The following is a 1113238-nucleotide window of genomic DNA, read 5'->3' as shown; positions in this document are numbered from 1 at the left end:
AGAAATGTTCAGTTGTTTGCTGAAGATAAAGCATGGAAATAGTTACGACATTGTGAAGAAATTCAAGGATTATTTAAATCAGTTCAATATAGGCAAAACATGATGGCTATTAGTTTAATTTAAAGTTTCGAGTTATTCATTTTGCGATAAATTGATTAATAGTGCGGGGCCACTTTGATGGAAGACTACTTCAGGAAATTGACGATGCTGTTGATTTGAGAGTGGCAGTAGATGGTTGAAGTTTAGAGAGTACATTGGTAAGTAAATTGTGTGTGTTACAGGTTTGATTTTGGGATATTGTCAGGTTTTTTTTTGTTGTTAATGCAGAGGTATGTATGACAGTGTATCGAAAGTGGTGCAGGGGTGCATGATTCTTGGGTTATGTATTATCAACATCTGTGTTTTGGTGCCGTTGATTACAATTGAGTTTTGATAGAAGTAAGTTGTAATTTCATTTAGGCCATGTTTTGCTTTGGAGAGAGCCGTGTTGATGTCTGTGTGGATTGCTAGTAGTGCGGTGCCATCCGCGTACTGAAATATTTGACTTCTTATGACCATGTTATGAACATCGTTAATGTATATGTTGAATAGAGTGGGGGATAATATGGCGCTTTGAGGGACACTGTGTTTTTTTTGTATACTCAGTCTGTGACATGTACCTACTGCATTTTTGTTACTTGTTTTCTGCTTGAGATGTAGTTCTTGAACCATGTATGCAGTGGTCCTCTTATACCTATTGAGTATAGTTTGGTGAGTAGTATGTCATGTTTAAGTTTATCAAATGTTTTGGTTAAGTAAAGCAGTATAAGGACAGCGTACTTGTGTTTGTCGAGAGCTTTGTTTATTGCGTCGGCGATGTCTTCTAATAAAGTGATGGTGCTTTTTTGTTTTGTGAAAGATATATTGGTTTTGTGAGATGATGTTGTACTTCTGTAAATAATTCTGTAGTCTGGTGTGTGTGTTATTTTTTCTAGAATTTTTTTAAATGACTGGTAGGGTAGCTACTGGTCTGTAGTTCTAAGTATCATTTCTTTTACCATGTTTGTAAATTGGCGTAATTATTGTAGTTTTTAGTTGTTGTGGAATATTGCCAGTGTGTAATATTATGCTCATGACTCTCAAAAGTATTGGATTGATTTGTTCAAAGTGTGTTAAAAGGTCTGTGAGTGTCATTTTGTCTATTCCTGGAGTGGTCTTTGGTTTTAGCTGTAAGAGTGCTTCTTTCAGTTCCTGTTTTGTTAGGGGTGGAAAAGGCATAGTTGTTGATGACTTTGTGTCGGTAGTTTTTTGTTGATCATTGGTACGTGTAGATTGTTTTTTTTTTTGTTTTTTTTTAAGTTGTGTAATATTGTTCCTGAATACATGGTTGAATGAGTATGCTAGTTCCTCTTGGTTTGTGTCCTCACTGAAACGTTTTGCAATAAAATCTTGTGCTGAAGTTTTCTTTTTTTGAGTTACTAATTCGTTGAGTGTAACCCATGTTTGCTTCATATTGTAGTTATATTCCATGAATTTTTGTAAGTAGTAGTGTCTTTTTGCCCCCACAAATTTTTGGTTTTAGTTGATTTCTTGTGTTTTTGTATAAGGTTCGTAAATGTGTTACTGGGTGACTTTTTTAGTTTTCTCCATAGATTTTCTTTTACAGTAATAATATTTATTATGTCCCCATTTATCCATGAATTGTTGTTGTCTGTTTTTCGCTTCGTTTGTACAGGCTTTGTTGCTTTTTTGAATATTTCTGTGAACTTTAGTTGGAAATTTTCATATAATGTTACAGGATTATTTAGTTTAACTAGGCAATTCCAGTCTACATTTTATACATGGTTATCAACACTGCGCTTTAATATAGGCTGACCATACGTACCGTTTTGAACGGGACAGTACCGTTTTTTTCATACTTCTCGACCGTCCCGTCGTTTAAATAGAAATGTTAAGTTTGTCCCGTTTTTAATAAAACCTATAAATATACTTAAATATTGGTCGATCATTAATTATTATTCATCGTATATCAATATCATGAATACTGGTAATTTGTATAATCATGGAGTCGCATTGTTCGATACTAAATATCGATATTATTATTATTATTATTATTATTTTAACGGTGTCTCCATGGAGTCAAAAGACTCATTGCGGGAGACCCGACATTGACACACTAACCATTATTAACACAATACCTGTCATACCTCTCCTTAAATTCATTCACAGTTGAAGCATTCACAACCACCTCTTGCAAAGCATTCCACCCATTCACAACCCTCCAAGTAAAAAATCTAGTCCTAACACCCTTATTAACCACACTCTTACACAATCTCCAGGGATGGCCCCTCATTCTCTCACATCCTGCACTGGTCTTAAGAATATCATCAGTATCAATCCTGTAAAATCCCTTTAACAATTTAAATACCTCTATCATATCTCCTCTCCTACGTCTATCAGCTAGTTTTTGGAGCCCGCAGATCATCAATCTATCCTCATAGGGAACATCCCACAGACCTGCAACAATCTTTGTAGCCCGCCTCTGAATCCTCTCCACCACTTCCGCATCACCAAGAAATCCTGGCGACCAGATCTGTGCACAATAGTCCAAATGCGGCCTTATTAATGCCTTATAGAGTGGAACAATAACTTCCCTATCCCTGCTTGTTAGTGTGTTCCTCAACAACCACGTAATTTGATGTGATGTTTTGGCAATCTTTGCAATATGCCCTTTAAACCTAAGTTCTCTGTCCACAATAACTCCCAAGTCTCTTGTCTCATCAACTTCCTGCAGTTCAGTTCCGTTAATATAGTAAACAGTATGCGATGTCATCCTCCCGAAGTGCATCACCTTACACTTAGCCACGTTGAACTGACAGCCATTTACCTCAGTCCATACCGTCAGCCTATTTAAGTCATCCTGTAAAATATCCACATCATTTGAATTGATTATCGCTCTTCCCAATTTTGCATCATCAGCAAACAAGTGGATATTTCCATTCAAGGTATTTCCCATATCATTGATGTACAAATTAAACAATAGAGGACCAAGAACTGAGCCCTGTGGTACACCACTAGTCACTTGCCTTTTCCTGGACTCAGCTCCTCCGTAAACCACTCTTTGATATCTGTCCACCAGCCATCCTTTAATCCAAATCACCATCTTCGGATCCGAACCCATTTGCAATAATTTATGTAACAGAGTTACATGTGGAATCCTGTCAAAAGCCTTTGCAAAGTCAAGCAGTATCACTGAGTAAGGATTTCCTTTATCCACTCCACTGTTACTTTATTATAGAAAGTAAGCAAATTACTTAGGCAAGACCTACCCTTCACAAAACCATGTTGCCCTTATAAAGTATCATATTGCTGTCCACCCAGTCCTGAATTCTAATTTTAAACAATTTCTCCAAAATCTTAAACACCACTCCAGATGTATTTGATTTGCCTATAATTTGCAACCTCAGTCTTAGAGCCTCCCTTGTGCAATGGAACTATTTTCCCCTCTTTCCACTCTATTGGCACTTTACCAGAACTAAGGCTTAAATTAAACATTCTGGTTAGAGGAGTTGCTAATTCTCTTGCACATTCTCGTAACACATGGGCCGATATGCCATCTAACCCAATGGCAGTGTTAGCATTAAGGTTCTGTAATATATTAAGCACCTCAATTTCATCTATCTCTATACTCTCATCAGTCAATGGCACATCTGACACTGCACTATCACTACGAAGATGGTACATTTTTGCGAAATGATCGCTAAGTAACTCAACTATTTGATTAGCTTCAGTAATTTCCCTATCAGCAACACTTTTTAAAGTAATCTTTTCATGGATATTCTTCCTTTTACTAGCCAGATAGCGAAAGAACTCTTTAGGGTTTCTTTTGGATTCATCAGCTACCTTCCTCTCATAATTAGCTTTGGCTTTCCTTACCATACAAGTTACTCTCTTTGCCTGTACCTTATATTGCTCATTGGAACGCTCATCACCTTTTTCTTTATACGTCCTCCACAACCTTTTCTTTATCTGCAACTCCTGTTTAATAGAATCTGCAGTGATTTATTCAGAGAAAATAATAAATACATTTCGGCAACATTTACGTCTCAGACGCGGCGCATGTTCTGCTGTAACGTTAGTTTTTGTTTTGTCTGTATGCTAACCGGTGGCTTTGTTATTCAATGCAGGTAGTTATAAAAATAAATAAATCAGCTAACGCCTTTTATTCCCTTATAGGGAGTAGGCGAGGCCTTCATACGCTATCTAGCTTTTCCATGTCTATCACTAATTATAGCAGCCACCGAAGAAGAGGCTGGCAAACAAGTGCTGCCATCTCTTGGTACCTAACCCTAACAAGATATGTTAGTTCAGACAGTGAAATAACGTGGGTACTACGGTCGATTTTCTTGAGTTTGCGAGATGAAAAACCCGAGTTTCCGGGAGGTTAGTCGATGAGTTAGTCGATCTCTGGCATGGGAAAGCGCCTATGCCACAGATCGACTAACTCGGGAATCGGTCGAATAAAGGCTTAGAAAAAGTTCCTCCAGTCGGTGACTAGACTTGAACTTAAATCAAACTTCGAGCGACCAAGCGAATAGGACGCAAGCGCCACTTCCAATGAGCTACACAGGCCTACCATTGTAGATAACATTTATGTAGATAACATGAATGCTTATACATACGTCAAATAAATAGAATTCTAATAACAAAACTTAAACACAGATGACAATACACTTAAATCAAACAGTAATAAGTATATGAAATATAAAGAGACAGAATAAAGATATAAAATGTTCATGTCAATAAAACGGGAACTACAATGTAAATATAATAAAATACAAACAACACGAGCCTTATGCATATTGTGTAGATGCATAATATCTGAAATTATACGAAAAATAAATTAATTTAATTTAATTTAAAAATTAAAAAAAAAACAAATTTATAATTAATTTTTAATATATACCTCCTCTCTTCCTTATTCTGCCTCTTCTTTTACATTACAGCTGGTCGTTGCCTGTCCCATATTACTGCTACTTGCAGAATCATTATTATATTTGGTTGAAGAATGGATTTTGTGCAAGAGTTATCGATTCTTAGATTGGAAACTGTGATTGTGTTGAACTGCATGAAAAACAAATGTAGCATCTTGTGCAACCAACTCCATTTCTTGGCTACCTAACTTTTGATACCCAATAAATGATGTTAATGATTGACTTCAACTTTTTGCAGACACAGCAGACTTCTGCTTTTTTGTATTGACATGGTCAGTTATATCTGCCTTACCTCCGTGGCCAATGTTAAATTCTGCATGGCACACGCTACATTTCACTTTTGAGCTATCATCACAATCACTGCTTTTTGTTATGAAAATGAAAGAAAAAAGATCCTTCAATTTTTCATTGAGATTACACTTTCTTTTGGGCATTTTGTAACAAACGGTATAACTTTATTAATTTAAAAAATACAATATTCACAATTAATACGAGAATGCAAGAATACGAATTGAACAGTCAAAACTAGGTTATATCACATACCCTGTAGCGATATAAAAACAATTAACACCTGTCGCGTGAAGCTTCGAGAGCGATTAGGTCAGTTTACGTTTATACGGTTGTGGATTTTCTTCTCGGTAGAAAGTGTAAATATAATATGAGGAACTTTGGTTTTGTAGTATAGCAGCTAGATTGACTAGCAGAGACGTGATTAAAGTTATTAAATTACGGATCATACTGTATTTAAGAACAGCAGCAAAGGTATGTGGACTGTAATTGCAACAAGGGCGATTCGTTAGGCCTAAAGTCGTTAGAATCGCCATCGTTAGCATATCTATATACTTGAAGGATTTACTTGCGTTTATACGCAAATGATTAATGATAAATGTGTTAGATTTGGACGCCCTCACAGATTCTCTGGATGAAGAGCCAGTGCTTATTCTTGTAAATAAACTTCAAAGGAAGTTTATGCTCAAATGGCCATCAAACATGATAGATCCGGACAATATTATTAGACTCTCTAGATAGAGGACTGGCTTTCAGCTTCATAAAGAAACTCCTTAAGAAGTTAGAGCTTGAATGGCCCGGCTTCCTAAATTTTTACACTTTACCCGAGACTGACGAAGATCAAAATGAAGACGCTCCTCAAATGGAGGAAAAATTAAATCTAGTAATCTCTGACTCTATTCATTCAGATCAAGGAGAGAGGCACGCGCGCAAAAAACGCAAACTCTCGCCTCGGAGTCAGCAAACGAAAATGGCATAGATGAAGATGCCCCCAACACAGATTCCTCTGCCTCCACCAACGAAAAGGTGCCTCCAGTCATTCTCAGGGAAAAGCAGAGATGGACAGCCTTAAGAACCACCATGGCCAACCTGCAGATAAATTACTCCACTGCCAAGAACACAGAGGAGGGCATCAAAATTCAGCCCACTACAGTGACTGACTATAGATATTTAACCAAGGAGTTGGATGTAAGCGGTATACAATACCATACCTTCACACTTACATAGGGAAAAAAATTAAAAGTGGTACTCCGAGGAGTATCTGAAGACATTGGAATAGCTGCAGACCTCAACATGCAAGATCTGCCTCCCATAAAGGTCAGCAGAATGTACAGATCAAACAAGACCCCTATGCCTCTGGTATTGGTGGAAATACACAATATCTATAAAGATATAACTTGAAGACAAACTGTGGGCTTAAGGTCGCACCGGAGCCACTTAGGAAGAGGGCCTCTTCTGGGCTGTGCCATAGATGCCAAAAATTTGGTCATGCCCAGAAGTTGTGCAAAGCTCAATACAGATGTTTAAAATGTGGTGATATCCACCCCACACATACCTGCTCCAAGCCAAAAATCACCCCAGCTAAGTGCGCTAATTGTGGTGACCCCCACCCTGCAAATTACAGAGGGTGCATTTGCCACCAAAAAACAGGCAAACTGAGTTAATCAGTCAATCTACTTCACTATCAGAAACGAGAGCCCCCAGAAGCTCAAGTTCATCAGGCTCCTATTAGTTTGAACAAAATGACAGGTGTTCACCCACCATCAACTGAGCCCCCCCAAGAAAATAAATCTTCAACACCAAACAAGAACATATGCTGACGTGGCCCGCTCCAAAAAAGCAATCCATGACCAGAATATGCCAAATCCACATTCAAATATAACAGCCATCATCACCTCTTCTCTTGTAAATATGTTACAGGATTTCAGTAACGCAAATCCATCACTAAGCACTACAAAAGGTTTCTTGCAGCAAACACAGTCCATTTTATCTGCACTCTCAAATGTATAGGAAAACATTTACCCCAGATTCTCTAATGATTAAGGCATGGAATGCCAACGCCTTAAAAATAAAATAATAGAAGTGCAGGAATTCAATGACAGATATAATCTGGATATATTATTAATTAATGAGACTCACTGAGCCCTGCTGACAATCCTAAATTCAAAGGATATCAACTCTACAGGAATGACAGGCTGGAATACAGAGGTGGTGGCACAGCCATCCTCATCAAAAATCACATCAACCGTCATGCTGTAGCCATTCCTACAACCACTAATCTCGAAGTCACAGGTATCAATGTTATCACAAATTCTGTCGGAAACATAAAAATCTATGCTGCTTATAACCCACCATCTAAAACATTGCTGACCACAGATCTGGATGCTATACTCGGCGTTAAACTGCCGGTTATTATTGCCGGAGATTTTAACGAAAAACCACGCCTGGAGCAGTAGGTCTATAAATAGGAATGGCCACATCCTCTTTAACTACACAAGCTCAAATTGCGCAACTGTGGCTGGCCCCTCAGTGCCAACTCACCACAGTCCTACTGGCTCATCCGAAGTCTTTGATATAGCTGTCCTTCAGAATGTCAATTTACAGTACACCCTGGAATCATTGAATGAATTATCATCAGATCACAATCCTATTCTGCTCCAACTGGGTTATCAGAGCGGACTTCCCCCTTCGCCTCACACCTTCATTCCCTGGGAAAAACTGTCCAAAATGCTTCCAAACTACATTGATCCAAGGAAGAAATTGATTCTGCAGTCAATAAAGTTACTGATCAAATCAACACAGCCATAGCTTCTATCACCTCAAAGTCAATTGCTTTCAAGCCTAAACGACTACCAGATGACATAATGAACTTAATCAGGAAAAAAATAAAGCAAGAAAAAGATACCACAACACCAGAGCACCCCAAGACAAAAAATATCTCAACAAAATGAACAGTGCAGTGAGAGATGCACTTAAAATCCATAGAAACAAACTATGGGAAGACAAATTAGCCTCCATATCACCTGGTGATCAAACCGTTTGGAAGTTCCTGAGAAACATCAAAAACAAAAACAAATCTCTTCCTCCTCTCAAATCTGACCTGAACATTGTTTACACAGATGCAGAAAAAGCCGAAACTATAGCTAAAAATTTAGAAAAACAGTGTAGCCCTTCATACAATAATCTAATAATCTAAATTTCAATCATATTTACGAAGTCCACCGCCACGTCAGACACGTGTTAAAACGGCCTGATACTTGTACCAGCCAACTCACACCTACCTCCCAAGCTGAAATTTGACATTATAAAGAATTTAAAGAATGAAAAAGCTCCAGGGCCTGACGGCATATCCAACAAAGTTATTAAACTACTACCCCGAAAGGCTATCGTATATATCTTACAGCAATAATAAATGCTATGTTCAGGTTTAAATACTTCCCCTCTGCATGGAAGTTGGCAGACGTATTTCCTATATGCAAGCCTGGAAAGGATCCTTAGCAGCCTCAAAGTTATCCTCCCATAAGTCTGATTTCTAATTTGAGCAAAATAGCAGAAAAAGCTATCCTTTCCAGAATTCAACTTTCAGTAAAAAAATTAAATATCCTTCCTTCAGAACAGTTTGATTTTTGCCAATTTCATAGTACCACCCTACAAATTCATAGACTAATCGAATTCATTATCACAGGTTACAATTCGCACCAATACACCAGAGCAGTTTTTCTTGACTTGGAAAAGGCGTTCGACAAATTATGGCACTTTGGACTACTATACAAGTTGATTTTAGCTGGCATTCCATTAGATCTAGTCTAAATTATAAAGTCATTTCTTAGTGACAGACGAATGCAAGTCAAACTAAATGATGTATTATCTCCCCAGCGACGCATCTTGGCAGGAGTTCCTCTAGGGTCCCTACTGGCACCGATATTTTTCACGATTTACATGGCGGATATTCCGCACAATCCAATGTCATCTATCATTGCCCTATACGTAGACGACACAGCTATACTAGCCAGATCTATTAAACCGCACCTTTTCACCAAGAAACTGCAAGAAAACCTGCAGAGATTAGAGCACTGGTTCTCGGAATGGAGATTGCAAGTAAACCCTCAGAGTATCGCCATTCTCTTCACTAAAAACTTAATATCTCCCAAAGATGACATCTTCCTATTTAATACCAAGATTCCCTGTAAAGCAGAAGCCAAATATCTAGGTGTACTGCTGGACAGAAAACTAACCTTCAGTTCACATATAAAAGCCTCAAGTACAATAGCATCAAGAGTGATTGCACAGCTTTACCCTCTTATCAATAGGAATAGCAAGCTGGATTCCAAAATAAAACTGCTCATTTATCAGTTGATGATTCTACCCATTATTACTTATGCGTACCCAGCCTGGAGCCACACCTCAAGTACAAATATCCTCAAACTACAGAGAGTGCAAAACAAATTTCTCCGCATGATCTTAAACGCACCATGGTATGTCAGAAATGTCAAACTCCACCGGGATACAAATATCCCCTACATCTACTCTTTCCTGCAGACTTCAGCAGTAAAGTTCTTCTCAGCATCCTCTTCACATCCAAATGAATTAGTGCAACAAGCAGCAAATCATGATGAAACAGACTTCTCAAAATACAGGAGACCCAAGGCCATCCTACTTCCAAATGAAGATCTTTAAATCGCACCCACTCAGGCAGAGCACTTAGCTCATAAACTTTTCCTCACACAGCAATCCTTATCAGATAGCAGGGATTATAAAAGCATTTTGCTTCACCCTTATAGTCAGCAACGTCTTGCGTCTTGCGTGAAGCTTAGTTCGCATAGCGTACGATATCCGACGGTCCGAAATGTTCCTCATTGGTTGAAAGAAAATTAACTATCGTGGCGCGTTAATATTCAAAAACATGTCGACCAATGAGAAACATTTAGGACCGTCGGATATCGTTCGCTATGCGAACTAAGCTTAGGACAAAAGATTGCTAAAAATATACGACCGACCAGACGAACGAGAAGTTTTGGTTTTGGCTTCGTTCAGTACAGACGTTAAACGTTTTTGAGATTTAATACTGATGTTTAGTTCACAGTTCCTTTCTACATTAAAATAGTGATTGTTTGATGTTTCTCCTGTAGCGTCAACAGCGTGCTCGATCAGCAGAGCAGGTAGGACTTTTATTTCATCTTCAAAAATTTTTTCAGGCCCTCTCCTGTTCCTTGCCCTGTGCAGCACTTGGTGGTTGAAGGGACAAGGCGGGTCCTGTCCCCCACTTCAAGTCTAGATTTAATTATGGATTCACCATATAAGGATCTCCCTTTCAAAGAACTTGTAGCTATTTTTCGGTACATTGGTAACATTTTACACACGAAATGGCCAGGAAAGGTTGAAGTCCATCAGATTGTGGAGGTCGAGACAGAAGACCCTCAAACCTCCGTACTTTCTCCTAACCTTACACATGACAGTGTCATTTCCTCCAGTGTCCATTTGAGCTGCAAACCTGAATTTGCACCTCAAATGGACACATCAGCACTATCTGGTGCAAGAACAGAGACAGATATATTGACAGAACCTAAAGAGAGGATTCCACCAGTAATCTTGAGATCTAAGGAACAATGGTCGTCACTTGCAGACACGATGAAGAACAATAACATCAAGTTCTCATCAGCCAAAAACACAGATGATGGAGTCCGCATACAGCCCGAAGGAACAACGGACTACAGCCAGCTCACCAGACTTATGGATGAACAGAAATTCCCACTTAAGCTAGTCATCAGAGGTTTGGTAGAAAACATAAGATCAGAAGAGATAGCTACTGACCTCAGATCACAAGGCTTGGAGCCGATCAAGATTTCTCGCATGTATCGAGCAGACAAGCGCCCCATGCCTCTGGTCTTAGTGGAGATCAGTAAAGATCAGAGAGAAATTTACGATCTTAGAATAGTCTGCAACTTGGTCATGAAGATCGAGCCACTGAGAAGAAAGGCATCGGCTGGTCAATGTCATCGCAGCCAAAAATATGGGCATGCGCAAATGGTATGCAGAGCAGATTACAAATGTGTAAAGTGCGGTGGCAGCCATCCCTCGACCAATTGCGTCAAGCCAAAGACCACACCTGCTAAATGTGCGAACTGCAGGGGCCCACAGCCTGCCAATTACAAGGGTTGTTCTCTCCACCCATCCAACCTTCAAAAGCCTAGACAGGAGTTAGTCCGGCCCATTCAGAAAAATATCATGAGATCTGTGCCTGAAATCAAAGCGCGGCTAGCTACACCAGATAAATCTTATGCTTCTGTGGTTTCCTCGCGTAACAACGAGGTACTCCCTGCAACTAGCAGTCAAAACTCCTGAGCAATTCTCACTGCCTCACTAGGGGAGATACTAATGGCCTTTAGCAAAACAAATCCAATTCAGACCTACACCAACAAATTCCTTAGGAATACTCAAGTCATCTTCTCCATGATTAATGACTAATCCGGCTTCAACATCAAATTCTATGCAGATAGTATTCTGGAATGCAAATGGTCTCAACAACAAAATTTTGGAATTACAGGAACTTGCAGATCATTTACAATTTGATATTCTCCTCATTAACGAGACTCACCTACGTCCCTGCGATAATCCCAAACTCAGAAACTACTCGGTACTTAGAAATGACAGATTCAATGCCAGAGGTGGAGGCACTGCCATCTTTGTCAGAAGAAACATCCGCTATAATGAGATTAAGAAGACTAATACATCTAACCTCGAGGAGACAGGCATAGAAATACAGTACATACCAACAATGCAGGCAGCTTAAAGATTTATTCTGTTTACAACACCCCTGGCAAACCTCTCCTCCCCTATGATCTCACTCAGCTACTTAATTCAAATGAAGCAATAATTGTAGCAGGAGATCTCAATTCCAAGCATTCTTTATGGAACAGCAAGAGTTTTAACAACAACGGAATGATCCTCTACAATTTTGCCTTGAAGAGAAACATTGTTATTGCAGACCCGATCGAGCCAACACATTACGGAGCGACCGGCAGACCTGATATTTTGGATATTGCTATAATTAACAACATTTTTCATCAATTCCAACTTCAAGTGGTTGACGAGCTCGGTTCAAGTCACGATCCAGTATTTTAAGTTTAGGAGGGGGATCCTGAGCTCATTCCCAGCCAATCCCACACTAACTTTGCAAAATTGAAGGCTAAAATGAACACTATCATAGACTCAGTACCTACTATCTCCTCCCGTCAAGAAATTGACGCGAGAGTCAGCAATCTCGAATGTAAAATCCATTCTGACTTATCCGCAGCTTGTTCTATTTCCACCCCAGCTCAGGTAAACTTACTTACTGAAGAAATCCATCTTCTAATTAGAAACAGAAACAGACTCAGACGCCGCTATCACAACACGTTATCTCCCGAAGACCGTCGAGAACTAAATAGAGCGTCCAACCTAGTCCGTTATACATTAAAAGATCACAGGAACCAGCAATGAGAAAGAAAACTCTGTTTTCTCAAAACTGAAGATAATTCTCTGTGGAAATTGACTAAAGCTCTTCGTACGGATCGCTCTAACATCCAGCCCATTCACGGAGAAAGAGGTCTTGTTTACAGAGATGATGAAAAAGCAGAAGCTCTCGTTGACGCTCTTCAACTTCAGTGCCGTCCTAATTATGCGCATGCGGATTTGGTCTTCATAGAGAAAATACACCGCCGAGTACGTTCCGCGCTTCGGCAACCTTGTAGCCGTGAAAATATCTGTCCCACCTCGCCTAAAGAGGTCTATTCAATCATTAGAAGTTAACAACAAAAAAGCCCCTGGTCCAGATGAAATTACCAACAAAACAATTAAAGCCCTCCCACGCAAAGCTGTCATGCATTTTGTGGCCATTATTAATGCAATGCTGAAATTAAATTATTTCCCCCTCAAGATGGAAACAAGCTTATATATTCCCTATTCTCAAGCCTGGTAATGCACTCAAATGCCACAGAGCTATAGACCTATCAGTGTTTTATCATGCCTGGGAAAAATCGCAAAAAGAGTCATTCTCAACCGACTTAATGAGGAGGCGAATAAAAACAACATAATTCCGAAAGAACAATTTGGTTTCCGTACCGGACATAGCACTACACAGCAAATTCACAGACTGACTGAATTCATCACTACAGGATTTAACTGGAAACAACACACAGGAGCTATCTTTTTAGATGTTGCAAAAGCTTTCGATAATGTGTGGCACAAAGGTCTCATCTATAAATTAATTTCAGCCAACATCCCTCTTTAGCTTATTAAAAGTATTGACTCCTTTATAAAGGACCGCAAAATCCAGGTCAAGTTGCGCGTAATTCGATCCTCACTGAAAAAAAATCACTGCTGGTGTCCCTCAAGGCTCGCTGCTCTCACCGCTGCTTTTTAACATATTTGTTTCTGATGTTCATAGCACATCACTAACCACCATAGCTAGTTATGCGGATGATATGGCAATTCTTAGCAGATCTCTCAGGCCGAATATCGCTACGCAGCGCTTACGAACTGCAGCAACAAATTTGGAGGACTGGGTTCAGAAAATGGAGAATATCTGTAAGTGCCGATAAAAGCACTGCCATTCTCTTCACAAGAAGACAAGTATCTCACTTTCGAGAAGCTAAACTTTTTAACACAGCCATCCCATGGAGATCTAGCACCAAATATCTAGACATTCAACTTGATAACCATTTAAACTTTAACTCCCACATAGCTTATGCATGCAAAAAAGCAAACTCTTCAATTGTGCAGCTCTATTCTCTCCTCAATCGAAGAAATCAAGTTAGCACTGAAAACAAACAACGGATCTACAAAACAATTATCAGACCATCATTAACTTAGGGATCGCCGGCCTGGGGTCACACTTCCCCCACCAACATCAAAAAGCTGCAAGTTATTCAAAACAAGTGCCTCCATATGATTTTCAACGCTCCATGGTTTGTCAGAAATGCTCTCTTACATCGTGATGCCGATATTCCAGATATTCCAACGTTTCTCCATAATAGTGCCATTGCTTATTTTGCCAAAGCAGCTGTTCATCCCAATCAACTCATTCAAGAGTCATCCTATGACGAACACGATAGGTGGGAACAAGCGTCCGAAAGCAGCTCTGCTTATCGGTTCAGGTGCCTCTGTACAGCCCTAAATGGGTGAGCCAGGTGCTCGCTAACCTTTAATATAAGACTATTTCATAGCGATGAAGGGATCGGAATCCATGGGATTGATATCCATCAAGCCACATCAGTTATCAGTTGCGATTAGCTGAACATACAGTTGGGCGACTATCTCCCTCATTCTGACATTCTTTTTTTCGGCTGAATGAAATGTATGGAACTAAATCGTTTTTCCAAAATTCTAACATTCTGGTAATTCCCCAAACCAGAAATAAATATGTCTCTGCTTTTTGTTTTGTAAACATACAATTTTAAAAGCACCCAAAAATATTACGACTTTTACTGATTCTTATTAGAAATGTTAGTATTTTTATATTCTAAAAAATCCGGGACATTTAGCATCCCAAACTATATATATCAGGAGTCTGTGTAGCTCAGTGGATGTGGCGTTTGCCAACCACGGCGCTTGGCCGCATGAAGGAAGACTTGGTTTCGAGTCTAGTCGGCGACTAGAGGAAATTTTTCTAAGCCTTTTTTCGACCGGTTCCCGAGTTAGTCGATCACTGGCACGGGCAAGCAGGTTTTTCCTCCCGGAAACTCGGGTTTTTCGTCCTGTAAACTCAAGAAAATCGACCGTAGAACCCACATTATTTCAGACATTAAAATATATTGTTAGAGATGGCGGCACATTTGAGCCGTCTCTCTTCACTGAGTACCGCTTAATTAGTGATAGTCTTGGGCCATCTATCTCTGATTGGTAACAGTGGAGATTGAACTGCCCACTCAGTCTCCAAAAGTTAGATAGGGCTAAATGGCCTCGCCTACTCCCCGTATACGGGAATAAAAAGGCGTTAGCTGATTTTTTTTTTAAACTATACATATCGGGACGCCGGGACAGAAGTAATAAAACCGGGACGTATGGGATCCCTACTCTGGCATCAATTAAAAACATCAGCTCGTTTATGCTGAGATGTGACAGTGATAAAATAGCAGTAAGGTGAAGCTCTTGTTGCTTATCGTACTATGGGTTAAGGCCAAAGTTTTCGCGCAAATGACTGCTTGTCGACATCGATCAATAAATGTTATGAACCAAAATTTTCTTCAGCACGTACCAAATCAGAAGCAATAATTATCAACGTTTTATCACCATACATATTGGGCAAAGTAAAACCTTTTTTAATCGTCTTACTTTTTCATGAACACAGAATATTACATAACTCCCGTCCCGTTTTTGCCATCCCAATGTCCCGTTTTTGTCTCAGGGAAATACGGTCAGCTTACTTTAATATGATCGAGTTTTGTCGACTTTTGTGGTGGTGGGAGGGGGGGGGGGGTAGGTAACGTAAGAAAACGAAGTTGAGACAAAGTGGTGATCGGCAATTTTGACGTTAATTACTGATGATGTATATATATGGATGGGAGCCCGTATATTGATATGATCACTGCATGATTGTTGAGTATTTCTTCTCTTGTTGGGGAGTTAATGGTAAGGTTTATGTTGTACTGACTTAATATATCAAGGTATGTGTTAGTGGTTGAAGAAGCATGGTCAAGAGTATTTATGTTAATGTCTCCTATTAGGATGAGCCTATGTGTTGTACGGGGTTCGATGCCGCTTAGCAATGCTTCTAACTCATGAAGAAAGCTGAGTGGATTATTACCTGGGGTTCTCTATATTATGTTTATTGTGTATTTGCTTTTGTGATTTCCAAAATTAGTGTTTCCGCTTGTTCGAAATGAGTTTGTTTTTCAGTCAGATTGCATTTTTCTTTGATAAATGTCACGATGCCACCTCCTCTTTTCTCTGGTCTACATAAGTTGTAAGTTTGGTAATTATTAATGTTGCATGTGTAAATTTCTGTGTCGTTTATTGCAACTTCGGTCAGTATTAGCGTATCTATTTTTGTCATGGTGTAGTTGAGCAGTGTTATCAATGTAAGCCAGTATTTTGTAATACTTCTTATGTTCGTGTGTACGATAGTGAAGTCGATATTGGTGGAAATGTTGTCTTACAATTTCTTCAAAGAGTCAAAGACCTTGAAATTTGAAGTTGTCTGACTGGGTATCTTCGCCTACATTTGAAATCTCCATTATATAGTTTTTAAGTGTTTTCTAATCTTGTTCTTAAGGATATGATGAGTTAGTGTTTTATATTGGTAGGCTGTGTAGGTCAGATTCTCTTGTAATTATATAAACTCGAGTGTTTTCATTGTTTCTCATAAATATCTAAGAATCCTTAGTCCACAGGAACTTGTAGTTTTTCTCTGTTTTTGTCTTCCTTGATTGGCATAAAATATTTTTTTTTTAAATTGGAGTCCAGAAGTAAACTGGATACCCGGAACAAGCTACTACTCATATATAAGATGGTAATGCGCCCAGCCATCACTTATGCATCTCCTGCATGCAGCCACACCTCGAATGCAAATATTCAAAAACTGCAGAGGATACAGAATAAATGCCTGAGAATGATTATGGTTGCCCCATGGTTTATCGAAACTCCCAGATTCACAGAGAAGTCAACATTTCCTACATAGCATCCCTCCTCCATCATCTAGCAGGAAAGTTCTTCACCAAGACAAACAATCATCCAAACCCGCTGATCAAGCAAGCTGCAGACTACAATGAAACAGAATTCTACAAATGCAAAAGACCCAAGTCAGTTTTATGCTCAGCTGACCACAGCTAAACTCACTGCCCTTCCAGGGCGAGCTTAACACTCAAAAACTATCCACTCAAAAAACTCTCCCCTCAGACAAAGGGGAATATGAAAAGCATTTATGCTTCACCCATCAAGTCAGCAACGTTCTACGGGTCCAGTGTTCAGTTATATAGATTGGTGTTGGGAATTTCTTGTCAGTTACGATCGATGTTGTCGGCCTTCTTTTCTTGCTTTGCTGCAAAAATGGAATCTCCCAGACTTCTGCTGGTAAAACGAGCAATGATTGGTGCCGGTCTCTCTTTTTTTTTGGGGGGGGGCTCGGTTAATAGAGGGGATGTCTGTGGTTCGACTTGAATGCCAATTTTGCTGCCGATCAGTTGCATTATGTTGCTTAAATTTTCTGTCTTTTATTTTGTTATTCCCTCAATTTGAAGTTTCTTTTTCTTTCCTGTTGTAGTATCTGCTTCATTTGGCACTTGAGTTTGTTTATCTCTTTCCGCAATTCTTCATTTTGTGTATGAGTGTTTCTATCGTTAAATTTAATTTTGTCTTTATTTCTCGCACGGTTCCTAACATTTATTCAGAGGGCACGTTATTAAACTGTATGTAATGTTCATACTCCTCAAATTTTTTGTTGTTTTGTTCCATGTGTGTATTTAGCCAGTCTTTAACCACATAATAATAATAATAATAAATATTTAAAAAAATCCGCTAACGCCTTTTTATTCCCATATAGGGAGTAGGAGAGACCGTTTTAGCTTTATCTAACTTATGGTGACTGAGTGGCCAGTTCGATCTCCACTGGTACCCAATCAGAGATAACTGGCCCAAGGTATTACTAATTAAAGGCACGCAGTGAAGAGAATGCCTCAACAAGTGCCGCCATCTCGTAGTCCCTAACACAATACATTTAATATCTGAAATAGTGTGGATTCTACTGTCGATTTTCTTGAGTTTACGGGACGAAAAACCAGAATTTTTCGGAAGTAAAAACCCGTTTGCCCAGGCCAGAGATCGACTAATTCGGGAACCTGTCGAAAAAAAGGCTTAGAAAAATTTCCTCTAGTCGCCGACTAGACTCGAAATCTGGTCTTCTTCGTGCGACCAAGCGCCGTGGTGTGCAACAACAACAATAATAATAATAATATTTTATTTATTTATTATTTTTTTTATTGTTCTTCAAATATTTACATATGTACAATGATCATCTATTCAGTATATTATTTTACAAGGTTCAGCACTTTGTGCTACATATAAGGAGATTTAAATAGTAATGATGATAACAGTTTTTTTTATATATATAACAATCATAATAATAATTTACAATTATATTGTTCAGAGTTACATAAGTTGTATAATATTACATGTTGTGGTTTACTATTTTTTTTTCAAGTTTGAAAAGGTGTGATTATACAACAGTATTTACACATATGCAATCTCAATATTATGTGTCCTTATTTTCACAAACATACGGTGTAAACTCATGATTAATTTTAAAATAATTTTTTTTTTTACATTGCATACATTTGTAACAGTTATTATATACATTACATTCATTTGTTTACATATGATACATTACTTACATTTGTTTACATGTGATTTTACATTAGGTACACTGGTTTACATATAATACATACATTGGTTTTCATGTGATACGTACATTACATGCGTTTGGTTACATATGATACATCTTGGATGAGAACTAATTTTTTTTCCTTTCATCCTCGAAGCTTATATGTAAGCTTATCTGAGGATGACACCAGTTGGTTATTATGTATTGTTTTTTTTTGTTGTTTTTTTGCTGTGATAGGATGCTTCGAAATCTATGATTGAGAAATTCGCGCGCGCGCACTCACACGCACGCACGCACGCACACGCACACGCGCGCTCACACACACACACACACACACACACACACACACACACACACACACACACACACACACACACACACACACACACACACACACACACACACACACACACACACACACACACACACGCACGCACGCACGCACGCACGCACGCACGCACGCACGTACGCACACGCACACACACACGCACGCACGCACGCACGCACGCACGCACGCACACACACACACGCACACACGCACGCACGCACGCACACACAATAACTTGGAATGTATTGATGCGTCGCTGAACTGGAAGCCTGAGCGAATTGTGTTTCATTAATTTTGTACTGTATTTTGGGTGCGTGTTTCTTGTTCGTAGTATGTCCTTAGAGCTCTTTTCAGGCTATTGTAGTTTGTAAGGTTTCTGTATTCAAAAGGTAATTTGTTAATCATGTCTGGGATGTAGAAGTTTCGCGTGGCCTTTCCGTAGTGATTATTGTATTTATATGTGATATAATTAGTAGTCTGAGGTCTTGTTATACGGTATGTATTTCTAACTGTCCTGTAGTTGGCATCGAAATAATGTTTTAGCAAGGCTACATAGTGACATAAATGTTTTGCTGTCAGTATTTTGTGTTCTGCCATTGCAATGTTTATAAGGTCGTGATTTTCTCTTTGTTCCCAAAAGATCACTTTTGTCATTTTGTACTGTAGCGACATTAATCTATTTAATTTGTAAGGTGCACAGAAAGCATACGTTGTTATAGCGTATCTTAGTATATTTTGGCATAGTGCTTTGTATATTAGTGTTTTTAGGCGTATGGGAATTATGTCTTTTAATCTGTAGATTTTGCCAGTTATTGTTCGGAGTTTGTTGTGTAGATGTTTTATATGGCTATTCCAGTTCATATCTGCATCGAGGTAAATTCCAAGGTATCGTATTGTTTCAACCTGAGTGATTGTAGTGGTTTTGCTGTGCTGTGTGTTTTTTGTGTTGGAAAGTGGATGTTGGATGGGTATATATTTGTTATCAACTGGTCGAGTCAGTGGATTTCTGAATATCATTAGTTTTGTCTTTTCTGAGTTAAGGTGTATGGAGTTCTTCGTGAGCCAGTCTATGATCAGATTTATATCATGTTGCATATTTGTTTGGGCTATGCTTGCGTTATTATGGATGGATATTATTGCTGTATCGTCTGCGTATTGGAATATGTTACCTTTGAGTGGTAACTGATTAATATCGTGCGTGTAAATGTTGAATAAAGTTGGGGAGAGTGCAGCTCCTTGTGGTACACCACAGGTTACTGGTAGCTCTCTGCTTCGGTTTGATCCGATACGTGTGATATGCTTTCTTTTTTGGAGGTAGTTTGTAAACCACCTGTGAAGAGGCCCGTCTATTCCAACATGCCTCAGCTTTTCTAACAAGGTTGGATGTGTAAGTGTATCGAATGCTTTGGTTAGATCTATAAAGACTACCATGGCTATTTAGTTTTTGTCTAAGGCGGTATTAATTACGTCTGTAAAGTCTTCCAGGAGAGATGTTGTTCCCTTATTTTTCTGAAAACCATATTGTGTTTTTGGGATAATATGAACGATCTCAGTGTATGCTGTGAGTTTCTTCAGTATGATCTGCTCCATAATTTGATTGATAATTGGTAATGTTGCTATGGGTCTGCAATTGCTGATTAAATTTCTTTTTCCATGTTTGTATATGGGTGTAATTATGGCGGTCTTTAGCATACTTGGTATCTGTCCTGTTTTAAATTTTTATTTATTAGTTTTAGTAGGATAGGACTTAAACTAGTTGCATGTTGCTTTATATCTTTTGGTCTGATACCATCTATTCCTGGGCCTTTGTTTGGTTTGATTTGATGTATTGCTGAGAGAAGTTCTGCTTCTTTTATGGTTGGGAACCATAATGTCTGTTTTGATCGCGGTCCAAGTGGAGGGTCTCGTTTTGTGATTGGGGGAATATTTCTGTGAAGGTCTTGGATGGAGTCTGCAAAGTATTGGTTAAAGTCATTCGCTAGTTTTTGGATAGGTTTTGCGTCTTTCATGAAGCTGTGTTTTATGGTTTCGGAGGCAGTGGTGTTGGGAACAGAATCTAGCATATCATTAATCAGATGCCAGGTTTGTTTCATGTTGTTTTGTGCAGAGTTTAGTTTGTCTCTGTAGTAGCTTCTTTCGGCATTTCTGATTTGTGTTGTAAGGCGATTCCTTGTTATCTTATATTCAGTTTTTAAAGTTGCGTTATTTGGATATGGCTTTAATTCTTTCCATAAAGCGTCCTTTCTGTGTATTTCTAGGATTAAGTTTTGTGTTATTCCAGGATTTTGTGTTGTTTTTGATCGAATTCGGACTTTTTTTGTAGCTTTCTTATATATTTCCTCCAGTGTGAGTTTAATGTTGTTGTATAAGATATCTGCTGAATCTGATGCCAGGTGTTCCCAGTCTGTTTTTCTTATTTCGTGGTTGACTATTTCTTCGTCTATTATTGTTTTATGTCGTTTTTCTTCTGTGGGACATTGCATGGGTATTGTCTTGGTGTGCAGGTTTAGCGCGATGAAGTAATGGTCTGCTACTTTGCACTTTATGACTGATGCAGTGTAACTATTTGGTGATGCTCCAAGAATAACATCATGTACTAGAGAAGAAATATTTCCGAATATTTCTTCTCTAGTACATGATGTTATTCTTGGTATTAGATTGTACATGGATAGTGTGTCTAGGTATTGTACAGTGTTGTTCTGGTTTTCATTTGCAATATTTATGTTTATGTCGCCAATTATCATTAGGTGTTCGGTTGAGCATATTTCTTGGCTTGAAAGCCAGCAATTGAGTTCGTGTTAGAATTTTATCATGTTTAGGTTTGGTGGCCTGTAAATAGCATTTAGTATTATGGGATGCCTGTGTATTCGTGGTATTAATGATTTCGAGGCAGAGGGTTTCAGCATGCTCAAACTGATAGGCCATTTCTTTTGCTATTAATTTTTGTTTCATAAATATTGATATTCCACCCCCTCTTCTTTTTTGGCGACATGATCTATGTTGTTGGAAGCCTGGAATTTGGAAAGCAGTCGCTTCGTCATTAGTTATGGATACTTAATAATAATAATAATAATAATAATAATAATAATAATAATAATAATAATAATAATAATAATAATAATAATAATAATAATAATAATAATAATAATAATCAACCAATCAATCAAACTAAATGTAATTATAACTTATTCCATCACAGAACGAATTTCCAAACAGGAACCGTCCATTATACTAAATCCAAATCATAAGTCTGACCTAGGAGAAAAAGGAATTAATGGCACACACTGCAAGAACTTTTGGAATAATGAAAATCTTCTATATAGCAGCACATCATACTTAAATTTATTTCAAGAAAGCGCATAAGTTCTTCACTGTCAATATCTCAATCTCCGTTTTGAATTTTCTATGCAGAAGTTTAGGATTGTTCATTGAAAACTGTTTTATTTTTAATTTTTGTAATACACACACACATGCAGCAAACACTATGTGCTTACATTGATTTCTTTGCATTTTCCATTATTGGTTATTACAACTGATAATAGTTTGTGAGACCAAAGTCAAAATATTTGTATCCAATTTTAACTTTTAACTAAAAGTCTCCGGACAGGTTTCTCTTATTTTCTTACATTATTGGAAGGTATGCTTCTTAGAGAACATGCTCTATGGGAACAATTACAAAAAAAAAAAAAAAAAAAAAAAAAAAAACGAACACAGCTTGTTTTTGTGGAAAGAATGTTCCAGAGTACAGAGACCGAAGTAAGAATAGAAAAACAATTACTAGTGTCTGAATGTGTAGTGCTGGACAGTTTCTTTATGCTGAACTGATGAAGCCTATTTTCGTCGCAAAATTGTTGAAATATATGAGATTGAAGTCGTTAGGTCATTTATGAAGAGGAAGAAACAGCATATCTGAAAATACTGCAATTCTGAGGAATTCTGATATTTCCTCAGGTCTTTTGAAACATCTCTGCAATGTTAATGATAATATGGGTTTAATCAAACCTTCCATATCTAGAAGCTATAGATATGTGCAAAAAGATTGGTTGAATCTATACTGGTTTCTAGGCGGAGAAAGTTGATCATTGAGGATTTTCTCCATTCAATAGAAATAAAATAAGTACAGTGGCAGAATAGAATACAATCGAAGACTTTCTCCATTCTTTTCAATAGAAATAAGGTAAGAGCAATTGGATCGTAATGGATCACTGGTATTTTATTCCCTTTCTTTGGGAAATACTGAATATGAGCTTGTCTGAATGCTGAAAGGTAGGTGATAGATAAGTATAACAGATTATGAAGATCATTAGGATTGGAGTTAGTTTGAGTGCCCTAATTTAAACACAATGTAAGAAAAACACCAGAACACTTCTTGGTAATGAAGTGAATCAGAAGACTTCTCATGTCGTTCTGAAAATGTTACAGGAGGTGTACAAATGACACTTTTTGGGAAAGTAGGAGAATTTTTTCATAATCATATTTGCACAAATTGGAAGAGAATAATGATTCCGAGAGGCCAGTCTTGAATTATCTTTTGATAATATTACAATAGAAGTATCTAAATTCGAGAACTATAAGCAAGGATCTGCAGAAGTTGCATTTCATCTTTTCAGAATAACGCTGCAAAGAAGATTTGGATGCTTTGGACTACTAAGAGAACAGCTGAAGTTCAGTGCAATTTTCAGGAATTTTATTAAAGCAAATATGAATAGTTCCGGTGGCGTAATGAGAATTATGTAATCTGCTGGAGAGATGAGCAAACTGCTATTTGAGTTTCTGTCAAGTATAGGACATCAGGTTTAGATGTCTGTAGTATATCTTTCTTAAACTAGACTAGAGATCACGAATGTTGGTGAAATTTGTATGAGTAATAATAATAATAACATCCAAGGAACCCAACCTTGTCTTGACATGGGGGATGGCTTTCATATTTCACTGACGTTGAGAGCTGTGATGGCGGAAGGTTAGCTCCTATCCGCAAGCTCATCCTAGTTAGACAGGTCACAGCTGAGCAGCCAGAATAATGAAAAATTCCTTCAACCATGTTAATGGTGAACATCAAGAATAAATCCATACTGGATCAGTGGAAACACTGGTCAGTGCACAAGCTAGATAAATTAAACAAACAAACAACAAAAAAAAACCTGCAGTACACCGGGCAAAGACTAATTGCATAGATTTGGTAAAACATTTAACCAGTGTGCATAGCCGAATGGCAGAACTATATAATTATTTGTTGCAGTTAGGTTCAGTCGAGGACTGGATGATATCTAGGCGTACATTTCTCTTCATGAAACACAAGGATAAGGTGCGTAACCAAGTAGCTATATTTCAATATCATGTCTCCCAGTTACGCCTAAACTTTCACTGCAATCTTAACAAACTCTATGTACCAATACTTAATCAGATAATCACAATATCTGATTAAGTATTAGTACATATAGTTAGGATATCAGAATAATTAGACAATCAAATTTATCCTATTGAAAAAAGAACAGTTTTTTAAAAAAAATCTAGAGAAAAAAATTACCAGATTCTTATTTATAAAGTGATCCTTAGTTCTTCAAAAAGAAGATAAAGAAAGTTGAACATGGCATTGATAGATTACAAGAAGGAACATGGGAATAGTCACTAGAAATATTTAGAATATCCGGAATCACTAGAAATATCCGGATGGGGCAATGAAATCATGGAAAACAACTTCAGTATTCAATAATGATCGATTCGGATAGATTAGATTATAACTTGGAAATACACAAGGTGATTCCCTGTCACTTTTACTCTTCAAGATTTCTCTGATAACTTTGTGATTTTGAAGAAAACAAAAGTTGGATACTAAATTCAGAAAAATAATATTAAACTTTCTCATCTGTTATATATGGATGACTTAAAGTTATATGTAAAATCGCTAAGGAAATAGACTCATTACTGAACACGATTAATATTTTCAGTCAGGACATCAAAATGGTATTTGATTGGGATAAATGCGTAATTTTATATGTTAACTGATTTCAATATTAATGACACCAACAATTTTAATTTTCACCATAGAGAGAAATTTTATATATACAGTATATAAAAGCAACGAACGTTATAATATTTCTAATATATCGATGGTTTCTAATATTTCTGGATATTTACAGTGTTCGTTGGCTGAAAATATCCAGAAATATTAGAAACCATTGATATTCAGAACGAGAAGTACAACAAACAGAATGTTCCAGACAACTGAAAGAGTCTGAAAGATTCTCTTAACTAAACTTCAGGGATTGATCCCAATACAAGCAATGAAGTCTTGGACTATAACAGTGATCTGATACACAACTAATGTAGTAGATTGGACAGAAGAAAATCTGGACAAATTGGACCTCAAAACTCAAAAATTAAGGACATTCGCGAAGAGGTAATGACCTGCTGTATCTACCAAGAAGAACAGTGGAAGGATGAGTGCTTGAAATGAGACAAACTGTTGAAGAAAATTACATTCACAATAGTACTGAGCATATATTCCAAGCCATTTCACAAGGACTTCTAAAAGCAATAGGAGATATTATAATGATTACAATTTGATACTTAAGTCTGCTGTGTAGCTCAGTGGAAGTGTCTTTTGCATTCCATGGCGCTTGACGGCACGAAGGAAGACAGTTTCAAATTTGATCGCCGATTAGAGGAACATTTTTTAAGCCTTTTTTCGACCAGTTCCCAGTAAGTCAATCTCTGGTACAGGCAAGCATTTGGAAAAACTCACACTCACAGATATAACACCATCTCAACTGAAGAAAACAGAACCTTAAGGAACACCTCATCTTTCACGACGAATTCTGGTGATTCTCCAAGAAAGGCTTTCAAAAATTTCCATTTGGGGACTAGACCAGCTACATTTGGCCATTCAAGTGTAACTGGCCTCTACGTCTTCTTCTTCTTCTACAGCTTCTCCCACTTAAGTGGGGTCACTGTTTCTTATGAGTCTTCTCCACACCTTCCTGTCTTGGGCTGTCACCACATCCAAGTTCTTCATCTTCAAGTCCTCTTCTACCAGCTCCCTCCATCTCTTCTTTGGCCGCCCACGCTTCCGCCTTCCTTGCACATCCATCTGCATGACGCTTCTTCCACACATTTTCATCCTCCCTCCTCATCACATGACCAGACCATCTCAACCTTGCCTCCTGTATTTTCGCTCCTAAGTTCGTAACTTTCACTGTTCCCCTGACATAGTCATTTCTCAGATGATCCTTTCTGGTCACACCGCACATCCACCTAAGCATTCTCATCTCTGCTACTTCCATCCTGCTGATGTTATTTTTCCTCAGGGCCACAGTTTCTATAGCATATGCCATAGCTGGCCTCACTACTGTCCTATAAATTTTGCCTTTCAGATTGATCGGCACCTTCTTATCGCATAACACTCCAGCCATCTCCCTCCAGTTCCTCCAACCCGCTTGTATCCTGCATCCCACTTCCTTCTCAGCTCCTCCATCTTCTTCCACTGTTGAACCTAAGTATCTAAAGTCTCTCACCTTCCTGACGACATTTCCTTCCAGCTCCAGATCTGTCTCCTGGCCACCGCCCACTGCGCAACACATATACTCTGTCTTACTTCTGCTCAGTCTCATACCTCTCTCTTCCAGTACTTTTCTCCATCTTTCCAGTTTAGTTTCCGCTTCTTCTCTTGAATCTACACACGGCAAGATGTCATCTGCATACAACATTGTCCAAGGTGCATCTTCTCTCACCTCCTCTGTTACCACCTCCATCACAATATTAAACAGAAACGGACTTAATGCTGACCCTTGATGTAAGCCAACTGTTATTTGAAAACTTTCTGTCTGTCCCAAACAGGTCCGAACACTTGTCTTCACATTTCTGTACATTTCCCGCACCAACCTGACATATTTCTCCGGCACCTTCTTCTCCCTCAGACACCTCCAGACTTCTTGCCTTGGCACTCTATCGTATGCTTTCTCCAGATCAATAAATACCAGATGTAGCTCCCTTTGTTTCTCTCGATATTTTTCCATCATCTGTCGTAACCCAAAGATAGCATCTGTTGTTGATCTACCAGGCATGAAGCCAAATTGTTCCTTTGCAATCTCCACCTCCTCCCTCAATCTACCATCAAGAACCCTTTCTAGGATCTTCATTGTGTGGGACATCAACTTTATTCCTCTGTAATTTTTACAGTCTTGTGCATCCCCTTTACCCTTGTATATGGGAACAAGAGTACTCTCCCTCCATTCCTTGGGTATATTTTCCTGTTGGCAAACTTTCATGAACAGGTCCCAGAGCAGGTAAATTCCCTCTTCCCCCAGTGCCTTCCATGCCTCCACTGGAATTCTGTCGGGGCCCACCGCTTTTCCATTCCTCATCCTCTTCATGGCCTCCGTCACTTCCATTCTACTGATGTTCTGCACCATCCCCTCAGAAGGCTGCCCATCTCCTCTGTGAGTCCTTGCATTTTCCTCATTCAAAAGTCCCTCAAAGTATGTTTTCCATCTGTTTCTTATGTCCACATCCCTCCATAATACTCTTCCTTCAGCATCTTTGATCTGCCTCACATGTAAGATGTCCTTAGCTGCTTTATTTCTACATTTCGCTAGTTGGTAAATTTTTCTCTGTCCTTCCTTTGTTTCTAATTGATCATACAGATCTTGATATGCCATGGCCTTCGCCTGTGCCACAACTCTCTTGGCTTCTTGCTTTCTCTCTTTGTACACCTCTCTGTCCTCTTCCACTCTTGACTCATCCCACTTCTGCTTTGCCTTCCTCTTAGCTGTCACTGCCACTTGTACATCATTATTCCACCACCAACCCTCCTTCTGCTCTCTAATCTTTCCAGATGTCTCACCAAGCACCTCGATTGTACAGCTCAGGATTACTTTTGAATTATGCTTCCACCAATCTTGTACACTTTCCAGTCCATCAGAAATCCTCTCTAACACTCTCTCCCTAAAACGATTCCTCACACTCTCCTCTTTTAAGCGAAACCACTTAATTGTCTTCATCCCATGGCAACCAGAAGTTCTTATCTTCGATCTTATTTTAAAGTATGCGCACAGCAGTCGGTGTTGTTGTGCTACTTGATCTGTTGGAATTACTTTACAATTTTTCACAACCTTAAGATGTTTTCTTCTAGTCAAAATGTAGTCAATTTGTGAGCTGTTGTTACCACTTCTAAATGTTATCAAATGTTCTTCCCTTTTGAAGAAAAACGAGTTCACAATTGCCAGATCAAACGCTACTGCAAAGTCCACAACCCTCTCTCCTTCCTGGTTCATCATTCCCACTCCGTGGCCACCATGCACCCTTTCACAGTCTCTATTCTGTCTTCCTATGTGCCCGTTCAAGTCTCCTCCGACAATCACCATCTCATTTTCTTCCAATTCCCTCATTTCTTCATCTAACACGTTCCAGAACTCATCTTTTTCCTCTGCTGTACAACCAACTTGCGGGGCATATACACATAATACGACCACCCGCTCTTCTCCAAGACCCAATTTCATTCGCATGATCCTGTCGTTCCTTATACCCACGTGCAGTACTTCACCTTTCATTCTGCCACACACCACAATTCCTACACCATTTATTCCCTTGTTATTCGCTCCAGAATAGAACAATTTATATCCATCTCCCAGTTCCTTTGCCTTTCCCCCTTTCCACCTTGTCTCCTGCACACATAAAATGTCCAACTTCCTCTTCCTCATCATGTCTGCCACCTTTCTTCCCCTTCCAGTCATGCTTCCAACATTCAGTGTTCCCACCGCACCATCCTCTCCATCCTCGCCCTTGTACAATAGAACTATCATTCTATTGTACAAGGTTCCTCTGTCCCTTTAGACAAATTCTTATCCGGGTAATGCAATAGATCTTCAGTCTTATTTTCATGAACCTCTAACTGTTTATCGAAAGTAGTAGTAGCGCTGTGCACCATGTTTCATACACCTGATTGGTATAACTTAGCAAAATGAGCACTCATTAATTGAAAAATCTCATTAGCTTGTGACACTAGAGTACCACCTACATTCAATATAGTTATTCTTTCACATTCATGCTTCCTTTTGTTTGCGGCATAACGATAAAATTTTTTGGATTGCCTTTGGCTTGCATGACCAATTTCTTTTCATACTCTGATTTACATTTCCACACAATACTCTTTATTTTTCTGGTATGAGATATAATTATTCCATAACTTCTCTCAATCTTATTCACACAATATATTTTTTCCAAATCATCTTATTCTTGTGAATCTCTTGCCTATTAAGGTTGCAAATCCATTTCACTCGCGACCTATTTATTCTTTAAACAATAGGGATACATTCAGATTCCTTAAAGCACTTTTTCAAATATTCTCGTGCACTGCTGATATTTACCCCATTCAGTAACTGATACCATGGGACCAATGACAGTAATCTCCTAAGTTGATAAGTTCCGCCTCTGTAGTTCAGAGTGTAACCTGTTCCAATAAAAAAATAATACAATTAGATACTTCGCTAGAAAGCACAGCATTATCACTGTCACCATCTGGTGATAAAATAGCCATATTCTTAACAGAAACCCCATCTTACGCTATGAGGAAATCCAACACTCTTTGACTTCGAGTTCCTTCTTTCACATGCTACTTGAGAAAGTTGTCTCACAGCATTTCAATAAATTCATCTTCTTTCTTATCATGAGATTTCTTATCTACCCAATTAATGTTTGGAAAAATTAAAGTCACCCATAATGATCACTCGTTTGGTATCTATATCATGAACGAAGTAAATGGGAGAGTGGAAACACAACACAAACAATTAAACGGGGATAGTCGTGGTGGAGGGGGAGACACTTTATGAAATATGTAGATGTTGGATTCAGAGATGAATGTGTAAGTGGGTATAAAAAAGATTGAGATAGCCTGGGATGGATGGGAAAAGTTTAGGTGTGAGGAAAGTTGTACAATTGGTGGTAATATAGTGGAAGGGACTTGGGAAGGTATTGAAGCGTCACATCAGAGAAGTAATGTTCGTAGGACTTCTAGAACCAGAAATGATTTCTAATGTCTGTTTACTGATGCTAGAAGTATTCGAAATAAGGTACGACATTGTTGCACTGCGTGGGTTTATTTGTCCTAAAATTGTTGGAATAAGCGATAAATAGAGGAGTATATCATCCTGACAGGAATAGAGATGAACGGATATGATAATTTTCGTGAAGACAGACAGGGAAGAAAACGAGGAGGAGTACTGTTAATAGTAGTAGATAACTTGGGCCCATGCATGGTGGATTTTCAAGGTGCAAATAGTGGCCACATTTGTGAGGTAGAGGTGAACAGGATGAAATAGTTGGGGTGTTGCCATAGACCTGGTAATATTGAGGGTAATGAGAAGGAAATATATAGGCAAATTAGCGTAGCTGGCAAGAAACGAGTAATCATTTTGGGCAACTTTAATTATGATAATATAGATTGGAATCAATAGACTACATCTGGAGGTAAGAAATGAATTTCTGAAGCTTTTGAAAGATAATAACTTTAGGCTGTACTTAATGGACAGTACACGAGGATCAAGAGTAAACATCACTCCTCAGATGATGTTATTAAAAATGGAATGTCAAATCTTCCAGCGTTGGTGAGATTGACCATGAGGTGATCACTTGCAGAGTGACCACTCATTCCAGGACGTCTATTAGAAAGGGATGAATGAGGAATTATAAGGCTGATAATTATGAATAGCTCAGGAAACAGCTTGCAATAATAAATTGTAAAGAGGAACTGGACAGAAAGGATATCAATGCTGCTTGGGTCCTACTCAAGAAATATTTGGTGGTGACGCTATCGGAATGTATTCCAAAGGTTACGAGGGTAAATAAAACAGGTGTGAAATGGATGAATCACGAAATAATGTATGCAAAGTGCAGGCGAGGAGGGTGGCTCGATTGTTATTGGTAGCAAAAGTGCAGTATTAACAGCAGTTAGCTAATGCGGCAAAATAATAAAAATAAATAAAAATCCTAAGGAATTTTTTCGATATATGGACAGTAAAAGAAAGAACGATTATGGTAGAATAGGATTGATTGGTGAAAACGGAGGAATGATAATCGCTGCGGAGGACATAGTTGAGATATTTAATGATCAATTTCTAAAGGAATTTCATTGCTATGAATTTCACATCATGCAGAACTTGAAAGCAGTGGGAAAGAAGGAGGAGGTGGAGGATGAACTGTTAGTAAATGAATAGGCGCTATAGGAGGAATTGATTAGCCTTTATGCTATTTCAACACTTGTTTTGAGGGAATGTTCCAGAGAGTTAACAACAGCTTTTACATATGTTTTCAATGTGAGCCTTTCTCTGGATCAAGTTCCAGAGGAGTGGAAAGAGAGTGAAATTGTTCCTATTCATAAGGGAGATGATAAGAGTAGGGCTTTGAATTATAGACCAGTCTGTGTGTCTGGAGTTGTGGTTAAGGCGTTTGAGCGGTTATTATGACCGAGATTCAGAATTGGGTTGACAACAGAAATATACTCTTTGGCGGCCAGTATGGATTTGTTAAAGGAGGATCGTCAATGTAGCATAACTACAGTTTAGGTTTCAAAGTAGCTGAGGAAATAGCTTTCTCTTCAAAATCTTCTAGAAAAATGTTAGCTAAGACTGGGGATAGAGGGCTGCCCATAGCTAAACCGCTAGTTTGTTTGTATATTTTATCTTCGTAGCAGAAATAGCCGGAATTGATGCAGTGAGTTAGAAGAGAAAGCTATTTCCTCAGCTACTTTGAAACCTAAACTGTGGTCACGCTACATTGATGACGTCTTCCTTATCTAGGGACATAGTTTAGAGGAACTGCAAAACTTTCTAAACCATTTAAATAACCAACATCAGAACATTAAATTCACATCAGAACTAGAGATTAACGGCATTCTCCGCTTCTTGGATCTAAAGATCAACAGATTACCTGACTGTCTTAAATTTTCAATTTTTCGAAAAACCACCCACACTGATAGATATTTACATGGTTCTTCTCATCACTTCCTACCTCAGAAAGTGGGCATCATCTCCACCCTCGCCCATCGAGCAAGATGTCTCACTTCCACAGAAGAAGACCTTCAAACAGAGCTTAACTTCCTGAAAAACACCTTCTTAAATAATGGATATTCGTCTCGTAACATCACTAAAAGTTTGAGACCACGCCAACATCCTCGACAAGAAGATGATTCCAACCCTATCACTCATATACAGTTACCATTTATCAGCTCTCTTACCCAAAAACTAGCTAAGATTTTGAAGAAATTCAACATAAAGACCGACTATACTACGCTGCCAAAACTTCGTTCTTTTCTGAGTCGACCAAAACCAAAACACAACCAACTGCATTTTCCTGGTGTTTATAAAGTTTTGTGCAACTGTGGTCGACCTTATTTTGGTCAGACAGATAAATCTGTTTCACTCCGTCTTGAGGAACATAGCCGTGACATCTCTTACAGTAGAACTCGAGCAAGCGCCCTTTCCAGTCATGTCCTCTTCTCGGCAAACTCTAACCTTGAAGAACAGCCACATCAAGTTGACTGGGAACGCACTACTAATTTATATATATGCAAGGATGAATTCGAAAGAAGAATTATCGAATCAAAAGAAATAGTTCTGGACCCTTCACATTTGAACAACAATCTAAGCTACAATTTGCCTGATTCCCACAGCGCAGTAATCCAGTACTGGCGCTCTAAAATTAGCTATCGCACACATTCAACTCATGCCAACGGTAGCACGCGGTCACCTATTCAAATATATTACTGTTACTATTCTGCTTTTTATTAAGCTGGAAAGTCCATGTTTTTTACCTTGTTATTTTTATCTACTATAAAATTATGAATATTATGAAACTAGTCGTGATGTATTAAAAGTTTTTGTTATACTTTCTCGGGTTCTAGTCAGTTTAATTTATTTTTATAAATATTAAACTGGAAAGTCCATGTTTTTACCTTGTTATTTTTATGTCTTATGTTTTTTATTTCTCACCTGAAGAAGTCGGAGCACACCGATGAAACTAGTCGTGATGTATTAAAGGTTTTTGTTATACTTTCTCGGGTTCTAGTCAGTTAAATTTATTTTTATAAATGTATACATCCCGAGTAAATCCTAATTTCAATAATATATATATATATATATATATATATATATATATATATATATATATATATATATATATATATATATATTAGGATATTGTATATTAGGATAACCAAGTAATTTTATAAACTTGGTTATTTTAACTCTATATTAGTAGTCAAAATAACCAAGTTTATAAAATTACTTACTTGGTTATCCTAATAAATAAATAAATAAATAAATAAATATATATATATATATATATATATATATATATTAGGATAACATTAGTTTATTTTAAGGTTATTTTAACTCCTAATATTAGGAGTTAAAATAACCAAGTTTATAAAATTACTTGGTTATCCTAATAAATATATATATATATATATTAGGATAACCAAGTAATTTTATAAACTTGGTTATTATTAGAGTTAAAATAACCAAGTTTATAAAATTACTTGGTTATCCTAATATACAATATCCCCAAGTTAAAAAATTATATATATATATATATATATATTATATATATATATATTAGGATAACCAAGCAATTTTATATGCTTGGTTATTTTAGCTCCTAATCTCAAGTATGCAAACAATTAAGTTTGCGCCTGAAACAAAGTTCAAGTCTAAAGATGGTACAACACCAGGGCAACTCATTGTAAAGGTGGTTAAAGCTTTGATCACTATTCTTAGTATTTTCCCATAATGTAAAGCACATCTCACTAGAAGATGTATACTGCAATGCATTATGGGTGGGGTCACTACCCAGACCGGTTTCGACCTTTTTTGAGGTCTCCTCAGTGAGTAGCTAGACCCTAAATACCAAGGTTTTAGTAATACAAAGCCTTATCAACTTTACCTATATAAGTTGCAACAAGGTGTATTAAGTTTTAATAAAAATCTCTGGAGGAGATATTGATGGGAATAAATTTTTAACTTGGGTATATTGTATATTAGGATAACCAAGCAATTTTATATGCTTGGTTATTTTAGCTCCTAATCCCAAGTATGCAAACAATTAAGTTTGCGCCTGAAACAAAGTTCAAGTCTAAAGATGGTACAACACCAGGGCAACTCATTGTAAAGGTGGTTAAAGCTTTGATCACTATTCTTAGTATTTTCCCATAATGTAAAGCACATCTCACTAGAAGATGTATACTGCAATGCATTATGGGTGGGGTCACTACCCAGACCGGTTAAATACTAAGAATAGTGATCAAAGCTTTAACCACCTTTACAATGAGTTGCCCTGGTGTTGTACCATCTTTAGACTTGAACTTTGTTTCAGGCGCAAACTTAATTGTTTGCATACTTGGGATTAGGAGCTAAAATAACCAAGCATATAAAATTGCTTGGTTATCCTAATATACAATATACCCAAGTTAAAAATTTATTCCCATATATATATATATATATATATATATATATATATATCAAATAGAATTGTTTGCCATTTTTATAATTTACATTCGGAGTATGTGTTATTCTAAATTTGTTTTCGTTTCTTGTTTTATGATTTGCATTCGGCGCTTAATTCGAAATTTTATGATTTGTAGTAGGCTGTAACGCTGATATGTATGTTACATAATTTATGTTGACAGTTTGTTAGATCGTAAGATTTTGCTTCGCTATTTTAATTTTTTGTTTTGTGACTTCTTGTTCATGGAAAATGTTTCAGTTATTGGAATATTTGTGTGAATTATTGCATATTAAAGTACATTACAGCAGTACGTCTTAAAACGTTTTTTTTTTTACATGTTGAGTTTCACTGTAATGCGGTTATAATTAATGCAAAATGCAGTACCGTACATTAATTGTAATTTCGTCAGCAATACATTTATAGTTATTCACTGCTTTGGAGAAGCTCGTGTTTTGCAAAATAAATAGGAACGCATTTCCAAGCATTAAAAGAATATTTTCAAATATTCTTGGTTTTCAAGTAAAGCAAGTTTACTGCTGTTCTACTGTGCAGCTATGTATGCACAGAAAAAACAGGAAGAAATATCCTCAAACCGTATTTTTCTGAACAGTGAGAACACGTATGTACTTTAGTTGTAAAGAAACAAACCAAAAATAAAAATTCCCCCCCCCCCCTCACCGTTTCTACGCATTTATTTTTAATTGTGATTGAGTCGTCTTGATATTGAACTGGGAGATTATACCGATATGTCTAATCATGGTTGTTCTTTTACACACTACAATAATTGTCTGTTTGGAATGACTTGCACTGAAACTCGTTATATTGATACTTCATTTAATACAGTTTGAGTTAATATTTTTGAGACGCATTTACTGCACAGCTAAAAGTACTGCTGTTTATAAATATATTCATATTTCTTCCAGATTCTGTTCTTTGGTTAATTATTATTACCTGACACCTCCAGGGAATCCAAATACTTATCGAGGGAGGGCACCTACTCTATACTCTGTCTCCCCCACTGAACCCACCAATAACACAAACACCATCTACTGCCCACCACCACTTAATTAGGTCAATTAGGTTTACCATTTTTGCTGGTGCCTAAACATTTAAAACATATTTAATGAAAATAAGTTCCATACACCACTGAAATTGAAATAATCTGTTATTCTCAAGCAGTTTGTTGTTATGAATTGCACCTCAGTGACAATTGGACATTTGTCCTATTGCTGGAAGTGCTGGGTTTGAATACCATCTATGATGCAAGGAATCTACATCAGTAGTTTCAGTTGAAAGTGATTACTAAATGGTCTTATATGGAGACGACAAGATTTATCATCCCACAAAACAAATTTGTTGGAGATGGACTTACAAAATATAGACTTTGTGGTATGAAGTACTCTCCTGGGATGAATTATTGAATTTCATGGAGATCTCGCATAATATTAATATACTAACGACTCAGCCTTTGTTGTTTAATCTGTGAGCCACAGCAGTCACCAGACTATTTTCCCATGCATTCCATAGCTGAACATCATTGTTTTGATGTATTAGTCAATTGCAGATTATACTAGACAAATAATAATTTCGTTTCACATAATTTATGGAGACTACAGCCATGTTAGTAATAATTACTTTAATTTCCCCTTCATTTCTTTAAGAACCTAAACTTCTTTGTAATGTCATGACTATATATGATGCTTGTCTTGAAGGAATCCTCCAGGGATTTAATGATATCCTTGGTATGTCTATTCAACATAAGTCTTTCAACAGGGAAGTACTAAAGGAATGGGAAGTGGGAAAAAAATGTTCCACTTTACAAAGGGAGGAGGATAACAGTGTGGCTACCAATATAGGCCAGTGTGTGCCTGGAGACGTTATTAAGATGTTAGAGAGATTGTCGAGGACTAGGATTCAGAATTGAGTTGATAATAGCAGTGTTAAAACATAGCTCATTTGGCTTCGACCAAGCCCTTTCATTGGGAAGACAGTTTGAATCCTGTCTATGATGTGAGGCTCCTTTATCCGGGTTTTTTAGTTACAGGTGAGTTTAGTTAGTCTCATACAGCTGTGAATTTTTTTTTTTTTTTCAGGAACTCGTGGTTTTTCATCCCTCAAAACATGCAGACCTGCTCTGTGAATACATAAATCTACAGGCATAAAATATCTGCCCTTATAGGGACAGCAGAGGAATTCCAAGGTGACTGCATTAAATTGCCCAAAATCCCTAAGTAGGATGCTCAGCCTGTTTAAGGATGGACAAGAATTGAACAGATGGATGGAATAACAGTATTCTTTATGATGAGAGCATGGGTTTGTTAATGTTGGCTAATTTTTTAGCAATCTGCTTATGTGCTACAGGTGACAAATTCACTGAATAAGAGGAATGCGTAGCAGTGGTATACTTATTTTTTATTTTTATTTTTTTTTGAAAAATCAATTTTGGGGCCAGTATTGTTTAACATTATATGTCAGTGGTATTGGAAGAGGATTGAATGGAGATATGCAACTGTTTGCTTATGATGCAATGTTGAACTGTGAGGAACATGTCAGATGTTCTGGCCTTGCAGGAAGATCTCAATAGACTGCTAGTGGGAGCTGTCAGTTTAATGTTGGAAAGTGTAATGGCTTGAAATTTTGTAGGGAAAGTTGGGATGCAGAGTATACAATTAATGGGGAAATTTTGAAGGACGTGGAAGAAATGAGAGTCTCGGGGTAGTGGTGGTGAACAGGGAATTGAAGTTTATAGGTTACATTGTTAAATAAAAGTCCTGATATTTGGCTCATTTCTATTCTAGTTGGTTCTTTATGATGGCATATATTGTATCACATATCTTTTAAATCTGATGTTGGATTCTAAAACATTGAGATGTGTCATAGTCTCTCTGAACCTGCATCCAGCCCTATGTGCATCTATATACTCTGATCCAGGCAACATTCTTGTTCTTTCATGGATGTTGAGATGGACTCCCCTTCTCTGAGCCACTGAAGGGCTTCCTGTTGACTGCAAGATATAGAAGTCTTTCCCATCTCTTTCTTTCAAGGGAGGTTAGAAACAATATTCCATTATCAAAGGTCTAATGTAGTGTTTTAGTTAATTCCAATTGAATCAAAGGAGTTATAAAGGCAGTTGTAAAAAGTGAAGATGAATGCTGGAGTTTATTTAACCTTAGATATTTTAAGTGAGTTACCATCTATCTCGTTGCAGATTTAATCCACCAGATTTAACAGCCACATGAAGATAAGCAACTGGAACATTGTCGTAATCTCAGCCAAGATATAACTGCTTGATGTATTTGTTTATCTAGTCTATTCAGGGAGAGTCAAAGTGGGTTTTTCTAAAAACCCACTTTGACTATCCTTTACTAAAGGATAGTCAAAGTGTAAAGGATATGAAATTAGGTAACACAAATTGATTTAATAATGCAATGCATTGCTGAGCATTCAATGGAGCTTTACAAAGCTTATCCAGAAATGTTAAAAGTTGACTCAACCAAGGTCATCGACGATCAGCTGAAAACATTAATCCCAAGTATTCCCACTCGTCCAAAAAACCCATTATTTTAATAGGGCGAATGGAAACATAAAAGATGCGATTCTGGACATTCATTTTCCTGTCATGACCTGATAAGTATTAGGGAGTAAATAACTTGTCTTTATTAATAGCAAAACTTCTGGAAGTAAAATACTGAGCAGTATGGTCTAACAATTCCTTAATGCCAATTTTAGTTTTTGCAACAAGTATCAAATCATCTGCAAATGCCATCATATTTATTTGGCAAATTAAAACCATTATATGGTAGCATAGATGAAAGAAAGCATCCATAACACTATTAAAGATAAGTGATAAGTATCTCTTTGTCTAATGCCACGTATAGAAGGAATATATGATGTTTTATCTCCAATACTAATTGTAATGGATGACTTACTGTATCACTCTGAAATATAATCTTTAAAAAGAACAGGACAACCAATCCTTGAAAGTACTTCAAGAATAGTAGTATGAGGGGACACTGTTAAAAGCTTTCTGTAAATCCATCAAAGCAATCACAAGTGGAATTTGCAATCGAAGACCTTTAGAAATTAATGTGGTTAATATGATATTTTTGGCACGTCCATTAACAGGAATGAAGGCTCTTTGCTCTAACATCATGAGGAAATATTTTTTGTAAATGCTTTGCCAATATTTTGTGAAATAGTCTAAGAAATTTGGGAGATATAATAATAGGGCTATATTGAGATGGATGAGTAGCATTTGCATGACTTTTTAAGCAATGGAGAATTTTATTAATAAACAAGAGAAGGTTCAACATGTCTTGTAGGATCTTGAGAGGAATGTTCTTCAACTTAATGTGTCTCCCCCCCCCCCCCCATACTGCTATTCTTGAAGTACTTTCAAGGATTGGTTGAACCATGGAATGCATTGCATGATGGAGTTGTGAGAGCGAGAACGGTCAAGGAGTGGTATGATAGACTTTGTGTTTCTTAGGAGAGGACCTCCCCTCGATGAGTCTTGATAGTTCATCATGAAGGTTGTTTTCTTGATCATAAATTAGTAAATAATAATATTTGGTTAACCGATCAAGTGTTGATCAATTTTATTAATTAACTGGACCAACTAGTTTCGCCACACTTATCTGTTGGCTTCTTCAGGGCACTTACATATAGGTTTAAACACTCTCACAATTATGCGTAACTGCAAAACTGACAAGAATAAAAACTGACTAGAATAATTACAAATGAAATAGTATCGAACGTGAGTGAAACACGTATCGCATGTACAAGATCAGCTAGCTGTTGCTGAGGAACTTTCTGTAGTTTGTATTAAAGTTCATTTCTTCTGTTTTTAAGGCTCTGATTAGGGTTTTCCATGTCAGTTTTGCAGTTATGCATAATTGTGAGAGTGTTTAAACCTATATGTAAGTGCCCTGAAGAAGCCAACAGATAAGTGTGGCGAAACTAGTTGGTCCAGTTAATTAATAAAATTGATCAACACTTGATCGGTTAACCAAATATTATTATTTACTAAGTCTTGATAGACTTTGTGTTTCTTAGGAAGGACCTCCCCTGATGAGTCTTTTGACTCCATGGAGGCCTGAATAATAATAATTAATTGCAGTAAAGCCATCATGACCAGGAGCAGAATAATTTTCCAGAAAGGCAGCTTTAATTTCTGATTGATTAATCATGTAATATATGATTAATCTGATAATATCTTATTGATTAATCATAGAATGATGAAAGCTATTAGGCTGAAATATGGGTGGTGAAACAGAGAATATTTGCCTCCAAAATGCTATAAAATCTGGAAACTGATCAGAATTGATTAACTTCTCATTCCAATATTAATCTTGGCGATATACCTCTATTTCACCTATACATATCCTGCACATGAGCATATTCTCTTTTCCTTCTTTTATGAGAGGATTCCTCGACACTCTCCATAGGATTAACCCACCAAGTATCTGCTGGAAAATGCCACTGTTGACAAAAGACTTGATTAATATAATTATTTAACAAGTCTTTTGTCAACAGCAAGAGGAACTTAAATTCTGATTAAACAAAGCTTTAGAAATAATACCCTTAAGTGATTGATGGTAATATCAGTCCAATGGAGTTTTTTTACAGACTAAAGCAAATAAGCTTCTAAAGAAGCAGTTTCATTTAAAGAATATATATTTATAGGGGACATCAATGTCTGATCAATTCTAAATTGATAAATAAAATCATCTAACATTTGTCTTAACTAGTTGAGATAACTCAGAGGATTGCTGCAATACTGAGAAGAACACTGACTTGCAGAGATGAAAGAGTTATCATTCTGTTGTATAAGACCCTGATCAGACCACACTATTGTTCTCAGATTTGGTCCCCAGGATTTGGAGGGGATAAATTGACTGTGGAAAGGATACAGGGGCAGATAACAAAGATGGTTTCAGGACTGTTCAATATGAGTTATGAGGATCGACTGAGGAATGTGGACTGCAGAGTTTGGTGGATAGAAGAAGGAGAAGTGATATGATCGAGACTTTTAAACTGTTGAGAGGCACTTACAGGGTAGACATTGGAGAGTTCTTTCACTTGGTGGAATGGCGGGAAGGAGCAATAACAAGAGGCCATCCTTGGAAGTTACGAAAGGAGACTGTGTGCAAGAGGGTGAGGAGTGGTTTCTTTGCATGGAGGGTGGTTAAACCTTGGAATGCATTGCCTGAGAGAGTGGTTGGAGTGGGAACGGTCAATGTGTTCAGGGAGTGGTATGATAAACTTTGTGTTTCCTAAAAACGACCTCCCACAATGAGTCTTTTGACTCCATGGAGGCCTGGATAATAATAATGATGATAATGATCTGTAACTTTCCAATTTTCTGTGTGATTTAATTGCATTGAAGGATCTATAGGTAAAACAGATGCTGTATTGATGTTTCACTCGCCAGCAATTAGTAGGTAGATCTCCCTTGAAGCAAGAAGGGAGGTCTCTTCTTGCTTCCCTTCACTCTTCTTCTTCTGGGGGTCCATCTAGCCTTGGCCTGTCCTATAAAGATAAGAGTATTAGAAGATACAGTAGATGGAGTTGATGATGGTGTTTCTAACGACGGCATTTCTCGCAGTACTATCCTAAGAGAGAAAAGTTCTTTTATAATATTTGTTTCTATTGTAGCGAGCAAGAAACCTACCAGGGGTGCTAACCCTGATAGGAGGAAATAGGATGTACCATTGGCTGGCCATAGCCAGACAGCCTGCCCACGAGGAGGGTGGTACTCTGCACTTGTCAAGCTTCAAGGATGGTATAGTGCAACTTCATGGGTCTTGTGTACCATCATTTTCTGACAGTTGCCATTCACCTCTCAGTATGATCTTTCATTACAGTATGTTGCATCTACCACCTAGTGGAAGTATTCCCCAAGGTGATAATGAACCTTATTTGCAGTTGCTACCCCTGTACTCATGCTCAACAACAATAATCTGTCCTTCTAGCATCCCATATGTGCTGAATAGGATTAATGTCAGGAGGCCTGGCTAGCTAGTCCATACATATAGTAGAGTTTCTTGAAGATATTGGTCCATGAGTTTTTTGCTCAATGAAGACAAGCAGTATCTTGTAGGATAAATGCCCTCCTATCACACCTGCATGTGGACAAACATAAGGGTCCAGTACTCTACTCTGGCTCTATAAGTTGCAGCATTCATGGTTTTGTTAGGAAGCAGATGGCATTATCTCCACCATAAGTGTCCCATTTACGGATATTAGAGGGATGATAATGCATCTCTGGTTTAGATCAGGGTATATTCCTGATATCTCTTTACAGAACAAATTGGGATGTCTATAAACATTGCCAATCTCCATTGGTCTTGAGTCCAGTTGAATGAAGCTTAGTTCATTTTAAACATTCTCTCCTTTGATGTTAGGGATAGTGGCATGCAGACTACCAGTTGCCTAGCATACAAGCCACCTTCATCAAGCTTTCTGTGCCGAGTGGAAGCATATACCAGATACCAGTATTCTTGTATTGGTTCCATGGTATGTGAACCACAGAATGACTCACATGCAACTATTTGGCTACCTCTGCCTGACTTTGGCCGACCTCTAGTTTTGAAATAGCTTACCACCTGAATTCATACTTAAGTGATGTCTTGCATTCATATCCAAGAATTTGGCTATCACTCCAGACACAAGACGGGAAACTACTCCAAAATGCTTACTTTTATGCTATGGCTAATTTGTGTACACTGCTGACAGCTCCACTCATTTGTATACGATAACCAGACTTGGGGTTATTTTTAGATAATAAATCTGACTTTCATATGTCCCCTTCCCCAGAGATCGTGATTTTTCTTTCTTAATTTATGGAAACCAGTATATAAAAATTGTCATGTTGTACCATCATTTTATAGAGCAGTATTTCTCAAACTTCAGATATCCATGTACCCCTTCTTAAATTTTCATTATTACCAAGTACCCCCTTACCAGAATAATAATAAATAAATAAAGTATATTTCATTGTAAATGTCTATTTTATTTGAATTCATATATTCATGTAAACAAAAGATTTATTTTTAATAGATCGAAATTTGGAATCGGTTCCTCTTCGTTTCTCGTCCATGAAGTAAGTCCACATTTCATATCATACTTATGAAGATTTTTCATTTTCTTCCTAGTTGGTTCTCTAGAGATGTCAGATGGCACACCCTTATCAATTTTATTTGATCCAGATACAATATCAACGTTTTCTTGTTGCTTACAGCTGCTTGTATTTGCTATATTGCTCTTTTGTGTGTTTTATAAATCCAGTCTTTAACCAATGATCCATACTTAAGAATTTGAAAGCTAAGAAAATTACCGTATTTACTCGAATATAACTTGCACTTTTTTCCCCCAAAATGAAAGTTAAAAATCGTGGTGCGAGATATATACGGGGATTTTCCGAAAAAATTTTCAGAAACTAAAGTTTTGAAAAAAACTGAAAATGGTGTAACTTACCAAGAAGCTCCTATTTGCTATTACTACTTTTGGCATCGAGAACAGTTTCCTTGTGTTCATCATCAAAGTCATCAACCCAAATAGCTTCATCTTCTTTCCCATTATTTGAAGCAAAAATTACCAGTAATTTACAAGACTTGAGATACGTAATGAGCATTCCTTCATAAATGACTAATGAGAAGTAAAAGCAGAGTGCGAAACAGACAGCAATGGTAGGCCAGTAGAGATAGAGCAGCTATGAAGAAGTGCATATGATTGGTACGGTATTAAAGAGATTGCGCGAACCAAAGACAGGCCAACAGTTGAATTGAAATGCTAATTCTCTTCAACTGAATTCTATAATATCCAAAACACATTCATTATATATTTCTTAGTTTTAACATGTTCACGACGGGGTGGTGTCAAGCAAAACCATATGCTGCAACATATGGTTTTGCTTGAGTCTATACAGCAGATTCTGTTGAAGGGGAGATCTGATTCATTAGTTAGTGCCATTTTTATCCCAGTTGCCTCTAATTGCACTATTTGTTGAGAAATATATTATGCAGACTGCAAATGTCTCTGTACCTTATTCAGTGATACAATAAAGCTACTTGTTTCTCTTGTTGATCTTCAGTATAGTGATGCTGTTGGGGAGGGTGTGTTATTTACCGCAGGGAGTGAGCTGCTATCGCCAGGACCTGAATGCTGTGGCGATAGTAACTCACAATTTGAGTAGGAGAATTCATACATAATATATAATGTACTGAGAAATATATATGTTTAAAATAATTATTTTTTTCCCTTAATAATGATTCCATATGTTAATGATGCATAGCCGAAAATTGCCATGTACCCCCTGAAGACCTTTTGTGTACCCCTGGGGGAGGTACGCATACCACACTTTGAGAAACACTGTTATAGAGCATTGACTTGTCTCCAGACAATGTAAAAAGACTGGGATTTGAAGACCTCTGATATGAAAGTTCTGAGAAAGATTAGGGGAGTGAACAGATGGCATCAATGTCAGTATCATATTAGGAAAGTACTTGCTATCGTTAGCATTCAGAAATGTGTTAATAGAGCTAATCTCAGGTAGTATGGTCAGAATGGGAGAAGAGATTAGCGAAACAAGCATTGTTTGCCAAGTTTGCATGGAGAAGACCCAGAGAAAGACCAAGATGTAGATGGATTAATACAGTAAAAAGCACGTTAAAAAACAGAAATATAACATCTGATAATATTGGAATCTTGACATATAATCGATTAATTTGGAGGAAAATTATTGATTAGGAGTTAGTAATGGCATAAGTTTTTCATGTAGTACTATAATAATTATTCTGTGGGTACATATCAGGAATTTGATGACGTGTATTAAAAAAAAAAAGAAAAGGAAATTTATGTGACAATGACCAATATGAGAATAGATGGAGGAAGTGGTGGCATTAAGAATACTAAGAAATCTCAGTGTGAATACAGCTATGGAATTGAAGAGTAATCAGCTTGTGTGTAATTTTATTTGTGTGGTATTCACCTTGTTCCTCGACTGCCCCTTAGGACAGGTTGAGCCCTCCTAATGAGGAATTAAGTACTATATCCTATGACTGTAGCCTGTGTGTATACGGGGCTGGTTTGCCTGCTTGTGGGATGAAAACCCCTCAGATAAACTGGGGGAGGGGAAACCCTGCTGCCCAAGACCAGCTAACTTGGCTATGGCTGAGAAAGATCCTTAAGCTCCTCATGTCATTGATGGGAATTGAACCAAGGACACTCCTTCCCCAGGCATATGGTTACAAAGCGCATAGCCACTAGGCTAACTGTGCAGACTGTGTGTAATGAGAAGGTGCAATAGTATCCTGCAAGTGTCCTTAACCAGGCTGTATAAGTCCTTTTACATAAAAAGTTCCCAAAGAGAGAGAAAGTACAATTGGTATTGCAAGCATGATCCTTAAGCATAGAATTTAGTAGTGGGTAGATAGAAATATGACATTATGTTGTACACAATACAGCACAGCTTTGTGAAGAGCTCTGTTAGTTTTAATAATTTACTCACTTTGTACAGTAAAGTGACATTTGTTATTTAATGTTAATAGCTGCATCATGATATTTGCTGTGCTCTGCAAAGATTTAACAGGTTGTTGCATGAAACCCTGTTATGTAAAAGCGCAAGTGGATCATAAAACTGGCGACATACAGATGGGATGAGACAGATATCAGCGAATAGTATATAGCGGCTTAGAAAAAGAAGGCACACCACTGATCTGCAGGTGATCAGTGGTGTGCCATGTTGCTCTTGATTTGGGATGTTGCTGTTTAATTTGTACATTAATGATATTTGGAATGATTGAAACAGAATATCTAGCCATTTGTCATTGATTCTGAACAAATCAGATCAAAGAAAGGGCAATAATTAATAATGATGCAGCAGTCATGTAAGATCCGAATAGACTGGAAGTTACAGAAAAGGATGATCTTTGCTGGTTCATTGTGACAAATAAGGACAGTGTAAAACACTTTAGAAAGTCTACAAGCTGTGTATTTCTTAGCTGAACTGGACTTCAAGAAATTGATGAGGCCAGAAGATTAGGGATGATGGCAGATAGCACAACATTGAAGTTCAGAGGACACATTGCAAAAGTGGGCAAAATTTCTTCGTGGTTTCACTTGGATATTAAAGAAACAGGGATAGGAAAGTAATTATAAGCTTTGATACTGCCAGGGTGTGGTCGCCTAAGATTCTTTGGATAAGGAAGCAGTTTGGCGAGGATTCATAAGCCAAATGACTAGAATGGTGACATGTCTGTGAAGTGTTTCTTATGAGAATTCACTGAAAATTTGTGGGTTGCAAAGTTTAGTTGATGGGTGGAATCGAGAGAATGTGATAGAAACATAAGTTTCTGAAGAGGTTTACAAGAGTGATAATATAAATTTTTTGATATGTGAAGAAAGGAGAGAAAAGGTGGCCATACCTAAGAGTCATCTTGCACAACTTTTAGGGTATGATTTTCCCTTTTTCTAGATATATCAGGTCATCCCAAAAGTAATGTCATTTTTTATACTGTACTTGTTCAAATGTGTCTTGGCTTGTCGAAGCATGAATTTTTAAAGTTTTATAAGTACTGCTAAGCTGAGATGGCCTCATTTTCTAAGGAATTCCACCTGGTAAGAACATCATACATAAGTTATTGTTTAAATAGCATTTTATTACTGTGGAGGTCACTGAAGAGTTCAAAAAAGGCAACAATAATGTTTTGAATGTGCGAAAGTGCCAGCGATGGTTCCAAAATTTTGACAAAGGGACTTTAGCTTGAAAGACTCCCTATGCTGAAAGCCACTATTGCAAGAAATGCCAATGCAACTGTTGAAGATTTAGCAAAAGATCTTGATTCATTGTCATTGACCATCCATCGGCATTTGCAAGAACTTGGAATAGAGTGGTTCCTCACGAACTGATGAACAACAATCAAAGAGAGTGTGCCAACATCTGCACTGGTCTTCATTCTCGAGAGGTTCGATCTCCATTTTTGAGTCGTGTAATCACCGGTGATGAAAAGTGGATACTTGACCAGAATGTTAAGCACCGAGGGAAGTGGGTTCATTCACGGGAACAGGACTTTAGCCAAAACACAAGACCTTTACCATCAGAAGGTTTTTGTTAAGCATTTCGTGGGATATGGCTGGTATTATGCACTTTGAACTCTTGCCACAAAACCAAACACTCGCAGCTGAAGTTTATTATTATTACGTAACACCTGCAGGAAGTCCAAAGGCTCATTGAGGAAGGTCACCTACTCTACACCTCTCCGTCTCCACTACTCATTTCACCAACCACAACTATCTTCATCATCTACACCAACTCCATCTATGACCACCACCACTAGTATATTCACAGACAATCAGAGATATCCATGCCACGGCAGGATTTGAATCCTCAACCTTATGGTTGGAGAGTGGATACACTAACCACTTAGCCAGTGAACAACTCAATCAATTGAATGAAAAACTGAAAGCAAAGAGGTGTTCTCTGTTAGTCGAAAGGGTGTTGTTTTTCACCATGATAATGCACATCCTCATAGTGCAAGAATCACCTGTACCAAGATTGAGGAACTCAGCTGGGAAAAGCTCCCACGTCATCTCCTTATTCTCCTGATCTTGCAGCTTCATACTTTCACTTATTTTGAAGTTTGCAATGTTTCATTAATGAAAACAATATGATCTAGTAGAGGCATTGAAATTGAGCCTATGCAACTTTTTTTTTTTGCCTTCATGCTCCTAAATTCTATAGTAATGGTATTATGAAGATTTCGCAATGTTGGAAGAGCATTATTGATTCAAATGGAGAACATATACAGGGTGTTCGGGATAAATTTGACATATTTATAATTAATTATATTTTTCCGTAAGTTACATGTATTAACACACACTTCTCTTCATTTAAAAGTTTGGACCCTTCTTCATTCATATACAAGATGTCAGAAAGGATGGATAGCTGGAACCCACCTGAATCATGGAAGAGAATAACTTGTATCATGATGATTCGTGCCCGCCATCAAAATAAGGATATTACGACTGCTGCCCAATGCTCCCTGAATACAGTAAAAACAATCAGGCATGAACTAGAGACTTGCAATGGTGACTACGAGGATGTAGCAAGAAGAAAGATCCCTAGCAGACGATCTGATTGCGTTCGTACAGCAGAATTCCTCGCAAATCTGCAGGAACAGGTGTTGAAGAACCCTGGCATTGGAATTCGGGCTTTGTTCGTGGAGTTGCTAACTGTAGTCAAGCCCTGGATAACAAGGGTAGCCAATGGTAGGCCGTATGTATGGCAGCAGGATTCGGCCCCTTGCCACACCTCCTGGAAAAGTCAAAAATGGTTGTCTGAAAATTTCTACGACTTCACCAGTCCAAATGTTTGGCCTCCAAACTCCCCAGACCTTAACCCCATGGATTATTTTGTATGGGGCGCAGTTGAAAAAGACACCAATCGCACTTCCAGTAATACAAAAGCCCAGTTAATGGATAAAATTAAAACAGTTTTTGCGGCCCTTCCCAGGGAGACTGTAGCATCAGCTTGTTCGAGGTTCCGAAGCAGAATTGAAGCTATGATCGATGCTAATGGTGGTTATTTTGAGTAAATCTTGTTGATAGTATTGTAATTAACTCTGCCTGTAATGTTTTTTTGTCAATTCATTAAATTTAATAGATACAAAGAAGATTTTCTTTTTCCTTACGAAACTGTCAAATTTATCCCGAACACCCTGTACTTGATTAAATTAGCAAGTGTTATCTTTTATATTCTTTCAAAACTTAATGCTAAAAACATTTCCTTTGAGATTACCTGACAGATAGCAAGGGTTTAAGGACAATTTTTTTTTACTCAGAGAGTAATAAATGAATGGTTATTAGAGGTGGTCTTTAATTGCTTTGTCAGTGAATGAGTTGCAGGAGAGGTATGATTGATATTGTGTGAATAATAATTAGTGTTTACTACATGTGATTAGTCTTTCAAATATGATTTTTTCATTATAACTTTATGAGATTTGTATTAATAATTTTCAATAGGTAGTTATAATCATGCATGGAATAAATATTGTTAAAGGTGAGAATAATATATAAAAGTATTATTCTTTTGCAGAACCTACATCTCTTTTTCTGATGCATTCAAGCGTTGATTTGCGATTGGTAAGAAGCTGTATTTGAGTCTTAATTTTTTTAATATTCACTTTGTTATTAATAATTGTTCTATTAAATTAATATTTGACTTTATTATCTATACTAATAATGTAGTATAGATGATTAATGCAGTAAGTAATTCACTTGAGATATCAACGATGCATACTGTGAAATTACCAGTAATTTTAATCACTCTGTAACTAAATTAGAATTCTTCTAAGAATTGCCGTACTTGACTTTTATTACCTTATTGGCATAGCCATTAATGAAATAAAAAAGAGATATGACATTTATGTATAATGAATTATATATGTATATTATTACACTGGTGTCCAAAAGCTAAGGACAAACTACATTTTTACTTGTACATGAAAATATTTCATGATTACAGCCAAATGGGGACACAAGTTTATTGCTAGCATATTAATATATTATATTACACTAAAAATGTGCTATAAATTTTGTACAAATTAAATTGCAATATGTTTTGGTCAATGTTACAAATTTCCTAAGGACGTAGTTAAGAAATTATTATTATTTGACACCTCCAGGGAGTCTAAAGACTCATCGAGGGAGGGCACTTTCTCTACAACTCTGTCTCTACCACTCAATCCACCAACTGACCTCAACTCCACCAACGCTATCTACCACCGACCACCATTAGTTTTTTCACAGACAATCACAAATATCCATGCCTACGGCGGGATTCGAACCCGCAGCCTTTTGGCTGGAGAGCAGATATGCTAACCACTCGGCCAACCAGACTGGCTTGAGGTTATGAGGCAGATTATGAAATTAATCTGCAGCACTTACAGAAACTATGCAGAGAGACATTTCAGTATAGAATATGTCCAGCCCGAAGTTATTGAGGCAAACTTCGGCTGGACATATTCTATAAGGCCTTGTTTGTTTTCTGGAGTGGAATTTCGAGCAGCAGTGTGTCTCCTCCGTATTGCATCCCAAACATGTTTTTTGGGGTTGAGATCTGGGGGGGTGTGCAGGCCACTTGTGTGCGATTAATATCTTCAGCCTCAGGAAGTATCTCCGTTGATTGGGTATGGTGTTGTGTGGGATTGTCATCCATAAAAATGAATACTTTGCCTACAGCACCATGGAACATGATGTTCAAGAACTTCATTGCAATGTTATTCACCAGTCATAGTCCCTTTTTCCAGCACTTGTAGCTTGGTGCATCCATTAAGCCTAATGCCTCCCCACACCATGACCCCAGCACACCATATCTACCCTTTTCAAGAACATTCTCGTGATGGTAAGTAGTACCACTTTCATGCCAGATCAAGTGCCTTCTAGAATCAGAGGGAAGACTAAAATGACTTTAGTGCATTTAAATAGCCAACACCCTAAAATCCACTTCACAATGGAACAAGAAGCTAATGACTTTTTCCCCTTCTTAGATACAATAGTCACATGGATCTGTAAAGAGTGCATTAGCCCATTGGTGTCTTGTCCAATTTTTATTGATTCCACACCACTTAAAATGTGCTCTGTGATGAGCTGTGGATAAAGGGATACCGACTACAGGGACTGCAGGTCTTCGGGTGTATAGGCCTACTTGTCGCACGTCTTGCCACATTTTGTCAAGATATCTCCATACCTGTGCTTAAATGGAGCTGATGTGCAAGCCAACCTGCCATTGTGCATCGATTCTGTTTTGCTGTTATAACCAAAAATCTGTCTTCATGCTTCGTGGTAGCATGAGGGTGGCCTCTTAGCAAACATCTGGAACACATTCCATTAGATTGAAACACTGCCCAGAGCCTGGATACAGCACTGTGTGAAATTCCAAACTCTCTGGCAATATCAGTAATTCTGCAGCCTTCTTCAGACTTTCCAATAATTCTTCTCGACATGAAATCATCTAGATCATAGGTGGCCAACAGCAGGCCCGCAACGTGATTTTGTGCGGCCCGCAGCAGGATAATAACTAGATTAAATTATATGTATTATCAATTTAGCTATTAGTTTCAACTGCAGATTTTCTGATTGATATACTAGTTATATTCATTTTTTCTGATGTGGAAAACAATTTATATTCTCAACAATGATCAGAATTGCTTTAAAATGATTACTCAATTTATAAAATCTACTGCTTCTCTGTGCAGATTGTTGTAGTGGGAGTGGGAGATTTCTATGTGCTCCAGAATAATACATCATTGAAAGTCACTTGCTCTGCTCTGGTTACAGTGATCAGTTTCAGAGCCTGTTTCACAGTTAACAGTGTTATTATTGTAGTTTGTGTCCCCTGGTCAGTTACTTAGTTACTTCAGCCTTTGTGTACTGAGTAAGAAAAGTAAGATCTGTCAAGAAAACAGGTCATTTCAGGAGAAATGGGAAAATGGAATTTCTGTTTATAAATAGTAACGACAACAAACCACAGTGCCTTGTGTGTTTGCAAGTATTGCCTGTGCACAAGGAATATAACATCAAACGCCACTACATACAGCGCCATGCCGCTAAATACCAAGAATACATTGGAAAAGTACGTACTAAAATTGTACGTAATTTGAAGAGAAAGGTTAGTGCTCAGAAATCTATTTTTACTAAACCAACATCAATACAAAAAAGTTCACTCTTGGCATTGTTTGTTGTAAGCGCAGAGATAACAAAAGCAAAAAAAAATCATTATCTGATTGTGAATTTGTAAAACACTTCTGTGAAAATGGCACGTGCATTTGGGGGAAGGTAAAATTGCCAGTGAGTTTGAAAGCATTCCACTATCAAAACAAACTGTAACAAAAAGAGTCGAGGAAATAGGCTCTCACATATTAAATAAATTAAAAAGTGTTATTACAGATTCAGCTTGCTTCTCATTGGCTCTGGATGAATCAACTGACATAACAGATACAGCTCAACTTCTAATTTTCATTCGAACTGTTTCCAAAGACTGTTATTAATGAAGAGCTAATAGCATTAGACTCATTGCATAACACAGCCAAAGGTCAAGGCAGTTATGAAGGTTGTAAATGGTACTGGTGACATCAACAATCTCACAGCTATTGTTACAGATGGTGCTGAATCAATGCATGGTACTCAAACAGGCTTAGTTGGCTTACTAAGGAAGGCTGGAATCAGTTGCCCTGTATTGCATTGCATTATACATCAGGAGGCTCTGTGTGGTAAAATTCTGGAGATAGAGGATGTTATGAAAACTCTAATGAAGTGTGTGAATCTAATTAAGGGCGGAAATCGGGCCTTGACACACACCCCAAGTTTCTTTCATTTCTAAGAGAAATGGAGACAGAATATGATGATTTAGTGTTGTACACAGAAGTACGTTGGCTAAGCAGAGGGGAACTGTTTGAAACGATTTTTTGCTTTGAGAAAGGAAATAAAACAGTTTTTAGAGGAACACGAGAAGACAAACAAAGAACTAATCACAAAACTATGTGATCCTCATTTTAACAGCCTCGCCTTTCTAACAGACATCACACACACCACATGAATAAACTCAACGTGAAGTTACAAGGACGTAACCAAACAATCTCAGATTTAGTTGGGCACCTAGATGGGTTCATAAGTCGACTGAAGGTTTTTAAATTCACCCTAGTCAGAGGAAACTTGGTACATTTCCCCTTCCTGCAGGGAGTTGATGGAGGATAGCCATGACATTGACTTCAAGTTTTCTGTGCCAATGTTAGACCAACTTTTGGAGCAATTAAGTAAGCGATTTTCTGACTTCAGTGACATGCGGCCACCACTGACATTATTTAACAACCCAATGAAATGCGACATTTCAGAGCAGCAGGACACTATTCAATTGGAATATGTGACTTTCGAAGTGACCCCTTTTTCCAGTCAAGTTTACAAGTTTCAAATGGAAACTGGTACTGAGGAAAAAATATCCTGCATTGAGTGATTTCAGCTTGAGAATTGCATCCATGTTTGGAAGCACATACATATGTGAATGTACTTTCTCAACTATGAGGTCGGTTAAATCACCACAAAGAAGCCGATTGACTGATGACCATCTTCAGGATTTGTTACCATTGTCGTTGTCATCGTTGAAAATCGACTTTGATGAACTTGTTGCCGCACATGAACACCCACAGTGTTCTCATTAAGTTGTGTTACATGTAAAAAAAAAAAAAAGAAATATGTAATTAAATTTAATTTACCTTATATTTAAATCAATCAAGTATTTTATATTGTTCTCCCAGTAGTAAAATGATTTAACAAATATAATAATTCAATACATATAACTACTGCCTTGAAAAAATGCAGAGTTTATTTTTATTTAAGATCTGTCTAAAAGTGTGCGGCCGAATAAGAAACTCAAAGAGTTTCATGCCGAATATAGTAAATATATAAAGTTCGGCGAGTCCAAGCGTAAGCAAATACCTGGATAGTGTTACAACTGACCCTTTAGGGAGTGCATTGAGTTTCTTATTCGGCTATGAAACAATATGGGATGTAATATCCCTTAACTTAAATAAGTTTATATGTCGCCGAATTGAAGCCTTTGGCTCTTCATATAATTAATAATTTATTAGGACACCTTCTTGGCAATTCTCGTGGTAGGGTATATATAAGTTCTGTTTGCTACAAACTTGGTATTTCTAGGTCTGCCTACTCACTGATGAGACCTCAATAAAGGTTGAAACCAGTCTGGGTAGTGACCTTCTCTCACTCATAATGTAGAACAGTAATACAGCTCCTAGGAGCTGGGTTTCACATTATGGGGAAATATCAAGAATAGTGATTGGAGCTTGCTCCACCCTTACCATGAGTTGCCTCAGTGTTGCACTCCCTAAAGGGTCAGTTGTAACACTATCCAGGTATTTGCTTACGCTTGGACTCGCCGAACTTTATATATTTACTATATTCGGCATGAAACTCTGAGTTTCTTATTCGGCTATGAAACAATATGGGATGTAACATCCCTTAACTTAAATAAGTTTAGAAATAGTGTTTGTCCTTGGGTTTTTCACACCAGTGTATCAGCATCATCATCATGAGACTTCCATGGAGTCCAAGGTTCTACTCATGAAAAGAATCGGTTGAATGTCTTTTTCAAATCAAATTGCATATGTCCATCATTCTTCAAACTGCACCATGCCATTTATTCTGGTTTGGTTTTGATTATGGGTTGTAAACATTATTATAGGATTATTACATTTCGTAATGGAAGTAATTAATGGCTTGTACTTCTTATCCGTGTTATTTAACTCTATCACATAACTTCACTTTCATATTTTGATCCAAGTTTGCACACATCTTGGCTGATAGAGAAGTTAGTTGACACACTGAATGTTATCTTGCAATCACATTGTGGTCTTTATGTGTTGTCATATGATAGTTTATTTCTGTTGCACATGTTTTGTATGTAGGTGTTATGTGCAAAAGAAAGAATTTTGCCATTTAGGATATCTTTGTAAATTTGATGCTGGATAGTAATTATATTTTTGAATAATGCCTTCAAACATGTAAGAGAAAACTAAATATAATTATTACTCCTATATATTTTGCTCAATGTGTCATGAGCAGTGGCAGCTGGTAAAAATTTTAAGTGGGGGGTGCTGCATATACAAAATAAGAAAAATAATTAATTTTTTGCTAATCAGTAACCAATTTATTAATAAATAAATTTACATATTAAAAAAATTGCTTTATTAAAAATATTTCACCCTCATAATGAACACACACCAATAATAAAAGTTTCGTACACAGAAATAACGCGCAAGCATACAATTTATCTGTAGCTCCACTGCTCCACGAGCAGTGTCGGATTCACTTGTTATGTGCAGTGACAAGTGCAAATGAATATTGGCAAGTCTAGCTGCAATTGGCCCAAATGTGATAATTCCGACACTGTGTTAGATCGCAGTGCATTTATTTCATGTAACGATAATTGAGAAAATATAATTCTTTTCATATTTTCAACAGTGACACTCATCATAATTCAGCCTTGTATCTATAATAAACAAATAATTATGTTATTTTAACAATAAAATAAGATTTACCAAAAATATTTCCTCCTCACTACGAACATGCACCAATAATAAATGTTTTGTATCTCATAGAAATAACGTGCGCAAGCATACAATTTATCTGTAGCGACACTGCTCCACGAGCAGTGTTCGATTCACTTATGTGCAGTGACAAGTGCAAACGAATATCGGTGAGTCTAGCTACAATTGGCCGAACGTGATGATTCCGATACTGTGTTAGATCACAGTGCATTTGTTTTGTAATCTAAAGCGTTAATCGAACAATTCTAATTAACTTTCAATCAATGTCAAAACATAAGCTGTAACCTTTAACATGTTGTATTGTATTTATATAATGTCAGCATTATGATTTATAAACACAAACAAAAATTTAATTTTTTTCACTTTTTCCTTGGGGGGGGGGTGCTGCAGTGTCTCAGTGTTATGTACAAGCCATCACTAGTCATGAGTTTCTTTCAGGGAGAAGACAACATTTAAATTTTGATTACAAGAATGAGTCATATAGCATGCATATAATATCACATGTCTTAGTCACAGCTGCCCAGTCAGAGGAAACACTATTACAGTTCAGAGACATGAGAATAGATGTATAATTAAATGAATTCATTTAAAAATAAATCATCATCATGTATTATAACACAGTGATGGCTGAACTGGATAAGGGTAATGGGTTTACGGTGATTCTACTGGACCTTGCCAAGGCCTTTGACAGGATTCCACATGGAATTCTAATCAGTAAATTGCAGCATATGGGAATGGACATAGGGTTGGTGAGATGGGTAGGAGGGTGGTTGACGGAGAGATATCAGAGAGTGGTTTACTCGGGAGTAGAGTCCACAAGACGGCCTGTGACTAGTGGTGTGCCACAAGGATCTGTTCTTGGACCACTGCTGTTTAATTTGTTCATAAATGATATAGGAAATGATCTGAGAGGAACAGTTCATTTGTTTGCGGATGATGCGAAGTTGGGTAGGGCAATAGTGAATGCAGATGACGTCAAAATTTTGCAGGATGATTTGGATAGATTGGAGGTCTGGGCTAAGGAGAATGGATGTCAGTTTAATGTGGCAAAATGTAAGGTTATGCATTTTGGGGTGAAAAGATTGGCGGCAGTTTACTGCATTGGTGGAACCGTGCTCCAGGAAATTGATGAGGCACGAGATTTAGGAGTGTTGGTAGATAAGGAATTGAAATTTAGGGGACACATTGCAAAAGTGACCAAAACAGCTCATCAAATCACTTGGTTGCTGAAGAATACGATGACAAGCAGAGACAAGCAGGTTATTGTTCCTCTGTATCGAGCCTTGATAAGACCTCATCTCAACTACTGTGCTCAGATTTGGTCACCTAGGTTTCTTCTTGATGGGGAGGAGGTGGAGAGGATCCAGAGGCGAGTGACCAAGATGATAGCAGGTCTGTGGAATGAACCGTATGAGAACAGGTTGAGGATTTGTGGGTTGCAAAAATTGGTTGATAGGCGGAGGAGGGGAGATATGATTGAGACATTCAAATTACTGAAGGGTTTCTATAAAATTGATTCAGAAGATATTTTTGAGAACAGGGCTGGTTGTGGGAGGACTAGGGGACATCCATGGAAACTGGGCAAAAGTGTGGTTAGTAAAGGTGTTAGAGCTGAGTTCTTTACTTTTAGAGTAGTGAATGAGTGGAATGCGCTCCCTGTGTCTGTGGTGGATGCTGTGACAGTGAATGAGTTTAAGGCGAGGTATGATAGATACTGTATGAATGTCAAATAGTTGTGATGAATATGATTTGGGGCCTCCCTCGATGAGTCCAATGACTCCCTGGAGTTGCCCGTAATAATAGTAATAATAATAGTAATATCAATGATTTAGGCCTAGTTAATGGCCTTAGTGACTTCTAAGGCTTGAACCTGTTCAAGCCTTAGAAGTCACTATTGAAACTGTTAAGAGGACATCCTGGTTTTCTTTTTCCTAATGGCTTGTACTTTAAGGCTTGTTTTGGTAATTTTTCTATTTTCATTCTTTGAACGAGTTCCATCCATATATTTATATTTTTTAATATTTTCTATTACTGATTCTTGGTTTAATTCTTTCATAATTTCTTCGTTTCTTTTGTGATCAAATAGAGTATACTTTGCAGTTTTTCTCATAAACTTCATTTCTGCTGTTATTAATCTTCATTTGTCTTTTGTTTTATTGTCCAGATTTCACTTCCATACAATAAGACTGGTAGGGCTAATGTGTTGTATGCTTTTAGTCTGGTTTGTTTATGAACTAGGTTTGGTTTAAATATAGAGTTAATTACACCTGTTATTTTTAAATATTTTGCAATTTTTAGGTTTATATCTTTTTAATTTTCATGTGTGATCATACATCCTAGGTAGTTAAATGAATTCACCTATTCTAAGAATAATAAATAAAATAAATAAAAATATAAAATATTATAAGCAATTAGCAGCCATCATGTCCCAAAACTTAGAAATAGGCATACAGTCTGCCTGATTAAGATTAGGACAGTGGCGTATTACTTCACACAATTCAAAAAATAGACAACGAAATTCAAATTCGAATCTCCTATAGTGCAACATTTTAGTACAGTTTCAGTGTACTCTGTGTCCATTATTGATGGCATGAGAAGCAAGGCCTGAACCTTCACAATCCAAAAATCTTATACCTAGTGTAGCCATAAATACTGTTACAACTTGAACAGCACATAAACCTTTATCATTAAATCATTTACAGCTGTCAGCACATAAAAATCACATGTACAGTATAACATGCATATAGCAACACTCAATGTTTGAAATATTCCCCTTTTACCTTCATGCACACCTGAAGTCTGTGAAGTCATATATTGATGGCAGCATGCACAATATCCAATGGAAATGCTGCCACCGTTCACTCCAAATTCACCTTTAGACTGGCGAGCTGGGGTGTTGTTTCTTGTAGGCTACTCTCTCCCAAACACCAACCACAATTTTGAAGTCAAATGGATTCAAACCGGGACTTCCAGATGACCAATCAGATGGTGATGAGGTTGGACACATTCGCCTCCAACCACTGTTGTGTGGTCCACGTCTTGTGTGTAGGGGCTGAGTCTTGTTGCAAGATCCACTGCCTACTGTGAAACAAGGTGTTGTTCAGGGGCCATTCCACAGGTTCCAACATAATGTCTTGATATACTTTGGGAGAGGTTTTGACTCCTTTCTCATAGAAATGTGTCAGTGATGGTTTAGTTTGGGAGGTGACATATCAGGGTATTATCCAAGTTGCATTTCTGAGAATGGGGTCAAAACCTCTGCCAAAGTGTGTCAAGACACCGGGGCTTATACCCAATAGTTCTGGTGGTTAAATGACTCTTCAGTGATGAAGTCAGTGGTGAAAATCTTCTCATCTGTGAAGAGGATATTTTTGTCTGTCGACATACTGCTAGAGAATTGTCTTTGATTTTATCACCCCTCTGCCGCAGAGGGGTGTTGTGGTGCTAGGAAGTGTCCAGTAGAATGACGATAGGCTCCAGGTCATCAATTAGTACATTGTTCTATGTGAAATGTTCATCTCTTGCAACATCACTTTCTGTTATCACAGGATTACAGCAGAGGCATGCCATCACGGCCCCCTCACAAGCTGTTGCGTCCTAATGCAGGGTGGTTGACCTGTTCTGTGGCAGTCAGATATGTCTTCTGTATCATTATAACAGTTAGTCCAATACAGAAACATCCTACTAATCCTGAGTGTTTTTAGCATGTTGAAAATAACAGGTGGCTGTATTCCAACTTTGAATTGGAATGCAGCCACCGATTATGGTTCTCATAATCTCCCCTCTGCATGTTACAGAGACAGCTATAACTCTCTTTAACCTGCATGTTAAAGAGAGAGTTACAGCTAGACAACACTCTCTTTACTGATAAACATGTGAATGTTGGCTGTGCAGAGCACCACTAATGGTACCAGGCTTGTGAAATTCTGTGGGCAGCATGGTGCTGTTTAGAAGTTGTAATAGTATTTATGGTAAGACTGTGTGTAATCTTGATGTTCTTTGATTCTAATAGAAGCAGAGGTTAGTCTGTCCAAAGTAGCTGGTAATTAGTTTACGGAATTAACAACGCATATAAAGTATATTAATTAAAGGTTTTTAAATTAAATTGATTCCCCCACATATAAATTAGCCAAACATTTAGCCAAAACGCTCACACACTACACTGGCAACACACCATCACACATAAAAAACTTGGCCCACTTTAAAGCCAGTATAGAAAACCTCACACTCCAACACACTGACATAATGGTCAGTTTTAACGTCTCCTCCCTATTCACTAATGTCCCACTCAAAGAAACCCTTGAGCTCATCCAAGCCAAGTTTCCTCCCGATATCTCAGCCCTATTTCAGTTCACAATGAACTCAGGCTATTTCGTTTGGCAAGGAAAGTTCTACAAACAGATAGAGGGGACAGCCATGGGTTCACCACTTTCCCCACCCTTGGCCAATTTCTTTATGGAGACATTTGAAGAGAAAGCCTTAAACTCTGCCCCACAAAAACCCACGATTTGGCTTCGTTATGTGGATGATGTGTTTGCTATTTGGCCACATGGCTCAGACACACTCCACTCCTTCCTAACACACTTAAACAACCAACATCCCAGAGTCCAGTTCACCTTAGAAAAAGAGGAAAACAACACCCTCCCCTTCCTAGACACTTTAATCACCCGCCAGCTTGATGGATCTTTGGTTTTCTCTGTTTACAGAAAACCCACCCACACTGGCAGATACATTCACCAGCAATCCCCCCCCCCCCTCACAACAATATGGGGTGATAAAAACACTATATAACAGGGCAAAATTAATCTGCTCAGATGACAAGGCCCTGACTATTGAACTAAACCACATCCTCAACACTTTCTTAGCCAATGGCTATAACCCCAAAAAAATCCAAAAAATACTAAAACCTGTAAACCACAACCCCCCTCCCCCCCCTCCACAATAAAGATTACACCAAGTCTATCACCATCCCCTACATCCAAGGCACCTCTGAAAAAATAACCAATATCCTCAAAAAATATGACCTTACTTCCTGTTACAGACCATACAAAAAGTTGGCATCCCTTATCCACTCTACCAAAGACCAACCACTTCCCCTAGACCTACCTGGTGTATACCAGGTCCCTTGCAGCTGCAAATTGTCCTACTTTGGCCGAACAGGCAGAACAACAAATATCAGGATTTCAGAACACCAAGACTACATCCGGTTTCACCAGTACAGCTGCTCTGGGCTGGCAGACCATGCCTTAGATACCCACCATAAAATTCGTTGGAAGAAAACAAAAATAATCCATCGCAGCAAGTTTAAATACGAAAGATTATTCAAAGAATCTTCAGCAGCTCTAAAAAACGTTCCTAACCTCAACAAATTTGGGTGCATGAAACTGCCCCAAATTTGGGAGACTTTCATTATGAGAACTTCAGCCCAACTGCCAAGACTACCAAATTAGCCCGCAAGAGGGCACCATTAGGACTTTAGGAACAATATTAGTTTCTTGCTTTCTTCCTCATTTGCTTTGTGTTAGTTCCTGAGTGCACATACCATATCTTTATGTTCCTGAAGATGGCAATGTGACGCCGAAATATAGAAGTTATTCATTAAAGTTACCTTTAATTAATATACTTTATATGCGTTGTTAATTCCATAAACTAATTACCAGTTATGTCTAACCAACGTATAAGTCTTACTACTAGAGTCCAAAGTAGCAAAGATGACAAGAACAGGATATTTGATAAACACTACATGGATAAAGGTGATCATGTACAGTATATGTCCTTGATAGGTGGTTTGAAAGATGACGGGTCCTTGCTATTTGTTCAGATGTTCCTTGAAGGCAGGGTATGCTGATCCTTTTAACATCAGATTGCAATCTGGAAAAGGGATGCTAATTATCAAATATTTTCTGTATCAAGGTCTTACTATATCCATTTTATTTTATTTAAAGATTATAAGATTTTTGGATTCTGAAGGTTCAGGCCTTGCTTCTTATCCCATTAACACTATTTATTTTATTTATTTATTTGATAGTAATTATCAAAGAAGTACAGCTTCATTTCGGCCACATAAATTATATAGAAATATGAGATATTTAAGATCCAATCTTATTTCAAAGTTGAATATATGTAGAAACTTTGAAAGTTTCAAAATTTTGACCAGAAAGCATATGAGAATACAAACTTCAACTTCAGAGTTGCGTTAGCTTGCACTGCTTATAAGATATGAGTGCTACCCAAGCCCTCTGTATATTCACATTTTATTAGTGCATTTTAATAAAAATTTTATTTGCCTGACAGCTGTTTTGAACTGGTTGGCTCTCTTAAGAGAACAAAGACTCATTCAGAGCTAAAGAAGTCTTATGTCAGAGAGTTGTATTTATCATATACTATCCATATACAGTACTGATGTACTATGAGTTGATCAGCCAACCTCTTGTGTATGAGCCCAACATAAAAAAAAAAGCATAAGTGATTTATTGGTTGGTGTGTAATAGTAATTATCAAAGAAAGCTATATGGTTCTTGATAATGGAATTTGATGATGGATTTTGGTTTTTAATTACTGGCAATTCGTTTATAGTTAAATAGAAATTTAACTGTGTTATTGGAACAGAAAATGTTTACACCAGATTATACAAAACACTCATTTTTTGCTGATAAGTTTATCCCCCCTCCCTCCTACTTAATCATGTTTTTTGTTTGCCAATTTGATTTAAAGTTAATTTTATTGATCATATCTTTGATGAAAAATTGTAGCCAGATTTATACTAAAAATCATCCTCTTGCTTATAATTTTCATTTGCATAAACTCTTACAGTATGTTTTAATGGCACTTATGATATAGTAATGATTATTAGAAAAACATATTCACAAAAATAATTTTTATTATTGCAAATATTTTGGCCTGAAACTAATAGACATCAATTCACAAGCACATTCACACAGTCAAGCATGAAAATGGAATGTTATTCCTTTTTACAGATCTGAGCCATATGATGGTGGAGTCTCACCATTCAGTGGGTGGTTATAAATTAAATGAAGTTTAAAACTAAAAGTAAAAACAGACTTAATTAATTCTCTTTTTTCTATTGATTACTGTTTCCATCTACTTGATACACTTTGATTTACAGATATAATTCTTGAGTGAATAAATTTTGAGTGATCATCCTCATGCTATTCAAAATTCTTGTCCACTATCCATATTTTGATTTTCTAACAAGTATGCCAGCCAAGACAGTCCAATACTCAGAAGTATTGCAAGTGGTCGAAGAGAAGAACTGCCATCTTACCCAGCCAACACTTCATATTACAACATTTAAAAAAAAAATGTTGAATTTAAATCAGACTTTTTTTCATGGTTACATGGTGTTCGGCATTCATTGTATAGAATTTTAGAGACAAACTTCTGTGTTAAAGCAGTTGTTTTACTTTAAACCAAGATAAACCTCCTCCCTGTGGGGCACCTGTTCTTGGTGGAGGGGACCTCCAAGTGTTGGTATTGGCTCTTTTCATTCTTGCTCTTTTTCTTTGCTTTTCTTGCCATAATCTTCGCTCTACTTTTCCTGAGACTTTTTTTATTTCCTTTCTTCCAGACCTCTTTGCTGTGTGGTGTAATCTGTGGATATCTGGACAAGGGGGGGGGGGGATCCTGATAGTCTTGCACTGCTTTGGCCTCTGCTTCAAAAGACAGGGAGTCCTGGATTGCTCTTCCAGGATCAGTCATCTAGTGGGCTTGGCTGCAAGGGTCAATGGTGTTGCAGTGTCTCTCATCATATGGTCTGTGGTCAGGATCCAATGCTTGTTGGGGTGCTTACACAGCATCCCAAGTTGCCATGGTATTCCTCTCCCAAGCACAGTTATTGCTTGCCGGTCAGTGGCATCCATGTGTGGCTGCGTGTTGGGTTGGGAGCTCTGGCACTGAACAGAAAACCCTTGAGCATGAATCCTTCATCCTCAAATGTTTGAGGCCCTAGCACTGTCTCAATCATGTATTGATACCATAGATACATCATTTGATAAGATGTAAGAAACAAATGAAATACGATACCATTATAAATGTACCAATTTTTTTGATCATCCATGCAACAGGTTTAGCCAATAGGGAGAATGTCACCCTTCTTTATTTCTTTATTCAAAAGGATTTAGGACTGGCTGGTTCTCTACCTTTAATTACTATTATTATTATTATTATTATTATTATTATTATTATTATTATTACGGGTATCTCCATGGAGTCAGTAGACTCATCGCGGGAGACCCAAACTAGCAAAACAATATCTGTCATATCTCTTCTTGAATTCATTTACAGACGAAGAGCTCACAACTAAGTCAGGCAATGAATTCCACTCATTCACCACCCTCCAGGCAAAAAACCTTGTTCTGACACCTTTGTTAACCACACTCTTCTTTAATTTCCAGAGATGACCTCTTGTTCTTCCATCACTATCACACAGCTGAAACATTTCCCCTGCATCAATCCTATAAAAACCTTTTAGTAATTTGAATGTTTCTATCATATCACCTCTTCTTCGCCTATCAACCAATCTCTGCAATCCACAAGCTCTCAATCTATCAATGTAGGGAGTATTTTTTATATCACTCACCAACTTGGTCACTCTTCTCTGAACCCTCTCCACAGCCTTCTGATCTCCAAGGAATCCAGGTGACCAGACCTGAGCACAGTAATCCAAATGTGGAAGTATCAATGCTTTATAAAGGGGAATAATAACCTCTTTATCTCTGGATGTCAGTGTGTTCCTCAACAACCAAGTAATCCTATGTGCAATCTTGGACACCTTAGCAATGTGTCCTCTGAACTTCATCTCCCTATCTACCAATACCCCTAAGTCCCTAGCCTCATCAATCTCTTGGAGTACCTTTCCATCGATGTAGTACACAGCTGGTAATCTTTTAATCCCAAAATGCATGACTGTACACTTTTCCACATTGAACTGACATCCATTTTCTTTTGCCCATTTTACCAGCTTATTTAAATCCTCCTGCAAACTTTCAACATCAGCTTGATTTTTTATTGCACTACACAACTTTGCATCATCAGCAAACAACTGAATATCTCCCTTTAAGCCGTTTCCTATATCATTTATATACAAATTAAACAACATTGGCCCAAGCACAGAGCCCTGAGGTACACCACTGGTCACCTGCCTCATTCTGGACTCGGCTCCTCCATACACCACCTTATGGTATCTCTCCCTGAGCCATTCTCCTATCCATATCACCAATTTAATATCCATTCCCATCTGCTCCAATTTGCGTAACAGTGTTCTATGGGGTATCCTGTCAAAAGCCTTAGCAAAATCCAGAAGTACCACTGTGTAGCCAGTTCCTTTGTCCAACTTGGATGTTATTCTATTATGAATAGTTAATAGATTGCTAAGGCAGGATCTACCTTTAACAAAACCATGTTGGCCTCTATAGAGTATCATATCCTGATCCACCCATTCTTGAATTTTGTCTTTAACCAACTTTTCCAATACTTTTACCACTACTCCTGAGATGGTGATTGGTCTGTAATTCAATACCGCAGTTTTAGAGCCACCCTTATGCAAAGGAACCACTTTGCCTAACTTCCACTCCCTAGGGACCATACCAGAGTTCAAACTTAAATTAAATATCCAGGTAAGAGGGGTTGACAATTCATTTGCACATTCACGCAACACCCGAGCTGATATTCCATCTAAGCCTACCGCAGTGTTTGCATTTAAGTTTCGCAATATATTTAATACCTCTGATTCTTTAGCTTCAATTCTCACATTAGGTATTGCTATAGGTATAGAGATATCCTCACTTGGGTGATAGACTTTTGAGAAGTGATCACTCAGTAACTCGACTATTACATCTGATTTTGTCACCTCAATACCATCAGCACCCACTAAGGTTATCCTTCCGAAGTCATTCTTCCTCTTACTTGCCACATAGCAGAAGAACTCTTTGGGATTACCCTTGATCTCTTTGGCTAAGGTCTTCTCATAATCTGATTTAGCTTTTCTTACTATGCTGGTAACCTTCCTAGCTTGAGCCTTGTACTGCTCATGGGTGTCCTGATCGCCCTTCTCCTTGTAAATTCTCCATAACATTTTCTTTTTTTGCAGTTCAAGCTTGATACTACTGCTCATCCATCTAATGCCTGCCTTGTTTGACCTCCTGACCATAGGGACACAATCTGATATTGCTTTCCTCAGATACCCGCTGATTTTATCCCAAGCACTGCTAACTAACTAACTACTAATTAAAGAGTAATAAATTACTCTGTGTTCATTGAACTAAATTGCTGATAAGTGTCATCCATATCTTTGCCAACCATATTCATATCCATACCTTTCCACCCTTTAGTGGTAATCTGGCAGCAACAGCCTCAGCAGATGGCTATATTGTTTTTCCATGGATCTAAGAGACATTCCTTTTATGACCAACTGACATGGATCTGAGAGACATTCTTTTTATGACCACTTATAATTTTTATTTGTTCCACTGATAACTAATTTAGTACTTGTCTACTCTGACAGACTATTTGTACTCTGAAGATGCTGGGTACAAAAAACATCAAAATATTAGCAGCCAAATAAATATCTTATTTGTATTCTCTTAGTGTTGTGAATTAACTGCTTCAGATGAGTAACTGACAACAGCTAAGCTTATCCACACATTCTTTTCAGCTTGCCAAGTCCAATCAGGATGACGAGCTGTTATTGGTAAAAGAAAAGTTAAGAAGCATGAAAGTCTACTTAGCCAATATTCATACTCCTGAGGAAACAGCAAGACTCAAGAATGATATATCCTTAAGTAATATATATATATATATATATATATTATTTGTACTGTGTGCATAAGTATTTGTGTTAGAGATTTAGAACAATGCTATAAAGTTTAAAATTAGTTTGTTACTTGTTAATATTTCTTATAAATATATACATGCATTGTATATTACAAAATACTGCTGTTATGCAGTTGGTAGTATTGATGTCTTTTGTTAGAAGATCTAGGTTCAAATCTTGTCTGAGTATTAGGAACATTTGTGAGGAAATTCATAATCATGTTTTATGATATAAACACCAACCAAAAGAGGCAAAAAATATATTTATTAAACTCACTAATATTTTGCTGGTTTTTCTAACCAGCATCATCAGAGCCCAATTATGACTGTGATAGGCACATGGCACTAAACTTTGTAATTGAGGGAAACAGTTTAAATTGTAACTGACAACAGAACTTATATCCTTACATGATGCCCTCTGTGGGTCAAATAACCACAAAGTTAATATAGAAAAGTCAGGCCAGGTCTTAAAATGATAGCCTCCCAGATCTTTGGTAAATTAATACAATCTTACTTGTCGAAGTTAGGAGAGTGCTTCATAGTTGATGCTGATAAAAATAGTCTCTCAGAACCTATAATGATTTCTACATAATAAAGATGTTTTCTTCCATTTGATCCTATATGAAGGAATATTCAGAGTTAATCCTGAATTAACTTTGTAGTTATCTGACCCATAGAGGGATACCATGTAAGGACATTAGTTCTGTTGTCAGTTACAGTTAAAATTGTTTTCCTCAATTATGTAGTTTAGTGCTATGTGCCTGTCACAGTTATAATTGTGCTCTCATGATGCTGGTTAGAAAACGAGAGAAATATTGGTGAGTTTAATAAATATATTTTTTGCCTTTCTTGATGTTGTTTATACTGTTAAAATTATTATGAATCATCAATGATACCTAAGCCTTTTTATATGTATTTATAAGGGAAATTTTGATGATGGTGTAGCCAGTCTCATATGCTGGTAATTTTTTTTTTCCCCTCCTTTATAAAGTGAAGCTCTCCCTCTTTAAGACAAATGCCAGAGAACAAGTGTTTTGGGCACAACAGACTGTGAAAATAGGGTTAACCCTTATCATTACTGATAAGGTTTATAAGAAGCCAAAGTGCTTTGCTATGACAATCCATTTAGTAAAAATAACAAGGAAGATGGGATTTATTGTTTGTACATTTCTTGCAACTGTTTTATGCAATTCATGTAAATTGAAATCGGAATCTGGGACTCTTTATTTTAATTCCATTTGTGTTGTTTGTATCATTTCATGCCATTAAAGCTATATGAACTGTCCAAAATTTTCTCTATCATGAAATTGAGAGGGAAGTATTTTCTGCCTGTAGCTGTTCTATTTTATTTTTGCATTTAAATAGAGATTTGGTTTAATTATATACTGTTTTCATCAGATATAAACATTATACTGAGTGTGATTAGAGAAACATATTCATTTCCAGTGATTGTAATAATTATAAAGTTTTAGTACTGCAATTTTAGCAGATCCTTCTGTGAGCAATGGTGACAGTAGTTGGAATTGCATTCGAATTCACAAGATATAATCATTTAAAACAGATGAACAACTACTGAAACAGTAAGTCAGGTTTGTAATATGTAGCCTTGATTTCATAGTGGAGTGGAGAAGTGATAGCTAGCATCAGCCTTTTGATTGGTGGCCTTGTTAATAGTGGAGGTGAGAAGTGATGAATACATGGTATGCATTTGTCAGCTTATTAATAAGTATGCATTTGTCAGCTTATTATTAATTTCTTCTCATAAAGAGAAGAAATCCAGTGATGGACAGCTGGCTAGTATGAGTTTGATACTGTTTTTGAAGACCTGTAAAGTCATCATTATCCATCAAATTTCTGATGGATGGATGGTGTATGGTATATTATGACAAAGCACTTCATGATTGACATTACATTATTGCTAATCTTTCATCAACAGTTTTTCTCCAAATAAGTCTGTCACTTATTATAAGAATGACCTCTGCTGCTCATTCAGCATTGACAGTACCTTTCAATTGGAAAGACCTGGGTTTAAATCCTGTCTAGGACATAGAGAACCTTTATGAGAGCTTTTCATCTGAAGGTGAGTTAGCCAGTCTCATACATAATTTTCCTTCCAGAAACTTGAGTTTTTTTTCATCCCACAAACAGGCAAACTGGCTAGAACAACACATGCAATTCATTGACATAGTAGACAATCCAGATAAGATTAACCTCACTGTCATATACAGTAAGTAGATTTCTAAAGCCAAGTAACTTGGCTGTGACAGGCCACTAAGCCTAACATTAAAGGGCAGATGGGATGGGACTTGTCACGAGAAATTGGGTTTTAATTGGTTGTTAACAGAAGATAAAAACTTGCGAGGAAATGGTGACTAGTTTTACCACCAAGGGAGAGAAAAGAAAATACATATGTATTTTCATTATCATAAACTTAGAGAAACTGTTATGTTTTTGATAATCAAAGCATGAGGAAACAGAAGTGTGGCATGCATTATATGTTTTTCATGCTTGGTGATAATTAGCCGAAAAGTTTAAATCATTTATGTTAAACTACTAATCAATGATTTCCAGAATGTAGATCAGAGAGTGTAAGTCATGATATGGAAGACATGCATTAAGAATTAGCATGAGTGCTTGTTTTAATAAAAAAATTTCACTCATTTCAAATCTTGAAACCAAAATTTAGTTTTAAATAATGATAGCATGGTGAGATTCGATGTCATCTCTTTATTTACCAATATCTCCTTTCTGACTCTTTAATTTTACTGAAAAATGATTTTCCCCTGACATCATTGGTCTCTTTAAATTTGCCATCCATACTGACTACTTCACTTGGAAAGATCATATATCAACAGATAGAGGGTACTGCCATGGCCTGTACCCTGCATCTGTTGATATATGATGTCCTCCTCTAGCCAATTTCTATATACTTTTGATACTGCTGTTACCAAACCTTTTCTCTGGTTAAGATATATTGATGATGCATTCTCTGTTTGGCCTAGTTTTTGCTACTAAAAATACATAATTGGGAAAAAAATGGAATTACAATTTTTTGTTTTTTTTCTAGTACCTGTTATAAAATATACCACCGTCTTTCAGATAGACCTGACAGACGGACGGAAAGATTGGAGTTTTTTCAGAATCTGTACAGAAAGGCTTAAGTCAGTTTGGGTTATTACAACATTTATTTATTCATTCAAAAAGAGAAAAAATAATTTGTGCTTATTATTACCATTATTATTAATGTTTTTTATTATATGTTTAGATATGGCGGATAGGAAAACTAAACGTCTGTCTGGTGCTTTTTATCGCAAAAGAAAGAATGAAAGTGATAAGGAAAAGGAAAAATTACGAGGATCTATACTGAAATATGTAAAGTTAGACAAAGATAACTCAACAACATCAATCACTTCAGAACCTTTTCCAGACAGTAAGGGTGAAATCAAAGTGGAATGTGAAAAATCAAATGAAAAGTTTGAATTTCGTTCAGAACTGTGCCAGGAGGAAGAGTCAACGCCGAAATCAAGCTGTGGAGATAATTTACAAAGTAGGCCTTCTGGTAATTGTGCTGAATTCATGACAGAATGTCGTGAAAAAAAAACACTAGTGTAGCCTTATCCTCAAGGGCGGCCAATTATCTCTAGCATGCAGGTGTCTAACAGTCTAAAACTGACCCTGATCTGGAGTATATACAAATATACAAGGATAAGCTGAGTTACATTTCACACAGTAAGCTAAAGAAACAATGATTTGATCACCGGTTATTCTACTGGCATGACCTCTAGTGGGAAAAAAAAATACAGATAAAATTACAAATTAATTAATTATTTAGAAACTACATCAAAGCTAAATTTTATTTAAGATAACATGAGAGCAACATTCTTTCTTATAGATAGTTTTCTTACGGTAACAATGATGTCCTATTTTTAACATTACAATATTAGATTATATTAGATTTAGGATTCTGGATTATCTACAGTCCTGCTTATAATTAGCTCTTAGGTAGAAAGGTTCCGTGGGTAGAATATGTGCCTTCCATATGCTTGGGATTTTTAGACCATCATTATTGTTCAGATTGGGGTGGTTGATAAGAATCTCACAGGCTTCCTTAAATTTGCATCTGATGTTTTGATCTGATGTAAACAACTGGTGCTTTTCTAGTCAATTCTATATAAAGTGTTCAGGGCATGATCAGAAAGGCCAGCTTCACCATAGTTATTATATTTAATATGTCATTTATGTTCCTTTTGTCTGATAGGAATTGTGAGTCCTGTTTCCCCTATATATATGGTAGATTACAGGTGCAATAAATACGGTATACTCCAGGGTGGGCCAGCGGAGGGAGTGGGTCTTTGGATGAGTTGAGTAAGCTTTTTAATTTTGAAGGTTTAACGGTGGCTTTGAGGTTGTATTTCTATAGTATTCTGTTTATTTTATCTGATGTCCCTTTAATGTAAGGACTGGTTATAGTTTTATTGTAGTCTGTTTTATCTTTGTTTTTTATTGAGATGTTGTAGAGAATTTTGTTAATGGTGTTTTGGCTGTAACCATTCTTTAGAAAAGTATTTCTGATAACTTTAAATTCATCTTTCAGCACTTGTTCATTGGAGCAGATCTTCAAAGCCCTGTTTTTTAGAGTATTAATGACACCTAGTTTTTGTGTTGGGTGGTGGTAGGGGTTTATATGTATATATATTGGCCAGTATGTGTCGGTTTCCAGTAAACAGTGAAGGAAAGACTGTTAGAAGGAAGATGTGTGACAAGTGTATCTAGAAATGGAAGTGTGTTCTGTTTTTCAATCTCAATTGTGAACTGCATACGTTTGTGTTGTTTGTTTAGGTGGCTATGGAAAGTGTCTGGCGGCCATGGGGCCAGATCGTGAAAACATCGTCAATGTATCTAAGCCAGACTTTGGGTTTTAAAGGAGAGGAATCTAGAGCATGTTGCTCAAAATGTTCCATATAAAAGTTAGCAATAGGGAGTGATAATGGCGAGCCCATGGCTGTGCCTTCTTTTTGTAGGTAGAAAGCATTTTGCCATACAAAATAACCAGAACGTAATATATGCGCAAAGAGCACCATGATATCTGAAGGGAATTTGTTCTGTAAAAGAAGGATTGTATCATTGATTGGGCAAACAAAAGTTTGCACATGAAATACTTCACAATAAATTGTCACAGCATCCCATAATGCATAGCACATTCCCTTTCAGAATAACTGGTGATGAAATCATTGTTTCTTTAGCTTACTGTGTGAAATGTAACTCAGCTTGTCCTTGTATATTTGTATATACTCCAGATGATGACCTTAATATGAAGGCTGAAATGTCATCATCATCATCATCATCAAATTCCTGCCATGTACCCTCAAGGGGTGTACAGGATATGACAGTACTACATGAAAAAATCACATCATTACTAACTTCCTATCTACAATTTTCCTCCAAAATCTGTCTGTTACTTGTCAAGAATACAACATTATCAGATCTTATATTTCTATCGTCTAAGGCACTTTGTACCGTATCAATCCACCTATATCTTGGTCTTCCTCTGGGTCGTTTTCCTGCCAACCTGGCAGAGAACACTTGTTTTGCTAATCTTTCCTCTCCCATTCTATTTAAGTGACCATACCATCTGAGATTAGCTCTGCTAACGCATTCCTGGATGCTGACAATGTCAAGTTCTTTCCTAATATCCTCATTTTTAATATGATATTGCCATTGATGCCATCTGTTCACGCCTCTAATCTTTCTCAGGACTCTCATATCTACGGTCTCTAGTCTTTGGTCAAGTGTTTTACTTCTGACCCAGCTCTCAGATCCATAAGTTAAAATTGGTTTGAACACAGTCTTGTATACAGCTGATTTAGTGTTCCGACTAATTTCTTTCTTATTCCATAAGAATTTATTCAATTGACTTCCCACGATACCAGCTTTGCTGATTCTGTTATCTATTTCTATATTTAGTTTACCATCTTCAGTAAAAATTGTGCCTAAGTAGCTGAAATGTTTTACTTGTTCCACAGGTTCTCCATTCACAACACAGTTGACATTTTCAATGATTCTGCCTATTTTCATTGTCTTTGTCTTTTTATTGCTGACCTTCATACCATATCTATTACAACAGCTATTCAATTTAGTCAGAGAATCTTGCAGACTTGTAGCGGATTTATTTAGAAGTATAACATCATCCGCATAAAGCAAAGAGCTGACATTAACATCTCCAATTTTGATATCAGGTTTAATACCACATTCCTTCATAATGTATCCATATAGATAATGAATAACAGAGGGGATAATGTACATCCTTGTCTCACACCAGATTTAACATTAAACCATCTTCCTGTACTTCCTTCAATTCTAACTGCTGACTCACAGCTCAAATAAAGACTAAATATTGCTTGATATAATGCCCCATTGACACCATATAACTGCAGCATATTGAATAGCTTCTCTCTTGGCACCTTGTCATATGCCTTTTCCAAATCGACAAAACTTAAATACAGATCTTTGTTATATTCCCATGCTTTCTCGACTATTTGTCGTAAAGTGAAGATCTGATCCTGACAGCCTCTATTTGGCCTGAATCCAGCTTGTTCTTCACCAAGCTTTTCTTCCACAATTCTTCTCAACCGTTTCTCAAGTATACTTGCATAGATCTTGCCAGGAACACTCAGTAGGGAAATACCTCTGTAATTCTCACATTCAGTTTTATTTCCCTTTTTATATATGGGTATTATGAGAGCTCTACTCCAATCATCGGGAATTCGTCCCTCTGTCCAGGCTTTCTGAACTATGCAGTGCAGCCACTGTAAGACTCTTATACCACCATACTTCAGCATTTCTGGTCGAATATCATCTACTCCTGCTGCCTTTCCACATTTCAAGCCTTTGATGGCTTTTTCTACTTCAAGAATGGATATGTATTCCTGACTGCATGCCTGGTCAGTGTTTTTTATCACTGTGCTGTCATCACTGCTTGTTTCATTTAGCAGTTTTTCAAAGTAATTACTCCATACTTCAAGGATATCTTTTTCTCCTGTTTTCATTTCACCTTTATCATCTCTAATTCCTTTTACAGCACTCTTTCCTCCATTCCTAAGCTTCTTCAACAACCTCCAGAATATTTTGCCACCTTCTTGATATTTATTTTCTATATTCTTGCCAAAGTCCTCCCATGACTTTTGTTTAGCTAGTTTTACACACTGTTTGGCTTTCTTACATTTGTTTCTGTATTCTGTAAGAGTAAAAGCTGACTTATTTGCCAGGAACTTTTGATATGCTTTCTTCTTTTCCTTCACTGCCTCTTTAACTTCCTGTGTCCACCAGGGAGTTCTGATTTTTTTATCTTTGCACACAACCTCACCACATGCCTCTCTGGCAGAATCAATCAATGTTTCCTTCAGAGTTTGCCACTGAATCTCCAAGGTTTGATTCCTGTTCTCAAACTCTTTCATTTTCTTTTCAATAATATTTCTGTATTTTAGTCTACAGTTTGCATCTGAGAGCTGCTCAACTTTTATTCGCTTTAAAACTTTCTTACATGTTATTCTTTTCAATATGAAATTCAATTTTATCCTGCTCAAGACTAAATAGTGATCACTTCCAATTTCAAATCCTCTGTACACTCTGGTGTCCTGCACCAGGGAGAAAACATCACTATCAACAATAACATAGTCAATGAGACTTTTTTTATTCCTAGCCTCTTCTCTCCATGTGAATTTGTGCACATTTTTATGTTGGAACATGGTGTTAGTAATAACCAGTCCATGTCCTGAGCAGAAATCCAACAGATATTTGCCATTATTATTAGCTTTGCTCTTTTCTCCAAATTTTCCCAAAATATTTTTGTATGTCTCACAATCATTTCCTACTCTACTATTTAGATCCCCAACAAGGACCAACTTTTCCTTTTTCATTGTGTCAGTTGCTTTTTCTAAAGCCTCAAAAAATTCCTCCACTTCTACCTTAGTAGAACCTTCTGTGGGACCATAGGCACAAATAAGTCTCACTGTCCAGTTCCCCATTCTCATATTTGCCCACATTACTCTACTTGAGACTGCCTGCCATTCAAGAAGATTAGCCTCGTATTTTGTGTTGAATATTATGGCTACTCCTTCTTTTCCTTGATTGTCATTGCCTGAATAAAAGCATTTTGTATTTATTGCTCAGAAAGATCTCACCAGTTTTGGTCTTTTTTGTTTCAGTCACCCCTATTATGTCGATCTGGTACTTATCTAATTCCTCAGCTAGCTCCATTTCTTTGCCATTCAGGCTTCTTATGTTGATAGTACCGATCTTTAACTCTGGTGATGTTGAGTTGGGGTTTGTTTTCAGATTTGTTTCAGTAGCTGACTTTTCGCTGTTCACCCTGGTTCCCTGGCGAAAACAACGGGGGCCTTGTTTAACCGGGCGACGCCCCAGCCGGCATGAAATTTTGTCATGTTGTACCATCATTTTTTATTTTGGTTTAACCAATAAGAATACAATTTGGTCGGCTAAATCCCAAATTGCCAGCCCATCCTCGTTCGTTCAGTATCAAAGTAGATACCCAACAGGGTGCACCACGAGAAGGTGAGGATTGGACATTAGGTCAGAAGCCCTGGTCGGTTCTCCGCATTCCTTTAAAGGCTATGTGGAGGTCTCCTCTCAGTTATACAGCTTTGACCCTTAAGCACCCCTAGGCTGAAATGTTGGGAAATTAAAATAGTTATGTATAGCACGGTTGTAAAGTCCATAATTTCTAAAATGAATGCTGATCACCATGCAACACTAAAAGAAAGGACTCAACGTACTGTAATTTCCGCATCGTCTCTCTGATAATCTGCTTTAATTTCGCTATTATTGAGGTTAATTCATTTTCATTGATGTAAAGGAAATATTTCAGCACTTGGCTAGAGGGAACAGAATAGGAGACCTATTTTTTGAGGTCTCTTTTGTATACTCTTGTCTGCAGTCTGCATGACACAGTTGGACAACTAATATACTAAAAAAAATTCTTTTCTAAGGAAAAAAAACACAATAAAAACAGATAAAAATCACCACTTTTACACAAGCCCTAAATTCACCATCACAATGTAACCTTGAACCCAAATCTTCAAATTATCTTGAAAAAAATTATACTTGACAAGCTATTATATTCTTGTTTTAATCCTTTATGTTAGCAGGAGCAAACAAAAGTTTGCACATGAAATACTTCACAATAAATTGTCACAGCATCCCATAATGCATAGCATATTCCCTTTCAGATGTTTCTATTGCCACATGTAATGGAAGTCAACAGCTTTTCTGTTGAGTAAATTGCTAAAACAAGATCCACCTTTAACAAATCCATTCTGTCCTCTATAAAGTATCCAAGTGCAAAGTGAGACTTAAATTGGGCTTTCACTTTTCTTGATGACAAATTCAGAAATGCAGATTGGTCTGTAATTAGCTATATTATTTCTAGCTCTACTTTGCATAATGGAATTACCTTGCCTTCTTTCCATTTATTAGGAATCATGTTAACTGTAACTCAGAAGGTCAGGAACACACCTTAATTCTCTTGTACATTCTATTATTACCCATACTGATATCCTGCCTGATCCTAAAGCTGTGTTCACCTCAGATAGTTGAATTTGAACAGAATATGAAATACAGCTAATTCTCTTTTTGCATGGCTTTTTTTTTACATGATTTTGAAATAAAATGGTTTAAAAAACAAAAGCAATTCTATTTTTACACTGTGTATTTTGATTTAACATGGTTCAAATGTCACTTATTTTAAAAATTTCTGTTTGAATTCAGTTCTGTTAAAAAGGGGGTATTTCCATTTTTAGTATGGTATATACGTACTTAAACTTGAATTTTGGGGAACCCTTTCGATGTTTTAAATATCAGGGATTACTCAACGCTACAGATCATAGACAAATGCCAAATAGAACTTATATAGTGAAATCACTAAAAAGTGTTGGTGGCTTTAAAGCAGCTAAGGATCGTATGACTCTATTTTGCAGCAGTGCTTCAGGAGATTGTATATTAAAACCATTACTCATTAATCAATCCCTTAGACTGCAGGCAATGAAAAGTGTGGATTTTAACATGTTACCAGTGCACTGGAAGGCAAATAAAAAAGGTTGGGTTACAAAAGAAATTTTTAATTAATGGTTCCAATGGGAAAAAAAATCTGGACTTTAAAGTTTTATTGATTATAGACAATGTGCCTACCCATCCTGTTTTAAAACACCCTAATGTGGAATTTGTTTTCTCAGACCTAATACAACATCCTTAATACAACCACTAGACCAGGGTGTGATTGCTGACTTCAAAACTTACTACATAAGAAGAACATTCCAATACATTTTGGATAAACTAGATAAGGATAATTTACTGACAGTTATTGATGTGAGGAAGAAATTTTCTACTTTGGATTGCATAAACTTGCTAAGTTGATGTTATCAGAATTGAAACCATCAACTTTAAATGCATGCTGGAAAGCTACTTGGCCAGAATGTGTGAAAAAGAAAACCGCTTACCTTTGCATACAACTGAATATCCCAATATCATCAGATTAGCACATGCAGTTGGCAGAGAAGAATTTGATGATTTTTTGTCTGCAGATATTGAAGAATTGATGGTTGACAAGACTGTTAGTGATGACAAAATAATATAAGCTGTCCTTGAGAATCTCAATGAAAAAGAAAAAAAAAGTGATGATGAAGAGATTCTACTCACTGCAGGATTAATTAAAGAAGGGCTTCAAATGGTTAGTAAAATTGCAAAGTCATTTTCTTGCACATGATCCAAATACTGAATGAGCTGAATAGTTTAAACACCATACATGAAGTCATGTATGGTGCAATATGAAGAATTATACAAAGATCTAGTCAAAACAGGATTTCAACGATTAATTACAGAGTTTATGGTAAAAAAAATCAACCTTCAGAATTATTGGAAATTAATTCTAATTTAGTTCCTTTTACTGAAGAAAATTTTTTGCCATTGCAGTATAAACAGGACAGTCAGTGTGTCAAGTGATGGAAGTGATTTAATTCCATTCTCACACAAAAGAATGTAGCTACTTTCAGAAAGTGATGGTGAATAAAATTTAACTAATAACGATATGCGTGGTGTATTTGGGCCTTTTCGAATTTCTTTTTATTAGTGACACACTATTTTCTTTAAGGGATTGTGCGTGTGTGTGTGTGTGTGTGTGTGTGTGTGTGTGTGTGTGTGTGTGTGTGTGTGTGTGTGTTTGAAAATAACTTATATTTTGTACTGGGTTTGCACATTTGGAACCATTCTTCTATTTTTTCATATGCACTGTATTATTTTTTACACATTTTCATTTACGCGATTTTTTCTGGAACCAAGCTACTGTGTAAATGGGGAATTGGGTGTATACTACAATGGTTTTTTATAGGATGAAAACTGAGAAGAATCTTTAATATCTCTGTCTCATTTCCCTTTATCTTTTGATCTTGTTCTCTTTGGCTTCCAGAAAACTCATTCATCTGTCTGGAATACATAGCTTACCTAATAAGTTATGGATCTTTAGGAAGTACAAATGCACACCAAGGCAACACAATAATAAATGAAATATGTGGATCTTACCTGAAAGTCATATCTAGGTGGGGGCATCCTCAATGGCCATTTGTAGAGGGCCTAGGTTGTAAATTAGGATCTCTGAGGATTAATGTTTCCCATATTTTGAGAAATTTCTTGCATCTGTATTTACTTAAATTCGATTGATTTCTGAGTGCAGCTGCAGATTTTGAAACACACTTTCCTTTTTAAATTTAATGTAATGGAGGATGGAATGATCATGCTGTAGGACCATTTTTATTCTAGTCTTTGAAAATAACAGATGTAGTGAATAAAAATTCATCTGTTCCTGAATAAAAATGAATCCTTCTATGTATTATAAGAAGTGGGCTGCATCGACGATTCTCCAACAAAATACATGTGAGATAGCTATTATTGATAAAACAGAAGAACTAACACCACCATCATCAAATTCCTGACATGTACCCTAAAGGGGTGTACAGGATATGATAGTACTATGATATATGATAATGTAAGTTTTTCTTATGAAAAACTTACATTATTACTAACTTCCTATCTACAATTCCTCCAAATCAATCTGTTATCTGTCAATACTCCAGCATTATCAGATCTTATATTTCTATCTTCTAATGTACTTTTTAAGGCACTTTTTACTATATCAGTCCACCTATATCTTCCTGCCAACCTGGCAGAGAACACTTGTTTTGCTAATCTTTCCTCTTTCATTCTGTTTAAATGACCATACCACCTGAGATTATCTCTGCTAACTTACTCCTGGATGCTAACAATGTCAAGTTCTTTCCTAATATTCTCATTTTTAATATTATATTGCCATTGATGCCATCTGTTCACGGCCCTAACCTTTCTCAGGACTCTCTTATCTTCAGTCTCAGATCCATAAGTTAAAACTGGTTTGAACACTGTCTTGTATACAGCTAATTTAGTGTTTTGACTAATTTCTCTCTTATTCCATATAAATTTATTCAGTTGACTTCCAACCATACCAGCTTTGTTGATTCTGTTATCTATTTCCATATTTAATTTACCATCTTCATTAAAAATTGTGCCTAAGTATCTGAAATGTTTTACTTGTTCTATAGGTTCTCCATTCACAATGCAGTTGATATTTTCAGTGCTTCTGCCTATTTTCATTGTCTTTTTATTGCTGACCTTCATGCCATATCTATTACAACAGTTTCTTCAATTTAATCAGGGAATCTTGCAGACTTGTAGCAGATTTATTTAGAAGTGTAACATAATCTGCATAAAACAAAGAGCTAAAATTAACATATCCAATTTTGACATCAGTTTTAATACCACTTTCCTTTATAATATAATCCATATAGATAATGAATGACAGAGGAGATAAAATACATTCTTGTCTGACACCAGATTTAATATTAAACCACCTTCCTGTACTTCCTTCAAATTCTAACTGCTGACTTACAACTCAAATAAAGACTAAGTATTGATTGATATAATGCCCAATTGACACCATACAACTTAGTGTTTTGAATAGCTTCTCTCCTCGCATCTTGTCATATGCCTTTTCCAGATCTACAAAACTTAAATACAGGATCTTTGTTATATTTGCATGATTTCTCAACTATTTGTCATAAAGTGAAAATCTGATCCCAACAGCCTCTATTTGGCCTGAATCCAGCTCGATCTTCACCAGGATTCCCTTCTACAATTCTTCTCAACTGTTTCTCAAGTAAACTTGCATAAATCTTACCAGAAATACTCAGTAGATAAATACCTCTGTAATTCTCACATTGTTTTGATAACAAATAATTAAGGAATTGACAGCGTACACTAGAAATATAAATTAAATCAACTTTAATATATACTTTCCGATATTTCGGCAACGTCACATTGCCATCTTCTTGGGAACTTAAAATAAAGACAAGTGCATGCAAGTACTACATAACAGCAAATAAGAAACAAAGCGAGGAAGCTACTGTTTTCCTAAAGTCATGATGGTGCCCCCTGCCGGGCTATATTGGTAGTTCTTGGCCTTTGGGCTGAAGTTCTTCTGATAAATGTTTCCCAAATTTGGGGCAGTCTTATGCATCCAAATTTGTTGAGGTTTGGCATGTTCCTAAGGGCTGAGGCTGATTCCATGAATAGTCTTTCATATTTGAACTTGCTGCGGTGTATTACTGTGGCTTTCTTCCACCTTATTCTGTGGCGAGTATCCAGAGCGTGGTCTGCAAGCCCAGAGTGGCTGTACTGGTGAAATCAGATGTAGTCCTTGTTGTTCTGTGATTCTGATATTTGCTGTCCTTGGCCAAAGTAGGACAATTTACAGCTGAAAGGGACCTGGTATATACCAGGTAGGTCTAGGGGAAGTGGTTGGTCTTTAGTGGAGCAGATAAGGGATGCCAATTTTCTATACGGTCTGTAACAAGGGGTCAAGTCATGTTTTTTTAGGATTTTGTTGATTTTTTCCAAGGTGCCTCGGACGTAGGGAATGGTGATGGATTTAGAGTAATCTTTTTTTGTGGGAGGGAGGAGGATTGTGGATAAGTGTATTTTTTTAATTTTTTTTTGGGGGGGGGGGTAGCCATTGGCTGAGAAAGTGTCAAAGATGTGATTTAGTTCAGTGGTAAGGGCTTGATCATTTGAACAGATTAGTTTTGCCCTGTTGAATAGTGTCTTAATAACTCCATATTGTTGTGAGGGGGGGAGTGATGGGATTGTTGGTGAATGTATCTGCCTGTATGGGTGAGTTTTCTATAAACTGAGAAAACCAAGGTTCCATCAGGTTGACGGGAGACTAGTGTGTCTAGGAAGGGGAGGTTATTGTTTTTCTCTTTTTCCAGGGTGAACTTGATTCTAGGGTGTTGGTTGTCTAACATGATAATGCTGGTTAAACATGATAACTAATAATTAAGGAATTGACAGCGTACACTAGAAATATAAATTAAATCAACTTTAATATATACTTTCCGATATTTCGGCAACGTCACATTGCCATCTTCTTGGGAACTTAAAATAAAGACAAGTGCAGGCAAGTACTACATAACAGCAAATGAGACTGAAGCTAGGAAGCTAACATTTTCCTAAAGTCCTGATGGTGCCCCTGGCGGGCTATATTGGTAGTTCTTGGCCTTTGGGCTGACAAATTTGGGGCAGTTTCATGCATCCAAATTTGTTGAGGTTTAGCATGTTCCTAAGGGCCGAGGCTGATTCCATGAATAGTCTTTCATACTTGAACTTGCTGCGGTGTATTACTGTGGCTTTCTTCCATCTTATTCTGTGGCTAGTATTCAGAACGTGGTCTGCAAGCCCAGAGTGGCTGTACTGGTGAAATCAGATGTAGTCCTTGTGTTCTGTGATTCTGATATTTGCTGTCCTTGGCCAAAGTAGGACAATTTACAGCTGAAAGGGACCTGGTATACACCAGGTAGGTCTAGGGGAAGTGGTTGGTCTTTAGTGAAGCAGATAAGGGATGCCAATTTTCTATACTGTCTGTAACAAGGGGTCAAGTCATGTTTTTTTAGGATTTTGTTGATTTTTTCCAAGGTGCCTCGGATGTAGGGAATGGTGATGGATTTAGAGTAATCTTTTTTTTGTGAAGGGGGAGGAAGGTGGATTGTGGATAACTGGTTTAAGTATTTTTTTAATTTTTGGGGGGGGGTAGCCATTAGCTGAGAAAGTGTCAAAGATGTGATTTAGTTCAGTGGTAAGGGCTTGATCATTTGAACAGATTAGTTTTGCCCTGTTGAATAGTGTCTTAATAACTCCATATTGTTGTGAGGGGGGAGTGATGGGATTGTTGGTGAATGTATCTGCCTGTATGGGTGAATTTTCTATAAACTGAGAAAACCAAAGTTCCATCAGGTTGACGGGAGACTAGTATGTCTAGGAAGGGGAGGTTATTGTTTTTCTCTTTTTCCAGGGTGAACTTGATTCTAGGGTGTTGGTTGTCTAACATGATAATGCTGGTTAAACATGATAACTAATAATTAAGGAATTGACAGCGTACACTAGAAATATAAATTAAATCAACTTTAATATATACTTTCCAATATTTCGGCAACATCACGTTGCCATCTTCTTGGGAACTTAAAATAAAGACAAGTGCAGGCAAGTACTACATAACAGCAAATGAGAAACAAAGCGAGGAAGCTACCGTTTTCCTTAATTAGTTATCATGTTTAACCAGTGTATAAGCCTTTCTACAAGAATTACGATCATCCACGGAGATTCCTTCGCACGCAAGGCCTGCCATTATGGAAAACTGTAGCTGAAGTTATCCAGACAACTGAATCGTCTGACCTTCCTAAAATGCTGCCAAGCTAATCAAGTCATCCCAAATTGTGTAAAATTTAAGCACCATTTCAGTTCACAGAAAGCTCTCTGTATCTACAACCGGGTGAGCCAGGCTTTACTTCGAGAGCAAATTACCGCTACACACGGCTCCCTAGCCGACATAAACAGAGCTATTTTAGTGCTAGAGAATGAGCTTTCGACTACGCTTAATCATGAGCTTTGGTCAGTTCTACATGACATCTCGTGTACTGGGGCAAATAAAGAATTCGAACGAATACAGAGTCGACATATCAACAAGTTTGATAAATTAAAAAAGAACTGGACATCCAAACCTAAACTATAAACCAACACTGTAGTTAACCATTCTTCAGTTATTTTGAAGCCTGAAGCACTCAACGCTCTGTCACGTGGTCACAACTTCGGCATTGCTCCTAGAAAATTACCGGCCGAGGAATTAATGATCCAGATTGAACGCGGGATTCGCCACCTTCCAAACCACATTGCCAACGATATTAGATTGGATGTGGCCTGTGTTCTCACAAAAGCAAAACCACCAAAAACCAACATATCCATTAGTGAATACAAGTCACTACAAGAATTGAAGAAAAACAAAGAAATAGTTATCACCAAAGCGAATAAGGGGAACGCCACTGTGGTACTCAATCATAATGACTACACAGGTAAGCTTAAGGCTTTACTATTAGATCGAGCTACTTACCTCCCCATTGAATACAATCCCACCAACTCACAAATTAGAAAACTCCATAGGCTCCTTAAGAAGGTCACTTCTTGGCCTGTGGAGATTACCAACAGACTAAAACCATATAACTCTAGACCCCCCGGTATATATGGGCTCCCAAAAATACACGAAGAAAATGTGCCATTACGTCCCATAGTGGATAGCATTGATTCTCCCTTACAAACTAGCTAAGCATTTAGCCAAAGTGCTCTCACACTATACTGGCAACACACCATCACACATAAAAAAACTCAGCCCACTTCAAAGCCGGTATAGAAAAACCTTACACTCCAGCATAATGACATAATGGTCAGCTTTGACGTCTCCTCCTTATTCACAAATGTCTCCCTCAAAGAAACCTTAGAGCTAATCCAAGCTAAATTTCTTCCCGATATCTCAGCCCTATTTCAGTTCACAATGAACTCAGGCTATTTCGTTTGGCAGGAAAAATTCTACAAACAGATAGAGGGGACAGCCATGGGTTCACCACTTTCCCACCCTTGGCCAACTTCTTTATGGAGACTTTTGAAGACAAAGCCTTAAACTCAGCCCCACAAAAACCTACCATATGGCTTCGCTACTTTGATGATGTGTTCGCTGTTTGGCCACATGGCCAAATAGCTGATCTGTAATTAATAGGGCACATAAAGTTTGCTCTTCTCCAGAAATCTTACAACAAGAACTTTCCATCATTAAAAAGTTAATGGTATCTAATAATTACCACCCTAATCAAATCCAACAGATAATTGAATCTTATGTTCCAATACCTAAGGTTTCTTCAACAGTTTGCAGAGTTTCAATCCCCTATATTCCAGGAATCTCAGAACCTATAGGTAGAATTTTAAAAAAGTACCAATTGATTCCCACTTATATTCCTATCAACAAAATTTCTTCCTTATTGCCTTCTACAAAAGATAAACTGTCATCTCTGTCTTTGGCTGGCGTTTACAAAATTCCTTGTGAATGTGATGTTTCTTATTTTGGACAAACTGGCCGTTCTGTGGAAAAAAGAATTAAAGAACACCAATATTATATTGATTATAACAAACCTCTGAAGTCTGGTCTGGTGCAGCACAGTATTGACTGTATTCATAGTGTCCAGTGGGATAAAGCTGTTCTCCTCCATAGATGCAGATTCAAATATGAACGCTTATTCAAAGAAAGTTGTGAAACTATCTTACACCGACCGAATTTAAATAGAAATGACTGTCTTTCTCTCTCAAAGATCTGGGAGACTTTTATTTTATGTAATCATTAAAAAACTAATTATCTTAAATATTAATTGTTTATTAATTTCTTTCATTTCCTAGCTCGCAACAACATTGTATTTTAATAGGTGATCCACTGAATATTCATTACTTGTATTCTATTCCTATCTGTTTGTAACACTGAAGATGTACTATTATTTTTAGTACGAAATATCTACCTTATTTATTAATTAAAGTTATTACTGTGGACTTACGTGTTATTTTTAATAATATTACTTATTTACAGTCTTAACTCCTCCACTTGAAAGGCTCACAGTTCTACGATTCCTTTTTCGGAATTCTTCTATTAATATTCCTCCCATTGTCACATACAACTAAATAAACTTCGTAAGAACAGAATTCCTCCGTCTGCATTCTTAAACTTCTATTAACTCTCCCTTGTTTTTCCCCGTTACTTCGATACCGAACTCTCTCTTGTTGTTTCCGTTACCTCGATACTGAATGCTCTCTCTGTCGGCTGTCAATCACCCATCAAATTCTTCGGCAAGCATGCATACGCCCTGAAATTGGCAAGTAAGAAGTTAGGTATAATGGCTGACGTGTCATCTCCATTAGCGTTATGAGAATGTCTTTACAAAACACAGCACTTAATAATTTTACATCGGAATAAAATTTCTGAAAGTAACACAACTATCCAAATCCAGTAAGTGCATAAATTTAAAATTTAAAATTACGACTGTTTTTACAATTGGAAATTATTTATGTATATATTACTATGTAAAAAAGTGTACAATGATCATCACTGAATATAAGAAAATTTTTAGAAAATGAAGGGAAATATAAATATAACATGGAAATAAATACACATGACAAGCACAACAAATTGTTCAAGATGATTTGCAGCTCCATCAACCCACATGTATTCCTATCACTCTTAGTTGAATTACCTGATCGACATTATTATTTAATGGATTAGTCCTCCCCTTGAGTTATTTGCTGTGTACAACTACTGTTTATTATTGGTTAGTTATTTATATTTTGCAAATATGTATGTCAGGAGTTGATGGAATATGTTATTCGCTCCACCCAGAAACTTATAGGACACACACATATAATATCACAGATGTAAATTATTAATAATTCATTTGTCAATAATAAAGCATTTCTGTTCACACCTATTTTCTCTCTCCCTTATATTTGCCATTCTCACATGGCTCATTAATGATGGTTCACATATTTGCATGTAAACCATCTTGTATACAGCCTTTTAGTAATTCTTTATAACAAAAATGTTATAGGAAATAATTTGAAGGGAGATATTAAGTTGTTTGTTGATGATGCACAAGCTGTGTAGGCTGATAGTATTGGCAGAACATAATGGATGTCAGTTTAATGTGAGAAAGTATAAAGTTATGCATTTTGGATAGAAAGACTACAAGTTGTCACACTGAGGGAACTGTACTCCAGAAAATTGTTGAAGTCAGAGATTTGGAGGTAGCAGTAGATAGAGAGTTGAAGTTTAAAGGGCATATTGATAAAGTAGTCAGAGTAGCTCACAGGATTACTTGGTTATTGAAGAACACACTAAGAAGCAGAGATAAGATAGTTATCATTCCTCTTTATAAAGCCTTAATACGGCTATATCTGGAAAGTTGGATAAGAGTGGGTTTAGCAAAAGCATGAGGACTAGATTTTTTTTTATGGGTGTTTGAGTCAGTTGTGAGTGCTTTGTCTGTTAATGGTTTCAAAGAGAGGTATGATGGATATTGTGTTGATAGTTTGGGTTTCCAATGATGAGTCATAGGACTCCATGAAGACACTTGTGCAATAATAAAAAAAAAATTATCAACATCATCATCATCAAATTCCTGACATGAACCCTCAAGGGATGTACAGGATATGATAGTACTACATGAAAAATTTACATCATTACCAATTTTCCTCCAAATCAGTCTGTTACTTGTCAAGACTACAACATTATCAGATCTTATATTTCTATCGTCTAAGGCACTTTGTACCGTATCAATCTACCTATATCTTGGTCTTCCTCTGGGTCGTTTTTCTGCCAACCTGGCAGAGAACACTTGTTTTGCTAATCTTTCCTCGCCCATTCTGTTTAAGTGACCATACCACCTGAGATTAGCTCTGCTAATGCATTCCTGGATGCTGACAATGTCAAGTTCTTTCCTAATATCCTCATTTTTAATATGATATTGCCATTGATGCCATCTGTTCATGTCTCTAATCTTTCTCAGGATCCTCATATCCAGTTTCTAGTCTTTGGTCAAGTGTTTTATTTCTGACCCAGCTCTCAGATCCATAAGTTAAAACTGGTTTGAACACTGTCTTGTATATACAGCTAATTTAGTGTTCCGACTAATTTCTCTCTTATTCTGAATAAGAGAGAAACTGAATATGAATTTATTCAGTTGACTTCCTACCATATCAGCTTTGTTGATTCTGTTGTCTATTTCCATATTTAATTTACCATCTTCACTAAAAATCGTGCCAAAGTAGCTAAAATGTTTTACTTGTTCCAACGGTTCCCCACTCACAACACAGTTGCATTTTCAACAATTCTACCTATTTTCATTGTCTTTGTCTTTTAATGCTGACCTTCATACCATATCTATTACAACAGTTATTCAATTTAGTCAGGGAATCTTGCAAACTTGTAGCGGATTTATTTAGAAGTATAACATCATCCGCATAAAGCAAAGAGCTGACATTAACATCTCCGATTCTGATATCATGTTTAATACCACTTTCCTTCATAATGTGATCCATATAGATAATGAATAACAGAGGGGATAATGTACATCCTTGTCTCACACCAGATTTAACATTAAACCATCTTCCTGTACTTCCTTCAGTTGTAACTGCTGACTTAAATGGTGTCAATGGGGCATTATATCAAGCAAAGTATTGCTTGATATAATGCCCACTTGACGCCATATAACTGTAACATATTGAATAGCTTCTCTCTTAGCACCTTGTCATATGCCTTTTCCAGATCGTCAAAACTTAAATACAGATCTTTGTTATATTCCTATGCTTTCTCAACTATTTGTCGTAAAGTGAAGATCTGATCCTGACAGCCTCTATTTAGCCTGAATCCAGCTTGTTCTCAAGTATACTTGCATAGATCTTGCCAGGAACATTCAGTAGGAAAATGCCTCTGTAATTCTCACATTCAGTTTTATTTCACTTTTTATATATGGGTACTATGAGAGCTCTACTCCAATCATCGGGAATTCGTCCCTCTGTCCAGGCATTCTGAACTATGCAGTGCAGCCACTGTAAGACCTTTATACCACCATACGTCAGCATTTCTGGTCTAATATCATCTATGCTTGCTGCCTTTCCACATTTCAAGCCTTTGATGGCTTTTTCTACTTCAAGTATGGATATGAATTCTTGACTGTATGCCTGTTGAGTGTTTTTTTACCACTGTGCTATCACTGCTTGTTTCATTTAGCAATTTTGCGAAGTAATTACTCCATACTTCAAGGATATATTTTTCTCCTGTTTTGATGTCACCTTTATCATCTTTAACTCCTTTTACAGCACTTTTTCCTCCATTTCTAAACTTCTTCAACAATTTCCAGAATATTTTGCAACCTTCTTGATATTTATTTTCTATGTTCTTGCCAAAGTCCTCCTATGAGTTTTGTTTAGCTAGTTTTACACAGTGTGTAGTTTTATTACTTTTGTCTCTGTATTTTCTAAGAGCACAAACTGACTTATTTGCCAGGAACTTTTGATGTGCTTTCTTCTTTTCCTTCACTGTCTCTTTAACTTCCTGTGTCCACAATGGAGTTCTAACTTTTCTATCCTTGCAGACAACCTCACCACATGCCTCTCTAGCTGAATCAATCAGGATTTTCTTCAAGGCTTGCCACTGAATCTCCAATGTTTGGTTCCTGTTCTCAAACTCTTTCATTTTTTCTTCAATAATCTTTGTGTATTTTAGTCTGCAGTTTACATCTGAGAGCTGCTCAACTTTTATTCACTTTAAAACTTTCTTACATGTTATTCTTTTCAATATGAAATTCAATTTTATTCTGCTCAAGACTAAATAGTGATCACGTCCAATTTCAAATCCTCTGTACACTCTGGTGTCCTGCACCAGGGAGAAAACATCACTATCAACAATAACATAGTCAATGAGACTTTTCTTATTCCTTGCCTCCTCTCTCCATGTGAATTTGTGCACATTTTTATGTTGGAACATGGTGTTAGTAATAACCAGTCCATGTCCTGAGCAGAAATCCAACAGATATTTGCCATTATTATTGGCTTTGCTCTTTTCTCCAAATTTTCCCAAAATATTTTTTTATGTATGACAATCATTTCTTACTCTACTATTTAGATCCCCAACAAGGACCAACTTTTCCTTTTTCATTGTGTCAGTTGTGTTTTCTAAAGCCTCAAAAAATTCTTCCAATTCTACCTTAGTAGAGCTTTCTGTGGGACCATAGGCACAAATAAGTCTCATTTTCCAATTTACCATTCTGATGTTAGCCCACTCTACTCGAGACTGCCTGCCATTCAAGAAGATTAGCCTCGTATTTAGTGTTGAATACTATGGCTACTCCTTCTTTTCCTTGATTTTCATTGCCTGAATATAACATTTTGTATTTATTGCTCAGAAAGATCTCACTAGTTTGTCTTTTTTGTTTCAGTCACCCCTATTATGTTGATCTGGTACTTATCTAATTCCTCAGCTAGCTCCATTTCTTTGCCATTCAGGCTTCTTTTGTTGATAGCACCGATCTTTAACTCTGGAGATGTTGAGTTGGGTTGCAAACTGCATTTATTTTGGATAAAAATTCCTTTGTCTGAAGAAGAACCATTTCAAATTGCGAAAATGTCTAATATATCTATACCAGTGTTTAGGTCTTGTCGAAATATTGTTGAGGAGACATCTTTCAAAATGCTTCCATAAAAAAGTTGGCAATAGTTGGAGAAATAGGACTTCCTGTAACTATCTCTTCAATATGGTAATATTTGTTTTGAAAAGTGAAATAAACAGTTGAATAACAAAGTCAAAAAGTTTCACAGTATTTTAGATGGAAATTCTTGTTGGAATAATTCTGTGATATCTTATAAAGGAATGTCATTAAAAAGGTACAATATCTAAACTGATCATAACACCAGAAAGATCTAGATGATCACAAATGTTGTTTTTAAAGTTAAAGTGTTTTTAATATAAATAAATAGAAAGGATTGGAAGAGAGAGGCCTATAAGTATAATAGTCTCGAAGCATTAATAAAATATTTCTGCGGTATTCTCTTTTATCTTGAACAACAAAAACTGCCTTACCTTTATCTACTTCGGTAATAATCAAATTTTTATTTCTTAAGGACATAGGAGCTTGAAATTTTGAAAATGGGAGGAGCAGGTCTTTTCTTGAGGAGTAATAAGTGTTATCTGAGAGTGTGTTGAGTGCAGAAACAAGTTGCTGATAAAGATGACTTTCTATGATGAATCTTTTGACTCTTTGGAGTTTTGATAATGGTAATATTAATAATAGTTTTCATTTTGGAATGCTGTACATCATATCACTAAGAGGGATGAATTCAGTTTTTAAGAAAATTTCAAAAAAATCCTTAATTATAGTCACATACAAAAATTAGAAATGGATAAGCAGTTGTTAATGGAAAAGTTCCTAGCAGTCAAAAAGGAATGTACAAATCTTATTGAGGAAAGAACAGTCAAGGTAAGTTGAAAGTTTCTTTTTCACTGAAATATATTTTGGCATTATTTTTTCAGAATAGATAAAATTATCTAGGTATTATGTGAGAGGAAAGCCTCCACAGCTCATTTGATATGGATGTTGCCCTTCATTTGGAAAGAAATAGGTCCAATCCTGTGTTGGACATAAAAAACATTTATCAGTGCTTTTCAAGTGAAAGTGACCTAGCCAATCACATACAGGAGTAGCAAGGTTTATCTTCCCATAAACTTGAGTTTTTTCATTCCTGCAAAACATGCAAGCTGGTCAACAGATAATTTTACAGACATAGCAGACAATGCAGATAGGATTAGCTGTCTTATCGTTAAGTTTTTTAGGTGAGTAGTGATGATGATGACACGCCATTTGAGCTGAACACAGAAGGGAAGATGAAATGAGATTATATGAGTGTTGGTAAGCAAACTGTTGTGTTTCTTGTGAGACTGCAAAAGAAGTATCAAAGTAGTTGGCAGTATGTGGGACCAGAATCTCAGCACTGGGTTGGCTTTGTATTGCACTATAGATAAGACAGGCTCTATAGATAATAGCAGTGTCAAGGTAATGTACTAATATTTATTTGAACTCTATACATTATCAGCAACTTTTCACAACTTGTGTAGTTGCATGATGAGATGTACCACTTTACCTATTTGACTATTAAATATGTATTACTTGATCTTTAGTTATGTTTGATTGCTCGAAAGTTTCAATCCAGTGTAGTCTTTCATATTTCAAAAATATTTTAGAAAAATTAAAGCAGTATTATCTTACAGGAATTTAAGTGGTATGTGGAATGCACCGAAATGCAGGAATGTGGTTCTTGTTCTATTTCATGAGAACCAGTTTGCTTTGCACATCAAGTTGGTGGAGTTGAGATTGATTGTGGCTGCTGCTATGAAATATAGTATTTCATAAAACAACTTACACTAAGGCATTGACTATGATTTCTGCCTCCTCTTCTGGTGGACAGGAATTCCTCTAGGAAATAAACATGCCTTTCTGACATTGCCCTTGCATTTTTTGTGATATGTTTATTGTTATTTATATGAGGTACTTGTGTAGTCTTGTGTAATGACATTAGTTTCCATAGCGATAAGCTACCTGGAGAAAGACTGTCATTGGTTTGATTCTAGATGTTGACCAGAGTCAGCATCTAGAATCAGTCTTTTTCTTTTTCTTGGCCTTTCTTTGGCTAGTTTCCAAGTTCGTTGATCCTTGACATGAGCAAGTAGGGTTTATCCTCCAAGAGATACAAAGTTTTTAACTCCACATCCTAATCAATCATAGAACTCACACCATTAAAGCAATAAGAGTGTTTAGATTTAGGGCCACATTAGTTGGCAGCAGTTGTCTGCTATTTCTTCTTTCTTTCCAGAAAAGCTTTGTTTTGTTGATAACTTGACACTTGATAGTGAACTTAGTCTTCCTTTGGGATCTTTCTCCTAGCATCCTTGCATCAAATACCTGTTTTGCTAACCTTTCATTTCCAATTCAGTTTAAGTGGTCATACCACCTGAGATAAAATCCTGACAATTTCTATATGGCTTGAACCCAGCTTGTTCTTCTCCAAGTTTCTCTTTGGCAGTTTTTATTATCCTCTTCCTTAGTATAGTCACGTAAATCACACCTGAATGTTCAGTAGGGATTTCTTCAATTTCACAGTTTTATTTCTCTTTTCTGCACGGTTAGCCTAGTTGCTGTGCGCTTCACAACCATATGACTGGGGAAGGAGTGTCCTAGGTTTGATTTCTGTCGAAGACATGAGGAATTTGAGGATCTTCCTCAGCCATAGCCAAGTTAGCTGGTCTTGGGCGTGGACAGTACGGTTTTTTCATCCTGCAAGCAGGCAAACCGGCCCCGTGAACACACACACGGATCTACAGTCATAAATACTTAATCCCCACACGAGGAGGCTCAACTTGCCCCAATAGGGACGGGGGGAGAAAAAGGGAGGAAACTCCATACAAATAAATAAATAATAAAATTTCTCTTTTTATAGATGGGAACTTAGTCATATAGATAGTCATTTGGAATTTGACATTCTGACTGCTTTCTAAATTATACAGTACAGCCACTCTAAAAATTGTTATAACTACATATTTGAGCATTTCTGGTCAAACACTTTTGCCTTTCCAATAGCCTGATCATATTCCTCTTGAATATTTTCTACCATTGTTCTGTCATGTCTTCTCATTTACCATTCTTTCAAAATAATTACTCCAGACATATAGAATAACTGCAGGTTTCACGCCATCTTTATTATCTCTGATTCCTTTTATTGTATTCTTTCATCTGTTTTGAAGCTCTTTCAATATCCCCTTCAGTACATTTTGTTATCTTCCTGATAGTGATATGCATGCACAGCTTGGAAAGAAGTTAACAAACATCATAGTGTGAGTAACAAACAGCCATGGAACCCACCTTAATAAGATGTCGGATCTGCTTTCAATGTGATGACTGCAGCAATCCTACGTGGCATACTTTCCACAAGTGTACTATAGTGATCAATGAGAATTTTGGACCATTCTTCATATAGGCATGTAATGAGATCCTGGACTTTGTGGGTGGATGTCCTTTGACCTTACCCAATACTCCATTTCATCCCACAGATATTCAATAAAGTTGGGATTAAGGCTCTGTGGAGGACAGTCAAGTGTGGTGATATTCATGACTACAAACCATGTGGTTACAGCTGCATCCTTATGATACAGTGCATTGTCTTGCTGAAAGAGACAATGGTCAGTTCTTTTTTTGCGATTCACTATGAGTAGATTTGCTTGATTGATAATAACCAAGTTTTTAACAGATACCATGCCTTTCTGTGTTATCACAGGATGATTCATCAGAAAATAGAAGTTTCTTTAGTACTTTTTTTTTTTTTTTGATGAAAAAGGCACTGTATCTGTTCCATACATTGGCAATGCATTGAGGAAAATAGGCAAAATATTAAAAGCAATCAGCATCAGAACAGCATTCAAATGAGTCAACATCTTACAAAGCTTTCTACTCTCCCCTAAAGACAAAGTTCCATTTTATAAATATCTGGGTGTATACAAGATTCTCTGCTCTCATAGGAAGATATACATAGGTGAGACTGGGATAAGTTTCAAAATCCACAACATAGAACATATAGGCAATGTTAAACAAATGGAATAAAAAAGTGGGCTCATAGTGCACATCCTGAAAGAACATCACACAGTAAATTGGAAAGCATCCTCCATGCCATACTTAGAAGAGAATTACTTTGACAGGTTGTTCAAGGAGTCCTCTGAGGTCATTCACTCAAAAGGCACACTAAATAGAAATCAAGGAATGTAGAAATCATTAACGTGTAAAATTAAAGACCTGTCCAATGCCAGCAATCACATACAGAGTTTACACAACAATTGAGAGACTGCGCACAACATGCCTAATGATACTCGTGATTAGACTATCATTCCAGTCTTTTCAACTATAGATATTAACTGCTGTTAGAAAATCTTTAATTTTTTGCATTTTTATTTATGTTAAGTAACCTCCCAATGATACTGTTAGTCATATGGCCTGGTTGGCTGAGTGGTTAGCATATCTGCTCTCCGGCCAAAAGGCTGCCACTTCGAATCCCACCTTGGGCATGAATGTTTGTGCTTGTTTGTGGAAATACTAGTGGTGGTCGGTGGTAGATGGCGTTGGTGTAGTTCCGGTCAGTTGGGAGAGACAGAGTTGCAGAGCAGGTGCCCTCCCTCAATGATTCTTTGAACCCTCTGAAGGTGTCAAGTAATAATAATAATATAGACAGTGAAACATGTAGAGGAAATACATCTAGTATAAATAAACAATTGCATACAAATTAAAAACCTGGTTATTATCAATCAATGGTCAGTTCCGTAGAAATGCCACAAAGTAGGAAGTATTGTACTATCCAGAATGTTCAGATACTTCTTGGAATTCAGTGTTTGTGGCACCACAAACAGAGGTCCAAGGCCAAACCGGGAAAAACAGGACCATGCCATCACACTGCCACCTCCAAATATCATGGTTGGGGTTATGTACTCTGGTAAGAGACTTCATTGGACAACTTCTAAACCTATTCATCTGCTCGATAGAGGGTGTAGCATGATTCGTTGCTCCATAACACAGCTTTCCAAACTTCCACATCCCACTGTACATGAAAATGATGCTGTATATAGGTTTGGGTGATATGGGGCTTGTATATTGTGGTCCTACCATGGAAACCCATGTTGCAAGCTTCAGTTATGAATGATTTTGTGCAGATTTATATTCCAGTTGATGCCCTGAACTCTGCATTCAATGTGTTGGCTGACAGATGGTAGTGTTTATATATATTATTCTTCATAGCACCCTATATTCACATTCAGTGAGTGTGGTGGGTCATCCACTGCAAGTAGCACTTGCAGTTGTCTCCCTGCACCTCTATCTCAGTATGGTATCACTGATTGTTGACCTAGGATGGCCCAATTTTTCAACAATTTGCCACACAGATAGGCCTGCAAAATAGCATCCTATCACCACACCTCTTTCAAACTCCATCAGTTCCCCTTCTCACAGCTGTTTCACCACCAGACACAGGTGCGTTGACTTGAGAGCATCATATTCCTCCAATTTATACTGGCTACAAACACAACTCTGCATGGCATGATGCCCCTTGTGCATAGGGGTGCCTGTTGACTTCTTTCCAAGCAGTATATATGAACGTACATACATATTATATGGTTCCCACCAATTGGAAGTTTTGGTGGGTGTATAGTACATTGATGCTGTGTGTTGGTTGACAATTATTATTATTATTATTATTAATTTTTATGTATTTTTAAATTTAATTTTTACATAGTCTGGAAACCATACTCTGGAGACCAAACATGGAACTTTTTCAAACCACTTCAGCCCTGCACTGAGTTGGGTATTAGTATCACACCAGGTGATATAAGTCATCTCATTTAAATAAAGGGGAAAAGTACCCATAGCAATGCCATTAGTCTGTTTGTAGGTTTTTCCTTGCCATGTAAATTATCCTGCATAGCTAATTTGAATAATTCGAAGATATCAAGGGAGAATTTAGACTTTATTAAATGAAGAGTGTCTATTAGTGGTACATTAGTTTTAATGTTTACTAATCATTATTTCTGAATTTTTAAAGATATAATTTTTAACTAGTGATTTTAAATTCAGAGAATGTTTTATTAAAGTAGTGGCATTGCCATTGAGGGGGGGAGGTACCTAAATTCCACAAATCTAATTTGTGGAATTTAGGTACCCCATAAATACAAGGTCATTTAACATGAACGGACTTTATTTTGTTGATGATTATATGGGCCAAGAAGTCACTTTTTTTCAATAATTACAGACTTTTATTCTTTTGAGACAGTGCGGTCTTCATCAATAATTTGGTAAGTAGAACTGTCACCTAGGAGATACTGCATCAGTTTGTTGTAATCCTCTTGATTAATGATAAATATGGCATTATCCTTATCAATCTTAGTAATCACAATATTTTTATTCTTATATATATTTTTTTAAATCAGCTCTTTCCTTCTGTGGTATATTACTTTGATGGTTTTGATTTGTTTAGGATGCTAGCTATGTCTAAATGCACATTATTGGCTATTGAGGGTGGAAGATTGGGAAGATTATAGATACCTTGTGTTATCTCTGTTCATAGTAATTTCTAGTTTAGGAACTTGTGTAGGCGTAACTTCAAAGTTATGACCATAACTGAGAGTGTCCTTAGCTTCTTCTATAAGCATGCCGTGATAAATTTATGACCACACAATGTCGTCAAAGTTGCAGTTGGTGCTGTTGTAGGATTTCAAATTTCTTCAAGTGCCACTTTTAACTTTTGCAAATTATTTGTTTAGCCAAAAATTCAGATATGTGATATAGGATGGTCCGCAGTTCAAGATTTAAAACATTAAATAGTTCTTCATGTATAGGCATTATAGTGTTGTTTAACTTGGTAAGTTCTATGCAGCAATTTGTTCCTATAGGAGCACTAAACTCACCTGTTGGTAAATACGATATGCCTTACCTGAATGTAACTTTTCTTTAAATGTGGGAAAAGCAGGAATAATATTGCTATCATGGCATTGTTTGAGGAAGGCTAACTTGTTAAATTGTCTGGCCAATTTCCTTACTGAACTGTTGTGTGCTTTGTATACAGTATCATCTCTGTGTAGGATATTCAATCTAATGAACAAGCTTAGATGTTAAACATTATTCATAACTTATTCTTAGCAGTACTACAACACCAAACAAACTAAATTATAAAAAGATGCTTATTAACTGGGTTATGTTTCTCTGGATTTCAAACCAGCATACAATGCATTCATAGTACATAAGTGTGAAAATAAGGTAAAAAATAAAATAAAAGTGAAAGACTTTTTAAATTGATATGAACAGTTTTCTTCAATGGAGAAAGTGTAGGAAAAAGACAGAATTTTATTCTTTAATTAATTTATATCATAAAGAATTTCTCTGAATTATTACTGAATTTCTGAATTATTCCTCCTATGTATTCTGCATATATCTGTCTATATAAAACATCAGCCATGCCCTAAATTTGAGTAAAAAAGCCAATGACGTTATAAAAGGGGCACTCCTAAACAAAAATAGGCTAAATAGCCATAAAAATAATAAAGAATTTCTATTTTTCAAGCTCAGACTATAAGGAGAATTGTTATTCTCAAAAGAGGAAAGAAGTCAAATTAGGTGATTATCCTGTTGTTTTTTTGTAGAGGTAGGAAACTGTTATTCTGAGATGAGTGACTTCATTGTTGAACAGTAAAAGATTTAACTGAGGAACATAATTATCAGTATGGCATTTCTTGACTTCCAACCATTACAAGAAAAGAATAATTTTGTTCTATTGTTTCATTATCTGAATTGAAAATGAATTGAAAAATTTCCCCACTCCCATCACACTACTCATCTCTCCTGGTCAGCATTTACCCATTTCTGGTGTAATGCTGCTGAGATCCATTATGCTAATTTATAAATCACAAAGTTCTTTCCATTTTCTACATTCTATGCAGACATGTACTCCTCGGTTTCTCACCCACCATGTTTCTACCTGACGGATGCGTACATGCCACAAGCACCTCATACCACAAAATCCCATAGTATACTGTGTAAAATGTAGTCCTTAAATGGTAGAGGACTCAGTGATAAACTGTTACAAACTGAAGTGCTTCTGCTGCCCTTATTCAAACACTGCATAAAGAATACTAACAAACTATACTAAAATATTACATTTAAGTACAAATTCCCCGAAGTAAAACTACCCACAGACTCTACGTTATATCTAGCTTAAATTCCCCATAAATTTAAAGTAAAATGTAATAAATTATAATCAAAACTGATAATATTTTTTGCTTCTACCTTGTAATACATCTGTTAATAACCTCGCCCTCTGACAGACAGTAGTTGATATGAACAGTTTTTTTCAATGAAGAAAGTGAAGGAAAGAAGTAGAATTTTGTGCTTTAGCTAATTTAATATGATATGAAGAATTTCTAATTTTTTTATGATATAAATAATTAGAAATAAGTTATACTGCTAGTTGAGTATTTTGGCTGATTTATCTCTTTTTTCATATAATTATTCACTTGGCTTTCTAACTTAACAGTTTTGCTTAATTCCATATTTCATTTGGAATGTTCACTAAAAATTATGCTTAAATGCATTGATTTGAAATTTTGTCAGTGTGAGAAATAATCAGAACTCTATTATATAATAGAGTTATAATAGAGTTTAAGTTATAATCAGAACTGTCTTTTATCTGTCATTAAATTTTGGGACTTAAATGCAGAGTAAGATAAGATTTTGTATGTAAGTTGTATATGGAAATTAATCCATGCAAGGAAGATGTTACCAGTATTATTCATGGTAATAATCTCTATAGTTGTCTTTATGGTAAATTCTTTTAATTAATTTTGTATATTATTTTAAAAAAGTAGCATTACCATTTGAAAATAAATCTGTTTCCCATACAGCTCAGTGCCAAAATATAAAAAGGAGAGGTAATACTAGGGTTCCCCAAAACTTAATACTTATCTTCTGGTTATATTTTTCCTTCCTTGTTAGCATTGGAAATCACTCATTCTTGAATACTAAGGATATCAAGTTTTCTGGTGACTTCATTTTTAACATGATTCTGCTATCAATAACGTCTACTCGTTCCCCTAATATTTCGTAGAACTTATTAGGGGAATGGCCACTATTTCATGGCCACTAGTTTTTCGATAAACTTTCGTTTCTTACCCAGTTCTCAAACTCATAAGTTAAAATTGGCTAACTGCTAGTTTAAGTTATACTGCTAGTTAGTGTTTTGGCTGATTTGTATTTTTTTTTCATATAAATTTATTTTACATGGCTTCCCTACTTAACACTTTTGCTTATTTCCATATTTCATTTGATTTAATTTAGTGAACAATTTTAGTAAAAATGTTTTTTTTTGTGAACATTTTTAGTAAAAATGTTCACTAAAAATTGTGTCTAAATAGCTAAAATATTGCAGTATTCTATTATCTTTGCCATTGAAAATAGTGATATGCTTCATATTCTCTGCTTCCTGCTGTTTTCATAGTTTTCATATTTCTGATTTTCTGCCTCCTTTGTTATAGCATTCATTCAATTTATTCATTCCAAATGAAATATGGAAATAAGCAAACCTTTTTTGATTATTTATAAGAAAGAAGAAACAAATCAGCCAAAACACTAACTAGCAGTATAATGGTATAATTTAAACTAGCAGTTAACCAATTTTAACTTGTGGGTTTGTGGATGTGTGAAGTGAGTTTGACAGGCAAACGGACTTACACAAGCAGGTTGATTTGCATCTGAATGGATTTGGTGTTGTCTGGAAAAAGAGTTGTTGCAAGATTATATCATCCTATCAAGGTTATACCTCTTTAACATATGTGATCAGGAGCAGATGTGGATGAATTCTTAGGATATTGCAGAATCTCAATGTAAATACGGATTGAGATTATATGGTATATTAGCTTGAGTTTTGTAATAATTTGCAAGAGAACTCACAATGCCTCTGACTAGACTTTAAGTTTCAGCTCTGGTAGAGTTCCAAGGGAATGGAAAGAGGACAAAATAATTCCCTTGCATAAGAGAGGTTCTAAGATTGCATTAGCAAATTATAGACCAATCAGTATCTTAGGCATGGTGGTAAAAGTACTGGAAAAATTGATCTAAAAGAGAATTCAAGAATGTTTTTTATACACTGAAACCTGTGGTGAATTCATCACTAAAATACACATGTACTAACCACAGTGATAATTTTTAATATGTAAATATTTCATTCCAATTATCTTGGGACATCCTCAGTACAGCAATTCAAATAATACTAGGAATAACATACAGTTAGGGTGCATGATTACAATGGAATCTCAAGATGCATGCAGGTCTGTTATAGAATTAAATTAAAATATAACTGAAAAAAAAAAACATATATAAAGAGATTATTTTACACAGTTTTGTATGACAATTTCCCATACTTTAAGAATAGCAAGAACGTCATTGCAGTTTAAATTTGGTCTGTGTAGTAGAACTTCAGTACTTTCTTTATATAAACGTTCATGTTTATATAATGGATTTTTTCTGGATTTACACATTCAAAGAAAAGAAGATGGTTCCATCGCCATGTCTGAGCTATATAACTGGGAGGAGACCTTCACATAGCCTTTAAAGGAATGCGGAGAACTGATCAGGTCTTCTGACCTAATGTCCAATCCACACCTTCTCGTGGTGTGCCCTGTTAGATATCTACCTGGATACTGAATGAACGAGGATGGGCAATTTGGAATTTAGCCTACCAAATTGTATTCTTATTGGCTTAAACCAAAATAAAAAAAAATGATGGTACAACATGACAGAATTTCATGCTGGCTGAGTCATTGCCCAGTTAAACAAGGTTCCCATTGTTTTCGCCAGGGAACCAGGGTAAACAGTGAAAAGTCAGCTACTGGAACATATCCTAAAACTCACCCCAACTCAACATCACCAGAGTTCAAGATCGGTACTATCAACAAAAGAAGCCTGAATGGCAAAGAAATGGAGCTAGCCGAGGAATTAGATAAGTACCAGATCGACATAATAGGGTGACTGAAACAAAAAAGACCAAAACTGTTGAGATCTTTCTGAGCAATAAATACAAAATGTTATATTCAGGCAATGACAATCAAGGAAAAGAAGCAGTAGCCATAGTATTCAACACTAAATATGAGGGCTAATCTTCTTGAATGGCAGGCAGTCTCAAGTAGAGTGATGTGGGCAAATGTCAGAATGGGGAACTGGACGATGAGACTTATTTGTGCCTATGGTCCCACAGAAGGTTCTACTAAGGCAGAAGTGGAGGAATTTTTTGAGGCTTTAGAGAAAGCAACTGACACAATGAAAAAGGAAAAGTTGGTCCTTATTGGGATCTAAATAGCAGAGTAGGAAATGATTGTCAGACATATAAAAGTATTTTGGGAAAATTTGGAGAAAAGAGCAAAGCTAATAATAATGGCAAATACCTGTTGGATTTCTGCTCAGGACATGGACTGGTTATTACTAACACAATGTTCCAACATAAAAATGTGCACAAATTTACATGGAGAGAAGAGGCAAAGAATAAGAAAAGTCTCATTGACTATGGTATTGTTGATAGTGATGTATTCTCTCTGGTGCAGGACACTACAGTGTACAGAGGATTTGAAATTGGAAGTGATCACCATTTAGTCTTGAGCAGGATAAAATCGAATTTCATATCGAAAAGAAGAACATGGAAGAAAGTTTTAAAGCAAATAAAAGTTCAGCAGCTCTCAGATGTGAACTGTAGACTAAAATACACAAATATAATTGAAAAAAAAAATGAAAGAGTTTGAGAACAGGAACCAAACTTTGGAGATTCATTGTCAAGCTCTGAAGAAAACACTGATTGATTCAGCCAGAGTGGCATGTGGTGAGGTTGTCTGCAAGGATAAAAAGAAATCAGAACTCCATGGTGGATACATGAAGTAAAAGATGCAGTGAAGGAAAAGAAGAAGAAAGCATATCAAAAGTTCCTGGCAAATAAGTCAGCTTGTACTCTCAGAGAATACAGAGACAAATTATTATTATTATTATCACCCCAAGACCTCATGGAGTCAAAGACTCATCTGGGAGGTCCTTTTATCACACACACAGCTCATCATACCATGTTTTAAACACATTTAATCTCTTTGCAGACACCACATTCTCAGGCAAGGCATTCCAATCATTCACAACTCTGCACGAAAAAAACCTGCCTCTCACTCCCCTACTCACACCCTCTTTATACAGTTTCGAGGGATGACCTCTGGTTCTCCCCCTATCTCCCACTATTTTCTGTAGAACCTCTGCAGCATTGATCCTATAACAACCCCTTAATAACTTGTAGGTCTCTATCATATCTCCCCTCTTCCTCCTGTCCACTAGACTCTGCAAGTTGCATCTTCTCAATCTTTCCTCATACTCAACATTCCAGAAGTCAGAAACTAGCTTAGTCAGTCACCTTTGGACCCTTTCCAACATCTCTTCATCCTTCTGAAAGCCAGGTGACCAAATCTGGGCACAATACTCCATGTGTGGCCTAATGAAAGCCTTATACAACGGAACAAGAATCTCCCTACTTCTACACGTCAGTGTCCTCCGCATCATTCCCAGAAGCCTTTGTCTTGTCTTCACAATTTTGGCTATGTGTCCCCTAAATTTTAGATCCTTATATCACCCCCAGATCTCTTATATTAAATATGGAAATAGACAACAGAATCAACAAAGCTGCTGGTATAGTGGGAAGTCAACTGAATAAATTTACATGGAATAAGAGAGAAATTAGCCAAAACACTAAATTAACTATACAAGACAGTATTTAAGCCAATTTTGACTTATGGATCTGAGAGATGGGTCAGAAGTAAAACACTTGAGCAAAGATTAGAGACAGCAGATATTAGAGTCCTGAAAAAGATTAGGTGCATGAACAGCTGGCATCAATGTCATATTAAAAACGAGGATATTAGTTAAGGCCATACACCTGAGATTAGCAGAGCTAATCTCAGGTGTATGGCCACTTAAACAGAATGAATAGATGGAAGAGAATAGATTAGCAAAACAAGTGTTCTCTGTCAGGTTGGCAGGAAAAAGACCCAGAGAAGACCAAGATATAGGTGGACTGATACAGTAAAAAGTGCCTTAGAAAATAGAAATATAAGATCTGATAATGTTGGAGTCTTGACAAGTAACAGACTGATTTGGAAGAAAATTGTAGATAGAAATTTTTCATATGGTAGTATCATATATACCTTCAAGTGGTGTACAGGATGTGTGATACTACCATATGAAAAATTACATCATTACTAACTTCCTGTTTACAATTTTCCTCCAAATCAGTCTGTTACCTGTCAAGACTCCAACATTGAATGATGCCATTCTGGCCAGCTTTCTCCTGGTATACCTTCCACAATGTTTTTTGTAGCACCTGCTTAACTATACTACTCATCCATCTAACTCCTATCTGGTTAATCCTACTGATCTTTGGTATATAATCTCATATTGCTTTCTCCAGATACCCCATGCACTGTTAACTGCAGTTTTTTATGTCATGGTACTGCTTCAAGTTTTCTTCTAAGGTTGTCATAATCATCTACCATGTATGTTCCACACATATATCCCTTCTTGTCTGAAAATTCCATGTTTTGCAACCTCCCACATCACAGCTGCGTGATCGCGATCGGAGGCAATGTGGCACTTAGTTATGGATAGCTCTGTTGATCCTGTGACCATACCCTGAGTCCTTGTATCATATGCTGCTTCCAGTAATTATCTCTCATTAGTTATATAAATTACCTTTTGGGCATTGGTTGCAAATAACTTATGCCCAAAACTCCTTTTCTGCGTATTTTGTAATCCTTCTCATATTTCTCAGTCTTTCTCACATATGAGAAAGTTCAAGTTCTTTGACAATTTTAGAGATCAAGTGACCCATCTGTTGGGCACCTACGATCTGCCCTCTCTTAAATGTATCTAAATCCTGTACCTTTCCCACTACACTTCTCACAGCACGAATACTTGGGGAAACCAACACTGGTAGCTAAGTATAACCACAGTTTCGGCCACTCATGCGTGCAAATGCAGGAGTTGCGATACAGAATTTGTATAGTATCTCCTATCCCTAATTCACTGACTTGACACTTCAGTGTGTCTATTGATTGCAAAGTGGCATATATCTTTTAGAATCTTATATTTTGACTTTATTTTCATATTTAATTATGAGGAATTAATGGAAATAATTCCATTAATTTTTATTCCTTTTTAATTCCATTAAAATGTAAGTCATTATCATCTGTGAAAAATAAGTTTTTTTACCTCTTTTGTTGTATACAAGATTAAAAAAACAGTTTTGCTGAGAAATAAAAAAAATAACATGAAATTTTAGGTAAATTTAGCTAGTGCAAAACAAATATCATATGAAATTTCAACAGTGCTAACATATTTTTAAATCTCATAAATTGACTTTCTGGAATTCTTGAAGGACATTTATCTTAGGTAGTAAGGTGGAGGGAACACAGGGATGGAACTTTTGCATAGTATCAAAGGATGGCAGTGTTCATTGAATTGTTTCTAACCCTAGTTGAAAAGTGCACAATCATGTGAACTTTACCATGGGAGGTAAGCATGTGGAATTTTCAAGAAGAAAAGGGTTAATGTAGAATAATAAGGCAGGTGATTTCAGTTTGCTTAGTATTCCAAGGAGCTATACATTGTTGAGAAAACATGAAGAGAAAGAGAGTAATTCTTTGGAGTTAAGAGCTGTTTAATAACAGCTATGACAGATTTATATATTTAGGATGAGAAGGACAAATGAGAATAATATAATGAGAAGGACAAATAGGTTTGGAGTGAAAATGGATGACACTTAATGTACCAGCTCCCCAACCAACAGGCTGTGGGTTTGAATCTCATTATTGGCATTGATGTTTGTCTTCAGATGGGAGATGACTTTCATCACCCAGAGATTACTGTGTGAGATCACTACCCTGCTTGATGATGATGATGAACAGCCTATTTTTCTACCCACTTTCTTTACATGTGCTAAACCCTTTTAGCACATGTAAAGAAAATTAGAATTTGTTTAAAACTACTATATATTTCACTCATTGTAACATGAACATCATTCAGGGAACTTGTTTAAGTTAAGGGATATTACATCCCATATAGTTTCTTAGCCGAATAAGAAACTCAAAGAGTTTCATGCCGAATATAGTAGAAACTATATATAAAGTTCGGCGATTCCAAGCGTAAGCAAATACCTGGATACTGCAGCACTGATCCCAAAGGGTAGTGCAAGCAGGGGCAACTCGTGGTAGAAGTGGAGCAAGCTCCGATTCACTATTCAGTGAAGCCCTTGGCTCTTCACATATCTAATCATTCAGGGAAGTTTATTTTTCACTTGGTTAGAGTATAATAAATTTAGTTTAATCCTTTATCCAAGTGTGAGCAAACAAAGTTTGCGCCTGAAAGTATCTTCAGGATTATAAAGGATATATAAAGGATTAAACTAAATTTATTATACTCTAACCAAGTGAAAAATAAACTTTCAACATCTTTCTCTAAATCCAGAGTAATTTATTAAAAAAAAGGGTGGCACACCATTTGGCAACTCCTATAGGTAGAGATGACCTGCTAATGCTTCTGCCTGGTATCTCCACTTGGGCCTGGCTCCCACTGAAGAGACCTCAATAAAGGTCGAAACTAGTCTGGGTTGTGGCCCTTCCCTTAATGCATAACATTAGACATATCCGCAAGGAAATGTGTTTTTCATTATGGGAGATACTGAGATAGGAGTGTTGGTAGCTTGCTTCACCTTTGCAAGGAGTCTCCTGGTGTTGTACCACCTTACCTCAGTCCTGAAGATACTTTCAGGCGCAAACTTGGTTTGCTCACACTTGGATAAAGGATTAAACTAAATTTATTAAACCTCATTCAGGGAGAGATCAAAAGAATTGGTTACAATATTCAAAATATTAACACATGAATGAGTTAAACAGTATGAGTCATAGTATCACATGTCTCAGTTACAGCTGACTGAGTTGGAGACAATACTATTAAAGTTTCAAGGAACCAGGTTAGGTGTAGTTTTGTAATTTAAAAAATTAATAATAGAAATAATAAAAAATTATGAATGGTTTATGGCTATTACTTTGCAAACTTGGAGCTAGGCATACAATCTGATTAAGATTAGGACAATGATGTAGTGTTTCATATGTTTTAATAAAACCTGAATCCTCGTGGTTCAGGCCTTGCTTCTCATGCTATCGACATTAGACACAGTTGGAAGTTTTTTTCACTTGGTTAGACTATAATAAATTTAGTTTAATCCTTTATCCAAGTGTAAGCAAACAAAGGTGCAAACTTTGTTTGCTTACACTTGGATAAAGGATTAAATTAATATACTAGACACAGTTGTTACACTATAGTAGTTTCAAATTTGATCATTTGAATGTGTGAAACATTAAGTTATCATCTAACTCTTAATTGAACAGACTGTTTGCTTATCTCCAAATTTTGGGAAGTAATAGCCATAATAATAACCAAATAAACTGTTAATAATAATAAAAAGCATAAATAATGAAAATTATTATTTATTATTATTATTTTTATTTTTTTTTAAATTACAAAATTATACCTGATATTAGTCCTTGGAACTTTAATAGTGCTGTCTCCTGCTCACTCAGCTGTGACCAAGATGCATGAAAGTATGAATCGTGCTGTTTAACTCATTCTTGTGTTAATCTATTGAATCTAACCAATCTTTTGCTCCCTCCATGAATGATACTTATGTTACACTGTATATAGAAGTTGTAAATAAATTCTCTAATTTTCTTTACATGTTAAACTGGTTTTCAATATATCATTAGAATTAATGATCACTTTATCTTTTGAAAAATTTTGCAAGGGATTTGTGCATGTGCATGCATGTGTGTGTAGAGAGAAATGGGTAAATGAAAGTGAATTCTTTGTAGAAGTTAAACATGGATTTGTAAAAGGGCACCTTGATTTGGCTATCTGATCACATTTTATGATTACATTGTAAAATTTCTAGATTTTGTGAACATGTGCGACAGGTTTCTGCATGAAAAGTTGATATTCAGATTGCATTAAATGGTTTAGAAGTGGATAGTAGTTCCTTCACTTGGTACTTCAAGTAATTAGCTTGGCACATCAAGCTGTTCGTTTTGGTTTATGTTCAAGTTGTTACTCCAATATGGCAGTGATCATCATAATTTTATTTTAATGAATGCAGTTCACCATAAAACAATGAAAAAAAGACTTATAGAAGGGGAAAAAAAAAAATTTTTTTTTTCATAGTTTTTGCCAATCCATGGACTAATGTAATTATTATAGTTTTGAATAACCTATCATATGGAATTTCTATAAAAAAATAAATTAGTGAATTATGTTAGTTTGTTTAAATGACATGCTAACGATTAACTTTTATGACAGCATGATAATTGCTAGCATTCATTTAGATGCATAAGGAATGTGGTGCTGCTTTCTTCCAAAATGAAGTAGTTACTATCCCTTTTTGTTGTTGTTGCTGATTACATAAAAGTAGACTTGGTTTAGAAGACGAAAACATCCACTGAGCAAATATATAAATATTTTTAATTTATTTTTGTAGTAATGGAATACGTATTTATTTGTTTCTTTCATTTTCTTAGGAACTTTATATATCCACTTTAGAACAGCATAATACTGAGCTGAAAAAGCAGCTAAAGTTTGCCAATGAACATCTTGCTCTAAACAGGAGTAAAAGTATAGGAATAACTGCAAGAAAAACAACAGCTGCTGATATGGAGGTAGAACTGAAACAGTTAAAAAAAGAACACGAACAAGTTCAGAAGGTGCGATAAATTTTCTGTCTTTTTTAATGTCAATAAATGCCAGTGATATATTTAATTCCATCTTCCTTAGAGTAATGAGAAGTATTTGTCCTTGCATTGATGGTACAGTTTACATGCACTGTAACAAACACTACTGCAGTGCATTCAAGATTGGGAAGAGAGTGGCAGGCACCAATATTTTTTTCTATGAAAATTTATACTTATCATATCAAATGATAACAATTAACAAATTAACTATGAAAGTGGGATAAATACATGTGTAACATTTATTATACAATTAAATTAAACCATTGCACAATAAGCAAAAACATTTCTCCTGCTTTGGATAAAACAATAGTCTTCTTCCCAATCATTGTTGCATTTATAGGTTTGTTGTTTTTTATTTAGATTTTTCATTTTGGGGCAAAATTTTTAAACAAACACGAGAAACCAATGTATGGTCAAATGCCGACAACACTGAAGTGGTGACACATCCCTCAAGCACATGGTTGCCAGTAGACTAAATACATAAAACATATGCACAAAATTTGCACTGGTAACACGCGTACTCAAAGACAGAGGAATTACAAAATGTTCGTAATATAACATAATTGTTAACATTTTTTATGATTTCAATAAATATTATTACTAGAAGAAGACTTATATTTTCCAGTTTTAATTTTATTTTTTCCATATTTAATAATTGACAGTGGGTGCATTTGTGCCAGCAGGTGCAGATTGACACTATCAACATGATGCGCAGCAACATACCATGAAAAAGTTCTGGCCTTAACATGCAGCAAAAATCACTGGAAATGAAAGGAAAAATCAGGAAAATAAAAGAAATGATGGGAAACCATACATTGACAATAGTACACTCAGGATTGGCAGAATGATACATAAAGCACACAAATGACAACGTGAAAAGGGAAAATGCATAATAATGGCAGACATAAGAAAGAACTAGAAGAGTATGAAATTCATAAACTTTTTTTTGCTAATCTTTCTTCTTCCAGTCTGTTTAAATGACCAATACTACCTTAGATTAGCTCTGCTCACAATTTCCTGATATTGCCCTTGAGGGTACATATCTGGAAATGTGTTCAGGTTATTATAACAGCACTACGTGTTTTAAGTTTTTGTTATTATTTTATATTATTACTATCCTTCTCCTATTATTAAAATTGTAACAGACATCACAAAGAACTAAAGTGTATTCAGGATATTATAACAGTACTACATGTTTTTATGTTTTTGTTATTATTTTAAATTATTACTGTCCTTCTCTTATTATTAAAATTGTAACAGATATCACAAAGAACTAAAGTCCATTGATGTAATTTATTGTTAAATAGAGAGATTAACAAGTATCATCATCACCACCACAATTTCCTGATATGTACCTTCAAGGGGTGTTCAGGCTATTATGACAACACTTCATGATTAAGATTACATTATTAATAATCTCCTATCAACAGTTTTCCTCCAAATTAGTCTATAACTTGTCAATATTCTAATATTTTCATATCTAACATTTTGTTCTAAGGCACTTCTGACTGAATCAATCCACCTAGACTTTGGTCTTCCTCTGGATTTCTTTCCTGTCACCAAATACCTTTCTTTGCTAACCTTTCTTCTTCCAGTCTGTTTAAGTGGTCATACTTTTTTAGATTAGCTCTGCTCACACATTCTTGAAGGCTAAAAGTCAAGTCACTTTCTAAATCTTTGTTTTTAATATTATTCTGTCATTAATGCCATCTGCTTACTCTTCTAATTTTTCTCAGAACCTTTATATCACCAATCTCTCTCTCTAGTCTTTGATCAAGCACTTTATTTCTAACCAACTTTCAGATTCATAACTTAAAACTGGTTTGAACACTGTCTTGTATATTGCTAGTTTGGTGGTTTGTCCAATTTCTCTCTTATTCCATGTAAATTTATTCAGCTGGCTACCCACCATATCAACTTTGCATATACTGTTGTCTATTACTGGATTTAACTCATCTTCACTAAAAACCATGTCTAAATAGCTGAAATATTTTACTTATTCTATAGGATCTTCATTCAGAAGCTGATGAAATTTTCTATGTTCCTGCCTATTTTCTTAGTTTGAGTCTTTTTATTGCCGACTTTCATAGCAAATTTTTACGGCTGCTATGTAATTTAGAGAACTCTTGAGACTTGCACTGGATGTATTTAGAAATATATCATTTTGCTTTAACCAAAGAGCTAAGTTTGACATTTCCAATTCTAATTCAGGCTTAATGTCATTTCTTTTGTAATGGGATCCATATAGCTGATGAGTAAGAGTGGAGAATATGTGAATCCTTGTCTTGCACTTGATTTCATGCCACACCATGTTCCTGTATTTCCTTCAATTCTAACTGCTGACTTACAACTTAAATATAGACTATGTATTGTCCTGTATAATGTTCCATTTACTCTATACAACTGCAGTCTTTTGAATAAATTTTACCTAGGCACCCTCTTGTATGCCTTTTCCAGATCTACAAAATTTTTTGATACAAATCCTTGTCATATTCCCATGAGTTTTGAATTGTTTGTCATAAAGTGAAAATCTGATCTTGACAACCTCTATTTGGTCTAAACCCAGAGGAGTGGAAAGGAGAGAGATGGTTCCCTTGCATAAGGAAGTTCTAAGACTTTGGTAGCAAATTATAGACCAATCAGTTTCTCAGGCATGGTGATAGTAGTACTGGAAAAATTGTTCAAAAAGAGAATTCAAGAATGGGTGGATAGGGATGTGATACTGTATGAGGGCAACATGTGTGGGGGGGGGTGAATCGTGCCTTGGTGATTTGCTAGCTTTTTATAATGAAGTAACAGCTGATTGGATAGGAGAAATAGCTACACAATGATTCTGCTGGATTTCACAGGGGTGTTTGATGGAATGCCACATGGAACTCTGTTATGCAAATTGGAACAAATGGGGATGGATATGACACTGTTTATGTTAATAGGAGGGTGCTGGACAGATATCAGAAAGTGGTATAGAGAGGCAGAATCAAGGTGAAAACAGGTGACTAGTGGTGTGTCACAGGGTTTAGTAGTAGGACCAAATTTTTAATTTGTGTATAAATTATATAGGAAACAACCTGAAAGGAAATATTCCGTTGTTTGCTGATGATGCGAAATTAGGGAGAGGTAAGTGTTAATCAAGGTGATATGAAGAGCTTGCAGGACAATTTGAAAAGGCTGTCAGTATGGGCAAAAGATAATGGGTTTTGGTTAAATGTGGAGAAATATAAAGTTGTGCATTTGACTTTACATTTACATATTGCCAGCCTGGTTGGCTGAGTGGTTAGCGTATCCGCTCTCCAGCCAAAAGGCTGTGGGTTCGAATCCCGCCGTGGGCTTGAATGTTTGTGATTGTCCCTGAAAAACACTAGTGGGAGTGGTGGGCGGTAGGTGGTGTTGGTGTAGTTGTGGTTCATTGTAGTAGGTGGATTGTGGGTGGTGGAGATGGAGAGCTGTAGAGTAGGTGCCCTCCCTCGATGAGTCTTTGAACTCCCTGGAGGTGTCAACTAATAATAATAATATAAACAGATTACAAGCCGTGTATCACATTGATGGCACTGTACTCTAGGAAATAGTTGAAGTTAGAGATTTAGGGGTATTGGTAGACAGAGAGTTAAAGTTTATAGGACATATGGCTAAGGTAGCCCATAAGATTCCTTGGCTATTGAAGAACACACTAACAAGTAGAGATAAGGAAGTTATTATTCCTCTTTATAAGGCCTTGATACATCCACATCTGGATTAATGTGCTCAGGTTTTGTCTTCTGGGTTTCTTGGGGATGAGGAAAGTGGAGAAGATTCAGAGGCAGGTGATGAATTGTTGTTTGAGTTGTTTTGTTTTCTATCCTATGAGGATAGATTGAAGGTGTGTGGATTGCAAAAGTTGGTTGATAGGAGAAAAACGGGGGATATGATAGAAACATTGAAGTTGCTTAAACGGTTTTATAGGAGTGATGCAGGGGGAAATGTTTTTCAATACTTGGCTAGTGTGTGGTTAGTAGGGATGTGAGGACTAGATTCTTTGCCTAGAGAGTTGTGAATGAGTGGAATGAGCTGTCAGAGTTGGTTGTGAGTGCTTTGTCTGTTAATGGGTTCAGGAAGAGATGTGATAGATTGTGTGTATGTTTGGGTTTCCTGCAATGTCTTTGGGCTCTGTGGAGAAACCCAAAGACAATAATAATAACATATATACCATTAATGGCTGTTCACAAAGGTAAAATAAGTGTGAGTGAAAGAGAATATATAATTTCTCAATCATTGAAAAGGTGATATTTGACATATGTTTATGCTAAGAAAGATTTGTTGTTAGCATTATCCCACACAGAAAAAAAAAGTAATATATGTGTTTGAAAGTAAGACTCGAATCCAGTGGCTCTTATTTGCAAGAAATAAGGGCAGTATTGAATTTTCATCATCATCATCACGAACCATAGGCTCACTGCCCGTTGGTGTCCGATGCCTCCTTCACTATCTTCTTCCACCTTTCTTTGTCCAGTGCACAGTGTCGCAGTTTCTGTACATCCATTCCACACTAGTCCTTTATGTCATCTGTCCATTCTATTTATGGTCTACCTCTTCTATTTATACTATTCATAATACCAAACATGAATGTCTTTATCTTCCGGTCTTCACTCATTCTGCAGATATTGAATTTTACTAGCATTGAAATTAATGAGGTTATCATAACCTCGCTGAAGAATGGTTTGGAAATTATTGTTTAGAGTTGTAAAAGATGACTCTTAAAGTTTTGTTTTTGTAGATTTCTTTAATGCAATGTTTGTCAAATGGTGCAGAGTACATGAAAATTACAGATTGAATTTGCTGTTAGCTGGAGAATGTTCTCAATATTCTTGTGAAACTCCAGCATTCACTGATCTCTTTCTAGTTTGGGAATGAATATCAATACAGACAGAAACTTGGCATTCAAACTGCTGAAGTCAGAAAATGATTATATGGCAGGAGTTTACTTAATAAGCCTTTGTGTCAAACCCAATCAAATGCCTTAGAGATATCAAAAACAACTGCTTGAGATTTCTTGAACATTTCCCTGACATGTATCTAAAGGTGGGATGCTACCCTACTAGTCAGCAGTGGCAGAGTTCAGAGTTCATACTGACCATCATTTATTCTAATTTATTAGGCAGTCAAGAGGTTTTTATGTAGCATAGAAGTTGAGTGTGAATGGTTTGTATGTTACTTTTGAAGGAATTGAGGTAAGAGAAAAATTGGAAGGTACAGATATGGGTTAATTTCCATGCTGCAAGATAGATACCAATGGAATGGGTGAGGATAAAAAAGAAGGCTTAGAATAGGAGTCAGATCAAGACCATCCTTTCAAAGACTATCAGAGATATATCAGAATTTGGAGACTTAAGTATCCAGTTTGGACAAGATTCTTCTCATTTCTTTCTTGCCAAAAATTAAAGAGGACATGTATGTTGTGTGTTTGGTATGGTAGGAGGACATTTACTAAGAAAATATTGGAGAAAAACTAAAGTACTATCTGAGTACTAGAGAGGTAAATGTAGGATTAGACAAAATGTTATACCCAGTGGCTTTGACAGGAAACCAGAAAGCATGACTATCATTTATAATGTAAGTTTCCTGCTCTTGGCTCTTTCAAAATCAGTTTTGGATATGTTGATAATTTACTTGCAACTATTTTGAGCTTTAGTATAAAAGAAAAGGAAGATGGAGATGTTGATGGAGGCTAATTACAATATATGGAATTCTTCTGTGCTACTGCTTTGGCTTCACATCTTGAAGCATCCCTTATCTAACATGCCAATTATAGATAAGGAATGAGAATTTAATGTGCAATTGGTTCTTAATGTACAAGTCTTCTGCATTACTTCAACTTCTACTGAAAATATTTCATCCACAAACTTTGTTTGCTTACACTTGGATAAAGGATTAAACTGAGACTATAATTTCTTGGCATCTTTAATTTATAGTCTTAAGTGAAAAAAACTTCCAACATCTCTGATCCAGAGTATTTTAATAATAAGGTGATACATCTTTTCACTACTTGTATATGGGAAATATATGAATTCTGCATTCCTTCAACTTTGGTATCACTTCTGGGTCTGGCTCCCACTGATAACATTTAATAATGTTTATCTATAGGTTGTTTGCTTGCTTGCTTCTTGAAGTAGAGAGGCTCTACTTGGTGGAGAGTGTTTGCCTGTCACTGAATGGAGCCACCGCTGAGTTTCCCATTCTGGAGCAATTCAGGTCAGGAGTGATGAGTTTAGTAGTGATCTTTTAGGGTCACTCAGCAAGATTAATAGTGACCTTGTTGATCACTCTGGGTTTTTGGAGAGGTATCCCCACACTTTAACATATCTCAATAAAGGTTGAAACTAGTCTGGGTAGTGGCTCTTTCCATAATACATAGATTACACACATCAAAAAGGGCATGTGCTTTGCATTATGGGATACTAAGGCAATTGATGTGAAGTTGTTAATTTCTATATACTAGTACCCCAGTTGCGAGGATACTTCATGCACAAAAATTGTTTGCTTAAACTTGGGTAAGGGATTAAACCAAAAATATAATTTCTTGGCATCTTTAATTTATACTTCATTTATAATAACATCAAAATCTCCAGAAATTCATTATCTAACAAATCTTATGGCCACTTCTTAGATGTGACTCCATACCTCTCCCTATCCATTACTCTGTTAATTATCATGCCACCTGTGCCAATTATGTTCAAATTCTTACCAGCCATGCCAGTTGTTATCTCCGTAAAGAGACTATTTTTTTATGCTAAGTGTTAGGTAAATAACAATGGTTCAGTCCAATTGGTACAATGGCTTTTGACTATTCCTTTAGTATCCAGGAAAATGACTTGAGACCAAATAAAAAGAGAGAGAGAGAGAGTGTGATGAAACTAATTTATTAATAAGAAATTAATAAATTTCTTATTAATAAATTAATAAGAAATTTATTAATTTCCTAATTAATAAATTAATGAATTAAGGGGAAAATATTTGGGAAAATTAATTTCCCAAATGTTCCTTAGAATACCTGAAAAAGATAAAATTAAAAAATTAATCAAAAAAGTTATGCATTTTAAACCTCTTTGTGACTTAATGGCAACCCTGTACTATAGGTTGCCCAACCTCTCATGTATGGGATTATCATTAAAAAAAATCTCCCTAAGCATACATAAGTGCACAAAAATTAATTAATATGGGTTCTTGGGCAGAGCCAAGGAAAATCTGATGCCAAGGATCATATTCTCATTATTTCTCTTGCCTTTTTTTTTATTTTAAAAAAATCTTTCTATACATTTGCCTATGAAGGATGGATGAATGAATTTATAATATTCCCTGTTTCTATTAATTAATGCAGCCTGAAACATAATCGAACACAGCATTCCAATTGCTGCCAACTCTCTCACTCACATGCACTCGCTCTCTCTCTCACACACACATACACACACACACACACACACAAATTCATATGGAAACTATCGAAATTGCCATTCAACCAATATAAAATTTTGACTTATCTCTTTGCAGCTCTGAACAAGTGTCTTCTTATTTTTGCCACCTGGTAGTCACTCTGAGTTCCACAGTAGATTTCCTCACTGCATCATCCTGGACATGACCATCTTCAGACACATACCATGAAAATGTTTAGAGAAACTTCTGCTGTTGCACTTGACATTTCCATGGCATTTAATAGGGTTTGGCATTGAGGGCTTCTCAGCAAATTGCTATTTTATTTCAGCCCTTTAATTGGATTGCTGGTTTTCTCTGTCATTGACTACATGTTATGGTGGAAAGTGTTCTCTCTTCAGACTTTTATTAATGCATGTGTTCCTTAGGGATCTGTTATTTCACCCATCCTCTTCTTCATAGACAAAAAAAAACAGCCTTCGCTCACTTATCACAAACTCTATTCACAGTTTTGCAGATAGTAGCACACTTCATTCTTCCTGCTCATATGACAACCCTAAAATATCTCAAGCTTCAAGATCAATGCCCTAAACACTGATTTCAATATCATCCTCTGATGGGATGATAGCAGTCCTGTTTCTAAAACACAATTTTGTCTTTTTTCTTACAAAAAAAAAAAAAACCCTTCATTCTTTCTTGTTGGTATATTTGATAATGCCCAGCTTATCAAGCAAGACCATATCTTGTCTCTTGGACTGTATGTGGCATAAACAAAAAACAACAAAAAAAAAAAACTGGTATTTTATTTATTTATTTATTTTTTTGCTCATAACGTTACTTTTTATCTATCCAGCTTCTAACTTTGTACCAATTACAAATCCACCTACCTTTTGAATACTGCTCCCACTGATGGGGCATCTAAGACTTCTCTAAAAGTTCTTGACACTTTTCAGAAGATGGCTGTTCAGCTGATTGCTGACACTCTCTTTCTCCAGCCACTGTCAGCTTCTATGTTGTCTCTTTTCAAGATATTTCCATCGATGCTGTTCAGAAGAACTAGCATCTGTCATGCCACCATCTGCTGAACATATAGTGATGCAAGCAACAACTGCTCAAAATCCTTTAATTCTTTTATTGCTGGCTTCCCCAAAACCTGCTATTCCCATTCATCTTTCATTCCATCCATTCACCTCACTTCCATGGAACAGCTTTCCTCACGAAGTATTTCCCATTCCCAAAGACTACAACTTCCAGTATTTCAAAAATAATATCAGCAGATTACATTTCTCATCAGCCCTGATCAGACACGAAAATTGATCTATCTTAGACTTTGTGGCCTTTCATATGCCAGAATAATATTAAAAAAAAAAAAAGTTTAACATTTGAAAACTAAAAAAAGTGGGTGTTTTGTCTCTTAATACACAGTTTACAGTCTCCTATGCTCCCACTCATTAATTTGTGACTGTTACTGGCTGTGAAAATTCTCATATCTACTTTACATTTCAATTGTAATTTATTTGCTGCAAATTAAATCATATCCTGTTGAAAGTTTTTTCCACTTGGTTATATTAAAGATGCCAAGAAATTATATTCTTGATTTCGTCCTTTATCCAATTGTAAGCAAACAAAGTTTGTGCATGGAGACTTCATGACAGAGCAACTCGTATAAAGAGGCTGATCTTCACATCAATTGCCTTAGGATCCCATAATGCAATGCATATATCCTTACAGAAATGTATAATGATATGTATTATCATTGGAAAGGCCACTACACAGACTGGTTTTGGCCTTTACTGAGGTCTCAGCCAGACCTAGAGTTGCCCTGTCATGAAGTAACTTTATGACAGGGCAACTCGTATATAGAGGCTAATGACTTCAAATCAGTTGCTTAGTATCCCATAATGCAATACACTATCATAAAGTTACTTCATGTACAAACTTTGTTTGCTTTCACTTGGTCAAAGGATGAAACCACGAATATAATTTCTTGGCATCTTTAATATAACCAAGTGGAAAAACTTTCAACATCTGTCTCTAATCCAGAGTATTTTAGTAATAAGGTGTAACACCTTTTGACTACTCGTATATGGAAATATGATTTCTGCATTACCTCAACTTTGGTGTCACTTCTGGGTCTGGTTCACACTGATGAGCATCTTCTTGCACATCCTGGAAGGGCCACTACCCAGACTAGTTTTGACCTCAATAAAGGTCAAAACCAGTCTGGGTAGTGGCCAGTAGGAGGAGAAATGACTGTGGAAGAATGATATTGTGGGATAAAAATGGGAATAGAGTGACTGATGCAGAGGACATAATGGAATTATTCAATGAACACTTTATTGGAGTATTTCATCCTGGAGGAGTCAATTTGAATACTAGAGGGATAGGGCAGATTCAAGGTTGGTATTTCACCATGAGTTTTGAGAGAATGTGCTAAGGAACTGACAGTGCCTTTGATCTGGCTTTTCAACGAAAGTCTGACTGCGGGAAAGGTGCCCATGGAATGGAAGGAAGGTAAGATAGTGCCATTGTAAGGGCGGTAGCAGACTGGAAGTGTCTAATTATAGGCTAGTTAGTGTGTCATCAGTAGTTAGTAAGATCTTGGAGAAAGTAGTGAGGGACCGTATACACATTGGGCAGATGAGGATAATGTTATCTGTGAGAATTAACATGGATTTGTGAAGGGGCACTCTTGTTTTAGCAATATGCTAAGCCTTTTATGATAAAGTTACAAGAGCATTAGATGAGGGAAAGGCATATGCTGCCATTTTCCTAGACTTAGCCAAGGCATTTGATAGGGTGCCACATGATCAGCTGATATTCAAGTTGCAGCACATGGGTCTGGATGTCAGGTTGGTCAACTGGATTCAGGGTTGGCTGTCTGATAGGTATCAGAGAGTTGTGTATGGTGGAGCAGTTTCAAGGAGGCAGAGAGTTACAAGTGGGGTCCCACAGGGCTCAGTACTAGGACCTATACTGTTTAACCTTTATATCAATGACATTGCCAGTGGATTGCAAGGGGATATTCAGTTGTTTGCGGATGATGCGAAGCTGGGAAGAGTTATTAGTAATAGTGCAGATGTGGTAGCCCTGCAAGAGGATTTGAATAAGCGAGATAGATGGACAAAGGAATGGGGGGGTGTCAGTTTAATGCAGCAAAATGTAAGGTCTTGAGGTTTGGGACACATTGATAGGATGCTGCATACTCTATGGGAGGAGAAACTAGAGGAAGTAGGGGATACAAGAGATCTGAGGTTGATGATTGTTAGAAACTGGAAATTTAGGGGACATATTGCAAAGGTAGTGAAAGTAACACAGAGGATTGCTGCAGTAATGAGAAGGACACTGACCTGCAGAGATAAAATGGTTATCATTCCGTTGTATAAGACTCTGATCAGACCACACTTAGACTATTGTTCTCGGATCTGGTCCCCAGGATTTGAAGAGGATAAATTAACTGTGGAAAGGGTACAAAGGCAGATAACAAAGATGGTGTCAGGACTGTACAATGTTAGTTATGAGGATCGGCTGAGGGAGTGTGGACTGCAGAGTTTAGTGGATAGAAGAAGAATAGGTGATATGATTGAAACTTTTAAACTGTTGAGAGGTGGTTATAGGGTTGAAACTGGGGAGTTCTTTCGCTTGGTTGAACAGTAGGAAGGAGTCATGACAAGGGGCTATCCCTGGAAGTTACGAAAGGAAACTGTGAGAAAGAGGGTGAGGAGTGATTTCTTTGCATGGAGGGTGGTTAAACCATGGAATGCATTGCCTGATAGAGTGGTGAGAGTGAGAATGGTCAGTGCATTTAAAGAGTGGTATGATATACTTTGTGTTTCCTAGGAGGCTCCCGCGATGAGTCTTGATAGACTTATGTGTCTTAGAAAGGACCTCCCACGATGAATCTTTTGATCCATGGAGGCCTGAATAATAATAATAATTATACATGCCTGCAAGGATATGTGCAATGCATTATGAGATACTATGGCAATTATTAAATTATTAAAACACTTAAGGAATAGAACAACGTAGTTAAGGATATAAATTAAATTAAACTTTAATAAATATTTTCCGATATTTCGGCAATGTCACGTTGCCATCTAGGAACTTACAAAAAAAGTTACGTGCACGTAGGCACTACAACACAGAAACTGGGAATGAAGAGATGAAGCTATTGTTCTCCTAACAGTCCTGATGGTGCCCTCTAGCGGGCTAAGTAGGTGTTCTTGGCCGTTGGGCTGAAGGTCTGCTGATGTAGGCCCTCCCAAATTTGGGGCAGTCGCATACAACTAAATTTGTTGAGGTTTTGGAGAATTTCTTAGAGCTGAGGCTGATTCCATAAAGAGTCTTTCAAATTTGTATTTGCTACGGTGTATCACTGTAGCTTTCTTCCACCGTATTCTGTGGCGTGTATCTAGAGCATGGTCTGCAAGCCCAGAATGACTGTATTTGTGAAAACGGATGTAGTCCTTGTGTTCCGAAATTCTGATATTCGCTGTCCTGCCTGTTTGGCCAAAGTAAGACAGTTTTCAACTGCAAGGAACCAGGTATACACCAGGTAGGTCTAGGGGAAGTGGTTGATCTTTAGTGGAGCGGATAAGGGATGCCAATTTTCTGTAAGGTTTGTAACAGGAGGTCAGGTCATGTTTTTTTAAGATTTTGGTAATCTTTTCCGAGGTGCCTCGGATGTAGGGAATGGTGATGGATTTAGAGTAATCCTTGTTGTGGAGGGGGGGGGGATCTGTGGTTTGTAGGTTCTAATATTTTTTGGATTTTTTTGAGGGGGTAGCCATTGGCTGAGAAAGTGTTGAGGATGTGATTTAGTTCAGTGTTTAGGGCCAAGTCGTTTGAACAGATTAGTTTAGCCCTGTTGTATAGTGTTTTCACTACTCCATATTGTTGTGAGGGGGGGTGGGATTGTTGGTGAATGTATCTACCTGTATGGGTGGGTTTTCTGTAAACTGAGAAAACCAAGGTTCCATTAGGGTGGCGGGTGACTAGTGTGTCTAGGAAAGGGAGGCTGTTGTTTTCCTCTTTTTCCAGAGTGAATTTGATTCTGGGGTGTTGGTCGTTTAAGTGTGTTAAGAAGGAGAGAAGTGTTTCAGAGCCATGTGGCGAAATAGCGAACACATCATCAACGTAACGAAGCCATATGGTTGGTTTTTGTGGGGCAGAGGCTAAGGCTTTTTCTTCAAAGGTCTCCATAAAGAAATTGGCCAAGGTTGGGGAGAGTGGTGAACCCATGGCTGTCCCCTCTATTTGTTTGTAGAATTTTCCCTGCCAAACGAAATAGCCTGAGTTCATTGTGAACTGAAATAAGGCTGAGATATCGGGAGAAAATTTAGCTTGGATTAGCTCTAAAGTTTCCTTGAGTGGGACATTTGTAAATAAAGAGGAGACATCAAAGCTGACCATTATGTCAGTATGTTGGAGTGTAAGGTTTTCTATGCTGGCTTTGAAATGGGCTGAGTTTTTTATGTGTGATGGTGTGTTGCCAGTATAGTGTGTGACCTCTTTGGCCAAATGTTTAACTAATTTGTATGTGGGGGAATCAATGCCATCCACTATGGGACGTAATGGCACATTTTCTTTGTGTATTTTTGGGAGTCCGTAAATACGGGGAGGTATAGAGTTAAACGGCTTTAATCTGTTGGTAACTTCTACAGGCCAAGAAGTGACTCTCTTAAGGAGCCTGTGAAGTTTTCTAATTTGAGAGTTGGGATTGTAATTGATAGGGAGGTAAGTGGCCCGATCTAATAGAAGAGCATTCAGCTTACCTGTGTAGTCCTTTTGGTTAAGTACTACAGTTGCATTTCCCTTATCCGCTTTGGTGGTAACTAATTCTTTATTATTCTTCATTTCCTGTAGAGCTTTATATTCCTTGTTGGATATGTTGGTTTTTGGTGGTCTTGCTTTGGAAAGGACACAGGCTACATCCAGTCTTACACTGTTGGCGACTTGATGTGGAAGGTGGCGGATTCCGCGTTCGATCTGGATCATAATATCCTCACTAGGTATTTTATTGGGAGCAATGGCGAAGTTGTGTCCACGTGACAGCGCGTTGAGTGCTTCACGGTGACCGAAGAAAGGTTGATTACCGTGTTGGTAGCAGGTTTTGGAAAGACGGTGGAGTTCTTTTTTAATTTTTCGAACTTTTTCATCTGTTGGCCTCGTATTTTTTTAAATTCTTTTTCGGCAGCGGTACATGAGACGTCATGTAAAATCGACCAAAGTTCGTGGTTCAAAGTGCACAAAAGCTCATCTTAGACTGCACGAATAGCTTCGTTAATGTCCGCTAAGAGCGACTGCGTGGCGGTGATTTTTTCGTGTAGCAACATGTAGCTAGCGCGGTTATATATTCGGAGAGCTTTTTGTGACACAAACCGGTGCTTGAATTTTACACAGTGAATTTTGAATTTTATACAGACTTGACCACCTGTTAGAGACCACATAGAAAATTGGCATCCCTTATCTGCTCCACTAAAGACCAACCACTTCCCCTAGACCTACCTGGTGTATACCAGGTCCCTTGCAGTTGTAAACTGTCTTACTTTGGCCAAACAGGCAGGATAGCGAATATCAGAATTTCGGAACACAAGGACTACATCCGTTTTCACAAATACAGTCATTCTGGGCTTGCAGACCATGCTCTGGATACACGCCACAGAATACGGTGGAAGAAAGCTACAGTGATAAGCATAGCAAATACAAATTTGAAAGACTCTTTATGGAATCAGCCTCAGCCCTAAGAAATTCTCCGAACCTCAACAAATTTGGTTGTATGCGACTGCCCCAAATTTGGGAGGCCTACATCAGCAGACCTTCAGCCCAATGGCCAAGAACACCTACTTAGCCCGCTAGAGGGCACCATCAGGACTGTTAGGAGAACAATAGCTTCATCTCTTCATTCCCAGTTTCTGTGTTGTAGTGCCTACATGCACGTAACTTTTTTTGTAAGTTCCTTTAGAAGATGGCAACGTGATGTTGCCGAAATATCGGAAAATATTTATTAAAGTTTAATTTAATTTATATCCTTAACTACGTTGTTCAATTCCTTAAGTGTTTTAATATGGCAATTTATGTGAAGTCATTAGCCTCTATATACTAGTTGCCCTGTCATGAAGTTGCTTCATGCGCAACCTTTGTTTGTTTACACTTGGATAAAGGATGAAACCAAGAATATGATTTCTTGGCATCTTTAATCTTTAAATCATACCCTTTTATAACTCATTGTTTTAATGATAATTATTTGTTTTTTTTAATCTGAACATTATTTAAGTGGAGATTGTGTTTTAACAATTTACTTATGTACTGGATAATAGAGATGCATATGCAATTGTATATCTTGACTGGATTTTGACAAGTTTATGTTCAATTCAATGTTGATAGGACAGCATAATTAGTGATGAATAGAAGATTAATTGTCTGATAGGTATCTCAGAATAGGTAAACCACTGTGCTATAGGGATCTATTTTATGGCCATTGTTATTTATCTTATGTGCTAATGATGTTTGGAGAGGTATAAATGAAGATATGTAGTTGAAGCAGGTGGAAGATATAAGGGACTTCTTGATGTTGATGGATAGTTGAAATTTAAAGGCTGCATGATTGAGAATTGTGAGAATAACAATACATTATGATATGATATGATAAGAATATTAACATGGAAAAATAATTCTTTTAAGGTTACACTGTGGTTAGCATTCATTGTGTAGAATTCATGGAGACAAAAACACACATATTGGAGCAATTACTTAAAATTAAATAAATAACACAATGTTTGACCTCTATATCAAGGTCATCATCAGGAAACATACATATGAACAAGACACAAAAATGATATTACACAAGAGTAGGCTAAATCTAACTCATTTGTTAATCATTTATACTAGCCTGACCTCTATGAGGAAAAAAATATTTTTTTATGCAAAAGTATAATAATATACAGAGAATAAACATAAATGAAATAAAAGAAAAATACAGTGCAACTACATCCGGTGCATCTCTACAGTCTTACTATCTTAAGGTTTTCTTGTGTTGGAATTCTGCAATGTTTGTGGATTCAAATTTCATTCTGGGACATGGATGTTTTGTGAATGTCTTAGGTGTGAGACCACCTTGCTTATTGGAAGAAATAGCTTAAAAAATATGTTTGATCTGTAGAGTAGAATTTTCCAGACTATGTAACCCTTAAATCACCTACAATATTAAAATATTATAGTTTTACTGCCATTCATGGGTGTGAGATGGGATTTCACATAGAAATGAAAATTATACAATTTCTTGATGAGACTACATTTGGGGCTGCTATGCACAGATTTCATTTCCTTATGCATTAATCTCAGAATTTTGAGATTTTGGAAAGGGTTAAAAGAATTGGTGACTGAGGTAGTGTTAGGTTTCTAGAATGCTGGGTATGATAAGATTGAGGGATGTCACCTGCAGAGCTTTGTAGATAGGAGAATATGGAGGCGAGGATATTTTCCTAAAATTTTAGGAAAGTGAGTGAGCTGATGTTTTGCTTGCAGAGTGGTCATTGAGTGGAACGCATTGCTAAGAGTGTGGTGAATGTGTTTAAGTAAATGAATATGATATGGTTTGATGAGCATTTGATAGTAAGATGACAGGGAATAATAATAATACAAACACTGTTATCACAGAAAATAATGGAATTAGCAAGCACATTTTTTTTTTTTTTAATGTAAATCTTACCCATGAAAAGTAACTCTATTACAGATCAGTATTAAAAGCACACACTAATCTGAAAATCCACCTTAGACACTAAATATGGGAACTTCAAGCCACTTCAGGCATCGACAGACATCCACGACACAACGAGATTTGTACTCACAAATGCTTACAGAATAGGATGCTATTCACTTCATAAACAGGTTGACAAATTTATAATCTATAAATTTTGTACTTATGAATTTTCTTCACTTGCAAACTTTTATTTACTTGTGTGTTGGTAAAGGCTATATCAAACTCGAATATAATTTTTTGTTGAGTGTAATATACATTTCTAATTTAGCACTTAGTGATTTGGAAAATGTGCTTTTGAACAGAACCCTTGACTAGTAGTATTTTACATTGTAATGTGTATTAAGAAAACACTTATTTTATATTTTATTCATTAAACCTCTGATTGCTTGATTCATAATAACCAACATAAATTTCAAAATATAATTTTGAAAGTTATGTTAGTTATGCATGTTTACATTAATGTGTATAAATAATGTTTCTATTTATGTTAGATGAGAATATTTGATTCTGTCTGATGTATAAAACATTCTGCCCCCACCCTTTTCATCCACTAGCCAACTTCTACTTGGATCTTGGAAACCAAGCACTCAACATACTACACTTAAACCACTGGTCTGGCTTCACTATATTGATGATGTGTTAGCATCATCAATATAGCCATTTGGTTTCATGGCCCAGACACATTACATACTTTTTTTTTAGCATATCCCACTATCCAGCATCCAAAAATAAACTTCATAGAAAAAGAAAGTAACAATTGTCTCCTCTTTCTAGATACATTAGTGGGAAGACTTCCTAATGGCTTGTTATCCTTTTCATTTACCGAAAACCCACACATACAGGTGTGTATGTGTGGAATTTTGGAATAGGTACTTATAGCAATCACACTACCATCCATCCCAACAGTGTAGCATCCTCATCAAGCCAGAGTATTTGTTTAAATGACACAGCCCTTAAAACTGAACTCAAGGACCTTTGGAAACTTTTTTTAGCCAATGGTCACAGCCCATGTAAAACAGATAAAATAATACGTGCACATCCCCATCCCTCCTACAACCAATGCACAGGATCACAGCAAAACTACTCCCATATTAAAGGCACATCAGAACACATAGCTAAAGTTCTTTACAAATACGATCTCTTTGCTACTTTTCAACCACTTACAGATGTTGAAATATTCTCCTAATTCTTCTATTCTCCTAAAGATAAACTCCATTCTCTTGCACATCCTGGAGTGTATAAAGTTCCTTGCACCTACAGTTTAGCCTACTTTGGACAGACTGGTAGATGAGTTAGCAAGCACCTTGAAGAACACAAAAATTACTTCCGTGATCATCTTTATGACAAGTCGGTACCAGCAGACCATGCTCTGGATACTCCTTCACATAGGATTAAATGAAAGAAACATTAGTTTTACATAGAAGTTGCTATAAGTCCTAAAGACCATTCTAAAAATCATCACTGCTATGAAGCATTTCCCCCAACCTCAAGTATGATTACATTAATTAGCCAAGGATCTAGGAGATGGTCATTATGAGTCCAGATAGTCTGACTTCTCCACATTAAATTTATGGTTAACCAGCACTTAGAGATTGCCTTGTTAGTATATTCGTTCTGTGTCAGTTACAAATTGGATTATTTTTAATATTTTAAAATAGCGCTTCTGTTCTTGTCATATTTGTGCTCTGATGATGCTGGTTAGAAAACCAGTGAAATACTAGTAGGTTCAATAAATTAATTTATTTTTTCATCTCTTGGTGTTGTTTATACTGTGAAGCATTAATATGAGTAATCAGTAATCAACACCTAAGCTTTCCAATATGTATATATAGAGAACAGCTTCATCATAATTCATTTTGTGATTATTAAATCATATTTGCAGTAGATTCTCACTATAGCAAACTCATAGGAACTTCAGGAATAACTTGTTATAGTGGAGAGTCATGAATTATTATAGAAAATCATTGTGCCTGTAGGGATTTAAAGGTTTATTTTTCACTTGGTTAGAGTATAATAAATTTAGTTTAATCCTTTATTCAAGTGTGAGCAAACAAAGTTTGCGCCTGAAAGTATCTTCAGGACTGGGGTAAGGTGGTACAACACCAGGGCACTCCTTGCAAAGGTGGAGCAAGCTACCAACACTCCTATACTGAGATAGGAGTGTTGGTAGCTTGCTCCATCTTTGCAAGGAGTGCCCTGGTGTTGTACCACCTTACCCCAGTCCTGAAGATACTTTCAGGCGCAAACTTTGTTTGCTCACACTTGAATAAAGGATTAAACTAAATTTATTATTGTAGGGATTTAGTTGGGACTTTTTGATTGTGTGAGAGAGTGAGTATGTTATAATGGTCTTTGCTATAATTGTGAGAGTTCACTGTATTTAAAAAAGTCTGATTTAGAAAAGATAATGCATATAACATGAAAATATAATTTATGTTTTATTATTATGAAATCAATTTAGTTACGTTCAGCTGAGCAGCAGAGATTTAAAAAATTTGAGAACTCATACAAGAAAATTCTAGAAACATATGATTATCATTTGACAAAGGAGAAAAGTGATATTGCTGCTTTGAAGACAGAAATTGACTTGAAGAATGACAAATTTTCATCACTGAAGTCTCACTCACAGGAGGTAAGTAATCACATATAGTCTTATAAGATGTATATTTTGATAGGAATTTTTTTTACTAAAGATCCTTTCCCTTTGAAACGTTACTTGAATGACATTTAGATTGATCCCCTTTATTTGTTTCTGGTATAGTTATTTTATATTACAAGGTTGCTTATGCAGAGGTCAAAACTTTAAAGAGTCAACATTGTGTTTGAGAGTGAGGAACAAATACTGCAGCCAACTATATATGAATTATTTTATAAAAGTGATTTGAAATGTGCAAATGTTGCAAGAAATAAACCTAATAATGATAACTTGTGTTGATAGTTTAGAGGAGAAAACACATATCTAAGGATAACAATTCTTCTTCTTATTGTGCTATCTTCTATCGAAGGTCAGCGACCATCTTGACGAACAAACTGCAGTCTTGTGCTAATCTGAGCAGTTGTGCACTGCTCTTTCCTGTCCACGTCTTGATGTTGTCAAACCATGATATTCTTTTTCTTCCTCTAGTTCCTTTGTCATCAATTCTTCCTACCAAAAGTAGTTTGTAGAAGTTTGTATTTGCTGTTTCTCATGATGTGGCCAAGATATGATGTTTTTCGTTTCTTGATTATTTGTACAAGATGTTTAGCTTTGCCAATGGATTTTAAGACCTCTTCATTGGTAATTTTTTCTGTCCATGATATCTTTAGCATTCTTCTGTATAGCCACATCTCAAAGGCTTCGATTTTCTTGATGGTTGTCACCTTCAATGTCCATGTTTCAACTCCATAGAGCAGAATAGACCACACGTAACATTTCAGCATTCGGCATCTGACTTCCATGTTTAGGTCTTTATTGCAGAATAGTGTTCTCATTTTCATGAAGGACTGCCGTGCAACTTCAATCCTTGTCTTTATATCTATTTCTGGATCCCACCGTTCATTAAGCCAACAACCAAGATATTTATATCTTGACACTTGATCAATATTTTTCCCATTGAGTGTCAGTTTCATTGATGAGGCTGGATGTTTGCTGATGATCATTAGGATAACAATTAAGTAAATTTATTTAGCTATTAAATTCTTAGACAATATCCATCTGGAAGAACACTGAAATGTTGTCCATTATCTACATTACAGCTGTTTCTGAATGGTGAGCAATGCCATGGATACAGATCCGTTGAGGCTTAAGTGCTGTGAAGAATTCATGTTGGAGGTTTAATGGAATATTATCAGCACTGAGAGAGCATTAAAACTAATTTTAATACTTCCAATATTTTGTCTCCATCACAGAGACATCTTCAGGGATTACAAAAAACTCTTTGTAACAACACACACATACAATACAATAGTAAATGAAACTAAAGTCCTATCTAGATGGTGCACCCTCTATGGGAATTTGCAGGAGGCCTAGGATGTAAAGAGGGATCTCTGATAATTAATGTTTCCCAAATTTTTGGAAGTTTAATGCAACCATATTTGTTTAAATTAGGTTGATTCCTGAGTGCAGATGCAGATTCAAAGAACAGTCTTTCTTTTTTGAATTTATTATGGTGGAGCATGGTGGCTTTCTTCCAGGAGATCCTGTGGGATGTATCCAAAACATGGTCTGCAAGACCAGATTGACCATAATCGTGATTGCAGATGTAAGACTTGTGTTCTTCTAGCCAGATGTTGCTGATCTGCCTGTCTGTCCAAAGTAAGCCAGTTTACAGGCACAAGGTACTCTATATACTCCAGGCACTGAGAGAGGAGGGAGCTCATCTTTGGTGGAACAGATAAGGATAGCAAGTTTGCGGTGGGGCTTAAAATATACTCCAGGCACTGAGAGAGGAGGGAGCTCATCTTTGGTGGAACAGATAAGGATAGCAAGTTTGCGGTGGGGCTTAAAAGCTGTATGGAGGTTGTACTTTTTTAATGATCTGGCTACATTTTCTGATGTACCACGGATGTAAGGTATGATGATGGCATTTCTGAAGTCCTTCTGAAGAGATGGTCCGGGAATGGGGAAGGACTTGATTATTTTTTTAATTCTTTAGTCACTGTAGCCATTGGAAAGGAAGATGTTGTATATGTGTTTGAGTTCGGTTGAAAGGGAAGTTTCACTGGAACAAAGATTGTGGGCTCTATTGGTTAGAGTTTTAATAATGTCATATTGCTGAGAGGGGTGGTGGTGGGAGAGTTTGTGAATGTATCTGCCTGTATGAGTAAGTTTTCTATATACAGAGAAAGAAAGGTTACCATTAGGAAGGCATGTTACTAAGGTGTCTAGGAAGGATAAACTATTGTTATTTTCCTTTTCCATCGTAAACTGGATTCTTGGATGTAGACTATTGAGGTGACTGAGGAAGGAATCTAATGTGTCTGGACCATGAGGCAAAATGACCTCTTGTCTTGTCCCCCTCTAGCCAAGTGCCGAAACATTTCCCTTGCATCAATACTATAAAATCCTTTAAGTAACTTAAATATTTCTATCATAACCCCCCCCCCCCCCGTTTTTTGCCTATCAACCAACTTTTGCAACTACTAACCGTCAATCTATCTTTATTGGGAGCATTCAAGAACCACTCACCTTCTTGGTCACTTGCCTCTGGATTCTATCCACCACTTCCTCATCCCCAAGAAACCCAGGTGACCACCAGACCTGAGCACAATAATCCAGATATGAATGTATCAAAGTATTATAAAGAGCAATGACTTCAATAACCAAGTAATCCTGTGAGCTACCTTGGCTACTTTAGCAATATGTTCTCTCTAAACTTCATTCTCTCTATTTACTATTATCTCTGTTTACTATAATGTGGGCAAAACATCCATTATGTTTTGCCCACATTATCATCCTATTTAATCCTGCAAGATCTACATTAGTGTTGATGATGCTGTTTGTTAAAATGAAAGATGTCAATGAAGTCGCATTTCATTTTAATAAATACTTTTAACAATAATTATTTTTAGTAGTAACTGCTGTTGTCATAATGAACTAAATTAATCTAACCAACAAATTTCAATGAATCTTAATAACTGGTAACTTTGTTCAAGGTTGCTAGTTAAAACAGTAAAAACTATTAAAGAATATAAACTGGCAAACTGAGGTCTGATGCTGCAAATGTTATGGTTGCCATTAACCTTTCTTATATCACTTTTCAGTGATTGTTAAAAGTCTGAAGCGTTACAAGATCTGATAAGAAAATTCCATAAATTGTGGAATATGAAGCCTAGGTTGCTGTTGAGAGTTCCATGTGTTGCTGAGTTTTTTAAAACATAAGAAAGTTTCTTCCAGGTATTCCATCAGTTGTATTTCACTCCATATTGCAATATTCCACTTGAATGTTTCATGGTATATGTTATTAAGTTTTTTTTTTACCATATATCATTATAAATCCACATATCCTTGCATTTTATAATAACCAGTAACCCTGACAAAACTGATATTCTGCTAGTGAAACATGTTAGTTAGTTGAAAAAAATCGCAATATTTTATTTAAAATCTTGACTAGTTTTCTGTGCATTATAGTACACATCTTTAGATTTGGTGTACTAGTTTTTTTCTGAAGCAAGACTAACCATGATTAGAATAATTCCTTGTTTATTACCATACTGATTGGAGTTTCTTAACATTTCCAGTGATTCCCCAAATAACTCAATGTCTCAATATAGGACATTTTTGTACACTGCCACAGTATTTGATGATTTGTCTCTGTTTTATATGAGGCTTGTCCTGATATGTTTTCCTTTCTTCATTTCTTCAGTGATCTAACATGCCTCTCTCTCCAGACTGAACTGTTGGTCCCAGCACACTACATGAAGAGTAGTATATATACTGTATTTTGTATAGATGCTTTGGATCATGCTGGTTTTTTGAGTAGTCAATGGAAAAGTTTAGAGGAAGCAGAAATTCTGTGATGGATTGAAAAAGGAACAATATGACTGCTCTCTACTTGCATTTGGCATGATAATTGGTATCTTTAGGATGTTCTCTATATTTTTGAAAAGATGAGACTGAGGTGTTTGAATTCTTGTTTTTTTTTCCTTTGCATTGCTTGTGATGTCATGCAGAGTTTTTCTAATACCTTTGTATCATTACAAATGATGGAGAGATGTATGGAAATATATTCCTATATGTTATGTGTGTAGGCTTTAGGCAAGTTTATTTTGATTTGAAACCTCCAGAGGAGTGTCCAGAAACAGGAGGGGAGAAAAACAGGTATTTATTTTCTAATTTGATGGTTTGGAAAATTATGCTAGGATGAATGTTGGACAAGGAATGTATTCACACATTCTGATTACAATCCCCTTTAATACTTTGATTAAAAAAAATTAAATTATTCCTGCACATAATAAAATTAGAAAAATTGCTAAAATTATTAAGAATGATATGTTGAAATTAATTTAACTTTTCTCATCTTTTGTACTTTTACAGTTACTACTAATCAAAATCACTCAAAATCACTACTACTAATCAAAATCACTTTTAATACATCTCTACTCTTAGCGTCTGGCTATATTATATTTTTTAATTCTACAGCCCATTTCAAATGAGGATGTAGAAGATAGAGAAAAATGCAAAGTTGAAAAGAATCTTGAATCAAAAGTTGTTGGCTATTTAAAAGTTTTAGATTAAGACTGAATTCCCTTATTTTAATATTTCTGTCATAGTTTTTTTTACAATTTTTGAGGATGAATTCTTCATTTCCAGAGATATTCTTGTTTATACGAATTAGGTATTTTCAGTTTGGATGTAAGTGAGGTTGAAAAGGCTTGCAGCAAAACTCTGTGAAGATCCTGTATCTCTCAGATTTTTATTTTTTATTTCAAGAATCCAGATTTTTCTGTCTCCTTGTCACTTTTGATGAATTGGTTTATAGGATACTAGAAAGCGGTAAGCTCACTGTCTCAAATGATTATCTCCCCTACAAAAATTTGGTCAGAAATTTGTTGAAGATGATGGTTAGCATGGGTCTTCCATGATTAGTATTCAGGCTATACGGAAATATCCATGTAATAATATTAACAGTGAGAAATTAAAAATGTTATTTTTTAACTTAAATCCTACCCACAAAATGTAAACCTGTTGTACATTTTATCATTGATAGGCTAAGGATTAAAAGATCTTCTGTTCTAGAGACTAAACGTGGTACTTTTTTACAACTCTTAAGCCTTAAATAAGACCTGTGCATCAAAATTCAAAACCACAGCATGTTGGTTAATTTTTACTATCTAATATAAATTATATCCAATATATAATTTATATCCAATATAAATTATATACTTATTCATTTTTATTAATTTAATTGTGTATATATTTTAAATATATACAATTATATTTATACAATAAAACTAGCTAAACAAAAGTTATGGGAGGACTTTGGCAAGAATATAGAAAATAAATATCAAGAAGGTGGCAAAATATTCTGGAGGTTGTTAAAGAAGCTAAGGAATGGAGGAAAGAGTGCTGTAAAAGGAATTAGAGATGATAAAGGTGACATGAAAACGGGAGAAAAAGATATCCTTGAAGTATGGAGCAATTACTTTGAAAAACTGCTAAATGAAACAAGCAGTGATGACAGCACAGCGGTAAAAAACACTGACCAGGCATGCAGTCAGGAATACATATCCATACTTGAAGTAGAAAAAGCCATCAAAGGCTTGAAATGTGGAAAGGCAGCAGGAGTAGATGATATTCGACCAGAAATGCTGAAGTATGGTGATATAAAAGTCTTACAGTGGCTGCACTGCATAGTTCAGAAAGCCTGGACAGAGGGACGAATTCCCGATGATTGGAGTAGAGCTCTCATAGTACCCATATATTAAAAGGGAAATAAAACTGAATGTGAGAATTACAGAGGTATTTCTCTACTGAGTGTTCCTGGCAAGATCTATGCAAGTATACTTGAGAAACGGTTGAGAAGAATTGTGGAAGATGAAGAACAAGCTGGATTCAAGCCAAATAGAGGCTGTCAGGATCAGATCTTCACTTTACGACAAATAGCCAAGAAAGCATGGGAATATAACAAAGATCTGTATTTAAGTTTTGTCGATTTGGAAAAGGCATAAGACAAGGTGACAAGAGAGAAGCTATTCAATACGCTACAGTTATATGGTGTCAATGGGGCATTATATCAAGCAATACTTAGTCTTTATTTGAGTTGCAAGTCAGCAGTTAGAATTGAAGGAAGTACAGGAAGATGGTTTAATGTTAAATCTGGTGTGAGACAAGGATGTACATTATTATTCTGTTATTCATTATCTATATGGATCACATTATGAAGGAAAGTAGTATTAAACATGATATGAAAATTGGAGATGTTAATGTCAGCTCTTTGCTTTATGTGGATGATGTTATACTTCTAAATAAATCTGCTACAAGTCTGCAAGATTCTCTGACTAAATTGAATAGCTGTTGTAATAGATATGGTATGAAGGTCAGCAATAAAAAGACAAAGACAATGAAAATAGGCAGAATCATTGAAAATGTCAACTGTGTTGTGAATGGAGAACCTGTGGAACAAGTAAAACATTTCAGCTACTTAGGCACGATTTTTAGTGAAGATGGTAAATATAGAAATAGACAACAGAATTAGCAAAGCTGGTATGGTGGAAGTCAACTGAATAAATTCATATGGAATAAGAGAGAAATTAGTCGGAAAACTAAATTAGCTGTATACAAGACAGTGTTCAAACCAGATTTAACTTATGGATCTGAGAGCCATCTATATATAAATATAATATACAGTAAATATACAGTAAAACCCCATTTTTACGTTCCCGCCATTTACGTCATTTTCCGTTGGTCCCGTCTTAAGGCCTATTCTTACGATATATTGTTTTCCCGCCATTAACAACTTGATGTGGACGTTATTTCCTGTGATTTGCGTTTTTTTCTCGGGTGGCAATACTGATTTTTGAATTGATTTCTGCGGAAATCTGTGCATTTCTGTTTCCAGATGGTGTTGCTTTCAGCTGTAGTTTCATTTCCGCCATCACGGTGACTTGCACGCTTGCAGCAGTAATGTTGTGATGAGCGATACCGTGATTTTTCAATCACAGTATGAATTGATATTGCAGAATTTCTGCTACGTAATTTAGCATATGAAAGTTGCTTTCAAGTTGCGGTGGTGGATTATCCATGTTAGTAACATGCAGAAAAAAGACAGAAAATGTATTTCGGTAGAAGAAAAGATGGCAATTCTGCGACATGTAGATTGGCATGCTGGAACACGTGTGCATTTAGCAAAAGATCTTGGACTCTCCATGTTCACTTTGAACACGAAGGTAAAAAACAGGTCAAGAATTGAATTCAATGTAAAGCAATCTGGTGCTAGGTAAAAAAAAAAAAATAAAAAAGCAAAAACAATCAACAATTAAAGATTTTTTTTAAATAGATAAATGTAAGTAATTGTAAATTCATTTATTTTCAGTTATTAAATTTTGTAATCTAGTATGTAGACTTGCATACTAGCAGTAAGTCATCTTTTAGCCTTTTTTTAATTTTTTTAAAAATAAGTGTAAAAAAGGGATTTTACTGTATTTCCTTTCCATAAGAAGTAACCAGAATAAATGGTCAATTTGAATAATTTAATTATATCAGAGAGGAAATGTAGCTTAATAAGGTCAAGTGTGTGTGTGTGTGGGGGGGGTCCACCAAAGGTATGTTGGTGAACAGTGAAGAAATGTCAAGGCTCACCATGATGTGAGAATCTGTCAAGGTTAAATTTTTTTTATTGTAGTTCTAAAGTGCATTGAATTGTTTTATAAAAGAGGGAGAGTTGTCTGTGAGGGGGAGAGAGAGAAGTGATTTTTGTAGATGGTGCAGTCTGTGCTGTGAACTATTGTACTAAATAGAGTTATTAGGTTTATGGATTTTAGACCTTATATATCTTAGGTGGTTTAGCATGAAAAGGTTTAAGTTTTTTGGTAATTTCTTTGGGCCAAGATGTAACTTTTTAAAACAGTTTATATACTTTATTCTTTTGAGATTTCGTAGGATCCCAATCTATAATCCAGATCATGCTCTGGATACTACTTCACATAGGATTAAATGGAAGAAGACATCCATTTTACACAATAGTCAATATATGTCCAAAAAGACTATTTTTAGAATCAGCATCTGCTATGAAGTACTCTCCCAACCTCATAGTATGCTTGTATTAATGAGACAGTCATTATGAGACCAGATATCTTGACTTCTCCAAATTAACTTTATGGTTAACCAGCCCATAGAGGGTGCCTTGTTAGGACATTAGTTTCTGTTACAGTTACGAACTGAATTGTTTCTAAAACATTAGAAACAATTCAATTCAGTAGTGCTTCTGTGCTTGTCACAGTCATAATTTGTGCTCTGAAGATGCTAGGTAGAAAACCAGCAAAATAGTAAGTTCAACAAATAAATTTATTTTTTATCTGTTGGTGTTGTTTATACTGTGAAGCATTAATATGAATAATCAACAACACCGAATCCTTTTGATGGTTCCATGAAAATTCATCAAAAAAACAATTCACCGAAAATTTTAACTAAAATTTCATTAAATTGATCCAGCCAAAGAGGAATTGCTAATATCATTTCAAAACTTTTTTCGAAAATGTTATGATAAAAGTGATCCATTTAGAACAAAAATTGAACCGTGCAGACAGTTTCTTGTACCTACAACTTCTACTAATTCTGCTAAGTCAGAGAGTTATTGTAATACATAATTTGGACACGTTATTTCTTTGTTGCCGCAAATATAGCTAAACTGGAACGGTTCGACATTTTCTTGTAAAAGTTTCAAATAGCAAATCTGAATCAGATTTGCTATTTGAATCTTTTATTCATCCCATAATAATTCTATTTGAATTATTATGGGATGAATAATTGCTGTATTGAAGTTACATATTACTACTAGTAACAATAATAATAATGGAACCTGTGTAGGCTGGGCTTTTCCTCCCAGAAACAGGCAAGACATGAAACGGTTATCGGACAAGAAAGACAATAAGAAAGCATATTGTTCTATAATTATTCCCTATTAAAATAGCATTACTTTCTTACTCTGCACGGTTCAGTATTTGTTCTAAACGGATCACTTTTATCATAACATTTTCAAAAAAGTTAAAATTTTTGGTGAATTGCATTTTCAATGAATTGTCGTTCGATTAATTGCCTTTTCGATGAACTCTCCAGATACTCCCTTTTGATATGTAAAGAATTAAAGTTTTTCAGGTGGAAAATGAATTACAGATTGTTGTATATGGAGCTGAAGATGAAGTGAGAAGTTTCTCTTTTGTTGAGTCTTCAAATTAGTTGTCCTTAAATAGACTGGAAATGAAAAATTTTCTTCAGAAATTTAATTTAGGCAAACATAAAAATAATCTGTTCATAGTATTATTGCTATAAATAGCGCAGTATTACTAAAAAAAAAAAAAAAACTTTTTTTTTTTTTAAGTTCCATAATCTTAAGATACACTGTTACTATGGGAGCATATCTTTTATACACATATGAAAATCTTCTAAAAGATATGTATCTGCCAGTAAATACCAGCATTAACTATACTATAAAGGAAAGTAAAGATTTTGTAATATTGAAATTAATTTAAACAAAATTCTTTTGTATGCTTAAACTAATCTTAAAATGCATATTCTTTTTAATTATGTGAATTAGATGAAATTTATTGCATAAGTGTTTTTTTTACGTATGTGTAAACCCTATTTTATTTTTTTAAATATATCTTACATAAAAACACATTTTTCAGATATTCAGAGAAAAACAATCTTTATTAGAGGAAAAGCTAATTCTTCAAGAAAAAGTTGATGCCTTTTCACAAAAACTGTCACTTCAAAATGAACAGAATGTTTTACAAGCACAATTGCTATCTTACTCCTTTTCATGTTTAAATGAACTGAAAGAGATCATTGCTTTTTGCTCGCAAGTTTTGTCAAGACAGAATACTAATGTGCCTTTGCCATTAGGAATTTGTGGTATGTGTTGCTCTATGCAATTATATGTATTTTAAAGGAACATGTGTACTAGACATATTTCTAAATACCTGTGACTAGTTAACATGTAGAGAAAGTATAGACTTTATTTTAAACAAACAAAAAAAAACTTCAGTATAATATGGAAATTGTCAGAGGAGAAAGTAGAAATGATCAGTAACTAGGTTCAAAGCATGAGTCATGTGGTTACTAGCTGAGTTGACAGGAATGCACTATTAGAGTTTAAAGGAACAATTGTATACATTTCTAAAATTACGAATCTGTGGGAATGAAGAATCTTGATCTGCTTCCAAAGCAAAGAACTCTGTGTCTGGTATCAATGGCATGAAAAGTAAGGCTAGATTTGTCAGGAAAAAACAAAACAAAACAAAAACAATAGTGTTGAATTCTAATCAAACTACAGCAGCTATCTGTCTAAAGAAACAAAGCTGATATGAACAGGATACTTGATAGATATCTCGTGATAATTTGTTCTTGATAGATGATAGGAAAGAAGCTTGTTTGAGCTTTGAAGGAAGCATGTAGATTGAATTTGTGATTGTTCATAAGGTAGGGTTATGGAAATTCTTCTCATATCAGATTGTAGTCTGGTTGACAGATGATGACTGTTGATAATTTTCTGAATGGTAGTTTTGTTTGAACCATTAGTCATTTTTTTCCCCCCAATTTGTCTAACAGAATGGAATCAAAAGAGCAGATTGCATGAACTCTGTGTACAAGACTTTTGATAATATGTATCTGCAATGAATGGTGTAAGCATGAATGGGTGTATCTGCTAGTAAACATAAAATTTAACATAACCTGTAGAATTTTGGATTATTACGGTATCAAAAAAAAGGGAGGAGGGGGAAGAATTTTATTGGATTCACATTCATAGCAACTTGATATGGGAGTACAAAAAGTTTATTTCATCCAGAAATTGTGGGACCAGGCTGCAAAGATATCAATAAAGTGAAGCCAAATACAAAGTTGAAGGAAATGGTATGTAAGAGTTTATTTTCTAGATGCTCCATAAAAAAATCGGGTTAAATTTAATTGTGGAAACTTTTACAGTTGTTTCTTTGGACTCTAATAGTGCATTCCTGTCAACTGAGCTGTGACCAAGACATGAGCTAGTAATCACATGCTATATGACTCGTTATGATTCACATTTTTAATTTAGTTATCTGATCATCTCCTCTTTCTCCCTAATGTTGTCCATTTTACATTGGATGAAATATATTTGAGTTTTTTGTAATAAATTCTATATTTTTTCTACATGTATGAACCTTATAATTATTTAGCAAAATGTTTTATTGCTGTTATTATTATTACATTTTTGACTAAGATAACATTGTATTATCATGATTTTAAGTGGTAAGTCAAAATAAAATTCTTTATCTGAGCATTGAAAATATTATTCATATAAAAGTGAAGCATAAGTATTTTTATTTTATTTTATTTTTTTTCTGGAACTTTGTCATATTCTTCAAAAATGAGTACTATTATATAGGATCTCCTTGTGAGATGACTTGAGGATCAAATCTAGATAAGTGGCAGAAGGACTTTCCACACAGCCTGTAAGGAATTTGGAGAATCACCCAGACATTGGATCAGAAGGGCTCTGACCCAATGTCCAGTCCTCATCCTCACTATCTTGGTAAACCCCATTAGTAGCTAGTTACCCACGTGGATACTGAAAAAGTGAGGATGGAAAATTTGGGACTTCACTGACCGAATTTATTCTGTATTCATTTAAACCGTAGAGTGTATCAAGAATTATGGTACAGCACAATGACAAAGTGGAACTCATAGAAGAGTTCACTCTGAGAAATATCATGCTAAATAATAACTAAAAGTTATATTCAAACAGTATCAATCAGGAAAAGGGAGGAGTAGCTATAATATTTGGGCTACTAAAGGGCTGCCAATATGCAGTATATAATCTCTCGCAGTCAAGTCATCTATGCCTTACTGTAGTAAAGCCTGTTTTCACAAACAGGGCTCTGGTGAATTCAGTGTATCCTATTCAACTGGCATCTATCATGCAGCATATAACAGGTTCTTATCCAATCCATCCCAAAGAAAGGTGATAAAAGTCAACCAATGAACTATTGTCCAATTACTCTCACTTCTGTTCGCTCTAAAATTAGGAAGAGGATCAACAATCAACTCCTGACCCAGCTAGTGACCAGGAATATGGATTCCACCATACACAATCTACAGCTGATCTTCAGCCAACTTTCTCACTGGTCACAGTGGATGATTTCCTCTCCTGAGCTTTTCCCACCAATGCAGGAATACCCCAGGGTTCTGTTCTTTCACCCACTCTCTCTTCCTCTTGTATATAAATTACCTGCTCTCATAAACTTCCAATCCTATCCATTGCTTTGTTGATGGCAGTATACTCCATTCCTCTCTTGCATTTGACAAACCTTGTAGTGCTCAAGTATTAGAATCTTTAAGATCCACTTAAAGATTCTAATGTTCAGTGTTCTGATCTCCAATCTCCTAGCTTTATCTGAATGGGGAAAGGACAACCTTGTAGGCTTCAGTGCTGCTAAAACTCAGTCCTGTCTGCTCTCTTTCTCTCCCTTACTTTCAATACTACTCAGATATCCAAACATGATCAGATTTCCCTTCTTGGGCTGACCTATACCTCCAACCTTTCCTGGCACACACACATTTTAACCATAGCCTTCTGCAGCTACCAAAAAAAGTACTCGTTTGCATGAGACACTTTCATAGCTGCTAACTGTATAAAAATCTCAAATCCACCCAGCCATGGAATATTGCTCCCATATTTGGTATTGGAAAGGTCACTGAACTTAATTTTAAGGGTTGTGTCATTTGAACAAACAGCCGTGGCTTGAGGACCATACTGTTGAGGTTGGGTAGCGGTGTGATTGCTTATGCAAGTACCTTCCTGTTTGTGTGGGGAATAAAAATAAAAAGCACATTGAAAAGAACATACAAATGTTTTAAAAAAATTGAAGTTGAGCAGAATTTCAGAGGCAAACTGTCGACTCCAATGTATATTTGCCTGTTCAAGCTTCTGTGGAGAGGAAACATTTTTTTTTTAACCAGTATTCATTCCACACAGAGAAGGTTGATAGAACAATTTTATTTACATATCTACTAATTTCATGTATTTTTATCATCAGTTTGTGTCGTCCCTGTTCATCCTAGATTCATTCTTTCCCCTATTCCTAATGTTTTTCAGGACAACATTTGCTACCTTCATGATATTTACTTTGACTTTTGTTTAAGCTACTTTTATGCATGATTTAATATCCTTTTTTCCCCTGTATTCTGAAAGGGCATCTATTAACTTATTTGCTAACAAATTTTAGTATTTCTTCTCTTTCAAGACTAAGAAAAAAATGTCTATAAGAACCTAGAATGTAGAGAGCTCTTGCCTGAAAAGGGGTTTAAACATTTAATAACTGTTTATTTATTATTATGGAATATAGAGCCTAGAGATTTTTCTTTTTTTATTAGTTATGAAAAACCACAGTATGTAAATGCCTTCCATTTTCAGCTTCACAAAGACGGGTCCTTTCTATGACATGTTTCTGGCTGTAGTACCTTAATTTCTGCATGAACGTCAGCTATTGCATTGTAAGGGACTTGTTCACATACATTTTCTTTCAGGTAATAACCCCCATAGGCAGAAGTTGGGAGCTATCACATCTGGAGAACAGTGAAATTGAATGCTGATTTTCAAAATGAAATTGCATGATTTTGGTGTGTTGCTGGGTGGTGAACTTTTCCATGATTAATTTTCCAAATGGTACTTAGAATGCCTGAAAATAAAACGTTTAAACCCCTTCACGACTTATGGGCCACCCTGCATATAAATAAATATATATACACACATGAGGAAAGGGGGGGGTATGGAAAGTTCTGATAAACACCTAGAACAAAAATGATATGAAAGCAACTGATATAACCACACGAAAGAACACACCAGAATATAAGAACATAAGTTACCTTCATAACTCTGCTACTAGTATATTCTTTCTTGTAGTTATATCAGTTGCTTTAATATCATTTTTGTTCTGGGTGTTATCAGAACTTTCCAGAATCCCCTTATATGTATATGTATTTTTATTTTTATTAAAAATAACATGCTTTTGAAATATGCTTATATTTCAAAATTTAATTTTCTGAAATTTTTTTCATGTAGCAAAGAAAACCTGTTCATCTTTAGGCACAACTACTTTAAGTGAACAGTTAAATGAAGTAAAACGTCTGAAACAAGAAATTAAACTTCTACGAGAAAAAATTATTGATCACTATGCTGAAAAAATTAGTGATAATTTCAGTTGTACAACTCAATAATATTTTTGTCTGTTTGCTTTAAGCATATTTATGAGAGTTTACCAACTTAATGAGAATAAGTTGGAGAAACAGTAGATTACTGTATTGCAAATGCACATTTCATCACAGATTTTTCACATCAGTGATTGCTAAATTAAGATTAGAATTAATTTAGCAATCACTGATTTGAAAAATCTGTGATGAAATGTGCATTTGCAATACAGTAATCTACTGTTTCTCCAACCTTCAAAGCAATGATTCTTCAATTAACTTGACAGCACCATATATAATTGTATTTTTGTATTTTAATCCTTCAGTTATCAGAACAGTCAAGTGGCTTCCTGCTATGATCAGATTAGATTAAATGTGAATTTTATGAAAATGGACAATTTTGTATTTTATGTAAAAATTTAAATTATTATTATTATTGTGAAAAAAGGTTTCCAACAATTGGTTGCATTATAATGTGTTAAGATTGGATTTTGAAGGGGCATTTTGACATGTTTATGATCAGCATATTTTTGAACCGAAGGAATTCCTAGTAAATAAAAATGTAGCAGAGTGAATAATGATTTAGTACCACAGCAATGTGAACGGCAATGCTCAGAAGCACTACAAGATGGCTAAATATTGCATTCCCCCCCCCCCCCCCCCTTCTTGCATTGTTTACAAAGAACAGTGAAGTATAAGCTCAATTTTTTTTTTTTTTTTTTTGGTGTGTAATAATAAAAATGAGTTTTCTGTAGATGATCATAACCAATGGTGTCACTATACAAGACTACAAATAGACACCATTCCATATCATCCCATTAAATGATTCTGCGGAGAGCAAAATTGAAATGACATGATTAATTTTAATAGAGGTCATAAGTACTAAATTTCATTGAGATTGAGAGGAGTTTTCATTTTGTATTGTTTTTCTTTGACTATTCAAGACAAAGTTTATCTTTGTCTTGAATAGTATAATTACTTCTACCTTTCTCTGATTACTAGTACCTGAATATATCTTATAATTATTACTAAGTGGTATCTGATCTGATTTAGTCTCGTTCATTTTGGTAGCATCAGTTATCAACTTAGTACTTCTCTAATTCTGCTGCAAGTTCCACTTTTTTTTCTCTGATATTTCTTATATTGTGATAGTGCCTACCTTTCTGTTGAGGTTATGTTGGTTCCAGCAAATGACTTTTTGCTGTTCACCCTTTGCACATGCACATTTTGTGGAAAACATGCCTAATAAATACCATTAGAAATGGTTTAAGTGCCATACACTTCTCCCTTATAGAGATGTTCCAGATGTGACATTGATTGATAGAAGAATAGAGATGAATGAGTTGGAGGCCCTTACAATATGCAGAAACTTAAAGCAAACATAGCTATGGGATCAGATGGCATATCAGGCTGTGCAAGTGAATTGTCATGTCTCTCCTCTGACTGAGCTATTTAATTTCAGCTTTAGGAAGGTACAAGAGAGTGGAAAGAGAACAAAATAATTCTACTGTACTCCAAGAGAGAAGTTTCAAATTCTAGGCCAATCAGGAGTGAAATGGTGGTTAAGGTATTGGAAAAGTTGGTAAAGACAGAATTCAGAACTGGGCAGACAGGAGTGTGATACTTTAAGGGGGAAATATAGTTTTATGAAGGGTAGGTCATGCCTTAGTAATTTGCTTACTTTTTATAATAAATAATAACTGAGCTGGATAAGGGAAATGGCTACTAAGTGATATTACTGGATTTCACAGATGTGCTTGTCAACAAGATTGTGTAGAACTATTGTATAAATTGGAGAAAATAGGGATGAATATGAAGTTGGTGATTTAGGTAAGAGGGTGTCTAATGAACAGATATCAAAAAGTAATGTATGGAAAAAATGAAGTCCGGGGAAAAGCAGGTGACTAGCAGTACTTGGTCCTTTGCTATTTAATTTGTACATCAATGCATAGGAAATCATCTAAGGGAAAATATAAGTTGTTTGCTGATGATACAAAACTGAGAAGAGTGACAGTCAATGAAAATAGTGTACTAATCCTTCAGAACGACTTAAATACACTGGCAATATGTGCAGTGGTAAATGCTGCCACTTTGGAATGAAGTAATCGCACCTGTGTGCTATTTGATGGAACTGAATTTCGAAAAAAAAAACTGATGTGGCCAGAGATTTGGAGGAGATTCTAAGATAGGAAGTTGAAGTTTAGAGGACATATTGCAAAGGCTGCCAAAACAACACCTCAGATTATTGTGGCTGTTAAACAGGGATAAAGAGGTTATTATTCCCCTTTATGATTCTTTAATAAAGGAGAATATAAGGCCACATCTGAGCTTCCATAGCTCATTTGGTATAGAACAAAGCCCTTTGGTCAGAAAGACCTGGGTGAGAAACTTTTCTTTTTTCTTCTTGGAAACTTGCGTTTTCTGTCTTTCAGAACCGACAAACTGGCTCCATGAACACACTTCTACAGACAAAAATACCCCCCCCCCCAATGTCAGGCTCTGCGACAAGTCAGTTGGGATCGCTCTCATAAAAGTCACATTATGTAAAAGAAGGCAGACACCCAAATAGATGAGATAAGACACAAGAGGAAGAAGAAGAAAATGCCACATCTGGACTACTGCATGTAGAGATGGTTGAGAGGTTCCAGAAGTAAGTGACCAAGATTGTGGCAGGTCTTATTTGAAGCCCATAGATCTGTGGGCTCCAAATAGAGTTGATATGATAGAAGTTTCTTTTATATGGTTTCTAAATAAGGGGTTTTATGGGATTGACACAAAAGATTTTTCAGTCCATGGTAGGAAGGGAAAAAATAAGGTGTCACCTTTGGAAATTACGTAGGAGAATGGGTGGCCAGAGATGGTTGTGAGTGCTTCATAGATATTGTGTGAACAATGGCTAGTAGGTCTCCCATGATGAGTCTTTGATTCCATGAATATGACTTGAGAAATAATAATTATTTAGATAACTGTTGAGAATGCAGTTGTGTTTTCCCTTTTATTGCTGATTTTCATTCCCATTTTGTCACAATTTTAGCCAAATTTAATTTGGCTTAAAATCTTCGACAACTTACAGCAGATTTATTTAAGAGTAAAGCTTAACATCCCCAACCCACTTTCCTTAATAATGTGATCCATCACAGCAAAGATAATATATAACCTTAACTTACACTTAACATTAAACCGTTCTATCAACATCATTCAGTGTTAGAATACTGCCAATTTATCTGTATAATGGGTATTGTTCAGTATAAGGTTCTATTTACATCATATAGGAGTACTGTTATTAAGAATTTTATCTTATTATATTATGGATGTGCCTTTTCAAGATCAAAGCTTAAATAGGGTTGATTATATGACAAAAGATTCAAGTGTAAGTAGAAAATATTACACTGATAAGTAATAAAGCACTAGGATAGAATGTTTTTCCTTAATAAGCAGAATTTTCAATCATATTCAGTATAAATTTATGACTAAAAAAGAACAGAATAACAAAAGCACACATTAAATGCTACAAACAAAAGTATGCTTGAACAATATTGTCATTAAAGCAAAAAAAAAAAAAAACTTGAATTACAGTAGTGAAGTATATTTCATAAATATTAGGCAGTCATTCTTGTATTTTTCCATTGGATACTGTCTCTGGAAAGTATAGTTTGATTTGTCAGACTCCTTGAAATGAACTTGGTACTCTAAGTGTACCATAGCTGATCACATTTATGCAGTTATTCTCTGGGATGAAATAGAGGGAAAAGTTCATCTTTTGGAGAGCATAGAAATGTTGACCTGCAGTCTCTTTCTATTTTGTTCACAAGGTGGAAAAAGACCTACATGTTTACACCATGCAGAAGTCTGCATAGCTTTCCTGATATTTCATTGAATATAAGGAATAGAAACCCTAGTAAATGCCCTCTTGAGGAGAACAAGAATAGAGGCCATGGTTATTTATTATCTTAGAAATCCATTAGAGAAGAAAGCTTTGCATGCATATTCAACCTTTTATGTTAATAGTCATGGAGCGTATGTCAACTATAATATTTGTGTAATTTTATTTTATTTACTGGTTAGTTAGAATATTTTAGATTCATATCTGTGATGGTGCATTGACTTCAAAATCAGTATGTTATTTATTCCAAAGAGAATTTCAAGAAAATTAAGATATTTACTCTCAACAAATATATGTGTAATAATACTGTTTAGATCATTAAATTATTCTCTTCATCTCTGTAAATGCTGACAAAGTCGTATTTGCTATTGTCTGTAGAATTACAATAGCAAATAGTTCCTACTATTCTATATATTCATTGTTGAGGTATGACATCAAATACCATACAAAAAAGGGATGAACATAGCATCCAGCTAAAAGTTCTATAGTTTCTCTGTGGGAACTTCTTTTATAATTTCTTCCATTACTCATTCAAGTCTGTCATACCTCTCAAATTTGCTCAGTCCAAAAACTGGACTGAGCAAAGTTAACATCCAAAAAGTGCACGATTTCATCAAAGAAAACCCAAAATCATCTGCGAGATTGATTGAAGATGAATTGGGGATTCCAAACTCAACTGTGCACAACATTTTGACTGAGAGTTTGGCCTTCGTAAATTGAATTCGTGATTTGTTCCCCACAAGTTGACGAACGACCAAAAAATGTATTGAATTGAACACCGCAAGGACCTCATTAAAACCTCTCGTAAGGACTCAGACTTCCTTGATTTAGCATCCTGTGACTTCTTTCTCTTCCCCGACTTCATTTGTCGATGAATGGAAAGCGATACACCATTGAAAACATTCAAGTGGCAGTAACCACAACCCTCAACAGTATTCCCAAAAACCGATATAAAAAACTCATTTAATGAATTAATTGACCGTGCCAAATGCTATATCGAAGCTGAGGAAGAGTATATTGATTGAAATAAATGATTTGAATAATTATAATTGGCCTGTGTTTTATTTTCTGTCAAAAGTTCGGTTTCTTTTTGGACAGAGGGTGTATTTTACACCTAGCTTATTTAACCTCTTAGCCTTTGGAATGCATTCTGACATTGCCTCAACCAGATAGTTGAATCAATATTTTTTATTATTATTGTGTTGGCAATCACAATAATAATAAATAAAGAAATAAAAGTGGAACCTGATAGTTCCACTTTTATTATTATTGTTATACAGGTATCTCCATGGAGTCGGAAGATTCATTGTGGGAGACACACACAATGCTTATCATAAACTCACTCACTATCAGGGTACTTACAACTAATTCTGGCAATCAATTCCACTCGCTCACCACTCTTCAAGATAGAAATCTAGTCTGTACATCTTCACCAACCACTCTGTTACACAACTTTCAGGGGTGACTGCTGGTTCTCTCTCTGTTTATCACATACTGAAAAATTTCCTTTGTGTGAATGTTATACAATCTCTTTTATATAAGCTTCTATCATGTCCTCTTTTCTACCTATTAACTAAACTTTGCAGTCCACATACTTTCAGCCTATCCTCACAAGCATTCCATAGATTGGTCACCAGTTTGGTCACTCTTCTATGAATCCTCTCCACCATCTCCTGATCCCAGACCCAGGTGACCATACTGGTGCACAGTAGTCAAGATGTGGTTGAAAAAGCCTAATAAAGAGGGATAATACCCTTCCTATATTTACTTGTCAGTATTATTCAACATCAAAGTAACCCTTTAAGCTATTTTGCTAGCTTTTCCAGTATACCTTCTGAACTTCGATTCTCTGTCCATTATTATCCCCGAGTCTCTAGCCTCCTCAATTTCCTGCACTTCACAATAATTGTCCTTTATCAATGGCAGTTTATTTAAATAATGATGAGATTGTGTATTTAAATAATGCACCATCGCATCGTTCGAACATTGTGAGACAGTTTTTGAGCAAAAACCAAGTTTGTGTGTTGGATCACTCGCTGTATTCACCTGATTCAGCACCCTGTGACTTCTTTCTCTTCCCCCTACTTCATTTGCTGATGAAAGTAAAGCGATACGGCACCACTGAAAACGTTCAAGCAGCAGTAACCACGACCCTCAACAGTATCCCCAAAACCGATATAAAAAAAACTCATTTAACAAATTAATTAACAGTGCCAAACGCTGTATCGAAGCTGAGGGAGAGTATATTGATTGAAATAAATGATTTGAATAATTATAATTGGCCTGTGTTTTATTTTCTATCAAAAGTTCGGTTTCTTTTTGGACAGAGGGTGTATGTCAAAGATCTCACTTGACTTATGCTTGCATGTATCTTGGCAACAGGCAAAAAACATTTAACTGAGCTGTTCTAGGGAAAAGAAATTATATACTTGGTTTAATCCTTTATCCAAGTGTAAGCAAACAAGTTTGCACCTGGACTATTTTCAGGACTGGGGCAACTCGTATACAGAAGCTAATGACTTTACATCACTTGCCTTGGTATGCATTATGGGAAGGGTCACTACACAGACCAGTTTTGACCTTTATTGAGATCTCGTCAGTGGGAGCCAGACCCAGAGGTGATACCAAGGTTGAAGTAATGCAGAGGTCATATTTTCATATACAAGTTGCCAAAAGTTGTCACACCTTATTAAAATACTCAGGATTAGAGATAGTTGTTGGAAGTTTTTCCACTTGGTTATACTATAAATTAAAGATACTAAGGCAAGTGATGTGAAGTCATAAGCTTCTGTATATATATACGAGTTGCCACAGTCCTGAAAATAGTTCAGGTGCAAATTTGTTTATTTATACTTGGATAAAGGATTAAACCAAGTATATAATTTCTTGGTATCTTTAATTTGTAGTATAACCAAGTGGAAAAACTTCCAACAACTAGGGAAAATTATATTATAGATTTTGTCTTGCTTGATAGAGTATAAGTATCTGGCCTCCAATTTGAGTACTTGTCGCTGATATATGAAGGCTAGATACATTGTAAATAAAGATTCATACAAAAACTTTTCCAAGGTTACAGAATTAAAATCTGCAGGTTTTTTCCCCCTGTTTCAGTTCCCTTTATCTCTCTCTCTTTTTGGCTAGCATTTCCTTTTGACAGCTGTACCAAAACACAGTTAATGAACTGCTTGTTACTGAGATTCAAAGTGGAACTTAAGTGACAACATGGCTGCAATTAGTACAGCGATATGGTAAAACTACTATAAATAGACACAACATAATAGTATATATATATACAGGGTGTTCGGGATAAATTTGACATATTTATAATTAATTATATTTTTCCGTAAGTTACATGTATTAACACACACTTCTCTTCATTTAAAAGTTTGGACCCTTCTTCATTCATATACAAGATGTCAGAAAGGATGGATAGCTGGAACCCACCTGAATCATGGAAGAGAATAACTTGTATCATGATGATTCGTGCCCGCCATCAAAATAAGGATATTACGACTGCTGCCCAATGCTCCCTGAATACAGTAAAAACAATCAGGCATGAACTAGAGACTTGCAATGGTGACTACGAGGATGTAGCAAGAAGAAAGATCCCTAGCAGACGATCTGATTGCGTTCGTACAGCAGAATTCCTCGCAAATCTGCAGGAACAGGTGTTGAAGAACCGTGGCATTGGAATTCGGGCTTTGTTCGTGGAGTTGCTAACTGTAGTCAAGCCCTGGATAACAAGGGTAGCCAATGGTAGGCCGTATGTATGGCAGCAGGATTCGGCCCCTTGCCACACCTCTGGGAAAAGTCAAAAATGGTTGTCTGAAAATTTCTACGACTTCACCAGTCCAAATGTTTGGCCTCCAAACTCCCCAGAGACCTTAACCCCATGGATTATTTTGTATGGGGCGCAGTTGAAAAAGACACCAATCGCACTTCCAGTAATACAAAAGCCCAGTTAATGGATAAAATTAAAACAGTTTTTGCGGTCCTTCCCAGGGAGACTGTAGCATCAGCTTGTTCGAGGTTCCGAAGCAGAATTGAAGCTGTGATCGATGCTAATGGTGGTTATTTTGAGTAAATCTTGTTGATAGTATTGTAATTAACTCTGCCTGTAATGTTTTTTTGTCAATTCATTAAATTTAATAGATACAAAGAAGATTTTCTTTTTCCTTACGAAACTGTCAAATTTATCCCGAACACCCTGTATATAAACATTTTTGGTTTCTACTTCTAGAGTGAATTTGATTCTTGGATAAATAAAATGAAATCTGACAAGGAAGAGATCCAAACTGCAAAAATGTCATCCACATAATGAAACCATATGCAAGAATATGGAGTGAAGGTGTTCAAGAATGAGCTGCTCCATATAATAGTTAGCTAGGGTATATTCTTTAAAGAAATTACAATACAAACTAAATATTAATTACAGTAACCTTAATATTTCCAGTATTCCATCAGTGAGATTGTCATCATCAGGGAACACAGTACAGTATAACATGCGCACACAGGTACTACACTAGGCAAATAAAGCTGAGCTCTTAAGGTCCTAAATAGTGTCCCTAATGGACTAAAAAAAAAGTGTTCTTTTTAGTCCAGGAGAACTATATTCAGCTGGCAACTAACAGCTGACTCAGAACTGGCACAGACCAGGGGAATCTGATTGTATTAAAACAAAGTATTACAATACATTAAGTTGTTGCCACCATATGATCCTGCCAATTTGGTGTGAATGTTATGAAAGTGGAGTTGGTCATCTACTCTGGTATATGTGTGGCCATCACAGGCAATCAAGACCACAGGCAATGACATCAGTATAGTTGGGAGTGCCCAAAAGCTACCCCCCCCCTCAACATGCATCTATAGTGATTTATTTTGACTCTCTAATGGTGGACTTGATGGGACAATGAACAAACCATTTAGACTATCTGTGATATGTGTTGCAAATAGATCCCAGCTGGGAATAGAATGAGGATATAGCATATAGAAAGCTAGATTAAATATAGCCTGTAAGATGAAATAAACTAGGTTAAGATGGGACCAAAATTGTTTGACTGGCTGAATCCACAGCAGCCTTGACATAGCATTACTGATGGCCTGGACTCTGTTGCCTTGCTAAAATTGCATGGACTGAATGTTTCTTTAACTTAAGCATTAAGCCAGCATTCAGGTGTGATGTGCAGGTGCCAAATCATCCACTGATGATATAGCTATTGGTCTCTATTTTGTGCTATTTATTTTAAATAACAAACATCCAAAGGTAAGGTACTATTTGGTGAACATAAATCAATGGATACTCCAGTGCAGTAAACTAGCTGGAACTAAAATGAGATTCATTCTTTAATTTTCATGAACTTTGATGGTAGACATTGATTCAATTATTCCCTCAGAGTACTGTTAGTCTATCTATATTGAAAATAAAATAATATCGACAAGCTAGAGAAAATGACCAATTGCTGGCCTGGTTGGCTGAGTGGTTAGCATATTCGGTCTCCAACCAACAGGTCGCAGGCTTCAATCCTGCCATGAGTATAGATGTGGGAGATGAATTTTATCTCCTGGTGCGAGACTACTGCCCTGCTTATCAGAGACCTGAATTGGCTTGAAAGAGTTCCATGTTTGGTCTCTAGACTATGTAAAAGTAAATAAATAAAAAAAATATAAAATTAATAAAAAATCTTCAGCTCACCCACAATACAAATGTACTATGGTGTACTAATAACCTTTTGTGGGTGGGAACTACATAATAATAAAAAAAATTGATGCTTGGAACGATTAGTTACTTTTTTTATGAGGAAAACCTTCAATTTTATAATTGAAGACACAAATTAGGTTTTTAAAGCCCTTATTCTGAGAATAGGTTGAATTATACAATATTTTTATATTTTTCCATTTTACAAGCAGCAGCAAAACTCTTAAAGTACATTGTAGAGTAGGTGCCCTCCCTCGATGAGTCCTTGGACTCCCTGGAGGTGTCACGTAATAATAATAGATTAAATTCTTGAATTTTTAAAGTTTTCCAAGAAAAGATAATGGCTTGGGATCAGATCTGACTTGAATATCCTGATAATACAGTAAATATTTCAATTTTCTTAAGGGATAAATTATGGCTAAGGCATCCTTTTCTATTGCTGTTATTACATTATGGTGGGAGGTACTCACTGATGAAGCCTCAATAAAGGCTGAAACCGGTCTGGGTAGTGACCTCCCACCATAATGTAATAACAGCATACATTTCCTAGGAAATGTGTTTTTACATTATGGAAAATACCAAGAATAGCGATCAGAACTTTACCACCTTTGCTGCGTGTTGCCTGAATTTGTACTACGTACTAGGACTACTTGCATTAGCTCATGCTAGTAATCGCCGATACTTTTATAGGTTACTATATTCGGCATGAAACTCTCCGATTCCGATCTTTGAGTTTCTTATTCGGTTTTAAAACAATGTGGGATTTAATATTCCCTTAATTTAAATAATTCTTTTTTGAAGTACTAAGCTTCGCACTAAGATAAGCACCTGGCTTTAAATACTCTTCATCCATCTGTATTTTCTTTGAGAGCATCAAATGCTCTGTTCTCTGGTACTCCAGTTGAACTTAAACCCCTCTTTTTTTTTTTTTTTTTTTTGGAAGGCTAGTGAGAATATACAAACGAAGAGAACAATTAGACAAACTTGCTATAAACATTAAACATTCTTACCAATGGCCTGACTTGCTTAACATTTTTGGAAACATGAAAAGAAGATAGAGCTTTTAGATAATCTGGGTGAGATTTTATTCCTTCTTGTGAAATACAATGACCTAGATATAAAACCTCACTCAAGAATTTACATAAAGTTTTTGCCTCAGTTTTGACTCATTTAACTTCTTCCTTTCTTGAGCAGTAATGCAATGTATCATGCTGAAAACACAAAACTCCTGAACCTAGTAGATCTGACAGAACCAAATTCATAAATAGGATTTGAATAAGCTAGATAGATGGGCAAATGAATGGGGGTCTCAGTTTAATGCAGCAAAATGTAAGGTCTTGAGGTTTGGGAAACATCGATGGGATGCTGCATACTTTATGGGAGGAGTTTTACTGGAGGAAGTAGGGGAGACGAGATCTGGGGTTGATGATTGATAGAAACCTGAAGTTTAGGGGACATATTGCAAAGGTGGTAAAGGTAACACAGAGGATTGCTGCAATTATGAGAAGGACACTGACCTGCAGAGATAAGAGGGTTATCATTCTGTTGTATAAGTCTCTGATCAGACCACACTTGGACTATTGTTCTCAGATTTGGTCCCTAGGATTTGAAGGGGATAAATTAACTGTGGAAAGGATACAAAGATGGTTTCAGGACTGTACAAGGATAGTTATGAGGATCGGCTGAGGGAATGTGGACTGCAGAGTTTGGTGGATAGAAGAAGGATAGGTGATATGATTGAGACTTTTAAACTGTTGAGAGGTGGTTACAGGGTTGACACTGGGGAGTTCTTTCGCTTGGTTGAACAGCAGGAAGGACTGATGACAAGAGACCATCCCTGGAAGTTACGAAAGGAAACTGTGAGCAAAAGGGTGAGAAGTGGTTTCTTTGTGTGGAGGGTGGTTGAACCATGGAATGCATTGCCTGATGGCGTGGTGAGAGTGAAAACGGTGAATGAGTTTAAGGAGCGGTATGATAGACTTTGTGTTTCTTAGGGGGGGGGGGGGGGCTCCCCTCGATGGGTCTTGACAGACTTTATGTTCTTAGGAACTCCATGGAGTTCCTAAGAGGCCTCCATGGAGTCAAAAGACTCCCACGATGAGTTTTTTGACTCCATGGAGGCCTGAAAATAATAATAAGTGCTTGGAAACTTTGTGCAAAGTTCTTGCTCCTTGAGGAACCTTGGTGAGCTGCAACTTTCTCCACTGGGTAGAAAAAAAAAGAAGCAAATTATTGTTGATCTTGCTCTTTTAAAGGTATCTGATAGAAAACTTTATTGAGATGAAGTTTTGAAAAGACTTTGGCACAGCCTAATCGAGTCTTATGCTGTGTAGAAGTTAGTAAATAGGTTCTGTAACCTTATTTACAGCCTTTAGATCAAGAACAATAAGATCATCACCATTTGACTTCTCTTTGAATAATCTCTACTTCCAAATATTGTAACAACTTCTTCAGGTCTGTCTGCATATTTAAGAGATGTTTGGTACTGCTAACATGCTGGTTTCTCAGATTTAACTGAGACTGAATGCTCTCTGCCATTGGGACTGAGACAGTCCCAATACATCTAAAACAGTTGCTAAACTTCTTTTTCATTCATTTCATTACTTTCACCCTACCATCCTGTGATGTTAATCCATTGAGAATTTTGTATAATAAAACCTCTAATGGAATAGAATACTCACTTAGAAATTCTGAAGAAGATTCCTTATTCTCTGCCTCAAAAGAACAAACCTTGGGGATTAAGGAATCAGAGGAAAATATATCTGGAACTTTTAGGAAGTGCAGCCAAATGTGAGAACTTTGGATATTCTATCCTAATGGTTCTTGATTCATAGCAACAACTATAATTGTACAATGATAAGAACTCTTCTCTAACCAAATATCAAAATTATTAGTGGATATGGCAAGAGAAACTAATGCTTTAAGATAATTTTATACCAGAATTACTAAACTCTATAGTAATAGGCAATTTCTGAACATCTTTAATCTTCTGACTAAAGATTCCCTTTCATATTATCTCAGCATTCGGTATATTAACTTCATGCTCATAAATATGCTTAAGTAAGGAAAAGAATTCCCATGTCACTGCTGAAGTCCCTGTTGTCAAATAATATTTTATAAGGAATTCCTGCAATCACCTTTTACCATATTTAAATCTTTGTAGGATATCTATATTAAAATTCAGATATCCCACAGAAATATCTTTAGTTAAATAACGGTCAGTCACCAGAAAGTATTGCAGTTGCAGATAATATAACCAAATTCAAGGAGAACCCACAAACATTTTTTGAAAGGTATTAATTTAGTATAACTAGTATTCCTTCCTTCCTATTTTACATTATTTGTAGACCATGCAAGCTTTTAAAACCACATCGAATGGAATAAGGTGGTTATTGTATGGTAGATAGGTGGTTATATACTATGGATGAGAAAATGAGGTTGTGCATGGATAGGTTGAAGGTGTGTGAGTGATTATGATAGAGAGAATATATGTGAGAGAATCACTAAAATTAACAAAAGGAAACAAAACTAGTGAGGAGAAACAGATTTTGTGCACTGTATCATTCTGGCTAGGAATAATTGGCATTAATGAAATATGGATGTGGGTAACAGCAGCACATGTGTGATGACTTTGAAGGTTTTTGTGCCTGATATACACACTAAACATTGTAAGACCTGAATGGGAAGAATATTTAGTGATGAAAAGCTCAAATGAATAGAACTGTACTACTAATAGGATGTTATCAGCCTGGAAAGGTGGGGAAAAACTGATTATGACATGTTGAGACAAATGGATTGGTCATGTTAAAGGAAGGTGAATCTTAATGAGAATTCTAAGTGTAAGAATGTACACTGCTGAACAAATTGCTTTTCACGAATATTTTAACAGTCTCCAAAGGAGAGCATTTGATACAACAGACATTCTGGCATGCAAATTCTGGGTATCAATAGAAATTGATCTGCTACTCAACAGGTCCCACATACAATGCAAATTACTCATACCTATGCAAATACATTGCTTTTCCTGTTTTTTGGGGCTTGATCAGTAGGTTAGCTGGAGGTGTTGATTGTGGAGCAAGAAACAATGTTTGCTCTTGAACATTCCTTTTCTTTTCATGTTTGATGCTTGAACATTATTTACTGTGCTAACAAGTATTTGTGCAATACACTACTAACTTTGCTAATGTTAATAGGGAGAAAGTCATTTCTAAGGCCATATTTTGGCATCCTTTCTCTGTTGCTGGTAATGGGTTGAACTACAGGATTTAGTTTTTCTACTGATGGTTTATTTGGTATGGGATTTTTCTAATTTTCAGTCATGAAAGTCTACCTTTAATACAAAGCTTAATTTTTGATATTGATCATGGTCCTGATTCCTCCAAGGAAAGGATGCAAAATTACATACTGATAATGGTCCCAATTTTTCCAAGTGTTAGGGCCCCTCAGAATTGATGTGTCAGAAACCCAGATACACCAGTGGCCAAAATTGTGGAAACTTTTTGGAAAAAGTGTATTTCTGAGGTTTGATGGCTCATAACACCACTTTTTTTTGGAGTTATACCATAAAATTATATATCAATGGAAAGATAATTTAATCAAGAATGTAATGCAATAACTTTTATGAAGGATTTTTTATTAGAACAGCAGTTATAAAGAAGAAAAGTGAAACACAGAAAAAATGAGATATACAAAAATTCTCACAATGTGAGTTAATACTTAGTTGGGTAACCTTTAGCGTTAATTACGGCCTTACAACGGCTTCCCATGGAGTGAACCAAGTTTTTTAGTTCTGCAGCTGTTATAATGTGAAACCAAGATTGAATTATTGCTTCTATTAATTGGGTTTTATTGCTGGGTTGCTTCTGACTAACAAATTTCTTTAGTCGGCTCCGTAGATTTTCGATTGAGTTAAGGTCTGGGCTATTCCCAGGCCATTCCAGCAGTGGAATATGATTATCTTGAAACCACTTTTTGCACACAGCAGCAACATGACATGGAGCTGAATCCTGTTGAAATATAAATATAATTTCATAGAATACAGAAAAGATCACATGCAGAAGGCTTCAGTTTGGGCTCAAGTATTTCATTTATGATTAATGGGCATTTATATTCCCATTAATCATGTAAATTCTGCCCACACCTTTTGATGTCATACAATCCCAGATGATAACACTAAGTGGGTGTTTCACGGTAGGTGTAATGCAATCAGGATGCAAATCTTCTCCGATTCTTCTCCTTACGTATTTTATGCCATCACTACCAAACGGAGATTTTGGTCTCATCACTCCAAATAACACTATCCCATTGTTCTGCTGTCCAATTAACATAGGTTTTAGCCCAGTTTAATCTTTTCAACCTTTGTTTGAGAGATAAAAATGGTTATTTTCATGGAATTCTAGCATTTAAACCAAATTCCTGCAGTCTGCGCCAAACAGTTCTTGCACTCAACTTCACATTTTATTGTGCCATTTCATCTTGTATACACCCAGATGATTTTCTTCTGTCACGTAGGCACAGTCTCTCAATTCTTCTATCATTATTTGCTGTTGTGCACCTTTTCCTGCCTTTACCAGTCTAGTTTTGTAGTGACTGAATCTCCTTATACCTCTTCAAAAATTTAGAAATGCCACCTCTGGTTAAGTTTCCACCAATTTTTCTTCTAATTTCTTCATAACTGTAGCCTTGTTCACTTAATAGTACTATTTTACATCGCTTTCTGGGTGACCAGTCAACTCTACTCTTTGCGCCATTTCTTTAATTTTATTACGTTTTACAAGCTCACTAAATGAAAGAACACAAAAAAAACCAACCAACTTGATAGCAATCACATCACATTGACAAATGTTCTCCTCTCAGCTCCAATACAGGACATCAATAGCTGAATTCTACTGTGACCTTATTGGCTCTCTAAACACTCATTGGCTACATTCAAATGAAGGAAAGCTACTTCATATCAGCCTAAGCAAGTTGTGCTTCTATTTTCTGGTTATTTGGCTATAACGTTTCATAGAATACAGATAATTGAACAAACTTTGTTGCATTACATTCTTGATTAAATTATCTTTCCATTGATATATAATTTTATGGTATTACACCAAAAAAAAGTGGTGTTATGAGCCATCAAACCTCAAAAATACACTTTTTTCCAAAAGGTTTCCATAATTTTGGCCACTAGTGTACATCAATGTCTGGGTTTCTGACATTTAGTTTTGAGAGACAAACTTTTAGATGGTTTCTCCTTCCAGGGGAACCATACAACATCTGTAAGAATATAGCTTTTCCATAGAAGTATTTAAAAGCCAAAGATGACATCCTAGTTCAAGCACTTTCAAAGTTGGGAAAATCAAAAGAAGATCAATCCTAGTGTTATTCACAAGGGACATGTAAACATCAGCCTTGTTACCATTGGACCATCTAGGGTGATGATGAACCACTCAGAGTGTAAAGGTAGCATCTGTGCTGCAGCTGACTAGAATAGCTGGGTGGTGATTGCCTCCAGCTAGGTGTTTTAACTCTTCCCTTTGGACACATCTCCTGCTAGTCTATTAAGTTTCAGTGGTGCTCCTACATGAATAAAGGTACACAATGGAACCTATTCATTTCCAGTAATTATCATCAAGAACAATGGAGGAAAGCTATCCTTATGCAAACCATCTAAGATACAGTAGCAAACAATTATCCTGACATTATCCCAATAGAAACTTTGTGGGCCATAGTGAAAGAGACTTGGAAAATTAAATTGTGATACAAATGATAACTTAATGCAATCCATTATAAAGGCATGGCTCTGAGGAGCAGAAATAAGAAAAATGTGGTCTATGTTGGTAGAGTCCATGCCTAAGCGAATTAATGAATTTATTAGGAATAGAGGAGCACCTATAAATTATTAGATAAAGTTGGGGTTTAATTTTTGTACTTATGTCTTGCAAAATTAAAATTTTTCTTTATCTCCTGAAAGAGGTGGAAATCAAAGAGCTTACCACTGACAATTGTAGAACCATCAAAGTCAGCAAAAAGAAAAGATCTAGCTCCAAAAATGGAAAAAAGAGTAAATCGAAGAAATCTGCCAATAAAACATTAGAATCAGCTGAAAAACCTTCCTTTCTCAAATGTAAGATAAAGAATAGGTTCCCAATTCAATGATTACGCGTACATAATATCCAAAGACCACATAAGTTTAAAAATTGAGAACAACAGGCACAAGTTTGAATACCTGGAATGCTCTATGCTTGCCGGGAATTCAAACTTCAAGGATAAGGATTCTGATAGTCCCTTTGAGTAGTCCTTAATTAGATTAATCAAGCAGTTAAAAATCAGTGACTTAGACAGGATGTAAAATCCTGAACACTTTAAATGATGCACCTCCTTTTAAATCACTTTTCTCAACATAAGAGGGCTCCATTCTCCACCTAAACAAGAAATGGTGGTGTGGAAACTGATGCTACCATTTAACATCTGACCCAACAACTACCTCATGCTGGGTATGAGTTACATCATCTATAAGTATACAAGTGCATAGGGTTCCAAGGCTGCTGGACAGAATTTAGTCTTTTTCTCAAAAGACATCTCTATCTAGTGAACATTAAGAAACAGTATTACTTTCCATATACTTGAGCCAAGTACTGTCCATCACCTATTTCTATCTGACATCCTTCAGAAAGTTGAGGTCTCATTCAAGGAGGCTATAGTAACAGCTCCACTCAGTACTTCAACAGAATGCTTTCAGGCCCAATCAACATTCAAAATATTGTCCAAACAAGAATGCTCTCTCTGTCCCCTTCTTTTTGCACTGGTACTTGAACATTTTCTACAAGCAGTTAACTCTATAAATGCAATCACTATCAGTACTCTCTTCAACAACTTGGGAAAATTCAAAGTATCAGGATTAATATCAAATCCCCACAAATTGCAGCTCAAATTTTATGGATCCTGGGAATCAGATAACATCTATATAGGTCTAATCTCTAAAGAAAGCCCCCCCCCCCCTACAATCTCTTACCATCTTGGGGGTCCCTTTCTCAACAAAGCTTGAATTCAACATCAACCATTTAAAAGCTAAAACTGGGGATATTTTTAAGGACTGTAAAGGATAACTTTGTTGTTAGTCATGATCATCTCAGAAGATCAAGGGAAATGGCTGAACAAGAAACTCCTAAATATTTTCTGGGGAAATGTACACAAGGAAGTTGATATCAAGATTCTTCAACTCTCAGATCTATCATTCCTAAGCACTATTTCAGTGACACCATTTAAAGAAGATGGTGCAAACGGACCATTTTAGCCTCTATCTTGTGTGGTATTTCTTAGGCTTTAAGCTTCGTCTGTTTGGGATTATAAACCATCAAGACCAACAAAAAATTGTCCTGGATCACTACAAGCAGCTTTACTAGCTTGAAGAATATTCTCTGGGTACTGATATCAGCAATGTCTCCGGAGCAATAAAACCTCGTACAAACTTTTCTTCAACTTCCTAAGTAATAACATTCCAGACTTACAAATCAATAACATCTTGTTCAGTAATCTAATTATGATTTGCTAAAGGAATGTTCAGCCAAACTGCTTCATCCCTTGATATGTTTGTACATTTTGAATCATAGCTCAGGAAAGATCCCACACTATAGAACTCTTTCAGACAATAATATAATATGAAACTAAGAGATGGTGGCAGTTGTCTTTCACACTCTCTTCCCTAAATGCCAATTGAAATTGCTGATAGGGCCAGATGATCTGCTGTACTTCCACCATTCTGAGGATTGCTTGTATTGATATATTTCTTTTAAACCTTCCACCTCCAGTTAACTGAAGGAAGACTTATTCACATGAGAGGAGGGGGGAGGGATGTGGCAAATATTACTCAACCTCTACTTCTGCATAGAAAGCATGTTGATGTCATGGAAAAGATCAGAGGAGTTCCAACTATTTTAGAACCTCCACATGTTGACATTTACTAGAAAGTTGATACATGACCTCAGTACTAGTTTTTTCTCAACAAATAGCCTCCATGCTTAATTATTATTAGACCTCTAAGGAGGCCATCACCCACACCAGCTGTCACAGCTTCTCTTAAACTCATTCACATTAGATGTACTCAGTACTTCATCAAACTGTTCCACTAACAGTTCTATGAGAGAAAAATCTAGCTCTTAGCCCATTCTTAGAGTACACAAATGTAATTTCAATAGATATATCTTATAACACCTTCTGAATATAGACCACTATCATATAACCCTTCCCCCACCTTTCTTCTATCTACTAGTGTTTGCAGTCCACATATTCTCAATTTATCTTTTTAATCTACATTCTATAATCCCAGTATCTTTGCAGCTTTTCCACAACTTCTTTGTCCTTAGGAGATCAAATCTGAATGTTCTTTCTTTTAGAGAAACTTGTGCAATAGTTTTATGAATTATTATTTTTATCTGACCTCCATGGAGTCAGAGACTCATCGTGGGAGGTACGCCCAATCGCACGCAATGCTCATACAACCATGCCTCAAACTGATTCGGTGTGTCTACTCACAACACACTCAAGCAATGCATTCCACTCACCAGCAATGGCTTTTTTTCTACCCCACATCTCCCATTCTGTGAAAAACTCTTCCATGTCAAACTGATAACAACCTTTGACTAGCTTATGTCTCAATCATAACTCCCCCCCCCCTTCCTCCTGTTCACAAGGCTTTGCAACTTACATTCTCTCAATCTGTCCTGTGTACAATAATCCCAAATCTGTACACAATAATTCTTATACAATGGCATTATAACCTCTCTATTTCTGCATGTAAGAATCATCTGCATTTTTGCCATTATCTGATGTGACATCTTCACAACTTATAATAAATTTAGTTTAATCCTTTCAACTTTCAACATCTTCACAACTTGTGCAATGTGGCTCCTGAATTTCAGGACCTTGTCCACCATCACTCCTAGATCTCTCATCTCCTCTACTTGCTTTAATGTTTCCCTACCAAGTGTATGCTTTGCATCCCATCATTGCTTACACTTTGCAACACTGAATTGACATTCCTCCTATAAGGCCATAACATCTGCTTGACTCTGCATTACTCTTCCCAATTTTGCATCATCTGCATATCACTAATTAAGCCCATCCCAATATCAACATACAAATTGAACAACAATGGTCCAAAATTTACAGACCATCTTCAGTGGCAAAAAACAGTTGATATAAGGTAGAATGCAAATAATGGATTTATTTGAAATAGAATGAGCCACATTATGTGGCTCATTCTATTTCAAATGTCAGCCTGGTTGGCCGAGTGGTTAGCATATCTGCTCTCCAGCCAAAAACCTGCTGGTTTGAATCCTGCCATGGGCTTGGATGTTTGTAATTGTCTGTGAAAACAGTGGTGGTGGTCGGCAGTAGATGGCGCTGGTGTAGATGATGAAGGTAGTTGCAGTTAGTGGAGTGGTAGAGATGGAGAGTTGTAGAGCACCATGATGGAGTCTTTTGATCCCTTGAGGTGTTATGTAATAATAATAATAATGTGCAACAGTTTGGTAAGTGAAAGTTTTAACAATGCCAGCCTGGTTGGGCGAGTGTTTGGCGTATCCACTCTCCAGCCGGAGGGCTGTGAGTTCGAGTCTCGCCATGGGCGTGGATGTTTGTGATTGTCTGTGAAAATATTAGTAGTGGTGGTAGATGGCATTGGTGTAGTTGGTGGACTGAGTGGTGAAGACTGAGAGTTGTAAAGTAGGTGCCCTCCCTTGATGAGTCTTTGGACTCCCTGGAGGTGTCATGTCATGTAATAATAATGTTGTATTTCCAGTAATATTATGTTCTAACTGAGGAAAAGGTTAATCATAACAGTATTAAAAAAACTAAACGAATAAAAAAAATTATAATGTCATACTCTACAGATTACTTGATAGATACAGCATCCTGTTAGTTTCTGAGACCTTATGACTTCATAAAATACCATTCTCGGTTTTAATAGTAAGTATCAAAAAAAAAAAAAAAAGGAAATATAACATTACTGGAAATATAACAACTCGTTCTATTTCAAATAAATCCATTGTTTGCATTCTACCTTGTATCGACATTTTTTTTTTTTGCCACTGAAGATGGTCTGTAATTTTCAGACTGAAATATTTGGCCTTATAATAAATTATTACCTTTACCTTGTATTTATGAGTAAATAATTCACAAATCTAAATATATTTCAGGTTGCAGTTGTATCAAGGTCTTTTAAAGGCAACATGACTTCCATATCCTTATATGTCAAAAGTTTGTTTCAACATCGCAATTATTCTCCGAGATGTGTTTGCAATCTTTGTTATGTGACCGTTGACCTTTAACTTTCTATCCATAACTCCAAGCATAACCCCACCAATATACCACTAAATCTCACATCATGCCAAAATGCATAATTTTATGATTATTAACATTAAATTGTTTGTCCACATTTCCAGCCTATTCAAATCACTTTGTAAATGCTGTATATCAGTGGCATCTCTTCCCTGCCTGCCTATCTTTGCATCATCAACAAACAATTGAAGATCTCCTGTCAGGCCCTTCCTAGTATCATTGTTTAGTTTAAACAATAATTGTCCAAGGACTGATCTCTGAGACACCTAACTAGTCACTTTAAATCTGGCAGATTCACAAACCTTATATACCAATATCTGTCAGTCAGCAGTTCATATTAAAATCCCACATTTTCCAATTTATACAACAGCCTTTCAGGTGGTATTTTATCAAACTCCAATCGAATTCATTCCCTTTATCCAACCCCTCTTTACATTATTATAAAATATAAGCAAATTGCTAAAACATGACCTCCCTTTAGTAAACTGATACTGTTCATTACGAAGTATATCTTCTCTGTCAGCTCATTTCTGTATGCGAGTTTTTATCAACTTTTTTAAAATCATCACGACCACTTCAGAAATGGACACATCAGTCTTTGTGGTCCCTTGTGCAATGGGATTATCATACATTCTTTCCATTTTCTTTTTCACTTGAGTTCTTTGAAGTCAAGTAATACTACTTGACTTCAAAGAACCTATAACTTTATAAATCGCAAATCTCCAACCATTGAATATTGCTCTTGCATCTGGGGTGGTGCCCCTAAGAGCTCCCTAAAGATACTAGACACTGAAGAGCAATCAGGCTGATAATAATAATGTACTAGAACATTCTGTTTAATTATAAGCACAAATAAGTTTCACTGTTCATTTTCCTATTTTGAAATTAATGATCCCTCTCTCACAATTACACTTCAGTTAATGTTGCTTTGCATCTTCTACAGATATTTCTATGGCCATTGTTCGTCAGAATTGGCATCAATAATACTTCCACTCTATCAAATCTGTTCAATTGCATGCAGCTACTAATCAGCACTCTATCACAGTGCATCTCCAAACTCACATAAAAAAAATTCTCCTTTTCGTTCATCCCTTCCACTGCTGCCCTCTGGAACAATCTGCCACCTTATGTGTTTTCCAAGGAATACAATCCATAGCTCTTCTGTAAAGAATTTTTGCCCATCCACAGTGCTATAGCTTACTCAATTTCTTGTGGATGAGTTCCCCATAAAAACTTATATCTCTATCATATTTTCCCTTTTCAGCCTATCAAGCAATTTCTGTGACACACAAATATTCAACCTCTCCTAAAAATAGCAATGACCAAGATGGTGGCAAGTTCTCCATAGAACTTGCCACCATCTTGATCATTTACCTCAGAATCCTCTGCACCTCTTCCTCATCCCAAGAAATCCAGGTGATCAACTAAATTTGTGCAACAGTCCACATGGAATTGTATCAAGGCCTTGTAAAGAAGAAGAATAACCACCTTATTTCTGTTTGTCAGTGTTTTTCAATAACCAGATAGTATGAGCAGTTTTAGCACTTTTGCAATATACCCTCTGAACTTTTTAACTCACACTCCACCAGTACTCCCAGATCTTAAGTCTCATCAATTTCCTGTAGCCCACTCCACTCATTTACAACTCTCCAAGCAAAAAATCTAATCCTTCATCCTTGTCAACCAAGGATGATTGCAGATTTTTCTATCTTTGCATGCAACCTCACCATTCCTCCCAGGCTGAATGGATTACTGCTGTCTTCAGATTTTGAAATTACAGAGCCTTGTAGCACACTGCTAGTCACAGAATTCTGGGATTCTGCTTCTCCATAAAGTACTTTCAGATGCCTATTATTATTATTATGTAACACCTCCAGGGAGTCCAAAGACTCATCGAAGGAGGGCACCTACTCTACAACTCTCTCTCTCTCTCTCTCTCCACTAATCGCAACCATCTTCATCATCTACACCAAAGGCATCTACTGCTGACCACCACGACTAGCATTCTCACAAACAATCACAAACATTCATGCCCATGGTGGGATTCGAATCCACAGCCTTTTGGCTGGAGAGCAGATACGCTAACCATCCCTCACCACTTTTTGTACCATCACCAGCTTGATATCCATCCATGTGGTATCTTGTCAAATACTTTGCAAAGACCAGAAGTGTTTGTAGCCATTCCCTTTATCCAGCACATTTATCACTTTATTATAAAAAGTGAGTAATTTACCAAAGGATGATCTACCCTTCACAAATCATGTTTCTCCCATATAGCATCCCATTTCTATCCACTCATTTTCTGAATTTTACCCTTAACCAACTTCTCCAATATCTTGACTGCCACTCCTAAGATGCTGATAAATCGATCATGCTATCTCAGTCTTGGAGCCTCCTTTATGCAGTGGAACTATTTTCCACTCCTTTTGGGAGACCCACCTAAAGCTGAAAACTTAAATTAAATAATCTTGTTAAGGCACTGTTGATTCCCTAGCAAGTTTTTGTAATATCCTAAGCACCTCTAGTTCATCTGCCTCTATTTCTGCATTACTTCCTCTCACATGTAATACTATAATATCTTCACCCTTGTCACCCTTACAAAGTGATCACTCAGTAATTCAACTATTTCAACAGTAATTCACTCAGTAATTCTATTGCTGCTGCTTCACACATCTCCCTCCCATAAGCATTCATCAAATTTATTCTACTGTAGTTATTCTTCCCTTTACTTGCCACATAATGAAACAACTTTTTTGGGATTACCTCTCATATCAGATTTTGTCTTCCTTACCATACTGGTTATTCTTCTGGCCTGTTCTTTGTACTACTCATTTACCAGCTGATCATCTTTCTCTTTAAATTCCTTCCACAGGCTTTTCTTGCTACGCTCATGTAATGATATAATCAATCCATTTAATTCCTTTTATCTATTTGACTCTAGGTATGGATTCTGTTGCTGCTTCCAATGCATATCTTTATGTCTGAATACTGTGCTAATAATGAGTAGTCCATGTCCTGAAAATAAATCCAGCAAGTACATGCTATTATTATTAGCTTTTCTCAAAATGTCTCGCTATATCTTATGGTATTCATTTCCCACTCTACTATTTAAATCTCCAATAGTCAACTACTTCTCTACATGATGGGAAAAATTCCTGTACTTTTTCTGCACTAGAACATTCTGTTTAATTATAAGCACAAATAAGTTTCACTGTTCATTTTCTTATTTTGAAATTTGCCCACTTCATAGCTTGCCATTCAAGTTTATGTTTAGCGTTATTTAGCTACTCCTTTTACCGTTGACTGAATAAAGTATCTTATTATTTAAAAGTATTCCTCCTGTTTTAGTCTTCTTCATCTCAGTAATACCAATTCTTTCAACTTTTTTTTTTCAGTTTGTAAATGAATCTGTAAGTTGTCCTTTAATATTCTGATATCGTTATTCACTTGTTAGGTTTGTTGTCCAATTGTAGTCTCTGTGGCTAACTTTATTTTGTAGTGGTTATATCACCTTTTCTGAGATTTCTTCTAATTTAGTAGGCCTTCTGTGAGCTAATGCTCAATGGATTATAATATGAGGGATACAACAGGATTCCTCAGTGGAAATTGTTATACAATCTCAGATGGATGGATGGATACATAAAATAGGCTCATGACATGGATAGGAGAATGGCTGACCAACAACAACAAAAAAAAAAGCGATTTATGGAGGTGCCATGCAATGACACCTCCATACATCATTCTCTTAGATACCTTCATACTTCATCACCATATGGGTGTCTAAGAGAAGGAGAGTGACCAGTGGAATGCCACACAGTTTGTACAGGCTGTTTGAACAGGTTTGTTCAATTTGTTGTTGTTTAACTTTATATGTTCATGACACTAGAATTAGTCTGGATAATAATATGCAATTATTTGTGGATAATGCAAAGTTAGAAAGGGTGTAAAGGGACATTTGTGATACATAATCCTTATAAGATAATCTGACCAGACTAGTTCAGTGTGCAGTGGCAATGAATATCAATAACCTTACAAGAGTGCAAAGTTATGTATATTGCAAGCAGATAAAATCTTGGTTACCCTGGATCTTTTCAGTAGTTTCATCATCTTATCTGAACTTGGGGGATCATATATGACACAGTAATCTTTTGATACAAGTAGTTAATGAAGCAAGAAATCTTCTTGGTAAACTCTTCCCTAAACTCTGTATGGTACAGAGTTCAGGGGCAACATTGCAAAGGTTTGTTAAGTGATCACATATGATTATAATGCTGAAGTGAACACTAATTTGTGGATTAAGAGAGTTATTCTTCTCTATATAAGGCTTCAATAAGACCATGTTGATTACTATGATTAGAGGAGATGAGGAAACAACTTAAAAGATCCAGGTAACAAACATAATATCTGGCCTATAGAATTGTGCATATTAGGATGGATTGAGGGAGAATGTGGTCTTCTTCAGAGTTTGAGCATGAGAAAGAAGGGAAAATATCATATAAATATATAAGATGGTATGACGATCTAACTATATATTTATATCATATAGTTAGATCGTATTATCATCTTATATATTTATATATCATATAAATATATAAGATGGTAGGGCTCATGGCAGATGAATGGGGAAGAACTTGGGATCATCCAAGGAAACTAAATAAACTAAATAATGATGTAGTTAGGAAGCATGTGGGGTTCAGGTTCTTCTCATAGCATGTGGAACGAATTCAGAAGAAGGGCCATGGTTACAAATAAGGCAATATATATACTGTACAGGAGGAATGGTGTGAAGTTTAGATGTTTGCACTGAATTTGATAGATAAACGGACTTGTAATATGACTGATATACAGTTATTTGAATTGTTTTGGAGTCAGAGGTTTGGAAAAAGTGCTGTTTAATGAGATGTTGGAATCAAAATAAGAGAAACTAAACTGTTTGACAGGATGGAATAGAGAGAGAGAGAGAGAGATGCAGCTAAATATGTCTGGGCAATGCTGAGATAAATGAATGTATGAATGAGAATAACCATGCAATGCCAAATACAGTGTCTCACATCCCAAAAATGAATTGGTCATTACAGATTGATAGTTATGAAACAAAGAGAATGTTTGAAATTCATTTAGAGAAGCATGAGGAATAAGGGAAAGAATAAGGGGAAAAAAACCACATTATCACCAATTGGTGAGAGTGATCATAGGGTCTTGACTTGGGAGGTGGCTAAAGGTGTGGAATTTTCAATTAAGACGGGGTACATGTGGAATTATCGGGCTGGAAAGTATGACAAGCTTAGGAGTTTGATTGGTTCAGTGCCATGGCATGTAAAACTGCAAGGACTAGAAGTTGATAGTGCATGGGAGGCAGTTAAGAAGTGTATGCATGAAGCAATGGCTGACTGTATACCTAGAGTCCGAATAATAAATCAAGTAGGGGTTAAATGGATGAATAACACCATAAAGCTTGAGCTGCAAAAAAAGAAACAACTATGGAGGGAATTTAAGGAGAAAGGTGACCGGCAGGCACATGAACGGTATAAAGCTCAGGCCAGAAGGGTAATGAGTGTGGTAAGAAAAGCAAAAACGGATTACGAAAGAACATTGGCCATGCAGGCTAAAGAGAATCCTAAACAGTTTTTTCGATATGTTGCAAGTAGAAGAAAAAATGTATACGGCAGATTGATTTTAAGGAATGCTGATGGTAGGGAGGTAACTGAATCAGTTGATATAGTTGAATTACTGAGTGAGCACTTTGCAAGAATATATCATCCAGGTGGTGACATTGCAGAAATGAATGAACCAAAAGTTTATACAGGAATTGTGGTGAATGAGATGGAGGTGAGTAGTCTTTTACAAAACCTCAATGTCAATACACGTGGGATTGGATGGTATACCAGCTCGTGTCATATGTGAAGCGGCTAAAGAATTGTCAGTACCCTTGACCATTCTGTTTAATGAGTCTCGGGTCTGGGTTAGTCCCGAGAGGGTGGAAAGAGGGGAAAATAGTTCCACTGCATAAAGGAGGTTCCAAGACTGCTGTTGTAAATTACCGACCGATTAGCATATCAGGAATCGTTGTCAAGGTCTTAGAGAAATTAGTCAAGAAAAGAATACAGGATTGGATAGATGAAAATGGGATATTGTATGGGGGACAACATGGTTTTGTGAAGGGTAGATCATACTCAGTAACTTGCTCACGTTCTATAACACAGTGACGGCTGAACTGGATAGGGGTAACGGGTTTACAGTGATACTACTGGACCTTGCCAAGGCCTTTGACAGGATACCACATGGAACTCTAATCAGTGAACTGGAGCAGATGGGGATGGATATAGGGTTGGTGAGGGATAGGATGGTGGTTGAAGGAGAGATATCAGAGAGTGGTTTATTCAGGAGTGGAGTCCAAAAGACGGCTTGTGACTAGTGGTGTGCCGCAGGGTTCTGTTCTTGGACCACTACTTTTCAATTTTTCATTAATGATATAGGAAAGGATCTGAGAGGAACTGTTCACTTGTTTGCTGATGATGCAAAGTTGGGTAGAGCAATTGTGAGTGCACAGGATGCCAAAATGTTACAGGATGATTTGGATAGTTTGGAGGACTGGGCTAGGAAAAATGGATATCAATTTAAGTGGCAAAGTGTAAGGTTATGCACTTTGGGGTGAAAAGAATAGCAGCAGTATATCGCATTGGTGGAACCGTACTCCAGGAGATTGATGAGGCCAGGGATTTGGGAGTGTTGGTGGATAGGGGAGTTGAAGTTTAGGGGGCACATTGCAAAAGTGACTAAATCAGCTCATCAAATCACTTGGCTTCTGAAAAATACTTTAACATGCAGAGACAAACAAGTTGTTGTTCCTCTGTATCGAGCCTTGATAAGACCCCATCTGGACTACTGTGCCCAGTTATGGGCACCAGGGTTTCTTCGTGATGGGGAGGAAGTGGAGAGGATCCAGAGACGAGTGACCAAGATGATAGAAGGTCTGTGGAATGAACCTTATGAGAATAGGTTGAAGATTTGTGGGTTGCAGAGATTGGACGATAGGCGAAGGAGGGGTGATATGATTGAGACATTCAAATTACTGAAGGGTTTCTACAAGATTGATCCAGAAGATATTTTTGAAAATATGACTGGTGGTGGGAGGACTAGGGGCCATGCATGGAAGCTAGGCAAGAGCGTGGTTGACAAGGGTGTTAGAGCTAGGTTTTTACTTGGAGAGTAGTGAATGAGTGGAATAAGCTTCCAGAGTCTGTTGTGGGTGCTACGACCGTGAATGAGTTCAAGGCAAGGTATGATAGATACTGTCAATGTCGAATAGTTGTTCTTGACATGATGTTAGGGCCTCCCTCGATGAGTCTGTCGACTCCTTGGAGTTGCCTGGAACAATAATAATAATAATAATAATAAATTTTTGTCATTTGTAAGTTCAACTTGGCCAAAAATTTTTGCCATTAGTGGCAGATGAATTTGCCAGAGAAATTTTTGCCATTAGTAGCAGATTGGTTGGTGGAAGATGACATAATTACATGGATAGAACATAAGGGTCATTGTGTTTTCAGGGAGGATAGAAGAATAGAATGGGAGCACAGGGAGGGAGATATTGATGATGACAGCAAAAATGCAATCAACAAATATGGAAGTCAAGCAAGAAGAATTCACAGGATGTATGTAACAGATCAGTTGAAGCTACCTGGTGTAAGAAGCTAACAGAGAAAATATATACTTGTTTGCTTGTAGATGACAGAGAAGATAAAGAACAATGTAGATATCATACATCAGCAAATTAATGCAATGAATACATGCCAGGTGATTATTATGGGGATGTAGATTGGAAATGGTAAAAGGCACATGGCAGGATGAAAATGGAATTTATGCAATTACTAACGGATAATTATTTGAAACAGAATGTGGTGAAAGAGACGGAGGGTTTGAGATTGGATCTGGTTATAACATCAGAAGTATCTCAGGATGAGTGGTATTTCAGGCATGTCCAGTGAGAGTGCTAAATGGGGACTTCTCATTTAAGAAGGAATACATGTTGAATTACAGAATAGGTGATTATGTCAAACTACATAAGAATATCAGTAGTTTTGATTTGACAGAGACCAATAGGAGATAATGTGTGGTGGATGAACTAGAGGTATTCAACGTATTTATGCTAGAAGAAACTGATCAGGCTAGGGATCTTGGAGTGTTAGTAGATAGCAAGTTGAAGTTCAAGGGCTATGTAGTAAAGATTGCAAATACAACTGAAACAATAATTGCAATGCTGAAACGAACTTTGACATGTAAAGATAAGGATGTCATTTTGCCTCTTTACAAGGCCTTGATAAGACTTGCACTACTGTGCACAGGTCTGGTGTCCTTGTTTCCGTTATGACTCTGATAGAGACAAAAGAGTATTAAAAATGATATCAGAATTGTAGAATATTGATTATGAAGAGAGACAGAATTTGTTGCAGACACTAGCAAACAGGAGAAAGAGGGGTGACATGATTGAGACTTACAAACTTCTGAAAGCATCATACAGGATTTCAGTTGATGGAATTTTTAATTTTATGGAGGATGGAGAAAAGACAAGAGGACATCCTTGGAAACTGAGAATGAATGCTGTGAAGAAGGGAGTGAGGGCTAGATTTTTGAAGAGAGATTCTTGGAGAGAGCGGTAAATTACTGAAATGATGTTGTGTGTGCAAGCAGTGTACTTTTTCAGTATATGACAAATCAGGAACAAACAAGAACTCATTCCTGGAGGACTAGATCGATTTTGCTTGGAGAGCAGTGAATGACTGAAATTACACTGTGTGTGCAAGCAATGTGAATGAATTCAAGAACAAGTATGATAGCTGGTGCATGTAGCATGTGGCCTCCCTCGATGAGTCCCTGACTCCCTGGAGGCCTCTCTTAACAATCATAATAATATTGAGAAATACTAATGTGAATACAGAAGTGAGATTGATGTGAATCTAATACTAATGTGAATACAGAAGTGAGATTGTTAGTTTGCTGGTTCATATGGAAGTGGCAGTGCTTCTGACCAAGCTGTTTAATTTAAGCTTTAGCTCTGGCAAGGTTTCAAGGGAGTGGATGGTACATATGTAAGATAATTCTGTTACATAAAGGAGACTTTTAGAGAAAGTAGCACATTATAGCCCAGCTAGAATCTCAAGAGTGGTGATTAAGGTAATGGAAATATTGGCAAGAAGAAGTTAGAAGAAGACAGCATAGCTTTGTGAAATGTAGGTCCTGCCTTAGTAATTTACTCACTTTTTCTAATAGATTGATAGATAAGTTAGATAAAGGGAATGGCTACAGCACAATACTGCTGGACTCTGCAAATTCATCTGAGAGAATACTGCATGAAAGTCTATTACATAAATTGCAGAAAACTGGAATGGATATGATGCTGGTATGTATGAGAGGGTGGCAGGAAGATTGACATGAGAGGATAGTATGCAACAAAATAGAATCCAGGAGCATGCTACAGCTCTGTACTAGGACTATTACTATTTATTTTGTATAGCAATGATATACAGAATGATCTGGGGAGGGGGATGATATCTAGTTCTTTGCAGATGATTATAGAGATCCTGAAGGATGATTTCAACAGATTGGCATCACTGTGGACAAACTTCTCAGTTTGATGTGGCAATGTGTGGTAAATATTACTGTGTATCACATTGAAGAATACTAGACTGACAAGGCTAAGGATCTGGGAGTGATGTTGGACAATGAATTGAAGTTCAGAGGGCATATTATAAAAGTGAGCAAACTAGATGAAAGAATTACTTGGATGTTGAAAAACATACTGACAAATAGAGATAGGAAGGTTATTCTATTATTCTTCTTTATAAGATTCTGATATGGCCATATATAGAGTACCGTGCAGAGATCTGGTTACATGGGTTTCTTTGGGATGAGGTGGTGGCAGCGGATCCAGAGATGAGTGACTATAATAGGTCTATGAAATGCTCTCACCATAAGGATAAATTGAAGGTTGCAAAGCATAGTTGACATGGATGTATGTCATAGAAATGATGTTATTAAAGAGCTTTTTTATGACTGATGAACTTTTTCAGTACATGACAAATGAGGAACAAACAAACAAAAAGTCATCCCTGGAGGACTAGATCAATTTTGCTTGGAAAGCGATGAAAGACTGAAATGGGTTACCAGAGGTTAATTGTGAGTGCTGACTGAATAACGGTTAGTTAAAGTTTCTTCAGAGTTCATTTAGATTGGTAAAAGATGGCCTTCTTTTTAATGTGCACGATCAAATTATTCACAATGAGTAGGTTCCCATTTGTATCTTTTCTGTTGTAAACCGGATTCAGGTATGTTTATTAGTATGACTAAAAATTTTGTTATGTACTTGTCCACTGTAGCTAGGTGGCAAACATGCCATGAACACCCAGTCCTGTTTTTACATGGTATATACTTGGTGGGATGTTGTTATAGACCTGGTAATGTGGATGGTGGTGATAGTGAAATGTATAGTCAAATAAGCCAAGCAAATAAGAAAAGGGTGATCATTATGGGTGATTTTAATTATGGCAATATAGACTGGAATGAAGAGATAGCAACTGGAAGTAAAGAAAATGAGTTTCTTGAGTTTTTGAGGGATAACTACCTCAGACAGTATGTAACAGAGGGCACAAGAGGATTAAGGGTCTTGGATTTGGTCATCTCATCGGAGGATGTAATTATCAATGAGGTATCAAATCATCCACCAATTGGTGAAAGTGACCATGAGGTGATTACTTGGGTGGTTGCCAGCAGTGCAAGGACCCCTGTGAAAAAAGGGTATATGTGGAACTACAAGGGGGATGATTATGAAGAGCTCAGGAGACAGCTTGCAGGTGTAGCATGGAATGAGGAGTTAGCTGGAAAAGAGATCAATGCAGCTTGGGGGATTTTCAAAAAATATTTAGTGGATGCAATGTCTAAATGTATACCACGGGTGAGAAGGTTAAATAAGGTAGGTGTGAGATGGATGAATAAAGAGATTAAGCATGCAATACAGAGAAAAAGGGCATTGTGGAGGCAGCATAAGAGAAGTGGAAGTAACCAATTTCATGAGCTCTACAAAGAAAAGGCAAGGAGGGTGACTTGGTTGGTGAGAGTAGCTAAAGAGAGGTATGAACAGCAGTTAGCTAATGAAGCTAAAAAGAATCCTAGGGAGTTCTTTCGATATGTAGCCAGCAAAAGAAAGAATGATTATGGAAGGATGACATTGATTGGAGGAAATGGTATAAAGACAGCTGTTGCAGAATGTGTGGTGGAGATACTTAATGAGCAGTTCATAAAGATCTTTCAATCTTGTGAATGTGACTTCATGGAGAGATTAAGAGCAGTTGATGATGGGGAGGAGAGACTGACTGTAAGTGAGCAAGAGGTGTTTGGGGAGTTGAGTAAACTAGATGTAAATAAGGCTGTGGGACTTGATAATATATCACCGCGTATTCTGAAGGAATGTGCCAGAGAGTTGACACCTGCCTTGACATATTTTTTTAATACGAGTCTTGCACTTGGTCAAGTCCCTAAAGAGTGGAAGGAGGGCAAGATTGTGCCACTTCATAAAGGAGGTGATCGAACTCAAGCATCAAACTATAGGCCTATCTGTGTGTCAGGTGTTGTGGTTAAGTTGTTGGAGAAGCTTGTGAGAACTAGGATCCAGAGTTGGGTTGACAACAATGGTATAATCTTTGATGGACAGCATGGATTTGCTAAAGGGAGGTCGTGTTTTAGTAATCTACTTACTTATTACAATAAAGTGACTGCTTCCTTGGACAGAGGAGAAGGATACACAGTAATATACTTGGATTTCGGAAAAGCTTTTGATAGAGTACCTCATGATAAGTTGACAGTCAAACTAGAGCAGATGGGGTTGGATATTAGATTAGTGCATTGGATTGGAGACTGGCTATCTGATAGGTATCAACAAGTTGTGTATGGGGGTGCAATATCCAGGAAAAGGAAAGTCACTAGTGGAGTGCCTCAGGGATCTGTTTTAGGGCCATTACTATTTAACTTGTATATTAATGATATTGGCGAAGATTTGGATGGAGATATTCAGTTGTTTGCAGATGATGCAAAGTTGGGACGAACCAGAAAGAGTAGTGAAGATGTTGTGGCCTTGCAAGAAGACTTGAATAAATTGAGTGATTGGGCAAGCAAATGGGGATGTGGGTTCAATGTTGCAAAATGTAAGGTTTTAAAATTTGGAAAACAAAGAGGGGATGCAGAATTTATGCTTGGTGAGAATATATTGTTGGAAGTAGAGGAAATAAGAGATCTGGGAGTGATAGTGCATAAGGATCTAAAATTTAGGGGACACATCGGCAAAATTGTGAAGACAACACAAAGACTTCTGGGAATGATGAGGAGGACACTGACGTGTAGAAGTAGGGAGATTCTTGTTCCATTGTATAAGGCTTTGATTAGGCCACACATGGACTATTGTGCCCAGATTTGGTCACCTGGTTTTCAGAAGGATGAAGAGATGTTGGAAAGGGTCCAAAGGCGACTGACTAAGGTAGTTTCTGACCTCTGGAATGTCGAGTATGAGGAAAGATTGAAAAGATGTAATTTGCAGAGTCTAGTGGAGAGAAGGAAGAGGGGAGATATGATAGAGACCTACAAGTTGGTAAGGGGTTGTTATAGGATCAATGGTGGAGAAGTTCTACAGAGAATAGTGGGAGATCAGGGGAGAACCAGAGGTCATCCCTGGAAACTGTATAAAGAGGGTGTGAGTAGGAGAGTGAGAGGCAGGTTTTTTTCGTGCAGAGTTGTGAATGATTGGAATGCTTTGCCTGAGAGTGTGGTGTCTGCAAGGAGTTTGAATGTGTTTAAGACCCAGTATGATGAGATGTGTGTGAGATAAAAGGACCTCCTAGATGAGTCTTTGACTCCATGAGGTCTTGTTTAATAATAATAATAATAATACAGTACGTTCCAAAGAATATCATGTAACAAAAGACATCCGGTATGTACTATATGTAGAAAAATATTAGATAGCCTCCACAATTTCATAGAAACTCCAAGAATTTGTAATCTTGGTAAAATATTATGAATTTTATACTAATTACTAAATACAACAGCTTTGGCAGCTGTCGTATTTCCAGAAGCAATTTCATCTTTCATTTTGACATTAGGAATTGTGTTTCTTTCCAAAAATCTTTGCAACCATCTGTTACTTGCAGCAAATTTATTATTTTTTTTTTTGTCATCAGATAGTTGGGAGGACATTGATGGTTCTAGTTCTTTTATTTTCTTTATTTTCAGAAGTTCTTAAAGACTTCTGTTTAATGGTATTAGTATGCATTTTTGGGTGTGATCTTCAATCCCTGTTAGCAGCGTCTTTTCCATTTTTACCATATCTCTGGTACATGAAGAAGACTTAGTGCTCAATTTTGTACCAGAGGCTACAGAGTGTCATTTAGCATTTTCACTTTTTTTAATTGTTCCAATCGTAGCTTCATTCAAATTAAAACTTTTACCAACAGATGTAGGACTTTCACTTTTTGCAAGTCTAAGATTTCTATTTTTGTTTCTAAAGAAATTATTTTTCGTTTTGGAAAATATTTTCAATTAGTTAAATAAATAATGTTATAAAAATTGTAACTTACCTTAATATAAAAAAAAAATAAATTTTATTTTTTCGATTTAATTATAACACTGCTAGAAATCAATTAACACAACTTGGAAAACTTTGAAATTTCTTATAAATTTTCATTTTTGAATTTAGATGAACATAATATGAAAATAGCATTAAAAAATAATAAATTTAAAATAATACACTTACATTTGAAAAAAAAAATTATATAACATACTTAACAGAATTACTTTATTTTTTTCAAACATGTTATTCCAAAACTGTGTAAAAACAGAAATGGGTGTATAAATACTCTGAGCTAGAGAGTATGTTTTAAAGAAACTAATAGGAATTTTAATTTTTTTCCATCAATGACGTAAAGCAAATTTCTTTATAGGTAGCAGTATCAATGTCCCTGCTGGATTTATACAATTTTTTTAAAAAAAAGTAGCTGTTATGTATTATGCCATCACATTTTCAATTCCTTGATGAAAAAAGTGGTTAACTTTCACATCAAGAAATATATTAAAATTATCATTAAAATTATTACCAAATAATTTATTTTGAAATGGTGATTAAAAATCAGATGCTAAATGCTATAAAGTAGGTTTTCTTTTGTAATGATGCAAGAAGATAATCTGATAACTACATAGATTAAAGTTATCAAGATTACTGGTAACTGTATTGGTTTCAATGAATTATGATGGCACCTTTCATTCATTTCAATAAATTAAATTTACAAGTTTTTTGGATTACACAGTGGACATGAAAAACAAATTAAAGAAATATGAATTTGGTTAAAAAAGTTGCAGAGAAATGTGTATGTGTTGGAAAGAGCCATAATATACACTGTTAAACCCATATCACAGCAATAAATAACAAACCAATTAAAACAAAAGCAAGTGTTGTTGAGAATGAGTTGTGATATGTAAAGGTTAAGATGTTTACATGTGTCTTTAATAAACATGGCTTTTTGGCAATACTGTTTTAGCGTTACCTGTTTTTTCTGAAGAGGTAACAATTATTAAGTAGAATAATGACTTTGTCTATAATGCAGATGAAATCAGACTTACATTAAAGAAAATATACACTGCATTTTGGATATTGCATAAATACAATAACCTGCAACATATTAAATTATCTGAACTTTATCTGAATTACCATTGGTTCCAAGAGGTCTGGATAAGCAGTTCTCTGCTATACAGATGTGTATTTTTTGAAATCATTACTGGAAAGGCTATATTAATATAGAAACTGCCAAAAAGAAATTGTCAGTTTTATATTTCATCCTTTATTAATTAATTTTATCAACCAATTTGCTTGCACAATTTGATATTACTGATATTTAGTGCAGAAGAGTAATTTTTTCATAGTTTTTTTAAAAATATAGTGTAATAACAACATACAATATATTCTGATAAATTCTCTTTAAAATGTTTTGTTAAGTGTTTCTAAAAATTAGTACTTTACAAATCAGAATGCTCTCACAAAAGGCTGAAGTGATTCTCATCAAAATTATTTTTCATTTGCAGTGAATTTAATAAAAAAAAAAATCTGGAAATTATTAGTTGTTCTTGTATTTACACTGTCTGTAATACATATTAGTTTTTCCTTTATTAACATATTTTCAAAATAAATTCTTCACAACGATCTAAATAGATTCCATCATACAATTCAGTCTACATTAAGAGTAAAATCTATGCAGAGCTGACAACAAAATTATCAGCTTGATAAGTCAAGTTTCCTGTATGAAATTATATATAGATAAAGGCTACTTTGAAAGACAGCATGACTCTGTTCTGAATTAAATGTCAGTAAAATGTGCTGCTGTATTAAGCATGTGCAATATAAATATAACCCACAACTAGTTTTATCTGTCCCATGAGGTAATTAATACTGGCCCCCATGAGTTTCTTTAAAATTTATCTATAATCAAGGGGGAAAAAATACGAGTACTTGCCTGCTTATAAAATTAATATATTTAATTTCCACTCAGTTTGTTGATCAAACTGAGTAGTCGCACAACATATAGCATGTCTGCTTTTTCTATGAACACATTGTAGGCTGGAATCCCACTGTTGCAGTGATGTTTGTGAAAACTTTTAGGAGAGAGATAATTTACCACTGTCTGGTATACCACCGTCTAGTTTACTGAAGGCCTGAACTGACATGATTAAAAAAAAAAAAAAGACCTCCAGGAAGCCAGGAAATCATCAAGGAAGGCTATACTATTCACACCAACTGTCATACCTGTTCTTGAATTCATTCACATTACTAGCACACACAACATTCAATGGCAATCCATTCAATCACATACCACTCTATGACAGAAAAAAAACTATCCTTGACAGCATTCATTCTCAACTTTCAAGGATGCCCTTGTGTCCTTTCCCCTACCCTCCATAAAATGAAAAATTTCATCTACTGAAATTCTGCATAACCCTTTCAGAAGTTTGTAAGTCTCATTCACGTCACCCCTCTTTCTCCTGTTTGCTAGTGTCTCCAGCCTACAAATTCTCAATCTGACTTCATAATAAATATTACATAATCCTGATATTGTTTTTGATACTTTCCTTTGCACTCCCTCCACTGTATCTGAATCACCAAGGAAAGCAAACCCGCATGCAATAGTCTAAGTGAGGTCTTATCAAGCCTTGTAAAGAGGCAAAATGACTTCCTTATTTTGACATGTCAAGGTTCGTTTCAGCATTGCAGTTATTCTCTGAGTATTTACAATCTTTGCTATATGATCCTTGAACTTCAACTTCCTGTCTACTAATCCCACCAATATAACACAACATTGGATATATAATCATACCCAAGTGCATGACCTTACATTTATTAACATTGAACTGACATCCATTTTCACATGCCCACAATTCCAGAGTTCAAATCACTCTGCAAGTACTGCATATCAGCAGCACTCCTGATTACCCTGTATGTCACATGTCAAATCCTTCCCAATGTCATTAATGTACGGATTGAATAACAATAGACCAAAAACTGATCCTTGAGGCACACCACTGGTTACCATGAATCTTGCAGATTACCCCCCCCCCTTCCATATATGACTTTTTTGATATCTGTCAGTCAGCCATCCTCTTATCCATGCCAATAGTTTATAATCCAATTCCATATTAATCCCAAAATAATACTAATAAAGGATATGTTTGGTCTTTACATCAGGATTCTGGATTAGTGGAATCGCTGACCTACCTTGCAGTACTAATTTTCAACAGGTTTCTAATTTTTTATAGCTGGCATTGTCATAATTAAAAAAAAAAAGTGCTCTCATGTATGAAATCATGAATGAAACTGTCACCATTTTTTAGATGAAGCTCTAGTGGATTCCATACACTCAGAACAGAAGACAAAAATCAAGGATGTTTCACTAGCTGACTTTTATAAGAAATATTGTTATAAAAGTATTAGAAATTTATTGCAAATGAATATCCAGATTGTACTAATGGCATTGAGTAAATGTTTTCTCAGAATAAAGTTTTAGATCTTTAAAATGTGAACAGCAAATTTTAGTCTAGAAATTGTCAATTCTTTAGAGAGGGACAAAGTCTTAAATATCGAACACATCTGAACTTTTATTTACTTTAGTTTTTCCATTAACTGTTTCAAGCTATTTTGATACTTAATATACTAGGTCTCATTCCTGGATATTTTACCAGTACATGATCCTGTGGCATCATCGATCCTTAAAAATAGCCTTCAGACATCAGCAGAAACATGCATTGATTACTGAATACATACAGAAGCTACTATTCCCATTCAAATATGCAAGCATGCATTACTATTGTTGAAATCAATAACAGAACTTTTTTATTATATATACAGAGAAAGATTAAACTGTTATTTTTTTTTTAGAGTTCCGTAAGCTCTCAATGTATAATCATCTACTGTTCTAGTAATATTCTTATTTTATCGCTAATGAGAGCTTTTTTTTTGCAAAAGAAATGCCAGGATTGCCTTGCACCATGTCTCGTAGTTACATTTAAAAGTTACTGCCCTAGTACTGTTTTTTTTTTTTAAATGAGTATCCCACCTATAAACGTTTGAAATTTATGGCACATATTAATGCTGTTAGTGAGCTAAGGGTTGATATTCCAGAAATTTTGCTCTAGAGATTATCATGGGACTTTGCAAGTCATTCTAAACCTTGCATAAGTAAGGTGATAGTCTCACAATGGGTAGTAAAAATCATTTGCTACACACCACAAGATGTAGCACGTGCCTGTATAATATGCATCTTGGTTGCACTAATTTTAGATATCTTCAGTGGTAATGTTGAATAAATCATCACATGGAGAATGTCAATCAAAATTAACCTTTACCAGTTTTGATGATGTGGAAGATTTGAGATCCAAATTAGTAGTTTTATCATTGCTAGCACTTTGTATGCAGCTTATAGAGCTTTGTATCAGTGCAGGTATCATTTGGTTTACCTAACTTTATTATGAGATATTTGCTCAGAGAAATATAAATTTTAATCTGGTTTCAAGCACAAACTGTAGCAGGATCTAAGATATCTATAAACATAAGTGCACATTATCTTCTTTTTAATCATACATAAATAATTAAAATACTAAAATAGCTCATTGCCTAAGAAGTAAAACAGTTATTGAGTTCAGAACTTATTTTTCACGGTATTAACAATACTTTTATCACAAAGATGTTTTATTAACGCTTATATTTCGCTGATTTTCAACTCAGCATCATCAGAGCACAACACACTGGTACATGCGACAGTGAGTGAGTGAAACAATATAATTGCAAAAGACAAAAGATCTAAAGTCCTATTTTTGGCGCCCTCTAACAGAAAAAAAAAAAAAAAAACAGCTATCCAGGAGTTTTTCTTAGGATAACCGTCTCCCAAATTTTTGGCAAATTAATGCAGCCATATTTGTTAAGGTTGGGAGAATTCTTCAAAGCCATTGCTGACTCAAAAAATAATCTTTCAGATCTATGATGACTCCTAAATAGCACATTCGTTTTCCTCCATCTAATCCTGTGTGAAGGAGTGTCCAAAGCGTGGTCTGCCAGTCCCGACTTGCCATAGTAATAGTAGCGAATGTATCTTTCATGTTCTTCCAGGTGGATGTTCACTGATCTGTTTGCCCATAATAGGCCAAGTCACAGTCACAAGGAGCTTCATACACTCCTGGGTGTGCTAAAGGGTGAAGTTTATCCTTAGGCGAGCGGATCAGAGTTGCCAGCTTGAACATTAGATGAAGGAAAATGAATGTGCTATTTAGGAGTCGTCATAGATCTGAAAGATTATTTTTTGAGTCAGCAATGGCTTTGAAGAATTCTCCCAACCTTAACAAATATGGTTGCATTAATTTGCCAAAATTTGGGAGACGGTTATCCTAAGAAAAACTCCTGGATAGCTGTTTTTTTTTTTTTTTCTGTTAGAGGGCGCCAAAAATAGGACTTTAGATCTTTTGTCTTTTGCAATTATATTGTTTCATTCACTCACTGTCGCGTATACCAGTGTGTTGTGCTCTGATGATGCTGAGTTGAAAATCAGCGAAATATAAGCGTTAATAAAACATCTTTGTGATAAAAGTGTTGTTAATACCGTGAAAAATAAGTCACGAATAACCATCAACACCTAAGCTTATCTGTTAGATTGAGTTCAGAAATTAAACTAATTGTAGTTAACAGTGATTTGATATATATTAATATCTTGATTTGGATCAAGCACTTCAAAACATATATAATTACTATAGTTCAGTGTTCAAGTTATCTTAATAAAATTTGAGACAGTTTTTAAGGATAAATACAAATAAATATATTTAAATGAATTTATGTATCTTGTTTGCACTGTACTGTTCTTTCAAAATAAATAAAATAAATAAAGAAAGAAAAGAAACGCACACAGCTGCCAGACAGTATCATGTGAAGTTTTATTCATGTAAAAGTGATGACAACCAGCAACACCAAACGCACAGAACACAAGAAAAGACAGGACCAACTCAAAGAATCATTATTTACAGATATATCTACAAATACTTCCCACAACATATAGAGTAGTAACCACACAACCAAGCTGTGAAAGAAGTCAGAAACTGCAGATGGCTACAGAAACAAATGAAGTAAAATAGCATCAGTCACAAAAACAATTCATTTCTTGTGCTGGCTTAAGTATATAATCCTGGAACTTTCATAACTGTAAAATTTAGCTATTGGCAAGACTCAATGAGCAATTTATGTGGTTATTTTTTAGTTTTTTTTTTCTTTTTTTCTTTTTTCTTAAACTTGGGTTTGGGCTAAATATACCAGAGAATTCATACCAGTACAAAGTAGACTTTACCAACATGTGAAACATGAGCTGTTTGAAAAGAAGATCATAGATATTAATTATTCTTGTGAAAACCACACTATAACGTGTTTTATGTAAACAGTCATATCAGAACCCGTATCAAATTTCATCTCTCAGAGGGAATTCATTATATGAAAGTTTGGTGTACTGGTATGATCTCTAGTATTATTCTACTAGTTTTCTTTAAAGCATCGGGGAGGGGGGGGGGGGAGAGACTTGCAACAAGTAGACATGTCCTATAGCTGCCATAGTATATTTTCAAATTTTTGTGTCGGTACACATGATTCAGGCACCTCTCTCTCTCACTTTTTTCCCTTCTTTCATCCAAAGTCTACAATTTACTGTCCTACACTCAGTATTTACATCAAGAAAGTATATATATATATATATATAGATATATGTGTATATATATATGTATATATATATATATTGTATATATGTATATATATATTTACATAAATTAATTTCCCCCATCTAAGAAGATGGTTTGGTCTAGGATACTTGATCAGACCTCTCCGATCTGGGTGTTCGCTAGTTCACTCTCATTACTGAGAAGCATAAAATGGAAGTTGTGTGATGAGCACTTGTAAGGATTGCTGGGTGTAGAGGAGAAGGCATTTGGTGTTCTCCCTCAATCCCATTGTCTTTGGCACAGTTTGTACTGACACAAAATTCTATTGGAGGCAACTGTTGGTTATATCTATCTTCCACTGTCACTGATTGAAGCTCAATCAGCACCAGATTCAGAGAGAGCTACTGTAAATCAGGTACATTGAATGGCAGTCTTAGGCATGTATGCCTAAGGAAAAAATGCAGTATCCACAAAGATTCCTGCCATTAAAGCATGTACCACAATTTTTACATCATTTACCTTTCAGAGTAAAACTAACATTTGAGCTCCTCCTCAAAAAAAAGTACAGTCAGTTCACTGTGATACATGCCACTGATATATTCACTAGTCTTAGCATGCAAATACTGTTTATATAGTTGGATGCACAAAAACAAAACTACAGATACTGATAAATACTTTAACCATTTCTACTTGTGTAGAGAATGATAAACTGCAGAAACAGGAGAAACAGAAGTTATGATATGAAGTCAGCTGATCTTGCTGATGATGGAATGTTATCTCAGTATGATATTATCTTGAGGCAAATAAAATTACCATAATTATTCTTTTCAGCTCACACTGTCCTTTTCCTACTAGCCTGACTTTTAAGAAGTTCGTGAATAAACAGGAAGAGATATGGCTGAATAATTGCAGTGATGAAATGTAAACTCCTGTTATAATAGGAGCAGATGCTAGGTGGCACTTCACTAGCACATGCCTGTTGATAAAGGACTAGGTTCTGGTTTTCTATATTTAATAAGCAGCATGTGCAGTAAGTAAGGAACAGTTTAAAAGGTGAAATTGATTGTAGCTGCTTACAGTTCTAAAATTCAACACTTCCACTTTTAGTACCCTATATAAAGTGGAAGGGAAAGCAGTTTAAAGCACCCAGGGTAATTATTTTCAATGCTGTTTAAAAACAGTCATCCATGGATAAAATAGGAAATTTTTAAAACCCTCTCCATTGTGGAATGCCAGATGGAGCTAGATGCTGGTGGCACATGGTGTCAGCAGTCTGACTGCTTGCTGGACATTGTTGTAGTGGTAGAGTGTTCTTTCTTGGGACCTGCAGGAGGAATCACATATAATGGTGCTCCATATTCATCATATACGAAATATTGCTTCCCTTCTGATTCTTTACTTCTGCTGGAGCTTGGGAGTGTTGCTGCTTTTTCATAAGAATTTTCACGTGGTTTCCATACTGGTGAACCTGCTTCTACCACTGGAGGCTGATAACTTGTAGGTGGATTGCTTGACTGAATCAGTTTTGCTGAAGAACTACCCGTGCTGGAATTGGACAATGTTGATGTTGTGCTTAAACTTAAGGCCTTTGGTGTACCAAGGGTGGCTTTACCACTACTACTGCTTCCATGAGATTTATCAGATTTCTCTGATTTGTCAGATTTGTCAGACTTATCAGACCGATCAGACTTGTCAGATTTCTCTGAATCCAGTGGCATAGGAGACTGACCCCTTAAATCTCTCAGTTCTTTTGATGAACCACTCATATCATCCATTCCATCAGCTACAGTCTTGCTACGTGTGCGGAAATTCTGATCAACGTTGTCATATGTTTCAACAGAATATTCTCCATCAAACTGTCCAGCTGAGTGGCGTTGAGGTGTTTTTGACTTCTTTTTTGCACTGAGTGTCCTAGTTACACCCAACACCTCTGATTTTTTTGACTGTTGCTGCTGCTGTTGTGTAATTTTTTCTTTCACTCCTTGTCTATTTGCAGGCACTGTCATATTACGTACACTTTCCCTGATGATTTGACGGACTGTGCGTAGAAAGGAATTTCTAAGTTCACTTGTACTAAAAAGAAAGGGAAAAACAGTTGATTAGTATTATAACCAAACACATTTAAAACCATATTAATATTCACTTTTAATAAATGCATCAGGATATTCATAATTAACATTGAGAATATTTCAGATGAAATGATAAAACAATTAAAATAAAATTAAAAAAAAATAAAATACATCTACAAATTTATTTAACATATTAAAGTTCAACAGATTTAGTTTTCTATTTTTTGTTATCACATATGGATTTTGATGATAACTTGCATGATAGCTCATTTAATAAAAATCATTGCTTTTTTCCCTGCAAGAAGTTATGGGTTCAAATTCTATGTAAGGCAGGGATACTCAAATAGTCTGTTTTGGATAGTTATATAGCTGCATAAAGCTTGTCTTAAAAAAAAAGTAAGACATACTTCCTTTTTTAGCATTACTAACCTGTTTTATATTTTGTCAAATTACATTGTGTAGAAAGTTTTTTACCTTGGGTATGATATATACGTTAAAGATACCAAGCTATTTTAAATATAAATATAAACCTGGTTTTAATCCATTTCCCAAGTAAGCAAACAGACAAAAAAGTCAAGTTTGCACCTGCTGCAAGTCTTAGGCAACTTGTGGTAAAGGTTGAATAAGCTCTGATCACTATTCTTAATATTTACCCTTAATGCAAAGCACATCTCCTTGAGGAGATGCATGATGCTATGCATTAAAGGCAAGGGGGGGGCCCACTACCCAGACCGGTTTCAACCTTTATTGAGGTCTCATCAGTGGGAGCCAGGCTTAGAAATACCAAGGTTTAAGTGATACAGAGCTTATAAATATTTTACCAAAACAAGTTACCATAAGGTGCTTTGACCTTATTAAATAAAAATCTCAGGATGAGAGATAGATGTAGAAAGTTTTTTACCTTGGGTATAATATATACGTTAAAGATACCAAGCTATTTTAAATATAAACCTGGTTTTAATCCATTTCCCAAGTAAGCAAACGGACAAGAAAGTCAAGTTTGCACCTGCAAGTAGTGCAAGTCTTAGGCAACTAGTGGTAGGGTAAATATTAAGAATAGTGATCAGAGCTTATTCCACCTTTACCACGAGTTGCCTAAGCCCTGCACTACGTGCGGGTCACCCAGATTTTCTACAAATGTTCTCTGAAGATACAACTTAACAACAATAACATCATGAATAATATAAGACTTTTAATATTTAATATTTGGTTAGTAAAGCTTAAGTGAAAGAGCTACCCTCTATATATTATCAACCCAAAAAGCTAATAAATTATTAAGTAGTAGCTAGTTTGTAAAGATATATTCATATGTAAACATACATGAATTTCCCTGAATGAGATGAAGATAAACACTTTATCTTTCTAATTAAATTCCTGGAAGATTTTTTTAATAATGAACTTATTATGATTGAATTAATTAATTAGAAGCACAGAAAAAAAAAAGAATTCCAATTAAACTTGAAATAATAATAATAATATTAATAATGATATAATCTAAGTAATCATTAAAATTATCAAATAAATGTGAATATAAAAGGTATATAAAACTATGAACTGAAAAGACTTGTAATATATACATGAAAAACCAACATGACTGTGCACTGATCATATTTACCTGTTTGACAACTGATAAACTTTTTCAGAACGGCGTTGTAGTTGAGACTTGAGATGAATCAGTTCCCACAGGAAGTGAGAATCACCATCCTTCAGTGCACTAGATCTTACTTGAACCTCTGTAACAGGAATAAGCACTTGGTACCGAATAATCTCAACTTCTGATGTAGCATTTTTACTTGAGCTGCCCTGAAAAGAAACAAATTTAAGTATATTTGTCTGCATGACATGTTGCTTTCATTAGACAAAAAGTATGCATATTATAATAAGCAAAATTCAAATAAAAATAATTTACTGTTGGTTTGGTGACATCCTCAGAGGATGTTGCTGTTAATGAACTCAACACTGTTGCTAATTGGTAAGAGGAGTCATGAAAAGCTCTATCGTTATCTGGTAGCCCCACCCTCGGTGGATAAACTGTGCAGAAAAAAGCCGACAGAGTATGGGAACTCATTAGCCAGCATTTGACATAAAGTGCCCCTACTGCTCATGTCAGATGATGTGGATAAATAGAGATGAAATGGATGAAGACATATTCAATTGACAATTTTTCTGCAAATTAAACTCATATCTGTCAAGACTCTAATACTTATTTCAAAGCACTTCTTAATCAATCCACTTAAATCTTGGTCTTATTCCTGCTATTCTGGCAAAGAATAATTGTTTTGTAATCTTCCTTCTCAATGTGGTTTAAGTGACCATAAATTTAAGTGAAATCAGGCATGTGGTCTTGGAAAAGGTGTCATTGAGGAAGTACAAGACTAAGTACAGGATAGAAAGATGACAAGCATGATAAAGAAAGAAAAAGTGCATCATGAGAGGAGATTGGCCAAAGATCAAAGATAATTCAAAAGAATTCTTCTGCTAAGTGGCAAGCAAGAGAAAAATAATTATGAAAGTGATGATATTTGTGAGTTATGGCACTAGAGTGAACACAGCAAAAGATGATGCTGGACAACAACACATAGAACAGAGATAAATAATAGGGGAATTAGAAGTGCAAGTAGAAGGTGTATTATGAGCTGATTGAGCTAGATGTTAATAAAATTTCGGGAATGGATAACATACCACATATTTTTAAGGAATATGCAAAAAAGGAGCTGTGCCCTTGATCTGCTCATTTAATGAAAGTCTTGGTGGGAAAGATTTTTAATGAGTGGAAAGAAAGTAAAATAGTACCACTTCACTAGAATAGTTTTTTATGAAAGAAGTGCCCAATTATAGATCAGTCGGTATATATGCAGCTCTGGTCAAGGTACTGGAGAAACTGGTTAGGAGTGGAACATAGCAGAAGTGTATATCCTGGGTGTGCACCACACACCTTGAAAATTCATGAAGAAATCATTTTTGAACAGTTATTTATCATTATCATCAACATAATCCAATTCCTGATATCAGGAAATGCGCAGGACGTTATGATAGTACTACATGAAAAAAGTACCATCGTTACTTCCTTCCGATTGACAATTTTTCTGCAAATTAAACTCATATCTGTCAAGACTCCAATACTTATTCCAAGGCACTTCTTAATGTACCAATCCACTTAAATCTTGGTCTTATTCCTGCCATTCTGGCAAAGAGTAATTGTTTTGTAATCTTCCTTCGCAATGTTGTTTAAGTGACCATACCAGCTAAAATGAGCTCTGCTAATACATTCCTGAATGCTAACAATGTCAAGTTCTTTCCTAATATCCTCATTTTAATGTGATACTGCCATTGATGCCATCTGTTATCCTGTAATCTTTCTCAGAACTCTCATATCAATAGTCTTTGATCATGTGCTTTATTTCTAACCTAGCTCTCAGATCCATAAGCTAAAATTGACTTGAATACTGTCTTGTATACAGCTAGTTTAGTGTTTTGACTAATTTCTCTTTATTCCATATAAATTTATTATTACTATTATTGTTGTACAGGCACCTCCATGGGGTCTGAAGACTCATTGCAGGAGATGCAAACTATCTACACAATCTATCATACCTCTCCTTGATTCCATTAACAGACAAAGTACTTGAAACTGACTCTGGCAACCCATTCCACTCATTCACAACTCTCCAAGCAAAAAAATCTACTCCTCACACCCTCTACTAACCACACCTTTATTCAATTTCCAGGGATGACCCCTTGTTCTGGCCCCCTCCAGCCAAGTGCTGAAACATTTCCCCTGCACAAATCCTATAAAACCCTTTAAGCAACTTAAATGTTTCTATCACATCCCCTCCCTTTCTCCTATCACATCAACTTCTGCAAACCATGCACACCCACAATCTGTCTTCATAGTGAACATTCCATAGACCACTAACTATCTTGGTCACTTGCCTCTGAATCTTCTCCACTACTTCCTCATTCCCAAGAAACCTAGAAGACAAAACCTGAGCACATTAATCCAGATGTGGATGTATCAAGGCCTTATAAAGAGGAATAATAACTTGCTTATCTCTACTTGTTAGCACGTTCTTCAATAGCCAAGGAATCTTATGAGCTACCTTAGCAACATGTCCTCTAAACTTTAACTCTCTGCCTGCTATTACCCCTAAATCTCTAGCTTCCACTATTTCCTAGAGTACAGTGCCATCAATGTGATACATGGCTTGTAATATATTTATCATATTTATCAAAATGCATAACTTTACATTTGTTCACATTAAACTGATGCCCATTATCTTTTGCCCACATGGATAGCCTATTGAAATGATCCTGCAAGCTCTTCAAATTGCCTTGATCATTACTCTACCTAATTTTGCATTATCAGCAAACAACAATATTTTCTATATCATTTATGTACAAATTAAACAGCAGTGGTCCCAGAACTGAACCCTGTGGCACACCACTATTCACCTGTTTTTGCCTTGATTCTGCCCCTCCATATACCACTGTCTGATATCTGTCCAGAAGCCACTCTCTTATCCACATAAACAGTGTCATATCCATCCCCATTTATTCTAATTTGCATAAAAGAGTTCCACGTGATTTTGTCAAACGCCTTTCCAAAATCCAGCAAAATCATCGTGTAGCCATTTCCTTAATCCAACTCAGCTGTTACTCTATTATAAAAAGTTAGTAAATTACTAAGGAATAACAGAGACCCTTCACAAAGCCATGTTGACCCTCATACAGTATCATATTTTTATGTACCCATTCTTGAATTTTCTTTCTGACCAATTTTTCCAGTACTTTTACTACCATGCCTGAGATACTGATGAGTCTATAATTTGCATAATATTGATTGGTCTATAATTTGCAGTCTTAGAAAGCAGTAACTTCACTTGGATGATATATCCTTGCAAAGCGGTCATTATGTAACTCAACTATTTTATCTGCTTCTGCCACCTCACCATCATTAGCACTCATTAAGATTATCCTTCCATAGTTTATTTTTCCTCTTATTTGTCATGTAACAAAAGAACTCTTTGAGATTTCATTTGGCCTTTAGCTAGTTTCTTCTAGTTGCTTGACCATTGCACTGTTCATGAGCTTGCTAGTCACCTGTCTCCTTATATACCCTCCCACAACATTCTCTTGTTTTGCATTCATGTTCAATGATACTACTTATCCATTATATACCTATAGGTTCACGATTAGCTTCATGACCATAGAGGTATACATCTGATATTGCTTCTTCCAGATACTCCTTAACTATATCCCATGCATCACTAGCATCTTTCCCCTGCCAGGGAAGGATGTTAGTAATGCAAAGCTTCTTCCTAAGTATGTTATAATCACCTGCCTTGTAGTTTCACATATATCCCTTTCTGGACAGAATATTTCTCATGTTTTACAACCTCTCAAGTCAGTATTGCATGGTTCACTCTCCTCAATAGGAGGCAACTGGCTATTTGGTTATGGAAAGTTCTGATCCTATGACGATCCAATACTTTTGTACCCCAAGTCCTCTCTATCACATGCTGCCCAAACAATTATCTCTCAGTAGATATATAAATTCCCTTTCCTTCCTGCTATGTGATCTTCCTTCCTTCCAATCTATATCTTTATTGTTGAAGTCCCCTATAATAATTACTTGACCTGCATTCGTAGTAATTTGCTGATGCATCTCTTCCAGATCATCCCTGGGCTATAGCAGCAAACACTGTAAATTTGGTCTTATTGGCTTCAGTCTCACACCAGACTGCTTTAAAAGAACAGCTATCCTCCTTTTCACCTATTCTTTTTGGTGGTGGTAATTCATCTGCTATCATCAGCAGTACCCCTCCTCTATCCTCAATGAAAATACTAAACCCTTTATGTTCTTGGTGCCTGATACTCATGTTTATCTTATGTCTTGATGATATTTCATGTGGATTACTGGGAATATCTTAAGTTGTTTGATGATGCAAAGTTTAAGAGAATTATAAGGAGTGTTGCGGATGTTGATACCTTTCAGGAAGATTTGAATAGACTTTTAGCTTGAATGAATAAGTGGACTTGTAGTTTTAATATTAATAAATGTTTGGAGTGCAAAAATATAAGGTTGAGTAACACATTGATGGAAATGAGTTTCAGGAAGAGGATGAGATTTGAGATCTAGGGGGAGGATAACTGAGAGTGGAGTGAAGTTTAGAGGGCAGATTGCAAGTGTTGCAAAGACTGCAGATCATGTTGCTGCTGTGATAAGGAGTACATCGACAAGTAGAGGACAAGGAGATGAATGTGCCACCATATAAATCAGTGGTCAGACCACATGGACTATTGTGATGTGGAAACACTAGAGAAGGTCTGAGATGAGTAACAAAGGCAATATCAGGACTCTGGAATGTTAGTTATATATAGAGAGAGAGGTTAAAGGAGTGTAAATTGCAGTTTGGTGAATAGGCAGAAAAGAGGTGATATGATAGAAACATTTAAGATGGTGAGGGAAATTTATCAGATTGCTGAAGCAGGTCAAATTTTCCATGTAAAATTTTTTTTACATGGAAAACTGTGGATAAGTAGAAACGCATTACCAGAATTCATTATGGATGAGGGATTGTTGGATATAATAAATGTGTTGTTGGTTGAGGGAACCTTCCACAATGAGTCTACTGACTCCATCGAGATTGATGTGATAGTATATATCAAATTAGCAACTGACATCTGTTCAACTAAGGATAAATCCAATCCTTTATCAACATTCAGGCTGTATGAAGTGCCCTGTTGCTGTAAACTGGCTTAGACAGAAAATCTGTTGATATCTGTCATGGAGAACATAAGAAATACATCTCCCATCATTATTGTTATGACTAGTCATAACAGAAGAAATATCCAGAGCATGCTTTGGATAATTCAATTTCACCATACATTCAAGTTATATTTTATGGAAAGGAAAAATGTACAAATAGCTACATGGGACTGAAATGCCCCCCCCCCCCACTCAAGCTAAATGCAAACCCGACAGTCTGGCTACACTATGTAGATGAATGTTTACTATTTGGCCTCATGGTGTAGACACATTATATACATTTTTAGTGCATTTAAACAGCCAACATCCAAAAATACATTTTACCATGGAAAAGAAATTAATAACTGTCTCCTCTTCCTAGACACACTACTTACAAATAACAAATGGTTCATTATTGTTTTCTATTTATAGAAAACCTCACACATACTGGAAGGTATTTGCATAAGCAATCACACCATCACCAATCTTAACACTTATACACAGAGCCAGAGCTAACTGTTTGAATGACCCAGCTGTTGGATTCAAATGTCTTTGTAAAATTTTTAACCAATGGCTACAACCCTTATAAAAGACAAAAAATTGCATGCTCCCCTATCTTTCCTGCAATCTAACACATCACAGCAAAAGCTATCCCTGATATCCATGGTACATCTGATAAGATAGCTAAAGTTCTTTGCAATATAATCTCCATGCCACTTTCAAACTAACATCTGGTGAGCAACCTTCATCTGTTCTTCTAACTATCAACTTTATCCTCTTCCGCATCCTGGAGTGTTCCTTGTGCCTGCAACGTAGCCTACTTTGGACAGACTGGCAGATCTGTTAACATCTGACTTGAAAAACAACAAGACAAAAAAAAATACATCTACAGTCATCTGCATGTCAATATTCCTTCATGCATGATTAAATGAAAGGTGATGGCTGTGCTGCACTTAACTTCTCTGAATAGTCCTTAGAGGGCATCTCGGTAGAACATTAGGTCCATGTAGTTACATGTAGACTTGTAGACTTGGTCTACAACAATCAGAGTGTTGTAGAATAATTTAATTCAGCCTGTAGTGGGATTCCCACTCACAGCTTGCTTCATCACAGTTGTAATTTGTGTTCTGAAGATGCTGGTTAGAAATCTAGCAAAATATTTGTAAGTTCAATAAATAAATTATTTTCTTCTGGTTATATACCATGAAATGCTGAAAAAAAAAAAAGAATACTAAATTTGTCTGTTTTGTTAGACAAAAAACTTGAGTTTATGGAAGTGAAATGCCTGCTGCCTCTACATAAGACTTTAATTCCCCTTCAGCTAAAAAGGACTTTCACCTGGAGTTGAATTAGATGGTCTTTCACCTGCATAGATTTGAATGAGGGCTTTTCAGCTGAGAGGCAAAACTCATGTCATTATCTAGACTGCATCCTGTGGTGATCATATCACTTACTGATCTGCATTGTGTTTTGTATACAGATCATTTATAGATGTTCCAAGATTTCTCAAGAGAGTAGCTATATGTTTTTTTTTTTAATGTGAATCCTGCCATGAAAGGTTGTAAACTTATCACACATTTAATATTGTGGTGGTTTTGGTTAAGGATTCAGATAACCCTTAGAGATTAAACATGGTATGTTTCAAGCCATTCAAGAAACCACCAACCTCCTTATTGGCGGTGGTTTCACACCAGGTGATGAAATTCATCTATCATTTAGAGACACACCAAAAATCCATACCTGCAGCAGGATTCCAATCCACAGCTTGGCCATGGATTTGTTTTATGCAGAAGTACTATCCACTTAGTCAGCCAGGACAGCTGTTAATTCTTACTATCACTAATAATAATGATTTCTAAAAAGAGAATAATAAACTTACCATTAATTTTTTCTTCTGTCTTATACGCTCTTTGCACAAAAATACTACAGCAGTCTTGAATACAAAACACATCGCATGCAATTCTAAGCCTTTTTTGATCTTTCCTAGGAACTCTGAAATATTGAGCCATTCTACTCCTGCATAATACAGCAACTCTCCTGGACTTAAGTCTACATGCTGTGGAAATAAAAAAATAAAAGTTAAAAAGGAGTGTTAAGAAAGAGGAACAAGACTACAATTTTTTTAAGTCCATGTATTTTTACAAAGATAGTTGAAATATATTTTAAAAACTGAACTTACAGTGAGTTGGCTACACAGGATCATACCACCTAATCTACACACACACACATATACAGGGTGTTCGGGATAAATTTGACAGTTTCGTAAGGAAAAAGAAAATCTTCTTTGTATCTATTAAATTTAATGAATTGACAAAAAAACATTACAGGCAGAGTTAATTACAATACTATCAACAAGATTTACTCAAAATAACCACCATTAGCATCGATCACAGCTTCAATTCTGCTTCGGAACCTCGAACAAGCTGATGCTACAGTCTCCCTGGGAAGGGCCGCAAAAACTGTTTTAATTTTATCCATTAACTGGGCTTTTGTATTACTGGAAGTGCGATTGGTGTCTTTTTCAACTGCGCCCCATACAAAATAATCCATGGGGTTAAGGTCTGGGGAGTTTGGAGGCCAAACATTTGGACTGGTGAAGTCGTAGAAATTTTCAGACAACCATTTTTGACTTTTCCCAGAGGTGTGGCAAGGGGCCGAATCCTGCTGCCATACATACGGCCTACCATTGGCTACCCTTGTTATCCAGGGCTTGACTACAGTTAGCAACTCCACGAACAAAGCCCGAATTCCAATGCCAGGGTTCTTCAACACCTGTTCCTGCAGATTTGCGAGGAATTCTGCTGTACGAACGCAATCAGATCGTCTGCTAGGGATCTTTCTTCTTGCTACATCCTCGTAGTCACCATTGCAAGTCTCTAGTTCATGCCTGATTGTTTTTACTGTATTCAGGGAGCATTGGGCAGCAGTCGTAATATCCTTATTTTGATGGCGGGCACGAATCATCATGATACAAGTTATTCTCTTCCATGATTCAGGTGGGTTCCAGCTATCCATCCTTTCTGACATCTTGTATATGAATGAAGAAGGGTCCAAACTTTTAAATGAAGAGAAGTGTGTGTTAATACACGTAACTTACGGAAAAATATAATTAATTATAAATATGTCAAATTTATCCCGAACACCCTGTATATACATATAAAGCCGAGTCTATTTTCAGTGTTTTCTTATAACTCAAGAATGAATTGACTAATTTTGATTATTTCTTTACTAACAGATAGAGGATGTTCCAAAGATGGTTTATGTGCATTTTCATCGATGTATGCCTCCAGATTATGGAGCAATAATTAATTTTTTTTATCTCCATCAACAATATCTGGCCACTATTTTGTGGCTATTGTTTAGATATTGTTAAATTCTATTGTTATATATTGTGATATTACTTGTGGCCAGATATTAAATTTTTTTAGATATTGTGATATTACAAAAGGATTCTTTGATTGTTTGGGATGAATTTACATTTGTTGAGCTGGTCAACAGAGGGATATCAGATCAGATGATCGAAGAATGGGTGAAATAATTGCTTTATTTGTTGGTGATTTTTGTCAAACGCTGCCCTTTGAATCCTGCGGAACCAGGGCAGATGAAGTGAAGGCCTACCTTAAGAAATCGTCACTATGGCATGATATAGAGAAGTTTTTTCTCAAAACCAATATGCATGTCATGGAGACTCCAATGCACATTCCTTCTCCTCAAGAACGGTAAAAATTAGCAATGGCAAAGTACAGCAAAGAGACAGAAAAATTATATTAACACACCTAACTATTACGAAAATTTTCCGAACTGCAAATGAACTGTTGTGCAGTGTCTATCCATCTCTTGAGAACATAACAGAAAAGTCACCTTCTTGGTTAAGGGAGAAAGCTACACACCTCGAAATGACACTGTATCAATAATGAATGAGCTGGTTCTTAATAGGATTAATGGATCTGTTAGTGTTTACAAATCAGTAGATGCCCCTGTGGATGTAGATGATGTAGTTCATTTTCCTATGGAATTTTTAAATTCGCTTAATCTACCTGGATTGCCTGGTCATGAAATAAATCAAAAATAGGTGTTCCTATAATGTTGCTCTGAAATCTTCCCCCCCCCCCCCAAGATCTTTGCAATGGAACTAGGCCTCAAGTAAAATCACTGAAACCAGATATGATAGAAGCTGTGATAGGTCCTAGTATTGGAGAAATTGTCTTCATTCCTTGGATACTCCTTATTCCTTCAGACTATCCATTTGTATTCAAGCAGTTACAATTTCCAATAACAGTTTGCTTTGCAATGACAATTAATAAAGCCAAAGGACAGACCCTTAGATATACAGGTTTAGATTTAAAAGGTGAATGTTTCAGACATAGGCAGTTATATGTAGAATGTTCTTGAGTTAGCAGTCCTGTGAATTTCATTATTTTTGTCGATGAAACTTCTAATGTTTACAAAGAAGTTATAATGCTCACAATTTTACACCATGACGAAACACCAGCACCAAATACTCAAGTAAATATCCTGAAGTGAACTGCTGTAGTATTAGTTCACCTCAATGAAGCAGGAGGTCTAAGCTAGTACCTGATATTTCAGTTATTCAACCTTTTCCAACTCTATCTTAATATTCAAAACTGTTCTGTTGACCATTCTCATGTTTTCTGGGAGTTTCTTTATTTCCAATTACATATAATTATTCTAAACAACTGAACTCTCCTTTTTCTCTCTCTCTCTTTCTCTCTCTCCCTCTCCCCATTTCAATGAATATCAAATATCATTTAAGATATCTTGTGGTCCACTGTATAAATTTAATATTCTGGATGACAATATCTAAAGAACATACCTGCTTAGGTGACTTCAGGTGTTGTCGATGTAAATGATCAAATATTGCACCATATTCTTCATGAATTCTCTGCATTTCATTAATATGTTCAGCAACTCTTTCCATTCCTTTTAAGGCCTCTATATAAAAACAGAAAATATTTACATTACATATATTTCTCAATATTTATTTGTAAGGAAAAAAGGATTTATTCCTTTTTTCTATTATTTATTTATTTATTTTTTAAAAAGTATGCAACTTTCATTTATTACTATTGTATTAAATTGAAAATATAAATATATTAATTAATTAGTTTTTATTTTTACATTCAAACTACACTTGAATTTGCAATAAAATAAATTTCAAGTGTGATTTTGGAAAGGTCAAATGCAGAAACTTGCCTCCACTCATATGGTACTGATGTGTTCTGGTCTCTTACCAAGACCATGCCGCTATTTCTTTCATTCAGATGATATCAATACAACATCCAGAGACAAAGCTAATTTTTTAATATCACGAACTTCTATTAATTCAGTTTATTATGGCCAAAGCCATTATTAAAATGTTCAATTCACTTGACTGAAAATAATCAGTCATAACAAATTATGAATGATGGAAATAGAAGGAAACAAAGTTGAAAAAATAATCACTTGCCTACAAGATGTCATGAAGTTAACTCATGGAAATGTGTTCTAACAAAATAAAGGCTTCAGCAAAAACAAGAAAAGCAATTCTGTACAATAGTTTGATCAAAATAATGATTTTGTGTAAGAGGTTAACCAACAGCAATACTATAAACAATGGAAAATTAAAAAAAAAAAAAGCTTAAAAACAATGTACTGAAAGCAAAAAATTATTAGTGTTAGATCTTGAATGAGGAATTTTCATTAAAATTATTTCATTCAAGATTTAACAAGAATAAAAATAACAACTAAGAGATACTTGTATTATAGTAAGGAAACAAATTGTAAAAAGGGAGCATAAATGAATAACTTTAATGTGAAAGGAAAAATGAATTTTGTTTGTCTAAATAGAAATTCCGTTTTGTAGGTTGTAGCGATCGAAATGTATTCTATGTGAAATGTATGTCCAGTGTAAACAAAAGTCCAAGGGTCACGTGCTAGCCACCCAGTTTAGCGTAATGCCTGAGGCGAAGGCTTATGCGGAAGGCGAATTGAGCTCGCGTTCCCCGAAAAGAGCACTCCTTGAAGAGAAGAGTTATGTCGAAAAGCTTAAGGGCACAAGGGAAAGTGCCATGTGAAGATTTCTGCAGCAAAAAAGAGGGTGCAATGGAGATAGAATAAGTAAGGATTCGCACGAGCTTCAAGCTCTCTCGAGTTTTGTTCCTGTTCTCGCTTGGACCTGAGCTTGCCGACCAATAGAAGAAAATGCTACGATGTCAGACGGCAAGCTCTCTTGAATGCTTGATGGGTACCGGACAGGCAGTATGTGAGATGTTGGCATCCACTGTTTCGGGCCATCAACAGAACTCCTACTGGAATGAGGCAGTGGAAGGTTATTTCTCAAAGGTGGGAACGCTGACCATAGTGACCTGCAAAAGATTGAGATGAACGCTAGCATCGCTAAGTGCAGAGAAAGGCCTTATCGGATGAACAACATGACCTCCACGTGGACACAACCTGGTGGACGTGCAGAGTCTTATCCAACAAAAGAAGACGGATCAGGCGGAGATGGTAATCAGACACAGTGATGGTAACGTACAGAACTTTCTTACTTATTTTCCAATAGTATTAGAAGGAAAGGCGAATCAGTTTCTAGTGGAAAGGAAATTATGGACAGATACTTAAGGAACTTTGAATGACTAATATGCTTAGCAATTTGTTGGTGTTTTCATTAGACTGGTTGTCTGAAAACTTATGCTCATGTGTGTGACCAAATTAATGCAAAGAGATAGTAGATAGAATCTGATTTGAATTTTTGTATTGTGAATGTTATGTGTATCATTGATTAACTTAGAGGCTAGGGTTGTTGATTATTTATTAGAATGTTCATTTGTATTCGCCAGTTTGATTTAGTGTTTATTTGATTAATTTCTTGTATGTATTTGAATCTAATTGTAAGTACTCTAAGATCCTAATAAACATGTTTTGTTATGTAAACCTGAGTGTTATCTGAGCACGAGACCAACTTACCACTCATAAAATCTGAACCTATGTGAAAGGGAATAAGAAAGGGGAATTTAGAATGTTAGGGTCATGACTGCAATCTAGGAACTCTACAGACACTGTAGAACTTTAGTAAGATAAGATAGGCATTAAGATTCTGGGAAGGTCTCTCTGAACAAGGATTCTTCTGTCCTAGGACTCTGACTGGCACAGCTTTAAAAAACCAAATTTGTCAGTGTCTGAAAAGGAGACAGCCCCATAAGGAAAGTCTAGGGAATTCACTCTTGGTTGGTGCCTAATATTCACTTTCATAGGGAAATTACAAAAGGGTGATTCGGAGTTTAAGGTTAGAAATTTCTGGAAGGGATAGATCAGTATAGGAAACGAAATTACATTAAGAAAATCATTAAAAATTTTAGAGAAAGCAACGTCGTAACATTAGTATTATTATTACTCAGGCATTCCCATGGGGTGTTTGAAAATTCACTGTAGGAGACTCACACCAATCATTATTCACAAAACACTATGATATTTCTTGATCTCCTTCAGTGATAAAGTACTCATGACTGACTGTCAACCCATTATACTCATTCACTACTCTCAAAGAAAAAATCTAGTCCTCATGTTCTTACTAACTGGTCTCTATAGCAATTTCCAGAAATAAGTTATCCCCCCATTCTCTCCTTTCTCTTCATGTACTGAAAAATTTCTTCTGCATCAATCCTATAAAATCACTTGCAGCAACCTATATGTCTATCGGTATACCTTCCCTTCACATATCAAACAATTTTTGTAACCCAAAAAACTTCAATTCATCCTCATAAGTATATTTAATAAAATGAATACAGCACAGAGAAATAACTAAACAAGATTTCATCTTTCTCACATAGACATCTTCAGGAAAATAATATTAAAACTGCAATAACACACACAACAATAAGTGGAAGAAATTGGACTATTTTAATCCTAAAGTACTATGAGGAGTAGCCTCTATTGGTGCTTTTGGCTGGCCTTAGCTGTTGAGTGGGAGGTCTAAAACTTAGTTTCCCAAATCTTGAGAAATTTTAATTTTAACATAACTGAAAGTTAACACAACCATGTTTATTTAGATCAGACTAATTTTTTAAATATGCTGCTGATTCTAAAAAGAGTCTTTCAAGTTTGATCATAACTGTGGAGGCAGATGTATTTCTTGTGTTCATCAAGGTGGATGTTGGCAGATTTATATAATAGAGTTCATGTGATATTATTATATGGGCATCTCCACAGAGTCCAAAGCCTCATCAGAGGAGGCATACACTATCAATCATATAATACCTATTATACTACTCCTCAACCTCCTTCAATAACACATCACTCATGACTGACTGATAGCCCATTCTTCTACTTATTCACTACTCTCTCTGAGTAAAATCCAGTCCTCATCCTAACCAGTCATGCAGGGAATGACCCTTGTTCTTCCCCGCCAGTAATCATGTATCGAAAAATTTCTTCTGAATAAATCTTATAAAACTCCTGAAGTAATGCATATGTTTGTATTATATCCTCTCTTTGCACCTGTCAGCCATTATTTATTTTTTTATTTTTATTTTTGTAACCTACACATCTTCACCATCTTGGTTGCTTACCTCTGAATCCTCTCCACTACTTCCTCATTTCCAAGAAACCCAGTCAAATCAGAGCATATTAGTTCAAAAGTTTTATGGTCTCATAAAACTTTAATAAAGAGATAATATCTTCCCTATCTCTACTTGTCCATGTCTTCTTCAGTATCCAATTAATGCTTTGATCTATTTTGTCCACTTCTGCAACGTGTCATCTGAGCTTTAACTTGCTGTCCACCATCATCACAAACCTCATTAATTTTCTACAGTATATTCTGTCAGTGTAGTAGTACACAGGTTGTAATCCAGCTCTTATTTTTTCACAGTATTACAAAACCAACACAATAAGTAATAAAAGATAATTATTACCTAGCTTATACACTGGATTTAAAACTAGCACAAGTACTTGTTATAATACATGAGTGACAATAAGTGTAGGAAACAATTCAAATAATTATAATGACAAAAGCTAGCTTTTGGCATCTTCTAATGCTACATAAATGGAACTTGAACCTAAGATGACTTCTCCCAAATATTTTACAGATCAGCACGGCTATACATGTTGAGGTTAGGACAGTGTTTAAGAGCTGCTGCTGACTCTAAAAATAGTGTAACTTGTAATAACTTCTATACAGCACACTAGTTTGTCTTTCATTTGATTCTGTGTAGTCTGCCCATTCTGACTTGCTGTAGTGATGAGAGTGAACATATTTCTTGTGTTCTCTGAGATTGATGTTTAAAGATCTTCCTGTCTGTCAATAGTAAGCCATGTTACAGTCACAGTGCACTTTATACATTCCAGAATGTGATACAAAACCCTGGAATCATTAAACAACTCCACAATGTCATCTGTGTTTGTCATTTGACTTTTTTTCCATCTTGATTTTCATCCTGAGTTTCAAGGAGGCAGAGGGTTACAAGTGGGGTCCCACAGGGCTCAGTACTAGGACCTATATTAACCTTTATATCAATGACACTGCCAGTGGATTGCAAGGGGATATTCAGTTGTTTGCGGATGATGCGAAGCTGGGAAGGATTATTAGTAATAGTGCAGATGTGGTAGTCCTGCAAGAGGATTTAAATAAGCTAGATAGATGGGCAAATGAATGGGGGTCTCAGTTTAATGCAGCAAAATGTAAGGTCTTGAGGTTTGGGAAACATCGATGGGATGCTGCATACTCTATGGGAGGAGTTATACTGGAGGAAGTAGGGGAGACAAGAGATCTGGGGTTGATGATTGTTAGAAACCTGAAATTTAGGGGACATATTGCAAAGGTGGTAAAGGTAACACAGAGGATTGCTGCAATTATGAGAAGGACACTGACCTGCAGAGATAAGAGGGTTATCATTCCGTTGTATAAGTCTCTGATCAGACCACACTTGGACTATTGTTCTCAGATTTGGTCCCCAGGATTTGAAGGGGATAAATTAACTGTGGAAAGGATACAAAGATGGTTTCAGGACTGTACAAGGATAGTTATGAGGATCGGCTGAGGGAATGTGGACTGCAGAGTTTGGTGGATAGAAGAACAAGAGGTGATATGATTGAGACTTTTAAACTGATGAGAGGTGGTTACAGGGTTGACACTGGGGAGTTCTTTCGCTTGGTTGAACAGCGGGAAGGACTGATGACAAGAGGCCATCCCTGGAAGTTACGAAAGGAAACTGTGAGCAAGAGGGTAAGGAGTGGTTTCTTTGAAAGGAGGGTGGTTGAACTGTGGAATGCATTGCCTGATGGAGTGGTGGGAGCGAGAACGGTCAATGAGTTTAAAGAGTGGTATGATAGACTTTGTGTTTCTTAGGGGGGGACCTCCCCTCGATGAGTCTTGACAGACTTTATGTTCTTAGGAAGGACCTCCCACAATGAGTCTTTTGACTCCATGGAGGCCTGAATAATAATAATAATAATAATAATAATAATAATAATTCACATTTTCAAAACTTCTTTTATTACACATTATCACTATTATCTCATTCATTATCACTGCTCTTCTCCTCAACTACATATTATTATACCTGGGCAAAACAGTCGTTATATTCCATCTTATATTGTTCTGCTGCACCATCTCTAATACTGACTCAAATCTTCCACTAACGTGATTCACATTGCCTCTCAAGTTATTTGAAACAACCATCAACTCATTCATATTCTGATCTTACTTCATTGTCACACTCTCTAATGTTCTTCCTGGAAAGCACTCCATTAACTTTACTCTGCACACTTGGAATCATCAAATCTCCATATGTTATACACCTCATCAAAACTGGCATTATTTTCGCTCTCTCTCTCTCCTCCTGCACTCTCCCTCCTTGCTCTCTCACTTTTCCGTCTTATCTCTTGTTTCTTTGCTTCTCTCGCTCTCAATAGACAGAGTTTTTTTGTTCTCCAGTTTCTTTTCATTTCCATATTTTCTATCACTCTGCTATTCTCTAGATTTCATACCCCCCCCTTGTTCTTTTTCTCTCTCTCTCTCTCTCATTCTTGTTACTTTCTCTCTCTTCTATTCATTCTCCTTGAATCTGTGAACTTTGTTTCAAGTCTTCCAATCTCTCCATTCATCCTCCTCAACTCAGTCTACATGCCATCTACTTTCTTTCTTCCTATTTCTCTATCCACGCATCTTACCTCACTTTCTTTCTTTCTTTCTTCCTATTTCTCTATCCACGCATCCTACCTTTGCTCAACATTAATCATCACATCATTAATATTATCTAATGTTAATTTTACTGACAGTATTTCACATTTTCCCCACATTCAATGATGCTACTCATACCTCTCTACTGGCATTCACTCACATATATAGAAGCTAATGACTTCACATCAGTTACCTTAGTATTACATAATAATACAAAGAATACACCCTTTAGGATGTGTATAATGCTATGCATTATGGAAAGGGCCATTGCCCAGACTGGTTTCAACCTTCACTGAGGTATTGAAGTATGGGGATACCGCTCCAAAAACTCTTTGTGATCTACAAGATCACCCTAAATTTCACTGAGTAACAGATCAGGAGTGATGAGTTTAGTAGTGACCCTTTATGGTCACTACTAAACTCATCACCACTAAAAATTTCAAAATTTTATTTAGTCACCCATAACTTTAAGTTTCACAACTAGTCATTTTTAATTTTTTGCAATCTTTGAGGCTTCCTTCTCCTCCATAGAAGAAACACTTCAATCTAGGTGTTTTAGGCCATACAAATTCCTCTTGTAGGGTAAAGTACAAAAAGAACACTTAAAGCAGATAACTGCCATCTTGAAAAAGAAACCCCCCCCCCCTGCACTTGTACTAATTTTGCATGGAATGACAACATTCCAGTTGCTCAGCACTTCTCAATACCTAGATTTCATGCACACATATTCATATTTATCACCTGACAAATTTTTAATGAACAGAAAATGTACATTTAACAAGCATAACATATTACAAAATCCTGTATTATGTTATACAATGCAAAGTCATTAAATTGTGAAAGGCTGGGTGACAATGTGTTAAACAAAGGATTTGGTAAATGTTAGAATAAAAGATCAATACAGCAAACAAGATACAATATACTAAGAACTCTACAAAAACACAACCCATATAAACACTCTGCAATTAGGCATGACAATTCTAAAGCTAAATATAATATAAATTTACAAAAATATGCTTCTCATTATGATTAAAAGATAAACATAATTCAATTTTCTTTATCAAACTTTAGTTAACATTTTATGGATATTATTGTTTCAGCCTTGTCAAGCCATTTGATACATGGATACATAGCTGGTATTTGAATCCCAAAAGATGGATATAGATAGCAGATTAGCTATCTGGTATGTGAACAAGTTGAGTACTGGATGCCAGTACTGCAAACTCTGTTCTTGAACTAATACTGAAAACTTATTAGTTAATGATACTCTGAGTTGCATGAAGACAAATATATTACACCAAGAAGAGTTATTTAGAGTGATGCTGATAATTTCATGTTCCTTCAGAATAATTTACATAGGCTAACAATGTGGTCAGATGAGTGAGTGAATTACAAGTTCAGTGTTGTTAAGTGCAAATTGTATATTCTTATGGAATAATATATTCCATAAGAATATACAATATTCTGCTAATATCAGGATATCTGAAATCTGTTTCCACTGTTATACCCACTCAGGACTTGCTGACCATGCCTTGGACACCTGCCATAAAATACATTGGAAGAAAGCTTCCTTACTACACCACAGCAAGTTTAAATATGAGAGATCATTCTTAGAATCAGTCTCAGCCTTAAAAAACTCCCCAAAACTCAATAAATTTGGATGCATGAGACTACCCCAAATATGGGAGGCTTGCATTCTTAGAACATCAGCCCAAAACAGCCAAGATTAATACCCAATTTGGCCCACTAGGTGGCACCCTTTAGGACTCTAGGACTGACTTCAGTTGTTTTCTTCAGCCATTTTTGCTTAGTGTTAGTGCCTGCGTGCACATTTCATTAATTTTCATGTTCCCTGAAGATGGTAATGTAACATTACCGAAATATTGGAAGTATTAATTAAAGTTATTTAGTTAATATAATAATATACGTTGTTCTTTCCTTAAAATTAACAGTTATGTATCACCAACGTATAAGCTTATCTACAAGAAATTGTATATTCAGAGTGCAAAGGTGGAATGCTGTGCACTACTTTGGTGAAGCTGTGCTGCACATCCATCTAACCTGGAGAAGGTATGGTATCTATCTTGATGGTGAACAAAAAACTGAAATTCAGAGAGACACGTTATAAACATCATAAGCACTACACAATGATTATAAAGAGAAAGATAGACAACCAGAGAAAGATGGTTATTCACTCACTGTATAGGGTAGCCCACACTTGTATACTTCATGCAGATTTCATCAGAATGCCTTACATACTCATCTTTGGAAATGATCAGAGATAAATCGGCAAGACAATGATAATTATGAAAGCAGAATAAGGGAATATAATGTAGTATGCAGAACTTAGTTGATAAGAGGAAGAGAGATTTAAGTCGGCAAGAAGGTTTTAGCAGATTAATACACAGGATAACATTAATAACATGAGGAATGAGAAGAGAAAGAGGCCTTCCCTTGTTCTTCTCTTCAGTCAATAAAACATCTAGATCCTGTGGCAAATGAACAGTTTTTTTTTTTTTTTTAATCGATAGGGATAGTAGTATAGACTGCTGGAGTGGAGATGGTGAACACAGTGTTTTTAATTTCACAGCGCATCTGGATTTCATCAAAGACCATTGACAATAATAAATTTTGTCTAATAGGAATAATTATTTGCAGCATGGAACTGACAAGCTCATATCTTTCATTATATTTAGATTATTGTGTAGAAAGTTCTACGCAATAATCTAAATATAATTCTTTCTTTCGTGCTTTCCAGTTTAAAACCCAAATAAGTTTTCATTGTGACAGTACTAATAAACTTGGTGATAACATGAACTTAACCAAATCCCAAATATTAGTCACAGCCTATGAGAATCTGAACTTTTTTTTCCATTTTACAATCCAGATAAATGTATATGTGTGTGGGGGGGATAGAAATGTCCTACCTGTGAGATGCTGGTGTTCTTCACTTACAGGATCTGTCAGGTGTTTCAACTGCTGTAAGAGTAAAGGATATTTTAATATCCTCTGAATTGGTTTAATGAGGTAGGACTCTAAAGAGAATGAGTGTTGTCCCCTAGGATTTCGAGATTGAAGAAACTCTGCAAGTGCAGCATTTCCCTCACCTGGAAAAGAGAGTGAGAAATTTGAAATTATTACTTCCTTAAAAAGTGTTCCTAACATATTTTATTAATAGAAAATGCAATTTTTTTATTAATATTTATCAATACTTGTTATGAATATTCATAGTTTTATTTCAAACATGTTTAATAACAAATAATAAAAGTTGTTTCTTAACCAAGGGATATAGCATTACCTGAATTAGTAATTACTGCCATGCTTTCCTCAACAGAAAAGTCATTAGAGAATTGCTCATATAGAAAAATTGTGAGTTAGATACTAATGGAAAAAAATAGCCAACTGTGTTTGTAATACTTTGTAATTAACTCACTCCTAATTGTTAATTATGACTTAAGAAATACAGTCTTCCAAAGCTTAGAAAAGCATGCATACAGTCACTTTCATTTAAGATAATTCCTAAGAGTTTGTAGTTGTAGAAAGTTTTTTCCATTACTTACAAAGTAAATTATACTCGACAAGAAATTATATTCTTGTTTAATCCTTTATCCAAGCATAAGCAAAGTTTACTGTATGCAGAGGATGTTGACTTGAAATCAATTGTCTTAATATCCCATAATTCCAAGCACACCTGAGAGAGACTTCAATAAAGGTAGAAACAGACTGATTAGCGACTCTTCCCATAATGCATAGCAATATGAAAGGAAGTGTGATTTGCAGTGAGTCAACTAGTGTGAAGTCAACAGCCTCTATATATACATATCCTAGTGTGAAGATACTTCACATGCAAACGTTATTTGCTAACATGCTAAAGGTTTTTCCATTTCAAAAAATTATATTTTTGATTTAATCCTTTATTCAGGTGTAAAGAAACTTCACATTGCATATGAAGTATCTTCACTACTGGGCTATTTGTATATAGAGGATAATGACTTCACATCATTTGCTTTAGTATCCCATAATTTTACATGATTTTGTGCAGTGCAGTGTATATGTGTGTGTGAAATATATTCATCATAAAAGTTAAAGAATTTATGAAATGAGAGAGAGACTGGTGAGTGGCTGTGTATTAAGTGTTTTGAGAGTGCAGGCCAGTTGGGTGGAAACAACAAAGCAAATGAAATAGGCAGTATCAATGGCAAAATGGAAATACAGGAGAACAAAATGGACCTAAATAAGGAAACAGCACACTTGCATGTTATCCTTCACAGGACAAAGTGCAAAAGTTGCAGAAGCAACAAGAGAATTAGCAGGGCTGAGAAGAGAAAGAAGCAGGTGGTCTGAGGTAAGAATCAAGATCATGTGAACAAAAGAGAAAAACTAGATAAGAAAAAAATTATGTACAGAGACTGTATAATCAGAGGAGTACTTAAGAAAAGTACTCCTCTGATTACCACATACTTTCCACCTTATGGTTCCACATATACTTGTTTTGACTGAATCCTTACACAGCCTTGCAACTTCATGATCATTCACAAAGTTCCTCCAATATGATAAACCTTATTCTATCTTCTCTGGCCAAAGTGTATAACTTTAACCAACACTGAAATGACATCCCAATTTTTCAGCCCAAAGCACCAACCTGTTCAAATCGTCTTGTAACAACATCACATCAGAACTTCCTGAATTTAGCATTATCAGCAAACAACTGAATATCTCCTTTTACACTGTGACCTATATCATTGATATATAAATTAAACAACATTCGTCCCAGAACAGAACTCTGTGGTATCCCACTTGTCACTTTCCTTTTTCAGAACACTGCACCGCCACCATACACAACTCACTAGTTACAGGGATGGTTGACTGATAGGAACCAAACTATCAATCCTATCCTGCTCAATTTCAACAGTAGTTTATCATGTGGTCATGATCAAATGCTTTAGAAAAATCCAGATAAATCACAGTATAAGCATGTCCTCTGTCCAATACACTAGTCTCCCTATTATAAATCATAACCAAGTTACTAAAGCATGACCCATTAACTAATCCATGCTGCTCTCTTGAAACATTTCCATTGTCATCAATCCAGGTTTGTATTCTGTCTCTAACCTTCAGCACAATGCTTGATATACATGCACACTAGTCTAAAATTTGAGACTATTGATTTGGATTCTTCATTATGCAGTGGCACCATTTTTCCTTCCTTCCAGTTTTATGGAATTGGTACTGTTGCCAGACTTCTGTTGAACAATGAAGTCAAGGGCGGTGCCAGCTCTTTTGCAAATTCCAATAATATACATAATGATATCATATCCAGTCCTACAGCCTTATTAACATCATGGTTCACTTAAAATTCTAAACACTTCCCATTCTTGAAACATCGATCTTCTGTCCTCCTTCATATTGTTATTCAGCACTACTTCAGACTCCCCCTACATGAAATACACTAATGAAATATTCAATGAAAATTTCTCCTATATCTTCAGCAAACGTAACTCTTGTTCCACTCCCAACAACCGAAGCCGGTCTTCCATGTTCACTCTTTCTTCTACTAGCAAACATAGTTTATTGCGGATGGTAAAAAATTATTCTCCCAACAGGTTCAGAGAAGCTAGAAATATACGTGGTACCCAAGAATGTAGGATTGTAAGAGTATTCCATTACTTTGTCCACCAGTGTTCATTGTACACCCACCTTCACAGGCAGGTACAAGTTGAAACTCCAACACATAACATTGGAGGTTCCATCTCCAACAACTTAAGTCAGTCTTACATATTCACCCTTTGCTAGCAACATTACTGTAGAATTCTCTAGGGTTTTGCTTTGTATCTTCAGCAAGTCTCCTTTAATATGCCAATTTCTCTCTCCTCACTACACTTGTCACCCTCCTAGCCTGTATCTTATACTCCTCATGCTGCTGCCGAGGGGTACCCTGTTCTTTATATCTTCTCCAAAATATCCTCTTTCTCAGAAGCTCTTGCATAATTCCATTATTCAACCACTTTATTTATCCTGCAAACCTTAGGAATACAATCTGATAAAGTAAGGATATGTAAGAATGAAGGTGTCATTGGCATCTTCCTTCTTACACCCCCCACCCCACCAATCTCTTCTCTAAATGTCCTAACTCACTCTGTGCATGCCTTGATTCATTCATCAAGCTTACCAATTCTTTTGTAATCTCCTCACTTGTATTCTTATAATTTATGCTGGCTTCTTTAGCATCCTTCATTCTTTTACTGTCCACTGTCTTTTGCATTTTCCTCTGACTTACTATTCTCTGCTGTGTTATTCACCACATTTGTTCTGCATTTGCAATTCCCAATTTTTAATATGCTAATATCACTTATGTCATTCATGCCTCCCCTCCCCCATTGAATCTTCTTTCACCAGATCACTTGCCCGTTTTTTCCCATAACTTCCTTACCATTTCCTCACTGCTCTTTTTACAGTACTTCTCTTTGCTATCAGACTAGTACTTATCCTTCTTGTTACATTCTTTATTCACCTAAAAGATCCATAACTTATCCACATATGATATACTCATAGAAATAGAATGTGATGATTCAACCACACACCTCACTTTAACAAAACGACTAAAATTAAAATATACAGTGTGCTTGTTAATTAACTGGATTGATTTTTTACAGAACAGCCTTTTGAATAAAAGAAGCAAACATGTTTATAGTTTTGACTGCTACAGTGTGTTGTAATCACAGGTGCAACTTTCAAGTAGGGTAATGCAGCAGTTTTTGTGTGGCAACTGTCGAAGAGTGTGTGAGTGGAGCATGTCAGAAGTTGAGTCATGGAGCAAAGAGTTGTGATAAAATTTTACTGTAAATCAGGAAAAACTTCTACAGAAGTCTACCAGGGTAAAAAAAAAAGTTTACAGCAACGACTGTCTGAGCCATGCACAGGTGTTCCGTTGGTTTTCAGCGTTTAAAGTGGGGAGGCAGTCCCTGGAGGATGAAACACACTGTGGACAACCAGTTTCTGCACAGACAAATGAAAATGTTTCGAAAGCTATGGAAATTGTTGCCTATAATGCAAATAACCACTAGGCTGTACAGCTTAGTGTCAGTAAGGAAATGGCCAGATTAATCTTAGAAAGAGATTTGCACAAGAAGAAGGAAGATTTGTTCAAGGTTTGTGCCACACACGTCGATAGACAAACATAGAGATCACTAGATTGCATGTTGTCAAAATTTCATTGATGCAGTTGATCAAGACTGTCATGTGTTTGCAAAGAATTGTCACCGGTGATGAAAGTTGGAGTTTTTAGTTTGATCCGGAAACAAAACAGCAGAGCATGGAATGATGTGGAACATCTTCTCCCAGGCAGAAGAAAGTCAAAAATCATGTGCCAAGACAATGGTCATTGTTTTTTCGATGTGCTGGAATTATCCACTGCGAATTTGTTCCTGAGGGCACCATAGTGAACAATCAGTATTATTTAGGAGTAGCACTGTATGCCTGCATGCGATGTGTCAGGAAAGAATTCTTCCACAACAACAAGTTTCTGTTTCACAACAATGCACTTGCACACTGTGCGCTGCCTGTGAAGCAGTTTCTGACTTCAAGGACAATCTGTATGATCGGAACCCCCCCCATTCACCAGATTTGGCTCTTATAGATTTTTTCCTCTTCCCAAAGATGCAGTTTCTGACTTCAAGGACAATCTGTATGATCAACCCCCCCCCCCCCCCATTCACCCGATTTGGCTCTTACAGATTTTTTCCTCTTCTCAAAGATGAAGTATGCCTGGAAAGGGGAGCAATTCAGTGATATTGAGGACATCCAATGCGGTGTGACCCAGAGAGTGAAGGAGGTTCACGTTTAGGACCTCCAACGTGCTTTCGAACACCTGTATGACAGATGTAAACATTGTGTGGAGTTGGAGGGTAGATTATTTTGAATCTGCATAATTGACAATTCCAAATATAGGAATGGCTTGAATGGCTCAGCAATTGAACAGGTAAAACATTTCAACTATTTAGAAACAGTAATAACAGAACATCTAGATACTATGACCACTATTAAACATAGAGTATCGACTGCATGGTCATCATTTAATAAGCTAGGTAAAATCTGGAAAAATAATAAAATCTCCAAGCCTCTAAAAATAAAATTATATAATACAATTATAATATCCACTGTGCTATATGCTTCAGAAACTTGGACACTCAAGAAGATAGATATATGAAAACTGGAGGCTTTCGAGATGAAATGTCTCAGGAAAATAAATAAAACAAAATGGACAGAAAAGAAAACAAATGAAATTGTAAGACAAGACCTAAAATATACAGACTCCTTAACAGAAAAGATCAAAAGAAGAAAACTTCAATGGTATGGACATGTCGAGAGAATGCCATCAAAAAGACTACCTAACTTTGCTCTGTACGTAAGATTAAAAGAAAAAAAGGAAGACCAAGAACTAAATGGATAACATCAATAAAGGTCAACTCTAGATTACAAACATATAGACAGCTCACCAGCCACGCAAGAAACTGAGACTCCTGGAGGTTGTTGTGGAAACATGGAAGACAACCCATCTCCGATGAAAGAGGAGAGTAAGTAAGTAAAATATATATATATATACATATATATATATATATATATGCCAGCAAAGGTTGGTCAATTGGTAGAGCCTCTGCTACTAATGGCTCATGCAAAACGTTAAGCAAGTTTGAGTGCAGTTAGTAGTTGAAAGGAGTTCAATTGTTCAATGCTGTTGGCACACACTCTCCCTCGATGAGTCTTTGGACTCCCTGGAGGTGTCACATAATAATAATAATATATATATATATATATACACATGCAAGAAATCCTGAAATTTGGGTTTAAACAGTTTCGATGTGTCCCTGCAAAGAAAGCTAAGAAGTTTGAGTCAAGTGAAAATTAAATTTATTTATTACACTGATATTCATGAATATATATATATATATATATATAACTTAACTTTTTTCTATGTTAATTATGAATAACTTTTAATAGCTTGTGTATTTTGAATCATATGCAAAATAGCTTACCTGGATGTAAAACTTTCTGGGCTTTAGAATGACTTGCACAGAAGGAACTGTACAATTTGAATTGATCAGCATAATATAAAAATGAATTTCCTAGTGCAAAAAGAACATTCTGTAGGGGAAAGAATAAAATTATGTATTTTTATATTACTATTATTATTATTAGTAGTAGTAGTATTAGAAATAATAACAGACCTTCATGGAGTCAAAAGACTTTCATCATGGAAGGTCTCACTGTTACACACATAGTTCATCATACCATAAACCCATTGACTATCTCCACACTCACAAAAAAATTCTCACTTCCCTTCTTCATGGAGAGGAGTTCTGATTCCATATATTTAAGCATTTCAAAGAGGCCATTTTAGAATGAATGTTTATTCAAGGCCTTATTACACTGACTTAACTGGAATCAGAAATTCTTATTTTAAGAAGCTGTAATTAACTAATTTATTTTTATTTTAACTAGCGTTAGGTTTGATGGAATGAAACCCAGGGCTAGGTTTCATTCCATCAAGATTTCTGCCTGAGCAGATACCTTTCTATTACATTTGTCATTTTTAGTGTGCAGCACATGCATGAATGGTTGACCATTTGTTATGCATTTTTACTTGTTTAAACTAGCATTTAATCATGGTTTCATTAAAGATGGATGAATATATAATTTTTAAGTATTAATAAACACTTTACCATGAATACATGTTATTATTGTCTGTCTCATCCATAGTTACTTTGAAAATTAGAATCATGTGATCTCCCTCACCAAGGTTTGTGATTGCAAACTAGCAGTATAGAGCGAATGCTGGATTTAAAATAACACACTCCAAAACTATCACCAAATCCAATAAGTCTGGGCTCCGTCAATGAGTGGTTGCATACTTCCTTGGTGCAACTGTACTACAGGAAGTGGGAGAGGAAATGGACCTTGGGGTGAAGATTAATAGAAACTTGAAATTTAGGAAATATATTGCAGAGGTAGTTAAGGTAACCCAGCCCATTGTTGCAATACTGAGAAGGATGCTGACCAGCAGAGATAGAAGAGTGGTGATTCCATTATATAAAGCCTCATCTGACCACATATGGATTATTATGCTCATATTTGGTCACCGAGATTTTGAAAGGGGTAAATTAACCTTGGAGAGGGTTCAGGGGCAGATAACAAAAATTATGTCACGATGTATAATGTATAATATTAGTTATGTATAATGTTAGTTACAGACTGAGGACATGCAGACTGTGGAGCTTGGTAGAAGAAGGAGAGATGATATGATTGAAACTTTTAAAATGTTGAGAGGTAGTTACAAAGTTAATCATTCACATGGTAGAACAAGGAGAAGGAATGAGGATAAGTGGCCATCCCTGGAAGTAGTGAAAACAAAGGAGTAAGAAGTGGCTTTTTTGCATGGAGGGTGATTGTACTGTGGAATGCACTGACTGATAAGTAGCGAGAGCATGAATGGTGAATGAGTTTAAGGAGTGGTATGACAAACTGTGTCAAACTAAGATGGACCTCCTACAATGAGTCTTATGACTCCATGGAGGTCCTGACTAATAATAATTTAAAACCACAGTAACATGTCATCTTGGAAACTTATCCCTCAAAGTTTTATATTCTAACAAAACAAAACATAATTACTATCTGCCTGTCTGTCTAAACATTTCGGACAGACAGGTAGATCAGCAACCATTTGGAGAGAAGAACACAAATCATACATCTGCAATCATGGCTGTGGTCAATCTTGCCTTGCAGACCATGTTTTGGATACAACTCACAGGATCTCCTGGAGAAAAACCACCATGTTCCACCATAATAAATTCAAAAAAGAAAGACTGTTTTTAGAATCTGTGGCAGCACTCAGAAATCAACCAAATTTAAATAAATATGGTTGCATAAAACTTCAAGAATTTGGGAAACGTTAATTATAAGAGATCCCACTTTACATCCTAGGCCACCTACAAATGCCCATAGAGGGCATACCACCTAGATAGGACTTTAGAGTCACCCACGTGCTTCACTTAGTATTGTATTGTATTTGAGTGTGTTGTTACAAAAGTTATTTGTAATCCCTGAAGATGTTTCAATGACAGATGAAATATTGGAAGATTAAAATTAGTTTTAATCCTTTCCCAGTGCTGTAAATGTTTCATTAAAAACTATTCTACTAGTTTTGTAGGTGCTATGAACAGCTATATTTTTGCATCTTTCATGAAGATGCAAAAATGTGAATCTGAAAATGTGGAAAAGCAGCTGGATTAGATAATATTTTAAACAGAAATGCTCAAATCTTAAAGGTATAAAGTCTGGATAATTGGCATAGTTTCAATCTATAAGGAGGGAAATAATCTGAGAATTACTGATAAATTTCCCTACTAAGTGTTTCAGGTAAGATTTATGAAACATACTTGAAAAGATAAACATAGTGAAGAACAAGTTGGATTCAGGCCAAATAAAGGTTGTCAGAATCAGATTTTCACTTTATGACAAACTGTTGAGAAATAATGGGAATATATTGACTGTACTTAATTTTTGTTGATTACAATTGCATGGAGTAAGTAGGGTAGGAGAGCAAATGAATGAGTTGTACAAGTGAAAAGAATAAGAGAGAAGAAACACAAGACAAACAGGGAAATGGGAGGTGGGGGGAATACAGTGCGTGAGAAGGCAGATGATGGATACAGGAGCAGATGAACAAGCACACAGGAAGGAATGCAGAGTATAAGACTAGTGGGGATATCTTAGAGGAGATAGAGAAGATGGATTTAGGAGTGTTGGTGGATAAGGACCTGAAATTTCGGGGACATTTTGCAAAAACCATGAGGACAGCACAGCACATCCTGGCAATGATGTGGAGAACACTGATATGTGGGACTCAGTGTTCTCTGCATCACTGCCATAATGTGCTGTGCTGTCCTCACAATTTCAGCAAAATGTCTTGAAATTTCACGTCTCTGATGAGAATCAAATGCAAGACCCTCTGATCCTTGTGTACCCTCTGTTACTTGCTGCCTATGGTAGAGATGCAATGGCAAACAGTAGCATATGTTTTTTGGCAATATGCACATGGTTGAGGTGAATAGGATGAAATATTTAGTTGGATGGTGCTGTAGACCTGAGTGAATGCAAGATAAGGAAATATAGAAAAATTAGCCTAGCAAATAAGAAAAGGGAGATCATTATGGGCGATTTTCTTCTTCTTCTTCATGCATTAGATGTAATACTTTTGCAACCAAGACTTCATCTTCTTTAATGGTATCTTCTAGTCTTTTTCTAGGTCTTCTTGATCTCTTATTCTTTGGTTTCCAACTATAGACTTGTTTTATTATTCTATCTTCACTTCTTTCCACATGTTCAATCCATTTTATTCTTTGGGTTGATACCCAATTGTTTATTGCTTGCATTTCACATTGTTTTCTTACATCTGTATTTTTTTATTTTATCTAGTCTAGTTTTATTTACTATTTTTCTTAATATATTCATTTCACCTGTATTTAACATTTGTCTTGTTTTCCTAATGTCTGGTCTTGTTTCTGCATTATATGTCATAATAGGCATGATTACTGCTTTATAAATTCTGGTTTTTGTCTCTACTCTAAGCTATTTATTTTTTCATATTGTTTCATTCAAACATCCTGATATTCTTGCAGCTTTTGCAACTTGTTCTCTGACTTCTAGATGTGGCCTTCCTTCCCAGTTCAGTTGCATATCTAAATAGTTGTAATTTGTTATTTATTCAATAATAGTACTGCCTTCCAATTCTAATTTGCATCTTTGTGGTTCTTGTGATATTGTTATACATTTTATTTTAGTTTTTGATATCTTAATATTATATAATTTTGCTGCATTATTAAATGCATGTAGTAATATTTGTAACTGGGTTTCGTTTTCTGCAATTAATAGTATACATCATCTGCATAACATATGATTCTTATTATTCTATTATTTATTTCCACTCCTGTATTTTGTATTTTATTAACTTTTTGTATTATTATTAACTTATATTGAATATTGTTGGACTTAAAGTCTCCTTGTCTAATGCCATTACTAATTTGTATCTCTTTACTTATTTTTCCTTGTATTTTTATTATACAGTTATTATCATCATATATTTCTTTAATTATTTGTATTATGTTTTCTGATACTTTTCTTCTCTGCAATATTTCTATTACATCTTGAATTAATATTCTGTCAAATGCTTTTTCCAGATCTATAATGCATGTAAATAATTTCTGATTGTATTCTATTGTTTTCTCTATCAATTGTCTGATTATGAATATTGCGACTATACATGATCTATCTTCTCTGAAACCTTATTGTTCATCTAGTAAATTAATTTCCTTTGTTATTTTATTATTTAAAATTCTTGTAATATTTTTAATGAAGTATTTAATAAATTTATCCCTCTAACAATTTTCTGGATTTTTTAATCTCCTTTTTTAAATATTGGTATTGTTATATTCCCCCCCCCCCCATTCTACCAGAATATTTTTTGTATTTATTATTTGGTTGTATACAACCAAATATTAATTCTGAATTATAATTTCTTTATCATTTTTTAATAATTCATTATTAATATTATCTAGACCTGGTAATTTCTTACTTTTCAGTTTTTTAATTGCATTTTCAATTTCTGTTATTTCAATTTTTTGTTTCTGTTGTATTTATTTCATCTTCTTGTTTTGTTTGTTTACCTAGTTCTACTTTTATTTCAACTATTTGGTTATAAAGGTTTTAAAATTATTTTCTAATTCCTCTATTTCTACTTTTAATATTGGGATATATTCTGCTTCTTCTTTCTTTTGTGTATTAATAAATCTCCACATTTGTTTCTATGTACCATAGAAATCATATTCAAGTTCTTTTGTATATGATTCCCAAAATTGATTTTTGCTTTCTATTTTCTTTTGATTAACTTTATTTCTTTACATTCATTCCAATTATCTGTTTGTTTTCATTTGTAGACATTTTTGATGAGGTGGATGAGGTTGAGTGGTGGAGACAGAGAGTTGTAGAGTAGGTGCCCTCCCTCGATGAGTCTTAGACTCCCTGGAGGTGTCAAATAATAATAATAAGATATTTTTCTTTCTTTTCTTAATATTTTTATTTCTTCGTTAAACCATGGAGTCCATCTTCATGATTTTGTTATTCTTTTTTTTTACCCCTCATACTTCTGTTGCTATTTCAGTTAAATTTGTTTTAAAAATCTTCCAATTATTTCTACATGTTGTTCACTGCTTAATGGGTTATCTTGGAACTTTTGTTTTAATTTATTGTAGTATAATGCTTTTATGCTTTCTTCTTTTAACAATTCCACTTTAAATTTTGTTTCAGCATTGTGTTGATTTTATTTAGATTTTATTTTCACCCATTTCTGCTGATGTTAATACTCTAACGTCTTCTATTTCTGATGGGTGTATTACTTTATTACATATAATATAATCTATTATTGATTCCTGTCCTCTTGTGTTTCCAAAAGTTATTGTATGCACAGAATTGTATCAATATTTTTCCATTATTGTTTCTTCATTAAATCTTTACATAATTCCATTTATTGGTATATTTCCTATTCTTGCATTTAAGTCTCCCATTATAATTAATTTTTCATTTGGTTTTATTTCTTGTACTATTTGTTACAGGTCCTCATAAAAAGCTTCTGTTTTTTTCTTTTATTCCTTCTTCTGGAGCATGTACTGTAATTATATTTATTTTACCTCTATCTGTTTTTATAAAAAAAAAAAAAAAAAAAATCAGCTAATGCCTTTTTTTATTCCCGTATACCGGGAGTAGGCGAGGCCATTTAGCCCTATCTAACTTTCAGAGACTGAGTGGGCAGTTCAATCTCCACTGGTACCAATCAGAGATAGATGGCCCAAGGCTATCACTAATTAAGCGGAACACAGTGAAGAGAGACGGCTCAAATGTGCCGCCATCTCATGGTCCCTAACCCTAACACAATATATTTAATGTCTGAAATAATGTGGGTTCTACGGTCGATTTTCTCGAGTTTACGGGACGAAAAACCCGAGTTTCCGGGAGGAAAAACCCGCCTGCCCGTGCCAGAGATCAACTAACTCGGGAACCGGTCGAAAAAAAGCTTAGAAAAATTTCCTCTAGTCGCTGACTAGACTCGAAACCAAGTCTTTCTTCGTGCGGCTAAGCGCCGTGGTGTGCAAACGCCACATCCACTGAGCTACACAGTGGTAGCTCAGTGGATGTGGCGTTTAATGTTTGTTTTGGCTATTTCTTGTATAAGTTCTTCCTCTTTTCCATTAATCGCTTTTACATTCCATGTTGCTAGTTTTATTATTTCCATATCGTTTTCTTTTCCTTTTCCAATTGATATCCAATTTTTCCACCTGATTCATGTTTGTCTTGGTTTCTCGAGCAATACTGTTTTATGTTCAATGATGGGTTGCTAGCCCAATCACCAGGCACCTCCCAAGTTAGCCAGGAATATTGATGCAGCCTTCATGTCTAGATTGTACTTCTGGAAGATCAAGCTTCCAACATACTTAACCTACATCTCTCTCCTGTTCACCTTTCCACCACGATGAGGTGTGGGTAGGATTTAGAGAGGTGATTTTAATTATGGTAATATACACTGGAATGAAGAGTTAGCATCTGTGGACAAAAATAATGAATGAGTTTTTGAAAGATACTACTTTAGGTAGTATGTAACAGAGGGTACATGAAGATCAAGAGTCTTGGATTTGATCATTTCATCAGAGGATGTTATTATAAACTGGATATTGAATAATCCTCCAGTTCATGAGTGATCTATGATCTATGAGAGACTATGAAGTGATCATCTGGGTGGTGGTGGCCAGCCACATGAATACTTCTGTGAGGGGATATATGCGGAACTACAAGGCTGGTGATTACGAAAAATTCAGGAGATAGCACGCAGCTAAATCATGGAATGAGGAATTGGGTGTAAGGAGATCAATGCTGCTTGTGCCTTACTCATTAACTATCTAGTAGAAGAAATTTATGAATGAATTCCAAGAGTGATGAGATTAAACAAGGCAGGTCTGAAATGGATGAGTGAAGAGATAAGGCATGCTGTCTAAGAAAAGAAGAAATTATTGAGGCAACACCAGATGAGGAAGTTGACTTGCTTGGGGTAATATGCAGTATGAACAGCACATATCTAATGAGTAAAAAAATATATATTGGAGTTCTTCAAATACATATTCAGTAGTAGAAAGAGTGCTTATGCAAGAATAACATTGGTTATTGAAAATAGTAGAATGATAACCACTGCAGTGGATATAATTGAGATATTAAATGAACAATTCTCATATGACATTATGCAGAACTTGAGTACAGTGGGAAAGGCAGAGGAGGTACTGATGGTGAATGAACAGGAGGTATATGAAAAATTAAGCAATGTTGATATTAATAAGGTTGTAAGGCTTGATGATTTTGAAGGAATTTTCAACAGCTGCCTTGATGTACTTGTACGAGTCTCACATTGGAGCAATTTCCAAAGGAGCAGGAAGAGAGCAAATTTTTTCCACTTTATAAGGGAGGTAATAAGTCTAGGGTTTTAAATTTGAGGCTCATCTGTATGTCTGGGATCTCCTTAAAATATTAGAGATGTCAGTAAGATCAAGTTTTAGAACTGGGTTGAAAACATTAGAATTCTTTTTGATGGACAACGTTGATTTGCTAAAAGAAGATTGTGCTTTAACAATCTACTTAATTATAATGAGGTGACATATGCATTGTACAAGGGAAATGCACACAGTGTATATTTAGATTTTGCAAGAGCCTTTGTAGATTACCACATGACAAGCTAGTAATTAAACTGGAATAGATGGGAGACCGAATAGTAGATTAGTACATGGGATTGGAGGTTTGCTGTTTGATAGGTATCAGTAAGTTGTGTATGGTGGAGTGGGGGAAGAGCAATATCCAAGAATAGGAAAGTCACTTAATAATGTGGCCAAGTGGTCTGTTTTGGGGCTGCTGCTGTTTAACTGGTATGTTAGTGATACTGAGAAAGATATGAATGATGATGTGCAAAGTTGGAAAGAACTATGAGGAGTAGAGCAGATGCTGTGTTCTGTAAGAAGACTTGAATAGACTGGATGAATGTGTAAAATTCAATGTAGCTTAAAAATACCAAAGCGCTTTACATCAATTTTACAGAGGTCAAGTCTCATGAGAACTATAAATAACCTTGTTTGTTTCTATGTATATTTTGCTAAATATTAATGTAGTTAACCCTATGGCAAGTGACTGTATTTACTGTTTTAACGTCAAAAACAAAGGCAATTGTTTACAGTCATGTGTATGAGAAAGTTGTTTGCAAGCTCTGTGCATAACACCTTTAAAGTTAGTATCTAAGAGTGCTGCTAGGTTCAGACAAGTTTCTGCTGACCGGCAAGATAAAAAAAAAAAGGTGTGCTCGGAGGAGAACAAAGAGCGGGTTGAACTTAAAAGAAGATGAAAGAGTCATGCCTAATTATTCGGGATTTACAACCCTTAGTGCAAGGTCCGGAGAACGGGAAAATAAAAGGGGACTGAGACGAGCATAAGGGGCTTCCAGTCGTCGGCAGAGGAGAGGCAGTCGGCAGCAGAAAAAAGAGGAGAGGCAAGGGCCCCAGTTACTAAGCAGGAGAGTCCAGGCCCAGCTGCAGAGAGAGGAGTGTCCAGGTCTAGTTGCTGACAGAGGAGAGCCGAGATCCAGTTGTCAAGAGAGCAAGGCAAAGTGCTGTTACCGAAGAGAGCCAGAGCCAGTCGGCGGCAGTTAGAGACACAAGTTCCCAAAGTAGAATCCAGAGGAGAATTTGTCCGTATGCTGAAACCTCTCTTGCATGTGCTATTCAAGTACCACAGATTGCAGTCCCAAAGCCAGCCAATATCCCGACGTGATACTGCTGAAGCAAGACACTCCTGAAGGAAGCCTAAAACTCCAGATGAAAGAAATGCCAGAAAGACTTTAGTGTAAGACTCTTGACTGAATGTGCGACACAGCCTCTGTAAGTTCCATCCTTTTTGTACATTTTCTCTTATAATCTAGGAGATATGTTATGTATGGACTGTTAAGAATTAGTTTAATAGTTATAAGAAGTGTCCATAAGAGAGTCAATTGGCATGTTAGAAGTTGATATCAAATTTGTAAAAATAACTTAGCAGAGAGTTAGCTACCCTCTTTGCGAGTAAACTAGAAATTTAATAAGTTGAATTTGTAAGCAGAGAGTAAATAAGTTTTGGAGTTAAAGAGATTATTTAGTGTTGAAGTAAAAGGGTTCTAATTTTATGCTAAAGATTTTATAGATGGGTAGAGAAAGCAATCTCCCTGTCGTTTGATTCATGTATATTTCATATTAATGTAAATAAATGTGTTTTAATTATTTGTTAAAAGAGCGCTGCCTGATCCTTTATCTTACAATGCACTGTTTCTAAAAATAATCGGACTTGTGAGTAGGAAACAACTAAGGCATTAAAAGTGCAGTTTAATTACTTAAGAACCACGACTGTTTACGTAAACTTTGTTGAAGGAATTTACGCTAGTAAGAGAGAGAGAGAGAGATCTACCGGACGTTTTATTGAGTCTTATGTCGAATATTGATATATTGGATGGTGCAGTCTTACAAATAAATTTTCCAGTGTTCATAGCCATATGACTAGTAAATACGGAAGGTGGATAAACATAGTACGCAGTAGAATAAGTAAGGAAGGCTAAGAGAGAAAAAAAGTATGCACTGATAATTAGTAAAATAAGAATAAAAGAAATTATTACAATAACGCAGCAGACAGAATTCATTACAAATGGGTGAGTGGCATTACCAGTTGAATGTTGCAAAACGTAAGGTTTTAAAATTTAAAATGAGATGCAAAGTATAGAATTAAGGGGTTATCTTAGAGGAGCTGAAGGATGGGGTCTAAGGGATGAAGATGGATAAGGACCTAAAATTTAGTGGGCACATTGCTAAAATTGTGAGTACTGCACAAGAGATCATGGAAATGATGCAAAGGAGACTGCCATGCAGAAGTAAGGAGATTATGTTTCCAGATTTTGGTCAGTCTGAACATGGATTTTGCACAGATTTGATCTCTTAGTTTTCATAAAGATGAAGAGGAAATGGGTCAAGAGACAACTGAATAAGGTGGTGTCTTGTCTCTGCAATGCTGAGTAAAGAAAGATTCAGGAAATGAAATTTGCAGTCCATTGGATAGTAGGAGGGATATCATTGAGACATATAAGTTGGTAAAGGGTTATTACCAGATTAAAGTAGATAAGGTTTTTCCTAGAATGAGAGGGAAGGCAGGGGGGAATACAAGAGGCCATTCCTGGAGGCTGAGTAAGTAAGAGGCAACTGGAAGGGGGTAGAGTAGGTTTTTATTTTGGATTGAGGATGGGGAATGATTGGAATGTATTGTCTCTGACAGATAGTAGTGAGTGCAGAGACAGTGAATGCATTTAACGCATGGTATTATGAGCTGTGTGTGTATGTGTGTTACAGTGGGATCACCCACGATGAGTGTTTTGATTTTGCAGAGGTCTGATAATAATAATGACACTGTTTCACAACTTCTAGCATTAACTCTCTTCATATTCTCTCCTGTTCTGTCATGAAAAGAACCATTCTTCAGAATCCATTGTATATGATACTCTTTAATAACTAACATGTTTATATCATACCAGTGGCGGCCCATGAAGTTTTAAGTGGGGGTGCTGCCTATACAAAATTTTTAAAAAATAATTATTTTTTTCCTAATTAGAACCAATTTATTAATAAATAAATCTGTAATAAATTTAGTTTAATCCTTTATCCAAGTGTGAGCAAACAAAGTTTGCACCTTTCAGATGCAAACTTTGTTTGCTCACACCCGGTGTTGTTACACAGTAGTTACAAGGTAGTAATAAAAGGTAGTAATAAACAACACCAGGCAACTCATTGCAAAGATGGACCAAGCTAACATCACTCCTATCTCAGTATCTCCCATAATGCAAAACACATCTCCTTGCGGATATGTAAAGTGTTATGCATTAAGGGGAGGGCCACTACCCAGACTAGTTTCGACCTTTATTGAGGTCTCTTCAGTGGGAGCCAGGCCTAGATGTGGAGATACCAGGCAGAAGCAATAGCAAGGTCATCTCTACCTATAGGAGTTGCCAAAAAGGTGTGCCACCTTTTTATTAAATTACTCTGGATTTAGAGAAATATGTTGAAAGTTTATTTTTCACTTGGTTAGACTATAATAAATTTAGTTTAATCCTTTATCCAAGTGTGACCAAACAAAGTTTGCGCCTGAAAGTTTGCAACGAGTTGCCCGGTGTTGTACTACCTTACCCCAGTCCTGAAGATACTTTCAGGCACAAACTTTGTTTGCTCACACTTGGTTAAAGGATTAAACTAAATTTATTATAGTCTAACCAAGTGAAAAATAAATTTTCAAATAAATCTGTACATTTATTTATTAATAAATCGGTTACTGATTAGGAAAAAAAGAATTTTTAAAAAATTATTTTGTATAGGCAGCACCCCCACTTAAAACTTCGCGGGCCGCCACTGTATCATACCCTCTTTCACACTATCAATTATACTTTGCAACTTGCAAAACTCACAGGGACTCTACAGACGGTCAACATATTAGTCATTTGCCTATGAATTTTTTCCAAACTCTGTGACAAGAAACATAGGTGACAAAACTTATACACAGTAGTCCAAATGTAACAGTATCAAAGTCTTACAAAGTCTTATTGCTGAGTTATTATGCCTACCTTGAAATATGCCCTCTGATGAGGACATATTTCAAGCCGATATTTCAAATATCAGCAAATTTTGTACCACAAAAATTTTCAGAGTACCATAGATGGGCAAAAAAGTTAAAAAGAAAGAAGAAACTTGTTTGAAGAATCCAAACAAGTTTCTTCTTTGGATTCTTCAATTAATAAAAATTAATAAAAACTTGCTATTTTGAGTTTTGGTATGCATGGAAAAGGAAAATGGAGATTTTGTTGAGAGCCAGTTGCAATATGTCTGGTTCTTTTCTATTTCAGCTCTGGTAATACTTCTTGGAGAAACAAGATTGGGTAAGGAATGAAAATTTGGAGCTGAATGGGAATACATGTTTCCAAAATGATAAGAAATGCTTAGAAAAAATTTATAAGAATTGATTCATTTAGCAAAAATGTTTGGATGAGAAGACTGAAACCAGTGAGTGCTGTGTGAATTTCTTCGCCAAAGAAGAAATAAACACTAGACTGTTGTCCAAATTGCTTGGAGGACAAAAACAAATTCATAGCATAACAAAAAGAGTCACTGTTGAGGAAGAGATCTGGATTATTTGGAGATTATTATATACTCAACAAAATGTCATATTTTTGTTTTAATCCTATACTCCAGCATAAGCAAATAAAGTATACTTGTGAAGTATATTCATGCCAAATCTACTTGTATACAGAGGCTGTTGACTTCACATCATTTGTCTCAGAGTACCATAATAGAAAAACATTATGGGGTCACCATTGGATCAGTTTTGAACTTTACTGAGATCTAAACCCAGGAAGAAGATTTACTAACAAAAGGTTAATCAATGCATCAATGCAATAGAGTGCTTGTTTGCTGCCATGGTACCTTTAAGGCAAGTGAATGTGGGAATGGGAATGATGAAAGAATGTTATTTATTATTATCATATCAACCTTTATGGAGTCAACAGACTTATCATGAGAGGTTCACTTAATTCCACACAGTCTCCATGTAAAAAAATAATCTACTCCTGACACCCATCTTCACATAACTTCCAGGATAGCATATTGTTTTCCTCCTCCTCACTTTCTACACTTTTTATAATCCACTCTGCATTAATCTGATAAAATGCCTTCACTAACTTAATGTCTCTATCATATCACCTCTTTTCCACCTATCCACCAAATTCTGTAGTTTATTAACTCTCTTCATAACTAACATTCCAGAGTCCAATATTGCTTTTGCCACTCATCTCTGGACCTTTCCAATGTTTCCACATAACAATGAAAACTGGGTGATGAAAAAAAAAAAAAAACAGCAATCCAAAGTACCCAAATCACAGAAGCAATGTGATATGTAGCCATTCAAAACTTGCAATGTGTCCACAAAACCAACTGTCAACCATATTGAATTTCATTTTCTGCCCAAAGCACAGTTCCAACAAAGTGCAATATTAATATTGCAATAAGCTAGGGAATGTTGAGGGTAGTGATGAAGAAATGTATAAGCAAGTCAGTGTATAAAATATAAAGTCAGAAAACAAGAGAGGAGTGATCATTATGGGTGATTTTAATTATGGTAATATATACTGGAATGAAGTATAAGGAAAATGGATTTCTTAAGTTCTTGAGAGACAACTATCTTAGGCCAAAGGGAGGGCATATGAAGATTGAGTCTTAGATATAATCATTTTATCAGAAGATGTGATTGTGAGTGGGTATCACATTTCCTCCCAGTTCGTGAGAATGCGGTGGGCAGCCATTTGATAGCTTTGAGGAAAGAATGTGGATCTACAAGGCCAGTGATTATGAGAAGCTTAGAAGACAGTTGAAGCTATAACATGGAATGATGAGTTAAGTGGGAAGAAGATACATGCTGCTCAGGAACTGACCAAGAGATATTTAATAACCTCAATGTGTGAATACATTCTGAAGGTAAAAAGGCTGAATAAGGTAGGTATCAAATGCATGAATGAATGGATTCAGTTGGGAGCTATAACATGGAAAAAGGAATTAAGTGGGAAGAACATGCTGAGAATGACTAAGCGATATTTAATAACCTCAATGTGTTAACATATTCTGAAGGTCGAAAGGCTGAATAAGGTAGGTGTCAATGCAGCTTGGGGGATTTTCAAAAACTATCAAGTAGATGCAATGTCTAAATGTATTCCAAGGGTGAGAAGGTTAAATAAATAGGTGTGATATGGATGAATAAAGAGATTAAGCATGCGATACAGAGAAAAAGAGCATTGTGGAGGCAGCATAAGAGAAGTGAAAATAACCAATTCCATGAGGTCTACAAAGACCAGGCAAGGAGGGTGACTTGGAAGTTGGTGAGAGTAGCTAAAGAGAGGTATGAACAGCAGTTAGCTAATGAAGCCAAAAAGAATCCTAGGGTGTTCTTTCGATATGTAGCCAGCAAAGCAAAAGAAAGAATGATTATGGAAGGATGACATTGGTTGGAGAAAATGGTATAAAGACAGCTGTTGCAGAATGTGTGGTGGAGATACTTAACGAGCAGTTCATAAAGATCTTTCAATCTTGTGAATGTGAATTCATGGAGAGATTGAGAGCAGTTGATGATGGGGAGGAGAGACTGACTGTAAGTGAGCAAGAGGTGTTTGGGGAGTTGAGTAAACTAGATGTAAATAAGGCTGTGGGACTTGATAATATATCACTGCGTATTCTGAAGGAATGTGCCAGGAAGTTGACACCTGCCTTGACATATTTTTTTAATAAGAGTCTTGCACTTGGTCAAGTTCCTAAGGAGTGGAAGGAGGGCAAGATTGTGCCACTTCATAAAGGAGGTGATCGAACTCAAGCATCAAGCTATAGGCCTATCTGTGTGTCAGGTGTTGTAGTTAAGTTGTTGGAGAAGCTTGTGAGAACTAGGATCCAGAGTTGGGTTGACAACAATGGTATAATCTTTGATGGACAGCATGGATTTGCTAAAGGGAGGTCGTGTTTTAGTAATCTACTTACTTATTACAATAAAGTGACTGCTTCCTTGGACAGAGGAGAAGGATACACAGTAATATACTTGGATTTTGCAAAAGCTTTTGATAGAGTGACTCATAATAAGTTGACAGTCAAACTAGAGCAGATGGGGTTGGATATTAGATTAGTGCATTGGATTGGAGACTGGCTATCTGATAGGTATCAACAAGTTGTGTATGGGGGTGCAATATCAAGGAAAATCACTAGTGGAGTGCCTCAGGGGTCTGTTTTAAGGCCATTACTATTTAACTTGTATATTAATGATATAGGTGAAGATTTGGATGGAGATAATCAGTTGTTTGCAGATGATGCAAAGTTGGGACGAACCAGAAGGACAGATAAAGTGTAGTAAGAGTAGAAATTAGCAAATCGAGTCAAGAAAAAACCCTAGAGTTTTTCTGATATGCAGCAAATAGAAGTAAGAATGATTATCATAAGATGATGTTGAAAGATGGCAGCTGAAGATATAGTTGAGGTATTCAGCAAAACAATTCATAAAGGTATTTCATCCTCATTAGTATGAAATCATGAGAAGCTCAAGTGAGGAGTAAGGAGAGGATGGCTTAACTGTGAACTAGCAGGAGGTATGTGAAGAATTAAATAAGCTTTTTGTCAATAATGCAATAGGATTTGATGGCATATCACATGTCATAAGGGAATATTTCAGGGAGTTAGCAGTAGCCTTGGCATGCCTGTTTAATAAGTCTTGTAACAGCACAAATTCCAAGGGAGCAGAAAGAAGTTAACATTGTTTCACTACAGAAAGTGGTGATAAGGCTATAAATTATACGCTAATCTGTATATATCTGGAGTTATGGATATATAAATGTAGTATTCTCTGTGATTGTCAGCATGAATTTGTTTAAGGGAAGTCATATTTTACAAATTTGCTTATGTACTATAACAAGGTGAGGGATGCATTAGACAGGGGAGATGCAGATACAGTAATATACTTCAATATTGCAAAGGCTTTTAATAGACTGACATATGACAAGCTGGTAACAAAACTGAAATGGATGGAATTGGATAACAATAACATTAAGCTGTAAATGCTTTACTGATAGATTTAAGGTTTATTGCACTGTTCAAATTGTAATAGTATTTATGGCTAGACTAGGTATATTAAATATCAATTCTAACAATTCAGTTTAAGTGGAACAATATACTGAGCAATATAGGATACATACTGCTCTATATAATGTTCCATTTATCCCTTATAAGTAGCATATGAAACAGCTTTTTTCTTGGCAATTTTTCATAGGCTTTATTCAGTTCTACAATGCTTAAATGCAGATCCTTGGTATATTCTCACAATATCTTGCCTATTTGTTATAAGGTGAAAACTCTGATCATGAACCCAGCTTGTTCTTCTCCAAGTTTCTTGCATAATTTTTTGTAGCTTCTTTTCAAGTATGCTTTGTGTAAATATTACCTGAAACACAGTACAGAAATTCGTCTGTAATTTGTGCACTATTTTATTTCTCTCTTTACAAACGGAAAACTGTCAGAATTCTTCTGAAATCATCAGAAGTCTGATCTTCTGACCAGGTGTTCTAAATTATGCAGTACAGCATTGGCGCAACCAGGGAGGGGCCAGGGGGCCCCCCCCAAAAGAAAGAGGAAAAAAGACTAGAAAATTTTCCAAAAATCTTTTCCTAATTAAAATTCTTTTTTTTTTAAAATTTATGTTGTGTCGTGTCTTCTATTTCTATACTACTTATGAATTAGTGGTCACATAAGGTGGGAAGGAAGAATTTTTGGCCTTGGTTGGCACTTCCAGACCACAGGTTATTGGCATTAGTGAAACATGGCTGACAGAGGATGACACAGCTAGTGGGATTGAATGTGAGGGGTACGGTGTGTTCAGGAGAGACAGGGAGAATAAAATGGGGGGAGGTGTGTTATTGATGATAGCGGATGAGCTGCAGCCAAGGAGAATAGAAGTGGAACCGTAGGATAGAGATAAGAGCACATTTGAGGCTATTTGGTGTGAGATTGAAACTAACAGAACAAAATATACAGTTGGGTGCTGCTATAGACCAGGTGGAAATAGTATGCATAAGTAAATAGAAGAAATGAGTGGAAGGAGGGTAATTATTATGGGAGATTTCAACTATGGTAACATTCATTGGAAGGAGGAGAGGACACATGGGAGGAAGGAATTGGATTTTACGCGGTTATTAAAGGATAACTATCTGCGACAGCATGTAATGGAAAATACTAGGGATCAGAGAATGCTCGACCTAGTAATTGCATCTGAGAATTTGGCTGTAACGAATATGACCATGCTGACAACAATTGGTGAGAGCAATCATAGGGTCTTGACTTGTGAGGTGGCTAAAGGTGTTGAATTTACAATTAAGACAGGGTACATGTGGCATTATCGGGCTGGTAAATATGACAAGCTTAGGAGATTGATTGGTACAGTGCCATGGCATGTAAAACTGCAAGGGCTAGAAGTTGACAGTGCATGGGAGGCGGTTAAGAAGTGTTTGCATGAAGCAATGGCTGACTGTATACCTAGAGTCCGAATAATAAATCAAGTCAGAGTTAAATGGATAAATAACACCATTAAGCTTGAGCTGCAAAAAAAGAAACAACTATGGAGGGAATTTAAGGAGAAAGGTGACCGGCAGACACATGAACAGTATAAAGCCCAGGCCAGAAGGGTAACGAGTATGGTAAGAAAAGCAAAAAAGGATTACGAAAGAACATTGGCCATGCAGGATAAAGACAATCCTAAACAGTTTTTTCGATATGTTGCAAGTAGAAGAAAAAATGTATACGGCAGATTGATTTTAAGGAATGCTGATGGTAGGGAGGTAACTGAATCAGTTGATATAGTTGAATTACTGAGCGAGCACTTTGCAAGAGTATATCATCCAGGTGGTGACATTGCAGAAATGAATGAACCAAAAGTTTATACAGGAATTGTGGTGAATGAAATGGAGGTGAGTAGTCTTTTACAAAACCTCAATGTCAATACATGTGGGATTGGATGGTATACCAGCTCGTGTCGTATGTGAAGCGGCTAAAGAATTGTCAGTACCCTTGACAATTCTGTTTAATGAGTCTCGGGTCCGGGTTAGTCCCGAGGGGGTGGAAAGAGGGGAAAATAGTTCCGCTGCATAAAGGAGGTTAGACTGCTGTTGTAAATTACCGACCGATTAGCATATCAGGAATCGTTGTCATGGTCTTGGAGAAACTAGTCAAGAGAAGAATACAACATTGGATAGATGAAAATGGAATATTGTATGGGGGACAACATGGTTTTGTGAAGGGTAGATCATGCCTCAGTAATTTGCTCACGTTTTATAACACAGTAACGACTGAACTGGATAAGGGTAATGGGTTTTCAGTGATTCTACTGGACCTTGCCAAGGCCTTTGATAGGATACCACATGGAACTCTAATCAGTGAACTGGAGCAGATGGGGATGGATATAGGGTTGGTGAGATGGATAGGAGGATGGTTGATGGAGAGATACCAGAGAGTGGTTTATTCAGGAGTGGAGTCCAAAAGATGGCTTGTGACTAGTGGTGTGCCACAGGGTTCTGTTCTAGAGCCACTACTTTTCAATTTGCTCATTAACGATATAGGAAAGGATCTGAGAGGAAGTGTTCACTTGTTTGCTGATAATGCAAAGTTGGGTAGAGTAATTGTGAGTGCACAGGATGTCAAAATTTTGCAGGATGATTTGGATAGTTTGGAGGACTGGGCATTTTGGAGTGAAAAGATTAGCAGCAGTATATCACATTGGTGGAACTGTACTCCAGGAGATTGATGAGGCCAGGGATTTGGGAGTGTTGGTGGATAGGGAGTTGAAGTTTAGGGGGCACATTGCAAAAGTGGCTAAAACAGCTCATCAAATCACTTGGTTACTGAAAAATACTTTAACGAGCAGAGACAAACAAGTTATTGTTCCTCTATATCGAGCCCTGATAAGACCTCATCTGGACTACTGTGCCCAGATATGGGCGCCAGGGTTTCTTCTTGATGGGGAGGAGGTGGAGAGGATCCAGAGACGAGTGACCAAGATGGTGGCATTTCTGTGGAATGAAGCTTATGAGAACAGATTGAAGATTTGTGGGTTGCAAAAATTGGTTGATAGGCAGAAAAGGGGTGATATGATTGAGACATTCAAATTACTGAAGGGTTTCTATAAGAGTAATCCAGAAGATATTTTTGAGAATAGGGCTGGTGGTGGGAGGACTAAGGGCCATACATGGAAGCTGGGCAAAAATGTGGTTAACAAGGGTGTTAGAGCTAGTTTTTTTACTTGGAGAGTGGTAAATGGGTGGAATAAGCTGCCAGAGTCTGTTGTGGGTGCTATGACCGTGAATGCGTTTAAGGCGAGGTATGATAGATACTGTGTGAAAGACAAATAATTGTTCTTGACATGATGTTAGGGCCTCCCTCGATGAGTCTGTCGACTCCTTGGAGTTTCCCATAATAATAATATCTCTGGCTCTCGGGAATAATGGCCGTTGTGAATGCAAGGTGAACGAAGTAGTGTTCGGGCGATACTTTGTTTGCTCGAGCAGGCCAGAGATCACGGGTATCATGAATTGGCGATCACTGCAGATGCTCAGTCATAGGTCGTATGCAATGTGTGGTGTGTATTCTCAAATCGTCTACTCAACTCGGCCCCTTCCAAGATTAAATTCTGAGTGCGCCACTGCAGCGCAGCCGCTATAAAATTTTGATACCTACCTTCATATTTGGGCATTTGTCAAAGTATCAGCTGCCTTTCAACGTTTCAGGTCTCTGATGGCTTTTTTTTTTCTCTAACTGAAATATTGATACTTGTTGATTGCATTCCTTTTATTTTCCATCACAGCTCTATTACTACTTACCCTTACCTTGTCTATTAATTTTTCAAAATGCTGTAATGAATCCAGGCATCAAGAATATTTTTATCTTCAGTTCTTTTATCACCTTTATCATCTCTGATCCTCATGTAGTCCTAATTCCTCTATTTCAAAGTTTTTAATAGCATTCAGAACATTCTGCAACCTTTCAGATATTTACCTTCTATATTGTTTCACTCTTATTTAGCTGTGTATATGGCTTAGCTCTCATGCATTTTTCTCTGTATTCTGTCACGACATCTGCCCACTTACTTTATATAAAGTTTTGATGATATCATTATTGTTATTATCTGAAACCTCCAGGGAGTAAGGGCTCATTGAGTCAGAACATACATTGCCCACACAAGCTGTCATACCTTCTCTTAAACTGAATTTATGTCACAAAGACTTATTTATGTCACCATATGTTTCAACAGTGCAATTATATTCTGAGTTGTATTTGCAATTTTTGCAATGTGACTTTTGAATTTGAAATTTCTATCTATCGCAACTCCAAGATCCCAAAACTTCAGTTTCTTGTAGCATAATTCCACAAACATAAAGGTCATGGGAAATCTCATCCCACCAAGATGTATAACTTTACAACTACACTGAAATGATAGCCATTATCATTCACCCACAGTTCCAGCATATTCCAATAATTTTGTGCAGTATATGGGCGCACCTATCTTTGCATTATCAGCAAACAATACAACATCTCCTGTCAGATCCTTCCCAATATCATTAATGTATAGATTGAACAACGATGGTCCAAGGATTGATTCTTGGGGTACACCACTGGTCACCTCAAATCTGGCAGATTCACACCTACCACATACCATTTTCTGATACCTGTCCCTCAGCCACTTGCTTATTCAAGTGAACAGGTTATTCTAACCCCCTATTCTTCAATTTATGAAATGGCCTTTCATCTGATATCTCATTAAATGCCTTAGCGAAATCCAATAGTATCATAGTATATCCATTCCTTTTAAACTGAACTTGACAAGAAATTATATTATTGTTTAATCCTTTATCCAAGTGTAAGCAAACAAAGTTTGAGCATGAAGTATCTTCACAACTAGGCTACTTGTATAGGGAGACTAATGACTTCACATTAATTGTCTTAATATCCCATAATGCAAAGCACACATCCTTTAGGATGTGCATTATGTGAAGGCCCACTACCCAGACCAGTTTTGATCTTTATTGAGGTCCTATCGGTGGGAGTCAGATTAAGAAGAGAGATACCAAGTGAAAAAAACTTTCAACAATGTATCCATTCCTTTTATTTAACTCAACCATAACATCATAAAATATGAACAAATTGCTAAAACAAGGCTTCATCTGTATTCTCTGTAAAGTATAGCTTGTCTGTCGATCCATTTTTGTATGCGAGTTCTCACTAACTTCTCTGAAATATCCACCACCATTCCGGAGATAACGATAGGTTGCTAGTTAGACATCCATTTTTGCACCACCCTTGTACAACAGAACTCTCATACATTCTTTCCATTTCTGTGGAATTTTTCCTGAACTAATACTCAAGTTATACAAACATATCAAGGACTGCCAATTTGACTGAACATTATTTTAAAATACATGCTTATATCCCATCTGCTCTTACTGATAATTCTTATCCAGATTAAACAATACTCTTGAACCTCATTTTCATGCACCTCTATTTTTTGATCCAATGTAGTGGGAAGCATTGCACAAGCTGTTACATACACTTGGTTGGGATCATAGTGAAGTGGGCACTCCTAATTTGAATGATCTCATCTGCTTCTAGCACCAGAGTACCAAATGCCTTTACTAAAGTTATTCTTCCACATTCATCTTTTCTTTAACTTGCAGCATAATGATCAAATTGTCTTGGATTACTTTTAGCCTGCACAGCAATTTCTTTTCAACAAAAAATCCTTTCTGTACAATAATTGTAACTTTTCTGGTCTGCACTTTATATATTTTACAACTTCTTTCATTCTTATTAACACCAGACCTCCATGAAGTCAAAAGACTCATAATAGAAGGCATATACTGTCACACACAAAGCTTATCAAACTGTGATTTAAACTCATTTGGTGTCTGCCTCATTCACTAGGTAATGCACTCCACTAACAAGCTACTCTCCAAGCAAAGAACCTGCTCCTCATATCTTTGCTCACACTATTTATACAGTTTCCAGGGATGATCCTTTGTTCTACCCCCACCTCCCAATTCTATCAGTTCCAGCAATTTCCTATGTCATCTTCATTCACTTATTACTCCAAGTTTACTTGTCATTAGTTTTTCATATTGATGCCAATGTGCTGGGTTTGTAAGTATCTAGATGTTTATTATTTTTGCTTTGGTAGCTATTTTCTTTTTGAAAAATTTGATGTTTATTTTGGCTGTAAGGAGTCCATGGTCTGTATCCATATCTATTTTCTTGAGTATTTTTGTGTTTGGATTTGAGCTTTTCCATCTTTTATTAATTAGGTAAGGTCTGGGTGTATTTACACTTTCCCTATTATCATAATTAAAATCACCTCCCACAATCAGTACTTTTCAAAGTCTTCTTTCATAGTAATTCCTCATATTGCTTGCCACACAGCAAAAGAACTATTTTTTTTGTTACCTTTCTCTAATAATTAGCCTTGGCCTTCCTTACCATACATGTCACCCTTCTTGCCTTGGTCTTGTACTGCTCATGAGCATACTAATTACCTTTTTCTTAATAACCTTTACTTTATCTGCAGATTCTGCTTAATGAAGCTATTAATCCATCTAACTACTACCTGATTTGTCCTTCTGACTCTGAGTTATTCTGATACTGTTTCTTAAAACACTCCTTGACCACTTCACATGCAACACCAACATCTCTTCCATCCAAATTCTTATGCCATGGCACTGCTGAAAACCAACTCTTCTGCTCTTTATTATTACCTACTTTGTAATTCCACATATACCTCTTTTTAACAGAAAATTCTGCATGTCTGGCAATCTCCCAGGTCAAGATGTAACATGATCACTTTTCTAAAGCAGAGGCATCATAGTTAGACTGGTTACTGTTAAGTTCTCTGATGGTATAATCAGATCCAGTACTCTTGAATGTTGTGCCTCCCCCCCATTACATGATGCTCAGGTGATTATCTCTCAGCAGCTGTATAAATTCCATTTCCTTCTCTCCCTAAGACCAATCCTCCTTCCACCCATAGTTGAAATCCACCATAACAATTACTTCACCTGCACTCCTCATGCTAATTTGTCAATGCAGCAACCAATTATATATTTTGTCCTATTAGCTTCTATCCCACACTAGATAACCTCTATCTCACACACAGTACCATGGCTAAACTATGATACTGTGAACATTTGCAAAGGCATCTGACAGAATACTGCATTGAAAACTATTACAGCAGTTGGAGCAAAGGGAAGTGGATATAGCACCAGTGACATGGATAAAGGAAGGAAGAATGGTTGACTGACTGACAGCCACTACAGAGTATTATATGGTTGAGTAAAATCCAGAAGAATGGCAATGACCAGTGAGGTGCCTCAGGACTCAGTACTAGAGCCATCACTGTTTATGTTGTATATTAATGATATAGGAACATGCTGATGATGCAAAACTGGGAAGTGCAATTGTTAAAGATAATGTAGAGATTCTGCAGGATGATTTAAATAAATTAACCATGTGGGTAAAGGAAAATGGTTATCACTTTCAGGTGGCAGAGTGTAAAGTTTTGTACTTTTGATGAAAATATTACATACTGTGTATTACACTGATACTACTGGACTAAGAAATTGATAAGGCCAGAGATCTGAGGATGATGGTGAACAGAGAGTTAAGTTCAGAGGGCATATGACAAAAGTTGGCAAAGTAACCCACAAGGTAATATGGATGGTGAAGAATACACTGACAAGTAGAGACAGGGAAATTATAAGACTATAATATATGGCACATCCTAACTACTGTGGATAAATTTGGTCCTATGGTTTCTTAGGAATACAGTGGTGGCAGAGAGGATCTCAAGATGAGTGACCAAAATGGTAACATGTCTGTGGAATGCTCTCTATGATGACAGATTAAAGGTATGGATTGCAAAGTTTAGTTGATAGGCAGAAATTAGGGTAAAAGACAGAATATAGTTACTAAAGAGGGTTTTGTAAGATTATTACAGAAGATATTTTTTTCAATATATGACAAGTAGGGAGAAAACTAGGGGTCATCCCTGGAAATTGTGTAAGAGTGTGAGGACTAAATGTTTTGCTTGTAGAATGGTGAATGATTGGACTAGACTGCCAGAGGTGTTGTGAATAATCTGACAGTGAATGAGTTTAAGAAGAGATGTGATACGATAAAGAGTCAAGAGGCTATTTTTTTCTGGCAGCGTAAATTAAGTTAAGGGGATAATAAATCCCTCATTATTTTAAAGCCGGATACGAAACTCGGAGATCGAAATCTAAGAGTTTCATGCCGAAGAACTATCGGCGAGTCCAAGCCTAAGTCAACACCTGGGTAGTACAACACCAGGGCAACTCGGAGCAAAGGTGGAGCAAGCTCCATCACTATCCTTAATATTTTCTCATAATGTAAAACGCAGCTCCTAGGAGATGTATTACTGTTTTACATTATGAGGAGAGGTCACTACCCAGACCGGTTTCGACCTTTATTGAGGTCTCAACAGTGAGTAGGTAGACCTGGATACTACCAAGGTTTAAGTGAAACAAACTTACATACCCTTACTATACGAATTGCCAGACCGGTGTACCCATATATTATTATTACTACGATAAAGAGCCAAGAGGCTATTTTTTTCCGGCGGCATAAATTAAGTTAAGGTGATAATAAATTCCTCATTATTTTAAAGCTGGATATGAAACTTGGAGATCGAAATCTAAGAGTTTCATGCCGAAGAACTATCAGTGAGTCCAAGCGTAAGTCAACACCTGGGTAGTACAACACTAGGGCAACTCAAAATGTAAAACAGTAATACATCTCCTAGGAGCTGCATTTTACATTATGAGAAAATATTAAGGATAGTGATGGAGCTTGCTCCACCTTTGCTCTGAGTTGCCCTAGTGTTGTACTACCCAGGTGTTGACTTACGCTTGGACTCGCCAATAGTTCTTCGGCATGAAACTCTTAGATTTCAATCTCAGAGTTTCGTATCCAGCTTTAAAATAATGAGGGATTTATTATCCCCTTAACTTAAAGAGATGTGATAGGTACTGTGTGAATAATGGTTATGTGGATCTTCTGCGATGAGTATTCTGACACACCATGGAGGTACCCATAATAATAAAATTAATAAAATAGAACAAAAAATCCTTAACCTAATGTACAGCACTAATAGGTTTCTACCAGAGGTGGGGGATTTCATAAAAAATAGGATGAATCCCAAAGGATGAAACCCATAATAATAAAATTAATAAAATAGAACAAAAAATCCTTAACCTAATGTACAGCACTAATAGGTTTCTACCAGAGGTGGGGGATCTCATAAAAAATAGGATGAATCCCAAAGGAAGATGAGGATAAAAATGTTCTACTTCACAAAGAGGACAGCAAGACTGATACTCTGAATTATTAGAAACTTTGTGCATCTTGAGTTGTGGTGAAGCAGTAGTTAGATCAGTGGAAACTAGAATCCAGAATTGGATTGATAAAAGACATGTCAAAAGACTTGTTAGTGATCTCTTTCTGCATTACAGCAACATCACAAAGATATTGGGCATCGTAGAAAAATGTGATGGCATCACAGTAGATTGTGGTAATGAGAAGGACTTCGCAATATAGAAGTAAAGGGATTATAGTTCAATTGCATAAGCCTTGATCAGGTCATCTGGTTTCTATGGGATGGGGATATACTGGAGAGAGAGAAAATCTATAGAAGTTTGACTCAACTGGTATGGGATATGTGGAATGCTAGGTATGAAGACAGACTGATGGAATGCCAATTGCAGTGTGCTAAGAATAGGGGAGAAGGGCTGCTATCACAAATATACGAGTTGATAAGGGATTGCTACCAGCTAAAGGCAGAAAAGAATTTTTATAGAATAAGAGGCTATTTCTTCAAAATTAATAATTGCATCATGCTGATGTAAAAACATATAATTAGTTACACTAAATATTTAATGAATAAGCATTTTAATAAGGTAAAACTTATAAAATATAAAAAATTATGAATATCTAATTATAATAGTTTTAGTGCCTTATTTACTTATTAATTTATGAACAGTAAAATAATTTTACATGGTAGCACATATTTCATAGCTCAGAGACAGCAGAATTGATATTCTGCCATTGGATATAAGAGTAAAATAAAATGCTGCAGGATTGATCTGTTGTACTTTTTAAGCTAAAGCTGGTGTAATGCATAAAACTATGAGATATTCTAAAAATTGACTGTAACCAAAAAAGTGTTATGATTCTCTATTTTATATGACAAGAGTAAATCAAAATGTTTCATAAAAACAAAACTGGTAAGTTTTATAATTAGATGTTATCAGGAACATGAGATTTTTGTAATAAAATCCCATGATCCCTATCCAATCCCTGCTTTTCCTGCAAGTGCAACAAAGCCCAAGATAAAAATTAACATACCTTAAATGGCTCACCAATGTCCAGAACCCTCCCCCACCACAGACTTCCTATAATCACTTTCTCCTAGATGCTCTGTCTCTGTAGACATAATGCAGAAACAGAGCATCTGACAACACCATTCCATATACTCCATAACAATGGTTTTGGAAAGGTTATTCACTGGAATAACCTTTCCAAAACCATTTTCCCCAATGAATAGAATCCTCAGCTTCTTCAAGAAACACACTCCAGATTCTTTCTTTCTATCTAATCTTCTACAACCAGTGTCTTAAACACAGATATCTGTGCCATCTTTGAATTGAGTTATGCCATTGAAGTCACCTTTAGTGCTTCTGAAACACAATTTTTAGTTTCTTCTCACAAAAATGATATGCTAGCACTTTCTTTTCTCTCTCTTTTGATAACACTCAGCTCAGCAGTCTAGATCAGATCTCTCTCCTTGCACTAACATTTAATTCTAACCTTTCCCAAAACAAACAAACACAATTTCACATGGATATGCCTTACACCACTGTCTGGAAAATTCTACAGAAGATTCTGCATTCTATCCATTCATTGTAATCCTGACATAGGGGTTGCACCTGCAGGACTTTGAAAGTTGACTGACATTTGCTTTAACATTACTTGCTCAAGTAGAGTTGGATGCTGCATGGCCATGAATGATTTTATAGGGCGATGAGGCTCGCTTTCACCTGAATAGAGCTATGAATACTCAAAACTGCCGGGTATGGGCTATGCAAAGCCTGCAAACAATCTAACAAATTCCTTTGCATTCACCCAAAGTCACTCAGGTTGGGCCATTCTTCTTTGAGGATATTTGCCAGTCAAGTCTGTGAACAGCTCAGTTAATGCCAAGAGTATTGCAATATGATAAACAATTTTGTTGTGCCGCAGCTACAGCAGCACCTGTGCACGGATTTAGTCATTTTCTTGCAGGATGCCTCCCCCCACCACCACACATTGGTCAATCTGTACAGGAGGTTCTTGAAAACAATTCACCAAAGCCAGAGTAATCAGCATTGTGTTTCCAACTGCATGGCTGCCTTGTTCATCTGATCTGATACCCTGTGATTTCTGGGACTGCAGATCTCTCAAAGACAGGGTTCATCAGGATCATCCTAATAAGTTTCCAGCATTGAAAGACAGCATAATACCAGTCCTGACCAGCTGTGTTTTGCAGTTGAACACATTGTACAAAGGCTGTAGTTTGTGGCATAATAGGAAGGGCAGCACATTGAACAGTACAGTCCATGAATGCATAATGGAAGTGAATAAAAATATGTTATTTATGCTTGTGTTGCTTATCTCCTTCTTACACACACAGAAAAATTACTACATCTACTGTATGATGTACTTCAGTACATCATACAGTTCCCCAGGTTGCGAATTTTGTACTATTTTCTTCTTCTCAGATATAACTTCCACATGATGCACAATATATTCCTGCAAAATTTGCAGCATTTGGATCACTGGGTGGTACTCCACAAGGCATAAGTATACTTAGGAACAGGGATACTTTAATTTTGATCCCTGTATTTGAATTTAAACTTTTAATGTAAACACATTGAACCAAGCAAACAAAATCTTGTTGTCAACCAGATGCAGCCCTAATGGAGGTCAGCCGGTATGTGCCAAGAGACACAATTTGTTTAAAATTTTTTTCGGATTTTTAGTTATTAAAAAATTAATTATAGAATGTAGTGCAATAAATATTGGGCAGGGAAACTAATATTGAAAAGGTTGAGTGTAAGAGAGAGAAACTTTAGCACTGATTGTGTATTTATTGATCCTTATAGGCAGAATAAATTGCAGAAGAGAGGGGATAAAAATCGGCATAGGACTACGGTAGTTAGTGACTTATATATCAGTTCTAAAGCCGGTACAAGATCTAGAGGGAATCTGCAATTTTTGTATACCAATGCTAGAAGCATTCGAAATAAGAGAGAAGAATTTTTGGCATTAGTCAGTGAAATCTCACCAAAAGTTGTAGGCATTAGTGAAACTTGGCTGTCAGCAGAAGATGTGGTCACTGGAATTGAATGTGAAGGGTACAGTATTTTCAGGGAGGATAGAGAAGATAGAACAGGAGGAGGAGTACTGTTGATGATAGCCAATGTGTTGCAGCCAAAGAAAGTAGTATATCATGATGATAGACATGTGAATGAGAGTTCATTTGAGGCAGTCTGGTGCGAAATAGTGACCAACGCAACCAAATATAGAGTTGGATGCTGCTATAGGCCAGGGAGTACAGGGGAAGATATTGAATTCATGCATCAGCAACTTAGTGCAATGAGTGAAGGCTTAGTGATTATTATGGGGGATTTTAATTATGGTGATATCAATTGGAAGGAGGAAATATCTCGTAGCAAAAAGGAAATGGAGTTCATACATCTTCTACGAGATAATTACTTGAAACAGCACGTAACTGAAGGGACACGTGGTGTGAGAGTGTTGGACCTGGTTATTGGTTCAGAGGTTATATGCATAAGTAAGGTGTCCTCGTTACCTCCAGTTGGTGAAAGCGATCATGTGGTATTGACTTGGGAGGTTGCAAAATCTGTGGATTTTTCTATTAAGAAGGGGTATATACGGAACTACAGGTTAGGCAATTATAACAAGCTTCGGAGTGAGCTTGCAGCCATCCCATGGCAAAACATATTGCAAGGGAAAGATGTTAGCAGTGCTTGGGATAAAATCAGCGGGTATCTGAGGAAAGCAATATCAGATTGTGTCCCTATGGTCAGGAGGTCAAACAAGGCAGGCATTAGATGGATGAGCAGTAGTATCAAGCTTGAACTGCAAAAAAAGAAAATGTTATGGAGAATTTACAAGGAGAAGGGCGATCAGGACACCCATGAGCAGTACAAGGCTCAAGCTAGGAAGGTTACCAGCATAGTAAGAAAAGCTAAATCAGATTATGAGAAGACCTTAGCCAAAGAGATCAAGGGTAATCCCAAAGAGTTCTTCCGCTATGTGGCAAGTAAGAGGAAGAATGACTTCGGAAGGATAACCTTAGTGGGTGCTGATGGTATTGAGGTGACAAAAACAGATGTAATAGTCGAGTTACTGAGTGATCACTTCTCAAAAGTCTATCACCCAAGTGAGGATATCTCTATACCTATAGCAATACCTAATGTGAGAATTGAAGCTAAAGAATCAGAGGTATTAAATATATTGCAAAACTTAAATGCAAACACTGCGGTAGGCTTAGATGGAATATCAGCTCGGGTGTTGCGTGAATGTGCAAATGAATTGTCAACCCCTCTTACCTGGATATTTAATTTAAGTTTGAACTCTGGTATGGTCCCTAGGGAGTGGAAGTTAGGCAAAGTGGTTCCTTTGCATAAGGGTGGCTCTAAAACTGCGGTATTGAATTACAGACCAATCACCATCTCAGGAGTAGTGGTAAAAGTATTGGAAAAGTTGGTTAAAGACAAAATTCAAGAATGGGTGGATCAGGATATGATACTCTATAGAGGCCAACATGGTTTTGTTAAAGGTAGATCCTGCCTTAGCAATCTATTAACTATTCATAATAGAATAACATCTGAGTTGGACAAAGGAACTGGCTACACAGTGGTACTTCTGGATTTTGCTAAGGCTTTTGACAGGATACCCCATAGAACACTGTTACGCAAATTGGAGCAGATGGGAATGGATATTAAATTGGTGATATGGATAGGAGAATGGCTCAGGGAGAGATACCATAAGGTGGTGTATGGAGGAGCCGAGTCCAGAATGAGGCAGGTGACCAGTGGTGTACCTCAGGGCTCTGTGCTTGGGCCAATGTTGTTTAATTTGTATATAAATGATATAGGAAACGGCTTAAAGGGAGATATTCAGTTGTTTGCTGATGATGCAAAGTTGTGTAGTGCAATAAAAAATCAAGCTGATGTTGAAAGTTTGCAGGAGGATTTAAATAAGCTGGTAAAATGGGCAAAAGAAAATGGATGTCAGTTCAATGTGGAAAAGTGTAAAGTCATGCATTTTGGGATTAAAAGATTACCAGCTGTGTACTACATCGATGGAAAGGTACTCCAAGAGATTGATGAGGCTAGGGACTTAGGGGTATTGGTAGATAGGGAGATGAAGTTCAGAGGACACATTGCTAAGGTGTCCAAGATTGCACATAGGATTACTTGGTTGTTGAGGAACACACTGACATCCAGAGATAAAGAGGTTATTATTCCCCTTTATAAAGCATTGATACTTCCACATTTGGATTACTGTGCTCAGGTCTGGTCACCTGGATTCCTTGGAGATCAGAAGGCTGTGGAGAGGGTTCAGAGAAGAGTGACCAAGTTGGTGAGTGATATAAAAAATACTCCCTACATTGATAGATTGAGAGCTTGTGGATTGCAGAGATTGGTTGATAGGCGAAGAAGAGGTGATATGATAGAAACATTCAAATTACTAAAAGGTTTTTATAGGATTGATGCAGGGGAAATGTTTCAGCTGTGTGATAGTGATGGAAGAACAAGAGGTCATCTCTGGAAATTAAAGAAGAGTGTGGTTAACAAAGGTGTCAGAACAAGGTTTTTTGCCTGGAGGGTGGTGAATGAGTGGAATTCATTGCCTGACTTAGTTGTGAGCTCTTCGTCTGTAAATGAATTCAAGAAGAGATATGACAGATATTGTTTTGCTAGTTTGGGTCTCCCGCGATGAGTCTACTGACTCCATGGAGATACCCGTAATAATAATAATAATAATAATAATAATAGCACTAAAGTTATCTGCAACAATATAGTGAAAAATATCAAAGTAACAAAAAAATGAAGTAAGCAAAATTAAAAAAAAAGTTCCTAGTACCCCTAAAGACTTTTTGCATATGAGGGATACTAGGAGTATGAGTACCACACTTTGGGAAACATTGCTCTAGTGTGAGTGGAAAACCAGCACCCCCCCCCCCCCCCCAATAATTCACAGTTTTATTAATACACTAATTAAAGAGGGTTCAAGTCTTGCTAGCAAAGTGGTAGAATATCTACTCTCCATCTAACAGTTGTTGGTTCAAATTCTTCCATGGACATGGATGTTTGTGACTGTCTTTAGGTGAGAGATGAATTTCACCACTTAGTGTGTGACCACCATCCTGTTGCAGGAGGCAAGACATGTCTTGAAAAGGTTGCATGTTAGGTTTCCAGATTATGTAAAAAATAAATAAAAATACAAAAAAAAATTATAAAATTAACAGAAAAAAAAATCCCTAACCCATCCATGGAATTAGGTTTCCATGGATGGTTAGGGTTTACCTATAGGTTTACAATCCATTATGTTGGAAGTCAGAGAGAGAGAGAAAAAAAAAATATATATATATATATATGTATATACACACACACACACACATATAAAAGAAAGTATGAAGCCCTGTGACTGCCTGGTCTATTCCGATGAAGATGACCATTATATATAATGGTTGAAAACAGCATAAGCTGCTAAGAATTCATTATTTAATCTTTAAAAAAATTGTTTAATTGTTTTTTTTAATTAATTATTAAAAAAATTATTTTTCGTGGCAATGACATATGTCTGCATAATGATGGCAATACCTTACTGTGCTTTTTCATCATTATGCCTCTAAGTAAACATTTGTTCAAAATGAATTTATATCCACATTCAATTTCTCTAAAATATAATGGTTCTTGTATGGCTTTACTAACCATACGGTAAGTTACACCTTTAGAAGTTAACATTTTTAAAGTGTAAATTTTTGAATATCTGGAATATTACGATTTTATGAAATAAAAGTAAGGAAAATTATTGCATCATAATAACATCAAAATCCATTATAAATAGTAAAATTCAGACAATAATATTTCTATAAAGCAAAATTTTATGTAATAAATTATAAGGACAAAAAAATAGATCCAGAAACACTTGACCTTGAACTGAGCAGGGTGTTCAAATTTATTAAAATCTGGCTCAGCACTTATGGCTTCTTCAAGGCTTTGCAAAAATATCCTCTGAAACTGCACTATTTCTTGAATATTTCCAAAAAGGGCATTGATCTCTGCATTTGATAAAAAGGTCTCTTTCTTCATTGGCTCTAAATAGTGTTCCAGCAAATTATTGAGATGCTGAAATACAATGAAAAAGTTTCATGGATTCTATTAACACTTTCACTAAACTAGTTTACTTATTTATTTTTAACAATTATGATTTACAGAAATTTTTTTCTTTGTTACCAGTAACTACTAAAATATTATTGTCATTACTTGTAGATCTCCATGGAGTCATTGATCTATTGAAGAATCATTGCAGGAGGTTCACACTAACCATTGCTTATCATACCTCTCTCTTTATACCTATTCACTGAAAATGCACTCACTACAACCTCATTCCACTTGTTCCCAACTCTTTAAACAAAATATCTAATACTCATAATATTTCTAAGTACACTCTTACTCAACTTCTAGTATGACCACTTGTTCTACCCCCCCCCCCATACTTCACACATACTTTCAAAAATATTTTATGCATCTACTGTATCCCACCTCAGAAATGTATGTTTCTACCATATCCTTTCTTTTCTGTCTATCAACCAAAAACTTTCAATTTGTCCTCAAACAGAGAGTGACATTTCTGTGAAATGTCATTATCTGTTATCTGTCCTCTGGATCTCCTCCACTGCATGCTCATCTCTGAGAAATTCAGATTCTTATCAAAAGAAATGATAACTTCCTTATCCTTATTTGTCTGTGTGTTTTTCCAACATTAACATCATCCTTTGCAATTTTGCTCACTTTTGCAATGCAAACTTTCCTCAAACTTCTAACAGCACATTCCCATCGAGGTAATAATTAAATGGCTTGCAATATTTTCAACCCATATTGTTATGGCAACTATTATCTCCCTGAATACACTGATACAATAAATACAGATATTCCTTTGACATTAGATAACAGTTGATAAGAAATTATATTCTTGTTTCTTCCTTTACACAAGTGTAAGCCTGCATGTGAAGTATCTTCATGACAGGATGCTTGTATATAAGAGAGTTGGCTTCACATCAGTTGCCTCAGTATCACATAAGACACAGCCTACTCCCTTTTGGAAGTGATATTCTTCTCTAAATAATAATGATCACAACAGCAGTGACCAAAGTACTGAGTCTTGTGGCACTCCAGTAGTTATGTGTATTTTCTTGTTTCTGATGAACCATACACTATATGATGTCCATCATCCACCTACATATCCATGTTACTAATTTCGTCCTATGCTCCAATTTCCATGTAATATTAAATGCTTTTGCAAAGTCCAACAACAACATGGTACAACTATTTATTTTATTTATCTCAACTGTCATGTTATTATAAAAAATGAGTCAATTACTAAGGAAAGACTTAGGCATCACAAAGATGTGCTAGCAGCCTCCCCCAAGAGTATTGTATTGTTATCCACTATTCCTGAATTCTACTTAATTTTGTAATATGTCTCCAAAAATTCAACTTCCTGTCCACCATCACCTGAAAATCTAATTAATGTAAAATTGAATTTTTCCTTGTATTCCTTATATCTTTTTTTTTGAGTAGTAAATCTGCTGCTCTACCCGGAACCTCATTTATATTCAGGAACTATCTGGCCTTCTTTTAATTCCCTCAAGACCATACCAGTGCTGAAATAGCCTGGTTAAATAGAGGCACTCTCAATTATTTTGCACCTTATTGTACATTAAATAATACATGCGATGATATTCCACTTAAATCCAGGGTTATATTCATATCAAGATTTTATAATCTCAAAAACACTTCTACTTCATCTACCTTCATCTCATACAGGCACCTGCCACATTAGTCATGACATTATCTTCATCTGGATCATTCACCCCTCATAGTTAGATCACTCATTAATTCAACTATTTCTTCTGCTGCTATCACACATCTACCATCTGCATTCAATGACCAACAAAACACTCACAGCAGGGTCTACCAACTCATTCATCCCTCTCCAAGCAAAATATCTAGTTGAACTCTTACTAACTACACTTTTACTCGCTTTACATGGATGGTCCCATGTAATACCTCTCTAGCCAAGTTTAGACATAATTCCACTGCATCAATCCTACAAAACTCATTTAGTAACTGTTTCCATCATATCATCCTCTTTTCTATCAACAAACTTTTGCAACCCACATAGGAAGGATTCCACAGACCACTCATAATTTAGCAAAATTATGCTAAATTTGCATCATCATCAGCAAACAACTGAATATTTCCCTTCGGATCATTTACTATATCATTTATGTAAAAGTTACACAGCAGTGGCACAGATCCTTGCAGCACATTACTAGTTACCTGCTTTCTCCTGGATTTCTGCTTCTCCATCCTCTTTGGTATCTGTCCATCAGCCACGCTCACAGACATATCACCAGAGCTTCATACATATCCCAATTTATATAAGAGTTCCAAGTGGTACCCTGCAAAACACCTTTGTAAAGTCCAGCAATATCATGTTGTAGCCATTCCTCTCCCCCCCCCCCCCAACAACAAATTATCATACTCTTATCCACCCATCCCTGAAATTTGTCTTTGTTCAACTTTTTAAATACCTTTACCACACTCCTGAGATACTGATTGATCTACAATTTGTTTTTGCAGTCTAGGAGTCTTATTTATGCAAGAGAACTATTTTGCGCTCTCCTTACACTCACTTGGGAATTTATCAGAGATGAGAAAGTTAAACAGTCTCATCAGAGGCATTCCTTTGTAGATTCTTGCAATGCACAAGCTGATATCTCATATAATCCTGCAGTTGTATTTCATTTTCTATTCTCACAATATGACATCTCTCAGAGCAATATCTTCTGTAAATTTAATTAAACAGATTCTTACAAAATGGTCTTATTCATTAACTAAACTATTTTATCTGCTTCTGTCAGCTTGCTACATTAGACACATCAAAGTTATTCTTTCATAGTCATTTTTCCATTTACTTGCCGCTCAATGAAAGAACTCTTTGGGATTTCCTTTTGCCTGCTTGGATAATTTCTTCTCATAATCTGACTTGCCTTCCTTGCCCAAGTCTTGTTCTGCTCTTGAGCTTAATTATCACATTTCTCCTTATATAAGGTCTAACATAGAAAAAATTAGACTGTGCATGTATCTCTTTTTATTTAATGAATTGAAAAATCAACTATGATCTCCTTCAAAATTCTGAGTTGACACTCAGCTGCATATAATGCTGCCAATGTTCAAAGCAATTCTGCAGATCATTTTCTGAAAGGCTGTTGATTATCTCCATCATTTTTGCATTCACATCTACCAACAAAAAAAATGGGTTCTTTTGAGCACCGACTAGATCTTTGGGAAGAGGTAGAAGTTGCAAAAAAGCCAGGTCTGGCAAATAGGGTGGGTGCTCAAGCACAGTGATATTGTGATTATCTAAAAACTGCTTCATAAACAAAATGTTGTGGGCTGGTGCATTTTCGTGCAAAATCCAACAGTTCTCCACAATTCTGATCGTTTCCTTCTCAAGTGTTTGTGCAATTTCATCAAGACTTCAAGGTAATACTGCTGATTTACCATCTGGCCACTGGGAACACACTCTGCCATTACAATACCCTGGATATCGAAGAAAACAATCAACATGGCCTTCAACTTCAAACAACTAATACGTGCTTTTTTTGGTCTTAGAGATGTTGCTGACTTCCACTGCATTGATTGTTGCTTGGTTTCCAGATTTTGAATTCAGTAATTACTGAATTCAACAAATCTGGTTCATCCTTAATGCACTGCAAAAGGTCCAAACACAGTTCCTCTCGTTGTTCTTTTTGTTTGTCTGACAACATTTTTGGAACTATTTTTGCACAAATCTTTTTCATGTTCAATTCTTCCATTAAAATGCATCAAACACTTTCCCTGTCCAAATGAACTTTCTCAGCTACAGCTTGAACACCCAACCTTCTGTCTTTTCAAGTCACATCTTGCACTTTTTTAATGTTGTTATCGGTAACTGCTGTGTGTGGGCGGTCTGGACGATCATTTGTGCCATTCAAAAATGCATGCATGAGACATACACTCTTCGCTGTAAACTTCAGTCAATAATTTGAAAGTTTTGGTCACAGATTTCTTCAGTTTCACAAGAAACTTGATGTTAACTTGCTGTTTACTCTTGCACTCCAACATTTTCTGACCGAGAGTAAGAAAACATCTATATTTGAACACGCATCCGCTCGTACTGAGTAAAGCGATGAAGTTGAACCTTGTCTCACGGTGAGAGGTTAGAACATTCTCTATAACCATTTCTTTGTCTCTCTCCTCCACTCCCCTCTCTGTTCCCAGGCTATAGGGTTAGTCTCATTTTTTGTGTCAGACCTCATATGCCCTTCACAACATTTACTTGTTATTTTACAGCTCCTGTTCAATGATATTACTCATCTATCTAATTCCTACCTGATTTATCCTCTCAACCTTGGGTGTGTGTATAATATATATAGTCTGATATTTCTTCCTTCAGGTACCCCTTCACTATTTCCCATGCACCACTACCATTTTTCCCTTACAGATTCCTACATCATGGCACCACTTCAAACTATCTCCTAGGCTTGACATAATTACATGCTTTGCAGTTCCATATGTACCTCTTCTTAACTGAAAATTTCAAGTTTCACAACCTTCTAAGTTAAGACCACATGATCACTCTCTCCCAATCATAGGTAATGTGCTACCTTGGTTATGGGCAGATCTTTGATTCTATGAAAAAATCCAACACTCTCAAACCCTATGTCCCATCCATCATATGCTATTTCAAGTAATTATCTCTTAGTGGGTCAATACATTTTCTTTTCTGCCATCTATGCTCCAGTAATTGATGCACTCCCCTTCCCCCATAATAATTACTCAACTTACACTCACTGTGCTAATATGCCAATGCATATTTTCCAAATCATCCCTTGCATCCCATGCACCACTATCTTAAATGAACTGCCAACCACATCTCAGTTTGCTTGATCACCTACTCAAAAAGAGTTTTAACTGCAATTCATTTACTATCATCAGCTACCCCTCCTCCATCCTATTCTCTCTCTAACTACATCATTTACTTTATCAGTCAAGTTGCACTGATGCCTATAACTTTTGGAGAGGTTGCACCAACCAATGCCAAAAACTCCTCCCTCTTATTCCTGATACTTCTAGCATGAGCATATCTAAACTGTAGCATCCCTTTAGGCCACAAACTGCCATTACTATTTGTACTGATTACTCCCATTTGATTTTGTTATTTAAGGCACCACATTCTGCATTTTTCAGTCAATGCCACACTCCTCACCTTATGGTGCCTAACACACACACACTTACCTGTATCCATCTTAATAGAAATCATTTTGCCAGCAGTACCTAGTATTCCTAGGTGGTTATCCTCCTAAGTGATAACCAGACTCAGGTTTGCTTAAGGTTCAGTGATCCAACATGAAATGGTGCTTTTAAACCAATCTGGCTGCTGACATATAATTTTTCCAACAGAATCCAGTGTTCCCAGGTGGTTGCCCTCCTGAGTAATAAATGCTTAACTTCAGTGATCAGAGATCAGAAATGCTGCATTCAAACTGGCTGCTAAGGACATCTTGTGACTTAATCATACTACTTTTACCTCCTACCTGATTTATTTATTGTTTTCTGGATATGGAGTCTGATACTGCTTCTCATGTAATTCTTGATCATTTTCCATGTAAATGCTAATGTCCTTCACTTGAAGTTTCTTATGATGATGATACTCCAAGCTACTCTTTAAGTTGTCACAATCAGCTGCTGTATAGTTCCATATATACTCCTTTATAAAGGAAAATTTTATTTCCTTTCTCGTAAAATGTTGTATTGTGTACAGGATTGACTGCAGAGGATTTTCAAATTAAACTACCATCCAAGTGAGAGATGTTAAAAACAAACATCACAATAAACAAAATAAAAACTTAATCCTGTTGTGAGTTGATTACTGAAATAACTAACGTATAAAAAAAATAATACACAAAATAAATAACCTAAAGTTGTGTATTAATGTAGGAAAACTAAGCATCTAGGGGAAGATGAAATATTTGAACAACATCTGATGATTTGAAGTTCTGAATATACTAATGATATTGTTGATATATTCAATATATCAAAAATATCATTGAATATAATGCTATTGAATATACTATTGATAATGTTGGAGTCCTAGCTTGGGAAATTTTGTGACTAGAGTTTTTTTGATTGATGAAATTCAAATTAATTCCATGCAATAGTGGAGGATAGATTTAACATTGGAAGAAGCTGAGCAAACCAAGAGTGAGGTACATTTTTTGCAAATCCAGTCCTGAATTTTGATATGGCAATGTGCAAACAAGGCATAATTACCAGAAATCCAATGAAGAGCAAAATTATTTCTGAGTATTCTTCTTTTTCACAGATGAAATATATTGGACACTTACTGTCCTAGTGGTTTATGCTGAAGGTATCCTAGGCGTTTTTGGAGTTCTTATTATGTTGGACTGAGTCTTACAATCTATGGAGTAGTGGACATAGAAGATGAGAACAGATATTAACAAATTCAGCTAGTTTTAAATATCAATCAGGAATATATATTAGGGCATCAACAATACTCCACTGAAATCATCAGATGTTCTTCAAACCAATTCAGCTAGCATCTAAAATGTTTTAGATTGAGTTCAGTTTTTATACATACATAGGGTTCAAGGTTATTTATTTATTTATATATTATTATCATTATTTTTTACATTAGTCACTTCAATAATTAAATCACAATGGAATTAAGTTTGTCTTCTTTTCTTTATTATGTTTTAACATTGACAATAGGAAGAAGACTAGAAATTTTACCATATACCAGATAGAGTGTTGAAGAATAGCTCAACTTGGCAGCTGAAACACTGAATATAATAATAAATTATTATATTCAATAGTAATAAATTATTATTAATTAATGAATTCAACATTTATCCACTTTCTAAGTTCACTAGCAAGACCACTCTCCATTCAGCAGCAAAGTAACCACTATTGTTTACATATGAATCTTTTAATGTTATAACCAGGAGCAGTTTTTTCAAATGCTGGTTCCTTGTTCAATGCTGTTTTTTTTTTTTAGGTAACTGTTTCTCAGTAGTTGCATAAATTCCATTTCTCCCCTCCAAAGTTTCCATAGCCCAGCCAGTTTTGACAGCAACCTTTGGTTGGAAAGACCTGAATTCAAATACTTTCCAGGATGAGTTAGCCAATCTCATACAGAGGTGGAAGATTTTTTCCTCCCAGAAATTCAGGTTTATCATTCCACAAAAGAAGAATCATTGGTTGTTTTGGATTTACAGCCAAAACAAGTAATGCTATAAGGCCAGTGAATTATGTCTGCCTTTACACCTCAGTTTTGTTAGCAGTTCAAAATAAACAGTAGCAGTCAAACTTATTACCTCTTTCTCACACCAAAATTCATCCTGTTACCTCTATCTCACACCTTTTTATTAATTCAAATATGCTGCCTCCAAAAAACTGTCCTCCTACCAAGCCTCTACTTTTGCTGGTTGTGCAATTCTTCTAATATCATCAGTCCTTTACCTCATTGCCTTCTGAAATTATATTAGTATTATCATCACACCCTACATAGTCAACAGACTCGTTGTATGAGGTTCACTCAACCAGCAACATATTTATCATATTACCTTTAGGTTTTTTTTTAACCCAGAAACTTGGGTTTTTCGCATCACCCAGAACAGGCAAACGGGACCGTGAACACACGCTGATCTACAGTCATAAATACTCAAGCCCCCCCTTCCCCCCATGAGGAGGCTCATCTCGTCCCAATAGGAATGGGGGAGAAAAGAAAGAAATCCCTAATACTTCCTGCATTCACAACGTATTCTGGTAATGTGTTCCATTCACCCAAAATTCTCCATAAAAAATTTATTCCTAACAAACTTCTTCACTACACCTTCTTGTATAACTTCCAGAGATGGCATCTAGTTCTTCCTCTTTCACCTTCTACATGTTTATCAATCCCCCCCTTTGTATTAATCCAATAAAATTTCCTCACTAACTTAAACATCTCTAAGAATATCACCTCTTTTTCTCCTTTCCACTAAACTCTGCAATTCACATTCCTCCAAACTCTCTCCATAGCCTTGCTATTGCCTTAGCCACTCGTCTCTGGACCTTTTCCAATGTTTCTACATCAATATGAAAACTAGGTGACCAAACCTGAGTACAACAGACCAAATGCAGTCTGACTAGTGCATAATGTATAGAGTGGCACAACCACTTCTTTATTTCTACATGTCAGTGCACTCCTTATCATAGTAGCAATGCAATGTACCCTTTAAACTTCAGTGTACTGTCAACCATCACTCTCAGACATGAAATCTCACCCCCTTCCTGTAGTTCAGTTTCATCGATAGTACACAGCCTCATATCATGAAATGGAACCCATTGCATTTCATGATATGAGGCTCCGTAGCTCAGTCAGTATAGATGAAGCCCTTCAGTCAGAAAGACCTGGGTTCGGTTCCCGTCCATGACGTGAGGAACCTTTATCTGGTCTCTTTTGACTAAAGGTCAGTTAGCCGGTCTATATGGAGGTAGGGTTTTTTTTAACCCAGAAACTTCGGTTTTTCGCATCACCCAGAACAGGCAAACGGGACCGTGAACACACGCTGATCTACAGTCATAAATACTCAAGCCCCCCCCCATGAGGAGGCTCATCTCGTCCCAATAGGAATGGGGGAGAAAAGAAAGGAAACTCCATATGAATAAATATATAAATTGTACTTATTAATAGTAAAACTATAACTCTCCTCATTTATCCAAGCTAAAAGTCTATTTAAATCTACCTGAAATATTCTCCTCTGCTAACCAAGTCTCATTAATGGCTATAATTTTTGGCCAAGTTGAAGAATCATGTTGATTTATCAATGAAAAATCTCATCTTTATTTTTGAAGATTAGGCCCAAAGATACTCTTATATCTTTTAATGACTGTCCCAATCAGATTTAAGACCTAAGAAACTACATTCAACATTGTTGATCATTTCCATTCTCGCACCCACTTCCTATTAAATTCACTCTGTGTGTGAAGAATAATATTGCATACAATCCTTCCACATAACATATACACTAAGGCTGACTCAAGGGAATTGTGGAACGGTGTATCAAAATGGTGGAACAGTGTATCAAAAAAAGGAGAGTAACCAGTGAAGTGCCCCATTTGTAATCATAGTCCATTGCAGTATGAGTGCCAGGACAGTCTAAAGTGTAAAAAAGTCTAAAGTCTTAAAAAGTAACTTTTTCTTATTCTCTCTCTCTCATTCATACATGTCACTCTTCAAATCATTTATGCCTGCCCAAAATTTCACTCCTTTCACTTCATCTCTTTGCATGCTAATAGCATTGTTAATATCTTTAACTTTTACTATAGAAAACTTTTTCATACTTTCCTTTTGCTTCCCTTCCATCTTTCCTTTCTTACTCTTCTCTGTTGCACCATTCACCAGATGTTTCTCCAATTGCTTGAGCTCATGCTCAATCCTGTAAAACTGCTGAAGTGCACCATTTCTTTCATTACTACTAAACTGCCATTCTTTCTTTTTTTCCTCCCTTTTCTGTAACTCATAGTGCATGCACAGACTTTGAATCTGTGTGGTATGAAGTTGAAATAAACAGGTTAATATATATGAGAGGATGCTGTTATAGGCCAGGAAATGTAGAGAATACTGACTGTGAAATGTTTAGGCAAATTGGTAGGGCAGGGGAAAAAAAAAAAGGTGAGACTTTAATTACAGGAATATAGAATGGAAGGAGGAGATAGTGTATAGGAAAAAGGAGAGTGAGTTTGTTAAATTTCTGAGAGATAAATATGTTAAGCAGCATGTGACTGAAGCAACTAGATGCTTTAATGTTTTGGATTCGGTGATAACTTCACAAGATGTAGTTGTTAATGAGGTGCTGACACTACCCCTGGTTGAGAGTGATCATGAGGTGCTTGTTTGGGAAGTGAAATAAGAAAAGGTTACTGCCAAAACTGGATATATGTGGAAGTATAAAGTGAATAATTACAAGAAGCTCTGTAATCAGTTAGCATCAGTTCATTAGGTAGATGGGCTGAGAGAGAAAGATGTTGATAATGCATGGAAACTCACAAGGAAGTATCTGACAAAAGCAATGTATAACTGCATACCAAGGGTTAAGCAAGTAAATAGAGTAGAAGTGAAATGGATGAACAGTGAAATCAAGCAAGCTATGCTGAAAAAGAAAATGCTGTGGAGGAGGTACAAGACAGTTGGTGGTGATCGGATCCATGAAAAGTAATGCAGACTAGAAAGGTGACAAGCATGGTAAAGAAAGAAAAGGTGCAGTATGAGAGGAGATCGGCTGGTCAGGCCAAGGCTGATTCAAGGAAATTGTGGAATGGTGTATCAAAATGGTGGAACAGTGTATCAAAAAAGGAGGGTAACCAGTGGCGTGCCCCACAGTTCTGTTCTTGGGCCTCTGCTTTTAACTTGTTTGTAAATGATATATAATATGGACTGAGTGGATCTTCAGTTGTTTGCTGATGATGCAAAGATGGGAAGAATTATAAATAGCACTGCTGATGTTAATTCCCTTCAAGAATACTTGAATAGACTTTTTACATGGACAAAGGAGTAAGGTTGTAGTTTTAAATCAATAAGTGAAAGGTGTTGCATTTTGAAGTGTAGAAATATAAGGCTGTGTACTATATTGATGGTGTCATACTGCAGGAAGTAGATAAGATTAGATATTTGGGGGTGATGGCTGACAGTAGACTGAAGTTTAGAGGGCATATTGCTAGTGTTGCAAAGGCCGCACATAATGCTGCTATGATAAGAAGTACTCTAACATGTAAGGATAAGGAAGTGGTTGTGCCACTGTATAAGGCACTGGTCAGTGGTCAGACCACACTTGGACTACTGTGCTCAGATCTGGTCACCTAGTTTTTAATCTGAAGTGGAGACATTGGACAGGGACCAGAGATGAGTGACTAAGACAATATCGGGACTTTGGACAAAGCTGGCTATGGAGAGAGGTTGAAGAAATGTGGAATGCAGAGTTTGGTGGATAGGAGGAGGAGAGGTGATATGATAGAGAAATTTAAGTTAGTGAGAGGATTTTATCAGATTAAGCCAGAGAGGATTATAAAACGAGTAGATGGTGAGAGGGGAAGAACCAGAGGTCATCCCTGGAAGTTATGTAAGAGTGTGGTGAAGAGGGGTGTGAGGACAGATTTTTTATATGGAGAATTGTCAGTGAATGGAACACATTACTAGAACGGGTTGTTAATGCAAGGAGTGTTAAGGATTTTAAGATTTGGTATGATAAATATGTTGTTAGTTGAATAAACCTTCCACAATGAGTCTGCCAACTCCATGGAGGGTGCAATAATCATAATAATAATAATATATGAAGTATATAAATTTATTTGGAAAGACACTATACAGCATTTAATCACTTAAAGTAATCATTTAATCACTTAAAGGTTTAACTTCTTTAATAGGATAAACCATATAGATATATATTGATCAATTAACAATTTTCATTTTAATCTAAACGTTCAAGAAATGCTGATATTCTATATTCAAGAAATGCTGATGTTCCATCAGCATTTCTTGAATATAAATTTAAAAAATGAAAGTTAGTGCACAGAACAAATATGCAAAAAATAGATAAATAAATAAAATAAAAATCTAATCCAATGAAAATATCTGTGCATTTTGAATATATTAAAAATTTTTTAAAGTTATTATAAAAATGAGATGTATATTTTGAAATCTGATTCTTGTAAAATACTGTGGAATTAGTTTTTGAACAATCAAAAAACTTTTTTTACATATAATGAATACAGTGTTAATCATGATTTTATTCATGACAAAAAGAGGGGGAGCAAAACAGAATATGCCAAAAATTTTGCATAATAAAACATAAAATAGCAAAATGCAATAGTTAAATTATGCTTTCTAATTGGCCTATTGCACTTTGTTAAAAAATGCACAAATTAGAAAGAAAAACAGAGATTTCTGAACTTAATACATTAAAATATAACAATGTTATAAATAACCAAAAAATAAAAATAAGTGCACAACAGAAATAATTATGCAAAAATTACATAGGGCATCACAAAAAAGTCACTATAAACAACGACTACATCACTTATGTATCGTGCATACACACACACACACACACACACACACACACACACACACTTGACTAGCATAACAGTCCCAAAATTTTAGCCACACCAACAAATTTTGGCATTGCTAGTAGGACATATTCCATTCTTAAAAGTAAAAAATAAAATAGTTATAAAGTTCATGCAAATATTTTTAAAGGTGAACACAACAAGGCTTTCTTTCCTTCGCTGTTTTGGAAAACGTTTGATATATTGGTTTCTTACCAAGAACTGGGTCCCTTTCTTGCTTTTAAAACAAAACGCTTTTATTTTTGCCCTTCTTACAGTGATCTTTTAGATTCACAATAATAACACAGGCCTACAAACTGAAACTTGTAAACAACAGTTTGCCAAATAATTTACTATGCCTAAGGCTGCTATTTCCAAAGTGATTTTGATTTTTATGGGTCACGCAAGGATTTTTCACAAACTGAGAAAACGGCTCTATATTTCCACATATATATCTTTTTAGCCTACTGACCAAATAAGTGCATTTTGTAAAATTAAAGCAAGGTATTAAAAACCAAAAAGAAAATTAAAGAATATTTATATTAAATGAAATATTTAAAATTCATAATCTTTTTAAAGTTTTTTTTTTTCAACTTCTGTCTTTAAATGGGAATTTTGTAGGTATTCAATGTTTTGTCTTAGATGATGAAATACTGTAGTAGTTCTACTTTCTAAATGGCAACCAATAATCAGCCATTATTCTGGCATTTCACTAGTACTTGTAACTTCTGTTTGTCACTTTCATACCATAAGTAAAATCTTAAATATAACATAATTTTTGAAATTTCATGAGCATTTTTTTCAGCTATGTATCTGAAAATAGAATCTTTGTCGTTTCAAAATGTATCACCCCTCACAAAAAAAAGTGAAAGCAGAAGAAATTTTACAGTTGCATTTTTGAAACAATTCCATGCATCCCCCTCCCAATTCTCATTAGGGTTAATAAAACTGTCTCGGCATTTCATTTTGTTATTCCCCATAAAAATTATCATCATTATTATTATTATCCTAATTAATACCATGCCTTAAACACACTAAAATTCTCTGCAGACACCGCACTCTCAGGCAATGCATTCCAATCATTCACAACTCCCCATGCAAAAAACTTGCTTCTCCACGTCACTGCAAGAATTCATCGTGTTGTCCTCAAAATTTTGGCAATATGCCCTCTAAATTTTACACCCCAAGATCTATTTCCTCCACCTCCAACAACATATCCCCACCAAGACCAAATTATACATTCTATCTTTGTTTTCCAAATTTTAAAACTTTTTATTTTGCAATATTGAAGTGACATCCCCACTCCCTTGTCCATTCATTCAGTCTATTCAAGTCTCTTGTAAGGCCACAACATCTATTCTCATAGTTCATCCCAACTTTGTATCATCTGCAAACAACTGTATATCCCCATTGAAATCTTTTCAACATCACTAACATACAGGTAAAACAGCAATGACCCCTAAAACAGACCACTGAGGCACACCACATTATCATTACAAATTGGCCTATAATTCAATGCTTGAATTCTGTCACCTTCTTTATGAAGTGTTACAATCTTGCCTTCCTTCCACTCCTTTGGAACTTGACCCAATGAAGATTCATTTTAAATAAGTCAAGGCAGATGTTAACTCTCTGGCACATTCCTTCAAAATAATGCGGTGATACATGATCAAGTTCCACAGCCTAATAAGGCTGTGTTATTAACATGAAGTTTGCTTAACTCCCTATATACATTTTCTTCACAGTCAGCCTCTCCTCCACCTCCTTATTCACTGCTCTCAAACTCTCTATGATGTCACATCACAAGGATGAAAGATCTTTATGAACTGCTAGCTAAATATTTTTCTACCATCAATAGAAATACTCCACCTCCCTTTTTGCTTCATTAGCTAATGGCTGCTCATACTGAACCTTTGCAATCCTTATGAACCAAGTCACTCTCTCTGCCTGTTGTTTGTATTCTTCATGGAATTGATTATTACCACTCCTCTTATGTTGCCTCCATAATGTTTTTACCCTCTGTATTGCATGCTTAATCTCATCATTCATCCATTTCACATCTACTTTATTTAACCTTCTTGGAATACATTTAGACATGCTTCTACTAGATAGTTCTTGAATATCACCTAAGCAGCATTGATCTTCCAACCAACTCCTCATTCCATGCTACACCTGAGGTGGTTTTCCTTCAAAAACTCAAGAAACCCATTTTCTTTACTTCAGGTTGCCCTCTCGTCATCCCAATCTATATTGCTGTAATTAAAATCACCCATAATGATAATCCGATATGTTTGGCTCATTTGCTTATACATTTCCTGGTTCCTATCCTCCACATTACCAGGTCTATAGCAACATTCCATGAAGTATTTCATTCTATTCACCTCCATCTCACATCATACTGTCTCCAAACCACTACCATTGTTTCTCCCTTGCATCTCTACCTTGTACAGACATAACTCTTTTTCTACCATCAATAGCACTCCACCTCTCTTTTTACCTTTTCTATCTTCAGGAAACACATCATACCCTTCTATCTCTATTCCATCAGGATGTCGTCCTCAGCCAACCATGTCCCACTTATTCCAAAAGGTTTTGGATAAATCAACTCATTCAAAGCAACTATTTATGTATACAAATGCTAGAAAGTATCAGAAGCAAGGGATACAAACATAACAATTCATTCCTGGATCTATAACAAGTTTCACTGATACCACTTATTAGATGTGACCTTTCCATACTTTCCTCAAGCCATTTCTTTTTCTCCTTTCTCATTCCAAACCCTCAAATCCAACTATTTTACCTACATGCCAGATCATCCCCTTCCCTTTTTGTCTACACATGTATTCACATCCTCTTAGAGCATCAACCTTTCTCACACTGTGTTCCCCCATCCACTCTGAGACTCCTCATTTCCCTGTTTGTCTTGCACACTTGTTCTCTCGTAAGCACCACTTCAATCTCTCCTTCCTTACTCTCCCACTCTTTCACATCGCCTTTAATTTGCTCAGATTCATTCTCTGATACTTTGTTAAAGTTAATATACAAAATACTTGGAAATTTGTAGCAAAGATATTTACAGAACATTACCATTTTCTTGTCTAATGCCTTCAAATTTGTTTCCTTAATTCCCAATTTTATAAAAAGCACTGGTAAAAGAATGATGGGAATTATATTATTATTGGGAGTGAGCAAGCTATTATGGAGAATATAGCATGGTGATCAGTTGGATTTGGGAAAAACATGATATTTTATGATAAATAAGAGAGGTAATGAGATGATGAAGGGACACTGTTGAGAGGTTGGAACAGTCACAGATCATTACAGACCAAAAATATGTTACTATGTTTATTTACAAATTGCCAGGAGTTTCATGAATAGGGGAGGATCACCATGCTGTCAATTCCCACTTCTAGCATTTTTTTTAGCAGTGTACAGACAACTTGGCTAAGAAAATAATGGAAAGGTGAAAATTATGGGTGATTTTAATATGGTAACATAGACTGGAAGGAAGGAATAACATCTACAAGCAAGGAAAAAGAATTTTTACAATTTTTAAAGGATTGAGAATTTGCCTTGACTACATTTAGCATGAGATCACCTGAGTGGTAGCTCATCATATAACAACATTGACAGGAAAGTAACTGTGGAACTACAAGGCCAGAGATTATTGAAAGCACAGGATATATGACTGGAGCAATAGCAGAAATGAGAAATTAGATGGAAAGGAAATGAATATCGCTTGAAACCTGGTTACAAACTATTTAATAACAGCAATACCTGAATAAAGAAGGCATTATGAAGGAAGGATGAGATGAGTAGATACAGAAATGGGTTGATAACAGCAGTATTCTCTGTGGTTATCAGCATGGGTCTGTTAAGAGGAGATCATGTTTCGCTAACTTACTTTACTATAACAAGGTGACAAATACCTTGGACAAGGGAGATGCATATACAGTGGTGTACTTGGATTTTTTAAAGGCTTTTGAAACAGATGGGATTGGATAACAGACTTCTGTGTTGGATCAGTGACTGGCTGTCGGATAGGTATCAGAAAGTTGTATATTGGGGGTGCAGTATCTCGAAAGAGAAAGGTCACCAGTAATTTCAATAATTTCAATAATCTCTGGCCTTGTGGAACTACAAGGCCAGAGATTATTGAAAGCACAGGATATATGACTGGAGCAATAGCAGAAATGAGAAATTAGATGGAAAGGAAATGAATATCGCTTGAAACCTGGTTACAAACTATTTAATAACAGCAATACCTGAATAAAGAAGGCATTATGAAGGAAGGATGAGATGAGTAGATACAGAAATGGGTTGATAACAGCAGTATTCTCTGTGGTTATCAGCATGGGTCTGTTAAGAGGAGATCATGTTTCGCTAACTTACTTTACTATAACAAGGTGACAAATACCTTGGACAAGGGAGATGCATATACAGTGGTGTACTTGGATTTTTTAAAGGCTTTTGATTGAAACAGATGGGATTGGATAACAGACTTCTGTGTTGGATCAGTGACTGGCTGTCGGATAGGTATCAGAAAGTTGTATATTGGGGGTGCAGTATCTCGAAAGAGAAAGGTCACCAGTGGGGTGCCACAGGGGTTTAACTAGTGACATCCAGCTGTTTGCAGATGATGCAAAACTGGGGAGAGCAATGCATGCACAGTCAGGCTGATGTTAATGCCTTAGAAGAGGACTTGAATAGATTGCATGAATGGGCAGGTAAGTGGTCAGTTCAATGTTGCCAAGTGTAAAGTTTTGAGATTTGGTAAGCAACGATGGGATGCAAAGTATACATTTGGTGGGGAAACAGAAGCGGAGGAGATGAGAGATCTAGGAGTGATGGTGGACAAGGACCTGAAATTCAGGGGCCACATTGCAGAAGTTGTGAAGACATCACATTGAATAATGGCAATGATGCTGAGAACCTCGACATGCAGAAATAGAGAGCTTATGATTCCATTGTATAAGGCTTTGATCAGGCCTTGCATGGATTATTGTGCACAGATTTGGTCGCCAGGTTTTTCATGGTGATGAGGATATGTTGGAAAGGTACAGAAAAGATTCACAAAGGTAGTCAGTGGCCTTTGGAATGTAAAGTACGAGGACAGATTGAGAAAATGTAAGTTGCAGAGCCTCGTGAATAGGAGGAAGAGGGAGGGGGATATGATTGAGACATATAAGCTGGTCAGGGATTGTTATCAGGTAGACATGGAAGAGATTTTTCATAGAATGGGAGAGGGGAGTAGAACAATAGGCCATTGCTGGAAACCGTATAAGGAGGGTGTGAGCATAGGAGTGAGAAGCAGGTTCTTTGCATGGAGGGTGGTTGGTGAGTGGAATGCACTGCCTGAGTGTGTTGTGGATGTGAACATATTGAATCAGTTTAAGACGCAGTTGAATGAGCATTGTATGCAATAGTGAGTACCTCCTACGATGAGTCTCCGACTCCATGGAGGTCAAATGTTAATAATAATATGAAGAGTATATAAAGAGTAAGGTAGGAAGATAACTCGGTTGGTAAAGAAAGTAAATAGCAGTATTAGCTAATTGCTGCCATAATACACTTTACTTTCTTTATCAACTGAGTTATCTTCTTAGCAGATTCTTTATGCTCTTCATGTAAATATTTATTATTCCTAATCTAATTCTTTCTCCATGATCTTTATTCAGGTGTTGTCATTAAATAGTTCTTCACCCAAGCAGCATTCACTCCCTTTCTTTCAATTCCTCATTCCCTGTTATTAATCTACTCAGCTCTACTTTACTAATCATTTCCGTTCAACAATTCCATTCCTCACATGTCCTAATATGACTAGCCACCAGCATAGAAAAAATGATTATGAAAGAATGATGCTGGATGATGAGAATGGTAGACTGGTAATCACAGTGGTTATCAGACTATCCTTGTAAATATCACATCACTTGAAGCTTTGTTAAGAAGTTAACATCTTTGTTAACATAAGTATTTGTTAAGAAGAGCCCCACAACAGAGCAGGTCCCAAATTACTACAAAGAAGGTAAAATTGTTCAATTTTACAAAGCAAACAGTAAAACTGAGACATCAAATTAGAGGAAATTCTGTGTCTGGAGCCATCAGTTATCTGTTGAACAGATAACTGCTTGATAGGTATAAAGAAAGCATGTAAATGATAGCAGTATCCTGAAAAATCACAAGTAGGTTGCTGCAGGTATCTCTTTTGGAGCCATTATGGTTTTCAATATTGGAAGAGATAATTTAAATAGAGATATGGGGTATTTGCAGATGATGCACAGGTGAGGAGAACTATGAAGAGAGTAGAGCAGATATTGTTGCATTCTATGAGGATGCAAATATAATGAATAGCCAAGTGAAAAGGACTACAATGTGAACATTATCATCACCATCATTTTCCTGATATGTACCCATAAGGGATGTATGGGCAACTATGAGGGTATTATTTGATTAATTGACATTGTTACTAATCTTCTCTCAACAATTTTCCTCCACCAAATTAGTCCATTACTTGTTAGCACCCCAATATTATTGTATGTAAGATTACAATATTCTAAGGCAGTTCTCACTAAATCAATCCACTTAGTTCTTGGTCTTCCTCTGGGTCTTTTTCCTGCCATCTTGACATTAAACACCCATTTCATTAACCTTTCCTCTCACATTCTGTTTAAGTGACCATACTACCTTATATTACCCCAACTCACACATTTTTGAATGCTAACAATGGCACATTCCTTCCTAGTATATTCATTTGTCATATGATTTTTGCCATAGATGCCATCTGTTCATAACCCCAATCTTTCTCAGAATTTTCATATGTATGGTCTATAATCTTTGATCAAGTGCTTTATTTCTAACTTAATTCAGATCCATAATTTAAAATTCATATGAACACAATCTTGTATACAGCTAGTTCAGTGTTTTGATTCATATCTTTATTCCATATAAATTTATTCATTTGACTTCCTAGCAAACTGTACTTGCTAATTCTGTTGTCTATTTCCATATTTAATTTGATATTATCACTAAAAACTGTCCATAAATTAGCTGAAGTATTTTACTTCTATAGTTCTCCATCGAGAATGCAGCTGAAGTTTTCCAAGTTTGTGCTTATTTTCAGAGTTTTGGTCTTTTTATTACTGATTTTCATGCCAAATTTGTCACAATTGACAAATTTGACACAAAATTTAGTAAAAGAATCCTGCAGACCTGCACCAGATACGTTTAGGAGCACATCACCATCCACATAAAGTAAAGAACTAAGTTTGATATATCTGATTCTAATATCAGGTTTAATACCACATTTTTTCATAATGCAATTCGCATAGATGATGAATAAGAGTGAAGATAATATGCACCCTTGTCACCCGATATTGCATCAAACCATGTTTCTGTATTTGCTACAAATCTAACTGTTGATTTACAGCTGAAATACGGACTATGTATTACACTATATAACATCTCATATAATCGTAGCATTTTGAAAACCTCTTTTTTTCTGGCACCTTGCTGTGTGCTTTTTCATGATCTGAAACTTCAGTATACAGATCCTTGTTAAATTCCCTTAATATCTCAACTATTTGTCATAAAGCAAAAATCTGATGTTGACAACCCTCTATTTGGCCTGAATCAAGCTTGTTCTTCTCCAATTTTTTTTTTTCCATAAATTTTCTTAGTCTCTTCTCAACTATGTTTGCATAAATTTTCAATGGAACATTTAGTAGAGAAATTCGTCTGTAATTCTCATATTCAGCTTTATTCCCCTTTTTATACGCTAGTTTCCATAAATTAAGGAACAAAGAGAAAAACCACTATTATAAAAAAACTGTAAGATGAATTTTTATTGCAATTTGGTGAAAAGCATTATGATATGAGATGTGAAAGAAACACCCATAAAAATTGTAAAAAAACTGTTTAATTCAGTAACAAATGGGTACATGAAGACAATGGTCAAAAATAAGAGATCAAAATGAGATTGTCTAAGTGGCTCAATAAGGAATGTGGTCACCCCTCACAGTAATATAGTACTATAAGGATGTTTGATACTATTTACAATGATGTCCAGAGTTGGTAATAACCATTGCTCCTGCAAAACTCTCCTAAGTTCCTCAAGGTTTTGGGGAATGGAGGTTGAGAGCATCCCAGAGATTTTTTTTTTGTTTGTGTTAAATATCTTCCTAAAAATGCTGTCAGCCACATTGATAGTAAAACATATCAGAGAAACATTGTTTTAACGAATAAAAAGTCCATAAGTCAAACCTGGTTTATCATTCAAATTCATGCCCCCACAAGCTATTGTGAATTTTTCTCTTTGTTCCTTAATTTATGGAAACCAATGTAAATGAGAACTATGAGAGCTTGACTGAAATCATCTTGAATTCAACTTTCTCATCTGGGCCCCCTGAATTATGCAGTGTTGCCACTGAAAAGCTTTTATACATCCATATTTGTACATTTCTGGTTGAATATAATCTATTGCAGCTGCATTTCCATATTTTAGACTGTTGATATAGCTTTTTCCAAGTAATAAATATTAATTAACCTGATATGTACTCCTGTTTACAATTCTTGAAAATTTTCTACTGCTGTTCTGTCACTGCTTGTTTTGATTAAGTCTTTCAAAGTAATTACTCCAGACATCTAAAATATCCTTATCTTCAGTTTTCATGTCACCTTTATCACCTCTGATTTCTTTTACAGTACTATTTCCCTTTTTTCTAAGCTTTTTCAGAGCATTTTTGTCACCTTCCTGACATTTATCTTCTATATTCTTACCAAAGTCTTCCCATGTCTTTTGTTTAGCTACTTTTACACATAGCCTAGTTCTCTTGCATTTTTCTCTATATTCTTTTAGGGCATCTGCTGACTTATTTTCTATCCTCGCAAACTTTCCCACATGCCTCTGTAGCTGAATTAATATTATCTTCACAGTTTGCCACTCAGACTTCAAGTTTTGGCTCTTGTTTTCAAAGAGTTTCATTTTTTCTTGAATAATGTTCCTATACTTGAGTCTACAGTTTATCTATAAAAGCTGCTGAATTTTAATTCTTGTTAAAACTTTTTTTACATATTGTTCTTTTCAATGTCGCATTTATTTTTATTCCACTTTAAACTAACTGATGATCACTTCCAATTTCAAATCCTCTGTATACTTTTGTATCTTGAACCGGCCCTGAAAATATCACTAATAACATAGTCAATGAAGATTTTCTTATTTCTTGTGTCCACGTGAACTTGTGCACATTTTTATGTTATGGTGTTAGTAATGACTAGTCCATATTCTGAGTAGAAATCCAGCAGGTAATTATCATTAAGGCATAGTTTGATGAGCAGTGATTAATAGAGAGGACCTTCTAGGATTAGAGTCTCCATTAAAGTTTGCTGATGAAAATAATAATATTATTAATAATAATATGAGCTCTGCTCTCCCATTAACATGCCATTACATTGATGCTCTGGTAGCATACAGTGAATTTTAATATCACCACTAGTTATCCATTCATTCTCTTTATGTTTTCATAAAATTGTATTAAGTTTTAGTGAACAGAATGATTGATTGGGATAGAAGTGAAAACGTATTTTGTAACAGAATACTTTTCATTTTTTTTATTATTTATTTATTTATTTTTATGTGTTGCCAATAAACAACCTCTTGGATCACTTAATTTTGCATCTAACTAGTTACAACCCTCCTTAATGGTATCTCCACCTTGATGTGGTTAGGAGGATTGAATGCACCAATGACCTCAAGAGTTATGCCAGTGGCAGACCAGCTATGAGTTATACCAGCTAAGCTACTGGTAGGGCCTACCTAGCGGGACAGGTCGAGAGGTGGAAGCTAGACTAAAAGAGATACCCTGGTCCTTCAGGTTGGGGTTTTTGCATAAGGCTAGTTACCTTACCAAGGAAAAAAATTTCTACAACTCAGACGTTTTTATAAGAAAATTCATCTGATAGAATTTTAAAGGTAAACAATCTTGGCCATTTTAAAAGTAGCTACATGGAATGTAAAAAGCATAACAACAAAGGAATTAGAATTAGCAAAACAACTAAAAACTAAAAATATTAATATAGCCATGATAAAAAGAAAATGAAAGAAAAGCAAAAGAAAACAAAAAAGAAATTAAAGAGAACAAAATTATTATTATTATTCAGGCCTCCATGGAGTCAAAAGATTCATTATGGGAGGTCCTTTCTAAGAAATATAAGTCTATCAAGACTCATCGAGGGAGGTCCCTCCTAGGAAACACAGTCTATCATGCCACTCCTTAAACACTTTGACCATTCTCGCTCTCACCACTCTATCAGGCAACGCATTCCATGGTTCAACTACCCTCCATGCAAAGAAACCACTCCTCACCCTCTTTCTCACAGTTTCCTTTCATAACTTCCAGGGATGGCCCCTTGTCATGACTCCTTCCCGCTGTTCAACCAAGCAAAAGAACTCCCCAGTGTCAACCCTGTAACCACCTCTCAACAGTTTAAAAGTCTCAATCATATCACCTCTCCTTCTTCTATCCACCAAACTCTGCAGTCCACACTCCCTCAGTCGATCCTCATAACTAACATTGTACAATCTCCTAAAACCATCTTTGTTATCTGCCTCTGTACCCTTTCCGCAGTTTATTTATCCCCTTCAAATCCTGGGGACCAGATCTGAGAACAATAGTCTTAGTGTGGTCTGATCAGAGTCTTATACAATGGAATGATAACCCTTTTATCTCCGCAGGTCAATGTCCTTCTCATTATTGCAGCAATCCTCTGTGTTACCTTCACTACCTTTGCAATATGTCTCCTAAATTTCAGGTTAAAAGATATTGATAGTTTTACTATGTTATATATTGGAATGGTAAAACATATCAGAGCTTCTAGTGGAGTGACCACTTTAATTGATAATAAATGGAAAAACAAAATACAAAAGTATGGTTTTATAAATGATTGAATTATAACAATTACATTAAAAACAAAAACAGAAGGTACTTAAATGTCATTCATTTAATTATGTCCCCGTATATTAATGATATTGGCGAAGATTTGGATGGAGATATTCAGTTGTTTGCAGATGATGCAAAGTTGGGAAGAACCATAAAGAGTAGTGAAGATGTTGTGGCCTTGCAAGAAGACTTGAATAAATTGAGTGATTGGGCAAGCAAATGGGGGTGTGAGTTCAATGTTGCAAAATGTAAGGTTTTAAAATTTGGAAAACAAAGATGGGATGCAGAATTTATGCTTGGTAAGAATATATTGTTGGAAGTAGAGGAAATAAGAGATCTGGGAGTGATAGTGGATAAGGATCTAAAATTTAGGGGTCACATCGCCAAAATTGTGAAGACAACACAAAGACTTCTGGGAATGATGAGGAGGACACTGACGTGTAGAAGTAGGGAGATTCTTGTTCCATTGTATAAGGCTTTGATTAGGCCACACATGGACTATTGTGCCCAGATTTGGTCACCTGGTTTTCAGAAGGATGAGGAGATGTTGGAAAGGGTCCAAAGGCGACTGACTAAGGTAGTTTCTGACCTCTGGAATGTCGAGTATGAGGAAAGATTGAAAAGATGTAATTTGCAGAGACTAGTGGAGAGAAGGAAGAGGGGAGATATGATAGAGACCTACAAGTTGGTAAGGGGTTGCTATAGGATCAATGGTGGAGAAGTTCTACAGCGAATAGTGGGAGATCAGGGGAGAACCAGAGGTCATCCCTGGAAACTGTATAAAGAGGGTGTGAGTAGGGGAGTGAGAGGCAGGTTTTTTTCGTGCAGAGTTGTGAATGATTGGAATGCCTTGCCTGAGAGTGTGGTGTCTGCAAGGAGTTTGAATGTGTTTAAGACCCGGTATGATGAGATGTGTGTGAGATAAAAGGACCTCCTAGATGAGTCTTTGACTCCATGAGGTCTTGTTTAATAATAATAATAATAATAATAATAAGGTAGAAAAGAGGACTCTGAAGGATGTTATGAGGAACCATAAAAACAGTGAAATAAATGTAATAAAAATGACCATATATCAATAGCAGGAGATCTTAATGTTAGAGTCAGAAATAATCCAATCCCAAATGTCTTGTTAAAATACAGAGAACTTTATATGTATAACAATGGTCAAGAACTATTAGACTTCTGTATTTTCAATATTTTCAAAATAAATAATAAATATACTTGGAATGGCAGAGGAACAAGATCTATAGTTGATTATATCATTACTAATCAGAAACCAGCCCCATGTGTAAGAGATATGCATGTTTACAGAGGAAATGAAATTTTTTTCAGTTCATTACTTAGTAGTTTCTAAAACAGAAATACTAACAAAATAATGAAAAGTAAATAAGAAAAAAACAATAAATAGAACAAGTATACAAAGTATATCTATTACAAGAAATAAGAAAAAAGCATTAAAATGCTATATTAAGCACGATAAACAGATTATCTAAAAGCAGCCAAAATCAGTTACGATAGAGAAGAAAAATAATTCATAAAGCAGCAATTCATAAAAGAAAAACAAATGGCATACAAATTATTCCTTCAAAAATATACAAAGGAAACAGAAGAAATATACAAACACAAATGAAAATTAACTAAAACCATAGTACTAAAAGTTCACCAAGATTTTGGGGACAGATTTATTAATACAATAGAAGACAAAACATAGCCTACAAAATATTAAGGAAATTAAACAATGAAGAAAGATATACAGCACAAATTCAGAGTTAGGATCAGAGAAACTGGGATGGTCAGGACAAAAAGAGAAGTGCACTATAGCAGAGAGAGTAAAAAGTGATTGTGTTGATGGGATGTCCTCAAAGAGTGGAGAATTGTTATGCTTGTATACTAATGTATGGAGTATCAGAAATAAAAGGGCTGAGTTTGTAGCACTGATTGAATCTGGTTGACTTGAAACTTGATTGAAACTTGGTTGACTGAGGATGATATGCTGACAGGACTTGAAATGGTGGGATATAGAATTTTCTGAAAGGATAGAAAGATGAAGAGAGGAGGGGGAGTATTGTTAATGGTAGCAGAGGAATTCAAGAGTCAAAGTGGAAAAGAGTAGTATGTGTGAAGATTTTGAAGTTGTTTGGTGTGAAGTTTATATCAGTAAAATAGTATATCTAATAGGATGCTGTTATAGGCCAGGGAATGTGGAGAGCATTAATTGTGAAATTAGCTGGGCAAGTAAAAGGAAGGTGATCCTAATGGGAGATTTTAATTATAGGAATGCAGATTGGAAAGAAGAGATAGTATATAGTAACATGGAGAGTAAATTTGTTGAGTTTCTGCAGGATGACTATCTTAAGCAGCATGTGATGGAATAAATACTAGGTTTTCAAGTATTGGATTTGGTGATATCCTCACAGGATGTGGTTGTGAATGAGGTATCAACACTGCCACCTATTGGTGAAAGTGATCATGAGGTATTGACTTGCAAGGTAGTCAAACAGGAAAAAGTTATCAACAAGGTTTATATGTGGAAGTATAAGGTGGGTGATTATTAAAAACTCCATAGTCAACTATCATCAATACATTGAGTAGATGAATTGTGTAGAAAAGATATTGGCAGTGCATGAGAAGATGTCATTGGTGTAGCTGAAGTTCGTGTAGTTGGTGAAATGAGTGGTGGAGACAGGGAGTTGTAGAGTAAGCCCTCCCTCGATGAGTCTTTGGACTCCCTGGAGGTGTCACATAATAATAATACAGTGGTACCTTGGATTGCGAGTAACTTGGTCTGCGAGTGTTTTGCGAGACGAGCAAAAATGTTTAATAAATTTTAACTTGATAAACGAGCGAGGTCTTGCAATACGAGTAATACCTATACGCTTTGTCTGCCGAGCGTCACGTGATCACAAGCTGCTCGGGATTATGGGTAATCGTCTCGCATGCTCAGCCTCAGCCGGCATACCTCATTTGTATAGTCAACATTCGTGCTAGCGTTGTGACCACGTGTGTGTGTGTGTGCATAAAGCATTTTTTTATTTTGTGTCCAAATGTAGTGACTGTTCTTTATTAACTGTACTACGACAATGGCCCCAATGAAGAAAAGGGTTGAAAAGGAAGGCGGTAAGAAGAAGGAGATGATTATGGTGGAAGTTAAGAAGGAAATCATCGGGAAGCACAAACAAGGTATGCAAGTGGCTGCCATCGCAAGATTTTATAAGAAGTCTACGTCAACAATTTGCACAGTATTAAAGAAGAAGAACTAAGGGGGCTAGATGTAGCAAAAGGAGTCACGAGAGTATCAAAGCCACGGCCATGTATTCTGGAAGATATAGAAAAGTTGCTTTTGGTGTGGATAAATGAGAAACAACTAGCAGGTGATACTGTGACCAAGAACTTGCCTTGTACGCCGACCTCGTAAGTAAACTGCCAGGTACGTCTACAGAAAACGAAGAAGGCTTCAAGGCGAGCAGTGGATGGTTTGATAACTTTAAGAGGGGAAGTGGCATCCATAGTGTTGTGAGGCATGGAGAGGCTGCGAGTTCGGACGCAAAGGCAGCCAAGGCGTTCATTGCAGAGTTTCAGAAGCTCATGGTTTCCAAGTGTTATCTGCTGCAGCAAGTTTTTAATTGCGATGAGATGGGGCTTTTTTGGAAAAAGATACCAAAGAGGACCTACATTACAGCAGAAGAGAATGCAATGCTCAGTCACAAGCCCATGAAAGACCGTCTCTCACCCTCTTGCTGTGTGCAAATGCAAGCGGTGATTTCAAAGTCAAGTCCCTGCTCGTGTATCATTCTGAGAATCCATGAGCCTTCAAGAAATGCAAGGTGCAGAAGAGCCAGTTAAACGTTATGTGGAGATCTAACAGCAAGGCTTGGGTCACTCGTATCTTGTTCGTTGAGTGGATTAACGAGGTCTTCGGTCCTGAGGGTGAAGAAATACCTTTTAGAAAAAAAATTGCCACTCAAAGTCTTGCTGGTTATGGATAATGCTCCTGCTCATCCGCCAGGCCTTGAAGACGACTTACTGGAAGAATTCGAGTTCATTAAGGTCAAGTTCCTTCCTCCCAACTCCATTACTCCAGCCCATGGATCAGCAGGTCATTTCGAACTTTAAAAAGCTTTACACCAAGGCACTATTTCAGCAATGCTTTGAGGTGACCGAAGGAACTAGCCTTACCCTCTGAGAGTTTTGGAAAAATCATTTCCACATTGTAAACTGCATCAAGATCATCGATAAAGCCTGGGATGGGGTCACCAGGAGAACCCTTAATTCTGTTTGGAGAAAAACTGTGGTCTGATTGCGTCGAGGGGTTTGCTCATGAACAGGAGCTGCCAGTTGTCAATGAAATTGTGTCCTTGAGGAAGACCATGGGACTGGAGGTGAATGAGGACGACATTCAAGAGCTGGTAGAGGAACATGGCCAAGAGTTTATCACCGACAAACTGATGGATCTGCATCGCTAGCAACAGCAAGAGGTTATGGAGGAGATCTCTTCTGAGGAGGAGGAGGAGAAAAAGACAGAGACATCCCTCTCTTCAAATGAAATTAGGGAGATATGTAAAATGTGGGAAACAGTGCAAAATTTTGTAGAAAAGCACCACCCGAGTAAGGCTGTGGCAGTGTGAGCGATGAATCTGTTTAACAACAATGCAATGTCATATTTCCGTGAAATCCTCAAAAGGAGGCAAAAGCAAGTGTCATTGGATAGGTTCCTTGTTAAAGTCGCACAAATAAAAAAAGAGTCAACAGATAGCAGTAATTCTGTTAGTGACAATGAAAGTCATCCTACACAATACAATTACTGTAATATGTAATTGTAATGTAATTAATAAATTTGATTACGTTATGTATATTACATTTAAATAATAAAAATATAAAAAGGTATACATATATAAGGTAGATGAAGGGATATGTATTTTGTATTAATCATTTTTATATGAATATTTTTGAGTTTTGGAACGAATCATCTGAGTTTCCATTATTCCTTATGGGGAAATTCGCTTTGATATACGAGTGCTTTGCAAGCACGTTTCTGGAACGAATTATGCTTGCAAAGCAAGGTACCATTGTAATCTAATGCAAGCAATGCATAAAATCATATCAAGCAAATAAATAGAGTAGGAGTGAGTGGATGAACAGTGAACAGATGCATGAAGAATATAAAGTGCAGGCCTGAAAAGTGACAAGAATGGTTAAAAAAGAAAAAGTAGAATATGAGAGGAGATTGGCCAGTTAAGTCAAAACTAATTCAATGGAATTTTTCTGTTATGTGACAAAGCAAGAGGAAAAATAGTTATGGCAGTTGGTTCTAGTGAACAGTTATGGTAACAGAGTAACACAGAAAATGATATAGTGGAATTATTTAATGTACAATTCATCAGTGTATATCATAGAGGTGTGAATGTTGTTGTTATGCAACATGTAGAAGGGAGGCAGGAATTAGGAGAATTAAAGCTGAAAGAATCAGAGGTGTATCAAGTTTAGATGTTAATAAGGTTGTGGAAATGGAAGAATTATCACCACATATTTTTAAAGAATGTGCAAAAGAGTTAGCCATGCCCTTGTCCTGGTTATTTAATGAGTCTTGCAGCGGGTAAAGTTCCTAAGGTGTGGAAAGAAGGCAAAATAATACCTCTCCACAAGCATGGTTCGAGAACAGAAGTTTCCAATTATAGACCGGTCTGCATATCTGCAGTTGTGATCAAAGAGCTGGCCTGGTTGGCTGAGTGATTAGTACATCCGCTCTCCACCCAAAAGGCCACGGGTTCGAATCCTGTCATGGGCATGGATGTTTGTGATTGTCTGTGAAAATACTAGTGGTGGCGAACAATAGATGACGTTGGTGTAGATGATGCAGTTTGCTGTACTTGTGGATTGAGTGGTGGAGAGGGAGAGCTGTAGAGTAGGTGTCCTCCCTCATTTTGCCGGCCTGGTTGGCCGAGTGGTTAGCATATCTGCTCTCCAGCCAAAAGGCTGAGGGTTCGAATCCTGCCTTGGGCATGGATGTTTGTGATTGTCTGTGAAAATACTAGTGGTGGTGGTGTGAGTAGTAGATGGTAATGTGGTTGCGGTTCGTTGTCGTTGGTGGAGATTGGGGGCTGTGGAATGGTTGCCCTCCCTCGATGAGTCTTTGGACTCCCTGGAGGTGTCATGTAATAATAATAATAGAATACAGGATTGGGTTGATGAACATATGATTCTCTATGATGGTCAGCATGTCTTTATGAAAGGCAGGTCTTGTTTTAGTAATCTGCTTATGTTTTATGATAAGGTGACGAATGTGTTGGATAAGGGAAAATCATATACAGTGATATTCTTGGACTTTGCAAAAGCATTTGATAGATTACCATGCAATAAGCTGGTGTACAAGCTGCAGAGGATAGGAAAAAATAGTATATTGCTTAGATGGACTGGAGATTGGCTCTGAAAGATACCAGCAAGTTGTGTATGATGGAGTATCTCTCTCAGAAAAGGTAGGTGACTAGTGGTGTGACTCAGGGTTCTGTTCTGGGGGTCCCCTATTGTTTAACTTGTTTGTTAATGATATTTCATGTGGAGTGACTTGAGATCTTCAAATGTTTGCCAATGATGCAGAGTTAGACAGAATTATCTGGAGTAGTGCTGATAATTCTCTACAGGAAGATTTGAATTTGAAATGCCCATTTGGCAAAAGTGACAACACAGATCCTGACATGGAAAATGAACAGGTGTACACATGTATAAGAGGAATGAATTTATGTGGAATCATAAGGCAGGTGATTATAATAGACTTAGAAACTGGCTTGGTAGCACCATGGATGAAATAATTTGAAAAAAAAAGAGAGCATAGCAGTGCAGAAGACTAGTTAAGAAATATTTGTCTGCAGCAGAGGCAGACTGCTATCTTGAATGAAGAGGATAAAGTAATTTAGAGAAAAAAATGGATGACTAGGGAGATAAAACAAGAACTGCAGATGAAAAGCGGTTATGGAAGGGATATACACCCTGGCCCATAAGTCACGAAGGGGTTTAAAATGTGAATAACGTTTTTGATGATTAATTTTTTTCATTTTCTTTTAAATTTTTTTCAGATATTCTAAAATAATTTCTTATATTCCAACAATGAACAAAAATCAGTGCAAAATCTTGAAAATGCCATTTTAATATCAGAAATTTCATGAAGATATGCATTTAATTGACCATCATATTCTCCAGATCTGATAACTACCAACTTCTTATGGAATAACTTGAAGTTAAAGGTATATGTGAACAAGTCCCAGAGAATACAATAGCTGAGGAGAAAATTCATGCTGAAGCTCTAACATTAACAGCTGTCATGGAACATGCCGTGGAAAGGGCCTGTTATTGTGAAGCCAAAAATGGAAGCCATTTTTAATAATACAAAATCTTGCAAGTTTTGTATTTCATTATGACAAAAAAAAAGAAATAAAAATAATTAATAAACAGAAAAAAGTCAATAAATATTTAAACCCCTTCATGACTTATGGACCTATAAGTGAGAGAGAGATGAACAGTAGCATGAAGATCAATCTAACAGATAAGCTTAGGTGTTGATGGTTATTCATGACTTATTTTTACGGTATTAACAACACCACAAACACATAAAACATCTTTGTAATAAAAGTGTTTGTGGTGTTGTTAATACTGTGAAAAATAAGTCATGAAGTAGCATGAAGAATATAAGGTTTAAGCTAGGAAGTTAACTAATGCAGTAAGGAGAGTAAAATTAGAATATAAGAGGAAACTTGCACTGTGATCCAAAGTAAATCCCATGGACTTCTTTTGACAAATGGCCAGTAGGAGGAGAAATGACTGCAGATAAGTAACTGCTGGATGGAGAAAGTAGCTGGGTTGACAATATGGATGGATCTAGTAGAATTGTACGTGAGGAACCTTTATCTGGTATCTTTTGACTAAAGGTGAGTTAGTCAGTCTCATAGAGCGGTAGAGTTTTTTTCACCCAGAAACTCGGGTTTTTCGTCCCCCAGAACAAGCAAACCCCATGAAACCACATGGATTACAGTCATGAATACGTCCTAGACATATGCTGGTCCCAAGCCCGGATAAAATTGGGAGTTGGGGAAAGCAATGGTGAATGACCTGTAAAAATCTCACCAGGAATACTTTGTGGGCAATGCCTACAACATCACTTATAGTCAGAAACGACTGAAAGGGAAAATCAGGATCAGCAGAATTGTTAACAATCACTTTATTGAGGTGTTTCATACTTGTAAAGCCTGTCTTATTACTAGAGAAATAGGAAGGACTGAAGAATCAGAAGTGAATGAAGAGGATGTATTCCAAATACTGAGCACTCCAGATGTCAGTAAAGCAGTGAGACAAGATGAGATTCCATTATGAATTTTAATGGAATGTGAAGAAAATGTCCCTAGCAGTGACCGGACTGTTTAATGTAAGTCTTGAAATGAGACGAGTTGCTATGTAGTGGAAAGAGAGTTCCTATACAAAGTTGGCAGATGAGAGAAATATTAATTATGAAGGCCAGCATGGATTTGTTAAGGAACACTCTGGGTTTTTTTAATCTGGTTTTCTTTTATAATAAAGCAACAACACAAGCAGTGGATGCAGGAAAGGCAAATGCTGTCATTTTTCTGTATTTTTTACAAAGGCATTTGACAGGGTAAGTGCTGCATGGTAAGTTACAATATTATTATTATTATTACCCCAAGACCTAATGGAGTCAAAGACTCATCTGGGAGGTCCTTTTATCACACACACACATCTCATCATACTGTGTCTTAAACACACTCAAACTCCTTGCAAACACCACACTCTCAGGCAAGGCATTCCAATCATTCACAACTCTGCACGAAAAAAACCTGCCTCTCACCCCCCTACTCACACCCTCTTTATACAGTTTCCAGGGATGACATCTAGTTCTCCCCTGATATCAAACTATTCTCTGTAGAACTTCTCCACCATTGATCCTATAACAACCCCTTACCAACTTATGGGTCTCTATCATATCTTCCCTCTTCCTCCTGTCTACCAGACTCTGCAAATTACATCTTCTCAATCTTTCCTCATACTCAACATTCCAGAGGTCAGAAACTACCTTAGTCAGTCTCCTTTGGACCCTTACCAACATCTCTTCATCCTTCTGAAAACAAGGTGACCAAACACTATCTGGGCACAATAGTCCATGTGTAGCCTAATCAAAGCCTTATACAACGGAACAAGAATCATCCTACTTCTCACCGTCAGTGTCCTCCGCATCATTCCCAGAAGCCTTTGTGTTTTCTTCACAATTTTGGTGATGTGTCCCCTAAATTTTGGATCCTTATCCACTATCACACCCAGATCTCTTATTTCCTCTACCTCCAACAATATATTCTCACCAAGCATAAATTCTGCATCCCATCTTTGTTTTCCAAATTTTAAAACCTTACATTTTGCAACATTGAACTCACATCCCCATTTTCGCCCAATCACTCAATTTATTCAAGTCTTCTTGTAAGGCCACAACATCTTCACTACTCTTTATGGTTCGTCCTAACTTTGCATCATCTGCAAACAACTGAATATCTCCATCCAAATCTTCGCCAATATCATTAATATACAAGTTAAACAGTAATGGCCCTGAAACAGACCCCTGAGGCACTCCACTAGTGACTTTCCTTTTCCTGGATATCGCACCCCGATATACAACTTGTTGATACCTATCAGATAGCCAGTCTCCAATCCAATGTACTAATCTAATATCCAACGCCATCTGCTCTAGTTTGACTGTCAACTTATCATGAGGTACTCTATCAAAAGCCTTTGCAAAATCCAAGTATATTACTGTGTATCCTTCTCCTCTGTCCAAGAAAGCAGTCGCTTTATTGTAATAAGTAAGTAGATTACTAAAACATGACCTCCCTTTAGCAAATCCATGCTGTCCATCAAAGATAATACCATTGTTGTCAACCCAACTCTGGATCCTAGTTCTCACAAGCTTTTCCAACAACTTAACCACAACACCTGACACACGGATAGGCCTATAGTTTGATGCTTGAGTTCGATCACCTCCTTTATGAAGTGGCACAATTTTGCCTTCCTTCCACTCCTTAGGAACTTGACCGAGTGCAAGACTCGTATTAAAAAAATATGTCCAGACAGGTGTCAACTCCCTGGCACATTCCTTCAGAATACGCGGTGATATATTATCAAGTCGTACAGCCTTATTTATATCTAGTTTATTCAACTCCCCATACACCTCTTGCTCACTTACAGTCAGTCTCTCCTCCCCATAATCAACTACTCTCAATCTCTCCATGAAGTCACATTCACAAGATTGAATGATCTTTATGAACTGCTCATCAAGTATCTCCACCACACATTCTACATCAGCTGTCTTTATACCCTTTTCTCCAATCAATGTCATCCTTCCATAATCATTCTTTCTTTTGCTGGCTACATATCGAAAGAACTCCCTAGGATTCTTTTCGGCTTCATTAGCTAACTGCTGTTCTTACCTCTCTTTAGCTACCCTCACCAATCAAGTCACCCTCCTTGCTTGGTCTTTGTAGACCTCATGAAATTGGTTATTTCCACTTCTCTTATACTGCCTCCACAATGCCCTTTTTCTCTATATCGCATGCTTGATCTCTTTATTCATCCATCTCACACCTACCTTATTTAACCTTCTCACCCTAGAATACATTTAGACATTGCATCTACTAGATAGTTTTTGAAAATTCCCCAAGCTGCATTAATCTCTTTTCCAGCTAATTCCTCATTCCATGCTACACCCGCAAGCTGTCTCCTGAGCTCTTCATCATCATCCCCCTTTTAGTTTCACATATACCCTTTTCTCACAGGGGTCCTCACACTGCTGGCAACCAACTAGGTAATCACCTCATGGTCAATCTCACCAATTGGTGGATGATTTGACACCTCATTTATAATTACATCCTCTGATGAGATGACCAAATCCATGAGCCTTAATCCCCATGTGACCTCTGTTACATACTGTCTGAGGTAGTTATCCCTCAAAAACTCAAGAAGTTCATTTTCTTTACTTCCAGTTGCTATCTCATCATTCCAGTCTATATTGCCATAATTAAAATCATCCATAATGATCACCCTTTTCTTATTTGCTTGGCTAATTTGACAATACATTTCACTATCACCACCATCCACATTACCTGGTCTATAACAACATCCCACCAAGTATTTGATTCCATTCACCTCTATCTCATACCATACTGCCTTAAAACCACTGGCACTATTTCCATCTTGCATCTCTACTTTTATGGACACAACTCTTTCTCTATCATCAATAGCACTCCTCCTCCCTTTTTACCCCTTCTATCCTCACGAAACACATCATACCCTTTCATCTCTATTCCTGTCAGGATGTCATCCTCTTCCAACCATGTCTAACTTATTCCAACAATCTTTGGGTGAACAGACGCAATTAGTATAACCATTTCATCTGCCTCGTTTCTTATACTTCTAGCATTTGTATACAAACACGACAGCTCATTTCTGGATCTACAGCTAGTTCCACTGATACCACTCACTCGATGTGATCTCTCCATGCTCGACTGGGGTCATTTCCCTTTCTGCTTCTTCATTTTAGAACCCTGAGTCTCATATCCAATATGCTGGATTTAAATATCAGGTTAGCAGATTGGTTTTGAAACTGATGTCAGATAGGTCAGAGTATAATTAAGCAGTATCAAGGAATTGAAAAGTCATAAGTGGGGTTCCACAGGCATAAGCAATGGAACTGCTGCTGTTCAATTCCAATAATTCAGTGATATTATCACTGAATTATAGGGAGATATACAGTTGTCTATAGATGATGTGATGCTTAAGAGAGTTTTCAAGATGTAGTTCTTTGGAGTTCTTCAAATGAGGTAGAAAGGTAGGCAAATAAAGTGGGATATGAGTTTGACACAACTAAATGTAAGGTTTTGAAATTTGGGATCTGCAGATGGAAAAATGCTATATATAGGAGACCATATACTTTTTTGGAAGAGCTAACTGGAAGAATTGGAGGAAGCAAAGGATCTTGTGATAGTGGTAGATAGAAATTTGAATTTAAGAAGACATGTTGCAAAGATCGTGAGGAATGACACAAACACCCTGAGGATTGCTGCAGTACTTGAGGATGTTAATCAGAAGAGATAAGAACATGACAGTTCCAATGTATAAAAAATTATGTTCTAACCATATCGAAATTCTTTGCTCATAGTCAGGATTTCAAGGGTATGAAGTACCCATGGGACTGAGAGAACATAATATGTAGAGACTTGGATAGAAGATGATAAGATAATATGAGTGAGACATTTAAGTTGTTGAGAGATATTTGCTGGACTGACACTGGAGAGATTTTCATATGGTAGTAGAGGAAGGAAAAAGAACAAGAGGCCATCCCTGGAAACTGAAAGTAAGTTTTTAGATACAGAGTGGTAGGAACAAGGAATGCCCGAAAAGGTGATGAGAATGCAGACAGTGAATGAGTTCAAGCAGTGGTATGTAGGTGTGTGTGTGTGTGTGTAGCTCAGTGTATGTGGCATTTGCACACAACGACACTTGACCGCATGAAGGAAGCAGTCACTTGCTTTCGAATCTAGTCGGCGAATAGAGGAAATTTTTCTAAGCTTTTTTCGACCGGTTCCTGAGTTAGTCGATCTCTGGCACAGGCAAGCAGGTTTTTTCTCCCAGAAACTCGAGTTTTTTGTCTCATAAACTCAAGAAAATTGACCATAGAACCCACACTATTTCAGACATTAAAAATATTGTGTTAATGACTATGAGATGACAGCACTTGTGTTGAGCTGCCTCTTCACTGCGTGCCATTACTTAGTGAGTCTTGGGAGAGCTATCTCTGATTGGCTACCAATGGAGATTGAACTGCCCACTCGGTCTCCAAAAGTTAGATAGGGCTAAAATTGCCTTGCTTACTCCCTATATGGGAACAAAAAGGTATTAGCTGATTTTATTATATATATATATATATATATATATGTATGTATATGTGTGTTATCTACAGAGGACCTCTCATGTTGAGTCTTCAAGTCCATGGGATTATTATTATTATTATTAGACACCTCCAGGGAGTCCAAAGAGTCATCGAGGGAGGGCACCTGCTCTACAGCTCCTTCAATCCACCAACTAACCGCAACTATACCAACGCCATCTACTGCCGACTACCACCACTAGCATTTCCAAAGACAATCACAAACATCCATGCCCACGGCAGGATTCGAACCCGCAGCCTTTTGGCTGGAGAGCGGATACGCTAACCACTCGGCCAGCCAGGCTGGCCATGTGGTTAGCATATCTAAAATTAGGGATCTAAAATAATAATGTATGAACTTAAAGATAATAAACAGAAACCAGTCCTTATACTATGTGTGTGTGTGTGTGTGTATTGTTTTGTTTTAGATTTGTTTATTCAGAATAAATAATTTTATAAGAGAAGCACCAATAAAAACATGTTAGCATATCTGTTTCCCTTATAAATGTCAAATGCATATGTAATTTTTTTATATTTCAAATTTTTAAACACCATTTACATTTTATCTCTAAGTTGGTATATTGAAATAATCAAGTTCTTTTGCCTTTTATAGGAAAAACTTTCTTTTACTTAGTTTTGTAATATTTATGTTTATTATAAGAATAAACAAATTTAGAAACTTTATTTATTAAATATTTCTGACATGAAGTGAGAATGAAGAAAATAACACCGACTTGCAATCGTATTACAATACCGAGATAACCTGATAAATTATCCATTCTGATGGATTCTGGACAAACCAAATAGAAAGCTTACTACATAATATAAATTGACTATGTTATATTCTATGGCAAAACTCAAGTAAAAATATTCCACTGTTTCTTATGCAAAATGCATTTTACTGTATCACTTCCAACTCATCTCTGTCATTCATTGTTCTAAGGGATAATATCCCTGAACTTGCAGAACAACAGAAGTTCTCTAACAATACTACATTATTACGTAAAGGTATAAGACCATCTGTCACATATTTATATACTGTAATTGCAGATTCTTATATTGTTCCACAATATACAGATACCACTTATATTCTGAGATAATTTTTATATAGATTAAATCCCGACATACATAATTATGAAAAGCATTCCGATATAATACATTCTATCACCATTACTCCCACTTGGCAAATGTGTTCTACTGGAAGCTTACTCTGATTTTTCACAGTAGCAGATTCTCCAGAAAATGCCCTACTGTGCTATTGTAGAGCATCATATGAACAAGATGACAGAAGTGATGATGATGAGTGAATACTCTCAGCGTGGCATGATATATTTTTGTTTTCTGATGGATGTCTCTTCCTGGTGATGGTTTGTGTGACTGCATGTAAGGTTGTTTCTATAGAAAGAGGTATTTAAAAGCAAGAGAAAAAAAAATCATAAAAAAATAACATGGTGATCAGTGAGATTATCATTCAATTTTGATTACCTGGGTGGTTGCCAGCAGTGTGAGGACCTCTGTGAAAAAGGATATATGTGGAACTATGGGGGGGGGGGGATTATGAAGGCAGCTTGTGGGTATAGCAATGAATGAAGAGTTAGCTGGAAAAGAGATCAATGCAGCTTGGGGGATTTTCAAAAACTATCTAGTAGATGCAATGTCTAAGTGAATTTCAAGGGTGAGAAGGTTAAATAAGGTAGGTGTAAGATGGATGAATAAAGAAAGAAAGAGGGCATTGTGGAGGCAGCATAAGAGAAGTGGAAATAACCAATTTCATGAGGTCTACAAAGACTAGGCAAGGAGGGTGACTTGATTGGTGAGGGTAGCTAAAGAGAGGTAAGAACAGCAGTTAGCTAATGAAGCCAAAAAGAATCCTAGGGAGTTCTTTCGATATGTAGCCAGCAAAAGAAAGAATGATTATGGAAGGATGACAATGATTGGAGAAAATGGTATAAAGACAGCTGATGCAGAATGTGTGGTGGAGATACTTAATGAACAGTTCATAAAGATCTTTCAATCTTGTGAATGTGACTTCGTGCAGAGATTGAGAGCAGTAGATGATGGGAAAGAGAGACTGACTGTAAGTGAGGAAGAGGTGTATGGGGAGTTGAGTAAACTAGATGTTAATAAGCTGTGAGACTTGATAATATATCACCACGTATTCTGAAAGAATGTGCCAGAGAGTTGACACCTGTCTTGACATAATTTTTTTAATACAAGTCTTGCACTCGGTTAAGTTCCTAAGGAGTGGAAGGAGGGCAAGATTGTGCCACTTCATAAAGGAGGTGATCGAACTCAAGCATCAAACTATAGGCCTATCTGTGTGTCAGGTGTTGTGGTTAAGTTGTTGGAGAAGCTTGTGAGAACTAGGATCCAGAGTTGGGTTGACAACAATGGTCTTATCTTTGATGGACAGCATGGATTTGCTAAAGGGAGGTCATGTTTTAGTAATCTACTTACTTATTACAATAAAGTGACTGCTTCCTTGGACAGAGGAGAAGGATATACAGTAATATATCCTTCTCCTCTTAGAGAGCAAAAGGAAAGGGTGAAAGAAATGATTGTTGTGGCAGGTACGAATGATTTGAAAGGAGATAAAATGGAAATGATAGAAGACCTGAATGAATTGTTTGAGGTAGCAAAAGAAAAGAGTGAGAGAGTTAGAATGATTAGTCTTTTGCCACGGTATGACAGTGAAATGCTTAAAAGGAGGGCCATAATTGTGAATGACTTTATGCGTGGGTTATGTATGACGAGTGGTGTGGAATTTGTGGACGTGTGGAGTGAGTTTGATGGGCGAAAGGATCTATATAAGATGGATGGCTTGCATTTGAATGGTTACAGTGTAAGAAGACTTGAGAAAATGTTGCTGAATGTAGTGGATGTGCAAATTCAGGGAAACTAGATTTGTTAAGGGGTGGGAGTAGATATACAGTCCTTAGAGAGGCAGTTGAATGTATAAATGAATATAATATGTTAGAGCAAATAAGGACAACAAACCAGAGTGGGATAGTTAATATAAGGCATCAAGGTATGGCTGGGGCAAATGGGGGTCTTAAATTCATGTACACTAATACTAGGAGTATTAGGAACAAGAAGGAAGAGTTTTTGGCCATGGTTGGCACTTCCAGACCACAGGTTATTGGTATTAGTGAAACATGGCTGACTGTAGATGATATAGCTAGTGGGATTGAATGTGATGGGTATAGTGTGTTCAGGAATGACAGAGAGAATAAAATGGGGGAAGGAGTATTGTTGATGATAGCTGATGAGCTACAGCCAAGGAGAATGGAAGTTGAATTGCAGGATAGAAAAAAGAGCACATTTGAGGCCATTTGGTGTGAGATTATGGCTAGCAGAACTAAATATACAATTGGGTGCTGCTATAGACCAGGTGATGGAAAAGATGGTGGTGACAGTATGCACAAGCAACTAGAAGAAATGAGTGGAAGGAGGGTGATTATTATGGGAGATTTCAACTATGGTCGCATTGATTGGAGTGAGGAGAGGACACATGGGAGGAAGGAATTGGATTTTATGCAGTTATTAAGGGATAACTATCTGCGACAGCATGTAATGGAAAATACTAGGGGTCAGAGAGTGCTTGACCTAGTAATTACATCTGAGGAATTGGCTGTAACAAATATGACCACATTGCCACCAATCTGTGAGAGTGATCATAGGGTCTTGACTTGGGAGGTGGCTAAAGGTGTAGAATTTTCAATTAAGACAGGGTACATGTGGAATTATCGGGCTGGAAAGTATGACAAGCTTAGGAGTTTGATTGGTTCAGTGCCATGGCATGTACAACTGCAAGGACTAGAAGTTGATAGTGCATGGGAGGTAGTTAAGAAGTGCTTGCATGAAGCAATGGCTGACTGTATACCTAGAGTCCGAATAATAAATCAAGTAGGGGTTAAATGGATGAATAACACCATTAAGCTTGAGCTGCAAAAAAAGAAACAACTATGGAGGGAATTTAAGGAGAAAGGTGACCGGCAGGCACATGAACGGTATAAAGCGCAGGCCAGAAGGGTTACGAGTGTGGTAAGAAAAGCAAAAAAGGAGTACGAAAGAACATTGGCCATGCAGGCTAAAGAGAATCCCAAACAGTTTTTTAGATATGTAGCAAGTAAAAGGAAAAATGTACATGGCAGAATGATTTTAAAGAATGCCGATGGTAGGGAGGTAACTGAATCAGTTGAGATAGCTGAGTTACTGAGTGAGCACTTTGCAAGAATATATCATCCAGGTGGTGACACTGCAGAAACGAATAAACCAGTAGATTATACGAGAATTGTGGTGAATGAAGTGGAGGTGAGTAGTCTATTGCATAACCTCAATGTCAATACATCTGTGGGATTAGATGGTATACCAGCTCGTGTAGTACGAGAAGCAGCTAAAGAATTGTCAGTACCCTTGACCATTTTGTTTAATTTGAGTCTCGGGTCTGGGTTAGTCCCGAGCGGGTGGAAGGAGGGGAAAATAGTTCCACTGCATAAAGGTGGTTCCAAGACTGCTGTTGTAAATTACCGACCGATTAGCATATTAGGAATCATTGTCAAGGTCTTAGAGAAATTAGTCAAGAGAAGAATACAGGATTGGATAGATGAAAATGGGATATTGTATGGGGGACAACATGGTTTTGTGAAGGTTAGATCATGCCTCAGTAACTTGCTCACGTTCTATAACACAGTGACGGCTGAACTGGATAGGGGTAATGGGTTTACAGTGATACTACTGGACCTAGCCAAGGCCTTTGACAGGATACCACATGGAACCCTAATCAGTAAACTGGAGCAGATGGGGATAGATATAGGGTTGGTAAGATGGATAGGAGGCTGGTTGAAGGAGAGATACCAGAGAGTGGTTTATTCAGGAGTGGAGTCAAAAAGACGTCTTGTGACTAGTGGAGTGCCGCAGGGCTCTGTTCTTGGACCACTGCTTTTCAATTCGTTCATCAATGATATTGGAAAGGATTTGAGAGGAACTGTTCACTTGTTTGCTGATGATGCAAAGTTGGGTAGAGCAATTGTGAGTGCACAGGATGTCAAAATTTTACAGGATGATTTGGATAGTTTGGAGAACTGGGCTAGGAAAAATGGATGTCAGTTTAATGTGGCAAAGTGTAAGGTTATGCACTTTGAGGTGAAAAGAATAGCAGCAGTATATCGCATTGGCGGAACCGTACTCCAGGAGATTGATGAGGCCAGGGATTTGGGAGTGCTGGTGGATAGGGAGTTGAAGTTTAGGGGGAACATTGCGAAAGTGACTAAAACAGCTCACCAAATCACTTGACTTATGAAAAATACTTTAACATGCAGAGACAAACAAGTTGTTGTTCCTCTGTATCGAGCCTTGATAAGACCCCATCTGGACTTCTGTGCCCAGTTATGGGCACCAGGGTTTCTTCGTGATGGGGAGGAAGTGGAGAGGGTCCAGAGACGAGTGACCAAGATGATAGAAGGTCTGTGGAATGAACCTTATGAGAATAGGTTGAGGATTTGTGGGTTGCAGAAATTGGACGATAGGCGAAGGAGGGGTGATATGATTGAGACATTCAAATTACTGGGTTTTTATATGATTGATCCAGAAGATATTTTTGAAAATATGACTGGTGGTGGGAAGACTAGGGGCCATGCATGGAAGCTGGGCAAGTGCGTGGTTGACAAGTGTGTGTTAGAGCAAGGTTTTTTACTTGGAGAGTGGTGAATGAGTGGAATAAGCTTCCAGAGTCTGTTGTGGGTGCTACGACCGTGAATGAGTTCAAGGCAAGATATGATAGATACTGTGTGAAGGTTGAATAGTTGTTCTTGACATGATGTTAGGGCCTCCCTCGATGAGTCTGTCGACTCCTTGGAGTTTCCCGGAACAATAATAATAATAATATACCTAGATTTCGCAAAGGCTTTTGATTGAGTACCTCATGATAAAATGATAGTCAAACTAAAGCAGATGGGGTTGGATATTAGATTAGTGCATTGATTGGAGTCTGGCTATCTGATAGGTATCAACAAGATGTATATTGGGGAGTGATATCCAGGAAAAGGAAAGTCACTGGTGGAGTGCCTCAGGGATCTGTTTTGGGGCCATTAGTGTTTAACTTGTATATTAATGATATAGGTGAAGATTTGGATGGGTAGAGTAGTGAAGATGTTGTGGCCTTACAAGAGGACTTGAATAAATTGAGTGACTGGGCACGGAAATGGAGATGTGAGTTCAATGTTGCAAAATGTAAGGTTTTAAAATTTGGAAAACAAAGATGGGATGCAGAATTATGCTTTATGAGAATATATTGTTGGAGGTGGAAGAAATAAGAGATCTGGGGGTGATGTTGGACAAGGATCTGAAATTTAGGGGACACATAGCCAAAATTGTGAAGACAACACAAAGGCTTCTGGGAATGATGCGGAGGACATTGACGTGTAGAAGTAGGGAGATTCTTGTTCTGTTGTATAAGGCTTTGATTAGGCCACACATGGACTATTGTGCCCAGATAGTTTTTGGTCACCTTGTTTTCAGAAGGATGAAGAGATGTTGGAAAGGGTCCAAAGGCGACTGACTAAGGTAGTTTCTGACCTCTGGAATATCGAGTATGAGGAAAGATCGAGAAGATGTAATTTGCAGAGTCTGGTGGACAGGAGGAAGAGGGGAGATATGATAGAGACCTCCAAGTTGGTAAGGGGTTGTTATAGGATCAATGCTGGAGAAGTTCTACAGAAAATAATGTGAGAACCAGAGGTCATCCCTGGAAACTATATAAAGAGGGTGTGAGTAGGGGAGTGAGGAGCAGTTTTTTTTCATGCAGAGTTGGAAATGATTGGAATGCCTTGCCTGAGAGTATGGTGTCTGCAAGGAGTTTGAATGTGTTCAAGGCATGGTATGATGAGCTGTGTGTGTGATAAAAGGACCTCCCAGATGAGTCTTTGACTCCATGAGGTCTTGGGGTAATAGTAATAATAATAATGTATTTATTTAAAAAAGATGGTATCGATGGCAAAGAATTGGACTGCATTGAGTCTTTAGATCTCCCATGGGAAGTTTAATCAATAATCGATGTTTGTTTGAACTATATATATATATATATAGAATAGATAGATATACACACAGTTGTGTCATTTGACTAATGTAAAGAATGACATATAGTTCTTATATTTCACTAATGTAAGGACTATATGTCAATAACATATATTTCTTAATTTTTTTTTACTAGAACATTAAAACCGAAATGTTATTTTAATGAATCTTTACATACAAGCATCATTGATGTTTGTGAAGAATCTGTACGTGATAGGGAATAAGTTATTTTGATGGTCAACATACTTGAAAGGTTTAGCTATCACTAAATGACATCTAAAGATGTCATTTAGTGATAGCTAAATTTTGATCCATGAACTATGTAGGCCTGTGTATCATTTCCATAAGATAGTCTTTAAAATTATAGCTGTTTATTTAACAGAATAGACACAGATAATAATCACATAGGGAAGGATTTTATGATTAAATAACTGACTTGCAGAAGTATCTTTTGCAGTGCTGGTAATGTATTAAAAAAATTAAAAAGAATAATTAACATTAGTAGTTCTAAAGATAAGAAATAGGATTTATATTTGGAATTTGTTCTCATTTTTTTTTTTTTCATGGAGTTTGGCAGGGGCTACTAGTGAATTATTAGTCTTATTAAAATGAAATATAATGAATAGCATATGAATAATATCTTATATATGAACTATGGTAAAACATTCATAATATTTACTTTTTAAAATTTCTCTGTAATTTACTTTTAAATATTGATTTGAATTTAAATTTATTTTCTCTATAAATTACTTTTAAAATTAGCCCCTTCTCTCTCACACACAAAACACATTTCTATTTACTGGAAGAGAAACAAAATATAGAATTTTTGAAACAGATGTAATGTTTGCCATGTTTGGCTGCTTATGAACATTCTGCTCACAATATCTATCATTGAATTCTATCGTTATACTGCAAGTAAAAGAAAGAATGAATCTGAAAGAATAACTCTACTCAATGCAGATGGTATGCAGAAGTGATTATTCAACTAATGAGCAGCCATTTTGCTAAAAAGCTATCAAGCTGGTATATGCAACATTGAACTCACTGCTACCTCTCCACCATATGAAGGAACTCATGTGGATAAGGAGGAGGAAGTACTAGAGCTGTTGAACAAACTGAATACGAATTTTGCAATAGAAATGATGGGATACCAGCACAGATGGAAAAAGAATGCTCAGCTGAACTGGCTATTCCTTTAACCAGGCTATATAATTTGAGTCCCAGAACAGGGAAGATTCTACAGGAGTGGAAAGAATGTATCATAATCCCATTGCACAAGGATGTACAAAGACCAATATGTCCAACTATCGACCAATCAGTATCTCAGAAATGGTGGTGAAGATTGTGGAAAAGTTAGTTAGGGCTCACATTCAGAAATGGGCTGACAGAGAATCTCTACTTTGCAATGAACAGCATGGGTTTTACTAAGGGAAGGTCATGTTTTTAGCAACTTAGTCACATTCTATAATAATGTTACCATTGAACTAGGCAAGGGGAATGGATACACCATGATACTTTTGGATTTTGCTAAGGCTTTTGACAGAATACAGCATAGAATATTGTTGCATAAATTGGAGAACGTGGAATTGGATTATTATTATTATTACATGACACCTCCAGGGAGTCCAAAGGCTCATCGAGGGAGGGCACCTACTCTACAAATCTCCGTCTCCACCACTCAACCTCATCCACAAGCCGCTTCATCTACACCAACGCCATCTACTGGCCACCATCACCACTATTATTTTCACAGACAATCACAAACATCCATGCACACAGCAGGATTCGACCCCGCAGCCTTTTGGCTGGAGAGCAGATACGCTAACCACTCGGCCAACCGGGCCGGCTTTTTAGCAAAATTATAAACTATCGGCATGGATAAGAGGATGGCTGACTGACAGATATCAAAAAGTCATGTATGGGGGTGCGAATCTGCAAGATCCAATACTGTTGCATAAATTGGAGAATGTGGAATTGGATTATAAACTATTGGCATGGATAAGAGGATGGCTGACCGACAGATATCAAGAAATCATATATGGAGGGTGCGAATCTGTAAGATTCAAGGTACCAGTGGTGTGCCTCAAGGATCAATCCTTGGTCCATTGTTATTCATTCTTTTCATTAATGACATTGGGAACGATTTCACATGTGACATACAGCTATTTTCTGATGATGCAAGGTAATCAAGAGTTCTGCTGATATGCAGTACTTGCAGAATAATTTGATTAGGTTGGAATTGTGGGCACGTGAAAATGGCTGTCATTTCAATGTTAATAAATGTAAAGTAATGCACTTTGATGTGATTAGATATCCAATATCATATTATATTAGTGTGATTATGCTTGAAGAAATTGATGAAGCTAAAGATCTTGGAGTTTTAGTAAACAGGAAGTTGAAGTTCAAGGGTCATATCGCAAAAATTGTAAATACAACTCAGAGAATAATGGCAATGCTGAAAGAAAGCCTGACATGTAAAGATAAGGAAGTCATTTTGTCTCTTTATAAAGTCTTGATAAGACCACACTTGAATTAGTGCACACAGGTCTAGTCTCCTGGTTTCTGTGGTGATTCTGATGCAGTGGAGAGAGCGCAAAGGAGAATGTCAAAAATTATATCAGGATTGTGGAATACAGATTATGAAGACAGACTGAGAATTTGTAGACTGCAGACATTAGCAAACAAGAGAAAGAGGGGGTGATATGATTGAGACTTACAAATTTCTGAAGGGGTTATACAGAATGTCAGTAGATGGAATTTTTCATTTTATGGAGGGGGGAAAAGGACATGAAGGCATCCAGAGAAGTTGAGAATGAATGCTGTCAAGAAGGGGTTCGGGCTAGAATTTTCTCTCATAGAGTAGTGCGGATTGGAATGGATTGCTGTTGGATGTTGTGTGTGCAAGTAACACGAATGAATTCAAGAACAGGTATGACAGCTGGTGCGAATAGCCTCCCTCAATTAGTTCCTGCCTCTCTGGAGGTTTCTTAATAATAATAATAATAATAATACTTTCATTCATTGTTACAAAGCAATCAGCATAAATTTATTATGGAAATATTATGGAAAATTACAACCATGCTGGAATAATAATTTAAAGTAAAACAAAATACTTAATTGATGTTTCCACCCTCATATTATGATCATCATCTGGAATACATACATATTCAAGGGACACAAGCCACGCAGATATAATACAGCATTACTAATTGATCTGAATTCTGGTGGGAAAACAGAAAATGTGTGTGTGTGTTGTTATAAAAAGCTATTGGGCATAGTCAATTAGGTTTAATTACCCAGAATAATGTTACTTTGTGGATGGGGAACATTTTAACTCTGCATATTAGTATCTTATTATTGGTATTTTATTAAAAACTAGCTTCAGGTTTTTAATGGGCATTGGTTTAGTACTGGCAACATTCCTTAGGTAGTGATGGCCTACAGTACAGATGGCCTACAGTAAGCATAGAAATAGCATATATTTTAGTAGTTGTGGGACTGACTTGTGTGTGAGGAATCATTTGCATGTGGATTTCAGTTAATCATTTGCTAAACATGGGTCGAATGAGTGACATATTAGAAGCTAAGAAGTTTCATATGTTGTCTCTACACAAAGAAGGCCAAACTCATCAGTTTATAGTTACGGAATTTAAATGTTCTCAAGCAAGCATGAGTAGAGTACTGAGACAGTATTCTAGCAACTGAAATTTTCAAAATAATTACTACAATAGTAGCCAAAAGGTAATAACTACATCGAGAGATGAGGAGATTGAATATCGTGAAGAAAAACTGCTTCTGAAGTGTAAGATATTTTCACAGAAGATGGAAAGAACTAGTGGATGTGTCTAAATCTACATTGCTGAGACAACTTCACAAATTGGGTTTTAAATCACATGTGCCCAAGATGAAGCTGCTTATGACTTGCAAGCAAAAGGCAGCTGTATTGCGATGGTGTAAGCAAAGACTGTTGTGAGGTCAAGAGGACTGGAAAAAGGTACTTTTTAGCAATGAAAGTATGTTTCATGTGTCCCATGGTCATCAAGGGATATTGTGTTTGGCATCTTAAGCAAGAAGCATTTGATAATGAATGAATGAAACGTTCAGTGACATTTGCAACTCCTGTCATGGTATGGGCTTGCATGACTGCATAAGGTCCAAGTAGGTGTACAAAATTTGTTGAATGATTTGCAATTCAATAAATTTGTACACCATACTGTGTATTGTGTAGAAAAGAGTCAATTCCAAAATGTACCAAGAAATTCTTGAGCACTTTATGTTACTGGCAACAGAAAATTTATGTGATGGTGATTTCCTTTTTTCAGCAAGATCCAGCTTCTTGTCACATTTCCAAGACCACTACTAGATGGCTCAAAGAAAGGCAAATCAATGCAATTTCTTGGCTGTCAACTCACCAGATTTTCATGTCACTTTCATGACCACTCTTCTGATCAGTGATATATCTGATATACTAAATTCAGTATTTTTAGAACATTCTCCTTTATTCACGCTCATTTGTTCAAAGCCACTTGAACATGATTATCTATTTCCATTCCAAAGGCTGTAATTATATGCTGCATATCTATTCTTTCACTGACTAATACTTTCTCCAGATACCTATGTCAAAATTCATTCAAGTGCAGGCAATAATACATAATTCCTTTCATCTATTAAAGTTAGTTCCTACATCTATAAATTTTACACCATTCCTCCTAAAACTCATGCATCTATTTTTTTTTTCTTCCTATTATGGTCTTCCTCAGTTTCACCATATGTGAATACACCTGATCATACATCAACACTAAATCACACCACCTATCTCCTTTTTCTTAACTCACTTCTCTTTTCCTTCTCATCTATGCTGCACCACTAGGCAAATTATTATTATTATTATTATTATTATTCAGGCCTCCAAGGAGTCAAAAGACTCTTCGAGGGAGGTCCTTCCTAAGACAAAGTCTGTCAAGACTCACTGAGGGGAGGTCCCCCCCCTGAGAAACACAAAGTCTATCATATCACTCTTTAAACTCACTGACCGTTCTCGCTCCCACCACTCCATCAGGCAATGCATTCCACGGCTCAACCACCCTCCACACAAAGAAACCACTCCTTACCCTCTTGCTCACAGTTTCCTTTCGTAACTTCCAGGGATGGCCTCTTGTCATCACTCCTTCCCGCTGATCAACCAAGCGAAAGAACTCCCCAGTGTCAACCCTGTAACCACCTCTCAACAGTTTAAAAGTCTCAATCATATCACCTCTCCTTCTTCTATCCACCAAACTCTGCAGTCCACATTCTCTCAGCCGATTCTCATAACTATCCTTGTACAGTCCTGAAACCATCTTTGTCATCCGTCTTTGTATCCTTTCCACAGTTAATTTATCCCCTTCAAATCCTGGGGACCAAATCTGAGAACAATAGTCCAAGTGTGGTCTGATCAGAGACTTATACAACGGAATGATAACCCTCTTATCTCTGCAAGTCAGTGTCCTTCTCATAATAGCAGCAATCCTCTGTGTTACCTTCACCACCTTTGCAATATGTCCCCTAAACTTCAGGTTTCTATCAATCATCAACCCCAGATCTCTTGTCTCCCCTACTTCCTCCAGTATAACTCCTCCCATAGAGTATGCAGCATCCCATCGATGTTTCCCAAACCTCAAGACCTTACATTTTGATGCATTAAACTGACACCCCCATTCATTTGCCCATATATCTAGCTTATTTAAATCCTCTTGCAGGGCTACCACATCTGCACTATTACTAATAATCCTTCCCAGCTTCGCATCATCTGCAAACAACTGAATATCCCCCTGCAATCCACTGGCTATGTCATTGATATAAAGGTTAAACAATATAGGTCCTAGTACTGAGCCCTGTGGGACCCCACTTGTAACCCTCTGCCTCCTGGAAACTGCTCCACCATACACAACTCTCTGATACCTATCAGACAGCCAATCCTGAATCCAGTTGACCAATCTGACATCCAGACCCATGTGCTGCAACTTAAATATCAGCTTATCATGTGGCACCCTGTCAAATGCCTTCGCCAAGTCTAAGAAAATTGCAGTATATGCCTTTCCCTCATCTAATGTTCTTGTAACTTTATTATAAAAGGCTAGCATATTGCTAAAACAAGAGCGTCCTTTCACAAATCCATGTTGATTCTCACAGATAACATTACCCTCATCTGCCCAATGCTGTACACGGTCCCTCACTACTTTCTCCAAGATCTTAACAACTACTGATGACACACAGACTGGCCTATAATTAGACACTTCTAGTCTGTTACCACCCTTATGCAATGGCACTATCTTACCTTCCCTGGGCACCTTTGCCAAAGCCAGACTTTCATTGAAAAGCCACGTTAAAGGTACTGTCAATTCCTTAGCACATTCTCTCAAAACTCGTGGCGAAATACCATCCAGTCCCACAGCTTTACTGACATCCAGAGTACTCAGTATCTGAAACACACTCTCCTCCTGTACCTCCAGACCTCGAACCAGTCCTATCCCTCTAGCATTAAAACTGACTCCTCTAGGATGAAATACTCCAATAAAGTGTTCATTGAACAATTCCACTATGTCCTCTGCATCAGTCACTCTATTCTCATTTTTATCCCACAATATCATTCTTCCACAGTCATTTCTCCTCCTACTGGCCACATAGCTAAAAAATTCCCTAGGATTTTCTTTGGATCTTAGGGCCAATCTCTTCTCATATTCCAGTTCCGCTTTCCTTACCACACTAGTCACTCTTCTGGCCTGTGTCTTATATTCCTCATGCATCTCTTCACCTATCTCCTTATATCTCTTCCATAGCCTCTTTTTTGCATGCAATTCCTGTTTAATATTGTTTGTCATCCACTTTACTCCAAATTGCGTCCTCTTCTTCACTCGTGGTATACAATTTACCATTGCTGATAACAAATATTCTTTCACAATTTCCCACGCACTGGTGATATCCCGGCCTTCCAATTCCTCCCTCAAATACTTGCTCAATCACACTTTTATCTCTGCTACCTCATGATATCATCTAATACTGCTTTTCATGGCACCCCTCCCCCTCTCAGTCTCATTTTGTTCATTTTCAGTCATTCCTTAAAGTGAATTTCTACCTTTTACATGCTCTCTGACACTTGAATTTTTATGAACTTAGTGATTATCATTCACGACTATGTAACTTCCTTTTACACAATTCATACCTTTTACAATTCAGACTTTTTTGAGCTTGCAAATCACATTCAAGCACATCCTTTTATAATTTAACTTTCCACAAACACTTTTACTTTTTCTAATAAATAAATCAGACATACACACTTTACAAAGTAACAGATGTCCAACTCCCTAAACAATACTGTTCAATTTGCTATTTGAATCTGGTAATTGAAATATTTGTAATGGTTTGCTTTTTCTCGAATTTCAATATTAAAAACAAAGGCACTGTCTCAAGTGAGATATAGTCAAAAAAAAAAAAAAAAAACTTCTGTTGAATAGGTCTGCCAATTGAATGTTGTAAAGTGTTAGGTTTTGAAATTTGAAAAGTACGAAAGGAATACAGAGTATAAAACTGGTGGAGGTATATTGAAGAAAGTGGAGGAGTAAGACACTTTGGTGAAAGTGCATGAGGATGTGAAATTTAGGGACCACACTGCTAGAATTCTGAAGACAAAAACAAATTATGGCAATACGAAGAAGGATTTACTTCACTCTTTACTTCTACATGTCCTACTAGCATGTAGAAGTAAAGAAGTTATAGTTCCATTCTCTTGTAAACTGGTGATTTAATCTGTGCACAGATTAAATCACCAGTTTACAAGAGGATGAAGGTATACTGTAAACCATCCATAGAAAAGTGACTAAGATAATGCGGGAATATTTTTATTAACATGAAGTCAAAAGATTCATTATGGGAGGTCCACAATCCCATGCAAAAATAATAATCAAACTATGCCAAAATTATTAACATACTAGTAAAACAATAATGAAAAGAGATCCCTGCGACTCACACCACTGCTGAAATTCCTCTTTTGGGATATCGCTCCCCATACACAACCTGCTGAAACATATCTCTTATGCAATCACATTCATTCTAATTTATTTATCAGCTTGTCAAATGGAAAATCTATCAGAGGCCTTTGAAAAATCCAAGTATACCACTGTATATGCATCTCTTTTCAGTGAATTTACCACCTTGTGCTATATAAGCATATTGCTAAAACATGATCTCCCCTTAACAAATCCATTCTGATTGTTATAAAGAATACTGCTATTATAAACTCAATTCCAGAAACTAGCCTTCACCACCCTCTCCAACACTTTAAAATCAACCAGAGACACAAACATTGGTCTATAATTTGTTGATTTAGTCTCATCTCCCACATAAAGTAGAACAATTTCACCCTCTTTCTTTAAGATTATCTTGCTGCAAGACTTAAATTAAACATGTATGCCAAGAGTGCTGTTAACTTCCTGGAGCATCCTTTGAGACATGCGATGGTATGCCAAGTCCTACTATTTATTAACATCACATTTACTTAATTCCTCATATCTGCTCACCTACTGTCAGTCCCTTCCTCTATATTCAAGATCCTCATGAGGATAAAAAAAACCTAATAATCTGCTTACTGAATACTCAACTATAACCTCTGCAGCAGCTGCTAATCTACCATTTTCATGCATAATCATTCTTACTTCTACTTGTCACATATTGAAAGTACTCTCTAAAATTTTTCTTGACTTGATTGGCTAACTTCTGTTCATACTGCAATTTTGGCATCCTTACCACCCTTCAATCTTTCCTGCCTCCATAAAGACTTCTTTTCCAGACTGAATGCTTAATCTCCCCATTCAATAATTTTACTACTACTACCTTATTTAGCCTTTTTACGTTTGCAATAACTCAGAGATTACTGCCATTAAGGATCTCTTGAATAGTGCCTCGCTTTTCCACACAATACTCCCATTTGTCTCCTTTCATAATCACTGGCTCTTGTCATTCCACATGTACCCTTTCCTCAAAGTTCTCACATGGCTGGCAATAATCCAGGTAACCACCTCGATCTTATTCTTGCCAACTGGAGGAAGATTATAGATCCTCTGTTCTCAAATCACATCCTTTGATGATATGAATAGATCTAAGACTCTCAACCCTCAAGTGCCCTCCATTATCTACTGCCTGAGACAGCTGTCTTTCAAGAACTCAAAAGCTTCATTCCTTTTATTCCCTGATGCTCTCTTCATTCTAATCAATATCATCATAATCATGCTTAATATCCCCATTCAATAATTTTACTACTACTACCTTATTTAGCCTTTTTACGTTTGCTTATATCAATCAACTGTCTCAATAAGCCAATTTGCATACACATTTCTTTGTCTCCACCTTTTCTGGACTGTAGCAACATAATTCATCTCATCAACCTCTACCTCATACTGTACTGTTTTAAAACCACTGCTACTATTTTCCCCTTCATATTTCAACCCTCTGCAGATATACCACCTAATTTTCACTTCCCCTGCTTTCATCAGCAACATTCCTCTCCCTTCTTGTCCTTCCTAACCTCACAGAAAAACATATCCTTTCATTTCTATTCCAGTCAAGATAATGTTCCCATCCTACCATGTTTCACTTACTCCAATTATTTTCATGCAAATAAACTCAATAATGTTCGCACACATGCATCATTACTATTTTTTCCAGAATTCACTCTCCTCACAATGTCTCTAACCCCCGAACCCCCCCCCCCTCACTTCACATATTTCCCTGTGCAACATGCATTTTTGTTCTCATATTCTGATCTGTTACAATATTCTCCTTCCCATTCACAAAACTTAGTTTCACCTGTTCCATTCTCCTGCTAGTTTAGATCACCACTGACTTCCTCTGATAACTTGTTCACATCATTCATTACATTTCCTTCTTGCAACAGTCTCTTCAGCTGATTCACCACTAAATTTGTTTAAATGCAGTCCATCTCTTTTATACAATTACATTTGTCCTACGAATGTATTCTACTACACATCAACAAACTTCACACTTTCTACTAGCATAGTTGTATGAAGAGAAAGTGTGCAGCCACATTCAATTTTTGCACTCCAAGAACTGTCAACATAAATTCACGATAAAACCTATTAGCAACTTTGACTACTATTACACATTCAGTCTCGACTACCATGAATAAATGAATTTTCACTGAAATCCATACAATTTTTTGCAAATATTACCAAAAATAAAACTTATCTTGGGTTTAGTTCTACCAGTGATCTACCATTTCATAATTTTTGGTGACTGTCTGATTTCATCATCATACCTGGGCAACACACTCTCCTCAATAATCTCCAGATATCCATCCTCAAATTCTTCCTATGCCCAACTAAATCAATTGTTTTCACCATCACTACTAATTTTCTTGCATGTTGATTTCTCCTTTCCAAAGCATCAATCACTATGTTTTTCCTACCTTCTGGAACACTTTATGCACCCCCCCCCTCTCTCTCTCTCTCTCATCACCACACATTTAATAATGGAATTTCTATACAGCTGAACTGGAGTCACCACCTCTGTTTTCTCCACTATTATTTCATTCTTTTGCACTCTTTCATTTATATCCACTAAATGTCTAAATTAGATTAGACATTTGTCTAAACAATAATCACTTTCGTATCACTAATAAACTCTTAGTTCTATTCCATCAGTCATGCTCTCTTCTGTACTATAACCATTCCTGCTTTTGCTCCTTCAGTCATGCTCTCCTCTGGTCCCATAATCATTCTCAATTTTGCTCTTTCAACCTCTTCCATATTCAGAATTATATTCACTGTATACTCATATTCTCTGACTCACCCTTCTGGCTCATCAGTCTTATTCTCCACACTGCCTTCAGCCTTTGGACTAGCTGTCACTCCTCATTCTTGACCCTCATTAACACCTAACAGTCTATCAAAATATCACACTTTCTGCATACCTGTATCCTGTCACTTATTTTCTTCAATCTCTTGACAAACACATTCTCCACATTCTTCCAAGTATATATATATACCATACTCCTAACAATGAACCATCTTCAAAAAATCTACACTCACCACATTCAATTTTTGCATGCTGAGTCTAGTTGTTCAAAAATCACAATGAAGCCTACTAACAACCTTGACACTACTACACATTCAATCTCAACTATCATGAATAAAAGAATTTTCAATGAAATGCATACAGTTTTTGCAAATATTACCAAAAATAAAACTTATCTTGGGTTGGGCAGTTCTAAATATCATAACCACATATTGGGTAAGAAGACAGAGAGACTGAGGGTAGGTAGGCTATTTGCAGAGCCTGGTATATATAGGAAGATGATATAATTAAGGCAAAAGCGTAAGGAGTTATTTTCAAATTAACGTGCAAGAGATTTTTAATAGAATTGTGAAAGCTGGTAGGAGAACAAGAGGCCATTCCCAGAAGATGTGTGACCATAGCAGGGAATAGCAGGCTTTTTGCATGGAGAGTGATGATGGGTATAATTCCAAGGAGGTCTGAAGATGATTATCATGATTTTATCAAACATTTTTGCAGACTGATTAATCAGGTCACAAATTTTTGAGCTACAGTATACTGAGAAATCCCAAAATAACAAACACAGAACACAAGAGTGAAATTTAGCTGAACCAAAGAGATCTTGAATGAACCAGTGAAGTTAATATTTCTGCGATATCCTGAACAAAAATCAGACATGACACAAATAGATTTTACAAACAAAAGAAAACCAGGCCACTCTGGTGGCTGAGTGTGTATAGAGCTTGTAACAGGCTGCAGGTTTGATCCCACTGTGGTATTAATGGCATATGATTTTCATCACGCAGTGAGATCAGCAAATTGATGGAAGGCCTAAGTGGTGACTTAGAAAAGTACCATTTTTTGTCACTGCTCTCCTAAACAGAGTTTCCAGATCATCTAACCCTCCTCTTTTCCCTACAACAGTACAATGGCAATGGGATAGATTTGCAATCAACTGCGAGTGGGATTCATATAAAAAGCGAATTTTTTAATTTTTTATGTTGCTCCCACCCATGAAAGGTTTGTATATAACCTTTCATGGCTGGGAACAACATAAAAAAAAGCAATAAATTTAACTTTTTATGTGAATCTCACATAAAAAGTTATATGTGAAGAAAAAAAAACTTTTTTTTTTATCCTTAGTCCACTCACGGTACATTTATGTACCGTGAGTGGGCTAAAGATTTTTTTCTACTTTCATCAATTATATATATTGTATTTTTTTTAAAATTTATTTTTATATAGTCTAAAAATCCTGCTCGAGAGACCAAACATGGAACTTTTTCAAGCCCCAATAAGTGGGCTGCGATCTCACACTGGGAAATGAAATTCATATTCATTTCCCACCTAAAGGCAATCACAAACATCCACGTGCATGGTGGGATTTGAACCTGTGGCGTTGGTTGGAGAGCATTACACTAGCAACTCTGCCAACCAAGCCAGTATTTTTCAATGTGTGGCAAGGAATATAATTTTAGATTTTCTTGTTGCTGTTTGGAAAAATAAAATGCTGTATACAATAGTAAAGAAATTTATTTTTCCCACTATTTCATTAGCTAAATAAATTACAAGAATAATTCATTTATCACTAATGCTTTTACAGACATATGCAAACTTACTAGGACACCAAAGGCAGTTAATAAGTATTGCAGAAAAAATAACTGAATCAAAAATATTTTAAGCAAGTTTATCCACTAAGTTTGATAAATACTTGATAAGATATATTCCTCCATATCTCACCAACTATAAGCAAACAAAAGTGTATGTGAAGTATCTTCATGACTAGCTGCCTATCTGATGATAGTAATTCACTTTATTACAAGTTGAGTAATAAAGGTTTATCAAACATTTATTACACAACGTACACTGTACATTGTGTAATAATTTGTACACAATGTACAAAGTACACAATGTCAGGACTTTGGAACTAAATTGGTTTAAATGCCATAATTAAACTACAGCATTTGAACAAATTAAATGCAACTGATATTGATATTACCCGACACAGCTTCTCCTTGAAGTTCCACTGACTTATTACAGGCAGTCACTCTATCAATCAAAAGTGCTTTTGGAGGGTTTTTATAAGTAAAACACCCATAATGCATCCATATAAGATTGAGTAACTCACTTGCTAATGAAAAAAAAACTATTATAAAGGTTCATGAAATCACAGGCAAGATTCAAACTGAGATCATTTTTGACTGATGGTGCATGTTGTGTCTTTCTTTCAACCTGAGCTATGGAGGCAATAATTATTTTATTAAGAAATAATAAAAGTATAACATAATTTAAAGTTTTAAAAATAAGTATATTTGAGTGTACACGGAATGAAATCCTACTAAAAAAAAACAATATAAAAACTTGTAATTCATCAATGCCATTTTTTTAGTTTTTCTTGTCATTGATTTTTCCTTTTGTGCACTCATTATATATAATCTGATAAATGCTCATATGACACTCAATCAACAACAGAAATAAAATCTTCTGACAAATATCAGTCTCATACACAACTGCACTAACAAATACTGTAATTCATCAATGCCATTTTTTAGTTTTTTTGTCACTGATTTTTCCTTTTGTGCACTAATTATATATAATCTGACAAATGCTCATATGACACTTATCAACAACAGAAATAAAATCTTCTGATAAATATCAGCCTCATACACAACTTCACTAACAAATACTGTAATAAAATGTGGCCTTGTGCTCAGCTGGTACCATATGCAAAAGAGTAGCAAGTCCAGTTCAGATGAAATTTATACATTTTGTATAGCAAATTGTTACACATAATAACAATGTTTGATGTGTTGCACAATGTTTCATAATACCCTTCTTTGTTGTTTTACAAGTTGAATATGACAAAACACACTGTTAGTAATAAAGAAAGATTCATGAGAAAAATGAGAGCCATATTTTACTGTGATTGGAGCTCTTGGTTCTCAATTTCTGTCTTACATTACACTTGGAAGTCACTTACCAGACAAGTTCAAATTTCACTAAGATTTCATCAGTGATAAGACTAGACTAGTCAGAAAGGTGGGTAATATCTCAATGGCATAAGTCACATTTCTCATACACAACTAGCAAAACATTGTATAACCACAAGGCTTCTGAGAGGGTGCAAGACAGCTCTGCTACAGCAAGGAATTTCCTGTAAGTGCTGTAGTTCAGGTCAAATGGAGCATGGAATACCTGAGGATATGAAGCCCATGGTAATTACAATTATCTGATTTATTATTACTAAACAATTTAACTCAGCATAACTGGAAAAAGAGCAACACCTGTGTGCTATTCATTTTGCACTCACCTGATTTAATTTCTGAAAGGGTTTTCTGGTACTGAGCTTATACTTAGGCCAAAAATGAAGTATGAAATTATGAATCCAGAAAATAAAGATTCAAAATGCAAAGAGATAAAGTTATGAGTCAGAAACATGGAATAATAAAATATTAGTTATCACCATCATCATCATCATGGCATATCTAGAGAGACCAAGGGTCATTGCCTAAATACCTATTATATCCCTCTTTGAATACATTAACTAAAGATCCACCACATATAACAGTAGCCCATTCTGCACACTCACTACATGCCAATAGAAGAATCTGAACTTAATATGCTTCCTAACACCAACCCAGCAAGCTTCCAGAGTTCTATCTCAACCATCCATAAAATGCAAAATCTCACTGTGTCTATATTGTTTGTCAAACTTTAAGACAAAATTCCCTCAGTCTGTTCTCCTATTTACAGTTCTATAGGCCAGTTATCATCTTGGTTAACCATTAGAGCTTTACAAATGTCTCCCACTGCCTTGGATCAGGTGACTATATCTGTATATAGTCACCTATAGATGACTATATACAGATGACTATAGATGTGGCCTTTTCAAAGCCTTGTACAGCAGAAGAATAATTTCCTTTTTCTTACAAGTTATTGCTCTCTTCAGTGTTATAGTTATCCAATGTGATGTCTAGACCATCTCAGCAATGTAGCTCATAAATTTTAATTCTGTCCACTATAACCTGCAGGATCCTAGCTTAAGTGACTACAATGCATACAAATTTCCATCGTTGGTCTGGTTAGTGAATTGGTTAATGCACCTGCAATCAAGCAACAGGTTGCAGGTTCAAATCCTGCTGTATATGAATGAATGTTTGTGGTTTTCCTTATATGAATATGAATTTCATTGACTGGTGCGAGACCACTTATTGGAGGCCTTAAGTGGTTTGAAAAAAGCTCCATGTTTCACTACAAATATTTTTATGGTTTAGCAAATCTTCATTTAAATTTTAGTATGGAGACCACATGTTTCTAAACATAAATAGATTTATTAAAATAAACAATATGACATGATAAGTTTTGTAAGTTGTCAGACTTATATATATCAGCAGTGGTACAAGGTGCATAAAAAAAAGAAAGAAAAAAAAAGATGCAAGCATTTGAACAATGCTCAATTGTTGCTATTATGTTCTGTGGGATAAAGCATATCATATCGCAGTTCTGCATTTGTTAGATTTTTGATGAATGCAGACTAAATTTGGTGTAGGATTAAACCTTGGTTTCTGTCATTATGTAGGGGTACAGAACATTTCTGAGGCCTATGTAGAAGGTTTTTTACCTTGGGTTTATTACACATTAAAGATACCAAGAAATTATATATTTGGTTTTAATCCTTTTCCCAAGTAAGCAAAACAAAATTTTGTGCATGAAATATATTCACGTCTGAGCTACTTGTATATAGAGGCTAATGACGTCATATCACTGCCGTAGTATGCATTCCCATAATGCAAAGAACACCCTCTTTCCCTTCCCATTATGCATTGTGTAGTGGCCCTTCCTATTATGCATAGCATTATACACTTCCAAAGGAGGGGTGGGGGTGCTTTGCATTATGGGATACATACTAAGACAATTGATATGAAGTCATTAGCTTCTACATTCAAGGAGCTCAGACGTGAATATATTTCACACGCAAAACATTGTTTTGCTTCCTTGGGAAAAGGATTAAAACCAAATATATAATTTCTTGGTATCTTTAACGTATTTCTGAGGCCTTTTTAAATTTTTGTATTAACATAAAATTTTTGATCACCATATGGCATTTCTGTGTTTTTGCAAACTACTTACGGCCTTTTCAAAGGGTTGTTGGAAGGGTAATTCTGAAGAACAATGAATTTTATATACTCTTGGTTTCTTTATGGAAGAACCTCAAAATCTTATACATTGGGAAAGAAGCCACTTTAACAGAAATAAATTATTTTGCAATAATTTATTTCTACTGTTTAGTTTTTAAAAGTAGGAAGAGAGAAAGTGAAGAGACTGCTTATTCAGCAGTAATGAATGTTCATGTAGGCATATGAATGAAGGTATTACTTCCAGTATTTAAGAGGTGGAGATTATTGTTGTTATTCACATGCTCTACAACTCCCCTTTCCCCAACTCTCTGTACACAACACCATCTCACAGAGTGTTGTCAGTAAAATCCCCATTACAAGTATAGGGGTAGAAACTGCAACATGAGGTTATCAAGTTCATCCTGGGATATATCTGCACCAGATGGTAAGTAGATGCAACATATTTTAATAAGAGGTTCTGCTGAGTGGCAGATGGCAAATGCCACTATGTTAGTGTTGAATGGGACTTGTTAGAATGGAATGGTTGCCCACAAAGAAAGTGACTCCTCCATAGGCAGGACCCTGCCCTATTCTGTCCTTATGGATGATAGTATCATTCCAAAATGCAGATTTTTTGAATAACTAGTATGTCTCTTGCAGGCAAAAAACAGAGAGGCATATATTTCTATACGACGGCCATAATGTCATTGATGTTTTCACTGAATCCATGACAATTCTATTGTAGCGATGCTTTCATATTTATTTTTAGTGGATCCATGTGTTACCGGTGTTGTGGGGTCTTGTTTTTATCAGTGTTGGATTTTTGCATTTTGGGCAAAATTGTGGGTTACCAAGACTGTCTTCCTCTTTAAGACAAGGACTTCTTTTTGGCTTCTAATATACATGGAAGTATTGTATGTTCTCCATCTTGATCTTTTGAATCTTATTTTTATTTTTTTTTTTTCATTCTTCTACTACTAGCATGCTCAGAAGTAGGCTGGGTCTTCTTCCTTGCAATTCATGAAGTGAGATGTTTTTCATTTCAATCTTTATTTTCATGTTCTTTAATAATGCATTTGGCACAGAATGGCAGAGCTATCATAAGCAGCTTGAGCATGATCATATTTCGAGAACTTAAAGGAAAGCAAAAGTTTCATGATGTAGAGTTTGACAGGCAGTTGAGATACCCTGCATTGATATTGCAGGTTTTTCGCTGTTAAGTGTAAGGATGATATTCCTGGTTGGTACCAGGACTCTCTACATATAAGAATTCTTATGACTGTCATTAACTGAACATCAAGGAACATCATGGAGGTACCACTCCAATATCACTCTTTTTCTAAAATTTTAAAGTTTTGTGGGATGGTAACCATAAATTGTATTCACATAATTGATGCTGCACAAAGAATTTGCTCTGAATGTTTCTATCAAGAAGTTTCAACTGAAATGTTGTCTAATGGAATTCCTTTCAAACCATTCTAGATAAAAAAGGGTGATATTTTCCCAATGGGATGTTCACCTGTTGAATGTATGAACAGAATTATGTATGTTTTTAAGTACCCCTGATTTTCTTTTTTTTTTTTTTCTATCTTTATTTCAGATAATGGCTTCTGCACTGAGTTGGGGAAGGGGAGTGTTGAGAGTACTGATAAACTTGAGGATGAATTACTCACTTAAAAAGATGAGAATCAGTGTCAGAGCCATACATGGGTGCTCAATATTTGCCAAACAATATCACTGCTTAGAATGGAATGCCAGGACAATTTCAGAAGCTATATAACAACAAGAACCCTATCTGTGGACCATAGAGAAAGAGATACTGCAATGCCATTAACCCTTGCAGGCAAGCCCATTGCTGACTGATCATGGCCAAGTCAGTTAGGGCCATCCACTTTGATGAAGCAGAGGCCATAACAGTGCACACAATATCTGCATCCCCCTTTCTAGATATGATATCAAACTAAGTCAGATTTGGCACGTTGCAGCAGAAGGCAAACATGGTGGCAGGATGTCGGATCTCAGTAATCACAGTCTAGAAGATAGGAGAATGAAAAATTACCAGAAGTAGATTGAAGAATAGAGAAGAAAAATAATAGATGAAAAATTAGAAAGTCAATACTATCATTAGGGGGATCCCTTACCCCATGAACAAGTGCTCCACATAAAGAAGTCTGGAAAGAAAATTTCAAACAGCATGTTATCCAAGGTTGGCAAAGAGAGACTAAGTACTCTTGGTTTGGTGAATAAATAGACATGCAGATCAAGGAAAATATAGTCTTAGAAATTAGCCTGGGACAGTTGTTCCATAGATGAAAGATTTTTTTTGGGGAGGAGGGAGGAAAGACAAAGGAGAGAAAGATCAGCAATGCATGGGACCTAGTTCAAGTAATATTTATAAGGAGCAACAGAAGATTCATATCCCAAGTGAGAAAGTCAATATGACTTACTGTAAAGTGGATGAATAATGAAATCAAACAGTATACCTACAGATGAAAATTGAAATTATGGGAAAAAAAAGTATAAAGAAATATGTGAACAGTGGTTTCAAGAGGAATATGGCTCAAGCTAGAAAAGAAGTGTTGTAAAGAAGACTAAGCTCTGTGATTTGAGGAAAATTTTAAAGAATTCTTTCATCATGCATGATTGCTAAAAGGAGAAAGGATTGTGGATAAATGATCTTCTTATATACAGATAGGAGTTCAGTGCCAAATGCAGACAACATAGTGGAGTTGTTTAATGATAACTTTACTTTACAGAGAATGCTAGGAAACAGACAGTATCACTGACAGGGATGTTTAATGCAAGTCTAGCTCCTAGTAAGCTATAAGAAGAGGAAATAAGATAAGTGCCATTGCATAAGAGTAGTGGTAGAATAGATGTCAAACACCAAAATCTTAACCTACGATGGTTGTTAAGATTATTATTTTATTCACATAACTGATACACAGTCAAAACAAGATATCTTTCAAACAAAAATTTGACTGGTGATACAGAGCAATTCAGATTCTTCCCAAGAATCTAAGAATAGTCTGTCAGGTAGCATCGTAAAATATGGACTGTTCTGAGTAATGCCGTTTTTTGTAGATCATATGGGGTCACTTCGTTGATGTTTAATTCTTGTAAATAGTTAGATAGTTTTATTGAAATTGCATGATAACTATTGGAATGACTTTGGTATGTTTAAGCAACAGCGCCAACTTCAATTGCCAGATCTTGATATTTAGTCATTTTTTCCAGTTCTTTGTTTTTAATGTTGTTATCACTGGGTACAGCGTTATCAATAATCCAAACCTGTCGATATTCGATACTTGTGACGCAGGTGTATTGTGTTCCAAATGCCGATCAGTTTTTATTCTAAAATCCCAGAGAATTTTTGCTGTTTTGTTTTTCAATACTGTCTCTATTTTATGCTACCACAAGTTATCAATAGTAGGAAAGCCATATTATTTTTATGGCTATTGAGCCTATTTGGACATACTTTTGTAGGAAGCTGCTGGCCGTCTTCTTATTCAGTGGCATCCCGGTGTATGGTGATATACATTCATCTGCTGTTAAAGGAAGGAAGTATGATTGAAAAGAAGGAAGGTTGGAAAATGTGGGGGTAGAGAACTGTGGGAGAATTATTGGCAAGGCAAGAGGTATGTGAATTTTTTGAAAAACCTGGGTTTTTTATCATTAAAAGTGGGCAGAGAATACTTTGGGAGGGGGTGAAAAATAGAAATTTCTATGTTCTACAGTCTCATCTTTCTGATTGCATAATCTGCATTTGCTGATATTATTGATGTTCAAAATTTTTTCTTTGATTGCATTAGTTTGTAATGCCTGTTCTTAAGCTATTAGAATAAATCCTTCTGTTTCTTTTTTAATATATTCATATTGTAGCCATTGATTGGCACATCTTGTTCACATCAATTTTTTTTCCTCAGTATCTCAAAGAAACTGGCCATGCAAGGGTTTCCAGCACATATGTTGATTATTTTGCTGTTCCTTTTTGTATTCAGATTTGTTTCCTGTTGCTTTTAGAAGGCCATCTTGTGTAATTGCTTGATGCATTTGCTCACAGCTATTGTTGATGTAACTGTCTAAACTAATTTCTTCTTCTTCCACAGTCTGTCTCAATTACAGCAGACCCCATCCACCAATTCTCCTTGGTAGGTACAACCAATCAACATCATTTCATGGATGTAATACATGAAGCATAGTCATTAATTTTCTAGTTTTGTGGTCCAATTTCTCCAGGTCTTCTTTTGTCCAATCTATTATGCAAACTGTGTATCAGATCACTGATGTAACCCAAGAGTTCATTGCTCTAATTATGTTTACTCCATTTAGTTTTGTTTTCAGAATATTTCTAACTCTTTGATGTATTCTGCTACTTCCTTGTTTAACTTTCAAGTTGAGAATATCACTGGCTTCTAATATTACCTAGGTGGTTGCTAGCAGTGCCAGGACCTCTGTGAGAAAAGGGTATATGTGGAACTACAAGGAGGGTGATTATGAAGAGCTCAGGAGACAGCTTGCAGGAGTAGCATGGAATGAGGAGTTAGCTGGAAAGGAGATCAATGTAGCTTGGGGGATTTTCAAACACTGTTTAGTAGATGCAATGTCTAAATGTATTCCAAGGGTGAGAAGGTTAAATAAGGTGGGTGTGAGATGGATGAACAAAGAGATTAAGCATGCGATACAGAGAAAAGGGGCATTGTGGAGGCAGCATACGAAAAGTGGAAATAACGAATTCCATGAGGTCTACAAAGACCAAGCAAAGAGGGTGACTTGGTTGGTGAGGGTAGCTAAAGAGAAGTATGAACAGCAGTTGGCTAATGAAGACAAAAAGAATCCTAAGGAGTTCTTTCGATATGTAGCCATCAAAAGAAAGAATAATTATGGAAGGATGACATTGATTGGAGAAAATGGTATAAAGACAGCTGTTGCAGAATGTGGAGATACTTAATGAGCAGTTCATAAAGATCTTTCAATCTTGTGAATGTGACTTCATGGAGGGATTGAGAGCAGTTCATGATGGGAAAGAGAGACTGACTGTAAGTGAGCAAGAGGTGTATGGGGAGTTGAGTAAACTAGATGTTAATAAGGCTGGGGGACTTGATAATACAGGGTGTTCGGGATAAATTTGACAGTTTCGTAAGGAAAAAGAAAATCTTCTTTGTATCTATTAAATTTAATGAATTGACAAAAAAACATTACAGGCAGAGTTAATTACAATACTATCAACAAGATTTACTCAAAATAACCACCATTAGCATCGATCACAGCTTCAATTCTGCTTCGGAACCTCGAACAAGCTGATGCTACAGTCTCCCTGGGAAGGGCCGCAAAAACTGTTTTAATTTTATCCATTAACTGGGCTTTTGTATTACTGGAAGTGCGATTGGTGTCTTTTTCAACTGCGCCCCATACAAAATAATCCATGGGGTTAAGGTCTGGGGAGTTTGGAGGCCAAACATTTGGACTGGTGAAGTCGTAGAAATTTTCAGACAACCATTTTTGACTTTTCCCAGAGGTGTGGCAAGGGGCCGAATCCTGCTGCCATACATACGGCCTACCATTGGCTACCCTTGTTATCCAGGGCTTGACTACAGTTAGCAACTCCACGAACAAAGCCCGAATTCCAATGCCAGGGTTCTTCAACACCTGTTCCTGCAGATTTGCGAGGAATTCTGCTGTACGAACGCAATCAGATCGTCTGCTAGGGATCTTTCTTCTTGCTACATCCTCGTAGTCACCATTGCAAGTCTCTAGTTCATGCCTGATTGTTTTTACTGTATTCAGGGAGCATTGGGCAGCAGTCGTAATATCCTTATTTTGATGGCGGGCACGAATCATCATGATACAAGTTATTCTCTTCCATGATTCAGGTGGGTTCCAGCTATCCATCCTTTCTGACATCTTGTATATGAATGAAGAAGGGTCCAAACTTTTAAATGAAGAGAAGTGTGTGTTAATACATGTAACTTACGGAAAAATATAATTAATTATAAATATGTCAAATTTATCCCGAACACCCTGTATATCACCATGTATTCTGAAAGAATGTGCCAGGGAGTTGTCACCTGCCTTGACATATTTTTTTAATACGAGTCTTGCACTCGGTCAAGTTCCTAAGGAGTGGAAGGAGGGCAAGATTGTGCCACTTCATAAAGGAGGTGATCGAACTCAAGCATCAAACTATAGGCCTATCTGTGTGTCAAGTGTTGTGGATAAGTTGTTGGAGAAGCTTGTGAGAACTAGGATCCAGAGTTGGGTTGATAACAATGGTATTATCTTTGATGGACAGCATGGATTTGCTAAAGGGAGGTCATGTTTTAGCTACTTACTTATTACAATAAAGTGACTGCTTCCTTGGACAGAGGAAAAGGATACACAGTAATTTACTTGGATTTCACAAAGGCTTTTGATAGTGGAGTGAATGCGTGCAGAAAGTGTAAAGAATGTGAGGATTTAAAGAGTGTTTCAGGTCATAAGAGTGATATCGTTGTCGAAAGTGAGAATTTAGAAAATAGTGATATTTGCGAGTTGGTACCAGATAGCTGTGAGAGTGGCGTTGAAAGTGAGAATGAAGGTAAACATACAGAAGGAATGAATGAATTATCGGAGAATAAAAATGATGAGACTGATGCAATGAGTGAGATCGCTCGATTACGCGGAGCGATACACAGGGCAAATCGGCAGCTGAAGTGTTGGCAAAAATGTGTACCGAGCGTAGCAACTGATAAACGGCAAAAGTATGATAGAAAAAATAAGAGTATGATAGTGTGTAAACAAAATGAAAGAGCAACTGTTATATGGAGATTCCTTAGTAAGAGGCATGTTAGTTGAGAGTTTAACAAAATCGTACCAACCTGGTGCAAACGTTAAGGATGTAAGCAAGTCAATTAGAATGCAAAAGCAGCGGGTGAAAGAATTGATAGTGGTAGCAGGTACAAATGATTTGAAAGGAGACAAAATGGCTATGAGTGAGGATGTGAAGGAATTGCTTGAGGTAGCAAAAGAGAAGAGTGAGAGAGTTAGGATGGTGAGCCTGTTGCTGCGGTATGACAGTGAAGAGTATAGAGAGAGGGCCATAATTGCAAATGACTTTATGCATGAATTATGCAGGATGAGTGATGTGGAATTTGTGGATGTGTGGAGTGAGTTCGATGGGCAAAAGGATTTATATAAGATGGATGGCTTACATTTGAATGGATTTGGTGTACGGAGACTTGAAAAGGTATTGTCGAATGTAGTGGATGTGCAGAATCAGGGAAAGTAGAGTTATTAAGAAGGGGGGTAGATATGTAGACTTTAAGGAGACAATTGAGTGTATGAATGTGTGTAATATGCCCAAGTGAGTACGAAAGACTATGAATCAGAATGGGATAGTTAGTATAAGGCATCAAAATAGAAATGGGATAAATGGGCTTCTGGAATTCATGTATACTAATGCCAGAAGTATTAGGAACAAGAAGGAAGAATTTTTGGCCTTGGTTGGCACTTCCAGGCCACAGGTTATTGGCATTAGTGAAACATGGCTGACAGAAGATGATATAGTTAGTGGGATAGAATGTGTAGGGTATAGTGTGTTCAGGAGGGACAGAGAGAATAAAATGGAGAGGAGTGTTATTGATGATAGCTAATGAACTGCAACCAAGGAGAATAGAAGTTGTATTGCAGGATAGTGAAAAGAGCTCATTTGAAGTTATTTGGTGTGAGATTGAGACTAACGGAACAAAATGTACAGTTGGGTGCTGCTATAGACCAGGTAATGGTCTATATATGGTGGTTATAGTATGCATAAGCAAATAGAAGAAATGAGTGGAAGGAGGGTAATTATTATGGGTGATTTCAACTATGGTAACATTGATTGGAAGGAGGAGAGGACACATGGGAGGAAGGAATTGGATTTTATGCGATTATCAAGGGATAACTCTCTGTGACAGCATGTAATGGAAAATACTAGGGGTTAGAGAGTGCTTGACCTAGTAATTGCATCTGAGAATTTGGCTGTAACAAATATGACCATGTTGCCACCAATTGGTGAGAGTGATCATAGGGTCTTGACTTGGGAGGTGGCTAAAGGTGTAGAATTTACAATTAAGACAGAGTACATGTGGAATTATCGGGCTGATAAGTATGACAAGCTTAGGAGTTTGATTGGTTCAGTGCCATGGCATGTTAAACTGCAAGGGCTAGATGTTAATAGTGCATGGGAGGCGGTTAGGAAGTGTTTGCATCAGGCAATGGCTGACTATATACCTAGAGTCCAAATAATAAATCAAGTAAGAGTTAAATGGATGAATAACACCATTAAGCTTGAGCTGCAAAAAAAGAAACAACTATGGAGGGAATTTAAGGAGAAAGGTGACCGGCAGGCCAGATTGGTAACGAGGGTGATAAGAAAAGCAAAAACAGATTATGAAAGAACATTAGCCATGCAGGCTAAAGAGAATCCCAAACAGTTTTTTCGATATGTTGCAAGTAAAAGAAAAAATGTATATGGCAGAATGATTTTAAAGAATGCCAATGGTAGGGAGGTAACCGAATCAGTTGATATAGTTGAATTACTGAGCAAGCACTTTGCAAGAATATATCATCTAGGTGGTGATATTGCAGGAATGAATGAACCAATAGATTATATGGGAATTGTGGTGAATGAAGTGGAGGTGAGTAGTCTATTACAAAACCTCAATGTCAATACATCTGTGGGATTGGATGGTATACCAGCTCATGTCGTACGTGAAGCGGCTAAAGAATTGTCAGTGTCTTTGACCATTTTGTTTAATTTGAGTCCCTGGTCTGGGTTAGTCCTGAGGGGGTGGAAAGAGGGGAAAATAGTTCCACTGCATAAAGGAGGTGCCAAGACTGCTGTTGTAAATTATTGACCGATTAGCATATCAGTAATCGTTGTCCAGGTCTTAGAGAAATTAGTCAAGAGAAAAATGCAGAATTGGATAGATGAAAATGGGATACTGTATGGGGGGCAACATGGTTTTGTGAAGGGTAGATCATGCCTCAGTAACTTGCTCACATTTTATAACAGTGACGGCTGAACTGGACAAGGGTAATGGGTTTACAGTGATTCTACTGGACCGTGCAAAGGTCTTTGACAAGATCCCACATGGAATTCTAATCAGTAAACTACAGCATATGGGGATGGATATAGGGTTAGTGAGAGGGATAGGATGATGGTTGATGGAGAGATATCAGAGAGTGGTTTATTCAGGAGTAGAGTCCAAAGATGGCTTGTGACTAGTGGTGTGCCGCAGGGTTCTGTTCTTGGACCACTACTTTTCAATTTTTCATTAACGATATAGGAAAGGATCTGAGAGGAACTGTTCACTTGTTTGCTGATGATGCAAAGTTGGGTAGAGCAATAGTTAGTGCACAGGATGTCAAAATTTTGCAAGATGATTTGGATAGTTTGCAGGACTTGGCTAAGAAAAATGGATGTCGATTTAATGTGGCAAAGTTTAAGGTAATGCATTCGGGATGAAAAGATTAGCAGCAGTATATCACATTGGTGGAACCATACTCCAGGAGATTGATGAGGCCAGGGATTTGGGAGTGTTGGTGGATAGGGAGTTGAAGCTTAGGGGGCACATCGCGAAAGTGGCTAAATCAGCTCATCAAATCACTTGGTTGCTGAAAAATACTTTAACAAGCAGAGACAAACAAGTTATTTCCTCTGTATCGAGCCTTGATAAGATCCCATCTAGACTACTGTGCCCAGATATGGGTGCCAGGGTTTCTTCTTGATGGGGAGGAGGTGAAGAGGATCCAGGAACGAGTGACCAAGATGATAACAGGTCTATGGAATGAACCTTATGAGAACAGGTTGAAGATTTGTGGGTTGCAAAAATTGGTTGATATTTGGAAAAGGGGTGATATGATTGAGATATTCAAATTACTAAATGGTTTCTATAAGATTAATTCAGAAGATATTTTGAGAATAGGATTGGTGGTGAGAGGACTAGAGGAAGAATGTGGTTAGCAAGGGTGTTAGAGCTAGGTTTTTTACTTGGAGAGTGGTGAATGAGTGGAATAAGCTGCCAGAGTCTGTTGTGGGTGCTATGACTGTGAATGAGTTCAAGGCGAGGTATGATAGGTACTGTGTAAATGTCGAATAGTTGTTCTTGACATGATGTTAGGGTCTCCCTCGATGAGTCTGTCGACTCCTTGGAGTTGCCTGAAATAATAATAATAATAATAATGGGAGGAAGAAAATATAGCTTCCTTCAAGTACCTTTATTATAATATAATAAGATTAATATTATTATTTTGTAACCCCACAGAGTCAGACTCATCATGGAAGGTCCACTCAACCAGCAACATATCTATCAACGAGCTCTGAGGTTATTTACACTACCTGCACATACAACGCACTCAGGCAATGCATTCCACTCACTAACAACACTCCATGTAAAAAATTGATTCTACACACCTTTCTTCACCACATCTTTATACAACTTCCAGGGATGACCTCTCATTCTTTCCATCTTAATATCCACTCTTTTTATAAATTTCTTCTGTATTAATCTGATAGAATCCATTAACTAACTTGACCCCACAGAGTCAGACTCATCATGGAAGGTCCACTCAACCAGCAACATATCTATCAACAAGCTCTGAGGTTATTTACACTACCTGCACATATAACACACTCAGGCAATGCATTCCACTCACTAACAACACTCCATGTAAAAAATTGATTCTACACACCTTTCTTCACCACATCTTTATACAACTTCCAGGGATGACCTCTCATTCTTTCCATCTTAATATCCACTCTTTTTATAAATTTCTTCTGTATTAATCTGATAGAATCCATTAACTAACTTGACGGTCTATATCATATCTTCTCTTTTCCTCCTATCCACCAACCTCTGTAAACCACATTCTCTCAAATGCTCTTCATAGCCAACATTATGAAGTGACATTAACACTCTAGATTCTTAATGTCACTTTGATTATTTGCCTTTGAACCCTCTGTAGTGTTTCCACATCAAAATGAATACTAGGTGACCAAATCTGAGCACAGTAGTTTATATGTGGTCTGACCAATGCCTTATATAAAGGCACCACCACCTCCTTATCCCTACATGTCAATGTACTTTTTATCACAGCAGCAATACAATGTGCAGTCTTTGCAACACGTGTGATGTGCCCTCGGACCTTCAGTAAACTGTCCACCATCACTCCAAGATCTCAAATCTCATCCACTTCCTGAAGTATAGCTCCACCAATACAGTATGTAGCCTTATATCTCTGTGACCTGAAGTGCAAAACCTTGAGTTTATTAACATTAAAGCTGCAACCGCACTCATTTGTCCATGCTAAAAGTCAATTCAAATCTTCCTGTAGAGAATGAGCATGCATTACTCCTGATAATTCTACCTAACTTTGCATCATCAGCAAACACTTGAAGATTCCCAGTCAATCCACATGAAATATCATTAACAAACAAGTTAAACAGTAGGGACCCAAGAACAGAATCTGAGGCACACCACTAGTCACCTTCCTTTTTTGAGACACAGCTCCATCATACACAACTTGCTGGTATCGTTCAGAGAGCCAATCTCCGATCGATCTAACAATTATACTATCTATTCTTATCCTCTGCAGCTTGTACACCAGCTTATCGCATGGTAATCTATCAAATGCTTTTGCAAAGTCCAAGAATATCACTGTATATGATTCTCCCTTATCCAACACATTCCTCACCTTATTATAAAACATAAGCAGATTACTAAAACAAGACCTATCCTTCATAAAGACATGCTGACCATCACAGAGAATCTTATGTTCATCAACCCAATCTTGTATTCTATTTCTAATCAATTTGAACATTTTGATCACAACTGCAGATATGCAGACCACTCTGAAAACTTCTGTTCTTGAACCTGTTTATGGAGAGGTATTATTTTGCCTTCTTTCCACTTCCCCACTGCAAGACTTTCATTAAATAACCAGAACAAGGGCATGTCTGACTCTTTTGCACATTCTCCAAAAATATGTGAAGCTATGTCATCCATTCCCACAGCCTTATTAACATCTAAACTTGATACGCCTTTGATTCTTTCACCTTTAATTCTCGCCTCCCTTCTATATGTTGCATAGCATCATTCACCTCACTATGATATACACTCATGAAGTGTTTGTTAATTAGTTTCACTATATAATTTACTATGGTTACTCTGCTACCATAACAATCCACCAGCATCAACCTGCCATAATTATTTTCTCTATTGTTTTTTTTAAATTTTTTTTTATGTAGTTCTTCCTACCCACGAAAGGTTATTAGTAAACCTTTAGTACATTAGTACATTTGTATCATGGGTAGGCTAAGGGTTTTTTTTTTTTCGTTTTTTTTTTAATTTTTATGAATGTATTTTTTGTATTTATTTTATTTACATACATAGTCTGGAAACTCTGCTCTAGAGACCAAACATGGAACTTTTTCAAGCCACTTCACGCATCCAATAAGTGGGGCAGTGGTCTCACACCAGGCAATGAAATTCATCTTCCGTTTAAAGACAATCACAAACATCCACCCAAGGCAAGATTTAAAACTGCAGCCTTTGTCTTCTCTTTTTAATTTGTACATCATTGACATATAGGAAATGATTTGGCAGGAAATATTCAGTTGTATGTTGATGATGCAAAACTGGGAAGAGTGATAGTAAATGACGGTGATGTTGAGATCCTGCAGGATGACTAAAATAGACTAGCAGTATGGGCCAAAGTAAATGGTTAACAGTTTAATGGGCCAAGTGTAAAGTGATGCATTGCCTTACATTTTACAACATTAAATTGACAACTATTTTCCTTTCCCCACACTACCAATTTATTCAAATTATTCTATATTATATTCACATCATCTTTATCAACTACTGACTCCCCCAATTTTGCAACATCAGCAAAACAATGAATATCTCTTGCGTTAAATCTTCTAGAGCTATATCATTAATATACAAATTAAAGAGTATTGGCCTTAGTACAGAGCCCTGAGGTACTCCACTAGTCATCCACATTCATCTTGATTCAACTTCATATGCCACTCACTGATAGCCATCTGTCAGTCAATCCATACCATAAGCCTCCTATCATTCTTATTTGCTCCAACTTATGTAATATTTTCCCATGCAGTATTCTGTTAAATGCCTTTGCAAAGTCCAGCAGTATTATGGTGAAGTCATTTTCTTTATCAATTTTGCTGTCACTTTATTATAAAATGAGAGTAAATTACTATGGCACAACCTAACTTTTACAAAGAAGTGGTGCTTCCCTCTATAGAGTATCATATTTCTCTCTGCTCATTCATGAATTTCACCTTTAACCAAATTTTCCAATACTTTAAAACACCACTGCAAAAGATACCAGTTGGTCTAATTTGCTACTTCTATCTTGGAACTGTGTTTATATAATGGAGCTATCTTACCTCTTTCAACTCCCCTGGAACCCAATCAGAGCTGAGACTTGGATTAAAGAACTTTGTCAGAGCACTGCCAGTTCTTTTGCACGTTCTCACAGCACTAGAGCTGACATACTATTCCATTGCTGTATTCACACTGATATTTTTCAATACATTGAATACCACCAGTTCATCTATCTCAATTTTCATAGCAGCCTCTATCATCATATCAGTAACTGCAAAGTATCCACCTGGATGTTATACACTTGCAAAGTGATCACTTAGTAACTCAATTATTTCTCGTGCTTCTGTCATTTTCCTACCTCCAGCAATGAGTAAAGTTAACCTTTCATAATTATTCTTTCTCTTACTTGCTTGCTACATAGCAAAACACTCTTTTGAATTTACTTTGGCTTAAATTGCTTCCATGCATTGGGACTGGAATTGGAGAGATGCCATAACTTTTTCGTGTGCAACTTATTTAGTAATTTGTCAACACAGCATATCTCCTATAATCTTTTACCAGAAGGATATTAGAAAGATCATCAGAAGTCTTGCTATTAAAACTTCTACTGATCAAGACTGCATCACTACAGTTGTGATAAGAACTTGTGTTCTAGAACTAACACCTATAATGTATTGCCTTATGTAAACTGTTTATCTTCACCTAGCACCTATCCAGGGCCACGCCAACCCGAGGGTGCACCGCACCAGGGCAGCAACATAGAGATTTTATTTATTGTAGTAAATGCTACATGCAATTTCTTTAGTTATTTTTTTAAGGGGCTGCTGGGCACAAATCTTTATCAAGATTTGCACCCAGGCGGCAAATACCCTTGGCGCGCTCCTGCACCTACCCAACATCCGCACAGTTGGCCTAGTGGCTATGCACTTCGCAACCATATGCCTGGGGAAGGAGTGTCATAGGCTTGATTCCCGTCAATGACGTGAAGAACTTAAGGATCTTTCTCAGCCATAGCCAAGTTAGCGGGTCTTGGGCGTGGACAGCAGGGTTTTTCCCCCAGTTTATCTGGGGTTTTTAATCCTGCAATCAGGCAAACCGGCCCCGTGAATACACACACAGGCTGCAGTCATAAAATATAGTACTTAATCCCTCGTTAGGAGGGCTCAACCAGTCCCTAAGAGGTGGTCAAGGAATGGGGGGAACTCCACACAAATAAATAAATAAATAAACCTTCCCAACAACATGAAAGGAAGCTTTTGTTTGGCCCTAATAAGAGAAATAAAAGACAGCTTTCCAACTGTTATCCCAAATGAAAGTAATGAAGGTCATCAACTGAAAACTCATCACTTCATTAGTGATCACTAATATGGATTCAAACACCCATGTTCTACAGACAGCCTCCTCGAATAACCTTACCCCCCCCCCCTTACATATGCCATGGAAAGATTTGGAGAAACTCATTCAGTTTCTCTTGATATCTCCAATGCATTTGATTGTCTCGAATACTTCTTAACAATTTACCATCTTATGGTCTAATTCCTTATTAAATTGTCAGCTTCCTTTCTGGTCATCCATTGTATCATGGTGCATGTCATCCTCTCATCAGATTTCTTTATCAATACTGGAGTAACCCAGGATACTGCACTTCCCCTCTTACTGGTTCTTCTAGGCTTTTAACTGATTCATTTGAAAACTGAGACATAAGCGGAAGAGTTCATTATAAAATATTAATACCAGAAACACTTAATGTTTACTTTTATTGTAAAATTTTCGGCTAAGTTTCATAGCCATTGCCAATACAGTTATAAAAAAACTCAAAAAAGAACAATTTAATTGAAAGCATTTGATATTATGTGTAATATTGGCTGCAGGAGAATAGTTCCATCTGCATTAATAGATATTCAAAATAAATTACAATAAATTGGTTCAATTAATTATTTTAAAATTATAAACAAAATTTAATTACAATTATGGAACATATGAATGGTGAGTATTGATTAATATAACTTCCTAAAATTGAGAAAGTTTTAAGCATTATTTTTGTTCAGATTCAGGTTGTGAATGTGTGCTTCACAGCTTTCTTTGTAGAGTCTTTCTAGAAGAAAGAAACTTTTATGTAGCACTTTAGTTTTGTTCCACTGAATTCTGTGTTTTGTAGATAAAGTATGGTATGCTTTCACATTATAACCATTTGCACTAAAGGTATTTCTGATAATAAACAATTCTTTGTTTAAAAGAAAATTTGTAGAACAAATTTTACGAGCTCTATCGACTAAGGATTTGATTACCCCATATTTCTGACATTCATACTCCCTCTGGTAATGTGTTTCTTAGACTATAATAAATTTAGTTTAATCCTTTATCCAAGTGTGAGCAAACAAAGTTTGCGCCTGAAAGTATCTTCAGGACTGGGGTAAGGTGGTACAACACCAGGGCACTCCTTGCAAAGGTGGAGCAAGCTACCAACACTCCTATCTCAGTATCTCCCATAATGCAAAACACATCTCCTTGCGGATATGTCTAATGTTATGCATTAAGGGAAGGGCCACAACCCAGACTAGTTTCGACCTTTATTGAGGTCTCTTCAGTGGGAGCCAGGCCCAAGTGGAGATACCAGGCAGAAGCATTAGCAGGTCATCTCTACCTATAGGAGTTGCCAAATGGTGTGCCACCCTTTTTTTAATAAATTAGATTAATTTTTTAATAAAATAAATTAATAAAAGAGACCTCAATAAAGGTCGAAACTAGTCTGGGTTGTGGCCTTTCCCTTAATGCATAACATTAGACATATCCGCAAGGAGATGTGTTTTGCATTATGGGAGATACCGAGATAGGATTGTTGGTAGCTTGCTCCACCTTTGCAAGGAGTGCCATGGTGTTGTACTACCTTACCCCAGTCCTGAAGATACTTTCAGGTGCAAACTTTGTTTGCTCACACTTGGATAAAGGATTAAACTAAATTTATTATACTCTAACCAAGTGAAAAATAAACTTTCAACTTCTGTTTCTTAGACTACTCTAAAGCCTTTGACTGTGTTTAGCATGTGAAACCATGGGAAGTAATGAAAAGAATGGGTTTTCCTCAACACACTATCAGGTTGATAGCCAACTTGTACAGGGAGCAAGAAGCCACAGTAAGAACAGGTGTTGGATTGACTGACTGGGTTCAAGTTGGAAAAGGAGTTAGGCAAAGATGTTTATTTTCTCCTCACTTGTTTAGTATATATGCTAGGACATCATGAGTGAAGCATTGGATGAGCTCAAGACAGGACAGGAGGTAGATTGATCAGTAATCTGAGGTATGCTGATGATACAGTACTCCTTTGTAATGACATGGAAGAACTAGGACCAATTCTTGACAAAGTTAACAAGATCAGTAATAACAGAGGACTTCAACTTAATCCTAGCAAGACAAAGATTATGGTTCTCAAAGGAAATATAAACAGGGAAGTTCTTGAGAAACAAGGGTACCTTAATGGAGAAAGAATTGAGGAAGTCAGCAAGTTTGAGTACCTGGGATCCATTATTAATGTAAACAATTGCTGTTCAGAAGCTGTCAGAAGAAGAAGTAGGTTAGGAATGACTAAAACAACAATCAGTGACTTGTCTAAAATCTGGAAGGATGGATCTATCTCCATAGGAACAAAGTTGAGGATTTTGGATGCATTTGTTTTTCCAACAGCAACTTATGGATGTGAGACTTGGAACCTAAAGAAGTCAGATAAGAAACGAATATCTGCTTTTGAGATGTGGTGTTACAGAAGGCTGTTGAGGATATCAATATACTGAAAAGCGTACTAATGAATGGCTATTAGAAAAGATCAGTAGAACTTTAAGGCTCCTTAAAGACATTGACAGAAGAAATTTAAAATATTTTGGACACATAGAAAGGATGGAAGGGGGACTTCCCAGAACAGTAATAGAAGGTAAAGTTCCTGGAAAAGAGGAAGGGATAGACCATCAATGAGATGGATGGATGGTGTGTGTGTGTGTGTGGAGTGACTGATCTTCAGAGAGTTGAGGCCTCCAGAAAAGCAAACAAAAGGACTACGTGGCAAGGCCTGGTGTGGCACATCGCCGAGCATCGGAGTGACCATACGGCATCCTAGTGAACATATAGATATAGAGATAGATATTTCTGACAAGGGTGATGATGAGAGTTAGAATCAATGTATTTACCAGTATGAATTGGTTTGCTATATACTGAGAACTGTAAACTGCCATTTGGTTGATGTAGATGAGATCATCCAGAAAAGGTAGAAGATTGTTGTCTTCTACTTCTAGGGTAAATTTGATTCTTAGGTGGTTAATTGAATTAATTCTGGTATTAATATTTCATAACGAATGCTTTTAACTGAGTTAGCCAGTCTCATATGGAGATAGAAGAGTATCCCCCCCCCCTACATATTTTAATTCCTTAAGACAAAGTAGCTACAAAATATAGGCAGTGTATATTCATAGCAGATTATGCAGATAGGATTGATTGCTCTATCAGAATTGGTTAGATTTTTATGATGCTATGTCATTTGGCTGAGGCACTAATGAGCCAATATACAAGTCGAAGAAGGAACTAATTTTGTTTCAACCTGGAGACTTTTATAGTGAATATACACTGAATAGTCACTTTGTTAGGAACACCTCATTTTCCTAAATGGAGAGATTCCTAACAGAGTGGCCATTCAGCGTATAATGATCAGCTCCCATAACATTTATATAATAATAAGTTGTTCAATCTAGGTTAAACAATACCTGAAAAGCTCTCGAGTCTTGATTGATGGCACTCAGGACTTTGAAGATTTGTTCCAGTGAATAAGCACTTAAATGTGAATTAGAAGTTATCAGCAATTCAGCAATCCTGTCCTTCTCATCCATCTGTTGAGTCCTCCTCCCCCAAATGAAGGCGCTTCTATCCTATCAGTGGTCTTAACACGCACTTAAGCATCCACAACCTTCCCAAGTATTCTTGGACTACACAACTCGAGGATAAGGTGGTTAGCCCTATACCTCCCAGTGTGTCCCATGTCTGTATATGCATGTGTTCACAGGGTTGGTTTGCCTGTTCTGGGGGATGAAAAACCTGAGTTTCCAGGTGGGAAAAAACTCCTACCTCTGTATGAGACTGGCTAACTCACCTTTTGTCGAAAGGGACCAGATAAAGGTTTCTCACGTTACTGATGGGAATCAAACCCAGGTCTTTCTGACCAAAGGGCTTCGTCTATACCGACTGACCTATGGAGGCTCTTTATCAGCAAAATTCTTCACAAGACTCCACTTAAAAATAAAAATAAACTAGATTACAATAAAACTGTAGCCATTCCATACATTAAAGGTGTATATCAGATAAAATAAACAGTATATTACAGAAATACAACCTTAATGCCACCTTTAAACCTCCTGTAAAATTAAAAAACTTATTCAACTCATCCAAGAATCCACTTCCTCCAATGGCCCACCCTGGAGTGTACTGTATTCACTGCACCTGTAATTTGCCCTATATAGGTGAAACAGGATGCACAATTCCCATCAGAAAAAAGGAACATAAACAGTATATTAAATTTAATAACTATGGTAATTTGGCCTCTCTCTTATCATGCCCTGAATACTCTATAGAATTGACTAGAAAATCGTTTATTGTTTACATCACACCAAAACTTGGTATGAGGGTAAATTTAAGGAGACCTGTGAAATTGTTATCAACAACTCTAATCTTAACAGTAATGATGGTCTAAAAATCCCAAGAATATGGATGACACATATTCTACCCATTCAACCTTTTGGTCTAAGAGTTAATTATAATTAGGTCTGTAAGCAATCTAGGATCATAATTTTAATATAACGATCTTGTTAAATTATGGATTAGGCCACCACTTTTGCTGTATTAAAACTATCTATATGAATTTGTTTTCTGATGATGTTATAATAGAATATAGCTTTGATGTAGTGCCTAGTTGATGTAGTTTGACTAGATGCCAGATCAGTAGAATAAGAGTTGACTAAATCATTGTCATTTTGGCTTACTGTTAGAAACGTAATATCACTTGTCTTTGTATATATATATATGTGTATACTCCAGATGATGACTTTAATATGAAAGTCAAAATATCAGGAAATTAAAGTAATTATTCCCAACACGGTCGTAATTTCCATAATTTTACTAAAAATGCTGATCACTATATAACACTAAAAGAAAATGGTGTATCAATGTTTCCTCCACCATAATGCAAGGTTGCCAGAAGAAATGGCATTATAGGTTTTTCATTCTAGTTGCTGACGAGAAACTCTTCCTATGCCTGTTTTCAGCAGTTTCCTAAATGACTGCTTCTTTGTGAAGGCAATGTGAATTAATCCTGCATCTCAGAATGAGTACTGAGCTAATACTGTTATATCTTCTTCAAGTGTCATCCCCTAGGAGGAGGTTGGCAACCATATCAAGGAACTTTTTCTTTCTTTTGCTGCTCTGAAACATTTATGGTAATTCAAGCTAGTCCAATCCTTAATGTCTTCAAACCACATTCTCCTGGGTACACCTCTCCCTCTTCTTCCATCCAGTTTCCCTTCTAATATTAATTTCTGAATGCCTTCTTGTCTAACATCTGGTCTTCTGCTATTTGTACTCCTCATCATTATTTTAGATGTCTAAAATATTTGTTTTTGTTCTTTAATTATTCTCATTAATGTTCTTTTCATTTTTGATTTCTTTAAAACATTTTCATTTTTCATTTTCTCTGTCCATGATATTTTCAACATTCCTCTGATAGTCCACATTTAAAAAGCTTCTAATTTTTTCTCTGCTTCTTTATTTCGAGTCCATGTTTCACTGTTGTAGAGAAGACCTTGATATAGCATTTTATTAATCTTTTTCTTGTGTCTACGTTAATGTCTCTGGATGTTAGAACAGTTTTCATATCAATAAAGGCTTTTCTTGATATCTTCTTTTTATTTCTTTAAGGGAATTTCCTCCATCTGTAAACATCTGTCCCAAATAGTAACAATAGAGATGGCAGTAGTTGTCTGCTGTATTTATTCTTACTCTGATGCCTAGATCTAAAGTCATCAATAACCAGGCTCAGTTGTCAGTGATGGCCAAGGCACATCTACATTACTTCTTATAGTTCTTCCCAAAAATAGCTGCATACTTCTAGTTAAGTCTGTCCAAAATCATTAAAATATATGTAAAATGATAATGGTCTCAAATCAGACCCCTGCAGCATACCACTAGTGATCTTCCTCTCCCATACACAATAGTCAAAATAGTCAATAACCTATTCAACTCACTAGTTTATTATCCATTTCTGCCAATTTGATTCAGTTACAAGTTTGTTGTGTGGCAGTCTATCAACAGCCTTTGAAAAATCCAAGTGTAGTCATCAATAATCAGGTTCAATTTTCAGTGATGGCCAAGGCACATCTGCTTTATTCCTCATAGTTCTTCCCAAAAACAGCTGCATACTTCCAGTTAAGTCTGTCCAAATATCATTAAAATACAAGTATAATGATAATGGTTTCAAATCAGACCCCTGCAGCATACTTCTAGTGATCTTCCTCTCCCATACACAATAGTCAATAACCTATTCAGCTTGCTAGTTGAATTATTCGCAGTGAATTTGTTACCTTCTGATAAATAAATATGGAGTGCTAAACATGACCTCCCCTTAACAAACTCATGCTGACCATCATAAAGAATATTGCTATTACCAACCCAATTCTGAATCCCAGCTTCATCAACCTCTCAAATACCTCCACCACAACCCCAGACACGGAGACTTGGCCTATAACTTGTAGCCTCAGTCTTATTTCCTCTTTTGTGAAACAATTTCCCCTCTTTCCTTTGGAACTTACCCTGTTGCAAGGTTCATATTAAACTAATTTACGAAACAAAAAAATCTAGGATTTTTCATGGCTTGACTGGCTAAATTCTGCTCATACTTTTGCTGTCCTTACCAAGTCACCTTCCTTTCTGGTCTGCTATTTGTACTCCTCATGCAACTGATTATCACCATTCACCCTTCCCCCCCTTTTTTTTTTTGGAATGCAAACTTAATCTCTTCAGTTATTAATTTTTACTCCTACTTCATTTGGCCTAAATTTTTTTTTCTGAGAAGGCAAAATGCAATGACTGTTATTTGTTGTTGTTGTTATGCTGGCTTGGTTGGTGGAGTGGTTGGCATATCCGCTCTCCAGCCAAAAGGCTGCAGGTTCAAATCGCACCATGGGCATGGATGTTTGTGATTGTCTGTGAAAATACTAGTGGTGGTGGTGGACAGTAGATAGCGTTGATGTAGATGATGATAGTAGTAGTTGTGGTTCGCTGTAGTTAGCGGACTGAGTGGCGGAGATGGAGAGTTGTAAGAGAGTGCCCTCCCTCAATGAGCTTTTGTACTCCTTGGAGTTGCCACATAATTATTTAGAATTAAGGCTATCACAGGCCAGTCTGCTTGGTTTGAAGGATGACAAATCCTGCCACATCTGCATTGGTAAGCTATCAAATACTTTTTCAAAGACCAAACATATATATTTCTAGGATTATAGACAAACTTCATTTGTTTAGGATGTAAAACTTTATAAGTGTTATACAACAAGTATGCTGTGTACAAGATGACTAATTCACCTTCAGATGAAAAACTCGTATACAGCTGGTAAGAGTTAAACAGCATATTTGTTCTATAGCCCTTATAAAGTTTTGCCTCCTAAACAAATGAAGTTTGTCTAGAATCCTAGAAATATATATTTTTGGTCTTTGAAAAAGCATTTGATAGCTTACCATATGGCCAGCCAATGTGCAAGTTGAGAGAGAAATGTAGTTGGATAATTCATTAGCAAGGACAGTAGATTTGTTGTCTGACAGATATCAGCATTGGAAAATAGTTCTCCCCAAAAGGAAGGTCAACCCGTAACATGTAACAAACTATTTTCAGCAATACATTTAAATAATAACTGTTATGGTTTTGAAGATAATACTTTCATAATCAAAGCAGCTAGGGCTATGAGACCAATATCTATCATTTTTGCATGTTCTCCAGTGATTTTCAGAATGAAAAACCTGTCACCTTCATGCGATCCATAAAAAAAAAGCTTCCTTGATTCATAGATGAGATTTGAAGCCAGATCTTTCCAGCCAATAATGTAAAGCTGGAGAGGGCTATAAGTAGCAATACTGATATCAAGACCCTTCAGAAAAATATGAAAAGGATTTCAGGTAAAAGACCTGGGAAGGAGATGCTATTTCAATCTTGATAAGTGCCATATTTGGAACTTAGGCAAGCAGAGGTGTATCCTACTGGTAAAAATGAGCTGGAGGATGTGGATGAGAATATGGGTATAAGAGTAATTGCAGACATCAAATTCAGGGGGGACATTACAATAGTTGTGAGGATTACAAAATATATTGTGTGGAGACAAGAGATCTGGGGTTGATGATTGATAGAAACCTTAAATTTAGGGGACATATTGCAAAGGTAGTGAAGGTAACACAGAGCTGCAATAATGAGAAGGAAACTGACCTGCAGAGATAAAAGGGTTATCATTCCGTTGTATAAGACTCTGATCAGACCACACTTAGACTATTGTTCTCAGATCTGGTCCCCAGGATTTGAAGGGGATAAATTAACTATGGAAAGGGTATAGAGGTGGATAACAAAGATGGTTTCAGGACTGTACAATGTTAGTTATGAGGATCAGTTGAGGGAGTCTGGACTGCAGAGTTTGGTGGATAGAAGAAGGAGAGGTGATATGATTGAGACTTTTAAACTGTTGGGAGGTGGTTACAGGGTTGACACTGGGGAGTTCTTTTGCTTGGTTGAACAGCGGGAAGGAGTCATGGCAAGGGGGCCATCCCTGGAAGTTATGAGAGGAAACTGTGAGAAAGAGGGTGAGGAGTGGTTTCTTTGCATGGAGGATAGTTGAACCATGGAATGCGTTGCCTGATAGAGTGGTGAGAACGAGAACGGTCAATGCATTTAAGGAGTGGTATGATAGACTTTGTGTTTCCTAGGAGGGACCTCCCTTGATGACTCTTGATAGACTTGTGTTTCTTAGAAAGGACCTCGCACGATGAGTCTTTTGACTCCATGGAGGCCTGAATAATAATAATTGCTGCTGTGAGAGGACATTGATAAGGAGAGATAAAGAAAGAGTTACCAACATATGGTAACTATTTACTTATCTCTACTCATATACAATACTAATGTACTATAGGTTGATCAACCTACCTCTTGTATATGGACCCAACATTAAAAAAAATCTCTACTTGTCAGTATTGTTGATCAATGCAACTAGCCTATTGAATTGCAAATTTGGTCATCTTCGGTAATGAAGAAACTGGAGAGAATCTAGAGATGATTAGTTAAGGCAATATCAGAATTCTAGAATGTTAGGTAAGGCACCATTTGAGAAATGCAAAGTGAAAATTTCAGTAGATAAGTAGAATAATATGACATGGTTGGCAAAGTTTTTTTTTTTTTTAACCAGATTAATATGGAAGAAATTATTCCTAAGGCAGGATAGTAAGGAAGAATGTGGAGATATTCTCCTAGAACTCTTAAGAGTTTGGTGAGCAAGTGAGTAAGGGGTGGATTTTTTACATAGAAAGCGATGGATGAATGGAATGCATTGTCTGAATGTTGTGAAGGAGTTTAAGGTACAACAGGCTGGTATTTTGCTAGATGTGAAAGATCTCCCATGATGTATATATATATATATATATATATGTTTTTTTTTTTTAACTCCTTGGAGATTTTTAATATTAACAGTATTAAAAATCCAAGAAAAATACAGGGTGGCCATAAAATAACTTTCCCTCTTTGGAGGCATCTATAGCTAAAACCAATAAACAGAATGAGACCAAATTTTATATTGAGACTTTTGAAGGCATGGGGAGATGATTTCTGTGTAACAAAGATTTAATACCAAAAGTTGCCGATAGGGGAAATTTTGGCGCTGGCAGATCCGAAAACAAGCGGATAATTACATTAAAGGCAGATAAATAACATTTAGATGGTGTAAGCGACAGCCGTGTCACTCATTCCAGCTGGATATGTGATGCGTTACAATGATAACAAGAATAATAATAATTAAACGAAAACAACAACTTGCAAGACACAGAAATTAATGTAGTGATTGAACTCACAGGAAATAATGTTTTATTCATCGGAATCAGGGTCCCCTGGACCACATACACGATTTTCAATGTGCTTTCTGTCCTCTGCCAGGTCTAACTCCTAGTGATCCAGTTTCTTCAAACTTCTTAATCATAGCTCTCTGTGCTACAGCTGACATAGGACCTGTATGCAGATTATGAAGCCTTCTAAATTCCTGAAGGGCTGCTACAGCATTGCACTGTTTAAGGTAAAACAACTTAACAAGTAACGCACGCTGAGGCAAGGTAGGACGCATATATTGAGCACAATTCGTCAGTCATTCGAATAACTGCCTGAACGTTCCCAATCCCTTTTTAAGTGGAATTGGTGGCGCTGCTGTCACATACACACAGTAAAATCCTTTTTACCTGTGTTTAATGCAAATATCTGACTGTTTTTGGCTCCGCAAGAGCCAAAATTTCCCCTGTTGGCGACTATGGTACTAAATCTTTTTTTCGTGGAGATCATCTCCCGATGCCTTCAAAAGTCTCAATATAAAATTTGGTCTCATTCCGTTTATTGGTTTTAGCTACAGATGCCTCTAAAGAGAGAAAGTTATTTCATGGCCACCCTGTATATTATAACCAAGCATAGCAACAACTAGAAGAACAAAATAGCAAACAGCTCTGACATAAATCACAGATGCCAAGAAATTATATTCTTGGTTTAATCCTTTATCCAAGTGTAAGCAAACAAAGTTTGCATATGAAGTAACTTCAAAACTGGACAACTAGTATATAGCAACTAACGACTTCACATTACTTACCTTAGTATCCCATAATGCAAAGCACATATCCTTATTGACATGTACATGCCATGCATTATGGGACGGGTCACTACCCAAACCAGTTGCAACCTTTAGAGGGTCTCATCAGTGGTAGCCAGACCCAGAAGTAATGTAGAAGTCATATTTCCATATACAAGTATGCCAAAAGGTGTCACACCTTATTACTAAAATACTCTGGATTAGGGATAGATGTTGAAAGTTTTTCCACTTGATTATATTATAAATTATAGATGCCAAGAAGTTATATTCTTGGTTTAATCCTTTATCCAAGTATAAGCAAACAAGGTTTGCTTGTGAAGTAACTTCAGGACTGGGCAACTAGTATATAGAGGCTAATGACTTCACAGGCTCACTTCAACCTCTATCTCACAAATGGAGTGCTTCAGCACTATGTCTGATCTACAGGTATTGATACTTCCATGGCCGCTGGTCCATTGAAATGGCAACCAGCATTCCTCAACTCTCTGCCGAGTTTGTTAAAACAAGAGCAGCAGGTGACTGGCATCTCTTTACAGTGCAGCCAAACAGATTGAACCTGCTTCTCCTCTTCCTCTTTTCAATTTTCTCTGTCCTCTGGAACAGCCTTCTGCATGAAGTATTTGCAAAAAACTACAACCTGCAACTCTTCAAAAAAAAAAAAAAAAAAAGTCAATAAATTGAGATAGAAATCTCAATCCTTACGTACACTCCAAGCATGCCACTAATTTGCTTATAGGTCCCTTGACCCCTCACATGTATGGCATCAGTAGATAAAAAGATTTTAAAAAATTCTGTGATATAGCAGAGGTAATTTGCCTTAGTCATCTATACAAGAATAGGAGAAACACACTGATGTTGAAAGGTCTGCTGTATCTTTGGTTGTTGAAAGTTTTTTTACCTCGGTTCTATTATATGTTAAAGATACCAAAAAATTATATACTTGGTTTTAATCCTTTACACAAGGAAGCAAAACAATATTTTGCAAGTGAAATATATTCATGTTTGAGCTACTTGTATATAGAAGCTAAGGACTTCACATCACTTGCCTTTGAATGTATCCCATAATGCAAAGCACAAACTTTTGGACGTGTAAAATATGATATGCATAATGGGAAGGACCACTACCCAGAATGGTTTTGACTATTATCAAGGTCTCATCGGTGAGAGCCGGACCCAGGAGAGATACCAACGTTGAAGTAATGCAGAAGCCATATATATCTCATACACAAGTAGCCACAAAGTGCTAGACCTTATTAATAAAAATCTCTGGATGAGAGAAAGATGTTAAAAGTTTTTTTTACCTTGGTTCTATTATATACATCTCATACACAAGTAGCCAAAAAGTGCTAGACCTTATTAATAAAAATCTCTGGATGAGAGAAAGATGGTGAAAGCTTTTTACCTTGGTTCTATTATATGTTACAGAAATTTATACCAAGAAATTATATACTTAGTTTTAATCCTTTACCCAAGGAAGCAAAACAGTGTTCATGTGAAATATATTCACGTCTGAGCTACTTGTATACATAAGACCTCAAATAAAGGTTGAAACCGGTCTGGGTAGTGGCCCTTCCCATTATGCATAGCATTTTTTACACTCCAAAAGGATGTGTGTACTTTGCACTATGGGATACGTACTAAGGCAAGTGATGTGAAGTCATTAGCCGCTATATATATATACAAGTAGCTCAGATGCAAATATATTTCCTGCACTAACATTGTTTTGCTTCCTTGGTTAAAGGATTAAAATCAAGTATATAATTTCTTGGTATCTTTATATTTGGTTGATGCCACTCTGGTACCATGGGGGGGGGGAGTAGTGACAGAAATAAACATTACAGAAGAAATAACCATCTACATTGACTCAAAACCTGCACTTAAGGCAGGGATCTTCAACGCATGGCCTGCATCCACAACTCATCCACAGTCAGTTAGTCAGTCAATCGTGAACAGTGTGATATTCGTGTATAAGCACACGCAGGTTCGTCATATCAGCTATAGCCTATTGTGGTTTATATTGCCAGACTTTTTTCATTAGTGTGAGCCATATTCAGTGGATAATAACCATTACACAGCCATTTTGGATCATTTTTTGGGTTCACCTTCCATCACTATGGCATCTATGAGTAAAAAGTGTAAATCAAGTGATTCTTGTTGAGTTTTTAATGAAAAGTGGATCAATTTGTACTGTTTTGTGCCGATCGATGATAAGCCAGTATGTTTAATTTGTCGTGAGTCAGTGTCAGTATCAAAAGAATACAATATAAAATGACACTATGAGACAAAGCATGCGTCCAATTTTGATCACCTTCAAGGGCGGCATTGTGTGGACAAAGTGAACCATCTCCAAATTGATTTAAAATGCCAGCGGGGTACGTTTTAAAAGCAGAGTGAAGAGAGCAAAGCGTGCATCAAAGTAAGTTATGTAATAGCTGAAAAACTGTTAAAAAATCAAAAGCCTTCTTGGACGGCGAGTTTGTGAAAGTGTCTCATCGCTGCTGGGGATATTCTGTGCCCAAATAATAAGGAAGTGTTTAAAAAACCGAGTTTGTCTGGGGTAACTGTAGCACGATATGTGTCGAAGAACTTGCCAATGACATTGAAGGGACTTTAAAAAACAGTCTTCCGAATTTACGTCATATTCACTTGCTTTAGATGAGAGCACAGATGTAAAGGATACAGCACAACTGGCTATCTTTGTTTGTGGCATTGATCAACAATTCAATGTGACAGAAGAACTGCTAGCACTCGTACCTATGAAGGAAACGATGAAAGGCACTGATATTCTTGAAGCCGCCAAGAAAATGCTCCAGCATTTCGACCTCGGCTTAACCAACCTTGAGGGTGTGGTAACTGATGGTGCTCCTGCTATGGTGGGAAAGAATGAAGGGTTTGTTGTGCTGCTACAGAAAGAACCGGAACTAGAAGGAAAAGATTTTGTCCATTACCACTGTTTAATCCACCAGGAGAATTTGTGTGTGAAAACTATTGGATTTGAGAATGTCATGAAAGTTATTGTGACTGTCATCAACATTATTAGGACAAGAGGATTGAATCATTGTCAATTCCAAGAGTTTTTGACCTAAGAGTGTGAAGTGGATCACAGCGATGTGTGTTGTTTGAGCAGAGGGAAGGTTCTTAAAAGTCTTTGACTTAAGGAGCGAAATACAGCAGTTCATGCAAACCAAGGAGAATCCGATAATGGAATTTAACGATCCAAAGTGGATGATAGACTTTGCCTTTGTGACCGACATCTCGTTGCATATGAATGACCTAAATACGCAGCCACAATCCAAAGATCAACTGGTGCACACTCTGTTTGATCACATCAAAGCTTTTGTGGCCAAGCCTCAAACTTTGGGAGGACAACTCGCAAAAAAAGACAACTCATTTTCAGCTTCTTGCTGAGTCCAAATGTTAATCTCTTGATGAATACACTACAAAATTAGCCAAGCGAGTTTGAAGAGAGATTTAATGATTTTCGTAACCAACAGTTTTCTTTAGATTTATTTTCAATGCCATTCAGTGTCAATGCTGCCGAAATGCCAGGCTCAGTACAAAATAGAGCTCCAAGCTTGAACTCCAAAACAACTCTTCTTTGAGAGAAAAATTATTCAATGTGCCCTTGCTTACATTTTACAAAGACTACATTTTTGAGGACGCATTCCCTAATTTTTGCCGGCATGCTTTGAAGATGTGCGTTTTAGGAAGCACATCCCTATATGAGCAGTTCTTCTCCAGAATGAAGCATGTGAAGTCCAAGACAAGAACTCAGATTACGGACCAACATCTCGAGAATACTCTGCGCATAGCGACTTCCAACAGTGATGCCAACATCGACAAGTTGGTCAAGGAAAACATTGCTAAGTTGCCCATTGACATTGTAAACAATGAATGTTTTCTTCATTAAATTATCTTTTTTCAAGTATTGATTGTATTTACTCATCATGAATCTGACTCCTACCTTGCTCTTAAAGCTGAGTTTGTTTATTTTTATAGGATTTTATTTATAGTATCAAATGCACAGCATTCCTTGTGAAACTGGAAAACATCTTACAATTCTAAATACCACAGTATAGCTTAGTGGCCTGCAGGCTTCAATGAAATTTTTAATGCAGCTCACACTGTCTGAAAGGTTGAAGACCCATGACTTAAGGCATTAAAAATGGAAAAACAAAACTCACACAGGAAATTCATGAACTAACAACTTTAAATTCGAAAAATAAGAACTGTACACTGCAACGGGTCCAAGCTCGTAAATATTGAAGACAATAAGAGAGCAGACAAACTAGCCAAAGAAGCAAGATACTCACCTCAAAAATTACACCCACTATCACTAACTGATGCTAACTCTGTCGCAAAAATAAGATTGGTAAAACAAACTATCAAGAAGAACGAAATCAGTGAAATTAATGAAAACAGAGAAATAACCACAATCATCACTAGACTAAGGATGGAACAATTTAAAGGCATGAAAATTCATGCCTTTATTGTCCACGATCATATCTAGAAGCTCTTCAACGGACTCGACAACAACAATAACAACAAGAAGTGTAGGTTGAATGAGAAGGTGGAACCTTTGACTTGAGCCACTGAATATATGTTGAATTTTTATGTTGAAATATAAATTAAAGATGCTAAGAAATTATACTCTTGGTTTTATCCTTTTTTCTAGCAAACCAAGGCTCAGATAGAGGCTAGTAATTTTCAATGGAATCCAAATAACTGAAATAATCCTTACTGGAATTCTCAATTCCAGTAATGATTATTTCACAACTGAATATGAATTTAATAACCATCTTCCCCTTTTTTTGGATACCTTAATAATTTGAAATTCTACAGGTTGTGTTGAATTTTCAGTTTACTGTAAATCATTACTGATAGTTACATTCACTCACCCTCACACCATTATTCACAGAAGATTGGTAATATCAAGAGTCTTGTATACATAGGGCTCATATAATCTGCTCTTCTGATTCTCTTTTGTTAGATGAACTGAATAAAATTAAAATCAATCTGATGTGTAATGTATACAACAAAACTACCATTCAAAAAATTATTCATAATTATCATCCTTCAAGAAGACTACAATTTGATGTGAAAAGAATTTCAATACTCTATCTAAAAGTAACCTCCAAACAAAGAGCACAGCTTCTATGTAAATTCAATCTATACATTTCCTGAATTCAAACCAGCTTGGAAAGAACCAAAGCGGTCTGAATTAATTCTTTCATTCTTACCATCTACAAAAGATACATTACCACCTCTTTCCTTACCAGGAGGTACCCTTGCTTGTGTCATCTTTGCTATTTTGGACAGACTAGCCCTGCTTTGATTAAAATCCAAGAATATTAAAACCATATTTTGAAACCTGACAAATCTGGCTTTGCTTCTCATGCTATTGACACCAGGCACAGAGTTCTTTGGAACCAGACAAAGATTCTTCATTCCAGCAAGTTCAGATTTGATCATCTTTTCCTTGAAACGTTACAAAATTTTCCAAACCTTACCCACTCAGACTGAATGCCAATTTCTAAGTTTTGGAAAGCAATTACTATTAATTGTTCATATTTTTTTAAAAATAATTATTTTTATCTATACAACTTTTCCAATTGTTCCTTTAAACTATAATAGTGTAATCATATATTTCAGCTGACTAAGACATGAGGTAGTAGTATGTGCATGCTTTAAGATTCATTCTTATGTTTTCAATATACTGAATGGTCTACCTCCCTGATGACGTCCACATAATATTGGAGTTTTTGAATAAAATTCTCTCTCTCTCTCTCTCTCTCTCTATATATATATATATGAAGACGGTCTGAAAAGTTTGGTGAATGGTCCGATATCTCAACGGCAACATGGGCCAGGTGCATGCGCATGACTATCCAGGGACACGTCGAGAAGTGCCACTTAGCATGGAGTACAAGTGACCATCAGGGTAAACCGGCTGCGGGCAGTCAAACGTAGTCAGTGTGAGAAGTAGGGTCACAGTGCAATGGAGCAATGAGTGAACATCTAGTTCTGCTACAAATTGGGGAAAACGGCAACAGAGATGCATGAAATGTTGGTGCAAGCGTACGGGATGGAAGCTGTGAGCAGAAAATGTGTTTACGACTGGTTCAAACGCTTTCGCGACAGGAAGGAAACGACTGAGAATGAGCCACATTCAGGTCTACCGTCAACAAGGAGAACCCCCAGACATGATTGAGCGAGTGCAACAAATGCTGGCACGAGATCGGCGACTGTCTCTACGATTGCTGGTGGAGGAATTGGGCATTAGCAAGGACACAGTGCGCACTATCATCCTCGAAGATTTGGATAAGCAGAAGCTCTGTTCCCGGTTTGTGCCGCACAAGCTGACAGACGAACAGAAAGCAAAACAGATAGAAACCTCTGGAGATTTCATTACCACGTGTGACCAGGATCCATCCTTTCTGTAAACCATCGTCACAGGAGATGAGACCTGGTGCTACCAGTTCAATCCGGAATCCATGCTTAATGAAAGGCGCACGTTTTGCAGACGTGTGACAGCAGTTCGGCAATCGATTCCTAAAGAGGCCTTTGCTGACAGTTTCCAGGAGCTTTATGAACGTTGCCAAAAGTGTATTGTAAAGGATGGTGATTGTTTTGAAGGCCAATAAAGGTAATTTGTATCTTCTGTTTTGTTTGTTTTCTGATACCATTCACCGAACTTTTTAGATGCACCTTGTATATATATGTGTGTATGTATATATATATATATTTTTTTTTTTTTTTTTTTACAGCCATGAAAGGTTTTGAATATGTCTAGTGTACATGTTCCGTTAAAACTATTTTTGACTATGATCTATGTACAGCACAGCAAGAACTTCCTCTTTAAGGTCCCTGCATATGCTAGACTGCAAAGATTTGATTTCAGAATTGATTAGATGGAAATCATTGTTGATCTCTCTATTCTATGATGACTTCCACTGGGATAAATGTTTCTGTCTTATGATCTGTTTGTAATTGGTGTATGGCACATGCATACACTCTTGAAAGACCAGCTGACTTAGTTGCAGCATCTGCAGCTTCTTTTCCCTTAATCCTAGCATGGCTCGGGATCCAGATCTCTTAGTTGTTCCTGCTAGAGAACATGTGTATAGGATCCAAGATTTGTTTTTGTTTTGATGAAAGCTGTGTATCGTTCGAGTATGTCTGAAAATAATGAGGTTTATTGTCGTGGGATATCTGTGGAAGATATTCAAAGCATTCTTCTAAGCTTCCTTGGTTGCTGGGCAATCAGTGGCCCAGGGAAACATAACCTTTTCAGTTATGTTTCCTGCAGGGAAAACAACATTGGTTTATACTTCCACAAGAGATCTTGATGTCATCTGCATTTTGATGGAATCCACGCACATCCCAAAATGGAAATGTTGTCATTATTTCTTTTTGGTTATGTCATCTGGCTTCTGAAGTTGTAAGGTTTGTTTTCATTGGCCTTGGATTTTTTTTTATTTTTAGAGAATTGTGGATGGACAGTCTTTATCATTTCCTCTTCCTCAGGAAAAATATTCAAGATGTCTTCAAGCTGGATTCTCTCTAGGGAACTAGGTATATTAACTGTTATATTTTCTAGTGGAGAAACAGAGATATCAATCTTATCTATTAATGGATCTGGAGGTATATCCTCGATTCTCTGCAGAACACATTCTATTATTTTTTTTACTACTGGATTCTAATTTAGTGGAATCATTTTTGGTATATCACTGGGAGTGAGCCCATATTGATTTCTCTCTTTGATATGTTCTAATGAGACAACAAGCATATCATACCATTCAGGGATGTTGTAGTTGTGAGAAGGTTAGATGAACTTATGAGGGAGTGAGTATGGAAATTTCTGGTAAACACCTAGAACAAAAATAGCATTAAAGCAACTTAAATAACCACAAGAAAGAACATAGAAGGATATAAGAACATAAGTTACCTTCATAAATCTGCTAGTAGTATGTTCTTTCTTGTGGTTATATTAGCTGTTTTAATATCATTTTGTTCTAGTTGTTTATGAGAACTTTCCAGAACTTTCCCTTGTATGGGATTATGGTCCTTATTGACTTTTGCTTCACAGTTGCCTTTTCAGTATAAGAGGATTTGCCACAGATTTTGCTATGTTTTGTGGTATATAATCTTTTCACTTTCAGATAGGGGATGCTCTGCTCAGTCATAATGTTTTGTATCCCCCCTTATAATTGGGAATTTTAGCATTCTGCACTTACAATCTTTATCTTGATGAATCTTTACTATCACATCGAGACACAGATGGCTGAGCCATGATGAGCAATCTAAACCACTTCTGACATTTAAAGTAGTGCAAAGTGTTTGGAATGTGAGCCTGACTGTTCAGTTTGATAATAGTCCACTTTGAAAGATGTTGGTAGTTTAGGTGTGTTGAATGTAAGGATGATCTTCCAATTGAGAACCAGGTGGCTATACCTATGTATGAGAATTATCCTTATGGTTGCAACTGCTCAGTCTTTCAAATGGGTGCAGATCTCTTTATCTGGAATATCAAGGGGGGGGGGGATCACACTCTGGTATTACTCCTCAAGAATAGTTCCAAGTTTTTGGGGTAACTGTAACTAATCCTAATAGATGCTCTTCGAAAGAGTTGCTCTGATTGTGTTTATGTTGTTGTTTCTATAAGAATTTCCAATGAACAGAGGTTTTTTTTTTTTTGTCTGATTTTGGAGATCCTGTTAACCTTTCTAGATGAAGAAAGGTGACATTTTCATAAGTGGATATTTGCCAATTAAGTGTAACATTAAGAAGTTAGGTATGTTTATTGTTGGCTTTTATGTTTTTGTTACTTGATTTTATTTTTGGTGAATGTTGCAATAGTTGCTGGCATGAGTGATCTCTGATAAACTAGAGAATGAAAAATTATTCATAGTCAAAAGGAGCTCTGGCTTACTGTGCTCAGGAGTGAAATGCCAGGCCTACCCTGGATCATATACCAGCACCACAGCAAGCCTTGGATCCTATCCCTGGTATGTGGGGAAAAAGACTTACCACATCAATGTTCACTCTTAAAGAAGCTCATTAGTCAGCTGATCCTAGCTGGGCTATCCAGGATCACGTCTTGCTGAAGCAGAGGCTATAATAGCACAATACTACCAGGCTTCCCTTTTTGTTAGCAAGGCATTTGATGCCAGTATGATGGTCTTTAATATATAATAAAACAACTCAGAAGAAGTACACCGATGAATATGAGAAGAAAAGCACAGAAAAAGAAGGAAAAGCAATAGTACCATAGGAGGTCCCCTCCACCATAAACAGTTACCTCACATGATGTGGGGAGAGAGAGAGAAACAGAAAAGAGCATGACTGATGGGTCTAATGTGAGAATGATTGCACAATTGGACCCATCTGATGGAGCAAAAGTAAGAGGGACTGCCAGTATGAAAGACAGCAAGACTACCCAAATGTAAGAAATGAAGAATGAGATGATGATGAGAAATGAGACATATGCAAAATAAGATTAGATTAAAACAGGTAGATACAGATGGTTTTCCATCATACGTTTATGTGCAAAAGGATAGTAGAGAAAAAAAGTGGTGAATGATTCAAGAGTAGTGCAGTACATAGATTATATTTATTAAATGGATAGTGGATGACAGGGTACACAAGGTTCATCTTGCTCCTTTTCCAGGAGCAAGGATGAACATGGTGATAGATGCTTTGGATATGAGTAGTAAGCATGTGAGGGAGTTAGTGGTAGTGTGTGTGTGTGGGAGGAGGAATGCGAGGATATCGGGAGATTACTGAGGAAAGTGAAAAACAAAACAGTGTGGTAGGAAGAGTAGTTGGTCATCACCAAGGTATGAAAATGATGAGTTGAGACAGCAAGTGAAAATCATGCTAGCAGAGCCATGTGAGGAGAAGGGGTGCAGTTTGTTGATATGTAGAATGTATCTGAGAAGTGAAAAGTAATGTATAAATGAGACGAATTGCATTTGAATGAATTTAGTGTGAATCAACTGGGGAGAGAGAGGGAGGGTGGGGGAACTGTTGTGTCTAGGAAGCAAAAAAAACTGAAATTCCAAAAGTTTTGTTCGTATAGGATGATAACTGTTGGATTATGAAATTGAAAGGAAGCCATGTAACTGAAGTATTTTTGATGTTGTTTAGAGTTGTGATGTGATGAATACCTTAGTGCTTGTGTAGTTAGGCAATTGATTTGATATTGCATTTATTTGTGTTATTTGCAAATTAAAAATGTTTAATTTGTGTATATGAGATTATGAGTTAATTTAGAAAATAAAATGTTTGTAATATCTTGGGATACAAACCTGTGTGCAAGGTTAATTAGGAGTTTAGTTTGTTTTCTTTCTGTTTGGGAATTATAAGTTAAACCACTCAGAGTGTCAGGGAGTAAAGCAAATATATACATCTCTGACTCCCCCCTCCTCCCACACACACACATGCATGCATTAAATGGCACAGTCGCTGACAGGATTATTAAGAGAATATTAAGTAATTAAGAAATCAAGTCTTAAAAGAATAAATCTGTGTAGCATCAGTATATTTTAAGTGCTTAAGAAAATGAATAATTCAAGTTTAAGAGGTGAAAATCTTTATTACAGAATGAAGAATGTTCAAAATATATTAACTGAATCATGCTATAGCAAACTTTAATGGTGATTCTAATGAAAATGCTGAATAATTTTTTGAAGTTGCAGAATCAGTTAAGAAAATTGGTAGATGGTCTGAAGAATGGAAACTTTGAGGTCAAGCTAAGCATTTTGCTCCGAATTCCAACAGGTTAAGATTTGCTCACACCATGCAACTTTTAAAAGTATTTTGACTGAAAAATTTACCAAAAGACAGGAAATTTCTTTGGAAAGTTCATTCGTATGCACCAATGCAGAAAGCATATGTTTTCCAATTTCATGATCAATTAAATAAACTGTTATATGATTATAAATTTGATTATTATGATAGTGATTTTTGAAAAGGACTCTTTTTCATCTATTCAGAAATGGATTGTGGCCTGAATTATAAAGATCAGTTTACAAATAAGGGACCACTTATGTTAAAAGAGCTGTTGAATTTACTCAAAAAGAGAAGAATCACTGATTCAGAGTTTAATAAATTTAGTTTAATCCTTTATCCAAGTGTGAGCAAACAAAGTTTGCGCCTGAAAGTATCTTCAGGACTGGGTTAAGGTGGTACACACCAGGGCAACTCGTTGCAAAGGTGGAGCAAGCTACCAACACTCCTATCCTAGTATCTCCTATAATGCAAAACACATCTCCTTGCGGATATGTCTATTGTTATGCATTAAGGGAAGGGCCACTACCCAGACCGGTTTCGACCTTTATTGAGGTCTCTTCAGTGGGAGCCAGGCCCAAGTCGAGATATCAGGCAGAAGCATTTGCAGGTCATCTCCACCTATAGGAATTGCCAATTGGTGTGCCACCCTTTTTTAATAAATTACTCTGGATTTAGAGAAAGATGTTGAAAGTTTATTTTCCACTTGGTTAGAGTATAATAAATTTAGTTTAATCCTTTATCCAAGTGTGAGCAAACAAAGTTTGCGCCTGAAAGTATCTTCAGGACTGGGTTAAGGTGGTACACACCAGGGCAACTCGTTGCAAAGGTGGAGCAAGCTACCAACACTCCTATCCTAGTATCTCCTATAATGCAAAACACATCTCCTTGCGGATATGTCTATTGTTATGCATTAAGGGAAGGGCCACTACCCAGACCGGTTTCGACCTTTATTGAGGTCTCTTCAGTGGGAGCCAGGCCCAAGTCGAGATATCAGGCAGAAGCATTTGCAGGTCATCTCCACCTATAGGAATTGCCAATTGGTGTGCCACCCTTTTTTAATAAATTACTCTGGATTTAGAGAAAGATGTTGAAAGTTTATTTTCCACTTGGTTAGAGTATAATAAATTTAGTTTAATCCTTTATCCAAGTGTGAGCAAACAAAGTTTGCGCCTGAAAGTATCTTCAGGACTGGGTTAAGGTGGTACACACCAGGGCAACTCGTTGCAAAGGTGGAGCAAGCTACCAACACTCCTATCCTAGTATCTCCTATAATGCAAAACACATCTCCTTGCGGATATGTCTATTGTTATGCATTAAGGGAAGGGCCACTACCCAGACCGGTTTCGACCTTTATTGAGGTCTCTTCAGTGGGAGCCAGGCCCAAGTCGAGATATCAGGCAGAAGCATTTGCAGGTCATCTCCACCTATAGGAATTGCCAATTGGTGTGCCACCCTTTTTTAATAAATTACTCTGGATTTAGAGAAAGATGTTGAAAGTTTATTTTCCACTTGGTTAGAGTATAATAAATTTAGTTTAATCCTTTATCCAAGTGTGAGCAAACAAAGTTTGCGCCTGAAAGTATCTTCAGGACTGGGTTAAGGTGGTACACACCAGGGCAACTCGTTGCAAAGGTGGAGCAAGCTACCAACACTCCTATCCTAGTATCTCCTATAATGCAAAACACATCTCCTTGCGGATATGTCTATTGTTATGCATTAAGGGAAGGGCCACTACCCAGACCGGTTTCGACCTTTATTGAGGTCTCTTCAGTGGGAGCCAGGCCCAAGTCGAGATATCAGGCAGAAGCATTTGCAGGTCATCTCCACCTATAGGAATTGCCAATTGGTGTGCCACCCTTTTTTAATAAATTACTCTGGATTTAGAGAAAGATGTTGAAAGTTTATTGTGGCCCTTCCCTTAATGCATAACAATAGACATATCCGCAAGGAGATGTGTTTTGCATTATAGGAGATACTAGGATAGGAGTGTTGGTAGCTTGCTCCACCTTTGCAACGAGTTGCCCTGGTGTGTACCACCTTAACCCAGTCCTGAAGATACTTTCAGGCGCAAACTTTGTTTGCTCACACTTGGATAAAGGATTAAACTAAATTTATTATACTCTAACCAAGTGGAAAATAAACTTTCAACATGATTCAGAGTTTGTATACACATACAGCTAAATCTCTCTTTGGGTGATTCATCAATGCAACTGATGATTCAAGCTCTTTTATGGCATGTTAAGAATTCCTGTAAATTCAAGGTACTTTCTTATACTAGTTCTAATGTCACGAATCCTCAAATTTGAAAATTTGACAAGCAATTTGTGAAGTTAAAGTATGAATTAGGAAAGAGAATAGATCATAATATGTTAGTTGTTTCAATGACTGATGATGAAAATTTGAAGTTAATGTCAGAGTTGTAGTTTACTTCTTGTGCAAAGGAAAATGCAAATTGTGTTAATCAGAAAAGAATGTCACATGAAAAGCAAATAAGTGGATTTAAAACTATTAAATACTTTAGATGTGGGAAGTAGGTTACTACCTATCTAGACATTGTTCTAGACCAGTTCAGAGAAAGGTTTTGATGGGTAATTCCACTATATTCTTTGCAACTGTTATTCTGCTGCCATGATTATCAGTCAGTGTGAACCTGCCATAATTATTCTTTCTCTTGCTTGCCATATGCTCAAAAATTCCCTTGAGCTAACCTTGGCCTGACCAGCCGATCTCCTCTCATACTGCACCTTTTCTTTCTTCAATATATTTGTCACCTTTCTAGCCTGCATTTCATACTCTTCATGGATTCGATCACCACCAACAGTCCTCCATTAAACAATCAGATCATGGGCATAGCTAACTGTTGTGCACATTCCTTAAAAATATGTTGTGATATATCATCCATTCCAACAGTCTTATTAACAACTAACTCAATCAACACCTGATACACCTCTGATTCTTTCACTTCCGATTCTCAAAATATTTGCCTCCTCCTATATATTGCACCATATGATTTACACTGGTATGATATACATTGATAAAATACTCAGTCAGTAATTCCACTATCAATCAGTGTGAACCTGCCATAATTATTCTTTCTCTTGCTTGCCATATGCTCAAAAATTCCCTTGAGCTAACCTTGGCCTGAACAGGCGATCTCCTCTCATACTGCACCTTTTCTTTCTTCAATATATTTGTCACCTTTCCATCCTGCATTTCATACTCTTCATGGATTTGCTCACCACCAACAGTCTTGCACCTACTCCTCCATAGCATTTTCTTTTCCAGCACAGCTTACTTCATTTCAATGTTCACCATTTCACTCCTACTCCATTTATTCACTTAACCCCTGGTATATAGTTATACACCACTTTTGTCAGATACTTTCTTGTGAGTTTCCATGCATTTCCAAGAGGGGAAGAACCAGAGATCATTCTTGGAAGTTGTGTAAAAGTGTGGTGAGGAGGGGGTGTGAGCAGCAAAGGTTTTACGTGGAGAACTGTCAGTGAATGGAATGCATTACCAGAATGTGTTGTTAATTCAAGAAGTGTTAAGGATTTTAAGATTCCATATATGTAGCTATATTGCCTGCCATTCAAGTAGAGTGACGTGGGCAAATAACAGAATGGGGAATGAAATGGACAATGAGACTTATTTATACTTAAAGTCCCACAGAAGGTTCTACCAAGGAAGAAGGGGAGGATCTTTTTTTTTTTTGAGGCATTAGAGACGGCAGCTGACAATGAAAAAGGAAAAGTTGGTCCTTGTTGGAGATCTAAACAGAGTAGGAAATGATTACCAGGCATACAGAAATATTTTGGGAAAATCTGGAGAAAAGCACAAAGCTAATAATAATGGTAAATGACTGCTGGATTTCTGTTCAGGACATGGATTAGTTATTACTAACACCATGTCCCAACATAAAAGTGTGCAGAAATTCATGGAGAGAAGATGCAAGAAATAAGAAAAATCTCATTGACTACGTTATAGTTGATAGCAATGTTTTCCGACTGGTTCAGGACATGAGAGTATATAGAGGATTTGAAATAGGAAGTGATTGCTATTTAGTTCTGAGTAGGATAAAATTGAATTTCATATTGAAAAGAAGAATGTGTAAGAAAGTTTTAAAACTAATCAAAGCTGAGCAGTTTTCAGTGAACTGTAGACTCAAATACACAAACATCATTAATGTTTGCATATTTGAGAAGAATGTGTAAGAATGTGTAATTACAAAGAAAAATGTGTAAGAAAGTTTTAAAACTAATCAAAGCTGAGCAGTTTTCAGAAGTGAACTGTAGACTCAAATACACAAACATCATTGAAGAAAAAATGATAGAGTTCAAAAACAAAAACCAAACCTTGGAGATTCAATGGCAAATCCTGAAGAAATCATTTGATTCAAACAGAGAGGCATGTGGTGAGGTTGTCTGTAAAGAGAGAAAAAAATCAGAACTCCATGGTGGCCTCAGGAATTTAAAGAGGTAGTCAAGGAAAAGAAGAAAGCATATGGAAAGTTTTTGGAAGTAAGTCAGCTTGTGCTCTTAGAGAATGCAGAGAAAAATGTAAGAAAGTGAAGAACTGTGTAAAAACTAAAGTCATGGGAAGACTTTGGTAAGAACATAGAAATTAAATATCATGAAGGGGGCAAAATATTATGGAGGAGACTATTGAAAAATATTAGAAATAAAGTACTGTAAAAGGAATCAGAGATGATAAAGGTTACATGCAAACTGGAAATAAAGATATTCTGGATGTTTGGAGTAATTACTTTGAAAGACTGCTAAATGAAACAAGCAGTGTCAGCATGATGGTAAAAAATTTCTAACAGGAATGCAGTCAGGAATACATATCCTCAGTAAGTGTATGGATAACTGGATAATCTGGAACAGTGCCTTATCATGCTCGATGAAATAAATTCATCGGAAAATTGACGTGATCTAAAAAAAAAGCTTGAAGCAATCCATGATCAGTGTCTCAAAGCTAACATGTTTACCACAGACAACACCAGCAAGGTTCATGATTTCACTGCTTCATTAGTTCAAGATATGATCGAGGCAAAAAATAAAAAGCACAAAGCCATCATCCTAAACTTCCATGACTCAATGAGATTTGCTGGCTACCTGAACAATGCAATTTCACTCTAAAAAAATTCTCCGGCATCACTGTTTTGGGCTCAAGATTACATGGAAAGAACTTTTCATGCTCAATAAAAGTGACCTGTGATACCCTGATAAGCGGATAAGAGTTCATATTGGCCATGAGAACCAAGTCAGAAGGCACCAGCCCTGCATCATGTGTATGAGCCTGGCCAGATCTCACCCATGCACAGCATTAAAAAAGGTGGCAATTACGAAAATAACTGGAAGAGAAATGTCAAAGTGGAGAAGAAGCATGAATAATCAATTCCAAAGGAGGGATACTACTGAGAAAATCGAACTCTGTAAATAACCAGTGCGAAAACCTGTTCCCACACTGCATAGGGAACATATGGTCAAAAGGTTATATGGTCATAGCCATCTGGCCAAAAGCAAAAACTTTCCAGATCCAGTTCACAAATATACATGGTCTCAATTCTAACTTTAATGATGTTCACTTCTACCTTAAGTTGCCAATACTTCACCTACTCTTCCTGGCAAAAAACCCAAATCTCAACTTCTTTGGTCAAATTGGCCAGCCAGGCTGGCTGAGTGGTTAGTATATCCGCTCTCCAGCCAAAAGGCTGTGAGTTCAAATCCCACCGCAGGCATGGATGATTGTCTGTGGAATAATGGCAGTGGTCGGCCGTAGATGGCGTTGGTGTAGTTGCGGATGAGTGGTGGAGATAGAGTTGTAGAGCAGGTGCCCTCCCTCGATGAGTCGTTGAACTCCCTGGAGGTATTGTGTAATAATAATAATTGTTTTTTCTGGATACCTGAGTCAAATACCTATGTGCAGAAAGAATCACCAAAATAATACTCATAGGCAAGAAACATTTATTCTCCACTCCAGCCTAAATTTGCATCCCCTATCTAATCCTTGGTTCTCCCACAGGTGCAACATAGTTGTACAAAAAGAGCCAGGCACAACACAACTGGCTTGCACCAAAAATTGCATTTTCCTATACAGTCTACACCAAAATTATCACCACATTGAAAACTGATTTGGAGAGAGCTAAAAGCAGGAAACTGGTATCCTGCCCCAATGGCAGCCAAACCTTTTGGGGTCGAGCCAAAGCTATTGGATGTAACTTCTGCCCAAACTACTCCCAGCACCAATGTACCCAGGTAGTACTATTACATTATCATCCAGAAAAAAAGCCAACTTCATGGCTTCCTACTTCTCCTCCAATTCTTGCATACTAATCATGGTATATGTCAATGTCCCCCAACCATTCCAGCACCCAACACTCAAAGCTGCATTTGACCTTCAGCCAGAAAGATAAAAAAAAAAATTGAAAAAAATAAAAAATGCTGCTCAAACTGGATACCAAAAAATCTTCCAGCCCTCATGACATCCTCCAATTGTTCTAAAGGTCTGTTCTCCCAGAGATGACTCCCATTTTATGTCATCTAATTACACTTTCTTATTCCAATGGTATCTATTGTCCGGGAACTAGCTCATATACAACCTATTCCTATGAAGGGTGAAAAATCTTTACCTTCAAACTACTGTCCAATTTCTTTCACCTCAATTCTTTATAAAATGACAGAAAGAACCATGAATACCCAACTCCTGCACTACCTTGAAGACTCATCCAATTAATGACCGAGAGTGAGGATTCTGTCACTGTTGATCAAAAGGGATCTACTAATCTATGTCACCAATCTCTGGGGGGAAAAAAAAAAAAAAAAAAAAAACTTTTCCGAAACTCAAGTGATTATTCTTGATATGTCCAAGGCTTTTGACCAAGTTTGGCACAAAGGTCTGTTAAGAAAACTCCCATCATTCCATCTTCCCACTGACTTCATGCAATTAGATGCTCACTTTTAGTGATTTTTTTTAAATTTGATTTTTATGGCACAAAGACATCAAAGGTCACAATAGTACATATAGTAATTGGTTAGTAAGACAATCACAAACATCCATGCCCTTGGTGGGATTCAAACCTGCAGCCTCTTGTCTGGAGAGCAGATATGCTAACCACTCAGCTAACCAGGCCAGTCTAGTGATGGTGGATGGCTTGTTATCTTCTATCTATATAGCTAATGCTGAGGTCCCACAAGGCTCTGTTCTTTTGCCCACTCTCTTCCGTCTATACATAAACAATCTATTCCAGCTGACTGCCAATCCAGTTCACCATTTTGCTGATGACAGCACACGGCACTCCTCCTTTTCATTTGACAAACCCTGAAAAAGGAATAAGTCACCACAACCTCCAGAACACTAACCTCTACTATCTTAAATTCAGATCTTCAAATCATCAATAGGTTTGGATAACATTATCAACTTCAATGCTAGCAAAACACAGCTCTGCATTATTTCCCACAAAAAAGAATCCTGTTCTTCCAATCTTAACTTTGACAATACCAAATCTCTATTCAAGATAGATTCACCTTCTTGGAGTAACTCTAACCTCTAATCTTTCCACAAACATATCGCAAATATTGCATCCTCTGCATCTAAAGAGTTAGGCTCTCTCTCTCTTGCTCAAGGCATTACTTTAACTCCAAACAGCTCTTAACTCTATATAAATCACAAATCCATCTTACCATTGAACACTGCTCTTATATCTATGGCTCTTATATCATGTCCTGGGGATATTTTTGTCTGGCATTTTTATAGAATATGGTAATTTCAGATACTGTAATGGGTCTGTCAAGCCCATCTTGGATATAAAACTCTTCAGTTTTATTTTTTATTGTATGTCTCAATTATATAATCCCTTTTCTGCCTGTCAATCAATTTCTGTAAACTACAAATCTTATATCTATTCTCACATAAGGTACATTCCACAGACCTAATATCATCTTGGTCACTCAACACTGGGTTCTCTCTGCCTCCTCCTCCTCATCCCCAAGAAATCCAAGCAACCAGATCTGTGCACAGTAGTCAAGGTGGGATCTTATCACTGTCCAATAAAGAGATATAACAACTTGCTTATCTCTGCTTGTCAGGGTATTTTTCAGTAACCAAGTAATCTGATGAGCTGTTTTAGTCACTTTTGCAATATACCCTCTAAACTTCAACTGCTTATCCACTAAAACCCATAGATCCCTGGCTTCATCAATTTCCTGGAGTACAGTTCAATCAATATGGTACACAGCTGGTAAACTCACTGCAAAATGTATAACCCTACATTTTAACACATTGAACTGATATTCATTCACCTTTACCCATAATGTCATTCTAATTAAATCATACTGCAAATTTTAACATAATCTTTATTGACTGTATCCAATTTGCATCATCAGCAAATAACTGAATAGTTCCTCTCAGATCATTTCCTACATTGTTCGTGGATAAATTAAACAACAGTGGTCCAAGAACAGAACCCTGCAGCACACCAGTAGTCACAGTCTCCTCCTGGTTCTACTCATGAATAAACTACAGTCTGTTATCTACCCATCAATCACCCTCTTATCTACTTCACCAACTTTATATTTATCCCCATATGCTGCAATTTACTGGTTATAATTCCATGAGGTATCCTGTCAAAAGCCTTTAAAGTCCAGCAGTATCACTGTATACCCATTACCTTTATCCAACTCAGCTGTCGCTGTGTTTTAAAAGGTGAGCAAATTACTGAGGCATGATCTACCCTTCACAAAGCCATATTGCTACTCATATAGTATCCTGTTCTGTCTACTCATTCCTGTATTTTGCTCTTAACCAACTTCTCCAATATCCTGACCAAGACTCCTGAGAACGTAATCGGTTCAATAATTTGCTACCTCAGTCTTGAAGCCTCCTTTATGCAATGGAACTATCCCCCCCCCCTTTCCATCCTGTTGGGACCAACCCAGTGCTGAGACTTAAATTAAACAATGTGGTCAAAGGCACTGTAAATTCCCTAGCACCTTTTGGTAAAACATGAGATGGTATACCATTTAATCCCATGGCTGTATTCACATCAAGGTTCCATAATATCCAATGTGACTCCAGTTCATTTACCTCTATTTCAATATAAGCCCTTGCCTCTCTTGTTACTACAATATCTCTGCCTGGATGATATACTCTTGCAAGGTATTCACTTAGTAATTCAACTATTTCATCTGATTCAATTACTTCCCTACCACAATATGATGAGTCTCACAATGAGTCTTGTGACTCCAGGAGGCCTAAATCATCATAGTAATAATCAGAAAATTATTATTGTTAAAATTATTAAATGTTCCACTTTATTATTCACAACTCTCAAAGCAAAAGTCTAATTCTCATATTCTTGCAAGCTACAGATAACTTCCAAATGTGACTCCTTGTTTCATTCTCTTTCTCTCTATATCCTATCCTTCATAGCTCAGTCGGTTTCAATGATGCCTTTTGTTGGAAAGACCTAGCTTCGAATCTCATCTAGGATGAAATGAACCTTTATCATAGCTTTTCAATTGAAGGTGAGTTAGTCAGGGTTTTTTCTCCAGCAAACCACCCATTTTCTATAATGGCCAGTCTGCTCCCTCATAGCCTGAGTAGCATCAGCTGTAAATCCAAATAAAACCAAACTAAATATCTGTCTGTCTCTGCCTTCCCCCCCACAACCACAACAACCCCCCATTCAGTATTGATGATGCCCTTTAGTTGAAAAGACCACGTTCAAATCCTATCTATAATGCAAAGAACCTTTATAAGAGCCTTTTATCAGCTAAAGGGGAGGTCAATCTCATATGGACAGTCTCTGCTCCAATCACTCTCTCACCTCCATGTGGTGAACCTTGGAAGCAACTAAATGGAAGATTGGATACTAACCCTAGTGGAAAGCTTGGTAAGGTACAAACAAAAGAATGGACATTTAAGACAAGTTTGGACTAAGCTGTCCAAACATATGAAATATGTTTGGACAGCTTAGTCACAACATATTTCATATGAATTTGGCATATGAAATTTTTTCTTATGCCAAAGTATACCAAATTTTTTCTTATGCCAACAGAAAAGAACTGAACTGCAACAAATATATTCCTTAAACACAAATGCTAAAAAAATTTGGAATATCAACAGACAAATATTTTCAGATATAAACAGACAAAATAAAAATCATGGTCTTTAAAGAACTATCTCCAGTTAGAAGCAAAATCATGACTGAAAATAAAATTTTATTCTAAATTACCTGCTTTAGATATCTCAAATGTACTATATCATATACAAAAGAAGCTGACACTGTTATCAAAATTTCAAATTTCCTAAAGATAACAGGGAAGATAAATAATATTTTCAAACCTAACCTAGTTCAAAAGAATACAAGCACAAGAGTTTATAAAGTTCTGGCAAAGACTTTATCTGCTGTATGAAAATGAATTATGGACCATAAAAGCCATAGAAGAAAACAGAATAGAAACTGGAGAAATGAAATTTGCATGAAGGCCAACAGGATATATACTCTCTGGGATAAAAAAAAAACACAAAAAAAAGTAAACTAAAAATAGACTCAGCAGGAAGTAGACAGTTCAAGACTACCCAAAAGGATACTTCGATACCATCCATTTGGAGGATACAGAAGTCAGAGATGATCAAGGAAAAGAGACTGAGGCTGTAACAGGTCACTGGGTCTAAATCACTGAAAAGATGATGATGAATATAGTGGTCTCATGACCTTAGGTTACTTTGACCATAAATCCAAAACAACTCTCTCTCTCACTTTGAAAAACTGAATCAGCATCTATTCTATAAAACCCCTTTATTTATGTATATGTTCCTGTCATATCCTATCTTTTTCACCAATTAACCAAATTTTGTAATCCACAAACAATCACTCTATCCATTAAGGAGTATTCCACAGATCAGCCACCATTTTAGTCACTTACCTCCAGATCTGTCCCCCCCCCTCCCAACCCCCAGGAATAGAATCAGGATTCTATTCCTGCTTTGTGATGTGCTTATCAGCCATCCATGCCATTAGTTCAAATCAATCTCCATTTACACCTGTTAAATAATAGATTTCTATGCTATATCCTAAATGCCTATGCAAATAAAAACTGTAGATAATTCTTTTATCTAAATCAACTGTAACTTTATTATAGGAAGTGAGTAAATTACTTAGGTATGACCTACCTTTCACAACTCTATGCTATTTCTCATTATGTTGTATCATATTCCTATCTATCCATTATTGAATTCTGGCCTTAGCCAACTTTTCAAATATCTTAACTACCATTTCTGAGATAATTAACTTGCATACAAATTACTACCTCTGTCATGTACATAGCATGCACTATGGAAAGTAATTATTTCATCCTCATTCCACTTGCTTGGGATCTGGCTGGTGATAAGAAATAAATTAAACAACCTAGTCAGAGGCAGTGCAATTTCATATCAAAAGTAGTTTTTGTTGTCAGTGAGTGAATAACAACCCCAGCAAAGTAACTACTGAGTAATTTCTTCACTCAAATATTTCTTCTTTTTTTGTCACCTTCCTACTCTCTGTATTCACTATTCTTCTATAATCATTGCTATTTTTACTCTCTCTCACACACACACATGCAGAGTGAAAAACCCATTTGTAATTTCCTGACTGCTTACCAAATTTCCTCTCATTATCTGATTTTACCTTCCTCACCATGCTTATGATTTTCCTTTATACTGTTCATTATTTACCAATCATGTTTCTCCTAATATTTCCTTCACAGTTTACTTATTTATTTTATCTTTTTGTAGTCCTGTTCTGCTGAATTGGCGACTATTATTCCTCCACTCTCCTCCAAAATCATTAAAACAAGAGCCACTACTAACCAACATCCTTTTACCATTCATCTTGAAACTCACCGAACCAACTTTACTGCCTACTTCTGTCCTTTGGAACAGTTCTCTCCCCACCTCAATCTGCCTTCCCCAAAGATTACAACTTACAACCTTCAGCTGTTCAAGCAAAATTTGAACAGATTCCTCCTTTCTTCTATTCATCTTGCCCACACATGGCACTAATTTTCTATAGATCTTGGGGCTTAGCATGTGTGGATTAGATATATATAAAAAAAAAAAAGAAGAATTCTACTCATCCATTTACTCTTGCCTGATTTATCCTGTTAATCAATGGTGAACTATGGAAATTTTAACAAAGGGCTTGCATCATCTAGCAAAAAAAAAAAAAAAAAAAAAGCCGTATTTCACACCAAAACTTTGATTAATACAGCTTGTGTACAAATTCCAATTAAAAAGGACAATCAACCTTTTAAGGCTATCATTGTTAAACAAATATTTCATGATCTAAACATGAATATTTATACAATCAACTGTGTTAATTTATCTTACATAAGAAAAACATTTTTTAATTATCAAAATATAATAAGATAGAAATCTTTTAATAAAACATTTGATTGGCTACCAGAATGGAGAAGTGTAAAGGTGTGGTTATTTTAATTTCAAACTTGGGAGCATTCGTTATAGAGGAGTTGAAACAATAATTGCAAATAATCTATACACTGTCGAATAGACTAATTTTTGTTAGGTTACCGTATGAGTCGCTTGATATGTTTCAAAAAAAAAATTTTTTTTTTGAAAAAATAAAAAAAGTAAATAAGAATAAGGGGCTTGCAAATTTGAGAAAAATTTAACAAAGGGCTCACACGAGCCCCTTACAGCTCACCACTGCTGTTAATTCTAGATGCGCAATCCAGAAAACTTTTACCCTGAAATATCTCTTATCTATTTCCCATAGTAATGTTGGAAGAGCTTCTGAAGTTTATATCAATGACTAGCTCTGTAATTCCACATCTATGCCTTTTTAACAAACAATTCTTAAAAAAAAAAAAAAAACATATAAAGGTATATATTGTAAGAAAGGCATCACCCTACTTATTGGAAGCATGCAGTGGCTATTGCCATGATTTGTCTCTAGAGTAAGGTCTTTGATTTCTGTCTGTTTTCTTCTTATATGCAGTATAGATGATGGCCATGTTAGGCATATATTCCACTCCATACTTATTCAACTATGGAGCTAGCACCTTCACTATTCGAGGGTACAGCAGGCTGGCTGCCAGCGTACAGAAGATTATACACAAAGGATAGATAAAACATTCAAATTACTCCTAATTAGTTGGTAAAAAAGCCTATTGCTGCTTACTCTTCTGGGTTGTGCCTGAAGAGAGAGAGAGAGAGAGAGAGAGAGAGAGTGTGTGTGTGTGTGTATAGTGCAGGTGCAACGTCAAGGCCACACTTGGAGTGTGGGAGATACCTCAACTAGTTCTTCACCCCTACTGCATTCCCTCTGCTCTATACACTTCCAAATATTCTATTACCATGAAAAACAGTATTGTGTCATTGTTATTAAAATAATCTCTCACAAAAATCTACAAAACTGAAAAAATATCAAAATGCAACAAAAATAAATAAATTGCACAATCAATAAAAATACACCCACAAATCCAACAAAATCAGTAAAATTCTAAGTAAAATTCACTACCAACATCAATGATGTGGATGTACACTACCATTTATAAATGTCCAAACCTGATTTATTATTCATCACTGAACTCAACTAGCATCTTCCACAACTACAGTTTTTCACATTACATCATGCATAATACTTTCCAAAAGGATGGAATATGCACTTTTGTCAGGTCTGATATCCCATGCAGAATCTCCTTTTGATCTACTCAGACTCAAGATATCCTTTATACTATCTGAATTCTGATGACTGTAGTGAATTATAGATCATCTTTCTCAGTCCCTCTCAGTCTCCTATCCTATGGTGCTAATTGGGATGACTTTCAGAATTTTTATGCCTCTTTTTCAGAGACTATGGCTTTTGCTCTTCTAATCTACACTAATCTAATCTACAATTCGCTCTGATCTAATAACTAATATTATTCTTTCTGGGATGAGTGTCTTTATTCCCAATCCATTCAAACCCCTGGTTTTCCACCGATTTGTGGCAAAGCTTTCCAATCTAAAAATGTAATATACATTTAGTGACTCAAGTTAAAACTTCACCTACTTACCCAGTTTATACCACATAACAATCACAAATAATTTTCATCAAATCTAAAGCACACTTTGGAAGGGCCAAGAGCACTAAACTTGCGTCTTGCTAAAATAGCAGTTGATCTTTCTGGTCCTTTGCAAAGGCTACTCAGTAAAACTTCTGCCCTATCATATTTCCACCGCTCTCTCACATTCTGGTGGAATGATGGTAACATCTAAAGAGAAGATAGACCACTTGACATCAGTCTTTCCCCAACTCTTAATTAGATGACCAAAGCAAACCTCTTACTATTCCACAAACAGCCACAGTATGCCTCATTTGATCTTTCATCAGAACCTCAGAAAAATAATCAATAGCTCTGATACTAATAAGTCCCCAACTGTACTAAAAGGTTGTGCTCCAGAACTAACATCCATTTTTTATTGCCTTTACGAGCTATCATACTCATCCAGGATCTTTCCAGCCTATTCCTAAGGGAGATAAAAGTCAGTCATCAAACTATTATCTCACTGTCCTCATTTCAATACCCTCAAACAGTGATGAAGGTCATCAACAAACAGCTTCTCCACTGCCAAGAAGCTCATCGGTTCATTAGTGATCAGCAATATGGATTCCACCATTCTTGTTCTACAGTAGACCTCCTCAATAAACTTATCCACCTTTGGACACAGGACACAAAAAGAAGAAACTTTCGATGCTCTTAATATTTCTGAGGCATCTGATTAAGTCTGGTGTCATAACCTTCTTACTAAACTGACATCTTATGGTGTCCTGCCTACCACTTCCAGAGGTAGGCAGAACACCTCCTGACTTTTCCATTAGTACCAGAGCCCCAAGGCTCTGTGCTTTTACTTACCCCTTCTCCTATACATTAATGATCTCTCACTGAACATCCAAATCTATTCATAGCTTTTCTGACAACAACTCCATTCCTCTTCATTATTTACAAATCAATGTAGTGTTCAGATGAATCAAGCATCAAAATCTTCATAACCAATACTTTAAATAATGATCTTCCAATCATCAACAAATGGGAAGAAGAAAATTTAGATTTTAATGTTACCAAAACACAATCTTGTTTTATTTCTTGGAAGAAATCTCAAGCTCCTCCACCCCCCCCCCACTTCGATAACATTCTTCTCATCAACCAACATCAGTTCTTTTTTTGGATTGACTTCATATGTAGCCAATCCTTTCATAAACACATCATAGCGATAGCCTCTTCCTCCAAAAAGCTTGGTATTCTTTTTATTCTAAATTTACTTATTTTCTGTTCAACTTCTAACATTTTATAAATCTCTAAAATCTATCTAAATGTAAGAAACTGTTTTTACATCTTGGGCAGTGCACCAGAAACCTCAGTATGCTTAATAATATCCAGAAGAGGACTATTTTCTTAATCGATGACTCCTTTCTCACAAACCTCTCCTATAACTTTCCCCATAATGTTCTCTGCATTGTCTTTTTTATAGGCAGTTCCAAGGTTGCCCAATGGGCCCATTCCATCAAGTTCTCTAATTATGCAAAAGCATGGGAAGCTGCTGGTCAACCTCCATATACTGTTCAGTTCCAAACTCACTGAACCAATTTCCCATCCTCTTCCTTCATTCCATATACCTCAGTCCTTTGGAATGGTCCTGTCCATACTGTTTTCCCCAATGAATGCAACTCCCAACTCTTCAAGAAAGAAACACATTAACGTATTCCTTTCTTCTCTCTAATCATTTTCCTATACACAGCATTGTTGTGTTACAGGTCCTGAGACTTTCTGTGTAAAAGCTTGGCCATTTCCCAGGTATGAGTGCTTGATCCCGCTCTTCAAATGACGGTAAAGTAGCTATTTTGGTATGGACAAATTCTCTCAGGTGATCACCAGATGGAACATTCTCAAACCCAGAATCCTTTTCCATCACATGCAGTTTAGGTAATTATCTCTAATGAGCCACATGAATTTCATTTCCTTCCCATGCTTCTTGTCCTCCTTTAAACCTGTGTCCCCATGATTAGACCTCCAAAATAAATACTAACCTTTGCACTCATCAAGTTAATCTGTTAATTTATGTCAACTACATCTTTCATTACACCTCAAGGGTCTATATCAGCAACTGATTATGTGTTTTATCCTATTGACTTCTACCTGCCACCATTTGCCTCTCACAACCTACTTTCTACCTTCCTTTGGAGCTTCTACTCTTGTTGATTGCAATTCTTTTGGAATCATCAATAATACCCCGCCCAATCCTGTTCTTTCTGTCCTTCCTGAAAATACAGTATTCCTTAACTATATCTTTATTGTGACATTGCCAATAAACACTTTCCTCTTATACATGATGCACCATTTTGTATACATGAATTGTAATGTTCCCCATTTAGCCCACAGATTCCCTTGCATGTTTTAATGACTACCTCATTCAGATTTGACACAAGAGAAAGAAAAATATTTCAGAAATGGCAGCCCTGTGGAGATGCATACCAGCAGTACAATATGCGCTACTCTGGATTGTCCCTGGAGTTTTTTCTTTCAAGTTTTTCTCTGAATGCACTGCACAAATTGTTACATGTATGCTTTCAAAAATGTGAAAGATTTTATGGACTTTTAGGATGAATGAGAAGAAGGAAAGTATTAATGTGTGTGAGAAAAGCACAATGACGTACTGGAGTGTTCCAAAAACAAGATGTTCCTAGAAATACAGTATTTTTCCATGTATAAGACAATACTTTTTTCTAAAATTTTTAGACCAAAAATCAGGTGTTGTCTTATATGCAGGGGCGGCTTGTGCATAGGCACTGTGGAACTGCAGCACCCCCAATTTTTCTTGATATATAAATATATTTATTAATTTATTTATATTTGCTTGTAACATTTAATTTTATCATCAACAATCCTATACAATTCTCTTATTTTGTATAAAAAATAATAAAAATCTATCTTCTAGCACTTAGAAGGGCGAAGGATGCTAGCAGCACTGCATTTACCACAGTGTCATATTGCTACACGCGAAAGCATATGCACGTCATAGTGAGATGCAAGCTATTAGCATAATGTCCATGGAGCATTTCCACAGTTGTTTATATGCAGCTTGCGCCAGTAGTAGAGTGTTCATAGTGCTTATAGTGTTTATTCCGTAAACATAATATATCCCATGATCAACAAAGAAAAACTTGAAACTGAACTTCGAGTATTCTACAGTAGACCTGACATGCATGATTATTGTAAATTGATTGACTTGTTAAAATTTATAACAGAAAATAATTTGGATTATGTTCTTAGTGAAATTACTGTATTGATAAAAATCCTCTTGACAATTCCTATGACTACACCAGAGCCTGACCATTGTTTTTTCAACATTAAAGAGAATAAAAACATTTCTGAGGACCACTATGAATCAGGATAGGTTAGCGCTTGCAATGATTTCAACAGAGAAAAAAAATTCTTCAACAGTCACACAAACATCAAGGAAAAACTTGACTTTTTTGCTCGAAACAAAACAAGAAGAATGGATTTTATTTTTAAGTAATTTTGAATTATACCAAACTGTATAATTTTATCAATAATAAACAATATTTTTTCATGTTTAATTTTTTTAAAAACTTTTACCATAATTTGATATTTTATCCAAACACATACACACTGTACTTAGTATGTATATTTCGAAAGTTGCAGCGCCCCCCCACGATTTCAAGCCATGAGCCACCACTGCATGGGGGGTAACCGATTGAGAGACCTGCGGTTGCCATGGCGAAATTGGCAGTACTTTGTCTCTGCGAAAAGGCTCCTGCAATCACTAGCGTTTGTTAACTCTGCTGATTGACATCATTAATGGCTGATTCTGAATAAACCAATCAGAACACTGAAAGCATTCATACACTTGCAACTCATTGGTGTGGTAAGTTAATGCATTAACAATATTTTGAGCACTAGCTCATTAAAATGTCCGAAAATAAAAAATGATTGCCATATTCTTCAAAAAGTTAAAAGTCATCAATTACTCAAAGGAACATAGAAATAAAGCTTCAGAGAGACAGTTTGGACCTCCTCCCACTGAGTGTATGATTAGACAGTGAAGATGTTTAAAATATTGATTTCTTAATTTTGGATTCGAAAAAGTAGGGTTCATCTTATACACGGAAAAATACGGTAATTAGAAAATGGATGGAAGTGTTCGTGACAGCAATAATAGAAATGAAAATGAATGAAAATGAAATGTTGAAAATAAAGAATAAAGTTAAATGTGTGTGTGTGTGATGAAACTAAACAGCAAAAGAAGCAATTAACTGATGTGAATGAGAAAGAAGTCTATTTCTGTGAAATGAGAAAGAAGAAAAAAAAATCTATGCATTCCTTGTATAAAATCATCTTTTTATCATGGTCCTCTTTTCCACCTGTCAACCAAACTTTGTGACCCACAACTTCTTTCATCTATTTTTATAGGGAGCATTCCACAGATGTGACCATCTTGACCATCTTGATCATGTTTCAAGTTCCTCTCCACTGCTTTCTCATCCTCAAGAAACTCAGATAACCAAAAATCTATGCAGAGTAGTCCAGATGTGATCATATCAAAGATTTATAAAGAGATAAAAATTCTGTATTATTCCTACTTCCCAGTGTTTTTCAACAGTCAAAGGAAATATCAAAGGATGATAGGGTGGCATCTGGATAACTGGTTCTCCATACATTCAAGGTGTGATGAAAACAGGTTGTATAAGACATGGTTTCCAGATGATACATTGAAAGAAATATCTGATGCTTTGCATGGAAGGAAGGAACATGCAATATAATTAGTGGTAGCTGCAGGCACAAATGACTTAATGGTGAGACAGGGAATGTGGAAAGGAATATGAAGAAGTTGTTGCAGGAGTTGAAGGATAAAATGCTATTGTTGTTGTTACTTGCTGCAACTTAGTCTACTTTGGACAGATTGGTAGAGATCTGTTAACATCCTTGAAAATGAAAATGACATCAGAGATCATCTATATGGAAAGTCAGAACTGGAAGACAATGCTCTGGATATTCCTTTACACCCAAACACAAATGAAGAAGACAAACGAGTTGTGCAGAAATCGCTATAGGTCTGAGAGACTATTTTTAGAATCAGCATCAGCTATGAAATACTTTTAGTCTGACTTTTCTGAATTAACTTTGTTTCTATCCAGCTCCTAGAGAGTGCCTTGTTAGGACATTATTTTCTTTTCAGTTATAATTTCAATTGTTTCTACAACTATCCTAAGTGATATGTGTTTAATGCATTTTTAATTTTGTGTTCCAAGGATGGCAGTTCAGAAATTCATTGACATATCACTCTGTTCTATAAATTAATTATACATCTGGTGAGGCTCATACAATGAAGCACTGTTATGAATAACAATCAACTCCCAAGCCTATCTATATGTATATACAATGTATTGATGACCTTTTCAGGCCTACATGTCAGTATTCACCTTGTTTGCCATAATCCATTGCAAGTTCATGTGATCTAAATTTATCATGAAAATACAAGCTAAAAAAAATAATAGCCCTAAAACTAACATCGTTGGCATACTACTGCTGATTTTCCAGTTCAAGAATGTTGTCCAGTAAACAAATTGTAGATATCTATCTAAAATTTGTAGATAGATATCTACAAATATCTCAGCCCCATCTCCTAAGTAACTAATTAATTTATTATTATTTTGGTATATTCATGGAGTCTGAAGACTCATCATGGGAGGACCACATTAAACATTATTTGTACAATGCTTATCATATATCTCCAGATTCCCTGACTCGTAACTACCTCAGTAAACTCATAGCACACATTCATCACTCTCCATACAAAAAAAAAAAATCTATGCATTCCTTGTATAAAATCATCTTTTTATCATGGTCCTCTTTTCCACCTGTTAACCAAACTTTGTGACCCACAACTTCTTTCATCTATTTTTATAGGGAGCATTCCACAGATGTGACGATCTTGATCATGTTTCTAGTTCCTCTCCACTGCTTTCTCATCCTCAAGAAACTCAGATGACCAAAAATCTATGCAGAGTAGTCCAGATGTGATCATATCAAAGATTTATAAAGAGATAAAAATTCTGTATTATTCCTACTTCTCAGTGTTTTTCAACAGCCAGGTAATATCTCATGCCCATAAGTGGGATTAAACCCAGCCTGTTGGTTAGAGAACAGATACGTTAACCACTTGGCCAACCAAGCCAGAAAATTTGCTCATGCTATCAGTTTATTTAAATTATTCTGCAAAATCTCTACATCACTTTTACTAACTATTTTCCTTCCCAATTTAACGTTTTCAGTTAATTGGATATTCCATCTCAAATCATTTCTGATATCATTAATGTATTTTACTTCCAAGTAATTCTTTGCACTATTTTGCAATTGTAATATGTCCTTTGTACTTCAACTCCCTATCCACCATAATCCCCAGCCTCACTTGTTTTTTGCAATATATGTAATAAACAGCTTGAAATCTTTTCAGCCCAAATAGCATAATCTTTCTCTTTGGCCTATTGAACTGGCAACAATTATCCTCTGCTCACAATGTCAGTCTATTTAAACATGCTGTATGATCGCTATAACAACTTTAATATTAACCTCTGCAGTTCATCATTGGCAAACACCTGGATATTCCCCATCTCAAATCACCTCTATTATCATTAATATAAAAATTGACTAGCTGTGATCTAAGGACAGCTCTCTGTAGTGCACCACTATCTTGCTTTCTCTTTGATTTTCTTTCATTTTAGGGCTATACTATGTACGACTTTCAAAAGTTTATTAGCGTTACTCTTATCCACAGCATCAGTTTCAAATCTATTCCCATTTCTTCTACTTTGCATACATAGATTCATGTCAAATAACTTTGCAATGTCCAGCCATTTCCTTCTCTAACTTATCACCTTATTATAGAAAGTAAGTAAATTACTCAATTGATGCCTTAATCAGCTTTTCCAGCACCTCACCTAAGATACTGACATGATAGTTCTGTGTTACCTCCTTTATGCACAAGAACTATTTTTCCCTTTTCCTGCAAATGTTGAAGCTTAAACATCCATGGCTCTGCTAATTCTACTGCATTTCATAACTTACAGGCATAAAAAAAATCTATTTAATCCCATTGTTGTATTGACATCAATATTTCATAGCATCTCTCATATCAATCATTGCATTATCTCCACCTCGATGATATAACCATGGATGATATAAATCATCACACAATGCACGATGTGTCTTACTGGATAACCTTCTTTATGATTTTTTTGGGAGGCAAATAAATGAGAAGAGAGGAAGATAGACTGCCTTTTATAGGATACCTCCACCTATCAAGAAATTAGTTATAACCCTACAAAAACATAAATAATTAAATAAGCTGCTTGATGAAATTGTTAGTTGGGATCAAAACACTTTGGACAAGTTGTGCACTCATTTTGGAAGAACTCCTTGTTTATATAGCCTCCCAAAAATTTATAAAGAAGGTTATCCAGTAAGATCCATTGTATTGACTCACCCGCCTATAGAATTGCCAAATTTCTATCATGTTTATTAACTGCTAATACTGGACAATCCAGATTAATCATGAAGAATTCCACACATTTTCATGAAAAAAAATCAAGGATATTCAAATACAATAGTCATATTTGTTAGTCAGCTTTGACATTGTTTCCCTCTTTACCAACATTCCATTATCTGACATTGTTAATTTACTATATGATGATTACCCTCCTGATATTGCGAGGATTTTTGAATTTGTTACAGAATCACAATATTTCAGCAGGAAAAACAAGATCTCCACCTTTGGCAAACTATTTTTTGAAACATCTGGAAGAGACCTTGTTCTCATCCTTTCATCCCAACCCTCTCATTGGTTTTGTTATGTTGATGATTTTGCTGTTTAGCCTCATTCTGAAAATAAACTTACCACTTTCCTACAATGGATCAATAGCCTTCATCCACACATTTGATTCACCATGGAAAAAGAAAAGGCTGGTAATTTACCATTCTTGGACATCCTTCTTACGCACACAGCCTCCGGTAATTTATCATCCAGTGTTTATTGAAAACTTACCTTTACTGGCAGATACATTCATCGAAGTCTGCTCATCATATCTCTCAAAAAAATTGATGTTACCAAGTCTTTAATTAAATACAGCACAGAATGTGTGCTCCTTTCCCTCAAGATTCTATAAGAACTTCTTACTATCAAAACCTTAATGGAATTTCTATGGTTACACTCAGTGGTGAGCTATGGAAATTTTAACAAAGGGCCTGCATCGTCGGGCAAAAAAAAAAGAAAAAAAAAAAAGAAAAAAAAGTCGTATTTCACACAAACTTTTATTAATACAGCTTGTGTACAAATTCCAATCAAAAAGTATGAGAGGACAATCAACCTCTAAAGGCTATAATTTTTAAACAAATATTTCAAGATCTAAACATGAAATATTTGCACACAATCAACTGTATTAATTTATCTTACATAAGAAACACATTTTTAAACTATCAAAATATATAAGAATGAAACCTTTTATAATCTTTTATAAAACATTTGATTGGCTACTTGTTTTATCATACGATTGGCTACCAGAAGGGAGAAGGGTAAAGATTGCACATACGTGTATATTATTTTCAAACTTGGGCGCATTCGTTATAGAGGAGTTGAAACAATAATTCCAAATAATGTATGCACTGCCGAATAGAGTAATTTTTGTTAGGTATGAGTTTGTCACTTAATATGTTTCAAAAAAAAAAATTTTTTTTTTTTGAAAAACTAAAAAAGTAAACAAGAAGAACAAGGGGCTCGCAAATTTGAGAAAAAAATAACAAAGGGCTTGCGCGAGCCCCTTATAGCTCACCACTGGTTACAGCCCTAATCAAATCCAGCAGACAACTGACTCCTATGTTCCAACACCTCAGGATTCTTGAACAGACCACAGGGTTCCAATCCCTTATATTTCTGGCACCTCTGAACCAATTGGTAGAATTTTGAAGAAGTATCACCTTATTCCCACATATTTTCCTATCAACAAAATTTCTCATCTGTTGCCATCTACAAAAGATAAACTGTCACCTCTATCATTAGCTGGCATTTCCCAGATATCTTGTGAATGTAATCTGACATACTTCGGGTACACAGGCTGTTCTGTGGAAAAAAGAATTAATAAACATCAATATTATACTGAATACATGAAACCTCAAAACTCTGGTCTGGCACAACACAATATTGATGCTAACCACAGTATGCGGTGGGATGAAGCTTGTCTTCTCCATAGAAGCTGTTTTAAATATGGAAGCCTTTTCAAAGAAAGTTGCAAAGCCCTTTTACAGCAGACAAATCTGAATCTGAATGGTCGTCTCCCCCCCCCCCCCCCAAAAAAAAAAGTTTGGGAGATTCTCATTGTATGTAACCATCAAAAATAGTTTTGAATAATATTATTATTATCCAAGACCCCATGAAGTCAAAGACTCATCTAGGAGGTCCTTTTATCATACACACAGCTCATCATACCATGCTTTGAACACACTCAAATTCCCTGCTGACACCATACTCTCAGGCAAGGCATTCGATTCATTCACAACTCTGCATTAAAAAAACCTGCCTCTCACTCCCCTACTCACACCCTCTTCATACAGTTTCCATAGATGACCTCTGGTTCTTCCCTGATCTCCCACTATTTTCTGTAGAACCTCTCCAGCATTAATCCTATAACAACCCCTTAATAAACTGTAGATCTCTATCATATCTCCCCTCTTCCTCCTGTCCACCAGACTCTGCAAGTTGCATCTTCTCAATCTTTCCTCATACTCGACATTCCAGAGGTTAGAAACTACCTTAGTCAGTTGCCTCTGGACCCCTTCCAACATCTTTTCATCCTACTGAAAACCAGGTGACCAAATTTGGGCACATTAACCCATGTGTGGCCTAATCAAAGCCTTATACAATGGAACAAGAATCTTCCTACTTCTACAAGTCAGTGTTCTCAGTGTCATTCCCAAAAGCCTTTGTGTTGTCATCAAAATTTTGGCTATGTGTCCCCTAAATTTTAGATCCTAATCCACTATCACCCCCAGATCTCTTATTTCCTCCACCTCCGACAATATATCTTCGTCAAGCATAAATTCTGCATCCCATTTTTGATTTCCAAATTTTAAAGCGTTACATTTTGCAACATCGAACTCACATCCCCATTCCCGTGCCAAATCACTCAATTCATTCAAGTCTTCTTGTAAGGCTACAACATCTTCTCTACTCTTCATGGTTTGTCTCAACTTTGCATCATCTTCAAACAACTCAATATCTCCATCCAAATCTTCACCAATATCATTAATATACAAGTTAAACAGCAATGGTTCTAAACACAGATCCCTGAGGCACTCCACTAGTAACTTTCCTTTTCCTGGATATCGTTCCCCATACACAACTTATTGATGCCTATCAGACAGCCAGTCCCCAATCCAATGCACCAATCTAATATCCAACCCCATCCACTCAAATTTGACAATCAACTTATCATGTGGTAATATATTAAAAGCCTTTGTGAAATCTAAGTACATTACTGTGTATCCTTTCCTCTGTACATGGAAGCAGTCACCTTATTATAATATAGGGCAAGTGCTAAAACTCAATCTTCCTTAACAAACTGATGCTGATCATCATAGAGAATCCTATGGCTACCAACACAATTCTAAATCCTGTTCCTCACCAAGCTCTCTAACTACCTCTTTCTAGATATATAGATTGTTCTGTAATTTACAGCCTGTTTTGTCACATTGTTTGTGCAGTGGAAGTGTTCCCACCATTGTTTAGGAATCTACCCTATTAAAAGTCTCTTATGAAACAAGTATGTCAATGGTTATGTTATCTCTTGTTATATTCCCTTATAAATTCCAATATGTCATTAGTCTAACTTTCGTATTAATATTTTATTAAATTGTGATTTTATCACTGTGAGCTTTTTTAATGACATACATTGTATATAATGTTAATACATACCTATATACCATAAATTTGCAGTCCCCCTGTGATTATACTATACTCTTCACTCATGCTGAAAACATTTCTTTAAAAATGACTGTGTTATCCATCAAGTGCTTCAAAATGCAAATAATAATATCAAGCTACTAGCAATTACATAATAATGAATGCTGTAAATGAACTTTCACTTAATATAAAGCAGAATTAGCTTGGAATTTTGAATATTTTAAAATGAGAATCATATATATGTAGTAACAAGAAAGCATTGACGTTATTATCTGAAAAGTTTTTCTTTACACACACACACACACACACACATCGTGCATGTGTGTGTGTGTGTAAAGAAAAACCATTTCTTAACACTAGATGTTAAAGTTATAAAAAATGGACTTGCTGGCCTTGTTGGTCGAGTGGTTAGAGTATCCGCTCTCCAGCCAAAAGGCTGTAGGTTCTAATCCCGCTGTGTGGGCATGGATGTTTGTGATTGTCTGTAAAAATACTAGCAGTGCTAGTGGGCGATAGATGGTATTGGTGTAGCTGCGGTTCATTGTAGTTGGTGGATTGAGTGGTGTAGACAGAATTGAAGATTAAATGCCCTCCCTTGATGAGTCCTTGAATTCCCTGGAGGCGGCACGTAATAATAATAATAAAGTCCGTCATATCATGCTTGTTGAAAAATACAATGAAGTTTTGGATGTGATATAATTAAGTACTGTATTTATGCATAGGAAACAACTGCCTATGATGAACCTTTCAAATATGAAAGGCATCAAATATCTTTTTCAACAAAGGACATATTTAAGCAAACTTGTCTGGCAAATAACAAGTGGGTGATCATCAGAAATATGAATTGAAATGAAGAGACATTTGGGAACAAGCACAATAATTTCTTGTTGATACACAAACAGATGAAGGTGGATATGGATAACAGATTATTCAGATAGATAGGAAATTGCCAGCAAATTACAAACAGGCAAAGGGTGAACACCCCAGAAAAGAAGGTAAACAGTAATGTGCTATAGGATTCATTTTTTCTTAAGCCACTGCTATTCAACTTCTTTGATGATGATATTTTATACAGACTGGTAGGAGATTATTATCATTATCACGAGACTGCCATGGAGTCTAATGAGTCACTGTAGGAAGTTTGTCTCTCTCTCTCATTACACAGCTCACCAAACTGTGTCTTAAACTCAATAACTTTTCTGCACTCACTACATTCTCAGGCAATGCATTAAACTCACGAACCACTCTTTAGTTAAAAAAGATATTCTGAAAAGTAAGATATTCAGATGTTTGCTTATGAAGATGCAAAGTCTGGGACAGTTATAAGAAGTGATGCTGATTTCCTGCCAGAAAATAAACAGGAATACAAAAAATATCAAGTGCATTCTCAATAGAGGACCTAACTGAACAAGAAAACCGGTTCAGCTATTTAAGCACAATTTTTAGTGAAGATTGAAAATTAAATGTTAAACTAGATAACAGAATAAGTAAAGCTGATATGGTGGGAAGTTAGCTGAATTAATTTATACGGAATAAGACAGAAATTAGTCAAACTACTACAAACAACTTAAGATTGTTTAAATGGATTTTAACTTATGGAACAGAAAGTTAGAAATATCACTGCCATAATTTCGGCATTCAAGAATGCGTGAGTAACACTAATTCAACATGGACTAATCACTTATATATGTGGATCTGTGTGCCTTAGAAGATCAAAATGCAAGATTTGGTAATATGAAGACCTGACAAATAACAGATTATAAGAAATCTGTTGATATGACTTAGTAATAACGTAAACTTAATTATGTACTTCTATAACAGTATGCTGTAAGTTCAACACTACAAGTGTTGAGAAGATTACACAGTGCACCACTCTCTGAGAAAGAGATGGCTGTTCCACAATAGAACTTATCTGGTCAATTGTTCCACAATTGACCAGACCACACAGAGATTATTGGATTGGTGAGGGATCTTCAATTGTCCGAAGATGATGCAAAGTCGGGAAAAGTTATAAGGCATGCATGATGATGGTATTAATTCCCTTAGAAAGATTTAAACAGACTTTCATCTTGGACAAATGCAGTGTTTTAGTTTTAATGTTAGGTTAATATTAAAAATAAAAATTAATATGAAAAATAAAAAATATAACTTCCACAAACCATACAAGATTTGTGGAAGTTACTGCACATAAGTGGTGCAGGGCAAGAACTTGAATTTTGGGGTGCATATTGCAAGCAAGGACAATACCAATATAACTAATAGGAAGGAGGATACTGATGCGTAGAAGTACAAAGATTATAGTTTCGACAGCATATGAGGCATTGATCAGGATGCATTTGAATTACTGTGGGCCACTTGGTTTTGAGAAGATTTGAAAAAGATTCAAAGAAGGAAAACTAAGGTAGCATCAAGTTATATTTGGAATGTTGCATGTGTGGCATATTAAGAAACTTCAGTCAACCTAGTGGATAGGGGAAGAGATATACAACTGAGCCATATAAATTGGTGAGGGGTTTGTATATAACGAGGGCATGAAAAGCAGATTTTATGATTGGAGAAGTGATAGGTGAGTGAAATGCATTGTACGAGAGTGTGTTGATGAGTGGAACACCAGTAAACAATTTTAAGGTATTATTTTGATTAGCACTGTGTTTATCAGTGGTGACCTAGTATGAAGTATCTTAAATATGGAGATCTGATAATAATAATTTCTGTTCAATGATCTCTCATTACATTTTGCTAAATAGCTTTTAAAAAAGGAATGTCCATATATATATATATATCAAGGGCATGATTGGAGTATTCCAAATTCCAAGCAATGTTGTAGGACTTACCAATAGTATGCACTCCAAAGCAAGATGTTTTGCTGTCCACTGTAAGGAATATGATACTGCCACTTAGTCATCTATACAAGTGAGGTACTTCCACCAAGAATGGGAAACTTTCAGAAGCTGATGGAAAGAACTAATTAAACTGACTAGTTTATGTGGCATACTCAAGTCATGTTTATGTAGGAACTCAGAGACAGTGCCTAAAAAGGATATATAACTATGCTCCTGAATATTTTGCCATATTTCTTCTTGATGGCCAAGGTAAAGATAAAAGAAACATTTCCACTTGATTGGTACTGTAGCCATTTCAGAAGTACACATCCTTTAACCACCTTACTGGCCATTATGGATCAAGTACGCATCCTTAAACGCTTCGTATCCATCATATATTTCAATGTAATATCAATGGTATTACAATTTTAATATGCACTTCACATCCATGCTAACTTGGACATATATATACGTCCTGGCTGGTAGTGTGGTTAAATGTAGCAACTTACAACGTAGAAGAAATTACAAGATTTTAGTTCTGCTAAATAGCACATTAATATCCCATTAACATAAACTAATATCCACATGCTAAGTCAAACTACCCTCAGAGTCTAAAACTGGGTATGGTATACTTAAGACACTGAAATGTAGAGAATCAATTAGATTCTTTACATTTCAGCTAGCGTTTCAACTAGCACATCAAGAGAGTATAAAAGTTCTTTCATCCTTAGTAGAAACAGATCTATATGAAATTACGTGCAATGATATTATTTTCTCAGGCATTGCCATCGAGTTAAAACTCATATCAGGAGGATCACACTAATTATTATTATTATTTCGGGCAACTCCAAGGAGTCGACAGACTCATCGAGGGAGGCCCTAACATCATGTCAAGAACAATTATTCGACATTCACACAGTATCTATCATACCTCGCCTTGAACTCATTCACGGTCATAGCACCCACAACAGACTCTGGCAACTTATTCCACTCATTCACCACTCTCCAAGTTAAAAACCTAGCTCTAACACCCCTGCTAACCACATTCTTGCCCAGCTTCCATGTATGGCTCCTAGTCCTCCCACCACCAGTCCTATTCTCAAAAATATCTTCTGGATTAATCCTATAGAAACCCTTCAGTAATTTGAATGTCTCAATCATATCACCCCCCCCCCTTTTCCGCCTATCAACCAATTTTTGCAACACACAAATCTTCAACCTGTTCTCATAAGGTTCATTCCACAGACCTCCTATCATCTTGGTCACTCGTCTCTGGATCCTCTCCACTATTGCTCAGATAACCTTCCAAGTAAAAAATACATTCTCAACAGCATTGCTAAACAGTTGTACCCAACTTCCAGGAGTGATCCCCTTTCCCTTGTTCCCCCCCCCTTCCTATCATGTATTGGGAAAAAGTCTTCAATGTCAGTCCTATAAAACACCTCTAATAAATTATGTTTCTATCATGTCCAATCCTTTTTTTTGCCTACTGACTAGTCTCTGAAGTCCACAGACCTTCAATCTATCCTCAGAGGAAGAATTCCACAGCAGAGTCACACTCTTGGTCATTTATCAATGAAGTGATACAGAGATACTGAATTTGCTCTTCCCAAGTCCAGAGGTGGTCTTATTAAAGCCTTATAAAGGGAAATAATAACTTCCTATGCCTGTTTGTCAGTGTGTTCTTCAACAACCACAGATAGATGTTCTGTTTTGGATACCTTTGCAATATGTCCTCTGAACTTTACACACTTGTCTACAATCTCCTCCAAATTTCTAGCCTCATCAACTTCCTACAGTTCATCTCCATCAATGCGGTACACAGCTCGAGATCTCTTCATCCTGAAATGCACAACCTTACAACACTTGCCATGTTAAACTGGAAGTCATTATCCTTTGAGCATACTGCCAGTCTATGTAAGACATATTGCAGTATCTCTGTATCATCTTCATTGATTATTGCTCTTCATAGCTTTCCATCATTAGCAAAAAAATTGAATATTTCCCTTTATATCATTTTCTATATCATTGATATACAAATTAAATAGCAGGGGATGAAGCACTGAGCCCTAAAGTACACCACTAGTCACCTGCCTTCTCCCAGACTCTGCTCCGTCCACACACCACTCTTTCATATCTGTCCATCACTCTGTCTTTTATCCCAATCACCAGCTTCATATCCGTACTCATATGTTCCAATGTAAAATCCTGTTAAATGCCTTTGCAAAGTATAGCAACATCCTTATGTAGTTATTTTCCTTATCCAACACCGTTACCATTTTATTATTATTAAAAAAAGTAAGCAAATCACTAAGCAAGATCTAATCTTCAGAAAACTATGCTGCCTCCTAGAGAGTATCATATTCCTGTCCACCCAGTCCCAAATTCTACTTTTACCAACTTTTCCAACACCTTAACCACCATTCAGAACAAGATGTCCATAGAAATAATGTTCTGAAAATGACAAATGGATAGTAAGAATTCCCTTCATAGGTGGTACTACATCCCATCCATAAAAAAATAGTAATAACAATTCTATCTCTTAAAATGAACCAAATCCCATTTCAGATTCAATGATGATTAAAAAAAATTTCCCTTCTTATTAGGTACCTAAAATCCAAATTATTATTGATTTATTTTAATTTTAGAAAATGAAATGAAATGCAGTATCCTCAAAATTTCGGGTTACCTTTAGTTTTTAACTATTCTATACGGATATGATTTCTTAACAGCATTTCAGATATGCTCTATATAAATATTAATTCAATGCTATAGTTTTCTTAGTTTATCAGATACAGAATCAAGATTATGCTAAATTCATGCAATGTTTCGTCTGTTATATATACATGAAATATTGCATAAATATCTGGAACACTGCTATCATTCATGTTGTCTGTTATGAAATATGCATGAAACCAAATTCTTTGATGATATATCTGGAAATAGTCTTTAAAAATGCTTTCAGTTCTCTAAGTAATATGCAGACATAAAATAAGAGAATGGCTTATCCACCATATCTTCACAATGTCATTACCAACACCAGACCTTTGTGGAATCTAAAGACTCATAGTGGGAGGCAAACACTGTTACACATAAAGCACATCGAAACGTGCTTTAAACTCATTCAATGTATCTGCATTCATCATAATGTCAGGCAAAGTATTACACTGACCAACCATGCTCTATGCAAAGAACCTACTCCTTATATCCCTGATCATACCCTCCTTATATCATACAACTTCCAGGTATATTCCCTTGTTCTACTCCTTCCCTCATTATACAAAAAAAATTCTTCCACATTAATCTGGTAACAATCCTTTACCAACTTAATGTTTCAATCATATTCCCTCTCTTTTTTCCTATTCACAAGGCTTCGCAAATTGCATTCCCTCAATCTGTCCTCATATCATATATCATCTATCATATCATATATCATGATCATGATATAACAGATCAGTTACAACCTTAATCAGTCTTCTCTTGACCCTTTCCAACATATTCTCATCACCATGAAAACCAGGGGGGGATCAAATCTGTGCACCAGAATCCATATGAGGCCTAATCAAGGCCTTATACAATGGAACTAAAACCTCTATTTCTCAAGTTAAGGTCATCTGCATCATTGACATAATCTGATGTGATGTCTTCGCAACTTGTGCAATGTGACCTGTGAATTTCAGATCCTTGTCCACCACCACTCCAAAGTCTCCTCAACTTTCTCCAAAATTTCCTTGCCAAATGTCCCTGCTCAGACTACAAAGCTGACTTTGCATCCCATTGTTGCCTACCAAATTTCGGAATCTTACTCTTGACAACATTGAATTGACATTTCCATACTGTTGTCCACTCATATCTAGAAATTAAAATGTACAGATGACTTCATTTTTTTAAAAATCTTTTTTAAACTATAAAATTGTTGTGTGTGTGATAGAAAGTAATTACTTTTATAGTTAGCTCATAAGGCTGAAGACGAACAAAAACACCATTTTAGTAGTAATCATATAATTATATGATTACTACTAAAATAGCCAGGTGATAATCAGACTATGTAGTCTTATTATTACTCAGCTATTTGAATACCATCAAAATGAATGCAAATAGGCACAACTGCATGGAAGAAATATTGAGCAGTGTTATCAGATAGACATTACTGTCATTATTATTATATATTATCTCCTCTATATTAATGGATGCATTATGTTTCACTCCAAAATAGAGAAGGCTGACCACAAATACTTTCAAGTTCACACACTGATAACAATGTAAACTTCAATTTTTGTTGTCAACCTATCAGAAATTATTTCCACTTGTTGGCATAAATCACAGTATACAAAGATATGCCACCAACAATATTTGTATAATATCAAGAAATATAAAGGAACTAAAATGTAGAAATAGTGATACTGCTTTTTATTTTATTTTTTATTTTTTTCAATCATTTGAATGATCATACCATATCAAGAAAGAAAGCTGAAATGATATGATAGTATTCAGTAGTGTTTGAAGCAACAAGATCTGTTAAGAATGATATTATCCTAGAATTAACTGAAACCAAATATATCTCAGTTCCAATATATCATCAAAGAATCAGATAACTGCAATATTATATAAAACATATTCAAAAATACTGTTTTCACGTGTAAGGATTTCTTAAATTGCTATTTAAATATTATCATGAATGATGTACATTAATCTGCTTGCACTTACTGATGCTAAGTAATACTGGACAAAATCCATAGAATTTGTCATTGTGTTTATATATATATATATATATATATATATATATATATATATATATATATATAAAATAAAAACATGTAAACACAGATATATGAATTTTGATTCTTTGAATAAACAGAAATGCACAGAAACATTTCTAAACTCTAACAGAAAGCTAGAGTATCTGATTTACAGATGCATTCAAATGATATGATTCAATATAAATTGAGTACGAATAACAATCCTATAAAATGTAGTTCATCTGAATAACATTAATGCATACAATAACAAGGAAATGAAATACTGATATTTTTTATAATATACTATGTTTCTTTTCACTATATAATGTTCTTTTGATTATAATTAACTTCATAAAACCAATACCCACTGAAATCTACTCACTTATTTAAATTAGTTAAATAAAATGAATTTATCTAACAAACTACACTGAAATTTTAGTTACATGCTTCCAGACAGAAGAGATGGAATTTTGTAATATCTTAAAATTAATCAAAAGGCCTCAGATTTTTTGGAGATACCAAATTCTAATTTGTCATAAAATAAGATAAATTCCATTAATTAAAGAATTTTTTTATTATTCTTTTGATAGTTATGAAATAAATATCTAATTTTGGTATAAAGAACATGTCAAGCAATAATTTTAAATGATATGTACAATAATGTAATAATAAAAACGAATTTCAGTTTCTTCCATAATGGCACCTCACAATTAACTGCATTAAACAAAGTAGGGTGAAGTTATTGTGCAATGTTTCTGTAAGTCAGTACTGAGAAATGAAGGAAGATGCCCTGTAGTGCAAAGGGTGAATGACATGCAAGGCAAAGTGGAAGACAAAAAAAAGGAAAGGATTTGGTGTCAAACAAAGGACAAAATTACCTTTTTCAATGCTTCCACATACCACTCTACCAGGTCGCTCATGTGCTGCATTAACAACACAAAGGACTAGATGTCAGAGGCTTAGCAGGGTAAAAAAACACTTCCAAAAATGGGACATTTCTAAGGGATTCAAAACAGTCTAGTAGTAGTAGTTCAAAAAAAGCAAAAAATAAAAAAAAAAAAAACACAAAAAGTTTAGAGTTTCAAAATATCTTGTTTCTTTTTGGGCAAAAGAAGTCATCATGCTTATTTCAGATATGGTCATGCAGCAATCACCACAAAGTCTATCCTTCCATCCACTCGAACAATAAACTTGATGCCATGAGAGAGCAGATAGCAGCAAAAGAAAGACAAGAAAGCAAAATAAAATTATCCTCTCAAGATTACCATGGGCTTGTATTTTATGTTTACTTAATGGCATTAAAGTTATTTTTATATGGCAAGAGCAAAAACAACGCTAAAATCAAAACAAAATGTTAAATTTGTATATAATATATGTTTTGAGATGAAAGGGTTATTCAAATCATTAATTATATTTTCCAATCAAAAAGTAATATTTTAAAACATTTGAAAATAATCCAAGCAATATTAGAGTACGTTATTAATGTACTGAATCATAAAATACAATTGCAATTGACTGGAAAACTGAAAGAAATTTTCAAAGATATTTTTTATATTTATCACTGTTCACATAATCATATGTAAGAAATTCTTTGGCTAAATGTTATTGCATGATTTATCAGAAAAAAGGCATAATATATATAGATTTGTATACACTTTTTTAATTTATTGGATATCACTCACTAACACAGAAATTCTCAGTAATTCACTCTTGCAAATTAATGGTCTCAGCGGATTTACAATGCATCTATTTTTTTCTGAAAGATGATGATGATATTGATATATCTGATTCTGGTCCTTAGACATATGCAGGTGGTGGAGGAAATGTGATCACTTACCAATTTATTTATAAATTAATAAAGTGAACTTTGAATGCAGGTATTTATTTCTTATTTAGAAACAAATTTTTAAAACACTGCGAGTCATTGACTTACACAGATTTCTAGATACGTGGATGCAGTACTTCCAAAAGCAATGCCACCACACTTTGTGAACATAATAGGTGGCTAAAATCTAGAGCCCAAACGCTTCACTTTAGCATAGAAAAGATATTAAAATGGAAGATATTATGGATGTAGCAATATTTTATTGCCAAATTGTCTTAATTTTTACTACTCAAAAGACACAAACTGTATTCAGGAGCCTATATGTTCACTCAGTGGCACACTCAAGGTTTAATCTTGAGGGGGGAGGGGGGAGTTGAGTAGACGATTTGAGAATACACACTACACTTCGCACATAACCTATGACTGAGCATCTGCAATGATCACCAATACATGGTATCCGTGATCTCCCCTGGCCCAGCTTGGGCAAACGAAGTAGCACTTAGTCCACCCAAGCACTATGTTGTTCACCTTGTGTTCACAGCGACCATGATTCCTGAGAGTTATAGGATATTCCTGCCTTATGTGACCACTAATTCACAAATAATATAAAAATAGAAGACACGACACAACATAAATAAAAAAAATGAATTTTAATTAAGAAAAGATTTTTGGCAAATTTTCTAGTGTTTTCCCCCCCCCCCCCCCTTTTTTTTTCTTTGGAGGGGTGCCAGGGTCCCTTGCCCCTCCCCTCTGGGTGCACTACTGTGTTCACCCAATAAAAGATCCAAAAAATCATAAGCTCTCTGGTAAATATTTGAAACATTTTTTTCAGTTTCTTTCAATATTTGGCTATAAATATGGCTGGAGCCATAATATCCTCTGTTTAATATAATATATGGCTTTCCTAGTAAACCAATGCACAGCTTGTAATGTCAACACCACCATTTTGTTTGTTTCTAAATTGTGTGCAAGTTGTGTCTTCTTAGTGAAAGTGTTATTATAAAAAAAAAAAGAAATATTAAATATGTCAGAGAGGTAAAAGTGATGAAAATTCTAATATGATTAGAAGAGGTGCATTATAACTATGGAAACTAAATGTACAAATTATTAAACTACATGAAAAAGGTAATAAGTTTGTAGACATCGCACGTGCACTTACAAAATGAATGAATTGACTGTTACAACTATTATAAAAGATAAAATTTGGATTATGCAACTCACAAAAAGTTAAGCAATAAAATCCACAACTATTCCAAGAAAAGAAATGGAAAAATTATTATCGATGAAGATCAACAAGTCTTTTGCTCATACAAGAGAAACCCAAGATGCTATTGCAAGTTATAAACTGATAATTAATATGATAAAGAGGTGGGGAGGGAAGAGCTCAGTGACACAGAGCTTTTTATTTTTACATGTACATTTTTTTATGTACATGTTTTTATATTTATGTACTTGATAGGATACTAGATAAACATTCATTTTCTTGAAGTTTACTTTTTGTAAGAAGAATCAGTTGTAGCTTTAATTATCCTCTTAAACAAATGTATTCAAATGAATTGTATTTAAGCACCATTTGACTTACACAGATTTTTCTACTAGAGCTGAAACTTTCAGAGCAAATTAACTGCACAAGTCAAGGAATTACTGTAATCAAGGTTGTTGCAAAATAATTGCAACCACAAAAAAAAATTAAATAACTAAACTCCAAGTCATATACTGTATCATATGATATTGTATCATTTGTTTTAAAGAATTAAAATATCTTTGTCCAGCCCATAATTTTCTGAAATATTCAAAACACAACTCACATTCCTCCCCCCCCTGAAAAGATAAAAAATAGAAATGTATGAAGAAGGGTAAAGGGAATATCAATAAGAGATAAGTAGCTGAAAACAAAAATTTCAAAATGTTGACATGTTGGCCTTGCTTTCAATTTATTTCAGTGAAGCAAAATGAAATTTTGTTGCACTAAAACAAAGTGGTGAGATTTTGCTTTAAAATTTAAAAAATTTTAAAAATAAATTTTGTTTCTACTGAATTACTTGACAAGAATGTATCATTTTGTGTGTGAAGAGTGAGAAGAGAGATCTAGATCTAAAATGAATAATTTTTTTGAATACTGATACATCATCAATTTTCTGTTATTAAAGTGTAAAAATGTATGTTTGTGCTTTTAAAGATTTAATAGGATAGTAAGGAAGCTGTGATGTTAATTATTTATCTGAATGATCAGAATTTGCTACCTGCTCCTTTAATTTTTTTTTTTTTTGTGACTTTTACCAATGATAAAGATTTAAAAAATTTTATTTTAATATTTATTCTTTTTTTCCAAGAAATTTCAGGAATTCAGTAAGTAGGCTGTCTCACAGGTATGCTATCCATTAAAACTAACTATCCTAATCACTTAAAATATGGTATAGAAGAAACATAGATTAAAAAAAAAAACTCGGAAAAAAAAAATATATTCATGCCACCTCTGTCATTAAACTACATAACAAAATTGAAAATTTTCCAATAAAGAGAGCAATCAGACAGGGAGTTACAATATTTCCTTTACATCTATCTTAGAGGAAATTTTTCATGAATCACATTACAAGAATTTAGAGTTAAAATTATGGAAAGATTCTGACTTATATGCGTTTTATTATTATTATTAACATAAACATCTCCATGGAGGGGATTTTCTCCCTCCATTGAGAGGTACACAATGTTAGACACAAAGTTCATGGCTGTGCTTTAAACTCATTCAATGTATTCCAATTCACCACACTGTCAGGCCATGTATTCCACTCACTAACTGTTCTTGATGCAAAGCACTTGCTCTGTACTTCCTTGCTAACACCTTCCTAATACAGTTTCCAGGGATAGTCCTTATGAAAAATTTCTTCAGCATTAACCCTGTAACAATCCCTCACATTTTAATGTTTCAATCATATCTCTTCTCCTCCTATCATGAGGATTTGCAAATTGCATTCCTCACCCTATCTCCATATCCCACATTCCAAAACCAATTATCCTTACTTAGTCTTCTCTGGACCCTTTCAAATATATCACCATGGAAACGGGGGGGGGGGGGGACAAAATCTGTGTGCAATAATTCATATGAAGCCTGATCAAGGACTCATACAATGGAACAATAACTGCTATTTCTGCACATTAAGGTCCTCTGCAATGCTGCAGAGGACGTTAGGATCATCCCTGGAAGTCGAGTAGAAGTGTGGTTAGCAGGAGCATGTGAACTAGATTTTTCACTTGGAAAGTTGTGAATGAATGGAATGGGTTCCTAAAGTCAGTGCTTTAGTTAGTGTTAGCCAGGGTTAGTGCTTTGTCTGTTAACGGGTTCAAGGGTATGATAGCTTGTCTGCAAGGATAGAAAATCAGAACTCCATGGTGTATGAAGTTAAAGAGGCAATGAAGGAAAGAAGAAAGCATATCCAAAGTTCCTGGCAAATAAGTCAGCTTGTGCTCTTAGAGAATACAGAGACAAATGTAAGAAACCTAAACAAAAGTCATGGGAAGACTTTGATAAGAACATAGAAAAATATCAGTAAGGTAGCAAAGATATTCTGGAGGCTGTTGAAAAAGCTCAGAAATGGAGGAAAGAGTGCTGCAAAAGGAATTAGAGGTGATATGAAAACTGGAGAAAAAGATATCCTTGATGTATGGAGTAATTGCTAAAATGAAACAGTCAGTGGTAAAAAACATTCAACTGGCATACATGTCCATGCTTAAAGTAGAAAAACCATCAAAAGCCTGAAATGTGCAAAGGCAGCTGGAGTAGACGATATTTGACCAGTGTGCTCAAGTATGGAGGTCTTATACTGGCTACACTGCATAGTTCAGAAGGCCTGGACACAGGGATGAATTCCAGATGATTGGAGTAAAGCTCTCATAATATCCATATATAAAAAGGGAAATAAAGCTGAATGTGAGAATTACAGAGGTATTTCTCTACTGAGTGTTCCTGGTAAGATTTATGCAAGTATACTTGAGAAACAGTTCAGAAGGATTGCAGATGAGAAGCTTGGTGAAGAACAAGCTGGATTCAGGCCACATAGAGCATGGAAATATAACAAAGATCTGTATTTAAGTTTTGTAGATCTGCAAAAGGCATATGACAAGGTGCCAAGACAGAAGCTATTCAATACGCTATAGTTATATGGTGTCAATAGGTCATTATATCAAGCAATACTTAGTCTTTATTTGAGTTGTAAGTCGGCAGTTAGAATTGAAGGAAGTACAGGAAGATGGTTTAATGTTAAATCTGGTGTGAGACAAGTACATTATCCCTCTCTGTTATTCATTATGATCACAAAGTAGTATTAAATCTGATACAGTATCAAAATTGGAGATGTTAATCTCAGCTCTTTACTTTATGCAGATGATGTTATACTTTTAAATAAATTCATTACAACTCTGCAAGATTCCCTGACTAAATTGAATAACTGTTGTAATGGATTTGATATGAAGGTCAACAACAACAAAATAAAGACAATGAAAATAGGGCAGAAGCATTGAAAATATCAACTATAGAACAAGTAAAATATTTCAGGTACCTAGACACAATTTTTAGGAAGATGGTAAATTAAATATGGAAATAGACAACAGAATCAACAAAGCTGGTATAGCAGCAAGTCAAATGAATAAATTTATATGGAATAAGAGAGAAATTAGTCAAACACAAGACAGTTTTCAAACCAATTTTAACTTATGGATCTGAGAGCTGAGTTAGAAATAAAACATTTGACCAAAGACTAGAGACACAGATCCTGAGAAGGATAAGGGACATGAACAGATGGGATCAGTGGTAATATCATATTTAAAACAAGGATATTAGGAAAGAACTTGACATTGTTAGCATCTAGGAATGTGTTATCAGAGCTAATCTCAGGTGATATGGTCACTTAAACAGAATAAACATAATAGGAGATGAAAGATTAGCAAAACAAGCTCTCTGCCAGGTTGGCCGAAAAAAGACTATCAATCTTTTTTCAATATTTTTACTGTATCAATCTACCTACATCTTGATTTTCCCAGAGGAAAATCAAGATGTAGGTAGATTGATACAGTAAAAAGTGCCTTAGAAGAAGACAGAAATATAAGTTCTGATAATGATGGAGTCGTGACACCTAAAAGATTGATTTGGAGGAAAATTGTGGATAGAAAGTTAGTAATGATGTACGTTTTTCATGTAATTATCCTGTACACCTATTGAGGGTACATGTCAGGAATTTGACGATGATAATGGGAAAAATTATTTTACAATTTGAAATAGCAGATCTTTGGCAGTGAGAACAGGATGAGGGTGCAAACAGATTATTCCTCAACAAGTTGGCGAAGTTGCAAGTGCCATCGTGGAACATGGAATGAATAATGCACAAGAATACAGCAGTGCTCAAACAATATCAGTACAACTGGTCATGCCGTACTCAACTGTATGGAAAATCCTATATAAAATGCTGAGATTTTTTTTCTACAAAGATTTCCCATACTCAAGCTATGCTTCATGGTAATGTGGAAACTCAACTTCAGTTTTCTCTGACATTCGTAGCGCGAATGGAGGTGGATGATGTATGGCCATGGAAGATCTTGTGGAGTGATGAAGCATATTTTTATCTAACACAATTGATGCATTTGAGTTGTGAATAACTTTCACACGTTCCATCAGATCCCTTTATACTCACAGAAAGTCACAATGCAGTGTGGTTTCACTGCAATCGGCGAATATTATTATCAGTCCATACTTTTTTGAAGAACATTGCCTGAGAGGACCAGTGACTTGCACCATCTCTGCTGTTAGGTATCAAGAGATGCTGAGCAACTTTGTTGTTCTGCAACTGCAACAGCGAAAATGCCTTGACTACCACATTCATGCAAGATGGAGAACCACCTCACATTGGATTGCCAGTACAGCAAATTTTATGAAAACACTTCACAGAATGATTAGTCATGCATTTCCCACAGCATGGCCACCTGGTTCACCTGATCTCAACTCCTGTGACTTTTGGTGTGGGGCCATCTGAAACGAGTGGTGTAGGAAGGACATGTTCCTGATTTAGCAACCTTTAGAAGAGACACAACAAAATTTGTTGTGTCTCTTCTAGCCATTACTATTTAATTAATCCCAATGCACTTATAGCACCAACTGTCCCCTGGGTGGTACAATTTTGTACTATTTTTTATCTTCTGTAAATAAAAACCTTATGTCCCAGAGTGTACTTACACCAAGTTTGGTTGAATTTCATCCAATATATTTTTTGCTACAGGGTTCTGAACACCTCCTCTTTAATTATGGTCACCCTGTATTATGTAATGGTTAAAGAGCACACTATCAAGTGAAATAAAGAATCTATTGTTCTCTTTATAAGGCCCTGATACACATCTGAATTACTGTGTTCAGGTTTCGTAACCCAGTTTCTTGGTGGTGAAAAGGTGAGTGGTCTGTGTAATGTTCTCCATGATGATAGACTGAGGATCTGTGGACTGAAAAGTTTGTTGATAAGTGGAAAGGAGGGGGACATGATAGAAACATTTCAGTTACAAAAACAGTGTTATAGGATAGATTATTATTAAGAGATGCAGAGGAAATATTTCAGCACTTGGCTAGAGGGGGCAGAACAAGGAGCATCCCTAGAAACTGAGCAAGACTATCATTAGTGAAGTTTTTTTGATTGGGGAGTGGTGAATCAGTACTGCTCTGAGTGTTTTGTCTATCAATGCATTCAAGGAGAAGTATAATAGATGTTGTTTAGATAGTGTGGTTTCCTGCAATGAGTCGTCGGACTCCATGGAGGGTCCTGTGCAATAATAATCATAATAATATACTTTCTTTTGGAGGCAACTCTCTAATACATAGCTTCATGGTATCATTAAAAGGGTCGCTTTCCTATTAATCTAACTAATTTATTATTCATTCCCATCTTCCCCAATTTGTCCAAAAATTGATCAATGTAGCAAGTTATCAGAAGCCTATACAAAGTACAAGAATATCAAGAATATACAAGAATATGAGTTTCCCTTAACCACTGCATTCATCACATTATCATAAAATAACTACTTTTCACAAACCCATACTGATTGTCCATCAACCAATTCTGTATTCTACTCCTAATTAGCATTGCCAGTACCTTAATTATTACGATGCAGATATAAAGACTGGTCTATAACTGGAAACTTCTGTTCTAGAATTATTTGCACACTGGCACTATTGTGCCTTCTTTCCTGGATTTTTGTTTTTAGAACTTTTCTCAATATAAGGCTCATTAAAAAGGGGCGTCAAGGGTATTTTGCACTAGTTATTTTGCACATTTTCTAAAAATATATGGTGATATTTCAGCCAATCCCACAGCTTAATTAACATGTGGCCCAATCAATGCTTCTGATTCTTCATATCTAAATCGATCACTCTTCTACTAGGTATTGCACAGGATTATTTACACCAGTAATATACACTGGTGTATATGATGACATTGACTGGTGAAAGTATGATATATACTCTTCAATTCCATAAAATCCAATCTAATCTCTGGAAATCCAATCAAATCTACCACAAATATCACAATTTCTCTGTAGAAACACCAGTCAAGTTATATTTACATATAGTGCTCAGACATGGAACATCATTACTCAATGAGCAGTTAATATCATCAATAGCTTTGCAACAACATAACTTCAAATAATACTAGGACAGAAATGGCAAGATCGCATTCCTAATACTGTCATTCTTGAAGAAAGCCATCAAATACTACTAATAGAAACAATTTAAAAAAGTTCAGCTGAGGTGGTTGAGTCATCAGACATCCAACTACATTGCTCTTGCTCTCTACATGCCAAATAATAGGCACAAAGGAAGTGGAAGCCCAAAAGACAGTTTTTGCAATACACAAGCAAACTTCTTTTTGAAGACAATGCTCATGAACCATCTGACATTTATCATTTGGCTCAAAATAGAGTAACTTGATTCACATGTTTTCCTAGTCATATATGAATAAATGATGATTATATGTATATCAACAAACTGGTCATCAAATAATTTCAGTATATCCATCATCAAAGTCACACTACCACCAACAACCATCCACTAATGTCACCCATCCGTTATCATTCTTGCTCTTTCTTGTTATACTCCTAACGCACCTGATCATTATCAACTAATATAATAATATATTAATCTAATATAAATAAATATATTATTTTTTGAATAAAATTTCTGTTCTATATTCTTAATAGTGATAGCAAAATAATACAGCCACTTTTTATATTTCTAGATTTTCTTAAGCTTTCTGACAAAGTGCTTCAAGCACACTTTGAAATTATCTGTGTCCAGCTGGAAGTATTTAATTATTAAACATATTTTTACGGATAGTAACCATGAACCATGCAATAGTGGTTAAAAAGATATAATACTTAGAAAAATGTCCAACAGTAATTTTCAATAAGAATAAATATATTCAAAGGAAAAACAAAACATTACCTCTTATAATGGCTATCATGATTCAACAGTTAATTATATAATCTATCCACAAGTTCCAAAGGGGTGCAAGGAAGGTAAAATTGCTTCACTTCAGAAAGGTGGTATTAAGGCTAAGGCTTAATATCATCTTTGGTGATTCTAATTATAGGTTGATCTGTACATCTGGAGTTGTACTTAAGGTAATGGAGAGGATGGTGAGAGCTAGGATACAAAAGTGGGTTGATAAGCAGTATTCTATATGCTTGTTTCCATGCATTGGTTAAAGGGAAGTCATGTTTTACAAATTACATACTATAACAAGGTGACAAATGTGGTATACTCAGATTTTGCAAAGGCTTTCCATAGATTGCCACACCACACCACAAGTTGGTAACTAAACTAGAGCAGATGGAACTGGATGTTAGATGAGTGAGCTGAATAACAACTGACTCTCAGATGGGTATCAGAAGTTGTGTATGAGGGTGCAGTATCCCAGAAGAGGAAAGTTACTAGTAGTGTGCAGAGGTCTGTTTTGGGGACATTCATATTTAATTATATCTTTAATAACACAGAGATGGATTTATCTGCACATACACAAATGTTTGCAGATGATGCAAAACTGGGGAGAGTGATGAGGAATCAAGCAGATGCTGCAGCCTTACAGGAGGACTTGAATAAATTGCAAGTAGGTAAGTATATGCAACTGTCAGTTCAATGTTGCAAAGTGTAAGGTTCTGAATTTGGTAGAACATTAAATGCAAAATATCCACTTAGTGAGCAAATTTTGAAGGATGTTGAGGAGAAGAGAGACCTAGGAGTGGTCATGAAGGACCTGAGAGGTCATGTTGCACAAGTTGTGAAATCATCACATCAGATTATGGCAATGATACAGAGGACCTCCAAGTGCAGAAATTAAGAGGTTCCATTGCATAATTCTTTGATCAGGTCTTATATGGATTATTGTGCACAGATTTGGTTCTCTGATTTTCACAGTGAGAAGGATATATTTGAAATTATCCAGAGAAGACTGACTAAGATGGTAACTTGTCTTGAGGATGTGGAATATGAAGACAGATTGAAAAAATGCAATTCCAAAGCCTTATGAATAGAAGGAAGAGAGAGAGAGAGGATATGATTGAGACATTTAAGTTGGTAAAGGGCTGTTATCGAGTTAATATGAAAGAAATTTTTCACAGAATGAGGAGGGGATAGTGGTAAAAAAGGGGACCCATTCCTGGAAACTGTATGAGGAGGGTGTGAGCAAGAGAGTAAGGTGCAAGTTGTTCACATGGAGAGTAGGTGGTGGTGGATATACTGAATGAGCTTTGTGTGTAACCACAGTTGTACCTTCTGCTGTGAGCCTTTTGACTCCAATGGAAGTCCGGTGCTTACCACCTTTGCAATATGCTCCCTGAATTTCAGTTTTCTATCAATCATCATCCTCCCCCCCCGGATCTCGTCTCCCCTACTTCCTCCAGTATAGCTCCTCCAATCGAGTATGCATCCTCCCATCAATGGTTCCCAAACTTCAAGATTTTACTAGAAAGGGGGATGGTAAATCCTCCCCTTTCTATTAACATATTCGCCGGTAAAATAGCCTTTCGGCTTATTAAATTAGTTCAAGATTTTACATTTTGCTGCATTAAACTGATACCCCGATTCATTTGCCCATCTGTCTAGTTTATTCAAATCCTCTTGCAGGGTTGCCACATCTGCACTATTACTGATAACTCTTCCCAGCTTCACATCATCTGCAAACAACTGAATATCCCCTTGCAATCCATTGACAATGTCATTGATATAAAGGTTGAACAATATAGGTCCCAGTACTGAGCCCTGTGGAACACCACTTGTAACCTTCTGTCTCCTTGATATTGCCCCACCATACACAACTCTCTGATACCTATCAGACAGCCAATTCTGAATCCAGTTGACTAAACCGACATCTAAACCCATGTGCTGCAACTTAATATCAGCTTATCATGTGGCACCCTGTCAAATGGCTTTGCAAAATCTAAAAAAAAATGGCAGTATATGCCTTTCCTTCATCAACTGCTCTTGTCAAATGGGAGAGCAACAAGGAAGAAGTCTGGCAAGGAGTGTACACATAGGGATATGTTGTGGTGGTGTTGTTGTTTAATTTATACATTGATGATAAAATTCACGGACTGAGAGTAGTTTCAGACTATGGAAAAATGGGGAGAGTAATACAGAGAGTTCAGTTTTTACAGGACGACTTTTTATCTCAAAATGCAAAACTCGACACTTTTAAACTGCATCCATTATCTTTTGCCCATATGACATGTCAACATATTTAAATCCTACTGCAAGCTTTCTATCACATCACCTCAATTAACTATTACCCTACCCAATTTTGCATCATCAGCAAACAACTGAATATTTCTAATATAATTTAATATACAAATTAAACAGTATGGTTCAAGCACAATCGTGCAGCACACAATAGTCATCTGTTATGTTATCAATAACCTCTGTTATGCAATTTATTCTAATTTGCGTAACAGAGTTCCATGTGGTATTCTGCCAAATGCTAATAATACAGCATCTGCTGTCAGTCAAGTCTCACTAATGCCTATAACTTTTGGTAAGGCTGCATTAACCAATGCTAAAAATCTCACCCTCTTATTGCTGATAGTTCTAGCATTAGTATATACAAACTGTAATATCTTCCTTGGTTCCCCCACCCAACACCACCACCTTTACACCTTGTACTGACTAGTCCAATCAATAATATGCTTGAGAAACCGATCCCACATTTTTTTAGTCATTCTCATGCTTGCTCACTTTGTGGGAGCCTGAACACACTCGCCTACATCCACTCCATCATATAAGTCTTTCCATCCATCAAATTCAACACATAAGTCTACAAACTCCATACCATTCCTTCTGCGCAACCTGTGCATTGATTACAGAAAGACAAAAAGAAAAAAGTCGTGGAGGGTATATCAAAAGAAAGGCAACCGAAAAGTTCACGAATACAAGTCACAAACAGAAAGAGTGACCAGTATGATAAGGAAGGCAAAGCAGATTATGAGATAAGGATGACTGAGCATGACAAAAGAAATCCCAAAGAGTTCTTTGCAATGTCATGAGTAATGGTAAATAAGCAACAAAAGTAGATAATACAGCCAAGTCATTGAGTGATCATTTTTGCAAGGGTGTAAATATTGGGGAAATATTGCAGCGCCAGATATGAGAACGGAGACAGATGAATTGGAGGAGCTTAGAATATTACAAAACCTTAATGCAAATATGGCAACAGGATTATATGGAAAATCAGCCTGAGTATTATGAGAATGTGCAAGTATATTGTAACCTTCTCTAACTATGCTGTTTTAATTTAAGCTTCAATTCTGGGAAGGTGCCTAGGAAGTGGAACAAGGACAAAATAATTCCACTGCAAAAAGGAGGCTCCAAAACGGAAATAGCAAATTACAGGCCAATCAGAATCTTGGGAGCAGTGGTTAAGGCACTGAAAAAGTTGGTAAAAGGCTCCATTTTTGGTTTTAAAAAAAAATCACTGAATATATTGGTGTAAGAATGAGGCAGCTCCAATAAGCCAGTGCAGAGTTATAATGATTATATTACTTGCACCTTACAACTCTGCGACTAACATTCATGATTTCTTGTAGATATTTCATTGTAATTTTCATAAGACTGTATTGCTTGATGTTTTCTGATATATTCCCATGTAGTAATAAATATTTGTAACTATTTTGTTACTTATTTCAATTATTTACTTTAGTGTATTTTATGTAATTTGGCACAAAAAGGGAGCAGCTCTAAATTGTAAAAATTCATCCAGCTCTGAGGAGAAAGGATTTTACCTTAATGATAGTGGTCAAATGTGTATTCGTATGTATATTATATGCTAGCAAAATGTTTCAAGCAACACTTTTAAAATATTTTTTGGAATAGTTTTTATTTAATTTCCAAAAGTTGATAAAACTGGAGCTGCCCACTTCTTGCTGCAAATTCTTCAATTCAGGAATGGATGGAAAATGATTTTCTATGAAGGCAGCATGATTTTGTGACAGATAGGTGGGGTCTATGTCATTTGCTCACTTTTTATAATAAAATGACAACTGAGTTGGATAAAGGAAATAGCTACATAGTGATACTGTATTCAAGAAGATACCATGGAATGCTGTTGCATAAATTTAAGCAAATTGGGTTGGGTATGATGCTAGTGATGTGGATGAAAGGAGAGGGGATGGATAGTTATCGAAGAACAGTAAATGGGGGAAATGAATTCAGAGATGGGTGTGACTTGTGGCATACTATCCTTAGACCACTGCTATTTAATTTATGCATCACGGATATACGAAATGATTTAATGGGAAATATCCAGTTGCTTGCTGATGACACAAATCTGGAAAGAGCAATACTCAATGAATGATACAGAGGTCGTGCATGATAACTTAAATATGGGAATTTCTACCAAGTTTAATGGTAACTGCTGCAAATTTAATGTGGCAAAGTGCAAGGCAATACACTTTCACAATAAGACATCACAAGCTACTTACTACACTGATGAAAATGGACTACAGGAAATTGATGAGGTCAGGGATTTAGAGTGACTGGGGTGACATGCGAGCTCTTCTGGCCACCTTTGCAATATCGAAGAACAGACTGATAAGCAATGATAGGGGAACTATTATTCCTCTTCGCAAGGCTTTAATAAGGACACATCTGGATTATTGTGCATAAATTTGGTCATCTGGATTCCTTGAGGATGAAGAGATGGTGGAGAAGATCTAGAAACATGTGACTAAGATTGTGACACATCTATAGAATGTTTCCTATTAGGATAAAGTGAAGGTTTGGATTAAAAGGGCTAATCAATAAATAGAAAACAGACAATATGGTAGAAACACAAGTTATTAAAGGGATTTTATAGGACTGAAAATGAAGACTTTTTTTTCAATACATGGCAGGAAGTGGAAGAAGAAGGGATCACCACCAGAAATTATGTAAGAGTGTGATTAGCAATGATGTGAAGAGTATTTTTTTTTCTTTTTCTTTTTTTTTTCCCTGGGAGGCTGGTGAATGGATGGGATAAGTCGCCAGAGGCAGGTGTTATTGAATGGATTCAATAACACCTATGTTAGTGAATGGATTCAAGGAGAAGTGTGATAGGTATTGTGTAAATAATGGTTAGTATGGGCCTTCCATTATGGAGATGCCCAAGAAAATAAGACTAATAATAACAATAATAAAATTACTAGGGCAAGATACTGCCTCTTCACAGAAGTCATGTTGCCCCACATGGCCTTAACCAAATTTTCCATAGCCTTCATCACCAATCTTGAGATACTGATCTATCATTTACAATGTCTATTTTGAAACTTCCCTTATGTAACTGGAACAATCTTGCATTTTCCCATTTTTCTGGGATCATTGCAGTGGTGAGATTTAAAAGAAACAGCATAGTGAGACTCACTTGAAATTCTCATCCACTTTCTTGTAATACCTAGGCCAATGTTCCATCTAATTTATTGGATGCATGCAGTAAGGTTTCAATAATATCCTACACATTACCAGTTTCATCAATCTTTTTTCCATGATATCAGAAATGGCATTATATCCAGCTGGATATTACTCTCCTAAAGTGATCAATCAGTAATTCAAATATTTATTGTGCTTCTGTCACTTTGCTACAATCTATAGCATATCTGCGCTGTTATAATATCCAAAACAGTTCCAGTTTCATCAACCTTTTTTCTCACATCAGTCATGGTATTATATCCAGCTGGATAATATGAAGTCGTTCCAAAAGTAATGCAGTTTTTAGCAAGTTTTGAAAGGATATAAAAGATAAACCACTTGCTAATTTAATCAAGTATATATATTTTCCCTCTGAATCAATAATGCTCTTCCAATGTTATGAAAGCTTCATAATGCCATTTCTAAAGAATTCAGGAGGTTTAGAGGCAAAGAAGTTGCATAGGCTCAATTTCAGTGCCTCTAATGTATCGTATTGTTTTTCATTAATGAAATGTTGCAAACTTTGAAATAAGTGGTAATCTGAAGGTGCAAGATCAGGAGAATATGGAGGGTGTGGAAGCTTTCCCCAGCTGAGTTCCTCAATCTTGGTACAGGTGATTTTTGCACTATGATGGCGTGTGTTATCATGGTTAAAAACAACAGCCTTTTGATTGAACAGAGAACACCTCTTTTCTTTCAGTTTTTCATTCAATTGATTGAGTTGTTCACAGTATACTTAAGCTGTGATGGTTTGGTTTTGTCGCAAGAGTTCAAAGTGTATAATGCCAGCCATATCCCAAGAAAACCTTAACAAAACCTTCTGAGGGTGATGAAAGTCTTGTTTTGGCTGAGTTTTAGCCTGTTCCTCTAAATGAACCTACTGCCTTTGGTGTTTAACATTCTTGTAAAGTATCCACTTTTCATCACTGGTGACTACACAACTCAAAAATGGAGATTGAACCTCTTGAGAATGAAAAGCAGTGCAGATGTTGACGTGCTGTCTTTAATTGTTATTCGTCAGTTCATAAGGACCCCACTTGCCAAGCTTAGACACTATTCCAAGTTCTTGCAAATGGTCATGGATGGTCGATGATGATGAATTAAGATCTTTTGTTAAATATTCAACAGTTGCATTGGTATTTCTTGCAACAGCAGCTTCCAGCATATCGTTATCAAGAGAGACAGGGCACCCAGAGCAAAGGGAAGTCTTTCAAGTTAAAGTCATTTGTCAAAATTTTTGGAATCATTGCTGGCATTTTTGCACATCCAAAACATTACTGCCATAATGGTATGGTCTCTGAACTCTGGTATGGTCCCTAGGGAGTGGAAGTTAGGCAAAGTGGTTCCTTTGCATAAGGGTGGCTCTAAAACTGCAGTATTGAATTACAGACCAATCACCATCTCAGGAGTAGTGGTAAAAGTATTGGAAAAGTTGGTTAAAGACAAAATTCAAGAATGGGTGGATCAGGATATGATACTCTATAGAGGCCAACATGGTTTTGTTAAAGGTAGATCCTGCCTTAGCAATCTATTAACTATCCATAACAGAATAACATCAGAGTTGGACAAAGGAACTGGCTACACAGTGGTACTTCTGGATTTTGCTAAGGCTTTTGACAGGATACCCCATAGAACACTGTTACGCAAATTGGAGCAGATGGGAATGGATATTAAATTGGTGATATGGATAAGAGAATGGCTCAGGGAGAGATACCATAAGGTGGTGTATGGAGGAGCCGAGTCCAGAATGAGGCAGGTGACCAGTGGTGTGCCTCAGGGCTCTGTGCTTGGGCCAATGTTATTTAATTTGTATATAAATGATATAGGAAACGGCTTAAAGGGAGATATTCAGTTGTTTGCTGATGATGCAAAGTTGTGTAGTGCAATAAAAAATCAAGCTGATGTTGAAAGTTTGCAGGAGGATTTAAATAAGCTGGTAAAATGGGCAAAAGAAAATGGATGTCAGTTCAATGTGGAAAAGTGTAAAGTCTTGCATTTTGGGATTAAAAGATTACCAGCTGTGTACTACATAGATGGAAAGGTACTCCAAGAGATTGATGAGGCTAGGGACTTAGGGGTATTGGTAGATAAGGAGATGAAGTTCAGAGGACACATTGCTAAGGTGTCCAAGATTGCACATAGGATTACTTGGTTGTTGAGGAACACACTGACATCCAGAGATAAAGAGGTTATTATTCCCTTTTATAAAGCATTGATACTTCCACATTTGGATTACTGTGCTCAGGTCTGGTCACCTGGATTCCTTGGAGATGAGGAGGCTGTGGAGAGGGTTCAGAGAAGAGTGACCAAGTTGGTGAGTGATATAAAAAATGCTCCCTACATTGAAAGATTGAGAGCTTGTGGATTGCAGAGATTGGTTGATAGGCGAAGAAGAGGGGATATGATAGAAACATTCAAATTACTAAAAGGTTTTTATAGGATTGATGCAGGGGAAATGTTTCAGCTGTGTGATAGTGATGGAAGAACAAGAGGTCATCTCTGGAAATTAAAGAAGAGTGTGGTTAACAAAGGTGTCAGAACAAGGTTTTTTGCCTGGAGGGTGGTGAATGAGTGGAATTCATTGCCTGACTTTGTTGTGAGCTCTTCATCTGTAAATGAATTCAAGAAGAGATATGACAGATATTGTTTTGCTAGTTTGGGTCTCCCGCGATGAGTCTACTGACTCCATGGAGATACCCGTAATAATAATAATAATAATAATACACTTCTTGCACATTTTTTACAGTGTTAGCAGCACTGTTGCCTTTTTTTTTGAACTCATAAAGCATGATGTGCTCTTCAGCGTCCTCCATAGTAATAAAGGGTTATTTAAAAAAAAAACTTATGTATGATTATTTAAATTAAGGGGATATTAAATCCCACATTGTTTTAAACCCGAATAAGAAACTCAAAGATCGGAATCAAAGAGCTACTCACTGATGAGATCTCAATAAAGATCAAAACCAGTCTGCGTAATGACCTCCCACCATAATGTATAACATCATACATCTTCTAAGAGATGAGTTTTACATTATGGAAAATACTAAGAATAGCGATCAGAACTTTCTCCACCTTTGCAACGAGTTGCCCTAGTCTGTACTACGTACTTGAACTACGTGCTTTAGCTTACGCTAGTAGTCGCCGATACGTTTATAGTTACTATATTCGGCATGAAACTCTTTGATTCCGATCTTTGAGTTTCATTCGGGTTTAAAACAATGTGGGATTTAATATCCCCTTAATTTAAATAATGTTTTACATCGTCGAAATGAAGCCTATTGGCTCTTTACTTCAAATAACTTATGTATGATATTCTTGCAAGGTGGAATTCCTTAGGATGAGGCTGCCTCAGCTGAGCAGTACTTATAAAGCTTTAAAAAATCATGTTTAGACAAGCTGAGATACGTTTGAACAAGTACAGTATAAAAAATGACATTACTTTTGGGATGCCCTGATACATCCCTCACAAAGTGATCACTCAGTAATTCAACTGTTTATTCTGCCCCTGTCACTTTCTTACAATAAAATTCATGAATGCTTTTCTACAACTATTTTTTCTTTGCCAAAATCCGGCTAGTCACTTTTCTTGCTTTTGCTTCGTGCTGTTCATGAGATCATTTTTCTCTTTATATTCCTTCCATAACATTTGGTTTTGCAGTTCCTGTTTCATGATGTCCATTTTATACTGGATTTATCTTCCTGACATTAGATATCAAAATCAACTGCTTATTCCACTCCTTGATCTTTCCCATATGTTGCATATGCATATATATATATACACATATTGACGACCCCTGTGAGAAAAGGGTATATGTGGAACTACAATGGAGATTATGAAGAGCTCAGGAGACAGCTTTCAGGTGTAAAGTAGAATGAGGAGTTAGCTGGAAAAGAGATCAATGCAGCTTAGGGGATTTTCAAAAACTATCGAGTAGATGCAATATCTAAATGTATTCCAAGGGTGAGAAGGTTAAATAAGATAGGTGTGAGATGGATGAATAAAGAGATCAAGCATGCGATACAGAGAAAAAGGGCATTGTGGAGGCAGTATAAGAGAAGTGGAAATAACCAATTCCATGAGATTTACAAAGACCAAGCAAGGAGGGTGACTTGGTTGGTGAGGACAGCTAAAGAGAGGTATGAACAGCAGTTAGCTAATGAAGCCAAAAAGAATCCTAAGGAGTTCTTTCAATATGTAGCTAGCAAAAGAAAGAATGATTATGGAAGGATGAATTGATTGGAGAAAATGGTATAAAGACAGCTGTGGTGGAGATACTTAATGAGCAGTTCATAAAGATTTTTCAATTTGTGAATGTGACTTCATGGAGAGATTGAGAGCAGTTGATGATGGGAAAGAGAGAATGACTGTAAGTGAGCAAGAGGTGCTTGGGGAGTTGAGTAAACTAGATGCAAATAAGGCTGTGGGACTTGATAATATATCACCACGTATTCTGAAGGAATGTGCCAGAGAGTTGACACCTGTCTTGACATATTTTTTTAATACGAGTCTTGCACTTGGTCAAATTCCTAAGGAGTGGAAGAGGGCAAGATTGTGCCACTTCATAAAGGAGGTGATCGAACTCAAGCATCAAACTATAGGCCTATCTGTGTGTCAGGTGTTGTGGTTAAGTTGTTGGAGAAGCTTATGAGAACTAGGATCCAGAGTTGGGTTGACAACAATGGTATTATCTTTGATGGACAGCATGGATTTGCTAAAGGGAGGTCATGTTTTAGTAATCTACTGACTTATTACAATAAAGTGACTGCTTCCTTGGACAGAGGAGAAGGATACACAGTAATATACTTGAATTTTGCAAAGGCTTTTGATAGAGTACCTCATGATAAGTTGACAGTCAAACTAGAGCAGATGGGGTTGGATATTAGATTAGTGCATTAGATTAGATTGGAGACTGGCTATCTGATAGGTATCAAAAAGTTGTATATGGGGTGCAATATCCAGGAAAAGGAAAGTCACTAGTGGAGTGCCTCAGGGGTCTGTTTTAGGGCCATTACTGTTTAACTTGTATATTAATGATATTGGCGAAGATTGGGATAGAGATATTCAGTTGTTTGCAGATGATGCAAAGTTGGGATGAACCATAAAGAGTAGTGAAGATGTTGTGGCCTTACAAGAAGACTTGAATAAATCGAGTGATTGGGCACGGAAATGGAGATGCGAGTTCAATGTTGCAAAATGTACAGTTTTAAAATTTGGAAAACAAAGATGGGATGCAGAATTTATGCTTGGTAAGGATATATTGTTGGAGGTGGAAGAAATAAAAGATCTGGGGGGTGATAGTAGATAAGGATCTGAAATTTAGGGGACATGGCCAAAATTGTGAAGACAACACAAAGGCTTCTGGGAATGATGCGGAGGACACTGACGCATAGAAGTAGGGAGATTCTTGTTCCGTTCTATAAGGCTTTGATTAGGCCACACATGGACTATTGTGCCCAGATATGGTCACCTGGTTTTCAGAAGGATGAAGAAATGTTGGAATGGGTCCAAAGGTGACTGACTAAGGTAGTTTCTGACCTCTGGAATGTCGAGTATGAGGAAAGATTGAGAAGATGTAATTTGCAGAGTCTGGTGGACAGGAGGAAGAGGGGAGATATGATAGAGTCCTACAAGTTGGTAAGGGGTTGTTATAGGATCAACGGTGGAGAAGTTCTACAGAGAATAGTGGGAGATCAGGGGAGAACCAGAGGTAATCCCTGGAAACTGTATAAAGAGGGTGTGAGTAGGGGAGTGAGAGGCAGGTTTTTTTCGTGCAGAGTTGAGAATGACTGGAATGCCCTGCCTGAGAGTGTGGTGTCTGCAAGGAGTTTGAGTGTGTTTAAGACACGGTATGATGAGATATGTGTGATAAAAGGACCTCCCAGATGAGTCTTTGACTCCATGAGGTCTTGGGGTAATAATAATAATAATATACACTGGTGTCCAAAACTTAAGGATGAACTACATTTTACCTATACATCAAAATTTACGACTGCAGCCAAATGTGGATATAAATTTATTTTCAACATATAATAAATTATATTACACAAAAATTTTCATGCAAATTAAATTGCAATATGTTTTTGGCAAAAGTTACAAATTTCCTAAACATGTAGTTTGATTGTTTTCTGGAGGGGAATTTTGAGCAGCGATCTGTCTCAGTATTGTGTCCCATGGGGTTGAGATCTGTGGAGCATGCTGGCCACTAGATCCAATTAATATTCTCAGTCTCAGAAGTATCTCCACTGCTCGTTTACAATGTGTGGCATAGTCATCCATAAAAATGAATTCCCCTCCTACAGCACCACAGAACAATCCAACATGATGTTGACGAACTTCATTGCAATATTGTTCACCAGTCATAGTCCCTTTTTTCAGCACTTGTAGTTCAGTACTTCCATTAATCATAACACCTCCCCAAACTATGACCCCAGTACCACTGTAATCTCTTTAAAGAACATTATCGCGATGATCAGCAGTACCACTATCACACCAGATCCAGCGTCATCTAGAATCGGAGGAAAGACTAAAACGACTCTCCTCTGTAAAGAGTACATTAGCCCATTGGTGTCTTGTCCAATTTTTTATTATTATTATCATTACTACGGGCAACTGCAAGGAGTCCTTAGACTCATCGAGGGAGGCCCTAATCATGTCCACACAACTATTCGACATTCTCACAGTATCTATCATATCTTGCTTGAACTCATTCACTGTCATAGCACCCACAACAGACTCTGTCAGCTTATTCCACTCATTTACCACTCTAAAAGTAAAGAACCCAGCTCTAACACTCTTATTAACCACACTCTTGCCCAGCTTCCATAAATGTCCCCTAGTCCTCCCACCACCAGTCCTGATCTCAAAAATATCCTCTGAATAAATCCTATAGAAACTCTTCAGAAATTTGAATCTCTCAATCATATCTTCTCTTTTCCACCTATCAACCAATTTCTGCAACAAATCTTCAACCTGTTCTCATAAGGTTCATTCCATAGACCTGCTATCATCTTGGTCACTCGCCTCTGGATCGTCTCAACCTCCTCCCCATCAAGAAGAAACATAGGTGACCAAATCTGGGCACAGTAGTCGAGATGAGGTCTTATCAAGGCTCGGTACAGAGGAACAATAACTTACTTATCTCTGCTCGTCAAAGTATTCTTCAGCAACCAAGTGATTTGATGAGCTGATTTATCCACTTTTGCAATGCGCCCCCTAAACTTCATCTCCCTATCCACCAACACTCCCAAGTCCCTCGCCTCATCAATCTCTTGGAGTACTGTTCCACCACTGTGGTATACTGCTGCTAATCTTTTCACCACAAAATGCATAACCTTACATTTTGTCACATTAAATTGACATCTATTCTCCTTAGCCCAGACCTCCAATCTATCCAAATCATCGTGCAAAATGTTGATATCTTCTGCATTCACTATTGCCCTACCCAACTTAGCATTATCAGCGAACAAATGAACTGTTCCTCTTAGATCCTTCCCTATACTGTTAATGAACAAATTAAACAGCAGTGGTCCAAGAACAGAACCCTGCGGCACACCACTAGTCACAGGCCATCTTTTGGACTCTACTCCTGAATAAACTACTCTCTGATATCTCTCCATCAACCACCCACCCATCCATCTCACCAAACCTTTATCCATTCCCATATGTTGCAGTTTATGGATTAGAATTAAATGTGGTATCCCGTCAAAGGCCTTAGCCAGGTCCAGCAGTATCACTGTAAACCATTACCCATATCCAGTTCAGCCATCAATGTGTTATAAAACTTGAGTGAGTTACTGAGGCATGATCAACCCTTCACAAAGCCATGCTGTCCCCCATACAGTATCTCATTTTCATCAATCCATTCCTGTATTTTTCCCTTGACTACTTTCTCCAAGACCTTGACAACGACTCCTGATATGCTGATCGGTCGGTAATTTGCAATGGTAGTCTTGGATCCTCCTTTATGCGGTGGAACTATTTTCCCTTCTTTCCACACCTTCGGGACTAAACCAGACCTGAGACTCAGATTAAACAACATGGATAAAACGTATGGACACAACATCACTGAAAACACGCTCTACAATCAGCTGTGGATACAGGGATGCATACTACAGGCCTTCAGGTGTATACACCCACTTGTTGCAGATGTTTAGCCATAGTTTGTAGAGGCATCCATGTACCTGTGCTTGAATGGAGCTGACTTACAAGTTTGACCTGTCAAGGTGCATCGATTACATTTTGCTGTTATAACCAAAAATCTGTCTTCATGCTCTGTGGTAGAGCGAGGGTGACCTCATAGCAGTCTAGAATGCATTCCATTGGTTTCATTGCATTCTCATGCATTCCATTGTGAAATTCTGCCCAGAGCCTGGATACAATACTATATGAGATTCCAAACTCATTTCAATATCAGTAATTCTGCAGTGTTCTTCAAGCTTTCCAATAATTCTTCCCCACATTAAATCATCTAGATGATGTCTAAGATATTACAAGACATCCAAGTTTCAGCTTTATTTTTTCATGAAAAAAGCCTCCTACAAACACAATTCCTTAGCACAGCCTTTTATCCTGTTGGGTGCTATCATGTGACCCCTTTGCTTGTGTTTTGAAACTTTGAATGTTATTATTATTAACATTTGACCTCCATGGAGTCAGAGACTCATAGTGGGAGGTACACACTATTGCATACAATGATCATCCAACTGCTTCTTAAACTGATTCAATGTGTCTACATCCAGAACACACTCAGGCAATGCATTCCACTCACCAACCATCCTCCAAGCAAAGAGCCTACTCCTCACTCCTCTGTTCACACCCTCCTTATACAGTTTCCAGCAATGGCTTCTTGTTCTACTCCCCTCTCCCTTTCTATGAAAAATCTTTTCCATGTCTACCTGATAAGAACCCCTGAGCAGCTTATATGTCTCAATCATATTCCTCCCCCTCCTCCTATTCACGAGGCTCAGCAACTTACATTCTCTCAATCTGTCCTTGTACTCCACATTCCAAAGACCACTGACAACCTTTGTGAATCTTCTCTGGATCCTTTCCAACATATCCTCATGAACATAAAAACTCGACAACAAAGTCTGTGCACAATAATCCATATGAGGCCTGATCAATGCCTTATACAATGGAATCACAACCTCTCTATTTCTGCATGCCAGGGTTCTCCGCATCATTGACATTATTTGATGTGATGTCTTCACAACTTGTGTAATGTGGCCCCTGAATATCAGGTTCTTGTCCACTATCACTTCTAGATCTCTCATCTCTACTTCCGTTAAAGTTTCTCCACCAAGTGTATACTTTGCATCCCATCGTTGCTTACCAAATTTTAAAACCTTACACTTGGCAACACTGAACTGATAGTTCCACTTACCTGCCCATTCATGCAATCTATTCAAGTCCTCTCATAAGGCATTAACATCCGCTTGACTGTGCATTGCTCTCCCCAGTTTTGCATCATATGCAAACAGCTGGATATCACTAGTTAAACCTGACCCAATATCATTAACATACAAATTGAACAACAATGGCCCCAAAACTGACCCCTGCGGCACACCGCTGGTGACGTTTCTCTTTCAGGATACTGCACCCCCATATACAAATTTCTGATACCTATCTGACAGCCAGTCACTGATCCAACACAGAAGTCTGTTATCCAATCCCATCTGTTTCACTTTATTTAAGAGCTTCTGATGTAGCAGTCTATCAAAAGCTTTTGCAAAATCTAAGTACACTACTGTATATGCATCTCCACTGTCCAAGGTATTTGTAACCTTGTTATAGTACATAAGTTAGTGAAACGTGATCTCCCCTTAATCTCCCCTGTTATAGTACATAAGTTAGTGAAACATGATCTCCCCTTAACAAACCCATGCTGATAACCAAGAATACTGCTGTTATCAACCCATTTCTGTATCTTACTTCTCACCAATCTCTCCAGGACCTTCACCACAACTCCAGATACAGACCGGCCTATAATTTGAAGCTAAAGCCTTATCACCACCTTTATGCAGTGGAACAATTTTACCCTTCTTCCACTCCCTTGGAGCCTGTGCTGTTGTAAGACTCTAATTAAACAGGCATGCCAATGCTACTGCCAATTCCCTGGAACATTCACTTAAGATATGTGGTGATATTTCATCAAATCCAATCGCTTTATTGACATCAAGTTTATTTCCTCAAATACCTCCTGTTCATTCATAATAAAGCAATCCCCCTCCTATGTCCTCTACACTTAAGTTCCTCATGATTCTACCCTGATCTGGATGAAACACCCTTAAATTGATCACTGAATACCACAACAACATCTTCTGCAGCAGTTACTATTCTACCACTTTCATCCTTAACTTCATCTTACCATGATCATTCTTCCTTCTACTTGCCACATACCTAAAAAACTTTATAGGGTTTTTCTTTGCCTGATTTGCCAATTTCTGCTCATACGCTACTTTTGTTTTCCTTACTAAATGATTCACTCTCCTGGCTTGTTCTTTATATTCTTCATGTGACTGATTATTACCATTATTCATCTTGTACTTCCTCCAAAGTAATTTCTTTTTCCAGATTTCATGCTTAAGCTCCACATTCATCCATTTTACACCTACCTTATTCAGCCTTTTGCTCTTCAGAATACATTCATACATTGATGCTGTTATGTATTTCATTGTAAAAAACCATGCAGCATTTATTTCCTTACTGCTCACCTCCTTGTTCCATGTTATAGCTCCAAGCTGTCTCCTAAGCTTGTCATAATCATCAGCCTTATAATTCCACATATATCCTTTCCTCACAAAAATCTGCATATGACTCACCACAACACAGGTAATTAATTCATGATCACTTTCACCAACTGGAAGAAAATGTGAAATCCCTCTAACAATTACATCCTCTGATGAAATGATGAGATCTAGAACTCTTGATCCTCGCTTGCCCTTCTTTATGTGCTGCCTGAGATGGTTATCTCTCAAGAACTCGAGAAATTCATTTTCCTTATTCCCAGTCATAATTAAAATCGCCTATAATAATTACCCTTCCCTTGTTCACTAATCCAAGTTGTTTATACATTTGTTCATCACCACCTTCCACATTCCCAGGCCTATACAACATCCAACTAAATACGTCTTCCTCTCAACCTTCATGTTACATCACACTGCCTCATAACCATTGCCACTATTTCCTCCTTTCATGTCTACCTTATGTGGACTTAATTCTCTTGCTATCATCATCAGCACTACCCCCCCCCCTTCCTGTCCTTTCTATTCTTATGAAAAATAATGTACCCTTCCATTTCTATTCCAATTTACGATATCATCTTCATGATATTGTAAGGATATCCTTACTCAAGATATCCATCGTAAGGATATCTTGAGTTTATTTGCCCCTAAATCATTGGGGGCGAATAAACTCAATCACTGAAACCATTTCATCCCCTTTATTTCTGATACTTCTGGCATTTGTAAGCAAACACAGCAGTTCATTTTTAGGTCTATAGCCAGTCCTATTCAAGCATTATGTTGGTTGTGATTTCTTCACTACACCTGCCCAATCACCTTTATCACCACTTACCACATATATCTGCTGAGTCTCAACTTCTCCATTCCCATTGCAATATACTTCATCTTCATACACAAATTCTCAGACACTTTCATTCTCTCTATGCCATGTCTCACTGTCCACCCCGAGCTCCCCCCACGTTCCTTGTATTCCTGTTCTCTCTCTCTCTCTTCCTCTCACACACTACTACTGTTTACACTACCAAGTACTTCTGTCTCTTCAATACCACTCTCCAGATTTTTGCCCTCATCTCTTTCTTCTGATCTCTGGCACACATCATATATTGTACTTCCGTACACTATACTTTCATCCAGCAACACTTTCTTCAGCACACTCACTCCAAAGCCATTTTAATGCAACCCATCAACACCTGTATAATTTCATTCTTCCCTCAAACACAAGCCATACATCCACAAACTCCACTCCCTTCTCTTCACACAGCTCCGTTAGCATACCATTCATGATTTTGACTCTCTGTCACAACTCATCATCATACCTGGGTAACACACTGACAACTTTTCCTACTACACTGTTATCTGTCACTCTTCTCGATAGTCTCCTGATATTTGTCCTCACATCCTTCTTATGTCCTACAATCACAACTAACTCTCTTGCTCGTTTCTTCCTTGTGTCCAATGCCTTAATTATTGTACTCATTCTCCCACCCAGATAGCAGACCTTATGGACTCTGTCAGTAATTAGCCCTCTACTTATGGAGTCTCCATATACTGCTATCCTGGAATCACTCGTCACTTCTTTTACTCTATTTTCTTTCATTCTGTTCTCTTGCACACTTTCATTAGTTTCCACTAGACATTTAACATCACTCAACATATTCTTCATTTCATTTTTCATTTCCAATAAATGTTTCATTAAATCTTTCATTTCAACAATTTCATTCTCTTGCTACCTCTTGTTCGGCTGCACTGTACTTCCTTTTCCTCATTCATACTTTCTTTCACTCCCTTATCACTAACTTTCGCTTGTACATCTTTGCATTCTTTCACTCCTTCAGTTTCTCCAGCTTTCGTTTCATTTCTGTTTTTCACAACTTTTTCCAGAACTTTCTCTTCTGCATTCTTACATCTTTCACTCCTTCAGTTTCTCTTGCTTTCGTTTCATTTCAGTTTTTTGTAACGTTTTCCATAACTTTCACTTAAACATCCTTGCATTCTTTCACCTCATCAGTTTCTCTGTCTTTTGTTTCATTTCCATTTCTTTCATGTACACCATCTATCATTTCAGTCAGTTTTGCATTCTGTGTATCGTGGTCCAACAATATATCGCACTTCCGACAAATCCATACTTTCATTTGTCTCTCATTCATTCTCTTTCTCTCACTCTCCACAAAGACATCTCTTACTCTGCCATGCATACATATTGCACTCACGACATCGAATCAGTTCAGAAAAGTCTATATTGTCCATGCTACTCGACTTTCGCGGCATTAATCTAAACGAAAATTTAGATTAATAAATCTGATAGAATTCACACCAAAAATCACTCAGATACACTTTGTTATCAAAAATAAATAATAAAACCCTAAAATTTATGGAAACACTGCCAATTATTATTATTCAAAAAAGGACTTATCTTTCCCGAGCTCTTTCTGATACTAAACAACTTACAGCCCTCTAGCGGCTTATTGTACCAATACGTGTGCCAGTTTTCTACTCGAAAAATCATCAGTTATACAAATTGCCATAAACACCTGCTCAGATTGAATAACAAATATCATTCTCACAGGAATGAAGGCCTTCATTCTTTATTCTACTCCAAATTCACAGCCAACATCCAAACCATGGTTCTCAAAAGAGTGTGCCACTGCTGTAAAAGAAAAAAGTCTGCATACCAGCTGGCAACAACTATAAAAGAATCATTGCCAAGTTCAAATCAGACTCTGAAAGGGCCCACTGCAGCAAACTCACCTCCTGACCAAATGGTAGTTGCTTCTTCTTGTGTCTTGCCAAGGCCGTCGATCCCAACTTTTTCCCACCCAAGTTTCCATGACTCTCACATCCGGATGGTATGTACTGTAGTTACCTCACCTAAAGACAAGCTTAACTTACTGGCATCACTTTTCTTTTCTCTTCCAATTTCTGCCTTGACAAAGTCCACTTTGTCAAGGCTCTCTCGCTCCATGTCATTTATAGTTTTCTCTCAGAAAGATATTCAAAGAATCCTTAATAACCTCACACAAACAAGGCATCTGGTCTTGATGGTATTCCACTTATTATGATAAAAACTTGTGCCCCAGAATTAACACATGTTCTTCCATCCTATTTAACTAGAATCTACCTTACAATATGCAAACAGCTTGCACCCAGCTCATCCCAAAGAAAGGCAATAAAATTCAAATACAAACTTATTTATTAATTACTGACCATTTACGAAAAACAAAACTACATTAGAGCCTACCAGTTTCACCAGCAAATTGTCTGGCTTTTTCAAGGCATTTACAGAGACATAAAAATTTTATAGGCAATAAAAGTCAACCAAAGAACTACTGACCAATTGCTCTCACTTCTGTTCTCTCTAAAGTTATAGAGATGGTCATCAACAAAAAAACTCTTGAACTGCTTAGAGACCTACTGACTAATCAGTGACCAGCAGTATGGATTCTGACTTGTGATCTACAATGGATCTTCTAGATTTCACCACTCAACCTCTGGACTCAAGCCATGGAAAATTTTTTGGAGGAAACTTCACTTGGTTGCTCTTGACATCTCAAGACAAATCCATACATAAGGGATTTAATCGGGTTGGCATAGGGACCTACTTGGCAAGCTGCCATCCTGTGGTCTGCCTTCCACACTCTGCAAGTGGATCAACAACTTTCTCACTGGTCACTCACCATATGTCATGGTGAATGGTTTCCTCTCTTCAGATTTCCCCACCAGTCCAGGAGTATTCCAGGATTCTGTTCTTTCACCCACTCTCTTCCTCTTGTATATAAATGACTTTCTCTCACAAATTTCCAATCCTATTCATAGCTTTGCCGATGGCAGCACACTCCATTCCTCCTTTTCATTTGACAAAAAACCTTGTAGTGCTTAAATATTAGAATCCTCAAGAACCTCCACGACCAGTGGCCTGAACTCCAATCTCCTAGCAATATCCCAATGGGGTAAGGAAAAACTTGTAGACTTCATTGCCACCAAAACTCAGTCCTGTCAGATATCTCGCATCCCTTCTGCTTACCTTCAACAATGCCCAGATATCCAAATATGACCAGATTTCCCTCCTTGGACTGACCTACACCCCTGATCTTTCCTTGCACAAACACATTCCAACTATATCTTCTGCAGCTGCCAAAACACTTGGTGTACTTTTTTTTGCAAGTACCACTTCACACCTGCTAACTCTATACAAATCCCAAATCCACCTACCCATGAAATATTGCTCCCATATTTAAAGTGAACACCAAAATCCTCTCTAACATTGCTTGATTCTATCCAAAAAAGGGTAATCAAGCTAATTAATAATCCCCTCCTCTCTCATACCCACTTCAGTCTCACTCTCACACATAAACATTCAATTTCTATTTGCACCACTTTTACAGATACTTTCATGGTACTCTTCTAAAGTGGCCACTATTATTCCTCCACTTTCCTCCAAAATCATTAGAAAAGATGCCACTGCTAACTAACACCCTGTTAGAATCCATATTGAAGCTCACCAAACCAACTTCATTGCCTCTTCTTTCATTCCATCTACTTCTGTTCTTTGACAGTCTCCCCGACTCTGTCTTCCCCAAAGAATACAACACTCTGCTGTTTAAACAAAATAAATTCCTCCTTTCTTCTTATCCTCTTGCCTACACATGGCACTAATCTGGTTATAGGTTTTGTGATCTTTCATGTGTGGTATAATAAAAATCCCTGCCTGTCATACTATGAAAAATTTCTTCTACATTAACCCAATAACAATCCCTTACCAATTTAAATGTTTAGATTATATACCCTCTCTTCTTATTCACATGGTTTTGCAAATTGCATCTTCTCAATCTCTATTCATATCCTACATTCGAAAGGACAGCTATAATTTTAGTCAGTCTTCTCTAGACTCTTTCTAATGTATCCTCATCATTATAGAAACCAAATCTGTGCACAATAATCCATATGAGGCCTGAACAAGGCACTATACAATGGAACTATAACCTTTATTTATGCATGGTCCCCCACATCATTGCCATAATTTTATGTGATGACTTCACAACTTGTACAATGTGACCTCTGAACATCAGTTCCTTGTCCACCACCACTCCCAAATTTTGTCTCCTCAACCTCCTTCAAAATTTCCCCACAAACTGCATACTTTGAATCCCACTGTTGCCTACCAAATTTCACAACCTTACAGTTTGCAAATCATCCTGTAAGGCCACAACATCAGCTTGATTCCTCATCATTCTCCCCAATTTTGCATTATCTGCAAACAGTAGTATATTTCCAGTTAAACATATACCAATATAATTAATATACAAGTTAAGCAATGATGACCCGAAAACAGACCCCTGCAGAACAACACCACTAGTGACTTTCCTCTTTCAGGATACTGCCTCCCCCCCTCCATACACACACAACTTGCAGATACCTATCTGAAGCAAGTCACCTATCGAACTTACTAATCTAGCATTTAATCCCATCTGCTTCAATTTATTTATCAACTTAATATGTGCAATCTATTAAAAGCTTTGCAAAATCTGAATGTACCACTGTACACATATGCGTATCGCTTGCTCAATAGATGGTAAAACATGACCTCCTTTTAATAAACCCATGCTGACAATCACAGAGAACACTGCTGTTCTCTTTGATTGTCAGCACTTCTGCATCCTAGCGCTCAACCAACATCTTGAAAAACCTTAACCACAACTCCAGATACATATCAACATATAATTTGTAACATCAGCCTTATCACCACATGAAGCGAAACAATTTTACCTTCCACTCCTTTGGAACATATGCAAAAATATTTTTCGTATTCATGCAATTTTCATTTAACATACTATGAACATTTGCAGTATGACTGATTATAAGATAGAACAATAGCCAAGCATAAATGACAAATAGATTAGCCATGCAATAGTATTCTGAGTTGCAGTAATCTAATCATAGTTAAAGTCACATTAAGTTTTAATAAAGGGTATATAAAAAAAAGCAGTAATGTATAATGAACAGTGTTAAGTATTATCTGCTGAGTTTAATGGATAGAAGTTGATGGGATGATATCACTGAAACATTTAAATTCTTCAGAGGTATTTACTAGACTAAAGCTACATTGATTTTTCAGGTAGAAATAACAAGGGAACAAAAAGTTTTCAAAGAGTAAGGAACAAAGATGGGGACCCATCCCTGAAGGTTGCAAAAGGAATGGCAAGTATTTCATGGAGTGTATTTAGACCATGGAATGCATTGGTTGAGAGGGTGGTAAGTGATGAGTATAAAGAATGGTATGATAGACTTGGTGTTAATAAAACTGTCTATGAATGGACCCAAGATGAGTCTTGTAACCCCAAGGTCCTGAATAATAATAATTATTTCCAAAAATTATTATTATTATTATTACCAAAGACCCCATGGAGTCAAAGACTCATCTGGGAGGTCCTTTTATCATACACACAGCTCACCATACCTTGCTTTAAACACACTCAAATTTTCTGCAGATGCCACACTCTCAGGGGAGAACCAGAGGTCTCCAATCATTCACAACTCTGCATGAAAAAAACCTGCCTCTCACTCCCCTACTCACACCCTCTTTATACAGTTTCCAGGGATGGCCTCTGGTTCTCTCCTGATCTCCCACTATTTTCCTGTAGAACTCTCCAGCATTGATCCTATAAACCCTTTACCAACTTGTAGATCTCTATCATATCTCCCCTCTTCCTCCTGTCTACCAGACTCTGCAAGTTGCATCTTCTCAATCTTTCCTCATACTCGACATTCCAGAGGTTAGAAACTACCTTAGTCAGTTGCCTCTGGACCCTCTCCAACATCTCTTCATCCTTCTAAAAACCAGGTGACCAAATCTAGGCACAATAATCCATGTGTGGCCTAATCAAAGCCTTATACAATGGAACAAGAATCTCGCTACTTCTACACATCAGTATCCTCCGCATCATTCCCAGAAGCCTTTGTGTTGTCTTCACAATTTTGGCTATGTGTCCTCTAAATTTCGGATCATTATCCACTATCATCCCCAGATCTCTTATTTCCTCCACCTCCGACAATATATCCTTACCAAGCATAAATTCTGCATCCCATCTTTGTTTTCCAAATTTTAAAACTTTACATTTTGTAACATCAGCCTTATCACCACATGAAGTGAAAAATGTATATGATAGCTTCAGATTTGGATGATATAACAGTGGTTCACAATGCCCATTTTAATAGTGTTAAGTCATGAAATTAGTCAGGAAATTTTAAGGGAGGTAGGAAAGATGAGAGAACCAGAAGTTCTGGTGGTGAACATGGAAACGAAGTTTAGAGGTAACATTGATAAAATTGAGAGGATATCACAATGGATTATGACAATGATGAGGAAGCAATGTCATGTAGAGGCAAGCAGGTCATGATTCTATTGTATAAGGCCTTGATCAAGCTAACTGTGGATTCCTATATACAGATAAAGTTGCCTGGTTTTTGGTTTTCAGGAAATGAGGGTATATTTTAGAGAAGGCCTAGAGAAGACTGAATAAGGATGGTGTTAAGATATTTGTAATGTGGAATATGAAGACAAGATTGAGGGAATGGCATTTCCAGAGTCTTGTGAAAATGAGGAAAATGCAGCAGGGATATAACTGAAACACTTAAGTTGAAACTAGATTAATGTGGAGTTTTTTTTAAAAGGAATGATGGAGATAGGAGTAGAAGAAGAGGCATCCTTGGAAGCTGCACAAAGAGGGTTTGAGCAAAGGAAAGAATAGATTTTCTGCATGGAGAACGGCAGATGAATGGACCGGAATGCCTGAAAGGGTGGTGAGTGTAAAAGCATAACTGAATTTAATGCACAATTTTATTGATCTTTGAATGTGAGAGCATAGACCTCCTGCAATGAGTTGGAGTTTACATTTTAAGGATTCTGTAGATGGGGAATTTTGTCATTAAAGAATACCTTGCACAGTATGTACAAAGCTTAAAGAATAAGTTCTTCGTGTGGCCTGAATTGTTAACTGTGGAAATTAAGTCACATATTTTTGTATTTCTGAGTTTTAGTTTATCAAGGACATGCTTGATATTATTCGAGGCACATAACAGTAATTATCATTTTTATCTGAAGTCACCAAACAGGAAAAAAGGAAAGTGATTATCGCTTATCAGTCAAGATTTATACTATGAGATTGATGAGACAGTAAATTCCTATTCACAGCAGGAATTTTGAGACAGTATGGTGCTTAAACATAAAGGCTATACAGCTGAAGGTAGAAGTACATTATAGTGTTAGTAACATTATAGGCTTTAATTTTTGTCACCCCCCCATCTTATTTCCTTATCTTAAACAGATAAGGAAAAGCAATGCATTATTAATGAGAGATTTTGATATGAGAGATGTTATAGTGTTATATTTATAATTAAGCCCATTGCAAGGGGATATTCAGTTGTTTGCGGATGATGCAAAGCTGGGAAGGGCTATTAGTACTAGTACAGATGTGGTAGCCCTGCAAGAGGATTTGAATAAGCCAAAAGATGGGCAAATGAATGAGGGTACAAGTTTAATGCAGCAAAATGTAAGGTCTTAAGGTTTGGGACACATCGATGGAATGCTGCATACTCTATGGGAGGAGTTAAACTGGAGGAAGTAGGGGAGACAAGAGATCTGGGGTTGATGATTGATAGAAACCTGAAATTTAGGGGAAATATTGCAAAGGTAGTGAAGGTAACACAGAGGATTGCTGCAATAATGAGAAGGACACTGACCTGCAGAGATAAAATAGTTATCATTCCGTTGTATAAGATTCTGATCAGACCACACTTAGACTATTGTTCTCAGATCTGGTCCACAGGATTTGAAGAGGATAAATTAACTATGGAAAGGGTACAGAGGCGGATAACAAAGATGGTTTCAGGACTGTACAATATTAGTTATGAGGATCAGATGAGGATCAGCTGAGGGAGTGTAGACTGCAGAGTTTGGTGGATAGAAGGAGAGGTGATATGATTGAGACTTAAATTGTTGAGAGGTGGTTACAGGGTTGACAGTGGGGAGTTCTTTCGCTTGGTTGAACAGTGGGAAGCAGTCATGACAAGGGGCCATCCCTGGAAGTTACGAAAGGAAACTGTGAGAAAGAGAGTGAGGAGTGGTTTCTTTGCATGGAATGCATTGCCTAATGGAGTGGTGGGAGTGAGAATGGTCAATGTCAATGTGTTTAAGGAGTGGTATGATAGACTGTATTTCCTAGGAGAGATCTCCCTCGATGAGTCTTGATAGACTTGTGTTTCTTAGAAAGGACCTCCCACGATGAGTCTTTTGACTCCATGGAGGCCTGAATAATAATAAAATAATAATAATAATGTTATAGTGTTATTAACGTTATGGGCTTAACTTAAAGAGATATGGAAAAGCAATGGATTATTAATGGGAGATTTTGATATGAGAGATATAACCCAAGCAAACTTGCTTATGCTCAGGTGAAGTATTAAAACAAGAATATAATATCTTGTCAAGTACAATATAAACTGTAACCAACTAAAAAAAAATTACAGGCAGTGGCAACGAAAGTTTATAAATGTCTTTTGGTGGCAGATGATTTTTGCATATTGTAAGACCACCTCTTTGCTTTCTGGAAGACTGATGTGATTTGAGAAGTAACTTATTTGCTCTCTAGAGATGGGTTTCTAAATTATCTAACTCTTAGCCAATACAGTACTAATATACTACTGAGTTCCAATCATATTTTATTAGTATTCATATAGGAACAATAATAATGTTTAAATTTTATTCCAAAAAGAAAATTTCACAATAAATCTGGAATAGGCCAAACAGTCAAGTTCTAAAGGAATGCACTGTAAGAAAAGTTTAAAAAGAATATAGGACTGAAAAATCAGCTGTTAAGCATGATAGAGATAAGAAACATCTAGTGTTAAAAAAATTTGAATTACAGCTGGCAGAATAATATGATTAATTGCAAAAGCTTCTGTAGATAAGAAACTGAATGAAGAAAAATGGAATTAAATATAAAAAAATCCTTTGGAATAATTGCATATGATCTAGTTATGAAAACAGAGAAACTGTATAAATATTACGTGTGTGTATATAAGAATACTGGTCAATCAGAAGAAGAAATATTGTTTGACAGGCAAGATTTAACTATTGATGTAACAGAGGAAGAGGAAATTGTTGCTATCTCAAATCTTGTCAGTCTAGTTGTCTGAGTGGATAGCATACCTGCTCTTCAACCAACAGGCAGTGGGTTCTAGTTCCACTGTTGTGTGGATGTATGTGAAAATATTTTTGTGGTAGATGATTTTTTGTCACTCTACGTGAAGCAATAATCTTGCTTATTAGAGGCTAGAGGTGGTTTGGAAAAAGTTCCATGTTTCATCTCAAGAACAATGGAGCCAGATGAACAAATGCTCAGGCCACTCACTGTACTAAATATGTAAAGAGTTTGACACAATTTATAGGTGGAATACATAAAGGGCAGTTGATTAAGTTGGAGGTAAGGATACTATGTTTTTTTTATAGTAAGCAGACAGATCTATTTTATTACGACTCCTGATCATCAGCAATGAGTTGATCATACTGAAAAGAACTTTGAAAGTGTGAGGATATTCCAATTCATAAAGGTTATGGTTTGTTACATAACTGGAGAATTAAAGATAAGTTACTTGCATCATTGCCTTTGACCATTTTGTTTAATTTGAGTCTCGGGTCTGGGTTAGTCCCAAGAGGGTGGAAAGAAGGAAAAATAGTCTCACTGCATAAAGGAGGTTCGAAGACTGCTGTTTAAAATTACCGGCCGATCAGCATAACAGGAATTGTTGTCAAGATCTTGGAGAAAATAGTCAAGAGGGAAATACAAGATTGGATAGATGAAAATGGGATACTGTATGGGGGACAGCATGGTTTTGTGAAGGGTAGATCATGCCTCAGTAACTTGCTAACTTGCTCACGTTCTATAGCACAGTGACGGCTGAACTGGATAAGGTAAGGGGGTTTTTGATAAAGGTCCAGTGATTCTACTGGATCTTGCTAAAGCCTTTGATAGGATACCACATGGAATTCTAATCAGTAAACTGCAGCATATGAGAATGGATATAGGGTTGGTGAGATGGATAGGAGGGTGGTTGATGGAGAGATATCAGAGAGTGGTTTATTCAGGAGTAGTGGTGTGCCGCAGGGTTTTGTTCTTGGATCACTACTGTTTAATTTGTTCATTAACAATATAGGAAAGGATCTGAGAGGAACTATGCATCTGTTTGCAGATGATGCAAAGTTGGTACGGCAATAGTGAATGCTCAGGATGCCAAAATTTTGCAGGGTGATTTGGATAGTTTGGAGGACTGGGCTAAGGAGAATGGATGTCAATTTAATGTGGAAAAATGTAAGGTTTTGCATTTTGAGGTGAAAAGATTAGCAGCAGTATATCAGATTGGTGGAGCCATACTCCAGGAGAATGATGAGGCCAGGGATTTGGGAGTGTTGGTGGATATGGAGTTGAAGTTTAGAGAGACATATTGCAAAAGTGGCAAAATCAGCTCATCAAATCACTTGGTTGCTGAAAAACAATGAGCAGAGACAAACAGGTTATTGTTCCTCTGTATCGAACCTTGATAAGACCCTCCCATCTAGACTACTGTGCCCAGATATGGGTGCCAGGGTTTCTTCTTGATGGGGAGGAGGTGGAGAGGATCCAGAGACGAGTGACCCAGATAATAGCAGGACTATGGAATGAACCTTATGAGAACAGGTTGAAGATTTGTGGGCTGCAGAAATTGGTTGATAGGTGGAAAAGGGGTGATATGATTGAGACATTCAAATTAGTGAAGAGTTTCTAGAAGATTAATTCAGAAAATGTTTTTGAGAATAGGACTGGTAGTGGGAGGAATAGGGGCCATCCATGGAAGCTTGGTAAGAGTGTGGTTAGCAAGGGTGTTAGAGCCAGGCTTTTTACTTGGAGAGTGGTAAATGAGTGCAATAAGCTGTCAGAGTCGGTTGTGGGTACCATGACTGTAAATGAGTTCAAGGTGAAGTATGATAGATACTGTGTGAATGTTGAATAGTTGTTCTTGACATGATGTTGGACCTCTCTCAATGAGTCTAAGGACTCCTTGGAGTTGCCCGTAATAATAATAATAATCATAATATCAACAGACCTCCACAAAAAGACTTCTTGTGTGTAGGGATGAGGAATACGATCACATATAATGGTTATTGAAAACTACACATTAAACTCATTCATTGTTAGTTGATGTTAATGGATGTCAAAAAAATCAGCAGGTATTCAGAATATCATGTTCTATCTCTGTATCCCCTAGTTCTATATAAAAAAAAATCTCTTCCACATCAAACTTGCATTTTTATCCATTTTGGGTTCTGCATACCCAACATTCTAGAGGCCTGATATCAGAATCAGAACGTAGTCAATCTTCTCTGGACTCTTGCCAATATATATATATATTTATATTCATTCTCTTGAAAATCAAGTGACTAAATATGAATACAGTAATCCACTTGTGGCCTAATCATAGCCTTAAACAAGTGGACCACAACCTTCTTATTTTTACATGTGAATATTCTCTGGATGATTACCATAATAAGTTATTATTATTATTTTCTTGATCTGTATAAAGTCACAAGATTCACTGTTTGTGGGAGATCAACATTATTCAACGTCTATCATACTACTCCTTAAACTAATCCACTGTTTGTATTTTCACCATCCAGTCAGGCAATACATTCGATAGTGTTACCCTTATTCATGCAAAGAACTTGCATGAATAAGGGTAATGGCCCCTTATCCTTCTTCTACCATATGAAAATCTTCTCAGTATTAATCTGATAACTCTTCAACAGCTTAAATGTCTCATTCACATCCCCCCCTTATCTTTTATCCACCAAACTCTGTAGTTTGCAAGCTTTTAGTTTATCCTTATAACCAAAATTGTACAGTCCTGATATTTTTGTTATCTATCTCTGCACCTTCTCCAAGGTCACTTCATCCACTTTAAATAATAGTGATGAGATCTGAGCATAGAAATCCAGAAGTTTAATGTTAATGTTTCTAATGATGTTGCTACATTCTATATCATTGTATTAGTTTGTACCAAACCAGCTTCTCTCTTTATACAGGTTTTTTAACTTATTTTCTTTTGACAAAAGCCTGTTCCTTTCACCATTCAATCATATTCTGTATTACTGCTTGTTTGAATTTTAACCATATATCCCAGATCCAGGTAACATTATTCCAATTTGAACAGAGGGTCTGGAATTTGATTGAAATGATCAATGAAAAATTTGATGGAAGTTTCCATGGTCCACAACCGATCTCTACTTGTTCCATGCAGAGGAATTTAAGCAGAACTGGACAGTGATCTGACATGCTGATGGCAAGATATTTTATCTGAATTATCCTATTTTATAAGGGAAGAAGAAATACAATAGGATTTAATGACATATCACCATGCATCTTAAGGGAATATTACATGGAATTGGCAGTAACATTGGCATGCCTGTTTAATGAAAGTCTTACAACCGTACAGGTTCCAAGGGAGTGGAAGGAGGGTAAAATTGTTCCACTGCATAAAGGTTTTTGAAACATTTCAAACGATTGTTTGAAATGTTTGAAAAAAGTTAAAAAACCTGTGATAAGGCTGTAGCTTCAAATTATAGGCCATTCTGTATATCTACAGTTGTGGTGAAGTTACTGGAAAGATTGTTAAGAAGTAGGATACAAAAATGACTTGAAAACAGCAGTATTCTCTGGGGTTACCAGCATGGGTTTGTTAAGGGTGAGATCATGTTTCACTAACTTACTTATGTACTATATATACAGTATTGTACTTAAATTTTGCAAAAGCAACTTTAAAATCTTTACAACTGAGTTCTCTGACAGCAAAGATACAAAAGGTTTCAGATTTCCAACAAAAAATGATAAAGTACTCCAAAATATGTAAAAGAAGAATTTGATAATGAACTTTGATTAATATTGGATTCCAAAACTCATTAAAATAGTTTGCTGGCCATACTAGAGCACTCCTCAATGGTTAAAAATTGTGTTAGAGTCTCACAGATTTAAAATGATGTATCAATTTTGCAGATAACAAACTTGAATTGCTTTCTCATATAATATTAGCAATGCAACCAATAAAGGTTGCCGAAGAAGTCTTATGTTGCAAAACCATGAATTATAATATTAAAATTTATGTTTGCTGAACTAACAAATCCCCCCTCCAATGGTGTCTTTCCCTTATCACAGTGGGAAGCTTGAACATTCCAATAATCCTGTGAGCTATACCAGCAGAGGCTCCCAAGCTGGACAAATTACAAGTGATGGGGGAGGGGAGGGTAGATAAAGAGAGTCACCCTGCTCCTCCAGGTTGGGGGTGAGCATAGGGTCAACAATTCCATCTCTTAAAAAATCTGCTATTCATGAAACGTGTACCAAGTAATCTTCACTGGACGGAATTAAATGGATATACAGGAAAACCTCACTTAACGCGATTAATGAATCCAGTAATTAATGCGTGCTAAGCAAAATCGCATTAAGCGAATAAACAATAGGAATAATTATAATTCATTCATCAGTTGGCGTAAATTTGAAAAAAAAATTACGGTTTAAGTTATATTAGAGGATAAAATCATCAAAGGTTATAAAAATCAATTGCTTAAATTTTTATTTAATGTCTAAACATTTGACTGAGCTACTTTTTACAAAAAAATTAAGTAAAGATGTTTGAATCGTGCTCGACTTTTTCATCTTGTCATGCAATTTGTAATAGCTGGTGATCGCTTTATCAAGAATTCAGTGGACTTCAATGGTTCGTTCCATATCAGGATCAGCATTAAAGAAAATTTAATTAGCATACTCAATATGACTGAAAACTAGCTCAAGTTCTTTTGCAGTTAGTTTCTTAGTCGCAACATTCTCTTCTTGTTCGCACTCCTTATCATCTTCTTCTTCATATGTATGCTGTTCTTTTAGTTGAAGGAGATCATTCTCCCTTAACTGTTCTGAATGGGAACTGAGCAAGTTTCTCACATCTTCATTATCCAGTTCATTAAATCCAAGTTCTTTTCTCGTTGTGCTGATTTCTTCAATAATGTTAGATCTTGGATTTGTGCATGATAAACTAACATAGGCTTGATTTTAAAGTCACCTTCTACATTTCTTCCTAATAAAAGCATAAGGTGATCTTTATATACTTTGTATCCTGGTTGAGATGCTTCAGATTTACCTAGGAAAGTTTTTGTTAGCATATGCTTCCAAAAGAGACCAATTTCGTCGATGTTGAATATGTGCCGATCATCATAATCACCCTCCTGAATTATGTTTTGCAATTCTTCAGGAAACTTGGCCGCAGAATCTTTATCAGGCAGATTCCCCAGTTATTCTTATGTTATGCAGTACAGCTCGATTTTTGAAATGGTCAAACCATCCTAAACTCAAAGTACAGCTTTCACATTCCTTTTGAAATTTGATCTCTTTCAATGATGTAAAAATATTGAGAGCTTTTGCCTGAATATTCCCTGTTAAGAGGTATTCTTTTTTGCTTATAATCCTCAATCCAGAGTGATAGAAGACGCTCCATCTTGATTATGAAATGGCTTCTATTTCGGGCTATCTGCATGCTTAAAGAAGCAGTAACAACTTTTCCTTGTTCTTTATATTATTTGCTCTTATTTAATATAGTCCAAACTGAGCATCTCCTGTATCCCATGTCTCGCACAATCCTTGTATTACTAGCAGCACTTTAATGCCTCTTCTAGCTTTTCTGTTCGATGGAGATTGGTGACAAAAAATTTTGCGTAACAAAAATATCAAGTTAATGGATTAATCACTTGTTTAAAGCGGATAATCATTTCACTCAATCACTAACTGATTAATGTGCATATCGCTTTATCATTAGGAAAAAAACTGAAAAATCATCGCTGACTATTTGAAACTTGTAATGAAAGAATAAGCAAACTAAGAGTAGAAGCAAAATGGTTCAAAATAATCTTTGTTAATGTACAAGCACTCTACAGAAGCTGCAAAGGAGGAGAAAATACGAGATGACTTTTTATTAAAACTGGAACTAATGCTTGAAGAAATTCTACAACAGGTGATGAATGTAAAAACTGGAAAAGAAATATATATATAAAAAAAAACATCGGAAACCAAAGCCTTCATAAAGAGACTAATATTAATAGAGAAAAATTAATTAATTAATTCAGTCACATCTAGAAATTTAACAATAAGCAGCATTATGTTTATGAAAATGCACATGCACAAACAAACAAACATGAAAATCTTCTGATGGATATACATTCAAACAGATCATATCATAATCAGTAAAAGAAATGGGAATTGCATTCAGAATATCTGAAGCTTCAGAGAAGCTGAATGTGATAGTGACCAATTTCTAATTTTGCATTCTTAAGGTTAAAATGATATCAGGCAGATATCAGACAGTGGAGTGGTATGAACTCTGAGAGACTGCTCAGAATAGCTGAGAATCGCTCAAAATTTGCCAAGGTGGTCGCCGACCTCCGATAGGAGATGGCACTCAAAGAAGAAGAAGGTTAAAATAAACAGTAAATATTTTTCAGCACATGTAAATCAACTGAAATTCAATATTAACAAACTAGTTAATATTGTTCTTAAATCTGAAGAGATAAGAAATTATGAGTGTGAATTAAAACAGAAATTGAGACATATACAGCTGGAAGAGAATGAAAAATATTGAAAACATCTGGAAACATCAAGGATAGCATAAAAGTAGTAGCAGAAAATTCAATTGGAATTCAAAGTAAAAATACAGCACAAAATGGTTTAATGAAGAATGTGAACAGGCAGTAAAGAAAAAAGAAAGAAGCATTTGGTTTAATTACCCAATTGATATGTATGTCACTCAGAGACACAAAGAGACAATAATGAAGACAATAAAATAATAAGACCACAGAAAAGAAAATTTTTACATGAACAGATTGAAGAAATCCAGGAATACTTTACAGTAAATAACCCTAGAAAATTTTTCCATGAAATTAGAAACAAAAACAGGCTCACAGAGGAAAACAACAATAATCAACAACAGAAATGGACAAACACTAGCCACAAGAGATGAAATAGCAAACAAGTAAAAAGAGTATTTTAACAAACTCCTAAATTGTGATGAATCTGCCGAGTCTTTTAAACAGAATAAAAGCATGGTATGAAAAGTTCTCAGCCTAACAATGAAAAAAACAAATTTATAATTTCAAAATTATTTTTATTTTTCAACATAATCTCCCTAGTACTAATACATTTATTCCAGCGATGCTCCAGTGCCATTATCCCGTCCCTGTAGTGGTTGTCAGCAAGATCTGCAAAATACCCCTCTACAGCTGCAATCACCTCTTGATGCGAAGAAAAACGCTGACCGGTGAGGAGGAGTTTTAGTTTTGGGAATTGGGAAAAGATAGAAGTCAGAGGGAGCCAAATCTGGAAAATTGGGTGGATGTTCCAACAATTCATAGTGCAGATCCCTTAATTTTCCCATTGCCAAAAACACTTTTGTGAGCAGGTGTATTGTCCTGATGTAAGATGATTTTTTTCTTCTGCAAACCGGGTCTTTTCTCATGAATTTTTTCGTTTAGTCTGGCTAAAAGATTGATATAATATTTACCCTTTTCAAGATAATTAATAAACAAAATGCCTTTAGCATTGCAAAACACTGATGCCATGACTTTTTTCTGCTGATGGGACTGACTTTGTCTTCTTTGACGCTGAACAACCAGCTTCTGTCCACTGGTTTGACTGCTGTTTGGATTCTGTGTGTAATGGTGAATCCAAGTCTCATCCATAGTAATAAATAGACACACAAAATCAGTTTTATTCTTGTTAAAACGCTCCAAGCACTGTTCAGAGATTTTCATGCAAGTGCATTTTTGATCTGCTGTGAGCAAGCACTACACCCATCTTGCACAAACTTTTTCATTTGCAATTCTTTATGCAAAATATATCCTACACATTCTTTTGAAATGCCTATAGTCTCAGCAATTTCATGCACTTTGACTCTCCAGTCATCCAATACCATATTGTGCAGTTGATCAATGATTTCTGGTGTTGTTAAACTTTTTGGACATTCTTCACGTGGATCATATTCAAGGCTGGTACGGCCATGTTTAAACTCGGCAGCCCATTTCTTAATTGTTGAAAACGAAGGAGAAAAGTGCTCATAAACTTTTATGAACTTCAAATGAATTTCTTTTGCTTCAGACAGCTGTATAAAACACACTACTTGATAGAATGACTAGTAATAGAATGACTAACAATTTCACATGGATGCTTATCACATATGTACCAAATTAGAAAAAAAATCCTGCCAATAGTGCTGCCATCTATTGACAAGAACTTTTCAGACCTCTCTCTCTCTCTCATACTTATCACACTTGTCACCAAGAAATATTTAAACCCCTTCACTAGCTGAAGCAGAGGAAAGCATAAAGCAGCTCAAAGACAATAATGCACCAGGTACTGATGAAATAGTAGCCAAACTCATTAAATATGAAGGAAGTGAATTAACTACTCATATACTATACATAAGCTGGTAAATTTAATATTAGGAAAAAGAAGAGATACCTGCAGAATGGAAAGAATCGCTAGCCATTCCAATATATAAAAAGAGAAACAAAATGTGCTATTGTAATGTGAACATCACAGGTGCATATTTGCTGTTGTTAGCAGGCTACAAAATTTTATCTAATATTATACTAAAAAGAATTTTACTTTATGCTGAAGAAAATATAGGTGAATATCAAGAAGGAATCTAAAGAAATAGATTGACAGTTGACCAATTTTTTACTTAGACAGATACTGGGAAAAAAATGGGATATAATCTGCAGGTCCATATTTTATTTATAGATTTTACAAAAGCATATGATAGCATTTATAGAGAAGGCCTTTAGTATTAGATGAATTTTGGAGTACCTCATAAAATAATACGTTTAATCAAAAATTTGTACCACTGACAGCTGAAGCATTGTATTAGCTAATGAAATTAGATATGAACCTTTTGATATTAAGACAGGATTCAAGCAAGGAGATGTCTTTTTTTTCCCTTCCTTTTTAATTTAGCATTAGAAAAATGTAGTCGAGAAAATGTAAAAGATAACAGAATAGTGTTATATTAGGGTATGCAGGTGATATATGCCTAGTTGGAGAAAATGCTGAAAACATTACAACAACATTTAGAAAACTCAAAATTGTTGCTCAAAAACTAGGATTACAAGCAACTAGGATAAAACTGAATATTTAAATGTACATGGAAACCACAATCAAGCAGAAAATGAACAGTTTATCATTGGTCATTTTCTGCTTGATTGTCATTGATAACCTGAAATTTAAAAGTGCCATCTCCTTCAAATATCTTGGAACATTGATTACTCGATATAATAAAATTAGTTCACATAAAAGAGAGAATACATGCCACCAACAGATCTTATCATTCATACATCGTCTGTTATGCGCCAGATTTCTGCTCCATATGGAATAATAGGTCTAATGACTGTCTTGTATATTTCAGTTTTAACTCTGCTTGATAGACTTTTGGAAGATAGGTAAATGATGTAGTGAATAACACAAGAGATGAATGGATAAGACATAATCAAGAACTATATGAATCTATAGATCCCCACTTCTAGTTGATGAAATAAGAGCATGCAGATTGAGATGGCTCAGACATGTGGAAAGAATGAGTGAGGAGAAAATAACTAAACAAGTATTAAGATGGAGCCTGATGGAAAGTGACCTAGAGGTAGAAAGCAGATGCACTGGGAGGCTAATATCCAAAAGACTTAGCTGAGTTGGGAATTCAGAACTGGAATGAAAAAGCTCAAGACAGATAGGAATCGAAGAAGATGGTACATACGTGTGTAGAGGCTTAAGTGTTGTGAGAACATCATATTGGAGGCTTAATGTTTGTATATAGCACTCAGAAAGGATTAAGAGAGAATTTAATACTTCCTATATATTTCATCTCAGTAAATGAGACATCTTCAGGGATAACAAAAAAAACTAATGTAACATAAAAACAAATAACACGCAATACTAAGCCCAACCACGTGGGTGAGACTAAAGTCCTATCTAGGTGGAGCATGGTGGTTTTTTTCCATGAGGAATTCAGGACTGGAATGAAAAAGCTCAAGACAGATAGGAATCGAAGAAGATGGTACATACGTGTGTAGAGGCTTAAGTGTTGTGAGAACATCATATTGGAGGCTTAATGTTTGTATATAGCACTCAGAAAGGATTAAGAGAGAATTTAATACTTCCTATATATTTCATCTCAGTAAATGAGACATCTTCAGGGATAACAAAAAAAACTAATGTAACATAAAAACAAATAACACGCAATACTAAGCCCAACCACGTGGGTGAGACTAAAGTCCTATCTAGGTGGAGCATGGTGGTTTTTTTCCATGAGATCCTGTGTAGGATTAGGATCTCATGGGAAAAAACCACCATGCCCCACCACAGCAAATTCAAAAAAGAGAGACTATTCTTAGAATCAGCAGCAGCTCTCAGGAATCAACCAAATCTCAACAAATATGGTGGCATTAAGTTTCCTAAGATTTGGGAAATGCTTATCACCAGGAGGTCCCACTTTACATTCCGGGCCACCTACAACCGCCCTTAGAGGGCGCTCCACCTAGATAGGATGTCAGAGTCACCCACGTGGTTGGGCTTAGTATTGTATGTTATTTGTTTTTATGTTACATTAGTTTTTTTGTAATCCCTAAAGATGTCTCATTTACTGAGACAAAATATATAGGAAGTTTAAGTTAAGGGATATTACATCCCATATATAGTTTCTTAGCCGAATAAGAAACTCAAAGAGTTTCATGCCGAATATAGTAGAAACTGTATAAAGTTCGGTGATTCCAAGCGTAAGCAAATACCTGGATACTGCAGCACTGATCCCAAAGGGTAGTGCAAGCTGGGGCAACTCGTGGTAGAAGTGCAGCAAGCTCCGATCACTATTCTTGATATTTGCCCATAATGTGAACTTAGCTCCTAGGAACTGTATTTTTGTTCACATTATGAGAGAAGGTCACTACCCAGACCGGTTTCGACCTTTATTGAGGTCTCATCAGTGAGTAGCCAGACCTAGTTAATATCAAGTTTGTAGCGAACAGAACTTGTACCCCTTCTACGAGTATTGCCGTAAGGTGCTCTAATAAATTATTAGATATGTGAAGAGCCAAAGGCTTCAATTCGGTGACATATAACTTGTTTAAGTTAAGGGATATTGCATCCCATATATAGTTTCTTAGCCGAATAAGAAACTCAAAGAGTTTCATGCCGAATATAGTAGAAACTGTATAAAGTTCGGCGATTCCAAGCGTAAGCAAATACCTGGATACTGCAGCACTGATCCCAAAGGGTAGTGCAAGCTGGGGCAACTCGTGGTAGAAGTGGAGCAAGCTCCGATCACTATTCTTGATATTTGCCCATAATGTGAACTTAGCTCCTAGGAACTGTATTTTTGTTCACATTATGAGACCTACTCACTGATGAGACCTCAATAAAGGTCGAAACCGGTCTGGGTAGTGACCTTCTCTCATAATGTGAACAAAAATACAGTTCCTAGGAGCTAAGTTCACATTATGGGCAAATATGAAGAATAGTGATCGGAGCTTGCTCCACTTCTACCACGAGTTGCCCCAGCTTGCACTACCCTTTGGGATCGGTGCTGCAGTAGCCAGGTATTTGCTCGCTTGGAATCGCCGAACTTTATACAGTTTCTACTATATTCGGCATGAAACTCTTTGAGTTTCTTATTCGGCTAAGAAACTATATATGGGATGTAATATCCCTTAACTTAAACAAGTTATATGTCGCCGAATTGAAGCCTTTGGCTCTTCACATATCTAATAATTTATTAGAGCACCTTACGGCAATACTCGTAGAAGGGGTACAAGTTCTGTTCGCTACACTTGATATTAACTAGGTCTGGCTACTCACTGATGAGACCTCAATAAAGGTCAAAACCGGTCTGGGTAGTGACCTTCTCTCATAATGTGAACAAAAATACAGTTCCTAGGAGCTAAGTTCACATTATGGGCAAATATGAAGAATAGTGATCGGAGCTTGCTCCACTTCTACCACGAGTTGCCCCAGCTTGCACTACCCTTTGGGATCAGTGCTGCAGTATCCAGGTATTTGCTTACGCTTGGAATCGCCGAACTTTATACAGTTTCTACTACATTCGGCATGAAACTCTTTGAGTTTCTTATTCGGCTAAGAAACTATATATAGGATGTAATATCCCTTAACTTAAACAAGTTATATGTCGCCGAATTGAAGCCTTTGGCTCTTCACATATCTAATAATATATAGGAAGTATTAAATTCTGTTTTAATCCTTTCTGAGTGCTGTATACAATCCATGAAGCCTCCAATATGAAGGTGGTACATACAGCGAAGAACCTTAGAGGTTCAGCAAGGTGAAGAAGAAGAACTTACAAATTAAATCAGTTTTAAACAATGAATTTAAAGATGCACTGAATAGTTGGCATAAAGGAATGAAGAAAATCTTATTCTGATGTTCTACATCATCATTCCTAACCAATCCTAAGAAATTGAATGATGAAGATTATCAAAAGTTTTAATAAAATCAGAAAATATACAATAATGAGTATAATCATGGACTTGTATATTAATGACATTAGGACCAGCTTAACTGGAGATAGTGTAAGAACATGAGACCATCCCTGGAAACTGCAGAGTTTGAGAAGTAGGTTCTTTGCATGGAGAATGGTTGATGGGTCGAATGCATTGCCCTAGAGCAGGATGCATGTAAAAACTGTGAATAGGTATTTAAAATATGGTTTGATGATCTTTTTGTGTGAGCACTGACCTCCCATGATGAGGCTGATGTTAATAAATGATAACAGACCGGACCGCTTTTTATAAATGTTTAATCAAACCTTATATTTTACCCATGTGCTTTCTGCTTTATGTTAAATAACACAAAATTGCTTATTTTGTGTTATTTTTCTCAATTTTGTATTAACACACATTATGCTAATTTTCTTCACAGATGATGTAGCCTGAGAGCATCGATGTCACCAGACATCGATGACAGAATGTAGAATGGGGATGCTGATTTCAAATGCCATGGAAAACTATACATTTCCATAACAATTTCTCTCAAGAGAACATTATAAGTTATAGTAAGGTAACAGTCTAAACATCTGCCTGAACACATATTTTAAAAATCTCAAATTTGAGGATGAGGTAAGGTTAGAGGTAATAAGACATCAATTAACAAGTCTTTTTCAGGGATGGAAGTTCCCCCCCCCCCCTTAACGAAGGAAAGGCTTTAGTAGTAAGATAGATGTACTTATGGATTAAAGGAGAATGGATAGATGATTAGCAGGTTTAATAAACTGCCTCTCAGAATAGTTAAGTTTTGAGGGGCCATTTCATTACCTTAATGGCTCTTCTTTACTGTTATTTATATGTGTATAATAACTAAAAGAATACAGAAAAATCATAGAAAAAAATCCCTATTTATTTTTTCACACTGTCAATTGCCAATTCTAAAATTTGTGTTAATGACTCAGCTATTGGCAGGCAGCTGTTGTGTCAATCAATTATTATTATTACAAATCACTTCTCTTGGAATGAAAATCTCATCATCATCAGAGGCAACCATTACTGGGATAGAAGCAAGAGGGTAATAGCATACTGTACGTAAATATCATCAGGCATGTTGCTGTATTCTGATAGGAACTAGGAGAGGTTTTCTTTTATTCCTACTTTTCTCCTCCCACATTTTAATGATAGAAAGATCTTCAATGTGTGTTGGCATGCTGTGGTGTGAAATGAAGAAAATGCCATGCAACAATGTTATTTTAGGTTCACTTAGTTATAAATAATAACTTTAAAGAATGCAGGCTATCTTTTTTCTTTTTAGCATTACTTCTAGTTATTTACTACTCTTGAAATCCAATTATTAAAGCCTACTAAATAAATGATAAAGTGCTAATGCCCTTATTGATGGATTTTAGGATATTTGATACCCTGGGTGACTGCTGCATGGGAAAGAATATTCATCTTGAAATTCGATATAAATTTTGCCTGGTCACAATTAGAAGGAACCTAGTAGAGAAACTACAATTTGATAAAAGTGTAAAGCAATTTTATGCGTTATAAACACATTTTTCTCTAATCATCATAATTACATAACACTTGATCATAATAAAATGGGAGAAATGAACAACTGGTTTTCAGAGTCCTTAATAATACTGTCCTTATTAATTCACATGAATTTTGAAAGTAGGCTGGACTGAGGACCTTTCAAGCAGCACTTTGTCCATTAATATAGGAAAAGTCAATAGAATATTGAAATTCAAGGTTCCTGAGTAATTATTATATATATTTTTCTTATATCCCACTCATCACACAAAAGTTCCATCCCATAAAGACTTGATTATCTTAGACTTTAGAGAACAAACATGGTTTCTTAAGATTTTAATAGGCAGATAATGGTCTTTAACTAGATCATAAAAATCACTGACCATCTAAAAATTTGTAAACTATAACAAATAATTTACTTAAGACAAAGTGCTAACGTAAAGAGATCCTCACAAGCATATTATGCCTTTCATAAAGTTCAGAAAAGTTAGTATGGCAAATAGAAAAAAATCACATAAAGAATATTCAATGTTAAAAAAAAATCTAATAAATGCCATCAACAATTAAAAAAGTGAACAACATTGTAACATTTCACTTCCATTTCAATATTTTTTTCACTGCTTAAATAATTTTGAATGATGATAATGGACGTAACTAAGGTTTTCAGACACCAAGTGTAACTACATTCAATACATTTATAATTTAAATTATATAATTTTATTAGAAAAAAAAACTGGGTTTTATTTGGTTATGAATAACTATAAAGATAATAAAACCTACTAGTTTCACCACTAAAAAATACAATAAAGACAAACAAACCATACCATTATTAAAACAAACTATGTAGAAACTATTACTACATATACTGACTGAAACTATGCTGAATGTGGGAAGTGGTATGAGCTAGTTATTGTTCATCATTGCTTGCAGATAGTTGGTTGAAAAGTTAAAAGTCAGACATATGGAAAGATCTGATAAACAATTTCCAAACATTATACATAACTGATTCCTATTAAGCATGCCAATGTGTGTAACCAATCAACTGCACACAATGCTGAACAATAGCTAGCTAATGCCATCTTCCACATTCCATGTGGTTTCGGTCAGTTTATATTGTAATAGTTTGTATATACCTTGTTTTAGTAATACAAGATTTTTTACAATGTAATAAAGTAATGCAATGATTTTTTATCCAGAGGAAACCACAAATTTTAATGGTGAAATTACTAGGTTTCATTATTTTGTAGTTATCCATGACCAAATAAAACCATTTTCTTCTAATTATAATTATTGGTTGAAAATCTCTGTATCCAATATACTTTTAATCTTAAATTCAGTAGCATTACTATAATTCTTTGGCTCTCCTCCACAATAAGTCTTCAGGTGGTCCCCTGACAGTTTTTTAGAGCCACTAGTCCTACCAAGAGTCCTCCCCCCCCACCAATGTGAGGTTTTACAATGTGGTAGTTATGCCACTGCTCAAATTATTCTTCAATTTTCTATAGCCTTTTGAGATTTTTTTTTCATTATGTAATATGTAATCAACTGTTATGAACATTCATTTTATATTATGCAGGAAAATACTCAACTTGTGAATGATTCTATGAACAGAATTTAGTTTCCACTGTTCAGAATATTAATAGGAAACAGCAGAAATATTGTTCTCCTTACCAATGTAGCCTACTAATAATAGCAACATATCCCAAAATACAAAAAAAATAGCTTGACATACCAACCAGAATTTAATATTGCGGAAAGTGTTTTCCAAAATGCAATATTCCTTGAAGGTAATGAAAGCATATAATCCCATTACTTACATTAAAATAATTGTAGCTAATACATTACAATAATTTATGTTGAGTACACCCCCTCTCTCTCCTCTCTCTCACACATATATACATACATAAAGCAGGAACTTGAAAAATACCTTGTGATATCAATTTTGATTAGAACATTTCATTAGATACAAAATTCATTTAAGGAAACAGTAGCAGGATGGAATTGTAAAATCTAATTCAAAGATATTAAATAATCATTTGAGTAACAAGCAATGATTGAAAATGATAATTTATCATGATAAGATAGACTTCAGTCTATCCTATCATGATAAATTATAGAATAGACTTCAGTCTATCCTGTGAGTGAAACATGTACGTGATGGAGTGGACTGAGTGAAAGTAGCGGAGAATATGAGAGTGGTGATCAGAAGGAAATGAGCAATGTGGCACAGAAAGTGTAGCAAACAGAGTGAAGAGAGATAATGTAGGAGGGATAACCTCAAACAGAGTGGGATCAGTTGCATTAGTTATATCTGATGAAAAAGAAAGCTTTCATCAGTAGCAGGATGCAATTGCAAATGAGAATATAGTAAATGGAATGCAGAGAGATAATGTAGGTGGGATACCTTCAAACAGAGTGGTATCAGTTACATCTGGAGAGGTATGAAAGTATTATTATTATTATTATTATTATTATTACTTAGGCCTCCAAGGAGTCAAAAGACTCATCGAGGGCGGTCCTTCCTAAGACATAAAGTCTGTCAAGACACATCGAGGGGAGGTCCCCCCCCCCTGAGAAACACAAAGTCTATCATACCGCTCTTTAAACTCACTGACCGTTCTCGCTCCCACCACTCCATCAGGCAATGCATTCCACGGCTCAACCACCCTCCACACAAAGAAACCACTCCTTACCCTCTTGCTCACAGTTTCCTTTCATAACTTCCAGGGATGGCCTCTTGTCATCACTCCTTCCCGCTGATCAACCAAGCGAAAGAACTCCCCAGTGTCAACCCTGTAACCACCTCTCAACAGTTTAAAAGTCTCAATCATATCACCTCTCCTTCTTCTATCCACCAAACTCTGCAGTCCACATTCTCTCAGCCGATCCTCATAACTATCCTTGTACAGTCCTGAAACCATCTTTGTCATCCGTCTTTGTATCCTTTCCACAGTTAATTTATCCCCTTCAAATCCTGGGGACCAAATCTGAGAACAATAGTCCAAGTGTGGTCTGATCAGAGACTTATACAACGGAATGATAACCCTCTTATCTCTGCAAGTCAGTGTCCTTCTCATAATAGCAGCAATCCTCTGTGTTACCTTCACCACCTTTGCAATATGTCCCCTAAACTTCAGGTTTCTATCAATCATCAACCCCAGATCTCTTGTCTCCCCTACTTCCTCCAGTATAACTCCTCCCATAGAGTATGCAGCATCCCATCGATGTTTCCCAAACCTCAAGACCTTACATTTTGCTGCATTAAACTGACACCCCCATTCATTTGCCTATCTATCTAGCTTATTTAAATCCTCTTGCAGGGCTACCACATCTGCACTATTACTAATAAAACTTCCCAGCTTCGCATCATCCGCAAACAACTGAATATCCCCCTGCAATCCACTGGCTATGTCATTGATATAAAGGTTAAACAATATAGGTCCTAGTACTGAGCCCTGTGGGACCCCACTTGTAACCCTCTGCCTCCTTGAAACTGCTCCACCATACACAACTCTCTGATAGCTATCAGACAGCCAATCCTGAATCCAGTTGACCAATCTGACATCCAGACCCATGTGCTGCAACTTAAATATCAGCTAATCATGTGGCACCCTGTCAAATGCCTTCGCCAAGTCTAAGAAAATTGCAGTATATGCCTTTCCTTCATCTAATGTTCTTGTAACTTTATTATAAAAGGCTAGCATATTGCTAAAACAAGAGCATCCTTTCACAAATCCATGTTGATTCTCACAGATAACATTACCCTCATCTGCCCAATGCTGTATACGATCCCTCACTACTTTCTCCAAGATCTTAACTACTGATGACACACAGACTGGCCTTTAATTAGACACTTCCAGTCTGTTACCACCCTTATGCAATGGCACTATCTTACCTTACTTCCATTCCCTGGGCACCTTTGCCAAAGCCAGACTTTCATTGAAAAGCCACGTTAAAGGCACTGTCAATTCCCTAGCACATTCTCTCAAAACTCGTGGTGAAATACCATCCAGTCCCACAGCTTTACTGACATCCAGAGTACTCAGTATCTGAAACACACTCTCCTCCTGTACCTCCAGACCTCAAACCAGTCCTATCCCTCTAGCATTAAAACTGACTCCTCTAGGATGAAATACTCCAATAAAGTGTTCATTGAACAATTCCACTATGTCCTCTGCATCAGTCACTCTATTCCCATTTTTATCCCACAATATCATTCTTCCACAGTCATTTCTCCTCCTACTGGCCACATTGCTAAAAAATTCCCTAGGATTTTCTTTGGATCTTAGGGCCAATCTCCTCTCATATTCCAGTTTCGCTTTCCTTACCACACTAGTTACTCTTCTGGCCTGTGTCTTATATTCCTCATGCATCTCTTCACCTGTCTCCTTATATCTCTTCCATAGCCTCTTTTTCGCATGCAATTCCTGTTTAATATTGTTTGTCATCCACTTTACTCCAAATTGCATCCTCTTCTTCACTTGTGGTATACAACTTACCATTGCTGATAACAAATATTCTTTCACAATTTCCCACTCACTAGTGATATCCCGGCCTTCCAATTCCTCCCTTCATGAAACTTCCCAAATTTGACGTCTAAGACTATTATAATCACCTGCTTTATAATTCCACATAAGTTCGCGTCTCTTTGATACTCCTGCATGTCTATTCATTTTCCAAGTCAACACCATATGGTCACTCTCTCCAACTGATGGGAGAGACGTCAACTCAGTTATTATCAAAGTAAATTAATTATTTACTTAGTTTCTGTGTTCTATTATACCGTTAAAATAATAAACAATCAGTTATTATCAACTCTTCTGATGCTATAACCAAATCCAAAACTTTTGAACCTCTTGTTCCCTCTGTTACATGTTGCCTAAGACATTTGTCCCTCATGAATTCTAGAAATTCCATTCCCCTATTGCTACATGCATCTTCCTCTCTCCAATTTATACTACTGAAGTTAAAATCTCCCATAACAATCATTCTTCTTGCACTTGCCAAACTCAGCTGTCTAAGCATCTCCTGAATGATATAATCACGTAATCACAAGAAAGATATTTATTTAACCAAATATTTCGGTCTGGAAATAGCAGACCATCGTCGGTGGTATTACAAGAACAGTTTAAAAAAAATATACAAGCTAGAATACTAACAATACAGACGATGGTCTGCTATTTCCAGACCGAAATATTTGGTTAAATAAATATCTTTCTTGTGATTACGTGATTATATCATTCAGTCTTATGTCGCAAGTATCCTTAAAACAACTAAGCATCTCCTGGTCCCCATCCTCTGTGCTCCTGGGTCTGTAGCAACACCCCACTAAATATCCTGTCTTGCCTACCTCTACCTCACACCATACGCTCTCAAAATCATTTGTCTCACTTCCTTCCAAATTCTCCACTCTTAGAGGACATAGGTCATCACTTATCATAAGTAGTACCCCACCACCACGCTTTCCCCTCCTATCTTGACGAAAAATGCTATACCCAGCTACTTCTATTCCTGTTGTTATATCCCCTTCTGTCAACCACGTCTCAGCAACCACGTGATCGCAATAATTTTTGGCCAAGCTGATGCTATCTGCATCAGCCTGGCCATATATATAATAAGAGGAAATGTATAATAAGAGGAAAGGTTGGCAAGATCCTAACTACTGAGATAACACAAGAAAATAGTGACAGATCAAAATGTTCAGATCCAATAAGCATGTGGCATTGAGAGAGTGAGATTTTTAAGATTATTGATATTCAGAATGATATACAGCTGGAGATATAAATGGAAAGATATAAAATTTTCTATAAAAGGGCAAACAAGAGGAAGGAGTAGAGACAGAAAGATAAACAAACAAATAGTACTATTACTGATAACAGAGGAATTATGGCACTGAGGATGGAGGTGAAAAATGGTAGTGCATATAATGATTACTTTGCAGCTATCTGGTATGAGATAAATAGGATATCTAATCTAGGAGGCATGAAATAACATTAGAGAGGGCAAGCAAAAAGAGGCTTTCTATAGCGTAAGTTAAGAATGTGATGGAAGTAACAAGGTTTTAAAGATCTGAATATGCTAACAGCCTCAGAGAATATCAATGTTAATGAGGAATTGACAATGCCAATGGCTTGGGGGAGGGGGGTCACAAGATACATCGATGGAAGATGCAAGTGAAAGAGGTCGATAGAGCAGGAGAATTGATTTGTTGAAAGTTTATTTATCACTAGGTTATACTAATTGATTAAAATGCATTGACAAAAGGAAAATCCAACTCTATAACAAGAATTAGACAGAAAAATGCAGGAGTGAAATTACAGAAGTGACATAGATGAGAAGTCTAACATAATTCTAACCTTTTTTTTTTGAATTATTAATAATACAAAGAGAGACAAATATAAATTTATTCATTATATTCAATACTTCATTATCTGTGTTGCTGATATCATCAGTAACTTTCACAGAGAGCTATAAATTACTTCACTGGCTATTGATCTATGGAGTGAAAGATTTACATGCACTTTTCAAATGAAGAGGTAATAATGTAATCCCACAAACTATAAGGATTAATATCTGAACAATCTAATCAAATAATAATAATTATTATTATTACATGACACCTCAAAGAAATCCAAAAGATAAGCCACCACTTAATAATGACCAATGAGCATACAGTCATTGGTTTAAGATCAAACACCATGTTAATATCATTCTTAATGGATTTGATGGCCACTTGTATGTCTCACTCAACATAACTATCATACTGAAACTTTAACTTGTTCACTGTCCTAGCATTCACAATAAAAACATTCTGGCATTGCATTCCAATCACCATTATTCTCCATGTAAAAAATATACTCCCCATTCCCTTCTTCACTATACTTGACACAATTTCCAGGACTGACCTTTTCTTGTTCTCTCCCTTTTTTCCCTCCACTCTATGAATCATCTCCTCACCTATCACATCACTTATTTTCCACCCGTCCTTACATAAATCCTGCAATTTACCTTTCCTCAAGCGCTCTCTCTCTCTCTCTCTCTCTAACTCATTTGAGAGTCTCAATATTGCCTAAGTCATTCAATCTCTGGATCTACAATGGAAACCAGATAATGAAATTTGCGAAATGTAAATAGTTCATGTGTGGTCAGTTAAATGCCTTGAACACAAGCACCTCTTCATCTCTATTAGTCAGCATACTTCTTGCTTCTTATAGTAGTAGTAGTGTGTGTGTGTGTTGTCCACTAATACAATGCATCTCTGCATTTCAAAGTGCGCCAATTTGCACTCATTAACATTGACTGTAATTCAACACTGCATTTTCATAGTATTATAGCACACCAAAACAATAAATATTTTAAAAAATATTTATTAATTGGTTTGGCTTATATGTTGCTGAATTTCAAACATCTTCAGAGCACAACTATCTGTTACAACACATAACAATATGTAAAACAAACAAAAACAATTCAAGCCGTAAAAGACAAGAGATCTGAAGTCCTAATTTGACATCCTCTAATGTTGTATAAACAGAAGTGTTTTTTTTTTCTTCAGTTGGTTGATTTTAAGATGATTGCCCCCCCCCCCCCCAAAAAAAAAATATTTGGCAGTTTAATGGAGCCACATTTGTTGTGGTTAGGAGAGTGTCACATATCCAATGCTTACTCTAAAAATAGTCTCCCTGACTTGTAAGATCTATATATTACACATTTCTGTGCAACAGAATATCAAAAGAATAGTCTGTGAGTCCTTATACCATAATAATGGCAGTGAATAATAACCGATCTTACTTTGTCCATAGTAGTCACAGGGCACATCGTACATGCCAGGATGTGAGAGAGGACAGTTTGTTCTTAAGCGAGCAGATATCAGAGTTGCTAGTTTCATGTGTAGTTTGAACATGGTATGAGGATTATATTTCTTTGGAACTGCAGCAATCTTTTCAGATATACCCCACATACATGGGATAACAAAAGCAGTGCTATTGCCTTGTGTGTTTGGAAAGGATGAGTTGGAAGAGAACTAGTGTTTTATTTATTTTGTGGGTGACGTAACAACTGGCCAAAAAAAAAAAAAAAGTGTGGAGAAAATGGTTCAGTTCTGTGGTAAGAGCTGTGTCACTAGAACAAACAGCTCAGGACCCTGTACTGCTTAAGGTGTATGTGATGATGTTATTGTATATATAGTGAACCATCTGAAAGATGTGACTAACTGTCAAGAAAGGGACAACAGTTATTTAATTTGTTTTCTAATGTGAAATGTATTTTAGGGTGTTGGATGTGTAGAAGAGTTACAAAAGAATCTATAGTATCTTGTCCATGGGATCAAATGGCAATCACAGCAATACTAAAGGTCCAAAAGTAGCTGTGATAAGAGATTTGTTCTCCAAATGCTTAATATAAAATTGAGCCAAAGGAGGGAGAAACCATCTGGAATATCATTAATTTGTTTGTAGAATTTTCCTTGCCATGAAAAGTAACCCTGTGATTTGACTTTAATAAAGTCAAAATGTTGAGCTGGCAAATTATTGAGGTGAATTCTTCACTTGGTAATTCAGATCATAATCTCATACAGGTTTCATCTCTAGTGGAACCCTTCTCTCAACAATTCACAACTTCATATCCTTTGACAATGCAACACCAAGTGAGAAGACTGAAAATTTTACTCCTTTCCATGGTGGGATTGTTATTTCTGTTTGCCAGATCCTTGTTATGACTGTGTTATAGAAATTATCCATGTTGGAATGAGGACCTTCACTCCCAACTCTGTTCAAAATTCCTGCTCATCATCCAAGCCACGGTATTCCAAGAGGTTTGCCAGGACAATACAAAAAACAAACAAAAAAAAAATATATCCTTTAATGGTGTGAGACAAAAACTCTAGCTTCATACAGCACATACACTGAAGCCAAAGACACTTGAAAAACAGCTAAGTTCTAATTCTGAAGGGCTAAGAGTAGAAAAGTGACTTCCAGTGTTAAAATGGCAGTCCCGTTTTCTGGCCCCTTTCAAACAACTGTTAGGGACAATTTCTGCCCATCGCTCTTTCTTCTGCAAATAATAGTACTGCAAAATCATCTAAAGTTGACCTGGCATCATTCTTCTCATCCAACTTCTGCACAAATGACCAATGCAAATCACCTTGTCTACATCTGGAATATTGTATGCCTCCTAAGCTTTTAGTCAGAAAGTCATCAAAAGAATCTTAAACAACCAGCACACCAAAAAAGATTCTGGTTTTGATAGTATTTCTACCAGTTGTTCTCAACAGATGTGTTCCTGAACTAACACCTGTCCTTTATCATCTCTACACTACTGTTATGCTGTTATAATTGTGACTAGTGGTGTGCCACAGGGTTCTGTTCTTGGACCACTACTTTTCAATTTGTTCATTAACGATATAGAAAAGGATCTGAGAGGAAATATTCACTTGTTTGCTGATGATGCAAAGTCTCGCTGCAAAACTCACTGTTCAAAATTTCTAGACACTTGTGTCACATAAGATACCTGAACTCTTCCAATTTATCCACCCAGATTGGATTCTCCAACTGAGCTCTGAGTCCAGGTATCCATCACTTTGGACACCTGATCCTAGGTATGTGAACCTAGACACTTGTAGCATGGCTGTACCTAGTAATGTTATATTCCCTGTTTCTTCACTACAAGACATGTACTTGTCTTAAGTCTGCTGATCCTAAAGCCACTATCTTCTAAAGCTTTTCTCCATTGTTCAAGTCTTTCTTCTGCTTCTTGCTCTTAGTTTTACCAACTCTGTCAACACATCCAAGAGCAGGGCAAATAAGAAAAGGCTCAAAGCTGACCCTAGATGAACTACACTTTTATTGGGAATGCTTTAGTGGTTCCTGCTCCACATCTCACCCTTGTTTTGCTACCATCCATTCATGTCTTCTACAAGATGTACATATTTTTTTTAGGATCATTTTCTTCCTCATGCTTCTTATAAATAAATGAAGACCAGAAAGAGTTTCATGTTCCTCTCTTTTCTATGAGCTGTCCTAGAACAAAGATGTGGTCAATTGTTCCTAGGCCAGTCATAAACCCAAATTTCTCTTCACTAATCAACACCAAGTTTTGCAATCTTTTCTCAATTATCCTTTTCCATATCTTCATAGAGTGACTCATGAGTTTTGTTCCTCTATAGTTACTGCAGAACTAGGTATCACTTTTGTACTTATATATTGAAACCAGTATACTCTCTCTCTATTCCTCACACATTTCCCCATTTTTAATGATTCCATTAATTGGTGGCCTACCTTACTGAGACACTGCCTAACCCCATATGTAACTCATTAGTACTGTTTAGACATCCAGTCTTGCATGCAACTACCTATTTCCCAATCTATTATACATCCCTATCTCTCCTAGCTTGTAAATCGATTGTCCGAGAAAGGGAGGCTATGCATTATGGGATTCTAGAGCAATCTGATATAAAGTTGACCGTATCTATATAAGTGTGCTGCCTAGTCGTTAAGATATTTCATGTGCAATCTTTTCTTTGTTCTAACTTTAGTAAATCAGGGTGAAAACAAAAATATAATTTCTTATCAAATTTAATTTACTTTGTCACCAGCAAAACATTTGCTGTGAATTTTCATGTGGTAATCTATTAAATTGCTTCTGCAACATTCAAGTGTATTAACAGACATAAGTTATCTGTTATGTCTAAAATGAAGACATAAGTTGTCTTAGTCCAGAATATTTGTAATTTTATCATAAAATGCAACTATATTGTTAAAGCAGACTCTACTTGTTAGAAACCCATCTCTACTGACATTGATGATACAATTTCAATGTCAGTAGAGATTACAGTAATGTAGCCAGATATGAATGACAGAAAACTAAAGCTGAAATTGGTTTCAAAATATCTTTAGTGATAAATTTGGCTACTTATTTGTAGTTAAATATTAGATTTAATTGTAAGAAGTATGAATTCTAGGGTATCTGCTGTAGGTAAATGTTCTAGTTTTGATTCTAGAGTGCCATTATTGAAACTGACATTAATAATAACAACAAGAAAACAAAAGATAGTCAAAGACCTAGTGGACCATTATTTCCACTGTTTCTAGTGGTTGACTATCTACTAGAGTTGGTATTTTCATTGGCCAGAAACGACAAAGGTTCCTAGATTTCAGAATAGTTCTGTCAAGTCGTATAGTCCATATTTCTGATAAATTTAAGCAACTGAGGTTAAGGTGATGTATTAAGTACTTTTTGCAATACTGTAAAGTAGTTTACCAAATTATTAGTAAACAGCTCAAAACTCCTTTAAAAATTTACCAGTAATTCACTATTTTGTACTGATATTTTGGTAAATGAAAAACATTTTAAACACATTTTGTAATAATTTTATTGTTGACTAATTTTGTAAAATATACTTCCTCGTTTGAATAAGCTGCTCAGACCTCATTTTGGCTGTAAAACCACCTGCTTATGCCAGCAACTGACTGCTTTCATTGTTGCTTCAAATATTTCATGATTATTTTAATTTTGTAGTACTAGTGTTTCCTAGATGTGTATGGTTGATGTAGCAGGCTAAATTGCAAGTATAATAAAGTCTTATTACTAAATAGTTTAGGGAAATAACAACGTAGACTAGGATATACATTAAAATAACTTTTTAATACAAATCCAATATTTCAGCAACGTCACATTGCCATTTTCAACAGGAACTTGTGAGCAAGACATGTGCATGCAGGCACAGCAAACAGTAAACGAGGACGAAGCAGGAAGCTATTCTTTCTCCAAAAGTCCTACTGGTGCCCCCTAGCAGGTAATGTTGGTATTCTTGGGTGATTGGTCTGAGGTCTTCTGATGTAGGTTTCCCAAATTTGAGGCAGTCTCATGCAGCCAAATTTGTTGAGGTTTGGATTGTTTCTTAGGGCTGAGGCTGATTCCATGAAAAGCGTTTCATACTTGTATTTACTATGATGAATGATCGTGGCTTTCTTCCACCATAGTCTATATCCCTAAACTATTTAGTAATAATGCTTAACCAACGTCTAAGCCTTTCCACTAGAATAGTAAAGTCTATAAATCCTGACTGTATGGGGGGGGGGGGGGGGAATTAGATTTTTGAGTATTATAAACTGCTAAAAGTTTTGTGAGTGGACTGATTGTAGTTTTCAGGGGTTTTTTTTATTTTTTAAAGAGGAGGTGGAGATTCCAAAGGAGCAATTTGGCTTCATGCCTGGTCAGTTGACAACAGTTGCTATCTTTGGGTTACAGCAGATGATTGAAAAGTTTCGAGAGACACACTTGGAGCTACATCTGATGTTTATTGATCTGGAGAAAGCATATGATGGAGTGCCAAGGCAAGAAGTCTGGAGGTATCTGAGAGAGAGAGAGAAGAGGGTACCGGAGAAATATGTCAGGTTGGTGCAGATGTACAAAAATGTGAAGATAAGAGTTCCGACATGCCTGGGAGAGACAGAAAGTTTTCAAGTGACAGTTGGCTTGCATCAAGGATCAGCATTAAGTCCGTTCCTGTTTAATATTGTGATGGAGGTGGTGACGGAGGAGGTGAGAGAAGACACATGTTGGATGTTGTATGCAGATGATATCGTGCTGTGTGCAGAATCAAGAGAAGAAGTGGCAGCTAAACTGGAAAAATGGAGAAATGTACTGGAAGAGAGAGGTGTTGAGCAGAAGTAAGACAGAGTATGTGTGTTGCAAAGTGGATGGCAGCCAGGAGACAGATCTAGAGCTGGAAGGAAATGTCATCAGGAAGGTTAGGGACTTTAGATACTTAGGTTCAACAGTGAAAGAGGATGGAGAGGCTCAGAAGGAAGTGGGATGCAGGATACAAGTGAGATGGAGGAACTGGAGAAAGATGGCTGGAGTGCTATGCAATAAGAGAGTGCCGATCAATCTAAAAGGCAAAATCTACATGCAAGTAGTGAGACCAGCTATGACATACACTATGGAAACTGTGGCCCTGAGGAAAAATAACATCAGCAGGATGGAGGTAGCGGAGATGAGAATGCGTAGGTGGATGTGCAGTGTGACCAGAAAGGATCGCCTGAGAAATGACTATGTAAGGGAGAATGGCGAAAGTTACAAACTTAGAAGCAAAGATATAGGAGGCGAGGCTGAGATGGTTTGGTCATGGGATGAGGAGGAAGGATGAGTATATGGGAAGAAAGGTCATGCAGATGGATGTGCAAGGGAGGAGGAAGTGTGGGTGGCAAAAGAAGAAATGGAGTGAATTGATGGAGGAGGAGGACTTTATAATGAAGAACTTGGATGTGGCTACAGCACAAGACTTGGATGTGGAGAGAGCCTGACTGAGAACCCGACCCTACTTAAGTGGGACAAACAGAAGAAGAAGACCAGAAAGAATCGCCTGAGAAATGACTATGTAAAAGGAACAGTGAAAGTTACGAACTTAGGAATGAAGATACAGGAGGCAAGGTTGAGATGATTTGGTCATGTGATGAGGAGGGAGGATGAGTATATGGTAAGAAAGGTCATGCAGATGGATGTGCAAGGGAGGAGGAAGTGCAGGTGGCCAAAGAAGAGATGGAGGGAGTTGGTGGAGAAGGACTTGAGGATGAAGAATTTGGATTTGGCTACAGAACAAGACAGGAGAATGTGGAGGAGCTTCACTGAGAACAGCAACCTTACTTAAGTGGGACAAGAAAAAGAAGATTTTTTTATTTATTTATTTATTATTTTTTTTTAAAGAGCTCTGCTTACATTTTCCTGTGGTATCTTTTATACATAATATTCATATGCCATTTTCAAAGTTTAATGTGTTAGTTTTGTAATGGTTAGGACAAGTACTCACTGTGATCACTTTTACACCCTAACTATTATTGCTAAAGGCATTCTGAATTATTGGAAAAACTTTTTTAGGGTGCATACATGTGCAAACTGCTCAAACATTATTGAGTAAGGATATAATTTTTAGGAAGAGTGGTAACATGCTACATACAATGTTATAAGTAGCCTGTCACCACCACCCTCCCCAAAGTTTTGATGGCACGATGCTAAGTGATGATGAAATTATCTAAAAATACTAGCACTGTTTCAATTCTAGTACTAATTTAATTGAATTTAATTCCAAATTGAAATGAGTATGCTGACAGTCAAAAGTTAAGGACCATGCAGCCATATCACAAATACATCAACATACGATATCTAGAAGCAAGGAAAATGAACTTTTCCTGTTTTTTTTGAGGGATGATAAAAATAATAATAACAACAACAATAACAACTTTAAGCAGTATATAAAGCAGGCCACACAGAGATCAACAATCTTTGATTTTTTTTTATTGAAATAATGAAGTAGAATCATCATTGAAATGTTGATTCTACTTCGTTAGTAAAATGTGACCATGAGGTAAACAGCTGGATGGTGGTTAGTTGAAAGAGGAAAGCAGTAGTGGTGTGCTGCAGTGGCCATTGTTTTTTGGGGGGGTTCAGGAAAAATGGTTTCCATTTGGACTTGGAAAATTCAGTTAGAGAAAGTTTTTGATAATAAAAGAGGAATTCCTTTAAGACCTTCAAATGATATTTGGAAGGTATTATTTCCAAATCTCTAAGCTGCATTAAATAATTTCTTTCTGTCAATGATAACAGATACTACATGCTCATGTTTTAGGAAAGCATCTCTGATGAGTGTTTCCATTTATATTAAATTATCTGAGTGATTTCTGGAAGCCAGGTTACATCTTATAAAAAAGATTACTGTTCACGAGAAAGCATAACAGATGAGTTAACCTTTTTTATTTCTCAAGTTCTTGCACAGGCAGCTACTACTCAGAGCTATTGGACAATAATTTACAAAATTTTTTATCCTTACTTGCTGGCTTTGGAAAGGTATCATTAGTACTTAAAATTCTGATAAATCATGATGTTCCTGCATTTTGAAACAGAAAAAAGCTAAGCTATTTCTGGTAATGGAGTAGCTCCTCTTTTTTTTTTTTTTTTTTTTTTATCCGACTAAGTTAAAGAGATACCAATTAAATGGGATTATATTAAAGAAGGATTATTAATCTGACATACCTTGCATTTTTTGAGTGTAAGGATGACAAAGTACTTGGAACAGGACTTGATCAGAGCTGAGATGGTATGCAATTGGGAGGTGTTGAAGATGGAAAAACCCATAATTGAGCATAGAGGTACTTATCAGACAGAAAAAATAACATAAATAAACCAGTAACAAAAACTGAATTAAACAAATTAAAAATTTAAAAGATTTGAAAATAAAGATTGATAAAGGTTATGGTTGGCTTGATTTAGAATACAGTTTATATTCATGGTAAAAGTATTTATCATTGCCTTTTACTGTGAATCCTGAAATTCTTTCTCACAGAAAATTCTGCCTGAAAAGGTAAAGCACTGATCCAGGGAAGATAGCTGAAGATGCTTGGCCACCTCATAACAGATGTCATTTGACCAAAGAAGGTTCTGCTTTCTTGAGGCCCGTTGAACTTTCAGACTATTCAAGGTAAAAACAGAATTTGTGAAAGATATTGCTGGTGTTTTGGCAAGGCTTTTTACCACAAGTATTTGCAACTGCATTTCAGTGAGCAGTTGTGCATCCACTGCATTCCAGGATTGAAAAGGGTGTGTAGATGTCTGTCTTTATCTTCCAAACTGGTGATCCAGTTGATCTGGTGATGTGTGGGAATTGGATGCACTAGTCGTTATGGTCAGAATGACAGAGGACTGTCAGAATGTGCATACTTGAAAGCAATTAAAGTTTCATGTGGTGGGGTATCAGCAGAAAATACCCTAAGCATTGTTTTGGGGTTTTCTTGATGGTGTGCTTCTGAATTTTGAATACTGCAGCTGTGGTGACTAGCATCATGCATCCTATAACATAATTCACTGCACCACTGATAGGGGAGGAGATGACTATTGCAGAGTCAAATTCTGCTGAAGATAAAAAGACATTTCAGTCAGCTTGATCTATTTGCCACTATGATATCCATGACTGAATTCATGACTGCCTTCTAAGAGAGTGAATATTCCAAGAAAGTGGTCACTCCATAGATGTTATTTTCTATTTCAAACTTAAAAAGTGGGAAGAGGGATGGTGAACATACTAAGTTGATAGCAGTTAATGTTTGGGTAAGCATGTGTGGAAGGTATTTCCACACATGCTTACCGACAGTAGAAGACAAATGTCTTCTAATGTTAGTTTGTGCACTACCTCAGAGTACTGTTGCATTTAAATTCCCAGTTATAAGTACAGGGGATGGCAACTGCCGTATGAGACCAAAAAAGGTAATGATATATATATATTCATCAAGTAGATGCAGCATGCACACTGTAATAAGAGGTCCTACTCAGAGACAAATGGCATGCTGTATGTTAGAACTGAGTTGGACTTGCAGGCAAAAGCAAGCTGACTTAGTTGGAGCACTGTTTCTTTATCAATTATGGCAGCTACCATATCTATCTCTGTTTACTGATTTGATGTCACTCATTTTGCCCCCTATTTAAAGACTACATTTTGCAAAGTATAATACAATATTTTATAGCATACTATGCTACAAAATATTGTAGTGAGAATCATGATCGAGGGGGAGGAAGGGGGGCATGAGGTGGCTATGGACTTGACATTAAGTAACGTTATTGGAGATATGGAAAAGCTAAGATGTGAATCTAGAATGAGGTTAGGATACTTGGACAGATAGATTGAGATACTGAGAGAGGAAGTGAAAGATATGAAAAAGAGGTTGATTTATATGAAATGAATAAAAAGTGTGAGCAAAAGTTATGGGAACAAGACAAAGAGAGAGAATGGGTAAACCAGGGAAAGAGGAAAAAGTTGAGAGAGATTACAGCAGTAAAAGAAAGAGAGATGAGAGGAAGACAGATTATAGGTGAAAGAGAAAGGATGGAGTGTTGAAGGAAAGAGAGAGAGTTAGGTATGCAGGTGGACAAGGAATAAATGGATCTGTGAGGAGAGTGATGTCTGGAGATTCAATGATTTGCAATGTAAAAAACAGAATTTTAGAGAAATGCTTGCTTGGTTAATGATAGAAATTGTGTCTATGGCAATAAACCTAGGTGAGAATGTGATGAGATATAGTGATGGTTGGTACAAATATTCTGAGAAAGTGTGAAGCAGGTGGTGAGGGATTTGAGGTTAATGTTAGAAAATGCAAAAGGTGTGAGATGGAAGATAGTGAGTATATTGCCAAGATATGATAATGCATATCAGGCTTAGGCATAATTACATTTAATAATGCATATTAAATGTAATTATGAATTTGCATTCATAATTACATTTAATGGAGTGAATGGATTTCTTTACTTGCAGTACCAGCTGGATTTCTGTTCAGGATGTAAAAGTTACTACTCACACCATGTCCCAACATAAAGGTGTGCTATAATTCATTTGGAGAAAAGATGCAAGGAATAAGAAACGTTTGTTGACTATGTAGGTTCGAGGTTTAGAGGTACAGGAGGAGAGTGTGTTTCAAATACTGAGTACTCTGGATGTCAGTAAAGCTGTGGGCCTGGATGGTATTTCACCACGAGTTTTGAGAGAATGTGCTAGGGAACTGACAGTGCCTTTGACCTGGCTTTTTGAAAGTCTGACTGCAGGAAAGGTGCCCATTGGAATAGAAGGAAGGTAAGATAGTGCCATTGCATAAGGGTGGTAGCAGACTGGAAGTGTCTAATTATAGGCCAGTTTGTGTGTCATCAGTAGTTAGTAAGATCTTGGAGAAAGTAGTGAAGGACCTTATACAGCAGACCTTAAAGATTACCCTCATCTGCCCATATACAGAGGGGCACATGAGGATAATGTTATCTGTGAGAGTCAACATGGATTTATGAACGGGTACTTTTGTTTTGGCAATATGCTAGCCTTTTATGATAAAGTTACAAGAGCATTAGATGAGGGAAAGGCATATACTGCTATTTTCTTAGACTTGGCGAAGGCATTTGACAGGGTACCACATGATAAGCTGATATTTAAATTGAGCACATGGATCTGGATGTCAGATTGGTCAACTGGATTCAGGATTGGCTGTCCGATAGGCATCAGAGAGTTATGTATGGTGGGGAAGTTTCAAGGAAGCAGAGAGTTACAAGTGGGGTCCCACAGGGCTCAGTTCTGAGACCTATATTGTTTAACCTTTATATCAATGACATTGTCAGTGGATTGCAAGGGGATATTCAGTTGTTTGTGGATGATGCAAAGCTGGGAAGGATTATTAGTAATAGTGCAGATGCAGCAGCCCTGCAAGAGGATTTGAATAAGCTAGATAGATGGGCAAATGAATGGGGGGGGTGTCAGTTTAATGCAGTAAAATGTAAGGTCTTGAGGTTTGGGAAACATCGATGGGATGCTGCATACTCTATGGGAGGAGTTATACTGGAGGAAGTAGGGGAGACAAGAGATCTGGAGTTGATGATTGATAGAAACCTGAAATTTAGGGGACATATTGCAAAGGTGGTGAAGGTAACACAGAGGTTTGCTATAATAATGAGAAAGACGCTGACCTGCAGAGATAAAACAGTTATCATTCCTTTGTATAATGCCCTGATCAGACCACACTTGGACTATTGTTCTCAGATTTGGTCCCCAGGATTTGAAGGGGATAAATTAACTGTGGAAAGGGTACAAAGGCAGATAACAAAGATGGTTTCAGGACTGTACAATGATAGTTATGAGGGAATGTGGATAGAAGAAGGAGACGTGATATGAGTGAAACTTTTAAACTGTTGAGAGGTGGTTACAGGGTTGACACTGGAGAGTTCTTTCGCTTGGTGGAACAGTGGGAAGGAGTGATAACAAGAGGTCATCCCTGGAAGTTACGAAAGGAAACTGTGAGCAAGAGGGTGAAGAGTGGTTTCTTTGCATGAAGGGTGGTTGAACCATGGAATGCATTGCCTGATGGAGTGGTGAGAGCGAGAACGGTCAATGAGTTTAAGGAGTGGTATGATAGACGTTGTCTTTCTTAGGGGGGGGGGAGAGCCTTCCCTTGATGAGTCTTGATAGACTTTGTGTTTCTTAGGAAGGCCCTCCCACGATGAGTCTTTTGACTCCATGGAGGCCTGATAATAATAATAATAATAATAGTAATAAATAATAATAATATTACTGTTGATAGTGATGTTTTACCACATTCAAGACACAAGAGTATATATATAGGATTTGAAATTGGAAGTCATAACAATTTAGTAGTGAGAAGAATAAAATTAAATCTCATATTGAAAAAGAAGGGTGTGTAAGAAAGTTTCAAAATGAATCAAAGTTGAGCAGCTTTCAGAGGTGAACTATAGACTCAAATATACAAACATTATTCAAGAGAAAATGGAAGAGACTGAAAACAAGAACTAAAACTTGGTGATTCAGTGGCAAAACCTGAAAGAAACATTGAATAATTCAGCCAGAAAGGCATGTGGTGAGGTAGTCTCTGCAATCATAGAAAAATCAGAATTCCATGGTGGACTCATGAAGTTAAAGAGGCAGCAATGGAAAAGAAGAAGGCATATTGAAGGTGCCTGGCAATTAAATCAACTTGTGCTCTTTGAGAACACAGAGAAAAATGTAAAAAAGTGAAGCACTGTGTGTAAAACTAGCTAAACAAAAGTCATTGGAAGATATTTGTAAGAGCATAGAAAATATAAATATAAGGATGGTAAAATATTCTAGAGGATATTGAAAAAGCTCAGAAATGGAGAAAAGATTACTGTAAAAGGAATCAGAGATGATAACGATGAAATGAAAAATTGAAGTAAAGATATTCTAGATGTCTAAATGAAACAAGCAGAGGCATCATGGTGGTAGAAAACATTTAACAGGAATGCAATCAGGAATATACATATCACAACTTGAAGTAGAAAAAGCCATCAAAAACCTGAAATGTGAAAAGGTTGAAGTAGATGAAATTCAACCAGAAATGCTAAAATATGGAGATATAAAAATTTTACAGTGGCTACACTGCAGGATTCAGAAGGCTTGGTCTAAAGTGTCAAATTCAGATGATTGCAGTAGATCTCTCATAGTACCTATCTATAAAAAGGGAAATAAAACTGAATGTAAAATTACAGAGGAATTTCACATTCAGTGTTATTTCCCTTTTAGAGGATTTATACTTACATAAGTATAAATCCTTGTATAAGTTATATACTTGAGAATAAGTTAAGAAAAATTGTGAAAGGAAAGCTTGGAGAAGAACAAGCTGGGTTCAAGTAGAACAGAGGTTGTGTGGATCAGATTTTCACTTTAAGGCAAATAGTTCAGAAATCATGGGAATACAAGGAGCTGAATTTAAGTGTTTTGTAGATCTGCAAAAGGCATATGACAAGGTGCCAAGAGAAAAGCTGTTCAAAATGCTACAGTTATATGGTGGAAATGGATTATATCAGGCAGTACATATTTTGTATTTAACTTGTAAATTAGCAGCTAGAATAAGAAGGTAATGAAAGATGGCATGATACTAAATCAGATGTGAGATGGGAGCACATTATCTCTACTGTGATTCATTGTCTATATGCAACATATTATGAACAGAAGTGGTATTGAACCTGATATCAAATTGGAGATTTTAATCTCAGCTTTTTACTTTATGCAGATGATGTTATACATCTAAATAAATCCAGTACAAGTTTGCAGGATTCTCTGATTAAATTGAATAACTGCTGTAATAAATTTGGTATGAAAATCAGGAATAAAAAAAACAATGAAAATAAGTGAAACATGAACTACATCCTGAATGGAGTACCTATAGACCAAGTAAAATATTTCAGCTATTTAGTTGCAAATTTCAGTGAAGATTGCAAATTAAATTTGGAAATAGAGAGCAGAATTAGCAAAGCTGGCATGGTAAAAACAGGGAAATTATCAAAACACTAAACCAGATGTATAGAAGACAGTGTTCAAACTAATTTGAACTCATGGATCTGAGAGTTAGAAATAAAACCCTTGATGACTGGAGACAACAGATATGAGAGTTCTGAGAAAGATCAGGATAGTGAACAGATGGCATCACTGGTTGTATTATATTAAAAGTGAGAATATTAGAAAAGAACTAGATATTGTTAGCATTCAGGAATGTGTTAGCAGAAATAATCTCAGGTGGTATGGTCACTTAAACAGAATGGGAGAGGAAAGGTTAGCAAGACAAGTGTTCTTTGCTAGGATTGCAGAAGACCTAGAAAGAAGACCAAGATCTATGTGGATTGATACAGTAAGAAGTGCCTTAGAAGACAGAAATATGAGATCTGATAATATTGAAGTCCTAACAGATAACAGATGAATTCTAAGAAAAATTGTCGATAGGAATTTTTCATAATATCATGTATGCCACCTGAGGGTAAATGTCAGGAATCTTATGATAATGATGGAATGAATAGTGTAAAGAGAAATAATTAAACAAAAGTTTAATTATTTCTCTTTTATTTTATGTGTTACAGAGACATCTTCAGGAATGCACACACAAACACACAACAATAAGCACAAGAAATTACACTACTTTAAGCCTAAAGTCCTATAAGGGATACCCTCTATGGGTGATGTTGGCTGGCCTTAGCTGTTGGATAGGAAGCCTAAGAATTAAAGTTTTCCAAATCTTCAGAAGTTTATCACAACCATATTTATTTAGAATTGGCTGATTTTTTAAATCTTCTGCTGATGCTAAAGAGTCTTTCAATTTTGTATTTACTGTGATGAAGCACAGTAATTTTTTTCCCCATCTGATCCTGTTTAAGGTATCCAAATGATGGTCAGCTGGACCTGACTTACCACAGTTGTGGCAACAGACATTGGTAGATCTCCCAGTTTGTCCATAATATAAGTTGTAAGAACAAGGAACCTTGTAAACACCTGGAACAGAAAAGGGAAGAAGAAGATCTTTAGGAAAGCAGAGAAGAAAAACCAGCTTCAAATGAGTGCGAAAGCAATTATATTTCTTTAATGTTCCAAATTTTTTTTTTTTTTTAGGTGCTCCTGTTATAGGGAATAGTAATAGTATTATTTTATTCTTACATTGAGAAGAATGTGAGGAGATGAGAGGAACAGCTAATTCGTTGACAGGAAGGAAAAGTGCCACTGGGCAGATGTGTGCTTAGAGTATCTAGAAAAGGAAGGCTATTGTTTTCTTTTTCTATAGTGAAATTGGTTCTGGCTGTTCAGGACAGAGGAAGAAAGAGCCAGAACCAATTTCACCATATTGCCAAATAGAGAATACATCATCAGGTTACTTAGCCAAATAGAAAGTTTGAGAATGGCAGTATCAAGAGCATGTTTATCAAAATACTCCATATAGAAATTAGCCAGAGGGGAAGAGGAGAGAATGTTATCACTTATTATAAATGTTACTTATAATAAGTGATGAGTTGTATCCTTTCAGAGTGAAGAATTTGGAAGGAAATGGAGTAATTTTTGAAAGTGTATGATGTGAGGTGGAGGTGAGCAGGACAACATATTTAGGGATGTTGCTATAGGCCAGAGAACACAGAGTGATGAACAAGAAATATTTAGGCAGATCAGTTTGGCAAGTACAAAGCGAGTGATCATTATGTGAGATTTTAACTATAATAATATAAGCTGGACAGAGAACAAAATTACACAGCAGCAAGGGAATAGAATTTCTGGAATTCTTCAGGGACAAATGAGTCAGGCAATTGCAGCAGAGGGAACACGAAGTTCAGGAATTTTGGATTTGGTCCTTACATCACAGGATCTATCTGAGATATCAGTTTAGTCCCTGACTAGTGAGTGACCATGCAGTGTTAACTCTGATGTTGAACAGACATATAGAAGTATCAAGGAGAAAGGAATTTATGTGGAATTATACACCCTCTGTCCAAAAAGAAACCAAACTTTTCGAAAATAGAAGAAACCAGTGGCGCCACAAAAAGATACAACAATTCCACCTGTTGTATCTTTTTATTGCCAAAAGCGGCAACCTTCATTAGCGTTGTGTCAACTATTTATGACATTTGTTTCATTAGAAGCCGAGTTATAGTGCCAAGAGTGACAGTGTGTTTCGACAAACAGTCGGAAAATGAGTTTCAAACAGAGAGCTGCAATTGACTTTTGTGTTAAACTTGGTAAAAGTTTTACCGAAATGTATCAAAAGCATATGGTGATGAATGCTTATCCCATACTCAAGTTTATGAGTGGTTTAAGTGATTTCAAAGTGGCCATAAACCGCTTAAGGATGACGAAAAGTAGGGCCATCCAAAAACTGGATTAAGTGAAGTTAACATCCAAAAAGTGTGATTTCATAAAAGAAAACCCGAAATCGTCCGTGAGATTGATTGAAGATAAATTGGAGATTCCAAAATCAACTGTGCACAACATTTTGACCGAACGTTTGAGCCTTCGTAAATTGAATTCGCGATCTGTTACCCACAAGTTGACCGATGAGCAAAAAATGTATTGAATTGAACACTGCAAGGACCTCATTAAAACCGCTCGTAAGGACTCAAAAACAAACCCGAAACAAAGCACCAGAGTGCTGAGTGGAGACCAACAGAAGAGAGGCATCCGAAAAAATGTCACTTGGAGAAGTCAAAAGTAAAGACAATATTGATTTGTTTCTACAATCCACAAAGAATTTGTTCCACCTGGCCAAACAGTCAATGGTGAGTTTTATCTCAAAGTTTTGAAGTGATTGGTAGCGAGAATTCATCGCGTATGGCATGAATATCGTGATGCTGGCAGCTGGTCACTTTTGCATGATAATGCACCATCTCATCATTCAAACATTGTCAGACAATTGTTGAGCAAAAACCAAGTTTGTGTGTTGGATCACTTGCCGTATTCACCTGATTTAGCACCCTATGACTTTTTTCTCTTCCCCCGAATTCATTTGTTGATGAAAGGAAAGTGATACACCATTGAAAACGTTCAAGCGGCAGTAACCATTGACCCTCAACAGTATCCCAAAAACTGATATAAAAAAACTCTTTAACGAATTAATTGACTGTGCCAAATGATCAATTAATGTATCGAAGCTGAGGGAGAGTATATTGATTGAAATAAATTATTTGAATAATTATAAGTGGCCTGTATTTTATTTTCTATCAAAAGTTCGGTTTCTTTTTGGACAAAGGGGCTAAGGGAGGTGAATATAATATTAGAAATCAGATAGGACCAGTTCCATAAATGAAAGAACTGCAAGGGAGAGATAATCACATTGCATGGGGGCTAGTGAGGAAATATTTATCAACCACAATGGCAAATTGCATTCTGAAGTGAAACAGATAGCACAGTTTGGTGTAAAGTGGATGACTTATGAAATCCAACAGGAACTGTAGATGAAAATCGGTCATAGAAAAAAGCATAAAGAGAGGAGTGGAGGGCAGTTCCATTAGGAATATAAGACTCAAGCCAGGAAATTGATTAGTATAATAAGGAAGACCTAAATGGAACATGAGAAGGGATTGGCAGTACAGTCCAAGGAAAATCCTAAGGAATTCTTTCATTATATAAGAAGAGAAATGATTCTAGGCAAATAACCCTATTAGATGGAAAAGTAAGATTGCAGATGACAATGCAGATGGCATTATGTAGTTGTTTAATGATCATTTTATTGGAACATTTTATCCTGGAAAAGGGTTTTATTCCTGGAAGGATGGAAAGGGTTAAAGGTTTAGAAGGGCATGAGGAGAATGGGTTTCAAATACGAAGTACTCTGGAAGTCAATAAGGCAGTGGGATTGGATAGGATTTCACTGCATGTTTTAAGAGAATGTGCTGAGGAATTGACAGCTCCATTGACATAGCTTCAATGAAATTCTAACTACTGGAAAAGGGCCCAATGAATGAACGAAAGGAGGATAAGATAATGCAAATGCACAAGGATGGTGGCAGTAGAATACAGGTATCAAACTATACACTACTTTATATTTCTTCTGTAGTTGTTAAGATTTTGGGAAAATTAATGAGATCATATGCAACATTGGGCACTAGACGATAACATTATCTGTGAAAGTCTGCATTGATTTGTTAATAAACACTCTTGTTTAAGTAATTTGCTTACCTTTTATAATAAAGTAACAACTGTCTTTTTTTCTTCTTTTTTTGGGGGGAGGGGGGTTGAAAAGGCATTTGATAGAGTGCCACATGATAAATTGATATTTACGTTGTAACACATGGGATTAGATATCAAATTAGTGAATTGGATTAGAAATTGGATGTCTGACAGATATAACCATTATGTATGGGGAGGAGTAGTATCAAAGAAAAATAAAGTTTCAAGTGGTATTTCACAGGAATCAGTACTGGGAATCTTTGCTTTTTAACCTTTATGTCAATGATATTGTCACGGGTTTGGAGGGAGATATTCAGTTGTTTGGAGATAATATGAATCTTGGAAAGGTTATTAGCAATAGTGCTAGTGTGATAGGATTTCAGGAGGATTTAATTAAATCCTCCTAAAATCAGTTTAATTAAACTAAATATCGAGTCTTAAAATTTGGAACCCACTGATGGAAGGCTGCATACTCTATTGGGGGAACTATACTAGATGAAGTGGTCTAAGGATCCTGGAGTGATGGCTGATAAAAATCAAGTTCAGGGGCATATTAAGGACTTTGACCAGTAGAGAAAATAGTGATTATTCCATTGTATAAAACCATGATCGCACTATATCTGAATTATCATGCTCAGATCTGGTCACTGGGATTTAAAATAGTGGATAGCAAGGTAGAAGGACTATACAATATTAGTTCTGAGGACAACACAAACAGCAGCATTTGGAAGATAGAAGACAAAGGAACTACATTATTATTATTATTATTATTACCCCAAGGACTACCTCATGGAGTCAAAGACTCATCTGGGAGGTCCTTTTTATCACACATGCATCTCATCATACCGTGTCTTAAACACACTCAAATTCCTCGCAGACACCACACTCTCAGGCAAGGCATTCCAATCATTCAAACTCTGCACGAAAAAAACCTGCCTCTCACTCCCCTACTCACACCCTCTTTATACAGTTTCCAGGGATGACCTCTGGTTCTCCACTGATCTCCTACTATTCTCTGTAGAATTTCTCCGCCATTGATCATATAACAACCCCTTACCAACTTGTACGTCTCTATCATATCTCCCCTCTTCCTCCTGTCTACCAGACTTTGCAAATTACATCTTCTCAATCTTTTTCATACTTGACATTCCAGAAGTCAGAAACTACCTTAGTCAGCCACCTTTCGACCCTCTCCAACATCTCTTCATCCTTCTGAAAACCCAGTGACCAAATCTGGGCACAATAATCCATGTGTGGCCTAATCAAAGCCTTATACAACGGAACAAGAATCTTGCTACTTCTACACGTCAGTATCCTCCGCATCATTCCCAGAAGCCTTTGTGTTGTCTTCACAATTTTGGCAATGTGTCCCCTAAATTTTAGATCCTTATCCACTATCACCGCCAGATCTCTTATTTCCTCTACCTCCAACAATATATTCTCACCAAGCATAAATTCTGCATCCCATCTTTGTTTTCCAAATTTTAAAACCTTACATTTTGCAACATTGAACTCACATCCCCATTTCTGTGCTGAATCACTCAATTTATTCAAGTCTTCTTGTAAGGCCACAACATCTTCACTACTCTTTATGGTTCTTCCCAACTTTGCATCATCTGCAAACAACTGAATATCTCCATCCAAAACTTCGCCAATATCCTTAATATACAAGTTAAACAGTAATGGCCCTAAAACAGACCCCTGAGGCACTCCACTAGTGACTTTCCTTTTCCTGGATATCACACCCCCATACACAACTTGTTGATACCTATCAGATAGACAGTCTCCAATCCAATGCACTAACCTAATATCCAACCCCATCAGCTCTAGTTTGACTGTCAACTTATCATGAGGTACTCTATCAAAAGCTTTTGCAAAATCCAAGTATATTACTGTGTATCCTTATTACAATAAAGTGACTGTGTCCAAGGAAGCAGTCACTTTATTGTAATAAGTAAGTAACTAAAACATGACCTCCCTTTAGCAAATCCATGCTGTCCATCAAAGATAATACCATTGTTATCAACCCAACTCTGGATTCTAGTTCTCTGAAGCTTCTCCAACAACTTAACCACAATGCCTGACACACAGACAGGCCTATAGTTTGATGCTTGAGTTCGATCACCTCCTTTATGAAGTGGCACAATCTTTCCCTCCTTCCACTCCTTAGGAACTTGACCAAGTGCAAGACTCGTATTAAAAAAATATGTCCAGGCATGTGTCAACTCACTGGCACATTCCTTCAGAATATGTGGTGATATATTATCAAGTCCCACAGCCTTATTTACATCTAGTTTACTCAACTCCCCAAGCACCTCTTGCTCACTTACAGTCAGTCTCTCCTCCCCATCATCTACTGCTCTCAATCTCTCCATGAAGTCACATTCACAACATTGAAAGACCTTTATGAATATGAATTGCTCATTAAGTATCTCCACCACACATTCTGCAACAGTTGTCGTTTTACCATTTTCTCCAATCAATGTCATCCTTCCATAATCATTCTTTCTTTTGCTGGCTACATATCGAAAGAACTCCCTAGGATTCTTTTTGGCTTCATTAGCTAACTGGTGTTCATACCTCTCTTTAGCTACTCTCACCAACCAAGTCACCCTCCTTGCCTGGTCTTTGTAGACCTCATAAATTGGTTATTTCCACTTCTCTTATGCTGCCTCCACAATGCCCTCTTTATTCATCCATCTCACACCTACCTTATTTAACCTTCTCACCCTTGGAATACATTTAGACATTGTATTTACTAGATAGTTTTTGAAAATCCCTAAACTGCATTGATCTCTTTTACAGCTAACTCCTCATTCCACGCTACACCCGCAAGCTGTCTTCTGATCTCTTCATAATCCCCCCTCCGCTTGTAGTTCTACATATACCCTTTTCTCACAGGGGTCCTCACATTGCTGGCAACCACCCAGATAATCACCTCATGGTCACTCTCGCCAATTGGTGGATTATTTGACACCTCATTTATAATTACATCCTCTGATGAGATGAACCAAATCCAAGACCCTTAATCCTCGTGTACCCTCTGTTACATACTGTCTGAGGTAGTTATCCCTCATTAAGGGATAACTATTAATTAGGAGATAATTAAGGGATAGTTATTAAGACATTTAAACTCTTGAGAGGTACTTACAGGATTGATAATGGAGAGATTTTTCATATTGTAATAGGTTTCACATAGGAAGGGAAAGAACAAGTGGTGAGTAGGAGGATGAGAAGTGGCTTTTTGCATTCGGGATGTTGGACCATGGAAATTTTTGCCTGTTAGAGTGGTGAATGTGCAGATAGTGAACTGGATTAACGAGTGGTAAGAAAAATTTTATGTTGTCTAAGATGGCCTCCCACGATGAGTCTTGTGACTCCTTTGTGGTTCAGAATAATAATAATTATCTTTCTGCAGGCGTGTTTTGATATCACCAATGTTTTTTGTGTAATCAGTTGCAATTTCATTATACAAAGATTTTATTTACATTTGGTTGATTTATCTGGTTTCCAATATTAGATTTTTCTTTTTAGTCTTGCATTTTACTTTTTTGGTGAAATGCAGACAACCGGTGTCCATCTTTTCTTTCCCATGAAAAATAATCAACTTACATCAAGAAGAATACTGGAGATATTTTAATAGATTTATTTTCGGTCAATAAATCAGGAGACATTTTCTTGACTCACTGAGGGGCAAACAAGCTCGTTAATTTTCTTAGCAAAGGATTCACATATAGTGGGATCATTTTGGTCTCTCTCTCTTTCTTTTTTCTCCAGGAGCGTGATCATATTAGTTTATTCCTTTAACCGCACTAGAGAAAAGCAGAAAAAAACATAGCTTTCAGGGATAATGTCACTGTGAGAAAGTGAGGACATTCATGCATGCTAATATCCCTTTAGGTAATTTTTCACCATTACCTTTTCAGCATATGAGGGTTTCCACTAGATGTTGTAGTGGTATGCTTTGCAATTCTGATATGGAATGCTTTGTGTGACTTCTGAATCTGTTCATATCTTTCCTCCTTTGGCATGCTCCAGAGTATGCTGGATGTTCTTCTTTGCAATCAGATCATTTAGGCATTTTACATATGCACACTTTTTTTTTTCATGTCCTTTACTCTGGTGGTCAAAACATGACTGTATTTTTGGCACTTGAAGCATTATGAAAGTTTTAAGATGTAGAATTCACACAGTAGTTGAGCTACCCTGCATTCACTGATGTCGAAGATGTTAAATAAAGGATGATATTTCTGGTCAGTCTGAGCCACTTACCACTAAATATGAGAATTTTTCTTTTTGCTGTCACTTTTTGATCTTTTAATTCAGAGCAAATCTCCTCACCAATAAAATTATGGAAGTTCCACTTTAAATATTCTCTACTCTGGAAAAGTTCAAAGTCGTGTATGTGTGTGGGTGAAGTTAATGTAACTGATATTCCTCCAAATGATGTTGCATGGAGGAGTGCTATGCAAGTCATTTCTACTAAAATATCTCCTTATCAGTTTAAGAGATTTTGGAGATTCCTACTGATCCATTCAGGATAAAAAAAGGATGATAGTTTCCCATTTGGATATTATCCTATTGCAAGTATGACTAAAAATATGGTGTGTTTTTAGCACCTCAGATTTTTATTTTTTATTTTTTTTATTCTTTGTGTTTCATTTGATGTGCCTTGGTTTCTGTAAGTCTGGACTTGTTGAAGATTGTGGCAAACCTGAGGGAAACAGACTTATACACAAAAGGAGAATTCGGTGCCAGAACTCTCCTCCCACCAGAGTGCATGTCCCTGTGTAGCACAAACATCCACTATTCTAGAAACAATTACAGTCCTCTGAAGTGAAGCACCAGAGTTATCTTGGTCAATGGCCACAGCCAGCCTTAAATCCTGTTCCCAGACCATGGGGAAGGAGACTTGCTGCAGCACTGTTGGTCCTTATAGTACTTGCTAGCCAATTGATCCTAGCTGAGCTATCCAGGATAACCATCCTGCAGAAGCAAAGGCCAAAGTAGTGTATGCAAAACACCAGTATCTTTTCTAGGATGTCCATGGATCACACTCTACGGCAAACATGCCAATGGATGCCAGTGATGGTGATATGGAAGACAGGAGAGTAAAAAGGAAAAAACATATCGAAAGAACTCCCTAGGATTCTTTTTGGCTTCATTAGCTAACTGGTGTTCATACCTCTCTTTAGCTACTCTCACCAACCAAGAGGTGAGAAATGAATAGAATAAGGTATTAAAGAAGTTGTTGTGAGCTATAATCTAGAATTAGGTTAATAACAACCAAATTCTCTGTGATCTCAGCTTGGTTGTATTTTAACAATCTTTTTGCAAACACTTTCACCAGACTGCTATATAACTTCTCTGGCAATTAAATTAGGATGAATGAGATTAGATAACATATTTGTGAAGAGGGTAGAAGACTGGCTGTTTGCTAGGTATTATCAAGTTGGGTATGGGATGAGCAGTGTTCCCGAAGGGATAAAGTCAACAAAATTAAGATATATTGAGCATGGTCAAAGAAGAATGATGTAGTGATGGGTCTTTAGTTTGCTGGAAACAAAGACAGACAGATACAGTTTCAGAGCTTGATAGATAATAGAATGGTGATACGATTCATTTATAAATTGAAGGGTTTGTCTTAAAGTCATGCAGAAGAGATTTTTTTTTCATAGAATAGAACAGAGAGAGAGAGAGAGGGGGGGGGTATAAAACATGAAGCTCTCCATTGAGAGAAAGGAAAAACATCAGTTTTTTGCATGGAGATTGATAGGTGAGATACACAGCCTATGAATATGGTGAGCATGAAAAAGCAAATGAGTTTGACCAGGTAAATTTTGTGCTGTCAATGAAGACCTCCCAAGATGCTTTTACTCCATGAAGCTCTGATGATGATGATGATAGTAAGAAAAAAAAATTTCCCTTGTCAGGTAAAATAACCTGTTTGCAAGATGTAGAAAATGTATGGTATTCTGGAAGACATTTCTTTCTTTCTTTCTTTTTTTTAATAAGGATTTTCCTTCTAGGTATATTTGTAAAGAGGGTAGTTATGTCAAAGCTGACCAAAACATCAAAAAGAAGAAGTAAATATTGTGAGGTCAAAAGTGGACTAAGAAATGATTGTTGATTGATTACTGCTTGAGTTTTAACAGATTTTTAAGGAGAATAGTAGAATTATAGCTATAAGCTTAAAAAAAATACTTATTGAAGTAGCAGTAAGTTATAAAAAGCAACTAGATATGAATCAACTACTCTATATACAATATAAGCAAATAGCCAAGGAGTTACTTCATGTATAAACTTTTGTTAGTTTGCACTAGGGCAAAACATATGGAATAAAAACCGAATGCATTTCTTCTCAAATATAATATGCTCATGCATCTACAGAAATTACAGGTTTGTGTGAAAATAAGTGAAAGGATTCTTAATACAGGGTGGCCCATAAGTCATGAACATTCTGTAGAAAGGGCCTATCTTTGTGAAGCCAAAAATGGAAGGCATTTACATGATGTAGTTTTTCATAACTAATAAAAAAAACATCTGGTGATGTTTAAAAAAAATTATGCAGCTGCTTCACAAAGAGGGGTCCTTTCTACAGCATGTTCCATGACTTATGGGCCATGCCACCATGTAGAAGAATCATCTGATAGTTTGATTCCTAACTGAACATAGTAGAGAATTTATAATAGAGTGTGGGAAGGGCTACTTGGCAAACAAGCGAGTAGCATTCCACAGTTGAAAAAAAGTCTTGGATTTGTAGAAAATAACCAGTAGTTTTGGTGTGGGTGTTATAGGCCAATTTTTTCATTGCTGAGGCAGGTATAATGTATATTAATTATTGCCATTTCAAGGGAAAAAAATCTTTAGTGCAGATCTGTATATATGAAAACAATGGGTAGGATGAATTTTTATTTATTTATTATTATTATTATTTATTATTAATAATAATCTGATAGGAATGTATCAGATAATAAGAAATCTGATAGGATGTATATATTAGAAGACTTGAAATTAATTTCACTATCTCTTCCTTATTGGATAATGATATAATCTCAACATTTAAAACCATATGCAAATATTCCTGAGATATATTTATTAGTTATGTTTCAAGGTTTCCCAAAAACAAGAAGTATACAGTACTGTTTTCATTAATAAAGTTATTAATGAGATTTGGAATATACACATGGTGTCACATAAGTCACCTACAGCTTTTAAGTTATTGAAAGATATGAGATAACCTTAATGCATGGAGAGACAGGATCATCAGATGGATCATTTGTTGTAAAATATAATGAAAAATATCAGGATCACCATCAGTCCAAGAACAGCAAATACTTAATCATTAAGTTTAGAACAATGACTTCAAGGAGCCTAGTAACCTAACAGCAGAAGTCTAATGAGACAAAAAAACTCATCAGAAAGCCTGCTCAAAAGACCTGTTACACATGGTATATATCAACAAATAATAATAAAAAAATTACACAAATTGCACCTAATACAAAGGGTGCAAATGTTGTATCTAGTGCAAATGCTCACTCTGACGTAACAATTAATTATAATAAATTTTTGCCACTGACTTTCAACAAGATCAAAGTATTCAATTTGATGAAAATCTGAGCTCTCAAAAAATCTATAACAAATCTCTTAAATATTGACGTTCAGATCATGCTCATATGTTCTGAGCATGTCATATCATCATATCATTCTCTCATATCATCAAATACTGATGTTCATATCATGCTTGTGTAACAGTAGATGATCTTAAGGGTCATCTACTATTACACATTTGAAATTGCATCTGATAAATGGCATTATTCAGACACACTTCCTCACAGTACCAGGTTATGCAACAAAGTCAAATTCAACATATCTGTTGCATCTTGTGGATGCTTTGGCTGACTCTCACATTAATCTGTTGTTTCCAATTATGATGACAATGATGTTTTCTGTTCATAATACCATTCTTCACATAAATGAGACCATATTATACATGGTCAATAGAAACATCCCACAATTTATCACACTATTCTTTGTATAATCAAAGTCTTGTTGCACATCTTCATCCTAGAAGAAGAAAGACTTCCAAAGTACTCTTATTAGACAATATGGGAGACTTATATGTTCTGACTATTGTCTGGCAAGAGTATTTCAAACAAGAGACAATAATGAAATATTTCAGACTCCATTATTGTTTCTTGTTTGAAGTCACTCATATCATGACCTGAGTGACTTTAAGAAACAAACATTACTGCACACACTTGTGTTCAAGTGTGTGCAGTACTCCTAAAGATAACCTATTATCTGTTTATAGCCAGAACATGCCAAGTCATTAATCATAGGTTACTGATGAATTGAATTTTAGCATGAAGAATGTCTCTAATATTTTAGGCACTGTGTGTCTATTTACATGCTGAAAATATTTCTGGTACCGAACTCTTCACAATGCCCCAGTAGCACAATTATGATGATTCTCAAAGGACAGTACATTACATTTTTCATTAATCATTTCAGCATTTTAAGCAAGACTTTCACCTCTGTATCCAGTGGACTAGATACAAAGGACCCCTAAAATCTGTTAAGACACTTGACTTCACACCTCTTGATTTGATTTCTTTTTCCCTGAGACCATCTAAAATCACTATGATAATCATAGAATCATATCTAAAATGAAGAACAAAATAACATTGGAATACATAAGATCAAAAAGCAGTACATCTACTGAGAAATATTCAGACATCTTGCATAACTTGTATGCTATATTCCTGCAAATCTTTGATCAACAGTTTGAACAGCTTTCAAGTACAGCAAAGAGACGTGACTAGCTAAAATAATACTACTGTGTACCACACAAATTAGATTAAAGAAATCATGGTTCAGTATTTAGAAATAGCAAAAATTAAAAAGATGATTTACTGAAGAGAGGAAAGAAGTGAAATGAGGATTAAAAAAATATCTTACACATGAATGTATTCACCAATTTTTGCACTTATGTAGAACTGAATGTTTTCTTTTTAATGAAAGTCCATTAACACGTTGACTGCCAACTATGAGATAACTTGATAACTTGTAGTTCTCCATCTGTATTAGGACACCAACTATCAGTTATCTTGTATCGTATTTTTCATGCTGAATACTAGTCATGCACTCCCTACCTGCATGGGACTAGAATCTTTCAACTAATAACATAATCATACAATTTCTGAAAACTTTTTTTAGTAAAAAAAAGTTTGTAGTTACAGTGACAAAGTGAAAATATATTAAACAGTTATATACTTTTGTAGAGAAAATACTAACAACCTTGTGGTGCCAGCAGCAGTTTACATGTTAAAACAATGGCAGTCAATGTGTTAATCAATGAATGAATAGGGAAGCAATACAGCTTAGCATCTGAAACAGTAAAATCTTAGTTGCTACAAAGTTATGAAAGTTATTAAACTCACCTTCACATATGTTCTTTCAGTCTCTATCAGTTCCATGATGACCTTTCTCAGTTTTTCAGCATCAGACAGCTGACGTGGTGGAGTGAAGGGAACAGCTGTTGATGAACCACTGCTACCTGTACTGGCTCCTCCAATGCTGGATGTCCGCCGTTCCAAAGGTGCTCGACAGTACTCTGTGACTTGCTCTGCAGTCTGGTGTGAGGTCCAAGAGTGGTCACCCTTTTTTTACCAGGTTAATGTTGTTAGGAAATACTATGTTCTAACTTTAAGCTAGAGTTTTTGTCTTCATATTTACAACAAGAAACTTTAATTTTAAAGAACTGCTATCTTACGATTAGTTCTAGTACATAAAAAAGAAAAGTTGCTAGCACAAGAATACAAATTTACTTGCTTTAAATTTGAAATGGTTTAGCAATATAAGTGATAATCTCCTGTGACAAGTCTTATAACTTGGAATATGATGACAATTATGATTATTATAATAATAGTAACATAAAACTTAATGGAGCAAATGTACTTATGGCAAAGGATATAGGCAATTTAACCAAGAATGTGAAATATTAATAATTTTGTATAATGAAATAAGATAATTCGTAACTGGAAGTATTAACCATAGACAGATTAACTGATTTCTTTAACAAAAAATTAAATATAACATGTATGAAGAACGGAAAATTACTGATGAGGAAAGGGAGATCTACAGATTTCGTAGATCTCCCTTTTTTACTTCCATTTTCAATTTTGAAGATTTGCCTGCAGATCTACAAAATGTCATATAAGTTGAAAATAAACATGCTTCCTTTCTTTGAAGGAGCATAAATGATAAGCAACAAAGGACGAAGAATTTCATATATATAATTCTAACCACTCAGTCTGGTTGGCTGAGTGGTTAGAATATCTGCTCTTCAACTAACAGGCTGCAAGTTCAAATTGGCATCGGCATGGATCTCTGTGGCTATCTTTAAGTGGGAGATGAATTTCATCACTTAGTGTGAGACCAATGCCCCACTTACTGGAAGCCTGAAGTGGCTTGATAAAGTTCCATGTTTAATCTCTAGAACAGGTTTACAGACTACTGAAAAAAAAAAAAAATGCTGTCACACCATGGTAAAAATGTGCAGTAGGATGCAAAAAAAAATTTTACATATGGTGATATGTACATCTAACTATTGGTGGAATCCTAGTCGAATAAAGCATTAACGATGGTAGATTATGTGCTTGAAATGGGCACCATGTCTTTCAAGACAGGTGTATGGTCAGTTTCACAGCACATTCCCTTAAAATTCATGGTGAAACTGCATCTAGCATATCCATTATCTACTTCTAAAGCTTCACCCCTCCTTATCCATCTAGGAATAAAGTCAGCTTTACCAGGATGAAACACTCTAATAAAGTGATCATTAAATAGCTTGACAGTATCATCTTCCTTGGTCACCTTATAACCATTTTCATCCAACAAGGTAATCTGTCCATGATAATTTTTCCTCCTATTGGACACATTGGTTTTTTATTTCACAAATGCAAAACAGAAAACAAATACTTTTAGACTCAATGCAGTAATATAGAGTTGTCAAAAACTATTATTGCAATTTTTAATTTGAAAACATTTTTAATATACTGTTGATCCTATGCATATTATTTGCAGCCAGCTATTGCAACTTCCCATGCCTGAAGATACTGTTTTTTTTTTTTTTTTTTGCATCTCCAGAAAAGATGCAGAAAAAAATTTTCAATACATTAGTGAAAGGGGTAAGGAGAGAGAGAGAGAGGGAAAGGAGTTTACCAAGACTTTGGTTAGGAATGGCATAAGAAGCAAATTTTTTACTTGGAAAGTAGTGAATGGGTGGAAGGAGTTGCCATAGGCAACTCACTGCTTTGTCAGTGAGTGCATTTAAGGATACATATGATAGGCATTGTGTAAATGACAGTTATTGAGGTATCTTGCAATGAGTCTTGAGACTCCATAAAAATGCCTGTATAATAATAATAACAGCAATAATAAATAATTGTTGTTATTATTATTACTTGCTGCCTCTCCAAAGTTCAGGAATCATCTTGAGAGGCCTCTCCATACTACACTCTCCAATCTATCCAACTTCATTCTAATCATTAAATGTACTTTATCTGGCAGTAGATTTTCTTTTCTCCATATTCTTCAGGCAGTCTACATGTACTGAAGAATAAAAGCTGGAGTTTCTGGGAGGATAAATGTGCTACTTCCATGAGGTAGATGTAGAAAAATTTTCAATACATTAGTAAAAGAGGTAGGGGGGGGAGAGAGAGAGAGAGAGGTTACTTTTCTCCATAATCTCCAGTTAGTTTGCATGTACTGTAGAATAAAAGCTGGAGTTTCTGGGAGGATAAATGTGCTATCTCCATATGAGACTGGCTAACTCACATGTGACTGATAAAAACCCTTGTAAATTTCTCATAAAGATTCAAAACCTAGGTCTTATTTTAATCTGAGGGCAAATGCCACTACATTCTTCTGACTATGCTATGGAAGCATTATCAGCTATATTAGAAGTTGTTTAGATGACAATGAGTATTGTCCATTTTCAAAATAATCAAGATGTTGATGCACAATGATCCCATCATTGTGCATCACTGGTGATATTAGCACCACTGGTGATAAACAGGAAATAATTGTTAGTAATATCCCTAAGTTTTATGCAGTCAGATCAAAAAAAAAGTATCTATAATGAAGCTAAGAAACCCAAACTGTTGTGCTTCAAGGCTCTGTAAAAGAATGCATATCAGTATTTTTATAAAGAAGATGACAACACAGATGATATACCAACAAAAGTATATTTTAATTATTATTTAGTATATTTCACTAAAGTCAAATCAGTAACTCCAGGAACCAATACACAAATAAAGACACTTCTATGCTTGAGTAAGTAAGGAAGATAAATCTGCATTAAAATAGTAAAGCCCAAACTGAAATAAGCAATGCATTTTGGCATGATTAAGTGCCCTTGGTCATAGGCAGAAGGTCTGAAGGTGAAAGTTCATTCCACATGTAAGGCATCTTTAAGCATCCAACTTATAGTGCATTTAAAGAGCCAGACTGAAGTCTTTGATACTTATATTTACTTCAGTGATGAATATCCAAAGAATGATTTGGAAACCTCAGATGCCAATGTGGTGGTGCTGCATGTATTCTTTATGTTCAGAAATTCAAATCTTACTGTCTTGCCAATTTGTTTCTAATAAGCAAAAAGTGCAGAAACTTCATACAATTCTAGAGGTTTCATTGCTCTTCACTAGAGTGGTAAAGTATGCTGATTTTTTTTTTTTTAAATACGCCAAATATTTAAATGCCATACTGTATATATTTTTAGGATTTTTTGCACCTTTTCAGAAGTTCCACAAACATACAGGATAGGTATAACCATACAAGATAACTATCTTGTTCCTCCTAATAATTGAAAGGGATGAATGGTTATCAAGGCAACTCAACAGCTTAGTCTTTCTAAAATATTGCATGGATAAGAACACTGTTCCTGCTTATCCAAAATTGAAACAACATAGACTGGCTTTTCCATAGGAACAAATTGATATCACGTGCATGTTATTTGCCAACGGTAATAAAGCTATACATGTGCTACAAGAGAAACTTGTTGCTACACTGAATACCAACTTTTGGACAATTTCCAATGCATTAACAGAAACGCATCATCTGTGTATATGATCCAGGTGAGCAGGAAGACATGGTGTAAAAAGAGTGGATACTGGAAGTAGTAGTGAATATGAGTATGTGAGTATACAACAAATGAATGGGATGGAATAGCCTTGCATACAAGGAGATCATTTGAATGTGGAGCAAATTATGGTATAAGTGAAGATAGAGAAGAACAATTCAGGGAGGTGTGGAGAAGTCTCATCTTCTGAGAGGTACAATGAGTAGACTGGTTATAAGCTTAGGATTAAATTATTGTTTGTTTGCAACTGCCAGTAGTATAAGAAATAAGCAGGATGATACTGTTGAATTGATTGGCTTCATTCATCTAAAAACTGTTGGAATTAATGAAACATGGTTAGACAGAATGATATCTGACAGTAATAGAGATGAAAGAGTATGATGTTTTTGTGAGGACAGAATGGGCAAAGAGAGTATGTTGATGATAATAGAGGAATTAAGACCATACCAGGTGGAAATCCAAGGGCAAAACAGCGGTAGTGGCTTTGAGACAGTATGGTGTGAGGAAGAGATGGGCAGAATGAGGTATTTAGATGTTGCAGCTGTAGGCCTGGGTAGTGACAAGAAAATATATAAGTAAACTAAAATATCAAATAACAAAAGGGTGATCATTATGGATGATTTTAATATGGTAATATGAATCGGAATGAAAAGACGACTGGGAGAAAAAGACTGACTTTCTCAAGTATTTGCAGGACAACTACTTTGGCAGTATGGTAGAAGGAGGATCAAGAATCTTGTATTTAACATTTCACCAGATGATGTTATTATAAATATGCCAGAATATTTAAACCTAACCACTCAGCCTGGTTGGCCGAGTGGTTAGCGTATCTGCTATCCAGCCAAAAGGTTGTGGGTTCAAATCCTGTCATGGACATGGATGTTTGTGATTGTCTGTGAAAATACTAGTGATGATGGTCGATGGTAGATGGCATTGGAGTAGATGATGAAGGTAGTTGCAGTTGGTGGAGTGGTAGACATGGAGAGTTGTAGATTAGGTGCCCTCCCTCGATGAGTCTTTGGACTCCCTGAAGAGGGTGTTATGTAATAATAATAATAAATGAGGTTCTGAATCTCAACTTGATGACAGTGACCATGTGATGAGACTTGTATGGTGGGCAACAAACAGAATACCACTGTAAGGAAAGGTTATATGTGGAACTACAAGGCTGATGATTACAGAAAGCTCAGGAGACAGCTTGCAGTAATGAAAGAGGCATTCAGTACCAAGAATATAAATACTGCTTGAGTGTTAATCAACAACTAAATTAACAGTAGCAATATATGAATGTATTCCAAAACTCGAGGTTAAATAATGTAGGTGTTACATAAGAATGAAGAGATAAAACATAAAATTATGGAGACAGTATTCATATGAGTGGTATCAGTCAAGATAACATCATTTTACAATGACCAAACTAGAAAAGTTTGGGATAGACAGGGTTCAGAGCAACAAATCCAAGAGGCCAAGGCTTGATTTGAGCTGTAGAGCTATAAGAAGAAGCAACAGAACGCCTTTTGCATGAGGTGCATAATAAGCAGAACAGGAAGGTGACTGTAAATTGCTGTATGAGCAGTAATTATCTAATGAAGCCAAGAAAATCCCACAGACAGGAGTGTAATCTATATATGTTGGCAAACATGGAAGATGTGCTTGTTGGGAGATTAAACAAGAGAAATCAGAAAGTGAGGGTAATAATAAATGTGGAAATGATTCAAAATGGTAAAGCAAGCATAAATGAAAAACGGAAGTGAGCCTCACTGACAGAGCAAAAGTGGGAATGACTACTGAATGCAACAACTGAAGAATGAAGTGATTAAGATAAGAAGTGAAATGAGAACTTGGTTTATCAGTGTTCATCCTCATGAGAGCAACATCATGGGAAGCTGGAGTGCAGTGGGTATGGTGGATGAGTGACTGATGGTAAATGAACAAGCATGATATGAGGAATTAAGTAAATTTGATGTTAATGAAGGAGTAGGATTTGACAATATATCTCCATGTGTCTTGAAGGAATACTTTGGGGAATTAACAGCACTTGGGATGGGGGGGGGTCATGTTTTAGCAATCTGTTTACATATTACAACAAGGTGAACAATTCAGTGGATAAAGGAGATGTATATACAGTGCTGTATGTATTGGATGCCTGACTTGAAAAAGTTCAAGATTTGGTAGCTAGAGCAGGGTTTCTAGAGTATGTGTAAAAAAAAAAAAAAAAAAAAAAAAAGCTTAACCCACAGTAAAAATATACTATAGGTTTGCAAATAACCTTTCATGGCCAGTAGCAAAAAAAAAAAAAAAACCTTGGATTTTTCAAAACACTTTGATGCTGCCACATGACAAGCTGGTAGCTAAACTGAAACAGATGGGATTATATAAGAGATTAGTAATTTATTTAGTCAATTGGCTATCAGATAGCTATCAGCAAGTTGTTTATAGAGGAATGGTACCCGAAAAGAGGAAGATTACTAGTGGAGTGTCACAGGGATTTTTTTTGGGACCATTACTGTTTAACTTGTACATTAATTTCATTGTGATTGATTGGCTTAACTGCAGATATTTGCCAATGATGCAATGTTGGGAAGAATTATAAGTAGAACAGATGTTGTGGTCTTGTATGAAAATTTCAAGAGACATGAGTGGATATGTGAGGGCTAGCTGTCAGTTTAATGTTGCATAGTGCAGGGTTTTGAAATTTGGTAATCAGGCTTGAGATTCAGAGTATACAATTAATGGAGAAATTTTGAAGGATATGGAAGAAATGAGAGCTGTGGGATTGATGGTGGGCAGAGGTGTCATACCACTAAAATTAAAAGGATATTACAATGGGAAGGATATTGACATGTAGAAGCAAAGAAGTTATGGTTCCTTTTTATAAGCCTTTGATTAGGCCACATATGGACTAGGTGTGCAAATTTTTAAGGGGATGAGAATGTATAGAAAAGGATCCAGAGAAGGTTTACTAAGTCAGTTTCAGGTCTATAGAATGTCAGATATGAGAAGCAATTAGGAGGATGCAATTTGCAGAGGCTTTTGAATTCAAGAAGGAAAAAGGGATATAGTTGAGACATAGTGGTGAGAGGTTGTTACCAAATTAATGTAGAGGATATTTTTCATAGAAGAGTCAAGAGTAGAACTACAGACCATTCCTGGCAGATGTATAAGGAGGGTGTGAGCAAGAGAGTGAGAAGCAGTTTTTTTCATGCAGAGTGATTGCATGAGTGGAATGCATTGTCTTTAGTGATGGTGAATGTGATGAAACTCTGTTATCTAATCCCATCTGTTTCAATTTAGCTACTGTGTATGCATCTCCTTTATCTAGTGAATTACACCAAGTCATCTTGGTGTAATACATAAGCAGATTGCTTAAGCAAGACCCCCCCCCCAACAAACCCATGCTGACCATCATAAAGAATACTGCCATTATCAACCCAAATCTGAATCACAGTTCTCACCAACTTCTCTAACACCTTAACCACAACTCTGAAACAGGACATGGTTCTTGCAACAGTAATCGCCCTGTTGCAAAGCTCACATTAACTATGCATGCCAAAGGTGATTAATTCCCTAAAGCAGTGTTTCTGAGACCATTCAGCAGTCACATACCCCTTTTAAAATTTAGTAGCACCAATGTATTCCCTCTAAGAAAAAGGCAATTTTGGAGAAGTTATTTTTCATTCAAACATGAATATTTGTGAAGGTTTTTTAACATTTGAGTTATAACAAATTACAAATGTGTGAAACAGTTTCTTATTAACTACATTTTTAGTTATACAAATCCAATATATGTTGCAGTGGAAACAAATTGTGAATTAGTTAAAAACATCCTGTTTTTAATAAGTAATCCATATTAAAAGGTTTAAGAAATATAAAAGATGGATATTGATTAAATTTTTAATATTAATTATTAGACTGCACTTTAAGATTTGTTAATAACTAACAAACAGTAAGACCATTACAGCACAAGCATATAACTTTTGCATCTATCAAACCTTGTGACAAATATGACTAAACATGTATAGATGCACACACAAGGTGAAACAATCAACTGAGAACTGCTACAATATAAGATACATATGATTTAGAAATTTAGTAGTTTGACTTGTTCATTTGAATTTATTATTATTATTATTATTATTATTCAGGCCTCCATGGAGTCAAAAGACTCTAGTGGGAGGTCCCCCTAAGAAACACAAAGTCTATCATACCACTCCTTAAACTCATTGACCGTTCTCGCTCTCACCACTCCATCAGGCAATGCATTCCATGGTTCAACCACCCTCCACGCAAAGAAACCACTCCTCACCCTCTTGCTCACAGTTTCCTTTCATAACTTCCAGGGATGGCCTCTTGTCATCACTCCTTCCCGCTGTTCAACCAAGCGAAAGAACTCCCCAGTGTCAACCCTGTAATCACCTCTCAATAGTTTAAAAGTCTCAATTATATCACCTCTCCTTCTGTCCACCAAACTCTGCAGTCCACATTACTTCACCCGATCCTCATAACTAACATTGTACGGTCCTGAAATTTACAGTCCGTCTTTGTATCTTTTCCACAGTTAATTTATCCCCTTCAAATCCTGGGGACCAAATCTGAGAACAATAGTCCAAGTGTGGTCTGATCAGAGACATACAAAGGAATGATAACCCTCTTATTTCTGCAGGTCAGTTTCCTTCTCATAATTGCAGCAATCCTCTGTGTTACCTTCACCACCTTTGCAATATGTCCCCTAAACTTCAGGTTTCTATCAATCATCAACCCCAGATCTCTTGTCTCCCCTACTTCCTCCAGTATAACTCCTCCCATAGAGTATACAGCATCCCATCGATGTTTCCCAAACCTCAAGACCTTGCATTTTGCTGCATTAAACTGACACCTCCATTCATTTGCCCATATATGTAACTTATTCAAATCCTCTTGCAGGGCTACCACATCTGCACTATTACTAATAATCCCAGCTTCGTATCATCTACAAACAACTGAATATACCCTTGCAATCCACTGGCAATGTCATTGATATAAAGGTTAAACAATATAGGTCCTAGTACTGAGCCCTGTGGGACCCCACTTGTAACCCTCTGCCTCCTTGAAACTGCTCCACCATACACAACTCTCTGATAGCTATCAGACAGCCAATCCTGAAACCAGTTGACCAATCTGACATCCAGACCCATGTGCTGCAACTTAAATATCAGCTTATCATGTGGCACCATGTCAAATGCCTTCACTAAGTCTAAGAAAATTGCCATATATGCCTTTCCCTCATCTAATGTTCTTGTAACTTTATTATAAAAGGCTAGCATATTGCTAAAACAAGAGCACCCTTTCACAAATCCATGTTGACTCTCACAGATAACATTACCCTCATCTTCCCAATGCTGTATGGGTCCCTCACCACTTTCTCCAAGATCTTAACAACTACTGATGACACACAGACTGGCCTATAATTAGACACTTCCAGTCTGTTACCACCCTTATGCAATGGCACTATCTTACCTTCCTTCCATTCCCTGGGCACTTTTGCCAAAGCCAAACTTTCATTGAAAAGCCAGGTTAAAGGCACTGTCAGTTTCGTAGCACATTCTCTCAAAACTCGTGGTGAAATACCATCCAGTCCCAAAGCTTTACTGACATCCAGAGTACTCAGTATCTAAAACTCTCCTCCTGTACCTCTAAACCTCGAACCAGCCCTATCCCTCTAGCATTAAAACTGACTCCTCTTGGATGAAATACTCCAATAAAGTGTTCATGGAACCATCTTTGTCATCCTTCTTTGTATCCTTTCCACAGTTAATTTATCCCCTTTAAATCCTGGGGACCAAATCTGAGAACAATAGTCCAAGTGTGGTCTGATCAGAGACTTATACAACAGAATGATAACCATCTTATCTCTGCAGGTCTGTGTCCTTCTCATAATTGCAGCAATCCTCTGTGTTACCTTCACTACCTTTGCAATTAGCAATCTATCATAAAGCCTCAATCATAAACTTCATCCATATTACAAATGCCTTATTTAGCTTTTTCACCTTTGAAATACACTCAGACATTGATGCTGTTGAATAGCTCTCGATCAATGCCCGACCAGCATCTGTCTCCTTTCTACTCAACTCCTAAGCGTTTCATAATCACCAGACTTGTATTTCCACATATATAACTTCTTCACAGAAGTTCTAATATGACTTGGAGACTGTCCATGAAGTGATCACCTGGGTGATCACTTCATGGACACTCTCACCAACCAGGGGTAGACTAGACACACACTATTCACAATAACAACACCATCCTCTGATAATATAACCAGATCTAAGACTCTTAACCATTATGTGCCCTCCATTACATATTGCCTAAAATCATTGCCCCTTAAGAACTTGAGAAATTCATTCTCCGTATCACCTGATGGTATATATCTTCATTTCAGTCAATATTGCCGTAACCGAATTTGGCCATTACGACCATCCCTTTGTTTGCTCACTAAGCCAAGTTTTCTATACATTTCTTTGTCTCCAACCTCTATATTACTCTGTCTGTAGCAACATCCAACCAAATATTTCATTCTATCAAATTTCATTCTACACCTTAAACCATACTGCTTGTAAACTATTGCTTTTTTTCCCATGTATCTCAAACATGTGTGGACGTAATTCCCAGTATTCCACCAACCTTCTTGTCCTATATCCACGTGAAAAGCATCATTTCCTTTCATTTCTATTTCCATCAAAACATGATTCTCATCCAACCATGTTTCACTTATTCCAACTATTTCTGGGGACATAAACTCAGTCAGCACAACAATTTCATCTCCCTTATTTCTGATACTCCTAGCCTTCGTAAATAAGCATAACACATTTCTTAGTCTATAACCAGCCCTACTAATGCTGCCCCTCATCTGTGACTTCTCCAGAGGTACTGCTGTCTGTTCATCCTTATCCTTTGACCCATGTACTCTCACCCCCCCCCAGACTCAACTACATTCCGTTGAACATCCTGATGTTGAACATACCTAGGCATTCATTAATGCTTTCAAAATTCATTCTCCTTACAGCGTGTCTTCCTGACTTGCCTATTCCACCTCATTTCCTTGTTCAATTAATACTTTAAATGGGACATGTGCACATAACATTATAAAGTAACTTAACGGCTTATACATGTAGCGAAAATTATATAGAATTTAATTTAAAATCTCCAATATATTTCACTCAATGTTATGTGAACTTTGTCAGGGAGACAGACTGTTAACTACATTCAAAAGATGAATCACAATAATGAGTCATAATTCATGAGCATATTAGCTCATGTCTTAGTCACAGCCGAGTACATGATACATAGTTGAGAATTTGGAGACACAACACATGTGTTAGAATAATTACTTTACTTAATCCTTTCTTTTAAGCTTACATGGTGATCCGAATGCATTTTTGAAAATTATGGAGACAACTACCATGTTTGAATAAAAACTTTAGTTTAATATAACTAAAATCTACATTCGACGTTTCGACCTTTATGTGAAGGTCATCTTCTGGAGCATAAAACTATGCACAGGAAACAAGCTACACTACAATCAAACTGGTTTGTTAAAGATACTGACCAACTGCTACAACAATTGTTGGCCTGACCTTTGGGGAGAAAAAAAAAGCAAGAACCATGTGATCAACCTATCAACCCACACCCTAAACAACGGCCAAATTGGATTTTATCTACCATATAGAAAGAGGCATCAGGTCCCTACCTTACAATATAGGATAAAATACGACTAGAAACTAGTAATGTCCTGAACACTAGCAGCAATTAAGTCATTAAAAGCCAAACAAAACATAATAATAACGAAACGGATAAAGGCAATACCACTGTCGTCCTTGACAGGTCAACATACGTACTTCAAATGAATCAACTAGTAGCCGATAACAACACATATAAGCTGGTAAATTATAACCCAACAAAAAGGATAAAGGATAAAACAGAGAAACTACTCAAGTCCGTCACTATGTCCCCCTTCGACCAATCGTGGAAGGAATAGACAGTCCCAATTACCACTTAGCCAAGAAATTAGCGGCAACACTCAAGGAGTTGGTAGGTCATCCCCCTCCCCCTACATAAAAAACACACAACACTTTATAAACAAAATTAAAAACATAACACTCGACAAAGATGACTTATTAGTCAGTTTCGATGTTTCTGCCCTTTTCACTAACGTCCCCATCAACGACACAATTCTCCTACTACAGAACAAATTCCCGCCCGACATTACGGCCCCCTTTGCCCACGCACTACAGTCCGATAACTTCGTGTGACAAAACGAATTTTACCTACAGAAAGAAGGTACAGCCATGGGCTCACCACTACCCCCCCCCCCCCATCGCTAACTTCTACATGGAAACCTTTGAGCAAAGGGGTCTTGATTCCACCACGCTAAGACCAACAGTCTGGCTTAGATACGTTGACGACGTGTTCACGATCTGGCTGCACAGGCGACAAATGTTAAACACATTCCTTAGCCACCTGAACAAACAACACAAACGCATACAATTTACCATCAAAATCGAAAATCAAAATTCGCTCCCATTTCTAGACACACTAGTCACATGTCTTCCTTCAGGCAGTCTATCCTTCACAGTCTACTGAAAACCGACACACACACTGGCCAATACATACATGTTAATTCATACCACCACCCATCACAAAAATATGGAGTCATTAAAAACAGAGCTACAACAATCTGCTCTAACCAGCAAGCTCTGAAACAAGAACTAAAAATCATCAGCGACACATTCATAAATAATAGCTATAACAAAAATACTATTAATAAAATACTCCATAAAACAACAACAAAAACGAATCTAGATTACAGTAAAACCATAGCCATCCCATACATTAAAGGGTTATCAGAAAAAATCAACAGAATCCTCAACATTATAACCTCAATGCCACCTTTAAACCACCCACTAAACTTAAAACCATATTCAACTCCTCTAGGGATCCTCTCCTCCCATTAGCTCATCCTGGAGTCTATTGCATCCACTGCACCTGTAACTTACTGTACATTGGTGAAACAGGACAGACAATCCCTAAACGCAAGAAAGGACACATTAGACACATTAAATATAACCATTATGGTGAAGCAGTCCTCTCAGACCACGTGCTCAACACCTTACACCAAATCAACTGGAAAAGCACCCACTCTTTACACCACACAAAAACCTGGTTTGAAAGGAAATTTAAGGAAGCCTGCAAAATCCTGATAAACCACCCAAATATCAACAACAAAGATGTCATGAAAATTCCAAGGATCTGGATGACACACATTCAGCCTACCTAATATATAAGATCCAGCATAAGTCAGGACTCTAGCCAATCTTCAGCTAGTATTAGAAACCATTCCATACCAACTGGGTGGAATGTACAAGTATAATCATGATGTTAATATATGTATATAGATAGATACTTGGTGTTGCACCCAATGTATTTCTACAACCAACAGATAACACTAATAATAGGACTCTAGTGTTGATGTATAATTTTTTTTTCTCTCACCAGAGGTCAGGCCAACAATTGTTGTAGCAGTTGGTCAGTATCTTTAACAAACCAGTTTGATTGTAGTGTAGCTTATTTCCTGTGTATAGTTTTATGCACCAGAAGATGACCTTGACATAAAGGTCGAAACGTCGAATGTAGATTTTAGGTATATTAAACTAAAGTTTTATTCAAACACGGCCATAATTTTCAAAAATGCATTACTTTACTTAAAATTAGGAAAGTAATAATGAGGTGGAATAGGCAAGTCAGGTAGAAACAAAAAAAAATTAAATTAAAAAATAAATTAAATTATTATTATGCAAAAGGCTGATACCAAATTAAAACAAAATAAATTAAATTCATCTCAACTCATCTTCTTTTCAACCTCTTTTACCTTGTGGTGTCGAGGGTTTATTAATCATCGGACCTCAAACCGTTCACAGGATAAGGTGGTTAAGCCCTATGCCCCGGTGTATCCTATGTCCATAGTGTTGAGTTCTCAAGGCTGGTTTGCGGGATGAAAAACCGAGGATAAAATGGGGAAAAAACCCTACCAGCTAACTTGGCTATGACTGAGGAAGATCCTTCAGCTTCTCACATCTCCGACAAGAATTGAACCTAGGACACTCCTTCCATAGGCATATGGTTGTGAAGTGCACAGCCACTAGGCTAGCCGCGCGGACCTCATTTACCCTCTTTTGCCTTGCAGTGTCGAGGGTTTATTAATCATCGGACCTCAAAATGTTCACAGGATAAGGTGATCAGCCCTAAGCTCCGGTGTATCCTATGTCCGTAGTGTTGAGTTCTCAAAGCCGATTTGCCTGCTTTGCTTGATGAAAAACCCCAGGATAAACTGGGGAAAAATCCTACCTGCTAAGTTGGCTATGACTGAGGAAGATCCTTCAGCTTCTCATGTCTCTGACAGGAATTGAACCTAGGACACTCCTTCCCCATGCATATAGTTGAGTGCACAGCCACTAGGCTAACCATGCGGACCTCTTTTACCCTCTTTTACCTTGCAGTCGAGGGTTTATTAATCATCAGAACTCAAAACGTTCACAGGATAAGGTGATCACAGCCCTAAGCTCCGGTATATCTTATGTCCGTAGTGTTGAGTTCTCAAGGCTGGTTTGCCTGCTTTGCTTGCTGAAAAACCCCAGGATAAACTGGGGAAAAACCCTACCGACAATAGGGTTTTATATCCTATATCAGAGGCATTTTGGAAAAATGCCTCTGATATAGGATATGACCATGGCATTCTTGTAATCTTTTTTGTTTTTAGCGGCATTTTTATTGAGGATCATATGAACTGTTTTTTTTTTTAGTTTTTTTTTTTATTGTAGCTGATGTATTATCATTAACCAAACATTTTTTTTACAAATGTTTGGTTAATGATTTCGAATTCTTGATTCAGAGTTTGTTCATTAGAACAAATTGTTAGGACTCTGTGTTTGAGGGTGTTTATGAGTCCTAGTTTTTGTGTTGGATGGTGGTATGAATGTAGTATATTTGCGGTAGACTGAGAAGGAGAGACAGCCTGAGGGAAAATGTGTGACGTCTAGTAAAGGAAGAGAGTTATTGTTTTCAAATTCAATGATTAACTGGTACATATGTGTTGTTTGTTCAAGTGGCTTAGGAATGTATTTAACGTTTCGCAGCCGTGGGGCCAAATGGTGAAAACATCATCAACATATCTGGGCTGGACTTTGGGCTTTAAGCTGGCCGAATCTAGAGCTCATACCTTGAAGTCTTCCATGTAAAAGTTAGCTATTTTTACCTTCTCTTTGTAGGTAAAAATTATTTTGCCACTCGAAATACCCAGAGCGGAGTATGTGGGCAAAGAGGACTGTAATGTTGGGGGGAAATATTTCTTAAATATTTCAGGAGGAAATTCTTAAAAGAAAGAAGTACATGATAGTATGCTATTAGAGTTCAAAGGAACAACTGTAAAAAATAGCGTAGATAAAAAAATAAAATAAAAAATAACTTATGAACAGCTAATTGTGATCACTTCCCAAATCTTGGATATCGGCATGCAATCTGACAGCTTGAGTTTGGATGATTTCATATTTCACATGTTTCTAATAAAAGATGATCGAATTTGACCTTGCTGGAATGAAGAAGTTTAGTTTGGCAAAGAACTCTGTGCACAGTGTCAATAGTGTGCAAAGTGTGCAAAGCAAGGCCAGACTTGTCAGATCCTAAAAATGTAATATAGTCTTGATGTTAGAAGAAACACACGTATAAACCACAGTGAAAATTATTTAATTGTAAATATTTCATCCTAAGTATCTTAGGACATCATCAGTACAGTATTTAAACAAAATTAGGAATAACATACAGTTAGGGCGCATGATTACAATAGAATCTCATGAAAATGTGCATAACATGCTAAAGTAGTACAAAAAAAAAAAAAAAAAAAAAAAAACGTTAATTATTTAACACAGTTTTGTATGATTTCCCATACTTTAGGAATAGTAAGAATGTCATTGCGGTTTTGGTTTGGTCTGTGTAGTAGGGCTTCAGAACTTTCTTTGTATAAACGTTCATGTTTAAATAAAGATCTATGTAAAAGTTTAGCCTTTTCCCAATGGATCCTATGGTTTGGATTTTCAATTCCGTGTTGAGAGAGGCCAGATTTCTGCAGTTTAAGAAGACGAATGTGGTCTTGATGTTCCGAGATGCGTTTCTGAACAGACCTACCTGTCTGTCCAAAGTAAGATAATTTGCATGAGCATGGAATCTCATAAACACCAGGTAACATCAAGGGTGAGAATTTGTCCTTAGGAGAAGGTAATAAGTTGTAAATTTGGTTGATAGGTTTGTAAGTAGTGGCAAAATTGTATTTCTTCATAATTTTAGAAAGACGTTCTGAGATGCCTTTAACGTAAGGTATGGGAATCCTATGCACTTCTTCCTGTCTGGCTCGATGTATGCAGAAGTGACTGATGATTTTTTGAGTTGTTTTGGGATTATATCCATTTAGGATGGCTGCATTTTTGATAACTTCTAATTCCTGGTTTAAAGATTCTTCAGAGGAGCAGAATTTGTGTGCTCTGGAAACTAGTGATTTAATAATGCCAGATTTCTGAGATGGATGATGAGCAGAAGAATTGTGAATGTAGCGACCTGAGAATGTAGGCTTGCGAAAGACAGAAGTGGCGATGGAACCGTCTTCTTTTCTTTTGATGTGTAAATGTATCATACAAAACTGTGTTAAATAATTAACGTTTTTTTTTTTTTTTTGTACTACTTTAGCACGTTATGCACGTTTTCATGAGATTCTATTGTAATCATGCACCCTAACTGTATGTTATTCCTAATTTTGTTTAAATACTGTACTGATGATGTCCTAAGATACTTAGGATGAAATATTTACAATTAAATAATTTTCACTGTGGTTTATATGTGTGTTTCTTCTAATTATGAACGCACCACAGGTTTCGTTATTTAAAAAAGTCTTGATGTTCTTCTTCAATTCTAATCAATGCAGATCAATGGCTAGTCTGTCCAAAATAACAAAGATGGCTTGAATAGGGTACTTGAAATGCCTGGTAAGGAAAGAGGTGATAATATATCCTTCATGGATGGTAGGAAGAGAGCTTCTATAGCTCAGTCAGTATAGATGAAGTCCTTTGGTCAGGAAGACCTGGGTTTGATTCCCATCCATGACGTGAGGAACCGTGTGCGTAAAGTCGTATCATGCAAAAGGCTGATACCAAATAGATGGAATTAGGCACAAGAGGAAGAAGACAGATGGTAGGAAGGAAGACAGTTTCCTAGCTGGTTTGAAGGAAGCACATAGACTGAATTTACAAAGAACTCTTGCTATTCTTTCTGAGGTTCCTTTAAGGTACAGTATTGAAATTCTTTTCATATCAGATTGCAGTATTGTGGAAAGATGATAATTATAAATAATTTTTTTGAATCATAGTTTTGTTATATCCATTACATATCAGATTCCTTTCAATTTTATTCAGTTCATCTAACAAAAGGGGATCAGAAGAGCAGATCGTAGGAGCTCCATATATTAGACTGTTGATAATACCCATTTTTTTGTGATGGTAGGAGGATGAGTGAAATATCTGCCAGTAAAACTTGGTTTATGATAAAGTGAAAATTCAACATGACCCGTGATGTTATGAATAATTAAGGTAACCAAAAAAGGCAGATAGTTATTTTACTTACATTCAATAGTGAAATTGATATGGGATTTTATTTTCTCTAAGAACTGAAGTAATTCTGAATCAGTGTGGGACTAGAATGTGAATATATGACAATGATCTGCACTTGAATTTTGTGGATCTGGAAAAAGCATTCAAGAAGGTGCCCAGAGAAAAGCTTTTCAAAATATTACAGTTATATGGGGTAAATGGAACAATATATAGTCTATATTTAAGTTGTCAGTCAGCAGTTAGAATAGAAGGAAATACAGGAAGATGGTCTGATTTAAAATCATAAGTAAAACAAGGATACACATTATCTCCACTTTTATTCATCATCTATATGGATTACATTATGAAAGAAAGTAACATCAAGCCTGATATTAGAATTCGAGATGTTACACTTAGCTCTTTGCTTTATGCAGATGATGTTGTACTCCTAAACACATCTAGTGCAAGTCTCCAGGGATTCACTAACTAAATTGAATAACAGTTGTAACAAATTTGGCATAAAAATCAGCCATAAAAAGACGAAAATTATGAAAATAGGCAGGAACATAGAAAACTTCAGATGTTTAGGGACGGTTTATAGTGAACATGGCAGGTTAAATCTGGAAATAGACAACAGAATAAGCAAAGCTGGTATGATGGATAGCCAGCTGAATACATTTATATGGAATAAGAGAGAAATTAGCCTAAACACCAAACTAGCAGTATACAAAACAGAGTTCAAACCAGTTTTAAGTTATGGATCAGAGAGTTGTGTTAGAAATAAAGCACTCGATCGAAGACTAGAAACCACAGATATGAGGATTTTGAGAAAAATTAGGGGAGTGAACAGATGGCATCAAAGGCAGAATCATATTAAAAATGTAGATATTAGAAAGAAACTTGACACAGTAAGCATTCAAGAATGTGTAAGCAGAGCTAATCTAAGGTGGTATTGCCATTTAAACAGAATGAGTGAGGAAAAGTTTGCAAAACAAACGTTTTATGCCAAGATGGCAGGAAAGAGACCTATAGGAAGACCAAGGTTTAGGTAGATTGATTCAGTCGGATGTGCTTTAGTAGCACGAAATGTTAGATATGACAATATTGGAATGCTGAGAAGTAATACTGATTTGAAAAAAATTTTGGATGGGAGGTTAATAATGATGTGAACTACCATAATGCTGTCATAGTAGTCTGAACACCCCTTCAGAATACATATCAGGAAATTGATGATGATACTGAATATCTCTCAAGTCTGTCAGCAGAAAGAAATTATGTTTTCTCGGTGCAATATGTTCCTTTTCTCTTTCCAATCTATGTTACCATTGTGGAAGTCCTCATAGGTAGCAGGGTTTTTTCTCCCGGAAACTCGGGTTTTTCATCCCGCATACATACAAATCGGCCCTTCAGAACACACGCAATTTACAGACAAAAATTACTAGTTGTGGTGGTGTTGGAGGTGGGCGGTAGATGGCGTTGATTCGTAGTAGAGGTAAGGTGTAGAGATAGTTGAAGATGTCCTCCCGCGATGAGTCTTCGGACTCCTTGGAGGTATCAGGAATAATAATAATAATAATAGTGATTACTCATCTGTGTTCATTAAGCAAATTTGTTGATGCATGATGCCTACATCATTTCTGCACTGCACCTATAGCAGTAAACAACTATATATTTGTCCCATTTGCTTCTGTCTCATATTAGGTAGCCTGAAATGCACTGCTTATCATGACCTTTCTTCTGTTTATTTATTTCTCATGAAAATAAAACACCTCTTAAATATTATTCCTGTTACTATACCCTACTCTATCAATCAAATCAAATGAACAAAACTTCTTATTCCTAATACTTCTGGTTAATATACATGAAATGTAACATGTTCTTTGGCCCAAGGTATTTTCGTATCTTTTAATTTATGAGATCAATGACATTTTATTTGCATCTCTTCCAAATAGTCTTTTACACTAATTTTGCTTTTCCATTTGCTCAGTGAACTTACAACTTACACATAATTCCAAACCCATTTTAATAGGATCCATCACTTATATAAGTTCATTTATTCATCAAATTCACCTAACATGTCCACACACACTACCATGCTCCTACATGATCTATGCACAACTAGAACTGTGCTCTTTCTTCCTAACACCTATAATACCGTGGCAAGATATTTACCATCTTTCTTTCTCTCTCTTCTAATAATGCTTTCTTCTCTTCTGTCATTCTGTATTTGTCACCATTAAAATCATTCATACTTGCCAAAGTCATTGAATCACTTTTACAAAATTACTGTTTTGTTTCCTTTTTCACATTGAGTTAGCAGGAAATAAATTAACTCTGGAAGAGCAAATTTTCTCTACTGATCGCCCAAAATTTTGACTTAGTATCAAAAAAGCTTGGTGCTCACAATATTAAGATTTAAGCTAAAGTTGAAGTTAGGGATTTTCTGTGTAAATCTCAACAAAAGAGAATATCTCAGTTTAAAGTCCACACTGTGAAGTTTCTTATATTGATTTCAATTGATTTATTATAATTCAGGTCTCCATGGTGTCAAAAGACTCATCGTGGGAGATCCTTCCTAGGAAACATGAAGTCCATCATACCACTCCTTGAACTCATTGACTGTTCTTGCTCTAACCACTCTATCAAGCAATACATTCCATGGTTCAACCACTTCTCAGCTTCTTTTCATAACTTCCAGGGATGGCCCTTTTTTTTTACCACTACTTCCCACTGTTCCACCAAGCAAAAAAACTCTCCAGTGTCAACCTTGTAACTACCTCTTGACAGTTTACAAGTCTCGATCATATCACCTCTTCTTCTTCTATTTACCAAACTCTGCAGTCCACATTCCATCAGCTGATCCTCATAACCATGAGTGATGAGGGTGGTCTGAAAAGTTCTCAGCCTCAACCATAGATTATTATTATTATTATTATTACTATTATTTCGGGCAACTCCAAGGAGTCGACAGACTCACTGAGGGAAATCGAGAGATGGCAACACTATCAGCACGATTTTTTTTTTCTAAGTTGGTACATCTGTCATAAGTATCCATGTGAATTTGCAAGTTATTCTATCAAGTAATTTGCTTTATACAGCTATCTGAAGGAAAAGTGTTGTCTGTCTGTATTCCTTGAAATAAATAAAATTGTGCAGTAATAAAATTCTTTGTAAAAGAAGGTTTATCCCCAAAAGAAATTCATTCAAAGTTCATAAAAGTTTATGAGCACTCTTCTCCTTCATTTTTGACAATTAAGAAATGAGCTGCTGAGTTTAACGTGGCCGTACCAGCCATGAAGATGATCCACGTGAAGAACATCCAAAAAAGTGTAACAATACCAGAAATCATTGATCAGAAGCACGATATGGTACTGGATGACCGGAGAGTCAAAGTGCATGAAATTGATGAGACTATAGGCATTTCAAAAGAACATGTAGGATATATTTTGCATGAAGAATTGCAAATGAAAAAGCTTTGCCCAAGATGAGTGCCACACTTGCTCACAGCAGATCAAAAATGCACTCACATGAAAATCTCTGAACAGTGCTTGAAGCGTTTTAACAAGAATAAAACTGATTTTGTGCATCAATTTATTATTATGGATGAGACTTGGATTCACCATTACACAGCAGAATCCAAACTGCAGTCAAAATAGTGGACAGAAGCCGGCTGTTCAGCACCAAAGAAGACAAAGTTGATTCCATCAGCAGGAAGGGTCATGGCATCTGTGTTTTGGGATGTTAAAGGCATTTTGTTTATTAACCCAGCATTAGTAAGGTGGGCTGTCACAGACCCCAAAGATATAGAAAGAAATAGCTGTGACACAGCAGTAAAACAGCAGTAAAATAAAAAGGGTAACACAATAACCAGGACTATTATTCTGATCTTTTAACCAGACTAGACAAAAAAATTCCTGAGAAAAGACCCAGTTTGCAGAAGAAAAAAATCATCTTTCATCAGGACAATGCACCTGCCCACAAAGTTGCTTTGGCACTGGGAAAATTAAGGGATCTGCACTATATCCACCTATTATCCAGATTTGACTCCCTCTGACTTCTATCTCTACTCAAAACTAAAAATCTTCCTTGCAGGTCAGCATTTTTCTTCGAATCAAGAAGTGATTGCAGCTGTAGAGGGGTATTTTGCAGATCTTACTGAGAACCACTAGAGGGATGGGATAATTGTGCAGGAGCATTGCTGGAATAAATGTATTAGTCTTAAGGGAGATTATGTTGAAAAACAAAAATAATTTTGAAATTATAAATCTGTTTTTTCATTGTTAGGCCGAGAACTTTTCAGACCACCTTTGTAACATTGTACAGTCCTGAAACCATCTTTGTTATCTGCCTGTGTATCCTTTCCACAGCTAATTTATCCCCTTCAAATCCTGGGAACCAAATCTGAGAACAATAGTCGAAGTGTGGTCTGATCAGGGTCTTATACAATAAAACAATAACTCTTTTATCTCTGCAGGTGAGCGTCCTTCTCAGTATTGCAGCAATCCTCTGGGTTATCTTCACCACTTTTGCATGTCCCCTAAATTTCAGGTTTCTATCAATCATCACCCCCAGATCTCGTCTCCCCCACTTCCTCCAGTACAGCTCCTCCAATTGAGTATTCATTAAACCGGCATCCCCATTCATTCACCACCCATCTGTCTAGTTTATTCAAATCCTCTTGCAGGGCTGCTGCATCTGCACTATTACTAATAACTCTTCCGAGCTTCACATCAACTGAACATCCCTCTGCAATCCAGTGACAATGTCACTGATATAAAGGTTAAACAATACAGCTCACTACTGATACAGTTCTCTGTATCAGTAGTGAGTGCTGTGAGACCTCACTTCTATCCTTCTGCCTCCTTGATAATGCCCCATCATACACAACTCTCTGATAATATCAGACAGCTAATCCTGAATTCAGTTGACTAATCCGACATCTAAACCCATGTGCTGCAACTTAAATATAAGCTTCTCATGTGGCACCCTTATCATCTGTCAAATGCCTTTGCAAAATCAAAAAGAATGGCAGTATATGCCTTCCCCTCATCAACCACTCTTGTCACTTTATTATAAAAGGCAATCATATTACTAAAGCAAGAGAGCCCCTTACGAAATCCATGCCGACTCTCATAGATATCATTACCCTCATCTGCCCAACTTATACTGTTGTAGTTAAAATCTCCTATAACAATCATTCTTCTTGCACTTGCCAAGCTCAACTGCCTAAATATCTCCTGCTCTCCACCCCTCTGTGCACCCTGGCTTGTAACACCATCCCACTAAATATCCTGTCTTGCCCACGTCTACTTCACACCATATGCTGTCAAAACCATTAGCGTCACTGCCTTCCAAAGTCTTCCCTTTTATAGGATATGAGTCATTACTTATGCAGTCCACCACCACATTTTTCCTTCCTATCCTGCCGATGCTGTACCCTGCTACTTCTATTCCTGTTATCATATCATCTTCTGTCAACCACATCACAGAGCTCCCAATAATGCGTGTGTTGAGGCCTAAGTGCTGTGAAGAACTCATGTTAGAGGTTTAATGGAATATTGACAGCACTGAGAAAGGATTAAAACTAATTTTAATACTTCCAATATTTCGTCTCCGTCACAGAGACATCTTCAGGGATTACAAAAACTTTTTTTGTAACAACACACACACAAATACAATATGAAGTGAAACTAAAGTTCTATATAGGTGGCACACCCTCTGTGGTCATTTGCAGGTGACCTGGGATGTAAAGAGGGATCTCTGATAATTAAAGTTTCCCAAATTTTGGGAAGTTTAATGCAGCCATATTTGTTTAAATTAGGTTGATTCCTGAGTGCAGATGCAGATTCAAAGAATAGTCTTTCTTTTTTGAATTTACTATGGTGGAGCATGGTAGTTTTTTTCCAAGAGATCCTGTGGGATGTATCCAAAACATGGTCTGCAAAACCAGACTGATCATAATTGTGTTTGCAGATGTAAGAACTGTGTTCTTCTAACTGGATGGATGTTGACCAGCCTGTTTGTCTTGCCTACTTTGGACAAACAGGCAGGTCAGCATCTTACATCTTACCAGTTCTTACATCTGCAAACACGTTTTTCCAGGATCTCCTGGAAAAACTACCATGCTCCACCATAGTAAATTCAAAAAAGAAAGATTATTCTTTGAATCTGCATCTGCACTCAGGAATCAACCTAATTTAAACAAATACGGTTGCATTAAACTTCCCAAAATTTGGGAAACTTTAATTATCAGAGATCCCTCTTTCCATCCCAGGTCACCTGCAAATGACCATAGAGGATGCACCACCTAGATAGAACTTTAGTTTCTATCTAGGTGGTAGGTATTGCTATTCAGTTGTTGCAAAAAGTTTTTGTAATCCCTGAAGATGTCTCTGTGATGGAGACAAAATATTGGAAGTATTAAAATTTGTTTTAATCCTTTCTCAGTGCTGTCAATATTCCATTAAACCTCTAACATCAGATCCTAATAATCTTTGGCCAGGCTGATGCTATCAGCACCACCAATTCATGTCCTTTATTCTGGATACTCCTGGCATTAGTATAAAGCATAAAAATGTCATTGCTTCTATACCTATCATTATACCTTCCAGACTCCACTGGACTCAGTGTTGCCTGATGTCATCCCCCCTTCCCCCCAAGCACCCATTCCCACAAGAGGCCACCCCTGCTACTAACCACCCTGGGAAATCTAATTTCCCTGTATCGACACACTGACTCTTTCAGAAAACAGCAATCTCTCCAGATGCCTACATCCTTCCTCATCCAAATGCAAGCCGTCTCTTGCATACAGTCCCTTTCTGTCGTCAAATGCTCTCCAAGCATCCACATATTCCAATCCTCTCTTCTGACACATTCTGGCTATTATGCTATTCATTATTACTGCTCTTCTGCTCAGTTCATCATTATCGTATACCTGGGTAACACACACACACACACACACACTACCTTTCCTCTCTGAGTTTTCATTTGTATAACCTCAAGCATGAATCTCAGATCTCTAACCACCCAATTTACACTGCTTCTCAAGTCATTCGTGCCCACCATCACAATCATCTCATCCACCCTAATTGCCATACCCACACCTTATATCGTTCCTCCAGGCAAACACTCCTCTGACATCCTATCTTGCACACCACGGATCATCGAGTCTCCATACATCATACCTCTTACCACTCTGTTCCTTGATTGCTCACTTGCATCTCTCACTCCTCTAACCCTTTCTCTGTGTTCCCCTACTTACCTGCTGTCCTGACATCACTCTATCCCTTGCATCTTCTCATTCCCTCTCTCTGACTGTTTCCATTCTCTCCTGTTTTATCATACCAATAACTCTCTCACTCCTGCTCTGATTTGCCTTGCATTCATGTCTTCCATTTGCCTAATCTCATCTTTTATACTTCTCATCTTATTTCCGAGAAAATCTGATGGATAAACATTATCCTTCCAATAGTCCTTTTCTCCAATTGGAGGAAACAGAATGTTACTTTGAAATATGTACATTCTGTGACTTATAAAGAAGATTAGTGGTTTTCTTGGAAATCATTATGTGCTGATTGATGAGTATATAGAAAGTTAACAAAAAGTTCAACATTTCAGAAAGAAATGATAGATGATTCTGGGAAGAATTTAAGCAATAATTAAGAATTCTCCAAGTACATAGTTGGCAATATTACAGAAATGTAAGCCTACAGGTAACTATGGAGATCATGTATTAAGAGACTTAATATGCTGGATAGAGACAACACAGAATGTTAGTTATCAACACAGCATTAGACTCCAGAGAATTTGTGTGTTTAATGAGAGTATTTTTTTCCATTACATATAAAGAACTGCATTTTATGAATTTTAATCGAACAACTAAAGTCTGAGTCTTTGTTAGCAACAACGAATAAAGAAGAGGTTCTGTCCACTATTCAGGTTACATGTCTTCCGGCTCAGAGAATCTGAATAGAAAGAAATAACTGTGATACCACCATAGCTCTGTGAAGTAATAACTCACATAACAAGTCTCATCCAGTCAAATGAATACATCAGGATATGGAGGATGCTGAATGTGCTATTCCAACAATGAAGTTGTGAAGAAGGCAGTATAATGATGTGGGATTGCATGTTTTTTATAAATCATATCTATAGTGGATGAATGAATTCTTAAATTCTGTTGATGCTGAGTTGGAGTTTGCTCCAGTAGTTGATATTTCACTGTTTCCCTGACAAAAAAACAGTGGGGACCTGTTAACTGAGTGATGCCCCAACCAGCTTGAATTTCTATCACAGTGAATCATTTTATTTTAAGCCAATAAGAATACAATTTGGTTTTCAAAATCCCTAATTGCCAGCCCATCCTCATTCATTCAGTATCCAGATAGATACCTACTAACAGGGTTCACCACATGGTTAGGATTCAACATTAGGCCAGAAGCCCTTGTTGGTCTCTGCATTTCTAGCTCTGATAATTAAGCAAACTTGTGCTTAAGGATCAGAGTCAGTTTATATCTGCACATGTTCCAACTTTTGATAAGAAAGCACATACTGAAACATAGAAAGGAAAGGAGTATTTATTCTTTTAAGGACTTTTCAGATGTGGAATATTTTTGATATTTAACTTCTATTATTATTATTATTGTTATCATCATTATCCAGGACCTCTACAGAGCTAACAGAATAATCATATTTGATCTGTTTTAGATACCACAAAATGGAGCATACCTTTTCACAAACTAAGTCATTATTTGCATCACTATGCTCTTGTGCAACTTCGAGAAATGGTCCCTTGTTCTATCATTTGAAAAATTTCTTCAGTATCCATCCAATGCCTATCAGCATAACGGTCTTAATCATATCATGCATTCATCTTCTGATTACTAAACTTTCAGATTGCACACGCTCAGCATTTCTATTGAAGAACATTGGAAATGGAGGAAAAAGTACTGTAAAAGGAATCAAAGATGATAAAACTGACAGGAAAACTTATGATAGACTTTTCTTTTGAAAGATTGTTAAATGAAACAAGCAATGACAGAAAATCATGGTAAAAAAAATTAGAGAGAATTGCAAACAGGAGTACATATCAATACTTGAAGTTAAAAAAAAAAAACCTGTAAAAAACTTTGAAATGTGGAAAGGGAGCTGAAGTAGGTGGTATGTGCCCAGAAATGCTCAAATACAGAGGTATAAAAGTTTTGCAGGTGGCTACTCCATAATTCAGAGAACTTGGTAAGAAGGTTGAATTCCAAATGATTGGAGGAGCTCCCATAGTTCCCACTATAAAAAGGGAATAAAACTGAATGTAAGAATTACAGAGGAATTTCTCTACTAAGTGTTCCAAGTAAGATTTATGCAAGCATACTTGAAAAAGAGGTTGAGAAAGATTATGAAAGAGAAATTTGGAGAAGAACAAGCTGGGTTCAGGACAAATAGAGGTTGTCAAGATTTTACACATACTTAGTTCGCTTACATTTTTCTCTGTATTCTTTTAGGGCGTTTGCTGACTTTTTTGCTAGGAACTTTTGGAATGCTTTATTCTTCTTTTCCAGGACTGCTCCTTCAATATCTTGTGTCCAGCAGGGCATTCTTAATTTTCCACCCTTGCAGACAGCTTTGCAACATACCTCTCTAGCATCAATCAATCAACAATGATGTAGTCAATGAGTTTTTTTCTTATTTCTTGTGTTTTCTCTTCACATGAACTTGTGTACATCCTTATTTGAGAAGAAGTCCAGTAAATACTTACTATTATAATAACTTTATCCTTTTGTCCAAATTTTCCCAAAATGTTCTTATATGCCTGGTGGGAGAATTCATTTCGTACTCTGCTGTTCAGATCTCCAGCGAGGACCACCTTTTTTCCATTTTTATTGTCAACTTCCTGTTCTAATGACTCCAAAAATTCGTCCACTTCTTTCTTAGAAGAATATTCTGTGGGACAATAAGCATAAATAATCTTCATTGTCCATTTCCTCATTTTAAAGTTTGTCCACATAACTCTACTTGAAGATACCCTATAGCAACGTCCAACTAAATATCTCTTCCTGTTAATCTCCGCCAACAGCACTGCCTCAAAATCATTGCTACTATTTCATTCTTTCATGTCTACTCTATGTGGAGAAAATTCCCCTGCTTTCATCAGTAGCACTCCATCCACCCTTCTTGTCCTTTCAATCTTCATAAAAAACATCTATCCTTCCATTTCTATTCATATCAGGATATCATACTCATTCAACAATGTTTCACTTATTCCAACAATTTAGAAATTTAGATGAGATCAGTGAAACAATTTCATCTCCTTTATTTTTGATGTCAGGGGCATTTGTAAATAAACACAACAGTTCATTTGTAGGTCTATAACCAGTCCTGCCCAAGACACCTGCTAGGCAGAACTGGTCTCACCACACCTGCTCTTCCTCAATCACCTTTATAACTGCTTATCCCATATATCTCTCAGTCTCAATTACTCCCCTCACATTCTAACCCATCTCATTCCAATGTGATTATCCTCATACATATATTGACTACTACTACTTCCAACATTCATTCTCCCTATGCCATGTCTCCCTGTCCACCCCAACTCCTCTCCCTGTTTCTCTGTTCCTCTTGCATTATTATTTCTTCTAATTCTGATGCGAGTGGAATAAATCAAGCTTGTAACGAGGCAGAACTAACCTGATAGTTCATCAGAATTAGTTCAGGATATTTTGAATTTAACCACCAATAAGCAGCATAAATGCCACAAATAATTAATTAGAACACAAAGTGAAAAAGAAAACATGGTCACTATGAGAGAAATAAAACTAATCTGATGACACAATAAGCTTTACTATTTACAATTCCTGTGTTGTTAATTAAAGCGCTCAGTTTGAAATCTGAAGATGGTTACTATATTTAATGGAACAAGCTAGTTAAATTGGGAATACTATAGTGAGACTAAATATGATTACTTTCATAGTACCTAAGGTCTCTAAATAAGCAGAGTGGTGTCATGCATAGTAATCAAAATCATCTGTCACTAATGATATTCAGACACATTCATGTGAAAGTAGCATGCATTCAAATTCACATCCTACTGGTAGAAAAGCAGAAATTATCCATTTGGCCACAGGCCAGACAATGCTATTTTCAGTAAAAATATCCTTGCCATGATTAGTATTATTAATATGTAAGAATTCTAATTTAGTGAGAGACTGAATTAGAGATTAAGATTATTTTGATTTTTATCTAGTAAAAATTGCCAAAAATTAAATGTATAATACTAAAAGACAGACAGACAGACAGCTATATAGATAGAGAATTTCATTTACCTTTTTGCAAGAATCTTCTATTACTTTTAACAGACTATCGATCTGATCAGCAGAAAGTACTGGACCTTCCTGACTAGGCTGAGGTGAAGGTGTAGGTCTTCCTGAAGTATCAGGAGACCTTTCTTGAGATCCTGTAAAGAAATTTTATTTAACAGTCAGCTTTAATAAAACAGGGCTATTGAAAGAAATTTTTACCAATGTAAGAAGACAGTACAAAAAGGCAACTATCCTGCATTTAGGAAATTAGCCTATATTCAATTTATTTCTAAAAGGGGAGACAAATCTTAACCACCAAATGGATGTAAATCCAATTGTACTTTAGTTCAAACATAAATAATCAATTACAATTAACTAATAAATGCATGTCAGTATGAATTCCACCACTCTCAATCAAGTGGAGAGGATATTGAGCAAATATAGCAGAAAAATCTGGGGAATCTTAAGTTATTGTTGTTCTTGATATATTACTATTAGCATCCAACCTCCATGGAGTCAGAGACTGACTCATCATGGGAGGTACACACTATTGCACACAATGCCAACCATGCCTTAAACTGATTTAATGTGTCTACATCACAACACACTCAGGCAATACATTCCAGTCACCAACTTCTCAACATGCAAAGAATCTGCTCCTCACACCCTCCTTATATAGTTTCCAGCCAGTGATGGCCTCTTTTTCACATATGTTTCCATTCATTGGAAAATTGCTTCCAGGTCAACCTGATAACAACCCCTGACTAGTTTATATGTCTCAATCATATCCACCCCCTTCCTCCTATTCACAAGGCTCTGCAATTCACATTCTCTCAATCTGTCTGTCCTTGTACTTCACATTCCAAAGACTACTGACCACCTTTGTGACTCTTCTCTGGACCTTTTTCCAGTATATCCTCATCACCATTAAAACCTGGAGACCAAATATGTGCACAATAATCCATATGACAGGCCTGATCAAGGACTTGTACAATGGCATCATAACCCCTATTTCTGATGCCATTGTACAAGTCCTTGATCAGGCCTTTACTTCCTTTAAAGTTTCCCCACCAAGTATACACTTGGTGGGGAAACTTTAAAGGAAGTAAAGGAGATGAGAGATCTGATGGTGGACAGTGACCTGAAATGTCAGGGTTCTCTGCATCATTGCCATTATCTAATGTGACATCTTCGTTACTTGTGCAATGTAGCCCCTGAATTTCAGGTCACTGTCCACCATCAGATCTCTCATCTCCTTTACTTCCTTTAAAGTTTCCCCACCAAGTGTATACTTTCATCCCATCATTGCTTACCAAATCTCAATTTTGCGTCATCTGCAAACAGCTGCATATCACTAAATAAATAAATACATAAAATTGAGAGAAATAGAAAAAAAAAAGTCTTATCCCATCTGGAGTGCAAAATGTACTGTAGATTAGCAAATAACCTTTTGTGGGCAACTCATCCAAATATCATTAACAAAAAAATTGAACAACAATGGTACCAAAACTGACCCCTGTGGCACACCACTAGTGACCCTCCTCTTCCCTAAGGTATTTGATCAGGTTTGGCACAAAGACATATTAAAGTAAGCTCCCAATCATATGATCTGTTTTCTGACCTTTGTAACTGAGTTGCAAGCTTTCTACCTGATTGGTATTACTTGTAATGGAGGATGGATTTTGTTTCAAAACACTGCAACTAATGCTGCTGTTACCAGGGGTTTTTCCTGACAGAAAATTATGTTTTGACCCCACATTACAGTCAAATCATCCAGAGAACACACCCAATTAGCAAACCATAATCTACCACTCACTTACTAATCAGTAAGTGAGTGGTAGATTATGGTAAACTTGATAGATCACATAGTGTGCAGTAGTGGATTGAGTAGTGTTGACTGGGGTTTGTGTGATGGGGGGGGGGTCCACCCACAATGGAACAAAAAAACTGAACTGATTTTTTTATAATAATTTTCAATAGCGTTCATTTTGAAATTTCCATAAAGAGATTTGCTATTAGCATGATTAACAAAATTCTTGATATCTCTCTGACAAATCCTTTAAATAAACAGGATTTCAAACATGAAAATGAATCAAAAATGATTTCATGACCTTACAACAAGAATCTAAGGTAACAGAACAAAGACACCAAGGTTTAATACCATACCAAGTCTGGTCTGCAATAATCAAAAATCTAAATGGGATATGACACGTATTATGCCACAGAAGGTGACAGCCACAACTATCATTGTTCCAAAGCTTACATATTAGTTAATACAATGTTTTTTCCCCTTTTTGGTCACTTTGTTTACATGTACTAGTTTTGAAGTTCAGTTAACATCTGCTGTGTGTAATTTTTTCTCCTAGTCTTTTTATAAAAGTCTTGTACTGCTGATGACTTACAAAACTTTTCAGGTTATATTGTTTATTTTAATAAACCTGTTTTATATTTAGAAAAGTCTCAATACCAGGAAGAATTGCTAAACCACTATAATATTCATGTTCAAATGTATTCCAAGTGTAAGAGAGTTAAATAAGGTAGGTATGAAATGGATGAATGCAGAGATTAAGCATGCAATATAGAGGAAGAAGGCATTATGGAGGTAACACAAAATGAATGGTAAAAATCAGTTCCATTGAGTACAAAGAACAGGCAAGGAGGATGACTCAGTTTTTGCAAAAGAACAGTTAACTTAAAAAAAAAAAAAAGAAAAGTTTTTTTTTTTCCAATATGCAGCTAGCAGAAGAAAGAATAATTACAGAAAGATCACAATAAAAATGGTAAAAGGGCAACTAGTGTGGGATATATACCCGAGATATTAAATGAGCATTTAATAAAGGTATTTCATCATTATTGAGATATCACGTGGAGTATGAGTGCAATGGAAAGGGAGAAGGAGATGAGACTAACTGTGAGTGAAGAAGAGGTATATTGTGAATTGAAGAAACTGGATGTTAATAAGGCTGTGGAACACGATGATATATCACTTCCTGTTTTGAAGGAATGTGCTTGGAAGTTGACATCTGAATTGAGAATTGACTTGACATCATTATCATTTATGAATAGGGAAACATACAGAGAAATTTCTTTGAGCCAAGCTCCAAGGAAGTGAAAGGAAGAGAAGATTGTACAATTTCATAAAGAATGTGCCAGAACACAAGCTTCAAATTATAGCTCAGTCGGTGTGTTAGGGGTTGTGGTTAAAATGAGAGGTTAGTGAAGAGAAAGATCAATAGTGGCATTCGCTGATGGATAGCATGCATTTCTGAATTATAACTAATTCCTAACTTTCCACTAGTTTGAAAATTTTCAGAGAGTATTCAAAATCTATTTAATTTTAGATATTATTTCTGAGAAAATTCCCATTTTCACAGAGTAAACACCAAGCCGGCATGACATAGCCTCCACTCCCCGCACCCTCCCCCCCCATGAGCTCCGAAGATGATGCACTGTTGAATCATCAATGTTGAATTGGGAGGAGGAATGCAAATAAGAGTGGCTGACTTGCAGAGAGAGAGAGAGATAGATGAGCTGAAATAGCAGGTGGAATGTCTAGGAAATGAGATGAGAAGTGTTAAAAATGAGATTAGGCAAATGGAAGAGATGAATGCAAGGTGAATCGGAGAATGAGAGAGAGATTTATGGGAATGATAGAAGAGGAGAGAATAGGAACAGTAGAAGAGAGGGAATGACAGAAAGTTATGGGAATGGTAGAAGAGGAGAGAATAGAAACAGTAGTAGAGAGGGAATGAGAGGAATGCAAGGGAGCACTGGAACCAGGGATAGAGTGATGTTAGGAAACAGGTGAGTAGGGGAGCACAGAGAGAAAGTGTTAGAAGAGAGAGAGGGAATAGGGTGGGAAGAGGTGTAATGTATGGGGACTCAATGATCCATGGTGTTCAAGATAGGATGTGTGGGAGTGTTTGCCAAGAGGAACAATAGAAAGTGTGGCTATGGCAATTAAGAGGGGTGAAAGGGTGGATGAGATGATTGTGATGGTAGGAACAAATGACTTGAGTGGCAACGTAAATTGGGCAGTGAAAGATATGAGATTCTTGTTTGAGGTTGAACGAAAGAAGACACAGATAGGAAAGATAGTGTGTGTGTTGCCTATGTATGATAGTGACGAGCTGAGCAGAAGATCAGTAATATTGAATAACATAGTAGCTAGAATGTGTCAGAAGAGAGAAATGGAATACATGGATGCTTGGAGGTCGTTTGAGGACAGAGAGCAATTGTATGTGAAAAACCGCTTGGATATGAATGAAGAAGGATGTATGCATCTGTAGAGATTGCTGTTCTGAACGAGTCGGTGTGTCCCAGGGTGGATGGTAGCAGGGGTGGCTTCTTGTGGGAATGGGCACTTGGGAGAAGGGGGACGACATCAGATAACACTGAGCCCAGTGGAGTCTAGAGGGGATAATGCTAGGTATAGAAACAGTGGCATTTTTATACTAATGCCAGGAGTATCCAGAATAAAAGAGAGGAATTGGTGGGGCTGATAGCATCAGCCTGGCCAAAGATTATTAGAATTGCTGAGACGCAGTTGACAGAAGAGGATATAATAACAGCAACAGAAGTAGCTGGTACATTTTTTGGCAGGATAGGAAGGGAATGCATGGTGGTGGAGTACTGCATATGATAAGTCATGACTCATGTCCTCTAAGAGTGGAGGCTTTGGAAGGCAGTGACACTAATGATTTTGAAAGCATATGGTTGAGGTAAAGGTGGGCAAGACATGATATTTAGTGGGTGTTGCAACAGACCAAGGAGCACAGAGGGTGGGGACCAGGAGATTTCTAGACAGTTGAGTTTTGCAAGTGCAAGAAGAACGATTGTTATGGTAGATTTTAACTACAGCAGTATAAATTGGGGAGAGGAAGATGCATGTAGCAATGAGGGAATGGAATTTCTAGAATTCTTGAGGGACAAATGTCTTAGGCAACATGTAATAGAGAGAACAAGAGGTTCAAGAGTTTTGGATTTGGTCATAGCATCAGAAGAGTTGACAATAACTGAGATGACATCTCTACCACCAGTTGGAGGAGTGACCATATGGTTTTGACTTGGAAGATGAATAGACATGCAGGAGTATCGAAGAGATGGGAACGTATGTGGAATTATAAGGCAGGTGATTATAATTCTTAGACGTCAACCTGGAAGTGGAAGTTTCATGGAGAGAGGAATTGGAAGGATGGGATATCATTAGTGCTTGGGAAATTGTGAAGGAATATTTGTTAGCAGCAATAGTAAGCTGTATTCCACGAGTGAAGAAGAGGACACAATTTGGTGTAAAGTGGATGACAAACAATATTAAACAGAAACTGCATGCGAAAAGAGGCTATGGAAGAGATATAAGGAGACAGATGAAGAGCAAATGCATGAAGAATATAAGACACAGGCCAGGAAAGTGACTAGTATGGTAAGGAAGCGAAACTGGAATATGAGAAGAGATTGGCCCTAAGATCCAAAGAAAATCCTATGGAATTTTTTAGCTATGTGGCCAGTAGGGGGAGAAATGACTGTGGAAGAATGATATTGTGGGATAAAAATGGGAATAGAGTGACTGATACAGAGGACATAGTGGAATTGTGCAATGAACACTTTACTGGAGTATTTCATCCTGGAGTAAATTTTAATACTAAAAGGATCGGGCAGGTTCAAGTTTTAGAGGTGCAAAGGGAGAGTGTGTTCCAAATACTGAGTATTCTGGATGTCAGTAAAGCTGTGGGACTGGATGGTATTTCACCACGAGTTTTGAGAGAATGTGCTAAAGAACTGATAGCGCCTTTGACCTGGCTTTTCAATGAAAGTCTGGCTGTGGAAAAGGTGCCCAGGGAATGGAAGGAAGGTAAGATAGTGCTATTACATAAGGGTGGTAACAGACAGGAATTAAGTTTTAAAAGAGGTATGCCATGAGTAGACATATCGATACAAAATTAATAACAAAAAAAACTCACGTACAAAGATCATTTAATAATATAATTTTCACCTGTGTGTCGCAGGCATCTTCAGCACATTAAGCTCAAATTAAACAATAACTGACAATTCCAAAAAGCACCACCTAAGTAGCTGGTGTAAGATAACTAAAAAGGTCAATAAATTTCCTAAAAAAAAAAAAAAAAAAAAAAATCAATACAATAAAAAGAGTTAGGAAAGATTAGCTGATTTATAAAGCACTATCTCCCATAAAGGGGATAGAAGTAAACAGATCCGAGGGCTTACGTCTATCCCCCTTATGGGAGATAATACTTTACAAATCAGTTAATCTTTCCTAACTTTTTATTGTATTGATTTTTTTTTTTTTTTTTTTTTTTTTTTTTTTTTTTTTTTTTTTTAGGAAATTTATTGACTTTTTCAGTTATCTTACACCAGCTACTTAGGTGGCACTTTTTGGAATTTGGAATTGTCAGTTATTATTTAATTTGAGCTTAATGTACTGAAGATGCCTGTGACACACAGACGAAAATTATACTATTAAATAATCTTTGTACGTGAGTTTTTTCCGTTATTAATTTTGTATAGACAGGAAGTGTCTAATTTATAGGCCAGTTTGTAGGTCATAAATAGTTGGTAAGATCTTGGAGAAATTAGTGAGGGACCTTATACAGCATTGGGCAGATGAGGGTAATGTTATCTTTGAGATTCAACATGGATTTGTGAAGGGGTGATCTTTTTAGCAATATGCTAGCATTTTATAATAAAGTTACAAGAGAAGTAGATGAGGGACAGGCATATACTGCCATTTTCTTGGACTTAGCAAAGGCATTTGACAAGGTGGCACATGATAAGTTGATATTTAAGTTGCAGGACATGGGTCTGGATGTCAGGTTGGTCAACTTGATTCAGGATTGGCTGTCCGATAGGTATGAGAGAGTTGTGTATGGTGGGGCAGTTTCAAGGAGGCAGAGGGTTACATGTGGTGTCCCACAGGGCTCAGTACTGGGAACTATATTGTTTAACCTTTATATCAATGACAGTGTCAGTGGATTACATGGGGGGGATACTCATTTGTTTGTTGATGATATGAAACTGGGAAGGGTTATTCATAATAATGCAGATGATGTAGCCCTGCAAGAGGATTTGATTAAGCTAGACAGATGGTCAAATGAATGGGGTGTCGGTTTAATGCAGCAAAATGTAAGGTCTTGAGGTTTGGAACACATCGATGGGATGCCTCATACTCTATTGGTGGAGCTATACTGGAGGAAGTAGGGGAGACAAGAGATCTGGGGGCGATGATTGATAGAAACCTGAAATTTAGGGGACATGCAAAGGTGGTTAAGGTAACACAGAGGATTGCTGCAATAATGAGAAGGACACTGACCTACAGAGATAAAATGGTTATCATTCCATTGTATAAGACTCTGATCAGACCACACTATTGTTCTGAGATTTAGTCCCCAGGATTTGAAGGGGATAAATTAACTTTGGAAATGGTACAATTATTATTATTATTATTATTATTATTCAGGTCTCCATGGTGTCAAAAGACTCATCGTGGGAGGTCCTTTCTAAGAAACACAAAGTCTATCAAGACTCATCGAGGGGAGGTCCCCCCCCCCTCTAAGAAACACAAAGTCTATCATACCACGCCTTTAACTCATTGACTGTTCTCGCTCTCACCACTCCATCAGGCAATGCATTCCATCGTTCAACGACCCTCCATGCAAAGAAACTACTCCTCACCCTCTTGCTCACAGTTTCCTTTCGTAACTTCCAGGGATGGCCTCTTGTCATCACTCCTTTTTGCTGTTCAACCAAGCAAAAATCTCTCCAGTGTCAACCCTGTACCACCTCTCAACAGTTTAAAAGTCTCAATCATATCACCTCTCCTTCTTCTATCCACCAAACTCTGCAGTCCACATTCTCTCAGCCAATCCTCATAACTATCCTTGTACAGTCCTGAAACCATCTTTGTCATCTGTCTTTGTATCCTTTCCACAGTTAATTTATCCCCTTCAAATCCTGGGGACCAAATCTGAGAACAATAATCCAAGTGTGGTCTGATCAGAGACTTATACAACGGAATGATAACCCTCTTATCTCTGCAGGTCAGTGTCCTTCTCATAATTGCAGCAATCCTATGTATTACCTTCACCACCTTTGCAATATGTCCCCTAAACTTCAGGTTTCTATCAATCGTCAACCCCAGATCTCTTGTCTCCCCTACTTCCTCCAGTATAACTCCTCCCATAGAGTATGCAGCATCCCATCGATGTTTCCCAAACCTCAAGACCTTACATTTTTCTGCATTAAACTGACACCCCCCCCACACACAGAAGTGAGTGACTAAGACTGTCTTTCTCAGGTATGTTGAGTATGAGAATAAATCAAGGGAATCTGGTATGCACTTAATAGCCTAAGACAAAGGCGGATAACAAAGATGGTTTCAGGACTGTACAGTGTTAGTTATGAGGATCGGCTGAGGGAATGTGGACTGCAGAGTTTGGTGGATAGAATAAGGAGAGGTGATATGATTGAGACTTTTAAACTGTTGAGAGGTGGTTACAGGGTTGACACTGGGGAGTTCTTTTGCTTGGTTGAACAGCATGGAGGAGTCATGACAAGGGGCCATTCCTGGAAGTTATGAAAAGAAACTGTGAGCAAGAGGGTGAGGAGTGGTTTCTTTGCATGGAGGGTGGTTGACCCATGGAATGCATTGCCTGATAGAGTGGTGAGAGCGAGAAAGGTCAATGAGTTTAAGGAGTGGTATAATAGACTTTGTGTTTCCTAGGAGGGACCTCCCTGATGAGCCTTGATAGACTTTGTGTTTCTTAGGAAGGACTTCTCGCGATGAGTCTTTTGACTCCATGGAGGCCTGAATAATAATAATAGTTATTTTATTTGATAACTTTTTTGCCCATATTTACAATGGATAACAGTGTAGACGATCTACTGAACGTCACATTTTCTGCCAGAACTTTTGTGCTGTAGTCAAAGGAGGTAAGCCTCATCCTTCTAAATTTACTGAGCAAGCACAAAGATGCAAAAATGCAGTACATGAGATACTTCTCTATTTCACAATACAATACAGTATAATGGTTAACTGGATGTGAAGTGCAGTCAAGACTTTTTTTGTTGGCTTTGTTTATTATTCTCCAGAGAGAAAGGTGTTTGGAATAAGCATGGCTATTCCATTTCTAATCATTTAGGCGCAACAGTGAAAAAACATGAGCATCCTAATCACATGTTCAGTCATTTATAAATCTTAAGATTTTTGGAAAACAAAGCATTGATACTCTCATTGAAAAAAAAGAAAACATGAAGTTAACTGTCATAATGAACAGGTAAAGAAAAATCGAGATATTTTAAAAAGATTAATTGATGCTGTATGCTGTTTGGCTAAACATGAGCTTCCTTTGAAGTCAGGATGAGTCTGAAGATTCAGCTAACAACAGAAATTATATAGAATTTTTAAATGTGCTCTGTGAGTATGATCCTCTTTTAGCAGTCATTTAAAGGATTCAAATGTATTTCGAATAACTTTTTCCACAGCACAAAATGACCGTTAGCACTATATCTGAGCACTATAGCATTATATCTTTCTTTATAACAACATCTTTAAACAGATTCAATAAACAAAGAAATTACTGCCGCTATTTCTATATGTGTGGCCATTATTCTGGATGAAACATCTGATGTCATGTCAAAATTACAGCTATCAACTGTTTTCCATTTTGTCCGTAATGGGCAAATACATGAAAGGTTCATCAGATTTACAGGGGGTGAGTGATCTTTTTAAGCATGCTTTAAACAGAGTTGAAGAATTTAATATCAAGGACAAGTTAGTTGGCTAAACGTATGATGGTGCCTGTGTAATGAGTGGCCATATTAATGGCTTACAGAGGAAAGTTATCGAGGCATATCCTTTAGCAATATTTACACATTGCTATGCCCACATTTTGAATTTAGTTCTGAATTTAGTTCTACATTCCTTGATATTCTGAAGCAAAGCCTCTCGAATATCAAGGAATGTAGATTGTTTTACCAAACTATCAGTGCATTGACAGTACATTTTTCTAAATCATCAAAAAGAATTAATGCTTGGCAAAATTTTGTTGCTAAAACTTTTTCCTCTGTCACACCAAACAGATGGAACTTTACTTCCCATTTAACAAGTACAGTAAAACATCACAGAAGTCAACTCATTGAAATTTTTGAACATGGTGGAGAATTCTTGGAAATGAGATGTGGATGCTGTAATCAAAGAATGAGGTTTTTTGAATTTCTTGCAAGATTTTTAAATAATTCTGTTGCTAGAAATCTTTTCTCTTATATTTGGCTATACTGATATCTTGAACAATATACTGCAAACTTCATCCTCTGATATATCATACTGTTGTAAAAAAGTGCATGATACTATGAAGCAGCTTAGAAATAAAGGGAACATGAAATTGATGATATCTGGATTTCTGCATCAAAGGAGAAGCATAAGTTGATGAGTCGAGACCTAAGAGAAGAAAAGGGCCTGAAGAGATGGAGAACAGAGTGCCTCTGATTATACCAGGGAATAGTTGGTTGCATGTGCATGGAGATGGAAAAAAGATACTCTTCACTTTCAAAACTTGAATTTTTTCAACTCCTCTGTAGTGAAAGATATGATCAGTATGCAAAGACATTTCCTGATGGTATTTTAGGGAAAATACTTAAAGGATTTCTATGGCCCAGTGTTTGACTATATTTGCTTGAAAAATGAACTGAAAGTACTCTTTTCTTCTGATGAATTTGCCAAAAAACCAGTGCATCACCTATTAAAATTCATGCAAAAAAAAATCAAATTCAGGCTACATTCAAGGAAAGTTATAAGTTAGCATAACTTGTCATGTCAATTCCGAGCTCTACTGGTAAGTTGAACGTTCTTTTTCAGCTGTGAAAAGAATACATATTTGTTATAAAGGAAACACAAACACAAGAAAGGCCATGTGGCCTAAGCCTAATTGCTAATGAAAAGACATTGAGGATGGAACTGAAGAAAAAATCTTCATTTTATGATGATGTGCTAATAGACTTCCTAAGGAAAAACAAGAGATGGAACTTGTATATAAATAAGTAAAACGAGTTATTTCAGCCTTTCTTTGATTCAATCTGTAAAAATAATAATTTCTCGAGTGATTACCTTTTCCCGATTTCTGTGTGTATTAAATAGCTATATTTAAAAAAATGTATCAAAATTCAAATTATCCATGTCTCACTCTAGTATCTGCCAATGATGATCTAATCTCACCACAAAGCGTAAACCCTTTGTGTTTCTCACATAAATGCCGGGTGTTAAGCATAGCTATTGTTCATTCCACCTTTATGCTTTCCATATATAAAATTTATATTAACACATTTTCACATTTGCACCTGGATGTCTGCTGTTTCTTTATTCCCTGGAAGCAGCATACATATTAGCATATGTATGCTGCTTCCACATCAAGTGGTCGTATTTTCACAAAGCTTATATGGCATGTTAGTTGCACCTCTTTCAGTAGAATTTTATTTCTAAAATTAGCATTTGTTAAGTGTCTGGATGATATCGAATATCTGAAATGCAATTCAAACTGATTTCAAATTACATATATATATTCATTTTGCTTTTCATAAATTGAATGCTTTCTATGTCCAATGACTGTATTATAAGTAGCTGTTAAACATATTTTCTGGAACTGAAAATTTGAAAGTGGATTAGGACAAATATGTTTAGTTAGCTGCTATGCTTACTACTACAATAAATCTGTTCCGTTTGCATACATGCAGCATAGCCTGTGGGAGCAGGGTGTTTTTCCATTAAGTGTGTCATTTGAGCTGTTTCTAATTACACTAATTGTTCCTAAATATAGTACACAGATGTTAAATGCCTGTTTGCTGTATTTAGTAATAAACAAAGCTACATTTGTCTTGCTTGTGCAGCATGGCATCTGTTGAGGTTGGAAAGTTTTTTTTAACAGTATAGAGACATTTTTATTCTAGTCTTCAGAAACAACAGACGTAGTACAAATTTTTCTGTTCTTCAATAAAAGTGAATACTTCTGTGTATTATAAAACATTGTTGATCTACAACAACATACTAGCATATGTGAGATATCTATTATTGATAAGTCAGAAGAGCCACTGACAACACTAAAAAGAACAAACAAGCTAATGAATGCAAGATTCCCAAATGTGTGGATAATTTCTGTAATGCATCATCATCATGCATATCAAGGATTTAGGCCTAGAATGGCCTGTTCCAGCCTTAGAGGTCATCAAGAGGACGTCCTGGTTTTCTTTTTCCTAATGGCTTGTACTTTAAGGTTGTTTTGGTAATCTTTCTGTTTTAATACACACAGAAATCGGGAAAAGGTAATCACTTGAGAAATTATTATTTTTACAGATTTAATCAAAGAAAGGCTGAAATAACTCGTTTTACTTATTTATACACAATATCATGTAGATATCATGTAAAGATGTAATGTAATCAAATAGATAATATAGTTCAAGCATTTTTCAGAATGAGACAAGAGTTTCAGGTGCCACAGACATCTGTATAGAAGAAGTTACAAAAGCAGTTAAAAATGAAGCATTTTAATGACAAATGCTTCAGTTTTTTTTTAACAATAATAAAATTTGACATTTACACCTGGAGTTTAAAGTAGATATCATGATATACCTGTGCAGTATATACATCTAGAATAAGAAGGTTACTTTATATTCATAATAAGAGAAAAGAATCTAACCTTTCTTACCCCAGACAGGAGAAGGAACAATTAATTTTCCTATCATTTCATCACTAATACCACTGTCACTGGGAGGGGGTGGACAGACTAGAGATTCGATATAGTCATCGGTAGTCCTCATTGCACTAGCTAAGTCTGGTGGTTCCGTACGGGATGATCGCATCATCATGCACAGTGACAATTCTTCTTGAAGAACACTCTCAATATACATCATATCCAAATCACTAACAATGGCTCCATTAATTACCATTATTTCATCTCCTTTCATTAGACCTAAGAAAACAATAAATAATATGCTGATAAATTTTAATTCCCACCAATGTTGCTTTACAACAAATTTTATAAAAAATACATACATACACAAAAAACATTTACTACACTGTTCATGTTGTTATCACCAAAACTGCATGAAGTATAAACATGCTAGGAGAACCTACATTACTGTCCGATCAAATTTGAGACCCACAGCTGACAACGTGCCAAGAAGAGTCAATTCATGTTGAAGAGGAGAAATGAATAAGGTGAAGTATGATTCGTTACGAACATGCGAAATCATGTGCTTTAAATGTAAAAGTTTCCTGTTGTACAAGCAAAATAGTTACCACTTTAAACTAGAATTTTCATAAAAGAAAAGCTAATTTTCCAACATATAATAATAAACACTCATCCAATGAAATGCATTGATTACCCTATTATCAGAATGGATTCGCCTTCTTCTGACATGCACAGAAGTGTCGAGGGGGTCTCGAATCTGTGGTCGCACAGTACATATATTGTGATGCACTCTTCTACTTGTCATGTTATGTTATAAATTCATTCAGTTTCAGAACTATTGCTTTTCTCTCTAGTAACATTCACTCAATTTTCAGATGTGGCCTTTTGTTTTATGCTCGCTAACCTCACTGTCCTGTGGCAGTACCATATGGAAAATGTGTCCTATATTTAACCAGAATGAACTTATCAACTTTCACAAATGTGTATGCTTCACATTATCTCTTTTCCTCTTAAAAAACAAAACAAAACAAAACATAGTTCCCATTTCCCAATTTGTTTATTCTATTATCTCATTCCTGTTCTGGAATTTTAAAATGTTTCAGAATCAAGGCAATGTGCATGATATATGCATTATTTGGAAAGTATTAATGTTTTGGTATATGTTGTTATTTTTTTGAAAAATAATAGCTATGAGTAACCAACATATAAGCCTATCTACCAGAATTGCTTTATACAAGGTAGGTCCTGCCTTAGAAATGGCTATACCATAACACCACTGAACTTTGCAAAGGCATTTGACCGAATACCACTGGAAAAACTATTACAAAAGTTGAAGCAAATAGGAATGAATCTGAAGCTAATAGCATGGATTGGAGGGGTGGGGGTGATAGACACCAGAAAGGTAGTATATGGTGGAGTGGAATCTAGGAGAATGAGAGTGACTAGTGCCTTGGGGTTCTGAACTAGGGTCACTACTCTTTAATTTGTTCATTAATGATATATGGAATAATTTAATGGGGCATATTCAGTTGTTTGCTGATGACGGAAAACTATGAAAGATAATAGCTGGTAAAGGTAATGTAAATATCCTGCAGATGATTTCAATAAATTGGCATTCTGGAAGGATAATGTTTTTCAATTTAATGTTTCATTATGTAAGATTAGGCATGCAATTTGAAAAGATTACATACTATATATATATACTGAATTGCAGGAAAATGACACTGTTATTAACTTGGAAGGGGGGCAGATCATACTGCAAAAGTTGGCAAAATAGCTCAAAGGATTACTTGAATGTTGAAAAACACTGACAAGTAAATATAGGGAAGTTATTATTCCTCTTTATAGGGCTGTGACGCAGTCCATATTGACTACTGTGTACAGATATGGTCACTTAAGTTTCTTAGTGATCAGGAGGTAGTGAAGAGGATCCAAAGGTGAGTGACCAAGCTGATGACAGGTTTATGAAATGCTCACAATGAGGATAGGTTGAAGGTATGTGCAAATGTTTCAATATGTGATGAATAGAAAGAGAATTAGGAGTCACAAAGTTATGTAAGTGTGGTTAATAAGGGTGTGTGGAGTGGGCTGCTTACAGAGTAGTGAACAAGTGGAATGGAGTGCCAGAACTAGTTGTGAGTACCCTGAAAGTGAATGAGTTAAAATAAGCTGTATAATGTCTGGATAGTGGCTATAATGGGTCTCTTGTGATGAGTCTTCTAACTCTATGGAGATACCCATATAACCATATTATAATAAAATAACACTAGTACTACTACTAACACAATAATAATAGTATTTATCTTAACGACCTATGAATTCTGGACAAATGTTTTGTGCACTTTTATTATTGTGTGTACCTGCCAGATCTGCTTACATACATAAAAAAAAAAAAAATAAATAACTGGCCCCATGGATTGTTGGAAAATAAATGTACAAAGTTCCAAAGTGCATAGTAAATATATAAATAATAGGAATGCATTTTACATGAGGTGTATCATTTTATATAATGGGAAAATTACATCTTTATAACTGTAGCCCCCCTTGAAAAGTTCCAAGAATTATTATTATCTAGACTTTCACAGATCTAAAAGACTCATCATGAAATGTACTCACTATCAAAGAGAATACTCACAAAACAGTTATTAAACTCATTCACTGTTTCTGTGCTCATTACACTTTCAACAATGTATCTGCTCATTCTATATTTCTTACTCATACTCTTCTATAGTTTCCAGGGATGTGGTGCTTATTCCACACTGCACTTTTCTGTATTAATATGACACAAATCCTTCACCAACTTTAAATCTTAATCATCCTAAAAGCACAATTTCCTACCTAAACTGGTTCCCTAAATTTTGGGTGATTGTCTTTCATTATCCTGTGGTACCTTACTTCTTCACTCACTTAAATAAACCTCACTGCATATATTTACTCCTCCCCCCACATCCATAACACACACACAACAGCACCCTATATCCTTGCCTTCTAATTCCAAATCTTATACCTTACAACATCTCAATGGCATAAGTCTCACTCAGAGCCCACGTAGACAGTCTATTCAAATATTACTATAGAGCCAAAACATCTTGTTAAACTCTTGTTATTTCGGCTGTTATTATTTATGTTATCAAATCTTTTCAATTATATCCGACCGGCTGCTGCTATTGTTATGTCTTTATATTTCTCTTATTTTATGCTTATCGTCAGGTCTGCGCCTTTGTTCTATCTTACTATTCTTTATCACTTCGTATTACTCCTTACGGGATTTAATTTCTTTGGGACCCCAGAAATACCTGTTCCCTGATTAATATGAGCTATCCTATTCACTCAGGCAAATTTATTTACTGCACCAGCCTGGGTCTTAAGGGTAGAGTTAAACTCAGCCTAAGAATAGTCATAGGATATCAGGTGCTACTAATATCTTTTGCTAGAATTCAGAAGCCTTAGGTTTTCTAGTTTATTGCAGTTGTGCCCCTTTACTCTTAATTGGGATGTCCCCGCACACATATATAATCATAGGTTCATATTTTATGAAGGGTCAGGGTCAGTCAGCATGATCAGAAATACAGACATGAAAGGTATCAAGTAATTTTAATAAATTCATTATGCAATGTAATAACAGAACAAAACTATTAATACTAAGTTAAACTCCTACTTTCCTCTCACTCTTTCATTCCTTAAAATAATTAAGCATTGATTTCTAAATGTTTACAATTTAAATATTTCAACTATACTTGACATTTTTATCTACAACTCATTAGTCCAACTAGGCATTTAGCACATTGAAATTTTTCCTCGAGTGGATCACGACAAAATATTTAACTAACTAAAAGTTCTTAAAATTCAGTTCAAAAGGCATAGAGTCAGTCACATAAATTTCAATTCTTCATACTTCTTTCTATCACTAATTTTAAATACACTCTTTTCGCACTGTTAGTCAATTTCTCAAAAAGGGGCTAGAACAGAATCTCATCTACTCTGTTTTGGTTTCTCTCCATCCTTCCTTCTTTCTTAGGATTCTGGCTATCTTGATTTTACCGCCACGTGGGATTCACGTGTCCTTCCTCAGTCGGGCGCTTTCTTTGCTACGAATTTACGTCAACGCTTCTTCTCATTGACGGCCTACATTCGATCCTGCCTTGCTCTGTAGCGGTGCCATGCTGGAACTTCTTGAAGGTCAGCTCTTAAAAATAAGAACTGAACCACGATGAACACTTGTAGCACATGGTGAGAATAAAGGAACAAACAAAACGGGGGGAATTCAATTCCGTGTTGCGGGTTTTATACGTTCCCCAAGAGTGCCACCTTTTCAAGTTTGATTTTTCCTATCGTCCTGCCTATTTGTCCCCGACTGGGTGACCTCATCGATCATCATACGGGACTTTCTATTTCCAAGAATGTATGCATCACGATATTTTCTCAGATATGACACCTGCAGGCACTTACGCTGCTCTTGCAGCATTAGGGCGACCTTTGCTCTATTTTGCTGAATAATTTGCATTCTTTTACTTGTAGAATATCACTAATAATTTCTCTTACTATTGCCCCTTTTTGTTGATTTACAGTTATATTTGATACACAGATACATTAAATTCAATTCAAACAGTTCAAAGTTTAATTTACAAGATGTTATTTACTAAAAAAAAATAGTCACACTGTGCTAAAAGATAAGTATGCTTATTTAATTTATGTTTACTGTTAGATTCTGGAATGGTGACGTCATGTAGAATGAGGTCGCCTGTTTCAGATTTAACAATCTGTTATACTCCACATTAATTTTCCCAACTTTGCATCACATGCTAACTTCATATCCCACTGAAAGAGTCTTCGATATTGTTAGTATGCGAAATAAAGAATAATAGTACTAAAAGAGACCCCTGTAGCATTCACAAGTAAATTTTTACTTCTGGGATAGTGCTTATCAAAAAATGGAACTTGTCGATACTAATCATACAGCAAGTTTCCTATCTAGCTCAATAACCTATAATCTAAATGCAAATATCTGTATTATTATTATTAACACTGTGGAGTCAAAAGACTCATCATGGGACACACACATATTGTCGCAGACAAAGACAATCAAACCATGCTTAAAACCCATTTAACGTATCTGCATTCACCACAAAGTTAGGCACTCACAAACCACTCTCCACACAAAGAACCTGATTCTTATGGCCCTGCTCACAACCTCCTTATATAGCTTTCAGGAATTTCCCTTGCTTTACCCCTCCCCCCAGTCTATGAAAAATTTTTTACACATTAACCCAGTAACAACCCTTTACCAATTTAACATGTTTGCTGCCAACTACAAGTATTATTATTATTATTATTACCCCAAGACCTCATGGAGTCAAAGATTCATCTGGGAGGTCCTTTCATCACACACACATCTCATGAGTGTGTTTAAGACATGGTATCTCATCATACCGTGTCTTAAACACACTCAAACTCCTTACAGACACCACATTCTCAGGCAAGGCATTCCAATCATTCACAACTCTGCATGAAAAAAAACCTGCCTCTCACTCCCCTACTCACACCCTCTTTATACAGTTTCCAGGAATGACCTCTGGTTCTCCCTTGATACTCGTAGTTGGTATAGGAGCCTCACAAGCCAACTACGAATATACTCATATGTCGATTACTGACCTCCTATGCCAAGCACGAGTTAACCTGTAGTATAAGCACGTTAATTTGGACCCTTGGCTTGTGAATAAAGTGGAGAGCACTTCTGGGGGCTTGGTAAAAGGAAAATAATTTCAGCAAAAGTATAGTATATTATAAGAGGTATTGCTGAGTAAACTGTGTATTTATTAATGCAAAAATAAAACAATTTTTTGAAGTTTTTTCAACATATACATATATTTATACAGGGTGTTCGGGATGAATTTGACATATTTATAATTAATTATATTTTTCCGTAAGTTACATGTATTAACACACACTTCTCTTCATTTAAAAGTTTGGACCCTTCTTCATTCATATACAAGATGTCAGAAAGGATGGATAGCTGGAACCCACCTGAATCATGGAAGAGAATAACTTGTATCATGATGATTCGTGCCCGCCATCAAAATAAGGATATTACGACTGCTGCCCAATGCTCCCTGAATACAGTAAAAACAATCAGGAATGAACTAGAGACTTGCAATGGTGACTACGAGGATGTAGCAAGAAGAAAGATCCCTAGCAGACGATCTGATTGCGTTCGTACAGCAGAATTCCTCGCAAATCTGCAGGAACAGGTGTTGAAGAACCCTGGCATTGGAATTCGGGCTTTGTTCGTGGAGTTGCTAACTGTAGTCAAGCCCTGGATAACAAGGGTAGCCAATGGTAGGCTGTATGTATGGCAGCAGGATTCGGCCCCTTGCCACACCTCTGGGAAAAGTCAAAAATGGTTGTCTGAAAATTTCTACGACTTCACCAGTCCAAATGTTTGGCCTCCAAACTCCCCAGACGTTAACCCCATGGATTATTTTGTATGGGGCGCAGTTGAAAAAGACACCAATCGCACTTCCAGTAATACAAAAGCCCAGTTAATGGATAAAATTAAAACAGTTTTTGCGGCCCTTCCCAGGGAGACTGTAGCATCAGCTTGTTCGAGGTTCCGAAGCAGAATTGAAGCTGTGATCGATGCTAATGGTGGTTATTTTGAGTAAATCTTGTTGATAGTATTGTAATTAACTCTGCCTGTAATGTTTTTTTGTCAATTCATTAAATTTAATAGATACAAAGAAGATTTTCTTTTTCCTTACGAAACTGTCAAATTTATCCCGAACACCCTGTATATGATATATCATCATCTGAGTCATAACTAGAGTCGTCTGTAGGATTAATCATCTTCGGAATCGGAACCAAATAATTCATTCCATTTATCATCGCTCATATTAGCGTAAGCTTCTAATTCTTCATCAGTAAGCTTTCTTTTACTGGCCATGGCATAATTGCAGGTTTTTATTTAGATAATTTTAAATAATTGTAAGACTAGACACAATAAACCTTACAGCACTGAATGCTGAATGTCACTGACTCTGAACTCAAGTTACACAGTCATCAGCGAATGTAAGACATAGGTGAGGGTGATATGAGATTACTCGTAGTTGGCGTACGAAACAAAATTCTGTCTGTTAAGCCAGCTACGAGATAACTTGTACTGACCTTGTAGAAGTGAAAGTGCTTGCTGTGAGGTAACAAACTATGCCAGAGGAGCATGGCAGCAAACGTGTTAAATGTCTCAATCACATCCCCTCTGTTCATTCTATTCATAGGGTTTGCAAACTGCATTCCCTCGATCTGTCTTCATATTCTGCATCCCAGAGACCAGTTAGACATCTTAGTTTTCTCTGGACCCTTTCTAGTATATCATCACCATGTGAACCAGAGTCCAAATCTGTGCAAAATAATCTATATGAGGTTTGATCGAAGCATTCTACAATGGAACCAGAACTCTGTTGTTTCTGCATGTTATGTCCTATACATTATTGCAATTATCCAAAGTAACGACTTCCTACCTTGTCCACTACCATTCCAGGTCTCTTGTTTTGACTTCCTCCAAAATTTCCCTACCAGGTATATACTTTGCATTCCATCGTTGTCTACCAAATGTCAGAACCTTACATTTTGCAACATTAACCACAGTTCCATACTGCTGCCAACTCATACAATCTATTAAAGTAGTCCTGTAAGGCTACAACATCTGCTTGATTCCTCATTACTTTACTCAGTTTGGCATCATCTGCAAACAGTTATATGTTATCATTAAAATCATCCCAATATCATTCATATACATATAATTATTATTATTATTATTCAGGCCTCCATGGAGTCAAACGACTAATCGTGCGAGGTCCTTCCTAAGAACATAAAGCCTGTCAAGACTCATCGAGGGGAGGTCCCCCCCCCCCCAAGAAACACAAAGTCTATCATACCACTCCTTAAACTCACTGACCAATCTCGCTCTCACCACTCCATCAGGCAATGCATTCCTCGGTTCAACCACCCTTCATGCAAAGAAACCACTCCTCGCTCTCTTGCTCACAGTTTCTTTTCGTAACTTCCAGGGATGGCCTCTTGTCATCACTCCCTCCCGCTGTTCAACCAAGCGAAAGAACTCCCCAGTGTCAACCCTGTAACCACCTCTCAACAGTTTAAGAGTCTCAATCATATCACCTCTCCTGCTATCCACCAAACTCTGCAGTCCACATTCCCTCAGCCAATCCTCATAACCAAAATTGTACAGTCCCGAAACCATCTTTGTCATCCATCTCTGTACCCTTTCTACAGTTAATTTATCACCTTCAAATCGTGGGAACCAAATTTGAAAACAATAGTCTAAGTGCTGTCTGATCAGAGACTTATACAATGGAATGATAACCCTCTTATCTCTGCAGGACAGTGTCCATTTCATAATTGCAGCAATCCTCTGTGTTAACTTCACCACCTTTGCAATATGACCCCTAAATTTCAGGTTTCTATCAATCATCAACCCCAGATCTCTTGTCTCCACCACTTCCTCCAGTATAACTCCTCCCATAGAGTATGCAGCATCCCATCGATGTTTCCCAAACCTGAAGACCTTACATTTTGCTGCATTAAACTGAGACCCCCATTCATTTGCCCATCTATCTAGCTTATTCAAATCCTCTTGTAGGACTACCATATCTGCACTATTACTAATAATCCTTGGCAGCTTCGCATCATCCGCAAACAACTGAATATCCCCCAGCAATCCACTGGCAATATAGGTCCTAGTACTGAGCCCTGTGGGACACCACTTGTAACCCTCTTCCTTCTTGAAACTGCTCCACCATACACAACTCTCTGATAGCTATCAGACAGCCAATCCTGAAACCAGTTGACCAATCTGACATCCAGACCCATGTGTTGCAACTTAAATTTCAGCTTATCATGTGGCACCCTGTCAAATGCCTTCGCCAAGTCTAAGAAAATTGCAGTATATGGCTTTCCCTCATCTAATGTTCTTGTAAATTTATTATAAAAGGCTAGCATATTGCTAAAACAAGAGCGCCCTTTCACAAATCCATGTTGACTCTCATAGATAACATTACCCTCATCTGCTGAATGCTGTATACGGTCCCTCACTACTTTTTCCTAAGATCTTAACTACTAATGACACACAGACTAGCCTATAATTAGACACTTCCAGTCTGTTACCACCCTTATGCAATGGCACTATCTTACCTTACTTCCATTCCCTGGGCACCTTTGCCAAAGCCAGACTTTCATTGAAAAGCCAGGTTAAAGGCACTGTCAGTTCCCTAGCACATTCTCTCAAAACTCGGGGTGAAATACCATCCAGTCCCAAAGCTTTACTGACATCCAGAGTACTCAGAATCTGAAACACACTCTCCTCCTGTATCGCTAAACCTCGCACCTGCCCGATCCCTCTAGCATTAAAACTGACTCCTCTAGGATGAAATACTCTAATAAAGTGTTCATTGAACAATTCCACTATGTCCTCTGAATCAGTCACTCTATTCCTATTTTTATCGCACAATTTTTATCACAATATCCTACTGGCCACATAACAAAGAAATTCCCTAGGATTGTCTTTGGATCTTAGGACCAATCTCCTCTCATATTCCACTTTCGTTTTCCTTACCACACTAGTCACTCTTTTGATCTGTGTCTAATATTCTTCATGCATCTTCTCTTCACCTGTCTCCTTATATCTCTTCCATAGCCTCTTTTTCGCATGCAATTCCTGTTTAATATTGTTTGTCATCCACTTTACTCCAAATTGTATCATCTTCCTCACTCGTGGTATACAACTTACCATTGCTGCTAAGAAATATTCGTTCACAATTTCCCATGCACTAATGATATTCCAGCCTTCCAATTCCTCCCTTCATGAAACTTCCCAAATTTGACGTCTAAGACTATTATAATCACCTGCATTATAATTCCACATAAGTTCACGTCTCTTTGATACTCCTGCATGTCTATTCATTTTCCAAGTCAAAACTATATGGTCACTCTCTCCAACTGGTGGGAGAGATGTCATCTCAGTTATTATCAACTCTTCTGATGCTATAACCAAATCCAAAACTCTTAAATCTCTTGTTCTCTCTGTTACATGTTGCCTAAGACATTTGTCCCTAAGAATTCTAGAAATTCCATTCCCCTATTGCTACATGCATCTTCCTCTCTCCAATTTATACTACTGTAGTTAAAATCTCCATTAACGATCATTCTTCTTGCACTTGCCAAACTTAACTATCTAAACATCTCCTGGTCCCCATCCTCTGTGCTCCTGGGTCTGTAGCAACACCCCACTAAATATCCTGTCTTGCCCACCTCTACCTCACATCATATGCTCTCAAAATCATTTGTCTCACTGCCTTCCAAAGCCTCCACTCTTAGAGGACATAAGTCGTCACTTATCATAAGCAGTACCCCACAAACACGCTTTCCCCTCCTATCCTGCCGAATATGAATATTATTATCATTATCATTATTATTATTATTATTATTCAGGCCTCCATGCAGTCAAAAGACTCATCGTGGGAGGTCCTTCCTAAGAACATAAAGTCTGTCAAAATTCATCGAGGGAGGTGCCCCCTGAGAAACACAAAGTCTATCATACCACTCTTTAAACTTATTGACCATTCTCGCTCCCACCATTCCATCAGGCAATGCATTCCACGGTTCAACCACCCTCCATGCAAAGAAACCACTCCTTACCCTCTTGCTCACAGTTTCCTTTCGTAACTTCCAGGGATGGCCTCTTGTCATTACCCCTTCCTGCTGTTCGACCAAGCGAAAGAATTCCCCAGTGTCAACCCTGTAACAACCTCTCAACAGTTTAAAAGTCTCAATTATATCACCTCTCCTTCTTCTATCCACCAAACTCTGCAGTCCACATTCCCTCAGCCGATCTTCATAACTATCCTTGTACATCTGTCTTTGTCATCTGTCTTTGTATCCTTTCCACAGTTAATTTATCCCCTTTAAATCCTGGGGACCAAATCGGTGAACAATAGTCCAAGTGTGGTCTGATCAGAGACTTATACAATGGAATGATAACCCTCTTATCTCTGCAGGTCAGTGTCCTTCTCATTATTGCAGCAATCCTCTGTGTTACCTTTACCACCTTTGCAATATGTCCCCTAAACTTCAGGTTTCTATCAGTCATCAACCCCAGATCTCTGATCTCCCCTACTTCCTCCAATATAACTCCTTCGATACAGCAGACAGCATCCCATCGATGTTTCCCAAACCATAAGACCTTGCATTTTGCTGCATTAAACCGACACACCCATTCATTTGCCCATCTATCTAGTTTATTTAAATCCTTTTGCAGGGCTACCACATCTGCACTGTTACTAATAATCCTTCCCAGCTTCGCATCATCCACAAACAACTGAATATCCCCTTGTAATCCACTGGCAATGTCATTGATATAAAGGTTAAACAATATAGGTCCTAGTACTGAGCCCTGTGGGACCCCACTTGTAACCCTCTGCCTCCTTGAAACTGCTCCACCATACACAACTCCACCATACACAACTGATACCTATGAGACATCCAATCCTGAATCCAGTTGACCAATCTGACATCCAGACCCATGTGCTGCAACTTATATATCAGCTTATCATGTGGCACCCTGTCAAATGCCTTCGCTAAGTCTAAGAAAATTGCCGTATATGGCTTTCCCTCATCTAATGTTCTTGTAAATTTATTATAAAAGGCTAGCATATTGCTAAAACAAGAGCGCCCTTTCACAAATCCATGTTGACTCTCATAGATAACATTACCCTCATCTGCTGAATGCTGTATACGGTCCCTCACTACTTTCTCCTAAGATCTTAACTACTAATGACACACAGACTAGCCTATAATTAGACACTTCCAGTCTGTTACCACCCTTATGCAATGGCACTATCTTACCTTACTTCCATTCCCTGGGCACCTTTGCCAAAGCCAGACTTTCATTGAAAAGCCAGGTTAAAGGCACTGTCAGTTCCCTAGCACATTCTCTCAAAACTCGGGGTGAAATACCATCCAGTCCCACAGCTTTACCGACATCCAGAGTACTCAGTATCTGAAACACACTCTCCTCCTGTACTTCTAAACCTCGAACCAGCCCTATCCCTCTAGCATTAAAACTGACTCCTCTAGGATGAAATACTCCAGTAAAGTGTTCATTGAACAATTCCACTATGTCCTCTGCATCAGTCACTCTATTCCCATTTTTATCCCACAATATCATTCTTCCACAGTCATTTCTCCTCGTACTGGCTGCATAGCTAAAAAATTCTCTAGGATTTTCTTTGGATCTTAGGGCCAATCTCCTCTCATATTCCAGTTTTGCTTTCCTTACCACACTAGTCACTCTTCTGGCCTGTGTCTTATATTCTTCATGCATCTTCTCTTCACCTGTCTCCTCATATCTCTTCCATAGCCTCTTTTTCGCATGCAATTCCTGTTTAATATTGTTTGTCATCCACTTTACTTCAAATTGTGTCCTCTTCTTCACTTGTGGTATACAACTTACCATTGCTGCTAACAAATATTCTTTTACAATTTCCCATGCACTAATGATATCCCAGCCTTCCAATTCCTCCCTCCATGAAACTTCCCGAAGCTGACATCTAAGACTATTATAATCACCTGCATCATAATTCTGCATAAGTTCCCGTCTCTTTGATACTCCTGCATGTCTATTCGTTTTCCAAGTCAAAACCATATGGTCACTCTTTCCAACTGGTGGGAGAGATGTCAACTCAGTTATTATCAACTCTTCTGATGCTATAACCAAATCCAAAACTCTTGAACCTCTTGTTCCCTCTATTACATGTTGCCTAAGACATTTGTCCCTCAAGAATTCTAGAAATTCCATTCCCTTATTGCTACATGCATCTTCCTCTCTCCAATTTATACTACTGTAGTTAAAATCTCCCATAACAATCATTTTTCTTACACTTGCCAAACTTAGCTGTCTAAACATTTCCTGGTCCCCATCCTCTGTGCTCCTGGGTCTGCAGCAACACCCAACTAAATATCTTGTCTTGCCTACCTCTACCTCACACCATACGCTCTCAAAATCATTTGTCTCACTTCCTTCCAAAGCCTCCACTCTTAGAGGACATAAGTCGTCACTTATCATAAGCAGTACCCCACCACCACGCTTTCCCCTCCTATCTTGACGAAAAATGCTATACCCAGCGACTTCTATTCCTGTTGTTATATCCCCTTCTGTCAACCATGGCTCAGTGAATGCAATAATTTTTGGCCTGGCTGATGCTATTTGCATATTAGCCTGGCCAAAGTTAACTAACAATGATCATTATTAACTAACAATGATCCTAAAACCAATGCATGTGGCACATCACAAGTGGCTTTCCTCTTCCAGGATACTATATCCCATATAGTATCCTGGAAGAGGAAACTATATGGGATATAGTTTCCTCGCTGAAACCTGCATGAGAGCCAGTTGCCTATCTAACTTACTAATCTATCAGTCAATCCTATCTGTTTCAGTTCATGTGGTTTGGTATGTCCTTATGTGGTATTGCAGACTATCAAAAGTCTTTGCAAAATATAAGTATATTACAATATATACTTGTTCATGTGGTGTGGTATGTCCTTATGTGGTATGGCAGACTATCAAAAGTCTTTGCAAAATATAAGTATATTACAACATATACTTAATGCTCACTGAGTATCTCTACTGAGTCCCCAGCAGAAGTTACCAATCTCCCACATTCATCCATTCTACTTGCCATATTGAAAAAACTGCAGAGGATTTTTCTTGGTAACATTTGCTCATTTCTTACCAACTGAGTTACTTCTGTTATGCTCTTTGAACTCATTGTGCAAGTGATTATTATCATTATTCATCTTGAGCCGCTTACAAAGTGCCTTCTTCTTCCAGATTTTATGCTTAATCCCCTCATTCATCCACTTTACTCACACATTATTCAGCCTTTTGAACTTCAGAATATTACAATGTGGGTGGGGAAGTTGAGACTGAACAGATATATGTGGTAAGTGGTGATAAAGGTGATTGGGCAGGTGTGGTGGGGAAATCGCAACCAAGACATGGCTTTGATAGGACTGACTATAGACCTAAAAATAAACTGCTGTGTTTGTTTACAAATGCCAAAAATATCAGAAATAAAGGGGATGAAATGGTTTCAGTGATTGAGTTTATTCGCCCCCAAACATTGGAATAAGTGAAACATGGCTGAATGAATATGATATCATAATGGGAATAGAAATGGAAGGGTACAGTATTTTTCGTGAGGAAAGAAAGGGCAGGAAGGCAGGGGGAGTGCTGATGATGATAGCAGGGGAATTAAGTCCACATAAGGTAGACATGAAAGGAGAAAATAGTGGCAATGGTTATGAGGCAGTGTGATGTAACGTGGAGGTTGAGAGGAAGACATATTTAATTAGATGTTGTATAGGCCTGGGAATGTGAAAGGTGGTGATGAAGAAATGTATAAACAACTTGGATTAGTGAACAAAGAAAGGATAATTATTATGGGCGATTTTAATTATGACGGTATAGATTGGAATGAAGAGATAGCATTTGGGAATAAGGAAAATGAATTATTTGGGTTCTTGAGAAATAACCATCTCAGTCAGCATGTTAAGAAGGGCATGCGAGCATCAAGAGTTTTAGATCTGATCATTTCATCAGAGGATGTAATTGTGAGAGTGATTTCACACTTTACTCCAGTTGGTGAAAGTGATCATGAAGTAATCACCTGTGTTGTGGTGAGTCATATGCAGACTTTTGTGAGGAAAGGATATATGTGGAATTATAAGGCTGATGATTATGACAAGCTTAGGAGACAGCTTGGAGCTATAACATGGAATGAGGAGTTGAGCAGTAAGGAAATAAATGCTGCATGGGAACTGAAGAAGAAATACATACAGCATTTAGAAGGTCAAAAGGCTGAATAAGATAGGTGTGAAATGGATGAATGTGGAGCTTAAGTATGAAATCTGGAAAAAGAAAGTACTTTGGAGGAAGTACAAGATGAATAATTAAATAATAAAGTAACACGTAAAAACCACAGTGAAATCTTTAATTAGTAAAAAGACAGATATTTCGTACTAAAAATAATAGTACATATTCAGTGTCTGTAACAATAATAGGAATGGAATACAGGCAAACGTTCAGTGGATCACCTATTAAAATACAATTGTTACTGCGTGCTAGGAAATAATAGAAATAACAAATTTAATCTATTAAGATAAACAAATTTAATCTATTAAGATAAATGTTTTTTTACATAAGATAAAAGTCTCCCAGATCTTTGAGAGAGACATATAGTCATTTCTATTTAAATTCAGTCGGTGTAAGATAGTTTCACAACTTTCTTTGAATAAGCGTTCATATTTGAATCTGCCTCTATGGAGGAGAAATGCTTTATCCCACTGGACACTATGAGTAGAGTCAATACTGTGCTGCGCAAGACCAGACTTCAGAGGTTTGTTATAATCAATATAATATTAATGTCCTTTTATTCTTTTTTCCAAAGAACGGCCAGTTTGTCCAAAATAAGAGACATCGCAAGGTATTTGGTAAACGCCAGCCAAAGATGAATCAAGATGAATAATGGTAATAATCAGTCACATGAAGAGTATAAAGAGCAAGCGAGGAGATTGACTTAGTAAGGAAAACAAAAGTGGAGTATGAGCAGAAATTGGCAAATCAGGCAAAGAAAAACCTTAGAGATATTTTTAGATATGTGGCAAGTAGAAGGAAGAATGATCATAGTAAGATGAAGTTAACAGATGAAAGTGATAGAATGGTAACTGCTGCAGAAGACATTATTAGGTATACAGTGATTTATAAGGGTGTTTCATACTGATAAGGGTGGAATCATGAGGAAATTAAGTGTAAAGAACATAGGAAAGGATGTCTTAATTCTGAATGAGCAGAAGGTATTTGACGTATCCCAAACAGTATCCCAAAAACCAATATAAAAAACTCAACTCATTTAACGAAATAATTGAACCATGCCAAACACTGTATCGAAGCTGAGGGAGAGTCTATTGATTGAAATAAATGATTTGAATAATTATAATTGGTCTGTGTTTTATTTTCTATCAAAAGTTTGGTTTCTTTTTGGACAGAGGGTGTATAACAAGGTGACAAATACTTTGGACAGAGTATCAGAAATATAGGTATCAGAAAGCTGTATATGGTGGTGTGGTATCCCGAAATAGAAAGGTCACTAGTGGTGAGCCACAAGGGTCAGTTTTGGGGCCATTGTTCAATTTATAGGTTAATGATATTAGGATGGGTTATGCTGCTGTTTGCAGATGATGCAAATCTGGGGAGAGCAATGCAGAGTAAAGCAGATGTTATGGCTTTACAAGAGGACTTGAATAGATTGCATAAATGGGCAGGTAAGCAGAACTATCAGTTCAATGTTGCAAAGTGTCCATACAAGGTAGAGATGCAAGGGGGAAATGGGGCCAGTGGTTTTGAGGCAGTATGGTGTGAGATAGAGGTGAATAGAATCAAATACTTGGTGGGATGTTGTTATAGACCTGGTAATGTGGATGGTGGTGATAGTGAAATGTATAGTCAAATAAGCCAAGCAAATAAGAAAAGGGTGATCATTATGGGTGATTTTAATTATGGCAATATCGATTGGAATGAAGAGATAGCAACTGGAAGTAAAGAAAATGAGTTTCTTGAGTTTTTGAGGGATAACTACCTCAGACAGTATGTAACAGAGGGCACAAGAGGATTAAGGGTCTTGGATTTGGTCATCTCATCGGAGGATGTAATTATCAATGAGGTATCAAATCATCCACCAATTGGTGAAAGTGACCATGAGGTGATTACTTGGGTGGTTGCCAGCAGTGCAAGGACCCCTGTGAAAAAAGGGTATATGTGGAACTACAAGGGGGGTGATTATGAAGAGCTCAGGAGACAGCTTGCAGGTGTAGCATGGAATGAGGAGTTAGCTGGAAAAGAGATCAATGCAGCTTGGGGGATTTTCAAAAAATATTTAGTGGATGCAATGTCTAAATGTATACCACGGGTGAGAAGGTTAAATAAGTTAGGTGTGAGATGGATGAATAAAGAGATTAAGCATGCAATACAGAGAAAAAGGGCATTGTGGAGGCAGCATAAGAGAAGTGGAAGTAACCAATTTCATGAGTTCTACAAAGACCAGGCAAGGAGAGTGACTTGGTTGGTGAGAGTAGCTAAAGAGAGGTATGAACAGCAGTTAGCTAATGAAGCTAAAAAGAATCCTAGGGAGTTCTTTCGATATGTAGCCAGCAAAAGAAAGAATGATTATGGAAGGATGACATTGATTGGAGGAAATGGTATAAAGACAGCTGTTGCAGAATGTGTGGTGGAGATACTTAATGAGCAGTTCATAAAGATCTTTCAATCTTGTGAATGTGACTTCATGGAGAGATTAAGAGCAGTTGATGATGGGGAGGAGAGACTGACTGTAAGTGAGCAAGAGGTGTTTGGGGAGTTGAGTAAACTAGATGTAAATAAGGCTGTGGGACTTGATAATATATCACCGCGTATTCTGAAGGAATGTGCCAGAGAGTTGACACCTGCCTTGACATATTTTTTTAATACGAGTCTTGCACTTGGTCAAGTCCCTAAAGAGTGGAAGGAGGGCAAGATTGTGCCACTTCATAAAGGAGGTGATCGAACTCAAGCATCAAACTATAGGCCTATCTGTGTGTCGGGTGTTGTGGTTAAGTTGTTGGAGAAGCTTGTGAGAGCTAGAATCCAGAGTTGGGTTGACAACAATGGTATAATCTTTGATGGACAGCATGGATTTGCTAAAGGGAGGTCGTGTTTTAGTAATCTACTTACTTATTACAATAAAGTGACTGCTTCCTTGGACAGAGGAGAAGGATACACAGTAATATACTTGGATTTCGCAAAAGCTTTTGATAGAGTGCCTCATGATAAGTTGACAGTCAAACTAGAGCAGATGGGGTTGGATATTAGATTAGTGCATTGGATTGGAGACTGGCTATCTGATAGGTATCAACAAGTTGTGTATGGGGGTGCAATATCCAGGAAAAGGAAAGTCACTAGTGGAGTGCCTCAGGGATCTGTTTTAGGGCCATTACTATTTAACTTGTATATTAATGATATTGGCGAAGATTTGGATGGAGATATTCAGTTGTTTGCAGATGATGCAAAGTTGGGAAGAACCATAAAGAGTAGTGAAGATGTTGTGGCCTTGCAAGAAGACTTGAATAAATTGAGTGATTGGGCAAGCAAATGGGGGTGTGAGTTCAATGTTGCAAAATGTAAGGTTTTAAAATTTGGAAAACAAAGATGGGATGCAGAATTTATGCTTGGTAAGAATATATTGTTGGAAGTAGAGGAAATAAGAGATCTGGGAGTGATAGTGGATAAGGATCTAAAATTTAGGGGTCACATCGCCAAAATTGTGAAGACAACACAAAGACTTCTGGGAATGATGAGGAGGACACTGACGTGTAGAAGTAGGGAGATTCTTGTTCCATTGTATAAGGCTTTGATTAGGCCACACATGGACTATTGTGCCCAGATTTGGTCACCTGGTTTTCAGAAGGATGAGGAGATGTTGGAAAGGGTCCAACGGCGACTGACTAAGGTAGTTTCTGACCTCTGGAATGTCGAGTATGAGGAAAGATTGAAAAGATGTAATTTGCAGAGACTAGTGGAGAGAAGGAAGAGGGGAGATATGATAGAGACCTACAAGTTGGTAAGGGGTTGCTATAGGATCAATGGTGGAGAAGTTCTACAGCGAATAGTGGGAGATCAGGGGAGAACCAGAGGTCATCCCTGGAAACTGTATAAAGAGGGTGTGAGTAGGGGAGTGAGAGGCAGGTTTTTTTCGTGCAGAGTTGTGAATGATTGGAATGCCTTGCCTGAGAGTGTGGTGTCTGCAAGGAGTTTGAATGTGTTTAAGACCCGGTATGATGAGATGTGTGTGAAATAAAAGGACCTCCTAGATGAGTCTTTGACTCCATGAGGTCTTGTTTAATAATAATAATAATAATAATAAGTGTAAGGTTTTGAGATTTGGTAAGCAATGATGGGATGTAAAGATACACTTGGTGGGGAAGCTTTAACAGAAGTAGAGGAGATGAGAGATATAGGAGTGATGGTGGACAAGGATCTGAAATTCAGGGGCCACATTGCACAAGTTGTGAATATGTCACATCGGATAATGGCAATGATGCGGAGGACCCTTACATGCAGAAATAGAGTGGTTATGAATCCATTGTATATCACTGTGCACAATAATCCATATGAGGCCTTGATCAGGCCTCATATGGATTATTGTGCACAGATTTGGTTGCTGGGTTTTCATGGTGATGAGAATATGTTGGGAAGGGTCCAGAGAAGGTTCACAAAGGTTGTCAGTGGTCTTTGGAATGTGGAGTACAAGGACAGATGAGAGAATGTAAGTTACATAGCCACGTGAATAGGGGGAAGAGAGGGGGAGTATATTATTGAGACATATAAGCAAGTCAGAGGTTGTTATCAGGTCGACATGGAAGAGATTTTTCATAGAATGGGAGAGGGGATAGAACAAGAGGCCATCACTGGAAACTGTATAAAGAGGGATTGAGTAGAGGAGTAGGTTCTTTGCATGGAGAGTGGTTGGTGAGTGGAATGCATTTCCTAAATGTGTTGTGGGTGTAGACACATTGAATCAGCTTAAAGCATGGTTGGATGAGCATTGTGTGCAATAGTGTGAACCTCCCACAATGAGTCAGAGACTCATTGTGGGAGGTCAAATGTTAATAATAATAACAATAATATTCACACACTGATGCTGTTAAATATTTCTTGTCAGTTCCCAAGCAGTATTTATTTCCTTTCTGTTCAACTCCTCACTTCATGCTATAGCTCCAAGTTATCTCCTTAGCTTGTCATAATCACCAGCCTCATACCTCCATGCACATACCATTTCTTTATAGAATCCTTCATATATAGCTAGCCACAACCCAGACATGGGTTGTGGTCAGGTGATCGCGCTCACCAACTGGAGAAAAGTGAAAACCCCAACACAATTACATTCTTCAATGAAATTATTAGATCTAAAACTTTCGATCAACATGTGCCTTCCTTTACATAGTGCTTAAGATAGTTCTTTCAAGAACTCAAGGGATTCATTTTGCTAATTCCCAAATGCTATTTCTTCATTCCAATCTATACTGCCATAATTAAAATCACCCATCTCTTGTTCACTAACCCAAATTGATTATACATTTCTTTATCACCTCCCTCCACATTCCTTGGCAACATTCAACTAAATATCTCTTCCTATCAACCTCCACTACACAGCCTCAAAACCATTGCCACTATTTCCCTCTTTTACATCTACCTGATGTGGATGGACATAATTTCCCTACACCCCCCCCCCCTTCTTGTCCTTTCTATCCTCATGAAAAAACAATGTAACCTTCCATTTGTATTATCATCAGCATATGATCTTCATTTAACCATGCTTCACTTATTCCAACAATTTTGGGTGAATAAACTTGCTCAGTAAAACAATTTCATCTTCCTTATTTCTGATACTCCTGGCATTTATAAATAAACTCACTTTTAGGTCTATAACCAGCCCTACCCATGCCACTTATTGGTTGAGATTTCCCCACCACACCTGCACACTTGCACAATCACTTTTATCACTGTTTACCCCATATATCCACTTAGTCTCAACTACCCCACTCACATCCTGATCTATTTCTATGCTAATCATCTTCATACACATATTCACTACTAATTCCAACATCCACTCACCTTATGCCATGTCTCTCTGTCCACCCAATACCCCCTCTTCCCTTCCCTGTTTGTGTTGCATTCCTGTTCTCTCTTCATACTCACTGTTATTATTACTATTAATATTATTAGGATAAGACAGGACAAAGAAAAGTTTTATACTAATAAATGTGAAGAGATAGAATTCCAGATGAGGCGGAACAATTTTAAAAGGATGTTTCATTTAGTTCATCACCTAAAGCACAAGTTTAAGGCCCAAATTGAATGCCATCAATCAAAGACAGGAATGGCGCACTATTAACAGAAGAATTGGAAATCAAAAACAAATGGAAAGAATACTGTGAAGAACTGTAAACCAACAGAGTGGATAAAGAAAATTTGGAGGAGCCCTCTCACCAGGAATATTTCAATTTGGAATCTCCTCAATTCATCACCCTCATCCCAAAGGTAAGAGGTGGAAAGAGCAGTTAAACAGCTTAATAACAATAAGACTCCATCCCACCAAAATGTGGTATGAATGTAAATTTAAGAAGGCCTGTGAAATTCTTATCAACCACCCTAATCTTAACAATAATGATGGTCTAAAAATCCCAAGAATATGGAAGGCACATATTCTACCACATAACCTTTCTCCCTAAGAGTTAATTATAAGTAGGACTATAGGTAATCCAAGACCTTAAATCTCATATAACAATTCTCATGTTAAATTAGGACATCATTTTTGCTGTGCTGGAGAAGTTCTACAGAAAATAGTGGGAGATCGGGGGAGAACCAGAGGTCATCCCTGGAAACTGTATAAAGAAGGTGTGAGTAGGGGAGTGAGAGGCAGGTTTTTTTTCGTGCAGAGTTGTAAATGATTGGAATGCCTTGCCTGAGAGTGTGGTGTCTGCAGGGAGTCTGAATGTGTTCAAAGCATGGTATGATGAGCTGTGTGTGTGTGTGTGTGTGTGTGTGTGTGTGTGTGTGTGTGTGTGTGTGTGTGTGTGTGTGTGATAAAAGGACCTCCCAGATGAGCCTTTGACTCCATGAGGTCTTGGGTAATAATAATAATAATAATAATACTGTTTTAAATAGAATATAGTTTTGATGTAGTTATTTTATTTTATTTCATTTATTTTAATTTAATCTAATTTTTCACTAGAGGTCAGGCCAGTAGAATAACTGTTGATGAAATCATTGTCTCTTTATCATACTGTGCGAAATGTAATATAGCTTGTCTCTGTATATATATATGTGTGTGTGTGTGTGTACATACTCCAGATGATGACCTTAATATGAAGGTCGAAATGTCGAGAAATTAAAATTATTATTTCTAACACGGTTGTCGAGTCCATAATTTGTCTAAAATGAATGCTGATCACTGTAACACTAAAAGAAAAGAACCTGGATAACAATTCAGTAATAAGAAAAGATGGGATATCACCAAGTATGCTAAAGGAAAGTTTAGCCAAATTAGCTAGGCCATTGACTTGTTTGTATAACTTGAGGCTCAGAGTTCAGGAAAGATACTACAGGAATAGAAAGCATGTATGATAGTTCTATTGTACAAGGATGGTGCAAAAACAATGCATTTAACTATTAACCTATCAGTATCTCTGCAGTGGTAGTGAAGAATTTAGAGAAATTGGTAAGAGCACTCATACAGAAATAGTTGACAGATAGCTATATTTTGCAGGGAACAGCAAGTTTAATGAAGGTCATGTATTAACAAAGTGCTAAAACATTACCTCCTTAGTCACTACCTGACTGTGATACCATTGGACTGTAGTGGTTTACCTCGGGGATCAGTCCTTGGACTGAACCATGGGGTACACTGCTGGTATTGATTTTCAATCTATACATTAATGATATAGGAAGGACCTGAAAGATATTCACTTGTTTTCTGATGATGCAAAAAAAGGCAGGGCAATCAAGGATGCTATGGATATTCAGGACTTACAGGATGATTTGAACAGGTTGGAAATATGGGAAAATGATGATGGTTATCAATTCAAAGTTAATAAGTGTAAAATTATGCACTTTGGCATGGTGAGATTTCCAATAGCATATTATACTGGTGAGATTATGCTATAAGAAACTGATGAGGCCACAGATCTTTGAGTTATACCGAATAGGAAGTTGAAGTTCAAAGGTGACACTGCAATAACTGTAAATACAACCCAAAGGATAACTGCGATGTTCAAACAAGCATTGACATCTAAGGATAAGGAAGTCAATTTGTCTCCTTATAAGGCCTTAATATGACTACGCCTGGATTGTTGTGTGTAGATTTTGCCTCCTAGTTTTGGAGAGGATAAAGAAGCAGTAGAAAGGGTGCAAAAAAGCGTTACAAAGATTATATCAGGATTATAGAATGCAAATTATGAGGAGAGAATGAGAGTATGCAATTTGCAGAGGCTCATGAATTTGAAAAGGAGCTATATGACTGAGACATAGAAGTTGGTAAGGTGTTCTTACCTGATTATTGTGAAAGAGATTTTTTCATAGAATGGGAGAATCAGGTTAGAACAAGAGATCATCCTTAGATACTGTACTGTATAAGGAGGATGCAAATTTTTTATTTATTTTTTTATTTATTTTTTAATGGAGAGTAGCTAGTCAGGGGACTGCACTGTCTGAGAGTGGAAAAGGTGAATGCGTTTGAAGTGCAGTTTAATGGGATTTCCCATGATAGCCATTTGGCTTCCTGCAGGTCTGAAGTTAATTAAAAAATTAACACTCAGTGATTCTAATTTCATATGTATTCCACTCAGCAGTGAGTGTTGATTACAGTGCTGAATGAGGACATGGAACATTTGCTCACTGGAATGATTTAAGTTTGAATTGCATCTAGGATGTGAGGTACCTTTATAAGGATTTTTCAACTGACAGAGAGTTAACTGGTCTTATACAGAGGTAGCACTGTTTTTCATTCCAGAAACAGTTTTTTTTCCCAGCATTCTACAAAAATTGCAACTGCATAAATGACTTTATACTTGACCAAAAAAAAAAGGAATATTCAGCTGATATAAAATGGCCATAAATTAGAAATTACTGAAATCCCTGGTTTATACAAAAGAAGAAAAAAAAAAAACGTTTTCAACCATTATCCTTATTAGACCTATGGTTGCATTGATTGTATGAATGATAACAGCTAATAAAAGATATCTGAAGTAACCTTCAAATCTGAAGATTGGTTGAACTAGAGACAAGGTTTGAAAACATGAAGTGAGAAAGACAATAATAAATTTAGTTTAATCCTTTATCCAAGTGTGAGCAAACAAAGTTTGCACCTGAAAATATCTTCAGGACTGAATATGGTGTTGTACTACCCGACTAGGGTAAGGTAGGTACTACTGACCCCAGTAAGGTAGTACAACACCGGCAATTCGTAGCAAAGGTGGACCAAGCTAACTGAAAAAGGCAAGTCTCAATTCAAAGCAGTAATTATTTATAGATAGGAGTCTTTCTCTAAAGGACAGGATCAGTTGGCAGGGAATGAGGTGAACCTGAAGTGAGTAGACCAAACCATAGACATTCATAAATTATCTTTGTATTAGGGTTAGGAAAATTAGTGGAAATTAATTTTCCCTCTTTTTTTTTTTTTTTTCCAGTAATAAATTTTCTATAAAACAAATGGAAAGTGTCATAGTTGCACTTCTTTGTTGATTCTATGATATATTTTAATGGAATGATCTTAAAGATCTACTTTAATAATATGCAACTATATGGATATCACTTTCTTTTCTAATCAAAGTTATCTTACTGGTTTTGTCAATGAGTGCAATGTTACAGATACATAGCATTTTTGTAGGCATTTCTACTTCCACAAGAGGACGGAAGGTGCTACAATAGTGATTTTCAGTGTTCAGAGACAAGTTCTTTTTGAAAGTATTTAACAATAATTAACTCATTGCATAATTTTGTAGGTTTCAGAAGTCTTATTTTTGTTTTACTGTATGCTGCAGGGGGGAGAATTAGCTGTGTTCTCCTACCAGGATCTTGGATGACTAGCCATCAGTCATGCATGCTGAGCACAGTTAAGCCTGGGATGGATTTCCGTGGTGGACTGGCAACCTACAACACGGTCAAAAACCCTGATGGAACCGGTATAGATGGTGGTGCCAATATTTCAGTAAAGTCCGGAGGGCCATACCCAGGAAGTCTTAGTATCATTCCTCCATGTGCATCTCCTGGGAAACATGGCGTTGTAATGAGCCATGGCAAAGTTGATACTGAGCAAAGAGCTGACAGAAAGCTATAAAATGCATGTCCTAAGACATTATGTGGCCAGTCTGAGATTAAGCCACAACCCCTCCACTATAATGCCAAGAAGAAAAAAGAAAGGCACTAAAGCCCATGGCCAAAATGGGCAAACACTGGATGTGACAAAATTTCTATATGCTACTCTGATCAAAATCATTTATGGAGGCCAGAGCATGATGCAGTGGGGAAGTTTTTCCAAATAATAATCAATACTGGAATAGCCCAAAGAATTTATAAATATAAAAGTAATCAATACAATCCTGTATATAGGAACATTTAATTGTCAAACACTTAAAGAAGAGGAATACCTTACTATCTTACAGCAAGAACTAAAACAAATCAAATGGGACATCAGAGGTTTAAGTGAAGTTTACAGGCAGGATGAACATTTAATAAAACTTAAAAGGAGACTACTTATACTATTATGAAAAAACTAAAGGACAGTAAGGAATTGGATTTCTAATTAAGAAAACAATTATATACCTCATAGAAGAATTTAATTATACAGATGAAAGAATAATATAAATCATACTTAAACTCCAAACTTAAAATCAGGATCATCCAAATATATGCTCCCACCTCATCCCACACTGATGAAGAGATAGAAGCATTTTATGCCTCACTGCAGCACACTCTAGACAAAAAAAAGAAATAGCAATCAAAACTTTACTAGAGTAATGGGCGATTTTAACACCAAAGTAGGTCATCCCATTCACCAAATAGACACAATAGGACAATACGTATATGGTACAAGCAGCAAATCAGGAATGGCTCTTACAGAATTCTTTATCAGTAACAAGCTTTACGTTATGAATACATTTTTAAAGAAAGCACTCAAAAGAAAATGAAAACGGAGAAGTTCCAAATGAAGAAATAAAAAATGCAATTGATTATATACTGTGTAATAATAAAAAAATAGTTCAAGATACCTCAGTACTAAATCAAGTAAAGACAGGAAGTGACCACCGACTGGTGAGAGCTAAAATTAAAATAAATCCCAAATTGGAAAGAATAAAATGACTAAACAACAAAAAATCAAGAAGTTTTGACTTAAAACTTATTGAAAACAAGAAGAAGGATTATGAAGAAAAACTCAATCAAAAACTAGACTTAATAAACATATTTGAAGAAGACATAAATAAAATAAGCTAAAACCTAACGGAAGTAATAATCTCAGCAGCCAACAAACTCAAAAGCAAAAAACAACAAAAAGATCATAAACTTTCAGAGGAAATCTTACAACTAAAAAAGAGACAAAATATGATTGAGACATATAAACTGGTCAGGGGTTGTAATCAGGTAGACATGGAAGAGATTTTTCATAGAATTGGAGCGGGAAGTAGAACAAGAGGCCATTGCTGGAAACTGTATAAGGAGGGTGTGAGCAAAGGAGTGAGAAGCAGGTTCTTTGCACGGAGGGTGGTTGGTGGGTGGAATGCATTGCCTGAGTGTGTTGTGGATGTGGACACATGGAATCAGTTTAAGACGTGGTTGGAAGGGCACTGTATGCAATAGTGAGTACCTCCCACGATGAGTCTCTGACTCCATGGAGGTCGGGTGTTAATAATAATAATAATATGAAACAAGACAAAAACTTAACTTCTAAAACAGAATATGCAAAACAATAAGGAAAAATATGAGAAATGAAATAAGATTTTATAACACTAAAAAAATAAAAGAAACAATTGAAAACAATAAAAATATGAAAATACTAAGAAAACATTTATCAGTTGGCAAAAGTCAAATAACTGCAATAAAGATAAGAATGGAACTACAATAAGGAACCAAGAACAAATCCTAAGCAGGCTAGAAGAATTTTATAAAGAACTCTACAAGGGTGGTCTGAAAAGTTCTCGGCCTAGCAATGAAAAAACTAATTTATAATTTCAAAATTATTTTTATTTTTCAACATAATCTCCTTAGGACATATATTTATTCCAGCGATGCTCCAGCACCATTATCCTGTCCCTGTAGTGGTTCTCAGTATGATCTGCAAAATACCCCTCTACAGCTGCAATCACCCCGTGATTCGAAGAAAAATGCTGACCAGCAAGGAAGATTTTTAGTTCTGGGAAGAGACAGAAGTCAGAGGGAGCCAAATCTGGGGAATAGGGTGGATGTTCCAACAATTCATAGTGCAGATCCCTTAATTTTCCCATTGCCGAAACACCTTTGTGGAGAGGTGCATTGTCCTAATTTATTTATTTATTCTTATGGAGTTTCCTCCCTTTTTCTCCCCCGTCCCTATTGGGGCAAGTTGAGCCCCCTCATGGGGGTTAAGTATTTATGGCTGTAGATCCATGTGTGTGTTCATGGGGCTGGTTTGCCTGCTTGCGGGATGAAAAACGCCAGATAAACAGCCAGAAAAACCCTACTGCCCAAGACCGGCTAACTTGGCTATGGGTGAGGAAGATCCTCAAATTCCTCACATCTTCAATGGGAATCGAACCTGGGACACTCCTTCCCCAGTCATATGGTTGCGAAGCACACAGCCAATAGGCTGACCGTGTGGATATTGTCCTAATGAAAGATGATTTTTTCATCTGCAAACCAGGTCTTTTCTTATGAATTTTTTTGTCTAGTCTGGTTAAAAGATTGGAATAATATTCCCCGGTCATTGTTTTACCCTTTTCAAGATAATTAATAAACAAAATGCCTTTAGCATCCCAAAACACTGATGCCATGACCTTTCCCTGCTGATGGAACTGACTTTGTCTTCTTTGCCACTGAACGACCAACTTCTTTCTGTCCATTTTGACCGCTGTTGGATTCTAGTGTGTAATGGTGAATCCAAGTCTCACCCACAGTAATAAATCGACACATAAAATCAGTTTTATTCTTGTTAAAACGCTCCAAGCACTGTTCAGAGATTTTCATGCGGGTGCATTTCTGAACTGCTGTGAGCAAGCGCAGCACCCATCTTACGCAAAGCTTTTTCATTTGCAATTCTTCATGCTAAACATATCCTACACATTCTTTTTGAAATGCCTATACTCTTAGCAATTTCATGCACTTTGACTCGCCGGTCATCCAATACCATATCGTGCACTTGATCAATGATTTCTGGTGTTGTTACGCTTTTTGAACGTCCTTCATGTGGATCATCTTCAAGGCTGGTATGGCCAAGTTTAAACTCGGCAGCCATTTCTTAATCGTCAAAAACGAAGAAGAAGAGTGTCCATAAATGTTTATGACCTTTGAATGAATTTCTTTGACCGTTAAACCTTTTACAAAGAATTTTATAACCGCACGATATTCAATTTTATCCATTTCAAGGGATACCGACAACACTTTTGCTTCAGACAGCTGTATAAAACAAAGTACTTGATAGAATGACTTGCAATTTCACATGGATGCTTATGACAGTTGTACCAACTCAGAAAAAAAATCTTGCTGATAATGTTGCCATTTATGGTCGAAGCTGAGAACTTTTCAGACCACCCTCATATAGTGATCCTTCAATAGATAAATCAAATATAAATAACTCTTCTCCATCGCATATAGAATTCATCCCCCCATTCACTTCTGATGAAATAAAACAAGCATTAAAACAAATGAAAAATGGAAAATGTTCTGGTGAAGACCTAATTCACATAGAATTAATTAAATGGGAAACAACATAATTCACTATACTAAATAGACCTTAATATACTAAATCTATGCCTAGAAGAGGAGAAGATACCAGAAAACTGGAAAAATGCTACTCTGATACCGTTATTTAGAAAAAAGGGACAAAGTAAAGAACTATAGACTAATTAGTATTCTCTCTAATCTGCACAAAATTCTCACAAAAGTAATAACAAACAGGTTTAACCCCCCTCTTCTAGACTCAAATCAACCAGCAGAATTCCATAAAGGCTTTAGCACAATTGATCATATTCATGCAGTAAAACAAATAGAAAAAGCAAAGAATATCAATTGCCTCTCTGTTTAGCCTTTATTGATTAAGAAAAAGCATTTGATTCCATCAAAACTGATGCAATAATCAAAGCACTCCAGAATCAGGGAGTTCCTGGAGAATATATGGACCTCCCCAAGGAAATATACCACACTGCAACTGCAACAATCCAGCTTCACACAAGTAGTAATAAAATATTAATTGAAAAAGGTGTCCAACAAGGAGACTCTCTATCACCCAAAATCTTTACAGCAGTCCTTCAAGAAATATTTAATAATATAAACTGGACTAACCTTGGTATAAAAATTCATAACATAAACTTAACACACCTAAGATATGCAGATGATATTATAATTTTTGCAAACACTCCAGAAGACCTTAATATAATGATAGAAGACCTATAACATGAAAGCATAAAAGTCAGTCTAAAAATAAACAGAGAAAAAAATTAAAATTATGTTTAATCATTTTGTAACACCAAAAAACATAATAATAGAAAACAATTTCTTGGAAAGAGTCTCTTCATATACATACTTAGGTCATCTCAGTGATCTAAACTATGGACTCCAAAAGGAAATAAGTAAGAGAGTTCAACTTGCCTGGAGTGCATTCAGAAAATTGAAAAGCATTTTTCAAAACAATGATCTCCCACTCTATTTAAAAAGGAAGACATTTAACCAGTGTATACTTCCAGTCACTGAAATTTGTTTCCATAACGGGAAAAAATTGGAAAAAAAAAAAAAATTTCAGTGATTATACTTATGCAACTGTGTACGGGGAAGCTGACGTGACTCTTGATTTGGAAATGATGTCAGAGTTGAGAAATGAGCAAATCATTCCACCCATTACAAGAAATATTAATATCATCCAATGTAATTTAAATGGTATCGTTACCCCCAGCAAGCAAAGAAAAACTAAATGAACTATTACTACTAGCTGACAAACCTGATGCTGATATTACTGCATCCAGGAAACCAAACTTCAACAAACCAACAGACTAAACATTAAAAACTATGAAATAATAAGACAAAATAGGCCTATGGACCAAAATGGAGGAGGGCTTCTGACACTAATCCGAAACTTGTCGTATAAAGTTGTTGAGTTAGACATAGTCAGAATCAGAAGGAACTGAAATACAAGGAATCCAAATACTGGAACCAAGTAAAAAGCCATTAAACATATTCAATTGTTATCATCCTCCTGACAAACCTGGACCAAATCTTTCCAACCTATCGCATCTCATTGAAGAAAACTCCATTATCTTAGGAGACATGAATAGCAAACACCTCTTATGGGGGTTCTGAGGAGAAAACCCGAGTAATTTCTTAGATAAAACAGGACTAATAACTCTTAACAGTGGAGAACCTACTTATCTACTTATTCTTATTCATTCTTATGGTACAAAAGATGCCCTAGATATCACTGCGGTGTCTCCTGATCTTCACAACAAAGCTATTTGGTCTGTTTTGGAACCAGTAGGAAGTTACCATACTCCAATATTAATCAATCTGAACCAAAAATGACTAGACCCATCCAAAAAAGAAAATATCATTGGAACTTCCAGAAGGCAAATTATGAGAAATACAAGGATGAAGTAAGTAAAATGCTGAAAGATCACACATACCATGATGACTTAGACAAAGACTATATAACTTGGAAGAATACTATCCTAAATGCAGCAAAGAAAAGTATCCCAAAGGGCTACAAGAGAAAAGTTATTTCAAACTACACAAAGGTTCACCAGGAACTTGCTAGTAAAATAACTAAACGAAATGAATTATTTAACATCTTAAAAATTGGAAGCTCTCCAGAAACCAGGATCGAGTACAAAAAGATAAATGCTGAAATTAAACAAAAATATAATATATTACAAAGAACTAGGTGGCAAGAATTTTGCCACAACTTAAATCCAAACACTTCAGATACCAAACTTTGGAAACTGACTGCTAATTTACAAAGAGACCTACAATGGCAAATGAGACTAACATGCTAAAAGATCCAGATGGAAATATCAAAATTGGAGATAGGGAGATCGCAAATACCTTGGCCTTTCATTTTCAAAATATAAGCAAACTAGAGATGAATACTAGGAAAGACCATCAATATCAAAACAGGCTCAAAATTTGCAGCAGAAAAATGCTGCAAACTCCCCAAAATACCAAAACAAACTATTCTGGGATCCATTTAAAATCTCTGAATTGGGAGATGCCTTGGAAAGACTAGATATAAATAAATCATGTGGACCAGATAACATACAAGGAATTATGATCAAAAATCTTCCTTCCCTAGCCCTAGATTTGCTACTTCGCCTGTACAACAATAGCCTAAAACAAGGAAAAGTTCCAAAAGACTGGAAGACAGCCACAATCATACCAATCTTAAAGCCTAACAAACCGCAAGACCAACCAGGAAGTTATAGCCCAATTTCACTGACTTCAATTCCACGCAAATTAATGGAAAAAATGAATACTCCAACGTTTGAATTACTGTCTAAACAAAAATAGTATACTACTACATTTCCAGGCTGCCTTTAGAAGAAATCACTCAACAACTGATCAACTTTTCTACTTAACCCAGATAATTCAAGATAACTTCCAGACCAAACTACCAAATCCACCATTGCAGCTTTTATAGATTTTAGCAATGCCTTTGACAAGGTGTGAAGGCAGAAACTCTTTTCCAAACTTTGTCATATTGGAATAGAAGGGAAAGTTCTTAACTGACTCTATGACTTTCTAAGAAACAGAACAATTTGAGTTGAAATAAATAATACTTTTTCCAAGAAAGTGAAAATAAGACAGGGACTCCCTCAAGATAGCATTTTGAGCCGACTCCTTTTTTCCATCTACTTAAATGACTTAGATAAAAATATAAATAAAGAAACAAAGATAGCTATGTTTGTTGATGATTTGGTACTATTCTCAGCTCACAACAACCTAGAAACAGCAGAAGGTCACTTAAACAAAGCCATTGAAAGATTAGCTACATACTGTGAAAACCAAAAAATCAAAATTAACCCTACTAAATCAGAAATCTGTGTTTTTACTATTAATAACCACCTCAGAAAATGGAGACCAGAGATTAAGCTAAACAATCAACTAATTACATTTAATGAAAATCCCAAATACCTTGGAATTACTCTGGATCCATTTCTAAGCTTCAATAAACATATCAACAATGTTGCAGTCAAAGCAAAAAGAAGACTAAATATCATGAAAAGTATCTCAGGTAAAGAGTGGGGAGCCGATGCTAAAACCTTAAAAGTCGTATATAACTCTATTATCCGTCCCATGATGGAATATGCTTTGCCTATCTGGATGCAAACATCACAAACCAGTTTAGACAAGCTTATAAAAATTCAGAAAAATGCAGCTAAAATCATATGTGGACTAAGGAATACAACTCCTGGAAAAATAGCAGAATTCGAATCCAACCTTGTCCCTTTAAAAATTAGGTGGCAAGAAAATCTTACCAAATTTGTAGAAAAAAGAGCCAACCTTGCACATCATAGAACAAGTGAACTTTTTTAAAAACTGGAAACCAACAAACAGATTAAAGAAAAAATCAACAATGAATGAAATCATAGAAAATAAAATTCCCTTGGAATGTCCAAATAAAATAGCTGACTACCCAGCATTTCCTCCAAATCAAGACAAAAAAAATACAGTTATCAACTCTGAAATAGGGAAACATGAGAAAAAAAGCCTAGAAAACCGTGAAATCTTGAGATCATTAGCCCTTTTAAAAATAACGGAATATGGACCCGACTCAATAAAGATCTACACAGATGGCTCCAAAAATCCAAATGGCAATTCTTGGAGTGGCATACTCATCTATGGCTCTCATAATATATAACTAAAAACAACTAACAGTATTGGATGCAACTCATACCATACAGAATTAATAGCCATTAACACAGCACTGCAATATTTGGACAAACAAACCCCGAAGGAGTTTATATTTTTCACAGATTCCTTAGCAGCCCTTCAAGCTATTAAGAACTGCTACACCAGCCATCAAGAAATACTTAGAGACATAGCAAAACACATAAACAAACTACATAAGGATTCTGAAATAATCTTCCAATGGATCAAAATCCATGTGGGATTAAAGGGAAATGAAACTGCAGGATGATAGTACTACATGATAAACTTACATCATTACTAACTTCCTGTCTACAATTTTCCTCCAAATAAATCTGTAACCTGTCAAAACCCCTACATTATCAGATCTTATATTTCTTTCTTCTAAGGCACTTTTTACTGTATCATTCCACCTATATCTTGGTCTTCCTCTGGGTCTTTTTCCTGCCAACCTGGCAGAGAATACTTGTTTTGCTAATCTTTCTTCGCCCATTCTGTTTAAGTGATCATACTATCTGAGATTAGCTCTGCTAACGCATTCCTGGATGTTGACAATGTCAAGTTCTTTCCTAATATCCCCATTTTTAATATGATATTGCCATTGATGCCATCTGTTCAAGCTCCCTAATCTTTTTCAGGACTCTCTTTGGTCAAGTGTTTTATTTCTAACCCAGCTCTCAGATCCATAAGTTAAAATTGGTCTGAACATTGTCATGTATACAGCTACTTTAGTATTTTGACTAATTTCTCTCTTATTCCATATAAATTTACTCAGTTGACTTCCTACCGTACCAGCTTTGTTGATTATATTGTCTATTTCCATATTTAATTTACCATCTTCACTAAAAATCATGCCTAAGTAGCTGAAATGTTTTACTTGTTCGATAGGTTCTCCATTCACAATGCAGTTGATATTTTCACTTCTGCCTATTTTCATAGTTTTTGTCTTGTTATTGCTGATCTTCTGATCAAAAGACAAAGACAATGAAAATAGGCAGAATTACTGAAAATGTCAACTGTGTTGTGAATGGAGAGCCTGTGGAACAAGTAAAACATTTCAGCTACTTAGGCACGATTTTTACTGAAGATGGTAAATTAAATATAGAAATAGACAACAGAATCAGCAAAGCTGGTACGGTGGGAAGTCAATTGAATAAATTCATATGGAATAAGAGAGAAATTAGTCTGAACACAAGCTGTATACAAGACAGTGTTCAAACCAGTTTTAACTTATGGATCTGAGAGCTGGGTCAGAAGTAAAACACTTGACCAAAGACTAGAGACCGCAGATATGAGAGTCCTGAGAAAGATTAGAGGCGTGAACAGATGGCATCAATGGCAATATCATATTAAAAATGAGGATATTAGGAAAGAACTTGACATTGTCTGCATCCAGGAATGCGTTAGCTCTGCTAACGCATTCTAGGTGGTATGGTCACCTAAACAGAATGGGCGAGGAAAGATTAGCAAAACAAGTGTTCTCTGCCAGGTTGGCAGGAAAACGACCCAGAGGAAGACCAAGATATAGGCGAATTGATACGGTACAAAGTGCCTTAGATGATAGAAATATAAGATCTGATAATGTTGGAGTCTTGACAAGTAACGGACTGATTTGGAGGAAAATTGTAGATAGGAAGTTAGTAATGATATAATTTTTTCATGTAGTACTATTATATCCTGTACACCCCTTGTGGGTACATGGCAGGAATTTGATGATGATGATGATGATTGCTGATCTTCATACCATGTCTATTACAACAGTTATTCAATTTAGTCTGGGAATCTTGCAGACTTGTAGTGGATTTATTTAGAAGTATAACATCATCCGCATAAAGCAAAGAGCTGACATTAACATCTCCAATTTTGATATCATGTTTAATACCACTTTCCTTCATAATGTGATCCATATATATAATGAATAACAGAGGGGATAATGCACATCCTTGTCTGACACCAGATTTAACATAAAACTATTTTCCTGTACCTCCTTCAATTCTAACTGCTGAATTAAAACTCAAATAAAGACTAAGTATTGCTTAATATAATACCGCATTGACACCATACAACTGTAGCGTTTTGAATAGCTTTTCTCTTGGCACCCTGTCATAAATTAATTCCTCTATAGTTAGAACATAATCATTACATCACCTTTTTATTGATGGGGCATATGATGCTCAGATTCTATTCGTCTGGAATTATTTCATTAACCAGATTTTGTTGATAAGTTGAAATAGCTACATAACTACACCACCATCTACTGTCCACCACCACTAGTATTTTCGTTATAGTTTGTGGAGACAGAGAGCTATAGAGTAGGTTCCCTCCCTGGAGGTGTCATGTAATAATAATAATAAATTCAGAACATGTTGCCTGATCCAATATATATAAAAAATGGTGTTTGACAAGGGGATGGCTTAGCTTGCTTACTGTTTAACAAAGCATTTGAAAAGGTTTTCAGAGACTCTGGCATTAATACAAGGGGAACTATTTTTTACAACTCAGTACAAATTACAGCATATGCAGATGATATTAATATTATAGGAAGGACACAAAAAGCACTAGAAGAAACTTTCATCAGTTTAGAAAAGACAGCAAAGAAGAAGAATTTGCAGATTAATCAAAAAAAAAAACAAAGTATATGCCAGTAACTAGAAAGATTTGTGATACTAATCCTTCTCAAATTGAAATTGATTCCTATAAATATGAAATTGTACATAGTTTTATATACTTGGGATCAGAAGTTAATTGTAAAAATGATATCAGTACTGAGATTCAGAGACATATTCTTTTTGCAAATAGATGCTTTTGTGGACTTAGGAAACAGCTATAGTCTCACATCTGATTTCAAGAAAAACAAAGGTAATGATGTACAAAGTACTTATAAGACCAGTGTTAACTTATGTCTCTGAAAACTGGGTATTATCAATGGTAGATGAAAGATTGCTACATCTGTTTGAAAGAAAAGTTCTCAGATATATTTTTGGAGCAGTAGAAGAGAATTGTGTGTTGAGGAAAAGATATAGCCATGAACTATACAGATTATTTAATGAGCATTATTAAGACATCAAGTACATAAAAATAAATAGATTAATTTGTGTTGGACACATTATACACATGGATAATAATAGAATAGTTAAGCTGGAAGGAAAAAAAAAACTGGAAGATTTAAATTAAGATGGGAAGATGGAGTGATGCAAGATATTAAGGTTTTAGGAATCAAAAATTGGAGGAGTTTGACATTGAATAAGGAAGGCTGTCAGAAGTTTCTAAAGAAGGCCAGGGCCCACATAGGGCTGTGAAGCCAATGATGAAGTTCCAACATATGAGGGGGGGGGCTGAAAAGTTGAAAAGGCTGAAAACACCTAACACCTAGAACAAAAATGATATTAAAACAACTGATATAAACACAAGAAAGAACATTTCCTAAAACCTTTAAGCCCCCATGTTTCATCAAACTATAATAATTTGATCTTTTTCTTTTAGCATATATAAGAAGAGTTGCTTTAATATCATTTTTGTTCTAGGTGTTTATCAGAACCTTTTAGCCCCCCCCCTCATAAATATGTGCACAAGTTCATGTGCAGAGAAGACACAATAAATAAGAAATTTTTCATTGACTATGTTAATGATGATAATGATATCTTCATGCTGATTTAGGATACAAGTGTATACAGAGGATATAAAATCAGAAGTGATCATTACTTAGTACTCAGTAGGATAAAACTGAATATCACACTGAAAAGAACATTATGTAAAAAAGTTTTAAAAGAATTAAAGTCAAGCAGCTTTTGCAGGTAAACTATAAACTCAAACTATACAAACATAATTCAAGAAAGCATGAAATGGTCTGAAGACGACCCAAACCTTGCAGTCTCAGTGACAAACTCTGAAGAAAACATTGACTGATTCAGATAGGGATGCATGTGATGAAATTGTCTGCAAGGATAAAAAGATAAGAATGCCAGTGGACACAAGAAGTTAAAGAACCAGTCCTGAAAAGAAAAAAGCATACTGAAAGTTTCAGCACATGTCCTAAAAGAGTACAGACAGAAATGTGAGAGAGCTAAACTATGTGTGAAAGTAGCTAAACAAAAGTCAAGGGAAGAGTTCGGTAAGTAGAAGGTAAATATTGGGAAGGTGGAAAAATGTTCTGGACGCTAATGAAAAAGCTTAAAATGGAGGAAAGAGTACGATAAAAGGAATCAAAGATAATAAAGGTGATATAAAAACAGAAGATAAGGATATATCAGATATCAGGAGTAATTACTTTGAAAGACTGTTAAATAAAATAAGCAGTGACAGAATCATAATAGAAAATTTTCAAGAGAATTGCAAACAGGAGTACATATCAATACTTGAGGTTCAAAGAACTATCGAAAACTTGAAATGCAGAACAGGTATTGAAGTAGGTGATATATGCAACCAGAAATGCTCAAATATGAAGGTATAAAAGTTTTGCAGTGGCTAAACTGCATAATTCAGAGGACTTGGTTAGAAGGTTGAATCCCAAATGATTAGAGGAGCTCTTATAGTTCCTCATCTATAAAAAGGGAACAAAACTGAATGTAAGAATTACAGAGGAATTTCTCTACTAAGTGTACCAGGTAAGATTTAAGCAAGCATACTTGAAAAGATGTTGAGAGAGATTGTGAAAGAGAAATTTGGAGAAAAACAAGCTGGGTTCAGGCTAAATAGAGGTTATTAGGATCAGATTTTCACTTTAGGACAAATAGTTGAGAAATTGTGGGAATATGACAAGGATCTGTACTTAAGTTTTGTAGATATAGAAAAGGCATTGACAATGAAGAAAACACTACAATTATAGGTAAATGGAACATTATACAGAGCAATACATAGTCTATATTTAAGTTGTTAGTCAGCAGTTAGAATTGAAGGAAATACAAGAAGATGGTTTGATGAAATCAGGGGTAAGACAAGGATACACATTATCTCCACTCTATTCATCACCTATATGGATCACATTATAAAAAAAAGTGGCATTAATCCTGATATTAGAATTGGCGATGTCAAACTTTGCTCTTTGCTTTATGCAGATGATGTTGTACTCCTAAACACATCCAGTGCAGTCTCCAGGATTCTCTAAATCGAATAACAGGTGCAAAAATTTTGGCATGAAAATCAGCCATAAAACAACCACACTATGAAAACTGGTAGGAATAGCAGAATGTAAATGAGATAGAAAACCTCATCTACATTCTGAATGGAAATCCTATAGAATAAGTAAAATATTTCAGCTATTTAGGCACAGTTTGTAGTGAAGATGGCAAGTTAAATCTGGAAATAGATAAAAGAATAACCAAAGCTGGTATGGTGAGCAGCTATCTGAAAAAAAGTTATAAGAATAAGAGAGAAATTAGCCAAAACACCAAACTATCAGTATGCAAGACAGCATTACAACCAGTTTTAAATTATGGATCTGAGAGCTGGGTTAGAAATAAAGCACTAGATCAGAGACCACAGATATGAAGATCCTGAGAAAAATTAACAGAGTGAACCAATGGCAGAATCATATTAAAAATGAAGATATTAGAAAGGAACTTGGCAGTATTAGTATTCAAGAATGTGTCAGCAGAGCTAATCTAAGGTGGTATGGGCACTTAAATAGAATGGGTGAGGAAAGGTTAGCAAAACAGGTGTTTTATGCCAAGATGGCAGGAAAATAGGAAGACCAAGATCTAGGTGGTTTGATTCACTCAGAAGTGCCTTAGAAGCAAAGAATGTTAGATACAACGATATTGGAGTGCTCACAAGTCATAGAGCAATTTGGAGAAAAATTGTTGATAGGAGATTAATAATAAAACTTAATCATGTAGTGCTGTTATAGTAAACTGAACACCCCTTGAGGGTACATATTAGGAAACTGATGATGACGACGACTAGCAACATGCTAATCAGGGAAACAAAATTCATCCTGAACTGTAGTTCTCTCTGCCTGCACAGTCTAGCCATCATGCTGTTTGTGATTATTGATCTTCTCCTCAGATATGCAGTTTCATACCTTGGTAACACATACAGTTGACTTTTCATAACTTTCTTACTACTCGTTCACTCTCTTTTACCCTCTCTCTTTGCTATGAGAGGAGACATAATTTTATTAGTCGTAACTGATTTATGTTTTCTGAGTTATTGTATTTATGAGTGTTTGTTTGCTTGTAAGAACTGTGCTTGTTTCTATGGTTTTAAGAGCTATTATTTTTGCTACAAGTATGTCATTGAACCAATGCATAAAACAATGACAGGTGATTTCAATATGCATGATTTCGTTCACTGCAACATTTATGTAATATATTCACTTCATTACAAAAGATTTGTGGAAGGAAAGTGAAACTGGTGAGCTATGCATGAGAATCATTGAGAGTGAGTGACATAAGTGTGGAGAGAATAAGAGGAATGATAGCAGTGAGTTGAATGATGAAAGAAAAGAAAATATAAGTGTTATTCCTGGCAAGGTTAACCATTGCAAATCAAGTGTGGGAAGTGAGTGAAGTTGCTTGCAGTACAAGTGATAGCAAAAATAGCAGAAAAAAATGCTATGGCAAGAATTTGGATGAGAAAGAAGTTGGCAGTGCATGAGAGATGGTCAAAAGATGTTTGAAGAAAGCACTATCAGACTGTATATCCAGTGGGAGGAGAATAAATGAGGCAGGAGTTTGATGAATGAATACCATCATTAAGCATGAGTTGACAAAAAAGTTGGGAGGGAATATAAAGAAAAGATGACCAGCAGCCCTTGAGATGTATAAGGCTCAGGAAAGAAATGTGACCAGTATAAGGAATGTCAAACCTAATTACGAGAAGCTAGCTGATGAGGCCAAAAGAAATCCCAAAGAGTTATTTTGCTATGTCGCAGGTAAAAGGAAGAATGACTTAAATGAGTGTTACAAGGAAGTGATAGACACAAACAAAATATTTGAATTACTGAGTGATCACTTTGCATGTGTGTACCATCTGAGCAAAGATATTCTGGTGGGAGATGCACCTTTCACTGATGGAAGAAACGAGGTGGTTGAATTGGTGGCACATCAGATATTCCAGAACCTTAATGTAAAGACGGCAGTGAGATTATATGATCAATCATTCCCTCTATTATGAGAGGGTATAAGGAAAATGGTACCTAGTCTGACCAATTTGTGTAATATGAACCTCAATTCTGGAAAGATGCCAAAGAAGTGGAAAGAGAACAAAATAGTTCTACTGCATAAAGGAAGCTCAAGAAGAGAAGCTGCAAATGATACGCCAATCAGTATCTTAAGAGTGGTAGTTAAAGGTATTGGAGGAGTTGGTAAAAAGACTAAATTCAAGACTTAATGGAGAGGAATATGATACTTTACAGGGAATAACATGGTTTTCGTGAAGGGTGAGTCTTGCCTTACTAATCTGCTTACTTTTTATAATAAAGTGTCGAATGAGTTGGATAAATAAAATGGCTATTCAGTGATATAACTGGACTTTGCAAAGGTGTTCAACAGGATTCTATATGGAACTCTGTTGTATAAATTGGAACAAATGAGAATATGAAACTGGTGATTTGAATAAAACAGTTGTTGATGGACAGATAACAATGAGTGGTGCATGAGGGAAGGGTAGAACCTGGGTGACTAGTAGTGTGCCATAGGGCTAAGTAGTTTGTCCTCTGCTATTTAATTTGTATATGAATGATACGGGAAATGTTTAAAGTGAAATATTCAATTGTTTGCTGATGATGTAGAGATCCTGCAGGATGTCTTATATAGATTGCCAGTATGCTCAAAGGATAATGCCTCCAGATTAACAAGGCCAAGTGTTGTAAGGTGATGCATTTTGGGATGACGAGATCACAAGCTATATACTGTATTGATGGGGATGAACTGCAGGAATATGAGGCCTGAGTTATGGAGAAAGTGTGGATATATTGCAAAGGTAGCCAAAACAGCTCATCCATCTATGTGATTGTTGAAAAAACATACTAACAAGCAGAGACAGAGAGCTTATTATTCCTCTTATGAAACTTTAATAAAGCCACATCTGGACTATTGTACTGGTATCTGATTGTGTGAATTTCATGGGAATGAGCAACTTGTGGAGAGGATCAAGAAGTAAGTGACCAAAATTGTGGCAGTTCTATGGAATGCTTCCTCTGAGGACAGATTGAACATCTGTGAAAGAGAGAGGACATGAAAGGGGCATATACAATTTTAAAGGATAGACACTCAACACTTTTTTTCAGCAGAAAAAAGGTCACCCCTGGAAACTGTACAAGAGTGTGTAGCAAAGATGCTAGGATTAGATTTTTTACTTGGAGAGTGGCCAAACCAAAGGTGGCTATGAATGAGTTCAAGAAGAAGTATGATATGTATTGTGTAAACAACAGTTAGAGTGGTCTCCCACAATGAATCTTTAACATCATGGAGATGCCCAAGTAATAACAATAATTTGATATGAGATAAGCAGGTGAAATCATTCTGCACATGGTAGGTAGACAAAGAGCAAAAGTTTATATCTGGAAGTTATAAAGTTTAGTTAGCAAGTGAAAGGAGAAGTGATTAATTGGTAGTAGGAGTAGTAGTGAGTGTAACATCTGTGAATAAATATTTAAGGAGAGAAATGATAAATAGTACTGGCAGGGATGAGTTGGCCTCACATAATAAGCTGTTAAATCACAAGGAGTTCACATATGTAATAATAATAGCTTCCTAGTACTATTAGTTTAAATATGAAAATATCTTTTAAAGTATTATTTGACATTTAAAACTGAGCACTCAACCTTGATGATGGGCTAGACTGCTTTCTTCTACACGGCTCACATATACACAAAGCTCATCTTGATGTTCAGCATTTTCTATAAGCTCTGCTTCAACACTGAAACCAAACAACTGATCTAGAGTATGACGAGAGAGTTCTACCTGATAGAGGACCTTGGCACAAATCTCAATTACTTCATAAGTCTGAAAGAGATGTATATCAGAGAGGTATAAGAACAATCATGAAAAATTAATTTGGCTTTTTTGCTAATATTTTATTTTGAATAAGGTGCAGTAATATGATTATTTCCTTTTTGAATCTAGAGAATTATTTAATGAATAGATAGTTTATAAAATTAGAGGCTGAAACACACATATAAAATAAGAGGTGAAAAATTCTGCAATTGTCTGTGAGAAAATAAATAAATAAACAATTTAGCAGCCAGGCTATGAAAAAAATAATTTTCTATGTTCCATAAAATCCATAAAACACTATTTTTAAATATTGTACAAAAACATCCATTTTTCTTGGCTACCACATATCAGTGATAAACCATGAGGCACAACAAGGCATGCATGCACACACACATAAAACAAATGGTTGTACTTGCATAAAAGGTATAAATAGCTGTATGTGTAGTGAAGATATTACCATAAGCTGATAGTTACAGTCACTCATGAATAAGTATGATCTTCCAAAATTTGATTCCTGGCGAATTCAGAGATGGCTGATCAGGTGAATGTGTGAATGGCATGATTATCCAACAAAGGTGAGAAGGATATCTGCAGATACCTCTGCTAATGCGGGAATGTTGGTGCACCTCAACATAGCTTAAAGATCTAATTCCAGTGGCTACAGGAATTAAGGGAGCTGAAGATTATAGTTTGCTGCAACTTTCTTTCAATTCTGCCCATTGCAATATACAACATTTTCTTTTGTGTTGAGGTATTCATGGACTGAGCTTAGTCTGGAACTTCTCACTGGAACCTGCCTTTGGGAGGCCCAACTTGGGTTAAGATCCAAAGCATCAATTATGGTCAGTAGTTTTGCCAGCCCTTAACTCCGGCAATAATAAAGTAGCAATGGATATAATTATGAACTGTTGTAACCACTTATATTTTCTACACAGGAAGATTTTTTTTTTTGTAAATCTAAATGTTGCTTTGAGAAAGGGGAAGGCAAGAAATGCAAATAAAAATTTGCATGTGTGTTCAAATTATCAATAAATTGACTGAAAATGAAATTATTTTATACACAAGTGATGAATGCAAAGGTTAAACTGGAGTACATTTTATTTTACAAACTGGAGTAACTGAGATGAGACCTCCACGTAGCCTTTAAAGGAATGCAGAGAACCAACCAGGGCTTCTGACCTAATGTCCAATCCTCACCTTCTCGTGGTGCACCCTATTGGGTATCTACTTGGATAGTGAACGAACGAGGATGGGCTGGCAATTTGGGATTTAGCTGACCAAATTGTATTCTTATTGGTTAAACCAAAATAAAAAATGATGGTACGACATGATAAAATTTCATGCCGGCTGGGGCATCGACTGGTTAAACAAGGCCCCCGTTGTTTTTGCCAGGGGAACCAGGGCGAACAGCGAAAAGTCAGCTACTGGAACAAATCTGAAAACAAACCCCAACTCAACATCACCAGAGTTAAAGATCGGTACTATCAACATAAGAAGCCTGAATGGCAAAGAAATAGAGCTAGCTGAGGAATTAGATAAGTACCAGATTGACATAATAGGGGTGACTGAAACAAAAAAGACACAAAAAACTGAAACAAACTGGTGAGATCTTTCTGAGCAATAAATACAAAATATTATATTCAGGCAATGACAATCAAGGAAAAGAAGGAGTAGCCATAGTATTCAACACAAAATACGAGGCTAATCTTCTTGAATGGCAATCACTCTCAAGTAGAGTAATGTGGGCAAATATGAGAATGGGGAACTGGACAATGAGCCTTATTTGTGCCTATGGTCCCACAGAAGATTCTACTAAGGTAAAAATGGAGGAATTTTTTGAGGCTTTAGAAAAAGCAACTGACACAATGAAAAATGAAAAGTTGGTCCTTGCTGGGGATCTAAATAGCAGAGTAGGAAATGATTGTGAGACATACAAAAATATTTTGGGAAAATTTGGAGAAAAGAGCAAAGCTAATAATAATGGAAAATATCTGTTGGATTTCTGCTCAGGACATGGCCTGGTTATTACTAACACCATGTTCCAACATAAAAATGTGCACAAATTCACATGGAGATAAGAGGCAAGGAATAAGAAAAGTCTCATTGACTATGTTATTGTTGATTGTGATGTTTTCTCCCTAGTCCAGGACACCAGAGTGTACAGAGGATTTGAAATTGGAAGTGATGACTATTTAGTCTTGAGCAGGATAAAATTGAATTTCATATTGAAAAGAATAGCATGTAAGAAAGTTTTAAAGCAAATAAAAGTTGAGCAGCTCTCAGATGTGAACTGTAGACTAAAATACACAAAGATTATTGAAGAAAAAATGAAAGAGTTTGAGAACAGGAATCAAACCTCAGAGATTCAGTGGCAAACTCTGAAGAAAACATTGATTGATTCTGTCAGAGAGGCATGGGGTGAGGTTGTCTGCAAGGATAAAACAATCAGAACTCCATGGTGGACACAGGAAGTTAAAGAGGCAGTGAAGGAAAAGAAGAAAGCACATCAAAAGTTCCTATCAAGTAAGTCAGTTTGTGCTCTTAGAAAATACAAAGACAAATGTAAGAAAACTACACACTGTGTAAAACTAGCTAAACAACAGTCATAGGAGGACTTTGGCAAGAATATAGAAAATAAATATCAAGATGGCGGCAAAATATTCTGGAGGTTGTTGAAGAAGCTTAGGAATGGAGGAACGAGTGCTGTAAAAGGAGTTAGAGATGATAAAGGTGACATGAAAACGGGAGAAAAAGATATCCTTGAAGTATGGAGTAATTACTTTGAAACACTGCTAAATGAAACAAGCAGTGATGACAGCACAGTGGTAAAAAACACTGACCAGGCATACAGTCAGCAATACATATCCATACTTGAAATAGCCATCAAAGGCTTGAAATGTGGAAAGGCAGCAGGAGTAGATGATATTCGACCAGAAATGCTGAAGTATGGTGGTATAAGAGTCTTACAGTGGCTGTACTGCATAGTTCATAAAGCCTGGACAGGGGGACGAATTCCCGACTATAGCTCTCATAGTACCCATATATAAAAAGGGAAATAAAACTGAATGTGAGAATTACAGAGGCATTACCCTACTGAGTGTTCCTGGCAAGATCTATGCAAGTATACTTGAGAAACGGTTGAGAAGAATTGTGGAAGAAAAGCTTGGTGAAGAACAAGCTGGATTCAGGCCAAATAGAGAGCTGTCAGGATCAGATCTTCACTTTACGACAAATAGTCGAGAAAGCATGGGAATATAACAGAGATCTTTATTTAAGTTTTGTCGATTTGGAAAAGGCATATGACAAGGTGCCAAGAGAGAAGCTATTTAATATGCTACAGTTATATGGTGTCAATGGGGCATTATATCAAGCAATACTTAGTCTTTATTTGAGTTGTAAGTCAGCAGTTAGAATTGAAGGAAGTATAGGAAGATGGTTTAATGTTAAATCTGGTGTGAGACAAGGATGTACATTATCCCCTCTGTTATTCATTATCTATATGGATTACATTATGAAGGAAAGTGGTATTAAACATGATATCAAAATTGGAGATGTTAATGTCAGCTCTTTGCTTTATGCAGATGATGTTATACTTCTAAATAAATCCACTACAAGTCTGCAAGATTCTCTGACTAAATTGAATAGCTGTTGTAATAGATATGGTATGAAGGTCAGCAATAAAAAAACAAAGACAATGAAAATAGGCAAAATCATTGAAAATGTCAACTGTGTTGTGAACGGAGAACCTGTGGAACAAGTAAAACATTTCAGCTATTTAGGCACGATTTTTACTGTAGATGGTAAATTAAATATAGAAATAGACAACAGAATCAGTAAAGCTGGTATGGTGGGAAGTCAATTGAATAAATTCATATGGAATAAGAGAGAAATTAGTCGGAACACTAAATTAGCTGTATACAAGACAGTGTTCAAACCAGTTTTAACTTATGGATCTGAGAGCTGGGTCAGAAGTAAAACACTTGACCAAAGACTAGAGACCGCAGATATGAGAGTCCTGAGAAAGATTAATGGCGTGAACAGATGGCATCAATGGCAGTATCATAATAAAAATGAGGATATTAGGAAAGAACTTGACATTGTCAACATCCAGGAATGCGTTAGCAGAGCTAACCTCAGATGGTATGGTCACTTAAACAGAATGGGCGAAGAAAGATTAGCAAAACAAGTGTTCTCTGCCAGGTTGGCAACAAAACGACCCAGAGGAAGACCAAGATATAGGTGGATTGATACGGTACAAAGTGCCTAAGACGATAGAAATATAAGATCTGATAATGTTGGAGTCTTGACAAGTAACAGACTGATTTGAGGAAAATTGTAGATAGGAAGTTGGTAATGATGTAATTTTTTCATGTAGTACTATCATATCCTCTACACTCCTTGAGAGTACATGGTAGGAATTTGATGATGATGATGATGTTCTATTCATGTATAAATTAAAGTTGTATTGGTGAGCAGTGGCTCTTGTTTTAATGATTTTTGGAGGAGAGTAGATGAATAATAGTGAGAAGAGCACTGTCCATGAAAGAATCTGTAGATGAGGCAGAAGGTAAAAACTGAACATCTGTAAGAGAAGGACTGAAGTGGGTATGAGAGAGGAATCATTAATTAGCCAGATTGACCTGGATAGAATCAAGCAATCTTAGAGAGGATTTTAGTGCACTATATGGAACCATTATAGTGTTAGGTGTGAAGTAGCTTGTGCAAAAAAGTACACCAAGTTTATTGGTGGCTGCAGAAGCTAGTTGAAATGTGGTTATGTCAGGAAAGATCAGAGCTGAAGGTCACTACAAGTAGAGAAATCTGATCATGTTTGGATATCTCAGTATTACTGAAGGTAAGGGGGGGGGGGAGAGTGAGCTCTTTCTTGCAAGAGATCAGACAGGACCGAGTTTTCATGAATGAAAAGGAGGAATGGAGTGTATTGTCATTGGCAAAGCTATGGATAGGATTGGAAATCTGAGAGAGAAGGAAGAGAGTGGGTGAAAGGAATAGAATCCTGGGGTATTAATGTATTGATGGGGGAAATCTGAGGAGAGTAAACTGTCCACCATGACACATAGTGGTGGACAGTGAATGTCATGGTGGACCTCCATTATACCTTGTGTTGCTTAGCCTACTAAAGTGAAGGACCTGTGATGCTACATTTAACATCTAACTCTCCTGTTTACAGCAGACCTTAACAGACCTCTAGGTAAGGGGGGGGGGGGTGAGAGTGAGCTCTTCCTTGCAAGAGATCAGACAGGACTGAGTTTTCGTGAATGAAAAGGAGGAATGGAGTGTATTGTCATTGGCAAAGCTATGGATAGGATTGGAAATCTGAGAGAGAAGGAAGAGAGTGGGTGAAAGGAATAGAACCCTGGGGTACTAATGTATTGATGGGGGAAATCTGAGGAGAGTAAACTGTCCACCATGACACATAGTGGTGGACAGTGAATGTCATGGTGGACCTCCATTATACCTTGTGTTGCTTAGCCTACTAAAGTAAAGAACCTGTGATGCTACATTTAACATCGTGTGCTAACTCTCCTGTTTACAGCAGACCTAAACAGACCTCTAGGTTGTCCAGATCTCAGCAAACCTGCATCCAGCCAACCTAAACATTTTAGTTTCACTGATTCTCACTGAACAATATTTCCTGAAGATGTCTAACTGCAAATCCATTCAAATGCAAGATGTCCACCATAAATTGAGGTTGAGCTTCTTCAACCTCACTTCCATTGTGTTGGAATGGAGGTAACCATTCCTCCTGCACAATGTGCACATGACTCATTCACAATCATTGCTCTCTGTCTCAGCTCATCTCTATCATATCGAGGCAACAGACTCACAACTTTTACTTTCTCACTCTTCTTTTTTGCATGCACCAACAATTCTGTCATATCTTCTCGAATACCACACTTGCCATCTGCTAAATCAGTATTAGCTTAATTAAGTATCTCTTTCACCTTCACTCTCTGCATTCTTAAAGCATCTCTATCATCATTAATCTTAGCCGCAATTTTGTCAAACTCCTCAAGCACTCCTCTTTTCAATGAATCACCATACAAACTCTGATCCTTATTCTCAAGCTTTAGCTCTTTCATACTCTGCTTTCTCTCCCCTTCTTTTACTTCTGTATCAATACCATCCACTAAGCATTTCTCCAACCACTTAATCTCAAATTTTGTTCTGCAGAAAACTCATATAAGTGTACCATCTGTTCATTCTCTTAATTTTACACCTCTTCATTTGTACTCAATATCGCTTGTAACACAACCTTGACAATCCCATTATCATGCATTTTGTTTTTCAGCTCACTGCTATCATTCTTCTTCTTCTTACTCTCTTCAATAGGAGAAATCAGAAATCAATAATAAGAGATATCAGAATCTTACCAAGTTATCTAGTAACTCAATACGAGGTGGGACATAATATTCTTCAGCATCTTTTCTCTTTTTTGTCCTCAAGAAGTGATCATTTGGTGAAAGTTGTTTTTTACTACAAGCACCCCATAATACTTCTTCAACTGTCATACTGTCTCTTGCAGTGATAGTTACTATCTGTAAATATATAATAAAATATAAATTAGACATTAAAAGTTTATTTTTTTGAAAAAAATTCACAAGAAATAGGTTTGATACATTTTATAGAAATGAAAATAATATAAGGAATATCAAAAATATAAAAAAATGCAATCTCTCTATATAAGTGTGTTTGTGAGCATAGATTAAATTATGCTTAGAATAGATTATAAAAAATACTATGTTTATGCATATTATTCTTAACACCAGAAATCCATGTAGTTACAAGATTTACTGCAGGAGATGTGCATTATCACAGACAAAGCTCATCAAACTGTGCTTCGTACTTGTCTCTATTCACCACACACTTGGGCAATGCATTTCACTTGCCAGCCATCTCTCTGTGCAAAGAACCTACTCCTTAATCTCTTGCTTACACCCTTCTACAGTTTCCAAGGTGTTTCCCATTTTATGAAAACTTTTCTCCACATCAACCCCTTACAAACTGATATGTCTCAATATCATATCTTCTCTCCTCTTCCTATTCAAAAGGCTAGAAGGCACTCTCCTCAATTTTTTTCATACCCCACATTCCAAAGACCATAAACCACATTACTCCATCTTCTCTAGACTATTTCTAATATATCCTTTCCCCTTTGAAAACTAGGTGACCAAATCTGTGCACAATAATCCATAAGAGGCCTGATCAGAGCTGTATACAATGGAACCATAACCTCTTATTTCTGCATATCAAGGGACTCTACATCATTACATAAGCCAACATAATGACTTCACAATCAGTGCAATGTGACCCCTAACCTTCAGGAGTTCCTCATATTATAATACCGTTCACCACCACTCCAAGATCTCTCATCTCTTCTACCTTCTTAACTTTCCCCACCAAGCATCTACTTTTCATTCTGTCCTTGACTACCAAATTTCAGAATGTTACTCTTTGCAACACTGAACTGATGATTCCACTCACTTGTCCACTCATACGATCTATTCAAATCATGCAGGGACACAACATCTAGATAACTTCTCATTCTTCTCCCCACTTTTGCATCCTCTGCAAGCAGCTCCACATCTCCACTTAATCCCATCCCAATATTATTAGCATACAAGTCAAACAACAATAGCCCAAAACACTTAAGGTACACTACTAGTGACTATTTTTTTTTATCAAATATGGGGTATTCATACTCAATCTGCTGATACCTGTATGACATCAAATTACTTACCAAATTCACTAATCCAAACCATTCCAATTTATTACCAACATGTCATGAGGCTATCTATCAAAAGCCTTTACAAAATATAACTATACCATGGCATGCAAATTCCCTTATCCAATGCATTCCTCATATTATAATAAAAAGTAAATTGGTGAGAACATGACTTTCTTTTAACAAATCTACACTGACTAACATAAAAAATACTGCTGCTAGTTATCAACATCCACTTCTCTACCCTAGCTGTCACCAGCCTCTTCAACACCTTAATCCTAACTTCACAAAACATATATAATTTGTAGCTTCAGTCTTATCACCATTTTTGTGATGCATCTCCTCATATTTCTGATATAAAGTTTATTTCCTATTTTATTTTTCTTTCTTGCTTAACTTCTAAATTCATAAATGGGAAAGTAGCAAGAATAAGTGAAATTATGAAAACAGACTATTTCAGAGACAATGCAGTTTTATAAAATAAAATAAAAGACAATAAAAGCCTATAGCAAATAAACACTGCATGGGCAAGAGTCAAGAGCAAAGTAATCTACTGATATTCTTTATGAAGAGCTGGAGAGTTGAAGTCTTGGAAATACTTGAAGGGGAAGGCTGCTCTAGACCCAAGGTAGATGGAATTGAAGAGAATGGGAGTAGCAGGTTTGGCGAGTCAACAGTCAAATTGTAAAAGGATGGTGGTTAGCTGTTCTTCACATTTCCTATCATTCTGCTCAAGCTGTAGGCTTAGAAGAAATGAGGCATGATGGATGCCAGTTCTCCTGAATAGTGTCAACAGAAATATCAATAGACAAGACAATGTAGAAACTATCTATGAGGCAGTGACTGAAGAGTCTGTGAGAGAATGGTCTTCAATCAGCCAAACAGCCTTCTTCTGAAGCATACCTGTCTGATTACAAGAATTCTTAGAGGGTTTAGATGCACTACCCTAGTGTGAAAACAGTATTCCAATGTTAGGCAGATTCAGAATTCATACAGAGCAAGTAGATGGACAGATGAAAACTAACATCTTTAGTTAAAATGGTGTCAATTTTTTTTGGAAGTGAAGGCTGCTATAGAAGTGATGTCTTTGTGACAAGAAAGGCTCAGAGTAAGAGTCAGTCAGTCTGATGAGAGAAATCCAATCTAGACTATTAAGTTGAGAATTATCAAAGGTAAGGAGAGAAAAACTTAGGTGTTTTTTGCCAGAAAAACAATGTTTTGCAAGCAATTAGGAGATTTTTTGTAGATGATTGCAAAGCAATCATCTACAAAAAATTGCACAGTGCAAGGTTTGTTGTATGAGTAGAATGCTATCATAGCAAAACATTATGAGGTCAGTGAAAGAAAATGCTGTTTATGTATAAAATGTGGATGAAACAGCACTGGAAACACTTCCATGAGATCTATGGTGAAGTATCAACTAATCTAATCAAATGACCACAAATATCAATTCTGACAAACAGCAAAGGTAAAGGGAGAAAGATAAAATAGAACATCTCCTTGCCTACCTCATACTCTTCTGGTCATGTGCCATGGAAAAGTCCAGATAAATTTGAGTTATTACACTAATATCTATTGTAATAGCTCAGATTTCTCCAGACTTTTCCATAGCACTTGAAAATATCAAGGCATTTGGAACTAAGGACTTCTCAGCAAATTGCCAAGGAGCCCTCAGTGCCTTAATCCCCTTTGTAATTTCCTGTCAGGTCGTTCACTGTGTATATATAAGGGTAACAAGTTTACAGTGGGGCTTAAACTTGCTACCCTTATCCGCTCCACTAAAGACCAGCTCCCTCCTCTTTCAGTGCCTGGTGTACATATAGAGTACCTTGTTCCTGTAAACTTGCCTACTTCGAACAGACAGGTCAGCATCCATCCAGTTAGAAGAACACAGTTCTTACATCTGCAAACACGACTATGGTTAATCTGGCCTTGCAGACCATGTTTTGGATACATCCCACAGGATCTCCTGGGAAAAAACTACCATGCTCTACCATAGTAAATTCAAAAAAGAAAGACTATTCTTTGAATCTGCACTCATGAATCAACCTAATTTAAACAAATACAGTTGCATTACACTTCCCAAAATTTGGGAAACTTTAATCATCAGAGATCCCTCTTTACATCCCAGGCCACCTGCAAATGTCCATAGAGGGCGCACCAACTAGATAGGACTTTAGTTTCACTTTGTTTTGTATTTGCGTGTGTTGTTACAAAAAGTTTTTGTAATCCCTGAAGATGTCTCTGTGATGGAGATGAAATATTGGAAGTATTAAAATTAGTTTTAATCCTTTCTCAGTGCTGTTAATATTCCATTAAACCTCTACCATAGACTGCTTTATTGACTTAACAGCGGCTTACGATACAGTTTAGAGGGAGGGGCTCATATGTAAATTTCTTAAGGTCATCCCATGTAAAAAACTGGGTCATCTCCTAAACAACTTACTGTGTGATCAATACTTCAGGGTAGTCTCCGGAGGAAGCATCAGTAAACAGAGAGTGCTTAAGAATTGATTACCTCAGGGCTCGGTGCTCGTACCACTGCTTTTTAGTCTTTACATCGCAGATATTCCTGAAACAGCCAGCAGGAAGTTTGCTTATGCAGATGATCTAGCTTTGGCAATCAGCGACAAGTCTATAAAAAGAACTGAAGAAATATTGACAAATGATCTGTCGGCTTTATGGCAGTTCAATAAAAAATGGAGATTAACACCAAATTCTGATAAAACCGAATGTTCTTGCTTTCACCTCAATAATAGACTTGCAAATCAAAAACCAGAGATATATGCTGATGGAACATTAATTTCATTTAATCCAATACCTAGATATCTGAGAATAACTCTGGATAGAACTCTGTCATACAAACAGTATATGATTAATATCACTGCTAAAGTTCGCATCAAAAATAACATAGTTCAGAAACTCTGTGGTACTATATGGGGCTCAATTGCCACAACTCTGTGGTGCCCTGCCATGGTGCTCCTGTCTGGCTCAATAGTTACCATGTCAATAAACTAGATGCTCAACTTAACTCCACTCTGCGTTTAATAACAGGTTGCATTAGGAGTACACCCTTACAATTTCTCCCCACTCTGAGCCAGATTGCTCCTCTGGAACTGTGATGACAGGAAGCCTTGCTTCGTGAATATAAAAGAATTTTAAATAACCAAAACCTCCCAATACATGAATTTATTCCAGATGTTTTATCTAATAGACTAAAATCCAGAAGACCTGCCATAAAAACCGCCCGTAATCTTCTTAGCCAGAATGACAGTATGGTGAGTAGGTGGGATGTGGTCCCAAGCATTATCACGTGAAGTTCGTAATTACATAAACATCTTCCAAAAACCATCTGGACTTGACCTGCCCAGGAATATATGGACGATGGCTAACAGGATTCGTACAGGCCATGGTGTATGTGGAGACTCACTTTCAAAGTGGGGTAAGATACCAAATCCTCACTGTCCCTGTGGAGCCGAGATCCAAACCATTTGCCAGATAGTACAGGAATGTGAGCTGACGGCATATCCAGGTGACTGTAAGGATATCTTTGACCTATCCCCAGAGGCGATCAACTGGATTAAACCTATATGTTAAAATATGATTAATCTTCTGTCTGATGCTTGTCATAAATTTCATATTTATATTTGCCTGAATGTAGATGTTTTACTTTCTTTTATTCATATTATCATATGTGTATCTTATCTATATTCATGTGAATTTTATCTTATGTCTTTTAACCATGTGTACAAGCCATACAATAAATAAATAAATTGTATTGTATATTAGTATACTATTTGTGTGCAGGTCTAGAATCTTTCAACCCATACTATAATCACACAAACTTTGAAAACTTTTTTTTTTCTTTACTAAAAAAATTCATAGTTAGTGACAATGTGAAAAATATATCATCAATTATATATTTTTGAAGACAAAATACTAACAACTTGGTGGCACTGGCAGCAAGTTTATGCATTAGGCCAATGGCAGTTTATACATAACTGACTGTGTATACATATGGTAACCTATATAATATAAGATATATAATATAAGAGCTGTAGCTCTTATATTTTATATATATATATATATGATAAAACTGCATACTATAATTTGAAATTTAGAATAAAGTGATTTTATGATTTAAAAATAAACGCATAAAGAAAATATACTGAGGTCAGGCCCGGTTGGTGGCATGTGCGAAGTGTGCAATATACACAGGCGGCACAAAAGAAAAGGCACCTAAAAGATGTCAAAAAATATAAGATAAGAGTTTAAATGAACAACGAATGGTACATATAATTATGAATGTACATCGTCTTCCGTTCGGGCTCCTTCAGATCTTCCCGGAAACAAGCAAATAAATTCTGAAATTGTATCCTGGACCCGATTATATCACTGTAATTTTTGATTAAAATTTATGAAAATATACCTAAAATAGTTCTTTATTTTTTGATGTATCAAAAATCAACTTATGATTAATTGTTGAGTTCCGTAAGGGCCGTATCCTAATTTTAATCGGATCGGATGCATGTGGTCCGGCCATAAAAGTCGGCTTACTACTGATAACTCATTCTTCTCGATATTTGAGCCTGTTATATAAAGTGGGCTGTTAGGGAGGCATCAGCGACACAAAATAATTGGCAAATCGGATTTATAACAACAACCTTGAAGAACTCTTTGCAAATTCACTGATTGCATTGAGAATACTATTGACTTTGCCTGTTTCAGTTTATAAGGGGGAGAGAGAGAACATTTTCTAAATTACAATTAATAAAGAACTACCTGCGATCAAGCATCAGTCAAGAAAAACTAAATGGTTTGGCACTAATTTCAATAGAAAATAATATTGCTCAGTCTATCAACATTGATAGATACTGCGGCAGGATTTCGCTAAAATGAGAGCCAGACGAGTCCCTTTTAGAAAGATTAATGTAAAGAATATTTGAATAAATCTCTTAACTTTATATTACTATTTTATATTATTTTGAAAATTTATATAACTTGAAAAAATTTGTATAAGCAGGACTAATCCGTAGGTAACATTATACTGTAAAGCAGTTTTCATTTGTTTTTCATTTCCTCTTCATTTTATTCACACTTTATTCAAAAAAAAACTTTTTTGGAAAGGTGCCGAACATTAATCGCACACACAAGAAAAATACTATGCACTGATCCTGACTGAGGTGCATGCATTACTTCGGATTCCTCTCTAGGAGTGATATGCATTGTGTTTTTCAGGGACATCTGGAGGCTTTTATTTGCATGCTTTAAGATGTGCTAAAAAAACTGCTCAGAAGAATGTGGTTAGGGTGGAGCTAAAGGATTTAGACAGTGGAACAGTCATATCTGTCTTATTACCTTTAGATGTTTTTTCTTAATTACTATGTACTTAGCATAAGCAGTATTTCTGCAGACTGGTACTGTGGTAAGCTTTTGATTGGCCTCCTAGTATGTGATTTACTGCTCTCTTTTTATTTTCTAGATTTCCTTCTCACCTCTTTCTATTTCTGGCACGATCTTTGAATAGGATGGATGTTCTCTCACAGTTGACATATTTTGTTTTTTTGCAGAACATTCCTTGTTTCATAATGTTATTGTACACTGCAAGGTGGATTTTAAAACATTTCCATAAATTTGGAATATGTATAATCTAAGGCAAATTTAATTACCAGAATAAGATAGAAGTTCATATAAAGTAAATAACTTTTAATTAAATTGTACTTGCCAAGAAATTATATTCTTGTTTAATCCTTCATCCAAATGTAAGCAAACAGAGTTTCCATGTGAAGCATCTTTACAACTGTGAATTGTGAATCAACTGCCTCAGTATTCCATACTGCAAAGCACACTTCTTTTTAGACATGTATTTCTAACCTAGACAAGTTTCAACCTTTATTGAGGTCTCATCAGCAGGAGAAAGATCCAGAAAGATACCAATAATGCACAGCAATATACACATCCAAAGGAAGTGTGTTTTGTATTATGAGATACTGAGGCAACTGATATAAAGTCAACAGCTTTTGTATACAAGTAGGCATCATGAAGATATAGTTCACATGCAAAATTTGTTTGCTTATACCTGGGTGAAGGATTAAACAGCATAATTCCTTGGCAAGTATAATTTACTTTGTAATCAAGTGAAAAAAATTTCAATAATTTCTAATTATTATGTTAATATTTCTAACTGGGCAGTTAGTTCATATGAATTTATATTCAGAGCTTCAAACCTTCAACAGAGCTAAGCTACAGATGAATGACCACTGTCACGTAAGCAATAACTGCATTCAAAAATAAAGGCTGACCCAGACAGTATCAATGCAACAGTGAGCTTTTGACATTATCATTGCATGATGATGGAGTAGGAGATATGCCAGACCACTGAGCTAATTAATTCTGGTCATCTTACTTCCAGAAAAAAGAGCTACAGAGGAAAGGGGAAGAAACTAGTAGAGTGGTGCATATACACCATCTGTTTTAAATGCCCACGGACCTGACCTCATTGGATAAACATAGCAGCAGAGCACTAGATTCCACTGATAGTGGTCTGAAGAACAGAATTTAAATAGATTACGTAAGAAGCAGAAATATAAAATAATAAATTTAGTTTAATCCTTTATCCAAGTGTGTGCAAACAAAGTTTGCACCTGAAAGTATCTTCAGGACTGGGGTAAGGTGGTACAACACCGGACGACTCCTTGCAAAGGTGGAGCAAGCTACCAACACTCCTATCTCAGTATCTCCCATAATGCAAAACACATCTCCTTGCAGATATGTATAATGTTATGCATTAAGGGAAGGGCCACTACCCAGACTAGTTTCGACCTTTATTGAGGTCTCTTCAGTGAGAGCCAGGCCCAAGTGGAGATAACAAGGCAGAAGCATTAGCAAGGTCATCTCCTCCTATAGGAACTGCCAAACGGTGTGCCACCTTTTTATTAAATTACTCTGGATTTAGAGAAAGATGTTGAAAGTTTGTTTTTCACTTGGTCAGACTATAATAAATTTAGTTTAATCCTTTATCCAAGTGTGCGAAAACAAAGTTTGCGCCTGAAAGTATCTTCAGGACTGGGGTAAAGTACTTTACCCCAGTCCTGAAGATACTTTCAGGCGCAAACTTTGTTTTCGCACACTTGGATAAAGGATTAAACTAAATTTATTATAGTCTGACCAAGTGAAAAACAAACTTTCGAAATATAAAATGTGGAAAGAATATTACGTGCATAGAGAAATAATATAAAGTACAAGTAGAAAGAGCTCAAATGTGCTTGAAATTTAAGAAATATTTGGAGATGGCAATGATGAACAGTATAACTCAAGTTAGAAGAATAAAAGGAGTGAAAGTGAATCCTTTCCTTTAGTGTTACATGGTGATCAGCATTCATTTTAGACAAATTATGGACTCTACAACCATGTTATATGCTAAGTTTGCTAAAGAGATCTAAAGTCTCTTTAGCATACTGTGTGAAATGTAATATAGCCTGTCTCTGTCCACATATATATATATATGTGTGTGTGTGTGTGTGTGTGTGTGTGTGTGTGTATACTCCAGATGATGACCTTAATATGAAGGTTGAAACATCGAGAAATTAAAATTATTATTTCTAACACGGCTGTAGAGTCCATAATTTGTCTAAAATGAGTGGAAGTGAAATTAATAAACAAGTTAAATAATCAGCAGTTGCAGAAGAAGTGATTATGGAAAAAATATAAAAGAAAGATGTTAAGCTGGCCTGGTAGTATGCCAGCCTGTTTGGCTATGTGTTTAGTATATCCACTCTCCAACTAACAGGATGTACATTCAAATTCTGCCATGAGCAAGTATGGATGTTTGTGACTGTCTTTAGGTGGCAGATGAATTTCCCAGCTCAATGTTAGACAAATCCCCCCCCCCCCACACACACACAATCTGGAGGCCTGAAACATCTTAAAGACAAGTACCATTTGGTCTCTCGAGCAGGGTTCCTAGAATATGAAAAATAAAAAATATAAAAAAGATATAAAATTAATAACAATGGGGGAGGGGAGGAAATCCTAACATACCCATGATACTAATGCACTATAAGTTAGTTTATGAAATCACATTTAAAAAAAAGCATGACAATATAAAGTACAAGTCTGGAAAAGCGATCCATTTAGTAAGAGTTGCATTCTAGAATGCAGAGGTAATCATGCTACTGATTATGCAGAGGTAATCATGCTACTGTATTGGAACTGTTCTTCAAGAGTTTCGTGAAATTTGGGACTTGAGGAATGATAGTCAACACTGACACAATGACCTGAAGTTCAGAGGATACAATTGCTAGTGTTGCAAAATGTACATACTGCATATCATAGCACACTGATAAGTAATAGATGAAGAAATAGTTGAGCAGCTATATAAAGCACTGGCAAGAGTACAATTATGACCACAATACTAAGAGTATTGTGGTCAAATTTGAATACCCAGTTTCCAATGTGATATGGAAACTTTGGAAAGAAGTCCACAGATAAACAACTAAGGCACAATCCGAATTCTGGAATATTAATATGGTGGGAGGTTGAGAGAATGTAAATTTCAGAATTTAGTGGATGGGCAGAAAAGAGATCATGTGATGCAGTGTTTAAGTTAGGTGAGGGATTTTACTGGATTGATACAGAATAGATTATACATGAAGTGGAAGGTGAAAGGAGGAGAATGAGAGACTATCCCAGAAGTCATTATTATTATTATTATTATTCAGGCCTCCATGGAGTCAAAAGACTCATCGTGGGAGGTCCTTCCTAAGAACATAAAGTCTGTCAAGACTCATCGAGGGGAGGTTCCCCCTAAGAAACACGGTCTATCATACCACTTCTTAAACTCATTGACCATTCTCGCCCTCACCACTCTATCAGGCAATGAATTCCACGGCTCAACCACCCTCCATGCAAAGAAACCACTCCTCACCCTCTTGCTCACAGTTTCCTTTCATAACCTCCAGGGATGGCCTCTTGTCATCACTCCTTCCTGCTGTTCAACCAATGAAAGAACTCCCCAGTGTCAACCATGTAACTACCTCTCAACAGTTTAAAAGTCTCAATCATATCACCTCTCCTTCTTCTATCTGCTAAACTCTGCAGTCCACATTCCCTCAGCCGATTCTCATAACTATCCTTGTACAGTCCTGAGACCATCTTTGTCATCCGTCTTTGTATCTTTTCCACAGTTAATTTATCCCCTTCAAATCCTGGGGACCAAATCTGAGAACAATAATCCAAGTGTGGTCTGATCAGAGACTTATACAACGGAATGATAACCCTCTTATCTCTGCAGGTCAGTGTCCTTCTCATAATTGCAGCAATCCTCTGTATTACCTTCACCACCTTTGCAATATGTCCCCTAAACTTCAGGTTTCTATCAATCATCAACCCCAGATCTCTTGTCTCCCCAACTTTCTCCAGTATAACTCCTCCCATAGAGTATGCAGCATCCCATCGATGTTTCCCAAACCTCGAGACCTTACATTTTGCTGCGTTAAACTGAGACCCCCATTCATTTGCCCATCTATCTAGCTTATTCAAATCCTCTTGCAGGGCTACCACATCTGCTCTATTACTAATAATCCTTCCCAGCTTCGCATCATCATCATCCACAAACAACTGAATATCCCCTTGCAATCCACTGGCAATGTCATTGATATAAAGGTTAAACAATATAGGTCCTAGTACTGAGCCCTGTGGGACCCCCACTTGTAACCTTCTGTCTCCTTGAAACTGCTCCACCATACACAACTCTCTGATACCTATCAGACAGCCAATCCTGAATCCAGTTGACCAATCTGACATCCAGACCCATGTGCTGCAACTTAAATATCAGCTTATCATGTGGCACCCTGTCAAATGCCTTTGCTAAGTCTAAGAAAATTGCAGTATATGCCTTTCCCTCATCTAATGTTCTTGTAACTTTATTATAAAAGGCTAGCATATTGCTAAAACAAGAGCGCCCTTTCACAAATCCATGTTGACTCTCACAGATAACATTACCCTCATCTGCCCAGTGCTGCATACGGTCCCTCACTACTTTCTCCAAGATCTTAACAACTACTGATGACAAACAAACTGGTCTATTATTAGACACTTCCAGTCTGTTACCACCCTTATGCAATGGCACTATCTTACCTTCCTTCCATTCCCTGGGCACCTTTGCCGAAGCCAGACTTTCATTGAAAAGCCAAGTTAAAGGCACTGTCAGTTCCCTAGCACATTCTCTCAAAACTCGTGGTGAAATACTATCCAGTCCTAAAGCTTTATTGACATCCAGAGTTCTCAGTATCTGAAACACACTCTCCTCCTGTACCTCTAAACCTTGAATCTGCCCTATCCCTCTAGCATTAAAACTGACTCCTCCAGGATGAAATACTCCAATAAAGTGGTCATTGAACAATTCCACTATGTCCTCTGCATCAGTCACTCTATTCCCATTTTTATCTCACAATATCATTCTTCCACAGTCATTTCTCCTCCTACTGGCCACATAGCTAAAACATTCCCTAGGATTTTCTTTGGATCTTAGGGCCAATCTCCTCTCATATTCCAGTTTCGCTTTCCTTACCATACTAGTCACTCTTCTGGCCTGTGTCTTATATTCTTCACGCATCCACTCTTCACCTGTCTCCTTATATCTCTTCCATAGTCTCTTTTTCACATGCAATTCCTGTTTAATATTGTTTGTCATCCACTTTACTCCAAATTGTGTCCTCTTCTTCGCTCGTAGTATACAACTTACCATTGCTGCTAACAAATATTCTTTCACAATTTCCCACGCACTAACAATATCCCGGCCTTCCAATTCCTCCCTCCATGAAACTTCCCGAAGTTGATGTCTAAGACTATTATAATCAACTGTATTATAATTCCACATAAGTTTCCGTCTCTTTGTTACTCCTGCATGTCTATTCATTTTCCAAGTCAAAACCATATGGTCACTCTCTCCAACTGGTGGGAGAGATGTCATCTCAGTTATTATAAACTCTTCTGATGCTATAACCAAATCTAAAATTCTTGAACCTCTTGTTCCCTCTGTTACATGTTGCCTAAGACATTTGTCCTTCAAGAATTCTAGAAATTCCATTCGACTATTGCTACATGCATCTTCCTCTCTCCAATTTATACTACTGTAGTTAAAATCTCCCATAACAATCATTCTTCTTGCACTTGCCAAACTTAGCTGTCTAAACATCTCCTGGTCCCCATCCTCCATGCTCCTGGGTCTGTAGCAACACCCCACTAAATATCCTACCTCTACCTCACACCATATGCTCTCAAAATCATTTGCCTCACTTCCTTCCAAAGCCTCCACTCTTAGAGGACATAGGTCATGAGCAGTACCCCACCACCACGCTTTTTCCTCCTATCCTGATGAAAAATGCTATACCCACGACTTCTATTCCTGTTATTATATCCCCTTCTGTCAACCACGTCTCAGTGATCCCAATAATTTTTGGCCAGGCTGATGCTATCTGCGCCACCAATTCCTCTCCCTTATTCCGGATACTCCTGGCATTAGTATAAAGCATATAAATGCCATTGTTTCTATGCCCAGCATTATCCCTTCTAGACTCCACTGGGCTCAGTGTTACCTGACATCATCTCCCTTCTCCCAAGTATCCATTCCCACAAGAGGCCACCCCTGCTATCATCCTCCCTGGGACACACTGACTCGTTCAGAACAACAATCTCTCCAGATGTCTACGTCCTTCCTCATTCAAAGTCATGTAAAGAAGTGGTGAGGAGGAGAGCAAGAAGTAGATTTTTTACATGGGGTGATGAGTATGAATGTTAGGAGTATAAATGACTTTAAAGATCAATATGACAGATATATTTTTTGCTGAGTGAAACCTCTCAAGATGAGTCCGTTGACTCATTGGACATTGTTATAACAATAAGAAGAAACCAAAGGGAAAAAATGTTTTTCATTAGGTGACTAGTAAAAGAGAAGTGGTTGTAGTTGAGAGCTGTTTAAGAATTCACTAAAGAAATTTTGCTTATGATGCAAATATGCCCTATCTGTTAACTATGATAGTTGTATTCTCAAAGCCAGTTTATCTGGCTTGCTAAGATAGAAATCCACAATTTATGGAGGAAAATCTTGCCACCTCTATACAGGAATAACATGGATTTTCAACTGAATGTGAGCTTAACCAGCTTAGTACATATATAGCTAACTCACCTTCAGTCAAAAATTCCATATAAATGTTCCTCACAAGAGATTTTAGAATACAAAAGTAAGTATAAAAGTCCACCAGGTGGCAGTATGCTGGTAAGCTTGTGAAAGAAGGTTCCACACTGAGATAATTTTTTTGACTAATTAAATGAGAATATTTGTGTGTTTATGTGTAAAAGTTGCTGTAAAAGTGGTGTGCTTGCAGTATCTATAGTGTATGGGCTTATTTCTTTGAGTTCATTAATATAAAGCCATTAAATTTAGAGCAAGATGGCAGCAGTGGCTTTGTTTATACAAGAATTAAATTTTGATTTTAGTTGTTTCGTGAAGTGTGAGGTGTGCTACATGTATTTGTTAGATTATGTTGATAAATTAAGGATTTTTAATATGGATGGAGAGGGTGTGCGAAGTGCATTTTGAATGTAGAAATGATGGGAAATAATATACTGGTAATTGAAGGTGAAATACTGACAATGCAATGAGAAGACTGAGTGCTCGTCTGATATATTGAAGAGAAATACTGTAAAAGAGCAGTGAATGAGTAATAAAGTTAAGAAAACAAGCAAGTGATCTGCTGAAAAAAAACGATTGCTAGTGGCAAAAATGACATAAGTGATACAACTAGTGAAAGTCGAGAGTAGTGAATGACATGGTAGAGCGCAGTAGGAGAGAGGAAGATGCGAAGATAGTTAAATGGTAGAAGAACAAATGGAGAATGGTAAAGAAGTGGCAGATGAATCAGAGATGAATGATTGCAGTGGAATTCATCTGCCACTTCTTTACCATTCTCCATTTGTTGTTCTGCCATTTAACTAACTTCACATCTTCCTCTCTCCTACTGCGCTCTACCATGTCATTCACTACTCTCGACTTTCACTAGTTGTATCACTTATGTCATTTTTGCCACTAGCAATTGTTTTTTTCAGCAAATCACTTGCTTGTGTTTTCTTAACTTTATTACTCATTCACTGCTCTTTTACAGTATTTCTCTTCAATATATCAGACGAGCACTCATTCTTCTCATTGCATTCTCAGTATTTCACCTTAATCACCAGTATATTATTTCCCATCATCTCTGCATTCAAAATGCACTTTGCACACCCTCTCCATCCATGATGAAAAGTTATGTGGTGCTATATGATGACTCTTTGGTGAAAGATCAGAAAATGCAGTACTTGACAAAAGAATGTCTGAGAGGGGCAATGACAGGAAGAGAGACTATGGCTGGAGAGGAGAGGAAATGCAGAGGAGTTGACTATGCTGATTGGAACAAATGACCTGCATGGAAGTGTGAATGAGGTAATGTGTGATTGCTACTAGAGACAGTGAAATGAGAGAGGGAGAACTGTGAGTGTGTTACCGAGGTATGATAGTGGAAAGTTGAGGAGTAGCGTGATGATCATGAATAGTATTGTAGCTAGAATATGCAGGAAGATAGGACTTCAATTTATGGATGTGCAGGACATCTACTATTTAGTGATATCAGATTATCTTTTTTTTTTTTTTTTTTTTTTTTTTTTTTTTTTTTTTTTACAGTGATGGCCCATTTTGAATAAACAAATAAAAAGACAAAGATACCTTTTAGCTTTACTGTATATATATATATTAACAACATCTTGTTAAATGTATAATGATAATACATTATTTGTTCTAATTAGAAATATCTTGATGAATGGTTTGTATAACAGAAATCTTTGCACAATTACCGAAATTTCTACAGAAGTTTAACTAGGATATTTAATTGTAAAATGAAATTGCCTCGAATTTACTTTTTTTTATTTTTGTAACTTGGGAGAAGAAAATTTTGAACCTTCCAATAACATTTTCATGCTAGTAAAGAACTTCAGTCTTGTTTACAATGAGCAATGATTTTACTTTTTTATGCTGTCATGTCATTTACCTCACCAGACAGTAGTGCATTTGTGCAAGAAGTTTGGTTCCATAGAGGAAGTTGATATAGTGAAAGAGAATAGAACAGCTGTTGCTTTAATTAGAGCAGAAGACATTCTGAAAGTTGGAAATTTGGAGAAGAAATATAGTTTAAAGGAATTTTTAAGCTAAAAAGGTGGAAAAGAGCATTAGAGGAAAAAGAAACAGTTATCCCAAAATGAACAGATTAATATCTTTCAAAGGAACCTAACTTGGAGCATAAATAAAAGTGAAAAGATGAATTATATAGTTTCTCCAAAGCAGCAGGCAGTTCCTTTCAATACATTATGCAGCAAACTTTTAGTTAAATGTTTTAAACTCGAAATTAATGAATTTTTTTTTGCTCAGGATAAGGAAGAAGTTTCTACAAGGAAAAAAAAAAAGGAAATTTAAAGTTATCTTTGTAGAGCCAACATGAAAGAAGATATACATTCTTTCTTGAGAAACATTGCACACATTTTGTTTGTTTGTTTTCAAAGGAAAACAGGTAAAAGTTAATTATATATTAAATGGAAGAAAATGGAAGAAACTTTGCTTAATAAGTTTGAAGTTAACTACTTTTATTTGTGTTTTCTATCAAATCCTGTGAACTTGAAAAGAAGAAATCTTGTCTGATGTTTATGTTCTGATGTTAAGTGGTGGATCTTTTTCTCTTCAGAAAAAGAATTAATGTAAATTTGTATATAGTGCTTGTAAAACAAATATTTTACAGACATTGTTAAAGCAACATCATAAGTTTACACTGATAATATGTATAAATAAAAATTTAATTTTCACTCACACAACCTCTAAAGTTACCTTATTTTTATTAATATGTGCTGATCCAAATTTGTGATATTAACTGAAAAGTTCATAAACCACTCTGGTATATATAATAGACATACAAACAGATGAGTCAGAACATTAATAACTGCAGTGAAATAGTGGAAAGTTGTATGGATGTATGAGATTACTATAGAAAAAGATGTGAAAATGGAGCAGATGTCAAAGGTATGTCTGAGAGGAGTAATAATAGGAAGAATAACTGAAGCTATGGAGAGGAGAGAAAATGCAGAGGAGCTGACTGTGCTGGTTGGAACAAATGACTAGCAAGGAAATGTGAATGATATAGTGCATGATTTGTGAGTGTAGCTAGAGACAGTGAAGCAAAAGAGTGTAAGAGTGAGAACTGTGAATGTGCAACCAAGGTATGATAGTGGATAGCTGAATACAAGAACAATGATCACAAGCAGCATGATAGCTAGAATGTGGAGGAAGAGAGGACTTCAATTTGTGAATGTATGGGATAAATCTGACAGTAGGAGGGAGATCTTTGTTACAGATGGTCTGCATTTGAGGGAGAGTAATAGTGTGAAGCTAGATAGATAATTGATGAGAGGAGGAGTGCATGTTAGTGAAACAAAAACTAAATGGTAGGACCATGAGAATAAGATATTAAAATTGTGTAAGATAAGGAACAAAAAAGAGGAAGACAAAATAGGAATGCAGGACTGGCAGGAAGAGAAATGGCCTCAATGGGACCAACAGGGTCAAAGAACTTGAATGATGGGAATTCCTTATTTTCAAAGGAAAGGAGGAATGGGGAAAAGCTACTGTACTTATATACCAATGCAAAAAATATTAGGAATAAGAGTGCAGAGTTTGTGACCTTGATACAGTTAGTCTGGTTACTAATCAATGGTGTCAGTGAGATACAGTTAACAGGGGATGACATGCTCACGGGAATAGAAATGATGATTAAAGCATTTTTCAAAACAACAGAAAAGATAAAAGAGGTGGTGGCGTATTACTGAGGATTTCAGAAAGTTACATCCTCTCAATCTGGAACTTGAAGAGAGCAATAATGATAACTTTGAGAACATCTGGTGTGAGGCTGAGGTCAACACAAATTTTAGATATTTAGTGGATGTTGCTACAGGCCCTGAAATGCATAGGAAAATGATTCAGAAATTATTATTATTATTATTATTATTCAGGCCTCGATGGAGTCAAAAGATTCATCGCGGGAGGTCGTTGCTAGGAAATATACAAAGTCTATCAAGACTCATCATGGGAGGTCCCTCCTAGGAAACACAGTCTATCATACCACTCCTTAAACTCATTGACCATCCTTGCTCTCACCACTCTATCAGGCAATGCATTCCACAGTTCAACCACTCTCCATACGAAGAAACCAACTCCTCACCCTCTTGCTCACAGCTTCCTTTCGTAACTTCCAGGGATGGCCCCTTATCATCACTCCTTCCCGCTGTTCAACCAAGTAAAAGAATTCCACAGTGTCAACCCTGTAACCAACTCTCAACAGTTTAAAAGTCTAAATCATATCACCTCTCCTTCTTCTATCCACCAAACTCTGCAGTCCACATTCCCTCGGCCAATCCTCATAACTAACATTGTACAGTCCTGAAACCATCTTTGTTATTCGCCTTTGTACCCTTTCCACAGTTAATTTATCCCCTTCAAATCCTGGGGACCAAATCTGAGAACAATAGTCTAAGTGTGGTCTTATACAACGGAATGATAACTCTTATCTCTGCAGGTAAGTGTCCTTCTCATTATTGCAGCAATCCTCTGTGTTATCTTCCCCACCTTTGCAATATGTCCCCTGAAATTTAGGTTTCTATCAATCATCAACCCCAGATCTCATCTCCCCCTACTTCCTCCAGTATAGCTCCTCCAACAGGGTATGTGGCATCCCATCGATGTGTCCCAAACCTCAAGACCTTACATTTTGCAGCATTAAACCAATCCCCCCATTCATTTACCCATCTGTCAATCTTATTCAAATCCTCTAGCAGGGCTACCACATCTGCACTATTACTAATAACCCTTCCCAGCTTCGCATCATCCGCAAACAACTGAATATCCCCCTGCAATCCACTGGCTATGTCATTGATATAAAGGTTAAACAATATAGGTCCTAGTACTGAACCCTGTGGGACCCCACATGTAACCCTCTGCCTCCTTGAAACTGCTCCACCATACACAACTCTCTGATAGCTATCAGACAGCCAATCCTGAATCCAGTTGACCAATCTGACATCCAGACCCATGTGCTGCAACTTAAATATAAGCTTATCATATGGCACCTGTCAAATACCTTCGCCAAATCCAAGAAAATGGCAGTATATGCCTTTCCCTCATCTACTGCTCTTGTAACTTTATTATAAAAGGCTAGCATATTACTAAAACAAGAGCACTCCTTAACTAATCCATGTTGGATGCTGCATACGGTTCCTCACTAATTTCTACAAGATCTTAACAGACTTTCATTGAAAAGCCAGGTCAAAGGAGCTGTCAGTTCTTTAGCACATTCTCTCAAAACTCGTGGTGAAATACCATCCTGTCCCACAGCTTTCCTGACATCCAGAGTACTCAGTATTTGGAACACACTCTCCTCCTGCACCTCTAAACCGCGAATCTGCCCTATCCCTCTAGTATTAAAATTTACTCCTGCAGGATGAAATATACTTCAATAAACTGTTCCTTGAACAATTTCACTATGTCCTCTGCATTAGTCACTCTATTCCCATTTTTATCACACAATGTTATTCTTCCACAATCATTTCTTCTTCTACTGGCCACATAGCTAAAAATTCCCTAGGATTTTCTTTGGATTTTAGAGCCAATCTCTTCTCATATTCCAGTTTCGCCTTCCTTACCATACTAGTCACTCTTCTGGCCTGTGTCTTATACTCTTCATTCATCTTCTCTTCACCTGTTTCCTTATATCTCTTTGAAGGCTTCTTTTCGCATGCTGTTCCTGTTTAATATTGTTTGTCATCCATTTTACACCAAATTGTGTCCTCTTCTTCACTTGTAGAATACAGTTTACTATTGCTGCTAACAAATATTCCTTCACAATTTCCCAAGCACTAATGATATCCTAGCCGTCCAATTCCTCCCTCCATGAAACTTCCCCAAGTTGATATCTAAGACTATTATAATCACCTGCCTTATAATTCCACATACGTTCCGGTCTCTTTGATACTCCTGCATGTCTATTCATCTTCCAGGTCAAAACCACACGTTCACTCTCTATCTCCAATTCGTGGGAGAGATGTCATCTCAGTTATTATCAACTCTTCTGATGCTATGACCCAATCCAAAAGCCTTGAACCCCTCTTGTTCTCTCTATTACATGTTACCCAAGACATCTGTCCCTCAAGAATTCTAGAAATTCCATTCCCTTATTACTATATGCATCTTCCTCTCCCTCAATTTATACTGCTGTAGTTAAAATCTACCATAACAATCATTCTTCTTGCACTTGCAAAACTCAACTGTCTAGAAATCTCCTGGTCTCCACCCTCTGTGCTCCTTGGTCTGTTGCAACACCCACTAAATATCATGTCTTGTCCACCTCTACCTCACACCATATCCTTTCAAAATCATTAGTGTCACTGCCTTCCAAAGCCTCCACTCTTAGAGGACATAAGTCACTTATCATAAGCAGTACTCCACCACTGCGCTTTCCCTTTCTATCCTGCCAAAAAATGCTGTACCCTGCTACTTCTATTCCTGTTATTAAATCCTCTTCTGTCAATGATATCAGTGATCCCAATAATCTTTAGGCAGGCTGATGCTATCTGCGCCATCAATTCCTCTCATTTATTCAGATACTCCTAGCATTAGTATAAAGCATAAAAATGCCACTGTTTCTATACGTAGAATTATCCCCTCTCGACTCCACTGGGCTCAGTGTTACCTGATGTCGTATCCCTTCTCCCAAGTACTCATTCCCACAAGAGGCCACACCTGCTATCATCCAACCTGGACATTCTAGTTTACCTGCATTGCACACCGACTCGTTCAGAAGAGCAATCTCTCCAGATGCCTACGTCCTTCCTCATTCAAATGCAAGCGGTCTCTCGCATACGATTCCTTTCTGTTCTCAAAACTCCTCCAAGCATCCACATATTCCACATATTCCAATCCTCTCTTCTGACACATTCTAGCTATAATGTTATTCAATATTACTGCTATTCTGCTCAGTTCTTCACTATCATACCTAGGCAACACATACACAATCTTTCGTACAACCTCAAGCAAGAATCTCATATCTCTCTGCCCGATTTACATTACCTCTGAAGTCATTCGTTCCTACAATCACAATCATCTCATCCACCCTTTTATCCCTCTTAATTGCCATAGCCAGACTTTCTATTGTTCCTCCAGGCAAACACTCCTCACGCACCCTATCTTGCACACTACGGATCATTGAGTCCCCATACATTACATCTCTTATCACCCTGTTCCTCAATTGCTCACATGCATCTCTCACTCTCCTCTAATACTTTCTCTTTGTGTTTCCCTACTTACCTGCCTTCTTGACATTACCATCCCTGGTTCCAGTGCTCCCTTGCATTCTTCTCATTCCCTCTCTCCTACTGTTTCCATTCTCTCCTCTTCTATCATTCCCACAACTCTCTCTCCCATTCCCTCTATTCCACTTTTCATATTTTCTCCTCTTCTATCATTTCCATAACTCTCTCTCATTCCCTCTCTTCCACTTATCCTATTCCCTCCTCTTCTATCATTCCATAACTCTCTCTCATTCCCTCTTTTCTACTGTTCCTATTCTCTCCTCTTCTACCATTCCCATAACTCTCTCTCATTCCCTCTCTTCTACTGTTCCTATTCTCTCCTCTTCTACCATTCCCATAACTCTCTCTCATTCCCTCTCTTCTACTGTTCCAACATATGTTCAGACATATCAGACTGTTGAGTGATAGGTGGGAATTTAACTATGGAAGTATTGACTTCCATAGTTAAACAAATCTGAAAACAAACCCCAACTCAACATCACCAGAGTTAAAGATCGGTACTATCAACATAAGAAGCCTGAATTGCAAAGAAATGGAGCTAACTGAGGAATTAGATAAGTACCAGATCGACATAACAGGGGTGACTGAGACAAAAAAGACAAAAACCGGTGAGATCTTTCTGAGCAATAAATACAAAATGTTATATTCAGGCAATGACAATCAAGGAAAAGAAGGAGTAGCCATAGTATTCAACACAAAATACGAGGCTAATCTTCTTGAATGGCAGTCACTCTCAAGTAGAGTAATGTGGGCAAATATGAGAATGGGGAACTGGACAATGAGACTTATGTGTGCCCATGGTCCCACAGAAGATTCTACTAAGGTAAAAATGGAGGAATTTTTTGAGGCTTTAGAAAACACAACTGACACAATGAAAAAGGAAAAGTTGGTCCTTGTTGGGGATCTAAATAGCAGAGTAGGAAATGATTGTGAGACATACAAAAATATTTTGGGAAAATTTGGAGAAAAGAGCAAAGTTAATAATAATGGCAAATATCTGTTGGATTTCTGCTCAGGACTTGGACTGTTTATTACTAACACCATGTTCCAACATAAAAATGTGCACAAATTCACATGGAGGGAAGAGGCAAGGAATAAGAAAAGTCTCATTGACTATGTTATTGTTGATAGTGATGTTTTCTCCCTGGTGCAGGACACCAGAGTGTACAGAGGAATTGAAATTGGAAGTGATCACTATTTAGTCTTGAGCAGGATAAAATTGAATTTCATATTGAAAAGAATAACATGTAAGAAAGTTTTAAAGCGAATAAAAGTTGAGCAGCTCTCAGATGTGAACTGTAGACTAAAATACACAAAGATTATTGAAGAAAAAATGAAAGAGTTTGAGAACAGGAATCAAACCTTGGAGATTCAGTGGCAAACTCTGAAGAAAACATTGATTGATTCTGCAAGAGAGGCATGTGGTGAGGTTGTCTGCAAGGATAAAAAAAATCAGAACTCCCTGGTGGACCCAGGAAGTTAAAGAGGCAGTGAAGGAAAAGAAGAAAGCATATCAAAAGTTCCTGTCAAATAAGTCAGCTTGTGCTCTTAGAGAATACAGAGACAAATGCAAGAATGCTAAATACTGTGTAAAACTATCTAAACAGAAGTCATGGGAGGACTTTGGCAAGAATATAGAAAATAAATATCAAGAAGGTGGGAAAATATTCTGGAGGTTGTTGAAGAAGCTTACGAATGGAGGAACGAGTGCTGTAAAAGGAGTTAGAGATGATAAAGGTGACATGAAAACTGGAGAAAAAGATATCCTTGAAGTATGGAGTAATTACTTTGAAAAACTACTAAATGAAACAAGCAGTGATAACAGTACGGTGGCAGAAAACACTGATCAGGCATGCAGGCAGGAATATATATCCATACTTGAAGTAGAAAAAGCCATCAAAGGCTTGAAATGTGGAAAGGCAACTGGAGTAGATGATATTCGACCAAAAATGCTGAAGTATGGTGGTATAAGAGTCTTACAGTGGCTGCACTGCACAGTTCAGAAAGCCTGGACAGAAGAACGAATTCCTGATGATTGGAGTAGAGCTCTCATAGTACCCATATATAAAAAGGGAAATAAAACTGAATGTGAGAATTACAGAGGTATTTCCCTAATGAGTGTTCCTGACATGATCTATGCAAGTATACTTGAGAAACGGTTGAGAAGAATTGTGGAAGAAAAGCTTGGTGAAGAACAAGCTGGATTTAGGCCAAATAGAGGCTGTCAGGATCAGATCTTCACTTTACGACAAATAGTTGAGAAAGCATGGGAATATAACAAAGATCTGTATTTAAGTTTTTGTCGACCTGGAAAAAGGCATATGACAAGGTGCCAAGAGAGAAGCTATTCAATACGTTACAGTTATATGGTGTCAATGGGACATTATATCAAGCAATACTTAGTCTTTATTTGAGTTGTAAGTCAGCAGTTAGAATTGAAGGAAGTACAGGAAGATGGTTTAATGTTAAATCTGGTGTGAGACAAGGATATACATTATCCCCTCTGTTATTCATTATCTCTATGGATCACATTATGAAGGAAAGTGTTATTAAACATGATATCAAAATTGGAGATGTTAATGTCAGCTCTCTGCTTTATGCGGATGATGTTATACTTCTAAATAAATCCGCTCAAGTTTGCAAGATTCTCTGACTAAATTGAATAGCTGTTGTAATAGATATGGTATGAAGATCAGCAATAAAAAGACAAAAACAATGAAAATAGGCAAAATCATTGAAAATGTCAACTGTGTTATGAATGGAGAACCTGTGGAACAAGTAAAACATTTCAGTTACTTAGGTACGATTTTTACTGAAGATGGTAAATTAAATATAGAAATAGACAACAGAATCAGCATAAATCCATATGAATTTATTCATATGGAATAAGAGAGAAATTAGTCGGAACACTAAATTAGCTGTATATAAGACAGTGTTCAAACTAGTTTTAACTTATGGATCTGAGAGCTGGTCAGAAGTAAAACACTTGACCAAAGACTAGAGACCACAGATATGAGAGTCCTGAGAAAGATTAGAGGCATGAACAGATGGCATCAATGGCAATATTATATGAAAAACGAGGATATTAGGAAAGAACTTGACATTGTCAGCATCCAGGAATGCATTAGCAGAGCTGATCTCAGGTGGTATGGTCACTTAAACAGAATGAGCGAGGAAAGATTAACAAAACAAGTGTTCTCTGCCAGGTTGGCAGCAAAACGATCCAGAGGAAGACCAAGATATAGATGGATTGATACGGTACAAAGTGCCTTAGACGATAGAAATATAAGATCTGATAATGTTTTAGTCTTGACAAGTAACAGACTGATTTGGAGGAAAATTGTAGATAGGAAGTTAGTAATGATGTAATTTTTTTCATGTAGTACTATCATATCCTGTACACCCCTTGAGGGTACATGGCAGGAATTTGATGATGATGATGATGAAGTATTGACTGGAAGAGCAGGAAATATCATATGTGAGTAATGAGATTGAATTCTCTGAGCTTCTTCGAGACAATTATCTTATGCCACATGTAGCTGAAGCAACGTGTAACTTGAGGTTAGATTTAATAATATCGTCTCATACGCTGATAACAATAACAGTTATTACCATTATGCAACCAGTTGAGCAGAGTGATCAGTGATAATGTGGTTTTGACATGAACAGAACTAGGCAGATGCAAGGATCATGGAACAATAGATGTGTGTGGCTATAGCTATACTAGCTGCTAAATGCTTTCCAATCACTTGAGCTCATGTTTTGATCTTGTACAATTTTTATTGTAAAAGATCAAAACTTGCTCTGTTGTCTATAACATTTACACTGTACTTTGTTACTTTTCCAACAATTTACAACACACACTTCTATCACTCAGTTTCAAAACACTTTCAACTCCTTGTCTTGCCATTTTTTTTTTTTAAAACACAAACCTATTTTCCTTAGTAACTTCACACAGAGGATGGAATGTTCATTCTCAGGAGAGGTATAATTCAGTGCCAGAGCTCCCAAACCACCATGAAGCCACAAATAAATGTCACTTGTCACTAATGCCAGGAGTATCCGGAATAAGAGAGAGGAATTGGTGGCGCAGATAGCATCAGCCTGGCCAAAAATTATTGCGATCACTGAGACGTGGTTGACAGAAGGGGATATAATAAAAGGAATAGAAGTCGCTGGGTATAGCATTTTTTGCCAGGATAGGAGGGGAAAGCGTGGTGGTGGGGTGCTGCTTATGATAAGTGATGACCTATGTCCTCTAAGAGTGGAGAATTTGGAAGGAAGTGAGACAAATGATTTTGAGAGCGTATGGTGTGAGGTAGAGGTAGGCAAGACAGGATATTTGGTGGGGTGTTGCTACAGACCCAGGAGCACAGAGGATGGGGACCAGGAGATGTTTAGACAGCTAAGTTTGGCAAGTGCAAGAAGAATGATTGTTATGGGAGATTTTAACTTCAGTAGTATAAATTGGAGAGAGGAAGATGCATGTAATAATAGGGGAATGGAATTTCTAGAATTCTTGAGGGACAAATGTCTTAGGCAACATGTAACAGAGGGAACAAGAGCTTCAAAAATTTTGGATTTAGTTATAGCATCAGAAGAGTTGATAATAACTGAGTTGACGTCTCTCCCACCAGTTGGAGAGAGTGACCATATGGTTTTGACTTGGAAAATGAATAGACATGCAGGAGTATCAAAGAGACGGGAACTTATGTGGAATTATAAGGCAGGTGATTATAATAGTCTTAGACGTCAACTTCGGGAAGTTTCATGGAGGGAGGAATTGGAAGGCCGGGATATCACCAGTGCGTGGGAAATTGTGAAAGAATATTTGTTATCAGCAATGGTAAGTTGTATACCACGAGTGAAGAAGAGGGCGCAATTTGGAGTAAAGTGGATGACAAACAATATTAAACAGGAATTGCATGCGAAAAAGAGGCTATGGAAGAGATATAAGGAGACAGGTGAAGAGATGCATGAGGAATATAAGACACAGGCCAGAAGAGTGACTAGTGTGGTAAGGAAAGCGAAACTGGAATATGAGAGGAGATTGGCCCTAAGATCCAAAGAAAATCCTAGGGAATTTTTTAGCTATGTGGCCAGTAGGAGGAGAAATGACTGTGGAAGAATGATATTGTGGGATAAAAATGGGAATAGAGTGACTGATGCAGAGGACATAGTGGAATTGTTCAATGAACACTTTATTGGAGTATTTCATCCTAGAGGAGTCAGTTTTAATGCTAGAGGGATAGGACTGGTACGAGGTCTGGAGGTACAGGAGGAGAGTGTGTTTCAGATACTGAGTACTCTGGATGTCAGTAAAGCTGTGGGACTGGATGGTATTTCACCACGAGTTTTGAGAGAATGTGCTAGGGAATTGACAATACCTTTAACGTGGCTTTTCAATGAAAGTCTGGCTTTGGCAAAGGTGCCCAGGGAATGGAAAGAAGGTAAGATAGTGCCATTGCATAAGGGTGGTAACAGACTGGAAGTGTCTAATTATAGGCCAGTCTGTGTGTCATCAGTAGTTGTTAAGATCTTGGAGAAAGTAGTGAGGGACCGTGTACAGCATTGGGCAGATGAGGGTAATGTTATCTGTGAGAATCAACATGGATTTGTGAAAGGACGCTCTTGTTTTAGCAATATGCTAGCCTTTTATAATAAAGTTACAAGAGCATTAGATGAGGGAAAGGCATATACTGCAATTTTCTTAGACTTGGCGAAGGCATTTGACAGGGTGCCACATGATAAGCTGATATTTAAGTTGCAGCACATGGGTCTGGATGTCAGATTGGTCAACTGGATTCAGGATTGGCTGTCTGATATTTATCAGACAGTTGTGTATGGTGGAGCAGTTTCAAGGAGGCAGAGGGTTACATGTGGGGTCCCACAGGGTTCAGTACTAGGACCTATATTGTTTAACCTTTATATCAATGACATAGCCAGTGGATTGCAGGGGGATATTCAGTTGTTTGCGGATGATGCGAAGCTTGGAAGGATTATTAGTAATAGTGCATTATTATTATTAGTAATAAATTAGTAATAAATTGATTATTAGTAAGATTATTAGTAATAAATGTGGTAGCCCTGCAAGAGGATTTAAATAAGCTAGATAGATGGGCAAATGAATGGGGGTCTCAGTTTAATGCAGCAAAATGTAAGGTCTTGAGGTTTGGGAAACATCGATGGGATGCTGTATACTCTATGGGAGGAGTTATACTGGAGGAAGTAGGGGAGACAAGAGATCTGGGGTTGATGATTGATAGAAACCTGAAGTTTAGGGGACATATTGCAAAGGTGGTGAAGGTAACACAGAGGATTGCTGCTATTATGAGAAGGACACTGACCTGCAGAGATAAGAGGGTTATCATTCCGTTGTATAAGTCTCTGATCAGACCACACTTGGACTATTGTTCTCAGATTTGGTCCCCAGGATTTGAAGGGGATAAATTAACTGTGGAAAGGATACAAAGACGGATGACAAAGATGGTTTCAGGACTGTACAAGGATAGTTATGAGGATCGGCTGAGAGAATGTGGACTGCAGAGTTTGGTGGATAGAAGAAGGAGAGGTGATATGATTGAGACTTTTAAACTGTTGAGAGGTGGTTACAGGGTTGACACTGGGGAGTTCTTTCGCTTGGTTGATCAGCGGGAAGGAGTGATGACAAGAGGCCATCCCTGGAAGTTACGAAAGGAAACTGTGAGCAAGAGGGTAAGGAGTGGTTTCTTTGTGTGGAGGGTGGTTGAGCCGTGGAATGCATTGCCTGATGGAGTGGTGGGAGCGAGAACGGTCAGTGGGTTTAAGGAGTGGTATGATAAACTTCGTGTTTCTCAGGGGGGGACCTCCCCTCGATGAGTCTTGACAGACTTTATGTCTTAGAAAGGACCTCCCTCGATGAGTCTTTTGACTCCTTGGAGGCCTGAATAATAATAATAATAATAATTGTCAAGAGCAGAATGACAGGACTACCTCAGATAGAATACAGGCACGAGAGCAAGCCTTGGATCCTGTCTCCAGACCAACAATGCTGAAAGAGATTTACTGCAACACCCTGACTACACCGGTTGGCAACTTGTTAGTTAAATATGATCTTTCTGTTGCTTCTGCCTTAGTATCACCGCTCTGGGTCTGTCTCCCACTGACGAGACCTCAATAAAGGTCGAAACCGGTCTGGGTAGTGGCCTGTCCCTTAATGCATAGCAGTATACATGTCCACAAGGAGATGTGCTTTGCATTATGGGAGATACTGAGACAAGGAGTGATGGCAGCTTGGTCCACCTTTGCTCCGAGTTGCCAAGGGATGTACCACCTTACCCCAGTCCTGAAGATATTTTCAAGCGCAAATTTTGTTTGCTTACACTGGGATAAAGGATTAAACTAAATTTATTATAACACAATGATATGGTTTACAAACCTTACTATTGTGTGTAAGAAACAAACACTGTGTTCTTAGTTACAGTTATCTTAAACTAAATTAACATAAGTTATACCACAATATTGATAACTACAAACAAAATAATCTTATGTTTTTGGAGCTCTACAGCAAAGACCTTCTTTTATATGTCTGCTAGTGGAATCAGTAGCTATACTCTCATTAAAAATTGCACAATAACTCTGCATACCAATTTATCGACAAGTTTCATACTGCAGTGATCATTGTATGATCATCTCAATAATAACAAATTTTATAAAGGAGTAATGATATTTTAATAATCAAATTACATTTTATAACAGGGTTATAACCAGAGTTTATAAGAATGAAGCCATTTGAGACATGGCGAACTGTAAATTATGAAACGTGACTTATATAGTAATAAGAGGAAAATATAGGACATTGGCTGACAAAAAAGGATTCCAAAGACTTGCATAGAGTTGGAAAAAAAAGTAACAATTGGAATATCACTTGGCAAAGGTAACTAACTGTTCAATTAATATGTTAATGATGCTGAGCATAGTTTGAAAGAGGATAACAAGTTGTCTGCAGAAAATGCAAAGCTGGGAACAGCAGCCTTGGCATACTAATGTAACAGACATTTCACAACATGGCAAGTCTCAAAGGAGTGTAAAGAGAATAAAACTGTTCTGCTTCACAAAGGTGGTGATAAAACTGAGGCTACAAGTATAGACCAGTGTGTATCTGGGGATGGAGGTTGGCAATTGCTAAAATACAGAATTAGGTTGATAGCAGGCAAGGGTTGGGATGGATTTGTTAAAGGTCACCTTTTACCCATTTAGTTATGTACTACAAAAAGTTGGCAAATATAGTATTTTATGAAAAACATGAACATTAATCCTATAACAACTCCTTACCAACTTGTACATTTCTATCATATCACCCCTCTTCCTCCTATTCACTAGACTCTGCAAATTGTATCATCTCAGCCTTTCTTTATATTCAACATTCCAGAGATAAGAAACTATTTTAGTCAATTGCCTCTAGACCCTCTCTAACTTTTTTTCATCCTTATGAAAAACCAGGTGACCAAATCTGTGCACAGTATTCCATATGTGGCCTAATCAGAGCCTTGCACAATGGAACCAGAATCTCCTTACTTCTACAAATCTGTGTCCTCAGCATCATTGCCAGAATTTGTTGTGTTATTCTCACAATTTTGACAATATGTTCTCTAAATTTTAGATCCTTATCCACAATCACCCAAATATCTCTTATTTCCTCACCTCCAACAATATATCCCCACCAAGAGTAAATTGTACATCTCATCTCTGTTTTCTAAATTTTAAAACCTTACATTTTGCAACATTGAACTGGCATTCCTACTTCCATGTCCATTCACTCAGTCAATTCAAGTTTTCTTGTAAGGCCACCACATCTGCTCTACTCCTAATAGTTTGTCCCAAATTTGCATCATATACAAACAACTGAATATCCCCATTCAAATCTTCCCCAATATCATTAACAGCAATGGCCCTAAAACAGACTCCTGAGGCACACCACTAGCGACTTTCCTCTCTGGGATATTGCTCCCCCATACACAACTTGTTGATACCTATCAGATTGCCAATCTCCAGCCCAATGCACTAGTCTAATGCCCAACCCCATCTGCTCTATTTAACTATCAATTTATCATGCAGTAATCTATGAAAAACTTTCGCAAAGTCTAAGTATACTACTGCATATCCATCTCCCATGTCCAATGCTGCTGCTATGACCTTATTGTAAAGAATGATACCCAGGATTTGAACCTGGAATCTCTCACACCCAAAATTAGAATCATATCCCTAGACCAACAGACCATATTAAATAAATTTTCTGAATGCAAGTGTTAATCCATTACTCTGTAATTTATCGTTATGTCAACTTACATTTCAAATTTAAATCCAAACTGGGCACCATTCCTCCACTCCCTTGATACATATAAAAACAAAAGCATCTGCTGCTAAACATCTAGACACACTTCAGTTCCACACTTAGTGAACAAACTAACTGATTGTCCTTTGTCTCCAAAACTTTAACCTCCAGCTGTTGAAGAACCATGTCAACAGCTTCTTTCTGCTGTCTGTTATAGTAGAGTTATGTTAGATTTTGCTACCTCTCACGTGTAGGATTGACAATAATCAAAAATTATATGACAGACATTTGGACAAGTACTTCAGATTTCTTATAATACAGTCATATCACATGGAAAAGGGCCTCTGTAGCTCAGTCAGTGCAGGCAAAATCCTTTGGTAGGAAAGATTTGGGCTTGATTCCCATCCAGGTTGGGAATCGAGGAGTTTTTTCAATTAAAGGTGAGTTAGCCAGTATCATAAGAAGATAGAGGGTATTTTTCGCCTTGAAACTCAAGTTTTTCGTCACTCAGAACAGGAAAACTGGCTGTGAACACACACAGATCTACATTCATAAAATACATACTTAATCCCTCATTAGGTTGGCTCAACCAGTCCTGAGAGAAGATGGAGGAACGGGGGGGGGGGGGGGGGGGGAAGAACCCCCATATGAATTAAAATCACATGGAAAGAGTAATGATAAAAATGCACAGCAATACAGTGTGATATTAGAAAAAAAATAAATAAGCAACAACCTGATTTTCTGGCATCTGAATTTTAACACTTCTCTCTCCCAGAGTAGGGATGTCAATGCTACAGCTTGATGCTGCAGATAAGCTCAAAGATCGTCTGCAAATAAAAATGATCAGTATTAGCTTTCAAATGAAGAACATGATATAATTAAGCTTAGTACTTTATAGTAAATACACCTTAAAATTATAAATCAAACAGAGAAACAAATGCTCTTTAATTCATCTAATAAACTTTAATACTGCAAAAAGGTAACAAACATAGTTTAATGTTGTTATGCTACATATTTTGTTCATGCCACTATTTCAATGCAAATCTTTTTAGAGAAGCCTGCATATTATAACTGTCTGAATGCTATTAAGAGGTAGAGCAGCCAAACAACTTCCAACTCCTCCCAATATAATGGCATTAATAAGGTGATTTAAGATACACAAGCAAGTCTTTTCCTTCAAATTAGACAGATAAGTTTGAAAGAAATGGAACTTCATCTTCAGAAATGTGAAAGGATCTCAAGCAGCTAATATGGTAGGATGAAAATAATAATTTGACTTGGGGGTGTAGTCCAGGCCATGGCCAGATATGGCAGCATTCAGATGAAAACACAGCAGAAATGATGAAGAGTGTGATGACTGAAAGATGTGAAGAAAAAGATCTGAAACTTGTAGATGCTTGGAATGAATCTGATGGCAAGACTGAATAGTATCAGAGAGACGACCTGTGTATGAATGAGTCTGTGCAAGATGTGGGTGGAGAAAGGGAGAGAGAGAGACATGAGAATGAATATAAAAACATGAGGATAGATATAAAAGAGCAGTCAGGGTGATAAGAGAGGAAAAGCAAGAAGCTGGTTTTGAAATATCAGGAAAAACAGTTTATGAGATTAGGTATAAAACACAGACAAGGTGATGAGTGTTGGTAATTAAAAAAAAAAAAGCAGAAAACCGAGAAGTGTTAGAGTGGGATGAAAAGTACACTGAAGGAAGGTGTAGGGAATTATGGACAGGATGTACACTAAGGTAACTGCAGAATTAGCTGTATCTGGATATAACAGGTATTGCCATACTAGTAAGGAGAGACTGATAGCCTAGTAAGAAGACACAGGTGAATAATATCATGAAGAAGGCTGCTTATAAGTTTCAAAATAACCACTTCCAGGAGTTGAAGTGAGACTAGTTAATAGTATTGGATTAATTTGTCTAAAAATAATTGGAACAAGTTAAACTTAGTTTACTTGATGACATGTTGATGGCACTGGAAATATAGGATTTACTACTTTCTAAAAAGACAGAAAAAACTGAATAGCAGATTTGCTTTGTATTTTATTGGCGTATTAGCATCAATAGCTACAGTGCACCAAGTCCAGAGTTAAAATTATCAAGTACAAATATTGCCAGCTTGGTTGGCCGAGTGGTTAGCATATTCGCTCTCCAACCAAAAGGCTGCAGGTTCGAATCCCAAAGTGGGCATGGATGTTTGTGATCGTCTGTGAAAATAGTGGTTGGTAGTTGGCAGTAGATGGCACTGATGTAGATGATGACGGTAGCTGCAGTTAGTGGAGAGGTGGAGAAGGAGAGTTGTAGAGCAGGTGCCCTCCCTCGATGAGTCTTTGGACTCCCTGAAGGTGTTACGTAATAATAGTAATAATAATATAAAATATAAAAACTTTATATGTAAAAAAAAATTACACTGTAGAAAGGATAAAATATTTTAGATCAATATGTGTATATTGATCTAAAAATATATCTATGAAATTACTTTTTTTTGTTAAAAAAGATAAATTTGATAATTCATATAAAATCTGCATTCAGGCAGATTTTATATGAATCTTGAGAAGAATGTTAAGTGGTAAAATAATAACAGCACTCATTAACAAATGAGAACAGTCCATTAAAAGATGGCAAACGGTTAAAATAAATCCACAGTACTTACACAAGTATAACCTTGACGAAGAAAATCTGATGAAAAAAATAGCCCTTGCAGAGCCCAGCAAGAATAACACTCTCTATAAACTCTGTGCAGACTTAACTGTCACAGTTCAATTTCAATTTCTTTCCTTACTACCGAACACAGATGTGCTGTGCAATTGTACTCATACACTGTCATAATTTTTAGTGTTTATATGTTGAGGTAGTTTTTGAGATGAAAAGGAAAATTATAAAGGGGAAAAAATGTAGTAATAAATATCTTTAAAAAAATTCTGTGCCAGGTACACAATATGTCCTATCCCACATTTGGAAGTTTCTGAAGCTAATATATGTCGCGAGAGGCTTTAAAAACATATTTACCACAAGTTCCCTTTGCTAGGTGTGCACATGAAATATTCTCGATTATGATGAGTTCTTAATGTAATGCTTTTTTCATAATAAAAATTTATGGATAACAATGGCAAATTTTTAATGTCAATATGAAGGTGAACAAAGCAATTAGACGATGGATCCTAATGCTTCATGATCTTAAAAGTCCAAAGAGAAATACATAATATTTTTGGACTGTTATGAGAACTTTATAAAGAGAAGAAACAAGCCAGTGTTCCATCATCTATTGATAATTTTGATAATTTCACATAAAAGGTTGAACAGCAGAAATAAACATTTTTGTTTCTATTTTCTCATACTATTTACACTTCATTACTTTGCATTAAAAATTACAAACTGAAATCTGATTAATGCATCCTGTGAATGAAACTAACAGCAAACCTTTAAAATATTTTAATGTGTTGCTACGTACATGTACTGTAAACATATAAGCAATAATGTATAATGTATCATCAACAGGTATGGTGGATTAAATTTTACTTGTGGAACATTTGAGATATGTAAAGTTTGTTTTCTGCTACTGTCTTGCCAGACAGCTAAACTGCAAACTTTAATTTTGAACTATCAAAATTAAAGTGTAGACAGTGCAAAATCAGAGTATTCTGCTACAAGTGTTTTAAAGACCTGCTGGTAGAAGAAGGTGTGAACCGTTTCTTTGTGGGAGGCAGGCAGAACAAGATGGAAAGCTGTTTCACTGAGCGGATTCGGTGTTGTCTGAAAGATATCTCCAACTTGTAGTAATTGTGTGATATGGAGAAGTAGCATTTGTAATTAACTGATGTGTTGTTGTTAGGTGCCATCCAGTTGTTTTCAACTCTTGGTGATCCTGTTAGCAAAGGCTCTCCATCCCATTCAGCCTCATGTCCTTGTTTTAATAATTGTAAGTTCAAATTGGTAAGTTCTTTTATGTTGTCCATCCAACATTCCAATGATTCATCAGCTTGTATAATATGACCAAAACTTCTGTTTAGCAATCATTGCCTCCGAGGAGCATTTTTTTATATTCTCTTGCAGTCCATGGGATTCTTAATAGTCTCCTCCACACCCATAATATGATAAAAAAAGATAGAAAGCAAACTGATTCAAATGAATCAATTTTCTTTCTATCTTTTTTCTTAATAATCCAACTTTCACATCCATACATCACTACTGGAAATACCATTGCTTTGGCAATTTCCTTAACTGATGTGTATCAAGTTTTAATGCAAAGAAAAAAAAATACTTATCCATGCAGGATGGTCTAGCAGAGATTTTATTTTGATAATGTATTGCAGAAACACATGCAGTTCATTTGCTCTGACATAAAGACTAGGAATACCTGATATTTAGAATGCACCAGATGCAATCCTGATTGTCCAATGGCAGATAGGATACAACCATTAGAGAAAGAAACTATTTATTATTATACATTTACAATGGTTAAAACTTATATAGAAAAACAGAATGTGTAAACACTCTTATATATTTAATATACTGTTACAAAGATTGTCAGGGAAAGAAGAGAAAAACAGTTAATGGTATTCAAAACACGAATCCCAAGATGAGTCATGAGCTATGTAGCATGTGCTTACAGCTCCTATCCTGGTGGTACTGAGTTAAAAGGAGAATGCAATATTCCAGTTCAGAGGAACAAAAGAGACAACTTCTGTAATTCAAAATTAAATAACTTATTCAATTTAGAAAAAAAAAAAAATACACATGCACACATTCAATTTTAAAAAATAAATAAATAAAATAATATATATATATATATATATATATATATATATATATATATATATATATATATATATATATATATATATATATATATTTGAAATGTGGCATTGAAGTGTGACCTCTCAATAAAGACTCAGAAAAAATAATTAAATTAACAAGTATATATTTGTAAATTAACCTGTTGTGTCGGAAAAAGAGCTGACTCACTATTTGTAAGCCATCTTGTTTTCGACCCAACACACAGTGACAATCAGACCTAAGGATAAGGACATGCTTATGCCTCCAGAGACAGGGCTAAGAGAGTGTTGTATATATGTTCACTCAAAAGTATATCAAACCGCTTGAGATTGCTAATATTAAATAAACTTAAGAAATTTGTATTTAGAATTGATAATGTCTGTGTAAAATAAGCAAAGAGAAATTATGTCTCAGGACCGAAATTGTTATTATTAAATGTGTTTAAGAGATATATGTATTAGAACCATGTCAAAACAGTTCGGAGTTGTGGTGACCAATCGGCCGTGGCTAAGAGTATGACGTAGTCATCGAGAGAGGGCGCTCGCATTTGTAATATAAGGCGCGATGCGAGACTCAAATGCTCTCATTTTCTGTTCCTGTGTTCCCGTCCAGTCCTGGATAGCTACGAAAGCTTGTCGCCGGTGCCCAGCAACAATCTGAATGGAATGAAGGAATGAATGAAGGAATGAAGTCAGAATTCCAGTAACGAGCCGTTGGTAAGCTATGCCAACGTGAGGTCAGCGAAGGGCAACCTTCGAAGATAGTGGAAGTAAGTCGCTGATGCCACAGAAACACGGGGTGAGAAAGTACGGAAATCTTGCATGTCGGAAGTGAAAGCGTGGAGGGAAGTCACGGAAACCCCATGAAAAGAACAAGATGGTAACGTACAATTTTTCATACTCATTATAGAATTGTAATCGTAAAAGGAATAGGAGCCAAGGATTTAAGGAGCTCCACACGTTAACTTACCCACAGTGCCTAAAAGACTATTTGGACTGATCTGTCTGTGTCAAATAAGCTGGTGCCACTCTAAGCTTGTGCTGAGAAAGGAACCTAACCCCTGAACTGTTTGTCAGGAAGAAGCTATATGATATAATGTTAGATGTTAGCCTGAATTTTAATTAAGTTGTGAGGGGATAGAGCTTGAGCACGAGTTAGAATATTTTTCCATGTTAAAATACAAGACGGAATGCATCTAACATACTTTGTATAAAGATTGTATATAATTGTGCATAGAAATGAGCACTGAGTAACTCTGTATGGAATAATCGAGTCTGAACATAATAATATAACAGAGATATAGGATTGTTTTATTTAAACAAGAATTGAAATTTTGGATATCTTAACCTAAAGAAGGGGGGGGGGAGTTCAAATTCTCTAGCATTGAAATTATTACTTCAAGTGTATCTATGCAAGTGTTTATAATAAATGTATTTCTTTATGTCAAAGTTCATGAGTCTGTTGTTTCTGAGATTGAATTACCACTTATAAGACTTTCGGACCTGTATGAGTGAAGGGGGAAGCAATTTATGTAAGAAAGAAAAGGGGGGAGCCACGACTGCACATCACGTGATCCCTTTGTTGTTTAGCATTATTTATTTGAGTATCAGAATTTAGTTGCCAGCTGGCGCAGTCGTTCTAAACAAAATATAAATTTGTTGGCAATGAAATAACTGATATGCTTGAGAGATGAATAATACTTATGTTATTTTATTCTATATGTGTTGCTACGTTTTTTAAAAGTAAAAGACACGAGGCAAAGACGTAACAAACCAGATTTCTTAACCTTTGTTGTATATTTACATACCCTTAATAGTTTAACACATTTTGACAGCAGTCTGCCTTTTAGGTTTAAAATCTAATATAATCTAATTTACCTCTAACAAAAAATTTGCTGGCAAAGCTACATAGAGTTCTACGGCACAAAGTTATAGCCATTTCTTTCTTTGAAGGTTACACAAGATACTCAGCATTCATTCTGTACAATTTATGGAGACAAAAACACATGTTAGAGAAATAACTTTACTTGCAATCAATTATTATTATTGTACAGGTACCACCACAGAGTCTATAGACTCATCGGGGGGGGGACACAAATTATCTACACAGCATCTATAGTACCTCTCAATGAACCCATTAATAGACAAAGCACTCGCAACTGTCTCTTACATTAATCCTATAAATCCTTTAAGAAGCTTAAGTGTTTCTATTATATCCACCTTTTTTCACCTCTTAACCAATGTCTGTAACCCACAAACCCTTAATCCATCCTTACGAGGAACATTCCAAAGACCATCCACTCCTTGGCACTCCCATCTGGATCCTCACTCTCAAAGAAACCCAGGTGACCAGACATGAGCACAGTATTGCAGATGCACACAAATCAAGATTTTACAATGAGGAAGCAATCTGATACTGCTGCACTCAAACATCCCCCTCAACCAAAGCTCAAGAAATCCAATCTAGCCACAAAAAAATTTTACTCATTCAAAGTATTGGTTTACCTTATATAAATATTGTTATAAGTGATGTTTTATAAAACTAAATGACATGACCAAACAAACTAATGCATTAACTCTCATTATAGAGAAATATGCTTTCCTTTAATGTAACTACAGAGTAACTAGTATGCCACAGTAAATAACATTTTTATTATGTAAATATTTCATCTTATGTATCATAAGACATCATTAGAACGAACAACAATAGGAATTGAATTCAAAAAACAAAAAATAGTAGTGCACATGCTTAAATTAGAATCCCTCTATGTATAGATGGCTGGATACATATGCATAGCATGATGAAAGGATCAAAAGTGGGAAAAATGGAAAGCATGAATAAAAGCGATAGTTGGACACATGGACCGAAAGTACAGAAACTCAAAAGGATGAATGAGAGTGAAAGTGTGAAGCGGGAGTAGAGAGTTCGAAAGTTGAATTGGGTTGGATGAGGCTAGAGACGAAATGGATGCAGAGTGAAATTAAGAAAATTCGGGAATTAAAACAAATCAAGTAGGTATGAAAGAGTTAATGAAAGACGAGCGAGTGGCATTGTATGGGGACTTCATTATTAAAGGTGTACAGAATGAGAGGATGCACAAGGTATGTTTTCCAGGTGGTAAAATGAGTAGAGTGATTGAGGCATTGGATATGAGGAGGGAGAGAGTGAAGGAGTTGATGGTTTTAATAGGTACGAATGACCTAACAGAGGACAAAGAGCATGTCAGAATGGATATCAGGAGGCTACTTAGATGGATAAAAGAGAATAACGTGACAGAGAGGGAAGTAAGCATGTTGCCTAGGTATGACTGTGGTGAGATGAAGCGGAGAGCAAGGATTATGAATAGTATGTTGGCTGAAATGTGCGAGGAGAGGGGGGGGGGGAGTACAATTTATTAATGTGTGGAATGAGTTCGAAGGACGAAGTGAACTGTATGGGAGCGATGGACTGCATTTGAGTGGTTATGGTGTGAGTTATTTGGAAAGACTGTTCTTGGAAGGTAGAGAAGTGAGTGTAGAGAATGAATCAGATCAAGTGGGAAGTGATGTGGAAGAGCAGGAGAGTATTACAGGAGCGATTGAAGAGGTGGGTTATGAATGAGGAAGTAAGTGACATGACTGGCATGGAAAATGAGAGAATGTGTGTGCAAGATGAACAGGGAAACAGGGAGGCTCAGGGTGAGAAAGGTGGATGCTCCAAGAGGATGTGGAGGATGTGTAGACAGGAAAGGAATGGGATGACCTGGGATCAAGAGGAAACAGTTGGAATTGAAGAGGGTTCTAAAATGAATAAGCAGAAGGGGAAATGGCCGCAGTCGAGCACAGAGGGAGAGAGAGATCACATCGAATGAGTGTTATCAGTGGAACTAGCTGTAGATCCAGGAATGAGCTGTTGTGTTTATATACAAATGCTAGAAGCTTAAGAAACAAGGCAGATGAAATGGTTGCACTAATTGTGTCTGTTCACCCACAAATTGTTGGAATAAGTGACATATGGTTAGATGAAGATGGCATCCTGACAGGAATAGAGATGGAATGATATGATGTGTTTCATGAAGATAGAAGGGGTAAAAATGGAGGGGGGAGTGCTATTGATGATAGAGAAAGAGTTATGTCCATACAAAGTAGAGATACAAGAGGGAAATAGTGCCAGTGGTTTTGATGCAGTATGGTGTGAAATAGAGGTGAATGGAATGAAATACTTGGCTGGATGTTGTTATAGACAAAGAAATGTGGATGATAGTGACTATGAAATGTATAATCAAATTAGCCAAGCAAATAAGAAAAGAGTGATCATTATGGGCGATTTTAATTATGGCAATATAGACTGGAATGATGAGATAGCAACTGGAAGTAAAGAAAATGAGTTTCTTAAGTTTCTAAAGGATAACTACCTCAGACAGTATATAACAGAGGGCACACGAGGATTGAGGAAAGTTAGCAGTGGTGTGCCTCAGGGGTCTGTTTTAGGGCCACTGTCTTGGATTTGGTCATCTCATCAGAGGATGTAATTATAAATGAAGTGTCAAATCACCCACCAATTGGTGAGAGTGACCATGAGGTGATTACCTGGGTGGTTGCCAGCAGTGTGAGGACCTCTATCAGAAAAGGGTATACGTGGAACTACAAGGGTGGGGGTGATTATGAAGAGCTCAGGAGACAGCTTGCATGTGTAGCATGGAAAGAAGAGTTAGCTGGAAAAGAGATCAATGCAGATTGGGGGATTTTCATAAACTATCTAGTAGATGCAATGTCTAATTGTATTCCAAGGGTGAGAAGGATAAATAAGGTAGGTGTGAAATGGATGAATAAAGAGATTAAGCATGCAATACAGAAAAAAAAGGGCATTATGGAGGCAGCATAAGAGAAGTGGAAATGACCAATTCCATGAAGACTACAAAGACCGGGAAAGGCAGGTGACTTGGTTGGTGAGGGCAGCTAAAGAGAGAGATATGAACAGCAGTTAGCTAATGAAGCCAAAAAAGAATCTTAAGGAGTTCTTTCGATATGTAGCCAGCAAAAGAAAGAATGATTATGGAAGGATGACATTGATTAGAGAAAATGGTGTAAAGACAGCTGTTGCAGAAGGTGTGGTGGAGATACTTAATGATTCATAAAGGTCTTACAATCTTGTGAATGTGACTTCATGGAGAGATTGAGAGCAGTTGATGATGTGGAAGAGAGAATGACTGTAAGTGAGCAAAAGGTGTATGGGAAATTGAGCAAACTAGATGTAAATAAGGCTGTGGGCCTTGATAATATATCACCACGTATTCTGAAGGAATGTGCCAGGGAGTTGACATATTTTTTTAATACGAATCTTGCACTCAGTCAAGTTCCTAAGGAGTGGAAGGAGGGCAAGATTGTGCCACTTCATAAAGGAGGTGATCGAACTCAAGCATCAAACTATAGGCCTATCTGTGTGTCAGGTGTGTGGTTAAGTTGTTGGAGAAGCTTGTGAGAACTAGGATCCAGAATTGAGTTGACAACAATGGTATTATCTTTGATGGACAACATGGATTTGCTAAAGGCAGGTCATGTTTTAGTAATATACTTACTTATTACAATAAGGTGACTGCTTCCATGGACAGAAGAGAAGGATACACAGTAATATACTTAGATTTCGCAAAGGCTTTTGATAGATCACCGCATGATAAGTTGATAGTCAAACTAGAGTGGATGGGGTTGGATATTAGATTGGTGCATTGGATTGGAGACTGGCTATCTGATAGGTATCAACAGGTTGTATATGGGGGAGTGATATCCAGGAAAAGGAAAGTCACTAGTGGAGTGCCTCAGGGGTCTGTTTTAGGTTCATTACTGTTTAACTTGTATATTAATGATATTGGTGAAGATTTGGATGGAGATATTCAGTTGTTTGCAGATGATATAAAGTTGGGATGAACCATGAAGAGTAGAGAAGATGTTGTGGCCTTACAAGAATACTTGAATAAATTGAGTGATTAGGCATGGAAATGGGGATGTGAGCTCAATGTTGCAAAATCTGGAAAACAAAAATGAGATGTAGAATTTATGCTTTTTGGGGATATATTGTTGGAGGTGAAGGAAATAAGAGATCTGGAGGTGATAGTGGATGAGGATCTTAAATTCATTTGGCTATGTGTCCCCTGAATTTCAGATCCTTATCCACTGAGACAACACAAAGGCTTCTGGGAATGATGCAGAGGACACTGACGTGTAGAAGTAGGGAGATTCTTATTCCATTGTATAAGGCTTTGATTAGGCCACACAATGGATTATTGTGCCCAGATTTGGTCACCTGGTTTTTAGAAGGACGAAGAGATGTTGGAGAGGGTCCAGAGGCAACTGACTAAGATAGTTTCTAACTTCTGGAATGCAAGTATGAGGAAAGATTGAGAAGATGCAACTTGCAGAGTCTGGTGGACAGGCAGAGGAGGGGATAGAAGAGTGAAAAGCAGTTTTTTTTCATGTAGAGTTGTGAATAATTGGAATGTTTTGCCTGAGAGTATGGTGTCTGCAGAGAATTTGAGTGTGTTTAAAGCACAGTATGATGAGCTGTATGTTTGATAAAAGGACATCCTAGATGAGTCTTTGACTATATGGTCTTGGGTAATAATAATAATTATTATTATAGCGTTCTGGATCCCCCCCCCCCCCACAGGTTTCACTATTTTAAAAAATTCCTTTAATGTGGGTTTAAAATGTATATCACAACCCAGCTCATCACAATTTAGTTTGTGTTTTCTTTCATTTAATGTTCATAATGAAGAGTGAATTTATATAAATTATCCATAAACAATAATGTAATAGGAAAAACAAACAATGAAATTAATGAAAAGAAGAACGTTGGCAGCACTGCATGTGGAGTCGGACAGTTTTTGCGATGCACTTAGACACGTGACCCAGTCTGCGATATTGGCAAGATAATTATATTTTTTAAATAATTGTATTAAAAAAACATTTGTTATGCAAATTTTCAAGCTTTTAATTCAACTAAGCTAGTCCATGTTGTGAGCTGTGAAAATAAGCTCAGGACAACTACTATATTACAATTGTGCACCATGTTAAAGATTAAAAGATGTTGCAAGATAAGATGTATAGATGTACTATATTATTTTAATTAAATTGTGCTAGTTTTAATTGTTGTGTTTATAATTACTGACTTATTTTGTGAACAAAATTATATTAAGAGAAAAGTACAATTAATGATTTTAAATAATATGTTTGTCTAAATTAAATTAAGGGGATAAAATCCCTTATTATTTTACAGCCAATATGCGAAACTCTAAGATCAAAAACTACGATCTAAGAGTTTCATGCTGACGAACTATCGGCAAATCCAAGCATAAGCGACCACCTGGTAGTACCACACCAAGGCAACTCGAAGCAAAGGTGGAGCAAGATCCCTCACTATCCTTGATATTTTCTCATAATGTAAAAATACACAGCTCCTAGGAGATGTAATACTGCTTTACATTATGAGGAGGTCACTACCCAGACTGGTTTCAACCTTTTGAGGTCTCATCAGTGGGTAGCTATACCTGGATGATATCGAAGTTTAAGTGAAAACAACTTACATACCTTCACTATACGAATGCCAGAAAGGTGTGCCCACATATTATATTATAACTAAGATGAAAAGCCAAACGGCTATTTTTTTATAAAAAAAAAAAAAATCAGCTAACGGCTTTTTTTGGAGACTGAGTGGGCAGTTCAATCTCCACTGGTACCAATCAGAGATAGATGGCCCAAGGCTATCACTAATTAAGCGGTACACAGTGAAGAGAGACGGCTCAAATGTGCCACCATCTCGTGGTCCTTAACCCTAACACAATACATTTAATGTCTGAAATAATGTGGGTTCTACGGTCGATTTTGTTGAGTTTATGGGACGAAAAACCCGAGTTTCCAGGAGGAAAAACCCGCTTGCCTGTGCCAGAGATTAACTAACTCGGGAACCGGTCGAAAAAAGGCTTAGAAAAATTTCCTCTAGTCGCCGACTAGACTCGAAACCAAGTCTTCCTTCGTGCGGCCAAGCACCGTGGTATGCAAACGCCACATCCACTGAGCTACACATTTTTTTATGGCGAAGTTAATTAAATTAAGTGGATAAAAATCCCTTATTTTTACAGCCAGTATGCGAAATTCTAAGATCGCAAACTACGATCTAAGAGTTTCATGCCGACGAACTATTGGCAAATCCAAAATATGTTTGTCTATTACATATACTGTGCACACTGCATATACATAAATGTGTAGAAAGGCTTATGTGTTCGTCATACATGTTGTTTAATTTTGATGGTATATATTAGAACACAGAATTATAAGCAAATAATTCTTTATTGAGTTATTGCTGATATTTCGCTGGTGTTATAACCAGCATCTTCAAAGCACAAAAACACAGTTTGTCACAGTACGCGAGACTATAACAACATGGTGTAACAAAGGGACTAGTTTAACAAAGTAGCAACAACACAAAGGCTAAAGTCCTAATTAGGCACCCACTATCTAAAAAAAAAAAAAAAAATTATAGCAACAGCACAAAGACTACAGCCCTAAAAAAACAGAGAGAGAAAGCAGGTACTAGTTGTGTCTTAAGATGACTGTCTCCCAAATATTAGGCAAATTTATACAACCATATTTGTTGAGATTTAGAGTATGTTTTAAGGCTTCTGTTGCTTCTAAGAAAAGCTTCTGTGCAGTACTTTTGTTTTCTTCCAGTTGATCCTGTGTGCAGGGATATCCAAAGCATGGTCTGCTGGGTACGACTTGCCATAGTGATAGTGCTGGATTTATCTTTTATGTTCACTAATACAGATGCCCATAGTTCTTCCTGTTTGACTGTGGTAGGCTTGATCACATGAGCAGGGTACTTCGTAGACTCCTGGATGTGATAAAGGAGGGATGCTGTCCTTGGGTAAACGGATGAGAGTTGCTAATTTGGCACACGGTCTGAATACAGTGCGTAGTTGATATTTATTGAGAATTCTAGATATATTTTTTCTGATGTGCCTTTAATGTATGGGATGGTGACTGTTTTGTTGTAGTTCTCCATGGTGGATAATGGGAGGGGTTTCTTAGGAGCATTTAGTATTTTGTTTATCTTATGGGGATATAGCCACTGGCCAAGAAGGTATGGTGTAAGTGAGCCAATTCAGCAGCAAGAGCATTGTCATTGGAACAGATTGCTACTCGCTCTGTGGGTTAGCATTTTTAAGATACCATACTGTTGAGAAGGGTGATGGTGTGATTGTTTGTGTAAATATCTCCCTGTATGTCTGGGTTTTCTAAAAACTGAGAATGATAAGGAACCATCTGGAAGATGTGTAATTAGAGTATCCAGCAAGGGCAGACAGTTATTAGCTTCCATTGTTAAGTGGATTTTTGGATGTTGGCTATTTAAATGCGCTAAGAATGTATCCAATGTGCCTGGGCAATGTGGCAAATATCAAGCACATCATCAACGTAGCGTAGCCAAAGTGTTGTTTGAGAGTGGCTGTATTGATAGCTAGTTTTTCCAGGTGCTCTGTGTAGAAGTTGGCTAAGGAGGGAGCACATAGCTGTCCCATCTAATTGTTTGTAAATTTTCCCTTTCCATGTGAAATACCCTGCATGTATTGTGAATTTAAACAGTTCAAATATATCAGGGCGAAAGTGTGACTTTAGCAGATGAAGGGTTTAAATTAGTGGTACATTTGTGAACAGTGAGGTGATATCAAAGCTAGCCATTAAGTCTGAGCTTTTTAAGGTATGGTGTTCTAAAATACTTTTTAGGTGGGCAGAATTTTTGACAAAGGAGGGAGAATTGTGAGAGTGGCTAGTAGCTTGGCTAAATGTCTAGCCAGTTTGTATGTGGGACTATTTATACTATCTACAATAGGGCATAATGGTGTACCTTGTTTGTGAATTTTTGTGCTCCACATATCCTGGGTGTTTTAACATGGAAGGGCTTGAGTTTGTTTACTGTTTCTTTGGGCCAGGAAGTGACTTTTTTCAGTAATTTATGCACCTTATTCTTTTGTGTGTTGGTGGGATTGCGACCTATACTTTTGTATGTTGACTGATCTTGTAAAAGTGTGTGCATTTTGTTTTCATATTCTGTTGTGTCCATCACCACGGTTGCATTCCCTTTGTCTGCTTTTATTATGATAATCTGGTTATTATTATGTAACTCTTTTAGAGCAATGATTTCCTTATGAGGGATATTATTTCTGTGAGGCTTAGATTTGATTAGTATGTTGGCCACATCTAAACGTATGTCATTCGCTATTGCTAGAGGCAGGTCGTATATTCCCCATTCAATGGATGCCATTATTTCAGCTTTTGTAACTTGTTTGGGAGTAAAGCAGTGCTACAGCAACAACTGCAATTACAATAAAATCACATCATTGTGAATTTATCATCGCTCACCTTAAACAAATAAGCCATTAGTGCTTTAATAAATTTTGAAAGATTTTGAAAGATTTTTAGTGCTTTAAGTCGAGGGCACAATTTTGCTGTTACTCCCAGACAAGAACGCAACTGTGGTGATAGACACAACAGAAAATGAAAACAAAATGCACACACTTTTACAAGATCAGTCACCATACAAAATTATAGATCGCAATCCCACCAACACACAAAATAATAAGGTGCATAAATTACTGAAAAAAAAGTCACTTCCTGGTCCAAAGAAACAGTGAACAAACTCAAGTCCTTAAATGTTAAAACATCCAGAATATATGGAGCGCTAAAAATTCACAAACAAGGTATACCCTTACGCCATATTGTAGATAGTATAAATAGTGCCACATACAAACTGGCTAGACATTTAGCCAAGCCACTAGACACTCTCACAAACAATTCTCCCTCCTTTTTTAAATATTCTGCCCACCTAAAAAGTATTTTAGAACACCATACCTTAAAACTCTCAGACTTAATGGCTAGCTTTGATATCACCTTACTATTCACAAATGTACCACTAATTGAAACCCTTCATCTGCTAAAGTCACACTTTCTCCCTGCTATATTTGAACTATTTAAATTCACAATACATGCAGGATATTTCAAATGGAAAGGGAAAATATACAAATAATAAGATGGGACAGCTATGGGCTCTCCCCTTAGCCAATTTCTACATAGAACACCTGAAAAAAACTAGCTATCAATACAGCCACTCTCAAACCAACAGTTTGGCTATGCTATGTTGACCATGCTTGATATTTGGCCACATATGTGGAGTGAAAAGAATACAACAATACTGTGAGAGAAATGAGCAGAGATTTGGAACTTATTAGCAGCTATTTACAAAGTCTTTTATATGGAAAGAATAATAAAATTCTGAACCTTAATTATGGATTTAGAGGAAATCAGCAACTAAAATTGCAAGTGTTTTTGTGATTCTTTAACAGGGAATGCTGTAGTGTTCAAATTAAGGATTTTAGATCCAGAAGTTTTATTTTCAACTCTCTGGAAATAAAATTGCTATAATAAATTTGTTGGAAGCCACCTGTAATCGATATCTTCACAGAGAATCAGATTATGTGTTAAAATGAAAGCCAAAAAAAATGAAAAAAATGTTAATTTTGTGAAGAAAGTAATATATTTTAAATAGATTTAGAACAAGGCTGAAAGTTCACTCGCCGCTTGCCTCTGATCATTCGCCTGTGGTGAGTGGCTGAGTGGATTTCTGGAGCCCTGCCCTTAACCATTTCACATGCACTGGTTTCTTACATCTTGGCATTCCAAATTGCCTCTTAAGTGTGTCATAACTTAATGAACAAGCAAACAAATTTGTAATACAAAAGGTAGAAGAATCAATATGGTTCATAACATGACTATGGAAAAGGCTTCTTTATGGATTCTTGGCGAGCCATAGAATTGCAGTTTTTTCGAAAGATTCAGAACATTTCTTGACAAGGATCAAGGTTATTTTCATATACCCAACTAATGTAATGAGATTTCCATATAGTTTCTTTATTTACTACTCTTCTCTAAGCGGAACTCCTCAGTTATAATCCCAGGATTTTTCTACCAACATAAGATTTCTGATATCATAATCTAAGCAGTTTATTTTAACTGGCAAGATAAAATCTATATGCAGAGAGAAGGAATTGCTATGGAAGTCCTCTTCCTCCCCTATATCATTACTATTTGGAACATCTTGAAGACACCTTGTTCTTCTCCATTCATCCTTAGCTCTCATTTTGGGTTTGCTATTTGGTAACATCTAAAAAAATTAAATAAACTAATTTCTATAACAACTTAACAACCATCATCTGAGTATCAGGTTCATTATATGAAAGGAGAATGCTGGTAGTTTGCTTTCCTAGACACATTTTTATACATACCTTCTCTGACACCGTGTGTTCACCTCAGCTGGAAACCTACTTTCAGTGGTTGATTCATACAATGTGATTCCGTCCATCATTCCATCTCTCAAAAAAAGTACTATCGAGACTTTCCTTAACACAGGTGTAGCTTGGTTGGCCAAGTGGTTAGCGTACTTGCTCTCCAGCAAACAGGTTATGGGTTTGAATTCCGCTGTGGGCATGGATGTTTGTGATTGTCTTACCTCGTGTATTGCTATAATCGTTGATATAGTGCAATATGGCCTTTGCTGTCCTTGTATCATTAAAATTATAAATCATCACCTTAACACAGGTCGCATGGTCAGATCCATCATTACTATATGAACTCAAGACTATTAAATTTGAATAGTCTTTCAGATTTAATATCTGAAATTCTGATGTCTTTCACTTTAAACTCTATAAAATTCCATGTATCATAGTTTTCACTTTTCTTTCTTGAAATAACTAGTCTTGCATTTACTGTATCATCCATAATTAACTTTCAGTTTTTCTCATACTCTCAATGTCATTAAACTAACAGTTACAGTATCCTAATTTAATGTACACATCCATTTGCATTCACCAAATATAGTTAAATACACCTAGTAGATGAATATTTACATATTCACTGTTACACTGAAAGACATCAGAAGAATCTTGAAAAAACCTGTATACCAAAAAAAGCAATTCATCCTGATGGAATCCCACTATTGTGCTCCAGAACTAGCTATTCTTTATCACCCATATGCTATATTATACTCAGCTTTCATCCACCCAACAGCATAGAAACAAGCTTGTATATACAGCCAATTCTTAAAAAAAAAAAAAAAAAAAAAGTTGATAAATGTCCACCATCAAGTTATTGTCCTACTGTTCTGACTTCAGTTTTGTCCCAAGTAATACAGAAGGTTATCAACAGTGAACTTCATCCTGGAGAAGTGTCAGGTAATTAGTGACCATCAGTATGGAGTTTGTCTGTCTAGATGCACACAGATTTCCTGGTCTACATCACCCACCTCTGAAATTGGGTCAAGGAAAGAATTTGGAGAAATCTGTGCAATTGCTCATGATGCCACCAAGGTATTTGATAGGATTTTGCATTAAGAGCTTCTCAACAAATTGCCATTATATGGACTGCCTTCTTATCCCCTTTGTAACTGGATTGTCAGTTTTCTCCCAGATCCATCACTATGTGTAATGGAGAAAGGTGTTATCTGTTCAGATTTTCCTGTTAATGCAGATGTACCTAAAGGCTCTGTCATTTCACCCACCCACTCTCTTCCTGATTTCTATAAACAACCTGGTCTCATTAAAACCATATTCATTGTCTTACTGATGATAGCACTCTCCACCAATCCTGCTCATATGAAAAGTTTTGCAGTGCTCAAACATCTCCAGCTTCAAGATCATCTGTAATAAGTGCAATAAACATTAATCTGTGCAGTATCCTTGATTGTAGTGAAAACAACCTAGTCACCTACAATGATTCCAAAAACACAGTTTTGATTGTTTTTCTCATAAAAAAAATCTCAGATCTTCTCCACTTACTTTGATAATGCACAACCCAATTGTCAAGACCAAATCTCTCTTCTTGCACTGACTCTCACCCAGTGGTAAGCTATGGAAATTTTAACAAAGGGCTCGCATTGTCAAGCAAAAAAAAAAGCCATATTTCACATAAAAAATTTTATTAGTACAGCTTGTGTACAAATGCCAATCAAAACATATGAGGGGGCAATCAACCTGTAAAGGTTATCATTTTTAAACAAATATTTCATGATCTAAACATGAAATATTTGCACACAATCATCTGTGTCAATTTATCTTACACAAGAAAAGCAATTTTTAGCTTTCAAAATATAATAGGAATCTTCTTATTATTGTGCTATCTTCTATCGAAGATCAGCGACCATCCTGGCGAACAAACTGCGCTCTTGTGCTAATCTGAGCAGTTGTGCACTGCTCTTTCCTGTCCACATCTTGATGTTGTCAAACCATGATATTCTTTTTCTTCCTCTAGTTCTTTTGCCACCAATTCTTCCTATCAAAATAGTTTGTAGAAGTTGGTATTTGCTGTTTCTCATGATGTGGCCAAGATATGATGTTTTTCGTTTTTTGATTATTTGTACAAAATGTTTAGCTTTGCCAATGGATTTTAAGACATCTTCATTGGTAATTTTTCTGTCCATGATATCTTTAGCATTCTTCTGTATAGGCACATCTCAAAGGCTTCGATTTTCTTGATGGTTGTCGCCTTCAATGTCCATGTTTCAACTCCATAGAGCAGAATAGACCACACGTAGCATTTCAGCATTCGGCATCTGACTTCCATGTTTAGGTCTTTATTGCAGAATAGTGTTCTCATTTTCATGAAGGACTGCCGTGCAACTTCAATCCTTGTCTTTATATCTATTTCTAGATCCCACCGTTCATTAAGCCAGCAACTAAGATATTTATATCTTGACACTTGAGCAATATTTTTCCCATTGCGTGTCAGTTTCATTGATGAGGCTGGATGTTTGCTGATGATCATGTATTTTGTCTTGTTGATGTTTATATTTATTCCCATTCTTTGGCTTTCTATGTATACTCTGTCAATGAGTTTTTGGAGATCCATAATATTATCTGCAATTAGCACGGTGTCATCTGCATATCGAAGGTTGTTAACAATCTTTCCATTTATTGTGATTCCCTCTGAACATTCTTCAAATGCTTTTTTAAAGATTACCTCTGCATATATGTTGAACAGGAGTGGTGAGAGCACACATTCTTGTCTCACTCCTCTTTTGATGTTAATATCACTGGTGGTAATGTTGTCTAATTGAACGGTAGCTGACTGATTCCAATACAGATTTGGTATTAGTCTTATGTCTTGTTCGTCTAGCCTTATTTGTTGAAGGACTTCTATTAAGTTAGTGTGTCTGACTTTGTCGAATGCTTTTTCAAAATCTACGAAACACATAAAGACAGATTTCTGTTTTTCTATGCATTTTTGTATCAATATTTGGGTACAGAAAAGGGCCTCTCTAGTACCAAAACCATTCTGAAAGACGAATTGTGTTTCACTAAGAGTTTCTTCCCTTTTTTTATAAATACGATTCTGAATTACTTTCAAAAATATTTTTAATGTTTGGCTCATTAGACTAATAAGTCGGAAGTCACCACAGGAATTCGCTTTGGGTTTCTTTGGGACAGTGATAAATGTAGATTTGAGCCAATCTGATGGAAATTCATCACTTTCATATATTTTATTAAATAGTTTGTCAAGAAGTTTGATGTTATCTGGTTCTATTAATTTTAAAAATTCTGCTTGCACACCATCTGGTCCACTGGCTTTTCCTGTTTTACTTGTTCGTACAGCATTCTCTATTTCACATTTCATGATTGCTGGTCCTTGAATGTTATCTTTTATATTTATAGGCTTCTGTCTAGTATCATTGAAAAGTTCTGTTACATATTTTATCCAAATCTGTGCTTTATTCTCTTCTTCTAGAACTATTTTTCCATTTTCGTCTCTTAGAGACGCTATTTGCTTTTTCCTCAGTTTTCCAGAAATTTCATTGATTTTCTTATACAGATTGAAATTATCATGTTTCTTCTGAAGCAGTTCAATTTCAGTACATAAATTTTTCATCCAATTTTCCTTGGCTTCTTTTATTTTTTTCTTGATGATGTTATGTGTTTCTGTATACCTGGCAAGGGCTTTGTTTTTGTACATTCTTCTTGTATCAATAAGAGAAAGAATCTCATCTGTCATCCATTCCTGTTGTTTTATATTATTCACATAACCTACTTCTTCAATACTTGTTGTTACGATGGCATTCTTTAAGCTATTCCAAAGAGATTCCACACTTTTATTTTCTTCTATGTTAATCTGTTATAATCGCAGGTTAAGCTGTGTCTTGGCACTTTTATTTATGTTCGAGTCTTTCAGTTTTTCTACATCAATTTTCTTTTTTCTTCTTTTGTGATTTTTTAGCTGATTTTAATCTAAGACGTACTTCTGCAACTATGAGATTGTCGTCTGATGAGATATCTGCTCCAGGATAAGTCTTTGCACTCTTTATACTACTGTGGAATCTTTTATTTATCAGTATATAATCAATTTGATTTCTGACAATGTTATGTTGGTTATCTTGAGGCGATTTCCAAGTGTACAGTGTTCTGGGTGGAAGTTTAAACCAGGTATTTGCTATTGTTAGATCTTCTTCCTGACAGAACTGGACTAGGCGATCTCCTCTGTCGTTTCTAGTGCCTAAGCCATGTTCGTCAACAATTTCTCCATCACCCCCTCTTCCCACTTTTGCATTGAAGTCACCCATCACTATGTTTATATCATGTTTCTTTGTTAGGTTTTTAATCTCTTTTAGGTGTTCATAAAACTCTTCAACATCTTCACTTTTGTCAGCTGTGGGTGCATAAGCTTGGATGATATTTATGTTAATGGGGTTTCCCTTAAGTTGTAACAGCATTATCCTTTCAGAAAATGGAATCCAATTTATTACTGATTTATTGAATTCTTCATCTGCTATTACAGCTACACCATGTCGATGTTTGTTCTCATCATTCCCAGAGTAATACATTGTCATATTATCTTGTTGACACTTTCCAGATCCTGGCCATCTTGTCTCGCAAATTCCCAAAATCCAGATGCCCAGCCTCTTCATTTCTCTTGTGGCATTTCTTAATTTGCCAGCTTCATACAGAGTTCTGACATTCCAAGTTGCAATTTTAAAAGTGGACACCATTTTGAGCCCGGAGATTCTTCGCACCCCTGTCCCATTTAAGGGACACCGGGAACTTGGGGCCAATTGTAAGGGTTTGCTCGCCATGGTGGTTGTTCTGGAGATAAGGTAGAGCAGTAGTTTCTCCGTTTGCTTTCTGCTCTGCAGTATTACAGACATACACAATATAATCATATTGCCATCTGCAAATCTCTGATCACAAGCTTTTCCGTCATCATTTGGCTTCAACCTTGTGTCAGTCCTGACAATGCTGCTTCCCAATGTCAGGGGCAGTGACCCCAGCAGGTGCTTATTTAATGGCGGCACTACTCGCCATGTCACCGAGTTGTCATTGGGCTTTGTGAGGTTTTAAGTGAAACAGAGTTGCCACTTCTGCTCCCCCACGCCCTGATAGCTCAGTCGCTGTTGGTCCACGGCTGCTTATTCACCAGATTGCTCTGCTTATATCGCAGCTAGCCTCCATATCTGAAGGCTGTTCCCGGATCCGCCACCTGGGGACGCACCCGGTAGTAGTCAGCTCTGCCCCAGGATAATAGGAATAAAATTTTTATAATAGGAGTAAAAGATTTTACTCCTATTATAAAAAAAAAATATTATATAAAAGATTTTATAATAGGAATAAAATCTTTTATATAATAAATTTAGTTTAATCCTTTATCCAAGTATGAGCAAACAAAGTCTGAACCTGAAAATATCTTTAGGACATGGGTAAATAGCAAAGATGGACCAAGCTAACATCACTCCTATCTCAGTATTTCCCATAATGCAAAACACATCTCCTTGCGGATATGTATAATGTTATGCATTAAGGGAAGGGCCACTACCCAGACTAGTTTCAACCTTCATTGAGGTCTCTTCAGTGCGAGCCAGGCCCAGAAATGGAGATACCAGGCAGAAGCAATGGCAGGTGATCTTTACCTATAGGAGTTGCAGGGAGAGAAAATTTGAGAAAAATTTAACAAAGGGCTCGCACGAGCCCCTTATAGCTCACCACTGCTCTTACCCCAAACCTTATCTGGCATAATCATATCACCTCTAAAATGTCCTCAGCTTCCAAAAATTTGGCATCCTTTTTTTTTTATTTGCTCAAGATGGTACTTCTAACCAGTTACTTACTCTGTATAAATCCCCAATCCACCCAACCTTCAAATACTGCTCTCATGTTTGGGGTGGTGCACCTAAGACCTTTCTAAAAATTCTTGATGCTTTTCAGAAGGGCAGTTTGGTTCATTAATGACATCTCTCTCTTGACTCACTTCAGAAATTGCAGAAGATCAGTTTCTGCATTGTGTCTTATCTACAGATATTTCCATGGCTGCTGTTCAGCAGCACTAGCATCCATTATGCTTCACAATTTTACCAGCTCTACAGGAACTCAAGTAGCAGCTGTTCAACATCTGTTTGCAGTCAAACTGGATGCTCACCAAACCTACTTACTCCCAGTCATCTTTCATTTCACCCGCCTCAGTTCTGTGGAACATCTCCCCCATGAAAAATTTCCAAGAGACTACAATCTCCAACCACTTAAGAATTACTTTACTTATAGAAGAATTATTTTGTTTGCATCTTTGTATTCAGAAAGTTTGTCCAGCATTCTCTAGACAATGGCAATCACTGTAGGTTACCATATGCTTTTTTCTCCCCATTTTGTTACCTTACTGCACTTCTTTCTGCTTCTTTCTTCTTGCCAATATCTCATTGAATTCAGTTGATTACCATGTTCGAGGCAAACTCTTGCAATAGTTTTAAAGTTTTCAATTCATTTGCCTCCATTCATTTAGTTCTACCTCAGAATCCATATTGCAATGGAAAGTTATCCATCCAATTAATTCTCCTAACTTTACATACTCAGAGATAGGAGAATTAATTTGATGAGTTTGAATAAATCATGCCTGTCCAACCTAATTACACTGTATCCATTATATTCTATTCTTTAAAGATATTCTCTTTTGTCAGCCAGGTCACACTAATGCTAATAATTTTTGGCTCCTTTTCATATAGTAATGATACAAATTAATTGTCTTTATTCCTGATGCTTCTAGCATTAGCAAATAAGCTTCATAGCTGACTACCAGGCTGATGTGTGTTCAAGTAACTCTTAAAATCTGAATGGTTCAAATGAGTAGTTCAAGTTAGATTCATCAAACAAATTCCTTAACACTACAATCACTGCTTTCTTTCTTCTTTTTTTTTTCTTTGTCTGACAAAAGTAGTCACACTATTCTCTGAGGCCTTCCCTTCCAAAATATCATCCACTTTCTCTCTCATTTTCTACCATAACAATCTCAATCTCTCATCTCAATGCACATATAAATGCTCTTATGCGCCTACCAATCTATTTTCTCTATCTACATTCATTCAGTAGCAATTTTTCCAACAATGGTCATACTATAAATTAAAGATGTCAAGAAATTATATTCTTGGCTTAATCCTTTATCCAAGTGTAAGCAAACAAATTTGCACCTGAAGTAATTTCAGGACTGGGCAATTCATATATAGGCTAATGATTTCACATCACTTGCCTTAGTATGCAAAGCACATATCCTTTTGGACATGTATAATGCTATGTATTATGGGAAGGGCCACTACCCAGACCAGTTTCGACCTTTATTGAGGTCTTATTATTATTATTATTAAACAAGACCTCATGGAGTCAAAGACTCATCTAGGAGGTCCTTTTATCTCACACACATCTCATCATACTGTGTCTTAAACACATTCAAACTCCTTGCAGACACCACACTCTCAGGCAAGGCATTCCAATCACTCACAACTCTGCAAGAAAAAAACCTGCCTCTCACTCCTTTACTCACACCCTCTTTATACAGTTTCCAGGGATGACCTCTGGTTCTCCCCTGATCTCCCCCTATTCTCTGTAGAACTTCTCCACCATTGATCCTATAACAACCCCTTACCAACTTGTAGGTCTCTATCATATCTCCCCTCTTCCTTCTCTCCACTAGACTCTGCAAATTACATCTTTTCAATCTTTCCTCATACTCGACATTCCAGAGGTCAGAAACTACCTTAGTCAGTCGCCTTTGGACCCTTTCCAACATCTCTTCATCCTTCTGAAAACCAGGTGACCAAATCTGGGCACAATAGTCCATGTGTGGCCTAATCAAAGCCTTATACAATGGAACAAGAATTTCCCTACTTCTACACGTCAGTGTCCTCCGCATCATTCCCAGAAGTCTTTGTGTTGTCTTCACAATTTTGGAGATGTGTCCCCTAAATTTTAGATCCTTATCCACTATCACCCCCAGATCTCTTATTTCCTCTACTTCCAACAATATATTCTCACCAAGCATAAATTCTGCATCCCATCTTTGTTTTCCAAATTTTAAAACCTTACATTTTGCAACATTGAACTCACATCCCCATTTGCTTGCCCAATCACTCAATTTATTCAAGTCTTCTTGCAAGGCCACAACATCTTCACTACTCTTTATGGTTCGTCCCAACTTTGCATCATCTGCAAACAACTGAATATCTCCATCCAAATCTTCGCCAATATCATTAATATATAAGTTAAATAGTAATGGCCCTAAAACAGGAGGGCGCTAGTGGGCTAAGTGCTGCGGACGCAATTTGAAGAGCTCCTGATTCAGATAAGTTTTACTAGGAATAATTAAGTATATATGCGTAATTGTTTAAGTAAGAGCGGCTGTAAACGTTGTACGCTACCGATATTATTAGTGTGGGGGTTTTTTCTTGCCTAAACTAAATTATGAAATCGTTATTATTAGACCTAGTAACCTGCAGAGAAAAAAAAATGGCGGCGGCATTGTCATTCCATGATTTTAATTTAGATTTCAGTGGTTTCGTTAAGTGTAAGGTCTGTTATATGTATTCCTTCGATTACATAAATGATTTGTGGATGTTTAGTGCGGATGGAAGACGGGTGTGTGCGAAGTGTGACCTGAACGAGGAACTGATGAATGCGAATATGAAATTGATGACAGAAAGTGCGTACCGATTATGTCGCGAGTGCACGTTTGAAAGAGAGGCGAAAAAATGTTAAAAAATCAGGAAAAAAGAAAAAGAGCGATTTGACAACTGTAACGGATGTTAAAAGGGATGAAAGCGAGGTAGAAAGAAACGAAATTGAGAGAACGAATGAAAGTAGAAATGGCGTGATGCAGAAATCGCAAGTAAAAAAAATCGAAAGAATAAATGATAGCGAAAAAAGAATGAATGATGGCGAAAGTTGGACGCATGTTGGAACGAAAGTACTGAACCAAAGAAAGATGAATGACAGTAAAAATAAGAAGAATGATAGCGAAAGTTGGACACATGTTAGTCCGAAAGTACGGAAACAAAGAAAGATAAATGAGAGTGAAAGTGAGAAGAATGACGGTGAAAGTTGGACGTATGTTGGACTGAAAGTATGGAAACAAAAGAAGGATGAATGAGAGGGAAAGTAAGAAGAGGGGGGTTGAGAGTTAGAAAGTTAGAAAGATTTAATGATAGAGAGAATGTGTCGCGAGGTTCGGAAGGTGAATTGGATTGGATGAAGCAAGAAATGAAATGGATGTGGAATGAAATTAAGAGAATTCAGGTCAAAACTATTAAAATAAATTATGATGGCATGAAAGAGTCAACGAAAGATGAGAGAGTGGCGTTTCATGGCGACTCCATTATTAAAGGTGTGCTAGAGGATAAAATGCACAAGGTATGTTTTCCAGGCAGTAAAATGAGTAGAGTGATTGAGGCATTGAATATGAGGCGGGAGCGAGCAAAAGAGTTAATTGTATTAATTGGTACAAATGATTTGAGAGAGAACAAAGAGCATGTCAAAATGAATGTCAGGAGACTGCTTTGAAAGATAAAAGAGAATAGTGTGACAGGAAGGGTAGTCAGTGTGTTGCCTAGGTATGATTGTGGTGAAATGAAGCGGAGAGCAAGGATTATGAATGATATTCTGGCTGAAATGTGTGAGGAGATGGGAGTACAGTTTGTTAATGTGTGGAATGAGTTTGAGGGACGAAGTGAGCTGTATGGGAGTGATGGACTGCATTTGAGTGGTTATGGTATGAGTCGCTTGGAGAGACTGCTGCTGGAAAGTAGAGAGAATGAATCAGATCGAGAGGGGAGTGATATGGAAGAGCAGGAGAGTAAGACAGGAGAGATTGAAGAAGAGGAAATGAATGGGGAAGTGAGTGGTATGAGTATAGAAAATGAGAGAATGGGTGTGCAAGAGGAGCAGGGAAACGGGGAGGCTCAGGGTGGACGGGTACACAGCGTGAGAAAGGTGGATGCTCCAAGAGGAGGTGAGAGCATGTGTAGAAAGGAAAGTAATGGGCTGACTAGGGATCAAGAGGAAACAGATGGAATTGCAAAGGGTTCTAAAATGAAGAAGCAGAAAGGGAAATGGCCCCAGTCCAGCATGGAGAGATCACATCAAGGCAGATGAAATGGTTGCACTAATTGCGTCTGTGCACCCAGAGATTGTTGGAATAAGTGAGACATGGTTAGATGAGGATGACATCCTGACATCAGTAGGACCAGACCCAGAAGTGATATGCTTTGCATTATGGGATACTAAGGCAAGCAATGTGAAGTCATTAGCATCTATCTATATACGAGTTGCCCAGTCCTGAAATTACTTCAGGCGCAAACTTCGTTTGCTTACACTTGGATAAAGGATTAAACCAAGAATATAATTTCTTGCCATCTTTAATTTACACTTAATGCCATTTGGTGTAATCCATTTGTTTAGTACAAATCCTTTCTACAATCAAAACCACTTCATACAGCAACATGCTACATACTATTTCTCATGCAAAGTCTGCACATTGGCTCATTTGCAATCACAGCTTTGTGACAGCTTGCTCATATCATAGCCCAGCAACAGGCTCATAATCATGATTCTTTTTCTCTTTTTGCTTCATTCCATAGTTCTTTCATATACCATACTTATCTTATTTCAAGTTATTTGTTCCATTCAATATATCTTCTACTTGTTTCTGCCTGCTTACATACAGACTCAGTAATTCAAAATCTTCATTTCTGGAAAGCATACCCTTGTTATTCATTTGTCTAGCACATCCCCTAATTATGAAATCACTGTAAATTATCATATTCTTTTCTCACCTGATGTTTCTTACCTTTCTTAATACTCATTAAGCAATGATTTTCCAATCTCTCCAATTCACATTCAGAATTATACAGCACTCCTCAAAGCTGTGAGATCCTAGTCATCATGCTTCACTCTTCTATTTTTTTTTCTCTACCACTTTCATTATCCCCTGGATAACATGAATGAATGGACATCACATAGTGATGGTTGTGAATACAAATGATGAAGCATGAGAAAAGAATACTGAAAAAGATTTGAAGTTATGATAAAGTAAAGCTGATGAGAAAAGCAGTGATAAAGAATGACATTCTCATGATAGTGAGAATGTATAGAAAGAGAGATAGATCCAGAAACCTGGATGTGTGGAATGCATTTGATAACATGTGGGCAAGATGGGTTTGCATTTGAACATGGAAGAAAGCCAGCATTCGGAGAGTTTGCTGTTTCTCTCAGTGAAATTGCTAGGGCAGGGAAACTAGATTTGCCAAGGTGGAAAGTAACATGGATGGCCTTATATAGTGAAGATGATAGTTTAGGAGATTGGGGATTGTATAACATATTGGAGAACAGAGTGGACACTAAGATATGGGAGTAACAGGAATACTATACATATCAGGAATAAAAGGAATAAGTTTCAGGCACTGAGAGACTCATTCTGTCCAAAAATTATTTGTACCAGTGAAATATGACAAAAATAGAAAAAGGTATAGAACATTTTGGCAGAATAGGGACAGAAAAATGGGTCATGATGGAGTGTTACATGTGATAGCTGATAAGATGATCTCTCTCAAGGTAGGAGAGTGGGAGGAAAATGGTATTCATGGCTTTGAGTGCATGATGCAAGGTAGAGATGGGTAGGTTACATATTCATTGGGATGTTGATATAGGCCAGAGAAAAACAGAAGGTAACGAGTAGGAAATGTTTATACGATTTGCTCAGCAAGTGTAAAATGAGTATCATTTTTATATGAGATCTCAACTATAGTAAAATAGATGAGAAAAAATAAACAGGATATTGAAATAAGGAAACTGAATTTCTGGAATTCTTAATGTACAAATATCATGGACAGTATGTGAAGAAGGGAACAAAAATTCAAGAGTTTTGGATCCAGTCACACAATGAGATCAGACTGTGACTGAGATGTCATTCTTATCCTTGGCTGGTGAGAATGTTCATATAATCTTGAATTTATTATTATCATTATGTGATACCTCCAAGGAGTCCAAGGATTCAATCATGGCAGAGAGCTCAATACCACACAATCTACTACCTACAACTATTTAATCTTTCATCTATACACTACATCACTTTCCACATGTAGTGAAAATATAACCACATCACTTTCAACACCATGCCACTACTATCAACTACACATTATGCCATCTACATGTGTGTTACATGTGATTTTGTTGTTTTGTAAAATATTTCTTTCATCATGATGAGAATCAAAGCTTCTGTAAATGCCCAACACCAAATCTGTTTTAATCCAACCAGTGAACTTTAAATCATTCTAACTTCCCATGAAATTCACTATATATATGCATTCAGAAATTGGACACCCTTTTTTTCACATAACTCAGCCATCTTGCATTTATCATCTGTTTCCTCAATTCACTATTATCACATCTGGACAACATGCTAACCACTTTTCTAAGCATTATCATCACTTACTCACCCACAACTTCTCTCAATTCCAATTCCTTTTTGCCATCCAAGTCATTTGGGTCCACCTACCACTAATTTCTGATCCCTGTTCTTTCTTCCACGTAAAGAATCAGTTATTTGTTTCAATGCCCCGCCCGGAAAATATTATTATTATTATTATTACCCTATGGAGTCAAATTATTATTATTACCCTATTAAGACCTAATGGAGTCAAAACTCATCTGGGCAGTCCTTTTACACACAACACATCATACCGTTTGAGTGTGTCTTAAACACACTCAAACTCCTTGCAGACACCACACTCTCAGGAAAGGCATTCCAATCATTTACAAATCTGCACGAAAAAAACCTGCTTCTCACTCCCCTACTCACACCCTCTTTATACAGTTTCCAGGGATGACCTCTGGTTCTCCCCCGATCTCCCACTATTTTCTGTAGAACTTCTCCAGCATTGATCCTATAACAACCTCTTACTAACTTGTAGGTCTCTATCATATCTAACCTCTTCCTCCTGTCCACCAGACTCTGCAAATTACAACTTCTCAATCTTTCCTCATACTCGACATTTCAGAGGTTAGAAACTACCTTAGTCAGTCGCCTTTGGACCCTTTCCGACATCTCTTCGTCCTTCTGAAAATCAGGTGAACAAATCTGGTCACAATAGTCTATGTGTGGCCTAATCAAAGCCTCATACAATAGAACAAGAATCTTCCTACTTCTACAAGTCAGTGTCCTCTGCATCATTCCCAGAAGCCTTTGTGTTGTCTTCACAATTTTGGCTATGTGTCCCCTGAATTTCAGATCCTTATCCACTATCACCTCCAGATCTCTTATTTCCTCCACCTCCAACAATACATCCTCACCAAGCATAAATTCTGCATCTCATCTTTGTTTTCCAAATTTTAAAGCCTTACATTCTGCAACATTGAACTCACATCCCTATTTCCATGCCTAATCACTCAATTTATTCAAGTATTCTTGTAAGGCCACAACATCATCTCTACTCTTCATGGTTTGTCCCAACTTTGCATCATCTGCAAACAACTGAATATCTCCATCCAAATCTTCACCAATATCATTAATATACAAGTTAAACAGTAATGGCCCTAAAACAGACCCCTGAGGCACTAATACATAAGTAGATTACTAAAACATGACCTCCCTTTAGCAAATCCATGCTGTCCATCAAATATAATACCATTGTTGTCAACCCAATTCTGGATCCTTGTTCTCACAAGCTTCTCCAACAACTTAACCACAACACCTGACACACAGATATGCCTATAGTTTGATGCTTGAGTTCGATCACCTCCTTTATGAAGTGGCACAATCCTACCCTCCCTCCACTCCTTAGGAACTTCACAAAGTGCAAGACTCGTATTAAAAAAATATGTCAAGGCAGGTGTCAACTCCCTGGCACATTCCTTCAGAATACGTGGTGATATATTATTAAGCCCCACAGCCTTATTTACATCTAGTTTGCTCAATTTCCCATACACCTTTTGCTCACTTACAGTCACTCTCTCTTCCTCATCATCAACTGCTCTCAATCTCTCCATGAAGTCACATTCACAAGACTGAAAGACCTTTACGAACTGCTCATTAAGTATCTCCACCACACCTTCTGCAACAGCTGTCTTTATACCATTTTCTCCAATCAATGTCATCCTTCCAAAATCAATCATTCTGGCTAGATATCGAAAGAACTCCTTAGGATTCTTTTTTGGCTTCATTAGCTAACTGCTGTTCATACCTCACTTTAGCTACCCTCACCAACCAAGTCACCTGCCTTGCCTGCTCTTTGTAAACCTCATTGAATTGGTCATTTCCACTTCTCTTATGCTGCCTCCATAATGCCCGTTTTCTCTGTATCACATGCTTAATCTCTTTATTCATCCATCTCACACCTACTTTATTTAACCTTATCACCCTTGGAATACATTTAGACATTATGGATCTACTAGATAGTTTTTGAAAATTTCCCAAGCTGCATTGATCTCTTTTCCAGCTAACTCCTCATTCCATGCTACATCCACAAGCTGTCTCCTGAGCTCTTCATAATTCCCCCCCCCCCTTGTAGTTCCACATATACTCTTTTCTCACAGATGTCCTCACACTGCTGGCAACCACCCAGGTAATCACCTCATGGTCACTCTCACTAATTGGTGGATGATTTGACACCTCATTTATAATTATATCCTCTGATGAGATGACCAAATACAAGACCCTCAATTCTCGCGTGCCCTCTGCTACATACTGTTTCAGGTAGTTATCCCTCAAAAATTCAAGAAACTCATTTTATTTACTTCCGGTTGCTATCTCATCATTCCAGTCTATATTGCCATAATTAAAATCGCCCATAATGATCACCCATTTCTTATTAGCTTTTCTAATTGTCTAATGTACCTTGTTATTTGCCACACCTGCAATGACTGAATCCTCATATAATGCTATATGATAATCCTTTGACATTTGCTTTATAGAGCCTCCGTTGCTCTTTCGGTATAGACGAAGACCTTTGGTCAGAAAGATCTGGGTTCGATTCCTGTCCGTGATGTGAGGAACCTTTATCTGGACTCTTTCGACTAAAGATGAGTTAGCCGGTCTCATACGAAGGTAGAGGGTTTTTTCACATGGAAACGCGGGTTTTTTGTCCCTTAGAACAGGCAAACCAGCCCTGTGAACACACACATCCACAGTCATAAAATACACTCTTAATCCCTCATTAGGAGAGCTCCATCCCGTCCCTTAGGACGGGGGAGGCTAGGGGAGAATCCCATACGAAATAAATAAATTTGCTTCATACTACTGACTTCCACCTTCTAATTCGTATCAGACAATCTCTTCTTTAGAAGTTTATTCTCATCCTCAAGATGCTTCATTTCATCTATTTTCTGACCACTCTTGACAACACATTTCTTCTTTTTGAAATGCTTTAGCCCATCATCACATTATTTACAGAAATTAATACTTTTCTTCTTTTTTTGTTTACCCTAACAGTCCACAAACCTTTGAAGTTTTTTTTGATGCATAGATATAACAATTTCTGAACCATATCCATTAAGAAATATCCAGAACAAAAGATGACCTTCAAGCTAAAGCTTTCCGCACATGGGTGCACTTCTTTATGGATACCATTTTCAGAATATCTAACAAAACAAGAAAAGAAACAGAAACAACAAAATTAAGATAATAAATACCACTGAAGAACACCTATATCCAGCTGAAAAAGCAAAACACAAAGCACTATAATAAAATGCGTTTTACTATCCACAGTTGCAAACTTTTTTTTGTTGTTTTTCTCACTTGGAGCTGAGATGAGGAAGCAGCCTACCAAATGTGTTTAACTGACATAAGATTGAAAGATTCAATTTTTTTATGTGACTCTCTCCCACAAGAGGTTGCAAATCTATAGCACATTAGTACCATGAAAAGTCTAAGGACTATTTTTTCAATATTTTTTTATTAATTTTTTGTATTTTTTATTGATTTTTTATGTGGTCTGCAAACTCTGCTCTAGAGACCAAACATGGAACTTTTTGAAGCCACTTCAACCACCAATAAGTAGGACCATGATATTATACCAGGCAAGAGAGTCATCTAGCACCTAAAGACAATTACATCCATGCCTTCAGCAAGATTTGAACCCAAAGCCTCTTGGTTGAAGAGTAAATATACTAATCACTCGACCACCAGGTCAGCATGTAATATAATTGAATTTTTTTTTTAAAAAAATGAAATCTTTTGAAAAATAAAATCTTGACTAACAAAGGAAAACAAAGTCCCACTCACATTAATAACTCTAGGCCAATGCTATAAGGTCACTTGGTAGAAAGTGACTATTGAGAACCAGTTCTTGAAAAGATATGTTTTATTTTTGTGGTAACTGGTGATATGGTGTTTTGGTAAAATTTTGTTTATGTTTTACAGCTTAGCATAACTGCATGGTTGTGGGGCTTTGTGCATTTCAGAAGGTTTCTTTAACTAAATTTTAAAGCTTAAAATCAACAACAACAGCATGGTGGTACAGACAAGACTGCTGTGCAATAATCAAATGCAATTAACAGCACAGATTTTGAGAATGGTCTGTTGTTGTGAGTGCAGTAAATATACATGCCAGAATGTGGAGAATGGATTTGTAGAGAAACTGAATAGGAAATAAGAGAAGTTATGGGTATATCAAAAGTGCAATATTTTGTTGTATACAGTACTACATTATTAGTAAATATGAAATCAACCGATGGAACAAAAGTGAACATGATTGCAAAAGATTATATGAATCACAGAACAAAAGAGAGCAAGACTATGGAAGTGAAAGAAAGCATGGATAATGAAATGAAAGGGAGTGACACTGTGGAAGTAAAGGAAAGCAGGAATGAGGAAATGAATGAAATAAATGACAGACTGAGTGGGAGCAACTTGTATTCCTGACAATGGTGACATTCACAAGTGTGAATATCAGAATACAAGGTTTTTATGAATGAGTTGATCAGAATGAGAAATGAGAATGAGAAATTAGATAAAACAACAAATGCTGTTTTTGTTGTTGTATCAGTATATTTACCTAAACATTGTTGGAAACGATACTCTGATGGGAATAGAAATTGAAGGGCATTATGCTATTTGTGAGGAGAAAAAGGACAAGAAGAGAGGAAGAAGTGCTACTGACAGCAAGGAATTATGCTGCACAAAGTGGAGATTCAAGAGATAAAATAGTGGCAATGGTTTCAGATTGTAAGGTGTGATGGAAATCAAATAAAAGATATTTAGTCAGATGTAGCTATAGGTCAGGGAATATGGAGGAAGGTGAAGTAGAAATCACAAGCAACTAGGATTTATGAACAAGGGAAGGATAATCATTACAGCTCATTTTAATTATGGCAATATAGATTGGAATGAAATGATAGCATTTGGGAATAAGTAAAATTAAATTCTTCAATTCTTGAAGAATTTCAATATGTAAAGAGGACATGAAAGGATCGAGTCTTAGATCTGATCATTTCATCCGAGGATGTGATTGTGAGTGGAGTGTTGCATTTCCCTCCAGTTAGTAAATGTTATCATGAAGTGATCACCTAGAAGGTAGCTAGCCACATGAAGACTTCTGCATGAAAAGAATATATGTGTAACTACGAAGATGGTGATAATGAAAAGCTTAGGATATAGCTCAAAGCTATAATATGGTATACAAACATGATAAAGATATGAATGCCTTTGAACTTGGTTACGTATGTGGTGAAAGAGTGGGAAAATATGCTTTGGGTTCAAACCTTTTAAGTATGTCTGTGGAGGGAAAAGACAAAATTCTAGAACAAGACCAAATACATTGCATATCTAATTATAAGAATAGGCTAGGTCATAATTTATTATGTCTATACACAAATGCTAGGAGCATTAGAAATAAAGAGGTTGAGTTTGTTGCTTTATTGAATATGATGTGGCCTAAGATTGTTGGTATTAGTGAAACCTGGCTATCAGAATCAGATATGGTAAGTGAGATCGAGTGTAAAGGATATACTATTTTTAGGAATGACAGGAGAGGAGGAGGAGTGCTACTAATGATATCAGATGACTTAAGTCTAGTTAGAGTAGAAATACAAGAAAAGAATGATGGTAACAATGTTCCATGTAGCGATGAGTTTGAGTCTATTTGGTGTGAAGTGGAGGTTAACAGAATGAAATATATGGTGAAGTTATCTAATTATAAGAATATATCTAATTATAAGAATAGGCTAGGTCATAATTTATTATGTCTATACACAAATGCTAGGAGCATTAGAAATAAAGAGGTTGAGTTTGTTGCTTTATTGAATATGATGTGGCCTAAGATTGTTGGTATTAGTGAAACCTGGCTATCAGAATCAGATATGGTAAGTGAGATCGAGTGTAAAGGATATACTATTTTTAGGAATGACAGGAGAGGAGGAGGAGTGCTACTAATGATATCAGATGACTTAAGTCTAGTTAGAGTAGAAATACAAGAAAAGAATGATGGTAACAATGTTCCATGTAGCGATGAGTTTGAGTCTATTTGGTGTGAAGTGGAGGTTAACAGAATGAAATATATGGTGAAGTGTTGCTACAGACCTGGCAGCTCAGTTGTAGGGGACGAAGAAATGCATCGCCAATTGAGCCTTATGGGTGCCAAGCAAATGATCATTATGGGCGACTTTAATTTTCCAAACATTCATTGGGTAGAAGAGAAATCTCATGATCAGAAAGAACAGGAATTTATTGAATTGTTTCAAGATAACTTTCTCAAGCAGCAAGTGAAAGATGGAACTCAAAGTCAAAGAGTGTTGGATTTGCTCATAGTATCAGAAGGGATATCTGTCAAGAATATGGCTAGTTTACCACCAATTAGTGACAGTGATCACGCTATTCTTTCTTGGGAAGTATCTACTTGTACTGAAGCTCTGATTGAATCAGGCTACATGCTAAATTACAAAGTTGGAAATTATGATCAACTTAGAAGAATACTATCTTTGGTCCCATGGTATCAGTTATTGAATGGAAAAAATGTCAGCAATGCATGGGAATCTTTGAAAAAGGACTTGAATGAGGCGGTATCCCTAGTGTTAAAAGAATAAATAGGTTGGGAGTGAAATGGATGAGCAGCCTTATTAAGCTAGAGATCCAAAAGAAGAAGTTGATGTGGAAAGAATATCGTGAGAATAAGAGTGAGAGGAGTTATGAAATATATAAAGCTCAGGCCAGAAAAGTAACGAGTATTGTGAGAAAAGCTAAAACGGAGTATGAAAAGAAATTGGCCATGCAAGCTAAAGGCAATCCAAAAGAATTTTATCATTATGTCACAAGCAAAAGAAAGAATGAATGTGGAAGAATAACTTTATTGAATGCAGATGGTGCAGGAGTGTCGGAAGCTAAGGAGATTGTTCAGTTAATGAGTGCTCACTTTGCTAAGATTATATCAACCAGGTGTATGTAGCATGGTGCATTGTGCTACTACTACGTTGGATGAAGAGTTACAGTTTCATGAAAATGAGGTTGAAGAGCTCTTGCATAACCTGGATAAGAATTTGTCAATAGGGACAGATGGAATATCTGCCCATTTGTTAAAGGAATGTTCAGCTGAATTGGCTAGGCCTTTCACACATTTGTATAACTTGAGTCTCAGCTCAGGAATGATACCACAGGAATGGAAGGAATGTATGATAGTTCCATTGCACAAGGGTGGTGCAAAAACGGATGTGTCTAACTACCAACCTATTAGTATCTCTGGTGTGGTAGTGAAGATTTTAGAGAAGTTGGTAAGAACTCACATACAGAAATGGGTAGACAAGCATTCTATACCATGCAGGAAACAGCATGGGTTTACTAAAGGAAGGTCATGTTTTAGCAATTTGCTTATATTTTATAAAAATGTTACGGCCGAGTTGGATAAAGGGAATGGATAATGTTGGATTTTTCTAAGGCATTTGATAGGATACCACATGATAGGCTGTTGTGTAAACTGGAGAATATGGGACTGGAACATAATCCATTGACTTGGATCAGGGGATGGTTGACAAATATCAAAAAGTGGTATACAGTGGGTGTGAATCTGCCAGATTTAAGGTAACCAGTGGTGTATCTCAGGGTTCGGTCCTTGGGCCATTATTGTTCAATCTATACATTAATGACATCAAGCAGGGTCTATCATCAGATTTACAATTGTTTGCTGATGATGCAAATATACGTAGGGCAATCAGGGATGCTACTGATATTCAGAAATTACAAAATGATTTGAATAGACTGGAAATCTGGGCTAGCGAAAATGGCTGTCAGTTTAATGTTAGTAAGTGTAAAGTTATGCACTTTGGTGTGATTAGAGTTCCAACGGCATATTATATTAGCGGGGTTATGCTACAAGAAACTGAAGAGGCAAGGGATCTCGGTGTATTGATGGATAAGAATTTAAAGTTCAAAGGTCACATAGCAAAAGTTGCAAATACAACTCAGAGGATAATTGGTATGTTGAAGCGAACCTTGACATGTAAGGATGAGGAAGTCATTTTGCCTCTTTATAAGGCTTTGATAAGACCACACTTGGATTACTGTGCACAGATTTGGTCTCCCGGGTTCCAAGGGGATAAAGAAGCTGTGGAAAGGGTGCAAAGAAGAGTTACAAAGATTATATCCGGATTATGGAATTTAGATTATGAGGACAGATTACGAGTATGTGGATTACAGACTCTAGTTAACAGGAGAAAGAGGGGTGATATGATAGAGATCTATAAATTTTTGAATGGGTGTTATAGCATTTCAAATGATGAAATTTTTCGTTATATGGAAGGTGGGGAGAGAACACGGGACATCCATGGAAGTTAAGGTTGTTGTCAGTCAAGAAAGAGTTAAGAGCTAGGTTTTTCTCCCAGAGAGCAGTGAGTGAGTGGAATAATTTGCCTTTACGGGTAGTGAGTGCATCTAGTGTGAATGAATTCAAGGGTAGGTATGATAGCTGGGTTGGGTAATTTACAGCCTCCCTCGATGAGTCCTTGACTCCCTGGAGGTCTTAGATAATAATGATAATAATGATGATGATAATAATAATAATATCGAATGAAAGTTAATAGGAAGTAGATAAATACTGCTTGGACAATGGCCAAGAGTTGTTTAACAACACTGATGTGTGAATGCACTCTGAAGGTCAAAAGACTGAATAAGGTAGGAGTCAAATGAATGATGGAATTAAGCAAGAAATCTGGAATAAAGTGTAAAAATAATCATAATTTAAAATTATGAATATTTTTACAATTGTTTATATTAGAATATCATTAGTTTTGGTTTCGTAACACATATATTGGCACTTGTGATATGCCCGTTATTGATATTATTATTGTCAAAATGAAATGTAAAGCATGTGAAACTGATGTACTGACTAGATTCTGATAGTTATGTTATTTTCAATCCTTTTTAATGTAATTTAAAATTGGTAATGTTGAGATATTTGTTATGTTTTGTAAAGATATTCTTGTTGCACTGACAGAGACAATATGTCAGCCATTATGCATAACTTCTCTCTTGCCATTTACATGGAGTGTGCATGCTCGCCAAGGAGTTTGATAGGTGATTGACAGCTGACAGAGAGAGAGCATTCAGTATTGGGATAATGAGGAAGAACAAAGAGAGAGCTAATGAAAGTTTAAGAATGCAGACTGGAAAAATTTTGTTATTAGGAAGTTTTTAAATTTCACATGACAGTTAGGAGAATATTACTATAAGATTCCAAAAAGGAATTGTATAACTGTGAGTCTTTAAACTGGAGGAGCTGAAACTGTCAACAAGTATTTAGTAAATAAAAGAAGATATTGCAGTTGGCGTTCTAATTGAATGTTCGAAGAAACACCAAATGGAAAATTTCATCTTGTGTTTTAAAGACACTGGATTACTATGGAAAAAGAAATTGGTGAAATCTGAAACTGTAAAGTAGCTTAACAGGAAGAGCTCTACTTAGATCTGTTGTTTATGAAGTAATAGAAGAAACTTCTTTCTCTGGTACAAAAATTAGTAAATTGTGCATCAAATTGAACTGCAAGAGATAAGAGTATTTATACTTCAGTGAGACAGGAAGAATAATATTTTATGCTACATAAAGATAAGAAAGAATCTCTTGGAAGAAACGAAGAAAATTTTTATATTTTCAAAAAAGGCCTAACAAGGAAACTGACTCTGAACATTTTTGTTGTGAAAACAAGGCATTTAGTCTGATAGATGTGATTAAGTATAACAATTCCAATAATAGAATGAGTCAGAGAGTAAACGATTTCAATAATTTTGGATAAGAAAATCTCTAAAGTGTAGATTTATTTTAGAAGAAATTTAATTTTAGTTTCAATAGATGTATATATTATTTTGGTCTTGAGTTAGCGATTTTCCAGATTCTAAAAGAAATAGTAAAAGTCACACCAATTGGAGTTGAACCCTTGTGTGATTAATAAACATTCACAGTAAAAATCTCTTTACAGATATGAAATAAAAAAAAACAATCTCTAAACAAAGGTACTGTGGAAGCAGCAAAAGATGAATAATAGTAAAAATCTGTTGCATGAAGAGTATAACAGGATTGGAAATATGATCACCATTTGGTTTGAATAAGATAAAATTTATATCATACTGAAAATAAAAGTAAGAAAGTATTAAAAAGAATCAAAGCCAAGCTGCTTTTGAAGGTAAACTGTAGACTGAAATATACAAATAATACTGAATTATAAATGAAACAGTTACATTACAAGAAACAAACCTTGGGCACTCACTAGCAAGCTCTGAAGAAATCATTGACTGATTCAGCCAGGGAAGTAGAATTCTGAATCAGTCAATGATTCTCCACACTTTGGAGAGTCAGTGGCAGTCTGTAAAATTAATCATAATTTACAATTATGAATCTTTTTTACAACTGCTTCTATGCATTAGAAAAACAAGAAAAATTCAATTGGTTTCATAACTACATATGATCAGCACTTGTGATGTGCTTGATTAGAAGTTGATATTTGTTTAGAGGGGGAAAAAAATTTAAAGTATTTGAGATTAATTGTACTTACCAGATATCTGATATGATAATTGTAATAATTTCAATGGTTCTTTATTCTAGATCATGATTGTTAAGCATACAGTCATATCTGTCATTCATCATACAGATATTCTCCTCAGTCATCACTATTTTGTTGCTTGCTGCTTAGTTCAACAAGTGCACTTGCTGAAGAAGGAGACTAATGGGTGATTGACAGATAACAAAGAACACATTTGGTACTAGGGTGATAATGAAAAACAAGAAAAGAAGGACGTTTGAGAACACAAACCAGAGAATTTTGTTTTAGAAAATGTTTGAAAATTTGACAGTCAGAATATATGCATACCAGTAACTGAATTATACAATTATAAATTATAATTATACAATTATAATAAATTGTATAATTTGTATTAAATTCTGCTGCAATTTAATACAAATTGCAATGGAATATGCAATTTGGCATAGATTCCACAAGGTGTTGGACTGCATCTACGTCAACAACATACCAGGCATTCATCAGACAGTCCTTTAATGTTTTCCATTAACAGATTTAATGGAAAACAACTTTGCTCCCGGATCTGTTTTTCTAACATGTCCTATACATTCTCAATGGGGTTCAGATCTGGGCTTTGTGGTGACCAGGAAGATAGTTGAAGTCACTTACATGCTCACTGAACCACTACTGAACAACTCTTGTGTGATGGACAGTAACATTGTTGTCCATGAAACAACTGCCACCTAATGGATAAAAAGTCAGCATTGCAGGATAAACTTGATTGGCAACAATGTTCACATATTCCTTGGAAGACACCCAAACTTCCAGCAAATGGCACCTTTCTGTATCAACAAAACATGACACCACCTCCAGAACCTTGAGTTGTGTTTACAAGGCAAGCTGGGTTCATTGCTTCATAGTGCTTCCACCAAACTCTTTGCTTACTGTTGGTACTGAACAAGGTGTACAGTGACTAGTCAGACCACGACTTTTTTTTTTCAGTCTTCCAGTGTCTAATCATGGTGTTCCTGGTGGCACTGTAGAAATCAGTGGTTTTCACAGGCATGCGAATGCCAATACTGATTCTCTTCAATTCCCTGCTCACAGTTCAGTGAGATATGGGTTAGGAATTTAATCTTCATTAAATGCTTTGATCAATCGCTGCACACAGGAATTTCTATTTGTCCATACAAGCCTTCTCAAGGAAATTCGTTGTACTTGACAGACTGTCTTAGGATTACAGCTATACCTCCCTTAGACAGGCAATGTGGTTTATTTTTCCACTGATTAAACACCTGGGATATCTCACCTTTCCAGAAACCAGTCAGCTATGATCTTTTCAAAATCATGGCTCCAGCAAAACAGGCACCCACAATAAGCCCTTTATCAAACTAAGAAAGAGCCTTAGTTTTTTTTCCCATTGCGATCAACACTATTAATGATTACTGTAGCAGTTGTATTATTGTAGTTGCCTAGAACATGTGGTGACACAAGTGACTAAGTATTTTGCATATACACTGTGTGAGTGACATTTACATACATCTACATAAAGTTCCTAATTCAGTGGCTGGTATGTGTAGAAGATTCGGAAAACGAATCTCAGCAAGATGAATCCTTTGACTGAAAAGTTGATACTATCAACAAGTGAATAGTATTAAAAGGAGATTAAATAGATGTACTGTTTCAACATTGAAGTTCATGGTTTTCCATTTCAGACATTTCCGAATGTAGGTGAATTTGTAAGCAATTTCCACAAAGTATTCCTGGCGATACTTTTACAGGGTAGTTCACCACTACTTTCCCAATCCACCCCACCACAATTTTATCTAGGCTTGGAACCAGCATATGGCTGGGATGTATTCATGACTGTAATCCATGGGTGTTCATGGGACCAGTTTGCCTGTTCTGGGGAATGAAAAACCCAAGTTTCTGGGAAAAAAAAAAACCCTACCTCCATATCAGACCAGCTAACTCACCTTTAGTCAAAAAAGACCAGATAAATGCTCCTCACATCGCTGACAGGAATCAAACCCAGGTCTTTCTGACCAAAGAGTTTTGTCTATACCAGTGGTTCTCAACCGGTGTTCCGCGAGAAGTTCTGGAATTTGTCATTTTTCAATTAATTTGTCAGCACAAATTAATTTAATGATGGCTTAATTGATGTAAATTAATTATTAATCAAGAATTAATTATCAATTATTGATTAATAATAAAAAAATCAGCTAAATTGCCAATTAATTATTAATTTATACATTACAAAATAACCAAGGTGTTCCGCAAAAATTTCAGGATTTGTGAAGTGTTCCATAGTCGAAAAAAGTTTGAGAAACACTGGTCTATACTGACTGAGCTACAGAGGCTCTCAGTGTCTGGTATGTGTAGAAGATTCAACATTGAAAGAAATGTTAAATGGAAAGTTTCTTCTTCTGTCTCAAGTGATACTGATGATTTATTTACTGAGTATAAATGATGGAATGAGAGAAATTTGAAACTGTAAAGTGGCATTAATGTACAGGCCTACTTTGACACATTTTGTTTAGACATATTAGTAGAAATGGTTTTTCTGTAGCAAAGAATTTATGATTTGTGCTTCTAGTCATTAAATTCGAAAAATTGCTAAATGAAACAAGCAGTGATGACAGCACAGTGGTAAAAAAACACTAAACAGGCATGAAGTCAGAAATACATATCCGTACTTGAAGTAGAAAAAGCCATCAAAAGCTTGAAATGTGGAAAGGCAGCAGGAGTAGATGATATTCGACCAGAAATGCTCAAGCATGGAAGTATAAAAGTATAACAGTGGCTGCACTGCATAGTTCAGAAGGCTGGACAGATGGATGAATTCCAGATGATTGGAGTAGAGCTCTCATAGTACCCATATATAAAAAGGGATATAAAACTGAATGTGAGAATTACAGAAGTATTTCACTTCGAGAAACATTTGAGAAGGATTGTGGAAGAGAAGTTTGGTGAAGAGCAAGCTGGATTCAGGCCAAATAGAGGCCGTCAGGATCAGATTTTCACTTTACAACAGATAGTTGAGAAATCATGGGAATATAAAAAGATCTGAATTTAAGTTTTGTAGATCTGGAAAAGGCATATGACAAGGTGCCAAGAGAGAAGCTATTCAATATGCTACAGTTATATGGTGTCAATGGGGCATTATATCAAGCAATACTTAGTCTTTATTTGAGTTGAATAGTCAGCAGTTAGAATTGAAGGAAGTACAGGAAGATAGTTTTGGTGTTAAATCTGGTGTGAGACAAGGATATATTTTATCCCTTCTGTTATTCATTATCTATATGGATCATATTATGAAGGAAAGTGGTAATATCAACTGCATTGTGAATGAAGAACTGATAGAACAAGTAAAACATTTCAGCTACTTAGGCACAATTTTTAGTGAAGATGGTAAATTAAATATAGAAATAGACAACAGAATCAACAAAGCTGGTATGGTAGGAATTCAACTGAATAAATTTATATGGAAAGAGAGAAATTAGCCAAAACACTAAATTAGCTGTATACAAGACAGTATTCAAGCCAATTTTAACTTATGAATCTGAGAGCTGGGTCAGAAGTAAAACACTGGAGCAAAAACTAGAGACCGCAGATATGAGAGTCCTGAGAAAGATTAGGGGCATGAACAGATGGCATCAATGGCAATATCACATTATAAACGAGGATATTAGGAAAGAACTCGACAGTTTGCATCCAGAAATGTGTTAGCAGAGCTATTCTCAGGTGGTATAGTCACTTAAACAGAATGGAAGAGGAAAGATTAGCAAAACAAGTGTTCTCTGCCAGGTTGGCAGGAAAACGACCCAGATATAGGTTAAGTGATACAGTAAAAAGTGCCTTAGAAGATAGAAATATAAGATCTGATAATATTGGAGTCTTGACAGGTAACAGATTGTTTTGGGGAAAAATTGTAGATAGGAAGTTAGTAACAATGGAAATTTTTTATGTAGTACTATCCTATCCTGTACACCCCTTTGAGAGTATATATATCAGGAATTTGAAGATGATGATGATCTAATTAAATTCTTTGAATTAAAAATATTTCTGTCCAGTGAAACAGTGAGCACGTATAGAACAGTATATGGTAAATAAGGAAACACTGCACAGTCCCATGGAAGTTAAGAAGTTTTATAACTTGAGAAAAAGCCTGATAAAGAACTCTTTAATGAACATTTATTGTTTTGGTAAGAATTTTTTTGTGAAAAGAAAATGCTCAGTTAATTAGACTGATTAAGTGCATGTAAAAATTAAAAAACAAAATTATAGTAATATAGTTTTATTTAATACATATTTTTTATTTAGTCTTCAATCAATAATTTTCTGGATTCTAAAAGAAATTAAGATAAAAGTGGTATATGATCAGACAATGAACTCTTGTAAATTTACTTAACACTCGGCATGAAAACAGTAAGGTGCGTCTGAAAGAATTGCATCAAGTGTGTACACAACAAACAATACATAAACAAAATATATACAAATATTATTGGATTAAAACAGAAACAGTTTCATGACAAGAATCAAACCTCAGATATTCACTGGAAAACTCTAAAGAAATCATTTATTGATTCAGCCAAAGAAGTAGAATTCTTCTGAATCGGTCAATGATTTTCCAAACCTTGGAGATTCAATAGCAATCCCTTATTAAAAATGAATGATTTGGCAAGAGAGGCATGTGGTGAAGTTGTCTGCAAAGATGGAAATATGAGAACTCCATAGTGGACTTGCAAAATTAGAAGCAGTCAGAGAAAAGAAAAAAGTTTATCAAAAGTTCTTGCAAGTATATCAGTATGTATTCCGAAATTAAGAGAAAAATATAAGAAAGCAAAGCTATGTGTGTAAGAGCAACTAAACAAAATCATGAGAAGATTTTGGAAAGAGTAAAGAAGATAAATATCCAGAAACAACAAAGTATATTGTAGGCTACTGAAAAAGCTTAGAAATGGTGGAAGTACTATAAAAGGAATGAGATGATAAAGGTGACAGGAAAGTGAAGAAAGATATTCTTGATATCTACAGAAATGCTTTGAAAGGGCACTGAATGACATAATAAGTAACAGAATAGCAGTAGAAAATAGCTAAGAAAAATGTAATCAGGAGTATTGTTATATAAAGAAGCCATCAAAACCTCAAACGTGGAAATACATGATATTTTACTTGAAATGCTCAAACATGTGTTATTTTTCTCTCGAATTCCACAGAAGAATTTACAAAAAACAATGTTTAAAAGCAATCAAAAAGAAAAAGAAAAGATTAGCAGGAAAACTGTGGCATATGACAAAGAATCAAAAGAAAAGCTGTTTAAAATGCTACAACTGTGAAGTGTAAATGGTGCATTATATTGAGTAATTCATAGTCCATATTTGAGCTGTAAGTCAACAATTAGAATTGAAGGAGGTACAGGAAGATAATTTGATGTTAAAGTGCAAGACAAAAGGTGCACATTATTTCCAGTGTTATTCATCATTTATATGGATCATATGAAAATGGGAGCTATTCAACTCAGCTCTTTACATGCAGATGATGATGTACTTGTAAATGAATCCAGTAGAAATATGTAGAATTCTTAATGAAACTGAATAACAGCTGTAATAAATTCAATATAAAAAAACAACAATAAAAAGACAAGGATTATGAAATAGGCAGTAACAATTAAAACGTCAAATATGGAATAGGAGAGAAATTAGTCAAAGCACTAAACCAGCTATATAAAAGATGGTGTTCAAACTAATTTTAACTTATGTATCTGAAAGCTGTGCTAGAAACAAAATATCTGATCAAAGACTAGAGATCAGAGATATGAGAGTCAGAAAAATTATGGAAGTGAACAGATGGCATCAACAGAATCATATTAAAATGAATTTAATTAGGAAGGAATGCAACACGGTTTGCATTCAGGAATGTGTGGTCAGAGCTATTGTAAGATGGTATAGTTGCTAAAAAATAATGAGAGAGGAAAGGTTAGCAAAACTAGTTTTTTGTTTGTTTTGCCATGATGGCAGGAAAAGGACCTAAAGGATGGCCGAGATCAAGGTGGATTGATAAAGTAAGAAGTAACTTAGAAGACTGAAATACAATATCTGACATCTGAAGGAAAATTGTCAATAGGAAATGTAAACTTTTTCATGTAGAATTGTCATAATATTCTGTAAACCTCCCTTATGATACTATCAGGAATTTGGTTATGATAACGAATCTAAATATGGTAAATAAACAAGGTTATAGAAATACAGGCCTCCCTAGCTTACGTACCAATGAAGCCCTTTGGGTGGAATGATCTGGATTCGAATGCCATCTGAGATGAAAAAAGAAACTTTTATCAGAGCTTTCCAACTGAAGGAATGGGAGCTGGTCTCATATGAAAGTGGTAGAGTTTTACCTCTCAGAAATTTAGGTTTTTCATTCCCAAAAATAAAAAAATAAGCCAGAAGACATACAATTTACAGCCATATCAAACAATGCAGATAGTATTAACTGCACTATCATAAACAGTCTCAAGTCTCTAGAAGCCAAGTTACTTGACTGTGGCAGGCCACTGGGCCTAACTCGAAATGAAAGATAAGATAAGACGAGGTTATAGGGATGACTATTTCTTCTATTGTTTGTGCAAGCATTTATTTCAGCATTTCAAAAAATTAACACTGCCCTGTGAGGTCACTGATATGAGAATATTTACCAATTATTATTTATGAATTATTAACCAGTTTGGTCTATCTCAGTTTTACTTTTAGATACAAAATGTCTTGCTGCTTTTTGATCATCACTAATATCAGCATGCACTAGGAACAAATGATTCATATTAGTACTTACACCATACAAAAATAAACCTTTTCTATTCTTTATAAAAGAACATAACAGATGCAAATTTTCATGTTGAAAATTCTGCCACAATGTTTGCATGGATCATCAGTGAACATAAGGTTTGCAAAAAATTGAACCAAATTAACTTCCATTACTTATCTAGATGAGATAACTGGATCTGTTAGAAAAATAAATAAATGTTCTCTTAAAGAGTAATTATTCAAAGTTTTTATTTATTTATTTTTTTTTTTTTGAAGGAATCCCTGACTACTCCTTAAAGAAACACAATCAGGTGGTGAGAGAATCAAGGAAGGTTGAAATCCTCACCCTTGTGAAATTATAAAATGCATAATCATCTGCTCTTGAGACTTAAGGTATACATTACCAAACAGTCTATGATCTGATTCACTACATATAATTATTTTTGCTATGCAGATAGTCGATTAACTTAAAGAAATTAGTAATAAATTTAAATTACAACTGTTAAAATTCTTAATAAATATGTAATGCAAATTGTTAAGTATAACTATGAAAAATATCTTACTTTCCACTGTTAGATCTCGACAGCATACCACGAGCTCTCCTTTTAGTGACACCACGCCCAGATAGTAGATTTGTCAAAAGAGATGGACTACGAGCACAGATATAGGCATGAAAAGAAGAAATAGTAAAAACTCCTAGTTTATTTAGTATGCTCTTTGTTACCTTTGATACATTTGTCAGGAGGCTCTAGAAAATAAGTCAATAGCAAACATTTCATAAGTAAACATCAAACAAATTTTTGATTTTGCTTTTAAACAAAAACTACTCAGACTTCCAAGTAGAATTTTCATATTTGATTACACACACACACACACACACACACACACACACACACACACACACACACACACACACACACACACACACACACAATGTTGACAAAAGTATTTGGACACCTAGTTGTGGTCAAAAAATGTGCTTTAAATTACATTTCTAGTACCGAGTGGGACCACCTTTGGTCTGAATGGTAGCAACTACCCTTCAGGACATGTTTTCAATCAATTTCTAATATGTTGCAAAAGAAACATTCTTTCATTCCTTGTGCAAAGCTACCCTCACTGCTGATGATGACAGCTGCGGTTCAAAGCAAATTTGGCATTCAAATTCATCCCAAAGATGTTTGATAGGGTTGAGTTCTGGACTCTGAGCTGGTCAGTCCAACACTCTAATGTTGTTTTGTGGAACTAATTTTGGACACAGTGCAGTTTGGTATGGAGCACTGTGATGCTGAAACATGCAAGGGTCACTGCTAAAGTACTTCCACAGTATCAGAAGCATGAAGTTGTTCAGGATGACCAAGAAGCCATCAGATGTCATGATTTGGGGCATCCACCAGTGGACCAAGTCTCATCCAAATGAAATATCGCCATACTATTACCTAGCCTCCACCAAACTTGACAATTGGAATAATGAAATCTTGCTGGAACTGTTCACCACATAATCTCCAGATTCAAAACACATACATGAAAGACACCAGTCCAAACATCATTTGGAATTGAAGGTGGTGATGTGTGGCATGTTCACAGCAGCCCTGCCATGGTAACCTAAGGCATGCAACTCTCTTCTCCACAGAGTTCTAGTGCTTACAGATGTTCCTGCAGCATTTTCCAGGTTGACTACAAAGTCCACTGGTGTAAAGTGTGGGAATCAATCTTGGTCAGTGAGTGTTGGAGGCCTCCCAGGGCATTTTCCTGCTACTATAGTAGCACCATCAACTATCCATCTATGATGGACATAAGCAACAGTGGATTTCAGTATACTGAGATGAGTAAGCAATGTCACATACAGAAAGACCACTGATGTAACACCCAACTACCATCCCATGTTGGAAGTCAGTCAGATCATCAGATCAGCTGAATATCAAAATGTAGCATCTTGACCTTTTATTACCAGACTTATGCACACACACACGCTCTGAATATTTGCATGTAATAGGATTTAAAATTTAGATGCACATAAGGAGTCCAAATACTTTTGTCAATATATGTGTGTATTTATATATATATATATATACCCAAGGTAAAAAACTTTCTACACACACACACACACACACACACACACACACAAACATATACTGCAAGAATGTAATCCCTAAACTAAAATCTATTAATGAGTAATTTCTGGTTATGAAACAAGTATACTATCAACCACATAAATCTAAAACAGAAATAAGATATTGTTTCTATTTCTTCTTTGGAAGGATATTTTTAAAATGCTCCACTTTGTTAATTATGACTAAATAAGGCTGTGGGACTTGATAATATATCACCACATATTCTGAAGGAATATGCCAGGGAGTTGACACGTGCCTTGACATATTTTTTTAATAAGAGTCTTGCACTTGGTCAAGATCCTAACGAGTGGAAGGAAAGCAAGATTGTGCCACTTCGTAAAGGAGGTGATAGAACTCAAGCATCAAACTATAGGCCTATCTGTGTGTCAGGTGTTGTGGCTAAGTTATTATTATTTTATTTTTATTACGGGCGACTCCAGGGAGACCTTAGACTCATCGAGGGAGGCCCTAAACATCATGTCCACACAACTATATGACATTCTCACAGTATCTATTATACCTTGCCTTGAACTCACTCACCGTCATAGCACCCCAACAGACTCTGTCAGCTTATTCCACACATTTACCACTCTAAAAGTAAAGACCTAGCTCTAACACCCCTGCTAACCACACTCTTGACCAACTTCCATAGGTGTCCCCTAGTTCTTCCACCACCAGTCCTGATCTCAAAAATATCCTCTGAATTAATCCTATAGAAACCCTTTAGCAATTTGAATGTCTCAATCATATCTCCCCTTTTCCACATATCAACTAATTTCTGCAACCCACAAATCTTCAACCTGTTCTCATATGGTTCATTCCATAGACCCACTATCATCTTAATCACTCGCCTCTGGATCCTCTCCACCTCCTCCCCATCAAGAAGGAACCTAGGTGACCAAATCTGGGCACAGTAGTCGAGATGAGGTCTTATCAAGGCTCAGTACAGAGGTACAATAACTTGCTTGTCTCTGCTCGTCAAGGTATTTTTCAACAACCAAGTGAGTTGATGAGTTGATTTAGCTACTTTTGCAATGTGCCCCCTAAACTTCATCTCCCTATCCACCAACACTCCCAAGTTCCTGGCCTCATCAATCTCCTGGAGTACAGTTCCACCAATGTGGTATACTGCTGCTAAACTTTTCACCCCAAAATGAATAACCTTACATTTTGTCACATTAAATTGACATTCATTCTCCTTAGCCCAGAACTTCAATCTATCCAAGTCGTCCTGCAAGATTTTGACATCTTCTGCATTCACTATTGCCCTACCCAACTTTGAATCATCAGGGAACAAATGAACTGTTCCTCTTAGATCCTTCCCTATATTGTTAATGAACAAATTAAACAGCAGTGGTCCAAGAACAGAACCCTGTAGCACACCACTAGTCACAGGCCGTCTTTTGGACAACTCCTGAATAAACTACTCTTTGATATCTCTCCATCAACCACCCACCTATCCATCTCACCAACCCTATATCCATATGCATATGTTGTAGTTTACGGATTAGAATTCCATGTGGTATCCTGTCAAACAACTTTGCTAGGTCCAGCAGTATCACTGTAAACCCATTACCCTTATCCAGTTCAGCCGTCACCTTGTTATAAAACTTAAGCAAGTTACTGAGGCATGATCTACCCTTCACAAAGCCATGCTGTCCCCCATACAGTATCTCATTTTCATCAATCCATTCCTGTATTTTTCCCTTGACTACTTTCTCCAAGACCATGACGACTACTGATATGCTGATCAGTCGATAATTTGCAACCGTAGCCTTGGATCCACCTTAATGCAGTGGAACTATTTTCCCCTCTTTCCACACCTTCCGGACTAAACCAGAGCCGAAATCAGATTAAACAACATGGTCAAGGGCACTGATAATTCCTTAGCCGCTTCACGCAAGACCCATGCCGGTATACCATCCAATTGCACAGACGTATTCACATTAAGGTTCTGTAATAGACTATTCACCTCCACTTCATTCATCCCAATTCCCATATAAACTAATGGTTCCTTAATTTTTTCAATGTCACCACCTGGATGATATAATTTTGCAAAGTGCTCACTCAGTAACTCCACTATATCGACTGATTCAGTGACCTCCTTACCATCGTCATTCCTTACAATCATTTTGCCGTGTACAGTTTTTTTCTTGCTTGCAGCATATTGAAAGAACTGTTTGGGATTCTCTTTAGCTTGCATAGCTAGTTTCCTTTCATAATCCACTTTTGCTTTTTTTTTTTTTTACCACACTCGTTACCCTTCTGGCCTGCACTTTATACCGTTCGTGTGCCTGCAGGTCACCTCTTTCTTTAAATTCCCTCCACAGTTGCTTCTTTTTTTGCAGCTCAAGCTTAATGGTGTTATTCATCCATTTAACCACCATCTATTCCATCACCTGGTCTATAGCAGCACCCAACTGTATATTTTATTCTGCCAGTATCAATCTCACACCAAATAGCCTCAAATGAGCTCCTTTCACTATTCTGCAATACTTCAATTCTCCTTGGCTGCAGTTCATCAGCTATCATCAATAACACCCCCTCCCATTTTATTCTCTCTGTCCCTCCTAAACACACTATAACTTACACATTCTATTGCACTAATTATATCATCTTCCATCAGCCATGTTTCACTAATGACAATAACCTGTGGCCAGGAAGAGGCAATCAAGGCCAAAAATTCTTCCTTCTTGTTCCTAATACTCCTGGCATTAGTATATGCGAAATGCAGTGATCCCTTTGTCCCACCCCATCTTGATGCATTATTCTAAATATCCCATTCCCATTTTTTGTCCTTAGTACTCGCTCAGGTACATTATATACATTCTTACACTCAACTGTCTCAGTAATGTCTGCATATCCACCCCCCCCCCCTTCCTTGGTAGTTCTAGTTTCCCTGGTTCTGCACATCCATTTTCACTTCATTCAGCAACACTTTTTCCAGTCTCCACACACAAAATCCATTCAAATGCAGGCCATCCATCATGTATAAATCCTTTCGCCCATGAAACTCATTCCACCCCACACCATCTGCATAACCTGACCATAATGTCATTTGCGATTATGGCCCTCCTTCTAAACTCCTCTCTGTCATACTGTGGCAACAAACTCATCATTCTAACTCTGTCACTCTTTTCTTTCGCTACCGTTAACAATACTTTCATGTCCTCTCTCATAAAAAATTTATCTTCTTTCAATTCATTTGTACCCGCCACAACTATCAATTCTTTCACCCTCTGTTTTTGAGCTCTAATACTCTCAAGTTGTTGGAGAAGCTTGCGAGAACTAGGATCCATAGTTGGGTTGACAACAATAGTATTATCTTTGATGGACAGCATGGATTTGCTAAAGTGAGATCATGTTTTAGTAATCTACTTACTTATTACAATAAAGTGAACTGCTTCCTTGGACAGAGGAGAAGGATATACAGTAATATACTTGGATTTCGCAAAGACGTTTGATAGAGTACCTCATGATAAGTTGACAGTCAAACTAGAGCAGATGGGGTTGGATATTAGATTAGTGCATTGGATTGGAGACTGGCTATCTCATAGGTATCAACAAGTTGTGTATGGGGGTGCAATATCCAGGAAAAGGAAAGTCACTGGTGGAGTGCCTCAGGGGTCTGTTTTAGGGCCATTACTGTTTAACTTTTATATTAATGATATTGGTGAAGATTTGGATAGAGATATTCAGTTGTTTGCAGATGATGCAAAGTTGGGACGAACCATAAAGAGTAGTGAAGTTGTGGCCTTACAAGACGACTTGAATAAATTGAGTGATTGGGCATGGAAATGGGGATATGAGTTCAATGTTGCAAAATGTAAGGTTTTAAAATTTGGAAAACAAAGATGGGATGCAGAATTTATGCTTGGTGAGAATATATTGTTGGAGTTAGAGGAAATAGATGATCTGGGGGTGATAGTTAATAAGGATCTAAAATTTAGGGGACACATCGCCAAAATTGTGAAGACAAGACAAAGGCTTCTGGGAATGATGCAGAGGACACTGATGTGTAGAAGTAGGGAGATTCTTGTTCCATTGTATAAGACTTTGATTAGGCCACACATGGACTATTGTGCCCAGATTTGGTCACTGGGTTTTCAGAAGGATGAAGAGATGTTGGAAAGGGTCCAAAGGTGACTGACTAAGGTAGTTTCTGACCTCTGGAATGTCGAGTATGAGGAAAGATTGAGAAGATGTAATCTGCAGAGTCTGGTGGACAGGAAAAAGAGGGGAGATATGACAGAGACCTACAAGTTGGTAAAGGGTTGTTATAGGATCAATGCTGGAGAAGTTCTACAGAGAATAGTGGGAGAACCAGAGGTCATCCATGGAAACTGTATAAAGAGGGTGCGAGTAGGGAAGTCAGAGGCAGGTTTTTTTCGTGCAGAGTTGTGAATGATTGGAATACCTTGCCTGAGAGTGTGGTGTCTGTAAGGAGTTTGAGTCTGTTTAAGACATGGTATGATGAGATGTGTGTGTGTGATAAAAGGACCTCCCAGATGAGTCTTTGACTCCATGAGGTCTTGGGGTAATAATAATAATAATAATAATAATATGATTTAGGATTATTTTGCTGTTATTACAGTGACTAGACAAAAAACTGGACTGCATTCAATATCACCTAACTGCTTTTACACTGTGTGACACAGTATCTCTGTTTGTATGTTGGGGCATTGCACAACTTACATCTTCAAAGATTAACTTCAAAGATAATATCTACAATGTACAGAGAAATAACTTTTAATAAACTACTCATAGGTTAATATGATTTGCTACTACTCATTTTCATAGTAGATATACATTATTTCACCTAAAAGTCATCTATATAGAGAAAGCATGAGATTCAGCAAAAGATCTGAGACTGATGTTAGATATTATACAGTCCAAAATTGTGAGAGGGAAGTGAATGTGTTTCATAAATACGATAATGCATAGTTGGAGAGAGGGGTAACAATAATGAATGATATAAGTGCAAGAATGCATAGAGAGAGAGAGAGACAGAAAAGGAGGAAGGAATCTGGATTATGCAGATGCTTGAAGTGCAATGTCAGAGACCTGTATTAGGAGTTGTTGTTGTTCTAAAGGCAAGTAAGGATGTTAAGGAAGGGGAAACTAAAATTGTTAAGGTAAAAAGTAGTGAGCTGATCTTGTATGGGGGATACTGCCTGGGAGATGGATGTGTAGTGTATTGTTGAGCTGAGTGGAGTCTGGAGAAAGTAATAATAGCTCTAAGAATACTGATACTGCATTGGTTTTTCTATATACAAATGCTATAATACAAATGTATTAGTTAAATGTGGGTGACAGAAGAAGATGCTAAAAGTCAAGAAGTATAGCATATTTCAGCAGGATCAGGATATTTAAATAGGATTTTAAAACAAACACACACACACACACACACACACACACACACACACACACACACACACATATGTGTGTGTATTTATCACTTCCATACACAAAAGGTTGCATAACCTATGGTAAACTAATGCCATCTGTGGGCACAGAAAGAGAGTTAAGGAATCTGTTGATGCTTTTTTAAAGAGCTGGAGTTGTATTCTTTCAAGAATAATTCAGTGGTAAGAGGCTGTTCTGGAGAAAAGAGGTAGAAGGAATGAAAGATGAATAACAGTAGCATTGTTCAATGAGTTAGAAGCTGAATGTCAATGGATTTCAAACAAGCATTGTTGGTGTTATGTAGATTTAAAGGAAATGTAAAGGATGGATGGATTTCAGTTCTGGTGAACAGCAACCATGAAAGCTGAAATACCCTCTTTTGGACAGCATGAAGACTTTTTAGTGAGGATTTTGAAGTACCACCTCAAATATTACAGCACTATTCTAAGGTTGATCAGATTTGGGATTTGTACAGTTAATAGCAGAATAGGTAAATATTAATGTGACAAGAATAATGTCAGAAAAGAATGAGAAGTTTGGAGACTCAAGATGTTATAGTAGTAATGCACAATATATGTGACTAGGTTGTAATCGCTCCATTTCAGGATGGCATGGATATCAATGTTTAGGGACACTGGCTGTAGAAGTCCTGCAGTTTAAAAAAAAAAAAAATTAAGATGTTCAAAATATTTGAACGCTGAAAGATGTATCATGCAAGTCTGAGAAATGGAGCACAATATCAGCTGCAAAACTATGGATAGGATTTATTACCATTATCATCCCAAGACCATCCACTGAGTCAAAGACTCATCATGGGAGGTCCCATGAGTCATACGATGCCTTAAATAGATTCAAATTTTCTCAGACATCACACTCTCAAGCAATGCATTCCAATCATTTTCACAACTCTCCATGCAAAAAATCGACTTCTCGCTCTCCTGCTCACACCCTCCTTATACAGCTTCCAGGGATGATCTCTGCTTTTCTCCGAATTTTAAGAAAACCTCTTCAAGTTTAATCCTACAACAATCTTTTACCAACTTGTATGTCTTTACATCGCCCCTCTTCCTCCTATCCACAAGGCTGTAAACTGTATCGTCTCGACCTTTCTCTTTACACTCCACATTCCAGAAACTACCTTAGCCAATCGCTTCTGAACCCTTTCTAACATCTCTTCATCCTTTTAAAAACCAAGTGACTAAATCTGTGTACAGAGTCTACATGTGGCCTAATCAAGGCCTTATAAAATGGAGGCAGAATCTCTCTACTTTTGAAATCAGTGTTCTCTGCATCATTGCCATAATTCCTTGTGTTCTCCTCACAATTTTGGCAATGTGTCCTCTAAATTTTAGATCCTTATCCACCATCACCCCAAGATCTCTTATTTCCTCCACCTACAACAATATATCTCCACCAAGCATAAACTCTATATTCCATCTTTGTTTTCCAAATTTTAAAACCTTACATTTTGCATCACTGAACTGGAATAACCACTTCCATGCCCATTCACACTCAGTTCTATTCAAGTCTTCTTGTAAGTACACATCTGCTCTACTCCTCATAGTTCTTCCCAACTTTGCATCATCTGCAAACAAGTGAACATGCCCATTCAAATCTAATGCAATATCATTTACATACAGATTAAGCAGCAATGGCCCTAAAACAGATCCCCAAGACATATCACTAGTGACTTTCCTCTTCTGAATTATTGCTCCCCCCCATACATAACTTGCTGATATCTATCAGATAGCCAATATCCAATCCCATTCTCTATAGTTTGACTATCAACTTCTCATGTGGTAATCTATCAAAAGCCTTGGTAAAATCTAAGTATATCACTGTTTATGTATATTCCTTGATCAATGCAGATGTCATCTTATTGTAACAAGTAAGTATATTACTAAAACATGACCTCTTTTAGTAATCCTTCTGTCCATCGAAGATAATGCCACTGTTATCAACCCAATTCTGGATATTGACTCTCACTAACCTCTCTCCAACACTTTAACCATACACCTGACACATGGATTGGCCTAGTTTGATGCTTGAGTTCTGCCAGTTCCCCCCCCCCACACACACACTCCACCCTTTTGAAGCAGTACAGTCCTACCTTCCTTTCACTCCTTTGGAACTTGGCCCAATATATAAGACTCGTATTAATCAAATATGCCAAGGCAGGTGTCAACTCCCTGACAAATTCCTTTAAAATATGTGGTGATCAAGACCCAGAGCTTTAGTAACATTTAGCATACTCCATTCCACATATACCTCTTTCACACTCATGGTCAGTCTCTCCTCATCCACTGCTCCCAAACTTTCCATGATATCACATTCATAAGGATGAAAGACCTTTATGAATTGCTCTTTAAATATCTCAACTATATCCTCCATAGCAGTTATCCTTATGCCATTTTCTCCAATCAATGTCATTCTACCATAATTTTTTTTTTTGGCTTCATTAGCTAACTGCTGTTCATATTGCAATTTTGCTATCCTTACCAACCAAGTCACCCTCCTTGAGGTCAGTGAGTAACATTATTCATATAAATGAGAAAGCTGAAATGTTATATTAACATCTGATATAACAGAACATCAAAAAACACTTGTATTAGTAGAGAAATCTTAAGACAGATCATCATCCACCTTACATACAAAGCAAGCAATTCAAGGGAAACTAACAGATAAGCTTAGGTGTTGATGGTTATTCATGACTTATTTTTCATGGTATTAACAACACCACAAACACTTTTAACAACAAAGATGTTTTATTAACGCTTATATTTCGCTGATTTTCAACTCAGCATCATCAGAGCACAACACACATGTAAACGCGACAGTGAGTGAGTGAAACAATATAATTGCAAAAGACAAAAGATCTAAAGTCCTATTTTTGGCACCCTCTAACGGGGGGAAAAAAAAAAAAAAAAAAAAACAGCAGTTATCCAGGAGTTTTTCTTAGGATAACCGTCTCCCAAATTTTTGGCAAATTAATGCAACCATATTTGTTAAGGTTGGGAGAATTCTTCAAAGCCATTGCTGACTCAAAAAATAATCTTTCAGATCTATAACGACTCCTAAATAGCACATTCGTTTTCCTCCATCTAATCCTGTGTGAAAGAGTGTCCAAAGCGTGGTCTGCCAGTCCTGACTTGCCATAGTAATACTAGCGAATGTATCTTTTTCATGTTCTTCCAGGCGGATGTTCACTGATCTTCCTGTTTGCCCATTGACTGATACAACATGACCATTTTTATTCCCTATACCAGAGGTACATCGGAAAAGATAGCCAAAGTATTGTTGAAACATGGCCTTCGCACCACTTTCAAAGCTCATGTCAAGCTGGCAACTCTGATCTGCTCGCCTAAGGATAAACTTCACCCTTTAGCACACCCAGGAGTGTATGAAGTTCCATGTGACTGTGATTTGGCCTATTATGAGCAAACAGGAAGATCAGTGAACATCCGCCTGGAAGAACATGAAAGATACATTCGCTACTACTATAGATGGTTATCCTAAGAAAAACTCCTGGATAACTGGTTTTTTTTTTTTTTTTTTTTTTTCCGTTAGAGGGCGCCAAAAATAGGACTTTAGACCTTTTGACTTTTGCAATTATGTTGTTTCATTCACTCACTGTTACGTTTACATGTGTGTTGTGCTCTGATGATGCTGAGTTGAAAATCAGTGAAATATAAGCGTTAATAAAACATCTTTGTTGTTAAAAGTGTTTGTGGTGTTGTTAATACCGTGAAAAATAAGTCAAGGGAAACTGGTGACCCAATCACAAAGGATACCATAACATAGCAATTTGCTGAGACTCTATGTCAAACCCTTACCATATTTCTTGGAAATGTCAAGTGCCACACACAAATTTCTCCAAACCTTTCCATAGCATAGGTAGAGGCAGGTGATAGGCAAGATCTGTGGTGGATTTTTGAATAGTGGATTCCATACTAGTGGTCACTGATTAGGGACAGTTTTCCGGGTTAACAAGAATTTAAGTACCGAGTGCCTTCTTCATTACTTTAGAGAGCATCTGCCAGCCTGGTTAGCATATCTGCTCTCCAATCAACAGGCTGTGGGTTTAAACCTCAACATGGGCATGGATGTTTGTGAATGTCTTTAGGTGGGAGATGGATTTCATCGCCTGGTGTGAGACCACTACCACCCCCTTACTGCAGGTGTTTGTCTCTAGTGTAGGGTTTCTGCACATGGTAGAAAATAAATAAATATATATAAAATCACTAAAAATGGGGGAAAAATCATTAATTCATCCACAATACAAATGTACCATAGGTTCATAAATAAATGTTCCAGGGGTGGGAGCCAAAAAAAAAATTAAGTAAAAGCAACAGGTTGATTGATAGTTTGATTGCAGATTCATACATACATACAAGGGGGAAGGGGGAGTGCAGAAAGTTCTGATAAGCACCTAGAACAAAAGTAATATTAAAGCAACTGTTATAACAACAAGAAAGAACATATAAGGATATAAGAATATAAGAACATAGATTACCTTCATAACTCTGCTACTAATATTTTTTTTCTTGTGGTTATTATTATTATTATGTGACACCTTCAGGGAGTCCAAAGACTCATCGAGGGAGGCCACCTACTCTACAGCCCTCTGCCTCTACCACTCAATTCACCAACTACAGCGAACCTCATCATCTACACCAATGCTATCTACTGACCACCACGACCACTAGTATTTTCACAATCACAAAGATCCACGTCCATGGTGAGATTTGAACCCGCATCCATCTGGCTGGAGAGTGGATGTGTTAACCACTTGGCCAACCAGGTCGGCTAATATGTGTGTGTGTGTGTGTTACTGTGTGCATTGTCCTGATAAAAGATGATTTTTTTCTTTTGCAAACTGGGTCTTTTCTCACAAATTTTTTGTCTAGTCTGATTAAAAGATTGGGATAATATTCCCCAGTTATTGTTTTACCCTTTTCAAGTTTATTAATAAACAAAATAGCATCCAAAAAACCGATGCCATGACCTTTCCTGCTGATAGAACTGACTTTGTCTTCTTTGGACAACAGGCTTCTGTCCACTGTTTTGACCGCTCTTTGGATTCTAGTGTATAATGGTGAATCCAAGTCTCATCCATAGTAATAAATCGATGCACACAAAATCAGTTTTATTCTTGTTAAAACGCTCCAAGCACAGTTCAGAGATTTTCATGAGTGTGTTTTTGATCTGCTGTGAGCAAGCATAGCACCTATCTTGTGCAAAGCTTTTTCATTTGTAATCCATGCAAAATATATCCTACATGTTCTTTTGAAATGCCTATAGTTTCAGCAATTTCACACACTTTGACTCGTCGGTCACCCAATACCATATCGTGCACTTGATCAATGATTTCTGGTGTTGTTACACTTTTTGGACATCCTTCACGTAGATCATCTTCAAGGCCACATTTAATCTTGGCAGCCCATGTCTTAATTGTCGAAAACGAAGGAGAAGAGTGCCCATAAACTTTTATGAACTTCGAATGAGTTTTGGTTCTTTTGGTGTTAAATTCTTTTACAAAGAATTTTATAACTGCATGATACTCAATTTTATCCATTTCAAGGGATACAGACAACACTTTTGCTTCAGACAGCTGTATAAAAGAAACTACTTGATAGAATGACTTGCAATTTCACATAGATGCTTATGATAGATGTACCAACGTAGAAAAAAAAATATCTTGCCAATAGTGATGCCATCTATGGTCAAGGCTGAGAACTTATCAGACATCCTCATATGTAGATGATGCATTGTGGAACTTAATTTTTGCACATGCAAATGTGATGAACCCACATTTCATTTCCTGTAACTAAGAGAGTGAGAAAATCCTCACCTTTGTCGGTGTATCACAACAGATTCTCCAGATACATTGCCTCGTGCTCCTCTGACAATTGTTAGAGCACCCAGCAGGAGCACATCTTTCAAAAGCCAAGGACATCATGAACAATTTTGTAAACAGTGGACTCACTCAAGCTCACCACTAGTACAATTTCACACAGTTTCACTCACCATTCTTCAAAAACAAAGCCCTTAATGTGCAAAATGTTGTCTTCTGTCTTGCTCAACGAAGGCCTGTCCATCCAATGTCGACCTTCAATGTCATCACGGTCCGCTTTAAGTTCATTGAATCAATAACACACCTGCTTCTTTGACATTGTCTTTTTGCTATACACAGCAACCAGTTCATGTTGAATATCACTTAATGAAGCCCCTCTTGCTTGCAATAAATGAATAACTTCATGGACACCTGCTTTTTATCAAAAGCTTTCTCATAATAATCTATAAATGCCATATGAGTCTCTAAATTAAATTCTTGTCTTTTTTACAATAATTTGTTTTAGCACATAAATATTGTTTTTGCATAACCTTCCATGTCTGAAACCAATTTGTTCTTCTGAGAGTAGAGTGCTTGCAATATTTCTTAAGTCTTTTATTCAGGATTGTACTGTAAATTTCTAGACTGTATTTTATAAACTAATTCCTCTGTAATTTCCACAATCATCTCTGTCTGTTTTCTTAATTAGATATAAACTTAGCTTTTAACCAATCTAATGAAAACTCACATTTCCTCCAACAGTTATTTATTAATTTTAAGAATCTGTGATGCAAATATTCTCTGCCATATTTCCAAAGTTCTGTATTTATGCCATCTAATATGGTTGATTTTCTATTTTTTTGATACTTTTATTTCTTTTTTTAGTTCTTCCAATTTTATTGGTTCCATATCAGTGTTGATTTCTTCATTATTATTTTCTGTTAATAAATTTGGGTCATATCATAAAATCTTATAATGTTCTATCCATTGTTTCTCATGTATTATGTTGATTTGTGCTGCATCTCTTTCTTCGTTGTTTATTTTCCTTAATATTTTGTAGGCTAAGTCTTGTCTTTCATGTATGTCTTCTTCTCCTTTCTTTTGGTGTTACATGGTGATCAGCATTCATTTTAGAAATTATGGACTTTATAACCATGTTATAAATAACTCTTTTAATATCCCGACGTTTCGATCTTCATATTAAGATCATCATCATCTGGAGCATATACAAATATATAGGACAAGCTAGGTTACATTACATACAGTAAGCTAAAGAAACAATGAATTGCTCACAAGTTATTCTAGTCGCATGACCTCTAGTGAAAAAAAAAAAAAAATTAATTATTTATAAACTACATCAAGCTAAATTCAATTTATGATAACATGAATAAACATTCTTTCTTACAGATAGTTTTCTTTCAGTAACAATGATGTCATATTTCTAGCATTACAATTGTTATTTTTGATTTAGGATCCTGGATTTTCTACAGTCCTGTTTATAGTTGCTCTTAGAGAGGAAGGTTCCGTGGGTCGAATATATGCCTTCCATATGTTTGGGATTTTTAGAGGTCATGCCAGTAGAATAACTTGTGATTAATTCATTGTGTTTTTAGCTTACTGTATGTGATGTAACCTAGTTTGTCCCGTATATTTGTATATGCTCCAGATGATGATCTTAATATGAAGATCGAAACGTCGGGACATTCAAAGAGTTATTGATAACACTGTTGTAAAGTCCATAATTTCTAAAATGTATGTCTTCTTCTATTTTATTAATAAATCTGTACCAAGAATGGTGAGTGTTCTGTACTATGGTTTTAGCTATATTTCTTTTGTTTTTGTATATTTCTTCTGTTTTCTTTGTATGTTTTTGAAGGAGTGATTTGTATGCCATTTGTTTTTCTTTTATTGCATTTTCTATATCTGTGTTCCAGATTTTTAATGTTTTTCTTTTTAATATTTTTTTTTCTTTCCAAGTATTTCAGAGGATGCTTTATAGACTATCTTTATTAAAGTTTTCCATTTTTCTTCTGTATCTTCACTGATTTGGGCTTCTTTTAGGTAATCTGTTAATTCGTGATTGATATAGCATTCTAATGCTTTTTTCTTGTAAGAGATATACTTTCGATTTTATTGGGGATTTTAGGAGGGGCCACCATGTTTTCATTAGTTCTGTATTTGCTTTCAAGTGACTGAGGGTAGATATCAAAGCCTGAATGTTTATAATACATAATCCAAATCTTGCAGGAGGGTACTGTTGAAGATCAAATAGGCACTTCCTTTGAATGCTTTTGAAGATAATGAAAGTTGCAGCTTGATGAAGCAATGATCCAAGATGTGGGAAAGGATGTGTAAGATGTTTCTAACTATTCTTCTAGTTATTCCAATCATGCTTGATAAAGAGGCCTAATGGCTGCTGTGATTACTGACTCCCCACATGTAGGACCTCTTATCTGGGTGTTAATGCCAAAAGACATCAATAAGTTACATTTCCATTTACCAGTGCTTGAAGTTTTATTAATGAAATACAATGTTCAGCACATTGCAGTCTTTTTCTTGGTCAAGAGTGCAGTTAAAGTCACCAGCATTATGATGTGTTCTTGGTCAATACTGGAAAGATGGTTTTGCAAAAAGTCCAAAATTTCTAATGACACAGCATCCTGTTGTGATATGCAGATATTGAACACATGCATGGTAATATGATTGGTACTTTTATGTGAACATACGAGGCATGTTCTGGTACATCTGCAATCACTTTAGTTTGTAGAAAGATTGATGATGGATGCCTAAACTAATCCCTGCTCCATGATGCTTTTAGATTACAGAGTGATGAAGATCATAAGGACATGCTGCCTATTTTGTAGATAAATTGGATGATGAGCTGATATTTGTTTCTTGCAGAAGTATTGAATCTATATGATATTTCTGTACCTGGTCAAGGACTATTCTATCGCCTAAGACAGAAGTACATCCTCTTGCACTGAGGGAAAAAAATACTCAACAACATTATGTTTACAAAAAGGTTGATTATAAATTGGTATCTAATATTGTCTTGGTGTTGCATTTGTAACCCATTAATTAGGTAGTGGATATGCTTACACTTGTTAACCTCACCTCCGCTCATTTTGCCTTTCAATTTGGAGTGTAAGTCCTGAAGTTGAGATACGTGTACTGAGATTCTTGTAGTGTATTTTTTGCTTCATGGCTAAAGGACCCAGATGATGTATCGTCAGATTCTCAGTGTTTTCTTCTCTAGGAGGTTTTGAATTTGTAGGAAGATGGGCCAATAATTCTGGTTGGTGCATCAAGGGAGTACTTCTGATTTACTCTTCTTGATCATCTCTTTTGGAACAGTCACTGTTTGCTTGATCTTTGTTAAGTGTTGTAAGCTGTGATACTTCATTATCAGAGCTTTATAGCTTGGTAGGCATTCAAGAGCAAAGTGATTCTTGGTTTGTCCAGTTTGGAATTTTCTTGGCTCTGAAATTCATGGTGGGAAAAGAATTACTAGTTGATTTTTTTTGTGCACTTTGATTTTCATCCTGTTCTTTTGGGTTGGGATATCTACTGATGAGTCACTGGAAATATACGAACAGTGTTTCCTAATGTGACCTTCTTGAAAGAAGAAGCACTGTGATGAGAGAGGTAAGCAAAAATGTAGGTGATTCCATTTAGATTAGTGTTGATTAACTCTGGAAGGCTGTGTAGTGCACTGCTGATTGGAAAGTGCATTAGTGTCTGTCTTCAGAGCTTTTGATATGGGTAAATTCAGGCTTTTTTTTGTGCTACCATCAATGTGCAATACCGTATCTTGATAATATGGATCTGATAAGTTCATGTGGAAGAATTTCAGGGGGAAACGTTTGATACTGCTACTTTAGTAGGTACCAATGCTATTGTGGCTGATTCAGTGTGATAGGCACTGATATCAACGCCCTTTTGTAGTACTGTTTGTGCCTATGAGGTGTGGTTGAAATACACCTGAACAGTACCAGCCATGCAGGAGGCATCAGTGATTTTTTTTTTGTAGGCCCAATTCTGGTGATCACCATCAGATCTTTTCAAGAGGAGCGTTGTCTTTGGTGGCAAAAATAACAATTCATTTTCTTGGAAAATGATGTTGGTAGCAGTGGTAGTTACTGAGGCATTAATTAGTCTACAATTAGCTGATGCTCCATGTGTGTGGGTGTGGGTGGGTGTGTGAGAGAGAGAGAGAGAGAGAGAGAGAGAGAAAGAGAGAGCAGTGTTTTTGAGGAAGATAGGATATTTCATTAGCTACAACATTAGTTTAAGATTTAAAATTGACTGAACTGTTTTTCTGTATCTATAGCTTCTGTGGACACTGCTTTTCTTTCTGGGTGCAAAGTGATGTGGTGGGAATCTTTGTTTAGCTAATTTGATGGCAGTAGGTGAATGTGCAGTTGCTATGGCAGATAATCTGTTGCTGGTGAGAGTCAGTAAGGTGTACAGCAAGAGAAAAGAATTATGGTGTCAATGTTGAAGATAGCTTGGAGCTAATATAGCAGGGAGATGCAACTGTCATGTATCACTTACCATTATACATACATGCACATAACTGATATGAGTGGATGGCTCTCAGAAAGGAGAAAATAACTATATAAAAATACAAATTCTTTACAGACAAATGTATAAAAAGGTGGGAAAAGGGAGGAATGCACTTGCAACAACTTGGCCACCTGGCATGATATAGATAGCCAGAGATTTTGCAAAGGCCTTTCATAGATTACCACATAACAAGCTGGTAATTAAAGTGAAATAGATGTGATGAAATAACAGATTAGTGAGTTGGTAGGCAACTGACTGTGAAATAAGTACCAGCAAGTTATGTATGAGTGGTAGGAAGACATCCAAGAAGAGGAAAGTCGCTAGTGATGTTCAAGATATGTTTTGGGAGAAGGCTGTTTAATTATGGGGTTTAAGTGGGATATGCAGTTGTTTGAAAGTATTGCAAAATTGTAAATAACTATGAAGAGTAAAGCTGATGCTGTGGTTTTGCAGGAGGATTGGAATAGATTGCATGCATGAAGTTACCAGTTCAATGTTGCAAAGTGTTAAGGTTTTCAATGGGAAAGCAAAAAATATGTATGTAGAGATATCATGCAGGAATGGAGAAGGTAAGGATCTGGGAATGCCAGTGGACAAGAACTTGAAGTTTATGGAACACGTGAAAACTGTGAGGATATCACAACAGATTATAACAACAAGCCAAGGTCACTGACATATAGCAGTAGTAGTTATGGTTCAGTTGTATACAGCCTTGATCAAGCAACATGTGGACTGCGATATACAGAAATACCTGTGTGACAACTGTGCATAGCAAAATAATGTCCTTTGGCAAGAATTGAAGTTTCTGCAGGAGTGAGGGAATATCCATATATATTGACCACTCATCTGTTCATGCTGACCCTGACTGGTTTTTTGCTGTTTTTTGAGCAAGTGTATTAAATTTGTAGTCGAGGATGCATCTATTTTTAATTGTGACATCGGAGAAACTGTATAGAAGTACCTAAAACTATATTGAGAATATTTTCTCTTGAAGATCACAGATGTTGCTAATGTTAAGAGCAAGATCCCATTTGGTGACTCATTAGCTGACTGCATGGCTAGCATTTTGATACAAATATGATGTGCACCTGGTGATTTGATGGTTTCTTTAAATTTAATGAAGGTAGGAATTATCTTGGAGTAGCTACATTGTTTCAAAAAGTAAATCTTTGTTTACAGCTTACTGTGGTCTTCTTGGAAGAAATGGCCAGTCTTCTTGGTCATTTCTACCCTGTGAAGGACAATTAAATGAATTTTCAATGGCACGTATAACATAGTAGTGATTATTAGACACGTGTTTTCACAAGAATAAAGAATATTCTTGTGAATATGTGAATCATCAGTGCATTAGCATAATTATGATTATGCTGATGATGGCCTGTTAATTTCAGGTCAAAATATTTACAATAAGATTATTATTAAGACTATTACACTTTTTTTATAATCTTTGTCAAGTAGCTTTATTTTATCCTCCTACATGTTTCGCCAATCCTTTTCTATTGGCATCCTCAGGGAATACAAACTAGTAAGCTAAAATGAAGGTTACAGACTAGGTTATAACTGATAATTCTAATTCATACAAAAAATTGGTATTGTGCGTGACAATGTGCGTGTCTCGTTAACATGATTTATTCGTTATGGTTCCTTACGTAATTGTTATGAAAGTTCATTTCTTTGATGTTTAATGATCTGATAAAAGTTTTCCAAATTTCTGGTAAAATTAGACCTTGATTCTTGTTTAGGTTTTCAGTTTTATGGGCGACTGTAGCTGCTTCTTTAAAGGTTCTTGAATGGTAGTTATCTTCTATGTATGGCATAAGGCTCTTATCCCACTCAATATGATGGTTAGTAGAGGCAAAGTGGCATGGAAGGCCTGAAATGTCTTGTCTGCTATTTCTGACATATCCTATGTGTTCTTTCTTTCTCGTTTCAAAGCTTCTAGAGGTCTGACCTACATAACTAATACCACATGAGCAAGGTATATTATATACTCCAGAGTACTTGTAGAATGGGTGAGGATCTTTCGGTGATCTTAAAAATTTAAGATCACTGCTTTAAAGAAGCAGCTACAGTCGCCCGTAAAACTGAAAACCTAAACAAGAATCAAGGTCTAATTTTACCAGAAATTTGGAAAACTTTTATCAGATCATTAAACATCAAAGAAATGAACTTTCATAACAATTATGTAATGAACCATAACGAATAAATCACGTTAACGAGACACGCACAATACCAATTTTTTGTATGAATTAGAATTATCAGTTATAACCTAGTCTGTAACCTTCATTTTAGCTTACTAGTTTGTATTCCCTGAGGATGCCAATAGAAAAGGATTGGCAAAACATGTAGGAGGATAAAATAAAGCTACTTGACAAAGATTATAAAAAAAGTGTAATAGTCTTATGAATAATTGTCAAGAAAAAATTCAACACAAGATTATTATTATTTATGCTTATGAATACATGCATCTAATAATGGTCATTATCTACTCAGCCAGAAAAAGTTTAAGGAGTCAGCATGGGAGGAAGAAATATAAACAACTTAAGATATGCAGATGATACAGTACTGCTAGCTGAAAATAAAAAAGATCTTCAAAACCTACTAGAAGAGATAGCAGGTAGCAGGTTTTTTTCTCCCAGAAACTCAGGTTTTTCATCCCGCATACAGACAAATCGGCCCTTCAGAACACACGCAATTTACAAACAAAAAATACTAGTTGTACTGGTGGTGGAGGTGGGCGGTAGATGGCGTTGATGGAGATGATTCGTAGTAGATGTTCAGTGTAGTGGTTGAGAAAGTTGTATCAATTGCGACAGTTGTAGGTGTCCTCCCGCGATGAGTCTTCGGACTCCTTGGAGGTGTCAGGAATAATAATAATAATAATAATAATAATAAAAAAAAAAGATGCTGAAACTAAGTGAAAACTATGGACTTAATTTCAACTTCATAAAAACCAAAATCATGCTGCTAACAAGAGAAAAAGGAAAAATACCCGATATAAATATTAAGATCAGAGGAAATACCTTAGATCAAGTAGAGAGTTATATATATTTGGGTCAACTAATTATAGAGAATGGAAGGTGTGATAAGGAAATATTAAGAAGAATAGAAATTGCTAGATCAACCTTCATTAGCATGAAAAACATTCTGACCTCAAGGGAAATTCACACAAAAACAAGAATTAGGCTGTCCAAATGCTATGTATGGTCAACACCGCTATATGGAACAGAAACCTGGATAATATCAAAATATTGTGAAAATAAACTAAAGCCCTTGAGATGTGAATTCTCAAAAGAATTCTTAGAGTCCCATGGACTGCCAAAAAAACTAATTTAGAAAAATTACCATCATACCACCATAATTCACAGAGCATGCTTATATAAACATGTATAAAAGCCCATCGCACACAAAAACACATTAAAATTCGACCAGTAATTAGCTAAGAATTTATCTACTTGCACACCCTCCAAAGAACAAAGCCCAAAACACTAAATGCCAACAATATTATTCTCATATTCAGTTATCCTCCCTTTACTCAGGTATTCTATTAACATCTTTTCTTTTTTTTTTTATTCATTTGAAGAGTCCATTACAAAGCACACTAATAAAAGGCAATATATGGGCTACTTAACAGAGTTCTTGACTTTTCAAAGGTTTCAATTTTCATGACCTATCAATTAGTTTGGAAATACTGTTTACTTGCATAAAATAATGATTCATTTTTATTATACTGCCTCTCTTTTATTGAGAATTTTGTTTCTTGTCTGATATTCACAAATGTACAACTGTATGAATATTTAATACAATCTGAATATTAATAAAATAAAGTCCACCTATGGCCACTGAAATTTAATTAATATAAGTGCTATGAAATAGCTTTGTATCCCATTAACCAGAAAGTCAATTCTTAAGCAAATAAAGAATATAAAAGACTTTAAAATATTTTTTGCGGGTGCTTAAGGATCAACGCTGCATAACTGAGAGGAGACCTTCACATAGCCTTTAAAGGAATGCGGAGAACCGACCAGGGCTTCTGACCTAATGTCCAATCCTCACCTTCTCATGGTGCACCCTGTTGGATATCTACCTAGATACTGAATGAACGAGGATGGGCTGGCAATTTGGGATTTAGCTGACCAAATTGTATTCTTATTGGCTTAAACCAATATAGAAAATGATGGTACAACATGACAAAATTTCATGGCGGCTGGGGTGTCGCCCGGTTAAACAAGGCCCCCGTTGTTTTCGCCAGGGAACCAGGGCGAACAGCGAAAAGTCAGCTACTGGAACAAATCTGAAAGCACACCCCAACTCAATATCACCAGAGTTAAAGATCGGTACTATCAACATAAGAAGAAGCCTGAATGGCAAAGAAATGGAGCTAAGTGAAGAATTAGATAAGTACCAGATTGACATAATAGGGGTGACTGAAACAGAAAAAGACAAAAACTGGTGAGATCTTTCTGAGCAATAAATACAAAATGTTATACTCAGGAAATGACAATCAAAGAAAAGAAGGAGTAGCCATAGTATTCAAAACAAAATACGAGCTAATCATCTTGAATGACAGGCAGTCTAAAGTAGAGTGATGTGGGCAAATATCAGAAAGGGGAATTGGACAATGAGACTTATTTGTGTCTATGGTCCCATAGAAAGTTCTACTAAGGTAGAAGTGGATGAATTTTCTGATGCTTTAGAAAAAGCAACTGACAGAATGAAAAAGGAAAAGTTGGTCCTTGTTGGGGATCTAAATAGCAGAGTAGGAAATGATTGTCATATATACAAAAATATTTTTGGAAAATTTGGAGAAAAGAGCAAAACTAATAATAATGGCAAATACCTGTTCGATTTCTGCTCAGGACATGGACTGGTTATTATTAACGCCATGTTCCAACATAAAAATGTGCACAAATTCACATGGAGAGAAGAGGCAAAGAATAAGAAAAGTCTCATTGACTATGTTATTGTTGATAGTGGTGTTTTCTCCCTGGTGCAGGACACCAGAGTGTACAGAGGATTTGAAATTGGAAGTGATCACTATTCAGTCTTGAGCAGGATAAAATTGAATTTCATATTGAAAAGAATAGCATGTAAGAAAGATTGAAAGCAAATAAAAGTTGAGCAACTCTCAGATGTGAAGTGTAGACTAAAATACACAAAGATTATTGAAGAAAAAATGAAAGTTTGAGAACAGGAACCAAACCTTGAAGATTCAGTGGCAAGTCTTGAAGAAAACCCTGATTGATTCAGCCAGAGAGGCATGTGGTGAGGTTGTCTGCAAGGATAGAAAAATTAGAACTCCATGGTGGACACAAGAAGTTAAAGAGGCAGTGAAGGAAAAGAAGAAAGCATATCAAAAGTTCCTGGCAAATAAGTCAGCTTTTGCTCTTAGAGAATACAGAGACAAATGTAAGAAAGCAAAACACTGTGTAAAGTTAGCTAAACAAAAGTCACGGGAGGACTTTGGCAAGAATATAGAAAATAAATATCAAGAAGGTGGCAAAATATTCTGGAGGTTGCTGAAGAAGCTTAGGAATGGAGGAAAGAGTGCTGTAAAAGGAGTTAGAGATGATAAAGGTGACATGAAAACAGGAGAAAAAAGATATCCTTGAAGTATGGAGTAATTACTTCGAAAAATTGCTAAATGAAACAAGCAGTGATAGTACAGTGGTAAAAAACACTCAACAGGCATACAGTCAGGAATACATTTCCATACTTGAAGTAGAAAAAGCCATCAAAGGCTTGAAATGTGGAAAGGCAGCAGGAGTAGATGATATTCGACCAGAAATGCTGAACTATGGTAATGTCAAAGTCTTACAGTGGCTGCACTGCATTGTTCGGAAAGCCTGGACAGAAGGACAAATTCCCGATGATTGCAGTAGAGCTCTAATAGTACCCATATATAAAAAGGGAAATAAAACTAAATGTGAGAATTACAGAGGTATTTCCCTACTGAGTGTTCCTGGCAAGATCTATGCAAGTATACTTGAGAAACGGTTGAGAAGAATTGTGGAAGTAAAGCTTGGTAAAGAACAAGCTGGATTCAGGCCAAATAGGCTGTCACTATCAGATCTTCACTTTACGACAAATAATTGAGAAAGCATGGGAATATAACAAAGATCTGTATTTAAGTTTTGTTGAACTGGAAAAGGCATATGACAAGGTGCCAAGAGAGAAGCTATTCAATACGCTATAGTTATATGTTGTCAATGGGGTCAAGCAATACTTAGCTATTATTTGAGTTGTAAGTCAGCAGTTAGAATTGAAGGAAGTACAGGAAGATGGTTTAATGTTAAATCTGGTGTGAGACAAGGATGTACATTATCTCCTCTGTTATTCATTATCTATATGGATCACATTATGAAGGAAACTGGTATTAAACATGATATATCAGAATTTCAGATATTAATGTCAGCTCTTTGCTTCATGTGGACGATGTTATACTTCTAAATAAATCCACTACAAGTTTGCAAGATTCCCTGACTAAATTGAATAACTGTTGTAATAGATATGGTATGAAGGTCAGCAATAAAAAGACAAAGACAATGAAAATAGGTAGAATTATTGAAAATGTCGACTGCATTGTGAACGCGGAACCTGTGGAACAAGTAAAGCATTTCAGCTACTTAGGCACGATTTTTAGTGAAGATGGTAAATTAAATATGGAAATAGACAACAGAATCAACAAAGCTGCTATGGTAGGCAGCAATTAAATAAATTCATATGGAATAAGAGAGAAATTAGTCGGAACACTAAATTAGCTGCATACAAGACAGTGTTCAAACCAGTTTTAACTTATGGATCTGAGAGCTGGGTCAGAAGTAAAACACTTGACCAAAGACTAGAGACCGCAGATATGAGAGTCCTGAGAAAGATTAGAGGCATGAACAGATGGTATCAATGGCAATATCATATTAAAAACGAGGATATTAGGAAAGAACTTGACATTGTCAGCATCCAGGAATGCGTTAGCAGAGCTAATCTCAGGTGGTATGGTCACTTAAACAGAATGGGTGAGGAAAGATTAGCAAAACGAGTGTTCTCTGCAAGGTTGGCAGGAAAACGACCCAGAGGAAGACCAAGATAGGTGGATTGATACGGTGCAAAGTGCCTTAGACGATAGAAATATAAGGTATCTGATAATGCCAGAGTCTTGACAACAAGTAACAGACTGATTTGGAGGAAAATTGTAGATAGGAAGTTAGTAATGATGCAAATTTTTCATGTAGTACTATCATATCCTGTACACCCCTTGAGGGTACATGTCAGGAATTTGATGATGATGATGATAAAGTTTTATTTTGTGAGAGCCTCTATAGCCCAGTTGATTTTGAGAAAGTTCTTTGTTTGAATTACAGCCAGGATGCCAAGAACCTTTAGCAGGGCTTTTCAACTGAAGGTGGGTTAGCTGGTTTCATATCGAGGTGGCAGAGTTTTCCCTCTTGATCATATCTTTAAATTATATCCTAAAATTATGGTTATGATAGCTAATCTTGCAGGTCGGGCTTCAAGAGTCTGTAAATACTGTGGATTATATTTATTTTATAAAATATCTTATATTTTATAAAATGCAAGGTATTTTCCACTTTTGACAGTCCACTTAGCATCAAAAGAAAAATATAATAATAATTAGATTGATGATTTTAAGAAATATAATTTTTATCATAAATCATAAAAAGTCATAATTAAAAGACATGCATCTTACTTTTGGATTAGGCAGCTCACTGTTTTGCAAGGAGGACATATAGCACCGTAAGCGAAACTGTTCACAGTGAATGCGTTCTAAGTTTTCTTCCCACTGGCTGATTTGATTAGTTAGTGTTTGCCTGCTGTCAGCATCAGCAACTACTGTTAACTGAAGTTCTGCCATATGCTTCAATTTGAAATCCTAAACACATTAGAAGACCACGTAATAAGTCAATTATATAATACAAAATATATAAGATATTTCAAGTTTTATACATAATAAATGTATGAAATAAACTGAAATAATTAAGAAAAAATTAATTTTTAAAAAAAAATATTTTTGGATATTTAAAAATATATTGTTTGACGAAAGTCAAAAAACTAGAGTAGAACAGTGCAGGATGATTAGTAAGTTGGCAGCCTAGTTCGCAGAGTGGTCAGCATACATGTTCTCCAACCAACAGTTATTAACAAATATCCATGCTCATGGTGTATTCAAATCCACCTTACATGTTTGTGAATGTCTTTAGGTAGAAGATGAATTTCATTGCCTAGTGTGAGACAAGACCACTTACTGGAAACCTGGGGCAAAGTTGAAAAGTTTCCTTTAGTGCCTAGAACAGAGTTTCTGGATTATGTAAAAATAAATAAACAAACTTCAAAAATGCAGTACGGTTACTAACACAGTGTAGGTTTCCAACCGTTTGTGTAGGAGTCACATTAAAAAAATATGACTGCATAATTCCCAATGGGTATATCTCCTTAAAAAAGTATATTGCTTCTTAGGTCATAGTAAAGATTGAAGGCCACAATTTAATAAACAACATATTTTTTGAAATAATAAATTACAAAATAACCACAGTAATTAAATTTAATGAAATTAAAGTACAGATATTTCCTACTGATAATAACAGTATGTCATCAGTGAGGCAAAGAAACAAGCAAGTCAAAGAAATGGGAATACAAGATACATACAGCAGTCGGTGGTTTACCAATTAAAAACTGTTGCCGCATGCTAGAAATTAATATTAATAAATAATAATATTAAAAATTATTTTTGATGGTTACATACAATACGAATCTCTCAAACTTTTGGGAGAGAGAAACAATCGCTCTGATTCAGATTTGGCCAATGTAAAAGACCTTTGCAAGTTCCTTTGAAAAGGAGTTCATGTTTAAACCTGCTTCTATGGAGAAGACGAGCTTCATCCCACTGGATGCTGTGTTTAGCGTCAGTACTATGTTGTGCCAGACCAAACATTTGAGCTTTCATGTATTCGATATAATAACAATGTTCATTAATTCTTTTTTCCACAGAATGGCCTGTCTGCCAAAAGTATGTTAGATTACATTCACAAGGTATCTGGCAAATGCCAGCTAATGATAGAGGTGACAGTTTGTTTTTTGTAAATAGCAACAGACAAGAAATTTTATTGATAGCAAAATATGTGAGAATGAGATAATACTTCTATAAAATTCTACCAATTGGTTCAGAGATGCCAGAAATATAAGGGATTGGAACTCTGCAGTCTGTTGAAGAATTCTGTAGTGTTAGAACATAGGAATCAATTATCTGCTGAATTTGATTAGGACAGTAACTATTAAATTCCATTATGTTTTGACAATAAGATGTTCTTGTTGTAAGCTTGAGGGAGAGGAGCACATACACCCTCTGTCCAAAAAAAACATGAACTTTTTGAAAATAGAAACTAATGGCGCCAGGCCATCCAAAAAATGGACTGAGCGAAGTTAACATCCAAAAAGTGTGTGATTTCATCAAAGAAAACATCCATGAGATTTATTGAAGATGAATTGGGAATTCCAAAATCAACTGTGTACAACATTTTGACTGAGAGTTTGGGCCTTTGTAAACTGAATTTGCGATTTGTTCCTCAGAGTTTGGGATTTCATAAATTGAATTCACGATTTGTTCCCCACAAGTTGACTGATGACCAAAAAATGTATTGAATTGAACATTGCAAGGGCATCATTAAAACTGTTCAAAAGGATTCAAACTTCCTTGAAATGATTGTTACTGGTGACAAAACATGGTGTTTTGAGTATGAGCCTGAAACAAAGCACCAGTGCTGAGTGGAGACCACCAGAAGAGGGGCATCTGAAAAAAAAGTCGCTTGGAGAAGTCAAAAGTAAAGACAATGCTGATTTGTTTCTACGATTCCAAGGGCACTATCCACAAAGAATTCATTCCACCTGGCCAAACAGTCAATGTTGAGTTTTATCTCAAAGTTTTGAAGTGATTGATAGCAAGAATTCATCGCGTATGGCATGAATATCGTAATGCAGGCAGCTGGTCACTTTTGCACAATAATGCACCATCTCATCTTTTGAACACTGTGAGACAGTTTTTGAGCAAAAACCAAATTTGTGTGTTGGATCACTTGCTGTATTCACCTGATTTAGCACCTTGTGACTTCTTTCTCTTCCCCCGACTTCATTTGCCAATGAAAGGAAAGCGATACAACACCATTGAAAACATGCAAGCGGCAGTAACCAGAACCCTCAACACTATCCCAAAAACTGATATAAAAACTCATTTAACGAATTAACTGACCATGCCAAACTCAGTATCAAAGCTGAGGGAGAGTATATTGATTGAAATAAATGATTTCAATAATTATAATTGTTGGCCTATATTTTATTTTCTATCAAAAGTTCGGTTGTACAGAGGGTGTGTTATGTTCTCTATTAATTAAAAACTTGACAACACCAATTTTTTGAGAGGTGTGATGAGCAGACTTTTGATGAATGTATCTGCCAGTAAAGGTAGGTTTTCGATAAACACTGGCTGATAAATTACCAAAGGCTTTTACAGGATACCGCCACCTATCAAGAAATTAGTTATAATCCTACAAATTCACAAATTAAACAATTAAATAAGCTGCTTGATGAAGTTGTTAATTGAGATCAAAATACTGTGGACAAGTTGCGCACTCATTTTGGAAGAACTCCTCGTTTATATGGCCTCCCAAAAATTCATAAAGAAGATTATCCAGTAAGACCCATAAAATCAAGGATATTCAAATACAAGAGTCGGATTTGTTAGTCAGCTTTCAAATTGTTTCCCTCTTTACCAACATTCCGTTATCTGACACTGTTAATTTACTATATGATGACTACCCTCCTATATTGTGAGGATTTTTGAATTTGTTATAGAATCAGGATATTTCAGCTGGGAAAAAAAAATCTACACACAAGTTGAAGAAGGCATGTACTGGGTAGCCCTCTGTATCCACCTTTGGCAAACTATTTTTTGAAACATCTGGAAGATACCTTGTTCTCATCTATTCATCCCCAACTCTCTCATTGGTTTTGTTCTGTTGATGATGTCTTTGCTGTTTGGCCACATTCTGAAAATGAACTTAACACTTTCCTACAACAGATCAATAGCCTTCACTTACACATCGAATTCATCATGAAAAAAGAAAAGACTGGTAGTTTACCATTTTTGGACACCTGGACATCTTTCTTATGTGCACAGCCTCCGGTAATTTATCAACCAGTGTTTATCAAAAAAAGAACCCACTTTACTGGCAGATACATTCATCTCATCACACTTCTCAAAAAATTGGTGTTATCAAGTCTTTAATTAATAGAGAACATAATATGTGCTTCTCTCCCTCAAGCTTACAACAAGAATTTCTCACTATCAAAATACTGATGGAATTTAATGGTTACAATCCTAATCAAATCCAGCAGATAACTGATTCCTATTTTCCACCACGAAATTCTTCAACAGACTGCAGGGTTCCAATCCCTTATATTTCTGGCATCTCTAAATCAATTGGTAGAATTTTGTAGAAGTATTATCTCATTCTCACACATTTTCCTATCAATAAAATTTCTCATCTATTGCCATCTACAAAAGACAAACCACCTCTATCATTAGCTGCCATTACCGTTTACCAGATGCCTTGTGAATGTAACCTAACATACTTTAGGCCAACAGGCTGTTTCTGTGGGAAAAAGAATTAATGAACATCAATATTATATAAAATACATGAAACCTCAAAAGTCTGGTCTGGCACAACATAGTACTGACACTAAACATAGCATCCAATAGGATGAAGCTTGTCTTCTCCATCGAAGCAGGTTTAAATATGAATGCCTTTTCAAAGAAAGTCTGGTCTGAGTTGTGAAGCCCTTTTACATCAGACAAATCTGAATCGGAACGATTGACTCTCTCTCCAAAAAGTTTGGGAGATTTTTATTTTATGTAACTATCAAAAATAATTTTTAATATTATTATTTATTAATATTAATTTCTAGCACGCGGCAACAGATTGGTAAACCACTGACTGCTGTGTGTACTTTGCATTCCCGTTTCTTCGATTTGCTTGTTTCTATGCACTGATGATGTACTGTTATTTGTTGAAAGTTTTGTCTTGGGTCACTACCCAAGGTCTGGATAGTGACCCTTCCCATAATGCATAGCATTCTACATGTCCACAAGGAGATGTGCTTTGCATTATGGGATACTAAGGCATGATGTGAAGTCATACCGCTTTTACCACGAGTTGCTCCAGTCCTGAAAATATTTCAGGTGCAAACGTTTTTGCTTACATTTGGATAAAGGATTAAACCAATTTTTGAAAGTAAACAAAATTAAGTGCAACTGAGTGTGTGCAAACAACTGTTAGGTACTTTAAAAAAGTATGGTAGCATTTAAATTACTTGAGCTTATTTTTTGTTTATGTATATGTGCACACAATGTAACCTTACAGATGCACCTTAATGTCTTGATGCCGAGCATTTAGTAAATCTAGAGAAGTTCAATCTGATTTGTGCAATGACTTTAACTTAATTTCTTTTAGAATCCAGGAATTGATTGAAGACCAAATAAAAAAATATATTTAATGAAACTAAAAACTCTCAATACATGATAAATAAAACAAAATTAAATTAAAAACTAGAAAACTATTTGGATCCATGGCCTTCTGAATAAAACCAAGAGTTTCTTTATCTTTATGGATAAATTCATTCTCTTACTGACTCATTCTATGAATAGCTTGTTTTACATGCACTTAATCGGTCTATTAAATGAACTGTTTATCACAATAAATTCCTACAAAAACAACAAAAATTCATTAGAGAGTTCTTTATCAGTCCTTTTACCAAAATATAAAACTTCTTAACTTCCTTGGGACTATGCAGTGTTTTCTTATTTAGCATATACTGTTCATTCATCCTTGCTGTTTCACTGGGTAGAAATATTCCTACATCAGGGAATTTAATTACAAGAAGCATGAACCACAAATTCTTTACCAGAGAAAAATAGGTGTTCTTTTACCACTTTATTAGCAAAATATATTGAAGCAAAGTCACTTCATTAATGTCGCTTTACAGTTTCAGATTTCTCTAATTTCATCACTTGTTCTGAGAAAATAATTCACATTACCAGTGTCCTTGAGGTAGAAGAAGAAACTTTTCATTTAGCATTTCTTTCAATGTTGAAATAGAACACTATTCAATATCTCTTTTATTATTATATCCTTGTTGGCAGTATCAATTTGTCAAAGAATTCACCTTGCTAAGACTCCTGTTTGGAATCTTCTACTGATACATTGTCAAGTTTTTCAAAAATGTCCTAAAAACAAAATTCTCTGGTCTGTATTCTCAAACTTCCATACTCTCTCTCTCTCAGTGCTCTCTCTCTTTTCCATCTGTCAATCACCCATCAGCCTCCTCAGTGAGCATGCACACTTGTTCAACTAAATGGCAAGCAAACAGTCAATAAATGGCTGGCATGATGTCGCTGTTAGAGAAAGGAGAATGTCTTTATGAAAAACAACAGATATCACTGTACACTTGTTAATGGGATATAAAGCTATTTTTTAACAATTGTGAATTAGAATAAAGAACCATTGAAATTATTACAGTTATCAGATATCTAGCAAATACAATTAATCTAGAAAGTGATCTGAAATACTTTTTATATATTATTTCTTTAAATAGATAAATTTCTTATCAAGCACATCACAAGTGCTTGATAAGAAATTTACCATACATGTTACAAAACTGAAACTGATAAAATTTCTAATGTACAGAAGTAATTGTAAAAAGATTCATAATTATCAATTATGACTATTTTTACAGTAGTCTGTTTCAAGTTCAATGACAGTCAAGAAGAAGACATGGCTAAAATGCTATCCGAAAAAGAGCAGGCCAGGAAGGTGACTTGGCTGGTAAAGAGGGCAAAAAGTGAAGTATGAGAAAAAAATAAAATAACCAATCAAGCTAAGAAAATCCTACTGAGGTCTTTTGATGTGGCAAGTAGAAGAAAAAATGACTACAGGAGGATGATGCTAGTTGATGACATTGACAAATTGGTAACCAATGCAGAGGATATAACTGAAGTATTCAGTGATCAGTTTATCAGTGTATTTCATCCTTGTGAAAGCAACATCAGGAGAAGCTAAACTGGAATGTACAAGGTATGGTGGAAGAGGGACTGATAGTGAATGAGTAAGAAGTATATGAGGAATTAAGTAAACTTGATGTTAATAATGCAACAGAAGTTGACAATATATTGCCATGCATCTTGAGGGAATGCTCTATGGAATTAATGGCATGCCTGTTTGACATGAGTCTAGCAACAGTACAAATCCCAAATTAATGGAAGGTGGGAAAAATTGTTCAATTTCAAAAGGGGGTGGGTGGGAGGGATAAGACTGAGGTTTCAAATTAGAGACCAATCTGTGTGTGGGTTGTTAAGGCTAAGGTGTTAGAGAACTACAATTCAGAAATGGGCTGATAAAAGCAGTATTCCTTATGATGGTCAGCATGGGGTTGTTAGGGGATGGTCATGTTTCAGCAATCTGCTTATGTATCACAAGATGACAAATTCACTTGATAAAGGAGATGCATATATGGTAGTGTACATGGATTTTTCAAAAGGCCTTTGATACACTGACACATGACAAGCTAGTAGCTAAATTGAAACAGATGGGATAAGATAACAGACTAGTGAGCTGGATAGCTGCTAGATGGGCATCAGCAGATTGTGCATGAAGGAGTGGTATCGAAAAGAGAAAGGTCACTAGTGGAGTGCCACAATGATATGTTTTGGGACCATTATTGTTTAATTTGTACATTAATGACAATGACCAACTTAACTGGAGATGTGCAGCTGTTTGCTGATGATGAAAATTGGAAAGGGCTATGAGAAGTAGAGCAGATGCTGTGGCCTTACAGGAGGATCTGAGACTATGTGAGTGGGCAAATGAGTGGAGTTATCAGTTTAATCTTGAAAAGTCCTAGGTCCTGAAATTTGCTAGGCAAGGTTGAGATGCAGAGTATACAATGAATGAAGAAATTTTGAAGGAGGTGGAGGAGATGAGAGAGAGAGAGATCTAGGTTTGATGATGGACAGATACGAAGTTTAAGGGTCACATTGCTAAAATTGTAAGATCACAACAGATTATGGCAATAATGAGAAAGACACTGACATGCAGAAGCAAAGAGGTTATGGTTCCCTTGTATAAGGCTTTGATCAGGCCACATATGGAATACTATGCACAGAGTTTTCAAGGCAATGAGAATGTATTGGAGAATGTCCAGAGAAGGTTTACTATGAAGGTCAGGTCTGTGGAATGTCAGATACAATGAGAGATTAAGGGGATGCAACTCACATTATATGGTTGTGAGGCCTGGACTCTAACAAAACAAGACATGAACAAGCTGGAGGCATTTGAACTTTGGTGCTGGAGAAAGATGATGAAAATTAGTTGGACAGAAAAGAAAAGTAATGAAGAAGTTCTGAATATAGTTCATGAAGAGCGGTCATTAATGAAACACATCAATAAGAGAAGAAAAAGCCTAATTGGACACCATTTGAGGCATGGGGGACTGATTACAGAAATAATGGAGGGGACTGTAGAAGGAAAGTGGCCACGAGGCAGACCAAGAATTTCATATATAAATAACATAATGATGCTAACTGGCGCTAAGAGTTATGAAGAGATAAAAAGGAAGTCACAAGACAGGATGTTGTGATGTGCTGCTATATTTACCAATTTTTGGATTGATGCACCAAAGAAGAAGAAGAACTCACAGATCCTTGTAATTGTAAGAAGAGGGAGGATATGATTGAGACATATAAGTCTTGTGAGGTGGGGTTGTTTTTTTATAGAGTAGAAGGAGGCAAGGGTGGAACCAGAGGTCATCCCTAGTAGCTGTAAAAGGAAGATGAGAAGCAGGTCCTTTGTCTGAAAGTGTGGTGAGTGCAGAAGCTGTGAATGGATTTAAGGCATGGTTCGATGATCTTTTTTGCATGAGAGGGTATAGACTTCCCATGATGAATCCATGGAGGTCAAATAATAATAATAAAAATAATACTAATATTATTATTATTATCTGAGACCTCCAGGGAGTCAAGGACTCATTGAGGGAGTCTATAAATCACCCAAACCAGCTGTCATACCCTCTCTTAAATTCAGTCACACTAGATGCACTCACCACTCCTAAAGGCAAACTATTCCACTCATTCACTCACTGCTCTCTGGGAGAAAAACCTAGCTCTTACCCCTTTCTTGACTGTGAACAAACTTAACTTCCATGGATGCCCCCACTCCCGTGTTCTCTCCCAACCTTCCATGTAACAAAAAATTTTCATTAGATGATATCCTATAACACCCATTCAAAAGTTTACAGATCTCTATCATATCACCCCCCTCTTCCTCCTGTTAACCAGCGTCTGCAACCACATACTCGTAATCTGTCCTCATAATATAAATTCCATAATCTGGATATAATCTTTGTAAATCTTCTTTGCATCCTTTCTACAGCTTCTTTATCCCCTTGGAATCCAGGAGACCAAATCTGCACACAATAATCCAGGTGTGGTCTCATCAAAGACTTATAAAGAGGCAAAATATCTTCCTTATCCCAACATGTGAAGGTTCACTTTAACATCACAATTATCCTCTGAGTTGTATTTGAACTTTTGCTATGTGACCTTTGAACTTCAAATTCCTATCCACCCTTGCCTCCTCAGTTTCTTGTAGCATAACCCTGCTAATATAATATGCTGCTGAGACTCTAATCACGCCAAAGTGCATAATCATTAAACTTTTTTAAAAATATCAAAGTGCATAACTTTACACTTACTAACATTAAACTGATAACCATTTTCGTTTGCCTAAATTTCCAGCCAATTCAAATCATTTTGTAAGTGCTGAATATCAGTAGCATCATCGACAAACAATTGCACATCTGATGTTAGATGCCTGATGTCATTAATGTATAGCTTGACAATAATGGCCCAAGGACTGAACCCTCAGGTACCACTGATCACCTAAATCTGGCAGATTCACACCCACTGTATACCACTTTTTGATATCTGTCTGTCAACCATCTCCTGATCCAAGTGAAGAGTTTATACTCCAATCCCATATTCTCCAGTTTATGCAACAGCTTTTCATGTGGTATCCTATCAAATGCCTTAGAAAAATCCAACATTATCATAGCATATCCATTCCTTTTTTCCAACTCGGTTGTAACATTAAGTTTTAAAAGAGGTATACCATGAGTAGACATATCAATACAAAATAAATAACGGAAAAAACTCACGTAGAAAGATTATTTAATAGTATAATTTTCGCCTGTGTGTCACAGGCATCTTCAGTAGATTAAGCTCAAAATTAAACACTAACTGACAATTCCAAAAAGCACCACCTAAGTAGCTGGTGTAAGATAACTAAAAAGGTCAATAACTTTCCTAAAAAAAAAAATTAATACAATAAAAAAGTTAGGAAAGATTAGCTGATTTGTAAAGTACCATCTCCCACAAAGGGGATAGACGTAAGCTGTCGGATCTGTTTAAGTTAGGAGAATGAAGTAGAGTTTCACATGTTTCTTTATAAAGGCGTTCCATGAGAAACTGACTTTTGTGAAGAACTCTTGTCTTTCTCCAGTGAACTCTGTGTCTAGTGAAGATGGCATTTCAGAAAGTCCAAACTTTTCAGGTTTAAAGTATTCAATATAAGATTGGTGTTTTTCTAGCCGAATAGAGGCAGATCTTCCCGTTTGTCCGAAATAAGATAATCCACAAGAGCACGGAATCTGGTAGACACCTGGATGATTAAGATGTGGAAGCTTGTCCTTAGGAGAAGTGAGAAAGGTGGAGATTTTTCTAAACAGTCGAAAGGCAACAAAAATATTCAGTGGTTTTAAAACTTTTGCTATACGTTCACTGATGCCTTGTACATAAGGGATAGTAATGCACATTATTTCCTCTGTGTTTGAAGAGGAAGACATATTAAAACTACTCAAAGTTCTTTTAATGAAGCAATTCTTATAACCATTAGATAGAAAGGAAGAAGTTATATATTGTAGTTCTTTCTGTAAAAGATCGTCTGAAGAACAAAAGGAGTGGGCCCGATGAACCAGTGTTTTAATAGTTCCTGCCTTTTGACTGGGATGGTGATGAGATTCCGCATGGATATAATGGCCTGTATGAGTCTTCTTTCTATAAACTGAGAAATGTAGGTTACCATCTGGTTGGCGAAGAATTAGAAGATCTAAAAAGGCTAACTGCTTATTTGATTCTACTTCTAGGGTAAACTTGATCCTAGGATGAAATGCGTTTAACTTAGTGAGAAATTGTTGAAGTTCATCAGAAGAGCCATTTCATACAGCAAAAATGTCATCGACATATCTGAACCAATGAGTAGGTCTGGGAGAAATGTTGTCAAAGATACGTTGTTCAAAATGTTCCATAAAGAAATTGGAGATAGCAGGAGAAAGAGGATTACCCATTGCTGTTCCTTCAATTTGTTGATACAACTTATTTTTAAAGGAAAAATAACCAGAATTTATTACAAAATCAAATACATTTACAATGTCTGAAGGAAATTCCTGTTGTAGTAATTCAATACTTTCTGAAAGAGGCACATTTGTAAATAAAGAAACAACATCTAAACTGATCATGATATCAGAAACATCCAAATGAAGATCTGAAATTTTATTTTTGAAATCCAAAGTATTTTTTATATAAGTATCAGTTCTTCTAGTTGAATAGGAGAGTAAATTTGATAAAAATTTTGAGATTTTGTAAGTGGGGCAACCTATACAATCTACGACTGGTCTTAACAGAATGTCTGGTTTATGAACTTTTGGAAGACCATACAATCTAGGTGGACGACTGAAGAAGGTTTTAAGTTTTTTCTTTTGATCTTCATTCTCTTATAGATACATTATCTATAAGAGAATTAAGTCTCTTCAATTGACTCCTACCCGGAGTCAATTGAAGAGATTGAAGAATCTCTTCAATTGAAGAGATTAAATTATACTATTATTATACTATTAAATAATCTTTCTAGGTGAGTTGTTTCCGTTATTTATTTTGTATTGGTTGTAACATTGTTATAAAATATGAGCCAATTGCTAAAACATGACCTTCCTTTAGTAAACCCATGCTGCTCCTTGCAGAGTATAGCATGTCTATCTACCCATTTCTTATGTGAGTTCTTACCAACTTCTCTAATTTATTGTTCAGAGATACTGATAGGTCGGTAGTTAAACAAATCAGTTTTTGCACCACTCTTGTACAATAGAACGATCATATATTCCTTTCATTCATGTGGTATCATTCCTGAGCAGAGACTCAAGTTATACAAACATGTGAAAGGCAAAGCCAATTCGGCTGATATTCCATCTGTCCCTATAGACAAATTTTTATCCAGGTTATGCAACAGCTCTTCAACCTCATTTTCATGAATCTTTAACTCTTCATTCAATGTAGCAGTAGTACTGTGCACCATGTTACATATGCCTGGTTGATATATCTTAGCAAAGTAAGCACTTATTACTTCCGACACCGAGTACCATCTGCATTCAATAAAGTTATTCTTTCACATTCGTTCCTTCTTTTGCTTGTGGCATAATGATAAAATTCTTTTGGATTGCATTTAGCTTGCATGCAATTTCTTTTCATACTCTGATTTGGCTTTCTGCACAATACTCATTACTTTTCTGGCCTGAGCTTTATATATTTTGTAACTCCTCTCACTCTTATCTCATGATATTCTTTCCACCTCATTTAAGCACTTTTTTCAAAGATTTCCATGCTTTGCTGTCATTTTTCCCATTCAGTAACTGATACCATGGGAACAAAGATAGTATTCTACTAAGTCGATCATAATTTTCAGCTTTGTAGTTTAGCATGTAACCTGTTTTAATCAGAACATCAATACAATTAGATACTTCCCAAGAAAGCACAGCATGATCACTGTCACCAATTGGTGGTAAAATAGCCATATTCTTAACAGAGATCCCTTCTGACACTATGAGCAAATCCAACACTTTGTTCCTTCTTTCACATGCTGTTTGAGAAAGCTGTCTTGCAACAATTCAATAAATTTCTCTTCTACCCAATCAATGTTTGGAAAATTAAAGTCACCCATAATGATCACTCATTTGGTACCATGAAGCTAAATTGGTGATGCATTTCTTCGTCCCCTGCAACTAAGCTACCAGGTCTGTAGCAACATCCCACCATATATTTCATTGTTATCTACTTCACACCAGTTAGATTCAAACTCACTACTACATGGGATATTGCTATCATCACTGTTTTGTTGTGTTTCTACCCTGACTAGACTTAAGTCATCTGATATCATTAGTAGTACTCCTCCTCTCCTATCTCTTCTGTCATTCCTAAAAATAGTATACCCATTACAGTTGATCCAACTTACCATATCTGATAGCCAGGTTTCACTAATTTCAACAATCTTATGCCAGATCATATTCAATAAAGCAACAAACTCAACCCCTTTGTTTCCGACTCCTGGCATTTGTGTATAGACATAATAAATTACCACCTAGACTATTCTTATAATTAGATATGCAATATATTTGGTCTTGTTCTAGAATTTTCTCTTTTCCCCTCCCCAAACATACTTAAAAGTATGTCTGGGGAGGGAAAACTTCACCCCTTCACCACATACACAACCATGTTCAAAGACATTCATATCTTTATCACATTTGCATACCATAGCTGAATTTTCACACACTTTTCCATTCCTCCCTTAACGATCTGGTTTCCTTGACTCTCTGCATTAGGTCTCATACCAAGAAGTAATTTCTCCAGGCTCCTGATGCCAAATGAATTCAAGTGCAGGCCATCCCTCGTACCCAAGTCTTTTCCTGTCATCAAACACACTCCACATGTCTAAAAACTTGTCAATTTCTTCTACACTGCTTGCACATGAAATCACTTGCTATCATCGCCCTCTTTCTTAACTAAGTACTGTCACATCTGGGTAGCAATCCTACAATTTTTACTCTTTCACATTTCATTCTCACTTGTGACAAGTTTTCGGCACCATTCTTAAGAGTAGTAAAAACTAATAATATTTCTGCAATTATGTTATAAAATCTGTAGTACAACTACTCTAAAAAACAACAATAATATATTAAAAATATAAACTTAAATCTAAGAAAACTTAATAAATCAACAAAAATCAAGGATCTTTAAGGAGTTTTCTAACAGCATGCTTTTTCACCAGATAGCATCGGACATCCTATAATTTAATTATAGTTATATAATGATATAACTATAATTAAATTAAAATTATATAATTAAATATAACTATAATTATATTCTTATATATAATATAATTATAGTTTGTACTAGAAAAGACTAACATTTAATTAGAAGTGAATCTGACTACGTACACATCTAGTCCAGAGATGCCTAAAAAAAACTCAATCTTCAAATCCAAATATCCAATTTCCATATGCCAAATATTTTAACAAACAACCACAATACATTACTGCATGCAGAAGTCCCATTGCATTCAATTGTTCATTCCTGATGACTGTTATCACTATTATGAAATTTTCAGAGATTATGATGGCATGGTAGTATAATTCCAACTAAATGAAAACACAAAACATATTGTTCATTAGTGGGGCTGTTTGCCACATGGGGAAGCTTTGTAAACTGAGATAATTAGCATTACTGGACTGGCCATGATCAAGTATGGCAGATTAAGCCAATGAAAGTAAGACAAAGTAGCAGTGTAGTGGGGAAAGCCTGCTATATGGTCCCTACTTGCAGCAAGACACAATTAAATGGCAATACTCGAGTATATTCAAAAGTTTCATGTTGCCTATTGTTTCTCAGCAGGACAATTACACTTCCTATTTTGTGGCTTAACAACCAAATTCCTAACTGACAATCTGGTATCAAGGATCAAAAGAATGGGTTCCGTAAAGTCCTCATTTCACTCCATGCAGTACATGTTCTTTTTTTTTTTTTAGTTGGGTTCAAGAGGAAGCGAACTTTAAATGAAAATTTGAGTTCGGCTTGTCACTATTCTATTCCTCTTCAAAAAGCTGTAAATTTACATCTTCAAGGTTACAGAAATGTTATGTGCAATGCTAGAACCAACATAAAAATCCCAGACTAAATGGCAGAGCACAAACTTTGAAATGGTGTAATAAGGAGAGTAACTCTGCATTATTTTTAGGAGTATGCAGTTATTTAAAATTATTATTTTTTTTTTGGAGCATTTTCATGATATAAGACTCTATAGGAGGCCTGTACTAAACATTATTCACAATACTGGTCATATTTCTCCTGGAACTTATTCACCAATGAAGTACTTGGAACCGCCTCTATATAACAACCCATTCCACCAATTCACCAGTCTTTAAAAAAAAAATCTAGCCCTCACACCCTTGCTTATCACATACTCTTACAGTTTCTAGATGTGATTCCTAGTTCTCTCCCTTTTTGTCAAATAATAAGTCTTGTGTGTCAATCCCATAAAATCTTTAAAAGCTCGTGTTTCTCTCTTATTCCCTCTTTTCTGTCTATCAAACAGGCATTGTAACTTGTTGGTCTTCAATGTATTTTCATAGGACACATTGAAGCACTCCATACTCTTTTCACAATCTCAATTAGGTTTAATGGAATGACTACAGCACAGAGAAATAATTATGCATAAGTTTAATGGTTTCAATATTTCATCTGTCACAGAGACATCTGGGATACAATATAAAAATTTAAATAACACACAAAACAATAAGTGGAAGAAATTAGAACAGAAGTCTAATGTCCTATGAGGTGCTCCCATAGGATTTTAAGCTTTGGGTGCTGTTGGACTAGCCTAGGCTGTTGAACAGGTCTAAGAATTGATGTCTCCCAAATCTTGGGAAGTTTAGCAAAACCATATTTATGTAGATTAGGTTGGTTTTTAAATCTGCTGCTGATTCTGAAAAAAGTCTTTCAAGTTTGGATTTGCTGAAGTGAAGAATGGTAGTTTTTTTTTTTTTTTTCCCCATTTGATTCTGTGCAAGGTATCCAAAGGAATAGTCAGCTGCACCTGATTGGCCATAGTTGTGGTGCAGATGCATTTCTTATGTTCTCCAATGCATATACTAGCAAATAACCAGTCTGATCATAATATAACAGGTTGCAAGAACAAGAAGAATTATATGGATACAGATAGCTAGATCCATATAAGGTTTGAAAGCAGTGCAGAGATTATATTTCGTTAAAGTAATGGCTTTTTTTTTTTTTTCTCATTAAATCTGATTAAAACACAAGGTTTTTGTGTAACAAACACAGTATTTGTGTAAGTGTGGAAAAATTACTACATAACTTATTGGTCCTTACTTGAAGCAATGTATAAGTTATCAGATTATCTGTTGCACCATACCTATACTATATCTTATACTTATTCATCTCTATACACACCATTCCTGGAAATACATTCTATTCCTTTATGCTCCAAGTAACATAAGCTATTTTCCACCTCGTTCACTACTTTGTAAACATTGGCTTTATTCTGCCTATCACTCTTTCCATTCTCTTAACAATTTCTTAAAATTTCCTCCTGGAATGTTGCCATGATAGCAGACATATACCCTCTTACTTTGGTGCCATTTACCTACTGGTAAATGGCACCAAAGGCTTTGATTATATCTAGTTGAAGTAGAGATGGAAAGAACAGTTTATAACATAAACCCAACCATTACATTTTAGATAACTCAAGAGTCCTGCCAATCTGGTACTTTTTCAATCCAGTTTAGGCATCTAAAAAGCAGAGGTAGTGGTTTTACATAGGATAACAAATAGTTTACAAGTTTAATGATTGTACTTTTATAAACAACATGCTATTGTGGAATTTGAATTTAAATCTTCAGCTGGAAAGCAGGCACAATATCCATTCAACCAACCAGGCTGAATGGATACAGTGTAACTGAACGAATGAATAACCATAACCACACATAAGATATGAATATTGGGCTTGAGGCTACATTGTAATTGGTCAGTGAATTTAGCACTTGTGTAAAATTGGTGATTTTTATCTGTTTTATTGTATTTTTTATTTAGAAAAGTACTATTTTTATAGTATGATGGTGTAGATTTTCATGTTTTTAGTATATTAGTGTTTTATAACATATTTTTGTTAAGATATCGCAATATTAAATATAGTTTAAAATGGTATCAAAAACGCACAAGAAATGTAATGCAAAGGCAAGAACAAGAAGGCTTGCCCCACTAAGGAAGTTACTGAAGATATTGAGGAAGTTACTGAAAATGAATTAAACTCCAAAATAGTGAAGTTGAAGTGGATTATCAGAGAGAGAGAGAGATGATGCAGGAATTACAGAAAGTCCAGGTGTTTTGATGAACATAGGAAGAAAATTAAGCAGCAAATAAGAAACAACAAAGCACAGAATCAGGTAAGCAATGGTGTTTGCAAAAAGAATAATCTTATTGGGTATGGTGATTATCATAACGCATACTGTTGATAAGCAGGTTATAACTTCAACTTTTCATGAAGCAAAAATTAAAAATATAATGCAAGCAATTCAAAAACAGAAAAGAAAAGTAAACGCGACTGTAATTGTAGTAGGTACTAAAGACTTAACTAGTGATAAGTTCAGTATGAGAGAGAACATGAAAGGGTTGTTGGAAGAGGTTAGAGTGATGGGAAGATTGGCTTTATATAAGAGGGATGGACTTCACTTCAATGTGCTTGGTATCAAGAGTCTTGAAAAACTAACTGGTGTGAGATCGAACACAGAGATAGGGAAAGTAAATTATAATGGGAGGAATTGTGAGAACATGAGTGTAAGAGTGACAATGTTATATAACTGTGCTGATGACAGGAATGTGTATTATCATGGAAATGATTACAAGGAGAGAACGATTTTGACTTTGTGTTCATCCGGTTCGAACCCATCAAACATGTGAGATGTCTACACGTATGAGGCACTACAGAAGAACAGAGATCTGCAAGTTGTCCAACTGTGTCATGCAGACTGTAGACAAGAGTATACAAAAGAACATGTAGGTAGATTATTATGTCTGCACACGAATACTAGGAGTATCAGAAACAAAGGGGTAGAGTTTTTGCCTTAGTCAACATGTTGAGATCTCAGATTGTAGGCATTAGTGAGACCATGCTATTTGAATCAGACATACTAACTGGTATTGAGTTTAAATGGTACAGTATTTTTAGGAAGGATAGACAGTATAGTGTCAGAGGATGTTTCAGTTAAAAAATGTAACTATTCTGCCTCTGGTTGGTGACAGTTATCATGTGGTACTCACTTGGGAAGTGACTATGTTTATGAATGTTCCATTCAGAAAAGGTTACATGCTGAACAACAAAGCAGGAAATTTGACCAACTGAGGAGTATACTAGGTAAACTGGCCCATGAACACACACACATCTATAGACATACGACAAACCGGGAGGCATAGAGCTAACAACCCCATCCTCGATGAACCTCAAGAAAAACCCTCAACACTACAAGGTAAAAAGAGGAGGAAAGGAATAATAAGAAGAGGAATATACTAAGTTCAGTGAAATGATATAGGTTTCTGGATGGAAAGAATATTGACAGTGCATGGGAAGCATTTAAAAAATACCTAAATAATGCAATATCAGAATTTGTCCCAATAGTTCAAAGAATAAATAGGATAGGATTCAAATGGATGTGTAATCTTATTAAGCAGGCTGTGGAAGCTAAAGACAACCAACAAGACTTCTATTCAATATGCTGCAGATTAAGAAAAAAAAAGTGAATATGAAAGAATAACTCTTCTGAATGCAGAAGTTGTATTCAACTAATGAGTACCCATTATACTAAAAGAGATCAATCTGGTGTATACAACATTGAGTTCACTGGATGAAGAAACTCAGATGTATGAAGAGGAGGTGCTAGAGCTGTTGCACAAACTGAATAAGAATTAAACAATAGGGAATGATAGGATATCATCATAGGTGCTAAAGGAGTGTTCAGCTGAACTGGCTATTCCCTTAACCACGCTATATAATTTGAGTCTAAGAACAGGGAAGATTCTGCAGGAATGGAAAGAATATATGATAATCCCATTGCACAAGGGTGGTGAAAAGGCCGATGTATCCAACTATCATCCAATCAGTATCTCAGGAGTGGTGATGAAGATTTTGGGAAAATTGTTTCAGGCATATTATTTGGCATGATATGCAAGCACTGCATATCAGCAGCATTCCTGATTATAAAGTAATCATATAAAGAATTATAAAAAAATAAAGAAATCATGGAAAAAATGAATGAACAATCAATAATAGAATATATCCACAGCTATAGATAGAAATGGAAACAGTACATCGAAATAATGGACAATAGTAGAATCACCAAACAAATCCTTGAATACAAACCTGTGGGGAAGAGATCAGTTGGAAGACAATATAAAAGATGGAGTGAGACTGTAACAGGCCCCCAAGGTCTAATACAAGAGAGGAAGATGATGATGATGCAGTGCTTGTAGAATGATTTCAATAGGTTGGAACTGTAGGCATGGGAAAACGGATATCAGTTCAATATCAGTAAATGTAAAGTCATGCACTTTGGCATGATTAGATATCCAATGTTGTATTATATTGGTGAGATTATGCTAGAAGAAACTGATCAGGGAGGGGATCTTGGAGTGTTAGTGGATAGAAATTGAAGTTCAGGGGCCATGTAGCAAAGATTGCAAATACAACTCAAAAGATAATTTCAATGCTGAAACAAACTTTCACATGTAAAGATAAGGATGTCATTTTTGCCTCTTTATAAGGCCTTCATAAGACCTCACTTGAACTATTGTGCACAGGTCTGATCTCCTGGTTTCCATTGTGATTCTGATACAATGGAAATATTGCAAAGGAGAGTGTTAAAAATGATATCAGGATGTGGAAAAATGATATCAGAATGTGGAATACTGATTATGAAGACAGATTGAGAATTTGTAGACTGCAGACATTAGCAAACAGGAGAAAGAGGGGTGATATGATTGAGACTTACAAACTACTGAAAGGGTCATACAAGATTTCAACTGATGAAATTTTTCATTTTATGGAGATTGGGGAAAGAAGGGAGGCATCCTTGGAAGTTGAGAATGAATGCCACAAAAAAGGGAGTGAGGGCTAGATTTTTCTCTCATAGAGTGGTGCGTGATTAGAATAGATTACCAATGGATGTTGTGTGTGCAAGTTGTGTGAATGAATTCAAGAATAAGTATGATAGCTGGTGTGTGTAGTATGTGGCTTCCCTCGATGAGTCCCTGACTCCCTGGAGGTCTGTCTTAATAATAATAATAATAATAATAACCAAGTGCAAAACAAATAATAATTGTGAAAATTTCAAATATGATTATCACCACAGTTGCAAATAAAATGGACAGAGAAAACTATGGTAATAAGGGCACTAAATTTCTATACCTCTTGAGGGACAAATATCTTAGACATCATGTGGTGGAGGAACATGAGGCCAAAAGTTCTGAATTTGATTACAGTATCATAGGATTTAACTCTGAATGAGGTGTCATCCTTAAACTTCCCAAGAAATGAGAGTGATCATGTATTCGTGACATGGAAGGTGAATAGGCATGCAGTAGTTTCAAGGAGCAAGAATTCATACTGAATCATGAAGTAGGTGATTAGCAGTATGGTACAGGAGTTAGTTGATAAATATTTGTTATTTCCACTAGAGGGCTATATGGTATGTAGTGTCTGAGGATAGCTCCTGACCAGATAAGTGATATTTTGAGTAAAAATTGATGAATTTGCATAGTATTGTTTACTTTTAGTATTTTAACATGTCTGGGTGATTTTTGTGTGTTTTTCGAGTATTTTAATAGTAAATTGATAGATACGATTATCTGTGCACATGGCTCCCATAAAGAGTAATACAAAAATGGCATCTAGGTCACCATATTTGTCTAAAAATCTTAACTTAAAAGACTTGATTCAGTGTACCGTTTGCGAAATGTATGCATTGCGGAGAGCGGTTGGAGTCTGGTTAAACAACGACAGTGGAGTGAATGTGTGCAAAAAGTGTAAAGAATGTGAGGATTTAAAGAGTGTTTCAGGTTGTGTGAGTAATATTGTTGTCAAAAGTGAGAATCTAGATAACAGCGATATTCGAGGTATGAATGATGTTATTTGCAAGGTGGTACCTGATAGCTGTGAGAGTGGCATTCAAAGAGAGAATGAAGTTAAGCATACAGAACAATTGAATGAATCATCGGAGAATAAAAATGATGACACTGATGCAACGAGTGAAATAGCACTATTACGCAAAGCGATACATAGAGTAAATCAGCAGCTGAACGTTGGCAAAAATCTTTAACAAGCGTACCGACTAATAATCGGCAAAAGTATGAGAGAAAAAATAAGAGTATGAAAGTGAGTGTAAACAAAATAAAAGAGCGTGTGTTGTATGGGGATTCCTTAGTAAGAGGTGCATTAGTTGAGAGTTTAACAAAATCGTACCAACCCGGTGCGAACGTAAAGAATGTAAGCGAGTCAATTCGAATGCAAAAACAGCGGGTGAAGGAATTAATAGTGGTAGTGGGTACAAATGATTTGAAAGGAAACAAAAAGGCTATGAGTGAGGATGTGAAGGAATTGGTTGAGGTAGCAAAAGAAAAGAGTGAGAGAGTTAGGATGGTGAGTCTGTTTCCACGGTATGACAGCGAAGAGTATAGAAGGAGGGCAATAATTGCCAATGACTTTATGCATGAATTATGTTTGATGAGTGGTGTGGAATTTGTGGATGTGTGGAAAGAGTTCAATGGGTGAAAGGAGTTATATAAAATGGATGGTTTACATTTGAATGGATTTGGTGGAACATTTTGAATGGAGACTTGAAAAGGTGTTGTCGAATGTAGTGGAAGTGAATGTACAGAACCAGGGAAAGTAGAATTATTAAGGGGGGGGGGGGAGAAGTAGATATGCAGATTTTAGGGAGACAGTTGAGTGTTTGAATGTGTGTAATATGCCCAAGAGAGTAGGAAAGACCACGAATCAGAATGGGATAGTTAGTATAAGCATCAAAATAGGGATGGGACAAGTCGGCTTCTGCAATTCATGTATACAAATGCCAGAAGTATAGGAACAAGAGGGAAGCATTTTTGGCCTTGGTTGGGACTTCCAGACCACAGGTTATTGGCATTAGTGAAACATGGCTGACAGAAGATGACACAGCTAGTGGGATTGAATGTGAGGGGTATGGTGTGTTCAGGAGAGACAGGGAGAATAAAATGGGGGGAGGTGTGTTATTGATGACAGCAGATGAGCTACAGCCAAGGAGAATAGAAATGAAACTGCAGGATAGAGAAAAGAGCACATTTGAGGCTATTTGGTGTGAGATTGAAACTAGCAGAACAAAATATACAGTTGGGTGCTGCTATAGACCAGGTGATGGAATAGATTGTGGTTATAGTATGCATAAGCAAATAGAAGAAATGAGTGGAAGGAGGGTAATTATTATGGGAGATTTCAACTATGGTAACATTGATTGGAAGGAGGAGAGGACACATGGGAGGAAGGAATTGGATTTTATGCGATTATTAAGGCATAACTATCTGCGACAGCATGTAATGGAAAATACTAGGGGTTAGAGAGTGCTTGACCTGGTAATTGCATCTGAGAATTCTGCTGTAACGAATATGACCACGTTGCCACCAATTCGTGAGAGTGATCATGGGGTCTTGACTCGGGAGGTGGCTAAAGGTGTGGAATTTACAATTAAGACAGGGTACATGTGGAATTATCGGGCTGGTAAGTATGACAAGCATAGGTGTTTGATTGGTTCAGTGCCATGGCATGTACAACTGCAGGGGCTAGAAGCTGACAGTGCATGGTGACGGGTAAAAAGTGTTTGCATGAAGCAATGGCTGACTGTATACCTAGAGTCCGAATAATAAATCAAGAAGGAGTTAAATGGATGAATAACACCATTAAGCTTGAGCTGCAAAAAAAGAAACAATAATGGAGGGAATTTAAGGAGAAAGGTGACCGGCAGGCACATGAACAGTATAAAGCGCAGGCCAGAAGGGTAAAGAGTGTGGTAAGAAAAGCAAAAAAGGATTACGAAAGAACATTGGCCATGCAGGCTAAAGAGAATCCTAAACAATTTTTTCGATATGTTGCAAGTAAAAGAAAAAATGTATATGGCAGAATGATTTTAAAGAATGCCGATGGTAGGGAGGTAACTGAATCAGTTGATATAGTTGAATTACTGAGTGAGCACTTTGCAAGAGTATATCATCCAGGTGGTGGCATTGCAGAAATGAATGAACCAATAGATTATACGGGAATTGTGGTCAATCAGGTGCAGGTGAGTAGTCTATTGCAAAACCTCAATGTCAATACATCTGTGGGATTGGATGGTATACCAGCTCATGTCGTATGTGAAGTGGCTAAAGAATCGTCAGTACCCTTGACCATTTTGTTTAATCTGAGTCTCGGGTCTGAGTTAGTCCCGAGGGAAGTGGAAAGAGGGGAAAATAGTTCCACCGCATAAAGGAGGTTCCAAGACTACTGTTGTAAATTACTGACCGATTAGCAGGAATTGTTGTCAAGGTCTTGGAGAAACTAGTCAAGAGAAGAATACAGGATTGGATGGGGGGGGATGGTTTTGTGAAGGGTAGATCATGCCTCAGTAACTTGCTCACGTTTTATAACACAGTGACGTCTGAACTGGATAAGGGTAATAATGGGTTTACAGTGATACTGGACCTTACCAAGGCCTTTGACAGGATACTACGTGGAACTCTAATCGGTAAACTGGAGCAGATAGGGATGGATATAAGGTTGGTGAGATGGATAGGATTGTAGTTGATGGAGAGATACCAGAGAGTGGTTTATTCAGGAGTGGAGTCCAAAAGACGGCTTGTGACTAGTGGTGTGCCGCAGGGTTCTGTTCTTTGACCACTACTTTTCAATTTGTTCATTGACGATATAGGAAAGGATCTGAGAGCAAGTGTTCACTTGTTTGCTGATGATGCAAAGTTGGGTAGAGCAATACTGAATGCACATGATGTCAAAACTTTGCAGGATGATTTGGATAGATTGGAGGAGTGGGCTAGGGAAAATGGATGTCAATTTAATGTGGCAAAGTGTAAGGTTATGCATTTTGGAGTGAAAAGATTAACAGCAGTATATCACATTGGTGGAACCATACTCCAGGAGATTGATGAGGCCAGGGATTTGGGAGTGTTGGTGGATAGGGAGTTGAAGTTTAGGGGGCACATTGCAAAAGTGGCTAAAACAATTTATCAAATCACTTGGTTACTGAAAAATACTTTAACAAGCAGAGACAAACAAGTTATTGTTCCTCTATATCGAGCCTTGATAAGACCCCATCTGGACTACTGTGCCCAGATATGGATGCCAGGGTTTCTTCTTGATGGGGAGGAGGTGGTGGAGAGGATCCAGAGACGAGTGACCAAGATGGTGGCAGGTCTGTGGAATGAACCTTATGAGAACAGATTGAAGATTTGTGGGTTGCAAAAATTGGTTGATAGGCAGAAGAGGGGTGATATGATTGAGACATTCAAATTACTGAAGGGGTTCTATAAGATTAATCCAGAAGATATTTTTGAGAATAGGACTGGTGGTGGGAGGACTAGGGGACATACATGGAAGCTAGGCAGGAATGTGGTTAACAAGGGTGTTAGAGCTAGGTATTTTACTTGGAGAGTGGTAAATGAGTAGAATAAGCTGCCAGAGTCTGTTGTGGGTGCTATGACCGTGAACGAGTTCAAGGCAAGGTATGATAGATACTGTGTGAATGTCGAATAGTTGTTCTTGACATGATGTTAGGGCCTCCCTCGAGAGTCTGTCGACTCCTTGGAGTTGCCCGAAATAATAATAATAATAATAATAATTGCAAATGCAAATTACATACTTCAAATAAGTAGATTTGAGGTCAAACTGATGACTCAACCAAATCAAACAGAGACTGAAAATGAAAATATTCTATTATTGAAAAAAAAAAGTATAAAGAGAGAGGAGAAGAGCAGTTGCATGTGAAATACAAAATTTAAGACAAAAAAGTGGCCATTGCAGTGCAGAGGAACAAATCAGAATGAGAGGAGGCCAAGTACTGTTGCCCAAAGAAATTCCCAAGGAGAAAAGACAAAGACCACAAAATTAATGATTTTGTTAGATTATGTAAGTAGCTGGATGACCAATACACCAAACATAATAGGTTTAATGATCATTTTATCAGAGTATTAATATATTTATAACATTTTTACTGTGATATTTATTGTGATATTGTCGGCATAGTACCAATGTGATGAACAATGGCAGCAAAGACCATGTTGTCTGGTGATTTGAATTTGTGGGATATTATTCAGTGCAGTGTATATGAAATGTATGCATCAAGAAAATTAAAGAATATGTGGAAGGAAATTGAAACTGGAGAGAGAGTATGTATTAAGTGTTTTGAAAGTGAGTGTCTGTTAGGTGATGAAAACGCAACAAATATATTATTATTATTATTACGGGTATCTCCATGGAGTCCGTAGACTCATTGTAGGAGACCCACTCTAACTAATGTTCACATGATAGTTATCACATCTCTCACTCGTTCACTGCCAAACACAACCAGTTTTGGCAACCATTCCACCCAATCAACAAAAAATCAAGTCATAGCACATTTGCAGCAAACCACACTCTTATACAATTTCCAGGGGTAATCCCTTGTACTTTCTCCATTCCTGCCATGTATTAAAATATACATGGTATCATCCTATATAACCTGTATAATAAGTTATATGTTTCAATCATATCCTTCTTTCATTTAATTGGCTGGTATTTGAAGCCCACACACCTTCAACTCTATCCTATTGAAATTGAGTTTTGGTTTCATATTGTGAGTGGTCGTGTAATTTAGAACTCTTGTGAAATTAGTGATTTTTATCTGTTTTGTTGCGATTGTTCATTGGAAAATTAGAGTATCATAGTGTATTAGTGTAAATTTTTGTGTTTTTAGAGTATTAATATATTTATAACATTTTTATTGTGATATTGTCGGCATGGTACCAATGTGATGAACAATGGCAGCAAAGACCATGCTGTCTGGTGATTTGAATTTGTGGGATGTTATTTAGTGCAGTGTATACGAAATGTATGCATCATGAAAATTAAAGAATATGTGGAAGGAAATTGAAACTGGAGAGAGAGTATGTATTAAGTGTTTTGAAAGTGAGTGTCTGTTAGGTGATGAAAACGCAACAAATACTATTATTACAGGTATCTCCAGAGTCAGTAGACTCATCGCGGGAGACCCAAACTAGCAAAATGATATCTGTCATATCTCTTCTTGAATTCGTTTACAGACAAAGAGCTCACAACTAAGTCAGGCAATGAATTCCACTCATTCACCACCCTCCAGGCACAAAACCTTGTTCTGACATCCTTGTTAACCGCACTCTTCTTTAATTTCCAGGGATGACCTCTTGTTCTTCCATCACTATCACACAGCTGAAACATTTCCCCTGCATCAATCCTATAAAAATCTTTTAGTAATTTAAATGTTTCTATCATATCCCCTCTTCTCCACCTATCAACCAATCTATGCAATCCACAAGCTCTCAGTCTGTCAATGTAGGGAGCATTTTTTACATCACTCACCAACTTGGTCACTCTTCACTGAACCCTCTCCACAGCCTCCTCATCTCCAAGGAATCCAGGTGACCAGACCTGAGCATGGTAATCCAAATGTGGAAGTATCAACGCTTTATAAAGGGAATAGTAACCTCTTTATCTCTGGATGTCAGTGTGTTCCTCAACAACCAAGTAATCCTATGTGCAATCTTGGACAGCTTAGCAATATGTCCTCTGAACTTCATCTCCCTATCTACCAACACCCCTAAGTCCCTAGCCTCACTAACACCCCTAAGTCCCTAGCCTCACTAACACCCCTAAGTCCCTAGCCTCACTAACACCCCTAAGTCCCTAGCCTCACTAACACCCCTAAGTCCCTAGCCTCACTAACACCCCTAAGTCCCTAGCCTCACCAACACCCCTAAGTCCCTAGCCTCATCATCTCTTGGAGTACTGTTCCATCGATGTAGTACACAGCTGGTAATCTTTTAATCCCAAAATGCATGACTTTACACTTTTCCACAATGAACTGACATCCATTATCTTTTGCCCATTCTACCAGCTTATTTAAATCATCCTGCAAACTTTCAACATCAGCTTGATTTTTTATTGCGCTACCCAACTTTGCATCATCAGCAAACAACTGAATATCTCCCTGTAAGCCATTTCCTATATCATTTATATACAAATTAAACAACAATGGCCCAAGCACAGAGCCCTGAGACACACCACTGGTCACCTGCCTCATCCTGGACTCGGCTCCTCCATACACCACCTTCTGGTATCTCTCCCTGAGCCATTCTCCTATCCACATCACGAATTTAGTATCCATTCCCATCTGCTCCAATTTGCGTAACAGTGTTCCATGGGGTATCCTGTCAAAAGCCTTAGCAAAATCCAGAAGTACCACTGTGTAGCTAGTTCCTTTGTGCAACTCAGATGTCATTCTATTATGAAAAGTTAATAGATTGCTAAGGCAGGATCTACCTTTAGCAAAACTATGTTGGCTTCTATAGAGTATCATATCCTGATCCACCCATTCTTGAATTTTGTCTTTAACCAACTTTTCCAATACTTTTACCACTACTCCTGAGATGGTGATTGGTCTGTAATTAACTACCGCAGTTTTAGAGTCACCCTTATGCAAAGGAACCACTTTGCCTAACTTCCACTCCCTAGGGACCATACCAGAGTTCAAACTTAAATTAAATATCCAAGTAAGAGGGGTTGACAATTCATTTGCACATTCATGCAACACCCGAGCTGATATTCCATCTAAGCCTACAGCAGTGTTTGCATTTAAATTTTGCAATATATTAAATACCTCTGATTTCTTAGCTTCAATTCTCACATTAGTTATTGCTACAGGCACAGAGATATCCTCACTTGGGTGATAGACTTTTGAAAAGTGATCACTCAGTAACTCGACTATTACATCTGATTTTGTCACCTCAATACCATCAGCACCCACTAAAGTTATCTTTCCAAAGTCATTCTTCCTTTTACTTGCCACATAGCGAAAGAACTCTTTGGGATTAAGTAATAACCGACAATAACACAAAAAATTATGTTAATAATGTCGAACATGCTGCTGCGGAAATAGAGGAGAACAAAATGGATATCAATAGTGCGCTTAAATGTTATCCTTCATAGGACAAAGCATGAAATTAAAAAACTGCAGAAGTGGCAAGAGTTAAGCAGGGCTGAAAAAAGAAAGAAGTAGGCAATCCAAAATAATAATAAAGATCGACCAAACAAGAAAAACAAGTTAAGGAGAAAATTATGTGTGGAGACTCAATGATCAGGGGAGTACTTAATGAAAGTATGACGTTTCCTGGGAGCAAAAATTCACGATATTAGCCACAGCATCCGGATGCAAAAAAGTAAGTTGAAGGAAATGATTGTCTTGGGTAGTACTAATGATTGAGAGGCGAGATGTATTCTTTGAGGGAGGATGCCAAGGAGTTGAAGAGATAAAACTGAAGAGCAACGAGAAGGTGAAAACTGTAAGTCTCCTGCCATGCTATGAGAGAGCTGAATGGAGGTGGAGAGCATTGATAGCCAATGAATCTATATGTAGGTTGTGCAAAAGGAATGATGTAGAATTTGTGGATCTGTGGTCACTATTTGATGGTAAGAAGGATTTATACAATGCAGATGGACTGCATCTGAATGGTTTTGGTGTTAAGTGTCTAGAGAGAGAGCTTTGTTCACGAGTATGCTGACGTGCAAATTCAGGGAAACTTAAGCAATTAGGATGGAAGAAGTGAGTTTGTGTGAAGGCAACCATGAAGCAAGTCTCTCAAGCAAAAAATATTGAATAGTGTAGTCACAATCCAGAAAGTAAAGGTGGGTGGGGGAATAAAGGGATGTTGCCATTTCTATATACTAATGCCAGAAGGAGGAATTTTTGGCATCAGTTAGTGCAACCTCGCCAAAAGTTATAGGCATTAGTGAGACTTGGCTAACAGTAGATGATGTAGTTAGAGGGATTAAAAGTGAAGGATTAATATTTTCAGGGAAGATAGAGAAGACAAAATGGGGGGAGGAGTACTGCTGATGATAGCAGATGAATTGCAACCAAAAAGAATAACAGACATGTGGGAGGGTGGCTGTTCATTTGAAGCAATCTGGTGTGAGATTAAGACCAATTAGACAAAATATACAGTTGGTTGTTGATACAGGCTAGAGAGTTCCACAGATGATCTGGAAGACATGCATCACCAAATTAGTACAATTAGTACAGGTCGAGTGATTATTATGGGGGGACTTCAACTATGGAGATACAGACTGGAAGGAAACAAAATTTATACACCTGCTGAGGGATAATTACTTAAGGCAGCATGTGATGGAAGGGACTAGGAGTCGAGAAGTATTGAACCTATCATAGTATCAGAAGAGCTATCCATAACCAAGATGACAACATTGCCTCCAATTGGTGAAAGTGACCAGGGGATCTTGACTTTGGAGATTGTAAAACATGAGGAATATTCTATTAAGGAGTATTTGTGGAACTACAAGGCAGGTGATTATGACATGCTTAGGAAAACGCTTAAATCTGTGCCATGACATAAAACACCGAAGGGTAAGGATGTTAGTGGTGCATGGGATATAGTTAAGGGTCATCTAGAGGAAGCAGTATTAAATTGTATACCTAGGATAAGGAGTGTTAATCAGATAAGAGTTAGATGAATGAATAATATCATTAAGCACAAGATGTAGAAGAAGAAGAAAATGCTGTAGAAGGTATATAAAGAGAAAGATGACCAGCAAACTCATGAACTACAGTAGCAAGGCTCAGGAAAGAAAGGTAACCAGCATAGCAAGAAAGGCAAAAACAGATTATGAGAAGATTTTAGCTGAACAGGCCAAAGGAAATCCCAAAGAGTTCTTTCGTTATGTGGCAAGTAAGAGGAAAATAACAATGGAAGATTAACCTTAATGAGTGATGATGATGGTCACGAGAAGACAGAAGCAGATAAAATAGTTGATTTACTGAATGACCACTTTGCAAGCATATATCATCCTAGTGAGGTTACTGCTTCAACATATGTGACAGACACTAATGTGGGAACAGAGGCGGATAAATTGGAGGTTCTTAAGATATTGCAGAATCTCAATGTAAATACAGCTGTAGGATTAGATGGGATATCTGCTAGGGTTTTGCAAGAATGTGCAAGGGAAATGGCAATGCCTTTGACTAAGCTGTTTAATTTAAGTCTCAGCTCTGGTAGAGTTCCAAGAGAGTGGAGAGAGAGCAAAATTATTCCTTTGCATAAGGAATAATTCTAAGACTACAGTAGCAAATTATAGACCAATTAGTATCTCAGGCATGGTGGTAAAAGTAGTAGAAAAATTGGTCAAAAAGAGAATTCAAGAATGGGTAGATAAAAATATGATAGTGTCTGAGGGTCAACATGGTTTTGTAAAGGGTCAGTAATGTCTTAGTAATTTATTAACTTTTTATAATAGAATAATAGCTGAATTGGATAAAGAAAATGGCTACACAATGATTTTGCTGGATTTTGCAAAAGCATTTGACAGAATACCACATGGAACACTGCAATGCAAATTAGAAAAAATGGGAATAGATATGACTGTTTAAGTGGATAAGAGGGTGGCTGCTGGACAGATATCAAAATCTGGTATATGGAGGGACAGAATCGAGCCAAAAACAGGTGACTAGCAGTGTGCCACAAAGTTCAGTGCTGGGACAATTGCTGTTTAATTTGTACATAAATGATATAGGAAATAACCTGAAAGGAAATATTCAGTTGTTTGCTGATGATGTGAAATTAGGTAGAGTAATAGTTAATCAAGGCAATGTGGAGAGCTTGCAGGAGGATTTAAATAGGCTGTCAGTATGGGCAAAAGTTAATGGGTATCAGTTTAACGTCGAGAAATGTAAAATTATGTATTTTGGGATAAATAGATTACAAGCTGTGTATCACATTGATGGCACCGTACTCCAGGAAATAGATGGAGCTAGAGATTTAGGGATGGTGATAGACAGATAGTTAAAGTTTACAGGATATATTGCTAAGGTTGCTAAATTAGCCCATAAAATTACTTGGCTAGTGAAGACCACATTAACAAGTAGAAATAAGGAAATTAAGCGGATAAAAATCCTATGTTGTTATATAGCCAGTAAGTGAAACTCAAGATCGAGAACTACAATCTATATGAGTTTCAATGCCGAAAAAACTATCGGCGAAGGCAATTCGAAGTTCTCGATCTTGAGTTTCATTTACTGGCTATATAACAACATAGGATTTTTATCTGCTTAATTTCTATTAAGTTGCCAGAAAACTAGCCGTTTGGCTTTTCATTTTAATCAGAAATAAGGAAGTTGTAATTCCTCTTTATAAGGCCTTGATACGCCCACATCTGGATTACTGTGCTCAAGTCTGGTCCCCTGGGTTTCTTGGGAATGAGGAAGCAGTGAAAAGGATTCAGAGGCAAGTGACCAAGATAGTGAGTATCTTGGTCACTTGCCTGTGGAATGTTCCCTATGAGGATAGATTGAAGGTGTGTGGATTGCAGAAGTTGGTTGATAGGAGAAAAAGGGGATATGATAGAAACATTTAAGTTGCTTAAAGGATATTATAGGATAGATGCAGGGGAAATGTTTCAGCACTTGGCTAGAGGAACCAGAACAAGGGAGTCATCCCTGGAAGTTGAATAAAGATGTGGTCAGTATGGGTGTGAGGACTATATTTTTTGCTTGGAGAGTGGTTAATGAATGGAATGGGTTGTCAGAGTCAGTTGTGAGTGCTTTGTGTGTTAATGGGTTCAAAGAGAGTTATGATAGATTGGTCTCCCACACTGAGTCTTTGGAGCCCATGCAGGTGTCCGTATAATAATAATAATCCTCAGTGATCACTTGGCTCTGGATCTTGTCCACCAGTTCCTCATCCCTATGGAATCAAAGACACCAGATCTGTATGAAAAGTAGCCCGAATGTGGTCTTATTAAAGTCTTATAAAGGAAGCAATATCCTTCCTATCAATGCTTGTCAGCGTGTTCTCCAACATCCACATAATATCTGATATGCTGTTTTGAACACCTTTGCAATACACCCTCTAAACTTCTACTACCTGTCAATCACTGCCATATCCCTGGCCTCATCAATTTCCTACAGTTTGCATTCATCAATGTAGTGCATAGCTCATGATCTCTTTATCCCAAACCTTACACTTGGTCACATTAAACTGGTAGCCATTATTCTTTGCCCATACAGCCAGTCTATTTAAGCCATCCTTCAAAATCTCTACATCATCTTCATTGACTAACTCTTCCTAGCTGAGCATCATCATCAAACTGAATATTTCCCCATAAATCATTTTCTATATTGCTAATGTACTAATTAAACAGCAGCAGACCAAGTACCGAGTCCAGTGGTATACCACCAGTCACCAGGCTTGTCTGCTCCAAATAGGCATCTGTTCATCAGCCATCCTCTTATCCAAATAATCAGTTTTATATCAGTCATTAGTTTGTTCCAATTTATTTATGCAACAGGGTTCCTTGTGGTATCCTGTCAAATGCCTTTGCAAAGTCCAGCAGTATCAACGTGTAGTAATTTCGAAACTTTATCCAACTGAACTGTCACTTTATTATAAAAAGTAAGCAAATTACTAAGGCAAGACAAGACCTATACTTCACAAAACAATACTCAATCCTATAAAGTATATTTCTTTCCAGCCAGTCCCAAGTTTTGTCTTTTTTACCAACTTCTCCAACAATTTACTCACCACTTGAGATAATAATTGGCCTATAATCTGCTACCTGTCTTGAAGTTGAAGTCTCCCTTATGCAATGGAACCTTTCTGCCCTCTTTCTAGAGTTCTTTTTCTGACTTTTTCTGACTCAGGCTTAAATTAAACAGCTCAGTTACAAGAATTGGAAATTCTCTTGCTCATCTCATTACACACAGGCTGATATCCCATCAATCGAATGGCTGTATTTACATTAAGGTTATGTAATATCCTAAGCACCTCCAATTCATATTTTATTTTCACAACAGGCACTACAGTATCTCCACCTGGATTGCATTCTTTTGCAAAATTATCACTCAGTAATAACTATGTCACTTGATTCTGATACCTCCCTACCATCAGCACTCTTTAAAGTCATCTCTCTTTAGTCATTCTTTCTTTTAGTTACCACATAGTTAAAGAACTCTGGGATTTCTTTTGGCCATATCAGCTAGCTTCCTCTGATGATTAGCCCTCGTCTTACCATACAGTTCATCCTTCAGTACATCCTTCACGCCCAAGCTTGTAATACTCATTGGCTTTTTGTTCACCATTTTCTTTATATTTCTTTCACAAAATTTTCTTTTCTTTTTTTTACAACTCCTTCTTATTGATGTTGCTCACCCAGCAAATTCCTACCTGATTTATCCTCCTGAGACTCTGGACATGCAGTCTCATATTCCTTTCTTCAAGCATCAATACTTCATTACCATCTTTGTCTTTTTTCATTACCAGTCTTTGCTGGAGCAGATAAAAGATGCCAATTTCTTATGTAGTCTGTAACTGGTTGTAAGGTTATATTTCCTTAGAATTTTTGTTAATTTTTCGGATGTTCCCTGGATATATGGAAAAGTGATAGGTTTTGAGTAATCCTTGCTTTGAAGGGGAGGAGGGAGTTGCAGTTACGTGGTTTTATTATTTTTTGGGGGTTGCAGCCATTGGCTAAGAAAGTGTTAAAGATATGGTCAAGTTCAGTAGTTAGGGCACTGTTATACGAACAGATTAACTTTGCCCTCTTATATAGGGTTTTTATAATCTCATATTGTTGGGTGGGGTGGGGGGGATGACTGCATCTATATGTATGTATGTGTAGATTTCCTGTAAACGGAGAATGCCAGGAGTGATTCATCAGGCTCGTGTGTATGTGTGATCAGAGTATCTAGGAATGGGAGACTATTGTAGTTTTCCTTTTCCAAGGTAAAACTGGATCCTGGGGTATTGACTGTTTGGAAGGTAATGGCACATAAACAAAACATGCCATTACCTCCCATTGTGGATGCCACCGATTTACCCATGTACAATTAGCGAAACATTTAGCCAAATGTTTTGAAAACAAATTTGTAGCAAAAACTACAAATTAGTTTTTGCTAATTTGTAGTTTTATACAAATTAAAACAACAAACTGATATTTTATTACTTTTAAGGCTATCATAGCTTGTTTTTGTTTAGGAGTGTCCCTTATTTTAAATATATTGGCTTTTTTAATCAAGAAAATTTTTAGGGCATTATAAGTGTATTTAAAAGGAAAATATAGCAGAATAATTGAGAAAGAAAATTTTGTACATACCTTGTTTAGATGCTAGGATAACTTCATTCTCCATATTTCTGCTGTTAGGCTGTTAAAGGGGGTGGGAAACGTGAGGGAGTGTTTGACGCAGGTGGGAAGAATAATTTTGAAAACCCGGGTTTTTCTAAAATAATATATACACATATATATATATATATATATTATACTTAAGGGCACTTCTTTGGGAAAGGGTTTTATGGGAAAACTTGGGGGGGGGGGAGCATTAACGGGGTGCAAGCCGTTTCGGTAGTGTGACCATCATCAGAACATTTTCGGGATGAGTGTAGGGCTATGCCATTACCGTATGTTGTATCTGCCAAAAAAGGGCATTTGTTGTCACTTATTGGTCGGAAGCGTGACCTGATTTGTAAATTGTGGAACTTCCAACATTCAAAAATTAGGTAGGGTTGGTGGATGTTGATCGAGTTTTCGTCACATTTTATGGCTACTGTTTCGGATATTTTAAGCATTATTTCGTTGTCTTGTTTGTCTATTATTATGGCCTTGTCGATATGCGGGGGATATGTTTCAGTTCAAGGGCGTGAGACGCTATTTCTGTCTTCCCTGTACTCTGTATTCTATTTTTTTTTTTGATGTTGCGTTGTTTTTTAGTGTTTAAATGTTCCGAAATAGGGATGTTTCAGTCCTGGAGGGGTTCTTGTAGTCTAGTGCATAAAGACCTAATGGTAGAGCCTGTGTAGGTGATGTCAAATTTTTTTGGTAAGGAAATTTGTAGACTACGTTGTGGTGTTCAAATATTTCTTTGTGTGTGAGCGATTTAGTGGATTTTAGGAGAGTTGCTAATTTTTGGTTCGTGGTGAATACTAGTTTATAGCCCGTGTGTTTGAAAACGTATTTGTAGGCTCTGTATGTGTTTTGGATGTATGGCAGTTTGATGACCATACCTGTTGGGAAGTCAGTTTTGGTTGTATTTTTTGTATTTTGGAAGTCAGTTATGATGGGTTTTTGCCATTCTGTTTGTGTTATTTATTAGTTGTGTGGGATAGTTGCGATTTTTAAAAATCCATGTTAAGATAATTATGGTTGGTTGAGAATTTGTAAGCGTTTAGAAATTGTGATAGGATGACTGATTTTTTTTAATGGAATATGGGTGGTAATGAACTGAAATGGAGGTAGTTTCTGATATGTGTGGGTTTGTGGTATATTTTTGTGGTTATTTTGTTGTTAGTTCTGATTAGTGTCAGATTTAAGAAATTCATGGATTTGTTCTGTTCAGTTTCCATGGTGAAGTTTAGTCTGTTACTGTAATTGTTGAGGGATGTTTGTAAGGTGGTGGTGTGTGTGGGTTTACCAATGCATAGAATATCGTCCACGTATCTGCCATAAAAGATGATGCGGGGGGGGAGTAGGAGTGATTCTATGTATGCCAGGAATAATTCCGCTAGATGTCCACTGATGTTTTGGCCCATAGGGAGGCCGAAAATTTGAACGTATATGTTGTTGTTGAACTTAAAGAAGTTGGCTGATATTGTGAGTTTGATCAGGTTAATGATGTCATTAGGTGTTAATTTTGTGCATGTGTGCAGGGTGTGGTCTTCTGTGAGTAGTGTGTACGATGTCGAATGTTCTGGGGACATCCATGTTAGTGTATAATGAAGTTGCATTCAATGAGGTGAGGACATCATCTCAGGATGAAGTAATGTTATTTATTTTCTGGAAAAGGCTGTCCGTATTTTTAATCATTGAGTTAGACGTTGACAACAAATTTTGGTAAGGTTGCTGTGGTGGTGTTCTTGTAGGAGACTATTGGCCATATCGGTTAACCGTCTTTGTGGGTTTTGATGTTCCCGAACATATAAGGGGTGCGTGTGGTGCAGGGGATTGTGTTTTTCATTGTGGTTTTGTCAATCTTGTTTTGACTTTTTAAGGTGTTTAGGGTGCTGTTGATTTGTTTTATGAGGTCGGGGATGGGATCATTTTGAATTTTTTGGTAGGTGTGTTGGTCGTTTAAGACGACCGTTATTTTGTTGTGGTAATCGGTTTTGTTGATGATGACTACAGTATCCCTTTGTCTGCTTTAGTGATCATCATATCTGGGTTCATTCTTAAAGATAATAAGGCTTTTTGTAAGTAGGGAGTAATGTTGGGTTTCACTATTATTTTGCTATTGATAATGTTGTTTATTTTCTGGAATATAGTATCTCTGTTTGGGTCATTTTCAAGTTTCGCTTGGACTTCAATAATGATGTCTTTTCTCAGTGTGTATTTTGGGGATAAAGCAAAGTTAAGTCCTTTGTGCAAGATGGTGATTTCGTCAGGTGTGAGAGTGTGATGTGATAGATTTATGGAGTTGTCTTGTGTGGGTCACGAGGCGGTGATGTCTGAAGGAATGGGAGCTGTACATAATGTGTATTGGGTGCCTGTTAAGGCCAACCATTTTTTTGCGTGTCAGGCTTCTATTAACTGCGTGTAGTTGTTTATGTGTGTTTGGGTACTTTCAGAAAAAACAGCCCATTCCTTTGGGTCAATAAAGTTTTCAATCTGCGTTTTGTATTGTGAATGTATGAATATGCTTGATTTTTCTTTTTGAACCTGTCATGTATGGCCTGTTTGATGAGTGAGCATGATGCCCGGCAGCAGATTTTTTGTTTCAGGGAATGGAGCAATTTCCGTGCACATTTGCAAAATTTGGTGTGACGTTGTGATGGAGGCAATTTTTAAGGAATGTTGTGTGTATTTTTTGTGTGGTGTATGTTAGGATGGTTTTCTGGTAGGTTTCTTTTGTGAAAATAATACATTCATTGAATGTATGACATGAGCCCATGGCATACCCTTGTGTTTGGTGGGTGTGCTAAACCGATCTTATTTTAAGGCGTTTATTGTGATGGAGGGGGGGGGCAGAAAGGGGGGTTTATTTGAGTAGAGAGCCAATGGATGCAGAGTTGTATGGTTACAAAACACAAATTAAATATTGGTATTATTTCTGGGAAAATTCCCATGTCACTCCTCTTGAAACTATTACTTTTATGGCTATTATAGCCTGTTTATGTTTAGGAGTGTTCCTTATTTTAAATACACTGGCTTTTTTTACTCAAGAAAAATTTTAGGGCATTATAATATTTTTAAGGATCATAGTATTTTAAAGGAAAATATAGCAGAATAATTGAGGAAGAAAATTTTGTACATGCCTTGTTTAGATGCTATGATGATTTCATTCTCCATATTTCTGCTGTTAGGCTGTTAAAGGGGGAGGGACATGGGGGAGTGTTTGACACAAGGTGGGAAGAATAATTTTGAAAACCCAAGTTTTCTAACACTAAAAAACAACACTACATCAAAAAGAAAAATAGAATACAGAGTACAGGGAAGACAGAAATAGCAGCTCACGCCCTTGAATTGAAACATGTCCCGCAAATCGACAAGGCCATAATAATAAACAAGACAACGAAACAATGCTTAGAATATCCGAAACAATAGCCATAAAATGTGATGAAAACTCAATCAATGTCCACCAACCCTACCTAATTTCCGAATGTTGGAAGCTCCACAATTTACAAATCAGGTCATGCCTCTGACCAATAAGCGACAATAAATGCCCTTTTTTGGCAGATACAACATATGGTCATGGCATAGCCTTACACTCATCCCGAAAATGTTCTGATGATGGTCACACTACTGAAACGCTCGCACCTCGTTAACGCTGTCCCCCACCTCAGTTTTCCCATAAAACTCTTCCCCTTCCGCAAAGCGCCCTTACGTATAATAATAATATATATATATATATATATATGTATGTATTATTTTAGAAAAAACCCAGGTTTTCAAAATTATTCTTCCCGCCTGGAGTCAAACACCCCCCCAAGTTCCCCCCTCCCTTTAACAGCCTAACAGCAGAAATATGAAGAATGAAGTCATCCTAGCATATAAACAAAGTATGTACAAAATGTTCTTCCTTAATTATTCTGCTATATTTTCCTTTAAAATACACTTATAATGCCCTAAAAATTTTCTTGAGGTAAAAAAGCCAATGTATTTAAAATAAGGGACACTCCTAAACAAAAACAGTCTATGATAGCCGTGAAAGTAATAGTTTCAAGAGGAGCAACATGGGAATTTTTCCAGAAATAATACCAATACTGATATTTTATATTTAACTCATTTTAATTATTTTCAGCCCAAATGGCACATAAAGAAAATGTGCCATTTCCTCCCATTGTGGATGCCACTGATTTACCCATGTACAATTACTGTACTTCATTTTTTTTTTTCTCAGAAGCTGCAATTTGGACAACACAAGCAGTTTTGATTTAGAAGCACTCTCCTTTTCATCAGATAAACTTTCTTCAGCATGAGACCTTGAAAGACAGTCTCTCAATAAATTTTTAATTCCTGCAATATAGCTAACTTTAATATCATTGTATTTCCATGACCCATCTAATTATTCCTTGATTTTCATCTTTTATGTTATAGAAAGCATAATAGCTTATGATCACTCCTAATCTGATCTCAATGTCTTGATCATATAAAAGATATTAAAGATATTTAAGCTTCCTTAAATATCTTTAATATGGTGACATAAATATTAAAGATATTTATGTCACCATAGCCTCCTTTTTAATGCCTGGGATTTTGTGGAACCCAATCAAAGGACTTTTACATGTCAATAAATACTTGGTGGAGGATCTCTATGTTATTTTTGCGCCTTTCTAGTAAATTTCTGATTACATATATGGAATCAATTGACTTTCCTGAGACAATCCACACTGATTTTTAGTGACATTTGTTAGCTCCTGAAACCTCTGATTAAATATTTGCTCGCATATTTTGAATATTTGAAAGATGAGTTTTATTCTTCTATAATTCTCACAGAGTCACACATCTCCTTTATTTAAAAGAAAAACATCAGATAGCTTTTCCTTCATTCATCTGACATCCTCTTTGCAAGGATCCTGTTGAAAAGATTTGTCAGGAAGGTCATACCTACCGCAACCAGCCTTTTCCACAATTCATGTGGCTTTGTTGTTTGTCATTTTGTCAATTGCTCTTTTTACTTCTAATTCAGTGATATCTAGCACAGGACCTTCTGTTGTTTGTAAGTAAGGCAAGACTTTGCTAGGGCAGGTTTCATTTAGCAGGTATTGGTAATACTCCTTCTGTCTCTGTCTTATGTCCTTGCTCTTTGTCAGTAACATCCCCTATTCATTCTTATGTATATGACTGCCTTGATGTCTTTTGAACAATGATGGTTTTGTTTTGTGATTGTGAAGATTTCCTTATCATTTTTGGCCATTTCAAGTCATGCATAAAGATCATCTGCACCACTAGCTTTTGCTTGTACTATGGTTCTTCTGCATCCTTCTTTGCTGCCTGATATACAATGCAGTTTTCTTTAGTTTTAATTCACTGCATTGTTTGAAAAGGAGTTTCTTATTATGAAGCTTGTCCTTTACTTCTTCCTTCCACCACATGGTTTCCTTGTTGCTGTTTATATGCCCCTTCAATATGCCTAAATGGTGTGCAGCCTGTTTAGTGCAGTATCATTGGAAGTCGTCCTATATTTTATTCGCCAAGCTTCTAAGTCCCTCTTAATGCAGGTAATCAACATGATCTTCACACAAGTTTTGTCCCTCTTGCTGGTCACGTTTATGCTATCAAATTATAAAGATCTTTACTCTATGAATCATCACTGGGTTTGGCATCAAAAGCTCTGCTACCAGAAGTCTGCATTGCATGGTAAGCAGTCACTTACATTACAACTTTTTCATACAATAAGGTGTTACATAGGTTTGTGAAGAAGGTGTTAATAACTGCTAAATCATACATTGAAGCAAAGTGCAGTATGTCTTCACCCTCTGGGCTTGTAGACCACAACCTTTGTTACCGTGAACTCTGGTAGGTTTCACTTAGCATAGTTGAAATCACCTGTATATTTGCAGGCAGTAATCAGCATCATTCCAGAAAGACTGGTTGTCTAAGTCACTACAACCAGTTTGTGGGGCAAAAGCAGAGATAATGTTTGTGCATGGTTGCTTATCGAGTACTAATTTAACAGTGATTATAAGATCACTTATTCCTAACTTCCATATATGCCCCTAAAGCTCAATGTCAATCACCACACCAACTCCATTACAGTTTGCCACATTGCTGTGGTAGATATGTTTGTATCCATTTCCAATATTTTTTGATTTTGCCCCTTCTATTTCATCTCTTGAATACAACAGATGTTGATGCATCTTTGATTTAAACTGCATTTGATTATTGTGTCCACATTCCAGTTTGCTAACAGCATTTTTATTATCTGGCAGTTGGCGTGATTGACCTGTCACTTTGAGGATACACCAGTATTTCTTGCATTTCTGTCATTTTTGTAACTTATGGAGAATGCTGATGCTCGTAGCATTTTTATTTTATTTTATTTTATTTGCCCATTTCACTGCACTTTTCATGACTAGGATTGTTAGCTAATGGCTTTAGTTTTCCAGCCAACTGTCATCTGACATTAAAGCAGTAACAAATGCTCACTGCAGTTTAGGAATGCCACCAAAGAAATCAGTGCAAAAGTTACCATTTTACAGGCAGTACAATTTGTTGAGATAGTTGAATAAGCAGCAAAACAATTCAAAACTGCTTTGCTCATTGTGCTTTTAAGAATTCAGACCAGGAAAAGACAGATACGACTGATAATAATTGCTATTATTCAGAGAGACCTCCAGTGAGTCAGTAGCTCATCAAGGGTGGTCATACTATTCACACCAGCTGTCATATCTGTTCTTGAATTCATTCATGCTACTTGAACACACAACATCCAGTGGCAATCCATTGTAATCAAACACCACTCTATGGAAAAAAAAATCTAGCCTTCAACCCCTTCTTGAGAGCATTCATTCTCAACTTCCATGGATGCCCTCTCGTCCTTTCCCCGCCTTCCATAAAATGAAAAATTCCATCTATTGAGATTCTGCATAACCCTTTCAGAAGTTTGTAAGTCTCAATCATATCATCCCCTCTTTCTCCTGTTGGCTAGTGTCTGCAGCAAGATATAATTTTTTGCAACTCTAATTTACACTCTCTCCACAGAATCGCCACAGAAAACAGGACACCAGACCTGTGCACAATGGTTCAAGTGAGGTCTTAAGGCATTGTAAAGAGGCAAAATGACTTCCTTATCTTTACACAACAAGGTTCGCTTCTGCATTGCCATTATTCTGTGAGTTCAACTTCCTGTCTACTAAAACTCCAAGATCCTTAGCCTCACCAGTTTCTTCAAGCATAAGCCCACCAATATAATACGACATTGAATATCTAATCACACCGAAGTGCATGACCTTATATTTATTAACAATTGAAATGAAAGTCATTTTCACATGCCCACAATTCCAGCCTATTCAAATCATTCTGCAAGTATGCATATCAGCAGCACTCCTGATTACCCTACCTATCTTTGCATCATCAGCAAATAGCTATATGTTGGATGTCAAATCCTTCCCAATGTCATTAATGTACAGATTAAATATCAATGGACCAAGGACTGATCCTGAGGGCACACCACTGGTAACATTGAAACTTGTGGATTCACACTTCCCATATAAAACTTTTTGATATCTGTCAGACAGCCATCCTCTTATCCATGCCAATAGTTTATAATCCAATCCCATATTCTCCAATTTATGTAAAGGTATTCCATGCAGTATTCTGTCAAAAGTCAGCAAAATCCCAAAGTATTATGCCATATCCATTCTCCTTGTGTAACTAAGTGATAACATTATAGACTGTGAGCAAGTTCCTAAAACATGACCTTCTCTTAGTAAACTCATGCTGTTCGTTGCTAAGTAGAGATTCTCTGTCAATCCATTTCTGAATTCGAGCCCTAACCAACTTTTCGAAAAATCTTCACCACTACACTCGAAATGTTGATTAGCTGATAGCTGGATACATCAGTCTTTGTACCACCCTTGTGCAATGAGATTACCATACATTCTTTCCACTCCTGTGGAATCTTCCCTGTTCTGAGACTCAAATTCTACACCTGGTCAAGGGAATAGCCAATTCAGTTGAACACTCTTTTAGCATCCGTGATGATATCCCGTCAGTTCCTATTTCAGAATTTTTATTCAGTTTGTGCAACAGCTCTCCAGAAACACTACAAAGAGTTTTTATGCATTGACAACAGCCTTCAATGTTAAAATGAAGATGAAGATTGTGAGAATGCAATTGTTGAACAAATTGCAACAAAACATCTAAAGTTCCAGAAGACAAAGAAAGCAATGAGGATAATGCACCTGAACAAATGACTAATCAGCAAGCCAGGAAATAATAATAATAATTTATTGCTGAATTATGACACTACTTTATGCTATGCAAGAAGGCAGCCTTTATCTGAATTAGATACCTATACTGATTTTGTTCAGTTGCCGTCTAGAAAGGGAACATGCCAAGAAATTTATTTGCACTCAATAAATTTCTTCAGAATAATTGTTAGGGAAAATATGCTTCTTTGATAGATACCTATGTATAATTAACATCTTTAGGGATATTAACACATGTGTGCATGTTTATTTATTTTAAAAATAAAAACATGGTTAACAAAGGTATACTGAAAGTTTGTTTATTTTTAAACATTTTTTACTTCGTGATATAGCTTTTTCCATAAAATGTTGCATAATTGGGGCAGCCACTTATTGGGACAAAGTGTTCTAGCCCCAGTTAACCCAAATCCACTGTGTGTGTGTATATATATATATATATATATATATATATATATATATATATATATATATATATAATACTAGGGGGGCTATGCTCCCTGTCACCTAAGGCACCCCCCCCCCATGTTCCAGACTGGTAGGCCAGTTCTCCTTGAATTCTGATGACTTGAATTTTGAAGATTTGACACTCAGGATAGCCCCTGAATGTCGAGTCTTCAAAAGGGGGGCTCTGGCACCTACGATGCTCCCCCCCCCACGAGTTCCAGACTGGTAGGCCAGTTCTCCTTGAATTCTGATGATTCGAATTTTGAAGACTAGAAAGAGACGCCCAAACACCAGAGTTCTGGACTGGTAGGCCAGTTCTCCTTGAATTCTGATGACTCAAAACGGAGGTTCCAGTCCCCCCCCCCGGCGCCTAAGGTTAGATATAGAGGAAAAAGTAATGTAAAAAGAATCAGATGATAAAGGTGACATGAAAACTGAAGATAAGGATATTCTAGATGATTGGAGTAATTACTTCGAAAGATTCCAAAATGAGTAGAACTTTCAAATTATCCATCTATAAAAAGGGCAATAAAACTGAATGTGAGAATTAGAGGTATTTCCCTATTGAGTGTTCCTGGTAAGATTTATGCAAGTATACTAGAGAAATGCTAAGAACAATTGTGGAAGAGAAGCTTGGTGAACAAGTTGGATTCAGGCCAAATAGAGGTTGTCAGAATCAGATTTTCACTTTAAGACAATGAGAAATCTTGGGAATATAACAGGGATTTGTATTTCAGTTTTGCTGATCTGGAAAATGCATATGACATAGTAACAAGAGGAAAGAAAGCTCTTCAAAACACTACAGTTATATAGTGTAAATGGGACATTATAATGAGCAATACATAGTCGCTATTTAAGCTGTAAGTCAGCAGTTAGAATTCAAGGAAATACAGGAAGATAGTTTTGGTGTTAAATCTGGTGTCAGACAAGGATGTACTTTATCCCCTCTGTTATTCATTATCTATATGGATCACATTATGAAGGAAAGTGGTATTACACCTGATATAAAAATCTGAGATGTTAATCACAGCTCTTTGCTTTATGCAGATGATGTTATACTTCTAAATAAATCCACTATAAGTCTGCAAGATTCCCTGACCAAATTAAATAACTGTTGGAATAAATTTGATATGAAAATCAGCATGAAAAAGACAAAGAAAATACACAGAAATATTGAAAACCTCAATTGTATCCTGAATGGTGAACTTTATAGAACAAGTGAAACATTTCAGCTATTTTTTAGTGAAGATGGCAAATTGAATATGGAAATAGACATCAGAATTAGTAAAGTTGGTGTGGCAGGAAGTTAGCTGAATATATGAAATAAGAATGAAATTAGTCAAAACACTAAATTAGCTGTTGTATACAAGACAGTGTTTAAACCAATTTTAACTTATGAATCTGAGAGCTGGGTTAGAAATAAAACACCTGATCAAAGGCTGGTGAAATCTGATATGAGAGTTCTGAGAAAGATTAGTGGAGTCAATAGACGGCATCAATAACATTAACATCTTAAAAATGTGAATATTAAGAAAGAATCTGCCATTGTTAGCATTCAGGAATGTGTCAGTAGAGCTAATCTCAGGTGGTACTATCACTTAAACAGAATGGGAGAGAAAGATTAGTAAACGAGTGTTCTTTGCCAGGTTGGCAGGAAAAAAAGATCCAGAGGAAGACCAAGATATAGATGAATTGATACAGTAAAAAGTGCCTTAAGACAGAAATATAAGATCTGATAAAGTTGGAGTCTTGACAGGTAACAGATTAATTTGGAGTAAAATTATTGATTGGAAGTTAGTAATGGCATAATTTTTTCATGTAGTACTATCATATTATTCTATACACTTCCTGAGGGTACATATCAGGAATCTGATGATGGCAATGAATTACAGCTGAGTTTAACATACTTTAAATATTCAAATGATTCCATAAAAGCAGATTCAAATTATTCTATGAAACAAAGGCAGAATACAGACTTGTAGAAATAAAATTTAGAAAAATCTCTTCCATAAACTAGTGACATATTTTTAATAGATTATGATTAATTATTTATTTTTTTGTTTTTTCAATTCTAAAAGTTTGCATGTTATTCTGATAAGAGATACACTGAATGCCATATTCTGAGAGTTATGTCATTTGAACTATTGCTCTTGAAAAATTTATCATTTGATAAACTGATTTCAAAAAATATTTTGACAGTTTATCTGCAAGAGTTGCATAAGGAACATAATTCTTGGATTTGATCACTGCATTAGAGAGAATGTTACCATGAATGAAGTGTGTTCAATCTGCTCCCGGCTGGTAATGATCATCTGAGTGGCTGCCTACCATATAAGATGAACTGTAAGGAAAGCATATATGCAGAAATGCCAAACAGGTGACTGCAGAAAGCTAAATAGCGGCTTTCTTTGATCAACAGCAGAGAATGGGAATTAAGTACAAAGGAGATTAATGCTCCTTTGACACTGGTTAAAAAAATTTAAAGTAAAGGGTGTCCCAAAATTCATGCAAGATTTAAATTTAGCGCCATTTGTGCGGTAAAGTGTTGCCGATGAGAAAAAAAGACAGCATGACAGCTGACAGTCCAGGGTTATTAAAAATGGAGCGCTACATGAAAGAACAATGCATTTTCATTGTTGAGAAATATTTTAAAAATAATGAAGGTTTGGCAGCTACAGTTTGCAATTTTTGTACAAAATATGGTCGGAATAGTGATTTAACTTCATCAACTGTGAAAAGATTAATTAAAAAATTCAAGGAAACTGGATCAATTAGTGATCTTATACACTCTGGCCGTCATTCAACAGAAAACATCGAAGCAGTTCGTGAGAATGTTGCTGAGAGTCCAGGAACATCAATTCGGCACCGTGGTCTTGAATTGGGCATTTCGAGAAGCTCTCTACAGTGTATTCTCACGAAAGATTTGCATCTTTATGCTTACAAAGTTCAATTGACTCAAGAACTGAAGCCTACTGACCACATACAGCGAAGAGAGTTCATTGAATGGATTATGGAACAACAACAAGTGGATGCTTATTTTTTGAACAAATCATCTTCAGCGATGAGGCTCATTTTCATCTTGATGGCTTCGTTAATCGACAAAATTGTCGCATTTGGGGTTCAGAAAATCCACGAGTGATTGTTGAGAAACAAATGCATCCACAATGTGTCACTGTTTGGTGCGGATTTTGGGCTGGAGGCATCATTGGTCCATTCTTCTTCGAAACAAGGCAGTGCCACATGCCATAGAGCCTGAGAAACAATTCAATTACTGCACGAGTCATTTCCTGGTCGTGTAATTTCCTGTTTTGGTGATCAGAATTGGCCACCCAGATCATGTGACTTAACGCTGTTGGACTTTTTTCTTTGGGATTTTTTGAAGTATAAGGTTTATGCCAACAAGCCCATGACTATCCACGCCTTGAAGGAGGAAATTGAGCGCTGTATCAACGAAATTCAGCCACATTTATGCAAAACGGTCATGGAAAATTTCGACAAAAGAGTGCGTATGTGCCAGCAAAGCTGTGGAGGCCATTTACCCGATATGCTATTCCATGCATAACCCTATACTGTATACTTTATGAATCAATAAGAAATTACAATTTTTAATTAAAAACCTGTGTTTTCTATCAAAATTACTTCTTGCATGAATTATGGGACACCCTGTAGAAGAGCTGAATGTATTTATTCAAACGTTAGGAAGTTAAACAGTGGAAATGTAAAATGAATGGTGAGATTAAGAAGACAATTAGGTACAGGGTTTATGGAGAAAAGATAACTTGGGATGGAAGATGGAAGTTATATCAGGAATATAAATTTATTTCCTAAGGTGATAACACTATTTCTACATCAAGCATTAGTTTTTCCTAGTTCATTTTTAAGTCTGCTATCCCAAATTCTACACAAAATGACAGCAAATTTGTCGATAAAAAAAAGTATGCCTATTTAGTTGGACTTACGGATTCAATTTCTTTTTCTAAACGAAAAATCTCTTCCTGTAATAGGTGAAGTGTTCCCGTTTTTCCACGATGTCGCGCAAATGCTGCAGCACAGGCACAATGTATACTATTAATCCAGTTTTCCAGTTCTACTTGGCATGGAGCCTAAAAATCAAAGCATAATATTTAAATCCATTATTAGAATATAAGAAATCAAAATATACTACATATATATTTTTACATAAGCATGGGTGAACTAACTTTCAAATGCTAGGAAGTTAAACAGCAGAATTGTAAAATGAATGGTGAGATTAAGAAGACAATTAGGAACAAGGTTTATGGAGGAAAGTTAATTTAAACAGAAGTTATATGAGAAATATAAATTTATTTCCTAATGCTTTAATTTCAGACTTTTTTGTGTGTGCTATTCTAACAGAAATATACTCTAAAATAAACAGAAGTCAATTGTGATTCAAAGGGATGAGACTCTGTCATTTTACCCTTCCCCTTGTTCTAACATATAAAAATTTCCTTGTGTCAATCTTGACAGCTTATAGGTCTCAATCCATCTTTATAACCAACATACCACAGTTATGATATAATTTTTGTTAAACACCTTTGTATCCTCTGCAAGGTTGCTACATCCACTTTAACCCCCATAGACCTGAGCATAGATACTAAAGTTGAACATTCCAGATGTGGTCTAATCAGGAATTTACACAACAGCGCTACCACCCTCTTATCTGTGCTTGTCAACGGTCTTTTCAGTATTGCAGGAATACTAGGGTTTACTTCACAACTTTTGCAACATGTCCCATAAACATCAAATTTCTATCAGTCAACCATAAGATCCCTTCTCCACTTATTTCAATATAGTTCCACAAATAGAACATGCAGCATCCCATCTCTGGATCACAAATTTCGAACCTTACTTTCGGTTACATTAAACTGACATCCCAATTCATTTGTGACCTTTCTAGCTTATTCAAACCCTTCAGAGCTACAACATTAGTACTATTACAAATAACCCTTCCCAGCTTCACTTCATCTGCAAACAAGTGAATACATCATTGAAACTGAGTGACAGCATCACTGATTTTAACCTTTATAACAGTAAAAGTTCCAGGAATGAGCCATGTGGTATTTGTGACCTTCCTTCTCTCTAAAACTGCTCCCCATGCACAAATCTTTGACATCTTAACCCAAATATGTTGCAACTTAAATATCAAATTACTGTGTATGGTACCCTGTCACATGCCTTAGCAAAAAAATCAGCCATTCTTGTTACTTAATTAAAAATGGCAACATATTACTGAAACAAAAAAGACCCTAAACAGGACTTGCCCAATTACCAACTAATTTCTCCAAAATCTTAACCATAGAAGAAATACAACTGGTATATAGTCAGATTCCTTAATTTTGACATCAGTACCATGCAATGGCATTATCAAATCCTTTTTCCACTCCATGGGGACTTACAGGAAATAATTAAATGGCCAGACCAAGGGTAATATCAGTTCTCTACCACAATGTATTAAAAAATTTGAAAAATTTTCTTGAAAAAATTCCATTTCCATTGCTATACAGACATCCAGAGTATTCAAAATACACCTCTTCATGCACTTCTAGACCTTCATCCATCCTCTAGAAATAATATCTTTCTCCTCCTACTGGCCATATAATCAAAGATTTCCTTAAAAGTTTACTTGGATCACAGCACTAACCTTCTGTCTCATATTCCAATTTTGATTTCATTACACTAATCACTTTCCAAGCTTGAGTCTTACAGTGATGGTACAAATGGTATGTACTTCTATTCTTTTTCCATAACCTATTTTTCATCTACATCAGTGAATGAATTTAAGGAGGTGTGACAGGTATCTGTGAATAATACTCTATAAAATGAAACCTATGGAGTATTCATAACTAAACATACACACGTAAACCACAGTAATTAAATTATTTTTTAAGTAAACATTTCGTCCAAGTATCTTAGGACAATTATTTTTAATAAGTAAACATTTCATCCTAAGTATCGTAGGACATCATCACTACAGTTATTTCAAACATACTAGAAATAACATACAATTAGGGCACATGCTTACAATGGAATCCTACTATGAGTGTAGTAGTGGGTAATAAAATTAAATTAAAATAAATATATCTGATAAAAAATAAATTGGATTAAATTAAAATAAAATAACATACATAAATTTATTTTACACAATTAAGGATGACAATTTCCCAGACTTCAGGGATAGTAAGAACGTCATTATGGTTTAAGTTGGGTCTGTGACGTATGGCTTCAGCACTTTCTTTATATAAATGCTCATGTTTACATTAGGATCTACGTAGAAGTTTGGTGTTTTTCCATTTGATCCTATGGTTTGGGTTTTCAACTCTGTGTTGTGCAAGGCCAGATTTGTGCATTTTGATAAGACGGATATGGTCTTGATGTTCAGAGATGCATTAACTAATAGATCTTCCCGTTGCTTGTAAATTTTTTCTTTCCATGTGAAGTGTCCGAATGTAATAACAAATTTAAATAATTCTGCAATATCGGATGGAAATTTTTGAATTAACAAGTCTATTGTTTCCTTGTGGGGAATATTAGTGAAGAGGGAAACAATGTTGAAGCTAATTAGCATGTCTTTTATTTTCGTGTGTGAAACTCTGGAATTTTTAATTGATGAGGCAGAGTGGCCTATGAGAGGACATAGACAAAAATCTTAATCATTTGTAAGTCAGGCTGCTAATAGAATCCACAATGGGTCTGAGTGGAATGTTGTTCTTCTTCATCTTCTGTCTGTTAACAGAAGATGAAAAAAATGTATTAGCACAAGGTCATAAGTTTGCCATTTCGCCTAAACGTATTCCATATCTAGATTTCATACACAACATTGAAAGAAACATTGGCCATCTGTCAATATGGAAACCAGTAGAATTCGTTTCTAAATAGCTAAAATAATCTATGATGCCAAACCTTATTATTATTATTATGGGCGACTCCAAGGAGTCCTTAGACTCATCGAGGGAGGCCCTAAACATCATGTCCATCACAACTATATAACATTCACACAGTATCTATCATACTTTGCCTTGAACTCATTCACCGTCATAGCACTCATAACAGACTCTGGCAGCTTATTCTACTCATTCACCACTCTAAAAGTAAAAAACCCAGCTCTAACACCCTTACTAATTACACTCTTGTCCAGCTTCCATGGATGTCCCCTAGTCCTCCCACCACCAGTTCTGATCTCAAAAATATCCTCTGAATTAATCCTACAAAAACCCTTCTGCAATTTGGATGTCACAATCATATCTCCCCTTTTCCACCTATCAACCAATTTCTGCAATCCACAAATCTTCAACTTGTTTTCATAAGGTTCATTCCATAGACCTGCTATCATCTTGGTCACTCGCCTCTGGATCCTCTCAACCTCCTCCCCATCAAGGTGACCAAATCTGGGCACAGTAGTCGAGATAGAGTCTTATCAAGGCTTGATACAGAGGAACAATAACTTACTTATCTCTGCTCGTCAAAGTATTCTTCAGCATCCAAGTGATTTGATGAGCTGATTTAGCCACTTTTGCAATGTGCCCCCTAAACTTCATCTCCCTATCCACCAACACTCCCAAGTCCCTGGCCTCATCAATCTCCTGGAGTACAGTTCCACCAATGTGGTATACTGCTGCTAAACTTTTCTCCCCAAAATGCATAATCTTACGTTTTGCCACATTAAATTGACATCCATTCTCCTTAGCCCAGACCTCCAATCTATCCAAATCGTCCTGCAAAATTTTCACATCTTCTGCATTCACTATTGCCCTACCCACCATTGCATCATCAGCAAACAAATGAACCGTGCCTCTTAGATCCTTCCATATATCGTTAATGAACATATTAAACAGACAGTAGTGGTCCAAGAACAGAACCCTGCGGCACACCACTAGTCATAGGCCGTCTTTTGGACTCTACTCCTGAGTAAACTACTCTCTAGTATCTCTCCATCAATCACCCTCCTATCCATCTCACCAAACCTATATCCATTCCCATATGTTGCAGTTACGGATTAGAATTCCATGTGGTATCCTGTCAAAGGCCTTAGCCAGGTCCAGCAGTATCACTGTAAACCCATTACCCTTATCCAGTTCAGCCATCACGGTGTTATAAAACCTGAGCAAGTTACTGAGGCATGAACTACCCTTCACAAACCATCCTGCCCCCCCATACAGTATCTCATTTTCATCAATCTATTCCTGTATTTTTCCCTTGACTACTTTCTCCAAGACCTTGACAACAACTCCTGATATGCTGATCGGTCAGTAATTTGCAACAGTAGTCTTGGATCCTCCTTTATGCAGTGGAACTATTTTTCCCTCTTTCCACCCCTTCGGAATAACTAAACCAGACCCGAGACTCAGATTACACAATATGGTCAAGGGCACTGACAATTCTTTAGCCGCTTCACGTAAGACCCGTGCTGGTATACTGTCCAATCCCACAGATCTATTCAGATTAAGTAGTAAGACTTATACGTTGGTTAGACATAACTGGTAATTAATTTACGGAATTAACAACGCATATGAAGTATATTAATTAAAGATAACTTTAATGAATCACTTCTATATTTCGGCAATGTCACATTGCCATCTTCAGGAACATAAAGATATGGTATGTGCACTAAGGAACTAACAAAGCAAATGAGGAAGAAAGTAATAAACTAATTTTGTTCCTAAAGTCCTAATGGTGCCCTCTTGCGGGCTAATTTGGTAGTCTTGGCGGTTGGGCTGAAGTTCTCATAATGAAAGTCTCCCAAATTTGGGGCAGTTTCATGCACCCAAATTTGTTGAGGTTAGGAATGTTTTTTAGAGCTGCTGAAGATTCTTTGAATAATCTTTCGTATTTATACTTGCTGCGATGGATTATTTTTGTTTTCTTCCAACGAATTTTATGGTGGGTATCTAAGGCATGGTCTGCCAACCCAGAGCGGCTGTACTGGTGAAACCGGATGTAGTCTTGGTGTTCTGAAATCCTGATATTTGTTGTTCTGCCTGTTTGGCCAAAGTAGGACAATTTGCAGCTGCAAGGAACCTGGTATACACCAGGTAGGTCTAGGGGAAGTGGTTGGTCTTTGGTAGAGCAGATAAGGGATGCCAACTTTTTATATGGTCTGTAACAGGAAGTAAGGTCATTTTTTTTGAGGATATTGGTTATTTTTTCAGAGGTGCCCTGGATGTAGGGGATAGTGATAGACTTGGTGTAGTCTTTATTGTGGAGGGGGGGGTTGTGGTTTACAGGTTTTAGTATTTTTTGGATTTTTTGGGGGTTATAGCCATTGGCTAAGAAAGTGTTGAGGATGTGGTTTAGTTCCATAGTCAGGGCCTTGTCATCTGAGCAGATTAATTTTGCCCTGTTATATAGTGTTTTTATCACCCCATATTGTTGTGAGGGGGGGGGGGATTGTTGGTGAATGTATCTGCCAGTGTGGGTGGGTTTTCTGTAAACAGAGAAAACCAAAGATCCATCAAGCTGGCGGGTAATTAAAGTGTCTAGGAATGGGAGAGTGTTGTTTTCCTCTTTTTCTAAGGTGAACTGGATTCTGGGATGTTGGTTGTTTAAGTGTGTTAGGAAGGAGTGGAGTGTGTCTGAGCCATGTGGTCAAATAGCAAACACATCATCCACATAACGAAGCCAAATAGTGGGTTTTTGTGGGGCGGAGTTTAAGGCTTTCTCTTCAAATGTCTCCATAAAGAAATTGGCCAAGGGTGGGGAAAGTGGTGAACCCATGGCTGTCCCCTCCATCTGTTTGTAGAACTTTCCTTGCCAAACGAAATAGCCTGAGTTCATTGTGAACTGAAATAGGGCTGAGATATCGGGAGGAAACTTGGCTTGGATGAGCTCAAGGGTTTCTTTGAGTGGGACATTTGAAGAGAAAGCCTTAAACTCCGCCCCACAAAAACCCACTATTTGGCTTCGTTATGTGGATGATGTGTTTGCTATTTGGCCACATGGCTCAGACACACTCCACTCCTTCCTAACACACTTAAACAACCAACATCCCAGAATCCAGTTCACCTTGCAAAAAGAGGAAAACAACACCCTCCCCTTCCTAGACACTTTAATTACCCGCCAGCTTGATGGATCTTTGGTTTTCTCTGTTTACAGAAAACCCACCCACACTGGCAGATAAATTCACCAACAATCCCCCCCCCCTCACAACAATATGGGGTGATAAAAACACTATATAACAGGACAAAATTAATCTGCTCAGATGACAAGGCCCTGACTATGGAACTAAACCACATCCTCAACACTTTCTTAGCCAATGGCTATAACCCCCAAAAAATCCAAAAAATACTAAAACCTGTAAACCACAACCCCCCCCCCCCTCCACAATAAAGACTACACCAGGTCTATCACTATCCCCTACATCCAGGGCACCTCTGAAAAAATAACCAATATCCTCAAAAAATATGACCTTACTTCCTACAGACCATATAAAAAGTTGGCATCCCTTATCCGCTCTACCAAAGACCAACCACTTCCCCTAGACCTACCTGGTGTATACCAGGTCCCTTGCAGCTGCAAATTGTCCTACTTTGGCCAAACAGGCAGAACAACAAATATCAGGATTTCAGAACACCAAGACTACATCCGGTTTCACCAGTACAGCCACTATGAGTTGGCAGACCATGCCTTAGATACCCACCATAAAATTCGTTGGAAGAAAACAAAAATAATCCATCGCAGCAAGTATAAATACGAAAGATTATTCAAAGAATCTTCAGCAGCTCTAAAAAACATTCCTAACCTCAACAAATTTGGGTGCATGAAACTGCCCCAAATTTGGGAGACTTTCATTATGAGAACTTCAGCCCAACCGCCAAGACTACCAAATTAGCCCGCAAGAGGGCACCATTAGGACTTTAGGAACAAAATTAGTTTATTACTTTCTTCCTCATTTGCTTTGTAAGTTCCTTAGTGCACATACCATATCTTTATGTTCCTGAAGATGGCAATGTGACATTGCCGAAATATAGAAGTGATTCATTAAAGTTATCTTTAATTAATATACTTCATATGCGTTGTTAATTCCGTAAATTAATTACCAGTTATTCAGATTAAGGTTCTGTAATCGACTATTCACCTCCACTTCATTCACCACAATTCCCCTATAAACTAATGGTTCCTTCATTCCTTCAATGTCACCACCTGGATGATATACTCTTGCAAAAGTGCTCACTCAGTAATTCCACTACATCGACTGATTCAGTGACCTTCCTACCATCCGCATTCCTTAAAATCATTCTGCCGTGTCACTTGCAGCATATTGAAAGAATTGTTTAGGATTCTCTTTAGCTTGCATGGCTAATTTCCTTTTATAATCTGCTTTTGCATTTCTTACCACACTCGTTACCCTTCTAGCCTGCGCTTTATACTGCTCATGTGGTGACCTGCAGGCACATGAACGGTATATAAAGCGCAGGCCAGAAGGGTAACAAGTGTTGTAAGAAAAGCAAAAGTATATTATGAAAGGAAATTAGCCATGCAAGCTAAAGAGAATCCCAAACAGTTCTTTCAATATGCTGCAAGTAAAAGAAAAACTGTAAATTCCCTCTCCTTAAATTCCCTCCACAGTTGTTTCTTTTTTTTGCAACTCAAGTTTAATGGTGTTATTCATCCATTTAACCCCTACTTGATTTACTATTCGGACTCTAGGTATACAGTCAGCCATAACCTCCTGCAAATGCTCCTTGACCACTTCCCATGCCCTATCAACATCCAGCCTTTGCAGTTTTACATGCCATGCCACTGAACCAAGCAATCTCCTAAGCTTGTCATACTTGCCAGCATGGTAATTCCACATGTACCCTGTCTTAATCGAAAATTTCACACATTTAGCCACCTCCCAGGTCAAGACCCTATGATTACTCTCACCAATAGGTGGCAACATAGTCATAATCATTACAGCCAAATTCTCAGATGCAATTACTATGTCAAGCACTCTCGAACTCCTAGTATTTTCCATTACATGCTGTCTCAGATAGTTATCCCTTGGTAACTGAATAAAATCCAGTTCCTTCCTCACATGTGTCCTCTCCTCCTTCCAATCGATGTAACCACAGTTGAAATCCCCCATAATAATTACTCTCCTTGCACTCATTTCATCAATTTGTCTATGCATACTATCTCCACCATCTATTCTATCACCTGGTCTATAGCAGCATAATGAAAAAATAAGTGGTGGTGGTGGTGGTAGGCAGTAAATGGTGCTGGTGTAGATGATGATGGAGACGAAGAGATGTAGAGCAGGTGCCATCCCTCGATGAGTCTTAGGACTCCCTGGAGGCATCGTGTAATATTAATAATAATATCTGAGCCAGACTTTGGGCTTTATGCTTGCTGAATTTAGAACTTGATAAATCTTCAGTTGATTAGTCATCTGAGCTCAATATACAGGTTGAAACATTGATTAACGAGTGCAGAGAATGGATCTGAGCAAGTAAGAAGTGATGTGTGAAGAGAAGAAGAATAAGGAAGGCAGGATTGAAGTGGAACTTATGAATGGAGAAATGGGTAGTAGCCTAATATGAGAGAACAACTGTGCAAGAAAGAAAGAAAGAAATGGGTAGTAGCGTAATATGAGAGAACAACTGTGCAAGAAAGACCGGGAAATGGGGAGAAGTCAGGGTGGACAGGAACAGTGTAAGAAAGGTCAATACTTAAAGAGGAAGTGAATACATGTTAAAATGTATTTTCTTGACCATGAAAACTATGGAAATGACTTCTATTGGGATTTATTGATCAAGTCTATTTTGGAAACAAATATGTTATACCAACTAGTTTCACCAACTAAGGCTGTTGGCATCTTCAGGGTACATAACTGATATAAGGCACTTAAAGCTAAAAACTGTTACAAACTATAAATTAACCACTTCCAATTATATTTGACAAAACAAAACACATACAATATATATGCAAAGCGTGTGCATGATCTCACTTGTTATTTAGAAACGTTCTATAATTGGCACTATAATTTAGTTCTTGTATGTTTAGAGATCTAATAAGGGTCTTCCAGATCTCAGGCAAGATTAATCCTTGGTTCCTGTCAAGGTTTTGTACACAAAGGGCAACTGTTGTGGCTTCTTTAATAATTCGGGAGCGGAAATCCTCCTCCATGTAAGGAATGGAGCTTTTTTCCCATTCTTTGATATGGTTAGTTCTTGAGAAATGAAATGATAGAACCCGATTTTTCTTCTCTGTTATTGTTTATGTCTCCGATGTGTTCCCTTTGTCTAATCTCAAGGCTTCTTGAAGTCTGGCCGATATAATTTAAACTGCATGAGCAGGATGTGTTGTAAACTCCAGCATATTTGAAGAAAGGATGGTCTTTTGGAGATCTTAAGAGTTGCCTAATCGTTTCTGTAGATTTAAAAGTCACTCTTATTCTATGGGGTTTGAAGAGTCTTGCAACCTTATTAGAAACTGTCCCCACTGTATGGAATGACAATTGTACTAATATACTGTATGTCGTCTCGTTGTCTTTGCAACCTTATTAGAAACTGTCCCCACTGTATGGAATGACAATTGTACTAATATACTGTATGTCGTCTCATTGTCTTTGTGTGGGGGGTCAGAGAAAAGTATCTTGTGGACGAGTCTCCGAGGGTAGCCATTTATGGTGAGGTTGTTAGTATCGGTCATAATTCATCTTGGAGATCTTGTTCATCTGTCATAATGCAGAAGGCTCGCTTTTTTTTTTCAGCATGTGTACAATGCTAAGTTTCTGAGAAATGTGGTGGGAGCTGCTAAAGTGCAAATAATGTCCTGTATTTGTGGGTTTTCGGTAAAAACTAAGAGGCTGAGATGACCATTCGTTTGCTTCTTAATTAGGGTGTCCAGAAAAGATAATTGGTTATCTTTTTCAAGATATAGAGTGAATTTGGTTGTATGGTGTAATGAGTTGATTTTGTTTAGAAAATCAAACAGGTCCTTTTTTGTGTGGTTCTAAACGATGAAAATATCATCCACGTATCTCCACCATATTGTGGGTTTAGGGTCTACATGAGATAAAATTTTACTTTCAAGATCCATAAAAAGGTCAGCACAAGATGGTGAGAGAGGGCCACCCCCATTGCAAGGCCAGTCAATTGCTGTTATACCAACGAGAGTTTCACCTCAGTTGGTGAAACTAGTTGGTATAACATATTTGTTTCCAAAATATACTTGATCAATAAATCCCAATAGAAGTCATTTCCATAGGAAGTGAATATGTGAGTAGACAAGAAAGAAATGAGATTGCTTGGGATGTAGGAGGAACAGTCAGATATTTGAAGAGAGTTGTCAAATGGGTAATGAGAGAGTTTATTATTTCTTATGGTATTTTTTGGTGCAAGGAAATCTGGTCATGCTACAACAGAAAATGACCACAACAGTATATAATTTGAAAAATAGTAAAAATATGACAAATGGATATAGATAAAATGCATATAAATGTAGTTCCATAAAAGAAAAGTGCACAAAAAGTACATAAATATCATTGGCATTGTGTGCCCATTTCGGCTGGTTGTGTTGTTATGTGATTTATGCAACCTGTGTTGCAAAATTCACATCAATTTGACTGTATGATTGCACTTTTATCAATGTATGGAAGTTTTAAGAGAGCAGAGTACATCAGTGCTCATCTTAATTGGTCCAATGCAATGAATTGTTGGATAACTTTGAGTACTTTATCAATTAATTGTAACAAATCTGTGTAGAGTGGGAAAACAATGTGTTTGTTTTAAGATATATTAGAATACAATAATGAAGCTGAATACTATATCTGCTTAGCATATTTGAATTACTCAAAGGTGTAAATATGTGAACCATCATTAATAAATCATGTGAGAAGGAAATGTAAAGGAAAGAATAAGTTCGAGTAGAAATACTTTCATTAAAGCAAACAAAATATTAATTATTAACATTTAGGATATGTGTGTCCTCTAAGTTGCTGGGTAGAGCAAATAGCATGTGGTCCTATAAAGTCTAGATGCATAAGTGAATTTATCATAGCATAATTTAAAAAAAGTGCAGGACATAGGACACTAGAGTGTACAGAGGATTTGATATTGGAAGTGGTCACCATTTAGTCTTGAGCAGGGTAAAATTGAACTTCATACTGAAAAGAAGAACATGTAAGAAAGTTTTAAAGCGAATAAAAGTTGAGCAGATCTTAGATGTGAACTGTAGACTAAAATACGCAAACATTATTCAAGAAAAAATAAAAAAGAGTTTGAGAACAGGAACCAAACCTTGGAGAGTCAGTGGCAAATCCTAAAGAAAACATTGATTGATTCAGCCAGAGAGACATGCGGTGAGGTTGTCTGCAAGGATAGAAAAATCAGAATCCCATGGTGGACACAGGAAGTTAAAGAGGCAGTGTAAGAAAATAAAAAAACATATCAAAAGTTCTTGGTAAATAAGTCAGTTTGGGCTCTTAGAGAATACAGAGACAAATGTAAGAAAGCTAAACACTGAGTAACACTAGCTAAACAAAAGTCATGAGAAGACTTGGGTAAGAACATAGAAAATAAATATCAAGGCAGTGGCAAAATATTCTGGAGGCTGTTGAAAAAGCTCAGAGATGGAAGAAAGAGTGCTGTAAAAGGAATTAGAGATGATAAAGGTGACATGAAAATAGGAGAAAAAAATATCCTTGAAGTATGAAGTAATTACTTCAAAAAATTGCTAAATGAAACAAGCAGTGATGACAGTACAGTGGTAAAAAATGCTGAGCAGACATGCACTCAGGAAATATATCCATACTTGAAGTAGAAAAAGCCACCAAAAGCTTGAAATGTGGAAAATGCAGCTGGAGTAGATGATATTCAAACAGAAATGCTCAAGTATGGAGGCACAAAGGTCTTACACTGGCTGCACTGCACAGTTCAAAAGGCCTGAACAGAGGGACAAATTCCAGATGATCGGAGTAGACCTCTCATAGTCCCCATATACAAAAAGGGAAATAAAACTGAATGTGAGATTAGAGGCATTTCCCTACTGAGTGTTCCTGGTAAGATTTATACAATTATACTTGAGAAACAGTTGAGAAGGACTGTGGAAGGGAAGGATGGTGAAGAACAACTTGGATTCAGGCCAAATAGAGGCTGTCAGGATCAAATTTTCATGTTACAACAAGTAGCTGAGAAATAGTGGGAATATAACAAAGATATGTATTTAAGTTTTGTAGATCTGGAAAAGGCCTATGACAGGGTGCCAAGAGAGAAGCCCTTCAAAGCGCTACAGTTATGTGGTGTCAATGGAGCATTATAGCAAGCAATACTAATTCTTTATTTGAGTTGTAAATCTGCAGTTAGAATTGAAAGAAGTATAGGAAGATGGTTTTATGTTAAATCTGGTGTCGGACAAGGATGTACACTATCCCCTCTGTTATTTATTATCTATATGGATCACAATATGAAGGAAAGTGGTATTAAACCTGATATCAAAATTGGAGATGTTAATCTTAGCTCTTTACTGTATGCAGATGATGTTATACTTCTAAATAAATCTAGTACAAGTCTGAAAGGTTTCCTGACTAAATTGAATAACTGTTGTAATAGATTTGGTATGAAGGTCAGCAATAACGAGACAAAGACAATGAAAATAGTCAGAAGCATTAAAAATGTCAGCTGTATTATGAACGGAGAACCTGTGGAACAAGTAAAACATTTCAGCTACTTAGGCACGCTTTTTAGTGAAGATGGTAAATTAAATATGGAAATAGACAACAGAATCAATAAAGCTGGTATGGAAGGAAGTCAAATGAATAAATTTATATGGAATAAGAAAGAAATTAGTCAAAACTCTATAACACTAAATTAGTTGTTATACAAGACAGTGTCCAAATCAATTTTAACTTATGGATCTGAGAGCTGAATTAAAAATAAAACACTTGACCAAAGACTAGAGACGACAGATATGAGAGTCCTAAGAAAGATTAGAGGGGTGAACAGATGGTATCAGTGGAAATATCATATTAAAAACGAAGATATTAGGAAAGAACTTAATATTGTTAGCATCCAGGAATGTGTTAGTAGAGCTAATCTCAGGTGGTATGGTCAATTAAACAGAATGGGTGAGGAAAGATTAGTAAAACAAGTGTTCTTTGCCAGGTTGGCAGTAAAAGACCCAGAGGAAGACCAAGATATAGGTGGATTGATACAGTAAAAAGTGCCTCAGAACGGTGCTTCTGACTGTGGGCCAAACTGTGGGCCGCGGCCCCCTTGGGGGGCCGTGAAATAATGAAAACAAATTTAAAATGTTTTAAGACACTAAGTAGATGTTTTTTATTTTAAAAGAAAGGTATTTAACTTTTATTATTTATTATTTCTTTTTTGTTATTTTTGATATTTTAATGGCAAAATTCACACATTGGTGTTGGTTCACAAACTTTGCTTCCTGCGTATTTTGGCACTTAATGAATATTAGTAAATATTGCTTATTCATATGTTTCATTTCAAAGCAGTGGTTAATTGTATTTACTTCGAATGTTCTCCAGGGAAGCTCCAAATCTTCCTGTCCCTTTCATCACGCATTCGTAATCAAGGACTGTTGATATTAACTTTATATACATATTAAAACTCGTTTTATATTATCACTGTCATCCGAGCTAGTTTTCTGTTACCAATAAAAGTTTCGCATATACTTCACACATGAAAAAAAGCTTAAACAAGTTCATGTGGGGATATAGTAACTCGCTTGCAGTGGTAAACAACACCCTCCCTAACAGCCACTATACTGCAGAGGCAATAAAAACAAGTACTTTTATTATGCCAGTGAATAAGGTATGAGGAGTCTGTGTAATATATTTCTCAACAAATAGTGCAATTAGAGACAACTGGAATAAAAACGCACTAATTAATGAATCACATGTCCCCTCATACAGAAACTATGCTGTATAGACTGAAACAAAACCATATGTTGCATGGGCAAACACATTATCTAACTAAAAACTATTGTTATTAATTAGATGTGTGTGAGTTTGATTTCCCAAGGCAGCAATAAAATTCAACCGAACTTGTTAAAATTCGTAAAAGTGTTAAAACTAAGTAATATATATATATATATAATGAATGTTATGGCAGTTTCACATATGGAATTCGGTTGAAGAGAGTTAGCATTTCAGCTCAATTGTCAGCTATGATTTTATCTTTCGGTTGCATGATCTTTTGTTAATACTGCACCAATCATATGCACGTTTTAATAACCTGCCTTTGCTGTGTTTCGCGTTAGGCTTAATTACCTTAAAGGGAGAAAAGTCACAAAAGAGAAAAATGTTCCTGGTCCGGGTATTCCCTTATTCAGGTAATATTCACTAATTTCCTGTTATCAGTCTGTGGTGTGCCAGTATCGGTAACTGGTGATATTATTTGATCTATTCTACGTTAAAAAAATTTAACCCTGAGATGGATAAGTAGCTGATAAAAAATATAAAAAAATCCCGTGAACAATCAGAAGAAGCAGAAACAGACTCAAAAAAAAAAAAAAAAAAGGACAGTATTTCATATTTTACCAGAACAGCCCGCATCGTCTTCAGAACCAAACGGTAAGAGGCAAAAAATGTAATATATGCATTTAATTTTTGCAATATTCGCTGTGTATGTTTTGTATTGACTATAAATACAATAAATATTATAATAATATATCTCTCTATTACGATTTTTTTTCGAGGGGGGCCGTGAAATATTTTAATTTTTGCAAAGGGGGCCCTGACATCCAGAAGTTTGGGAAGCACTGTCTTAGAAGATAGAAATCTGATAATGTTGGAGTCTTCACAGGTAACAGATTGATTTGGAGGAAAACTGTAGATAGGAAGTTAGTAATGGTGTAAGTTTTTCATGTAGTACTATCATATCCTGTACACTCCTTGAGGGTACATATCAGGAAGTTGATGATGATGATAATTAAAAAAAAAAAAACTTACGAGGAGAGAGAGAAAGAGATTTGTTTGCAAAGTATAAATAACTAACTAATAATAAGCAGCCACTATATACATTTAATAGTTCAGTTAAAAACTATAGGGAGAGGCTAATCCAATGAACTAATAATGTTGATCAGGTGATTCATTTAGGTGTGGCAGGAATACATGTGGTCTGAAGTACCAGCAAATCATCTCGTAAAATTTGTTGTGCATGTTAGGCATATTATTATTATTATTACGTGACACCTTCAAGGAGTCCAAAGACTTATTGAGAGAGGGCACCTATCTCTAGAACACTCTATCTCCATCACTCAATCCACTAACTACAATGAACTGCAACTACCATCATCATTTACTCGTACACCAATGCTATCTACTGTTCACCACCACCACTAGTATTTTCACAGACAATAACAAATATCTATGCCCGCAGTGGGATTTGAACCTGCAGCCTTTTAATTGGAGAGCAGATACGCTAACCACTCAGCCATCCAGTATTTTGGTATTTATTCAGTATTTCTCTGGTTTATGTATATTTCGCTTCAATTTCTAAGAATTTTCTTTTGTTGACTGAGAGTGTGTATACATTTTACGAAATAATAGGATACATAATATCTGATCATTACAGGAATTATCCACACTTTTGGGAATTCTACATTCATTAGTTTGATTGTTTTTAATGGTGTCAGTGGCTCTTTTGTCTTATCAATAATAGATATCTCACAATATGCTAGTATTTTGTTGCAGATCAACAACTTCTTAAATAGATAAGTCTGTTGTTTCCAAATACAAAAATAAAAATGTTCCTATACTGTGAAAAACTTTCTGACCTCAACAGATGCTATACTGCACAAGCAAGAGAAACAATTAGTTTTGTTTATCATTTAATATCTGTGTAATATATTTAGGAACAATTAATGCAATTAGAGACAACTGAAACAACACACATACCCACATAACAGAAAAACACTTCACTCCAGCAGACTATGCTGCATGCATGCAAACTGAAGAGATTTACTGTAGCAGTAAAATAAACATATTTGTCTTAACATCTGGTTTCAAATTTTCAGTTCCAGAAAACATGTGTAACAGGTGTTTATAATAGTCATTGGATACAGAAAGAGCTCAATTTATGAAAAGCAAAATGTGTCTATATGTGTGTGTGTGTGTGTGTGTGTGTAATTTGAAATCAGTTTGAATTGCATTTCAGATATTCGATATCATCCAGACATTTAACAAATGCTAATTTTAGAAATAAAATTCTACTGGAAGAGGTGAAACTAGCATGCCATATAGGCTTTGTAAAAAATGCAACCGCTTGACATGGTATACATACACTAAAGTAGGAATGCACAGACCGTGGACCGCATGCAGCCCTCCATTGATTTGCTGGCAGCCCACCTCACTGTGTATTATGTTAACTTTAACAAGTTACATGATAGGTAATTTTTAAAAATGGTGCATGCGCAAAGCAAAGTAGCTGTGACGTCACGATTGCCTGTCTACTTATGATAATCGGTTAGTAACAATGTTAACAAATTTTATAATTAATCTATTTGTCATATGAGTATTTTGTTTTCGTAGGTGCGGTTGCTACAAATTATCACCCCTAGGAAACGGTAAAAAAATAAATTCTGCAATGGATAAAGCAGGGCCAAGTAGAAAATGCAAACTACAGGATGAAAAAAGGAAGTTTCAGGATAGCTGGACTGAAAAATATGGTTTTGTGCAGTCCTCTAATAATATCGTGTGCTTGATTTGCAAAAGTGCTGTAGCCATACCAAAAGAATACAATATAATGAGACACTATAAAAGTCTGCATTCTACATTTTCAAATCTACCCGAAGAACTACGCAAACAAAAGATTTCATTTTTGAAACGAGAATTGACAGGTCAGCAAGTGATGTTTACAAAACCTATTCAAGATTCGGAAATCGCAACAGAAATAAGTTTTGAAATATCTCGCCTTATAACAAAAAGGTACCAACTATTTACAGATGGAGATTTCGTTAAAGATTACCTTGAGATAGCTGCTAAAAAAATTTGTCCTGAATCAGCCAAAAATGTTGAGAAAATTCAGTTAAACAGGATGACTGTGCAAAGAAGAATTACTGCAATGTCAGAAAATGTAAAGGACCAATTAACATTTTATTCAAAGAAATTTGCCTCTTTTTCATTAACTATTGATGAATCAACTGACATTACTTCCACAGCTCAGTTGTTAATATTTGCACGTGGAATAACGCAAGAGTTTGAGGTAAGTGAGGAGCTGATTGGAATGAGTTCGTTGTCAGATCAAACAAAAGGTAATGACATGTTCACTGGGCTTTTGAAACAGTGTTCCAAAATTGATTTAGATCTTACAAAATTATCAGGTATCCCGACTGACGGAGTTCCTTCCATGATAGGAGCTAATTCTGGGTTGGTAACAGCATTTGGGGTGGCACGACGATGAGTTGATACAATTCCACTGTATAATCCACCAGGAGAGCTTGTGCCTTAAGAAACTTGGATTTGAACATGTCATGAAAGATGTGGTTTCAACGATTATTTTTATAAAATCCCGTGGCCTTAATCACCGACAATTTAAAAAGTTTCTTGAAGACGTTGAAAGTGAATATGGTGACTTAATTTTTTACACAGAAGTGAGGTGGCTAAGTCATGGACAAGCATTGGAGCGGTTCCTAAATTTAATTGATGAAACTGAAATCTTCATGACTGAAAAAAACAAAAACGTCCCTGACATGAAAAATCCGGATTGGTTATATGACTTAGCCTTTCTGGTTGACATTACCAATCACTTAAATATGTTAAATACGCAACTTCAGGGCAAAGATCAATTGGCTACTCAACTTTACGGCCACCTTTTGTCTTTTCAGTGCAAGTTAAATCTATTTCAAATCCAACTGACGTCAGGGAATTAGATCCATTTTCCTAATTATAAGAAAGTTTCTGAAAAATTCAATGTCAACTTCAAAACTGTGTATGCTGAAAAGATTGATAACTTGATATCAGCCCTCAAGGATCGGTTTTCTGATTTTAAAAAAGTGAAACTGTTGCCTAGATTTATTTAGCAATCCTTTTGCCATTTTGACTGAAAATGCACCTGAATCAGCACAGCTTGAACTCATCGACATTCAAAACGATGAGAGCCTGCGAAATAAATTTAACGAAGGCAATTTATTAAACTTCTATCGTTGTGTTGATAAAAACAATTATAAATGGTTGCTAGATAATGCATTAAAATGTGCAAGCCTCTTTGGCTCAACATATATTTGTGAACAAACTTTTTCAGTCATGAATATTAACAGATCGAAAAATAGGAACCGCTTGACTGATGAAAATTTAGAATCAATTTTGCAGTTGGCTACTACAAAACTCAAACCAAATATCAAAACAATTGTCAAATCAATGCAATGTCATGCATCAAATTAAATTCACTTACTTTTTATTACTTTTTTTGTAACAATTATGATAGGTATAAATAAAATAAACAATATATGGTAGATAACTTTCAAGTTTTTTTTTTTTTGGCAGCCCTCCTATAAGTAATAGTGGAACTATGCAGCCCTCGGCCTTAACAAGTTTGTGCATCCCTGCACTAAAGCTAGTACCCAACAGGGAATAAAGAAACGGCAGACACTGCTAGGTGTGAATATGACAAAATGTTAATAGAATTTTAAAAATGGAGAGCATAAAGATCAGATGAACAAAAGCTATGCTTCATGCGCACTGTTTATGTGAGTACAAAGGATTTATGCTACATGATGAGATTAAAATTATCATTGGCAAATACTATAGTGAGAAATGGATAATTTGAATTTTGATATGATTTTTAAACACAGCCATATAATACATACAGAAATCAGAAAAAGTAATTAGGAAATTAATTTTTTTTCCAGATTAAATCAAAGAAAGACTGAAATAATTCGTTTTACTCATTTATTTATACACAAGTTCCAATCTCCAGTTTTTCCTTAGGAACTGTGTTAGCACATCATCATCATCATAAAATGAAGGTTTTTCCTTAGTTCCATTATCAACGTCTTTTCAGTAGCAAAGCTTAGGCCACACAGCCTTTCCAGTCTTTGTGCTCCTCTATAACAAGTTGTATTCTCTTCATGGCTGAAAAAGAACACCCAACTATAGCAGTAAAGCTTGGAATCAACATGACAAGTTCTGCTAACTTATAACTTTCCTTGAATGCAGCCTGAAGTTGATTTTCTTGCAAGAATTTTAATAGGTGATGCTGGTTTTCTGGCAAATTCACCAGAAGAAAAGGGCACTTGCAGTTTATTTTTTAATGTAGTTTATTTTTAAATGTAGCTATGGGCCATAGAAATCCTTTAAGTTTTCTAAAATACCATCAGGAAATGTCTTTGCACACTGACCATATCTTTCACTACAAAGGAGTTGAAAAAATTCAAGTTTTGAAAGTGAAGAGTATCTTTTTTCCATCTCCAGGCACATGCAGTCAACTATTCCCTGGTATAATCGAAGGCACACATTCTTCTCCATCTTTTCGTGACCTTTTCATCTCCCATTTCCCAGAATAGTCCACTATGTGTTCAAAAAATTCCATGAGTGGATTTCTGTGACATTTCACTGTGTTAAAAGGGAAAAGTTCCATCTGGTTGGGGCAACAAAGGGAAATTTTTTAGCAACAAAATCTTACTAAGCATTTATTCTTTTCGATGATCTTCTTCTTCCTAACATGGATTTTAGGCCAGGTGACTTGTTCCGGTCTCATGCCATCTCTTTCTTGGTCTTCCTATTCTTCTTTTTTAAATTATTTTATATTTGTATCAGTGGCTGCCGGTGAAAATTTTAAGTGGAAATTCACTTGCTGAATATACAAAATAAAATTTTAAAAAATTATTTTTTTTCCTAATCAGTAACAGACTTATTAATAAATAAATCTACATATTAAAAAATTGCTTTATTAAAAATATTTCACCCTCACCACGAACACACACCAATAATAAAAGTTTCATATCTCACAGAAATAATGCACTCATACATACAATTTATCTGTAGCGACACTGCTCAAACAAGCAGTGTCGGATTCACTTGTTAGGTGCAGTGATAAGTGCAAATGAATCGGCGAGTCTATCTGGAATTCGCCAAACGAAAAAATTCCACCACTTGTGCATTTGTTTCGTGTAACAATAATTGAAAAAATGCAATTATTTTTATATTTTCAATAGTGACACCCATCATAATTCAGCCTTGTATCTATAATAAATAAATAACTATATGTTATTTTAACAGAATAAAATAAGATTTAGAAAAAATAGTTCACCCCCACCACAAATACGCACCAATGATAAAAGTTTTGTATCTCACAGAAATAATGTGCACAAGTATACAATTTACCTGCAGCAACACTTCTCAAAAAAGCAGTGTCAAATTCACTTGTTACGTGCAATGAAAAGTGCACACGAATATCGGCGAGTCGAGCTACAATTGGCCGAACGTGATAATTCCGACACTGCATTAGATCGCAGTGCATTTGTTTCGTAATCTAAAGTGTTAATTGAACAATTCCAATTATTAACTATTCAATCAATGTTGAAACAAAAGCTGTAACCTGTTAACGTGTTGTACTGCATTTATATAATGTTGTAAGCATTGTTATTATTTATAAACACAAACAAAACTTAATATTTTCATTTTTCCTTGGGGGGTTCTGCAGTGTCGCAATGCTTATGTACAAGTCGCCACTGATTTGTATAATATTTTCGGTAGTCTTCTATTGTCCATTCGATTTAAATGTTCTATCCATTTTTGTTTATATTGTCTTATGTAGTAATTAATTACTTTTATATTCAGGAATTAAAATTTTTTCATTTGTTTTATGGTCCCACTTGGTATATCCAGCTGTGTTTTTTGAGAAATTTCATTTCTGCTGTGTGAATTCATTTCTCATCTTTCCTTTTTATGGCCCATGTTTTGCTTCCGCTTAGTAAAGTTGGTTTTTACAAAACATTATATAGTGTTTCTACTGTTTTTGTACTGGGGATGGCTTAAATATATTATTTATTATGCAATTTACTTTGATAGTTTGATATTTTAGTGTCTATGTCTGATTCTTTTTCATATGATAAATCACATCCCAAGTATTTGAAAATACTTACTTGTTCTAATATTTTATTATCTATCATTATTTTACTTTTTATTGGGTTTTATTTATTCTTTGAATGTCATTATTTTTTGTTTTTTCTTTAAATGTTGTCATATTATATTGTTTTGAGATATCATTTAATTATTTTAACGATCCTTGTAAATAATCTTCTGATGTAGCTAATACTATTTGATCATCTGCAAATGTGAGGGCTGTTCAATAAGTCCGTGCAAAGTTCTAAGAGATGGCCCCACCGGTACGTATCGAGGTTATTTTTAGTTGCTGGCAACTGTTGGAGGATCACACTAAGTTTCAGTCAGATAGATCTATTACTCTGTTTTTGGCATTCATTTGAATCGATCAAGTATTTGTGAAAAATGGATGAGAAAGAATTTCATGTAGTGATTAAACATTACTTTTGAAAGGCAAAATGACTCAGGAAACCAAAGCTAAGCGTGATAAACATTATGGTGAGTCTGCACCTTCGATTAAAATGGTTTATAAGTGGTTTAGTAACTTTCAAAGTGGACATATATGCACCAAACATATCACAAAAGTAATCCTCACTGGCATGAAAACATACATTCCCCACACTACTCGGAACTGCCATCCCCCCTAACTAAACTCTAGTTCTCCAAAAGATGTGCCAAGGCTATACAAATGAAAAATCACATATTACAGCTGGCTCAAATCAAGAATCCCCATCCTCCTTCAATGCCTATACTGAAGCCCAAAACAGATGCAAGAAAGTTATCAATGCTTCTAAAACAGAATTTGAATGTTTAAAAAGCAGGAGGCTTGCAGCCTGTCCAAATGGCAGCCATGCCTTTTGGTCTCTTTCCAAGGCAATTGGCCATAACTTTTGCCCTACACTATTCCCACCTCTATCATACCCAGATGGCTCAATTGCAACGTTGCCCATAGAAAACGCTAACCTCCTGGCTTCACACTTTGCCTCCAATGCACACAACTGACAGTGGCAAATGACCTCCAGTCATTCCCACTGCCCAACATACAATGCCCCTTATATCCTTTTGCCAAAAAGATATCATAAACCTGTTGTCTAAATTAGACACCCCCCCAAAAACAAAAAATTCTCCCGGCCCTGACGGCATTCTTCCAATTGTCCTGAAGGTCTGTGCACCAGAACTGACTCCTATCCTGTGCCATCTGTACACACTCTCTTACTCCACTGGTATATATCCCAAAGCCTGGAAACTGGCCTATATTCAACCCATTCCTAAAAACAGTGACAAATCACGGCCATCTAACTACTACCCTATCTCACTCACTTCAGTCCTATCTAAAGTGATGGAGAAAACCCATCAACTCTCAACTCCTTACCTACCTCAAAGGTACCCGGCTATTAAGTGACCACCAGTATGGATTCTGTTGAAGCCAATCAACAGATCTACTCTAATACATCACTGCACAAATGCCATGGAGAAATTTGGTGAATCCCAAGTAGTTGCACTTGATATCTCTAAAGCCTTTGACCGAGTCTGGTACAAAGGCTTACCAAGCAAACTCCCATCATTTGGACTATCTCAGGACTCTGCTGATGGATTGCCAACTTCCTGCCTGGACACACACTAAGTGTGATGGTAGATGGCTCCCTATCCTCTCACCATCCAACAAATGCTGGGATCCCAAAAGACTCAGTTCTCTCACCGACCTCTTCCTTCTATATATCAATGACCTACTTCAGTTGACCTCTAATCCAATACACAGTTTTGCAGATGGCAGCACATTACACTCCTCCCTTTCATTTGACAAACCCTACTCTACACAACTCACTTCAACACACAGAACATCAACCACCAGTGCTCTTAATTCCGACCTCCACGCCATCCTCCAATGGGGCTCAGATAACCTCATCAACTTCAACGCTAGTAAAACCCAGTTCTGCTTTATTTCCCATAAAAAAGAACCATTTTCCCCCAGCATTGTTTTTGATAACACTCAAATTCCCAGACAAGATGAGATTTCTCTTCTCGGAATTACCCTGACATCAAGCCTCTCCTGGCATAAACACATCACAACCATAGCATCCTCAGTTTCCAAAAGACTAGGTTTTCTCTTTCACTCAAGACGCTACTTCACCTGTAAACAGTTGATAACATTATACAAATCACAAATCCCCCGAACTATCGAAAACTGCTCTCACATTTGGAGTGGGGTCTCCTAAAAGCTCCCTCAAAATGCTTGACTCAATACAGAGGAGAGCAATTAGACTGATAAATGACCCATCTCTCACCAACTCACTCCTCTCACTTTCATATAGACCCTTGGTCTCTGCAATTTGTATATTCTATAAATATTTCCATGGGAAATGTTCATCTGAAAGAGCATCAATAATTACCCCACTCTGCACTAAGCCCATTGGAACACGTACAGCTGCTGCCCAACATCCTTTCACAGTACACCTTGAAACCCACAGAACAAGTTTCTTTTCCTCCTCCTTCATCCCTGCTACTGCAGTACTGTGGAACAGTCTTCCCCCTGACGTATTTCCCAACAAGGAATACAACATACAGGCTTTATAATCAAATGTAAACAAGTTTCTCCTTTCCCAACCCACCACCCATATACAGTACTAATGTACTATAGGCTGACCAGCCAACCTCTTGTATATGGGCCCAACATAAAAACAAGTGACGCTGAACATTCTAGATGCCCTATTAAGGTCACTACACCAAAAATTATTGAAAGAATCCATGATATGGTGATTGATGATAGAAGAGTTATGGTGCAAGTAATTGCTAAGGCTATGGGCATCTCAAATGACTGCATACATAATATTGACAAATCACTGCCATCTAACTACTGCCCTATCTCACTCACTAAAGTGATGGAGAAAACCCATCAACTCTCAACTCCATACCTACCTCGAAGGTACTCGGCTATTAAGCGACCACCAGTATGGATTCTGTCAAAGCCAATCAACAGGAGATCTACTCTCATACATCACCGATCACTGGGGGAAATGCCATGGGGAAATTTGGTGAATCCCAAGTAGTTGCACTTGAACATTTACATGTGAGAAAACTATCTGCAAGATGGGTGCCACGTTATAATGCAACTGTGAACTGTTGCAACGACACCTTGAAGCTGTTTCAATGGGATCCAGAGGAATTTTTGCATCGTTCTTAACAGTGAATGAAACATGGATTCATCGCTACCAGTCTGAGACCAAGGAACAGCAAAACAATCGGTTGCAAGCAGGGAATCTGCATCAAAGAAAGCGAAAACTGTTCCTTCAGCAGGAAAGGTTATGGCCACCGTCTTCTGAGATGCTCGTGGCATAATCTTCATAAACTTCTTGGAAAAGCAAAACAATTACCAGAGTGTATTATGCATTTTTGCTGGATCTTTTAAATAATGAAATAAAGGAAAAACGACTTGGCGAAAAAGAACATTCTTTTTCACCATGACAACGCACCCACTCACTCTTCTGCAATTGTGACCGCAAAATTGTTCGATTTATGCTATGAAGTCCTATCGCAACCCCCCCCCTCCCAACTCTCCAGATTTGGCTTCCTCAGACTAATCTGTTTCCAAACATGAAAAAATGGCTAGCAGGAAAGAAATTTTCATCAAACGATGAGGTGATTGCCGAAACAACTACCTATTTTGAAGAGTTGGACAAATCATACTATATGGACGGGATCAAAAAACTCAAGCATCATTGGACTAAGTGTATAGACCTCAAAGGAGACTGTTGAAAAATAAAAAATGTTTGTCCTAAAAAAATTGTTTTCTTCATTTGTGCACGGACGTATTGAACAACCCTTGTAGTAGTGTATCTATCTTCATTTGTGGATATCTTTATTATTTGTATACCAAATGAGTTATACTGTTTCCAGACTGCTATAATTTTATTTCTATATATATATTGAAAAGCACGGGTGAGAGGGTAGATCCTTGTCATACTCCTCACAATATATCTTTCCATTCTGAAATGTGTTCTAATTTAAATGCAATTTTATTTCCTGTATATATTTCTTGAATGGATTGTAAAAGTTGGTTTGATATATTTAAATCGTTAATATATATTTGTTTAATATTTTAAACAAATAGTCCTCTATAATACTGTTTAGCTTCTCTTTTAACATTCCTGCATATATTTTATATCCTGTATTTAGCAGACGAATTCCCCTATAGTTATTGCAATCATCTTTATTTCATTTTTTATATATTGGGATAACCAGTGCTTTTTTCCAAGAGTTCAATGATTTAAGCTGTCATTATCTATTAGTGCACTGACAGCAAATATGCTGTCAATGCACTGATAGTTTGGAAAAACAAGCTACATTCTCTAAATGACTGTCTAAAAGAGGATCATACTCATGGAGTACATTGAAAAATTCTATATAATTTCTTTGATTAGATGAATCTTCAAGCTCTCATGATCTCAAAGGCATTCTCATTCATGAACTGTTGGCTGTCTTCAGTTCATGAAGACAGCCAATTTATGACCAATTGTGAGTTCATCATTATAAAACACACATGGGCATGTTATCACCCCTCAACAGAAAGTAGTGAGCGAGATTACTATGGCATATTGTGAGTAGAGCAAGTACAACTTTCTCTGTTCCAATCCTGCACGGACCAGACTGACATATTTAATTTCAAGCTTAATTTTGAATAGCTTCTTATTCCTATATCTCTCTATTCCAATATGGCTGCCACTAGGATAGAAGTTTGTGTCTGATAACTCTGCTGGTAATCAGCATATAGTACAGGCAGATGGTGGATGTTTGAAAAACAAGCTGACCTAGCCTCATTTCCATTGATCCCAAAGTGGCTTGGAATCCAACAGAAGTATACATCCAAGTGCAGCTTCTATAACTGAAAGAGAAAGTGTTAGATTCAAGAAAGCACTGGATCTTTTTGTTGCTCAAGATTTTTTATTGTATGAAGAAAACTTAGTGAGTCTGAATATGTTATGCACCTTTGGTAGCAATGCAATGTGATATGATGTATTTTAGTGCATGCTCTATTGCATGCAGCTCACATGTAAAGTTATTACCCCCTAAGTGGGATTTGTGCAGCTTTAATACTGTCTTATCCCACTAGATGCTCTGATTTTGAACTGTTTGTGTAGACGGGCAAACAATCAGCATATTCAATTCTATGAGATTCAAAGAGCTCATAGAATTGAATTGCGTATGGGGGAGCGATATCCAGGAAAAGGAAAGTCACTAGTGGAGTGCCTCAGGGGTCTGTTTTAGGGCCATTACTGTTTAACTTGTATATTAATGATATTGGTGAAGATTTGGATAGAGATATTCATTGCAGATGATGCAAAGTTGGGATGAACCATAAAGAGTAGTGAAGATGTTGTGGCCTTACAAGAAGACTTGAATAAATTGAGTGATTGGGCACGGAAATGGAGATGGAGTTCAATGTTGCAAAATGTACAGTTTTAAAATTTGGAAAACAAAGATGGGATGCAGAATTTATGCTTGGTAAGGATATATTGTTGGAGGTGGAAGAAATAAAAGATCTGGGGAGTGATAGTGGATAAGGATCTAAAATTTAGGGGACACATTGCCAAAATTGTGAAGACAACACAAAGGCTTCTGGGAATGATGCGGAGGACACTGACGTTGAGAAGTAGGGAGATTCTTGTTCCGTTGTATAAGGCTTTCATTAGGCCACACATGGACTATTGTGTCCAGATTTGGTCACCTGGCTTTTAGAATGATGAAGAGATGTTGGAAAGGGTCCAAAGGCAACTGACTAAGGTAGTTTTTGACCTCTGGAATGTCGAGTATGAGGAAAGATTGAGAAGATGTAATTTGCAGTCTGGTGGACAGGAGGAAGAGGGGGAAAATATGACAGAGACCTACAAGTTGGTAAGGGGTTGTTATAAGATCAATGCTGGAGAAGTTCTACAGAAAATAGTGGGAGATCAGGGGAGAACCAGAGGTCATCCTTGGAAACTGTATAAAGAGGGCGTAAGTAGGGGAGTGAGAGGCAGGTTTTTTTTTGTGTAAAGATGAAAATGATTGGAATGCCTTGCCTGAGAGTGTGGTTTCTGCAAGGAGTTTGAGTGTGTTTAAGACACAGTATGATGAGCTGTGTGTGATAAAAGGACCTCCGAGATGAGTCTGACTCCATGAGGTCTTGGGGTAGTGGTAATAATAATAATAATTGAATATACATAGAATTGATAGTCTGCTGACAAGAAAGCAACATGCTGGTATATAAGAGTATCTTTTATCTGCAAACCAAAAGGTTTTATGGCAGTTTATACAGATTCTCCCATTATGAACAAAAAAACAGTTTGCCATGTGAGATAGTCTAGCAGGCATTTTATTTTTGTTGAGTATAATAGAGATAGCTGTTGACGTTGAATTGACAAAGGTGGTTCATTTGCTTCGACATACAGACTAGGAATGGGTAAAGTGTGAAATACTCTAGTTAGAATTCTGATGGCTTGATGGTAAATAGGGCCTAACCATTGCAGTGTACTCTCCCTGAAAAGAAGCATAGACTTGGGACCCATAATCAAGTTTTGATTAGGGATGCACCAGATATTCAGTAGCACTTCAGAAATTTTCAGATATTCAGTTTCATCTGAATCAGTAGAAAGATTCAGTGTTCAGCCAGTAAAAATTCCTATTAAGTGCATCATAACAAATACAAGGAATCAAGAAAAGCCTGCATTTATCTTGCACACTTGCATACAAAGGCTTATTGAATTTACTACAGGCACTTTCTTTGTTGTTTTTATTTTAGTTTATATTATGCAGTCTTAAAAGTTGTTTTTACAGGGTGGCCTATAAGTCATGAAGAGTCAAAAAATATTCACATTTAAAATGTCAATTTTTTTTGATAATTAATTTTTTTTTTTTCTATGCTATGTTTTGCATTAGTGGGAAGGGCTACTAAAATGCATAGCATTACACACACCGTAAAGGATGCGTGCTTTGCATTATGGGATACTAAGGCAATTGACATGAAGTTATTAGTCTTGATATATAAGTAGCCCAGTTGTATATCCTGTGTGCACACTTTATGTGCAAACTTTATTTGCTTACACTTGGACAAAGAATTAAACCAAGAGTATAACTTCTTGGCATTTAATAATGGTTATCATTGGGTTTACTTGCTTCGTGAAGAGAAGAGATGCTAGGCTCAGTGATTGGCCCTTGCCTGTCTCTGAGTGGAACTGCTGCTAAGTGTGCTGTTCTCGAGTGATTTAGGTCAAGAGTGATCGAATCTTTAGGATCATTCAGTGAGAATTAGAGTGACCTTGTAGATTACTCAGAGTTTTTGGCAAGGTATCCCCACACTTTAACATATCTCAATAAAGGTCGAAACTAGCCTGGGGTAGGCCCTTGCCATAATATACACACACGGACAAAGAAATTAGCACGCTTGGAAGAAAACGTGGTACAACATTGAAACTAAGCAAATAGCTAGAGTGCGGGGTGGTATGCAAATGATCCAAGTTTGGAGCGACTGCGCATGCCCACACACCCTGCGGTAGTGCTGCAAGCACGAACCGGCAGCCTTATAAAGCCGGCGTGTAGTCGATAGCTGATTAAAGCGAAAAGCACCAGACGATGCAAGCTAGAGTACAGAGTGACAATAATGCTGGGTAGACGCCAGAGACGTCGATTTAAGTAACTTACGGACTTTGACAGAGGCATGATCATTGGCCTAAAAACCAGAGGGTGGTCGGCGTGCCATATAAGCGTGAACATGAACAGTTTTGACAACACCGTTCGACAGTGTTGGGAGCTGTGGACACATTCCGGCACTTCCACATGGCAGAGCAGCACCGGTCGGATCAGGAGGACCAATGCTAGAGAGGATCAACGGATCATGCGGCAAGCATGGAGGGATCCCACGGTGACCCAGTCCACTATACAGGCAGATGTAGGGGCTCCTGTGTGCCCATGAACCATTTCCTGATGCCTTGCAGAGGCGAATCTACGATCCCAGTGCCCCTTATGTGTTCTCCCATTAACACTGCTGACTCTGTTTGCAGTGGTTCCAGGCGAGAGCAACATGGAACGCCACAGACTGGCGGCAACATGTGGTCTTCAGCGATGAGTGCCACTTCGTCTTGGGGACAGATGATCATCGTGTCCTGGTGTGAAGAACCCCTGGTCAAGGACACAATCCCGACCTCGCAATCGAGCACCACACCTCCCGTACAGCAGGCATTATGGTCTGGGGAGCCATAGCCTACGATAGCCGATCACTCCTCGTAGTGATACATGGCACATTGATGGGGCAGTGGTATGTGGACTACATCCTATGGTCCCACGTTCTCCCATTCTTGGCTGGAATACCAGGAGTGCTATACCAGCAGGATAATGCCCATCTGCACATGGCTTGGGTTGCCCAGGCCTGCCTACATCATCTACAGACACTTCCATGGCCTGCCTGCTCCCCGGACTTGTCCCCTATCAAGCATGTTTGGGAGCAGCTGAAATGGCAGCTCCCACCGTGCCACAATATCCGGGATTTGGAGCACAGCATCCAATACGTGTGGGCCAGGTCTGCTGCAGGACAACATCAGGCATCTGTTCGCGACCATGCCAGACCATATTGCAGCATGTAACACCGCACAAGGCGGTGCAACGTGCTATTGATGATGACCTGATTGCCTACCACAGATCCCTTTTTGTAACTGTCCTTCAGCTCTGTTTCTGTCATCATGTGTATCACTCACTTGTATCATTACACCAATAAAATTTCAGTTGAATCCTATGCTTCCTTCTTGGTATGCTAATTTCTTTGTCTGTGTGTGTATCATTATACACACCCTAAAGGATGTGTGCTTTGCATTATGGGATACTAAGGCAATTAATGTGAAGGCATTAACCTCTATATACAAGTATTCCAGTCATGAAGACACTTCATGAGCAAAATTTGCTTACACTTATGCAAAAGATTAAACCAAAAACATAATTTCTTAGCATCTTTAATTTAAACTTTTCCACTGCATCTGTCCATTATAGGTGAAAAGCTTAAAGATCCCTTCCACAGTCTAAATCTAAAATGATGAAATTTATATTGTCAATTTTATTAGTTGACAGGTTTTTCTAGGTAGTGCATAAGCTTATTTTAATGCAATGTAGTTCAAAAACTAAAGACAAACTACATTTTTGCATGTATATGAAAAAAATTTTTTATGACCTACAGCCAAATGTGGATATAAATTTATTGCCAGCATACTAATACATTATATTACACAAAAAATGTGTTATAAATTTCATAAAAATTAAATTGTAATATGTTTCTGGCAAAAGTTACAAATGTCCTAAGGACATAGTTAAAGAATTAACATACAGTGCTTATAGAAAACTAAGCGAAGAAACATTTCGGTATGGACCATGTCCCCATGAACTGTGATGCAGCTCTTATGACGTCATACCATGCTTAGCACCAAGTGATCCAAAAGTTCTTTAGGTAAACTGGCTCACTCCTTTTTCAGAGCAAGGGTAAGGCCTTGTTTGTTTTCTGGAGGGGATTTTCGAACAGCAGTACATCTCCCTATTGCATTCCAAATGTGTTGTATAGGACTGAGATCTGGGAACATGCTAGCCACTTAATTCGATTAATATCCTTGGTCTCCAGAAGTATCTCCACTGTACAATGAGGCATGGTACTATCATCCATAAAAATGAATTCTTTGCCTACAGCACCACAGAACAACTGAACATGATGTTCAAGAACTTCATTGCAATTTCGTTCACCAGTCATAGTCCTTTTTTTTTCCAGCACTTGTAGCTTGATGTGTCCATTAAGCATAATGCCTTCCCAAACCATGATCCGTGCACCACTGTATCCATTGCTTTCAAGAAGACTCTTGCAATGGTAAGAAGTGTTACTTTCATACCAGATCAAGTGTTGTATAAAATCAGAGGAAAGGCTAAAATGACTCATCTATAAAGAGTACATTAGTCCATTTGTGTCTTCCAATTTTTAATGATACAACATCACTGAAGATGCACTCTATGATGAGCTGTGGATAAAGGAATGCAGACTACAGGCCTTCAGGTATATAGCCCTACTTGTTGCAGACATTTTGCCAAAGTTTGTTGAGATAGTACCTGTGCTTGAATGAAGCTGCCTTTTAAGCTGACCTGCCATGGTGCATCAATTACGTTTTACTGTTATAACCAAAAATCTGTCTTCATGCTCTTTAGCAGAGCGAGGTCGACTTCTTAGCAAGTGTCTGGAACATCAATTGGTTTGAAACACTGCTAAACAAAGCCTACATACAATGCTATATAAGATTCCAAACTTTCTGGTAATAACAGTAATTCTGTTGCCTTCTTAAAGCTTTCCAATAATTCTTTCCCATCAGATAAAATGTCTAAAACAATTCTACAGACTACTAAGTTACAGAGGCGTAGCCCCAGATGGCACTTTTTTGGCGTTTAAGAAATCTTGCCTTACTGTCTATAAAACAGCAACTGAGTGGTGAAATACACTTCGACAATGTCATTGATGAATTTGCGAACAGAAAACCAAGAAAAATAACATTTTAGAATGTTGGAATTAAAGTTTTACTTCAAAAATAAACATAGTGTTTTTAATTTATTTCCCTATATGTCATTTTGACTTTTCGTAATTTATTTAAAAACCTAAGTAGGAATTACCAACATTTTGGAAAAACTGTGCCATTTATAACATAATAAATCTAAAAACATGTTTTGAATACATATGGAAGCATAATTAATTAAACTGGACGTAAACGATTAAAACTGTATCATCATTGAACAAAGTTTTAAATTTTATTAAACAAATAAATAATATGATCTAATTATGTTACTACTTACTTTTAATGAGATCGTTGAGCTTCTCGGCCCTTGCAGAGTTGCTGGATATCTGGCTCGATATTGGTCAAATTCAAGTCGAAGATTGGCACACACACATGAAGATGATTTCTGTATTTTGTTTTTATTTGAAGGAGCGATGAAAATCCTTTCTCACAAAGATAGGTTGTAGAGAACTGAATGACGATTTTCAATACTTCTTCAGATAATTTGGGAAATTCACTTCTCACTGAAGGTGAGATCCAAAATCGAGCCAAGCCACGATCACGGAATTGCATTTTAAGTACACTGTCACTTGAAAGCTCAATTAACTGTTCTTTTTTCAATAACGAAAGGTCGTTCTCATGCCTGCAAGCCTGAAATGGATCGTGAACCCACAGAAATTTCTTATAAAAGTTATTTGGAAAATATGTTTCAAAATTCTGTTTCAGAGGTTTGAGGTGGTCACAAACCCTTTCCAGAAACTCAGAATCAACAAAAATATCATTTTCCACTAAAAAGGATTCCAATGTTGGAAAAGGTGCAAATTGTCCGTCTTTTACATAATTAATCCATAAAACCAGTTTTTTCTCGAATGCTTTTATTTTGTCGTAGGCATCAAGAACAGTTAAAGAATTTCCCTGAAGGGAGAGATTTAGGTCATTTAATTTCGAAAAAATGTCTGAAAGATAGGATAGTGTTGATAACCATGCTTCGCCAACAAGGAGTGATGCAAAATCAGAATTATGTTCATTAACAAATAATAAAACTTCGTGTCTTAATTGAAATAACCTTGTTAGTACTTTGCCCCTGGAAAGCCAGCGAATTTCAGAATGAAGCAAAAGTTGTATATATTCATTAACCATTTCATCGCAGAGTACTGAAAATAACCTATTATTTAACAGTCAAGCTTTAATAAAATTAACTAGCTTTACAGCGTTATATAGCACAGTTTTAAATTCTAGTGGCATTCCTTTGGATGCTAATGCTTCCCTACGTATGAAACAACGTACCCAATTCATATCCGGAGCTACTTCCTTGACCATAGAAACAACCCCACTATGCCTGCCTATAAGGTCGCAAGCTCTATCCGAACATTTTTCCCACTGGATCCCTTTATGTATTATATAACTATTGAGAGTGTGAAATATTTCTTCTCTAGTTGTTCGGTATGGCAAAGTTCTACAAAACAGAATTTCATCATGAATGTTGTTATGATGCGCATATCTTATGTAGCATATTAACTGTGCATCACTTGTAACATCAGTAGTTCGTCTATTTGTAACACATAATAAGGGCTCTTCTTAACTCTTTTGATTAACTGAGATTCTACGTCACCTGCCATATCATTATTCTGCAACCGACAGTGTCATTTGAAAGAGGAATCAAATCAACATCTTTTTAGTAACTTGTTACCAAACATCATTTTTACTACATCTTTTATAGCTGGAAGTAGCAAATTTTCCCCAATAGAATGAGGTTTCCCTGTTTTTGCTATGCGCACACTTAAGAGATAGGATGCTTCCAGTGCCTTGTTATTAATGGAACCCATGGCCGAAACTATATCTTTCCCATGATTTAATGTTCCTAAACGTCACTGAAAAAATTCAATTGGCTTATTTTTCACATCACAATATTTGGTTTCTAAATGTCGTCGAAAAATGCAACGACATTTAGAACATTCGATGATATTTTTTCTTTGAACTGCTCATTTCTTCTTTAATAGTATCAGATTTACTCGCTGTTACAACACTTGTATCACTAGGGTTAGCATCACCTATTTCATTTACCCTTCTTTTCAAAGTCCTAGTTCTAAGACACTTTTTTATTATTGAAAAACGTTTCTGAAAAATATATAAATATATAATACTGGGGTTAACTCAGGACACACTTTGTCCAAGTATCACTTAGTAATTCTCAAGATATACTGAGCCTTGGTTGAAGAGGGGAAACCTTCAATAATAAAAATCAATAAACAACAAGCCATTGGTTGAAATGTGGATAACACATGTTCACTTCAAATCTGATGAAACAGCAAGGGAAGACAGAAGCAATAAAACTATATTATTGTTCACTTCACCCCTCTTTCATTATTGTCATTCTGCCACTACAAATTTAGTGGCAGAATGACGAATAATAAAAAAGGATGAAGTGAACAACAATATAGTTTTATTGCTTCCACCTTTGAACATTCTGATGATATTTGTTGTTGTTTCTTTAAGTCTCCATTTGATTTCAATAATTTTTACTTATTCAATTTTAAATTAAAAAATATATATTTGTTTAATTAATTTAAGTCTGTCTGCAGACCACCTGCCCATCGTCGCGGACCACAGGTTGAGAAACACTGAACTAGATGATATCTTTGAGACATTACAAGAGACATCCAAGTTTGCAACTTTATTCCTTCACAAAAAGAGCTTCCTTCAAACACAATTGGATTAGCACAGCCTTTTGCTTTTTATTCTGTTGTGTGCTATCAGAAGACCCCTTTGTGCACGATTCAAAAAATTTGAATGTGCATACCCCTTTTTACTTGAAATCATCTGTTATACAAACCGCCACAAGCTGATTCATCTGAATTTGCAGTTGTAATCTTCAGAAATAGTGTTGTCCTTAGGTTTTGGACACCGGTGTAGTAATTAAGAAACAGCAATATTCTGCAAACATACTGGAGATTCACTTGCCTAAGTATTCTATACAAGAAATGTCAAATGCAAACAGAACAAAATTCAAATGTGAATGCAGAAAGTGGATCGTTAATGACATGTTGCATCCTGTTACTTTGTATGCCTACAGCATGTTATTTACAAAATGTCTGATACTTTGTTTAGCAGGTGCTAAGAAATAGACAGAAACAGCTTTCAAGCTGTTACTGTTGATTTCTTAGCGAAAAAGCTGTTTCTGTGGGATAGGAAGACATGCTGGGTCTCTCTTTATGATGTTCAGTGTAAGAAAAACTTCAGTCATATAGTACAATGAAAGAAATGGAAGGGGAAAAGAAAATAAACTGACTGTAACCTAGAATTCAAATTTGGTTCGAGGTGCTTTGAGTCTTCACGTTCAGTTCAATGTTTATTGTAGAAATGATATAAAATGAAAATACCATTTTCATTTTATATCATTTCTACTCTTTTTTTCTCTTTTTTTATATCATTTCTACTCATTTTTACTCTTTGATTGAAATCAAAGTTTCCTACATAATTATCATTTCTTTTTAATTTGATAGTGAACTGCCAAAAAAATGACAATAGTTATATAAATTTGAAAGAATAATTAAGTAAACCAAGGTATAATGAATAATATCATACCTGAAAGAGATAGGCATCGCCAAAAGCAGTACTAAGACAGAAAATATAATCACGTTTAGGATGTTCAGGAATAGGTTGCATGATAGCACCATCTACAATAATAAGATGCTTGGGTGTACTATCAATAGCTCTACCATCTCTATTATCACATGGATAGAAAAGTAGTGTAGTGCCTTTCAAACAAACCCAGTATCCTTTCCAACCTCTCTTTCTTGCAAGTTCAATTTGCTGCCGCTTTCTTAGGAGCCATTTTTTGACACTCAGGAATCTAAAAAAAAATAAGAGTCAATAATTATATTTATTTTTAATCAAAATAATTTTCTAAGGGTATAATATTACATCCAAAAGATTTCAAACTAAGAGCACAATGTATTTTTTTCTTAGTTGTATTTTTAAAAATCATATGTTATACTCAAGACTTGAAAAAGACACTCTCTGCTCATCTGTGATGAGGAGAAGTTTTAGTAGATGAGTAAAAAAAAAATTAGAAGACTAGTTTAACTGCCTATTTTACTTATGTAATACTTATTCTATAGCATGTGTTATGTTAAAAAATTTTGTATTTTTGCCTCACTTATTGCTCCTTTTCAGGCATGTCACTCAATACAAACTAATGATTATGTTTTGTTGATTAGGACTAATTTTTGTCATAATGGAATACAATCAAAAAGAACAGGATATACAGGCATCCTAAAGATATTTAAAGATCGCTCTGCTCAGGCATAGCATAAAGTAACCACTTTTTGCTTCATAGTAATAATGTTTTATTTATTCATTTTTAATGATAATGTAAAACTGAAATGACTTAATTACTGACAGTGGTAACTGGCTTATTTTTGTGCCCCATGATGGAATATGCAAAATTTGAACAAACTCGAAAGGAAGAGAAAACTGCAATACTAAATTACACAGTTTAGTATTGCAGATTTATATATAGATATATATTCCCCCCCCCCAAAAAAAAAACATATTTCTTTATATTGAAATCTAAAAAAAATTAATCTAAATGCGTTTCCAGTTGCTGATCCTGTCCATCCACTCTGAACCTTTGTTTATAATGGCAGAGAAAAAGTAGTTTAACTTTTCATAGAAGTCATTCAAGACATGTTGCCATACGTTGTAGAACTGAAAACGTGAAAATGACCATGTATCACTAATTAATAAATAATATTTATTTATTAATAAGTTAGTAATGTGTCACTGATAAGTCAGCCCATACTTGGACTATTGTGTTCAGATTTGGTCATCTAGTTTTCATATGTGTGGAAACACTGATGTGGAAACATTGGAAAAGGTCCAGAGACAAGTGACTAAGTATCAGGATTTTGGAATGTTAGCCTATCAGAGAGAAGCTAAAAGAATGGAAATTACACAGTTTAGTGGATAGGAGGAAAAGAGATTATATGATAGAAATATTTAAATTAGCGAGAGGATTTTATCAGATTGATATTGTGGAAATTATCAAAACAGCAGAAGGTGAGAAGGAAAGAACCAGAGGCCATCCCTGTAATAGTGTGGTCAAAAAAGGTGTGGAGAGTATATTTTTTTACTGTAGAATTGTGGGTACGGAGCACATTACCAGAATATGTTGTTAAGAATTTTAAGGTTCAATATAATAAATATGTTGTCAGTTGAATGAACCTCCCAAGATGAGCCTACAGACTCCATGGAGGGTGTGATGATAATAAAATGTATCTGATATATTGAAGCCCATCAGATAAAATGTATCTGATGGGTTGAAACCCATCAGATACATTTTCCCATCCGAAAAGAAACCCATCAGAAAAGCATTTTCAAATTGACCAGGTCCATGAATGAAAGTGATATTGGTGAACATAGGCTGACACCCGATTAGTGATATTTGCCTGACTTACCTTTTGGTAAGCCAGCACCAAAATTTTTCAAGCTCCAGTTATACTAAATGCAAACATACAAATAATATAAATACAACATATATAAATACAAATATTTACATTACACTAAATAATTGCTAAATGAAAGGTTTCACAGTTTGGAAGGCAAGGATGGAATGACAAGTATTTGACTGAGTGAAGACATAGAAGAATATGGGATATACAAAGGAATGTCTATCCTTTGTCTATCCCATATTCGTTTGTTCACCATCTCCATTTCGTCTATCCCATATCCATTTGTTCATCTATCCCATATCTATTCGTCTATCCCATATCCATCTGTTTTTACCATCACTCCCGGTAGGGAATGATGGTAAAAAGGACTAGATTTTGTTTTGTTTATATATGAGCACAAGGAATATCAGAAATATCAACAGTGATTGTTGGGATAAGTGAAACACAGTTGGATGAATATCCTGACAACGTTTTTCATGAGAACAGGAGGAAATGAAAGGAAGAGGGGATTGCAGTTGAAGATTAGTCACACAAAGTGGATATGCAAAGAAAAAATACTAGCAGTACAGAGTGATGTGGTGATAGAATGAATTATTTAGTGGAATGCTACTATAGTATAAGGGAATGGGAAGTGGTGAAAAGAAATGTATAGGAAAATACATTTAGTGAACAAGAGAAGGGCAATCACTATGGTTGGTTTTCACAGTTAGAAATTTATGGAGACACAACATACGTGTTAAAATAATTACTTTATTTAATATTAGGAAAGTAATATTCGATGTTTCGACCTCTGTATTGAGGTCATCATCAGGAAAATACATATGTATAAGATACAAGTTACATGCCACTGCACTTTACAAAGGTAAAATGAATCTAAACTGCTTTGGTCGATTGGTAGAGCCCTCTGCTACTAATGGCTCACGCAAAAAGTTAAGCAAGTTTGAGCGTGGTTAGTAGTTGGAAGGGATTTAATCATTCGATGCTGTTGCACACTCTCCCTCAATAAGTCTTTGGACTCCCCTGGAGGTGTCACATAATAATAATAATAATTAACCTTTTATCTAGCCTGACCTCTAGTGGAGAAAAAAAACTAAATTAATAATATTAAAAAAAAAATAAATAAATAAAATAAAATAGAATTAGAAAAAAAAATGATAAATATAAAAATAAATTAAAAACAGAACTACATTAATTAAACATTTCTAAAGTCCTCTCAATAAGTGCATTAGAAATATCGATATCCGACTTTGTTGCTCCAGGAACGGGGAATGAATGTAGGAAGACAAGTAGTGTGATAGGAGAGAATGAAAAAAAGATATATATGAATGAGAAAATAATAGTTGATAGTGTGGAAGGTGTGAGTGACTGTGAAAGTTTAGGAGATGGTTTTGTTTGGGAGAGTGAATTTAGATTAAGAGTGATTGATCTGCAGAGGAAGATAAATGAGTTGAAAGAGGAGGTGGAATGTCTTGTGAATGAGAGCAGAAGTATGAAAGATAAGATTAGGAGAATGGAAGAGATAAATGCAAGGAGAATCAGAGTAGGAGAGAGAGAGAATTTAGGGAGTATGAGTGAGAGGTATGGGGGTGCTAGAAGAGAAAAGAATGGAAATAGTAGAAGAGAGGGAATGAGAGAGAGGTATGGGAATGCTAGCAGACGAGAGGATGGAAACAGTAGGAGAGACGGAATGAGAGAGGGATATGGAAGTGCTAGAAGTGGAGAAAATGAAAACAGTATGAGAGAGGGAATGAGAGAGATGTATGGAAGTGCTAGAAGAGGAGAGAATGGAAACAGTAGGAGAGAGAGGTATGGGAATGCTAGAAGAGAGAATAGCAGTAGAGGAGAGGGAATGAGAGAGACCTATGGAAATGAAAGAAGAGGAGAGAATGAAAACAATAGGAGAGAGGGAATGGTAAGAGGTATAATGTATGGCGACCCAATGATCCGTGGTGTTTGATCTGTGGTGTTCAAGATAGGATGCGTGAGGAGTGTTTGCCAGGAGGAACAACAGAAAGGGTGGCTATGGCAATTAAGAGAGGTGAAAGGGTGGATGAGATGATTGTGATGGTAGGAACGAATGACTTGAGTGGTAATGTAAGTCGGCCAGCGAGAGATATGAGGTTTTTGGTTGAGACTGTACTGAAGAAGACAGAGAGAGGAAAAATAGTGTGTGTGTGTGTTGCCTAGGTATGATAATGATGAGCTGAGCAGAAGATATTGAATGGCATAATAGCAAGAATGTGTGACAAGAGAGGAGTGGTATATGTGGATGCTTGGAGTGTGTTTGAGGAAAGAGAGGAATTGTATACGAGAGACCGTTTACATTTGAATGAGGAAGGACGTAGGCATCTGGAGAGATTGCTGTTCTGAATGAGTCAGTGTGTCCCAGGGAGGATGATAGCAGGGGTGGCCTCTTGTGGGAATGGATACTTGGGAGAAGGGAGACGATGTCAGGTAACACTGAGCCCAGTGGAGTCTAGAAGGGATAATGCTGGGTATAGAAAAAATGGCATTTATATACTTTATACTAATGCCAGGAGTATCCAGAATAAGGGAGAGGAATTGGTGGCACAGATAGCATCAGCCTGGCCAAAAATTATTGGGATCACTGAGACATGGTTGACAGAAGGGGATATAATAAAAGGAATAGAAGTCGCTGGGTATAGCATTTTTCGTCAGGATAGGAGGGGAAAGCGTGGTGGTGGGGTGCTGCTTATGATAAGCAATGACCTACGTTCTCTAAGAGTGGAAGCTTTGGAAGGAAATGAGGCAAATGATTTTGAGAGCACATGGTGTGAGGTAGAGGTAGGATATTTAGTGGGGTGTTGCTACAGACCCAGGAGCACAGAGGATGGGGACCAGGAGATGTTTAGACAGCTAAGTTTGGCAAGTGCAAGAAGAATGATTGTTATGAGAGATTTTAACTACAGTAGTATAAATCGGAGAGAGGAAGATGCATGTAGCAATAGTGGAATGGAATTTCTAGAATTCTTGAGGGACAAATGTCTTAGGCAACATGTAATAGAGGGAACAAGAGGTTCAAGAGTTTTGGATTTGGTTATAGCATCAGAAGAGTTGATAATAACTGAGAGGACATCTCTCCCACCAGTTGGAGAGAGGGACCATATGGTTTTGACTTGGAAAATGAATAGACATGCAGGAGTATCAAAGAAACAGGAACTTATGTGGAATTATAATGCAGGTGATTATAATAGTCTTAGATGTCAACTTCGAGAAGTTTCATGGAGGGAGTATTTGGAAGGCTGGGATATCGTTTGTGCATGGGAAATTGTGAAAGAATATTTGTTAGCAGCAATGATAAGTTGCATACCACGAGTGAAGAAGAGGGTACAATTTGGAGTAAAGTGGATGACAAACAATATTAAATAGGAATTGCATGTAAAAAAGAGGCTATGGAAGAGATATAAGGAGACAGGTGAAGAGAGGATGCGTGAAGAATATAAGACACAGGCCAGAAGAATGACTAGTGTGGTAAGGAAAGCGAAACTGGAATATGAGAGGAGATTGGCCCTAAGATCCAAAGAAAATCCTAGGGAATTTTTTAGCTATGTGGCCAGTAGGAGGAGAAATGACTGTGGAAGAATGATATTGTGGGATAAAAATGGGAATAGAGTGACTGATGCAGAGGACATAGTGGAATTGTTCAATGACCACTTTATTGGAGTATTTCATTCTGGAGGAGTCAGTTTTAATGCTAGAGGGATAGGGCAGGTTCAAGGTTTAGAGGTACAGGAGGAGAGTATGTTTCAGATACTGAGACCTCTGGATGTCAATAAAGCTTTGGAATTGGATGGTATTTCACCACGAGTTTTGAGACAATGTGCTAGGGAACTGACAGTGCCTTTAACCTGGCTTTTCAATGAAAGTCTGGCTTCAGCAAAGGTGCCCAGGGGATGGAAGGAAGGTAAGATAGTGCCATTGCATAAGGGTGGTAACAGACTGGAAGTGTCTAATTAGAGACCAGTCTGTGTGTCATCAGTAGTTGTTAAGATCTTGGAGAAAGTAGCAAGGGACCGTATTCGGCACTGGGCAGATGAGGGTTATCTGTGAGAGTCAACATGGATTTGTGAAAGGGCACTCTTGTTTTAGCAATATGCTAGCCTTTTATAATAAAGTTACAAGAACATTAGATGAGGGAAAGGCATATACTGTAATTTTCTTAGACTTAGCTAAGGCATTTGACAGGGTGCCACATGATAAGCTGATATTTAAGTTGCGACACATGGGTCTGGATGTCAGATTGGTCAACTGGATTCAGGATTGGCTGTCTGATAGGTATCAGAGAGTTGTGTATGGTGGAGCAGTTTCAAGGAGACAGAAGGTTACAAGTGGGGTCCCACAGGGCTCAGTACTAGGACCTATATTATTTAACCTTTATATCAATGACATTGCCAGTGGATTGCAAGGGGATATTCAGTTGTTTGCGGATGATGCGAAGCTGGGAAGGACGGCACTGGGCAGATGAGGGTTATCTGTGAGAGTCAACATGGATTTGTGAAAGGGCGCTCTTGTTTTAGCAATATGCTAGCCTTTTATAATAAAGTTACAAGAACATTAGATGAGGGAAAGGCATATACTGTAATTTTCTTAGACTTAGCTAAGGCATTTGACAGGGTGCCACATGATAAGCTGATATTTAAGTTGCGACACATGGGTCTGGATGTCAAATTGGTCAACTGGATTCAGGATTGGCTGTCTAATAGGTATCAGAGAGTTGTGTATGGTGGAGCAGTTTCAAGGAGACAGAAGGTTACAAGTGGGGTCCCACAGGGCTCAGTACTAGGACCTATATTATTTAACCTTTATATCAATGACATTGCCAGTGGATTGCAAGGGGATATTCAGTTGTTTGCGGATGATGCGAAGCTGGGAAGGATTATTAGTAATAGTGCAGATGTGGTAGCCCTGCAAGAGGATTTGAATAAGCTAGATAGATGGGCAAATGAATGAGGGTGTCAGTTTAATGCAGCAAAATGTAAGGTCTTGAGGTTTGGGAAACATCGATGGGATGCTGCATACTCTATGGGAGGAGTTATACTAGAGGAAGTTGGGGAGACAAGAGATCTGGGGTTGATGATTGATAGAAACCTGAAGTTTAGGGGACATATTGCAAAGGTGGTGAAGGTAACACAGAGGATTGCTGCACAGAGGGACCAAATCTGAGAAGGACACTGACCTGCAGAGATAAGAGAGTTATCATTCAGTTGTATAAGTCTCTGATCAGACCACACTTGGATTATTGTTCTCAGATTTGGTCCCCAGGATTTGAAGGGGATAAATTAACCGTGGAAAAGATACAAAGACAGATGACAAAGATGGTCTCAGGACTGTATAAGGATAGTTATGAGAATCGGCTGAGGGAATGTGGACTGCAGAGTTTGGTGGATAGAAGGAGGAGAGGTGATATGATTGAGACTTTTAAACTGTTGAGAGGTGGTTACAGGGTTGACACTGGGGAGTTCTTTCACTTTGTTGAACAGCGTGAAGGAGTGATGACAAGAGGCCATCCCTGGAAGTTATGAAAGGAAACTGTGAGCAAGAGGGTGAGGAGTGGTTTCTTTGCATGGAGGGTGGTTGAGCCATGGAATGCATTGCCTGATAGAGTGGTGAGGGCAAGAACGGTCAATGAGTTTAAGGAGTGTTATGATAGACTTTGTGTTTATTAGGGGGGAACCTCCCCTCGATGAGTCTTGACAGACTTTATGTTCTTAGGAAGGACCTCCCACGATGAGTCTTTTGACTCCATGGAGGCCTGAATAATAATAATAATAATAATAATAATATTGAGATTTTCTTCTGGGCTTGTTCAGGTTGCTTTAAGGGTTGCAGATGGGCCCACCGCATTCTTGGAATGATTAGTCCATCATTTTTGTTCAGGTTTGATTGCGTTTTAGCATTTCCCAGGCTTCTTTGAATTTTCTCTCAAACCCAGGTTTTGGTGCGCCGTAGGGACTTGGCCGTTCCAGTCAATTTTATGGTATGTTTGAAGTGCATGGTCTGATAGGCCTGTTTTTCCATAATGGAGGTATTTAATGCATCGTTTGTGTTCATCTTTTATGTGCATTCTGTTTCCCCTATGTAAGTTATGATGACCATAAGTTGCATGCTTATCTGATGGTGGCAGCCATACAAGCACTTCAGTGAGTAAAGGATACATGTGAAACCATAAGACTGGTAATAATGAAGAGCTTGAGAGACATTGGAGCTACAGCATGAAATGGTAAGTTGAGAAAGATTTACTACTGTTTTGTTTAATAATATTTTCTCAAAAGAATTACTTTCTGTACACTGATTCTAAAAATATAACCTAAAATGTTTTGCAATTGATCACTCATTTGCTGCCATGTTATATGACATCACTGGTCCTGTCTGTCCACAATGGTTTGAAATCAATCTTCAGAAAACCTACTGTGGTTAATGTGTATAGACCTAAGTTTTATTTATAACAGTTTCATTTCATTGAGAGATTTTATGATTATTTTGAATATTTTTACCTTCAACATTTATTTATAATGGCAGACAAGGAACTGTTTGACTTTTTTTTCTCTCATAAGTGATTAAACACATGCTATAAGGGTTAGAACTGAAAATTTGTGACAATGATCATGATCATAAATAAATAAGTTTACATACATTATGGATAAAATGTATGTTTTTTTTTCTTTATTTCACATAGATTGAAAACAAACAAATATATATAAGTTGGTTTATTATTTTTAATGTTATACCTAATAGTACACTTGCACCAAAAATATTTATTTATGTAATTTTTTAAATAAATATTTCTATATTTTTACATAATCTGGAAATCCTTTACAAAAAAAAAAAAAAAAAAAAAAAAAAAACTTCTTTAGGGCAACCAATATGTTGGGTAATGAAATAAATCTTTCTCCTAAAAGTTACCATATTTGCTTCAACATTCGTAGTTATGCAGGGTGTTAAGAAGCAGCATTAACACAAGCTTATAAATTGAACATGCCCAAAAGTGAACACACGACTGTAATATATTAAGCAACCATGGCATTCTGCCTAAGACCAAGATATTTCCTTGCCTGGTGAGCTTACACAAAATTTTTCAACCTCAGATGACAGTACTACATGAAAGTTTACATTCTCTACTAATATCATATGATAATTTGACATTTGCCTTAAATACCAATATTGGAGTCAGGATTCTGCTGAATTGTGAAGCCAGTGTTCATCATTTCTTCTTCATTAGAAAAACTATCCAAGACATAATCAAAGTGAACTCCCTCTAGTGCACTTAGTATATGTATTATTTTATACTCTTGCAGGGGAAAGGAAGTATCCAAGTACATCTATTAAAGAGTCTGGAGGAAATGTCTTTTATTCTGTCATGCATGTTCCATTATTTTGTTTCGTTAGTGGATTCTCATGTAGTGGGACCATTCTTGGCATGTTTTCAGGGGTAAACGCATATCAATTTTTCTGTTTTATGAGCTCTAGAGAGAGAGATAGCAAGTAAAATGAAATCCCACAGCAAGTTGGATTGAAAGATGTGTAAGCTACCATACTAGCACTTTCTTTACATTTTCTTTTTCAGCATACGAGTATTTACAACTGGATATTCAAATTTTTGTAATATACTGCTTCCTCACCTGCTACGGGAATGCTCTGCTTGGTTTTTATTTTTTGGATCTCCTTTTCATCCTTCCATCTCTGGCTTGCTTGGGAGTATGTGCTGGGTGATCTCCCTCATAATTAGGGCATTCTGGTTTTCCTCTTACAGTCTTTGTTCTATGATCTTTACTGCCACATTGGGCAGAGATCGCAAAGCCATGGCAGGCAGTTTGAAAATAGCCATATTTCAGAGACATTTAAAGCAACGTAAAAGGTTTGGAATACACAGCCAAACTGGCAGTGCAGATATTTTTCTTTCACAGAAATTGGTGGTTTAGTAAGAATAAAGGTAGATAAATTTAGTAAGAATAGCATCCAGGAGAAAAAAGTTCCATGAGAAAGTTCCATGAAAAGACCACGAGAAAAAAGTTCTACTGCAACATTGTGTGCAAACAAAGGTGACCCTTGCAGGCAAGCCCACTAACCCATTGATCCTGGTCGAGTCATCCATGACCACCCCTCTTGCCAAAAAACAGAGGTCAAAGTAATGTAAGACTACTAGGATCTTCCTTTTTTGGGTGTCTATGGACTGCACCACATAGCAAACACAGTAGTGAGGCACTGGATCCCAGCGACAGTTTTCAGGGAGATGCAATAGTAAATAAAAACTCAGAGGAAGAAGAGCATAGAAACAAAAGCAGAGTACAAAAATAAACAACAAAAAGGACTAGAACCATAGCCGCGAGTCCCGTCCACAACAAACAGGTGTCCCACATAGACTTGGATGGGTGAGGACTTGCAGATGAAACAAATGTTATGGTGGAGTGGGAGAGAGGTGGAGAACAGTTGCCTGAAGAATACAAAGGCTAGAGAAAGGTGACTAGTGCAGTAAGTACACAACAATTATAATACAAGAAGAGACTTCCAAAGAAAATCCCAAGGAGTTCTATATGTGGCCAGTAGGATGAGAAAAGATTTGTCCCTGCAAACAATAACCCTCCTGAAGGAAACAACTGTTAGATGACAATGCAGATGGTGTTGTAGAGCTGTCTAATTATCCCTTTATTAGTATGTTTCATCTCTGAAGGAGACAACTGTTAGGTGACAATGCAGATGACATAGTACAGCTGTCTAATTATCCCTTTATTAGTATGTTTCATCAAGGTAAACGTGGTTTTTTTTTTCCCTAGATGGACAGAACAGATTTAAGGATTAGAAGTGAATAAAGATGAATACTGAGCACACTAGATATCACCAAGGCAGTGGGACAAGATATTTTCACCACGTTTTTAGGAATTGTTCCAAGCAACTTATGTCTTGACCTGGTTGCTAAGTGAAAATCTTGAAATGGAGCATGCTGCTAAGAAGTCGAAGGAGGGGAAGATAGTGGTCACTGCATAAACGTAGTGGCAGAATGTAAGTATCACATTACAGACTAGTTTTGTATTTCACATGTGGTTGTTAATATTTTGGAATAATTGGTAAGAATTCATAAGCAAAATTTGGCACTTGAGGAATATATTATTTATGAAGGTAAGCACAGATTTGTTAAGAGGAAGGTACTCTTGTTTCTGTAACCTTGCTACTTTTTTATAGTAAAATATAAGAGCAGTGGATGAGCGAAAAAGTATACTGTCATTCTTCTGGATTTTGGAAAGGCATTTGATAGGGTGGCATATAACATGTTGATATTTAAGTTGAAATGTATGAGTTGAGATATCAGTCTAGTGGACTGCATTGGAAATTGGCTTTTTTTTCTTTTCTTTTATGTGGTTACCACCCATGATAGGTTATTACTAAACCTATAGTACATTTGTACCTTTTTTTCCTATTTTTGTCAATTTGATATATATATATATTTTTTTTTTACATTATCCAGAAACCCTGCTCTAGAGATCAAACATGGAACTTTTTCAGCCACTTCAGGACTCCAGAAAGCAGGGAGGTGGCCTCAAACTAGGCAATGAAATTCATCTTCCACCTAAAGACAATCACAAACATCCATGTCCACAGCGGGATTCGAACCCACAACCTGTTGGTTGGAGAGCAGATATGCTAACCACTCGAACAACCAGGCTGGCAGATGGATATCATAGTTGTGTATGGAGGAATAGGGAATATCAGGAAATAGGAAAATCCCACAGAGCTCAGTACTTGGCTCATTATTCAATCTTTATGTCAATGATATCATTATATGATTATAAGGAGAGATTTACTTATTTGCAGATGATGAAAAGCTCAGGAAGCTTATTAGTAATAGTGCTTATGTTATAGCTCTTTAGGAGGATTTGTATAAGCTATAAAGGTTAATAAAGGAATTGAGATATCAGCTTAAGCTAAATGCAAGGTCTTGAAATTTGGAATCAACTGATAGGAGACTGCATATGCCAATGGTGGACAAACTGCAACTCTGAGCCGCATGTGGCTTCCAAAGCAACTCTGTGCAGCTCCCAAGACAATATTGGGTTTCATTGCCATTTTTCCTAAATTTTATATTAATAATCTATAGTAGTATAGTATGTACCAATATTAGAATATTTTATTTTGTAAATACTTTAGAGATAAGTTTATTTATTTATTCGTGTGGGATTCCCCCCCCTCCAATTCCTCAACTGCCTCTTAGGACTGGTTGAGCCCTCCTAATGAGGAATTATGTATTTTTGGCTGTAGCCTGTGTATTCACAGGGCCGGTTTGTCTGCTTGCAGGATGAAAAACCCCACATAAACTGGGGGGAAAACCCTGCTGTCCACGACCAAGACTGGCTAACTTGGCTATGACTGAGAAAGATCCTTAAGCTCCTCATATCGTCGACGGGAATCGAACCTAGGACACTCCTTCCCCAGGCATATGCGAAGCACATAGCCCCTAGGCTAACCATGTGGACTTAAATAAAAAAAAAAAAACAGATATTTTGAAACTTTAAATTTTTAGCTTTTAAATGGTACTGGTCAAAAGGGTTCTTAATGTGGATTTTATTATCATATTAGGTTGGTAAAAAGTGTTTCAACATTTGATGGCCTGTGTCGCTCCCACCAAATTAGTTCCAAAAGTGACTACTACGATCGCTGCATTAACCGCCACCTCCATTGCCTGGACTCTGTGTCATCAATCTTCATGCAGTATATACAAGTCATGCGCTTGTGGTGGTAGAGGAACATAACTAGTGTAGTGTAGATAAGTACTTTTCTGGTTAATAAATTGTTAAGACTGATTTTTAGTGAAAGTTATAAAACCCATGTTTAAAATGACTGAGCAACAAAAGAGTATAAAACAGAAATACAAACAAGAAAAGAGAGTGTTTAACCAACAATGGGAGGATGATTTTGCTTTTACTGTTAAGGGTGAAAAGGCTCTGTGTCTTATCTCATACAACCATCAACCAATTTAAAGCCAGTAATTTAAAGCACCACCATGAATGTAATCATGAAAAGTTTGCATCTGAATTTCCTCCTGAATCAGAGCTGCAAAAAAACAAGATAAAACATTTGAAATATAATTTAGTCACTCAACAAAATAGCCTATTTTCCCTCTGAAAGCAAAGTGATTTGGCACAAAATAATATTTTCTGCAGCTCTTGAACATTCAAAAATGTATGAAAAGTATTATATGTGGTTCTTATTACCGAAGAACTTGCCCACCCCTGGCATATGCTCTTGGAGGCACTATACTGGAAAACATGGAGGAAGCAAAGGATCTTATGATGGATCTTAGGTGTTGATACATAGAAAAAATTTAAGTTCAGAGGATGTATTGCAGAGGTTGTGAAGTCAACCCAGAGGAATGGTGCAGCACTGAAAAAACATGAACTAACAGTGATCTCAGCAAAGAAATCCAAATGAAACCTGAGGACATGTAATCAGCAGTCTGATGGAAAGGACAAAAAAGTTATATGATTGAAACATTTAAGCTGTTGAGAGGTATTTACTGGATTGACAATGAGGAGATTTCTCATATGCTAGAACAAAGACACCTTCAAAGATGAAACAGGAAATAGTAAGAGGTAAGAATTAAGTTGACTCTGATTGCACAGAGCATTAGGAGCATAGAATGCATTGCTGAGAGGGTGACAGACAGCAGATAAGGAGTGGTATGACAGAATGTTGTCTAAGGTGGTCGATGAGGTATGATATCATGGAGGTCAAAAATAATAATAGTGTATGCAAATTATAATTATAAATTGCAAGTAATAATAATAATGTATGTAAATGACTAATGCACAACTCCCTAACCATATCCACGCATGTCCTCATAATGAATCCTGTTCAAATCAGTGGATTCCTGTATCTCATTCTTACCTCTCTCTAACACTATTTACAAATCTGAATACACAAACTGGCCTGTAATTAAGCTGCAGTCTTGGTGCTTTCTACAATAGTGGTCTGAAAAGTTCTAGGCCTCAACCATAGATAGCAACACTATCGGCACGATTTTCTTTTTCTAAGTTGGTATATCTGTCATAAGCATCCATGTGATATTGCAAGTCATTCTATCAAGTAGTTTGTTTTATACAGCTGTCTGAAGCAAAAGTGTTTTCTGCATCGCTTGAAATGGATAAAATTGAATATCGTGCGGTTATAAAATTCTTTATAGAAGAAGGTTTAACACCAAAAGAAATCCATTTAAAGTTCATAGAGATTTATGGACACTCTTCTCCTTCGTGTTTGACAATTAAGAAATGAGCTGCCGAGTTTTAAACGTGGCCGTACCAGCCTTGAAGTATGGACACTCTTCTCCTTCATGTTTGACAATTAAGAAATGAGATGCCAAGTTGAAATGTGGCCATACCAGCCTTGAAGATGATCCATGTGAAGGACGTCCAAAAAGTGTAACACCACCAGAAATCATTGATCAAGTGCATGATATGGTATCAGATGACCTGCAAGTCAAAGTGCATTGCTGAGACTATAGGCATTTCAAAAGAACATGTAGGATATATTTTGTATGAAGAATTGCAAATGAAAAAGCTTTGCACAAGATGGTGCCATGCTTGCTCAGAGCAGATCAAAAAATGCACTCACATGAAAATCTCTGAACAGTGCTTGAAGCATTTTAACAAGAATAAAACTGATTTTGTGTGTCGATTATTACTATGGATGAGACTTGGATTCACCGTTACACACCAGAATCTAAACAGTGGACAGAAGCCAGTTGTTCAGCACCAAAGAATACAAAATCAGTTTTCCATCAGCAGAAAAGGTCATGATATTGGTATTTTGTGTTTATTATCTTGAAAAGGGTAACACAATAACCAGGGAATATTATTCCAATTTTTTAACCAGACTAGATGCAAATCGTGAGAACACACTCTGTTTGCAGAAGGAAAAAATCATCTTTCATCAGGACGATGCACCTGCCCACAAAGGTGTTTTGGCAATAGGAAAATTAAGGGATCTGCACTATGAATTGTTGGAACATCCACCCTATTCCCCAGATTTGGGGAATACGGCAGATATTCCCTTCCCACTACAGGAATGGTGCTGGAGCCTCACTGGAATAAATTTATTAGTTTTAAGGGAGATGATGTTGAAAAAGAAAAATAATTTTGAAATTATAAATTCGTTTTTTCATTGTTAGGTCAAGAACTTTTGAGATAACCCTCATAGAGTGAAAAATTTCAGGAAACTTTGATACTTTCCATTTTGATTTCTGTTCACTTTTCTAGTTCTCATTCAAAAATAGCATCATTTCAAAATTGTAAATTAGGAGGCAAGTACTTTAATCTGCAATCCCAAAACAAAGTATTTGGACTGCCATTCCAAAAATACACAATCCAAACTTCATACCATAAAAACTATGATATCTGCATAGAAGATTTTTTTACTGTCTTATTTTTAACCAAAACTGAACACAGTTTTTACATAACCAAGAAAACATTATTATTATTATTATATGAATATCTCTGTGGAGTCAGAAGGCTCATTGTGTGGGGGGAGTTTATAGACCCAATACCTATTCACTTAAACCCATTCACTGTCAGGATACTCACAACTAATTCGGGCAATCCATTCCTCTCGCTCACCACTCTATAAGTAAAAAATTTAGTATGCACATGCTTACTGACCACACTCTTATACAACTTCCATCATGTATTGAAAATTTTCTTTTGTGTCAATCTTATAGAACTCCTTTAACAACTGTCAAGTTTCTACATATTATTATTATTGTTGCAAAGCCACCTCCGTGGAGTCTGACAACTCATCTAGGGAGACCCAAACTATCCACACAATCTTTCGTACCTCTCCTTGAATTAACAGACAAAACGCTACCAACAGACTCTGCATTGGCACACCCAGGATTTAATCTTGGGGGGGGGGGGGGAGTTGAATGGCTAAAAATATTTTTAATACAATGAATTTGCATTAAAAATATTTTTATCCAAACTAAAATTCATTAAATTTCATTCATTCAATAAAATTCATTAGGTAATTATAAAAATGTATTTAAAGAATAAAATCCAGTTTTCTTTTTAGAAAGCTCTTGAATTATTTCGGTCGCGGTTACATTAATCTCTCTCTCTGCGTGTATATATATAGCAAAGCCAGTCCGTTCAATCGTGATTGTGTCATGGTAGATCTTAAATAAGTTTTTAAAAGGCACAAGTTAAAAAATAATCTTTCACTGACACATGTTGTTACCGGAAGCTTCGCAAATATTTTTAATAAGTTATAGATGTTAGGATATATCATTTTGTCACACTTTGAAACTGCATCAATGGCATTTTTGCATGGAGCTATTGCAAACAGTTTTTCAAATTTCTTAAACCACAACTTGAATTCGTGGGTTCAAAATTGCTGGATTTGTATAAGGCAAATCACCGGCATAAAATTCACACAATTGACGAAAATCTTCCCTGGCACTTGCTGTTGGAGCATCTTTTAAATTTGGTAGAATAGAAAAAAAAAAAAAAAAAAATTTCAAAATGTTTGGAGTGCCGAGTGAAACGTTCATGAAGTTGAGTCAATAAATGGAATGAAATAGTTCTCCTGATATACTTTTCTACAGAATCAGCTAGAGCATTGGACCTTAATGTTTGTTTTAATTTATGATTAAGTCCTTGGCTTTTTAATGTCAATATTAAAAATACTGGCTTTTATACATGCTTCATCGTAAATATCTTTAAATGAAGAATCTGGTGTTTCATGAACGGTATTTAATTGAGTCACAACATCATCAACAAAATTTAGGGCAATTAAGAGGTCACTGTAGGATTTTTGCATTATTTTCAACAATGGTAAGGTGCACGCAAATATTTTTTGCAAGCTAAATAAAGATATTATAAATCTTAAAAGATATTAATATTATAACAGAAATTCTACTGAGAAAAGCACCGTGACATGTATAAGAAGAGCTCCTGATTGGGATAAGTTTTCTAGGAATAATTAAATATATATGCGTAATTTTTTGAGTAAGAGGCTGTAAACGTTGTGCGCTACCGGTTTTTTATTGGCGTGGGGGATTTTTTTTGCCAAAACTTAATTACGAAATCATTATTATTAGACTTAGTAACCTGCAAAAAATGGCAGCGGCATTGTCATTCCATGACTTTAATTTAGATTTCAGTCATTTCGTTAAGTGTGAGGTCTGTTATATGTATTCTTTCGATTACATAAATGATTTGTGGATATTTGGTGAGGATGAAAGAAGGGTGTGTGCATGCAAAGTGTGACCTGAACGAGGAATTGATGAATGCAAATATGAAATTGATGACAGAAAGTGTTAGTAGCGAGATTGTAGCAGGGGGGAATGGGTGCATGTTTGAAAGAGAAGGATGGTGAGAAAGAGAGGCGAAAAAATGTTAAAAAATCAGTAAAAAAGAAAAAGAGCGATTTGAAAACAGTAACGGATGTTAAAAGGGATGAAAGTGAGGTGAGGGTGGCGGAAGGAAATGAAATTGAGAGAACGAATGAAACTAGAAATGGAGTGACGCAGAAATCGAAAGTGAAAAAAATCAAAAGAATGGATGATAGCGAAAAAAGAATGAATGATAGCAAAAGTTCGACACATGTTGGACTGAAAGAACAGAAACAAAGAGAGATGAATGAGTGCGCAAATGGGAAGAATGACAGCGAAAGTTGGATGCATATTAAACCGAAAGTACGGAAACAAAGAAGGATGAATGAGAGTGAAAGTGAGAAAAGGTGGTTGAGAGTTAGAGAGATTGAATGATAGAGAGAATGTGTTGCAAGATTCAGAAGTGGAATTGGATTGGATGAGGCAAGAAATGAAATTAAGAAAATTCAGGTAAAAACTATTAAAATAAATAATGATGGAATGAAAGAGTTAACGAAAGATGAGCGAGTGGTGTTGTATGGTGACTCCATTATTAAGGTGTGCGGAGGATAGAATGCACAAGGTATGTTTTCCAGGCGCTAAAATGAGTACAGTGATTGAGGCATTGGATATGAGGCAAGAGCGAGCAAAAGAGTTAATAGTATTAATAGGTACGAATGATTTGAGAGAGGACAAAGAGTGTGTCAGAATGGATATCAGGAGGCTGCTTAGAAGGATAAAAGAGAATTGTGTGAAGGAAGGGTAGTTAGCATGTTGCCTAGGTATGAATGTGGTGAAATGAGGCAGAGAGCAAGGATTATGAATGATATGCTGGCTGAAATGTGTGAGGAGACTGGAGTACAGTTTGTTAATGTGTGGAATGAGTTTGATGGACAAAGTGAGCTGTATGGGAGCGATGGACTGCATTTGAGTGGTTATGGTGTGAGTTGATTGGAGAGACTGCTGCTGGAAGGTAGAGAAGTGAATAGAGAGAATGAATCAGCTCGAGTGGGAAGTGATATGGAAGAGCGAGAGAGTAAGACAGAGAGATTGAAGAGGTGGTTATGAATGGGAAAGTGAGTGGTATGAGTATAGAAAATGAGAGAATGGGTGTGCAAGAGGAGCAGGGAAATGGGGAGGCTCAGGGTGGACAGGGGTACACAGCATGAGAAAGGTGGATGCTCTAAGAGGAGGTGAGCATGTGTAGGCAGGAAAGGAATGGGATGACCAGGGATCAAGAGGAAATGGTTGGAATTGAAGTGTTCTAAAATGAAGAAGCAGAAAGGGAATTGCCCCAGTCAAGCATGGAGAGATCACATCGAGTGAGTGGTAGTATCAGTGGAACTAGCTGTGGATACAGAAATGGGCTGTTGTGTTTGTATACAAATGCTAGAAGTATAAGAAACAAGGCAGATGAAATGGTTGCACTAATTGCGTCTGTTCACCCAAAGATTGTCGGAATAAGTGAGACATGGTTGGAAGAGTATGACATCCTGATAGGAATAGAGATGGAAGGGTATGATGTGTTTCGTGAGGACAGAGGGGGTAAAAAGGGAGGGGGAGTGCTATTGATGATTGAGAAAGAGTTATGTCCATATAAAGTGGAGATGCAAGAGGGAAATAGTGCCAGTGGTTTTGAGGCAGTATGGTGTGAGATAGAGGTGAATGGAATCAAATACTTGGTGGGATATTGTTATAGACCAGGTAATGTGGATGGTGGTGATAATGAAATGTACAATCAAATTAGCCAAGTAAATAAGAAAAGGGTGATCATTATGGGTGATTTTAATTATGGCAATTTAGACTGGAATGATGAGATAGCAAAAGGAAGTAAAGAAAATGAGTTTCTTGATTTTCTGAGGGATAACTACCTCAGACAGTACGTAACAGAGGGCACACGAGGATCGAGGGTCTTGGATTTGGTCATCTCATCAGAGGATGTAATTGTAAATGAAGTGTCAAATTATCCACCAATTGGTGAGAGTGTCCATGAGGTGATTACCTGGGTGGTTGCCAGCAGTGCAAGGGCCTCTGTGAAAAAAGGATATATGTGGAACTACAAGGAGGGTGATTATGAAGAGCTCAGGAGACAGCTTGGGAAAGAGATCATTTCCAGCTAACTGGAAATGATCTCTTTTCCAGTTAGCTGGAAAAGAGATCAATGTAGCTTGGGGGGATTTTCAAAAACTGTTTAATAGATGCAGTGTCTAAATGTATTCCAAGGGTGAGAAGATTAAATAAGGTGGGTGTGAGAATGGATGAATAAAGAGATTAAGCATGTGATACAGAGAAAAAGGGCATTATGGAAGCAGCATAAGAGAAGTGGAAATAACCAATTTCATGAGGTCTACAAAGACCAGGAAAGGAGGGTGACTTGGTTGGTGAGGGTAGCTAAAGAGAGCTATGAACAGTAGTTGGCTAATGAAGCCAAAAAGAATCCTAAGGAGTTCTTTCGATATGTACCCAGCAAAAGAAAGAATAATTATGGAAGGATGATTGATTGTAGAAAATGGTATAAAGACAGCTGATGCAGAATGTGGGGTGGAGATACTTAATGAGCAGTTCATAAAGATCTTTCAATCTTGTGAATGTGACCTCATGGAGGGATTAGAGCAGTTGATAATGGGGAGAAGAGACTAACTGTAGGTGAGCAAGAGGTGTATGGGGAGTTGAGTAAACTAGATGTTAATAAGGCTGTGGGACTTGATAAGGTAAAAATATTTATGTAGCTCCGTAATGACTAAGCATTTTTACATAAATTTTTACATAGGTAAATGTATGTACAGGTTACAATTCTTACCCAGTAAGAATTGTAACCTGTACATATATGTTTATTAAATGTAAATAATCCCCATGGGAATTGTATATGCTCTCTACCAAGTAAGGGAATATTCTAGAAGGTGTAGGATTAAGCCAATACCTTGTCACTAGTAAACAGTGTAATTCTGGCTCCTTATAAGGACATCAAATTTTGTGTGTGTATTCTACATGGAAACGCTCAAAGTCAGTGCTAGGTGGACCAACAAAAGCTTCAAACAAATGTCTGCTGCCAGAACGAATAGGATTTAGGGAATGTTGGAGAAAAACAATGGAAAGGTCAGTCAGAGAAAGAGATCAAGGGTTTTCACCGAAATGTTCGGGGTACCATATCTCAGTGCAAGGATTCATGAGTGAGTGAATAAAAGGCTTTGGCGAAAAGATCGAGTATCGGTTCCAGAAATTTTCATCAGTGATCCAGAGGTCGTCAGTCAGTTGTCGGCAATTATCCGTCAAATGTACGTCATCGGGAACGCGATTTCGGAAAAAATCATGCCAGTGATCTAAAAGAAAGATGACGGGAGCTGATCTGCCAGCAAAGCTGATATTCGATGACAAATTGATGAATCTTCGCCGGGAGCTGTAGTCCAAGGGAAGAAATTGCTCCATTAGTCCAACGCGCATGCAAGCATTCCACAATCCGATAATCTTCATCTGAAGTGCGGCAAGTACAGCGTCCCAAGAAGCGTCAGTAAATCTATCACACGCGTAATGGGGAAAAGAAAACCTGACACGGAAGAAAAAGGAACAGAACTCCAGTGTGAAGCCAGATCCATAGAGGGTAGTTGCCACCAAAGTGAGTGTATCTGTTTTTCCAATTTTTCTTTGAGTTTTTAGGAGAACTTTTATTAGCGGACTGTAAAGTAGAGGCTGACCTAAATAGGCATAATTAACAGTTGAAGATTAGAAAGTAAATAATTGTCAGGAATTTGTATGTATAATAAGTCAGAGTGTAACTGTTTGTCAATTGAAAAAAATTTGCTATAGAATATTCCCAGCATAGAAAGGAAGGAGCATTTGTGTGTAAAAGATTTGGTCTATGTGCATGATAATCAAGCATTAAATGAAGTAATATGTACTATGCTCAGTGTAAATGATTTGTGTTATAATGAGAGAATTAATTATTTATACGACATGATTTGTATGAGTGAATGGGGGAATTTAGCTAATTGATTTATATAGATCTGAATTGAGATGTTTTGTTTTATTACTGCAAACTTAGTGTAATTTGTTTTATGTGAATTAAATTTGTTGTTTGAATATTAATAGAGTGTCACCTGATACTTAATTTCTTTGATGCATTCCGAAAAATATTAGAGCCTATTAGTGGGAACCCAGGAGAAAGGATAGTAAAGGATAGATAGTAGACACGACTGCAGAGATATTAATTAATCGGGGTAATTCGAACGTAATAGGAAAACTACTGGACACATTTTACACTTCTTATTACTACAAAACGGACATCGGTGGCACAGCTTTTAATCAAATAAATTTTTTGATGTTCAAGGAATAAGAAGGCAAGTGCGGAAGGCAGTATAGCGTAAAGAGATATTAAAGAGATACCAAAGAGTGATAAGGAAGAATAGTTAGAAGTACATAATAATTATTGCATTGACATATATATATATATATATATATATAGAGAGAGAGAGAGAGAGAGAGAGAGAGAGAGAGAGAGAGAGAGAGAGAGAGAGAGAGAGTGGTTACAGAGATAAAGAGATAAGATAGAGATATAAAGACATAAAGAAAATAATAAGGTAATAAAAAAGAATAAGAATAAAGACCTCCCCTTTACAACGGCGCAGCCGGTAGATTAATAAATAATAAAGACCCCCCCCACGTTTACAATAATATATCACCACATATTCTGAAAGTGTGTGCCAGGGAATTGACATCTGCCTTGACATACTTTTTTAATATGAGTCTTGCACTTTGTCAAGTTCCTAAGGAGTGGAAGGAGGGCAAGATTGTGCCACTTCATAAAGGAGGTGAAAGAACTCCAGCATCAACTATAGGCCTATCTGTGTGTCAGATGTTGTGATTAAGTTGTTGGAGAAACTTGTGAGAACTAGGATCCAGAATTGGGTTGACAACAATGGTATTATCTTTGATGAACAGCATGGATTTGCTAAAGGGAGGTCATGTTTTAGAAATCTACTTACTTATTGCAATAAGGTGGCTGTTCCTTAGATAGAGGAGAAGGATACACAGTAATATATTTAGATTTAACAAAAGGCTTTTGATAGATTACCAACTGATAAGTTGAAACTAGAGCAGATGGGGTTGGATATTAGATTGGTGCACTGAACTGTAGACTGGCTTTCTGATAGGTATCAACAAGTTGTGTATAGGCAAGCGACATCCAGGAAAAGGAAAGTCACTAGTGGTGTGCCTCAGGGGTCTGTTTTAGGGTCATTACTGTTTAACTTGTATATTAATGATATTGGTGAAGATTTGGATGGAGATATTCAGTTGTTTGCAGATGATGCAAAGTTGGGACGAACCATGAAGAGCAGGGAAGATGGCCTTACAAGAACACTTGAATAAATTGAGTGATTGGGCACAGGAATGGGGATGTGAGTTCATGTTGCAAAATGTAAGATTTTAAAATTTGGAAAACAAAGATGGAATGCAGAATTTATGCCTGGTGAAGATATATTGTCAGGTGGAGGAAATAAGAGATCTGGGGGGGGGGGGGGTGATAGTGAATAAGGATCTGAAATTTAAGGGACACATAGCCAAAATCGTGAAGACAACACAAAAGCTTCTGGGAATGATGCAGAGGACACTGCCGTATAGAAGTAGGGAGATTCTTGTTCTGTTCTATAAGGCTTTGATTAGGCCACACATGGACTAATGTGCCCAGATTTGGTCACCGGGTTTTCAGAAGGATGAAGAGATGTTGGAAAGGGTCCAAAGGAGACTGCTTAAGGTAGTTTCTGACCTCTGGAATGTCGAGTATGAGGAAAGATTGAGAAGATGTAATTTGCAGAGTCTGGTGGACAGGAGGAAGAGGGGAGATATGATAGAAACCTACAAGTTGGTAATGGGTTGTTATAGGATCAATGCTGGAGAAGTTTTACAGAGAATAGTGGGAGATCAGGGGAGAACTAGAGATCATCCCTGGAAACTGTATAAAGAAGGTGTGAGTAGGGGAGTGAGAGGCAGGTTTTTTTTCGTGCAGAGTTGTGAATGATTGGAATGCCTTGCCTGAGAATGTGGTGTCTGCAAAGAGTTTGAATGTGTTTAAAATATGGTATGATGAGCTGTGTGTGTGTGTGATAAAAGGACCTCCCAGATGAGTCTTTGACTCCATGAGGTCTTGGGGTGATAATAATAATATTATAAACAACAAGGACGTCCTGTCTTTTATGGGTATTAAAGAAATTGTGTACCTTTTCAATTATGCCAATGCAATTTCTTAAATTAAGGGGATAAAACCAGGTAGTCACTTATGCTTGGATTCGCCGATAGTTCTTCGGCAATAAACTCTTAGATCGTAGTTTTCGATCTTAGAGTTTCGCATACTGGCTGTAAAATAATAAGGGATTTTTATCCCCTTAATTTAATTAACTTTGCCAGAAAAAATAACCATTTGGCTTTCATCTTAGTTATAATGCAATTTCTTATTTGTCACAGATATAGCATTTCCAAGTGACAAATTCAAACTATGTGATGCACAATGAACATATAAAGCTTGTCGATATTATTATTACATAACATCTCCAGGTAGTCCAAAGACATATCAAGGAAGGTCACCTACTCTACAACTCTCCATCTTCACCAACCACAACTACAATCATCATCATCTACACCAACACTGTCTACTGCCGACCACTGCCACTAGTATTTTCACAGACAATCACAAACATCCATGCCCACAGCAGGATTCGAACTTGCAGCCTTTAGGCTGGAGAGTCGGCCAACCAGGCCAGATATATATATATTTAAAAAATTAAATTTTGTGGAACCAATAAATAAAATGATATAATTATGTTACTATTTACTTTTAATGAGATGGATGAGCTTCTCGACCTTGCGGAGTTGCTGGATATCTGGCTCAATATTGGTGAATTGTCGAAGATCGGCACGATGAATTCTGTATTTTGTTTTTATTTGAAAGAGCAATGAAAACTGTTTCTCGCAAAGATAGGTTGTAGGAAACTGCATGACGATTTTCGACTTCAAATAATTCTGGAAATTCACTTCTCACTGAAGGTGAGATCCAGAATCGAGCCAAACCACATTCACGGAATTGCATTTTAAACCCACTGTCACTTGAAAGCTCAATTAGCTGCTCTTTTTTTGATAACAAAAGGTCATTCTCATGACTGCAAGCCTGAAATGAATCGTGAAATCACAGAAATTTCTTATAAAAAGTTATTCAGAAAATGTTTCCAAATTCTGTTTCAGGATTTTGAGGTGGACACAAACCCTTTCCCAGTGGTTAAATTCTAAACTAATAAGTTTCGGGTCCCTATACAAAATAACCAATTGTATTTACCTTTTGAATACTATCTGGGGAAACTCCAAACCTCCCCTTCCCTTTCATCACGCATTCGTAATCAGGCTACTGTTGATATTGATTTATATACACATTCAAAACTGTAAACAATTGTTGAATAATAACACAATAATGTAGGCATAATTACCATAAAGGGAGAAAAGTCACAAAACAGAAAAATGTTCCTATAAAATAACCAATTGTATTTACCTTTAAATGCGATCCACTGGTCGAGTGTCCAGCAAATCAGCAAATCTTTCCTTTCGTTCAGTGTACTAATATTATCGCATTGCAACTGATAGGAATTCTGTGTTTCTGTGGATTCATTAGACCTCTTTCTCTTCAGAAATTACACACAAACTGTCATTAGAAACTCGTTTTGTATTATCACTGTCATCCGAGAAATTTTTCCATTTAAAGAAGGTACCAATATACTTATCCATAATTGAAATACTGTACTTACTCTCATATAACTCTCACCCCTGATTTTACTTTTCGAAAAAAAGAAATTAAAAAGTTTCGCAAATACCTCGCAAATGAAAAAAGCTGAAACACGTTCAGAGCAGGACGGTAGTAACTTGCTCCCGCAGTAAACAACAAGCCCTCCCCCAATAACCGCTATATTGCAGAGGCAAGAAAAACCAGTACTTTTATTATGTCAGTGAATAAGGTATAAGCAGTCTGTGTAATATATTTCTCAACAAATAGTGCAATTAGAGAAAACTGGGATAAAAACGACACTAATTAATAAATCACATGTCCCCTAATACAGAAACTATGCTGTATATATAGACTCAAGCAAAATATGTTGCACCGGTAAACAGTATCTAACTAAAAACTATTGTTATTAATTAGATTGTGCGAGTTCGCTCAGCAGCAATAAAATTCAACTGAAAGTGTTAAAAATCGTAAATGTGTTAAAACTAAGATATATATATATATATATATATATATATATATATATATATATATATATATATATATATATATATATAGTGAATGCTGTTATGGCAGTTTCACATATTACTGATATTCGGTTGAAGAGAGTTTGCATTTCAACTCAATTATCAGCTTGCTTTTCATGCGATTTCTGAAAAATATATAAATACCGGAGTTAACTCACAAAATATTTTGTCTAAGTATTACTTAGCACTTCTGAAGATATATTGAGCCTTGATTGAAGGATGAAAACCTTCAACAATAACAATCAATAAACAACAAGCAATTGGTTGAAATGTGTCATGTGGACAACAAATGTTCACTTTAAATCTGACAAAACAGCAATGGAAGGTGGAAGCAATAAAACCATATTGTTTTTCACTTCACCTCTCTTTTATTACTGATCATTCTGCTGCTATTTTTTTTTTTAAGTATTCATTTTATTTTAATAATTTTTACTTATTCAATTTTAATTTGTTTTGTTTGGATAATTAAAATATATAGATTTATTTGCTTAATTTAAGCCTGTGGACTACCTCTCCCATCGTCGCGGACCACCTGCGGTCCGCAGACCATAGGTTGAGAAACACTGCTATAGGGTTCTCTCACCTTATGTGACCCCTAATTCATAAGTAGTATAGAAATAGAAGACATGACACAACATATATAAAAAATGAATAATTAGGAAAAGTGTTTTGGAAAATTTTCTAGTGTTTTTTTTAACTTTTTTTTTTTAGGGAGGCAGGATCCCTTGGCCCCTCCATGGGTGCACCACTGAGTCTCTGTCAACCCATTCCATTGATTCACAACTCTCCAAGTGAAAAATCTAGCCCTCATGGTCCTACTAACCACACTTTTGCTCAGCTTTCAAGGATGACATCTTGTTCTGCCCCCTTTTACCAAGTACTGAAACATTTCCATAGCATCAATCCTACAAAACTCTTTAACTTAAATGTTTCTATCACATCCTCTCTTTTTTGCCTATCAATCAACTTCTGCAGTCCACACATCCTCAATCTATTCTCATAGGGAATGTTCCTCAGACCACTCACCATCTTGGTTGCTCGACACCGAATTTCTCCACCAATTCAACTCCAGGAGATGAGAACTGAGCACAGTAATCCAGATATGAACATATCGAAGCTTTATAAAGAGGAATAAAGCTTCCATATCTCTCTACTTCTTGTTAGTGTATTCTTCAATAGCCAAGTAATCTTATGAGCTACCTTAGCAACATATCCTGTACACTCTCTATCTACCACTATCCCTAAATCCCAGGTTCATCTATTTCATGGAATATAGTTCCATCAAGGTGGTACACAGCTTGCAATCTATATAATCCCAAAATGCATAACTTGACTTTCTCCACACTAAACTGATACCCATTACATTTTTCCCATACTGGGAGACTATTTAAATCATCCTGAAAGCTCTCCACATCACCTTGATTTATTATTACTCAATCTAATCTTGCACTGTCAGCAAAAAATTGAATATTTCATATATCATTTATGTACAAAATAAACAGTACTGGTCCTGGCACTCAACCTTGTGGCACACCACTAGTCACCGGTTTTTGCCTTGATTCTGCACCACCATATACCACTTTTTGATATCTGTCCAAGTAACCACCGTCTTATCCACATAATCAATTTCATATCCATTCCCATTTATTCTAATTTGCATAAGAGAATTCCATGTGGTATTCTGGCAAAATCATCGTGTAGCCATTCCTTTTATCCAACTCAGTTGTCAATCTATTATAAAAAGTAAATTACTAAGGCATGTCTGACCCTTCACAAAGCCATCCTGTTCCTCGGAGTATCATATTTATTTATTTATCATATTCTTATCTACCCATTCTTGAATTGTCTTTCTGACAAATTTTTCCAGTACTTTTACTACCACTACTGATATACTTATTGGTCTATAATTTGCTACTGCAGTCTTAGAACTTCCCTTATGCAATGGAATTATTTTGCCTTCTTTCCACTTCCTTAGAACTCTACCAGAGCTGACACTTAAATTAAAATGCCTAGTCAGAAGCATTGCCAGTTCTCTTCCAGATTCTTGCAAAATGTGAGAAGATATCTCATTTAATCCCGCAGTTGTTTGCAATATCCTAAGAACATCCAATTCATACACCTCTGTTATCACATAAGTCTCTGTCACATGTCACAGAATTGGCCTCATTTGAATGATATACCCTTGCAAAATGGTAACTCAGTAACTTAACTATTTTATCTGCTTCTGTCACCTTGTGACCATCAGCACTCATTAAGGATATTCTTCCATAGCCATTCTTTCTCTTACTTGCCAAATAATGTGGCAAGTAAACCAGCCTTCTTGGCTTGTTTCTTCTAGTAATCTGATTTTGCCTTCTTCACCATACTGGTCATCACCTATCTTGCCTGACCATTGTACTGTTTATGAGTTTGCTGGCCATCTTTCTTCTCATATATCTTCTACAACTCCTACCTTGCCCATAAGTTTTTTTCATGTCTCCTCCTTCCTACCTATCACCTAAACTTTGCAACCCACACGCCTTCAACATATCTTCATAGGGAGCATTCCGCAGATCTGTCACCAGCTTGGCCAATTGTCTCTGGATCCCCTTAACCACCTACTGGTCCCCCAAGAAATCCAGGTTCCCAAATCTGTGCCCAAATTTTTATGACAATACTTCCCCCCCCCAAAAAAGTTGAAAAATTATGGTATAGCAGTAGGCGGTTAAATGTATGCTAATAATAAATACCATGTTCCGAAAAGTTCGTTAGAATGAATAATGAATAAAGGAATAGTTTAACTGCACTCAAATCTCATTATATCAGACTGCTACAGACTAAACGATAGTTTGCTATAACACATGGTTATAGAAAACATTGAATCTGTAACTTAATTTCTATCAGAAAAGCATTATTGCTTTGGATCTAAGCAGGGAATTTTTTGTAGGTTGTTGTAATTATTATTATTATTATTATTCAGGCCTCCATGGAGTCAAAAGACTCATCGTGGGAGGTCCTTTCTAAGAACATAAAGTCTGTCAAGACTCATCGAAGGGAGGTCCCCACCTAAGAAACACAAAGTCTATTATACCACTCCTTAAACTCACTGACCGTTCTCGCTCTCACCACTCCATCAGGCAATGCATTCCACGGTTCAACCATCCTCCATGCAAAAAAAATCACTCCTCACCCTCTTGCTCACAGTTTCCTTTCATAACTTCCAGGGATGGCCTGGAAGTTATGAAAGGAAACTATAATCACTGACTATAACCTGGAAGTTATAGTCAGTGATTTCCTAATAACAGTGTTTTGTATGACAAGAATCAACTGTAATATATATGTTACCGCTAAAGTGCGAAAACCGTTAATGTGCACATTACCTAGCTAATCTGCAGATTAACTGATTTGTTCCGTTAACGTGCGGAATCAAGAGTTTTCCGCATTTTACCTAGGTAATGTGCACATTAACGGCTTCCATATCGTTAAAGTTCAAAAGTTTGTTTCTCTCATTTCCTTTCCCTACTCCTTCCCCCCTCTCCCTCCACTTTTAGTTTGGTTTTTTAATAAGTAAACATAATTTTATCATATGTTTTTTTTCTTAATTGTAATAATATTTTAAACCGTTTGATTCCTTGTATTATATTAATTGATTGATGATTGATTCTATCAACTAATTTGTTGATTGTTTGATTGTATTAACTTGATTCTTTAGATATCAAAAAATAAATAAATAACATAATCTTAATTTAAACATACAGAAACGTTGCTGTTGTTCCAGCAAAGATCTTATTTTCACTTTAACGAGTGCCTAGTAGGTAATGTGCAGATTACCTAGGTAATTTGAGAAATGAAACAATTTTCCGCACATTAACGGATCACCATAGTTAATCTGCACAATACCTAGATAATCTGCAGAATAACTGATTTCTGCACTTTAGCGGTAACATATATAAATCATATACACCATGTAAAACAAGAGCCTCCGTAGCTCAGTCAGTATATACGAAGCCCTTTGGTTGAAAAGACCTGGGTTTGATTCCCGTTCCAAGACGTAAGGAACCTTTATCTGGTCTCTTTTGACAAACCAGTCTCAAATGAGGTAGGGGTTTTTTTTTCACCTGGAAACTCTAGTTTTTCGTCCCCCAGAACAGGCAAACTGACCCTGTGAGCACACACTTCTACAATCATAAAAAAAATTGTTTTCCCCCCAACACCAGACTCTGTGACAAGCTGGTTGGGGTTTCCCACAGTTGCATAATCATAATGGACCCTGTACTAGCAGCATAAAAGCACAATAAAGAGGAAGAAGATACACTATGAAAAACACTTACCCTGCTTTGCGTACTGCACCTACACAATTAAATGATGCAGCTGCGGCACCAGACCTTGCACGATAAGGAGAGTTTCGAGTATCTCCATCTTCTTCATCACTAACAGCAGTTGTCAGAGATAACCGATCATCATCTGACATCTAAATGACAAAAACGACAAACATTTTAAAACTCTTATTTATAATTATGAATTTCATGAGTTAAATTATTTTTTTCTAAAGTACATCTGCTATTAAAACACAAAAGATCATTTTGTGTCCTTACTTCAAAACATACTTGTAACGAACTGCAAATTTTTACCTTCTTGTTGAATCATCATCATGATAACACAACTGGTAAGTACACCATAAATGACTATTTTTTCATGTTATTTTCAAAAACAAGTGTACTGTTCAATATTACCACTAATAGTACTTTTAGCTTCTGTGAAGCCATAAGATACATGAAGGATATTCACTCTAACAATGACACTGTCTAACTGTGCTCTACCTTAATCTTCCTAACACCTTAAAATACCATTATGTAACTTACAAGAATAAAACTTTGTTTTCTCTTCTATCTGCCAACCAACTGGACATTTGCATCTATCTCTTTTGTTGGTTAGAATTTCATATGGCTATAATTCAAACCAATCCATACTTAGGGAAGAAAGACACAATACAATCTTCCCGAGCCACTACAAGCCTCCTCCAATAAGCATGGTTTTTTGTGTTTCACCAAGATGAAAATCAGTTATCATCTCTCTCCTTCTCCTTAATACATTTATCACCTAGCAATCAAAACTGCATATTAGAAGAGAATGTACACGAGTAGTGATTCAGTTTCTACCTACAACTAAATACCTCAAAAGAAAGTATCTACATACCTAATTATTCTGACAGTATAACTCAAGACTACTACTCGTTCCATGCTAAACTAAGTCAAAGAGGCCTTAAAAATTCATATATAGTGTCTCTCAGACTATCATGAGGAGCATAGCATGTAATACTGTTATCTTGAATTCTTCATATCAGTATAAGTCTGATCTACCTATTTTTCTAATCAGTTGACAAATTCTGTACTAGTTATTACTGAGAACTGTGTTCTATATTGATGTCTTCTGGGATACATATATCACAAGTTACAGTGCCAGAAATCCAGTATCAGGTATCAGAGACAAATAGCAAGTGAATTGTGAGCCTCGTTCTAAATGCATTAAAAATATATCCTTTACATAACATACGTTACACTTTAAAAATAAAAAAAACATCTCATTCACTGCTGATCAGAAGTTTTATTTCCAGAGTTGGAAATAAAACTTCTGGGTTTGGAATCCTTACTTCGAACACTACAGTGTTCCCTTTTAAAGAATCACAAAAACACTTGCAATTTTAAAAGCCGATTTTTTTTCACGTCTTAACGTAGACAAGTCATCTTCACTTTCTTCTGTCATCTTATTTCTTTTCAAGTTCAGAACTTTATTTTTCTTTCTGTATGAAGGACAAAGAAAAAAACGAACAGGCACTAGAAACAACTGCCCTAACTTCTTTCCTCAACAGTTGTCCTGTCATAATATAACAATTAATAACGTTTTCCTTTCTATATGAAAGACTGCATAAATATCCTCTATTAAAACTCCCTCCCATTTCTCTCACAGAAGTATGATAGTGTTTCTTTCACTAGACCGTGCTCCACTACTCGTTTTACTTCTGGTTTTCGTTCCAGTCATTAAAAGAGAAAAATGACTCAATTACTGTTTGTAGTTCTGAGCTTTATTTGCAGACAGTACATCTTGTATATATAGTACTTGAAATGTGAGAGAAAACAGGGAAATTTTTCATATCATGAACACATTTAAATTGAATGACAGTTATTATTTCCAATACATAAATTTTATATAAAACCATCCAATTAAATACTCAAATGATTAAATAAAATCAACAAATTAAATAAATTGCATAAATAAAATAAATAAATAAGGAGTTCAATGTTTGAAGGAATCGTTGAGTAAAGTGTGATTGAATGTTCAGAAAAAGGAAAACTGATTTTGTGGTTCAGCTGTCTTAGGTGTACGTATATTAAATGCTAGAAGCAACAGAAGTGAGAATTTACATCTCTGATCAGTATATGTTAGCCAGATATCGCGGAGGTGTCACGTAATAATAATAATATTGGTATCATTATCAGTGAAACTTATTCGTTGACAAAGGTTGATATATGGTTATTCCGGTTTTGTGACCACATGTTTATTAGAGAAAACTGTTTTTAAAACTAAACAAGTACTAAAAAACCGATAAATTTCGTTAGTCGTCAGACTAACATCTTCGGGGGTAAAGAGAACTAAAAGCTTAAAGCACAAACTACTAGAAATTACGAAAATTAGTTCATTTGTTGATATTGCGAACATCTAAACAGTTCGTTAAAAAACCGAATAACTGATCTATCATAACCGAATAACAGATAGATCTGTTATTCAGTTTTTTAACGGTTACCACACTTGACTGGCCACCACAGAACCCTTATCTCACCCTATTGAACATCTGTTGGATGAAGCGTAGGGCAGTGGTGTAGCTAGAGTTTTTGCCGCCCGGGACGATCCCTGAGTTTGCCGTCCAATACACACCAAAAATACTACAAAATCAAAACGACATATAGGGAAATAAATTAAAATACTATGTTTATTTTTGAATTAAAACTTTCATTTCAACATTCTAAAATGTTATTTTTCTTGCTTTTCTGTTAGCATAACGTCGATGACATTTGCGAAGTCTATTTCATAGTAACGTGGGTAATTCTATTATTATTTTTTATTATTATTATTTGACACCTCCAGGGAATCCAAAGACTCATCGAGGGAGAGTGTGCCAACAGCATCGAACGATTGGTTCCCTTCCAACTATTAACCGCGCTCAAACTTACTTAACTGAGCGTTAGTAGCAGAGGCTCTTCCAATCGACCAACCTTTGCCAGCAATTCTTTATCAATTTTATTTAGAAAAACTCCTCTCATAACTAGCAACACTTACAGCAATTGTGAGGAAAATTCGCAGTAGTATTACAATATTTGGAACTGAGTTCTCGAGACTGTATTTTAGAATTGACTGCAAAAGTTCAAAAAGATTCAAAGTGCCGCCGGAGCGGACGGCCCTCTTCGCCTTCCCCTAGCTACGCCTCTGGCATAGGGTGAGATCTAAGGAACGTCCATCCCACAGCAGTACAAGACCTCATCACATCTCTACAGGAAGAATGGCCCAAAATTACCATTAATTGGTACAGTCATTTTTCGACATGATGGTGTTTGAATGTCATAATGGATATCATTATGGACTGCTGCAGTTGGTTATATTGAAATATATTGAATTGAAGATATGAAAATATAACCAGCTTATATTTGAATGACCTGTTGTAAAGTTCCAGATTTCAAAGTAAACAGAATGTAATGTTATTTAAATTAAGGGGATATTAAATCCCACATTATCTCAAAGCCGAACAAGAAACTCAAAGATCGGAATCAAAGAGTTTTGCAGAATATAGTAAACTATAAAAGTTTCGACGGATTGTAGCCTAAGCTAAAGCACGTAGTTCAACACTAGGGCAACTCGTTGCAAAGGTGGGTAATGTTCTGATCACTATTCTTAGTATTACTCATATTATATAAAATAAAAACACATCTCCTAGAAGATGTATGATGTTATACATTATGGTGGAAGGTCACTACCCAGACCGGTTTCAAACTTTATTGAGGTCTCACCAGTGAGTAAGTAGACCAGGTAATACTGATTTTGTAGTGAAAAGAACTTATGTACTTTGCTATACGAGTTGTCAAAAAAGGTGCACCCATAAATTACTTAAATAAAAGAGCCAACAGGCTTCAATTCGGCGATGTAACATTATTTAAATTAAGGGGATATTAAATCCCACATTGTTATTATTATTATTATTACGGACAGCTCCAATGAGTTCTTAGACTCATCGAGGGAGGCCCAACATCATGTCAAGAACGCTTATTCAACATTCACACAATATCTATCATACTTCTCCTTGAACTCATTTACAGTCATGGCACCCACAACAGACTCTGGCAGCTTATTCCACTCATTTACCACTCTCCAAGTAAAAAACCTAGCTCTAACACCCTTGCTAACCACACTCTTACCAACCTTCCATGGATGGCCCCTAGTCCTCCCACTACGAGTCCTATTCTCAAAAATATCTTCTGAATTAATATTATAGAAACCCTTCAGTAATTTGAATGTCTCAATCATATCACCTCTTTTCCACCTATCAACCAATTTCTGCATCCCACAAATCTTCAACCTGTTCTCATAAGGTTCATTCCATAGTCCTGCTATTATCTTGGTCACTCGTCTCTGGATCCTCTCCATCTCCTCCCCATCGAGAAGAAACCCTGGCGCCCATATCTGGGCACAGTAGTCTAGATGGGGACTTATCAAGGCTCGATACAGAGGAACAATAACCTGTTTGTCTCTGCTCGTTAAAGTGTTTTTCAGCAACCAAGTGATTTGATCAGCTGATTTTGCCACTTTTGCGATGTGTCCCCTAAACTTCAACTCCCTATTCACCAACACTCCCAAATCCCTGGCCTCGTCAATCTTCTGGAGTAGAGTTCCACCAATGTGATATACTGCTGCTAATCTTTTCACCTCAAAATGCAAAACCTTACATTTTTACACATTGAATTGACATCCATTCTCCTTAGCCCAGTCCTCCAAACTATCCAAATCATCCTGCAAAATTTTGACATCCTGAGCATTCACTATTGCTCTACCTAACTTTGCATCATCTGCAAACAGATGCATAGTTCCTCTCAGATCCTTTCCTATATCGTTAGTGAACAAATCAAACAGTAGCGGTCCAAGAACAGAATCCTGTGGCACACTGCTAGTCACAGGCCGTCTTTTGGACTCTATTCCTGAATAAACCACTCTCTGATATCTCTCTATCAACCACCCCCTATCCATCTCACTAACCCTATATCTTTTCTCATATGCTGCAGTTTACTGATTAGAATTCCATGTGGTATCCTATGAAAGGCTTTAGCAAGGTTCAGTAGAATCACTGTAAACCTGTGTTATAGAACGTGAGCAAGTTACTGAGGCATGTCTACCCTTTACAAAATCATACTGTCCCCCATACAGTATCCCATTTTTATCTATCCAATCTTGTATTTTCCTCTTGACTATTTTCTTCAAGACCTTGACAACAATTCCTGATATGCTGATCGGCCGGTAATTTTCAACAGCAGTCGTGGAAACTCCTTTATGCAGTGGAACTATTTTCCCCTCTTTCCCCCCCCTTGGGACTAACCCAGACCCAAATTTGAACCCCTCTTTGGAGATGTGTTTTACATTATGGGTGATACTAAGAATAGTAATCAGAACTTTATCCACCTTTGCAACGAGTTGCCCTAGTGTTGAACTATGTGCTTTAGCTTACGCTACAATCCGCCGAAATTTTTATAGTTTACTATATTCGACATGAAACTCCTTGATTTCGATCTTTGAGTTTCTTATTCGGCTTTGAAATAATTTGGGATTTAATATCCCCTTAATTTAAATAATGTTACATTTGTAGAAATGAAGCCAATTGGCTCTTTTATTTAGGTAAAAGAAAAGAATGTAATGTTTTCCTACTTTGCTTTTTAGGGTGGAACTTAATTGTAAGAGGATATTGCCAATGTTTTGGAAAAGGTCTTCTATAGAACATGTGCAATTTGCTTTGGGATCATCGGTTGTGCATCGATTCTAGTTACAGAATCGAAAATGGGTGTTCAGTATATTATGCTCTTAATTTTCCGAAATTTGTTCCAGATCTCTTTGGTGTTATCTATCTGCTTATAGAAAATAAGAACTATTACTTTCAAATACTAGAGCACATTGAAAGCAATTATTTTTTTTATTTGATATATCTGCAGAAATTACTCCAAGCTTAGTTTTCAGCTTTCTTTACTATTGTACATTCAAAATTTTACAATGATATAAGAAAAATGGAAACGGACTTGATGTTTTAGGTATTGGTAGCATGTATCATCAATTCTATAACGTGATTCACTAACAAGAGATAAGCTGAATGTTGCAGATTCAAATGCAGCTAAGGATGAAATGCTCATCCAATGAAGTCGATCACTTTTCTATCGTAAAATCTCTGACGGAATCCATGAGAGTGGATATCATGGAGAAAAATCACTGCACCAATCAATGGGAATTTTGGGTCTTCTTCCTGTAAAGATGTAATGAGGTCTTGGACTGCTGTGGGGTGGACGTTACTTGATCTCACCTTACGTTTCATCCAACAGATGTTCAATAGGGTGAAATAAGGGCTCTGTGGAGGCCAGTCAAGTGTGGTAACGCTAATCTTCACAAACTGCACTGTTATAGCAGCAGCATTATGACACAGTGGTATTATGATTTCGTACAGATCATTGTCTTGCTGAAAGAGACAAAGGTCAGTTCCGTAGAAACTGCACAAAGTAGGAAGCATTACATTGTCCATAATGTTCACTCTGGGAGTTGAGTGTTCGTGGTACCATAAACAGAAGTCCGAGGCCAAACCAAGACTATCATAACATCCCACTGCTACCTCCAAATTTCATAGTTGGGGTTATGAACGTCTCTTACCAATCCGCCACTCCCATCCATATGCTAAGTCGAGGGTGTAGCATGATTCATCGCTCTAAAATTAGCTTTCGAAGCTTTCAATATACACCACTGAAGATGACGGTGCATGCTGTTTCGGATAATGTGGACTTGTATATTACGGTCCTACCCTGGAATCACGTGTGAGTCCACTTTGGAATGTTTTTGTACAGATTCCTGTTCCAGTCGATGCCGAACTACGCATTCAACGTGTCGGCCGACAAATGGCGGTTTTTAGATATTATCCTTCGTAACACTCACGGTCAGTATAGGGGGTTGTCCACTACGGGTAGAACTTGCAGTTGACTCCCGGCGCTTCCATCTCAGTATGGTGTCACTGATTTTTGAACTGGGATGGCCCAATTTGTCAACAAGTTGTCGAACAGACAGGTCTGTAACGTGATAACCTATCACAACACCTTAAAACTGCATCATTTCTCCTCTCGCAACTATTTCACCCCTGCACAGTTGCAATGACTTGGGCGCATCGTATCCCTCCAATTTATATCGGCTACAAACAGGTGACTCGTTACATGGCACGATGCACCTTGACCATTAGGGGGAAAGGTGCATCTGTACAAAGCGGCAGGGTATATCTGTACAAAGCAGCAGACAGATGCAGCATGCCGCAATAATAATAATACAGAATAAGTGTATTGAGGTGGTGTCCTATTGAGAGGAGGTGGCAACTTCGTATGTGTTAGTGCTGAGCTGGACATACTGGAATGTGGTAAGGTTTTCCACAATGCTGAAGAATTCTTCGCTGGCCTGGTTCATCCTGTATCCTGTCCTTACAGATGTCAGTAAATTACTGTATCACAGAATCTTCACCAAGGTTTAATAAGTTTCTTATAGGGAACAAACACTGGCTTATGCTTCCGCTAGAAGGCCTTGATGTCTTCGATATTTTGAGAGAATCCGTGTTAATTCCATTGTGGAAATATTTTTGATAGCAAGTTATGTGCATTCATTTTGATCTACGGAAGTAGTAAAACCTGAGTGGTAAATTTTCCATTTTGCTCATGAGTATTAAATTCAGTGCATGGGCTCTCTTAGGTAAAAGGTAGCATGTTTATATAATTAGAATATTTTTCTATAGCCGTTCGTAAAATGATCCTTGACGAAAAAGCAAATCAATTACCAAACACATTTTCTGAAATATCATTTGTATCGCAATTATGAAATAAATAAATTTCGTAACACATCCTTCTAATGCCTTTAATTCCCCAAATTGAGTAGGTAGAACTCCTTCAGATCTAACTTTTTTGGAAGAAAGGTGAGAAGTCAGTCTCAATTCTTCAGCTTTCACTAATAGGTGAGAAACTAACAATGATCTATCGTTGGGGTGGTAGTAGACGGTTGAGTAAGAGGACATATTGCTAAGGTTTCCAAGGTAGCTCATAGGAGTACTTGGTTATTGAAGAATACACTAACATGCAGAGATAAGGAAGTTATCATTCCTCTTTATAAGGCCGTGATGCCTTAAAGAGGGATGAAATAGTAATTTCATTGGGGTGAAATAGTAGTAGATAAGATCCAGAGGCGAGTGACCAGCATTGTAATTGGCTTGTGGACTGCTCCCTGTGAAGATAAAAGGAAAATTCGTCGTTTGTAAAAGGATGATTGAGTAGCGATAAAGGGGGATATGATAGAAAAACATAATTTACTTAAAGGGTTTGTAGGACTGATGCAGATGAAATATTTCAGCATTGATTAAATCATCCTTGGAAGTTGAGCGAGAGTGTGAGGACTAAATTTTTTGCACGAAGAGTGATGAATGAATGAATGGATTGCCACTTTTAACTTTGAGTGCTTTGTCTGTTAACGGATTCAGGGTGTAGTATGATATTATTGGACAGTTGAGTCTCCCACGATCAGTTTTTCGGGCCCCCATGGAGATGTTTGCTCAATAATAAATACCGCTTTTCTGGAAAGGAAGTAGGATGGACAACTTCCATCATCCTTCGTCCGAACCCTAACAGTTTCATTATTATTTTTTTAATAGTGTGAGGACCGCTGTTGATTTTTGACGTACAGGATAATAAAAAATGTCTAGAGGAAAAAAAGCTTGCCAGTGCCAATGACCGTCTAACTCAGGGACGAGCAGACGAAAGTCCTAGAAAAAGTTCCTCTACTAGTCATTTACTATAGAGACTATTCTGTCTAAGCCTATAATCTTATTATTATTATGTGACACCTCAAAGCAGTCCAAGGACTCATCATTATGGGAGACCATCTTCTCCAATATTTAATCCTCCAACTACCTACAACTCATCATCCTTCACTAATCACTCCTCCAACTACATACAACCTATCACCTTCCACTACTCAATCCTCCAACTATATATGACGACACTACCACCAGCGCCTTCTTTCGGTCACCACTACAACAGTATTTTTTGTCTGTAAATTTGTATGGTCTCATGGCCGATTTGACTGTATCTGGAATGGAAAAAAACCTGCTTTGCTTATAACCGAACCTATGACAATCTTTGTCTTTCTTCGGGCGAGTACTATGGAAGCAAGAAAGCACCATTTCCACTGGCACCTATTAAGTATGCATCTGTGAACAAACTATTGGCATTCCAGAAAAAAAAAGTTTTTGTTTAAGACACTACCCTACTTACAACGAGACTTGCATTTTGGTTCTATTCCCTTTGTGGAATCAAAAGGCTTTAGATATTTATTGTGTTTTACTAAACCGCAGCAAATCTGATTTAAATTATTCTTTCTGTTGGTCCCTTTTTCCTCCTCAATTTTTCACGTTGTCTTTCTGCAACAAATATTATCTGAGGTTTATCTTCAATCAGCTTTTTTTTTGTTTGTAGTTTAATGACACAAGGACATCGATGTCATGTTGCGCTAGAACACTGTAATAAATAAGCAGTATATAATTTATATGAAATAGTGAACGTTAATGCTCTGTAGAAATTTAAAAACTAGGGTGAACACTCGTTGAATCTGATAAAATCTGCCTGAGTATAGAGGGCTCATAGAAACTATGCAAGTATCTAAAATAATGACTTTTGGGGGTGGCTGTTTCGCCACTATCAATAGGAAGGAGTGCCTAAGATGGCTATGATCTAAGCAGAACTGAGCAAGAACTTCTTCACTTCGATCCTGGGCAAGCTAGTATAATTTAATTTCAGGCTTCGTTTGGTAGAACGTATTATTAATTTCTCGATTCCAAGATGACTGCCACAGGATTAGAAGTCTTTGTCTGATAATCTGCAGTATTCTATTTATGGTCCAATCAGATGGAGATTCGACAAACGAACTGACCAAGTTGAGTATCTGCAGCCTTGTTTATCTTAATCCCAACATGGCGCAGAATCCAACGAAGTGTACATCGAAGTGTAGCTTCCATGAATGAAAGAAGAGGTGTTGGATTCTAGAGATCACTGAATGTTTCTGTAGCTCTAAACTTCTTACTGCCTGAAGAGAACTTGGCGAGTCTGAATATATTATGTGCCTTTGGTAGCGGGGATATCTGATGTATATTAGATTTCATACATCAGATTCCATCAATTGCAAACAGCTACCCTGTAAAGTTGTACACTCTAGTGGGATTTATGCAGATACAATGTTGTCTGGAAAGACAGCAGAAGATCCCACTAGGTCTTCCACGTGTAAGCCACTGTGTAGACAGGCACAAAATCAGAATATTCGGTTCTATGATATTCGAAGAGCTGCGGGTAATCGACAGCAGCAGTGGAAATTTTCGGTAGCCTGCTGAAAGAAAAGCTGCATGCTGGCATGTATGATTGCTATAGTGGAAGTGAGTTCATTGGCGTCTGAGTTATGTTGTCTACTGCTATTTCTAGAACTTGTAGGAGAGCTTTTATCTGCAAACCAAGAAATTTATGGCAGTCTGTCGAGTATTGCAGAGATTATGCTATTGTGGCCGAAAGATACTTGGATACGTGGGATGCCTTAGCAGGGATTTTATTTTAGTTACATATAGCAGAGACAGCTGTTGGTGTCGAAGCGACAAAGGTAGTTCGTTTCCCTTGACGCAGAGACTAGGAATAAATGATGTACGAAATGTTCCAGTTATAATTCTGATGACGAATAGGGTCTAGCCACTGCAGGTCTTTTTGATAAATATACTTCACATGTCTTATATTTTTCGATGAACTGTTCATTCGATGATTTGCAGTTTCAGCGAAATGTGATTTTTCGATGAATTGTTGGTTTTCAACGAGTTGCATTTCGATAAATTGCGTTTGTGATTAATTTCCGTTCGATGAATTGTCTTTCGGTGAATTTTCTGGATGCTGTATTAAATAGATGAGTCTAATGACTCCATGAAGTTGCCCGTATAATAAAAATGGGAACCATTTAATTGGGATATATAGTTCTTTACAGATGCCAAGTTTGGGTAATTTATATTTAGTGAAGCTAATCTTAAACCTCGAGAATTTGAATATTTTATCTGTTGAATGGGAATACAAGTTCACTGTATATTCAATAATACATAATATCATACCATTAGAGAATATTCAAATTATTTATCTGGTTTCCGTCGTGATGAAGAGATTTTAGAGAGTTACTAACTGATATAGCATAGTGCTAGATTAGAAGTAAAATTTCAGGTTTTGTAGGTTTCATGAACCTTAAGAAATATGAAAAAAAAAAAAATCAGCTAACGCCTTTTTATTCCCGTATATACGGGAGTAGGCGAGGCAATTTAGCCCTATCTAACTTTTGGAGACTGAGTGGGCAGTTCAATCTCCACTGGTACCCAATCAGAGACAGATGGCCCAAGGCTATCACTAATTAAGCGGTACGCAGTGAAGAGAGACGGCTCAAATATGCCGCCATCTAGTGGTCCCTAACACAATATATTTAATGTCTGAAAATAATGTGGGTTCTCGGTCGATTTTCTTGAGTTTACAGGACGAAAAACCCGAGTTTCCGGGAGGAAAAACCTGCTTGCCCGTGCCAGAGATCGACTAACTCGGGAACCGGTCGAAAAAAGGCTTAGAAAAATTTCCTCTAGACGCCGACTAGACTCGAAACCAAGACTTCCTTCGTGCGGTCAAGCGCGGTGGTGTGCAAACGCCACATCCACTGAGCTACACAGGCTCTTCTTAAGAAATATGTCGAATAAAAAAATAACCTGACGGAAATTTATAAAGATCTTAAAGGAAGGAGAAGGTTAAATAATAGAGTTCTTGAATATTTTTTGAACTCCTGGTTGATCCTTTCCACATCAGACTGCCCAGATTTCCATACTCCCTCTCTCTCACACACACACACACAAACATTGGTCCCTTAATTTTAGCTTCACGAGGCTTCCCGTTTCTTGATAGAAATGGCACCCGCAGCTTTCTATTGGCTGATCATAGTCCTACATGTAATTTTTGATGCAGTCTTTATAAGCTGAATAGGATACTGATATAACAAGTCTATGATAACACAGCATTCGAAGTTCTTTATTCTTCTTCCTCTTAATATACATTTGACAGTATACAGATGTGCAATCGATTCTAGGCGTATATCTACATAATTAGTATGCAGTAATATGCATATTAGTATATTTTATCCTACAACAGTAGGTGTCCCAAAACTTTGGTGCATTTTCAAAAAAAAAATCAACTAACGCCTTTTATTCCCTAATAGGGAGTAGGCGAGGCCTTTATACCCTATCTAGCTTTTGGAGACTGAGTGGGCAGTTCAATCTCCACCGGTAGCCAATCAGAGATAGCTTGCCCATGTCTATCACTAATTATTGCAGCCGCCGATGAAGAGGCTGGCAAACAAGTGCTGCCATCTCTTGGTACCCAACCCTAACAAGATATGTCACTGTCTGAAATAATGTGGGTACTACGGTCGATTTTCTTGAGTTTACGGGACGAAAAACCCGAGTTTCCGGGAGGAAAAACCCGCTTGCCTTTCATATAACATAATTCAAATAATATATGAAAATGATACATTCATATGATATGGCATGTATGATGCCGTATGATATGAAACGCACACCGTTAATAGGCAACAAATGCTGAATCGGGTGATGTAGTGTTTGCTTTATGTTACAATGGATCTTGTAACATAAAGTGGGTTCTCGCGATGAGTTCTGGGACTCCATAGGTGTTATAACAAGCACAGATCAATATAAAATGATCAACACTTAGAATTATTGTGTGTGACCTAAATGAGATACAAAAACCAATATGACGTTTTTAGAAAGAGTACTTATATTAATTAATCAAAATTATCAACCGTCCGCCGGCAATCAATAATATCCAAATGATATGAACTGGTCCTATAACATGAGTAAAGTATCTGTGCTAACTGATTCCCCATCATGCTAAATATGACCCCTCAGTTCCACCAGACATGCAGCAGAGAAGGAACATAAATAGTTCTTTTGCACAGATATTTAAAAGAGATCAAATAAATCATTTATAATTTTAAACGCTTAAGAGAGGTAGTTCTGTGTTTCTCTACAGATCATAAAAACGAAATACGCTCTTTCTGAGTGTGCCATTTTCATGGTAAACTCAGAGATTCAGCAACTTCATATGCTCATAGTTCAAGATCAAAAATTTGTGACTTGAAATTTCGAATATTATTATTATTTGTATCAGAAACAAGACATAGAAGCAAATCATCTTTTTATGCGATTTGCATCGCTGCAAATCGCATAAAAAGATGATTTGCTTCTATGTCTTGTTTCTGATACAAATAATAATAATATTCGAAATTTTAATATATTTTAATATATTCATTTTGTTCGCGAGCAATTATTCTGGGAAGGATTTAACTAAAAATTGGTATTTGGAATTCATCCAAAAATATGCGCTAATCGTCTCTTTGTATTGCATTATATTGCAATAACACTGTTCTGTCCAGATGAATTTAATAACATTTGGGATTTAAGATGTAAACTCAGTGATTTACGAGTGGAGTAAACGATAATCCTTTTCGGCTCTTTAAGAAAAGTTTATGTGATCTGCCAGACAATGGGTTTCTGTTGAATATCGTTTTTTTCTAGTGATGCTACCGAACTGATTACTTGCACAGACCGATTGGTGACTAATGCGACAGCCAATGGAAACACTCTGCCACGGAGGTCTTAACTCTAAGATGAACCCATTTCCAATATGGTACGCAACGACAGTTATTCAGTATGTACACATGGTTTGTCACTAGAATGCAATATTCAGGATTACTGGAGTATCTATCAAAATTTATCAGTTTTTACAACAGCGTATATAGTATAAAACTGCGACACCATCAAAGATTCCAATAGTCAAATTTACGAATAGTCAAATTTACTGCGCGAATACAGCTAGGTTTCTGTACTTATTAGTTAACTAGCAAAAGGTTTAATTAATTTAAGATAATCGAGTTCTCTCTGAATGTGTATTATAATAATCTCATAAAACGTATCTAATATGTAAAAAGGAGCCAAATACTGGGGAATCAGGAAGTTGGTTGTAATTTTTTTAAAAATTATTTTATTGAGTAATAAAGTAATAAGTTTCGTATTTTGCTTAAATTATGAGAAAAAAATCTGTTACATTTAATTCAGTTCCATGAATTCTTTAAAAGTGAAAGGTGAAAACAAGAACAGTGAATGAAATGTAAGCAATAAAATGTAAAAAACAAATTATTAAACCAATGTATGTTTTGTCAATAAATTACATATGTACCCAGACCGATCAGCCTGGTTAGTGAAATAAAAACCTTGCTAATTCGTTTGAGTCAGGCTGACTTTCTGTTGAAAACCCCTTTAAAGAGGTTCTGATTATAGACGAGATTCGAACTGGTCTTTTCAACGAACGAGCATCAATGTTACCTACTTTTTTTTATTATAAAAATAATGCCGCAAAATTCACCCTAGTGCACACAGGAGTGCATACCAATAAACGCAAATTAGGATAAGGAATATCGCCTTTTAGTATCACGTAGGAGTGTACGCAACTCAGAGACTGGTGATATATGAACAGTCTCCACCTACTGATTTCCAGAAAAACTCAAGGTTATTGAGTGTCATTAATTCCCTTTGGGAAATGAAAAAGGCATTAGAGGATATATCATCAGCAGCTTTTTTCAGTCCACTGCTGGACTGAAGAAAGCCATCTCATCTTACCACTGGTCTACCTGGTTTCTGATAATCAGTTCTTGGTGTCCATACTGTTGTTTTCTTTATCCATCTATAGTAAGACATTCCCATCACATTTCCTGCCCAGGGCCATTTGTTGCCTTTTATTACCAAGGCAATGTCCACTATCTTTATTTGATTTCTTATCCAAGTATTATTCTTTTTATCTAACCAGGTTATTCCCAACATGGCTCTTTCTTTGCGTTGATTTCAGTTTCCCCTGTTGATTTCAGTTTCTAGGTGTTTTTTTTTAGACTCCAGGTTTCACTACCATAGGTCATTATTGAGAGTACACACTGGTTGTAAATGTTTCTTTTTTTAGGCAGTTTGGTAAATTGCTTTTAAATATCTCTATAATGGTTAAACACTTTCCATCCTTCTGTGATTCTAGTTAAAATTTCATTACCAAGTTTATGGTTGTTTGTAATGATTTGTCCATATTTGTATGAATTCACTATTTCAATCTGTCTTCGATTTATTTCAATTTGTTTTCGTCTGAAGTATTTTCACTATACATTATTTTTGATTTATTCATATTCATTTGAAGGCCTATATCAAGACTTACGTCATTTAATTCAATAATCATGTGTTCTAGTTATTTTGGTGATGCTGTAACAGAATGATATCATCAGCGAATCGCTCATAGCATATTCAAGTAACCAATAATTTTGGTAAGATAGTCTCCCTGACAGACTTCTCTTTTTATTTCTATTCCTCTTTCTTTTCCAGTTAAATTTATTACTGATTAACCACTCTCATATATATGAGTTAATATAAATATCATGTATGAAAGCTAAAGAAATTGGTACATTATATTCTTTTGTTTTCCCCGTTACTTGATTTAAGGCTTGAAAATGATCTCTCCAGTTGAGAAGGATGTTCTTAAACCAGCCTGTTCTTTTGGTTGATGAAATTTTAATATATTGTTCATTCTGTCATCTCTCTCTACACACACCGCTTGGAAAGGAACATCGTGCCAGGAAACGGGTCATGTGTTTGTGGGAGGTATGAATTGGAGGAATATGACTTTCCCAAGTCAGTGCAATTGTGTCCGGGTGAAATGAAGAGAAGAAAACTAGCGGTGTTTGAAAGAGGAGATAGGATGTCATGTTGCAGGCTTATATGATCGGCAAATTGGGCCATCCCATGTCAAAAATCAGTGATACCATACTGAGATCGAAGCGAAGGGAGTCAACTGCATGTGCTCACCGCAGTAAACGACCCACCATACTCACCGAACGTGATTGTAGGGTGCTACGAAGGATAATATGGGTTTCCATGGTAATGCCGCAACATGCAAGTCGCATATTGCGGCATTACCCGAACAAACAAGCAGCGTTTTTAGTGGTGTGAGACGTGGAAGCTTGGAAAGTTGTTATTGAGCGATGAATCACGCCCTATTATCTACCGAGCGGATGGACGATAGCGAGGTGCTGGATGCCCGGCGAACGTCTCTTATCAGAGTGAGTAACCCCAGCTATGAAATTCGGAGGTAGCGGTGTGATGGTTGGTCCTGTGTTTCCTAGTTAGGCCTCAGACCTCTTTTTGTGGTGCAACTAACATTAAACTCCGACTGGTATCTGGCATCCTAGATGACGCAATGCTTCCCTTTGTGGCGTTTCTACAGAACTGACCATTGCGTCTTTCAGCAAGACAATGCACTATCATAAGGCTGCTGCTGTAACAGCATGGTTTGTGATGTTTATGAACGTCAACACACTTGACTTCCCCCCTCCGCACAGAGCCCTGATTTCAACCCTATTGAATATCTGTGGGATGAACTGCAGCATCGAGGTAGGTCAAGGGGACGTCCATACCACAAAAGCCCAGGACCTCATTACATCTCTACAAGAAAAATTGTCCAAAATTCCCGTTGATCGCCATAGTATGCTTGTGGAATGTATGCCCTGTAGGATTGCTGTAGTCATCGCATCGAAAAGGAGGTCCTACACCTTATTAAGGTGGACTCCATGGTTGTTTGTTTCTCACACTATGGTGTCCATTTACTTCTTTCCAAGTGTGTGTGTGTGTGTGTGTGTGTGTGTGTGTGTGTGTGTGTGTGTGTGTGTGTAGTTATGTTTGCGTATGAAATTAAATATTAGTATTTAATGTTTTTATAGTTTTCAAATATTTAGCCACCGTAATAGCAGTGAAGGAAATACAGAATGTTGTGGTGTCTGTTTTCCGAAACGCTAACTTCCTTGTTAACCATGTGCTGTCTATGCTGAAAATTTCTGAAAAAAAATCTATCTAAATTAATTGAGTTGGTTGGAATAATAGCTGGAGCAAAACTTGCAAGAGGACAAACTTAATTCTATATCACGTTTAGGAGGGTGAAGTGCCTTGTGTATGTAATTAGCGTCAACGAACAGAAAGGAACATCTGTTAAAAGTTACCTCGGAGAACACAAGCAAGATCTGCTATCACTGTTATGGCAAGACAAGACAGGAAGATCTTGCTTTGGACATTTCTTCACACAGGATTAGTTGAAAGAAAACCATAGTGCTGCATAAAATCGTTACCAGATAAAGATTTTGAAGTCAGCAGCAGAAATGAAACAATTTCTAATCCCAACAAGTATGGCTATATTAATTTACTTAAAATTTGGGAGATATTCATTTTAAGACCAAATAATGTTGGATAAAGAGAAGTTTACACTTCTCTTTATCCAACATTAGTACAATGCGTTAGCACTAACTCTTTTGTCCATTACAATTTAGATTGTTTCCACCATTAATTGCTATCATGTATGTACTGTCACAAGTAATTGGTACTCTGAAAAGGTTGGTTTGTAATCCAGTGAAATATAGCTACTAAAGTCAATATTTTATTTATTCTGTTCTCAGTGTTGTTTAATACCATTCAATATAAGAATGTTAACTACCAACACCTAAGCACATATCCATGCAGGCTTCCGTGTTGTGTTGACATTTATTCATCCGTTATCAAAGTTATGTACACTTATTTTTATTCATTCTTTATTCAGTATATACATTTCTTCAGTTGTTTTACGTCTTTCTGTGTGAAAATCGTACTAAATTTCAACTTATACTGATCACCTGGAATGAATGCTTACAATCATCTTACAATTTATCTTCAAACCTCTCTTGAAGATAACTTCATTGTTTGTTGTTATCCCTGTAAATGTATTTTCCCGGCAGCTTTTTACTGCTTTGCATTAAACAACAAGGAAAATACAGGCGTGTATACCTTATCTGATCCTTGATATTTCGTATTCATGCCGAAACGCCAACTTCTTTGTTAACCATATGCTGTCTATACTTCAAATTGCTGGAAAAAAATCTACCCAAATTAGTTGAGTTGGTTGGTTGGTTGGTTGGAATAATAGCTGGAGCAACACTTGCAAGAGGACAAACTTAATCCTATATCACGTTTAAGAGTGTGAAACGCCTTGTGTATTTAACTTAGCGTCAACGCACAAAAAAGGAAGATCTGTTAAAATCTTATTATCTGACAAATAAAGCAACTGCTGCTGATAATAAAAATGGAATAGGTTGCCAGAGTCAGTTGTGAGTGCTTTGTCTGTTAATGGGTTCAAGAAGAGGTGTGATAGATTGTGTGGATAGTTTGGGTCTCCGGCGATGAGTCTTTGGACTCCATGGAGGTGTCCGTGCAATAATAATAAAATAATAATAATAAAATATAGAGAAATGTAAAGTTATGCATTTTTGTATAAACAGATTACAAGCTGTGTATCACATTTATGGCACTGTACTCCAGGAAACAGATGAAGATAGAGATTTAAGGGTCGTGGTAGACAGAGAGTTAAAGTTTAGAGGACATGTTGTAAGGTAGCCCATAAGATTATTTGGCTATCGAAAAACACATTAACAAATAGAGATAAGGAAGTTATTTCTCTTTATAAGGCCTTAATACGTCCGCATCAAGTCGGGTCTCCTAGGGATAACGAAGAGTCAGAGGCGAGCGACCAAGATGATGAGTGGTCTGTGGAATGTTCCCTATGAGGATAGATTGAGGATGTGTGAATTGCAGAAGTTGGTGATAGGAAAAAAAACAGGGGATTATAATATAAACATTTAAGTTGCTTAAAGGGTTTTATAAGATTCATGCAGATGAAATGTTTCCCAGAACAAAGGGTCATCCCTGGAAGTTGAATAAAGTATGGGTGTGAGGACTCTCGATTTTTTGAGAATGAGTGAAATAGGGTGCCAGAGTCAGCTGTGAGTGCTCTGTCTGTTAATCGGTTCAAGAAGAGGTATGATAGATTGTGCGGATAGTTTGGATCTCCCCCCCCCCCCCGGAGAGTATTCGGACTCCATGGAAGGGCCCTACAATAATAATAATAATAGACTTGAAACAAAAGTACGATAGCCATTGAATAAGACAGAACGATCCTCTCGCAAGGACTATTAATAATAGTAACAATCTTTCTTATAACAGACTGTAATAACTATAATCTAAATCGTATGGTATATCATGGCTATTTAATTTAGGGAAGGCTAATCCGAAATAAAATAATGAAAAATATAAATACAATCCACTAACGCCTTTTATTCCCAACCGGAGAAGAGAAGAAGTTCATTTAGTTTCCAACTCTTTGAAGCCATTCTCCATCCTTCAAGGCCCTCACTGATAATGAGTTCAAACTATCAATGAATCAAGGGTTTTGTAAGAGAGAGAGAGAGAGAGGGATACATATTATAATACGTACTGGTCTCTCTCTCTCTCTCTCTCTCTCTCTCTGCAGTTGATTTTTGAAAATACGAGGTTAAAACATGAGTTTCCGGGAGGGGGGGGGGGTCTACTAACTCGTGAACAACCGAAGAATTTCTTTAAAAAATTCCTTTATCGGCCACTAGAAGCGAACGTATAGCTGTCTTTCTTCGGGCTACACAGGCGCCATAAAATAAAATAATGAATCTAAAGAATATGAAATTTAGATGATCACATCCTTGCTTACGATATAAGGTGAAAACGTAAACTAAAAGCATTAAAAACGCATGATAGTGTAAGTTATACAAAACTGTTTTTCCTGAAGCCTTTTTATTTATTTTGCATCTGAGTGTGCGTATTCAGTGCAGAAATAGTTTGCGCGTGTGAATACGCATACTCATATGCATGATGCGCAACAAAAAGGTAAATGTGTTTTTTTTGGATTTTTTTGCTGTTGTAAATTTGATGTGTGAATTTATTTTTAATCAATATTCCGGCCAATTTACAACACTGGGTGAAGTCATCCAACTTTATCCAATAAATAAATGTGCTGTTTCTTCATTATTATTGAATTTATAGTAATTATTAAAATATAATGGGATCGCGATTAACCAGCCTAAACTTTACCAGGACTAAACTGTAATAAGGTTCCTAACTGTTGTGAAGTGGACGTCCCTTGACCTAACTGGACGCTGCAGTTCGTCCCATAGATGTTCAATAGGGTTGAAATCAGGGCTGTGTAGAGGCTAGTCAAGTGTGGTGACGTTCATATCCACCAACTATGCAGTTACAGCAGCAGCAGCAGCAGTATTATCACACTGTGCATTGCTGAAAGAGACAATGGTCACTTCCGTAGAAAGGCCAAACACAAACAGAGGTCCGAGTCCAGACCAAGAAAAACAGGACCATACCATTACACCGCCACCTCCGTATTTCATAGTTGGGGTTACTCACTCTGGTAAGAGACATTCACCAGGCATCTGCGACACCCACCCATCTACTAGGTAGAAGGGATAGTGTGATTTGTCGCTCCATAACACAACTTTCCAAGCTTCCACACCTCATGTATACGTAATTTGCACCACTGAAGAAGATGATGCATGCTGGTTCAGTTAATATGGAGATTTACATATTGCGGCCCTATCATCGAAACCCATGTTATAAGCCTCGGTTCTGAATGTTTTGTGCAGATTCGTGTTCCAGTTGATACCAAGAACTCCGCATTCAACTTTTTCGGCCGACGAATGGCGGATTTCACATATTATTCTTCGTAGTACCCTCGGTCACATTCGATGAGTGTGGCGGGTCGTTCACTGCGGTCAACACATGCAATAGACTTCCTACGCTTCCATCTCAGTATGGTATCACTGACTGTTGACATGGGATGGCTGATGTCAACAATTTGCCGAACAGATAGGCTTGCAACACTGCATCTTATTACAACGCCTTTTTCAAATTCGGTCAGTCCCCTTCTCGCAGTCATTTCACCTGACCCAGTTGCATTGACTTGGGAGCATGATCTTCCTCCAATTATACCGGCTACAAACAAGTGACTCGTTACACGGCACGATGCACCTTGTCCTTGGGTTGTCCGTTGACGTCTTTCCAAGCAGTGTATATGATATCTGTAATTAACACCGATACGTTGCGCGACAGAGAGATAGTGTTGCAATAAATTTTGCCTTTGGTATTTAATAAAAATCCTAACGTTAAATAAAAGTTATAAAGTACTATAAAGAACACAATGCAAGTGGCAAGCTTATTTTTAAACAAAAAAAAAAACGCTTCCTCGTTTTGGTTCCCATAAATCTATTTGGAAAAAAAAATTAATAAAATGAATCATCTAACATCTTTTATTTCTCAAAGGGAGGTTGTTTAGCTCTAACTTTCTGAAGATCTATTTTCTACCCTTAGCTGGCCCAAAAACTATCAATGATTTCAAACTCATCCGGTCAAAAGATTCGTAAATTTAATTGTCTTACTTCATCATTCTTATATTTATTCAAGAAACATATCCATGAACACAGTGATAGTTAATGAAACCATACGAAAAATATAATTTCATGATTTTGTTATTCAAAAAGTAATGAAAAAAATATAATTCCAGGATTACGTTCGGCATATTATTAGTAGTATTACGTGACCCTCCAAAGACTCATCGCGGGAAGGCATATTACTCTACTCTGCTACACACATCTCGCCGTGTCCGCTACTACAGTACTGGACATGGCGAGATGTGTGTAGCAGAGTAGAGTAATATGCCTTCCCGCGATGAGTCTTTGGACTCATTGCGGGAAGGCATATCGCGAGGCTCCAACTACACACAACGGCACTACTACCATCATCAACGCAATCTACCACCCGCCACTACTACCAGCAGTACTATTATTATTATTACTATTATTATTTCTGTAATTGCGTGTGTTTTCATGGTCGATTTGTCTGTGCGAGGGATGAAAAACCTGAGTTTCGGGAAGAAAAAAACCCTGCCATCTCCTACCTGCTATTAGTTTAATTAACTATAACATTTAATATAATTACTTATTATTACAAGAAACAAAAAAGATACATTAAACTAAACATTTAAAAATTCTTACTTAACCAAAAGAAATACAATTTTTGACATGTTAAAGTATGCTATATTATCACAATCTCGTAGCGTATGGTTATAATTCAGTGATAATACTATTCCACACATGCAAGAATAAATAAATTGACTGTACTCGTCAACTTATCATCTTGTGATTTTCAATGCTGAGATTTCTAAACAAATGTGTCCAATAAAATTCATTTAAAAAGTATTTATAGGAAGAAATATATTTAAAAAAGCATTTTACTACCTTCCACAAAAGAAATATCACTGTAGGTTCGATTTTAGTCAATAATTAGGGGAACTTTTCTCTGGATTTTCAACTAATTGCAGAGTTACGAAGTTAAGTAAGTTTTTCTTCCGGAAATAAATCTCAGTTTTAATCCCACAATTCAGTAAAATCGAGCGCACAATACACACACACAAGGTACATAGAGATAAATATCACTTAAGATTAGTAATATCGTCTCGTTATCTAGCATGCCGCAAGAATGCACTGCACTTCGGCGATGGTGAAAAGTGGAAACTAGTATCTACTCATTTCCAAAGTGTTAAGCTTAAAACCTGCCACTACTGCCTTTGAAGAAACAATGGTAAAGCCATTAAAGGAATATATTAAAACACATGAATAATATACCCAAATATATTAAGCAAAGAAAGTACATTAGAAATGCGGTTTAAATGCATACGCTATCACGAATCAGAATATTGGCATATCAACAGTTAACATGACTTATTTTATCATACCACTAAAAATATTCATTTAACAAGAACTAATCTTTTCTTAGCGGTTAAAACAATGCTAATGTTCTGTAGCATCAACATGGCATAATCAGCAAGCCAGCATCACTCTAGCTAATACTCATGCATACATGCGCTACTGAGCTGCAAATCCTTATCTTGTTGGCATGGCAACTCACCAGAACGTAAACAAGTGCAATATACTTTGTGTGTTCTAATAATCGATTACTAGAGATAACATCTTTTGTTGTCTTAATCTCGTTCCAGTCTCATTTCTTCTTTAAGAAGAAATGAGCGGAGCATGAAATGAATAATGTACGATAGAGGGCATTTGCTCCCTGTGGTTAGTAGAAGTTGTATTTAGGAAGTAATTATGTACATCCATGCATTAAATAAATGAAAACGATGAAAAATCTTTTCATTTAATTTCGTAAATACTGAAAGTAATCCTCATACCACGGACAAAACTAAATTATCATACAATGATAAGCCATTTTGTGCCTGAAAGAAAAACGCTTCTTATTCATAATAGTAATTAAAAGGAGAAAAAAAAATGAATGAAAGTGGAATATCGATGATTTGACGGATATTCATAATGATGGAGCTAACATAGTTATCTCTAAAATGCTCATTGAATATTAGTATCATTATCCAAGAAAAGGCATTTCTTAGTTTTAATCACGCTTTAGCTAACATCTGTATTTCTTATACAAAAACATGATTAAAACTAAGAAATGCCTTTTCTTGGATAATGATACTAATATTCAATGAGCATTTTAGAGATAACTATGTTAGCTCTATGTCGTATCTGTTAAGCATATTTTCATAACATTCCGGCTATTTTTCAGTCACGTCGCCCAGTTCGAACATCGTTGTTTTAATCACAGTACTAAGGAGAAAAGCATGAATCACAGAACATTTGTTCCATGATTCATATTATAAATAGTAAGAACAAGCACACTACATCTGCTGATAGAAAAAATAATATATATATATATATATATATATATATATATATATATTCAAAAACAACATGATAAGTCTGTAAAACAATTGTTGAATGACACATTAGCAGGACAAAAACTACCCTCGGAAGCAGATTACACAGCTTTGGGAGGATAAGCAGCCATAAATGTTAACTGTTGATTATTCATTGGTCTTCCGTTGAGTGCTAAGCTGCACTTCATATAGCACCTTTCTAATTTGAGTGATTAATGATCCCGTACAACTTTATAATTGAACATGGGCACCTACGAGACAGGAAAAATGAATTCGTGCTAGGAGTCGATTAACCAACCATGACTGGATTATAAAATATTGCTCGCTACAGACAGTAACTAGATTATACAATTAAGCTGAAAAAAATGATAGCGCTCTAAGAAAGTTTTGTTTGCTTGCTATATTCTATAACTAGAAAAAAATGTTAAGTAATCGTGCAGCAGTGTTTTCTAGAAACTTTCTTCCCAACTATAGGAATACAAGTTTCAGCTAAAAGGTTTACGAAATTTTCAAGCTGATTAATAGCACCGTGAGAGAGTCTTAATATTTGGTAACTACAGAGATACTTTCCAAGAGCTTTGGTTTGATGCAATAAGCATTTCGGCAATTATTCGATTCTAATAATCATTGTGCGTCATAAAATTATACAACTTTAACGTTGTTTAAAATTATTATTATTATTATTATTATTTGCACTTTTAGAAGACGAAATAAACTCATTCGGTTTAAATTCTGTTTTGGGAAGTAAAATATAGTAAATCAAAACAAAATCAACGCTACAATATAATTTTAATGGTTTAAATATAGATGCTTTTTCCTATAATTATTAATTCAATACAATGTATATATATTATAAGGAATTTTGGGAATTGTTATTTGCTTGATTTTGTACAGCGGCTCAATTTTTTTTTAAAGGAATATCTCACACAAAGAGTTAAGATATAATGTGCTTATATTAATGGTTGTGTAAAAAGAAGAAACTTCTCAATTGCCATTAAGAACAATTGTGACTCAACTATAACTGCAGTTTAGAAAATAACAATAGAAAGAAAGGGAATTAAAAACCAGATACTTAACTAAAATTCAGGTAGTTTTACGAAAGCAAATAATAATTACATAACATTACATAAATACACAATATTAATAGCAAACTCTTAAGTAAAATTCATTTGTACAAGCTCAAGTAACAGCCGTCTGAGAAAGTGAAATAAGATATTGCAATACTTTTCACAGGACTGGTGACAACAGGCATGTTTTTGAATATGCCTTTTCCTCTGTGCACACCACTAAAAAAACTTCGAAATGAAAGATTTAATATGTTCACAATGTGTTTTGTTTAGATCAAGAAGTTGTTTGAAATTACGGCAGAAACTACTGTTGCTTACAGATCTGATTTTTCCCTTTCAGTCGTTTCCGACCGTAGGTGACTTTGCAGGCATTTGCCTACAAACTACTCCTGGTGAGATTTTTACAGGGTAGTTCATCATTGCTTTCCCCAATCCCCCAATTTTATCCGGGCTCAGGACAGGCATATGGTTGGGACGTATTCATGACTGTAATCCGTGTGTGTTCACGGGGCCGGTTTGCCTGTTCAGGGGACGAAAAACCCGAGTTTCCGGGTGAAAAAAACCACTACCATCGTATGAGACTGGTTAACTCACCTATCTTCGAAAGAGACCAGATAAAGGTTCCGCACGTCACTGACGGGAATCGAACGTCTTTCCGACCAAAGGGATTCGTCTATACTGACTGAGCTACGGAGGCTCTACGCTTACAGCAGGGTACTTTTTTTTTTCATCCTAAAGAACAGACAAAGAGTCTTTCATATCCGTATAGGACTTGCTAACTTAGACCTGATTATTTTAGACAATGGCAGCTGGGATTTAGGAACACCTTTAAGCAGCACTTGCTTAAAGGTCTTATTAGTGACCCGACTATTAATGATGATGAGGATGAACACTGTGTACCTGGTGATGTCTATATGTTAGTTAGGCTAAAAGAATTCCGCTCATTCCCTTTAGAGATTAAAAGGCATTAGACTTTAAAAAAAAAATAGATACGTTTCTTGAATTTCTGAATTTTTATTTAATTAATCATCAAAAAGAAATCCTTAATATTTCTCAAACAAAAGAGAGTATTCTTGTTTTGTAAAAAAACAGTCAAATGAGTTCAGATCACATAACTCAAGTTGAAAATTTCAAATAGTTCGAACCCACAGCCTGTTGGTTTTAGAACGGATTCGCTAACCACTCGGCCAACGAAGTTCAAAAATTAATTAGGAACAGGCTGATACACATACGATAAGAGTGGGAAGTACCGACTATAGGGCTTTTGATTCAATGTTTGTATCAAATGTGATACCAATTATATATTCTGATATAGAATATTGAGAGAACACCGATTCCTATTAAATTCCCCTTTCCACTCCGAAAGGTTATAAATGAACGAAGTTTGTATTTAAACGCTTTTAATTGCATGAATTAAAATTATTAGCCGTACGTAGTTTTAATTTTAATGCAACTCTCAGATATGAAAAGCACTACCCGTCTCAAGAAAATTATCGAAACAACAACTGTCGCGTGTTTAAGGCCTACATTTCATACACAATTAAACGAATACCAATCTGGAGACAAAGTAAGACTTAAAACATCGAGTTTTTGGGGTAAAATCTAAGTTATGATATCAAGAAAGCATTGTCATACTTGGCTAGGAAAGCATGCAAAGTTTTCTGCAGAAATATGAAAATATGTTGGGCTCAAGCAGTTAAAGGATCATTTAATTACATATGGCAGGGATTTAATTTTGGTAAAATATAACAAGAACAGCTACTGACGTCGAAGTCATACTTTTTTTTTTTTTTTTTTTTTTTTTTTTGTTCCAAAGTATAGTTCCCAGAAATGGCAAATTGATATTTCATAGGAAAAATAACGGTTACAATTACGTGTCTCTTCAGCAAATTATAGTGAATTGTCTTTCGGTTAACTGTTTCCCATGAATTTCCTGGGAACCATTGGGCTTGTATTTTGTACTAAATGTAACAATTAACGTGTGTTTCAATAGCTTTTGGTGAAACCTAACTTTAAATGTGTAATGAGAAAACATATTATTCATTCTTTTAAGTTACCAGTTAGCAAGCGTAATACACTATAGAATAATATGTTGCCGTACTAGAATTTCTCTAGAAATATTTCAATAAGTCTTGGTCTCCGTATTTAACCCATTTATAATACTTTTAAAAATAGTTTCGAAGTGATGTGAAATAAAGTCAGTTAAAACTTTTTGGTGATTATGCCAAACGTACTAGTAAGTACTTTCCGGAAGTTAAAATTTCTGGAGATTATAGGGGGATTCCATTTTATTGTTCTTTAAAACTTTTCTGGCAAAGAAATAAATGCATCGATGGTGTTCAATATTTCTGTACAGGAAGGGGCACATTGATAACATAGCCTTAAGAATATGCGTCATTACAGATGAATTCAAATATTAACCCTCAGAGGAAGGTAGGCAGTAAAAGAAGACCGAAAGTTCACATTGCCATAGCAGTACGGCTTTTATTGATCAGATAGCAGCTGCCGATGGCAAAAAGACTGCTCCAAGACGTAGAGAAAGGGGTGAAGAATGTACTTACTGCAGAAGAAAGACAAAATCGCATTGGAGACAGTCGTTAACGTTAAAGTAAAGCTTTAATAAAGTAAAATAAAATGGTGGTTAATGGTAAAACTTCAAAATTAAACGTTGCACACAAAGTTATTAAGCAATTTAACACATATATGCATATTATGTGAGCAGTTATGCTATATCATGAAAGCTAAGTGCGATTTAATATTTGGATTAAATATGCAATGTTCATTCAGTATTTAGTATCCAAAGAAAGTGTTGATAAGAATACATGCTCGATATTAGAAATTCATCAACAAATTCCTGATATGAAACTATATGAAAGTACTATATGAAACCGTTACATTTTTACTAATTTCTAACCAATCGACAATTTTCATTGAAATTAACCTGTTGTGAAGATTCCAATATTGTCAGATCTTATATTTCGGTCTTCTGACTACATCAATCTACGTGGACTGATGCAGTTAAGACTTTCCCTTTTTCTGGGCTTTTTCCTACTGTCCTGGTATCAAACGCCTGTTCTGCTAACCTTTCTTCTCTCATTCACTTTAAGTGACCAGACTACCTGAGATCAGTCCCAGCTCACGAATTCTTCATGCTAAAAATTTCAAGTTTCTTCCTAATATCTTCATTTTAATATTATTTTTAATACCATATGTTCACTCCCTTAATTTTTCTCAGAACTTTCATATCTTTCATATCATTTCATTTCTAGTCTTCAACCAGCTGCAAACCCCAGCTTCTTAGTTAAAACTGGTTTGAACACTCTCTTTTATAGAGCTAGTTTAATGTTTTGACTAATTTCTATCTTATTCCATACAGATTTATTCAGCTGACTTCCACCATACTGCCTTGCTTATATACTCTGTTTCTAGATTTAATTTGGTATCTAAGTCTAAAAATGTGCCCAAATAGTTGTAAAGTTTTCTTTGTCTATGGATGAATGCAGATATTCAGCGTTCCTACCTGTTTTCCTAGTCTGTCATTTAACTGATGATTTTCATGACAGATTTGTTACAGTACAATTTAATTAAGGATTCCTGGAGGCTTGTAACAGATTTATTTAAGAGTATAATCTATTCATAATGGAGAGTTGGAATTAACATCTGCAATTTTGATACCAGCCCTCACACAGCTTCCCTTCATAATGTACGCCATAGATGATATAGTAGATACAGTGTGCACTTATTTATGTCTGATTTTACATCAAGCTATCTTCCTGTACCTTCTTTAATTCGAACTTCACTTACAACTCAAATACAGACTATGCATTTTTTTGTATAATATTCCATTTACTCCATATAATTGCAATTGTCCTGAAAAGCTTTTCTTAACTTTCCGTATGCTTTTTATAGATCGAAATTAAACAGCGCCTTGTTATATTCCAGTGATTTCTCAACTGTTTTTCGTAAAGTGAAAAATCTGATCTTAATAATTCTTATTGACCTAAATCCGGTTTGTTCTTCTGCAATTTCTTTCACAATGTTTTCTTTGCCTCATTTCAAGTATGCGTGCATAAATCTTATCTAGACCACCCAGAAGAAAAATTCCTCTGTAATTCTTATATTCAATTTTATTCTATTTTTATAAATGGTACTGCAAAAGCTGTACTCCAATCATCCTGAATTTGACCTTTTGAACAGGTCATCTGAATTATGCAGCGCAGTCATTGTAAAGCTATCACTCCTTAACATTTGAGGCATTTCTGGTTGAACATCATCTACTGCGGTTGCGTTTCTACATTTCAAGTTTTTGATGGCCTTTTCCACTTATATATACCGCCTGACATTCCATTTGAATATTTTCAATCACAATCTGTCACATCTTGCTCCATTTAACAATCTCTCGAAGTAACTGCTTCGAGATAACTAGAATATATCTTCTATGTTAATGTCACTTTTCTCAACTTTTCTGAACTTTTTGTCAATATCCAGAAAATTTCGCAACCTTCCAGATATTTATTTTCGATATTCTTACAAAATCTTTCCATGACTTGTTTAGCTACTTTTACAACCAAATGGATATAAAACTGGTGATATGGATGTGAAGGATGAATAGATACCATAAAATAATATATGGAGGAGCAAAATCCTGGAGAAATCAGATTACTAGCGATGTGCAGCAGGCCTCTGTGCTTTGACCACTACTGCTTAATTTGTACATAAATGATTTGAAGGGAAATATTCAGTTGTTTTCTGATAATGCGATTAATCAAGGCAATGTAGAGAGCTAGCAAGATGATTTAAATAGGTGAGAGTATGGATAAAAGATAACGGGTATTAGTTTGATGTGGAGAAGTGTAACGTTGTGCATTTTGGGATAAAAAGATTACAAGTTGTGTACCAAATTAATGGAAATGTACTACAGGAAATTTGATGAAATTTGGATTTGAGGAGGGGGGGGGGAATAACATAATAACATAATAAGCACCTAACGATGCTTATTATGTTATTAGTATACTATTAAACATGCTAATATTGTTAATTATTTTAACTGCTAACGCCTACTTTTAATATACAGTTTTTATATAAAGTTTTTACTTTTAATATATAGTTTATCACTGTATATTAATACAGTGATAAACGATTATTCGGACGATTAATAAATTAGCAATGAACATGTAGTAATAACTATTGTTAATTATTATTTACTGTTTAATGACAACTGGCAGGTACTGATTAGTTAAACCTTGATTAATATGCAGCTAATATTGTTAAACATATTGACAATGTTATTAGTACTGTACATTATTATTATGTATCATTATGCATTATTGAAAAATACTATCAACAGTTACTGTTAAGCAGTTTGAAATCAATACTATATAATTAGATATTGGCATTGATTTATTTTGTATTTATAAAAATAATACTTAAATAAGAGGGAAGACACCGAATGGTTATGAGGACGAATTAGCATAAGGCAACCTATACAGTTGATTTCCTGTTACGCATATCCGCTTCATCTAATCACAAAGGTGAATGTCCTTATATGGTTAGCTATCCACTTCAGTTTTTTTCCATATCTCAAGCATTTAGTCAGCCTCAGGTTTTGTCAAAAAATATGCCAACACTTTCCTAATATTTCCTGTATTTTAGTTTATATAGTAGGTATTGGGTCATTCGCAGAGTTGTGGTTACCTCACACACACTCAATGATTCTACTGCTGATATAAAAAGTAAGGGATATTGAGAAATTAATAATACTAGATCTTGCCATCATATAGAAATTTAATTTAAATTGTAAATAATTGCAATCGGCCAGTGTGACGCCATTTCTTTGTTTAGTGGAAGCCTGTATAAGCGAAAAAACATCTGCACCCCCCACAAGGCATATCATTTATCTAATTCTACGGTACTAGTGTATAGTAAGTTCTCAATCTTTCGGGATTGAGCTATTTATAAAAATTACTATTGCTTTAATCAATTAGTTTCACTTCTTTCAACAACTGCTTAAATTTTATGTATTCCTATATATGATTCGCAAACCATCCTTAACGTGAAGAGCGGTAAAGGACAGCATTTCACACCCTCTACAACCTACGTGTTGGAATAATCCTAACCATCGATCAATTCTACACCGTCTGAAGACTACGTACTTCACGTAGTCCCATATGACTTGCACATCAAGTTGTCACGTAAAGCTAGCATCTTTAGGAAGCAACCTACTTATCTCAGAAATATATCACATCTGTAACATAGCCTATATAAGGAAATAATTTGAAAAACGTCACTGAGATTTTAGCAAGATTTCTCAAACTACACGTTTTTTTAAACTTAATATGTGCAACCTTCGATAATGATTTAGAATTCAGCGAAATATTAAAGGGGCATATTTAGAAGAAATTATGTGAAGATTTACCATCTTTTCATCGTAATTTTAAAACAAGCAAGTAAAATCAATACTAATAATAATTTTAAAGCGTGAAAAGATTCTCCCACCCCACTTTCAATCTAATGTCCTCTCATAGTCAAGCAACTTGACCTCACAGAAACCTAAGCGATGTTTTGATGAAGTTAATACTTTCTGCATAGTCTCTATGTTTGTCGCTTATGTATATTATTTTGCCTGTCTGTTTATCCTGTTGGATGATAATCCCGAATTTTCAGAAGGAAAAACCCTTCTATCTCTGTATAAAACTAACTAACCGACTTTCAGCTGAAATGACTTTATAAAGGTTCTTGGTCTAGAGCATATTCGAACCTAGGCCTTTATAAGCCAAAGGACATGGTCATTAACTTAGTTAAAGAAGCTCCTGACATCTTCTTCCGCAAAAAAATTCAAAACAACGCTATCAAGAATGAAGTTCTGAAATCATAAAAGTGTACTTCTTGTTGAGCTTCTTAACCGGCGTGAGGGTTATTGCTAAGTACTAAGGTAAGACGGTGGATTAGTGATGACAATTCGTCCAAAACGTGATGGGTTGCTTTTGTGATGAAACCAATTTTAACATCCAGCGTGTTATAGTAACGGTAAATTGTTATCTCATGTCAGTAAGAAACTTAACAAGGACACACTGTTATGATTCCAAAACACTTGTTTTATCCACTATAATAAAAGTAGTGTGATAGGTTTATAACTATCCGTGGAAGATTTATATAAACATGTTAGTAGCATTGAAGGGAAAATACGGATACCTTTCCCTTTAAAGAGAAAGGTTCCCATTTTCCCCTTGAAAGACATATAGCTTTCTATTACAGAATCCACAAATTATCACTTTTGCCTCTGTATTGCATTTTTGTAACCAATTAATAGCATATTGGTAGATAACATCAGAAAAATCATTTTAAAAAATGACTCTCACAGTACGAAATGAGACCGCATGGGCCCGAAGGTAATCTGGAGTGTGCTATTCGTATGTAAGTATGTACACATTTATACTTTCCATCCCCAAATATATACCTCGGACTGGTTTGCCGAGTGGTTTCCGCGTATTTGCTCTCCAGTCAAAAGGATGTGGGTTCGAATCCCGCCGTAGGCATGGATGTATGTGATTGTCTGTGAAAATACTAGGGATGGTGGTCGACAGTAGATGGCGTTGGTGTAGGTGAAAGTAGTTGCAGTTGGTGGATTGGTGAAGATGGAGAGCTGTAGAGTAGGTGCCCTCCCTCGTTGAGTCCTTGGACTTCCTGGAGGTGTTATGTAATAATAATAATATACACAAAAAAGATGGTTCTGAACATTATGAATGGCACACCCCTGCGAAACGGTCTTAAGTTTCAACTCTCCTCTCCTTTAATAGTTATAAAAAATATTTATACAGGCAAAAATTCCACTCTTAACGTCATTTCATAGGATTCTCGGATTCACCAACGCCGTAGTTTGAATGTATGTACTACAACTTGCTAATTGTAGAATAAGAATACAGCCGAAATGTGCTTTATTCTTATTATCTAGTGTTTTGAATTCTAACTAGTATTATTTCTCCTATACATAAAAGACCTCTCACTGACCAACAACCCTATGCATAGTTTTTGCTAACGACAATGCTTCCCTCTTACCCAGTCGTTAAGCCTCGTAGTGTCCATACACCTCAAGTCTCATGATTTTCCAGTCATTCTTCGATGAGCAAAGGATAACATAACCTAATCACCATTAACATAATCCGGTATTCTTTTTACAATGATCTCGATTCATTTTGTCTTATCCTTGATAATACGCAAAGCAATAGACGAGATCAGATCTCTCTCTCTCTCTCTTATCGAAATGACATTTACCTCTAATATAGCAGATTGATGTATCCAACTATAAATTTATTAGCATCCGGAGTGGTAGTGAAGATTTTGGAAAAGTTGATAAAGGTTCGCAGTCAGAAATCGGTTGACAAAGAATCTCTAGTTTGCAATGAACACATGAGTTTACTAAGGAAGGTCATGTTTTAGCAACTTGCTCACATTCTATAATAATGTTACCATTGAGTTAGACAAGAGGAATGGACTATGATACTTTTGGATTTTGCTAAGGCTTTTGACAAAATACAACATAGAAGACTGTTGCATAAATTGGGGAATATGGATTTTTTAGATTATAAAATATTAGCGGGAATAAGAGGACTGCTGCCTGACAGATATCAAAAATGGTATATGCGGATGTGATTCTGCAAGACTTTAACCAGTAGTGTAGCACAAAGATCATAGCTGCCTGATAGGCGACATACAGCTATTTGCTGATTATGCAAAGATAGGCAGGGTAATCAGAATGCGGCTGATGTGGAGTACTTACAGAATGATTTGAATGGGCTGGAATTATGTTTACTTGAAGGCAATCTGCCGGCATATAAACTCATGAGTTATTTTCACCAATCTGGTGTCATGGAAGCTACACGGTAACTTCCATCATACGTATTGATAATTTATAACTAAATTATTTATTATAAAACAGAAAAATGTTTAATTTGATTTAACTATAAAATATAAAAGATAATTATAATAATAAGCCACTTTAATATTAGTCCGACCACAGAAGCGAGAGCTATCGTTGGCAGACTGCCAAGAAGAGTCAATTCATGTTGAAGGGGAGAAAGAAATAAGGCGATGTACGAATTGGTCACCAACACGCGAAATCACGTGTTTTATACGTGAAAGTTTCCAACTGTTATACAAGCAAAATAGTTACCGCTTTAAAAATTACAATGTTCATAAAGAGAAGTTAATTTTCTGACGTGTAATAATAAACACTCGTCCCACAATACGGATTGATTACCCTATTCTCGGAATAGATTTTCCTTCTTTTGACATGCGCAGAAGTGTCGAAGGGTCTCGTATTTGTGGGCGTACTATATGATGTAAGATGACCAGTTGGTGAAATTACTATTACGTGACACCTCCAGGGAGTCCAGGGACTCATCGCGGGAGGGCACCCTACTCTACTTCCCTAAAAACATCTCATCCTCTCCACTACTACTACTACTTAATTCTCCAATTGCGACACTACTACCATCAACGCCATCTATCGCCCATCATCACCAACAATAGCATTTTTTGTCTGTAAATTGCGTGTGTGCTGAAGGCTGATGTACACGGGATGAAAAATCCGAGTTTCTCCCGAAAACTCGGGTTTTCTCCCGGAATCCTTATGCGGAGAAAAAGTCCGCATAAGAATTCCCGTCGTCACGAAGAGAATCGAACCCAGATCTTTTCCAATCGAAGGGGGAAATGTTCCGCTATTCTTCCAATTGCGCTACGGCGGTTATAAATTGGGTAAGAAAAAAAAAGAGTATGCTGTAATTAAGCACGGCTTTTGTTAAGTTTTCTCTCGAAAAATTCACGTTTGTCGTCAAATTTAAAAAGTATGGTATGATTAGGCTTAGTGATTGCTGCTAATACATACCCGCAACAATCACTGTGCATATAAAATTGTGCGATAAATATGACTGAAATCATATTTCTTGTCTTTAGCTAGTTTGTAGTACTATTGAATAGAGCATGCGCCCAATAAATGTACTGTTAAAATATGTTAACAGAGAGACAGAACAGCACTGATGTGGAAACCTCAAGGAAGGTCGGGAGTATATCAGCACTGAATAAAATTAATCCTAATCATCGCGAAAATGTTACTTGGAAGGAAGTGCTTCAAAGGGTTCTTAAATATTGTGTGCAACTTTCATCGCACATCCTAATGTTTTTCGAAACTCTTAGATAAACGCTGCTAGATATACTTTTTACCAAATAAAAAAGTCCGCTCCTCCTCTGAACATGAAGAGCTTCGGGGGGGGGGGGCTTCACCATTCAGAAACTTCTGCTATATAAGGTTCACCAGATCAGTAAGTAATTAAACGAGACGATTTTACTCATATGTAGAATGAAATCTATAAAGGAGATTCCAAACTGAGATAGGTATGCTATTCGATTTTTAGGTTTACGTCAAATGCTTCAATAAAACAGCTCTGGTCATCCAAAATATTAATGAATAGAACATATATTTTTTCTACATATTACGATTGCTTCATTTATCTATTGCTTTAATTAATGGTGCGGTAGCAATTCTGTGAAACAGCCTTTCTGACCAACAACCAATCAAAGCCCAGGTAAGAGATCCCTTTATCATGGACAGACTGGAGTGTAATTAGAGACCACTAATTAAGCGGCACGTCATCCACTAATCAGTGGCGGTAAACAGTGGTTTACTGCAGTCGAACAAAACGGATACTTTAGCGAGTATTGTTGATAGAGTATCGCTTGTGGGAAGGTAAATCAGTTATTGTAGAATAATTTAAGTTCATATTGTTTACTACAAACGAGTGACCTATCATTCCGTATTTGTTCTCATTTTACTCGCATATGCAATTCGAATATTCTTGTAAACAAGATTTCACTGTCAACAAGTTAAGCAATATGCTGTATCTTTCTAATGAATAAAACGAAACAAAAAACAAAATTTGTGCTTAAAGAAATTCAAATTACAATATTAATGGATACATAAAATATTTATGATAGTTTCGCACTGTAAAATAATGTCATTTTGAAATTTAAAAACATATATTTGAATTATTAATACATTCAGTAAATTTTCCCTCTACACATCGTGATAATACTGTGTTACTAAATTACCTGTAAAACCCCGCATAATTTTTTATGTTTAAAGCAAAATGTGCCAATTTTTATAACTGGGTGGAGGTGAGATGGATGCAAATAGGTTTTCAGAGTTTGTTCATCACTCGCTGTTTTCTAAGGGAAGTAGAATGAAAGCCTCAATGTATTGATAAATTTGTACACAAAACTAAGGCATTATAATTATTTACAAACTCCGGCTTTTTTTTTTGCTGATGTTTTTCCTTTTCAACTCCCTTCTGAATTTTCTCTGATAACAAACCATCAATACGCAGAACACTGACATTTCATCTTCTTTGGAAAAGCTTTTCCATTGGAGAGAGGGGGGGGGGGTGACATATCCTGAATGGAACTTCATTCCATGCTTATCTTTTACTGTTCCCAGGTTGGTCGAAAATATATCGAGATTTGAATGAAGGAAACATCTTTAATGAAATATTACAATCCAATGGCTTTATTTCGCCACACATAATCGACAGACTTGATGTTGACGAAGAAATTCGAACGACATATTTTAAAATGCCAGCCATAATGATTATTCTATTTCATTTAATTTGTTATAAAAAACGATGCCCTTCATAATTGTCCATGAACTTTTTTCATTTAGCCAGGGTTTAATCAGGAAGCACTGACAAGAAAACTTTTTTCAGATCTATTTAGCAGCTCCACTGAAATATTTTTGTTGCAGCAGCCTAGCACACTAATGCCATGAACATAATGACTGTCTTTTCACTTACGTTTTAGTGCAACATAACATTAATGTCATTTTCTGAAAAACTGATGGGCGATAGATAAAAAAATAATAATAACATACTATTCTCAATCATTGGGCCCGAATAGATAAAAATCAGTGATTCGTATAATGGACAAAGCTTGTGTAGCGTAATTGGATGATTGTGGTTATTTTAAAATAACAACCGAAGCTATGAGGTCAGTGAATTAAGTCTGTTAAGAATTTCAGGGAAGATGAAACCTAAATCTCCGTATGAAGCGGACTAATTCACCTCCAGATGAAGAAATCCTTATAAAGGGTCGTTGCGTCTAAGGTGGCATTCAAACGGAGCCCTTTTCAACCAAAGGGTATCGTTATTACCGACTGAGCTATGGAGGCTCGAGTAAGAGAATTTGTTTGCATTTATGCTATTTCATTCACAACTCAAAAGGCGCTTGTGGATCTCGAAACTCAAACAATGAAGAACAAAAGTTTGAGATATGACTTAAAAACAAACCTGTATCGTATTTTCACTGAGTTATTTGAATTTATTTTCAATATTTAACTATTGTAAAAATTGAACCATTCGTTACAAAAACACGACCTCCATATTTTATCGATGAGACTGTCTGCATGTAGGCGTGAATATCTTGTTCGTTAAAGAGCGTGGCTACTGAAAAGTTTCAGAATGTTCTAATTCAAGGTTTCCCAAACTTCATTTTCCGTGGCCCGGTTATTTTAATACTTCATCTTCGTGACCCACTAAAAGTTTTACCGCGAAATGGCGAAGCGCGTTTTTCATCTCTATTAATTAAATTATTTATTCATTAGTCCCGATTAAACGCTATTTACTTGTATTTTAGAGTTTCGTGAAAAAAAGAAAACCCAAAAACGAAACAACTAGGCTTTCGAGAGTTTTTTTTAGGAGACCTGGTATTTAGCTTTCGTGACCCGGTGCCGGGTCGTGACCCACCATTTGGGAAACGCTGTTCTAATTTATAAGAAACTGTATGCCCACTACCATTCATGTTGTTATAAATGGTAGACAGCAATTATAATGGAACTAGGCCCAATCTAACAGACTAAGGAAGTGATGAACATCACTGTGATCAAATCAAAATCAAAAAGTGATTTTATTAAGCAGAGTCGCAATATTTACATACCCAAGGTAGAATCTGAGAATGACCTACAAATGCATATCCATTACATTAGTCCCTAACTGATAAATTCCAATTACTCGCTTCTCCAAAAACAAACTTTATTTTAACCAAAAAAAAACTTTCATTCATAACAATTTTATATTTGACATGGGCGTATTTTGCTTTTCATCCATCTGTAAATACTACAGAGCCTTATAATAAGTAAAGGCATTTTTCTTCCGTTTTCCGTATTAACCTATATTTTGGATTATCCGGCCACGCCTGCCAAAGCCGCTCAGGTCAATTAATTCCAATTCTACTGCATTCGAGGTATATCAGCACCAAATGAAATATGAGTGAATATACACACAAGTAGAAAGTATTATGCATGCGTATGCCAATTAAGCTAATAAAAACCACCTAAGAAGATTAGTTACTTATAGAAGTACTCCTCCTAAAAAGAAGTTATGCGCGTAACCACATAAACCTAACCTTAGGTAGTGAATATGAAGTAAATAGTTTCAAAAAAAAGTATACTGGTGTCCAAAAGCTAAGGACGAACTATATGTTATGAAAAAAATTTCAACACTACAGCTAAATGCGGACAAATTTATTGCCAGCATACTAATAAATTATAGTACACAAAACATGTTATAAATCTCATACAAATGAAATTGCAATACGATTTTTGGCAAAAGTTACACATTTCCTAAGGACATAGTTAAGAAATTAATGTACAGCGCTTATAGAAAATTATGCGGAGAAACATATCAATATGAATATATCCATTTAGAACTGCGATGTAGATCTTACAACGTCGTACCATGCTTAGCACCAAGTGATTCAGGAGTTGTTGAGGCAAATTGTCCACTCCTCCTTTAGAGCAAGGATATGGCCTTGTTTGTTTTCTGGAGGGGAATTTGGAACAGCAATACGTTGCTTTATTGCGTTCCAACCGTGTTTTATGGGGGTTCAGATCCGAGGAGTGTGTTGGCTACTCGATTCGATTAATTCTCGGTCTCCAAAAGTTATCCACTGCTCGTGTACGATGTGGTGTGGCACTGTCATCCATAAAAATTAATTATTTTCCTACAGCAGCAGCGAAAAATCGAACATGACGTTAAAGAACTTCGTTGCAATATTGTTTACCAGTCACTCTTCCTTTTTCCAGCACTTGTAGCTCGGTGAGTCCATTAAGCATAACGCCTCCCCCATACCACGACCCCAGCACCGCCGTATCTATCTCTTTGAAGAATATTCTTACGATGATAAGCAGTACCACTTTCACGCCAGAGAAAGTCTAGAATCGGGGGAAAGATTAAAACAACTCTCATCTGTAAAGAGTACATTAATCCATTGGTGTCTTGTGCAATTTTAATGGATACACCACCACTAAAAACGTGCTCTGCGATGAGTTGTGGATAAAGAGAGGCAGACTACAGGCCTTCGGGAGTATAGACCTTGTAGCAGACGTCTTGCCACAGTTTGTCGAGATTTGTGCTTGAATGGAGCCGACTTGCAAACTGACATCCCATGGTGTGGCGATTACATTTTGCTGTTATAACCAAAATCCGTCTTCATGCTCAGTGGTAGAGAGAGGGCGACCTCTTAGCAAACGTTTGGAACACATTCCGTTGGTTTGAAGCGCTGCCCGGAGCCTGGATACAACGCTATGTGAGATTCCGTATTCTCTAGCAATACCAATAATTCTGCGGCCTTCAAGCTTCCAACAATTCTTCCCTGTGAAATCGTCTAGATAATGTCTTTGAGACATTACAAGACATCCAAGTTTGCAACTTTATTCCTTCACGAAAAGAGCCTCCTTCAATCACAATTCGCTTAGCACAGCCTTTTGCCTTTTATTCTGTTGAGTGCTACTACGTGATCCCCCCCACCCACACACACATTGTGCTCGATTCGAAAATTTGAATGTGTATCCGCTTTCTACTCGAAATTGTCAGTTATTCAAATTGCCACAAGCTGATTCGTCTGGATTTGTGCTTGTGATCTTCAGAAATAGTGTTCGTCTTTAGGTTTTGGACACAGTGTATCAAGATAGGGCTTATGACTAGGGCTTGTCTGTTTGCTTACTTACCTTTTTGGGGGAACGGGGAATGTTTCATAACCCATTAGTATCAAGGGCCATAATGTGCCAAGTAACTTGCCGGCTTGGTTGGCGCTGAGTGATCAAGTAGCCTATCCGCTCTCCAACCAACAAGCTGTAGGTTAGAATCCCACCGTGGGTATTGACGTTTGTGATGGCCCTTATATGGGAGATGAATTTCATCGCCCGGGGTGAGACCATCACTCTGCTTATTAGAGGTCTGAACTGGCTTGAGAAAGTTCGATGTTCAGCCTCTAGAGCAGGGCTTGTTGACCATGCAAAAAATAAAAGTGTAAAAGTAGTAAAAAATTATAAAAAAATAATCCTTAGCCAACCCAGTTTAGTACGCGCGGTTAGCCAAGTGGCTTTTCGCTTCGCAACCATATGCCTGGGGAAGGAGTGTCCTAGGTTCGATTCCCGTCGACGACGTGAGGCGCTTAAAGATCTTCCTCAGTCATAGCCAAGTTAGCAGGTCTTGGGCGTCGACAGTAGGGTTTTTTCTGCCAGTTTATCTGGGGATTTTCATCCCGCAAGCAGGCAAACTGGCCCGATGAACACACACGGATTAGCCTTAGGGGATGTAGCAAGGAGTGACGAACCGGCCGCATTAATTTTGTCGTGAACTACCTCATTAGGGGGATTCTACCCGTCCTAAAAGGGATGAATCGCGTTACGAATGCACTACAGGTTTGTATATAACCTTTATGTGGGTGAGCGCCACATATATACAAAAACGGTTATATATCAGCAGTAAGCATACAATATGATAATACTACATGAATATCGATAGACTAATAATTTCAAAATAAAATTATACGGTACTGCAAAATGCAAATAGAAGACCAATTTGAGTCAGGTTAAATCTAACTGGCTTCGCTTATTAAAATAATTAGGACTATCGATTAAAACATGTCGGATGGTTAAAAACAATACCCACACTTAAAATTCATCACCCCCTCAAGAGGAAGGGATGTACAAGATGAATGCGACCAATGCGAAGATGAGCAAGAATAACTTTTTTTCCGAGGTCATCCGCATACTAGACTGCCGCCGTTTAATTTCAGGATTTAACTGGTATAAGATGTTATATTTCTATGTTCTAGGATGTATAACGTTGGAGTATAGGTTTTTGTTTTATGTGCCTGCAGTTAGTGTATAGAAAGGCAAATAGCGATTTTGTATCACCTCTAATAACGTTTCAACTTTATTTAAATTATGGGGATATTAAATCCCACATTGTTTCAAAACCGAATAAGAAACTCAAAGATCGGAATCAAAGAGTTTCACACCGAATATATAGTAGACTATAAAATTATCGGCGGATACCAACGTAAGTTAAAGCACGTAGTACATAGTACAAACTAGGGCAACTCGTAGCAAAGGTAGGTAAAGCTCTGATCACTATTCTTAGTATTTGCCATAATGTAAAACATCTCTTAGGAGATGTATGATGTTATACATTATGGAGGAAGGTCACTACCCAGACCGGTTTCAACCTTTATTGAGGTCTCATCAGTGAGTAGGTAGACCAAACTAATACTGAGGGTATAGCGAAAAGAACTTATATACTTTGCTATACGAGTTGTCAGAAAGGTGCACCCATTAAATTATTACTTAAATAAAGAGCCAATAGGCTTCACTTCGGCGATGTAACATTATTTAAATTATGGGGATATTACATCCCACATTGTTTCAAAACCGAATAAGAAACTCAAAGATCGGAATCAAAGAGTTTCATATCGCATATATAGTAATATACTAGTTTACTTCGGTATATACTAGCGTAAGCTAAAGTACATAGTACAAACTAGGGCAACTCGTAGCAAAGGTGGGTTCTTTTCGCTATACCTTCAGTATTAATTTGGTCTATCTACTCACTGATGAGACCTCAATAAAGGTTGAAAGCGGTCTGGGTAGTGACCTTCCTCCATAATGTATAACATCATACATCTCCTAGGAGATGTGTTTTACATTATCGGCAATACTAAGAATAGTGATCAGAACTTAACCCACCTTTGCTACGAGTTGCTTTAGTTTGTACTATGTATTATGTACTACGTGCTTTAGCTTACGCTTGTATCCGCCGATTCTTTTATAGTCTACTATATATTCGGTATGAAACTCTTTGATTCCGATCTTTGAGTTTCTTATTCGGTTTTGAAACAACGTGGGATTTAATATCCCCATGATTTAAATAACGTTACATCGCCGAAGTGAAGCCTATTGGCTCTTTATTTAAGTTTCAACTTTATATAATGAAAAGCAAGAGCTACATGCAGGTCAGCAGTAGTTGTCACACTCTAGAGGAATATCGTTAGTTATTATCTGTATGAGAAGACAGCGATGTATCAGAATAACTCTATTCTATTCGTTTTAAACAGTTGCTGGTAAACAGAGAAACTTGCAGAAAGAGAAGGTGCATGATGGTGTGCAGCCTTGCCGAAGTGGTAGTGTAAATAGCTACGTTCGTAAATATTGTCTGCTGCGTTGTGTAGAGCTAGTATTATTTGTTTTACATGAAATACAAGGCGTATGGCAGTCTGACGTATAAGCTTCCAAAACGTGGATGAAAATATTTATCCACGTAGAATACTTGTCAGAGATTTTATATTAAGAGCATATCGCAAAAGCCAGCGAAGCGAAATGTCTCTGGAAGAAGCACAGATTTAAGACCCCTAATCGAGTCTTGATATAGGTATCAATACAGACACGGCAAAGAATATCGTTATACACTCCCAAGAGGTAGAAGAAAGGGTACAAGAAATGTTAATTGCCGTTCAGCACTTGTAGTTAGCACATATGAAATAAAGAAATATACTTTCTTTTCCGAAAAGTTCACATTCGACAACTTAGTATGAAGATAGAAAATTTAAAATAAGTCCCATCGTGATATCCGTGATGGAATCACGGATATCACGTGAAAATGATCATTTCCAGTTAAGTTATCAATTTTCAACTTAAACTGTGGGGAGAGAGAAGACTGTAAAATCAATATCAGTGAATGTTTGAACAGGTATTTGGAAGATGTTACTTTCTGTGCTAAGTAGGGACAGATTTGTTATCGAGTATGTACTTCCCAATCCTATTTAGTTTCTTTCCTTATCCTGTGCCTATAGAAGACAGTGATATACCGTAACACAGCTATATCACTGTGATCTTCACCAGGTTTCAAATAAGTCTCTTGTAGACAATGGCATACTACTTTATTCTTCAGCAATAGGAGTCTTAGTGTCATGAATGTTTTTGCGGAATCCACGACAATTCCATTGTAGGAAGGTTATTATGCAAGTTTGATTTCTGAGGTTTCATATTTCTCGGTCTTGGATACTTTTGTTTTTTTTAGATGGTGGGGGGGGGGAGTGCGCGGCCGGTATCCAAATCTTCCTCCTCAAAAAAGACGATGTCAAATAAATATTACTCCTTCCAGGACACTTTGATTAAATACCATACGGAGAAATGACCTTTGCGTCCACAGAGCCAGGCTTCCCTAAGAAAGACCGTTAAAGGTTCGGTTCTATTCGCTGACTAGAAGAACTTTTACTAAGACTTTGTTAGGCCAGTTCCAGAGTTGGTCAATATTTGGCATAGGCAAGTAGGGTTTTTCTCCTTCAGGTTTTTATCCACGCATTTCTAAATAAAATTGACTAATTACACTATTACACACAATAATACAAGTATTGGGGTTAGGGTTAAAGGCCACGATATAAAGGTCACCAGGAAAATCCAGGGTAAGGACCAAAAGGGAGATCACTAGAAAATGAATTTTTGCCTTTTTATTACAATTTGTTCTTCTCCTATATACTTAGGTGCCAATGCCTAAATATTTCGGAAATGCGATTTGTTTTCTCTCTGAAGATACTAGTTTGAATCCTGCAATACAGCAGTTATTAAATTCACTCGTCGACTTTGTATTATTATGGTATGCAACAGTTAATAAAATCAAGAGAATAACATGAATCATCACAAAGACCAGCAATAAGTACATGTGCAGTAACTTGTGGTGTGATATAATTTGTGAAAGAGAGAAAGAGAGAGAGAGAGAGTATATGCTTTCTCTCTCTCTCTCTCTCTCTCTCTCTCTCACACACACACACACAGTAAAACAAAAGGGTACGCGTGCACATCACTGTTGTTCTCCGCTGAAAACTCAATAATTACATACTGGTCTCATTTTGCTTAAAACTATAAATGATAAAGACTATAATAATTACTTCGTTAAAATTTTTCACATTGCATTATTAGGAATCAGCAGCTAAGCGTTTTTCCTTCAAGAATTAAGAGAGTCATTATCTGCGCATGGGTGAATTCGAGAAGATAAAATGTATTTATGCAAGGTTGATACAACATGCCGCATAATAGCTTCATGTAGCGATTCCTGGTGAGAAACTAGGTTGAAAATTTTCTCATGGAAAAGTTGGAATGTGATTAGACATCGATTAAACTTTAAATACAAGCCATCATTTCCGAGTAAATGGTCCAAATTTTCGTGACAACTGCAGTTTGCTGAATTTTGAGGCCTCTTTGTATGAAGCTTCTTATTAATATATATTTTTTTATCTGATGAGAAAAGTCGATAGCACTAAATACCTCAAATATAATGGTATAAAAGAGCCATTTTAATATAATTAAATGGGGTCACAAGATAGAGAGATGCTTATTATTATAGCGATTCAACTAAAATCTTGAGATAGGTATATTACGTTATATGTCAAGTAATAGTGTTCAACTACGCATGAGATCAGATAACTCACATTGACTTGAACAGCAGTTATAAGTGTTCCTCGCATACTATTACAGGATTCCAATTTAGATCTTTCCGATCAAAGGACAAATTTGGTTAGTTCGCCTTCGCCATGGAGAGTCTGTTACGTTGTGTCGAGGCAAACAACTAAAACGGCATTCTCCTCAGATGAACTGGACAAACACAATGTCCCTGTTATCTTAATCATTTGAGCTACTTCATTTGTGAAAGTTCTAGAGCAGCTGGACTACAGAATTCCAATAACCAACAAAGAAGATCTAGCAGCCAATCTAAATGCAGCTATCACGACTATCCTGTTACCGTGCCTGTTTTCATGGGTTGTTATTCTCTATAAAACGAGGTGGGATATTTTTAGTGCATGCCACACACGCCGTTTTTCTGCTATACATTTTCTATAGAAACCTCACCTTTGAACTCAATGAACTAATTTTTCCTCCTCTCTTACCAGTTTCTCAAAACGGTCTTCTTTCATCGAAATCTACCAAAGATTACAATTTACATAATTTAAATCAACAATTGTCAGTACTGTTTTGAATAGTATCAAGTGCTTGCACGAATGTTATACTTTAAATTTCTAAATTTAAACGTTTCCACTTTGAAGAGAGAGAGAGAGACTTACGCATAGCATATTTTTGGAGATAGAAGGGAGATGTAAGGGAAAAGGGTTAGTAAGAAGGAGCGAGCTATATTTAAAAGATTGATTTCGTTATCATTACGGCTGAAGCAACTAAGGTTATGATATAGCCTTAAGTTATTAAATTTATTAATTGTGTGTTATCCAGCTGGTTTGTCTGTTTTGTGTGATAAAAGAAATTTCGGGAAAGAAAACCTCTGCACCTACATATGCGATTAGGCTATAAAAGCTCCCTGAAGTTATATTATGATTAAAATAGCCCTTCTCTCTCATTTAATTTCTCTGTCGTTCTCACTCCATCCCTCTTTCAAAAAGAAATTATGCTACACTACAGAAAACACTACAGGGAATAAAAAGACGTTAGGTTATTTCTTAACTTTTAATCTGTATGCAAATATTATTCGAATAGGTTAAACCAACTTTAATTGAAGTAAAAAAGATTTCACTTAGTCTATTTCAAAATGTGTAAATCCATGTTAATAAATTTCAGAACCGATCACAAATACCAAATTTCCCCAAAACGGATGGAATCAAATCACCGAGCTGATATCCTCACAAAATAACTAACATGAAGAGTTATAAGATATAACTCTGAAATAACTAAACAGATTCTTAATGAAAACATTTTAATTTTCATTCAATGTGAGAGTCTTTCGGTAGTGCTTTAAGCTAACATTTCTATACACTAGGTTTGATACTTAAACCTGACGAGGGCCTTCTGGTGGATCACGAACTCCCAAAATAATTAAGAGAAGTTGATATCTAAAATCATTTATATTTTAGATATCAACTAAAATCATTTAAATTTCATGAAATTAGTGGTCGCTGCTTTATTTATTCGGAAACTAAATTTTAATCAGAGAAAAAAAAAGAAAGGCATTGAGCAACTGTAATGTTATTTTCTCTCAAACAAACCATTACATCAGTTCTGAAAACTATGAATATATTTTGGATATACTGTTAGAGATAACGGAAAGTGATACGTCTGAGTTATAGAAGAACAGGAACAAAGTTATTCATTCAGTTAACAGTTATGACTGCAAACTATGCCATTTTATTCATCCCCGAAATAACATGACTTTGGCTTATCACTTTTCTATATTTTTTCTTGCATTCTAACTCGCCTCAGTTTTTAGAAAAAAATCAAGCACTTTGAATAATTCAATGATCTTTATGGCACTGTCGATTTTTGTCATACCCAAAAGCATTGTGTGCAATGAATTAATTTGGCTAGGGAGGAGTTTTCCCTAAAGCTAATATATTAGGATGTGAAAAATGTCGGAGAAGCAAAACACTTCTTGAACATCGAGCGATTTTTCCAATATATTTCATTCAGATCATTTGGCTTTAACTAATTCTTACAATGTGCATCACATCTCCTTTTGGAAGTCGAATCAGAATAGATGAAAAATCGATACCGTAGTAATGAAAATGTTACACGTAAGCTCTTCCGTTCAACGCAGTTCAATACTTTCTTTTACCGGAAAGATAATTAATGAGTTGATGCCTCATTGTCTAGTTCAGTTTAAAGGAGTGTAAGAAATTTACGAACTGGGGGGAAAAGTTATAATAGAACACGAAACGATTTAGCCCAAGGCCAGGAAAAAGTAACCTTGGCCCTAATCTTGAAATGCAGTGACATTATTGTAACATTTTCATTAATTTTCTCGCATTTCCGTGTGTCATATTCTGTATAATGGAATATGGATGTACCAAGAAGTTTACTATCATTGGCGAAGAAAATGAGGCGAAACGATCGAAACTAAGTTCATTTTGAAGCCAAGCCATCGTTGATTCTAGTTAAAATCATGGAAATCATTCTAAAGAATCAGTGAATTTTCTGAAATGATATAAACGAAATTTTAAACTGCATCAGTAAAAGAGAACATGGCATGACGGTAAATAAACGTTTCTTTATAAATCCAAATGGGAAGTTCCATTATCACACGCTCACAATCTGTGAGCTTATACGTAATAGATATGACTGCATCTCTGCATCACTACTTACTTCAAAGTAGTAGCAATGATGCACGCCCTTGTTCAATGGCGAACTAAAATCATTCTTTCGGATGAAAACCCACTTATTTCAGAGCCAATACGAGACATTGATCAATTTTTTTCTGTTAAACCATTCTAGTTTAATTATCTCCAAGAATATACAGTTTACAATTAAAGCATATATATATATTCATATCACTATATAATGAGCATAATCTCATTGCCATATTGAAAGGCTTTCCACTTACCAGTATCCCAATGTAATAGGAGCACACTATCAGTAAATAGCCAAAGCGTAGACATAGGAAACAACTATTTCGCTAAGATGTGGTAATTACTGCATTTATTAAGATTCAGATATTTCCTGAATAACTTAATGAAAAAATTTTAAATACTCTGAAACAACTGAATGCGAGTCAATTTCAATGACATGGAATATGTGTTAGTTTATATCGAAAATGAATGTAATCTTTTTAGGGATAATAAGATTAATAAATTAAAATAATAGTGTTGATGATAGGGATATATCATAGTTAAAACTCTGTATATTTCATTAACACTCGATCAATTATATGTGCTTATATTTTTATTGCTGCTTTATAAATAGTAACAACACATGACAAACCAGAAGAAAGTTTCTCACACCAAAGCCGCAATTCTCTTTCCTGCCACAGACCTTTCGTCGTCCTTGAGATAGGTGAAATGGTTACTTCTGAATAAAAAGGTACAGTGTTACTTCTGGATCATAGTCTACAAAATCGTCACAGATTTTGTAGACTATGATCCAGATTCAAAGGTGTTACGAACCATTGGAATGGAAGCAACATCTAAGAACCCCATTAAGTGGTAACAAAAGTTTATCGTAAACAGTTTTTCTATTCAAAGAGTGAGCTGGGCTGCAAAGGAGCAGTGATGCAAATATGGAAGTGACGGAAGCTTTCCCATGCAGTCGTGTGAAGTTTGTTCGCAGAGCTACTCGGCGGTGCAGAAGACCCGCAACTCTATGGAAAGAAACGTACACATATATAGCTTTACAGAGGGCCGATCTTTCAAGCCCTAAGTGAATATGATAAGGATTTTCGTTTAACGTGGTATATGGATATCATGAAAAACATACCAAAATGATGAAAGTTGCGTCTAAATAACTGTTTATTGATGAAACAACTTTCCATCTATCTAGCAGATCAATGAGAAAAACTGTAGCATTTAAGCTCCAGCAAACCCAAAGCCTTCTGTCGAGCTGGATCGAAAATCCCAAACACTTTTTGTGCATTTTCGGAGTGGATGTAGAATTATGCTTCTTTGTCAAGGCTACCAAAGTCTATCTATCCATCTGCACATGACGGAGAAATTATTGTGAGTTGCTGCAAGGATTTCTCAAGATAGAATTTAAATAAGACGAAGCATCTGCTTCATTGGGAAGGAGAGAGTTGGATAGGGAGGGCGGGAAAAAATTCTTGAATTCTGAGATTTACCAATCTTATGCGTAATCTTTGTGTGTGTGTGTGTGTGCTTGTGGGGAGGTTCGTTGGTTGAGTGTTTTGAATTTACGGCCGTAGCAACTCAGGATATGAGGATAATATATTAGGTCTGTTAATCGCGTGTGTTCTTATGGCAGATTTGTCTGCTTTGGGTGAAGAAAAACCCGATTTTTTGGAGGGAAAACTCTGCCACTCCGTATGAGACCGGCTAACTTGCCTTCAGTTAAAATCCTTTATAAAGGTTTTTCGCGTCTTAAATGGTATCGAACCCAAATCTTTCCAACCGAAGGGCATTCGTCGAAATCGACCGAGCTATGAGGCTCTGCATGTGGGGAGGATACGTCAAGGAACGTGCTCACTTTCCACGATTACCAAGAACACTTAATGAAGTGAAAGAAAGTATTCGCGAGACCATCGCATCCATGAACGTGAATAGTTTATACAAGACCTGGTATGGGGTTTATGCTCTACGATATGTCCCGTGTTACTAGAGGTACACATATGTAACCTTTATAACTAACTTGCAAATGCTAGAAACAGAAACTTGATGTACGCCTATTTACTATACCTGAATTAGCTTTAAAATACTTGTATTTCTAATCGGTCAGGGTGTTATGTATTATTCTAGGAAAAATTAATATTTAGTTATCAAAGGGGGGGGGGTGATAAATTAACAAACGAGCTGAAAAAATGAGCAAACTCCAGAACGTATATATACAAATCAATTGCAAAACTGCTTTTATCATAACTGCCAGTATCACTGTTAACAACAGAATAATAGAATGTGAAGATGAAATATGAAAGAATTTCATAAAACCGAAATCTTTGTCGAGAAATAAGAAAATACCATTATCAACTAGATAAGAATCTGAATTGTCATTCACAGAACGTTAGGGAACTGATACAGATAAATTTTTGATGGGGATGAATACAGATTTATGATGGGCTGGCAAGAATTATTCGAATTATCAGTTTAGCCTAATGGCACATTTGACAACTGTTATAACTGAATTACCTTTACAGAAAGCAGAAGGCGATTTATGTATGGCTCACATATATCTCGTATTTATGATCGATAAGCAATTAAGTTTAGTGATGGCTGCCATCATTCAGTAAAAACAGAGCAATGTATATCGCAGCATGAACTGATTGTAGGATAAGACTGACATTAAGTGTAAGGTACTGTAATCACATTACGAAACATGAATTGTTGCGAAACTGGTCTTTAATGATCTAACCTCATCGCACACAAAAATTCTGATCTTACATTATATCTAAATATAAATTTAGAGCAATCATATGGGTTGGTTGAAGTTACTTCGACGTGGTCACAAAATCCACAGGAAAATATCTAAAAACATTGAGTTGAAGGATGCAAGACCATAAAAAAAAGCAAACAAACCCTCCAATCCTCTACTTAAGGTTCTGCTGTTCCATTAACAAATTACAAATATGAAAACACTCTGAAATATGAAAATACGAATGAAAATACAAATATGAAAATACTCTGCTATTAACAGCAGAGTAAAAATAAGAACCCACTCCGGAAACAAAGCATTACTCTGTTTCCAATGCCTGAGAGAATAAAACAAAAGCAAAATATTTTAAAAATTCCTTGAAATGTCACGCGAAATAAATATGAAACAGAAATCTATCAAGAAAAAAAATTAAAGAATCTTGCATAATTCTGTTTATGCAATGTCACATATACAGCTGGTTATATATAATGCTAAAGGCATATCACAGACCAAAGAACTGGCATAAACTCCGTATAAAACGGCAGACAAAAAAAATGTATTATTAGACTAGGCCACGATATAAACTTAAACTCCAGGACATCAGACCTACTATTCTGATAAAAATTCTTCCAGAAGAAATATTAAATTGCTCTTAATTAGAAAACATTTAATTCAATATATAGTTAACATGAAAAAGTAATTAAATGAAAAATGATTCTCCTTATCATAAGGAGAATTATATCTTAAGATATAATTCTCTTAATTTATATATCTATACACCACATACTATACAGCAATACTTGTAGTATATGTATATGCATCTACACAGCAAGTTTTCCAGCAAGAATAAATACTTCGGAAATTTCCTGATAAGAACAGATTGACAGTATGAATCAGAAGAGGAGGTGCAGTTAGTTGATCTCACTAGTATCGAAATAAAATCTTATTTGAATTTCTATTGTGAATTCAAATTCCGAGCATTGATAGGTTACATCACCAAATACAAATCGCTGTAAATAACCATAGAAAAAAACTGCTAGAAACAGCGTGCAGATGTTGAATTACACAAGGATATTTTGAGCACCACCAAACAAAGAACAAAGGTAGAAAAATGCTGATATAATTTCTAGAGAAAGAGGCAGACTCAGTTGTTGTAGCTATAATTTTGCTTTAGGTTTCATCTTTTGTAATAATAAAAGTCAATATGCAAACACCCTAAAGATTAACTCACAATAATCTACCCGGTCATTCTCCATTAATGTGTACATATTGGGGAGTCAGATAACAATGCGTAGGCTTGAAGATCAATTGTGCAACTCTTACTCGAGCTGAATCTCAAAGTTGTAGATAACTGGGGTTTGTTTATTTCTTCTTATATGAAGATAATTTACTGGAAGGGTCAAACCTCAGCGAACCTTTTAGTGATATGCCTATGATTCCTACATGAGCACTGATAACAAAAATTGCAAAGGTCCTAGAACACTGGATCTTCAGTCACTTCTTTTCTTGTAGCCAGGCCAACCACTGAAAAAAAAGGTGGTGTTGTCTCTAATGCTTATGCATGTCTTGAAACAGGGGTTAATAAGAGGCTAAAATAAATATTTCATAATGTTACTATTTTAGGGATTACCACAAATGAGGTGAACAATTCTATTCCTTTAAAAATGTTGCAAGGTTATATGCCATCCCTACAAATAGATACCGATGACTGGCTTTATGACCAAAAAAGTTATGCAAATTTTAAAGTTTTGACTTAATTTCCATAGTATTGGTATAGTAATTTCTTAATGCTTAATTAAATTCCAAATAAACAGTAGAAATAAGAAAAAATAAACACATATCTCATTCTACAGTTTCAACTGTTCTGAAGGAGAGGCGTCCCCACAGTAAATTTTATTAATTTTTAGAAAGCATATACTACTTTTTTTAAAAGTAATCTCGAACGAGTTCGCATTTCCTTTGCTAATTCTTGCTCAATTTTTTTAAAAAAAACTTCCCTTTAAATAGGGAGGGATACACATCGCGTATAGATACAGCATAGAGAAGTCTACCAGAATTTGAAGTCACACAACAATATGCAGTGGAGCTCAACACCTGTGTTATAATACAACCAATTGTTAAAAGAATTTTTAGCTAAGCACTGCCTCTAACGTGTAGGAAGGTTTTAGAAATTCTAGTGGTGAGAGGATGTTTGGGTAGGTACTGTATCCAGTTTCCTTCCCTGCCCACAACTAGAAGAATTTTTGCTTTCATCTTTATCAACAACCAGCAAAATATCACATTTCAAAATACCTTAAAAAGAAACTCTCTGAAAACTAACATCCATTATTCACACATTTCGTGTAACGGTAGATGGATCTTGATTCTCCAAATTTACAAGTAATAGCGGTGTTCTACGAGGCGCTTACTCTCTTCCTTCTATGTATCAAAAACATTCTCCAAGCGACTGCAAATACAATATGCAACTTTGCTGATGACAGTACACTGCACTTCTGTCTCGTTCGAAAGCCTTACAACCCTAAATACCATACCATACCATTTTTCAACGGTGTTCCGATAACCTTGTTAATTTCAATGCTAGTAAAACTCAAATCCTGTTTTATTTCTCTCATAAATAACCATTTTTTCCCCAGTCCTACTTTTGAAATATCCAAATCTCCAGACAAAATGAGATGCTGGTCTAGAGGCACCACTCTAAATGTGAATACAACAATCAGTGGTAGAACGGATTTGTGAATTCTAAAGAAAATCACATTTTTTGGATGAGGAGGCGATATGTATAACATATTTATGACAAAATTTGAGTATGAATAAACTGTCATTTTGTCATAAATATATTACAAGTATTGCTTCCTCATCATCTAAAAAAATTAGGTTCTCTATAGAACTTATAAATCCGTTCAACAATTGAATACTGTATTCACATTTAGGGGTGCCGCTAAGAGCTCTCTGAAAATATATGACTTACCACAGAAGAACAATTAGGCTGATTAACATCCATTCTCTCAATCCACTCCATGCTCTTTTTACATAGATGTTAGTTTATGCTGTTTGCATTTTATACAAATATTTCCACGGACATTTTTCATTAGATTCGGCATTGATTATTTCCCCACTCTTCTAAATCTGTTAAAACCTGTGCAGCAGCTTTTCAGCCGACTTAAACGTTCAGCTACAACCTCACAGAACAATTTTTTCTTCCTCTTCATTCATTCCTTCTATTACTATCCTTTGGAACAATCCTTGCCAAGAATTTCGTAAAGGCTACAATGTACAGTTCTTCAAATCCAATGTCAATAAGTTTCTTTTCACCTTTTAGCCCAACCAAGTAGATATATATGTTACGGTTTGAAAAATTTATAAATGGAATTACTATAAAATTATTTAACTGTCTGTTCAATTATTTGTGTCATTTCTTGTGTCATTGTCATTTGCCATTGAAACTGGGCAACTGGGAGAATGGCTTCACCCTAAGATGTCATTGTTCTCTGGTATACATGATAATTGTCCATCAAGAATAGGGCGTTGTTGTTGATTTGAATTGTTATGGCGCGTTAGCAACTGAAGCTATGATGCACTAAGTCGAAGTTTAAAAAGCATCAAAATGGGACTGATTATAAAAGCATACCACGAAATGCTAAAATATAAAATTAATATAAAAGTTCTAATAAAAATATAAATATAATTATGTTGCGTATAAATTGATTTATTGTAAAATTTTTGAATATATGGTATAATTATTGAGTTGAATAAAATCTAAGTATATGATGCTCAGCTAGATTACTAACAGCTGTAAAATAATGATTGCACTCATTAAAATAATGACAGCAATCGATTATGATATGAGGAACAGTTAGAGCAGATGAACAGTACTCACACACGAGCATATCATCACTCCTCAACAGGAAGGAGTGTGTGAGGCGAGTATGACTTATGTACAGCCGAGCAAGAACAACTTCCTCTTTATGAACCATGGGCAGACTAGACTGCCAATGTTTTAATTTCGGGCACAAACTGATATAGCTTGTTGTGGTTGTCTCTATGCCATGATATTTGATCCTGGGATATTAATTTTTGTCTTATAATTGGTTGGAATCTTTGTAAGACGACAGGTATAATGAGTAGAACCATTTGCAGTCTCCTTTCACTTGATCTCAACGTAGCTAGAAATCCAATAGAGGAAGCCGCGTTATCTGATAGAACAAATGTTGGATTCGGGAGAGGGAGAGAGAGAGAGAGAGAACACAGGATAAAGTACCCGAACGGAATTTCTTAAAGCGGTATAAATGATCAAGCTTTGATAAGATTTCAGTTTTATGTAATTTAATGCAAGCCCTACTGAACTGCAGCTCAGCAGTATAGTTGGAACATTCTAATGAATATAATATGTAAACATCTGCTGCAAATCCCTACCTGAGACTACTGTAATTTTAAACCATCTGTATAGACAAGTACAAAATTAGTAAGGGTTGAGGAATGAATGGAATGTGTTCACTAATCTGCACACGCGGAAGCTGAATAATGGAATATACTATGTTAGTAGGGCATTTTCTAGTGTGCATTTCAGCATTGTAAATATAATTTCAGTATTCAATATTCGTGTCCAAATGTTTCCCCGTAGCCAAACAATAATAACCAAGTGGAATGGTCTGGCAGGGACTTTATTTTTTGCCGCATGTAACAAGAACAATTATTGATGTCGAAGTGACTCGGGTGGTTCATTTTCTTCCATGTAAGCACTAGGAATAAGTGATGTTCGAGATACTCCAGCTGTAATTCGGAGAGCGTGACGGTGAATTGGACCGGTTATCGAAGTGGACTATCTCTGGCAGAGGCACAGATTTGAGACCCATAATCGAATCTTAATCTGATAAGTGCTCAATACAAGCGGAGCAGTAAATATCCGTGTGCACTCCAAGAGGTGAAAGCTAAGGTATGAACGATATTCACTTTCTTTCACACTTATCTCGCAACTGACGTATATGAGATAGAAATGTTAGTGTTTTTTTCTCTAGTATGAGTTCCAAGAACCTTGCTTCTGTTGAAAATTGGATTATCTCGTTTGTACTAGTCTTAGTTCTATGTAAGGGCCAGATTTGTGACAAAAATGCACATAATAGTTTCCTGTCGTGAAAATATAATTTACAAGCGCCTAATTTCAAAAATGGTCAATCGCTCATATTACAAGAATAGCAAAAGATAGTAATCACACTTGGAAGGCATCATTTGCAGTTGGAAGTAAATGGCGAGACAAATCTTGGCTAAAGACAATATTAATTGCATTTTGCCAAGATTCCGGAAATTCATTCCTATAGAAAATTTCCGTTGAATAAGTAGTCTAGTTGATCAAAGGAGGATGGTTGGGATGTTTAACACGCTCATAATCGATGTAATCTAGTCCTACAAAAGTTAACTGATACTGATGGAAAGAAGAAGCTTTCAGTTCGTCTTAACTGAAGTGCCCGTTCGTGATATTCCAAAAAAATCGAAATGAATAAAACTTAATGGTTTTCTATGCTGCATTTTAGGGATAGAATAGGAGGTTTAATAGGATGTTGCCAGGGTTTTCTCAAAAACGCTCCACAAGAGTATCTGCGATTGCTTTTGAGTGGGAAATTGGATATCTGTTACATTCCCGATATTTCACCCACTCGCTCTTCGATTTATTCTGATCGAAAAGACGTAGGTGGAATATTTGCAGTTCACTTTCCGGATTTTGACCCAGATCTTTTTTCTGGTGATAGAAGATGCGAACTAGACACGAGTCCTTTTGGATGAGAGGGAGAAAAGAAAAGTATCGTGCTCAGTCGCGAGCACGTTTGAAAGCAATTAAGTTTCATGTAGAGCGGAGTATCTGCTGAAGAAACTCAAGGAATAGACGGTTCTTTAGGTTGTTGTACATTCTGAGTTCCACCATGATTTGGAAAAAGACGGAAACGTGATGGTCATATCATCTTATACTATACATAACAAGATTCACTGCTTCATTAATAGGAGAGGTGTTGGTTGTTACAGAATCAAATTCTGACTGGGATGAGAAATATTGCAGTCAGTTTAATCCATTTTCCATCGTCATATCCGTGATGGAATACATAATTGCTCACGAGAAGATCACTTTCTCGTGACATTCTTGTGAAGATGGATTACTTTCTCATGACGAATATCACAAGAAAGTAATCATTCCATAGATGTTATCTTTTATTTACGAAGAAATACGACAGTTTTCTATGAGTATAGCCAACTTTTATCTAACCTACATGCTATAAACGAAACTACAACTTTTATCGAAACTACATGCTACAGAACCCTAAAAGTGCAATAGCTTACAACCTGGCACCCTCGTGCCTGCACACAAGATAATTATTAATAAATTTAGTTTAATCATTTATCCAAGTGTGTGCAAACAAAGTCTGCGCCTGAAAGTACCTTCAGGATTGGGGTAAAGTGGTACAACACCGGGCAACTCCTCGCAAAGTTAGAGCAAGCTACCAACACTCCTATCTCAGTATCTCCCATAATGCAAAACACATCTCCTTGTGTATAATGTATATGTATAATGTTATAATTTTAACATTATACATATCTGCAAGGAGATGTGTTTTGCATTATGGGAGATACTGAGATAGGAGTGTTGGTAGCTTGCTCCACCTTTGCGAGGAGTTGCCCGGTGTTGTACCACTTTACCCCAGTCCTGAAGGTACTTTCAGGCGCAAACTTTGTTTGCTCACACTTGGATAAAGGATTAAACTAAATTTATTATAGTCTGACCAAGTGAAAAATAAACTTTCAAGATAATCATTGTTTATAGTAGTATCAGTGTGTTTATATTTGACTTTTCCATTGCATGTTATACAATGAAGATATCAGCAGTTTAATTTTATTAAAATATCTCTACTGTAGTTGGATGTGCTTTCTTTTTTAAATTACAGAATTCGGTAGGAACAATGTCCATGATCTTATGCCATTTCGTTAATTTAATTTCATTATGGGAAAACAGTTACGTGAGTGACCCAGAAGTCCATTTCATCCATTGTTGTCTTTTTAACCATACACAATAAGATCTTTAATTAATACCGCTGATTCGGAGACCATTTCTGAAATATTCGCAGAATAAAACAAGGTCAAATTATGACATAATAGTATAACATTGTGGGTTGTGTACCTTGCGTTCTGAGGTGCTGAGTTAGTCTACAATACATTTCATTTTTATATTTATCTCTATTCCCTCCGTAACCACTTAATCACTACGAAAACCTTCTGCGGGACTTCCTTCCACGGAAGCCACTGAACGCTATATAGGAGTCATTTCCTTCAATCCACCCTCCCTATCTGACATTTCGTGAGAACACTTTCCTGCCCTGGCTGTGCTGACGGCTTCTGTATTCACATCTGCATTCTGCTACCGCCATTACGTCACATCCCCTAGGGTGGATTTTAATGGCACGTGACGATAAATAGCCCAGCGTACTCTGTACAATGAAAGTAATGGAGACTTATAATTTGTCACTCCACCTCAGGCAACAACTATAGGTCATTAACAGGGCAAGAACTCGCAGACAGCAAAGTAGTTAAAATGTACAGCCTTTGTTTACTTTCTCCACAACTCTGGGAAAGGTTTCATTCGTAAATACAACAAATACTTATTTCGTGTACTGAAGCAACAAGTAATGTAGAATCAAACCAAATTTAAGAATAAAAAAACCTGAAGTTTTCGAAACAGTAACCTCGTTTTTAAAAGCGTGTGTGTATCAGTAAAGCACGTGTTAGAAATGAGCATATAAAACGCTTTAATTATTTTAGAGCTCTATTAAATTATCTGACTCTGCGATCAAATTATGCCGTAGAACTGTGTACTGAGAGTCACTCACAATTACAGTATTGCAAATTAAACAGTAGTTCATTGTACAAAATATGTGATGAAAACAGACGAGACATTGCGCTATTAACATGCCTTGGAGTGAGCTCAATTTCCTGTTATATTTCGCTTTTTACATAATACTGGCAATGGTACTAAAATACAATGGACAATCGCAATTATAACCTAAATAGGTCTCGCAATATGACTATACTTTGTGAAGTCAAAATTAAAACTGAAGGGGTATACAGGGTTATCTATTATCACTCAAAAAGTTAGAAAATGTTGCTTTTTTTATGTCATTCCTACCCAACCCAAAAAGTTGGAAAGCTATAGAATATAACGTACTAAAAGTAGGCTGATCTTTAAATAGAGACCAAACATGGAATTTTCTTATTTCCAATAAGCAGGGGGAAGTAGTCTCATATAAGGAGATGAAAATCTACTACCACCTTAAGACTAACTATTCGTGAATGAATATTTCCCTGGTTGTCCAGTAGATGGTCGTGACGTTTTAACTGCAGCCGACTTTGGTAGGTATCGCACAATGAGAGCATATACGATCTGTGAATATCATCTTTAAGGTATAACGCAGAGCAAAGCTACTGTGACCAAGCGGGTCCCCAGGTAGCGGATAGGGGAATGGCCATCAGAAATGGTGGTTGGCTGCGAATACCCAATAAGCAGTCCCGGACCAAAGCGGGCATGTCTGGAGGTCCTAAGATGGCAGCCTCATCATCAGACTAGGCTGAGAATGGCTGGTAACCAGCCCAGCTGACAAATTCTTTTACTCGGAAATTTCAAAGGAATAAAAACTGGACAGCCCAAACGGATAACGAAACGGAAGTGGAAAAAATAACTATGAACTGGATACGGAAAAAATAACTATGAACTGGATACGGATCGGAACTGGAAACATAAGAGGCATCAATCACAAGATCGAAGAAATACAAAAAGCTCTAACAGAAATGAAAATAGAAATAGTAGTAATTTCAGAAACAAAGAAACAAATCAAAAGGTTCTACAGAACTTCAGTTTAATATACAGTAGAGTACGCAACGAAAAATGAGCAGCCGCAGGTATCGCCATCATGATTAGTAATCAATGGAAAGACAAATTGAACCATATAACTGGATCTCTGAAAGAATAATAACGGCTAGACTTAAGAAATTTATTACAATCATAGGAATATATGATTCCTACCCGAAGAAGGAAAAAAATCTGAAACAGAAGAATTATATAAAAACCTCCAAAACATAATTCAGAACAAATAAACAAGATTACTTAATCATTGCAGGCGACTTCAATGCTAGAATTGGATCAAATTCATTTAAAGATTTAATAGGTAATCAAGGAGAAAACACGATAAACAACAATGGAATAGAACTCAGGGAATTTGTGGCCTGAAGTTTTGAAGTTTGAAAATCACCAACAGCTTCTTTAAACATAAAGATATACATAAATATACATGGGAAGCCATATTATATAAAAGCATCATTGATTATATAATAGTGGGCGAAAAGCTAAAGTTGGTAAGAAATTGCAGAATATACAGCGGATGCAATATTGACTCAGACCACCATTTATTAATCAGTACTATTAATATCCCAAACCAGAGAAATAGAAACAATACAAGAACACAGAAACAAAAGGAGGAGCAATTTAAGACAGAACTGTTACAGAAAGATAGTATCAGAGAACTATATCAAAGAAGACTTACAAATCATACAAAGAAAATAACTGAAGATACAAATATAGAAAATGAATGGCAAACCATTAAACAAATATTAAAACAGGCAGCATATGACGCCATAGGAACAAAACTGCGAAGAAAAAGGAAAGGACTCAGAACCTGGAACCCAGAAATAGAATCTTTAATAAGAAATAAAAAAGAAATGTACCTAAAATGGTTAATTGACGAAGCCATAGGAAATGAAATAGAATATAAAAGAATCAGAGCGGTAACAAGAAGAGAAACCAGGAAAATCAGATGACAAGACTGGGAAAAATTTGTATCAAGATGAGAGCATGACAAAATGGACCTCAACTAAAGAGCTATAAAATCATTAAAAAATGACTCAAGAAACAAAGGATAATCTACAATTAGAAGGGCACCTCCACAAAAGAATGGACCAATCATTACATCCAGTTTCTAAACAATAATAATCAAATTGAAATAAAACAAGTAAGTCAAGAAACAACGAAGAACCAATACAGCTACATGATCTAAAGAAAATATTGAAAAAAACTAAAAAATAGAAACGCTACAGGAGAAAATGGAATAAATTCAGAACTATACAAATATAGCTCTAAACCATTTCAATTATGATTGATGAAATTTCTAAACAGAATATGGGAAGAAAGAGACATTCCACAAGAATGGAAGACGGCAATAGTCTAAACATTTTCAAAAAAGGAAACAGAAAGGATTGCGGAAACTACAGAGGAATATCCTTATTAAAGTCATGCTATAAAATATATCTAGATATAATTAAAAGTAAATTAACACCATGGGCCGAGGAAATGATTGGGGAAGAACAATGCGGCTTTAGGAAAGGAAGATCCTGCACAGATCCCACATTAATTAATTCTGAAATATTGCAGTGAAACATGGACTTGGGGAGAACGAGATAAAAGACAAGTGGAAGCTGCAGAAATGAAGTTCCTAAGACCGCTCGCAGGCTACAAAGGAATAGATAAGAAATAATAAAACATTTATCAATAACTAACATAAACAGACGACATCACAAACTATAGAAAGAACTGGAAAAAAACACATAGAAAGATTGAGGACAGAAATATAAACCAAAGGGACACCGATCAAGAGGAAGACCCAGGAGGAGATGGGCAGAAGACTTTTTAAACCATTGAAAACGTTACGGGCAAACAATTGCCTAATACGGGAAGCCAAGAAGAAAAAGATATAAGGCAGCGATCACTAGAACTCGCGCAGACATAATACTTTGCTTCGAAGCATTATTGTGTGCTGGTAACAAGTAGCATTTTAATAAAGAGACAAGAAAATTTTTACTTCCTGTTAGCGCAAGAAATAAGTACATTATTAAACCAAAGAGGAATCTTAGTATGATTACCAATATTTGATTAGTTCCAACATTAAAGTGCTTCCACTGATTGTAGCATGCTAAGTGGAATTCAATGGGAAGCGGAGAGGACGCTTTCGTCCACTATGATTCTTGCTTAACAGATAAAATATGTCTATGCAGAAAGGAAACATTTACTCTTCTACGAAAAGTCGCTGCCTTCCTTCTGTTTGAAATCTGAAGCAGGCACTATCGTGTGATAGTGCCTGCCTGTTATAAATTATATGAAATGTTTTTGCTCGAGTGACTTGTAAACCTTTCTGATGTATGCAAGACTAAATAAATCAACGAATTATTTATAAAACTATCAAACGGTTTTCACAACACTCGCTTACTGTCGTCCCTTTCACAGATGTATAAGCATTGCTCTTCTTAAAAAATGATGAAATTATGCATAACTATGTATGTAATAGGAACAGTTGCTGAGTCTTAATGATTCCTGTGCCAAGTACGATAAACAGTGAAGTGAAATACATAACGCGTCAGCCAAAAGAATCTCATCGCTGAAAAATTTGTCACTCGATTGAAAATGGTTCTGCATATCACAAGATAAAGCTCTTTCGAAAACGTTTTAAGAATAATAAAAAAAAAATCCTTCTGATACCGTATCACGGACACATTGCGAATACGTTGTTCCGTTACTGAGACTAAATCACTACGTTACAGCGAATATGCAGGAATGTTTCGACTTATACGTGCACGATGAGGATTCTTCATGACTTCGCTGATCGCTTACATAAAAATTCAATATTTACAAAATTTAACTAATTTTTTATGAAACTGAACAGAGGCATTAAAACAATTACCCTGTCTACAATAATATGAAAACATTAAGAAATAAATATTTAATATTATGCGTGCGAAGAATGTATGCATACATATATGAGCCCATGAATTTTTCTTAGCATGGTAGTGCCACATGCGAACTCGAAATTTAAGATTCATAAAACAAACATTCATTATAAAATACTGCTATATTATTTGCAATGAATTTTTATTTTCGAAAACACATTTCCCAAATATGACAACTAGAACAGCATTACTACTCACATCACCGACATCCAAGAAACTCCAGATTATGATTTCCGTATTCTGAAATTTAAAGAATTATAATGACCAAGTAAATAAAAAGAAGGCAAAATTAGAGGCACTATTATCCTACGCAGCATTAACTTGCTACAGGACTTGCAACTTCTTATGTGAGAGCTACATTAAAATAAAGTGTCATTCACTGCTCGTAAAGCGCTCATCACAAAAAATAAAAATCCTAAAGATAATCCCTCAATTCAATACGTCAGTAGTAGTGTGCAGGATACAAATAACATGAAAAGAATTTAAAACGGGAAATAGTTTAATTTCGATGCAATTCTCTGATATTTTTATGATATAATAAGCCACTCCTCTCATCTCCAATTTCATTATTCTATTTTCGGTCCGAAATTTCGGAACTCGACTTGAGTTTATATCATTCGAACAGAGTCTTGACTATGTTAGATTTATATGCTCATTCAATTTTTATGATTTGGTAAATTATTAAAAATACTGAATAAACAAACTTTCTATGCGTTTTTTCTTCCAACGAACCCCCCCCCCCTCTCTTCCAAACTGAAAGACTAGCTTTTCTCTCAGTATAAAGAAATTAGAAAAGGGCAATATCCGAAAAGGTCTGTACATAGGATTCAAATCTACATCCTTCCTCTTGGCAAAGCAAGGCATTGTAGAAGCTCGGTTAGTAATGGAGAAGGACGGCGAGCGGGGAAAACAACTTATTATTATTTAATGAATATTTCAAATAAAGGGTGAAGGAAACTTTATCGTGGTCAGTTTACTTCAATTTTTTTTTCCTGTGTAAACCATTCCGGGAAGTAATGATTTCCGCTAGTCATGTTTAAAAATTGTTTCCGCTCAATACTGCTATTTAGCACTCTTTAAATTAATTTGAGTGGCTTGATTAAATAAATCCAATAACACGAAAAATCGTTTGTATATTCCAAGAAATATCTTTAGCTGTGAATCCTGCCTCGAAACATTTTGCGTCAGTTTACTTTTTTTGCTCGCATCTCTACAATTCTGGGGGAAGATAGTTTCAGGAAAAGAGAACAGTCATAGATTAATAATATTCTTCTTCATATTAAATATTTTAATTGCATATCACACTTCGCATTCAAAAAGATCAAAAGATATAAAACTATGTTATTAAGATGAAAGCAATATAAATAAATAGGTTCTTATGTTGTCATCTTGTCTCCAAATGACTCAGCGAACACTACCAGACTAGTCAAAATTGATGTTCATCAACCAAGACTATGCTAAACAGAGAGGTATTTTAATTCTCTTGTGCCATATTATATAGCTAAACAAAATTGGCATCAAATTAAAATTTTAACCTTAAAATATGTTATTTGTAAAAATACACCTCTCGAGTAATACGAAATGTGGCAATATTTTTTTTTTCGACTGGTCCCACTGGTGAATGAGCATGCAACCGTAAACATGAAACGTCTTTGCTATTTAAGCGAGGTATTCGTCCTTGACTAAACAGTGTCCTGCTGATTGATTATGATGCGTGAAGCCTTTTCGCTAAGTACATACACCAAAGAAGAACAGCGTGCAGTGATTTACGTTTCATTTCTGTGTCCGAAGATGTACTAGATGTAGAAATTCATCGAGAAATTAAAACAAACAAAAAAGCCAGTGCCTTTTTAAAAAAAGAAAAAACATAATGGTGGGTAGGAGAGAAACTATAGGAGCACATTGTCACCTTTCTGTCTTGAAAAACAGTGAGTTCGTCTAAACCACTAAAATTTTTCCACTAAAATCCATTCTATTCCCTCAACCATAGGGCTGGTGGGGGTAGCTATATGCTACCATACTAGGTAAATGATTATGAGCAAGGTGGTTTCCCGTTACCTTCCTTGCCGTACTATATCCTATGGCTGTATACTGTGTGTTCATGGGTCCGGTTTGCTTGCTTGCGGGATGAAAAACCCCAGGATAAACTGGTGGAAAAACCCTGCTGTCCACGCCCAATACCGGCTAACTTGGCTATGGCTGAGGAAAATCCTTAAGCTCCTCACGTCGTCGACGGGAATCAAACCTAGGACACTACATTTCACATGATACTTACGCGCTCGTCACAACCGACTTATCGCAGAGCCTGATGTTGGGGGGGAGGATATTTTTGTCTGTAGAAGTGTGTGTTCACGGGGCCGATTTACCTGTTCTGAGGGACGAAAACCCGAGTTTCCGGGAGAAAAAAATCTTCCACCTCTGTATGAGACCGGCTAACTCACCTTTAGTTGAAAGAGACCAGATAAAGATTCCTCACTTCATGGGAATCGAACCCAGGTCTTTCCAACCAAAAGGCTTCGTCTATACCGACTGAGCTAAGGAGGCTCTTAGCAATAATCTGTATGTTGTTAAGAGCTTTCTTCCACCAGTTTTTCCATTAAATTTATCACAACCAGTACCAATAATCAGAGCTAACCTTAGGACTGTGAAACTAGACCAATATCATGGCAAACAACTCATTTTAACAGACCAAGTCGATGTTTATTCATCTGTTCATAGAAACTCTTCTTCATAAATCAATTTTTTATGGGATGAAGTACAATACTCTCAACTTCATTCCCTCCTGCTCTTAGCAAAATACTTTGATCTTGAATCCGCTCATACATCTCTAGTTAACCATTTCGGTCAGAAATGCACGCAGTCTTTTTCTGTGCTCATACCTTGAAATATCTCCCAGTAAAAAAAGGCACTATTCATATACGGCTGGGATATAAGGCTATCTATTAATATAATACTGGTATATATTATTATTTAACACCTTTCTATGACGCATAGTTGCAGGTAAGTTGTAAACTTGCACTGTGCGTTAATATATTATCGGGCGTTAGTATGTCTTATTTTTGTTACCGGGATATGACCTAAACTGGTGGATAATTCCAGTATGTCTCGTTAAATTTGACACTGTCCTGTTCGGGCTTTTTTTATATATTAATGAGTTCACCATGCATAAAATATACATGGACAAAATACTTCTAAGATCGTTTTAAAACTAAAAGGTTTTTATAAAAATAAAACTGATTTATGCAAGCATTTTATTTTTTGTGATATGAATCAATTTTACAACTTCCATTTACCATGTCAGCCAGTGTCAAAAATTTTGCAATTTTTAGTGAAACTCAGTATGAGAGATAAAACATAATACTCCTTACTCGCTTGAAAGTGTCAAAGATATGAATAATTTTTCCTTGCATTTCCATCCAAGGGAACGGATATTCAATCCTACATACATTACAAGTTACAGATATTTATGTAAAACAGTCCTAATGAGAACCCAGTTTGTTTTCCAATACAGTTATTCCCCCCCCCCCACTTCTGATCCAGGTAATTTGTTATAAAAAATGCTCGTGTGTGAGCCAGTTTTGAAATTTATCTTAGATATACTTCCTTTGAAATTTCAAACTCATACATATCTTCTGAAATTACATTCTTTGCAAATTTTCTTGTAACGGAATATTAAATTTCTGGTGAATCCCGTAAAAGATAACCCCCCCCCTCCATCAAAACCATAGTTTCCCTAAATAATTGGGTACCACCGTATATGGTATTTACAAGAAGAGTTTGTATTTATCTTGATGAACGGAGTCCAGCTGAGCAAAGGCTAACCGGTTAACGTGGTTATGACAGCATATGTCTGGATGGGCCTAGTACACAGTGCTCCTGGTCCCCAACAGTAGGCTGGATTCGAATTCCCATTGGGACATTGATGTTTGCGAAATTTCTGTTATTGAAGATCTCAAGTGACTTGAGAAAGTTTTAATGTTTTGTCTCTACAGAATCTTTCGGATTATCTAACCTTTTGTCTACTCACGATATATATTATAAATATATTATGGTAATATAGATTGGAATGAAGAGACTGCATCTTGGAGACAAAGAAAATGAATTTCTGGAGTTTTTGAGAGACAATTACCTTAGACAGTATGTAACAGAGGGTACACGAGGATCAAGGTATTTGATTTGGTCATCTCATCAGATGATGCTATAAATGGGGTATCAAATCTTCCGCCAGTTGGTGAGTGACCATGAGGTGGGTGATCTGACTGATCCTCAAATGACTGGCCACCACTTACAGGGTGGCCAGTCATTTGAGAATCAGTTAGAAAGGGATGTATGTGGAATTATAAAGCTGGTAACTATAAAAAGTTCAGGAAACAGCTTGCAATAACTTGGAAAGAGGAACTGGATGGAAAGGATATCAATGCTGCTTGGGTCCCACTCAAGAACTATCTGGTGGAGACAATATCAGAATGTATTCCAAAGGTCAAGAGGGAAATAGAGCAGGTGTGAAATGGATGAATCAAGAGATAAGGTATGTAATCTTGAAGAAGGATGAAAGAAGCATAATATGAGTGATTATAAGAAAAATTTGCATAAGAGGTACAAAGAGCTGGCGAGGAAGATGATTCGCTTGATAAGGATAGCAAAAGTGCAGTATGAGCAGCTAGCTATTGCGGCTAAAAAACTCTCAGGGAATTTTTTCAATATGTGGCCAGTATACGAAATAGTGATTATGGAAGGACTGCACTGATTGATGAAAATGGAGGAATAATAACCGCTGAGGGGGATATAGTTGCGGTATTTAATGTGTATTTCATTCTTGTGAATGTGACATCGTGTAAAACTCGAATGTAGTGGGAAAGGAGGAGGAATTGTAGTATGTGAGCAGGAGGTATATGAGGAATTGAATAAACTTGACGTAAATAAGGCTGTAAGACTTGATGTCATGCGTTTTCAGGGAATGTTCTGAGAAGTTAACAGCTTTCACATATATTTTTAACATCTGGGCCAAGTTCCAAAGGAGTGAAAAGAGGGTAAAATTGTTTCGATTCATAAGGAAGGTGATAAGACTAAGGCCTTAAATTATAGGCCAGTCTGTATGTCTGGAGTTGTGGTTAAAGTGTTAGAGATTAGTTAGGACCAATATGTCTGTTGTCAATTCAATTTTTCAGAATTGGATTGACAACAGTCAATCCAATTCTGAAAAATACTCTTTGGTGGCCAGCATGGGTATGTTAAAGGAAGATCGTGTTTTAACACGATCTTCCTTTAACAAACTTATTACTTATTATGTAATAAGTAATCATAATAATAATATTACTTATTATTCTGATTACTTATTATAATAAGGTGGCAAATTCACTGGATAAAAGCGAAGCATACACATATTGGAACATTTAGATTTTGCAAAGGACTTTGAGAAATTGCCACATGACAAACTAGTAATTAAATTGGAATAGATGGGGCTAAACAGTAGATTAGTGCGCAAGATTGGAGATGAGCTGTCTATGGAGGAGCGATATCTCAGAAGAGGAAGAGAAACATTATTAGTGGTGTACCCCAAAGGGTCTGTTTTGTTTACAGTGCTGTTTAATTTGTATGTGAATGATATTTAGATAGGTCTGAATGATGATATGTAGTTGTTTGCAGATGATGCAAAGTTGGAAAGAGATCAGGAGTAAAGCAGTTTCCGCAGGGGCACGCCGGCCATATGTGCAATGTGTGCGACGCACATAGGCGCCAGGATAGTAAAGGCGCCAAAGAGGAGGAAATACTTTTAAAAAAAAAAAAAACATTTTTTTAAAGTGATTTTTTTATTGGAGTTTTATTGGAGGGGGGGGAGAGAGAATATGGGCGCCAACTAAAGTTTTGCACACGGGCGCCGGACACTACTGGCGTGCTACTGGTTATAGGGGCGCCAACTAAAGTTTTGCACACAAGCGCCGGACACTACTGGCGCGCCCCTGGGTTTCCGTGGCTTTGAAAGACGACTTCAATACACTGGCTGAATGGGTAAATGAGTGTGGATTTCGATTCAATGTTGCGAAGTAACATTGAATCGATAATATTGAATATGTATAAGGTTTTGAATTTTGGAAGTAAATCTGGGACACAGAGTACAATCTTTGGAAATATCTTGGAAGAGGTACAGGAGATGAGAGATGGGGAGTGGTTGTGGAGAACGTCCTAAAATTTCGGGGATATATTGCTAACATTGTGAGGATAGCACAGCAAATAATGGGAATGATGCGGAGGGCACTGACTTGTAGAAGTAAGGATTTTATGGTTAGCGAGATCCAAGATTCAGAATTGGGTTGACAACAGAAAATTACTCTTTTTTGGCCAGCAGCATGGGTTTGCTAAAGGACGATAGTGTTTTAGCAATGTGCTTCGTTATTATAATAAGGTAATAAATTCACTTATAAGGGTGATGCATACATAGTGGTATATTTAGATTTTGCTAAGGCCTTTGATAAATTGCCACATGACAATCTGGTAATTAAGACTTTGATTAGGCCACATATGGATTACGGTGAACAGATTTGGTCACATAGTTTTCAAAAAGATGAAGCTGTATTGGAAAAGGTCCAGAGATGATTGACTAATGTGGTTTCTGGTCTCTGGAAAGTTTAATATGAAGATAGATTGAGAAAATGCAATTTGCAGAAATTGGTGGATAGGAGGAGGAGAGGGGATATGATCGACACATAGAAGATGCTAAGTGATTATTACCAGATTAATGTGGGGGAGGTATTAAATAGAATGGGTGAAGATAGGGAGAGAACAAGAGGTCATCCCTGGAAGTTGTATAAGGAAATTGTGAGCAAGGGGAGGGATGAGGGTGCAGGTTTTTTGCATGGAGAATGATGAGTGATTGGAATGCATTGTCCGAGAGTGTGGTGAGCACGGAGAGAGTGAACATTTTTAAGGCGCGGGGTGATAAACTGTGTGTGTGTGTGGGGGGGGGGGATCTCCCATAATAAGTCTTTTGACTCGATGGAGGTTTAATAATAATAATAATAATACATGATTTTTTTTCAGAAGAGAGAATAAGAACTTCTGTTCATGAACAACCGTTTTAATAATTTATCAGGAATAGTCCAGGGTTAACTATAATTACCAACATAAGCGGAACGGAAAGGAGACCAAAGGAGGAATAGGAGGATGAAAATGTGCAATTAAGTAATTACGTCACAGTGGTTCGATTAATATCTCAGTACAACTGTGATCAATTATATATTAGCCATGCGTCACAGTCTTGTGCGTTTGACTATTAAAGCAGACGACAGGGTTGTCTGCTTTTATAGCCAAACTTCTGTAAGCACAAAATACAAAAGTGAATATCCAATGGGAGAGGAACAAAGAAACTTCCATGAAGAAGATTTCATACTCTATTCTTACGGAAGGATAGAATACGTAAAAAGAAAGAAGGAAACTGATGCATACGGAAATACTTCAGGATAATAAAGAAGCATAGTTGTCAGGAGAATATTTTCATGGACTTCTTTATCCCTTGATACCAGTCCAGCAATGCCAGACTACCACATTTACGTCAACAGCGTTGATACATCTATTAATGCCGACCAGGATGTTTACTAGCTTTGTGATGACTGGCACTTTCAACAAGATAATGTCATATTCCATAAAACTTACATCATGAAGCTCACACAGCAGGCAGCAGAGTGACTTATCTGTTTCATTGGCCGGTTTACTCGCCAGAATCAAATTTCAACGAACATTTATAGGATAAGTCACAAACAGAATTCAGATGCGTCGATTACATCTCTAGCAATGGCCTGCAACAAAGGTTATCCACTTTAACATCAATTCTATAAGATAAGAGATTCAGAAATGCTGAATATCATTTCAGCTTTTTTTTTTTAAGTTAAACTAATGGAATACAGTATATGGAAATAACACATTATTAATTAAATATCATATAAGCACAGTAATAATTACTATAAAAAGCTTTTAATCCCCAAACTGCAATGTATAATATACGCCGATTCATGATATAAAGCGTATGATGTAGAATTGACATTTGCAACTTCATCATCCTTTTTTAGGTCGACTACACTTTTTATTTCCTAATCTCAGCTGTTTCGAGAAGAGGTATGTTTCTGGAATACACCGATCTTACCGAAGTGGGACTTAATAATGTTTTTTGGGGATCTCGCAGATCTAGCAATGAGTTTTTATTTGCATATTCTCAATTGTATTTAATGTTATCTTTTACAAGATATTTAATCTTTAAATGATTTACGTTACTGTTATTTTTATACATTCATTCATCCATTTCATAATCTGGTTACGGAATTTTTGACTACCTTGAACGCCCACGTCTGGAATTTATGGACCTGTGAGAATATAAAACTTCCAAAATACGCTATGCACTTTTTCATGCCAATTTAGGCCTCCGGATATCACCAAGGAAGCGTGATCTCACGACGAGGACAAAATAATATGCCACGTAAAAGCATATACAGACATCCACCAGGCCAAATGGTCAACAATTAAATTAATCAAAAATGGATATTTACAGATAAAGTTTGCGTTTTTCGTTCCCTCTAGAAAACTTTCTGTGGATGCACATGAACATCAGCGTATAAATGTTCATGAGATTTTATTGGCGTATGAAACAAATCAAACTGATTTCTATCAATTTAAAGACATATTCAGCTATTCAAATAAAAGTTTATACTCTTTGATCTTAGAGTGAGAGGTTAGTAGTAATAAACTATAATAACGAGGAAGACTACTATGAAAACAACTAATGGTACAGCTGTTGATTTCTAGCTTCCCGTATTTAGATACAGGAAGTATAATAACTGTGCTTATGATTCGAGTGTCCTGTGTGAGAGAAAGAGTGTAATCATCTATGTGCTGCAGTGAAGACTGAAAAAATTTATATATATCCTGTAATGGAGATGGCTATTGCCCTCCATATGAATTTTGACCTTAGTACAGATTTTCATCACTCACTAAGTTGCTAGAAAAGTGTATTTCAACAAACTTTTCTAGCAAACGTAGCACTTATATTTTCAGGATATGATTTGTACATAATTCTATAAATGCTACGTTTAGCAGCTTTTAAGTTCTCTCTATCTCTGCGTTTCCTATTAACTGGCTTAACATAAGCGAAATTACAGTATCCGCTAACGAGACTTGTCTAATGCGCCGAATTATGTAACTTAAATTTTTGATAATTTAATCTCGCCTTAAAAAGTCCTTTATATATATATAAAAGCATGCCCCCTTTCAGGGACTTAAAAAGTCTCTGAAAGGGGATATGCTTTGCATTATGGGATACATACTAAAGCAAGTGATATGAAGTCATTAGACTCTATATACAAGTAACTTAGAAGTGAATACATTTCACACTAATCCAAAATTCCAAATGAAAGATCTAACACTTGGGTAATAAGGCTTCGAGTAAACTGCATTAAATTTATAGATTATCAGCAGTTCAGAATCATTTGAAACCAATACATTATTCAGAGAAGTACTTCAGAAGTAGGGAAATGAACAACTATCAAAATATGACATGCATGCATCAGCATCAAAGGCTTGATCCAGAAACTATCCTTTCTATATATTCTTCTAATTATAACTAAAGCAAATAAATAATTTGAATGGCACAGCAGGCCCAGGAATAAAGATTAAAAAGTTGTCAAGAGTTCTGTCCTTTCGTAGCCATAATTAACAGTCCTTGATGAACGGTCATTTAATGAGAAACCCTGCGTTGTTATTATGGTAAGTCTATCCCAAGAAGTTCTGTTTTCTGAAAAGTATTGAACGGAGAGGAATACGAATGGTGTATAACAAAGATGAAGGGAAAAAAATCACAAGTTAACTTACCGTAAAAAGTCCCATGGCACACCCAAATGTTGGTAATAGTGAAGATACACGCATTCTGATACGAACTGTACACTCTAATAATTAGTTTAGCCTAATGAACGTTCACTGTCCAATTACGATAGGATGCACGAGAATGTATCGACCTCCCTTCTGCTCAGCTAGTTCGACTACTTTTTGACTTTCTGAACACGCTTCGCCAGTTTACAGGTATGAGACACAGATGGCAGTGTAGTCCTGATATTCGGCTGAAGGCAACGTCATATTAAGACTCAATAAAAATGCGCTGTTGTGGAGAGACTTAAATGAAACACCTTGAAGCCAAGCGAAAACTGCTCATTCATTCAAATCTTCATGGTTCGGGTGAAGTGGCGCATTCGAGTGTGAGCAGTGTACTTGCGTATTAATACATTCTGAATTGCAAAGGTTCGTATACTTGTTAAATTGTTGTTCATTAAGTGGCTTCTTGTGAAGGAGACTAAAAGTACTTGTAAATCTTATTTTGACACTTCATGTTTTCATGGATTATCAAAAAGAAAAAAAATAAATATAGGCAAGTCGTAGTGCAGTGATTCACTTACCCTTTTCAAGATTTTTTTTCCCAAAGCAAGAACAAATGATTGACATTATTTAAATGTTACTAGAAGATAATCATAAATATTAATTTTAATGAACGCCAGTAACGATAAGCTATTGTTATTTTGTTAGAATTCGGATAATATACTATTTTGTCTGCTCCTTAAACAGTTGCAATGAATAACGTTATCAAAGAACAAGTAATTTAATTCATATATTCGGATTCAGTATTTTTCTTGTAAAATAGTGCTTCGGGAAGTACACAGTGGTGATGTCACTGTTCATAGCATTTGCTTAACTTTTATAATTGCCTTCAGTGCGGCGTCCTTTCTCATGTTAAAATTTTCTACCAGTTCACCAGTCTTATCTCTTTACCCAGGTATCACTGTCCGGTTAGCAATCATATACTTGAGCATCTATCTGAAGATTCTAATAAACGTTCACAGACAATTTAAAAAATTCCATACTTTCCGCATCAGTCCTGCGAGTTGTTAATAACTGCATAATACACAGCCTTATATAAATGTTTTGTACTTGATTTTACCAAATTTTACCTTTTCAGATTTCTACACGCAGATTTCAACTTCTCAAAACAAATTTAATATTGATTATTTGTTCTAAATTACAATTATTCATTTTTATAGCAACACCGTAGACCAGAGGTCAACATTTTCTCACTGCATGTAAGATTTTGTACCTTAGAAAACTTAATCAGGCAATACCTATTTTAAAAATATCTAGTTTCGTCTGATTTTCGTGCAAACCTTAGTTTTCCAATGGATACTAAAATGTTCATTCCGAGAAATGTTGCAATTTTCCTTAGCCGAAGGAACAATTTTCTTTTGGAACGTTAAGATCTCTTATATCAACCGTTATACAATTTCCTATTGAATTACTATGTTCATCTCATTTCATTGATGAAAAATGTCACTCACATTTTCTTTGCAAGCCAGATTTTATTCGTAAAGCGAAACCGACGACTACTGAATATTTTTTTTTTATCTACAAAAACACTGGCGGTTGTTTTCGCTAGCAGTACATGAGAAAGAATTTTTAAGGCTAAGAGAGCCAAAGTTGTAAAAGACAAAAGAAAAAAAGTTGCCATCATCATTAACCATGATGCCAAAATTTCAAACTAGGTTGCGCAATTGACAAAACAGCCAAATAAGAGCATCATTGATTAGAGAAAATGGCTGAATTGTAGAACAGTTCACTTGTGAAAATCATTCTGTCCATAAATGAGAAGCGACAAAATACGGTTGTTTGAGCATGCTCCAGATCGGTATATTTCTTTGCATTTGCCACTCTTCATCTCTTGTAACTGTTCGCCGGACATTTCTAATAAAAGGGTAAATTAAGCAATGTAATTTTATCCTTTTTTAGACGCGTTTCGCTAAATGTGAAGCACCTGTTAGATTCGTTTGTTCCATCTGTACGCACATAACTCCATTCTGGTTCAACACAGCTTAGAAAAATTGCTATTTAGAACTTCATTAACATTTGTCAGACCATGTCAATTTTGATTTAAATTGGACCACTTTTGTGGTAAAATAGATAATGTAACTCTAAATTAACAAACCTATATGTTACCAATGTCAATAAGTATGTATGAAGTAAGTCAATATGTCACTAGGTTCAACTACTGTAATAATGAATAACATCATTACACAAGAAAAACATACTGAAGAAAGCCTTCTTTTATTATTGTCTCTGATTATTCCTACTCCTTGTCGAGACAGCTGAGTGGATAGCGTTTCCACTCTCCAACTCATAAGTTGCAAGTTTGAATCCACTTAAAGTACTAGTTCGCATATGGAGGTTCTCTTAATCTGACGGTCTGTCCTCGCCGGCTTTTGAGGTCAAGCTTGGGCCCAAAGGAATATTTTTGGTTTCTTTAGACAGTTATTTTTTTTCTTTGGACTGATTAATTTGTCTTGTTGGATATTATTTCTTGTAAAAAGGAGAGTGTGTGTGAAATTACACTGGACAAAAATATGTGAGGTTGGAGAAATTAATAAATCAACGCAGAATGATGCATTTGTCGGTGATATACATCTTGTTCTGAAAAATCTTCTAGTGTAGCGTGCGTTATTAGGTAATTAAAAGCATTATTAATTATCATGAAAGTTATGCAATTATTTTACTGATTTTTTTTTTATTCCTTTAACATTCCCCAAGCGATCTTAAGTTGAGTTTTATACAGAGTTAGACCCGGTTTCTATAGTTACAAAAATCAGATTGATCTAATTAATGCGCTACTGTTCTCGGTTTTAAGTGCAAGTCGAAGCACATCTCTGTTTCTATATATGCACTACCTGGCTATAAGCGAAGTAACAGTCTCCTTACTTTAAATATCCTATTTCCTAAACTAAGAGAATGTCCAGCTTTTATAAAAGCTCAAATGATAAGAGCATAGGTCAGAATTTTAAGTCGAATATCATATCATGATTGCAAAAAAATTTATATACTGAAGATAGGATTTACAAAATTTAAAACGGATTTATCGGAAAGTCAAAAATTTAAACATAGTACAAATCAATATTTAAAACAAAAACATAATGAAATAATTATGATTTATGATGTCGATAGATTTCTACTCCATTTACATGCATCTTTTTCATATTGCTTTTATTACTCAAATAGTATTAACAGTCTTGCTGACCATCAAGTTCTACATTTAGTGCAAGTCATTAACGTTACTGGAAACCTTGAAACGTCTTTACAGCGAAGAGACGCCTGATAAAAACTGGCATAATTAGTGAAAATTAAATAAAAAATCTTATAAGTCGTAGCAAAGTAAAGATGATCCATATGTAATCAAGTAAATATAAACAGTGGAAGCATTTGGGATTTCTTAAAAATAACATATTTCGCAAGACTTCATCACTTGCTATTAGTTGTCATTCCGAAGAACATCAGGTAAAGATTTGTCAAGTTTGTTTGAAACCTAGAAATTCTTCATCCGCTCTTTTAGTAAATGCTGGGTTTCTGTTAATTTAATAAAAGTACTTTTTTATAGTTTTTCACATCATTACAAAACAAGTTAGTTTTTGAGATGAAAGTAGTAAAAATTTCGTCTTGGAAATATTTTTCAATTAGCAAAATAGATAAACTAACATTTTTAGCTTAGGTACTGTTTAAAAAGACAGTGACAATTAGTACCTTTTTTGTTTTGGAATGTACGAGAAGAAATGAGTTGTGTTTTGTGGAAACTGAATTAAATCTTCCGTGGTGGTAAAGGTCGAAAAAATGTTCAGTAAGAACACTTCCATACTAATGCACTGAATAAATTACGAATAGCAAGTATGGTACTCTATAAAGTTCTTCAGATATTATGAAATCAAAGTGATTCGCGACAAAAGAGGGAGAAAAATCAAGTGTGCAATGTCACAAAAGAACAAATGAATCTTCAAGTGCTACAAAAGACATTTAAACAGAAGTTACAGAAGTTGACATGATGGATAAGTTAACCGAAAGATTTATTAAGAACACCGTTCTCTCCTCCCCCCCTCCTTATGTAATGTCTGAGTAATGTTAACATTTCTTTTTCCTTGAGTTGATGAAAGAGGATACCAAGAATTTCCCGTGTTTCTTTCTTAATTTCGCTTTCCAATAGGGACCCCACCACACGTGTGCATTAATAACTCCTTCCTACCAGAGCAGTCGCAACTGAAGCTTCATTGTACTTAATTCTCGAGACATTAAGCTTTTGAATCATCGTTATCCGCAAACTCAGAGTTTATCATCAAAAGCTGCGGAGTGAAGAGGACTTGAGAAGTGGCACTGAGCTCTCGCGACAAAAAGAGTAATTAAAGAAGCGATGTCGGCAGTTTAACTATAAAGCAAAAGTGGTAATTAGTTCCTCAGTTCTTTAATTACTTTGGCAAGTCTCTTTATGTACGTATTCTAAATGCTCGTCGTCTTTCGGTATGAGCATTAGAATAACGCATCAGGTATTCTTTTCTGTATGGACAATTGCGTGCGTTCTTGGATTTATAATTGAGTTATTAATTAAATGGGAAGACCCTCCTCTTTAGAGATCTCACGATGTGCTAAATGGCTAAGTCGGTAAGGAAGGGGAAATAGGATGTTTTACTAACCAGAACTACACCACCTTTTAACTCTTAGAGTCAACTTGGATAACTTTACGGATGGGATTTTGTCCATTATACAGCTTAACAAATGAATATATAATCCCTGCCCTTTGCAGTACTTTTCTATATTTTGTAGCTTACAAAAAAAAAAAAAAAAAAAAAAAAAGTTATTCAGAATGGAGAAATCGGATACCATGTAATAATCAAAAAGGCCACAAGCTTCATTCAAAAGCACTCATAAAAGACTATACGGACGCATGGGCAGTGCTCGTGTGCGTTATAAGTAATGCAAGCTAAAGTAACTGCGACGCCGAAGATTGTATTCTCATAAGTTCTCTGGTCAAATTTTAAACACTTTGTTTATATTTGTCTCTTCGGACATAAAATAAGAATGCATCTTTAATATCTCCTATTCCTATCTTGGTGTCTTGTTTTTAAAATATGGCGCTGAATGTTAATCAGGCATAAACACATCCGTGAAGTTCGCTTTCCTTGCGTAACAGAAGGAATTAAAAAATATATATAAGAGCTAAGCAGAACGGGAGAAATTAGAGTTCGGTATTATACCAAACCATTCCGCTTCTACTTTCGTACTGTTCACTTCTGGGAGTGAGCGAGTCTTCATAGTAGTACTGTGCAAAAACTGTTAGTGAATAAATAGTGTCATTGACCAAGAGCAACGGTAATTGTGATAATGGTTAGCTATAGCAAGGCAAGAAATAAATGAAACATTAAAACAAATAGGCAAAGTATTGATTAAGTGTAGCATTTAAAAATACTTTTTTTCCGAAGCGAAACTATAATAGATAAATTCATACGTGTAGATGTGGGTATAAGATGAATTTTACTATAAAGAGTAAGTTATCGAAGGACCTCTATGTGGTTGCTATCCCGGAATTTTTTGTTTAACTACATAGATACGGAAATATTGAAAAGTCTCGACATGAGGATGAATAAGGGACTTTTATCTCCAAACTACAGACTGAATTTTTATCCAATACATGTATGATGTCTTTAATTGATTATTATTTAATATAACTAAATACTTAAATTATTTTAATATAATTAAGGTTTGCATAAAATTCACTATAAGAATAGCACGCAGTATAATAACGTAACAAAAATCCTTCCACGTTGTAACTCCGACCCATAACCTCTGCTGTATACTTTTTTAAGGACGTTCCTTAAAACAATGAGTCCCATATTTTTGACACTACAAATGAAATGACCATGTTTTCTACTTGTTTGGTCGGGCTGATTACAGTTCTCGCTTGATCAAAATACCTACCACAACCAAATAACCGAAATAATTTCTCCTAGAATGAAGACCATCATCATACATCATCCAAGACTTACTTTTCCAACAAATGTGCCATGGCAATTCCAAGAAAAAATAGCATATCAGAAGTGTCTCGAAACCAAAATTCCAGCTTCACACAGACTAAATTGCAGCATGCAACAGCTGCAAAAAATAATCCGAAATTCTAATCATATTTTGAAAGGACTATGTACACTAAATTGGACCAGAAGGCAGACGAGTTTCTGGTCCATCGAAGAGGCACAACTTTCGTCCATTCATGTTCCCACCTCTCTCTCTCTCTCATATTCAAATGATACTGTTGTAACATCAGTCAAAAATAAGGCCCACCTCCTGGCATCATTCTCCAAATTATGATTAGCTAACCAAAGCAAAGTTTCTCCCACACACTACGAAGCACGGCTCATAGACATCAAAAGGATGTTAAATAGTTTGGATACAAATGTCTTCTTATGATGAATGTGTTGCAGTCTATCCCCCCCCAAGTGTGCTTAAAACTTGCGCTGTTGAATTAACATCCATCCTCTAATCCTTTCAAATATTTCATTCTGATTCAGCATTTATCCTAGAGCATAGGAAAAGACTATATTCAAGCTGTCCCAAAGAGGGAGAGATAAATCAATCGTCACTCTATTATCACAATGTCCTTACCTATCTGAAATAATAGAAATAATTATCAGTCAACTTCATCACCATGAAGGCCCACCAGTGGCCACGAATATGGATTGAACGAATCTCAATCTACAGTGGATCTACTTGCCACCATCACCCACCTTTGGTCAAAGGTCATGGAAAGGTAACTGATCGGATCGGACGCAAAGGCATTTTTACTAAATGCCTTGACATTATACTACCTAATGGTAAAAAGTTCACTCTTTGCAGCTCGACGGCCAATTCCTTCCATTGTCATTCACTGCACGGCATCTTTTTTTTTTTTTTTTTAGTTTTCCCCACCAATTCCAGTATACCTCGGGATCTGCACTTTTGCCGACGCTCCTTCTATCCATGAATGACCCTCTCATGAATCTAAAACCCTCCTATCCATACTTTTGCTGATGAGAGTTCATTCCATTTGACAAATCTTACAGTGCTCAAATATCCAAGTGACAGGATTTTCATTTATGGCCAATTCCTTAAACTAATTGCCTGGCCGTATTCTGAAGAATATGGCCTGTAAATTAGGAAATTAAATACGTCTTGTCTTATTTCATGCACGAAAGGCCAAGCTTCACCTCCCCTCAACCTTTAATAATATTGAGATCCCACGCGAGATCAGATTTCTTTTCTTGTACTAATTTGCACCTACAGCCACATCCACTGACGTATTCACGCCTACAAAAATTGGCGGTTTTTTTTTTAAATCTAGTATGTAAATGAAACACTAAGATAGTGGCAAGGATAAGCTGACAGCTAAGCTTGGTTGACCGAAAGGACAGCGTCTTCGCTCTTCGATCAACAGACTGTGGATCCGATCCCAACAAAGAGAGAGACAAAGCATGGGTGTTTTGTGAACGTTTTTAGGTGTACCTAAATTTCCCTAACCGTTGTAAGACCAAATGCATATTGGTTACCTTAAATACTTCAAAAAAGTTCAATGTTTCTAGAGCAGGATTTCTGGATCATCTAGTCCCATTAAGCTTCCTCATGATGCTAGCATGGTATAGGTCCATAAGAAAACTTACCAGTATAGCTATTCCTTCTGATAAATACGTCAGAGTGCTAGTGGATTCGTTCCAATCACTGAGTAAAACGATTTATATCACCTTGACTTATGGCAAATGCTATGTTCTAGAAGCTGTTGACTTCCACTAACACTATACATTTATGTCGTAAGGCTGGTGACACTAGCCATTTATAATGGTGACAGTAATGGGTCGTTAAAGGTCATTAAGCTCACGTATTTCCAGCTGTTTAGTAGGAGAGGGGAGAAAAACTGAGAGGCATCGTACAGGTGAACAATGCACAATCATTAACGTTTTTCTTTAGCTCTGTGTTTCTTAATGCTTTCAGGTTGATGCGCAAAGTAACAGCTTCATCTCCATTTCAAGTAAAGGAAAATTAGAATCACCCCAGAAAAGGGACCATTTAAGAAAGCTACTAAATGGATTATTATTTTACATTTTTGATTTTTAGAGTGAGTATGCATATTACGTTTTGTCTATGTTGTTGTAAGGAATGAAACGAGCACTCACCCTGCAAATGATGAAAGGGAGGAGTGACGACAATGGATGTGTTGCGATTTGCTTTACTCGGCACTGATTATAATAATGACAACACACTAACCTGTATGCTGTCGTTATCATTGTCGAATAAAGTAAATGACTGTTTCATCTGGGAAGCGTTAGTGAAATATTTCACCGTTAAAGACGTACACATGTAGCCAAAATTACAAATATCGCATTTAAAAACTCCTGGTATAAGTATTCATTAAAATAAGGAATACCCAATTTGAAGTGAGTGTTAACTCTAGAATGATTAATATGATATACCATTTCTACAGATTCGTATATGGAACTTGATTAAAGTTAGTATTGTCTATCTTGCTGCCGGAATTATGTCCAAGAGTGAAATATACAAAATACGAACCAAGATTTTTCAGTAACTGTTTCAGAAACTTATCTACCTAAATTTGAATAATCGGGCGTATTGTGTTTGTCGCTTATAGCAAACTATGAGATAAGTTCTGAAAAAATAGTGTTTCTTATATTTTTTGCTTTCTTTCACAGCAGTGGACTTTTGAGATTGCCGTACAATAAATTTTGATATTGAGATTAATTACGAAAATCCTTAAACAAAAACTTGAACCTCATAAATAAGGAACGCCTTCGAATCCCTTCTGATGACTTTACGTGTTCCATTATGGAATAGACATTTCTTTTCTTCAGAATTCGCCCAAATCTTTTCATTCTCATCTGCCGGAGTTGTTCATGATACCATGGTGGGTGGAATACGCTACAAACAGTGTTGTTTATCATCCAAACAGCTATTTAATGTATCTCATGAATCAGTCACTGAGTCACACCGTTTTGTCAATAACCATTAGCGAGGAGGGGTGCGTTTTGTAGGAAAAGTTACATTTATGTATTATGGTGAAAACCAAATAGCAGGAGGATGGAATGTCGGAAATTAAATATAAGCTATTTAGAAATATGTGAAATTCCCATACAGAAACTTATAACAGAAATGCTGAGAATTCCCACGCATATCATTAGAAAGATTTGCGAATCTTTCTCATGATATATTGGAATGAGAAATTTCTTGCTTTGGCTCAATATTAGGAAACCAAGATATGGATATGCAGATGGTGCTTCAGGGCGTCATAGTAGGTAATGATGATGACCTTTGGTTGAAAAGATCTTGTTCGAATCTCTTCTAAGATGCAAAGAACTTTATACTGGCTCTTTTATAATTGAAAGTGAATTAACCATTTTCACACGGAAGTGGAAAGGGTTTTTTTTGCCTCGCGAAACATATTAACAGCCGAAAGCACAATTAAAAGACAAGGACTGGCCTCGCAGGTCTGCTTCGGTCATAATCCCAACTAAACCAAATCTTCGGGACGTTGGCTACACTTCACTGTTATCATGCTATCAGTATAATCTCTGGAAGTCAACTGAATATTCATTCAGCTGACAGTACATCATTTTACATACATCTGCAAGTATGAAAGATGACCCCATGAAATAAGTTTCAGAACAACGAACATTTTCAAAATTTTACTGCAGGTACATGTTAACGGGCCACTTTAAAAATCGAGACTATCTTTTGGACTCAAAATACATTTTCTTATTGCAAAATATTTTACAAATATGGATCTGGATACAATCACATAAAACAAAAGGTGTTCCATATATATATGATCACCTAGTGATCATATATATGGAACATGTACTTAGAATTAACAAACAGTCGATCTGAAACGAGAAAAATAATCAGGCATTAATAAGAGATGAATATTACCTGTTTCAAAAATGCTAATTCGCAGTCATCAACACGCTGTTCGTTACCATGATAATGAAAAAAACTGGGACATCCCCTCTCGGCGTATAATCTCCAATCAAAGAGTACAAGAGGGCAAAGTTTCGTGAGACCTTCCATTGACATCACCATTGTGACTTATCTTGATAACTATCCCACACTCAGAGACAGATTTCATAAACATATTCAATAAAGGAACACATTTTCGCACACATTGCCCACCTGGTCTCAGACAACTCGATAGGCATGAACCTCACTATCGAACGTTTCCTTGGATTACCGTCCAGTTCGACATCTCGCAGATGGAAGAAAATCACATTACGGAAATTGTTTTCATCAAGGCCTGAGGGGCTACGGAGAAAGTGGGAGGTATTGGAACTCCTATTTCGAACGGCGGACTAACGATGCTTCTGAAGCTTTCCGCGCTCTGCTTTCGCGCCATCGACTCGCGTGATGACGCACAGTACTTTTGGCGACTGTAAATCAGCCAATGGCCAGCAGAGTGCGCCTCGAGGGACTTTGCATGGAGTTTTACGCGCGCTTGTTTCTTTTTCTTTCTATGGTCGGCTAATCAATAAGGAAGGCGGTAGGTCCAGCACAAGAAAGTATTACGTTCCTTTTTGATTACAACTAAAGGGATATATCGTAAGGCGTTAAGGATTCACCAACTGGAAGTAACTATGGCACCTAATCTGATGTCGATGTTTCACAAGCTTCGTAATTTTGGAGTTTGGAATAATAAATAATATAGTTGGTTGTAAGATGTCTAGATTCCGTTCTTCTATTTATAGAATTTGACACTTTAATTATTAATGTCATCTGCTGATTAAAGAAGTGAAGTTTCTGTTAGACGCCAATGATTTGGTTATTTAATAATTATCAGAATTGTGTAATGTGCGGGTAGAGGAAAAGTAAAGCGTCCTTTTTTATTTTCCTTTCTTCCCAAAAAGTCTGGTAAGAAACAAACAAAGGAATTTTTCTACAAAATCATGAAATTTAAAGGGGTAAAAATATTGTTCTAGTACTTCAGTCTCTCGCTAGTTCTCTTAACGTTAGAATGAGAGCCAGCAACCATACAAAGAGTTAAGGACTCTGACGTGCATAAAATACAGAGTGGTCATGCTCGTATATAAAATACCTATTGCTATTCAGCCACACTAAGAGTGTGGCTAAACTTCCTATTGTTACAGAGACGGTATTAACAGATCTCACTGATTATTGTTCACTAGGATATAAACGGGTAGCCGTCAGTTTTGTGAATACCCATGTGTTTACTCGAAACAGTATTCGACAGCGAGACTTAACTATTCCAGTAGAAGTAGAACCTCTCATATGACAAGGTGTTGAAGAATGAACCAAACTGTAAACTCATTTCGTTTCTTTCTAGTGATCATAGATCATTAATTCGTTAAATCATTAAAAATGCAAAAAAAAATTCAATTAGTTGTAGGACATTTTTTGTATGATTAAAAAAATCATCTGTTTAGTCTCAAGACAGGCACAAAATATTTAGCGCCGAGATAACGGGCACTAACTTTTACAAAGTGATAAACTTGAGATATAAAGTATGATATACGAGAATCTTCCAGGACTTTCAAACAAACTATAAACACAAGGGATGAGATTAAAAACGCCTTCAGGCAATAACGTTGGCCTCTATTCGTTTTTGATGCATTCAAAAACTTAATTATGAGATATAATAAATCTGAATAGTGGACTTAGAGGTTATTTAAAATAAATAATGGAAGTACGGGAAACAACTGAAAAGAAGCGGTATCTCCTCCTCTCAGATTAAACAAATAGTTGGGTGATCGAAACATGCTGTACTATGGTCATCTTCGATGTATCTTTTATTATCTGCAGGTTGAAGATGAATTTCATCGCTCTCGCGGTGTGAGACCACCACCCTGCTTACTGAAGACCTAAAAGGGCTTGAAAAAGTTTTTCAAGCCCTTCGTGGGCGGTAGTTACATAAAAAATTGCGATAGCCATGACTTTAAATATATTTCATAAGTGAAAGGAGATAAAGCGCCGATTTGTCAGTCCATTTGTTGCATATAACAGATATAAATAACTTAACTTGGAATATACGAAACGAGCTAAATGTTGAGTCACTGTTTTTTAACTTGATAATATACTTATTGATCTAACTAGTTAGTTAGATCAGCAATATATCAAATCAACAATATATTAGATAAACTTTAATACTATTAAAGCCACTTTGCTTTCGTGAGTCAACTTTGGACTAGTTCCAAAGTTGGCTCATGGAAACCAGAAGTAATTTGATTATTTATATCGTACGAAGACATTGAAAGAAGCGTTTGTTATTTGAAAACAGTTGGTCTATCATTTTGTGGTCTGTGAGAGAGGAAAGCCTCCGTAGCTCAGTCGGTATACACCTGGGTTTGATTCCCGTACATGAGGTGAGGAACCTTTATCTGGTCTCTTTCGACTAAAGATGAGTTAGCCGGACCCATACGGAGGTAGAGGTTTTTTCACGCGATAACTCTGGTTTCTCGTCCCTCAGAACAGGCAAATCGGCCCCGTGAACACATGCGGATTTACAGTCATGAATATTTACAATATGAGGAAGAGATAGGGTCCTCACCACATGTCCGTAGTCAACCATGAATCGCATCATGGGGGTCAACCTCCTAGCTAGAAGACGACACATGAAAATAAAGCTGAGTATCTCTCTCTCTCTCTCTCTTTTATGCCCCAACAACGTAAGAGGCATTTGTAAACCTACAGTGCATTCGGACCGTGAGCGAGCTAAGGATTTTTCCATTTTTATTAATTTCATTTATTTTTGACAAAGTCCAGAACCCTTGCTGTAGATAGTAAAGACATTTACATTTATACATTTATCCACAACCAAGACGGGATTCGAACCCTCAATCTTTTGATCGTAGAGAGGCTAAACTATTTCACAAGGCCAGCGAACATTGCTAAAAAGAATCAAATTAAAACAGTACTGAGTGGAAGAAACCAGAAGTTTTTTTGAAGCTGTGGATTTTATCGTAGCTTACAGTAATAATAATCAATCATTCTCTGTGTAAGATGGAGTTTTTTTGCAAGGATTTTAATTTCAGTGTGTATTTTGATGCCATCGACGGACGTACAAATAGCAGCAGTGGTTTATTCACTTGAAATTAGATGTTTCGTACAGAAACAGCAGAAAACAATAAATGAACAGGGGGGGTCACGTGAATTACGGAATCCAGTTACCAATGGACAGTCTATAGTAGAAGCATATACCTATCATCTACTTTTGGAAAGAATAAGTGTATGACAGTGATGAAACAGATAACATCAATCTGCTTCCCAGGAGGTAGAGAATGAGCGATGTATGTTCTAACCTTTCGTGCACTTTGTCCTATTTGGCAGATACGAAAGAAGAGTCGATTTTTTGTGAAATAATTCCCAGCAACCTGACCTGAAGCCATTACAATGTTGATCTGAACAAACATGAAATTTTTCTGTGTAAGAAGGATTTACTAGAAAAATGTACGCAAATGTTATAACGATAGCTTACGACGGGGGGGGGAGGGAATCTGGAAAGTTTTGATAAACACATAGAACAAAAATTAATTAAAAGAAAAAAGAACAAATTATTACAATTTGATGAAACATGGGGGTTAAAGGGTTTTAAGATATGTTATTTCTGGTGATTCTATCAGTTTCTTTAATATAATTTTTATTCTAGGTGTTTAACAGAACTTTCCAGACCCCCCCCTTTCTCGAAATACATTAATGGAAAATGAACAGAATAAAATGGTATATGCTTGCAGCCTTTTCTGATGAGAATGCAAGTTTTTATGAATTGTTCATTATGGCATATATATATATATATATATATATATATATATATATATATATTGTAAATATATTATAAAGATTGTAAATTTATAGTTCGGTAGCACCGTAGAGGAGCAGAGTTAAATAATTCGGAAACTTTTCTCTAGAGACCAAACCCGGTACTCTTAAACCACTTCAATTTGTCAAAACACAGAGCAGCAGCCTAACACGGTGCGACGTTAAAATGGCGATCAACCCATAGGACAATTTACTGAGAGGAATTTGTTCCCTGCGGAGTGTTTTGGCTATTTGCAATTACGGCGAAAATAACGTAGTCTATGAGGCCAGTGTATTTATCTTAATTGTATATGTGGGTGAGCTGTTTTGCTTGATGAGAAATCGAATTATTTTTGTATGAGACTGCGATAGATTCCTCATATCGCAGACAAGATTCGAACCCAGCTCTTTCCTGTTGATCAAATGTCATCCGTTCTCACGACAGTGCACCTGAGGGTTATTACATAATGGGGTGTATTTTCATAACAATAATCGTGAACACTTAATGAACCAGCATATTTCTTCTTTAGAAAAATATCAGAGGAGAGAATATTTCATCAATTTAAAATTTAATTGATAAGATCAAGTAGTCGAAACTCTGACACTAATACTAGAATTGCATTTTCAACGCGTTTTACAAGTATGCACAAAAATATATCGCAAACGTTTGCCCTAGTTCTTTCGAAAATCCTCGTGTTTTTGAAAAGTCCCCTTACTATACACATAAGAAACTAACCACTCATATCATGATGTGATAATTGTATAAAATCCATTAGGCCAAGATAAAATATATCCACAATAATGATGTTTCATTAAAAGTACAAAATACATATTTCAGGCTTATAAATCATCGGTGTTAACGAATGAATCGTTGAAATTTCAAGGACAATAATGAAAAACGCATGGAGAATGATATCCTTTTCATTTGCAGTATCGCGAGGACAAGGCTAAAATTATTGAATGATGTGTGTGTGTGCGTGCGTGTGTGCAAGAAATACGGTTTTAATGAAATTTCCTAGACTTCTGGCATTAAGACATTTTTAGTGGCACTTTCCCAGACGTTTTGGCAAAAAAGAAGCCCATCATTAAGATTTGAATGACGAAGAACTTCATTACTCTCTTTGAAAATACTCTCAAATTTGTAAATACTTCAAAGTAGAATCTTAGCATAATCCCAAAGGATCCACCAGTTAGTGTGTTATTAAAGGCCGGACTTATGGCGTTTATTTAGTTAAAAAAAAGTTGTTATTTATTTAGCGTATGATGATACAACGGCCGTGAGGCCCTTTAAGAAAGTACGACACCATCTCAATCCCTTCCTAATATTATCTGGGTTCGGGACCGGCATAGCAGACGAATCAGGCCTATGGTTGAGTCATAGGTATTCTTAACTGCAATCCGTTAAGGGCCGATTTTCTTGTTCTAGGGGACGAAAAACCCCTACCTCCGTATGAGAGCGGCTAACTCACCTTTAGTCGAAAGAGACCAGATAAAGGTTCCTCACATCATGGACGGGAATCGAACACAGGTCTTTCCGACCAAAGGGCTTCGTCTATACCGACTGAGCTATGGAGGCTCAGTTTGGTGTTCAGAAATACGGAGTGGCTAATTTGTCCAAAATAGGATTATTTATACTTAAAGGGAATACGACAGACTTCATAGGGCAATAGTTGCACTTGATTTTTTGGAGAAGGTAAAATTAGCTTAATTTGGTTGATGGATTTATACCTGAATACATGATAAATGTCTTTGGGATACGAACAGCACCGTTCAGAGGGACCTTGAATATAAGGAATAGATATCCTGAGAGTCATTTTTTTTTTTTTTTTTTTTTTTTTTTGTAGAACCAGGTGGGGTAAAAGAGTTGATTTTTGTCTGCAATTTTGGGGTTGTATGTATTGATGGAAGGCGTTTACTTGATTGCAATTTTCTACTGAAAGATGTTGATGAAGAACAGATTTTGACTATTGATAGCAATGATCTGATAATATTGCATTTTTACGAAGGATGGTGAGTTTAGTTTTGGTGTAGGCAGAATTGACGAGAGAGCCGTTTACTTTTCGTTTTATAAAGAAATCAAGAAAGGATAAAGTTTCGCTTGACTACTTGTAATGTGAATTTGATTACAATGGAATTAACAAGGTTGAAGAATCCATATCAGACTTCTTACGCAGGTAATTTTCGAAAGGATCCACCACTCTCCCTTTATGATTTACAGAAAACAGGAAGGTAGAATGTAATGTAACGGGGAAAATTGCTATTAGTAAAGAAAAATGAGACGAACTCAGGTCTCATGTAAATATTTAGGGATTAGTCCAAATGAATTAGTATGGAGCATTTTAAAATAGAGGAATTTCTGATTTATTATTCTGGAAATGAAAAGATTTAGAGAAAAAAAATGGAGTGATAGTTATAGAAGAATAAGAGTTTGAAAACTACATTTAAGGATACGACTTAGTACCTGAGAGACTAATCCCAATGAAAATAAAGGCATATCCAGTAAATGTATCAGGCGTATATACTCACTGCAGGTGGCATGAAAAAGGAAGTAGAAATTAATGATACTGGAATACAAAACTGAGAAGAATAAGAACAAGGAGCTATCAGAAAATTTGGCTAAGGATTAAGGAATGAAGCAGGAAAAAGAATGGTGTTATTTAATATCAAGAACAATTTCTTTATTGCAAACACAACTATAGAATACATAACAAAAAATTATATGCGGACTTCACAAAATGGTAAATAGAAAAACCGCAGAAGTAACTTTTACAACAATTAGGGTGGTTAATCAAAATTTAAATTGATTGAAATTGATATCAAAATTGAAATTAGGGTGATTTTGATTAATCACCCTAATCTTAACAATAATGGTGGCATAAAAATCCCAAAAATTTGGATGGCATACATTCAGCCCACTTAGTTTTCCAACAAATGCTGATTTTAGGACTCTACGCAATTTTTCAGAATTTATTCGCCACTATCCATACTGGATTGTAATTTATGTGTATGTATATTTATATATAAGTAACTTTTTTGTATGAACATGTTGCTCTCCAGCTTAATTTAATTTTGTAACCTACTATATAATAATAATAACAGGACTCTAGCTTCGATGTAGTAAGGTTGTTGTTGTTTTTCACTAGAGATCAGGCCAATAGTTTTAACGGTTGATCAGTAACTTTAGCATACCATGTAGATTGTAGTATAGCTTATTTCTTTGTATATAAGTGTATACTCCAAATGATGACCTTGATGTGAAAGTCGAAACGTCGAGTGTTTATTTTGGTTTATATTAAACTAAAGTTTTACTCTAACACGGTAGTTCTTTCCATAATTTGCATGATGTAACTTGATGTTTTGGTCTACAGATGGGACAACTAATATTGCACTCTGTATCATGATTTAGTGCTTCGCTGATGAGGGAATATCTTCAGAATCAAGTCTAATAACGATGAGAAGACATTCCAATCAGCTTGGTCTATTTCCATTGTGATATTAATGATGGAGTACATGGTTTTGCAAATAATTGTAGATATCACGTAAAATTCATCACTTCCAGAGATGTTATTTCCTACTTCCCAAGTAAACAGTGGGAAGAAGGAGGATGGCGATATCATTGTTAGGTCGATAGCAGTGAATGTTTGGAGAGACAAATGATGTTACTTCCGGGTTTTAGCAGGGAAAGATTATTTTTTACGAGTATTCGCTCTACAACCCTCCTTATGAGTTTTTGCACTATCCTACAGAGTATTTTGGATATTTAAATTCTCCATTATGAATACAGGGAATGGCGAATGGCAATGGTCTCTGTTAGCATTGAGATGGAATATTAGAACGAATCATGGATGGCCACAAGGATGGTGACTCTTGCATGGACAGGTCTTTCTCGTCCTTATCGGCGATAAACATACAGTACAACGTGGAATCCTCACCATGATTCGACTGTCTCTTGTAAGCAAGAGGCATTTGAATCATGGCATATGTTTCCGCAAGATGGTTTTGATATTATGAATGGTTTGGCGGAATCTGCAACAATTCAATTATAGGGAAGTGATAATTAATTCTATTTGGTTATCCAGCTGGTTTCTCGACTTGGCCAAAAATTATAGGCATCACTGACCTGTTTGACTGAAAACGATATAGTTTACAGGGATAGAATTTAAAGGGGATTGTATTTTCAGGGAGGACAGAAGGAACAGGACAAGAGGTGGGGTATTGCTGATGATAGCTGCAGAATCACAACCAACAAAATTTGAAGTTAAAGAGGATATTAGGTCTGAGGGAGATGGTTCATTTTTGGCTGTCTGGTGTGAGATAGAGGCAAATAGGACAAAATACGTTGTTGGATGCTTCTATAGCCCAGGGGATCCATAGGAAGATGTAGATGCCATGTATCAGCAAATCAGCACAATGAGTGTAGGCCAAACAATTATTATGGGAGACTAACTATGGGGACATCGACTGGAGGGAGGAAAGTGGGCATAGTAAAATGGAATTGGGATTTATACAGTTGCTTAGGGATAATTACATGAAACGACATGTTATAGAGGGGAACAAGGGTTTGAGGGTGTTGGATCTGATAATAACATCAGAAGCTATGTATCAATAACCAAGGTAGACACTGTGCCTCCAGTTGGAGAGAGTGACCATTCAGTATTGTTCTGGGAAGTTGCCAAACGTGGAGTTCTCTGTCAAGAAGGGGTTTTATGTTCAACTAGAAGGCTGGTGATTATGAGATTCACGAGTCATATTTGAACAGTGCCATGGATTAAGAAGTTACAAGGAAAGAATGTCAGTAGTGCATAGCAAGTGGTCAGAGATTGCTTGAGAGTAACAGTATCAGACTGCATACCTTTGGTCAGGAGGATAAACCAAGTTGGAATTAAGTGGATAAATACGGATATAAAGCAAGAGCTGCATAAAATAAAACATTGTGAAGGAAATATAAAGAAAAAAGTGATCAGCATACTCATGAGCAGTACAAAGTGCAAGGAAAAAGGGTGATAAGTATAGTGAGGAAGGCCAAATCAGACTATGAGAGAGAATTAGCCAAACAGGCCAAAGTAAACCCCAATTTTTTTTTCATAATTTAGCAAGTAATAGGGAAATTTACTATAGTAGAATGACTTTAATTAATGCTCATGGCAGGAAGGTGAACTGAACCAAAGGAAATAGTTGAGTTGCTGAGCGATCATTTTCAAAGGTGTGTCATTCAGGTGGTGATATTACAGAGATGCATATCAGCATCCAAGAGGGGTATGATAGTATCATTGCATAAAGTGGCTCCAAGAGAGAGATAGCACACTACAGACAAATTAATATACAACAGTGGATGGATACGGATGGGATACTCTATAGTGGGCAGCATGGCTTTGTAAAGGTTAGGTCTTGTCTTAGTAACTTATTCACGTCTCATAATAAAGTGACAGTCGAACTGGATACAGGTAATGGCTACACCATGATACTGCTCGACTTTGCCAAGGCATTTGCCAGAATACCATATGGAAACCTATTACAAAAACTGGAGAAGATGGGAATGGATGTGAGGCTAGTAGCATGGATAAGGGGATGGCTGACGGACAGACACCAGAGAGTAGTATATGGTGGAGTGGAGTCTAGAAGAATTATAGTGACTAGTGGAGTACCTCAGGGTTTGGAGTACCTCAGTTTTTTCGATGCAGAGACAATATTTGTAATATGTTTGTGGTAAGAAAAATTTAAGGTTAGAATAATCTCAAGAAGGTAAATCTCATCTTAAATGGAGATTTGGATGTCGTTAAAAGTAAGACTTGAATTATTAATTTATTTATTTATTGAAATAAAGTAGCACTGTTTTTTTCTAGCATTGAAAAGGTTATCCAAATCCCATTGATTATTATTTTGGAGATCGAAATAAAACGTAATGAAGGTCAAGGTTCTGCAGGTTGTGGCGATTTTCGCATTGCAAGGTTTGACAAGTGAAAAGGCAGCATGAAACGAGCTGTTATCAGTGAAACTGTATTGGATTGGTAGTCAGAGCAGGTCATTTATGTATAAAGGGAAAAGTGTGGACGAAAGAGAAGAGCCACATGGAACCCTACCATTAGATCTTCAATAGACGAGGAGCCATCCACCATCACTCGAAGTCAGCGTCCAGTCGGAAAGCCATTACAGAAGGGGGAGGGAGATGGGAAGCGGATCAAATGATGAAAATGTACTTAAACAGACCTTTAAACCAGATCCGGTCAAAAGCTTTGGAAATACCAAGGCAACCACTCCGGTCAAAAACTTTGGAGATATCAAGGCAACCACTAAGATTCGCCAATTTTTCTATGGTGTTTGCTCAGAGATAGACGACACATGTAGATCCCCTGATTGACACTGAAGAAATCCATATTGGTGGTCATTTCAAGGTAGCGTAATAATTGAGTGTTCATGGCTCTTTTTTTTACTTAAAAAAGAATCGAGGTAAGAGAAAATTTGGTAGTAGCTTGAAGGTAAAGAGAACCTTCTTAGGAGTGTGCTGTATGGGGGCTAATTTTCATAATGAAGGATAGATAAGAGAGTGGAATAAGAGTGCAAACAGGCGACAGAGTGGAAGTGAATTTTGGAGTACAAACCTTTGGAACAATCGGAGAAATGCCATCAAGGTTAGGAGATTTTTGATATCTAATTTGGACAAGATTTTTCTAATTTCTTTTTGAAAACAGATCGAACAGGACACTGAATATTTGGAATGGTTGGGGGGCATTTATTATGATCAGCTATGCAAGAAATGGGGAAGTAGGAAGCCAGAAAGTTGGCTCTTTCTGTGGTAATGATGCAATGTTGCTACCTGGGTGTAATAGTGATGGGAACCGAGTTGGGCAGAAGTTACGGCCAATCGCTTTGGCTAGAGACAGGAAGGCGTGGCTGCCATTTAGAATGGATGCAAGATTCCTGTTTTTTTTTTTTTTTTTTTTTTTTGAGGCAAACCAGTTGCAGTCTAGTTGACTTCTCTTGCACAACATTGTGCAAGAGAAGTCAAGTACACTGTAACTGGTAGTGTACCAGTGCTTAGATAGATGGAAATTTAGGAACTGGCATCAAATAACTTTGAAAATGTTGTCATGCCGATGAGAAATGATTCGGCGATAAGTTCAGTTTGGATCGGATGACGTAAACAATAATCAGACCAAGGAAATGAGGCATATAAGTCGTGAATATCATCCAACTAGGCTTTGTTGTATTATTTGCCATGTGGCACCTGGATGTGAGTGTACATGTTGCTTTATGAATGAGAATGATGTCGTTTTCTCGGCAGAAAGTGTGCCTGTCGAAAGCATATTAAGAAAAGATTACATGTTGGAAGGTGTTTTAGATGTTTACTGTTTTTTCATCTTTATCGGTTGTTGTGAAATTAGTTTCTAGATTTCGCTGTTGCTTTTTGATGATTCCATATACTTGAGGATGAATTACACATAACCAAAAGGAGGATTCACAGAAGGGTTACTTATCTACCATAGTCTAACACACACACACCTACAAACGCCATACTGATGCCACAGCATGTGTCCGAGACTCTGTACTTGGACTATTGGGAAGAATACTGCAACGCTATTGATACAAGTTGTAAATCCACCATCCGATTAATACTGGACGAGCTATCTAATACCGCCCATCTTACCGAAGTAAGGTCCAGAACACTGCCTGACCACCAAGATCGCCCCTACCCCACCACACACACACTCAGAATGTCAATGCGGCGAGCTGCACGGCAAAAGCGACGGTTGGGCTTTGGATCCCAGTGAAGCTGAAACACAAGAGAGTAAAAATGAGGGCAGAAAAGGGTATAAACAGATGAAAAATGAAATGAACCGGTACCCTTGAGAAGTCTTCTCCTCCGCGAAATTAAGATGACAACCAATGACCTCTGACGATTTTGATTACAGATATGATTTACTGGAGTTAAGAATAAGTAATGAGCTGTACGAGATGATTTAAAAGAGAAAAGAGTCATGTCGAAAAATTGTGAGAGATAAAAATGTCAGTAAGCCATTAAAATTAATATTGCTAACTGAATGGTCTTCCCAGTGACGATGTACAATTTTTTGTCTAAGAAGAAAGTTTCGAAAAGAAATCAGAAAAAAAAAACGCTTCCTGAAAAAACTGACTGCTAGACAGAAGTTAATATATTTTAGATAGTGTTGCTGGATGAAATGAATTATTGAAAATACAAATATGTTAAGTAATATAAAGAAGATGGAAAGGAAAGAAAGACAGCAGAAGAGTTTGATGAATAAGATAAAGGAAATTACAACCGCTTAAACTGAAAGATTGTGTAGTCGATGGAAAAGTTTTGGTTGTAGTTGATTTGATCACTAATATACAGTAGCGAACAAATTAATCCGAGCAAGCCGAATTTTCATCAAGTTTTTGGTTTTTGTTTCTATTTTAGTTCACTATTTTGGTTGAGTGCTGTGTGTCTTACCTGTCTCTACGATGTTTATTAATAGTGTTGGGCGTTTTTAATAGTGTAAACAAGTTGGCAATTGGTAGTGTTTTATTCGCTTTGTGTAGCCATAAAATGGATACATCTCCAAAAAAACATGTACTCATTCTCAGCACACATCCATGACTCAAAGACAAATTGTCAATGATGGTATTGGTTTGGATATACTGTTATTGCGATTTTAGAGACAGGTACCTTTTCTCCTGACAGAAAAGGAAAACGTGGGCAAAAAAAAAGAAAACTACACTTACTAGTTAGGAAAAGCAAAATGAGATCCAAAATGAGCTGTAGACTTAAACAGAGACTTGGAAACTAGTGGGATTAATGTTTCTGACATGACAGTCCGTCGAAAATTGTTGAAAGCAGGCAGGACTGCCCACAGACCAAAAAAGAAACAACTGCTGATGAAGGCTACGCAGAAAAAAAAAGGGTCCAATGGACAAAAGTGTACAAAGATTGGGCTATTGAGAAGTGGAAGGTGGTCATATTTTCAGATGAGAGTCATTTCTTTGTTCAAGGAGAGCGAGTAGCCTATGTTCGCAAACCAGCGGATGAGAAGACTTCTCCCATCCCTTTCAACAAGCTCCTAAATATCCAGCTAAAAAGATGATGTTCTGGGGTCGTTTTATACATGGTGGTCTAGGATCACTTGTGCCTGTTGACGGTATGATGAAAAGTGACCAATGCATAAAAATATTGGAGTAAAAAGTGGTCGCATAGATCCAGAAAGACAAAGTACTCATCTTCAAACAGGATCTCGCTCCACGCCACACTTCAAAAAAAAATGAGAGTTCCTCAAAAATCACAACATCCAATTGCTTCAGTGGCCAGCTAACTCTCCTGACATTTACCCAATAGAAAATTTGTGAGCAGTAGTGAAAGAGACTAGGAAAATTAAATTGTGATACAAAGGATAACTTAATATAATCCATGATAAAAGTATGGTTTCGAGATGCAGAAATAATAAAAATGTGTTCTACGTTGGTCGAGACCATGCCTAAGCGAATTATTGAACTTATCAGGAACAGGGAGGAGCATATAAATGATTGGGCAAAGTCGGAGTTTAATTTTTTTACTTATTTTCTTCAGAAATTTAAATTCTTTAAAATGTGAGTGTTCGAATTAATTTGTTCACTACTGTGTATGTGATACATGATAGTATCATATAAGGTGATGTTTTTGTCCCCGTAGCGCAAATGGAAGAACGACGGTATATTGTGCGGTTCGATTGGGAAAGGCCTAAATTCGATTCTCGTCGTTACGAGATTAATTTTTATATGGGCTTTTTCGTTTGTGGTGAGATAGCCGATCTCATACAGAAAAAGCATGTTTTTTTCCTACCGTAAACTCGAGTTTTTCATCCAGCGTACAGGCATATCGGCCTTCAGAACACACGCAATTTACAGACAAAACATTCTTTTGCTGGTGGTGATGGAGGTTGTAGGATAGTTGTGTGTAGTAGAATAATTAAGTAGCAGAGCCGACGGTCAGACATGTGTAGCGTAGTGAAATAGAGTGCCCACTCATGATGATTCCTGGACTCCTTGGAGGTGTCAGGTAATAATAATAATATATGCGCACACATGCAAAGTTTTTCATTTCTAGCAAAAGTAATTCTAAGTTTTCTGACGACCACAAAAAATAATTAGGGCTTTTTCCGTTGAATTTTTTGTAAAAACGGACTTTTTTTTTTTCAATTCGGGAAGAGAAATAAATGCAGTTTCTTTGTTATTTAGGTTTACAATTTACAATTTATAAAGATTACACAATTCCAGTGAAGAAAATCTTGAATTAACGAACCCGATAAGAAGATTGGTGGATTGAAACCAACTTGAAAACTAACATTGCTGAAATGTATTCTACAAGATTGAAATACTAAATCTGAAATAGTGAAAAACGATATTCAAAATCTGATAAAAAAATTAACACGAGGAGGTTGAAAGCGTAATAACGCTTTCGACCTCCTCGTGTTAAATTCGTTTCCTTAGGAAAAATATTGATGCAACGTGCCAATTCAATATTTATAGATGATACTGTTTCGCAACGAATACACGGCAATTCTTCTAAGAATTAACTCAAGTGCATTAAAAATAAAATACATTATGCGATGCAAATATTAGATATAAGAGCAAAATTACCGTCGGTTTTAAATATTCAAAAGGAAATGTGATTAAAATATTTTGTTACAATCCTGTACTTATCTCCGCTGTCCTAATCTCTTTATTGCCGAAAGTGATTAGAAAAAAGAAACGCAGTATAAGACACGAAATCAATTACAACTCTTCAATAATCATTTTTCTGTTTTAAAGCAGGGATGCCGAATTTCTTAAGTAGACAATATTTCATTAACTTAATTTAAGCGAACAGAATTGAATCAGGAGTATTAGCAACTGAACAATAATAAAAAAGTGTCGCTAAACGGGAATTTATTCAAGCCGATTGTTCTGTCCGATTATTTAGAAAGCAACGCAATGAAGCATTTAAAAATCCTAACGTTAACAATAAATTGAAGTTCTCGCTAATCTAATGATTACAGATTGGATTATAAAATCCCTGAGAATTATAACTTAGATGCCGAAATCCCCACATATTACAAATAATTATTTAAAGTGATTTCAATACAATATACAAATTACTTTGGAAAATGGACAACCATAGAACAAGGGATAGCTTAATAATGCCAACACAGTTAAGTAATTAAACACGTGCGAATTTATTGTTAAAATGATTGAATAATAACAGTTAAGATGTTAGGCTGTCAATGTGCGAAAACTGCTAACTGAAGCGACATAAATTGTCATAGAAATAATCGTATAGTTGCTGAGCAACAAAGAAATGAAGGTGAGAGAATTTTATATAATAGACTTCGGGTATATTTTGATTCCGTACTACGTGAAATGTTTGTCAAATTTTGGTGCTGTTTCAAATGTAAACGTAACATGCGCAGATGTTTGTTTATATTTCTGAAAAAAAAAAAAAAAACAAGGCTCATCTTTGGGTAAGAATATCAAGTAGTTATTTGCTGTTTATTTTCAATTACTAAAGCGAAAATTTGCATCAAATTTTATATGACCATATTAAAGCCTAATTTGAATTAGCTGCATTTATTGCGACTGAGCAACAGCGATAACACGCGGATTATTCAAATCTTGCGTAGAAATCTACAACCCGAATTGTATGCAGTCCTAGTCTCAAATTATCAAGAGTCACTAATGATGGCTGGCATACGGGAAACAGAAGATCCAATCAGATTAAGAAACACTTGTGTGTATAAAGCATTTCAGTGGATCTTCATTTAGTTGTGTATATGTCATTACAATGAGGAATCTTTACGGCTGTGTATTGTTTTGAGCTGGATATGAAGCTGAAAAATTTTTTTTTCAAAGAGGTGCCACTTTCTTAAGTAACAGAAAGCTTAAACTATTTTATAGATTTATAATTTTTTTCAAGACACATATCTTTCACATTATTATTATTATTCTTCCTTTACGTATTAGGCTTAGTAGCCCGTTATTACGATTTGAAACCGGAAATTCCACGGAATCGGTCTGTTAATCCTTATTTCCCTGTCTGTAGATACGTGTGTTCACGGGGCGGTTTGCGTGTTCTGGGGAACGAAAAATCCGAGTTTCGGGGTGAAAAAACTCCCTACCACCGTATGAGACCGGCTAATTCACATTTCCTCGAAAGAAACCAGATAAAGTTCCTCACGTCACGGACGGGAATCGAACCCAGGTCTTTCCGATCAAACGGCTTCGTCTACACCGACTGAGCTACTGAGGCTCGAATCTTTCACATTACTTTCAATTTTTAAAGCATTTTTGCACTATATATCAGCTTGTGAATTCTATTCTTTCTCGAACGGCCATGGACTTTCTACTCAAGAATCATTAAAAAATTACTTTAATAAAATTTAATAAATTTTAAGTTTATAACATTAAGTTAATAATATAATATATAATTTATAATATAATATTAAATTAATAATACTTAAGTTTTAATAAAACTTTAATTTTAATTCAACATGCGATTCACTCATAATAACTTAAAAATACAACAAAAAGTGTTAAGAAAAAAGATTTTGGTTGTACTATTTCTATTAATGAGAGAGACTATCTTCAAGCAAACAATCAATCGCAATCGGCCTGGTTGCAGAATGGGGGCAGAGCATCTAAGATCCAACTAATGGATCGTGCGTTCGAATCCCACTATGGTCGCTGATTGTTATTAATATTATGGAAGATGAATTTCATCGTATGGTGTGATACCACCGCTTACGAAGGCGTGAACGGGCTTGAAAATTTAATCTCTAGGACATGATTTCCGGATTATGCAAAACATCAAAGAAAATAACAAAAAAGAACAAAAAGTCCATAGTACTAATACTAATGTATTATAGGTTTGTAACCTTTCATGAGTGAGAATAATAACAAAAATTGACTCATTTTTCTTATTAAGTAGGCAAAAAGCCTCATACTTGATAGTTTTCTCTGTTGTTGTTGTCGTTTAATTCAACCCTCGGTTTTTTGCAAGCAATACTAGCAAACAGCCTAGAACTGTTCTCTATTTTAATGGGATTGTCTGTCATTATTGTAATATTTGATGATTCCAAATATCCTTATAATGAAAGATAATACTTTCTAACTAGGGTCGTTGCTTATTATCTATATGCAGATGCTTAAAGCATCTCCAATTTTTAAATGTTAAATTTACCTTTTTTTTTCTTTGTTATGCGAAATGTAATTCATGATTAAAACCGAAAATCATTTATCCTTCCGATTCTTCAAAAATTCATAACTAAATAGATTAAGGACATTTTTCAAGAATAACTTATATTACAAGCTTTGAATCCTGAACGAAAATATCTTTATGTGTTTTACTTTATAATTGATATATTACAACCATGAAACATTACAACTGATTTAAGGAGACAAAATTATAATCAAATGAGCTTTCAGGTCTGGCCTATAGTAAATAACGTTTACAAAACTTGATGTTCTGAAAGAATTAATAACTAAACTTCTTTATGCTATTTTATTTGCACATTTCATATTTTTGTAGGCAAAAAGGTGCTTTTTTCATATTAAAGCTTCGCAAAAGTGTGCACAATTTTATTTTTTCATATTTTTGCGAAGTAAAATCTGTTCTCATATTACATACATCACAGATTTTACTTCGTTTCTAATATGGGAAAAACATTTCAAAACATCAAAACAGTGTATCACATGAAAGCTATTGCAACTTTACCATCTATTCGTATTTATCGCTAAAGTTATCTGAGATTTTGCTTGTTGTTACTTGTATTTAATGTTTATTTCGCCATTAGCAAATTTTCTGAAATAAGTCCATTGCTATTACTAGGATACTTCAATGAGGACAATGAATCGGTTAACACGTCTAAAAACACAAACTCTGAAATCAGAAAGTTTCAAAAATGCGTATCCCCATTTGTGATGTTCTAGAAATGTGACAACAAAATTTTCAAACAATGTCGGAAAAGCGCTTACGATACAAGTAAAGTATTTGGCATATGCAAATATTAGCCATTTTCTTGGAACTATAAAGGTAAATGTTCAATCCTAAACGGATTTTAAGTTTAGGAAATTTAGAAATTTTGCTACCCAATTTTATACTGAAGAATAATTGAAACCAAAAAAGTCTTAAGTTTGTTATCAACTGCAATGTCTTTGTCACTAAACTCGCAAATATAGAGCATTCGAAATGACCAGAAAGGCTTAATATCATGAATAATTTGAATTTTCTAACCTAAATATTCAAACACTTCTGTAAAGTCTTAAAAATGTGGTTTTCGGCATGCTGAGTTCCAAAAGTTTGTCTAAGAAATAATCTTCGGCACTGTAGCCAAATGCTTGCGTGACGCGTCAGCACTTTATTCTAAATTTCTTGATTGACCTGGCAACGTATGTTTTATGCTGATTACAGTTATTTAATAAATATTATATCCGTTGTAAGTGAAACTATACACACAAAGGACGTACGCTACAATTTCATAATTGATTTAGTAAGGGAAATACGAATCGTAATTCACTATTTAGCTAATGTCCATATGGTTTTAAATATTAATGTGACACCAATATTGTTTTAGTAGGAGACGCATGGAAATCATGCTAAACAAACAAGTAACGTAAAACATTTTCCATTTGGTCCATGAAAATTTTGAAGAAAATTTACAACAAAGATGCAAGGCGGACCACGAAACCAAACACCTCTTCACTGGCCAAAGAAGATAATTCAAGTTCATTGCAAAACCATAAAGATGTCGACCACTTTTTTCCCCCCGATCATGAAGGTCTACAGCATGGTCACCATTAACCAACATTTATATTTGGAAATTATAAAACAACTTCGGAATATAGTACGCTTCGAGTAACCCCAGAAATGAATAGACGAAAAAAGGAAACTTCTTCCTGACACAGCTTTTGCACATACTCAATCCAACCAGTCTTTCAGTTTTGGCCCAAATACAGTATCCCACCTGAAAAATAAACTTCATTACTGTTTTCACTAACTCCATGTTCTATTCTACACTTATAAACCTTCTTTCTTACTAGCACACGATGGCCATGAAATAGCCAAAAGTTTGTTTAAAATAAAATATTCCTTAAGTGACTTCTGCTAAATGTTTTTGTTCATATATAAGTTCTAAATTTAGTTTAATAAAATGGAATAAGTAATGAACAAATCACATTTCACCTATATCAATTTTAAAGCATGTTCTTGTTTATTTTAATAACATTAGATATTATGAAAGGAAATAGCGCGTGTATCCTATATCTGCATTATGGTTTCGAAGGGCCAGTAAAATCCATTGATTTATTGCAAATTATTTAATACAAAAATATTTTTTATTAAATGATTTTTCGATCTCAAATACAAAAAAAAATGATTTCTGTATTTAGCATTTACTGCAAACAAAAATTCGAATTGTTTGTTGGCATTAAAGATTCGAATTCTTCATTCGAATGAAGAATTCTGTTGAAATCATTCAATGATTTCAACAGTTAACATTATACGCTTTAATAACTGAAATACTGAAATAAAATCAATCATTAATTTCATATTTAAATATTTTAAAAAAGCTAATCTGAAAGATGTCGAAATATATTTCTATTATAACTTTTATAAGTGTTAATAGAGACATAACAAAGTGGTCATCAATAAAAACTCAGTCGAATGAATTAAAAAGCTGAACAGATTTCCATGTTGAACTCGACTAGTTCACGGTTATTCGAAATAAGTACCACGGTTTTTCGAAATTGTAACAATTCGGCATTCCTTCTAGTAAACTATTTTTTAAAATTACAAAATGACATTGTTTTGTTGAATTTCGCACTGTATATTCGCTATATGAAATGATAAAAAAAAACAGGATGAGTTCATTAGAAAACATTTATTCACAAAACTTTTAATAATTAACAGAAAGCTTTAAGAAATTCTTATTAAACTATATGAATAAATTGAGTGGCTTGATTAAACGAATAATGGCAAAATAAAACTCAGATTCCATACACACTTATTAAGGAGTGAAAAAATCTTTGATCACTTTATATTTCAAGTTCTTCGCTATCTAAACAAAGAAAAAAAATCAATTATCAAAAAACCAAGTCTTTATTTTAGGCTATGAAATAAGCAACTCCAAGAAAATAAAATTTCCCATTTTAATTCAGCAGAAAGAGGATTTAAAAGAAGACCTATTATTCTATGCGAATATTCTTGCATTATTTTCAAGTGGAAAAATTCTGCCAAGCGGCGCAAAGCTTCTATTAAGCAGATTCCAACAGAAAACACTATTGCGTGAGTCTAATCGCAACATTTTGCTTTCAACTCAGCTAAATGTGACGTTTTGATGTAAGAAGCCAATAAAAGTTTTGTTGGTCCGAACACGCAAACTTTAGAAATGTTTAACAACGTATATTAACTGGGCAGAGGTCGTCTGCACGGGTACACATGCTGCTAAATGAGTAACATCAGTGATCATGTAGATATCGCACACGCATACAGTTACGTACGTTACTTTGCAGCTGCAAATTTAATGTTGTCCGAAAAGAAACGTGTTTGTTTCCTCTTCTATTTTATGCATAGTTTTTTCGCAGTATTTTAACAAGCATAGCGAAAGGTTTGACTGCAAGTTAAAACAAAAAATTAGTTTAATTTTAGTAGTCTTTTTATTTTTTAATTCACTCTATAGAAAATAAAGCTAATTAGGCCTTACTTCATTACGAGATAAGACTTCTAGCAGAGTTAATTTGTTTAATGTCCCAATATTCTTAAAGAGAAACTTAATTAAGAACAGTGCAGTTCATAATTTCGTGTGCTTGTCGGTTAAACCAATTGAAGATTTCTAGGGCGAGTCTTTACGATCGTGAATATTGTCTGAGCAAACATTTCTCTAAAACAGGTGCATTGTAATTCAGTAAAATGTTCATTATTTAACTTACATTACGACGTTTTCTTCTTCTCTCTTTGCCAATAGCCACTGTGATCTCATGATCCAGATACGTGAAAAGCAGAAACTCTCTAGACAGCTGTTTTTCAAATAGCAACCAATGTTCTTCGAGGATGAAGTTCAGCCAATGTGACACTATCCATGTCAAGGAAATTTGATTCTACTTTTATGATTTCTGCAGTGGGAGTCAGCGAAAATGAAGTGATCAAAGCATGATAGAGTTCGCAAGAATTCACAATGAAAGACGCACCTAGTCTTTCATTGGCAATTTCTTTTGGAATAAGATTGAAAAGAGAATGCAGCCTTACGGCTACTTTTCGCATATGGCTGATACCCTATTGAAGTCGCAGAAGAAGAACAGCGAACACTCAGAATATTGTCTTACTGTCGATGGTGATACGTGTATGAAAGTATTTAATAGCTGCTTGAAATGAAAGTATAAATTTAAAAAAAAAATACATTACCTTTCGATGATTAATATATTCATTGAACAGGAGTTATTAATAAGTATAAAAATTTAAGAATCAGTCGATAACCCATCAGAAAATGGAAGATGAACTTAGTCATTTTGATAATCTCTAATATTTGTTAATTTATAAGTAAAGAAATTTAATACTGATGTAACATACGGGAAACATTCAAATGTAGTTAAAGTTTCATTTCATTTTATGTAAAAAAAAAAAATTAGCTTTTGAATAGTTACGATATTTCAAAACATATATAAAATAAAAATAAATAAGTGGGGTGATATGTCGTGATTGGACCATTCCTAATATTAAATAGGAACGAAGCAAATCATAAGAATATATAAGTTTTAGTTTCCACTTTCGTTATTAATGAACCTCTCAGGCATGCGTAAAATAAATGTCTGAATCGTTAATACTCAGAACTAAAGACTTACCTCTGATGACGTCAGATAGATACGCGAGTCAGTACTTTCTATAGAAGGTTGTTGTTGTATCGATGAGCTGATGTCCAGCGATCCTCCCATTCCTGATCCTATGCCAGAAACACCAGTTGATAATCCTAGATGTCGGGAGAAGGTGGGTAAAGGGAGGGTGTTGCATTTGCTTCCAGAGGTAATACCTGGAGAAAGAAAAAAATGAGTATAAAGTAAATAAGCGCTGTGTGAATCCTAAAATGGTGACTCAGTCATCTGAGCAACAGCAGCCAGTTTTATTACACTAATTGCAGTTTGACTGCAGATTTAAATGCCTGGGAAAATTCTTTCGAATTTAAACGATCACTTCAAGATTAGGATATTTCAGAAATGCCTCTTATCGGAATCTTTCATATTATATTAATAGACGAATATGAAGTAATCTAAATAATTGCATCTCAATACGGATAATGTATGCCTGCACTGCACTGATTTATTTCAGATGTGTCGAGTTCATTAAATAAAATACTGATTAAAACCCTATTCCAGTGACGCACCAAAGATCACTGCCAGAAGATATGAAAACGGAATGGAACTGAGACCAAGAATTCTTACCCAAGCACAAGATTTTACCATTCTTAAATGATGTCTAAATTAGAAGGGGCATCCCCCCCTGAAAAACTGCTAATCTGATTGGAAGACAAGGATACCTTGCAGAACTCCGGTTTGAGCTCTCCTCGGCCGTTCTTTACTTAATAAAATGCTCGGATTCAAAATGGTCAATATTCTTAACTATTTTTCTAGATTCAATAAAGCTAGCAAAGTATACGAAGAATAATGATCAGCACAGAACTTTCTCTCTCTCTTCATGTAGCTTCCTCAGTGAGAGGGTGCAGCACCATGTTCTTCCAGTTCTCTCTGTTGGTGGCTTTCCGTTTTGTTTCTGGGTAGCCATGTGATCCTTTCCATGATCTTATATCTTATAAAAAGAGTTATATAAGAGAAAAGCGCTGCAAAGGTAACACAGGTTCAATATAATTACATCGTCCATTTCAGAACCATCTGCTTTATCTACCATCAGAAAGATATAGTACATATTATAATGCCAGCAAAGGTTGGTCGATTGGTAGAGCCTCTGCTACTAATGGTTCGCAAAAGGTTAAGCAAGTTTGAGCGCTGTTAGTAGTTGGAAGAGGTTCAATCGTTTTCGATGCTGTTGGCACACTCTCCCTCGATGAGTCTTGGGACTCCCTGGAGGTGTCACATAACAATAATAATAACAATATATTAAAAGGCGCCCGTGTGCATCACAGAGCTCACTGGCAAAGGTCGTTCAACACTAATCTACATCGCAAATATTTGCTTGTTAATCGAATGTATTCTCTGGCCAGTTTGGCTGTTTTGTGAAAGAAACATACTGCCACCTGCGTATGAGATCGGCCAACTCCCAATAAGATTCTTCGCTCTTAGATAGATTCGAATTCAAGTTTTTCCAAGCAAAGGGACTTGTCGTTATCACTATGGTTCAAAGGAATATCGAATGTAAAAGCAGGTCTGTCTAGAGCTATAAACAACTAATAGCCTGAGATGAGAGTAACGCCACGTATTTTACGTTTATACGATTTACCAATGTAATTTGTTTAAATTATGCGAATCCCACCCACGAAAGGCTGTAAACCTATCGTAATTTTATTTTTTTTTAAAACCACTTAGATAATCCGTAAACTCTGCTCTGCAACCAAAATGCAGGGTGATCAAAATTAAAGTATCCCTGTTTAAGGCATTGCGGAGCGCCATCCAGTGATCCGAAAGCTGCGAAACTTTGCAGGAATACATTGTGAGTCACGCAGAAGCGATAGCGGAGAAGAAAAAAAAGGAGTTCCAAAATTCACTACGAGGGACGTTGTAAACACACAAAATGCATGGAATTTGCATATCACGCAACTCAGCAGGTGCCAGGAAGATTTAAAAAGATGGACATGGGATTTCACCCTTCATTGCGGTCGTTAATACAGTTCATACTGATGGCACTAACCTTTTCCCCAACGTGCTTTGTTTGTGAAGCTGTACTACCTAAAAAATTGCAATGCTGTTCTTGCACTCCACGAATTTCTACGCCTGGACGTCGACGAGGTCCACTATCTCCATGTGCTCTGCAACGAATGATTAGTCGTTTTGAAGAAACAAAATCGTTGGTAGTTAGACCTGACAGACGTCGCAAACGAATCAGTTCACAAGTGAATGAAGTTAGTACTGTTGTGGAGCAGGCCATGAATAACAGCGTTGGTTCTTGCAGTGCACATACTGTATCAATACACATGGATGTATTGATACAGCACGTGCAGTTGCCTTACACAACTGTCTGGAAAATTCTAAGATTCTGTATTTCTACTTGTTCAAGATAACCCTGACACACGAGTTGCGCCCACAGGACTTCGAAAGTCGACTGACATTGCTTTAACCCCTTAACATACAAAGACGTCTGTGATACGTCTTTTGTTTATTGCACCCAAATTAATTTTAAATTTTGGTTTCACATATAAATACAACCGAATATAGACGCTAGACAATCTTGTGCCTATTTCCTTTCAGCCGAGAAAAGTTGCCAACGGCGTGTATCGGCTATTTCGTTTGCGTTTGCACAAATTCATCATTATTTTTCAAATAATGATGAATTTGACCCAGCAAATCACCCTCGCCCAAAAAATTGGCAGAAAAACGACCGCTTTCTGATTTTTAATTGGTACGTTAAGGGGTTAATATTCTTTGCTCGAATGGAGTTGGACGCTGCGTGGCCGTGGATGATTTCCTGAGGATATGAGGCTCATTTTCACTTGAACGAGTGCTGTTGTGAATATCCACAATTGTCGGGTATGGGCTACGCAAAAACCCACATGAAATCCAACAAATTCCTTCGCATTCACCCAAAGTTACTGTCCTGTCCAGTGCGGTCTTCTTTGAGGACATTCGCTAGTCGGATCCTGTGACCTGCTCAGTTACTGCCGAGAAGTATTCTGATATGATAAACAATTTTGTTGTGTCACAGCAACAGCAGCGACTGTGCACGAATTCAGTCATTTTCATTTTCATGCTGGATGGTGGGGGGCTTCTTCCAAACATCGGTTGATCGGTACAGGAGGTTCTTCGAGAACATTTCACGGAAGCCAGAATGATCAGCCTTGCGTTTCCAACTACATGGCTGCCTCATTCACCTGATCTAACAGCCTGTGACTTCTGAAGGATGCAGTTTGTGGCATACCGGGAAGGACAGCACATTGAAAGGTACAACCCGTGAATACATAATAGAAGCAAATAAAAATGTTATTTATGTGGCTTTTCTCCTTCTTACACACACAGAAAAATCATTACGTGTTTAATGTACATCATACAGCACCCCTGGTGGTGAACTTTGGAACTACTTTATCCCCTCAGATATCGCTTCCGCTTGACACACAATGGATTCCTGAAGTTTCGCAACATTTTGGATCACTAGGTGGCGCTCTACAAAGCCTTACACAGGGATACTTTCATTTTGACCACCCTGTATAATATTTTTTCAAAACATTCCATGCTTCCAGATTGTGATGGTCTCACATCAGGCAATGAAAATCATGTTTCACTTAGAGAACTCGCAACGCGTTGACGGGAAAGCAGAGATAACAACTCAGCCAACCAGGCCGGCTTCTACGTTTTTAGATATAGCAATAAATTTTTAAACAGTGCATAAGTTTGTAAATAATGCTTTTTTCTTTGTTAGTATATAACTGCATTCCGTCAAAAATCATTCTCGTAAGATTTAATGTGATAAGAGAAAGATGTTTGCAGGAACATCTAAGTTTATGAACAATGTATGTTTATTGTAACGTATAATAGTTTACATTAATATCAAACAATTCTAAAAGCTTTAAATACTTACATTTATTCTTAAATGCTTTAAAAATCATTTTCTACATGGCATTAAACTAATGAGTTTTGAGGAACTCCATAATTGATATTTGAAAAGATACATTGCATTTCATAATTAAAGTCACAAATCGCGATAATACTGGAAGCGCAGTACACAGATAAGATTGGCAATTACGAAGATAATTTCTCATCTTATGAAGCTATCCACAAACTTAGTTTAATTTCTAAATATTTGAACTATGAGAATCAAATTCCATTAAGAAATAGTTCAGACAGCAATGAGCTATCCCAAAATCTATAACTGTCCACTTTTCAGAAACATTTGTTCACTGAATCAGCTACATGGCGTGGCTTTTTTTCATTTAAAAGTATTGCAATGCGGGAGGGTCAACCTAGAAACTTAATGAAATGCATGACCAAGAAAAAACGTTCCCATGCGAATTAAAATGCATATCTAATTAGCATTAAGAAAATGCATAACATTCAATAATACAGATTAACTCAATGGATAGTTCAGAGATGCAGAGGAAAGGTCACAGCGAAAAGACTGAGAGAAATTCTACAAAATTATGGGGAAACGTGGGGAAGGGGTGATGGCGAACTGCGAAACTAGATAAAAAGTGATCATGGACGTAACTGTGATTCGATAGGCATAAGTGAAATGACAAAGAAATCAATTTGAAATGAAACTTGCATTTGGAAACGTAGGTGTTTATTGTATTTGTGATTTTACAGTAAACATTTAAAGATTTCATAGCGATTTTCTTCCTGGTTAAGATAAGAATTTAAAAATCTAAAAAAAAATCTAAAAAAAAAAACAGTTGCCAGGGTGAAAAGCAGTGGGTATATTAACTGACGTTGACTTTCCCTTGGCAGTGATTTCAAATTAAGAACGTCAAAATCTGAGTCATCGTGTTTTTAGGATCTGGCGATTTATTCTTTTGTGCCTTAGACTGGCTTTCAACTATAAATTGCCAATGCTGCTGTACATGATTAGGTTGGAAGAGATTCCAGATAGGACTTGATCATAACTATGTTAAGATGTCGATGAAAATCTTATGTAACTTGTGAAATCAAGCGAACAATAAAACGAAACATCCAAGACTAATGCTGAATAGACAAATCGTAACACTCGTTATATGTGCGAAATAAGTTTCTTAGTTACATATTATCCATAGAAAAACTTTTTCAAAGAACATTAACCTGCGCACACAAACGATTTTAACCGGCACTTAAGTTTTCATTCTATAAATAGATCTAAATTTCCTTCAGGATTAGTTAAATCTAAAAATACATTCCTCCTCAAACTAAAATAATGTCAGTAGCAAGAATAAGATCCCTCTAACCTAATTCCCTAACATTACTATTAAATCCACCGGCTAATTTATCATTTCAGCATCCTACGCATACCGGCCGTTGAATTAGAAATCTTTATACAGATGTACGTAAACGTCACTTACGCAGTGTATATGCAAATATATGCAAATACTTGGTCATGTGGATCACCAAGTGTTCTAGGTAACTATAAAGAATTCAACACTATTCACGATTACTGGTCAGTAATCGTGAACAGTGTTGAATGGGAAAAACAAAGGATCTTTCGGAGTTCAATAAATGGCTTATTATAGGTGCCAGTCTGGCTGCAGCTAAGGTTTCAAAAACAACAGAGCTGACTGGTTTCTCAAAAGGTGAGATATCAAGGTTTTTAATCAGTGGAAAAATAACTCACGTTGCTTGTCTAAGAGGCGCAATGAGTGCCGGAAGACAGTGTCAGGAACGAGATCGCTGTAGTTTGAGAAGGCTTGTAGGGATAAACGGAACTTCTTTTGTGTAGCAATTGCCCGTATCAGTAACACCGTCACTAGAAAATTCGAAAACGTTCACGTGGTCTAACGAGTCACAGTACACGATGTCCTGTACCGACAGTGAGCAGAGAGGGTGGAGGGAGACCGATGACGCAACGGGCTTGTAAACACAACTCACAATTCAGGAAGAAGTGGTGTCATGGTGTGGGACATGTTTCGTTGGCACGGAAAAGGTCCCCTGATATTGCTGGAAGGTCGAGTGTCCTCAAAGGAATATCTGAACATTGCTGCCGATCCTGCATCCATCCATCCTGCAAGGCTGCTCACTTTTTATCCAGCAGGTGACGGTTGATTCATGGACGACAATGCTACTGTCCATCGCGCAAGAATTGTTCAGCATTGGTTCAGCGAGTATGAGAGCGACTTCCATTATCTTCCCTGGCTACCAAAAAACCCGATGCAAATCCTACTGAGACTGTATGGGACATTGTAAGAAAAACATATCGAGCAAAGTTCTCTTCTGTCAAATCTGAGCCAGTTAAAGCCCTGGTATGTTATAAATGCAATCGAACACCTTGTGGAATCTATGCAAAACCGCATATGTGCTGTAATTCGGGGTAAAGGAGGTCCAATACGGTATTAAATAAAAGTTTCTAATCTAGTGGCCGGTATGTGTATATCATATTCTGAAAATCAAAAGGAGCTGTACGGTTTTAGCATGCTCAAACTAGGCACTACTGTTGGAACTGAAATGCATAATTCGAGTAGATCAGTTGAGAGAGTTTCAATTCAGATACCAAAATAATGAATCTGGAAAGGCAATATAGGGATACTTTGCATTTAAAACATGTTCATTTAGATCAAGAACACGAATTAATCATATATCTGCCTGCTGCATTTCACAGCCTGACAAGTGAATTATTGTACATTCTAATCGGTAGACGATGCCATCAAAAAGTTCATTTATGTTAAAATGCTCGTCTTGCAATAAAACAGCAGAAATGCGAAACAGAGAGCGAGTTCAGCAGAATGATACTGTTCCGAACTATTATCAGTTCAAAGTAAAAAAATGAAAACAAGAAATATTTATTTGAAAAACGTCGAAACAAAAATAGATATTTAAATAAATGCATAAAGAAATAAATATGCGCGATTATAAATAACAGCAAATTACTGATAGCGATCTGACGTGTAGCTGTTAAGTTATGATTATCCACATTCAACGAAATAATTAAGCCAAATCATTTCTTGCTGTTAAACAACATTTGCTACCTGTTGTGCAGTGATACACCGTATAGGAAAACATTTCATTATGGAATGATGTGTATCAAGTCAAAAACCTTAAAAAAACAATGAAATAATATCCATTAATGCGTCATACTTCAATAGAGAAATATTTTAGCGAAACCGAATATACTTTAGTTAGTTCGAGTATATACCAAGTCAGAAATATGCAACTTGTTCAAATGATGAAGAGTTTATAAGTGTGATCATTCATTCCTAGTACTCAATCTATAAGGAGATCTTCATGAGAAGGATGCTGATGACAGGAGCTGCATTCCGCTCAGTGGTTCGACAAGGTTGATGAAATCTGAAACTAGGGACTTTATTTACATGGCTTTTAAGAGAATGCATGCTCTTTAGAAAACACTGATTAAACAGAAATAAGTTATTCTAAAGCACAGTATGCTGTTATTTCTTTCCAACGTACAAGATGTTTGTTTATGGACTACGTAGATATCTCATTTCATGCTGAATAGATGCAAATACTGCTGGCTAATTGCTTTGGGATACGCATACTCTCTCATAACTTTGTTCACTGCATTATTAAAGAAGTAAAAAAATGAAAACTACTACCATAAATACTTAAGGTTTAATTTCGTTCCGAGGCAGTCCGCATTTTATGCGCACAAAAGGACGACACTGAATCGATGAATTGTTCATTGAACATAATTCGATTACGAATTAAGTAATGGTGCTCTGCTGTTTTCCGTTCAGTGTGCATAAAGGAAAAGAGGATAGGAAATGCAATTTTAGACGGCAATCTAAATTTATGTCTCCAACTCCCATTCATCCCAACAATCATGGATTTTTACTATGTTTCCATGGTGACAGAAAGGTTCTGCATGCTCGCTGCTTTACCGAACCAATATAGGCATTAAGCTTAGAAACTGCGAAGGTAAATACGTTTATCCTTGTGTGCTACCAGACTGCTGCATTCAGCACTGTGTAATATCGTAACTACGGAAATAACTACGAATCTGTTAACGAACTTTACGTTCGTTGGCTACCTTGAAGATTTATTTGTGGAAGCAGCAAAACCGTGTCTTCGTGTTGCGAACATCTCATTAGAGTATTTGCCAAACAGGTAGCGAGAGAGGTCACCGTACTTTGCCAAAGGATATTGTGTCGATCACAAGTTAATTCAGTATTTTCTTTAGAAGCTTTTGTAATTCTGTGGGGAAAAAAAAGTAATCCTGGCGATAAAGTGAATGTTAGTCATTAAATTTGGTTCCCGAATATGTGGTAAACAGAAATGAAAGGTTTTTTCATCCTAAATACACCATTCGCAGATGGACAAGGCAATATTATCTCATCCTAAAAAAGTGTTTGAGAAATATCAATACAAATGGTTTTTAAGTTCTTCATTACAAAAAAAAATAAATAAATAAAAGATTTCTTTTCATTTTGATATTTTCAGTATTCTTACCGTCTACCTAACTTTCAATCCTAGCTTTGTCGTTACGAGAGATACATACAGAATACTATAGAGAAACATAGCACCAAGACTGCGAAGCCAGTCTTGTGAAGTTTGTTAAATGAGTTACGCTCTCAAGCCCGATAGAAACCGGAGTTTCTTGGGAAAAAAAATTCCTATACTCCAGCATGATGCCAATTAGCTCATATTCAGCTAAAAAATCCATTGTTCTTCGTCATAGATAAGATTCGAACCCAGGTTAATACACCTAACGTCGTAAATCGATATTTATTATGCTTGATTAATGAATGAGATAGTTGATCGGTTTTTCTTTTTTTTTGGAAATTTTTATAAGTATAAACATTTATTTCAGGTTTACATTACTTGTAAAGCTAATTTAATCACACCTTTTCTATTGCATCTAAAGGGATATTAGCAATCCAATTAAGCATTCTTGCTTTTGTAGCAGAATCCCTACAGGCTCTGAATTCCTTTTGCACACATTCACATTTCTATCGAAATTGCAATAATTTTGATCATGTTGCCCACAAGATTTGATTCTGGGTAATGAGTTATGAATATTAAACAGATAATAACACCTTTTTCGAAGTTTTCCACAACAGTTTGTTTGCAGTACAGTACATTTGACTCTAGAGATACGCTTACTGTAACAGTGCAGGCTACCTGTGATGACAGGAATATACACCAAGTATCTAAGATGAAAAGCCAAACGGCTATTTTTTCTGGCGAAGTTAATTAAATTAAAGGGATAAAAATCCCTTATTATATTACAGCCAGTTTGCGAAACTCCAAGATCGAAAACTACGATCTAAGAGTTTCATGCCGAAGAACTATCGGCGAATCCAAGCGTAAGTGACCGCCTGGAAGTACAACACAAAAAAAAAAAAAAAATCAAGGATAGTGAGGGATCTTGCTCCACCTTTGCTTCGAGTTGTCTGAGTGTTGTACTACCAGGCGGTCACTTACGCTTGGATTCGCCGATAGTTCTTCGGCATAAAACTCTTAGATCGTAGTTTTCGATCTTAGAGTTTCGCATACTGGCTGTAAAATAATAAGGGATTTTTATCCCTTTAATTTAATACACCAAGTATGTTTCATTCTAAAGCAGATGATAGACATAACGTGTATGTTATGTCTATCATCCAACTTCTACAAACTATTTTGGTAGGAAGAATTGATGGCAAAGGAACTAGCGGAAGAAAAAGAATATCATGGTTTGACAACATCAAGACGTGGACAGGAAAGAGCAGTGCACAACTGCTCAGATTAGCACAAGAGCGCAGTTTGTTCGCCAAGATGGTCGCTGACCTTCGATAGAAGATAGCACAATAAGAAGATGTCTATCATCTGCCTGAGTTTACAAGCTGAAGACATGTAGATGATGGACATAACAGAAACTACCACATCTCCATATAAGAAAAGAGCATTCAAACCCACCTGAAAAAAAAAAAAAAAAAAGCTGAGCACCTCGTTCGAATACAGTCTTTCATAACATAAATGGCAAAATACAAACGGGGTCTTTTCGACTAAGAGGTATGAGCCCATTCAACGGAGTGAGGAACTCGTACAAATCAGATTTTTCTACAGATTTTCATGGAAGGAAATTCTGAATAGTTTACACTGTGAACATCCTAAAACAAAATCACACATTAAGGAACCATACCAGCAAGAAATTATCCTGCCTTTATATGAGATGAGAGAAATAATGGAATTTCTTATTTGCGACTTGTTTCATTATTAAAATACTTCATTAAATATAAGGCGACTGCAGCTGTTAACGAAATGGTTTTCAAAAAAAGATATACAATAGCAATTGTCGGTGAGACTTAGCCATGACTACACTGATGCAGTCGGACGCAAAGCAATAATCCTCTTAGTGAAACCAGCAAAAGATAGTCTGAAAATATTAAGGAAAATAGTTGATTTAAGCGCCCCCATCAGGCAAAACACACGTTTGTAAACGGAAAGGGTAAAATTAAAGAAAAAATCGTTGGAGAAAGAACCAGAATGGGAAGAGATAATAAAAATAACGTGGAATGGCAACAAGTGACTGATAAAATTGGATTCTGTACATAGGGGAGTTAGTTTTCAAATGCATGAGTATAGGAGAGGTGGGGGAGGGATAAAAAAAGAAGATAAATTGTATTGCATCAAGTATCGAGTAGTCGCCGGACTGCAGCACAGAAAAAAATTCATGCCCAGTAATGTTTTTTGCTGTTTAGAGTGATCATGAATTATTGCAAATGTAAAATGAAATCGATGCAACCGTAATTCAATATTCGTATAAGCACATAAAGGACGATGTTTCTGATCTGGACTTTTGTGGAATTATTAAAAGTAATTAAGCTTTTGAGGCCATATTACTGAATGTCTTCGTCTGTTAATCGAATCTGTTCCCCTGGCCGGTTTACTTGTTTTGTATTCCGCGATGTAGATGTCAGCTTGCTATCCATGTATGAAACTGCACTCATTTCAGCTGGAAAATTCTTATAAACGTTCGTCCTATCCTAGACGGAATTCGAACCCCTTTCCAACTAAACGGCATCATCATCACCTGCTCATCTACGAAGACTTGATTTAAGAAGAAAAAATTGTTGATCCACCTGCCGTAGCAAAGAGAACATCGATGCTTACTAAAGATCCAAACATAAGTGAATTGCTCGCATTTTAACTCAGCAGGAGGATAAAATGATTAAGAACTGGTTCAGTTATTCTACCTCATTAGTGGGAAACTATATGTGTAGAGATCGGAAACTGGAGTAAATCTGAACAGATATGAAACAGATTTGATCTACGTAAAGCCAACAGCAATTTTGAAAAATTGAGAATTCAGAAATGAGCCATATTGGTTTTGTCTTCGAGTTCATATCGCGACCAAAATATGCAAATCGTTTCAGAATTATTCTTTATCACGTGACTTAATTGTACCGTTTATGTATTACTTTATTTTACTAGCGTGCAACATAATAACTGGGTTTTATTTCTTCCTTCTGAAAATGAGCAAAATTTAGTAAGTGTTAGACTATTTTCAAGAGTCATCATAAACTTAAAAATCACTACGTGATAAAATATTTGGATAGCCTGCGGTCAAATATCCTCCTCTAGTTAAATGAGATGACATGCAAAATTTGTTGCCAAGTAGAATCAACTCGAAATGTAAGTCAAAACCGCGGATGTTAGCCAAAAGTTAACATCCGAGATAGAGGTAAACTACTTGGAGTTTTTAGTTGTATTTAAATATTACCTAACACGCATATGGCATTTTCAGAATTAAATGGAGAGGCTCTTCAAAATTTAGTGATGGAAGAATGCAAATTGGTAGAAAACAAACACTTTTATATGTACAGGTGATTAATATTCTGAATATAAGAGTACTCCATAGTGAATCTATGTTCTGAAGTCATTTGCCAATTAAAAAAATATAATCCACCACTGCAAATGATCTGGTAAAACCTGAGTCAGATATTTAGATACTATTATCGTTGAGTGCGAGATCTGTATGCTAAATGTCGGGTTGAATCCCTTTCAGTGAAATGAACGATTGTGTAAACTCTTAGTTTATACGAGAATCCATTTGATCCTAGTTTGGTAAGTGAGGTTCGGTCATACTGATTACCCTTTTATATGTACAGATTGGGCTGCACGTTAGCAAACTAACATTGACCTTACAAAGATATCAAGCTGTATTGTTGCATAAATAACTAAACTGATACATTTTGAGGTGAAACAACTAACTCGCAGATAAGGGGGAAACGTCACAGTAATGAGATCGCTATATCGAATGTGTAGAAAAGATACTAGAACTGGTTTAGCGGCACGTACGAGACTGCAACAGCAATTTAAACTCCTTCCATAACAGTTATTAACTACGTAATGAATTGTTTCTCAGTCCTCAAGTATTGCGAGGCTAGAATGCATACGTAGCACGAAGGAGGAAGACATGGAGTCTGTTGTGCCTTATGTTAGATTGATGACACGCGAACTCTCTTAATGTGACCAAACAACACGAGGAAAATAATAACGGAACTTTATGGTCACGAGAGGCCATCTGATGTCTTATTATTCCGTTAAATAAGCCGTTAGAACCAAGAAAAGATTTTATCTAAAATTAATGGTGAGAACAATTGCTATGGAAACAAATGTTAACTATCTACACACGAATCGGCAGCATCGTGGTTGACCGATAGACAACTAACGATACAATTATACATCCAAACGGAATAGAGAAGTAGATGTAGAGATATAAAAGTACTTAGAGAATGCTCCATTTTAGTGAGAACAGTAGCTTGAATGTATAAATATCGCTTATTAGACTCGAAACTATATAAACACAATTATATTTAATTAATATACAGTTCGTATCAGCAGTAGCTAAAATGATTTGTGTCATAACAGGCATCCGGTGTTTGGAAGAAGGGGCCAAGTGCCCTTTAAAGAAAACGTTATTCACAAATTATTTTTGAAAAGAAATGCTTGAAATTTCATTCCCAAAGAACTTATCCCTTCTATTGGATTAACGAAAAGTAGTTATTGTGTTCCTTATTTTTTGATATGTTCTTATATAGTTGATATACCGAGTATATCAACTATATATTATAATATATAATAACATATATTATAATAACTATGTATAATAACTATAGCACAACGAAGCCTTGTGTGTATTTCCCACTCAAGGCTTCGTTGTGCTATAGGTTTCGTAGCCATCGCATGTGGGCGTGTGGTAGTTGGGGCATTTGATATATATATATAGGCTGTCGGTGTAATTTTCAAAAATGTTTCTGTTTGACAAACAAAGCAGTAAAAATCACGTATCGGTAGAATTCTCATCAATCAAAGAAGGAATGAACGTATTTTAAAATATAAAACTGTTATCTGCTCATTTAAATACAAACACATTATACAGGGTGGTTCAAAATAACAAGTACAAAATTTGAGGGGAGGTAGAGAACATCACAATCAAACATATTCACATAGGAAAGCATGACCAGAAACGCCACCGAAAGTGATAGGTGGCGCTGTTCGCCAACACTCCAGGTGAGCAATTGGGGCTTCCTCATTCAAGCTTTCGACGTCGTACGAAGAACATGCGTCGTTTTACAAACGCTGAGATGGCAGACATGCACCTCGTTTACCATATTATGTATCCAACTACTAGTGAACTGTTCAGTTACGCCTAATAAAGTTTTTTACACTACTTACTGCCTTGTGTTATTTCTGTATCTTCCTGTTAATACCTTCCGGTGGTGTTTCCGGTCATGCTTTCCTATGTGAATATGGTTGATTTTGATGTTCTCTACCTCCCCTCAAAGTTTGTACGTAGAATTTGTATAATACACTATGTGGACAAAAGTATTTGGACACCGAACATCCATTGCAAATTTTAAATCTTACAATGCAAATATTCAGGGAATGTCTGCGTAAGTCAGGTAATAAAAGGTGGGATGTGTTGCATGTTTTACGCTGTACTCGATGTCAAGATGCGAATTCGACTTTAGCTGAACTGACAGATTTCCAACATAGGATGGTAGTTGGGTGTCACATCAGTGGTCTTTCTGTCCATGACATTGCTACCCGTCTCGGTATAAAAAAATCCACCGTCGCTCATGCCATTAGTGGGTGGAAAGTTGATACCTCACAACAAGAATATTCTTCGCACAAAACTACCTCCGTTGCTGATGACAGCCGCTGTGGAATGGAGCGAATTCAGCGTTCTAATTTGTCCCAAAGATGTTCCATGGGATTGTGATCTCGCATCAACTCACTGGAAAAAAGAGACAAGTGGATCTGTGCTAATCATTGCGATTCTGAAGAGCAGTTGCGAGGATGTTACGGCGTTTATCTTTCAAATGGAAAAACCAATCAAATTAGTTGAGAGCTCTGAGCCGGCCAGTCTAACACTTCAACGTTGTGTAAAGACTTTTAATGAGATTATATTGATCAAGGGCATATAATAAACAACTAAGTTATACCAACTAGTTTCACCAACTAAGGCTGTTGGCATCTTCAGGGTACATAAGTGATGTAAGGCACTAAAAAGTAAAAAACTGTTACAAACTATAATCAACCGATTCCAATTATATTAAACAAAGAACAGAGCACGTACAACACATTCATAGAGCGTGGATGATATCACTTGTTATTTAGGAACGTTCTATAGTTGGCACTATAATTCAGTCCTGGCCAGTTGAAGGATCTGATAAGGGTCTTCCAGATTACGGGCAAGATTAGTCCTTGGTTCCTGTTAAGGTTCTGTATACAGCGGGCAAATGTTGTGGCCTCCTTAAAAATTCGGGAGCGGAAGTCCTGCTCCATGTAAGGAATTGTGCTTCTATCCCACTCTATGGTATGGTTCGTTCTTGAGAAATGAAAAGCTAACCCCGATTTTTCTTGTCTGTTATTATTGACGTCACCTATGTGTTCTTTTTGCCTAATTTCAAGGCTCCTTGAAGTTTGGCCGATGTAATTCAAGCCGCACGAGCAGGGTATGTTATAAACTCCAGCATATTTGGAGAAAGGATGGCTAACTTTTGGAGATCTTAAGAATTGCCTAATCGTTTCTGTGGGTATAAAGGCCACTCTTATTTCATGTGGTCTAAGAAGTCTAGCAATCTTATTGGAAACTGTCCCTAAGTATGAAATGACGATGGTAGAAATATAACGTACATCATCTTGTTGTCTTTGTCGGAGTTCAGAGAAAAGTATCATGTGGGCGAGTCTTCGAGGAAATCCATTCATGGTAAGGTTGGTGGATATCAGGGATAGTTCTTCCTGGAGGTCTTGTTGATCTGTTGTAAGGAGAGAGGCACGGTTCTTCAACATGTGTACAATACTAAGTTTCTGAGAAATGCGGTGGCAGGAAGTGAAATGTAAATAACGTCCTGTATTGTTAGGTTTGCGGTTGATACCAACTGAGAGGTTGATACCACCACCACTCGGAAGCTTCTTAATTAAAGTGTCCAGAAATGATAATTGGTTATCTTTTTCAAGTTCTAGAGTGAATTTGATTGTGTGGTGTAGAGAGTTGATTTTGTTAAGAAAGCCGAACAGGTCCTTTTTTGTATGGTTCCAAACGATAAAGATATTGTCCACGTATCTCCACTCTACTGTGGGTTTAGGGTCTGTTTGAGTTAAGATTTTACTTTCAAAATCCTCCATAAAGAGATCAGTACAAGATGGAGAGAGGGGGGGGGGCTAACCACTGCAAGGCCAGTCAATTGCTGATATATGGTTTTATTCCATAAGAAAAAGTTTGATGTTAAACAATGACGGAACAGAGAAGTAATGTCTTGTGGGAGCAAACTTCCTAAAATGTTGATGACTTCCTCCACAGGGATGTTAGTGAACAGACATGTAACATCTAGGCTGGCGAGTAAATCCGTATTGGAGATAGAGATGTTTTTCAGTTTCTCAACGAAATGTTGCGAATTTAGTATATAAGTATCCGAATTATGGGTGTGTGGTTTGAGGAGGCCTGCCAGGTATTTAGATAACAGATAAGTTGGCGAATTGATTCCATCCACAATCGGGCGTACTGGTATTCCATTTTTGTGTACCTTAGGAGCGCCATATAGTCTTAATTATTAGTGGATACATGGATGTCAATCTTCGTTTTAAGTCTATAGACCAGTTCACCATGTGACGTATTAAATCGTTGGTATCACTGTGGTTCTTTAGTGTTGGGTCTGTGACTAGGACACGGTAGGTTGATGTATCCGACAATAAGCTGTTAATCTTATCTTCGTAATCGCTGGTGTTTAAAATCACTGTTGAATTTCTCTTATCTGCCTTCAATATGATAATGTCTTTCTTTTTCTTCAAACTATACAATGTTCTTTTATTCAGAGTAGTGATGTTTTTGTTAGGAGTTTTGGAAAATGAGAGGATGATACTACTTTTGAATCTAATATCATTAGCTATGGGTTCCGGTAACGACGAGACTGCATTTTCTATATTAAAAATGATATTCACTTTAGGGACATTATGAGGTCTTAGCGCAAAATTGAAACCTTTTTTAAGTATATTGATCTCTGGTTTTGTTAACATATGATCTGATAAATTAAAAATAACTTTGCTGTCTGGTAGAGAAGGTTTTGATTTAAAACGTTTTGTATAAAGGTCGTTAAATGTTTTGATTTGGTTTCGTTTGCTTGTTGTAAAGGCTTTATCTAGTAGTAACCATTCTGTCCAAATGCGACCATATGTCTTGATCTAAAGTACTAGAAATATCGTCATAAATCTGATAACAGTCTAAATCTATTTGGCTTAAAAGAAATCTGGTATGCTGTATCCGTTCACGTAGAAGTGCCAAAGATGTTTTAAAATAAATATGTTTCGCTCGTCTTGAATGGAATTGTTCTTTTAAAAAGAGAAACTTTGGAATAATCTTGTTGTCTCTACATCTTTTCAAAAAAGTGAGGTGATTTAATAGTTTGGCTTTTTTACATTTAAGGAGTTCAAAACGGCGTACCTTTCTTTTGGTTTCCACATGGATTCTATTCATGTTAAAAAACGTTTAATTTTCTTGACTAAAAAGCTCTGGAAAGACTTTTAATGGGATTATATTGATCAAGTGCATATAATAAACAACTAAGTTATACCAACTAGTTTCACCAACTAAGGCTTTTGGCATCTTCAGGGTACATAACCGATGTAAGGTACTAAAAAGTAAAAAACTGTTACAAACTATAATCAACCGATTCCAATTATATTAAACAAAGAACAGAACGCGTACAATACATTCATAGAGAGTGAATGATATCACTTGTTGTTATTTAGGAACGTTCTATAGTTGGCACTATAATTCAGTCCTGGCGAGTTGAAGGATCTGATAAGGGTGTTCCAGATCACGGGCAAGATTACTCCTTGGTTCCTGTTAAGGTTCTGTATACAGCGGGCAACTGTTGTGGCCTCCTTAAAAATTCGGGAGCGGAAGTCCTGCTCTATGTAAGGAATTGTGCTTCTATCCCACTCTATGGTATGGTTCGTTCTTGAGAAATGAAAAGCTAATCCCGATTTTTCTTCTCTGTTATTATTGACGACACCTATGTTTTCTTTTTGCCTAATTTCAAGGCTCCTTGAAGTTTGGCCGATGTAATTCAAGCCGCACGAGCAGGGTATGTTATAAACTCCAGCATATTTTGAGAAAAGATGGCTAACTTTTGGAGATCTTAAGAATTGCCTAATCGTTTCTGTGGGTTTAAAGGCCACTCTTATTTTATGTGGTCAAAGGAGTCTAGCAATCTTATTGGAAACTGTCCCTAAGTATGAAATGACGATGGTAGAAATATAACGTACATCATCTTGTTGTCTTTGTCTGGGTTCAGTGAAAAATATCTTGTGGACGAGACTTCGAGGAAATCTATTCATGGTAAGGGTGGTGGATATCAGGGATAGTTCTTCCTGTAGGTCTTGTTGATATGTTGTAAGGAGAGAGGCACGGTTCTTCAACATGTGTACAATACTGAGTTTCTGAGAAATGTGGTGGCAGGAATTTACTCGCCAGCCTGGATGTTACATCTCTATTCACTAACATCCCTGTGGAGGAAGTCATCAACATTTTTGGAAGTTTGCTCCCAGAAGACATTACTTCTCTCTTCCGTCATTGTTTAACATCAAACTTTTTCTTATGGAATAAAACCATATATCAGCAATTGACTGGCCTTGCAGTGGTTAGCCCCCTCTCTCCATCTTGTGCTGATCTCTTTATGGAGGATTTTGAAAGTAAAATCTTAACTCAAACTGACCCTAAACCGTATCTCCACCCCATCTAAAGTAGGGTGGAGATACGTGGACAATATCTTTATCGTTTGGAACCATAGAAAAAAGGACCTGTTCGGCTTTCTTAACAAAATCAACTCTCTGCACCACACAATCAAATTCACTCTAGAACTTGAAAAAGATAACCAATTATCATTTCTGGACACTTTAATTAAGAAGCTTCCGAGTGGTGGTATCAACCTCTCAGTTGGTATCAATCGCAAACCTAACAATACAGGACGTTATTTACATTTCACTCCCTGCCACCGCATTTCTCAGAAACTTACTATTGTACACATGTTGAAGAACCGTGCCTCTCTCCTTACAACAGATCAACAAGACCTCCAGGAAGAACTCTCCCTGATATCCACCAACCTTACCATGAATGGATTTCCTCGAAGACTCGCCCACAAGATACTTTTCTCTGAACCCCGACAAAGACAACAAGATGATGTACGTTATATTTCTACCATCGTCATTTCATACTTAGGGACAGTTTCCAATAAGATTGCTAGACTCCTTAGACCACATGAAATAAGAGTGGCCTTTATACCCACAGAAACGATTAGGCAATTCTTAAGATCTCCAAAAGTTAGCCATCCTTTCTCCAAATATGCTGGAGTTTATAACATACCCTGCTCGTGCGGCTTGAATTACATCGGCCAAACTTCAAGGACCCTTGAAATTAGGCAAAAAGAACACATAGGTTACGTCAATAATAACAGACAAGAAAAATCGGGGTTAGCTTTTCATTTCTCAAGAACGAACCATACCATAGAGTGGGATAGAAGCACAATTCCTTACATGGAGCAGGACTTCCGCTCCCGAATTTTTAAGGAGGCCACAACATTTGCCTGCTGTATACAGAACCTTAACAGGAACCAAGGACTAATCTTGCCCGTAATCTGGAAGACCCTTATCAGATCCTTCAACTCTCCAGAACTGAATTATTGTGCCAACTATAGAACGTTCCTAAATAACAACAAGTGATATCATCCACGCTCTATGAATGTGTTGTACGTGCTCTGTTCTTTGTTTAATATAATTGGAATCGGTTGATTATAGTTTGTAACAGTTTTTTACTTTTTAGTGCCTTACATCAGTTATGTACCCTGAAGATGCCAACAGCCTTAGTTGGTGAAACTAGTTGGTATAACTTAGTTGTTTATTATATGCACTTGATCAATATAATCCCATTAAAAGTCTTTCCAAAGCTTTTTGGTCAAGAAAATTAAACGTTTTTTAACTTCAACGTTGTTTTGCGGAAACCAGTCTCCCACAGGCAGTGCAGTATGGCATGGAGCATTGTGGTGCTGAAACATGTAAGAATCACTACCCAAGTACTTCCACAGCGTCGGAAGCATGAAGTTGTCCAGGATGTCCAGGTAGCCATCAGACGTCAAGGTTTTGGGCACATCCAGCAATGGACCAAGCCCCATCCAACTGAAAGACTCCATTACATTATTGAGTTCCACCAAGCTTGGCTGTATGATGCAGTTCTTCCGGAACCGTTCTCCGCGTCATCTCCAGATCAAAACATGACCATGAGAGTGAAACATTTGAAAGCGTGATTCGTCGTCCTTTTCCAATCGTCTACGGTCTAAGAATAGTGTGAAATACTGTATATTAGTACAAACGTCGTTTGGCGCTGAGGGGGAGGGTGTGTTTTCATCAGCAGCTCTGCGATGGTAACCTAAGGCACGCAACTCTCTGTGGACAGTTCTAGTGCTAAACAGATGTCCCTGCAGCATTTTCTAGGTTGACTGCGAGGTCCTCCGCTGATGACAGACCTTGCAAATACCTCTGTCAACATATGTATTTCTAATAGAAAATGGCTTTTATTAAGGAATTTAATTTTGTTATAATAAAGCTGGTGACTAGAATAAATCGATGAGCAAGATGTGACTCTCACCTTCTTGGTATCTTATATAATCTTAATGATCATATTTTAAGTGGGCGATTGGTGGCTTCTTAGAATGTTCTGTCCATATCAACATTATAATAGACTAGAAGAATAAAGCAATTTGTAAACCCCTGCAAACGAGATTCTGGATTATAGTGGTCTTGAGGAGAACATGGAAGGAAAATTTTCTTGAAAATGGGTAGGAAAGAGGTTCTGACGAGCTTTGCTCCTGATCTGAAACACGCACACACTGTATAAAAGTGGTTATTTTATTTTTTTATTGCTTTATTCTATCCTCCTGGTTATGCTGAATGGAACAAGATCAAGAAACTTTGGAAAAATTTGTGTAAAAATGTTTGCATTGCATCAGAGATGCTGTGCTACATGTTTTATGACAGAAGGAAGTTTGCTATTAGGTGTTCAAAGGTGTTTGCTATTAGATGTTATAAAGTGTTCAAACTGGCTTGGAAAGAGTACAATCCAGTACGTTGGAAGGTAGTAATAATAATCTCAGTTTGTCAAACAAGGAGACAAGTGGACCCGTGATAATCATCGCGATTCTGAAAAGCAGTTGCGAGGATGTCATGTCGTTTACTTCTCAGATGGAAAGACCCAAGTCGAATTCGTTTAGTAATACTAATCAATACTCTCAGCATTGGTTTTAGAGAATTTTATCCAGAATTTTAGAGAGAAGACTTGGAGTGAATATCAACTCGACGAATTCTATGGTAGGTTTAAGCCTAGAAGAGTACTGGGGAACTAATTTTTTGCCATCTATCAAATCATCCAAAAATAACAGAATATAGAAAACAATAACAGAATATAGAAAACACACCCATCTATGTTTGGGAGATTTGGAGGGGAAAAAATATCAGAGCTTGGCTCTGATAATTTTTTTGAAAATTGGGGGTTTATCAAAAAAAACAATTATCAGAGCCTGGCTCTGATAATTGGGGGGGGTCTTGGCTTGGCCAAAAGACCCCACCCCCCACCCATTCCCAAATTTAATGCTTTTGTATCACAGCTGTGGAACAACTAGAAATGCTTTCTTGGCAGAGTTCCAAATAACAAGAGTGTGACAGGAGTACAAATATCTAGAGTTCTTGTTTATTGTTCTGTTTATTGTCATGTTAAGGCGTGCAGAAGTCAAATGAAACAATTTAAGTTCGGTAAGTAGCTGTTATAGTCGGTAAATATGATGTGGTTAGAATGTGCTGATGTTTTGATTATCCGGAAAACAGAGCATTCAATACAGTGGAATTATGCGGAAAATTGAACTAAAGAAAAACTAGAAATGAAGATCAGTATCAAAAAGACAAACTACGGTTACTGTTAGGAAACAGATGATAAGGATTATACATTAAAAACATACGCATTTGGACATTAAAATGAAATCTTGGGGGAGGTACGATCTTTCAAATATCTGTAATAACATTTTTCAATAATATGTTTTCATATTATTGAAAAATGTTATTTTTTTATTATTTTTATTAGAAAATTGTTATTTTTCAGTAATAATAATTTTCAAATATCTGTAGTAATTACCCAAAATGGAAAGACTGATGCAGAACCCAATTGCGGTAACAAAACGAGTAATCAGAACATTAACAGAAACTTTAGGTTATGCCAAACCAGCAATGGCTAATTTCCAATCTATAATTTACTTTCATTCTCTGTCTATCTGCATTCTTTACAGGGATGGGAAAGAATACCTCTACGTGTAACTAGAAAACTCACCTTCAGTTTTAAAGCCCTCTTGTTTACGTACTGCAGCGGGAAAAGAACTCAGGTCTTTCCAAACAAAGGGCGTCGTTGCTGACGACTCATCTAGGAATATGCACTACATTATACATTAGTAAAAAAAAAATAGGGGCTTCAAATCCACGTACTCCATCCTAATATACGGAGTTGAAATTTGGGTCTTAGGAAGGAAGGATGAAAGTACGTTACGACTATCTCAATTATGTATCATGGATATCTTTATCTCCGATCTCCATCGTGTTTTTCTCCTCCTTTAAATCTTCTTATATATTCAGAACTATCAGAGAAGACTACCAGAAAACTATTCGGGTACAAAGGGGAATTTATGACCAGGATAAACGAATGGCCAGAGATCGTAAAGGTTAACCTGCTTTCTGCTGTTCCTTTTTATAGAATGCCGAAGATGATATGATTAAATAAAGCAAGTAAGTGAATAATCAAGAAAGAGCATGCTCATGTAGAAAATTTATTATAAGAGACGAAATTATCAATATATATTAAAAACGTGTGACTAAGTACGAAAGAATATTATATAATTTTATTTAGCAGATATATTAAGTAATTAAACAACCGATTTCATGAGAAATAGGGTACAGTTTAATTATCTTTAACTAGTCTAAACATGGTTTAAGCCTAATTCAACAAAGTTCTCCAACATAGCATTAATTTGACTTCCTGACACTTTCAACACGAGTTACCAGCTCTAGTTTCATGAGAAGGACCCAAGTAAGTGGATGAGAGATAAATAGATAGAGAGAGAGATGATTTATTAATAATTTATTAATATATGAGCTATGATAAGGAATTCATCTTGAAAATTCTCTAAGGAACTTTCATATTGTTTCGCTGCTTCTGTCGACCATTCCTGTCATACGCTTATGAACAAGATTTAATGGAGTGGATTTAAAAGCTTCACATTATTAGCAGAATTTCCTGCATATTACTATTTTCTGTTCAAACAGGCAGTGATGATAAATATACAAGAAATTATTTTAAAATTATTTTTAAAACATCATCTTTGGTGTCCATAATTGTGTAAATGTCAACCCATTAGTGTATTTATCTAAAAAAGAGTAAGAATACCAAGTACAGTTACATATTCGGTATACACTTTGGTACAGTCAATTTTCATCCATTAAAAAAATACATACGTATATTTCTAGAAAAGCGTTAGAACCCAGAAATTATGTATTTTATGAAATTAATATTACTCAATATGATAAAATTCATTTCCCAATAGACTCAGAAAAACAATTTGACTTTAAAAAAAAAATGAGCAAGCCTAACGTGGAGAAGAAATATATAATGACAATGACAGTCTGAATGAGCGAGAAAAATCAAGGCGTTGGTTAGAATAGACTTATGAGATCATGCCACTTAGCCTGAAATTTAAAGCTCTAAGAACGTGAATATATTCATTATCATTAGGGATGTAAATGTACTTGGTCTGTTTCGTCCGTGACGAGTGAGAACTTTTAGTTAACGAATAAATCATTCAGAAGAAGAGCTTTACGTTAAGTACTATTATTATCTTATCATAAATTGTTAGTATTTTATCTCGTATCTTTTTAATTTTTAGTTCGCTTATTGTTCACTCACTTTGGAGAGCAGTTATGGTATCAACTCGGACAACCAGGCCGGCTCTTTCAGAGTGACTAACTCTAGTTTCATGAAAGTATTCAAATCAGTTGCTGAGTGAGAGAAGTTTTTTTTTTTTTTTTATTAATATATCAGCAATTTTAAGGAATTCATCTTGAAAAGGTAATCAGCAATAATAAGGAATTCATTTTGTACCCAATGATGAAACATGCAGACTTGAACCATTTAATAATGAATAATAAAACTTGGAAAGATGAGAAAAATATTACTGATTTTTTAAATATTTTTCCAAAATGTATACTTTCTTTATGTTGATGTTAAAAACGCAACCTAAAGATTTTTGTTTTTCGAATGTTTTCTCAGTTGTCATTGCATCATATGAGACATCATCGGCCATGCTTGTCCTCCAATATTTTGCAGATAATTAAAACCCAGAAGAAGAGAAAAAAACACTCATGTGGTTAAAATGTGTGTGTACGGCCCAAACAAGAAACAGCACTCAAAGCGAAATCATTTATGGTACCCAGAAATGGAAGCATCTCGGACCTCATTAGCAAGGGATTTTTCATGGTGATCATTTAGTTAACTGGAGGTCTTTTCAAATGCAACATCCTTCACTACTCCCGAAAATGTGGCGCCACGGGCGATCGCATCCGTCTTCTCACTAAAGACAGATACTAATGAGTTTTAACCACACATAGTGAACTCGTGAATCCAGCTTCATGGACATACAGCTGAATTCAATTAAATAAAGAGCTCTTTTGCTATTTATTTTATTGTTTTCCCTTGAATCCAAAATCTGGACATAATTAATTTCTTTTGTACTTTTTATTAAGCATATGCATACCTTTCTTAAATACTGGTATCGTGCGCTCAAGAGCACTGGTAGCTTTATAATGGTTTACTAGGTCAGTAAGAAAAAAATATGTACAATTTTTTTTTTCCTTATTTTTCCTTTCAGCCGAGCGAATTGTCATGACATTCAATCGATAGGAAATGCAAGGGGTATGCAAGTGCCATCTATGAACGAAAAATAGAACTACGTTGTTGTCAAATGACGCAGCGCCTAAAGATTTTCTTTTAATCCGGCAATGTAGTCTCTTAGTGTTTTCGAATTTCATATATATATTTTTTTAATTTAAAATGTTTTTTTTTAGTTTTTGTTAAATACCCAATGATCTAAAATTAATGCCTTGCTATTTAGATTTGAAGTACACCAGGCATGAGAAGAAATCTCTCACGAAATAACTTTTGTTTTCTTATTTAGTACGTGGTTTACATCATCTCTCTCTCTCTCTGTGTGTGTGTGTGTGTGTGTGTGTGTGTGTGTGTGTGTGTGTGTGTGTGTGTGTGTGTGTGTGTGTGTGTGTGTGAGAGAGAGAGTGAGAGAGAGAGAGAGAGAGAGAATATACAAATCCCATAACACAACAGCGCGTGTTTGCGGTTACAATGGATTTAGTTGACATTCGAAAATAGTGAACAAAGTTTGTCAACTATTTTAAGAGTCTGTGACAAAGTGATCACCTTCTGGTAATTAATTTTAAAACAAACTAGTTTCTGGGAAAAAAAAAAAACAACCTCTGATCAACATGAAATTTTCAAATATGTCACCAAATGCTGCGATATTAATTTTAATCTCTCTCAAAGAGTAAAGCGATTTCATTTTAAAACAACAATTAGAAAAACTTCTGGTACTATGGAATACAGTTTTGCATACAAAATCGTATTCTCTATTACCGGAAGTTCTTCTATATATGTGCTGGTAAATCCGGAATGCCTGATGACAGCTATACGTTAAAATATTTGAAAATCCAGGCTTGTGAGTGAAGCCTGGATTTCCAAATATTTTGCTGGAAAAAACTGTTATTAGTTTGATCTCTAGTTTTTGTGACTTCATTACGTTGCTCTACCATATGGCTTTTGTTATTTATACTTTATTTTGGATATTTTAAGCATAAATTGAAAAATTTAACGGATACAACAACAATATCATTTAAACATTTTTTCCCCTTCTTTGCGGTAATCAATATAAAAAATTTGGATCATCGAAGTGACAATAGTGGTTGACAGTTGAACATGTCATTGACAGTCTCTATTACGAAATTTTTCTCATAATAGAGATATATCACTAAAATGCTATGCGAAAAAATGCTGGTTAATTTGTCTTCGTTTCAATTCTTACGTATCTTTTCCTCTGTTGGCCCCAACCCCGTCCTCTTTCTTGTATTCTCTGACTTTTTTTTTATATATGGTTGTAGAAATCTTCAACATACACATAAGCACTACATAACGCATTTCAACTGCAATCAATTCCCTTTTAACATTTCCTCACATTCTAGAAAGGATTTGAATCCAGGTCTTTCCAACCAAAGAGCATCGTCATTCTTCCGGCTATGCTTTGGAGTAACTGCCAATAAAAGCTTAATATTGTCAACTCATTTCTGGATCTTGAATTTCAACTTTCCTAACAGAAAAAGGAAAAAATTCATAATCGTCGAGCTAATATCAAAAATGAAACATTTAACGAACATTCGCTCATTAAAGGAAAATGCACCGTGGAGGGGAAGAGGGATATCTAAAATGTATTTTCATATTCTTCACCAGAAATAATAAGATTTTATCCTCAAATCCCTGAAAGAATGAAACATTCAGTCAAAAATGTAATTCCTTTGGAAACCAATCTCAATGCCACGTTTCATTAGAATTTGTACAGTTTCATTGAAGGACAAATAAATAGATATAGAAAACAAGCATTACTATTGCAAACCACATACCTGTTAAAATTACTTCAGACTGGCAATTCAGTTGTCACATTTTCAAGAAATTGGGAACAACTTAGAAATTTAACGCTTTGTTAATTTGCAACTGAAAGCAATAGAAAAACAAGAGTTTACATGGCATGAAACCCGCTGAGTGACTATACAACGTCGAGTTTGGTGGGAGTACGGCCAGTCCAAGTAAGAGTATCGAGGACAATCTATTATGTCCGTTAACGCATGCAGTCTGTACCTGGTTTCTCTATTCCTGAGAGCAAAAAATTTCCGAGAAGAATAACCCAGCCGCTTCGGTACGAAATCGGCTGATTCGTGTTCATCTGATGAAAATACTTAAATGTTCATCGTATTCTAAATCTAATTTGAAACCAAGATCGTTCCAGCAAAAAAGACACTGCTAGAAGTGTCCTTCTATCTACGCGACGGATGTACATGTCACTCTTATTTGTTGCAACTTCAGAACCTAGACAAAACGAAGCCCCACTCATCCGGCAGGAATTGCTATCAAACTTCCGTATGCGAAGGCTTTGTGTTGGATGAGTTTGCATAGCGTCGATTTGAAAATCTTGATCGCTACTCCATTCAAGTTCAACAAATGGAAACACGTAAATCATTCACTTATACGTGGAATTCATAATCCCTACGACTTCTTTTGTCTGAATGAAGCCGAAATGAACTGCAGCATACAGGAAAGTATGTAAATCATTAACATTGAAGTAACTTTCTCTGTTTTCAAGATGAAAATAAGTGATTAGTTCCAGAAAAAATCAGAATTTTGGTAGACTCCTGAAAACCTAAACATGTTCTTGCTTCAAAATTTACTCTTTTTTTTCCTTGGTACCTCATTACCACGCATTTTTGGAAGTAATGCAGTAATATATCCAAATTCCAATCTTCGCCCTCTAAAAAAAGCAATAGTAAAACGTTAGCCAGAAGAAGCAAAAATGCATACTAGCTTCTTCAATGAATGAAGTATCATCTGGAAAATAAGACAAAAGCACGCATGAAATTCATCTGCGATATCCTGACTGATGAATGAATGAATGATATAGACAGGCTATGAAGTTTTTCGACGGAAGCGTTGATAGTTTTTATTCAGTTCAACAGAAAGGGACAAAATGATCACAAGAAACACAGTAAATTCATTCTTGAACATTAATAATAAATACAGCGACATTTGTATTTGTAATAATGTTCTAGAACCGACTGCTGATACAGAGAATTCTCTCTCCGGTTATCAGATTTTTCACTTTGCTTATCAGGTATTGCTTTCATACAGGATATACATTTTCGGCTATTTTCTTTTGCGGAAGAAAAATCCTACTACTTCTACCTGAGATTCCTTGAATGTTAATATATACAATACATACAAAAAGCCTTCTTAATTTTTGCGGACAATTTTAATACTCTTTAATGATGATGAAATTTGTACGATTATTTTCTGAGTATTCAGAAATTCCTGAGTATCTACATGTGTGTGTGTGTGTGTGTGTGTGTGTGTGTGTGTGTGTGTGTGTGTGTGTGTGTGTGTGTGTGTGTGTGTGTGAGAGAGAGAGAGAGAGAGAGAGATTGCTGCCACTCAGGAACAGTTACTATTTCACAGGCAGTGTACATAAGCGTCATGAATCCATCCTGTTCTTAATCGTTAAAAATTCGGCTGCATACCGAACACTGCCCATGGAAAGGCAAGCTGTTGTTTTTAATCAGGTAGGAACAAATAATCTACAATATATTTGAAGTTGCTAGCAGAATTAAAGATCTTAGGTGGTTAAGTTATAATCGTAGACAATAAATATTCCGTAATAACTTTGTTTTAATATAAACTATTACTTTAAATTATTTGTCTTTCATGTAGTAAATATAATGAGACCTCATTTAGTTTACATTCCTGAACAGATCTGTTTGTTTAGATTATCCCTCAGCAACCAAGGCCAACAGACAAACTTATTGTTTCTGCATGGGCTTGCATATTTATCAAAAAATAAAATATTCAACCAAATTTTGTTCCCGAAAGTGCCTGACAAGCGCTTGCAAATGTTCCCTCTCTAATACGATGAGAACTGAACTCGTGCTATTCAATCAAAAGGTATCTTCACTACCCCGCTATGGAGGCGATATCTTGGACTTAATATCCCATCACAAATATATCAGTTCTCGGCGTATGGTAATCTTTAAGTGATTGGATAAATTACAAAATCGTGCTATTTAAAAAAAAATCCAGTGTAAAGATTATTTTAAATTCGTCTTCACAAATCATGATAGCAGTAAAAGGTAAACTTATAAACAACATTTGTAGCATCTTACATCAATCCAAAACACTGTCCTTTAGCTACCATTATTGATCACTGCATGATCTTTCTGCGCAAAGTGTTATCCAATATTCACTCTCGCTAGAATTACTTAGTTTCGAAGATTTTGTTTCTCCCAGAGGGGGAAAAATGCCTTTAATACGAGATTAGGTTGATTATAGCTGTATTATAGTAATACTATCATCATAAGTGTTTTCAGGAATGCGAATATTAACCGATGTTTCAATTAAACAGTTTCTCTTTCCTTAAGCATCCCCTCTAGCTATGGTTCTTTGGAGACTGTCATCGAAGGTGCGACCCTTGATATTTCCGATTTCTTCAGTGACCGTCTTCTCCTGGCAATCGTAACACATACAGATAACTGAAAATATCAAGGGTCACAATCCGAAGTGGTAGTGATGAAAGAATTTTTGAAACAACAAAGATGCGGTCGAAGCAAGAATAGAAGCATATACGAACATTATTACCACTTACTACCTTTTTTTTTTTTTCTTGGAAGTATCAGATCAAAATGTTTATTTAGTTTCATTAGTATAAAAATTATTTATTAACTGCAAATGATGAAGAAAATAAGCACATGACGAATTAAACAAACAATACAACAATCAAAAGCAAACTCATTGTTACATTAACGCCATCTGCATGCAAATAATGACATTAGAGCAACAGGCAACAATGATATTAGCATTAGGCCTAGCTACCTGGTAGGAGGGAGACATTACACTCACTTTGGAGAAAGATTCCTCTGTTTCCATCCAGATGGCAGTGTAATGCTTGCTCTTCTTCTCTGATGGACTCCAATTCCGAATGAACGTCACGCAACAAAGAAACTAAAGAGGCGAAGAAGCAAAATAAAAAAATGGCGTTGCAAAAAAGCGTTCAGTGCTCAGCAAAGGAATAGCAGTGCAGCAAAAACATAAGAAAAGAAAGAATGTGACAAAAGGCAAAAGGAAAAAAAAAATGGAATGAAGTGAATTGTTTAACACAATCAATATTCGTTGGTGTTTTTAATTTGCTATCACTTTACATGTAAAGATTTCATTCACAGTCGAAACAAATTTTAAAACATTTGAATTTATTCAAAACAACGTAGCGTGGTTAAGAAGTTGACATTGTTAGCTGATTTTTACATCTTTCCCTGATTTCTAATAAAAATAAAGCCATCACTCAGAACGACAGATCAATTTGCTTTACATTTACCGAAAAGAAACTTCTCCACAAATACGACTTTTGTATATCGGGATTAAGGCTCCGAATCGAGTAAGAAAAATGGATGTGAACTATCGACAGCAGAACACAGTTTGCTGACAATTCTCGGAAACGGTTATTGGTAGTTACACTTATAACTAACGCTTTCGCCTCGAAAAATAAAGAACATCGTGGTTCGTTTAATTAACCGAAATACTATTAGATCTCAACAACAATACCATGACAACACAGCAGTGATTAATTACACGAAAATATAAGATTGCTTTTGCTCACTGTGGCTGCTTGGTCTTCCTTAATTAATATATCGACAAGCATTTCATTTTATGTTTCTAAAGAAATGAACTTGGCATCAATTGGAGGGAAGAACTTTGCACAACGTTCCAAATGTTGCGCTTTGTGCTGGAAATAGTTCAAATTACATTCACGCAATACCAGTCAATTTTTTTTCCGTTTCGAAAGCTACTGTCTGATAAGATGTTTCTTCTCGTTTGCACGAGTTAAATTGTAAGATCATATCAACGATGTAAACTATCCTCTCTAGTCCCAAAACTGAGACTAGGAGTGATTTTTATACCCCCATACCCTCCCCCACGAGAAACGAATGTAATATTTTGTAGTAGCGTGCAAGGACTAGTTTACTTTCTGCCTTCATATGAAGATGAGGAAATGCATTTTTTACCAAATAGCAGGGTTAAAAGCATTTTCTTTATCAGCAAAAGGCGATTTAATCTGGATCTCCTTATCGGGTAAGCTCCAAGATTATCCTCCATCAGGATGGATTGAAAAAACGAAGAACACGCAGGAATGTTTTTTACACAAATTGAATCTTTTATATAAAACTTCTCTAGAATCGTTCCGTATTTATTTTTTTATTAAAAATTTCAATATCTTTATTTCGTAAGAATAGGAACGAAGATCGCTTGGCGTGAACCCAACATATAAGAGGTCATAAGCCTAAATTGGCAACATTCACGGAGGAAACTGCATTATATTAAAATATAAAAAAAAATAAAAATAAGTGCTTAACTTACGTTTTGGTTTCAGCGATAGTTGAATCGGCTGTTCGGCGAGTGCTTATTTTATGCAAATATTATTCTTCCTAGTCAAATTCTCCTGGTACCACATCAGTCGCAGAGCGTATTCACAATATGACCGCATCTTAACAGGATAAAGCTGTCAATACTATTCCAGGAGTAGCTATGTTTGTGAAATGCTTGTGTTCGGAGGCAGGTTCGAGTGCTTGCAAGAGAAACCCCCCCCCACACACACACACAGAAACCCCCCCACCCTCTCTGTTTTCAATCTAGGTTTCTTTTTCTGGCAGGTGACGACTAGCGAAATGACCAAGACATCGCAAATATTGTGAGGAAATGAAAATATCAGAAGAGAACTATTGATTTGTGATAGTAAAGTTCACTCACTCAACTGCCTTACAGTATTAAATGTTAATAGGTAATTTAATAACCACGAGCCATTTCTTTACTCTGAAAACTCCGAGAACAGGTAAGCGTTTTCTTTATTTGGGGTAGGTTTGGCACATACAGTTTTTTTCTAGCATTCTTCGGAAATGGTCAATACGACATTTCCGTTCAGTAGGAAGTCGATGAATTTGAAACTTTGGATATCGAAGAATATACATTTTCGTACTCTATGAAAATAGTGCAAGTGAGTGGCATAGCAATTTATACAAAATACAGTAAAAATGATAAAAGTACTTTGTTATTTTACCTATCAATGTTTATTAACGTTTTTGTTTTAAGAAAGAAAGTCTAAACACTAAGAGGCATTTTGAACTTGGAGAGGATCCATAATTATTTCTTCCAGGGTCCAAAATTTTGGACGAAGCTCAATAATTAGCAGTATTTCCCGTGCATAAATACATACCCAGATGCGGCTCTACTTTTTTTTTTTCCGCATTCTACCAAAAAAAAAAAAAAAACGAAACAAATTAAATATCCATATGTTGTGAATATGCAATATTTCTCTCTCTCTCTCTCTCTCTCTCTGTGAGAGAGAGAGAGAGGAAGAATAACGTCTTCAATTTACTATTTAGAGAAATAGACAGTCCGTTATTCATCAAGAAAAGTATACAAGTTCAGCAAATAAAGCAATTTTACAATGAATTTCAGGGATAAACGAGATGTATATTTTACGAGTATACGCTCAACCAAACAACATGACTATTTAAATATGCACCACTTACAGCAAAATGAATCTTAAAAAAAACGAATGTTATGAAATAGTGTCGTTATGCTATTGAATTTGAGGGTTCGATCTCTTTATACATCTCATTTCCTAATAATATACTAATACAACTATCACAGATAAAATGAATACCGCTAGGTTGCTGCATATCAGATGCTCTACAACTGGTATGCATCTCTATTAGCATCGGTATTTATATATGCACACACATATATATATATAAATTATAATCACGACTAATGTTATCGATAACAAGATCTGAACCATGTCTACAGAATAAACAATCTGGAGACGTTCTCTATAAGTGATTTTGTGAACTGTGCATCTCTAACAGTGTCGTTGTTGCTAATGCTGCTATACCAGAGTCAGAAATATATTTGACCACCATTTCGAATAGTTAAACGTGTGGACAGACTTATTCGTCGTACATGTTGTTTATTTTTTAACGGTATATATTAAAAAAAAAAAAGTAAATAATTTGTTTTTGTGCTCTGAAGATGCGGGTTATAACACCAGCGAAATATCAGCAATAAGTTAATAAATTAATTATTTACTTATTTTTCTGTGTTCTAATAAATACCGTTAAAACATAAACAACATTTCGAATAGTTGTTCAATTATTTCAAAGGGGGGGGCTTGGAGAAATTATCGAATAAAGATTGCAAAGGAATTAAAGAGATATACCTCAGATGACAGAAAATTTATGCAATAAATAGTTAACATAAATACTATGTGCATACACACACACAATCAGATGAGTTTTCGCAAATACAAATTAACGTAAACAATACTTTTTTTTTCAGGTTTATCGCCGAGGCAGCTAAAGCCATGCGCATTAGCTATTACCTGTCAACTGTGTTCCAAGGACCAATTCGTTTAGCAGGAAGAAAAAGAAACCAAGTTTCTGGAGAATGAATTCTCCCATCAACGTCTGAGGCCAACTAAAACTTAGCTTCACTTAGAATTTAAAAAGTTCTTTACATCATTGACGAGATTGGGGGCATTCATATTTTAGGATGCCTAATCAAACATGGTTATTCGTTTATCATTCAACATCAGGTAAGGATCTGCTGAGATTATACCCCGATCCATGAATGATCACGAGTAACATCAGAAAATCGAGAAATTCAAATTAAATTCAAATTTAACAAGAAAATTTTAATATTCTCAAATCCAATTAGCTATTTCCATTTGCACATTTAGAAGTGCTAGAAGTAAATATTGTAATAAAAGTGTAAGACACAAATCAAGAAAAACTATTAATAAACTTAAAGGAGTTGATTAACGTCCACATTAAAGTTTTAATTATCCAAAAATGCATGGAAATAAAAAATGAAATAATGGAATATGCAGCTACATAGTTTTGTAACCGAATAATAAAATATTACTTCCTATCTTACGCTTACACCGTTCCGTGCAGGAATTAGAAACCAAATCCGACGGAATAGACTGGCTAACCCTTATTCTGGTATTATCCATGTCTACATATTGCGTGTATTCATTTGGCCAGTTTGCGGAGTAAAAATCCTTCCACCTCCGTAAAGGTTCTTCGTCTTAGACGAGATTCGAATCCATATATTTGCAATCAAAGGGCATCGTAGAAACGGACTAAGCTACGAAGTCTCAAAAAAAGAGTAATATTTTAAAAAAAAGTTTTATCCAAAGACTTACGTAAAGTTATAAAATATGTGTTTAGAATAAAAAATATTTTGAATAAGAATTTGAGAAAAAAACACGCCAAAACAGGATCAGTAAAGAACGACATGAGTACATAATATCTTTCCCTAGAAAAATAAACAAAGAAATAAGTAGAATGCCACCATGGAAGGCATATCTTCGTACGCAAATAAGCAAAAAATGAAATAACCGTTCATTAAAGATCATCAGCAAGCGCTGCAGTTTATGAATTGCAATGTTTTAATAAAACTGAAATATTTTCAAAATATAAACATAAATAAATCACTTTATTTATAAACACCTTTTTGTTAGTGACTATATTCACATAAGTAATGAAATTAAGAATAAAATAAAATACATCAGCAAAAATTAAGCGAAATTTCTCAAGTTGATTGGAAATATCCGGATTTGCAAAAGATTGACTGAGAAATCAAATATCCATATTACCTAGGGGGACCTGTTTGCAATGAATAATGGCAAACGCGCATCATATGGCCATCTGCGAACCAATAACGTGTCTAGGGCACGGCAGCTAACAAGTGATGTTCATGTAAAGCACGTGTTTTTATTTTCGAATATTCTTCTTGTGAGATCATTTTCACAACTACTAAGAGGTGGATTGCTTAATAAATCGGCAAATAAGACCAAGTATCGCGTTTTCAGAGGATCTAGGAGACACAGATGCTCTAAAAGCTTTATGAAAAATGCAAAAATCGAATCCAGTGGTTCCTAACTAGAACGACGCGGTAATTAATCCTTTAACTAAAAATATCAGTCCTTTGCACATAAAATATTACACGCACATCAAAGCCGATATACATCAAACGATTCAGAAGTCAATTTAGCAGAGTCAAATATAAGAAAGAACATGTACCTTTCAAGTACCCGTTCTTTCCCTAGATCCCCACATACCTGAGAGTTCTCATATTTATCAGAAAACAAACTTGTTTGTCAAAAACAATTGTATCCATGAATTTCCCAAAGTTTGCGTGCTATAAAAACATCTTCACATTTAGGATTATAATAAATATTTACCTCTAGATGAATTAATGACAGAATATCAAGCTCTCCACAAAAAGGCAATGCCTTGCCTTTTTGTGGAGAGCCTTTTTAAATATATTTACGTGAAGCAACATTTTGGGCTTCGACAAAAACCACAGATCTTCATTTCTTATAATTTATATATAATTTCTTACTCTGGACTTGTGACGAAGAAATAAATGAAAAACGATTTAAAACATTTTCTGTTTATTAGAGGATTTTTAAATATATATTATAGACCTACAGTATTAATGGGTTATCGGCAGAAAGTTCCTCTGCTGTACAATCGTGAGACCAATGCGCATTTGCCCTTGGCCAGAAAAGTTGGGCTCGAATCCAGTTTAGGGTCTGAGAGTTAATTCAGAATGGAAGAAAAGTTAGCAATAACACGGTATAAAAAGTGACAGGGCTCCCCCTCTAATTAATACTTTCCCCTTCACATTCTGAATAACAAATTGGCCTTAGTGCCCTCACATATTTCTAACTACCAAAGCAAAACAAAAATCAGTAACATCAAATTTACATATTTTAAGCACCATATACTTCGAGTTGGGAAGTGCTTTACTAAACTCATTTTTTCATACTGGGTTTCTGATTTTGCCTGGGCTATGCAGTCGTAGTCTGCTGTAACTGATTTTATGGTTTTGTTGGGTAAAAGAATAAAGATTTGACGATACAATATACAGAATGCAGAAATGAGACGGTAAACGTTGAGGTATATCAAAAACAATATTCAACAGTATTCGTGAAAAACAGATGTACTACTGATTACAGCGAAATAAAACCACTCCAGGTACACAAAACTCTGGCGTTACTGACTGAATGACCTTGTTACTTTGAAGAGGAGATTGTAACTCCCTCTCTTTCTAGGTCGCCAGATCACCAGTACTTTTTTTCCTCCCTCCCCGCTACGCCGAACATACATGCTCTACCTAAAATGAAGCACAAGAACTATTCACGAAGTAAATAAACCTACACAGAAAAGCAAATGTTCAAGATTGATATTTCAAGCAGATTATATGGTAAAATGTACCATGTTATAAAATTAATACTTTATTTATGACGCTTCGCTATACAGGTTGCATTTTAATCGAGTAACTCATATATATTAAAGATCTAAACTTTTTTTTTCGTTTCTTAAAGTACATAGTGAGTGGATGGATGGTAGAGATTACAACAGTCAATATCTAAGTATTTATCCTGAAATTGATTTGGCTACTCAGAACCAGAAGTGATGTCGACTCATAATTCGCTAAGTTTCTGGACACTTTTTTTATTTCGATCAAATGGAAAGAAAAAAAAAAAAAACAAGTAAAATGTCTTAAGTGTCTATAAACGTCTATTTAACCTTTAAACTTTCTCCGAAGGGGTTTGGTTGGGCTTGTAACTGACGCAGTAATAAGGGTTGTGTAGTTGTACGTGGAACTATTATTAAAGAGAGCGCTATTTTCGTGCAACTTCTGTTATTTCAAAGAGTTTCCCGATGATAGAGTGCGTTTCTTGTTCTTCCTATTCCGAAATTAGAGAAGGGAGTGAGTGCCGTCTCTTAGAGTATTAAGGAGTGTTTTTATGCTCGTTACTGAAGCGTCCACCAATTGCTTTATGATCTGGTTTAAAACTTTAATGACGACCCAAGGGCTTTGTCTTTTCATTTCTTCGAAAGCTGAAGTGAACCAAACAGTCATTGCGTATAATCTTATTTATTTAAGGGGCAGCTACGGTGACAGGTACAGCAGTTTTAAGCAGGTGATGTTAGTCTTAAAAGTTAATGGACAAAATGGAAAACTAAGTGAAGATGTGAAGTATTATAATTAGCGGTTTTTAAATATTCTTTTGCCAGTTAACCGTATTTGTCTTTCACAGGACAATTCTATCAAACAAAATGTCTCAATAGTTGTCTTGCTCAGTTTTCCCCCTGTGACTGGCTTATTAAAAGCCCTCTTAAAAGTAAAGCTTTTGTAATGTGTACGTTGTTATACAGTACGCGGCTACCACTGTAATTTTCAGGATACTATGGGTATATTTTGCGCACTTACTGATTTCAGTTTTACTTATATAATTATTCGGTTAAACTGCGTTTAAATTTACAAAACTTAGTTGATATATGTTGTTCCGTGTTTTGATTGTTTCTGCGTATTTTTCTTGTTTGTGGTTGATTGTTGTCTTCAGAAAATCATCTGCCATATTGGTTTTGACATTATTATAGAGATAGGAATAAGACGCGAGAAATATTTCAAGCACAAATTTCAATATCATGAAGGGAACTAGTCTGCCTTAAGAAACACAGAATGGAGAAAACAAAACACACAAAAACGAAGATCGTCGACAAATATTAAGAATAATGTATTACTTCAAAGTTCACACGACTTATAAGACAATGCGTTATTTTTGATAAGAGAAGGAATACAACCTTTATCCCCCTTTTATGCGCACTTAACTGCAGACTTCTAATGGAAATCTAATACTATGCAACGTTTTATTTACTTTTTTTTATTGCTTCACACGTGGCATTTGCGAGGGATGCAATATAAAAATAGAAATGCGATTGGAGCGGCGATATTATAGATTTATGACAGAGTTCACATCCATCATGGAGAGATCTTCAAATTTCTCACATACTGCAGATATTCAAGAAGTGCTACATGGACAAGAAGTATGGTGATGTAACTACATGCGACAGCAGCTTTAATGGAATATTAAACAGGGCTTTCTTTCTTTCTTCAGGGGAAAATTCCTTCTGATAAATATCTACATTTTTGAGATTCATTGCTAGAATCTTCGGAATACATCAGTTTCTTTTAAGCGGAAGAGAGATGCATATTTAAATTTATTTCTGGATTATTCTTGTGAAATGCAGTTATTTCTAGATACGATGCTCCTTGTGTTTCTAACTAGATGTACTCGTGCTATTTGTATATAGCACATTAAAATCCCCCTGTTTCATGACCTTCCTCCAAAGGTTACAAAAAGTGAATTTAACGAGAAACACTTGATAAAATATACAGCATTCGTTCTGAGCATTATTCCTTGTTTTCTTTTCTTCTTAATCTTCTCTCATTATCCATGGAATAATTTAATCAACCTTTACTATGGAGCAATCAACAGTACTCAGTAAATCATTAAAGCATGTATTCTAATACAGAAACGAGTATCCGAAGAAAGTTTCATGATAATACTAAGTTTCTGTCACACTAGTTCATATTCGTTTAAAATATATAGAAAAGACATATTTTCAACCAAGTTCATTACGTTTCTGAATAATCGAATCCCGAAATGCACTCACAGCTGATAAATGTGAGGATTATCGCGCCAAGATCCTGACTGGCAAAAATAATTATGGCTACGATGCTAGTGTATTATTATTATTATCTAAATTGCATTTGTCCTTCAGGCTGATTTGCATGTTTGAGGGAGGAAAAAACCCTTCTACATTACATGGGATCAACGAAATCTCCTTCAAATCCTAGGCGGAATTCGACCTCGGATCATTTCAACCAGCCATGATCATGGAAAAATAAAAAGTAAAATAAAAAATCAGAATTTTTTTATTTTAATTCTTTTACCAAAATTATCACCAATTGTTAAAATAAGTCAGCGCACTCTAAATCTCAATTAAAAAAAATTCAATTTAATCATCTTGGAAAACATTTAAGAATGTAGTATTATCACGAGATCGATGATTTTATTCTCAAAGGATCTTTGGAATTTCTTACTATCATCAATTAACAGCTACGCTAATAGTGAAGATAGCTCTCTGAAAATACTCTCTTTCACATCCACTTTATCAATATTAAATGACGTACACCAACACTTAATCAAGAACAGAACTTTTACTATTGACAGAAATGAAAATTGCAGCTATATCAATACTGTCCACCTTCAATGTCCAAAATATACACCTCATGATTCTTTTCGCCACGAGGTTGACGCCAGTGCGTCAACACTTGTCCGAGAATAGCTAATTTAAAATCTCCCTGCAGTTAACCTCCACTGGGTTAATGTTTTCTTGCATCACTTAGTAACATTCACTTGCTGTATTTACCGATCTCCGAACTCCAAACACTACAATGAACTCTTCACTTTTTTCTCCACGAAGCACGGCCACCTGCAGTCCAGCTATCTACATAGTAAAGTCTTCCTAGGTGACCTTAACGTCCACAACTTCAATTAGTTCCCTTCCCACTTTCTAACACTACCGACCAAGCTGAAGGAGATGCGAAAGTCTTTGCTATACGCAATGAAGTAACGCAGATCACAATCTTATGAAAGTCTCCTCTCTCAGAAAATGACCTTCCTCCAACCATAATCAACCTCGTCCACTAGCTACCAAGTGGGGCGACTCACTTGGTAGTCAGAGAACTGTTTTATTGTTTGATGGAAACTGAAACAACCTTCCAACAGTTCCAGCTATTTGAGTAGTACGGCCAGGAAGAGATCACGCAAAATAATCAGAATCATTTCATCAACTTTCATATCTTCTCAGCCTTACTACTTAAACAGTTGGAAATGTTCGTAGGTCGTTTTGGTTTCAGTCAAACATATTTGCATTCCTTATACGATTACAAATCATAAGTACTTTATTTTTCGTTGTACCTTCTATATAAGACAACAGTGTTATGATTCCATCATTTGATATGCTTTTTATACGGTAAGAACGAGCGAAAGTTATTAAATGCACGTTATTCTTTTTTTAATTATTTCACAAAATGACAGAATGAAGACATTTAATGTAAGGGGAATTTATGAACATCAGGAGTATGTTTTAGTATAATTTCATTAAACCAAATTACTTGTTGTCAGTCAGTTGCTCCATGCAGCCATTCGTTTTTCAACAAATAGGAAGACGGAACACCTAGCAGAGACGTACCTTTACGATTATATCCAAACACGCTGCACATCGGTCTGAGGTCGCTATATAAGAACCAGTTATGATCCACTTCTACTCAGATTCTGAGCAATTTCTATCACCCCCCCCCCAACACACACACGCACTTCTAAATATTGTGAGAGAGAGACTACAACCGCAAATGTCGCCTTTTGAATTAAGTACTTTTTTTCACAAAAATCCAAGTACTTCTCGCAAACTACTTCGGAACAAATTCATTTTGTTACTATAAGAAATTAACTTTATGAATACACTACACCATCTAGAACACCACACTGAACACATGAAATGTTTATTTTTAGGCATGCAATAAAGGATAAGGAAAACGTTAACCGGACTGATAATGTAACAGCTGGCACTGTACTTGGATAATATTTGTAGAAAAGTTAATGTTTTATTTTTATAAAGTTTTCTTTGCATCACATCGTAAAAAATCATATATCTGCAATTCAATATAAATGAAATGGTCTTTCAGGAAAGGTCATGGTGAAAAAAAATGGAATGAAACCGCATTTGTCTGGGCTTAATTCACTATGATTTCCAGTTTCTTAAAGAGATTGGGCGAATTTTCTTTGTACATTTGTTTTTTTTTAACTACCCATGTATCGCTCGTTTAAGAGATAATCATTCAATTTACTGTTCACAAACAAGGATTAATGTAATGCACGAGACAAAGAGAAAAAAGCGCAACAAACCGATTCATCGTTACTAACGCTATACTAGAAAAGGTAATGGAAAAAATATTTTTATAAGAATGTTTGTCATTCTTGATACAGAATTATTTTGTACATATTTATAGACAAAAATTTATGACGACTCCTCGTGGAGCGAATGATGGCACAAATTTAGAGATTACGAAATTATGAAGCGATATCTGACAGTTATTTTATGTGGAACTGATGGCACTTGATTCTATTTTAAGTAATCTCCTAAAAATTCCTATTATTAATTAGAATTTGTGATTTTAGTGGGTTGAACAAAAGTCACACATAGAAGAATGATAATGAGATAAACTATGGAAATTTAAATATTATAATGGATGAGAAATTTAAAACAAATAAAAGGAATATTTTGAGCTACTAGCGTTAAATAATGAAAAATTACAAATTACGTGCAGTTAGTATTGATTTTAGAGAATGAAAGGAATAACATTCAATACACTGAAGAAGCAGCAAGGCCATAATCAAGGAATTTAGATGATATGAACAGCTCTTAGAGAATTTGTTCAGCAAAATACTCAAAGGAAAGTATGCCAGATAAGTCTATAAGCATACAGGCGATATCTGAACGTATGGAAAATAAGGGACATTAAGCAAATACATCAAGAACAAGATAAGAAACTAAGGTGAATGATAAGCATTGACAATATTCTGTTCGGTTTATATTAGGAAACGAACTATAAACATCATTGATATCAACAGATAAACATGTACTATAAAATGAATAGTAGAGTATATATTCGCAGACTTTACCAAACGGATGTGATACAACGAATAACTGGAAATGACATCAGCTGGGCACTAAGAAAGAAAATGCTGAAAGATAAGAAAGTTAATGATAATAAGAGCAATGTATGAAAGTTAAAAAATACTTCAATGAGAACAAGAACAGAGATAAAAGGGTATTTTAATATTAAACGAATCTGTATATCATCCATTTTTATTCATCATCCTGATTGATGCAATCGTGAAGGAACTCACTACAGCGAAGCCTCCTTCAAAAATGATATCTCTGTAGAACAGGCATGAAAGCGTAATGAAAAAAAAAAACCGGAGAAATTAGTTACTTTATAAAACAAACGAATTTTTCTTGTTTACTTTCCCTTTAGAAACAACACATAATGAGAAATAAATATTTAGAATAAACAGAGAACCATGGGTGACAAGGTCGTACTACTGACAATCAAATACAAGGTATAAATAATTGGATTAGCGATTTCTTCAAAAGGTGTATCCTCGCTACTCTATATCCACTTTCCTTTCGTTTTCCAACAACATACTCATCAACTTTCTTGTATTTTATTTATTGTGATATTCCGGTGAAGTTCTTTCCATGGACGTTAAGCGCTCATATTGCTGCTCTCCTTAATCATTAACTTGCACCTCCCCAAACACGCAAACCTCAGGAAGATCCAGATAGGAAAGATATCACTAATGGAATATCAAAATCAAGCGAATATAAGAAAATATGAGCATGATTAGAAAATGGGGAGAGGGAAAGAAGTGTCGACTGAGAGGAGTGCGGAAAATAATTTAATTTCTTTAACTTAATGCAGTTGTGAAGATGAGGCGTCTGTTTATATGCTTTGTAAATTACGTTGTTCAAGATATTGGTTTTGTAGTATGAAAAATCCGAGTTTGCTGGTGAGATATTTCCACTTAACATCGACTAGACACCAGGTGAATGATTTCCTTATGCCAGTATAGTAAGAGGAGAAAATTATTTTGACCGAGAGAAGATGTTGTCATTCTGATTAAATTAAAATAGACCTAAGCGAATCAATGGACTTCTCTGGTTCTTTGCTTTTTACTTGGGAAAAAGAAGTAAGTCAAGTATCCCTTGGCCAAAGAAAGAGAAATTATTGAAATATATGCTTATTATTCAACTTGAATTCTATCCTAATCACATTTTCTATAATATGGAAGATGTCCTATACAAAAATACCTGGTGAAATTTAGTAATAAAGACATTTGTAAAGAAATACAAAACGTGCTTTTTTTTTCGATGATGCGATGTGCTTGAAAAAACAGTGTCAGTAGGTGAAAGGATTAAAGTGTGGCACTATTTCTGAAATTTTAAATGCCATCAGAGTATAACGATTTTCTTCAGAGCGTGTCTATTTAATTTTTCTTTATTCAACGAATAAGCGTGATGAGCGAATTTCACTAAATTTAGTACTCACAGAGCAAAAGCTACGTACTGAGTATGCAAAATCTGAGAGAGAGAGAGAGAGAGGTTAAATATGCCAGCAACGTCTTCCCATACCCCACCTTACGACGATCTGCTGATGCGAGACTTTTCAATTATGGCCAATGCCCATTTATACGATACTGCATTCGCTCATACGATTTAGAGACATGACGTTAACCGGTGTGAAGGATTATTCCTGAACTTGTGTATTTATGACGTCGCTGTTGAATTATAAACTGCTTATAACTATCATTTTATTTTATTGTTGTTAATAATGGCAGATAAAAATCAAAGTAAGAGTACTGTTGCTTCCAATACACATCACTGTTACATGTTACATTAAAATGATTAAATTTAGTAACGATAGTGTATCGAACACTGAGATAGGCCACAGACTACTACTGTTGCAGTTTTAAAAACAAATGTAAAGTTCTAACAAAAGTGAAAAGTACTACAGTAGTTAATACTACAGTTATCAGCAAACGTGATAGTCTTATTTCATAAGTGGAAAAACTTTTAATGATGTAGACTGATGACCAAACTAGTTGGCTTGTTCCCTTAAGCCAAGCTCTTAATTCAGCCCTTAATCAAAATAATTTTCGCTTTTCGTCTGCGTTTCTGACGTAACTAAATGCTTTATTTACGTCATTTATGCCTGCTTTAAAAGTTATTGAACCATTACATGCATCCAGAAGTGAAAAAAAAAAAGCAGTGATTCGCTGTACGACAGTGGTATGGAACCTAACGTGTAATATGCCTGCTTTCCGCACATCCATCAAAGGACATGCTATGGCTCAGCATCAGTGCTCATTAATGCATCGCGCTTTTCGCAACGATACAGATATTTCTCGTTATTTACTGATTATAAAGAATTATACATGCAGTTTAAATACTTACACATATATAAAAATAAAGTTTCATATGACATTTATCAATAACAAGTTCCTTGGTTACGGCTAGGTTGAAATTGTGAATAAGGCCACGAAATCAGTTTATTTGTTCATTTTGTGCATTTTCCGGCAAGTTTGTATGCTTTGCGAAGGAAAGTCACCGACGACTCTCCTGAACAATAGTGCAGATATCGAGTCGTCCTGGACTGCGCTTAAAAGGATAGGAAGTTCCTGGAATGCTTGTTCAAGCGATTGATTTGAAGATGAAATCAATGTGAATAAAAGATGCGTATATTTCGTAATTTGCAAGGAAACCTACTATATATTAACAAAAACTTAGCATACAGTATCTCAAGAGTACGAAAGCATTTTCTTGACTTTTTCTTGACAGAGAAGTTACTTTTTAAGATACATAAGCGAAGAAAACATGAAACTTTAACAATGAGTACAAGCATGACGATATCGGATGTACGCTGGAGGATTTCGCATCAGAACTATCCTTAATTTGCAAATCACAAGACACGAGTTTCAGTATTTCTTCTCAGTGGAGGTATAACTTCGTAGTGGGAAATATTCATAGAGTAATACTCTTATATTCAAAACATGATCTAGAGTCCAATACTAAATTCCAATATCTATAGCATTTATAAATAACCTGAAATATGTGGACTTATGAATTATATGTATTTCATCCCATCTACAGAAGATATCAATCTGTCTTAACCTAAAAGGAAAAAACTTCCAGATGCACTTGAAAATACCGCTTGAAGCTAAGAAATAAAATTATCTTCAACCCAGTCGAAAAGGCTTTCGGTATACTTATAAGAACTACTAGAAGAAGAGAAGAAATTAGTGGAAAAGGAACAGATATTTATGCTAGCTGGGCAAGAAAGCTTTGATCTTCGTAAGCATCACATCCGAAAAATCTTGCTTATGATGGTATTTTAAAAAGCCTCCAATTATAGGCTAATAACCGTCTAGAGTAAAACAAATCAGAGAAATTAACTTGAGAAAATTTTGTAAACATTCTGAAGACGCTCTCATTTTTAATGGTACGGTAACCGTACACGCAAATTCGGTAAAAAAAAGTACACGTCGCCACTTTATAGAAGAATTTTTTAAGTAAACAGATTTTTCGTATCTCCGTATTGAAAAAAAATGTAGATTTTGATAAATATGATAAGGTATACAAAGCTGCATTCTGAAGGGCTGAACTCACAGAAACAGACACTCACAGAACAGTCAACATATCGTTTTCTAACAAAGAGAAACTCGCCACAATGTTGTAAGCAAAAACGACAGTCAGATCAATCAAAAACGACTATCAATACCTTAAACTGCAAGGAAAATGTTTAAATGAAGAATTTTTTAAAAAATTTTCTTTCTTTATTTAATTTTTAATGCACCTCCCTATAGAACATTAGTGAGGTGGTGAGCTAAGGTTTTTATTATTTTTTTTATTTTGTAATATTTCATTTTTTTTATAGAATCCAGAAACCTCACTATAACTTTTTTGGAACTTTTTCTAGCCAATTCAAAACCTCTTTCTCTCTAAAAGTAGGAAGTGTCTCGCACTGGGCAATGAAATTTATCTCCCACCTTAAAAGGGCTGAATTATGATTTATATTGAAGCCGACATCAGAGTGTATAGCAGACACTCTGGTGTAGGCATTTTTATCAGCATTTCATACCGTTACTTTGCTCCATAATGATAGCTACAGATGCAAATAAAGACCTGGAAGAAGAAGAAACGCCTTTTTTGCTGTTATACAAAACATGGTTAACTAGCGAAGAAATCAGCAACGTGCTACCAGCGCTTTAATGCCTTTACTGGTGCATACAATTAGGAAAAATCTGATATTTACTATCTTCCTTTAAATAAAAAGTAACTAGTGATGAAATTCGTTATGCAAACATTTCCCGATCTCTTGGTTTGGAGTCAATGTATAAGAGATTTCGTTCACAATTCAGTGCTCGATGCTTTCACAACTAAAACGCATTGGTTTATGCGAGTTGCTACCTAAATATTAGGAGAATTTGACCATTAAAAAATAGATTTACCATAACTTTCAGTTTCCACAGTTTCCTTCGAAGTAGTCCCCTTGGGATGTATACAGCAATCGAGATGTTTTTTCCATGATTCCATGGGAAAAACCTCTCGAAAAAACAGAACACAGTCCTCAAGTGTTACTGTGTTTTAGCACCTGTTGCGATTCTGCCTGGATCTCTTCAATCGTGTCAAAACGACGCCCTTTCAGCCGGAATTTCATCTTGGGGAACAGGAAAAAGTCGGGCGAATAGGGATGGGGGAGGGTATAATCGTTGGAAGACGGGAACTGTCGAACAACGAGTGATGTGTGAGTGGGTGCGTTGTCATGGTGGAGAATCCAGTCGTTTTTCTTCTACTTGTCTGGACGTTAGCGCAGAATGTTTTCCCTTAGCCGCTTCAAAACCTGCAAAATTTAATTAAGATTCTTTCCTCCTTAAAATCTTCTATTTCAATTGGAGTAGGAAATCGTCAAACCACTAAAACATGATGTCACAAAGACGCACGTAACTCAAGAATGCAGTCTCTCAGCTTGCTAGTTGTTGGCATACTGATTCGCAAAGTGTACTGCTTGCCCTCTAAAGCGATCAAAGGCCACCCTCACAGCGGTTCGGACGCGCTATTCAAATTTCCAAAACGTTTGGATATCACTTCGTATATGCTTGCGGAAACTTGTTTTTTATTCGTTGTTCGAACCTTTGAATTTCAGCAATTTTGGCTACACAGGTAAGCTAGGATTAAGTAATCCGAAACCATTGTTCTGAGGACATATATAAACATTTATAAATATATATTTTTATTTACATATTTTTGAATTACAGTAATTAGAAAGTAAATGTAAAAAAGTTATAACCCACTAGTTCGTTACTACAAAAAATGTAAATTAACGTGTACACTGTGTGTCAAAAAAAGTAATGAAACTGGATTCATAAAAAGCCAAAATACGGATAAGGAAAATTTTTCTTACTCGTCTCCTTCAAAATAATTCCTAAAGTACATTTGTTACAGAGTTCATAACAAGCTTTGCAAAGGCCGAGAAAACTTATCTGCGGCGATGTATTTAGTTCTGAATTTCATGAACGCAATCAAATCATTAAAAAAATATGGATTAAACATAAATCTACAAAAAACAAAAACAATGATAACCTCAAAATCAGACATTGAATTCTTAAAGATACAAATTGGCAATAAGCAAATTGAGAATGTAAAGAAGTTCACTTATCTAGGAAGCACGTTGAGTCAAGATGGTCGTTCAAAAACCGACATTAAATACCGAATTGCTAAGGCAACCGTGGCCCTACAAAAGTTAAAACCATTGTGGGGAGATACCAGAACAGCAATCACAACCAGACTAAGACTAATTGACACCTTGCTGAATTCTGTCCTCTTGTATGGTTGTGAGGCCTGGACTTTATTGAAGGAAGATGAGAGCAGACTCCTGTCTTACGAAGTGAAAACTTACAGAAGACTTTTGAGAATTCCCTATACCGCTCACGAAACCAATGAAAATGTCCGAAAACTGATTGACTCAATAGATGGGAGAAAAAGGGAAAATATTCTGACAGTCATCAGAAGAAGACAGATGAAATGGTTCGGACATGTGGAGCGGGCTAATGGCATTCCAAAGCAAGTACTAGAAGGAATCATTCCGGGATCAAGGGTTAGCGGCTGACCTCGATTAAAATAGACTGATAACATCAAAAAATGGACAAATTCCTCCCTTTCTCAACTGACATCAAGAAGAGACCGAGACGACCGGAGGAGGCTAGCAAAGAGTATCACCTACCAGCCATGAATGACCCAATGGTTCATTTAGGACTACGGGAGAAGAAGTAGAATCAAATCGACACCCTTTCGGTTTCACTTTCAAAGTGGAAACACAGGAAGAAAAAAATGTCTGATAGAGCCAAGTCAGGGATATAAGAAGGGCAGTTGATCGCTGCGCTGTATAAGTAGTGTAATTCAACTCACAAACCAGGCTCTCTAATCTGGCCATATGCTCTTGATTCTCACAAACAAATGTTTCATTACTATTAAGTTGTATCAATAGTAACAGTCCTTAGTTCTGGAAAGAATACCTTAAGCATTATCCCTCCGTGATCGGTGTGACAACACGGTTTTAACATGCAATTTCTGGAAACAAATCTTTTTTTTTTAGGGGGACGGGGGGGAGTCTTGGTGAGTTGGATAATCGCTATTTTGCACTCGGATAATAATGTTATTTAGGAAACGAGATACATCATCAGATATCTGAACAAATTTTTTTCAAGCATCCAATCGTCTGGTTTTCCTAATCACGAGGTGCGGAACAAACATTGCGCATTTTTTTCCTCTCCAAGTCTGTAGTAATTATGGGCCTTATCGATTCCTATTTAGGCATCAGTTTTAATCGGCAGTCATTTGCTAGTAAGCTGCGCTCTCTGTCCACTAATTCGGGATTGCAATGAGAATCGTCTGCTAGATCCTTTCTATCCTCTTTGAAACACTTAAACCCACGGAATATGGTCGGGACATTTTTTTTAAACGCTAGCTATGCATTTCTCTCTGCAATTTGTAGCAATGAATTTTTTTCCATAACATTTCGTGTGTTTTAGTGGGACTTTTCCCCAGCTTTGCACAAAACGATATTGATCTTGTGTTCCATTCTTTAGTTTCTGTCGGTAACGCTACACACGATGCACAAATAACGATCGTACAAAAAGCAACTTAAGGCCAACTTGGTGTAAAACTGAAGGTCATACTTTTATGCCTCTCTGGTGCCATCTTCTGGAGTGATATGCGCATTTCATTTTTTTTTTCTGGTACCATTTTTTTTTAAACGCTAGCTATGCATTTGTCTCTGCAATTTGTAGCAATGAATTTTTTAAAAAAATATGAAGATTTCATCTCGTACAAATGTTGTATTCCTGATATGATATTTTTTGTATTATAACCAACTAAATGACTGACGTTATTTGATGAAAAGAACATTCCCACCTTAATTAGTCGAATTTTTATAGATGATGACTTCGTTCAGCAGACACACTTTTTTTTAATTTTCAGAGAAGCAAACAAATAACGAGCAAAGTATAGACTCACTCATGCTTTCGATATCTAATAATCTTCGCGACCTAGCGACTATTATGTATTGGTAGGTTTTTGGAAAGAATCCTATTCATTCAGAAGACAATTTTTGTCCTATTTATAAAGGCAGCATATGAAACTATAATGAATTTTGAAATAGAAGTAAATTTCAACCAAAAACCGGAATTAAGAACATGCGGAAATCAGCATTAGCCGACATGAAGTAAAGTGAAAATAAACGATGAATTCAGAAGTAAGAAAAGGATATTAAAATTGATGTCGCGAAAAGATAATCAGATATGGTACTCCAAATGAAACAGCACTTACAATGTAGTATAAATACAACAAAAGGTTGTACTTAGTGATAAAACTAATATTGTTAGAACATTTTCATCCAATTGATTATAATGGTTTCAAAACAATTTTAGATTCACCGTTTGTTTTTTTAATTAGACAAGTGCAAATCTATGCTTATTTTTTCAGACCAGTTTGCATTTTTTGTCCTCAAGAATAAAGCATTGCGATACTTAACTCGTTGATTTTCATGAAAAATAGTCCAAATTTTTATAAGATGACCTGAAAAAATTCATACTCTATTTTTAACTATTAGTAATATCTGCATATTTATATAAAAGTTTATTTTTATTTCCAAAACAAGACCGACATATATCATTGCAGGATCTAATACGAATCAGCTTTTCTAACAGGGAAGATAACGGCACTGATACAAAGCAGTTAATCCTTCAGAGACAGCTATTTACTTTCCAAGGGACCGATTTTTTCCGAGTGTCGCATCGCTTGCTACCTGCATCCGTTTTGAGACGCGCATTCTTCCTGCAGTAAAGGGGCTTTTATTGAAACAAGAAAGTTTTGCACTATACGATGGAACCCTCATCATTACGACCATCACAAGTTAGGGAAGGTTCTGCATCTCTTTCTTTATACCCATTTAAAAACTATAAAGCGCTTCAAACGGTATGCCCTCGTCTATCCTCTATTTTTAACTTCAGGACGGCTGAAAAGTATGTCTTTATTTCAGTGATTCTCAACCCGTAAGACTCATTTCATCGGTGAGTGAATTTTATGCGATTCTCGAGAATTTTCTCCGTTTTATAGTTATGAATTTTGTTATCGTTTCTTTTCTAAGGTAATTTATCTATCCACGGATAACTTTAGAATTCATTTGTTTGTTTGCCGGCTTGTTGACATAGGCATAATCATGTAGGGTGAATTATGAAAAACTATTCTGGTGTTGTAAGGTAAGCGAGACAATTTTTATTTCATTTATTTATTTTAATTAAGCAGCACAAACATACTTTTCGGATACTTTGGTTCGAATCCTTCCATCAGCAGAAATTCGTTTTTTGTTATGTCACTCCCGCACACGAAAACTTGCAAACCTTTATATAGTAGTTTAGTACAATGCATGAACAAGGATATCTTTTCTTATTTTACTACACGATCTGCAAACTCTCGAGACAAAATATGAAACTTTTAAAGCCACTTAACACCTTTAATAAGCGGAGCAGTAGTCTCAAACCTGACGATGAAGTTCATTTCCAACCTTTTAAAGACAATCGCAGTCATCCATGCTCACAGCAGAATAATAGACCCGGCAGCTCACTGATGGGAGACAGCGCGTATCCTAACCACTGATAATTAGGCGGGTAATATTGGTGTATAGTAAATAGACGTTGGTGAACGTGTTTTAAGTGGTAGATGAATTTTATTGCACAGTCTAAGATTGTCACACCGCTTATTGGTAATCGGAAGTAACCTGGAAAAAAAAAATCCACATTTGGTCTCTTAGAATAAAATTTAAAGTTCAACCCATTCACGGTGCCAATACTCAGAAATGGTTATAGCCCTTTTGAGTAGGATTCACTTAAAAATATATAAAGATAAAAAATAAAATATCAAAAGATGTGCTGCATATTACAAAGCTGAAATGAAAATGTGAAAAGATATTTTCAGCATTTTTGTAAATAAATTGGTATGTTTATGCATAAAAGATTTCATGCGTTAAATAATTTCATAATTTTGGATCAACTTTTTTTTTCTGCAGATCGATATCCATACAAATATTGATGTGAAAGACATTTAAGAGACATTGCTCAGAAATTACGTGAAGAAAGAAATATTTATCACTGACTAAACATATTCAAACAATTTTAGGAGAACTGAAATTTGGCTTTGAAATATACGAAGTTCTTGATATATCGCTTTAATTGGTTATGGGAGTCTGTGATAGAGAGTATTTTGCTTGCGTTTCTCAACTCAACCGTATTGTGAATAACTGACTGGCTTTGTTCGTGTGGTAATATAAAATAGCAGTCTCACTGGATTTTGATGTCATTTAGGTAAGTGGATAGTTTAAATCTTCTTGGACCGTTTCAATTTTAGTTTACATTATACTAAGTTATATGCTTCATATAATTTAGATTCTAAACAGTATAACGTAAATCAAAATTTAGTATAATGGGTAATCATATTACTTATGCTGTTTTCATAATATTTCATAATATTTCTTGACACGGAAAGCACGAGTGTATATGTTTTGAACGAAATTTATCTATGTACGATATATATATATATCCAAATCACTTCAGTTAGATCACTTTTAGCACTTATTATTATTATTATGCGACACCTCCAGGGAGTCCAAAGACTCATCGAGGGAGAGTGCACCAACAGCATCGAACGATTGGGGGGGGTCCAACTACTAACCGCGCTCAAACTTGCTTAACTTTTTGCGATTCATTAGTAGCAGAGGCTCTACCAATCGACCAAACCTTATATTAACATATTTGCTGTTTTATTATATAAAACATCCATTAAAAGAAACATTTGTGCTAATCGCGGTCATGTGAAACTAATAACCAGATTATCTCTCAATTGTGAAGCAATACTGAATTAAAAAGTATAGTTATGAGTGGCTAGTTTATATTTAATTTTTGCTGTAAGAAACTAAAAGCTTAGTAACGCTTCTTCATCTCTATACTGCACAACAATAGTAACGAATTACGTTGACTGGTTTGGTGAGCAATTCCACAAAATAAATCGTCACCAACAATTTATTTTCAAATGAATGGTTCATTTCGAATATACTTTGCTGATTTCCACCAAACGTAACCAAAGTAGTTGCTGTACACTTACTGGTCGGTTAGGAAGTATTTTTGCGGGTCTACTAACAGCAAGCATTACAGATTCAATACAACGTTACCAATATATAACTGTTAGCGAATGTATCGCATATCTTCATTTTAAATGTCGTCGTTCCTTGGGACACATGTCACACATACGTAGTGCGCATCGAGAAGTTAACAGACTAATAAATATAGTGTTGCTACTTGCAGAGGGTAAACAGCAAAGCGTGACATAGCTAGCTTATAATCCGAAGTTCCTCTATGTTGTAAAATTTCAAGATATAGTCATTCTGCCTATAGTAGTGTGCTCCTGCGCATTACCAAAAATGCTCGAGGAGAATATTTGATATCGTACGAATCTTGTAAAACTAATCATTTAAAACTTTCTAATTTTTCATCCATTTCACTTTTTTTTCAGTTAAGTTAGTTCGTGCGTTTTGCGTAAGAACAATGGAAATTTAATTATCCAAAAGTTAACAGAAACTTGAATTTTTAATTTCCCATACCTGCAGTATATGCTATAGAAATCAACGGTATTTTTTTATGCTACAGCGTTTCGCTAAGTGAAAAATCGCGTATATAAGCGTAGGTTCGATAACATTGGATTAGAACCAAGCTCATGTGTGTTTAACAAAATTTCCAGAAACAAAATTCCGCGACGCTTTCTAATAATCTAATTTCTAAATCTTCTATAATCAAATTTCAGAAAGAAAAAAAAAATGAAGGATTTTCATTTGAATAGTATGCTGCTTTAGAAAAAAAAAAGTCTGCTTTAAATGTTAATGTTTACTCAACGAATATGTCATTCAAGCGTGTCGATAGAAACACCTAGAAAACGACAGTTATTGTGCGATGGTTATGCTAACCAAAAAGTATAAATACAATAAGAATAATTAATAGCTGTGACCGTATAAAATCATATTTGACTTATACTGCCCATAGTTCACTTATTGTTAAATTATGTTGACTGAGTTTTTCTCCACATATTTCGTTTCTCGTAGTCAATTGTATATGCATATAATTAAGCTGAAATGCTGAACTTGTCTTCAATTTTTATGAAAGTATGGCTTAAATAAGCAGATATACAAAGTGTATTCAATTTGTCCAGTTCGCATTGACACATTTTCCTTTTATTTTTACTTCTGTTTTAAAACGCCTGAAAACGAAAACCAGATTTAGTGCATATGTATTTAATATAGATGGACTGCTGCTGTTTCTGTAAAAGGTGTGATAATCTAGAAAACTGATTACAGCTTTCCTGCATATGAAATATCACAATTTGTAGTGTTGAAAGTCCAGAGAAAAAAGATGCTAGATTTTAAAGTATAGAGCAGAATCAGTCAAACATCATATATTCAATTCATGAATAAATCATTTAACATTCATTGCCAAGCTGAAAATTGGAATTTCGTGTGGTGGCCAAATTTTTTTTATTTTTTTATTTAGTTAGCGACGTCCACGCGATAACGCGTAATCGGCTGCCCGGTGAGAACTCACAACACGCGATATCGCGTGATTGGCAATGAACGTGTTAAATGTGAAAGTTGAAATTTTTTCCGAAAACAGTTTTCGGAGAAATACATAACAAAATACTCGGGTGAATTGGATCTTCACAGATATATCGCAAATATCCACTACGGAAAAGCGAATCTTCATCAACCATCCAAATTTAGCGAATTATTCCTGAAGGACTTGAGGGGAAAGCAAGTTGGTAATAAGGTCCTTTTCTTAAAATGTACAGTATATCTTCTGTCGAAATACTTCAAAATTATTATTTTGAACTATGTCGATCTGTATTCGATTTAAATTTTTTTATGTCGCATGATCCCTTTTTCATCTGGATTTTTAATACAGAAACATCTTTTTGAAATATTAGTGCTTAAATAACTAGCTAATGATTATCATCATCATCAAATTCCTGACATGTACCCTCAAGGGATGTACAGGATATGATAGTACTACATGAAAAATTTACATCATTACTAACTTCCTATCTACAATTTTCCTCCAAATCAGTCTGTTACCTATCAAGACTCCAATATTATCAGATCTTATATTTGTCTTCTAAGGCACTTTTTGCGATAGAAACACCTAGAAAAGGACAGTTATTGTGCGATGTTTATGCTAACCAAAAAGTATAAATATGACCCTTATGTATGGTAGGAAGTCAACTTATTCAGTTGACTTCCTACCATACTTAAGGGTCAAAGCTATATAACTGAGAGGAGACCTCCACATAGCCTTTAAAGGAATGCGGAGAACCCACAAGAGCTTCTGACTTAATATCCAATCCTCACCTTCTCGTGGTGTGGGTATCTACCTGGATACTGAACGAACGAGGATCGGCTGGAAATTTGGGATTTAGCCGACCAAATTGTATTCTTATTGGCTTAAACCGAAATATCAAATGATGGTACAACATGACAAAATTTCATGCTAATGACTATCAAATATACTAAATAATAAACAGCTTTATACGTGAGTACAAAGCTGTTTATTATTTTTATGTTTTAAAATATTTTAAGTTTAAAGATATGTGTATGTATCGAATTAGTACTATAAGGATAGGTTAATTCGATATGTGAAATAACCAAAAAGTGTTTTCGTTACATGTATTCGCATAAAATAACAATGAGCGATTGTGCATACTCCAAAGATTTATGGGAAGAAATCAAGATAAACATCTTTTCTCATCACCTATACAGTATTTAGAAATAACCTGGCATAAAACAGTTTTATGCCGTTTACTTCTGTATAACAGATGGAAGCTCTACATAACCATTCCATGGGTTATCCCAGGATTATAGAGTCTGCAGGCTCTTATTTACGGGACTGATATAAAAGTCCGGTTCATATATTTGCTGAAGAAAGAGTGGTTAGAATGTATTAGAAATTTTTAAGGTTAGCTTCGACTAAGTTTACGTACTAACAGATCTAAAGACATCATAGTCTAATTGCTAAACCTCCAATGGAATGAGGTAAAATAAAACTGCATGAATCGAGTTGCTATATGGGGGGACAGTCCTGAGTAAATTATTCTTTCTCGTAAGAAACGTTTTCGGGAAAAAAAAGTTCAGACAAAATGAAGGATCGTCGAAATATCATATAAAACTTCTTTTCAACAGAATTATCTTAAAATAATGAATCGTTTTAATTTAAAAAATAAACTTAAATATTATCCAAATGTAAAATTTCTGCTTCAGTGCAGTGCGTTGAGTAGTAAGCAACATTCATCTCCTCCCTCATACTTCCTTGAGCCAGCCAGAATTCACAAACCGCTTCAGCAGGTCACTGTTATTGCACTAGACATATCGACTACATTTCTTTCGTTTTCTTATTTATAATACTCTGCATTAAAAGTGTATTTAAACCAGGTGAGGTGAGAAATTAACCAGTAAAAGAACTTCACAGAAAGCATGTTTTTAACACTTTCAACTGATATGCATTGCTGTGGTAGGCCGAATTTTTAATGGTGACGAGGGAAAAAAAGTTTGAAAACCTTGCATCAGACAATCATAATGACAAAATATTCTGGACTGTATTTCAGTTTTAGACTAAGCAGTCGCAATTTTAGAATAACTAAATTCTTTAAAGAACAGCCTAACTAATCAAGAAAAGTTAAAAAAAAATTTAACACACGTTGATATTAAATAAAGTGCACTGTGAAAATCTCAATGACCAGAAATCAACAACTTTATCGCTTACAGTGAGTTATGTAAGCCTTTTACCATATGTTTTTCAGAGCACCAACATTTTGAGCTTTCCTTTTACTATACTTATCTATATATGATCAGAACGATCTTTTAAACAACTCGTAATAGTTACCGGCTTGTTCCAATTAAGATATGAAGATTGTGAAATTTGTTTCTTTAAACGCAAACCATAAAGTAGGTCGGAAAAAACCTTGCACAGGGATGTGACAGCATCTCCTTAACAACAAGGTATTCCAATATCAGATTTAATAACAGTAGATTCCTGAAAGGAATCTTTCAAACTTTGGTTCTTCTCAGCAGTATGCAGGAACCTACTGATATTAAGACTGCAAATAACGAATGAATTAAATGCCGCCATTAGCAGAACAAACGAATGATATTAATTACAAAAATGCATTGTTCCTGTTAGAGTCAAAGTTTATGCTAGAATAAATAAAGTATTCTGCAGTTAATAGCAGTTTCTTTCATTGATAATGGTTACTTGCAACCGATACTTTGGAGGGGTTTCTGCCTACCACTGAAGAGAACTAAAGATTCGAAATGCGATATAAGTTCGAAATTTTAGAAGATTGTGTCTTCTGCTTGTTCCATATGAAAGCTATTTCTAGAGCTAGTGCGCCTCTGATCGCAAGGTCACGAGTGTAAGTAATAATGGAATTTTCAATAATCTAACAAGACTGTTAATTAATGATTATTAAAAACAACATGTAAGTCCACAATAATAACTTTAATTAATAAATAAGGTAGATATTTTGTACTAAAACTAATACTACATCTTCAGTGTTACAAATAGATAGGAATAGAATACAAGTAACTAACATTCGGTGGATCACCTATTAAAATACAATGTTGTCGCGAGATAGGAAATGAAAGAAATTAATAAATAATTAATATTTAAGATAATTAGTTTTTTAATGATTACATAAAATAAAAGTCTCCCAGATCTTCGAGAGAGAGAGAGAGAGAGAGAAAGGGAGGTAATCATTTTGATTTAAATTCGGTCGGTGTAAAAAAGCTTCACAACTTTCTTTAAAGAGGCGTTCATATTTGAACCTGCATCTATGAATGAGAATAGCTCTATCCCACTGGATATTATGGGTAGTGGTAATACTGTGTTGTGCTAGACCAGATTCTTTAATTCTTTTTTTCCACAGAACAGCCAGTAATATTTATGCAATTTAAATAAGATATTTTCCTAGCATTCCGTACTGAAAAAATTATATAGATAGATAATCGTGTAATCTATCCTGTGTAACTGAACTATAATTGATTGTAAACTATTACAAAAATCGTTATTACTACTAATAACACACGAACTGTTGTACTATATGACCTGCTCATTGGACAAAGTATGAGATAAATTGGAATATGAATTGAACTACGTGTTAAAAATTGTAGTATTATCTCTTAAATTGTATGTAATTATATTAAATTGTATGTATTATATAAATATATGTATTATATAAATTGTATGTATAATTAAATTGCATATATATGTATGTAATTTATTTGATTAAAATTCGATTTAATTAATGGATGAACTCAACAATAGGAAGAGTGAATACCACACAAACTTGTTACGGTTTAGCAAACAGTGCTAAATAGTGGAGCTCTGATTTTCATAAGAAGGGATAACTATCTTATTTATAATTTAAATGCATGGCATGTAGTCAATGATCCAATTCTATCCCATTCTAACAGAAGGATATGAACGGTAAGCAGTTATATTAAGAGACCTACATATCCACATTTTCAAAATAATGATTATCGAAAAGGCAGCGGCCAGAATATCGGGACCAACACGATGCACAAAGGATATAAACAATGCAGTGATTAAATGAAAACTGAGCTTTCCGTTGATTGATGGCAGAATTGGCTGAATAGTCACTAGAAGGGTACTAATTAAAAATTCGAGATGCAAATTATTCGACAAGGGAGTGCCAACTATGAGGAAAACGTTTGAATAGGAAGCGATGACAATGCTTTAATTGACATATTTCGTAGTTCAAAACAATGGAATTCGTCCTTAACTAGTCTGGTATACCCTATCCTGTCTTCCTAGATTGAGTTTTTAAAATTACAAGTTTTTATATCTGGTTTTCTTTGGTGGAACTGTTCAATGAGTGTGAAACGTACTACGAAGGAGATATGGAAAGTTCTGATAAACACCTAGAACAAAAATGATATTAAAGTAAACAGGCAACCAGAAGAAAGAACATACGAGGATACAAGAATAGAAGAACATAAGTTACCTTCATAACTCTGCTACTAGCATGTTCTTTCTTGTGGCTGCTTGTCAGTTGCTTTAATTTCATTATGTCTAGATGTTTATCAGAACTTTCCAGATTCCCCCCTACTCTTCTTTAATTGGTTATTATTCCCAATGGTTTTTTCACGTATTTTTTTTGTCAGTACCAAATTTGCCATACATTTTCTTTTCTCTTCGGTGATAGCAACTTGAGAACTGCTGAGGATATTTCCACATTAGCTTACATGAAAGCATTCACGACCTGATTTAAGATACGAAACACTGAAGGAATTATGAATAACTTCTGCATTCCATTATAATCAAATTGTCAATTTTCTCTTAAATTGTGTAATCTAATTCCTTCAGGTAAAAGAGATTGAAAATACCAAATTCAACCTTTGTGATCCTTCATCTGTAACCATTGATCCGAAGGACTGAGTTGAATGAAATTACTGCCGAAGCAAGTTAGACAACGAGAGAAGTATATTATAGGACAAAAAACTTTACGGCTATTTCACCTTCAAGTTGAAAAGTCATTATGATTTTGTTAGTGATATATATACAGCCTATAAAAGCGGACAGTCATTTAAGTTTGAATACAGTAACGGAGTGGACTCATAATATTCATCTATCAAAAATGGGATCGAATCAGACTCCACTTATTTTAGATTAATAATTTTCTAATGAGTAAAATCCTTTGAAGAGCATAATGTTTTACAGAACAAGACCCACAAATTCTACAAACCTAACTTAAAATTCGAACGTTAAGGCCATGATGGGATTTGAATTTATATATTTGTGGTACTAAAGATTATATTTGGACGAAATTGAGAAAAACAAAGCAAACATAACTATGAAAAAATGTTCAAATAATCTCATGCGATAAGAAGACAACCAAATAGTTTAGTTCATTGGTCTGTACTTTTATTTGAATCACTGCACTTTTAAGGTAATGTTTGAAATTTATTCAAATAAAACCATACTTGCAGGGATCCTGAAGCTATTTAATTCTGATTCTGAAAATGGTTTCTTACCAATTAAAATGAAGCAAGTATGAGATAAATTATTTGTTGTTTATTGAGCATTTAATATGACATCCTTGAAAATGAATTTTTCCCCTCAGGAGATAAGTAAAGAGCACCATCAGTTGCAATCCCTGTCAATGATAAAGAAATGATAACTGTATAAATGGTAATAACGATTATTTTTTCCCTCTTCGTTACCGAAATACAATTTCCCTATTCAAGACATTATACACCATTCCTGAAGCGATCGTTTCATTCCTGAAATCAACCTAATAGAGCAACACTGTAAACGATAAATCAAAAAAGAAACGATTTTCCTCGCTATATATGTGTACTTACCCACATTCTCCATACTTTGACTGAGCAAGGCCTCGAAGGTGTGCAGACTATAGCTTTCGGCATCCAAACCACGCGCCAGGGCATTCCGTAGGTGCATTTCATACTCCAACAAGAGACGACTGGTTGGTGAACTAGGGGTATGAGCAGGTGCATGATGGCCTGGGCCTTCGTCAGAGCTGAGGTAGGGGGCGTCGCTGTTCTCGTTGCTCGAACTAGGTGTGGTAGCGTAGCAGAAGTTGTCGTAGAGAAAGTGGTCAGACGGAGGAGACTGATCGGCATCCGTCAGATCCAGGCACATGCTTCGTTCGAGACTGCGGCGTCGACCAGTTTCAGATCTGTTTTGTCTATTCCTGCTGATTCCAATACTGGAGTGAGCAGTCTCTGAACGCGGCAAAGGCAAACCACTGTCACGTGACTCTTCACTTTCCGTTTTTCGCAGTTCCCGCGCTTTCATAATGACACTGTGAATTTCCCGCTCCGGAGAACTGTGAACAGAGTTAGAAGGCAGGGGGTGGAGCATCCGTTTGAGGGTATTGCTGTCGAGACTCAGTGCAGAAAGGTCGCCAACTTGAGACTGTTCGAAGACATCGTCCGAGCTTTTACTCTTGTTCCTAGAGTGTGGATGGAGTTCTTCTGGCTGCAGAGTATCCTTCCGGTCTGACGTCATCAAGGTGCAGTCCACACTCTTGGCCTGCTCCTTGCGGGCCGACTGGGCATATTGAGCGCGTGCCTGCTCGGAGCGGACTAAACTCGAGCGTCGACCCTCTCCCGTTTGGGCTGGTGACTTGGCCAATGTCTCGCTTTTGATTTGCTTCCCGTGGCCGTGAACACTTGCCGTGGTGGTTCCCCGTCGCAATGATGATGCTCCAACATTGTCGTACACAGACATACTTGAAGGGTGAGCCGAAAGACGAGTTCTGTCGTAGGATATTTTGTAGTCGTCTACGGAGCGTGGTTGAACTCGTGGTAATGTGGCTGCACCGGTGTAACGAACCCGACCGTTGCGGGCTCTGTGCAGGTTCTCGGCTGTCATGCAGGTGCATTGCAGCTCTCGGCTGCGTGAAGGTGAGCTGGGCGTGGACTGCGGCTTCCTCTTTCCTTTCGTCTTCTGTTGCTATAAAAACAAAATTAAAAAAAAAAAAACATCGGTTAGGTAAAGTTCGATGACAGTCTGAATACTGAACTTCAATGTTAACTACAACGCAGTCTGGGAGAGAATTCAAGAGTGATAACAAGCTGGAGAAAAATTCTCTCTTTCGAACTGAACTGAAAATGAGCAACTATTACCAAAAGTGAAGGTGAGGTACACTAAATCTGGTCACTATTTTCTAATGAATTTGACCTGGGGAAGACCAAACATGTCACTGTCTGTCTAAAGTGGCGATTTGTAACCCTAGCAAAATCATTTCCATATATTCCACACACAATTATCAATTGGCATAGCTAGAAACTTTTATCCAATGGACCGACTATTTATCTATTTTTATGGGAATGGAAGACGATGATTTAATCTAGGGAGGAACTTTCCCTGTTACACCTCATTTTCCAAATATATGAAACCGACAACTTAAATTAGCAAGTAGATAACATTATGCCAAATTCATGATTATAGGAACGTCAGTTTTTTTTAGCTAGTCACACCCCCCCTCTCCCAGTCATTTTAATAGCTTGTTAGTCAGTTACTCGTAATAACAGCAGCATTAACTAAAATTTCAATTATACATACTAATGAGGTATTCTCTAATTAATTCGTTTCTCTACCACGGATTATGCTGTCATGACCTGGTGAGTGACGAATGTATGTGCAGAATTTCTACGATTTAATTCCATTCGCTCCAATTTATAGGAATAATTTCATGAGACACCTCCGATTACATCAGTTACTATCCGATGAGTTCCGTTTAGAAACATTCAGGCAAACGTTTCTCAACCTTTCTAAGCCAAATGACCAGTAAAATGCCTAAAACAATTCTACGGACCACTAAGTTATGCAATTTTTTTTTAAAACCTATATGGGGATTACCAACATTTGGGAAAAACTGTGCCATTTATAACTGTAAATGTAAAAGCATGTTTTGGATACATATGAAAACAATTAATTAAATTGGAAGTAAACGATTAAAAGTGTATCATCATTTAACAAAGTTTTAATTTTTATTAAACAAATTAATAATATGATATAATTATGTTACTACTTACTTTTAATGAGATGGTTGCGGCCTTTGCAGAGTTGCTGGATATCTGGCTCAATATTGGTCAACTTCAGTCGAAGAGCGGCACACACACACTAAGACGATTTATGTATTTTGTTTTTATCTGAAGGAGCGATGAAAATCTTTTCTCACAAAGATAAGTTGTAGAAAACTGCATGACGATTTTCAATGCTTCTTCAGATAATTCGGGAAATTCACTTCTCACTGAAGACGAGATCCAGAATCGAGCCAAACCAAGATCACGGAAATGCATTTTAAGTCCACTCTCACTTGAAAGCTCAATTAACTTCTTTTTTTCGATAACGAAAGGTGGTTCTCGTGAATGTAAGCCTGAAATGGATCACGAATCCACAGAAATTTCTTATAAAAGTTATTCGAAAAATATGTTTCAAAATTCTGTTGCAGAGTTTTGAGGTGGTCACAAACCCTTTTCAGAAACTCAGAATCAACAAAAAGATCATTTTCCACTACAAAGGATTCCAATGTTGGAAAAGGTGCAAATTGTCTGTTCTTTTACATTACTAATCCATAATCGAATGCCCTTATTTTGTCGTAGGCATCAAGAACCGTTGAAGAATTGCCCTAAAGGGAGTGATTTAGTTCATTTAATTTAGAAAAAATGCCTGAAAGATAGAATCGTGCTGAAAGCTGCGCTTCGTCAACAAGGAGTGCTGAAAAATCAGAATTACGAACAATAAAGCTTCGTGCCTTAACTGAAATGAGCTTGTTAGTACTTTGCCCCTGGAAAGCCAGTGAATTTCAGAATGAAGCAAAAGTTGTATATATTCACTGCCCGTTTCATCGCCGACTACTGAAAATAACCTGTTATTTAACGATCAAGCCTTAATAAAATTAACTAGCTTTACAGCGTTATATAGCACAGTTTTAAATTCTGGTGACAGTACCCATTTCATATCCAGAGTTACTTCCTTGACCTTAGAAACAACCCCGCTATGTCTGCTGTAAGGGCGCGAGCTCCATCCGAACAGAAGCCCATGCATTTTTTCCCACCGGATCCCTTTGTGTATTATGTAATTATTGAGAGTGTGAAATATTTTTCTCCAATTGTTCGGGATGACAAAGTTCTACAAAACAGAATATCGTCATGAATGTTGTTATCATGCGCATATCTTAGCGTAACATATTAACTGCGTATCATTTGTAACATCAGTAGTTTCGTCTATTTGCGACGCATAATAAGGACTCTTCTTAACTCTTTCGATTAACTGAGATTCTACGTCACCTGCCATATCATTAATTCTGCGACCGACAGTGACATTTGAAATAGGAATCAAATCAACATCTTTCAGTAACTTGTTGCCAAACATAGTTTTTAGCAAATCTTTTATAGCTGGAAGTACTAAATTTTCCCCGATAGAATGAGGTTTTCCTCTTTTCGCTATGTGCAAACTTAAGAGATAGGATGCTTCCAGTAGCTTGCAATTAATCGAACGCATGGCCGACACTATATCTTTCCCATGATTTAATGTCCCTAAGCGTCGCTGAAAAAATTTAATTGGCTTATTTTTTACATCACAATGTTTAGTTTCTAAATGTCGTCGGAGTTTCGCAAGTTTCATGCACTCGTTCGACAACACTTCATAACACAAAATACATTGAGGTTTCTGCTCACTTTCATCTCCACACCAAGTAAACCCGAATTCCAAATATGAACTGTTATATTTCCTACTGTATTTTTCTTTGAACTTCTTGTTTCTTCTACTTTAATAGTATAAGATTTACTCGCCGTTACAACACGTATATCACAATTAGGGTTAGCATCACCTGTTTCATTTGCTTTGCTTTTCAAAGTCCTAATTCTAAGCCACTTTTCCATTATTAAATACGTTTCCGAAAAATATATAAATACTGGGGTTAACTCATAACACATTTTGTCCAAGTATCACTTAGCACTTCTGAAGATATACTGAGTTGAAAGAGGAAAACCTTCAATAATAAAAATCAATAAACAACAAGCAAATGGTTGAAATGTGGATAACACGCTTACTTCGAATCTAACAAAACAGCAAGGGAAGGCGGAAGCAATAAAACCATATTGTTGTTCACTTTACCCCTCTTAATACTCGTCATTCTGCCGCTACAATAATTTGTAGCGACAGAATATTCATGGAATGAACATCCGGCCGCTATTTGTTTTATTTCAATAATTTTTATTTATTCAATTTTAATTTGTTTTGTTTGAATACTTAAAATATATAAATTTATTTATTTAATTTAAGTCTGCTTGCGGACCACAGGTTGATAAACACTGATTTAGGCGGATCTCTTTTCAGGTCTAGGGCAGAAAGATCATTCGAACAGAACTCGATTCGCAAGCGCTATATACTCGTGCTCGCCTCCGCAGCGTAATCGCGAGGACATCTTATCATCTAATCCTTGGTTGGTAAAACCTAGGTTTGAATCCCTCTGCGATGCGATGAATCTTTATCAAAAATTTTCAGTTGAAAAGGTAACCAGGAATATATACGCAATTCACCAACTCTAAACCCTGACTTCACATCTTGTACGTAATTTCAAGCAACAACAACGATGGCTTCTTCCATAATTCAACCAAACTTTAGTTATTTGTGCTCAGTTTTATCATAATTTGCTATTAAATAATAATTATTCATTAGTTGGTCATTTTTTTCAATACTTAACGATATCAAATGATATTATTTGTGGAAGTTATTATGTGATATATGCATAAAAGATCACTATCAACAACAAGTCCAAGGATGACAAAATCATACAGCATGCCACAAGATGACATGTAGCGAAACGTTGCAATGGGATAATTTTTAAATTAGGTAAGAATTTTTAATGATAGATAGATTTTAAGGCTCAATGTGATGTTAATATCAATGTTCTATAACTGGTTAAAATTTAAAGCTAAGTACAGTATATAATTGTTAGATAATTGTTAGAGAAAATTTATTAAAAAAGACTATAACCACATAATTGGCAAACAGTGTAGATCATATAAAAAAGAAAAAAAATCTAATGTGCTTGCAGTGATAATAGTTCCAAAATATAGCTTGCAAAGATTAGCTTGATTTCACTGTTTTTAAATTCAATTTATAAAATTTCTGTATACCTCCAGATTTAAAGCTATCCTATTAACTCCGTTCAAACGGAGGTAATGACTTTTAAGTATATGCAGTTTGGCAAATAAATCAATAATTCTTAACTGTGACCGTAGGGGAAAAAAGTAACTACTTGACTGGGTTTATTAGTAGTAAAAGTCAGTTACAAGAAAAAAACAAGCTTCAAATATATCATTCTTGCTTAGTGACCGGCAGCTGAATTAGAAACATTTATGTAGATATAAGTAAACATCACTTACGCAAACTATATGCAAAATACTTGGTCACGTGCGTCACCTAGGCAACTATTTAAGAATGCTGCTGGTCGGTAATCCTCAATAGTGTTGATCAGAATGGGAAAAACCAAGTATCTTTTGGAGTTCCATAAAGGGCTTATTGTGGATGATGCCCGTTTACCTGGAGTCACGATTTTGAAAACAGCAGTGTTGACTGGTTTCTAAAAAGGTGAGATATTCCGGGTGTTTAATCAGTGGAAACATAACCCACTTTGCTTGTCTAAGAGGCCTAACTGTGGTCCTAAGAAAGCCTGTCAAGCTGTTACCGACCAGTATCTTACAGAACTATGAGAAGGGAATTGAAGAGGATCGGTATTGATAGTTGCATGCCTATACGGAAACCACTGATTTCTGCGAAGTTTCTGATTCAGTGGCCGTATATGTATAGCATTTTCTTTGTAAAATTTTCATATATATATATATATATATATATATATATATATTCATTAGCTCTTATCATCTATACAAAACAGCAGGAAAACATGAAATAAAGGCTTGTTATTTCAAATTGATACAAAATGACAAAAAAATCATAAACCCCAACACCAAAACAATTTTTATTAAATGCAATAATCAGAACTAAATATGTATATATTGAGTTATGTTAAATATAACTGTCAAAATTCTTGCTATTATACTTGTAAATCTTCAGGATTACTTAGATCGCAATTACATTTATAATTCAAAATTTACAAGAAACATGCATACAGTTACATTTCAAAACAATTTGAATTAGTGACCATCACATTTCAGACTTAGTGTATGGGCTCAAAAACTCTAAGGAACATTGTGGCATGTGTGTGTGTAAACCAAACGTGCTTTGAAGTCTTTAAAGCGATAATTTTAAAAATGGGTATGCTCTTAAAAATAATCTTTTAAAATATTAATGAGCTATAATCCTAAGCAAAGATTTTGCAAATAAAATTGAGATTTATTTATATTTTATTTTTAATGACAAGTTTAAGAAGTCAAAAGGCAGCTCCAGCTAGTTCAGAGAATTTTTTTTTTTTTACTTTATACAATCCATTGCGGGATTTGAACCCACAGCAATTGTGGCAAACAAGCATTGGCTTTTATCAAATGGGCTGCCAACCCTGTGCAAATTTGCAAAAAGATATTTCAAAAAAATTATAATTTGTAAAGAACAATATACTAATTTGGAAAACTATTTTTGTTTCCTGAAGTAATGATTATATGTATTTAAGGTGGGTGTGTAACTGCATCCTAATTTATTTGTCCCTATGTGTTTCACGAGAAAATCCAGCATGGACTGACTAATTGCTCATAAGCAACAGCATGTATCCTTTCACGTATGTAAGGCCTGTTATTTTACAATTTCTAATCACAATTTTCATACATCCTTCCATTTTTACTTCAGGTGAACTGTTCGATAATTCACTACTTCTGTTGACGCGGAAAATTCTACCTGGAATCGCAGTTGTTTCCAGGTTCATTATGATTTTAATCTGAAGCAGTGCAACTGCAGTCTTTTTTTGTTGTTTTCTATACTTTTCTATGTCATTCATGTGTTCACCTTTCCTAATTTCAAGGAATCAGTCAGACAATCAAATTTTTCAGAGAGGTTTTACTTCACAAACGGCTCTTTGCTTTCTAGGGAGTTGTCAAACTGGTTTTGTAGGTCGAAATAGTTATTTTTGTTCTCGCAAGATGTCAGCAATGTTGTTGTAGTGTTTGTATCCGCAGGTTTTTTAATCTGTTCAATTACGAAATCATGTTGTCTTCGTATGATTTCTTCTTTTTTCGTAGGCAAAAGAGAATCCTATGAAGTATTTTTTTTCGAATCTTTGTTAAGGATTGTGTGTTCAATTACGAAATCATGTTGTCTTCGTATGATTTCTTCTTTTAAATAAAGAAAAGTGTTCAGTACTTTAACACAGTTCCTGGCGTTATGCGAATATAAATGTGACAGTGTAAATTATCAGTTTTTACTTGTACAGTAGCTTTTTTGTAAAATTCATCCAAGAACGGTAGTTTATTTCGTTTCAACTACCCACACATCTTTAAACATTTATCAGCCACCGCAGATGAGGTTCAGAAATAGTACGATGTAAAATATGATAGGTTTTGCTTGGTCACGTGGCTTCTGAGAGAGCAGCTCTGCACAAGAAAGAGAGCAATCGTGATTCCCTAACTTACTTCTGAATGTGGACGTTTTCCCCAGCTTCAAACACATGAAATGAAAGACAATGTTTGTTGAGTTCCGTCACATATGCTAAGAAAACGCTACCTATATAGGGCTTCGTCCTCAGTGAACTGTTTTTTTTTTTCCTTTCTGAATTTTCTACAGCAAATACAGATTTCAACTAAACCACTTCATACGCTGTCAATCAGAATAACATAGATCTAAATTGTCTTCGTTGTACAACTCATCCAATCTATGTGTTCTTTATTTTCAAATGAGTTTTGACATTTTTTTTTTATGATTGCTTTGATCAACTTTTCCATTTTGCTCTGATATATTTTATTTCTTTTCATTTTTTTTTTGAATTCTGTTGTATCATTTCCCTCATTCTCCGTAAATATCACAGAATGTTGTTGCCTCAGAATTACAGCTGATGTCCAAATGCAACACTATAACACATGAAATGTTTTGAAAATAACAAGTCTGTAGTTCACTTTCAGTAGATCGAACATATTGAAAGAACGGACAGTTCAAGACTACCAAAAAATACTTCGATACCACCCAGTTGGAGGATACAGAAGTCAGGAACGATCAAGGAAAAGATGAAATGAGGCCGGAACACTGGGCCCAAATCCATGAAAGGATGGTGAGTTTACTTTCATCACTATTGGCAGTATTTTCATTATTAATTCTTTATCCATAACCACGAGTGAGGGATATGTTGTGCGGGATTTAATGCCATGAATGTGAAGCATTACTCAACTATTTATATACAGTGCTCACATTTCGTAAATAAAAACGAGCTGATTGTAAAGACAGGAGGATCTCTTACAGTCAAATCATTGCTCTCTATCAGAAAGCTAGGTGAGGAAATGAATAAAAAAAAGTCCTAAGAATTATTTACACGTAAAAACAATGTAATTTATTATGCGGCGACATATTTCAGTTCTGAAAATTACAGACCATTTTTTGCATTTTACCTTGTATCAACTCTTTTTTGCGAAAGATAGTCTAATTTTCAGACTGAAATATATATTGACCTCATACTAAATTATTACCTTTACCTTCTGTTTATGTGTAAATAATTCTTAAAACTAAGTCACAAGTTTCTCTAAAAGAAAGAAAAAGGCCATCTCTTACAGTGCAAATTTACAAGAAAATAGAAACACTACAACATGTTTAAGCATAACCACCATGTTATGTGCACCTCGTGCTCCTGGCTCAAAGTATTTAGCTCACACAAAATATAAGTAGAAGTGCCAATTTCCATGATGGTAGATCAGTGGAAGAAAGAATATAGGTCAGCCAGTCTCCGACTCGAAGAAATGTTTCTAGGCCTCTTTGCAGCAGACTGTTGAGTTAGTCGATCTCTGGCACAGGAATAGGATTCTTCTCCTCCACGGAAAAAACTATTCCCTGTAAGCCAGACCAGTCGAAAGTAAATCACACACAACTTAGATTCGTATATTTTTACTCTATCCTTTTAGAAAAAATTCTCTCTCCTATCTGATAAAGATTCTGTGAGAATGACGGAGGTTGTCTGTTGTATTCTCATCGCATTCACCAAGACCCCAGAAAAGTGGAGACTTGGAAGACTACTTTTTTTTTCAAAACGTTGGCACTAGAATAATGCTGGATACATCCCTTTGGGAAAGAAATAGTTATTTTTTAAGGTAGGGCTATGTTAACCTAAGTATGCTAACTTAGTTAATTTATCAGATTACTTTTAGAAACAAATATTTTAAGGAATATGCGGACCAGGGGGTTTAAAACCATCTTCATATCGTTCAGCAAATAATAAAAAGATCAAAGTCATCAATTTCCTGATATGTACCTCCAAGGGGTGTTCAGGTTACTATGACAGCACTGCATAATTAAGTGTACATTATTATTAATTTCCTATCAACAATTGTTCTCCAAATTGCTCTATTACTTGTGAGCACTCCAATGTTGCCACATTTCATACTTCTAAGGCACTTCTGACTGAATCAATCCATCAAGAGGAAGATATCCTTCCTGCCATCTTGGCATCAAACAGCTGTTTTGCTAACTTTCCCTCTCCCATTCTGTTTAAAGTGACCAAACCACCTTAGATTAGCTCTGCTGACACATTCTTGAATGCTAATGATGTCAAGTTCCTTTCTAATATCTTTATTTTTAGTATGATTCTGCCATTGATGCCATGTGTTCATTCCCCTAATTTTTCTCAGAACTCTCATATATCTATGGTCACTAGTCTTTGATCAAGTGCTTTATTTCTAACCCAACTCCCAGATCCATAACTTAAAACTGATTTGAGAAATATTTTATATAATAAAAAGGTACATTTCCTTAGCTTTTCAGAATCGTACCTTTCAATAACAGGGTATTTGATAAATACCAGGCAAGGATAAATGTGATAATGTATCTTTGATAGGTGGTAAAATATACAGCTTCCGGGCTGCTTTGAAAGTAGTGTACAAATTATATCTGCGAAGGATGCTTGCAATTTGTTCAGATATTCCTTTAAGGTGTCTTCTATTAGTGGTTAGTCTGAGCTATCAGTAAGCCTTCTCGAACTTGTAATACGACTTCAAGTTAATTTAATACATAGTCTGAAAACGTTTTTGCTTATCGTCGTCCGCCCCATCGTCTTCTTCTTTCTCATTCTTTTTCAAATATCGTTGTAATACGTAATACATGGTCTTAAGTGAATTATGTCATTATGTATCTGTGCATATTACTCTTGCTATGTTTCTGAGATGAATTTTGGTTATCACAGAGTGTTTATTAATTTTTGTTTAGTTGTCGACTTTTTAGTGTTCTGTGTTAAGAGTTCATATAGTTATCACTTGTATTACGTTCTTTCATTAAGAGAGAGAGAGAGACTGTGTGTGTGTGTGTGTGTGTGTGTGAGAGAGAGAGAGAGAGAGAGACTTTAAATTATGGTTTCATGCTCAATGAATAATTTATTTCTGCTTCAGTTTCGATCGTCCTCTTCGGTTACTTATTGCACCCAACTCCCTTGTAAATATGAAAAAAAAAATTAATTCAACATTAATTTACTATATTTTTTGAATGACTGCTTCACACATATATAAGAGAAAACTAAATATAATTTATTTCTTCTATATATTTCGTTCAATATATCATGAGCTTCTTACAGGGAGACGACAGAAAAACTGGTAACAATATTTAAATTCTGAAGAATGAGTCATACAGTATGTCATACATATAACATCACGTGTCTCGGTAGCAGCTATCAAGTAGGATACGCACTGTTAGCATTTAGAGACGTGGGAATAGATATATAATTAATTAATTTAAAAATAAATAAATAAATAGAAATATAAAATATTATAAATAATTAACAGAAATCACTTCCCAAAACTTAGGAATAGGCACACAGTCTGCCCGATTAAGATTAAAACGATGGCGCAGGGCTTGCTTCACACGATTCTAAAAATAGAGACGATCAAATTTGAAATTACTGTCGTGTAGAATCATGGTGCGGTTCTAGTGAACTCTGTGTCTAATGTGAATGGCATGAGAAGCAAGGCCCGAACCTTCAGAATCCAAAATTCTTATGTAATCTTGATGTTCTTCGCCAGTCTATCCAAAGTAGAAACTATGACAAGAACAGGGCATTTGATAAACACCAGGCAAGGATAAAGGTAACAATGTTTCTTTGATAGGTGATAAAAAGATAAGGTATTGGACTGGTTTTTCAAGGCGATATACATATTATATATCTGCTAAAGGTCCTTGCTATTTGTTCATATGTTCCATTAAGGTAGGGTAGGGTATGCTGATCCTGCCAACATCAGATTGCAATCAGGAATAAGGATGATAATTATCAAATATTTTCTGTATCAAGGTATTCATTAAGTAATAGAGAAGTTTAATTTTATTTAATTCTTCTAATAGAAGAGGCTCAGGAGAACAAACTGTGCGTTACCGGTATACCAGACTTTTGATAATACCTGTTTTTCTGTGAAGGATAATGATGTGAAGATGGATGAATATATATATAAAGGATGGCTTCCTGTAAACAGAAAATTCAACATTACCAGCAGAGTTCCGATGCAGCAAAGTATCCAAAAAGGGAAGATTGTTGTTAGATTCAACGTTCATGCCAGTACGAGTATGTGAGGAGTTAGTTTAATCCAGAAACTGAAGTAGTTCTGTGAAGTCCTATGCCGCCGTCCTAATATTAATCAGACTATATGCCTATTTCTAAGTTTTGAGAAATTGCTGTTAATTATTTATAATTTTTATATTGTTATTTATTATTTTTAAATTACCCTAATTAATTAATCAGACACCTATTCCCACGTCTCTGAACTCTAATAAGTGCTTCTTCCTACTGTACAGCTGCGAGCGAGACACGTGATGTTATACACATGCTGTATGACTCGTTCTTGTATTCAGAATTTAAATGCTGGTTTTCTGTCTTCTTTCTGAAAGGAGCTCATGACAGATTGAGCGAAATAGATAGGAGCAAGAAATTATATTTAATTTTCTCTTACATGTGTGAAGCCATTATTCAAAAAATATAATATGTCTAACGCACATGTCTCTATTAAACAGCTAGCCTTTACGTACTCATTTACTGACAAAGAACCCTCGACTTTCTATGACTAAAGACGGTCGTGAATGGAATGCTCAGCGTCTATTCTCTCCCTACTTTCATGTACTTAAAAATTCCTCTCATCAGTTCCTCTCTACGCCAATCATCTCTAGGAAATCAATGCAACCAAATCTGTATGCAGAGTAACCCACATGTGACTGTATAAAAGGCTTAAAAGATGAAATGTGTTTCTGAGTTTAACATTAATATTATTTAGTGCAATATACCATCCTCCCCTTCTCTCCAAACTTTAAGTATTTGTCCATATCATTCCCAAATCCCTAACTTCTTTCAGTTCCTTTCTATCAATGTAATAAACAACTTGTGCTGTTTTCATTTCAAAGCGCATAACTAAGCTTTGCCACATTAAATTGATACCCAATATAGTGCAATAATATTGTCAGTTTATTTAAATCATCTTGCAGATCTTGACATCACTTATTTATTAACTACTGTCCTCTATAGTTTAGCATCATAAAAACATTTGGATATCACAACATAAAAAAAACACCCCCCCCCGCAAACGATTCTCAATATCATAGTGTATAAATTAAAGCGAAGCGGTTCAATTACAGAGTCTTGCGATACACAATTTTCATTTTAAGATGATTAACCGGTTTCATTGGAGGTGGTAGGGCTTTTTCTCCCCAGAAACTCGATTTCGTCCCGTACAATAGGTAAACCTGCCAAAAATAACACAGATAATTTAGAAACATAATACACAGGCCTAAGTAGCTTTAGTTACTTCGGCCGCAATTTTCAACAACTACAGTGACACACTGCTCATAGCCTGGATTCTACTTACTATACAATATTTTAATTCCTGTCTATTACCCACTTACTGATGTAACCAGATTATATCCAACGTTACTGTTGTGAAATGCTTTCGAAACGTCCACTTGCATCATGGTATAGTAGTCATTTCCTTCATCAGAATGTAAGCTATTACCGAAAGATCTACCCTTTGAAAAGCTATGTTGTCGCCATATTCTCCTCCTACTTCCTTGGTTGGGTAGACAGGAATAGATTAATTCTTATTCACCCAAATGTTTTAATACTTTAAATGAATATGGTATCGTTCATTCAAGTAGAAATGCGAATACTCATAACTATGTGATTTGAACAAAAAAACAACGTGTTACCTGATACAGAAGTGTCAAGGCAGTTGCGTAAATGGACTGTAAGATGTGTCTTATCTCATCTTCCTCCTTAATGTGTTACAATTAATGGCCTATCACCGCCAAGTAAGTTAGTTCCATATGAGCCAAGTGTGCAGATAGGATTAACATCCCATCTGCACGGTTTATGTTATCTGTCAATTTTATGTCTTTTGCTGGATGGCGAGTTTCTGAAAGCGGAACCCTGCTTCTGTGTGAAGGGAGGCAGCTGTCTTCACCTCATCTGAAAAGCGCTGATAAAAATCCCATAATAGAGTCAATTTCAGGTATTTCCACTAAAGAACATGCTGCTAACGACTGAGAAATGGAGGCTGTCCGTATGTCCTAGCTATTTCAAGAATAATCCATATTTAGAATACAAAAGTATCGCTCTGTACTTTTTGACTTCACTGTTTAGATGTAAAAATGAAAACTGAGCACAATCTGGACCCATACGACCAATGATAAAGTAATCAGTTGCTTTTTTACTTTTACCTTTTTAAGAAGAATTAATTTAAGCTAGTAACCCTCCACAGTTCCTCTTGTGGTGGTGGGGGGAATTACTTACTGGCCTTTAATGTAGTCGGTTTGCCATTTCTCTGCTGCCTCACCCGCCATTAAAGAAGGTGTAGTATATCAAAATCGCGTGTGTTTTTTCTGACCAGTGTTTACATCGTTATGCATAAAGAAAAACGCCTGTTTACCTCGGTATGAGAAGTAGAAAAGTCATTATAGAATTTCCTCGCTTAACCGAAAAGAATCGAAACTAGGTTCTCCCAGCCGATGGGAAAACATCAAAACGTCTCTGCAACTGAATTATGGAAGTTCTCCACAACCGCCATAGCTAAGTTATTATTTCATTTAAGTCTGTTACCAACTAGATTGTTTGATGTGAACTGAGGTGACTTTTTAGCTGTGTCGATAACCACCATTTTTTTTTTTTTACATCAGAGTAGTATATATCCTATACAACCATCTACGCCCTTTTCTGATGACGTTTGGAAGCCCAGTTTTTCGATTTTCTTACATATTCCACCAACCTAATTTGCGTTGCCACCAGTCATTTTTGATTCAAAGTGGGTGAATGTTAACTGCGAGTATCCCATTACTGGCAACTAAATTATGATAATTAACATTCATAATCTCCAGTTTCAGTGGCTTGTTGTTTGCAGACAACCAACAAGAATACCTTTGATTTTCCAACCACAACGACTTTAATCCAATTAAAAGCTCGCTCGGTCTACGAATCTTGCCTTACACTGTTTTAGACCACTTTGTCCCATCCCGCTAATATTTAAAACAATTCTACCTCTTTCCATACATAAGTTAAAACTTATGTATGGAAAGAGGCGAGAAAAATGTATGCTTTTATTATACAGTATAGTGGAAAATATTTTCTTTCCCAACGCCATCCCATACAGAGTATGAAGACGACAAATAACAAACTAACTTTCCATATTTAAATGATACATTAACGAAGTTATTTGTAAGAACCAACATTATTTCGCTAAATTTGTAATATGTAAATATTTTATGATTTCACTGTTGTTTGATAGGAAAAAAAATACCCTTTCTTAAATACGAGCTAACTCTAGTGCCGTAAGAAATGTACGTTAATCAGACAAGCAACAAAATATCAGAAGAGCTTCAACGCACATACAAATGGGATTTTCACATGCTTATACCTCGATTCCCAAGTTATTTTTCTTTAACACAGCTGCGCACTTGCAAGCATATTTTGCTTGAGCTGCGCACCTAGCAAAGGCATTACATTATAGGTCACTAGTTTCGTTCCATTTGGAATTTTTCCTGATTTGATTTTTTTTTTATTCTTTGACTGGTAATCTAGCTCCAATTTCTTTTTCCTTGCCGTATTGTTTTTTATACTTCACTTTAATACTGGTTTCTATCGACAACACTTCTTTATTTGGCTACTGTTTTTATCTGCCGTGAATATATCGATGTCAGTCACATTTTCCTCCCTCCTCATCTCAGCTACTATCTTTTTCATCTCCGCTTGTTTGTTTCCTCATAATATCTTTGGCGAAGAGAAGTAGTTTTTATCCCGGTGACCTCTTCTGGGCAAGGAGGGCGGCAGGGAGTGAGATGGAGAAAATGGAAGGCAATCGAAACGCGAAGCGTGATGTTGGTTAGGCGCATCGGTTGCGTGTTGAGTGTCTTTTAAAAAACCATCTGTTTTGTGTGAAGAAGGAAGACTCAAGGGTGGCTGTAAAGACAAAAGTGCACATTTGCTTTTATAAATAAAGATTTTTTAATGGCATCGATTATATGGCTTCTCTTTGAAACCTCTCGCAAGCTTGCTTTTGTATTCATTAAACAGAGTGATTGCATTTAAGTTTGGATCGATAGAGAAGATTAAACCTTACGTTCACAAAGACGCTATTCAGTAATATAATTGTAGAAATGGGAATGACTGGAACTTTCACAAATATGGATTCCTGGGAGAAAAGAATCCGAGTATTCTCCCTCCCCATCAACTATAAGATAAGGTATCCAGTTTACTTACAAATATAGTTACATTTTATAACAATCTTTTGAATACTTATGTAGTGTTTATTTCCTCAAACGTTAGCACAGAATGGGTGGCGGTTTATGAAGTGTGTGTGTGTGCGTGTGTGTGTGTGTGTGTGTGTGTGTGTTTATCCTACTATATGTTATGAGGAAAGTAGTTCGCCGGAAGCTTATTCACTGTAGGAAACTTCCTTTCCCCTGAATCGAAAGAAAAATGAAAGTCGAAATAAAGATAAAAGATTTGGCTATTTTGCTTTTGAGTATTCTTCTTATCAATGATGTCTTCGGTTAGCAGTTTTGAAAGCTCGTTCTGTAAAGAGGAGAACTTTTTTTGCAGATACAGTGATCAATAAATGCATATTGATAAGCACTTTAATAACAAATATGAAAGCAGATCAAAATATTCTGGGCATATATATATATATATTGTAGGGAAATCAAAACAAAATTACACTCTGATTCATCTCCTTATATGAATCCATAATAACGCAGTCCAAAGGCTGAATAGTACCTTGAAGGGGAAACGATTCCAAGATGTAGCGGATGTGCAAAATATGACAACACTACAGCATCACAGAAATGAGGATGATAAACTTGCCTAAGAATTTCAGGATACTCAAGACCACGTGGCATGGCGTATTTGGTGGTGCAGTAATCCCTTCACTTCTATATTTTGGGTCCCTACACAAATGTGTAAACCTGAGTTTTGAGGGAAAATTTCCCTTGTTATTCACCATGAAATTGTAAACATTATTTTTGTTCACTTCTCTTGCTTTGTTTAGTTACCACAAATTAACTGAAACATGAATCATCGGTGGATATCAACACAATACTATTATCGCCGGTATTCACTAACGGCGATTGTACGGTGTTGCTCAGTGGAAAACAAAAGCAGTTGACTCACAACAGTAGCAGCGAAGCTATGTCCCTAGAAGTAATTTTACGAGCATACTGAAACTAAAATAAATATAATAAATAGTGGCGTATATTTATGTGACTGGAAAATCCGACGAACGTGTTCATTATAGCAAAAAAAAAAAAAAAAACATAGAAATGACACTTTAGATTACCATTATTACACTGACTGCATAGATAAACATTCGAATCAAGTAGGAAATTGATCGTAACAATCGCAAAAAAGGTTCATTTCGAAAGGGCATTCTTTTATAGTGAGGTCATTAATTATTACAACTGAATCTAAAAACATTGTGACCCCAAATGCAGAATTATTAACATTAGTTCTAAGCATTTTGCAAATCAAGTATCCAATGGAAATTAAAGTATTTGGGCAATTTTTATGAAATTCCAAATGATCTCACCGAAAAAGAAATCACTCAATTTTTAGAAGCATTCCACATACAATTTCAATAAATATCGCCCAGCAAAAGTCCAGGAAAACTTGTGAATGGACTTGTAAAGCGAATATAGCATGTTCTTACTTTGGAAAGCATTATATGAGCTTCTTGATTCACTCATTCTAATAACTGTAAATACTAATTCCAAAAATATTAAATTAAAATTATCATGATACTAAAATTTTTAAAATTATTCAACATAACGAAAAGCCTGGCCATTTGCTGCCTTTCGTAATCTAGCACTGCTAACAGACTAATCAGCCAAATTATTGATATAATTTGCAAACTGTAGAAATTAAAGAACAGTTTCTAGGAAAATGTGATTAGAATAAAAGGAAGCTGTTTCTAATCCTACTCAGAGTGAATTAATTGTAAAATCAAGGCTTCTGCTCTAAAAATAGCTGCCTATTTGCTAATAGAATGGCATTTGGATTAAAAGGAATGTGACGCGGAAGACTATGCTTGGTTGAATTCGGGTTCCGTCTTGCACTTAAAATAATTAAATGCAATAGAGGAATCAGATAATCTTTATAGCTTAATACGGGCTCACAGCAGCTTTTAACAAAAAAAGAAGTATCCAAAAAAAGTTAAAAAAGTATCATTTTTTAATAAAAAAAAGCAGGGTGTATCCTGCTGTAGCTTTTTCTAAACATTAAAAATATACAAATAAATTCGAAAAAAAAAACACCCTAAATCTTTCACATGTCAACTATTGAAGAGATTAAGAGATATTCAAGTTAGAGTGTATGTTCAGATACGCATTCCATAAGTATTCAAACTAATGCTGATCTGCTTCTCTTATATGCAACTACATAAAGTTTAATAAATGGAAATTAATATCATCGGTATGATAAATGTAAATTAACTTTATATGTGAGAACTACTACTGAATAGATGTGCTTTTGCTGGGCAGCGATTTCCACAAAACCCAAAAGGAGAGAAATCACCGAAATGATTTCTTATATTAGTAGAAATAAAAACAGATGACAAACAGCAAATAAACGTTTCCTTATACAAATGCTTCAGTGTATAATTGCACACAACACGTTTAGGTGACATGCCACTTGCGTGAGCCTCCATGTAATTACCACACGAGCTTTGTGCCGAATTATAAATTGTATTGTTAGTCTTTTTATTTCAGAAATGCTCTCCAGGCTGCCGAACTTCCATGTAAGAATTATAATGGCACATACAACGGCAGGCGTTAGAATAATGAGGTAAACTCCACGGTTGCTATAGAAACTACAAGAATCCGAACTCGGGGACTAAGGACACTGCAATCAGGCAGAATATAACCTTCGTAAGAAGTGCGAAATAAATTAACTTGCGGTCCTGGAATGTGTCCTATAAATACCAATGTTTAGAAAACTACTGTTTCAACTGTCGTAATTCTTACAAATGATCTCAATCTAATTCATTGGTACACCAAAAATGAAGTCGATAAATTAAATGTATAGAACGTTAAGCTGTTTATAATATGCTGATATGTTGAAATGGGTCAAATAATTAATCTTTTGAAATGCATGTAATGTTGGTATGGAAATATGCACGATATGCAGTTTGTTATTAAAAAAAAATCGCTAGTCACCAAGATTATATATATAGTGATGACATTCACCTACATATCCAAGCATAGTGTTTGTTTTACTAATGATCATACACGCAGTTCGTAAAGAATTTGTCATTTAATTTTTTTTCCTGTGAATAAGTCACAGAACTGAAACTAAGAGATAAATTATAATGATATCTGTGCAAACTTCTTAAAGTATTCGGTAAAAACGCAACAGTAGCTTACTGAGATTACTATGCAGAATAATTATTAAAGCACGAACACTGTTCGTTTGGTTTCAATGCCACATGAAGTGAAAAACTGCAGATATATATCCCGACACCACTTTTATAATAACCACAGGTTGGAAAACGAAGTAATACTGGAGAACTAAGATTACTCTCAAGAGTTTCTAACACACTACTGCGTTTACCCAGATATGTTTTGACAAAATATCTTATAGTTGCTGTTAGGGAATTAATTAACAGATTTACTTTAATTCTGCTAGTTGTCATGATTTGATTCTTCTGTTCCATTCAAATGCGCATCTTTATATTTTAATAATTATAATAACTATAATCTATAGTTTATAAATTTTTACTAATTACAATAATATTTAGGAAATATATTTCATGAAAGAAGTATTATAATTGAAGGGGAGATGGTTTTTTCAAACGAAACGAATTTAAGACCAAAGGATGATCAGTCTTCAGATCGTGTTTAAATAATGTGCATTATTTAATTAGCTATAGTTGTTCACATTTCTGTTATGATTCATCAGAATGCGACTTTCTATTTGTTTCCTTGAATCGGTATTCAAACTTCTTTTAAAAACAAAAAAGCGGCGAAATTCTTTAAACTTGTTAAATTGCAGCATGTCGATATATAATTTTTTTCTTCCCTCAACATATTCATTCTGTCTGAGCTCACAGGTTCATCCAATAGAGCAGGTTTACTAGACATCGAAGTGTAATTTTGCCGAATGTTCGGTTGGGACTGTTGGAATTACGACAGTTGCAATTAAGCGGAATTATGAGAGTTTGTTAAATGTCTGATCTGAAGTGAGAAAGGCCGGATTTAAAGTTGCTGTTACCCTAAGCCATAACCTTTAATAGCCAGCTCCGTATGAATGTGAATCACTGAAGATATAACTTGTCAAGCTTATCCGTAAATCCGTCCTTAGTTCAGGGTACAAAGGTTGCTTTTATGTTCCGTTGCTTCGAAATCGTCGAGATCTTGATGACAACACAAATGGTTATTATTTATCATAAATATTCCACTTCGCTGTTTCCAGGAGTCTTCAGATTTGTGTACCAGAAAATTTCTGTAACAGTGAAGAGAAACAAAGTCAAAGTCAACTGCCTCAGAAATATGAAAGCAGTTGACTATCTCAACTTTTCAGGATCATCAAATTATGGAGACATTTTCAGAAACGGTGAATATTGCGAATAGAAAGAATAAACAAAACTAGAAAGAAATATAAAAAAAATCCAGAAACAGCAGAGATGTTTCTTCTTTCCCTATTAAGCCAGCTTGTAGATCCGCAGTTTTCAAGACCATCCCACCATCTTCTCCTCAGCTTCCATTTGGTATCAAGTTCTTTACTCATCTGTTATGCTGCATGATTTTCACATTCTTCCTTCCGTTTGCGGATCCAGTTATTCGTTGACTGTATTTTATATATATATTTTTTTGATTTGGCAGTTCCTGATCTTGTTTAATATTGTACACCTTCAATTTTTCTTAATGTTTTTACCTCGATGGTTTCATTCTTTTACCTAGTTTTTGCAAATGCTGCATATTATTATTATAATTATTAAGAGATACCTTCAAAGAGTCAGGGACACTCATCGAGGAATGCCACATACACTCACACACCAGCTATCATACTTATTCTTGAATTCATTCACACTGCTTGCACTCACAACATCCAATAGCAATCCATTCCAATCACGCATCGCCCCCTGAGAGAAAAATCTAGCCCTCACCCCCCTTCTTAGCGGCCTTCATTCTTAGTTTCGAAGGATGCCCTCTTGTCCTTTCCTCACCTTCCATAAATTGAAAAATTCCATCAATTGAAATCCTGTATGATCCTTTCAGAAGTCTGTAAGTCTCAATCATATCACCCCTCTTTCTCCTGTTTGCTAGTGTCTGCAGTCTACAAATTGCCAATCTGTCTTCGTAAACAGTATTCCGCAAACACTTTGCTTAGTACTCTCTCAAATATATCAGAATCACAACGGAAACCAGGAGACCAGACCTGCGCACAATAGTCCAAGTGAGGTCTTATCAAGGCCTTGTAAAGAGGAAAAATAACATCCTTAGTTTTACAAGTGAACGTTCGTTTCAGCATTGCAATTATCTTCTGAGTTGTATTTGCAATCTTTGCCACATGACCCCTAAAATTCAACTTCCTATCTACTAACACTCCCAGATCCCTAGCCTCATCGGTTTCTTCTTGCATAATGCCACCAATATAATTCGACATTGGATATCTAATCACACCAAAGTGAATGACTTCATATTTACTAGCATTGAACTGACACCCATTTTCTCATGGCCATAATTCCAGCCAATCTGGAATTATGTCCATGAGAAAATATCAGCAGCACTTGCATATCAGCAGTATGAAATCCTGTATGATCATATCGCCTATTAGCAGTAAAAAGACAACATTAGAATTCATTATGTCAAATACAACAATAATATAAATACAATTACAATTATATAGAATTCATTATAAAATGGGATGAGCTGAAATGGGAGAAGCAAATAGCTATTTTTTTTTTCAAATGAAGCGATTTTGTTTACACAATATTTCATTTTGAATTGTTCAGCATTTTGTTAAATTTCTATAATTTGGTTGCGGTGAAGTATAAATTTCTGTTTCCATTCTAAGCTTTGTGTATAGAGTCAAAAGCGCCTGTGCAAAATTGCCTTTGTTAAAAATCTTCTCAAGCTTTTTTATAACATTTTGGTCATAATTGACAATTTATGACAATTTCGGTCACCCAATTAATATTAGCTGACCGAAGTTTAGGTAATACAAGAACTCTCGTCTAAGGAATAAACATGACACTTTTATAAGCCACTTTAAATTTCTTATAAGCATGGTGGTGGTCTCACTTCAAAAAACGCACACCCCTGAACGTTGGATGCTGTTAAATTTAGTTGTTAGCATCGTTTTCCAAATAGAGAGACTCTCTCTCTCTCTCTGCTGATTAGAGTTTCCAATCCCGCTATGGCAAGGATCTTTGCGAATTACCGTGGAAAAAATTTCGTAGTCTGATGTGAGACCACCACCGTGCTTATAAGAAATTTAAAGTGGCTTATAAAAATGTCATGTTTATTCCTTAGACGAGAGTTCTTGTATTACCTAAACTTCGGTCAGCTAATATTAATTGGGTGACTGAAATTATCATAAATTGTCAATTATGACCAAAATGTTATAAAAAACCTTGAGATTTTTAACAAAGGCAATTTTGCACAGGCGCTTTTGACTCTATACACAAAGCTTGGAATGGAAACAGAAGTTTATACTTCACCGCAACCAAATTATAGAAATTTAACAAAATTCTGAACAATTCAAAATGAAATACTATGTAAACAAAATCGCTTCATTTGAAAAAAAAAAATAGCTATTTGCTTCTCCCATTTCAGCTCATCCCATTTTATAATGAACTCTATATAATTGTAATTGTATTTATATTATTGTTGTATTTGACATAATGAATTCTAATGTTGTCATTTTACTGCTAATTACATACTGATTATCAATAATGGATATATTGTACTTTATTTTATTCCAGTTTCAAAACAAGCCTTCTTATTCTTATGAACTATTGAGGTCCTCTCTCTCTCTCTCTCTCTAAATGAACAGAACTAAGCCTGGTATTAATGCGATATTCATGTACATTATATATAATCACCCGCTGAAGCAACTAATACAGTGTTGTCTATATACACCAAAAAGAAATCGAACTTTTCGAAAATAGAAAAACTAGTGGCGCGACTTGTTGAATCTTTTTGTTGTCGAAAGCGGCAACCTTCATTAGTGTTGTGCCAACTGTTTATGACATTTGTTTCATTAGAAGCCGAGTTATAATGCCAAGAGTGAAAGTGTGTTTTGACGAACGGTCAGAAAATGAGTTTCAAACAGAGAGCTGCGATTGACTTTTCTGTTAAACTTGGTAAAAGCTTTACCTAAACTCATCAAATGCTTCAAAAAGCATACGGTGATGAATGCTTATCCCGTACTCAAGTTTACGAGTGGTTTAAGTGATTTCAAAGTGGTCATGAGCTTGAGGACGACGAAAAGCAGGGCCGTCAAAAAACTGGACGGAGCGAAGTTAACATCCAAAAAGTGCGTGACCACCAAAGAAAACCCGAAATCGTGAGTGAGATTGATTGAAGATGAATCGGGGATTCCAAAATCAACTGTACACAACATTTTGACCGAGAGTTTGGGCCTTCGTAAATTGAATTCGCGATTTGTTCCCCACAAGTTGACCGACGACCAAAAAAATGTATCGAATTAAACACTGCAAGGACCTCATTAAAACCGCTCGTAAGGACTCAAACTTACTTGAAATGATCGTTACTGGCGACGAAACGTGGTGTTTTGAGTATGAGCCGAAAAAAAAACTCTTCTGGTGGTCTCAAAGTCAGCACTCTGGCTGAGTGGAGACCACCAGAAAAGGGGCATCCGAAAAAAAAAAGTCGCTTGGAGAGGTCAAAAGTAAAGACAACGCTGATTTGTTTCTACGATTCCAAGGACATTATCCACAAAGAATTCGTTCCGTCTGGCCAAACGGTCAATGGTGAGTTTTATCTCGAAGTTTTGAAGCGATTGATAGCGAGAAATCGTCGCGTACGGCATGAATATCGTGATGACCGACCGTTCGTTAAAACACACTGTCACTCTTGGCACTATAACTCGGCTTCTAATGAAGCAAATGTCATAAACAGTTGAAACAACACTAATGAAGGTTGCCGCTGTCGACAATAAAAAGATAGAACAGGTGGCGCCACTAGTTCTTTCTATTTTCGAAAAGTTCATTTTGGACAAGAGGGTGTACTTATCAGAGCTTGATTTTTAATCAATTATATTTTACTTTTAATATTTTACTCTAATTAGTTATATTTTATGGTATTGCGTTCTGATTTAATTATAAATGTAAACTTTCTTATTTAATGGTATTCAAACTATGATAATTATAGTATGGTAGCATATATTAATATACAGGATGACCCAAATTAAGAACCACAAAAAGTCAGACCATATGTTTAATACAATAAAGATAAAAATAAGTTGTCGTAAAATTATATCATGAAATACTTTCTATTCCGGGCTATAAGGCACATGCTCAGGATGGCCGCATTTTTATTTTTTTGTGTTTTTTGAGCCTCATGTTAAAGTTCTGCATCTCACTCTAGCACCACTCAATCATTGGAATTGATATCTCTTCTCTGATCATTTCTTTTGGTTGCAAAATATTACCAAACTCCTTTCAGTTCTCTATATATTCTATAGGACTATTTAGAGGATTGAAGTTATAAGGTTCAATCGGAATGTGGCGAGCTCACTCGAATTCAGTCTTGAGACACTGATTACTTACCCATTGGACGAAGTGTTTTGACAACCATTCTCTAGTCATAATTGATGTGTGTGTAAGATGGAGAGTACCGTCCTGTTGGAACTTGAATTTATCAAAAAGTGAGGGATAAATGTAAGAACGAATCAGGCACACCCACATACCGCTCCTCACTGATGGTAACATTCCTTCCACTTTTTCTGAAGAAATTGCTATTCAAAACAGGTACATTTGCATTTTTCTGATTCTAAAGATCTTTCTATATTTTTTGAGCATCCCGGGAGATCAAAGTGAGTCACGTTTGATATTCAAAGAACAGTAGAAAAATGCGGACCATCCTGAATTTGAGTTTGAATTTTTAGTTTAGAAATGCCGATGCCATCCTATCAGAGAGTTTTGGTCTGTGTATGGCATGGATATTTCTTGATATCGTTAACAACAATCTTGACAGTTTCTGTGGCAATTTGAAGTGATTGCCTTTTTTAAAGGAATCGCTTTGGCTAAATTTCAAACACTCGTACCATTTCTACAAGTAATTCTGTTTGTTTTCTGGGTGTTCCTGAATGACTTCGAAGATTATCAGATTTTGAATTATGACAGTTCCCGTAGTTCCTGAATTTGTCCAGCCAACTGTATATAACTTTTAAGGAGCGCTTTATTAGTTTGGAATTCGCACAAAACAGTTTATTTAAAACCCTGAACGACACCTGAACAAGAAGTAATTTTCGACATTTTGGCATTGTTTCTAGAGTAAGGACATGATCTGATATTTATTTTATTTTATATTTATTTAAAGAAATGTAAATTTTTATCGACCTGTATAAATAAACATCTATCAGTTTTTACATTCTAAAAACATATTTGTCGCATCATATGAATTAAGAAAACATCAGACACAGCAGTATAAACAATCAGCAACTAATAATATCTGATAAGTTGCTGATTAAATGTGCTTACTATAGGAAACTACCAGAAGCAAAAGTTTTCTGTCCAGTATTAGTATGTTATACAAGCTTCCACATAAAATATAATCCTAACTAAGCAGGTCTGTAATCATCCAGTCCAAATTTTTAACGATTCTTAAAGTGTGTTTCTTTACAAAGTTTAAACTAATCTGATTTTATAGAACATAACAAAGATCTAGTATCAATCAAGGAATAGAACAATAGTATTTGATGTAAAATGCATGTCGATGTTCAAACGTGACTTTTCTATTTCATTAGTAGGAAAGGCATCTATTCAAATACCCGAGAGCAGAGTAGGCTATGTTTACTTAAGATAAAAACCACGCATTATTTTCTGCTTACAAGAGAATATGAAGTTACACTATAGATTTAGAAGAGAAAATCTACTTACCTTGGGTGGTTCTAATTTTAAGGAATAAGAAGATGACGCCTTCCGTGAAAATTTGAAAGATGGGGACTGAAATAAAACGAGAGAACCATTATTAGCTCTGAGGGATTTCATACAAGATTTTTATTTAATTTCTGAAACATATCTAAGCCCCTAAATGAATAAACGTTGTCTTCATTCAACATTTAAGTTTACTGATTTCTGAGTGACTATTTCGCTTGTTTATCCTTTCTGTAGCGCTGAAAGTATTTTGCGTTTGTGCAATTACTTGAGTAGAATAGTGATTATCCGATTGAGCATTTCATTGAAATTTTATTTTCTTGCTATGAAATATCTCCTCTACGTTTTTAGTTTAGTTGTTTAATGGATAAGCTATCACCTACTGGTTCCATGAATTAGTATCTTTACTGATTTGAAAGGTCAGGTTGATGTTTGAAGTACGAGAGTGTAAATTCTGTGAATTATACGCAAACACATATGTCAATAATAGCAGTTGATAAAATTAAACGATCAACTTCGCTGCTACATGATTGCTTGTGATATCTCTGAAAGGTGAAGCGGTAAGTAAGTAAAGCAGCTGACCTAAGACGACAACCCTCTGTCAGCATCCTTCGATTATCTATTTATAATTACATAAATTTTTAAGTTTCTTTTTCTTTCTTTTTTTAATATTGAAGTATTGAAACTTTTTCAATTAGTCTTTAGAGCAACATAATTAATGATAATGAATAGGAAGTCAATAGTATGCAGAGTAAATGATTTAGGAACAGAAAACTACTGCATTTCAAAACATTATCAGGACAGTATGCTTCACATACAGAAGAGCACTTTCAGTACAGAAAGTTTTACTGGTGGTCTAAATTTTGCTGCTATAGAACATACTTATTGGGAAAGGTGAAGAACGTAGAAGAAAACAGAGAGGGAAAAAATGGAAGCAGGTAGAAATGCAAAGTTCAATACGGGGATAGAAGAGTATTAGAAAGGTAGGAGGTGGAAGGTTATTTCAATAAAAATGCATGACCTCTTGGTAGCAGGGTTGGTGTTGGACATTTTGGTATTCCCTTGTATTAATCAAGAAAAAAAATAGTAGCTGAGGGTGATATGGTCAATCGGATTTGAAGATAGGTAGAAATACATTTGGAAAGTTTCCCATATAGGAGAAATATATGAAGAATGCCTGACATTTATAATGTTATGTTCGAGCGTCACTGCATGGTTTTCCATATGAAATCGATGTCTGGGGTATTTTGTTCTTATTATTGTGGTTTGGTTGATTTTGGAATGCATTTTGTCTACTACATCGGCGGATAATTCTGTGGTATGTTATTCTTTTGGGACCTTTTTTTACTATGTGGGAGGGGTTACAAATGGGTTCAAACTGATTAGTTTATAGCTGATTAGCCTGGTTAACTCACATTCAGCTGTAGGGATTGAAGGCTGACGCAATCGCAGATATATTCGGAAGCAAGAAAGGAAAACAAACTTTTGTGTAGAGCCAACGAAACTGTATCTATCCTCACGAATAGCTTCGTATATTACGTTACTATAGTTGCAGTGGGATTCGATCCAGTTGGTGGGTGCTCAAAATAAGGATTTTTTAAAAGCTTTTTTAGAAACGATTACTTGCATAATCAGTAATTCTGAAATAAATGTTTCGAATTATTCTGTGCATTTGTTTTATAAAAATGAAGATGAGATTCTGCGGTTCTGAATTGGAGAGATGCTGGCTTGATTTGGTTATCAAGTTCTTCGGATGGTGTCTTTGGTTAATGACATAAAAGTAAGGGGACGGCTGCTTGGTTAGAATGGTTGAATACGGGAAATATTCTAAATAGTAAGGAAGAATTATGCAGGTGATGACCGAGTTAAAAGAGTTTATAGTGCTGTTACTTTCGATTTCCTCGAAGGTTTAGTCACTGGCAGAATTTGTTGTAAGAAGTGAGGAGACTGCCGTGTTTGTTGAGGAGACGGTAGTTTGTGTTCTGCTATAGGAATATTACCCCATACCTCTGGCAAATATGAAGTCTGTGGTCCATGGAGTGTTTAATGTTTGCATGGTAGAGATTTTCGAGTTCCTACGTTACAAAACCAGGTAAGTAAAACTCATAAGCCCAAGATATGTTGTATTAGGCCATTGAAAATAAATCGCTGATATGAGAATTTTGAGCTCCAGTATATTCCAAAGGATACACTGGAGCTCAAAGTATATCCACGAGACATACAAAGTGTCGCTACCTTGATGATTGTTTGTTGAATATGTGCTATTCGTAATTCCAAAGGAGTTATGAAGGTACAGTTTCAGGGTATCTGTGATTTCTAAATAAAAAAGTATGTTAGTGTGGAGAGAGGTGACATCGATGGACATGGGGATATGATCTCAAAGTATTGTAATTTTTTTCAGTGCTTCGTGTAGAGATGGGGAATTTTGACAGATTATTTGAAAAATAAAATATGGCAGTGATTTCAGTATCTTGACTAGAAATATAAATGAGGTTGAGAGAGAGAGAGTGATAGTTTTGTAGACACAATTGGTAACAGTGGTTTTTCAGGTTTACCTTGGCTGAATAAGGAAGAACGCTTCAGGTAGTGCACTGTAATACTAGGTTGTCCTTAAAAAAGTACCAACACATTAATGATTCAAACATATCTTTATGGTGATTACAGGTGTAATTTATCATTTGAGAAAGAGGATTTTTGTGAAAGTGTCCTGAAGTTTGCTTTCTGCTTCGACCAAGAAATCCTTTTTTGTTGTGATTATGCTTTTCGGACATTCCAAAGTTTAGTCACAATATACAAATTTCACTGTCAAATTCCTGAAACAAGCCAAGATAATAGGAGAATGTAAATATCCCAGACAGATTCCCTATGAAAACAATTACAAATTCAAACCTAACAGCATAAATATCATACACTCTCCTCCATATAGTTCCAACCCAACTCCTCAAAACGTAGGTATGCACAACTCCCATGAACAGCACGTACACTTTTACTAGAATAGCCATTTCCCCCCACCAACACACATTAAAATTTCTATCTTCCTTACAACAATATAGCAAGATTGATAATATCCCTACTATTATCTTCTGAACAGTAATCAAGCTATCCGACTACAAAATGCAAACGTTCAACTAAGTTTTAATTGCAAGAATAGTGTCCAGTTCACAGAGAAGTTCTGAAATCATAGCTTTTCTATTTCTAAAGTATGGCCACAAAGCACGTTGACTCACTATAAAATTATAGTGAGTGAACGTGTACTAAATCTACACAAAAGTGGAGTAAATGAATATGTATACTTACGCAACATTCTCTAAATTGTTTAGCGTCGATGGGTGAGGTAAAATTCAGTCCCCAGGTATCTCCTGTTGCTGGATCCTTCCAATACACAAAGCATTCAGAAGCTTGACCAAGCCTTGTTCCTGAAAAAGAAAACCAAACAGAAAACGCATTATACTAATTATGTATTGTTAGTACCTCAGTTATGCATCACGCTCCATGGAAAGTTAATGTGTGTGTCTATTTTTATAGATTGATGACACTAGTAAAGTTCTTACCCCATCGAAATCTTACCGCCATAAGTTGCATTGATAGTTTTGTGATGTGGGAGGTGAGATTTTTCCCCTTTATTTTGATAAACCTCAAAAGCAAATTAAGGTAAGCTTAAAATATACAGTTAACTCATTAACATTAAGGTAAGTTAAGGATTAGCTCATCCAGTTCAATTTTCTAGAGACAAACTTTGACACTTTTTAAAGCCATCAGACCACCGGTAACACAGTGGTAGTTTCATGAGAGGCGATGAAAATCATTCTCACCTAAACATATTCAACAAACATTCATGCCATAGAGAGATTCGAAAGATGAGCCTGATCCTTGTAGACGCTACACATTAAGTCCAATAGTTCGGTAAAAAATACGAAAATCATGGGAATTCAGAAATAGCTATGGAAATTGATATAAGAGATTATAATAATGCAAACAATTACGGCTATCAAACTGAATCAGTTTGATAGTCGTAATTGTTTGCATCTCTGCTCTCCAACATGCGAGGTATTTCGAATTCCACTATAGCATGAATGTTTTGTTAATATATTTTCGTAGCAGATACACCATGTGAGACCCTTCTTGTTGGGGCTGTGAATGGCTTGAAAAAGGCTTTTTTGGACTATTCGCCAGGGTTGTCAGATTATTACTCGCCTCCTTTCTGTTTGGAGGTACTCTAAGTTTGCAACTTTTCATGGTGTATTCACATTACAAGATTAAAATGAAGATGGGATAATATATAAATTCAAACATAACTTTCGAAAAAATCTAGACACGAACTACTGATAGGTTAATTGAGGAATAAAAGATGCCGAGAATGCTTCAGAAGTAAGTTCAGCCACAACTATATGTGTAATCCTATAGATGTATGGAATTTGATTTAGGTCACAAGAACTTCAGGGAATTTATGAAGAAATTAGCATGGTGGCAAATGTATAGGTATAATAAATGCAAAGTATTGTATTCAAGTAAACATATTTTTACTATAGACAAATCCCTCTTATTCCAGACATGATAGAAAATGAAATCGTTTTTAGAGGAAATTTTTGACAAATACAGTTATATTTTCGCCTTAATTTTTCTCTACCCTCAAGCTTTTAAACTGTTGCATTTCGACAAAATCATTTTCAACATCAAAATGGTTTCGTTGCTTGAGGCACTAGTCTTTCCGAGAGAGAGAGAGAGAGAGAGAGAAAAGGTTTCGCTCTGCAAGCGAACTGAACAGGAGCGGATAAACCTAGAAAATTTTCAGTCACATTTTAATTTTCTATTTTAAAATTAATTACATCATATTTAGTAGTACAGCTGTCATTATTTTATTGATAATTACAACAATTAATATTATATTCACGAGGAGTACAATGAGTGCAAAACTGTATAAAATGACTCTTAAGATTTGTGAATCTGGTTCGATTGTGGACGCTCCGCAATTAGTGGCCTGTGATTATTCAATTGTGTGGGAAATCGCACTCTAAGAAGTCAGGGGAAATTCCCGATTTGTGTACTTTACGAAACCATTCGTAAAGTACATAAAGCTTTACTCTCATTCCTATATAATAGCAGTGTAGGAAATGAAAGCAAGCCACAAGACGTAGTACTGAAGAGGAGCTTTTTTTTTACTTGTTTATTACTAATAGAGATAGTTTGGAAAGGTCTCGTTTCATTTATTCAGTACGTCAATCGTTAAAACTCCCACTTTTGATCAATAGAAGATCCAAGACATTCGGGAACACCATTACAAAAATTCGATATGAGTTATGCAGTTTTGTGACAGATTTTTCTGAACAGTAAGTAACTCAGAACAATCCTTTTAATTCCTTATGCTTTCACTAGATAGTTAAATAAACAGGAAAATAACTGCTCCCTCTCCATTCCTATATTATGATAACAAAAAGAGGTTTGTTCAGATCGAATTTTAGAATTGCAATCCTTTACCTCTCTCCTCCCCTTACTTTTAGCAGAGAGAGAGAGAGACATGAAAAGCGCAGTTTCTAAAAAGAATAACAATGAATTGAAAGATACCATTAACAACATGCCTTTAACTATATTTCGACGTGAGAATATATTAAGAAAGTTTTTTCATAATTTTCAGTATTTTTATAACTGAAACAAATGTCACGATCATAGTCCACACGTATTTATACCAAGCGTAATTTCATTAGAATACTGAAACATGTCGATTAACCTGCATATCAGGAAGGGTGTCGTAAAAGATACTAATTGCATCAATATCTCCAGCTGGACAAAGTGAATGGGCTCGAAACAGAAATCGGGACTTCACCTGTTCTGCCATCCCATAGCATGAAACCTCTTTTTCCTAACTCCGAAAATATTACTCCACTCATGATTCCGTCCATCACCAAAAAAAGCATGGAGCCTAATTTATATCTGCAAAAGTAAAATAAACTTAACTTCTGGTGCCTTTCTTGCAACTTTAAAAATGAAGCATATCATCTCTCTGAACAAACAGACTGTGTGTAAAGAAATAATTCTACTAAGAGCAAATTATTGGTTCGTTTATTTAACTTACGAACGATGCGATGTTGTCAATGGAACTGTTCTTCCCTTTTTAGCTTTTATTTTAATGATGCGTAAAGAAAATGAAAGCTGTAAATGAAGTAATATAAAATGAACAGTATGTAAAGTGTGTTAGACTAATGGAGTTTTGAAGGCCGGCTATCCCAAATACTGTCAATGCTTAAACGTGAAAGATTTCAATCATAGGAACGGATGAAATCATTGAATATAAGTATTTCTAATTCTATTGTAACTGTTAATATTTGGTCCATTGACACTAAGTATGAGAAATTTTCTTTTTGGATTTATTAGTGGACCATAGTTCTTCATAAATATATACAATCGTCGACAAGTTTCGCCAGCTAAGTCTGTCTGGCTTCTTCAGGACAAGCAATGGGTACACTAAGGTTAAATGCTAAAAAAGAAAGGAATAACAACAGTTAAATTAATAATTAATTAAAATTGAAATGACACGTAACATCAACAGCATGGAGCGTGGAGTATTAGTCATTGTTTGTTAATCGACTTTTATAGTTTTTCGCGAAGTTGAGATCTGTTAAGCATAGTGAATTTATTAAGCTTTTCCAAATGTCTTTTAGTATCATGCCTTGATTTCTGTTGAGATTGTCTCCTGTCCGGAGTACCACTGCAGCTTCTTTAAAGTTTCTACATCTGAAATCTTCAATGTACGGCATGGAGCTGTTGTCCCAATGGATGGAGTGGTCTGAAATCGAGAAATGATAGGCTAAATCCTGAGGTATCTGTTCTGTTGTTGTTGACATCCCCTATGTGTTCTTTTTTTCGGATTTCTAGGCTTCGTGATGTTTGGCCTATATAATTCAGGCACAGGAACATGGGATTTTATATACACCCGCGTACCTGTAGAAGGCGATGCTGTCCTTAGGAGATCTTAACATGTGTCGTGTAGGTTGAATAGGTTTGAAGACGACCCTGATGTCGAAAGACTTGACGATTTTTGCTATTTTTGTTGAAACTGATCCGGCATAAGGTATGACAATGGACGATGTATACTGCGTGACTGGAGGTTGTCGCTGTGGGTTGTTTCTATTGAGAATCTTTTGGATTATATTTTTTGGGTAACCATTTCTGACTAGAGTTTGAGATATGAGTGAGAGTTCCTGAAGCAGATCTTTTTCTTCTGTGATGATATTTGTTGCTCTATTTTTAAGCATATGTATAATGCTAAGTTTTTTTGTGCATGATGGTGAGTAGATTTGAAGTGAAGATAACGTCCAGTGTCTGTAGGTTTGCGGTAGATTGTGAGCTTGATTTGTCCATTCTCTTTTTTTTTAATTAGTGTGTCCAGAAAAGGTAATTGATTGTTATTTTCCAACTCTAACGTGGACTTGATTTTTTGGTGGAAAGAATTTATTTTTTTGAAGGAATCATGTAAGGCATTTTCTGTGTTTTTCCAAATAATGAAGACATCGTCCACCTATCTCCACCAGATTAATGGTTTCGGATTTATTTTGGATAGGATGTCAGCTTCTAGTTTTTCCATGACAGATCCGCGCAAGGTGGTGACAAGGTACTGCCCATAGCTAAGCTATCAAACTGTTCATACATTATATTATTTACTTTAAAGTAGTCTGATTTGAGACAATGGCGGAAAATCTGAGCAATGTCATGTGGATAGAGATTTTCTATGCTCTTAATCACTTCTTCAAGTGGTACGTTCGTGAATAATGACACTACGTCTAGGCTTGCAAGTATGTCTGTATTTAAGAAGTTGATACCTTTTAATCTTTCAATGAAATGCTTAGAATTCTTTATAAAAGAGTCCGATTTCTTTATCTTCTCTTTTAACAGACCGGCTAGGTGTTTGGCTGGTAGGTAGGGTGGAGAATTTCTACCGTCCACTATCGGGCGGAGCGGAACTCCAACTTTATGAATTTTTGATGCACCATATAAGCGTGGTGGTAATGGGGATAGAGATTTTAGATTTCGCTGTAATTCCGGAGGCCATCTAGTCATATTACGTATTAAGAGATTGGTCTTATTTTTGGTTTTGTTAAGAGATTTTGTTGTTTTTCATGGTTGGATCTACATCTAATATATGATAGGTAGACGTGTCAGAAACTAAATCACCGATCTTCGGTGATTAAGATCTAATAAGGATAGCATCGCCTTCTACAGGTACGCAGGTGTATATAAAATCCCATGTTCCTGTGGACTGAATTATATAGGCTAAACATCACGAAGCCTAGAAATCCGAAAAAAAGAACATATAGACCACAACAACAACAGAACAGATACCTCAGGATTAGCCATCATTTCTCGATTTCAAACCACTCCATCGATTGGGACAACAGCTCCATGAATTCATACATTGAAGAAGATTTCAGATGTAGAAACTTTCAAGAAGCTGCAGTGGTACTCCGGACAAGAGACAATCTCAACAGAAATCAAGGCATGATACTAAAAGACATTTGGAAAAGCTTAATAAATTCACTATGCTTAACAGATCTCAACTTCGCAAAAAATTATAAAAGTCGATTAACAAACAATGACTAATACTCCACGCTCCATGCTGTTACGTGTCATTTCAATTTTAATTAATTTAATTGTTGTTACTCCATTCGTTTTTAGCATTTAACGTTAGTGTACCCATTTCTTGTCCTGAAGAAGCCAGACAGACTTAGCTGGCGAAACGTGTCGATGATTGTATATATTTATAAAGAAGTATGGTCCACTAATAAATACAAAAAGAAAATTTCTCATAATTTCTAATTCCATTTATTAGTAAATGCTAAATACTTATATAAGATTTATTCTACATTTCCATGATACCTATATGTCATGGATAAGGAGAGCCTACTTAAAGGAAAAGAACCGAACGAAATTTATACAACCGTCAGTTTTCAAAATGTTTTTCTTGGATATTGAATCCTTTTGTTAGAAAGACTCTAAAGAATCAGCTATTTTTGATTCATATAGTCGATAAATGCTAAAAACATTTATACCAGAAAAACTGATTAAATAGGTAAATCGAGAAGCGATATCTAATTAAGAACACAAGTGGTAATGTAAATAAAAAAATTCATCAAAATTTTAATTTGAATTACTAATTTTTGTTGCGTACCAGCTTGTCTTTATTTACACTGTATTGTATTCCTTATAAATTTTGGAGCCTTTCTTACTGGAATATACAGATTTATTAGCATTCACGAGAGCGCCTTGATAGTAAGCTTATTTTATGCGACCATTGAAATCTAAAAGGCGCTAAAAAAGTGTCCACTTTCTATTGGACATTGTGAATCACTGGTGCCTTCAGAGGATAATGCTTTGCTATGACAATGCAAAGAATTTTTGATTCATATAGTCGATAAATGCTGAAAACATTTATACAAGAAAAACTGATTAAATAGGGAAATCGAGAAGCGATATCTAATTAATTCCAATATACCGGAATTAATTAAATATCGAATTAGATACAGGATTTCTACTATACTGTGTACAGCATAGCAGAATTTCAGCTTCTGCTAAAAAAAAAAAAACATCATTTTCTAATCAGCGATAGCTAATATTCGGGTGTTCATAGAGCCATCTGCAACCTTACAAACAGGAAGACAACCTTCGCATGCATTATTTTGTTGTCGAAATAATAGTAGTCATAGCTATAAAAAGATATCTGACAAAATACAAAATATCCCAGTTAGGGAAGTGAAATATGTCAATTCTACAATGAAGAACGAGGATACGAGCTCATATTATACAAAAACTGCAAAGCTGATTATGTGTGATTGTAAACGTTTAACTTGTAATAAACTCTCATACATTTCCTTTATTTATAAATAATATGAATAATGTTTTGCACCAAAGCCATGAATTCGATATTTTTGTAATAATTAAAAGTTGATAAATTACAGTTCTAATAATAGTCGGCCCTCCGGTATTAAAACTGTACATAGGCGTGAACGCCATCATACATTTCACTCGTAACATAGATAATGGATATATTCTAGTATAGAAATAGCTTACAAATACATGTCGTCTCCGCTTTCTCTCTCTTGGCATGCTACACTCTCGGTGTGCCTCTCGTTTTGTTAATCTTCGCATGCTAGATTTGTTCAGTGCCATCCCCGTGTCAGGTTGGTGTTGTCTTACCTCTATCTCTGACGTCACCGATATATGAAGCTTTGTTTAACTTGAGCTGCGTCATTTACGACATCGAGACAACACCATTAACGCCTCCTATTCCTCTCTGTACTTATTGGAACTTCCCCCAGTTATCTGATCCCCTCCCACCATTAATAATCCCCAATCTCCTTTCCGTCTATTTCATTCGTATCCACAGCAATACCTCACGTTTTTCTGAAGCCTATCCTTGTCCTCAGATATCGTTGGTGATGATCGATAGATCTTAAACTGCCAGCTAAACCGGATAGACGAGAGCGGGAAAAGAATTTTTTTTCTGATTGATTGCTGTAGACAGGATTTTCGTGGATAAGCTAATACAACCGATATGACCTGGCTTGATGGGATTGAAACGCCAGAAGGCATTTTAGGATTAATAAGCAAGCACTAAGCAGCAGCTGTCTAAATAGTCATCTTTATTAACAATAATTCTGGTCAAATGAGAGAGTTCACTGATATAAACCCAATGAACAGCCCATTATTTCATATGCTACAAAATACAGCAGACAAAATATTAGAAATTGAGTCAAAACGTGACAAACATGCAATGAAAACAGGCACCAGAATTTTGGAATAAATTTAGTAATTGGGTGTATATTTATTAAAAACATTCAACTAGACCTAGATTATTTATGGCATGAAGGGATAAAAATGGGTAGATGTTTGTGGTAAACCCAAAACACAAGAGATTGTAAAATCTACACTAATATCGTGGATGACTTGAAGGTTCAGAAAACTAGAAAGCAGGTTGTTTCGACAGACGAAAATATTTGTGGCAAACACAAGAGAGTTGGAATAGCGATCAATAATCTCATTGTATCAAGCATTGCAAATCATGTCGCTTTTAATGAGGAGGATATCAATATTTCACATTGTTACTTGAAGAGTTCCAGTCATTATTAAATCTTGAAAAACTCGCCCTATCTCTCTCTCTCTCTCTCTCTCTTGCAAAATTCGTTCCAGGAATGTGACCACCGGTGGGAAACTCGAAAATACAAGCAGTAGGTCTCGACAGCAATTCACGTGGAGTTAATTAAAACAAACATTGTGCAACTTACCAGGTTGTACTAGCCGCACATCCAATATCTTCTCCACTTGAGAGTTGTAGGCAGTGATGTGGAAGACACATTCGGGGGTGTCTTGAATGCACGTGATATTGACGGGTACCAGATCCTCTGATACCTGCTGCCACTTGACAGCGCCGCTGCTGGCACTCACGTGAAATACCTCCGCCCATAACCTAGAAAGAAAAAAAAAAAAAAAGATGGTTTCGAAGACGAAAGCAAATATATGTTTTTAACAGATTGGTGCAAAGCTAACAGGGAAAAAAATACTAATAATAAAGCTGTGAGAAAACCAAGAACATTGAAGAAGAGAAAAGCAAATATGGAAAATAGTATACATTCGAAATCATCGACAGTCATATAATTATTCATATATACGCGAATATTCATATTAAGTGAATATGATTTTAATATTTTATTAAATAATCGTTAAAACTATTCCAAAAAAACAGTATTCCCATATATAACAAGGCTCACCATTTTTCTAACAAATGGTTTACCATTTGTTAGAAAAATATCAGCATAAAAACTTCACTGTACTAATTGATAATCTTTTCCGCATGAGTATAAAACAGAAACTATCAATTACGTAATAAGATATGTGTACTATTAATACTATGAAACTACGTCAGTTTATAAGAATATACTTTATAAAAAAATTGACGTGTATGCTTAACTCAAAAAATAATAATAAATCAGATTTATAAAAGCGTGATGCTTTGTCGAAAACTGGTAAAGGTGCAAAAGAGGCTAACTAAAGCTTTTTTTTTTTTATTTCTTAGCGATGTGTGGCACTTCCATCAATTTATAAAATACAGACAGCGTACTGAAGAAGTTTCCAGACCAGTTGTTAAAGATTGCCTACTACAGACATAAGCTGACACTTTGTTTTACAAAGAAAGGAAACGAAGATCCCTATCCGATATGGCAGCTGACATGTTTGTCACTTTCGGAGGCTCCCATCATCTGTAAAACCCTTGTACTGGATTTCAGTGAGGTGTGAAGGACCGGATGGTGTGACGCGATGTGTCACTGAGATCTCTCTTTTGCAATAATGATTTCTATTCGTGGAAATGTCCTTCGAGTGACACCTACATTTTCTTTTGAGGCTAAAATTTATTTTCAAATGATTTGCCGTTTGCAAAAATGCAATGGCATTTAAGAAATAAAATGAAGATAGTTTCTACATGACAACAGGCTGCCAAACAGAAAAAAAAATCATTCAACATCTAATTTATTGAACATCGGGAAATGAATAATCAATCAAAGCAAACAGATGACAAGTTAACTTCTTGTCGACACAATTATAACCAAAAAGAGCAAAATTGTTACAAGGAACTAAAACGCAAAGCGAACAACTCTCCTCTTTAGAGTGCAGATGTATTTATATTTCCTGTTATGTTTTATGCTATTATTTTGAATTTAAACTGCCATTACAAAGGCTCATAATACTCCGAATTACCGGAGTTAATTAGAATTAACTCTTAATTAATTAGAATAAATAAAGTTAAAACAGATTAATAGAATCACATTGTAATTTGCATTTAGTGGAGCGATGAGTTATTTTAAAATATCTAGCTGACTGGTTCTATTAACTCGATAGTTCATGGATTTTTTTCACTATGCATTTTTGTGGGATGATGGTTAGGGAAAAAATAGTCGCCTGAATGGGTATGCCATATAATCAATATAAATAGTGAATCTCCTAAGTTCAATGAAGAATTCGTTGAGAAACTTTAATACTAGAAAAACGAATATTTTCAACGCATTTTACGTGTATGGTGTGTGTGTGTGTGTGCGCGCTCCATATCTTTAGGAGCACATAAACAAAAAGAAAGATTAAACCAGAAACAATCAGAAAATGATGCAAACCCTTGTTCCACAAAAAAAACGCCAGATAAAGAAACGCTGCTTTACACACGTTTTAGTAGTTAAATTTTATGTGGAAATGTGAATTTTTTGGACTAGAAGTATGTTTTTATTAAAGAACCTGAACAAAAAACGTTTGAGTTTACTGCTCAGAAATAATTTTCGAAGGACGTTAATCTCATTTCTTTCCAATGGTACTGTGTGGTCCCATGAATAATAGCCCAGAAATGTTATATACTAAGGTACAGTGTAGCAATGGTTTGTGTAGTGTGACTGTAGACTGAAATGCAAAAGAATACACACTTTGGAAAGTGCAGTTTTTTACCCTGTCGACTGAAAAATTCAGAGCAGGAGTAACGTCCTTTGGTGCTATTATATCTAAGCCCAAGTAATAAGGCAATACTTGCGAAACATAATTTTTCTCAACTAGTTTCTCAACTTAGGAAACTGATCAGTGCTGGATGGTTGGCAGGTTGCTTGGTTATTTAGAGAAGCGCTTCCCAAATTGAAGGCCGCGGTCCCCTTGGGGGCAGTAAGTTTTATGGAGGGGGGCAGTGAACTAATGAAAACAAATTTAAAATTTTTTAAGACTAAGCAGATTTTTTTTATCTTAAAAGAAACGTATTTAATTTTTATTATTTATTATTTGTTTTTTTAATATTTTAATGGAAAAAATCACGCATTGGTGTTTGTTCACAAATTTTGCTTCCTGCGTATTTCGGCGCTTAATGAATATCAGTAAATAAATACTTATTCATATAAGTTTCATTTCAAAGGTATAAAAAAAAGCTTACAAACGCAAAATCTTGAATATAAATTGTATTGAATATAAATTGTATTGAATATAAATACAATAAATATTATAATAATACATGTCGTATTACGATTTGTTTTTCGATGGGGGCCGTGAAATATTTTAATTTTTCCAAAGGGGGCCTTTACATCCATAAGTTTGGGAAGCAATGGTTTAGACTACCCAAAATGAACTAACTCCAAGACGAGTATATTATATGAGGTTTATTAGTTGTGGAAAGAAGGGGATAATTCCCAGAGAGAAAAAAATCCTACTATCTCAAAGACTGATGTTTTACTTAAAGAGGTCTAAATGTTCCTTTGTGTCGTCGGTAGAATTCGAAAGAAGGTTTTTTCCAACAAACGAATCGCTTGCGAATGCGTTACGAAAGTGCCAGCAAGCAATGCAAGAATATTTCATAACTCTCTCAACTAATTTATCCCAATTACAGTAATAAGCAAACAGTCAGAAACATGAGGATTTAAACAATAATACGAATTGAACGATTTGTAATATTGATAAGTGAACACATAAGAAAGGACAGTTGTTCCTTTGAATATTTCAGCAGCAGTGAAAAAGTTTTAATTATTTTTCATAGTCATAAATTCTAAGAAAGTCAGTGAAGATGAGTATCTGAAGATTTCGAAGTGCAGCGTGGAATAACTAAGCGAAAGGTGGTATGAATTATCTCGGAATTCATTGCAATAAACTCCCAGGTTTCGAAAGGTATTTGATAAGACAGTCAGTATTCAAGATGTGCGTTAATTGCTCGATGAGCAGAAATTCATTAGTCATGTGTAGAAGCTTCTGGACGAGGTCAGAGCTGGACTACAAACCACTTCAAAGATACTTCTGGTGACTACTCTCGGAGAATTCACGACGGTAATGCGGTGTGCTACTGGCTAAGTTACTACATTCAAGACAAGGTATTCCTAAGTGATTGGCTTCTTTGTCCCATTCCTCATGGGCGAAATTAAGCTTAGCGGTGTTGTGATCGATCACCTTTCTGTTAGCAATTTACCGCATGCACCAAATGGACCAATCACTTGTTTATTCAAGTGTAGCAGCGTTGATGACTTACTGGGCATCTGGCACGCGTCTGGAAAGCGTTATGTACGGTTTTGAGGTAACGGTACTTTGTTATCAATAATACAATTAGCTGGCAGCGAGTGTTTTCTATAATCGACGATCATTTAATTGTCAATCAGAAATAATCTGGTTTGGTGCTTCATTACTTGTATTAAAAATATTCTTCCCATAATATTCAACTATACTCTTCTTTGGCAACTATGTACAGCATTTTAGAGACAGCTATCTTGATTTTGTCTTTCTTTATTCCAATTTGTTGTCCACTAAATTTAATACATTCCTTGATACGGCACACAATCCGGGGTGCTTCTTCTTTCATAAAACAAAACACTTATTTTCTAAATTGCTTACTTCACGTGCTTGTAAGCTAAAACTTAAAATCATGATTCGGTTCCACACTTAAGTTTTATACTGCATAATAAATGATTCCTGGGCTATAAATATAAGAGAAAACCGAAGAAGTGATACATTTAAGCATGGCATCGCGCATTGTTCATATTTTTTGTTAAAACCTTTCTGCCAATATTAATACAACCCTGGCATGCGATTTAAAAGTAAGTACTAGATGAAAATACTATTAGAGGAATAGAAGTACTGCTAACGGCACTGTCACAATGTCTGCAGGCTGTATACTCTTAACACGAAGTGTCTTATCTCTCGCTCGCTCGCTCTCTCTAGCGCAAACGGGTTGAACATTCCATTGATCCGACCCAGTGATGGTATGAAGACGTTAGCCGTCTACCCTTATGCATGTCAACTTTATTTATTTAGAGATGGTTGAAGTGAGAAGCGCAGTATAGCACAGGGACTATTTGGTGTCGTTCCATGGAAAATGGAAAAAAGAGCTACGGGTACTGTGCAATATCTAAGAAAATGATAACGCATAGTAAAATTGAACCAAAAATCAGACACTTTTCTAGAGAGGACAAAAATAGAAATGAAATATATTTAGAAGTTCGGAGATTTGCATCTTGCTGCTAACAACTACTCAAACCATTTCATTATAAGCACTCGAATTCTCGGCGGAACTCAGGTTCAACATCAGGGCAAATATCAGGGCGTATTTCAATAGCATACCGCATTGCATTGCTTACCTTTTAATTGTATATTCTTTTCGAACGAAGTGGCTCTATCGTTATTCCGGCAAGATGTTTTTAAGCTACTGATAAAGATTTAACAATATCTTTTAAAAAAAAAATCGCCAGGAATATTATACACGCAGAAGTGGAAGGAAATAAATTAGTAGAAATGTAACAGGTCATTGAAGATATATTTTATGAATTATTTAATTTTCGATTTATATTTTTGAAATAAACACACAACACACTTTTTATTGGTAAACATATAAAACGTGGACAACTATAAAACAGAATAATGAAAAGTAACTTTTTTTTCTCACTGGTGAACAAGTTATAGTTGGAAGGAAGCACCTCAGGCATCTTAAAAATCTAATAATTTGCAAACACGATGAAAATAAGAGAACTTACTATGAGGCATTATTGAAAATAATGATTTTTTAGAAAACTGTAGAAATGAACATATTAGAAAATAAATATCGGAAAAAGCAAAGAATGATTAAGACGTAGAATATCTGTTGAACAATGAGGAGTGTCATAAGACGATTCTAACCATTTAGTCATGAAACGAAAGTTGTGGGTGAAAAATTGTGTGTTTGTTTGTTTGTAAATTCATTAATTAGAAATCATCGGCAAATCTGCCTATTTTTTTTAACCAATTAAGTGACAAGAAAGTGCTCCACACACACACACACAAAAAAAAAAGAAGAAGAAGAAAACCATGATTTCGTAACAAATGGATGATTATTCCCATTTCGTCAAAGATGATCAAAGGTCTTCTGATGCTTGATTGCAGACTTCAAAACAAATCATTCAAGGAATCACTGCTATACAAGTGAACAGTTCAGTGTTCCGCTCTCTCTCTCTCCCTCTCTCTCTCTCTCTCTCTCTCTCTCCCAAATATATATTGGTGATTTAGAGCAAACACTTCACTGTAAGGAGACACGAAAGAGTTCCATAAAAGTAATAATCATTAATAAACAGTGGAACAAAATACTGCAACTAGCGACGAATACAAGTACGGATAGACAGGATTACTTACGAAACACAGTTAATTAGAAATTAATTAGTTTCCAGTCCTCACCTAAGACCGCTGCTCTTATTAGGCACATCAAAACACTGGGAATGTGGAGAAACTGGTGGGTAGCTTATGTTTAATTATAACTAGCCGAACGACATTTCACTGCAAATATATGCGTGCGTCATAGTCGCGCTACTAGCTAGATGACACTTAAGTAAATAAGAAATAGGGAAGGCGGATCGTTGAAAGGCAAATTTCTTATTTGATCATGGCGGTAAGTCTGCGTAAATTAGTCTACGGAATCATCCAGGATTTTTATTCAAATAAAAATAATGTACAGAATACGAAATATGAGGATTATTGGCAGGAAGAGGAAGAGAATGTACAGGGAAGCTGAAGTCGAGAATTCAATATAAAAATCATATTATGCTGACATCGATTCACTTAATGCAGAATAAAAAAGATTTGAAACGTAATTGACTCTTTGGTTTCACAAAAGATCTGAATTTCTTACACAAGAATTTTAAACAACTTTGTAAGAAAATTTCACTCAGTACTACAGAACACAAATAAAAACAAATAAAAGAAGACCCATTCGATATGTTCATATGAATATAATTGCAGACAAGGTAATCTTTAAGTAAAGTAAAGTGAAATACATGCAAAATAATTTTAAAATTGCCTTACCTATTTTATGAAACGAGATCCTTCAAAAGAAGTGATATTTTCATGAGGTTTTTCCTTTTTGTATGTGAATTCTATCAACAAAAGATTCTAAACCTGGCAAATAAAATTTATCACCACACAAAGACATCCACAAACATCCATGTCCAGTGGGATTCCAAACTACAGCCAGTGAGCTAAAGAACACGAATCTATTCCCCCGTCCGGTGACTGAGGTGACAATAATATCTTATCTGCAATTATAATCTTACCTCATATCTATGATGTCAAGACGTAATAATAGCTCCAAGTGGAACAAGCCTCTTTCAAAAGATTGTTCCACTTAGATTGTCTTTTCCCAGAATATGTTGCCAGCGAAAATTTTGTGACATCCATTGATTTGTTTCATTCATTTTACCTTATTTATTTTCATACGATACGCTTAATAATTATCACGTGAAGTATATTGATTAACATGTTCATTGCAAAACACGCGATATCGCGCGACACGAGTTCTCACCAAACGGCCGATCACGCGTTATCACGTGGACGTCGTTAACTAAATAAAAAAATTAAAAAAATTTGGCCGCCACACGAAATTCCAATTTTCAGCTTGGCAATGAAAGTGTTAATCCAACTCTTAAATTTTGTTTAAAAATAAATTCATACGAACATTATAGTAATAGAAAACGATGATGCAGCAAAGTAACAATCTAATGTAATCAAAATATATAAAGCGCAAAACTAGCCAACCACATTTCGGTCCACTTTATAATGATAAAAATATATCTTCCGATTTAAAAAGAAAAACAGAAAAAAAGTGATGAAAACATGGGCGAAATACAATTTGAATCTGAAGGAAGATAGGATTTTTGAAGTCGTAGTAATAAACTCGGATAAAAGATCAACCACAATAACATAACATGGTATACAACACATTAAAACACATTCCAAGGAATAGCGCAGAAAACGCCAGTTGAATATGATGAGAAGATATTGCATGTCCGAATTTTGTAAAGAATGTAAAAGAAAAATTCTTCTGAAAGTATTCAGTGAAGCAATATGGTTGACTAGTCCCGTAACCCTCAATATTTCATCGAAGATTTACTACCGTGTTTCTATGACACACGGTAGTAAAACAGCAACAATAAATATAATGGACTGCAAGAAGATCCAATTCATCCTGTCTTCGCTGATTTTATAGGTGACAAACTGTTTCTGTTATTGATCTTTAAAAGAAATGCTTTATCAAAGGCTTCCCCTCCAAATACATACACAAAGGGTACTGATCATGTTCATTCCAAAAATGGAGAAATGAAGAGCAACAGCCCGAAATTGCTAATATAATATTAGTACGAACATGCTTCTGCATATTCGTACTACCTAACATTGCGTATTCGTTCCCCATATTTCATCCTGGATTCCTTGCATGTCACTCGTTAAGCATGTTTCTTCTTCACAAGATATTACATTTCGTATGGGTTGGATCTGTGCAAATAGAAAGATAAAAACAGAACAAAAATGAATATATATATATACTAAAACTAGATACTAAAAATCACAAATTTAAGTTCAGATTGTCTGAAACAGGTCCGTCAATGTGCCCTTAAAACTCCGCAGTGGGCAGTCCTGGATAATATGATTGATGGTCTGTTGATCAGTACTACAGTCACATGTCGGTGATTGATGCGAGCCCCACTTGTACATCATGGTAGCACATCTGGCATGGCCTGTCCTCAGGCGGTTAAGTGTGCTCCATTGTTGTCTAGGCAGGTCAAAGCCAGAGGCTTCTGTTGTGGGATCTGCAATGAGTTGTCCATTTTTTTATTGTTGAAGTAAGCCAGAGATTCTTCCATTCAATTTCATGAGAATATGTATCTGACTGCTGAGTTTTCCAGATTGGGTTGCGGGACTTTAAGCGAATAAGTGGTAGATTTTTAGGTCCTCATGGATGGGTAAGGAGTTATTTCCCATACATTTTATCCACTCTGTGTTAGCGGCAGCTTTCCTCCTTATATCTGGTGGTATGATGTTAGAGAGTGTTGGTAGCCACTCAACAGGTGTAGACTTTATGCAACCCGTGATAATTCTCATGGTATCGTTAAGTTGCACATCGACCTTGCTGACATGGTGACTCGAATACCACACTGGAGCACAGTATTCTGAACAAGGGTACACTCGGGCATGGGCAGCAGATTTTAAAGTGTTGGCTCCTGCCCCCAGCCCGAACACACAAGCTTGCTGATGATATTACTCCTAGTTTTTAGCTTTTGTTATTGTATGTAACAATTACCCAGTTTTAGGGAGAACTTACGTCTTATCTAACCATCAGTCCACGTGGGACTGACATAAAAGGTGCTTAAAAATAACTTCATGTGAGAGAAGTATTAGACGAATTTCAATGGCAGTGAACTAGGAATGAGAAAATTATATACCTAAGTAGAAATTGGTGAAACAAAAATAATTCCAGAAAAATTAGTGTTTGAGATATAAAGATATGTCTTTCAATTAAAATTAAATGGATATTTTGGGTTGGGGTTGTGCTTCAGAGTTTCTCTTTTGAATGAGACTTTCAGTCGTTTATCAGCTTGATGATTGTTTAAGTGAAATGTGCAGACTTCAGTTCTAGAGGGATTTGGGCAGAGACGCCACTTGGTGTAATAGTTGTACAGAACTTCAAGGTCAGAACTGAGCACAGTCTCGGCCTCTTTCAGATGTTTAGTCTGAGTTTCCAAAGCCAGATCGTCTGCGTATGTGAACTTTCGGGATGAGGTTTGTGGCATGTCACTAATGTATAAATTGAAGAGGAGCGGAGCAAGCACAGAGACCTGTGTTAGTCCATTTTTTAGTACTTTAAAGGGACTATTTTTATCATTCAGTTGCACCTTGAATTTGCGCTTTGATGTCAAGCGCTTTAGGATGTTAATCATCTTTGGGTCTTGTACGACAGTTGCAAATTTCAGTATGAGTCCATTCACCCAAACTGTGTTGTATGCAGCGAACAGATCTATGAATGCTACTGAGGTTTTAAGGCCTTTTTGAAAACCAGCTTCTATATGTGCAGTAAGGGCAAGTACTTGATCGCAGCAGCTGTGGAGAGAGTCTCTGAATCCTGCTTGTTCATTTGGCACTATAGCATTAATCAATGGTGATGTGAATTAATCAATTCATAGAATATGAAATACGACCACGCGAATGAACAAATAAAGGTTTTTACCTAGTTTTTACAAATCGCTGACGAATCTAGTAAAAACTAAATTGTCAGCGATTTCTTGATGGCATTTTGGTTACTGTTCAAGTTTCGTTTAGAACAGACTCGCTACGAAAAGGTGGTGCTAGGTAGGATGAGGGACTCAAAAAGAGACTTGCCGTATTCTCTGATATAATGAAAAACGATAGAGATGAAAATTGCTGGCATCCAAAGTTTATCTAACTTTATAGTCTTAGTTGCTTCTGCATTAATTCTAACTAAAAACGTTAGTAATTACGTGGTACGTCACTCGCAGAGCGAAGTCACTAGAGTCAATACCTGAGGGGAAAAAAAGCTATTCTGGTCTTCAGAAAAATGTTCATTATTATTGGAATATAACAAAAATCAAAACTCCTCAAAATTGTTTCCTCTGAAATATTAAATGTCATCACCGAAGAAGTTATTTTTTTTCTCCATTTGAGAACTGAAATGCTTAACGCAGAGGTCCGTATATACAACTCAATTTCAGTTAAAGTGATCTTATATATTCCCAGAATTCGAACTTACTCTTAAGCAATAAATTATAAATGATCACTTCGTATAGTTCGCTATCTATGGGTTTCATAAAGTCGTTTAGAATGAAGAATCCTATTTCTTATTTTTTTATTTGCAGAACTCGCAACATGAGTGAAGCAAAATTGTTCTGGGTGAAAATGAATAATAAAAACAGTTTTAAAAGTAATGTTAATAAATAGCATCGGCCTGGAAACCGTTTTTTTTTTTGTTTTTTTTTTAGCTCCGAGTTCCGGGGAAAATCGGCCAGAAGAATACGCGCAATTTACAGACATAATATACAGGTCTCATAGCCTTAGTTGGTTTTCCGTAATTTTAACCAACCAATATGTAAAACGGTGCACATTTAGCAGTTGATAATTGTAGTGGTTCTTAATTATGAATCGATAGTTGGATAAGTCATAGACGGTACTAATCATAATTAAACTGACTTCGGGTATTTCCGCAGTTCCAGATTCGTTGCTAGGCACGTTCCATTTAGCTGGTTCGAGATATTTATGGTCTCCAGATCCTCTCATATTTCTCAGTCCCTAAATTCAGATTCTATCTTAAGTAATCCCCTAGGTCTAAGTTTCCAAATTCCTTAAGTTACCTAACTAGTTCTCTGCACTCAGGTTAATTATACACTCCAATATTGCGAATACCTTAATTGTATGTTATTCTCAGATAACTTGAATTATCTGGGTAGAAAATCCCTGTAATCTGGGGTAATTGTTATTGTGTGTAACAATTACCCAGTTTTAGGGAGAACTTACTTCTTATCTAACCATCAGTCCACGTGGGACTGACATAAAAGGTGCTTAAAAATAACTATAGCTTCATGTGAGAGAAGTATTAGACGAATTTCAATGGCAGTGAACTAGGAAAGAGAAAATTATAGACCTAAGTAGAAATTGGTGAAACAAAAATAATTCCAGAAAAATTAGTGTTTGAGATATAAAGATATGTCTTTCAACAAATGACATAAAAATAAAATATTTATATATGACAACAAACAAAAGAAAAGTTAGTTGATATTCATATTCAAGGCGAGAACAACAAAAGACTATGATGTTCTGGTCCCAGTGACTCAGAGTTATCTTAAACCCGCACAGCATGAAAGGAATCTGTTCGCCCATATTTCCTGATAACTGCTCTTTGTGGTGAGAATAAAGCACTTTTTGCTAACACTATTTATATTTGTGTACGATACTGCTCACTATGACGAAAGACAACAAACAGCTCTAAGTCTATTTATAGAATATCTCCAATAATCTCTAGTTTCCCCTCATTCCGATTCCCTAGTTTCTCTGTAAAGGAGTATTACGTCAGAATGACGTCAGCGACCACTGTAGCAGAGGGCTGGTGGCATAGGTTCACTAGTAAACAAGTCCCAATCAATATCTCAGGAACTATGATAGACCTCTTTCTTGAGCCCTAATGATCAAGACTCTCCGAATGATACGGAGCGGATGGACTATTGATTCATGTTCATCGGAACGGAAGAATTGATGACGGTCATCCTGACCCTCTTTCGATACGCGATGGACAGGAGGACACACAGAGGTCATTTATTCAATATGGGTGAAGAGTGACAATACAAAGCCAACCAATTCTCCACCCCAGCACTCCTCTTCTCCCCGATTATTTAGTGTTAGCTTGGGTCGGTCCGATAGTAGTGCAGGTTAGGACCGCATTAAAGTTCAATAGCGACTATGCAAATGAGGTCAAGAGACGTTAGTAAGTTCAACATGTCTCGTCTATTTTTCATTGGTCTACCAGAACTCACTCTGAGTATTCGACCCATATTGAAGCTGGAAAAATATTGAGAGGGTACTCAGAAAGCGTTTAAAAGACTTTTTATTTTGTGGGAAACAATGTAAAAATTTCTCTACACGATTAAAGAATTTTATTTTTCTAATTTTGATCCTGGATGGGAAGGATTAAAACACTATTTTTTTTTCATTTACGTCGTGCAAACTTCCAGCAATATTACTTAAACAAAAGCCTCCTTTGAAATTTATGCTACAGAGATTTAAAAGACGTCATCAAAAAAAAAGAGCTCAAAGAACGAACAAAACGAAAATTTCATGATTTATGCAAGTTAAATTAAAACCAGATGACTAAAGATCGAGATTAACGCTCAGGTGAGTGCAAAAAACCTACCGCTCCTTAGAAAGCCTTTCTTATAACAATAAATCTTAGTAAACATGAAGTGGATGTGTGCGAGAAAGAAAATGAAGAGCAGCAGAGCGGAAAAAGATATTAAAGGAATCTGTGGGGGGGCATGAAACTGGGGCGACTTGTGTATTAACAGCGTTTGCATGGTTAAAACAAATAAGCAGCAAACTATATCAAGTGATGTGCAACAAATGAAGGTGTATTTACACATTTAAACGGTTCTTTTAATAATAAAAACTCAAACAGATGATGGAAAAATAGTCTTGTTACTTAAACATAAGTCAGAGATAATATTCAACTTTAAGCGAAGTATTACAAAAGTGAAGCCTATGAAAATACGATCAACTTATTCAAAAACGACATACTTCAATTGCAAATAACCGGGCGGGGGGAACAGTAGAAATCTGTAATCTACAATTCGGTGGATTTCTTGGTGTAGATTATACATAAATTTAGTTAAAATGAATTATTCTTGAAAGTTTTACAAGCTAGAACAAAAGGATTTTGTTTTTAATTTCAGGGCGGTGACATTATTATACGTCACAATCCGATTTAACGATATACTTTTAATACAGACATTTAACATCTGAAATATAATAATTATAATTGAGAATTTATTTCTGTTTAGAATGAATAAATCTACATTAAATAGTGTCAGTGCATTCTGCTTACGAGCATTTTTGTTTCTGTGTTATGAGCATTTTTGTTTCTGTGTTATAAGCACAAAATAAACTGGGAAATTAAACTGTCGAGTCAGTGGGATGGTACACATTGGATTAGCAAGTGATTGATGCGATCAGAAGAATAAGGAAAGCCTTAGCTGGAAGCAGCAGTAGTGGAAAAATCGATTTAAAGAGGGTTGTGGTTTGAAACACATGAATGGAGAGCCGTGGGACAAGTTTGACATAGTTCTGGTTGAAGACGAACTTCGAGGAGGGTCGTTTTCCCTGCGGTGCTATTAGTAGTTCCTCAGTCAAATAATATTCAGCACCATTATTAGCGTGAATAATAAATTTCGAAGACAATTAACTGATATAACTAACAGAATTTCAGCGCGAATCTCAAGGAGGGAAAATATAAATGCAATAATATAACAGTAAGTGCTAACTTCATGGATAGTCTTGCATTTGCAAAACAGAGGAGTAAACTACCAGAGAATACCTTTAAGTGCTAATATATAAACCCTTTTAGCGTTAACACGAAATTATCTCATAAAATCACGTCAATATTTTTTATTTATTCATTTTTCAAAATGCATAGATCAGAACTTCTTTACGGACATCTCAAGGCTCACCACGTAATCATAATCAACACGCCACACACTGATGACAATGAAGAAAGCGAAGGAAACAGCATTTTCCTTAGCTTACCTTACCATCAACGAGATCACTTGCTATCCAAAAAAAAACTTTCTTTCAAGATAGAACACTAACGACAGAATACCTTCACCATATGTACATACGTACGTGTGCGCGCACACATACATGCATACACCACGTGAAGTGCGTGCAGAAAGTTAGATCTCCAACACATGTTGGAAGCTTGATGGAATTATTTGCTACTGTTGCTATAGAAACGTAAGAGAACAGTTCTCTGCTTACAGTCTCTTGGCTCGTGGATTCTTTACGTTGGTGATGGTCTGTGTTAGCAGACGGGGAACAAGCGCAGTAAGATGATTAAACTTGGAATCTGCTGCCATCAAGGAAACAACGTTATGTTTTGTTCGTATTGGAAAAGACATAACACAAAGAACTACAGACATAAGAAGAGAAAAGGTGAAAGGGTAAATCTCTAGCCCAACTCAAAGAATATATCGCATGTACACGAAGATTTATACAGAAATATAATTAAGGAGGGGGGGTGAAAGGACTGAGGATAAAAGTGCGTTTTATTATACTCATTTTCAAGTTGCGTTTCGCAAAATGTGTTATTTGCCTTCGTTTTGTCCTTCTGTACGTTAGAATTGTTGAATTCTGGCTGGACGGGTTTTTATTCACATCTTATATTTAGAATTTTAACAAAAAATTTCGATTTACAAAAAACACATGAACATGTCCATGAAGATCAAGTCCGAATTTAACAGGGTTACTTATTTTAAAAAAACAATTCCAACTGATATTAATAATTCAGCACTGGCTAGGTAGAATTCATTGACATTGATTAGTATCTCTGGTAAATCATTTCAGCGTATCATCTGTCATGACAAAATTATAATTATAATTTTGTCATGACAGATGGAAAAGACATAACACAAAGAACTACAGACATAAGAAGAGAAAAGGTGAAAGGGTAAATCTCTAGCCCAGCTCAAAGAATATACAATTTTGTCTAATTTTGCCGGCCTGGTTGGCCGAGTGGTTAGCGTATCCGCTCTCCAGCCAAAAGGCTGGGGGTTTGAATCCCGCGGTGGGCATGGATGTGTTTGTCTGTGAAAATACTAGTGGTGGTTTAGACCTGTTGTGTTGTGTGAATTCTGTTGTGGTTCAACAGAATTACATTAATTATTTTATTAATTAGTAAAAATAACTATACAAAAAAAATTCTGCTGACTCATCTTTGCTAATTCAAATGGGCGTATTTTGTGTGTTTGTGTTGACTCGAGCGCTTCTAGTTACAGAAGTTCGAAATTACCATAGCGAGATAAGAGATAGCATGTTTTAACTGTTGTCGATCGGCGTTTACGACTAATATTGCTCCAACGTACGAGCTAACGTCCAATGTGCGTTTATCCCCAACACACTGCGCTTTTGAACGCATCTCGATATCCAAAATGAAAAAAAAAAAAAGGAAAATAAAATAAAAGCCCAATGGAACATACGAAACTTCAGGTGTAGTGTATTGAATTTTACGGGCATAAGGCATCTCATAACTCATTCGGTCTGTGTCTGGCTAGTTGGTCGAATGGACAGGGTATTTGATCTCCAACTAATAGACTGTGGATTCGGATCCCACCATGGCCATAAATATTTGTGATTGTCCTACTGATTTTGTGTGGAAAGAGAGTTGTCACCTATGACTACTTCTAGCAAATACTTCACTCCCAAAATCATATTATGTACGGAAGTGACCATACGGAGTCAAGTGGAGTCGGCAATGTGACCAAAAAAAAAAGAAAAAAAAAAGAAAGTTAGTTAACAAATAGCACTTCATGCTACACAATGAAACAAGAAAGATTTTGATTAGCACATTTTTTGAGAAAGAGAGAGAGAAAGATCTATCAGAGATTGATATCTAATATTTAAACACTTTTCTCTGGAAAGGAGCAAGTTAAATTTCTCTGGAAAGGGGTGAGTTAAATTTTAGAAAGCGTTCTGATAATTTTTCCCAGTTCACTACTGATCCACGAAGTTGAGTTTTTTGGGGGATAATATCGGGAAGATTCAGTGGATATACCATCTTTACATCCTCGTATTTTTATAAAGCTGTTACGTTGTCTAGGTGTGCTGGCAAAATAAGAAGAAAGCTTTTCCATTTATTTTCCACTGATACAATGCCATGATGGTAGCTGAGAGAAAATAATTAAATAATGTTCATTCAAGCACAGCCTCCAACTACAAATCTCTTATCTTTTTGTAACGTTTTGGGCAGAAAGACAAAATCCGAAGGGGGAATTAGTGTGCATTGTAGGAATCTATCCAAGGATATTCACAAATAGTAGGATTCCAACTCACAGTCCGGAGAACAAACACAATCCACTCGGACAACCAAGCCAGAAAAAAGGAAAGCCTTCGAATAACATCTTCCTACATCTATTGCCGATCTGATTATTGAGTGGGTAGTGTCTCTTCTTTCCAACTTATAGGCAAGGGGCTAGAATGCCATTATAGCATGGGTGCTGGAATCTAAAGACGGGATGAAAAAATCGGATTTTGATCTCAGAGCAGGGATTCCGAATAATGTAATCCTTAACCTATCATCCAAGGTACACATGTGCTATTGTTTTCAATATTCGTGAGTGGAATCGACATAAAATAAAAATAAAAATCTATAAAAAGTATTTAAAAACTCTTTAACTCAAATGCACTTCATTCTGATATCACGCAGAGCAAGGAAATTTTAAATAAATGCCAAGAACAGACACCATCAGACATCGTTTTACAAATCCTATCGCAATGGAAATACGTTTGGCGACCAGCGATATCAATGAACCGTACCAGTAGACAATCCTGTACATGACTATTAGCAGTGAATTGGAAATTTGTTCTATCCCATCTCTGTACTAATCTCGGTTGAAGCGACGCCTAAGCACCGTTTCCAAATCAGGGAATTAGAAATACCGTTGGTTTGAAGATTAACTATGCTTGTGTAATTCCATATACTCCATAGTTTTCGGGCAGTTGGATGCTTAGACTAGAGTCTGTTGGGCATCCAATAGCAAAAAAAAAGTCTTTAATTCATTTAAATCCTATCCACGAAGGCCCCCCCCTCTGGCTCTCCGCTGCATCTACGACGAAACTATGCGATATGTTGTACATTCACGTAACAAATCGGTTGTCGGAAGTATTGAAAATAGTCCGACATTCCAATAACGGAGTGACTGCAGGCAGCCTGTTGAAATATTCAATACGAAGTCGGAGTATGTTTGTTTGCTAGTAACACGCGTAGGAATGGAAGAGCAGCCGACGCTGTTCAGTGAAGGAAAATCTCCGTATCTTGTCTTTATGGAAGGTGCGTGAAGAGATGCATGAAAAGAATAGAGAAAAGTTCAAACCTTGCGTTCTCTCGGGGAGCGTTTTGACAGATGGGGTGGGTTAGCGTACTGCAGTTCCTACGCACTAACAAAAGGGCCAATGCTGTGCAACGTCGGCAAAAAGATCTCGGAGAGGTTTGAGCGCATGTCAAAATATCACGTGAGGTGAAGAAGAGGGAATGAAAAATTGGAAGGCAGTCGATGCGGAGCGTTCAGATGTTGCTTGGTAGAAAGCAAATCCCAGCCCATATAACAGATTTGCCACAGCAAAGGAAATGGTTAACAGTTCTGTAAACTTTAAAGAACAGATATTCAAACGACAGATATGTTCTGAATAAAAGTATAAATGATTACTGAATATAAGATATCCGGGGGAAAGAAATCTAAATTAACCATTTTTTAATTGGATACTTTAGATTAAAAGTCATTTTTAATAACTCAACAAAACGAATGCTACCATGGGTTTCTCATGAACATTAACAAAACGGAGAAGAAATAAAATACAGATTATTATAAGATGAATGTTTTGTAATCGGCTTCTGATTTTATTTGATTGTCTTGAACATTTTAAGTTGTCCCCGTAGCTCAGTGTACTGACAATACTCTGGTTTAATCATTTTTAATTTTGGCCGAAGCAACTAAGGTCATAAGGCCAGTATATTTTGTCTGTTAAGTTATATGCTTCTTATGGCCAGTTTTTCTGTTCTGCAGAATTAAAAAAACAGAGGTCTCAGAGAGGGAAAATCCTAGCAGATCCGCATGAGACTAGCTAATTCACAATCAGTAGAAAAAGCCAAAGTTTTCGCATCTTAGACCAAATTCAAATCCAGGGTTTTACAACCAAACTGAGTCATCAATATTGTCTGAGATACAGAGACGTGTCTTTTGTTGTAAATATAAGTATGAATGTCATCTAGGTTGAAGGTGAGTTTGGTCTGTGCCATATTAAATTGGCAGGAATTTTCTCCTTCGGTGAAATGGCCAGAGAATGCATGCCATTAATAGATACAGCAGACTATGAAAATAAGGTTGATCATCCCACTCTTCTGACGGATTTGGTTTCGAAACTGCAAATGGTACGGAATGAGACTATGCAAACGTAAATGAATGATACTTAGCAATTGTACTAAAATTTTCATTCAGATGGAAATAAGGTGCTAATGTTTGCACACAGAAGATGAAAAAATTTTAATTCGTAAATAAAAGAAATTATCTCTGTGCAGGAAAGAAAAACAGAATTCTTCATATGTGTTGAACACGGTTGATATTACACTGCCAAAGACGGAACTATTACATTTATTTTCTTTCGTAAAGAAGATTGACTTCTTCTATAAATTTAGAATAACTCTCTGGCTGATAAGAAAGATACCAGGAAGTAATGTATCACTGAAGAACATAAAGAGCCGACAATTACAGAGAAAATTCCCAGAACAGAAACTGCAAAGTTTTTGTCAAAATTTGGAACGGCGGTCTAGGAGAAAATTGATCTGACAATATAAAACCAGTATATAAAACGATTAGTGGAGATTTATTAACATTTATCTATTAAAATGTTGAGATTCGATAATGTCAATCTCTCTTTCTCCTTGAGATAACCTGACTTCCAGATCACCTTTTGTTTCCAGCCAGCAGTTTTACCATCGTAGATAAAATGAAATTCTGGATACAGCAATCTATTTCAATAACAGCCTTCTTCTTCATTACCTTCCAAGTCAGTCTATATGTACTATCTAATCAAACATATCTGAACACATCTTCGTAGTAGTAGATATGGCCATATACATCATGACTGTGACTCATACAGTGGAAACACCTAGGAGGAATTACGATACCAAAATGGTTCGTATTGAAGAGCTCAGCGCCTTTCGACGTAGCATCATCGTAGGATGTCACGTTTGAAACAACTCACTTCGGGAAATTTCTGCCTTGCTGCGACACTCCCGATCAACTGTAAATGATATTATGTACTGTGAAGTGGAAACGCCTTGGAGCAACAGAAGCACAATCACGACCTGAGAGACCAAATAAAATTGAAGAGTGGGATCACCGAGTCCTGAAGGGTGCAGCGAGAAAAATTCGTCTGTGCTCAGTTGAAACACTCGCTACCGATTTCAGAAATGCCTCTATAAACAATACTAACACAAATCTGTTCGTTGGGAGCTGAAGAACATGCGTTCTATGCCTGCACAGCCGCATGCAAGCCTAACATCAGCAAAGGTAACACCAAGCTTCGGGTAGAGTGGTATAAAGCTGGTCGTCATTGGACCTCTGGAGGTCCAATGACGGTGGAAATAGACAGTCCGATGGTCGAATGAATCTGGATTGGGCGGATGTCAGGAGAATGCTACTTGCCCGAATGTGTTGTGGCAACTGTGAAGTGAAGTAGGTATCATTGTCTGTGGCTGTTTTTTATGCCTGGTTCGGGTTGTCCCCCCCCCTCCCACATAGGTCCAATGACGGAGAATCATAACATCGCAGCTTCTAATGACATTTTAGACAATTCTGTGCTTCCAAACTTTATGGCAACAGTTCGACGAAGGCCCCTTTCAACAACAGAATGCCCCCCCCCGTTCATAAAGCGAGGTCTGAGAAGGAATGGTTTGATGAGATGGGTGTTGAACTTGGAGTTCGTCACCCATCAATTGGCGTTTCAATTCATCTACAGAATACCTGTGAGATGAACTGAAATGCTAATTGTAAGCCACGCAGAACCATCCGACATCACTGATCGATCTTACTAATACGGCTCTGGAATAATGGAAGGAAATTATAACAGCAATGTACCAAATTCCAGCGGATAGCTTTCCGATAAGATTGAAGGCTGAAGACGTCTACCTGAAAATAGCAGCAAAGGGTATACTAGCTCCATATTAATGCCTTTCATATTAGACTGAGAGTTTGAATGAGCAAGCTTGTATCTCGTTAGCTCAGCAGCCATTCGTAACGAAGACTATGTTGGAACATGTTTCAGCGCAGTCTGTTATATGAAGTAGTTTTCTGTCATTACAAGACCAGGCCATACGATTTAATCACTTCCCCTTTGCAAGTATATAAACCTACATATGGCATCTTTCAGATAGTTCTAAATAATAACATAGCTCTGGATATATTTATGTTGGTTATTTTAAGCCAGTTTATCTTAGGCTCCACCTAAATCTTAAAGCATCATATTACGACTATTTGTCCGTAGAAATGTTTGTTTTTCCTGTACAATGTGGAATCCGATCCTAGGACACCTTGCAGTGAATATGAAAGAGAGAAGAATTTATAACCAATAACGTTGGAAATTTCTATTATAATAACAAATATGACAGTGCTTAAAACCATGTGACCAGAAAGAAAGAAATCGTCCAACACCACCACTTATCAAACAGAGAGCTTTGTTAACGTGCCCATAGATTAAATGAGTAAAGCGAATGTTTGCAACATTTTACAGACTCAAGTACGCGAAGCGCAGAGTTCACTATCGGAAGGCTACTATGCAGTTACAGTTGCTCTGTTTCAAGTGCCGAGTTCTGATACCGGAAACCTTCAATGTCTTTCTTTCATTTGGGATTTTTTTTTTGCTTGCTGAGACCTAAACTAAACGGAGTCGACGACTTATGTCTTACGTATTTACTCTCTGAATAAAAATTACGCTCACGCCTGAGAGCATTTTCTTACTTCACTCTTAAGAACACCACCAGAAAGTGAATGAATGCAACTGTTCGTCGGTAAGGCTGTCATATGATGTCATTATGTCACCATTCAGTAATCTTAGTCGGTTTAATGTAATTTATTCACTTTAATGGCAATAACCGGCTATTAAAAGAAACGTAATACTTCCTTATATCACATATTGATTCCCTTAAAAACATATTTCTCGATGTATACGTACATTATTTCATTTCACCAACATGAAAAAATTGAGATTTACAGATAATGTCCTGGCTACAAATTACATGATAATTGGACACATGATCCTATACATCTGTAATTTTTGAACGTTTAAGGAATTTTGTGAGCTCTTCCTGAATCAACCAAAACTAAACAAGAATGATCCGATGTCCATCGCAAAGATGGATAAAATCATTCGGAAATGAAATATATAGTGATTAAAAAATAAAAAATAAATAGCACTTATCATATCATAAAAAATGGAAATCTTGGATATGCGCTCAGCTAAAGAACTTCACGGGTTTCCAGCTGCAGTTGTCACATTGTAATATCCATGATTTAATTAATTCTGTACTGCTCCCTAATTCTTTCTACAGATCAATGTCCTTTTGTTTTCGCAATGATAATTCCAATACGTGCATAATAATAATAAATTGCTTTGTTTATGTAAAGAATGCCTTACTCAGTTGAAGAAACACATAATGCAGAACTCTGGGATCTTATTAGCTGGAGATCATTTGGCGTAAAAAATCATATGGACATGGATTTTTTAATGTTTACATTTTTTTAAAAAGATGTAGCTGAATGATAACGCATTACTACGGCAGTAAAGTCCTCTTGCAGGTAAGTGAAGACTTTCTACTCATCTTATTCCGTAAAACACGCATGTAGAGTCATAAGAAGTTTTCTATTCATGCCACATATAGCATCTTGAACCAGAAGGGGAGGGAAGGAAGATCAGATCATGCCAAACAGTGAAAAAAATTTAACTTATTCAGTGCCAGTCACCGATTACATTGATACACCTTATTCAGTGATGAAGATCAAGTGACCAGAAACGATCTTAATCCAACTGAAATGAAGGATCAGAAAAGAATCCTCGTGCTAAGTGAAAAGTACTTTTCAATAATACTTCGTCATATATGTATTTGTAACACGATGAAGTTTCTCCATATTTTTTGTGTTCAGTAAAAACTAGATTCTTCAGTACTTTCTACTATCGGCTGTAATTGTTACAAATTACAAAATTAGCCACCTAGGTCCTAGACTGTCAAACTCAAACCTGCTGAATTTTTACCTGTGGAGATAAATGAAAGAATTTACTGTGCTAGACAAAAGTAGAAGACGATATGAATTACTCGGTCGTATTTTAGATGTTGTAGGCCAGGTAAAGAATAGTCCTAATGAAATACATGCACCGACGAGATATATTTCATATTGGGCGACAATTTTAGAACCTACTGTAAAGATGAATTAAACATCCTGGAATAAACACTTTACCAGGTACATGCTTGCTTATTCTTACCATTGAAAATGCCAAAGCGATTTTCTTTAAGCAAACCAAAGCTCCTTACCCTTCAAGTGTCAGACTCATGTTCAATTTTTTTTTTTTCAAACACATCTTTACTAAAAGTCTCCGAAGTTATTCACATTCCTCCTGATTCTTCATGGATGCATGCGTATCACATGATCTGGGAGTTATGTTTTATGAAAATTTGCTCTGATTGTATGCTACGTGTTTAGAAGAGTCTTCCTAATCACCATATTTCTTTAATGTTCAAATTAGAAATCAAGAAATGAGAAAAATTTGGATAGCTTACGTTGCAGCGCATGACGTATGAAATTTCGTCGTTGGAAGCACAACTTACTTTCTTTTTTTTATTGGAGTTGGAAACGGGGAAGGTTAGTTGGAAGTCTGGGCTATTAGATACTTCTTAAATATACGGGTAATGCAAACACCACATGCTGTCACCTTCCCAGCCCCAATAACCAAAACAGTGGAATCCGAAAATATCGTTTGATGCTACTACTGTATTACAATTAGCTATCAAAATGTTTTCTCTCTGAATATTAAGTAAATAATGGCGAAGCAATATGTTCGGAATACAGCAATCCCTCGATTAATGCGGCCCCGATTAGTGCGTCATATTTTTCTATACCAAAATTCGATTAGTGCGCCTATATACATCTTAAAAATAAATGTTAGAGAGTTTTAAAATTTTTTTTCTATCTATACATTTTTACGGCTAACCATTTAAAAAAAAAAAACTACTCACCAGGATGAAATAATTTAGTTACCGATTTAAAACCTTTTACGACGTTATTTTTAATGGCATACTACACTATTTTCATACAAAAGGAGCCTTTTTCCGTAAAAAAGGATTACTAGAGGAGATTAAAAATAGTTTGTTGCTTTCGAAGACCGGAGTATTAGATTTGGACCATTTTAGCAACTTGTTTCGGAAACTGCTCTTATTTAGAAGTAGCCGGTGAAGAAATAGATCCAACTCATGCTCTCTTAAATAACTATGCACAATCTCGAGATACGGATTAGAGGTGATCGTGACATTTAATGAAAGAAACATTTCATGAGTTCATTTTTTATCAGTAAATAAGAACACTTTTTATATATATTTATAGAAATTCTAAAATATATACAATTGCTTTGTTGCTATTACCATTGTACACCACTGTTATTGGGTAAAGTTTATTACTCACTTGGATAGAATGAATTTTGATATGGAAAAAATCAGATCAAACTGTCGTGGGCATATATAAATAACAGATATAGTTTTCAGAAGTCATAGATATACCTGAGTTACTGGATGGAGATAAGCAAAATAAGACTGTAAGGTCATTATATGATGTAAATTAATTATCCATATTCTGATGGCTTGTTTCTTGGAATCAATAACCACCTTCGTATGAAGAGAACTAACTCATCCTTAGTTAACTTCATTCTTTGCATGATGCTTCCATCGGTGGGAAGAGCGTTTCAAAAGGACCAATACCAACATTAACATGCTTTGTTTTAATGACGTCCCTGTTTCTAGATATATAAAGAAAGTTTCGTTTAAATCTCTAGATATGTAACAGAAATTCCATTAAGTAGAAAAAATATTGTGGAATGCGATGAGCTGATGAACATCACCGATATACCAGGGCTCTGAATCCGCAAGGTTCTGAAACACTCCATTGGAATTTTATATCATACAGACATGAATTTTTGCATATCAATCAAATTTTATGGCAAAAGTTCCTGTTATGTACATCACGTTTTGCTAAAATGCTCAATGTGATTGAGATTCGTTGATAGAGGGAGGGGAAGAGTGCAATCAAGTCACTATTCAATGCCCCAGTAGTCATTCCTGCAAGAAATGTTCATCAGGTTAGTCATTGCCTACATCGTAGGCAACAATACACAGGTGGGCTTCACTATTCAGTCTGCTATGTTGGTATTAAGGGACTTAAGAAATGACAAGAACCATTTCGTAGACCATAAAAAACCAGGTCCATCGCATTGCAGTGCGGTGCCCGGCGATACATCCATGGTTTTGTGCTTATCTCTAGTGTTTTCCATGCTGATGGATGAGGATTATAGGTGATCGTGATTGTAACCCATTGTAAAGAGCCTTAAATGCTGGTTTTTATTGACAGTGGTACCATTAGTGGTCATCTGCTGATTTGACAGATATTCATATTCAAAACATGATGCATTCAGTTACGCTACTCGCTTGCTCTATACAATCATTTGACTAACTCACGCACGTCTAGACTTGATGATCTTGTCAATCCTTCATTTAATTCTCTCGTCAATCAGCTGTTTCGAACCACGTATTCAATGTTTATTCTATTTTTTATGACATCACTCTCGGTATAGTTGAACACTTTGACCTGCCCATCTTACCAGGACAACAGTTATTATATTCCTCACTATCATCTTAAAATCTCTAAGGGCTTGAGCTGTGCTCATTTCACATACACTGCAAATGTTATCTACTGGAAGCAGTGTACTACTTATTTATAGCTGGTAACTGCCATGTGTAGTTTGCTGCATGTGTCGGGATGATTTTAATATTCTGGCTACTGAGCTAGCATGGTATATATATATATGTGTGTGTGTGTGTGTGTGTGTGTGTGTGTGTGTGTGTGTGTGTGTGTGAGTGATATGTGTGTGATAATTTTTTTTTTTTTTTAGGAGTTAAAATAACCAAGTTTATAAAATAACTTGGTTATCCTAATATATATATATATATATATATATATATATATATATATAAAGGAAGGCTTTTGGATTAAGATTCTGTTGTCTTATGATATATATACAGGGTGGTTCAAAATTCCACGTACAAACTTTGAGGGGATTTAGAGAACATAAAAATCAGCCATATTCATGACCGAAAGTAATAGGTGGCGCTGTTCGCCAGCGCTCCAGGTGAGCAATTGGTGCTTCCCCATTCAAGCTTTCGACGTCGTACGAAGAACATGCGTCGTTTTACGAACGCTGAGATGGCAGCCATGCACCTCATTTACCATATTATGTATCCAACTACTACTGAACTGTTCATTTACGCCTAATAAAGTTTTTTACACTACTTACTGCCTTGTGTTATTTCTGTAGTAGTTGGATACATAATATGGTAAACGAGGTGCATGGCTGCCATCTCAGCGTTCGTAAAACGACGCATATTCTTCCTACGACGTCGAAAGCATAAATGGGGAAGCACCAATTGCTCACCTGGAGCGCTGGCGAACAGCGCCACCTATTACTTTCGGTCATGAATATGGCTGATTTTTATGTTCTCTAAATCCCCTCAAAGTTTGTACGTGGAATTTTGAACCACCCTGTATAGACGACAGAATCTCAAAACCAAATAATCCTGAACAAGAGAGTTACATGTCCTAAAATTAAAAACATATCTTTACGCAATTTATCCACAAAACATTGCTCCATTAATAAGGGGTAATTATAACTGTACCTAACATAACTGTAGACATGTCATGAAAAAAAATTTTTGCTGATTTGCTTCACAGCCGAATTCTAGTTTACAGAATTTAGATGAATAGTACGAATTTATTTATGTAGTATTACTATCATAGTATCCCATATACATGGTGAGGATAAATATAAGGAACGGATGATAGTGATGAAATTTTCAGATGAGGTAAGTTTGACATAGAAGTGTTTCATAGACAATGTCTAGTGGATAGCAGGTAGGAGTGTATTCAAAAAAATACTAATCAAATCTTCATTAGTATTTACTAATCAAGTAAATACAGTATAATTACTGAATTTACTTGATGCAGTATAATTACCGCATGGTAATTTGAATCCAAAAACCACTGGGTGTACAAGGTGAAGGAACTACTAATATCAGCAATGCCAGAAGATAACATAATAGAAAAGGTCAGCTAGACCAACGGATACCATAACTCATGAAAAATCAGAGAAAGATTAGTGAATGAATAAGACGAGATCGTCAAAAAAAAAGCATTCTTTAAGACGTGGATGTTTTGATAGTGTCAAGAGATCACAGTAAGGCCTGATATTACCTGAAATTTGCTCAAATAGACATCCCGCTTATTTAAGAGAGAGAGATTTCCTGAAATCTTTGAGGGTCATATCGTAAACAACTATCCTAATATTTCAAAAGATATTATTACTAATGGTGACATTTGAGTCTGTCACTACGAGCCAGAATCTAAGCACTAATCCCAAGGATGGAACTAAATGAATCATTTTTCAGAATACAAAAAGCTATGTATAAAAAATAGCCATACAAAATATGGCTATTTTTTATACATGCAGACTGAAACTATCAACAAGTAGAAGTATTGCGAGAGTGCAAAAACCATAGGAAAAGAACTAACCTATGGTTTTTGAATATATTCGCCATAATATTAGACCACACACATCTCACCAAACACTCCATGAAGTTGAAATTTCCAATTTCTAAATCAAGTCTGTTGAATAATAATACTCTATTCAGCCTTTAGTATGGATTTCGATCTCTGAAGGGACTTATTGGTGTCCTAAAGTAGCACTATGAACATCACCTTGATATCGATGGGGAATCAAATTAACATCCAAGTCTGTAACACAGAAGTCATGGGCATGTCTTTTTTTCCCCAAAATGTTTTCGCCATCTGAGTTAAACATTCGCAAAAACGTATCCAGAATACAAGGCGTGTTCACAAAAAGACCGAACTTTTGCTATAAAGACTTTATTGCTTATTTTACAATATTTTAAGCACTGTCTCCCTTCAAGGTAGTCCCCTCTACTGGCGATACACATTTCCCAACGTTTCTTCCATTATTGGAATGCTTCCTGGAACTCACTTTGTGATGGCACGCAGTTCTCTTATTGCATTTTCCTTAATCTCCTCTATGGTTTGGAAACGACAATCTTTCAAAGTGGTTTTAAGTTTGGGAAACAGGAAAAAGTCTGCTGGGGCTAAGTTCAGAGAATAGGGTGGATGAGGCACAACGGATGTCTAATGTTTTGCCATATAACTGAGGATAAGCAGCGGCGCGTGAGCCAGCACATTGTCGTGGTATAACTTTCCAAGTCTGGTTTTCCCATAATTCAGGCCTCTTCCTCAAACGCGCTAAAACTTCCTGGTACAACTCTGTTATACATCCTACCACATGGTACAAATTCATAATGGACAATGTCTCTCCAATCAAAAAACACAACCAACATCACCTTGATCTTTGATCGACTCATCCATTGACACTAAAAGAAATCACTCATAGTACTGAGTTCGGCTAATATAGTCCTCCCTGTATGCTTGGTGAAGCAATTGAAATGTCTCTAAAATTTTAACCAAGTTTGCAGCAAAATTTCACACGCACATCATTGTTCTGCAAGCTCTTTCAATGTCACTAATCCGACGAACAGCTTGTGCACATGCTCACTTCAGCGTATGCAACTCAACGACTAATGTTAATAGCAGAACGGGAAAATTGGCAGTTTGTTGTCAAAACCAACCACAAGGTGTGCGCTCTGTGCCGGTTGGCGCGCTATTTAAAACGTTCGGTCTTTTTTTGAACAACCCTCGTACACGGAAAATTGAGCATAGATAACTAGCATCCTCTAATATCCATATATAAAATTTATTTTCTTAAGTATTTCTGGTTTCATTCAAAAAGATACATGGCTTTTTTCCCCTTTTTATAATAATTGAAAACGAACATTATAATAAATCTTTAATAAATTAATAACACAATTTTTATACAGAACTATTCAATTCATTGTGCTAAAATAATTCACACTAAAAGATAAATACAGACTAGAAAATAAGTGTTTTATAAGCTCCGACCCACTCTGCTTCTAGAGTGTGAAATATTATTATTATTACGTGACACCTCCAGGTAGTCCAAAGACTCATCGAGGGGAGGCATCTACTCTAAAATTCTGTCTCCACTCAGTCCACCAACTACAACAAACCACAACTACGCTAACGCCATCTACCGCTCACCACTACTAGTATTTTCACAGACAATCACAAACATCCATGCCCACGGAGGGTTTCAAACCCGCAGCCTTTTGGCTGCGGGTTCGAAACCCGGCCAACCAGGCCTACTAGAAAAAGAAAAGAAGCCATAAAGAAAAGAAAAATATATGGACAATTTCGTCTTAGTCGCACTTTCAAGATGAGCCATATTAAAACACTGAAATTCAAGCCTTGGAATTCAATACTCAAAAATTAAAAACAAAGTTATTGAAAATTTCTCTTTTTAGAAACGAAAAAACAAATGAAAAAATTTCGCCAGCATTGCTTACAGCATCACTTAAATCTGTAAAGGAAGGGCAAATGAAACACAAGTGAGAGAACACTCTAACGTACAAATACAGGCCTTCCAATAAACTCTTTGGTGAACTTTTATGCGAGTGGCGAGAGCGAGGTGGGTGGGATGGTGCACTTAGAAGTATTGAATAAACTATTACACCACCTACTGGTACATCTCATCAACGCTACCTTCCTTACTGCGGCTGCTAAGATGGCTGCGCTACAAAAGTATAACAACAAAGGTCACCTCACCAAAACTATTTGTCAGTGGCATTAATGGAAATCAAAAGAGAGTGCAGTCTGCAATAGTACACTGCTAGGTGCAGCAGCTGATTGCTTGCAACGCCAGAATTTTGGGTGCCAACTAACTGTTCAAGCCGAATCCCATTTAAAATAAAAAAAGATTTAAATATTTCGGATTCTATTAAAGCAGTGATGCCGTCGACGAATTATCAACCCGAATCATCAACTAAAGAATAAATATTTTTAAACTAATATCAAACTAAAAAACTAATATGATCAATAATTTTATGATTAATGTTAGGTCATTTCAACAGGAATGACCTTCAAAATTGAGGTAATTCCTGTTGAAATGAAATTAATAATAATAATGAGCAGGAAAGTGTGCAGAATAATTTATATAATGAAATTATCGACCTTTATCGTCTACTACAATCCGATTCATGAGCATCTAAAAATTGTTCTAAAATATTTAAGTAATGTGTCGTTAACAACAGTCTTTTATTATTAAAATAATAAAGAAAATTAAACAAAGATAGACCTCTATAAACAAACAAAAAAAAAATCTAAACTTTGCAATATTCACCCATGGAGTAGAAAATGAATATTACAAAATTTGTCAAATTTTGTCTGAAATATATATATATATATATATATATATATATATATATATAATTGATGAAAGTAGAAAAAATATCCCTACCCCACCCACGGTGCAAAATGTACTATAGGTTTACAAATAACCTTTCGTGTGTGGGAGCAACATAAATATATTCTAATGTAAATAAACTTATACAAGCAAACATGCTGCATAAAATTATCACTTGAAATAAGTATAATGGATTTAAATTTGGCACATTACATTACCTCAATATTCCATGAAATTATTTTAGTATTATTAAACGCACATTTATCTTTTAATAATATTGTACAGTTTTTATTTTACACTCCATTGAAGCAGACGACATTATACACACTAAGCAAAACAACATTCACTATAACAACATAGCGGCATGTGCGCACCCTACCAGCAAGAGAAAGCATTAAAGTGAAATATGATTTCTGACTTATGTTAATATAAGCTAAAGGATATTTTATGAAAATTTTCTTGTTCTTTGAGAGTTTGGATGATGACAGCAGATTAATATAATGACAAAACAATACATTTTTACAAGGAAAGGAAAGTGTAATATATGAAATAAAGATATTCCTCACCGCAATAAATGGCCATCCCTCTTTCTTGCCGTCTGCCATGGCGAATCTTCGTAACGGTAAGCTTTACGAATGAGAGGAGCACACGAACAACTCAGTTTGTTCCCCATAGCTCCTTCTCACTGGCATCCAATCAGATGCCACATTGACTGGCAGTGAAGGTGGTCGTCGAGTGCTTGTTAGCTGTCATCGTTCATTTTTACATAGAAGGTTGGGCTGCAAATAAAATAAACAATGGTTAAGTTCTACTACCACTTTACAGTAAATTATAAATACTATTTTAATAAAGTTGTTTTTTTGGGGTAAGAATTTATTTATCAACTATGATATCTTCAAGAACTAAGCAATCCAAATGAGAATAGTGCATTTTACTTTTTAAAATATATTTAAGCAAGATTTGTGTCAATATAGTTAAAACGATTTTTTAATATTTGACGCATATTTTTCTTCTTTCAAATATATTCCGAGCGGGATAAGCTGGCCATATAAAGTAATTAGCGTTACTATATAATGTTAATCGTACTTTGAAAGCAGAAAGTAAAATTTTTGGTGTCAATTAATACAATAGTCGGTTAATTCATCAAACAATGAATAAATTAACTGACTGCACCGCATAAAAAGCGAATGCATAAGTAAGTAGTGCGCTATATTTGATCGTGTGTTACTAAACCAGATACAATTTTCTCCTCTTGAAATTACTGTATATAAAATAAACAATCAACTCTTTTCTTACGAAAATCAGGCAGTCAATTAGTCAATTATAGCTTATACCAGGGTGGTCTGAAAAGTTCTCGGCCTCGACCATAGACGGCAACACTGCGGTAGGATTTTTTTTCTTTAAGTTCGTACATCTATCATAAGCATCCATTTGAAATTGCAAGTCATTCTATCAAGTAGTTTGTTTTATACAGCTGTCTGAAGCAAAAGTGTTGTTTGTATCCCTTGAAATGGATAAATTTGAGTATTGTGCGGTTATAACATTCTTTGTAAAAGAAGGTTTAACGTCAAAATAAATTCATTTGAAGTTCATAAAAGTTTAGGGGCACTCTTCTCCTTCGTTTTCGACAATTAAGAAATGGGCTGCCGAGTTTAAACGTGGCCGTACCAGCCTTGAAGGTGATCCACGTGAAGGATGTCCAAAACGTGTAACAATACCAGAAATCATTGATTCGGTGCACGATATGGTATTGGATGACATGACTAGCGAGTCAAAGTGCGTGAAATTGCTGAGCCTATAGGCATTTCAAAAGAACGTGTAGGATATATTTTGCATGAAGAATTGCAAATGAAAAAGCTTTGCGCAAGTTGGGTGCAGATCAAAACCTCACTCTCATGAAAATCTCTGAACAGTGCTTGGAGCGTCTTTACAAGAATAAAACTAATTTTGTGCGTCGATTTATTACTATGGATGAGACTTAGATTCACCATTACACATCAGAATCCAAACAGCAGTCAAAGCAGTGGACAGAAGCCGAAGGTTCAGCGCCAAAGAAGACAAAGTCGGTTCCATCAGAAGGAAAGGTCTTGGCATCGGTGTTTTGGAATACTAAAGGCATTTTTTGTTATTAATTATCTTGAAAAGGGTAAAACAATAACCGGGGAATATTATTCCTATTTATTCCTATCTTTTAACCAGACTAGACGAAAATATTCGTGAGAAAAGACCCGGTTTGCAGAAGGAAAAAATCATCTTTCATCAGGACAATGCACCTGCCCACGAAGGTGTTTTGGCAGTCGGAAAATTAAGGGATCTGCAGTATGAATTGTTGGAACATCCACCCTATTCCCCAGATTTGGCCCCCTCTGACTTCTATCTCTTCCCAAAACTAAAACACTTCCTCGCTGGTCAGCGTTTTTCTTCGAATCAAGAGGATTCGAAGAAAAACGAATTGCAGCTATAGAAGGGTATTTTGCAGATCTTACTGAGAGCCACTACAGGGACGGGATAATAGCGCTGGAGAATCGCTGGAATAAATGTATTAGTCTTAAGTGAGATTATTTTGAAAAATAAAAATAATTAATTTTGAAATTATAAATTCGTTTTTTCATTGTTAGGCCTAGAACTTTTCAGACCACCCTCGTACAAAATAAAGCACTGGTAAATTCCAAGCTGTAATGAATATAAGAACTCTGAATTTACAAGTACGTATCTCGATCCAAAGTATAAACTTACTGTCGATGGATGTACAAAATTAGTTCCGAGTCTTATTCTCATTTTACCGATCATCTCATACCACCTATAGCAGATCCTGGATAACCATATTAATCAAAGAGAACCATAATCATATAATCCAGTGTTACCCAGTACGTTGACTCAATTTTAATTCCGTTATTAGCATTACAATAAAAGCAATAGTAGCTACATACTTTCTCACTAATAATGATAATTATTTAATTTACTTAAAAACTAATTTTGAACTAGTACGCAACTTGTTTTGCAAATGTCTCATGCTTGCTCATAAATAAAACATTTAATATACAAAAATTATATTTAATCTATTTGAAACATTCATAATGTGGCTCACGCCCCCTCAAAACTTTTGAGACTTCCTGTCTAATGCAATCAATAACCCTAAACAGGTCGGATGTAATAACTCCATATACAAAAAGTCTGCAAGGAGATCATTTAAATTTAAAGCGTACTTGAAGTGCCGTGGTGCCGTAATGCAAGATGCAAACACTTACACGAGGATAAATGGAAAAGTTTTTGCGAACATTTTTAATACTGTATGAACTTTTCAGAATACCAATGAAAAATGAATCATCACCGTTTCATTCGTATTGTTAAGGGCAAGCGACGACTACACTGGTGTCCATTCCAAATAAAAACCAAAACGAGTTGTGCACATTTTGTAGTTGCAGTATGCCACTCTATGTTATCAGCAAATAGCCTTCTTTATAATAAAGATGAATTTCGACCCCTAGCAACCGAGGTCTTGTTGAACCAGATTAGCATTATCTGGCAAGTCATTGTCATGAAATAGGAATATGCTCCAAACTACAGTAAATGTGGCTAATTTCTTTTTTATGGCAGCAAATCAAGACGGTTACGATATGATTCAGCACAGTAAAACAGGCTAAAATAATTACTTGACTGTCCAAAAATAAAGTAATTATTATTTTAGCCGTTTGAAGGTGATGTTGATCACCTGCATTTTGAAGTTTCACTAGACCTTTCCGCATCGTTGACAAATCTGCTCTCACCAGCAGTTTGTCCACCGACATGACAAACATGTCGACACGCACAGAAGGACCACAGCTAATACGTGTCACTTGGGATGACAATCTGGACTAAAGATCGTACGGTGCATAGCCATTCTTCTAGCAGGAACAGAAGTGAAGCAATGTTTGTTTGGAATGCAACAGCCAATGCAGTGCCACTACATGCCGATAAAAATTATGAAAATCAGTTTAACCATTCGTGTTTCATTTGTATATTCTGAAATGTTTAGATCGCTTCAGCGCTACATAACGTCAAATAAAAGTATACTGTCGAAAACTGTTAGATTTATTCTTATACTTTTTCCACATATTGATACGTGATATACGCACCCAGGTACCATCATCATCTGCTAATCAATAAACTTATAAGGGATATTCACTTTTATAACTTCAGATTTTCAAAAATAATAAACAAAAAATAAGCAAACAATAACACAACACTGATAACATTAGATGCAAAGAAAACTATCGAATCCCTCTCGCCCATTAATATTTCACCTTAGTCTAGGAATTCTAAAAACGCCAGACACGTTCTTGCCCCCGTTTTAGGTCAGACAGGCCATACATACCTGTAGCAATAAGTGTTCAGCCGTACAAAAAAGAAGAACTGGAAACCATATCAAACATCTCGTTAAAACACGAGAAGAAAAAGCTACTGAAGAAAAAGCTACTTAACAAACTTTTTCTGAAGCATTTTGAGAAGTTGTGTGTCAACTACATCTAGAAAATCGTAATGTTAATATCTGTGGCGTATGTTCCGAGGCTTGATCTATTGTTAAGCACAGCACCATCTTAAATTAATGGGTATTGGGTGAAAATCTAGGAATAAATTTCAGAAAAAAAAATTGAAATTGGTTACGAATATATGAAATACTGAAAGTAAACACTCATTAAGTTTAATCCACATTCAGGTACATGTTTGTTCTCCAGTAATCATTTCTGAGAGTGTATCCAGCCAGTAGAGAGACCAGCATGTGAGATGTCAGTGCCACACATTCCTTTCCAAGCCTACTGATACTGGAGTAACCAGAGACAACCGTTATCAACACAAAAGGAACTCCTTCCACGCTTAATACGCACACTGCTAACCATTTCACATAATCGTAGTTACCAAGTAATCATCTCTATTATTGTATATAACAAATCTAGAAACGAGTATGGCGGATGTCACCACCACGTATGTGTTGTCCGAAGCTTAGAAATGTTGCTGCCATCAACTAAAATCCGCACGAATACGGAAAACAATTTAGCCTTCGCTTACTTTCCTGTCCTGTACCGACTGGCTAAGAGAAATCAATCCGAATCTCCAAATTAAATTTGGAAATCAGAATTAATTAATGAAGGTTCGTCCAATACAATACAGAAGACGAATATTCTACTCCATGATTCCTCTAAAAGAGAACTCGTATGAATAGAAACCTACTGTTCTCCAGTAATTTTCTCTCTCTCTCTCTCTCTTATGTTTAATAGTGTAATAATAATTAAACCACCTTGAATTCACAAGCATGGTGTGGATGGAAGGAAAGATGGGAAGAAAGTAAAACTTTTCATATTAGAATTAAAAAGATGAAGTTAGTACATCTTCTTCCCTTCGCGTATTAGGCCTAGTGGCCTGTTACGGAGCTATCCTTAGCCATTCTAAGCCGTATCCGTCTCGAGGATAAGGTGGCTAGCCCTATGGTGTGTCCTATGTCTGTAGCTGTGTGTGTTCACGGGGCTGGTTTGCCTGCTTGTGAGGAAAAGTCCCAGATAAACCGGGAAGTTAGTACTTGTTTTAAGAAATACCTAAGAAGTACACTGTTTCAAACGATGACATTTGATGGTGGAAGAAATGAACTTTTCTTCTAAAGAAAATAAAAGTACTCTCTGGGAAAAAATAGAAATATTTTTTCGTTAAACTGTGAATGGCTGAGGACTAATAGCTGCATGTGCCATAACAGATTTGGAAAAGACTTGATATCTACGAAAATATCGTAGATAATGCATGCACCAAATAAACTGGGATGAGCCATCAATCAATATAATTGCTCTCTTCTGCACAGAGTACCATTCCAGATGTTCAGTATTCCACTACAGAATGATTTTATCATTGTTATAAGAATACTCCATGTTCAGAAGAAAAGCAACGCCGAACGCAATAGAAAACCTAGTTTCTTTGATAGGTGATACTTATGTTTATAGAAAGAAAGAAAGAAAGAATGGAGGTTAAAATATATAAGATGAGATTGCCTTTCTTAGGATAACTCATCTTACACATTATCTAAGGTAACAGTGGGATAAAAGAAAGATTGAAAGAAATAATACAGAAGTCAATGTTTCTAGCATTAAGATGAACAAGACTGCCATATTCTTACTGAAGAATAGTTTGAAAATCATATTCTCACTAAAGAAAGGTTGTAGAAAAAGATGTTATTTTTGTTTGCAAGGCTTTTGTCAATGGAATCCAACTGTTAGTATATAACTATTATTCCGGAAATGCTGCTTAGAAGACCAAATAAACAATTTTTCAAGCCACGTCAGGCCTTCAAATAAAGAAGGATGGTTGTTTCACAGTGGGAATGAAATTCTCCTGCCACTTAGACATCCACAAGCATCATTTTCACGCGAGATACGAACTAACAGCCAACTAACAAGTTGGAGAGGGAGAACGCTAACCACTCAGCCAACTAAAGAAGGTTGTTAAGAGAGTAGACGAACAGGGAAAAGAGAGGCTTGCGATATCTTCACCGTTAGTTGCAAAGTATATGGAATAAAGGTCTACCATCTTACGTAATGTGAGATCAGAGAAGATGACTGAGATAACCATAGTCATCTCTCTCTCTCTGTCCACATCAATGCGTTGTTTTTTTCCTATTTTTTTTTCAGGAAAAAGCAGTTTGAATATAAAGTGGGATTTGGTCGGGTTGTTTTCAAATTACTGCCTAAGCAGAAAAAACTATGAGGACAATCGATTATGATGTCTGTTAATCGCTTTGTTCTATCCATCCGGTCAGTTTGTTAGTTTTAAAAGATGAAAATCCAAAGTTTCTTAGAGGAAACTCCATAATTAGGTCTATATTGACGATGCACGTGATCTCCAGTTGTAAAGATCTGGATTTGAAACTCGTCTGGAATACGAAAAGCTTTTCAACTGAAGATGAGTTAGCCAGTCTTATACAGAAATATGTTTTTCTCATACGGAAAATTGGTTTTTCATCCCACAAAAACAGGCAAAGAGGACCAGAAGAAAACATGCAATTAGCAGACAATGCACCGGCCTCAAAGCTTTAGATGCCTCAGTAGTAATTCAGAAACAACTGAAGAAAAATTCCGTATGAAGCTGATTAACTCATGTTCGGTTAGACGGAAATCAAACTCAGGTCTTTCCTGCCAAAAGTATTGTCGTTACCGACTTAGCTACAGAGGCTCTCGTGAAAAAGGAATCGTCCAAATTGCGGTCTGTGTTAACTACGCAAATACCGACGCCAGCAGTAAGTATTATTAAAAGCGTTATTTGGGAGAAAAAGATAAACTAAGTAAGCAAAATTACTTAGACGAGTCGGTCAGGGTAAGGCCAGGACGTGATGAAATGAAAGTTAAGCAAAGTGAGATTATCAGCTCCGAAGAAATTCCGTTTTGACTCCCTTGGAGATACTTCTTATGGAGAAGCAATACAAAAACTAAAATACACTACTAGAACACAACTCGCAGACCACTAGTGGACGGACTTTTAACAGATTACAGAATTTAAAAATAATTATGGGGGAAAAAACATGAAAAAATACCAGATACTCTTCATTTTGAATTTACTCCCGAGAAACATCCTGGCATCTAAATTGTATCATATTAAGAAATCACTAGAATGACTAACGAATATCAATATTGTCTATTTATATTATTAGCCTTAATTCACAATATTCATGTACAACATACATAATTGATGACACTCGTCCACTGCCTATTTCTACTTAAAAATGCATATAAAATACATCTGAAATTGAAATATGCAAATCCTAAGAGATTTACATTTAATCCCCGCCATCGCTTGTCATGCAGACACTGGAGTCTCTAATATGAATGGATCCAATATTGATTGGCATTGCCTTATGTTCTGCCATGAACTACGTGAATAGGAAACTTTTTTCGAAAGTTTCGTTTTCAATTTCGTGATTTATGCTCGTTGCATTTTGCGTTTCTTACGATATTTATCTGGGTCCAAACGATTTGTAAAGGTAACACTGTGACTAATAATTCTGCAAGTACATTGAAATTAGTTTATTTCTCAACAAACGTTTGATATCGAAATTATACTCGAGATTCTTATTGGATTCGAAATTATGATGAAATATTCTGTTGCTAGCTTACTGGGTTTCTATTTCCATTACCTTTAGAACTTGAAGGGCATAACAGCTTTAATCTAGTCAAACATCACGATCACTAAGAAGATATAATACAGAGCAATGTTTACGTTGCATTTGTGATATTATCCTGCTGATAACATTCATATTTTATCGTGATAAATCTACATAGGTTTAATGAGAGTAAGGTGATGTTATTAAATCCCAGATTTAATAACTCCTGCTATGTGTTATAAATTTGAGTCTCTTCAATTGATATACGAGTTACTAGTTGTTATATCTAAGCAATGTAAGTATTACTAATATTTATAAAATAGTTAGACTTCATATTCTGTATCGGTAAACATTCCCAAAAGGATCAGTTTGTACACGTACATGACAAAGATTAACTGATTTGGGGGGGAAAAATGGAACCCTGACATTTGAATTTCGGTAAAAAGAAAGATTTTGAAAATTGAAGACGAAAATGAAAGTCACATACTATGCTAGAATTATATGGATTTTCCCTCTTATATTTTGGCATATTGATTTATCATGGACAAAAACACGCTACAGAACGAAGTAAAAAAAAAAAAAAAACGGGAAATGCATGTGAAATGATCTTAGTTGGGTACAATATTAAAAATATGGGATTATTTAGCGACAGGCGATTTCGATACTATAACAAACCGCAGACATGATAAACGTAACAGTGAAAATAAATCCGAAAAACATTCAAACAGATTACAAATTCAGAGAAAGGGGATAAGGGAGTCCCGAAGGCATGTGTTGCCTATCCTGTGGTGGTTCTGTGAAAATGACCTGTTATCAACATAACACACCACGCCACACTGTAGTCTGTTATGATATGATTTAAGAAAAGTCCAACTGTTAGATGGGACAGCACAGATACCGATCTGAGTACTTTATGAAATGATTAAATCATCACTATTATTACAGGTAATGACAATCATTTTAGGTGTAATCGGTACTGGACTTATTCGAAATAGAAAATATCCATCTCATAAGGTGAATATAGAACCAACTGAGACCTACCAGTCAATTTCTAATATCGTCTACAGCGTTAACGGCAAAATGATTGTAGTTGTGTACGGTCATTTATATATTATATATTTTTATTATTATTTTTTTTAAATTTTATATTATATTTTATGAGCTACTCTGTATAATACTGGAAACTGGGACGTGTTTCGAAGTTGGCCGACTTCAATCCGTCAACTTCAAAGAGTTGTTATGACAGGCTGTCATCTTAGTCAATCAGGCTGGTTGATGCTACAGCCCAAATGAGATAAAACGACTCAAGCTCCTTTACGAATGGTATTTGTAGTATTAACAAGTGAAAGATTGTAATACCATAAAATATCTGTCATTATTTTTAAAATAAAGGCAAACAGGCGAGGTATTAAAATTATATTTTATGAACTTCTTTGATGAAAAATTATGGATAGAGTCCATACTCAAGAATATGGTGTCTATTTATATTATTGCTCCTAAGAGAAATGTTTTTCTTGTTGTTCGGAAACTCTTTATCCGATTTTTAACGAAATAACAAATTTTGTTTAAAAAATATTTATAGGCAAGTACTTCACCGATTATTTCAATAGGCAGCTTTTCTGTGGAAAGATGAGTGGCATCGAATAGCTTATATCGACATTTCAAAATTTCCTATCCACAAGAGAAAAACTCTACAAAATTCTGTATTCTCAACATCATTACCATTAAAAACTAGCTAAGGTAGTGTGAACTCTAAGGACGGAAAGTTTAAATTAAGACTGGTGATATTTTCATTTTGTGAAGGAAGATTCCTAAGATATTAGGATAGGTAAAAAAAATATGAAACATCAAGTTTTCTCGCTGGCTCTATATCCAGTTCTCAACAACTTCGAAAGCTTGGTTGGCCTAGCGGATAGGGTATTTTCTCCAAAAAACAGACTATGAGTTCAAATCCCACTAAAAGCAAGCATAAATGTACGTGTGTTTATGTCGTGGATAAATTTAGTCGTTTGGAGTGAGACCACGTCCCAGCCTTATTTGAAGGTCTGAAGTGGCATCAAAAAGTTCCACGTTTGTTCTCTCTAGAGCAAAGTTTCCGGATTATCTAAGCCTTAGTCCATCTACGACACTAACAATGACTAATATAATGTCAACAACTTTTCGTGGGTGGGATTCACATAAAAAATGCAGATTTGGGTTCAATTTCCGTTGACATTGAAAAATGTGCAACACAAGAGTAAGGCGTACAGGGGCTTTTTAACTAAAGGAGATTTAGTGATGCTTACACCTAGGAGACTGAGTATCGATCTTAGATCAAGATGCAGTGATAAACTTAGCTTGCAGAAACCTTTAATAACAAAAATATGTATGGATTCCAAAAACTACAGAATCGAAATACCATAATTTATTATTGTATATAAACGTGTTAAGTCATTTCTAAATAGCGATATAGTAAATGTCACTTTATTATTACTGTTGTTGATTTAAGGATAGATTCTTAAGTATGTGCTTGTTGTGCCTTGGTAAATCTAACCATCTATGTTACATCTCTTCTCACTAACGAAATTTCTGGTTTCCTCGACCTATTAATATATTTACTACGAATAAGTCATTCTAAACACTTATTAGTGGTTCATACTTTCTACACATTCTCAACAGGTATCAAATCATAAGAAATTATTTCCATAGAACAGACTATTTTACTGGGAGTATACCAATTTTAACACTTCAGTTCAAAACCATTCATCATTCCTGTTGTGTTCCAATGCCACCCGCTGCCACATATCACTTACGTGTAATGCTCCCGCGTCTGAATTTTGCAATTCGAGTTAAGACTCTTCTACACGTTGACTTCTATTGCCAATAGGTGTGATTGTTAATGTGGGTTCATTGCTAAAAATAGAACGCTTCCACTAAATGACGTTCAATTGAGACAAGTATTTATTCTCGGTATTTGGTTCTCCATTCATTTTTCATGTCTCCTCTTTCTTACTTACCAGATTAGTCTCACTTTAAAGGGTGGCAAAATGTGCGCAATGAAAGGGATGTTCTCCTTTCAAGCTGTTAAAAGATTGAAGTCTCTTCTTTTTGATTATATTTTCCCCTTTCATAATAATATTACGAGTTTCCGTTATCCTTATAAAAAAGTGTTTTGGATACTCAACTGAAGTCTGAAGCTGATTTTCCCACTTTTTTGTGTAGGAATATTTTTGTCTATAGCAATTAATTACAGCATCCTACTATTTGAGTTACATCCTATTAAAAATAGCTGTTTCCCATTTTGATCTATTAATGATTACCGAGAAATTATTTTTAATCACAGAAGATATATTAGAACATTGGTTTATTATTAAATTTATTAGGTTTTTTTCTATATATATATCCATTCATAAAGATTTGTCAGATTTGAATATGCAGATGAATCCATTTCCTAAAAACGATTGCAAAATATTATCAGTTTATCCCATGAAAATTTCCATGATAATTCAAATCTAGTCAATATGTCTGTCTATTCAAGAGATCAATATCATTAAGTGGAGTACTACTTATACTTAGGAGCCCAAGATATTAAAATTATTAATCTCGTTCATGACATACATCTACGTGCAGAATTAAAGTAACTTTGAGTGAAAAAAAGGTGGCGAGGAAATTTGATACACAAAGTTTTTCAAGTACATTTATGGCATTGTTTTCACATGAACAACTAAACTTCACAATAAAATATTGTTGAGTTACTTGAAAAAGTCACCTCCAATATATTTGAGATACGGAAAAACTTCATAGTAAAAGGGAGACTTTTTCAAAATCCTTCTGAGACAAATATTCATGTTAAAATTAACAGAAATCCAGGTAAACTCCAATTTGCATTAGCAATTTGCTAATGAAAATTGCTATATTTCGTATTCAAATTTACTATGTTATCCTCCTCTTGGGGAGAGTAATAGCAAATATTACAGAAGAAATACAGAATGAATAATTTTGAGTGTCTGGAACGAGAAAATTACGATTTAGTGAGAGATAATTATCGAAGTTATATTTGGAAGAACTTTATGCTCTCTCCTACATGCCAAGCACATTTTAAAGAGCTCTCAACTACATATTCCAGAAAATTCCCATTCCATCTTATTTTCTTCTCGTATTAGATTCAAAGGCTTGTCACAGCAAAGTAACTTGGCATCTGATTACTGATTACTGTCCGCTATGTCGGTAAATGCGTGTGTGTTCATCGGTTACATGTTAAAATTACACGGGATAAAATTACACTGCCAAAATTACACAAGGATGAAATTACATATAGATAAAAAAAACACTAAGGAAAAAATTACACCAATTTGAATATTCACACCGAAGTTTTTTACTTTAGAGTTTTTAAATTTTTATGATGAATTTTATATTTATTTTCAGATAAGAGTTCCGTTAATTTTATAATACTTTATAAGACCTACCTGTTGACTTTAATTCGATTAAATATTATTGGTATTTTGTGTCAAATTAAACACAAACTTTCTTAATATTGCAAAAATTACTTTTATTTTAAAAAATAATAAAAAGCAAACACTAAGTCATATAAGCTATACAACGTAAAAATCCAATCGTCTATTAGTCGTAATTTTGTACAATATTTGAAATACGTTATTTTAACGAAATGTACCTACGTCCTGGGTTTCGTTGACCAGTTAAATGCTGCAAATAGTTTGCATGTTGTAAAAAAATTCTTTAACAATGTTATCCAAAAATTTCCAAACAGTTGGATGGGAACACTGAAAGAGGGACTGAAGTCCATAGTGCCATCCTTCGATACAATTTGTAGTTCTATCTATACAGTTGGCTGCAGAGTGTCTATGGTTCCAAGTAGAAATATTGAATAGAGATTGTCCATAAGTGCCGTTCCTGAGCTGTCGACCTCGAATATATGTACGTTGGAAGTAAAGGAGAACTTGCTCAATTTGTTCATTATATTCGTCTAAATTAGAGAACAGATCAGCAACGTCTAAAAATGTTTCTAACACTTCTTCTTCTTCTGGTAAAAGTGCAAGTGATTGTAACATTTTAATGTGTACTGCAAATGACTGATTGGAGTCATATAGAGATTTTAGTCCACATTCATTTACTTTGCGTATAATAGATTGTGATAAGTGGAAAAAGCAGTCACCAATTTCGCTGTTTTCAAACACGGTACGGAAAGCATTCATTGGTGCTGTTTCAAAATTAGTCAAAATGTTTCGTGGTCGAGCTTGAGGAATTTTCCCCAGTAACATGTTCAGCATCTTCACGTATATTTCTTCCTTTTTCCCTGGTAGAAGAGCCAGTAGACAAGGAAAAGCGACGCCTGAATCATATTGGACATGGATACTGTATAACTGATAATAATATTTCTGGAACCACTTTAAATGTACCATCTGGTAGCCAAAAATCGTTATCTAGAAGAGTCTTGTGACCAATTAGTATTATCGTTCTGGACCTTCTACCCCGGAATCATGAATAATCCATTTAGAGTACTTCTCTGGTATTTCAAAATTTTTGTTATCTGGATTTGACAGAACGTTTCCGATTGTTTTAGCTTTGGATCTATTTAATCGCCTCGTCATGGAGCTCTTCTTCGGTAGGCACATTTTTAATCCGTCTGATACAGTCACTAAACTGATAGCTATAATTGCACGAGCCGTTGCGCCTGGATTCGACATTTTTCTTTTCATTTGGTTTGCAAGTTGATGAGCTTCAGATTCAAAAGTCCGATTAACGTGACAGTATTCTGAAGACTCACGGATAATCTTGTTGTCTCTGGTATGGAACAGTGATCGACAATATAAAGTTCTAAACTTTGCACAGCGCCAATGAATAGTTCCGATAGCAGTTTCACGGTGACGAACAAACTCAAATCCTTTGTAAATTATAATTTGACCACCTTCATTACTAACGCCGTACTCAAAATCAGCCATGGGTAAATTAAAAATGAATTTAAAAAAATTAATCACGAAATTTATTACGATGCACGTTATACGCTAGTTGTATTACGAGTCACTAAACTAGAACTAAAGAATGTAAGACAAAAATTTACTTATATATCTTCACCCAAACAATTCTTAGAAATTCTTGACCAGTTCATGGTGATTAACAATTGTCAATTGGTTTTACCTTAGGAAATTATTCCTTGTAAATCTGAGGTAAGTACTAATTAGGGTAGCTAATCACTACATCATTCCAACCACCTCCCTAATCCCCTTGCCCAAATCTGCACTAGTGATTTACCCCTTGCTGGTTATAAATTTTGTACATTTTTTTATTTTATGTGTAATTTCTTACTTGTGTATTTTTTTCCTTTTAATTTTTTTCTTAGTGTATTTTTATCTATGTGTAATTTTTTGTTTGTGTAATTTTTGCTTTGTTTTTTCTTCCCTGTGTAATTTCTTAATTTCGTAATTTCGAAATTACTTGTGTAAATATTTTCCTATTTTTCCTTTTAATTTTTTTCTTAGTATATTTTTATCTATGTGTGATTTTTTGTTTAATTTCTTAATTTCGTAATTACTTGTAATTTCGAAATTTCTTACTTCTGCATTTTTTCTTTTTAATTTTTTTCTTAGTGTATTTTTATCTATGTGTAATTTTTTCTTTGTGTAATTTCGTCCTCGTGTAATTTTTGCAGCGCAATTTTTTCCCGTGTAATTTTTTCCTGTGTAATTTTATCCTGACATGGTGTTCATCTTACCAGTTTGCCTATTTTGCTAAATTAAAAGCCTACATCCGTATGAGATCGACTAAATCAATCTTCACTTGAAAAGTCGTAATTAGTTCTTTTTGCTCCAGCAGGGATTGGAACCCGTTTTCCAACCAAAGTGATTCGTCGATAGGAAGGTCTAGTTCCATAAAATTCATATAAGATTCAAATATTACTCCGAAACAAATGAAACCAATAAAACTAAATATTCTGGAGATAAAAAACAGAAATATCTCAAAACATTTCAGACACAATTCACGTAATATATACTGACTAAATTCCAACCTTAGTGAAGCTTAACTGCCTTCTGTAACTTGACTTGAGAATTTCATTGTCACCAACACATCTCACCATTCCTATTTTTTAATTACTCCGCAAGGAGCAATTAAAATGTAGGAAGAGTGACATAAGATGTCGTGATAGAAAATCTGCCTTAAAAGTGGTGCTGCTTATACTAGTTTTAATATGTTTTGTAAAGGATTACCTAACATGGAATTTCTTAATTTTGATCTTCACTGGTAAAAAGGGATTGGTTTAATATCACAATCCCAAATTCCGTCCGTTTCACTGGCTACCTTAGCTCAACAAATCACTCAATTTCACGTTTTCTCAGTCTCAATCCAATTTTCATTATCCACTGTGATTTGGAAGTACTCAAAAACTGCAGATGGTTCGCCTACTCGACTTCGACCTCCCAACTGTAAGAGATGTTGAGGCGCTGCTATTAGCTGTTACGGTATGCAAGTACATATTAACCGACTGCCACTCAAATAGAAAGAGATAATGAAAACTGCAAGGTTGAAACACGCTTCTTACATAACCTACAGAGAAATGCAATCCGTTCTGAAGAAAATTTCGGAGTACTTTATGAAGAGAATTTTTGTTATCAGCTTCATTACAAACATGGTGATTAGGAACGAAGTGACAATCGTGTGAAGTAATCACCACTGGATTCGGAACCTGCGCTAGATGGGTTGTTCTCACGGACCAAATGTTATAATATATATGAACAGAACTTATTTATTCTGCTTTTATACTTTATGAATTCACGCTACGCTGTTAATAACATTTCTATATACACCTGATAAGGGTTGGGTTTGATTAGTCTTGATTGGCCTTCGAATAGAAAATAAAATTCTGGTGGAGCAAGGCTTCTAGATTATCTAACCCTCAGTCCATCGACGTATCAATGTACTATACGCCTTATAATCTTTCGTAGGCTTGCATAAAAATTATGATTACACAGGACAAATGAATAAAGAAATGGCACGCACCTGAATGACCATACGATTCAACAACAATTCCATGAAACCACATTTTGCACACGCGATTATTTTCACAGGTTGAAATAAACATCTGGTAAATCGAAGCTCAAATTTCAATTAGCATTCAGTTTCCCAAATTAACTCGCACCTAGTATCAAAAGTCTAAACGGAAAGATACAAAGGAGTCGCTCTCAGTGATTTTTTTTTTCATGTGAAAGGAAAAAATTCGAATTCTCTTTCAGCAGTTAACATGACAAGCAAGAGAGGCAAACCCATATAAGTTTCTTGAAATGGTGACATCTTACCTTCCTTGACGAGTTCGACTCATTTGCTAGCGAAAGAAACTACATAAATTCCTGTTATTTGTCTTCCATTTTTTTTTTTATCCTGCATCGGTTTCCAATATTTATTCAAATTTCAACCTACTATAGTTGATATTTTCTCCCAATGTCAAAAGGATGAGGGAGGAGTAAACGCTTTATATGAAGCTACTTATCTAAATGTGCTACTGCGCCCTCTAATTTCGTTACATTAAGCAACCCATGGAAGGGAAGAACCAGCTATAAGTAACCCACTACCCTCCAAGTTCGTTTCACCTAATTGCTTACTGCTATGTACAAATTTGAGAGACTATCCTAAGAGTATAATTATTTTATTAAACGATTTAGGGAAGATTACGATCATTAATTACTATATATTCAACTCACTTCTCCCCTCACGTTTTTGAATCCAGCTGTCTTTAGCCGAATGGTTAGCGTGTCCACTCTCCAGCCAAGAGGCCGTGAGTTCGAATCCCGCCATGGGCATGGATGTTTGTAATTGTTCTACAAACTTTGTGTGGAAAGGGACTCTGCGACCCTACCACTTATTGTAAGCAGAAGACATCATTGCCAAAACATGTGAGGTATGGCGTCTATGGACGTCAAAAGTGATTTTTTTTTGTTGTTGTCTAGCTTATTCGTGGAGTTCAGAGATTCGTCATTCTTCTTTAATATCTTCGAATTATCTTTTTTTTTAATTCAGTATGATTTTTCTTTTGTTTAATTCACAATACCCTAACGAAAAGGGTAACTGTGCATGCGTTGTCAATGACAACAGAAATAATGTGTGTGATTATCATGATGGCGTTTTATTTGCTTATATTATGACACTTAAATGGTTAATTAAAAATATACCGTTGAATTTTATGCTTCGAGACTATAAAAATCAGCTGATGAAATGCAATCAAATATCGTGGCCTCCGATTCTGAATATTTGTTATACGTTCATGGTGCTATTACCATTATATTAATAATTGATAAACCAAAATGGTATCTACACAGAATCACTCTACGAGAATGAGTCAATTCCCGGCTGTTTTCAAGTTTCCTGTTAATGCCGCTAACTCTAAACGCCACTTAGCACCATTTTCCCCCTACACTTTCCCCCTCCAGTAGAACTCCCCAGCTAACGATACACAAGTTGATTAATGTGGTAGCCATTAATCATAGCCAGAGGGTGACGTTAGGTGTCGCGCTAGTGTGAGTAGCCGCGAGGGAATCCATATTTTCCTCTTCCACATCAACGTTCCACTCAGTAAATAAATAGTGAAGACGTTCTACTAGTGTCACTGACGATTTAGAAGTCGAGGTCAAAGTCGGAAAGGTTAATATGTGGACAGTAATGGAACGATTTTAATTACAGGGATTTAATTGCTTACACAAGAATATTAGGATTTAACTGCTGAGTTCAGATTGTCTAGGGGGAAATGCTTGAATGAAGTTTTATATTCATTTAAAAATGACAGATGAAAACTTTTTCTTCTTTCGTTTATCACTTGCATTTATTTATTGTTTTATTTTTTTGACAGCCCAAGTTATATTTAGCATGTTTTCCCAGAATCTTTTCCCTCTCTGTTCTGTTCTTAAATTTTATAAACACTCCCCAGGTGTCACTTCTTGATCACGTCATTTGCCACCTGCAATTTGTATTCATGTTAAATTAGCATCGATCTATCGATTGTTTACATGATTGATTAAGTAAGCAGATGCAGATAGACGGAAATCATTCTTCAGACAGATTTTATCTTTAGTGTCTGTGTTCTTAAAAAGGGTTCGTCTGACTAATAGCCACTGTAGTTCTTTAATCTGTTAAGTGGAATATGTCCAATACATCTAACATCTTACTTATGTCTGCAGAGTACTGGATGCGAAGACAATGTCGATCTATAACTGATAAATAGAAAGACGCCAATGCAGATGAGTGGTCCTTCTCATCTTTCAAGACACCCGCAAAAGAGAGAAATTATAAAGTATTTATCAAAGAGAAAGAGAAACTATTCATTTGTTTCTTAGATTTGCGTCACGAAGATGTCATTTTAGATTTCAGATAGATTTTTCTCTTTTGATAGGGTCTGTTTCAGCAATAGAAAAATCTATTAAATTCTCTCATTCGATGGAGAAGTCAGTTGCAATGAACAGTTTTACATTCATTTAAAAATGAGAGATGAATTCAGTGTGGAAACTTATGTTTCGAGTGTAACATTTTTCCACATACGTAATATTTTTTTTTTTTTGGACATAAGTAATATTATGTCAAGTATACGGAAATATGGATATTTCCGTATTCGTAACATTTTCAAAATATAGATACATTTTCATCACCTATGGAATCCACGTGTTATTAGAGATTGACGTGTAATTCTGGGCTCTCTAAAGCAGGGATGCAAATAAGGGGAAGGGTGGGTGGGTGGGCGCGCGCACACACTATTCTCTATTTTTCTATTTATTCAGATGGACTGACGTTTACATGACAAAGTCTACTTGAGCATTACTGCCGACCAGATTCATCCTCTTCAGTTTATTCGCTATCTCAACTGTTACTTCATATCGAATACTTTGTGTCGAGGATTAGCCCAATCTAAATTAATTGGCTTTCTAATAGGACATCTAATACTTGCACCAGTATTAGATGTCCTAGTACTAAAACTGCAGCCTTTCCTGTTCGGAGTTTTCGTGTGTAATAGCCAGCCTGTACCGAAAATGGTTCAACACCAAAAAATATCCAGCCTACACAGGTTCAACAAGACTAGAGATAGTTTACGTGAGAAGCTTGCTAGTACTATGAATTGTACAAAGTGCCAACGCTCTCTCAACAGTTGTTTTATATCGGATACTTCGTTCTGTCACAAATGCAGATAACTGTCCTGAAATGGCCACCAAGCATCTAACCGTCAGTCCCAGTTGAAGGTTCGTGGGACGAACGAGATGTTTGTGTCAAGAATCTGTCATGTCCAATCTGCATAGACCACCATTCCTGTGGAACACTTTTGGCATCAGGTAAAATGCCCAACGAAACGAGTGTATTTGGCTTATGGTAGCGCAACTTCTATTATGTAGGTGTGTGCATAATAACCTGGTTGAAAAATGTATATTAAGCAGACTTTTATGAATAATTAATATTAAAAATATCTTCCCTTCATCTAATGTTGCTCCGTTTTTACGTTCAGCTTTCATGTATATATTGAGACATTAATAAAGTATAAAACTTAACCGAGTTACAAAATACACTATGATTGTAATCATTGCAGACTTAGAGAACACTTGCTTTTACGTACCGAATTATGCTGAAAATGACATTGTGATATTACATACACCCTCTGTCCAAAAAGGAAACCGAACGTTTGATAGAAAATAAAACACAGGCCAATTATAATTATTCAAATCATTTATTTCAATCAAAATACTCTTCCTCAGCTTCGATACAGCGTTTGGCACGGTCAATTAATTCGTTAAATTAGTTTTTTTTTATCAGTTTTTGGGATACTGTTGAGGGTCGTGGTTACTGCCGCTTGAACGTTTTCAATGGTGTCGTATCACTTTCCTTTCATCGGCAAATGAAGTCGGGAAAGAGAAAGAAGTCACAGGGTGCTAAATCAGGTGAATACGGCGAGTGATCCAACACACAAACTTGGTTTTTGCTCAAACACTGTCTCGCAATGTTCGGACGATGAGATGGTGCATTATCGTGCAAAAAGTGACCAGCTGCCTGCATCACGATATTCATGCCGTACGCGAAGAATTCTCACTATCAATCGCTTCAAAACTTCGAGATAAAACTCACAATTGACCGTTTGGCCAGGAAGAACAAATTCTTTGTGGATAATGCCCTTGGAATCGTAGAAACAAATCAGCATTGTGTTTACTTTTCACTTCTCCAAGCGACTTTTTTTCAGATGCCCTCTTCTGGTGGTCTCCACTCAGCACTGTGGCTCTTTGATTTCGTGCTCATACTCAAAATACCACGTTTCGTCACCAGTAATGATCATTTCAAGGACGTTTTAGTCCTTACGGGCGGTTTTAATGAGATCCTTGCAGTGTTCAATTCGATACATTTTTTGGTCATCGGTTAACTTGTGGGGAACAAATCGCGAGTTCAATTTACGAAGGCCTAAACTCTCGGTCAAAATGTTGTGCACAGTTGATTTTTGAATCCCCAATTCATCTTCAATCAATTTCACGGACGATGTCGTGTTTTCTTTGATGAAGTACGCACGTTTTGGATGTTAACTTCACTCAGTCCAGTTTTTGGACGGCCCGGCTTTTCGTCGTCCTCAAACGTCTCACCACCACTTTGAAATCGCTTAGACCACTCATAAACTTGAGTACGGGATAAGCATTCATCACCGTATGCTTTTTGAAGCATTTGATGCATTTCGCTAAAACTTTTACCAAGTTTAATACAAACGTCAATCGCAGCTCTCTGTTTGAAACTCATTTTCCGACCGTTCGTCAAAACACACTGTCACCCTTGGCACTATAACTCGGCTTCTAATGAAACAAATATCAAAAACAGTTAACACAACACTAATGAAGGTTGCAGCTTTCGACAACAAAAAGATACAATGGCTGGCGCCACTAGTTTCTTCTATTTTCGAAAAGTTCGGTTTCTTTTTGGACAGAGAGTGTATCTTATATTCCAGAAATATAAATATTCAACCTCGGCAATTAAATTCTAAGGTTCCAGAAGGCGCTGATAGTTTCAAAACATACACATGCATTCCCTCTAAAAGGAAAATAGCAAAGAAACTAGCAGAGGAGCGATAATATAAGAATAAAGTAGTGTTACAGCATAGGAAATGTTTGTGTTATTGTGGATGAAAGACATCTAATTAGCATAAGTATCCACAGAGTAGAAAGTTATGGAACACAAATGCATGTTTGTCCAACTATTAGTATCCATTTATAAACTCATTAAAGAAGTGGCCACTAAAGTTCCGATTCATCCTTCCTTGGCAGGTAAAAGAAATTCAAGGGTACACATTCTGATCAAAACAAATGTTCAATTTACTTTCACTCGAGAATAATTTCTACTACATAAGAAGTGTTTAGAAACGGTGCTAAATGAAGTGATAAGCATCTGCCGCCTGGCTGGCCCCGAGTGGTTCGCGTATCCGCTTTCCAGCCAAAAGGCTGCGGGTTCGAATCCTGCCATGAGCATGTATGTTTGTGATTATCTGTGAAAAATACTAGTGGTGATGGTTGGCGGTAGATGGCGTTGGTGTAGTTGCGGTTCGTTGTGGTTGGTGGATTGAGATGGAGAGTTGTAGAGTAGCAACAATCCCTCGATAAGTCCTTGGACTCCCTGGAGGTCTCACGTAATAATAATCTCAATGGTAATTCATCTAAGGATAGCAATAAGCTTATGTCAATTCAAACTTTCATTCCCACTCTCCTTCAAAACAGTCAACCATTGGAATGTTTAGACGTAAACCAATGAAACTGTCATTGGTCAAAATATTTGTTCAATTCCTTTTCTGCAATTGCTTTGCAGGTCTGCATCACTTCCTACTGGAAATACCCAACAGTAAGTGATGCCAGACTCTGATCCGATCCTGTGTCTTCCTCTCGTTGAGAGGGTTGCAGCTGATTGCTAGGGAGATAATGACGCAAGGTGGTTTTCCCGTTGCCTTCCTTGCCGTATTTCTATGACTGTAGCCTATGTGTTCACGGGTCCGATTTGCCTGCTTGCGGGATGAAAAACCCCAGACAAACTGGCGGAAAAAACCTTGCTGTTCACGCCCAAGACCGGCTAACTTGGCTATGGCCTAGGACACTCCTTCCCCAGGCATATGGTTGCGAAGCGCAAAGCCACTAGGCTAACCGCGCGGACGATGCCAGACTATCACCAATTAATTTTTTCGTGTTCCAAGACTTCTTTCCTTCTTCAGAATCGGTCATTGTAAATTAGTCTTCTATAATGGATCAGATAGTCAGAGCTAAGCGTGGAAAATAAAATGAATAAGCATTATTTTTACACCACCTTTGCAGAAATTCATTTCGCAGCACAGCCTTGTAGTAATGTTTCTTGATCTAACTCAACTATCTGTACAATTAAGGGTCTACTGAACAAACCAAAATGTCTGACTCAACATTTTCGCCTTGTGGGTTGCCAGTAGACCGCTTCATGCATTTTTCTTTGAGGTCTTTCATTTTTTAAGGGTTTTGGTCCTAGTTTCTTCCAGACTAGCTTTAACATTTCACGAGTACGTTTTCTCAGATTTACACAAAATTTATTGTTAATTCTAAATGTCCATTACTCATCTTTGCAATAACATACATCTCGTTTCCGTATGATTTATTCTAGTGGCACTGACTTAGTGAATAATTAATATCGGATTGTGCTCAATAAAATTAATATAATCACTTTATACCGCAGTTCACACGAGAAAGTGCACATGAGAAAGAGAATATGAAAGATAACCCTAAATTATTGACCACATGCTTTCATGATTCAATCCTTTATGCATCATGATAGATGTACGGGTATGTACTACTTAATTTGAAACAATTCCATCAATAGTTTCCATCACTAAAATGTAATTTTTCCTCTGTTACTGAATAGCAATCGGCAGGACAGGAAAAAACCTAAATCACCCTAAATCCTTTTACTCCTCTCTGCTAACCCTAGCAGACTTTATGAAACTAGTTCTCCGAATAAAGCAGTTTCTAATTTAAGTATTTCATTTTTTTCTCTTTAATATGAATGCTTATACAAGAGAGCGCGCAGTGGCTAAGTTTGGGAGATAGGATTTAAGTTGTTTTTAATATTGTAATAGATATGTAGATTAGAACAGACAACCTCTCCTACGGGGGCAATGCTTATTCGGGACACGATCGATTCACTATTTAAATAACAAAACATATAAAGCCCAGGAATCGGAGATATCAAACAACTCCCGATTAGCATGTTGGACAAAGGAACTGGTTCTGCAAGTATTGATCTACAAAACGCGCACAAAACCATCGCCTGTGGTGGTGGATGGGGGGGGGGGGGGGCAGATACCATTGCAAAGTTCGTAATTAAGGTATTCCTATAAACACTTGTAGCAAGCTGTTTCCCTGATTTACGTAAGTAAGAATAAATGCAGCTTGCATTTTCAATAAGTATTTAAATGCTTAACTTAACGACGAATTAAAAAAATGTATCACAAGATTTCTTTATCGATCGAAATCGACCTGAAAACATTTCAAATAATTGTAGCAAACTAACATCGCTGAAATATTCAACTTTGGAGTTCAGTTTTCTTCAATGTTAGTACTGGATCTTTGAAATCTAAGGATTTAGTTTGAAATACTGCGCTAAACTGCGGATGTTCACTGGCCGCTTTGTCTGTTTTATGAAACTACCTCACCTTCCCTTGAAAAGCTCTTAAAAAACCTATGGCCAGATCAATTAGCTGTTAACACATTTAGTTTCGAATCTACATAGTTCGCTCACTGAGGTATTTGTAGTGAGGTGCTTTCTCATTCATAATTTTGGGATCTCTTCACTTGCTGCCTCCATTCTTTTGGAAATCTGAATGCTAATTGAGAGAGTCTCAAAGCCACCATGTAAAATGTTTAATATTGAAATTACGGTAGCAGACTATTTTAATTTAAACAATTACAGCCATAAGCACATCACTACAGCGGAAAACTTAACCTAAGTCTAAGAAAGATTAAGTCACTGCTTAGTGAAACACGTACAGCATTACACACAATCAAAAACATGCACATTAATCGCATCAGGTGATGAATTTCTAATCATTAATGTCTACGTAAAGAACACCTCAGACAGTAATTAAGTTGAGATCAAACTACTACAATAATAAAACTTCAAGATGGTCGATTTCATAAAATTATAAAGAACTCAACTATGACGTATTCTAATGACGACCATTTTTTAAACCAGATATGAAGGTAATCATCAAAATACATCGGCATCTGGAATGATCTTTTAAGTATTAGAGTTCTGAAAGTTTGAAAACCCAAGCTACTATAAAAGAGAGAGAAATGTCAAAAATCCTGGTTGGCCATAAAAAAAATTAAAACGAATAAAAATAAACGTATCTAACTTTACAAGAAAATGAAAAAGTAAAACACCACAAAAAGCAAATATTCAAACTAAGAAATGTGACTACGAAAATAGAGCTATGGAAAAGTGCATACGAGAATAGTTCTGAATAATGGTATATAAAAAAAAGCCAATGGAATAATCTGGCTGGCGGAAGGGATGGAATGCTAAAAGATCCGAAATATCTTCAAAAGATATTTAACGAGATATTTTCAGGATACTTGGGTCTACACCAAATCCTTAAAGTCTGGAGAATTTGTTTCGTCTGTCACCGTCAAAGAACATCTCCTTGACGATAATAATCATCCAAAAGCTTCGGCTGATTTTTAGTTTCGTACCGGGAAGCCAAGCGCCGACAGTGACGGAGGTCATTATGCATTTTAGATATAGCGACTGGCAAGAAAAGACTGTCTGCTGTCATGGAACATTGGGATTTACGGCCAGTGCTCGTGAAACATTGATGACCCGCCGTAGTTTCTGACTTACCATCAAGCTCATTTGTTTCTCGCGTCCAGAACTGTGCTGTTAGAGAAGGTTTTAGCAAGACAGGGAATGAGTTGCAGGGAAACTGGGGTGACACATTACACGGGCACGCTCTGAAGGGACCAAAACCAGAGGAAATCCGATAGTGATGCTGACGATGTGGAGAAAGAGAGAACAGAAAATGTAATGCAGGAAGTTGATTAGTTTCTTCGAACTGGACAAAGTTGTTGATGGAGTTTAAAATGTATCAAACCAGTGGCGCGTGTAGTGAAACGAATTCGACAGTCTGTTGGGATTGATGGCCAAGTGAAGAGGAAAGGTGAATCGAAAGAAAAGTTCATAAGAAAAAAAAACAAAAAAAAACATGCGCAATGTTATTACTGAAAGGTACTTACAAGAAATAATTAATACGTTCATATAAGAAAGCTTCACATTAGAAAATCAAGTAACCCGAAATTGATCCTATTTTTCATTTTCTCTTCCATTTCAGCCACCACTATTTGCCTTCTCTGAAATTTAGATTTCGAAGGTCAATTGAAATCTAACAATTATTTATAAGCACATGTATAATATGTACTTGAGTGATTAATGTATTAAGTTATATTTTAAAGAGAGGGGAGAGACTGGATAACTCTATGCAGATATGTTACTAATTACAATATCTCTGCTTTGTAAATACTCGCAACTTAATCTTACCTGTTAGAAAATCTGCTCATCTAGTCAAAGTTTCTTCATTAAACATGTCCATATTGAAACTGAATCCTGTTTATTCATCCAACATGCTAGAGGTTTTGTATCGAGTTTGTATAAAAAGTACAAGTAATGCGCCTAAGTATTAGATACGCACTTATTTCTAGTGACTCCAATGATCTTTAAGTTGCTAAATTACGTAGATTAAAAAAAAAAAAAAAGTTGCTCTCATTATCATTTGTGTAGAACTCTTTCTCAATTAATATTACAATAAGTTTTCCACATCTTCCCGGTAGATGGCACAACTAAATTTTCGAATTACAAGAACCGATCATTAGTGTAATAACAGAAATGAGAAAGGGAACTCGGTTGAAAATATATATCTTATTATTTAAGTAAATATAATTAGTTAATATAAGAAAATGAACGACTACCTGATGCAATGATAAGATCAGCTTCTTTTAGGCATCAACAACACTAACACATCAAAAAAAAAAATTAACCGTTATTCATTAAACTAACAAGAACTCTCTTTTTCTTTGTAACTGCTATGATAAGACCTATTCCTGTTTTCCATTATTCGTGTTTCTCGTACGCTGTATAGCGTGCGTCACACAGCAAATCGCACGTGTTCCTCCATTGAGCACAATTCATTGTTATGCAGCCAATCATAGAGAGGTGCTGGGAAACAGACAAGACCGTGTTCTGCGTAGCCATACTGGCATTTCTTGCTTTACTCGATAGAATGGGTCACCTGCACCTGGCGTGTGGTTCCTGCTGGCGTCTCTGCTGACCTAAGACGTACGCCGATAGAATAAAGCCACCCGCACATCTCCAAAGCACACACAACGATCCAGTTCTGCAACGGTCAGCCATAGAAGCAGAGGAACACGAAGAGCAGCAGAGTCTAACATCCTAATAGATCGACGGAACACAGAACACTGCGGGCCAGGCTCATCACTCCCGGAAGGGGGGGAATCTAACCTCGTGCAGGAGAAACCAACAAACGCAGCGTTGCAATGCGGTGTCATAAGTTTAAGCCTAGCACGAATATCTGCTTAGAAGGATAAATTGTCAGTAGAGGCGGCTGCACTCGCCTGTTTATGCTTTGGCGCAGCAACGGTGTGTGTGTGTGTGTGTGTGTGTGTGTGGAGGCAAACATTTGCTGTTGTTGTTTTTTTTTCTTTTTTGCAGGTTACGCGTTTATTTATTTATTTTTATTTTTTTGGACAAGGATCCACCAGGAAAATCTAATGTGATCGTCGCAAAACAACTGGATCCAGATGGACGCTGCCATCGTTTTCAATATAGCACAGAAGAAGGATAGTAAGATAAAATTAAAGCGAGTTTTTCAACATTCAGGTTATCAACATTTTTGTTTTCCGCTCGGCATGAAAATAATAGGAAATATTTCTAATGAAGACCGAAAAGCCGACTGACATTTCTGTTCATCTTCCACTACCTCAGATTTAATTTGTATTTACTGCGCATGTGCGTGTGTTTTCGTCTAATAATAGCAAAACGTATCCGTCGAATACACAAATTACGACCGTGAAAGTCCATTTTTGCGACTTCCTGGTTCGACAAGCGGACGAGACTTATTTTTACATATTAGTGGGTCCACTAATAGAAAATAACTACATGACAGGGAAACAATTACTCTCCCCCAGCTTCCTCGCTTAACTCTCCTCAGTCGTACCCCTGCATCTAAATATAGACTAATTTATTACACAACGGATAGGGATGATGAAAGGAAAGAACGTCCTAGAGAGTCACGTGTATATCAATAAGTCCAGTTTAGTATTATTATTATATTCTCTGCTCACTTAACTTGCGCTTTAACTAACATTACTACAGAAAATCAAGAAGATACTAATGAAAAGTGGATGGGGATCGTCTTGCCGATCTTCAATAGAAAAAAGCAAATCCTAAAGTCCACATCTTATAAATATTAGACTTTGTTATGTCATAGAATATTAGTCAAAATAAAATATAAAATAAATTAACGCCTTTTATTTCCCAAAGGAATTTCGATACCACTTAGCCTTAACTTTTGAAGACGGCAAAAGTTGGGGCTAAAAAGGCACTCTTAGACTTCATAGATTACTGCTCCAAAGCTACCAACCGCCGCCATGTCGCGGTCCCTAGTATTATACATATTACTGTCTGAAATAATAAGCTCTACGGTCAATGGTTTAGTTGTTCATGAGGATCAGGGAAAGTTCCTCCAGTCGGTGACTACAATGGAACTTATAATAGTTTGCTTCTGGCGATCTAGCACTAAGGAATCAAACGTCCTTCCATGGGGTTCTACTGGTTTATTTCATTTATAGTCGAAGCAGCTAAGCCATGACTTACGACTGTGTATGTGCTCTTCTTGCCGGTTGCCTATTTTTTGGAATCAAACGCCCTAGTTCCCGGAAAGGGAAAAAACTTGCCAATTCCACCTGAGATCAACGTCGTTACTCAGAGAGAGAATCAACCGAATGCCTAATTGCTTCATGAAAACATTGAACTATTGAAAAGCACGCATACATCCAGGTTTGGTTGGCCGAGTTGTTAGTTTATCCGCTCTCCAACCAAGGCTGTGAGTTCGAATTCCGTCGTCATGAACATGGGATGTAAGTAGCCTGCTTTTGCCTGATAAAACAGTTTCATTTCCCTTGGCATGAATAAGTTCCATGTTTAGTCTTTACAGCAGGTTTCAGAATAAGTTTAAAAAATAAACAGAAAAAAAGCCTTAGCTTACTCGCAGTAATAACACACTACACTTTTACGAGGTTGTAAACCTTTCGTGAGTGTGCCAATGATCAATATATCTATCTGGCATATATTTAAAGTACTATATTGCTATTGATTGTAATTTGTAAGATAAGTACTTGTTTATATTCTGACAAGTTCATTTTGAAGGATGAGTTTTCGAGAGGAAAATTCTGATACCTCCGTAGAAACTGGCCTTGGAGCATTTTAATGGTGTGAACTAAAATTTACAGAGATGTTTCAATATCAGCTTAAACTGGACCACTTTAAATTACTGATCGTGACTCACAAAATTGTGTGAAACTGCATTATACAAAGCCCTATATTGTTAGCTGCTGTAATTGAGCACGTGCTAATTGGTGCAATGATTAGCAACATGATTGCATAACAATACTACGGCATTATTGTAGACAGTAAACTGGAGGAATGTAATGCAATGGTAATCCTCTGGGCTTCGCACCAATTAGAGAAAGTTATAAATCGGCTGCTATGGTTAGATGGATTATTACGCTATGCGGAATCTTTTCTGTTTCTATTAATCTTTTATTAATTTGCGAAAAGGTGAAATCAATTCAAATCGAATAATTCTTAAAGCTTTTAGCAAGTTGAGAGATGAAAATATTAATATTTTCTATCATAAAACAGTTAACTTATAATCAAATTTTCAAATACACATACGATGCGAACCATAATACCAAGCTTTTTAACTGTTCTGGTATATTACAGCTTCATTCTCTTCACCCTACCCTACGAGCCGTCATGGCTCAGTCGGTATCGATTGATGCTAAGGTGAGTTGAGTTAGAAGAGAAGTTGAATCAACCAAGGCTATGAGGCCATATATTATGTCTGTTAATTTGCATTTTTTGGAGGGGTTAGTTTGCCTATTTCATAAGATGAAAACCCTGCCACTCCACATAAAAGTAAGTCAACTTCGTGTGAAAAGACCTAGTAAATACTGATCGAATCCTGGACGAGAATGATCCAGATCTTTCCAACTAAAGAGCATCAATGGAGCCTCCATAGCTCATTCGGTATCGACTGGAAATATTGGCTGAAAAGACCTTGGTCCAAATCCTGTCTATGACGTAAAACCTTTACTAGGTCTTTCAAATGAGGCCGAGTTAGTCAATCTCATACAGTGACAGTATTTTTCATCCACGAAACAGACAACCAGATGAACATAAAATTCACAGACATAATACATCGGCTTTAGTCGAGTCCCATCTTCGAGGAGAAGAACTTGGGTTTCTCTGGTCATAGACGAGATTATTCCAATCCAGGTCTTTCCATAATTCAAAACAAAAGTTCCCCTCCCAAAAAGAAAGAAACGACCGAGCAAGTCGATGATGCTTCTATATAATTTGTTAATTTTTGATGCGTTTCGCAATTTTAGCCCCATTAGCATTGCTTTATTACATGTTGGGCCATCCATTTAAGACATACAGAGCACGGTTCTTCCCCTTCGATCTTAATGATTCATGTAATTTGAAATCGGAGCAAATTTATTGAAATTTGTCGAACGATTTCAATGTTGATATGTAAATTACATAAAGCCATTTGAAATACGAAATTTTCTATTACCAACTGAACGTTTTTATGAATAAAGAATATCACAATTTTGAGATGACAATATTACCTTTAAATATTGTTATCTTACATAATATTTAAAAATAACGTCCATTATTCGTTTGATAACAAAATTCAAATATCAGTTTAAGTACACCGTCAATTTTCCACAGTGAATAATGGAATTTTTAGGTGAATTACCAATGATAATTGAATATGATGTGCCTTTTAATTGCGTGTATTCTCCAGCCGATTTGTATGTTTATGTAACTGAAAATGTTCAAACCCAGTCATGTGTTATATATACAGGTCATGTGTTATTAACGTCATCCTTCCCTGCGCTACACTCCCAACGAAGAGTATCACATGAAGAAAGGTAAATTCAGATGGTTCGCGGAAGCTTTTAAATCACGTTTTCTAATAAACCGAGTGTTCTCTCCCTTTTTTTTTCTGTAAGTGAGACTGTAGTTTTTCTTCTCACAAAACAAACAAAAAATGTCCAGAAGATAAAAAAAAGCACTTACGTCATAATAAATTTTAAAAGCACACTTTGGTGTTAACTCGTAAAAACCATTATCAGTCCTAAAACTTTAAAATAGGATCTGTAATTGCTACAAGCACGTAATGAAGCTGTGTGTGATTTTGGAATTATTCTCATTTATTGCAGCTGTCATTTTATTCTCCAATTCTGATGTTTTAAGCATTTTCTTGACATTCCAATGAACATACAGACCACTCGGGAATTTTCCGGGAATGTGTCAGCAACGCCGAGGTCTTATCGAGCCAAAGGATATCGTCGCTCCGACCAAACATGGGGTCCTGGATGACAGAGCTGGAAGTATTGCAAATGGTTGATGGAAGAACGAATTTAAACATGGCACGAACTATGATGATTCATATTTAAAGTGAGAGCGAAAATTTTGCAAAGTAAAACAATTGTTGGCATAGCACCAGAACCTTGAAATAGCGAAACAACAGACTGCAGTTTATATTGTTGAGCTGTTACTTGCGTTTTTTGTTCTTTTTGTTTTGGAAACGGTTTGTACATAAATAATGAAAAAGGAAATTACGAATACAGAACTGTTGTCATTAGGTAAGCATGCGTGAGCAAGAGTCATAAAAGTCAGTAACGCATTTCGAAGCAGGAACCAATCTTTTTAAGTATGTAGTGAAGTATTCATTGCTCTCCTTTCTCGTGACCTAATTTGACAATAGTTCATGTATGCCTGCATGCAGCTAGCTGAATATCCATTTACAAATGTTGTTGTTTAGAACTCGTGAGGATAAATCCCTGGAACAAGAATACACGATACACGAAGTCGGTTGTTTGAATGACCCAGCAAAGATGCATCGTAGCATTACATGTAAACAGTAATAAGAAAAATATTTCATTTTTTCTCATAAAATATCTGCTATTTTGATGGAATAATGACATTCTTTGTTATTATATTGGGTTAAAAAAACACGTGATTTAGTCTCGTATCCAATTGTTGAATTCCACTCTAAATTCTCATTGTTTAATTCTGTTGTTGAAAGATGATTTGCTTCCGTCCATTTATTGCACAGCAGGAACTGTAATGATGATTGTTGTTGGGGAGAGGAAGAAAATTGATGGGAATATAACCTTCGTATTATGAGATTAATTTTTAATAATGCTTACTGGTCTGCTATTCGCAGTTCCTCTTAAAGTACGCTTACCAAATTTCATTTTGGCGAAGGACAAAATATAAACAAGGCATGGAATACACATAAAAATCATTTTTACTGTAATTTGATAGGAAGAAAACTTGTAAAACGTGTCTCAAGAAGTCTTTAAGATCTTAAAAACTAAATAAACTTACTGTTGGTAGCGCTCATTTTGCAATAATAAATGCATCAATATCGAGTACCAATAATAGCGAATAAAATTACTTCAAAGGTTCGATTAGCAAATTTAAATAATTATTTCACATAAATTTACAAATTGAAATAATAAGTACAGTTATATTAATCAAAACTTCCAAAACAGAATACACAGTATTTACGAGGTAAATGTTTGTAAATACACATAAATGTTCCTTATACAATGATATGATACTGTTGTCTGTAGTGCTCAGAGCAGGAGCGGCTCGTGCATAGACACTACGGAACTGCAGCACCCCCAATTTTTCTCGATATATATAAATATATTTATTAATTTATTTATATTTGCTTGTAATATTTATTTTTATCATCAACAATCCTATACAATTCTCTTATTTTGTATAAAAAATAATAAAAATCCATTTTGTAACACTTAGGAGGGCAAAGGACGCTAGCAGCACTGTGTTTACCACAGTGCCGTATTGCTACGCGCGCAAGCATATTCACGTCTTAGTGAGATGCGAGCTATTAGCCTAATACGGCACTGTCCGTCGCGCAGTTCCACTGTTGTTTATATGCAGTTTGCGCCAGTAGTAGAGTGTTCGTAGTGCTTATCGTGTTTACTCCGTCTCTTTCAATATTTGTACAATTAAAGACATAACATTTGTTATAGTTTTTATTTTAGAACATTATTGGGGTTATGATAATGGATTTTATTTTAAAATAATTTTGAATTTTACTGAACTGTATAATTTTATCGATAATAAACAAAATTTTTTCATGTTTAATTTTTTTTTTAAATTGTACTATAATTTTGATATTTTATCCAAACATGTATACACTGTATATTTCGAAAGTTGCAGCAACCCCACGATTTCAAGCCACGAGCCGCCACTGGCTCAGAGCATAGTATCATAGTAACTAATTAATTCTAATAGCTAGAACGATTATGATTATTACGTTTTGTCAACTGAATCTGTTGACAAACAGATTCAGTGAGTGGAGAGATGCTCTATCTTCGTCTTAGATCATCTAATTCGTTTCAGGCGAACTACATATTATGCAATACGAAGTGAATTAGAACATTTATAAGTATTACAAAATTAAGACCGCGGCTTCGATTATTAGGAGCATCGATTGTTTATGTTCGTAAGCTATTCTGTAGGGAAAAATGAAATTCCTGGAAGAAAATTTTCCTATCGTTGTAATCCTTAAATAGGCTCTTTAAAATTCCTTTCATAAACATACGGGATATGAAACCTAGATATCTTTCCCAGAGGAGGGACGGAAAATAACCACGTCACAGAATCCTAGGCACCAGAAAGTAACACTGAGCAGTAAGTTTGTTTCCACAAAGAAGGGTGGTTAAAATTGGCTACTGTGGTTATTTAAAGCTAATTGAAGCTGTTAAGGCCATGAGGATGTATACATGTCTGTGGCCTGCATGTTTCTCCTGCTGCTTTGAGTATACTTCAAAGAGAATAAAAAACCCAATTTCCTGTAAAATATTCTTCTGAGACTGCCTAACTAAAACTAAATCGAAAACACAGAGAAAATGTTTTTGGTTAGAGGAAATTTTAGGTTGAGGAAATTGCTCAACTAACAATTTAGAAATTGTTAGTTGAGCAATCGACTGATGTAAAGAGGTTGAATGGATCTCGTTAATCCAACTTAAGATTTTTTTAAAAAAAAATCCACTTTCATTAGAACTCATGGATTCATATATTAACGCTAGTCTTCTGAGAAGATAGAATGGGGAGGTAGATTTTTTTCATTACATCGAACACCAAGAAACGTTGTTTTAACAGTTTTGCGTGGACATCTTCATTTTGTTCGAGAAGCACCACCCAACAATCTGAAACATCAGCGAGGAATGACAGCAACGCCCTCTACCAAAGCATTTGCATATTACACGAAGTAAGTGATGTTCACTGAACGTGAGTGGGAGGTAAATGGCCGCTGTTGTAGGCAGTTCCAGCACAATGTATACAATCAAAAAGTAGATCGAAATCTGCCTGCAATCCATCGCCAAACATTTAGCAAGAGGGCTGGGTTCATTAGGTAAATTGAAAAGCTCGAGCCCCACTGAATGATTAATGCCACGCGGCGGTGCGGCTGCAAATAGTCGTAAAGGTCATAACCTGCCGACGAAGTAAATCACGTAGGGCCGACGCTGACGAAGATAAACACGGCATAAATGATATTCTGGGAGGTAGAAGCATCGGTACTGCAGGTCTTTTGATCACGGATATTGGACTTGCTACAGGGTAGAGGAGGAAAGGAACCGTAGAAGAATGCCACTTTAATCAATGGAAATGCCATGCACGAGGCTTAATCTACACCACCCTTCGATCAGCCATTTAGCAAAAATATTTAGCGAATGTGCTGCTGAGTTGCTATCAAAATAGCCTCCGCTGCTATCCAACACTGGAATCGCTAAACCTCACTATCCATCGCCTTCGGAACAGGAACTCATAAATGTCAGTGGCCACGGCAATTTTTGTCCATTAAATTATCGGTGCTAATATCTGACCCTCAATAAAATTCTATAACAATTTCAGGACGATGAGAACTATTTCAATATCTACGCCATCAAGATTGAATCTACATATTTCGACAAAGAGTGATTAAAATGGGAATGACACATATATTAAGTTTTTTTTTTTTTTAACACAAACTTAGCAGACAAAAGAAATGGTACGTATATAAAGTACGTTATTCTCCATTGTGATCTGCAATATAAAGAATCATATAAACCCAACACCAAGCATTGATAAGCACTTTAAAAGAAATGAGAATCCTATTATCTGGGGCCTATCATAATACGATTCTTTCCAAATAGGAATAACAGGGGACTGTTTGACGGGAGATGCAATACGTTGTGCATCGTGAATCAAGTATTAACTCAGTACTCTTAGTTGGATCACCGTTTGTGATGACATACCGCTGAACGTTGTAAGACAGAACTCCTTGCAGATCAACAGTAGTGATTCGAGCTATGTACTATAGCGGGTCACTCACTGCTCGTATTATAAGCATCATTTAGGCTCCAAATTCAGCTTGCTATTAATTCCTAAGTTAATACGATCGATCCATTATTTCGATTCGTTGGAGGTATTTAAAAATAAAGTCTGCCATATTTTCAATTTAAATTAATGCGGAAACTAAAGTACTTTGAAAATAGCCAATACGTTGTTTTATTTTCCCTCCACAAACATATTCTTCAACGCCGTTTTCAACCATATTTGGAATACAGCTGTTTCTTACGCTGTTTAAGATCCCTTGAGAATTTCGACATAATCGAACCAAAATGGCGGAAGGAGGTAGTAAAGGAGAACGACTAAAGTAAAAATGGTGCAGCAACGCTATAGATAGCCTATGATTTCGATCAATTACTTTCGCGATTATTTTAGCTGCATCTAAAAAATAGTTGTAATATATCATAAAACATCTTAAATATAAAATAGTGAATTAAGAAGCAGTAGGTTAACTACAGTTCAGAACTGGCCATTGGATTCAAATTGTTCTGACTGTTAAAAACATAAGTTACTCTGAAATTCTAGTAACACCGTAACTGCAGCGACAGTGAATCAGAATCAGTGATAGACAGAATAAAGCCAGATTGCTCCCTCGAAGCTATGATCATCAAGCAAAAATTGTCATACTTCGGACATATTATGCGAGCAAATGACAGTCTGGAGAAGATGATGATGCTTGCTAAAGTTGATGGAAGCAGGAGAAGAGGAAAACTAAGAATTAGGTGGGTAGATGGAGTTAAAGAAACAACTGGAATGCGCTTGGAAATTCTGAAAGATATGGCCAGGGACGGATCTGAATGGAGAGTGTATGTTCATAGAATCACCAGGAGTCGAAAACGACTCGATGAAACATAACAACAAGCGACTGTGAAACTACTAATAAATCGATGTTGACGATGTACATTCCCAACATTTTAATTAGTGCTCCTGATTTCCCTCCCCCCTACACTTCACTCCCTTTTCACACAAGATTTTTATGAGATGTTTAAAGGAAAAAATCTAGAAACACAGATGTGCAATAGCAGATTAGACGGTTTCGAAATCTGATAACTGAATAATGGTAATGGATCTCTCGTCCAATCGGAAAATCTTCATCTGCGCCAGAATTTAATCTACGACTCAAAGTTCAGTTCCACATGCAAGACTAATGTGATGACGAATCTTAATCTAACAGCAGCGAGTCTTCAAGACTAGTGGAAATTCTTACCCATAATCCATAATCAGCATGGATTCTATTGTACCTGAGCCATACTTTATTGCTTACGTTATTGGCTTCTGAGTCAACTCCCATTCAATGTTCCCCTCATTTCTTTTTCTAATTGGGGGAGCCGTTTCTTCTCTAGTAGCACTTTCTTCCGTTCGGATGTAGATGGGTGGATGCCTGGTGAGCTGATTGGTTGTGGTGCCACAGGAAATGCCGCCTCTGATGAAGCCCTCAGGGGCTTCATCAGAGGCGGCATTTCCTGTGGCATTTCCTGCGGCATTTCCATTTTCCATTACCAATTTATTCCCTTCTAAATTTCTGATATTTTTACCTCTTAATTCTAGGTCCTATGAAGGCAAAGCTCCCTTATGCAGGCACGTAGCGAGCCATTATGCTCTTCAATATTCATAACTTACATCACTATATTGGGGCGGTTTTGTTTGTTTGCAGAACGAAAACTCGGTCACCTCCGAAAAAGATCGCACTCACCTGCAATTGAAAAGCCCTTTTGTTTCGAAGAAATGATCTTTGAGTCTGCGACGAGACTCAAACCTGGGTCTATTTCATTAAGAGGGTGAATGTAGTATCATTCATACAATAGAGGCACTGACTGGGCCGTTTTTTTCGCTAGAGTTTTGTATAGCAATATTTCTTTCACCTACTGTTAATTCCATTCATAACTTTATCAATATTCTGCACTACTCCTCTTCCTCATTTCAGACACCATGCCGTGCACAGACGGGCATGGGCACTTGTCATTTCACCACTCTCCTCAAAGCCTGTAAAAATATATATCACTCGTTTTTCCATACTGGATTGGAAGGGTATTTATTCCCGACTACTTAAACCCGTAAACAAGCAAATACACAAGAGCATGCACGTAATCAAAGACAACATACTGGCCTCATCGTTTTAATTAACCTTTGGTGTAATTCTAACCAATCATCCGTTCTCAGTCCAATTGGAACCTAACAATTCTTCATTTACTTTATTTCCACCAAGAAAAACGCCATCAATTAAGTTCACGGTAGTTTAAAAAGCGAAGATAAACCATTTTAATCTTCTTTCCAGCTTTGATCTAATCACTACAATTAATGAGCTGAAGATTGTTGAACTTACAGTGCTTTGTGTAGCTTTTATTTTATACCAAGGAAATTTCAATCTTTCATTAGTAGAAATGCAATTAAAAAAAAGTCTTTTTAACAGACAGCGTTCTGCAGAGGAGTTATGCGACATGCTTAATTACTTTCTGGTATATATTTTAAAGAATGTTTAAAAGCTCTTGAGAAATGGTTCTTGAAATAAAAGAGCACAATTTTTATGAAAAATTCTTGATAGAGAAAGAAGAAGATACTGATGAAATGAGTCAAAAAAAAAAGCTCCAAACTGCACTGAAAAGTATAACAAATATACATTGTTATTTTATAACCAATTAGACAATGTCTGCTTCGATTGCTTTTAGACGCTTCAGAAATTTCGAAAAGAATCGAAGCAACCCACGTAAGTGCGACACTGCGTTGACTCCATATTGCACTACTAAAAAGACGGACCCCTAGGAACCCTGTCCAGGATCATGGGTGGCGGACGTTTTGTGTTGTTGGTTCTCATTAAGAACGAGGCCGAAACCCGCTGAAGGAATAAAATAAACTGAATAAATGTAGGCTCATGTTTGAACGATCTGTGGCATTGAAGATTATAAGTGACATAATCTTCAATATGCAGATCATAAATATTGAAGAAAAATGTTTAAAATAGTTCATGCTTTGCATGCATTCAAATCACTGTACGATATGGAATTCTCAATGTTGGTAGTGAATCTATCACACCATAGTGAAACTTCTTGTTTCTGTACAAAATAAAATCATTAAGAACGTGTGCAATGCAATGTACAATAAGCTCTAATAATTGAGAAAGTAATATTTCCATTGCGAGTTTCCCCAAGTAATACATGTCTGTAAAATAAAATACAGACTTCAAACTATATCCTTATTTTCATATACTATTATCCAAATATTCTCCAGTTTTTTACGATACGTTTTTTTCTAGCTTTTAACAAGTGTTCAAAGTCGTCTTATTCAAACTCCCATTCTCGATGTGTCCTATCTGGTAATTTCCTAAATTGAAGACACTCCCTCTTAAAAGGTATCTATTTTGAAAATGAATAGATCAAAACAATATTAAATCAATGTTCCCCTCCCTTTAATATCAAAACAATATATTAAAGGGAGAGGAACATATAATGTTGAAATATGGTATTATAGAAACAAAGCAGAAATGTCATTTTTATTACTTAATTCACCGACTTCCTCTTTGGAGCAGGAAACTATCACATGGAACTATGGCTTTAGAACGGCCTTCGTATATTGAGCATTTTACTTACATATCTTAGGTTTACTGCTATTCCTAAAATGATTACACAAGTAGCCGGTATGAATTGGAGGAATGTGATGCTTCCAAGTCAGTGCAGCTGAATCCGGGTGAAATGGCTGCAAGAAGGGAACGGACAGAGTTTGAAAGAGGTGTTGTGATGGGATGCTATGTTGCAGGCCCATCTATTCGGGAAATTATTGACAAATTGGGCCATTCCAGGTCAACAATCAGTGATACCATACTGAGATGGAAGCGCAGGGAGTCAACTGCAAGTGCTACAGTGAACGACTCACCGAACGTGACCGTGGGGTGTTACGAAGGATAATATGCAAAAAAACCGCCATTCGTCGCCGACGTGGTGAATGCGGAGTTTCGGACATCCGCTGAAACACGAATCTGAACAAAGTTATTCAAAACTACCTGAACCAACATGAAGCGTCGTCTTCAGTGGTGCAAAGAGCGTGTACAGTGGAACGTAGAAGCTTAGAAAGCTATGTTATGGAGCGACGAATCACTCTGAACTCGCTACCGAGCAGATGGACGGATGTGGGTGTGGCGGATGCCCAGTGAACGTCTCTTACCAGAGTGTGTGACTCAATCTATGAAATTCGGAAGTTGCGATGTGGTATGGCCCTGATTTTACTCATTTGGTCTCGGACCTCTGTTTGTGGTGCCACGAACACTGAACTCCTAGAGGTATTTAAGCATTCTGGAAGATGCGATGCTTTTCTTTTTGTCGTTTCTAAGGAATTGACCATCGTCTCTTTCAGGAAGACAATGCATCGTGTCATAAGGCTGCTGCAACTGCGTGGTTTGTGGACATGAATATCAACACACTTAACTGGCCTCCGGCACAGAGCCCTAATCTCAACCCTACTGATGATCTGTGGGATGAACTGGAGCGTCAGGTGAAGTCCAACCCTTGTCCAGGACCTCATTACGTACCTACAGGAAGAATGATCCAAAATTCTTATCGACTGCTATCGTACGCTTAGGGAAAATATTCCCCGTGTATTGCTGAAGAAATCACAGCAAAAGGAGGCCCTACATCTTATCAAAGTGGGTGCCATGGCTGTTTGTTCCCACACTATGATGTCCATTGACTTCTTTCCAAGCAGTATGTGATCCAAGATTTTTAGTGGGAACCAGACTTGAAATGTGTAGTCCCTGAATAATAAACACATAATACAAAACTACTTCTTAGTGCCAAAAAGCTGTAATAAGTTACTATATTAATAAAAATAAAATCAATCCAAGAAAATACAAATGTTTAATTGAAAAGCATCCTTCTCTAAAAATGAGGAAGAGTTTTCCTAATTAGTGTTTAAACATCCACTTTCTTTATATGATTCGGTCACTACAATTAATTGTGTACAAGGTGCTTATTTTCTCTTAATATTTACACATAATGCAAGCCTGGTTGGCCGAGTGGTTAGCGTATCCGCTCTTCAGCCAAAAGGCTGCGGGTTCGAATCCCGCCTTGGGCATGGATGTTTGTGATTGTCTCTGGAAATATTAGTGGTTGCGGTGGACGGCAGTAGATGATGTAGTTGCGGTCAGTTGGTGGAGACAGCTGTAGAGCAGGTGCCCTCCCTCGATGAGTCCTTGGACTCCCTGAAGGTGTCAAATAATAATAATAATGAAATAACTATACATAACTGTAATTTTACCTTATGTAATTCTAAATGAGTATCTACTCGGAAATTCTTTATACATTTTTGTATTTCAAATTTCACTTATAATAAATTCACTCTGCTGACAAACTAAAAAAAAAAATAATAATAATTTGCAAGTTGACATGGAAAAAAAAAATTCGTAATGGAGTTCCTTAAAAGGTTCCTGGAACAGAGTACATTACTGTAGTACAATACTAAGACAACTCGTGCTGAATGTTGTATTCGCCTAAGTTCCGGATCGCTTTTGATACGTTTAAACTTTCGTAAATTGGTTATAAAATAAAGGCCATTTATTATCCTGTTTTAATAGGTAAAATTATCTTAAAAAATATTGTTCTTGTCAATAAATTTGTCATTTATCAAGTGATTATCATTTGTTGTTCTACGTTGTTCATGAATATAACATGAACATCAAATTATGAAGTCTAGAAAATACACGTATAAAAACGTTCGTAATTTTATGCATTGCAGTGCATTTTAACTTAAAAAAATAAGCACCACATAGCATAATCCCAGTTCAGACTTAGACCAAAGCACTTGGGGTTGAATCAGGGGGGCAATATTGGTCAATTTTATCACTACATGGATAGTGGCAAAAAGCAATCTTTCCGCCTGGAAATTCAGTGTGCTTTGTGATTCTATCCGGCCAACCTTTTACGTTTCATGCGCCAAGTTTTTCACTTACGAGTTCAGATGTGTCATACAACTCTTGTGCCCTTAAAAGCTCCCAGTAAAAATATGTTAATATAGACATGAAATATGGATATTGAGGCGCACGAGTATACATTGTAAACTGACTGCCATAAATCTGCGATGCACCGCTGTTGCTAACGCTTAGCACCTCTAGATCAAAGAAGTGAATGTGTAAAAGATGGGCAAGAAATAATAAAATCGCTTAAAATAATTAAGTTTTAGCTTTTTTTTTTCTACAAATAGGTTTCTTGTTTGATTATTACTTTTTGCATAAATAGGCTTATTGGTTTCATTATTATCACTGGGGTCCAATGCGCCACTTCTAATTATCCAATGCTCCACTTTTGGCGCATGCGCCATAGGTTAGCCATCCCATAAAGATAAAATAAAAAATAAAAAAATAAAGCCGCCAAATAAAAGTTAGTCTTAATCATCCTAAAAGTCAATATAGCAATCGGACTTTTGATCTCTTATGATTTCGATTTCAAAATAAAGAAAAGACATACATATTTATACCATAGAAACTCCAAATATATATTTTTCTATAGGATTCTTGATAATGGTCTCAATTCCTCAAAGAATATTGTTATTTAATGCACAAATCATGTCCAGGCAGGATTATTTGTTTGGATTAATGCAAAGACATTCAAAATACCCTGACACGTTTAGTGTATCCTTGCCGATTTTAGTATTGTCTTGTCTAATTTGCAAAATGAGAAGTCAGAATTCTTTCTATATATGAAGAAAAACAAACCGTGCTACGATATTTTTACTGAAAGAAACGAGTTTAAAAGCATAAGAATTAGATTGATTAAGATCTATCAGCTAAATGAGATGACAATCGAATATAGATATTCCTAACTCCACGATATTTCAAAGCGATAATCATCGATAGTAATATGGATATAAAATTATCCATTATGGCTGTGACTGTATATAATCGTTTCAAATGTTCCAACAATGGATTAATAGAACTTCAATAAATATATACTAGAGAAGTGGATAACTGCTCTTTGGAGCAGTAGGGAAGGTCCCATTCTTCGTAATACTACAAGACGACCGTTGAGGTACAATTACTTTCACTATCTTTGCAATTGAGCGAATTCTAAACAAAACGTATATATTTCCATTAAAACATTGTCCATTAATACTTATTTTCTTTAGCTAACAGAAATATTATCTAACCGATTATTTATTCCAAAATGCTTTTGTCTTGAACAATATTCTGAGACATGATTTTGCAGTATATCGTCTCTGATGATGCGGACTTGAAGTCATTAAGAGGCCAGACATGTTCCAGGCACCGCTATCAAATTAGCTGATATCCTCATTAGGATGTGCTTTGCGGGAGGGTAAAGCAGAAGTAGATTTACAGCTGTAGTTTATAAACATCTGGGATATTTCTCTTCCCTTATCGTCTATCAGACGCCCTCTCTTGGATCTGTGTACATAGTCCACAAAATGATACAATCATTATTGATAAATACGAATATTATGCTTTTGGCTTACTTATTTACGACAGAGACACCAGGAACGAACTTTATTTATTTTTGAAATAAGTCAGTTTCATCACAGAGTGTTAGATGTTCATAATTATGTCTTGTTTTATTATATTATCAAAATGATTACAATAAGTAAAATCCGAATAAGTTGGCTATTCAAAAACTTGTTTTTTTTTTCCCTTCCACCAGCGGATTTAAGCAATCCCAGCAAGCGAATCAAATGTTCGTAGGGAGAAGCTTCAAATGTGCTACCAAATGTTCCTGTTAAAATCGTAAATTTCGAGAAAGATTGAACCAATAAGTCCTTATGGCTAATTGCCAACTAGGTCTTCTACGCGTTTCGCTTCCACTGCTTCATTTCACTCGGAGGTGCTACCAGAGGATTGTGCACATTGCCATCGCAGAGAAGTACTGCTAGCGAATTCTAAGTGACTATTTGGTCATCTGTAAAGGCAATCGGAGTGCAAAAAGAACGATGAAGAGAAGTCCCAAGGAAGGAAAGCAGGCAGTGAAAAGCTATTATTACCCATCATTCGCCTGGCGATAACGTTCGTGGGTTACTTGTAGCCTTAATATCTTAGTCCCATATCTTCGGGGTAGGCTATATCGGAAACGATTGGAAAAATGATTGGATGCCTCTTCTAGAACATCGGTAATGTTTTTATGAAATATGTAGCTGTTAATGGTTTAAAGTTTGCTACTGCAACTCTGTTAATATTTCATATAACCGGAAGTTATACCAATCACCTCTGACTGATACATTTCTGAACATAAAATACAGCCTGAGAAACAGATAACAAACTTGTTTCTTCATAGTAATAAAAGCCAAGTTATCGAAATCATCTTTGATGACTTCGTAAGCTATTGAGAGTGTGAAGTAATTCCTTTATCAATAGTTTCCTATATTTGAGAAAGAACTCTAGAAGTACTGAAATTATATCTGTTTAGTATATCAAAATATAAAGTTTGGGAAGCAAGAAGCTACTTTCAGTCTATTTCACCGATGATAAAAGCGATGCGACGGACAAAGAAGATGACCTCATTAAGTTTTCTAACAGTAACAGTTACTATGTGTCAAGTATCGTATTTTTCTGCGTGGGTTCAACATTTTTGAAAGAAAAATGCGTTTTTTTTTTTTTTTTTTTTTTTTAACATTTTTCTGTTACTTTTTCTTGGTCCAACGTTTGTATCGATGATCTACCAGCAACAAATGCCCGCACTCGATCTTCCACACAAAATGGTATTGTGGACTTGATATAAACACATCGAACGTAACTCGATCAAAACAACAAGTCTTCCTTTTATTTCCACATCGTTTTTACGACTTCTGTCATCGCCATGGAAACAGTGCATCAAGACAGACAGAGAACATCTATTTGCCGCGCTATAAAACAATTGCACGAACTCTTTCATCATTATCACGTTCATGAAAAGAAACCATTACGTCAGGTTGTATCCTCGAAATGGTCCCCTTTTTTCCTGTCTAAAGTGCGCACAGTGTGTGTGTGTGTGTGTGTGTGTGTGTGTGTGTGCGCGCGCGCGCGCTAGGAGTGCGTGACTCGCAGCGAATTGCGATCAGACAACACAACACAAACATAATTGTATTTTTAGACCAAATCGAACAATGATTGATGAACTTCGTTTGTTAAAACGGATTAGTTGCGCGTCAATTAAATTAGCTTTTATATTAAAATAAGTTATTACTAAAATGAAACACTGCGGTGCCATTTAAAGCTCATGCTTAAATAAAGTCACTTATTTGGATTTTATGGAATTGAACTTCATCCTCCAGTCGCATACTAATACGAAAGCAAATCATAAAATTTCAATTTTAAAACTTCCAGATAAATTCTCTCTTTCACTACTCTAGTTACTGAAATTAATGTAACAGGATTATTGTGTACTCACCAAGTTTTATATTTTTTAACGATTTCCGGATATCTTGAACGCATTTTATTTCCAATGGGAATAGTTCAAAATTTTCTAAGAAGCGGCTTCGACTTTGTGAACTTGACATTTTAGATATTCCGACCCTCAATTATAGGGTTACATTTTCCCCAATCCCCAAGTCTTAGCACAAATTATACTAATTGTCCGCACAGAACACTACAAACTCTTTTGGTTCCCTTCTAGTCGGTGGTTAAAATTTAAGGACGGCAAAATCTGGATTATTTAATCCAAATAGTACACAGTACTAAGCAATGTTAGCTATAACAATAATCAAATTATCTCAAGCAACTTTCCTATTCAGGTTAATGAACATAGCTCGTAGGTAAACAGAGCCATTATTAAAACTACGAGATCATTACACAAAGCCGCAGTCTTTGAACACTTTCAGAATGTATAAGGACGAAAAGACTCATCAACGGTACTATTTAAAACCACCACGAACACTCCCCAATGGTTTCTATACCACGTTATCCCTGATCATTCATTTGACAGCAAAGCGCGCACACAAAGACATGCTTGATCTCTGTAACAGATGTTTCACACCTGAGGTGTGGTTGCAAGTGTGCCTACCACTGCTGACATTTCGATATCGACTTTTTTTTTTTTTTTTTTTTGAGGGAGTGGGCGGTACCGTATTAGAAAAGTTATCGGCAAAGTGACGTCGCACGTTTCCCAAAATGGCAACACACAGATATTGACTAGATGAGAAAATGTTTCTAAACTATCGGCCTTCTGATCAGATGATCATACAAGGTCTTTATTGGTCATTTCGTAAATGTTTAATGGAGACGTTTTTCTGGCTAGTGTGTGTGCGTGTATGCAGGCGGGCGAGCAGGGGCACGTGAATAACTCTTTAAATCACTATTTTATGCTTAGCACTTGGAAGGAGGTTACCGTATTAAATGATGTTGCAAGGAATTTAAGATGCTTAAAATAACGTCAGTTTTTGCCTTCTAGTAGATGGGAATTTAGTAGGTCGGATCTCAATTGGATCCATTGGAGGAGGGAAAAAACCTTTTCCTCAAAAAAGTATCCTTATTCGGAATCAAGTCTTCTTAATTTTTTGATCATAAGTCTATTTTAATAGTCAAATGGGGAAAAAATTACCGAAGCATAATATATACAAAATACGTAGTTAGGATAGAATTTTACTTCAGACTAAACAGCTTCTATTAATTTATAAAGATGAATGCGATGGGCCACGTAAGTAAGTTCATCGTTACAGACACTCTTTGAATATTCCACGTGATGGACACTAGCAGTGTTGATCATAGTCGGGTTCACACTGTGCTTTCCTGCTATAATTAGAAGCCGGAAGTCATTTTTATTCAGATTAGATAGTCGAAATAACAGTTGCAAAATAAATACATAATATCATACTACGCCGATAAATTTTTTAATTGATAATGATTTTTTGTGATATCGTAGCATATTTTGCCTATAAATTTAAATTTATTAATGAAATATTTTTATCTTCATGATTAGCTTTGTTTGTTGCTTCACTAAAATTCATTACTCTATTAATATTTCGAGAAATAACTGTGAACACTTGAAATATCTGTTTTATCTATTTAATATCAATTATAATTCACAAATTATGTGAAAAGATGATGTATAAAAATAAAAGTTCAGTGATCAACTTGTTGAATAGTTTATTTGCGAGTGAGATGAATGGCTGGACTCTGAAGTCTTGTATGACAGCTTCAGAGGATCCAAATGAGAATTTTAAATCGGCGATTTAACATAGTAAACAAAATACTTGATGATACTTCGTTTAGTAATGGCGAGGAACTTGAGTTAATATATATAAGTTAGTAAAACTTAAACTAAAACCTGAATCATGCAATGAAGAATCGATCCCTTTGAAAGCTACATATTCCATACATGGAGTGCATTTTACCATCATATACATATATAAATACTAGTATCGCAGGGTCAACGACAAGTAATTTATCATGGTTGCTGCAAGTGGTCCAGGAGACTTGGTACCTTTGGACGTCTGGTTAGAAGCAGGCTTCCAGAAGAAACTTAAATCCGGAGTCACTTTCATTGACCTCACATCAGTTTATGACGCAGTCTCGATCAGGGGGGCTTCCTCCTAAAGCTAGACAATATTATAAGGTGCAAAAAACTTTCCAGATTTTTGAATCCATTCTCTCTAACAGAAAGGGTTCATATTGGTGGAAAAAGAGCAGGCCCAGATTACTCCACAACGGTCTCCCACAGGGCTCTGTGTTAGCCTCTTCAACATCTACATGTCCGACTTACCACATACTAGCTCAAGAAAATATATGTATGCCGATGACCTAGCGATCATACGCCAATCTGGAAACAACCTTGAACACAGACCTAAACATTCTGGAAGAGTACTTCAAGCAGTGGTACCTGAAGCCAAATCCAACGAAAACTATGTCCACAGCATTCCACCTGAACAATGCAGAGGCAAATCGACACCGCAACCTCTCTCTTTTTGTGGCAAAATGGTAGAGCATGAGCCTCGCACGAAATCCCTTGGAGTGAGCCTGGACAGAAGCCTAACCTATAAAACGCACATCACCAACTTGTCCAACAAAAAATTAAAACGAGAAATAATATCATTTCAAGGCTTGCTGGAACAGCCTGGGGTTGTGGTGCAGAAGTCCTAAGGTTGTCTGCACTAGCCCTCGGATTCTCTGTAGCAGAATAGTGTACCCGCATCTGGGAAAGAAGTACACGCACTAACGTTATAGATATCCAGCTAAACTCTACCATGTGCACAATTAGTGGGACACTGAGAAGCACCCTTCCCCTCTCTCCTGGCTGCCTACCCAACATTTCTCCACCAAATATACGGAGAAGACAAGCTCGATTAAAGAATTTAATGAAATAATGAACAACCCGCTCTTGCCCCTGCACCAAACTCTCATAAATCCACCTAGTCTTCGCCTAAAATCAAGTAACCATTTCTGGTCCATGGACAAACTCTTCAGCTGCCTTACCATCAACACCTGACATGTGGAGAGAACACTGGTCCAACAATCTTCCAACGAATGGCTTCCTGGTTGAAGATCCCTGTGCTCTGCAGCCTGGTTTTGCTCTTCCTAGGAAGATTTGGTCATCAATCAACCGGATCAGAACTAACCAGGGCAGATGTGGCTACCTACTACATAAATGGAGGCTGTTAGACCACCCTTATGACTGTTCCTTCATGGCCCAGACGATCACTCATATTGTGAATGACTGCCCAAAGCGCAAATTTCATGGTAGTGGTCTCCAGGACATCAACGAGGTGATGGATGGGAAAGCACGTTTTAAAATCATTCTCTCCTTTTTGGTACCTCTTAAATTTTTACTCAGAGAGTATTCGTTATATGATGATACTAGGTTCAGTTTCTGTCATTCCCTTTTATTCCAAAATTAACACACACAGCCTCTGATTTCCCCCAGTCTTCTCATGCACATCAGAAAGCATCGCAATGGTGTTATAGGTGATTCTGGCTCATTCAGTCCAATCACTTTCTCACAGACGTTGTGGTTCTTCCTTATTTCTTTTCAATAGGACACTTTCATGGCCACTACCCCATCGAGCTAGCCACCATCACTACTCCATAAAACGCAAGCAGCTGCTAGGCAACATCCACTGATTGTCCAGTTTCAAACTATGTATCTTATAACGTCTTCCTCTGCTCAAGAAATAGCAAGATATTCCTCTTTTCTCCTCAAGTACTTTTCCATATCGACAAAATTTATATTTTGTAATTTAATTTATTTATAGAACTCCTTTATAAAACTAAAATATTTCGATAAAACTTACTCTTAGATCCCGAACTGCTTAATGAATGATATTTTCCCCCGCTATAACCGGACTACTTATTGGCAAAATGATTCGAAATGATACAATTACTTGCTTACAAATTATGCAAAATGAAAAACCTGAGTTCTACAAGAGTCGAATACAAGTCATTTGAAATAAAAGAGCATCGTTTACGACTGCTCTAGGCCGTAATTTCGAAATTGTGAGAAGCCACTCTTCCCCTACAGGCGAAAGTAAGATTTAAATATATTCACTAAAAATCATGGTTAATGTGGTTAGATGAACTTAAATTGAAAACTACCATCAGTAACAAATAATATTCGTCGATTATCCGATTTTTGAACATTACTCACGTGCTACCATCTAAGATAAAATACCTATTACGATAAATATTGAATTGATATATTTTTATGAACACTGGAACAAAGACGGATGGGGACTTCTTTTTCATCGCTGTTAAATAAAGTTTGGAAACTAATGCCTTAGGCCAGCTCCCCCGAGACAGAGTATCCTACATCGTGTATGGTGAAAAGATACAGATGAGCCAGGATTAGCTTGACGTTCGAAGAAGAGGAATATTGCCTTCGCTAGAGATTCTGGTATTAAAAATAACGTAGGTGGAATTTTTCTTCTTAGAGAAATAAGACCGGACTCAGTTTTAGAACTTAAGCAGACTACATCAACTTTCTTCATTGAAAAATATTAAGGAGATTGCTATTTAATGCTAGATGGAGATTATCTTCTTTGCATGTACGTTGAGGGTTATTTTTTTTTTTAAGGAAGGGTTTAGAGTACCATCAGCATGAGTTCCATTTACTACAGCGTTTGAAATAAATGACTATGGAGAAAAGTGGGTAAAAAAGCACAGAATCTGAAGTATTGCACTGATAAAAAGATCTCATATGCTCAACTACCAGCGAAGCAACTCTATACAACATTACAAAATTTAGGAAGGCCACAGAATGGGGCGTTTGTTCAGGAAACCCCCATGTTAGAACCGATCAAACGCCTCGGATATGTCAGCTCCAATAACCCTCACTTCGCCCAACTCAAACATATGGATTTTAAACAAAAGTTCTACCTCTGTTTTTATATGGCGCTATCGACATAAACATGTAAGCAGCAGCCTGGCATGGTAAGAAATATCACATAACATTCTATTCTCGGCTGTCAAAGAAAAAATCATTAATACTTTGTTCCCGTTCTTATCCTATTTTAGAATTCAGTAATCTTTTAAAGAAAAAATTAACTTTTTCTTTTAATGAAGATTATTATGACTTTTCGCATTCATCCCAATTACAAAAATTCAAATTCGCTTACTCTTTTCATACAACTCTAAGTTGGATCGGTATTGGTTTTCGATTGCGCATTATCTGTGTTGTTTTCTTCGGCTAGGCATTGACACATACACACACTATTCCTTACCCAGTAGAAATCCTAAAGAAAAAAGGGACCGTTACAACTGGAGATTTGCATAACAGTTAATGACTGTATAATTGATTTGTGAAATGTTTATTTTTCTATTAAGCAAATAATAGAATTAGAAGGTCAGTCTTAGCTCGTTTCCAAGTGTTTAAAAAATTAAATAAAAAATAAATAAAAAAATAAACTTCAAGAAACCTTCCTGCTCTTCTACAACATGAAAGCTAATATATACTCTCCCTGTTATTTCAAACTCGATTTGTTCTCCTTTATAAAATGTGAAACAAATATAGTAATGGAAACAAGACATTGCAAATTTCAGAACCTGGAGCCTTCGTATTGTTGGCACTTTCAACAATCCAATGTTTCAACAAAGAGAAAGCAAGTTTAGCTAGCAAATTTTGTGTAATATCCAAGTCTGTGTGAAAGCTATCCAGACATTCCAGGTGACGTTAGTGCCATCTAGCGTTCATTTGAGCAACTGTACTGATTATTGATTATTATACAAGTTCGTAAACCCACTTTGTGAAATGATAATCAATTTCATATGGATAAAGTTAACACTAAGATCCATCAATGATCAATGTTGGCTTATCGTTTATTTTTTTACAGTGAAACTGTTCAATGACTTCAACTGAACAGACTGATAAACAATGTGCCTACTACACACGCACACACGGATGTGGGACAGATTAAATCATTCTTCTGAGGTATGAGCAATTCCATACTACTAATGAACGGTGTTTTCAAATTAAACATTAAAACAGATTCATACTGTTCGGTAGAAAAACTCCAAGACTTCCGTTTATGATGAAATGTTCACAGTTAACGAAAAACTCCAGCTAAATGCCCCCAGTGATTTGAATTATCACTTCTCTAGATAAATCAAATTATTATCAAATGTCACATAGTTGCATAAAAGAGTAACAAAATAAATTCTGGTATTTTCATGAATCACAGACACGAGGTACCATACAAAGGATGAGCTGAACTTCAATATCTATAAAAACGATGGACACGGATTGCGTTTCGGAAAACGGATGAGTGTAGCACCATCTGGTGTTGACAAAAAGAAACTAATCACGTCATGAAAGAGACGTTCACTGCGATGTGCAACTGACCACAGCACACACGTAGAAAATTAAAGAATTTCCACGACAATCTTAAATACAACTGTAAACAGGATCATGAGACGGCAACAGTCTTCTGTCGTTGTATTTTTTTTTTTTTAATTTCGAATACACGAGAAACTGCGGCAGCTCAAGTTCTTTCGCTTCTAACCTTTCACCTTTCGCAACATTCCGCTGTCGTCGCCCGAAACATCAGCTGCTTTAATTATCCGAGTAGCAACTTATTAGTATGTTATTCTTCTGTCGGATTTCGTACAGCCACTCCTCTTCTCCCCTCAGTCCGCGGAGTGCCGTTAGGTGTTGCATGATATTTCAGAAAACGTAATAACCTCAAGCTCGCTACTTTAACGATAACGCGGCCAAAGCACCCTTTTCTCTTTGAATACTGCTTAATTGCACGCGCAGCTGTATCACTGTGGCTCTCCCGACGCTAGCAAGAGACAGAACGACAACGACGAAGGGCAGGCAACCTTGTGAAGGTGCTTATTGTTCGAGTGTAGCCTCGCGTATTGTAATGTCAAGGAAACAGTAATCATATGTTCCTCTGGTTCATTTGACTAGGCGCGTCAGAGCACGTGCCTCGCGCACGTATGGATAGAAATCAGTTTCGTGTGTGTTTGTTATTAGATTAAGTGACATCTTGGGTTATTTTAAAGGTGGACGTATGACATACTGTACAAGTAAACATGTTGGAGCAGAAAGAGACTGCACATCAGAATCGCATCCATTTTATCGTGTTGGACTCTTTCTGTCACAATAGTATTTCGATCCATTTATTCAACTGATAGTAAATTTCTGAAATCAGTCATTTTGGAGGGATGCTGATGATAGTTTTAGCTTGTGGAAAATTGGTCAAAAGAAGACCAAATCTATTAGTTGAACCGGACAGCCTATAAAACACGTTTTGGTTCCTTAGATAAGTAGATATGCCACATACCACAGAAAATTTGACTTTAATATCATGAATATCGTGTGCGTGTGCGTGAGAGAGAGAAAGAGAGACATGACACTAAGTCAATGCCATCTTTAGGATTTTGTGGTGTATACGCAGTGGCGGCTCGTGGCTTGAAATCGTGGGGGTGCTGCAACTTTCGAAATATACATACACACTATAAGTACAGTGTATATGTGTTTGGATAAAATATCAAAATTATGGTAAAAATTGGAAAAAAAAAAGTAAACATGAAACAATATCGTTTATTACGATAAAATTATACAGTTTGGTATAATTCAAAATTACTTAAAAATAAAATCCATTATCATAACCCCAATAATGTTCTAAAATAAAAACTATAACAAATGTTATGTCTTTAATTGTAATGTCCAAATATTTAAAGAGATGGAGTAAACACGATAAGCACTACGAACACTCTACTACTGGCGCAAACTGCATATAAACAACAGTAGAACTGCGCGACGGACAGTGCCGCATTACGCTAATAGCTCGCATCTCACTGTGACGTACATTGCTTGCGCACACCGTGGTAAACACAGTGCCGCTAGCACCCTCCTAAGTGCTACAAGATGGGTTTTTATTATTTTTTATGCAAAATAAGAGCATTGTATAGGATTGTTGATGATAAAATTAAATATTACAGGCAAATATAAATAAATTAAGAAATATATTTATGTATCGAGAAAAATTGGGGGCGCTGCAGTTCCGTAGTGCCTATGCACGAACCGCCCCTGTGTATATATGAAGGCCAAAGTGTTTTTTTTTTTTTTTTTTTCAGCATTTGTTCTGTTCTGTTGAAAATCTAAATCTACGATCTAATCCTGTAAGTTGGTGGTTAAAGGACCTGGGCTCTCGATCCATTCCCTCTGAATACAAACACTTTTTCTAGATTTCGAAAATATTAATTGTTCATTTAAAACTACTATTTAAGTGATACATCGACCAAATTTATGGCAGAATATATTCAACGTTTACATAAATGATATTTCCAAGTAAAAAGAGGTTCAAAAACATCTTATGGCGATCAGAAATTGAAGTAGAAAAAATATTCTTTGAAATAAAGAACGGTGTTTATATTCTCAAACTGAAATTAAAAAGAGCGAAAGAAAACAAATATCTGGCTCCCCCCCCCCTACAAACAAATATAAGACTCGTATGTACCTTTCCCTTTTCAAATAAAGAAGTCTTTTGTGTACTAACCAAATATATCGCTTCTAACTCTAAAACAAACAGTGGAATCTTTTCAATCCTTGTGTGCTTTTCTTCTTCCATACTAAAGCATACAAAGAAAATTGAATACTGGTTTCTTCATATTTCATAACGTTAAAACTCAATTATCACGATTATTTTTATTTAAATTCATATAGCAAGGATGCAGTGTTTTATTCTAAAAAAAAGTTCGCTAAAGCCTCGGAGGAAGAATAATTAAATATCACTTAAAGCTATTAGAACCACAAATTTGCGGATAGTATCATGATACGCTAATTCAGCTTAGTAACAAATACCCTAGTTATGCATAGCAACAAGGGACTATACTGCTAAATTGAGAAAGGTATCAAATAACCAAATTTTCTTCTTAAACAGTGCATAATTTAATTTTTTTTAATTAAAATTCAGATTTTAAATTTTTAAGTATTTTTTAAATTTTAATTAAAATGTAAATAACTTGGATCCTTAAGGATGCATCTATCTATCTCTGCAGAAAGAATGATACAGCAAAGTGTATTTATCATTCTTTCACTTCGGTGACTTTCACCACTGTATTCAATTTTGTTACTAACTGATAACATATCTTAAATGTTCATCATCACGAACCATAGGCTCACTGCCTGTTGGTGTCTGATGCCTCCTTCACTATCTTCTTCCACCTTTCTTTGTCCAGTGAACGTTGTCGCAGTTTCTGTACACCCATTTCCACATCAGTCCTTTACGTCGTCTATCCATTCTCTGTATGGTCTACCTCTTCCGTTCTCGTTATCTTCCCGTCCTCACTCATTCTGCAGATGTGTCCAAATAATAGCAGCTTCATTTGTATAATCTTCTGCATTAGATTCTTCTTTAGTTGTATCTTCCGATAGAGCTCTTCATTTGTGACTTTCTGTATCCATCCTATTCTTAGAATCTTCTTGTAACAAGTTCTTTCATATGTCAAAATTCTTTTTGATTCCTTATCAGATCCATACAGTACACCGCACTCCTAGTTTTGTTTGCAGGCTGATCAATCACTTTACTTTTCCAGATGTTATCCACAGCCTTCAGATTTATTCTTCCCTTTGCAATCCTGATCTTTATTTCTTTTTTGTTAAATGTTATTGAAAGTTATCTTAAAGTTAATTACCGTTTTTCCAAACAAAGGGCATCATCGATGATTGAGTTACAAAGGCTCCAAGATTCTAATGGAAACACTGTACAGTTAGCAATGGTAACATCCGATAACAGAGGTTACAGCTATGTAAAAAGCAAAGATCCTGAGCTTTATAAAGTATGCATACAATGGACCTTGGGTTGAGAAGTCGTATAAGTGTTTTTACTTTTGTTTAAATACATTTATGTCATTAGTTTATTAGTTTAGCTGCGAATCGTTGTCTCTTACCCCCAGTTATAAACGGTATTTGCATCTTTTGGTTTTAAGCATTCGTTGCATGCCTTCTTTCTCCCCCTATCTGTTCTTTCGTTTATTGATACTTTTCTATTGCAATGTATGCATGTGCGTGCGTGTTGGATATTTTGATCTTCTAGTCTCTAAGGGCGAAAACAGTTACGGGCATAATCATAATTTTCTCTATATACACGAGCTTCGATATAACGAGCCATTGTCGTGAGGCGACTGTTGGTTGTCAACATGGTTTAATTGTTGCCTGCAACGCTCTGTTGGCTTGGTAACGAACCACATTGTTGACTACCTCTGGCAATGCAATTTAAGAACAATATTTGGCAGTAAGGAATGCAAGCAATACAAAACAGTAATGATCTTCTGCCGTGATGGATCGATCGCTGACTCTTCTTTTTTTTTTTTTTTAACAGACAAATGCGAAGTTTTAATCGATGAAGGTTTTAAATTTTTGTTTGCATCTCAGAAAGTACTGTAAGAGCGATCCTTGCGATAATCCTTTGACGTTTCGTTTCGGTAATTTCTCAATCCGCGTTTCGTAAACTTGGTGGATGCGCATTCTTTACACAGGTATTGAAGAAATGCGAGGACAATGAGGTTGCTTTCTTTGTATACAGTTTACGCGATGAAATTGAGAAAGAGAGGAGCAATTTTAGAAAGGAAGTGTGTGTTATAAAAGCCTATTGGAATGCCCTGAAAAGACTACAGGTTAAAGAGATTTAACAAGAGCACAATGACGCAGGGAACGGAGTCAAATATTGCATGAAACCGAAATTTCGATATCAATTCCTAAAAACTTAATATCGACTCAGTTGGACAAGATTCAATGATGACTGACGCAAATTTCGAACTGAGTATGAGGAAAACATGATGGAAACAGTCAATTTTAGTTTAGCAGTCAGTTTTTGTTAACAATAGGTAGAGCACAGTGATAAGACGTGTGGTGCTATTACATCATAAATAGTCTTAAAATTTAAAATAAAAAAGGACATAAGCAATGTGTTAGTTCTGTGATTGCCAAAAGGCTAATATATTTATATATACGTTTTTATTATTATTATTACTGGAGCAGGATTGACATGCTTCCATGACGTCACATGCGATTTAGCACAAATCTAGCTTTAGTACATCTATTGTTTCATTTGTTGAATTACCAACAAATGAAAGCAGTGTGTTGTGTCTGTTACCTGTGAGGATTCTGGCTGATCTCTCTCTTTCTCTCTCTCTCTCTCTAGAAGGGTGAACATTTCGAGTTTCCATGAAAGAAAACAGTTCCTTCTCCTTATGAGACCAAGACTCACCTTCAGTTGAAACGGCTTTATAATAATCGTGTCTTAGACGATATATTGTCACGACTGAGCTACGGAGACTTCTAGACAACTGGAACACTTCATTGGCGTGAACCAAAGTAATAATTGATTTTCTATGGCAATCACACCGATGAAAGATCTTAAACCTATAGCACATTATTGTGAATGGGTTAAGGATTTAAAAAAAAAAAAAAAAAAAAAAAAAAAAACGTTTTTTGAATTAAAAAAAAATTGCAATCGCAACATTGTGGTGTTTTAATGATTTCTTTCTCCCTCCTCTAACACACAAGAACAAGCATTGTTCTTATATGAATTACAAAAACAGCTAAGTACTACTTCTTTGCAACGGACAACTGTATAAACGTTTGCACAAATTTACTTTGATATATCTGCTTAAATTGGGAAACCACATCTTGCGTTGTGTATGTTAACTTCCCTTCCAACAGGGACATTTTCTTGGCTGTAGATAAGTGCACCAAGAGAAATGAGAATAAACCGGGAATGGCATTTGAATTTACGTGCTCTATCTTTTCCAATATCTATTTGCTTATTATTTCAAGGACTTCTACTTAAACGATGTCACGTGTATTCTACTAGTCCTTCGTTTATCCTTCTGTTAACAATTTCAATTGTATTATTTTAATTCAGTTCGAAACTTGATTTCAGAATATAAAGTGCAATTTATTAAAGTTTTTTTTTATATAATTTATTCTTTTGAAAGAGATTCAAAAGAAAAGCGAAATATGATGTACATGATTTATAACTCATGTACTAGATGGATTAATTTATTACCCGGTTTCACCCTGAGGTAAATAGTAACGAGGAACAAATTCAGGGTAATGCTGGGACACGTCAAACCTAATTAAAGCTGTTTCTCCGTTATCGTTTAACAATTTCTACAAAACACTTCAACTACAAACTTACCGAATAAATTTTTTTAGAGATGCCATCATGTTATGGTTTACAAAATATTGTGCAAAATTACGCGAATAAATATAATTTTGTTATGAAAATTATTACCATTTTTATGTTATTCATTAAAATATGAATACATTTTCATCATAAACAAGTTTCAAGAAACTTTTAAAAAGAATCGAAACCCGACCAGCTTTCAGAGGTGAAATGTATACTCGAATATAGAAATATTACTCAAGAAAATACGAGAAAGTTTGTAAATAAGAACCAAATTTTTTCTGACTCAGTGGAAGACTGAGAAAAAAAAACAAACATTGATTTAGCCAGAGGCATGTGGTGAAGAAGTTGTCTGCAAGGATAGAAAAATCAGAACTGTATGATAGATTCAAGAAGTTAAAGAAGTCATCGAAAAGAAGAAAGTTCCTAGCAATTAAGTGTCAGCGTATATTCAGAGAGAATACAGAGAAAAATACAAGAAAACAAAGCTAAACAAACGTCAAAGGAATACTTTGGTAATAATACTAAAAAAGCTTAGAAATGGAGGAAAACGTTTAGTGTAAAAGGAATCGGAGATGATAAAGGCTGACAAAACTGAAGATAAAGAGATTCAAGATGTCTGGAGTAATTACTTTGACAAATTAAATAAGAAGTGTGGAAGGTTGTAGAAAATATTCAAGAGGAACGCAATGAGGAGTACTTTTCAATACTTGAGGTAGAGAAAGAAAGACATCAAAAATCTAAAATGGAAAAGTAGATGATATTCAACTAGAAATGTTCAAATATTGAGGTATTAGTTTCACAGCAGTTACATTGCATAATTTAGAAGACCTGGTGAAAAGGTCGAATTCTAGATGATTGTGATAGAACTCTCATAGTCACATCTATAAAAATGGAAAGAAGAAACTCAAGAACAATGCAAGAATTACAGAGGAATTTCTCCTGCTAGGATTCCTTTTAAGATTTATGTACAAATACATGAGATGGAGCTAAGAAAAATTGTGGAAGGTAAACATGAAGAACAGGAAGCTAGGTTCAGATATCGAATAATACATAGTCTATATCTGAGTTGTAAGTCAGCAGTTAGAATTGAAGAAGGCGCAGGAAGATGGTTTCATGTTAAATCAGGTGTGATACAAGATTATACGTGTCCACTGCCATTCATCATGTGCAAGAAAGTGGCATTAGGTCTGATATAAAAATTCCAAATAGCTCTTTTACTTTATGTAGATGATGTGATACTCAAATAAATAGTAAACGACGATTAAAATGGGCAGGAACATTGAAAACATTACGTACGTGTCAATTACCTGCGGAGTTTGTTAAATCTATAGAACAAATGAAACATTTCAACAATTTAGGAGCAATTTAGCAAAGATGGTAAATTAAATATGGAAATAAACTGAATAAGCAAAGAGCTCGTATGGTAGGGAGCCATTTGAATACATTTATATATGGAATAAGAAAGAGTAATTAGGTCAAAACAATGAACTATGAGATCAAACAAATTTTAACTTATGAATCTATGAGCTTCGTTAGAAATAAAACACTTCATCAAAGAACAGCGACCCAAATATGAGTTCTGGGAAAAATTAGGGAAGTGAACAACTAGCATCAATGATAGAATTCTATTAAAAATGAGAATTTTAGGAAGAAGCTTGACATTGTTAGCATTCAGGAATGTGCAAGCAGAGCTAATATAAGGTAGTATGGCTCACTTAAAGAGAATGGAGGAGGAAACGTTGGCAAAATGGGTGTTTGGCCAGGATGGGCAGGAAAAAGATACAGAATAGGGCCACCATCTATGTGAATTGTTCTTCTAAGGCGTTTCTTACTCGATCAATTCACATAGATTCACAATAAACATAAGACCTAACAAGTATTGGAATCCTGACAGATAAGAAATTAATTTGGTGGAACAGTGTCAATAGGAAGTTCATGTGCATATCAGAACTAATGATTGTGATTACGAAATATTTAAACGTAAAACCTATAAACAATTTTAGATTCAAACTTAAAATCATTTATAAAGAGAGGTAATTTTAAAGTTATTCTGAGAGGCGAAATCTGTTTTTATCTGAAAATCTGAGTACAGTCAAAAGATAAGAACAGCTTCCGCTCCGCTTTGGAAGAACTGCACTTTGACTGGAAAAGACCAAGATTCTATTCTGGTCATAACGAGAGAACTATTTTCAATCGAAGGCGAAATTAGTCAGTCTCGCGAAAAGGTAGTAAGGTTTTTCCTTTTGTAATTTTTTTTTTGCAAAACAGGCAAATTGCTTTGAAAACACACACAATTAACAGGACAAAAAATATTGTATAGTTGACGGTAGATGGCGTGGTGCAAATAGAAATGGGGGATTGCGTAGTCTGGCTTTCACAATAAGTCCTTGGACTGGACAGAGCTTATATGTAATAAGTGAATTTTTCTGAAGAAACGAGACAGCACTAGATTTTTACGATGAATAAAGTTACTAAGTTATCTCCCTCACTTTGGCCCTCTTCAAAAAGAACATACCAGAATAGTACTAATCAGTATTTAACGAGTTGGTGATGGTATTTTCTAGAATGTTGCATTATGTTGTTTATAATTACGTCAAAAGAAACAAAGACCGTGAACAAGTCTTAATTGCATGCTGTTCTGGCCGTTTACCTTGTGGGGAAGGAAAACCTGCAACCTCTACATGAATTCAACAATACAGGGTTTGTAAAATGAGAAAAAAGAACAACGAATCTTTTAGAATAATTCCTTCAGCAGCTAGCAATTATTAATATAAAAAAACGAAAACTATAAGAAAGAGAAAGCCGCACTTGTACTGTCACATTAATCAGAAATATTAGGGATAAAAAAGCGCAATTTACCACAGCTTAGTAGGGAACTCAAGTATACAGGAATACAAGAAAAGAACACGATTGCTGAAAAAGAACTTTAACTGTAAACCGGATTCGATTCTCAAGAATAAGTACGTGTCTTTATCGGCACCTTTCACTTGGTGTTTATTGAAAGGTGGGGCAATCTATGCAAGAATATCAGAATCCATACGCAATTACTGTATTAATTAAGTATGGAGCTTTTACTTAATGTAGAAGTCGGCTGCTAATAGATTTTTCCCTTAGTATAATTAAAGTGGATGTAAAACTGAACGATAATTAAACTATAAAGATCTGATCTGAGGCCCATTTTAGAAATAAATGTAGGGCAGCCAATAAAGCCAAAGGGTTGGGTCTTACGAAATATTGACTTTTTTTATCTTAAAATTCATAATAAGGTCATTAGTTTGTCATTATTGACAAATACCTACGGGATAAGTAATTAAATTTTTGTTAGATTCAGGGTTTTTATTAAGGGATACACCCTTGATGCCATATTTTCTATCTCACAAATGACTTAAAAAGCCTGAAAACATATTTGAAATAAGCATATCAACTAAAAAACTATGAAGTATTATAAAAGTTAAGTAAAACTGTTGGATAAAAAATAATGTAAAATAGACATCAGAAAAATCATGTAAGCTGACCGGAAATGTATTAATAATGAAAAAAACGTTTTTAAATAAAACAAACTGAGTATTTTAATATCCTTTGAACTAACCGTTTGCCCAAGTATACCTTGACAAATTACTCAGTACAGTAATTTCTTAACTGTAGCTTTTTAAGAGCTACTGGCCATTTTCTTATGTAGCTATTAAGTAAATTTTACAGAGGGATGCATTTTATAATAAAAACAAAAATTATGTAATTTATTCTTACTGCGTGCTATGGTTTCAGTATCAGCAACCCATGAATTACATCAGTTATCGTATCATCATCGCATTCATTAAGTCATATAAATAGGCATCAAGTGTGACAATTTAATCCAAGTGGATGGATGGACAGATAGATACTCTTAGCACAACAATAAATGGTGCCTATAGGGATAAACGTTTACAAGTGAGGCCAGGTAGATTGCTCGTTTATCATGTCACTACGCTTCGACTTCACTGACCGTTGAAGTTCATCGAACTTAATAAGGCATTTCCTGGATTGAGGCCCTCGCATTTTCTGAAAAATGCCAATAGATAAAAAAGGATGAACAGATCGAGCTGAAGGGAGAAAAATATAGGAAGGCAAAGCATACTTTACAAATGTAATAGAAAGGGCTTCTAGAGACATTCTGCAATGAATATTTCAGCATTTTAACTGTAGGTAATTCATTAACTGACTTAATCTTAAATCTAAACCTACTGTAGTATTAATTAGATCAAATAATTACAACACCCACTGCTACTAAAATCGTTTTTGTATATGTTGTATAAGAATCCCAAAATGGCAATATTAAATTGGTCTGTTTCATACAATGAGAAATCCCTATAAAATGGTATTATAATCTGGACCAAAATTAACTTTTGTCAATATATTCCTACTCTAATTTTCATCAAAGCAATCATATGCCTTAAACATGAATCATGACACTGCTAACGAAGGAAACTTCGTTAGCAGTGTCATGATCGCTTACTACCACCAAAACAGGAATGATTCATTTTTAGCTGTCAAGCATCCACTATGTTCCTTTTTTACCTGCATTTTATTCGGAAGATAATTCCCTACGCGTCGAAAAGTATAGCAACCAACCACACCGGTAAACACAAATTTCATCACTATCATCAAATTCCTGATAACATGCACCCTTAATGAGTATATAGTACTACATGATTAAGTTTAAATTATGTATCACAAAAGGTACTAATTGATAAATTCGCTGAACCTAACTAAAGTGTAAGCTGGACATCAGAAGAGATTGGACTCCTATTTGCAAAAACAGTCTATATATTAGAAGGCCGATTTTCAATTTTTCTGATAACAATCAGCTAGTTAAAATTACTTCAAATAGTGATTACAAACAGAAGTTCTTTAAACTCTAGTATACAACTAACCATAAGATATACATAAGTTGAGGAGTCAGAAAAAGAAGCGCGAGATTTACAGGGTTGTGGATTACACTCTATAGGAATTGCATACAATGAGAGGCTGTTCTAAAATTCAACACTAGAGATAATGATTGAAGAAAAAGAAAACGATCTTAGAGCTGAGAATAAACCGTCAAGAGACAGTAATTAACCACTACACATCTTAACAAATTTAGAAAAAAGTGCGGGAAGAAAATGACCATGAAGTTATCTGCAGAAAACTCATCCAACAGTTTCTGTTGCCTATGTGCAAGAGAGAGTGGAATGGTGAGCTATAGTTCGTTAATCAGTCTAAATGATCTTTCCGTACTGGGTGAAGCACTTTTAGGAATCTCTTAGGAGCACCATCCCGATATGAGAATAGTATAGTATTCGATGGTATTACTCTTATGTAATTAATAATTACTGAGAGGTCAAGTGACGTCTTGAACGAAAGAGAAAATCGTAGATGCTATGGAAGCAATACCTGCGGTATGTTCATTTATTTATAGATTTATTTATAGAAGAGAAAGTGAATAAATTATTGATGTAGAATGAAAAGTGGTGAACGAATTGAGATCTGAATATCCAGCATTAATTGCAAAGGATAAAGATAATCCAAAGAGAGGAAAACACTGGAAAAAAAATCAAAATACAGACTATAAAATGGGAGCTACTTAATGGGTATTTGTGCTAAATCCAATCAACAGCTTATATTATCGAGCCAATTATTTTATCCACACATTTTCATATCATTTATCCAAATTAACAGAAACAAAAATCCCTTGCTGAATGACATGGTGAATTCCATACCTGCTGTTGTTCAGTAGTTGAGTTTCCAGAAAATAGTTTCTTTTTAATGGATTTCTTTATTATTTTAAGAATAATAATTAAAAAGAGAGCAATAGGACAGCGACTGATGAAATATCAATGCTATACTTAGCATCCTTGGACTTGCCGAGGCCTATCAAGAGTTTATGTTATAATGTAACTTTGTAATACATAGTTACATACCAGACGGATATTCTCGAATCGGTGGGTTCCGCTTAAAAGATTGTAAGATCTCTAATGAAACATGAAAGTGTGAGTTATTACAGTGCTTTACCAAAAATGAAACTGCCAGATTTCCAAAAAGTTTTTTTTTTTTTTCTTGGAAGAAGATTTTAGTCATTCTGGAAGTACAAACGACGTTAGCTGTTCAAAAGTGGGGTACATCATTTTTTTTCAAGAGTATGGAAACATGTATTGAAAAAAATGGAGAGCAAATATTAGATTCGGCTTACTGATTTCCAGTAAGAAAGAAAAAAAAAGCGAGCCAGTGTTATGGGATGTCCATTTAACAAATATCAACAACAGGAAAACACAGAGAGAGAGAGAGAGAGTATTTGGTTAGTGTGATCGGTTAAGTCTACGTTTGTAGGTTATACGAAATGCCACTACGTGCTTACCAGACATATAAATTTATAACTCACTGTATCTAATATGTCTGACTGGCAGTTTCTGAAACATTAAATATCTGCAACACTAAGCCATTTCTGTTATTTATTAATAGAACATAGCGAACTGTGTCAAAAGATGGAGTTAAATCAAGAGCTCTGACTCTTGATGTAGTACAGTATACGCAATCCGTTAACCATGAATACATACTAAGCCACGCATTGAAAAACAAACTACTCGCTACACGAGCATAATAAACGACAGCGAAAGATATCAGAAATACAGCACATACGACACTAACTCATGCGCAGATTGTACTGGTGGCTGATTGGCATCTAAGGAGGATTTTAAAAAAAAATATCGCAGTATTCCTGGACTTCGAATATGGAGACAACCAAACAGCTATTCCTTTAACACTGATAGAGAAATACGGTTTATGCTGGATTTTAACTAAAATTGGAATTTTAACTGGAATTTACTGTTCATCTGAGATTTATGAATTTGAACGAACAACGCATGGTTCATTTAAATTCAAGTTCATTCATGAAACAAGTGCTTAAATATTTAGGCGACCGCAAGTAATCAGTATTGGAATAATCAAAAATAAAGCACATTCAAAACCATACAATCACCTGAACAGTAAACAACTCAATAATGCACACAAATCTTTTTTTTTTCATAAGACACTACTCCACTAAGCGACTACAAAATGCACACAAAAACATCCTCATCCTAGCGGTAATAATGTATGAGTTGTTCTTTCCAGGTCTAATTTATTGATGCGATACGGAAGGACACAAAAGGAATATCTTTAGATCCGTTTACTTCAAACCTCAAGTCACCTTCTCTGCTGTCCTCCATCCATAAAGATGTCGTTCATCTCCAAATCTACAGAAAGCTATAGAAATACCAAGAATTCACTTTAATCATTCCTTTTATATCTTCATTTTCCCTAAGGAAAAAAGGGCTAAGTAAATAATTCTGCTTAGTATTTTCGTTTTAAACAATTCGAATCCGTATTGATTCCTCTTTGTTACAATTTTTCTCAAATTCTAACAAGCAGTATGTCGGATGCGTTTTACTGATAATGGTAACTGGAATAGAAGATTAGATTATGGAACTAATACAAGATAACATTATTATCAGAGAGAGATAAGGAGTTGGACAAATAGCGACATGGCTGTTTGTTTTTAGCAGACTTCACTCCAATCGTGATAATAAAAGAATGTACACGACAAGATATTATCATTAACCATATAACAATTTCTCGTGCTTCATACAGAAAGTTATAAAATGTCTTGATAACAAAATATATAAATGCCTATGGTATCATGAACAACCCTATAAGAAACAAAAACCAATGAACATTTCAGTGCTTCTCTATTACTAACAAAATATGACAAAATAAACATTTCAATGAATTACATTCAGTTACTACGCAACAATGCAACTAGGAATAAGCAAGTGATACATTCCCACTTACTGTAGTATCAAAATTACAACAGCAATTGACGAAAATTATTTTAAAAAATTGACGTTTTTTTCGATCAGAAAGTTACGTTTGGCCTTTTGTACTTCAATATTCCTTTATATGTAGCTTTCCTGCTATTCGCTAAACTTGGCCAAAGGCTAACGAAACCAAAAAGTAAAGTTATCCTGTGAGGTGGTAGTGATTAACTCCTAGAGGAAACTACCTGTACAACAGTAAAAGTTAAGCAGTAGAGGGATATTTATCTGAACTGTAATAAAATGTAATCTTTAAAACTATTAATTTCTAGCAATATCCGTGATTTGTTCCTAAGGCGATTAAATAGTTTGAAAGCTTTTCTAGTTGCGCATCAGTCTCATTTCCTCAGGGCCTCTGAGAAGGTACAGTCATCTAATTAGATCTTCATTCTCACGCAGTTAATGACACTCAGATTTGGCTTGGAAGTTTCTAAATATCCCTAGGCCGTTTAGAAAGCTCTGCACGGAAAGAAGATGACTATTAGTGCTAATCTTATCCCACATAAGATGTTTTTTTTTTTAAGAACACAATTTTGTTTGTTTTAATTATTTTCCTCAAATATAAACATTGCGAAATCATGCCAAAGCTGCTTTGAGAACAGAGGCTGTTATATACTATATAACAGCTATTTACTGGAATGTTGAATTGACTAAGCGATGCAGATGACCCAAGTTCAATGAGAGAAATCATAGTTCAATTAAAGTCCCAGTAATAAAAAGTAATGGCAGGGCTGGGGGAGTCTTCAGTTGGAATTAAAATTGGTGGAAAAAATATTAATAATTTGAGGTATGCAGATGATACCACCTTGCTAGCAGAATGCAAAGCAGATTTGGAGGAACTTATTATGAAAGTTAAAGAAGAAAGTGCTAAATATGGCCTTAAACTTAACCTCAAAAATACAAAAGTTATGGCAACATGTGAACTTAATGATTTTGAAGTAGATGGGGAGAAAATGGATCCTAGGAGCACAAAATTAACAATTTTGTGCTCCTAGGATCCCGAATTGATCAAGATGGTTATTGTACTGAGGAAGTTAGAAGAATATTATTACTCGGAAAGAAAGCAATGACAAATTTAAGCAAGATCTTTAAAGATATTAGCCCCGCAACAAAAATCAGAATCGTGAAAGCAATGGAATTCCTTGTGGTACTGTATGGATGTGAAAGTTGGACCCTGAGAAAGAGTGAAAAAAGGAAGATAGATGCATTTATGGGTTTGGAGACGCTTACTAAGAATATCATGGACTGCAAAGCAAACCAATAAATCATTGATAGACAGAATAAAGTCAGATGCTCCCTCGAAGCTATGATCATCAAGCAAAAATTGTCATGCTTCGGACATATGCAAGAAAATGAGAGTCTGGAGAAGATGATGATGCTTGCTAAAGTTGATGGAAGCAGAAGAGGAAGATCAAGAATTAGATGGGTGGATGGAGTTAAAGAAGCAACTGGAATGCGCTTGGAAATTCTAAAAAGATATGGTCAGGGACAGATCTGAATGGAGAATGTATGTTCATGGAGTCACCAGGAGTCGAAAACGACTCGACGGAACATAACAACAAAAATAACAAGTAATAACAGATAGCTAGTTGCTTAGTTACCAGGCTATGAGGCTAGTGCATTGTCTAAAATATCATGTCGATTTAAGTGTTATTGGGGGTGGGGGGATAGAAGAACTGAAAATTCGTCCAATAAAGAAATATCGCACATCTTATGGAAGAAATACAAACCTCTTTTATTGTGCTAGGAAGATAAATGAATAGACACCAAAGCGCTAGACCAGCACATTTCGCAAGCAGACAGAGAAGTGAATTAATTACTGATGCAACCATCCCATTTCGTATCTAGTTTATTGAACCGCTGAACTGAAGGGCCTTGGATGAACAATTATATTGGCTTTCTAAATCTTAAAGCCAATATTTCATATATTTACATAAATTTTTCCTTTAAAGTAGAATTGTGGCATGGGATGGAGTCCAAAAAAGTCAAAAATTATACTAAGACGATCCCTAATCAGACAGACTGATAAGAAAGTTAAACGAAAAATTAAAGTTGGGACAGGCGTTCCTATAAATAAGTCTTATAGGGTTAGTTGGTAGACGTATCAATAATCAAAACTTCTCCCTTCACGATAGTTTTCAACCATCATTTGCACAATAAATAAATAACATTATTCAGTATTAAAAGTCTAGAGGAATTTATAAGAAGAATGTTTTTTTCAACAGGTATTTAAGTTAAAAATTATGCCTCTAAGATACCTCCAAGGTATGAAACAGTACATTAGATTTTGAGAATTCAAGTAAATAACTTGTTTACTGCTATGTCTCCTTGTATCAGGAGTGACAGCAGAATGAAGAACATGACAATGAGGGGGGGGGGGGGGGAAGATACTTGCGTGAAAAATACAAAAACGGAAGGACTCAAATGAGAATAAAGGGTTACTGGACATTTTAGAAGTTTAGAGAAAGCATGTTAGTACGAGGTAGTCTGAAAAGTTCTCGGCCTAACAATGAAAAAACGAATTTATAATTTCAAAATTATTTTTAAACATAATCTCCCTTAAGATTAATACATTTATTCCAGCGAGGATTTAGCACCATTATCCCATCCTTGTAGTGGTTCTCAGTAAGATCTGCAAAATACCCCTCTACAGTTGCAATCACCTCTTGATTAGAAGAAGAATGCTGACCAGCGAGGAAGAGTTTTAGTTTGGGGAAGACACAGAAGTCAGAGGGAGCCAAATCTGGGGAATAGGGTGGATGTTCCCACAATTCATAGTGCAGATCCCTTAATTTTCCCATTGCCAAAACACCTTTGTGGGCAGGTGCATCGTCCTGATGTCAGATGATTTTTTCTTCTACAAACCGGGTCTTTTCTCATGAAGTTTTACGTCTAGTCTAGTTAAAAAATATCGGAATAATATTCCCCTATTATTGTTTTAACCTTTTCAAGATAATTAATAAACAAAATGCCTTTAGCATCCCAAAACACTGAAGCCATGACCTTTCTTGCTGATGGACCCGACTTTGGCGCTGAACTACCGGCTTCTGTCTACTGTTTTGACTGCTGTTTGGATTCTGGTGTGTAATGGTGAATCCAAGTTTCATCCATAGTAATAAATCGACGCACAAAATCAGATTTCATTCTTGTTAAAATGCTCCAAGCACTGTTCAGAGATTTTCATGCGAGTGCATTTTTGATCTGCTGTGAGCAAGCGCAGCACCCATCTTGCGCAAAGCTTTTTCATTTGCAATTCTTCGTGCAAAATATATCCTACACGTTCTTTTGAAATGCCATAGTCTCAGCAATTTCACACACTTTGACTCGCCGGTCATCCAATACCATATCGTGCACTTGATCAATGATTTCTGATGTTGTTACACTTTTTTGGACGTCCTTCGATTGAATTAGCTTAAAAGCTAATTCAGTCACTGATTAGAATAGTACAATTCTTTTGTCTCTGTAAGTTATGTATTCTACGAAAGTCTCTGCATTGGGAAAATGAAAAACAGTTTCTTGAAACAAAACCAACGACCTTCACCTGAAACTAACTGACTCAGTACCTGGGGGAAACAGTTCCAGACTTTTGTGGGTCCACGGCCGAATTTGAAGTCGAAACTTTCACGGGCAAAGTGGCAGATGCACGCTGCCGTGGGAGTTAAAAAAAAAATCAGTATTCATGACGGAAAACAAGTGAAGACGACAGCTGGAAGAAGTGCAAAATAAAAGAGCAAAGTTCAGTGTGCTTAAAATTCCGATGGGGCCCTGCAGTATTTTCAAGCTGTTCTTTAGGTAGCAATAACCTCTTTTATACCTCAGCGCATGCGCAATTCTATAACAGAGATAGTGCCATGAATTCGAGACAATGATTTTTGGCACAATTCAAAGATTAATACATTGAAATCTTTCTTGAGAAGCGTTTGTATTGTGCATTCTCCCTGTCAAGTGATGCACGGTTGTCCATTAAGCAATCCTGATTTCTATAGAAAATCTGTATTCCTAGTGTGTGTGTGAGAGAGAGAGTTTCAGTCAATTTGAAGTCTAGACAGTCGACTGACTGCGACTCGCCATTCTACTGATTTGCCTGCGCTGGACATGTATATCCAATACATCGAGCAGACAAATCCCACGTATTGTCTGCAGTTCCTTCGTTAGGTTTCAATTACTGTTTGTTTATTTTCGAAAGAGCAGGTAGGCATGCAATGTAGACAGGCATCGTCTCTTTATGAAACTAGTTTTGTTATGAGATTAATTTTGTTTATAAGATTTTTCCACATGTTTAAAATGGTCGCAGTTTCAATTAATGTTTCATTCGGTCATGAAACCAAAAAGGGGGAAAAAAATGAGAAGAGGAGGGGGAGGGAGAGGCAAGCAATCTATTGCCATGGACGGCTTAAAAACTTGTATTTCTTAACCTAATATGAATCACTTAGAAGACATTTTATTATGTACAGTCACCTACTTTACGTCTTGCATCCTTCTTACTGAATATCCTACAAAAAGTTACTTTTTTTTTTTTTACACTGGATCCAGACGCCAACAGCAAACGTCATCATTTGACACTGACGGAGGAAACTGACGTGTTGAACACTGTGTTCAGATATACGATTCCAGATCTGAATTGTACTTCCCCGTGCATTTGAGCTTCACTGGTAGCTGTCATATAGAATAGCTCTAAAAGCAACTGAATTCTTTTCCATTCTATTAAACTGGTAACTGTCCGTTCTTTGTCTTAAAATGAGGGCGCAACCTTTTTTCATGTAGGTATGACCTTTCTTCGCAGCTGTCAAAGGAGAGAAAAAATGCAAACGAATCGAGTGGCACTCTGTAGAAGGTGTACAGATAGTATGAAACTTTGCCATTTGAATGGCATAACAATTCAAGCAGGGGGGGGGGGGGTAAAAGAAGTTACTACAATATGCTCTATTACACAGTCCAAATCCTGAAGTCCACTTCGTAATATTTATTTGCGATATTTATCTCCACAATAACTTCTGTGGCCTTGAGTTGTATTTGCAACAGGACAGTGATCGTATTAAATTGATAAATACAGTTATTTTAAAAGAAACACAACCCGAAGTGCCTGTTTCAAAATTATTAGCTAATATAATATTTGCAGCGCAATAATAAATCTTTCGTTTTTAAGTTGTTTTTGGTAATACGTGTGTTATTGAACCACAATGAAAAGTTAAAATTGGTTTCATTAATAAATAAATAAATACAGCAGTCAGTATTAAAGTTCGCCACTGCTACACCGATAAATACGATGCTAACTCACTTGTTACTATACAAAATTCTCGAAGCCAGCGCTCTATTAAATCAAAAAACATATTCTGGAAGCTTTTCATTTGGAACAAGACAGCACGTGGTACATGCCATCATTAACATTAATTATTCTTGCTAACCGAAACACGATCAACAACGCCGAAATGCTTTCTATAAATGAACAAAGTGCATGTAGATTTCCTCTAAGAGGTGAAATGGTGCATTAAGTAGGCTCTATCTCAGAAATTGAGTCATACACGATATATCTTAGTAAAGGGCCTTATTACAAAAATTAATCAAGTAGTGTAATACAGGAATTCATCACAGTACTTTATACGCGATGGAAAGACATGGTATAGCGATAATGCGTATGTATCAACTTTGCTAGTAAAGAACATGTTTTATTAAAATGCAGTAAAAATTTTCGATAAAAGTAATTTTGATTATCTATCTGCCACTCATCATATAAAAACCTCTGGTGATTTGTTGTCTGTAACAATTAAGATCAAAATGCACAAACAACAGACTGAATTTGTTTCGTATCAACTTGAAGTTATTGATTTTTACATGGAGTGGAAAAACCACTGATAATAATTCGTACTTTTGATCAACTGATACACAGAATGATTTGTCTGAATGTTACATCTTAAATGCGACCCTAAAAGTTAGTCGAAACTGCGTCATCCATGTGCATACGCCATAATAAAATAGTTTAGAAAGGTTACGAAAAAATGAGAATAGTTTAGTTGGAATAGAAAACAAAAACTTTTCGCATGCTAAGAACAATTGGCAGTCGAAAAACAATCGGCTGCTGACACGTTAAAACGTGTGCGTTTAAGAGAACTGTCTCCCACTTCCTGGCTTCTTGTGGCAGCTTTCCAGCATCATCCCCCCCAGGCAGTCTCTCTCTCTCTCTTTGCAGATCTCTTCTATTATAGCGAAGCGTCCAGTAGTGTTCCGATCCATCCATTCACGTACCCTGATATTTGGCTCTAGGTCAACACATGAGTCATGTGAGCTGAATACAGAGGCAGGATAGAGAAAAGGGAGTGGAGAAAGAAGTCTCCCCTCGGTTCTACTGCCATTATTGCTACTCTGGTAAGATAAAGCAGAGCCCAAGTCGAGTCTTGTTATTGTAACGTTGAAATAGGGGCCCATGAATCATTTCCCCTCCTCCTCCTCCCCAATGGGGTTTGACGTAGAATGGCTCGTTCGCACACTTGTAATAGATCCTCCGTTTCCAATCTATCGGATGGCTTTTCATTTAATTTATGCTGATTATATGACCCAACCTAGTAGGCGCCATACAGATGGAATAATACCACTGAAACAAACCATCGTTTACGCTGTGTTGACCAAAGGGGGACATAATATCAAATCCAGAACGTGCACTAGAAGAAAAGGGTATTTTCAGACTAGCTCCCTCCCCTATCTGCCGCACAATGTTCTATCCAATCCACCGTTAGTGAAGCAGATGAGAATTCTACACTAAAAGCGTGTTGTTGAAGTCACTGTTTTCCGAATACGCCTTGTAGATATGACACCAGAAGTGATATCCCGTTACAAATCGATATTCAGACACAACAGGAGACAACCTCCTCCGTCTCCATCCTCTCATCAGTCACTGCTTAATATAATTCAATCTAAAATGAATGAAGAAAAAAAATATTAATGTGATATAACAGTATCTAAGGTATAAAAATATACAAATGTCAATATCTTAAGATTTATGATTTATTTAGATGTTAAATACGGGAAAAAAGATGAGAACCAGATCAAGTCCGAACACTTTTATCTTCTCTGTTTGAATTTCGCAAACTGACGCCCAATGAATTAATCAATTATTATTATTAGCAGAATGCTACATAAATGTCCCGCATTCTTCCTTCATATAATTTAATTAATGAATTTTACTTTCCCCATCAATGTGTGTGTGAACAGACCTAAGTCTGTTGCATTGGTATAGAGTTGTATTCTGCCTCGGAGAATGAAGGAGTAACCTGATTTCTAAATAAGAAACAGAAGGTACTAACCAATTATTCAAAAGGAACCATGAAATCGGCCGAATGCCAACATTAATTTCGAGTGCCGAAGACACGAGGTGTTATATCAGTGACAGATTGCCCATCTACAAGTAACAGTGCCTCTTATTGTTAAAAAAAAAATCAAAAATGATTTCCTTCAGTTTCTTACCTGTTAATATATACCTAATAATAACATGGAAGGCAGCAAAAAGAAAGAAAAAAAAAAACACCTTACAAAAACAGTTTTGCTAAAGTGTTACGTAAATATTTATATTGCAGTCCAAATATACAGATCAGTAAGTATCGATATATGTTTGTAAGTAGCTTTGAAATCGCAATAATAATGAAATTATCCCAACACGCTTGCACCTTGGCAACGAAGTCATTTTTCGACAATTTCAGTCGTTTACGAAAAATTACATACCCTGGACACATTGCACGAAAGAAGTGAATAACTCCACGAGCACTATTCCCACTACAAGCAAGATGTAGTCTTTTTTTTATTTAAGAAACGATTTGTAAATAAAAAATAAAAATTTAATTCTTCCGGATGAAATTCATAATTAGTTCTTGCCGGGTTTAAAAAAAAAAAAAAATCTGAACAACAACAACAAACAAAAAAAAAAAACGTTTTAAGCATTCCACTAATCCAGATACGACATCGGTAACTAATTTCTATCTTATATTCAAGTAAGATCTACAAAAACCATCCTCTGTTCACAAAACAGGAAACTAATTGCATGCTACTATTTCAGTTGATCATTTAAATAGTATTCAATTACACCTCATTTGGCATCTCAAATATATACTGAATTTCCCCTCAAGGGTTGATGTTTTAATGCGCTATTCCATCAACCGAACAGAAGCAGGCAATTCAGTTCAACGAGCCGAAAGTATAATGAGAAACGATGGCGGATATCAATTTTGTCAAAACTCTATCAATGTGTTAATACAATGTTAAAAGCATTGATACGTCGCTCTCCAGTTGAAGATGACTGGTTGCGTAGTATTGCTTAGTATTGGACCCGCCCAAAAATTGTGGGTAACGAGTATTAGCAAGGAGCAACTACTGTGCAGATCGTCACGCAAGATGGTGTCTGTTAGTTTGGTTTTAACACCATCAGAATGCAATGTAATTGACATTTTCACCGTGCGGGCTAACATAACGACCTATAGAAACGAGCAACAATCATTATAATCACGTTGCAAAGCAAGATGGGCGAATTCCATGGCTGTCGCTATAGTGTTGCAAAGGACCTGTTAATTAATTCTATGTTGATTAAACGTGAATTAATAATAAATGACAAATTCTCCACTCTCGTAAAGTTAACCTAGATTTCAATGTAAGGATATTTCGAAACCGGCAAGCGTACACACAAAAAAAGACACCTCGATTACCTTAGGGATCTCCTTTCAACTCAACGGACGAATCTCGTTACACTACATACATTCAGTACTTTCATCTTTATTTTTTTTTTTTCTTACGTTGCTATTTTTAAGCCTCGAGCGAGATACACACCTGTTGAACGATAAAGTCTACCTACCTACCTGAGAGTGAGGCAGGAATCCAGCATACTGGGATCCAGAGTATTTCGCATCCATCACACAAGTCGCCCAGTAAAATGTCATCCATATCGTTGCACGACTAGAGCACGTTCTTTTGCCTTTCACAATTTTTTCTTTAACTGCACAGCATCGGTGTCGCCTCTAAAAGCGGAAGAAACTACACCGGTAACGGCCACAAGGTCACGAAAAAAGATCTGAACACAGCGACGATGTGTATCACTTCTGGAGCACCCCCTTTTTTTCTCTCTCTCTTTAATTTTCTTTCTTTTTTTTTTTTTCTCTCTCTGTAGGTCGGCAGTTCGTGTGTCCTTCGTCTGCACCCTTACGTAAGTCACCTCCGTGGAAAACGCTCAAATGTCGAAACACCAAGAACGGTTAGAAAAAGGGGGCAACTAAAAAAGCCGTGTGGTTGACGGAAGAAAAATCGAGGACTTAACGATAACCCGTGGCAAGCGAAATGGCGGCAGGCGTCACTTCCATGCCGGCTTCGGCACGCGCAGCTACAACCTGCGGCACTGCCAAGGTCCGATGGTCTGTGCCTCGGATGCGCCGGGAAATCACGCGCAAACGCTCACGCACGCGCCACAGCTGCCGCAACACTGGTTCCGCACTACACTGCGCCAAGCTGCACGCGCACTTTTCCCGCCGGTCTTGCTTTGGCCCCGGCCACGTGATCGAAGAGCTACAATGAACTATTATTGGTGTGACAGGAATTTTTCGGAGTTTCACGAGCAACCTTTAATGACCACGAAACCGACTGTAAGCCGAAAGACGTTTACTTGGTAGAAACGTAGTTTGCCTTATCTCCGCTAGGTGACGTGTTGTCAAACTGCCATTGGAAGGTTACCTTTTTTGCCTTTCGGTGCTATTTCTTTATAATCTCTCGCTGGCGTTGGGAATGATACATTTCTCAGTATTGCAAGCTGGCTTGGATGGCCAATAGTGAATTTGTTTGTTTAAGAGGAAAAGAAAGTTTTTTTTTTTTAAAAAAAAGGTTCATTCTTGACAATCGCTATTTTAAACAATGATTTTTTTCTTTCTAGGAAAAGATTTCTCCCTATTTCACATTCTGGCTTCATTTTACTTTTCTCTTTCGAAATGAAATCAAACATACGTGACCTCACTAGTTCCTAAAAAGCACTCTATTGATACGAAGAATATTAGTTTACTTCTCAACATTAAAATAGAAGGGGGGAAAAAAACTAAAAAAGACACTTCTAATGTATCCTGCATCCTCCCACATCTGAGTCCTGTGGCTCGATGTTTATTTCATTGGCAGATTTTAGATTTATATGATGAGAGCTTATATTTCGGCCTTCTCAGGCACATCTAACTGCATCAATCCACCAAGATTTTTTGACCTTCATCTAGGTCTTTTCCCCTGATATCTTGGCAAAAAAGACTCGTGTTGCTAACCTCCCCTCGCCATTCTAAGTGAAACATTAAACCTTAGATTAGCTTTGCTCACATCTTCTTGAATACCAACAATACGAGGTTCCTTCCTAACATCTTTATTTTTAACATGATTCTGCCATTAATGCCGTTTGTTCGCTCCCTCTAATGTTTCTCATGTTTGTTATTAATTAAATAAATTAAATTGATTTAAATACCTTCTTTTATACTGCTAATTTAGTGTTTTGGCTAATTTCTCTCTTATTCTCTACACATTTACTCATCTGGCTAGCCTATACCAACTCTGTTTATTCTATTGTCTATCGCCAAATTTAATTTGCCATCTTCACTATACCTAAATGGTGGAATATTTTAATTATTTAAATGAAGGGTCTTCAGAATTCACCTGAAGTTTTCTATGATCCTGCCTATTTTCAAAGTGTTTGTCCTTTTATTGTGAATCTTCACGCCAAATGTTTAGAGCAGTTCTTCGATTTACTTAAGAAATGCAGACTTGTACTGAATTTATTTAAAGCATAAGAATGTGCATCAAGTAGCATACGCTTATTGAATATCTTCGATTTTCATACCAAATTTAAAGCTATTTTCCTTCATAATGCAATCCATATAGATGATGAATTACAACAAAGATAGGTAGCATTTACGTATAATTTTACACCGAACCATCTTCTCCTACCTCGTTTAATTAACTGTAACGTTTTGAACTGCTTTTCTCTTGGTATCTTCTCATATGCCTTTTCCCTGTTTTTTTTTTTTTTTTTTTTGAAACCAGTCTCGGGCACGCAGTGCAGTATGGCATTGTCGTGCTGCAACATGCAAGGGTCACTGCCGAAGTACTTCCATATCGTCAGAAGCATGAAGTTGTCGAGGTAGCCATCAGACATCATGGCTTGGTCCCCAAACCATGACGTCTGATGGCTTGGTCCCTTTGGAGACCAAGCCCCATCTAACTGAAACATCTCCCATACCATTACCTAGCCTTCACTAAACTTGATAGTTGGAATGATGCAGTCCTGCTGGAACCATTCCCCGAGTAATCTCCAGACCCAAACACGACCATCAGAGTGAAACATTTCGAAGAATGATTTGTCGCTCCACAGAATCGTTTTCCAATCATCTACGGTTCAGGAACGTTGTCAAAAAAAAAAAAAAAAAAAAAAAATACCAGTCGAAAAGTCGTTTGACGTTGAAGGGAATGATGTGTGGTTTGTTTGAAGAAGCTCTGCCGTGATAATCTAAGGCATGCAACTCTGCGGACAGTTCTAGTGCTGATAGATGTCCCTGCAGCATTTTCGAGGTTGACTACAATGTCCGCCGTTGATGACGTGCGGGATGCTCGGACATTCCTAAAGAGGGCTCGTCGATCTAGGTCAATGAGTGGTGTTGACCTCCCCGGGCGTTTTCCTGTTGTGGTAGCACCATCAACTTTCCATCTATGAATGACATAAGCAACGGTGGATTTCAGTACATGTATACTGAGACGGGTAGCAATGTCACGGACAGAAAGTTTTACAATCCACTTTGTTCTCTAATCTTTTGTAACTCACAGTACTAAATGTATAATAGGTTTACCACATTTTATAGGTGGAATTCACACACACACGCCACACAACTAAAATGCACAAGGATGTAGTACTGTCCACAGATTAAAATTAGACCTTAATTCCCCTTAAGGATTCTATTTTACTGAAAAGTTCTAAATACATTTTAAAAATTTTCTGAAGTGAATATCATTTTAAAGCGGGCTCAATATCATCTACTCTATAGTATAAAATGATAAGCTTTTTTTGTAACGTTTTTGTGTCACGTTTTTTGTCAAGTTATTTGAAACGTTTTAAAACTCAGGGACCACCCTGACTGTCGAGTCTTCAAAATTCGAGTCATCAGAATTCAAGGAAAAAACCGTCCTACCAGTCCAGAACTCGGGGGGGGACGCCGGGGGAACCCCCCTCCTCCCTTTCGAGTCTTTAAAATTTGAGTCATCAGAATTCAAGGAGAACCGGCCTACCAGTTCGGAACTCGGGAGTTGGGCGCCAGGGGGGGGGGGGGGGATTGAATCCCCCCTCCGAGTCTTCAAAATTCAAGGAGAACCGGCCTAACAGTCCGGAACTCGGGGGGGAGCCGTAGGCGTCAGGGGGAGGAGCCCCCCTAGTCATCATATAAAATGTTAAGCCGTTTAAACATATCAAACTTTAATTATTAAAAATTTAGAATTTTAATTTTAATAAATGTTTATAGTCTCCACACAACAATGTAAATCCAAAGCACATTTACTGCTAGGCAGGCTAAGGATTACTAAACATCCACTTCAAGCCTCCAATAAGCAGGAGTAGTTGTGTAATAACACCAAACAATGAAAGTGAACTACCACTTAAAGATATCCACTAACATTCATGGCAGAGAATTCTGACCCAGATTTATGTAAGCTGTGGACGTTATCCATGCTAAAGAGAACATTAAGAAACAGATTGACATTATCAATGATATAAGAGAATGACTGGAGTATTATATGTAGGAATTACAGTCGCAGAAAATGATGTTCATTCTAAAAATGTAATTTACATACATATATTTTAAAGGCGCAAAATTATAATTTAAATTTAAAAGGGCACCAGATGAAAACAAGTCGCGGAATTATTCCTCGATCCAGAAAGTTTTAGCATCGTTCCTAGTCGGATTTTCTACAAACCACTGCTTGCAATAATTGCTGCCCATAGGTTAGAGAAGTTACAATGCTTATTTTTCAGACATCGTGAAGCCTATTAACAATTTCTGTGTCACAGATACAGATTTTTAATTGGGACTACGAGTATGTTTTGCTGGGCAGCCAAAGAAATTCAATAAATCGCTTATAATGACCTTTTCCTACAGTCAAGTCAAAGCGGTTATTAAACAACTAGTGCAGGCACATACCTGCAACACACACGCGTTTTCAGGATACCTTAATCAAGATAGAAGCAGAATTATTAGAGAGAAAACGCTCCCTCTTAGCATACCACCCATTACTTTAAATTAAAGATCCAGGAAATTATATACATACATGGTTTAATCTTTTATCCAAGTGTAAGCAAACAAAGTTTGCGCCTGAAGTATTTTCAGGACTGAGGCAACTCGTGGTATGACTTCACATCACTCCTTAGTATCCCATAAATGCGAAGCACATCTCCTTGCGGACAATGCTATGCATTATGGGAAGGGTCATTACCCAGACCGGTTTCGACGTTTATTGAGGTCTCTTCAATGGGAGCCAGACCCAGAGGGGTGATACTAAGTCCTTATATAAGGACTGGCTTAAAGGGGCGAAGCAAGAATGCTTTTCATATTCCCCGTTATCTGTAGGGATAAGGTGTTATTGAGCAATTAAAGCTCTGATCATGGCAGGAGGAAACAGCAATAGCCGAGTCTCAGTTAGAACTTCATTGGCTACAGCATTGCCATCCATTACCCTCCAAGGGTATTGGATTGAATCAATCAATCACCGTATGTGTAAGTAAAGGTGATATCTCAAATATATCGGACGATCTCTAGGCCACTCATTCGTGGGCGAAAGACCGTCCAAATCTCAGCGTTGGTTCTACTCAGTGAAACTCGACTACCGAGTAGAACCGCTCATTCCGAAGAAAATAATTCACCGGCAAGTACCCCTCAGCGGGCCGTGCCGGAGAACACTTTCTCCGGTAACTCAATTGCTTCCTTAGGGCAAAACCTAAGAGAGCGAACTCATTTACCCAGGATAACAGCAACAGCCGAACCTCAGTTAAACTTCACTGGTTTAGCATTGCCATCCGTTACCCTATATGGGCATCTCATATAAAATCAATCACCGCATCTCACGGTCGATTGATGACCCATAAAATCCCCTCGCCAGGGTGATACAAAAGTTGAAGTAATGCACAAGTCATATTTTCATATACAAGTTGCCAAAAGGTGTCTCACCTTATTATTAAATTACTCTGGATTAGAGAAAAGTTATTGGACATTTTTTCACTTGGTTATGCTGTAAATTAAAGATTCCGAGAAATTATATACTTGGTTTTGCATTATGAGGTACTAAGACAAATGATGTGTAGTCATACCACCTTTGCCTTTGGTCCTTTCTCGCCCAGACCTGAAAATACTTCAGGCGCAAACTTTGTTTGCTTACACTTGTACAAAGGATTAAACCAAGTGTATAATTTCTTGGTATCTTTAATTTATAGCATAACCAAGTGAAAAAAACTTTCAATATACATTACTTTATTCATGTATTTGTTTTATTCCGTGGAGTCAACAATCGGGAGCAGGATAGATGTTTGGAAGTTTTGAAATTTTATGCTACTACTTGAAACTTTTACCAGAGAGATTCTGGTAAAATTCTCACGTCCGCTCTTTAAGAAAATAAGTAAATAAGTAAAAAATAATGCACAATCTCCATTTTTTTTATTTGTCTGGCTCAACATTTCTTTGTCATACCTGTTACTTTTAACTTCATGTTTGTATCACTTCCATCCTAATGACACTTTGACCTTTTTGATTATTTATCTTCCTCGGAAGTTAAATATTCACAACTCCAACTGGCTTCAGCTCTAATTCCACTGATCAAGCTAGATGGCGTGCCACAATCTTTGAGATTAGGAATGATTTAACACAAACTGTCCAGTTATTAACCACAATTCCGGATAATCTTCACCATCCTGACATAATCCTTGGATAATTTTTAACCAGATCTTCTTTCAAATATACTGTAGATGTTGGCTCTCTTTCTGATAACGTAGACCATAATATTTCCTTTTTCTTCAACATTCATTCAAAGACCTCTGTGATTTCTACTACTTATTGCGATCGCAGATCCGTGTTTTAACTCTGCTAATTCAAACGCGTGTTCTGACCAGTTAATATTTGCCAAAACTGTCAAAAAAGGCATATGTTAAGTAGTTCAACACAAAAACCACAACTTTGCACTCGGCCTATGCTGTAGCTTGTACCAACCTACAAAAAACATCAACAAATCTCCAAAGGCCAAATGCAGAAAACTTGCTTTCTGCATCCTCACGAGGCACGCCATCTTCTGTGTCCTTTGCTGGTCTCTAGTCGACGCCACTATTGAGAACAGCTACCCTCCATGCTTCTGCTCAAATATCTACTGATCGAATATCCCAATGGTGCAATCATAACATAACTTCGTAGCATCATCCAGTTAATCGGTGTCCCTTTTCTTATAGAGTACTATAGTCGCCGTTTCTATAGGTGCTTTCATGGTCCAGCACTACAGTTACTCTAAAAATGCTGGAGTGCGCATGACCACAGCCACTTTACAAATGGAATCAACGCCGTGCTACGCATGAAGCTCACAGTGAACTTATTCACTTCAAATAAAAATTGGAGAAAGAATTAAAAATAAATATTATCATTATTTGATCATTTGTTATACTAATCCTTGATTTCAATAAATATTTACATTTAAAATATTGGCATTTTGTATAAACCCAGTAGAACAATAATAGGTACAACTTTTTTTAAGAAAACTGAATAACTAGATTCTATTTTTATTCAGAAATGTTTTGAAATCCACAATAGCAAGATGATGTTATTTTTAATGAATTTTAACACGCTAAGTCTCTCATTTCTCATCTGAAAAATTCAATGTGTTTGCATGCTATCGCTATGCCTTAACTTTGTAACAATATCGCTGCGATACACTTGTATGAACACTTCTTCCACCAAAAGAGTGACATCAATTAAAAGTGAGTATTTTAGCGATGTCATGCTAAACAAAAATGCAATGTCAATAGTCAATATAGTTAATATTGACTACATTGGTATAATCAATATTTTATAAAATAAATAAAATAAAATTCTACTTTGTTTTTATCGGATGTTTTTTAACCTTTCTATTTTTGAAAGAACTAAAACAATTGAAGTAGTTGTTTATTTGTCTTTCTTTTTCTCAGCTTTCGGGCAAGTTCTTACCATTCCCTAAGTCTGGTTAGTATGTTTTAAGAAAGTGACGCATTGGCAGACGGACGTTAATTTGAGTCGTAGACCTTCATTACCAATCGATATTAATCAGATAACTGTCAGCATATTTTCAAGTTAGCAAAGAGCCACGCCAAGTCCGTAGGGGATCTCATACTTCACCTCGATGGGAGCAAGAAGGGAGACATATTATTCGACGTCATCAAACAAATCCAGACTCGTAGACATGGCAACGACTTCTCAAAATGACTCAGATCCCAATCACGGCCAAAATCAATTCAGAACGGTTTTGTTTTTCTTTATGGGAGGGAATTATTAAGGTAACTAATTATAACTAAATATATAACTAATTATAATTAAGTAAATAAATAATATATAACTTCGATGGAAATTTGAACAGCAGAATGCATAACTATGGTTCTTTCTAGTGTTCATCCTATATGTACGGTCCAAACAAGTTTTCTTAATCCTCGAGATCATCATTGATTTATATCACTCACTTGGAAGATTCTTCAACCTTTCCGCGCTTTCACAGATTTTCGCAGAATACCAAATCTCCTTTTGCTCCTCCAAGGGTCAATTTTTTAATTACATTTACAGTTTCCTTTTAATATTTCAAATCTCTTTAATTCTGAAACTTCAATAGCTGCATAAATTCAATAAAAATAACCAATAAAGTCTCTGTTTGAGCACTTTTCTTTAACTTTTTAAGAGTTTATGATTTTTAAAATAAATGTTATTTCTAATATTAAAAAAAATTAATATTTAAGAACTTTAACTTTGTGCCATGAAATCATTTTGAAGAACCTATCGCCCGTTCTCTCTCGTCCCCAAAAAAGAAAAACAGTGTACACTACAGAGCAGGGATGGCTCGTGCATAAGCACTGCGGAACTGCAGCACCCCCGATTTTTCTCTATACATAAATATATTTATTAATTAATTTATATTTACTTGTAATATTTAATGTTATCATCAACAATCCTATATAATTCTTTTATTTTGTATAAAAAATAATAAAAATCCATCTTGTAGCACTTAGGAGGACGAAGGACGCTAGCAGCACTGTGTTTACCACAGTGTCATGTTGCTACGCGCTCAAGCATATGCACGTCATAGTGAGATGCGAGCTATTAGCGCAATGCGGCACTGTCCGTCGCGCAGTTCCACTGTTGTTTATATGCAGTTTACGCCAGTAGTAGAGTGTTCGTAGTGCTTATCGTGTTTACTCCGTCTCTTTAAATATTTGGACATTACAATTAAAGACATAACATTTGTTATAGTTTTTATTTTAGAGCATTATTGGGGTTATGATAATGGATTTTATTTTTAAGAATATTTGAATTATACCAAACTGTATAATTTTATCGATAATAAACAATATTTTTTTGTATAATTTTTTTTTAAATGTTACCATAATTTTGATATTTTATCCAAACACGTATACACTGGACTTACAGTGCGTATGTATATTTCGAAAGTTGCAGCACCCCCCACGATTTCAAGCCACGAGCTCCAGAGTCTCTCCTCATTCGGTGATGTCATTTAAGGATGACTCCCCCCCCCAAGTCCTTAAAGTGTATATATTACACGTCTAGGTTTTAATGGCTTCCCTATTTCAGATTGCAAATTCCTTTCCTTCCTGTGTCATTTCTGTTATTAATACAATAGCCTATTCAAACTTAATGCTATATTTTATCCACTCTAGTGTGACTTTTGATATTATTCAACAGGTGACTAACAACTCAAGTGGATAATTTTCCTCAGGATTAGTCACAATGAAGTAACCACAGTAACAACTGCTCAACATTTTATGGTCTTCTCACTTGCATTTTATCCTAAAACGTTCATTCACTATGCTCGCAGTTACATTTCGCTCATCTCTTTTCCTGAAATTAGTCTGACTCATTGCTCTTCGTTTAATAGTATCGGAAATACCATAGCAGGGATTACACTAGGGGAAAGGAATAAAACTATGCTTATTAGCTTGGGAAATATTCAACTGACTCGTCGTAGCGAAATAAATTTCACAGAAATCCGGTTTAATGGCATCACTTTAAACGGAACAACTGTTGCCATCTAGTGACAACTAGTGGAACTAAAAGTGATATTTGTTCAGTTACTCAACCGTAGAGCAATGTTAAGGAGATACGCCAAAATGAATTTATATGATGATTTAACTGTTTTCGTTAGCATTTAGTAGTATCTGAAATGTGAAATCGATAAGTGAACTTTTTAAAATAAAAAGTAGATTTTAAATTTTACAGTGTGTTTCAGCGACAACATACAATTTACTGCACAAATGCTAATCGATGCATAATAAGTTTGTGAACCCACTTATCCCCCCCCCTTCCTTAGTCATGGTCTTTCTTAGATGCGGGTGATTAGCTTTTTTTTGTTCTCTACGTGACGCAAATTAAAAGCAAAAGTAAACTTTGCAAAACGTATCGGGAAACTTTTCATTGACTCTCTTCTGAAGGAACCACACCAGGTGGCGCAGTTATCGATCCCTGTGTAAACCATCGGATGCACTATAAACAAACCGCCATCTCGGACACCTCGGAATGCTGCTCTCTATTACTGAGATGATGGAATCAATATTTTCGAGCACAAAGCATTCATCCACGGCAAGCTCATGTGCCTGTGACGAGAGGACAGAGCGCCCACACGTTTTGATGTTGTTGCCGCTGCCGTGAAGTGCAGGAAAGAAAGACCATCACCCGACACAAAAGACTTTCAATTACACTTCATGAATCTGAAATGACACCATAACGAAAGCAACAAAGCTTCCACGGGATCCAGCCATTGTCTCTTGCTGCCCTCTGGTGGACTTTATCCACAATCGACTATTGATAAGATGTTTTTATTATGTAAGAGTCCGTTCGTGCCACGACGTGTTATCAGTGAAGTGGCTTCTCTGTTTGTCATTGCACTCATCTCGTCACAGGCGTTAAGGTTCCTCTTGGACATTTTGTTGGGGGTTCTACGAACAACTAGAATGAAGGCAGCCGTAACAAGAACGGCCTTGAAACTCGAACAACGTTCGTTCAAAGTAAAAATTTAGTAAATAATTCTCTTTTTCAGTCCGCTTTCTGCTGTCATGTGCGCTATCGCTTTGGTGTAGGCGATAACGAAGGTGCTCTTTGATTGGAAACAAACTGGTTTGGATTGTCTTCATAACACCAGCGGAACATACGTGAGGGCTTTTCAACTGCGGCGAGTTAGTCCGTTGCATAAGATGAAATTTTTTTGGTTTTCTTTTCATCTGGTAAAACATGCATACCACCAAATGAATACATTCTTCATTCTCTTTTTATTAATTTTTAAAGCGATCCCACTCCCACAAGGATGTAAGTCTACTATGTATTAAAATTGTGGATGGGCTAAGGATTAAATAAACTGGAAACTTGCTCTGCAGAGTAACATTTTCCAAGGCACTTCAGGCCTTCAATAAGCAGGTTAGTGATCTCACAGCGATGATGAAAATCACCTGTCAACTAAAGACATTCACAGTCATCATGCCGCAAGATTCGAATCCAATGAACTGGAGAGCACTGCAACTAATCACTCCGACCAACAAAAATCGCTTTTCTCTCTCTATACGTGCCTCCATATTACATTTTCTTAATTGTAGTGTTCAGCGAGATTACTCGGATCGCGAAACTTAGTTTATATTGGCATAACTGCTCTCTTGTTACGGTAGGATACGGCGATAGATGAAGCGCCAGTATCTGCGTCTCTTCTTGTCATAGCCTGGGGATATACTGTATGGTTCTAATGTTATTTTCTTAATCACAATTCGGTACGGCGGTATGACAGAACCTGTAGCACGGTCGATAACTACAATCCCCGACTTAGGACGCGAAAATTTTTTATAAAAGGTGTTTTCTTTGTTGTTGTTGTTTTATCCCAGTGAAGGTGAGTTAGTCGACGGAGGTGGAAGGTTTTTCATCCCACGAAAACAGACATAAAAGCACACGTAGTTAACATAAATGCATTGGCTTCATAACCGAAGTTACTTCGTACTTCAAAACAACAACGGCGAGATTTTTTATAATAGGATTTCATGAGGGAATCGGAAAATCAAGTTGCTTTGATCCAAGTAATGTCAGAAATATGAATCCACTTGCAATCACAATTTTTTCTACGCCGGAATGTCTCTTTCCTCATTGTCGCTGCACGATCTACTAATGAGCACCAGGCTTAGAGGTGAAGAGTAGAAAGGTAAGAGAGCACGAAAATAACATACCGGACTTCGATGAGAGAGAGAGAGAGAGAGAGTAAAAAGCCCTGATTAAGATTCTTTGCGTCCTAGACCGAATTCGAACCCAGTCTTTCAAATGAAAGGGTATTGTTCGGTTCGAAACTGATTAAGTTACCAAAAATTACATTGTTTTCAGTGAGCTTTATTATTCACACTCCATCCTTAAATAATTTGATACAATTCTGATAAAAATAAATCAAATGAAATTATTATATAAAGTACTGAACATGCTACGTCAATTAACTGTAAACTCAGCAGAATACGAATTCTAATTCAAAAGTTCTTTCTAATCATAAAAATTCCACTTTACAAAGTTTAATTTATAAGAAAGTTTGGGAAATTAGCACATGCTCAATCTTCTGCGTCGCTCTTCAACTAACCATGATTCCTTTATGTTTACTACGACAGGGTCAAGATCGCTGATGTTTTTGACTCGTACAATCCAATGTTATAAATCCGTTTGTCTCAATCTGGGCCCTACTACTTTGGGAACTTATTTGTCACAATGTTTAGTATATTGATTCATCTGTGGACTACATGAAGAAAAAGAAAAATTTACTCACATTTGATTTTGAAGACTTCCTTTTATTTTTTTTTAAATTTACATACAGCTTGGTAATGCAAAGTAAAAAAAAAAAAAAAAATTAAATTAATTCCAGTCCGTGTCGAAGAATGACAGTAGGCAGCAGCACCACAATACACCAAGTCAAGTACAATATTTTTTTCTGCTCCTTTTCGCATTTATTTTTTTTTCCAATTTCTTTCAGAGAACGACAAATACACATGCTATTGTCTCTCATTGAAATTTCCCTACCATCACAATAATGCTAGTCGCTCTACAGCAGACTTTTAACTTAGCAGAGTGGCGCTAAAGGCAGAAACCTAATCCTTTAAGCTCACTTCGCGAATAGTATGCCACAGCATCGTGCATCAGTCTCCTTTGGGACTTAGCAACCAAATTCAATTCAATCAACTTTCCCCTGGAAATCTTCTTGACGATCTTTTAGTGGTATTACCACACAAAGAAACTCAAAAAGTAATGGGGAAAGATTTCAATCTGGGCTGAGTTTTGTGCTTTTTTTTTTATGAAACTAAGCAACTATGCACTACGAGTTAATTGCAAATTTTCTAGCCATGACAGACCGATTGCCGTACAGAGCTACAAGCCAAGGAATACATTAAGAGTGAGTTAAGTAGTTTTTATTAATTAGTTCATTGCAAATTTCGATACACATGCACATAATCGTATGGCGCCTATATATATAAACGCTTGAGCAATCTCATAAAAAATTATAAATAAAAAATACTTCTAAATACACCTGTATCATACGCTCTTTCTATAATAATCCAGAGTTCTCATCGCATCCAATTTAGTGCTGCGCGATCAAAAATTCGATTGCGCATTTAAAAAACTACTGCCAGAAAGGCAGTGGTTGTAAAGAAAGTATTTTTTACTGTCTCAATTTTAGCCTTTTTCGACCGGTCTTAGTCGATCTCTGGCATTGGTAAGTAGGATTTTATACTCTCCGAAAATGAGTTTTTACGCTGCAACTCAAGAACATCGACCATAGAATTCACACTATTTCAAACAATAATATATAGTTTAGAGTTAGGAACCATGAGATGGCGTCAGTTGTTTGTCGCTCTCCTCCCCAGATGGTAAAAATCCCCGCTAGTCTTGATCCCAGCTGTGTTTGGCTAACTGGGGAGATTAGCTACTTCCCAGTTTCCAAAAGTTAGTAAGAGTTAAACGAATAGCATTTGCATTTTATTACATTTTGTAACGCCTTTTATTATCCAAAGGGTAACAAAGGAGTTGCAGAAACCTGTATTATCTTCGAATATTGCAATAAAAATATTTTTTCCACGAGCATTTTCATAACAAAGCATTTTCTGAAAATTCTTAGATAGCTCTTCGTATATAATTCATTTATTTGTCTTTTTTTTTTTTTTTTATTTTTTACATTCTTTGCACTATCAGTCATACAACGGACAATTTGTTTGCGTCCAGATACAGATATTTCTCTTAGTATGGAACTTGGTTCTAGTGTGGCAATCCCAGCCATGAAAAGCTGAAGTCTACAGGTGATAAATACCACGAGTGAGTCAGAATGCATAAACCATGAACACTTCTCTAATGATAACCAAACATGATCTTTTTCGTGCTACTTCAATTAAATTATAGGCAAGTGGTAGTCTCGCAACGAGTAAAAATTGAGGAGCTTAATAAACATCACCAACGAAAATCAATTATCGAGTTCTAAATGCTTTCTTGTTCTTCTGCTTCAAATGTAACTTTATTCACATACATGTATTTTGAAATACGAAGCTATGAAGCCTACTACATAATGTTTATGACCAGAATATTAATTAATGGTAAGAAACATAGTTGGTGGAAGATTAGTTTCAGCAATAATATCGCGCAGTTAGATATATTACTAAAAGTAACAAATGAAGAATACATTAATAATAAAAAAAGTACACAGAGGGGGCTTTGATAGAAAACAGGCAAAAATCTTCTTGAGAAAAATACATAGAAAGATTTGCTTCTTCCCGTTACTGTGTGTATTGCTTCGTTTATCATGAGGAGTTGCACTACAAGTTCACATAACAAACGTGTGATACGAAGGCAGTCAATCACACTTAAGTTTCAAACATTCTCGAGGGTGTAACTGAATAACTAGGCGCAGCACTTCCTCATTAGTTAGTACGTCACGTATGCATTGGCAGATGATACCTAAAATAGCCTCAAAGTGCTAATTTTTAACACTTTTTTTCTTTAATGCAAAATAGGTGTTCCTTATAGGGCTTTTGATGAAAGTGACTGTTAATCACTTTCATCAAAGTGCTTTTCACTTTGATGAAAGAATTATTACCATGTTTGACGTAAGAATAGGATTTCAAAAAATTCGCTGTTACAACGACATGAATCTGATTACTTTCAAGGATATCAAATAACATGGAGGACAGCAGACAGTTTTCTCACATTCTAGTTTACAGCAGCAAAACGGTTCCGTAAACTAGACGGAAGGTAGTACGCACAACTGGACTTAAGGGTAATGGAATAACTGCATCGCACTACCAACGAGCTCTTTCATCTTGCAAAATGCGCGAACTAGCCGAAGTACCCGAACTAGCCGAAGAATGGCAGTACCTGTAGGGAAGAGTATTGCAACCACCATGCTTCGGTTGAAGCCTGATGCTATCTCCAAATATATGGTTTGCTTCAAAATTTTGCTCATCTCTTTATACTTTGTGCATCTCCCGGCCATCAGTTTCTTGACTGAAAAAACGAAAGGAAGAATCAACATAATTAACATAATTAGTGCTTCTGCAAAATAAAACCAAACTATTTCGAAAAATTTGAAATGAACTTACTGTAATCTCTGTTGCTTTAATTTCAACCAAAACGCAGTTCGTTTTCACTTCAAGTCTTCAAAACTGCAAGTGTTCTTGTTGAAACCCATCCATAAAATCACTTTCACCATTCTTTCAACAACTTCGTATCTGAACACACGAATGTTGTCTGTTAGAAATAAAATGAAACAGCATTCCACCCAATCCCATTTAATCTTCTTTGTTCCAAGGTTGCTAAATTTCATTTTGAGCACTCTCATAAATTAGCATTCTGAGTATTAGCATAATACTCCGAACTTTTTTAAACTTAAATCTATACTTTATTGAAGTTTTTTCACTTGGCTATGCTAGTAATTATATATTTGGTTTTATCCTTCATCCAAGTGTAAACAAGCAAAGTTTGCGCCTGAAGTACTTTCAGGACCGGGGCAACTCGTAGCAAAGGTGGTATAAGTTCTCATTACTTGCCTTAGGATCCCATAATGCAAAGCACATCTCCTTGCGGACATGTAAAATGCTATGCATTAAGGGAAGGATCACTACTCAGACCGGTTTTGACCTTTATTGAGGTCTCATCAGTGGGAGCTAGACCCAGAGATGATACTAAGGTTGAAGTAATGCCAAAGTCATATTTCCATATACGAGTAGCCAACAGGTGCCACACTTTATTATTAAAATTCTCTGGATTAGAGATAAGTTTATGGAAGTTTTTCACTTGGCTATGCTATTAAGCAAGGAGATGTGCTTTGCATTATGGGATACTAAGGCAAGTGATGAGAACTTATATCACCTTTGCTACGAGTTTCCCGGTCCTGAAAGTACTTCAGGCGATAACTTTGTTTGCTTACATTTGGATAAAGGATAAAACCAAATATATAATTAAATCTATACTTTTCACAGTCCAACTTACCATCAGTAAATTCATTTTCCCCGAAAACCTTAATATTCAACTGGCTTCCTTTGTTTCCATTAGAAAGACAAGGCTTCAAAGGGCTACCATATATGAAGCTTTTGCCGAGCGGACCTTAGTATGATTCGCTTTTCGGTTCACTTTGCTTGGAACGTGTTATTTTTACCTACTTTCATCCCTCATTCCATTTTTAATTCTTCACCTAAGAAATGGTTTTGCAATAACTGCACCAGTCGAATAAAAAAATAAATAAAACACAATGATATCAGAATCAAAAATAAAATCCACACATTCCCTTCACCATATACCAAAGTTCGTGATAGTAGCTAACATTACTGAGTCTTCATGCATTGCGAAAGGTAAATATTGAATTTAACGCACAAATGCGTGAAAGGATTACTCGGTAAACTTCTATGTACTTACATTTTGAAAATGAGTTCAAACCCAGCCTATTTAAAAAAAAAAAAAAAAAAGAACGATCTTATCCATCGAACACTTCTTGTGCATGGTTTTATTTTTCTAAATTAAGAGAAATTTTAGTTGTATTCCATCACATACGTTTCACCGAAAAGCTTCTTTCTGTTCACTCAACACCTTTGGACGAGTATACCGAAAAGGATCTTCAGGTCCTCTTGACATCGCCAAAGTATTTGATCGGATATAGCGTACAGAGAGTTAACCAGTGTTCCGAAAACGCAATTTTTAACCTTCAAAACAGTCAAACCAGCCAGAACACACGCAATTAGCAGACATGATACACTGTCCTTATAACCTTAGTTGCGGTAATGCTAAACAACAACCTTCTGTACTTTGTAAACGGGTGTTGTATTTCATAGGGAAAACTGGAAAGGGAAGCAAAGCATGCAGATACGTAGAAGTTGGTTTGGTACATTTAGAGAGCTAGCGAGTGAACAGATGTTAACCAGCAGTTGCTCGTGTGTTTGAGAAACGTAAAGAAAGGTGACAGGCAGTTCAGCGAAAACTGTTTCCTAATGATCAGTACCATAGGACTGTTCCTTTTCCTGCTTTCATTCGAGTCCACATTAACGCTCTTTCGCTGACTATAAATTCCAGTGTAAGTACAATAATAGAATTTGCACATTCCAACAGCATTTCGTTTTAGAAACTTTTCAGCGCACCAAAAAAAAAAAAAAAAAAAAGCCGTGGACTGAATACACCCTTCAAGGCCGATGTCTATATTCTTCTCTCTATTCTACAAAAATAGAGAGGATTTGCGTCCAATTGCGTCCATAGCGCAATTGGAAGAACAAATAAATACATAGAAGTAAAATATTTCCATCATAAATAGATATATACTGTACATACAGCGGAACATTGCGCCCAACGACTGGAAAAGGCCTGGGTTTGATTCTCTCATGACGAGGGGAATCTTTATATGGAAGTTTTCAATTGAAGGTGAGTTATCAGATCTCATAAGGAGATAGCATGGTTTTTCTTCAAGAAATTCGGGTTTTTCATCCCGCGTACAGACAAATCGGCCTTCAGAACACATGCAATTTACAGACAAAAAAGTACTTGTGAGGAGGGCGATAGTTGGAGTTGATGGTTGTGGTGTCGTAGTAGGATTAAGTAGCAGTGGAGAGGTGGGGATGTATTTAGCGAAGTAGAGTAGGGTTCCCGCCCGCAATGAGACCTTAGACTCCTTGGAGGTGTCACGTTATAATAATAATATTATGAAATTTATGAGTAAACGAAACTAAAGCCACTCCAGAATATTTTATCACACAGAAACATGCTTACATCAACACACAAACAAAAACACGAAGTAACACATCACAATTATTTACAAGTTTGCAAGATCAGAATATTCATGGTTTAGGATCAATGACCAAAATAATAATAATAATAAAAATAGAAAGAGCATGCGGACAAGAAACCGAATGAATACTCTTAGGAGCAGAATGAAATAGGCCTACGGAAAGCTGGTCATGGAAGTTTGTGCTCACTTGAAATATTCGAAGCTTCTCATATATCCTTAAAGATCGCAATTCGTAATCCTTTCTCACCTTCATTTTGAATACTTTTCGAAAATGAAAGCAACATAACAACTTTAGTATTGCTCTCATCTATTTTTACAATATTTAGAGAAAAAAATCCTTAAAGAATATTGAACCCGACAATATATATGGAAATACAGTATATCCAACTAAAGCAAAAAAATATTCACGTCATGTATCCCTCGGCGACAACTAGATGTCAACCTCACTTACCGGTATAAAAGGAGGCATGGAGCTGTGTGTTGTTCAGTGATAAGCACGAGCAGAACGGATAGGTCACGAGCGCTCAGTGACTTCGAACGTGGACTAATTATTGGTTGCCACATCAGTAAGAAATCTGTCAGAGACATTTCAATCCTCCTCAAGTTGCCCAAGTCAACAGTTGGCGACGTGATTGTGAAGTGGAAACGTGAAGGCACAACCACAACAAAACCACGATCCCGTAACACTATGCGGAAATCTAAATGCGGAAGGGTGTAAGGACATTGTGACCCTTGCGTACTGTCTACGGTAGAAGATCAATTCGGTGATGACTATTGTTTGTATCAGCATGACAGGTCTGTGAGGGAATGGTTAGTGGACAATAACGTTCCAGAAATGGACTGGCCGTCCCAGAGCCCTGACCTAAATCCCATAGAACACCTTTGGGATGAATTAGAACGCCTCCAGAACCCAACGACCCACATCACGTACTGCTCTGGATACAGCTCTTCAGGAAGAATGTGCTGCCATTTCTTCAGAGACATTCCGACACCGTAGAAAGTCTCCATGGCAGAGTTAGAGCTGTCATAGAAACAAAGGGTGGACCCACCCCGTATTAATGTCTACTACTGGAAAGTGTGTCACAGGGAAAGGCTGATTACAGTTTCGAAGAGGTGTCCAGATAGTGTACAATAAATTTGCTCATTGGTTCTTTTGGTTCATCACCTTTTCCATTATCATACTGACTAAAGGAGTGAACTGAATCCAATTATAACTTACTGTAATCCGATTCTTGGAACATTTTGTTGCAAAAAAAATGTTGTTGTAAATTAAAATAATCACGAAGGCTAATTTTTAGAATTCACCAGTTAAACTTTGTAATCCTATTACAGAGTGAATCTGATCTTAGCCTCAGAGAAGAGCATGCGCATTTGTCGTGACAACTAGGCTGCTGGATTAACATTGAGGACAGTCTTCCTTAAATTAGAATGTGGAACACGCTCGCGTATTCAAATACGACTAATCTAATCTCCCCTCACGTGCTACTCATAGTGACCTATCCTTGTCTTATAGAAATATAATTAATGGAATAGCTACAATGGACAGGATGGAATATCTTACAAACTCTGTTATGTCTGTCAATCGCGCGTATTCTTCTTCGCGGACTGCCTGTTTTGCGGGTTCAAACACTAGAGTTTGATAAGTTAGATTAATGCACACGACAGTTTCGTTCAAAGTTAAATCACTATTAAAAATCATCGTAGATTAAACAGTTATTCACTGTAATAACTTTCACATAAATGTAATCTGTCCGTATATATATTTACATGTAACAGTGAAAACTATTAATTAAAAACTTGAAAATTGCATGGCTCATTTCAAGCGACTAAACATTTGGAGATTATTTTCAAACTACAGTACAAGTCCCAGTACAGTACGTACTGGGACTTGTACGTATGCAAATGTTTCTTTCGTCGAAGCCGTACATTTTCTTTATAGTATTCGTAATGGCTGGGTGGTTGGTAGAGTGCTTAACGTATCCGAACTTCAGGCTACAGGTTCCAGGTTCGAAGCCCTCCGTGGCGTGGATATTTGAGTTTGTCTTCAGATGGTAGATAAATTTTATCGTCACAGTGTGAGACCACCAAAGTGGTGATGGTCTCACACATCAGCTCGAATCTTATTATTATTATTATTTCGTGTTCTCCTTTCGTGTTCTCGTTTCGTGTTCTCCTTGGATGAATCTTCCGACTCCAAGGAGTCGGAAGATTCATCCAAGGAGAACACCTATTCTACAACTCTCCGTCACCTACCAACTACACCGAACCTCTACTACCATCATTATCTACATCAACCCAATCTACTGCCCACCATCATCAATAGCAATTTTTGTCTGTACATTGCATGTGTTCTGAACGGCCGATTTATCTGTATGCCGAAGGAAAAAATCTTTCTATCTCCGTATGAGATCAGCTAACTCACCTTCAGTTGAAAAAAATCCAACCAATTGCGCTACGGAGGCGTTAATTTGTTTCCATTCTTCCATCAAAGCAGCACTGAGTTCAGTGACAGATCGAGGAAGTGATGCACTGAACCTCAATCGCCGCTCCAATTCGTCCCACAGGTGTTCGATGGGGGGTTGAGGTCAGGTCTCTGCACAGGCTAGGGCAGTCGTTTAACACCCATCTCTTCATACCATTCCATAACAGCTACAGCTTTGTGGCATGGGGCATTACCGTCTTGATACTAATACGGGTACGTTCCTTAAAAAAACCCACAGTGTAGGCAGCACCTGATTATCCAGAATATCAAGGTAATGAGTTGCCTTCATGGAACAACCAGGTGAATGCATCCCACACCATTACTCCTTCACCACCGAACTCTACTGTGGGTACAACACACTGTGGTAACAAGCGTTAACAAGTCTGCTTCCACACCCTGCCATCAGACTGGAAACAGGTGAGCTTTGATTCATCGCTCCAGCGTGCCGTTTTCCATTGGTCCATTGTCGAGTTCACACGCCCTTTGCACCAGGTCAGACGAGCCGCCTTGTTCGTTGTTGTGATGTTCGACTTGTGTGCCTCTGCTCTTCCGTGGAATCTCAGTAAATGAACTTCTTTTCGTACAGTATTAGTGCTCACCATGGTGGTACTGGCGCTCCTCTCGAACTCATCACTTGTATGTGCCGATTGTAGGCGATGTTTGTGTGCCACTCGTCCGTCATTCATTTTCGGCGGCCACCCTGGGTGTTTTCCTGCACCAGTGATGCTAGAATGTCTCCACGTTTTGATCACATCGCCAACCGCTGATTTTGGATGCTCCAGTCGAGCGGCAACGACACGTATGGACATGCCACCAATGTGACACTCACAATGACACTCTCGGTGTCACTGAGTTCATGTCACGTTGCCACACCACCTGTATTCAATTGCTACTATGAAATCCTGCTTCCCACTATCTATACACCGGTTTTTATGTTATTGACAAACCTGGAATGTTCCATAATTCGAAAAGCGGGGTGTCCGGACAATTTTTTTTTTATTATTGGTATGGGGTTTCCCCGTTCCTCCACCGTCCCTTGTACTGGTTCAGCCCTCCTAATGAGAGATTAAGTACGTATTTTATGACTGTAGATCCGTGTGTGTTCACAGGCCGGTTTGCCTGTTCTGGGGGACATATGAGACCGGTAACCCACCTTTAGCTGAAAGAGATCAGATGAAGGCTCCTCACGTATGTATATATATATATACCAACAAGAAAGGAACATACCAACAAGAGGAACCCAAACACGAACATCGCAGAGAATGAAGACGCAAACGAACATCAACAAGTGAAGAAATACCAATAATGCCATCAATTAAAATAGTATCAACAATGACGACTGGAAGAACAACACAAAAATATACAGAATGTTGCATTTCGTACATTCTGTATAAGAATGTACAGAATTACCCACACACAGAAGTGCTTGAAAAAGTTCAACGTTTCGTCACTAGAGCAGTGTTTCCATATCAGGAAAAAAAAAAGAAAAATTATATACATATAATTAATAAACATTTTTAAAAAAATGCATAGCTCATCCATCGTACGAATGTACTATAGGTTTACAAAATCATTTCGTGGAAGGGAACTGTATGAAAACGAAATAGAAAAATAGAAATAAAATAGGGTTGTAACTATAGCACGCACGCACACACACAGAGACAGACAGACAGACAGATAGAACAACAGAAAGGACATGGAGAGAAGTAATAAATAGACTACTGAAAATGAAAGAAGAAAACACATACACGAAAAAAAATTCCATTGGAAACAACTGGATATAGCTTTTTAAAAAAATAGTCAAATTATATAAATTTAAAAATAACAAAATACTTACCTCTTATTCTATATTTTCAGAACATTATTTCTTATTTCTTTCCAGGTACTTTCTATTATTACTGTTCCTCTGCTGCCTCTAAATTCACAAAAATACAACGTATGACTCACAGATAGCTGTTTACACTTTAAGTATTTTTCCCTCATCAACAAACTCAGACTGCTGTTTCAAAAAGTCCACAAGATACTTTTCAATAGGTTGCCACAATCCTATTTACTATTACATTCATTTTTTCTTTCTCTTTACAAGATGTAGCATCCGTTGACGTCCTTCCATACTACTTTCGTTCTCGATTATCTTTTGAAAGATAACTTCTTTTGTCGACAGTTTTATTTGCTCTGAAAAATTTCGCTAAAATTTCATATCCCAATTAATACAAATGTCTCCAGAAAAGGATGATCAATCTATGAGTTCTGATATCTTGTCCATATCAGTTTGTTGATTTCTTTTAATTCTCGAAACTATGATTCACAATTCCCAGTGATTAATAAGTTACACAACCATTATCACATCTGGCAAATAAATATAACAGTTTATCAATTTATTGTTAATGATTCTTTACATTTTTTACATTTCATACCATTATTAATGCAGATCGCGTAAGTCGTATTTCTTCACTATCTAGTATTCATTTGATAATTCTTCTTTCTGTTAATATTTCAGCTAGCATTCCTCTCGATGTGGAAAACATTAAAATATCATTTCTCTCCTAGAAGTTGTTTCTTTTTTTCTTTGGAATTTTCTATTGATATTCATCTGACATTTCAGCTAAAATCAAAAGAAAAGGAAAATAATAAAAACCAAATCAAAAACAAATAAAAGTATAAAAATAAATAGAACATCCGGCCGTACCAAACATCTGAAAATAAAAAACACGAAATTCTGTCATCACAAACGTGAGCACCAAGAACAACTAATGCACGCTACCAAACTATCCTGCGCTATCGAGAGCTAATCTGACGATTAAAAGTCAGTCAAATAATATATGAATGTATCATCCCTCCGGATACCACTACAACACCACATAAGTTTCACTGAAATCAACATATTACCACTTCAGAAATTAAAACATGACACCACTATACAAATGCACTAAAAGTAATGCGAGTACTAATGTCCTATTAGGTTTGCAGCTTTACCATTCATAGGTGAGAGTCACAAAATAATAATAATAATAATAAATAATTAAATAAAATAAAATTCAGGTGCCTTCTCTGATCAGGAGGTTGGGAATCATGGTTCTCCACTTTTATCGTGTACATCTCTGAAAATGTGCATGGTACTTTCTGACTGTCTATGCTTTCATATAATGGTGTTTCGTCCAGCCTCTTCTTCCTTGTAGTGAGCACATGATCGCATTGGCATTGGTCAGTCCTTCTATTCTTGGTGTGCTCCAAGAATTTTATTTTCTTCTCCCGGTCTCAACCAGTCAACTTTTTTTATTTGCTGTTTCAAACCTTCTTTGTCTGAATCGTTTTCAGTCCAGCTAATTCGCATCCTTCTTATATTTTTATTAAATTTTCTGTTAGTAAATACAAAATCCAGGCAAACTATTATGTCCACCATCTAATAGTTCTTAGGCTCCCACCTGCTGAACTGCTGTTGCGCAGCGTACCATGTTTCTGCTGCACCATGACATCGGAATGATTCCTCTTCCCAGGTTTTAGCCTACCTCCCCCTGCTCACACGGCATACCAAGAAGCGAGATCCATCCGAAAAGACAATTTTTTTTCTAATCTTCAGTGACGTTCTTCAGATGTAAACTAAACTGTGGACAGTCGTCAATTGTTAGGCGTTTAAGTATTGGTAGCTTGCCTGGCACTTACTCCGGAGGCTAATTCGGAAGCAAGGGAAACACCATTTGTCCCGTAGTTAAATTCCGTGGTCAACTGTTATACGTTTCTTCTACAGATTTGCCCAAAAGGAACAACATGATTTTCTTTAAGCATCGATGAGGCGTGAGCACCTACGATTGTTCAGGTGATTTCAGTTCTGCCCGGTATCCTTTCGCTCTTGGAACACCTTAACTACAACACTTTAAGAACAGCCCAAATATGAGCACTTTCCTGGATACTGTCCTCCTTCTTCGCGTACCTTACAATCATGCTTTTTTTTCGAAGTGCATCAGATCACATTTCTTGCTGATATCGATCAGATACATCGAACGAACAGTCATACACCTCCAAAGGGGGTAGTCATCATATTTTTTCTGCACTGTGTATTTGTTTCAGATTAAGAAAGACAGCTTTGACTATGTGAATTCTTTTTATTTCTTGTCTGGATTTGTAATTACAAACAATTAGGCTTATTACGAGGGGATGCTGAGAAGTTGTGTTAATCACCATGAAGGAATTGAGGTACAACCATGTAACTTACACATTATCCTACATATTCCTCACGAAGTATTATACATTTGTTACAACGCTGCTGCATAATTTGCAATCCTCTGAGGAAAAAAGTCTTTCCCTTGTTGCACAAACCAGTCGTTTTTGTTCTAGTTGTTTATTAGAACTTTTCAGCCCCTCCTTGTAAATATGTAAATATGTATTTTTTGTATGGGATGGCCTTTTAAAGTTATGTTTAGGTTTTTATTTATCCCTTTACCTATGATTATTATTTTTGTTTTCTAGGTATTTATTTTTAGACTGAATTTGTCACAGCTCTATTAGTTTTACACCTAGCACGGCTTGTTTATTTTCAATGTGTCGCCTGCATATCTTAAGTTCCCTATATTTATTTTTCTTCCATCAACTGACATGGCTCTTTGTGTTTCTATTTCTTGCATACCAAACAACAAATGGTGATAATAGAGATCCTTGTCGGACTCTTCTATTGATATTTATCCATTGTGAATGTGCTATTTATTATTATTGTAGGCCGTTGATTCCAATATGTGTTTATTATTATTATTATTATTATTATTATTATTATTATTATTATTATTATTATTATTATTATTATCCTTAATTTATCCTTGACTATTATTAGTCAAGATCAATGTTTTCAGAGATTATGATAAATTTATCCTGAAAGACAGAGTAATTTTTTTAGAAATCTAAGAAGCAGAGGCAAACTGTTTTCGTAAAGCAATTTATCTTTCACATATCACTCTGATGTGTATAATGTTGCATCGTTTATGCTTCTTACACATCTTCTAAATCCTATTGTTCTTCAACTATTATTTTCTTTATCGGGTTCTGAATGGAAATGCCTGAAAGGGTAGGGTATGGTGGAGAGTTTGTGGACCCCAAAGCAGCTACGATAGCCATGAAGGCCCTGAAGGAAACCAAAAAATCGGACTAACTTGGGTAATGGAGAATTCCTGACAGATAGAAGCGCTGGTATCAATATTGTCTGAAGACAAATGATGTCAGAAAGATTCAGTACTAGAAACTTAGAGGCATGATCACAATGATTGTAATGGCTGTAATAATGCGAAATGAAAGAGAGATTAGACTCACTATTAGAACCTTTGCAACGGAGTCTGCTGTATATAACTATAGGGAAGAAGATGACGAACGTGGGATGTACTCCAATAACATTGTTTGGTAAATGATGACTCAAAGCTATTAGAAAGGTCATTGTTGGATCAAGTTCTATATGAAAACCGCAAATAGACTCTTACGAACAGTCACATGGAACGTTATACCAAACTGGGAAACGTGATAATTTAACAATGACTGCTAAATATGAATATATTAACATAATGAAAGTTTGTGAAAAAATGTAAATAGGAAATCGAAATAGGTGAGTTTATCTATTCAGGTAAAGAGTATACAAGACGTTTTGGAGTTATGGTGAAAATAAGGAATTTCCAAAAGCATTCTTGGATATTGACCCGTAACTGACAGAATCACACTAATCAAAATTGTACGAAAACCCTTTTTTGATATTAACATTCTCCAGGCATATCTCCTACTGACAGTCTTTATGATGATGAATTGAGTTCTGTGTGGAGGTGCAAAATGTTATCAAACAAATAATCGCTATGGGAAATGCAAAAGTTTGATCTACAGTTAGAGGAATGCCCACGATAATTGGTATCTTTGGGGTAATAATAGCAAATACCTTCTTTCAAAAAAAGAAAAAGACTTGGGAAAGGCGAGATGCTAAAATCAGAAACCACACTGATAATATCATGATTAGGAAAAGATTTCGAAATAGTACTTTGCAAACAAAAACGTACTCGGGAGCAGATATACACTCAAACTACATTCCAATTTTTTTTTAAATAGAAATAAACAAAACACCTCGTCCAGATTTCGTTTACCTAAAGAATGACTCGATTAAAAATAAGTATCTGAGAAAAAGTAATTGTTTTTAAATGTTAGAAAGTTTCATTCAGGATAAGAAATGGAAGCTGATAACAAACTGAAAAAAAGAAAAAGAACAGAAAAAAGTGTTAAGGAGAATGTTAAAGATGCTACCTGTGACTCTTTCCACAAAAACGAAAAAAGGAAGACTCAAAATAGAAAAAAAAAGCATGCATGAAAGAAAATGTTTTAAATCTGTTCAACAAAAGAAGTCAGACAAGAAAATACACCATAATAATAACCTTACGAAATAGTTTATTATTGTCTTATAGATTATTATAAAGCATTTGATAGTATTCACCATATTAATAGAAATTAATTCACCAAATTAATAGAAACATTAATGAAGAAAAGAAAAGAATAAACAAGAAACATACTGTATCCTGTATATATTAGAATCAAATTGCAAACATAAAAATTAACAAAAAACTATTAGAAACTTTTCAAACACCAAAAGGTGTTGGGCAGAGTTATATGCTTTCTCCTCTTCTGTTCCATCTCTACAGTGAAGAAATTTTTGAATGTACGAAAGAACGAAGGAAATAAAGGAGTAAGATATATAAATAATCTTCGTAATGCACATAATACTCTATTGATGGCTGAGACGGAAGTCTTGTAAAAAACAGAGTAAATAATACACAGTACAAAATATAGCTTTACGTTAATTTCCTAAAAACAAACTAAAGTTTTGATCGTAAGCAGACAAAAAAAAGTACTCAGAAGCTAATCAAATTAAAACATCAATTAGGGAACAAATCAAATGTTAGACTTATTTATCCTCGCATCAAATTCACGCTAGAAAAAGCATCTACTTCCTGGATGTACACATCCAAAGAAAAAAAGATGGCTCCATCTCCACTTTAGGCTATCGTAAGTTGACTTTTTCAGGACACTACATTCACAATTCTTCGGCTCATCATCCAGGTTCTACTCCTCCGAAGAATCTTTAAACCAACAATTGGAAATAATCAAAGATACAGCCATACAAAATGGATACAATCCAAACACAACGCAAAAAATCACCAGTCACTTCCCCACACATCAACCTAGACAAGAACAAGCCAGTAGGATTCCCATACCGTATGTCAAAAGCATCTGAACATCTTTCAAAAATTATGAAAAAATATAAATTGGCTGCTACCCACAAACCAATCAAGTAGATCTACAATTGGTTACCTTCTCCTAAAGACAAACTCCCACATCTGATGCTACCCGGCATGTACGTGCTCCCATGTTCCTGTAAATTGTCCTACTATGGACAGGCAGGTAGATCCATTAACAAACACATTTCGGAACATCAAGGCCATATCCGTCTTATCAAACCGCAGAAATCTGGCCTTGCACAACACGGTATTGAAAATCCAAACCATAGGATCCATTGGAAAAAGGCCAAACTACTACATAGATCTTTATATAAACGTTCATGTTTATATAAAGAAAGTGCTATACACCTACGTCACAGACTCAATTTGAACCGTAATGACGTTCTTATTATCCCGAAATTGTGTAAAATAATTTTTATATATGTTATCTCATTTTAATGTAATATTTTTGTTTCAGATATATTTTAATTTAATTCTATAACACGCTACTGCACGCATATTGGGATTCCATTGTAAGCATGCGCCCTAACTGTATGTGATTCCTAGTATTGTTTGAATTAACTGTACCGAAGATGTTCTGTGATACTTAGGACGAAATATTTACTTATTTAAAAAATCTTATTACTATGGTTACGTGTGTATGTTTAGTCATGAATGTTCCGCAGGTTTCATTACACAACAAAAACTTAGACTTATTTAGGAGATTTAATTACAGAGGATGGAAAATGCCAAAGAGAGATTAGGATCAAGAGAAATAAAGAAAAAAATACTAAATTAAGAATGATTAAATGCTTTTTGGTCTACTTTTCTCTATGGAACAGAAATACAGACAATAAACGAGGAATGTAGTAAAGTGATTAATGCTTTCGAGATGCGAATAAGCCTACAGATCATTGAAGATCTCCTGGATCCAGAAGAAGAGGAATGAAGTTTTGAAGATGAGTACTAAAATTGAATAATAAAGAACATACAGAAAAGAAAAAAAGCATATATAAGTCATATTATGAGGCATCGAAGCATTAAAAAAGATTTATTATAGAGAAGTATTGAGGAAAAACTTAAAAAAAAGGAAGACAACGACATACGTGGTTCAAAACCATAAAGGACTAGTTGTGCCTGAGTCATGAAAGGAGTAAGCAAGAGTTATCCAAGACAGAAGGAGATCCATAATAGGCAACTTCCTAAATGGAGATAACAATGGACAAGAGAGGAAGGACATCAACCCAATGTTATTCGAAAAAGTAATTTCAAAATATTGTTCATTAAGTTAATGAACAATATTTTGACTCTAATCACAAATCTCAGTGAATGTGGCTTTTTTGGTATTGGGATGAATATCGAGATTCCCATAATTTTAAGTAAGATACCGTAGTCATATACTGTCGTAATCATAAACTGAATTCAAAAGGTTTTAATTAGATGACACCATTACCTCCTAAATTTTTAAATTTTTATTTTTAACTAAATCTGGATCTAATGCTTTATATTTCTTCACCTTTTTAGTGCTTTTCTTACTTTAGTTAGAACTTAGGGCCAACGATTTCATTCTCATTAGTGATAGCACTATTAGTGATATCATACAATCTCAGCGATCTAAGATTCTTTTTTCTTGCTGGCGATGAATACTAAATTAATTAGCGAAACTGATTGTGAAATATCTTTCATGAACAAATCCCGAGGCTGAAATATACTATGCTATAACATTAAACGCTAGCCATTAGCAATTCGAAAAAATCATATTACACTAACTAATTAACAACTCCTAAATGTTAATGACTAGCAAATAATCATATTTATTCCAATAATAAATTGCCAACAACAATACATAATGTGCGGCAAAATTATAAAAAAAAAAATACCCAGCAACTGCTAATAAAAGTATCAAGACAAACATACAAACACACTAGCGGCCTGCGTAGCCCAGTAGTTACTTTTAACTGCCCTCCATTTCTTGCGTTTCCATGGAAGAGCAGCGACACACAAGTCAAACATCACAACAACAAACAAGGCGGGTCGTCTGGCCTAGTGCAAAGAGCGTGTGAACTGAACAATAGACCAGTGGAAAAGGGCACTCTGGAGAGATGTATCAAGGTTCCCCTGTTTCCAGTCTGATGGCAGGGTGTGGGTGTGGAGGAAGAGTGGTAAACGCTTCTTACCACAGTGTGTTGTACCCACAGTAAAGTTCGGTGGTGGAGGAGTAATGGTGTGGAGAGCATTCAGCTGGTTTGGAGTGGGACCACAGGTTGTTTTCGGTGGTTCCACGAAGGCAGCTCAGTACCTTGATATTCTGGATAATCAGGTGCTGCCTACATTGTGGAGTTTTAATGGAACGGACCCGTGCTATTATCAAGACGATAATGCTTCATGCCACAAAGCTGCAGCTGTTATGGAATGGTATGAAGAGATGGGTTTAAAAGTTTAAACCCATCTCTTCATACCATTCCATAACAGCTGCATATCATACCATAAAAGTTTAAATCCTTGGCCTGTGCAGAGTCCTGACACCAACACCTGGGGGAAGAACTGGAGCGGCGAATGAGGTCCAGAGTAGCGCGTCCTCAATTTTTTGCTGAATTCAGTGCTGCTTTGATGAAGGAATTGAGATAAATTCGACCTGTTATCTGCGCACATTGGTGGAAAGCCTCCCTCAAAGGGTGCAGGAGATGATCAAATCCAAAGGTAGACATTCCCGATATTAGGATTCACCTGCTAGTGCCAATTGTAAAGTGTTCGGACAATTATTGGTAGATAGTGTAGTCCATCAGCCTCTCTTTCTATCTCCTGGAGGAATGTAGTGCATATATTATAGATAAATACTTTTGCCTCAGGTTTCTTCGGCCCATGAAAGAACTGGGTTCGAATCTAGTCATCACAATTTGATAAAGCGTTTCGAAATTATACAAAGCAATAATTCAAGTCTGAATGGATGGAATGAAATGAAATTTGTTGTCGTGATGGACATGTTCATTCACATCTACCTTTGGTTATAATAGGGCCGATACCATCTTAAATGGTAAACTTTGGAATATCAATTCGAAATGAGAACTAACACAATTTAATTAATGAAAGTTAATTTAAAATCAGGATAAGTTGATGGCATCATCTAAACTTTTGTTTCAGTGGGCTATTTTATAGTAGAGCCTCTAGAAAAGTGGTTTCGAACCATTTTATCAAATTGTCCAGAATAGTTTCTGGCATAAAATGTATTCGTCACATGTAATCAAATATCAAATTATCTACTTTTAGGAAAGAGAGGTGTAAATTTTATATGGGTAAATACCAAAGGCAGCTGTTGGAATAAAAAATAAATTTTTTACTTTAATATTTAATATTCATAATTTAATTTTAACAATAAAATTAAATTTCTTAATAGAAAACATTTTACTCAAGATTTTTTCATTTTTCTAACAAATTTTTAAATTTTAATATATTTGCAAACGGACATTTGCGACACTACAGGTACCAATTCGCCACAAACGCATAGCAAGTTAATATGGAGGTTTGAAACTAACGCTCTAGACTAGTCTATCTGAAAATATTTTTTCCTCAAAAATGCCACTTCTAGTGTTCAAGAAATTAATTTGCAGATGCCTTCTTTCTTCTTAATCACATGTCTGGAGACAGCACGTATATACTCCAGGTTTTGCTATCTCTTTTTGTGTCGGATTAATATAAAAATAGAAGCGCGCTACGAATCATATCTTTTTACTAATAAAAGCAAAATGGATAGCAAATATCTATTGGAGTTGAAAAGAGGCACTAAATCAATATTTGCCTTGGAAACGGAAACGATTTCATATGAGACCGGAGCTCAAAAGAGCAGAGAATTCGTCATGAGAGCTGCTTTGATGCTGTACTACTTAAAAGACACGGACTTTTAAGTATGACAAGCTCTTAAACTCGCTTTTTATTCTCTGAGATCTTTGTCGATTGCTTTCGAAACTTAAGTTTCAAAGCAAATATCGTTTTGCCACTTGATTCTAAAACAACGGATATTTATTATCCATTCTTTTAATAGTTTTCAATCTCAATATTTTAGATTCTTTGCTTCAAAGTTCATGATTTGTGCACGACACTCAACGGATATTTGTAATTTCTTTGCTTATTATAACATGGATCACCGTACATAAATTCACTTTTGATTGTACGAACTAATTGTCAGAATTGTTCATTAAACAATGTCGATAATAGCTTTGCGGGAATTAGGTCGCAGTTCGTTGTGGAAAATTAGACTTTAGGGAAAAACTGGTAATATTTTGGCAGCAGTACGTCATTCGTGCAGATAGCTACGTTCAAATTGTTTGTATGTGCAGTTATTATGTGTACCTTGTCATTCGCATATGGTAGAATTTCTCTGAAAATACAAGCTGCAAATATTCATGCTACAGCATGTATATTTGCAGCAGATATTTCGTGGAAGTTCACGTCTCCGACACTTATGGTACTTCAGTAAACCGAGTAGGGTTTGATTAAATCATTCCACTACTTAGCATAGCACCGTTTAAAGTACACAGTCTGTGTGAAAGTCTAAAATTCAGAGGCAGCGTGTATCTGAGACGCCGATGACTACCATCATCACTGAGTTCTTCAATCCTCAAAAAATGCGCCAAAAAAGTAATAGGACACGCACTGTGCGACTATTTTTCATGCTTTCATGTATATGTCAGTGAACATGCTGCCCAAAATTCTCTGCAGTTTTTAGACTTCAGTTATAAAGGAAAATGAAAACATATTTACTTCATGCACTATCAAACAAGCAACCTCGTTCAACTGTGTAGATTTCTTCTATTGGTGAAGACAGTGGTTGTTAAACACCATCACCACCACCACCACTAGAACACGTTAGGCCAGTGTGTTGTGAACAGGCGTTAAGAGAGAGAAGAAATCTAGTTATGTTCTTTTTGAATAGCTGGAAGCCTTAGTTCCTTGGGAATACTAACGTGAAAGGTTCATTATAGAAGACGGTAGGTGGAATCAAAAACGAGGAAGAGTAGAAGCAGGTTCAGGAGATTTATAGTTGGATTGTGAATATATGTTGAATAGCTGCAACTGGCTGGGTTATTCAAGGCTTAGAGGAATGATGAATACCAGTAGTGGAAACCACACTCATGGAAATAGCGGTAGAAAATACATTAAATACGCTAAATTAGAAACCTTTATGTAGATGTACGTAAACGTCACTTACGCAGCGTATATGCAAAATACTTGATCACTTGCATCACCACGTGTCTAAGCAACTATTTAAGAATGAACAATCAGCAATCGTCAATAGTGTTGTTGGAAAAAAACAATGGATATTTCGGAGTTCGATAAAGGACTTTTGTGGGTGCCCATCTGTCTGGAGCTACGATTTTGAAAACAGGAGAGCTGTTTCTCAAAATATGAGATATCTCGGATGTTTAATCAGTGGAAAAATAACCCCCACTGCTTGTCTAACTCTGGTCCTAAGACAGTCTGTCAGAAATGAGATCACAGTCCTCTGAGAAAGCTTGTACAGACAAACAAACATCCTGTGTGCAGCAATTGACCGAAGCATTCAACGAAGGCTGTTCCTGACCCATCTTACCAAACTATGCACAGGGAATTGAAGAGGACTGTATTGGCAGTCATGCATGTATGGAAACCACGGATTACTGCGAAGTACCAGAAAGTTCGCCTACAGTGGTGTCAGGAACACCGTGACTAGACATTGGAAGACTGGAAAAAAGTCATGTGGTCCGACGAGTCACAGTACAACTTGTTCTGTACCGACATTAGGCAGAGTGTTTGGCTGCATCCCCATGAAGCAATGAACTCAGCTTGTCTTGTAAACACAACTCAAGGTTCTGGAGGTAGTGTCATGGTGTGGGTAATATTCTGTCGTACGGAACGGGTTCCTTGATAATGCTGGAAGGTCGGGTGTCCTCCAAGGAATATTCCAACATTATTACCGATCGAGTCCATCCTTCAATGTCAACTTTTAATCCAGAAGGTGACGGTTGTTTCATGGACGACAATGCTACTGTCCATCGAGCAAGAATTGTTCACCACTGCTTCAGCGACTTCCTCCATCTTCCCTGGGCACAAAGCCCGGATATGAATCCCCATGGCGAATGTATGGGACATGTCAGAAAAACAGATCCTCTGTTTGCAAATTTGTGAAATTCTCTTCCGTCAAATCTGAGTTAAAGAAGTGTTTGGTGAACGCCTGATATATTGTAGACGTAGATGCAATCCAACACCTTGTGGAATCTATGTCAAACTGCATATATGCTGTAATTCGGGATAAAGGAAGTACGGAATTAAATAAAAGTTCTTAATTCACTGCTGGTATGGGTACAATAGGGAAATCTGAAGAAAGGAAACAGTCCATAATGACAAAAGCAAATGGACAGAGAGAAAACTGGCTACCCACCTAAAAAAGAGTGAAAGGTGGACACGAATAGGACTGTAGTTTGTTCACAAGCCTCTGTACCAACTGAAATTCAAGGTGAAGTTTGTCTATCTCTCTCAAATTCCCTTTTTCGATCCTCCACTCGTTCCTTTTGGTTCACAGATACAGTTATTAAGTGATCCAATAAGCACACTACGTTGCGAAAATTATACAGATATCCAATTTTTTTCTCTAACAACAGATATGGAGCCTTGTTTAGATTTTTAGTGATTTGGTTATGGATCGCTAAAATAAATCATCAAACGAGATGGTAAAAATAAACTAAAGAAATAGGCCACATAAACTGACGGAAAATAGTATGTCTTAATGCTGTACCAGAACACTGATTGAACTAAATATTTACAAGACAGGACTGCTGCATACATACCAAACTCACACCTAAACAATACTCAGATTCGACATGCGTAATGAAGAACTCATGGGTATTGGAAAGCTGTGATAAAGATTGACGAATCACATCCTCCCATACCCAGTAATGATGATGATAGTAATCATCGTCATTACCTGAAAAGTTAACAATCGAAATTTGCTAATAATCCTCAAATAAAAGACAATTTTGTCAATGTTCATGTTCACAGTTCTGTTCATTATTGACACTAAAAGAGTATGAAAAGATAGGTTTGTTGTTCATTTCTTTCGATGTCAATATAAATACTACAGTAAAGAGAAGTTCTGTGATTTAAAAATGCCATACGTTAACGAAGGAGGGTCAACTATGACTGAATGGGAGCACTCTTTGGCAAGAAAAGAGCTTTATGGTCGCATTTCAAGAACAGAGTATACGAACAAGATATACATAATTAAACATGTAATTTTACTGATGATAAGTTGAGATGCTATTTGATTAGAGTTTGCTACCGATAGTGTAAGAAAATACGTCACATTATTCATATTTTTGATGATATTTATTTTAAATGTAATCGTTATTTTTAAATTGTGTGTGTGTGTGTGTGTGTGTGTGTGTGTGTGTGTGTGTGTGTGTGTGTGTGTGTGTGTGTGTGTGTGTGTGTGTGTGTGTGTGTGTGTGTGTGTGTGTGTGTGTGTGTGTGTGTGTGTGTGTGTGTGTGTGTGTGTGTGTGTGTGTGTGTGCGTGCGTGTGTGTGTGTGTGTGTGTGTGTGTGTTAAGAATAAATACAATGGTTACTTATTTCGTTTACAGCACCACGACTTCATTTTATGAACATTATAATAATGAATTAACAGTTATGAGCAAATATGACTTACAATACAAGTAATTACTGAAGCCTCTTATTAAGGAGTCATAAAAAGTAGCTGTATGCACTTGCATACGCAGTAGCTCACCTGCTTCTGTGCTGAAACAAGTTAAATTGCCTTGAGCTAAGAAAAAATGACATTTTTTTGGGTGCTGACTTACCTAACCTATTACACAACATATGAATAGCAACGAAGTTTCTTGTGAACCGTCATATGTAAAGCCCATCTCCTTAACGTAGTGGTAGTAGATAACGTAGGTCGCAGCGTTATTGCTAAGATGCCTGTTGAGATGTTCGTGATAACCCCAGACCACCTTTAACGAGTGCTGTACCATAATCAGAAACTGAATAGGACCCGAGCATGCTAAGCCTACTCACACATGGCTCTATTCATATGTAAATAACTTGTTTCGCTATTTGAAATGTGTCGTGACAGCGTTCCACACAGGTGGCGCTGTTGCATAAACGAAACAAATTATGCTTCGCATAACCATAAAAGAACGGTGATGATTGCAGACAAGTAGGTCGTTATACTGTTGTCATGACAACATTATTTCTCTCCCATCCTTTTGCTGGAAGAGAATTCTGACGATGTGACACATGTTGTCGGTTTACTACTACGCAATGCGAGCTAGGTAATACTGTAGTGTGTAGTGTGCGGATTTAATATTCGGTTGGAACATGAATCATAGATTTCTTTAATGTGTATGTGTTTAGATTGTGGTGAAGGAAATGTTCGATTCTAAATCTTTGATTCTAATTACATCTTCCCATCTCGTTTATTGCATCTTTTATAAGTTCTGAAGTGTGTATAAACGGAACAACAAAACCCATTCAATAGTAGAATGACAAATTTATTCAGCAGTTGTATTTTCTGTATCTAAATTGATCGATATATATATATATATAGCTTCGTTTCTGGCCAAGCTGAGGAAAAGAGAAGTTTGCACAAAATAAAGTTTCGACGCTTTTTTTCATAAATACAATGACTAATTGCAGCAAATTGCCCTACTATTTCATTTCCCCATACTTAAAACTCTCCTCCCATTCCTAGTTAAAAAGTACTTTGCTTTACATTATACTGTAATTTCGAATGAAGCCAAATAAGCATTTCCACAATTTATTTCATCACTCGTTTTATGTTTCGATTAAGGAAAAATAGCAACTATTGCGAGTGTTCTCCTGCTGGTTTTATGTCAGATGAATAGCCAGAGTATCCTCAGGTAGGCCCTCCTGCTACCTTCAAACGAGACTGGCTACTTCAACCTAACTTGGAAAAAACCCTTCTAAATATTATTCTCGTACTACGACCAGAATCGAATCCGAGTCAGTAAAAGGGCATCGTTGCTACGGAGTGCATAAGAACTAGGGTGAACTAGGGTTATTTAATATCTAGACTACTTTTCAACATCAGCATTGAATTATTTTAAAAATATTACAAGTATAAGGTATAATATACAAGTACTGATATACACTAATATATCTAGTTTAACCACCTTGAAAAAACTACAGTGGACTGGACACGTGTTTCGTATAGTAAATGAAATACTCTTAAGAATATAGATAGTGAAATTTTGGGTAAAACACCAAGAGGAAAATCAAGAACAAGATGGACAGATACCATTAGACAAGATAGCAACATCGTATTACGATGTTCAAACTGGAAATAAAGTTTTGGACAGACGGAATTGTAAACATGGTTAGAGTAGTTAAAAGGTTAGATCTTAAAATAGATACGAATAAAATTAAAGTTCTTAAATTGAACAAAAAACGTCACAAATAAATTAAGATTGACTAGCATACAACAGACGAAATGAATAACTTTATATATCGGGGAGCAAAAGTTGATACTGGAGGCAGAAGAGACAAAGATTTGTTAACAAGATTGGCAAAAAGCAATTACCTGCTTTCAGAAAACTGGATATATGAAAAAAAAATCAGTAAAAAAACAAAATGTGAAGTCACTGTTATTTTACAGATCAGAGACATAAAACTTGATAAACATGTAGGTAGCTTAATTAAATGGTTTTGAAACTAAAGTTTACGTAAAATTGTGAAAATAGTTTGGTCACAACATATAACAGATGAACTACGTAAACTGACGCAGCGAAAAATTAATTGAAAAAATATTTCTATATACAGTGGAGATCATCATATTATATATATATATGCACACGCATACACACTGCTAGTGAAACAAAATATACATAGACAAAAGTATATTGGTCATGTTCTGAGAATGGACAGAAGATAAATTCTGAAGGCAGTTTTTACTTGGATCCTAGAAGGAAAAGGAGAAGGAAACAAACACAAAGTTGGTGAAGAATGACAAAGAATTAAAGTGTGAGAGGAAAAGAGAGAGAGAGAGAGAGAGAATTAATAGCAAGAGATAGGTAACTGGAGGACGTAAATCTCGGACTATGTGCCACAGAGCATGAGGAGAATAAGCCAGTAGCTGCAAAAGCAAAAATTATAGAACTGGAAAGTCGGATTAGTTACCGAAAGCAGCGGTGTACAATTTTTAACCTCTGAAAAGGGAAAATTCTAAATCTATTTTATTCCACTATACGCGAAAGAAGTATTTTCAGACTTGTGCATTCTAACAGCTAAACCTTTTCTACTTTGTTCTGTCCTAATATCTCCCCTCTCTCCCTCTCTCTCTCTCTCTCTCTCTCTGAACCAGGAACATCTATCTCATTTTCTTTTGGGCATAAATGATTGTTCTACCAACATACATCTGTTTTCTAAATTCAAGGGAGAAGGTAGTTGCGATTAGTCCATCAACCTTTGGCCTTAAAAGGATTAGGCGTGTTTTACGTTTATATCAGCAATTATCCCACAACCTAATTTAAAGGAGACTAGTCTGGTGCCAAACTAATTCTAAAACTTATAGAAACAATAATTTCGTAACCAAATATTTCAGCATCGCGTAACCTTCGAAATAATTTTAAGCATAAACCAAACACTGACGAGAAATAAAATGGAACTCAAGTATTTCTATCAAATAGCCACTTGTTTCAAAGTTACTTTTTTCCCAATGTTACTATCGAGAAGACGCTCCATTTAGAGTTCGAGATTCGTATGGTTATTATTATTATTATTATTATGTAATAAGTTCAGAACCTTTTACTAATTGTGACCGTAAAATCATTTATTGCAACTATCACCCCTATCCTCCATTTCTCCTTTGTGTATTTATGTTTTTCATCTTAGTAGACATCTCCAAATGACAGATCATTTCTGTGATCATTAACTAACTGCGCGCTGAATGCATCATTAATACGACTATAATATTGAATTTATTAAAATTAAAAGATTTAATTATGAGTGATAAATACAGAATTTGCGTATTTCAATGTAAATTTCAGCGTGTTGTTGTCGTTCAAATGAAATAGAAAATAATGGCTTAAACATAAGGAAAAGAGTATATTACTTGGAATTAGCACTGAAACAACTAATGCTATGGGCCAATAATTTATTATGTCTGTTAATACATTGGTCAATATTTTTCATTATGGGAGATTAAAATCCCTACTTTCTATCAGTAAAAACCAGGTTACCTCTGCCTGAGAAAGGCTAATTCACCTTCAAATGAAAATGTCATATAAAAGTTACTCGACTCATAGACCTGATTCAAACTTTGATCTTTGCAGTCGATATGAATCAGATGGTAACTCGGGATTTTACGATAGGAAATGTAGCTTCATCCTCCTTTAGCGTCTATTAAAAAAACGAACTTTCACTGAATGCAGAACACAATAACAAACATCTGAAATATGTTTGTTATTGTGTAATTGCTGCGTATTTCCAGAAATTAAGTAAATATTAGAACTTCTTTTAACGTGATCGATAGTGCATACAGAGACCCAAATGCGCATTTCTATATTTTTATGTGAATCCCAACTTGCATATAAGTTGTAAATAGCATGTTGGGAACTGTGAGCTGGTTAAGGATGAAGTTAGTTAATCGTTAACAATCTCGAGTTAAAAAAAAAAAGTTTACGTTCCAGACGTAGAATTTTTAGGCCATTTCATTCAATAAATAGGGTGAAAGTCTCAACTGAGAAAGAAATTCGTGTATCACCTATACGCTTTCCTAAAAATTCGCGTCATAGTGGAATTCGAAGCTCCAGCCTGTTGTGGAGAGGGTATAATGGACATTTTAGTTGATTCATAACCGCATAAACAATGGTGTGTGTGTGTGTGTGTGTGTGTGTGTGTGTGTGTGTGTGTGTGTGTGTGTGTGTGTGTGTGTGTGTGTGTGTGTGTGTGTGTGTGTGTGTGTGTGTGTGCTTGCGTGCGTGCGTGCGTAATTCGTTGTAACTACAGTTCTGTGACAAATGGAGAGTTGCTGAAAAGTTCAAAAATATGCACTACTAAAGAACAATAATTTTCTCCAACTCCCAAATTCCTATCTGTCTCTCATAAGGAACGCAAATAATTGTCAGATAAAAAAGAAAAATAAGAATCTCTTAACGATGGAAGCAACTTGTACGTGAATAAAGCTTTCAGTGAAAATAGAATTATAAGCTATAAGAATTAAGACGTTCATGACGTATGCTAATCGAAATTATTCTAATTAAGAATACAATATCTGGAAAATTCTTCATTCTAGCATCTATCTCATCTTTATCGAGAAGGCTACGAACCTCTGACTAAATCTATAACACAAAAGGTCCTCACACCGTGATCTGAATTGGGAATTAGATCTTGGAACAGCAGAATTGAATTTGTGCGATGTGGTTATCTGGGTTACAGGAGAGATTCAGTATACGCATTTAGTATACGCATTTCTAACTTAATTTGATTGTATTTTTCGATCAGAAATCATCTCCTTTCAACAGGCCAGAGTCTTATCAACAACAGAGAAAGTCGCTTCCCACTATGGAGCAACTTTTATCGCAGCTGAACTGACAATGATCGAATAGGGAAATTTAATCCATACTGCACAATTCAAGGAAATATGTAACCGGTGATAGTATGAAGTCATACATACCAGTCAGTAAAGAAGCCAATGGGCCTTCTTTCACAAAAGAAGGCTCAAAGGCTTTGGAGGGCCATCAAATTCGTATATTATCTAGACAAAAAAAAAAAAATTTCCTATCACCTAATAACATACGACTGCTCTGTACGCTATCGATTTAATCCCTGTTCAGGATTTCTGCACAGTAAGTCAGCTCATTAGTTCGGTGACCAAAAATTCATGCTAACAAGCACCATCTTTTAAGACTAGCTGGTGCTTGATGACATTAATTTATTCCATTTCGTTATCGCAAAATCTTATGAAAACAAGGCCGAAATATTTTGGTAGCATATAAGAAGGGTTTTCAATTAAATATTAACGACTTTACTAACTAATGAGTAAAATATGCATTTTCGGTTTTAAGTATTTTTCTAAATAACAGTATTCAATACGCACGTATTTTTGCAAACTTACATCTGTCGAATCATTTTCTAGAGCTTATTCTAAAAATATCCAGGCATCCGCAGATTTTCCAAAAAGTTGTTATTGTTGAAGTTAAAGAAGAAAATGATGAATTTTCTCCCTGATTTTAAACTCAGTGTGATACTACTATATCAAGTTTGGGAATAACTGCTCATCTAATTAACAGTTCCCACTGAGAATTATTCTAGTGAACTAATCTCTAGACAACAAATTCAGTTACTCAATAATACTGAAGGAAGTTAATTGAAGTGACATCACCTTCTTCATCCTTCTCTTTTCTAATTTGAGACCAGCTCTGATCATGTGCTAAAGTACAAATATAGAAATTGATAATTCGTCCGATAGTAGCCTATGGATGTGAAACCTGAATATTTACAGCAAGAGTGGAGAATTTGATTTCAGCTTTTGAGAGGAAAATCTTCAAAAAGGTATTTGGCCTAGTTAATGATAATGATCTCTGGAGGATCCGATACCAGCATGAGTTATATCAACTTTATAAGGCATCTACAATATCTAGTTTAATCAAGTTTAAAAAGTTGCAGTGGTTTTCGTATAGAAAATGACAGTATTCTTAAGAAAACTATAAATAGTAATAGTAAAATTCTTGGCAAAACACCAAGAACAAGGTGGACAGATACCATTAGTTAAGACAGCAATATCCTATTGCAAAGTCAAATTGGAAAAGTAAGCTTTGAACAGACGGGGTTCGGCGTAACAAATCCAAGGCTTGATTTAGGCCATAGAGCCAAAAGAGGGAAAATGTGCTAAGCACATTTTCTCGAGTCTCTTGAATGAAATCAGATAACTATGGTCTTAGATCAACCATCGCGAAAACAAAGGTTAGAAAGATCTTTGAAGCCAGAACAGAAAGGCAAGTGAAAATAAGCCGAATGATGGTAAAGATGGTTCCTGCTCAAACCTAATTACCGCTTATGCAAATTTTAAAGTTTATTTTATTAAAATAAAGAATTTCTGAAATTCTCTCACTTCGGGTAACAGATCTTTTGTGCCACTTCATTCTTCAGAATAAACAAAATTTTTAAACTTTGATATCTGTTTATTTATCAGGAAGCACAACATATATAAATCGAAAGAGAGAAACGAGAACCATGTTGAATTTGGCTCTTATCCAATGCGGATGCGGCACACATTCAGCATTTCATTCATTTAAATGGAATGCATTCTAGCAGGCGATGCCACACTGTGCATTGTCTAAAGATAAACTAATTAGTCTTTGTTTTTCCAATTCATGTATTTGTCATCTATGCAGGTCGTCTCCTATCATTCAAAACCCACACTGCGCTCAATAAATCTTCTCTTTCATCAGAAAGAAACATAAAGAATCTTAACGTCGATAAAGAACACTTTTGGTTCGAAGAATCTCTTCAGCTATTCTTAAAAGCCATATTTATCAGTATATATATCACTTCTTTCTTCTCTGAATTTTTTTCTCCTTGTTATTTTATATCGAAGTAAACAAACCCTGTTTACCATTTGAAACTAAATGTTTTCGAAATCGACGATAAATTGAAAAGAATACAATTTGCTATTTCCCTACTTGAAAGACACGGACTCCATCCAAGAATCTCTATTTTTTATTAGGATTTCACTGGCTTGGCTGTTTCGAAGTGCTGGTTCTCGTAAGATAATAGACAGAAAAATCATAAATAGCATATCGGTTTGTGTCTATAAGATATTTTTTCCTAACTGAAATCATGATGGGTTGTTATAACTCATACACTGAAGAAAGAAATCAAAAAGTCTTCAAGTGGCGAGGAAATATTATTAAACGAAAGGATCATACATATCCCTTTATTTATATGGATAGTAATTGGAATGAACCAGAATATCAAAAGTTTTTAATCCCAAACAGCAGTCTCGATATTGTTCTTCAAGTCCTCATTATTGTTGACACCTTCGGAATGTATAAAAAACCAAACATTTCTTCTCATAAGTACAATAATAATGAAAATAACTTTGAATTCATTTGAATAAAAAATAGTTCCTCGGATTTGTTTTTCTTATACACCACTCTAATAAAATATAAAGAGTATTCTGAAGAGAGAACTGCTTATTGCATCATGGTGGGACATTCGTAGTAGCACCGTTGTGCATGGTGAACCAGAAGAAACTGGACAGCCTTCTCTTCGGTGACTTCACTGTCTATTTTTTCGCCATATGGCGATGACTTCTGTCGAGACAGCTGAGCATTGATTAGTAATATCCATTTCCAACATATTCTCCTAGTCCGGCTTCTGTTATATGCGATATGTGAATTGGTTACATGGAGCCAATCGATATATAGACTCGAAGAAGTAGGAATAGAATGTCCGTTTTTTTCCCGAGAGATTTCAGCTGTGTAGAAAGTGGTACCATATTCCAAGAATATATGTTTCCTGCAATTTCAACAAATAATTTCAGTCGGCCATTAACAAAGAATAAGTTTCTTCATTACATCGAAATACAGTAGACACAGTCAACACCTTTAAATTGTTCCATACAAACAGGAAGCTTAAAATACTCCCTTTCTGGCTGCCATTTAAAATTTAGATTTAGTTATTAAAATAACAGAATTTAGTGGCTGATTCTTATCTATCATACAGCAATTAATTTTGATGAATTCATGGGATATGCATAACTAGGTAAGTATTCGTAAATAATATCAGTTAACTGAATGCAAAAATTGTAAAATTTGAAATTTATTAAGCCCTGAAGAAGAAGTGCAAGGGATAATATAAATATAATACAATACTAATGCAATGCAAGTAATAACAGAAATAGTAAAAGTAATACTACACGCGTATAATTACTTACAAGTGATAATATAGAGACAGATAGGTTAAAGAAAACACTCGAAAATAATGGGGAAAAAAAATAAAATAGACTAGAGGAACTGAACAATGTGTATAACCAAGAGTCATAGCCATACTGGTTACTAGAAAAATATAAATATAGGCGGCGATACGGTCGTTATTAATCAAAAGGCTGTATCTAAGATCATTTTAGATGAGAGCACACATAACATACATGAAACATAGCATAACATAACAATTCTATGTTGTTTCATTCATCATATATTTCATTATGTTATGCATTCAGTCAGATTGATATTATTTACGAATACGTGTACTTACCTAGTTATGCATATCATGAATTCATCAATATTAATTGCTGTACGATAGATAAGAATCAGTCACTAACTTCTATGTTAAATAAAGATCCTAAGAGGCTTCAGTAATATTCGCATAGATTAAACAAATATTATTAATCCGTTTAGTTATAGCCAGATAAGATAAACTTGAAGAGTTTGGGAATTTACTGGAGTGTTCATAAGAATATAACCTTCAGAATAAGAATCGTCTTGGATTGGCAGTATTTGAAAGACATGGACTCTGCCCAAGGAGCCCATACAGTCGCCTTGTAGTGCTTTGAGGTTTCACTGGACTGTAAGCTGTATCGAACAGTTGGCTCTCATCAGAGACCAGACAGAAACCTAAAGTGAGCAAATATCGTCCATCCAAACACTGTCAAGCCAGTGAAATCTCAAAGCACTAATCAAAGGCGAATATGTGGGTTCCTGAGTGGAGTGCAGGTCTTTTAAGTAGTGCCAATCCAAGGCGATTCCTATGCCGAAGGGTATATTCCCATAAACTCTCGATAAATTTCGAAACTTTTCATGATCTGTTGAACTAGCTATAACATCAACGGGTTAATAATATCCGTATAATCTATAACAATTCGCATTCAACTATAGAAATAGTTTCTGCATTGCCAAATATGAAGAATAGCAAGCGGCTTAAGTTACTAGTGAAATATGAGAGTAAATCGGTAATGACTAAAACTCTAAAATCATTCTGTTTTGAGTATTATCAAAGATTATTATAGAGTATTATATAGCAGACTGTTGCACTTTCAATGGACTTTAGAATAGTTTAGCACCGTTTATTTCATTTACCACTGTTGTATTTATGTAGCGTAAGAGTAAACAGACGATGCAAGCGAAACAGTTATCATGAGCTCAGAGTTTTCATTGGACAAAAGGTCCACATACTACTGTATTATCACTACAAACAATATATACTATAAAATAGTATTAAAATAGTATTATTAATATAATACTTTTTTTAAAGTAAGGGATTGTAACTTAATTGTCAAGTACTATATTTTGATTTTGAGATTTAAGAAGATGATTAAACTCTAAAGGTAAATAAAGTAGTCAAGAGGTGTTTGCAGAAACGAGAAGCACACGGCAAATCTAGAGCCAGGGGAATAAATAAAGTGGGAATTAAATGAATGAATTGCAGTATTAAACAGGAGTTAAGGGGGGAAAAGAAAACCTTGTGGAGGAAATTTATAGAAAATGAGCCTATAAGTAGCACAAAGCACAGTCCAGAAGGGTGAGCTGGTATTGTAAGAACGCAAAATCAGAGAATGAGAGGAAATTAGCTGAGCAAGTCAAGGGTAACACGAAAGAGTTCTTTAAGCATGTAGCAAGGAAGAATATCTATGGTAGATTAATTTTGATCAATGCTGGTGACTTCAGTAACAGATGTGACAAGGGTTGGTGTGGAAGTAGAGGAAGATAAAGTTGAGGTGTGAAGGGTATTACAGAACCTTGATTGAATATATCTATATGTTTGGATGAGATATCAGTTAACGTATTACGAGAATGTGCTATGGAACTAGTAGTGCCATTGACTAGATTGATTAATTTGATTAAAGTTAGTTAAAGACAAAATTCCGAAATGAGTAGACAGGAATAAGATTATCTATAAGGGCACAGTTTTGTGACGAGGAGGTCATGACTTAGTAATTTACTTACTTTTTAGTGATCGGTGATATAATAAATGACCTGAGGGAAAATACTCGTTACTTGCTGATAATGTAAAAGTAGGTACAGCAAGAATTAATAAGGATGATGATGCAGAGATCTCGTAGGGCAATTTGTATAGACCTGACAATAAGGGAAAACAAGAATGTCTATCAGTTTAATGTGGCAAAGTGTAAGGTTATGCATTTTAGGATGAAAGATAACCAGCTGTGTAATACATTGGTGGAACTGGTCTGCAAGAAATAAATGAAGCTGGTGATTTAGGGGTGCTAGTGGATCTAAGTTGAAGTTCAGAGGTCACGTTATCTTTAACTTCAATAAAATTTGTCAGTATGTTATCTTCAATAACATACTGATAAACAGATAAAGAGGTCAGTATAACCGTTTATAAGGCCTTGATAGGACACCATCTGGTGTGCACGAATCTGGTCACCTGGAGATACTAAATAGGTGGAACAGATCCAAAGCGACTAAGACGGTGGCAGGTTCATAGGATGCTTCATGTGAGGAGAGTTGGAAGATTTGTGGGTTACAGAGGCTGGTTGATAAGCAGAGAAACGGGTGTTATATAATAGGGACATATATGCTGCGTACGGGCTTTTATAGGATTAATACAGAGAAAATTAACAGTGATCTCCAAGGAATGAGTCCTTGGAGAGTGGTGAACGAAAGGAATGGGTTGCAGGGTCAGTTACGAGTGCTTTGTCGGTAAATGAATTCAAAGCAAAATAAGCCCAGTATTCTGCAAATGATGGTTAGCGTTAATGTGAGTGACCTCCCGCGATGAGTCGACTCACTCCATGAAGGTGAACATATAATAATAAAAATAATAATAATAATGGTACCAGACCAATGAATAGTTATATCTAATACTGCTTTAAATCGAGGTGTTATAAAACATGATTGTGAAGTGTTCTGTTTCAACTTTGAGATTTAAAAAGATAATCAAACTCTAAAGATAAATAGAATGAAACGCGTTTATTTATGACACAGTTAATTTCCATCGTTTCCTACGTATTTGCAAGAAGATCAAATGCATTTCCTACGCATTTAATCCTCTTGCAGTATGATGCTGGATGCAACCGATATTAATCAACATTCCTTTATATATCTTCACTTTAATTAAACGGTTCAAGTATATAATCATAAATAACTACTACTGTAAATATTATTGGAAAATTCAGGAAGCGTGACGTATTCCTTTCGTTTTATACGCAATTCAAAATGGAGCAAAATTAAACTCCAAATATACGTAGTAAATTTATGTGGACAGAAAAAGACAACGCACGATGACAGTGGGCTCCCGCTGCTCCTACACTATATTAATGAGAATAAAACTTTTTTTTTCTGTAAGAAATTTATGAAATTCTCTTCGAAGATCAAAGAGTTATCAGAGAAAGTACGTTTGGCTACATCGTCTCCATATGTTTCTGCGACTTGCATCTGTGAAATGAATAAAAAAAAAAGTAAAGGAGATAGAGTTCTCCGACTTTAAGAAAAAATAAAATATCAGAAATGGGATCGATACACTTCCATAAAATGAAACTTCTAAGATGTCTTAACACTTTTAATCAATTCGGCACAAAAATATCTTGAGGGAAAAGATGGACACTTGCAACATACAAAACGATTTGTTACTACTTACTGGTTATTTCTTAAGCATGCTACACCACATAAAGACAATTTATCGAAACAGGTCCTTTACATGAAAACAACGCCCGAAACGTTCAGAAATTATAAATTAACAAAACTACTATAGTAATATGTTCCCGAGCTAATAAGATGCATATTTTGGAATAAAATTAAACATAAATTTTCATTTAATGATTTTAGAACACTGTTCCATGCCTATAGAGAATTATCAATTAAAAATGTGCACAAGTCCATCTAAAAAGATATCAAGATGGTAGGGTAGTCCTTATATATCTACGTAATGGATCTTGAAGGCACATCTATTCAAGAAATTCAGAGAATAGTTCTGCGAAGATATTCTACTATGATATATTTATTTTGACATCGTAAGCATCTCTCACTTTCCTTGTTTTATGGAATGCTAAAGAAGCATTCCTTTCTTCAAATAATGAACTAAAAGTTTCTACTTCCTTAACGTTTTCTCTTTTTTATACTTTCTGAAGGCGTTTTAACAAACAACAGCGAAGCCTTTATGTGATTCCTGTATGTAGGCAAGTATTTGTAAAAATAGGGAGTGAGTGAATGATATCGATGTAGATGACAGTATGGGTCTCTCTCTCTCTCTCTCTCTCTCTCTCTCTCTCTCTCTCTCTCTCTTTCCTTTACCTTACAATACTTAAATTATCAGGCCGACCACCCCGTGTCTACGCAAGTTGGCAAGTTGCCAAGGAGAGCAGAGCCGGTAAAACCCCTAGCAACTAGCTATGAGTCTGTTGTCTTTCGCCTACCCGTTTCTCTTGATTTGTTTGTCCAAGCCTTGTTAGCAGCGAATATCTCCCAAGTTCCAGTACTTCAACAACTAAATGCGACCCTCTCCATCATCTTATTGTTTCACGCACACATACGCGGAGTAGTTAATCATTCAGAAACTTAATTGAGATTAATTTCATTTTCGTAATGTGTGGACATTCAAGATTAGATGCGCGCAAACATACCGTGTTTCTAGGTCTCCGATATAATACACAAATTGAGAACTTTCCAGATGGCGCTGTGCAATTCTACTTGATCCTCTATAAGTCCAATTCTTATTCACTGCAAATATAAGCCACATTAGTTATATATTTGTATATTGATGAAGGATATTAATAACCAGGGTATTCGCTAACAGTTTCTATAGGTTTCAGGTAGTAGTAGTCACTAGTAGTGACTACTAGATGGCGCAGGAAATAAACACAGACCTGATGCTTTGACACAATTGATTTTAAGAAGCACATTTCATGTCCACTCCACATAAATAAATAAGAAATTTCAAAATAAAAAGGCATACTCAGCAAAAGTGGAAGACAAGCGAGTAACCTTTATCTTTACTGTTTTGCTTCTTGAAGTCACAAGGAATATAATGGACGCGAGAATAAAGAAGTAGCATAAAACTAATCCAGGAATGTGCTATAATCTAATGGCAAGTGACTAACGGGAGTACACTCCATTAGAGCAGGCTCGCTAATCGAATAATATTTGTCGACTGAAGGAATCAAAGTAGACTGGTGAAAATAGAAAAGCGACATTAAATATGAGAATTTGTTCGCTTTATAGAAACCAGACAATTTGCAGGAACGTGGAACAGCCGTACCTACCATACAATCAATACACAATTATGTTTCGGATGCTCTTACTGTGATCCTACCATCAGAAGTAGTGAAAAGTAAAGCTAATGCTTTCAGGAAGTTTCAAATATTAACGCCAATGAGTCTACGCTCGAATAGTAGTTGAATCCAGCAAACAAAACAATAGCAAGGAAAAATAACACAATTGCTACCTGGAAATGCAACAAACAGCTGTGCTGTCAATATTATCCGGAGACTGTAAAGGCTTGTGCAACGGAGCGACATCTAGCGGGAACATTAGGAATCAGTGAACTGATTCTTGAAAGCTATTAAACTACAGAGAACAGGAAAACTTCATTCGTATAGCCCCCATCTTATCCTTGATAAGTCATCAAATAGATCAGTAGCCAAAACTGCGTTTCCCTTCAGATTTCCAATATCTATATCTCTTTATCTGTTAAATATTAATGAATAGATCCGTATTCTCTTCATGAAATCCCTATTACAAGATTGCATTAAGCTTTGTGCTAACTTTGTTCTTGTATACCGAGACCGAGATGTATCAGTCGTACAAAGTCCATCGTCATCGAAGAAACAGAATTCAGAGACCTGCCAAACACAAGTGATTTGATTAGGAAATATAGAGGAGGCTGAAATTTTGATGATTTCATCACATATCTGACATGATCATGAAAAACATGTAGACGATAAGGAAAGCGCAGAGAGTGACACGGGGAGATAAAAGGTAAAAGGGAGGATGGAAATTTCGCGTTGTAATCAACTCTGACATTCCACCGCAATATTCTTATGCTCCAGAGAATCCGAGAAACTTGTTAACCAATCGGAATTAAGTGCGATTCTACGTATTTCCAAGAGACATATTTCGTCCATTAAGTATTCAAAATAAAATAAAAACAGCAAAAGTTGATTACACTTCCAAAAATATTCAAGTATTTCATGTATTTGTATAACTATGAAGAAAATGTTATAGAAAATTCAGAAAAAAGCAGAACTAATACCTAATATTAAATTTTGTTAAACTGAACTGAGCTGACCTGCCAACAGCCATGTGTGACTCCTCTGTTGCTTGATAAGATATTTTTCGGTATATCTTTTGATCTGTTCTGAATTAGAAGATCTCGATATGTGGTCATTGAAATCCCCTGCAAAAAAATACACAGAGTCCCGTAACTCAGTCGCTATTGACGATGACCTTTTGCTGAAAAGTCACTCTAGTCCCGTCCAGGATGCAAAGCACTTTTATAATGACTTCAACCGAAGATGAGTTAGCATGTTTCACACAAAGATGGTTCCCTCTCCAGGAAACTTAAGTTTTGTTTTCTTCTCATCTCAGAAAATAAACAAACTGTCAGAAGAACACACGCAATTTACAGACGTAATACACTTGCCTCATGGCCTTAGGCTCTCGTCTGTAGCTCCAAACAGTCATCACAGAAACGATTATAAACATGTTTTTTTTTTTTTAAATATTGACCCTTAGCTCACCCACGGCACCAATATACGATCGACGTAGAACTTTTCATAAGAATTATTCACACAAAAAATAGTTATACTTTTCGTAAATAGATTCGCATTTCAGTTATCTGTCCATGGATTACCTGCAATTGTGGATATCTAGTTTTAAAACTCAGCTGCATTTACTGTTATCCAATATTTCGGAGATTCTATCAGTAAAATTCTACCAATTTTAATTATTCTCATTAGATCACAGTTATTTAACGGGAATAGCAATTTATAACTTGTATAAGGTAAACTGAAAATATACATACTGAATCACAGAATCTATAGTATACTGGAATTCTTCTTACTGATATTTAAAACAGTAGCTGCTGTAGAGTTATTAATAATTGTTATTTATAGATGAATACGAAATTTACCTGGAATGCAGTATCTCGAATATTAATATCGATATTTTTTCAATAACTAAGAGTAACGGTAGATTGAAAACTTCGCCTGTATAAGTTTAGCTGTAAAGCGTACATACGCCAACTGTTAAAATTATCTATACCCCTGTGAGTTTATGATGGTGGATTCGTTCACATCACAAGAAACATAGGCTACCTTATGACAGTATGATGTAGGTTCATGAGAGATATGATGGTCGTAAAAATCGGAAAACAGGATTTGGTGTCCTAGCGACGATCTTCCATATTTTTAAATGAAGACTTATGACAACAATTTATTAAGTCCTTAGGGAAATATAACTTTTCACAGAGATGTAGTCTACCTGAAGGTTTCTTCTGTACTGATTATTATTAATGTAGTCAACTATGAAAAAAGAGAGGAGAGAAACCAGTGAATTATTTTTAAAGGAGAGAAGAATAGAAAAATTCCAGTTGCATGGGACAGTTGAAAGCCTCCGCTCAAGACGATGTATCATATTACCTCTTGTTGTGTTTGTCTTACTTTTTCAATACTCATGCAATGCAACGGTCTCGTTTTACAATGTTGCTGGGTATTAAACCATAGAATAAAACTGACTCAAGTGTGATCTAATGAGAATACTCTGTTGTGATGGCATGAATCACTTATAAGGCAATCTACTCGCATTTCATGTTAAACTATATAAATTGATTTCAACATTCTGGTGTACATACAAAGCAGTAATTTCTTTATATTAAAATTTTCTAGTTGTTTTTTTTTTATCCTACGGGCTACTTAGTAATTTTGTTACTCTTCAATCTCGGTTCCTTTCCAGGCAGATGAACACACACACACACACATACAATATTTGGGAAGAGAGTACAACCTCCGTTACTACATCCTTCCTCCCCGCGTAGGTCAAAAGCGAAAGTGGATCCGGCAGGACAAATCAATGCCACTGAATACATAGCAAACCCTGGCTCCTGCCCAGCACGCTCTACTGCTCGTCGAGGCCAGTATGACCGTGCAGTAAAACGACTGCTTTGGGAGAGCAGCGAAAAATTGTAACCAAGCTTGGAGTTGAGAGAGGATGAGAAAAGTTCGTATGAGTACCTTTTTAAAAGCTTACCACTTTTACAGCATTTCTTGTTTTTTTTTCTTCTTTAAAAGTTCTGATGAAGTTTCTACTATTCATATAGATTTACACGAAAAATTATCGTGTTTACCTATGTCTGGTTCATGGGCCAATCAACGTGGATGACACTTCATCATGTTGTTAGTGTTAACTTCGAACATTGCTTGATGAGTTTTAATTCACATCTTCCTATGGAATAGGAAATAATATCTAGTTTATATTATATTTATCTGAATGCAAAATAAAATATTCTTGCTTGAAACACTTCCAGAAACGAATTGGAGTCTTAAAAACTGATGCATTTAATTCCAGTAAGACAATGTTGCGTTTTTCGTGCTTAAAGTGGAACTTGTAGGCCGAATAAATGTTTCTTCCAATTAAGCTTAGAAATTTCTGAAGTTCGTTAGAAGGAATACTTCATACACATCGGTAAAAATGGTTCATATTCGTTATATGTTTACGACTTCTCCTTATGTTGTTTGGCTCTCTGAATTAGTTCAAAAAGAAAGCTAGAGAAGTCAGCCGGAAGAGCGCCAATAAAATTCAAATAAGTACTATCCCGTTACTTCTTGTTATTTAGTCCAAAAAGAATGGAAAGGGAAAATCAATCCTATTTTTATCGTTTTCTTATTCCTGTTAAGCATTGAGATCTCTCGTATCTCCCTATTTATTGGTTAAGTGGACGATCTCGATTAAGTACTGAAAACTGCAATTTCGATAGTTTCTCAGGCGAACAGGTGTCGAAAACATCCGTTAATTTTATTTGGTGTACTGACAGACAGATGCGAACTACCACTGAAGGTATTGCGTCGTGGCTGTCGAGCGGCGGTGATACGGACAAGGTCAAATGCTTCGATTCTTAAGCGAATGCGTTTTCAGCCAGTATAACAGGAAAGAGCACTGCAGTTGAAGGCATCTCTAGCAGGATCAAGGGCGTATTGAAGGAGGAAGGCAGCGGCAGGTGTTATAAAGTTCCTTGAATCCTGGATGGAGAGTCTGCATCAAAGCTATTCATTACATAAGTAAAACGTACGTATTTTTAAATAGGTGGGAGATAAATTCATCGTCAGGAACCACTACCACCCTTATTAAAGAACCTGATAAAGATTCCTTACCCATATCGATGGGATTCAAATCCAGGATTTTCCGAACAAAGGACTTGTCTATATTAACTGAGCAACAGAGGCTCATATTTATTTGCAGAATATGCAATATCTTTGCTTGTTGTATATTAAGTGTAGAATAAACTACACTTAATATCACTGCTATTAACCACAATTCAATCAAAAGCTGCTTCTTTGTCATGTTCTTAAATTGTTCAGTTAGCATTAAAGTTTTCAATGAAGGAGACACACGATAATATACTGATAAACATATACAAAGTCTCCTATAAGAATACAATTATTCTTATGCTTAGAGCTGAAAAGAGAAAAAATTTAAACAAATGCTTAGCAAGGTTTGGTAACTGAAATTATTTTAAAAAACTCCACATAAGGATAGTTACCTTTTAAGAAGAAACATAAAGTGAAAAGATGATAAAAACACATCGTCTGGCAAACAACTCTCTAAAGGATTTATAGAGAAGTTATTTTTCATCACTTTCGAACTTGGACTACGCACAGGAAAAGCAATTCGCTTGAATTGGTGACTAAATAAAGTAGATTATATTAAACAAATATTCGGCGTGTGGCTAGAAAAACGAACTAGAATGATGTACCTTGAGTGGATGAATCCAGTCGCTGACATCACGAAGCACAGAAATATTCATCAGCTAGCAACGGAAGCACACACATAACTGGGTGAATATTCCAGCTACAAATATCATTGCAACAGTCATAGAATAAGGCATCTGGCTTGTGTAATAACATTCCGCTTTGTTTCCGAAATAACTCGTATAGGTTGGGATTCGATTTGTGTTTATTGCGTATAATAAACACAAAATGGCTCAAGAAAACGCTTTCAAACAAAACAATAATTCCCCCAAA

The 1113238-nt window shown here is 36.3% G+C and overlaps 2 protein-coding genes across 12 annotated transcripts; one reads left to right on the top strand and one right to left on the bottom strand.

The window, feature by feature from the left end:
* The first annotated feature begins 32704 nt into the window (after positions 1-32704).
* LOC150094190 (uncharacterized) lies at positions 32705-139159 on the top strand. Of its 6 annotated transcripts, none has more exons than XM_090412125.1 (9): positions 32705-32964; positions 42500-42542; positions 48534-48580; positions 65234-65353; positions 88788-88880; positions 105623-105805; positions 124456-124626; positions 134319-134544; positions 138731-139159. In XM_090412125.1, exons 3-9 carry the CDS (start codon positions 48554-48556, stop codon positions 138883-138885), a joined length of 975 nt encoding a protein of 324 aa, XP_090268251.1. In that variant the 5' UTR covers positions 32705-32964; positions 42500-42542; positions 48534-48553; the 3' UTR covers positions 138886-139159. The 6 variants fall into 6 exon arrangements, with proteins under 6 accessions (XP_090268251.1, XP_090268249.1, XP_090268247.1 ...); XM_090412123.1 differs by having other exon boundaries at positions 32705-32973; XM_090412121.1 differs by lacking the exon at positions 42500-42542.
* Positions 139160-179242: 40083 nt separating this feature from the next.
* Positions 179243-1060298, bottom strand: LOC150094189 (protein still life, isoform SIF type 1-like). Of its 6 annotated transcripts, none has more exons than XM_090412285.1 (25): positions 1059641-1060298; positions 987126-987338; positions 957090-957271; positions 949114-949232; positions 945820-945885; positions 919930-921043; positions 861018-861202; positions 757689-757828; positions 727852-728119; positions 692679-692822; positions 646294-646476; positions 621233-621417; positions 574515-574608; positions 543680-543844; positions 537113-537293; positions 495594-495866; positions 482917-483047; positions 454234-454452; positions 241079-241273; positions 209058-209166; positions 202953-203132; positions 193681-193799; positions 190726-190902; positions 183714-183901; positions 179243-182102 (listed from the first exon to the last, which is right to left on the bottom strand). In XM_090412285.1, exons 2-25 carry the CDS (start codon positions 987230-987232, stop codon positions 181295-181297), a joined length of 5532 nt encoding a protein of 1843 aa, XP_090268411.1. In that variant the 5' UTR covers positions 987233-987338; positions 1059641-1060298; the 3' UTR covers positions 179243-181294. The 6 variants fall into 6 exon arrangements, with proteins under 6 accessions (XP_090268411.1, XP_090268410.1, XP_090268414.1 ...); XM_090412284.1 differs by having other exon boundaries at positions 1059645-1060298; XM_090412288.1 differs by having other exon boundaries at positions 454234-454425; positions 1059645-1060298.
* Between the last annotated feature and the right edge of the window lie 52940 nt (positions 1060299-1113238).

The sequence above is a fragment of the Typopeltis vanoorti genome, chromosome 22 (genome assembly GCF_054136105.1).
Source record: "Typopeltis vanoorti isolate ZY-2024b chromosome 22, IOZ_Tvanoo_1.0, whole genome shotgun sequence".
NCBI lineage: Eukaryota > Metazoa > Arthropoda > Arachnida > Uropygi > Thelyphonidae > Typopeltis > Typopeltis vanoorti.
This window is presented reverse-complemented; position numbering and strand designations above follow the sequence as displayed.

What these genes read in the sequence shown, in the direction of transcription:
- LOC150094190 (XM_090412121.1), top strand. Translation starts at nt 48,554, where the DNA reads ATGCATTCAAGCGTTGATTTGCGATTG. An exon ending in CAAGACTCAAGAATGATATA is followed by an intron (nt 65,354 to 88,787) that starts TCCTTAAGTAAT and finishes TATAGTCACATA; the next exon opens with CAAAAATTAGAAATGGATAA. An exon ending in TGAAGTCTCACTCACAGGAG is followed by an intron (nt 124,627 to 134,318) that starts GTAAGTAATCAC and finishes CACATTTTTCAG; the next exon opens with ATATTCAGAGAAAAACAATC.
- LOC150094189 (XM_090412285.1), bottom strand. Translation starts at nt 987,232, where the DNA reads ATGGGGAACAAACTGAGTTGTTCGTGTGCTCCTCTCATTCGTAAAGCT. An exon ending in TTCAGATGCCAGAAAATCAG is followed by an intron (nt 543,845 to 574,514) that starts GTTGTTGCTTAT and finishes ATATATTTACAG; the next exon opens with ATAGTAACTATCACTGCAAG. An exon ending in GACAGAAGAAAAAATTAATG is followed by an intron (nt 183,902 to 190,725) that starts GTAAGTTTATTA and finishes GTTTCTTTTCAG; the next exon opens with GGCAGCTCAAGTAAAAATGC.